At 42.4% G+C, this 1,153,433-nt stretch overlaps 5 protein-coding genes and 4 long non-coding RNA genes across 23 annotated transcripts; 6 read left to right on the top strand and 3 right to left on the bottom strand.

Annotated features, from left to right (window-relative positions):
* Positions 1 to 12,120: 12,120 nt before the first annotated feature.
* On the top strand, positions 12,121 to 208,399 carry ANGPT1 (angiopoietin 1). The gene is given in 10 exon segments (XM_005287247.5): positions 12,121 to 12,728; positions 105,073 to 105,228; positions 108,175 to 108,296; positions 121,982 to 122,186; positions 122,188 to 122,215; positions 139,005 to 139,132; positions 144,029 to 144,130; positions 157,286 to 157,452; positions 195,381 to 195,511; positions 206,042 to 208,399. Coding segments are annotated over 10 exon segments (1,497 nt in total). The 5' UTR covers positions 12,121 to 12,431; the 3' UTR covers positions 206,203 to 208,399.
* Positions 208,400 to 389,677: 181,278 nt separating this feature from the next.
* On the top strand, positions 389,678 to 406,629 carry LOC135981173 (uncharacterized). 2 transcript variants are annotated; one of them, XR_010598134.1, is made up of 4 exons: positions 389,678 to 389,804; positions 398,053 to 398,157; positions 403,475 to 403,567; positions 406,258 to 406,629. It is a non-coding gene; the product is annotated as an uncharacterized LOC135981173 (long non-coding RNA). The 2 variants fall into 2 exon arrangements; XR_010598135.1 differs by having other exon boundaries at positions 403,475 to 403,576.
* Positions 406,630 to 455,835: 49,206 nt separating this feature from the next.
* Positions 455,836 to 467,753, top strand: ABRA (actin binding Rho activating protein). Its single transcript, XM_008168274.4, has 2 exons — positions 455,836 to 456,631; positions 465,171 to 467,753. The coding sequence occupies exons 1-2, from the start codon at positions 455,913 to 455,915 to the stop codon at positions 465,646 to 465,648; spliced, it is 1,197 nt and encodes a 398-aa protein (XP_008166496.1). The 5' UTR covers positions 455,836 to 455,912; the 3' UTR covers positions 465,649 to 467,753.
* An 11,765-nt stretch (positions 467,754 to 479,518) lies between these two features.
* Positions 479,519 to 992,230, bottom strand: OXR1 (oxidation resistance 1). 14 transcript variants are annotated; one of them, XR_010598951.1, is made up of 18 exons: positions 992,081 to 992,229; positions 930,294 to 930,374; positions 734,064 to 734,263; positions 619,499 to 619,581; positions 600,000 to 600,107; positions 598,650 to 598,769; positions 594,738 to 594,890; positions 577,014 to 577,198; positions 570,456 to 571,249; positions 551,948 to 552,122; positions 549,682 to 549,841; positions 501,065 to 501,145; positions 498,351 to 498,473; positions 497,747 to 497,899; positions 487,818 to 487,893; positions 483,672 to 483,767; positions 483,057 to 483,130; positions 479,519 to 481,499 (listed from the first exon to the last, which is right to left on the bottom strand). XR_010598951.1 is itself a non-coding variant. In XM_065586021.1 (18 exons), exons 5-18 carry the CDS (start codon positions 619,535 to 619,537, stop codon positions 481,364 to 481,366), a joined length of 2,397 nt encoding a protein of 798 aa, XP_065442093.1. In that variant the 5' UTR covers positions 619,538 to 619,581; positions 698,922 to 698,990; positions 734,064 to 734,263; positions 930,294 to 930,374; positions 992,081 to 992,122; the 3' UTR covers positions 479,519 to 481,363. The 14 variants fall into 14 exon arrangements, 12 of the variants coding, with proteins under 12 accessions (XP_065442093.1, XP_065442087.1, XP_065442090.1 ...); XM_065586021.1 differs by lacking the exon at positions 487,818 to 487,893 and adding an exon at positions 698,922 to 698,990 and having other exon boundaries at positions 992,081 to 992,122; XM_065586015.1 differs by lacking the exon at positions 487,818 to 487,893 and having other exon boundaries at positions 992,081 to 992,228.
* On the bottom strand, positions 737,574 to 747,753 carry LOC135981789 (uncharacterized). Its single transcript, XR_010598954.1, has 2 exons — positions 744,717 to 747,753; positions 737,574 to 743,452 (listed from the first exon to the last, which is right to left on the bottom strand). It is a non-coding gene; the product is annotated as an uncharacterized LOC135981789 (long non-coding RNA).
* Positions 763,411 to 772,383, top strand: LOC112059512 (uncharacterized). Its single transcript, XR_002888830.3, has 3 exons — positions 763,411 to 763,531; positions 767,209 to 767,301; positions 771,611 to 772,383. It is a non-coding gene; the product is annotated as an uncharacterized LOC112059512 (long non-coding RNA).
* Positions 838,948 to 841,469, top strand: LOC135981788 (uncharacterized). Its single transcript, XM_065586014.1, has 2 exons — positions 838,948 to 839,929; positions 840,910 to 841,469. Exons 1-2 carry the CDS (start codon positions 839,356 to 839,358, stop codon positions 841,383 to 841,385), a joined length of 1,050 nt encoding a protein of 349 aa, XP_065442086.1. The 5' UTR covers positions 838,948 to 839,355; the 3' UTR covers positions 841,386 to 841,469.
* A 25,884-nt stretch (positions 992,231 to 1,018,114) lies between the features above and the next one.
* LOC135981787 (uncharacterized) lies at positions 1,018,115 to 1,021,445 on the top strand. Its single transcript, XM_065586013.1, has 2 exons — positions 1,018,115 to 1,019,337; positions 1,020,333 to 1,021,445. Exons 1-2 carry the CDS (start codon positions 1,018,935 to 1,018,937, stop codon positions 1,020,806 to 1,020,808), a joined length of 879 nt encoding a protein of 292 aa, XP_065442085.1. The 5' UTR covers positions 1,018,115 to 1,018,934; the 3' UTR covers positions 1,020,809 to 1,021,445.
* A 117,232-nt stretch (positions 1,021,446 to 1,138,677) lies between these two features.
* On the bottom strand, positions 1,138,678 to 1,148,881 carry LOC135981786 (uncharacterized). The gene is made up of 5 exons (XR_010598948.1): positions 1,148,768 to 1,148,881; positions 1,145,176 to 1,145,214; positions 1,144,055 to 1,144,113; positions 1,142,872 to 1,142,965; positions 1,138,678 to 1,142,778 (listed from the first exon to the last, which is right to left on the bottom strand). It is a non-coding gene; the product is annotated as an uncharacterized LOC135981786 (long non-coding RNA).
* Positions 1,148,882 to 1,153,433: the final 4,552 nt, after the last annotated feature.

Here is a 1,153,433-nt window from a genome sequence, read left to right as displayed (position 1 = left end):
TCTGTAACCTTACCCCGGAATCCTTTCTTTATTCCAGTCAAAGCAGCCGCTCCATCAATGGTTACACTTACACAGTTTTTCCATAAAACATTGTTTTTATTAAAGAAGTCATTTACTGTTGAGAATATATCTTTCCAGTACATCTTTCCTTTAGTGGCTCACAAAAAAGTAGTTCTTCGTGTATTTCATTATTGAAACAGAATCTAGCAAATACCATAAGCCGAGATATGTTAGAAACATTTGTACTTTCATCCAACTGTATAGCAAACCTCCCACACTGCGTAATTTGTTCTAATACTCGTTTCTCCAAATCTTCAGCAATGTTTTCTATGCGTCTTCCAACAGTATTTGCTGACAAAGGAATGCATTTTAGTTTGTCGCCATATTGTTTTCCTTGTATTATTTCATCCATTTTTACCGCGGCAGGAAGAACAAGTGTTTCCCCAATGGTATGTGGCTTTTTGTCTTCCACTATTAAGTAAGAAACCTCAAAAGAGGCTTCTAAACATTTATCATTAAGTTTAGTGAAATTTTGTAAAGTACTGGATTGAGTATCGCATGACTTTAAACATCGCTGAAAAAATTGTAGAGGTTTGTCTTCATGTTCTGGATGCTTAGTTTTTAAATGTCTTGCTAATGGTGATGGTTTCATACTATCATCAGCTAATATCTCAAGGCACAATATACACTTAGGGTGAGGTTCATCATTAACGATATTGGATGTAAATCCATATTTCAAATAAGTCTTCTTGATAATTTTGAATTTTTTGGCCGACCTCTTGTCAGATCTGATTAGATCGTCATTGTTTTTACCTCGTAATGTGGCTGACAAAGAACTCATACTAGGAGTAGGAGAACTGTCAGCTCTGCCATTTTCTTGTTCGCTTGTGCTCGCATTATTAGTATTATCTTCAATCCGCGGTTTCTTTGCAGGAATCTTTTTAAGCCACGTGTCCATTTTGTGAGGGTTAGTTTAGTTAAAACTTGATAATATAATCCGTTAACCGGGCACACGTAAACTGCAATACGTTGCAATAGGCTGAAAGCAAACGAACAAGTGAGGGTGCCACTGTCAACTCCTCTGCGTTGTGGAACTCCCACTCTTCCCTCAGGATACCTCGCAGGGCCGGCTCCAGGAACCAGTGTAGGAAGCACGTGCCTGGGACGGCATTCCGGCCAATCTTAGAGTGGCGCTCCTTCGGCTGCCCTCTTTTTTTCTCTCTGGCGGTGCTCCTCCTTCCGCGACCCCCAATGGATCATCTTGTGCACCCCCTGGGGTATGCACACCCCACTTTGGAAACCACTGTTTTAAAGGGTTGTTTTATTATCTTTGCATTTCTCTTTCAAAAAACATTTGATGCCCACTCTCCCCAAGCCACACCTTCATCATAACAGTTGGCTATACTCTTAATCTGGTGTTTGGCATAGGACTGGAAGTTGGGAAGCAAGATAGTTTGCCAGTGTCATGGACTGACCACTATCTCCTGCAGCTGGCGGTTGGGCTTTGCCTTTCCTGTTGGGACTGAGGACTTGTTTTTATTGTTTGTCCTGAAAATATGTTACCAACCACTTTCACAAGGCCCTGCCGCATTTATTATTATTACTATTTATTTCTTGAATTACTGTAACACCTGGGTGCGCAGGTCAAGGACCCAGATCCCATTGTGCTGGGCACTGTGCAAACACAGAACAGAAAACAAAGTCCCTGCCACAAAGATCTTACAATCAAAGAAAACAGTGAGACAATATTGCTCAGCATGATAGGCAATGGTATCAGTGCACCAGAATCCTAAACATTGTAAAGATTTTTATAGGCATCACATCAAATGAGGATTTGAAGGTGGATAATGTGTTAGTTTTGCAGATGTTTACCAGGAATTCCTCCCCAGCAACATGGAACAAAGCATGAAGGTGTTGGAAAATTTAACAAGTGGTGGGCGGAAGCTGTCACCATGGGCCAGCCATAGATGAGGGTCAACATCTTAATAGTGAATGAGAGAGGATAGGTATGGTAAGGATTAGGATATGTAGGGCCTTGAAAGTGAAGACAAGCCGCTGATATTTGATTCAATGGGGAAGGGGGAGTTTGTGCAGAGAGGGATGACATAGTCAACGTGACAGGCTGGGAAAATGATCTTTGCAGCAGCATTCTGATTGGATATGAGGAAGGCTAGATTGAATTTGTCAAGGCCAGAGAAAAGGATGCTGCAGTAACTGAGTAATCAAGATGTAAGATCAGGGTGGATTTGATTTAAACCATGATAAATCACTAGTCAGGAAGACTCGATTTAATCATGAATTTCTACATAAAAGTGCATTCTTGTTGGTTGTTATAACCTTAATACATATTCTTCACAACGCAAAGATAGATGTAGGTTTCATTTTTAGAAGGTACACACTATACATTTTTAAAGTGATATATTTTAAAAACTTTTCAGATAAGTTTTACAGCTATATCAGAAAATGAATGATTGTTTGGTTATTTCATTTACCAAAGGTAATTGAAGCAGATATTTATGAAGTCATTGGGAGGTGAACTATCTCCTATTCAACAGGTTAATCATTAATATTTGGAGGATTTTCGTGCCATGCTGTATTAGCAGGAGAACATCACCAGACAGATATTTAAATTGTTTTATTTAATTAAAACAACAATGTTACGTATTCTGGATTTTTTTCTTCAACAGCAAACATAATATTTTAACAAACCAAACATATTAATTTTTGAATTTAGTTAAACATTCAAGCTTTTTAAAATCAGGTTTGTTTTTGTTAAAATTGTTTTAAACTAAAATAGTTAAATGAAATATTTAAAAAAAAATTAAATTGACTTTCAGCCAGGTCAACTTAAAATACTGGCTTCTCCAGCTAACTCATTCGTCGTCACCTTCATTTTCCCATTTGTTCATAATCTGGAAAAGAAAAACAAGCTTTCCTGCTTTTTCAGGTCCCAAACAATTTCTCAGTTTGGAATGAATTAGTCCAAAGGAAGAAAATATTCTTTCTACACTGGCAGAAGAAGCTACTGCTGTTAAAAGTGAGATTATCATTTCAACAGTCTCTGAATCCAAGTGCTTAAGTGACTTCCACCAGTTCACTGATGTGATTTTCTTTAAAACATCATCAGCAAACATATATTTCTTGAATGGTTCTTATTCCCAAACTGGGACTCTTTTACGGCCTGCTGCCATTATAGGTTTTCCCTTCTAGTGAGAGAATGGTATGGTAGATCTCAAATCAATGAAGGCTATACTCAGAAAGACCTCAAGGCTTCTGGAATATGCTGCTCAAACAGTTTCACTTTTGTTTCTACTGCCTGTCCCTCCCTTCTCACATTTATCTCCAGACTTCTTCTCCTTGTCCAGATCTATTCTGCCCCCAATAATCTTCTATTCATTGAACTTTCTGAAACTTTGCACTTTTAGAGAGAGGTAAGGGATTGACTCTCTGTACACAAATTTTCAGAGGGACAATAGGGTTGAGGTCTATTATTTTTCACCTCTAAATATTATTTATTTATTTATTTTAAAACATTTTTGCTGTTAACAAGCATGTTATCTCTGGAAACACAAATCCACAGTTTGAGAACTGCAAAACTAAGCATCTCTGATGGTATCTTCTAGACTGAGCACTGAGTCCCATTAGTAGATAGAAAGATTAACCTAAATAATCTATACAGAAGCCCCTGGAACCTCATAAGATTGGGTTCCTAATCCATGAACTATTGGAACTCATTTACAAAACTTTTCTTAAACATTATATGAATATACTGTCTCCTACTATAGAATTAGAATTTATAATCCCTATTCCATGATGAGATATCTTTGAGCTATAATGTTTCTTAATTAAAACTATCTTTAGATAGGTTTTTTCCTCAAAAAGCATTTTATCAAAAATATCCAATTTAAATTTAAAAAAATCAGATTTTTTTAAAAAATATTGATTTTTATCCACTCTGTGTAAGATACACCACTCTCTCTAACTTTTTACAATTACCGTTTTTTTCACCCCCATTGATAAATGGCCCTTAAATATCCTTTTCCCATAACCTCTAAGGCTATGTCTAGACTAGCACTTTTGTCGGTAAAACTTTTGTCGGTCAGGGGTGTGAAAAAACACACCCCTGACTGACCTAAGTTACACAGACAGAAGTGCTGGTATGGACAGCGCTGTGTTGGTGGGAGACACTCTCCCGCCAAGATAGTTACCGCCGCTTGTTCGGGGTAGTTTAATTTTGTCGATGGAAGAGCTCTCTTCCATTGGAATAGAACAGCTACACGGGAGATTTTACAGTGGTGCAGCTGCATCGGTGCACGTTATAACAGAGGAAGGGAAGGCGAAGTGGCGGAAGATTTTTATGACATAGCAGTGAAAGAGGCAAAGATGAGGTTCTCATCTTTGCCTCCAGCATGTTGATCAGCTGATTTGTTTTCAGATGCACAATCTTAGCTGACTCCATTCAGAGACTGATAGGAATTCCTCCCAGCATGAGGAAATTTTATTTTACAGAGTAAAATAATCCAGATTTGGAAGGAAGTGTCTGAATCTGATGAGTCAGGACAGAGTCAGGGGCTAGGGTCAAGAACTTCATCTCTGCATAAATTTGGCCAGATACAGGAGGTCTTGGAGGATGTTAGTGCCATAAACTGTGCAATGGATCCCTGCTTTTGTGTCTTAGAAACATGAGGGAGGAGATGCTGTGGCCAAGGTTAGTGGAGATTATCAGCACCTCTGTCCAAGGAGGGCTGCCAGTTTTTCTTAAGCATCAGGGTAGGCTACACTCAAGTTTCCATTACTTCACAGTGACAGTCTGGCCAACTATTGTCCAGTGTCTAATCTTCCTTTTGTGGTTAAGCTTATTGAAAAAGATATGGTGAGAGAGTACCTCAGAGTCTCAAATTTCCTTGACTGATGTCAGTCTGGTTACTAACCTGGATATGGGAGAAACTGTATTAATTACTCTGGTTCATTTTCTATGGTTGGACAAATATTAGGTATCCATCTTGATATTATCAATCAGCTGCCTTTGAAAATGTTGATCCCCAGAGGTCTGCAAGCATAAAAACATTGATGTGCCTGCAGTCTTCTGGTGGAATGGATGGAGCGTTTCTTAAGGGGCTGCATGCTTCTGTCTGAGATCAGTTCTGTGGGTATCCTGCATATATACTAGAGATGTTCAGAACCTGCTATGTATCTATTAGGAAAACCCATACTTTATGGGAAAATCCCTGCCTGATTGTCTCTTGTCCCCATTCTCTCCATTCCTGCAAAGGCAGCCCATCAAAGATCTTGGACATGATGAGTGGCTGCCCTTTCATTCGAGCCAGAAGAGAAAAGGATATAGCTGAAAGCCTTCCCAGTGATTCATCAATTCTGGGACGTGAATGTCAGTGACCTGTCTGAGGCTCAATCCAGCTAAACGAGAGGTGGGCTGCGGAAAACAAATGGCAGATTTGGTGAAGAATATATCTGCTCCTCTAATTCAGGATGTTTGTCCACCAGGTGTTACTCTTGGTATTAAGTTGGTATCAGGTTAGATTCCCAATCATTGCTGGATGACCACCTTTTGGCAGTAGCCAGGATGACTCTTTTAACATTTGCATCTGACTAGGGGCTTGCAACATTTTCTTTCCCACGCAGATCTCAATGCCATGATTCATGCCTTCGTGACCTCAAGACTAGATTAATGCAACACACTCCTCTTGGGACTACATCTTAAATTCATTGAGAAACTGAAGCTACTGCAGAATGCAGTGGCCTCTTTGATCAGCAAAGTAACTTCCTGGGGGGGGGGGGGGGGATTGTGTTTCTGATTTTTATTTAAATAGGAATTAAAAAACCACAAAGCTACCAAGAATATTAGGATATATAGAACATTCATAATATGGTAATTCCATATTTAAATCATATACCATAGTCACTTTTGTATTCAAAATAGCTGGACTTGTCACAATTTAAATGCTAATCTTTCCCTATGGACAAAGATCATAAACTCAATCCCACAAAGTAATGGGATGTTGTTTTCTCACATTTACTTTTCCCCAGTGGGGAATAATTCCTGGGAGTAGTTTCTGGAATAAATAAATTCTTCAGCTGTACTGTGCTGTTGGTCAATACTCAATTGTGGGCAAAATTTTCAAAAAGCTGTAATTTGAACCAGCAAAATTTATGTTTCTGTGTTGCACACACTGTTCAGTTGCAGATGCAATTGGGTCAGACCAAAGGTCCATCTAGCCCAGTATCCTGTCTTTCAAAAGTGGCCAATGCCAGGAGCCCCAAAGGGAATGGACAGAACAAGTAATCATCAAGTAATCCATTCCCTGTCGCTCATTCCCAGCTTCTGGCAAACAGAGGCGAGGCACACCATCCCTGCCCATCCTGGCTAATAGCCATTGATGGACCTATCCTCCATGAATTTATCTAGTTCTTTTTTGAACCCTGTTATAGTCTTGGCCTTCAGAACATCCACAGTTCCACAGGTTGTGTGTGTGTTGTATGAAAAACTTCCTTTTGTTTGTTTAAAACCTGTTTCCTATTAATTTCATTTGGTGACCCCCTAGTTCTTGTGTTATGAAAAGGAGTAAATAACACTTCCTTATTCACTTTCTCCACACCAGTCATGATTTTATAGACCTCAATCATATCCCCCTTAGTCATCTCTTTTCCAAGCTGAATGTCACAGTCTTATTAATCTCTCCTCATATGGCAGACTCTCCATGCCCCTAATCATTTTTTTGCCCTTTTCTGAATTCCAATATATGTATTTTTGAGGTGAGGCAACCACATCTGCATGCCGTATTCAAGATGTGGGAGTACCATGGATTTATATAGAAGCAATATGATATTTTCAGTCTTATTAGCTATCCAAAATTGATGCAAATCAATACTTGCACCTCTAGCTTCCTGACTGTGACCACAAATTGGATTGTTGGAAGCACAGGCACTTAGATTTGTACCCACAAATCACATCATGGGCACCAAAAATGCAGGCATAAAAAGGAAGTTCAGCCCTGTAACTGTATCCCTGTATAACATCCATCTCTTGAAGTGGGAGTTAATAATATTGACATCAGTTTGCTTTTGTTATAGGCACACAAAAAGAGTTGCAGAAGTGTGGGATCACCACTATTTTCCCTTTAAGTGGCCATTAAGAATCAGGAAATCTATTCTGACCATTTGCAAACAGTTCATGTCCTTGATTAGCACCCACAGCTTCTCTGGATGGGAATGGCAGTTGCATGCACTAAAGGCCTTACATGGCCATGTGCATTGAAAGAAATGTGAGTCCAATAGGCGTGAAAGGTGGTAAAAAAAACCCTACATTAGAAGGCAGTTAAGGGTTTACTTTGGTGATTTTTCCTGTGTAATGAATGAGAACCAAGTGAACTGGATTTGTCTAACTGACTTTTTCTGACTGTGTGCAAACTGATTTACTCCTTTTTTCTTGCATTCCACAGAATGAAATTAAGTTTTCAGGAAATAGGGGCACAGCGTTCCTAACCATCTACTCATTTGGGACCAGTCAGATAAAGTAATGAAGCCAAAGAGAGCCCCAACAAGCCTCACAGTTTTTGTGTGAGACACGGAATCCAAATGGGACACTTGGCATAACCAGTAGCTGAGTAGTTTCTGTGGCAGACCCTTGCATTCTCTTTAGAGTTGCTGCTTTTTTGCCATTATGTCAATCTTCCCCGCTGTTTGGCTGTTCCCAGGTGTGAGATCAGATGCTGGAACAGATGGGGCGGGAAGTAGAATGACTCAGTGTACATCAGTGTGTTCCTTTGACGGAATGACTTAGTAGACTATGCTACATAGGATCCATGGCTTGAATATACAAATGTAAATATATACACTTCACTCCTGAAGAGTAATTTAGTTGAAACCACCATCAACCTGCCCCCAGGAGATTAACAAACCAAAACATTCAAGTAGAAGGAGAAAGTGTTTTTAAATGGTAAGTAACTCTTCCCCATTGGCTGACTGAATAGAATTTGTGTTCTTGACAATCACATATTGGAAAAAAGAATCTCTGTAACTCTACTTCACATAACACTGGTGTAAATCAGGAGCAACTCCATTGAAGTCAGTGGAATAACCCTCATACAAAGCTGGTTTAAGTGAGATCAGAATCAATACCTCATTTCATTCACTTGATTTTGAAATTCCTAGTATGTATTTTGATTGAGATTAAGTACGCTTTTGGGAAAGTAACATATCAATAGAACTGTGCCAAATTCCATGGATTTAGCTGGAGGTAACCGCACTGTAAATCCTGCAGTTGGTATCTGGCAGACCCTAATTACGGTAGTTTCTATAGGTTTTCTGTTGTGATGATGAAGAGGAAGTTGGGCTGGAACAAATCCAGTTACATTGTATGACATGCTGCAACTTAATCTAAGTTGCAGCAACAACACACATTGCAACAGAAATGTAAAGAAATCACATTGATTTTGTTCATTGTGCATTTAAACTCTGTGCATAAATATCATTCTCTGACAAAAGGCATCAAATTATTTATATGTGTATTCAGCAAGATAAATGTGTGAGTGTAACCTTGACCTGGCAAAAATCCTCATCTTTTTTTTCTTTAGGATGGATTACATAACTGCTGAATTTCATGTGACAACTAAATAAAAAAGTGGGCTGGGGAGGGAAACTTGTAGGGCCATCCCTACTCTGTTCCAGGATTTTGTAATTGCAAGGGGAATGAAGAAGACAGCCATTGAGGAAGTGGTCTTGGGAATGCATTAGAGTTTTGAAAGTAAATTCATACCTGAGTTCTGTTCTCAGCTCTGCCACTGACTTCCTATGTAAGCTTGGACAAGTCACTTAGTCTCTGTCTGTCTCTGAATCTGTAAAACAGGGATCATTTATACTTAGGAGAGCTGAGTAAGTGATTGTGGATAAATGACTTACTCAATTTAGTTCTTTTTTTTCCCTTGTGGAATGTCAGTCAGCAAATAGAGAGTTCATTCAAATGTATTTGTTAGTCACAATTACTTCAACACATTTTGGGGGCTTCTTCTTTTCCTCTCTGGACTGAAATCACAAACTGTTGGCTGACAGTATTAAATCCTTGATATTCCAAATTTGAGCCGTGTTGGTTAATTGGAGTTGGTCACAAGGCATTGTTGTTTGCTGATTGGATGAATGTACTCTTGTAATCAGGAGGACTTGGAGATCTCAGTGGTCCTTTGAAATTCTCAGAGAAGGGTAGCAGTATAGAGAGGATAGATAGGGTAGGTAGGAATATGTTACATCTTTTCCTGTCTGGTCCCATTGGCTTTATGCAAGGCATCATGCCTAGAAAAAAATTACAGTAAGATTATACGTTTATTTTATGTGCACATACATGGCCACAGTTGTGTTCATAAGGGCTGTGAGCAGATCCTGGGCTTGCTGGTTCAATTTCCTCTGTGCCAGGTCTCTGGCAAGGGAATTGGGGAACTCTGGAGCAGGTTCATCCCAGGCTCTGGGGCAGGTTAGAGAATCTTGTGTTTCCCCTATTCAAGGGCTCTAGGGGCCTGTCCAGGCCCTGGTGCAGACTAGATCAGCTTCCACAGCAACCCTAAATTGTGCTTCTGTTACAGTGGTCCCAATGGACCATTATAGGAGTGCAGGGCCACTGAAATAACTCTGCTCTGGCTAGAATGACCCTGACACATGGGGCTCTTGTAGAAGTGGGGCAGATCTTTGCACAGCCAGCTTTGCACTTAGTACACAGGCCCCATGTCAGCGCTATCTCCAGGGGGAAGACCCTATGCCTTCCAGCTAATGCAAAGGGGCCATAGAACAAGAATGAATTGGGTTCCTTGCTGTGGGAAGCAGAGTTCTTTCCCATCTAAAAGGTATCACTTCCAGAGTGAACCTGCAAGCTTTTGCACTTTTTACCTGCAAGCATTCGAGTGAGTAAAACTTGATGGCTGAAATATCTGCAGAAAGTGAATGCAAAGATGGTGTGAGCATAGCCACAGCATTTTTAAATTTGAGATGATGTTTCTGGAAAGCTTCCTGCAGTGTTCATCCACCTCCAGTACTTACCCTCCTTTGAAAACTGCTTTGAGATCTTCAGATAAAAGGCGAAACATACTTTTCAGATTTGTTTATTGTTATCATGCTTGTGCTTTGGCATATTCTCCTTCTCAGCCTCATAGGGTGGATATTATTCATGCTGATCTCTCATTGCTATGTCTGCTCCAGCGGTATTTCTTCTGATCAATGCTCTGACTTTACTATCCAAGGGAAGCAGAGACCTAATTACTCTATATAACTACTGTAGAAGTAGGCCTAGTAGTGTTGGAGCAGTGTGGAAAGTGCTTTCAGTACCATGGGCCCTATCAAGTAAATTTTAAAAATAGGTACAGAAGCAGGAAAAAGAAAGTAAGAAAGGTGAAGTAAGGACTGGCTAGTTCTGGGAGGGAAGTTCTTATTTTGCCAATTAATTGTAGTTTTAGTGCTTTTCTTTTCTAAGTTCTGAATAGTTCCACTTCATGGTTCTCTCTCTCTCTCCCCTCCTCTCTCAGATCAGGAAGGTGTTATCTTGCTCTGAATGTTCCCTTGTGTTCTCTCCTAGAACAAATTTAAATTTCCTCCTAGTTCAAATGCATTGGCACTTTTTCAGGCTAATGATGAAAGGTCAGGCTGAACTGAGCAAAAAGATATGCATCCGAAGAAGTGGGCTGTAGTCCACGAAAGCTTATGCTCTAATAAATTTGTTAGTCTCTAAGGTGCCACAAGTACTCTTGTTCTTTTGAGCAAAAAGACTACGTCCTTGGCTCTGAGTGGCAGTAGCTTCTTCAGCAACAGCAAAGAATTCTGGCTAACAGCTCCTGAAGCTTTGTTGGAGCAAAGATAAATAAAAAATTTCCTATAGAAATGCTTGTGACATCCACACAAGCGCAAAAGGTGAAATCTTGCAGCCTTTACTGATGCAAATAGTCTTTTTGCTCATGTGTTCTGTCTTGTTGCCACCAATAACATTACTGATGTTAGTAAGACCTACTTCCGTGAGTAAAGTTTGCAGCAGTGGGTTCCAAGGAGTTAACTGTGATTTAGATATTTACACCATATACTAGAGATGTAACTGGAACCTTGATCCAAACTCCCCTGAAGTTTAGGAACTTTTAGATTGTTTCCAAATGTTGTGTCCTGGGCCCATCTCCAAAGGCATTATTAATACTTAGGATATTATTCTAAATAGTTATCACAATGTTTTTACTAAGGAGGTTGCTATGAGGAAATACTACATAGAATCACAGAATCATAGACGTGTAGGACTGGAAGGGACCTCAATAGGTCATCTATGCAATCAAGGAAGCACTGCATAATAATATATAATATGATATAATATATACAAAATAATAAAACATATAATGAGGAATGCTAATATAACCCATGCAAATTTTCAGACTGGTAGAAATATTTTACATGAGACCACTGAACGCACACTATACCAAATAACACCCTTATATATTCCGGCTAGCACATCCAAATATTCTTTTTTTAATTAGACATATTATTCTATTAACTGAACATGTAGACCTACATCTCTTCTGTGGAGCACATTCTGAATGTTATTTGGCAGTTTTGATTTCATCATGTCTTGTACAGAGAATCTCTGTAAATTCTGCTCAAAAATGTCATTGTAAAAAAAAAAAAGCATGGGGGGTCAGTTAAATGTTAATATTTTCCATAAGTGTCAGTCGTCTGACTTAGCATTCTCTAACAGAAACAAGCAAATATCTACTACTGGATATTTTTATTTTCAGTGCTCTGTATATTTACTGAGGGATTACAACAAACTTCTACACTTTATCTACATTTTAATAGGACAGTGGAAACATAGGAAGTATATTAAGGTGGACTGCCCCACTTATTAAACTTATGTGAATCCGTCAAAAGCAGTTATATGCAATAGGGACCTGACAGCCATACGTGATTGAAGTCATGCATCTAGCCAGTTTGTAAGATGATCCCTCTGTACTGAGCCATCAGCCATCCTTAGCATAGGGGCGCACTCATACACACATTCCTGTCAAGTCATCTTGTGAAAGGCAGCCTGCTTCCAGCTTGGCTTGAATGTGCAACCTTAATAAAACTCTCTGAGGTCTGAGAGAAAATAGCAGTTCTGCAGCAGATAGTGTAGGGAAAGAGACTGGGATATGCATATGCAGCTAACTAAGGGAGGCTACATGCTGGACTGTAACAGAGAGGAAACAATAAATCTTAGCTACTATGCAATAAATATTTCTAATTTTAACTAAGGAAGCTATCATTATAGTGAAATAAAAACCATTTTAGCCAAAGCTGATATTTAAATACTCTTCTCCAATTCTCTTTCCAAAGATTTTTTTTCTATAAAATAAAGAGCAAATTAAAAGACAGAGGAGGTAAACGTTTCTATAAGAGCAGAAAAGGAAAGTAGTAATAACATGACAATTTTTCTTTCTTTTGCTTTCCTGGCTGCTCTTCTGGCTCACATAGGGTGCAGTAACCAGCGCCGGGGTCCAGAAACCACTGGTAGAAGATACAACCGGATTCAGCATGGGCAGTGCACCTATACTTTCATTCTTCCAGAACAAGACGGGAACTGTCATGAAAGCACGACAGACCAATACAACACAAATGCTCTTCAGAGAGATGCTCCTCACGTGGAACAGGATTTCTCTTCCCAGAAACTGCAACATCTGGAACATGTGATGGAAAATTACACACAGTGGCTGCAAAAAGTAAGAGTTTCCCTTTCAAATTCTCATTGAACTGATTATTTATTTATCGTGCTTCCCTGTTCACAATTTGCATGTGTTTCTCTGAGAACTGAAATAATGTGGATTTGTCTATTTCCATGTTATACTTGGTGAGAAATGTTGCAGCTAGAACTCACCCTTTCTTCTTTGGGCTTGCTTTTGGGAGCAAAACTTTCTTCACATTGCTGGAATATGCATCTTTTTAAAAGCATGATCCCAGGGGACCATGAATGTTTTGAGAGCCACAGTGTATAATAATCCTTCAGAGACTTCTAATGATGGCACACTTTTCATTAAGTATTCTTATAACCTCTATTTATAGTTCTGGGCTTCAGATCAGATGTCATGAAGGATACCTGGTACCCATAGCAAATGTGTGCACTTTTAAAGAAATACCAACATGACTGCCTAAATGCAATTAATAATTTGAAGGCAGCGTAATGAGAATATTATTATTCTCCCCAAAATAGATTCAGTTGTACTACCACAGTTAGCTAATTAGTAAAAAGCAACAATATAATATTTAAAAAAAATCACAGTATGACTTTTTAAAATGTATAGATTAGATTGGGCATGAAACAGCATGTTTTATTGATATGTCTATATAAAATAGAACAGAATGAATATCAGGAGCTTTTTTTGAGTAATACAAAAATAAATTCTCTTTAGTAATTTGTGCTAAAAGTGTAAACTTTCAAATGAACTTTTTTGTATTTAAAATATAATTTGGGGCTTTGTTCCTGCAAAGACTTATGCAGGTGAATAACTTTACTCCTATGAGTAATCCCATTAACTTCAATAGGACTACTCATGTGAATAAAGTTACAAATGGAAGTCTTTGCAGGATCAAGCCCACAGCTTGGTAATAAGAATTGGTAGTGACTTATGATCCTGCACAACTGATAATTTCTATCAGAAATATATATTTTTCTCTGTATTGGTGGACATACAAATATTACTGCTGTCCCTAAGACCTGTTTAGTGTTACTTTGCCAAGACTCTGAAAACCACTTATACAATTGGTGAAATGTTTAATCAGCTAAGACTGCACTAACAAAATTTTCTGCGTCTTTTGTATTCCATGAGTTACATGTTTCAGTTGTAATAAGAGTTCACATTTAGAACAAATACCGGATATACAATAAAAATGCATATTAATGTAATTGTTGACATCTGTATTATTTACAATTCACATCCCTGTCAGCCACTGCAAAAAAGATGTAATGCCTTTTGTTTTCAGTTCTGTAGTTAGTGTGCTTATTTTCTTATCGATTGAACTGTAGTTACTATATGTTTAGTGCTAACGATATGAGGATGATTATGTGCAGTAAACACGTGTGTAAAAGAAAATGTACATAATAAGATAAATCCAGTTATGTATCTTTCACCTTTTATTTCAGTCTTTCTTTCTTTAAACTGTACATGGAGTGCTTTAGAAAGATTAGAACTGGAAGCTTGTCTCTTTCTAGAGTGTAAGATTTTTCATTCAGTTATCACTCTAAATTTCAAAGCAAACGCTATGGAAAGGAGAAATGTCTGTGTTTCCGCATTCATGATTTTACTTGAGCAACTGCCTGCTGAATCATGCTTATGAGATTGTTACTTATTCTGCATTTGTCCACTAGGGACTGAACTAAGATCACAGTTTCACTTGTGAATTGAACACGAAGAAAAATGAGTCTCTAGAGTTTTAAAGTCTGAACTAGAGCTAGTATTCACATTTGGGGGGGGGGTGGATTAACAAGTAGATAGTCAGTGTAAATGTTGCATTTGAGGTCTGTGCATTTTGTCAATGATCAGAACTTGGGCTGCAGGGGAAACCTTCCCCACGGTTTACATGAAACTGGCGTGCAGCAGAGAGCACTTATCTGCATGTGTCAGTTTTCCACTAGAATGGAAGAACCTGTTTCTCAGTGTGGAAGGCAAATGAATCTGACCTGACTACATTATTACAACTCTGAATATTGAATTTGCCTTGTTACTGCTGTCATTGCAGGGCATTTCAGCAATAACTCATCTCCCTTTCAAAACAAGGAACATATGAAAAAAACCTCAGTTCTATCTCCCCTAATGATTTTCTCCTGAATTTGTAATGTAAGATGTAGTTAATATACTATGTGTCCAATGTTTTCTAATGCACCTGCCATGAACATGGTAAATGAGCAATATTAGTAGTTATATGGCTATGACCCAAATCATGCAATTATAATCATTAGAAAATATATGTAGAACTGAGCATTTATATCTTGACTTATGTAAAAGAAATATGTGCATTACTCTACAAAGTAATATATAACATTCATTAAACTGTGTATAGGCAATGTTTGCCAGAACACTATATTTGTAATAGAATATATACAAAACACTAATTTGGTCATTTTGGAAGACAAATTGCTAGCAATATTAGTATAAAAAGAATTCAGTATACATTGTTTAATTAGTAAGTGGATGCTTTTAGTTTATCTAATCAAGGATAAATGTATTTTGATCTTTTTTTATTTTAATTAGCAGATTTCTGAAAACAAAATAAATCTTAGAAAAACTTTCTTGCAACGAACTGCCAGTTCAAATCTAGCTGAAAATGCCCTTGCCTGGAGAGCTAACTACAAGCAATTAAGTTTCAGCATTGTCCAATGGAATTTACATATGTATTGTTAGTGTTACTGTGATTTCATTGGCAATCCAAGGATGCAGCAAAATGCTCTCCATAGAAATTACCAAGAAAATAGCTTGGTAAACATTTTCAGAGGTTTTCCTAGAACTGTTTATTTTAATACTGGATAACTTCCCCCATTGTTTAAGCTTGGGTTTCATTTCTGCAATCTGTTTATTTTAATAGTTGAAAACAGACAGTGCATCTCTTTTTTTTTTTCTTACAGTAACTGGCTGGCACGCTTGGTATTGAACTGTTCAGTACTTAATGACGGTATTTAAATATTCTCAAAGGAGTCACATGAAATTTTAGCTTGATAATCTACTCAGGAATTATTTTTCATAGTCAACTAGTGTGAATTAATGGTATTGATGGGATATGAATACATTCAGAATGGCTGCAGATTTACATGTATGGAATCCATTTAGCAGTCACTATACATAATAGTGGTAATAGCTTTGAGTGGGTGAAGCTTGGCACCATAAACAGTCTATACATCTTCTTTGTTCTCTCACTTATTTAAACAGTTGAACTATTTTATAGTATGTTGAAATTGAATATTTGATCATTATACATTATAAAATTCTAATGCTAAATTATAGCCTTGGATTTAAGGTCAATCAAAATCTTTCTAATCTGCCAAGACCCAAATTAATGATTTTGTCTTTCTCTTGCAACTGTTGATTAACCCTACTAACACCTAAAGCAGATGCAGGGAACTTCTTCTTTCATATCTCCCATTTATTAGTGCTGTCATCAGCTTTAGTGGAGGCAATAGAGAATGCTGAACTTGGGCCCTGGCAAGTAAATAGCAGAAGAAATAATCTGCAACTATATTATCTTAGTATGTATTTATTTAAAATCTACTCTATTTACTTAAAGACTATCCTTACTGTATGTCTGGCAAGTTATTTGTACAAGGCAATTACTATCCTCGCAGTTCATCATAACATTTTCCAACAGCTTCTGAGCAACGTGCTCAGATTTTAAATGCCTTTCCTACAGTATGAAAAGAGACTTGCTTTTAAGTGTGGCCTTATAGGACAAGTAGAGGAGACTGACTTTTGAGAAGGTGGCCTTATTTGCAATTTACATGTGGCCAGATTACCTTTAAAGGGCTTAGCTAAGGTTGCCACCTGTCCTGTTTTCCCAGGTAGCTTTTTTGTGGCAGCTGTCCTGAGAAATCTGTCCTGGTTTTTTGTACCTCAGAGGTGGCAACCATAAATGCAGCATGCTCTCGTCTGTTCCCATGCCCATATACCATGGCCATCAAGGTTCACTTTCCATCATGGAAAGATGGAGTTATGGCTCCATATGCTCTCTGCCTCTCTCTGCTCTCTTTGGGGCATTATGCACTGTCAGTAATGTGTTAGTAACCCTGCACTTCCCTTAATGCATCAGCTGGAATTCCGTTTGGCCCACCTATGGGGTACTCAAAAGTGGAGGAGGCTGTTTACACATTGACCCTGCAGTGCAGCCATTCAAGGGCCAATCAACATCTAACACTAGAAGCACAGTGTCTTAAAAGCTGGTGTAATTGACTGAGAAAATGTGTATTACAGTGCCATGGCTAGCTTAAGTATAAGGACAGAAATGCGAATCATGGCTACTGTTGTGACTTACTTATGAATCCCATTTTCCCAGGTGTCCACAAAGATTCCTGAGAGCCCTGGGGTTTGCCTTAGCTGAAGTCTTGGGCAAGTAAACAATGTGGTTCTTTCATTTTGCATTTTAAATGCGGTACAAGCATATGCTTCAGGCATTTGATGCAATCAAAAGATATTCCTCTTAAACGAGATTTCTATGTTTTGGGAAGACATTTACTGATGATATTTTTCAGCACCCTTCTGGTGTTTGTTTGTTTAATGTGGAACTTTTAAATGGTAACCCGTTTATGTGCAAAAAGTAAGGTCGCATCCTGCAAAAACGTACATTTTACTCATGTGAGTAGTGGGTTCTGCTTCAGTTATTCATGTGCCTAAATGTTTACAGGATCATCCCTTAAAAGTTCTCCATGTGCATCATCCCTGGTGAAGTGACTCAACTACTAATTTTCACAGGAACAGAGCAGGCCCTTCATGGATAGATTCTGTAACCCTCAGCCACACTGAGTATTGTGTTAATAGGCCCACAGTGTGAAATCCTGAGCCAATTGAAGTCAATGGCAAAATTCCCATTGACTTCAGTGAAGTCAGGATTTCACCTTTAGTGAGGTTCTATTCAGTGGAAGTAGGGATTTAGGAATCTGGCCCTTAAAGAGCAACACAACTATCTGGAAACAAATCTGTTCTATTTGTCTCCAGAAATAAAACTGGCTTTTTTACCCTTAAAAAAATATTTTTCTTGCATTCATATGCCTGCATTTTGTTAAGAGCTTTATACATTCAAATTCCTGTAACCCCTAGAGATGCATGGAGGTACCCACAAGAAAGACATGGGACCTCAAATATGGAAACATCTGAGAATTGCTAAGTATTGGGGAGTTATATATTTAGCAATATTTAAAAAAAAACAGAATAGTAGAGTTCAAGCCAGTCTCACATTTTTTTTTGCCACATTTTCTAGCAAATGACTTTTTAAAATAGTTCCCAGGCTTTGATAGAAAGCTGTGTCACACTGTGCAATGTAACCCAAATTTATGTATTTTCATTAATAACAGCAGTAGTTAGGAACTTTGGTAATAAGAAAGCATTAAAAGTATCGGTCATCCTTAAAAATGTTCCACCAACTTTCCCTCTGGTAGATTTTGCCTGCTTTAGAGCACTGGTTTATTTTAAAAATCATATAGAGATATAACATAAGACCACATGATATTTCAGATGCTCTGAGCACTCACAGTTGCCATTGACTTCAGGCCATTGAGTTTAGGAAGTTTAGGCCATTGACTTCACCTATTAGCAGTATTACTTATTATAAAGATGTGTCTAGTGTTTACTGAAAATGATCATTTGAGATTAGGAATTGTTTGGAGGGGAAAATAATTAAAATTATGTTCACTGCAAACAAATAAGAATTAAATTCGGTGGCTGATTCCGTAACACTGAATCAGATTATCAATATGTTCTACAGGTAAGCCTTGATTAAATGGTCTCTGGTTTAACCGAAGATGTGTCCCTGCTGGCTCTGCAGGCAGGGGTGCTGAAACAATTTCTCTATTGGGGGTGCTAAGAGCCAATGATCCAAACTGTAAACCCTGTATCTGATGGAAACCACTTCAAGATAGAGGGTGTGGCAGCATCCCCAGCACCCCTAGTTCCAGGAGCAATCTTCAGCCCTCTGGAGATCTAACCCCAGGAGAGCTGTTGTCTGTTCCTTCCTGTACAGCATATATGTGTTATGGGTGGGGAACAGGAACATAGTTTAGCCTTGCAAAGTTTAGGAGCTACACAGGTCTGGAACTGCCAAGTTCTCCAACCCGCTACCCTGAAAGTTTTGAATGTACTTTGAAATCTTCAGATAATTGGGATTCACCTATATAAGGGTAAATCCTGGATTTACCTATATAAGGGTAAATTGGGATTCACCCAATATCAAAGGGTAAATCCTGACGCACATTTAGATCAGCTTGTTATTAGCCACGAAATATACATGGCTCAATGTATTTTTCTGTGCTTGCAATATCATGCAACCAAAGTAAGATGCAAATAAATAAAAACTGATAGAAACTTTTTAAAATAACATCACAGTCTTTAGCAATGTCATGAACCTGATCCTCAGGAGCAACAGCTTAATCTGAAATAGGCATTTTGGATTGAAAGCCTTCCCAGTGGGATGAGGTTTTCCCTCTTGTTCAAGGGGTTAAGAGTTGATCAGGAAAAGGAAATTGAAATAGTATCACATTTCTTAGAAGGTTTTTCTTATGAAACATCTTGTATTTTAAAACAAGGCTTTTCTTCTGTAACCTCATGTACATATTTTAGGAAGTATTATGAAACATCAGGCTGGCTTATATACACGGGTGACGGGTTCATTAGAAATAAAATGCCATAGACAAATGTATGTTTACGCTGCTGTACCATTTTTCATTATTGTTATTGCATAAGGATCAAACTTTGCTAAGATAATGTTAGTCTTTTCAAAACAACTCATATTTTAAAAAAGGGAACAAAGAGGGCTACTACACAAAATGTATATTGTGAAATATATAATTGAGCCATTAACCAAGTCTCTTCTGCACACTTCAGTCCCGTTAAAGGTAGCAATATCCTGTATGATCTGGGTAGATATTTAATTCTAACTGTATGTATGAGAAATTGCTCTTAACATGTGTTGCAGTGTCAAATCTCATGTCAACATTTTATTTGTATTCATTATTTACGAACAGTACTGTCTAGAGACCCCAATCAGAGGCCTGTCTGTATGAGAAGTTGCACTGGTTTAACTAACGGTGTGATTTTTAAATTGATTTTAAAAAGTTAAACTGGTACAAAAGGCTGTGTAGAAACTTATTCTGGTTTAAACCAGATGTTCTTCTGGTTTATCTTAAGTCAATTAGGAATCACTTTAAGTCAAACCAAAATAAGCCACTCCTAAATTGAAATTAGAGTATCTACCCAGGGGGATGCACTGGTTTAACTAATCTAGTTTAGAAACTGATTTAAGTTGAACTGGTGCAATTTTCTTGTGCATACAAGACCCAAGATTGTGGTCAGTGGGGAAAGGTGCACAAGCAGCATTATTGCACATTTATTTAAATATATTTTGCTTCCTGAAAACTGTTGGGCTATAAGAAGTTTACAAATAGAGCTAGGATAATATTTTTAACTGAAACCTTTTTCATCAAAAAATGCAGATTCAGCAACACTGAAACATTTTGCTAATTTTTTTTACATAAAAAAAACAATTTTGGGGGGGATTTAAAATGACTTTTTGTTTAAAAAATTCCTTTTCTTTCATTTTTAAACATTAAAACAACATTTTAAAATGCTTGATATCAAACTTTGTGAAATTTCCACCAAACAGAAAAATCCATTGTTCACCCTGCTCTACAAATGAAAAGTAGTGAGGAGTACCAACATTCAAAGCTTTGAGGTACATAATTGAAACACATTGCTTGCGGGCTTGTGACAAGGTAAAAGGGTAAAAAATACAAGACACTCCACTGAGAAAAGGGGGCAGTGTTAGAAAACTCTGTGGAGCTGCGTGAGTGGGAGATGAGTGTTTTGGTGAGTCACTTTGAAGGCCTGTAACAATTTCACCCCTTCATAACAATTTCATACCCATCTCCCTTTCTTTTAAGGGCCAAAAATAAACCAAACTTCCAAATCTGACCATACTTGAACTTGGAAAAAGTTCTGACGTAGATCCAAACTCTGTGACTAACCTCTGTTTAAATAATAGGCTGAAGCAAAACTCTGGAAGCATTCCCCCCCCACACACACACACCTACCTCTGAGCTTTGGGGGGAAAATCTGCTTCTAAACTTTGTGGCTTAGCTCCAGCTCTACTTTTTATGCAGGCTTGACCGCTATGAATCACTTGTCATCTTGGCATTGGTTCTTTGGCTGAAAAATGTAACAGAAGAGTTGTTAGTAAGATGAGACCTTTGCATTTAGAATATGCATTAATCCTATCTGTTCTAGTTCTCTTTCGATACTGCCTATAAATTAAAAGCATGCCTTTCATATAGCCCTTTTCACATTACAAATGGGTGCAGATACTCTAAATCTTTATGGAAAAAATACTGAAACCTTGTGCTCTCCATTCCTGGGTGTGCAGTTGTCCATATAAACCTGTAGACATGTTCCAAATGAACTAGATGTTGTGTACAACTTTTGCGATTTGCATCTCCTTTATAGAATGGAGCTCAAGATAATGCAAATGTGTACGTGTTTCCTAAGGATACTCGGCATAAAATACCTTTAAATATTTTTCAGTATTTGTTTTTTAATTGTTGGAATCAGATTTTGTCATTTGTCAGATTTTTTGACAGGTTTCAGAGTAGCAGCCGTGTTAGTCCGTATCCGCAAAAAGATTCTTTTTGTTCTTTTTGCAGATTTTTTGACTGTCTTGTTTACAAATAAAGACCCAGGCATACCTTCTGCAGGCCAAACTCATGGAGGGGAATGAAAATTCTTGAGTTTCAACTCACAGAATTGCCATCTGATCAGACATTCCATCAAAAAGTCTTGGTTAAAAATTTCCTACTGTGGACTGAAGAGGGGACATGGCCTCAGGAGGACATTGTAGAACAAGGATAAGCCCTATGGGCCAGATCTGTAAGGTTATTGGTGCCTAAATCAATGGGAGTCAGGTGCCTAAATATCTTTAAAAATCTGTCCCTGTGTGCTCCCCAGGTCATAACAGCAAATCTATGGCACTGTGGAAGTGCAGTGGAAGGTGTATGAGGAGAAAAACTGACCAGGATATTTTGGTCCTTCCTGATAGCACATTTTCTTTAAGATTTCAACACTGGCAGCCAGATGGGAGCCAGTTTAGTTGAGTGCTAAACAATTTTGAAAATTTGGCCCAGCAACAACTCTTCTATGTGCTGTGTGTTGTTATGGGACCCCACTGCCAAATCCCCAACAAGACCAGTGCTTAATTTGTAATGAAAGAGGTACCAGGGTTCAAGCAACTAGGTGCTGTGGCTCAAGCAATTGTTTTATTTTCATAACTGATGCAGCAAGCCCAGAGGTGCCGGAGCTATAAACTGCCAAGTCTAGAGGCGCCGGGGATCAGCCCTGGTAAGCCCTGGCACAAATTAACCCCTGATCAAGGGTTTCCTGTGTGAAAGGGTTTTTTCTTGTAAGATATTATCAGCATTATGGTAGGAGATGTATTTTCACAGGGCCTGAGGGGGATAACATTGTAGGATGGCCATTCTTCTAACAGAGCCAATTCCTGCCCACATCATAGTCCTGAACCTGCAGAGGGAACTTCCATGATGTTGTATCAACCATGCAAGGTACTAACAAGCTTCAACAGGACTTTATTTTTACAGTGGAAACCTCTTTACCAAGCTGCAGCTGCACTCTCACTCAGCCTCCTCAACTCCTCCCCCCTCCTTCCTGTTTTCTGTCCTTTCAGACTCCCAACAGTCAGTGCTCCCAGTTCTAATAATCACAAGCAGCATCTAAACACCACATATGAGCATCAGGAGGACAGTGCTGATGCCAATTCAAAGCCTCTCCCCACCCATTTGGGGCATAACGGCCAATTTCAATCAATCCTTACATGATTTAGGGCCCAAGGTCTGCAAAGTGGAACTGGATTGAGGGCCCATGGTCTTCAAAGTGGAACTAGCGCTTGCCCATAATGGTAAATGTATTTGTTTATTTTGAGACGTACTTTAAGTCTTGACCTTTAGGATATTCCAGATCCATGGAACAAATTTTAACAACCTAAAATGTCATAGGAATAACTTTGTGCAATCTACAAAGCAGCTTTTTAATTTGCCCTTCAGGTAGATGGCGAAGGGATGAGGGGTACCTCTTTCCCCTTTTGTTCATGTTATTTATGAATGCTCTAAAATTGTCAGCCAACATGTAGAAAAGTTATCTTCTTTCCTGAGATACCATGTCAGCATTAAATACTGCCTTACCCAAAGTAGTATTAGAGAGCAGTTGTCTGTGGATATCAGTTCACTCTTCCCAATGTAGAAATGGAACCTCTTGAACAAGGGCATTGATTACATTTCAATATAGTGAAAGGCTTTCATTTAATAGGAGACTATCCTTTTTCTAAGTGGAGATATAAAGTGGAGAAAAATCAAAGTAATTGCTGTTAAATTGTGATTCTATAGTATTAAAAAGTTTATCTGTCCTTGAATGGATTTTCCTGTGATTGGAGGAAACTTCAGGTTAAGTTAAATCACTTATATCCTCTATTTAAATATTGATATTTAGTTTCCTATGTGGATAGCTCTGGGTAGATATAGCAACAAACTTTTCGCTTATAAGTTAACTGTCATGCAAAGGTCTTTTGCAGAGGAAAAAAGGGTGCCTTACAAATCAGTTAGTTGTTTTAAATTCTCTCATCAGCTCAGTACTTGGGTAACAGTGAAAGATGATGAGTTAAATGAATAGATATACCACGCCAAAGTTTTCCAGCAATGTATCATTTGCTTTTGGCCAAAAGTTTTAAACAGCCCAAACTTAGGCTCTTTATAAGCAAGAATTTCAAAAGTGAATAGTGGTTCTGAGTGCGTTAATTTCTTGGTGCCCAATTTGAGACATTTTAAAAGGGTCTGATTTTTGAGAGGGTGGGTGCTATTCTTTGTGAAAATGAGACCCTCTACAGTGTCTCAGTTCAAGCATGCAAAATCACTAACGGCTGTTAAAAAACATGGCTTTATTTCAACACCTAAATAAAAGTGGCCTGATTTTCTAAAGAGTTAGGCAGCTATCAAAGCCCACAGAAGTCAATGGGAGCTGCAGTTGCCTTTGAACAAAATCAAGCTACTTTTACCTTTGTGTTGGTGCCTATGAGTGGACTTAGAAAATGTTGTCTTTTTGTAAAGAATTTTTCTATCATTATTTGTAAAGGGCTGAGTCCATTTATGAGGGGGATAGTCAAATACTGCACGTTGCTGTACCAATTCAATGGGAAATTCCTGTGGCCTTCTGGGCCACACAAGCCTCAGCTGGCCAACCCATTCAAGGACAACCCCTAGCACACAATGCCTTCAGCAGGAAGTTGAGGAGCTACTTGGCAGGGAAGAGACCTCAAACAAATGACCTCATCCTCTCTATTTTAAAGCCATTCCTCTCTGTTCCTTTTGCAGGAATTGTAACTCCCACAGGATTTTCTGCAGCCTTAGGATCATCATTCTGTGTGTGGCTTCCCAGTGTGGAGGGGAATGGGAAAGAGCCCTCTACTGTTCTCACATCACTGGTCTGCTGCTAAAAAGGCTTCCCAGTGGCCAATCTTCTTCATCACTCTGGCTGTCAGCTCTACAGCTATCAGCCAGGGAGATCTTAATTCAGGTTGTAGCCCTTCAGATTTATTCTCTGAATGACACATACAGACAGCCTGCCGGGGAGAGGAGGGGGGGGACATTTCCCATATTGGGAATTTTGGCAGACTTGCTGAACATATGTAATAAGTTCCCTGATGTCATTCCAATGACTCCAGTAGAGGACAGTAATAAGGGACTGTGTAACACCATTTCAAGCATCACATGGCTGCTACTAATTACCTAGAGAGATGTGTGCAATGTTCACAGTGTCACTTGATACATTTTCATGGCTAGAGGATTTTCTTGCATTTCATTACAAATGCAAAAATTATCCTGTAATTTGTCCAGTTTGTAACTTGTACCAATCTGTCCGGTCTTGCAAACAATAACAAAAGTTAGACACAGATGACACAACAATATTCCCTTGGTCTAATTAAGTCACTCAAGTTGCCACCTAGAGATATTCATGCCATGCTATCTGGGAAAATAAATCAAAAGAGTCAGCCTTCCCAATTTGGTACTTCCTAATTCCACCAGCTATGAAAGATAGTATATTCCAAAACTTGGACACAATGAAGGATGTACTTGACATCAACGCCACTGTCTCAAATGATCTGGTGTTTGCCTGGAACACAAGGACAAGCAATATCTAACCATCCATACCACTGGAGCACATGATGAATGACCTGCCTTCTTTAGGATCCTTCCAGGTTTTATTGTTTTTTACCATATTGAGGTAGCACCTAAAGACCTCAACCAACTATTGCCCCAGTGTGCTAGACACTGTACAAACATGTAATAAATCATAGTTTCTGCCCCAAAGAGCTTACAGTCTAAAGGACAAAATGTAATAGGTAGATGAAGCACACAGGGTGGCCGGAGCTGGTTTGTGGAGATTCATAGATGCCAAGGCCAGAAGGGATTCATCTAGTCTGACCTCCTGTATAACACAGGCCACAGAACTCCCCCAAAATAATTCCTAGAGCTGTATATCTTTTAGAACAATATCCAGTCTTGATTTAAAAATTGACAGTGATGGAGAATCCAACATGACCATTGGTAAGTTGTTCCAATGGACAACAAGTAGATATAATAGGATGTACAGAATTCTGAGCTAGTCAAAGGTAACTCCCCACCTGCCTAGCCTTTATCAGAATGTACATTATTTCAGTATGGCACAGGTGAGCTTGATGAATGACTTGAATGAGAATAAAGTGGTGGCTTTATGGATTTTGACTGGGAGCTTTTCCCACTCGGAAAGGGCAACATGGAAGAAATTGCGCAAAGGTTTGTCAGAGATGTGGAGAATCAGGTAATGTAGGCTGGCATCAGTGGCAGAGAGAAATGCTCTAGTAGTTACAAATCTGAGTAGGACTATAGTCCATTTAAAAAGAAAATCAGGAAATTTGGGGAATATTTTTCTCAAAGATATAACCATTTTAAATAAAAATAGACCAGTTTTTCAGCAGAAAGAGAATGTTTCCAGGTGAAAATATTTGGGGGGCAAAGTAATATTTTCAGTGAAAATATACAGATATGTATTTGTATGTTTTCAATGAGAACAGTGCCCATTTTTCCAATTTTCTGAAAAAGCCAGAGATTCAGAGGTGCAAAATCCCTCAGAATGAAATGAAATTCACATTTAATAATATAAAAAAAGTTCACTGTTTTTTGTACAGCTCTAGTGTTACCCTTGTCAGGATAAAGAACACCATTTGTGATAGAACATAGTTTGCGGACTGTTAATATGTTTATTTCTGCTAACCAAGCATGTCACTGCCCCATGTGATATTGCTTCCCTATCCACTTCCTGTTAAATTAATGGTATTTAGAAGAGTCAAAATTCAATTCTTTTTTTTTTTTACAAGCAGATAATTCTAAAAAAGCAGATAATTTACAAGAAGATAATTTATCAATGACCTTCCAGAGTTTGCAGAGACTAAGAAGGCCAGCAGCTGTATATAGAGGTTCAATGCTCAAGGGTGCCTGGTGCCTCCTATTGAGTGGAGGATGCTTAGCACTTCGCAGGAGGCAGCTTGCAGGCTTGGTCTATGTACAACACATTGCTCACAGTACTTGTATGTGATAACAATTGTGCCTCACTATAACAAGCTATGAGAAACATTTCAGTGTTGCAGAGTTTTTATTAGGGTTGAACTAAGAGCAAATGGCTCTCATTCTCTAGTTTACACTCCTGGAGGGTTTCACAAGTATCTGGTGTTTAGATCCCGTGACATCAATGTGTTTAGAGGGTCGTACCTAACCCAAGTTCTGCAGTACATGGTGACATACTCCCAACAGAATAAAGCCAAAGTATTTCAATGAGTCAAAATCCATGGAATTTCAATTTCTTACATAATCCACATCGGAGATAACTTGACCCTAAATATCTATACTCCTAATGCGTTCCAACCATGTTGGTACATACTGTTCTTACCGCTTTGCCTCTAAGAACAGTTTTCAAGGCGGTTTGTTTTCTACACATCCAGTGGATACTTTTTAAAACACATCCACATGTGCCAAGATAAAAAGAGCTGCAAAATTTAACACTGAGAGAAATGAAGGAATTGTTGTGAAATCCAAACCTTTACAGCTAGCTTTATTGCATTCACTTTAGTATTAACCAGACACCCCAAATAAGCAGCAGCTCTTACCTTTATAAACTTTTCGGAGACTTTAAGCATTTTTGCCCTTTCACTGCAACCCTCCTTCCCCTAAATTAAAAAAAAAACTGTATTGTGATATCTAGAATGAGAAAGCATGTTCCTAGATTCAGTATTGCAAATAAACACTTTGCACTCCCACGCATCTTGGAAACATTTAGTAGCTTAGCCCTCTGACCCTCTGGGGTATTTCACAAAAACAGAATTGAGAAAGACTGAAAATGTCTTTGTCACTGTGGTACAAATATAACAACATGACATGCATGTTTTAGTGAAGTATGGTACATTTTTTTGTAGTTTTCAAAGGGCACTTTACCATTGTCATTCACTATATTGCTGCCAAAAATCATGCTGAAGATATGAAATTTATGAACAAAAATCTCTTGTCCTGGGTCACTAAAGTTTTCTTTGTTCTTTATCTCTGACCAGTAAGTTAACATACCGAGATATTACAAATATGTTTTAGAACAAATATCCTATTTTAATTCTTGCTAAGCTCCAAATTGGATTTCCTCAGTCTTAGATATGGCAGTGTGGTTTTGAATGTTGTCATGTTTTCACTCCCACTATAAAGTAATTCTGAAAGGGTACAAGAAAGTTGCAGTGAGACTATTTTTAGAATATTACATGCATTGCAGTAAAGCTTTCTATTTTACAGATCACTTTCCACCATAAATCAGAATCATTTTTATGCATGCATAACAGAAAGGTTGTTGCTTTTGGATTTTTTCTAAAACTTTTAATAGATTTGGTACTTTATAAGGTGTTCCTCCTAGAAAAGCTTCTGAGAACCGTAATAAAAAAGTACAACTAGGAAAAAAAAAGAATTTCCTTTAGCAATATGGCCCCAAACCAAATCTTAGAGCCAATCTAAAAATCATTAACTCGTCATCCTTAAATAACCTCCTGACAAACTTACAAACTGAAAAGGAAATAAAAATGTCTTAAGTCTCATGAAGAAGGATGACACTGGCAAACCCTGATGTATTTAAGGCCTGATCCTGCTCACAATGAATCTGCGGAAAAACTCCTGTTGACTTCAGCAGGGTCTGGACCATAGAGGAGGAAGCATTACAAAATTGCAGACCTGTAATGAAGATGATCCCGCCTGCACTGCTTTCTGGAACATATCCTGGGATGGCAAATAGCTCCAATCCTACTTTTTTTCAAGTGCTGTCCCTTTAAACCCAGATCCTTAAATATCCCTGTGTCCTACAGTAAAGGAATGTCTTGTTATTAGAACTCAGTGCTGTTCAAATTAATCTACAGGACAGGAAATCCACCGGTAGTAAGGAGGAATTTTAAAGGGCCAAGACTGAATGTGGCAAGATGCTAGTCCAACAGTTATGGATTCTGAAGTCCATCCACAGAACAGTGCTGCCTGGACACCACCAGCGTACGTGTTCCCACAGTCTTCTCTACAGCTGCACCCGTGTGTTTTAACATTACCCTAGTGAGGCCACCTGTCTACTGAAAACTAGATTGTAGCTGAAACTTACACCATTGTAAATTAGAAGTAACTTCACTGACTTCAGTGGAGTGACCACAGTGTCGAACTGTTGAAGCTGAAAGGAGAATCAAGCCCTATCTGTTAAATGCAGAAGTACACAGATAATAATGCAGCTTTTTCTCGCCTTAGGAAACAAAGGCTTGTGCATACAGTGATATCTTGTATGTTCTGTGAACATCAGTCTATTTGGAGATTCAATTCAGATAACCATCCAAAATGTGCATGCTTCTCCTAACCCTCCTTGGTCTTGAAAATGGGCTGCATTTTCATATGAAAACAATCTTTCTTTAGAGATTATCAGTATTTCCGCATTTTAGTCACATCAGAAATACCATAAAAGCAATGACAGGTTTCATAAAAGCAATGTGATCTTTTTCAGTGTTTCTGTTTCCTAACCCAGAAAACTCAGGAGAAGCTGAGGTGCATACTGTAATCCTGTTCCATATATGACCCATACTGCTAGCCATCCACCAGATTGCAGTTAAGGCTCCCTTTCTGATGGATCCCCAAACACTTCATACCTCTGGAACCTGAATGGAGCCCAGCTAATAGTGAAGGCAAAAGGGCTGCACATTCAAAATGGTGTCTGTAGCTTGGCAAAAGTACATACCAGGGAGTTCATAATCTCATTCAGAATTAATAATTGATACAGACAGATCCCCAAATCATCACATATGCACATAAACAAAATAAACCAGAACCTTTTCAACCTGAAAAACCTTTTGGATACCATTTATTTTGAGATTTTAGAGAAGATTTATGTTGGTTCTGATTGTACCTGGGCTTGTTTGACCTCCCATGCTAAAGCTGGTCAGAAAAACATTTGTTTTTTTCCTTCTAGAATATTCTAAAACATTTGTTATCATTGACATTTTCCCCAGAAAATGCTGACTGAATATTTTCAGCACAAATTTTCAGCAGCATGGGAAACGTAGTCTTGCCAGGGAGTCTGACACATAGAGAATGGATTGTTTCAGAGTAGCAGCCGTGTTAGTCTGTATCCGCAAAAAGAAGAACAGGAGTACTTGTGGCACCTTAGAGACTAACAAATTTATTAGAGCATAAGCTTTCGTGGACTACAGCCCACTTCTTCGGATGCATATAGAATGGAACATATATTGAGGAGATATATATACACACATACCATATAGAATGGAACATATATTGAGGAGATATATATACACACATAGGTATACCTATGTGTGTATATATATCTCCTCAATATATGTTCCATTCTATATGCATCCGAAGAAGTGGGCTGTAGTCCACGAAAGCTTATGCTCTAATAAATTTGTTAGTCTCTAAGGTGCCACAAGTACTCCTGTTCTTCTTTTTATAGAGAATGAAGACATAAGATATTCAAATTGCAGTACCCAATAAGAAATTTTAGGGTTTTCAACTAAAACTTTACAGTTGTCAGGTGACTGTTTTTTTGAGAAAGAGTCAAAAGTAGACATCCTTCATGGAAATTTTCATTTTGTTGAAAACCCAGTTTTCCATAAACAAAAAAAATGTTTCAACAGAAAAAAATTGACCAGCCCTATTTCATGCCCATGTGGATGAATTGACAACAACAGACTTGGACTTCAGTAAACTCTGACTCTCTAGTACCAATGTATAGTACTAGGCCAATAACTGAGATTTTTAAAGAGGGATGCATTGCATTGCTCTGTACTTGGGCTCACTTTCCTGCCTTTTAGCTGGGAGTGTTTGCCTCTGTGTAGCTCTTTTTAGAAAGAAATATGCATATGGAATGTTGTTGATATAGAAAAGATTATGCAAACTATCCCTATTGAACTAAAGGCATCCAGTTCAGAGAGAACTATTTGTAACTTTTCATCCACTGCCCTGGTTTTTGTTTTAATTAAGAAAAATATGCTTTAGCTGACTTATTTAGCTCATGTTAAAGGGAGAAATGCTCCAGACTGCATAAGAAAATCCTCTCCTAACTGTGTGGAGAAATAAACAAGTAGATGAATGATGAGTGTGCGGTAATATGTCACAGCTCTGTTCAGTGCTTTTTCTGAAAATGCATACTTGGACTTGTGGAGAAAGTCTGAAAATGAAGGGCCATATTCTGAATAAAATTACATCGGTATAAATCTGGAAAACTCATTAATTTGAGTAGAGATTCTCTGTGTTTACACCAGTAGAATTCAGATTGGAACAGATGCAGTGTGGAAACTCCAGGATGAGAAGCAATGAATATCATCTTTCTGGCATCTTCTTCTTATGAACATGTCCCTTTTAATTCATCATTCCAATCACAAAGCCATGCACGTTTTGCCTCTCTGTTTCCCCACTGCAAAAATGTTGACAAAAGAACCTAATGTGGGTGAGGCTTTCAAGCCAGATACAATCACAAAGATGAAAAGAATCACTTGTGCAGAATGATTCTCCCAACTAACTGTCCCTTTTAGCACTCAGATCCTTATTTTTGTTTTTCATCTTGTGTACCCTTGCTCACAGGAAAGGGACTGCAGACACTTCCCAATAGCTTCTGAGATTCTCTAATGGACATAATGGCTTTTTGCAAAGTGACTGCTTGGCAAAAGCGGCATCTGCCAAACAAAGTCTATCCATTAATACCTTCCTTTAGCAAAATGTTTGCCCAATCGAGATAATAATCCCTTAAAATAATCTGGTCCCTTGAAGCAAGTAACTAGGTATTTTCCTATTTACTTGATTTTCACACCATGCAAGGTCAGAGTTAAACCATTTACACACGACAATTCAGAACAATTAAATGATGTACATTAAATACAACATGTGGGAGGCATGAACACATTTTCTGCTAATCCTGGTGATTTCAAATCACAACAACAACTTTAAGGATTTTACCCTAGTACAAAGTATATACAGTTATAGCCACATTTTGAAGTTAAATATGATAGGGAAAAGATTAGATTGTGTCTCAGATTAAAAATAACAATTAACTCATATTTTCTAATTTAATTAAAATACAACAGGTGAAATATTCCTCCCAATGAAGTCAATGGCAAAACTCCCAATGACTTCCGTGGGGTTAGAATTTCATTTTAGGGTTTGCCAATTTAATTCCAGGCTTTTAAAAAGAAATAATGCTCATGCCCCACTCTCAGTGCATGTGCATTATGCAATTCTTGGTAGTTTAAATGGAAGTTCTGAACTCACAATGAAATTGTATCCTTATTGTCCTATATTCAGTTTCTGATTTTTATAATAGCCACAATATTTTACACTTATATAGAGCATTTTGCCATCTAGGATCTCCACACACTTTACAAATATGAATGAATTAAGTTTCACATTCCCCCTGTCAAGTAAGTATTTTATTACTCCCCATTTTCCAGCCAGAAAAACTGTGGCATACAGAGGTTAACTGACTTGTCCAAGTCCACACACAATCCATATTGCAGCCAGGAATAAAATTTAGATAATTGGAGTCCACTTTTGGGATCTTAAATGTAAAGTGCATTTTCTGTCCCTTTTAGCATTTAAAATCTTTGCCTACGCTGAAAATATCTTATTGTATAACAACTCATTGCTTACTATCACTGTGTAGTACATTCAGAATCCATCAGGATTAATCCTTAAGCTTTTAAAATGGAAGGCAAAACTTGGAACTTGCTGACAATTTTTTGTTAATATGCTGTATAATTTATTATAAGCAATGAAATTATTCTCAACTGTGGTTAAATGTGGTGACAGATAAAATATAAAATATTTGCAACCTCACACAAATTACACTTACAACTTCTCCAAATGATTCATAAAATTAAGAGACTCACTGTAATTTAATCAAAAAGATGTATAGTGTAGCTCTATTTTTTTAATCAACTCTGGCAAAATTACACAGTTCAGCTGCATTTTTAAAACAACTTACAATTTTTCTTTTTAATTTGTACTGGTTTTGGTTTGGGACTATTTAAAGAAGATCCCATCAGGTCAAAAAGCGTGAAATCTGTGTGGTGAAAAACAATATAGAGCATGATTTTCAGAGATGTTTCTGTGACTTCAACTGAAATGCTGGGTGTTCTGCACTTCTGAAAATCAGGAACATAGGCTTCAATTTTCATATGTTACTAGTGATTTTTGCATGTCTTACCTTAAATGGCTTAAAGGAGGCTGGCCGTCAGAAGGTAGGTGCGAGCAGTTTCTGAAAATAAGGCCCTTAAAAGACTCTCAGGTTGGGTACCCAAAAATAAAGGCACTCAAAATCATAAGTCCCTTTTGAAACCTTAGACCATCGTGCAAATCTTGCAACTGTGTGGCTTTACTTACACCTGTTAGTTTTATTGCTTGGGACTCGATTTTTAAAAAATGTATACATGTGTCTGAAAAACTGTTTTAAAAATTAATGCTGGACATATTTGTCAGGATCTATACCCCCTCTACTGCACAGTGAAGAGTGGGGCAGTAAACATAGCCTAATCATGGAGACTGGGCCAGGACATTTTCATAGAGCACAATGGTGGCTACCCCAAAGCCTCCACAAGACTGAATTCACACAATGTCTTTTGCCTGCTTCCCATCTTTGGTGAGGGGATTAAAGCAAGCATTGGGCAGCGACTGTAAACTTTGAACAGTTTGTGGATCTATGGACAAATCTCTCTGGTCATAGAGTCCAGTATCAGGAGATACTCCCTGGTCCTCCACTTCTCAAATTGGAGAAAGTCCAGAGAAGAGCAACAAAAATTATTAAGGGTCTAGAAAACATAACCTGTGAGGAAAGATTGAAAAAAATGGGTTTTATTTAGTCGGGAGAAGAGAAGACTGAGAGGGGACATGATAACAGTTTTCAAGTACATAAAATGTTGTTACAAGGAGGAGGGTAACATTTTTTCTCCTTACCCTGTGAGGATAGGACAAGAAGAAATGGGCTTAAATTGCAGCAAGGAAGGTTTAGGTTGGACATTAGGAAACAATTCCTAACTGTGGGTGGTTAAGTACTGGAACAAATTGCCAAGAGAGGGTGTGGAATCTCCATTACAGAAGGTTTTTAAGAATAGGTTAGACAAACACCTGTCAGGAATGGTCTAGTTATTACTTAGTCCTGTCTTGAGTTCAGGGGACTGGACTACATGACCTATCGAGGTCCAGTCCTGCACTTCTATGATTCTATGATTTTCTTCCTACGGCATGGGAACAGTTTTGCCATTACCATCCCTGCTCATCCTTGCCCAAAGGTTCCACCCCTGAAAGGTACAGGCATGCAGAGACCATTACTATGGCTTGAAGCTACAGTAACTCCTCATGAATATATGATCTGCTATTTACGTGGTCCCCAGGGGAGTTGCCTTGGAAAGTAGCTGCTTCCCTGGCCATACCCCTGCATACCCCATCTTAACCTGTAGTCCACAGGGGATAGCTCAGTGGTTTGAGCATTGGCCTGCTAACCCCAGTGTTCTGAGTTCAATCCTTGAGGGGGCCACTTAGGGATCTGGAGCAAAATCAGTACTTGGTCCTGCTAGTGAAGGCAGGGGGCTGGACTCAATGACCTTTCAGGGTCCCTTCCAGTTCTATGAGATAGATAAGTAAAGAAGAGACCTCTATGGACTCAGGGTCAAGGAGGGTGCATGCTGCAGAGAAGCTGCCCTCCATTATATGCTCTCTGCCTCAGTTACTCCTACTTCTGCTGTTCTCCACCCATGAGCTGAAGAGGAGAGGTGAGCTCATGGGGATTTTCCACAGAAAATAAAACATAACCAAAATGGATTATTTGGACCAAATAATAATAAGAATTCCTGGTGCAATTCTTATAAAGTCTACAGAGTTACACCGGGGTGAATCTGGTACATAATGTTTTTAAAAGACAAAAATCTTTAACTCCAGGCACTTTGTGGCCCAAATTCCTCAACATTATTCTACTAAATACTATTGCCTGATTAATAAAAACAAAAATTAACTTTTTTCCAGGAAAGAAAAAGAAAAACTATAATAATGTGGAAATTTAATCTATTTTTGTTTCATTTGTAAGGGTATCTGAGGAGGGCAGAAATTCCCCCAAAGTCCCCATTAAATGCATCATATTTAGTGAGTTTTTAGATAGTTAAGGGGAAACTATGTATTTCTGTAAACAGTTACTGTGTACATCTTTCTAAATTAAACACGTTTATTATATCGTGCTCAGTTTCAGCAGATTCTTCAAATGTGTCCATGTGTATTCTATTATAGCAAATACATAAGTGTTTTCACGCAGACAATGTCTCTAACAAACTACAGCTCAATTTACAATATTGTGACAGTGACTTCTGGTTTGGGGGGAAAAAGAAGTTTACTTCACTAGACCAACACATTGTCGCATGCCATGAAAGCAAATGAACCATGTAAAAGCAAATTACCTCAACTTCAGAACACGATGCTAAAACTGTATTGAGCTTCAGCAGACCATTGGAAAAGACATGGCCCAACTGATATGTAGAAAACATGTCAAACTGATCCTAATAAAGAGAAAGATAAGCAAGTTCCAAATAGCAATGTTTTTCTCAAGAAATGTTAAAAACTTTTCAGCCATCAGTAAAAAAAATAATCGTTTTTCTTCAAGTCTCAAGGTTTTCTGTAGAGAGAGTCCTGAATCTGTCCTATTATTCAATAACTGTGTTCCATTTGCTTGCTCAATGGAATGCTAATCCCAGTGTCATTGTGAATAATTTCACAGCGAGAGCCGAAGTATGCTTTTGTCTTGGTTTAAATTGTCACTAATATCAGTGTTTTGTTTTGTTTTGTTTCTTTCCACAGTTTACTATTTTACAATGACTCTGCTCCATGTTACCCATGAATCAGTGTGTCCAATTTAACATTCTGTGATCTGGCAGGATTCTCATGCCTTGAGATCAGTCCGGAGTTATTACTGGGATGAGGATTCCAGTGTACACAGGAAAGTCCTCACACTTAGGAAAGACTTTCTGAATTTTTAATGGTTTTATTAGCACAGTTAGCAATATCACAAACAAAACATTACAAACCAGCAATGTAGACTGATATAATACAAATGTCCCCCACCCTCCTTTGGGTGGACCTAAAACTGGTGAGACGGGTGATCGATTTGTCCTATCTTTGTCATGCCAGGAAAATCCCTTTGGCTTAGGCTAGCCCTTTTATAGGCTTATATGGCTGCCCCACTATCCATGTCTAAACTTCCTCACCCTAACAATATTGGCGTGTTCACCTGTCATAATTTATTATGTCATTTACCTGAAGCTTATTGGCATATATGTCAATTGGTTATAATAGCATTTTTTCAGTTGAACATCTGCTGATGTTCTTATCTTAAAAGATACAAAACTAGCATCAACTGATATTTTGGGGTTATCTATCAGCAGTTTAAACATACTTGTTTGTTACAATATTCTGTCTTGTGACATCTTGTGATGTGGGCCACTCTTGGTTAGTTGCTTATGCTCCTTTTAGACCTTATGCTTCAATTAGTTTGGTTAAGTTATTGTCCTACAAGCTTTAAGACCTGTAGGCTTTTTGTCTGACTGCTTTAACTCACATCTGCATCCAGGGGTGAAAGTAAAGCCGAAGATGTACTGGTACGGGGGCCGGCTCAAGCCCCCGGAAGGGGTGGGGCCTCGGGCACAATGGGCGGGGCTGAGGGGTCAGCGTCCTCCAGCCAGCCCTTTCATGCTGCCTGGCCCGCGCCACCATGCGCTCCAGTGGCAGCGGCGGCCAGAGCCCCGGGCCCTTTTAAATCGCTGGCCCTGGGGCAGCTGCTTCTTTTGCCCCCACCCCCATTGGCAGTCCTGCCGGGTCCATACTGACAGGGTCGCCAATGGAAGGGTGCAAAAGGGGCAGCGACATTAAAGTTAGCTGGGTACGGGCTGGTACTGGTGGCCACTTTTTACTAGTACACCGTACCACCTTACTTTCATCCCTGCCTGCATCCTACCTAGCAAATACTTATATTTATGGCTGCATTCAGCAGCACCCAGGGGACTGAAAATGGCCATAAAGGAGCATCTGGTGAATTCCATTGAATAGAGGCACCACCAGCTGGTGTAGAAACAGCACAATACTGCGGGTGATGGAGAGATCATAGAATCATAGAATATTAGGGTTGGAAGAGACCTCAGGAGGCCATCTAGTCCAATCCCCTGCTCAAAGCGGGACCAACACCAACTAAATCATCCCAGCCAGGGCTTTGTCAAGCCAGGCCTTAAAAACCTCTCAGGATGGAGATTCCACCACCTGCCTAGGTAACTCATTCCAGTGCTTCACCACCCTCCTAGTGAAATAGTGTTTCCTAATATCCAACCTATAACTCCCTCACTGAAACTTGAGACCATTTTTCCTTGTTCTGTCATCTGCCACCACTGAGAACAGCCGAGCTCCATCCTCTTTGGCTGCTATCAAATCCCCCCCCCCCTTCTCTTCTGCAGACTAAATAAGCCCAGTTCCCTCAGCTTCTCCTCATAAGTCATGTGCCCCAGCCCCCTAATCATTTTTGCTGCCCTCCGCTGGACTCTCTCCAATTTGTCCACATCCATTCTGTAGTGGGGGACCCAAAACTGGATGCAATACTCCAGAGGTGGCCTCACCAGTACCAAATAGAGGGGAATAATCACTTCCCTCGATCTGCTGGCAATGCTCCTACTAATATAGCCCAATATGCCTTCTTGGCAACAAAGGCACACTGCTGATTTATATCCAGTTTCTCATCCACTGTAATCCCCAGGTCCTTTTCTGCAGAACTGCCGCATAGCCAGACGTCCCCAGCCTGTAGCGGTGCATTGGATTCTTCCTTCCTAAGTGCAGGACTCTGCACTTGTCCTTACTGAACCTCATCAGATTTCTTTTGGCCCAATCCTCCAATTTGTCTAGGTCACTCTGGACCCTATCCCTACCCTCCAGCCTATTTACCTCTCCCCGCAGTTTAGTGTCATCTGCAAACTTGCTGAGGGTGCATCATCCAGATCATTAATAAAGATGTTGAACAAAACCGGCCCCAGGACCAATCCCTGGGGCATTTCGCTTGATACCAGCTGCCAACTAGACATCGAGCCATTGATCACTACCCGTTGAGCCTGACAATCTAGCCAGCTTTCTATCCAGGCATGTTTGATTTGGCAATCCTCACTAGTGTAACACCCCCTAGAGCACTGTTACAAACTAGCCTACATTAAAGCAGCTTGGGGGCTGCTCTAACTTTCTCTGGGGCTAAACTGATCCCCAGCTGCCCACAGGACCAGGGCATGTGTGTCCGTGTAAGGGTGGTATAACATTAATTTTCTCTCCCCATCCTACTAAGATGTGCTAAGCAGAGCTCTGGTATACCCAAGGAGCTCCCAGTTTTAAGGAGATATTTTAAATGTAGGGAACATTTTTCATTTTGCACCAGTGCATCAGAAATATCCAAATTATAGTATGTTAGATGTGCATGCTTTCTATAGGGTCATGGCAAGAAATTATATACCAAACCTGGGAATGTATGTGCATGATGTAAGGAGACTATTTATTCAGACTCAAGATAAATGTCTAGAATTCTAGATTAAGGACAAATTTTCAATAGGTAACTATTAACACGTGCATTTACCTACAAGAAGAAAACCTGGGTTATGACTGCATGAGAACTGTCAGGTTTGAGTCTGAGCATGTCTACTCTTTACCACCAGAGAGTCCATCAATATTGATGCCTGGAGTAATGTTAACCAATCATGTCACAGAGGTGAAGGCGTATCTCTTAATTACAGCTGATTTCAATGAAAACTGATATTTAACTCTAAGTTAATCAGAAAGTATATGCAAATCTCTGCTTTCTGACTAGTTTATTAGAAGTGAATTTTTTTTTTACTTGTTACACTTAAAATTGAGAGCTGTAATACTGTTTTTTCAGTTACCTTTTTAAAAAACCTTAGGAAATTACATATGAAAATACTATGTTCAAAGAATATGGTTAAGGTTGCAAAATCAAGCACTCAAATGTTAGGAAATTCCAGAATTAAAGTTGCCTGGGCAATCATAATTCCGTCCCCTCATGTGTATGCATTATGATGCAGTCGTTAATTACATGATCCCATACTATTTCACCATTTTTTCCACAGGACCCCTCTCTTATTCATTGCATAGAATGGACCTCCTTGGGGATGAGACCCCAGAGACTTTGGAGTCAGATTTACATAGGAGTTGGGTATTCACAGCTTCACCTGAAGTCAATGGAAGTGGGGCTTTGAACATATGACGGGCTACAAAATGCTAAGTACTTTGAAAAAATGAGGTCTGAGGTGTCTCAAATGGATCACCCAAAATTAGTGGATGCTTTTGACCACAATCTCTTTGTGACTCAGTTCCGCATCTGTAAAATAGGGATAATACCACCCCATCACCTCATAGGTGTGTGGTGGAGATACATTAATTAATGTTTGTGAAGCACTCAGATACTACAGTGATGAGTGCAACAGAAAAGCCCATGAAGAAATTAATAATTTGGTATTCAGAAAAAAGATTGGAATAATGTACAGTAAGTAAAGCCTAAGGCTACACATTGAACAATGAACATAAAACAAAATACAGAGTAGCTGCTCATTAATTTAGTAGTGTCCATTCTGAGCACTGAATGAGGCTGTTCCTGTGGAAAAAATAGTGTGTGATCATGTAGTTAAAGACCATATCAAGAGCTGTGTAGAGAAAGGTCAGTCCATGTTATGGGGGATTTTGAAATTGGGCTTTGTTCCGATTTGGAATGAAAACAAAAAATTTCAAAATTCTCCATGAACAGGAACACAGCCACAGATCAAGCAACCCCTAGGGTCTCAGGCTCAGAGGTGGTCTGTCTGGTGGGTTGCCCTGGAGCCCTAGATCCTGGGGATATGTCTGCACTTCAGCTGGGAATGAGCCTCCCAGCCCAGGTAGATAGACTCGCACTATCTGGGCTCAACCTAGCATGCTAGCATACTGTATCTGAGCTATCTAAATCTCTTGAGTCTGTGAAACTTGGGCTGTGAATATCATGAAAAAAGCCTTTCCCAGCAGCCGAGGGCCTGATGGGCTTAAGAACATGAGCTGCAGCCTGAACCACAACATTCACATTGCTATTTTCAGCATGCAACTTGAGCCCAGTTAGTGTGAGTCTGTCTATCTGGGCTGGGAAGCTCACTCACAATTGCAGTGTAGAGATACCCTGGGAATCCATGCTGCTGAATTGCGTCAGCATGGGAGCTGCTGCTCCCAGAACATTTAGGCTCCCAGCTCCTCAGCAGCCTGCCTAGCATGCTGTGGAAGAATTGGGAGTCTCAGCTGAACTGGGAGCCTCAGAGCTTGGCAGCTGAAGCTCCCAGGTCTTCCAGAGTCTGATTTGCCAGAGCTGGGTGCCTGGAATCCAGGGCTCTCCAGTAGCCTGCCAGGTGGGCTGACAAGCATCTGGGTGGGCAAAATGTCAGGAAACAAAGGAGGTTCTGTCAGAACCCGGCCTGGGTACCATCACAACTTTGCCAAAATGGAACCATCTCCAGGAAACATTTCAATTTGAATGAATCAGCATTCTCTGATGGAAAAATGTTCCGCTGAAGAAATTCCAACTGGCACTAGCTGTATCAGAATGCTCACACACAAGGGGCTGAATTAAGGTTGTACAGGCAACCTTAATTCTGGCATATCCTAACATTTGACTGCTTGACTTTGAAACCTTAATAACGTTCTGTTAACATAGTCTATTTGTGTGTAATAAATATTTATGTAAGTATTCCACATAAAGGTGCCAATCCTGCTCCCACTGAAGTCAACAGAAATTTAGCAATGGATTTCAGTGGCAACAGGGTTGGACTTTAATTCAGAAATAAACAGACCATTATTTTGAAGTGACAAGCACTTCTTTTCATAGTGATTGTTGGTTTTGCTGCTGTTTAAATATGGAGTCTGCTTTGTCTAAATGTACTAGGGTGACCAGATGTCCCGATTTTATAGGGACAGTCCCGATATTTGGGGCTTTTTCTTACATAGGCTCCTATTACCCCCTCACCCCTTCCTGATTTTTCACACTTGCTGTCTGGTCACCCTAAAATGTACAGATATAAATAATAGGTAACGGAGCTCGAAAATGGAAGTGGTGGGGTTGTTAATATACCAATAACTTGGATACATACTATTTTTTTTTAAATAGAGAAGGGAGAGTATGTTTTCTTTTCATGAAATTGAATTGCTATAATTACACATGGGCCACAGTCAGTCTTCGGGATAGGATCAGAGTTCAACTTCAGTTTGGATGAGTATCCAAACATTTGGATGCATACTGTATCTGAGCTATCTAAACCTCTTGAGTCTGTGAAAACTGGGCTGTGAATCTCATGAGAAAAGCCTTTTCCCAGCAGCCAGAAACCCTCATGAGAGCAGAACTTCCTTGCTGTATTTCAATGCTCTTACCAGTCCTTGCCAGAAACAAGGGGATATGATCTGATTGGGGCAAACAAACCCAACTTCAGTAAAGATAATTTGTACCTTTCTGATCTGGGAATTCTTTGAGGAGCATCAAAAGAATAGCGGTATCTGCCAGCACAGGGCCATGTGCTCCAAGACCATGTCTCTGGCGTCCTACAGCTATCTCCAGCTTTCAGGAGTTACCTTCAGTCTGGATGGGGTCTGCATAGAAAGTTAATACTACCCATGCATACCCAGGCAGATACAATGTGTGCTCGCCTGCTCCACCTCTCTCTGTGCATCCAGTTTACAGCAGCAGGAGCTAGTCAAAGATAGATCTGTGTAAGTAGTGTCCCCTCCAGGAACATCTTCTTGTGACCAAATGTCACTCGTGCTCTCAAACACATGCATTTCAATCAAGCTCAGCTAAGCATTGTATTTAGCAAACAGATCACCATCAATTAAAACAGTACTATTTGGGATCTGACTGATCACTGGCAAACAATCTTTATAAGCAGTTTTAATACAAATAAAAAGGTTTTCTTGGACATTTGTTTAAAAGTCAGCAACTGGGGAACCAGCAAAAGTCCTTGGGAGGCACTGAAAACCTGTTCAGAGACCTCATTGGACTTTTTTTTTGGGGGGGGGGGAAGTGTGATGTAGCTTGAGTGCCTAGAGCAAATGTTCAGGCTGTCCAAGCAAGCAATGTAGGCCCATATATGGAGCCCTGAGGAACAGAGGGATATTTGTAGCTTGGAAGAGGCCCCCAGAATCACCTGTGGCAGAATGTTATTACTAAGATGGATATTAAAACCAAATGCAAGAAATGTACATTTTGTGCAAAAGCAAGGAAAATGGAATTAACTAAACAAAGTGTCTTGGATAAGCCACAAGTACAGTGCCAATTGCATCATTTTGTTTTTGTTTCTAAGGCCCCAAGTCAGTAAAGCCTTTAAGTACAAGTGTAACATTTAGCATGTGCTTAAGTCCTATTCAAGTCAATGTCATGTGCTTGAGAGATTTGATGAACTGGGTTTCAAATGAATATCAGTTGTAAATTTTGGAATTGCCAGAGTAGTTGTAGGGTCTGATTTAAATACAGATTGATATGTGGGGTGAAATCATTGAAGTCAGTGGTAATGCTCTGATTGACTTCAGTGGAGTCAGGATTTCATCAGGCGTTGGTGTAAAAACCTAAGAATATATTAATGAAGTATTAATATCCTCTTCCTGTTAAACAAATTCCCATTATCCTGACTTTAATGGAGTATTATATGCCTCTAATTAAGGATGAAAATAATTCAATGCAAAATTAAGTTTGAGATCAATTGTAATTTCTTCCAGTTTACTCAATGTAAATCATCAAAAATACTGTGGTCTAGGGGATGGGTTTTTAAGACCACAAAAGAAAACCCCAAAGAAAACAAAAAAACCCTGGAAGAATGATACAGGATATCAGATATTACTACCATTATTTGTATTAATGAGCCAGCATGTGCACTTCCTAATTTCCTACATTGATGACTTAGCAAATCTCTCATTGGCTTATGAGAGTTTTACCTGAGAAAGGACTGTAATGATAGTATCATAAAAAAGCGTAGAACCAGTGACAGTGCCTTAGGCACTTAGGACATAATTTTCCTTTCCATTCAGATCCATATGGCACAACTTTAGCATTGAGCTCAACCTGCATAAGCAAGGATGTCAGTGGTAATATTGTCCAGTATGCAGACGGACATTCTGAAAGACCTGCTGCTGCAATATGGAAAAATGTAGAAATCTGTCTATTGAGAAACAAGTCTGGAAAGGCAGCATATAGCATTCCAAATACTTAGCACACATCTATGCCCCTTAAACCACACAATGGCAAAATAGCAGGTAGAATACACAAACAGAAAATGAGCAAAAAATTCTTAGATGTGTGTGTATAAAGACAAAAGATCACAATGGTGTGTTAAATTCTTAGGTCTTGATCCATTACTGCATTACTCATTTTTTTACTAATATAGCTCCTCCTGTGGTTAAAAAATGGTGTTAACCAGTGGTGAAGGATCAGCCACCAGATGAGAAATAGTGGAGTTTAGCTGTGCTCCACCCCACCTCCCAATATGCCTCCTCCTGTTTCTGAATACAAGGCCTACACTATGGGGCCTAGTAAGCCTCCTGGAATTCCCCTTCTGGATGCATTCTGATGGCCAACTATGGCCAGATTCCAGATTCTGGAGCTGGTTTGGGAGGAGAATCTGGCCCCACATCATTTCAATGTATTAAAGCAATCTGCAGCCATTCCCCAGCATTACTGGAAATAATACAGTGATATTTTCTAAACACTCAAGGGAAATTGTTTATATTTAAAGGATTAGATTCCCCTGAATTGGTTTCAAACCAAATGCTGCAGTGTTTTTCTAACCCCTACAGATTACTCTGGCAGGAGGCTCTATCCCCAAGGAGCACATTTCCAGATCTTGATGAGTGGAGCAAGATGGTGAACTCTAAGGCAGTGCTCTTTGAGTAGTTAAATAAATAGAAATTGTGGGGTACTTGTAGCATTAAAACAGCCCTGAAGTCAATGGGGCTTAGTGTATACGAAGGGATTTATCTATGTGGAGATCCTTGCAGGATTAGGGTCTAAATTAGAAGTGTACCTTCTTATCCACACAGGTGAGCATGGAGTTAGAAAAGGGTCTAGGAATTACAGACAGGAATATATAAAAAAGAAAAGGGAAGTGACAAAGACATAAGAGTGACCTAGCATTGGGATAATGATGGCATTTTGGCAATATTTAGAAGTCTGTGCAAAAACCTCTTTTGATTTGTTGCACCTTGTCAAAATGTATCAGGCTATTTCTTTTGTGTAGCATTTCCTCCTGTTTAACATACTGTTGCCAAGTACATAATTGACCAAACATTATACAAACAAAGTAGCAATCCCAAATATTCTTTGAAGTGTGCTTTGTGCTGGATGCCTACATTAATGGATATGTCATTTTTGTTTGATTGCTATTATTTTGGGTTTTAGAAAAAGATTACTGTTTAGGAGGACCTTAAGAATTCCTTGCATTATTTACAATATTTGCACTCTGGTTTCTGTCAGTTCAAATAAACAGCAGGAAAACATCCTCCCCCCAGTTCATTTTCAGTATTGTGTTAGGGAACATTAACATGAGAATGTTAATTAATGGCAATTCCTTTAAAAGTTTCTAGACTATAACCAAACTCTTTGTATACTAATATTAGGTCAATTAAATTTGAGTTTGTCTATGCTGTATTTTTTTTAAAAAGTGGATTGAACAAATGCTTTGGTTTAGATGCCATGCTCTCATTGACTGGGACTGAAATCATTTAATGTGTATGGCACATAAACAGCTGAGTCAGATAAGGAAATCGCTAGCCATGAAGAGATGTGATTACTAGAAAAAATTGAGGGGGAAGCTGTATTTGGGATGCCACTTAAATAACAATAATAAATGTCCACTTTAAATAAGACACAGTGTTAACATGCTCCCATACTTCCCATCTGTGTTTATGAAACCACTAAAGGAGGGGACCGAGTTAGTCCGAGATGAATCTTTCTTGACATAGCATTTAGAAAGTCAACCCTTCTCTTATTTGGCTGATTTTCATACAATAATTAGCATATCTTTAAATAGCAAACTTTTTCTTTTTTTAACTTTTTATTGGTCTTGCAGGATTTGAATATAGGAAACACATTTTAAATGATATAATGGGAGAGTATAACATTTTGACTTAACTTCCAAGTTCAAACTAATTGTAAGGGCTACTAATTTTGACCTGCTACAGTTTAAGATTCGTAATATTTTCCATTACAACCATTTGCTTTGAATTGCTCTTCATTGTCTGGCCTACAGAGAGTGTTATGCAGGGATACATGATACTTGTGCACGTTCATTTTAGAAAAAATATAATATTTTATTATTTTAGACAAAATAGTGATCAGTAATGGATATGTGATTTTGTATGTGATCATGTAACCACAGTGTATATTCACACAGAGGCATATGTAATTGTAGTATTGACCTTCCTGATTTTTGGGTGCTTACTCCCATGTTTGAGTCATGATGTGCAACCTTAACACAGTTGTGGATGTGGAATATAAAAGGTGATCACAAATGTACTGCAAGTGACTGGTTACTCTAAGACAGGGATCGGCAAACTTTGGCACACGGCCTGTTAGGGTAAGCACCCTGGCTGGACGGGCCAGTTTGTTTACCTGCTGCATCCACAGGTTCAGCCAATCGCGGCTCCCCCTGGCCACAGTTCACCATCCTAGGCCAATGGGGGCTGCGGGAAGCGGCACGGGCCGAGGGATGTGCTGGCTGCCACTTCCCGCAGCCCTCATTGTCCTGGAACGGCGAGCCATGATCGGCCGAACCTGCAGATGCGGCAGATAAACAAAGTGGCCCGGCCCGCCAGGGGGCTTACCCTGGCAGACTGCGGGCCAAAGGTTGCTGATCCCTGCTCTAAGACATAAGAAAAAAAAGTATTTTTTGGTGTGCGTGATAACAGTCCAATATGTTGAAAGATTTAGGAGAGAGAGTGATTTCTGGATCCATTTGTTCTGCTTCTATCTGTCAGGAAGCAGGGCCTGCAGCAAAGCCAGTCTCCAGGCAACCTAATGAGCGCAGCTGGCCTGTAGAAGGCTGCCTGATCGGCTGCATCACTTGATTGGTGGGAAGAGTCAGCAGACCAGCAATAAAGCACAGCAGCAGCAGTTGTTTGGTGGCTGCTCAAAACATTTGCCCATGGCTGTGATTGCTCCTGAGCCTGCTTGTTCCCAGCCTTGCTCCAGTCCCGTTCCAGCCCTGCTTCTGCCTCCCCTCACTCTAGGTAACCTGGCTCTGGCACTTGGCTCTGATTCCTGACCTCTGGCTCTGACACTTGGCTCTGCTGTCTGACTTCAGCTCTGACTCTGACCGTGGGCTTCTATTCCCGTCTATCAACTTGTGCTCCAACCACTAGGAATGACTGCCCACATCCCGGCCTCTGGCACTATTTGGAAAAATGCAGGATGTTCTTGTGACTAGGCTACGGGACTGAGGGCCAAGACACCTTGGATCTTTGCCTGGATCTGCAGTAGACTCCTACTCCCTTAGAGAGGTTATTATGATACTAAATTAATTGATCCCTATCAAGTGCTTTGAGACCTTAGTCTGGAAGGTGCCAAAGAAATGCAAAGTATTCTTTTTCTTCACATGGTTGTATTCATGAGTATTGAGTATGTTAGGTCAGATCCCACTTCTTGATGAGCGCATAATCATCGCGTTAGACAAAGTAAAATGCATAAATTAGACCTGTTAAAAGGAACTTTCCCCCAAGAGCTTATATGCTCAACTCACAAGCTTCTATAACAAAGTCAACTACAGTATCCACTGGGCTACTTACATTCTTCAGTTAAGGGAAGCCACAAGCTTTCACATAAATTAACCTCCAGAGAACACCCACACTGCACAGTAGCCTCATAAAACTGAAAACAATTTATTAACAATGCCAAAAATGAAGTTAATTAACTGTTTTAGTGCTACCAAATGTACTTTATGCACATCTTTATGGACCTATGATTGTAATGAAATGTAGACATGATGTTATATGTACATAAAAGATTTAAATAGTAAAGAGGTGAAATAGTTCGTCTTAGAGTTAAATAGTTCAAGCAGCATGCACACTAGATTACAGTTTCTGAGTCAATCTGATACCCTTAGTTATGCTGATTAGTATCTTACTTGCTAGGTAGATCCACTGAAATCAGTGGGACCACTCGTGGAGTAAGGTGCTACTCAGCATGAGCAAAGGTATCAGAATCTGTCCTCTGTAAGTAGGTGGGCAATTTTATTAAATTCCGACTTAGTTTACTATATGTTTACTGCCTTAGAAAAGGGTTAAACTATTTTCATCTAGTGTATCAGTTTATTTTTTTGCTGAAGATAATCCTGCAGCCCAGGTTCCTGTGAATAGTCCCATTGATTTCAACAAGACTTCATGCTACTAGGTGTAAGACATTTTTTTAAAACATACTGCCAATATTCATTCAGACTTCAATGAATTAGCTTTGGTTGTATTTGCACCCCCATTTTAATTTCCTTTATGTGATCATTTATGCCAGGGGTGGCCAACCTGAGCCTGAGAAGGAGCCAGAATTTACCAATGTATATTGCAAAAGAGCCACAGTAATACGTCAGCAGCCCCACATCAGCTCTCCCACCCCCAACCCACAGCACCTCTTGCCCGCCGGCAGTCCTGCCAATCAATGCCTCCCCTTCCCTCCCCGCGCCTCCCGGCTGCCACAATCAGCTATTTTGCGGTGTGCAGGAGGCTCTGGGACGGAGGGGAGAGGAGCGAGGGCATGGCAGGCTTGGGGGAAGGAGTAGGGGTCTTGGGGGAAGAGGTGCAGTGGGGGTAGGGCCTGGGGCAGAGCAGGGGGTTGAGCAGTGAGCACCCCCCTGACACATTGGAAAGTTGTCATCTGTAGCTGCACCCCTGAGTCCATGTCTATACAAGGAGCCGCATATTAACCTCTGAAGAGCCACATGTTGGCCACCCCTGATTTATGCAACGGGGATTTTCTGTCATGAATGCTCATGAAATATGAATATGGTTGAATATTCATGAAAAGGACATTTTAAACTGAGTTTCCATGAACATTCATCCTATAAACCTGATTATGTGAACTGTTCTCATCCAATCAGGAAACAGAAATAATATCATGTGACTTATTAGCCAAATCACAAATAAGCAATGCGTCTCAGATTATAATTTTCAAACAGCAACCCACAGTGTAAACAAATTCCCATAGTGTAAACTAATTTCCTGAAACAAATGTATTGAATGTTTTTAAATAATGGTTATATCTGAGAATTCAAATCTGTTCATAGACATTGTACAAACAGAAAAGGAGGCAAAAATTAGTACTATGCACATATATAGGATTCCACATATATTAGTATTGTGTGTGTGTGTGTGTGTGTATAGGATTGAGACCTAAATAATGAGTTTTAAGTCATCCAATATCACATGGTGATAACATCTACTCTACCCCACCCCACCAAACCAGTAAGGGATTTTGATTAAAAATATAGTCCTGGCAGGATTTTGATTCACTTAGGCTATGCAGCCATTAGTGAATTTACTGCAAATTTAGACTTGTTAAACAGCAGAGGGCACCATGTTTTTCCATGAATGCAATAAAAACATATGTTAATTGCAAAGAAATATTAATAAAAAAAGCATATGTGAAAGCTGCAGCAAATGAACAAAAACCAATATCAGTACATGTATCATGCTGTATAAATAATAGAAACACTGCCAAGATCCACACACATTTGAAAAAACAGACTTAATTTACTGTATGTTGTGTTTAAAATAAAAAATGCTGAGTAGGAAAAACACTAATATTTACTACTTTTTGGCTACAAGCATCTATATAATCTGTCCAAAAAGGCTTTTTGCCCATTTAGTTACAGTGAATAGGTTTATACAAAACCACTCACACACAAAAGTTCCAAACACTTATTAGAGTCAAAGCAATACATAGATTCCACTTCAAATTCACTCCTTATAAGCAGTACAGATGACAGTAGAGTTTAAAAAAAACCCACAACAACACATACACAACCTTGGCAACTGCAGTCACTAGTGTGACTCAGCTAGTTAAGAATTTCATCTTATTATTTGCCTTTGGACACAATCCTGCAGGTCTCACTCAGGCAAAACTCCCACTGAAATCAGCAGGAGTTTTGCTTAACCAAGGGTTGCAGGATCAAGCATGCTGTCAAGCAGACATGCAAAAATTCCTGGAGTCTAATTTTCAAAGCAGAAGGCCTGTGTCCTGTAAATATCCCAATATTTTAATTTATCCATTTATTGGTTTGTAAAATTATATTTAAAAACCACATTTATGACTAAATCATTTAGAAATGAACATCTGGAAACTTTGGACAATGGCAATTTGAGAGTAAGGTGGTTGAAGAAACATCTATGTCTGTTCTTTCCATCATCTGATTGGTGCTGGAGGAGATATTGAATTTGCTTCCCAAAGCAGGAATGCAAGCCAGAGCAATGGTTTTCATATGTGTACAAATGGTGCATGAAGAGCATCGTCATTCATCATTATTTGGTTAAGTGAGACCCATAGGTTGTATGCGCAGCATGGATTTTTCCTGTTACAAGAGAGGATAAGCACATCAGGTCTATTAGGTCAGAGGTTGGATCGGAAAGGCAAGAGACCATGCAGGAGTTCCCACCACTGTGCTGCATTTCTAAATCAATAGAAGATTTCAGTCTACACTACTATCAAGCCTTCTCTTTTCACAAACACTTAATTCAGCAACACAAATAGGGTTGTGTGTGTTTTTTATCTGTTAAAGGAGGAAAAAAATGTAAAGACACCTACAGGTCTTCTTCTGGTGTCTGCCAGTGCCTATCTGCCTTTCTTTACCATTTGTGATGATTGATTGCTTCTGTGTTTCATCAATTTAAAAATGTTTCAGAGTACAAAGTCTTCAGTGATACTCTTCAGCATGTTTAATAGAGTCTGGTTAAATAAACATCCTCCACGAAAGCAGCAAAAGTAGAGCTTAAAATAAATACTGCTACTGTGCCAAGTTCATAATTACTTGCACATTTAGCACTTTACCCATGTCCTAAGCATGTCCTAAGCATCAAAACCAGATTTGTGTACTCACTGTAACTGTCTTAAAATCATAGTCAGTCTCAAATACTGTAGGATGTTTACATTTTTGGAATATTTGTTCTTCTAGTTTATATAATACCCAGAATTTGTTTCAAAGAGTATCTCTTGGGATGATTGGTGATACAACACCAGAGTGCCATGAGATTAATTTTTGTTAGCCCAGAAAATATATTTCCAAGGTAAGAATGTGAAATGATCACATGTATCTATCACTCTTAGGGCTATAAGGCTCAGTTGAAAATATAGCACCAAGAAGTCAAGGCATAATTTTACCTATTGGTCTCTTTCGAGATTGTCCCTTTCTGGAGGCTTTCCACCTGTTAGGAGTCAGACAGCCCACAGTGATATTGACAATTGGGTCATGATATTTAAAAATATGTTACTGAGAAGTTTCATGATTAATTTTCTTTGGTATATGAGGATACAACAAGAAGAAAGTTGCTTATGCAGAATATTTCATGCCCTTGAAGTAATATAGCTAAATATTAGCCTAAGTGTCTCATTTGCATTACAGCATTCTGGCAATTCAGAGGAGTCTTTGTGTGTATATATATGCTCTCTCTCTCTCTCTCTCTATATATATATATATATTTAATATATCTAATCTTCTGATCTACTGGGACTTAAATAGTAATTAAGAAACAATCTCAAGAATTCAGTCACTTGGGGAGGGGGAAATAATTATTAGCAGCTTTTAAATCTGGCAGGTTAAAGAAAAAAGTTGTTGTTCGGACCCTTTAATAAAAAGGCCTGTAGTTAGTATGTGAACTGGGTGGGAATTTAACAGACCTAGTAGTTGTGGGTAATACTTTGATATATGTAGATGTTAGTGTATAGCATTTGATACTGTGTCACCCGAACTTTCACTTGAAAAAATAAACCAGATGGCTTTGGACAAGGAGACCATTAAATACACCTCTACCCCGATATAACGCTGTCCTCGTGAGCCAAAAAATCTTACTGCGTTATACGTGAAACCGAGTTATATCAAACTTTCTTTGATCCACTGGAGTGCACAGCCCTGCCCCCTCCCCCCTCCACCCCCCCACCGGAGCACTGCTTTAGTGCGTTATATCCGAATTCGTGTTATATCGGGTCGCATTATATCTGGGTAGAGGTGTAGATTGAAAACACACTGATGGATCTTACGGCAACAAGAATTATGAAAAAAGAACAGGAGTACTTGTGGCACCTTAGAGACTAACAAATGTATTTGAGCATAAGCTTTCGTGGGCTACAGCCCATTTCATCGGATGCATAGAATGGAACATATAGTGAGGAGATATACATACACATACAGAGAACATGAAAAGGTGGGAGTTGTCCTACCAACTCTGAGAGACTAATTAATTAAGAGAAAAAACTTTTGTAGTGATAATCAAGATAGCCCATTAACTGGCTATCTTGATTATCACTACAAATGTTTTTTCTCTTAATAAGTCTCTCAGAGTTAGTAGGACAGCTCCCACCTTTTCATGTTCTCTGTATGTGTATGTATATCTCCTCACTATATGTTCCATTCTATGCATCCGATGAAGTGAGCTGTACCCCACGAAAGCTTATGCAGGGCCGATGCAAGGATGTTTCGCGCCCTAGGCGAAACTTCCACGTTGCATCCTCCCCCATCCCCGAGCCCTGTGGCAGCTCCCCGCCCCTCCCCCGCCCTGAGGCACCCTCCCCTGTGACAGCTCCCCACCCCCTCCACCCTGGGGCACCCCCCCCCGCAGCAGCTCTCCACCCGGGGAGCCATGCAGCAGCTCCCCACCCCAGCTCACCTCTGCTCCGCCCCCTCCCCGAGCCCTGCGGCAGCTCCCCCCCCGCCCTGAGACACCCCCCACCACGGCAGCTCCTCACCCCCTGCTCCGCCCTGAGGCACCCCCCCCATGGCAGCTCCCCCCGCCCGGGGAGCCATGCGGCAGCTCCCCACCCCAGCTCACCTCTGCTCCGCCTCCTCCCCAAGCACGCCGTCGCTTCTCCACTTCTCCCATCTCCCAGGCTTGAGGCGCCAATCAGCTGTTTGGCGCCGCAAGCCTGGGAGGGAGAGCAGCAGAGCAGGGTGGCATGCTCAGGGGAGGAGGCGGAGCAGAGGTGAGCTGGGGCGGGGAGTTCCCCTGCGTGCCACTCCCCCCCCCCCTTACTTGGTGCAGGCGGCCCTCCCCACGCCCCCTACCCCAGCTCCCTCCGCTGAAATGCTGACGACGACCGGGGTGGCAGAAGATCCGGCCGCCGCGGTCACCGCCAAAGAAAATGCTGCCTCCCAAATGCTAGCGCACTAGGCAACCACCTAGGTCGCCTAATAGGTTGCACCGGCCCTGAGTTATGCTCAAATAAATTTTTTAGTCTCTAAGGTGCCACAAGTACTCCTGTTCTTTTAGTGGATACAGACTAACATGGCTGCTACTCTGAAACCAATAATTATGAATGGCAGCTTCGTTTAGTTAATGTATAGTATGTGTAATGCCAGCCTCCTGGGTGGGTTATTGACAACAGGAACTGAACCTGGGATTTCTTGCTCTTAATTCAGGAGCTTCTACTACCTGAGCTAAAACACCCAGCTTTATTAGCCATACCTGTAGCAGGCTCTTCAATTTCTACTTGCCTCGCCAGCACTAGAAGGAAGCAGAGTGCCACAGGACCAGGCATGACTTATGTACTCCATCTGGCTGGGGAAGCACATCCCAAGCTTCAGAGGCATCCCAGTTCAACTCCTCCAACTGGCCACCACTTGTAACACCAACACGCCTGAGTGGGTCAGCAACAGCAGGGATTGACCCTGGGACCTAGGCATGGCTTACATACGGTACTTAGGTACCGACATATTGGGTCAGCCCCAAGGTTCATTTAGTCTAGTCTCCTGTACCACATGCTTCACAGGAAGGTATAAGAACCTCGCAGTAGGCCGATGTCGGATAATCTACCCTGCACATTGGATCTCATCCTGATCCTTAATAGTTTAAGATTGGCTGAAGCCCTAAAGCATGAGGTTTAAAATTCCTTCCAAAAATTTTTCATCATTAATTATGTAATGTAATGTAATGTAAGAACATAAATTGAGCAGGGAGGAGCATAATTGGAAGCACTGCACTACAGTGAGAAGGAGATACTTGAAAATCAGAAATGCCAAGAAAACATTAAATGCGATATGGAAAAGCAAAGTAGAAATGAGCTTGAAAAGTACTAACATGACACCCAAAAGAGAATGATATCTTGAGCTATAGATGCATTGGTGTGTATATTATAGCATGTAAACCAAGGAGCCCCTTTTTACAGTGGTTGTTGACTGTAACAGAGACCTTTGGCCAAGATTTCCAAAAGTGACTAGTGATTTTATGCCTTGATTTTTGGAATGACCAACTACAGACATGTTAAAGAGACCTGATTTCTGAAAGGTAGGTGTTCAGCACTTTCTGAAAAACATGCTCCACTTTACTCTGGCCCTTAAAGTCAAGTAATTTATAAGGACCATTACCTACCTTTTAACTTTGTACAGACCTCCTATTTTTATCATTGGGGAATCTGCTGTGGAACAAGGGTAGTACATAGTGCTAATTTTGTAGAGCTGGCCTGTGGGCCACATTAAAATCATGTAACTCTGTCTAGTGAGAGTCTGAATTAGTCTCTGGAATAGTGGTTGAATCTCTGACAGTGAGGATCTGTGGACCATCTTCATCCCATCTATGGAGTCCTATGTATCCAGGAAAGATGGACTCAAATCAGAACTCCAGACTTGAACACCCCCCACATTTTGTGGAAATTTGTCTGCAGATTTAGACCTTTTCTAAATTTAGCAGTTATAGCTAAATGCCACTCTGGCATATCCACATGGATGACTCAGTATTCTTCTATCATGTGAGACTGAATTTCTCATCTTCCCCTCACAAAGCTGTCCCACTCTTCGCATCCTTTGTCACTGCTAAGATATCCATTATCCAGAGTTGTAATCTCTCTATTCCACAAAATGTTGAGATACAAGTAGTCCACATGAGAAAATAAGAGGAGGTCATGGGGAAGAGAGATCTGCAGTGCGTCTAGACTGAACGTTTAGTTAGATTAGTTTAGTTAATCTGTCTGAATTGTACTTGCTGTTTCTGCTATAGATTGTTATTTTCCCTACAGTGTCCACCTGTGGGCTTGTAAAATTATGAGGATACTGGGTATGTTCAATAAATATTAAATAAAAAAATGGCTTATGTTACTTATGTCATTTACTATTAATATTCCCTCCTGCCCCACTCAAGTATCTGTATAAACTTGGCAGTTACAGAAGAGGATATATAGGGAAATAGAGAGCCAATAGAAATGGGCACAAAATATCTAGAGAGTGTTACAAGAATGTTCTGCAAATTAAAAATGTCTGCATATATATAAAGTAGTTAGTTAATAGATCAGGTGCCGGTGGATGGCTTTCAAGCATATGTAGTCTAGTTTCTGGGTTTTGTAGAACCAGTAAAACTACTCGTCGTTCACTGCAAATGGCTACTTGTGTGCAGTGTTATATGGAGACATAACAGAGGAAGTGTATGGAGAGGAATGGAGAGAATTATTAAAAACCAGGAGGACATTAGCTAAAGTGACCAAGTTATACACTTCCTTCTTTCACATAATGCATGTTAAGAAGCACTGATTCCTTATGACTGCTCTCACTTGGTTTGCTTGGTAACAGCCTTCGTGGGGCCATATTGCCAGAGCACTCTCTCTTCTCTCCAGTAGTGCCTTTCCCATGATGGGAGAGTAGGGAGGAGAAGTTAGTGTCTATGGATTCCTTAGGCTGGGGAAATCCCCAGCTGGCCCATTAACCATCTAAGCCAAGAATCTAGGCCCAGGTTCATTAAACAATACATCAACTCTTGTCCTAGAAGTCTGTACAAACAAAAATGTAAATGTGAAATTGACTGCTGTTGACCAACTCTAGTTTTTGTTTCTGGTTTTGTTTGCAGTGTCCAGTTTCTTACTCACGAATTTAACTCCGTTACACCTGGTGTAATTGGCAGTCCAAGGCAGTAGAGGTAGGGAGAGCTGTTTTGCAGCAAAAGCCATTGACAAGTTAATTTAAGATAAAGGAAGAGGATATAAAGATGATTCATTCTATCTTTCACCATCGTTCAACCTGCTGTTAGCTGCTTCTCCTGCTTTACCAGCTCCTCTTCTACTGGCTTCCTGCCCCCCCCCCCCCACCACCACCACCTTGGCTTGTAAATTACGCCAACTTAAACAGTCCTACCAGCAGCATGACCTAAAACTAGTCACACACACACACATACAAAAAGAACCCAGAAGAAACTAAGCAAAACATTCAGGGTGGGATTGTCTTTACTTTGTCTTACAGCAGGGATCAGCAACCTTTGGCACGCGGCTCGCCAGGGTAAGCCCCCTGGCGGGTCGGGCCGGTTTGTTTACCTGCCACATCCGGAGGTTGGGCCGATCGCGGCTCCCACTGGCTGCAGTTCGCCGTCCCAGGCCAATGGGGCTGCAGGAAGCAGCGTGGGCTGAGGGATGTGCTGGCCACCGCTTTCTGCTGCCCCCATTGGCCTGGGACGGCGAACCGCGGCCAGTGGGAACCGCGATCGGCCGAACCTGCGGACCCGGCAGGTAAACAAACCGGCCCGGCCCAGCAGGGTGCTTACCTTGGCGAGCCGCGTGCCAAAGGTTGCCGATCCCTGTCTTACAGCAAAGAGAGTATCTCTCACACCTTTGAATGTCCTCCTGGTAGTTGCTGCTGCTGAACCCTCTTGTTAGTCCCTTCATGTTCAAGTTACACTGAGTTACTGATGTGTACTTTACACCACCATTTATCATCACCTCTGAATTTAATCCAGTGAATCAGTGTATTGTTAGAATACTCTACATTTCCAAATATTCACAAAAATCCACTTAATAAAAATAATATTACCCTACAAGCAGGTGCTGTGGGGTTCAAAAGCAATGCAACTCCATGACTTAGCATTCACAAAGACAGAGGAAATCACACACTGACTAGGGATCCAGCACAGGGAGCAGGTTTTCAGATTCTGGGGTAGACATTCTTACTTTGCTCGGGCTCCCAATTCCTTTCCAAAAGATAATTACAAATAGAAGAGAAATAATTAACTCTGTATTAAAAAGCATTTCACTACAGCCCCTTCCTGCTGCGCTTATGTTACATAAACAGAAAAGCCTTTTTTAGGAGCTTCTCATTCACTGTGCTCATTGATTAGTGACACTCATTCTCTTGAAGCTTTAAGCTGCATGGAACAGGATAATTAGAGAGGCAGTTTTCAGTTGCTTTTTGAAGAAATTTGTTAACTGACCTGTTAAGCAATGCAACTGTGATTGCAAAAGCCTCCTTTCACTGCACTTCACCAATTTCTTTCACTCTGTGACTACTAGTCTCATACTCTTTATTCTTTGTGCTTTTTTGAAAAAAGCAGATGCATTGTTTCATTGCAGAGCTGTGAAATTGCAACATACAACATGTACCGGTAAGTGCTTTTTTAATTAAAAGAATCAATTGCAATGATTTCAGTTGTCCTTAACTAACATAATGCTTCCTTCTGCTAACAATATATAATGGTAACACTTGGTTAGAGGTATTTGTAATACAATTAACCAAATGGATAAAGGCACATGAAATAAAAGGCTTTTTTTCCTGACACTTTGTTTTTGTATTTGCCAGAAGTTATTGTATATTTAAACCAGTCTCATGGCTAGTGTCCTATATTATCTCTGCCTAATATAACTGTCCTATTATTTGGAATGCAGACCCAGCATACAATGAGCAATGACTTCCCCAAACATGCTTTAGACATGGTCAGTGGGAATTCTTACGGTAGTCTGTATTTGCAGTAGTTGCATTTGTATTCATGCAGATACACTCCTGCTTTGCATAAGCACTACCAGATGTGCACATGTAAATCATGATTTGTCTGAAGTCAGGGTTAGATAGATATTTATCCAGTCAAGTGTGTGCACAAACGGGGAATGTGTGTGCACATGTGTGTAGGTCTACATCTATTTGGAAACAAATGGGCACCTACAAACTTACTGGAAGTCACACCCAAATATGCTTTTAGCTAAGAGCTCCAGAATTGGACATGGAAATAAACACAATTGTCACATTGGGAATAATAGTTCTTGGGGAACATTGGAGAAAAAATATTGATCTTTGAACTCAAAAGCGGGAGAGATGAGTTAGGCAATTGCTTGGGCACAAAATCATGGGGAATGGAATCATCTATCTGCTATCATGAATGGTGCCACTAGATAGCTGGCTAAAACCAGTGTGAGGCACAAGGCAATACCAGTTACCTGAATTGAGCAAGGCTTTGTTATAGCGTTTACAGATTGTGAATTACATATTTTATTTGCTGTTTCCTGCTTTGCATACAAACATATGAAGCATAGTATTAGCTACCTAAATACAAATTAGAACTTTAAAAGAAGTGACTAAAAGGGGAAACCTGTGTGTGATTCATACTTATATGTCATCAGCTTTAACAAGCAGCTAGATACTTACTAAGGGCCTGAGCCTGCAAACACTCGATTAATTTTGTTCCATGTAAATAGTACCATGGAATTCAGTGGTATTGTTAATGAGAAAAGTATACAGGTAGTTTCAGGAGTCAGCCCTAAATCTGAAATACAGCAGATCTCGATGGAACAAAGTCTGGGACTCAATCCTGAATTCTTTGTGTTAGGCCAAAAGCACTAACTCGAAACCGAGGATGGAGAGATTTTGACTGGGCCCAAATTTCCCTTCGAAGTCCAATTATTACATTACAGTGGGAGTTTGGGGCATTCAAAAAATGCAGGTTGAAGCAGACCTCAGGCCAGAACTTGTCACAGTGTCCAGCCAAGCAGCAACAGTCGGATTCTGCGTCAGACTGGTTCTCAAGTGCAAGTTAGAGCAGCCTTCTTTAAAGTAGAAAGATGCAAAATTGCCCTATAGATTTGCTTTCCCCTCCCTCCCCCCGATAATGTTTAAAATACTTGATTTCCTTGGGTGAAAGTCATTAAATAAATGCCAATATTATTTTAACTATCAACAGACAGCCACAAATACAATTTTCATGTATTTTAATTTTATTATACAAGTGCCCCAGTAACAAGTGGCTTACTAAATACAAGCAGCATGTGTTTAGCTGGCCAATGTAGCACACGACAGTGTAGAGCCAGTAAGATTAATCCAAAATGCCCATTTCTTGCTTAATACAAATATTGTAATCAACCCACTTCCTTTATGAATGGTCACAGTGCTGCTCCCTATCTTCTCATTCTGCTTAACAGGAAAGGCCTATTTTGAGTTACGATGAGAATGTGCTAACATGGTGCAGACAGTGCTTTTAAGTGTGCAGGGTCACAACAGGTCGCAGACCCAGGAAATACAATTTCTAAGTAACAAGTCGGGTCACTGAGGGTTGCACATTTTTCTTACTGTCTGGGGGAAACCTTTCTGACTTCTTTCCAGGGAAACCTTCTTTCCCTGCTTGCCCAGCTTCTGGGGAAAAGCAGCCAAAGAGGGCTGCTGCAGGAAGCAGACAGCACTCTCCGCTGCCCTCAGGAGATGACACCATTCTCACAGGAGCCCCCCGAGGAAGGAGCAGAAAAAAACCAGCAGCTTCGCTTACTCCTCCCATCTTGCAAGCCGTGGGACAGCTCCTCTGATCCTCCCCTTTCCTTCCCTGCAACACCCAGCCTGGAAAGGATGAGAAGGGGACCCCACTGCAGCCCCATCTCCAGGCCTTGGGGTGGGGAACCCTAGGAGCTGCAGGAGGACCAGAAGTAAGGCTGTGGGGGGCAGCTGCGGGACTGATGTAGGAGCAGAATTGAAGGGGGAAGATTTGATAGGAGGTTTGGGCGGCTGAACAAATGTGGAAGCAGAATGAATGTGGGGACCGGGGGGGACTGGATGACTTTGGGGTTGATGGACAAGCAGATGTAGGGGTATTGAAAGTTCTTTTTCAGACCACCGTAAGCACTGGGTGCAGTCTGTGTGTTGTGTGTGTCATTTTTGTGACTTCAAAAAAATCCCACTTTTCTACCTACTTACATGGCCCACTCCCCTGTAGTATTTGAGTTCCTCATAAATAGGAGTGAAATTGTCCTCATGTCACCCCAGTGAGGTACGGCAGTATTATTTTTCCTATGGGGAAACCAAGGCACTGAGAGATTAAGTTTCTTGCCCAAGGTCACACAGGAAGTCAGTGGTAAAGTAGGAGATGGAATATAAATCTCCTGACTCTCAGTTCAGTGCTTTTAACCACAAGACCACCAAGCTTCAGCCTTGATCAGATCCTCCTGAGTGAAAGAATTCAAAGCAAACGCCATGAGTTGAAACTTGCAGGATTTCCAATTTCTGTACACGGTTTATTCCCAAGCAGGGCTGAATGGGACCCTTGGATAGGAAACTTTAAAGGAAAAAAACCAAGGGATTCACAATGGTGAATCCCTTACACCATTTTCTTACTAAGAAAATGGTGTAAGGGATTCAATAGATGTCACTCTTCCTCATAAGACAAGGTATAAACAAGGTCATAGCATGGTTTTCATGGGCTCTGCTGCAGAATGTGCCTGCTTTTAGGTGAAATGTCAGATTGGTTTCTGACCGACTGCAGTGATTAACAAAAATCCTATTGGACCAAGAATCAATCAGAATGGTAGCATTCTACATCTACTTTACTTAAGTGTATCTGGGTACGCTGGGAAAAGAAGCAAAGAAGCAAGCCCTGGAAGTCTTGCAGCCCTGATGAAAGCCGAAGCTTTTTGAGATTCACCATCTGGCCTGCAATGTGGAGCTGAGTGACACAGGAGATACACAATATGCTCTGTTTAGGCTCACTATGAACAATCAAATATTTATTATTTACTTATAAAACACCTGAATCCAAAACTTCCTGGAGAACTTCTGCTTTCAAATTCAGCTCACACCTTGTAGCCATAATTAGATAGAACTTTAAGATGTTTTAAATTATTAGTTATTTTGATTAATTGGTTCTGGATAGCAGGGTACAACAAGACACCGCCTGTCCAGATACACTAAATTAACAGAGAACAAATGAGACACTATAGCAGTTTCTCCAGTTTCTTTTTCTGGGACAAGGTTAGTACAACTTGAACCCCTTTTGCTGACCAGCTATTGAATTCTTGTTCTGATTTATAATCTGTGAAATGTATTGTTGTATTTTTATAATACTACAGCAGCTAATTAGTTCTTGGTCGGCTGCAGTGTTTTAATACAGCAGAAAGTGGTGGTTTGATTTTGTTTTGTTTTTCTTACTAAAATGATCAATCCTTGTATACAGTGCCCAGGAGATTTGCAATGACACTGAGAGTGTATATAGTTTGTGTGCTTGATGTAATAATTTATATTTAAACACACAAGTACTTTGAAAAGTTGGGGGGGACGGATAGCTCAGTGGTTTGAGCATTGGCCTACTAAATCCAGGGTTGTGAGTTTAATCCTTGAGGGGACCATTTAGGGATCTGAGGTAAAAATCTGTATGGGGATTGGTCCTGGTTTGTCCATGGGGTTGGACTAGATGACTTTCTGAGGTCCCTTCCAGCCCTGATATTCTATGGTTCTAGAGCAATTATATGTCATTAATGATTTTAAAAGGTTGGTCCATAGAATGCAGAATCAACATGTTGGTTTATTTATTAGCCCTGCAGCTGAAAGCTACACACTGTATTGTATATGAATTCCATAGATATTCAAAAGCAGTTCAAATCGCTTCATCACATTCCTGAACTTCCTAAAACTAATTAATAGGCAAATCATTGTATCCACAGTACAACCTCACTACATATGGAACAAACTCATGGTCAAAAAGTGAACTCAAATACATACAGAAGCAGTGTTCCCAACTCTCATGATTTTATTGCAAGCCTCACAGGGACTGGCAGGGTGCCCCCCGCGGCTTGCCACCCCAGGCAAGCGCGTGAAGCGCTGGTGCCTGGAGCCACCGCTGATCAGTGCACAGGTTACCTTATGTTCAGCACCTGCCAGAACTTGTCTCTCTTAAGTGGTGTCTCAATATGAGAACGAACATTACAGTTAGACCAATGTAGTACATTGAAATAATTCCAGACTTTCAGTCTATAAACTGAGTTTTACCATCAGTGGAGTCCACCGTCTCCCCATTCCGCTCATTGATGACCAGTAAACCTTTTTTTAAAAAAGTTCAGCTACTCGTCCAATTGGAGATTGTCTAATTAATTGGAGTGTATTAAATCTTGATGATATTCTGAATACTAAGGTGTCAAGGCCAAACTTGAGTGCCTCAGTGAGAGTCAAAATAGAAGGTTAACACTGCACCAAAACACTGAAAATAACACTTTGAAGGATATTTTCTCAATAAAAAGAAGCAGAGACTAATTCAAATCCCAGTGACATGAATGGGAGTCTATCCATTCCATATCAAGAGCTGCACTAGGCACTAACTAAGAGGAGAGAGAGGACAGCAGGGATTAAGAATGTCCAGTTCATAAAATCGTCAAACATGCGCTTTATACCTTTAATGGAGAGCTGTGAATACAAAGATACAGTATAAAATCCAAAATCTAATTAATTCAAATAACAAATTAAAGTCTAACATAACTGATTTTTTTTTAGCTTCCCTTTGGCATTTAAAAAACCTTCAGTGATGAGGGACCCAAACCAAAACTCTAGATCTCAACACCGACACACTTCTTGGGGTTTGGAATCTAGGTTTGGAATCTGAACCCAAGTCAAAATCCAAATTCTATAGTAGAGTAAAAGGTACTTTTGATTCCCAACGTTTTGGGATCAGAAGCACTCAGAATCCAGATCTGGATTTGAATGTTGTAGCTTGGCACTGTTTCTGACAGTTGCCAGTACCAGATGCTTAAGAAGAAGGTCTTCGTTTATTTTTAACTCTGTTGATAGGAGCCATCTGGTTCTTGAATATCTGAACTAAAGAATAACTCAGCTGTGTACTTAATAAATAACTGTAATTAGCTGAGCTGAGCAACTTCAGATTTATCTAAGCATTTTTGAATTTCTATTTTTTTTCTTTTGGTCATCTAACTATATAACTTGTCTTAGTGTATTCGTTAAAGACATGAAGCTATAGATGTATTCAATAGAGCTGAAATTTGAAAAAAAGTAAAACAAGCAAAACTAAAACAATTTTTATATACTGTATAATACTGTATCTCAACTGATGTTCTGCCCACTTACTCACATCTAGTGATCAGAGTTTGAAGAAGTGTACCAAGGACAAAACAAGAAATTCTGAGTATCAAGTATCAGAGGGGTAGCAGTGTTAGTCTGAATCTGTAAAAAGCAACAGAGGGTCCTGTGGCACCTTTAAGACTAAGTATCAAGTATTTCACTTAAATTAAGACAATCCCCATCCCTTTATTTAGGAAACACCTCTTTCAAATCCTGAACAGGCATCCTGACTTCTAATTTTCTCTATATAGATTGAAATATGCTCTTTACCTTTTGTCATAGTTCATATGGTCTAGCTGTTGGAGTAAATTGATTAGTTTATAAGTATCTGCATGGGGAACAAATAGTTAATAATGGACTCTTCAATCTAGCAAGGTAAGAGATAAAATGATCTAATGACTGGAAGTTGAAATAGACAAATTCAAACTGGAAGTAAGAAATACATTTTTAACAGTGAGGGTAATTAACCATTGGAACAATTTACCGAGAGTCATGGGGGATTTTCCATCATGGACAACTTTTAAATCAAGAATGGATGTTTTTCCAAAAGGTCTGCTCTAGGAATTATTTTGGGGAAATTCTATGCCCTGTTTGGTACAGGAAGTCAGACTAGATGATCAGAATGGTCCTTCTGAATTTAAAACAACAAGGAGTCCTTGTGGCACCTTAGAGACTAACAAATTTATTTGGGCATAAGCTTTTGTGGGCTAAAACTTCATCAGATGCATACAGTGGAAAATACTGTAGCAGGTATATATACACAGTACATGAAAAGATGGGAGTTGCCTTACCACGTGCGGGGTCAGTGCTAACGAGACAAATCAATTAACAGTAGAATACCAGGGGAGGAAAAATCACTTTTGTAGTGGTAATGAGGGTGGCCCATTTCAAAGAGTTGACAAGAAGATGTGAGTAACAGTAGAGGGAAATTAATTTTTGTAATGACCCATCCACTTCCAGTCTTTATTCAGGCCTAATTTGATGGTGTCCAATTGGCAAATTAATTCCAGTTCTGCAGTTTCTCATTGGAGTCTGTTTTTGAAGGTTTTTTTGTTGAAGAATTGCCACTTTTAAGTCTGTTAATGAGTGACCAGGGAGATTGAAGTGTTCTCCTACTGGTTTTTGAATGTTATAATTCCTGATGTCAGATTTGTGTCCATTTATTCTTTTGCATAGAGACTGTCCGGTTTGGCCAATGTATATGGCAGAGGGGCATTGCTGGCACATGATGGCATATATCACATGGGTAGATGTGCAGGTGAATGAGCCCCTGATGGTGTGGCTGATGTGGTTAGGTCCTATGATGGTGTCCCTTGATTAGATATGTGGACAGAGTTGGCACCGGGGTTTGTTGCAGGGTTTGGTTCCTGGGTTAGTGTTTTTGTTGTGTGGTGTGTAGTTGCTGGTGAGTATTTGCTTCAGGTTGGGAGGCTGTCTGTAAGCGAGGACTGGCCTGTCTCCCAAGGTCTGTGAGAGTGAGGGATCATCTTTCAGGATAGGTTGTAGATCCTTGATGATGCACTGGAGAGGTTTTAGTTGGGGGCTGTAGGTGATGGCTAGTGTCATTGTGTTACTTTCTTTGTTGGGCCTGTCTTGTAGTAGGTGACTTCTGGGTACCCTTCTGGCTCTGTCAGTCTGTCTCTTCACTTCCCCAGGTGGGTATTGTAGTTTTAAGAACACTTGATAGAGATCCTGTAGTATTTGTCTCTGTCTGAAGGATTGGAGCAAATGCGGTTGTATCTTAGAGCTTGGCTGTAGACAATGGATCGTGTGATGTGGTCTGGATGAAAGCTGGAGGCATGTAGGTAAGTATAGTCGTCAGTAGGTTTCCAGTATAGGGTGGTGTTTATGTGACCATCACTTATTAGCACTGTAGTGTCTAGGAAGTGGATCTCTTGTGTGGACTGGCCCAGGCTGAGGTTGATGGTGGGGTGGAAATTGTTGAAATCCTGATGGAATTCCTCAAGGGCCTCCTTCCCATGGGTCCAGATGATGAAGATGTCATCAATGTAGCATAAGTAGAGTAGGGGCGTTAGGGGACGAGAGCTGAGGAAGCGTTGTTCTAAGTCAGCCATAAAAATGTTGGCATACTGTGGGGCCGTGCGTGTACCCATAGCAGTCCCGCTAACTTGAAGGTATAAATTGTCCCCAAATCTGAAATAGTTGTGGGGAGTCACCAGGTTTTCCATGACATTATTGGGGATACTATTCCTGACGGCTTGTAGTTCATCTTTGTGTAGAATGTTGGTGTAGAGAGCTTCTGAAGTTAGATTCTGAAGTTAGAATCCCTGAATTCTGAACATGCCTAATATAAACTAGATGTTTCCAGAAGCCTGGGCAAACTTCAGAAAGGTTGGATGTTGTGTTCAGAGAAGCATTCCAAAGTTTGGATGTTTCTTAACCTCTTAGCTTGAAATTTTCAAATTTGGGTAACTAAAGTTAGACACCTACATCCACATGTAGGCACTTAAATAGGTGATCTGATTTTCAAAGGGGCTCCCACTGACTTCAAATAGTGTTGTTGGGTCTCTGAAAATCAGGCCAATTATTTATTGGCCAAACTTAAGCAAGTTGAGGAAGTGGTTGCATTGTTCTTAAATATTGGACTGGAAATCTCATGAGAACAGGTGAGATATCTGGCACTTCCATCTCAGAGCCCAGCAGGAAGTGGAGGGGAACAAGAAAATACAAATAATAGCAGGAATGCTTGCACAAATCTCCAAAATGGCTTGGTTTGAACTGGGGGTGAAGGTTCAAGTCAATGATTTCTTTGATGAGGAGTGATTTGCTCATCTTTGGATGTTGTCCTCATGATTTGGACACCCCTACGTTTCCTTTTAGTAAGAGATTCTTACGATTCCTGATCTCCTGTACTTTTATGCTCTCTGTATATCACAGACACCAAGAGCTGTATATGGCCTTTATCGATCTGACGAAAGCCTTCAACTCTGTCAACTGTGAGGCTCTGTGGAAAATCATGTCAAAGTTTGTCTGCCCAAGCAAATTTATCACCATTGTAAGACTCCTCCACGACCAGATGACTGCCTCCAACCTGTGCAGTGGCTCTACATCTGAGCCCTTTGTCATCCGAACTGGCGTAAAACAAGCCTGTGTACTGGCACCCACTCTTTTTTTCCATTTTCTTAGCAGCTATGAAAACATTAACCCAAGACTGTCTACCTCAGGGCATTGTCATCCAGTATTGGATTGATGGCAACCTCTTCAACCTTTCTTGTCTCCATGCCAGTAATATCAGCAACAATAACCAAATTCCAGTATGCAGATTATTGTGCTGTAGTTGCACACTCAAAGAAGGATCTGCAAACAGCCCTTAATTGTTTCTCTGACGCTTACAAAAGCCTAGGGCTAACTCTGAACATCAGCAAAACAAAAGTTCTCCACCAGCCAGTCCCGGTCAATCATCAGACCCAGCAAGGGAGAGCTACATTGACAAAGAAGAGCGGGAAAATGTAGAATACTTTGCCTATCTTGGCAGCCATCTCTGACAGAGGGCAGACATAGACGTCGAGATTCAGTACAGAATTCGCTGTGCCAGTCTTGCCTTTGGCAAACTGTCTCACTGGGTGGTCAACAATCACATCAGAACACATACTAACTTTGTTTATAAAGTGGTGGTAATCTCAACTCTCATCTATGGCTGCAAGATTTGGGTGATCTATAGAAAACACCTCAAAAACCTGGAACGCCAGTACCAGCACTTTCTTCAGAAGATCTTCAACATAAGATCATCGCACTAATGTCAGTGTCCTCACAGAGGCCAACATCTTCAGTGTTGAGGCCTATTTATCCAGCACCAGCTGAGGTGGAGCAGGCACTGTGTGCGCATGCCTGATGTACGCTTACCAAACAACTGCTGTATGCCCAACTCACCAAAGGAGAAAGGAAACGATGAGGCCAAAAGAAAACACTTTAAAGACACCGTCAAGATAAACATCAAGAGATGTGGTATCAACACCTCCTGGGAGACTGCAGCCCGGATAGGGCTAACTGGCAAAGACTTGTTAGAGAAGAACGTCCACCTTTGAGGGAAAATCGCCTTGGCCCTGGTCACAGAAAATGCCAGAAAAAAAAGGAAAGACAACTGTCATGCAGCAATCAGGCCCAACCCTGTCTTCCAAACCACTGCAACATTTGCCAACGGGCCTGTGGCTCAAGGATTGGACTCCTCAGTTACCAAAGGACCCATGAAAAATAAAACTTGTGAAAGATCATCCTCAACCTCGAGGGGTCACGGACGACAATATCACTTTGACTGACCTCATCAGCATATGATTGCCATTTTCGTTTAATTTTACACTTCATTGTAATTTAAACCAGCAGGGAGATCTTAATAGGTAGCACCTCCAAGAGACATGATCCTTCTCCAAATTCCCTGCTGTGCAAGATCAGGTGCTCAGGTCATGCCAACCTCTGCTGAGCCTCAGCTGACCTGGCAATGTGTATCCCCAACAGTGATAGGGATTGCAGAGATAAGCAGCTATTGTGCGGAGCACAGGGGCAGAGAAAACTCCTTGCACCCTTCCCTACTCTTAAACACCCACACAAAAGCCACTCATGATCTGCCATGTATTTAGCCAACTATTATGGAATCATAAACAGGGAAAAACTCTTCAACTACCCTGAGTTGCCCAGCAATGTCTGGGAATTGCTAAGTGTTCCATAGACAGATGCAATAACAGCTCAGTTCTGAAGTCTTTACTGAGGCAAAAGTTTCCATTGGCTTCAATGGGAGTTTTGACTGATTAAGCACTGCATGATGGAGCCCTGAGGAGATAGAGAAGCAGGTGAGCATGAATAAATACCACGCTGAGCTCTTTTAGTGGCTGGTGTGGACGGTGTATCTGTACAGTAGGATCAAATAGAGAAATGTATGGAGTGAAATCAAGACTGACTTAAACTTGCGTAAAAACAATAAAGCAGTGGCACACAAGGAATTTCTCTGTGTGACAAGTCTCTTTGCAAAACAAGTTCAGAAAGGAGCTCTGCGTGGAGCTCATTAAAATTCTGCAGTCATGGTCCACAAAGAGAGCAGGACAAATGATGAACAAAGGCCAGCACAAATAAAAAGATTCAGGGGAAAAAATAAGATAGCTCTGTTACAAAATGAGGGGCCCAATTCTAGAGACCATACCCTCCAAGTATTCCGTTGGCTTCAATCACATGGCAGAGCCTCAGTATTTGCCTATGAAAAATAATTGTCAGGCTTGCAATATTATCAGGAAGATTTGCCAGCCCAAGCAAAATCTATTTGCTACTCTGTCACCATGATAGATAGTTAAAATATTTTTTTTCTCATTCAGCCATAAAAAAGAATTGTTCCAGTTGGAGCATAATTTTGCAAGATAGCATTATTTGCTATTGCTCTGTAAAGCAGGGGTGGCCTTTTTTTTTTGTTCTTTTTTTTTTTTTTTTTTTTTTTTTTGGATCGCCTAAGTCCTGATCCTGTAACACTTTGGCCTGGTCTACACTAACCCCCCAATTCGAACTAAGGTACGCAACTTCAGCTTCGTGAATAACGTAGCTGAAGTTGACGTACCTTAGTTCGAACTTACCGCGGTCCAGACGCAGCAGGCAGGCTCCCCCGTCGACTCTGCGTACTCCTCGCACCGAGCAGGATTACCGGAGTCGATGGGGGAGCACTTCTGGGTTCGATTTATCGCGTCCAGACAAGACGCGATAATCGAACCCAGAAGTTCGATTGCCTGCCGCTGAACCAGCGCGTAAGTATAGACAAGCCCTTAGTTTCTCATGGAGTCATCGTTGGTTTTTTTTAAGGCCCAAAGAGAGCATTGTGATTGTCATTCTGACCATTTGCCCAATGCAGGCCAGGAATTCCTGCATCAAGCCCTGCATCAAGCCCATATTTTATGAGTGAGCTAGAACATATTCTTAGAAAGACATCTGGGTGCACCTTGACTTCAGTGTAGCCACCATCTCACTCCTCATCCTGATTTAAACACTTCATGTGATGGAGAATCCACATCCCTTGACATTGGCTTCATTGGGAGAAGGATTAGATCCAGGCATTGGCATAAATCATAATGGTGACATTTTACACTTACTTTGTACAGGCATAAATAACTATGCAAGGTGCAAGGCAGTAAAGAATCAGCCGCAGTGATTTTGCTTGGGTTTAACTGAGGATACAATCTGTCCCTTAATTATATTATAATAAACCAAGCAGAATAATAGTTGGTATAAGTAAAACATTTTTGTGACAACTAATACACAGCAGGATCCTGGAAGTCCCAGTCCTGTTTTCCTCAGTCAGGCAAAACCCCCATTGATTTCATCTGGATTTTGTCTGAATAAAGGACCGCAAGATCTGATCCTATGGACTGCAGATGAAATAAATCCAACAGGATATCTCAGCAAGAAAACAAATCAAAGAGAATTTTTCTGTTTGTACTAAGGGAGATATTGACAGAAGCTAACCTTACCAGCAAGGCTGTTTCAATGCAAGCCTGTTCTCCGTCAGACTTTTTGGAGTATGTTGCTGGAGGGCTTTGGCAAAGACTCTGGACTTGCCACTGCTGCTACATTTTAACAAGGTTTGTAGGCTCTTTGAAAGTTGTGAAGCAAAGTGAGGCTCTGCTTTTTTTCTTTTTTTTCCATTTTGCCAATTACATTCTGGTTTGGCTGGTGATAAGGGTCAGTTTCAAAGCCTGGTGGACATTTTTATTAGGTTTTCTACAGAAGCATTACTTTCTTTTCCTGGCAGAGTTCCATGCGTCCTGTGACTAATGCAGCCTCCATTGTTATTTGACAAGGAGAAAAGGGGGGGGAGGGAAGACAATCATTTTCATTCCCAAATGAGAGAAGCTGTCAGCTACCAGAAGGATAAAGACTTCAGTGTTTACCTTTCCACACAGTCCAGTGATTGCATAGCAACAACAGGACATTTTTAATGGGTTGAATGGAAGAATATGCAAAATGGCATCAATGGACTGAAAAAGTAAATAATTAACATATTCATACCAGTCATTCCACCTTTTATTCTGTGGCACGTTGCTATGGAGACTGGGAAAGATCAAATCTGAGTGGACAGAATTTAGCATTTACAATAAAAATGATCATCTTTAGGAAAACCCTCAGGGCAGGTCATTATCTCAAATGAATGTCCTAAAATGAATGTCAACGTGATTCAAAGTGTCCATACTGATTTTCCCATTTGATTTACCTTTTTATGGACTAGGCATGTAATCTTTACCTAGGCAAAACTCCCACTGAAATCAATGGGGCATTCTGACTGACCGGTCCTGGAACAATTTGTATAGTGGGGGGTGCTGACAGCCATTGAACCAGACTGTATACCCTGTGTATAATGGAGTCCAGTTCAAGCCACAGGGTGTGGCAGCACCCCTAGTTCCAGCACCTATGCTGACTGATCATCTACCAAGTGCCCAGCCCTAGTAACTGGTTTGGACACTGGATGGATAAATGCAGGTAGGAAATCTCAGGTCCTAGGCCACAGAACAGCTCTAGAGCTGATAGATTAAGGCTAATCCATTCCCTGCACATGGAGGAAAGGATGGGGAAACAGGATTTGCATAATAGTAGATCTCCACTTCCAGTCTCTTTCCCTCCCACTTCCCATGCATGCCTCTGCTCAGGGATTTTACATGGAACATAGTTCCTAACCCTCTAGGGGTTGTGCACCCTTGTGCATTCCATATTCCTACCCCAGACCTTTTCCTCTTGCCCAACGGACTGCATCAGTTCAGCTACAAGGGGCCATCTGCCACTGATGGAGAAGCTGGATTTGCTCCTTAGTGTGATTATGTAGGGAATGCTCAACAATCATTATTGAAAACAATGGGACTTTTGCCCTAAGTAAAGCAGTAGAGGATCAGACACTTTATTTTGGGAGAGTAGATAGGACAGGAATACATGTAAATAAAAAAATCGTTCAGATGAATTTATGATCTCTTTTCTTTACATTTCTGTGGGAGAATTGTATTCTGAGGGGCTAGGCTGTGGCAGGTTCTACACATGTGAGCAACAGAAAGGGTATGAAGAATGTAAGAATGGCTGTACTGGGTCAGACCTATGGTCCATCTAGCCCAGTATCCTGTCTTCCAACAGTGGCCAATGCTAGCTGCTTCAGAGGGAGTGAACAGAACAGGTAATAATCAAGTGATCCATCCCGTGTCGCCGATTATCAGCTTCTGGCAAAGAGATCCTGGGGACATTTCAGAGCATGGTTTTGCATCCCTGCCCATCCTGGCTACTAGCCATTGATGGACCTATCCTCTATGAACTTATCTAGTTCTTTTTTGAACTCAGTTATAATTTTGGCCTTCACAACATCCCCTGGCAACAAGTTCCACAGGTTGATGGTGCGTTGTGTGAAGAAGCATTTCCTTTTCTTTGTTTTAAACCTGCTGCCTATTAATTTCATTGGATGATTCTTGTGTTATGTGAGTTTCCCTTTTCCCTGCACAAGATACCTTGCACAAGAGCACAACTGCAGTCCTTATGCTCCCTGAGTACCCATGCATTCTAGTTACCCTGCAATGGGAGTACATTAGTCAGGAACTTGGCTACACCCCCTTTTTCTCCCCTGGGGTAGTTACCCAGGAACAGAAGCATGTGCTATATGCTACTAAGATGTGTAGTAGTGTGTGCACTTCTCTTGCATGCTTGGGAGCTCCCAGAGGTACAGTGTTTCCTGCATCTCTTGCTGAGTGTGTGTAGTTCTGCCCCACACAATGCAAGTGCCTTAAAGGGACCATGCAGTCCTGTGGCAGGGCTTTTCAGAGCCAGTTTTAGATTTTATAAAATGATTTTTAGGGCTGATAAGCTGTACTGTCATTAAGACACTGTTAGTGTTGTCAGTTCTTATTCAGACAAAACTGCCAATTGGCAGCAGCAAAGAATTTTGCCTGAGTAAGATGTGCAAGACTGGGCCCACAGCGTTTATATTCTGGTGCTCAAGCAACTTGCTGACACCATGCCAGTGTTAGGGTAATTAGTTGGTGCTCTATCCTCCTCGCACCCATATGGAACCTGAAAGAGGAATAAGGCCGGTGTATATTCAAATATTCCAGGATATTGTACTAACATGTGATTTGATGGTTTGTTTTTGCATTTATTACAATTCAGAAGAACTTTTATTATTTAACAAAAAGAAACTCATTTATACTTAAAAAAAAAAGGAAAATACAGTTGTAAATAGTCTCAGATTATCATAGTTTTTATATAGCCCTTCTGCTGGGTAGAGGCAGCGGCAGCAAGGGCCAGGTTCAATGCCCAGGATTCCTCTTAACAATACAAAACAGAACCAGTTTGAGCCCCCAACCTGTACTCTGTAATTTGGGCATTTTTTAAAAGTTGTACAAACTTTAGAACATTTAGATGTCAGCAGAGTCTGTGTATAACAATAGAGAACTTTTATGAAAAGGAACCAAGCATTTATTTGGGAAAACACCACAGCCACCTTCAAAATCATATGACCATAAGCAAACCTGACTTCACAACACATTGGGCAGTGTCCTTTGCCTCAGTTTCCCACCTGCAATGGGAAAGTCTGACAAACAAATGTCCCTCTAACACATCACTCCCCTCTCCCTCCGCTGCAGCCCACTCACCGTTGGCTGGCCTTGGGTAGCAAACACCCAGAGTTCAGAGGTGCGTTCACAGGGTTCATGTTTGACCCTTAGAGAGGGGAATTAAGCAATGGCTCTGCTGCTGCAACCTCTGCAACTGGATCACCACTGCCACCACCACTCTTTCTCTGCTGCCGCTGTCCCCTGTCTCTCTGCTGCCACCTCTGCTGTGACATCACATTCTGAGGTTCCACCACCTACAGCTCTCAGTGATTCCCGCAGGTAGTGGGGAACCTCACTGCCAGTGCAGTTTCTGTATTGCCTTTCACTGTTCCCACACAAGATCTAAGGCTGAGCCCCAAGATTTGCTCAGCAGTGACAACAGCTGTAGGAATCACCTACTGCAAAGGGAAAAAAACAATGAGGAGTCCTTGTGGCGGCTTAGAAGTAAGTGAGTGACCCACAGGGGGAGGGATAGCTCAGTGGTTTGAGCATTAGCCTGCTAAACCCAGGGTTGTGAGTTCAATCCTTGAGGGGGCCTTCTAGGGATATGAGGCAAAAAAAAATAGTTGGGGATTGGTCCTGCTTTAAACAGGAAGTTGGACTAGATGACCTCCTGAGGTCCCTTGCTAACCCTGATATTCTATGATTACAGTTGACAAAAAGGTATGAGTAGCAGTAGGGAGAAATTAGTATTGGGGAAATTAAGTTCAGGTTTTGTAATGACCCAACCACTCCCAGTCTTTATTCAGGCCTAATCTGATGGTATCCAGTTTGCAAATTAATTCCAGTTCTGCAGCATCATGTTGGAGTCTGTTTTTGAAGTTTTTTTGTTGAAGAATTGCCACTTGGAGGTGTCTTATTGAGTGACCGGAGAGATTGAAGTGTTCTCCTACTGGTTTTTGAATGTTATGATTCCTGATGTCAGATTTTGAAAAGAGGGATCCTTAATTGAGTCTACTCCGCTCTGCCATTAAACACTGTCGAGGAAGCGGTCAAATAGTGTCTAGGACTCTTTAGGAGAGTCCCACCACCAGTTCAGAACATCTGCTCCCACCCCCTCTCCTTTTCACTGGGGTCTGATATCCCTACTCCCTGCTTATCCCCTCCATCAGGGCATGCTAAGCACAGTTCTGCTGCCCTTTACTTCTACTATAAGGATAAAAACATTTCATTACCCCTGCATTCAAGTACTAGAGTGATTTGTAACCCCAAACCAGAGTAGGTGCATGTATGGAAACAGTGTATTCCTGAAGCCTTTTCCCCAAGGTCATCACTAGATGTCAGGGGAGAGCTCATTCAGACTCTGCTCACATCTAAATGTTCTAAAGTTTGTACAACTTTTAAAAAATGCCCAAATTACAAATCTTAGCTATGGAGCTTATTGTCTCCAAACTAATTTCTATGGTTTGTCATCTTAAATATGTGCAAATTACTACTGGCAGATTGTTGAAAAATTGACACAATTAAAATGAAAGATTTTTCGTAATTAGTGTTCATTTTGTTACAAAAAACGTATTCCAGAATTGCCATTCAAGCTTCTTCCACAGACTTTTACATTCAGTTTAAGAACCCACTTGGGTGATTACTTCATGGTGTTTCAGCACTCCAGCAGTTCAAATATACTGGTGTGGAGAAGAAATGAAACTCGTCCAAGCATAATGAACTCATGTCAGTGTTAGAAATGGCTTGCTATACGTTTTGTCTGCCTCAGTTAACTTAGTTTCTATCTCTGGCTGCAACTTATAAATGTATTTTGCTGAGATGTAGAGCATACTTATAAATGGAAGCCTCCCTAACTTTCAGCTTTTTTGGGTGTTGTGTGTGAAAGTGCCATGCCCATTTGATTTTGACAACATATAGTTTTAACTGTCAGAATAGTTTGAATGTTATTGCAAATCTGCTCCATACTGGGATTTGAAGCCCAAATGTTTGGTCCCTTGCTAATTATATGTACAGAACAATACAGTGGATCCAAATTCCTTGAAAATATATATAGCTACAATCACACTGATGTTATTTTCTACAGAGTTGATCACTGTTTTTAGGGGAGGAATATGTCTCCACAGCTAAAGTTATTGACTCAGTCAGATTTCTGTTAACTATTCTGTGTCCCTTGCCTGTCTTCCATGTGTAGTTATGTTCTGTCTGACAAACTTAGGAAGATGTAACATTTCACCTGTATCAGAATACAGCTGCTAGCCAATTCTTATGTCCCGTTTCGGCAGTATGGGTAAGTTGAAGGATGATCCAGCGGTGAGGGCAATAGCCAAGGATTTGCGAGATCTTGGTTCAAGTCTCTCCTCTGTCATAGACTTCATGTGTGGCCTTGGTGACATCAGGTATGTCTATGCTGCAATAATAGACCTGTGGCTGGTCCACATCAGCTGGTTTGGACTTTGGAGCAATGAAATTGCAGTGGAGATGCTGGGGTCTAGGCTCTGAGACCACAGAGGGTGAGGTCCAGCCCAAATAGCTACACTGCAATTTTATAGCCCCATGAGCCTGAGTCAGCTGACCTGGGCTCTGAGGCTCAATGCCATGGGGTTTTTAACACAGTGTAGACGTACCCTCAGTTACCCTTCTGTAAAATGGGGATAGTAGCATGTCGCTACCTTGTGAAGATCAATACATTAAAAAATGTTGTGAAGATAAATACATGAAAGAATGTGAGATGCTCAGATCCTACAGTAATGGGTGCCACATAAGCACCTAAGATAGGTAAGTATCTAGCTGATAGTGTAGGAGCATATCTTAATGAGATATTGTAATGCTTAAGCTGGTCCCTGTAACAAGCCTGAAGTAGGGGGTAATGGAATCATGCAGGCCAGTTGCTTTTGCAGGGAATGGATTGAAGAAGCAGGCACAGCTCACAGCATGCACCAATATAGGTCTGGTTGCATGTACTGGGTATGACTTTAACAGACTGTCAATATGGCCCCTGCTGTGCTCCATGCAATAGCCCTGGAGCCCTCTCTATTGCACTGCCCATTCTTCCTCCTCAGCAGTAGAAATGTGGAGTTTGCAGTGTCTGAGGGACATCGGGGGTTGCAGGATTGGTCTGTATGTATGCAGAGCCACACTTTGGATCTAAAATTCCTCCCCTCCAGATATTCATTCTTTGACTTCCTTTCATTTTCTGCTTTGAAAAGTGCTGAGTTATCCTATCCGCATACTTGCATGGCCCTCGTCACCATAGCATCTGAGGACCTCGTAATCACTCATGGATTTTTATCCTTGCTCACCCCCCTGAGGTAGGGAAGTACTATCCCAATTTGAAAGCTGGGGGATGGAGGTACAGGGTAGGGTTAGTTGCCAAAGGTTACACAGAAAGACTGTGTCTGGGAACTAAGCCCAAGTCTCTTGAGTCCTAGTTCAGTGTTCTATCCACTAGATCATCCTTCCAACCCTCATGCGTAAGTGCTTTCCTGAATCTGGCCCGCTGTGAGCAAGGGTGGCAGAATCTGGCCTGTTATGGTTTGCAGTGAGGAGTAAATTCAGTCCTGCAGATTTTGGAGATTGAATTCAGCCTCCCCCCCCACTCTGAATCACCTCTGGCCCGAAAGTGATGAGAACAACAGTTGTGACATTATTACCAAAAAGTGAAGCAGGAGTCTGGTTATCAGACTTCAGCTACAGATTTAGACAAGGAACACCTGATCTGCATTGTAAGTAGATTTTTAATGGATAAAGCCAAGTATTTTTAAGGAGGGTTTCAAAAAGTTTTTGAACTCATTCATCATGCAACATATTAGGGAAAACTGGAGTATGGTCACTAAAAAATTAAAAGTATATTCTGAAGTTAAATGCAGTATTTAATTAGGCCAAGATGTCATTCCATGAAATACTACTCTCGTCTAGAGAATATAAATCCTATTCCCTACTCTTGTGATATTTGGAGAGTACAGTGAAACTGCACATTTATTTATAGTCCAATAAAAGTGGCAAAGATGCAGCCACTTTTGCAAGTTTTATATGTCCTTTGTGAAATATAGTATTCTTGACCAAAAGAAGTACTGAAAAATTATTTACCTTATTTTAGATTTTGATATTAATTGTTCTTTAGTAATAACAATAAATTACATATACTTCAAAACATCTATTTAGATAGTATGGCAATGGATGCTATACAAAACTCTACAATAGTCTGAATGATCTGGCAAATGTTGAAAGTTTGGGGGCAAAACTTCTTTTTACCAAAAAATGCAGATTTGGGTTGATTGAAACATTTAATGAATCTGGGTCAGTTATGACAATTTGTTTCAGATGAAACAAAAAAAGAAGAAAGAAACATTTTTGGAAATTTTGGAAATTTTTGTTTTGACAATTATCAAAACATAATATTTTGATTTTTCAGGCTAGATTCACAAGAGGATTTAGGCATCATTATAAAAACCAGAGGAGGTGGTGCTGCTGCCACTACCCTTACACCCAATAGCCCAGTGATAAGGCCATTCTCCTAGGATGTAGGAGACCTCTTAGGAATCTTGGTGTCTCCTCTACAAGGTGTGTGCCCTAACTGCAAGACTCTAGAGTCATTCTTGCTCTCTTTCTCTGGCCCAGTGACTCAAGTATTTTATACAAAGCGGAACAGGAGAGATTGAGAAACACTCACCCCCGAATACCCTATAAACTGATGGTGAGGGTGCTAACCTGACAGGAAGAGAGCTAGGTGTAAGTCCTTGCTTCAGAATGAGGATTCATCTGAGGGTCTCCCACATCCCAGTGAGTGCCCTAAGTAGGGAATAGAGTGCTCATTAGAGTTTGGAAATAAATGGGATTATGTCAGTCACTGGTTCTTATTTTCTATGCAGACTAAATGATCCAGACAGCGTAGATAAAATTAATATCCAGGGGTTAAAAAAGAAAATGCTTAAAAATTGTTACCAGTCTCCAGGGCTTTCAGGATATTCCTATACAGCTCACAGAACGAGTCCCGGAGCCCACCTGGACAGATGGAAGCTCACAGGGCTGTGTAGGCATGTGGCTTGAGCTGAAACCTATGGACAGAAGTGGGCTTTTAGCACCAGAGCATGAGCCCTGCAAACCTGAGCCTGTTGACCCCATCTCCCTGGGTATGTTTACTGTGGGTATGTCTACACTACAATTAACCACCCATGGCTGGCCCATGCCAGCTGACTCGGGCTCAAGGGGCTCGTGCTAAGGGGCTGTTTATTTGAGGTGTAGAGGTTTGGATTCAGGGTGCAGTCCGAGATCTGGGACTCTCCCGCCTTGCAAGATCCTAGAGCCCAGGTTCCAGCCCAAGCCTGAATGTCTATGCCGCAGTTAAACAGCCTCTTACCCTGAGCCCCACGTGCCCCAGTCAACTGGCATGGGCCAGCTGTGGGTTTTTAACTGCAATGTAGACATACCCTCTGACTTGCTGCCACGGGCTGCTGCTGGCTGTTTAGACGTATCCTAAGTGTCTTTAAAAGCTCAAGTGTTTTAAGTCTAAACATACCTTTTGATATATTTTAGGAGGAAATCTTCAGCATCTAAAGCTGCACTGTACATTGAGTTGGCACTTAAAGCTATTTGCAAGGGCCAATTAAAACATTTTAAAGGTTTTTTTTTTAAACTGATCTGGTTTGTTTTGAGAGCTTTGGTCCCCCAAGTTCTTATTCAGGAACAAATTAAGGTTTAAAAGATTGCTGAACTTGGTAGTCATTTCATTGCCACTAGCTGCATCAGAGAATTGCCCAGTTCTGAATAACAGCATTTAATAAGAGCTTTTAAATAATACTTAGCACTCACACTCAGCCTTACATTTTCAGATGGCTGATCTAAACATTAACCAGTTAATCTTCATTGTTTCAGATGGGAAATGGAGGTATAATAAAGCTAAGTGAGTAGCTTAAGACCACATAGGGAGACAGTGGCAAAGTCTGGTTTAGAACTCAGCAGATTCTGATCTGTGCTGCGACCACTAGACCATATTGCTGCTCCCCCCAGCTATAGATATACATTTGCATTTCTATAATGCCTTTCCATCTCAAAAAATCACAATTTTAACAAACTATATGCAAGGATCCTTACTCCCCCTCTCCCTCCATCCATGCAGATACCTCTGGTGACACACGCAGCAACAATTAACAACACAGGATAACATTACACAACATGTTAACACAGGAGATGACTAACAGCATACCTATGTGTAAACATAGAGGGATTTAGGAAAGCAGAATGTAATTACCCTGATGAAAGTTAGCCAGGACAGCAGAGTTAACACATTCATATGCTTGTGAAAAGTGCCATCAGATCTTTAATGAAGGCAAGTAATCAGAATGTCAGTTTTACATCTCCTCCAATCATGGGAGTCATCGATTTGGTCCTCACGTCCAGGCTATGTCCTCATGTCCTAGGTCTTCATGTCCAGGCTATGTCCAAGTCTTGCAGATTCTTTCTTCATCACATACTGAAGCTAGAGTCTTTGCTGTCCATCCACCTAGCAAAAGCTCTCCTCCAGGCTCTCATTATTTTGAGTTCTGATTACTGCAACATCCTTCTCTCTGGCCTTGAGAAATGCAATCTTGCTCTGTCAATATCCATATCGTAAAGATCAGTTTCCTAGCCTGTTGCCTTGACCCTGTGACAACTTTCTCTTTGCATCCCTCCTCTGGCTCCCTCATCTCTGTCATCTGAAACATACATTACTTGTCTTCACCGTCAAGACCCTTCACAATCTATCCCCATCCCACCTGTCATCTCACATCTAGTATCAAAAGGTCAGTTCCCACCTCTGTTCAGCCCAGGATACCAGCCTTCATCGTCCACATTCCATTTACAATCAAGCATCTTTGTGCTTTCTCTCATGCTCAGTAGAAGAAATATGGAGAAGAATGGCTTGAACGGAAGTACTGCTTTACAAACAATCCTCGCGGGTGTTACGCTACTGCTGTCCACTTACCAAGTCACACATTTTGTGAGTGGAAATTAAGTAAAATCAAAGTCTCACATGTATATTTATTGTACTAAAACAAGGATTTTTTTGGTTCATTATGTGACTACTTCAAAAAGGACAGACAGTAGTGTGGGGAAACATGCTACTTACTGCACTGGAGGCTCTCTTCTGATCTGCCGTTAAGGTCTATGTTGCCTGTTCGTGTATTTCAATAGAGAAAAGTTCACAATGGGACTATCCCATCGAATTGCCATGATATCAGTATATATTTAGCCACTTGAATTTTTGATTGCACTGGATGCACATCTGGCACTTGTTATGAGCTACAGATGTCCAAAAATGAAGAGAGAATGCTGAAAAGGCTCCAAGACACATTATAGCTGAATAGACCTCCTCTCCTTATTGAACATTGTCAGCTAAACCCTCTGGGCCAGATTTGGAGTGACCTCTGCATGGTTACAGAGTTGTGATCGAGATCAACACCCCCTTTAAGCAGCACTGCAAGCACCTCCCACAATAGCAATGCCTGTCCTCGGGGAAGGGGGGGGAGGGACATAGGGATTTTTCACTTATTCCTGCCCCCCTCTGGGGATGTCAAGAAGTTTTAATTTATGAATGACCTAATGTATTTGAACAGTAACAAGAGAACAACCTCATACACTATAGCAAAAATAGTCAAATCTGTAACTGCACATAGTGGTGATATTATATATGGTTCTATTTTATGAGTATTTATGGATTGGAATTTATTCTGAGCAGAAGACAGTGTCAGTTGAAGTGCTAGAAGCAGCAACAGTAAAGTAACCGTGGGAACTATGCTTGTGTGTAATATCTGAATAAATTCTTGGACCTGAGCAGTTCATAGGGAGGCATCGGAAATCTTACAAAAGCAAATTGCATAACATTTGCAAATAGGGTGACCAGACATCCCAGTATTGGGGGCTTTGTCTTATATCGACATCTATTGCCCTTCATCCCTGTCCCAATTTTACACCCTTGCTATCTAGTCATCCTATTTGCCAAGGTTTTTAGAATGTTTCACCCCGAACAGCTGTAATCTTTTGCGGCTGTTTACGTAGTTCCAGTCTGTGAGTCCCTTAATCACATTGGTGAGCAGTTATCCATCTAATTTCTTTTTCAAATGAAGCCAGTGGAAGTAGTCATGTTAGAGTTAGGAGTCACAATCTGGCCATTGCAGATACAACACAATTGCAATTGCGTTGATCTTGGCAGCATAAACTCTTCTAGAATAAAATTCCTCCAACATATTAGGCTGCAAGCAGATTTCTTTAACATCAGGCCTGAATATCTTCAGTTCTAGCTTTTTATTATTTATTATTATATTTTTATTTTTATGTATTTATTCCTTTATTTCTTAAGAAAATATTTTTATTGTTGCCAATGCTAAACTTCCACAGTGAGTATTTTTCTTTAGCTTCTCCTTTGCCCCGCATACTTTTTCCCAAAGCAATGATGTCACAGAGAATCTTACTAAATGTCTGTCTGTTTTTTAAAGCTTCCCAGCTTCCCAGGCTGTCACTGTTGAGTCTGAGTGGTGGCAGCAGCCATCTTGTTGAAGAAGGGCTCTGTCATCAGCTCAGTAAACAAGTTTCTATTCTGAGGCAACAGTTTAATCAGAAGAAATGCTTTGGCATTTAAGTAAATCAAATATTTTATTATATTATTAAACATTAAAGTTGTCCACAGCATGGGAGTTTGTCTAAGGTCTCTGTACATTGTCCACCCTCTACTCAGTGAAAAGAATGAAATCACATGTTTAAGTCAGAAGGCTGCTACTGGTTGCAATTGAAGGGGTAGATCCTTAAATACTGCAAATCAACATAGCTCCGTTGACTTCAGCTGAACTATGCAGATTTATACCACTAAAATTTTAATCATCAAATATTTTCCAGTTTTTTCATGACACTCCATAACTTTCAAAGGTGGGAGAATACTTGTATGAGTAAACGTACAAATATTTTCACATTTTACAAAAATGTACAATATATTACAAAATTTGAGTAAAAATTATTAGTATGAAAACACCAGTTGGAGAATTTTAGGGTGAGCACCTAAGGGTATGTCTAGGCTGCACACTAAGCCCAGGTCTGTGGGACCCTGGCTTGTGGACTCAGTGTTTCCAAGCTCTTGCCTGTGCGTCCACACTGCATTGTAAACCTGGGTTTACAACTGCTGGATCTGGGTCTCTCAGAGGTGCCAACATATCCAGACTGCACTATGCAGATCTGCCGACTCGCGTCTGTGGCTTGACCTGTATCCATGCTGCAAAATGACAGGGCTTGGAAGCAAGTCTCAGCGGGAGTCAGGCTTTGACCGCTCCATCCCGAGCAGTGTCCTGAGCCACTCAGAATCTGGGTCCTGAGTGCTTGCTCACCTGAGTCGAGCTGAGTTGTGTGTGGATGGAAGGGGGGCTTTGGCTCAAACCTGAGCCAGAGCCCGGACTTAGTGTGCAGTGTACACATACGCAAAGTTACCTATTTGTTAAGTTTCTTCACCACCAATGGCTCACTTCTTAGGCCCCACTTCTTCTACCATTAAATACAATCTCTCTCTTGTTCTTGCACCATTATAGTAACTTAATTGTCAGGGAAATAAATTGTTAAGTCACTCGTAAAACTCCCATTGATTTTAATGGGAGCAGAATTAGGCCTTTAGTCTCCCTTTGCTCTTGTAATAGAATCTTTGGGCTCTGTTTTTTTTAGAAGTGAAGAGCCATAGGTTGGCCTCAGTCCATACAAGAATAGTGCTCCCATTGACATCAGTGGGAATTCTGCATGTGGTTGAAGGATGCTAACTATGTAACTCTTATTGTCATCAATGGGATTTGCTCTGTAAATCCCCATGTCTTGTTTGGAGAATAGATTCTTTTGTTGGGTATTTAATTCAAGCAGCAAACACCTAATCCAAATGTCCCCTAGGAGGCATGAGAAGTAATTCACAAGAGAGAGTAAAGAATTTGGTATTCAGAGATACAGTAAAGGCAACATATTCCATGATTATGCACTTAAACAGAAGCTTTTCATTCTCAGTACATTTTTTCATGAAATATAATTTCTGTCTTGTTCTCACACCATTATAATAAATTAGTTTTCAGGATAACAAATTGTGCTTTCACTAAGAAGTTACAATGAGATCCCTACATAAAGAGGGATAATGATGTGTTGGGAGATAGTGGGAAACATTTTTGTTTAAACACACAAATTTGGATAGATAACTGGAGAGATAACCAAGGACGGAATGTAAGGGGGAAACTAGAGAGAGAGGAAACACTTGCCTTAAATAAAGGATTCTAAAACATGAATTGGTCATTTCATCAGAGACATTATAAATAGCAGGGGGCCAATGATCTCTTGAGCCAAATGCTAGTAAATTCATGCTTTAAATCCAATCAGCATATCTTCTAAATGTAACTGTCCTGGCAGCCAAGAACAGGGGAAAACAGCACATACCCCCACCCAGTTTGGCATAGCCTTCTTTCAAATTCAAACCCAAAACCTCCTATATATTCTAGTTTCAACTAGCCTGCTCAAACCCGAACCCTGTACACATCATTCCAAGGCCTAATCAAGGCCTCCAGCTTGTCCAATGCCTACTCAAAGTCTGCAGCCCATGGAAATCACTGAACCAATCATGAGAACTCAGGCCTCCCTGTGAATTCATCCTCTTTTTGGCACTGGAGGTGGGTTGCTGCCTAATTCTTAGGAAACAGTTTTACTTGCAATTCTGTGAGGTCTGAAGAATCAGCAACAACCCAATAACTTTGTCTTCATGGAGGACAATCTGCTCATGGCTGCTAGGGTGTTAGGGTAATTTTTTCAAAAGCTCCCAAAACACTTTGGAGCCTAAGGACCTATGCTGTATTTCTTCTTTTATCTTTGAAACCCTGTTGGGACTTTACACCTTTGCACGTGGGAGCAGCTTGCAGAAATCCAACATATCTAGAATAGCATAAAGCTGTATAATGGACAACAGATCAAGGTCCAGTGCATAGGAATCTTATGTCAAAGATATTGATGTCGAAGGAGAGAGTAACCTATTAAGTACTGATCTGCTGATTACAGTTCAGCACTCCACTCATGGTTTTGCCCTAAACTTTGTCATCCAATTTGGGGATTTAAAATTATGCCATGATTAAACTTTCGGCACCATGTCACCTTTTTCATAAGCTACCAAATATTGTGCAGTGTTTTTTTAAAAATGTCTTTTCATTGTGAAAGTACAGTCAATATTTTTACAGTACTGCTTTGATAGCTGAAAGAAGCCATTAATTTCTAGTGGTCCTGAGAGTATTTTTATTTGGAAGGGAAGGGGATGGAAAGAAAAGTTCAGGCCTGTTTTACATTTAGTGCAGAGTAAAGGAATGTTGAGGAAAATGCATGTTCCACATTTGCTTTAATAACAGATGATCATCTGATATATATGAATTATACAGAAATACAAGGGAAAAAATAAGCAGAAGAAAAACTGTTTATTATCCAGAAAAGCTGTTAGAAAGACAGTTGCTGAAAATGTCTGTGTTTTGTGCTCCAATGGGAAATTCCTATGGGCGTTAGGCTTTCTGCCATCAACAAGCTGCAAAATGTATTACTGATACAGCCTGAAACATTTTACACTATTAACATTATTAGAGATGGTTTCGAATTAGAAACTAGCATTTTTCAGGTCAAGTAGATTATTATTGTGCCAGGAAAAAGGTTTTGATCGTTTTCATTCCAATTAGTAAATTCCCAATCCATACTATGGGCAAATGCTGAGCTGATGTATCCTTGATGCACTTTGGACCCTTTATTTAGTACAGGGGGCAAACTTTTAAAGTTACTTCCAGTTCTGGAGAAAATCCCCATTTCTATGTATTTGCTAATGGGTAATAGAGATGAGTTTATGGATTATTCTGTATGTAGAGATAATCACATAGTTATTTTCCTCCACATTCAGTATCTGAATCACAGGAAACAAAAGCCCTCCTACACATTGACCACTGAATGTCTTAAAAAAAAATTAAATGGATTTTTTGAATCATAGTAAAATCTTTTACATATGAAATCTAGACACTGATGTCAGTTTGGTTTCCACAGGGTAGTCTTATGTTGATAACAGAACTTTATAAAAGATCCCACACCAGGAATAACACTATTTGGAAAAAAAAACATTGGAAGCTCTTTTTCATAAAATGTTAAGTGATAAAGGGCAGTTCATTTGAAATCTGTTTGTACTGGCCATATCTAGCCTATCCTTTCAATGCCTCTTTTGTACAGCGAAACTATTTTTTAGTAAAAATAGATGCTGGATCTCTTCAATTGATCAGTGCATGACTCAGTAGAGAATGCTGTATATCTTGGAAGGTGATATTTCTGATGCTGATTCTCCTGTTCGGAATATGGGTGAGAGTATCTGCATAGATAGGCTGCTATTTTAAAGGAACTTGTAGGAATTCACTTCATCCACATCCGATGAAGTGGGCTGTAGCCCACGAAAGCTTATGCTCAAATAAATTTGTTAGTCTCTAAGGTGCCACAAGTATCCCTGTTCTTTTTGCTGATACAGACTAACACGGCTGCTACTCTGAAACTTGTAGGAGTTGGGTGCCCAACTCCATTTGAATCTCTCTGACTAACTTCCTTAGGCCCCTTTGAAAATTCCTGCCGCAATAATAAATATGACAGGTTTCAGAGTGTTTGTGACTATTTGTTTGTTGCCCTATTCATCCCAGATATCTCCATGAGGCAATATTGTCAGAGAGGACTGGAGTGCGTATGTTGAATGTGAGAACTTGAGATCACAAAATTGCAAACTGAAGTTTGAATTTTGCTAAAATGACCCGCCAAAAAGATGTTTGGGGTCCTCTTCTGAAAATCTATCCACTTCTTCTGATGCCTAACTAGGAATTTAGGTCTTTTGGAAATCTGCACTTAAAAGTTTATCCTTTTTCTTGCTAATTATCCTTTTGCATTCTATGTAAAAGATGTAACCATTTTTTAGCAAGTTGCTTCTTGTTTGTGATAAGATGTACTGATTAGAATATCTTTTCTGTGAAAGTGGAATATTTCATTAATTCTAATGATAGATAATGCAGATTTTCCTTTAAGTTAAGCAGTAGAAGCCTGTGCTTTGGCAAAAAGGTCATGTATTCTATAATCAATGCAATTTACTTGCTACTATAATATATGTATGTATCTGGAAACATATTTTTACAACATATCTCACTATCCAGCAATAGTTTTCCAGCTTTAGCTCAGCTCCTTTATCACTACAGGATTTCAACAATTGTCTCAGAAGCAAGTAATCCAATCAGTACTTCTACTGCCTGTGCCCATCGGTGTGTACTAGTGTGAGGATCATACTACTACTGAGTAGGTCCAATAAAAAGATGGGGAAGGAAATAGTTGAACAAATTAATTAAACATTAAAAAAACAGTAATATAAATGAATTTCCTTGTAAAGGAGGTGAATTAAGAGGCATTATTATGACCAGATCATTTTCCACATCATTTTTCTGTTTAGAAAAACAGACAGCATGGGCAAAACTCTACCCTCTGTTGCGTAGCATCAGCAGAACAGAGTAGAATTCGGTCCCAAGTGTATTTTCACATTAAGTTATATGATGGTTAAACTAGTTCTGACACATTTTGAAATCATGACAGATGCTGAAAGTTACCGATCGTTTTCAGTGGATTTCCAGGATGTAAGATAGAAAAGATGTATTATGCCAAATAACACAACATTTAATTATTTTTAGCTGTGATTCAAAAGAAGCAGACAGATTTGTGGTCACTAAAGAAGTATTTGCATCTGTTGTTTATGTTCTGACATTTTACATCAAAGCAAAGCTCTAAACTTTGACTTTTAGCTTTCCAAATTAATAGTGAAACTGTGGAAAAATTATCCAGACTGAAGATAAGTGGAGGAAAGAGCCACAGAATATCAAATATATCAGGTGCAAGTATGAAGTTAAGGGATTGTATATGATAAGGAGACAGGGCTCAATCCTGCAAGGTGCTGAATGCTCTGGCCCTGATCCAGCAAATCACTTAATCCCATGCTCACCTTTAAGCACGTAAATAGTCCCATTGATTTCAATGGGACTACTCATATGCTTTATGTTAAGCATGTGCTTAAGTGTTTTGCTAGATCAGGACTAGAATGTTCAGCACCTAGCAGGATCATATCTAAGTACCTAATTCTGCTCTCATTTAAATCCATAAAATCCTGGTGTAACTCCACTTAATAGAGTTACTCTAGAATTATAGCGGTGAGAGTGAGATCAGAAACAGGCCCAAGACCTGAGTCCAGATTATCTCATGGATTTTACCATAGGAGGGCACTTTTTAATTAGTAAATGAAGCCCGCTCCCCGAAACACAAAGAGAAGCCACACCAAAATATGGTGGCTCCCGCAAACCCCATGGCTCCATGACTCCAATGGAACCATGCTATGAGGGATTCACTAATTAGTTTCCCAGGTTTCCAAGGTAGGTACATGAGAAAATTAATAACCTTTGGAGTTGTATTAATATTTGCATGGGCCAGAGAGAGGACAATGTTCAATGCCCTCCCTTCTGCCACCCTGGATTCCTTGTACTCAATGCCCTTCCCTCCATGGATCCTGGCTGGCCAAGGAGACCCAGGCCTTGCTAGTATTAGGCCCCCCTTTCTACACAGATAAGGGGAGATTCATGCTGGAGGGGTCCTTTGTGTGGTGATTTTAGGTATGATGCCCTGGACATTCCTCTGTTTTGTTTAGCAATGGTAGAACCTCCATCCTCCCCCCGAGATCCAAACATCCCTGACCTTTGCGGAAGTTTGGATCTGGATTAAGATTTATGGCTTGTGGTCATCTCCACATTTTTTTACTGTCTGAAGTTACAATTTTACTGGCCTTTGCCTCTACTTGCTCTTTAAATAATAGTTCACTACCTGGAGTAGGTGAACAATCCTTAAGGATTGTTCACACTTAATAATGCAACCGCCGCAACTGCCTCCCCCCCCCATCAATTGACACACACGTAAGAAGCCGTCTCTCCCCACTTCTCATCAAGGCTGACTAGCAGATGCTGGGTTTTTCCCAGTAAATGTAAATTAGTGAAGTTCTACTTGGTCTTTTTTAATAACTCTTTTTCTATGGCTATCTAGAGTCAGAAAAGTTGTATAAACTGCCTTGTAAAAAATGAAGATGACCAGTAAAGAAAAAATCACTTGCTCCATTTTGATTGGTGGGATTTTGCCATTGTCTTTAGTGGGACCAGGATTAGATCCTTTATGCAGAGAAAGAAGAAAAAATAAATCTGACATGGAGTAGACACATAATGCCCAAACATATAAAGTAAACAAAATGAAAATGCTGAAATTTCCCCCTCTCCTCTTTCACATATATGAAGTCTTAGATATTTTAACCTACTAAGGACAGTAGATTAAAAAGAAAGTTCCAAACCAAAGTATGATTTCTAAGCTGATGGCAAAATATGGACTTAAATTCCTTCAAAATGTTCAGTTGGTGATCATATTTGATTTTCTGAATGAAAATACTGGGTTATTAATTTATGTTGGAAAAACTGCACAAATTTAATCTTCTTTAAGTTATTTTCATGAACAGATTTAATTTCCCTTAGTTACAATAGGATCTTGATGTATTTACTGACTTGGTGGGAACAAATGCAATTTTAAACAAATTTTAAGATACCAATTTGCATAGCTTATTTGATCCCAATTTGGGCATATTGAAGTAGTGTGGCAGGCAAGTCTTCAGCAGCAATTGTGGTCTTCTGAGATAATATTTTAAAAATAGAAATAACTTGTTTCTATTAGAAACAATGACCTCCCCTTTGAATTTTACATATGGATGATTTTCTATCCAGTTCTAGAATCATTAGAAAGTTGTTATAATTTATAATATAATATTTAGGATTCATTTTCTTTTCCCTGTTTTTCTTAAAATAGCTTTGTAATTATTTAAAATTAACTAAGGTGTCCAAACAAGAGAAGGTAAAATTTGTGTCATTCTCTGGTCACATTTTATATAAAACTAATTTGTTTGAATTCTTTTTCAATTAACTGTACTTTCTTAAATCAAGCTTTTTAAGTATTCCTTTTGTTGATGTACTAAAAAGCAACTATTCATAGTATCCTAGAAATTAGACATGGACTAGACCGATTAGGTCACTAGTTCATCCCCTGCCAATGCAGGATTATTCCCTTTAGTATATTCCCAAATTGCCAACTCCACTGGAGCCAATTATATACTGTACATTTATTTTCTAACATTCATCTTACTCCTTTCCCAATAAAAGCTGTACAGCATATGCAAGAATTCAATAGACTTTAAATAAAAGGGAAATAACATGAAATGCCAAACTTATTAACATTTCAGAGACAGTTTATATTAAAAATCCTTTTTACTACTCTTGCTCTCTAAACCATGTGTTAAAAGATAGAGATTAGCAAGAGTCTTTGCAGTAAAGGATTTGAACATTCTTCTTTGTGCTGGTTCGGCTGATCTACAGTATGTTCTGAGCTAAGTCTCTGGCTTTGTTAAAAGCATAAATCAAATGCATCCTAGAATTTAGCCATACTTCACATTTGCCACTGGTGGCTTCATTTTTTAACTGCACTAATGATTTGTCAGAAGCTTTTTACGTGTTATTAAGATGGGAAATACTATTTAAAGGGGCTGGTTTCATATCTAAACCAAAAACAAAGTACTGAGATATTAAATTAATATTTGAGAATATTTACAAACCATGCCAAAACAATATATGGCTAAGTAACAAATATCTAGTCTTCTATCACCACTTATGTGGCATGTTACTCACATGGTGTGATTGAGTGTGTATGTGTCATTCCACTCAGTGGCTATCATTAGAAAGTCAGCTTTTGCCCTGTATTTTGAAAAAGGAAATCAGAGCTCTCAAGTGTACTAGAATTTGTGGGATGTTCCACAAGAGAAACAGAGCCAGACTCTTCATTGAGCTAACTTTTAGGCATGAGAAAAGTTCTCAGTGACAGGGCTAGGAGCCAAGAGTTCAAATCTCACCTATTCTTCAAACTGCTGCTTATATTTCCATGCACTTCTTAGCCCTTCTTATTATGCAAGGCCAATCCCCCCAATTTAGGAGGTGCTCAGATATCAGTATGAGCTTCCCCACTCCATTTTACAAATACAATGACAGAGCTATTGCACAAACTCATTTCTGGCAGGGCTTGAAATAGAAGTTGAACTGTCTAATATAACAGAATCAAGTCTCTTCCACTCAGTCATATTGCCATTCACATGGAATGTGCCAAATCTATGTGCTTGGTTAGCTCATGTGTAATCACAGCTCTAACCACAAAACTACAGTCCCCTCCCACAGCCAGGAATAGAACCCAGAAATCCCGATCCCCAACAATGCATTACTGTCTCGCAAAAATACCACTATGATTATGAATTAATTGTATTTTCTTTGGTAAGCTGCTAACTTGATTGGGCATTAACAGGTCTCTGAAATGGGTGTCAGGAATCATATAAGGGCTAGGGGAAGAGTGGTTGGATTCTTCTCACTCTTCTCTCCCAAAGAGGGACAATTGAAATCTGGAGGGAATTTGGACAGGATCTGTGAGGCCTTTTCCTTCTACAACTCTTGAATTTCTGCTTTCACAAATGCCAGCTGAGCAGTTCCTCAAAAATGTAGGTGTGCCATGGTGCAGAGGCCCAGCTCTGTCCCTGGTCATGTAGGCTCACACAAGTGCTCATAACAGCAACAAAACACAAAGCGAGAAATGCCCTGTCCTCTGATCCCAGGGCTGCAGGGCTAGATAAGGAGCTTCAAGTTTGGGAACATTTTTTTGAGGTTTGTTATCTGTCTTTCTGTGGCAATGAGATAAAGGCCTCCCTAGAAATGGGGATCTGATTGGCTGACCTTATGTTTTCTTCTTGCTGAATTGCTTCTTCAGCTAACAGTATGTTATCAGCATAATGGTTAGAAAGAAAAAATGTCTTGCCTTGCTGCTCTGTAAATGTGGTGGCTGCTGTTGGAGTGGACCCTGTTTTGGCTGAGAGAAAAAAAGCAGGGTAATTTCTGATGCCAGCTGTGTTAAAGGGCTGCCAAGAGAGCTGCAGAGTGTCTAGAGACTGGCCTTAACCACGACCCAGGATCCAAACACCACTGAACTTCGGGGAAGTTCAGATACAATCTGGAACTTTGCAGCTCAGGCTCATCTCTATATAATCATCTCTATAGTCTTCCCTTTTAAAGAAACCCCCTGAAGGGTGGACCCTCCAGTCTGTGAATCAATTAAAGACTCCTGCTTGGTAGCATGATTTGCTGCAGATTTGGATCAGGGTAACAAAATAAACATTCCCACCACCTTCATCTTCATGATGGTGAAAGTCATGAACCATTTTGCACCTCATGCAGAAATTTGCCTTTCCCCCTCCTCACAGCTGGGAATTCATGGAAGGACGATAACTTACTTCAGCTGGAACAGAAGCACTTACTGTCTAGCTTCCTTTTCATGTTTAGAAGCTCGTGGTTTATTCCAAATGTAATAATGGTTAAAAATCCCTCTGCACGCATTTGCACTAATGTTAACAGCATCCAGTTTAGGAGAAAATAATCCTGAATTAACATGGTAATCGATTTACAGTAGGATGACAAAACTCATTACCAAATACATTATACTGTAACAGGGAAGATTGGAATTGCAGAAGGTTGACTGTATATTAAAACAATGTCATTCTGATAAGCTTTGAGAAATTATTTGGGCCAGGTTTAGAACAGAAAACTAAAATGCAAATAGCGTAAAGCATGAAGAATGAAGTCCTGACCTTACTGAAGTCAGTGGCAAAACTCCCAGTGACTTCCATGGGGCTAAGATTTCACCCCTTGACTATCTTTCATGTCTTGCTCTGATACAGGGTCCACTTGCTTTCTTTCCACAGATACATCCATAACTAATGTAAGCAGGCTCCCCAAATTTAGAACACACAGAGCTGAAATCGCATCTTCCCCTTAATGCAAAGGACTTTGAGCCAGCACAGAAAGGGAACCACAGAACCATATGTCCTTGGCCTATCTCCATTTAGGGCCATGCTCTCCAATTCTCTCCTCTAATAGTATGGCTCCCTTGGCTCTGGTACCTGCACTCCATGTTCTCCTCCAAGAGGTGCTGCAGGCATAAAAGCAAGTTAATGCTAGTTCCATCAGCAGTGACACCAATGTAGATTTTTGCTGGAAAAAGTATTCCCTGTAGAGTGAAGCATGCTGTGTCCAGCAGCTACTCCCTGTCCCTGGAATACCACCTCTAGTCTCTCAGAACCCGGTGGATCTCATACTCAGGGTCTTCAACTAAGTCTGGAAGCAAGAGGGATCGTGATGAGGGAGACATGGTTTCCTTTTCCACAGATTATGGGCCTTTTCTGAGCTACTTTGCTGTTTAGGGCCATCGACAATATGTGGTTTGCAAAAACAGAAGAAAAACTAATATACAGCTTGCCTGGGGTACCTTAGAGAGGACAGAAAGGATTGAGACAATGCTTCTTCAAAAGATTTCATGTATCAGCAGTGAAGGGGTTAGCACACTTTAAAGTTCTAACTAATGGGCATGCATATTACTGCCACCAAATGGGCATTATGCATAAGTATTAGTGAGTATTCAAACTACTGCTTTCATTAGGATTCATGATCACATTCTCTCTCTCTGTGTTTTTTTTTTTAGCCAATAAAGAAGACACAAATGGTTTTAAACCCAAAACTAGTGAGCACTAGAAATGGAGATTCTTCTTTAGCTGACATGGCTGTAACCATGAGAATTTTGGTCCTAATTCCTAGCCCTGATGTTGAATGTGTGTGGTTTAGCTGATGACCATGACATTGGCATTTATGTACTGCATTCACAGATTCAATGAAATCAAAACTAGTAGCTGTTACTCATAAAGGGGCTCAGTGCAACATGGCTATTGTTATGGAAATGAAGCAGAACCACAGTCCTGCATCCAAATACCTAGAACTGTAGGAATATCTGGATGTGATTCTGAACTTTGCTACTCAGGCCATCTATGATTCTGAAGTGCAACAGTGAGCTCCAAGGGCTTTGAATGTTTTCTTTTTATGTAACAGTCGTATTATCTTGATACAGTGTTTTATGTATTTCCGATTACATTGTAAATGGTTCTGAGTGATTACAAAATGGATCATCTGGATGAGGTTTTACTTGGCAGTATAAAATAGTTTTATTATTACACACTATCTAGTTTTGGTGTATAGTGAAATTGAAACAGACTGTAGGAGAAGGCTCCAGGAAAGTGAAGCCAATTATAAAAGCTAGATGTTTACACAAGATCCAAGTGAAGGGTTGAATTGAAATATCAGTGACCTGTATCATCTTTAACTTTTCACTCTGTCGAGTTGTTGTCACATTAATAATGTCACGGAGACTCTTTTATTCTATATTTGTAAACTGTGGAACCCTGAACTTACTGGAATACAAATAATAAAGGCATCTTCATTATCATTGAGAGATAATTAGAAATGCTGTGAAGATTCAAAAAACAAACGTGTAGCATCTAAATCATTGGTTGAATGAGTTTTGATGACTCGCCTCCCTGCTTACCTAGGAACAGTAGGAAGATGGTTGATGACAGCAAAGCTGTGAGCCTATTTCTTTGTTCAGTGGGAAGATGCTCACATTTAGAATGATATTTGGAGTAGATTTCACTAAAGAACTCACAGCTGACTGCCCACAGCCTCCTCTTACGCGGCAAAGCATAGCCAGTGACTATCATAGATCTCAAGTAGATTTATACAGCTGTTACCCAACAAATCTCCTTATTTCTTATGGTGAGTAATGGTCTGATTGCTATTTTAAAAGCCAATCTGCTGTACATTTAATTAGAATGTATTGATGTTTTATGGAGTCATGTGTCAATTCGAGTTTACTTAGGGATGATTATCTTCCACCTTCTCTTGCTGTGCACAGATCTGGTAAATGAGAGATCTGGTAAATCTTTTTATTTTTTTTCTGATAAAACCAGATATTTTCCAACAGTTACATGCCACAAGTGTGTGTGTGTGTGAGAGAGAGAGAGAGAGAGAGAGAGTGCAATCTATATCTTTGTGAAACTCTGTATTGATGTTCACAATAGTAACAGGAACCACACATCAATATCAATGAGAAGAGGAAAAGACCATTAGCAGTGGGAGACCAGATATGGGATTGGAGTCTAAAAGCTCCGTCTCTCTAGCATGGGATTCCATGTGATGCAAGGTGAATTCCACGGAATAACATGAGTTCCAGGTAAAATTTTAAGGTTCTTGGACCAATTGTTAAAGTGGGTTGAAATATGAGGAAGCTCTCATCCCCAACAGTCAAGGGAAAGGGGAAGTTGTGGAGAGAGTGCTGTTGTCCTGAGCCAGGGAGAGGAGGAGGTGACCTCTCCTTCCTTCCCCTGCACTTCAGCCACTGCTCACAGGATTCCCCTGGTACAATCCTGAGATACATAAGAGGTTTGTGTGCCTCTCCAATTATATTTTGAGTTTGCAGAACTTATGTGAATTCATAGACCTTTCTGACATGTATTAACTAAAAGGCAGGAAGGAATGAAAACTGCCAAACCAGATTTCTTCTAGTTAAAAGGAAATCTGTGCTAAGAGTTGGGCATAGATGAACACCTCCACTCTCTCACAAGCTTAATGGAGAGCGCACAGATTCCAGACACATTAACACCTTTCAACATAATACAACTTTATTTGCCTTTTTGAACCATCATATAGAATTTAATTGAGATGAGAGCTTTTTAAACCTATTGAAGGGTTGTCATTTTCTATTAAACTCTACCAGTTCTATGGAATCCTACTGGTTTCATCCTTATCAAATTCTGTAACCTTTTCCCTACAAGAATTGAGTGCTTGATATTCTGATTGTTTGGCTCAGCAAACTTCAGGTCAATACCTCCTGATTGTACAGGGATTTTCCAATCCATCAGCCTGTACCCATTGATGCAAGTGTGCACTTCCTTACTTTATACACAGATTTCCACCTCTTTTCTGCAAGACTGACCCAGCAACTCCAGCAGGTAGAATAAGCTAATTTCACAATATTGATTTCAGCACTTTGAGATTTATATGCATGTTTCTCATTCTAATAGTTATAAAATTATATTTGGCTGTATAATTACAATGAAATTCTCTTAACTCATCAAGTGTCACAGACTTAGGAAATCAACTCCACAAGGGTATAAAAAAACCCCTTGTTTCTATGGTAGAGTGTGTTTTAGCACTGTGCAAAGAGTTACACACACAGTTTTCATTGAAAGTAAATGAAGCCAGGTCTGACACTTAGAGGCTAATGTAAGGATGTAGAATTTTTGAGACTGAGAAGAAAAAGTACTGTGATTTCCAAGTAAATGAAGCCAGGTCTGACACTTAGAGGCTAATGTAAGGATGTAGAATTTTTGAGAATGAGAAGAAAAAGTACTGTGATTTCCATTAGTATTTAACTTTTTTTATCATTCTGTGGAAAGCAGAAATTACTAGTTTACTGCCATAGTCATTTCTGGAAGTGTTTAGTTTATTTGTGCCTTGAATTTATAAAGTGATTCCAGCAGAGGTGTATTGAATTTGATACCATTTTCAAATATTTCTCATAGAACTGATGTAAACATTCACATGTATCTAGGACATTCATCATTAAATTATTTGTGCTTCAAATTGCTGTATTAAAAGTTGAGAACCATTAATATGTACAGGCTTTACAGGACACCAACAAATATTACTGTCCACCACTTTTAAGAAACTATAATTGAGGTGTGTTATGTGTAAATTCATGGAATTATGTGTGCACATAAATACTGTATGTGAGAATAAATAATCCTTTGCCTAAATGTTCATTGCTGATAATCTGAAGTAGTTCAGCAAATGACCTCTCTACCTCCAGGGGTTGAACAGAGGCAAGAATTTTATAGTCTATGCAGCCTTTACCCATTGCCATATTAGGTGCTACCAGGCAAGAAGGTCAGTCTTCAATGCTAAGTGAAATTCAAGCAAGTTTTGAGTGAGAAAGAGACTTGCTCACCATAAGATTAAACTGGTGAGCATGATGCAAGGACAAGGCGCATGAGTGAGCAGGGGTCTTTATTAAAGGCCTCTTTCTCTCATGCACTGTAAATAGAAATTTTTTTTCTGGGCATTAGGTTCTGGAGCCTGCCAACCACCCACACTTATTGAGCAGAGGAGAGCTCAGTTGCCTACAAATACTTTGGCTGCTCTGATATTTCCTAGCTTGTTTAGGGCTTTGCCACAGGGAAGCAGAAATATAGGGTACTGCCCCAGGAGCAGACTATGAATCACATTGTGACTCCAAATCACACTCTGTTCCCCCATTACCCATGTGAAGGAAAAGTTATCTGTACCAACACTATCCTTGGCAAAGATAAATTCCCCTGCTATGCCAGCCACCTGTCCTGACTGATACATTTGGGTAGGCAGGGGACACAGCCCCAAAAAGTTTCGACGCTTTTCAAGTCATTGTGGACCAGTGGGGATGTCACACACCAATGCCAGCCCTGCATGGCTCCATAATAAGGATAAGAACTCCATCTCTGGCAACCCAGTGCCATTAGTGAACTGAATTTGTTCATGTACTGTGGTGAATGGCGTGAACTGACATTACTTTTGCTTTGAAAATTACTACCATGTCTATGCTGCTATGTATACTCATGCTAGCTCAATGGCAGCTAGCATAAGTGTGTGTACACGAGCAGGGGATTCAAACCTCTAGCTCATAGTGTAAACATAGCCTCTGAAAGTGTTTGCAAACCTCCCTTCGGATGTCAAAAAGGCACTTAGAGGCCATGGTGATCGGCATGGCATAAGAACCTGAACAGAATAAAAAACAACAGCAGCAAAAACTGGTGGTGCTATGTTAGCAAATACAACATAAACTACCATCAACCCAAAGTTACACTTGGTAGTCCAAACTATGCTAAAATTCTCCCTGGTTCATTGGAAGTTTAGCTATAAGTTAATAATGCTGTATGGCAGCCAAAACAACATATGCAGCTTGGGACTGCATACTTCACGGGCCTCACACAGTGAAGCAAGGAGGCGATTTCATTGGGACTAACCTGGTAGTAAGCACTACATTCAGTAGCAAGCATTTGCAGGATCAGGCCCTAAGATATTCAATATTCATTTATGTGGAATTCACTCCAGAATAAGTCACTTTCAAAAAACTATTCTTACCATATATTTTGAGTATCTTTGCCAAAGGGAATTGGTTCTTTGTTGTAGTGGATAAATACTGTGTGAAATAAAACAACTGTTCTTCTTATTTATTCAGGGTGAGATGTTAGGCATGTTGCCTCATCTACACTTAATGCCTCCCACTTCATCATATACTAGTGATGGGTCATACTTGCAGCCAACTGTATAATCAGAGATGAGCTGTGTTTATATAATTAAGTGGTTTGGAACATTAGATGAAGAAAAATATAGTTGGCCCTCTGGCAGAATTTGTAAAGGTTAATATTAAACTGGAAATTTCTTTAAACCATAAATTCACTAATAGCAGGATAATTATGAACATGTTGTTCTGATTTCTTTTTTTAATAAATGGCTCCCTTACGGGACCATTCCATCACGTCTGACATGATTCTCAATTATGCTGCTCATTGATTTTATTACACTTTAATGATAAATAAATAAGAGATGCAATATTCTAATAAAGGTCATTGAAACTGGCCCTTTTAGTGTTTCATATGCTGCTTATAATAACTGCAGTTAATCATACTTTAGAAATGGCAAGTAGTCTCCCAGTTTTCTAGGTATTAGCCCAAAAGCAAGGAGGCTTTCTGAGTGTATTTCCCCTCTCCAATACAAAGCCTGAATAATTGGGCACCTACCGAAGATGTCCAAATTCCTTAGAGACTTACACAGAAAAGATAAGATTGAATCATCAAACTGGTAGAGACCAATACTCCATCTAGTTCAGTGGCCTGTCCTTGGACATGCCAGATGCTTTGAGAGGAAGTGAAACTCAACCTATCCAAACCCATAAATCATCCAATTATTATACCATAGGGTGAACCGAGCTGGGGATCTGCTAATATCCTGAAACAAGAGGATTGATATTCCCTCATAACTTTATCCTGGTTAGCATTACTAGAGCTGCTGTTAAGACATTAAAGCCTAATGATTAAATAAAAAGCATAAAGGGTCATATTACAATACCTTTACTTGCTTTGAGTAGTACTTTTACCCATGAATATTGACTTCAGTGGGGTGACTTATGGTGTAAGGTATTCTTCAGTGTGAGTAAAGTTATTATGATCTGACCCCAATGCATTTGATCAATAACATTCTGCAGCAGAAAGTTTTACCCATTATTCTTGTGTATTATGTAAAACAGTATCCTTTTATCCACTTAAAATTTGTTGTCTTTTCAGTTCATTGAGAGTTCTCTTCTTGTATTACAAACAAGAGAGTAAATAAAGGCTCCTTGTTATCTTCTCCATGGCAATTTTGGGGGGCAAAATAATTTTGGTGTCAAATTTACCAGTTTTGTTCTTAGTCTAAAGATGATTTTATTGTGGAAATTTTGGTTCTGAACTTTGAAACTCTGAACTTTGGACTGAACTAAATAAAAAATGACCAGACAGAACTATTCATCTGAGCATGAAAAAATGGATTGTTTTGCATGATTTTTTTTTCTTTCATAACAAAAGTTTTACTTAATTCAAACTTACTATGGATTTAAGTTAGTTCTCACTGAGGACAAGTGCCTTTAATATATTGGAAATCATCTGGATTAGAAATAACAAAGCAATATGTGTTTGAAAATCACATATTGCAAATGCAGCTGTGTTTATTTCAGTGATTACTTATTAAAATAAACACAAAGTGATTATTTGTACATGTGATCCCATGTACATATGAAAATATTCAGACAAATGCACTCAGTGTGTTTATTTAAATCTCACATTAGAGATACAAATCAAACGTGCGGTGAAGCACCACTCTCTTTTTGGTAAACTAATTGTAATTCTACATTAATGCAATAGCATGAGTGTGATTTTAAGCATACATAATGCCAAGGACTTAGTCCTTCCTAGGAACAAGTGCCCTTGATACATCTGAAGATACTAGGCTTAAAAATAACAAAAAGTTATGAATGTTTCCATTCCAATGTGTATTGGTTTAAATTTGCAGTGGCATGGACAGTCAAACACACTTCATGCATTTATTTAAATCTTAATATAAAGATGCAGCCATACTGGGCCAGATGCTCAATTGGTGCATATTATGCTCCACTAAAGGCAAGGTAGTGACATAATTTACATTGGCTGAAGTAGTGAGTCCATTTATTTGAGTAGGTAAATGATAGTTGTTCATTTTTTTCTCATAGAATATCATTTGGAAAACTACATTATTGTAGTCTAGGGTTAAGTTTTTAAACGCACAAAAGTGAGGTAATTCGAAGTTATGTTTCTCTCAACAGTATTACACATATTTATTAAGGTACTAGCGCTAATAGCAATGCAAAATAATACATGTCTTGAGTACCTTAAGAATAATCTAATATCATGAAGGAATAACTCACACAATGCAACAAGGCTTACTTTTATTGTTACCTTAATAAAGGCTTTGAACTCTGGGTATATTACAGTCGATAGAAGTCAAAAGTAAATAGAGTTTCTATAGCCAAACCTCTCCCAAAGCAGGAGTTAGAATTACTGATTGATTGGATTCAGAGTAACAGCCGTGTTAGTCTGTATCCGCAAAAAGAAGAACAGGAGTACTTGTGGCACCTTAGAGACTAACAAATTTATTAGAGCATAAGCTTTCGTGGACTGATTGATTGGAGTGGTTCTTTTTCTGAAATCCTGGAACTCAAAACCACAAACACTTAGGTAATGTTTCATAATCAACCATTCCTTTCTAGTACTATGCACACTATATGTCCCAATAGTCCTCCCTGAGAATCTAATTTGCATATTAGTCCATTCATGATTTAGTCCCAGCAGCTATAAATACATTGGAGTATAGTTAGTGTGCATCTCCTTTTTGCACTTTGCACTGGGGCCTGATCATCAAATGCTTTCTTCCTCACATGGATCTTTCCTGCTTCATCTGCATCCCCTCCCATGGACACCCCACTGAGTCCGGAAGTGGGGCACATAGGGAAGGACTGTGAACTAATTGTTCTCTGTAATCATCACTTGCTGACCCCACAGATTTCCCTGCAGATACCTCAGGAGGAGTCAGTGGTGCTTGAAGGATCATTAACTTTCTTTATATGCCCTCCATGGAACACCTGCAGTGGGATGGAATCAATAGCAGGATGGGTTCTGCTCTGTGCATCAAACTGGTCCCTGCCATGTGGATCTGCCACACTGGATAGCCTCATCGCCATTGAACTCCAAACCTCTTACTCTTGAGGGGATACTTTGCAAAGAAATGCATTAGAAACCTCAGGGCATTTTCCTGTCTTTGGCACATGGTAACTGTCATCCATGCCTTTCTGATATACATATGACCACAGTTCCATTTCTCAGTTTTAAATTCCTTCCTCAACCCTTACAGTTCTAAAAAAGCTTTGAATACTTCAGCCCATTAAATTCTATAGGTCTCTAAATTTTACCTTTCATGTTCTCCCATCTTACTTTTGAGGTGACAGCTAAGCAGGGTAGTGATTGTAAGCTTATCATTAATGCATGTTCTTCATTATACTTTCTGAAATTTCTGTGTGGTGCCTGGTTAGCGGTAGTAATTTGTTACATTAATCTGCATTCTCATACACAGGCACTGTGTGACTATAACATCATCTGGATACCACAGCAATCCTTACAATATAATTAGTATGAGTAAACTACAGTAAATAGTCCCTTGATCAAAGCAAGAGAAAAATCTCTCATTTTATTTATGTCATCTGCCAGAAGTTATGATCATTTACTTATGTCCAAAGTTACTGTTTCCATTTTAATATTCCTAATAGTATTTGGATGGTTTCTATGAAGACTGTTCAATAAACATTATTCAGTAAAAGTTAGATAGTCCTAATGCAAAATCCTCTGGAATGTTTATTAAACAATTATGCTGAACTTCCTGACAGTTTTATTTCTGAGAAAGTTACAACCTTATTATGCATCCAACTGAGTAATCCCACATTGCTGAAAATTCTATAACAATTTAGTGAGCAGTACTGAAAGCAGATGCAGCTGAATTAATAGAAAGAGTAACTATTCTGGATATAAAGAGATATCCCAGGAAAGAAGGGTATAGCAAAAAAAAACCCTGCATTTATTTTTTTAAGACACAGGGCAACTTAAATAAAAAGTATAAAGCGGTAGTGTGCAAACAAGGAAATAGTAGAGAAATAAAGAACACATAAAGTATCTTGACCTGCTAAAATGATGTTTCATGCACGTGTTATTTATGTATTTGAAGCTTAATGGCAAATCTCTATGGAGAATGATGTTAAATTAAATGTGTGATTAAGTAGTTCTTGAAGAGTATTAAACCCCAAATGGTTGAAGTTTGTTTGCTTTTCTGAATGGGATTTTGTGTGTCATTTGCTTGCTATAAATCCATTTAGATAGTTTTTCGTGTAAGTATCCCTTTAATCAGCTGCTAACTAATAGCTGCTATTCCTCTTAGTCAATGGTCCAATCCAAAGTTCCCTGAGAAAACAAAAAAAAACAAGGGGCATTGGATCAGGCCCATAGTGCTTGACTGTGAATAAATCTAATTAATTCTGGTTTTCTGTAATAAAAATAATGGGTGAAAACCTGGCCCTTTTGAAGTCAATGGGAATTATGCCAGTGATTTTCAGTGGAACCAGGATTCTAGTTAATCAACAAGCTAAAAGAAATGGGAGAAAGTGAGAAGGGAATTAATTTAATGAAACCTTCAGGGCAGGCTGATTTATTTTATGACCAAATTACTGTAATCCTAGGTTCCTCCTTTCCTAATCTCAGCAAATAATTCCTAACAATCCAAGGGCTGAGATATGTTCATAAAACTACTGTTGAATCGTCTTGAATTACAAACATTTTTTAAAATATGAAGTCTTTTTGTGGCTAATTCCTGAACAGGAAAAACAGCTGTATACATTCAATATGTCGTTACTGCAATAATTTACCTGGCTGTAGTCAATTTTCACTCCCATGAGGGCCAAGTTCCCCATTTCAAGTTTAGTTCTTCATATAGTTTGTGCAAACAGTCTATTTATTCAGAAATATAAACAGTGCTGCCAGCTCTCATGATTTTGCCTTATATTGCCATAGTTGATGTTTTTCTCAAAGTCCTGTCTCCTGGAGTTAGATGAATATATGATACTCTTTGCTTCCAATTTAAAAAACGAAAATTCTCACCCTCAGAATGTGGAGAAGAGCTTGAAAACATGACCCTAAAGAGCTATAAAAATTCAGAAACAAGAAGACAGATTAAAAAGAATACTGCATTTATTTATTTTTTAACCGTGATTTTAAGCCAAACTTCTGATTTGTGTGTGTTTGTGTGGCCTGACTCTGGATTTTTGAATGCATAGGGTGAGCAATAGTGTATAAACTATACACAGTTTAATGAATGTAGTGAGCAACCAATGAACACTCTGTTCAGCATGTTCTTGTTTATAGTGACTGTCAAATAAAGATTCTGTGATGTACTGAAGAATTCTTCATTTAAACAACCCTCTCCCCACTCCCTTCTGCTAGTGGTTTCTTCACAGGGTTTCAAAGGTTTTTCCCCACTCCAGTTCTTCCATCTTCTCTATTCATTGGACTGTGACCCTTACAACAATTTTAGATGCCTAATTCCAGCTCTGCTCTCCCAGCTGCTGTAGGAGCCTAGTCTCCCAACTTGGCTTCTTGGAGAAGGTCAACACAGAAGGAAATCTCTGTTGTGGTAGTATCCCCTTATAACTTCTACTGTAACTTCCCTGCTTTAGAACTCATCATCTGAGAATCCTCCCTTTCAGTCAGGAAGTGGAGGCAAGGAAGGAATTTGGACATCCAATTTAGGGACCCAATGTTTCAGATGCGTCTCATTCCAGTGGCACTTTCATGTGGAATATTTATAACCATTCTGTCAGGGGATAGATTGGAGAGGAGTAAATGTATTGGTTAAAGAAAGCCAAACAGGAGCAAGAGACTGGCTAAAAACACAATGGCCGTAGCTCATGTGCTGCATAAAAAGTACCTTCATAATATATCTGAACATAAAGCACTGTGTAAAATCATCATGGCCCACTAAAACCCCCTTTGGACTAGCTCAAAATCTTTAGCCTCTACGGTGTCCTAGTTGTGATGAGAACAAACTCATTCTGGTAATGGGATACCTGGAACCTTCCATTTCAGACACACTCACACACGAATTGTGCCTCCGTTGTTAATCACTTTTGTTTTATTACTTATCAAATTATTCAGTGGTAAAACTATAAATATTTTGACCATTACACTCAAATGTTCTATCAATGCCCAAATCAAAGGGGCAACTTGGCAGCTCAGGCAAACATTTTTGTGGTCTGGGATTCTGAGACATCTACTTTATAACTCTGTCAGGCCAAGTGCTCAGCACTTTTCCAAGCTGAAAAATCAGATCTTAATCATTCTTACTCATAAAATATTTAACCTTGAGGTAGCAATCTTTTTCTGTAAACATGCTAAGATCAGTAGGAGATGTATGTGGACAATCAAATTTGTTGCAAATCTTTTCTAAGCATAGCTGATGTGGCTCATCAGAATGTGTTTTACAGTTATCCATCTCCACAGGAATGTTTATAGATAAGATGAAAGCAGCCCTGCTTATTAATCACACATTGTATGTTTGACTCCTGCTCCCTTCCTCAGTCTCTAAATCAACTACATCTGGTTCTTACTGCTTAGCTGCGCAGCTTACCTTTCACAGTGAAACATGCTCACTGCTACGGAAGCAGGTCCAATTTGATTAAAAACGAATTACTGAGTCAAATAGTTGTGACTAAGATCTGGGCATTGGCTAACCATAAATATGATCAGTTATAGAAAAAAGCACTGATGGGTGTAAAAGAAACCTCAGGCGATTCAATTGCAGGGCCGGCTCTAGGCACCAGCCCTCCAAGCATGTGCTTGGGGCAGCACTTTCTAAGAGGCGGCACTCCAGCCCCCCTTTTTTATTTTTATTTTTTATTATTTTGCTTGGGGTGGCAGCGGCAGCAGGATCCCATCTCCCTCCCTGCACCCCGGACCCCGCTTCCCTCCCCCCCCAGCTCCTCACACACTCCGGGAGCCCCTCTCATGGCCGCTGCAGCCCGGGCTACGGCGACAGTGAGAGGGGCTCCCAGAGTGTGTGAGGAGTGCGGAGGGAGAGAAGCGGAGTCCCCTGGAGCTGAGCCCGGGCTGCGGCGGCGGCAAGAGGGGCTCCCAGAGTCAGGGCCGCCCCGCAGGAGCCCCCGTGAGTATGTCCAAGGCTTCCCCCGTCTCCGTCTTCCACCCAGAGAGAGAGCCCAGTGCTGGGGCGGCAGGGGGTGCGGGTGGGAAGCTCAGGGCTGGGGGGGGGAGGGCAGCCAAAAATTTTTTTGCTTGGAGCAGCAAGAAACCTAGAGCTGGCCCTGTTCAATTGTCATGGCTCCATTGATTTCGATAGAGATGCATCTATCTATAGCAGCTGGATCCAGGCCAGTGCATTTTCATGTTAATACTGTGTAGAAGACCTTAAACAAGATATTAGTACAATGCTTGTGTAAGTCAGAAACAAAGTCCGCATTTTCCAGTGTGGCACTGTCTTTGTTGTGTGTTACGGCAGGGCCAGGGTCTAAGCAACTAGAAAGAACAATCCAGGCGACTAAAAATAACAAACCAAACCAATCAGTCTTTGGGGTTTCCAGTTTATTTAGAGGGTCCCTGTTCAAACAGATGAAACAGCCAGCAACAACTCTGGCCACATCCCCTTCATTCAGTTCAACAGGCTGTCAACTGTACACAAACAATATCAAAGCAACAACAACAGACAATAACAATGAAGTGGCTCATGTCTTCATAGATCCCTGTTCTGGTTTCTGGCCAACAATCCCCATCATTAGCATGACCCAGCTCCTTTTTAAGCTTTTGAGCCTCACTAGAGTCAGCTGCTTTCCCTACTGAGACTTTGAGATCCTCAGCTGGGATTTAACCCAATGAAACCACATTTCTGACTGGCCTGGGGCATGGAAATAAACAGCATCCCTTCCAGGAGATTTTGAGCAACGTATACACTGTTATACATGTACAGGGCTTGATTTCTCTCCTGTAGTGAGCTCTGTTCAGGGCATCGACCATTTTGGAGCCAATTACAGCCCCTGCCTCTCCACCACAGCTGCTCCAGCATCAGCATAACTTAGAGCAACTTATGGGATGCTTTCTCTTATTCCAGTTAATCATGGCACCTAAGAGATGGTAGGCCAGCTGAGAATTGGGAGACTAGAACTGCATACTGCCTTGACCTCCACATGCCTCTCCTCCCCCTCTGCTGGGATCAGGGGGAAGAACCGAGAGCTTCCTCTTGATAGGAAAATTCTCAACTAGGCACTGGACCAGACTTCAGTGCTTTTATACTGCTTGAGAGACATAAAGTGGCTCAAAGAGGGGAAGACTACCATGCCCCTTCTCCCATGCATAGGTAAGAAACTTGCAGTGCTTTAAAGTCCTAATGTATTGTCATTTAGATCTGATTAGGTGTTGTTGCATCTCTATACAATTACAATGGATTCTAAAAAATAAATTAATCTATTACAGGTTGCACAAGAGATGCACATCCGCAATAGCTGTTAATACTCTGCAGCTATTGTTTGTAACGAACAATTGTTTTGAAACAGCTCATAAAATCATTAGACTGGTCACCTATAGGTGTAACATTCATATGTACTTTATGAATCTCTTACTAATATTAACCTCTTATTAACTTCAGCAATTGTCAGTCTTGAATCAAATGTGGTGTTAATTGTCAGCATGTGTTCATTTCACATGAGAACAACTCTAAAATAAATTCATTTTTATTTGGGAGGACTTGAGTGACAGTGAAAGTGTATTGAAGTAATCCACAAGGCCCCCTGCTTCTCTGATCACGCCTTGACTCCAATGTCTCCTATCGCCATCCTCTGCTCTTTGAAGTTCCCCCTTAAAACACCCTCCTGCCCTGAACCCTCTAAGCCCTAGTCTTTCTGTCAAAGATGTGTTATCAAAACAGATGCACATTCACATTTTTAAAATCCTGGAGCTAACCAAACACATGCTGGATGTCACTGCTCAATTACTTTTGATAGTGCCCTACTCTCCTGATCCTGTTTCCATACATTATCTAGACTGTGAGCTTTTCAAGACAGGGACCATGCTGTATAGAGTTTCACATACTTTTGGCACTATGTAAACAATAATACTGTTACATGTTATATAGCAAGAAGAACTACTGGTAGCATTGGTAGTCATTGGGGCAATATGTAGGCTATTAGAAAAAGATAGGAGCTTATTCACACCATCTGATTTTTGCATATGAATTAACATGTTCTTTGTTGCTTTGCAAGTTCAGTGTGTGATTGTTTGCAAGGCAAATTGCAACAAACTCCTGTTTCTGTAAAGGCAGGATTGAACCCTAAAGAACCACCCCAATGAGGTGATAGATGGGCTCAACACAGCAGTAACTGGGGGTGGTTTAGGGTTTGTGATATGCAGGAGGCCAGACTAGATGATCTAGTCGTCCTTTCAGGCCATGAACACTATGACAAATGGCCCTATTATGTTATAGGTTTTAGCTCAGAAGAAGTGCCATGCACAGAATGATGGAAAGGGATGGCTTTGGTGAGAGATCTGAAACTTCTTCTTCAGTAGGATTCCTAGCCAATCATTGCTCTGTCATAACAAGTGTGCACAACTGGTACTTTTTCTTAAAATGCCCTTGTTGTTACCTTTTTTCTTTCACAGCTCGAGAACTACATTGTGGAAAACATGAAGTCGGAGATGGCCCAGATACAGCAGAGTGCAGTTCAGAACCACACAGCCACCATGCTCGAGATAGGAACCAGTCTCCTAAGTCAGACAGCAGAGCAGACAAGAAAACTCACAGACGTTGAAACCCAGGTCTGTCCCAAGAGCCATATTCTACAAGAATTTACTGCAGAGAACCTTCCCCACCACCTCCTTTTACCACATCATCACAAAGTAGATTTCAACACGGTGCTCCAAGAAACATATACACTTTCTGTTTATTGGTAGCAACAGCAATGATGACTGATTCTCATTATGTATTTTTCTTTATATTTAATGGGGATTGGTTGGTATATTTAGCTTTTTATGTGTTTGTCAGGCTGGACTGACCAAAAAACTAACCAGCATTTGACGTCAAATAAACAGCCCAGCTACCAACAGTGAATGATACAAGTGTCAAGCTAAATAAATAGTTTTAGGTTAAAATATCTCCTTTGATCTGCGTTATTACTTGCCACTTTATTTTGAGAAATGTTATTTATTTTCTCTGAAATGTTTCCAGACATTTGAAAAGTATTGTATATGTGGAGTTTTTTACAGGTCCAAGAGAGAGGGACAAACATTCCTTCATTTGTCAAGTGCTATGCAGTTTACCATTTGTTATTCTATGAAGTTTTACAATGTGGCATGAATATAAGACCATTTCAAAGGACATAGCTTACAGAGGCTCCCCCCCCCCCCCATGGTACTGAGTATTAATAACTTTAATGCAAACTAGCAGACAAATGTGCTATTCTTATAACCAGCAATTTATCCAGAATACCATATAAGCTGAGGTCTAATGCTTATCATAGGGCAGTATATACTAATTCTTTTCTTTTGACTTTTCTATCAGTTTACAGTTCACATTACATTATTTTTTCTTTCTCCAGGGACTTCCCCTTGCTATTTGTAGTTTGTGGTATCTTTAACAGTTGCAACGCATTCAAACTGTTTATTTAAAACAAATGTATTCATGTGTTGTATTTATTTGGTTTGTTGTAGCAAACTGTTTGAGATAGATCATACTGTTTGCACTCAAGTCCTGACCCAAGTTTACAATATCATTCCCAAATTATTACATAATCACATTACACTATGAAGAAGAACAATAGCAATTACCAAAGGGAGGACACTTAATTTACTCTAGCTAGAGATGATATGCACATGGTGATGACAAAATAGTCTTACTCGGCTGCTTATTTTTTTCATACATTGGTTAATAAAAGTCACCTTCTCAAGTGACCTGAGCTTTTATGTAATGGAATATAGATTCATGAAAATGTTGGAGCAAATCTGTTCTTTGCACTATTGCACATAGCATTCTAGTATCTAACTGCAACAATACAAGTTAGATTTTGACTTTGGACTACATGCCCTACAGGGGAACAATGGGGTGTAGACACACTTCTTTATGCCCTCTGCATGAGCTACCCAGACTTGAGTTACTAGATTCCGTTACTTTCCATTTAAAAATGTCATTGCCATTTCAATTATGCACATTAGGGCCTGAATCTGTAAATTGTTCCATGAGGGCAGATCTTTGACCCTGCACAGAGCCCCAGTGAAGTCAAAGACAACTGCATGGAACAACTTGCAGGATCAGGGCCTCTATCGTTTACACAATCTGCGTAAAAATGCAATGGAGTTGATGTAAGCCAGGGGTGGGCAAACTTTTTGGCCTGAAGGCCACATCTGGGCATGGAAATTGTATGGTGGGCCATGAAGGCTCACAAAATTGGGGTTGGGATGCAGGACGGGGTGAGGGCTCCGATTGGGCCTGAGGGCTCTGGGGTGGGGCTGGGGCTGAGGGGCTTGGGGTGCAGAAGGGTGCTCCAGTCTGGGACCGAGGGTTTTGGAGGGCAGGAGGGGGATCAGGGATGGGACAAGGGGGTTGGGATGCAGGGGAGGGAGGAGGGAGGTGAAGGCTCCAGCTGGGGGTATGGGCTTGGGGAGGGGGCAGGGATGAGAGATTTGGGATGTAGGAGTATGCTCCGGTCTGGGACCGAGGGTTTTGGAGGGCAGGAGGGGGATCAGGGATGGGGCAAGGTGTTGGGATGCGGGGGGGGGGGGAAGTGTGGGCTCTGAGGGTGTGGGGCCAGGGATGAGGGATTTGGGGTGTAAGAGGGTGCTCCAGTCTAGGATCAAGGGGTTTAGAGGGCAGGAGGGGGAATCAGGGTTGGGGTAGGGGGTTGTGGTGTTGGAGAGGGGCAGGGGTGCAGGCTATGAGCGGTGCTTACTTCAAGCAGCTCCCAAAAGCAGCGGCATGTTCCCTCTCCGGCTCCTATGTGGAGGCGCGGCCAGGCGACTCTGCACGCGGCCCCGTCGGCAGGCACCGCCCCTGCAGCTCCCACTGGGTGCAGTTCCCAGCCAATGGGAGCTGCAGGGGCAGCACTTGGAGCGGGGGCAGAGTGCGGAGCCCCCTGGCTGCCCATATGCATAGGAGCTAGAGGGGGGGCATGCCACTGCTTCTGGGAGCTGAGTGGAGCGGGGCAAGCCCCCGTCCCCACTCCCCAGACCGCACTTCCCGGTGGGAGCATGAGGACTAAATTAAGACATCTGATGGGCCAGATGTGGCCTGCGGGTTGTAGTTTGCCCACCCCTGATGTAAGCAGATACTGAGCTCATGCAACACTGCAAAAGAGAAATCTTGAAAGAATGCTGTCATAGACGCTCTAGTTACAAAACATCATATGCAACAGTTTGGCATGTGTTCAAATCCTATCCAAGTACTCTTATAATCTATTCATGTGTTGTATACATTTAGTCTGAGGTTTTGTATACAGTTTCCCTCCTTTTAATGGCATATTATTATTCTGCAACAAATATGGGGCCAGAACTTCCGCCTGTGTTTACCAGCGTAGCTCCACTGACTTCAATTTACACCAGGTCAGGCTCTGGCCCCATGTTTAAAACATATTTTAAAACCTGAACTGACCATTTCAATTAGTCATCATGCAAGCTGACATAAAGTAGAATAAATATGTAACTCATTGTTCAAGTCTTCAGAATGGTAATACTAGAACATTGCAAGTTTTAATGCTTTTATTTATCCTTAAGGTACTAAATCAAACATCCCGTCTTGAAATTCAGCTGCTGGAAAATTCATTATCTACTTACAAGCTGGAAAAACAACTTCTGCAGCAGACACATGAAATACTGAAAATTCATGAGAAAAACAGGTGAGAGAAAATTGTTAACCCCTTAAATGCTTTCTCCGTTTACCACAAATACTCTCTAGTTCTACTACTTTAAACAGCAGGGGCAAATGGTTGTTCTGAGCTTTGAATAAACAAAAACTTGTAGATGGAAAGTCTAAGTAAAATCTAGACTGACAGATATGGAAAGCATAGGAAATATCAGCAAATCAGCAAAACCAATACTATAGGCTACTAAGGTGTGGTAGTCCCTTAAGTTTTCAGACAATTAAATATAAATAACTGGGTGAAAAGGCATAAGGAAAAGAGAAGTCTTCTGAAGTATATTTAGAATATTGAAGTGGAAGAACTACCATGTTATGGGCTAAATTTTTCTCTTCAGTCCTTAGTGTTGCACTCTAATTTAGTTAGTACTTGTTCTGTATGCAGAACTCCTACTTACAGCAATGGGACACTACACTACATATGGAATGACTGAAGGATGTACATTGGAGATCTGACTGTAGTCCAGCAGCTGAGGAGAATTTTGCCCTCTATTTAGCACTATAAAACAATAAGGAGACAGTAGCCAGTCCTTCAAATTTGGGGGCGAAAGAATAATATAACTTTGGACTATTAATGTTGATTTTCAATAAGTCTTGGAACACCAGAGAAGTTCCAGAGGACTGGAAGAAATCTAATGTTATGCCAATACTTTAAAAGGGTAAGTAGGATGACCAGGGTAACTTATAGGCCCATCACCCTGACATCAATCTTGGGCAAAATAATGGAACAGCTGATATGAGACTCAATAAAGTATTAAAGGAGGTCATATAATTAATGCTAATCAATATGGGTTTATGAGAAATAGATTTTATCAAACTAATTGGATATAATTTTTGGATAAGGTTACAAGATTGATTGAAAGCACTGATGTATATACTTAGACTCCTGTAAGGCATTTTTCTTGGTATTACATTATATTTTAATTAAAAAACAAGAACAATGCAAAATAAATATGTCACATATTAAATGGATTAAAAATTGGCTAACTGATAGATCTCAAAATGTAACTGTATAGGGAATAATAATTGAATGGAAGTTTCTAGTTGGGTCGCGCATCGATTAGTTCCTGGCACAACACTATTTAACATTTTTATCAATGACCGGGCAGAAAACATAAACTTGTTATTGATATAGGTTGTGGATGACACAAAGATTGGGGGAAGTGGTAAATAATGAGGAGGAAAGGTCACTGAAACAGAGTGATCTGGTAAGATAGGTAAGCTGGGCATAATCAAACAATATGTGTTCTGATGCTGCCAAATGTCAGGTTGTACATTTAGGAGCAAAGAATACAGGCATATTTACTAGATGGGAGATTCTCTCCGGGAAAAAGTGACTCTGAAAAAGACTTGGCAGTCCTCGAATATAATCAGCGGAACACGAGGTCCCAGTGAGATGCTGTGGTCAAAAGAACTGAGCAATCCTTGTATAAATAAACAGAGGAATATCCACTAGCAGTGTGGAGGTTGTTATATCTCTGTATTTGACACTGGTGCAGCAACTGTTGAAATACTGTGTCCATTTTTGGTGTCCACAATTCAAGAAGGATGCTGAAAACTGGAGTAGAGCCACAAGAGTGATTAAAGGATTGGAAAAATTCCTTATATTGAGACACTCCAGAAGCTCAATTTCTTTAGATTATCTTAAGGGGTGACTCGATCACAGTCTGCAAGTACCTACAAGGGGAACAGAAATGAGGGCTCTTTAATCTAACAGACAAAAGTATAACAAGATCCAATGGCTGAAAGCTGAAGCTAGACAAATTCAGATTAGAAATACAGTGCAAATTTTTAACAATGAGGAGTATTAACCATTGGGACAATTTACCAAGGGTTGTGGTGGATTCTGTGTTACTGAAAATCTTTAAATCAAGATTGGATGTTTTTCTAGTAGATATGCTGAAGTTCAACCACAGCGATTGGACTTGAAGCAGGCTTAATTCAGGGAAGTCCTATGATCTGGGTTATACATGAGTTCTGATTAGATTATCACAATGGTCCCTTCCAGCCTTAAAATCTATGAATCTATGAAATTAGATGGATCACATAATGAGCAATGGCAACAAACTATTGGAAGCTAGAAGAAGAGGAAACTGATGATGGTGGAGAAAGGAAAAGATGCCCCTGAGAGTGCATTACTATAAAGAAATGATTGCTAATTTTGATGCCTTTGCAGAAATACTCAAATAATTCATTGTCCATAGTATTTGTTGTCAATGTTGGCAATTAATCTAATAATTATTTGTACATAATTTTTAATTTAGAAGAAGTTGAATTGAATTGAGGATTGATTAAATGAGTTTCGTAGATTTATAAAATTGAAAATATGTATGTTTTAATTTCACTTTTAATTGACTGAACAAAAATTGTATTGCCATTATCTGCTTAGTTCCAAGTATTTATTTAGAATGTGCAAGGGACAGAGTCATTTATGTGATGTCTTGTGTATTTAATGTTCTTTCTTTATTTATGTATCTTAACAATGTGTCAGGGTGCAAGGCATGTGTGGCAGTAAATAAACTTGACTTGACTTGACCTTTGGGTGGCTACACTGACATTCATGATGAAATGGTCTGTGACATGATGAAATAGTCTGAGTTTGTATATGGAAATAAAGAATGTGTTGAAAAGCAACATTTAAATCGTATTGTCTCCCTTTAGAAACATTGCTGTATGGGGCAAACAGAAAAATAGGAAGGAATGTGATCTAGTGATTAAAGCAGAGACCTGGAGTGAGGACTTCTGGGTTCTGTCACCGACTCTTTTATTAGCTGAAAGGAAGGATGGTGTTGTGGTTCATAGATTCTAAAGCCAGAAGGGCCACTGTGCTCATCCAGTCTGGTCTTCTGTATAACAGAGGCCATAGAACTGCCCTGAATTAATTCCTGTTTGAACTACAGCAGATCTTTTAGAAAAACATCCAAGCTTGATTTAAAAATTGCTAGGGACAGCGAGTCCACCATGGCACTGGCTAAATTGTTCCAATAGTTAATTACTTTCACTGTTAAAAATGTGCACCCTATTTCCAGTCTGAATTTGTCTAGCTTCAACTTCTAATCTGCTAAAGTGAGGAGCCCAATATTAAATTTCTGTTCCTTAGGTAGGTACTTACAGACTCTGATCAAGTCACCTTTTAACCTTCTCTTTGTTATCCTAAACAGATTGAGTTCCTTGAGTCTATCACTATACAGCATGTTTTCCAGTCCTCTAATCATTCTCATGGCTCTATGTAGTTAAGGTGCTGGATTGGGACTCAGGAGATCTGGGTTAAATTTCTAGTTCTGTCACCTGTGTGACACTGGACAAGTCATTTAGGTCCTGATCCTGCAATCACTTATGCAGAATTTTCTATTTAAGTACATGACTAATCCCACTTAATTTTTCTGTGCCTCCATTCCCCATCAATAAATTGGATATAATACAACTTTTTCAAGTAATGTCCCAGTGGGTGCTCCACTTCAGGTGCGTATATGCCCCATACACCTTTGATCAGGAATTTTCAGTGGCCGTGCCCATTTGCTCTGCACATGTACCCTTGATACCCTCATGCCCCTTAGCAATGGAACATAGATCAGCACAAACAAACTTCCTTCAGTTCTTTCTTGACCACCCTGGCCTGATACAGAGTATATTATGGTGCCTGTTTCTAGATTTCTCCATGCATAACTTACTTCTACTATTTGTTTTGGTTTTAGCCTACTATAGTTCTAGTTTTAGTTTTAATATTCTTCATTTTATTTTTTCAAGGGGGTTTTATTTCATTAGACAACCCTGCCCCGCCCTCCCACCCCCCACCTCATCATTTGCGTGACGGGTCCTCCTCTCAGGAGTTGTTTCCCCAGAATATGCCTGGTAACTTTGGATTCAAATGCTGCCTCCCTTCCTGGGAACCTAGCCTGGTCAGTGACACTCATTCTTGTTGTATCCATTGTTGGGAGATATGCACATCCCATCTAAGTGCAAAATCTGTTCAGCGTTCAAGAGTAGATCTAGAAAAAGTCTATTGGTACCAGAACCTTCTAGGTCATTAAACCATACCATTCTCTGGTACTTCCTATCTCACCAGTACTGTAAAAAAGGGACAATCAACACCACCTCTGTCTCCTTTCCCCTGGGACAATGCTGAGGACATCTCTTCAACTCTCAGATTTTAGTACAGGGATCACCTTGTTATCAGGCTAGAGCCATCTCTTCAGAAATTTTTTCTGAGAGAGACGTCTAGACCCAGACAAACTCATGTTCCTGATTATCTGTACTGGTATGAGCAACACTGGTTGCCCCCTCTCCTTCCTTATGGACCCCTCAGTGACCATACTGGGACTCATGGGGTGCTTATCGCCAACAGTTTTGTAGAGCTCCCAACTATATATGGGGATCAAGACAGGAAACAGTCTCCTGTAACACCTATTCATCGACAATCTCAAACCAAAAGGAGTCTTTCAAGGGACAAGAGGTGAGAGCTGATAAAGAAGTAACACCACAGATTCATATCTCCTTATCCTTACTAGATGAAACTGTGATGCCCCCTCCCTCAGTTCTTATGCAGATGATTTTTATACAATTTCAGAAGCTTATGAAAAGGATAACCAAATCACTTCAGATCCTTTTAGAGAAGGTTCAGGAAGAATGGCCATATGTATGAACAAAGCTGTGCTTGAACCCGCCAAAGCTATCTGGCAAACCTCAGCCACCATACTCCCAGCATGAAAAAGAGTGAACCAAAAGCTCTTATTTTCCAGCTAACAACTCTGGTGGAGAGTGTGTAAATAAAAATTCAAACTTTTTGGTTGCTGATGCCATCAACAAGTGTGGCAGGCAACATCATTCTAAAGCAACACCATGATAAGGACAAAATGTCTAGATCTCTTTGGTTGTAAGCGCTACTCACCCATGAGTTCAGGATTGCTGTCACAGGACCCCAGGCTCAGTACTGTCGAACAGCTCTGAATCAACACTTGGCTTGATTCATCTCACTTCTTGCCCAGCATTACAACTTCCAATTATTCCCTACTTGTTAACTTAGGACTCAGGTAGGGTTCTTTACCCTGACTTGAACATTCTGCAGCTCAGGGTTTGTTTTCCTAATTGTTCTCTGGGATAGAAGTTTCCTGTTCCACAGAAGTTCCATGGGTTTTGTTAAACAGCAGAAAGGATTCCACCATGAAGGCTTATCTGCAAAAATAGAAGAGATTTTGTCATACAACAACAACAAGTCTTTCCTGTCTATTCTTCCCTCTGAGCTCATCTAGATTACCTGTTGAATTTGAAGAAGCCTGGACTTCCTTTAAATTCCATTAAGGTTCATTTAGTGGTTATCATAGTCTTCCATTCTCTTGTGGAGGAGTTTTCAGCATTTGCCCACTCCAAGACTTCGAGGTTCATCAAAGGATTGATTAACCTTTTCCCACACATAGAAAGCCCACTCCGATGTGGGATTTAAATTTGGTCCACAATTGTTTGATGAAACCAACCTTTGAGCCACTAGCCAAGTGCTCCTATCTACACTTGTCTATGAAGATGGCCTTTTTAATGGCTGTCACCTCTGCCCAATGAATTGGAGAACCAGGGTCATTAATGGCAGATCCCCCCTTCATGGGTTTCGACAAGTAGAAAGATTTCCTTTAGCTACATCCCAAGTTTGTACCTAAAATATCCTCAGAATTCCATATCAATCACGTCATCTAGCTTCCAGTTTTCTTCCCTAACCCACATCAGAACAAGGAGGAAGCCACCCTCCATACCTGACATGTTAGAAGGGCATTAGCCATCTATTTGGACAGAACCAAACCAATTAGAAAGTCTCTGAGACTGTTGCTTTTGTGGGCAGAACTAAAGGATCCATGATTTCCATCCAAAGATAATCAAAATGGGATTTGGGATGCATCCTCTCTTGTTATGAGACTGTTAACATTCAGCACTCTCCTACAGTAATATCCCATTCTACAAGATGTCAGTCTACATTCATGGCATTGTTAAAAGACATACCAATTGCAGAAATTTGCAGAGGTGCCACTTGGGCTTCCATTCACATCTTCCCAAACACTATGTTTTAGTGCACGCTTCTAGCAGATGCTACTTTTGGTACTGCAGTTCTGTTGTCACTCTTAAAGATCTGGCTTCAAAGCTCTTATCTCCTTCAGAGAGTACTGCTCATGAATCACTTGAAGTGCAGAACCTATAGGGGCCTTGCATAAAAAAGGGGGCATAAAAAGGAGAGTGTAACAATCTTTACTCCTATGTTCACCCTTTTTGCAAGCCTATGATACTTTTTGTATAAAATATGCCTTGTGAGGTATCATTTGAAAACTCATAATCCGCTGAACATTATTGTCCTGGTAAAAGATGTGTGGTAACACTGTATATAAAGTTGTAAAATTTTGCTGTATAAGACATGTTCCAAGTCTGGAGAAACAGCTTCAGACCAGTTCCCTAGAGACAAAAGGCTAGCCAACACCTCAGCCAGATGTCAACAAAATCAAATGGACTATCACTTGGTTAAATGGCCATTCTCTGGCAGGAAGAAGGACGTGACCAAGAAATTTACATATTGGCAAAGAAAACAGCTGCAGTTTCTCAGACCTCCTGTCTCCTGAATCCCAGCTGAAGATCATCTTCAGAGGGAAAAGAGAACAATAAGAAATGGGAAGAGAGGCCCCAAAAACACTCCTACCTTTCCCTCTGCTCACAACAGCCACAACACATGAAAGGGCAAAGAGACAGTCTTGTTTGAAAGAATTCCAACCAGCGAGACTGCAAAACCATGTGGTGAGAGAGGACATTTCACTTTGAATTCACTTAGCTTGTTGTTAGATGTTAGTTGTGTTTTACCTTTTATTTTTCTTTGTCACCAATTCTGACTTTTATGCCTCATAAACTGTAATCACTTAAAATCTATTTTTTCCTGTAGTTAATAAACTTGTTTAATTATTTTATCTAAACCAGTGTTTGGGATCCTCCATTTGAGATATCAGGATCTGTGCATATCATCTCTTATTAATGAAATGACAGGACTTTCTATGAGCTTGTATTGTCCAAAAGAAAAGAGCTGGAGTCTCCAGGAATTAAAGATTAATCTTTAATTAAAGATTATGTCATGTGATGAAAACTCCAGGAATACATCCAACCAAAATTGGCAAACCTAGAAGTGGAGTACCTATAGGGATAAATATCTCCAAGAACTCCAGTCACTGAAAGTAAACCTCTCCTTCCTTTATCTATCTTGTCTATTTAGATTCTAAGCTCTTTTGAACAGGGCGAGGTCTCTTACTATGTACATATACAGCACCTACTGCAATTTGTCCCTCAATCTTATAGTACATATTGGATGATCTTGTGAAATGCAATAACTGAAGGCTTGTCTACATGGCGAGTTAGTACACAGCAAGCCAGGGTGTGAATCTACAGCACACTGACTTCCACGCATTGACTCATTGTATAGACAAGCCCTTAATATTGTGGTTTCCCAATAACTGTAAATATAAATGATTGTTTATGTCAGTGCAACTTATTCTTCCACAAGGCATTTAAAAATGATGTTTTTACATTTTGAGAATGTTCCTTGCTTTCAGTGCTTTCACTTTAAACTTTTTTGAGGGAGATGCAGGGTCATTGATGCCCATAATTGATTGTCTGCTATCTCATTTAGTGTGCTACTGTGGGAGGAGAATCAGAGAAATGAGTATAAACGTAGCAGACTTGCCAATCTAGGCATTACACAGGAATAGGTAAGACAAGTGAAGTTTGTTTAAGCAGACAGAGCAACTGTTAGCAGATTCAGCACAAGAACAGTCCTATCATATACAAAGAAGATTATGATCATTTCTCCAGGAATACTTTTCTTGCACATAACTTCCACTCTTGTCTGACAGAAGTAATGAGAAACACGGTACCACTGGATGGAGTTTTAGACACATATTTTGGTTTCAGTAAAGAGCTTGATTCTTCTACTCCATTATACTAGCTTTACTTCCTATGCCTTACTGTAATTCCATTGACTTCAACAGATGAAATGAAGTGGAGAATCAGGCCCCAGCATTTTACTGGATTTAAAGAAATATGGGAATATAGGTAATACCAGACCAGGCCAGTGCTCCATCTACTTCACTGGCAATGTCCAGTGCTTGATACTAGACAGGAAGTTTTCAAGAAAGCTTGTAGTGGACAACTATAGAATAACCTGTCCCACAGGAGAAATTTCTTCCTAACCTCTTACAGCTGGAGGAATACAGCTAGAGAATAAGGATTTAAAATCCAGTTTCTCTCTCTCTCTCTTTCTCTGTGTGTGTCTGTGTGTGTGATTATATATTTGGCCAGACTTTTCTTAGTACAATGATAATACTTGTCTTTACCTGTTGAATAGATCAAAGGCAAAGTAAATCACACTGTCTATGGTTAAAATGTCCAGACTTTTTAAAGATTACTTTTAATGTAAGCAGTTAAGATAACTTTTGATGCAAGAGGATTCCCATCTCCCTGACCTGATCCATACCCTGTTCCCAAACACATCTAAACTGAGGCATCTCAAAATATAAGTAAAAATCCCCTTTAAGCTTCTATGGTCTGGATTGGATTAGTGAAAAAAAAACTGTGTACCTTGCAATCTAGTTTGCCTAAATCAAGCTTTCCTTCATTCCAGGAGAGTTTCAAGAGTGCTGTCTCCATGTTCTACTTCATCACCTTTCAAAATGACATTAGCCTTCACTGGAAGTCTGTATGTTGGCTTCTGTACTGGCCTGCTAACCTCTCTAGCATTATCAGGAAGGTTTATGAATAATGTTATACACGGTGCAGTCATGCTGAGCTATCCTGCTGGCTTACATCCTGACAAATTTAAACACATCATTTGTATGGCAGAAAATAGATTACTGGCTACACTAATACCAGTAGACTAGACAATATACAGAAGTATGCTTAAAATGTAAGGCAAGTTGAAGTTGGCTTTTTTCTGTATTGTAACTAACAACTCCAAAGAGTCCCTTTGGTCAGGCCCAATATGTAACCTACCATAACAATAACTTCCTTTTCTTTACCCTATTATTCTGATACCAGAAAGACTATTTGAGCTCCAAGCTTGAAGACTGCAATATGTAAAAAAAATCAGCTTGCTCACAGGGTAACCTTACAGTCAACAGTGATTTATTTTTTATCAGTGTTGTGCACTAGCTGTACTTCCCTACACTATTCCATTCTAATGAGTAGACAGGGTTTAAAAATGTACTGGAAAGTCACATTCTCTGTCTACTCACAAAAAAAGCACAGAGTCATTCAAGTCACAACTATGGCATTTTTGATTGAAAGCATTATCGAGGAGTAGTACTGCATAATTACTGCAATAGACAATTATAGATCATTTGGATGGTAAAGTCCCATTAGTACAAAGACTATTTTTTCCCCTTTTTTGTCTTGCAGAGCACAAGGCCTTTACTTAACCAATAATAAATAATTGATATTGGTTTCATTTTAACCACAACATCCTTGTTAGTGCCCCCTTTAAAATACAGTGATGATTGAAAACTTGGTAAACTCTTTGTTCACAGACCTTCCATAAGGGTAACCTATTAATGGTGAATGAACTTTTGAAGGTTTGTGGAGTTAGGTTGGTTCTAATAAACCTTTAAAATTATCTGAATTTCTTTGAAATTGTTTGGTCTCAACACCAGACTGAAAAAACTCACAAACAGGATTTTTGTGAGCGATTTTCTAGAACTTCCTTGCTGTAAACATCATGGGTGAAACTCTGGCCCCACTGGAGTGAAAGGTCAAGACAGCAACTTTTTCTCATGCAATTTAGGTAATTCTGTCTTTCCAGACTAGTCAGTGCAGAAGCCTCCAATCTAAATAAAGTTTTTGAGCTTTGCTCATTTCAAGTTTTGAGAGATGGTTCTCACTGGTTCTTAACAAAAACTGAAGCGAATTCAGTGGGTTTACATAATTGGTGAATTTGTCACAGGGAGTTCACTTGTCCTCAGAGCATTGTCTTTCATATCTTTGAGGTCTTTATATCTAGGAAAAAGCATTGCAGAGACACAGGTCACTACATACACATTACTTAACAATTTACTAGTTTTGCAGTATATAATACTATTTTTAATCTACATAGCAAAGCATAAAGTAAACCAGCCACTATGTCACCCCCATCTTTGCAGCACATGTTGTTGACACTATACTCATAAATATAAAGATGTGTTATTGCTAAAGCAATAAAACATCTGCAGGGCTGCCTCTCTCCATAGACTCCAAACAGGGAAGCACTATGCATTGTCATCTTATTCTTCCTTGCCTGACATGGGGCAATGTTATTATAAATAAGACACAGTGAACTGTCATCACCATGGATTCGTTTACTGTTATGTTAAGAAACATACGATAAGAAACAAACAATGCACCAATCCATGTTGTGGTAGTCAACCCTTCTTTTCTATGAAAACATTAAGACATGGACACAGATGTAAAAATGTTGTAGGGTAAGAACTACATTCTGTCCTACACTGCTTGGGTGGCCTGAAGGGAATTTAGAGAGCCTCTAGTCTTCCCTTACCCTTCAGCAGTCCAGAAAAAATTCCAACCTAGCAACCTCAAGAATGCTACCAGCTACTCCCCCTGTCCAGCACAGCATGACCCTAACAGACATGTTTTCCAGACAGGGTGCATGATTCTCCTTTTCAAGCTAGCTACATTATTACAAATTATAACATAATATACCATAAAAGTTGAAATGAGAAAGTCAAAATGAAACATTTCGGCCTTATTGAAATGAAACCATTTTGATAATTTTCCATGAAGATTTTGATGGAATTTACAAGTTCTTGCCAAATGTTAAGTTTTGTTGCATCATCATTTTCTGACAGAAAAACTGTTCAGTCTTAACATTTTTGACAAGCTCTGGCTAAAAGAGACCTTTAAGATCAGCTAGTCAGACTTAGTAACGTAACATGAAACATATAATATCACCAAGTGATTCCTGAATAAGTTGTAGCTGAGCTAGAGCACCCATCTTTTAGGCCTACATTCAGTGTTGATTAACTTCTAGTGATGGAGAATTAACCACATCCTTTGGCAATGTATTAAAATAGTTTATTACCTGCATGGTTAAAAATGTGTACATTGTTTTCATTTTGAATATTTCTAGCTTCAACTTCTAATATATTGTATCTTTTTATATATTTGTCAATGAGATTAAAGAGCCTTGAGTCTCAGCCATCTTCTCCTTTCCAGCTGGGGGCAAGGATGATGCCAAGAAAGTGGTACTCTGCTTATGTCGCTCTGACTGGCTCTCACAGAAAAGGATGGGACAAGCTTGCACAATACATTTCCTTGAGTGTCCTGTTAAGTCCAAAATTCATAACGTTTGGGAAAAAGAGATTTGCTATTGGTTTTACTTAGGGGTTTGTTTTGTTTTGTTTTTAAGCTTTATATTACTCTAGTGTGTACAGCAAATCCAGGTCTCAGTTTAATCTTTACACTGTTATCATTTGTAACAGCTCACATTAAGACTTCATGATATTTAATAGAAACAACTCCAGAAGGATTTTATTACATTTCTCAGAGCATTGCTTAAATGACCTGGAATAAAATAGGCATTTTGCCACTGATCTATTACCCAGCAGTAAAAACCAAGGTGTGGGGAAAAGAGAAAATAAATAAAATCCAGGACTAACTTGGATAGGAAGTGGCCTGTTGGCAAGTTTGAGACCAATGGTGGGTTCATGATATGAGAAACACCTCCTTTAGCATATACGTTAGAATCACTGATCAAAAGTTCAGCAGATGGGAGGTTTTCATTTCTTTATCTAATATTAATAAAAACCTTGATTTGCCGAACTCCTACAAAAATGCCAAAGTGGTGGCACTGACAAGACTATAGGATGGTGGTTACATATATCCTAGCCGTCCCGTTGCATCCACAACTCCTTTTGATCTTTATAAAATGAACATGGGGGGAGGCGCGGGAGAGGAAGGAGTACAAGGAGGGGGAAAGTGTTTGCATACATTTATTCTAAAATTAGCCATAAAATTTGATGAAAGCAAGTCAGTTATTTTTCTACAGTTGTACTCAAGATTTTCCTGGCTGAGGAGATCTAAATGTTGAGTATTCAGAAGTCCTCTGAGATACTGTATGAGTCATCATCTTCATTTTTTTGATGTGCAAGGAAAGTTACTTATGAGGGATTTTGACAAAATCGGGATCCCACATTAAGAATCCAACTTCCTGATTTACCTTTTGGGAAAAGAATCTCATTCGCGATATGGAAGTGGGTACTGCTCACCTGTGCAAATTTTCCTTTCCCATCTTCACTAGCCGCTTAAAATCTCCCAGGACCCTACAAGTTGAGAATCATGATTATGACATCAAACAACATTTTATTAAAATTATACAAAAGTTTATACGAACTACTGAATTGATTACTGGGTTATTTTTAACCAAAATTGTCCTGTAATGCATTACATTCTAATGATTTGGAAGTTATTTGCACTGGATTGACTATTTCAAGGTTATATAAGATGTCTATATTTTGTTAGCATGCCTAGACAAACTTCAGTTCAACTATCTCTTTTTCAGTACATTTTCAGCATCATTTTCTTCACTACAAAGGTGTGTAAATTTGTCAGCTGTAACTCTAATTTTCCATTTAATTATTTGGTATAATAAATAATGGAATCTGAGAGACAGAGTGTCTTTCATATCAGACCGACTGCAGGCTACATTCCTCAGTTTCTCTCAATATTTAGCATATGAAGTCTCATGTGAAGCAATTAGAGGAGTTCACAGGAGTCATGAGTGAGAGGAAAACACAAGACAGTGACACGAAGGAACAAAGTAACAGTTTTAGGCACTGGTCCTAACAAGGCGTGCACAAGTCTTTGTAGGATCAAGGCCTTAGATTGCAATTTAGGAGCCTCCTGCTCTGCAAATGTAACGCATTGCTAATAAGCCAAAACTTATGGGAGGATTCCATATGAGACCATATGATAAAAATGGATGCAAGTAGTCTGGGGATTATTCTGTGTTTCTCTTATATTCTTTCAAAGATGCTTTCCTGAATCAGTTAGACTGTTGTTTAGATTTGTTGAGTATTGGATCCATATCCCTTGGCTGGTTCCCCATTGTTCCCAAGTTTTTACCTTCTTGTGCTCACAGCTCTACACAATTCTCCTCAAGCCTACCTCCCTGATCCCATCTCTTATCACATTCCCCATCCACTCCACCAACAACTTCCATGCCCTGTTCATCTTTTCTCCCTCTCCCGACTCTCCAACTTCTTTGCACATGCAAAAAATATAGTTGGAACTGCATGCCTAATTTGGATACTTAACTGTCTGCCCAAAATGGATAATTACATGCACAAATTGCCAGCTAGGTACATAACCGACCATTTGTGCATGCAGTTCCCTAAGGTGGTGTGCAAATTAGGAATGCAATCACGTGTAACATACTGTTTAGAAAGTGAGATACTAGATGTCAATTATGTTTAGGTGCTAGATGGACTGTACCAACCCCTTGGCTAACCTTTTAAAGTGAAGTTATGGCTGTGAGTTTATTGCCTTTTGTAAGCATGGGTAATTCATGTGCTGAACTCTGTATACAACTAAATGATAAAATAGACACCAGCTTCTGTATCAATGTATATTAAAACTAATTAATGTCTGCTGTTGTTTTTTTTTAAGTTTACTTGAGCATAAAATATTAGAAATGGAAGAAAGGCATAAAGAAGAGTTGGATACTTTGAAGGAGGAAAAAGAGAACCTTCAAGGCTTAGTCTCACGCCAAAGCTACATAATCCAGGAGCTAGAGAAGCAGTTAAACAAGGCAACGAACAACAACAGTGTCCTGCAGAAACAACAGCTGGAATTGATGGATACAGTTCACAGTCCTGGTCAATCTTTGTTCCAAAGAAGGAGGTAAGAGAGTAACATCTTTAAAAGTCTCAAAAATTTCTTACTAGAGTGACACATTGGGTGGGGGGCCATGGGGAGGGTCAAATTTACTTTTATAGGTCCAAAAAGAAAAGATAATCTGACATTCGGAACTAATCAAGGACAAAGTAGCTTAGAAGAACATTTGACATGAATAGTTCTTGAGATATTGCTGAGATTGAACCTGATGCTAACAAGTATGTTTGATTTTTGGTTTAATAACATAGAACTCTTGTGCCAAATCTTCAGTTGATGTAAATTGGCTCCACTGACTTAGTGATACCAAATTATAACCACGGAGGATCTGATTCCTCATGACTTGTTGTTTTTCAGATATTTTCTGAATATTACATTTCTCTTTGTTTATCTTTTTTTTATTATTACTTGTTTGTTTCCAGTTTCACCCACAGTGTGGTAGGTACTGAACAAACATGGAAGATAGAATGGGTGCTGCCTTGAAGACATTACAATCTAAATCCAGGCAGACAAAAATGGCAGAGGCAATGGGTAGACTACATAGCCAGTCATCAGGGTTATAATTGGTTACATCTTAATAAAGCATTTTAAAATATATTATTATTAGATGTCTAGATCTTGAGGGGCAATCCCTAGTTGCGTCTCATGCTTGCAATTATTAGTCAACACATTCCTGTAGTATCAAGAAAAAATTCTTCTTCAGGAGTGATTTTAATTCTTGGAGGGTAGTGGCCTTGCAGACCAGCTCAGGAGGGGCATTCCATACATCAAGAGTAGCATGGAAGAAAGCATACAGTTGTTGTAGGAGAAGTGGACAAATAGTTTGTCAAAGGGTGACATCATGAGGTGAGGAGGTGGCGGGAGAGTGTGAAAAGGGCTCAGAAGAAGATAGGCTAAGCAGAGTCTTGCAGCACAAGGATAAGAGTTGCTGAGGAAGCGGAGATGGATTCAAAGAGAAATTTCAGAGAGAATTCAAGAGGAAGGTGACATGATCAGAACAATGAGTAAGGGAGATTATCTTTGTAGATGTGTTCTATATGGACTGTTGAGGAGATATTGTGGATGTCAGGGAGGTCAAAGCGGAGGTTGAAATAAAGGATATGTGATTTGGCTAGGAAGAGGTCATCAAAAACTTTGTCAAGAAAATCCAGGAGCTAGTTGGAGGAGACGTATACAAGGCAAAGGCAGCAAATTGCACATTCAGAGAGTTTAGAGGTGAAGGGAAGAAAGAAGATGGGCCAATAGCTGGACAGGCAAGTGAGGTTGAGGGATGACATTCTAGAGAGAAAGTCCAGAGCATATGTGAATTGTGATTATATAACTGATTATTGTACCAGTGCAAGTAGATGCATAGATATGTGCAGGTAAAAAAAAACCTGGCACCTGCATCATTATAGTCTGATAGAACTAAGTGTCAAAAAGATCTAATAGATGATCCAATCTCGTTTGTTCCCTAGAGAACATTCCCATGGCCCTTGTGCAGCTTGTATCTGAATAGTTCCAGTGACTAGGATTCCATCTTCTTCCCTTGGAAGATTTTTTTTCACATTCCGAGCTTATTGATGGCATGCTTTTTTCTCATGTCCATTCTAAATCTTCCCTTTCTCTGTTGCTTTGACTTATTCCATGCTAAACAGTTCTTCAGCACCTTAAATTAAATAAAATCTTTTTTAAACAGTATGCTCTCAGACCAATAGTTCAGCATTGTGAAGCAATTCAAATCCTCTAATATATTTTATGGTCTTCTGGCAAGGAAATCTGGCAGCGTTTTGCTCAGGCTGTTTTAACAGCGCTCAGGAGCATTTTGAAATTAATATCAATGTGAGAGAGATATTATTTTCATACAGAGATGAACTGCAAGCTGTTGTAAAGACTGAAAACAGATTTTCTAGCTATCTTGAATTAGATTCAAACAAAATATGTCCCCCCTTAATATGGAGATTTCAGACATCAGTTGGTTCTTATAAAGACTTTGAACCAGGATTTTCAAAAAAATCGGAATTTAGGCTACTGGGTCCAAATTTAGGTACCCGAATAAGTGAATTTTCAAAAGTGCTCAGTACCAAACAACTCCCACTGAATTCATGAAAGCTACTACATGCTCACTGCTGTTGAAACTCAAACTATTTACATGCCTAAATGTAGACTTAGTAGCCTAAGTTTAGACACCTCCATCCCATTCCCCATATCTCTTTGTATTTAGTAACTGACTCAGATTCATGCTTGGATACTATGTTGATTGGCATATTGTAAATACCTAGATCAGTTTACAAAGAGATAGAGCACTTTCATAGAAATACCTCACTTTGCTATATATTTAAATCTATCTGACTTACAAGTTTTAGGAAATAAATTGTTTCTCAGAACTAAAAAAAGCCACAGAAAAGTTTTTGTTAAAATAATGTTAACATAAAACACCAGACCATTATAATGAAATCTTGGACACTAACACATATGCTGATTTTTTAAAAATTATTACCAGCATCAATTTGTGAAAATAATTATTATACATACTGAAGACTGTTTCAAGTACAAGGTATGCATGCTGGGAAGAACAATTGGAACTACTGTAATTTAGCCATAGCCACTCAGGGAAAATATGTAAAGTACCCTTTAGTTAGTTAAACACAAATATCTGCTATCTGTGTACTGGCATTCAAAACATAAAGTGAGGGTAGGATTTTATTGAGTGACAGATAATAACAATTAAAATATTATTTATAAATTAATGGTATGCCCACATCTTCTATACTGTGCTCAGTTCTGGTTATCTGATCTCATAAAGGATATTGAAGAAATGGAAATGGTCCAGAGTAGGGCAATGAAAATTATTAGAGACATGGAAAGACTTCCATTTGAGGAGAGAGTATAAATATAGGACTATTTTGTCAAAAGTGAGAGGAATAAGTTGACATGATATAGGTATATAAAATAATGAATGGTAGAAAGAAGAGCAATTGGACACTCCCTTCTTACCTCTCATTATAAAACACAAACTTGGGAGTATCTAATAAAATTAAAAGGCAATACTTTTTTCACTGATAAAAGAAAATACATAATTAACTTTTGGAACTCATTGCCGCTTGATATTATTGAAACAAAGAGCTCAGTAGGATTTAAAAATGATTAGACAGTTATGTGAATAACAAGAATATCTACACTAAAATTAGGTAGGGTGAGAATTGACAAGGGATATAAACCCTCAAACTTCAGAACAAGATTTAACTAACTATCCATCCTTGGGACTGGGTTGAAAATTACCCAATAGACATGTTATTCCATAAATGATTACAGGCAGATCATACTTTCCTCTGAAAAGAGCCAGCCTTTGTAGCCCCAAAAAGTCTCAGTCACAGAATCCCTTTAATTTGACAGACCTAATAATGCAAAAGACAATCTTAGCTTTCATTTAAAAAGAATAGTTTCTAGTCTTTTTCCTTCCAACAATAGCATCGTAAATGTGAATCAATGTGAACCTATTCCAACTGGAGGGCCAGTGCTGTCCACTCTGATTCAGCATGCCTAGTTGATTAAACAAGGTCCTTAGGGCCAGATTTTCAAAGACATATTGGTGCCCAAAGATGCAAATAGGTGCCTAATGAGATTTTCAAAAGTGCCTAACCTCTTCAGAAGCTTTTGAAAATCCCACTAGGTACCTTTCTGCTTCTCTAGATGCCAAAATACCTTTGAAAGTATGGCCCTAAGAGAATAAGCTCTGATACTGCCTGCCTGTTAGGCCTTTGTCAAGGTCAGATGACATGAGCAAGGTTAGATGACATGGTGATAACAATTCTTACAGTTGGTCTACAGCAGTATTTCCACTATTGCTAGGCCAAGGGGCAGGGGAGAATTTCTGAAAGTTCTCAGTGTATAAAGGCAAATGAAAGAAGGGGAGTAAAGGTCACACTACTAATCACTTTAAAAAGTAGAGGTGAACCTAAGTTGCAAAATTTGGATCTAGATCTGAATTTCAAACTCCCCAACTATCCGGGGTGTTTACATCTCTGGTTTTGCTACAGACTACATTTGAGACAGGGGCCACCTGTAAAATTTCCAACCAATTCTGAGTTTGGATTCCAAAACCCAGTCAATGTTGCCAATGTGATCAATTCTATGGCTTTAGTTTATGCTGATCTGTAAAAATATATTCTCCACTAGATCAGAAAACCCTATGGATAGGACAAATATACATGATATCACAGGGTCCCATATTTATTGCTAACAGAGTTGTCATATAGTTTGTTTAAACACTTTTTTTTTTCATGTAGCAGTGGGAATCCTGGCACCAACTCATTTCTAAAATAACAAGTCTTTCAAAAACTAGCCTTCCTGTTAAAAGACTGATGTGCATTATGGGATTTTAAGGGAACTTGTTAAGGTTTAAATAATTTCCAAATCCAGCCATAGATAAGGGCCAACGGCTTCCCTCCCATCCACAATGCAGAGAGGAGCAAAGCAACAGGAAAGTAGGGCCAAAGGCCCCAAAATCTACTGGTGACAAAGATGCATCCCCAAAACTGCAGAAGCCCCTTCCACATGCAGAGATGGTGAGGAGTTGGAACAGTGGTTGTATATGACGTGGTTTGAGGATCTGGTGGATTTCTGATGAAATGCATACATGAATTAATGCCAGCGAGATCAGCTTTGAAGGAGGTATTGCCCATATGGAGAGAGGAAGCCAGTGACTGCAAGGCTGCTGAGATATTCCAACAAATGCTCCCTCCCTGTCTCAGTGCGGGGGACGTTTGACTGGATTGGCAGGGGACAGACAACTCGTTTGGTCCTCAGAGGAAGGGGAAGAAAGAGGTAGGCTTGGCTGCTTTGGAGTCTTTTCCCACCCACCCCACCCTGAATGTCATCCGTTTCCCAGAGAGGGGATTGTGGTGGTAGCACTATTTAACACTGATCAAGTTTTAAGAGTACTCTTCCTCTACTGTGGGCTTTCCTGCGGGAGAGGAATATCAGCTCCTAAAGTTGTAAGGAGGTTGAAAGGTGAGTGAAAATGGGGACACCCCCCCCCACCAACACCCACTAGTGTTGCAAATATTTTGGAATGTCTCTAAAACAGAGAGGAAATGGGGAGTGCATTGTTATAAAAAATGAGAGTGTTTAGACACCCATTCCTGCGCCTGTCTTCCAATGGGGACAAGTCTGGCTAGCACTGAACCATGTTTGTGCATATGCGGTCCTAAATAGACAGCTTGATTCATTCAGCAACCCCATTCCTAGATGCATGGTCTCTCACAACACAGAGATGTGTAGGGTTCTAGGAGGAATTTCCCCCATGGATAACAACATGCAACAGATAATTTCCTTATCTCAAATAGATACAATGCCAAACCAAGGAAGTAATTGAGAGATCATGTGGCTCCAAGAGGAAATTATGTATAAGGGTTAAATACTGCAGTTCTCACCCAGGCAAAAGTCCCCTTTAACTTCAAACAGAGTTTTGACTGACTAGTAGATTGTAGAATTTGTCCCAACAGAAAGCAACAGAAAATCCTTGCCTAGCAAAAAATAGCCTATTATTGTATTGTGCCTATAATATTAAATTTATTTTGCATATTATAAACAAATTTAAATAATATGATAAGTGGCCTACCCCTTTCCCCTCCCCCACTCAAAGGGGAGTCTAAAAAAACACAAAGGACTGGTAGGGTTCTTTATCAATGTGGTTATTCATTTTTCCTGTTGTTGTTCTTTCTTTTGTGTGTCAGACTCCATAAAAACATAGTTTGTTAAAATGTTTGGTCTAATGCTGTATGTTTCAGAGGACTAATGCAATAGGAAAGAAAGTTTGTTCACTAATGTCTAATGTCTCCTAACAAGAGAAATGAGGCATTAGCTTCCTCTTGAATGCTGACAAGATGTTCGGCTTAAGTCTCAGAACAATACACACATATGCTAGGAATTTACCTCCCTAGAAGTGCCTATTGAGTTCATGAAGTAAATCATTCAGTGAGTGGGTGAGATATTTAGGTTTCTGAAAATCACAAGTCTCCTGGGTTATGAGTAGTTTTCATATCTTACCAAATTATGCAAGAAAATGAAGAAGAATCTTTGTTTTAACAGGATACATGTTAAAAAAGACAAATTATTTATTTATTCAAAACCCTAAACTGCAAATATCAGAGGGGTAGCCGTGTTAGTCTGAATCTGTAAAAAGCAACAGAGGGTCCTGTGGCACCTTTGAGACTAACAGAAGTACTGGGAGCATAAGCTTTCGTGGGTCAGAACCTCACTTCTTCAGATGCATCTGAAGAAGTGAGGTTCTGACCCACGAAAGCTTATGCTCCCAGTACTTCTTTTAGTCTCAAAGGTGCCAGAGGACCCTCTGTTGCTTTAAACTGCAAATAGTTATTCTTTTTTCTCTGTCTTCAGTAGCTCTGATGTAACTTTAGTGTAAGTTTAAGATGGTGAGAAATAAACTGAAACTTCAAGGAAGTGACCTAAGGGTTACCACAGACACAGGGCCAAAGTTTTGGCTGGCATAACTCCATTGACAGCAGTAGAGTTACACCAGACATGTTGGCCCAGTTTTCTATAGGACTTCAAAAAGAACATAGATAACATGAGCCAGTGGTATAGAAAGATCATAACCAGAAGAGTTAGTTGGACTCAGGTGACTCAAGAGGTTATTTTCAATCCTAATATCAAAGCTATGTTTATAAAGGCAAATTTGTTATAGTAAATTGATGCCAGTGTCTCTGGAATAGAATTAACTGAGAGTTCTTGTGGTTAATATGGTCAGAATGGAAAAGGAAATGGATTGAATGACATAGACAAGAACATTTGTATTCTTCTGAAACCCCTTTTTTAAATGCCAATAGATTTAATTACTTTCTTCTCTGGCTAGCACCATTTCCCTAATTATTTGTTCCTCTCATTAAACTGTGGACTCCACTGCCCAGCCCAACCTTACCACCACTGAGCCAAAAGTTTTTTGTTTGTTTTGTTTTGCAGCACAGCTGGAACTTTGCCAGCTAGACAGGGACCTGTAGCACAGAACGCATCCAGTGACACATTCTTTTTTGGAAGAAACAAAATTCATTTCTTTCCTGCTTCACTGACATCTATAAGATTACTTTGATTGTAGCTGTGAGGTAGATAAGCAGTGCTGGAAACAAATTGACTTAAATGTTATTACTCATAATAAATAACACTTTGCAATTATTAATAAAACTTGGCACTCTTCATCCATAAATATCAAAACACTTTATAAAAGTGGTAAGTTTAATTACTTTCCCCCATCTCATTCTTTTTTAAGTACACATGGGGAAATTAAGAACAGAGAAATTAAGTAACTTGCCAAAGTCACACAATGGCTCAGTGCCTGGGCTAGGAACAGTACCCATGTCTTCTGACTTTACTTCCTGTGTCCAAGATATTCTGCATGTCACATTATCTCTTTTATCTTTAAACCTGACAGTGATCCCCATAGTTAGAAGCAAATTACTTTTGGATGCCTAGTGAGTGTGTAAAGAGCATAAAAGCTGCCCTCTGCTCTATTTTCATAGAGTCACAGAAGTGTAGGACTGGAAGGAACATCAAGAGGCCATTGTCTAACCTGTTCTTAAAAACCTGCAATGACGGAGATTCCACTCTTTTAGAGGTTCATAATCTATAGATAACTGGTTATACTTTTAAAAAAAATAATCAATGAATGTTAAAGGGGTCAAAGAAGTAACATCTGAAGCATTAATGTTTTTTAAAAATGCATTCCCCAAAAAGAAAATGTGTGTTTGGAATCTAATGTTTACAAAAAAAAGTAGCTTTATATTCAAAAAAGAGAAATAAAAATATCCCCTTCTGAATAAGTTTTAATGAGTTTTTCACATAGAATTCCCAAAGCTCATAGTATTCCTAGTCTGAAAGCTGTGCACAAATGTAGGTCTAGATTTCACAATGAGAGCCATTCAGATTTTGGTAGACTCCTCTGTCTGTGTGCAGCCCCACTGACTTGGATGTGTTCCATGGGGATGTAGGGGTCAGCCCACATGAAGTGCATGATATGATCACACAGTCTGAGTCAGGACTCCATAGGTGCAATTTAGCTATGTAGAGCACTATGGGCACCATCAGCACTTCTGTGTGTGTGTGTGTGTGTGTGTGTGTGTGTGTGTGTGTGTGTGTGTGTGTGTGTGTGTGTGTGTGTGTGTGTGTTTCTTGGTTATCTGGTATCAGATGATATAGGACTGCTGTTTCTTTTTTGATTTATTGTTGTAGTATGTGTAAGAGCTGCCGAGAGGGCTCTGATAAGTATCTCTTGTTTTGTACATTAAAAAAAAACAATATAAATGATGATAAATAATAATAGCTACAAATAAAAACTTCACAGCCTCTCAGGTACGGGCAAATTTTCTTCCCAAATTATGAACTATAGCCAATTATAACAAAGCAGAGTAGTTAGGTATTGTGATCTCTTCAGACTGCAGGTTAGTAAAGGAACAGTAATGAAATAAAGCAGCTAAAATGTACAGTATCTAGTATTTCTGTCAGTGACTCACTTGACAAGCCAGGATTCAGCTGTTGTACCTATGCTAACTTGCATGTGGTGACAGCTAGCGGTCAATATTTATTAGTGTTGGAGCAGAAATGGCTTAATAGTTTTATCTTTTCCTCATTTCAGTTAACTGCTAATTCTGAAATCAATTGCCCATCCAGTCTCAGAGAACATAACCAATATCTAATCTCTCTCAGATCTGTCTTGTGAAAACACTATTATTCACTCATGCTGAAGACATTACATGGAATATTAACATACATGAAACAACTAACAACATTGACAATGTCACTTTTTGCCTTGTTAATGAAACATTCCTTTGTGTAAATATCATGGTTCAGTCAGAAAAATTAAATGAACATTAGGGTGTCTGTGTGGAAAAAGTTTAAATGACTTAAAGAAATAGGGACACAAGATATTAAACAAAGTCTGTACCTTTATCTCTCTTGTAGCAGTTTGTAAAAGTATCCTTCAATTTTTCAGTTCTCAATGAATGGCTGGTTACTCACAAATTTGCTGTCTCAGGCAGAAACTTGCAGAATTATATTGCAGCTGGATAATTAAGTGTCTTTTTATCTTTGTAAATGGGCCATAAGGCATTCTATTTAAAACTCTTTAATGAGGACCACTTCATGATATTCCTAAGTGATCTTTTTCAAATGCACTGTGAATTTAAGTATTATTGTTTTTAGCAGTCGCCAAGGCAAAATGTATTGGAAAACAAACTTGATAACTGTTGACAATTTATTAGGTAGCAAATAATTATGGTCCAAAGAGGGTGAAAGCTGAGTGTGTTAAAATAGTTTTACAAGACCAAGTCTATTTCTGCGAAGAAAGAAGGGGCATATTTTTATATATGGTGTAGTTGATAGGTGGTTAGACAGCTGAGTGTTCTTTTTATGGCTTTGTTTGTTTTTCTCACTTCAGACTGGTGTGGGGGGGTAATGAATGTGATTTTCTCTTCAGCTGCTAAAACTCTTTTATAAATGTTCATTTCAGGAAAGTAATCAGTGAAACCTTTCTTTCTTTCTTTCTTTCTTTCTTTCTTTCTTTCTTTCTTTCTTTCTTTCTTTCTTTCTTTCTTTCTTTCTTTAACTTAAATGAATAAGGGTCTCAAATTCTGAGATGTGAGGAACATGCTCAACTCCTTCTGAAACCAGTATTGAATTGAATCCAATCCAAGCTGGAGGAAATCAGCATAGTTCCTTTGACTTTAATGGCACTAGGCCAATTTCCACCAGCTGAGAATCAGGCCAATGTGTTCAGCACCTATCAGAATCAGGCCATGGGTTTTTTATAGCATATAATACTTTAACTCCTCATGTGCTCTGAATGATTAAATTTAGGGCCAAATCTTGCAGTCCTATTCTTTCAAAACTCTCAGTGATTCGGCAGTGGCTTGTATCTGACTATGTACTATAGAATTTGGCCCTAAATTCACACTGTGTTCTACTTTCCCCCAAATTTTAAATACCTGTCTCACTTCAAGGCCAAATCCTGCAGTTTTAACGCAAGATCTATTCTGCCAAAACTTCCATTGAATTTGTCAGGATGTCTGGAATGGCTCATGACCCCGAAGTGCCAACCTCAGGGCACACTGTTAAGAAACACGGCGCAAACCCCAAATTGGTTGTGTGTTCTACAATTAGAGTTGACCAACCAAGTATCAAGTATGAACTCCTCAAGCACTATAAAAGCCTTAACATGGAGTCACAGATAGTCCCCTTGAGTACCCTGATCTACCTCGCCACCTAGGCAAGCTTGCCTTTGTGATAAATCATCTCTTATACCAAAAATCACAATAATATTCAGGTTACTTCGAGTCCCAAAGGACCAATCACTTACCCCAGGTCAAGTGCACCCTAGATCTTTCACCAAAGAAAGGGTTTGTAGCCAATCCTACAATAAAGGTGTATTAACTAGGAAAAAGAAGTGAGTGTTATTTACAAGGTGAAATCAGGTAAAAATATACACACAAATGAGATAGAGCTTTAAGTTTCAAAAAGTAGTAGAAACTGCTGTAATTTCCAAACTCAATATGTCCTCTAGGGCTAACCCACGCTAAACAGCTGGAGGATAGACAGGAACCATTTGGTTACATTGTCAACGTCTAGCAATATATATGTAAACACACAAAACTCGCAATCATGATCTACTAATATGTCTCTAAAGGTTGAACTTAGGTCAATTAGCCTGCTAGTTGTGTGACCCTTTCTGGCCCTGCGTCACAGACCTATTTACAGGGCTTGGGCCATAGGCTATAGTACTTTTTCTAGTCCAGTTTTAAACTCCTCAAGTGATGGGGCTCCCATCAGCTTCCTTTGGAAAATAGTTGCATAGTCTAATTTCATCATCATTTCCTGATATACCTCTTAAATTAACCTTTTACTAGCCTAATTTCATTAATGTGAATTGTATTCTACTATGATATTAGTGGGAGATCTGTTTGTGGGTATACGGCAGTAGAATACCACACAGGTAAAATCATTATCACATGAAGCCTTTCCACCATAAGAATGACACAACACCAACACCGCCTCCTACTCCTGAATCACTAACAAACACAAGAGACTCCAGGTAGCCTGCTAGGGTCTTTGCTATTGCTATTGATTACAAGAGGAAGACGCTCTGATATTATGGTGATGGGTGGCAGATATTTTAATCCCTAAAATATATAGATATATTACAAAAAACTAAGTAATATTTGATCAGTTATAAACCAGAACCAGAACCAATGATTTTTTTAACTGTTACTTTTGACATCCCAGAACAGAAATTAAAGTCCCAGTATAAATTGTATAGTAGTGGTGTGTGTGCAATACAGGACCTCCTTTGTTCAGATCCACCGAAGATATGAGTTAATTCAGTCCCCAGCTAAAGAGCTGTGGCTCCAGATATAGCAACTCATAAACTCCATGGACTAGCTCAGAGGGGATCCTGTAACACATGCTCACCAATGGGTTACCTAATTCCTTTGCTCAACAAAAAGCTTGTCCTACAGCAATTTGAATCCCAGACAAGCCCTGACTTATGTGATGGCTACCATATTGGCTGGCACACAGTGAATTGAACGGGGAGCCTCCAGAGCTGAAAGCATGAGCTGCTATAGCTAAAGAGCCAATGTTCCGTAGCTGTGGGGTGTAACAACTCATCTCTTTTGTGGATTAGCACAGGGGAGGACTTGTAATACACATTGACCAGTTGGTTACGTAAGTAGGAGAAATCTCAACATGTCATAGTAATAGTCAATTTAATAGTCTTAACGTAGTTTTTGAAAGCAAAGTCAGCTATGGAAATTATGATCAAATCTGAAAGGTTCCCATTCAGAAATACAAAACCCTTCAAGTATATTTACTAGATTTTAACCTTATCTTTTGATTTTCACTGTGCTTAGTGCACTATTATTAGGGCTGCGTTTTAGTCATGGTATTTTTAGTAAAAGTCATGGACAGGTCACGGGCAGTAAATAAAAATTCACAGCTAGTGACCTGTCCATGACAACTTGGGGGGGGGGCGGTGCTGGGGGCGCCACAGTTGCTCAGGGAGGGCAACGGAGGTGCTTGGAGGGGTCTCATGGCCCAGGGAGTGCCGCAGGTGCCGGAAGGGGTGTTGGTGGGGATGGGCCAGTTTCTCTACCTGGCTCCTGGGAAGTGGTGATCTCCAGCTCCTAGCTTCACATGCTTCCTCCACTCTTCCCCAAGCCCTGGTTCTGCTGTTCCCATTGGCTGGGAACCACAGCCAATGAGAGCTGCGGGGGAAGTGCCTGTGAGCGGAGGCAGCAAGTGGAGCTAGGAGCTGAGGGAGGGGAGTTCCTGACGCCCTTCCAGGGAGTCCCCCCAGAAAGCACCACCCCACACCCCAATCCCCAGGCCTGAGTCCCTTCACACCTAAATTCCTGCAGCTGGAGGGTAGGGGGACTCGAGACTGCCCCAGCAGCAGCCAGTCATGGAAAGTCACAGAATCCGTGACTTCTGTGACCTCCGTGACAAACCCGGAGCCTTAGCTATTATTGCTTTTATCCATCTATCAAATTTCTGAAGTGCCCATCATTTTAGTATGTAGGCAACTGATTAAATATTTCCTCACTTAAAAGTAGTATTTTATAGTTTTACAACTTTAAAGTGGTAGCACTGGCTATGTCCTCTGTGGTGTTTAGCTATTTTTACTCTTACTGCTTACTAACTAGTGTAGCACTTAGGAACCCTAGTCAGGAGACAGGCTCCTACTTGGCTAGGGTCCTGCAGAATTACAGAACAAATAGCAGGACCCTGCTCAAAAGAGCTTGCAATATAAATGTCAAACAAGAGAGAACAGATGGAGCTTTAACTGATTCTTTTTGCTGTACAGGATTGTGAGTTGCTTTTTTCTGTGTTTCCATATTCCAAAGATGTTTTTATCTTGAGGGTTCAGCTCAGTTGGAATGACCTCACGGTTTTGTGTCTCTGCTTGTGTTCAGTGTGTGATAGCTGTAGCATGGTTTGTATGGTAGTTCAATGTACTATACATTTTGCCATACACTTCCCAGGTTTTCCACTTTTGCTGATCAGGTGACACATATCTTGCAGTAAGAAATATATTTTCAAAAACAGATAGAATAGGCTGGGTTTTTTTGAGGATAGAGTGTGTTTTGGTGGCATGCTACTGGCCACTGAGGGTAAGTTCTTCATCACCATGCTGGGTCCCAAATGAAGGTTGTTATATACAAGAGTAGGCCATTGGTATAACAGACTGCATCTGTCTATGGTTCAGAAGCTCATCAGTGGTCACAACCTTGGAGCCATGGAGATAGAGGAGAGCCCCAATACCATTGCAAGGCAGGGTTGAGCTCTGGGGATGCATGGGGTGGAGGGGAGTCCCTGGGATGGAGCAGGGCTGAGATGAGGTGGGGAGATGGAGGGAATCCCTGGGGAGAGGACAGGGCTGGACAGGGTCAGGGTTGGGGTATGGAGGGGAGCCCCAGGGCCAGGGCAGGGCTGGGTCAAGGTGAGGGGATGGGGAAGGAGAGCAGAACATAGGGACTAGATGGAGGGCCCAGGAGGCCCTGTGATGCTTGGGGAAGATGAAGTAGGAGAACCCCTGTTCTACAGTGGACAGGGCTGAGCTGGGGAGGAGAGCAGGGGGTGGAGCAGGGGAGGCCCTGCAAGCTGCTTCCCCTGGTGTGCAAATCCCATGACTGGCCCCATCCAAACCTCCCGGCTCCCTCTGCCCACCTCCAGGCTTAGCAGTGCTCTGGATATTCTCTGGCAGCACTATACCTCTGCCCAAAATACAGGCAACTGGCACCTCCCCTGGCCCACGCCCACACCTTCCCAGGCAGGTGCAGCCCATAGACTGAGAATCTCTGCTCTAGACCTTGCCCCTGCTTCTAGACCCTCTGGCTTCTGTTACAGGTAGAGGTGGATCTACAGACAACCCTCTCCTCAAATTTTTGGAAACACCGTAACTAGGTAGGGAGATTTCTAACCTGAGACGACTTCGGCCCCCATTGTTTTTTATGGACACCTGCGTACATATAGCAGCCAGAATTTGGCCAATGAATATTTCCTGAACATATAGTGAATAAGGATTTCTCCTTTTGGCCTTTCACTCTCATGAAGATCATTAGGAATCTTCTTTTGCTATGGAATAATTGTTGGACATTAAAAGTAGATTAAGTACAAGCATGTAGGATATTATTAAGAGTATGAAAATATAAAGATTAATTGCAGAAATCTCTACATTTCTGTTCATTTAAATCACCATTGTACAAAAAACATACAGCTTCCTTTCATCTGGCATTTATTGGCATTGTCATATGAAGACATAATTAGCACCTTGGGATTAACTCATTTAGTCTTTGCAGAATTTATGAATGCGTTTGTTCACATGTTTGGTACCATGGGAAGTATGAATGTGACTCCATGAATTTAGGCAGATTGTGTGTGTGGGAGGAGAGGCAGGTAAGATGATCTCCGTGTGTGTATTACATAGATGTACATTGCAATGTTGTCACTTTTAGGATGGAAGCAGTAGTGACTCTGACTCAGCAAGGAAGGCTAACTTCTCTAATTTGAAAAACTCAGGGTCAGCAAGATGGACCTGATCTAAAGTCCACTGAAGTCAATGGGAGTCTTTCCTTTGACTTCAGTGGCCTTTGGCTCAGATCCCAAGTAATTACTCAAGTTGGAATTTGGCCATTGAAGCTAATACTCCTCTACTTACAAAAAATACCACTCAGTCTTTAATGAACACAAATTGCCAGTGCCCAGTTTTATGTCTCATCTGAAAAATGGCACCTGCAAGAGTGCATTGTTACTTAATACCATGCTGAGGCCCTAATGCAGCACGGACTCAAAGGGAAGTGTGTCACCTACTGAGTCACTAACACCACTTTTCTTTTCCTAATAGGGCCAAGTCTCCAAGAACTTTCTTTTCCAACTAGAGTTCACAGATGTATGTGAGCCAGGAGTTACTTTTATGGACGCTATGGAAAAAGAGAGGAAAGAGATGATGCATAAATTAACTCAAAAGAAAAATAAATCCACCTTTTTGTTGTAAAATTCAAATTTTAAAAGAAAAAAACACAGCAACTTAAATCTGTTTTATTCAAGACAAAATGCAAATGCTGTCTATAAGAGTAGTTTTGTGAAATGCAGTATACATCCTCTACGTGGGGAGGAAGGACGGTCTTATGGTTAAAGCAACTGATTGGGCATTAGAAATCTTGGGTTCTATTTCTGCCTCTCCCAAGGACTTCCTGTGTGTGATGTTGGGCAAGTCACTTAACCGCTCTAGCTTTCTGTTTCTTCATCTGCGAAAAGGGATTAATAATAGCTACCACCTATCTCATAGGAATTTGTGATGCTAGAATTATTGCCCGTAAGGTTCATTAAAATGCTCAAATGGAAGGTGGCATATATAGGTGCAAAGTGTTAGTATCATTATATATTTAACATACAGCCTTGAACCTTGTGTGGTGTGCAACAGCAGTGCAAGGTTGTTACTCTAGTGGAAGTGGAGGCACATCACTTGTGTCCTAACTACACAGTGCTGTCTTCTTCATTGAGAAGGAGTAAGTCGCTAGCTCCTTTTGCACCCACTCTTTACTCTCCCATGCCCAAAGTGAAAAAGAGGTGGATTGCAGACAGACAATGGGCATGTCTATAGAGAACTTCAATGCAATTTGCATATGTATTTATATAGTCCTCATCACTGTGGAGCTTAATACTGCAAGGTGCTGAGAACTCTGGCCTGGATCCTGCAAAGCACTTAAGCACATACTTAACTTTACGCATATGAGTAGTCTCATAGATTTCAATGGGACTACTCCAGTGCTTAAAGCTTGTGTTCCTGGACTGGGTCAAGAAGCCCCTGTTTTTTTGCAGAGTTACAGGTTCCCCTCTTAGGTCTTACTCCTTCTGTTAGGGAGGAGTTACTTCCTGGCCAATTTAGCAGTGTGCAGGATTGGGGTTGCCGGCACACCATGTTCTCCTCATCTCTTAATCTCACACTCATGCACAATACTTCGTACCCTGTGATGTGCAGAATCAAGTGCTATGCTGTAGCTGGAATATTAAGTTTTTTTGCTTTGTTGTTGGAATGTCACAACATGAAATAAACCTAGAAATTAAAACTCACCATTAAAACTATTTATTAAGGTAACATCCATTTTTTACAGATTACCTTTAATAGCAGTTTGTAGGTGGGAAATTTTTGGTTTTCACACTATTGTTTTCAGTGATTTATGCTATTTAAGAAGCAATACAGTCTGAGGAATGGGCAGAGATTGGAGAATCAAGTGGTCATAGGTTCTATTCCTGGCTTTGCCAATGATGACTGGCTCCATGGCCTTGAGAAAGTCTCTTTGCTGGACTGATATATAAATATCTTTTTTGAACAGGACAGCAGGAGAACATATTACATGGCCAACATGCTGTCATATAAACCATCATATTTTGACACTTAACTCTCATTGCAATCAATGGGTGTTCTGCCTAAAAACATTTGAGGATCTGGGCCTTTGCCTCTTCACCTCAGTACTCTTATCATTAAAATAGGGATAATAATAATTTGTTACCTCCCTCAAAGGGACATGTTAATTATTAAGTATTTGCGGTTTGTAAAATGCGTTGGACATGTAAGGACTAATATTTAGGTGTAATGTCTAATACTGAGGTGTTATGTAGGTATAACGGGCGTAATACTTAGGTTTAGCTTAGAATGAAGTGGAAAAGCTAACAAGAAATAAAGCCGTTTTGTATAGTAATTCCTAAGGTTGTTATTGTAACCTGCATTATCGTATTTTATGTTTTGCAGTTTTACTAAAGAATGCAAAAAGAGAGGAGGACAAGCCATTCAGAGACTGTGCAGATGTGTACCAAGCTGGTTTTAACAAAAGTGGGGTCTACACTATTTATATTAATAATGTCTCAGAGCCTAAAAAGGTAAAAAAATATATGAATTTGTGTTTGTTTTTGCTTGTTGATGTAGATGTTGCTCTTGGCGTGAGGGAGCATTCTGCATGGTTATGGAATCTTTACACTGGCAAAGAGCTGTATTAATATAATCACTTGATTCACCTTCACCCTTAGAAAAATACTGGAAGGTGAAGTAAATGGAGTATCTTGCCTGGAGTGAGTCCCAACACATCCTTTTTCTCCACTAGCTGAGGATCCTCCCTAAATCTGAGCATACACCCCCAAAACATGATTTGTCTTCTACCCCTCGGCAAATGCATGGACTCTACAGTTGAGTCAGACACCTGGCAGGCAGTTCTGTCAGAAATACATGTCTCTGAAGATCAAGGAGAGATTCAGGGATACCCAAGAGATCACATTTTATTAATCAATGATCCATTGTCAAAAAATGATCATCTGTTAGTAATGAATCACTGATAAATAGTTCCGATTACATTCCAGAAATGTTGTTCAGGATGAGACATGGGGGAAAGGATAAACCAACACTAGAAGAAGACTGTTAAGGCAAATATTGATATAGTGATATATGAAAGGTGAATACTCAAGATATTTGAGATGTCTATAATGAAAAATGGAAAATCTTCTTAGATGTCATCAAGCTGGATTAGAGTGACCTGAATAGAGGTGTGGAAACTGTTAAACTGGAATTCTAAAGGACTTGAAAATAACCTAGATGCAAGTCCACACTGGCAAATTGACAGTGAGTTGCACTTGCATTAGTTTTGTTCAAGTTCACAAGCTGTCCATGGAAGCTTCGTTGCAAACTTTTAACTGAATATCCGCAAGCTTTACTAGGTTACTGATCTTGGTGTGTTTAGTTTGAGATTAGCATTGGGAGAGGTAAGATAGGGAAAGTCACATTGTGGAAGTCATGTTTTATTTCTCTGGTGTCCCTGATTCGAAGAGCTATCCAATGCAGTCAGGACAGTCAGCCCAGAAACTATTCCATTTGGTTTTTCAGAGAGGCTGCATTTTAGTTTTCTTTCTGTTTCAGCAAGAAAAGTATATATATATATATATATTCTGCTGGCTCTTGTGTCTGTCTATCTCTGGTAGCAAGGGCCTGATACAATGTCCACTAAAGACAATGGGGAAACTCCTATTGTCTTAAGGGATGTGGGATCAAGCACTAAGTGGGCTAGTACATTTTATCATTTTCTAGTCGTTTTCTTTGCTTAGTTTCATACCAACATTACTGTCAATTTCTCTGCCTCTTTGCTGATTACATCCTTCAGATATTTACAGATGATTATCAGTCCTGCTCAGACCCCCATTCCCACCCCTTTGTTAGTCATCATTTTTCAAGTTGTATTTATTTAATTATTTTAATTTTTCCTCTTAAATGTGTAGACATATTTAAGGTGTTGAAATAATTAGACGTGCAACAGTATTCTGAGCCTTTATTCTGAGTTGTGCATAATATTATACATTTAAACTGTTTACTTTTAAATTACTGAGGATACTTAGTTATTCTTTATACCATACTATTGTAGTTCCTGATCCAATGGCCATTCAAGTCACTGATTTTAGTGGGCACTGTATTGGAGCCATGAAGTGTTTTAGTTGATAGATGGCTCTCATGGATCAGTAAGTGGTTATTATATAGGACACAAAGGGTAGGATTAAATGGGCAGTTTTCAGAATGGAGAGAGGTAAATAGTGATGTCCCACAGGGGTATGTACTGGGACCAGTCCTATTCAACATATTCATACATGATCTGAGAAAAGGGGTAAACAAAAAGGTGGCAAAATTTGCAGATGATACAGAACTACCGGTACTCAAGATAGTTAAGTCCAAAGCAGATTGGGAAGAGTTACAAAAGGATCTCACAAAATTGGGTGACTGGACTACAAAATGGCAAATGAAATTCACTGTTGATAAATGCAAAGTAATGCACATTGGAAAGCATAATCCCAACTATACATATAAAATGATGGGTTCTAAATTAGCTGTTACCACTCAAGAAAGATATCTTTGGTTATTGCGGAAAACATCTCTGAAAAGAGCCACTCAATGTGCAGCAGCAGTCCAAAAAAGCTAACAGAATTTTAGGAATCATTAAGAAAGGGATAGATAAGACAGAAAGTATCATACTGCCTCTATATAAATCTATGGTACACCCACATCTTGAATACTGTGTGCAGCTGTGGTCACCCCATCTCAAAAAAGATATATGGGAATTGGAAAAAGTACAGAAATGGGCAACACAATGATTAAGGGTATGGAACAGATTAATAAGACTGGGAGTTTTCAGGCTGGAAAAGAGACAACTAAGGAAGGATATGACAGAGATCCATAAAATCAAAACTGGTGTGGAGAAAATAAATAAGGCAGTGTTATTTGCTCCTTGACATAACACAAGAACTAGGAGTCACCAACTGAAATTAATAGGCAATAGGTTAAAAACAAACAAAAGGAAGTACTTCTTCACACAACACACAGTCAACTTGTGGAACTCTTTGCCAGAGAATGTTGTGAAGGCCAAGACTATAACAAGTTTCAAAAAAGATCTAGATAAAAATCATGGAGGATAGGTCCATCAGGGCAGGGATGGTATCCCTAGCCTGTTTGCCAGCAGCTGGGAATGGATGACAGGAGATGGATTACTTGATGATTACCTGTTCTGTTCATTCCCTCTGAAGCACCTGGCATTGGCCACTGTCGGAAGACAAAATACTGGGCTAGATGGACCATTGGTCTGGCCCCGTATGGCTGTTCTTATGTTCTTATTCTTCATAAACACATTTAAGGACAGCAGTACATTATCACCTTTTTTAAAAAAAATCTGTGTTTGTCTCCAAAAGACTGTTTTAAAGCAAAAAATTTGTTTAATCCATAAATCTAAAATGAGTGTAATTAAACCAATGTGTGTTATGAAATAGTAGTTTTTTCATCCATACATCTAAGCAAAGGCAAATATTTAGTCCATTTGGAGTCCTCTTCATCTGAATCTACAGAAAAATAATTATTCTCATCTTAAGAAGTCCACCACCTATAGATGCATAAAAATAGTTATTCAAATATCACCTCTTTTTTGTTCAGGATTAAACCTCAAAACATGTTAAAAGGTGTTTAATGGCTGAATGTCTTGACCTTATCTGGGACAGGAGCCAGTTCAAGGCTTTTGATGGCTAGAACTATGCAAAGCTAATATTGATAATCAACTTGATACTCCTGTTAGTGTGGCAGGTGTTCACATCCACCATCATAGAAAGTGCCAGACCACGCAATGATGGCTAATGCATAATTAGGTGCTGTAAATCCCTCTGTCACTATACAACCCCTCTTTTTAATATGCTACACCACTCAAAGAACATGAAAACTTGTTTTATAAGGCTTTCTATTACAGGAAAATCATATATTATGTGTCTTTTTCCATATTAAAATATTAACACTCAAGACATAAGGGCTTAATGCATTAGAAAAATGAACACTGGATTTCTGGGATCTAGACTTGAATTTTGAATAAGGTACATCCATCAGTTAGAAATGCTCACTGAAAATCAGACTAAGTCTAAGAAAACTAAATCCTGTAGATAAATGGTTTGACTTTCAGTATCTTTGCTGAAGGAGGACTAGAGCCAAAATATTTGTCTAACAAATCATGTTTCTTTAGTTGTTATTCTGAATCTGGTTCACGTGTCTGCAGTGGTCAACATTCTCCTTTCCTCCTACATGTGCAAGGGGACCTAGCAAAGTCAAACAATGAAGCAATCACAGAGCATCAATATGAACAATACAGCTTAGAGTGAAAAGCATGGAACTGATTTGTCTGAGGATGAACTATTTTTCTTTGGTTGACTGATGTATAAGAATTTTTATTTAAAGGATCCAGATAATGACCATCAATTGATAGAACAAAGAAAAACATTAAATTACTGGCCAACATTGTCCATGCTGATGGATGTGATCACAAAATACTAGGCTGATTGATCAGAATTCTTCAACTCTCTGTATAAATGCACACCTTATTTCATAGGCAAATGTAACTTTGTTAAAGAGCACAGAAATGAAAACCTGGAACAATCACAGTGCCAATAGGGAAAATATATCTGATAATGAAAATAATGGGGAAATTGCTTCAAGTAATAGTGTTAAAATGATGGAACAGAAAAGTAGAAATAATAATAATGACAGTTTTAACCTTTCCTTGCAGTATTCCAAGAAAAATGAAAGGATGCACAACAGGATGCATTCTTTGTGAAAGTTGTGTTATTTATAAGCACTACTGTATATACATAAAACACAAAATATCCGTCGTGATTATTATGTGCATTGTCTTGTTATATTTAAGGATATACTTTATAAGAGATAATATTCTAAAGTTAATTTGTCAGCAAAACTTTAAAGGCCACATTGCTGTCTCTATATGTAAATATGGAACTCAATGAGAGCTTTATTGTGAAATCATGGTAGGATGCTGTCCTACAATTTCAGTACTGGTCATACATTCTCCAGGGACAGTCCCACATGGCCCCATTCTTAGTCTCTCCACTTTATCTGTACCTTTTGTATATTGCTTGTCTTCTTAGATTGCAAACTCTTTGGGGCAATGATTATGTCACTATCTGTGTTGGGACACTGCCCGGTATATTGTGGCTACAACCAGAATTTAAATAAGATATAAAAGCACCTATAAATAATGTATCATCTATTCTATATGTTGGCTTCACTGTATCTCATTTTCCTGCAAGTATTTATGATAATTTCTTCCTATCCTGTGTAACACTGTGCTACACTAGGTAATACTTGATAAACTGAAAAAGTACTAATGTTGGAAGACTATTAAGGAAAGTTGTCTTTTTTTTTTTTTGAGTGGACATAAATTTGAAACTAGTATAATTATTTTCATTATTACCTAGGTATTTTGTAATATGGAGATCACAGGAGGAGGATGGACAGTAATACAACACCGAGAAGATGGGAGTCTGGATTTTCAAAAAAGCTGGAAAGAATACAAAATGGTAAGGGTGAAGAATTTACAGTACAGTTAGAAAAGTAATCGCTTGAACCATTAGATTTTAAGCTCTATGTGCCCTAACACTCAATTAACATTACAGTATAACCCTGGCAGCATTAAGTAATTAGGGGTATTGACTGGGTAAATGTAACCTCAGGACAGGATGCAGAGAGAAAATTTCTAGACACATTAAATGACTTCTTCGTGGAGCAGCTTGTCCTGGAGCCTACAAGGGGAGAGGCAATTCTTCATTTAGTCCTAAGTGGAACATAGGATCTGGTCCAAGAGGTGAGCTGAACCGCTTGGTAATAGCAACCGCATTGTAATTTAACATCCTTGTAGGGGGGAAATGCCAAAGAAACCTACCAAAGTAGTATTTAATTTCAAAAAGGGGAACTATACTAAAATGAGAAAGGTCATTAAACGGAAATTAAAAGGAACAGTCACAAGGCTGAAATGCCTGAAAACTGCATGGAGACTATTTAGAAACACCATAATAGAGGCTCAAACTAAATGTATACCCGAAATTAAAAAACAACAACGGTAAGAGGATCAAAAAAAAATGCTACAGTGGCTAAACAGCAGAGTAAAAAAGGCAGTTAAAGGCAAAAAGGCACCCTTTAAAAATTGGAAGTCAAATCTTAGTGAAGAAAATAGAAAGGAGCATAAAGAATCAAGTGTAAAAGTATAATAAGGCAGGCCAAGAAAGAAAAGAGCAACACAAGATACAAAAACTAAAAGCAAAAAATTAAGTACATGAGAAGCAGGATGTACTTAAAAAAACAGTCAGTGGGGCCACTGGATGATCAAGGTACTGACAGAGCACTTAAGGGAGACAAGACTATTGTGAACATAAGAACGGCCATACTGGGTCAGACCAAAGGTCCATCTAGCCCAGTGTCCTGTCTTTTGACAGAGGCCAATCCCAAGAGCCCCAGAGGGAATGAACAGAACAGATAATCATCAAGTGATCCATCCCATCAACCATTCCCAGCTTCTCGCAAACAGAGGCTAGGGACACCATCCCTGCCCATCCTGGCTAATAGCCATTGATGGACCTGTCCTCCATGAAGTTATCCAGTTCTTTTTTGAACCCTGTTATTGTCTTGGCCTTCACAACATCCTCTGGCAAGGAGTTCCACAGGTTGACTGTGCATTCTGTGAAAAAAATACTTCCTTTTTGTTTTAAACCTGCTACCTATTAACTTCATTTTGCCACCTTTCCCCAAATCATTTATGAATATGTTGAATAGGACTCGTCCCAATACAGACTCCAGTGGGACACCACTATTTGCCTCTCTCCATTCTGAAAACTGCCCATTTATTCCTACCCTACGTTTCCTATCTTTTAATCAGTTACTAATCCATGAGAGGACGTTCCCTCTTATCCCATGACAGATTACTTTGCTTAAGAGCCTTTGGTGAAGAATCTGAATGCATTATTTGCATTAATCTTCACTGCAGAGAATGAGGGGGAGATCCCCAAACCCAAGTCATTCTTTTTAGGTAACAAATTGGAGGAACTGTCCCAGATTGAGGTGCCAATACAGGAGGTTTTGGAACAAATTGATAAATTAAACAGTAATATGACAGTAGGACCCGATGATATTCACCCAAGAATTCTGAAGGAACTCATATATGAAACTGCAGAACTACTAACTGTGGTGTGTAACTTATTGCTTAAATCAGCCTCCATGCCAGATGACTGGAGGATAGCTAATGTAATGCCGATTTTTGAAAAGGGCTCCAGAGGCAATCCTGGCAATTACAGGTTGGTAAACCTAACTTCAGTAATAGCAAATTGGGTGAAATTATAGTAAAGAACAGAATTATCAGACACATAGATGAACACAATTTGTTGGGGAAGAGTCAACACAGCTTTTGTAAAGGAAAAGTATGCCTCACCAATATATTAGAATTCTTTGAGGATGTCCACATGCATATGGACAATATAGTGTATTGGACTTGGAAAAAGCCTTTGAGAATGTTCCCACCAAAAGCTCATAAGAAAATTAAGCAGCCGTGGACTAAGAGGGAAGGTCCTTTCATGGATCAGTAACTGGTTAAAAGATAGGACACAAACAGTAGGGATAATGGGTCAGTTGTTTGCCAGAAGCGGGGAATGGGTGAAAGGGGATGGTGATCACTTGGTGATTACCTGTTCTGTTCATTCCCTCTGGGACACCTGGCATTGGCCACTGTCAGAAGACAGGATACTGGGCTAGATGGAGCTTTGATCTGACCCAGTATGGCTGTTCTTATGTTCAGTTTTCAGAGGTAAATAGCAGTGTCCCCCAGGATCTGTACTAGAGCCGGTGCTGTTTAACATTTTCATAAATTATCTGGAAAAGGGGTGAACAGTGAGGTGACAAAATTGTAGACAATCCAAAATTATTCAAGCTAGCTAAGCCCAAAACCGACAGCAAAGGGTTACAAAGGGATCTCACTAAATTGAGTGACCGGGCAACAAAATGGCAGCTGAAATTCAATGTTGAGAAGTGCAAAGTAATGCACATTGGAAAAGATAATCCCAGCTATACATACAAAGTGATGAGGTGTAAATTAGCTGTTACCACTCAAGAAAAAAATTGTAGAGTCATTGTGAATAGTTCTCTGAAAACAGCCACTCAGTGTGTAGCAGCAGTCAGAAAAGTGAATAGAATGTTAGGAAAGGCATAGATAATAAAACAGAAAATATCATGATACCACTATATAAATCCATGGTGGTTCTTTGAGTGATTGCTCATGTCCATTCCACTTCAGATGTATGTGTATTCCACTGCATGGTTGTCAGAGAGTTTTTCCCTTAGCAGTACCACTCAGGGAAGCACAAGCACTCTCTGGTGCCTTAAGCACAGCATGCAGGCATAATGGGCAAAGCCACCCCCTTCCCCTCTGAGTTCCTTCCTACTGCCCGTGATAGGTGCTAGAGCTCCCTTTCCTTGCTTCTGCAAGTCTTTAGTCAAACCTGTAAGTAGTGCCCATTGTATAGTTAGTGTAGTTTTAGTAGTTAGTTAGCTAGTTGAATAGTGTAAAAATATTTGCTGTTGTTGTTTGTGTGGGTCTGGCACCCAGTCAGGGTACCGGTACTGGAGATATGCCATGCTCTCTGGATTTCAAGCTCTGCCACTTCTGTTGTAATGCGATTCCTGATTGTGACCCTCACTGCCACTGCCGTAAGTGCTTGGAAGAGACTCATAAGCATGCAGATCTGGTCACCCCATCTCAGAAAAGATATATTGGAATTTGAAAAGGTTCAGAAAAGGACAACAAAAATGATTAGGGGTATGAAACAGCTTCCATATGAGGAGAGATTAAAAAGACTTGGACTGTTCAGCTTAGAGAAGAGACAACTGAGAGGGGATATGATAGAGGTCATACAATTTCAAATGGTGTGGAAAAACTGAAGAGGGAAGTGTTTTTTACTCCTTCACATAACATAAGAACTAGGGGTCTCCCAATGAAATTAATAGGCTGCAGGTTTAAAACAAACAAAAGGAAGTACTTCTTCACAAAATGCACTGTCAACCTGTGGAACTCATTGTCATGGGATGTTGCGAAGGCCAAAAAATTGGGTTAAAAAAAGAATTAGATAAATTCACGGAGGACTGGTCTATCAATGGCTGTTATCCACAATGGTCAGGGACACAACCCCATGCTGTGGGTGCCCCTAAACCTTCAACTGCTAGAAGTTGAGACTGGACAACAGAGGATGGATCATTCAAAATTGCCTGGTTGTGTTCATTCCTTCTGAAGCATCTGGAATTGGCCACTGTCAGAAGGCAAGACACTGGGCTAGATGGACCGTTGGTCTGACCCAGTATGGCTATTTTAATAGGAACTTGGCTGGCCTGCCATCTACAAAAATCTTCTTTCCACTCCCTTCCAGGTTCAAAGATCACACCCTCAGCCCTCTCCCAAAGCCCTAATGTGTTTTGTAGCATGCCTGGAAGATCACCCAGTTCTGCCTATTTCAGACCCGGGGGGCAGAGCAAATTCCAAAGTCCTCAAGCCCTCATGGAGAAGACACATCAGCAGCTCCCTCTTTTTTTATAATGAGGGTGATCTAGCTTGTGGCATTGACCACAAATGTGCCAGTTTGGCCAGGAGAGAGGCGGTCACTCAGGTAGGCTAGTCAGAGGCTAGTCATAGCCAACACTTTAAATTCCATCTGGAAACCAATGGACAGCCAATGTAGATCTCGGAGCGCTGATGTCTTAGGCTATATGGGAGACCAGGAAGCTTTGTCTAAACTAGGAGTAACTGTTATTATGGAATCACAGGCTGATGATGTTGATGTCAATGGGAGTTGCACTCAGCACTTTGCAGGATCAGACCCTTAGTTCTGATAGGAGTCTGAAGTTAGCGAGCCTAATATGCTTCGTGTGTGGGACACAGACACACACATACCTACAGGACAGCTGGAGACTGAACTTTACAGCCATCTGTTAACTTTACCATTTTATGAAAATCAGGGATTTTTCCATTTGTTTTGGTTTGAGTTACTATATTTTCTCTCTTTCCCCAAAAAATGAGCTAGAGGAAGTAGCAGGTACATCCAAAAGAAGTAAATTGTTGACAAAATTTTATGCACGTGTGCCCAAATACAATCCCCAGATCTGGGTGTATCGACTGGTGCCACAGTCACAAGGAGGGCACATCTCCCCCTGGCTTGGGTCCTTCCAGCCTGAGCCCCAGCCCTGTAGGCTTTGAGAGTCTGCAGAGCAGTAGGGGCCTGTCTAGGACATGTGGGAACCACCAGACACAGGGAGGCAGCTATGAAGGGAATTTGAGAAGAGGGGAAAGAAGATGGAAGGATTTGGAGAAGGGGAAAGTGACTGGGGAAGTGCCACTTGAGGAGACACTGAGGCTAAATGATATTGCAGAGTTAACCTGGCATCTCAGCACCCAGGTTAGCACCTAGGTCTCAGCACCCAGGTTAGCCAAGGCAGGGGCGAGCATTCCCATGGCAAAGCCACTTTGCTGTGTCCTCACCGTTTTCACTCTTGCCTGCATGTGTCTGGAGGCTTAGCCCATTGGACTATGTGCTGAGACCGCTGGGATTATTTTCCTAATAAATCATGGGAGAACTTGAGTGTCCTTTGTGGAAGATTTGTGGGATGGGCATTGAAAGGCTAGCAGCACTTGAGTGATTTAGCCTGCATCCTGCCTGCAAAGTGAGGGGTTTGGGGGTGAGAGTGGAGTCTGGGAAAAGGGGCGGTTCTTACAGAGATGAATGGGGGTGTGGGGCAAAACAGTCTTGGTTCTGTACTTGAAGAAAATGAGGCAGGGTTTTTGAAAACCATGTTAAAATCAATAAGATGATGGTAGTGAGCTAAGGATAAATGAGGAAAAAAACACTATGCTGCAACTTTATAAGTAGTATATATTAATATATATGCTCAAATTTCTCATGCTGGAGGCATTATAAATCATTTATGTGTTAGAAAATGTATTTATGTTCAGCAAATGGGGTATAAGACGTAGAAGTGACCCATTTCTTTCAAGTATTTACTAAATAACGTGGGTTTTAGGAAATGAGTTTTAGTTCCTGGAATGTGGATCAGATATTCTCTGAATATAGCCTTTTATGGAAATCAACCCCTCCTTGATAAAGAATTGTGTGACATACCACTTACTAAATAAACATTTGTCGTTTTAACTGAAGTGATTACTCAGATACTTGTCGCATTCAGTGGGTGTAATAGAAAGAGAAAGCATGTTCTCATTTCTCGTTCTGAGGAGAGAATCCAGTAGGATTTGTAGTGCCCAGTGATAATAGGTATGGTATGAAAGTAAGTGGGTGAGAGCTTTTTATGGTGACTTATCTTAGTTATCACCAGAGTATGAACCTGGGACCTCTGGAATTAAAGCATGACTTTTTATAGCTTGATCTAAAGGACGGATTCAAAGCCTATTTGACTTCACTAGGCTTTGGATCAGGCCCAAATCCCCCTAGCTGGCACATATCACAGATTCATATCTTTTGAATCAAGTACCAAGGAAGATTTCTGCTACACTGGAAGCAAAATACATTTGTTTCCTTAATTTATAGTATATTTTTGCTACTGAATGGAAAGTTACATATATTCTTTTGTTTGAACTCAGTCATGCTTTAATTATGCTTTAAAATCCTATCTAGTACTGTCCTCCCTGCACAAATTTTACTGGATAACATCTGTTTCAGGAATTGTGTTGATATGTGGCTATATATTCATGTGTCTACTCTGCCTACAATATTTCAATATGACACTATTAACGTATGTTAACAACACCCATGTGGTGGTCTTTTCAAATCAGAAAGAACAGGAAAAGTTCATTTACAGAAAAAACTGTTAGCTGTTGGATAAAGCAAACTATTAAGTATTCCTTACATGTTATGCTTCTAATAAATTTTGTTTAATGACATAATGATTCATACATCACCTTAATGTAGCTCCCGCTCCTTACTGGAGCACTGCCGATATTGATTGGATTACTTTTTGGTTAAAGAAACAGGCTAAACAACAGATCATAATGTTATTTTACAACTAAACTATTTTCTGACAACAAAGTAACAAGCTGGCTAAAGCAGCAAGCCCAGTTTGCCTTTTTTTCCACTCTCCACACACACTTATAGAGAGCCCATCCAGAGCTCTCCCTTCTACAGAAATCCAGTAGTATCTAGGAAAGGGTCTGAACAGAGTAGCCTTCTGTAGGAACCTCAGCACCTTACAGTGGAAGTGAGCTCTGTGTCCATTCCAGTTAAGCAGTATGGAAGGTAGCATTTAATGCAGACCTGGCGAAGGGTCAGTAGATGTCACATAGGGATCTCGGAGGGTCAGCAGCTAATATTCCATCACATAGGCAGAAGTAGCAGTTGTTGAAGATCTGTACTTCAAATCTGGATTCTGTCCTTATGACCCCAGCATAAATTGTGTTTGCCCAGGCTTTGTATGGGAAGTGGGGAATTTAAGTTTTGATTAATCCACTTAAAATAAAAAGTTGTTGCTACCTAGCAACCCCTCCCTCCTCCCCCCCGTGCTTAAATCACGGTATTCAGTTCTGCATTTGGAGCTGAAACTGACTTTCCAGTCTCATTTTAGTCATTCTAGAAGGTAAATTACAATTTTTAACTCTGAACACCCAAAAAATATATCACCATATTACTTTAACAAACTGTTTTATCAAAATATCTGATCTTTGGTGCTGTGAAGGACATTAAAGATACAACTACAGACCAGAACATAATTTTCAATAAGAAGAATGTTGTGCATAACACAATGTGTTGGAAATGGAGAAGTCTACTGACCTTATCCTAAAATAATTTTCACAAACATTCAAAGTCCATTCCGTATTCTCAGCTAAGGCACACGGAGCTGATTATTCTTTATGGCTTCTGGGAAGACATCCCCGCTGTAAAACACTGAATTATTAGATGTTTTCTTCAGTGAGTTGTGTGACAGGAGATGAACCCACAGGATATACTGACTGTGTCTGGTTTCAATTTTTGTTTTGTCTATAAAAAGTCAAAGCTTCCTACGAGCATTATCAGGCAAAATAAATAAAGCAAGAGAGATAATTGTTTAATGAACTTGGAGTAACATGATTCAAGTAGAATACCCCTACAGATTTTGCCAAAGCTAATAAAACTCTTTTGCACCATACTTATTATTTTTGAATAAACGTCAGCTTTGTGAATTCTGAAAGTCACTTTTAAAAGTAGACTTGAATTCAGTTTCTTTGTACTGCTGATAGCTTTTGTTATTTTGACTCTATTAATCACAGTGCAATCAGAGGTGAAACAAGACAGACCTTGGGTGGTATTTGTTAACTGGTGTAAATATTATATAATATTGCCTCTGATGCCTAGTAAAAATGTTTTATGGATCAGTGCTGCAGTGAATTATTAATTATTATTATTGCTTTTTACAAAGCAGTTGTGCAGTATATCAGAATCTATAGTATTTGCTCTGATATAGGACAGTAGTCACAAACTTTTTTTTACTCAAATATATGCAATGGTGTGCAAATAATTACAGGGAGTATTGGATCATATCATTTCTACACTATAGAGACAAACAAACTCATTTTACTAACACATGTATAAGAGCTATCTAATGAAAACCAAAAACGTCTCAAAAAGTATCACCTGCTTCCCCTCAATAGGGTGAATATTCATTAACCTGGCACTCACTCATGAGCCCTTTCCTTTCACTGAACTGGGAGTAACTTTTCCTAAAATACAATCTTTTCTTACATGTAAAACTTCCATATGTGACATTTCAGCATCAGAAATACTGATTCACTGATGCTGAAATAATAAACAACAGTGTGGGACAGGTGAAAGTGGGCATTGCCAAATAAGGTCATTTCTAACCTGTATCTGTGACTTAGAGATCTCTATGTTAATTTGTATGGATAAGAAATGTTTACACTTTGATCAATTAGATAGGTTATCAGCACATAAAATGGTAAAGAGCAATTCAAATACTATTGTTACTATATATTTCACAGCAACTTGCAGTGTTGCCAACTCGCATGATTTTTGTGTGTTTCCACATTCCCTGGAGTTATCTTATTAGGTGAGACTCAGTTTTCGTCTAAAAAAAATAAGTAATAATTTCTCATGATTGCAGAGAATAACTTGAAAATGTGACCTGAGTGCACTCTGAAAATTCAAAACTTAGTAGGCAAATAAAAAGAATCTGACATTTACTATTTAGTTAAAGTCTTGTGATTTTTAAGCCAATCCCATGGTTTTGGGGGCCTGAATCATGGTTTTTAAATGCTTGGACTTGGCAATATCACATTTTTGCTGCACACACCAAAGCCCAAGGTTTTCAAATGTGCCATGCAAGAATTCTAACCCTACATCTTGATCGATATGCACGTCATGCTTCCAAAGAGAATCTTTGCCTTCTATTTGCTTCCCTAGCTGCATAATGCTTTGCTGTACAAAAGAAATGCAAAACAGCAGACAGTTTAATTCCCAAGAAAACCCCATCCATCACACCCAGTATTTATTATGATGATTTAATTAGTTAGGATTTATGGACTTTATAGATTATTTAAATTACCAAGAGAAAGGTCTTGTATGAAGTGAACCTATCTTATTCAGCATGGCTTCAAGAAGACCTTCTCTAATAGATCAAAAATATTAGGCAGATCAGGCTCAGTAACACAATTGATAATTTAAATGATCCTGAGATTTCTAATCTGTCAGTAATAAATTACTATATGTCTTTTGAATAGGATTCAGATTCTGAAAACTAATTCCATCACCTCTTTCTTCTCTTTTTTCTTATTTTGCCCTTCCATTAACTTCTATTGCAACTTAATTTCCTCTGGTCAGGAGAGCAAACCACTGAGCAATAGATTTTCATTCCAATCTGATGTCCAACATGAGAGGAGAGAAGGAAATGTAAATCCTTTCATACTGGGAATGTGAAGAATTACAGTAGAACCTCTGAGTTCAAACACCTCGGGAATGGAGGTTGTTTTTAACTCTGAAGTGTTTGTAACTCTGAACAAAATGCTATGGCTGTTCTTCCAAAAGTACATTGACTTAATACAGCTTTGTAACTTTACTATGCAGAACAGAAAGAAAATGCTTCATTTAGCCATCTTAATTTAAATGAGACAAGCATAGAAACAGTTTCCTTACCTTGTCAAATCTTTTTTTTTAAACTTCCTTTTATTCTTTTAGTAGTTTAGGTTTTACACAGCACTGTACTATATTTTTGTGTCTGTTTGTCTCTGCTGCTGCCTGATTGGGTACTTCCAGTTGCAAATGAGGTGTGTGGTTGACCGGTCAGTTTGTAACTCTGGTGTTCATAACTCCGAGGTTCTTTTATTACAAAACAACTTTATGGTGCCTTGTGTTTATACAGATCCAGAATATAAAAAAGGGACATGTTCCAGGTCCTGAAAAGGCTACAACCTAAATAAGATAAGACAAGACACACAAACATAAGTTACAAAATAGAGCAACGGTTCAGAACAAATCATGTCTTATGGTTATTAATTATGAGCAAAAGGGAGAAGGGATTTCCTGAAGTGGTCTGTTCCAAAGAGAGCTCAGAGGAGGATAAAGTGTGTGCTCAGTGAACAAAAGCAAGGATAACAAAGAAACAAAAATGCAAATGTTTTGGATAAACCCTAATGTTGCAAGGCATAAATCAATCACTAACTAGTGGGGTTAGAAAGAAACATTGCTTGTGGGAAGGCTGCTCCATAACTGTGCACTGCAGAGTTTACTGCATCTCCCTCTGAAGCAGGTGGTGCTGGCCACTGTTGAGACAAGACACTAATGAAGATGAACCACTAGTCTGATTCCGTATGGCAACTCCTGAATTCCTAGAACTGGGATAATGTCCCAGGTGTAGGGGCTAGAAGGGAAAAAGCCAAGAGAGTGAGAAGGAGGGTAGGAAAGAGAAGTAAGGAGAGAGGACTAAGAGCAGCATAAAGGAGAATATGACAGAAGTGGGTGGGGCTGCAATTATGCAAATAAGGGGAAGAAGCTTGTATTTTATTTGGTAAAATATACGTGCCAATAGTGTGGTCGAAGCACTAGTTAAGGAACATCTCTGCAGCATAGCACTATGGACAGGCTTGAGTATTGGGAGGAGAGAGGCCAGAAAGTTGGGCAGTAGTAATTAGAAGGTTACAGTAATCAAGGCAAGCAATGACTGGCACTTAGTTTTAGCAGGAGGAATGTGGGAAAGAGACAGATTTTGGAATTATTAACGGGGAGGACTTTGTGAGAGATGATATGTGGGGTGGTTGAGGAGAGAGAGATAACAGTCTCCTTTAAGATCACTATGTCATTCTACTTATTCCAGCTGTAAGACTGACTGTAGACTACTGGACTTTTTTTCTTAAAGACTAAGCACTTCATCCCCATCATTCACTTGATCTCCATTGAGGCAAGAGTTCAAAATCCCAAGGTTCAACCTGAGCAAATTTCTTCCTGATACTCCTGGGCCAGTCTCAATTAGCCTATAATACCAGTTGGCTCAGTCTTTCTGCTCAAATAGCAAATGGGTACTGGTAGATTTTAAACGAAAGTGAGTGTTGCTGAAAGCGTTTTATAACATGCTGTAATTAGTGATAGGTGATCCAGTTTGGGAATGATCAGAAATCCCTCCCTGCATTCCCAGAACATTGACATATCTTTTAGGCCCCATCTCAATCCTTTTAAGCTTCTGAATTATTCAGATAGGTTTATTTTTCTTTAGGAGTTTGGTTTTGGGACATCTTTGCACTCCATTGGAGTCCATGGGAGTTTTGCCACTGACTTCAGTGGAGCCAGGATTTCACCCCTAGACAGCAGCTAGGACTGGAACCAGACTGTAGCAGTATAGAGGAAGAGGCTGTTCCTGCAGTATTTATTTCTAGGATCGGAAGCAGGAGTGACTAAAATAACACTCAGCGCACAACGATTTGCTGCCAGTATTGCAGAAAAAAATCTCAAAATTGTTCCCCATTAGTCAATTATAAATCCCCGGTATCAGGGAAATCTATTCATGTTTCCTCATTGTGCAATAAATACACTTTCTGGAAAAGTATACTGAGGCTGTTGATAGCGGAGCATATTGTTCAATTCATCCTTTGAAACTGGGGGGGAAGGAAGATCTGTTGAAGACTTAGGGGCTAAGGGGATAATAACTTCCTTTGAAAAATGGTCTATGAAAATGCCTGAGATTTGATGCTGTCTGGTCCATTCCAGAAACAAAACAGTGTGTTTATGAGCTCAGGGTAGGAATCTCTGGCACGGACAATTTAGCAGTAGGGAGTGAACTTTATCAGAGGCAAGAAAATCATCCAGCCCTCCATTCTATTTGGTGGAGGAATTTTAGCAAGGATCATTCATAAGCCCTTTCTGGCATATCATTGTGAGAGAGCCATTAGAGTTCCATTTCCATTTTCCCAACTCAAGAGGTTCGGATAAGCATGAGACAAGCATGTGATTATCTGAACTGAGCCTGAACACAAACCTTCTCAGGTTTGTTCGTCACTGGCTGAATGAGAACTGTGTCACTGTACCTCGCTTTTATTGTTTTAAGGGTAAAATGGTGAAACTAAGAGATCTCAAATGTACACAATTAATTACAAACTGTTGCCTAATTTAAATAGCATTGGAAGTCATGGAGTGGTGTCAAAAATCAAAGAACAGAGTAACATGTGGCACAGAAACACCACACATAATACTTTAACCACAATTAATTGGGAAAATTAGCTATACTCTTCAGTTTAGTCTATATTTTGTACAGTTATTCAGTTTAGTTAGAAAGAAATAAGATAATCTGAATATGTGGAAAGTGAATAGCACTAGCAACCACCTCTTATTTATTAGTTATTTCTTCATATTTATGAAATAAATGTATAGCCCCACATGCTGTGGTCTGAGCATCAACCTTTAGGTTGAAACACAAAGTAATACAAAAGGACTGTTGATGAACCCACATCTTATCCCCCCCCCCCAGTAGTCTGAGAAATGATGGCTTGTGATGTAGGTTCAGAAGTTAACAAATCTGGACTCTGGTAGGCCAAGGGTGATATGGGTGAGTACCAAAACCAAGGACCAGCTCAGAGAACATCCTGCCCAGCACTTGTCCTTCATTTATATGAGAAGGCTCCAGCTTGAACTCCTCTGCTGTTCTCAGTTAAAGCAATATGTTATGACAAAAGAGACAATCTAGATCCTAAACCATTGAAGGCTTTTAGATTGAAAGCAACTGCATGAATTCCAACCCCAAGTTAATTGGAAGACAGTGCCAAATGTAGGTGCATGTAGTCCCATGGCACCACTTAATAAATGGGCTGCAAAATATCTGCTGTCTTCAGTGTCTGAATGATCCCTAGGTGTAGGCCAATGTGGAGCATATTATAGTTGTCTAATATTTCAGTAGCAGACAAAGGAAATAACATACTACTTTGTCCTTTAAAGTGATTTTGTACCTGAAGACATCAACTAATTTTAAACCACACAATGTCCTTGCAAGGTATGTATTAATCGATCCATTATACAGCTGGGAAAACTGAGGCATAGGAAGGTTAATTAACTTGCCCTTAGTGTATATAAGAAAAATGTAATGATAATTTTATTACAGTACAAATATTACACCAACATTAAGAAAAATAATTAAATTCAGTTATTTTACCAACTTTTTTCTAGGGTTTTGGTAGCCCATCTGGTGAACATTGGCTGGGGAATGAGTTTATCTTTGCAATAACCAGTCAGAGGCAGTATTCTCTAAGAATTGAGTTAATGGACTGGGAAGGAAATCGGGCATATTCACAATATGACAGATTTCATATAGGAAATGAAAAGCAGAATTACAGGTAAGCACTTATTGATGTTCTGTTGTTGCTATTGGGTGCTAGATCTTGTCACTGTTTGCAAGTGAAATAAGTGTAATATTAAGTTGCATCCAACTTTTAAATTAAGCATACAAATATAAACTAGAAATGCAATTTTCCAGAGATGGAAGTTGAGAGAGAAATTATCATGTGTGACAACAAACTGTATGGCACAAGAGTCAGGACACTCTGAAATTTGTTAGCATTTGGTGAGCAGTGGCCCTTATCTGGCAGCCTACCCCACACTGAAAATCTTGCTAAGGAGAACAACCAGCAACCTCCCCTTGAGGAGTCTGGGGAGAGGGTCTATTGTTGGTAGGTGTTAGGCCCTTGCCTCTACCCCAGAAGTCTGCAAAGGTAAAGTTGGAGGTTTCTGGACTCTGGAGGTCCCTGGAAGGGGAGGGCATTGAGATTTTGTTACTTGAACTTCTAAATAAATTGGCAACCATTCATTGCCAACCCCTGTGAACAGGCCTTTCAGGTTCCAGTTTGTGTGGCCCTTAGTTTGTAAGGCTCATTCTACTCCTCGTATTAACAGTGTGAACTTTTCCACAGGCTGTCTAAACAGGACTATAGCTCCCAGGTCCCTGTCCATTCTTGTGATTTATTTCTAAGACTTCAAGATTCAATTTCTCATATCCCTAAGAGGGAGGAACCAAACTAGGATGACACCCTGATTTCACAATCCAACAGACCCATTTAAAACTCACCACATTTTTTAACATATCCAAAATCAGCTGTGCCCGCACAACTTAATCTATACCATGCTGGCCCCAATGATTTCATCCCTCACATCTTTTCTAAGCCTGAAATGTCTGCAGACCAAGCCAAGTTCTTTATTTTTTCTGGTAATGTTGGTACTTAAGGGTTATGGTACCTTAACCCTTAACAACCAATGGAAGAGTTAGTATAGTGTTAGTAAATTCAGTGAGATACTGGTTACCTTGGGAGCTCCTATGCTCAGCAACAGGTGATTTGTCATGCTCTATAGCACAGTTCCCTTTCTCTTTAATATAAGCTCCTCTCCTAAACCCCAGTATTGGGGGGGAAGGGATAGCTCAGTGGTTTGAGCGTTGCCTCCTAAACCCAGGGTTGTGAGTTCAGTCCTTGAGGGGGCCACTTGGGGATCTGGGGCAAAATCAGTACTTGGTCCTGCTAATGAAAGCAGGGGGCTGGACTCAATGACCTTTCAAGGTCCCTTCCAGTTCTAGGAGATGGGATAGCTCCATTAATTATTATAAGAACCCCACTCCTACCATGGTCTCCATATGGGTTAGTTACACTGCCCCAAAGTTCAGACTATGGGCACGTGAATCACAGTGCACACCAATGTGGTCTGCTGTCCCCCACGTGCACATGAACTAAAAGGTTCCTAGTTTGCATTAATGAAGTCCTCTTCACATACAACTACATTAATGCAAACTAGGAACCGTTTAATTGGTTCCCACAGTGTCCACATGGGGGAAGTACAGAGCAGCACTTTGGTGTGCACAGCTAGTCACACCCTGTAGTCTGAACTGCAGGGTAGTATAGATAGAGCCATAGACAGTTTACACTATCCTCACATGTATTTTTTTTTTTAATTATATGAATCCAGGAACCATTATCTATCTTAACATTTTGAGGATTTTACTGCTTGATTAGGCAAAAAAAGATACAGATCCTTCAAAGAACTGAGAACATTCCACCTCAGAAAATAACATTGAAGACTATGGAGCTGTACAGAGGAGACTATAAATTTGCTAAAATCTCTCAAACTTTCAACCCAAGGTGGAGCTGAAAGTGAAGAGGATAGACAGAAGCTAGATTATATTGCAAAGGAATGCAATGCAGATGAAAAGAGTAGTTCTATAAACCACTGGCTAGGCCTTGATAAGAATATTGAACATATTAATGTAGTAATACTACTAGTTATTATACCTTGAAAAGAATGAGTTTTTTATACATAGTTGCAAGTCCTCCACTTATCTATCTGAACTTCTAATAGCGCCGAGATGGGGAGATCAGTAAAAAAGAAAACACACTAAAATTCAAAATCACTTAGAGAGAATAGTAACATATATGATTTTTGTGGTTTAAAACAATTTAGTAATAAAAAGACTACTTTCTTTAGACAGAGAGTAAAGCCAAGAAGAAGGGAAATGAGTTTGAAATATATCCTGAATTATACAAGGCAAAACACCTAGCAAGTGAAAGATCTGAGAGAAATGGTGCATAATGTTCTTAAATTGTTGTACAAAGGTACAATTTGGGTACCTAAAGTTAGACTCCTCAATCCATATTCAATTGCCTAAATGAAAGTAGCCTAATCTTCAGAAGCACTGAGACACCACAATTCTCTTTGAACTTCCAGTGATGGAGAAGTTGCATCTACTTTGCACTTTCTCCTGATAGAATTCTGCACCTAAGTGGTACATGAAGCCTTATCTGCCCCTTTGAATATGTCAATTGACATATTATGTCAAGGATCAGAAGTTTCATTTACAATTCTCCTATACAAAATTAGTCCCTGTGTGCTGAAAAGGATGCTACTGAAATCTCAAAAGACAGCTAGAGGGAATCAAGACTGTTATTCATGATCTATATAATTTGTTCTATTATTTTATCGGAAAGAGTGGTTAGTGGACCTCATTAAGGTATAATAAATAATAATGTATGGTCTCTAATGGAATATGAATGACAGAGGCTTCAAGACTGTGTGAACTACTGTCAAATAAAAGAACTGGAAGGTATGAATTTAGTAGGAGGGATAGGCACCAAAAGAATTCAAGTGAAATTTCTTTACACTGATATAACTGATCGAATACATTTAAAAAGAGCAGCAATGGGAGCAACTAGTAAAAAACAGTGTAAAAAAGATTTGGACAAGTAATTGAAAAGGGAAAGTACTTGTGGTACAACTATTGCCTCAAGAGGAAGGGTGATCCCAGACATTCCTTTTTATCCGGAAAATGTCTGTGCTATTCAGCTCCAAGTACATTGCACCTTTCAATGAATTCTCCCACTTCTGAAATGAAACACCCTCCCCGTTCCTATAATTATTATTGTTTATGGTAACACCCATGATGTGCTAAGAACTTTCCAGACATTAAAAAAGAGACAGTCTCCCATTCTGAGGAACTCTCCCTCTCGGGATATAGACAGACTAGTAAAGAGATAATCAATAAATAGGGATTGGTAATTTTTATAAAAGTTGTCTGGATTCATTGTAGGGAGCACAGCAGAAGTGAGTCTTTAAAAGAAGTTTATATAGGGGCTGGGCAAAGGTCTTGCAAATGAAATCAGGCAAGTTACACCAAACATAAGGGGCCATGTGGAAGAAGACAATGGAGGTGAGCTCCCAGTGTGCAGTGAGCTCCCAATGTGATGCTGTGATCCTGGGATGTGTAAACAGCGGAAACTCAAGTAGGAGTAGAGAGATTATTCTACTTCTATATTTGGCACTGGTGTGACTGCAGCTGGAATACTTTGTTCAGGTGAGGTGTCCACAATTCAAGAAGGATTGAAGAGAGTTCAGAGAAGAACCACAAGGATGATTAAAGGATTAGAAAACATGCCTTATAGTGATAGCCTCAAAGAGCTCAATCTATTTAGCTTAACAAAGGGAAGGTTAATTATCTACATGGGAGCAAATATTTAATAATGGGCTCTTCAGTCTAGCAGAGAAAGGTATAACATGATCTAATGGCTGGAAGTTGAAGCTAGACAAATTCAGACTGGAAAGAAGGCGTACATTTTTAACAGGGGGAGTAATAAACCATTGGAACAATTTGCCAAGGTGGATTCTTCATCACTGACAATTTTTCAATCATGACTGGATATTGTTCTAAAAGATCTGCTCTAGGAATTATGTGGGGAAATTCTATAGCCTGTGTTATACAGGAGATCAGACTAGATCAGGGATCAGCAACCTTTGGCCCATGGCTCACCAGGGTAAGCACCCTGGTGGGCTGGGCTGGTTTGTTTACCTGCCGCATCCGCAGGTTCAGCCAATCGTGGCTCCCACTGGCCGCAGTTCGCTGCTCTAGGCCAATGGGGGCTATGGGAGACGACACGGGCCAAAGGATGTGCTGGCCACCGCTTCCCACTGCCCCCATTGGGTTTCTGGGAGCTTAGAGGCAGAATGAAAATGTTAATTTACATCTGTGTTGGGTGAGATTTTGCAGAGAGCTATTGACAAACCAAGAGCTCTTGAAAACTTATCTTGTGTGATGACAGAACCACACTGAGAATGTTATAAAGGGTCAGACTCTGCCTGTGACAAGGTAAAACAGCCTGGAAAGGGATGAAAGCCTATTGCATGGTTGAGTGAGGTATATAAAAAGGAGGAAGATGGGTCCAGGATGTTGCAGAGAAAGCGTGTCCTCATTACCCCAGGGTGGTTGAGGCAGCAAAAAGTCTCTGGGGATTGGGACCTGCACGTTTCAGTTGAGTTGCTTGATTTATTTAGAATTGTTTAAATCCTTTGTTTTAAACAGTAAAGTGTGCCCTGAGGAAAGGGTCTTTAAAGGACTGGGCATGGTATTTGTTTCCCTTCCCAGCTGATGAAGCGGCCCACCAGCATAAAAGGCTAGATCCACTTAGGCATTTAACTTCCACTTTAGGGACTTAAGTACAACATTTGGTGCCACTGAGATTCTGAAAACCCCCACTCGGCAGCCACCTAAGCCTGGAGGTGCTTAAATGACCGGCAGAAACTCAGGCAGTTAGGGAAAATCACCTAGGCACCTGAGTTCCTGACAGTCGGTATGCACAAAACTGCCTAAATCCAGCAAACTACTTCCCACCTTAGCTCTGGTTTAACAAACTGTTTATTTTAATCTGGAAATACACACACACACAGTATGTGTATATATACACCCATTTCGAGAGATGGAGGGTTTTTTTATATATGAAGTTTGATATGCAGTTGATGGACTGCAGAGTAGAATAGGAAAACCATCCAAAATGATTCTAGGTCTCCAGGGTTAAAGAAACATGGGAAAATTTTAGGAAAGTACCCCTGCTTTCATTAGAAAAAAAAAAGGAGATCTTTTTGGCAACCTGAACCAGGTTGCACCAACATGACAATTGTTAAATTTGATCCATGAAAAATCCTGTTGCTACACCTGAAAAACAAAAGGGCCATGTTTCAAAAGTGCAGCAATGATATCAAAAAGAGAGAGTGGGCTGCATCTTTTCACTCAAAAAGTAAAGAACTAGGCAGCCAGGGCTGAATTTTGCAGTTCTTGCTCAAGCTAAACTCTCATTGAAATCAGTGGGACTTTGACTTGGGCAGGATTAGGTCCTAGCTTACCCCAAATCCCAATTTAGGAGTAGTTTGTGCATGGCCATCATGCAGGTGCATGAGGAGATAGGAAGGTGCACAAGTTCTACTAGTCTCTATTTGTGGCCTGTTTAAGGGCGAATACATTGAAGTCCCTGTGCTCAGAGGAACACAGCGATAGTTCTGTCCCCACTCCCATGGAGCATACAGTGCCCCAAAAGAGGAAAGAAAGCGTGGAGAGGAAATAGGGCCATATCCTTCCACATGGGTTCATGAAGCTTCAAACCAGCTCACCCATTTTTCCTCATTTGTATCTGAATACTTAACAAAAGTCAACTAGTAGGAAGCTGACAGCTATTGAAATAATGACGTGCCAGTGATATGCAAATCTCAGTGGCTATTCATATTTGACAAATTTGCTTGAGTGCCCGCCCACTCCATACAAATATATTTCTACAACCATTTCATGAAACAAAACAATGTTGGTCTCTTTGAGATGTTATTATAGGAACTCAAATTGCAAAGCTTCCTAAAACATAGAAACTCTTATTTTCTTTGCCAGCATCACTGTCTCTGATAGTTATAAAAGCAGCCCCAGAATCCAAGCCAAGAAAAAGCTTCATTATTGAATCATAAATAGCTGGCCACCCATTGCAGAATGGTTTTGTCCCTTAATCTGAGAAACCTGCCTTTATTGAGTTAAAGTAGGCCTATATAAAGTTGAAAAGCACAGTTCTCAGCCTCTCTCACACAATTCCTTTCCTTCACAGTTGTTAGACATTTGTCATGTTTGCTCTCAATACATCAAGCAAGGTGAACAAGTTCTACTAGTCTCTATTTGTGGCCTGTTTAAGGGTGAATACATTGAAGTCCATGTGCGTTCCATAACTTCAGTAACTATTAATCTGCAGTCATTCTGCCTAGCAAATTAGCTGTTTTGTTTGTGAGCCATTAGAAATTCCTGATGATGACCACGTTACTCTCTCTGCTTATTCAACACTGTAAATATAAGCAAACATAGGCCAGCTACATTCTAACTTGCTTACTTTCAAATAACACCCATGCAGTCTGAAATAATAACCAGAAATAAATTAGCTTCCAAGTTGGTCTGGGCATTAGATCAAGGAAACCTAAAATAGAAAAAGGATAATGAAAGTATGGGGAAAAACTCAAGAGGAGAAACATCTATTGTTAATGTGGCAGTAATACCTTTTACAGGCAGGAGGAGGGCAAAAAATAATAAGGTTCCAGGTCCAGCAATTGAATGTAGTAAGTTGTGTAAGAATACAAATACCACAAAGTGATGAATTGTGTCCGAGAAAACATGGAAAATAATTTTTCATGTGTTTTTTCTAAAATCTAGCTTCAACATTAGGCAAAGTTTGAGTCAGTCTGAATTGCTCCCATTTGGTGTTTTCAGAAGGGCTCTGTTTTTTCTCTCAGATATTTGTATTCTCTCTACGATTTTTTATTAGTCTAAAGAATATATGATTGAAAAAAGGATAATGCTCAGCATATGTATGTTAAAAATATATGTTTCCCTTTGTTTTCCTTTCAAAATGATACAGCTCCAAGAGAGTTTCTGGGCAGGCAAAATAAAATATATGTATATATCCCAGATGATGACTATAAAGAAGAAAAGAAAGAGATTAGAATATAGGTATCTAGCTGTAAACATATTATGTTAAATAATAACTTACACGTGGTAATCAATTATTCAAAAAGAAACTTGGCGGTGGAACGAAATACAAGAGGTGATAAAAGATAAGAGAAAAAAGCTTGAACTCTGGCAAAGGAGCAGGAGCAAACAAGACCTGGAGGAATACAATGAGTATAAAGAAATTGGCCAGGAATGTAGTTGCAAAAACAAAAGCAAAGATCTTTGAGGAACTTTATACAAAACTTGGAACAAAGGAAGGGGAAAAAGAGTGTATAGACTGGTGAAAGCATGCGACAGAAGTACTAAAGATATAGAGCAGGGGTGGGCAAACTATGGCCAATGGGCCAGATCCAGGCCACAAGCCATTTTAAGCCACCCCGCGAGCTCCCGCTGGGGAGCAGGGTCTGGAGCTTACTCCGCTCTGGCGCTCCAGCCAGGCGCTCCAGCCAGGCGCACCACATGGCTCCCAGAAGCAGCCTCATAGCCCCCGCTCCTGTGATCCAGCCAGGGTGGCTAGGCCCCACTACAGCACTACGGCCAGGCCACAGGGTGGGGGGCCAGCCCACGCAGCTCCCAGAAGCCACGACATGGCCCTGCTCTAGTGCTCCAGCCAGGGCGCAGGGTCGGGGGCCGCATCACGCGGCTCCCAGAAGCAGGGCCAGCTCTACCATTTTTGCCGCCCCAAGCAAAAAAAGCCGCTCGGACTGTGCCACCCCAAGAATGGATGGAATGCCACCCCTTAGCATGTGCCACCCCAGGCATGTGCTTCCTCCGTTGGCGCCTGGAGCCGGCCCTGCCTGGAAGCAGCCGCATGGCCCCACTCTGGTGATCCAGCCAGGGTGCAGGGTCAGGGGCCACACCACGCAGCTCCCGGAAGCTGTGGCATGGCCCCGTTGTGGCTCTTACATGCTCCAATGGCCCCTCCATGATCCAGTGGCCCCTCCAGCACTTCAATGGGAGCTGCAGGGGCAGTGCCTGTGGATGGGGCAGCGAGCAGAGCTGCCTGGCCACGCCTCTGTGTAGAAGCCAGAGAAGGGACATGCCACTACTTCCAGGAGCTGCTTGAGGTAAGTGACTCTCGGAACCTGCACCCCTGAGCCTCTCCCCATGCCCCAACATCCTTCCCCAGTCCTGATCCCCCTCCCACTTTCCAACCCCTTTATCCCAGCCCTGCACCCCAAACCTCTCATCCCCAGCCCCACCCCAGAACCCGCACCTCCAGCCAGAGCCTTCACCCCCTCCCACACACCAACCCCAATTTTGTGAGCATTCATTGCCCGCCACACAATTTCTATTCCCAGATGTGGCCCTCAGGCCAAAACGTTTGCCCACCCCGATATAGAGTCAGTGAGTTTAATCAAAGATGAAACTGGTATGGTGTTGACTGATGGAAGACACATAAAGGATCAATGGAAAAGGTATTCTGAACAGCTTTTCAATGAAGAAAAGCTAAGAGAGCAATGTGACTTCAAAATTATGAACTTTGTTGTAGTGAAAGCCTATCATACCAGATGAAACAGACAAATGCTGTAAAATAAATAAGAAATAATAAGGCCCTAGGCCCATATGGAATTCCTATTGAGGCATAGAAAAAGCTGGGAATAGAAGGTATCTATCTGCTGATACCCCTGTTCAATTCAATCATGAGATGGGAAAAGATACCAAATGAGTGGAGGAAAAGTATCTTGGTGCCTATATATAACGGAAAAGTGTCACTGGCAGTTGCACATGGTATGAAGTTGATGAGTCATACGATGAAACTGTGGAAGAGAATCACTGATAAGAGACTCAGAAGTGAAGTAGATATTAGCATCAATCAATATGGCTCCATGCCAGGAAGATCGACAATAGATACTGTTTTGGCACTGAGGCAGCTAGTGGAAAAATGTAGAGAGTAAAAGAAAAATATTCAGATGGTGTTTGTTTATTTGAAAAAGGCCTTTGGTCGACTTCCAAGAGAATTTACCTGGCAGTGCATGAGGAGAAAATGGTACCAGGACTAGTTGTGCCACTTCTTAAGCCATGTATGTAAATGTAACGTCAATATCAGATCTTCTAGTGGTGAACCAGAAGAACTATTAGTAAAGGTGGGAGTGCATCAGGGATCAGCACAGAGACTTTTCTTGTTTCTCCTTGTCCTGTGTACCCTCCCAGGAAACATACAGAAGGGGGCACCATGGTGCATGCTATTTGCAGAAGATATCATTCTATGCAGTAAGGAGAAAGATAGTCTAGAAGTGCAGCTTGATAAATGAAGAGATGTGTTGGAGAGATATGGGCTCAAAATAAGCAGAGGAAAAACAGAGTAGATGGTATCTAATTTCAATAATGTGAACACTCAAGAATTAATCTTGAAACTAGATGGGTAGACAATACCGAAAATGCAAAGTTTCAAATATCTGGGTTCCAGAATCTCGGGAAAAAGAGAATAAATGCCTCAGTCAAATGGAGAGAAATAAGTGGTGTAGTATGTAACGGATGATACCACTAAAATTAAAAGGGAATGTCTATAAAACAGTGGCCTGTTAGTTTTAATGTATGGCTTTGAGTGTTGGGCAACAAAGCAATATAAGCAAATGATCTGCTCCACCAATAATGCAAAAGTTGAGATGGATAAGTGATATAAGCAAGAAAAACCATGTGAGGAATGTGCATGTTAGAAACATGCTCAAAGTAACACCTATAAACCAAAATATGAGGGAGTGCGGGTTCAGATAGTTTGGTCATGTAAAGTGCAGTCAAGACAACTACGTGGGTGCGAAACTCCAGCAGATCAAGACTGGAGAAAAGGACAGAGAGGCCAACCCAAGAAGAAGTGGTGGGATGTCATAAAGGAAGACATGTTGCATATAGCGTGACAGAGGATATGGTATTGAACAGAGCACATTGGAGGGAGAGGACTCAGAGTGTATCCAATTTGATGGGATTGACACAAGGACGACGACAAAGACATGCTAATCAATGTTGAATTATTAGGTACTTCCTGCATATTGAACCACTCACTTCATCTGCAGTTCCTATGGTACTACTTTACATTTTTTTTATACAATTAAAACCAGAGCTACCTTTAAAGAGCATCAGAACTACATCTCATAGATAGTCATTCAAGCTAGTATCCTTCATGACTCATACTGAGATGTTTCTTGTGGTAAAATCTTCTCAGATTTTGAACATGGATATTCAGGACCAAATTCATCCCTACCTCCATTGAAGTCAGTGACATTTAGACAAGGCCTGTATATTAGCATTGGGGCTGGACAGGTAGAATCCTGAGTTTTCATGAATGAATAATGCAAATAAGGTGACGGTGCTGATTTGGTGAACCAGAGTAGAGTGGGCATTTCCTTTTCTTATACTAGCCCCTATACAAGAAATGGAGATTTTTGTGGGGAAATAGGCAAAAGGGGTATGTAGGATCACATCATTGGCAGAGGGGCAGGGACAATTCAGTAAGTTACTGCATGAGATAAATAGGGAGGGATGGAGTTATATAGGCCCTTAGAGGCAAGGAGAAGAAGTTTAAACTTGATGGAATGGAGAAGGGGAGCCATTACAATGATTCAAAGAGAGGATTGGCATGGTCTTCTGGTTTATAAAATCCTGTGTGATTCAAGTCCTAACTACCTGAGCAACTGTCTTTCTCCCCATGTTATGCTGTGGCAGTTCAGATCAACAGTTGTGTTTGAGCTAACAATGCTTAGACTGGCGGCTGGGAATTCTCATTCCAGTGAGCTGAGTTTTGTAATCTGCTTGGACCAAAAGAAATTGAATATGTTTACCTTCAGGGTACAGTTTAAAATCTATGTTTTCTTAGGCCACTAAGGTAGATAAATAGGCTGGAGGTTTGGTGTAATGTTCAACTCGGATTTTTAGGGTGAAATCTATTGTTTTTTAAATTAATATTGTTTTAACTAATTTTTGAATTATTCTGTTACAAAAAAATCCCATTTTTCTCTTTGCAAAATGGAGATAATACTTACTTTTGTAAAGAGCTTTGACTTTTCCAGATGAAAATACTATTGATTGATAAGTGGGAAGTACTATTCTTCTTCTTCAAAGGTATATGATTTAACAAACATTTTCCTTAAACTGTTGTCACATGGTTGTCACTGTGGTCAAAAAGGGCATTGCTGCGCTCATCACCATTGTGAAACTGCATTTTGAGAAGTGCATACGTTACTTTGCTATCATGGAGATTTGGAGGTAACACACTTGCTGCAGTCAACATCGTTGCTTTTTTGCCACTCCATGGTTTTGATGTAACAGGGAAATGACACCCAACTTGGCAGTGTTGCTGGGTCTCCATCCAGCCTTTCCATGATTACTGCTTTTATTACAGTAGCCTCTAATGGCCCCAACCACAGTCAGGGCCTTATTTTGCTGAGTCCTTTACATTCATGTAACAAGAGGCAGTGCCTGCCATGAAGAGCTTAGAATCTGAAAAACAAACAAGACAGACAAAGCATGGAAGGAAGGAAGTATTATTATTCCCATTTGCAGATGGGAAACTGAGCCGCAGAGGGATTAAGTAAGGGCACACAGGATGTCTGTGGCAGAGCTAGGAACTGAACACAAATCTCCTGTCTCCCAGTTCTGTGCCCAACCCAGAGCATGATTCCTGCCAAGTGGAAGATCTATATTGTGACCCAAGAAAAACAGAATATTTGCGGTTTTACTTTATGTGGTACATTTTCCAATCCATTCTAGGGAAATATCAGTGCAAAATCCTGTCAACAATTTGATTTGCACCATTTCCATACTTTGAAAATTCATCCTCTGGAAGCACATTTTGACCAAACAATGTTACAAGATAGATATTATAAAACAAATATTTAACTTCTATTAAAAGAATTCAGATATGTTTGTCTTGCTTAACTTTATTCATTTAAGACTGTCAAATCAAATTCTATAAAATCTAAATGCTAAAAGTGTAGTAATTCAACCTGATGCCCAGAGGTCTTTGGGAACCATGCCAATATGCTATATCGTTTCAATGACTAGCCCTCGCTGGAAATGCATGAGCTATCTCCAAGTGTAAGTAGAATTTGAAATATAACATTTTGTTTGACTCATTTAAAGTTGATGCAAATATACTTGTATGGCTTATGAATAATCAAACCTAACTTAATGCACTCAAATCCCAATTTACACAATATGTCAACAACTAGACATGATGATTCAGTAAACTTCTCTCTTCCACCTCTTACTTTCTAAAGCTTATGTGTAGTTCACCATATAATGTCCATGACAGTGGCAGTAGGAGTATGTCCCATGATTAGATGATAGCTTTCCTTTTCTCAGTCTAGAAATTATAGAACATGAATATTTATTAACTGGGAACAGTGAAGGTCTTCCTGAATAACAGAAGAGAAGGGAAGAGCAAAGAAGAATAAGGCAGAAAGACGGAAGGAGGAGAAGGAATGGGGAGGAGATTGTTTCAGATTGAGAGGGCTGCTTCTCCCTGGTGTATGCCCATCTTACAGATGTTGCAGGCAACAAGGTGTGGATCACTTGTGCTTTCTTTGAGAGGCAGGTGAGCTCAGTAACCCAGGAGAATGTGCACATCTCAGCACTATGGGCTCACCAGGAGGCCCATCACAGAGTAAAACACCTGCCCCTGTCATCCTGCATACAAAATCTGAGATATTATAATTGGCAGTGCGGTAAAAATGAGTATAACAGAGTTTACTTGTTTGAGTAGGGAAGGTTGTTATTGTCAGAGCAGAAATTGACCTTATCCTGGCATGAAATATGTGGGCATTCAGTGCCATAGAATCCTGTTTCTGCACAGTAACAGACTTTCAACACAAGTTGTGCTACATGGACTCATAATTGGTCTGAGATAAACACCTTTGTACTAGTTTAATTAGCTGATATACATTAGCTTTACCCAACAAAGGGACATAGAAAATCACTTTTTCTGCCTTATAACCAAATTTTCCTTAAAAAAAAAAAGAAGTTCCAGCATTGTAGTTTGGGATTATATCAAAGAATTTGTTGGTTTACATGAACTCATTTAACACTCTGGAAAAAGTACTTTAGCTCATAACAGATTAATAATTTCCTCTTATGGTATCAAGCATTTGCACTGTTTACTTCAATAAAGTTAGTTAATCTTAAATTCTCCCATCAAAATTAAATTTTGCTAGTAGGCTTCATGCCCTGTCAGTAAAGGAACCATTTTCCGCCCAGTAAAGCAGCACTCCATACAGCCCAGAAATTCCACTCCAAAGGGGGTGGCTGGGGTGTCTCAGCTTTCCACATCTCCCTTCCATCTTTAAGTTCTAAACCTGCATGCCCCAATAAATACAAATTATATTCCCTAGATGTAAGATGGGCCCTAAAACGCAACATTAGGTCAAACAAAACCTGTTTTGAAAAATAAGTTCTCTTTTTGTCCATTCTTCAGGCCATAAAAATTCCACATAGCATCTAAAGTGACAATCTCTAGGTACATCTGAGTCATGATCAGAGATGTCTCTGGCAGAGCCCTCTCTTCAGGTATCAGGGTAGACTCTGCCAGATCTATGACAGGACCAAATCCACTGTACTCTTTGGCTGCCTGGCTTTGCTCCAGTGATGCAAAACATACACAACTGGGTGTGCAGCTCCTTTGCAATACCAGAATGGTTCAAAGCAACTGGGCTGGAGTGAACTGTCCCAGAGCATTTCGTGACAAGATTTTTCAAGCAGCACACCACTACAAGCTGAATATAAAGACATCTGCCTTGGTAATTAGGTCCTTCAAGGTGCCTTTGACCCTTAATTTCTCTGTCCTTCACATTTTTTTTCTGCTACTGACTAATTTTCAGTAGCCTCCTCCTCTGGGCTGATGGATTCTTAGGTGTTAGAATTAACTGGTTCTGTTCTCACCTAAACATTTGCATTCCTGTAACTGCAGAATAAATAAGCCTTAGGGCCTCTTCTTCTTTTTGGTATGCAGTTGGCACAGAGCTTGGAATAATTCAAGGTTCAATTTAGGATTGGTTTTGTTCTTTTTTTGTAGTTTTTGAAAACTTCCTCTTGGGGCTGTTGGATACTTAATCCACAAATCTGGATGGAAGCCTGCATTCCAAAATTTTCCAGCACAGCTTTATCTATGGGACTCAGTGGCATGCCTTTACCAATTGTTAGAGGTCTATTACAGGAGTGGGTGGGGTGCGGTTCTGTGTCCTGCAATGTACAGGAGGTCTGACTATATGATCATGATGGTCCGTTCTGGCTTTAAAGTCTTTGAGTCTATGCGTCTTCCAAGCTCCTGGATTCTATTTGTTCTGAAAAGGGAAATTTATGGGTAAAAATTAAATTGTCTCATTTGTCCATAGGGATTACCTACAATAAAGTAAATAAATTTACCATTTCAAGTTACTAATCATTTAAGGGAAGAAATAAAACGGGTACCCATCAATTTACTGGACTTTTAACATTTCCATGTAATCAGTAACTTTGCAAATCAAATTACTTAGCTATTTAAAGTATATTAAACAAAAAAAAAACAAAGCAAAATAGTGCATTTTAAACTGTCCCAAAAGGCTTCTCAGTCATCAGTTGAGAATTCCCGTTGTAGCATTTTTAACGTTTGTTTAGCAAAAGCAAATTGATTTGGTGTCAGTAGGTTTGTATAGTTTATTCAGAAGTATAACAATAAAATTCCAGCAACCACATACAGTGTTGGAGATATTACACTTAATGGTCTTTGGCTTATAACGCGCATTCCTTTTAAGTATAATGTTCATTTCTCTATTTGAGAAATTAAATAATTTTGTTTATAATAACATAATACTATGTCCCAAAAAGAGAGTTTGTATGAGAATAAAATAATGAGTTTAACTTTTGTGGAATAATCATATAATGCTTTAAATGCTGGAAACTCTTTACAAACATTAATAATGCCCACAACACTCCTGTGAGATATTTTAGGTAATATAAGGAAATTGAGTCAAAAGATTAAGTAATTTGTCCAAGGATACTTTACGAGTCAGTGGCAGAGATGAGATTTGAACCCAGAGTTCCAGACTCAGTCCAATTCTCTAACCACCAATCACATAACTTCCCATAATGGCAATGATCATTTAGCATGACAAGATAGTGAACATAGTGAAGGTATAAGTCTCAACGGGGCTTCCATTAACTATGGGGGATTGATTCAAAACTGAAATGTAGAACTAGAAATGGACCTAGCTCAAACTCCAAAAGACAAATATCGATGAACTTTGATAGGTGGGAGCTGCCTTAATGCGAATTTCGCAGCTATATAATGGACCAAAGATAAACCCTGGAGAGAATCACACATTGGTGGGGGGGGGAGGGGGAACCAAACTCGGGCCCAGTTCTGTCATGAGTTAAATCAAAACCAAGAATACCAACACCTTCAAATTTTGAAGGGGGAAAGGTTGAAATTCAGATACAAAGATTATGGCTTGGCTCCAGTCTCTACTTAGTAAAACAACATCCTTTGCTTTTTCCCTTGTTGAGCAAATTTTCACTTAAAACAAACTGAACCACTTAGCATTGAGGAGTCTTTAGAGAGTTTAATTAACATCAATGATGAAACCTCCATGTAAAAATTCAGCCCTTTTTGGCAGGTTTTCTGAAATCTTCCCATTTTTCATCCTTTTCTAACCGCCCTCCCTCCTTTACTTTGATGTCCCATCTTGCAGCAGCCTAACTTCCAGCAAAGAAGGCTCATGCTAGAGTGATGTCAGGTTCTCCCCTCTTTAATCTAGTACTTCAGTAGTTAAAGGCTCCATCATCAAACCCCTGAGCCAACCAGCCATGAACCATTTCCCTTATACTATCATCAGCTCTATTGGCCTCTGCATATATGGCCTGATTATGCGAGCACTTGCAGCTCCCATTGAAGCCAATTCAGCATTTTTCCAGATCAAGCCTGCATTGTGATGTAACATTTTCTGTGAGCTCATTTCTTTCATGGGTCACTAAGCTAGCAGGTTCAGTATTTGGGAACAGATTTATCCCAGCTCTGTTTAGACTGTAATCATTTGGAAAGAACTCATGAAAATGAGCTGTTGGTTACCAAAGGGGAACACAGTTGAGTTTGGCAGTTTCCCCTCTGACGTAACGATACTACAAATATTATTCAGTGTTTGTTCCACAGCAGCAGTGTGGTTGATTACAGGATCTGGTCCAAGAGGTAACTATAACAGGACTGCTTGGAAATAGTGATCATAATATAACAACATTTAACATTCCTGTGGTGGGAAGAACATCTCAACAGCCCAACACTGTGGCATTTAATTTCAGAAAGGGGAACTATGCAAAAAGGAGGAGGTTAGTTAAACAGAAATTAAAAGGTACAGTGACTAGAGTGAAATCCCTGCAAGCTGCATGGACACTTTTCAAAGACACCATAATAGAGGACCAACTAAATGTATACCCCAAATTAAAAAAAAACACGTAAAAGAACTAAAAAAGAGCCACCATGGCTTAACAAGCATGTACAAGAAGCAGCGAGAGATAAAAAGGCATATTTTAAAAAGTGGAAGTCAAATCTTAGTGAGGTAAATAGAAAGGAGCATAAACACTGCCAAATTAAGTGTAAAAATGTAATAAGAAAAGCCAAAAAGGAGTTTGAAGAACAGCTAGCCAAAAACTCAAAAGATAATAACAAAATGTTTTTTAAGTACATCAGAAGCAGGAAGCCTGCTAAACAACCAGTGGGGCCCCTGGACGATCGAGATACAAAAGGAGCACTTAAAGACAATAAAGTCATTGCGGAGAAACTAAATGAATTCTTTGCTTTAGTCTTCATGGCTGACGATGTTAGGGAGATTCCCAAACCTGAGCCATCCTTTGTAGATGACAAATCTGAGGAATTGTCACAGATTGAAGTGTCACTAGAGGAGGTTTTGGAATTAATTGATAAACTTAACAGTAACAAGTCACTGGGATCAGATGGCATTCACCCAAGAGTTCTGAAAGAACTCAAATGTGAAATTGCAGAACTATTAACTATGCTTTGTAACCTGTCCTTTAAATCACCTTCTGTACCCAGTGACTGGAAAATAGCTAATGTAACACCAATATTTAAAAAGGGCTTGTAGCGATGCTGGTTGTCTTGGGAATTAGCTCTTCCAGCCCTCTGCAGGCCAGTGTCTCGCCTGCCGCTGGCCCCCTTGTCCCTCCTGGATCCTAGTGCCCCTCTACATCAGGGTTCTGCTCCCAGCAGTAACCCACAATCTGGGTCTCCCCACCCAGGGGAACCCCCAGCCCCCTATCTCCACCTTGTCTCAGTGGCTACTGCCAGTCTCCATCTTGCCCCCGCTCACTGGGACAGACAGCAGTCTGTAAACCACTCATCATCGGCAAGGGAGGTTGGACCAACTGCCTCTGCCTATCTCTGGGCTGCCCCTCTGCAGCCCCATTACCTTTCATAGGCCCCTTTGTAAGGCCTGCAGCCTGGGGTTTTTTCAGGCTGGAGCTGCCCAGCTCCCTCTGCCCTTCCCCAGCACTGCTCACTTCAGGTACCCTTCTCGGCTCGCAGGCAGCCAGGTCCTTCTCTCTCAGAAGCTAGAGAGAGACTCTTTTTTGAGCTCCTGGCTCACAGCCCTTTTATAGGGCCAGCTGTGGCCTGATTGGGGCGAGGCCCCAGTTGTGGCTCCTTCCCCAATCAGCCTAGCCTTTTCCTGCTGCAGCCCTCTTCAGGGCTGCTTTTAACCCCTGTTCTTCAGGAGTGGGGCAGCCATCCCACTACAGAGCTCGAGAGGTGATCCCAGCAATTACAGACCGGTAAGTCTAACATCAGTACCGGGTAAATTAGTTGAAACAATAGTAAAGAATAAAATTGTCAGACATATAGAAGAACATAAATTGTTGGGCAAAAGTCAACATGGTTTCTGTGAAGGGAAATCATGTCTTACTAATCTATTAGAGTTCTTTGAAGAGGTCAACAAACATGTGGACAAGGGGGATCCAGTGGACATAGTGTACTTAGATTTACACTAAACAGTGAGGTGGCAAAGTTTGCAGATGATACTAAACTGCTCAATATAGTTAAGACCAAAACAGACTGTGAAGAGCTTCAAAAAGATCTCACAAAACTAAGTGATTGGGCAACAAAATGACAAACGAAATTTAATGTGGATGAATGTAAATTGATGCACATTGGAAAAAATAACCCCAACTATACATCCAATATGATGGGGGCTAATTTAGCTACAACTAATCAGGAAAGAAATCATGGTATCATTGTGGATAGTTCTCTGAAGACGTCCACACAGTGTGCAGCGGCGGTCAAAAAAGCAAACAGGATGTTAGGAATCATTACAAAAGGGATAGAGAATAAGACAGAGAATATCTTATTGCCCTTATATAAATCCATGGTACGCCCACATCTTGAATACTGTGTACAGATGTGGTCTCCTCATCTCAAAAAAGATATACTGGCATTAGAAAAGGTTCAGAGAAGGGCAACTAAAATGATTAGGGGTTTGGAACAGGTCCCATATGAGGAGAGATTAAAAAAGCAGGACTTTTCAGCTTGGAAAATAGGAGATTAAGGGGGGCTATGATAGAGGTATATAAAATCATTAGTGGTGTGGAGAAAGTGAATAAGGAAAAGTTATTTACTTGTTCCCATAATATAAGAACTAGAGGCCACCTAATGAAATTAATGGGCAGCAGGTTTAAAACAAATAAAAGGAAGTTTTACACACACATCGCACATTTACTTCACACATCGCACAGTCAACCTGTGGAGCTCCTTGCCTGAGGAGGTTGTGAAGGCTAGCACTATAACAGGGTTTAAAAGAGAACTAGATAAATTCATGGAGGTTAAGTCCATTAGTGGCTATTAGCCAGGATGGGTAAGGAATGGTGTCCCTAGCATCTGTTTGTCAGAGGGTGGAGATGGATGGCAGGAGAGAGATCACTTGATCATTACCTGTTAGGTTCACTCCCTCTGGGGCACCTGGCATTGGCCACTGTCGGTAGACAGGATACTGGCTGGATGCACCTTTGGTCTGACCCAGTATGGCCATTCTTATGTTCTTATGATGATTTACAATACAAAGAGAAGGCAAACAATCTGCCTAAGGGAGCTCCAAATCAGCATAAACAATATAAACAGATAATGTACTGGAGAAACAGCATGTGGAAGATGCAACATCTTTTAATTTGTTTTATTGGAGTAAAATAATCCTAATAACTGGACTAGGGTTCCTGATGAGAGAACTAATCATGGAAAAGGATCAGAGGGGTAGTCGTGTTAGTCTGTATCCACAAAAACAATGAGGAGTCCGCAGGCACTTTAAAGACTAATAGATTTATTTGGGCATAAGCTTTCGTGGGCAAAAGAATCACTTCTTCAGAGCATAGAAGAAGTGGTTTTTTTACCCATGAAAGCTTATGCCCAAATAAATGTTAGTCTTTAAGATGCCACCAGACTCCTCGTTGTTTTTATGGAATTGAAGGAGGCATTGAATATTTAAAGGCTACCCACAAATGAAAGGAATATGTGCCTTGTACCATAAATCATCCATTCTCCTTTAATAGAAACAATTGTTTAATCTGATGTGCTTGTGATTGTTACATCACAGGCAAGGTTCATAATACTGCAGCCACGGGCTTGTACAAAATGAGACAATTTCTTTACTATTTATCATTATTTAACATTGATATTGTGGTAGCACTAAAATAAAACCTTTTTATGCCTATCACAATGCTATTTAAACTGGTGAAATGAGTCGGAATTCTGAGTCACAGCTTCTACAAGGTCATGACCTGAGTTTTTAGGGGAAAAATAGCATGAAAAGCTCAAGCTGAACCCTGTTGGCCTGGCCAGAGTGGCACCAGCAAAGAGCTTGGACCATAAATGGGTGACAGTCAGTGAACCTTTCACTCCTATGTGACTGTTTATCAGCCACAAATGACGCTGAGGGAGTTGAAATATGTTTAACAGTCTGTTTGTATTTTTCTACAGAGGTCTTAGTGTCACATAACTCATTTTGGCATTTTTTTAAACTAAATTTTTCATTTAGAAACCCAAGAAAACACTGAAGCCAGTATTTATTTTTTCAAATGACTATAAACATGTCACAGAAATGCCCTGCATATTTCTGTCCATTTTACAATAATTGTTACCTTATTGTAGATAGTTGGCATTTGAATTAAAGTGTGCCCTCTGTAGAACAACAGAAGGAGATGCCAGAGGAGGTACTCAGCATATCATAGGACTGAGCCGCTAATGATTGTCTATGGGCTCAAACCATGCTTCTTCCCCTTCTACTTTCTCTTGGGCACATGTTTTCAGCACACAGAGAATTCAAAACTTCCTCTTAATCCCGCAAATTCATTAGCAGGAGGGCAAATGCTAAGGTGTTTAATTAAGGCTTTTCACTCTATCCTTTCCTGTCCTCACTGTGTCATAGGGCATTATCCTGTAACCTTAGTCACACAAGTAGTCACTTTGATGCCAACTGAATGGCTCACCTGAGTAAGGCCTGCTCATATAAGTAAGACAAACATCATCAGCATTTGATGCTTGAAAATGAGTACTCTTAGGCACTTGCTTAATTTTAAGCATGTACCTTAAATATTTTGCTGAATCAGGGCCATAGACATCTTTGTCTGTCATACTAGAGATAGAGGGGAGGTAAATCTCTCTCTCTCTTTCTCTCTCTCCAGGCTAACTTCACATCAAAATAATAACAACAAGAGCAGCAGCTCTGGTCAGAATGAGATTATGACACAGTTATATTGATCTGAACACAACCTTACATTTCAGCAGCTTCCTTATTTCCCACCAGCTCAGTGAAGTGGTTCTTTAACATCCCTTTATTAAAAGCTTATTTTTGTCATTAGTCTGAGCATACAGTAATCAAAGACTAGCCCACTAGCCAAGCTACTATAAATTCACAAACTCTGAAGTGGCTTTCTCATCCAGAGTGTGAGTCTAAGATTTGGTTTTTGAAAGAAAATCCCAAATGAAGATATAATTTTGGAAACAATAGTCTGAAAAAATGTTTTCCTTTGAGATGTACCCAGTGGGAAGCACACATCTCCTGACACAGATCTCACCATAAATCTTGAAAATCTCATGGAGAACCCAAAATATTTATTTTAATGTGTTATTCATTAAGCTATTTCTTTAAATCTTAGTCTGTTGGCAGCCACAAACTCATTCCAATCCAGCCACATTATAGCAGTGCTGTAGCATGATTTGAGAAGGCCATTAGGTCATTAACACTGGATAAATTTCAAAAAAAAAGAATCTGCAAATGCCCAAAGGAACATAATTGTAAAACACAATTACACTATTAGAGCAGAAGAATTCTGAAGTATAAACAATCCAAAAGAGATTAATGACAATTTAATTTTAGGTCATTTTCAAGTCGCTCGATAATAGTTCATTTCTTTACATTCATGTTTTTTATAGGCAAGAAACACAAATGTTTTAGTGCTGCCTTAGACATAGCTTCAATTAGCTATTGAGTCAATGGAAATTTGGGAAAATGGGTTATTTAATCTGGATGATGTGGCCTGTGTGATATTTAAATTATTTCCTAACAACGATTACAGATGACACTCACCACTACATGTAGGAAAAAAACACATTTAAGGGTTGATCCTGTGATCTGGTGTGCCTCCTCAACTCCCACTGAAGTCAGTGGGCCTAATTCCTCACTGCCTTGCAGCCCATATAGTCATTTACACCTGTGTGAAATGGGTAAACATCTCTCCCAGATCAGAAAGATTTCACTTTACACCTATGTTGAACAGGTATAAATGACTACACAAGATGAAAGCCAATGAAGAATCAAGCTCAATGTAATTGAGGTTGCGCAACACCTTACAGGAGATTATCAGTATCTTGCCGGATTGGGAATTGTCACATATTTTATCCAGAGCCTTAGGAATCTTAAAAAGTGATATAATCTACAGTATTATTCCATGTCACCTCCTGGTCTTTTGCACTGGTGTCTCTGTCCAGCCTCTCATACCTGCTTCTCACAACTGGCTCTCATGATAAACTAAGTAACTCCAAACCCCTCTATACTCCTCAACTCCATTTTCAGCAGGCAGGCTTGTCTGAGGATTAGACATCCTGCAGTCTGATTTGTGAGCTAAGATGTTATCACGATCATGTAACTTCACAGAAGTGGTCCAATATTAAGGAGGCCAGAATCAATTAAAACTTCATTTCAGTTTCCATGGCATAAAAATCCCCACAAGATAGGTCAAAGCCCAAGGATAATGATTTATTTGCAGCCAGTGTGCAGGTTTCTGCTGCGCTGGTTCAAGGTTTTATTGAATCGTTCCAGCAATAGGATGTAGTGTTCCCCTAAACAGGTGAGAAAAAACACTGATACTATCTATTGAATATTTTTATCTGAGTTAAGAGAAGAGATTTTCGTTCTTGGACCCATTCAACTATTGCACACGTTGGGCACTCGTTGTTAAGTCAATGGCAGTCTTTCCACTGCTTTTAATAAACTTTCAATCAGGCCCATTGTGCAGCATACAGTGTTAGGTTCCAATTCAGATTCTAATTCAAACACACAAAGTTTCACAATAGTCATAATGTATTTAGGTTTTTACACGCACACACACACATACTTACTTGAAAACATGATACATTAATTAAACTGTATTTATATTAGTGTTGCAATGTGCATGACTTAACTTTACTGTAGTTATATTGCTTAGAAATAAAGCAGGTAAACATTTTTCAAATTTCAAGCTTTTCATGAAAATTTTCATTTTTCAATTTCCACTAAAATTAAAGGGAAAAAACAGAAAAAAAATTGACTAAAATTCTCTCTCACAAACACACAGACACACCACCCTGTATTTTTCAACCAACTATAGAACAAGTCAGCACTTTTCAATTTAAAAAATTAGGCAAAAAAAGTAGGGTGATTTTTCTTTTACACAGGGGGAAGGATAGCTCAGTGGTTTGAGTATTGGCCTCCTAAACCCACAGTTGTGAGTTCAATCCTTGAGGGGCCCACTTAGAGATCTGGGGCAAAATCAGTACTTGGTCCTGCTAGTGAAGGCAGGGGGCTGGACTCAATGACCTCTCAAGGTCCCTTCCAGTTCTAGGAGATAGAATATCTCTATTTATTTATTTCCCTGTTTTTGCAACCAGCTGTATTAGAGGTGGGGCTTGTAATACCAGCTATCCCAGGGGTCGGCAACCTCTGGCACGCAACTCGTGAGGGTAAGCACCCTGGCAGGCCGGGCCAGTTTGTTTACCTGCCTCGTCCGCAGGTTCGGCCGATCGCGACTCCCACTGGCCGCAGTTCACTGCTCCAGGCCAATGGGGGCGGCGGGAAGCCATGGCCAGCACATTCCTCAGCCCACACCGCTTCCCGCCACCCCCATTGGCCTGGAGCGGCAAACCGCGGAAGCTGCGATCGGCCAAACCTGCAGACACAGCAGGTAAACAAACTGGCCCAGTCCACCAGGGTGCTTACCCTGGTGAGCCGCGTGCCAGAGGTTGCTGACCCCTGGTCTATTATTAAGTTGCCTGACCAGGGCCGGCTCCAACTTTTTTGCTGCCCCAAGCAGCGGCGAAGAAAAAAAAAAAAAAAAAGATTGAGCGGCCGCTGAAGTGCCATCAAAGAGGAAGTGAAGGACAGAAAGACCTGCCGCCGAATTGCTGCCGCAGACCCGGACGTGCTGCCCCAACAACGGACGGACTGCCACCCCTTTCTATTGGCCGCCCCAGGCACCTGCTTCCTTCGCTGGTGCCTGGAGCTGGCCCTGTGCCTGACACTTTCCTTTATAAGACCCTGTTTTCAGTTGCTTATAATTTTGCCAAACTTTAGTCATTCAGGCTAAAATTTTCCATGCTGGGCATCTGCTGCAGGTTGAATTATTTGGGGAAATTATAGTTTAGCTGTTTTCAAAAAGGTGGCTAGGAAAAAATACATTGTTTTGCCCATATTTAAAAATCGAGACAACTTTTTTTTAACCGTTGTAGTTCCCCCATGCTCTGCAGCAAGGATTTGAAATTTGGCCCGGGGGAAGGAGGAATGGCCTTTGTGTCAGGGATGTGCCTTTTTTCATCCCATGGCAAATCCACCCAAATTTGACCAATAATAAACCGTTGTAGAGATTTCTTTGATTTTAGCAGCTAAAAATCTCCCAAGATTCCATCTCCTCTGAGCATGCTTGAGCCTATCACAGCTCCTGGTGCTGACCACAATGTGCATAGGCCATCCCCACAGAGCAACTCACCAATCTCCAGCCCAGGGCTACAGGAGCTCAGAAGGACTTTCCCTGTAATGCCTGCTCTCAGCTCTTCCAGGCCTGAGTGGGGCCACATACTGGAACTAAGAGCAGAAAGCCTCTCTTTGTGCTCTCTCTGACCCCCCCTGCTGGCACCTAGGACTAGGAACACTCTGATCTGTATGCAGAGGGGACAAAAGCTAAACCCAGTAGGAGGAGGGAAAGAAGTAGATTGGGTCAAGCACTCTGATGAGACTGAGACTGGAAGACTGGCTGGTGGGCAGGCTGGGACTGGGTATAAGAAGGGAGACTGCAACTAGGAGCCAGTAAGGGAATTGGAAGGGGGAATGAGTGGGAGTCATTTAGGGGGAATACACACATTGGATGAGGAGCTGAAGGGAGGAGAAGAGTGGGACTGGATGACTAAGGAGACCGTGACTAGAAGCCAGTCAGGGGACGGGGGCGGGTGAAAAGAGAAGCAGACGTGAAAAGGAGCTGGGATGTGGGGGGACAATGGGACTGGATGGACAAGCAGACTGGAACAAGGAGCCACGGAGGGGGAGGCTGGGGAAAAAATGTGGGAAGATTGTGTGGAGGGAAACTGATGCTGGTTCAAGACCCAAGGGAGGGAGACTAGAACTAGGAACCAGTGGTAGGAGCCAGACAAGGAGCTGGGAAGGGTAAACTGGGACTGGTTAGGCAAGGAGCAGGGCCGCCTGGGGGGCAGGTGGGGCAATTTGCCCCAGGCCCCGCAGGGGCCCCCACAAGAATATAGTATTGCACCTTTTTTTTATGGAAGGGGCCCCCAAAATTGCTTTGCCCCAGGCCCCCTGAATCCTCTGGACGGCCCTGGCAACGAGACTGTGGCTGAGGAAGAGGAAGGGGAAAAACTGGGACTCAAACAATGATCCTAAAGGGAGAAATAGGACTGGCTGGTCAAGAAGACCGGGATGAGATGCTTGAGGAGTGGAGTCTAGGACTGAGTACGAAAGGAGATGGGACTGGAGCAGGATCCAGGTGTGGGAAAGAGACAGGACTGGGACAGAGACGGGTTGGAGGTAGCAGAGTACAAGGCATCAAGCTCATAGGGAAGGGGCCAAAGATTCTGTGCACACTACAGCACATTCCTCTGCTGTCAGCAAATATCTGTGACATCCATTGACAAAGTGTGTGTGTGTTGTCACTTCTAGTGTTCATATAGAGGATGACAATCTACTATTGCTATCAGTTACTCCATTAGTTCAAGTGATAGAAGTCTGTGCAGTGGTTCTAAAGGTTCCAGCTCTCGGGATGACCATCTGGGATTCAATATGATGCCATGTGATTGAGTGGTTTTTTTTTTCTAGTTTGCTTTTTTAAAACCCTCAGAAATTATACACTAAAAACCAGCATTAAAAGAACATTATTAAGGTTTCAAAGTCAAGCACTCAAAAATTAGGAAATGCCAGAATTAAGGTTGCCTCTACAAACTTAATTTGCCCTCATCATGTGTACCAAAACCTTGAGGTTTTGGACAAGTTGATAAATTAACCAATAATAAGTTGCCAGGACCAGATGTTATTCACCCAAGAGTTCTGAAGGAACTCAAATATGAAATTCCAGAACTACTAACTGTGCTATGTAACCTATCATTCAAATCAGCCTCTACACCACATAAATGGCAAATAGCTAATGTGATGCTGGTTTTTGAAAAGGCTCCAGAGGCAATCCTTGCAATTACAGGCCAATAAGCCTAACTTCAGTACCAGACAAACTGTTTGAAACCCTAGTAAAGAACAGAATTATCAGACCCATAGAGGAACATGATATGTTGGGGGCTTTTGTAAAGGGAAATCATGCCTTGCCAATATATTTGAATTCTTTGGGGGGAGAGGGGGCGTTGGTCAATAAATATGTGATAAGGGTGAGCCAGTTGACGTAGTGTACTTGGACATTCAGAAAGCCTTTGACAAGACCCCTCACCAAAGGTTCTCAAGCAAAATAAGGAGTCATGAGCTAAGAGGAAAGGGTCTCTGATGAATCAGTACCTGATTAAAAGTTAGGAAACAAAGGGTGGGACTAGATGGCCAGTTTTCACAATGGAAAGTGGTAAATAGCAGGGTCCCCCCAAGAACTGTACTGGGACCTGTGCTGTTCAACACATTCATAAATGATCTGGAAAAGGTGGTGAATAGTGCATTGTTGAGATTTGCAGACGATTCAAAATTATTCAAAAATTCCAAACTGACTTCAAAGAGTTACAAAGGGATCTCACTAAACTGGGTGACTGGGCAACAAAACGGCAGCTGAAATTCAATGTTGATAAGTGCAAAGTAATGCACATTGGAAATCCCAGCTATACTTACAAAGTGATGGGACCTAAATTAGCTGTTACCAATCAAGAAAGAGATCTTGGAGTCATCGTGGATAGCTCTCTGAAAACATCCACTCAACATGTAACAGCAGACAAAAGCACTAATAGAATACACCTCTATCTCGATATAACGCTGTCCTTGGGAGCCAAAAAATCTTACCCCGTTATAGGTGAAACCATGTTATATCGAACTTGCTTTGATCCGCCGGAGTGCGCAGCTCCCCCCCGCCCCCCAGAGCACTGCTTTACCACGTTATATCTGAATTCATCTTATATCGGGTTGTGTTGTACCGGGGTAGAGGTGTATTAGTAACCATTAGGAAACTGATAGATAAAAAGACAGAAAATATGATAATGCCACTATACAAATCCATGTTTATGCCCACACCTTGAATACTGCATGCAGTTCTGGTTGCCCCACCTCTAAAATGATATACTAGAATTGGAAAAAGAAAGGAAAAGGTCAACAAAAAATGATCAGGGACAGCTTCCATATGAGGAGAGATTAAAATGACTGGGACTATTCAGCTTAGAAAAGAGATTGAGTGTGGGTATGACAGTGGGCTATAAAATCATAAATGGTGTGGAGAAACTGAATAAGAAAGTGTTATTTACCTCTTCACATAACACATGCATGAACCGGGAGGGTCACCCAATGAAGTTAATGGGCAGCAGGTTTAATACACACAAAAGGAAAGGGCTCTTCACACAACACAGTGTCAACCTGTGGAACTCATTGCCAAGGGATATTCTGAAGTCCAAAAGTATAGCTGTATTTAAAAAAATTAGATAAGGTCATGGAAGATAGCATGGCCGGCTTTAGGAAGTGTGGGGCCCGATTCAAATACCCAGCGGCGGTCTGGGTCTTCGGTGGCACTTCGGTGGCGGGTCCTTCACTCGCTCTGGGTCTTCCGCAGCACTGAAGGACCCGCCACCAAAGTGCCACCGAAGACCTGGACCACCACCGGGTGAGTAAAAATTAAAAAGGCACCTAAGTTAGGCACTCTTCTTTAGGACACCGGGCCCTCTTAAGCGCGGGGCCCGATTTGGGGGAATCAGGGGAGTCAGCCTAAAGCTGCCCCTGGAGGATAGGTCCATCAATGGCTACTAGCCAAGAAGGTCAGGCACCCAACCCCATGCTCTGCATGTCCCTAAATCTCTGACTGGGGGAAGTGATGACTGGATCACAAGGGATGGATCACTCCATAAAGTGCCCTGTTCTGTTCACTCCCACTCAAGCATTTGGCACTGGCCACAATTGGAAGACAGGATACTAGACTAGATGAGCCATTGGTCTGACTCAGTATGGCCGTTCTTATGTTTTATACATTATGATGTCATTTTTAATTACATGACCACATACTAGTTTTTCCACAGACATTTAAATTGTAGGGTTTACTATGTACCATGGTCACAATTAAAAAGGCAGCATTTCCCATCAGATACCATAGTATTACCACAGTCATGCTCTATTCAAAGTATATAGAAAACTATGTTATTATTGGCACTGAGTAAATTGCTCAGCTTGTTAATAGTGACCACAGTACTTTAGTAACAGGGTGTGAATGTGTAGGTGATGAAAGTATTTGTAGTGACTTTTTTCTCTCTGAACCAAGGCTTAAGGCTTCAAGAGTTTATTTTCCAGTATGAGATTTATTAATTATAATCAGTATTAATAGACAACATAAAATAGGACGTACTGAGATGTTGTATATTAAACTATATTTTTTCTTGCAGCTCTATTTGTACATGGGCAGTAATGTACTGATGCACAGGAGAACCTCACTACTTTCCGCTATATATGACTGAATTCCATAAATGCATGAGTTAACAAATATAATAAAAATAGAAGATGACACATCCCAAAATGCACTGTATTTCATTTATTTGATCAGCACATGTGAATTTAGGTCTAATTATGTATGCTAATGCTTTATACAATAGAACTAAATGTTCTGTAATATGTTTTGTAGAAGTAAAAATTATTATGATACATCACTACAAGAAGCTGCTATTAAATCTTTTCTGAGAAGTGGAAAGAGTCCATCACTTTGTTATCCCACATGCCACAGTTTTCACACACACCAAAGTGTAAATGATTGAAGTCCTACTGTATCTGATGATACAAGTAAATTTCCTTCTAATCATAAACATTTCAGCAAATTTCATGTAGCACTTTACAATGAAATAACATATACTGATTACATACAGAAACAAAGATGTAATACCAATACACAATGATTATTAAGAAACATATTCTTGACACAATTATGTCAATAAAATTAGAAGCCTGTGCTAGTGAGATAAGTACTTTTATTGTAACTACAGTGACATTATTTTTCATGCACATTGTTACTGCAGGGTAACTAGAGAGCTAGTTGATACACAGGCTTTTGTGGTAAGTATCTCGGCAGTTATCACCATTGTAAAAGTTTGCATTTGCTAACATTTACCACATGGTAATATTTGAAATTTCCAGTGGTTTCACTGTACTTAAAGTAGGTAACTGGGATAATGTTTGGCAAACATTGACAATAGGAGACAATTGGCTGCTACTGAATGAAAACCTATAACTGAAATGGACATCACATTAACTCCACCATAGTTACAATGTATCCGTATGTGTTAGCAAACTGGCTTTGTGAATTTTTTTCGAACAGTTGTTTCTCTCTCTGCCTAATACCGATTTACTGAAGTCAGATGAAGCAGGATTAGGCCACATACAAGTAAAATAAGAGCCCAATCCCATGCCCATTGAAACCAATGAAAGTTTTTCCATTGATTTCAACGGGTGTAGGGTGGGACCCTTAATGAGTGGACTTCAGCTATTAATAAGAATAATAAGCAAACCTCAGAAAGTTCAGCAGTTCAGTAAAGATAAGCATCAGAATGTCTGGCTACTTATCCAAACCTTGGAAACTTTTCAAGCATAGGTTTTCTTTTGAGGTTCCCTGTGTTTTTGTGTTGAAAATCCCACGAGAACATATTTTGGCGTTTTTCCTTCTGGCTCCAGCCAAAACCAAGAAGTGTAGAGGGGCAGGAGGGAAATATTGTTGCATTAAATTAACCAAACTTCTTCAAACTTGGCTTTGTTTGAGTTCTGGGCAAATATTCAGGTCAGGGTTTTTTTTAACTCGTTCGTCCATCTCTAGTACTATCAAAACAATTGGCATCATCTTCGTTTATGTACATATTTATGTCTCTGTTTAGGGTATTGCTCATCTACAGTTTCCTGAAGGCTTGAATTTGGACCGACCCCTTCCTTTGGAAATTAGTTCAGCCCACAGTACACAGTAATGCATTTCTGAATAGCTGTAGTTCCTGCACAACAGGAAGTCCTTGGATACAGTCATCACTGATTAGTTGAGCCGGTCAGAAAAATATAGAATTTTCTTTCTGTGGAAAATTTCAGATTTTCAACCAAAACCAAAAAGACTTTCACCTGAAAACCAAAACCTTTTGGGCTTTGAACAAAAAATTGAAATTTTCCACAAAAAAGTAGATACTTTTTGTTGACAATTTTGTTTAGCCAATTTGCTGTCTAAAAAAAAAAAACAGTTTCACCAGAATTTTGTTTTTGTCCAGCCCTATGCATTAGCTCAAGTCTTCCAGCCTTTGTGGTGACTGAGAGGCTAGACTGTGAGCAGATAGTTCTGGTCTCCAAACAAGTGTGATTGTTACAGTTCTTTAGATAGGGGCTGTTCTAATTAACCATGGAACATCAGCAATGAAGAATGCTTCTCTTCTAGCACTGTGATACTGAGATCAACCCTTAACCTAGCAACGCTGTGTATTGCAGAGAACAGCTCTGGAACATGTGTACTGTAGTCTGTATTACAATTAGTAGAAGCTGTATATGCTTGCTTCTTCTCTGGCCAGAATAAACATCATTTTTGTATAAGCAGTAACATAGCTACTTCTGTATCCATAACAGGCCATTCAAATCCTTTTCCTGGATGTCTAATATACAACATGCCCTAAAAAAACAAACAAAACAAAAATACCTTCTGAAGTCATTAATATAATTTCACTGCAGCACATTGCAGGTATGCATTGCCTTCCATCTGCAGGCATTATATTATCATTTTACCTTTATAGATGGCATATCCATTTTGTGACTCAGTATACTAAAGGATATAGATTGCTGCTTATATTTACTGATGGCTGGCAAATTTTGCTTGTATTAACAGGCACAAGGATATGTGTAGGGAGCTGTACTAATGTCAAAGAATTATGTCAAACTGAACCAAGCAGCAGAGAGAAGCATGGCAGTCATTTTGCATTTTCTTTAAATGACGGTGAGAAAGAAAAAATAGTTCCATATACTGCAGCAAGAATGTTCAGTGCCCAAATAAAAATCTGTTCAACCTGTCAGTACCTAAGATTTTATTGTTCAGATATTTTAATGTTTATAAACCTAAGATTGCTTACTGTTTGCAGAGCTAGAGTACAACAGGAATAAAATAAAGTTCAATAAAAGTTCTTCTGAACTACCATGAAAATTGTTGCTTGAGGTTGGAGCAATATTGGGAATGGGCAGAATTCAGTGTTACTTGGTGTTACTAAGGGTAGGTCTACACTACCCGGTAGTTCGGCGGCAAGCAAATCGAACTTCTGGGTTCGACTTATCGCGTCTTGTCTGGACAAGATAAGTCGAACCCGGAAGTGCTCGCCGTCGACTGCGGTACTCCAGCTCGGCGAGAGGAGTACCCTGCCTGCTGCTTCTGAACCGAGGTAAGTTAAAACTAAGGTACTTCGAACTTCAGCTACGTTATTCACGTAGCTGAAGTTGTGTACCTTAGTTCGAATTGGGGGGTTAGTGTAGACCTGCCCTTTTAAGTAATATTACTGGTTTTCTCAAACTGGCAACCAGCAGTGACTCTCTTCTGTCCTTCAGCTGGATGGTTTCTTCAGTTTAACAGCAGGAGAGGTAGTGAGATATTTTCATAATTCAAAGATGGTAAACAAATTAGAAAACCTCAAGGTTTTGGGAGAACAGTGTTGATAGAAATGGCTTTTGACAACTTTCACCTGATCTTCCAGTTTCTTTTCTGCTTCACTCTAATAGCTTTCACCTTTCTCTGATGTGCATGGCTATCGTAGTTGCCCTTCCAGAATTAATGCCCCTTCCTCAGTAAGTCCTTTCCTGCCAGCTTCCACATCTGGTTTTGAAAGAAAATTGTGGGGGTTTGTTTTAGGTTTACTTACACTAGGACAACAAGGAGTCCGGTGGCACCTTAAACCATGAAAGCTTATGCCCAAATAAATGTTAGTCTTTAAGGTGCCACCGGACTCCTTGTTGCTTTTGTGGATACAGGCTAACATGGCTACCCCCTGATACTTTACACTAGGACAATTTCTGCATCCCTCACAAAGCCTGAGCAGAAGTGTTTTGCCCAGAGCAATTTGGGTAAGTTTGTGGCCAGAGTCCACCTCCTAACACAGAAAAGGGATGAAGGTGGGTCACTTGTGCAGACAATATTACAGCCTATGGACAGGAGTGCCAACTTCAGTGCTCACCATCTCAAGACGAAAGGTGCTCAGAGCCACAGGATGCTGTCAGCCCAGTAAAGAGAATCACCACAACATGGTCCGTGCTTGTCTCCTGTGCTGGAGGCACATTAAACTCACCAAACATGCCATGGCTGCAGCTAACTTGTGTATTTTTGGGAGAAGAATACCAGGCAATCTAATCACTTCAAAAGGCAAAGTTTGTGGTGTAAATTTGAAATGGCTTTTCAGACTACTCTGCAGATGTTTGAGTAACACTTTTCAGATCTTTGCTTTCCACACAATATTCTTTGTTTTGGTTTCAAGTACTTGAAGATAATCAAGTTGTGTCACACAGTAGGAATGATGAAAAGCAAAACATGCTTAGGAGATTGCCTCTTGCTAGCGGTTCTGTTTAATAAACCCCAAGCTGCCAATGCACAAAATCATGTGGAAAAAATGCTGCAATTTCTAAGTAATTCCAGATAAAAGGTAACAGTTGCAGAATTTTTCAATGCCCTGACCCTGTTTACAGCACATAATATCGGAACATTATTGTATGAAAGTTATAAGAATGAAGACTGATATTAAATGCTTGTGATGGATTCTCTAAATGAATGCTGGTAGCCAGCTGTCTTCTTCGTGATGGTCTTAGAATTTAATATGAAAGCCACATAGAAACAGTTAATCTAGAGGTGTATTATATTACATGCACATCTTCCTGCTGGTTCACTGCCATACCTAATAGTTTATTTGTTGTTATTTTAATAATGCTGCACACTCACATTAAGCTAAAGGTGTTCTTCTCTTAGGCCAGGTCTACACTAACCCCCTAATTCGAACTAAGGTACGGAACTTCAGCTACGTGAATAACGTAGCTGAAGTTCGAAGTACCTTAGTTCGAACTTACCTTGGTCCACACTCGGCAGGCAGGCTCCCCCGTCGACTCCGCGGTACTCCTCTCGCCGAGCTGGAGTACCGCAGTCGACGGCGAGCACTTCCGGGTTCGACTTATCGTGTCCAGACTAGACGCGATAAGTCGAACCCAGAAGTTCGATTGCCAGCCGCCGAACTAGCGGGTAAGTGTAGCCAAGGCCTTAGCTAAGCATGGAGTAAAGCTTCACCCACGCTAACCTTACCCACATCTTGGGTCTGACTCCAGTGTGCTATGCAGCCTTTATTCTCTAGAAACTCCCTATGTGAGCAAGTGGACAGGGGGTGGGAGTAGTCCTGGGTCTGCCATCCACACTGTGGCTGGGCAGCTGTGAGGGCACCCTTTTAATTCCTCCCCTGCCCAATAGCAAGAGAGAAGGAACTTTAACACTAAGTTCATTCTGCCCTGGAACAGAGCAGTTAGATCATGCCTGTTAGTTTAGAATGGAGCTTAAAGGTTCAATCTAGCCCTTAGCACTTTCGTCCAAGGACTCTGAAACCCTTTATTAAGTTGGGTATACATTTCATCTGCCCTGTTTTACAGCTGAGGATATTGAAATACAGTATGGTTAGGTGTCTTGTCCCAAAGTCACACTGTGTCATTTGTGGGGTTTACAGTTCTTTAGCAGATGGAAAGGACTGTAGAAGTGATAAGAACTAGAAAGTCTGGGTGGGGTTTTCCAAAGCGCTTCCGTTATTTTTCAGCAGAAGTCAATGGGACTTGTACACCTGAATCACTTGGGGGCTTTTGAAAATCTCATCTTGTAATGTTATCAGTGTTATTTGATATTGTATTACTTCAGTGATGTACGGTCAATAAATGCTAATCCCCCCTAGTATTTAAATAGCTATTTTTTAAATGTAGTCTGTAGGAAATATATTATTCATGGAGCTGGCTGATCAGTGTCTTTATGGTTTTGGAAATTAATACTAACTTTAAAATGGTTTCAAATGTAACACAGAGATAGGGGAACTAACCATTTAGGGGAATATTCTGATAGCCCAGTTCACACTGAATAGTATTTTACTCCTTTGGCTCATGTGTTCATAGACACATAGACTATCAGGGCTGGAAAGGACCTCAGGTGGTCATCTAGTCCAACCCCCTGCTCAAAGCAGGACCAATCCCCAACTAAATCATTGTGTTGTGACCAATGGACCACTTGAGGACATAAGAGCTACATTCCTTAGGTCTGGTATATGTATTTTCGTTCACCAAAGAATGTCATGTAAGGTCTCTAACAAAAGTTTGTGTCATACTGGTCCTCTTAATCATTGTAAGATATATGTGCAGGTGATATTTAAGGAGTTCTGTATCTGTACAAAAATTATGCTCTTAAAGCATGTAAGGTTCCACCAGCGAGAAGATACCAACATTTATATCTCTGGCTACATGCAAATTAAGTATTGTAAGCTTTACAATGGAGGCTGAGTCAAATGCCAATAGTGGGATGTGAAAACAATATGAAAACACACAGGAAAAAAGAAGCCACTGAGGTTTTATGTGTTTGGCGGGATATCCTTTTTGCAAACTAAAATAGTGTTGAGGGGACTATTTCTAAAGGGTGCAGATGAACTCCCATTTACTCCTTCAGTCTGTGAGGACAAGCGGTCAGAAGGCTTGATCGTCTGAGAAGCGATCACAACTACAGTGGCTGAAAACACTGGGGAAAGAACTTGGGGGTAGAGTATAATTAGGGCCCTACCAAATTCACGGTCCATTTTGGTCAATTTGATGGTCACAGGATTTTTAAGATAGTAAATTTCATTATTTCAGCTATTTAAATCTGAAATTTCTTGGTATTGTAATTGCAGGGATCCTGACCCAAAAAGGAGTTGGGGAGGGGAGGGTGACAAGGTTATTGTAGGGAGGGGTTGCAATACTGCTACCCTTACTTCTGCGCTGCTGCTAGCTGGGCAGCTGGAGAGTGGTGGCTGCTGGCTGGGAGCCCGTCTCTGAAGCCAGAGCCGCTGCCAGCAGCAACCCAGAAGTAAGGATGGTAAGGATGGTATGGTATGGTATGGTATGGTATTGCCACCTTTACTTCTGCGCTACTGCCTACAGAGCTGGGCCCTCAGTCAGCAGCCGCTACTCTCCAGTCGTCCAGCTCTGAAGGCATCAGCGCAGAAGTAGGGGTGGCATGGTATGGTATTGCCACCCTTACTTCTGTGCTGCTGCTGGCAGAGAACTGCCTTCAGAGCTGGGCACCTGGCCAACAGCCACTGCTTTCCGGTCACTCAGTTCTGAAGGCAGTGCAGAAGTAAGGGTGGCAATACCACGACTCCCCTAAAATAACCTTGCGACACCACAGCAACTCCCTTTTGGATCAGGACCCTCAATTTGAGAAATGGTGGTCTCCCCTGTGCAATCTGTATAGTATCAGGTAAAAACACAAAAGAGACCAGATTGCACGGGGGAGACCAGATTTCATGGTCCATGATACATTTTTCATGGCCATGAATTTGGTAGGGCCCTAGCTATCGTATAGGAGATAGGGGAATGCCTTGTTAATTAAGAAAGTGTGCTATAATTTCATTTTAACCAATTGTTTCCAATGGTCTCACTCTTTTTCACTGGGCTCTCGGTTCTTTGATAATAAACTTATTCTTGTTTGCACTATAACTACATCTAAGTGCTGTATGCTGAGTAAAATGATGATCCTGAGCTAACTCTTACAAGCTGGTGTGTGTACTATTCTTTTGGGGATAGTGGATCTAAGAGGTCTGAGAGTGTTCCCTGGAACAGGTCTGAGCACCCCAGAGGGACACTTGGAGGACTTTGGGGGTTGGTGTGTGCCTTTCACTGTACAGAGAGAGGTCTGCCAAGACCTAGAAGGCAGAGCTTGTATTGCCAGGGAGCTGATCCACACAGGCACACACAAGACTTCCTCACACTAAGGGAAGTGGTGTTGAGGTGTTGCACAACCCTGCAAAGTAGTACTGAATTACTGAATCTGTAGTACTGAATATGAGACCCCGATCTGCCACATCTGCTCACTTCAGTTTTATAGTTAAGCTTTCCCCTCCTTTAGCTACTAAACAAACAGAGCCATGGAAAAGTCAGCTCACGATGCTGAGGTCTAAATCTTGCTGAGTAGGATGTTTATAAAATATCAGCATAGGAGTATAAGCTTGTAAATAACCCTCATACCCGGCTCCTCCAAGGAAAAGCAAACCACAGACAGCTCCTATTGCTCAGTGATTTGTCGTTCAGTTGTAGTAGATGTATGATTTTATTGGGACTAAGTGGGTTTATGGTGTGGTTTGTTAATAAAATGATCTGGCCAGCAGTGTCTTTACTGATTGAGGAAAACAGCGTTCACGGTTTTTTTTTAACTGACATAAGCCGTCTGTGAGCGTGATGCTGCTGCTGCACTGATTCTGGGTGGCAGTTGAAAGCAAGCTCATAGATATCATGCACTGGATTAATTTTTTCTATCAACACAACCTCAGGGAAATGTATTTTGTTCTGCAAACAATTAAGCACAACTAGCAAAATAAGTCATCAGCGTCCAGCCTAGTGAATGTAGACAGTACTAATTCCAGGCGTTTGGTTGTTGATAGGAAACAAAGAAATGAACGTGCGCAAAGCCAGCACTTAGACTAAATTGCCCCAAAGCTCAGATATCCCTTGGTGAAGTAATATGCTAAAGAAAAATCAGCTAATTGATACTGTGATTGAACAACAGCACAAGGCATTGACATTTCTGTTTCTCCGGCATTAGGTATACTTTAAATTTTGTAGGATGTTTTAGTCTTTCCTCAGATTTTTTCAGTGTTGGTACCAGGGTATGAGAGAGACAAGGTAGGTGAGGTAATATCTTTTATTGGACCATCTTCTGTTGATGGAAGGTACAAGCTTTCAAGCTACACAGAGCTCTCCTTCAGGCCTGGGGAAGGAAGCAGAGAGTCTGAGCTAAATACAAGTTGGGACAAATTGTTGAGTAAAAGGGGTAACGCTTGTTGGAGGTGATCACTTGAAATGAAGTGGGGGTGAAATTGTTATGCTTGATGTAAGCAATTAAGGATAGCAGGCAGTGTGGTGTGTTACAAATTATTGTAATGAGCCATAAAGCCAATGTCCATGTTAAGCCCATAGTTTTTGCTGTCTAGCAGAATAATGAATTTAAGTTCCCAGGCTCACTTTTTGAAGGGGTTTAGCAGGTTTCTTTTTAGGACATGTATTGAAAGATCAGGTCTTGTGAGAGCACTCTGTGAAAGTGTTCACCCATGGATGATACAGCATTTTTGTCTTTTATCATTTTTCTGTGGCAGAGCAAGGAATTGAGCCCAGGTGTCTGGCTAGTTCATTAACCATTGGATCATCTGTCCCTTCTACAAATTTTGGAACTATTTCAAACCATGAAGGGGTAAAATTTTCAGTGCAGTGCCTGGGGATTAGCAGCACCACATCCATTAACATTAATATAAAGCTAAGTGTGTAGCAAAATTGTGTCATGCTAAAATATACACCCAACTCTAGGTATACTGAGTAGTACCTTATTCTGCAAACAATCACAATCCTTACAGTTCACTGAGTCACAATGAATTGTACCTCACTCTGCAATTAGTCTCATTGAAATTACTGGGAAAATTTGCAGCTTAAGGTATTAGTCAGCATGAGTAAGAGAAGGGGATAAAATTGGGCCCTGTATGAACAATGCCACCATGTGAATCCATACCTTCTTTTCCCCTTGCTCTCTCCCTTCACTCATCTTTCTGTCCCTTTCCCCCTCTCCTCTCTGTCTCTCTCTCCTCCTTTTCCCAGTTTAGATCATTTGTAATGAGTTTTGGTCAGCGACAGAACTTATGCCCTAGTGAAGATATGTTGAAACACTCTGGAGTTCTTCATCTTACCTCTGAAACAACAAATGGATTGAGCCAAAACGCAAGACATTTGTGAGGTTTCTGTAACCTTCAGTGTGTACATCACCGCAGAAGCCAATCCCAGCATGAAGATCTCGATCTTTTATTGTTACCTTTGGTGATATGACTGTTTGCTTTGACTATTTCAGGCTGTATCTAAAAGGACACACAGGAACAGCAGGAAAGCAGAGTAGCCTGATCTTACATGGCGCTGATTTCAGTACTAAAGATGCCGATAATGACAACTGCATGTGCAAATGTGCCCTCATGCTAACCGGAGGTAAGTATAGTCCCATGAAGGCATTCTATAACTTTTAATCCGCTGTGTATTTCTAAACGGACCATGATGAAGCAACTTTGGGGAGAGGGAAAGATGATGTGCAGTGCTGTGTGAAACTCTTTGTGTGGTTGTTATTATGGGCATTGTGGTTGTGCCCTCAGGTCCCTGTCAGGTGCTGTAGAAACACAGAGCTACACTCTGGCACCCAAAAGTTTACAATCTAATTTGAAACAAGCTGCAACAAGTGGTGGCAAACAATAGAGGGGAAAGGGGGAAGGAAAATGAGAGAAAGGGTGAAGGAGGTGAGAGTTTCTGGAAGGAAGAGGAGGAGAAGGAAGAGGTTAAGGGTGTGGGGAAGGAGGGAGATCAGAAATGGGAGGGAGAGAGGCCTTTTTAGAGATGAGAAAATGAGAGACAGAACAATTCAGGCAAGAGAGGGGATGGAGGGAAACAGAAGAAAAGAAAATGCTGGAGAAAAAGCCTATCAAGATATTAAGGCCTGGTTTACACCCAAGTTTTGTACTGGTATAACTGTTTCAGTTTAGCAATGTGATTTTAATAGTGATACTGAACTTAAATAGTGATACTGATACAACCCCTAGTAGGAACACAATCATAGTGGTATAGAGGTGACAAACTGCTGTTGCTTATTCCCCTTCCCGTACAGGAATATTTATACTGGTATACAGAATTTGGGGCAATGCAGACTGAAGCAGGAGGAATGCTCTCCTTTCCCAAGCAGCTGCCTTTGGGGAGCTAGTTATTTTGGCTTGTATGGCAGGTCAGTGTTCCCTGCTAAGCGTAGGCGATGTCTATCCTGGCACGTTTGTCTGTAAAACTTTTGTTGGTCAGGGGTGTGAAAAACACACCCGACGGCCGTACGTTTCACTGCCAAAAGTGCCAGTGTGGACAGTGCTATGTTGGCAGGAGATGCTCTCCCACCAACATACATGCGGCCGCTCGTTGGGGATGGTTTAATTATGCCGACGACAGTTCTCTCCCCTCGGCATAGAGCGGCTAGATGGGAGGCCCTATGGTGGTGGAACTGCAGCAGTACAGCTGTGCTGCTGTAAGGTCTGTAGTGTAGACATAGCCTTAGTCTGCTGTAGAGCTCTCATTCCACAGGGCTCTGAAAGACACAGGTATATTCTGCTGCATCGGGTCTGTAAATTAACTGAAAAATCTCTCTATTGTCTAAGGGTATGTCTACACTACAAAATTAAGTTGACCTAAGTTATGCTGACATACAGCCACCGCAGTAATTAAATTAAAGATACTTCTGAATGTCCACATTACGCTCCTTGTGTCAGCAGTGTGCGTCCTTACCAAGAGCGACTTAACTGTCAGTGTGGCGCATCGTGGGATGGCTTCTGAAAGGCAGCAGTAATAGTTATATTGGTTGGAGCTAGATTTTAGTGTGGACACTTACAGAATTAGGTCGATATATGCTGCCTTACATCGACCTACCTCTGTTGTGAAGTCCAGGGCTAAATATACTGGAGAGGCAAATGAAAGGAGGGAGTGGGAAAGAGGTGAACTGCCAAGCTCAGAGTAAAGTTAAAAAAGGAAAAAAGCAAAGAAATGCAATTAGTCTTCAGGGATAATTTAATCAGTTTTACAAGTAAGATTGTTTGAGTAATTTATTGTTTTATAAAAGAGTCAAGACCTCAAAATCACTAATTGTTTTTCCCTTAGTCTCTAAATATTTCACCCTATTAAATTTCTCCTTACACATTCTACTGCATTTTCCCAGTGATGTTGATTTTCTCACTCACTGAGAAATATCAATTAAATCTTTCAAAACAGGAACGTTCAATAGATTGATTCCAATTTTATGTCACAACAAAAGTGCAGAGTAAGAAAAGTGACTGTGATGACAGTTTGTTAAAAAAGCTCTCTGTCAAAAACTGGGGATTGAATATTGTCAAGCCCTCTGTTGTTTTTGGCAGCCCCACAGACAGCACTTTAATTATGAATTATATGAAATCTACAATCAGGTTTCTGACTATCTTGAGAGCTTTGGGGATCCTGTAACCTCTGTGAGATGTACCCAATATATTTGTGTCAGGAATAAAGACTGAAATAAACTGCAGACAAAGTTTGTGAGATGGTTATAGTTAGGGCTGAAAATAAAGATTTAAAGAACGCCCACGTGGCTCTCTCAGTGATCTCATTAGCTTCCACTTCCCATCTGGTCCACATCAAAAGTGTTATTCCAAAAAAGATTAAATACTGTGCAGCAGCCTCATCAGAAGAATTAATTCAGATGTCACATGCTCTTAGGGGCTATGCTATGTTTTTTGACCCTACTTCAGGTTGATCTTGGGGAGGTAGTGTTCAGAGGCACAAATTGGAGTTAGGTACCCAACTCCCATTAATTTAAATAGACAGGTGGGGCCAGTTCCATAGAGAGATTTATTTAAGAGCCTAAGTCCAAAATTTAGATCCTCATACCCTCACTCAGATGCCCCCTAACCCTGTAGGCGCCTAAATCCCTTAGACTCCTAAGTTTCCACTGATAAAGTCTCATAGGCACTTAAATGTCTGCCTGTCATACCTGCAAGTACATATATTCAGAAGCTACCTTAGAGCACATATGCTGGGTCAGGTCCCCGCACACAACACTGCTGGAAGAGGTGCTATTGCCCCCTTATGCTCTATAGCCCAGTGGTTAGCGTGCTCACTCAGGATGTGGGAACTTTCAGTTCAAATCCCCATTCTACCTGGAGCAAGAACTTGAACCCAGGGTCTCCCACCTCTCAAGTGAATGCCCTAGCCACTGAGCTGTGTGGCATTCTGAGGGTGGCACTCGCAATGTCTTTTATATGTGTGAGAAAGGACTGAGCTGGCTTTGTCGCCTAACTCCAGTAGCGGGTTTATGGCTCTGAATGGAGACAGGCACCTAAACTTAGGCCACACCCCTCTCCTTAGCACTCCTACTGGCTAGCTTAGGCAGCTCTCCATTCAGCATGTTGGCTTTTGTGAATCCCATTCGTAGGCTCCTCACTCTTCCCGTGCATTTTACAGAAAGCCTGTGCACCTAACCCAGGGCTGTCAATGCTAGTAGGTGGCAGGGTGCCTAAAGTTAGGGGTCCCCAGTGCTCAGCCTAAATCCCCTTCGTGGTTTTCTACCCCATGGATGCCTAATTACCCTTTGTCCCTTTGAAAATCTCCCTGAGTTTTTTTGGAAGGTATAAAAAATGCAAGTGTTTCACACTTATTGAAGGTTACACATCTAAAACAATATTATTTGTTTCTAAAACATTTATAAAGCACTTATTGCCATAGTATGTAGGTTGATGTTTCTACTACAGGTCATTCTTTCTTATTCTCAAAGCCTTGTAACACAATTTCTTTACTATATAACATGTTACTACAACAAGGTAACCTAATATTATAGAGGCTTTTGTTGCAAAGCGTACCATTGTTGTGATAATTGTAATCACTTCTTCCATGTTCACATTATACCAACAGTTGGGGAAGAGAGCTTTCCAAAGTCTGATACAATTTCTCAGAACAATCAGCTGAAGGAAGGATAAAGACCAAACATACTTTTTAGCATTATTCTAGAAGAAGGCATAGGTGATTTATGTACACTGCACTTTGCATGGCAAGATTCCTTAACAAATAACAATACATTGGCCTAGTGCTAATAGGAAACAGACACCTTCAAGGCTAGGTAGTAGAGGATAGGTAACTTTCAAGGAAAATACAGATGTCACAATTCCAAAGAGTGCATAAAGTTTGAGCCAACTCAGGAAGAGCATTAGAGGTTGCTGGAGGTAATAGGCCAGATCCTCAGCTGGTGCAATTCAGTGTAGCTTCCTTGGTCTGGCCTCCTGACTTTCAGAGGATACATAACATTCTCAACCACCATCACACACCCAGAAAAAATGGACTCTACAACTCCGTGATTCCCCAACCTTTTCATTCCATGGACTGCTTTGTAAGAGGGAGATCTCTCACTGACAGTCCTGCATCCAATGTCCTAGTTCTCCACTGCCTCTTTCTGAAAATGGTCAGTTTTGTGAATTTCCAGGAAGAGATCTGCAAATGAGATCCCACCAAAGCTTGCAATAAAGCTCCTGGTTTTATTGTGACAACACTACATGAGCTATGTAGTCAAATAAGGCTGCAGGTCTTTTCTATCCCCTTGTTTGGAATGACAACATTCAAAATGGCAATGTCTACCAGTTTAGAGAAGAATGACCATAAAGCCCTTGCAATCCTGCCTTTGAACCCTTGTATCCAAATATCTGTGTTTAAAAGGTTTAAAATTTCTGGGTGAATTTGTTTAATTCATCTCTCTTTCTCACATAGATCTATATGAAGTGGACCCTCATGAAGCATTGTATATAGCAATTATCAATGTATTTATCATTCAGAAACAAAATGATTGGCATATGATGACATTTTTCTTTAAAAAGGGGAATATGAAAAATATTATTAACAAAAGCCAGTTGTGTGTTACAGTGCTTTGATATATAGAAGGATGGACAATAGCACATAAAGTGTTTGAATAACAACCAAATGGTGACTGACTTAAAAATCTTCTAATACATTTAATAGAAAAGTCAGAGCACGTCTGTCCTTGAACATGCTCTTTGTTAATTTTACATTGTGGCCCATTAACATTATGCAAAAGGACCTTGCAATCCAGATAATGTGAAAAGCTCACGGGAAGCATGTGCCCTTTGATTTTATTTCCTACCAATGAATTTCTTCTCTACAGTCACAGAGATGTTCACACTTTCTCTGCTTTCATCCATATCCTACATTATAGTCTTGCTGATACGGTGCTTTACTGAAATCATAACAACTGTCCTGCTCCTCTAAGGTCCAATATAGCAGAAAGGTCTGAATCTGGTATAAGAGTAAGTTTATTGTCTGTCTTTCAAATGGTAAGCAAAATATGGTTCAGTGTTTTAGGTTAGGTCAGGGGTCAGCAACCTTTCAGAAGTGGTGTGCCGAGTCTTCATTTATTCACTCTAATTTAAGGTTTCGCGTGCCAGTAATACATTTTAACATTTTTAGAAGGTCTCCTTCTATAAGTCTATAATATATAACTAAACTAGTGTTGTATGTAAACTAAATAAGGTTTTTAAAATGTTTAAGAAGCTTCATTTAAAATTAAATTAAAATGCAGAGCCCCTGGACTGGTGGCCAGGACACGGGCAGTGGGAGTGCCACTGAAAATCAGCTCATGTGTCGCCTTTGGCACACGTGCCATAGGTTGCCTACCCCTGGGCTAGGGTTTCACTCTCCTGTAGTTGCTCTGCTGCTGAGCTCAAATTCTATGGGCACAAACACAACATACAAGGGACCAGAAAGAGACATTGGGTTTTCAAAGGAACTGTTCATCCAACAAGGCCCCCCACGTACTCTACCCAAATAAGCCACATTTTGAGCCTGACAGATCAGACTTGAACACTGCATGTTGTGTTTGATGGACATGAGCTTGCATTCACAGGGTTCAGGAAGCAGAAGAGGGATAAAAAGTGTCTAGTCACCAAGTGCCCACATTTCAGAAAGCCATTCCCTGAGTCTGTGAAGAATAAAGCAGCCAAGAGAAGCCCACACTCTGGAACTTAATGGCCATGATAAACACCCAATATACTACAGAATTACAGTATATCTGGTGAATCGATGGGCAGTAGCTAATGGACAAGAGGTTTGGGTCATAGTTTCAAACAAGCCACAACACTCTTATACATTTACCCATTTGTACATGGAAAGCCTGCATTTGTGCATACAAACCAGGTAATTAGAAAGGCCATTTCCACAGCAGCTACATGCAAATGCCACCACCATCACCCCTTTGGGGTTTTTTTGTTTTGTTTTGTTTGCTTTCATGACTGCAGATTTTAAACATACAAAATGTGAGAGTGTGATTTCAGAGAAATGTGACCAATAAGAGAGTCATCCCAGTGTTCACACAAGCAGCTGGTACATTTTTAGGCTGTTTTTACAAGAATGTTTAGTGATGATCTCTCACACACCCTCAGAACACAGGTAAGGCAATAGAACAGTAGAATTCTCCAATACAAGGGTGAATGAAAATTAATGAAAATTAGTTGGTTTCAAATTTCGCAGCTTTTCACTAGAAGTAACAGCATCATTTAAAAAACACAGAACACCACAGTGGGGATCAATGTTTATTTCTTTAGATGGTTTTAAAACAATGTAGTACACCTCTACCCCGATATAATGTGACCCGATATAACACAAATTCGGATATAACACGGTAAAGCAGCGCTCCGGGGGGGTGGGGCTGTGCGCTCCAGTGGATCAAAGCAAGTTCAATATAATGTGGTTTCACCCATAATTTGGTAAGATTTTTTGGCTCCCTAGGACAGCGTTATATTGGAGTAGAGGTGTAATACATTATCTAAATCATATTTAGTTTAGACAGTATACTATCTGACATAAGGTTGCTTGACATTTCCCATACAAATGAAATTATTAGAGATGGTTTAACCTAAAAAAATTAGGAAGCTCTTTTCAGTTGACATAAGCAACTACAAGTCTTGATACTTACAGAAACATGTACAAACTATCTATAATTTTGAACACAACCTTTCTTAACCTCCTCAGAGCCTCTTCCCTTCTAGTGCACTAGAGGCTTGCTTTTCCTACCTTTTTGCCTACTTCTCCTCTTCATGACTTACGCCAATGGCTGACCTGAAGAACCCAGGCATCACTGTAGACAGTACAGTGAAAATCCCTGCTCAGTGTGCAGCAGCCATAAAAAAAAATCAAACAAAATGTTAGAATCCATGAGATACTGAAAAACATGCACATATCATAATGCCATAATATACACCAATACTATGCCCTCACCAGGAATATGGAACCCCCTATCTCAAAAAGAATATAGCAGGAGAGGGACAGTTCACAGATGGATGATGAAAATGAATAGGAGCACGAAAAAGGCGAGAGCCGGAAATTATTGGGACTGTTGACCTATGGCAGGAGATTACTAAGATGAATAATATAAAGAAGGTAGATCGGGCACTACTGTTCACCCATCTCATAACACAAGAACAAAGGGACAGTCAATGAAATTGAAAGGTAGCCAATTTAAAAGTGATAAAAGGAAATTATATTCCTACACAAGTAGTCTGTGAAACTCATTGCCACATGATATATATATATATATTCCTGGAATTCAAAGAAAGATTCGATATTTAAATAGATAACGAGAATATCCAGCGTTGTTGTAGTATATTAAAAATAAACAAGATCTTTCAAGCTTCAGGCATAAGCCAACCTCTAACAATTGGGGGTTAAGAGGAGGATTGACCTGGGTCTGTCTATCCCATACCTGCAGGGTTTCTTCCTCTGAAATGTCTGGTATTGGTGTAGACAGGCTATTAGATGAGATGGACCATTGGTCTGACCCAGCATGGCAATTCCTATGTCTTCTTTTGCAGCTATCTGGGAAGCCTGCACTTCACTCTTCCTTCCCTTCTTCCCTCACATTTCTTCAAAAAAGCCACTCTCACCATTCCACCCTCTACCCCAACACACAACCATGCTGAAAATCTGGTTGGTGGCCCAGCATTACCTCTGCTGAATTCAAAGTAGAGAACTCTGATGTTAGAGGCTTTTGGGACACTTGCGAGGGCTTGTAAAGGGATAAGGGAAGAGGCTTCTCAAAAATTGTGGACAGGAATGGGGAGAAATTAAAAAAAGAAAAAGAGGGGAAATAAAAACACGTTAGTGTACTAATGAGAAACCTCTCTAAAAAGCCCACATATAATCATACTTGGAAGCATGTGGTATGATAAGGAGTACTACTAAAAACATTAAAGGGGGAATTAGTCTTAAGAAAAGAAAACTTTGATGGAATGTTTCACAACTCCCCCCATAACACCTCCCAGTACTTTTTTTAATAGTACCATTTCAGAATTTTATTTTCTTTGGGCAGCATTTGTGTGACACCACTGAATGCAAAACCCCAGATCAAGTCCTACCTTCCTACTGTTCTTGTGCCTGTAAAATGAAATGGTAACTAATGCAGCTTGCCATGTCTGTATTGTGATACCATAAACAGAATCCAGCTGCATCTGTGTTCCAACCTTGAAACATGAGTGTTAGGTTTTCTCTGTTCAGCTTTGTCTTAAGTTTCTACAAGATCATGCTGTAGTTACAGTACCTCAGTTGTACAGCTTTCTCCTTCTTTGATTATTAGCCCCGTAGGTATAACTTTGTAATCAAAGAGAGGTCAAATGTATCAAAATAAAAATTTGCCAGAATTTATCTGGCATAAATCCTCCCCCCAAGATTTGATTATGAAGTGTTACTTGTGAAAAAAAAAAACCCACTGAGTAATATCCAAAATCTAAGAAATTACTTTACAAGACTAAAAACATAAATAACATAGGTCTGAATGCAAAGAGTAGAGTAAACACTGGATGTGTATACTACTCACTATCACTATTGTATCCAGTGGTTTAAAGCCCCCAAAACAATGGATCATTATAATCAGATACAACTCTAACAGCAGAATCTGCTGACACTGGAGGAAGTATGCACTGCAAAAAAAGATCTTGGTTTTTGAATTCCAGCTCAAGAGTGGGACTCGCATTGGACTGGGAACAATAAACACTAAACATTAAAAAGCTCCATCTTTATTTGCAAGACGTGGAATTGTTCCATGGAGTCAAAGAAACCTCACGTCACAGAACTAAATATGTGCACTGCTTGATCATTATCTGGTCCTGGTAGAATTCTGCTGGTGCTGCTTGCAACAGGTTCACAGATGTTTCTGAGGAGTCAGTGACTTCTACATAGAAAGGGGACAAGGTGATTACCCAATTGAAAAAGGAAAAGATCCAGGTTTTATTTTTATCAGGCTAGCAGTGGAACTTTATGAGCTAATTTGACTTGGAACAAATGCTGCCTTTCCCCCCCAGGTGGATGAAAGGCACTTACACCCCAGGGATGCTGCTGAACCTTTGTTCTAACTTTGCAACACCCACTCCACAAACAGAGAATCCAGCCGCCAAGGCTTTGACAGCCATGGAGAGGGGGCCTCGGCACTCTGCAGCCTGAAGGGGAGGATTCATTCCTTCTCCTCCCTCCATTTTAGCTGAGCATCTTTACAGAATGCCTAGGTAAATGGCCAGTAGGTAAAATCCTGACCCTGGCTAAGTCAATGCCAAAACTTTCACTGTCTTCAGTGGAGCCAGGATTTTCAGTGTTGCCAATTCTTGTGATATTTGGTGTTTTTCTTAAGGCCTAGCCCATCTACTTATGAGAATATCTGGTTTTTTTTTTTTTAAGTTGTAGTAAGTTTTTAGCACTATGGTTGTGGTGAAAAGTTTGGAAAATGAGAATCCTTAAGGTTAAGAAAACAGAAGAAAAATAAAAAGTGTCCCAAATTTATATTTTTTAAACTCTCGTGATTTTTAAGCCAATCTCATTATTTTGGGATGTCTGACACATGATTTTTGAACAACCTCAGGTTGGCAATACTGTAATTCACAAAAAACACAACTTCAGAACCATCTCCCTGTGCATATAAACTAGTATGAGTGACCAGGGATTTCCAACCAGTGTTAGCCTTCTAATCCCTTGCTTGTCCATTCAATTGTTTGTAACCACCACCTGTTGCATCTTCTTTTAAATTAGACTGTAAGTTCTTTGGGAGAGAGACTGTCTCTTACTCTGTTTCTACAGCACCCAGGACAATGGGCTTTTGAGTATTACCATGCTATAAATAAATAATAACAACATAGTCCAATTGATAGGATGTATGCAGGCTCTAGTATTTGATTTCTTACGGTAAGAGTATATTGCCTAAATTGGGTTGATTATACTGAATTGGGTTTTTCCAGACCCAGTAATCTGCTTGTTTTGACAAACTGATGAACAAGAAGTTATATTTTTGCGATATTTAAATGGAAAAAAGATCCACTAATCCTTGCTCCTCTTTCTTTTGAGCATTTAGTTGTAAATCTTCCATTCCACATTTTGAAAGTAAAATTTTACTTTCTATTTATTCAAGCCTTCATACTATCTACCTGATAAGAATTACACTTATCCAATCAGAGAACAGAAATTAATCATATGACTCATTTGACCAATTAAAACTAAGCAACACAGCTTGACATGCATACCATAGATTTAACAAATTAATGACAGGTTTTGCTGAATACTTTCAAATGAATAAATTTGAGAAAAAAATCACAAGAAGTGAAATTATACATTATGAAGTATTCATTTGACTACTGTACTTACATCAGTTGTGAGAGGTGGATTAACATACAATCCAATTTATTTTATCCATAGTTATTTTGTTCCATCACATCAGCCATATTATGCCATCTGTCGTACTATGCATACTCAGTACACAACTCAATGTGCATTCTCTTGAACACAAAATAACTCAACACAGCGATAAAACAAAACCTTTGCCCTACTAACAACGTTTACAGGAGCCACAAATTGCCAATCAGTTAAAGCTGTAAAACAAAATGGAAATGCTTTGTTAACTGTCAGTTTAATTGTTTTTAATTGTTTCAGGCTGGTGGTTTGATGCCTGCGGCCCTTCCAATCTGAATGGAATGTTCTATACTGCTGGACAAAACCATGGAAAACTAAATGGGATAAAGTGGCACTACTTCAAAGGCCCCAGCTATTCCTTACGTTCAACAACTATGATGATTCGGCCCTTAGACTTTTAAATGCACTCAGCAGCGGACACAAGAACAAAACACAATATCACTCTTATCTGAAGAACTTCTTGTGTAACCTTCAGAATTAAAAGGCTGGAGGCTTCATGAAAGCAACAAGTAGGAGCTACACAAAATTGCTCCACTATCACTTCATAGCCTGCAAAAACTCTACACAAGTCAGCCCATATGCTGATGACATTGGGACGGCTTGGCCTATGAGAAAGTGGCTGTAACAATTTTCCAGTGGAGGAGAACAAGTGAACTTTGTGTTCCTGTTACCGTGACTGAATCTAGTGTCTGTCAGCAGATGTCTTTTCCTTTGTGTAAAAGATGCAAAAATATACTGGATAATACTGAAGAACAGAAGCAAATCTACCATAATCTATTGAGAAGAATAGTTTTCAGCAGTGAAATGGCATCACATCTATGCAAAAGTATTACAGATAAGCTTTTATTAATGTACATCTTTAACTATCCAAAATGACCACTCCAATCATTGTCTTTCTTAAGTGAACTGAAGTTAGATGGATGGAGTTCTCTTAAACCCAGAATCAAATAGTGTACGCTATTTCATTCAGCCCTTTTCAAATGTAAAACATGTTCCTGATAAACATACTGAGTCACAGTGCATGAAGAATGATAAGGATAATATGCAGAAAATCGTCAATTGCTCAGCACTGTTAGGACAAAGTAAGTGTAGGTAATCCAGATAATTGGCATAATCCTTGAGCTAGGATTTATAGCGTGATAACAAAAGTAACCATGTTTTTCCCCCTGCAGCTTTTGCCTGCATTAAGAACAGTCTGAATGTCACATTGAAAAATTGGAAGAAAGTTTAAAGAATGTGAACTAGATCATGAAGAAATATGTTATTTTGCATATACGATTTCCTTACAAAGTACACAGGAAAGCAGACTGTTAGGGTGTATAAAAATGGCATAAACATGTAGTTTACCTGGATGGATTCATTTTAAAATATCTTTGCATGTGCACACTTTAGCATTAATTATTTTAAATTGTTACTAGATCTTCATTTCTTCACTATATTATTTCACCTATTTTGTGAATAACTGAAGCAAGCCAGCTTTGCACTCTGCTTCAGCTATTACTATAAAAAGTATTCATCACAACATTATAGAAAATAAAGGAATAATTATAATTATGAATTGTAAATAGCATGTTTATATCTCTACAGTAAGAATAATGACTATTCAATGCCCATGAATGCAAAAATACAAGAGGATATAATATTAAACTAACTCTAGAAAGGTGCTACACATGTTACTTCCCATAAAAGTGTGTCATATTAAGTAATTTCTGTTATACTAAAAATGTGCCTTTGGTGCAGGGTGAGCTGCACATTTCAAATATTGGAATATTAAGGCGCCTATAAGAAAAAAGAAAGTTTGTAGCAAAGAGGTTGGGTTGCATCCCACCTTAAAGCTATTATACTTTCCATTTAAAAACCTCTGTTGACATAATCTGATGGGGAAATCAATTTTGGAAATTAGTCTCTACATTCAATTCCTGCTTTGAGAAAAATAAAGAGGCTGATCCTACTCCAATTGAAATCAAATGTAAAATGTCCATTGATTGAAATGGGAATAAGATCAGACCCATTAAACATATGTGACTGGGGTTGTTTGTTTTTGTTTTATTAAAAAAAAAAGCTATTGTTGAAATCAGACAAAACAACAATGTAGTTGTTGTGGAGTTTCGTTTTGTTTTTTATAGATTTTTTTAAGGCAACATGAAAGAACAAGGAGCACCACAGGATTCTTTTGTAATTTTGATAGCTCAAAGTTTTCCAAGTAGGAAGGGCTTTGTTTTTATGCATCTGTATGATTTTTTTTAATAATCCTGTCCAAGGGGTTAATTTGTTGTGTTCTGTGGTTTAAATTACACAACAATTTTTTGCTCAGCAGTTTTTCATAGTGCTGCTTTGTCTCTGTTTCCAGCAGTCTTCACAATGTGTGCAGTCGTCATTTGGGTGCAAAAACTGAGGTCTGCCTTCCTCTGTGTTCTCACAACTTTTTTTCCCCAGGTCTCTGAGTTAGGAATCCCATTTTGTAGATACTGTTGCAAAAGACAAAACATGTAAAAACAAAAAAAAAACAAAAGCATGATATATACTGTTTATTTATCAGGGTTTGAAAAAAAAATGGGGACATGGGTTCCTATCCTTTATAATAAAACATTTTAAAAATATTTGCTGACTCTGTCCTTTGCTTTGTTTTGAGCATGCATTTTTGTGGCAGAATGATATGTCTTTTAACATAGTGACATCTCTCCCTCTGAATAATGTTCAAATGTTCAGACTGTTCTTATGCAGGAACCCTCACTAGTTTTTGTGAACAAATGAATATCTTCTTACCTTCAAAATATGTATCTGGGTTTTATTTTACTCATTTTTCTTGGTTAAAATAATCAGGTTATATTTCACATTCTTAGTCTCACAAATACAACTTGCTTTCAAATTTTTTTTAATCTCTCACATTGCATCGGCCAACATACAAATTAAAGTGCACTGGTTGTTTCTCTTGCCCTTATGACTTTTTGTTCTTTAATCACCCATTGGTTCATGGTGTCCGGCAGTGGCAAATCTCAACTGATTTTTGTTCTTTACCCTCGAAATTCCTCTTGTTCCATTTGTATGCCTCTCAACAATTGAGGGACCAGTTTCAACCTCTCTTTGTAATCCATTTATCCTCATTTTCCCAGGAACTTCATCTTAATTAGACTTGTTCATTGTACACATTCAAATCAACCAAGCTTTCTAAATCAATACAAAACCCAGGGTGTAATAAATCCATAAGACCACATTTTACCGTTCAAACTAAAAATGCTGCAGTATGCAAATGAAGAGGCACAATGAATGGAAAAGGCTTTTATTTGGCTTTGATTTGTATCAAAAGAGCAACTACCTTGAAAATGAGTAAGAAGACTGCTTTTTAAAAACCTATCAGTGATAATAGCAATATCACTACTCGTCTCGATTTCATCTTTTTTACTATCGGGGGTAGCCTTGTTAGTCTGTATCCGCAAAAACAACAAGGAGTCCGGTGGCACCTTAAAGCCTAACAGATTTATTTGGGCATAAGCTTTTGTGGGTAAAAAACCCACTTCTTCAGACGCATGGAGTGAACATTACAGATGCAGGCATTATATACTGACACATAAAGAGAAGGGAGTTACCTCACAAGTGGAGAACCAGTGTTGACAGGGCCAATTCGATCAGGGTGGATGTAGTCCACTCCCAATAACTGATGAGGAGGAGTCAATTCCAGGAGAGGCAAAGCTGCTTTTGTAGTGAGTCAGCCACTCCTAGTCCCTATTCAAGCCCAAATTAATGGTGTTAAATTTGCAAATGAATTTTAGTTCTGCAGTTTCTCTTTGAAGTCTGTTTCTGAAGTTTATTTGTTCAAGTATGGCTACTTTTAAATCTGTTATAGAATGTTCAGGAAGATTGAAGTGTTCTCCTACTGGCTTTTGTATGTTACCATTCCTGATGTCCGATTTTTGTCCATTTATTCTTTTACATAGAGACTGTCCGGTTTGGCCAATGTACATGGCAGAGGGGCATTGCTGGCACATGATGGCATATATCAGGGGTCGGCAACCTACGGCACACGTGCCAAACACAGCACGCGAGCCAATTCTGAGTGGCACGCTGCTGCCCACTGAAAGGAGGAGCAGGAGGAGGGACAGAGGGGCCGGAAAGCGCCACGCTGTGGGAAGAAGGGGGAGGGGGAAGCTTGGCTGCTGCAGGACCAAGCTTCTGCCTCCTGCCCCCGGATGGGAGAGCGGTAGGGGGGGTCCAGGCCCCCCGCCCCACTCAGCCCCCCTGCCTGCCGCTCTCTCCTGCGGGGGCAGGAGGCAGAAGCTTGGTCCTGCGGCAGCCACGCTCCGCCCCCCCCCGTTTCTTCCCACAGCGTGGTGCATTCCGGCCCCTCCTCCTCCCAGAGGAGCAGAGCCAAGTGCAGCGTGCTGGCTGCTCCGTAGAGCAGGCAGAGAGAGGTAGGGACGGGCCTGGGGGGATGGGGTGGAACGGGTCATATCCCTCCCAGCCCCCTGCCATGAGCCGCTCAGGGCAGGGGGCTGGGAGCACTCCCCACGAGCCGAGCACCCCAGCCTTCTGCCCTGCACCTCCCCACCCCAACACACCCATCCCTCTGCCCCGCACCCTCAAGCCCCAGCCCTCTGCCCTGCACCCCCCACACACACCCCAGCCCTCTGCCCTGACCTCAAGTCCCCCCAACACCCAGCCTTCTGCCCTGCACCTCCACACACCCCAGCCCTTTACCCTGACCGAGTCCCCCCCAACACCCAGCCCTCTGCCCTGAACCCCCCCACACCCCAGGCCTCTGCCCTGAACCCCCACCCAGCCTTGTGCCCTGCACCTCCACACACACCCCAGCCATTTGCCCTGACCTCAAGTCCCCCCACACACACCCAGCCCTCTGCCCTGAACCCCCCCCACCCAGCGGGCTGAGCAGGCTGGCAGAGTAAGATCAGCATTTTAATTTAATTTTAAATGAAGCTTCTTAAACATTTTGGAAACCTTGTTTACTTTACATACAACAATAGTTTAGTTATATAATATACTTCTAGAGATCCCTTCTAAAAAAACGTTAAAATGTATTACCGGCACGCGAAACCTTAAATTAAAGTGAATAAATGAAGACTCTGCACACCACTTCTGAAAGGTTGCCTACCCCTGGCATATATCACATTAGTAGATGTGCAGGTGAATGAGTCCCTGATGGTGTGGCTGATGTGGTTGGGTCCTCTGATGGTGTCGCTAGAGTAGATATGGGGACAGAGTAGGCAATGAAGTTTGTTACAGGGATTGATTCCTGGGTTAGTTTCTCTGTGGTGTGGTGTGTAGTTGCTAGTGAGAATTTGCTTCAGGTTGAGGTGTTGTCTGTAAGCAAGGACTGACCTGCCTCCCAAGGTCTGAGAGTGAGGGATCATTTTTCAGGATAGGTTGTAGATCGTTGATGACGTGCTAGAGAGGTTTTAGCTGGGGGCTGTATGTGATGTTCAGTGATGTTCTGTTATTTTCCTTGTTGGGCCTGTCCTGTAGTAGGTGACTTCTGGGTACCCATCTTGCTCTGTCAATCTGTTTCCTCATTTCTCCAGATGGATACAGTAGTTTTAAGAATGCTTGATAAAGATCTTGTAAGTGTTTTTACTTTTTACTGTGACAAATACACAGAGGGCAGATAAATTAGGAGAGGTGTATTTCACACCAGTCGAATCTGAAATGATTTCTAATTCTGTCTAGCACATCACCGGATTGTTGTGTTACATCAACTCTTCTGATATTATCCAGCATTCAAGAATTCAGAAATATACATCCTTAATTGATGAAAATATGGAGAACTCAGTCATTTGCTAACAAAGAGATTCAACATAAAAAAACAGATACTGGAGAACATCTACTTTTTAAAAAACAAGCATATAATAGATCAAGGTATTGGGGAGATACTGGGAGGGAGTGGCTGGCTCAGGAAATTGATAATGAGATATGGAGCCTTTTACGATGAGGACACCAGTATGATACTAGACCAGATGACTATTGATCAAGTCTGTATTAATCAATAGCCTATATGAAAAGAGTTAGCAGTTTCCATCTAGTTTCTAACAGAATGTTTCTAACACACCCTCTTAATCCACTTCTCTGTTGGTGGAGCATAGGACTGAATGGACACAGAGACTGGTCTAACCATTAGCCACAGACAGGGGGCCTCCTAGGACAAGACTGCAGCAAACTGGGAGGGAGACATGACAAATCCTGCTCAGTATATGAAACCAAATGAAGAACAACTCAAATATCATGGAGGAATTTTTAGTTTTTTTATTTTTGGAGGAAGTAGCATTTTTAACTCAAAAACCCAATGGACAATTTCAATAAGGACTGCATTTTTTTTTTGAGCAAATATGTGTCTATCTTCAGGCTAAGATGGCTTCAGCATCAACCACTTGAGAAAATGCATGGTGTTTGGATATGAAAAATGCTATTTAATAATATACCGTGAAATTACAGAAGTTGGGAATGAAACAGCAAAATTCTTCATGAAAAATTTGTAACTAAAAGTTTCAGGTTTGCATGCTACGTAACATTCTCCCACTGACTGAAGTGCATCTGGTTTGTGGAGAATAGAGCTTGTGACACTGCACCCCATATTCTTCACAGAGATATTGTTATGATTATGACATAATCATAATGTATTTTATGCAAGATAAGTCATGTGAGGTGTCATTGGAAAAGTTATGATTTACTAAATATGATTGTCCTATTTGTATGAATGTATCATTTTTGTATCTGAAGTTAGGAATATTAACTATATATTTGTATTACAAATGTGTTTATACCTGGGGAATGCTCCCTAGGCAAAAGGTTCTCGGTCTAGATGGCTGGCTGGAAAGGGCCCATTCATGTTAATGAGCCATTAGGAGAAAACAATAGGCCTTAGGAGAAGCTTATTTCCCACCTGGGAGACTCTGCAGACAGCCTCCAACTCATGGTTGCTGTGACACTACAGGGACATGTGACCAGGTCACCTAGTGCTGGACTCCATCTTGGGATACCAGTGTTTTTCCACTGACTGGGCGTGGGAAACAAGCTTTGAAACAAAGGGTTCCTGACATATGCAAAGGTTATTTAAGGCAGGGGAGTGACATCATCGTGGCTTTTCACTGACTCTCCACCCAAAGAGACTCCTGGAAACACCTGAGGAACAAAGACTGAACTGGGTGAAGTGCTGGACCCAGGCAAAAGGGGAAGGAGCAGGGATCGGGGTGGGGCAAGGGGGTTTGGTTTTGTGCGATTAGAAAGTTGGCAACCCTAGCCTCTATTTCTAGGCAGGGGGACCTGGGAGGTATGCTCCTGTTCTCTCTCTTGTCAGGAGCCCAGTCTGAGCCAGTTATGACATGGGAGTGCCATCGCACTAAGGGTGGGTCTGCTTCACTTCTAAGCTACTCACAGCATTCAGCAGGAGTCAAGCTCCACAAGGCCTGAGGACATTGGGCTGCCTCACAATAGCAATAAAAGTGCTACCAAAGCACACTGCTTCCCAGGCAAGTGAGCTGGAGAGAAGGTGCCATTGCCAGCTACCCCTCTATGCTCTATGGGTAAAAATATTGAGGCTCTTCCAGGATATCCTTCAGTTAGATGGAGAGGTGGGAGGCAAGTTGAGACCTCCCTGTGGACCTCTTCCAGGGAGAGGAGAGGAAGTGGGTGGGGGGAAGAAAGGGAGAAGTTGACAGAATAATGTAGTCGGGGGTACTGAAGGATGAGATGAAGAATCAGAGGGCATGGGCAAAGAAAGAAAAGGATGGTGAGACTGAAAAAGAGTGTGTAGGAAAGACTTAGGTGAGAGCACAGGAACACAAAGAGAAGAAGGGGAAAGACGATGAAGACAGAGATGAAGGAAGCAGAAAATCAACATGTCTTTGAAGAGATTAAATGAAATGGTCTTGGATTAAAAAATAATCTGAAAATTTCACACTAGAAAAATCAAAGAAAATAGTATTAAAGGAAGAGGTATAAAAGATATTTCAAGACAATGAAAATTAAGAAAAGGAACAAACAACAACAAGAAGGGAGACAATTTTATTGTTATTTTATACAAGTGTTGTGCCAAAATGTTATAATACGATACAATAAACAGTGTTACACATGATGGGCCAGAACCTGTAGCTGCATGCAAGCAGCTTGATTACATATGGACTGCAGATCTGGTCCAATATTATTAAATTAAATTCACATACCCATAAGCATGTCTGGAGAGCCTGTAGTTTTGGAGGATCTACCTCTATTTAGCCTGAATAATTTCCCTTTTGCATGGTTAGATTACAATTGTTTTATGTCTGTAATCATTATCGGGTAGTTAGCCAATATATGAATGCAACACGATAGCATTTTTAATTTATTCTTCTTATTTAATACTTCTAGTGCAAAGTAGATGCCGACAGTGTTTTACATGTTGCAAAATATAAAACAAAGCCCAGAGAAGTGGCCCCTTCCTTGTGGAACCGTTGGTGACATTGTCTGGGAGAAACAATCTATTCTCTTAACATGAGACAAGAATCCGTCAGTCAGATAAATCAGCTTCAGATAATATTTATTCTTCCACTAAAAGACATGGATCTCCACCCCTGCACAGCCCTCGCATGCTTATATTTAGAATCACTATCTGCTCTCAAGGAAACTACAAATCTCAGATCTGTTCCCATTCAGATGCATCACTGAACTGCAGGTTTATTTTCTTTTGGGTAATGGAGCAGAACTCCCTGGCGTATATTTTGCTTTTACATTTTTGAAGCAAAATTCTTTATTTTCATTTATAGTTTTCCGCTTTAGAGTTCACCTTCCACCCACCAGTGATTATTATTTGATTCCCCTTCTGAGAGCCTCACCCAACACAATTAGTACTGTGAAGTCTTTGGGCAAAATTCTCCCTTCTAGGGCTATGTCTACACTTCGCACCTTTTAGTGACACAGATGTGCCGCTACCGCTGTGCCTCTAAAAAGCACACAGTGTAGCCACTCTTTGTCGGCAGGAGAGAGCTCTCCTGCCAACAAAAAAATTCCACCCCCCAACAAGAGGTGGTAGCTTTATTGGCTTTTTTGAGAGCTCTCCCGCTGACAAAGCGCTGTTCACTGCGGTGTTTTTCAACAGTAAAACTTTTGTCGTTGGGGTGTGTGTGTTTTTTTCACACCCCAGAATGACAAAAGTTTTACCGACAAAAGTCCAGTGTAGACAAAGCAAAAGTCATATAGTGGTTCTTGACTCCAATACGCTGCTGTCCCTTCATGCCTGCAGCTCTCACGGTGGGAAAAGCACCAAAGCACCACACATTCCTTATGGTCCCTTCTGTACCCTTCATTTTGATTTCTGGGGGGGGTTATTCTGCCATAAAAATTCACTCCTGAGACAAACAGGGTCCCGGGGCCTGTTTTACATCAAAGCTGCACTTTGAGCAGCTCCAGTGTGAGTGGCTCAATGTGGTTTTAAAGTCATCTTTGTGCTCCTCGATCCTGGGGTCAACTGGGGCCCAGCCACCCTCCACAAAAAGCAAATCAACTTCATGGGTACTTACTTGGTACTAGCTGCCCATGTTCTCCAGAAGCTCCATGCACAAGCGTCTGGGAATAATATGGTTTAGAAGCCACCTGAGTGGCCCTTTGCCAGCAGAGGATTCTGCTGCACAGGAGGAAATGGTCCACTTGTGCTTTAGGGCTTTGTGCCCCTGGAGCAGCTCAAAGCAGCCTTAAGGGTGCTTAGACTCTGGCCCTTAGTCTGCCAGGTCTCTTGGCAGGGCCGGCTCCAGGGTTTTTGCCACCCCAAGTGGCGGGGAAAAAAAAAAAAGCCGCCATCGTGATCGGTGGCAGCTCCACTGCGCCGCTTTCTTCTTCGGCGGCAATTTGGCAGCAGGTCCTTCCCTCCGAGAGGGACCGAAGGACCCGCCGCCGAATTGCCGCCGAAGAGCCCAACGTGCCACCCCTTCCCCTTGGCCGCCCCAAGCACTTGCTTGCTGGGCTGGTGCCTGGAGCCGGCCCTGTCTCTTGGGAATCAGAGATCTAAGGTGACACAACTGTATTTTATTTATTTTGTAATAGTTACAACTCTGTTAGCTGAAGAACACCATACAGGAGGATTGTGTTTGTTGCTTTATCAAAATATAGGTGCATATGTAAAATAGAAAGCAACTGCCAGTTTCCTGAATGCTAAGGGGAAGCAATGACCATTTATACTAGAATCTGCCTATTAAGTGGCAATGTGATCTCTTGCCACTGGAGCTTTGGGGAAAACAACTAATTCCCTACAATACGTAAAAAAATTAGTTGACATCATGTTGAGATTGGTTTGCTAGCAAAGAACATTGTATTGCCACAATGAAGAGACAGAAATGTACTTATGTATGTCAGATGGTTGCAGTTTTATTACAAGAGAATCAATAAGTAGCAGGCAACTATGGCACCATTACCCCCCACTGTTTGAAACAGGAAAACTCAGATTACCCTGGCATCTCTCCTGACACCTCTGTCTCATCACAGGCTACCTGTGAGCTGTCCCAAAGACCCAAACCACAGAACCGGATTCCATTTAATGTAACCCAGCATAGAGGGGACTAGACCCTGCACAAAGCCAGTACCAAGATCCAGAGAACACAAAGATGAATTTTAAACCACTGTTGTACTTAACACCACTGTTTAGCTCAGCCGGCCTACAAGATATCGCTCTACAAGTTGAGATGCTTGGAAACAGACATTTCTTCCATTTCAAATAAACTGAAATACACAGTGAATAAACCATGTTAAATAATGGTGTGGAAGTGGGAGTGGGTGTGTGTTAATATTATATATATATAAAAATTCATCTTATGATCAAGCAAGAAGTTTAAGTTATCCAGTAATCCACTCTGAAATATATTACATTCCTTATCCTTGATGTTTTTGACATTTGCTGCCACCTGTAGTTCAATATTAAGGTTTTACAAGGTTCAGATTGAACACCAAAGAGGCTGAGCTGGAATGAAGAAATGCTGATCTAAAAAAACCTAAAGGGACTGATAAGGCCAGGATTTTCAAACATGAATGCCCAAAGTTGTCTATAGTTAGGTACCTAAATAAGTGCTTTCAGTTTTAAATATACTAAGCTCCCATCGACTTCATCTTACTTCAAATGTATTAAAAATACAATGGTATTTCCGAAAGAGGAATACAGATGTGTATTCCAGAAAGTACAGGTGCTGGTGCAAAGACAGGCACTCAAATCAATATTTTGCAGATACTGACAATGTCCTCATTCTGTATTTTGTGTTTTCCGAGTTTTAGGCAAACATGTGCTGTCACGTGCATGCATGAAAGCAAGAAGCCAACACCTTTAAAAGGTCAGGTTGTATCTAATAAACGTTGAACAGACCCATAGTAAGCAAATGCAACACACATGAAGAAGCTTAAGAAGGGTGCAGAAGGAGAAGAGAAAGGCAAGATGGTGGAGGCATGCTATATTTTGTGAGTGCTATTAAATCAGATTTAAAAAATAACTACATTAAAGGAATGTTCAGGTTACAAAGTCAAGCATTCAAAAAATGCAAGAATGCAGGTTGCCCTTGCCCTCTTAGTTCAGTTCCCTGGTGCATAATGCATTATGATACAGTCTAATTACACGATCCCAAATTGTTTCTTCCACAGGGTCCCTGAATCATTCAGTGCCCAAAGGTCAGACTGAAATACTAATTTTGAATTGTGGAGAACATTTAACACCCTAAGAATACATCCCTATCTGTCAAAGTGAAAAAGGATCCATCTATTCTGAGATCTATATTTACTCTTGAAAACATTAATAAATCAATTAGAAATATAAAAATACAATTTCTTTTCAAATTGCAAACACATTTTTTCCTCTGTGGCACCTGAGCAACATTTGTTATAAGATAAGGCCCTGGTTCAAATTAATAACTGCAGAACAGCCAAAGCTGCTAATCCTGTTGCTATACGCAAGCTATCGAGTTTCTTTGACCTCTCACTTTCCACTGTACCAACCACAGTTGCATAGCAGTTAGGATTCAGAGGCCACAAGACCATAGATAACCTTTAGACTCTACTGGGACTCTACATACAATTATTTTCTTAAAGGAACTAGTGGTGAATCAATATTTAGAGAGCTGAAGAAATCCAGTCATTTGTGGTATTTTTTTTTCCATTTTCAGTTTTAAAAGCCATGAACTTAGACGCTCTGAACAAATAAAAACGAACAGCAATGAAGACAAAAGCAGAAACATATCACTTATTCTCATGTCCTATAACCCAGCAGGTGAGCACTATGGGCACAATTTACCCATCACTGCCTCTGGGGTATCTAGGCTGCACATCCAGCTTCATTTCATTTCATCTATACAGTAGTGAGCACCTGGTCCTGAATAATAGTATACTTCAGCTAAGGTCCCAGTTTAAATTGCTTGTTTGTAAAAAAAATGACAATCATGTACCATGTATCCCAGCAGGAATGTTGCTTTTAGAACAGTCAGTACTTTTAGAGGAAGGATCGTCTTCTTATTAAAGCAGTGAACCAGGGATCAGGAGGCTTGGATTCAATACCCAGCTGTACCAGAGACTTCCTGTGCGACCTGGGACAAGTCACCTAAGCGCTCTGTGCCTGAATTCTCTGTCTGTCAAAATAGGGATAATAATACATACTTCCTCCCATTCTTTGACTACTCTGTCTATTTGGACAAAGTTCTTTGGGGCATGGAGTGTCTCTTCCTGTGCATTGGTTCAGTACCTAGCACAATGGGGGTCCTGATCTTGGCTGGGGCCAATAAGCACTACCAAAATACAAGCTAATAATAAATAACCAAAGCATCGAATTCCATGTTTCAAACCTGAACCTGGGGAAGGCATTAACTTCATTTCTTTTTAGTGCCTCTGAAAGCAAAAGTGAAGAGGTTTATCACACCGAAATGCCCCACCTTTAATTACAGAGCCGATTTTAGTGTCTGTTGATTCCCTCATCATGCACAGACTACAGAAAAAAATAATGTTCATGACTGCAGCCTTCTGCTTCCCTTGCAGGCATTGTCAGATCAGATGGGAAGGAATATTAGCTGAAACATAACAAATATGTCAAAACACTGAATGGATTATCAAATAAATCTAATTTGTAAAAGTGATCTTTAGTACTCAGTCAGTGAATTATGAGATTAGTGTCACAGACGGGTTAAACTTAGTATCCCACCAGGAAATATTATGTTACGCCATTTATTCCAAAGTGTTTATCTCCAGCAAGTTATCAAAAACAATGATTACACAACAGATGTTGCTAATGCTAATTCAAACAACAATCTGCCAAAATTTATGCACTTTACAGTACTATGAAATGAACCCCAATGACAAGACTTAAACATTTCACCCTCCTCCCTTAAAAAGGCTATATTCTAGAGGGAAGCATTTCAAACACCACTGTCTTTGCTTGTTTATATTTGTCTACACTAAATTCAAGCTTTGCTGGTTTGGTGGTGGTGGTGGTGGTGGTGGATGGTTTAAATAATTTATCCTAAAAGTAGCAACCTAACAACTTTGAAAGCCATTAATATTGCACCCAACACACAACCCTATAGCAGGGTAAATTTCACCCAATAATTTTGCAAACTTTCTGAATCTCAGGTTTCAGAGTAGCAGCCGTGTTAGTCTGTTAGTCTCTAAGGTGCCACAAGTACTCCTGTTCTTCTTTTTTCTGAATCTCGCTTCACATGGGACCTGAAAATTCCTTCACATGGAAAATAAACAGACAGTTGGCCTGGAGGAATAGCGCTGTGCTTTCAGCATTGGCCTGTTAAACCCAGGGTTGTGAGTTCAATGCTTGAGGGGGCCGCTTAGGAATCTGGGTTAAAATCAGTACTTTGTCCTGCTAGTGAAGGCAGGGGGCTGGACTCAATGACCTTTCAGGAACCCTTCCAGTTCTATGAGATAGATAGGTATGTCTATACCACATACCTTACACTGGTGCTGCTGTAAGGTACACAATATAGCCACTCTTTGTCAGCAGGAAAGAGCTCTCTTGCTGACAAAATAAACCCATCCCCAATGAGGGGCAGTAGCTTTGTTGGCAGGACAGTGTCTCCCACCAACAAAGCGCTGGCCACAGCGGTGCTTTTCATTGGTAAAACTTTTATTGGTCCCAGGGGGTGGAGGTTCACAACCCTAACCGACAAAAGTTTTACTGATGAAAGTGCAGTGTCAACATAGCCTAAATTTTGAGAAGTTGAGGGTCAGAACATTATCAGATCCATTACAGCCTTTGGTGCCAAAGGTGAGTAGGTGCAACTTATTGCAGCAGGGACCAACCAGCCCCAAGATCAGGAAGCTACAAAGACAGCGTAAACCACCATAAACCATCTGCGATTGCAGAGCCATTGGCCATTATCTTTGAAAACTCATGGTGATCGGGGGAGGTCCCGGATGACTGGAAAAAGGCTAATGTAGTGCCCATCTTTAAAAAAGAGAAGGAGGAGGATCCGGGGAACTACAGGCCAGTCAGCCTCACCTCAATCCCTGGAAAAATCATGGAGCAGGTCCTCAAGGAATCAATTCTGAAGCACTTAGAGGAGAGGAAAGTGATCAGGAACAGTCAGCATGGATTCACCAAGGGCACTGGGTCTGTGGATGAGGGGAAAGCAGTGGATGTGTTATTCCTTGACTTTAGCAAAGCTTTTGATACGATCTCCCACAGTATTCTTGCCAGCAAGTTAAAGACGTATGAGCTGGATGAATGGACTATAAGGTGGATAGAAAGCTGGCTAGATTGTCGAGCTCAACAGGTAGTGATCAACGGCTCCATGTCTAGTTGGCAGCTAGTTTCAAGCAGAGTGTCCCAAGGGTCGGTCCTGGGGCCGGTTTTGTTCAATATCTTCATTAATGATCTGGAGGATGGCGTGGACTGCACTCTCAGCCAGTTTGCAGATGACACTAAACTGGGAGGAGTGGTAGATACGCTGGAGGGTAGGGATAGGATACAGAGGGACCTAGACAAATTAGAGGATTGGGCCAAAAGAAACCTGATGAGGTTCAACAAGGACAAGTGCAGAGTCCTACACTTAGGATGGAAGAATCCCATTCACTGTTACAGACTAGGGACCAAGTGGCTAGGCAGCAGTTCTGCAGAAAAGGACCTAGGGGTTACAGTGGACGAGAAGCTGGATATGAGTCAACAGTGTGCTCTTGTTGCCAAGAAGGCTAACGGCATTTTGGGCTGTATAAGTAGGGGCATTGCCAGCAGATCGAGGGACGTGATTGTTCCCCTCTATTCGACATTGGTGAGGCCTCACCTGGAGTACTGTGTCCAGTTTTGGGCCCCACACTACAAGAAGGATGTGGAAAAATTGGAAAGAGTCCAGCGGCGGGCAACATAAATGATAAAGGGGCTGGAGCACATGAGTTATGAGGAGAGGATGAGGGAACTGAGATTGTTTAGTCTGCAGAAGAGACGAATGAGGGGGGATTTGATAGCTGCTTTCAACTACCTGAAAGGGAGTTCCAAAGAGGATGGAGCTCGGCTGTTCTCAGTGGTGGCAGATGACAGAACAAGGACTATTGGTCTCAAGTTGCAGTGGGGGAGGTTTAGGTTGGTCATTAGGAAAAACTTTTTCACTAGGAGGGTGGTGAAGCACTGGAATGGGTTACCTAAGGAGGTGGTGGAATCTCCTTCCTTAGAGGTTTTTAAGGCCAGGCTGGGATGATTTAGTTGGGATTAGGTCCTGCTTTGAGCAGGGGGTTGGACTAGATGACCTCCTGAGGTCCCTTCCAACCCTGATATTCTATGATTCTATGATTCCCCTCTTATCCTGAGCAGCGCACAGCTCAGTTGGACCAGAGGCTCCAAACTGAAATTGACAAACAACTCATCATGCAGCAGTGCAATTTCACAGTTTACTGAACCATTAAATGATCCAAATTATTTAATCTTAGTTCCCAAGGAAGCCACAATCTTTTTGCCAAAAGAAACTTGCTGCTAACTTGTGCTTCTTAAATTAAATAATTTTCCTATATATGCCCAGGTGCGACACAGCAAACTGATGCAGTGACTCATTACTCCCCATTGCAAACAGAGCAGCATCTAATATAATCAACAGGGCAAAATTCCAAGATAGGACATGGAAGGGTCATGCAACTCCATGAGATTCACCTTGTGGAGTTTTTTGCTAACTCTCCCTTCGATAAGAAGGGATGGGAAATAAGGGGCAGGATTTGGCATCTACCAGCTAATAAGCGACTTATTTAACTGGTAATGATTTCCAATGATGGTGCGAAGAGAGTCCCATGCAGCAGCATGATGGTGACTGTGATATGGGTCATCAGGGTGGGTGAAAGGGAGGTTAAAGTGAGGCGAGCCTCAGAGCATTGAAGCTGCCCTGTAATAGTAAAGATTTTTTTTAAAAAACCCAGTGAGACTGTTTGGCTGATGGCCTGACCATTTTAGTGCAGGGAGAAAATCCTAAGGTTGATTGAGCAACAAGGCCTTTGTGGGCAAGTTCCCTGACCCAGTGACTGATACTAACTGGGCAGTTGCTTCTCTTACTGGTGGTTGAGTTGTCTGGTTTGTGCGCGCACACACACACACACACACACACACACACACAGAGTTAGGAGATGAAGCAGGAAATCTCCAAACACAGCAGGGGTCAGTTTACAATATGGAAAGGTTACGGTTGAAAACCAAAGTAGTCTAATTCTCTTTTCAGAATTCAGTACCTAATGCAGGATTATCTTCAATGACAGACACCATGGTGTCAAAGGACTGTGTCAGATTTCAGGCCTTTTCATAGTTTAAATTCCAGCGTTTAATCAAAGGTTAACTGAATCATTGCTGGTGGCAACCAGCTACTTCAATATGCCATTATTGTGGGTGGCCTACAATCATGATACCATATTAGAGACATGATCTCCTATATACAAAACATATTTTCATGGGCTCCTTGTCCAGATACGTCTCTAGGTGTGTAAAATATATGTAAAAATAGACGCCTGGCACCTCTGAAAAGGATGAACAAATCAGTTCTATCTGAAGCTCTTGATTAACTCCTTCACCCTTTTAGATGAGTAACCACTGTCTAATGTACAGTTTTGTTTTGATTTTTCAAATACTTATTGCTTTTAAATACAATAACATTAGAACAATCTACTTTTATCTAATCTACATTTTCTTACTCTCCCTATTAGGACAGCTCATTTTTAAGCTTACAGAGGAACACCACAGCCTCATGAATTTCAGTCATTCCTTGGTTGCAGGCTAGTCAAATACAACGAAAGTAATCAAAGAGGGGGACTAAATGGACAATAATTACTTTTGCTTATCTTGAAAACATATGACTTCTCGATTCTAGTAAATGCTACATTTGTGGTAACCAATCTCTGTAAAAGGGTGATAAAAATGACTGCAATGTCCCAAAGGTATTTCCCAACTAGAAATAACATTCTAACCAATATTTCAGGGGGCGGGGGGTTCATCCTTTATTTCAGCATTAGCTAAAATTAGCTGTCTCAAGTTTTATTTGTTTTCATTGAAGTTTCATCTTTTTTGGTTAGCTTTATCCAGAAAGATGCTGTTTTGGGGCAAGCCCATGCTATCACACCTTATATGGTTTCAACTTCCTGTTCTTTAGCTTGCCTTTTATATAAAATAATTTTCATCAGACATTACTTTTGTTTATAAAGGTCCCTATTCAGGAAAATACTTATTAGAGCTGATTGAAAAATTTTCACTGAAAAAAAATTAAGTAAAAAAATGTCTTTTTGACTCAACTGAAATTTTCCACAAGGAAGTGTTTTGGTTTTCAACAATCAAAAATCAAAATGTCACAGTTTATGACACATTTATGACACATTTTCCATTTTGGGGATTTTGCTCTTTTTTAAATAAACAACCCCTTCACCGCATCAAAAAAAAAAATCCACCAAAAATTTCAATTTAAACAAAAATATTTTCTTTTCCTTCAAAATGTTTGTAAAATATAAAATAAGTTTCCATCTAGCTCTAGTGCTTAAATCCCATTCACATACGTAAATACCAATGGATTCTGAACTCAATATCTTTGCAAGATTAGCAGGGCCGGCTCCAGGGTTTTGGCCGCACCAAGCAGCCAAAAAAAAATTAAAAAAGCCGCGATTGTGATCTGCGGCGGCACTTCGGCGGGAGGTCCTTCGCACCGAGCGGGAGTGAGGGACCGTCCGCCGAATTGCCACCGAATAGGTGGACCTGCCACCCCTCTCCCGAGTGGCCCTGAAGATTAGCACAGTTTTGGTTGTCATTATGTAAACATGGAGTGTTGAATTAAGCACAGAAAGGCTTTCCTAGTGTTTTCTGAACACAAGAACATGGTGAAAATCACAAGGAAAAAAGCATCGGATTATATGGGGTGCAAAATGATGGGGTGTGATGACTTGTCCATATCAGATTGACAGTAAAATTGCATTGTGTGTATTTTTATTACATACAAAGTAAAAGATTATGAGAATGAGTATTTTCCCTATATTCATTCAATAACAGGCTATGGTTTGTAATAACAGGATATGGCTGGTTACTGGGAGATATATGAGAAATGGGGAGGGATCATCCTTCAAATCTATTCTAGCCAAATGGCTGGAGTAGGAAAGACTGAGGGGCCATGTTAGAGTGGGGCAAAGAACTGATTTTTAGGTTTAGAAAATGGGGAAAAAAACTAGTTTGAGTCAAACCAAATCTGGAGTTTTTTGGAATTTTCAGTGAATTGAAAGAGTGTGTTTTGAGCCTGTTCCATAGCAGGGATTCAAATGTGAGTGTCACACATCCCAGTTGAGCGCCCTAACCACTGGGCTAAACAAGGGCCCCGCCACCTATTCCTCTGGCCATTTTCTGAATGGCAGAAACTATTTTTGTGAAATTCATGAAGAGTTTCAAGTCAACCAAGCTGGCATTTTTCAGTGAATAAATTATTTTGCAAAAATTTTTGTCCAACTCTAAGCTAGGTAACGTCAGACTTTCTTGTGATACCTCTCTCTAGCTATTGTCCCGGCCCTCTTTTCAAAGACCCACCTTCATGCACTGCCAGCCAGGAAGGCCACATGCATGGAATTTGATCTGTGCAGGGAGCGTACAATCTCGCTATGGCATCCTGAAGCAATGCCCCTTTGTGCCATGAAACCAAAGGATTCATCCCATAAACAAAGTTTCAATGTTTAGTATTGTCGAAACAACACACATTAGATTCCTCACTAAACTTGTTACAATATAGAGTGCAAATATAGGCTCCCAATCCTGAAGGTGTTTATAAGGCAATATGGTGTGTGTACGTCCCAGAAGGACCAAGCCAATCTATCCTAAGGGAGTGAGGCCGGTGTTTTAGGGAGAGAAGAGGAGAAAGGGCCTATGTAAGACCTGTAGCTCATATGATCCAATATAGATATGAATCCCTGGGGGTATCCAAGGAATTAGTTTCAGTTCTGAAGAAGACTTGATATATACACAGTGCCATTTTCTGTTCTAAATAACAATTAAACCATTAAAGCTGAATAACTAAAGCCAAGTTTGTCTGCATTTCACAGCACCACCACCCGCTCCCGCTCCCCAGACCATAACATAGGCTAATTCATATAACAAAGTAAATCATCCAAAACTTCACTCATCAAAAAGACCTGATTTAAAATCTAATCCAAAAATTACATCTGCAATTTTAAGCAAAGCCGTGTTAGCTGAGAGATTAGATCTAATGTTTGACTGTCAGGAATTCAAGGCCTCCCCTTGTTCCAAGAACCATTTAAGCTGTGAATTTACTCTTCTTATTTGTCCAATATTTTAGTCTGCACTGGAAGTAATGAAATGTGTCAATAATGTGTTGCTTTAGATTCCCTTCCTCAAAAATCTGGTTTCAATTCCATTTGGACTAACATCTACATCTAATAAGCTTAACTGTTTCAGTACATCCAGAGCCAAAAATGGGTCTGGTGCTAAATCAAAAATCTGGGGAACAATTTAGTAAATCATCAAAAAATGAGAATCATTAGAAGTCACATTTTCTACTCCAATGGTGTGGATTCTGCATGGACAATGAGTTGTACCCGGGTTCCAAAGTCACAGAGGCTACTCCCTATCCTGAGTAAGAAAATTCCCACTAGGCAGATGCATTGTCTTCCATCTTCTCTGGGTTAGTGCTATTTTGGTGCTCCCCACCTGCCATTTTGGGCAGGTGGAGCCTAGGGAAAAGATATCAAGGGAAGAGCAGAGCATTCTTGGTGCCTCTCTGACATCTCATAGAGGGGTCTGGTTTCCCCCATCAACTGAAAGTCATTCTGACAAGACAGGTGACAGAAAGGTAGGTCCCCCAGATGAAGATACTTTGATGGCAGTCAGATGAGAGGAGAAAGGTGTGAAGAGCGGGTTGAGAGCACTTGCATGCATAGGCGTAGTTTGATTTCTATATGTGGGGGGGGCAGCTCCAGTGAGGCCAATGGGTCTGTGAGGGGGGTGGAGGGGCGGGCAAATTCTGCGCCTGCCCAAGGCATGCAGTTGGGGGAGGCAACATCCCCACAGCTGCCCCTCCTCCCCAACGGCCATGTTGGCATGTGCTTTAGCTCTGCCAGCAGGCCCAATCCTGCAAGATGCTGAGAATCCAAAACGCAAACAAAGTCTCTAAATCTCAGAGCCTGACAAGATTAGTCAGATAATAACTTGGAAATCTCTCAAAATCAAAAGAATGTCAGTGGTGCACAAAGTTCTGTGCACCAGATGAGCTCTGCTTTAAGGCAGAGGCTGACACTTTACACATTCACCAATATCAGTTTAAGGAGTGTTTATGCGATCTGAATATCTATGCTGAATGACAACCATGCAAACCTTATATTTTTTGTCTGCCACTCCTGCAAACCACTCTGCACCTCTGCAGTAATAATATCCTCAAAGAATTCCAACCGGCTAAAGCATGATCTTCACTTCCTGAGAACATGTGGCTGGTCTCAATCAAGCTGTGGGCTTTTCCAAGTTTATCTCCATTTGATCTCCTGAAATACTTGCAACACTTTCCTCCCAAATTAGGTTAAATGGATTGATGTATAATTTCAGTCCCAGGGCCATTTTTTCAGAATGGGGTTATGCTAACCATGTTCCAGTCCTTGGGGATCTTGTCTGAACCAAACAAACTTGTGAAAATATCTGCTAAAGCTTCTCCAATTTCTACCCAACATCTTTTATCAGTCTTGGATGTATGTTGTTTGGCTTGTTGCCTTGTCAACTATAACATCCCCTAACTCTTTAATAATCATTGCCAAAGTTGATAGCACAGTCTTTAATTTTTTGTTTGATACCCATAGTAACACCATCTCCACTCTTGGCTTGGTCCCCCACCTTTTGCAGTTGGAATGGCAGATACAAAATAATAATTTTATACCTCAGCTGTTTCCTCAGGTTTCATTTTCAAACTCTATCTGCCTTCTTCATCATCTGGACCCATGGGAAGGAGGCCCTTGAGGAATTCCACCAGGATTTCAACAATTTCGACCCCACCATCAACCTTAGCCTGGACCAATATACACAAGAGATCCACTTCCTGGACATTATAGTGCAAATAAGGTATGGTCACATAAACACCACCCTATACCAGAAAACTACTGACCGCTATATTTACCTACATGCCTCCAGCTTTCATCTAGACCACATCACGTGATCCATCGTCTACAGCCAAGCCCTAAGATACAACCGCATTTGCTCCAATCCTTCAGACAAACACCTACAGTATCTTTATCAAGCATTCTTAAAACTACAATACTCATTTGGGGAAGTGGGGAAGTGAAGAAACAGATTGACAGAGCCAGAAGGGTACCCAGAAGTCACCTACTACAGGACAGGCCCAACAAAGAAAGTAACAGAACGCCACTAGCTATCACCTATAGCCCCCAACTAAAACCTCTCCAGGGCATCATCAAGGTTCTACAACTTACCCTGAAGGACGATCCCTCACTCTCACAGATTTTGGGAGACAGGCCAGTCCTCACTTACAGACAGCTCCCCAACCTGAAGCAAATACTCACCAGCAACTACACACCACACAACACAACCACTGACCCAGGAACCAATCCCTGCAACAAACCCTGTTGCCAACTCTGTCCGCATATCCATTCAAGGGACACCATCATAGGACCTAACCACATCAGCCACACTATCAGGGGCTCGTTCACCTGAACATCTACCAATGTGAAACTGCAGAATTGGAATTAATTTGCAAACTTGACACCATCAAACTAGGCCTGAATAAAGACTGGGAATGGCTGGGTCACTACAAAAAGTAATTTTCCCTCTGTTGATATTCACCCCTTCTTGTCAACTGTTAGGAATGGGCCACATCCACCCTAATTGAATTGGCTTTGTTAGCACTGACCCCCAACTTGGTAAGGCAACTGCCATCTTTTCATGTGCTGTATATTTATACCTGCCTAATTTTTTTCACTCCAGGCATTTGATGAAATGGGTTATAGCTCACAAAAGCTTATGCCCAAATAAATTTGTTAGTCTCTAAGGTGCCACAAGGACTCCTCATTGTTTTTGCCAATATCATAGAATCATAGAATCATAGATTATAGGACTGGAAGGGACCTCGAGAGGTCATCGAGTCCAGTCCCCTGGACTAGCACGGCTACCCCTCTGAAACCAGTCTATGCTGACACTACCTCTTTTAGACAGTACAAACATGGTAAATGCAGACTTTTAATAGAAAATATATTCTGGCAAGAGGTGCATTCCTTCAACATATAACTATTGTAGTTATAAGTGACATAATATGCATTAGGATACGAGTTTTGGTTTGGTGAAAAATATATTTTTCCTGAGTGCTATTCCTATTGAGGGCCAGTTTATTGTTGTAATTAACTGCATTCTTTTCACATATTTTTGCTACTAAATTATTTATTTGAGACTTTCATCATCCTTATTTATAGAATGGTCTAAAGGCCATACATGAATTATTATTATTCAATGTTTATATTACAGTAACACCTACAGACCAACCACGCCACAGTCCTATCATGCTAAGCACTGTACAAATATATAGACATGACATTATCTGCCCCCAAAAAATGTATAATCTAAAAAACAAGAGATAACAGGTAAATTAGACAAACAAGTGGGCTGGGGTAGGAGGCAGGTAAGATATAGTAGCAAGAATAAGAACGTGTAATTTATTGAAGTGACTTTAAACAACATAATATGTGAGGAGAGTACATCCTAGCAGTGACTCAAGTGACAGCAGCCTGGGTTTTGTCACTAGCCTCCTCTCCATTTTAATATCCATATGATACTAATTTCTAATCAGACAAGGCCTAAACCGAAAGTCTAACTAAGCAAAGCCTATTTTCAGATTAAAACAGGTCTTCAGTCCCCTAGCAAACTACTGCACCAAGAAATCCCCAAATCTCATGCCATGTTCCCACCACCCCATTGGCATAGAAGAGTAGGCTCAGAATATTTCTCCCTCATTCCCCGAGATCTTAACCACAGCAGGGATGGGAGACCAAACTACCACACATCATTAATTTGTAAGCTCAGTCAAGAGGACAATTTAAGATCTGTAACCAGGATCACACACAACCTCAGATGCTGCTATCTATAGAGCCTGAAAGGGTGATTCACTTATACTGACAGGAAATTAAGGACAAACGTATGAAAAAATGAAAGTTTTCTTACACAGACATAATTCCACATTGTCACAAAAGCATATTGTACATTTGAATCTTGCGTGTGGTACTTGATAGATGACAGATTTTTCCTTGGATAATTATTGCTTTAGCACTTTTTATATGACATAATGCGTCTTGTGGCTCCTTACTTGATATGGGTCACAGGCCACTAGACACCAAATAAGGGACCATACTTAAAATACAGGGCTGGCAGTCATTCTTTGTTTAGTTGTTATATCCCTCACTCGAGAAGCCAGCCTGAGATGCAATCCACATCCTAGTTTGTATACACATCTGAGAGCTGTAACAGACTCACATTCTCTGTGGATCAGACCAGAGAACACTGACAGTTACCTACATCCTTTGGAAAGAGGAAGCTCATCCCATGTGTCTGAGGCCAACAGCCATTTGAATCCCAGATTATCCCCCACTTCTGTGACGGCTGTCATCTTGGCTGACCCACGTGGGACTGAACCAGAGACCTCCAGAGTTAAAAGCATGAGTTGCTACAGATGCCAGATGCCATAGTGGGGGCTGTGGCACACTTACATCCTCTGTGAATTGGGCACAGAGGGTGACACCCAACACACACTGACCAGTTACATGGGCACACAAGGCCATATTTCTAAGAGGTATTTAGGTGCCTAAAGATGCAGGCGAAGGCTTCATGGGATTTTATAGAAGCCTTGGCTTCTAATTTACCAATGGGAGTTAGGTGCTTAGGCACTTTTAAAAATCTTACTAGTTGTCTATCTGCATCTTTAGGCACCTAAATGCCTTTAAAAATCTGGCTCACAATTTCTTCAGGCATATGTTCTATTTCTAGCACCAATTAATTCAGATAAATCCTATGGCCTGTGCTATACCAGAGGTCAGACTAGAAGATTAAAGTGGTCCTTCTGGGCTTATTAGCTATTAGTGTTTCACTTTTCTACCTGGATCTCGGTTTAAGATTGGTGGGTGGAGGGAGGTGTTGTGGAATTAGAGTAAAACAGCAGCCTTACTTGGTGAATGATGTGTAAAATCGAATCTGCACAACTTGTACATTCCAGAATGCCTGCTGTTCCTTAAGAATCTCACACTTGTTATATAAATCAGTTACACAGATTTAAAAATCCATTTCTAATGAGGATTAACATGATGAAGTTCCATCCTTTTGAAAAGCATCCTTTATCTAAATACAGATTTCCGGATCTGTCTTGTCATAGATCCAGTTCCTCCATAATATTTTCCTGTGATCTTTCTTTTACACTTTGTACCTTTCATTTTAATCCAAAATATCTCTGCTGTGCTAGCCAAACAGTCTATGTCATTTCCTATGCTGAATACAAAACTTCTCCCTCCTGCTTTGCCTCCTGTTGTCAGGTTGTGCCTATGGGCCATGATTTTAAGGAGTGGATACTGAAAATCAGACTCCTAAGTCCATATTTGGGAGCCTAAATAGCTGGTTTGATTTTTCAAAGGTTCTGAACTGCTGGATATAGGGAACATATGAAAACCAAAGAACCAGGTGGAAACCAAAGAAAACGTTCCTCCAACCCCACATTAACTGAAAAGCAAGTCTGTGCATATCTAGTTACAAGTGCAGAATTAAAAAAATCTTGTTAATTGGAATTTGAAACCCAAGCTCCTAAAGCAGAAAGAAATATTTCTGCACCAAATGTTTTAATTTTAACAGTTGGGGGGTTTTTAAATGGTTTCAGATGCACTTCTATAACTCATGCTTATAAAAAGTTCTTGAGTTCTTTAAAGCAGATTTTTGTCTAGATTATCTTGTTAAAGGAGGCAATTCATGCTTATTTTACTCAAATGAGTAGTCCCATTAGGTTGGATTCTGCTCTCACACACTGGTGTAAATCCAGAGTAACATCATTTGACTTAAGTGAAGTTACCCTGTATTTACACTACATAATGAGGTCAGAGTTTGGCTAAGAGATTCAATTGAACTATTTGCTAATAACTTTGAAATTTTGAACAAACCCTTAAAGTGGCCAAGGCATTCTTCTTTAAACAGTCATGGCTGAATACATAGTGACACTTTTCACTCAAAAGGTCTTTTAGGATCTGATCAAAAGCCCACTAAAGTCAATGGGGGCAAACTCTAGGCCATATTCTACCTTCAGAAATCAACATGCAAATCTGATTGACATCAACGGACCAAACTCTGCTTTCATTTCCTCCAATATTAGTGTTGTGTAATTCTACTGACTAACAGTCAGAATTCAAGGCCAGAAGAGACCACCAGATCATCTAGTCTGATCTCCTCTATATCACAGGCTACCGGCTCTACCCAGCACCCTCCTGCTAAACCCAACAACCAAAATGAAACCAAAGTATTACAGCCCACAGGAAATTAGACTATTACATGCCACACACAGAATATAGGAGAAATTGAAGTGCACCAGTTCCCAAGGCCCCCACAATAGCAGAGAACTGATTAAGGGAAATATACCCAGATAATCCTGGCAAGTGATCCATGCTCCATGTTGCAGAGGAAGGCAAAAAAAACCCTGGAGTCACTGCCAATCAAACTTGGGGGATGTAGGGAGCCAGGGTGGCTTCCCTCCGACCCTGAGGGTAAAGTGCCTTTCCCTCAGCCTGAGTGGGCGGGGCCAGCCCAAGCTCGCTCCACCCCCCGGAAGGGGAGGGGTGGAACAGGAAGTATAAAGGGCGGGGCCCTTAGCTCAGTTAGGGCAGCACCAGGGAGGGAGGCAGACGCAGACCGCGGGCTGCTCCCTTCAGAGCCTGCTGCCACACCAGGGGAGGCCCTGGACCTGTGGAAACCTCACCTGGAGGACGGACTGGGGCTGCCAGGACTGCCTGCTGCCGAGTACCCAGAGGAACTGGAGGAGCCGGAGGGGGAGCGGGAGCTGCCAGCAGCCGAGTACCCAGAGGAGCTGGAGGAGCCTGAGCCTGAGGGGGAGCCGGAGCTGCCAGCAGCGGACTACCCCGACGCACTCACGGGACCAGAGGGATTCGGGCGAGCAATCGGGTAGGAAGTAGCCCAGGGACAGAGCTGCACAGTGGTGAGTCTATGTAGCGGGACGACCCCGCTGACCCAGTGGTGGGACCCTCGTTCTGCCACTGTCAGGGCCCTGGGCTGGAGCGCAGTGGTGTAGGGTGGGCCTGCGCTCCCCTACCCGGCAGAGCCACGCCGGGACCGTTGCCAGCGCTCCCCTGCCTGAGGGGCGCGCTACTGACCTTTGCCGGCGCTCCCCTGCCTGAGGGGCGCGCTACTGACCTTTGCCGGCGCTCCCCTGCCTGAGGGGCGCGCTACTGACCTTAGCCGGCGCTCCCCTGCCTGAGGGGCGCGCTACTGACCTTAGCCGGCGCTCCCTTGCCTGAGGGGCGCGCTACTGACCTTAGCCGGCGCTCCCCTGCCTGAGGGGCGCGCTACTGACCTTAGCCGGCGCTCCCCTGCCTGAGGGGCGCGCTACTGACCTTAGCCGGCGCTCCCCTGCCTGAGGGGCGCGCTACTGACCGTTGCCGGCGCTCCCCTGCCTGAGGGGCGCGCTACTGACCGTTGCCGGCGCTCCCCTGCCTGAGGGGCGCGCTACTGACCGTTGCCGGCGCTCCCCTGCCTGAGGGGCGCGCTACTGACCGTTGCCGGCGCTCCCCTGCCTGAGGGGCGCGCTACTGACCGTTGCCGGCGCTCCCCTGCCTGAGGGGCGCGCTACTGACCGTTGCCGGCGCTCCCCTGCCTGAGGGGCGCGCTACAGACTCTGGCTGGCGGCCGCCCCGCCGCTAATTCCCCGCTGACGGAGGCGTGACCCAGGCCGGCCAGTGACCTCGTAGCTCCCCACCGCCCCCTAGCGGGTAGGTGGGCCGACACCGATCACAAGTGGTGGAGAATGCGGGCAGCGCCCCCTATCCCTGCCGGAAGGGATTAGAGCAAGGAGGCAGCGACAGCCCCTAAACAGAAGATGGAGATGGAAAGGCTTATCAAGGTGCTGGCCGAGACTCAGCAGCAGCAGCAGCAACAACTCATACAGCAGCTGGGTACTCACCAGCAGCAGGTGCTTCAAACCTTGGGGGCCCAGCACCGCGAACAACAGACTCAATGTTTCCAGCAACTTGCCACCCTGTGGCCGAGCCCCGGTGGAGCCCAGCCGGGCGGGGTGACCACCCCTAACCCTCCTGCTCCACCAATCCGTCTGGCCAAGATGGGGCCTGAGGATGACCCAGAGGCTTATCTCGTGACCTTTGAGCGGGTTGCTGCAGTAGCTGGTTGGGCGCCGGACCAATGGGCAACCCTGCTTGCCCCCTATCTAACGGGGCCGGCCCAGAAGGCGTACCGGGGGCTACCAGATGATGAAGCCCGTGTTTACGCCAGAGTAAAAGCGGCTATCCTGGATGCCTTCGACATCACCCCGGAGACTTTTCGGCGACGGTTTCGGGGAAAGCTGTACCCCCCGGGGGCCCGGCCCCGAGCCGTGGCACAGGAATTAAAGGATGCAGCGTGCCGATGGCTACAACCCGAGCATCGAACTGTGGCTGAGGTGACAGAACAGATCATCCTCGAGCAATTCGTGCACATCCTTCCGACTCCTGGGAGGGCGTGGGTGTTGCGGCACCGACCTCAAACTCTAAGTGCAGCAGTCACACTTATGGAGAACTTTCTAGAGGCCGAGGCCCCAATAGGACCGACAGCCCGACCCCCAAGCTCTGGACCCGGCGCTCAGAAGCCGGAAAGGGGGTCCACTCCCAAAGTCAATGTGCCCGCTCGAGCCCGACGACCAAACGGCGGCGGCACTACTTTTCCCCGACGGCCCGAGGCCCCACAACCCGCACCGTCTGGACGTTTGGCCCGTCCATCGGGCCCCGGCCAACCCCGCGGCCACCCGGGTGACCCGGCACGGCCGGGGCGCACAGAGGTAGGACCTTGCTTTCGGTGTGGTGAGTACGGCCACCTGCAACGAGACTGTACGGCGATGGAATGCGATTTTGGCCAGGTGTACACCGGGGAGAGCCGGGCCCGCACACCATCCGCGGCCAAATTGACAGCCCCCATGAGCATCGCCGGGACACCTGTGGTGGGTCTAATTGATTCGGGCTGTGGGCAGACTCTTGTCCGCCAGTCCCTCCTCCCGGACACCGAGCAGATCATCGGGGAGGTACGGATACAGTGCATACATGGGGACGTGAAACCGTACCCCACCGTGCAGGTCCCTCTCACGGTAGACGGGGCGACTCAGGTAATGAATGTGGCGGTGGCCCCGTCCCTTGCCTACCCAATCATCCTGGGCCGGGACTGGCCAGAATTCGTCGAGCTGCTCCGGTCCCTATCTCCGGAAGAGGCATTCGAGGGAGCCTCCTCTGCGACGGACCCAGGCCCCAGGCGGAGCCCCGACCCCGACGGTGACCCATCCCTTTCACCCAGGCAAGACGGCCAGGAGACAGGGGGCCCCCCGGTGGACATTCGGGACTTTAGCCGAGACCAAAGGGAGGACCCTACGCTCCGGTTTGCCTATGAACAGCTGGCACGGGTAGAGGGGAAGGTCGTGGAGGCCCAGCGGGCTACCCAATGGCCTAGATTTGAGCTTGACCAAGATCGTCTCTACCGTGTGGAGCGGGACCCTCAAACTCAAGAGGTCCGGACCCAACTCGTGGTTCCCCGCATTCATCGACGGGCGGTCCTAAAGCTAGCCCATGACATCCCAGCCGCAGGCCATTTAGGACCGGAGAAAACCGCAGCTAGGGTCCTGGCCAAGTTCTTCTGGCCCGGCATCCACCGCGAAGTGAAGGATTACTGTGGGTCATGCCCGGACTGCCAACGCGCCGCCCCGGCCGGGATCCGGAAGGCCCCCCTAGTTCCATTACCAACCGTGGGCGTTCCATTTGAACGAGTAGCGATGGACCTGGTCGGACCCTTCCCGAAAAGTCAGGCGGGCTACCAATACATCCTTGTCTTGATGGACTATGCCACCCGCTTCCCTGAGGCTGTCCCCTTAAGGAGTGTCACTGCCCGCACTATTGCGGCAGAGCTCGTGAAGATCTTTGCCAGGGTAGGCCTCCCTCGGGAGTTACTTACTGACCAAGGGACCAACTTCACATCTAAGTTGTTCCGTCAGGTATGTGCCCTGCTGGGGATTAAGAAGCTGCAGGCCTCAGTTTACCATCCCCAGACGGATGGGTTAGTCGAACGTTTTAATCGAACCCTGAAAGGAATGTTGCGACGCTTCCCCACCCAGGACCTCCGTCAGTGGGATCAACTACTTCCCCCTTTACTACTGGCGATTCGGGAAGTTCCACAGGCCTCCACGAAGTTCTCTCCATTTGAGCTCCTCTATGGGCGACGGCCCCGCGGAGTGATGGATCTCTTGAGAGAAACTTGGGAACATACACCATCCTCAACGCAGGGCCTTTTACAATACGTCTTGCAGCTGCAGGAACGGTTGGCCCGGGCGGGTGAACTCGCGAGGGAAAACTTAAACACGGCCCAAAGGGGCCAGGAGCAGCAATATAATCGGGGCACCCAGGTCCGATTATTTGCCCCCGGGGACCGAGTTCTCCTCCTGCTCCCCTCGGAGGAATCAAAGCTTTTTGCCCGCTGGCAGGGCCCGTATGAAGTCCTTCGCCAAGTGGGGCCTGTCAATTATGAAATCCGGCAGCCTGATCACCGGAAGGGAAAGCAGATCTATCACGTGAATCTTTTAAAACCCTGGCGGGAACGGGAAGGACTACTAATTGCCCCATACCCACCTGAACCAGACCTTGGACCACAACCCCCCGAAGAGTCTGATAATGGGGAACCCCAGCTAGCCGAGACGCTCACGGCTGAGCAGCGGGAACAGGCCCTCTGCCTAGTGAAGGCATTCCCCAGGACCTTCACCACGAAGCCCGGACAGACTACGCTTGCCTACCATGCAATCCAGACCGACCCCGGGGTGGTGGTCCGAGAGACGACCCGGCCATTGCCTAGGCGAATGCGAGAGGCTGTGGAGGAGGAAGTCCAGGCCATGTTGGGATTGGGTGTTATCGAGCATTCCCAGAGCGAATGGCGGAGCCCTGTCGTCCTGGTTCCGAAGCCAGATGGGAGCCGGCGGTTTTGTATTGACTTTCGAAGAGTCAATGCCATTTCAAAGTTTGATGCGTATCCAATGCCCCGCGTCGATGAGCTCCTTGACCGGCTTGGAGAAGCCTGCTACATCACCACCTTAGACCTCACCAAGGGGTACTGGCAGATCCCCTTGGAACCCCAATCCAAGGAGAAGACTGCGTTCGCCACCCCGTCAGGTTTGTACCAGTTTACTCGGATGCCTTTCGGCCTCCATGGGGCCCCAGCAACCTTCCAGCGCTTGATGGATCGGGTTTTGCAACCTCACACCAAGTACGCCGCCGCCTACCTGGATGATGTGGTCATCTATGGCAGCAACTGGGAGGAACATCTCAACCAAGTGGCGGCTGTCCTCCGGGACCTCCGCGCCGCCGGCCTCACAGCCAATCCTAAGAAATGCCGAATCGGGCGCGAAGAAACCACTTATCTGGGGTACACCCTGGGGCGGGGACAGGTACGCCCCCTCATCGGGAAGGTTCAAGCCCTCCAGGAATGTCAGGCGCCAACCACGAAGAGGCAGGTGCGTCAATTCTTGGGCCTAGCTGGCTATTACCGGCGGTTCGTACCCCACTTTGCAACCATTACGGCCCCTCTGACAGAGCTCCTGACCAAAGATAGCCCCCGTAGAGTGTGCTGGTCTGACGACTGCGAGAGGGCCTTTCAAACGGTCAAAGACCGCCTGTCTAGCGAGCCCGTTCTCTTCAGCCCGGACTTCGATCGGGACTTCATTGTCCAGACCGATGCCTCCGGCGTGGGGCTTGGGGCGGTCCTCTCACAGGAGGTGGACGGGGAGGAGCATCCTATTGTTTACATCAGTCGGAAACTGTTCCCCCGGGAGCGGAACTACTCCGTCCTGGAGAAAGAGGCCCTAGCTGTTAAGTGGGCGGTTGATGCTCTCCGCTACTACCTCCTCGGGGCCCCCTTTATACTGGTTACAGATCATGCACCCCTGAAGTGGCTCAACAAGATGAAGGACGCGAATGCCCGCCTGCAGCGGTGGTATCTTACACTACAAACCTACGCCTTCACGATCCACCATCGGGCAGGACGGGACAACGCCAACGCGGACTTCTTCTCCCGTCTGGGGGAGGCTGAGGACGCCAGCTCCGAGGTTCGGGAGCTGGATTTGAGGGGTGGGGTATGTAGGGAGCCAGGGTGGCTTCCCTCCGACCCTGAGGGTAAAGTGCCTTTCCCTCAGCCTGAGTGGGCGGGGCCAGCCCAAGCTCGCTCCACCCCCCGGAAGGGGAGGGGTGGAACAGGAAGTATAAAGGGCGGGGCCCTTAGCTCAGTTAGGGCAGCACCAGGGAGGGAGGCAGACGCAGACCGCGGGCTGCTCCCTTCAGAGCCTGCTGCCACACCAGGGGAGGCCCTGGACCTGTGGAAACCTCACCTGGAGGACGGACTGGGGCTGCCAGGACTGCCTGCTGCCGAGTACCCAGAGGAACTGGAGGAGCCGGAGGGGGAGCGGGAGCTGCCAGCAGCCGAGTACCCAGAGGAGCTGGAGGAGCCTGAGCCTGAGGGGGAGCCGGAGCTGCCAGCAGCGGACTACCCCGACGCACTCACGGGACCAGAGGGATTCGGGCGAGCAATCGGGTAGGAAGTAGCCCAGGGACAGAGCTGCACAGTGGTGAGTCTATGTAGCGGGACGACCCCGCTGACCCAGTGGTGGGACCCTCGTTCTGCCACTGTCAGGGCCCTGGGCTGGAGCGCAGTGGTGTAGGGTGGGCCTGCGCTCCCCTACCCGGCAGAGCCACGCCGGGACCGTTGCCAGCGCTCCCCTGCCTGAGGGGCGCGCTACTGACCTTTGCCGGCGCTCCCCTGCCTGAGGGGCGCGCTACTGACCTTTGCCGGCGCTCCCCTGCCTGAGGGGCGCGCTACTGACCTTAGCCGGCGCTCCCCTGCCTGAGGGGCGCGCTACTGACCTTAGCCGGCGCTCCCTTGCCTGAGGGGCGCGCTACTGACCTTAGCCGGCGCTCCCCTGCCTGAGGGGCGCGCTACTGACCTTAGCCGGCGCTCCCCTGCCTGAGGGGCGCGCTACTGACCTTAGCCGGCGCTCCCCTGCCTGAGGGGCGCGCTACTGACCGTTGCCGGCGCTCCCCTGCCTGAGGGGCGCGCTACTGACCGTTGCCGGCGCTCCCCTGCCTGAGGGGCGCGCTACTGACCGTTGCCGGCGCTCCCCTGCCTGAGGGGCGCGCTACTGACCGTTGCCGGCGCTCCCCTGCCTGAGGGGCGCGCTACTGACCGTTGCCGGCGCTCCCCTGCCTGAGGGGCGCGCTACTGACCGTTGCCGGCGCTCCCCTGCCTGAGGGGCGCGCTACTGACCGTTGCCGGCGCTCCCCTGCCTGAGGGGCGCGCTACAGACTCTGGCTGGCGGCCGCCCCGCCGCTAATTCCCCGCTGACGGAGGCGTGACCCAGGCCGGCCAGTGACCTCGTAGCTCCCCACCGCCCCCTAGCGGGTAGGTGGGCCGACACCGATCACAGGGGACAATACCTTCACAAGCCCACATATGTCAATCTCTCAGACCCCGAGCATGTGAACAAAACCCAGCCAGCTAAGTACATGAAAAAGGAATGCTCAGGGTCATCTCCGAGCCATGATGCCTAGTGTCCCACCTCCAGCCATGACCATCTCTGATGCTTCAGAGGAAGGAGACAAAAAAAACACAGAGTACGTTTGGGAGGGGAATCCCTTCTTGACCCCTTCTGAAGACTGGCTGATGCCCTGAACCATGAGCTCTAGGAACCTAAGGCATAAACCAGAATGGAACCCAAGGGCTGTCAACCTTACCATCACAAACACCCCCATCATACAATCCCACTCTTATCTAAGGATAGAATTTGGCCCTAAACTAAGACTGTGTCTAAAGATATTGCACAGTTTTTCTCTATAATGTATTGCTGAATAATGAATTTCTCTAGGAACAAGCCCAAATTGCTATATCATTACTTACAAATAGGAGTGGAACTTTTTTTCAATAAAGTGTTGTCCTTTCACATCATACACTCCACTGAAAGGTCACTTTGTGACCAGAACTGAAATGAGGAGTTTCAGATTTAGTGTCCACGTTACACAATTGCTTGATAAAGTTCATTAAAAGTTGGCATATTTGGCAACTTCAACTCACTAGAGAACTGGTACTTAGATGGCACTTGGCTTGATTGCATCAGCTACCTTGGAGACCAATTTCTCATTCTTGATAGTGAAATATGTGGAAAATGGCATAAATAATCTGTCATTTTTATCCAACAGACAAGCTGTAGTTTGAAGTTCCACCAGCATTAGCCTTTCAAGGGAAAAAGATACAGCGGTGGGATATTACATTAAAATACATATGATCATTTGCTGGGAAAAAATTGAATTTAAAATTCAGCTACTGGGCACCAGTGGAAAACATCTCCCTTCTTGATTTATCTGTCTATTTCAGGATTTTATACTGCCACCTATCTGAGTGTCTATTACTGCTGAAAACATCTACAAGAAGATCAGTGCTCAGAAGTACGGAGGTAGTCATGGGTGTTATCTGGTACTTCCTCATCTCATCAGCAGAGATCTACTGTAATTACAGAGAGAAAGTTGTTAAGCGCACATAGGGCCATTTAAAATAGCTATAGAATAGCCTTCCACCACACCTATTTGCATCTGTTACATTATCATGTTCACGGTTATGTTAAACGCTAATAGACACAGCTGGTTATTGTTTATTATTGTAGCTGCACCTGTCTTTATCCTAAGGCTAGTGTAGAAACTATAGCAATTGATATGCAGAACACACACGGACAAAGGAATGGCATTCTTTCACTTCATTACTATTCACAATACAACAGCAAGCTACAGTCTGCATCACCTATAATACAGTAGCTCCAAAATAAGGCAGGAGCTGGACAAGCATTATATTTGGGTTTTATATTAAAATGTATAGAGCACACCTAGCAAATGGTCTGCTTTATTTAAGGCAACCTGTAAAGCAAATAAGTTATACATCATTAGAGACAAGAGGAATATAATTCATATTATATTCTAAACACATAGGACTGTAGCCACTTAGGACTTACAGTGGTTTTAACTCTACTGGCAGCCCTTGCTAGTAGAAAGACCACTGAAGAAAGAAGGATGAAAAAATAAGTTAAAAGTTATTTAGACAAGCTAGCTATCTTCAAATCATAATGGCCTGATGAAATACATCCTAGAATACTCAAGGAGCTGCCTGAGGAGGTATCTGAGCCATTAGTGATTATCTTTGAAAGGTCATGGAAGATGGGAGAGAATCCAGAGGACTGGAAAATGGAAAATATAGTGCCAGTCTATAAAAAGGGAAACGAGGACAACTTGGGGAATTATAGATCAGTCGGCTTAACTTCAGATAATGGTGCAAGTAAGCAATCAATTTGCAAACACCTAGAAGATAATAAGATGATAAGTAACAGTCAGCATGGATTTGTCAAGACTAAATCATGTCAAAACAACCTAACAGCTTTCTTTTACAGGGCAACAAGCCTTGTGTATGGGGGGAAGTGGTAAATGTGGTATATCTTGACTTTAGTAAGGCTTTTGATATTCTCTCGCATGACCTTCTCACAAACAAACTAAGGAAATACAACCTGGATGGATCTACTATAGGGTGGGTGCATAATTGGTTGGAAAACCATTCCCAGAGAGTAGTTATCAATTGTTCACAGTCAAGCTGGAAGGCCATATCAAGTGCAGGGATCAGTTCTGGGTCCGGTTCTGTTCAATATCTTCATCAATGATTTAGATAATGGCATAGAGAGTATACTTAGAAAGTTTGCAGACAATACTAAGCTGGGAGGGGTTGCAAGTGCTTTGGAGGATAGGATTAAAATTCAAAATGATCTGGACAAACTGGAGAAATGCTCTGAAATAAATAGGATGAAACTCAATAAGGGCAAATGCAAAGTAGTCCACTTAGGAAGGAAAAATCAGTTACACACATACAAAATGGGAAATGACTGCCTAGGAAGCAGTACTGCGGAAAGGGATCTGGGGGTCATAGTGGACCACAAGTTAAATATGAGTCAAAAGTGCAACACTGTTGCCAAAAAAGCAAACATTCTTCCACTGTACTCCACACCTATTAGGCCTTAACTGGAGTATTGTGTCTAGTTCTGGGCACCACATTTGAGGAAAGATGTGGACAAATTGGATAAAGTCCAGAGAAGAGCAACAAAAATGATTAAAGGTGTAGAAAACATGACCTATCATGGAAGACTGAAAAAACTGGGTTTGTTTAGTATGGAGAAGAGAAGACTGAAAGGGGTTATGATAACTGTTTTCAAATATATATAAGGTTGTTACAAAAAGGAGGGAGAAAAATTGTTCTCCTTAACCTCTGAGGATAGGACAAGAAGCAATGGGTTTACATTGCAGCAAGGGCAATTTTGGTTGGACATTAGGGGAAAAGCTTCCTAACTGTTAGGGTGGTTAAGCACAGGAATAAATCACCTAGGGAGGCTGTGGAATCTCCATCATTGGAAATTTTTAAGCGGAGGTTAGCCAAACATCTGTCAGGAATGGTCTAGATAACACTTAGTCCTGCCATGAGTGAAGGGGACTGGACTACATGATCTTTCCAGGTCCCTTCCAGTCCTATGATTCTAAGGGCATAAAGCAACCTGCTTATGCCAAGAGGGCCACAAGGGACTATTGCAGTTGGATGGGTGGATGGCACTGGCAAGAAATTGGGCTAGTCAGACTAGCTGGGGATTGTGCTGATTCAGCATGTTCCACCAGCAGAGCTGCTATAGAACTCATCCAGCACATAGTCAAGCTATCCCGGGTGGAAACCGTGGAGAGCAATCTTACTACCAACCACCCTCCCAAAACTAAACTCGTCCTGAAGTGCAAGGAGTTCAAGTTAGCAGAGAAATTGAAAGAGAGAGATAATTCATATCTCCTTGCATCAGCTTTACTGAATTTGTTGCTTACATAGGTATTGTTTATGCCTGTTTTTCAATTTTTGCAATGTGTTTTCATTATAGTTCTTTACAAATAGAGCAGCTGAAGGATCTTTAGCTACATGACAAACTATGAACTTTATGTTTTGCCTCTATTATCTTGAAATGTCTTTCCTGACATTCATGGAGAGACATTTTCATTATCCAATGTGTCCTACATCATTTTGGTAACTGCATGTTAACGTTTTCCAGGACTCCAGACAAATTTTGTCTGAGTCAAAATAATAAAGTTACTATTTCCTGCAATATATTTTTTTAAATGAAAGTTAATAGATCAGCAAGCATTGCAGAACTGTATAGCATTGTAACTTTATTATTTTATGCAGTGTTGTAGCCATGTTGGTCCCAAGATATTAGAGAGTCAAGGTGGCTGAGGTAATATCTTTCATTGGACCGGAAGAAGAGCAGTGTGTAAGCTCGAAAGGTTGGCTCTCTCACCAACAGAAGTTGGTCCAATCTAAGATGTTATCTCCCCCACTTTTTCTCTCTAATTTTATTACTATCAGCCATAACATAATAAAAAATCATTGGGACTCAAGCAACCAATAGACCTTTAAATCCAAGACAATATTGCTTGCATTTGCATCCATATTAGGGAACTGTAAGCAAAGTATGCTCTGGAGATATATGGCAATAGTCATGTGAGTGAGTGAAAGAAACTAAGGTGCTAGAAGCAATCAAACAAACCCACTGTGGATAGTTCTCTGAAAAAATCCGCTCAACATGCAGCGGCAGTCAAAAAAATGTTAGGAACCATTAGGAAAGGGATGGATAATAAGACAGAAAATATCATAATGCCACTGTATAAATCTATGATACATCCACACCTAGAATACTGTGTGCAGTTCTGGTCACCCCATCTCAAAAAAAGATAGATTAGAATTGGAAAAGGTATGAGGACAGATTAAAAAGACTGGGACTTTTCAGCTTGAAAAAGAGACAGCTAAGATGGACTATGATAGAGGTCTATAAAATCGTAATTGATGTGAAGGAAGTGTTATCTACCCCTTGACATAACACAGGACCCATGGGTTACCCAATGAAATTAATAGGCAAACAAACAAAAAAAAGTATTTCTTCACACAATGCACAGTCAACCTGTGGAACCCATTACCAGGGGATGTTGTGGAGACCAAAACTACTATGGGGTTAAAAAAAAACCTAGATAAGTTCATGGAGGATAGGTCCATCAATGGCTATTAGCCAAGATGGCCAGGGATGCAATCACATCCTCTGAGTGTCACTAGCCTCTGATTTCCAGAAGCTGGGAGTGGAAGACAGGGGATGGATCACTCAGTAATTGCCCCATTCTGTTCATTCCTTCTGAAGCACTTGTCATTGGCCACTGTCAGGAGACAGGATACTGAGCTAGATGGACCATTGTTGTGACCCAGTATGACCATTCTTTTCTTCTCTAACTAATTAGCTTCTTTAATTAACTCAGTGAGTGAACTTTCCAAACTGTTAGTCAAAGCAATATCAGACTAAAGATTAATGCACCAGATCCTCGCATGATGTAAATTGGGGCTATGCTGATGAGCTAGGCCAATATACATCATCTGAGGCTCTATCCCACTAGGTATTTTCTTTTCTGGTAAAATTAGAAAACAAAAAAGTATATCTAAAGTAATCCTGTCCTGTGTTTCCTTGTAGCTACAGAGTGAAGACAAAGCTGACCAACTAGATGGACTCAAGAAGTGCCTGATTCCTCTTAATCTCTCTCATTGCTAAAGCCACAGTTGTGGAGCAGTCTAGGAAGAGGAGAAATGCTTTAAATTAACTTATTTTCTCATCACAGATCCACTGAATGAACCAGGATATTTGCTTGAACTGGCCAAGCAACCAGTATTCTGGTTGCAAGAGGTATTTTAGCCCAAGGCCACATTAACTCAGGCAGGGTGAGTGGCTATGAAAGTGGGCTCAGCAATCACAGTATAATAATTTTTATGCTGAAAAACAACTTCAGATTTTTTCCTCATTGGGGAATCTTCTCCTTTTCACTGGAAGGCTCATGGCCCTTGATGTTCTTATTGTTTTTTTTCCTTGTTCCTTTTTGTTTTCCTTACATCTTTAAACAGCTCTCTGGCTGGCCTAAATGGCTGTTGGCTGACATCAACTAGGAGAGTTGGAGTGTCTTGAGAATACCCTCTTCTGTAGAGCTGTGATGTTAAAATTACAGTAGATGAGCCAAATAATTTTTGCACACTGAAATACAGATGGACAAAGTGGTTTGAATAAAACTGGATAAAGAACCAACTTGTACCTTCACCAAAAACTCATATCAACCACAACGAGAAACAAGAATAGTTTGTGAGGGTTCAAAAAGTTCACATATAATTTTTAATTATTATGTTTCACTTTTGCCAGCCTCTCCATTTTCTGGTTCCATTGGAACCAGAAGGTGCAACTGACAAAATACTGCAATAAAAAGACAGCTGTCATGGTTTTTCCAATCCAAGCAGAAGCAAGAAGTACCTGAAATCTCACAAGATTTCCACCCCAAATTTGCAGTTCTTGATAAGATTCAGAAAAGTATCTGAACTTAAAAATTGGAATTCAGAAATCAGATGTATGCCAGCAAAGGAGGGACTTAGCATATCTCAGAAATCAAAGAACCTGAAAGTTACAAGCCATGACTCAGAACCTCATCAGGAGTAAACTGATGTGACACCAAGCATAAATCTGTGAAGCGCTATTGACTTCAGTAGAGCAACATTGACGTACACATGGAGCTACAACAACTTACACTAGCTGCAGATCTGAACCCATACCATCAGACAATATTTAGGGCATGAACAAGGTTCCACCATCACTGTCTATCTTAGGCTGTTCTTTGATTTTCCTCGATGTTGTTTCTTCCTGTAAATTTTCTCCCTCTGAGTACTGTTATATCGTTTGCCCTTTTTGCAGGTTCCTCCAGCTGCCCAGTGGCACACCTGCCATGGTAGACTCAGGCTTCATTCTTAACATGTCCCAGATATTTCCATCTTCTTTTTCTGGACAACTTTGGACATTAGAAGTTGTCAAACTCTTATGAATCTTGGCATTTGTTATAAATTCATTCCATTTAATACTGAATATTTCTCTAAGACATTTAGACACTGGTGTGTAGGATCTGCCCCAACATGAAGATCTGGTCCAAAAGGAAAAATAAATTTGTGGTCTCCTTGCCTAAAACTGAAAATTTTGCCAATGGATGTAACAACAATTACAGTAACTCCAAACACTTGGGTCTCTCTCAAGCCTCAAGGGAGTGTTTCAATAGCTGTGGTATTCATAATTACGAACAGATCAATGGAGGTAATGCACATCTATCATCTGACATTTTTTAAGGAGTGAGATAGTAGGTAACATTTAACAGAAAACAGTCATTGGGCCACAGAGAAAGAGCACACAAGCATGAGAATGACTCTGTAGCCTGGTAGTTAGAGCACTCATGTGGGAGGCCCAGGATCCAATCCCCTATGCCAATGAGTTTTTTTGTTTGTTTGTATCGTTTTTTGTTTGGTTGGTTGGTTTTTGTTTACAGTGGAACAGCTTTGACATAGCCCCAGGGTTAGAACATGCTGCGAATGAGTGGCCGTTCCTTGTTCAAATCCCTTCTCACCCTCCAGCAGAGGGAGAACTTGAACTGGGGGTGTCCCACATGCCATGCAAGTACCCTAACCACTGGGCTAAAACTTATGAGGGAGATCCTCCTGCTACTCCTCCCCCTTGCCCTCCTGCCTGTTTTGTGTAAACTCTCCTATAGTGGCCTGATCCAGTAGGCGAGCACTGAGCATGCTTACCAGATAAGGTCCCGCAAATTACTTAGATAGAGGAATGTCAAACTTCTTCTGGTTCATGCATTACTCTGGAGCTTAGGCATCTAGACACCTTTTTGGTCTTGGTTCCTCTGGTGTTCGGAGAAGCAGGACTTTGTACATTCCTTATAAACAAACAAAATTGCAACAAAGAAAATACCAGTGTCCATCAAATTCTACTTCCATCTGGAACACCCACAGGACCCCAAAATTTGGTTAGCTGCTCAGGTTGAAAAGGGGCAACAGTGTTTTTCCCCTTTAATATAGGAACCCATCTAACTAAGCTACATTTTTAAAGGGTCAATCAGATTTTAAAAAACTGTTTCTGCAACTGTTATGCTATGGCAACTCTTTGAGCCTCCTGTACTACTTCACCTTGAGAGAGACCACAGTTCTAAAAAACTAACCCCCTTGGTTTTCAGTAGAGTGCTGCATTAGGTATTCCGTATTGAAGCATAGTGCCTGTGACTCCATTTACCCTAGATCTAGCAAATAACAATTATTAGACGTACATGATAACTGTCACCCAAAGTAAAATGGACACATTTTTGGCTTGTCCATTAGTTCTGCTTTGGGTGTGACATTTCAAGTATTTTGCAATTGCAAAAAGCAGATTGAATGCTGAAAGATCCTTTTTTTCCACTTACTAATTTCTTTCTCCTATTTGGCACTATGAAAGTACCAGAGGTCTACCTGACTAGGAAGGAAAATAAACTTCTGGGTTGGAGGGTGGCACAGTGAATTAGAAGACCTTTAACTAGGAATTCAGGGGAGAAAGTTGGGAGATGCTCATGTAATCTCCATGCTGAGTCTCTCATAGAGCAGGAGGAAAATCAGGTAAAAGAGGATACAGCAATGGACAAAGGAACAACAGAGTGTAGGAGACTGGACAACAAGAGGAAAGATAGTGCCAAGAACGCTGACAGTAAGAGTGAAGTGGGCGGTACTGGCAATAAAATAACTGTACCTAATCAGGCAAGCAATCTGGGTTAAGCCAAACAGAAACAATTAAGATGTCTATACACCCGTACAAGAAGCCTGGGTAACAAAAGAGAGGAACTAGAACTATTGATACAGGAAGTGAAACCAGGTATTATAGGGGTAATGGAAACATGGTGGAATAGTAGCAATGGCTGGAATACAGGTATTGAAGTGTATTACATGATGTTCAGCAAACACAGCAATAAAGCAACAGAGAGTCCTGTGGCATCTTTAAGATTAACAGATGTATTGGAGCATAAGCTTTCGTGGGTGAATACCCACTTCATCAGACGCAGACAGCAATAAAGCTAAAGGTCGTGGAGTAGCATTGTATATTAATGATGAGGTAGAGTGTAAAGAAATTAGAAATTATGGAATGTATACAATGGAATCTGTTTGGTTCAAAAGCACTTTGGGGAAGAAAAGTAACAAAGGCTCCATTGGGATTGTACTTGGGATCTACTGCAGACCCATCGGGATCCAATTAGGACATGGATAAAGACCTCTTTAATATTTACATTGAAATAAATATTGCTGGGAATTGTATGGTTATGGGAAACTTTAATTTCCCATGTGTAGACTGGAGGACAAGTGCTACTAATAATGGTGGGACCCAAATATTCCTGGATGCAATAGCTAACAGATTTCTTCATCAAATAGTCACTGAACCAACAAGAGAAGATGTCATTTTAGATTTAGTAATGGTAAGTAGCGAGGACCTCATAGAAAAACTGGTTGTAGAAGACAATCTTAGTTCAAGTGATCATGAATTAATTCGGTTTAAACTAAATGGAAAAATAAACAAAAATTAGGTTTGCAACTAGGGTCCTTGATTTGAAAAGGGCAGACTTTAAAACTTAAGAGAATTGGTTCCAGAAGTGGACTTGCCTGAAGAACTCAATGATTTGATTGTGGAGGAGTCTTGGAATTACTTTAAGTCAAAGTTGCAGAAACTATCTGAAGCCTGCATCCCAAGCAAGAGGAAAAATTCATAGGAAAGGGTTGCAGACCAAACTGGATGAATCAGCATCTCAAACAGGATATTAATAGAAAGCAGAAAGTCTATAAGGAATGGAAGAAGGGATGGCTCAGCAAGGAAAGCTACCTCTTGGAGGTCAGAAAGAATACGGGAAAAGTGAGAACTGCCAAAAGTTAAGCAGAGTTGAACTTTGCAAAGGAAATTAAAACCAATAGTAAAAGTGTCTTTAGACATATAAATAAAAAGAAAAGAAAACAAGGAAAGAGAAAGTGGGACTGCTAAACACTGAAGATGGCATGGAGATTAAAACTAATCTAGGTCTGTCCCAACACCTAAACAAAATACTTTTTGTCTCAGTTTTTAATAAGAGTAATGAGGAGCTTGGGGGAGCGGCAGGGTGGCTAACAGGAATGAGGCTATGGAAGTAGAAATTACCACATCCAAGGTGGAAGCCAAACTCAAAAAGCTTATTGGGACCAAATCAGGGCTGCAGATAATCTCCATCCAAGAATATTAAAGGAATTGGCGCATGAAATTGCAAGTCAAATCTTTGTGAATTTATAAACTCAGGGGTCAGACCCTGTGACAGGAGAATTGCAAATATACTACTTATATTTAAGAGAGGAAACAAAAGTGATCTGGGAAACTTCAAGCCCATTTGTTGCGCACAGTTGTGTGCAAGGACTTAGAACAAATTTTGAAAGAGAGAGTAATTAAAGACATAGAGGTAAACAGTCACTGGGATAAAACACAACCTGGTTTTATAAAAGGTAGATTGTGCCAAACCAACCTGATCTCTTTTTTGAGAAGACAACCAATTTTCCAGACAAAGGAAAACTACCTGAATTTCAGTAAAGCATTTGATACAATTCCACATGGGAAATTATTAGTTGGAGAAGATGGGAATTAATATGTGAATCAAAAAGTGGGTAAACAACCGATTAAAGAGGACACTACAATGGGTCATACTGAAACCTGAAGACTTTACATTGTGATTTGATGACTTCAGTAACTCAGCCAGAGGTCTATTGCAGGAATGAGTAGGAGATTCTATAGCCTGTGATATGCAGGAGGTCAGACTAGATGATCACAATGGTCACTTCTGGGCGTAAAGTCTCTGAAAGGGAAATTTTCTCTGGGGAAGTGTGCTGTGCTTTGTAATGGCTACAGGTAAAATAATAACTAATCACTGTACATTTAACATCACATAGCCTAATGCAGAAGACTGAGGGTAATAAAAGCACCACAAAAACTAGTGTATTGATAGTTGTGTGCACATAAGGCTCAAACGCACTGTATGAAAAGGAAAATAATGGTGGGTCTCTATTCCAGACAACAACGAAGACGCAGGATATATGTTTCCACTCTGGCTGTCTCAAAGTAAATCTTGATATCAAGCAAAATACACAACTATTTCTAAACTGCATTGTAGCCTAACCACTAACCACAGCGTAAAGAAGACCTCCCATAAGCAAAGAGATTACTGAATGTCTTATTTTCATGGAGTAGATCAATTCTATATAATCTCAAAATTCAGAGAGAAACATTCTATTACATTTATTGTGAATATATTGCCAAGGATAGACAAGGTTCAATTGTGCTGAATGGTGCCTGAGGTCATGGAACATCATTCTTCTAAGCCTTCCAGCTGACAACTTCATTCTCTCACTCTCTCATCTGCTCCCTTGTGTTTATTTTATAATTATGACAGCAGAATTACTGAATCTGTCCATGCAGTCTCAAGCTGGTTGTTTTCAGCAGAGTGCACGTGGAAATTATTAACTGGATCCACAATCTGGGGCTTTGAACTAGCAATTTAAACTTTCAGCTCATGTTTATATCTCGTTTCTCACCTGTAATCCCCATTTTACATTATTTAGTATGTATATATCACCACGGTTGTGCAGAGTCTGGGTTTTTAAAGTTTAAAGGAAAACATACTGGCCAGATGACTAAGCCTACTTTTTTGAGATAAATATGAAAGACAAGGGTAGAGAGGCCCCACTAGTGTAGTCCAAAAACAAGGCCTTGGTCAGAAACCCAACCACCTGGGAACCTCTTCCCATCTGTGAATAGTTTGTGGGTGTGAATGAGAGAGGGAGGGAAAGGATTTCTTCCACAATGCTATCCCTGCCTGCTGCTGGAGGGACTCTCATTTTCATTTCAGCCTCTGGCTAATAGAAGTCTGATAAATTTTAAACCCACCCCATCAGGCTGCTGGGAGGGAGAAGCAATTTTCTGTCTTACTGGCTGCTACAGGAGCAGGGAGTCCTCCATTTCTCTACTCAGGGCCGGCTCCAGGGTTTTGGCCGCCCCAAGCAGCCAAAACAAAAAACAAAAACAAACAAAAAAGCCATGATCGCGATCTGTGGCGGCAATTCGGCGGGAGGTCCTTCACTCCCAGGCGGAGTGAGGGACCATCCGCCGAATTGCTGCCGAATACCTGGACGTGCCACCCCTCTCCGGAGCGGCCGCCCCAAGCACCTGCTTGAGAAGCTTGTGCCTGGAGCCGGCCCTGGCTCTACTAGAGGTTCCTGGAAGTAGCAAGTAGAGGAGGTCTTCCCTCAGCTAGGAGGAGTGGAAGGAGAGAAAATTTCTCTACTGCACCCTTCCCTACTCTCTCCTATTCTTCTCCCCAGAAGACAATTCCAATGCTTGCTTCTGCTATTTTTCAGTTTCTTAAGTACAGCTATGAATAGCTGCATTGAAACTGACCTGTTTCTTGCTCATTTCATTTTTCTGATGCTTGGGGGCAACTCTGAGCAGCAACAAAGGCACTGGGGCTTGTCTATCTGCAGATTTAGGAAAAAACACACTGCATCAGTTTTCATTCACTTTAACATTTGAAGGATTATTTTCACCATTCCCTGGGGTTAGAAACTTAATATTTTAATTAAAATTTTAATTGTTTAGAAATTGATGCTGCAAGCGAGACCTCAAAGAAATGGACGTGGATGTGGATAACTGGGAAGATCATACTCAGGACCACAGCCTTTGGAAACAAGAGTTTAACAAATGTCTCCCAAGTTACGAGAGGAAGTAGTCCAGCTTAGCAGAGGAGAAAATAGCTCGCAGAAGACAGAGCCCAGAAGTTTGAAACACCACCTTTAAACGTGACTGATGCGGCAGAGATTGTCTCTCTCGAGTGGGTCTCTTCAGCCACAGCCATAGCTGCCATAAAACCAACTGAGTCAATTATTTTCTTCTCAGGTGCACATATCGATGGTCTCTTGAGGGCGCAGTGCTCATGAAGGTGAGCTTCCCAGGAGACACAAGACAAAAGGAGATCATGAGATATAGGGCTCCCCAGATTCTGATGCTCTCAGGCTCATCAGCTATCCACCTGATGGGAAGCTTGGGAGATGGGGAAGCTTGGACTAGACGTTTTTGAAAAATTCCATTTTGGTTCCAATTTCTTTTAATGTCCCTCACATGGAAAAATTTCCATGTACAACTTTTCATTCCAATTCGGAACAATTTTTGTACTTGAGAAATTCAATGTTTTCCATAGGACAGAAATTCTAGTTCCCGTACAGCTCAAGTAAAGAGCATAACCATGACCCAAATGCTTAACAGGTCACCTATTATTTGTAAAATTACCCCCATCAAAAATGATTAAGTCCAGAGTAGATTGTCTCCTTTGTTTGATGGTGAAGCTCCAGAAAGTGGTGCTGGGTTAGCCTCCCTCCATTTTCACTCATCACTTCAACCAAACCTAACTCTTATTTGAGATTTAAGAAAATTCTATTTCCCCTCCTCCATCTCCTTCTACAGAAAGGGGAGGAGGCAGCCCCAACTTTCATCACCCCTCACCACAAATGTGATGGAGAGTCTTCTTAGAAGAAAGAGAAACAATTGAAAATGAGGTGCTTGGACTGTGTTATGTGACAAACATCTCTCGTTTCTCTTATTCCCCATCATTACAGTGACAAATGGTCTCTGGAGAAAGCTTGGTGGCCCACCAGCCCCAATGTATGACTCCTTCTCCTCTCCAGATGTACACCAATGTAACTGAAACAGGAAGCTGGCTCAGGGTTCATAAGACACCAGCCTTAATATAATGCACTCTAGACAATGTGCCCATCTCCTTCATTTTGAATGAGGTTGCTTTCCCATTCAATATGGCCTGATTGCTTAGTGTTGATGAGATCAGAACTTGAGATGGGAGAGCTGCAGTTTTGGGTTTGTAAGGGAGAGCAAAGAAGACTACCTTCACAAGTGGTGGTATAGGATCAGTTTCTGCTCTAACTCCATTGATTTTAAAGGAATTATTCAAACGTAACCGAAACAGAAATTTGCTGCCAGTTTATAAAACACTGGCCTTAACATTGTAAAGTTCAGCAGTTTAATTTGAACCAAAAAAGGATGAAATTTACAAATTACTGTAGGCCAATTTTTGCTCTGAAGCCCATCCACGTGTAGATTTTTGGTCACTACAGATTAAATTCATCCATATTAGAACCAGTGGAAGCCACACACCTCCTGGGTGTGGTGCTCTGTCCCATCTAGTGGCACCGAGACCACTTAGAGAGAGAGAGATTAATGAGTCTGCTCTACAGCTTTAGCTAAGAGCCATATGGCTTCTAGCTCATGCAGCAGAGTCTCATGCATTTAGCTCCAGAGGTCCCAGGTATGATCCCACCCACCAACAACTGCAGTCTGTCAGTGTTACACCAGCACAAAGCCAATACACCAGCTCAGCCCCATTTAAACCCTAAAAGAAGGCTCATAAAACAGACTGAAGTGGAGCATTGGCTTTGTATTATCCCATTGCACAGGGGTAAATGCTCACTCTACAATTAGCTATCATACTACATTAGCTCATGTCCCTGACATTCATCAAATAGTTCTTTCACACTTTGCTACACTTCAATTGCTATCCAGTACCCCCACAGGTATAATATTTCAGTTTTAACAAGTTTGGACCCCATCTGCCCACCCAAGCTAAGGATATGCTAACTGAACAAGAATGTTTCCGTCAATTTTTTTGTTTATGAATTAGAATATAAAATTGCCATTAGTCTGTTATATATGCGATTAAGTAACATATATAAAGATTTTATTTCCAGAGGAGGCTTGATTCAAAGAATGAACAACTGTTAATTCCCAGTTTACAAATACAATCATACAACCAGGGAATAACTGATATTGGTGAGAAGCAGACAATGCCTGATTCTATTGGTCATCTGGGCTGACTTGTCAGTATGTGAATCATTAGAAGACTTTCATTATGATATAATTCTTGGAATTTGTGATAATTTTTTTTCACATTTTCTCTCTCGACTCCTTACTGAATATCTTCATACACTCTCTTTTCAAAATAGCGTCCCAAATTTTCAAATATAGGAGCCTAAAGTCAGGCTCCTAAACCAAATGGTCTTGTTTTCATAAGGGCTGATCACTCACTGCTCCCACAGAAATAAATTCAGCCACACAAGGTGGAAAAATTTTGGCCAGCAGGTTTTTATATTTTTTGTTTCATTCCATCAGGATTTTGAGGTAAGTGGTATGCAGGAGTTTAATGAGCAAATGGATTGGACGTTTGTGAGGTGAAGGTGAATTTTATATGCTCAGCCCTTTTTACATAAGGATAAAACCAGCTCTTGGGCCCTTCTGGGGAAACTTTTATTGTCCTGGCATTTTTAAAAGATACAGATTGAGAGTTTCCTATTTCTCTTTCCTTCTTTTTGGCCAGCAATTCTTTTTCTACTAACTAGTGGGACTTCAATCTGAGGGGACTTATACTGCAATTGGTCTCAGTGATAAAACTGGCTTTTAAAATCAGCTACAAAAATAGGATATCAATACAAGTTTCACAGAATTATTATTTGGGGTTAAAATAGAGCACAGAGGCCTCAGTCAAGATCTGGGGCCCACTGTACCATACACTGTACATAAACATGATAAAACAGTCTTTGTCCTGAAGACCTTACAGAACAGACAAGAAAAGAAGGTAATATTAGTATTAGCCTCATATATAGAAGGGGAACTCAGGACTTGTGATAATAAGTTACCTACCCAAATATACATAGAAAGCTTGTGGCAGACCATGGAACTGAACCCAGATCACTTGAGTCTGAGTCTAATGTCCAAGACCTTCTCCCCACCACCTTCTCCCCAACATCCTCAATTTTTTAGTTGCCATGAAGTGGACCCTTTACAAATTGAAGGCAAGTCTGTGAAGAGCACCAAAATACTTAAGGGACTGGGCTGGACATATGAAGAAATATTATTAATTGGATAAACCTTGATCCCACTGAAACCAATGGAATTTTGTCAGAGACTTGAAGACGATCAGAATTTCATTCAACACATGTAACTTGAACAAATGATGACCAAGTTATTGCTGTGTACAAGAATTTCTGGGTGTACACTCCAAGGAGGGGAAGGAAATATTGAGGGTTGCACAAGGAAGTAGCTAGATAAACATAGGACAAATTTCCTCATTGTGGAATAGTGGTGGAAGCACATTACATGAGACATTGAAAACTAGACTAGATAAAGCTCTATAAATGAACTGATGAGAACAATCCAGCATTTGCAAGAGAACGGATTACCAAGCAGGTCTTTCCATTTCTGACTTCTGTGATCTTATGAAATAATGAAGTTAGAAGCTGCCAACAGGGTCGTCTCATTCATTCCACATTCAAATTCTTTCCCAACCTCAAATCAGCCGCTGGATAATTAGTCTATGCCCCCAGGTATAAAAATTTGTAAATAAAAATGAACATCAATCGTTAAGGGTTTCCCCTCATGCATAAATGTGTTGATTACAGTTGTTACATGCTTCATGAAACAGAATTATCCACTTTGCAAGATTTATGTAACATTCTCACATATACTATAATCACCCACAATTTTCTTTAATATTTTTATGATTTTTACAGTTTTGTACATCTATACATCTGGAAACGAATGCAGCGTGGACAAAAGAATGCTCCTCATTTCACCTTCAAAGACATTATAGTATTAAACCAGCAATGAAAAGTTCATTGAATTTTAACTGTAAATGAAAAATATGCTAATTTATAAAAAAAAATCTGATTTTTTTTTCAGTAAAACACTAATCCCATATTGCAACAAATTACAGCTGCAGTATCAGTGCATAAGATTTCTTATAGCTATAGAAAGTTCTGAAATCTAAAACATTCAGATTTGTTCAATGCCGTCTTGTTCAAAAATGTCTATTGTTAGAGATGATAGAGTAATGCACAAAAGGATAGGTGTTCTAGGATCAATTAAATGATAGCATCTAAGTGATACTTGAAAGAACAAGCACCTTGGAGTGCCTAAAGCTATTGATAAAAGAAGATTTTGACTCCACTTAGCACACTGATTTAATCACACTGAGATTATAGCCAGCAACAGTTGAATGATTCTTAATTCTTTACCTAACATTAGTAAAGATTATACAAGGCCTTAGGGAATAACTGCAAACAACCTTACAATTGCCTCTGAAACATCTGTCAGAATTTCCTCTGAGAGGAGTGAACTCATGAAGAACAAGATCAAGTCTTTCCCAGGAGGCTTTTAAATCTATAACCCTTAATTTTTCCACCTTTACATAAAAAAGAATGTACTTCATCAAACATTACATTTATTTTGTGGGGGCTTTGACAAGTCACCAAACATCAATTTCCCATTTCAAAATTCTTACATTTCTATTTTACTTCTTCACTGTTTAGATTATGTGAAATAGGGTCACAATCTTGTTCAGAATTGTAATGCACTGAGAATATTTGGGGTGTGTTTTTCAGTCAGTCAGGCTGACTGAGGAGCTAGAGTTTTTGTTTAAAGGAAGGGAATGAGACCCCAGGGAATGAAGAATTAGTGGTACGTACAGGGAATGAGACCTGAGGAATCTTGGGTAATGAGGGTGGAGTAAAAATTAAAACTCTTAAGCCACAGCGAGAGCACTTCAACAGCATATCAGATGAAGTTTCCAGCTCTTGTAACAGACACAAAGCTATTCTATTCTATATAGGGCTTTATACTCTTTTGGCACAGAAATATCTGAGCTGCTTCCAGCTGTGCATTAAGCAACATGACTAACATCTGTCTCTGTGGTTTATTCTCTCTCATCCTCTGCCCAGGGGGAGAATTGTGTGTCCAGTGGAGGGTTTGGGTATTTTGTTTGTTTGTTGTAATGGACACACTGCTCTGTATTTATGTTAGACAAGGGAATATTGCAGAAGTGCACCTTATTGCTGGAATGGAAGGTGAAGAGTTTGGGATGGTCTTTACTTCCTGTGGGAGTTTGTTCCACAGTTTCAAACCAGTCCCCAAGAAAGCTCTGATTCCTGTGCAGACAGAATTTATCCTTAATGCAGAAAAGATTTTGCCTGATGACCCAAGTTGTCACCACAGTCTTCATCCCAGAGCTTTAGGTAGTATTTTAGGAATATTGAGCATAGGCCATTTGAGCACCTTGAAGATAAAGACCAAGACCTTGAAGTTCATTAGATACTCTTTAGGAAACCAGTGCAGAGCATGGAGGACAGGTTTGAAGTGCCTGGAATATCCCATGTTGCTGAGTAGACACACTGCTATTGTACTAGGTGCAATTCCCTACAGGCTGATGGCTACATCCCCAGGCATTGCTTTGGTACAAATAGGAGGTGACGAAGGCATATATAACTGAGTCTAGGCCACTATCCACCAGGGTAGAATGCAGTCTTCTAGCCAACCGGAGAAAGTAGAAAGCATTACTCACAGATTCTGCTATGTGAGAGATTGGTGTCAATAAGAAATCCAGAAGTATTCTTGTCCATGCACTTGGTAGCAGAGGGATGGTTGTGCATGGTGAAGGTAAGTGGATCTGGGAGACAAGCCACTGTTTTTTTAAATGCTAAGTTTCATGATTTATAATGGGTTAGTATACCAGGAAAATTTAAGATATGGAACGAATTCAGGTTCAGACTAGGGGAAGCTGAAGATAAACATCAACAACAGGACCTTAGAGGGAAGAATAAGCAAAAGAGGCTGAAGTCTAGTGGGATCAAAGTGCTTCAGAGTGATAAAAGATGGTAATTTTGTTAGCGGTGCGAGGGTGGAGAGGGTGCTCAAACATAACCCAGAAGAAGTGAAGACAAGATCCGAAACTAGATAGGAAAGGAGAGATGAAGTGTTGCCAACGATATCATGCAAGTGTTTTTTGGAGAGATGACTAACTGGATGACAGACTAAGAGTGTCAGTAAAAAGATAGTCATGAGGTTCATTAGCAGGTACATTGAAACCCGCAGTGAGAATAAAAACAGAGAATGCAAGAGGAAGTCAGAAAACTGACAAAGGAAGGTAAGGTCAGGCTTTAACAGAATGGGCAGGGATGAACTAACAAGAGACTGTTTCAAAAGAGAGGTGGAAGGTGAGATGTTCGAAAGAGGAACAAAATAGAATTTGATTATGCCCTTTCAGAGAGTTCTCATTGTTCTCTCCTGTATTTCCATCCCTGGTTCTATGAAATGTGTTATTTGTTGATGACTTGATTTTGATGTTCCAGTCCAATTTACTCTGTGTTTTAGTTTGTAAAGCAACAAAGAACACTTTAGCTGCAAAAGCACTAAGTATGTATACTTTGATACATTCATTTGAACACACTCTTCCTTTAAATGCTGAACAAAGAAAAATTATGCTTGCCTTTAGTGCAAGAGTTTTAAAAATTAGAAGAGATAAGTCACAATATCTCACCATTGCAACCTACATTTTTATTTCTGGGTGCAAAACTTTAGTAATTATTTCATAGATTGGTATTATCAGGGAGTGACACAATTATTGTCAACAAAAGCCTGCAACATGGGGACTTTATTGTTAAGAGCCCACCCACATTACAACCTGAAAAGAGTGAACCTGACTCCCGACTCATGAGTACAACCCTGTGTCGAAGTTAAATCACTAAAGCATTTAGTTTTCAGCAGTCACGTATCTTTGGATCTCCCTTTCCTGTTGGGGGTGGGTTTTCTCAATAAAGTGGTAAATTAAAGCTTCCTGAACCATTTGTAATATACTTGGATCCAAAAAATAAAGTGTTACATTAAAAAAAAATCAAAACTTATTTAGCTTAATTTTAAAAGATGGTATGTTTTATTAACCTAAGGGGGCGCATCTTCCAAAAGTGGATTTATTTTCATTTAAAGTAGAAGTGTTAAAACAAAGATGTTTGTAAAATTAGATTTACTTCCAGTTGAACATACAGAAGCTTAATTACAAGATTATCTCATGAGAACGCTGTTAAGGAACACTGTGCTGATGACTTCTCACCGAGCGCAAGTTTGTCTCTCGTTTTATATACTTATGAAGAGAAGCAATGGGATGTAGAGTGCAGCCCCATTTCAAACATAACAGTGTGGCAGAGAGATCACTCTCTGCAGGAGTAGCTACTCCCAGTCCTGCTTAGGTGGTCAGGAAGTGGGCAAGGCCGTGAATGTGCAGAGCTATGTCTCTGCCTGACCCTACTTGCCAGACAGCGCAGCTGAGCCAGTGTACTGTGGAAAGTAATCTACTACTAGTATAGACAAGATTTATCACTCTCAGAGGCACGATTCCCTTCCTGTTCCACTCATCATTGTCACTTGCCATAGTCCAAGAATAAACTCTCACTCTCTTTCTATGTATGGGGAACACAGCCAAACCTACCCTAAGACTGAATATCCCAGTTAGAGAACGGTCAAAATTAATAACATTTATCCAACCACACAAAGTAGGGAGAGAGTGGTTAAGATTTGGGATAGAAGGGAACTTGTTTTTGTAAAACAAAACCCAAATCAACCATAGTTTTCAAAATGACCATCAGTCCTAGTTTTGTCTACTTGTCTGAAACATAGATGGGCCAAAACCAGAACCACATACATGAAGCTTCCCAAACATTGTGCCTTTAGTGTAACTGAAGCCCAGATCTGAAGCTTTGGGTTTGCAAAGAAGATCAATGAGAGTTTACAAAACCGTAAATACCTCCAGTATTGCCCCATCTCTAGATTTAGCCTCAGTTTATTTTAAACCTGAAAGATGATCTAGAAAGTAAAAAGCATTTGTACCCTTTTTGATTCTGTGTTATGTATAAAGATGGCAAGAATGCATTTTGTGTGTATGTGTGATTTTGTGTTTGTGTGTGTGTTCCATTAGAAAATCAGATTTTGTCTAGCTTCAAAGACTATACAGGCTACTGGAGAACTTGCAGGATCATGACATCACAGTTGTTAAGTAGGTGAAATCGAATTACAGAACAGGATTTTTATTCAGATATTGTTGAATGACATTATCTTTGCAGAAGATAGTTGAGATAGCCGAGAGAAGATCACCAAGTACTCCAGCAACACCTATGTAGATCACACTTGATATTCCTGATATTTCTAATGTTAAGAAAAGAATAACAAAAGAAAAATAGCAAACCTCCATCCTTCAACATGCTTTTAGGCTTCTTTGACAGAACATATAAAATTTAAAAGGGCACAAACTCCCACACACACACTTTGTAAATCACCTTTAAATTTTTTTCAAATACCACAGAAGATTATAATGTTGTAGAGAATCAAACGCGATTTATAAACATATTTTTGATTTTGTCCATTTCAAAATCCTCTTAAATGATAAGAAACATATTGCTGTCTGAGCTGTAGAGAGTATTGTTATTCTTTCAAACAGTGCACTTAGAAACAAATGCAACTTAAAACAGATTTCAAATATATCACTGTTCTAAATTAGTCCTTCTTTAATTAATGATGTGTTTACAAAGCATTGTTCTTCTAAGAAGCTCACACACTTCACAAATATTAAGTACAGCTCAAAAATTAATTAATTAATTAATTATAGAACCTCTGACGTAGGTATTATAACCACTCTGCAGACGAGTAAACTGACATTTAACACATGGGCTAAGTCAGGTAGCAATTCAGAGCTACAAACAAAACCCAGGAGTCCTGACTCCAGACAGGACTCATAACTTCCTTCCTCTAACTGAAAAACAGATCCTCTTCTCCTATTTGCAAGTTTTATGAGTGCTCCAGCTTCTACTTATCACATTTTAACATTATCTACAACTAGCTGAAAGCCTATACCATTTCATAGGTTTAATTCATAAAGCCATGTGCCTCCATATACTGGTTTGTATTGGCACAGACTGCAAATCCAGTGATGATTGAACGTGGTGATATTCCAGACAAACAGATCTCTCAATCATGCTTGTAGCTCCTTCCACCACTTCATACTGCCTCAATAGACATTCAAGGCTCCAGGGTGACATGCAGATACAGTGACATTAAAATAATCTTATTATGAAGATAAGGGAAATTCAGCAAGATCTGGTGATAGCAATTCCATCCTGCACCTCTTTTTAGCAGAATCCTACGGCACTTCATTCAACTTGGCACACAGGTTTTCCCTTTCCATTTGTCTTCCCACAAGAGAGTTTTACCCATAGAAGCAGTTAAGGAAGAAAGTTCATAATAGCTAACTTCAGGCATGGTACATCAGTAATCTTTAACTATTTAGCAGAGATAGGCACAAAGCAAAAGTGTGAATCCAAACCTCACAGACTTAGGGGAACATCTGAATTTAAAGCTCAGACTCCTTTCTTATATTTAGTGCTTTGGGATATTTTTTCCCCTTAAAATAGTATATGTTAACCCAACAAGAAAAGTTCTGATTTTCTACTTCCTTGTGCATTTTTATTTTATAAGACATTGCAAAGTCCAGGTATACGGAAGTGATATAGCCTTTCCCGGAGCAGTAGGGAAAGGTGGCATCAGTAGAAATTAAAAAGATCCACCACACGGGAACTGAGAAGTCAAGAACCCTCTGTAGGATACAAGAGGGAGAAGCCGCAAGGGAAGCCCTTTAAGGATGCTACATAGTAGAATTAGAAAATGGAGGAGCGGGGAGAAGCCTACACAGGGAACGAATTCAGAAGACAGATCCATGCAATATTACTATATAGGGCCAAATCCTCAGCTGGAGTAAATTGTCAAAGTTCCTCCGATGTCAGTGGGGCTACACCTCATTATACCACTTGAGGGTCTGTTCCAAAATTCCATCGTGGAGTTCTGGTGACAACATAATTCACATGAGCTTCACTCTTGTAGAAAACATTAATGGAATAGTAGCCTCAGAACTCACAATTGCCAGCTGCTCTCTCGCTTACTCTCATTTTATTTATATATAAAAAGCTCTGTTAAAAGAACAGTATTAAGGTTGTAAAGTCTAGCATTCAAAAGTTAGGAAATGCCAGAATTAAAGTGATCACATACTATTTTTTCCACAGGACCCACTGCCTCATTCAGTGCACTGCTCTGGGATTGAGTCAGGATTCTGTAGTGAAGGAGGCTGTTCGTAGGACCAAGGCCTTGCTTATTGTCGAACTTGAACAGTGTGCAGTGAATGAGGCAGGGGATTGCAGGAAGAGAAAGGGTGGTCTAAAGGCGAAGGCAGTTGAATGTTGCTCTTTAGAACTGTATTCTGTGCCCACCTGTGCCATGAAGCTCCTATGTGAAGCTGGGCAAGTCACGTAAACTTTTCACAGGCAGTCACCAACAGTGTGTTCCTCATTTTCTGGGAACCCAGTTTTGCACCTTGATTTGCAAACGTGCTGAGCACCCATAGCGGCAAGTGAAGTGAATAGGAAAATGGATATTTCATCATATGTAAGGTTACATTTTAGTCACGGGTATTTTTAGTAAAAGTCATGGACAGGTCATGGGCAGTAAACAAAAATTCATGGCCTGTGACCTGTCCATGACTTTTACTATGTACCCCTAACTAAAACTTGGGTGGGGGCCCATGGGTGTTCTGAGGGGGTGGCCTGGGACCCCTGCTGGTTCTGGGGGGAAGTGGGCGGTGCATGACCCAGGACCACCGCTGGTGCTGGCTGCTCTGTGATGCCCAGGACCCCCGCTGCTCCTGGGGGGGGAGAGGTGGGTGGTGCATGGCCCAGGACCACCACTGGTGCTGGGGAGGGGTTGGCGGGGCTGGGAACTGCAGCCAATGGGAGCTGCGGGGGGTGGTGCCTGCGGGTGTGGGCAGCGCACAGAGCCCCCTGACCCTCTGCCTAGGGGCTGCAGGGATATGCCGGTGGAAGCCGGGGAGCCCCTGCCCCAACTGCCAGCCCTGAGCCCCCTCCCAAAAACGCAAACTGCTGCTGCTGGCCCAGAAGTCACAGAGGTCATAGAAAGTCACAGAATCTGTGACTTCCATGACCTCCATGACAGACATGCAGCATTAATCATGTGCCATCATATTATTATCACCCACATACAGCATCAGGGTTGGAACCTTTAGGCCCACCACACAGACCTCTGCCACTTGAGCTAATGGACTAACGCATTCTCTGTGAGGACCAGGACTAGAGGGGACAAGATACACATTTTGTTTCAACGATATTTTCTGACACCAGAGCAACAGTCAGACTGAGGCATCTTGGGTTTCATTGCAAGGGGTTGGGAATGAGTGTGCTCTAATGGGCACAGACTCTTCTGCCTGTGTCCCCCAAGCTTGGCCTCTTGTACCCTGTCCCCTCCTATGTGGTGCGGAAGGGAGTCTCTTTCCCATCCCTAGCTCTTTCTACCAGTCTCAGTCTCCACTCCTCAAGGCCTCTCATCCTGGTCTCAGTCTCCTTGCCCAGCCAGTCCCAGTTCCCCACCCACTGCCCTAACTCTTTGTCCCCAGTCTCCTTGCTCAGCTACTACCAGTTGCTCTTTCCCAGCCCCTCTGATATCTGATCTGTCACTGCCCTCTCCCCCTACTGGTTCCCAGTACTAGCCTCCCTCCTAACCTCCTTGTCCAATCTCAGTCTCTTCTTCACCATCCTCCTGGTTCTCTGTCTCACCGTTTCCCGGCCCCTTGTTCCAGTCTCTTTGCCCAACCAGTCCCAGTTCTCCCCACACACCCCAGCTCTTTCTCAGATGTCTGTCCACCCCAGATCACAGAACCACTAGGTCCTAGTCCCAGTTCCCTTGTCCAGACAGTCCCCTTTCCCCCCAGCTCTTTGTCCAGTCTCACTGCCACCTCCTCATCTCCCCTGCAGCCAACTGGCTCCTAATCCCCCAGCACACCATTTCCCTTAATGGCTCCCAGTCCCAGTGTACTCCCCCATCCCCTCCCAGTCGTAAGCTCCTTGCCCAACCAATCCCAAGCACCCCTCTACATACACTCAGCAGTTCCCAGTGCGAGCCTCCCATCTGCCATTCCCAGTCCTTCCCCCAACACCCTCCAGCCTCACCAGACATTTTGTCCCAATCTACTTCCTTCCCACCGCCTGACTGGCTTTTGGCTCCCCCAGCATTCAAATCAGATGATTCCCTCCTCCACATTGCCTGGGTGCCAGCTGGGCGGGGTGGGGGGTGATTCAGAACACACAAGAGACAGGATCCCTGCTCTTAGTTCCAGTGCTGCCTTCCACCCCCATCAGACCACCTGAAAGAAGACATTATACTGAGTCCCAGTAGCCCCAGGCTGGACAACGCTCTGTTGCTCTAAGGGGATGGCACACAGGAGTTGTGAGAGGCTGAAGCATGCTCAGTGAGGATGGAATCTAGGAAGATTTTAGTTGTTAAAATCTAAGAAGTCTCCCCTGAGCATGTCAGAATTGCAGTTTTTCAAAGACATATCTTGGCCAAGTTGGGGCAGATTTCCATGGGGATAGCAAACGGCTGAGGGAAAAATGCCCCTCGTTCCCTGATAAATTTCAAGTCCCTGATCCAAAGCATGGGGGACACTAGAGCTTTCCAAGAAAAGGTCGCCACAACTTTTTAAAAGTCCGCAAAGCAATGTTTTTTCCATAACCTCATTCTCAGAAACAGCTGAATCATTTTTTCCAAAGGAAAAAAAATTCAGCCTGAGACAGACACCTGGCATTTAACGTTTCAGCCAAAATGGTTAAAGTGTGGCAATAATAAAAGTAACTGAAAACAGGGTCTTATAATGGGAAGTGTCAGGCATTTAGGCCCCCTTAGTAGTAGGCAGCACTACCAGTCCAACCTATATTACATTCTGTGTGTACACACACATTTATAAAGCAATTCCATGAATTTTATTTGCCTATTTCTAGGCAATATTTTATAGATCATAGAACAAGACAATGTACATGCAGACTATTAAACATCACCTGAACAAAAGACACAGCAGGCTTCCAAGTTAGGTCAGAAAGGCACTGCTTTTCCCTTGACTTCTTATCTTCCTTCAGGCTCCAGCATTCATCAGAATCCTTTCTGATCACTCTCTGGCCATATTATCCTTAGACTCAATGACAATTTTCTTTTTTATATTCTCAACGTTTCCTTTTAAAGCTGAAAAATGCTACCCAAAACGCCTTGTAGAAGTTGGTCATTTATTACTATTCTCACAATCAGACTTGTTAAGGGTCCTCAAAGGCTTGTAAAGGGTTCGATCAAAATCACATGAGTTCCTTTATAATTTTTTTAAACAGATGTTTAAAGGCACAGAGCTTCTTGTTCTCTGACAAGGTTGCTTTGGTTTTGTTCTGTCAGGTTTTACAGATCTGGTTGACCTGTGGCAGCCAGGACCTTAAAGGAGGATATCTGCCTTGGGATTTCCTTTGCAGGTTGCTGTTGCATTGTGTATTGATTAGAGATGAGTGTTACAAATGGAAGGCTATCACAGAACAGGTTTAGTGTCCAATTCTGAAAAGTGCTGAGAGCCTCCAGAAGGTGATGAGCATCCTCAAGTTCCACTGAAGTCAATGGAAACTGAGGGCACTTGTCACCCTACAGAGGCACTTTGTGCTTCACAAGAATACCAAGTGCTCATTGCTGGTCGCTTTCAGTTAAAATGAAAGTTTTCCTGGTAAATTAAAAACTTCATTATGTGCTTTTTTACCCTTTCGAAAAATAAGCCAAGAGTACAGGCCTTCCCCACACTAGCATCTTCTCTTTTTCTGCTCTCCTTTTCTTGAGCCTTTCTTTCCTTCTGCAAGGTTGTAAATTATTCTCTCCCAATCCTAACCATCCACATTACACTGTCTCAGACAGAACTGAAGATCTTTTTTTCCAGGTACTTCACACAAAGTTCTGTATGTATCAATGATGATCCTCAAGCATCCCTCAGCCCTGTTGGTTCCAACACATGTAACATCCATTCTCAAGAATCAGTACAAACAGTGAAGAGGATTCTAAGTCATGTCACAACCACTAATAGGCCAACTACCAGCTCAGCTACAGACAGGTTCTTTCTGCATGTTCTATGTAAAACAGTATGTATACACAGACATGTATATATATATGTGCAAGAGAGAGGGGAATATGCTGACCACATTAAAGGGGAAAATGAAGGCAGAGAAAAGGAGAAAAGATGGAGAACACTCCGCTAACTGCTCATCTACATCCCTTTGTTAAGGCTTCCATCTCAACCTGACTCAGAGAGCTAAAGTGGGGAGGCACTTGCCAGTTTGGTTTTTCTGTCCAGGTGTTTCAGCCAGAGCATGGAGGCTGCTTGAAGGAGCTTCTGGAAGTGAACATCACCCCTTGCATGGCTAGCACGATAGAAGAGGAATGAGAAGATGAGTAGATAGAGATGTTCAGGAGTGGATGGAAGAAGCGCCAGTGAATGGAGAGAAACAAATGAGAGATGTGGGAGAAGAACTGACAAAAATGAGGAGGAGAGAAGATGTGATCTGTAATCTCCCAGTCTTGTCCTTTCTCGCTCATCCTCTTTTCTATCAGGAAAGCAGGGCTGGACTGCTGTTTGAACCTGCTGGTGGTGCCAACAAAACTCATAAGAAACCAGATAGGAGTTTGTTTAATCTTTTTATTCCCTAAAAACTGTACTGACAGCTCAGAAGGGCTAGGATTCTCTACACGTACCTCAGGCTCCAAAGTGTGAGTTCTGTGAGTGCATGTTTGATCTCTACAATTAACTGGACAACTCTGAGCAAGAGAGACAATATTACATTTATAAGCATATGTCTACACTGCAATTAAACATCCTCAGCTGTCCTGTGACAGCTGACTCAGGCTCTGGTATCAAGCCCAAACATTGATACCACAGTTAAACAGCCCCTTAGCCCTAACCCCACAAGCCTAAGTCAGCTGACATGGGCCAGCTGCAGGTGTTTAATTATACTGTAGACATACCCTCAGATGCTCATACACAGGGACTTATATAGATTCCTTTAGCATGGTCCTTAGAGAAGTTGCATTTATATTATTACATGATATTATCATAGAATCATAGAATATCAGAGTTGGAAGGGACCTCAAGAGGTCATCTAGTCCAACCCCCTGCTCAAAGCAGGACCAATTCCCAGCTAAATCATCCCAGCCAGGGCTTTGTCAAGCCGGGCCTTAAAAACCTCCAAGGAAGGAGACTCCACCACCTCCCTAGGTAACGCATTCCAGTGTTTCACCACCCTCCTAGTGAAATAGTTTTTCCTGATATCCAACCTGGACTTCCCCCACCGCAACTTGAGACCATTGCTCCTTGTTCTGTCATCTGCCACCACTGAGAACAGCCGAGCTCCATCCTCTTTGGAACCCCCCTTCAGGTAGTTGAAGGCTGCTATCAAATCCCCCCTCATTCTTCTCTTCTGGAGACTAAACAATCCCAGTTCTCTCAGCCTCTCCTCATAAGTCATATGCTCCAGACCCCTAATCATTTTTGTTGCCCTCCGCTGGACTCTTTCCAATTTTTCCACATCCTTCTTGTAGTGTGGGGCCCAAAACTGGACACAGTATTCCAGATGAGGCCTCACCAATGTCGAATAAAGGGGAACGATCACGTTCCTCGATCTGCTGGCAATGCCCCTACTTATACAGCCCAAAATGCCGTTAGCCTTCTTGGCAACAAGAGCACACTGTTGACTCATATCCAGCTTCTCATCCACTGTGACCCCTAGGTCCTTTTCAGCAGAACTGCTACCTAGCCATTCAGTCCCTAGTCTGTAGCAGTGCATGGGATTCTTCCGTCCTAAGTGCAGGACTCTGCACTTGTCCTTGTTGAACCTCATCAGGTTTTTTTCTGCCCAATCCTCTAATTTGTCTAGGTCCCTCTGTATCCGATCCCTACCCTCTAGTGTATCTACCACGCCTCCTAGTTTAGTGTCATCTGCAAACTTGCTGAGAGTGCAGTCCACACCATCCTCCAGATCATTAATAAAGATATTAAACAAAACCGGCCCCAGGACCGACCCTTGGGGCACTCCACTTGAAACCAGCTGCCAACTAGACATGGAGCCATTGATCACTACCCGTTGAGCCCGACGATCTAGCCAGCTTTCTATCCACCTTACAGTCCATTCATCCAGCCCATACTTCTTTAACTTGGTGGCAAGAATACTGTGGGAGACAGTATCAAAAGCTTTGCTAAAGTCAAGAAATAACACATCCACTGCTTTCCCCTCATCCACAGAGCCAGTTATCTCATCATAGAAGGCAATTAGGTTAGTCAGGCACGACTTCCCCTTCGTGAATCCATGCTGACTGTTCCTGATCACTTTCCTTTCCTCTAAATGTTTCATAATTGATTCCTTGAGGACCTGCTCCATAATTTTTCCAGGGACTGAGGTGAGGCTGACTGGCCTGTAGTTCCCCGGATCCTCCTTCTTCCCTTTTTTAAAGATGGGCACTACATTAGCCTTTTTCCAGTCATCTGGGACCTCCCCCGATCGCCATGAGTTTTCAAAAATAATGGCTAATGGCTCTGCAATCTCACCCGCCAACTCCTTTAGCACCCTCGGATGCAGCGCATCCGGCCCCATGGACTTGTGCACGTCCAGTTTTTCTAAATAGTCCCGAACCACTTCTTTCTCCACAGAGGGCTGGTCACCTTCTCCCCATGCTGTACTGCCCAGTGCAGCAATCTGGGAGCTGACCTTGTGCGTGAAGACAGAGGCAAAAAAATCATTGAGTACATTAGCTTTTTCCACATCCTCGGTCACTAGGTTGCCTCCCTCATTCAGTTAGGGGCCCACACTTTCCTTGATTTTCTTCTTGTTGCTAACATACCTGAAGAAACCCTTCTTGTTACTCTTAACATCTCTTGCTAACTGCAACTCCAAGTGTGATTTGGCCTTCCTGATTTCACTCCTGCACGCCTGAGCAATATTTTTATACTCCTCCCTGGTCATTTGTCCAATCTTCCACTTCTTATAAGCCTCTTTTTTGCGTTTAAGATCAGCAAGGATTTCACTGTTTAGCCAAGCTGGTTGCCTGCCATATTTACTATTCTTTCTACACATCGGGATGGTTTGTTCCTGCAACCTCAATAAGGATTCTTTAAAATACAGCCAGCTCTCCTGGACCCCTTTGCCCTTCATGTTATTCTCCCAGGGGATCCTGCCCATCTGTTCCCTGAGGGAGTCAAAGTCTGCTTTTCTGAAGTCCAGGGTCCATATTCTGCTGCTCTCCTTTCTTCCTTGTGTCAGGATCCTGAACTCGACCATCTCATGGTCACTGCCTCCCAGGTTCCCATCCACTTTTGCTTCCCCTACTAGTTCTTCCCTGTTTGTGAGCAGCAGGTCAAGAAAAGCTTTGCCCCTAGTTGGTTCCTCCAGCACTTGCACCAGGAAATTGTCCCCTACGCTTTCCAAAAATTTCCTGGATTGCCTTTGCACCGCTGTATTGCTCTCCCAGCAGATATCAGGGTGATTAAAGTCTCCCATGAGAACCAGGGCCTGCGATTATACTACTTTGCAGAGCCAAGGAGCACAGAACTCACAAAACAGATCTCTTTTTAAGAATTGTAGAGACCAGTAATGCACACACGTGACATAAAAGCATACTGTGAAACGAGGAATTTCTGTAGATGAATGAGAAGATTATAAAACCAAAATTTTAGTTGGTAAAATATTGTTCTTGTGCATTATATTTGTTAGGGCATGGCTAAAGAAGGTGTTTATGGTCCAAAGAGATATTATATGGAATAGATACTGCCCCAGGGTATGCATTAAAGTTCATATAAAAACATGAGTTATTTTTGAACAAATGGCGATGATTGTAGTTGCGTCCCCTGTTACATTTCAAACTGTGTTTTAGTAATTTGGTGAATTCCATTGGAATGAGTGACTGGAAAGAGTGATGGAAGTTAGAAAAACAAAGAAACAATTCAAAATGGGATTTGCCTTCTTTTCTTGTATTGAGGCTTCAGAATTAACGAATTCTACATCTCAGCAGGATCAGATCTGAAGCTAAACACAATGGTGTTAGTTTTCGAGGTGTTGAGCACTCATTGTTCCCACTGACTCCAGTCAGGGATATGTGTGCTCAGCACATCTGAAAAATCAAGGATTGAGGAATGAAAACCAGTTTTACTTGTACATGTGAAAATGTGCATGCCGGCCTATGTGCATGTGCACTTGTGCATGATAGATCGACTCTAACACCTGAATGTTCAAGTGATAGAATCTACTGCATCACCTGTGCTTTTAGGTATTGATGCAATAAAGATTATGTCTACACAAGTGGATGCTGCCTGGTGAAAAACAGGCCCTAACTGGTCAAGTAGCATAGTGATATATCAAGCTCACTAGCTCTTGTTATTGCTAATGCAACTAAAGAAAGAAAAAAAGAATAGCTGTGAATGTTTCACCACAAAATCCCACATTTGGGTTTGTAACAAACCCAAATCTCAGGCTAGTTTGTCCAGACTGTGCACTTTTGGAGAATCTGAGCCAAGTTTCAAGCAACCACAGGCTGAGTTTCAGTCACTTTGAGCCAAGTTTGAATCCAACCTGGATTGATTTATGGTTTGATGCCAACCCAAGCAATAGCTGATTATTTCAGGTGACTTTCACTTGAACTTTTCAGGTTGAAAATCAAAGTGAAACTCAGTGGGTTGGAGCCAGCATGAACTAAAACTAAGAATAGCTCCTCTAACTTTCTGCAGTGCAAAACCAACAAGTTTCTCACAGCCTCAGCAATACGTGATTTGTAGAATACAGTGCGGGATGGTAAAACTGCAGAACCTAAGAATGGATTAAATTTGGTGACCTGAAACCCTAAACTTGGGCTCCTCCCTGAGATATAGAGATGGGGTGTTAGAGTGCACAGCACTTCTGAGCCTAAATAAACCAGATATCTATTTTGGTGTAGCACTTGTAAAATGCTAAGAAGTGAAAAAATAAGAGACAAAAGACAAATATGAAAAATCTGCCTAATATCAGAGATGAAGATATCTAAACAAAGACACCAAAATCACACTGTGAAGTAAGAAATCACAATGAAAAACGAAAGAAGGATCAAGAAGCAGCACTTTAAAACCATAAACCACAACACACTAAAAAGAAAACACAAATGTCTAAACAGAGAATTAATTGTGATCAGGGAAGCCTTTTAAAAAAATATGAAAGGGAAAAATCAGAAACAAATATATAACACAAACAAAGGAAAGAAGAACATACTTAAATAAATACTTAAATAAATTGATAAGGATTTGTTAAGAAAAAACAGATAAAAAAAAGAAAAATTACAAATAAGAACAAAAATGTAATGTAGCTTGCTATTACTCAGTGTAGTACCTTATTCCATAAGTGGTCCCACTCATTTCAACGGGAACTCTTGTAGGGTCAGATGCTACTCCACATGAGTAAAGGTGGCAAAATCTGGCCTAGGGAATATACAAAGAGATCTGATACCCTTGCATTTGTTGAGTAGCATTTCAGCCCACAAGTAGTCTCACTGAAATCAGCTGAACTACTTGTGGAGAAGGGCTCTGCACCTGTGGCTGACTGCATGGGTGAACCACATTTAAAAAGTTTCATGATCAGGTCCAACAGTACTACTCCACATGAATAAGGATGGCAGAATCTGGCTCAATATTGGGTTTGTTCATGAAGAACAGTTTACAGGATTACCATCATAGGAAGCATAAAACACAATATGACCCTGTCTGAATGCCTGTCCTCTGCAGAACTCTCATTGGCCCTGTGGGAAATGAGGGTACCCAGAATACCACAGGTTTGGGCCCTTAATCTTTAATAAACCATCTAAAAACAGACACTATATTTAATATCTTATTAAATCTGACATGCAGAAAGAAAAAAAAGCTTTAAAAAGTACACAAAATATAGAAGGTAAATACAGTAAGTGATGTACATAAAACAAACTATGGAAACATATTAACCAAAATATACAATACAATTTAAAAATACTACCAAACACAATTATTTGATACCACACTATTTTTAGACAGTAAGCAATACAGGTCAGGAACTCTTTCTCCTAGGCACAAAGAGATTGTGATATTGTTGGTCATATAAGCACCCAGATATATTGATTCCTCTGTGTTTGTACAGTATTCAACACAATTGGGTCCTATTCCAGTTTGGGTTTTTTGTGCATTTCTGTAATACAAATTATTATTATTGTTGTTGTTGTAAAGGAATGTTAAATAGAAGGAATTTTAGAAGTACTGATTACAAGAACAATTAAAACAAGAGTTGTATTATTTCATTTACTTTGGTTCTGTAGAATTTGTCATTAATTGGCATTTTCAAGGATATCTGATTTTTTTCAAACAGCAAACTGATAATATAAAGAGTTATTACATCTCACTTTGGTGAGGAAGACATTTTTAATGGACAGAAGATACTGTCCTTTAACCAGTGGATCTCCATCTTTCCAGACAACTGTACCCCTTTTAGGAGTCTGATTTGTCTTGTTTCACCTCACTAACTATTTGCTTCCAAAATCAGATATAAAAATACAAAAGTGTCACAGCACACCATTACTGAAAAATTGCTTACTTTCTCATTTTTACCATATAATTATAAAATAAATCAATTGGAATATAAATATTGTACTTACATGTCAGTGTATAGTATATAGAACAGTATAAACAAGTCATTGGCTCTATCACATTTTAGTTTGTACTGACTTCACTAGTGCTTTTTTATTTAGCCTGTTGTAAAACTAGGCAAATATCTAGATAAGTTGATGTACCCCCTGGAAGACCTCTGTGTACCCCCTGGGGTATGTGTACCCCTGGTTGAGAACCACTGCTTTAACCTATGGGGTAGACCTCAAGTGTTTCTAAACAAGGAGATTGTGATTCTATTCCCTTTGTGATCTAATTACTATGGTGTTGTCACGGTGCATACATAGGTGTCATTAAAGATCATTAAAAAGATTGGCGAAGTCACAAAAATTAAACTAAATTAAACTAATAAAGAACAATCCTCCAGATACTTGAGCCCAGACATAACGTACAGTACTCTGTGCTGAATAGAGTTCTTTGGTAATTTTTTTCCCCTCTAATGAGCTCTTGTTAGGCTCAATGCTAATGCAATTCTGAAAATGACAGTAATTCTCAAAGAAAATGTGAGTTTCTCTGAATAATAGACTTTTGTCAAAATAGATCATGTTGGATCCTTCTTGATTAAACTATGTTGATTAGATGACATTTCTTTTAAATCAGCCCGCAACAGAAATTTTCTCTCCTTCCCTCCTCAATTGAGAAAATTGCTCCTAAAATTACCTTGGCCTGAGATCTAGGATAGGCAAAAAATCAGTCCTGCATCAGTGACAGCTTGTACAATTATATCTATCAATCATGATTGTGAAATCTCTTATCTGGGGCCCTGTAGGGCTAGAAATAGGAACTTTATTTCACTGGATGGTAGAAATTACAGCTCTTGCTACTAATTCTGGAAGATCATGATAGAACAGACTTTGAATTCATGACATTTTTAACGACAGATGTGGCATTTAAGGCAATTTCTAGTGTTTTTTAACCACCTCCTGAGTGCTATTCAATTTGAAGCCTGGTACTTAAGACAACTGACAAATATGAGCATTAGTTTTGGGGTTTTAAAACTCTTAAAGGATTCCCAAATGGGTTTTCTGTAACGTGTGGCATATAGAGAATATAGTTATCTCAAGTGAATACCAACAAAACCTTTACATATAATTAACTCCTGGCTTCACCACTCATGAGTAATTCAGTCACCCCACATTTATGCAGATATGTATACAGATAGCAGATATTAGTTATGTATTTATATGGCCACCACCACTACAGTATCTCAGTGCCACATACACGTACACTCATGTCTTTTTAAAATGTAAACAGCATCTTTTTTTAAATTCCTATAGAAACCCTATTGGTTTCATGTTCCTGAAAGACAAAGCATATCATACACTGAAAATTACATCTAAACTAGCATTCTTTATTAAAACTTTGTGTAGAATTTAAGTAAAGATGAAGACAATTAGATTCTATAGCCAAGCGAGGCCTGTTATAATATGAATGAAGTAAAGTGAGACAGCTCACAGGCAGTTAGAGATAGGACATGACCAACGATCATGCTGTAAACATGTTTTAGTCCCAACTGATTTTTACAAGTGTTTAAGATAAAATATTAACGCTTTGAAAAATGCTATCTGTATTGATAATTATTGATATGGCACTTATGCAGATGTTAATTACAATGAAGCTTAATGTTAAAAAGCCAATGAGAAATTAGAAATGATGTGATTATGGTAAAAAGGTGGATTTAATGCTAATTAATTAAGGAGCCTTAATATAATTGATTATAAAAAGAGTAATACGCTGATTTTAGTTAGGTGAGCCCATAAACCATCAAGGTACCATTAGCGAAAGGATTAGACCTGTTCTCAATCAAGGACTGATCACGCCTGAATACATCGTTTCATTTTAGTGTGTGAGCATAAATGCAATGTATGGTTATATTGTAATGCCCATGTGCTTAACTAGATATTTTATATTGAATAAAGTCTTTAATTTTATCACTCATGTCATTCAAAGTCATCCAGTAAATTAAATTATTTGTAACTACCCTGGAGGTTTGAACCTTAAAGAATTCAGTTTGGTTTTATTCCATATTTTTAAACTACTAATTGGAAATATATATCAAAGGTTACACAGTACTAAAACTTTTACTTGGAATTTCTAAATATTATGGATGACAATTTCCTAACTCAAAAAGTGTTACCTACAACATGGGAAGATTCTATATTAGACCTCGTCTTGACAGATAATCAGGAACTGACCATAGCACTAAAAATTAATGGTAGTTTAGGAACATGTGATCATAACATGATCACATTTATCATATGCAAACAAAATTAAGTCCAGACCACGGATATATATGGGGAATGGTAAAGAATGAAGAGGCCAGGTCACAGAAACAGAGCAATCTAAATCGCATGGTAACCTGGGCACAAGCAAACTATGTATGTTTAAATATGTCTAAATGTAAATGTATACATCTAGGAACAAAGAATGTAGGCCATACTTATGGGATAGGGGTTCTATCATGGGAAGCAGTGACTCTGAAAAAGATCTGGGGGTCATGGAGGATACTCAGCTGAACATGAGCTCCTAGTATGACGCTGTGGCCACAAGCGCTAATGCAATCCTAGGATGCATAAAAAGGGGAATCTCAAGTAGGAATAGAGAGGACTGGACCAGTGCTGGAATACTGTGTCCCATTCTGGCATTCACAATTCAAGAAGAATGTTGATAAATTGGAGAAAGTTCAGAGAAGAGCCAAGAAAATGATTAAAGGATTAGAAAACAAGCCTTATAGTTAACTTAACAAAGAGAAGGTTAAAGGTTGACTTGATTACAGTCCTTAAGTACCTATCTGGGGGAAAATATTTAATAATGGGCTCTTCAATCTTGCAGAGAAAGGTATATCATGATCCGATGGTTGGAAATTGAAGCTAGACAAATTCAGAATGGATATGAGGCATACATTTTTAACAGTGAGTAACTAGAGCAACTTACTAAGGGTTATGGTGGATTCTCCATCACTGTCAATCAAGATCAAATCAAAAATCAAGACAGGATGTTTTTCTAATAGATTTGCTCTAAGAATTATTCTGGAGAAGTTCTATGGCCTGTATTACACAGGAGGCAGACTAGATGTTCACAATGGTCCTATCTAGCCTTGGACTCTTTAAATCTATGAATTATTCCACATGTTGAAAATCTTTTGATACTTTTTAAAAAAAAATTACTTTCTTTTTAGGGAACTTGTTAAAGAACTCAGCTATGCACGGAAAACATCAATACTAATAATAAGACAGATGAATATAAATTAGATGGTAGGATAACAGTTAAACTGCTATGAAAAATGGGAATGGCAGCCTATAAATAATTGATATTAAACTATATGATCAACTATACCATACTCTCTTACATCTGCACAAATTGGTGCTGAGATATGATGATGTGCTGAAGATGTTCAAAAGCATATACTGTAGGAAATTATAATCATAAATGTTTGGGAATGTTTGAATATAAAAAAATTCTGGAATAATATGTTACACTTAATATTTAAAAAGGAGCAATATTATTGCCAACTATGTGTATACCACTAGATTATTTAACTGTAAAACATATTCCCTAGGAGAAGGACATATAGATTGCCATGAGTCTGAAAGTGGCAAACATAATTAATCTCAGATACTGGAAGGGCATGGCAGTATTACTGGAGATGAAGCCAGCTATGGACCTGGCAGGAACAACTGGATATGGAAAGATAATACTTGAATTAGATAACGGTAGGAATTCAGCAGAAGCTGGAAGAACTGAATGATCTATTGTAAAGGAGTCTCTTAAGCAGGGATGGGGATGCTAAGAAAGCTGCGTGGCAGTCTTTCATGTTCCATGGGGGTTTCTATTCTATGGGTTAATAAAGGGCCTGATTCAGCAAGTAATGAGTACTCTAAACTCTTATTATCACAGGGCGCAATGCATAGTAATATGCCATGCACCCTGATCGCAATATATAGTTATAAATAGTCATACATTCTGTGAATAGGGAGGCATGCTTGTTCACTAGATAGCCGTAGAAAAATCCTGTGAGCAACTGGAAAATTGCTGTCTTTTGATATAAAATAAAATCTCTCTTACATACACTGCATTCCATCCTATGCTGCTTTTCATACAGCCACCATCCTCATATATCTGAGCACCGATTTATGCCACTATTTGCTCACATACTGTGTTAGTACAGTATGCACGGATTGAAGTGTAGATGATAGGTGATTCACAGGAGTGGTACAGCTGCTCAAAAGAGTAAAATATAGAGCTTTGGGTCATGTAAGGAGAGCAGGGTGTTGTCATACAAATGCAGAATTACTGGGAGGTTCAAATAAAATCTGTGATCTTTATTGCTGATCTTTTTGTTTTATTAAACAGAAGTGATTAATTACTTTCTTAGGTGTTGACCCAAAATTACTGACACTTGTAACTTGCTATATGTAAATATTTTTGAAATGTTTATGTTCTATGTTAAAACCAATTATGCACATTTGAAAGGAAACAAAGCTCACCCTATCAAATAAATCTGTGAGCCAGCTAGTCTTGTTTAACCAATACAACAAGATCTGGATCACCTACACTGACTGCTGTTGTTCAACATACAGAAACAGGCTGAAAACCATGACCCTTTGAAGAGTGCACATGTGCACATACTCACACAAACCCCCATCTTCCCCTGCATTGATTGGGCTGGCAATCTGAAAACAAACTCTTTCTGTAGGCTTTTAGCATACAGGAAGTCACATTTACTTTAATACAAGAGCAACATTGCTAGATGCTATAATCACAATGTGTATGTCTACAAAGGAGGAATTCATATTACCTAGGCATACACATATATGCCTGGCACCTAATACCAGGACATCTGCAAGAAGAGGGAGCGCGGCCAGAGACTGTTTAAATCCTGGCAATTCCTGGCTGTTGGAATGGCCCCTTGCGGCTGTTGGCAACTGGTAGGCAAAGGAGACTAGACCAGTGCCAGGAAGGTCCCAAGATTGTGAGAGCAGAGAGGTGGCTCAGGACGTGATCAGATATATTGCAAGTCCTCCCTTGAAAGTGTTCTAACAATAGTCCTTCAAGCTTGTTACCCACCCCCCATCCCAATTTCTTTGTCAATAATTTTTTTAGAGTATTCTTCAATATAAAACCAATTTTGATGAGGCAAAAAGAATTTCCTCCCAGAAAGGAAATAAAATTATTTGACTTAATCTCATCTTAATCTTTATTGGACTGAATATGAAAACTTCTTTTGCTTCTTTATATGCTAGCTATAACAAAACTGTACTGCTAACCTTTCTCAAGCTTGTTGTTAATTTTAGAGGAAAAATGAAATGAAAATGTAAAACAATTAACTCAAATATACTGAATACTGTAGCTACTGAAATATGACACCTAATAAATGCCAGTTGGATAGAATTTTATTATCTATTAAGGAAGTTATTGCTCCTTGTTAAATCACTTGTTGAATTGTAGACATTTTCATTATATTCCATTATTACATGGGGCGGAGTAAAGAATTCATGGATATTTTTAATGTCACATGTACCATATATAATTTTTAATTGTGAACAGATCCTGTCTACTCATAAAATATTCTACATAGAAGTTGTTTTCCTGAGTCTACAGTATAAGCATTTAAAAATTGGATACAATGTAATTCCATATATAATTCCTTTGTGTTGAAAATAATTTCATTACCAATATTCTTCAACAACGCTTAGAATTCAGACCTTACCAAATCAAACCCTGTGCATGCATATATATATGATATATATATATATATAGTGGGGGCGGGGCGGAGGATATGTGATTAAATGCAGACAGTTTCTGCTCCCTTTATATTTCATCTAAAATGTAATAAGACTTGTGACAACTATGGCGCTTAGCCAAATTTCTGGGTAATGTTCAGCCTCTGTCTAGGTGGAGCTACTTCATTAGACAAGCTGGCTTCTTAGCAGCTAGATCTACAAAATCAGCATTTGTAATAAAAATGAAGTAACTCCTTTTAAATGTTTTAAACATTAATTATTTCCAAAACTGTTTTCCAGTTCAATTTTATATTACTAATAAAACAAGTCCAAGATTATCTTTGTAAAGATATTTAGAAAAACACCTGGGACCGGATCCTCAACTGGTGTAAATAGGCATAGCTACATTGACTTCAGTTTTTGATAAGTTGCCAGCCTTCTATCAAGCAGATTTAAAATTCAGATTTAAAGATTTAAAGCTGTTAACCAGGATGGGCACGAATAGTGTCCCTAGCTTTTGTTTGCCAGAAGCTGGGAATGAGCGACAGGGGATGGTTACCTGTTCTATTTATTCCCTCTGGGGCACCTGGCACCGGCCACTGTCGGAAGACAGGATAGTGGGCTAGATGGACCTTTGGTCTGACCAAGTATTGCCATTCTTATGTTCCATAACAGCAGAATGCTTCCATCTGTATGAGAACCGCAGTCATGAGCAAAGAAAAAGTGGATATCAAGTGCCAGAGCTTGTAGTAATCCAAATCTGGCCCTTTAGGCAATGTTGATCAGAAAATAGACACAAACCCAAAAATTATCCCACAAAACAAAGCAATACCTGTGTCCACTGTGAATATCTCTGAAAAATGTTACTGGCTTTCAATACCTAGTGGACGATATTCCAGCTCTTCCCTGCATGACACTCCAGTTGAAGTCCATGAGAAATTCACACATAGGATCTGATCCAAAGCTTACTTTAGTTAATGGAAAGACTCCCATTGACTTCACAGGGAGCCAGATCAGGCACATGGCACAGTTGCAGAATTGGGTCCAGAACAAAAAAGTAACTCTTCATAAATATTAATGGAAGTCATACATGTGAGAGGATAACATCACACCCCATATATATATGGAGATGAAAGATATGAATGTTTATTCATGTTCTTCTATTAATATACTTCTCTTTGACTATGTATTAAAGTTCAGTCACACACAAGAACAGATTAAATTCAGACCTCAATAACTCCAACACAACTTCACTGAAATCAATCTTTAATTGAAGACAACAGGATTATGCATTAAGATCAACTAAGAGCAGAATTTAGCCTTCTTAATGTAGAGTTCATGAAAACGGAGGAGAAACTCCCTCACCAAATCCATAACATGTTGCAAATTTAAATTTAACATGCTGGTCAAGTACTGACAGTCTTCATATGTTCTGACCAATAAAACACTCATCACTCACTTTCATTTCTACTGTGCAGGGAAATATAGAAATCAGGTGAGACAGCTTTCCCTTTAAATTTTCTACAGATTCATGCTGATGACAAGAACATCTGGCAACTGGAAGTGACATTCTTCTTACAACTACCTAGAGATGAAGAGTGAGGTGCACTATAATTCAATTAAGTGCTAAAACAGTGAAGAGACATAAAAGAGGACACTATCATGGCTTTTAGTTATATCCCAATTGTTACTTTGGAAATAAAACACCTGGACGAAGTCATGGACTGATCTTCAAATTGGCATACTGTCATCTTGTAACCATTTTAAGAATAAGATTGTCTAAAGCCTGGTATTTAGTGTTTATCTACTGTTGTATTTAAATAGAAGGAAGTTACACCAGAGATAAATTTGGCCTCCAAGTGTAAGTGACAAAGCACAAGCTACATTCTGTTTAATCTCTAGACAGGTGTTAGAAAGAAGGCAAAATAGCAACATATTTATCAACACTTCTAGTTGGAATTCTTTACAAGTGATGTATTTCCACTCCAGCCAAAGCTATTTATTCCTGACACCTTGTCTATTACAACAGATTCTTCTTCAGGAGTGAAAAAAAATTCCAACTTATGTTTTTCCATCACCAACAAGGAGAGTCACTCAGAGGAACTGATGAAAAAATGTCCGACCTACAAAGAATGCCCAGATTCAAAGCAAGATTTGTTGGGAGCCAACAAATTAACATATTTGTCCTCTTGGTAACTAAATTGGCCAAATTAATATTTTTCTCATAGTGCATCTTTCCTTTCTAACTTCTCAGTGTCCTAAAATTACAGTGCAAAACAAAGAAAACTGTTAATGTACTAAATATACTATCATACTATCATACCACAAATGGAACTTCCATTGCCATAGTTACTGAGTATTTCAGCTTTACATTGCAGAAAAATCATCTTCATAATAACGTTCACATTTGGAGCACATCTTATTTTTCAATTTTAAACTTCCTCTGTCAACACCTTCTAAATGCATGTATATAGTCAACTGAAGAGCACACAAACCAAAACTAAAGTGATAAAAAGCACAAAAAAATACACTGTGCCTCAGTACCACACATTGCCTCAGGACACCGCTGGTACCGCCCACCCAAGCATTCAAAACCATGAATCAGGCCCCATAAAATCGTAAAAGTAGATTTAAAATCATATATTACACCTATAGGGTTCCTTTTCTTTCACTTTCATTTTCTGAAATATTATGATGCACTATAGTTATGTTTTCAAGCTTTTCACCACAACCATAAAGGCTTTAAAAATGAAGGCCAAGATTGCCATGTTTTCACATGACTCCTGCAGCTGTGGTTTTAAGAAAAATGGCAAATATTGTGAGACTTGCAACAAAATTGCAATCGCTGGCAACACTATCATCTCACGCAAAAGTCTGAGGCCCAGATCAGTAGGAGTTAGGTGCCTAAATACTTAGAGAATCAGAGCCTGAGTGAATAGATAGACCTTGGCAAGGCCTATCATACATGGTTCCACAATTCAGGCATGGTCTACACTTAAAAGTTAGGTCAATACAGCTACATCTGTCAGGGGTGTGAAAAACCCACCCTCCTGACGAAAATAGCTATGCCAACCTACCCTCCGGTGTAGACACAGCTATGTCAATGGAAGAATGCTTCCATAGGTGTAGGCTGCAACTACGCAAAAGGGTTCTGCTGGCTTAGCTATGCCAGTGTAACTATGCCAGTATGATCTCTGTTTAAATGTACCCTCAAGTTTGCAAGGCCATGAGAGAAAGCACATTACAGAGACAAGAACATATGTTAACATTAGCTCCACGTTTAACTGTATTTCTCATTGCTAACATTACAAAGGGACTAGAAGACTTTAGCTCCATACCAACTGGGGGATTGAATGTCTTCAGTTATATGCATATTCGTGCTGCTACACAAAAAACTACACTCTATAAAATTCACATTAAGCGCTGCTGAACAGAAGTCTGAACGCATCTTCTTGAGTTCTGATTTCTTCAGAAGTATCAAACTTTTAAAGGGGCCTGGGATAGGGTTTGACTCACCACTGGCGCCTCCTTCTGGCTGTCCTGCGGATTACTCTGTATGCCAGTGCGCCCTCCTCTGGTGGTGTCTTGCCACCATCACTTCTGCTCTAGAGACCCATGTCATTCCCAGGACCACAGCGTCCTCTTTGTGACACAGCCCTCCAGCACTCTGTTCTGCCATTCCGGGGTACAGTATCACAGTCCCTCAGTCCAGCCACTTCCTCAGTGCCAAGTGGAGGGGGGGAGGCTGGGCCCACCGACTCTGGGCCCCAGCCCAGGGACTCTGAAGATGGCCACCACTTACTGTGTCCCTTCGGACTCCTCTGTAGAGCTCCCTGGGCCACTTCCCTGTGGCCCCAGTACCCTCTTTGCCCTAGCCTCAGGGCCTCAGGCTGCAGCACTGCTATGTCCAGGGTGCTTGCTGCCCTCCACCTGCAAGGCAGCCAGTCCTCCTCCCTCCTTAAGCTCTAGAGAGTGACTGAAGCTGCTCTGTACTGCAGCTCTTCTTACATGGGCCCGGCCTTGATTGGCTGCTCCTATGAGGCCTTCTATGATTGGCTGCCTCCTGCGCAGCCTTCCTAGGGCTCTATTAACCCTTGAGATCCCAGTGTGGGGCAGGCGCCCCATCACAGGGTCCATTAAAACAAAAGTAAAAACCATGACACTTACTACAGCTCCTGCAAGGCTACCTGAGCGCTGGTCTATACTGGGAACTTACATTGCTGTAGCTGAGAAAAATCCACACCCCTGAGCAGCATCATTAAGCCAGTTTAATTGCCTGTGTAGACAGTACTACAGGTTGACAGAAGAATTCTTCCATTGACCTAGCTACTGCCTCTCAGGCAGGTGAATTACCTATGCCAAAGGGACAACCTTAGTAGGTAGGTAGGTCTACACTTCAACTGCTAAAGCGGTGCAGCTATAGTGCTGCAGCTGTGCCCACTGTAGTGGTTTAGGTGTAGACATACCCACAGTCAGCATCTCCAGGAACAGCAGCTCCTCTAGTTCCTTAATAAAATGGCTACTTCTAAAACTGGCAGTTCCAAAAAGTGGAGATTGGCAGCCTAGAGGGAAGTTTGACTTAAAGTAAGAGTCTGCTCCAAAAATCAACCCTGAAAAGGCATGTGAGAGTCAATGCTTATTGACTCTTATTTCTCTATCTAATGTGCTGAGATTCTAGAAGTAAAAAAGAAGTGTTTTCTAAGTGCCAGTCTTCAAACCAAAACCTAGGCCTTGAGAGTTCAGCCAGGTACTTTTATTCTTGTGCACTATCACCATTAAAGGATCTGCAATCCATCTTACGCCCTAACGGACAACTGTGCACGCCCACTAAGGGCATCTGTAGACAGTGACATCTGTCAAACTTCCATCATCTTCACATGATTGCAACTGAGTAATTAATTCTGTTCACGATGAGCAAAATGGAATAAACTCCAGCTCATTTTAAAAAAAAATATGCTGGCTCCGCAAGAGTGAACAGCTGTAAAAATGTATTTTTGTTACTATCATAGGCTATCATGTGTCTCAATACAGCCAGAGAGCAGATCTGCTGAGTGCCATTTGGCACAGAACCACACATGGTCACCAACTGGACCATTCTAGGAAAGAAGCTGAGAGACAAAGGCAGGGAAAGAGAGAAACAGAAGCACAGCAATCAGTTAGGGTCCACCTTTTTATCTGAGCAAAAAACCCCTAAGGTTATGTCTGCAATGCAGCTGGGCGATTGCCTCCCAGCCTGGATGTCAGACTCACACAAGCCGGACTTGAGTTAGTGTACTAAAAATGGCAGTGTGGACATTCTGGCTTGGATGGAAGCTCAGGCTCTCAAACCCACACGATTCTGTAGGCTTCAGAGACTGAGATCCAGCCTGAGCCCAAACATCCACACTGCTATTTTTAGCACACTAGCTCAAGCCCCACAACTGCGAGCCTGTCTACCTGGGCTGGAAAGCTCGATCCAAACTGCAGTGTAGACATAACCCAAAATGTCCCTAGTCATTGGCTCACAAACCCATTGTTGTCAAACATCCAGCTCTCACACTGCTTTATTTAGGTTAAATATATGTCAGACAAAGCCACATCCAGGCCTGTGGATTTTTCATGGAAAAATCAACAGGACATGCTAACCTTTCATTTTACATTGAATTTTGTGCTTGTGAGAGGTACCTGACTAACTGTTCCAGACATTGAAATCCTACATTTTCTCACATGGAAGGATTACTGTTGCATGAGCAGTAGCTTCTTACTAATGTTTCCTCATTCTCTCCTACCAGTGCTTTTCAACCCTGACCAAGAGATACCAGCTCTAGGTTTTAGGCTGTGTTTACTCTTAAAATGTCCCACAGTTGCTACCAATATGGTGCAACTTCAGATGTCCATGTTGTGCATAATTATCCTGTGCTGAGAAACACTGACTTTAAATCCAACCCTACACTATAAGACTATAATACAATAACCTAAATTTCCTAGCAGTGATGTCTCAGACAAGGCCTGACTAGACCGGCCCAGAGAAGAAAAGATTCAAAATTGCTAAAAATGTTCTAATCCTGGTAGCCTGCGTTGTCCTTATGCCACAAACTGCTCCGATGCTTTCCCCCAGGGAATCAAAGGCATTGTCACCTAGTAACACTTCCCCCTCTTTAATAGTTACACTGCAAGAATCATAGAATATCAGGGTTGGAAGGGATCTCAGGAGGTCATCTAGTCCAACCCCCTGCTCAAGGCAGGACCCAGCCCCAGACAGATTTTTGCCCCAGATCCCTAAATGGTCCCCTCAAGGATTGAATTCACAACCCTGGGTTTAGTAGGCCAATGTTCAAACCACTAAGAAGGTGCTGTTTCCCCAAATGTGGGGTAGGCACATGCAAAAGACTAACCTGGGGAGAGGGAGGTGGCACAGACAGACCTCAATTGTTCTACAGAGTCTCCGTTTTCATTTTTTTTAAGAAGTACGTCTCTAGCTCTTGCAGGGGTCCTGGAACAATTTGTATAGTCGGGGTGCTGAGAGCCATTGAACCAAACTGTAAACCCTGTATATAATGGAAACCTCTCCAAGCCAGGGGGTGCTACCGCACCCCCAGCATCCCAAGCACCCTTAGTTCCAGCACCTATGAGCTCTTATGGTTGGGGTGGGTTGGAGTGTGAGTAATAAAGTGTTGTCTGCCTGATTGAAGACAGTCTGAAACAATACCTCTGAGCCCTGAGCTAGCCTATTCATGCCAATATGTCCTTATTCAGATGTCAATGCTGATACTTCAAATATTAATAATGTCAGCTACTTCATTGCTTAAAGCACTAGCCGGGGGGCACAGGAAATTAGGATGAGTAGATATCTGACAGCATATGGTGGGGCAGCAGGAGTCGGCACAATTCATTTCATTTTCCTGAAGGGAACTCAGCTTCCAAAAGTTTGGGAAACACTGAGAACGGAATAGAAACTATCATGTTACTATGGTGACCAGTCACAGAGTGGTAATAACAAAGAATGAATACATGCAGTGGAGACCATTCAGAAATAACCAATAGGCTGAAACCTGTTTCCATGACGTGTTTGTCTAACGATTACAGATTGCAAACATATTTGTCAAAAATTAAAATCTCTTCTTGAGCAATTCAGAAATAAAGGATAAAACACAGCAAATCTGCTTATAACAAACCAGCTCTATCTGCCACAAATAATTCCTTCCCTCCTTGATGTTTAACCCTCCATAGTTTGAGGATAATCATGTCCCTCTATAGTCATTTCTTAGCCAAAATATACATATTTTGCCCTTAACTTTTCCTCCAAAAGTGTCTGATCCAAAGTCCATGAAAACCAATGGAAGCAGTTGGGTCAGCCCCCAAATACTCCAATTTCAGTAGTACACAGGGTGTCACAGGCAAAGAAATGTCATTCAGAATCAATCCCTTAAATATATATCTTCAGCATTAATACATGCCTTAGAAACAAATTCTCCAAAGCCTCTTTGCTTTTGGTGCCCAGGAGATCATTTCCTAGTAAGATTACTCGGGAAGTGGTTAAGCACACTATTCACAGTTCAGACATCTTCACACGATAACTGGCCATTATGAAACCTAAAACCTCTAAATTAAATTATGAACAGTCTTTCGAAATGAACAGCCAAAAGAGTTTAAAGGTTAATATTTTCCATTGGGATTTTCTGAGAGAAATTTTTTAACACTACATTTCTAAGCATTCCAATCAAATGCCAATACAAGTATCTTCACTGTATTATTTACAGAAGTGCTCTTAATCAATAGAAAGTGATGATTTTTTTTGTCTCTTGCAATGTTATTGATGTCATAGTTTCTCCTTATTAGGATTTTAAGATTACTAATATACTAAAATGCCATCCAAATGGCTAAAGTGCTTAGATTTCTTCCCCTCCATGGTCAGTATGGTAATATTTAACTCTGCTTTACCGCTATATTTAAAAAATAATCAGGCCTTGCTATTATTCAAAGACGCATGCAGAAGGGAGTTCTATATATATCATAGGGAGTGGAGAGAAGAGTCTGATACACATATGAGTGGCTAGATTTCTTTCTGAGCTTCTTGGACCACTTTGTTTTTCTTTAAATTTTTACTTTTAGCCCAAAGGGGCTTCTTTATGTTTTCCTAAACACCTACCAATTTTTGTTTGCACAGCAATATTACTAAAGGTAAAGATAAAAAGGTTCTAGGATGGGAGTAGGGAGGACTGAGTATTTTCACTGAATGCCCTTTTTCACTTGTGTTCCGGGACAAGCTAAACAGAGTTTATTGAGAAACCGTTTTTGAATCTTTATGCCTACAGTGGATCTATGGCGAGATCCTACACACAGAAAACTTTATACATCTGCTCATAAGTGGCAAAGGGGATCAAAGATATTTGGCCTGCTCCCTTGTTCTAATTTAAAAGATGTTTCCGGCTCTTTCATTTTTGTAACACCTTAATTTCACCCATGGGATAAAAGATTATCCAAATCCAAGGCCTGAAGTCAATGACTTTTGCCTATGACTTTAATGCAAGCATGACAGGGCCCCAGATTTGTTTAGAAGATTGAAAGCCTGACCTTCCAGCACTTACTACGTATAAGTAATCCTTATTCTGTCAAGCAGTCAGTCAATGTAACTTCCATAGGGCTATCTAAGTAAGGATTGCCCATGTGAGTAAGGGTTTGCCTGGCTGAATTCTAAATGATAGGAAATGCTGGAATAACAGTACTTATCAAAAGCAGACTAATGAGCTGGACAGCTGGCCATTATATTTTGATAGGGATGGCTAGAAATGCTCACCCTGCCAAATTCCCATATATTATATGCACACAACAGTATATCAGCAGATATATACAGCAGATATTAACTAGAAAAGACCAGGCTATCACCTCAATTTTCATTAGATATTATTAGATATTATTTGACAAAACCCAAATTGCAACACTGGAGAAAAGCTATTTCAATTTGCAATCAGATTCCAGTTTAAACTTTTTTTAAAGCATTGTTAGTATCAAGTTTTAAAAAAAACAAACACCTTAGTTTCTAAGGTTAACTGGCAATCAAATCACACGGCTTTTGCATTTATGTTTGCTTCAGTTGAAGATTTAAAGGAAATGTTTCATGTGATTGTACAGCTTATTTATTAAAATCAGGACTCAAATTATTCTTCCATTTTGGTCCATTAGGCTGTCTACCAACATTAAAAATAAAAATATTCTCTGCCAATGATCACAAAAATTGGCAACTTTATTAACTGTAGTCAAGGCATACAGAGCTTCTGAATTAAATGCAATCAGAATTAAGAGTGGTGATAAAAAGGCTCAGGTTACTTCCCAACCAATTTTACTATAGTTGATTTATGCCAATTCTGAACAGTCCTTATGAATAACCTCATGTCTGTGTACTTTACCACAAGGACTTGATCAGTCAAGAAGGATATTAGGCAACTTTTTTATTACCAGCTAAGACTAATGCTATAAACTCAGGGATTAAACAACATGTATAGACTCATGTCTGGCCATTTAAGTCTTCAAGTCACACTGCCAGAGCTCATTTTTAAACTCTCTGCATTGGATAAGAAGCTAGACTTACAAATAGTCTTTTTTCATACAGTAATGCTCACGCTGAAGAACTTTGCACAAGTTGCACCATCTCACAGAGACAGATTTCAGGAATGCCCCCAATTTAACCTAAAATTACAGTGGGGTTTGTGTCATTCATATTAAAGAAATAACTTATCACTACAATTATGGAAAAGAGAGATTGTGAAATATGTATCCTATTCCAAAGGCAAAACTTCCATTTACTTGACTGGGAGGCCAACTTGACCCAGAATCTAAAATTGTTTCTCTTACTCACTCTCCACGAAGGACAATGCATATAGCTACAAAAGTCATTCCTTCATATTAAATTCAGAGGCACAGGAATGGAGACATGGGGGCCATGGCCCCCCACTTTTCTACCAGCCGTAAGGGTGAGCAATGGGAGTAGGAGGCAGAGAAGAGCGAGCAGGAGGCAGGGTCTTGAGGGGAAGGAGCTGTGCGAGGACAGGGGTTTGGGAAGAAGGGGCAGTACAAGGGTGGGGCTGGAGCTCCGGGGGCGTGGTGGGAGGTGGGGGCCACAGTTCGAGTGCCTGTGGTCTCCCCACTTTAAGGCGCTTCCGCCAGTCCTGATTGAATTGCATATACCAGTCCATGGAAAAGTGAATCCTTGCTGAGTTCTTTGACGAGCACTGGTAATCAGTATAAACACTCAGGTTTCGGTTTTGGTTTACTTGTAGAGTTGATAGTTTGTCAGTGTGCCCCCACTTTCTTCTTGGAGCCTCTGCAGCCTTAGTGAGTATTGCTCCAAAGCTAAAAAATCAAATGTTTCCTCCCCCAAGGGAAACTATCTATAAGCCACACTCAATAGACAACAAAGAGGGTAATCTGTCGACTTCCTCAACATCCATTTTCTGGCTCTGAACCTCTCTGTCTGGAGGGCCAGATTTCAAAATAGCAGTGGAATACTTTGGAGAACTAGTTAAAGCTGGAAATCTGCTGTTACTAGGTTTCATAGTTGGCACTGCAATGACACCTAGTTCTTTGCAGATGTAAGCAGGGTCTGAATGAGCTCTCATCACATCTAGTGGTGAACTGGGGGGAAAAGACTTTGCATAGACACACATACTCTGCCTAGGTACTCAGTGGATGTAGCTGCTTTGCCAAAGTGAACAATTTTGGCTGGTCTTGGGTTACAATTCACTTTACTATGGAATGCAGGGGGAATGAAATGTTATCATCCTTATTGTATGAGTAAAGGTCATCAGTACTGTATTTAGCATGCCCTGATTGAAGGGGTCACCCTAAACTGAACCTCATTTGCTAAGCAGTGATAGGGATGCCAAATGCCAGTGAAAGAGATAGGGTATGGAGATAGATGTTTCTACTGGGTGGTGTGGATTTTGCTTAGCATCCTGGACACCATTTGACCTTTCTCTCTCCAGTGTTTGCAGACAGAACTGATTAGACTCAATTGAGAATTCCTTTTTCTGTTCTGTAACTGCTAGAGCTGAATCACTGATAAGCAGGGCTAAGCCTTCAATCTGATGGGGGGAGAGTGCTGCAGAGAAAGATCAATGTGGAGGTTGCACTAACTCTGAGCTTCCTGCTACCCAGTGAAAATGCTAAGAGCGGGGTTAAGCCTGTGGAACCTCAGAAAGTGGCATCGCAAAAGTGGCAGTGACTGGCAAGTGGTGACATAGAAAACAGTGGCAGCCACAAATATTGGCAGAGCTAGCAGCAGCAGTGAGCCAGTTGCAGAGGCATGCAGCAGGGACACTGCTGAAAGCCACCCTCCCCACCCCACTTCAGAGTGTGAGGTGAACCCACATGAATGCACCTCTGAACTCTGGGTCTTCACTGACCAAGGACAACCACCTGTGAGAGGGGTGCAGTGGAGGGAAAGGGAAGTGTTGTGTTATAGGGACCTTCATTTGTCAGACTTTCACACGGCAAGGTGGGAAACTGAGGCAAAGGACACTGCCCAATGTACTGTGGGGTAGATTAGGGTTACCATTCGTCCGGATTCCCCCGGACATGTCCGGCTTTTAGAGTTAAAAATAGCATCCGGGGGGAATTTGTAAATATCCGGACTTCCCCCCCATGCAGAGCGCGCGCGGCTGACAGGGCAGCCGGCCAGATGGTGGTGCCACTTACATGGGGCTCTGACAGCCAGAGAGAGCCCCTCCTCCGCTTCCCCCTCCTCTCCCCTGCAGCTGAGAGCACTCCCTCCCTCTCTGCATTCGCAGATCACCAGCCGGCCATTCGCACTGGCAGTCTGGAGCTCCTCCCCCTGCTCCTCCTCCCAGCACGCTGGTCTGAGTGGCAGGGTAAGGGGGCCAGGGGGTCGGAGAAGGGGCAGGGAGGTTCCGGAGGGGGCAGTCAAGAGACAGGGAGTGTGGGGGGGAGGTCGGGAGTTCGGGGGGGCTTTCTGGGGATGGGGGGGTGGATAAGGTTTTGGGCAGTCAGGGTACAGGTAGGGGGTAGGGTCTCAGGAGGGGGCAGTTAGGGGACAAGGAACAGGAAGGCTTAGGTAGGGGGTTCTGGAGGGCAGTTAAGAGCAGGGGTCCCAGGAGGGGTTAGGGTGACCAGATGTCCCGATTTTATAGGGTCAGTCCTGATTTTTGGGTCTTTTTCTTATATAGGCTCCTATTAGCCCCTACCCCCTGTCCTGGCTGTCAGGTGGCAGGGGTGGGGGAGAGGGATTGGAGCAGTCAGGGGACATGGAGCAGAGGGGTTTAGATGGGTCGGGAGTTCTGGGTGGGGACTGTCAGGGGATGGGGAGTGGTTGGATGGGGCGTGGGAGTCCCGGGGGTCTGTCTGTGGGTGGGGGTGTGGATAAGGGTTGGGGCAGTCAGGGGACAGGTAGGGGGTAGAGTTCTAGGGGGCTAGTTAGGATGGGGGGAGAGTCTCAGGAAGGGGCAGTCAGGGGACAAGGAACAGGGAGGTTTAGGTAGGGGTTGAAGTCCTGGGGGACAGTTAGGGGAAGGGGTTCCAGGAGGGGGCAGTCAGGGGACAAGGAGCGGGGGGGAGGGTTGAGGGTTTTGAGGGGGGCGGGAAGTGGGAGGGAGTGGAAGGGGCACGGGCGGGGCTAGGGCAGGACGGGGGCAGGGCTCCTCCCATCCTCTTTTTTGCTTGCTGAAATATGGTAACCCTAGGGTAGATGTTTGCTTATGGTCACATGCTTTTGAATTCTAGTTGTGATGTTTTCTCAAATTAATGCTGAGACCCCTTTTCCCTTTTAATAAATGTTCTCTTTTGTTATACACAGACTCAGTGCTTGCAGAAGGGAATATATTGCCTCTTAGAGGCACCTGACGCAGTGTTCAGTTTTCCCAGATCACTGGGTGGGGACTCAAGCAGGTTCTGTTTTGTATTATTAAGAGGAACCCCTATACTTTGAACCCAGCCCTTGTTGCTGCCAATACCACCTGACAGAAGAGTTACACACAGGATTATGTAGACTTTGAATTATTGCTGTAAACTGAATATGAGCTGTAGCAATAAAAAACGGTCTCCTAGGATCTCCAGGCTTCTCTATGTCTATTTTCCAAAATTACCAGAACATTGAAGTCAATGGGAGATTTGCCACTGATTTTAATAAGGGCAAGATTAGGCCCAGAATACTAACTGAAGATTTGTTTCTTTAAAAGATGAATTATTTCATACGAGCACTCTCTCAAGTGTGTTTTATCTGGCTAAATCACGCAGTCTAGATTGCAGTGAAATATTTGTTTTTAATTGACTGAGGCCAAAATTATTTTGGTTGGCAATTCTTCTTAAATTAAGAGAACACAGAATCTTCTAAAGATGACTGTGTTAAAATCCTGGTTTTTAACCATGATTTAAAATTAATTTTCTGATTATTAATCATGACTACAATATCGTGTATTTTTAAAGTTTATTTGATTGCTGTATTGTGACAGAGATTTTATCCTCAGTATAAAATATCTTTGACCCAAGAAATATTTTTGCAGTATAACATTAACAATTTTCTTATTTATGACAGATTATTTCCTGCATTTGTTGAAATTAGTTTGTATATGCTGTACTCTATATGGATGATTTATAGTGAAACCTGTCCTTCATGCACCACAACTGTGAGCATTGCATGCTTTATCACATGTTGTCTGAAGTGGAGTTGTAGCCGTGTTGGTCCCAGGATATGACAGAGACAAGGTGGATGAGGTAATGTTTTTAATGGACCAACTTCTGCTAGGTTTCAGAGTGGTAGCCATGTTAGTCTGTATCAGCAAAAAGAACGAGGAGTACTTGTGGCACCTTAGAGACTAACAAATTTATTTGAACATAAGCTTTCATGGGCTAAAACCCACTTTGGTGCCACAAGTAATCCTCGTTCTTTCAATTTCTGGTAGTGGAAGTAGGGTGACCAGATGTCCCAATTTTATAGGAACAATCCCGATTTTGGGGTCTTTTTCTGATATAGGCTCCTATTACCCCCTATCCCCGTCCCAATTTTTCACATTTGCTTTCTGGTCATCCTAAGTGGAAGAGACAAGCTTTCAAGCTGCACAGAGCTATTCTTCAGACCTGATAAAAGTAATCAGAATGTCACTGTCTCACAAAGTGAGACAGATTGTTACTCATAAAGGGTTAACATATGTTGTAGGAGACTAGTTAAAGAGAAGTGGACAATTAACACCTCTGCAGTAGATTAGAAATTGTCTCTGAAACACTAGTTTTATGGCTCATTACAACCATCTATAAACACCCCACACTGGGTATCATAAAGCAAATTATAACCCATATTTGATGGGAACCACATCATGAAAGAACTCTTTTCCTGAACCCCTTCTTCTGGACTTTAAGCAACCCTCCAACTTGGTCAAGCTCATCATCAGAAGCAAGCTCCCCACAGACCAAGACACACCAATTCTAAGTGGCACCAGACCCTGCCATAACACAGGTACAAAGCCTGCAGACAGGGGGCTGGAGCACATGACTTATGAGCAGGGCCAGCTCCAGCTTTTTTGCCGCCCCAAGTGGCGAAGAAAAAAAAAAAGATAAAGCCGCGATTGGCAGCAGCTCTACTGTGCCGCTTCATTCTTCAGCGGCAATTCGGCAAAAAGAACAATTATTGTTGTAATAAGCCACAAAGCCAGTCATTCCCTCCAAGAGGGAATGAGGGACCCACCGCCGAATTGCCGCTGAAGACCCTGACGTGTCGACCCTTTCCATTGGCCGCCCCAAGCACCTGCTTCCTGCGTTGGTGCCTGGAGCCGGCCCTCTTATGAGGAGAGGCTGAGGGAACTGGGATTGTTTAGTCTGCAGAAGAGAAGAATGAGGGGGGATTTGATAGCTGCTTTCAACTACCTGAAAGGGGGTTCCAAAGAGGATGGATCTAGACTGTTCTCAGTGCTAACAGATGACAGAACAAGGAGTAACGGTCTCAAGTTGCAGTGGGGGAGCTTTAGGTTGGATATTAGGAAAAACTTTTTCACTACGAGGGTGGTCAAGCACTGGAATGGGTTGCCAAGGGGGGTGGTGGAATCTCCTTCCTTAGAGGTTTTTAAGGTCAGGCTTGACGAAGCTTGGGCTGGGATGATTTATTTGGGGATTGGTCCTGCTTTGAACAGGGGGTTGGACTAGATGACCTCCTGAGGTCCCTTCCAACCCTGATATTCTAAGATTCTATGACATATCTCCACTGCTATGATGACCAAGACCCCCAACAACACACCCTTCGAGATCCATTGGTCCTACACATTCCTATCACAACATGTGGAGTACCTCATTCAGGGCACTAAATGTCCCAACAACAACTATGTGGGTGATGCCAGACAATCACTATGCTCCCAAATGAACTCACAAAGAAAAATTAATAAAAATCAAAAACACCTGTGGATAAACACTTTTCACAAAATAATCACTTCATATCTGACCTCTTAGTCCTCATCCTCAAAAGAAACCTGCACAACACCTTCAGAAGACGAGCCGGGGAGCTTAAATTCATAATTTTGCTAGACACTAAAAATCATGGACTCAGTAAAGACACTGGCTTTGTGGCTTGTTACAACAGTCAGTAATCCACTAACCTTCCTTTGTCCTTCTATTGCAAAGGTGTTAATTGCCCACTTCACATTGAAAGGTCTCTTGCAACATGCGTTAACTCCTTATGCTTAAAAATCTGTTCCACCTTGTAGCACTGAGTAGCTTTCCCAGACCTAAAGAGCTTTGTGTAAACTCAAAAGCTTGTCTCTTTCACTAACAGAAGTTGGTCCAATAAAAGACCCATTTTGTCTTTCTAATATCCTGGGACCATCATGGCTACAACAACACTGCAAACAACATATGTATGATATAGACTGGAAATAGTTGAAAAAAAAATCTTGCAGATAATTCCAGGCTCTTTAGACTAAACCGTCAGAAGCTCTTTTGTTGTGTTACATAACACACACAAAAATTTGTGCATATATGTTAGAAAGATACTACCTTGAGAAATTAGTGTCCCTGTTTATGAAATTTAGAATTACCAGTTAGCATTTAGTTGCTATGGGCCTTTGAAGTAAACATAAAGATTCCTATCAATTTACTGTATTGCATATTGGGACAATCCCAGTGAATGTTTATCTGACCATTTGGTGGAAAACAAATCAAAACACATTCATACAAGTGGAATTGTGATGGATGTGGGATGGGATGACCATCTGAAATTCAATGGGAATTGTGCACCTAAATCCAATAGGCGTCTTTGAAAATCCCAGCTTCTAACAGTAATGTCCCATCTCACTGTGCAACCTGTGATCAGGATGTAAAAATTAATTTCTTCCCAGAAAACAATCCTCTGAATTTTAAAATGCACATATTTAATGTCTCTTTTATAGCAGAACATTCCACCTGTAAAATTCAATGCAGCTGACTTGCCGAGGGAGAAATATTATTTTTACAGTTATCAAATAAGACCACAAAATATTTCATGTTAAATCATTTATAACAGAAACAGCTGTTATTGTCAAAAAAGGATGGAACAGAATGGCTTTTATTCTTTCAACCATAAGGTGTTATACTGACCTATTATAGTAATACTGGTTCATTTTATAGACTGTCACTGGTGATAAAATGGTAAAATTCTGTAAATTTTCACTAGATTTACAACAGGTCGTTACCCTGCTTCAGTTCTGGAAACTATTTGGGGACATTTATTGGCTCAGCGTTGCTCATTATTTGAAGACAGGTTCAGACTCATTTCTACCACCTCATCTGATCAGACTGCCATCTTGACTTTCCTTTCCAGCTCTCCTCAATCTGCAGGATTTCACGACTACTGAAAATACTGCAGTGATTTAACTCTTAGTTAAAAGTGCTGATCATCAATCAGTTTGATTATCATGTATGAGGATGAGAGGAAGCAGAAGCACTGCAATGCTGGGCCTCATTATGAGGCGGGTATTACAGGACTGAGTTGATTGCACCATGTCAGGGCTCCTAGCCCAGAAACATCCTTCACTGCCCCTCCACCCTTTCAAAGGAGATTGGAGAGGGTGATTGATCTGCTTTACAGCTAATCCCATCCTACTGCTTTGCAGATCTTCACAATAGGGCCAGCTAGCTGTGGGCTTTTGTAGAGAAGCTAGTTAACCCTTTCTTGACTTCCCCGGGGATGAAGTATACTCGTAACTCCCTCATCAGGGGACTTTCTCGGGGTTCGGCTGTGGGCCAATACCTGAATAAGAGAAACTAATGCCAATGCAGTTTTGTTTTCCACAGTACGTCTGCTGGTGTAACCTAATACATATTACTCTCAAAGAAGATCTTCATTATAGTCAGTAGCATTCCCTTTTTCATAGCATCCAGTCATTTCTGGTTATTCCCTTTCTTCCAGACTACAAGATAAATGTTCAAAAGTTACAAACAAGAGTTAGGTGTCTAACTAACATTTATTCTTTAAAAAAAAAATCTGCAATTCCTCTCCCTTCTTAGCAGATCTGGTTACATTCCACCCCTTTAACGGCCTGTTTCCTCTCACCCCACCCCACCACAAAAAAAGAAAGGAAAGTTAGTTTTTCTTTTGTTAGAAAATGTTCAGACTTTTTTCTGTGTGTGTGTACAAAAAAAAAAAAAAACCCTGAATGAAACAAAAAGGGAAGTTACTTACCTTGTTGTAACTGGAGTTCTTTGAGATGTGTGGTTCCTGTGTGTATATGTAGGTGTTCCATGCACCTGAGACCAGAGAATTCTTGCAAGCAGTGTTCACTGGTCCATGCCTGTGCCCCTCTGGAGCTATGAACCAGTTCCTTCTCTATCATGAATCTAGTCATGATCCAAAGCAGAGGGGAAGGAGGATGGGTAGTGGAATACAGATAGGGAACACATACCTTGAACTCCAGTTCCAATAAGGTATCTAACTTCCCTTTCTTCTTCAATTGCTGGTCCTTCAGTGTATTCACTGTGGGTGAATGGCAAGCAGTACTCAGAGATGAGGAGGCCGCAAGGATGAAGACAGTATAGGTGCTTATGGAACCGCTGCCTCCAAAGGATGCATCAGCAGTGGAGTCCTGGACCAAGGCTTGATGTCTCACAAACTTGTGGATGGAACTCCATGTAGCTACCCTGAAAATATCAAGCAAGCATATATCTTGAAGTGATGCTAGTAAGGCTGCTTGTACCCTTGTAGAGTGAGCCCTTACCCCATGTGAGTCAGGAAGCTGTGTCAACTGATAACATAGGGTACAGCTGGAGATCAACTTCAAGATCCTCTGAGAAGTTACAGCTTGTCCTCGTACTCATTCTGCTACAGTAATGGACAGTCTAGCTGACTTCCTGATCTGTTTCGTTCTTCTGCAGGTAGAATGCAAATGCTCATGACATATTGAGAGAGTGAGGTCTCCTCTCATTGCTGGAGGCATGGGGCTTTGGAAAAAACACAGGTAAGTAAATCTACTGCTTTAAGTGAAATTCCAAAATTATCTTAGGAATGAATTTTCAGTGTAATCATAGTGAGACCTTATCCTTATGGAATATTGTGTATTATGGATCTGCCACTAGGGCCCCAAGTTCATCTACCCTTTTGGCTGAGGTGATGGCAATAAGGAAGGCAAACTTCACTGAAAGGTCAGACATGGAACATGTAGCTGGCTGTTCAAAAGGTGGCTTCGGTTAGTGCTGAAAACACTAAAGGGTTGGTTTTTTTACTGGCAGAAAATATCCCGGGATCAGGGCTTCAAGAATGTGGCTACTACCAGGTGGGTAAAGATCGAGTAAGTGTCCATTGGTGGGTGACACACGCTAACTGCCACCAGGTGAACCCACAGTGAGCTAAGAGAAAGGCCATCATCTTGAGAATAAGCAGGAATATCCACTGTCTCTAGAAATATATGGTTTTGCTGGGCCCCAGACAGAGAAACTTTTCCACTTGGCTAGGTAATATTTTCTTGTGGAAGCTTTTCTGCTATTATTAAGAATGATTTACACAGCTTCAGAGCAAGAACATACTTGGTTCAACACCCATCCAAAAAAACAAGCTGTGAGATGAAAAACATTGCAGTTGCAATGCCTGATAATGCCATTTTTCTGAGACAAGAGATCCAGAAGGGTGCAAATGCTGATAGATGGACACGATGACATTTGCAGGAGGCTCAGAAACCAGAATTGTCTGGGCCGTCTGGGGGCAATGAAGATAATTAGTGCCCCATCTAGTTGAATCTTCCATAAAACCTGAGGTAGTAGCAGGATGGAAGAGAATGCATAACTGAAGTGTTCTGTCCAAGGTACGAGGAGAGCATGACCTATGGAGTACTGACCTTTAGTTCCCCTGGAGTGGTATATGTTGCACTTCCTGGCTGCCTGACAGGTAAACATGTCCCAGGTGGTAGCTCCCCACTGAATGAAGATGCTCTTTACTACCAAATTGTGTAACTTCCACTCATGATTGGTGGCGAAATGCCTGCTGAGGCTGTCTGCCTGTGAATTCTGAGTGCCTGGGAGGCACACTGCCAATAGAATGATGTGGTTCTGCATACACCCCAGTTCCATAAGTTGACCACTTCTATACATAAAGGGACAGAATGTGCACAGCCCTGCTCATTTATATAGAAAATAGTAATTATGTTGTCTAATATTAGCAGGTTGTGTTGGAATTGTATGAAGGGTAGGAATGTTTTACAAGCCTCTCATGCTGCTCTCAGTTCCAGAAGATTTATGTACATTCTGGCTTCCCAAGGGGTCCAAGTGCTTTCTGTTGTGTGATTGTCCATGGGGGCACCCCAGCCTGTAGGGAGCCATCTATAATTATCATCTTGTCAGGTGCGGTGGATATAAAGGGAACTCCCTTGCACATACATCCAGAATTGATTTTTTTTTAGATCAAATAAAATTTGATAAATCAAATTCAACCTGCTCTTCTCCTTCACAGTTTTACTGTGTGAATATTTTTACCCCTTAGCTGTCATTTACCTGAAGCATTTAGAAGATATGGCAACTAGAAAGCATCTTTAATAGAAAGGGGCCTTGTATTGTTTTTGTTGGCTCCCACCCACTAGAACCCAAAACCCATCCCAATTTCAGTTTGGTTTGTGGTTGTGGTTGAATCTTTCAGTTTTAATCTAGACATCATAGTAGTTCAAGTCAGGGATGCCAAAATCTTTTGGCTATGATAAATCACAGCGAACCTTGTCTTGGGAGAAAAGTCCTTTATTTAGTATAATAAAGTGTTTTTTGTTTATAAGAAGGGTGTTTATAATGAACTTGAATGGAGCTGGGAGCCAAAGTCCAGTGGGTTTATACAAAGGATAGCCATGTCCTCAAAAGTCTTGAACCAACACCATAGTAGTCAATTGGAGTTTTGCCTCTGGTGCCAGAGCAGGATGAAGCCCCTAAAGAGAGTGGGAACAAAAAGTTGCATTGATCATATAAAAACTTTGAGATGGCCAAGTAAAAGGTGTTATGTTTTAATTAGTCAGGTCCTTAAATGAGGAAAAGCCAAATATGAACCTCTGTAAATACTGAAAGCAGCTATCTCCTTCTGGGAAAGATGCTTGTATACAAAAAGATCTGATTTCTGGACTCTTTCAGGGGAAGCAGGTATAATAGCCTCCCCTGGCTCAGCCGCTGCCGCCGAACTCCAGCTGCGGGCTTAGCGGGGAAAATTTTTGCTTTTTATTATGCTCCATGCGAGTTTGAAGCTGGCTGAGGAGGCGCTATGTGTTACTCAGCTTCCTGGATTCATCAGTAATCTCCCTAGACTCCAGGGAGATTACTGATGAACCCAGAAAGCTGAGGCTTTGTCTACACTAGCAAGTGAAAGACAAAACTTTTGTTGTCCGGAGGTGTTAAAAAAAACACCCTCCCGAAAGACAAAAGTTTTGCTGATGACAGTTTTGTCGACAGTGTGAACAGCGCTTTGTTGGGAGGAGCGCTCTCCTGCCAACAAAGCTAACACTGCTCACTGGGGATGGATTTTTTTTGTCGGCAGGAGAGCTCTCTCCTGCCAACAAACAGTGGCTACACTGCGCTCCTTTTAGCGGGATAGCTGTAGTGGCACAACCATGTCGCTAAAAGTTGCGTAGTGTAGACATAGCCTGAGTAACACATATCACCTCCTCAGCCTCTTTGGAACCTGCATGGGGCATATCAAAAGCTCAGGTTCTTCTTCCAGAAAAGAGAAGAGCTTTTGAATTTTCCTGCAGGGCGGCTTGGGGTCTGAGAAGCGGAGGTGCAGCTGCAGTGGCTCCAACTGGCCCAGGGCTCCGCCGGGCAAGATTGGGGGGCGGGATCAGGGCTCCGGCTGACCTGGGGCTCCTCTGGCTGCAGGTGGGGGAAGGGAGTCTCAGGGCTCCAGCCGTGGGCGGGGGGAGGGGCGGAGCTGTGGGCTAGCCTCCCAGAAGTGTGGTTCCACCCACCACCCATGGACTCTTCAAATTACGGTTGAACATGAATCTAGTCTTGGCAGATAAATTCATGTTAATTATTACAAAGTTTATTGAACAGATATTTGTAAATTGAATACACCTTCTATGACTTTGTCCAAATGACAGTAATTAATAAAAGAAATGTGCAACTGTGAATATCACTTAATCAACAGTTTAATAAATCCTTACAAACCAGCCAAAATCAGATTTGTCTTCGGTGTACTGATGTAATACAATGTTGGAACTTCATTGTTAAAACAAAATGTTCTATAGTTCTTTGTTTTAGAGCCATATCTATAATCGATGTGTATTCATTTACATTGAAGTTTCTTGGAATTTGGAATACAAAATAATAATCACACCCATCTTTATAGCTTGGTAAGCTCCTTCATCTTTTAAGGCTTCATCTACTGACAAACCATTGAGTTTCTTAAATCTAAAAGTGATCATTCCTCCACAGTATGTTCATTGAAGGATGGCCCACAGCAAAGTGACATATGTAAGTGAGGGTGGAAGTAGGGATTGTTCAGATTTTAACCAGAACACTTTTCCCAGATTTAAAGATGGTGGCCTAAATTCCTCCCAAAACTGACCTCAGAACACCCAGTCTTATACTTCAGCTGTAAACCCTTCCTTCATGAAAAAAATATTCTATTACAGAGACTAGCAAGTGGGCTGTTGACTCTGTCTGCTATCATGTCCTGAGCTACCCCATTACCAACCATACACTGTTCAAACTGCTATTAATGGAGGATGAATATGACTCACTGCACAGTACTTTTGTATTTGGTCCTAGAGTTCTACACAGAGGTGTAGTCATGTTACATACGGTACTAGTGGAAGCTGCTCAGATACTATGGTGATGAGCATAGTATAAAAACTAGGGCTGTCGAGCTATTAAAAAAATTAATCGTGATTAATCAGACAATTAAAAAAACGAATCACGATTAATCGCACTGTTAAACAATAATGGAATACCATTTATTTAAATATTTGTGGATGTTTTCCACATTTTCAAATATATTGATTTCAATTATAACACAGAATACAATGTGTACACTGCTCACTTTATATTTATTTGTATTACAAATATTTGCATTGTAAAAAACAAAAGAAATAGTATTTTTCAATTCACCTAATACAAGTATTGTAGGGCAATCTCTTTATCATGAAAGTTGAACTTACAAATGTAGAATTACGTACAAAAAACAATGTAAAATTTAGAGCCTACAAGTCCACTCAGTCCTGATTTCTTGTTCAGCCAATCACTCAGACAAACAAGTTTGTTTACCTTTGCAGGAGATAATGCTGCCCGCTTCTTGTTCACAATGTCACCTGAAAGTGAGAACAGGTTTCCTCATGGCACTGTTGTAGCTGGCGTCGCATGCCAGATGAGCTAAAGATTCATATGACCCTTCATACTTCAACCACCATTCCAGAGGACATGAGTCCATGCCGATGATGAGTTCTGCTCAATAACAATCCAAAGCAGTGCAGACTGACATATGTTCATTTTAATTATCTGAGTCAGATGCCACCAGCAGAAGGTTGATTTTAATTTTTTGGAGGTTCGGGTTCTGTAGTTTCTGAATGAGAGTGTTGCTCTTTTAAGACTTCTGAAAGCATGCTCCACACCTCATCCCTCTCAGATTTTGAAAGGCACTTCAGATTCCTAAACCTTGAGTTGAGTGCTGTAGCTATCTTTAGAAATCTCACATTGGTACCTTCTTTGCATTTGTCAAATCTGCAGCGAAAGTGTTCTTAAAATGAACATGTGCTGAGTCATCATCCGAGACTGCTATAACATTAAATATATGGCAGAATGTGGGTAAAATAGAGCCGGAGACATACAATTCTCCCCCAAGGAATTCAGTCACAAATTTAATTAATGCATTTTTTTTTAATGAGCATCATCAGCATGGAAGCATGTCCTCTGGAAGGGTGGCCGAAGCATGAAGAGCATACAAATGTTTAACAGATCTGGCATGTAAATACCTTGCAATGCCAGCTACAAAAGTGCAGTTTTGTAACAAAAAAAAATCTACATTTGTAAAATTGCACTTTCACGATAAAGAGATTGCACTACAGTACTGGTATGAGGTGAATTGAAAAATACTGTTTCTTTTGTTTATTATTTTTCAACTGCAAATATTTGTAATCAAAAATAATAATATAAAGTGAGTAGTGCACACTTTGCATTCTGTGTTGTAATAGAAATCAATACATTTGAAAATGTAGAAAAACATCCAAAAATATTTAATAAATTTCAATTGGTATTCTATTGTTTAACAGTGAGATTAAAACTGGGATTAATCACAATTAATTTTTTTGAGTTAATCACGTGAGCTAACTGCGATTAATTGACAGTCCTAATAAAAACCTATATAAAATAGAATTTCCTTCCAAGTGCACTGGCAGCCAGTGAAGGACCATGCCTAGGTGGACTTTTCACTTCTGCACAGTGCCTTTCCTATGAGGGAGTTAGGAGTACACTTCATCCCTGGGGAAGTCAAGAAAGGGTTAACTAGCTTCTCTACAAAAGCCCACAGCTAGCTGGCCCTATTGTGAAGATCTGCAAAGCAGTAGGATGGGATTAGCCGTAAAGCAGATCTATCACCCTCTCCAATCTCCTTCAAAAGGGTGGTGGGGCAGTGAAGGTTTTTTTCTGGGCTAGGAGCACTGACATGGTGCAATCAACTCTCAGTCCTGGAGCACCTGCCTCATAATGAGGCCCAGCATTGCAGTGCTTCTGCTTCCTCTCAGCCTCATATTTAGTAAGTATCAATTTAAGGTAGTAAGAAAATCTCCATGAATTACAATATAATAGCCAGGCACCAAAGATGTTTCAAAAGAAAGGACAATGAATTAGCTCAAATTTTAAAACGTCTGCCGTTTGCTTGGAAGGTCTAAAGTATCTAATATCTAAAGTATATCTAAAGTATTTCTGAAGTGCAGGCAAAGAGAACTAAAATTAGATTTCTTTCAATACATTACCCTATCATTTGTACCAGATACAGTATGATCCTAAAGAACATTGTTCAAAAGTTATAGGCCTATATAAGTTCTCTTTCTATTCTTTCGGAACTTTAATTCTGGCTACATTTGACTGAACTGTAGCCATTTCTTCATCCATCCTCCTTGATGGTGTCAGGGGATGGAGGTCTCTGAAATTCCTTTGGCCATATGTAATCAGATAAGGTATTAAATTTGCATTAGTAGCAGCCAAAAATGCTTATTAACCCTCTTGCCTCTCCAAAGCAGCTGGGGCTGGAAGTGATGTCTAGGTATTTCTAGTTCATTTCTACAGAGTACATAGGCCATATTTACAAAAGTAAACCCGACTTCCTGTAATTAATATTATGGACTTGCACTATCATACAATCATGTATGGAGGGAGTATTCCTCACATAGTCTCACAATGGTCAGCTCTGTGGCTAACAGCCCATATATTTTGTAACATAATGACAAAATTATATTCCATATCTTAAAGTTGTTGGATTTTTTTCACCCTGAATTCACTATTAAAGCTATGAAAACAGGATCTGGATTTTAAACATCATTTTTCCAATGCCGTAAAATCAATAGTCTCAATGTTTTTTCTGCTGCATGTAAGAAGTTGTACTTGCTTCCATACCTAACCAACTTTTCTTTTACTGTCAATATATAATCTCATTTACAATGTATGTTCTTTTCCTTGTTGTATTTCTCTAAGTTAATATACTTATTTTATTAGCAAAATGTTAATGTGGGTAATAGCTTTCTGTAACAATTTAGATTAACCTGGTCAGATCATACTTAAAATGTAGACCCTCTTGTCAACTGAAAATGACCGAATATGTCCGCATTCTTTACAGTAAGTGTAACAGATGAATGTTCAGATGAATAAGTATAAATCCTAAGATTTGGCAGCTATTGTAACAGTTCTTGTTATTGTTTAGACTTCCCACCCCAGAGACTTGTGCTTAATTATGTCCTGCTTAGGCCTTAAGTGTGCATGAGTTCTGGACTTAGCTGGAGACGGAAAAGACCATCAACTTTCTCCTTTGCCAAAGTCACCCAGTGAGCACTTATATGATGGCGTCATTATTGTCTCTAGCCATTTGTCAACACCTCAAATTCACCTTTTGATTTGGCAGCATGTGCATCTAACTAGCAGGGTCAATACAGGTCAGGACTGAAACAAATGACAGAGTTACAAAGATTGTACAGCATCTGCCAGCATTATACCTTGCGTTAGCCAGTGCTATTATTTTTTTTGCTTTCAACAAGCAGTAAATTCACCAAGAACATTAGTATGAAATGAGAAAAGAATAAATGTTTAACTTTCAAACATTTACTATAGACATTTCATTTCGTAGAGTTCTAGGTAAATGAAAGATTTCACGGAATAATCACCAAATCCACAGCTGGTGTTAATCATTAGATTTACACCAGTTGAGGTGGAGCCACTGTATCAGACATTAGATACTAAGCTGAGTTTTCGGTGGAGCAATAACTAATAGACAGCAGGGCTATAATTATTGTGCTTAATGAAAACATTTTCTCACCCAGGTTCTCGGACCTTGACTTGGCCCACATTTTTCTCCATATGGTCTGGCCTTTTCTCATATTAAGCCAGCTCTGCTGGTCATGTACATTATCTAAATGATCTGATTCTCACATACTTCTTTATATTTCTCAGAATTTGAGGAATGACGTTTTGGATCATTTGGTTAGGATGAAATGAAGTGGATGCTTAGGTCCTGAAGAGTTGGAAACTCATTTGTTGATGCTGGCTACACTTACTATCTATTTTCCTTATATTTTTTTTCCTTTCCAATATACCATTACAAGATGGAATACTCCCTAAAGCTTGGAAATTGGCAATGCACGGTATTGCAGTCTATAAGTCTAATGTCACTCTAGACTGTAACACTACCAAACCATTTCCCAATCATTTATTACAAACAATGGAGGGCACTGAATTAGCCATTGTGAAATATGCACACATGACAACCGTGAACAGATTTCTCCCTTCATCTGGGGCCACATCCTGCCCTGTGGTGTTAAGGAAAGGCTAAGGAGCCTCTTTCCATACCTGCAGTGTGGCTTACGCAACAACAATAGGGCCGGATTTGGTGCTTGGAAGAGCTGTAGGAAAGCACCCTGTCCTTGGTGTGTAAGCTGTTGGGGGCAGCACTCATGTGCTCGGAGAAAACAGAGATTCCTTTTAACAGATCAGGGAAGTATATGTGACAGCATGTTCACCCCAAATCTCCCTGAGAGATTCTAGTTTATACCAGTGGGAGGACTCATTGACTAGACGTAAAGTCGGCACCACTCTGCTCCATTATTCCATATACTAAAGACAGGGTTTTCCACATAGATGGATAATAGCCATAATGCATCCTTTTCCCATTCTTCAGGCATGGCCAAACCATTGCTCACAAGCCACATGTGGCTCTTTTACAGTTAAATTGCAGCTTGCGGAGAAATTACGGTCCAACACCACTCAGGGCTAGAATTAGTAACACCACTCAGGGCTTAAATTCTCTTGAAATATTTCCTGGAAACCCCATTCCCCCCCCCCCCCCAATTCTCTACCTACCAGACTGGGGGGGATCTCGGAGCTTCTGCCCTGTGGGGAGGGGGGTCTCAGAAGCCGGGGCTCAGTAGGTACAGAAGCCCTGAGCCCTGGTGCTCCCCCCCACCCCCCAGGGCTAAAGCCCCTTGTCACCATGCATCAGTGGGTCACAACTGAGAATACCAAATTCAGGACAAACTGCTAAGAAATAGAGCAGACACAACATCAAAACTTGTGGTTATTCTTCCATAAGCTATACCAAGCCAGCAACAAAAGTAAACTTCTGTCTCACCACACTGGCAGTCAGAAATGCATCCTTCTTAGGTATTCCAGTCCTGGGTTCAACACCCAGACACTAGACTTAATGATGAATGGTTATTTAAAACCAGTTTAATCAAACAAAGGGTTCTTCTGATCCCTGATACTCAGGTCAATATATATCTCAGATCTTACCCAATAATCATGCTGCTGCCAATACTTTAGTATCTTATATCTAAATGTTTCTTTATAAAAGAAAAGAAAGAGCTGAGAGTTTAAATTGATTAAAAGAATCAAATACGTACAATAATTGCAAAGCACTTGAATCAGGCTTGAAGTAGTGATGGCATAAACTGCTGGCTTAAGTCAAGGCTCTGGTTGCTTCCAAATGATTGGAAGGTTCTCAGTCCCTTGATTAGAATGCTCCCATTAGTATAAGTCCATAGTCCAGAGAACAAAGCAGGAAAGATGGAGATGTTTCCAGGGCCTTTTATAGCTTCTCCCACATGGAGGTAAACTCATTGTTCCAAGCAGAGCCCTCAGCACAGTTTGTGGAAAAGTACAGGTACACAAGATGGAGTTCAGTACCACATGATCTAGTCACATCCCCTTCCATGCTTCAATGGGTCATAGTAGGGGCCACTACCCATATTAAAGAATATAAGAACAGGCATACTGGGTCAGACCAAAGGTCCATCTAGCCCTGTCTTCTGACAGTGGCCAATGCTAGGTACCCCAGAGGGAATGTACAGAACAAATAATCATCAAGTGATCCATCCCCTGTCACCCATTCTCAGCTTCTGGTAAACAGAGGCTAGGGACACCATCCTTGCCCATCTTGGCTAATAGCCATTCATGGACCTATCCTCCATGAACTTATCTAGTTCTTTTTTGAACCCTGTTATAGTCTTGGTCTTCACAACATCCTCTGGCAAGGAGTTCCAAAGGTTGACGCTACGTTGTGTGAAAAAATACTTCCTTTTATTTATTTTAAATCTGCTGCCTATTAATTTCATTTGGTGACCCCTAGTTCTTGTGATATGAGAAGGAGTAAATAACATTTCCTTATTTACTTTCTCCACACCAGTCATGATTTTTAGACCTCTATCATATCCCTCCTAAGTCATTTCTTTTCCAAGCTGAAAAGTCCCACTCTTATTAATCTCTCCTCATATGGCAGCTGTTCCATACCCTTAATCATTTTTGTTTCCCTTTTCTGAACCTTTTCCAATTTCAATACATCTTTTTTGAGATGGGGAGACCACATCTGCACACAGTACTCAAGATGTGGGCATACCATGGATTTATATAGTGGCAATATGATATTTTCTGTCTTATTATCTATCCCTTTCTTAATGATTCCAAACATTCTGTTCGCTTTTTTGACTGCCGCTGCACATTGAGTGGATGTTTTCAGAGAACTATTCACAATGACTCCAAGATCTCTTTCTTGGGTGATAACAGCTAATTTAGACCCCATCATTTTATATGTAAAATTGAAATTATGCTTACCAGTGTGCATTACTTTGCATTTATCAACACTGAATTTCATCTGCCATTTTGTTGCCCAGTCACCCAGTTTTGTGAGATCCTTTTGTAGCTCTTTGGAGTCTCCTTGGGACTTAACTATCTTGAGTAGCTTTTTTATTACCTGCAAATTTTGTCACCTCACTGTTTACCCTTTTCCAGATCATTTATGAATATGTTGAATAGGACTGATCCTAGTACAGACCCCTCGTGCACATGACTATTTACCTCTCTCCATTCTGAAAACTGACCATTTATTCCTACCCTTTGTTTCCTATCTACTAACCAGTTACTAATCCATGAGAGGACCTTCCCTCTTATCCCATGACAGCTTACTTTCCTTAAGAGTCTTTGGTGAGGGACCTTGTCAAAGGCTTTATGAAAATCTAAGTACCCTATATCCACTGGATCCCCCTTGTCCGCATGCTTGTTGACCCTCTCAAATAATTCTAGTAGATTGGTGAGGCATGATTTCCCTTTACAAAAACCATGTTGACTTTTCCCCAACATTTTATGTTCATCTATGTGTCTGACAATTTTGTTCTTTACTATAGCTTCAACCAGTTTGCTTGGTACTGAAGTCAGGCTTACTGGCCTGTAATTGCCGGGCTCACCACTGGATCCCTTTTTAAAAATTGGTGTCACATTAGCTATCCTCTAGTCATTTGCTAAACATTCTCAGGAAAGCCCATCAGGTGTGGATAAGTTTCTTCCATGTCTGATTGTGTTCACTGATGTGCCTTCAACTTAAATATTCCCTTTACAATGTACTGGCTAGACTGAATGTAAATACTTTGTGGGTGTTACCCAGGAGCAAACACATTTGAAATATAGGTATACAGCCAATATTCATAATTTCAGATACAAAAATTATGCATGCATACAAATAGGATAATCACATTCAGCAAACCATAACTTTTGCATTGACACCCTACATAACATACTTTGTATAAGATTTGTTACAATTATATAACAGTGGTAGCAACAATGATCTACACTGTTATATTTTAGTCAGATAATGTCACACCCTTTGAGACCCCCCCTCCCTGCAGGACAGAAGCCCCAAGCTTTCCCCCGTCCTGAATCTAGTAGGTGGAGAATGGCAGGGGGTGATGTTACACTCCATATGTTTATGGAAATATACTTCTGAGTGTAAATATAATGTTACTGGAATATGCTTTATGCAAAAGGACTCTTGTAAGGTATCATTACAAAGCTTATAATCTACAGAGTGTGTTCATCCTATTTGTATGAATGTATCTTCTCGTATCTGAAGCTAGAAATATGAAGTATTACTCTGAAGTCCAATTGTAACTATGCAAAGTGTGGACCATTAATGGTGGCTTGGAATCTTGATGGCTCCCATTAAGTAGGACAATTAGGTTGTAAATGGCTCTGTTTACTTGTAAAATTAACAGTTGTCCATGCACAGCCCAGTTGTTTGTTTGACTGTCCAAACAACTTAAAACCTTTAAATAAAAAAAATTATCTAGCATAACAGAGACTCCAATGATCTTTTTGTCTACTGCTTGATGTATGGGTAGTTCCAAATAACTACTCACCTGCATTTCAATGTACTTACTCTCACTCAAATGCTCTGTGAGAGCTCTTTACAGTTTCAGAAAGAGACAGGTAGCAGAGTTCTTTTAAAGGTACTAATAGAATGATATGAAGATATTTAGAAATATTGCCAGTTCCAGCAAGCATTCTTCATTTGCTATATTGAGTGAACAGTTTGTTTAAGCAATTAAAATGGGAATCAAAGAAAAAACACATTTAAATTAATGGGCCTTATTCTGCTCTCACAGAAGTTTCACGCAGTTGTAACTCCATTAGTTTCAGTGGAGGTGCTGCCAGTTCACATCAATATAAGTAAGATTAACAAATTTATTAGAGAATAAGCTTTCGTGGACTACAGCCACGAAAAGTACTCCTGTTCTTTTTACGGATACAGACTAACACGGCTGCTACTCTGAAACCTATAAGTAAGATTAGAATCTAGCACCATGGTTTTTCATTTTAATCTTTACCAGATCCCAATGATAAAACCCCTTCTTCTAAAAGAGAGAAGGGTTTATGGGAGAAGCAGATTTCAAGAGCAAACAGTACACTACTTCAGGCTCCATCCTCAACCGTACTATTTGCCATCATTTCCTTTTCCATTGAACAGTTTATCTCATCCGTAACGAATTAAGAGATTGCATCAGAAACAAAGAGAGGTTATCTCATCAGTGCAAAGGGAGTGATGCACAGATAGGTATTGGATAAAATATTGCCAGAGGATGGCTAAAGATAGCAGGATAAATGCAGTGATTAAGAGTTGTACAAAGTGCCTATCACATTAGGATCCACTTTTTTGGTATGTTAGGTTCAGGAATTATTGTATGACAAGATCTCATTTTCTGTAATATTTTCATCACCTGAGAGAACTGATAAAGGCAGATTGGAACATACCTGATTTTGTTTTAATTTTTTATATGATCAATTGGTGATTGATTATATAGTTTTGGCATCTATTGTAGTGCGAACCTAATCAGCACTAGCCAGAGCCAGCCATCTCACAGGCAGATGCTATGTAAGTCAAGTACCTAACTCCTGCCAGTTGTGCTCAGTTGTGTGGTGATTTTATGATAAGACAGATATCCCACAAGAACTAGTATAAGACTATCAATCCTATGTCACTCTGAGCTAGGACCTAAGCCAGACTGGAATCAGCATCCATAACACACAACCTCAGAGTTACCTAATATCTTTAACCACCAATACCTATAGTAATAGACCCAAATTCTTAGCGATTTTCTATACATGGAATATATCCATAACATTTTCCACATGTAGAAGGAAATTTATTTTGAAGAATGTAATCTCTTATCTGAGACAGTGGCTAAGGCAAAGGACAATATCCAAGCCTTCCTAAGCCAGGTTTCCTTTTGCGAAGGCCTATTTATTTTAGAAGTAAAGGTGACAAACCAAAGCTCAAATCAGAAAACCAGTATGTTGTTACACTTGGTTATTAGCTTCAAACATAAGAGAAATTAACCACCGTCAGATGGATTTTAAAAGGGATGCTCTGGATGTGCTGCAGGGAGCTTGATCACTCAGTTGAGGAACTAGCAAAGGTGAGAAGATTTTGAAAATGTAGATCTTGCTTTAGGAACACAAGCTGCCTGGACACATTGTCTCTAGCTTTCACTCAGTCATCTGGGCCTTCAAGAGTCAGCAGTCACACAAGGCTATGATACTCAGGAGGTGATGTCATCTATTGCCACAGCTCCCCTCTCCTGCTGTGGGTTCAAGTTCTCAGCAGGGTGCCATAGACACAGCCAATGTAGTAAGCACTGAATAATAGCAAGATTCAGTAAACACACAAGACAACAGAGATGCAAATAGTTCTCAGACTGACATGGGCAGTCCCTCACACTGCTCATACCCTTCTCAAGCCAGGTGCAAGAAAATATTGCAGAAGAGGATTATATAGCAGATATGGGGTTACTGCAGCATATTGTCACCCCAAAATGATATGTTCTGATGTGTGATCTGCAAATGGAACATGGGAAGCTGCTGTTCGCAGTCTATGGCTAGGGTAAATATTGCCTGGACTAGACAAGTAAGAGGAGAATGCAAAGAAAGAAAATTCAGTCTAGCAGGATGAAAATATTCAGATTCTGGAAGAAAAGCATCCTTAGCTGGGTCTCCTGAAGAACTGAGCTAGATCTGAAAAAGAGACAGTTTGTTCATGCTACCTATACAGATTTGAAAACAATCTAAAAATAGATAGAAACCCATTAGGAACTCTTTAGACATTAAAGTAATATTTGGAACACTTCACTATGAAGAGTATATGTATAGTACTGTATGTAGGGGTCTCCAGTCACAAACAATACATTTTGCCCACTGTATCACCAGTGCTTCCATCCAACTTCTAACACACAAAATAAGGCCATGTCTACACTACCGCAGGAAGTCGATCTAAGTTACACTACTCCAGCCACGTTATTCACGTAGCTGGAGTCGACATAGCTTAGGTCGACTTACTACAGTATCTACACCATGCTGGGTCGACAGGAGACGCTCTCCCATTGACTTACCTTACTCCTCTTGTTCCCAGTGGAGTACCGGAGTCGACCGGAGAGTGCTCTGCTGTTGATTTAGTGGGTCTTCACTAGACCTGCTAAATCACCCCCCGGTGCATTGATCGCAGCAGCGTCGATCCCATGGTAGTGTAGACATAGCCTAAGAAACTAATTTGCAGAAAATTGCAAACACCAAAAACCACCTGAGGGATACAAGGGAATGATTATTATCTTTTAATTTTACCATGGTTTCAAAGTATATTGAAAGCAGCCTCATTCAGTGATACATAAGGCATAGATCTTTCTTTTGCAACCATATCATGCCCAGCTGGTTAGTGCCAGGATGCAACTCTTTATTTTGGTATTTTTGCTACTTTTCAAGTATTAGGTTGCAGATTATAAAGGAAAGTCCTTGGCACTGAGCCAATTTTCACCAATGCCAAACAAAAGCAGTTGTTTGGATAGTGCCTTGAAAATCTAGTTTATTTGTATGATGATCATTAAAGTCATATTTCCATTTTATGGGTAACAGAATATCTAGTAATGTACATTGTCCATTTGTAAATTTACATGACAATAATGGCTAAAAAGAACTCAGTAGCCTCAATTCCGTCTCTTCAAAAAAAAAAAAAAAAAGAAAAATGTAGAATTTAAAACAAATACATAGAAATTCATAAGTACTGTGCACCCAATGGAGGAGAAATCATACCTAGTGGTTAGAGCAAGGGATCGAGAGTCGGGATTCCTGAATTCTATTCCTGAACCCAGTAGTGACTTGTTCTGTAACACAGAGCAAGTCACTTCAATATTGCAGGCTTAATTGTTTCTGAGTCTTAATTATCTAAATTGTTTTAAAGTTATTTGAGATCCTCAAATGGAACAGGCAAAATGTAGCGCTTACAGGACTTCTGACATTTTTTTCCTAATGGCAATAGAAAGGTGGCAGGGAATTATATTTAGGGGGTTTTCGTGTTTGTTTTGTGGTTTTGATTTTTTTGTTTGTTTTTGTTTTGGTTTGCTTGGTTTAGGTTTTAATCAATTTGTTTCTAAAAAAGGAAACTTTTTAATATTGTCTTTAAAATAGCACTGAAAACAGTCTTGTGGGTGCGTCTAATTAGCACTAAAAAGTATACTTTATTGCAATAAAGAACTAGATGATCCATATCTTTAATAAGACACTAAACAGATATAAAGAAGCTCAGTCACACTGAGTACGAGCAATGAAAGTAAAATGATGTCATTTTGCACTGATAAAAATACAAACATGAATGACAGTTTCTTGTAATTTACTAATTTAGTAGAGGGGGGAAAGGACTAAAAATACCAGCAAGAGGATAATAAATGGGGAGGAGGGCATACTTAAACACCAGAATAATTTCCCAATGTTCATTAGCTGGTTTTAAGATATTTCCCAGAAGTAGTTTAATAAATCACTTGTGCTTTCCTGTCCTATCCTGTACTGGCTCCTTAATCCATAGTCTAGCCAAGTTTCTTCTACCTCTAATTGCACAATAGTTGAGAAGAATTTCTTATCTGCATCAGTTATTTTTGCTTAAATTGTATGTACAGTAATCCAGGTTTGGGTTGAGAATAAAACCCTAGCATCTTGAAGTGAGAGTCTACTCTGCAAAGGGTCTCTGCAAGAATAGTATCACAAGGCTTAATGTTTCTTCTCTCCAAGATATCTAGCTCACAGTTGCTCAATTTACAACTAAAAAGAGACTGAGTCTCTGTTCTCTCACACCAGTTTTACATTGTTTTCATTATAACAACACCAGCATAAAAACTCAACATAGTCCCCTTCCCCTGACCGCTGTCTACTTCTTTATCCTTTGACTATAGCTCCTCGCAGCAGGGACCTCCCTCCTTAAGTGTTTGGAGAGCATCTAGCACGGGGTAGGCAACCTATGGCACGCGTGCTGAAGGCGGCACGCAAGCTGATTTTCAGTGGCACTCACACTGCCCAGGTCCTGGCCATAGGTCCGGGGGGGCTCTGCATTTTAATTTAATTTTAAATGAAGTTTTTTAAACATTTTAAAAACCTTATTTACTTTACATACAACAATAGTTTAGTTATATATTATAGACTTATAGAAAGAGACCTTCTAAAAACGTTAAAATGTGTTACTGGCACGCAAAACCTTAAATTAGAGTGAATACATGAAGACTCGGCACACCACTTCTGAAAGGTTGCCGACCCCTGATCTAGCACATAGTAGGTGCTAAAACAAATAATAATTGAGTGAACAATAAGGCATAAGGATTTTACCTTCATCCCTCCAAATTCACCCAGGGATCTGGCAATTAAGCAAGCCCACACATCACCACCAGCAGCAATTATTCCTCAGGCTAAATTCTTCCATCTGTTGCACCTAATCCAACCCCACTACATCTAGGAAGCACAGATGTAGGTGACAACAGAACTTAGCTTTGCAAGCCAGACTGGAATATAGCCTGCTCTATCTCAGCAGTATTCGCTCTGAACCGCTAATGTAATAGCAAAGAATTACAAATATTTTCTTCTCAATAAAAGACTAGTTGTCATTGACCCTTGTATGGCTGTGTGGAAGGAGTGGGAGGATACAAAAGGTGTCCACCCACATGCAGTCCTGTCCAAGAGCAAGGAACAACTGCAGTCCATCCACTCAAGCAATGCAAGGACTATCCTTCTGTGACCGCAGGACTGCACCACATGCCAAAGAGAATTAGGAATAGAAAAGAGGAAGAGGGGTGATGTTCTTGAACCTCTCGGAAGTCAATGCAGTCAAAAGGGACCAAGCCACTTTGCATCCTGTGACAGACCCAGACCAGTGGGGTACAGGAGTCTGGTAGAGGGCAAATATACTGGTCACTGGATGAGTAGTTTTCTGTTCCCTGAGTGACTAGAGCAGGGGCTGCACTAGAGTAATCAGGAACCTGCTAGAACCAGTTAAGGCAGGCAGGCTAATTAGGACACCTGGAGCCAATTAAGAAGAAGCTGCTAGAATCAATTAAGGCAGGCTAATCAGGACACCTGGGTTTTAAAAAGGAGCTCACTTCAGTTTGTGGTGCGAGTGTGAGGAGCTGGGAGAAAGATGCGCAAGGAGCTGAGAGGGGGAGGGAGAGGGAGAGGGAGAGGGAGAGGGAGAGGGAGAGCTGCTGGAGGACTGAGGAGCACAAGCATTATCAGACACCAGGAGGAAGGTCCTGTGGTGATAATAAATAAGGTGTTTGGAGGAGGCCATGGGGAAGTAGCCCAGGGAGTTGTAGCTGTCATGCAGCTGTTACAGGAGGCACTATAGACAGCTGCAGTCCACAGGGCCCTGGGCTGGAACCCGTAGTAGAGGGCGGGCCCAGGTTCCCCCCAAACCTCCCAATTGACCTGGACTGTGGGTTCTTCCAGAGGAAAAGGTCTCTGGGCTGTTCCCCAACCCACATGGTGAATTTCTGAGGAAAGAAAATCTGCCGATAAGCGCAGGACCCACCAAGATAGAGGAGGAACTTTGTCACACCGGTGTCAGGGGTAGGATCTTGGGGTGCACAGCGTGGCGGAAGAAGGAGGGTGATTTAAAAAAAACCAAAAAAAACAAAAAACAACAACAAAACAAAAAACAAAAACAAAAAAAAAAGGGAGAGAATTTATTTTTTTTCCACCACAATGGATGACGTAGTGCGGGCACTGATACAAGCTACGGCGGCCCAGCAGGAGGCTACCCGTATCCAGGCAGCCGCCCAACAGGAGGCAGTGCGGCTGCAGCAAGAGACTAATCGCCTGCTGATGGACCAGGCTGCTCAAGACCGAGCTATGTTGCGGGAACTGGTAAACCAGGTAAAGTCCCTTACAGAGCTGAATCGCGGCCATGATGGGACGTGGCTCATACGAGCCAGCCACTGGCTGCAGAAAATGACATGGGAGGATGATGTAGAGGCATACCTTCTGGCCTTTGAGAGGACAGCCCTATGGGAGGCCTGGCCTCGAGATCAGTGGTCTGGCATCCTTGCCCCATTTCTGTGTGGGGAGGCCCAGAAGGCCTACATGATCTGCCTGAAGAGGCTGCGGCAGACTACCCCCAGCTGAAAGCAGAGATCCTGGCCAGATCTGGGGTAACGACAGCAGTGCGGGCCCAGCAGTATCACGGTTGGAGGTACCAGGAAGACAAAACCCCGCGGTCCCAATTGTATGACCTCATCCATCTCGCACGAAAGTGGTTGCAAACAGAGTCCTAGAGTCTGGAAGAGATACTAGCGGTTCTGGTCATCGACCGATACATGAGGGGACTACCACCAGACCTTCGTGCCTGGGTAAGCCAGAACGAACCCTCTACCTATGACGAGGTTGTCGCCCTGGTAGAGAGGCGAAGGACAGCGAGGGAGCTGACCCAACCAGTTAAGGAAGAGGCACCCTGGGTTAAACTAGCAGCACCAAGCCCTAAAGTTCGGGTGACTGGGCCACCAGGAGGGACCAGGTGGAAAAAGAGAGAGGCTGAAGGCCCATCAGAGGCCACAAAGAGTCGGAGCACTGAGGGAGAAGAGGATTGTGATGTTAGACTGCCCAAACCAAGAGACCGGGGAACGCCTAGGGCTCCATACAGATGTTATGCCTGCAGGGAGTGGGGACACATAGCTGCACAGTGTCCCAATGCTGAGGAGCCTATGCCATGTAACCTGGGGAACTGGGCAGATCCATGGTCCCTAATCCACCTTGTAGGGGTCTCACTAACCCCACATATGTATACCAGACCAGTGAAACTAAATGGGGTAGGGACCACGGCACTAGTTGATTCAGGGAGTGCTATCACGCTTATCTCAGGGAAGCTTTTGAAGCGTAGTCAGCTGCTGCAAGCTAAACGTATGGGGATAACATGTGTCCATGGGACAGATAGTTACTACCCCACTATCCCAGTAAAAATCGAGATCCAAGGGAACACTACTGAGGTAGCAGCAGGGGTAGTCCCTAAACTCCCATACCCGGTGCTCATAGGGAGGGACTTCCCAGGGTTTGGAAACTTACTCCCAGTATGGGGATTGGAGAAAGATGGGGACCCTAAAATTGATGAGGCATCCACAGCAGACTGTGAACCCCCAATCTTCTCTGAAATATCCCCAGATTTGTTCTCCACTCCCAGACAGGGTAGAAAGACAAAAAGGGAAAGAAGGGCAGCTAAGACCTTGGGAACCCGAATACTGACCCAAAGCCAGAGGGTCGCTCTTGTAGGTAGGTGGACCAGCGCAGCTGAAAAGGAGGCCATGCAGGAGGGAGAAGCACCTGAGTCTGACCCCCACCCTAATGCTTCTGAACCAGTAGAGGCAACAGAGGCTGGGCCCCTAGATCTTGGGCAGATTAGCCCCGGGAGAGGAAATTGGACGGGACCAGGCAGAAGACCCAAGGTATGACAACATTAGGAAGGAGGTGACTGAAATAGATGGGGTCCCCATGGAAGGGAAAACCCAGGGACCAGGACCCTACTTCATAATGAAGAAGGATCTCTTATACCGGGTTGCACCAGTACAGGGGCAGAAGGTACAGCAGATCCTAGTACCTCAGAAACACCAGAATGCTGTATTAAGTCTTGCTCATAGTCATCTTTTTGGGGGGCATTTGGGGGTAGAGAAGACCCTGGCACGAGTCCTACAATAGTTCTTCTGGCCCGGAGTACATGAAGAAGTGCGGAGGTACTGTGCCTCCTGCCCGGAGTGTCAGCTGCACAGTCCCCGTCCCCACTTGAGGGCACCTTTAGTACCCCTTCCCATCATAGAGGTCCCTTTCGAGCAAATAGCCATGGACCTAGTGGGACCCCTGGAGAAGACCGCTCGGGGCCACCAATATATACTTGTTGTTTTGGACTATGCTACTCGCTACCCAGAAGCCATCTCCCTGCGGAACACGGCCTCTAAAACTATAGCCAAAGAGCTGGTGGGGATCTTTGCCCGAATGGGGCTACCGAAGGAGATATTAACCGACCAAGGAACCCCATTTATGTCGAAGCTAATGAAGGACCTCTGTACGCATCTCCATATACAAACCCTGAGAACTTCGGTCTACCATCCGCAGACTGATGGATTGGTAGAAAGGTTTAACCGAACCCTCAAGGCTATGATAAGGAAGGTGGTAAGTCAGGATGGGAAGGATTGGGACACCCTACTACCCTACCTTATGTTTGCTATCTGGGAGGTACCACAGGCCTCAACTGGGTTTTCCCCCTTCGAGTTATTATACGGGCGTCACCCCCGTGGCATACTAGATATCGCCAAAGAGATCTGGGAAGAGGAACCCAATGAGGGGAGAAATATAATAGAGCATGTAATGCAGATGCGAGACTGGATAGCCCGGGTTACCCCTATTGTACAGGAACATTTGGAGAAGGCACAGGAGGCCCAGTGAACTCATTACAATCGCCAGGCAAAAGTGCGACAGTTCCAACCAGGGGATCGGGTTATGGTGTTGGTACCCACGGCAGAAAGCAAGCTTCTGGCCCAATGGCAGGGGCCCTATGAGGTGGTTGAGCCCGTGGGGGAAGTAACCTACAAGGTGCGGCAGCCAGGATGCAGAAAACAAGAACAGATTTATCATGTTAACCTTCTGAAACCCTGGCATGCACAAGAGGCATGCACAATGGTCCAAAAAGACCTAACCGAGGAAAACAAGCCTTCCAAACAGATGAGAGTGTCTCCCGATTTAACACGTGACCAGAAGAATGAGGTGTCTGAGATGATCTTCCGGAACCAAGATGTGTTCTCGACAAAACCGGGTCGAACAACCGAGACATATCACCACATCATCATGAACCCTGGGGCCAGAGTAACAATGAGGCCCTATCGGGTGCCAGCGGCAAAAAGGGAGGAAATAAAAGCAGAAGTAAAAAAAATGCTGGAGTTGGGGATCATCGAAGAATCCCACAGTCAGTGGTCCAGCCCAATCGTGCTGGTGCCCAAACCTGATGGCACCACAAGATTTTGCAACGACTTCCGGAGACTAAACAAAGTATCCCAGTTCGACGCATACCCCATAGCTCGCATAGATGAGCTAGTGGACTGTCTGGGTAATGCCCGGTACTTGACTACCCTAGACTTGACAAAGGGGTACTGGCAGATTCCCCTTGCGGAAGACGCAAAGGAAAAGACTGCGTTCTCTACACCAGAGGGTCTTTTTCAATATACTGTCCTCCCTTTTGGACTACATGGGGCCCCAGCTACCTTCCAGCGCCTCATGGACAAGCTATTATGCCCGCATAACAGTTATGCTGCTGCCTACTTGGACGATGTGGTCATTCATACCCCAGACTGGGAAACCCACCTGGAGAAGGTGGAGGCAGTCCTCGATACCTTCAGGCGAGCTGGCCTTACAGCAAACCCTGCCAAGTGCGCTGTAGGGTTTACAGAGGCCAAATATCTTGGCTACATTGTGGGAAAAGGTCTGGTAAAACCCCAAGTGAACAAGTTAGATGCCATCCAAAATTGGCCCTGACCAAGTCGCAAGAAACAAGTCCGGGCGTTCCTAGGTGTGGTGGGGTATTACCAACGATTTATCCCCCACTTTGCCACAAGGGCAAGCCTCTTGTCAGTATGTGATTGGATTATATTTCTCTTCATCATTTCTTTAATACAAGATTGAGACATGCACACATTCCCACAATAGTCTCTGAAATACAATTTGATGTTGAAGTCTGCACAATATTAATCTTTTGGGTCAATAATGGGCAAAATTATCTTTTAACTTACATCCAAAATGACCTACTAAGTTCAATTAAATTGTATGAGTGTATCCGAGAAAAGAAATTGTCCCATTATATTTTACTGACTTGTCTTTCAATTTGTTCCTCAAATATTTTATCACGTAGAGGACAGATATTCTTAGGTTCAAGTAATTCCCTCTCCTCCCGCATTCTGCAACTTTAGGAATATTATCATGGCAGTTTGGCACAGGGGAGAGTAATGAAAAGTAAGTCAGCAAAGGAAGAAAATTAAAAGAACTGGGTGGTGTGGGTTGTCACAAAGGTTTCATTGATACTCATTTGGAAGGGTTAGGTTACCCATGAGTGGATAAATCATAAATGACTTATGCAGGTCAACCCAAAACTTTACTTCTGTGGTTTTTCTAACACTTCCAAAGTATATTGGAAATGTTCACTACAACAATGAGGACTATTTTTGCTCAGTATGGGTACAAATTAATACTGAACGTATGGAAATGTATACTAAGTGAGATGGTGGGCAAACGTAAACCCCTTAAATTTTTATTTCTTGGCTATTTTAAACTTTAATTTTAATTCTGAGTATGGAATAAGAGCCTGTACAACTGCATTTTACAGAATACTTTTTAAGATACAGGAGGGCAAATAAAATCTTTAGTTTCAGATCCTTGTATACAGTATGTCTCTCTATAACCACAGCCTTTCATATGGCCTCCCAAGGTGATTTACAAAGAAAGCAGTAACTCAATAAGTGGAAGCCATTAGGAAAACAAAATTAAAGTCATGCTTTAAACACAGACGTTGAATCAGCAAGACAACCCTCCACAGGGGCAAACTGCAGATTTGAGGGGCCCAGCAGTTGAAGGTAGGCTATCCAAAGGAATTCATTTTGAAGGTTGGTGTTGACAGCACCCCAACAGTGCTGGAGCTTAGAGAACAAGCAAGCATATAATTTAATATTAAATCAAGAACATACATTACAATTAAATAAAGACAATGTTAGTCAAGGTAAGACAGAGCCTGAAAACACCCACAAAGTAAAATGAAAAGATTCCAGTTGAAAACAAGATCAAAAGTAACAATGTAAGTTCAAATATGGCATCTCAGAAAAGCAACAGGTCTCCACTTAGTGAGATCAGTTATGCTGTGGCTTCTATTATTAATGTATTAAGTATTGACAGTGTGCTCAATGCTGCACAAAACACAGAGGCGAATTATTCATCTCTTCAATTTTAGAGGGAAGTGGGCACAGGCAATCTCTTCCTCACAAGTACACCTTTGCAGAAAGCCACCATAATTTAGCTGCAGGAGCTCCAGAGTTCCAGGCAGTATTATCTGCAGAGCTAGCAGAGGCCTTTAAAAGGACAGGAGATAAAGGCAGAGTCATCATCACAACCACATATGCACCAGATATCACCTACCAATAAGCTCTGGAGGAGCATAGTTATAGCGAGAGCTTTTCCTCATTGCTGTTTCCACTGCAAAGACTGTAGGGCCATGAGCCATAATCTTCTCTCCCCAGGATAGCTCCGCCTTCTATGGACTGCACTGTAATTTAGCCCAGAGGGATGTGTGGTGCCTGACTCTTGGAACTTTCCATAAATCAATGGACAGAGATAATAAAACAATGTAAAACAAAATCGGTGTTTGTCTGATAGCATGATCAGAGGAGGATCTACCTGAATGATGTAGCAATTAAAGCTGCAATTTTTAAAAGTGGGGCAAGCTGGCAAGGAAACAGTGTTTTTCAATGACAGGGGCCATAGTATTGTATTGGTTCTTCAACTGATAGTGCTGACCTGTTGTGCTCTCTCCACCATCACATCAACTGCCAACCAAAAGTTTAGAAAGACAAGGTGGGTGAGGTGATAGCTTTTATTGGACCAACTTCTGCCGGTAAAAGAGACAAGCTTTCAAGCTTCTTGTCCTGAAGAAGAGCTCTGTGTAGTTCGAAAGCTTGTCTCTCTTACCACCAGAAGTTGGTCCAATAAAAGATATTACCTCACCCATCTTGTCTCTCTAATATCCTGGGACCAACACTCTTAAAACCACTGCATTAGAGATTTTCCTCTCTAATGTAGTCTTTATAAATCATCCAAGCCTTTGTCACTTCCAAGCAGGATTACTTCCATGCTCATTATTTAGTGCTAAACTTCGAGACTGTCCTGAAGCTGTAATTAGGCTTTAACTACTAGCTGTAGTAGGTCAGAACGTGGCTGTTTGCCCTTTGGGTGCTGTAGGTTGTCCTGCGTACACATAACACTAGCTACCCATTTTCTCCCATGTGCACTTCAAAGGGTGCTGATTATAAATCATTAAATTCATAAATGGTCTGAGACCTGGTTTCCTAAGAAAGTGCTTCTTACATAATGCCTTGTCAGCATATTTAAAAGTGCCTAGGATATTCCTGCTGTCACTTCACTATGAACGTCCACTTCTGAATTGTATGTTTTTATATTTTTACTCAAAGACCCAGATACTAAGGTAATCAGATCTTGAGAATTCTCATACAAAAAAACAGTGATAGACAAGAGATGAGGTTGGAGGTTGTCATCCAGCACATCTTTTTCAGTCTCTCCTGTTACCTTCACTTCCATGAAGGATTTTATGAGGTAAACATAAAGTTGTCTTCTCTTTTGGGGATATATTTTGCATTTTTTATTTGTTGGCATCAGCTAATAGTAATTTTACTTTCAATATCTGTTATATCTATTGATTTCTCAAGTCTTGCTTTCACACTGTTTAGTGCACCTACAAATAATTCACAGAGAGCCAAAAACTATATAATCTTTGTTTTAAAAATGAACTTTGGCTATGAATAAAGTTTGTAATATGAACCTCTTTGCTAACCTTTCTGAACATAAGCAAAATACACATGTGATCCATAATAGATAAATCTTATGAAAGGTTTTCAATAGATTCTCTTATGAAAGGATCCATTAATAATATATATTATACTTTAACTCCAAATCCCCAGCTCCCTCCATTTTCTTTGGCTCTTCTACATGACCTAAATAGAGGTGATAACGGTACTATAAATTGACAGCAAATCTTTGCCAATGCTTCTTACAGATCTTGATTTCTCATTCCGTTTTTCTTTTCTCCTTAAATTGTTGCAGGTGAGGATACATGCTGCTGTTAAGCTTGCAGCTGAGAATCTTTTTTACTTTTTTAAATCAACAATGTTAACTTTATTAAATTTGCATTTGAGATACTAAAAATAATCACTCTCCCAATGTTCAGAAATTAAAATAGACGACAGGAAGTGGAGGGTAAATCTCAGCTAACGAAGGGGGTGGGGGGAACACTATAGGCATCAAACAGTGTTCACATCTGTATTTGTGATTCCTAACTCAAAGTTGGAGGGAATGAAGTCAGTATTTTGCATGCCACAGGAATGTAATTTCTCTACCATAAACTGGGCCTCTGATAATACCAGTTAATCTATACCAATTGCTTCTACTGTGTTACGAGAAAATGGACACTGAGGCTTACATAGCTAGTTCAAGAATACCAAAAGTGTCAAACATAGTTGCCAAATGGTGCTGAATTTCAATGGGAGCTCTGTCAAGTTGGTCAAGGATTTCCAAGCTGAGCTTTAATAGAGAGCTGTTGTAAGACTTAGGGTCTTTTCTAGGGAGCTGTGACCCTGGAAGCCCCTCAGTACCAACTGGCAGAGGGCACCCCTTTCTGTGCCTTACATCAGCCCTGACACGTGCCTTGAGTGCCCCAACACCCTGTTGTCATGGTATTTATTTAAAAGATGTCTTTTAATATATCATATGAAAGCTAACAACATGCTGGTGATTACTAGCACCATGAAATGTATTTAAAAATGCTGCATGTGAAATTATGGCACTCTCCAATATTATGTTTTGGAGACTGTAAACAGACTAAGGACTATCCTTCCAGACAAAGGGGTGAGACAGCCATTTCCCATGCAAATAGAGCAGGAAGAAGCCAGGGACATTTGCAGCAGAATTTGTAGGAGAAACATTTGCATTTGAAATCTCCAGGGGCACAAGGAGTAACATAGCGTTGGCTCAGTAGGGGACACTGGGACTGATTCCTAACAGGTCTTCATGGCTCTGACCACTAGGACAATGAACTTTGGAGGATATAAGAAGCTACAAAGAGACTTGGGGTGATCCATCACCTGGGAGAACAAAAAAAGCCAGCACTTTGTATCTCTGAAAGAGAGATCCTCCTGCTAAAACTAGTTGGAGAATGCTGACAACTTGGTGGGAGTATGAAAGGGAGTTAGACAAAGCTATATCTTGCTAGAATTAAATTTTAGACAATTTATTGTTATTTTTGATTATGTGTCTTTCACTCTTACTTGAAATCACTTAAATCTATGTGCTTTGTTAATAAACTTATTCTCAGTTTTACTAACAGCCATCTTAGTGTGGTGTATTAAAGTGGAGTGTATAACTCCAGTTAAGCTAACAATCTGTTGCATGTACTGGCCCTTTGGAGGAGGCAGCAAACTTAGTGTCACCTCTATAAGCGTCCAGTAGGAGGGACTGGACACTACAGGGAGATGGTTTGGGGGAGACTCAGGATTGGAAGGGTTGTTGGGGTCACCCTGCAAGGAGTTGCTGGACTGCTGGAAGCTCAGGGTGAGACCTTTATGCTGAGGGCGTACTGCTGGCGTCATGGTCTGAGACAAAGCTGAATAGCCTAAAGGCACACAAGGCTACAGGGCAGGCAGAGACAGAACCCTTCACTGGTTTGGGTGAATCCCCAACACGTCACAGGAGCACTGGCATGAGATGCAGGTGGCACCTTGAGAACTAAGGGCCCTTTCTTGTTGCACTGGAGGTAGAAATAGGTACTGATATCCAAAATCTCTCTCTCGCTCTCTCTGTTGTGCACATTATTTTTGTTCTGGTTACTCCATGCATGTGCTCAATCAAATGATGTAGTGTCGAACGGTATCTCAGCTTTCTTGTGTCTGAGTTACCAACCCTTCACAAGGGCCAACTTTTGAGAAAGTCTTTTGATCACAGTATGTGTACGAGTAGTACCTCACTATAACCTTGATCTTGCAAGGTGCTGAGCACTCTGGCCTTGATCCAGCAGAGCACTTAAACACATACTTAACTTTAAACTAGAGTAGTCTTATTGACTTCAGTAGAACGACTCACATGCTTAAAGCTACAGTAAGTGTTTTGTTGGATCAGAAAGGTCAGAACCTTGCAGGATCAAGCTGTTTTAGGTAAGATTTTGCACAGGAATAAAAATTAATCACACGAAAAGGACTTTAGTGTGAGATTTTCAAAAGCAACTGACTTAGGAAAACAAGTCCTGTGAAAAAATCAAATGACGTTTGTGCGCCTAAGTTCCGTAGGCATTTTTGAAATTCCCACCCTTCATTTATATCTATGACAGCATTAAGCTATTTAGCTCTTAAGTGGAAATAGTCATTTAACCTCTAATGATAATAAAACATGAGTGCAGTTTTTACTGTAATTTGATAGATTTTAAATATATTTCCTGCAAATGGAAGTTGCTGGTCCAATAGTATGGCCATAGGGGAAACAATGAACCTTTGATTCTTGCGATTCCTTTCTTATGCCAATTCCCAAAACCTGCATATTACAGTATATGTAGAAATGTACTAGTAGGGTGAAGAACGTGGTTTTATTTTCCCAGATAGTTGTCAAGTAACAGGCATGAAAAATACATGGAAACATGATACTTGAGCTCACCAGTGGGCAGATCTCTTAAATCATCAATAATAGCTATTTCCAGCAGAAATATAATCAGGCGCTTTTCCCCATACATGACATAAGCATTGACCTCCCATCTCATGTACCACTTCAGCCTGAGCTGAATAAACATCTCCACTAGTAGGAAAAGCATAAGAGATTTAAGAAGTGAAGTTTTGGAAACCGATTGAGATGGTCAAGGTGAAAATCAGTGGAGAAAAAAAAAGGTCCTTTAACAGCAAGAAGCTGTGGGGTGCTGAGCACCTCCTCCGAGACGCCAGCCATAGGGTGACCAGACAGCAAGTGTGAAAAATCAGGACAGGGGTTGGGAGTGTCCCTATAAAATCAGGACATCTGGTCACCCTAGCCAGCCACGCTCCACTTGAAGAGAACAGTTCTTTGCAGGATCAGGTCATAAATCTGAAGTTAAAGTTAGAGACTGACCACAGCCACAGAGTGCAAATCTGAATCCAAACTTTTCTAGAGTTCAGTACACAGTAACCATGGATATCATCAACACAGGCAATACTCAAGCTTGTGTGTGCCAGTTAACAGACCAAGGGAAATGATGATATTAATTCCAAAGGATTTTCCAAAAGCACCTAGAGGGATTTAGGAGCACAAACCATATTGATGTTCAGTAGAATTTCTGCTCCTAAATCTACCCTTATTTAGTTTCCTTAGTGTCACAAATGAGGGGGGAAGAGGGAAACGGGATAAAAAAGATACCACACTGAAGTGGAAGTCCCAGTAGAAATTCTAAGGCTCAAAGGACAGCATGTCTCAATGCCAGTTCTGCTATTGTCTTGTGTGCACCCTGCATTCCTCTCTATTCCAGCTATCTGCATCCCTGTGTCTAGTCTAATTTGCACAGTCCACATTAATTTACCAAAGATCTTTTTAGGAGACAGTTATTTTATGTTGCCCATCAATCATGTCTCAAGCATTGTTGCTGCTCTGGCTTATTAATAAAAACAGTCAACTTTAATTAAAACATCCAAATAACATTCTCTTCTTAAAAACCTTAACTTCCTATTTTGAGAACAAAAAAATGAAAGACTTTTGCACCATAGGCCTGAGACATTCAGTTCAACAACAAGCACTGATTTAACACATTTAGAGAAGGGCCTTCTATAGAGGAAGCAAACTAATACAAAGCTAAATAAAATGTTTTTGAAAATGTGAATGAGGGCACTGCGGATGCCAACATGTGCACAAACAATTACCACCTGTGGTGCAGTCTGGACAGAACTGGAGGGCAGGTCCGAGGAACTCCCTAAGAAAACTGAGAAGAGTCCTTCTGTGAGTTTTGAAAAATGGCACATGCTGTTCTTTTGGGGTCAGCTTAAACCAAGACCATTTAATTTCTCATGTTTCTAGCTAACCTCCTGCAGGGTCCTTGGGCTCAGTATGCGATTCAACGATTGAATTATTGAAGTCTGTCTACATAGATCTATACATACATGCACACACACGGCACACAGATGCCTTAAATGTATCAATCAATCAATAATACAGAAATCTGAGAACTGAGAAAATATGATAAACAAAATTTTTGTTCCTCTGCCATAAACAGATTTCAGAGAGAAAACATTTGTGCCAAATGCTAATGCTGCTTAGAGTCTATGGCTTATGGAAGTTTATAATATAAAACACATTTTTCAGGATTTCAGTTCAATTTTTTTCCCCAAGGTAATATTAGTACTTTCATAAATAGGACTGATAAGATGTTGTATAATGCCATTTCCAAGTTAAACCTACTTCTTTCTCACACAGTGCAATAATAATGATGTCATTTAGCCTACTTGGATAAAAGCAAATCATACTGTTACTATAATATAGCATAATGGCAAATGTAAACTCCAGAATCTTTTGTGCTATATTTTCCCTTAAGTGTTGTGTTGTTGGGATTTTGTTGTTTGAGGTTTTTTGGCACAGTAGCCATTCCATGAAAACAGATTTGAAGAGTTTGCTGGGCACAGGCTGCCGGTGGCAGTTATACCACTGGAAAACTCGAGGATTACCCCAGTTAGAAAAATTAAAAATGAAAATGAAAAACACCAAATTTACCTTCCTCTTTGTTCTATTCACCTATTCAGAACTGTTAAACTCACAGGTCTTCCCATGTCCAGTTAGAGGATACCTTATCAGCGTTAAAAAGCAACAGAGGGTCCTGTGGCACCTTTAAGACTAACAGAAGTATTGGGAGCATAAGCTTTCGTGGGTAAGAACCTCACTTCTTCAGATTCTTCTTATCAGCGTTGTTTAGTTATTATTTCTATTGCAGTACTGCCTTGGGGCCCCAGTCTCATCATGCTAGGCATAGTACAAACACTTAACAAAAACACAATCCCAGCCCTAAGGAGATGGCTATCTTCATATAAGATAAAAACCAACTGGTTGATGCAATAGACAGGGACAATATTTGTTTCCAAGCTTTGGCTGAAAACGTGATTTTGTTATAAAAGGAAAAAAAGCAAAATATTCAAATGCTGTGCTTAGCAAAATGTGGTAATATCTTTCTTAGGATATGAACCAATATAACACAGTAGAAACTGTTATTTGTATTACAGTAGTGCTCAGAAGCTCCAGTCAGGATCAGGATACCATTGTATTAGGCACTGTACGACCATTACAGTAAAAGACAATCTATGTCCCATAGATCTTACTGTCCAAATAGCAGCAAATATTGCAATTATACCATTTACAACTGAAATCCTCTCTACCAACACCCATCCTCCAAGGAGAAAAAGAAGTGCGGAAGAAAGACATATTTCAAAACTCAGTTTGCTTTCTTTAAAAATTACAAAAAAATAAAAAGGGATTACTATCTGGAAGTGTTAGAAAGTGTATGAAAGACACGAAATGCCGACTATTTGCTGAAGGTAGCTATCTCGGATGCAAAGTCATACTTCGCTATTATTAAAGTCTAATTTTCCTAGACAGTCAACCAGCACTAGTGGTGTTAAAACACCATGCATCAGGTAGTTTTGGTAAAGCAGAAAAAAATGAAGTGGCAGTTTTAAGCAGATGTTTAAGGTAGGGTGACAAGTAAAATGTTTCCCTGCTAAATCTGTGCCATAAAGATTCTTCTGAAGAAGTAAGTCAGAGACATTTTCTAAACTTTACTGGCAAAGCAAAGTTAGTTAAAATAAACACTGAGAACAATTACTCGCTTAATACAAAACCAGTCTAACTAGATGAAATATAATCCCTAAGGGGTAAGATTACAGTTTTAAGTAACCCCCTAATAAACGCTTCACATTTTTATGGCAACTAAATTATTGGCCGTGTGCTCCAGTACAAAGCTCTCCATGGCATCAGCAGCATTGCTTTGCTTATAACAGCAGCACGATCACATTAGTGTTGCATTGTTCTGATTCTGTGTAGCATTACATAACAGCCTGAACATAAGTCTGATTTGATTAGTGCTGTGTGCTTTTAGTGGCTCGGTCTTTCTTTAATTTAATGGCACTGAATGGAAATGGTGGCAAGTTGTCCATTAAAAGGTGAACTGCACACATCTTTCATTACAATTACTAAGTCCACAGTCCTGCAAAAGATATATCTCTAATAGCCTTGGGACCGACACAGCTATAACTACACTGTGTGCTGCAAAGATATGCACATGCTTAATATTAGGCATTGTGAGTGGTCACACGGAGTTCAGTGTGACTATTCGCAGTGCATGTAAAGAGGAACAAAAATATTTCGTAAGATTCTTACAAGGATATCCATGGATCCCCTTATCTTTAATATTTTACATAATTTATATAGCATAAAAAGGGACAAAAATGAATACAATTCCAAGTTGCTCATATATTGCATCAGTGGTCAAATGTCAAGCATTTTTGTAGTTACATTAAAAATCATAGATTCAATAAACCGGGATCCACCCCTTCTTCCATTAGCATCAATGGCAAAATTTACAATGACATCAACAGCAGCGCGCTAGGGCCACCAGCATGTTGACTTACAGGTGCCTGTGGCTCAATATAATCAAGCCTATGGTATGAGATGCAGTATTCTAGCTGAAGCACCTGCATTGTGCCACGGGCAGAATACCTTCAGTTGTGTGGGAATGGCTGAAGCACCATCCATTCAGTGGGTGCAGCATTAACTCCTCATTTCCTTCCTTCTCCTTTTGGAGAGGCTCGTGCAATTGTGGGCATTAGCTTTGTGCAGCCCTTGCACTTTGGCAGAGGCAACGCATGGGGAGGTCATGTGGGGTAGTGCCCCCCTCCCCAGACTTGCTGCTTGGCTTGTAGTTACATGGACTGAGCATGTTCAGTAACATCTGTCTGCGGAAGCGCTGCCCTCACTCTGTCCCCCTGCTATCAGCAGGTACGGGTCACTTCTGCACTTTAGAGCACACTAGTGTAATTTTGTTCTGCTCTTGGGTCAGGGCCTCCTTGCACTCCTTATGGAGAGGCTTGGCTCAATCTGGCCCTTGCCAGTTATGCACATTGCAGTAATTTAAACGATTTTCCACAGAAATCTGCTCGGACTTGCACCTGCTTCTGATTGATCTTGTCTATTGCCAAGAAACCAGCCTTCACACCTGAAAACAAGACGACTTGTCAAGGCCAATAACAGTAGTAAAACACTCCCATCATACCAACTCCCCACCTGCCCAAAACTGCAGTTGTCTTTTATTCGTCTCTCATTTTATAAAGAGCTCACAAGGCTCACATCTGCTGCGTCCTTAATTCAATAAAACTCAACCCATGTGGTGCTAATTCAATCATGTCTTGTATTTTGTAAGTTAATTGCTCATATGCTGCCACTTTACCGTGTCTAAAAATCAGTCTGTTTGCTATGGCTGTCTTTCCATTTCCTAAAGAGTAGTATGGTGGATAGTTATTCCACTTACATCAGATGGCTAATAATCAATTCGGTTTTGCGGGTGTCCAAAATAATTTATGGTTAAATTCAAAGTGTGGATTTTTTAATCACCATCACCATCTGCTTTGGTGATTTTTGTATAAAGTTTAAATTTTATTCCACTGATCTGAAGGAAACTGAACATTTAATCCTGTTTCTCAGCCCCCTTTTGACAACAATTTATGCTATTAGTACTAGCAGAAGAGAATATATATTTTACTCCCAGTGTGGCACACTTTATTCTTTGAAATTCAAAATGACTACCAGATTTGGTGGACCCATTTGAAGATACTGAGTCAGACTATGCATTAGCTAGGGTTACCATATTTCAGCAAGCAAAAAAGAGGACGGGAGGAGCCCCGACCTAGCCCCGCCCCTGCCCCTCCCACTTCCCGCCCCCCCAGGACCCCCAACCCTCCCCCCGTTCCTTGTCCCCTGACTGCCCCCTCCTGGGACCCCTGCCCCTAACTGCCCCCCAGGACTCCACTCCCTATCTAAGCCTCCCTGCCTCTTGTCCCCTGACTGCCCCAACCCTTATCCACACCCCCACCCCCAGACAGACCCCTGGGACTCCCACGCCCCATCCAACCACTCCCCACCCCCTGACAGCCCCCCCCCCAGAACTCCCAACCCATCTAAACCCCTCTGCTCCCTGTCCCCTGACTGCTCCGATCCCTCTCCGCACTCCTGCCCCCTGACAGCCCCCCCCCAGAACTCGCAACCCATCTAAACCCCTCTGCTCCCTGTCCCCTGACTGCTCCGATCCCTCTCCGCACTCCTGCCCCCTGACAGCTCCCCCCCAGAACTCCCAGCCCCCCACCCCCCCGCTCCTTGTCCCCTGACTGCCCCCTCCTGGGACCCCTGCTCCTAACTGCCCTCCAGAACCCCACCCCCTACCTAAGACTCCCTGTTCCTTGTCCCCTAACTGCCCCCTCCTAAGACCCCCCCCCAACTGCCTCCCAGGACCCTACCCCCTACCTGTACCCTGACTGCCCAAAACTTTCTCCACTCCCCCCAAAAAGCCCCCCCCCGTTTCTTGACTGCCCCCTCCAGAACCTCCCTGCCCCTTCTCCTGCCCCCTGGCCCCCTTACCCTGCTGCTCAGAACAGGGTGTTGGGCTCTGTGCCAGCCGAGCCGGACACGTGGCTGCGCTCCCCAGCACAACAAAACCCGGTCCCTGGCCCTGCACAGTGCTGCTGGACCAGGCTGCAGGGGAGAGCTGCCGGCTCAGAATGCAGGGCGGATCCGGCTCCTCTACAGCTGCTCCGGAGTCCAGCCCGGGACTTTCCTGCAGCCCTCCCAGCTGCTCGCTCTGCTCTGCCGGGGGAGGGGGGAAATCCCGGACATTGTGAGTGCTTTACAAATTCCCCCCGGACGCTATTTTTAGAACAAAAAGGAGGACATGTCCGGGTAAATCCGGACGAATGGTAACCCTACATTAGCTGTTGGACCCTTTTGTTTGTACTTCTGCCAAACAGCACTTCCTAAATATACATAAATCTGGCACATACTTAATACACCAGTTATTTCTTTTGTTGCCCACGGAGCTTGAGTATGGGTTTATTATTGGCCAGCAAATCAGTAACAGCATTAGCACATTACAGCAGCCACACATATAGCATCAAAGAACCAGGGCTGGTGCAAATCACCATATCTCCACTGAATGCAATGAAGCGAGGTCAGTTTACAAGAGCTAAGGATCTGACCCACTCAGTGGAAAAATAAAGCTCCTAAAGGCTCATTCTTATTAAATTTAGGGCTAGTCTACACTAGAAGTGCTACAGCACTGCTGTAGCGGTTCTGGTGAAGATGCTCTATGCCAACAAGAGAGGGTTCTCCCATCAGCATCATAAAACCACCTCCGCAAAAGGCCATAGCTATAAGAGGCTGTCCACACCCACGCTTAGGTCGGCGTAACTTGCGTTGCTCGGGAGGGTCGCTTATCCACACCTCTGAGTGACATAAGTTATACCGACATAACCTGTAGTGTAGACAAGCCCTTAGTCATTAAATAACAAGATCTCTACAGTAAAAAAACTTATAGAATTAATGTAACTAATAAAGAGACAGGCCTAGCACTGCTAGACCTACTGCTGCTCCTGATTTACAGAGCTAATGAGAAGGAAATGCTGAGACTAAAGGCTCTTCTGCTAATTGGGTATTTGTTCATGACAGAGACACTAGGGACAAACACCGCATGATCTGTGCTTCTGAGGGCAACTGATAAATCAGATATAATCAGCATGGGCACCTGATCTTCATTTATTGCCAAAAAGAATTCACTCAGCAGCGAGTGGATTTAATAGTCATGACAGAGAGGCTCAAAAGCTCCAGTTCTGTGAAGGGAACCACAGATGAGGCATGAAGGTGGGAGCAGATAGTTGCAGCTGTTGAACAGTAGAAGGCTAGATTAAATTGAATGGGAGATTTAACATGGAGATGGAGAAGTAGGTTTTTTACCCATGAAAGCTTATGCCCAAATACATTTGTTAGTCTTTAAGGAGCCACCAGACTCCTCGTTGTTTTCATGGAGATGGAGGACACTTGGGGCCCAGGAAATTGCATGTTATTTCAAGCACCAGGAACAGTGTGAAAGAGTCACGAAGCTAGAAGTTAGACAAACAAAAGTCACATTAAGGAGGGAAGATGTTCTTATTCTTCGTCTTCTTCAGCATTCTATCTCTGTATGCTTTCACTACCAAACAAAATCTTTGAACCAGATTTTCAAACTGGTCTCTCTCACTGCATGCACAAATTGTGCACATACAAATCAAAGAGCGCAGTTACTAACAGTGAGGTAGTTAGGCAAGCATACCTCTCAAGTGTACCTCATTTCAGCACCAAAGGCCTCTATATTCCACACAAATGTGGTGTCCCTTCACTTTTATTGTTGAAAATTATTGACAGAAATAATAAAGAATCATATAACTGAGGTTATAGAACAGGGGTCGGCAACCTATGGCACGCGTGCCAAAGATGGCACGCAAGCCGATTTTTAATGGCACGCTGCGGCCGCCGCTGGCCCCACTCAGCCCGCTGCCGAACCCCAGCAGCGGGCTGAGTGGGGCCGACGGCCGGGACCCCGGCAGGCAGCAGTGTGCCATTAAAAATCCTGCCCGGCCCAGCCTGCTCTTCTCCGCCCCCCGCCTACCGCTCTCTCTGGCGGGGGCAGGGGGCAGAAGCAGCTCGGTCCTGCTGGCTGCTGCTGTAGGGCAGGCTCCACCGGCAGCCAAGCTTCCCCCTCCCCCGCCTCTGAAGAAGAGGAGCCCCAGCGCCCTCGCTGCTCAGACCGGGAAGGAGGCAGAGAAGAGGCAGGAGTCGGGTCTTGGGGAAGGGGGGTGGTATCAGGTCGTATCCCTCCAGCCCCCTGCCATGAGCCGCTCAGGGCACGGGGCTGGGAGTACCCTCCCGATCCCAGCCCCCCCACACCCCATGCCCTGACTCCTGCACCCCCTCACATGCCCCCAGCCCTCTGTCCTGACTCCTGCACTCCCCACACATACCTAGCCCCCCCACACACCATGCCCTAACTCTTGCACACCCCACATCCCCATCCCCCACCCTGAGAACCAAACGGGAGCTCCTGCACCCCCCCCCCCACCTGCACCCCTCGCACCAAATGGGAGCTGCCCAGGTAAGCGCTCCACACCCAAACCTCCTGCCCCAACCCTGAGCCCCCTCCCTCATTCTAGCTCCTGGCCAGATCCTGCACCCCAACTCCCCGCCTGCTCCTTCACCCCCAGCCCTGTGCTCAGTGCACTCCCACCCTCAGCTCAGTGCAGAGAGAAAGGAAGAGAATGGGCTAGAACCAGGGAGAAGGTAGGTACCCACTCTATGTGGGCAGAGCCAGGACCCCAGACCAGCAGCGGGCTGAGTGGGGCCGGCAGCTGGGACCCTGGCTGGCAGGAGCCAGTGGACGGAACCCCAGACCGGCAGCGGGCTGAGCCACTCAGCCCGCTGCCGGTCTGGGGTCCCAGCCCCGCTCAGCCCGCCGCCGGTCTGGGGTCCCGGCCCCCGGCCTCGCTCAGCCCACCGCCGGTCTGGGGTCCCGGCCCCCGGCCCCACTCAGCCCGCTGCTGGTCTGGGGTTCTGGCCGCCGGCCCCACTCAGCCGGGGTCCCAGCCGCCAGCCCCGCTCAGCCAGGGTCCCGGCTGCCAGCCCCGCTCAGCCAGGGTCCCGGCTGCTGGCCCCGCTCAGCCCACTGCCAGCCTAGGTGAACGGAACCCCAGGCCAGCAGAGGGCTGAGCAGGCTGGTGGCGTAAGATCAGCATTTTAATTTAATTTTAAATGAAGCTTCTTAAACATTTTGAAAACCTTGTTTACTTTACATACAACAGTAGTTTAGTTATATAATATATAGACTTATAATATATGGAGATATATCTATCTCATAGAACTGGAAGGGACCCTGAAAGGTCATCGAGTCCAGCCCCCTGCCTTCACTAGCAGGACCAAGTACTGATTTTGCCCCAGATCCCTAAGTGGCCCCCTCAAGGATTGAACTCACAACTCTGGTTTTAGCAGGCCAATGCTCAAACCACTGAGCTGAGACCTTCTAAAAAACGTTAAAATGTATTACCGGCACGCGAAACCTGAAATTAAAATGAATAAATGAAGACTCGGCACACCACTTCTGAAAGGTTGCCGACCCATTATAGAGGTTTATTTGCTCTAAAATAATGAATCGTACTGCATTTTAAGTTTCTTGTATAACAGATATTTTGGTTCTCCTTACTTTATTTTGGGTTTTGACACTCATTGCACATTAAGGTGTTCGAAAGGTTGAGACATGTACAGTTAGGAGCACAATTATCCAAATGATGGAAACTGTTAAATCTTCATGCCAAACATTAGCATTCAGTCTGAAATGTAGGCCTTGAGAGTCCAACTAAATAACCAACCAAGGAAATTCAACGTCATGTCTGCAATTCCCAGCCTATCCTCACTCTGTTATACATAGGGCATCACATCATAAATTTATACAAAATCACTCACTACTCCAAGAGACTTGAAACAACAGGGTGAGATAGTACAGCCTTATCTCGGAGTTATCTTGCTTTTGTCATTTTCGATTAGATCATTAATGTTAATTTTAAAATACCATTTTTAATATTATAACAAAGTTGGTCTCCTTTTAATGGAAAGTGAACACAAACTTTGTTCATGGTATTTATATTTTATTTCTGTGGCCATGATTGATTTACTTATTTTAATATATTGGCTTTACATTTCTTGGAATGTTGATCAAGTTTTTAATCTAATTTGAAATGTATCCTTGCAGTGTTTTTATCCAAATCAGATTATAGATAACATTTGCTCTTGCATTTATCTTGACAATATGCACTTTTATATTTTAAACAAACGACAGCACTGTGAGATGTCTTAGCTGTTATAAGCTAATTTTAAAAAAGTTTTGCAAACAAAAGTTTTACTTTTAACATGGGACAGAATTGCTATGTTCTGGGAAGAGACACTTGCTTGCCTCTCTAGACAAATGCTAAGTATATCCCCCCCGGTCCATCCTAGAAAATAAAACTTTGCTTTTATATATGATGCAGCACTTACTTAAACACTGACATTTTCAAATGAAACTGAACAACATGATGTTAAAATCTCTCTTCAATACAACTTCAGGGAGTGGCGTATGTGTATGTGCGTGCATGCACAAGCGCACACATGCACACTTGAATGACAGTTCCCTATTGCAATGAATAAGATTATGGCAAAAGATTCAAGCAGCAGCAAAAGAAAAAGTAAGGAGAGAGATTTGGGGTACCTAGATGCAGAGTACTAGGAGATGGTTCTGGAACCACAGTTCCACAGAAACAATAAGCCAAGAAATAAATAGGTCCCTCTGAGCAAAGATGGGCCCTAAAATTTTGAGAAAGATTCCCACAATGCATCTGGACTCATGCCAGTGTAAGCCATACTAGGATGGGGGATAAGGGGGAATTTTTAATCCCTTCTAGTTGTTAGTCCACATAAGATGATAAATGTATTCGATAGCTACCAGCTAGAGGAGATACCCTGTAAACTCAATCCATAAGAATAGCTTGCTTTTAATTTTGTAGGTCTCAGGCCTACTCCTCACTCAGCCTAAGCTGGGTAAAAATAAATGTACAATTGTAAAACTTGGGTGCCAGTACTATAATGACCCTGCTTGGGCCAACAGTAGGGTTTAAACGCCGGACAGACAGCATTAAAGGCATGAGCATCCACTACTTATTAAGGGCTTGTCTACACTACAAAATTAGGTCGACTTAAATTAGGTTGACCTACAGCCACCACAGTAATTGAATTGGCTGTTGGTGTCCACACCACCCTCCTTCCGCCAGTCGTTTGCATCCTCACCAGGAACACTTGCACCAACTGACGTGGGACATTGTGAGGCACTGACAGCCGGAGTGTGGGACACTGACAGCCACCCAGACCTCATAACTGCAGCGCCTAGCTCCAGGGCTGATGGCAGAAGCCAGAGACCAAATGTGAAATAATAGCAGCTGTGAACATGACAAGAATGTCAATTTCACTGCTGATAGGCTCCCTGCTATGAAACTGAGCCCAGCCCTAGGCTCACAGCTAGAGCTCTCAGCCCTGGGGAGGGGGAGAGCTCCCACTGTGAGCCCCAAAACAGGCTGACAGCTTGGGCAATCCTAATTCAGACCTTTTATAATTTGGCCAGATTTGGGCTGTTTTTTAATGGGGATGACAAAAGGCACAATCCTGACACAAAGCCCACCGTCTCCCAGATTTCAAGTCCCTATTTTGACTGAAATTTTTCAAAACATTCAGCCTGAGACGGATACCCAGCATGGAAAATTTAAGTCCAAATAGTTAAAATTTGACAAAATTATAAGCAACGGAAAACAGAGTCTTATGGGAAGCGTCAAGCATTTTTGATGATATGTGGAGCTACCAGCCCTGCCTGTAAAACTATACAAACTGATGTAACCTGACCAGCTCATCTCTACTTGAAAAAAGTTTTGTTTTTTTTAATGTCTTTGATTCTTAACTCGCACCTATTTAAAGTCCTTCCACTTTTAAGGTATGGGAAGCTGAACCTGGTTTTGGCCAAAAACAATTTACAATTCATATGTAACTTTAGCTGTTGAGCATCTTGGATTGATCAAACTAAACCAGTGGGTAAAAGAATATTTTTGACAAATCCCAGCTGTTTTAATATAGCACTACCTCTTAGGCTAACTGGATCACGATGGGGAATGAATCAAAGGTAAATGTTTTAAAATTAGAGCTAAGTGCGTTTAAATTTAGGTGACTTGGAAGTGGTGGGGATGGTGACTGTGTGTCAGAATGGGTGTGTTGCGGTCACAAGAATTTCTCTGTCTCCTTATTTCCAAAAAATTGGGGTCTCATCCTTTTTTTACCCTACAGAAAAGCTCACAAACTTTCTGTGTGATTCAGTTCAGCTTCTGTCTGAGCCTAATCTCTCTGTTTAACAAAGAATTATTTTCACTTCAATTAATGTAATTTGTAATTAAATAGATAATTAGAATATTAATAATCTCATAACAAATATTGATGGGAAGACAATAAATACAATAACCATAAGTATTAAAAGGACAAGGACAATGTGTTGTTGGCATGGTAGAGAGAATTTCATTTTCTTAGACTGGCAATCTTCGGATAGGATTTCTATCTAATAGACTATGGGGTGGAATAGTCAATTGATAGAAATTAGGTTAATCGGTATTTTAGCTTCTCCTTTTTGCAGCACACTCATGCAAATATTGTAATGTCTTTGACTGATGTAACTTTTTTTTTTTTTTTTTTGCTATTCTCCCATGTATGATTGTGGCTAAGTGTTAATATGATGGTGACTTAGAAAAAGTTTCAGAATTCTTTTTTAATATTTCATAAAACCATCTGGTGCTTAATCTTCTCTGATCTTTCACTCTCAATGTGAGAAAAATATGTTTCTACAAAATAAGTTAGTTGTCAACGCAGAGCAAAACAATATTCTTGAACTTGGTTGCTGCTGGTGTAACTAATGCTAAATTGTGTCTTTGTCCCCCTCTACTGATAGATAAACAAAAGCAAATAGGAGCATACTACAGTTGCCCTCTAAAAAAGTTACTTTGGCTTGTTCTACACAACAGAGTTAAATCGACATAAGGCAGCTTATGTTGACCTAACTATGTAAGTGTCTACACTACAATGGTGTACCCGTCAATGTAAGTCACCCACTACATTGACCTAATAATTCTACCTCTGTGAGAGGCTTAGCCCTTTGGTCAATGTACTTAGGGTGACACGGTGTGCAATTTTTTTTTGAGTGTACAGGGAGTCATCGGACGCCACTTACAACGCTTTTCAATTAACTGCCCGTTTCGCCCCATGATACTCGTTTCGCCCTTACGATGCATGATTTGCATAAAATTAGCTTGAAATCACTATACTGGTATGGAACTGGAAGGGGTCACTTCTGATTGGCTTTGAGGCAGCAGGGCAGCTTGTTGCTGGGTAGGGTTGTAGCTTGTTTTTGATTGGGTCCCAGCCCCAGGCTCAGCCAATCAGAAAGCTTGAACAGTGATTGGCTGAGGCTCAGCATGTGTGCCATTCTCCCTGGTTTTCTGAGCTTCCATTGCCAGCATTCTGAGCAGCATGTGTAAGTTTATATGTATGCTGTTTACAAAATGCAGTGTACAGTAAATGCATTGATGTTGCAACATTAGTCATCTATAATTCATTTATTAAAAAAGTGGGTTATTGTGGTGAAAATAGTGTATCAAGCCTTGGTTCAGGAACCAATCTCCCCTTCATACCATTGATTCCTATGGGAAAAGCAGTTTTGACTTACAACGTTTCAATTTACAATGCAATTCTGAGGAATGAATTGTGTCATAAGGATGAGGACTCCCTGTACTTAAAAGTGCAATGCTTAGCATGTGCTCTCAGCCATGAAGTTCTGGGCACTAATTACAGGGATTATAAAACAGTTTAGGGCAATGATAACTGGTGGGAGGGTGGATTGATACATCCAAGAGAATTTTGTTAGTAGCAGATATAATCCCATTTCTTTTCTAGCAGTCTAATAACTATGATTGTATCCGTCAGATTTTAAAATTATTACAGTCAGGTATTCAGCACTGAACTTTTACTGGCCAGATAATATATGGATTTATAAAAGCTATGCCAGATTTACATTGTGCTATTAGGTCTGTATGTTGCAGTTTGGAGGCACTTGCAGTTATAATATGATTTACTTCGTTAACTGCTCCTCTCTAAGGGGCAGATTCTGAGTGCTTATTAATGTATGTGTGCCTGATCCTGTCCATGGGAGCCTTCCCACTGACATCAGTGAGCACAGGATTAAGCCCTTGGTGCTCAATCAAGCGCCCACTGACTTCAGTGGACGTTTGACTATGTTTCCTTAGTAATAAGCAGGGCCGGCTCCAGGCACCAGACGAGAAAGCACGTGCCTGGGGCGGCACATTGTAAGGGGCGGCATTCCGGCCAATCTTAGGCAGCACATTCTTTTTTTTTTTGCTTTGGCAGCCCGGTCCGCAGCTCCGGAGCCCCTGGCCAGCTCCTCACACTCTGCCAGTCCCAGCCCAGCCCTGCAGGGGCACGGATGCCGGCCCGAGGGGACAGGAACTAGCGATCCCCGACGCTCACCGTGCCGCCGGGCTCCCCAGGATGCGCCACTCCCTGCCGCCTGCACCGGCCTCCGCCTCCTGCACCGCTCTGAGCCCAGCCCAGTCGAGCCGCCTTTAAAGGAGCGGCTGAGCCATCACCTCCTGCAGCCCCCGGGGGCTCCGCCTGCCTGGTCAGGGAGACACACCAAGGCCGGAGGGGGGAGCCCCTCTCACCCGAATGCGAGGCACCGCCCTTCGCCCCGCTGCGAGCTGCCTTGACCACCCTCCACGTACTCCTGCAGCTGCCGTTTTGCTTTTTTTTTTGCTTCGGCAGTCTGGACGCCCTTTTTTTTTTTGCTTGGTGTGGCAAAAACGCTAGAGCCTGGCCCTGGTAATAAGGCCCTTGCATATGAGGGTACATGGTAGACTTATACTGATATGACAAATTAACACTCATGTCATAACTATATAAATACACAATAAGCGATGTGGTACAAAGGTTTTATCAGCATTAGCTTGGGATGGCTGTATAAATCATGAGCGGCAAAGTTACGAATCAGATCAACTGAAACAAGTACCAGTAGTAGCTCATCATCTATTCTTGGGATGTTGCAAATTTAACTGGAACAATATTAAGAAATGGTTTAAAGTCTTAATAAAAATGTTATTGAGGGATTTAAAAAGCTAAGTACTTTAGCTAAACATAAATCCAACTGTAAAAACCTTTAAGAGGAAAATAAATTAATACATTTTTTTAAAAATCTTGTAATTCAGGCATTTCTAAAAAGCTTGTCACCACTTAAGTGCTTTACCCCCAAAATCTTGAGTGGTTATTATTTATTATTATAATTCATCCTAGTAGCCTCTTTCTACACCTATTCCAGTTTGAATTCATCTTTCTTGAACATGAGTGAACAGAATTGTATAGAGTATTCCAGATGAGGTCTTACAAGTATGCTTGTATGCTGGCATTAATACAATACCTATCTCTACTGGAAATACCTCTCCTGATACATCCTAGGACCATATTTGTCTTTTTTAAATTGGTGGCTCATAGTCATCTGTGACCTTCAAGGTCTTTCTCATCTTCTGTCATTAATAACTGATGAGCACCCCATTTATAGTAGAAAGTCTTGTCATTAGTTCATAAGTGTGTATTCTCACACTGTGTACTATTAAATTACATCCCACTTCTATTACTCCATTTCTCTAGGTCAGTGGTTCTCAACCAGGGAGCAGGTTTCAGGAGGTCTGCCAAGCAGAACCAGTGTTAGACTCACTGGGGCCCAGGGCAGAAAGCCTAAGCCCTACTGTGCAGGGCTGAAGCCCAGGGCCTTGAGTCTGCCACCTGGGACTGAAGCAGAAGCCTGAGCAACTTAGCTTCGTGGGGCACCTGTGGCGTGGGGCCCTGGGCAATTGCTCTGCTTGCTACCACTTAACGCCAGCCCTGGCTTTTATATATAGAAAACAATTGTTATGGAAAAGGTGGGCCGTGGAGTTTTTAATCGCATAGTTTGGGGAGGGGAGGGCTCAGAAAGGAAAAGGTTGAGAACCCCTGCTCTAGGTCACACAATTCTTCCTGCATAATATTCTGATCCTCCTCTCTATTGACAATGCTACTTTTTGCACCAGGGTCATTAATGAAAATATTAAATAAAGTCAGTCCCAAGACAGATTGGATGGGGGTGGATCACTCCAACTGCCCTGTTCTGTACATTCCCCCTGAAGCTGTGGTACTGCCCACTGAATGAAGGCAGGATACTGCACCAAATGGACCATTTGTCTAACTCAGCATGACAGTTTTTATGGTCTAAGAACCTGTCAAGCAACAAAAGTAGGGACAGCATTCACTTAATATTTTACTAGGATAAGTTGGAAATGTAAAGTATTTTTGGATTGATGTATTTAAGCATTTTCCTGTTTAATATGGGAAGCAGAGGAATGACCATCAAAACAGATTGCCCCTCAGGCTAGTATATTTGGCTTTTTAAAAAAAAAAAAGCCCAACACATCCTTCATCCTCACGACGCATTTGTGTGTGTATAAAACACAAACACAGATGAACCAGATTAATAATACTGGAGCATGTCAACATCAGATCATGTAAATATCAGAGCTTGCCAATGTTAGGCCACATTCGAAGTGAGAACATAAGGCTTTCATTACAGCAACCATCCTCAGAACAGACACAAATCTAGGATGTGTCAAATGTCTATTCAGCATCAGTTTTCATAGAGTACGCCATCCCACGATCAGAGAGTGCATTGTCCCACTTTAGTATCACCAATGGAGATCAAAGGCACACCATCTGGGCAAGAATCTTACCCCGCTCAGAATATGGCTTAATGTACATCATTTTTAAATCCTTCATGGGACTGTTTTTGTGTTAAACATTTCCTCACTTCCCAAAGGTCCCATTTCATATCCACAAGTTGAGATTGATTTTTGATGGAATAAAACTTTGTTTTTGAGCCTATGCCAATGTTTAGTGATGAGGGAGCTCATTGGGAATACATATTTTCAAATGTCACATCCTTCACTTTATACAATTTTATTTCTTGTCATTTAATGTATTTGAAAGGCAGAAAAAAAAGTCAGAAACACTGAACTAACATCTAATCTACCCATCAAACTTCTTAAACCATTCCCATCATTGTGATATATGAGTACATATATATTGGTAAAGTTTTGAGGGGAGGAGTGGAGGTGATAAGGAATAAAATTATAGTGAGAATGAACCATTGATTTTTTTCCAATTCTCTGTCTGATTAATTGTAACTATTAGCAGGAGGGAGAACACGCTTTTGAATATGTTGATATTATTGATGTTTGTCAAAGACACCTAGAAACTACAGTTGGTTGAAATATTTTTAAAAAATTAAATCAAAAACAAAAAATTTCAAAATGTGAATGTTTGTTACACTTATCAAAAAAACCACTACTGAAAGTGTTATAGAAAACCGTAGACCAAAAAACAGGTTTTCAAAATTTTTTACTACCATTTCAATGTAAATGGAAAATGGGTCCATTTAAAACCATACAAAATGAAAACAATTTTATATATAGATATATATTTTTAAGTGTTGGTTTAAACACAAGAAGTTATTCCCATCAACTGAAAACTGATCTAAACAAAATAACTGAAAAAATGAAAATTTGAAGGTGTTTCTATTGTGCTGGATTTGCAAAGACTCAAATTACACTTCACATATATATATATATATATATACACACACATACACACAATATATATACACATACACACAATATATGTATTTACAAACAATAATGTACATATATGTGTATATCTGTATAAACACAGATAAAATCCATATATTTATTTACCTTTCTGTGATTTAATATTGTATTATTCATTTCTAAATCAGTTCTGAACTAAATGAGAATAGACTAATTTTTTGTTCATCAAGAAATAAAGGTCACTTAACCATAATCAAGGTTCTTCACATACAGCTCTGCACCCCCAACCCAGCCTCTGAGCACATTCTGAGGGTGTGGCTATAAAATGGGGCACAATAGTGGTTACTCCCTCCATTCCTTCCACCGCTAATGCCAAGCCAGTAGAAAATAGAACTCCTCAAAAGAGGGGAAGTAAGGTGGGGAGTATGAATATGAAGAGTCCATCTCAAAGAACCTCTGTTACAGGTAAAGGAACCTTCATATCTTTGATGTCCTCTCCATATTCACCACTCTTGGGATATTTTATTCAGTAGTGTACATATTAATTCAGATGAAGGGTAAGGAGTCCTAACTAAACAAAGACAGAAGCACTGATCTACCAAACTGCATCTGACCTGACTGCAATATCTAGCAGATAATATTTAGTTTAATATGTGTATTGAAATCCATTTGGCTGTTCTGCAAATGTCTAGTAGTGGAACATGTCTCAGACATGCCACCAAGACTTCCATCGCTCTAGTGGAATGTACTCTCAGCTGAAGATGGGGAGATCATGATGCACACATAACTTTCTATTATACACATTCAGGCCCATCTCAATAATGTTTGTGCTAAAATATGATTTCCTTTACAGTTACCAGCATATGAAACAAACAAGTTATGCACAGATCTTAAGTCCTTAGTCCTATCCAGATAGAATAATAAAAAACTCTTTTTGCTTCCAAACAATGGAAGCAACTTTGATTCACCCTTACAGTAAGGCATACTTGAATGAGGTCTGGAAAAAAACAATGGATTGATTCACATGGTACTTAGAAATGATTTTTGGTCTGAATCTAGGATGTGGACGAAGAACTACTTTGTCCTTATAAAAGTCATAAATGGAGGGTCAGCCATTAAGGCATGAAACACTAATCGTCTTAGCTGATGTTATTGCTATAATAAAAGCAGTCTTAATTGAAAAATGAAATAAGAAACACAAAGATAAGGGATTGAAGAGTGGAGACATAAGTTGTGGTAGCACTAAGTTCAAGTCCCATGATGCAACAGGATCTCTCACTGGTAGGTACAAATTTAGTAACTCTTTAATAAACTTTTTAACAATATTAGGTGAGAATACTGATTTACCATATATTTAAATGAGAAGTTGCTATTGCAGCTACATATATCTTTAGTGATTAAATAGATTAACTCTTATGCTTAAATATAGCAAATATTCTAATTTAAATGGAATGAGGCTGACACAGGATTTATACCCCTATCAGATACCCATAGTGAAAATCTTTTCCATTTTAACTCATAAAATTTTCTAGTTGATTTCCTTTTAACATTAAGTAGAACACGTTCAATATCTGTAGAGAAAGACTTCGCCAATTTCATTAGTGTCATATTGCCCATGCTGTCAGATGTGGTGAACAACAGGTCTGGATGGTACACGTTTCTTTGTTGTTGCATCAGAAGGTCTGTCAACACTGGTAAGCATCTGTAATTTCCTTTGGAAAGAAAGAGCAAGTCTGTGTATCATTGTTCTCTCGGCCGCGCTGGGGCAATCAGTATCAACCTGGCCACGTCCTGTCTGATTTTTTCCACCTCTTTCACCATTACAGAAAAAGGCAGGAAAGCATATATTAGCTCTGTCCCGCAGCTGAGGAGGAACATATCTGTTAGAGACTGAGATCCACTCCTGCATTCATTCTCCTGCTTATGGAGCATAAAGTACACACCTGATTCCAGAGAGCCTGTCCTGCCAATGTTGCGTCCTGTTCTAGATGAAGGCTGCGACGGTGATGTTGGAAGCCATAAACAGCCTTCTAGCTTGTAAGAGACCATCTGCAGGGACTTTTCCATCCAGCTTTTGTTGGATTGATTGGAGAAAGCTGGTGGGCTGATATGGACTCCAGCATACTGAACAGATGGTCAAACTACCTGACTCAGCATTCAGTCGCTTGGGAAGACCTGGGCCGCTAGTTTATCATACGCCTGACCTCATTTGTAACATGATGAAACCACCATGTACCTTCAATACGTTGTTGCTGTTTCACATTGAAAGTGTCCAGATGGTGTATTTGCATCTCTGTGGTGACCCAGGTTTCACAGCCATACAAGAGAACAGAAGCCACTGCTGCTTGATAGATATGTAACTTAATCTGAGTTGCTATGTGGTGTTGATACCACAGAGGTTATCAAAGAGTTTGCATAAGATGCATGCGTCTGACCAAGTGGGTATTCACCCACGAAAGCTTATCCTCCAATACATCTGTTAGTCTATAAGGTGCCACAGGACTCTTTGTTGCTTTTTACAGATCCAGACTAACACGGCTACCCCTCTGATACGTCAAGATGGAATTCCCACCATGCTTGATCAGCTTAACACCTATGCCACAAATATCGGCAGCACCGCCATTCATAAGCTTACAGGCTGGGCTTCGAACCTCCTTGAAAGCGACATCCTCTACATTGCATGGACTTCTACAAGGTCACTGGACTTCTCTCTCTACATGGTCACTGGACTTCTTCGCATCCTCCTGGTGCTGTGGATCTTCAGCTCTTATGAGGTGGTTAAGAAGCTTTTGAAAGTGTTCCTTCCATCTACTCAGACTTTCCGCTTTGGTGTTCAGTATGTTTCCACATCCATCTTTGACAAGTCAGGATTTATTTTGTGGACTGGCTTTAAGGTGCACAATTCTTTATAGACAGCATTATAGTCATCTCTGGCTGATGCAGCTTCCAGGAATTGAGACTTATTTGCCCAAAACATCTCATGGTCCTGCTTTAAAGCGGTGTTATGCAAGGCATTGGGGCATCAGTATTCTTGATTATTCCCATTTAAGTGAGCCACGCATTGTTTATCTATGACATACAGTGTCTGCTGACATTGATGTTTAGGACTGAGGCACCTTTTCCCTAGCACTTAGTTAGTGGTATCCATAATAGAAGACTGGAAACTATCCCACAAATCATTGATTTGCTCATGTTCAAGGCTTTCATCTGCAAGGGCTAGACCATCAAATCATTTGCAAATTTCAGCCTGGTATTTCATTTTGACAGCAGCATCAATTAGTTTCTCTAAGCCTAAATGACTAAAGGAAGGTGTGGTTTGAGTTGCCTTCAGCTTCCGTTTCCCCATGGCCACGAGCAACCTGTGGTCAGTGAACGGGTTGGACCCCCTTTCCAGGGTACCACCTGATATACTGGAGTTTTACTCAGCCTGCCTGCTCCACTAGCCTGGGCTCCCTCTCCCTGTTTTGCTGAATCAGGCTCTGTGGCAGCACACACCCACAGGTAGGGATGCACCAGCTATAGAATCAAACAGAGACTGCAAACAGCTCTTTAGGGGAAGACTTACCTAGGAAATTGCCCAGCACTCAAGTGCAGCTCCCCTCTGTAAAGTACACTCAAAATAATATTGTCTTGCACTGTAGAGAAATCTATACAATGTAAGCTCATAAATTTACCCCCTCCCTCAATGTGGAGGAAGATATGCACAACTTCTTCCCTCCCCCCAGTTATAAATTGCACAAAGGTTTTATAATAAACAAAAACAAGTTTATTAACTACAAAAGGCAGATTTTAAGTGATTATAAGAGATAGCAAACAGAACAAAGCAGATTACTGAGCAAACAAAACAAAACACACATACTAAGCTTAAGATCTTAAAGAGACTGGTTTCAAGAAGTAATTTCTCACCCTAAATGTTGCTTTTGGGCAGGTTGCAGAAATTCTTGAAGGTTAGTTACCCTGCTTGCAGCTTAAATCTTCAGACACCATATTCACAGACCAGATTCCTTTTCCAGTCTGGGCTCAACTCTTCCTCCCACCTCCCGTGTCTTTGTTTCTCAGATCTTTCCAGCTGTCATCCTGGATGGGGATTCAGTGAAGAGTGAACCAACCTTAAATAGAATTTATATAAGGCAGGAATCTTGTTTCCCAGTCTTGACATCCCCCTTCTTTTAGTGGAAAATCACTAGAAGTCCAAGATGGTGTTTAGTACCAGGTGACATGAACACCTGACCATCAGCTTCTCAGGAAGGAGAGAGATTAGTATTTTCAAAGTCTTATTGTTTCATTCTAATGGCACATCAAGGCTGATGGCCTGATGTCTGGTGGGTATTTCCCAAGTACACACACAATTGTAATTGTTACATAGCCAATATTCCTAACTTTAGATACAGAAATGATACATGCATACAAACTGGATAAACACATTCAGTAAATCATAACCTTTCCAGTGATATCTCACATGACCCACCTTGCACAAAACATATCTTAGTTATGCCATATTCATATAATAATATTTCTATGAAGAATATGGAGTGTAATGTCACAGTCAGTATTGCCAACTTCAGCACCCCTGGACACTCCTCAGATCCACTCTTGTGAGATTCACTTGTGTTGAAATTTGTAGCAAACAGATCTATCTTTGGAGTACCATAAAGAACAAAGATGTCTCAGGTCACAGTCTTTCAAGGACCATTTGTGCAGCTGGGTAGATTTCCTACTCAGTCAGTCCACTAACTGGTTGAGGGAGCTGGCAAAATGCAGAGCTCCTGAATATACCTCATGAAGTGTATACCAATCCCAAAGTTTCATTGCCTCCTGGTAGAGTTGTGATGATCAGGCTCTTTCCTGTTTGTTTACATAGTACATTGCTGTCATGCTGTCTGTGACCACTTGAACCACTAACCCTTGTATCTTGGGAAGAAAATCGTAATGCCAACCAAGTTGCCATGAACTTCAGCATGTTGATATGAAGACCATCTTCTTGTCAACTCCAGAGACCCCCTTGTTACAAGTGTGCCTATTTTTGAGGCATCTGTTGTGATGACCATAGATGAGGAGAGAGGGCTGACAATCACCCCCTCAGAAGATTACCCTGATCCATCCACCACCAGAGGGATCTTTAGATTTCTCTTGAAATGTTAAGTATCAATCCATACTGTATACTACCAGTGAAGTTTTTTGACAACCAATGTTGCAGTGGTCTCATCCTTAGTCTTGCATAATGGGTAACATGTAGTTAACACCATCAGACCCACTAGTGATAGGAAGAACTTTACTTTCTGAGACAGACTCTGCAGTACAGACTGAATGATATATTTCATCTTCAGGAAATTTTACTCTGGAAGGTAAGCCATTGCTCTTATGGAATCAAGAAGAGCTCCTATGAATAGGATTTTCTGTGATGGAGTTAGTACAGATTTCTTCTAATTTATTAAGAAACCCAAACTTTGGAATAGAGAGCATGTGATTTTTGTGATTTCTTTCAGCTTACCCTCTGATGTGGCTTTTAGGAGCCAGTCATCTAAATATAGAAACATGAAAATCACTTGACTCCTGAGAAGTGATGCTACTACCGACAGACACTTGTAAGGACAGAGTGCCAAGGAATGGCAAAAGGAGAGGTCCCTCTATTGAAAATGGTCTTGCCGTATGGTGAAGCAAAGTAAAGATATTTTCTGTATGACAGTCTTAATGAAATATGAAAGTAAGCATCTTTGTAATTGAAAGCATTAAACCACTCTAAGGGCAGGTCTTCACTACAGGGGGGGTCAATTTAAGATACGCAAATTCAGCTACACGAATAGCGTAGCTGAATTCGACGTATCGCAGCTGACTTACCCCGCTGTAGGGACGGCGGCAAAATCGACCTCTGCGGCTTCCCGTCAACGGCGCTTACCTCCGCTGGTGGAGTAAGAGCGTCGATTTGGGGATCAATTGTCGCGTCCCAATGGGATGCGATAAATCGATCCCCGAGAGGTCAATTTCTACCCGCCGATTCAGGCGGGTAGTGTAGACCTAGCCTAAATAGGAGAAAGAAGGAATAATGGAACCGAGTGTTGCCATTCTGAAGCAAAACCTTAAAATGTACTTCCTTAGTTCCAAAATTGAACGAGCCCTCTATCTTTCTTTGGAATTAGGAAATAGTGGGAATAGACTGATTCCTTGGTTCCTGAGGTTTATGGGAACATCCTTTATTGCTCCCTCTGCTAACAGAGAGGGTGTCAAACTGGATGGTGTAACTGTACTTCATAGTGTCCAAAACCTATCTGTCTATGCTCTTCTGCGTTAGATGCCTTTGGTACTGGTATAATACCTAGGTCCATAGACTTCTTCAGAACTGTGCAAAGAGATTGCTTGGTGGATTTCAAGTTCCACTCCATGCATCCCTGATCTGCCAGCTCGCAATCCAAAGGATCCGATGAGTCCACAGACAAGTGTTCAGTCTTGGTTTTTTTTCTTCCTTGGAACCCAAGGCCCTGGTTCTGTGGAAGTTCCAGGCATTGATCATGCATCTTCCATGCCTGTTTTCCTTGACTCTAGCACCTTCTTTGGTATTGGATCAGATGACTTTGATACCAAGTGCTCATTCTCTTTAGAACTGGAGCTTGGTGCCAAGGTAGACAGTTAATGTTGAAAAGCCTTCCTGGAACCAGACAGGCTCAAATCTGATCCAGGCTTCTTGTTTTTATCTTCCAGAGCCATAGAAACCTTGCATCCAGAAATTCTTCTTGATCAGGCTTAATTGTAGAAAGAGAGCTTGGAGTCTATTCTGCCTCTGCTTTCTGGCTCGTGGTATGAAAGTGCTGCAGATCAAACAATTGGAAGGAGAATGTCCTTCTATTAAGCACTTTAGGCAGCGAGCATAGGCGTCCAAATCTGGGAAACTGATGAACATGATGCATATCTCTTAAATCCATGTTTTCTGCTCTTCAGATTCATCCATAAGAACAACAAGAACTAACACTAACATTAAAATATATCTAACACCACCTATACAACAACAAACAAGACAGTATAACTCTGAAGAATCTTGATCCATAGAAGAATCACATCCATCCGTGTCAACAGTTGGAAGGACCCTGAGGTGGTAACTGCTACCATATCCCCTTTCATAGACATGCCCTCAGAACGTGCTCATTGCCTGAGAAAGGAGGTGGAGAGGGGTGAGTGAGCGATTGACTAGGCACTTCTAGTAGAACACTGCACCGTTCAACAGCCCTGGTCGACGCATATCCCAAGAGTGGAAATATGCAGAGGACACTTGAAAAAGAAAAATACTTACCTATATTCGGACATTTCTATTCCAAATGGAATATTCTAAAATACTAACCAGTGATTGTGAACGTTAACAATAATACTCATTTTCTCATAACATTCATTTTCTAAATCTAACAAACACTAACATGGATCTGGATTTTGAATTCTATGGTAAAGTACAATTATCTTAATTGCTGATGTTTACAACCTCTTAACTGTTTTTTGCAACTACAAATTTCTCCTAAAAAAAACAATGTCTGCTTGGCTTCTGGCAAGCTAAGCTAACCAATGAAAAAGTGATCAAGATGCCAACAACTTGATTGGACACCTAAATCAATGGTGTCCAATTTGTGGCCCTTAAGGGAGACCATGTTAAGAAGAAAATGTAGATTTGATAATGAATTGAAAATGTGTCCCTTGCACCTCACTCTGTGACTGTTAAAGTGCAGAGTCCTGATCATGGAGGAGACAGGGGTCACTTCACTAAGGCCAGGATTTTTAAAGGTATTTAGGTGTTACGGAACTTGACGTTGCAATGCCTACCTGATTTAGGAACCTAAATTTCATTTTTAAAAGGAATTTAGGCACATAGGAGCCTACATCCTATCAGCTATCAATGGGATTTAAGCTCCTAAATCAATTAGGCGTCACAATGCTGAACACAGCAATACACAAATACCTTTAAAAACCTGGGCTTTCCTCTCCAGTGGTCTCCCATCACTTCCCTGCAGACCCAAGAGGGGCAGCACTAGTGTGAATTGGGAGTGCTCAGAGCCACTGATGTCCCTTTCCCACTGCAGCTGCTCACCTCACCAGTTTCCCCACTGTCCACCTTATGGAGGAAGTTCTGGTTGCTCCACTGTCTGCTTCCCTGCTGATCTGCAGGATCCCCAGGAGAGCAGAATATATGACTCTGTCCAAGCTAGGAGAGTGCCTAAAAAAGGATGACTCCCTTCACCCAGGCCGCAATCCAAGAGAGAGGGAAAAAGAGGAGAAGTTGAGACTCAACAATGAGTTGAGGCTTCCTGATTCTCTGACCCAGCCAAGGTTACAGCAGTTTGGGCAGACTTCCCCACACCGGGAAATCCTAAATAAGGAACCTGTGGGAGTGGATGCCCGAGCGAACAAAGGGAGCAGAGCAAGATAGAACACCTGCAGGACTGAACCTGGATCTTTCTGGAATAAGTCCAACCATCCAGCTGAAAAGGCTGGGCTCTCCAGCATGAACAGATTAACTATTATCACCATTAGGAGAAAAATCCTGCTTGGTGATTATTGCAAATCCCCACGTGCATGTTTTTAAACTTTGAAACTTCAGGGTTGTGATTTACAATGACCACAACGTTAGCAAAAAATGTTTTCAAGAGCATTCTTGGTTTGAAGAAACCAGATCTCTGACCCGCATTCAGTGGAGCTGTTCACTTACTGACCCTGGTGTCACATTACTGCCGATAACCATCTTCCCCAAACAAGACCACAAGTTCGGTAATAAAACAGTCTACACTGTGATCCCCATCAGCACAGATGAAAGACCAGAAGCTATAGTTACATTATATTCTATTTGTAGACTTTAGGCTTGCAACAACAAGCAATTAAAAACTAATTTCAAAAGGTGAATACTTATATGGGAAGAGCTCTAAACACACTCGTGGAGGTATTAGACAAAAAGCCTGCGCAAAGCACTCAATTTACTGCATGTTACAAAGATAGGCATGCCCGTGTACATAGAGGAAAGAACCATCTAGTGCTCTGTGCAAACCACAACCTGAGGTAGTGAAAACGGCTGATTGTCAAAGTACTTCTCAGCTCCCTACCAATCCCTTGAAGTAAATGCAAGTGGCGGTGACATTCTGAGCAGTGATGTGGATATCAATTTGAAGGTTCAAAATGAGGGAATACCAAACATAATGGCAGGCATGCAACAAAAAGCCAGATGCGAGTTTTTCCTCTTAGGGCATTATCCAAAGCCCAGTGAAATCAATGGTATTCTTTCCACTGATCTCAGTGGGCTTTGGATCAGTCCCTTAAAATGCTACATAATCCCACATGTTATTAAATCTGATATTTAGAAGGCTCAACCTTTTAGTAGTTAATTACAGCACTTGACTCTGAAGAGTTGTTTCCATACTAAACCTCTTAAAGCTCTCTTTTAGTCTATTTCCATGTTAAGCACTGGAATAAATTGGCCAGGGAGGTTGTGGAATCTTTATCACTGGAGATTTTTAAGAGCAGGTTAGATAAACACCTGTCAGTGATGGTCTAGATAATACTTAGTCCTGCCACGAGTGCAGGGGACTGGACTAGATGACCTCTTGAGATCCCTTCCAGTCCTATAACTCTATGTTTGGTCTCATTTTGAGTAAAACTGATGCAGACATTTTTTGCATTAGAAAATGTTCTTCAGGGCAGGGACTATATCTTCATCCTTGCCCAGTATATCATGGGTGCTGTTATAACTCAGATTGTTAATAAATAATACTACTACTATGCAGGTATGACAAAATATTTTCCTAAATTCTGTGGTCAAATAACTCAAAAACAGCTGAAGTTAGAAACTTCAAATTGGTAGGATTATAATCCTCAATGATAAAACAAGATCAATCTACAGCTGAAGAAATGTGAACTGCTAAGAGTTCCATAAACTTAATAAGTTAAGGATGCACTGGTAAAAGGAATTAGCAATGTGACATGCTTCTAAAGGCTTGCCTACATCGTGAGTTACTGTGTTAGCATGCCAAGGTGTGAATCTATCGCGCACCAGCTTGCTGCATACTAGCTCACCATGTTGACAAGACCTTGATCACATTAAGCAGAAATGAGGACTTCAATTATGCTTTTCTCATCTCCTTTCTCCTTCTCTAAGGAACGAATTAAGTGATCATACAACATGCATGACAACAATCAAGCACACAAAAGTAGGAAATGAAAAAGTGTAAAGCTAACAAAATATGCTGATGATAAACAAGACAGATTTAGGACCTGAACTGCAACATTAGAATTTCCTGACATATATATTTAATTTTTCAAACGCAATGTAGCCTAAGTTTATGCATTTGCTATTCTTACAAGGCCAAATCTTCCAAAGTCTGAGATTAAGATGCAAAATACCCTGACTCATCTGAGCACGCATGCACCTACATTCGTGTGCACAAACCCTCTTTCTGCAGACAAAAAGTTAATTGAAGACCAGAGTTCAGTGGATAAGTATTTGTTTACATATGCAGTTAATCTGCATATTCAAATATGGGTTTGTCAAGCATAAATTACTGCACAAGGTCAAAATGGTGAAGTGTCACACACCAAAGCTCTATTTGATGTTACTGAAAATATTAAGATATGCTGGTCTGAAGTAGAAAACATCTGGATTCTGACTAATGAGATCTCCACTTGGAGTGGAGAACTACATTCACCTTATGAAGTTTTCAGTGGCCCAAACACTGGAGAAAAAGTCAGTGAAAAAGCATATCTGTTACTTATTGGCACTTATAACAACTAGGGATGTTATCTGGCAGTGAATCTGCAGTGTTTCAGCAATAAATATGTTGTAGTACATAACCCACGCCTATAAAACTTCTGATTCATTAAACAGAGATAAAGGCACATGGAATTTGTTAAAAATAAACACAAACTTAATTTAAAAATACACTATTTTCAAATCAAATTTGTAATTAAAGTGCTGTAGCCAATCTAGTTATTTCAAACTATTCCTACCATGCCTTCTTGTACAACCATATCATGTTCCATCAAAAAAGGAAAATCTCTTGCTGATACTGCTTGATATTCTTTAACCCACTGGTGCCAAGCATAACTAAATTATATTTTCATTATGTTTCACATTCCACTTAATATTTGTACTGTCTGACAAAGTTTCCATAGAAAAAAACAGTCATTGTACTCAGCAACAGAAATAAAGAGTGGGGAAGAGTATATTAAAAAACATATGGCAGTACTATAATTTATATAGGTTGCAACAAATCACGTAATCACGTTGCTACACCTTTTGGGGATTGTCTCACAGGAGTACCTATGAGTGCCCACAGCAGCATAAGAATAATAATATTTTGAGTGGGATTTTTCATCTCTGGCTTTAACTATAAATCTCTCAATAAATTCAATTAATGTCTTGTTTCCATAACCGTACCCATATTGGTCACAGTGTTGCCTCCAGGGCCGGCTCCAGGCACCAGCCGACCAAGCACGTGCTTGGGGCGGCACCTAGGAAGGGGCGGCCAATCTTGCGGTGGTGGGGGGCGCTCAGGGTTTTTTGGTTTTTTGTTTTTGTTTCAGCGGGGCAGCACGGGGGCGGCGGGGGCTTCGGCGGCGCGATGCTGGGGGGACGGAGGTTGGCGCGGCACTCAGGGGTTTGGGCGGCCCGGCCTGGCACTCGGGGGGTGGGGGTTTCGGCGGCCCGGCCCAGTGCTCGGAGGGCGGGGTTTCGGCGGCCCGGCCCGGCGCTAGGGGATTCGGGGGTTTCGGCGGCACGGCACTCCAGGGGGAGGGTTCGGGGGCCCGATCCGGCGTGGCACTGGGGGCACGGAGGTTTCGCCAGCCCAGCGCGGAGCTCGGGGCGGGGGGGTGTTACGGCGGGGCAGCGCTCTTTTTTTTTGCCTAGGGCGGCAAAAAAGTTAAAGCCGTCCCTGGTTGCCTCCTGTACGTATGAATGACCTCGGGTATCATTTTAATCTGTGCAGAATAATCCCATCACTTTCCGCTTCTGATTGGGGTGAACAGATCATGGAAGCAGATTTAGGCAGTGTTTGGCACGTCTACTTTTGACCCCACCTACAGACAAGAAGTGGAGATGCGACATGGAAATGAAAAATTGCACCTCTACTCGCTTATATTATCTGAAGGTATTTTGAACCATCAAATTTGATCTGCCAGGTTCAGTTTGAATTTGATTTGGTTAAGGTCTTATTTGTGGGTCAGTTATCTGGGCAGCTTTACACATCTCTAATCCTTATGCATTTATATTTTTTATCTATGCATGTTCGTCTCCTATTCTCTCATTTTACAAAGCTCTTGTGCTAATGGGATGGAGCATGGTCTTGTGCTTTAACCACAGGAATGGGAAGGCTTGAGTTCCATTTCTAGGCCTGCCACAGGATTCCTGAGTAAATCACATGTAAGGCAATTGTCAAAGGGGCATATGACATGGAATTGGAGCACTCAGTTGTGGAAGGAGAACCAGTGGTCCTAGCGAATACAGCAATGGACTAGGAGTCACGAGACCTGGGTTCCATTCCTGGCACTCCCACTGATTTGCTGTGTGACCTTAAGCAAGTCACTTCACCTCTCTCTGCCTCAATTTCCCCACCACCACCCTTTGTCTGCTTTGCCTTCAGGGTAGGGACTATATCATGCTATGTGTTTGTACAGTGCATAGCACATCTGGGCCCCAATCTCAGCTGGGGTCTCACAGCACCATTGTAATATAAATCACAGTTATTACATGGAAAAATTTAAACTTCAGGGAATTCTCAAAGCTGAGATTTGGTGGTCCAGAAGTTCTGAACATGCTCTACCACCAGAGCTCCTGAACACTCAACTAGTTTTAGTTTTGGGAATTTTCAAAAGACAGCTGTCACAATAGGGTATGGTACCCAGCTACTGCTATACCCACTAGCTGCCAAATGCAAAAATGTTCCTTCACTGCTCTTGGACTCTCATCAGAAAGCCAAGAAGGCTCTTGGTCATACCCAAGAACCATACATGATACCAAAAATGCAGGTGCTTCTTGAATGAGTTGTGGATGGTTCATTACCTCAGGCTTATTACACCTGCTGAAAGGATCTCCTGAAGAAAAGTTTTAGGACAGGACTGTACACCAGGTGAGGCTACTGCAGCATTCTGCTACCCCAAACCGATGATGTTTCCAATAAAATTACAAGGACGCATCAGGAAACATCCACTGTCAGCTGTATCTTGGTCCAAACATCATACTCTACATGGGGACACCGGTGAGTTCTGATCTATGGGACAGGAGGGTAATGGGTGTCTCTGTCATGTGGGCAGACATTGAAGAGACACTCCCGTTATTAAAGGCACAGAAACATAGGCATGGGACTTGCAGAGAACTGTACTCAAAATTCTCAGTCTGCAAGGAATCAACTCTATGTCCTATACAACAAGTTACAGTATATGTGCTACGAAGGTCTATAAAAAAGGTGCTGCAAACACCCATCAGCAGACTGGTAGCATCAGCGGGGCAAGGTACACCAACCAGTTGTTTTGAAAAAGAAGCTTGGCACCTGCATTAAATACCATGAATTTGTATCTCTCAGAAACAAAGATTGTTTCTGATGTTCTTTCTATAAACTTTCAGACAATTAAGGGGAAGTCTTGAGGCCTGACAGGGGAGTGTTGCTGAGGTCAGGCTGTCAATCCCGCACCTTTTATCGACACTACATTCAATATATGTGCGGCAGGGGAGAAAACACTTGCCTGAATATAGCAGTGATTTCTTTGAATTATCTTGCAGATTTACAGAGCTCAGTATGGGTAAGATTTGTGGCTAATGCCAGAGTTGGAAAATACAATCAAAATATCATCCTTGGGCTGCTATGCACAAGCAGAGGTGCTTAAATGAGACACCAAAGAAATGGTGGCTCCCAAGTAAGGGTAAGTTTGCTTGCACAGCTCTACTTCAATGCATGAAGCTGGTAAAATTCATGCCCTGCAGTATTGTAAGTCTTACTCTGTATTACAGGAGGTGCTTTAGCAGCAAAAGCTGGGATCAATTTGACATCAGTCAAGAATTCCTGCTGTTAATAATATTTCATTAAATTTTAAGGCACTCACAGCATATATCTGGTACATAACGGCCTGGACAGGTGGACACCAGATGGCAGTAAGGCACTATAATAAATCTTTAGTAAACTGGGTCCCATATTACAGCTATTGCATTTTCATTATGATGATTATTTCACATGTATTTACAACATAAATTGTGTCACCACAACTGTGTTACTTATTGCTTAATTAAAACAAAGATGCCTTACACTTCTTTTTTCTTTCTTGGAGGAAAGTCCTTCCACCTGCCCTTCCCTGCTGAAAACAAAATGCATGCAATTTCTGTATAAATAATAGCTTACAAATGGATTTGTAGCCTAAGAGACTGCCCATGATGCTATGACTTCGTCCCTGTCTCCATGAGAGAGAGGGAGGGAATTTAGTGCAGTTCTTCAAATAAGAAAATATTATTGCCAAAAAAGGTTAGAATACAAACATATCTATTGCCAGACTTCCATTATTGCACATGAAACAATAACACTATTAAAAAGTCCTAGTAGATTAAAAAATGACAAGAGATAATCAATTGGAAAAGTTTTAGGAGGGACTTTTTTTGTTGTTTTTGAGCAGCATCTAAGGATTCTGTTATTACTGGTTTTCTAAAATGTGTTTAATACTACGGTAATCAACTACATTTGGCAGAGAAGGACAGTACATTAAAAAACAAAAACAAAATTATGCAACAGAATAGCTATTATTGGAATCTTCACACATTTTACTGTCCACTATTTTGGAAGTGTGCTATTTGCACAATTATTTGTATTTATTAAAAGTTATAAATTAGCCAAAGGGATCTGACTAGCACCATCAGTACATTAGGTGGAAAACAGACAAACAATTTGACTTTGGCTTTCAGCCCATGGGAAACAGTGTGGCCTAGTGGACAGAGCACTGGGTTGGGATTTGGGAATCCTGGCTTCTATTCTTAGCTCTGCCACTGGCCTACTGGATGACTTTGGAGAAGTCATCTGCCTCTTTGTGACTCAGTTTCCCCATGTGTAAAATGTGAATAATGATACTGACCTCTTTGTTGTCATCTTGTCCCACAATAATCATATCATGTAATAAGCACTGACTCCATGGGTGCTCTAGGGCTGGAGCACCCACAGGAAAAAAATGGTGGGTGCTGAGCACCCACCAGCAGTTAGTTCCCCTCCTCCCCCCAGCCAAGCAGCATGCCCTACTGATCAGCGCCTTCCCCTCCCTCCCAGTGCCTCCCGCCTGCCGCAGATCAGCTGTTCTGTGGCATGCAGGAGGCGCTGGGGAAGAGGAAGGAGCGAGGGTGGGGCACGCTTGGGGGAGTGGGTGGAACGGGGTGGGAACAGGCAGGGCAGAGGTGGAGTGGGGGTCAAGGTGGGGGCTTGGGGAAGGGATGGAGTGGGGGTGGGCCCTGGGGCAGAGCCGGGGGTCGGGGGGTTGAGCACATTAGAAAGTTGGCGCCTTTGTATCATGCCATGAAGTTCAAGAATGAATTTGGTGACTATTATAGGGTCCTTTGTAAGGGCTTGATCCAAGGTGTCAAATCCAAAGTGTATCACTTTCCTTACAGCAACACAGTCAAAAGCAGATGTTAAAGTCTGTTCCCATCACAGCTTGCTGAGTGGATAGATTGGTTCCATCTCTATTGATTTTCATTCCTGTACCATGCCTTGCCTGCAGTCTCACAAGAGGGGATGTTATTTGCCAAGATGCTTTGATACTGATCAGAGGAACTTTTATCTTTCGACCATTTATTTCTGACTTCCTTTCTAAAGTGCTTTAAGATCTACTGATGAAAAGCACTATATAGGAACCAGGTATTATTATCAGGGGCTGCATTTCAGCCAGGCAGAGCTCAGCTTAGGAGGTGGGTGAGGGTAAATGTGGCTTTATGCCATCTCCTCCTGGGGCTGGCCAGAGACTACAATCTACACAGGAGCCAGCATAGGCGCTACTGTGGTGGGTCTATGCCACTGTAGGATTCTTCCATGCTTAAGGAATACTCTAAGGGCAGGGTCAGTTGGCATCATATCAGCTTTTCTTACGATGTAGCTGATGATCTTGTCTAGGCCTGTAGACAACGAGTTTACATTGTAAGCAGATAAAGACAGGGAATGGATGTAATTTAAGCAAGATGACTGAATGATGGTGTTTAACATATACTTATTAGTTCCACATTTTTAAACAATAGCTTTTTATCAGTATAACTGTAATACTCGGTGCCAGAATTTTATTTCATTCTTTCATGGGAGAATGGGAGGCAAGACAAAAAAAATTAAACAAAGTTAAAGTCTATGTCTAGAGTGTTTACTATATCTTGTACTTCTTCATATTTACTGCATGTTACACTGCTCATAAAATTAAGCAATGCTATTCTTTCCTTCATTGGATTTTCAAGGTATTGTTGGAACACTGCTAGCTTATTGAAAATGAGTCCTAGTCCACCCATTTTTCCTGCAGAGAGGAATCTGTTTGGGTTTTTTTTTTTTTTTTTTTTTTTTGGTTTTGGTTTTTTTTAAGCGCACCAGGTATATTCTCTATATAATAAGATTCCAGGATTGTCACTCTGAAGCCTGGAATATATGTTGTCAGCATGAAGCTATGGCAACAGCTACAGCATGGTTGAGAGCTTTTTGTTCAGAATATCACCAGGTTCAATCATCACTGGAATTCATGGTCTGTTACTGTCTAATTTTTAAGTTATCCACCATTTTGACTTTATGAATTACACTCATGCAGTGTACAGCTAGAGTAAGGCATGTATCTATGCCATGCCAAGAGTCTTAGACCTTTGTGACATCAGAGGCAACTCAACCAATCATCACTCTTATTCTATAAGTTATTTATATGTAACAGTTTCATTGGTTGTATGAAGGAGATTGCACAGACGGTAGATTACTTGGCCTAACTGCCACCCGTGTGACAGCATGGGCTTTCAACTACTAGTTACTTGCTAATTTCTCTATTTGTTATGTGTTATTTTGATTTCTGCTTTGCTGGATGAAAAGTTTATTGTGCCACAAGGAAATGTTTATGTGTATAATCAGACTTACATAGGAGCTTTATGAGAGCAGATAGCTGCAGTGGTAGCGTTCTATTAAGCTATCTCTAGCCTTTGGTGATTAATTGCAAGACTTAATTAGACTTTTGTCCAGACTACTTTACCTTGTTTCTAAGGCCCCAATCCAGCAAAGCTCTTAAGCATGTGCTCCACATACACACAGGCAATACGCATGTATGTAAGGTTAAGCATGTGCTTAAATGGTTTGCTGGATCAGGACCTCAGTCTCCTACCACTTGCTTCATTTTATGAGACACCGTCAACTTCTTTAGGCTTCCAGTGCCACTCTTAACTTCTTAAAGGAAGGAGGCAGCCTCCCTGAAGGAGGCTTTGAATACATTAATGTTAAATGTACCTTAATAGTTTTTTAATCATTCTGGGCTTTTCTAAAAACACTGAAGTCTTTATTTTTGTTGTCTATTAAAAACTTTCTCCAGTGATCCCGCTTGAGATTTAGCTTCCTTACATTTTTGTAACTGGAGAAGTTGACATTGTCCCTTAAGCATAAATAATACAGGGACTGTTCTCCATGTTGAACAGCTTCCAAGAAAAATGCACATATCAGAGAGGCAAACAACAATCAAGCATTCTTTATGTTAAGTATAAAAAATCCATAGCATATGGAAGTGGAGTGAGAGCAGTTGAAGTGTGCCTTCCTCTGGATTTTGCCTGCAGGTGAGTTTTAATGGACTAAAGAAAAATTATTCATTTTCACTAGGAACAGTGTGGAGACAGTACCAACTCAACTGTGCTTTACTCCTTCGTAGAGGTTAAACTTTGAAGCAGGAGTAATGCCAATAATTCTGTAAGCAATTCTTCCCTGATCTTTATATGACACATGCCCTGGTTTGGGCTTTAAGGGCAGAAGATTCTGCCACAGACATACGATCTACTCAGTTTGCTTTTAGGAAACTAGAATGTCACAAGCAACACATGATGCAAGATGAATGACAATCCTGCCATCTTTCCAATATAGGACCCGGGAGGGAGTTTTGATGCGAGAACAGCCCCAATTACCCTCTTAAATAGGCCTTAAATTCCAATTTGGTATGTTTAACACTTACTTTGAATAGGTGTGAATCACCATACAAGATGCAAGGCAGAGGAGAATCAGGTCCGGTATATTCAAATTTATTTTCACACATGGATGGATGAAGTGCTTCTGATAGTAAGAGAAGACTTGAGCAAGCTTTGCTCATATTTGGAACCAAACCTTGTACTCGTTAGGACTAGGTATAAGCTGTTAAAAGTTCTCTTATTGCAAATGCCCTTCTGCCCTAGTGTTCTGACTTCTGTTCTGCAGAAATGGCATTGCCACAGATGGATCATTTCAGCAAAGCAAAGAACCAAGCAGATTACAAACAGCAACTTCAGGACCTTTAAATTCAATAGAAGAGATATGGAGATGAAGAGAAAACTGAAGCTAGGTCTTCGGTGAAAAAAAGATGTTTTTTTTAACTGCGGGATAACTAATGTGCATTAGCTATTCCACTGGTAAAATCCTAGTGAGGTAAGATGTTGTGGCTTTTACTGCTAGTTAGGCTAAGCAAGATCAACCACTGACGGAGTTATAGAGTTGACCTCATCTAGATACAGAGACAGGGGGAAAGTGTAAAAACTACAGTGATGTGTCTCCACTAGGATTTTAGAGTAGAATAGGTAATGCATGTTCGTTATCTCACGGGGGGTGGGAGGAAGAAGCCATTTTTGGCAGAGAAGCCAAAGTAGAGAACCTAAAGTTCAGGGATAGGTGAAATGTGGTGTTCAAGAGCAGAGGAAATAAGGCTAGATGGGATATAGGAACACAAGAAAGGAAGAGGCTTACTTCATGGGGATCTCTGATACCTTTTTCCCCTCACCACATTTTCCTCTTTAAAGCCGAAACACCTGGTACCTCTCATCATTATTAAGGCCATGATCTTCCAATCTGTTCCATGTGGGCAAACCCCTGGACCTATGCAGAAACCTTTAGGACTTAAATGGAGCTCCACTCAGGTCTACTGGTCCACCCATTCTATACCCTTGCAGAACTGGGGCCCTAGATCATGGTGACACCCAAAACACAGAGAAAAACATAATCCCTGCCTTGAAGATTACATAATCTAGCCAGACAATCACAGGCAAAGAATGAGGGACAAGCATATAACATACATGCCGGGTCATCTTGGGTGGTGATAGGCTTACTTTCATAATTATGTGGTTTTCTTTTAGTTAGCTAAATATACTAAATTCTCCTCTCCTCATCACAATTCAGCTGTCATCTTTTCACCAGACTAACTCTCTTCTTCACATTCAGTGCCCACGTGGTCCTCTAACCCTTCACAGCCTATGTATCAGCAGTTCATTCATGATTAAATATATATTTAATGAATTAAACTAGATAACTTAGGCAAGTACTTTCTTGTACAATTCCTAGAGGAAGTGGGTCTTCAGGAAAGATTTAAATGGGGAGAGTGTAGCAGCTTTGGAGAACAGCTCAGGAAGAGAATTCTGGTCATAGAGGGAGCACCACACAAACAAGCACAGACATTGTTGTGGGAGAAGTGGACCAAATATGGCGATAACAGCTGACATCATTTCTGAAGTAGAAGGGTCACTCTGATAAAAGATAAGCAGGACAATAATTTTTGTCTAATTACATTAGGTAGGTATGCAAACCAACAATGTCTCACTTCCTGCTGCTATAACAGTCCAGTTCCATAGTTAATCATCATGCAAATTTGCTAGATTACTAATTTAACATCCTTGAAATGAAAGCAGAACAAACTGTGCTTTTTGCCAGTCAGACACAGCATCTGCTACCAGGTATAAAAAAAATAAGTGCACACAATTTAGACCTTGCATGATTGTTACTTATCTCTTTGCTGTAGTTTTGTAATCATAACAGTCAGATTTCACCAGACAGATTCGTCACCTATCATTCAATACAAGACATCCCAGCAATGCCTGACACCTGTCTAAAGCTGCCATTCCCAATTCTCTTTATCAATGTGGACTGCTGTGGAAGCAATGTAAGTTTCTTTTCCCCCTACTCATTCAACTTGTTTTATGAGAGAACTGGTGACTTAAGCAGAAAACTAAAGCATTGCAGATTCTTTCAATTTATATGCACCATTAACTGCACCTCATTCAAAGAACAAATCTCCAATTGCTTCTTAATCCCTTCTCCCTTAATGGGGATTTCCAAATGCTTTTCTTTCAACAGCACTATCTTTTCTGCATCAGGAAGTGCAGGCATTCATGGTTAAACCCCTGGCTCTGCAATATCATGGCACTTAATCACATCACAAAATGGCTAACATCATCTGTGTCTTGACATCACACAATCTCAAAATGTCTAATCCTGAGAACAGAAATCAAATACTTTATCTCATCTCAGAGAAAATGCTGGGTTGAAAGAAAAGCATGAAAGACAAAAGTCGCAAGCACTGTGGTCGAATTTAAAAGATTAAGGAGAAATAGAGGCATATTGTTTCTGTAGAGGGTTTTTTGGTTGGTTGGTTGGCTGGGTTTCTTTGGAATGGGGTGAAAGATGGGTTTGGAAATATGTTGCAGTATAATACTGCTTGGTTAGTTTCCTTTACATTTTCCCTATTTGTGTTTAAGCATCTTCCTAGAACTGAGATGAGATGAATGCCTGACCACCTCCTGCATTATTTTGTTCCGACAGTAAAAACATGTATACAGATACATTTGATTTTTTTTGAGAAAATAACGAGCAAATTGAGTTACAATGTACTAAGCACAAATTTACTGTGTTATTGAGGTTGTTCCAATGAACAGACAAAAGCATGAAACTCCATGAATCATGTCTTGAAATGCAGTCCACTTAAATATAACTAATTCCCAAATCTCAAACCAAAGCAAACAATTACATTGCAATGTTTATTGCATTCAATTTGATGCATTTCTCTGCCATGTATTCAGTGTAAAAGGCTATTTTATATAGTAACATAAAATAAGTAAGTCAAATATAATTTGGACAAAAGAAACGAGAAAGTACAGATATCAGCTGTCTAAGTTTGTATTATTTATACACAAAGAGTTCTTCTGAATTTGATTTTCATGAAACTGAAATCTGATCCTAAACATATGAAAGTAGCCAAGCTAGAAAAAATATTGTCTTGGCCATGCTGTCTATAAGGATGAGATAACCACAACGTCAGCCACGTGAGACAAGAATTAGCCATTTCAATGGCCAAGTTAAACAAAACATATCCCTCAGTCAACTTTATTGTGCATCCCCAATACAGAACTGTCCCATCTGGATTTATGAACCCTAAGAATTTGGGAGTAGGGAACCAAGTTAGTCTAATTGCACTTTTTGCTATTTAAACACCTAACTATGCTGAATGTGAGGCCCCAAAAAAACTGGATTGTCCCCATTTTCAGAACCAGCCACAGCATCCCTGGTGTTTTGTCCCCAGTGTTTGTAAAATCCCACTGGCTCCGGCTACTTGGAGTTTACTATGCAGCAAGTAAATAAATTAGGAAAAAAGAGATAGAGGCAAAGTGACATTTTACAAGTCCACTTGGATACATTACAGATCCAAGTCAGATCCCTTACCAAGGCAATCGGTCCTAAACTAGAGCTGCAGAAAAAGCACATGCTGCCAAGCATTCCTCAAAAGGTGGTAAAATATTTTGGAAATGACAGATAAAAACAACACAATCTGGCCTATTTAAGCATTTCTTAAATTATTTTACTGGTCAGTTTACAACATTTCATTACATTGAGAATGTAAAACAAAAAGGTCATTTTTAAGTATTCTGCCACTTGATTGAAGGCCTTTGACCTCAAGAAGTGGCTGGTGGCACAAAGAATATATTTTCATCACACACCTCCACCATACGACTTGCAACACCTTCTGGTGGGCCAGGTGTGTCTAATTTGGGAGAAATTACTAGAGTCTGTCAGTCTGTTCAGTTGGTTCTGTATCAAAAAAGCTCTGTAATTGCTTGGTTATGGTGCTTGTTGCCATCTGATGCTGAAATGATAACCATCTGTTGGGAATTCCTGCACTGAGAACTGTTAGTCACATTCTTAACAAAGAGAAGTCTTAAAAAAAAAAAAGACGTTTGTTGGTTATAACTTGTTTTTTATTCAGGTTCTGAAATATGCACCTCTCAGTAGTTACCTGGAGTGAGGTTTCTAGAGTTGCTGATTATGCAGCAGCAATATAAATTTTGTTACAGTGGAATACTATTATTATACAATAGCAGTAATAACTCATAGGGGGAAGAGGTGGTGTATTTCTATTACTTATTATCAATTCAAAAGCTAAAGGGTGCCAAGACCTTTACAGAACAAATAAAAAAGACAGCCCTGCAGTGAGGGCTAATTCGAGATACAGGACAATCTTGTGGTTAAGGCGCTGAAATAGGATTCTGAGGATCTTTGTTCAGTTCCTGTGAGCTGACCCCACTCTAAGTACATTGCCTTTTCAAATAGATCAGCAAGTTGAGACAGCAGCTGCTGCCAGCAAGCTCCCTGAGCCCTGTCGTGTGTCCCCACTGCTCTTTGGAAATTGGGTAAGCGGGGTGCAGGAGCAGGGGAACACCCTGACATTAGCCCCCCTTCTCCCTCCCCCTTGCACAGCAAGCAGGAGGATCCGGAGAACAGCTCCAAGGCAGAGGGCAGGAGCAGCACACGGCAGTGGGGGGAGGGACAACTGAACTGCCAGCAATTGATAGCCTGCTGGGCGGCTGCCACACCAGGATCTTAGGGAAGCTGATGGTCCACCCTGGTTTCAAGCCCCCACCAGCTAGCTCTAATGGGCTGCTCTTCCTGCAAGCAGTGGACAAAGCAGGTGGCTGCCAAACAACGTTATAAGGGAGCATTGCACAACTTTAAACGAGCATGTTCCCTAATTGATCAGCAGCGTAACAATGAAACAACGTTAACCGGGATGACTTTAAGTGAGGAGTTACTGTAATTTAAAACTATCTTAATGCTTACCCATAGGGGGGCAAATTAAGGTTGTCCAGGCAATGTTAATTCTGATATTTCCTACTTTTTGAGTGCTTGATATTGCAACACTAACATTCTTTTAATGTAGGTTTTTTGGGGGATGCAATATCACAGTAGCGCCTGGTGAACACAAAGAAGATTAAGGACCCCATTGTGCCAGGGGCGTAACAATCATATAGTAAGACAAGACATAGTGGACAATTTTACAGGTAGGGAACTGAAGCCCACAAAGAGATTAGTGACTTGATACAGGTCACACAAGAAGTCCGCACCAGGGCCAAGAACTGATCCCAGATCTCTTGATTCCCAAGCCGCGTCCTGACCATAACAGGATGCTGTCCTCTTTCCTTCATCCACTGCTGTAGACAACCAGCTTCTCCGCATTCACTCAACCTTGCACACTTCCTCTCCCTGTCCCCACACTTCCAGGCTGTAACCAAGTCCTGCCATTTCCTCCTCCTCTGTCCTGACAGCCAGAATGCTTGTTCGTTCCTGTCTCATCTCCTGCCTTAATTACTGTGACCTCTTCTCTAGCTTTCCCTGATTCCCAGATCACTTCCCTCTGTCAATCCAAAACAGAGCTGCTAAAGCTATCCATTGATCAGACCATGCCACTGTTTTCCACAAATGTCTCCCCTCGTTCCATCTTGCCCACCACATCAAGTGTTAAACTGCTGGTTCCTTTTCCAATTCTCCCCACTCAAAACCCACAGGGAAAACCAGAGGCTGAATTAACATACTCTATGTATCATGACTTGAGAATTCCCTTTGTGAGGTCTCAGGTGAGCCTTAGAAATGTACTCATGTGGGAGCAGTGCTCTCTAAGGTCTAAGTGATAGAATGGATGTTCCATGCCTCTTGCAATTCCCCTAAGATCCAAAATTGAAAAGAGGGGGGAAAAAAACTTTTTTTCCCCACAGGAATCCCAACCTCACGTATTCCATACGACAGTGGTTCTCAACCAGGGGTATGTATACCCCTGGGGATACTCAGAGGTCTTTCAGGGGGTACATCAACTCATCTAGATATTTGCCTAGTTTTAAAACAGGTTTCATAAAAAGCACTAAAATTTCATACAGACAATGATGTGTTTGTACTGCTCTATATACCATACACTGAAATGTGAGTTCAATATTTATATTCCAATTGATTTATTTTATAATTATATGGCAAAATGAGAACATAAGCAATTTCTCAGTAATAATGTGCTGTGACACTTTTGTATTTTTATTTCTGATTTTGTAAGCAAGGAGTTTTTAAGTGAGGTGAACCTTGGGGGTACACAAGACAAATCAGACTCCTGCAAGGGGTATGGTACTCTGTGAAGGTTGAGAACCACTGCCATTAAAAACACAGGGAGTTATATCTACCCTATCTGGGATATTTTATATAGGGGAGAATTGGGCCCTAAATGCAATACATGAAGATCAGTACTATAGATATTAAATTTAATTAATTAGAGAAACAATTAAACTACCCTCTTCCTGAACTGGATTACAACCAAAAATCACCTCAGAAGCTACATTCTGAAAAGCTTAGCATTACCTTATTCACCTGGGCCCACCGTTGAGCTGCAATGACCTCTGTAGTCAGTGCTGCTATGATCAGGGTAACCAAATCTCACACCTCAGGAGATAAGATGATTGCTGGAGGATTCCACCTTTCCCCTCTCCCTGACTCCCCTGCACAATGCTAAACAATTAGCTAGTTGCACTGTAGCAAGTTTTCATCTTTTAAACCATCAAGAAAAATAGGCCACACACAAAGGTTTGATAGACAAATCCTCTGATCTGATGTGGCAAATCCTATGTTCCTACACAACAAAAAAATGAGACCGCAAATTCTTGAACTGTGTGGAAAATAATCTCTTGTTCCAGAAACTAGAGAAACCAACCAGGGATAATGTAATTCTAGATTTAGATTTGAAAAACAGGGAAGAAATAAGAGAAAACTTGGAAGTAAGGTGGACACTTGGAGCAAGCATTCACAAAATGATCATGTTTACAATACTTCAGAGACAGGAGAACTATAAGTATCAAAGCCAGGATAGTGTGGAGGGTTTAAAAAAAAGTACAGAAAGGTAAAGGAACTAAAGTTTGGATTCCACGGGTAGAAATATTGAGAGACAAATTGAAAAGATAGAGATAGAGTATTTTAAGAACTCTTCTACAACTGCCAAAAGACCAACAATAAAAGGAAAGCCTATGTAATTATTACATGAAGATAAAGAGGGCTGGATGTAAGGAAGAATAAATCAAACAACATATTTGTGAAGTTAAATTCTGCAAAAACATGGAGGCAAAAATGCAGAATGAAATATTTAGTAGCCAAAGCAGCTAACGACAAGAAGAAAATCCAAGCACTGATTAAAGAGCAAGAGTCTCTACTACATTAAAACATGACAGTTATTTCTAAAAATTCAGGAAATGGGAAAAAAATCAAGGCTCCTACAAAAACATCAACTTTGTTCAGTCTTCTTGTGGCAAGGATGTGGGGTTTTATCTGTTCAGGTATCTGCAGGTTAACAAAGCCAAATATGTGATATCAAAGAGGTCTCTAATTTATGTGGAAAATAAAGACAACTCTGTGACCAAGAAAGCAGAGACGCCAGCCAAAGGAGAAAAAAAGTGATCTTTGTTTTGTTCTTAGTTACTATAATAGGGTTGTTATAGATACCTTGAGTAGATCTACCTACCGCTAGGGAGGTACAGTACATGGGTCCAGTCCTTTACAAGTCTAACTTACTTCCTCATTTTACAGACTTCTTTACTTTCCTTGCTAACAACAGACTTCAAAAAGTAGTAGTTATTTTGAGCCATCATTAATTTCAATCAGCCTTCTAATTGGTCAAATGCCAATGCAGGTCTCTATCCACCCCTCCTGCTGCAAACTGAAGGGCAGTCAGAGCATGGCAAAAGACGGTTACTCACCGTTGTAACTGTTGTTCTTCGAGATGTGTTGCTCATATCCATTCCATTAGGTGTGTGCGCGCCGCGTGCACGATCGTCGGAAGATTTTTACCCTAGCAACACCGGCGGGTCGGCTGTGGAGCCCCCTAGAGTGGCGCCTTCATGGCGCTGAATATATACCCCAGCCGACCCGGCGCCCCCTCAGTTCCTTCTTGCCGGCTACTCCGACAGTGGGGACGGGGGGCGGGTTTGGAATGGATATGAGCAACACATCTCGAAGAACAACAGTTACAACGGTGAGTAACCGTCTTTTCTTCTTCGAGTGCTTGCTCATATCCATTCCATTAGGTGACTCCCAAGCCCAACTTAGGCGGTGGGGTCGGAGTGAGACATTGCTGTGTGCAAAACCGCTGATCCAAAGGCAGCATCGTCCCTGGACTGCTGCACTAGTGCATAGTGTTCTGTAAACGTGTGGACTGACGACCAAACCGCAGCTCTACAAATGTCCTGGATCGGAACTTGCGCCAGGAAAGCCGTCGAGGAAGCTTGGGCCCTCGTGGAGTGAGCGGTGAGGTGTGGTACTGGGACACCTGCCAGGTCGTAGCAAGTCCGGATGCAAGACGTAATCCAGGAGGATAGGCGTTGTGATGAGACCGGTGAGCCTTTCATTCGGTCGGCCACTGCAACGAAGAGTTGCGTCGTCTTTCTAAAGGGCCTTGTGCGGTCAATATAGAAGGCCAGGGCCCTGCGTACGTCCAGAGAATGCAAACGTTGATCCTGGCGAGAAGCATGTGGTTTAGGGTGAAAGACCGGGAGAAATATATCCTGGTTGATATGAAATGGAGAAACCACCTTAGGGAGAAAGGCAGGATGTGGACGAAGCTGCACTTTATCCTTATGGAAAACTGTGTAAGGGGGCTCGGATGTAAGCGCCCTGAGTTCAGAAACGCGCCTTGCTGAGGTGATGGCTACGAGGAAGGCTGTCTTCCAGGATAGGTACAGAAGTGAACAGGTGGCCAGTGGCTCGAATGGATGACCTGTGAGCTTGGAAAGAACCAGGTTGAGGTCCCACGTCGGCACGGGCTGACGTTGTTGTGGGTACATCCGGTCTAAGCCCTTGAGGAATCTAACGACCATCGGGTTAGAAAATACCGAGGACGCGAGTTCCCCTGGATGGAAGGCCGATATAGCGGCCAGGTGAACTCTAATTGAAGATATCGCCAACCCTTGCTGTTTTAGGGAGAGGAGATATTCCAAAATAAGAGGAATAGGTGCGTGCAACGGGGACGTGGCTCGCTGTTCGCACCAACAGGAGAATCGCTTCCACTTGGCCAAGTAAGTGGTTCGTGTTGAGGGTTTCCTACTGCTCAGCAGAATCTGTTGGACAGAGTGTGAACACTGTTGCTCTGCCCGGGTGAACCATGGAGCAGCCACGCCGTGAGGTGGAGTGATTGCAGGTCGGGGTGACGCAGGCGACCGTGGTCCTGAGAGATGAGATCCGGGCATAATGGAAGCGGGATCGGTGTCCGAACCGAGAGTTCCAACAGCGTGGTGTACCAATGTTGTCTCGGCCACGCTGGGGCGATCAGAATCACCTGTGCCTGGTCTCTGCGCAATTTGAGCAGTACCTTGTGGACCAGAGGAAACGGAGGGAAGGCATAAAACAGGTGGTCCTTCCATGGAAGGAGAAACGCATCCGAGAGGGAGCCCGGGGCTCGACCTTGCAGGGAGCAGAACATGTGGCACTTCCTGTTGTCTCGAGATGCAAACAGGTCTATCTGGGGAAACCCCCACTTCTGGAAAACGGAATGTATGATGTCCGGACGGATAGACCACTCGTGTGTTTGAAAGGACCTGCTGAGTCGGTCCGCCAGAGTGTTCTGGACTCCAGGGAGGAACGACGCCGTGAGATGGATTGAGTGGGCGATGCAGAAGTCCCACAGGCGAATGGCCTCTTGGCATAGAATTGACGAACGTGCTCCTCCTTGCTTGTTGATGTAAAACATGGCAGTGGTGTTGTCGATGAGAACCAACACACAGCGACCACGTAGGAGATTGAGAAATGCCTGGCACGCCAGGCGCACCGCCATCAGTTCCCGAACATTGATGTGCAGGGCTAGCTGGGGTGCAGTCCACAGGCCCTGGGTATGGTGCTCGTTGAGATGGGCACCCCAACCCAGAGAAGAAGCGTCTGTGACCAGGTGCAGAGAGGGTTGTGGTGCGTGAAACGGCATCCCCTCGCAAACCACATTGTGATCTAGCCACCACGTGAGGGAGGTCAGGACCGAGTTCGGGATTGTCACCACCATATTCAGGCTGTCCCGATGTGGGCGGTATATTGATGACACCCAGGTCTGGAGTGAGCGAAGCCGAAGTCTGGCATGCCTGGTTACGTACGTGCAGGAAGCCATGTGACCCAGCAGGGTAAGGCACGACCTCACCGTGGTAGTTGGGAAGGCCTTGAGTCCTTGAATGAGGCTCGTGATGGTGCAAAAGCGATTGTGTGGCAGGATGGCTTGTGCGCGTCTGGAGTCTAGAACCGCACCGATGAATTCTATTCTCTGGGTAGGTTCTAGAGTGGATTTGTCCTTGTTGAGTAGGATACCCAACCTGTTGAATGTGTGCACTATTATGTGGACGTGATCGCGAACTTGTTCTTTGGTGCGACCACGTACCAGCCAGTCGTCTAGGTACGGGAACACCTGTATCCCTTGCCGACGAAGGTATGCTGCCACGACAGCCATACATTTCGTAAACACCCTTGGGGCCGAGGATAGGCCGAAGGGAAGGACTGCAAATTGGTAGTGCACCCTGTTTACCACGAATCGCAGGAAGCGTCTGTGAGGCGGGTAAATTGCGATGTGAAAGTATGCGTCTTTCATGTCGAGGGCGGCGAACCAGTCTCCAGGATCGAGGGAAGGGATAATGGTCCCCAGAGAGACCATGCGGAACTTCAACTTTACTACGAATTTGTTGAGTCCGCGCAAGTCCAAGATGGGTCGCAGACCTCCTTTGGACTTGGGAATGAGGAAGTAACGGGAATAGAATCCCCTGCCCCTTAATTCCACTGGAACCTCCTCTATGGCCCCCATAGCGAGGAGCGTAGAAACTTCCTGTAAGAGAAGTTGCTCGTGAGAAGGGTCCCTGAAGAGGGACGGGGAAGGGGGGGAGGAGGGGGGAAAAGAAGAAGAAAACTGGATAGCGTATCCCCTCTCCACCGTGCGGAGGACCCAACGGTCCGAAGTTATAAGGGACCAAGCACGGTGGAAGTGGGAGAGGCGATCCCGAAAGGAGGGGGCTGGATCCTGGGAGATGACTGGGGCGCCGTCCTCGACCGCACCTTCAAAAGTTCTGCCTGGGGCCGGAAGGTGGTCTAGGTGGCCCCTGGTTCTGACCAGGTTGAGGGCCGGTCCACCTTCTTCTACCACCTCGCCCTCGCCTCCGGGCCGAGTCCTGTCTCTGACGAGGCGGGGGGGGGGTAGAAGCGCTGAGGCTGCGGCCTAAATGGCCTGCGCTGAGGGCCCACAACATGCATCCCGAGGGAGCGCATGATTGTTCTCGAGTCCTTGAGGCTCTGCAGGCGAGAGTCCGTCTTATCTGAGAACAATCCATGACCCTCAAAAGGCAGATCTTGTAGGGTTTGCTGCAGCTCCGGAGGCAAACCCGAAACCTGAAGCCAGGAGATCCTACGCATAGCGATACCCGAAGCCAGGGTTCTCGCAGCTGAGTCTGCAATGTCCAAGGAGGCCTGCAAGGAGGTCCGAGCCACCTTCTTACCCTCCTCTACCATGGCTCCAAACTCTTCCCTGGACTCTTGGGGAATCAACTCCTTAAACTTCCCCATAGAGTTCCAGGAGTTGAAATTGTAGCGGCTCAGTAGCGCCTGTTGGTTCGCCGCTCTAAGTTGTAGCCCTCCGGCGGAGTAAACCTTACGGCCAAACAGATCGAGCCGCTTAGCCTCTTTTGATTTAGGCGCTGCAGCCTGCTGGCCGTGGCGCTCTCGTGCATTCACTGATTCCACCACCAGTGAACACGGTTGGGGGTGGGTATACAAGTACCCATAGTCCTTAGACGGGACAAAGTATTTCCTTTCCACCCCTCTCGCTGTGGGTGGAATAGAGGCAGGAGTTTGCCATATCGTATCCGCATTCGTTTGGATCGTGCGGATCAGGGGTAACGCCACCCTCGATGGGGCATCCGCTCCAAGGATATTCACGATCGGGTCGTGCACCTCCACTATCTCCTCCGCCTGCAGGTCCATATTACGGGCCATCCTACGCAGGAGATCCTGGTGAGCCCGAAGATCTATCGGAGGGGGACCCGTACATGAAGTGCCCGCCACTGCCTCATCCGGAGAGGAGGAAGAGGATGCCTCCGGCGGTACCGGATCCAAGGGGGGGTCCTGATCCCCCTGCTCTTGGGCTGGAGCATCACCTGCACTTGGGTCCCTGGTGTCGGGTGGCGTGGACACGGAAGCCTCCATGCCTCCTGGCGGAGGCCGAGAGATGGTGGATTCTGGGGCCCTTCTGACCGAGTGACCCGAGCGAGAGGTCGATGGTATTGGAGCCCCTTGCTCTTGGTGGTACGCCCACGGGGTCCAAAACGACCAGTGAGATGGTCCATGAGAGTGGTCCTCTGCCATCTCTTGCCAGTGGCCGAAATTTTGTTCCTCGGCGTGCCCTTGAGGGGGGTATGCCGATCTCGACAGGTCCTCCGAGGAACGAGACGCCGATCTTGACGGCCATGGCGGTGCCGAGAGAGATGAAACCATCCCGGTGGGCTGCGGTGCCGCACGGTGCCGGTCCGGAGATGATCTATCTCTGCGCGGTGCCGGCGATCGGTGCCGGGACCGCGACCGGTGCCGATGACCTCGTCGGTGCCGGGAGTCGGATCTGGACCTCGACGAGGACCTGGAGTATGCCCGGTGCCGGGAGCGACCCCTCGACGTCGAGCGTCGACCGTAGCGGTGCCTAGAGCTACGTCTCGACGTTGATCGGTGCTGACGATCATATCGGTGCCGAGACGAAGAGCGGTGCCGCGAAGAAGATCTTGGCCGCGAGTACGACCGGTGCCGAGACGATATTCGGTGCCGGGACTGCGAGCGGCGTGGGGACCTGCTTCGGGACCTGGATCGGTGCCGAGGTTCCAGCCCTTGTGATGGCGGGCGCATCAAGGCAGGTTTCCCCCTCGACTGGACCGGGCGAGTCAACGGTGCAGTCGGTGCCGGTGGTTGAGGCGGTGCCGGCTCCGTGAGAGCTATTAAGTCTCTCGCCGCCGCGAAGGTCTCTGGAGTCGACGGGAGGCACTGTATCACCGCCGGCCTGGGGGGAGACGCTATTTGCACCGGACTCAACGGCCTCGGCGCCGGAGTCGACGGTGCTGGAGGCACCTGTTTTCGTTGCTCCACCGGCGGACGCGGCTCTACCCCCGGCACTGGGGGAGCCGGCGTCTTCGGCACGGATGTCCCCGTCTTATGGGCTTTTTTATGCCCTGGGGATAAGGACCGGCGCCGAGGCACTTGCTGTGTTTGCGGTGCCGACGAGGTCCGGTGCCGGGGAGGCTTGTCTGACGCCACTCGCGTGGTCGTCGTAGCCGGTGCCGCCGGGGCACTGCGCACCGAGGTGCTAGGTGCCGGGGCCTTGCCCGTGGAAGGAGTGTCCGGGCTAAGTGCCGCCTCCATCAGAAGTTGCCTGAGCCGAAAGTCCCGCTCCTTCTTGGTCCTCGGTCGGAAGGCCTTACAGATTTTACACTTATCTGTCTGGTGTGACTCTCCCAGGCACTTCAGACAGGAGTCGTGCGGGTCGCTCGTGGGCATAGGTTTAGCGCAGGAGGCGCACAGCTTGAAGCCGGGAGCGTTGGGCATGAGCCCGGCCCCGCGGCCGGGGGAGAAAGGGGGGAGACGACCCCCTTAATCCCCTGGACTACTTAGAACAACTTTAAAACTACTTAACTAATTTACAACAAACTCTAGAACTATAACTATAACTACAACTATGATACAACAAGATAAGCTAGGGAAAGTGGAGAACAGCTAAGCAGCGCTCCACAGTTCCAACGACCGTCAGGGGCGGTAAGAAGGAACTGAGGGGGCGCCGGGTCGGCTGGGGTATATATTCAGCGCCATGAAGGCGCCACTCTAGGGGGCTCCACAGCCGACCCGCCGGTGTTGCTAGGGTAAAAATCTTCCGACGATCGTGCACGCGGCGCGCACACACCTAATGGAATGGATATGAGCAAGCACTCGAAGAAGAATAAAAGCTTCTCAGGGCTAAGCAATACTCAAGGTAAGCTGTAAGGAAACAGAATATGTTACTAAAGGGAAACAAAATGATAAATCTTCTCAGAGGAGCTATTAACAGAAAGCTGATCTCTTGAGAGTTTACCCATCAGACAGACAGACATTAAAATTTGTTTTAAACCTAACTGTTCAAGAAGTTTAAAAAATGTGTTTTACCAGAAAATAAAATCTTTTAACTGTATTTAAAGCCCCATGTCCAATGCCCCTCTAGCTGGTAGGGCTGGACATGCCTCTTTCCAGATTATATCAACATGGCTAATTCTGAGGCTTGCCCATTCCCTTCCATCCCCTTCTAAACACAACAGCCCTTTCCTTCCTGCCCAACTGCTCAGTATTCTCAGCCCCTCACAGCCAGAGAGCTGCAACCCAACTAAAACATACATTCTTCTAAGGCAGCACGCTGAGCTGCAGCTAACCTACTGGGTTGGACAATTATTAACATGGCCTACAGCCATACCACCTCAGGCTATGTTTCCATTGGGTACCATCAGCGAAGCAAGGTTCCTGGTTATTAGTTGATTAATATCCACATGCTGTCTCTCAAATCGCTGTGGTAATGGTATTACAGTGACCAATCAGATTCTTCTTTACATTTGTGGCTGCCATTTTACAACAAACGTAAAAATCAAGTTAAATTGAGCATGACAGTGACTAGAGAGAGAAATAACATTGCAAATGGAATGCTTACACTGCTCAGATTCCACCGGCAATGCTGGGATTGTAAAACAAGGCTGGTTTTGAGTTTAAACATAGCAGCTACATCAAAACTGACATAAACAAGGGCTGTAAGATGGAAATACATCAAAAACATGCTCATGTCAGAAGGAGTTTGGCTAACAAACTGAAGATAGGAGCTTTGAGGGAGCATATCCAGTGCTAAGGTTAGTAGCAGCTCTGTGCATTGCCAAGTATTTATTTTTCAGCTCCATTCTTTACCCACTGAGGGAGCGGCTTTGTTTTTGTTGTTATTCTCAGAAGTCTTACCACCAAAGCACCGCTTCAGGAATGATATTATTACAGCAAGCAAAACACTGAGTGGTTGGTACTGTGCCATCAGTTCTCAGACATCACCCCTTCTATGAATGACATCCCAGATCACTGACATAGCAAAGGGGACAGAGCCACTGTGTGAGACATTACTGGTAGGTGGCATGACTCTGGCCTAACTTAAGAAGAAGGAATCGTCTGTTTTAATATTTCTGGCACTGAGCCAAGAAACTCAGAGGCGTTTGTGGTTAGTTAATTGAAGCTATGTTAGCATCCTGATTTAAACATATGTTGATGTGATACAAAGATTTTTGTACCGATGTCATACAGATCCTAATTATAGACACTGAAGTATTCTTAAAAATACAAATCCCTGATCAGTTCATCCTTTTTGACTCTTTCCATATTATAAAAAACAAGGGGACACTTATTTAAATGAATGGCTGGTAAATGTAGAACAAATAAAAGAAAATTCTGTTTCACCCGAGAACAAGTTGAAATATTCATAGCGATGTTTTTGACAGAGTTTCCCCATCTTTTTAATTCTGAAGATACATGAAATTGCAACAACTGTATGGAAACTTCTAATTGAAATGAAATGTGTATGAAAAATCAAGGAAGATTATTCAGTTTGGCTAATGGTCTGATCCAATATAGTGGATTTTTTCCCAATCATCTTCCCTATTAATCTACCCCATTAATCTACTAAATCTGTCATCTTCCCTATCAGTCTACTAGTTTGTGCTGAGAAGAAATTTCCCTAGAGTTCTACAGATCTGTCAACTTCTAGGCCGCTGAGCATTATGCCATCAGGGCTTTCTGCAATACAGGTACTCTGTGTCAAGAAAGAGAAAGTGGATATTAAAAAGTATAGCAATTGGGTTCAGATTTAAGGCCAGATGTACTGAAATGTGAAAGTGTTAGAACTGAGCTTTGTACTAATGCTTAACGCACACTGCCATGTTACTACTCATTTATAGCATCATCTCACAGAATGTAGAGAATATTGTAAATTTACAGCTGCTGTACCCACGATCAGTCACAAGGTGGCACTTAAAATGAAACACTGGATATATACAGTGTTGTAGTCGTGTTAGTCCCAGGATATTAGAGAGACAAGGTGAGTGAGGTAATATCTTTTATTTTCTCTCACCAACAGATGTTGGTCCAATAAAACAGATTACCTCCCCCACCCTGTCACACTGAATATATGCATAGACTGATTCTTGCAAAGATTTATAAAGAAAAGATGCTCATATCAGCAATAGTATTGGTGGTTAAGTGAAAGTTAAGAAAGTTCAGCCAAACAGGTAGATAAACACGAGTGAAATTAAAAGAACATTTTCCAACTCCTAATGTAAAACTGTCAGAGTAAACATAAAAATGATAAAATTCCAATTTTAATAGCATCCAGTCTTTCATAAACAGTGTTGGCAGCAGGGCTGTTATTTTTGGGAAGCACAATAATCCCATAGATTCATACTTCGAAGTATTTGCAAAATGCTATAATTAGGAACAATTCAGGACCCAATATCTGAAAATAAAAATAAATGATAGAAGTAACTATAGTCATCTTTTAAGGATTTACATTTGTGCATATGTAGGGTAATAAAACACCCTATTGTGAAATATTTGAATATCTAGCACAGATTTTCAGCTTCCTAGAAAACTTCAATGGAGGGTTTTCATATCCTTTAGATGTATTCATACCCTTGAGGAAAGCTCTTTTTTGGAACATATTCACATTCAAGGAGAAGTCCTGTAAAAACAATATGACATTAATCGTTGATGCAACTCTAATGAAGTTATAAACAGGGATGCTTTTAGCCCAAAATGTTTATGAGCAGAGATCCTCGTGAAGATAGTTTTATGGGGGAAGGAAGGTGACCAATGAAGCCTGTTTATATTACTGAGAATTGTCCCATCCTCCCCAAAAAGGTACTTCCTATTCTCCTCTCTCTCACACACATGCACACTCACACTCATGGTGGTTGGAAACCAATACCATCAGAAACATGGAGTACACCTCTAAAAAGACGAAGGAGCCACATCTGAGCATGCTTCTCCTGGTGCTCACAAAGGGGCATTCTGTCTGCCTCGGCACTCCATAGGTACAGTGGCAGTGACAACTGGTTGCTGGAGCAGTACAGCTCTGCAAAACACACACACACACACACACACACACACACACACACACAGAAGCTACACCATGACTTCAGCTACAGAAGCGATGATAGTGCCCAAAAGTAAATTAACTACTTTAATTTTTGAAAGGTTTTGCCAGTGTTAGCCAAAATGCATGCTTAGAAGCACTTATGCTGCTCATAAAGGCAATGGGAGACATACCAGGTCATCCAAGGGTAGATTTGGGCCTAAAAGTGTGTTATATTGCATTAATAAATGCTATTGGGAACCAACAGGAAGCTAACATTTGTCAACAAATACACAAAATTATTTCCCTTTGGAAACATGGTGTAGTATATATTAGGCACCATTTTGTAATGGCAATCACTTTACCAATGTGAACCCTAAGAGAAACTCAAGAGATCTTTTACAAACTAAATGCCCAGTCATTTACAATATTACAGCAAATTTACAGCATGTAAAAAAAAAAATCAAGACGCATCAGGTACTATATGATTAGAATAATTATGATTAGTCTATTATTACTATGCATGGCTGGGCAGAGACATGTATGAAAGGAACAAGAAAACATAGTATACAATCAAGTTCAGATTCCTTCTTTAAGGAAAAAGTAACTAGCCATAGTGATTTAACAAATTACAGGTTTTTTTCTTTGGGGCAAACTATGGTTCAAGATCAAATCATACAAATAATTCTCTCTTACTGTAATAGGTACCTTAGTTACATTGTGGGGTTGTGTGTTACCCATAAAATGCCTGGTAGTCAGATTAGTGAACACCAAGAAGGCTCACCCAGGTTCATCCATGATGTTTTATTTCCCTCCCAAGAGGCAGCTCTTGTTCTGACATCGCTTTCATAGATTCATAAATTCTAAGGCCAGAATAGCCTCTGTGATCATCTGGTCTGATGTCCTGCAAAACATAGGTCATAGGACTTTCCTGAATTTATTACTGTTTGAATTAGAGCATGTCTTTTAGAAAAACATCCAATCTTGATTCAGTGATGGAGAATCCACCACAATCTTTGGTAAATTATTCCAATGGTTAATTATCTTCACTGTGAAAAATGTGTGCCTTATTTCCTATCTGAATTTGTCTAGCTTTGTCAACTTCCAGCCATTGGATCTTTTTATACCTTTTGGGGGGGGGGTGGGAGGGCGATTGATTTAAGAGCCCTCTGTTATCATCTTTCAGTTCCCCATGTAGGTACTTATAGACTGTGATTAAATCACCAATCTTTTCCAATCCTTCTGTCATTCTCATGGCTCTCCTGTGAACCCTCTCAAATTTTTCAACATTCTTCTTGAATTGTAGACATCAGAACTGGACAGTCACATACATCAGTTCCAAATACAGAAATAATATAACCTCTTTACTCCTACCTAATATTGTTTATACATCTAAGGATTCCATTAGCTCTTTTGGCCACACTGGGAGCTACGTTCAGCTGATTATCCACCATTTACAGTTACATTTTGAGACCTATCAGTCACTTTTTAATCCATTTAACATGTGCCATGTTCATTTTGTATCTTTCTAATTTCTTAATCAAAATGTCATATGGTACCAAGTCCAATGCCTTACAGAAGTCTACGTATATTACATCATCACTATTCCCTTCATCAACCAAACCCATAATCACATCATAAAAAGATATGAAGTTAGTTTCCATAAACTCATGTTGACTGGCATTAATTATACTACCCTCCTTTAATTCTTGATTAATCAAGTTCCTTATCAGCTATTGCATTATTTTGCCTTGGACTGAAGTCAGGCTGACATGCTTAAAGTTACCCAGGTCATTCCATATACTCTTTTGAAATATTTGCACAACAATATTAGCCTTCTTTCAGACGTCTGGAACTTCCCCAGTGTTTCAAGATTTATTGAAGAGGGGGGGGAATCAACATTAACGATCCATGGAGCTCCTCAGCTACCTCTTTAAGACTCTTAGATGAAAGTTATCTGAACATAATGATTTAAAAAGTCTAACTTTATTAGCTGCTGTTTAATATCCTCCTGAGTTACTGTTGGAATGGAAAGTATTTCATCACCACATGATACTAATAGGTTATCTGGCTTCTTCCCAAATACATAACAGAAATATTTATTGAATGCTTCTGCCTTTTCTGTTTTATTATTGACAACTACTATTTCCATATATCTATCTATCTAGATAGGTATCTCAACTGTGGTTTTTTGGGCATCTGGCAAAAGTTCTTAAACAGTTCCCAATTATCATTCACATTTTTCTGTTTAAATTCCCTCTTCCAGCTGATCTGTCTAATAATTGTTTTCAGCTTTGGGATCTAATAATAAACAGGGACCTAATAATCCAGTAAGTGGGGGACTAAACATGGAGTCCCAACCTCCACAGGAAGCATTAATATTAAATAGTTGCTCCAGTTATAAAGAGGATGTGGGGGTGTGGTATGCTACTCATGTAAAGACAACATCCAGAGAGCTGTAAAAATTCATCTTGATTTTATTGTTGACATTTGTATAAATAAAATTAACATTGTTAATATTAACTGACTATTGAGAAAATCTTGTGCTATTTTGGTGTAGATTACAATGCCTTCTAAAGTATGAGTTGCATCTATTTTTAGTGCCTAAAGTCAATAATGCTTCTACAAAAAGAAGAACAGGAGTACTTGTGGCACCTTAGAGACTAACAAATTTATTAGAGCATAAGCTTTCGTGGACTACAGCCCACTTCTTCGGATGCATATAGAATGGAACATATATTGAGGAGATATATATACACACATACAGAGAGCATGAACAGGTGGGAGTTGTCTTACCAACTCTGAGAGGCCAATTAATTAAGAGAAAAAAAACTTTTGAAGTGATGATCAAGCTAGCCCAGTACAGACAGTTTGATAAGAAGTGTGAGAATACTTACAAGGGGAGATAGATTCAATGTTTGTAATGGCTCAGCCATTCCCAGTCCTTATTCAAACCGGAGTTGATTGTGTCTAGTTAGCATATCAATTCTAGCTCAGCAGTCTCTCGTTGGAGTCTGTTTTTGAAGTTTTTCTGTTGTAATATAGCCACCCGCAGGTCTGTCACTGAATGACCAGACAGGTTAAAGTGTTCTCCCACTGGTTTTTGAGTATTTTGATTCCTGATGTCAGATTTGTGTCCATTAATTCTTTTGCGTAGAGACTGTCCAGTTTGGCCAATGTACATGGCAGAGGGGCATTGCTGGCACATGATGGCATATATCACATTGGTAGATGTGCAGGTGAACGAGCCCCTGATGGTATGGCTGATGTGATTAGGTCCTATGATGATGTCACTTGAATAGATATGTGGACAGAGTTGGCATCGGGGTTTGTTACAAGGATAGGTTCCTGGGTTAGTGGTTTTGTTCAGTGATGTGTGGTTGCTGGTGAGTATTTGCTTTAGGTTGGGGGGTTGTCTGTAAGCGAGGACAGGTCTGTCTCCCAAGATCTGTGAGAGTAAAGGATCATCTTTCAGGATAGGTTGTAGATCTCTGATGATGCGCTGGAGAGGTTTTAGTTGGGGGCTGAAGGTGACAGCTAGTGGTGTTCTGTTATTTTCTTTGTTGGGCCTGTCTTGTAGGAGGTGACTTCTGGGTACTCGTCTGGCTCTGTCAATCTGTTTTTTCACTTCAGCAGGTGGGTATTGTAGTTTAAGAATGCTTGATAGAGATCTTGTAGGTGCTTGTCTCTATCCGAGGGATTGGAGCAAATGCGGTTATATCTTAGAGCTTGGCTGTAGACAATGGATCGTGTGGTGTGTCCTGGAACCTGTAATAATGCTTCTGAATTCTTCTAGTGTGGGATTTTCATCAAGAATCAAAAAAATTTTTGCTTAACTGCTTTCATATTTTTGCTTAACTGCTTTCATATTTCACCTACATCCACCTTCTCCCTAAACTCCTTTTAAGTCTGTCAGGAACTTGAATCCATATTGTGCCCTGGGCCCTGTTTTTAGGTTTGTTTCAATGTCCTTTTTAAAGCACTATGGCCTTGGCTACACTTGCGAGTTACAGCGCTGTAAAGCCTCCCCCAGCGTTGTAACTCACTACCCTTCCACACTGGCACAGCACTTACAGCGCTGTATCTTCCTGGATACACCGCTGCAGGTACTTCATCTCCCCGAGAAGCATAAGAGATACAGTGGAGTGACTACGACTCTCCCCTGTGAGTGTGTACCAGGAATCAACCTGCAGCGCTGTACTGATCACCTTGTCAAGTGGCCAATCCTCTCCATTGTTGTGACTGGCTGCAGGAATACGGAAGTGCTTGTTTCAAAGCTCGTACCACAGAGAAAAAGCAAACAGTTTGCTGTTTGCTTTGAGTGAGTGAATGAATGAGCAGGGGGCCGGGAGTTCGGAACTTGCAAAATAGAATGCTGACATGCTCCAAAAAGCACTCACTCTCCCCCCACACTCCCTGTCACAATCCACCCCAGCCCCCCATTTTGAAAAGCACGTTGCAGCCACATGAATGCTGGGATAGCTGCCCATAATGCACCGCTCCCAACACAGCTGCAAATGTTGCAAGTGTGGCCACGCCACTGCGCTGTCAGCTGTCAGTGTGGACAGACTGCAGCGCTTTTCCCTACTCAGCTGTACGAAGACAGGTTTACCTCACAGCGCTGTACAGCTGCAAGTGTAGCCAAGGCCTAAGTACATATATTTTCAGTTTTGGACTTTACATTTGTTACATGCAAAACGAATAATCAAATCATAGTCACTTGCACCAAACCTACCACTAATTTTTAATTCTGTGATCAATTGCTCTTCATCAGTCAGGATGGGATCTAATATTCCCCCATGCAATACTTTTTGAGTTAGGAAATTCTCAAGTATAATAATTAGAAATTCTGAGGATGTTTTAGTACTGACGGCGTCAGACCTCCAGCATATGTCACTCAGACTGAAGTCCCTCATGATAATGCAGCTTTTTTAAAATACCAAGGAGACAGTCATCCTGTTTTGTAATGTGATTTGGTGGTCTGTAGCAGACATCAACTAATACCCCATCTTGTGTTTTATCTGTTAGAAAACTAATCCCTAGGCATTCAAGATCATTTGCTTCTGACCTGTCAGTGACTCAAATACAAGGAATACCATTTTTGACAGATTGCCACTCTCCCTTCCCTTTTGACCACTTGCTCCTTCCTAAATAGATTTTACCATTCCAACCACACTAACGGTCCCACCAGGTTTCAGTAACACCAGCTAGGGCAAATTAGTAATTACAATTCTTCTTATTACCCAGGCTCCTAACATTGATGTATAGGCAATTAAAAATGTCTTCTCTTCACATCCTTTGATGCCTTCATTAATTTTGTTCTGAATCTTAAATTTGTGCTAAGCAAGTGTTCATTTCCTCCCCTTTTCATGCTCCCCGTTTGTTGTTAGTTTAACGCGCTCCTAACTAGCCACCTTGCCCCCTAGAAAACTGGTTCCCCTTCTGCTGAGGTGGATGCCCTCCAGACGTACAGCTACTTGCTATAGGGAGAGAGAGATCAATTTACCACTAAGTCCAAACCCTCCATCCTAAACCATTTATCTAGCCAGCAGTTCACTCCCAGAACCTTCTGCCTTCTATCTTCCTTCATTCACAGAACAGGAAGGATCCGTGAAAAGCTCATGGATGTCTGAGGTCATGTTGATGTTTGAAAGGGAAAAGCTGCAGTTTCTCTTTCAAAGACTGCATCTGAAGGAGAAAACCCGTGGACTAGGCAAAGCAGCAGCAACATGAGGCGGCACAGTGACAACATGATCTGGATCTCACACAACAGAGAAACCAGTAACCTGGGACCTAGTAATCAAGTAAACAGGGGATAGAAGATGGAATGCCACACAGCAGGAAGCAGAGAATAACTTTTTGACCCAGTTGCACAGGGGGAAGGGAGGGATCTCACTACCTTTGGGAAGTCTTGTGACTTAAATCGAATAGATCCTGAAGACTGCCTGTTTTCTCACCCCTTTCCTGGAAGTGAGAAATTTAAATTTGAACTGACTCCCGAAGCTTATGGAAAAGATCTTTAGGGGAGTCAAAAGCACAGGGGGATAACTTATATGGAAGTGACAAATCAGCTGAGGGATTACTGCCACAAATGTGGCAAAAGCTCAGGACTCACTGTTTTAAACAAGCTGCATGAAATGGTCAAGTTTGAAAAGTTTTATGATGTGGGTTACCCACATTCTAAAATGATGTGAAGGTATCAGAAGGCAAAACATCTCAGTAGTGCAGGCCGGCTGGCGAGTATGAGGATAGCAGGTCTGGGTCCAAGAGGAAGTCCAAGGGAGGCTGACCCAAACATGGGCACTAGGAGGGGGAATAGGGGTATGCCCCTAAAAAGGAAAGTGGGTAATCCCCAAACTAGGAGAAGCAGCTGCCCCAAACTGACCCCCAAAGAGAGATTTCACAGATCTGAGGTTTTTTAACTACCAGGAGACAGGACAGAAGTAGGCAAGCTCCTCAGGTGCCAGGGGGCTGGCAATGAGTCATAGTGGGTAACTTACTGACAACTCAGCCAAAGGGGCAGCCTTCACCTCACCTGTATGGAGCTAAACATGTTATTTGGTCTCCGGAGGGAGAGAGTTACACAGTCAGCTCATCTGTGGCATACAACATACAAACTGGTGAGTTCAATCCTTCTAGGCATCTGCACATATATCTTGCTGAACTCTCATGGATACAGACAACTTGATCCCCAGTGGTACTGGAAGTTCATGGGGAAACATTTCTGAGGTAGAGGGACAATGGAACTGCTCACTCCCTGGTCAAACCCTATGTGGTGAAATCTCATCCGGGGCTGGCAGGCAAAGATGTGGGCGAAGATTCCAATGGCAAAACCATTTGCTGTGCCTGTAGCCCAAATTACTAATAAAAACAGAAGGGGTCCCAGAAATTGGTGGTGGGAATACTGGACGACAGTCCTATTGACAGTTTATATTCTTTTTGATATATCCTTGGCAGGGCCCTACCAAATTCAGGGTCCAGGATTTTAAAAGTCATAAATTTCATGATTTCAGCTATTTAAATCTAAAATGTCATGGTGTTGTAATTGTAAGGGTCCTGACTCAAAAAGGAGTTGGGGGGGGAGGATCACAAGATTATCGTAGGGGAGGTTGCAGTACTGCTACCCTTACTTCTGCATTGCTGCTGGTGGTGGTGCAGCCTTCAGAGTGGGGCAGTTGGAGAGCGGCGGCTGATGGCCGGGATCCCAGCTCTGAAGGCAGAGCCACTGCCAGCAGCAGCACAGAAGTAAGGATGGCCTGGTATGGTATTGTCACCCTTACTTCTGCATTGCTGCCTGCAGAGCTGGGCCTTCAGTCAGCAGCCACCACTCTCCAGCTGCCCAGCTTTGAAGGAAGCAGCGCAGAAATAAGGGTCAGTGGCATGGTATGGTATAGCTGCTGCTGGCAGGGCGCTGCCTTCAGAGCTGTACGCCTGGCCAACAGCTGCTGCTCTCCGGCTGCCCAGCCCTGAAGGCAGTGCAGAAGTAAGGGTGGCAATACTGCAACCCCCTAAAATAACCTTGCAACCCCCCAGCAACTCCCTTTTGGGTCAGGACCTCCAATTTAAGAAATGCTGGTCTCCTCTGTGAAAGCTGTATAGTATAGGGTAAAAACACACAAAAGACAAGATTTCACAGGAGAAGACCAGATTTCACGGTCCGTGATGCATTTTTCACGGCCGTGAATTTGGTAGGGCCCTAATCCTTAGAATAGATTAGGAAATGATGTTGTAAACTAGGGTTACCATTCGTCCGGATTTACCCGGACATGTCCTCCTTTTTGTGCTAAAAATAGCGTCCGGGGGGAATTTGTAAAGCACTCACAATGTCTGGGATTTCCCCCCTCCCCCGGCAGAGCAGAGCGAGCGGCTGGGAGGGCTGCAGGAAAGTCCCGGGCTGGACTCCGGAGCAGCTGTAGAGGAGCCGGATCCGCCCTGCATTCTGAGCAAGTGTATCAGCACAAAGTGCAGCCCTCCCCTTTTGCAACTGGGAGCGGTTTCTGCCATGCAGCGTAGCAAAACGGGAGCGAGAGCACTTTGTGCTGATACAAGGGCAGCTCTCCCCTGCAGCCCGGTCCGGCAGCACTGTGCAGGGCCAGGGACCGGGTTTTGTTGTGCTGGGGAGCTTAGCCACGTGTCCGGCTCGCACAGAGCCCAACACCCTGTTCTGAGCAGCAGGGTAAGGGGGCCAGGGGGCAGGAGAAGGGGCAGGGAGGTTCTGGAGGGGGCAGTCAAGAAACGGGGGGGGGCTTTTTGGGGGGAGTGGAGAAAGTTTTGGGCAGTCAGGATACAGGTAGGGGGTAGGGTCCTGGGGGGCAGTTGGGGGGGGTCTTAGGAGGGGGCAGTTAGGGGACAGGGAACAGGGAGTCTTAGGTAGGGGATGGGGTTCTGGAGGGTAGTTAGGAGAAGGGGTCCCAGGAGGGGGCAGTCAGGGGACAAGGAGCGGGGGGGTGGGGGGCTGGGAGTTCTGGGGGGGGCTGTCAGGGGGTGGGGAGTGGTTGGATGGGGCGTGGGAGTCCCAGGGGTCTGTCTGGGGGTGGGGGTGTGGATAAGGGTTGGGGCAGTCAGGGGACAAGAGGCAGGGAGGCTTAGATAGGGAGTGGAGTCCTGGGGGGCAGTTAGGGGCAGGGGTCCCAGGAGGGGGCAGTCAGGGGACAAGGAACGGGGGGAGGGTTGGGGGTTCTGGGAGGGCTCCTCCCGTCCTCTTTTTTGCTTGCTGAAATATGGTAACCCTATGTAAACTTGTACCACAATTCTGGTTCTGCCACCCATTTAAGTGAAGGTGGGAGCAGAAAGATCAAGACAGACTCTGATAACTGGTCACAGCTGAAAATATTTGTGAAAATACAAACAATGCAGCTGCAAAGAGGGTGGGTGATTTTCCCCCAGCGTGTCTCACTATTCCATGCTGAGTGAAAATGCAAATGAGTCAGGGGATGGGGGAGGGGACACTTGTTTCATACATGCTGGGATGAGTGAAGCAACCAGCTCAAGGACAGGCACACAGAGTCCAAACTCAGAAGGCAAGTTCACAACCTCCCCTTATCATGGAAACAGGGCTTTGCCATAGGAAAGGAAGTGGCGTAAAGAGAGAAATCTGGCTATGAGAATTCGCCCCTGAGGAGTGAAATGGTTTCCTCAGATACACATAGCTGAGGCATAGAAGACACACTCTGGGAGGACATGTCAAAGCTGGGGTGGGGTGCAAATCTCTGTCCCACCTGACACTAGGTCATAAGAAACCAGGGGTTAATGCTTGGTTAAGGCCAGCTTTGCAGGGGGCCAGGACAGTCCTGTCCATCTGGACTGATCAAAGCAGTGAGTCCTATACAACCTCAAGGAAAACCCACAGGTGCAGCCTGGGCAGCTGGCACCTTAATGAAAGAGAGCTCACCATCTATCTCCCACCAGACTAGATGAACAGGAGGAGGAAGTGACAAGATCAGGTCCCAGCTTCAATCCCCAAAGCTGACTTGAGCGTAAAGGGGGCCCAGGAGGGTACATGTGAACTCTCCTAGGTATCTTTAAATGTTTAAATAGGGGAGAATGTGTGGCTACTCTGTAACAATATATGAATGTTCTATGTTCTGTTTGATTGTTATTGTGCTGTTTACTATATGTGTACAAGGGGTTAATTCAAGGAGAGGATAGCTGCAGGGAGGCAGGAAGGGTGGACAATGACTCCTGATTACAACTGCTCAGCAAACGCCTGAGACAATGCAGAAACAACTGCTTGGAAGTCTATCCCTGCCCTCCTGGTGAGCCACCCGATCAGGAGAGAACAAGCAGTATATAGCTCACAGCCTCTTGGCAGAGGCAAACCTAGGGTTACCATACGTCCGGATTTTCCCGGACATGTCCGGCTTTTTGGGCTCCAAATCCCCGTCCGGGGGGAAAACCCAAAAAGCCGGACATGTCCGGGAAAATCGGACATGCGGTGCCGGGCCGGGGGCTCGGGGGGCCCGGCCAGCGGCTCAGGTGCCGGGTGCCGGGCCGGGGGCTCGGGTGCCGGGCCGGGGGCTCGGGGGCTCGGCCGGCGGTGCTCGGGGGGGCCCGGTGCCGGGCCGGGCCGGGGGCTCGGCCGGCGGCTCGGGGGCTCGGGTGCCGGGGGCTCGGGTGCTGGGTTGGGGGCTCGGCCGGCGGTGCCGGGCCGGGGGCTCGGGGGACGGGCTGGGGACCTGCGGTGCCGGGGGTGGGCCGCGCCTCCTCCCCCCACATCCCCCCCCCTTACCTGCTTCAGGCTTCCCGCGACTCAAATGTTCGCGGGAAGCAGGGGAGGGGGCGGAGACTTTGGGGAGGGGGCGGAGTTGGGGCGGGAGCGGGGGCGGGGCTGGGGCCCCTTTAAAGTGTCCTCCTTTCGGAGGCACTAAATATGGTAACCCTAGGCAAACCACCATTAATCTGGAGATCTAGCCCTCTCGGGCGAGTAAACAGTCTTTAGCCCAGAGTCTCCAGGCTAGGGCTGCCTTAAGCAAGAGTCTAGGGCTCTAATCGGGGCAGAGGATAAGCAGTCTAATTTAGCCCACAGTCTTCTGGCTGGGACAGACAGCATTTATCAGTCTGTAGGGGAGCTCTGGCCCTCTGGGCTGGGCAGAGCACAAGCAGTCTTTAGTCTAACCCGGCTAAGGCAGCCCACAAACGCACAGTCTGGGCCCACAGTGTCCTGGCTGGGGCAAGACACAAGTAATGCACAGACCTTCTGACCTAGGGGTGAATAGGCTGCCACCCCAGGGATGGGGTTGGCAGCACAGAGTAGGTGGACCTGGGCCCACCCTACTCCACCGCGTCCCAGGCCAGGGCCCTAACAGTGGCAAATGGTTCCGCCACTGGGTCAGCAGGGATCCTACCAAAACACGCTCACCCCTGCTCCGGCACAGTCTGGGTGGGGGGTTCCATAGTCCATTGGTTCTGTCTCCTCGGGGAACACAGTGGACAGCAGTCCCAGCAACTTCTCTCCAGGGTTGGTCTCCTCTGGGGGCACGATGCTGCACAGCACAAGTTCAACTGCAGAGTTCTGCAGCGGAATAGAAATGTCTGTCTCCTTCCCTGGCTCCTGCTCAACTGAGCTGCAGGGCCCTCCCTTTCTACTTTCTGTCCCACCCCGGTACTTCTGCCCACCAGGGGGAGTGTAGTGGTCCCTCGCTCTCAAATCCGGAGGGAGGCCACTCCATCTCACTACAGGAAGACAGGAAGTTTTGAGCTAATGTGGACCCAGACTCCAGAGTTTGGGGATCTGGGGTAAAATAATGCCTTCAGATAAGACAGACATGCATATAGACTGTTTATTGTGTTAAAAACCTTGTATTAGCTATACTTGGTCCTGCCTCAGCACTGGGGGCTGAACTAGATGACTTTGAGAGGTTCCTTCCAGCCCTACGTTTCTATGTTTCTCGTATCCTTTGCTGAGTAATCATGGTTGGTGCACAGGGTGCTGTAGCCCAGTAACTCAATCTAAGAGTGGGAGAATCAAGGGATTCCACCCAGAGAGAAGTGAAGGCGCAAGGGTAAACTCAGAGAGACCAAAAGAGTGAACAAAGGTGCAGGTAACCCTGAACTGCAACATTCAGAACTCCCCAAATGGACAAGGCAGCATGACACAGCCAAAGCATCACCTGCCCTTGCAGTAAACAGCAATCATGCAACCATAGGACAATCACCAAAGCAAGGATGAATGCATCCACTAATCACTACCCCAAAACTTTTCTATCTAAACAATATCTGTAGCTGTCACAGATATTTGCTGACCATGAACAGGAGTGGATGCAGACCACAAAACAATGGGGAAAATTCTCATCCCCATTCCAACCCCTTTAAGATGTGTAAAGGGGCCAAAATGGCACAGAGAAACTCTAAAACCCAGATCCAGCTGGGGAAGAGCTCACGCAGCACAGGAACTAAGGATGACAGCTGCAGCCTATATTTCAAGAACCACCTCAAAAGCTCTGGCCAAAGGGACAGGAGGGAGGGAAGGCCACTGCATGCAGCACTGCTTCCCATAGGCAGGTGCAGCCAGGTTGTTGTAATTTAGACAGCCTCCCTCTCCCGCCTCCATGCACAGCAGCCCAGAATCAACAGGCACAAGGATACTTAAAACACATTAGCCTGCACTGGAGCTGAAAGTACTCTCAGAATCTCACCTAATATCTCTGTTATGTGGTCAAACAATGAAAATGATTCAGAGTCCTTTCTTTACAAGCTACAAAGCTGTGCAGGAAAGATTATACAGCAAAATATCAGAAAAGAGACTAGAAAGGCTAGGAAGAAAGACCAGCGTGGCTTCTGGGAGAAAAGAAAGTTCATCATCTTCTCTTCAAAATTAAGAAATGCAAAAGGTAGGCTGAAATCAGTAATAACCTGCTGACAGCGTGGTTTGTGAGGTTATGGGATTGTCTTCCAATGGAAGAGTTAGAAGGCCTGTTACTGGGGCCTGAGCTCAAGAAGTTATTTGAACAAATATAGCCTCTTTTTTGGTTGACAATTATCCATAAACAGAGTTTGATTTCTACAGATTTGTTATTTATTCAAAATGTTATGGATAGTCCATGCAAACATCTCAGCTTGTTGGTTGCCTCTGAACTGTACATTGCTATCGCTTTGAGGAGTCCTAATTTACTGTTTGTGCTTGTAGCAGGGTGAATGCCCGCTCCAGCCCTGAAAGGGTTAGAAAAGCCCGGTAGAGGGCTGGGGCTGTAAATAGCAAAACCCCAGCTGATTGGGGAAGTGGCTGCAGCTGGGGCCACGCCCCAAACTGAGCCACTTAGCCTTATAAGAAGGCCAGGGTAGCCAGAAGCAGAGGAGTCTCCCTCTGACTGGAGAGAGAGACAGGCCTGGCTGCAGGGAGCTCACCCGGGGACCTAGAGTGAGGTAGGGCTGGGGAAAGGCCTTGGGGGCTGGGAAGCCCTAGGCCAGCAACTTCCCAGGTTGCAGGGCCTGGTCCTATGCCCAAATAGGTATTGGGATTGCCCAGGGGCAGCCTGAGGGTGGGTAAAGGCAGTCAGTCCAAACCCCTTGTTGCTAGTGATGATTGGCTGATAGACTGCAGTCTGCCCTAGGGCGTGGGGGCTAGATGGTGACTGGCAGTAGCGGCAACTGAAGCGACATTGGGATGGGGGTGGAGGTTCCCCTGGGTGGGGAGACCCAGAAAGAGAGTGGGGTACTGCCAGGGGGGTAGCACCTAAGCTAAGGGCACCGGGGTCCGGGAGAGATACAGGAGCCAACGACAGGTGGGACATCTGGCCTGTAGAGGGCGCTCTGGATGCTGATGAGCTAATTCCCTAGATGACCAGCAGGAGGTGCCGCAGGGGTGAGTCCATGCCTGATCACAGTGCTATGTGATCAGTCACCTGAAGCCCATGTTATTTTTTCCATGGTCCTTGAATAACTCCTAAACTCAAATTTTCAAGATGAAAGCACAAACACCTCTGGTGCAAAAACTAATCAAAATATATGCTTCCAATTCCCCTTTCTGCTAACAGTCTTGTGAATGGTATTTGAGACAAGAATCATCAGAGGGATTGTGAATAGTGTCAGAGAATTTATCATTTTTATTCAAATGAATGCTGAAATACTCTTTGATAGAATTCATCAGCTCTATTTGGGACACTTAAAACTAGACTGGGCACAGCCCTAGAAATTATACTGTAGGGGGAAAAAACTACACTTGTTGGGCATGATAGAAAATGATGTGAAAAGAACCTATAATTCAGAGTTTAAGGCCAGAAGGGATCATTAGATCATCCAGTCTGATCTCCTGTATATCACAGGCCCTTAAATTTCACCCAGTTACTCCTGTATTGAGCCCAATAACTGTGTTTCACAAAACAACTTGCAGAAAAGCATCCAGTCTTGATGTGAAGACATCAAGAGATGGAGGAGAATTCGCTGCTTCCTTTGGTAGTTTGTTCCAATTGCTAATAACCCTCATTGCTAAAATATTGTGCCTTATTTCCAAATAGAATTTGTCTGGCATATGCAGAGGTAAACCCAACTCCCTCCTCTCCTGTTTATACGTCTGAGGATTGCATTAGCCTTTTTTGCCATAGCATCGCAATGGGAGCTCACATGAGTTGCTCGTCTACTGTGATGACAGCCCTGTGCTTTTCACAAATGCAAGGTAACATGAAATAAAATAAAAGTCAGTGTATAAAGAGAAATAAAACAAAAAATTCACCCTAGAGTGGAGGCTCCAACAATTCCTCTCTGTGGGGCTGGGCCCAGTTCCCCACTCTGGGCACTGTGATGTGGCACGGGGTTGCAGCACCATTCAGGTTTGGCCTGGTCAGCCCCCTTTTTTCCATCATGCTAGCATATTGTACAGCCCCATGTACAGTTGGTTTACTGCATAAAACAGCTAGTTTTGCAAAAAGAAAATAGACAATATTTGACTCAATCAGAAGTTAGGATCTTTGGGAAGGAAAGAAACTCCTATCACGAGGGGTGTGTATCGGATTCATTCCCGTTCTTTGTAAACACTACAGATAGAGTAGGCTCAATTCCAGCTCTAAGGAATCTTATCTCTAACTTTTAACACTACACTGTATTGAACGTGTGCGCACCCAATAAAGGCAGACTCAAAACTTATCACCCCAAACTAGTCCCGTTGAATCCTTCGTAGTGAGAAATACACATACTGGAGCATATGTGGTAATTACATACAGATGTGATTATTTGAAAAATAATCATAGCAAATAATTGTCACTTCCTTGTTTAGAAACCACTAATTTAAAACATGTGCATGCTGACCTAACCTCACCAACACACTTTTCTCTCATTTTAAGGGGGCTTTCACACAGTTATCTTTTCCACAAAGACTAACTCTTTGTTCTCTTGTTGCAATTTTTCATTTCAAACTGTTGTTCTTCTCAGAAGCGTGTTCCACGTTGGCTTCTGCTTTGCAACACTTGCCATGACAAGCCACGTTAGGAAAGCAGGGTGGGAGGATACAAATTGTGATACCATTTATTTCAGAAATTCCAGTGACAGTGGTTTAAATTAACGAGGAGCAGTGTGTTCTTCCAGACACACAGTGCACACAGATACTTTCAGTCAGAGCAACCATAAGCTAGAGTAAGAGAACAACAAAACAAGAGCAAAGGCTCCATGAGACAGAACATAATGTGTGTTTTCTCTCAAAAGTTTTAATTGAACCCTGAGAACAAAACAGTTGCTGAATTGTGCACACAAGGAATGTGCCTAGGGCCAGACTAGGGGTTCCTTCTTCACACTGGTGAGCAAATATTGCTATGAGATAACTCAAGGGAGTAAGGTGTTTGCAACATGGTCCTTATTAAAGGTACAGCACACCAAAGGTACAGCACACAATCTTTAGAGGCATCCAGGGCTGGATTTACACCTTATATGTCCCTAGGCACAGCATCTTTAGTGCCTCTCCCCTCCCCCCGCCCCACAGCTGATCTTCATGTTTTCTATAATTTTAACTCACTTTTAACTTTTAGGCTTCCCTAGAATACTGGTGCCCCCTAGGCACGTGCCTACTGTGCCTATTTGGAGGCATCACAGTTTCATGGCTACGTGTTCAAGAAGAAATAGAATACATGTGAACAGAGACAGCCCCAAATCAAACCCCCACATAGAGACACTCCCAAATTTTGGGGCTGTTTAAGATTCAGACATACAATTACAGCCCCTATCTTCATAATAGGCCAAATCAGAAATCAAATACAGCTGAAGGAGTATCAGGCCCCCAATTTCTCCCACTTACACCAGTAGGAATCAGGAGCAATTCCATCTAAATTAATGAAGTTACATCAGTGTAAACAGGAGTATCAGGGACTATATTTTATTCAACGGTAATCATTAAAATAGTAAATTTCTAAGGTTGCATATGCTGTGTAGCAGTGTTTACTTTAAAGAATATTTGTTTATCTGTACTAAAAAATGTCCAGCCTAGCCTTCAAACCATATCATTTAGGTTCTCAGTCAAGTATTGGTGTGGAGATTTTGAAAAAATAGCAAGATTCGTGATGAGTGTTTATGTAAAAAGCAAAGTTTACTTTCTAGCTTCCCCTCAGAATCTGTAGTGTAATGTTTATAGTGGGTGGCCAACATGTAATACAATGTGATGATTGTGAACAATTAGCATTTTATCTAAGTATTACAACCTTCTGTAATATTGATATTGTGATAAATGTAGAGAGAGGCTGTCATCTGGAATCAAGGCTTGTGCAGTTTTTCCCTCTATACCACAGAATACATCAGAAATCACAGTGATTTCATCAAGTAACCAGAAATATAGTTACACGTTTGCAAACCTCATCAACTCTGTATTACATTTTACATTATTCAATACGGAGGCTAGCCACTCAATCCCTCTGGAACCCTCAGACTGTCTGGAGAGTCCCCATAAAGAATTTGGCATTTGGGAAGAAGAGGGGTACCCTAGATAGCACTCCGCCACACGCTGGTGGAGAGGTTGAAACATGCTCCCTTACTCTGCACCTTGTCCTGTGGTGAGGGCTATAGTGCCCTCACCCTGCCTTTTCCTGCCCCCTTTTGGACAGGTAGCATATATGGGGGCACTAGCAGGGTCTGCACTCCTCAGCCATGTGGTGGCAGCCCTCTGTGTAAAGCACAAGATTCAAGGGACTCCTTGGGGCCTCCTCCTGTTGTGCATCCCCCCAGGGCCTATCACAGTCTGGCCTGTTACTGCGTGCAGCGTGGTAAGAGCAATGCTCCAGGAGAGGGCATGCTTCCCCCGCAAAATACTTCAAACATTTTTGCCAGCTCTGATCTAGAAAAACTTTCTCCTGTAGTCTACCAAGGTAGCTTCAAAGTGCAAGTTTCACCCATATCCCAATGAGAGGAAAATGTATTTTTCTGAGAGAAACCCACAGGGAAATCCTACTGCTGTAGTTGAAATTCCTAGTGCCTACAGTCTAGCTCCAAGCTGGAATTCTCATGAATATCCCTCAGATGGTGCAGGATACAAACAAGGGGCAAGACGTGCAGCTCCATTGACTTCAGTGGAGCAACACCAATTCATACCAGCTGAGAATCTGGCCCAAACAATACACATGTTATTCTTTGTTTAAAAAAATGCTGCTTAGTTGGCTTAGTCATCAATGAGACATTATAGTTTTCCAATACAGGGCTCAAGTTTCCATAACAATTTTATGTTTTTAAATGTGTCATTTAAACAGTTCCATTAGGAAGAAGTGTTTCAGCCAGTCTAGTCTACAAAGACACTTCTAGTTTCTGAATAACATGGATGATGTTTCATATTAAATAAGTTCTCTTTGAAATGTAATGTATACACCTAGACCTAAAGCTATGACAACTTGGGTCCAAAGAGTCCATAAGCCAAAGAGACGTTCCTCTGACAAAGTATTTAGGATGTTCAGATCAATACAATGTAATCTGATTTCATTAGGAAGCTCATTGTTCTCTCTACAGAAGGAGAGAAATGGACGGAAAGTCGTCTTGTCAAAATTTTGTCAGAAGAAGGGGAGTTAAACCAACATGGAATCACCCTCTTCTCTCCAACTCCATAAAACCCACTACATATGACCTCTTCATTCTTTGTTGCCGCTGTTTCAGTGCAAGGGGAAAGTGTCGCATCTTCTTCTACTCCTTACCTGAAGAATGAAATCCTGTCTCAACTGAAATCAAACCTTTCCCTACACCAAGGATATTGTAGGCCCAGGTGGTGGTAGGGAGCCAACAGACCACAGGGAACTGTATTTCTGGTCTAGTGAAATCAGTGGGATCAAACCATCACCAGTGACACAGAGGAGATTATGAAAGCTAAAATTTCCCAATGCTGTGGATTGTTCCACAGCAGAATACATTCCCTCACTCTGCACCCTATCAAGTGTGAAGGGATGTGGTGTCCACACCCTGCTTCTCCTAATCTCTCGATACCAAAAAATGAATTAATCATTAAGATCAGGCTTTATCACACCTCCTCCCCCACCCCACGCGCGCGCACACACACACACAGTCATAAAATAATTATTATTTGGAGGTAACAATACATAAATAAGTCAAAATAAGTTAAATATTTCATTCAGAATGTTTACTGAATAACTGTACTGCTCATGCACTCCTCGATGTCTACATCGCAAAAAAACTAACACGAGAGCTCAACTGACTTGGGCTCACGATACAGGGCTAAAAAGCAGCAGTGTAGCCATTTGGCCTTCAGCCAGAGCCCTGGCTCTGAGACCCACGCACCTTGCTGGGTTTCAGAGCCCAAACGTCTCCGCTGCTATTCTGAGCCCTGTAGCACGAGCATCTGTCAGTTGCCCCGGGCTCTGAGAGTCTCAACCTCGGGTCTTTTGCAGCAGTATACGCACTATTAGATGCTTTTTCAGAGCTAACTTAAAACTATACATGAGCTGCCCTTTTCTCCCTCAATCTCACTGAAGCAACCAGCAGTTCAAGCTGCTTGAGTCTTCTTCCCCGCCCCCACATTTCCTAATCAAACCAGCTACAGGCTTGTGTCAGAAAAAGGCAACCAAAAAGCACAATACAAAAAACTCTATCAATCATACTGCAGCATGAGACCATGTTGCATGTGTTTGTGTTTATCTTGTTATGAATGTTCTGGCATCTTACTTTTCAACAGTTAAGTCCCATGTGTGCAACTGGTTCAATTTCTCACAAGCTCAATAGTGTAAATTTTAACACTCCTTTAGGTTGGGGTTCACTCTACAAGCAACAGAGCTCACTTACACTTTCTCAGAGAGGTAAGGACAGTGGGCTTACAAAAAGCTTCTTCACCTCATCTCATCCACAGAACGAACAATTTACTTCAGATCTTGGAGCAAAACCATGGGAATGCTAAAGACACTATAAGAAAGTGCACTGTGCTTTTTGCTAAACGTTTTACTTAGCAGAGTTGATTTTCCCATTACTTAAATAACACAGCAAAGCTAGGTTTAAAAATTAAACCTATAACCTGTATGTAAACAGAGAGATAAAAATGGCATTTTTATTTATAAAACTTTTTGTGGTTTACCCACCACAAACTGATTTTTAGAAGCCAATACATGCAATATATTCTAGAAATGGTTCCTCTTCAATGAACAGTTCAACTGAATTAAGTGTGTGAGAGAGAGAGATCTCGATTCCTACTCACATATTAGTTATGTCTTGGTATTTACTGGGTGACTCTGGGCAAGTCATTTCACCGCCCTCCCTCAGTTTCCCTGGAAGATGGGGATAATACCTCTTTTGTAAACTGCTCTGAGATCTGTGGATAAAAAGCACTAGGATAACCAATAAAAGTTAAGTAATATTATAATACAGTGTTGAATAAGAAATTTCAGTTCAGGTATTGTTCACAATCTGTTTGCTTTGACTATTGCTTATCTGTGATGTGTGACAGATCATCTGATACTGTTTCTGCTCACAGATTGCAACTTTTTAAAAGTTGAATAACAAAATGAAAAATGCCAGACCGATAAGTAACAGTGACCAGTGAATACTCAATCATGCACAAATACACTTGTTTCCATGGGAATATGGATATTTATATGAACAGCAGCCATTTATCAAACATTTATGAGAATCAAAACCAGAATGCTTATTAGCAGAGAACAGTTGGGGATTGAAATGGTTGAACCAAACACCTATATAGAATTCCAACACGTTTATGAACATTTTCCAGTTTTCGAATGGCACTAGTAAACACAGAACCAAGTTCATTCCGGGTGCAAGCCCTTTAACTTCAGTGGAGTTACTTCTGTAATTAATTATACCAGTAAAGACAGGTAAAGGTCACCAAGAGTCATCTCAATGTGATTTCAAGTGGCTGAGATATTATCCTGCCCCCTAAACTGCTGAGGTTTATCATGGAAGCCACATTGTCATTTTACCAAAGCAGCACTGCTTTCTTTTCATCCTGGACTACTGTGCTAAGGTCACTTCTGCAGCTCTAAGTCAGGGGAGAATCTATCATTTCCATATCTAAAATTCACCATGAAGTGTGTCACTTTCTGGCTCCCTTTTTCTGACATCTTCAGCCAACTCCTCTCCTTTAAGACTCTCACTCCTATTTCTCTTATCAGCTTTTGTTTAGCTCATATTTCCCTTGGTCTGAGATGCTCTTCACTCTGTCATTACCCTCCACTATCCTCCCACAGAATAGCCATTCCTGGGCAGCCTTTCATCTCCCCTGCTCTCTTTAACTTGAGCTGCTGGTAATTTATAGACAATAGTTGCTTTCAGCAGAACTGAGCTATTAGGCATAGCACAACATGTGTTGGGGGACATCTACAGGCTGATTTCTGCCACAGAAAGTTAACTAAGATGAACTACTGAGCTAATCAAGGCCATCCCACAATCATACCTTGAACTATCTTGAAAAAGAATGTCATCACTCCAAAAATAAGACTATAGACCCCCAACTCTATTCTTCATGCTAGATTATCTAAATGCAGCTATTTATTTCCATTAAAATAATTTCCTTCTAACTATATTTTAACCACACGCACATTTTTCAAAACAAAAATGTGATCCATTTTAGACTACTTTCGTATAGCTAATGCCTCTTTTGTCTGAGTAGTTTTGGTCATTTGGAGGCTGCATGACAGAGTGCAAGAGATACTCTGACCTCCAAAATCAAAGCACAGCACAGTGGTATGTTGTCAGCAAGTAGAGGGATTAAGTAGATCTGATAGTGCAGAACAAATGGCTAAAAGGATGATTAGTAGAGCTGGGCAAAGTAACTTTGATGGACCCATATTCCACTGGAATATGCAGTTCCGTTGATATCAATGTGCTTTGCAAAACCAGGTTGATTCCACCAGAATTTTGTTTAAGAAGGAAACCAGAAGAAAGGTCCAACAATGCCAAAAGTCCCATTTTGACATTTTCAGAATGATACATCTCATTTATTTTTGTTTCAAAATGACCTTCCATTTTGAAATTGATTTTGTATTACGTTATGATTATATTACAATACAAAAAGCCTGAAATCAAAATTACACATTTTGATCGACCCCCACATTTTTTGTTTTCCTTTGTGTGAGAATTTCAAGATGTCGAGTTCTCTCCAAGTCAGAACAAAGCAACATTTTGAAATCCTTCACAAAATGGATCCTCCATCTTCCACACAGCTCTAACTATTAATCCTTGATGTTTTTACAAGCGCAAGCAATCTAAGCAAGTAAGGATGGCCTCGTAAACAAGGTACCAACCTGGGACACAGGAGACCTGTTCTGAGCTGGGCCACAGATTCTCTACCTGACCATGGGTAAGTCACTTAATCTCTCATCTGACTCAGATCCCCATATGTAAAATGGAGATACTTCCCTACATCACAAGGGTTTTGCAAAGATAAAATCCATTCATGATTGTGAGGCACTCAGTTTCTACAGTGACAAGGGCCATGTAAGTAAAAAGAGAGAAATACTATATAAGGTACAGCCTATGGAGTGTATCACATTTAAGGCATGTTTTACAAGATTCCATAAGACATATATGTATAGCCAACTTTTTATGTCTTCCATCCCAAATAAATGTTTATATCTATTTTTCTTGGCATCTGTTTTTCTCCTTTTGATTCTCTCCCTTCACAAGATCTCTTCATACCCTTAGCATCCAATATTGTTCTTGGAAAGGAATTCTAAGTTAAACAGGACAATCCAGTCAAGGAATTCTGTGGAGTGAAAATGCGATCAAATGCATGGAGTCTTGCTGTAGCTTTTCCTGTGACTTGCATATCATCTTTATGGTAGTAATTTCCCCCATGTCAGAATATGGTCTGTCCTTTTTATACCTCATAGAGTTTAAGGCCAGAAGAGACCATTGTGATAATCTTGTAATGTGCAGCAGATCAGACAGGACATAGAACCTCACCCATCAACGCCTGTAATACACCCCTAACCTCTGGCTGAGTTACTGAAGCCTTCAAATCATGGTTTCAAGACTTCAAGTTATACCACTTACACTAATTTAAACCTGCAAGTGATCTGTGCACCATGCTGCAGAGGAAGGCAAAAAAAAAACCCAGGGTCTCTGCCAGTCTGACCCAGGGGGAAATTCCTTCCTGACCCCAAATATGGCTTAGTTAGACCCTGAGCATGGGAGAAAGACCCACCAGCCAGATACCTGGGAAAGAACTCTCTGCAGTAACTCAGAGCCTTCCCCAAATTTCTAGGCCACTTTCTCCAACTCCACCTCCTGTTTACTTGTGCTTCCACTCTATCCATAACTGCAACATCTATAAAGCTTCTGCTGGGAGACTGGCCAAAGAGTCTTCTCTGTTGTTACTCATGCACCTAGGATCAAGTGAGCAGTTCTTACTAGAGACAATGTCTTCTTTGTTATTCCCTCACTTTTTGAGCACCTAATGAGTTTCCCCACTGTACAAAACAGAAGGGGACAGGGGGGACCAATTTAATGGGAGTACTATCTAAATTGCACTAGACTGTAAGCAACAATGGTTGGAGATTTAGGGTTAGTTTTATGCTGGCGTTTTGGGGTGTGAGGTTTTTGGATGAGGGGTGAGATGGGGTTGAGAATGGAAGGCCAAAACACCAAAAATTGATATTTTTTCTGAATATTTGAAAATGTGGCTGAGGGTAAGTTTTCATTACCAACAAATGAATACAACAACGCCATTGAATCTTCCTTTCTGCAAGTGCCCATATCGGACTTCCAGCATGAGTGCAGCTGCATTGGTTTTAAGCCACAGTGTAAACAGGGTTCAGGTGTTTTTGGCGGATCTTTATAGTGACTATATTTAACACTGGTATGCTGTACTATTGCCAGCATCTGGTTACACATTTTTCAAGCATAGATAAGGTGTCCCTTCACCCAAGCAGAATCCCATGCACTTCGAGGGGCTCCAGGTAGGTGCAGGTTCTTCCCATGTTGAGTCACTTAAAGAATCAGGATCTTCGATTGTAAGCTATTTGAGGTAGGGACTTCATCTTTTTGTTTAAGAACCAGCTGCAATGCCAGGGTTATTTTCCTGAATCCTGTCCTTTTCAAGCACTGGAGCTCTGCTAAAGACATCAAGGACACAGCTTTGATAAGCAGGATGAAGTGTGCTCCTGTAAGACTCCCGCAGCAGTAGGTTTGTGCAAGCTGTTTGGGCTATTTTGATTATGGCAAAAGTTTAATGAAATGCTCCTGTTTTAAACCATTTCTGTGTGGGACTGCAAGACAAAGAAATGCAAAATAACTTTCACTTGGTATTCAAGTGCCTCTCCACTTCTAGTAGACATGGCTAGATTACTGTACAAATCTTTTGGAATTTTCCCAAGAATGCTCTAAACATTTTGAACCAGCCAAGATGGCACCTCAGAAAATGCATTCAGCTGATATACCTGGACCTGTTCTCACCCAAGAACAAAATGTGCTACAAACACCCAGTGACAACTTGGTAAAACTTTGTAACAAACAAATTTGTTTCTTAGACACACACAAATTAAAAGTAATTTTTGATGTGCTTCAGTTCAGCTTTACAAACACACCATTTATGGTACACTTTATCATGATCAACCCCCTAAGTGATCAAACTCTCTGTGAGGAAATCTCTCCTTTTGAAATTGCAGTACAAAACAGGGTTCTTTCAGAAGCAAAGATCTCCATCTATAAATGAAGCTACATACGGCAAAGTACTTATTTGGCTGGCAATCTGGAAAATGCCGGCATTCTTCAAGAGACGTATGATGAATGTTGCAGGAATGCTGCGAATATGAGAACTATGAAGCTGTTTCTAAACAACTGGATTCCCAGGCACAATATGGCAGCTCAGAAGCTAGTGGCTCACTCAGATTTAAATGGAAAGATCCCATTGATTTTAAACACTGCAAGGTCTTGAAGGCAGAATTTTTTCAGCATCTTTCACTATGAAATAAAACTTAGTTTCTCTTCCATCTAGATGCATATATTTCACTGGCTTCAGGGCATAATACAATATGGCAGAGTTTGTTGTGACTGAGGAGCTCAACAAAGGGGATTGTTGTATATCAATGTCATTGTCAAAGTGATCAACAGTCATTTATTTCATTTCTCCTGCTTGTTTTATCAGAGCACTGCTCATCGCTGGGAGGCCATAGTGTTGAACTAGGTGGGGCAGTGGGTTGTGAAAATGTCCTGGCAGTGTCATAGACCAGCACAAACAGGCAGTTGTGAGGGACTGATGGCAGGCAAATCCTGACAGTCTGAAAACAAAGGAAAAAGGATGCAGCCTATTGTGTTGGAGCAGGGCTGCTCCCAGAGATCAGCCCTGGCCCTGCTACTTTCATTTTTTCCCTTATAAGAGAAGCATCAGACATGACATCAGGCAACATCACCACCGCAATTCTGGCTCTGCCTCCTCTTGGAAAGGAGAGGGAAGTCTGATTTTGGCTGTAAATACACTTTTACAGACTGGAATCAGGTCAGATAGAGGCTTCTAGTCTGGGTAACAGAGAGGCTTACTGGCTGCTGTGAAGCGGAGCAGGCTGCCCAGTGTTTCGCTGTAAATATTGCAATTTATAGATGTCAGATGGTGCAATATATATGCATCAGTGATCTCAAAGGCACATTCAGATGCCAGGCATTTAAAGGGTTAAATGGAGCAATGTTGTTGCATGCCTGAGCAGCTGGAGATGGAAAAGCAACCTCCTGGATACATCTGCATGTAGTGATTTCCAATTATTCCAAGGGGAGCATTTTCCTAAGGGCTCTGTGTAGGTTTAAAGGTGATTCCGATTTGTGATGAAAAACATAGCACCACATTTCTAGAAAAAGGTTCTATTTCCCCTTCTGATCTGAATGGAGCAGGAAAGGGAGCCACTCATCTGTACTGTACTAAATAAGTCTTTGTGCTGCACACCACACACACAGTTGGGAAGCAAGTAAAAGAACCATTCGGCTCGTCCCTCAACTCCAGAAACTACTCCTCTAGTTCAACTGGCAGAGGACGTCACCGTTAGCGCATATTAAGTGCATGCATTAACAGAACATAGCCTTGAGTCAAGAGGCCTGGAACCAATGGTCCATTTAGTCATTGATTGTGTCTAATATTTAATGAGTCAGAGGAAATTTAAAAATAAAACCCATGATTAGAAATGGGCCTGAACCAAACCTCAGATCCAAATCCCACCCAACTTTGGCTTCAGGTCAATGGGACATAGAAACCCACCAGTGTGGAAGCAGAAATCCCAAAACAGAAGAGAAGCTGAAGGATTAACCCACCAGGTTAATTTATACAAAATTCTTTCCATGGAGTTAATTAGGAGTCTCCTAGAGAGGGCTAGCAGATCTTTCTGCTGTTAAATGCACACTGCAGAGACAGTTTCCTCCCCTGACCTGCCACTTATCTTATAGAAATAAAGAGAGGGGCACTCTTATACCTCAGGGGAATAATTCCTCAGTAGTCTAGGTCTCCTTTGGATCTAAAGACCTGGAGAAACCATAAGTAATTGCTGCAGGAAGCTATCTTAGAAGCCTGCAATTGGGGCTAGAACTGGAAGTGCCCACTTATGGCCTCACACAGCTCCACATGGTGGCAGAAGTCAATATTGCAGCCCCGCCCCATGGAATAGAATGGAGATGCTTTCTTTCAATCATTTGTTTGCAGCTTTCTCCATTCTCTACCCCTGAGTGCTCAGCATTTCTGAAAGTCAGGCCACTTAGTTAGGTGCTGAACTTTTTGTTCCTATTTCTGTCAAGTTTTGGCCACAATTGTTGTCCTAATCAAAAAGGAAAAGGAAACAATTCCCACCTATTCAAGCCTCTGCTAAGATAACTGCCTGAGAAAAGATATGGATTGTGCACTAAAGATTAGGCTTTTTCAGGCCTGAGGAAGCCAGTTTTAGAGTGCAGGACCATCCACTGAGAATGCCCTGCCTGCAGCCTCCTCACATTTAAATATATGGTCTGATGGCTAAAGATCCGTAACTGATCTCAGCTTCCACAACATCATGAATGTGAGAGAGGCAGTGAATTTCACCCCATAAGGATTGCATCAGTGGGGCTCATTCTAGGAACAAATCTGGAACAGTATTTTTCAGATCATATTAGCATTAAAACTCCAAGCTGTATATTTCTAGAGGATTACTGCATTTCTCAGGTGGTTGTGGTCACTTGACTTTAAGCCCTGTGCCTTATAAAAAGCTACCTGAGATATGGAGCAAAAGCCCAAAAATGTGCTGCCTGTCATATCTTAATCCTTAAGTGATGTTCACATGCTTTTCATGTGCACAGAGACTGAACCAGGTTCATGTAAGTGGGTGCAGCTCCACTGTGTATTCCTGACTAACCTTTATGCTGGTAAATGCAGTCAAGCAGAAATTGTTTCACCTTGGTATCTATGCCGCTTCTGCCCTCTAGTTTAAGAAACCATTTCTTTGCCTTACTCATTGCAGGTCAAACACTTCAGAGAGCTCTCTCTCTAAGCCCTGAGAACTTCGGGTCACATATAATCAACTCCCTTAGTTAGACCTAAGTAAGAGCAGACTAGAGTTCTAACTCTGATCTCTTCATCTCAATTTCAACTCTTAATTCCCAAAGCCAAACAACCCCTGTTGTTCCACTTTCAAGCATCTTATGAATTTCTCATGTTCTGTTTACAGCTTCCCACAGTGAGAGCCCATCTGTACCTAAAAGTCTCTTGTCCTGGGATCCTCCTTCAAAGCCTGGATATCTATTTATCAAAGAAAGACAAGGTGGGCGAGGTAATATCTTTTATTGGACCAACTTCCGTTGGTGAAAGAGACAAGCATTTGAGCTACACAGAGGTCTCCTTCAGGTCAACATGGCTACAACAACACTGCAAACATCTATTTATCTAGGCATTTATATCACATTCCTCACTGAAGTATCCAAACAGATTATATATGTTCTCATTGAGGAAATCTCAGCTTGCGACTCTAGCTACAAATAGGGTGACCATATTTCCAAAGGGAAAATAGGACACTGCATGGGGCTGAGCCGAGCCCCAGCCCCACATGCAGGGCTTGCCTGAGCCCTGCCACCCAGGGCTGCGGCTGACAGCCTGAGCCCCACCCCTCCCCTGCATAGGGATCACCCAACACCTCCCCCCCGCATGGGGCTCGGGTGAGCCCCACTGTTCAGTCCTGGGGCTAACAGTTTGAGCCTCCCTTCCACCAGCTGGCCAGAGCAAATGGGACAAATACCCAATTGTGCCAAAAAAGTCAAGACATCCAGGACGGGGCTTAAAAAGGGGACTGTCCCGGCCAAAACAGGACATATTGTCACGCTACCTATAAAACAGGCTTTACTTAGGCCTCTTACTGAGTGTACCATGGTCCTTATGTCTCCAGACTATACAGGAAATATACTCCAATAATAAGTTATACAATCTCTTAGAAGAAGTGTTCAAACTTAAATCATTTTAGGTTAACAGCAACACAAAACTATGCAGAAAAATTAATAAGTAAGCTGGTAACAAAAGTTACATTTCAAATGACCTAACATATCTACTGTAGAGCACCTTCAAGTGACATTGAACCATACGCAGTAGAACCAAACATCCACACTGTAACTCTGTTACAGGGATATGGATCAAAGCTAACTCATGGAAAGGAAGGAACGTGTTGCTCCCTATTTACATGTACTATTAAATAGCCCTTTTCTATCCATTCAAAAGATCCTTTTTAGAAAGCAGGACTGAACATGTTTGTGGCTGCTCACCTTTAATCAACACACTTGCAACTTCTCCCATCCCATCAGGATTCCTAGTTATAACACTCACTGTGTCCTATTTATAAAAAAAAAAAAAAAAGTGCCTCTTTGCCTGACATACTGTGACTGTGTGGAGGAGAGATCAAAGGGTTAAGCAGGCTGAATGGGAGATTATATTCTATACAAGTGAAGTCCACCCAGTGTAGCTGTAAGGAAATCACTTTTCTTCATTCCCATATAAGAAACACCTGCAACTGCAGAGTGATTGTATTCAGGCCAAAATAACTACAGCCATTCCTCTTCAGAGACGGGTCAAGTTCAAAAGTCCTTGTCTGAGTAAGTTTTCTGTTGAAGTTGATGGGTGTTTTACTCAAATTGAAAGCCACAGAGTTAAGTCCATGAAAAAACGTAACTATAAATACAGATAGCAAATGTATTTCATAGCTATCTTGGATTTTTAGCCAATAAACCATATTCTTTCATAATAATAATGATTTGTGTGATATACTTATTGCCGTCTCTCCTCAGAGATTTCCTGTCTCTCACTTAAGTGAGAATATTCATTTCTTAGAATTTATTCCTCTGCTCTATTATTCAGTACTAGATTACATACATGGGTGGTCAATTCCTGATGGCCTCACTCATATGAATATACCCAGTGCAGTCATGTTTAAAATTCACATTAAAAAAAATGACATTACAACTTTTAAGTCAGATCAGGACTAGATCTGTTTTTTTCTCTACAGTTTAAGAAAAACAATTCACCCACACTAGCCTGAAAGTTTCTCTACAGTTGCAGGTGTTTTTCATATGAGAGTGGCCTGTGTTCTACATAAAATCAGACTAGAATGTCACAATGATCCCTTCTGCCCTTGGAATTTAGTAATCTGTGACATTCTCTTTATATAACAAATTGTCAGAAGTTGATCCTGATTAGAGAGTGAACTGACCAGTACTATTAGCATTCAATGATTGAAGGACACTTGGAAAATCATAGCGAGCTCTGGCATAGGAAAGAGCTTTCAGGAGTTTGAAGCAGAGAACAAGAGAAAGGAAGAAGAGGTAATATGCTATATGGCCAAAATCTTTTTCATTACAAGAAATGCTCCAAATTTACTTGGATTCTCAAATTCACTATTCTCTTCCACCATCCCCCAGGCTTATTCCACATTCTGTCAAGATAGAAAAAAAGAACCGGGTAGTATGTATGTGTACGTCCACACTCAATTGGATGGCACTACATCATCTGTGTGTCATAGATGAGATATTGCTCATAGCAAAAGGAGATAAGTCAGCGTTGGGAACTCTGGGAAACTGGGAAACTTCTCATTTATTTTTATGAAAGAATACATGGGACTCATTCTCCGCCTCTCCCCTTACAACTTTACTGGGGCAAAGACGTTAACTGCTTTCTGTTCCAGTAGGGAGAAGCCAGAGATCTGATACTTCGGATACATAGAAAACATCACGGACTACTATACAGAGCTGTGCCAGATGCTATGGCACATAGGATATTCATAGACTTTAGTGTCAATAAGTGTTATGTCTATCTTTGTATTCCTGGCTCACTGGGTGGGTTTCCTGTGGAATATGAAATCACTGGGAGTGGTGGTGATTACTGCAGAAGCCCAATGCCAGTTATGCCGACACCCAGCCTTTGAAGCTTCACCCCCTGGGGAAAGGGGCATTGACTGGTTTTTCTCTCTTTCAGGAGGCCTGGGGACAAAGGTCCCAAACTGTATAAAAAGTGTCAGCCTGAACTGACTCAGGGTCCCTCAGTTGATCCACAACCTGACATGAGATTCTAACCAAGACGGCAAACACTCCTAGAAGAGTCTGAAGGACTTTGGAACCTGCTAGAGTCTCCATGTGGAAGATGGATGACATCTGATAAGTGTAGCATGCGAGCAGACTGGCTGTTTTATTATATGATTTCTCTGGAATGCTTTTCCCCCCCAAATAAATGTACTGTGCTTTGTGAAAACTGCTGGTAACTGGTAAGCACTGTCTATAGCCCCTGGGAGAGAGCAAAACTTCAGGCACTGGACTAAAGTCCAACCTCCAGGGATAAGTACAGTGAATTGCAGGGGACTGCAGCCCTGAAATTGGTCCAGAGGGAGAGAAATGCAGGTTAATGCCCAAAGAGAGGTGACAGCTGGTTACATGAGCCCTGACTTTGGGGGGACATAGAGGAACTGAGATGCAGTTAACCCTGGAAGTATGACAGCAACAATACTGATTTTCCTCAGAGAACACTGAGTACATTAGCTGCCAGAGTAAAAACAAGAAATTATAACAAAGAAAGATGGAGATTTATTTTTGCAGCCAGCAGTGTATAGGCAGTAATAACAGTGTGTGTGCTAATTATTGAAAGATTTATCTCCATCTTTCTGGAGTGATACTACAGAGACAGAGCTGATGGATGGCAATTCCAGTACACAAGGAAGAATTTATTTGTTTAGTTACTGAATGCAATAAATTAAGATTGCACATTATTTCAGTCCTAGGGAAAATGTGATTTGTTGCATTTACGTTTTCAAAAGCATGTTCATAAAGAGCCAGCTCGATAGCCTAGTAACAGAACTATTCACTGCCAAGCAGGCCTAAATCCCAGGCTGGACAACATGGTTGGGAGTGGTGGGAAGGCATGGGGTGAGTAAACTTAACTTGCTCAATGGAAATGCCTGTTAAACAATGGGAGTAACATTAACTGCTTTGAAGGAAGTTTGATTCAGCCGTCACAGAGAGTCATTGCAACATTAGGTGTGTGTGTATGAATAGCAAAATTTACAGGAGTGGAAATATACCAGGAACCTTCAACTCTGCATCCCATTTACTTCATCCTAGATTCCACGATCTAGCTGTGCTGTGTCTACCCAAAAATGCCCAGATTATGAGTGTGCAGCTACTGTATATTCAGCTCTGCCACAGTAGCCCGTCAGTGGCAGAACACATGATGGGTAAGGAGCTATAGTAGAAGCACTGAGCACCTATACATCAAACTGAAGTCTGGGGCGCTCAACCCCTTTGAAAATCAGACCAATTTTATTTGGCTGCCTAAATATGTGTTTAAAGCCTAACTCTAGCAATACAGGTTTGAAAATTGAGATCTAAGGGTCCTGGGTAGAAAACAACTCCTCCTCCCTTTGATTATCATTTCATATCACTTTGTTAGGCTTTTCATTAGTTGCTTGGGTTTTTAAATTGAAATGCAGCCAGATGCACAATATCATCATAGTAGTTTAATTGCCAGTGCAGAGCCATGATCCCTAAGGGAAGAGAAATTAAACTGCATAAAGTGTGAAGGACTCCTCTTTCCAACAGGCGGGTCAACAATAGTTGCTAAGCATGTCAGTACTTGAATGTTATTATGTAGCCTGACCCAAAGTTGGATATATATAATTGTAAATTGTGGATTAATAGGTTCTTGTCCCAAGATCAGGCCCAGTACGATTATTGTAAAATTATCATATAATTTGGGAACCCTGATGTGCACAGGTGCAACACTCACACTATAGGAACTCTCCCTCTATATATGCTAAATTATTAATAAATATATATATTTGTAAAGTTATACACACACAAACTCAACAAGGCAAATAGAGATAATACAGAAAGTACATTTGGACGTCCATTCTTACACCCTTATCTTTCATACTTAACAATTATCTTTTTCATCACCCTTTTCGTCCTCATCTTCCCCTGTGGCCATCATTCTGGCCCCTCCCAAGGTCTATAGCTCTCCAACCTATTTGCTGCCCCTGGGATGTTACTTTTATAGTAGGTTACACTGATGCTGCCATGACCAATGCATATTCAATAGAGGTCCTTATTTGTATTTCCTCCCCTTAAGGTGTCCGTTTTCTATAGGTTAGTATATGTATGATGTTACCCTATTAGCATACACATCAATTTGCTGTCATGGCACCTTTGTGATTAGAGGTTCTGTCCGGAACCTTCCGGATGCTGGTGTCAGCGATATTCTGTGCTGGTGTCAGCTATGTTCTGTGGGTGGCTGATGTCAGTATTCTGGACAAAATTCCTCCTCTGGCATGCCACTTTCAGTTCCCTATAACTTATGAGTTACTTAAGTTTATCTATGCCAAAGGTTATAGGCCTCAAGCCTCACACTATCTACGAAAGCCAAATCTTACAGGATAAAAGCCTGTAGGTTCTTTGCATTACTACTAAATATAATAAAGCAGAATAATAAAGCAATGAATACAATACAGGTAAGCTGGCCCACTGGGCTACAACTGATACCAAAGAATATTTTATGGAACTGAACACTGTGGGCCAAACATTCTGTTGCCACAGCTCCATGAAAGTCAATGGAATTGTTCTGTCAATATAAACCAGCAGACAATGTGTCTCCTGTATCTGTCAGCACTGGCAGTGCTGTAATCTTGGGGCAGGGGAATGGAAATGAGTACCCCAACTCCATGCTTTTCACTATAGCCAGTTGGAAATAAAAAGGGAGCCAGAAGAGGGAAGAATGGAGAAAATGTGGAGGGTATCACTTTCTTTTTCAGTTCAAGCAGTCTTTTTTTTTTTTTTTTTTTAAATCAGTTTGTGAAAGGATTTTCTCTTACTGATTGTTTTGGTAATATATTACAAGAGGCTACTTTCACTCTCTTCTCCCATCTTCTGCTATTCTGGTATCACTTAATATTAAACCGGGACACTTCAAACTCAAGCATCTGTGTGGTAGTTTATCTGTTCTAATATATGCAAGTGAACTAGAACTAGTTTATGGGTTAGTGTGATGGGGCATCTGCCCCACATTAGCCCATAAAGGGTTAACAAAACCCTAGGGAGGCTGCGCAACAGGCAGCCAATTGGAGAGGGCTATAAGGAGCAGCCAATTAGGGCCGGGCAGGCCCATATAAGAAGAGCCGCAGGGCAGGACAGTTGCTCCCTGGAGCTTGGGGATGGAGGGCTTCCTTCCTCGCAGAGAGACGCTAGCAGCTTGGACAGACCAGTGCTGGGCAGGATCAGGGGAGCTAGAGTGAGCTCCTGGCTGACTGCTGACATGCTGGGGCCCTGAGACGAGGGCGGAGAAAGTGCTAGGGCTATGGGTAAATGGCCCAGGGAAATAGACTGTGGGGCTAGAGGGGTCGCAGCATGTGGCTGTCATCTACAGGGTCTCTGGGCTGGGGCCTGGAGTAGTGGGTGGACCTGGGTCCCCCCTGCCACCATTCACCACTGAGGAAGTGGCTGTACAGTGGACTATGGTTTCCCTGGAAGGATGGAGAACAGTGTGTGACACAGCCAGAGGACTGCGTCCTGCAGAGGATGCTGTGTTCTTTCGGATAAAGCATTTCCTGGAGTGGACGTGATGGTGGCAAGGGGTCACTAGACGAGGGTGCACTGGTGAACTAAGCTAATTCCCAGGACAAACAGCAGGAGGAGCCACAGTGGTGAGTCAAACCCTGTCACAGTTAGTCACTAACCAAAGTAGATTTACTACTCTTCATATCATCACTGTTTCTAAAGCTAGGATCAAGCAGTGAAACAGACTTTTTACATGTGAACACTTAGTACATTTATAGTATCAGCAGTAGGGTGTTCATAGAACCATTGCAGTGTGCACAGAAAATTAATGAATTGGCCAGGTGGAGAGTGCAGAAAGTTAGTTCAAATTGTGTTTGCTTAAGAGGTAGGTGACTGTCTGTGGTGATAAGTACATAGGTCTGATAGGGCACTGAAACGAAAGTTGCCTAATGGCATGGTAGCTATTTTTTAGCCTTAGCCCAAAATATTCCTGTATAACCACATGCCAGATAATTTATTGCAGCTTATCTCTTAAATATATTTTGCATTTTAAGAGATTCAGTTCTGAAAACACAACAGATAAGTTATTTATCTTGTTTCAATATACCAATAGCCAGGTTATATTTTATTCTTTTATCCACATATTTAAAGAAATGTGCATCATCTGGAACATGTAGCTAAAGAAAGAGAGGAAGGAAATAGGTAACCATGCTCATTTTCTTCCAGTCTCAGGGTGTGGGAGTGGGACATATCTGTATCAAATTGTGAACTCCATTTTGTATTAGGAACTCCATTTGGTATTTGAATACGTCTAAATTTGCCCTCAGCAGTTTACTGAATTGCATTCCAGGCAGCCACCATGCCCAGGATTGGGGTTTAACACCTTCTTGAAGGACCATTGCCACTTGGTAAGCAAGACATGCAAGGGAAAGAGAGAGGGCAGGAGGGACTCTGCCCAGCCAGAAAAGCTGCCAACCATGGGACATACGAAGGGGATGAGCTTAGGCTAGAGGAGGGTGAATTTCAAGACTTTCGTCATTTTTCAAAGATCTAACTCTTGAGTGCTTTTACAAGTAAAGCGTCTGGGGTTAAGAAATTCCTTTGCCGAGCCTGCATTCCTTGCTTTCCTGCCATGTTGTCCCCAAAAGGGTTAAACTAGATGCCCAGAGCATCCACAGCCTTAGTGGGACTATGAGGGTGCGTGTACAAGTGATAGGGGGTGCAAGGAGACATTGATTTAGGCCGGCTGAGTGGTGACACCCCATGTCTTATGGAAGAGTGTCAGATAAGAAGCCTGAACCCAAGTATCCTCAGAGCTAGGAAGAGTGACTAATGGTATCCATATCTAGATGGCTTAGAAGCCTGTGGGACCCAGCAGTTGGGTACACGTACAACATGCAGGTGTCTGCACAGTGAGTTACTGGACCAGATTTTAACACTCTGCTCTATAGTTCTAGCATCTACTATTGCCTCTGGTAGGAAAGCAAGTGACCTGCTGAGAGCCATGTGCAAGACCACACAATCAGGGCCTTACTGCATGGCTTTCCTAGGAGAGGCAATTGTAGGAAGTTAATTTTTCTCAGATGGCTCTGGCTGGTTTGTTTAAGGTGCTTGTCTGTTGTTGATCATACAGTACTAGATCTCAGGAGAGAGCCAGGTTCAGCAGGCCAAAGCAGGAACCCTCTTTTCTATCTGGTTCACTGACTATTAGTATCAGCAGAGAGGAAGGGCAGAAAGGTAGAAGTTTGTCGACAATGGAAATGAGACAAGAACAGTGGTCCCAGTTGTTCCCCCTGGCCCTTTCCTTCAGGGGCTTATCATACACAGAACCCCAGGCTGTTCATTCAGCGGTAAGATAACTGAAGGGGTACTAGCACCATTCCCAGTCAGAGTGGGATTTTCAGAAGGAAGTTAGGCTTCACTAAGAAATAAACAGGTTAGGTAGGTAGGCACCTTTCAAACCGTGCCCCCAGCTGGTCTTCTTTCTCAGTACAGTTTAGCAGCCAACAAACATGACTGTAGTAGTCACGAACAAGGCATTCCAATGATAATTTCATTTCACTAACATACAGATAAGAGAGACTGGCCTCTTAACATGACATGTCCACATGGAATTGGACAGCGATCATAACTCATTCTGTACAATTTACCAAACTGTCAGATGACCTTGACTCACTTTGAACTAGTGACAGAAGTCTAAGGGCTTCTGTCCCATCACCAACCACTTTAGCAACCAGGACCACAGAGACAAATAAAACAGGTCCTAAAAAAGACAATGTTCCTGATTCTGCTCCCATTGAAGTTAATGCTGAAATGCCAATTGATTTTAATGGTACGAATCAGATCTATAATTAATGGACAAACCATTACTATAGGAACTCCTCCTATAATCTCTGCAGATTCTGGAGCTACAAATGAGAGTACAAGTAGATGTTCCTGACACAGTACTTCTTTTGCTACATTCTATGACTTCAGAAACCTATCCTGCAATACCTCTATAGAATGTATTTATTTAGGGCAATGGTTTTCAGCCTGTGGTCTGTGGACCCAGACTGTGTCTAAGGGGTCTGCAAAAGATTGTCATTACCAAAGAATGGTGGTTTTCAACCTGTGGTCCATGGACCTCTGGGGGTCTGCAGACTATGTCTAAGATTTCCAAAGAGGTCCGCACCTCCATTTGAAATTTTGTAGGGGGTCTGCAAATGGAAAAAAGGTGGAAAACTGCTGATTTAGGGTGTCATTTAATATCAGATGATCTTATGGTATGGTAAGTTATATGAAATGAATGTAGTTGTCTCAGCCAGTGGACAGGTTTTGTCAATAGGCCCATTCCACTCATGAGAGTTACTGGAAGGACAAATATCTGTATGCCTTAATCTATGCAGCTGTGCATGCCATTCTGAACTAACTTTACACAAAGTATATATTTGATTCTTTACTTACAGTAACAACCTTACAACACTTAAAGCCCATAGAATGTAAGAAGTCAGAAGTCTGAAATAGAACAAAAATTAACCAGACAAAGGAAGAAAATAAACAGAGCTCTAATTTAAAAAAAATCCTGCAGTGGCATGCAGAGGATGACCTAACAGGCCTATCCATTCACTAGTTAAGGCTTGAAAAGTATTCTGTGCAAAGCACTATGTACATGCTATGTATTGCTAGTATGCCATTTCTAACCTCAATGATTCTGTGACAATTTTAACCACCACCCAATAAAAAACAGATCTCACAAATAACCCCTGCTAAAATGGTTATTTTGTAACATTATACAGTCCTTCATGTAAACATTTGCATTAGTTAAAAACAATAGTCAAAGAAAGAACTGAGCCAGTTATTAAAATACAGCTTATCTGTACTGAAGGGTTTCTGTAGATACGATACTGTGTAAGAAAAAATCTTGCAGGTTTAGCCTGCTTTGATGCAGTCTCACTTCTCCACACAAGATGGCAGCTCTCCATTCCAGAATCCTGTTTATTCTCAGGCAGTGCACTTAAACCATTTTTTCCCATCTAGATCCTGCAGGTGCCAGTGCTCTGATTAACACAGTGCAAGTAACACCCAGAGTAAAGGATAACCCAGTGTTCTAATCAGTATTTAGTCTCTCAGTAACACAACATTTTACACAGTCCAATGTTGTGAGCTAGTGCTGTGCTCAGAATGAAAATCCCCCCAAAATTTCAGTTCGGGCCATTCAAAATGTTTCATTTTGACAATTTTTAGAGGTTTCTCTTGGGTTATAACCTTTTATTCTTTTTAGACAGTTTAAAGTTGAAATTTACAAAACTTTCAAAATGAAAAGTTGTTTTGACTAGAAAACCCTGAAGTGTTCAGTCTGAAAATGTCCAAACAGGATGTTTCAACAATTTCAAAACTTTTTTTTCTTAAATTTTTGAGTCTGGAGATTTGTCAAATCCAACCTTGTTTCATGAACAGTTTTGGTTTTCATGAATTAACATTTTTTGGCAAATAAAAGAGTTTGAAGAAAAGTCCCTGACCAGCTGTAGTACTGAACACTGCATTTGCCTTCAGTCATTGTAGTACCAGCATCTACAGGGTACAGGCTGTCTGCAATGAGCTGTCACTACGAGCTGGTAGAGAGAGGACAGTGGTGATGGCCCCTGTGCCTACCCACTCCTCTGCAGTCTTTTGAGAGGTGTCAGAGGGTGGCTGGCTCCTGTGATTTAAGTAAGTCCAGCTCTCCTGTGCCAGAGCTGGGCCAGTTAAGGGAGCAGGGCTGCACCTGGGCTATAAAGCGTTTGAGGGAGTTTCATTGAGAGTAGAGCTGGAAAGGCACAGAACTGGCTGACAGAGAGAGAGGAAATGCCAGGGAGTGAGAAACACTTCTGCTGGGAAGAACTTGGCATTGGAAACCAGAGGCCAGTGAGCAGGAGACACCTGTGGGAAGCCATGACTGGGTTTGGACCTAGAGGCCAGAGCCAGACAGGAAGAGCTGGGAGGACTGGCCGTGTAAGAAGAAGAGGAGCTCTGGTTGTGATAGAAGATGCCAGAGCTAAGACTGAAGTTTTGTGTTGTGGTAAGAACCCTGATGATTGTTAACTGTTTCTGTTATTAAACCAGCCCCAAGCAAGAGTGGTGGTGGGAGCCCAGGGTATCTCCATACTGAACACCTCTTCTGGCAGCCTGTAGAGTACAGACACAGCTAGCCTCCTAGCACAGGTATAAATAGCAGTATAGGTGGTGAGGCACTGCTTGGATGAGATGAGTAAAGACACACCTGAAACCTGAAAGTATTCACCCTATGGGGGGGCCCCCCACTTCTATTTTTAGGAGCATTGTGTCCTGCTGCCTCCCACCACTGGGAGGTGAAAGGCAGAGACTCTGCCAAATTCTTTCATGGACATGTATAGCTACACTCTGCAATGTGGATGCAACCTGCTTTTCACTGCAGCATGTAGCTACACATACCCTACACACTGCTGTAGGTGTGTAGTGTAAACATAGCCTGGGAGAGAACCCTGTGTGCAGTTCTTAAGGGACCCTGTACAGGGGGAAACAAAGGCAGCATGTCACAAAGTAATCTGTGGTCGTGAGAGGGAGTGCAGGAGGCAGCTGGCCCTGTCACAAGAGGCTAGCAGCACTGCCAATGCCAGCCCAGCACAGTGCCTATGTCCATTGCACAGGTAATGAGAAGGAGCAACTTTGTGTTTCCTCTGCCCATCTTTGTGCACTCCCACAAAGCCAGACACAATTTGGCCCAGAGAGTGTTAATTGTCAGCACATCATGTACGTATTCTTTTGTTCAAGTTGTTTAAGAAGCAAATTAAGAAGTACAATGAGAAGCAAAAGAAAGTAGCAGTGTCAGGATGACAGAATGGCTAGGTCTCTTCCCTGAACTTCACCAGAGTACTTTTGTTCTTTTTCAGAGCAAGATGCCACCAGATGTCAGTATGAGCTAGAAAATGGGAAGGACATTAGCTCCTCCTGGGGTGATTGAGAATGATTAACACACTGTGGCCATAAATGGAAAAAAAGACTGCTCTGATAAATTGGAATTGGATTAAAAAAAAAACATTTTAAAAGATATATGCCAAGCTGTAGATTATATTAAAAATAAAATTTAGCAAAGGGCAAACCGAGACTTTGAACTGCAGTCTGAGCCACACACTGGACACTTGCATTCATGCAGGGCCCCACTGATTTCAATGAAGGGGTACACAGGCACAAAGGTCTGTGTGGAACCTACTGGAGCCTAATTAAATAGCCTCTTTTAAACTTTTTCTAACAATCCCTTCCATAAGAAAATCTGTCTATGCAAGTTTGGATAGAAAACCTGAAGATTATTCTACTCCTGGATTAATCATAGATAATTTTTGAAGGTATATTATCAAAAGGTCACAAGACTAATCATACAAACCCTGTATAAACACCAAGAGTAAATTTATATACTGAGTTGTCCTTGAAGCTTGCCATTTCATCCCACACCAATAGAAGCTAGTCTTTCTATAATTAAGCACCTTGTTGGTAGAGTGCCCTGCCTTTGACTGTTAGAAACTTTCAGATTGTACTTGGAAGTAAATAGAAAAAAAATTATTTGATTATTATAGCGAGAAGAAATTTTTCATCTGAAACATTTTTGGTGAAAAATGCAGGTTCAGCAACACTGAAATGTTTTACTATTTGTGTTGGTTTCATCTAATTGTTTGTTTGTGTTAAAAAAAAAAACACACAAAGAAAAATCCAAAAAAGCTCAGTCACTTTGTTTTGATGTTTTCTGAACAAAACATTTTGATTTTTCAATGACTGCATTTCAAAATTTCCTTACATTTTTAAAAAATAAAATTGAACATTCACAATCTAAATCAAATGTTTCATTTTGGGTCAAATAAAACATTTAATTTGACCTTAAATGATTTTTTTAAACTTTTCAATTAATCAAGAATTTAAAAAAATATATTTTCAGGCCAACCCAAAACTTTTTTTTTTTTTTTACTTTTCAGAATTGCCAGCAGACCAAAAAAGTTCTTCCCATAATTCTGTTGTTGATACTCTTGACAATATTAGTTCTACTTGTATTGCAGAAGAGAGCAGTGCCCTTATACTTTTATATGTGGCACTTTACAACTACATGCTTGTGAAGACAGAAGCTATCAGCAACTGGGCTCAGGTATCATCTAAATTCCAAAATAGGGAATGACCCTACAGGTATCTAAGGAGTTGTGCTATGAACACCTCTCTATCCAAGATACAGTAGAGTAGCAGCTAGAAGGAAAAGTGAACAGAGGAACATCCAGCACAATGCTTCCCAATTGCTATTAATCTAAATTAAGAGTCCCACACCTATAGATCCCATGAGTCCGTTTTAGTTTTTCTGTAAATTATGCTATATCTTTACAGCAACAGAAACATAATCAGGGCTTGTGATTTTCAGTTTTAACTGTTACACTGATAAAACACTCCCAGTACGAAAGAAAATGAAATCTGTGTTTATCCAACAAACACCAGAAAAACATTCAAAATGGTTACTTGTATCTAAGGCCTTGACTACGGGGGTGTGATTACTAAAGAGCACTGACGTGTTGTGTGTTAATTGGTTAAACGTCTGATACGCACTAAAGGTTCCCTAATACACTTTAATGTAATTCTGTTTGAAATGGTACTATTTTAAATCACACTAGGGAACATTACAAAGAGATTATTCATTATAGTGTATATAGTATATACTACTGTAATGAGTAATGTATACAATATGCATATATTACATATACACATTACTCGCTACAGTATACGCAAAGAAAGCGCGCCCTGAAAAAAAATCCCAATTTTTAGACATCTACATAAAAACTCAAAATTTGCTAAAACCCCGAAGATGAAATTAATAAACCCCCAAAAAACAAACCCTAAACATAATCCAGTAAAAGAAACAATTTTAATATCTCAAATAAATTAGAAAAAACATTAAAACTACCTGTAGATGTTAACTTGGACCCCTACCCAATAAAATACATGTGTAATTTTAAGGTTGTGTTTGGTATCTTCAGGAAAAAGAGGGAGAAAAGGAAAAAACAAATTCAAAAACATTTGTTTTAAAAAAATCAAAACAAAAAATATGAATTGTGTAGTTGCAAATTTTACTGAAAAAATTTCAAATGAAAATTTCTCATTGGGAAATTTTTGGGGGGGAGAGGGAAAAATAAAACAGGCTTTTCAATCAGTTCTGCGAGGAAGCACTGGTAGGAGAATATGTCAATATACAGTGCAAGCACCTTCAGGCAGTTTGATTTTAATTAAGATTTCTGAACTCTTGGTGGGGCAGTTCGGCCCTTTGTGCTTGTGTAACCTAAAGTCAAGTTTCACTATAAAATGAGTGTCCAATCATGTGATGCCATTGGAAAATCATTCCCAATCATAAATGATTTGGATTCTAGTCATATCTGTGTTATATTTACACTCAGTTTGACTGAAACATCTTCCATTACAGAGTAAGTGAAATTCCACTTTCCAACTTCTATGCAATCTAGTGATGCTAATAGTCTAAATAATTGGCAATTCTGGGTGCATAAATAGCGAACAACTGGGAATAATATGCTTTTCATTGAAAGATGTCAAGATGTGTGTGTTGGGGGGAGGGAGATTCCTTGTGGCGTTAACAAACAACTGCAGTCTATTTTAAAGCACAAATGGATTCATGGAGAAAATGCTACAGACTCTTCATTTTAAGGGTTAATTCAATGGGGTTTGGTAGCTTTTTGTTAAGAGAAATATATAAAGTATAGGGGAATTTTTCATCCAAAATCTAAGTGTACAAGTTACAAGAGCTATATATATAATGGCCTCACACATCGCAAATGCAACCTGCTATCTTTGTAGAAGATTGTGAAATCAGTGTACAGTCTCACACACACAATCACCACTGATTTGAGTGTTACACACTTTAGAATCAAGCCTTTAGGGCATACTCTAAAACTCTAGGGCTGCAGATTACCATTCTGGCATCTGGAAACATCCATGCCTCAGTTTCCACCCTGGGCCCCATTTTCTCTCCTCTGGAGGGTCCTCCCTTGGCTGGGAAAGAGATTTGGCCTGGCACCCAAAACTAAAGTCTTCCCATTCTTGATGGTCAGAAATCAGAGCCTACACAAACAAAACAAATATTGCCCTGTGTTAGGATATGTCTACACTATGAAATTAGGTCAATTTTATAAAAGTTGATTTTTAGAAGTCAATTTTACAGTCGAGTGCATATGTCCACACTAAGCACATTAAGTCAGAGGAGTGCGTCCTCAGTACCATAGCTAGCATCAACTTACGGAGCAGTGCACTGTGGGTAGCTATCCCACAGTCTCTGCCACCCATTGGAATTCTGGGTTAAGCTCCCAATACCTGATGTGGCAAAAACATTGTCGTGGGTGGTTTTGGGTACATATCGTCAGTCGTCCCTCCCTCCATGAAAGCAATGGCAGACAATCGTTTTGCGCCAGACACCAGGGCGATTAGAAGAGCACAGCAAGGTGCGCTGCACATCAGAGAGGCTTTGAAAACCAGTTTCATGACTTGCCAGGCTTTGGTGTGACAGTTATGTGCATTTCTCCTTGATGCAAACCCGCCCCCTTTGTTGATTTTAATTCCCTGTAAGCCAATCACCCTCCCCCCCTTCGAAATAAAGTAACTATTGTTTTGAAACCATGCATTCTTTCTTTATTAATTAAAAAAAATATATGAGATAATGGACAAGGTAGCCCGGGTCGGGTGGGGGAGGAGGGAAGAACAAGGCCACATTGCTTATTGTAGCCACACTAAAAATCAAACTGTTTGAATGACAGCCTTCTGTTGCTTGGGCATCCTCTGGAGTGGAGTGGCTGGGTGCCCGGAACCTCCCCCCCGCGTTCTTGGGCGTCTGGGTGAGGAGGCTATGGAACATGGGGAGGAGGGTAGGCAGTTATACAGTGGATGCAACAGGGGTCTGTGCTCTTGTTGGCTTTCCTGCAGCTCCAACAGATGCTTCATCATGTCCGTTTGCTCCCCTATTAGCCTCAGCATTGCTCCCCAATTAGCCTCACCAGTTCCCACCGCTCTTTGCGCTCACTTAATTCTTTCCTGGCCTCTGCCACTGAATGTCTCCATGCATTAAGCTGTGCCCTGTCAGTGCGGGAGGACTGCATGAGCTCGGAAAACATGTCATCACGAGTGCATTTTTTTTTACCTTCTAATCTGCGATAACCTCAGGGATGGAGATGATAGGGGGAGCGTAGGAACATTCCACGTTCTACGATTCTGAGGGGACTGCATGGTCACCTGTGCTGCTGAGTTCGCCATGCTGAACAAACAGGAAATGAAATTCAAAAGTTCCCAGGGCTTTTCCTGTGTACCTGACTAGTGCATCGGAGTTCAAAGTGCTGTCCAGAGCGGTCACAATGGAGCACTTTGGGATAGCTCCCAGAAGCCAATACCTTTGATTTGTGTCTGCATTACCCCAAATTCGACCCAACAAAGTCAATTTTAGCGCTACTCCCCTCACCGGGGAGGAGTACAGAAATCGATTTTAAGAGCCCTTTAGGTCAATGGAACGGGGTTGGTTGTATGGACGCATTCATTTTTAAATCAACCTAACGTGGCTAAATTCGACCTAAGCCTGTAGTGTAGACCAGGCCTTAGAGTGTGAAATATGCAGATAGCCAACAGAAAGAGCACCTTCTGCTGGTGCACCGCAATGTGCCACATCAACAAAGCTGCTACAGTTTTTCTCTGCAAATGGCTTCCTAATTAAGCAACTACTAAATACCCTCTGTAGCAGGGAATTAAGAGTTCATTCCTTCCCAGGCTGAATTGTTCTTTACTTCCCAAAGCAGGGCTTCCTTTCTCCCTTTTGTATGATACAACAGGCTGAACACTGCCCCTTTTGCAGGGCCTAGTAGTCCTTTCCTCTCAGGGCAGCTGTTTCTGCACCACAGCTTTAGATGGCATCATGTGAGGTGGTCAGTGTCCTCCCTCTACTAGGGTCTGAGGCAGGAGCGGCACCAGCTGAGGTGAGCTAGACAGAAAATTGGGGTGGCTGCACTATACATACAACACCCACCCACACACACAGTGCCAGCCCAAGGCCCCTTCAACCCCCGAGCCCAAAACCCAGGACTGTGTGGTACCACTACTTCCCAGGGCCTCTTTGTGTGTCTGCCTCTACTTAGGCCAGAGGTTCCCAAACTTTTCAGTGGTCCCCCATCCCCCTGGAGCTGGGGCTGGGCTGCAGCTCCGGGAGTGGGGAAGAGAGATGTGGACAGTGGTAAGGGGCCTGAGGCTGGGGCTGCAGCTGTGGGTGGGGTTGGGGCCAGGAACGGACCTAGAGCCAGGAACGGAGCTGCTGCCAGGGGCCAAGGCTGGGGGTGGGGCTGGGGCCAGGTGTGGAGCTGCAGCTGGGCCACAGCTGGGGGTGGGGCCAGGATGGTGCCACAGCTGGGGGAAGGGCTAGGAGCGGGGCCAGGGCCATGGCTGGGGTTGGGGTCAGAGCAGAGATGGGGACAGAGTGGGTCTGGCTGGTGCTCCCTCCCCACCGTCTGTGGGAACTGGCCGAGCCCCCCCCCATCCCGATGTTCCTCCACAGCTCCCTAGGGAGGCACACCCAACAGTTTGGGGACCTCTGACTTAAGGCCTTCTCACCAGCCTCTTCCAACCAGCCTCTTCCCCTGAGGCTTCTTCCCTGATTCCCCTCAGCTGAGGAGTCACTGCTGGTCTTTCTCCAGAAGAGCTTCCTTGGCCAGCTGCTGCATCCTGTGACCCCTCGCTGCTAAGTCCTTTTCAGCGTCCTTCCACAGGCCTTTGCCTTAAGACACAATGGAGGGCACTTCCTGCTCCCCAAGGATTCCTCTCACACTAAGCAGAAGGGAGTCTTATTTAGTCTTGTCTTCACATGACCTAGGAGAAAAATTCAGTGCTAACAGGTATCATGCATTTCCCATGCACTTCCGCAGCCTGACAGCTGTCACACATCTCCCATGCATTCCTGCAGCCTGGCTCATTTGTCACCCATTCAGCTGGGCTCTGGAGTTCACTGTGGTGCCCCTCTGCCTGCAGCCGGGCAGCTTCTCTGCTTCCCATCTGACTCCTCCTCCTGCTGCACTGCAGGAGGGAAGGCGCTCCGGAAGAGGAGCGGGCAGGATCCAGCTTTCTGAGACAGTTAAGTGGCCCAGGTATTGGACATGTTCCCAGTCAGGCACCCCAACCCCACAATACAAAGGCAGACATCCCCTCAGCCCCCAGCTTAATTCCAGCCGCCTCAAAAATCCTCAATTTAGCCTCAGGCATCCCTCCCCAGCCCCCACTGTCCCACCCCTCCCCAAATTACCTCAGCCCCTGAGCTTACCCACCAGACATCCAACTTTCCCTTCCAAACAATCCATCAGTATCCAAGTCCCTCCATATGACCTCCAGCTCCCACCAACATATTCACTCAACTACTCCCAGACACCCTTCATAAATTCCAGACTCCTTCCAACACCTATAGGCACCTTTCAGCACCTACCCACCCACCCTAGCACCATCCAGCACCCACCCAGTTACCCCAGTAGGCTCCTAGTACCCAACTCCTCCTCACCTACCCCAGCCCCAGCTGCCAAGTTTTGTACTGCTGTGCGTCTTAGCCCCACCAATTCTTGTGACAAGAGATATTGTGATTACAAACTGAAGTTTATGGTCATATACAAAAGATTTGCAAATTAACTTATACATATAAATGTGAAGCTGCACAAAACTTGGCAACTATAGAAAAACCAGACAGATGAGAGCTGGGCCTGAGCAACCCTTAAAGAGCTAGCTCAGCCTTTGACACCCTATAAATAGGAGGGGTGTCTGTTGGGTACGTCAATGATGTAAAACAGATCAGTGGTGACTATAACCGGCAAAGATCATCTTTGAACGGCAATCCAGACACTTCCTTTCTTCTAACAAATAAACCTTGAAGCTGCAGCTCAGCAGTCACAGTATTTCTGAAGCTTGTTTATATTCTGTGTATTTATCTTAAAAATAAAAAAGTTTATTTCTTGAATATAACTGACTCAATATTCCTAGAAAATGGGTGGAAAAGAAAGTGAGATTTGGGTGGACAGGGCGGCTCAAAAATGTAAACAAAATATTCTGAAAAGAAATGAATGTTACATTTGAAAAAAAATAGTTTCAAATGTTTCTGTTAAAAAATGAATTTCCAATTAAACCAACCATTTTATTTTTAAAAATTTCAAAAACCTCCCTGGCTTTTTGACCACTCTCCCTTGGACAGGTTATTTAATCTTGCTACCTCTGTTTTCCCCATCTGTATAAGGGGGATAATAAAATTTATTTAGTTCATTTAGAAGTTTTAGGCATACGTTAGTACAGGAAAACTGCTTTGAAGATTAAGAGAGCTCTATACATATTAAATAGCATCACTTCACTATCATCCAGAAGAAAGACCCTCTAGCAGCTCTGTGCCTCTTAACACTATTCTGTGACACCAGTTCAGTACTAACTCAGAGGGAGGGATACCACCTTCTGAACCAACACCACAATGTAAGCACCTGGGTTAATTTGGAGCTCTCCCTTCCAAGTACTAAGCAAATTATCTGTCCTTCAGAATCAGTGAGGTAGAATGATCTTGTGGATATGTCATTGCACTGGGCTACAGGAGACTGGTTTCATTCCATGTTCTGTTACAAACTTCCTATGACCTTAGGCTAATCATTTTCTCTCTCTGAGCTGAGATCATCTGAAATAGAAGGGTAATATACTTCCCTGCCCCCAGAAGAGTGCTGTATAGACAAATCCATGGTGCTCACAAAGTGATGGGAGCCATTTTAGTAGATCGTCAAGGTAAACCACCTGAAGTGTAATGGCTGCAGGCCACTTCATGGCTTTAAGTGTCTAGATTTGTCTCATGGTACAAATTGCTAGGTTGAGAAGTACATGCATATATTATATTGTAATAAAGACCACCTAAGGTCTTGTTTGAGTTTACTACATCAGAGATATTCTATCAACAGATGGCATTTTACTGCCCAAATCACAACCTGTCCACCAGTCTCACTAAGCAGGTTCCAAAGACACTTTTATTTCAAGAAAGATGACTGAGGATTCATTTCATACCATGAGACAAATCTAGACAAATTGTAGGGAGAACATTTTTATTTTTATCATCTCCCTTACACCACCTTGTATCCCTCTAACAACAACAGGGAATCAATATTGGTTACCCTTCTTCCTTATCCCGTTGCACATTTGGTGCCCTTTTTGCCCTAAGGCGGGAAACTGGGTAGGTCAACTGACCTGTAATCTGCCCAGCAACTGTATGTTATAAAAGGATCAGCGCATCTGTCAGAGAGAGCTGCCCATCTGAGAGGCAGAGTGCTGCAGTGTGCTACTGCTCATCATGGAGGATAGGCATTAGTACCACGCATAGGTTGAAGAGAGGGTTTCTTACCTGCATGCGAGAACAAGCCATCATCTGCCATTCTGATCCTGCCTCAGACATTCACCCACAACGATGCAGGGAAGAAGAACTGCAAGAAGAACAAGACAGAGCTTCCATCAGCCTGTGCCTGGGGTCCTGCCTTCCACCTGCCTTACCAAATGGATCAGGTCCGGAGCCAATATCTCAGTTATTTTTCCACCCTTAGGAATTTTTCTATGTACTGTGTTTTATACTGCTACCTAATTATTTATTAGATTAATTTTAAAGATAGACCATCCTCCTTTTCCCATTAGAGGCCTGCAGTCATTTCCACTTGTGCAATATGGATATTTGTTAAAATGTAGCAATATGTTGTTAAATCGTTTACTCGGGAGAGAGCTAAAAAAGCAAGCATTTTCTGCTGAAGAAAAATGCATCATGTTTTAATAACAGTAAAACGCTGTGTATTTAACAGCATATTTTTATTACTGGTTTTAATTATAATTATAATTCCCATAATCAACATTACTCAGAATCAGCTATCATTAAACTCATGGATAAAAACAAATAAAGCAATTTCTAAGTTTCCATTGTTAAAGGTAAATCAGACTGCCTCTGGTCCCCAAATCTAAACAAAACCAGTGTCTCTGGCATTCCCTAAAATAATTTTCAGACCAGACAAAAAGAAAACCATCCACTTAGTCATAAATGCTTTATGTTAAATTAAAGAGAACAAGAAAGAACAAAAGTAAAGTCTTCATGAGCAGGCATAGCATAACAACAAGTGAAAAACAGGCTCAAGTATCATATTGAAATGTAAGTACAATAGTTATATTCCAATCAATTTATTTTATAATTATGTGGTAAAAATGAGAAAGTGGCAATTTTTCAGTAATAATATGCTGTAACCAGGGCCGGTGCAAGGAAGTTTTGCACCCTAGGCAAAACTTCCACCTTGCACTCCCCCCCCGCGAGCAACTCCCCCCTCCCCGGGGAGCCGTGCGGCAGCTCCCCAGCCCAGCTCACCTCTGCTCCACCTCCTCCCCGAGCACACCGCCCCCCCCTCTAATTCTTCTCCCCTCCCAGGGCTTGCGGCGCCAAACAGCTGATTGGCACTGCAAGCCTGGGAGGTGGGAGAAGTGGAGCGGCAACCGCGCGCTTCGGGAGGGGGCGTAGGAACGCTGTAAAAAAAAAATTGGGGGCACCGCTTTTTGGCGCCCCCAAATCTTGGCACCCTAGGCAACCACCTAGCTTGCCTAAATGGTAGCACCGGCCCTGGCTGTGACACTTTTTTGTATTTTTATGTCTGATTTTGTAAGCAAGTAGTTTTTATGTGAGGTGTAACTTGGGGGTACACAAGACAAATCAGCCTCCTGAAAGGGATACAGTAGTCTGGAAAGGTTGAGAGCCACTGATGTGGCACCATATTGACCACCCCACCACCCCAATTTGTGTCATCAGTAGGGTTCTGACCTTGAGATCTACAGCACAGATCTATACCACTTTAGCTAATGGAGTAAATATTAGCAGTAGTAATCCTCTATATGGTCCAGTCACTAGCCGGGAGAAGAGACACACACTTTGCCAACAGGTTTCATAGCTATTTGCTGAAGCAGAGAAGCAGAGATTGAAGATTCCTGGGTCCACTTACAGGTTTTGGAGGGAGGTATATTCTAGGAGTTATAGCTTTTTCTGCTCCAGCCTGTAACTGTCCCCTTCTCCTCCTATCCATCCACCAATCCCTACTCCTCTCTCCTCCCCTGCTCCCGCCTGTCTTCCCACTCTGCTCCTATCCAGCACCCAGTTGGGCTCCTTTCCCCTGGATTCCACCAGGCACATCCCTGAAACCAGGGTGATTTTGCATGTCAAATTTCAAAGCCCTTGTCCAGAGCATAGAGTTACTAGAACTTCTCAAAAAACCACCACAGTTGCAAGAATTTTAACATGAGTAAAGTAATGTGTTTTTCTTTAATCCTGGTCTCAGAAATGGCTGGAGCCTTTTTGCTGAAACTTAAAAAAAAAAAATTGTCATCCTGAGGCAGATTCCCAGCATGGGAAATTTCAGCTCAAACATTCAAAGTTATAAACAAATGAAAACAGGGGCTTATAATGAAAAGTGTTAGGAAACCTAAAGTAGAAGTGGTGCTACCAGGTCTGCGCATATAGATATAGATAGAGAGAGACTCTGCATATAAATATATATATATGGAACAATTATATTTCAATATTTTATTTTAAGCTTTTTATTGAAGATCATCAAATAGATCTATGGAAATGTAATATTTGGAAAATATTTAATTTAATTACAGTTTTTTATTTATATTTAGCACAGTGGTCCCCAAACAATGGAGTGCACCCTACTCCCCCCCATAGAGGGCATGGAGCAACATTCGGGGGGGGGGGGCGCGTGGCAGAGCCTGGACCAACCCCTATGAGGTAGCAGGGAGAGAGCACCACTCAGCCCTGCTCTGCCCCCAGCACCTCTCCAGCCCCAACTGCAGTTCCACTCTGGCCCCAGCCCTGTTCCCCAGCCGCTGCTCCAGCGCTGGCCCTGGTCCTGACTCTGGCTCCTGACCACAGCTCTCGGCTCAAGTGTTGCCACCTTTCTAATCATAGGTGATGGAACTAGGGGTGCTGCCACACCCCCTGGCTTGAAGCATTTCCATCATATACAGGTTTATAGTTTGGTTCAATGGTGCTCAGCATCCCCACGATACAAGTTGTTCCAGCACCCCAGTTTCTAATTGCTGGTAACTGGACCCCTGAAGCCCCACCCCTCTGCCCCACCTCTTTCCCGGAGACCTTGCCCCCTGCTCTGCCTCTTCCCCCAAGTCCCTGCCCCTGACACTCGCTCCTCTCCCCCCATCTCTCACTGGATCATCTCCAGCTGGCCTCCCTCTGCTCTGGGGCTGGGCCAGGAGCTGCTGCAGTCCAACAAGGAGCCTGCTTGCAGGTAGGAGATGACCCCAGCTGAGCAGGGGCTGGCACAGGTTAATGACCTGGCGCTGCCCCCCCGCAGTAACCAGGCTTTTGGTGTCCGGTCTTGCATCTGACTGGACACTGCCAAGTTCCCTTTTTGACTGGACTTTCCGGTCGAAAACTGGGCATCTGGCAACCCTAAATGGCACCCAGACACAGAAGCCAAACAACGGACTGTCCGGGTAAAAACCGGCCAGATGGCACCCTACCCAGCTCCTGGCCCCAGCTCTGCTCCTGACTCTGGACCCAGCCCATCTCTGCCATCATTCCCTGGCTGCCCCCAGACCAGCTATCCTTCCACATCTGCAGTTCTGCCCCCAGCTCTCCCTTCAGCCCAAGCTCCTCTGCTGAGTCAACTGTGCAGCAATGGGCGGGGGCACGGACAGATTCCATTACGGGGGGGGGAGAGCATGACAGGAAAATTTTGGGCACCACTGATTTAGCAGGTTTAGGGAAGAGCCAGCACCATGGGACCAGCCAGCTCTCCATAAACACAGTTTGAGAGCCTCTGTTCCAGACCAAAGGCAAAATCCCCCTGAAAAAGTTGGAGAGACCAGGTCAAGTAGGGGGCTTAGAAAGGAAAATGTATTGCAGCCTTATTATAGAGGTAAAGCAGCCAATGAAAAATCAGTGAGAAACAGCAATAGTCACTTATCCCAAAGAACAATATGGTGGACCAGTCTTCAGTTATTTAGACCAGTTGAGGATCCGGAATTATATAATATATTAGCATGGATGTGGATTTATGTGTCCTCCTCCATAAGTCTAAATTTACTTCAATTGAGTAAAGGACAGAATGTATAGACTGCAGCTGGTGCTAGTAATTCTGGAATCTGTGCCATTGCCAAAGAAGCAATAGCACTATGTTCCAATCCACAAGCTTTAGCTATGCCTATGACAGAGCAGATGCAAATACCATTAAAGTAACGCAACTGTGCTCAAATCTGACCATGGGTCTAATTTCATGGTTCCTATTGCTGAGGATGAAGTCATCCTCTGCCTGCAGCACAACTGTCTCTGCTGCCTTTTCTAGCAGGGAGGCATAGAAGCTTTCCACTGTTGTTGGGGTTTTTTTAATGGGTTACATCACTATTTCGTGGGTGAAATTCTGCTCTCAGTTGCACAACAGTGTTAAGTGGAACAATCTTACTGACGTTACCCGGATACGCAAGATACCCTGAATTGCACTGGCCATTTTGTCTGGCTTTTTTTTAAATGTACATGCTGTTCTGCGTTTATGTTAGAGAAGGCAAGTCAAAGAGGCATCCTTCGTACTTGGAGCGGAAGGCAGCGATGTCTGTGATGGCCTTTAGTTCTTATGGGAATTTGATTTAGTTTGGGGCCAGCCCCGCAAAAAGTTCTCCTGCACAAATGTTATTGTTATGGTAAAAGGTTCTATTTGATCAGATCTTTATATGTTGGGTCCATACCATTGAGTGCCTTGAAGAGAAAGACATTGAACTGGACTCAGCATTCTATAGGAAGCCAGTATACTGAGAAGAGGATAATTTTTGGATGTGCTCACAGTAGCCTGTGTTGCAGAGTTCTGTACTAGCTGGAGTTTAAGGGCTAATGGCTTCATTTGCAGGTATATCACATTGCTGTAATCCAGACAGGAGATGACAAAGGCATGTATAACTGAGGCCAGGTCATCATCCACCAGGTTGGGATGGAGTCTCTTAGACAAGTAGGGATGGTTAAAAGCATTACATGAAGATGCTGCTATATGAGAGCTTAGAGAATGGGGACTCCAGGAGCACCCCTAAACTACAGACTGACTGAACAGCTGTTGGTATACACCTTCAACCAAAGGAAACTGCACCGTGGCTGCAAGCACTTCGAAGTGCTTTCCTCTGCCTACCAGCATCACCTCTATCTTAGTTGACTTCAGCTTCATCCAACTATTCTTCATGCATGAGTTGACTTCATCTAAGTACTGGGCTCTCTTGGTACTAATGGGTGGTGGTGCGTGGTGAAGGATAGGTAGAGCTGTGTCTCATCTGCATATTGCTGACACTTGAGTTCATTAGACAGACAATGCATCTGAAGAAGTGAGGTTTTTACCCACGAAAGCTTATGCCCAAATAAATCTGTTAGTCTTTAAGGTGCCACCAGACTCCTTGTTGTTTTTTTAGACAAAGTGGATGAGGTTCTATCTTTTATTAGATCAGCTTCTGTTGGACAGAGTTCTTTGTAACCTCAAAAGTGTGTCTCTCTCACCAACAGAAGTTGGTCCAATAAAAGATCTCACTCACCACATGTGTCTGACAAAGTGGGTATTCACCCACGAAAGCTTATGCTCCAATACGTCTGTTAGTCTATAAAATGCCACAGGACTCTGTCACTTTTTACAGATCCACACTAACACCGCTACCCCTCTGATACTTATCACCCACCTTGTCTCTCTAATATCCTGGGAGAGATATGGCTACAACACAGCATATTTGAGTTCATGTCATCTGACCAGTTCACCTAATGGCTGCATGTAGAGGTTGAATGGGACTAGAGAGAGAATTGATCCTTGTGGGACTCCATAAGTGAGGGGTCCAGTGGTGGGGGTTCAGTTTCCCATCACTTCTCACTGGATACATCCTTCCAGGAAGGACTTACACTAAAATAATTTATTTCTCTGGACCCCCAACCTCTCTCACATGGAACAGTATTATCTCATGGTCACAGTGTCAAACACTGCAGAGAGATTTAGGAGGTGTAACTCAATGTCTGCCTAACAGCCATTGACAGGAAGAGATTATCCATCAGTGCCATTAAAGCAGTTTCTATCCCTTATCCTGACCTAAATCCAAGTTTTGCCAGGTCTAGGATATTTGATATGCTTTAATTAAATACGTTTGTAACCAACCTTGGTCTTCTCTATGAGTATGCTCAGGAATCAAAGGTTTGAAACTCAGAAGTAGTTGGTTAGAACCAGTGTTCCAGGATGGGTTTCTTCAATGTGGGTTGAATTATTGGTCAGGCTTGACAAAGCCCTGGCTGGGATGATTTAGTTGGGAATTGGTCCTGCTTTGAGCAGGGGGTTGGACTAAATGACCTCCTGAGGTCCCTTCCAACTCTGATATTTTATGATTCTATGATTGCATGTTTGAAGAAGGAAGGCAAGATTGCTTCCCAGAATGAGGCATAGGCTATTTTGTTGTCATGAGTGGCATGAGTCACTCATGACTCTCTTACATGAGCCAGGAAAGGCCAGGGTTGGATTCACAAGTTTTGGGTTGGGACTCCCATAGGTTGATCTGTCATCACCACACATGTTGCTCACTTTTTTATATAGCAATGTGCATTGGCAGGGCTTCGGGATCAGTTTTCCCTGGAGTAAAATGCAAGTCAGAAATCTGTTGATGCTTAACCTTTGCATCTTAGTTTAAGATTCCAATTAAATGCTTCAAAGCTTAAGGCACCATTTTAAACACACACTGATTCGAATGACCATTTTCTTTATAGACCTCTTGGAAGCAATTCACTTTATTCACAGGAGTACTAAAGAGCAGTTAAGATAAGCATCTCAGGAGATGGAAATACTGATAAGAAGGAGCCATTGAGGTACAAAAAAAATTTAATTTAATTTCATCTATGCAGACAATATACAATAAGATTTAAATCAGTTGCAAAATATAATCCTAATCCACTGATTTATTGCCTTCATTAAAGTAACACTGACCTGCATTTAAAATTTGTCTGACCTGTCAAACTGCCTAGCCCATTATAGAAAAATAAAACAAGAATTTGTGTTTTGGAGGAACTGTGCCACCAGGATACTTTTATTACACACAAATTGGGTTAAAAGAAGTTATTAAGGTTGCAAAGTCACGCACTCAAAGTTAGGAAAGGTCAGAATTAAGGTGGCCTGTTAAATGTTAATATGTATATGAATTAGGATAGTCTTTAATTACATGCTCACATACTATTTTCTCGACAGGACCCTGCCTTATTCAGTGCAGAGTGAGCAACTACTGAATATTTTATTTTATTCTGGTTTTCAACATGTAGCTCCATGCCTTTACTGCAACCTATTCAAACTGTGCTCTGCACAATTATTAATCCCTTCATGGGCTTTTCTATGGCTCTCATCACATAATATGCAAGTGCTACACAAACATTCATTAATCTTAACAAAACACTTGTGGGGTAAAGGGGTGATATTGTCCCCATTTTGCAAATAGGCACAGAGAGACTGATGGACTAAAAGATCTAATAGGCCTTTCCCCTCACTAATGTTTCTAGTTCCATGAATATAGTATTTTACATAGTGTGCACAGAAGCTGAATATATAACTAAATAGGAGGATAAATCAGTTTTTAAAAGCCGCTGATCAGCTACTTGCAACTTCTTTGATAACCTTTTTGCATAGACTATACGTCTTCTGATTTATAAAGGAACAATTCCATTAGTAAATCTTGCTCCTTGACAGACAGGTTTGGAATTAATTTAAAGGAAGGTTGCCTAAGTGGTCTCACATGTAAGGGCATGGTATGTCATCTAGTGGTGTCAAGCAGCAAGACGAAGGCTGACTAAAGATGGTTTCAGGTTTCCAAACCGATCAGTACTGGGAAGCTATAGCTATTAGCATATGCTTCTGAACATTCCAAGTCAGAAACAGACTTGATGTCTTACGCATGTTATAATAAACCTAGAGTAAACCCTGACGGTGTGACCTCATTAACCTCATGACTGCTGATCTCTCAATTATGTCCAACTCTCCACGCACAGAGGAATTTGGAATAAACTTGACATCACCCTGACTCCAGAAGTAATTTATTTATTCCTATAAAAGAAGCCCATCTATGCTGGCTCTGAGGTCAGCAGTTCTATTTAAGCACAGCCAGGCATAGTGGAGGATTATCTATTCTTTTAAAATGCTGTAATGGTCTAAGAATATAGATGTACCTGAGTAGGTTAAACATAGGAAATATACTGGTTGTTGTATGACTGAGCAAATTAGCTTGTGAATTCACACATCAACTGCCTATCAAGAAAGAATTAAAAAGGGGGGGGGGAAGTGAGTATGAAATAGTTACTTGCCATCATGAAAATATATTTAAAATGAATTTTTCAGTGTTGTTTTACCTTCTACCAACAGAACTCGGTCCAATAAAAGATATTACCTCACCTCCCTTGTCTCTTTAAAATGCATAGCAGTCACATCTGAAAGGCAGAAATCACTTAATTCTGTGTATATATCTGCTAGTCTTATCTGTGTTGCCACAATCAGTCTTGTCCAGAAGGTAGATGAAGCTCAACAGGAAGAGGCACACATGAGCCACAGCTGAGATAACCACACCAGAAAGGACCATTTTCTTTGTTTCTTCCTGCATTATCTGTGTATCGAGGTTAACCCTATAAGTCTTTAAAGGGGGCGATTTCTCACTGATTCCCTTTTTTCCTCCTTTGTTTACAAGGTTTTAAAGATGAGAGGCAGCAGATAGGGCCCTGGACTGGAACCCAGGAGAGTTGGGTTCTATTCCTAGCTCTTCTAATGGGACTGTAGCTGCCAGTAGGGCTCTGATTTTGGCTGGGGCCTCTAGGCACTAATTAGAAATAGTGGATAATCTATGCTGAGTTTGCCCAACTGCTTTTCTCCTCTTCAGAGAAAAAATCCTGTCAGCAGTTCTGTAAAGATGGGGAGGTACAGATTTTTCTTCACAATTGTTAGGTTTTATTCCTAGCAAGATCAGCAGGAAAATAAATAGATCCTCAAAAAAAGAAAGAAAAAAGGAGGGGGCGGGGGGGGGGGGGAAACGAGCTGTAAAACAGCTTTAAGGATTAATCTAGTTCAGGGATAAGCCAGGAACAAAGGCAAGGACTCTGCTATCCAGCGTGGGATTTCCCCCCCCCCCCCCCCTCTATCTTAACAATCTCCTCTCCTGCACATGGAGAGAAACTAGAAGAGACTTTCTAGGAGTTCTGGCAGTTCTTTCTGTAGCAAACACACTGCAACTTTTTCATTCAGCAGATCATTTTACAAGAAAGACTCTCACATGGAGCACCTTCCATCCTCAGACACCAAGCTCTCTCTGCTAGCTGCCAAGTCAGCAACAGAGGCAGTTACATTAGAAAGATGCTCTTTCCAGTTGGAAACTTAATTATTGTTAAAGTGAAAGCCAGGAATTGGATTCAGCAGAGAAGTTAAGCATCGGCAATAAGTCTCTGCAGGATTGGGGTTTTAGGCACTTAGGAATTAAGTCCTTGTAATTCTCAGTGTCACTTGGTACTTTTGAAATTTGTTTTCATTGTTATTTTTGGGCACTTTCAGGTCAGCAGTGGTTTTAATCATGAAATGGAAAGGCCTTACTATTACACTGACATGGTAAAATCTATCACATTCACAATACGGCCAGGCCTGAACAAAATAGTGATCATATATACAGACTTATTTTTGTGCTTAATCAGAGGCAGATTAAGGTTTCCTGGGGCTTTAGGCCAGAGCAAGTGGGGGGCCCCTCCCCACTCCTTCCACCTGCGGCTCCACCCACGATGCCAGCCCTTTCTGCCCCTTCCCCAGTCCCTGCCACTTTTCCACCCAGGTCCTCCTCCATTCTCCCCCACACTGCAGCCCTGCAACCTGCTTGCTGCTTTTTGCCCCCCCAACTGTGGCCCCAAGATTGGAGAAGCTCTGTCCCCCCGCCATGGCCCTGGGCCACAGCAGGGAGTGAGTGCTTCCCAATCCTGAGGCCACAGCAGGTAGCGAGAGCTCCTTCAGTCACAGGGGTCTGGGTGCTGGGGCTTCCCTTGCCACCCCCTGCACTTCTATGGGGGACCAGGGTCAGGGAGCTGGGGCCTCTCCTGCCCTGCCTGCCCGGCAGCAGGGACTTCCCCTGCTGCCCCGCGGCTTCCGCTGGGACAGAGTTGGGGCATGCTGGGGCTTCCCCCCATCCCACCCCACCTGCCTCATGCTACTGCTGGGGCCAGGGTTGGAGCACGCTGGGGCTTCCCCCACCTGCCAGCTTCTGCCAGTGCATGAGGGCTTCCCCCCGTCCCACCCCCATAGCACTGCTGCCGGGGAGTGGAGTTGGAGCAAAGAGGCTTCCCCCATCCCACCCTGCCTGCCCAGCACTGCTGACGGGGAGTGGGGTTGGGGTGTGGGGTCTTCCCCCACCCCGCCTGCCCGCCCGCCCATCAGCCAGGGCCCTGGGCTTCTGCCACCCAGCAGTGGATTTTTTTTAGGGCCCCTCAGTTGGCTGGTGCCCCTGGCCATAGGCCCTGTCGGCCCAGTGACAAATCTGCCACTGGTGCTTATATAGTGTTTGTTACATTAACAAACATATTGAAGTGTGAAATCATCACTTCAGTCCTTTAACACCCTCCCCCATGCAATTAACCTTTAACAGCGCTAAATTCTATTCCACCCTACACAACTCATCAAGTCTGTGGTTTTGTGCACATTCATTCACATCCTCTAGTCCTGATCACACAGTTTAACCAACTGGCACTTAACTGGGCAAAAAGCAATCAAGACTTGCATATCACTCTTCCAATGGACCAGACCCTAATAACTCTTATTTGCATCAGGTAGCATGGGACAGGGTATCAGAATCTGGCACCATATAAATATATTTCACTATATTTCAATTACTTTGTTCATTAAAATATATTTGTTTTATCTTTCTTCGCTAATATATATGTAAAAAAGGACATCTGGTTATTTTTACAAAGAAAATTCTATTATTTCTTTGAACAGCAGAACCACAAGTTTGGATCCAGATTTAGATTTGAGCTCCCCTAAAATGTGGGAGTTCTACATCTGGGCCTTTTTCTAATGAACAGCAAGAAACAATGTCAAGTGACAATTACCAAAAATAAGTACTGTTAAAGGATATATAAGATATTTGTAAAGTATTAATACATACAAAACAGCTCATCCTTATGACACTTCCTAGGATGCTAAAGAAACTAGCCATCCATCTTCCTGAACCACTGATCACTATTTTTAAAATAAACATGGCCAATAGGAAGTCCTGGAAGATTGGAGGAAAGCAACTGTAGTACTTAAATAAATTTAAATAAATAGATTTAAAATAAAGGAAAGAGGCATGATCCTGGCCAGTATTTACCATCCCATAATGTAAGTTTAACTTCTTTATCTAGAATATAGGGAAACAAATAATAAAAAACAATTACTAAACATCTCAGGTGGCAGTCTGGCCCCACTGAAGTCAATGGGAGTTTTGCAATTGACTTCAGTGGGGCCAGGATTTCACCCATTGTTAGTAATGGAACCATGAACAATAGGTAAGGTTGATTTATAAAGACCAAGTCATGAAGGACAAACGTGATGATGTCATGATAATTCCTTTTATCAAATACAAATAAAAATCCCCAACACATACCCATAGAGCAATAAGCCTCACAATGGGGCACTGCAGAGCTGTGCTGTCCTGTGGAGAGCTGGGGGAGGAATGCTGCTTCCTATAGCATCCCAGCATATGAGGGTGCATCAGATTCACTCTTGTGTGCCATGGGTAAGGGGAGAAAGACCATGGTCCTATCCCTTGCTTTGTCTCGTGTCTTGCATAGGTTCTGAGATTATGCCTGGATGCTGCATGGGGCACAAAGGGTCTTCTTGCTCTTTTCTGCCCTTGCAAACACACACGGCAAACAGGACCCCTAAGTTTGCACTATGGGCTCGTTTGCTGTGTTTGCTGTTAACTCCCTTTTCTAAATCAACAACAAAGAGGCCACTCAAGCCAATCTGCCATTCCAGGCAGAACTTCAGTGTGCCACAGTCATGGCAGGGACCCGCTCCCCACCTGACCCTGCCGTCCCTGCCCTCCCCCCCTTTATCTTTATCTCATAACAGTTAAGATTTCCCATTCTGCTTTTATTTTCTTCTTAGGTAACTTCTTAGATACATCTGGGTGTGTATAAATCAGTTTGTGAAAAAAAGAGAAATAAAGGCCAATTTTAAACATAGTAAAGGAATTTAGGCAAAAATATTCACTGTGATTCCCCTATTCTCCTTGCTGAGGAAAGGAGAAGAATAAACCAACTGCTTAAGTCTATCTTAATTTCTCCTGCTGTTTTTATATAGGATAACCATGTTATGCCCTAAGGACCAAATCCGTCTATAGGTTCCACAGAAAGAACAGATTACCAACGAGAATGCAGGAGATCCCACTGCTGCGGCCGCTGCCTCCACTAAAGCCAATGGCACTAGCACTATTTAGCCGCCTTCTTGTGCTGCTTCTTCCTCTTGTTTTTCTTGTCGAGCCAGCTTGGTGCCTTGGACTTTCTCTTACAGAAGGGTCCTAGAAAGTTGAAGGACATGTTCTGAAAGTAGTGCACAATAGTGTTTTAATCATCTACAGTTTCAGCCATAGCACCTTGTGCTGTGATCCTATCAGATAATCTGACAAGCTAAGAGTTGATACACCCTGACGTTACTTGAGGAACAAAAACAACAAGGAATACTTGTGGCACCTTAGAGACTAACACATTTATTTGGGCATAAGCTTTCGAAAGCTTATGCCCAAATAAATGTGTTAGTCTCTAAGGTGCCACAAGGACTCCTCGTTGTTTTAGCTGATACAGAGTAACACGGCTACCACTCTGGAACTCGAGGAACAGTAGGGTCTGAACATACTGAGTAAGGAGCCAGGATTTCCTGAGTTTTAATCCCCGCTATTAGATTGAGTAGCTGCGTGACCTGGTGATGGTCCTCGCTCAGGGGTTGGTTGGCATAGCCTAGTGGTCAGGGCTTGGGACCATGATGCACAGGGGGGTTGTTGGTAATGAATCCTAGGCCTTCCCATTCCCCGAGGCTCTGACCCAAGGTCCTTTGAGGGCTATCGGTGCCCTGACAGTCAAGGTTGCCCTCAATGGGCCATTTCCTATCACCCTCCCTGTGATTGTCGACCAAAGTCGCCATCTGGTTTAAGGTAACGTGAAGGGTGCCCACTCACCACAAGGCACTCATCACTTCTGGCAGCTGCATGTAACTTCCTCTCTCTTGAGCGGTAACTGCCTCCTCCCACAGTGTGGCCCACCTTCCTGGGCCAACTGAGTCCTAGGGCTTTTCCCTGCTGGAGTAGGCCAAACAAAATAAAGGGGAATTAGCAAAACTCAGAGTCCATATGAGAGGGGGCAGGGAATGCTTCCCTCTCAGGCTGTCTCTGTAGCAGGTCCTCCCTTCCCTCAAGGAGGGACTTTTGGTAGTTATCGTGGGGAGAGATGCTGCGTTTTCTTCAGCTTTCCCCTGTGCTGCAGGTCTGCTCTCTTCTCTGGATTGCCCCTAAATGAGCTGCTCCCCTGCCTTTTAACTCCTTCTCCAGTTGGAGCATTTCCTACAGGTGTGGCAGGGTGGGGCTGGCTGAGCCCAGAGCAGCTCCTTAACCTCTTGTTGCCCAGTGTGGGGTTTGTACACCCCATCACAGGCCTTGAGCAGTAAAGATTGAACCCAGCAAACTCTTATACACATCAGTGGGAGCTGGGGTGATCCACATCTCTGGAAAGCAAAGGGGCTTATGCTGGGCACAAAAAACTCAAACACCTTCAAAAATTTGCCTCTGGATGACCATCTCTTCCGGGTTTCTGTGCTGATCTGGCTGCTATAATCTATGAGGTAAATGCCAGAAACTGCTAGTTTATCAATTCACTCAAGAAAACAGTATTCCATTGTATTGTCTGGTATCAAAGATTTTAACAACTCATGGATTGAATTAAACCAGTATGCCCAGTATTTGCTGGAGCAGTCTCTTGGGAAATTTCATTAAAGTTATCTCACCAACTTAAAAAGATATAGCTGCTGCCCCCAGTACAAATTACCCCTTTCTGGCTGCTGCTGCCAGAGATGACTTATTCCTGGGCGATAAGGTAAACCCTTTTTTGTCTTTGAAAAGGACCAAATTTCAATGTGACAAGTATTATCAATATTGTTTACAGTGTTATAGTCGTGTTGGTCCCAGGATATTAGAATGACAAGGATAGTGAGGTAATATCTTTTATTGGAGCAGAAGTTGGACCAATAAAATTGGATCAACTTCTGGTCCAATAAAATGTATTACCTCACCCGCCTTGTCTCTCAAGTATTTTCAAATAATTTCCATGGGGAGGAGACCTCAAGGGACCGTCCTTGTATTCCCAACCCTGACCTGAAAGAAATTTTACAGTTAAAATTTTGGACTGGTGTGTGCTATTATTTACTACAGCATTTAGATCCATTTGAGGCTGGTTACTTAAAGTAGCTCACCTAAAAAGGAGGTAACATTAGGTCTTAATCTAATTCTTTATTTTAAATTTTAATCAAGGTTATCCCAAAAAGCCCCTCAGTCATCTCAGCTCTGTATTCCCTGAAGGTTACAGTACAGTTGTGAGCTATGGAAATATCCATATGCCAGTGTAAATACCACCTGCTCTATTGAGAATTCTCATCATTCACTTCTTGACATCTAATGTCAGCTGAACTCACATAAGCAACTTTGTACAGCAGCATTGCTATCATAGTATGACCATGGCACTTTTCACTCAGTTGAAGAAATACCAAGTTAGGAGGCTACCTTTTCTAACAATAACACAGCTGTAGACTGTTAAAGCAGTTGGTGGTTAAGTAAGAAATAATAAATAACAGTATGCCTTGCCCATTGCAGTGGAATGTGATGGGGGGTCAGTTGATAGAGTTGACAACACTCAGGAGACTAAGTTTGCATTTCCCGCAGGTCAAGAATCACAGCTGCAGCTTAAGCCTCGAGTGTACCAGTGTCACTTCTTGAAGTAGATTGCCAGTCAGAGAGAGGAAACAGTCAGAAGTACCAGTTGAGAGAAGTTCCATATCCCACAATGGCTGTCTGCAAATTCAGGATACAGTGTCAAGACTGTCATTGTTTGGGTTAGAAGGGAAATTTCTGCTACTCGTTCTTCTCTTTCCTGAATAAGTTGTGTTTTGCCTTTCTATGACACAATGGGTCAAATTCATCCCTTGTGTGTGATTCCCTTAAAGACAATGAAGTTACATCTCAGATGAATTTGGGTCCTCTGTTAAGTTGGCAAAGATGCCACCAAAACTTTCCACAACTAATAGGCTTCTTTACAGCCTTTGAACTTTTATGGATATGTAACACCGTAGAATAGACTGGGTGCTAACCAGATAGAGTGGTGGCCCTTAAAAACTTGAAAGCTGCATTAGATTACTAAATAGATAGATAGATTACTTCAGTATTCAAGGTATTTCCTTTAATAATTATAAGCAAGTACAACAGAATAATGAAACAGATACTAAGGACTTTGTCTATTTATCTTACTAGCACTACTGCCAACCCCAAACCTTCAGAAATCATAAGTCTGACCCCAAAAAATCATGTGATTGACTTTAAAATCATGACAATTAAAAAATTAAGAAATGTTGGGTTCTTTTTTATTTTTGTCTTCCAGATTTTGATCTTCTATGGTGCATGTTTTCAAACTTTCCTCCATATCCAAAAGGGCACAACCTTTTTTTTTTTTTAAAAAAAAGTTAAGATTCACTCATAATCCCATGATTACAAGAGCTGGGGCTTTAAGAAAATACCAAATTTGTGAGAATTGTGATAAAAATCACAAATTTTTAAGGGCCACATGAAAAACTGACAATTATATGTGTGCCTGTGGATTCTAGAGGCAACACGTTGTGGGGAGTAATGTTTATTTGTTTTTTATACCATATTATAAATCAAAGCTGAAATACTTCTGAAAGTCAATAAAAACAATGCAGGTGAAAAATCGAAGTGATGCACGTCCAGTAATAACTGGAAGGAAATGCCATTTAAAATAGTATTATAAAAGATAACCAATTTTTTCTTTTATATAAAACATAAGTGCTACAATTTAAATCATCAGAAGCTACTGCCTCTGAAATGAGAATTTTTTGAGGCTGATATTTATATCTCTCATGCTTTTATATTCTAAAAGACAGTCTTGAAATTTAAGAAGCACTGATAAGTAGAAAATGTGCAGCTGATTTTAATTTAAAGGAAATAGAATGCTATAATGCCCAGTAAAGTTGTCATTATTAATTAATACTTGCAAGATAGGGGAGCTGATTAAACTATTTCTCTAGCTATTGTAACATTTTTCTCATTATAGAATTTCATTAGATTTCTTTAATAAAATATTTGTCATCATTTCTTTCCTATAAATATTTGAGGTAGGCTTATCATATAACCAATAAGTCTTGCAGCTATATAGCTAATTCCAGGCTCTCTCTAAGAAGTCATTCTGATCGGATTCCTGCCCATCTCAAATTGCAGCTTAGAACATCTGTGGAGATTTTACTTCCTTTCTGTCAGAGTGTTCTCCTCAGCAACAGTGTTCATCAGCAGCCAATAAGATCAGAGTTTCACATGCTGCAGACCACAAAAGAATTCTCTAGGACTGACCTGTTCTTCTGCAAACTAAGGTATGCTAACAAGTAGGAACCACATAAATGAGTGGTCATAATGTAATGTCAGACCATCTTCTAATTGGAAAAATTAAAATAATGTATTGATGAAGAAAACATGGTAAATGTAATACTGAATGGCAATATATTTGCAAGCAATTTACCAAGGATACATTCTTGCAATAAACAGTGACCCCAGAGAGTCCTTTTTATTGCAAACAGAACTGAGAAAATAATGCAAACAATCTTCTGCAAATATTCATTCACATTTTAAATGAACTTGCTTCATTGATGTTTGCACCCTATTTGTGTTCACTTTACGAATATTCAGATAAAGGATGGACTTGTGTTTAAGGCACTAGACTAGGAATCAGAGGATCTGGCTTCAATTCCTGTCTCTTCTACAGCCTTCCTGTGTGACACTGGGCAAGTCAGGGAATCTCTCTGTGCCTCATTTCTAGGGCCCTACCAAAATCATGGTCCATTTTGGTCAATTTCATGGTCACAGGATTTTAAAAATCATAAATTTCATGATTTCAGTTATTTAAATCTGAAATTTCATGGCATTGTAATTGTAGGGGTCCTGACCCAAAAAGGAGTTGTGGGGGGGGTCACAAGGTTATTGTAGTGGGGAGCAGGGGGTGCGGTGCTGCTACTCTTACTTACAATACCATGGTATGGTATTGCCATCCTTACTTCTGCGCTGCTGCCTGCAGAGGTGGACCCTCAGTCAGCAGCTGCCACTCTCTGGTCGCCCAGCTCTGAAGGCAGCAGTGCAGAAGTAAGAGTGGCATGGTATGGTATTGCCACCCTTACTTCTGTGCTGCTCCTGGCGGGGCGTTGCCTTCAGAGCTGTGCGCCCAGCCAACAGCTGCTGCTCTCTAGCTGCCCAGCTCTAAAGGCAGCACAGAAGTAAGGGTCTTAATACCACGACCCCCCTAAAATAACCTTGTGGCCCCCTGAAACTCCCTTTGGGGTCAGGACCCCACCCAATATGAGAAACACTGGTCTCCCCCAGGAAATTTGTATGATACAGGATAAAAGCACACAAGACCAGATTTCATGGTCCGTGACGCATTTTTCATGGCTGTGAATTTGGTAGAGCTCTACTCATTTCCCTATCTGTAAAATGAGGATAATAATATTGCCCTGCTAGAACTGATTGAAAACATTTTGCCGACATTTTTTCCTTCAGAAAATGCTGTTTTGTCAAAACTGAAATGTTTTACAGAAATGTATTGATTTTCACAAAATTTTCAGCCAGTGTCCTAACCACGGGGCTAGTGAGTCGTTCTCTGTTTTTCTCACAATCTCATTTTGGAGCAGTTCAACTTTGTAGAAGTCATTAAATAGTCATTGGGCCAGCAAGAGAGACTGTTTGATACACTAGCTCGGGACTTGGGACCCAAGCTAATGTCCTAACCACCAGCTTTTGGCTATTCTGCAGTGATGGGCCTGTCAGTCTCTCTCATTTTCACAATTTTTTTTAAAGGTCTTGATTTCTTTCTATATTTGGCAAAACCAAATCCCAAAACCACAACGTTTTCCATAAAATGGAATTGTTGCTTTCCATACTGCCCTATTCCATACCTGACAGGGGTGTTGTGAGGATACATAGACTGTGAGGTGCTGAGATACTACAGTAATGAGTATCAGAGGGGTAGCCGTGTTAGTCTGAATCTGTAAAAAGCAACAGAGGGTCCTGTGGCCCTTTAAGACTAACAGAAGTATTGGGAGCATAAGCTTTCGTGGGTAAGAACCTCACTTCTTGCATCTGAAGAAGTGAGGTTCTTACCCACAAAAGCTTATGCTCCCAATACTTCTGTTAGTCTTAAAGGTGCCACAGGACCCTCTGTTGCTTTTTACAGTAATGAGGATCATATAAGTCCCTAAGATATGATAGAGATTGATGGATAGTTGATTCTCTGAATCTTGGACCTGGTCACGAGTTCCTCTTCCCTGCAGGGCATCTCTCATCCCTAACAGGCCAGGTGTCTCTCCCTCCCTGCCAATATGTACCATGAACCTCATGAAAGATTCTGCTCTTTATTTCTCTCAGGTTCTAGTAAGCTAGTTCTCCTGTGGTTGGTTGGTATTTAAATAACTTCTGTTATGATGAGAAACATTTAGAAACTTTTTATGAATCTTGTAGTGTGCTCTACAATCAATCAGCTATGGCTTCTAATAGATGTGGAGATTATATCCCTTCACAGATCCTGGTGTTCTGTTAGATACATATCCCCCGAAGAGTGTAACTCTTTTGGTAGGTCATGGATGAGAGGTCATCTCTCATAGCTGCATCCTGAAATTAAGCATAATTAAATGCAAGATTGAAATTAAAGTGCAGAATGATGGAAATCCTATGGCTTTTTATAGGATAAAAACATAAAAGAATTTATTAAGGCAACACTATATCAACAAGAATGATAAGGCTTCACTGTTAACACATGGAAAGGATCTTATACAAAGGGATAGCAGTAGTATGTTTCCTAAAATTCCTATTTTAGAACTCTAGAATGCTGGACTATTCCCAGATTTGTATATCAAATGAAACACAGTTGCCTGTTACTGTTCTTGGAAGTGATATATTTGAATTGAGCCCGCCAAAAAAACGCAAAACAGGAAAATAGAGAACTCTAATCAGTTGCAAAGGTTTGCAGCGATCAGTGGGAGTGTTGTAATGATCTGACATAATGTACTTAACAGTTTCGTGATGAAAAGAAACTTGAAGGTCTTACCTTCCAGATTCCTGATGATTGTAGCAGCTGGTTATACTTAGCTATTAAGAAAGATTCATCCTTATTCTTCATCATTGAATTCTAAGAACGAGATTTTACGTTTTCCAGACACCTACAATTGGCCTGAAAATGAAATTTCCTGTTTAAAGACATCAAAAATCCTTGAATAGTTTATGTACAGTATGTTTGGCAAGGTAAAAAGCATAGAATGAAAGAAATAAGTCTCCTTTTAAAATGACATCATGTGACAAGTTGAGGACTGCCTAGTTTGTACTGCTGGAGAGAACAAATAAAACAGAAAGGATCCTAAAAAACCCTACCACTGGCAAATAAGTGCACCAGAATCTCTTAATATGCCACATGATGAAACAGGAAATAAAGTAAAAAATAAATGATAATGTAATTAGACACAGAGCAAAATCCACCTGGAAGGACTCAGCAAATACATCTGACCCTGGTAAAATATCTGTTTGTCCTAGATGACTTTGGAATCAGGAAATCCAAGGTATTAAATGAGAAGCAGCAATTCAAAACCAACAACAGGCCTCCAGAACCCGAGGAAGCTTGTCCTAAAATGTCAAAGGAGACTAAAATCCAGGAAAAGTGTGCATGTAGGTCAAAGGATAATAGGATCTCTCTCATTAAATAGCAGAGTTTATGACTGAAATCAATGGAGCATTAAAATATAACAGTGACAGCAGGGACCCATGGTTCCTTTCACCTTCTGCCATTGCTACCCCTGTCTGAGTATCTTCCCCAGACAAACTGACCCTCAACTCTAATTACAAAAAGACACCAGCCTTATTCCGCAATTCCAAAACTTCTAAAATATCCTAAACTTAAATTCCACTGTATATACAATCTTTCATGTTACCCAAGTGAGCAAAGCTTCTCTCAGTATTGGAAAACATCTGGCAAGATACAGGGTACGTCTATACTTACCTCTGGGTCCAGCGGTAAGCAATCTATCTTCTGGGTTCGATTTATCGCATCTTGTCTAGACACGATAAATCGATCCCGGAAGTGCTCGCCGTCGACGCCGGTACTCCTGCTCCGCAAGAGGAGTATGTGGAGTCGACGGGGGAGCCTGCCTGCCGCGTCTGGACCCGCGGTAAGTTTGAACTAAGGTACTTCGACTTCAGCTACGTTATTCACGTAGCTGAAGTTGCGTATCTTAGTTCGATGTGGGGGGTTAGTGTGGACCAGGCCATAGATGCAGTTGGGGAATCCGTGTACAGAAAGAATACAAATTCAGTTGAAACGTTGCAATACTGCTGTGAAATTAAAATGAACATTAGAAGAATAGATGTATCTAGTTATTTTGATCTCTTGCTAAAACACCATACTCACTTTCTCTGCATAGCTCTCTCATTTCAGGGCTATCTATGGGCATAAAGCTTCAAAATTCACTTTGTGAGACCCATTTTGCCAGTGAAAGTCAATCTTACAAATGTTCACAGATAACCCACACAAAAACAAATTAATTCATCTGAATTTCAAACCCAATATTTGCAAATAACTTTGCATGTTTTGCTCCTATCTACATTTGGGTAGTACAGCAGTCACAGATTAAGGCTGTGGACCACAATGAGTCCATAGCTGTTATTTTCTCCAGCACACCTTTATCAGTCCACTTATTGTCACACCTACTTCTATCCCACATTGCTTCTGGAGGAGAAATAATTAGTTCAAAGTTTTGTTTTGGGCCTCTCTCTTACCTTAGAAATTGTAACAGTAGCAGAAGCTGCTATTGTGACAGGCAACATCCATGCCAGAAAAAAAATGGATAATTTACCACTGGTGGTAGCAATGGTCAGAAGTGCATAGTATAGACAAGGCGCAGACATTTTTACAAATTCTGCACATGTTGACACAGCCTGGAAAGAGGAAACAGAGCACTAGAAGTGCCTCACCACAGCGAATGATTTAATTTATTTCATATAGGCTCTAATTCTGCAAAGCACGTAACCTGAATCGGAGCCATAATTTGTACCTTTTAAAGTCTAATTTATCATTCAGCACATCATCATATAAAATAAATCAATATCTGATCCTTTCTAGACAACACAGACTAACATTAATCATCTTTAATATATGCACCACCAGGATGATTATTTTAAACTTTGGCCACACTATACAATTCACAGACATACCTTACAAGTTATAACTGCAATTTTAAAATAATGAATTAAATAGAAATTCTTCATTTAATATGTTGCAGTGCAGCACTGATTTGACAATAGATTGAACAAGTTTTTCTGGCTGCTGATTAAAAAAAGTGAAACAAATCAATGAAGCTAATCTAAGTAGGGGAAAAAATGAAACCCATAAACCAAGGTAATTGTTTCTAGAAAAATAAAACACAATATTTAAATACAAGGTTATTTAATATGGTCCTGAACCTGCAACCCTTTGTCACATGAGTAATCCTTATTCACAGTGCCATCAATTTTAGTGTGACTGTTCACGAACTTTACTCATGAAAGTAATAGTTGCAGGATTGGGTTCAAGATACATTAATATATAATAATAAAAAACCTGATGGAACACTTCATCCAAGACATCTACTTCTAACAGAATTGAGATGACTAAATTCCATTGGCTGTCAATGGGATTTAGTCTCCTAAATGCCTAAATTGCTTTTGAAAATGAGATTTGGGATCCTAAACACATTAGGCACTGCGATGTTGAGCACAGCAAAGCCTAAATACCTTTAAAAATCTGGCCCTAATATGTTAGGGAAGGCATGTCAGCTGACACAGGCCAGCCACAGGTATCTTATTGCAGAATGTCAGAACCTAGAAAGAGGTCCAAATCAAAGCGGACCAGTCCAGTTAAGGGCCTGACTGACAGGCAGAATGTTGGTGATGTTCAGAGTGATCAAGAAAGGAAGTAGTGTTGAAGGGAAGATTAGGATCTCTGTTTTAACCATGCTGAGTTGATAGCCAGACATCCATGAGGAGATGTCAAAGAGACAGGCTAAGACTTTAGTTTGGACAGAAGAAAACAGGTCTGGAGTAGAGAGGCAGATCTGTGAACTGTCAGCATAGAGGTGGTAGTTCAATTTGTGTTAGTGGATTAAATTAGCCAGAGATAAGCTGTAGAAAGAGAAGAGAAGGGAAGATGGAAGGAGCTCTATAGAACCCTCAAGCTGAAGGAGCAATTAGAGAAGTAGGAGAAGAATCAGGAGAGGACATCATCACAGAAGACAAGCTTTCAAGAGTTGTATGGAGAATGAAGCAGATAAAGGAAGATGAAGGTGGAGTACTGGTTTGGAGCTTTAGCTAGGAAGTTTTCATTAGAGACTTTAGTTAAGTGATTTCAGTGGAGTGCAAGGGGCAGAAGCCGAATTGGAGAGGGTCTAGAGTGGAATTGGAGGAAAAAGAATCCAGATATTGAATGTGCTGTCTACCATCATTGAGTTTAGAGATTAAATGGAGAAGAGAGATGAAGCTGTAATTGGGGAAACGAGTGCGGTCAAGGATGTTTTTTTAAGATGGGAGACAGTACAGCATGTTGGTATTATGAAGGGGAAAAAAACAGAAGAGAATGAGAGGTTGAGGAACAGAATAAGGGAGAAGTTGAAAGTGGCCACAAAGTTGATTGGATAGGATCACTGGGCAAATGGAGGGAAAGCATCTGTGACAGGGAGAAAGAGGAGTGAGTTGTAGGAGAGGGGAAAGTAAGGGAAGATCATGTTGTATTTTGTCATTTTTCAATTGGCGATAGCCTTGCAATGAGAGAAGCAAAGGGAGGAGCTGGGGGAAGATTTGAGGAGTGAGTCAGTGGTGTTGAAAAGGTAGCTGAGATGGCAGACGTGGGATTCAATTAATTTGGAGAAGTCGAGTTGTTTAGCTAGGAAAACAGCAGAACTGAAGGTGTGGAGGAAGTCTTTAATATGTAATTTAAGAACAAAGTGGATTTTTTTTTAAAGAAACACTTAAACATAACCACTTCGGTGGTTTTCGGGCTAAGGATACTATATAAATGTAAAGTATTAATTGTTAGTAAGGCTGTGAGTTGGCCACGGAGGTAACGGATTCTGTGACTTTCCGTGACCTCTGTGACTTCTGCAGCGTGTGCCTGGCCCGGGGGATGCCTGAGCAGCTCAGGCGGTCTCTGGGCCAGTTGCACCAGCCGCTGCTGGGGCAGTCTTGGGCCACTGTGCCCCCACCCCAGCAGCAGGAGTTTGGCTGTGGGAGGGGACTAGGGTGACCAGATGTCCTGATTTTATAGGGACAGTCCTGATATTTGGGACTTTTTCTTATATAGGCACCTATTACCCCCCACCCCCTGTCCCAATTTTTCACATTTGCTATCTGGTCACCCTAGAGGGGGCAGGGGTTTGGGGCACAGGATGGGGTGAGGGCTTTGGATGGTGCTTACCTGGGGGGGACTCCCGGAAGCAGCGACATTCCCCTCCCTCAGCTCCTAGACAGAGATGTGGCCAGGCAGCTCTGCACACTACCTCTGCCTGCAGGCACCGCCCCTGCAGCTCCCATTGGCCACTGTTCCTGGCTAATGGGAGCTGCGGAGCTGGCGCTCGGGGCAGAGGCAGCGCGCAGAACTGTCTGGCCACACCTCCACCTAGGAGCTGAAGGAGGGGGATGTTGCCATTTCTGGGGAGGCACAGAGCCAGATAGGGATCCCTCCAGCCCCACCAACCCCCCTCACCCCAGCACCAGCAGGGATCCTAGGCTGCACACCACCACCTTCCCCGCCCTGCACTTGCGGTGCCCCCAGGCCAACCCCCTTCCCCAAGATTTAGTCTGGGGTATATAGTACAAGTCATGGACAGGTCACTGGCCATGTATTTTTGTTTATTGCCTGTGACCTGTTCACGGCATTTACTAAAAATACACGTTACTAAAACGTAGTCTTAATTATTAGTAGTAGCACCACATGTAAAAATGTTAGATTCTTCTAGAAAAATAAGGCAAAGAGTACTGTGACGGAACAAGGCCAGATGGCTATAGGAAAGTAGTGGGAGGCTAAACAAATCCCTGTTACCAGGGTAAGCAAATGGCAGCTGCTCCAGGTCAATTAAGACACCTGGGGCCAATTACGATCCTTCCAGAAAGTAGGGAAGACAGCTAGGTTGATTGGGACACCTGAAGCCAATCAAGGGCTGGCTGAAACTAGTTAAAAGCATCCCAGTTAGTCAGGTGGGCACGTGTGTCAGGGGCTGTAGGAGGACACCATGTTGCTGGAGAAACTGAGCAGTACAAACCCTATCAGGCAAAAGGAAGGAGGCCCTAAGGTAAGGGTGAAGAAGATATTGAAGAAGTGGGGGCTGTTGTGGGGAAGTGGCCCAGGGAATTGTACTCGTCCTGTTTCCAAAAAGTCAGCTACCAATAGCTGCTACTATTAGGGTCCTTGGGCTGGAACACGGAGTAGAGGGTGGGACCGGGCTCCCCACTCCCCTCCCCGATTAATCACTGAGAGTACAGAGACTGTGCGAGGGAGTGTAGCTTCTCCTCACCTCCCTTGCTGACTTATGATGAAAATGGCTCAGTAGGCTGTGACCCTTGCCTCTAGAGAGAGAAGGGCTATCTGGAGGGTCACAGTGAACCTCTGAGGGGAGCGTAATCTGCCTGGAAGCGCGGGACCCACTGAAACAAGGTCAGAGCTTTGTCACACCTGGTGTAAGGAGTGGGATCATCATTCACAGCATGGTGGAAGAAAAGTTAAAAAAAGTGCACTGGGGTTTGGGGTTTTTTTTTTTTGTAACACAATGGAGGAAGTGGGGAGAGCTCTGGTACAAGTCACAGCAGCCCAGCAGGAGGCCACCTGCGTTCAGGCAATGGCGCAACAAGAGTCTATGTGGCCACAACAGAAAACCAATCAATTATTAATGGGCCAGGCGACCCAAGATCGTGCCCTCTTGAGAGAGGTAGTTGACCAACTGACGATCCTCACCACCCAGGCATGGGGGTCCGACGAGATGCAAACCCTGAGGGCTGGTGGTTGTTTACCAAAGATAACGTTGGAAGATGACAGAGGCATATCTCCTGTCATTTGAAAGGACTGCTCAGCATGAGGCGTGGCCCCAGGAGCAGTGGGCCAGCATTCTCATCCCTTTTTTGTGCGGAGAGGCCAGAAGGCCTACTTTGACCTGCCTGCCATGGACGCCATTGACTATCCCCAGCTGAAGGCAGAGATCCTATCACGATCAGGGTGACGTCAGCAGTACAGGCCCAGAGGCTCCATGAGTGGAAGTACCAGGAGAACAAACCCCTGAGGTCCCAGCTATTCGATCTCATACACCTCGCGCGGAAGTGGTTACAGCCCAAGGCGTTCAGTCCGGAGGAGATTTTGGAGACCTTGGTCATGGACCATTACATGCGGGGACTGCCACCAGATCTCCACAAATGGGTAGGCCAGAATGATCCGTCCACCTAGATGAAATGATCACGCTGGTAGAAAGACACATGACAGCCAGGGAATTGACCTAACTACCCAAGGAAGGCCCCTTTCGAGACAAGCACCCGACCCCAACCCTGGAAGGTTGGGGGGCCAAATCCCCGGGGAGTCCTAGGTGGAAGAAGAGGGTGGGGGGCGAAAACCAGTGGGGATCCCAGAAGGAAGGGATTGGCCTGAGTGGGGGGAACCCTGGGACTAAACCCCCTAACCAACATGATAGAGGAGTGACTAAAAGCAATTATAGATGTTATGCATGTGGGGAGTGGGGACACATAGCAGCACAATTTCCCAGCACCGAGCAGCCTATGCAATGTAACTTGGGGGATCTGGAGGTCCCATGCTCCCTTATCCACCTTGCAGGGGTCGCATTAGCCCCGCATAACTACACCAGGCTGGTGAGGATAAATGGAGCAGAGACTACAGCGCTTGTGGACTCTGGGAGTGCTATCACCCTCATATCAGCTAAGCTGGTAAAAAGTAGCCAGCTGCTACAAGCCAAACACGTAGCAGTGACATGTGTGCATGGCACCGTGAGCCATTACCCCAGCATCCCAGTGGAGACAGAGGTTCAGGGGAACCACATTGAGGTGACGGTGGGCATAGTTCCTAAACTCCCATATCCTTTAGTTGGGAGGGACTATCCAGGGTTTGATAATTTACTCCCCTTGGAGAGGCTGGAGGGAGGTGGGGACTCTGAGGGCAGCGACTTGTCGCCTGGGGAATGTCAACCCTCAATGTTTGCTGAGATTTCTCAGGATCTGTTCTCAGCCCCCCGAAAGACCTGGAAGACCAAAAAAAAAAAAAAAAAAAAAGAGAGGAAGGCCACGAAGGTGTTGGGAATCCAGATCCTCCCCCAGGGCCAGAAAACCACCCTAGTAGGTAGATGGACACGAGCAGCCAACAGAGAAACTACCACCACGGAAGATGAGCTGGAGGCCAGCCCTAGCTGTGACGGCGGAGAGCCGTTGGAAGAAGCAGAAGCAAGCCCTGGGAGCTCGGGCAGGTTAGTCCTGGGAGAGAGACTTTCAGGCAGGACCAGGCAGAGGACCCCAGATATGACAACACCAGGAAAGAGGTGGCCAAGATAGATGGGATACCCATGGATAGGAAGGTCCGGGGTCTAGGACCTTACTTAACAGTGAAGAAAGATCTCCTGTACCAGGCAGTACAAATACAGGAGCAAGAAATACAACAACTACTGGTGCCACGAAAACATCAAAAAGCCATATTGAGCCTCGCCCACAGTCACCTGTTTGGAGGACACCTAGGGGTAGAGAAAATCCAGGCACAGATCCTGCGGAGGTTCTTCTGGCCAGGAGTACACGAAGATGTCCGGCGATACTGCACCTCTTGTCTGGAGTGTCAGCTACATAGCCCTCGCCTGCACTTGCGGGCCCCTTTGATACCTCTTCCAATAATAGAAGTACCATTTGAATGCATAGCCATGGATCTGGTAGGACCCCTAGAGAAGACAGCTCGGGGCCACCGACATGTGCTTGTTGTACTGGACTATGCAACCTGGTACCCGGAAGCCATCCCCTTATGCAACATGGCTTCCAAGACAATAGCTAAGGAGCTAGTACAGATCTTTGCCCAGGTTGGGCTACCCAAGGAGATACTGACTGATCAAGGGACAACTTTAGTGTCCAAGACCTGGTCTAAACTGGTGTGTGTGGGGGAGTGGGGAAATCGATCTAAGATATACAACTTCAGCTATGAGAATAGCGTAGCTGAAGTTGACGTATCTTAGATCGACTTAGAATCACTTACTTCGCATCCTCGCGGCGCGGAATCGATGGCCGCCGCTCCCCCGTCGACTTGCTTCTGACTCTCGCCAAGCTGGAGTTCAGCAGTCGATGGGAGAGCGATCGGGGATCGATTTATCGCGTCTACACTACACGCGATAAATCAATCCCCGATAGATTGATCGCTACCCGCCGATCCGGCGGATAGTGTAGACGTACCCCAAGTTAATGAAAGATCTCTGTTCGTTGCTCCACATACAAGCCCTACAGACCTCTGTATACCAACTGCAAACAGATGGCCTTGTGGAAAGGTTCAATGGGAAAGTGGTGAGCCTATTAGCTTACCTCATGTTCGCCATCTGGGTGGTCCCACAAGCCTCTACGGGTTTCTCTCCATTTGAGCTACTATATGGGTGCCATCCCTGGGGCATATTGGATATAGTCAGAGAAGAGGAGCCAAATCCCAGAAGAAATATAGTCGAGCATGTACTGCAGATGAGGGATCGGATAGCCAGAGTTATGCCCATAGTACGGGAACACTTGGAGAGAGCACAGGGGACCCAATGAACCCATTATAACCACCAAGCAAAGCTTTGACGGTTCCAACCAGGGGATCGGGTGATGGTACTGGTGCCCACAGCAGAAAGTAAACTGTTGGCCCAGTGGCAGGGACCCTACGAAGTGATCGAAGCTGTGGGGGAGATGAACTATAAGGTATAGCAGCCAGGCCACTGGAAAGCGGAGCAAATTTACCACATCAATCTTCTAAAACCTTGGCACGATTGAGAGGCATACTTAGTCACCCAGGAGACCCTTCCCCAGGAGGATAACTTACATGAGCAAGTGAGGCTATCACCCGACTTGATGCTGATCTAAAAGATCGAGGCAGCTGACGTGATTAATCACAACCGAGATGTGTTCTCTATGAAACCGGGGCAGATGACTGAGACCTATCACCATATCTGCATGATCCCCAGAGCCAAGGTAACATTGAGACCCTACCGAATCCCAGAAGCCAAAAGAGACGAAATCAAGGCCGAAGAAAATGTTAGAATTGGGGGTTATTGAAGAATCTTAACAGTCAGTAGTCCAGTCCAGTCATTCTAGTGCCTAAACCTGATGGTACCAAGAGGTTCTATAATGACTTTCGCCAACTGAATGAAGTATCCCAATTCGATGCATACCCCATACCACGCATCAGCGAATTGGTTGACCAACTGGGTAGTGCCCAATTCTTGACTATGCTGAACCTGATAAAAGGGTATTGGCGGATTTCCCCTGACCAAAGCAGCTAAAGAAAAGACTTCCCCATACGCCAGACTGGGGAACCACTTGGAGAAAGTTGATGCAGTACGGCGCACCTTAAGACGGGTTGGCCTCACTGCTAATCCCGCTAAATGTGCCATAGGGCTAGCAAAGGCTAGGTACCTGGGGTATATTGTAGGAAGGGGCATAGTAAAACCCCAAATGAATAAGCTAGAGACTATTCAAAACTGGCCCCGGCCGACCCAGAAGCAGGTCCGCGCGTTCCTAGGTGTGCTAGGCTATTACCGATGTTTTATTCCCTACTTCACCACTAGGGCAAGTCCCCTAATGGACCTGATAAGGCCCGAGGTCCAGACATGGTGAAGTGGACCGACCCAGCAGAGGAGGTGTTCACAGACCTTCGGACGGCCCTCTTTAATGACCCCGCACTCATAGCCCTGGACTTTAACAAGGAATTTATTTTACAAACAGATGCTTCTGAGGTGGGGTTGGGGGCGGTTCTGTCACAAATGGTGGGACAAGAGGAACACCCGATCCTCTACCTAAGCAGAAAGCTGCTCCCAAGAGAACAGAAATATGCAGTAGTCGAGAGACAATGCCTTGCTGTGAAATGGGCCATGGAGACACTGCTTATTACCTCTTCGGCCGGCGATTTACTCTTGTGACGGACCATGCACCCCTCCAGTGGATGCAGCGGAATAAGGAAAAGAACGCAAGGGGCACCAGGTGGTTCTTATCCCGCCAACCATTCCAGTTCCGCATACGGCACAGGGCTGGATGCCACCATGGCAACACTGATGGTCTGTCACGAGCACACTGCCTGGTGTCCCAAGTTGCCCAACAAGATGGTGTTGAGCCGGGGGGGGGGGAGGGAGAGGGATATGTGATGGGGCAAGGCCAGATGGCTGTAGGAAAGTAGTGGGAGACAGATATATTAGCTCCACGCTAAACAAATCCCTGTTACCAGGGTAAGCAAATGGCAGTTGCTCGAGCTCAATTAAGACACCTGGGGCTAATTAAGATCCTTCCAGAAAGGAGGGAAGACAGCTAGATTGATTAGGACACCTGAAGCCAATCAAGGGCTGGCTGAAACTAGTTAAAAGCCTCCCAGTTAGTCAGGTGGGCACGTGTGTCAGGAGCTGTAGGAGGAAACCACGCTGCTGGAGAAACGGACCAGTACAAACCCTATCAGGCACAAGGAAGGAGGCCCTAAGGTAGGGGTGAAGAAGATATTGAAGAAGTGGGGGCTGTTGTGGGGAAGTGGCCCAGGGAATTGTACTCATCCTGTTTCCAAAAAGTCAGCTACCAATAGCTGCTACTATTAGAGTCCTTGGGCTGGAGCCCAGAGTAGAGGGTCGTGCAGCTGGAAGGGAGAGGGAAGGAGGGGGAAGGGGCAGGGGATTTGGGGAAGGGGTCCAATAGGGGCAGGGAAGGGGCAGAGTTGGGGCAGGAACTTTGGGGAAGGGGTTGGAATGGGGGTGGAGCAGGGGCGGGGAAAGAGTGGAGTTGGGGCAGGGCCGAAGGGGTGCGAGCACCCACCAGCGCTGGGGAAAGTTGGTGCCTATGCCCTCCCCTCCCCGATTAATCATTGAGATGGAAAAACCAGATTGTGCAAGGGAGGGTAGTTTCTCCTCACCGCCCTTGATGGCTTATGATGAAAATGGCTCAGTAGACTGTGCCCCTTGCCTCTAGAGAGAGAAGGCTACATGGAGGGTCACAGGTAGCCTCTGAGGCTAGCGTAATCTGCCTGGAAGCACAGGACCCACTGAGACAAGGTTGGAGCTTTGTCACAGTACATTTTAGTAAAGTTGTTTCAATACAGATTGTAATGCTATCCTATTTTTATTTTGAAGCAAATATACTAGGTTACAAAGTTATCCTGTTACTGAAGTCATAAATTTCAGACTAAAATAAGGACAAATATTAAATAGCAATACTTGGCCATATCCATGCCATAAATGTTTAAGAAGAAATCCTTTTTGAGACTAATGAAGAATTCTCTCTAAAAACCAGTGGCACAATACTATTAAAGACAAAGGTCTCCAACCGCTCCCTGACTTTCAGTCAGATCTATTTAGCCCAGATTATTATTTTCAAGTAGTACATCTCTGAATCTAAATTTATTTCTGTTACAACTTCAGGGAATTCAACAGAATTCCTCCATGCCCCATTGGTCACTTGGAAAGTACGACAGATCCTCCTGCAAATTGCTATGCATGTGGAATGAAAAAAGTGACACAGTGTTCTTTCCCTACTTAGCAAACATTATACCAGGAAAGAAGATACCACTGGGCTTTATCTGAGAAAATCTCTGTTGTTCACCAGGCAAACAAATAAACCCTATCTTCAGAGGTATAAATCCTACTATACTATGACCAAATACAGTGAAACCCTGCTATAATGCGATGATTGGGGTCCAAAAAATTCGATCGCAATAAATGCGGGGTCGTGGTATAGCGGGGTTATGAAAAATTTACCATTTAAAGCCGGTCAGTTTCAAGCCAGTCGATTTCTCTTGGGCAGAGAGCAGGGGAGATGTGCAAGGGGCAGAGGAAGAGTAAGGAGCAGCTGGGGAGGAGAATGGCTCTTCCCGCCAAAAGGAGAAGCAGGGGGAAGGGGGAAGAGGCAGTGGGGAAGGCATGTTCCTTTTTTTTTGGTGCTTCGGCGGCGCTCCGGCCGGTGTGGTTTGTTTTTTGGGGGGGTTTTTTTGCACGCTTGGGGCGGCGGGAGCCACCTTATGATCGCGCTATATCAGAATTCGCATTATCGCAGGGCGCGTTATAGCGGGGTTTCCCTGTAGATACTAGATTTTATCTGCATCTTCAGAAATAAGAAGAGGCAGCTTCTTCTTCTGAAAACTCTGATTAAAAACACAAGATCTTGTATCCTTCAAATGTACTCACAATTATTATTAATATTTGTAGTGATCGGGGCTCATGGCCCCCTTTTGCCAGGCACTGGACAAAGGTAGTATGAGATGGTCCCAACTCCAAAGAGTGTACATTCTACATTGTCAAGACAGACAAACGGTAATAGGCAATGACATAATGGATAAATTACTTGAGTAATTAAAGAAAACATGCTGAAATCCTTTGGATATGATTCATAATGTGCATTAAAAAAGTTACCAAGACTCTTTTCAGGAAGTATATCTAAAATCTCTTACCCAGGTAAAATTCCCAGATTAGCACGATGCGATTAAGGCTAGTTTTTATACATGGGGCTGTGTGGCCTCTATTCCTCCTGAAGTCACTTGCAATTGAGGGGGTTCAGCTCCTTGTAGGACTGAACACTTTGACTTATGGCAAAGATATTGGACAAACACTTGTAAGAGAAGTAAGACCCGGTTACTGTCAAGCAAATTCAGGACTAAAGAGACCCTAGAGAGAGGTTTTACAGGAGCTGTTAATTTCCATGAGGCTGCTGCAGAAGAGTAGGCAGACTGTGTCATCCTTGTTTACCTTATGCAGTGTCCATCTGCTGAGACAAAATGCAAGCCCGGAGGTATTAAAAAAAGAACGCTGTCAGAGTAGAGGCACTATATCTGTGAGAAATGCTTCACATAGTTTCCAATATCACAAACTCCTCCTGCTTCTATTTAAATCCTTGTAGCTCTCTCCTCTGGAAGTTATTCAGTCTAGGATATTCATTCACTAGGTGGTAACCACAAGAGATAGAGAAGCAGCAGCGGCAGACAGCAACATGCCTCCAGAAGAAGGCCAAAAAGCTACACCTGCAAAAAGGGCCATCAAAAAGATCCGAACTGCCAGCCTAGTAATCAGCTTGGCACGAGGCTGGCAACAGTGGGCAAGCGACCACAACACAAAGCAAGCCCAAGAGCCCTCAGGATGGATGCCCAATGCAGAAGAACCACCAGCTGAGCCACCAAAAGAAAGGCTATTATCAGGATGGCCAGTTTCTACTAAGAGCGACCAAGAAAAGGGCGAGGAAAAATCCTCAGGGAAGGAGGTAGTGGCTAACAGGGATGTAGAAAAAGATTCAAGTGAATCTGATGAAGCTCTCAGAAAGTTTAACATTAAAAGCAAAGAGGTGACCAAAACCGTTGTAAGTAAAGTCTATGAAAGAGGAAATGACATTAGCCTCCTCAGTGATAGATATGAGAAGGATAATGGGAGCCCAGAGATCTGCGGGTGCAAGGAGGAGTCAAGTAATTTTGACAAAATCCTTGGTGACAAAATGTCTCCTACAAGGCGGAGGAAGTGCTCAAATCTGGTGACAGAGCTAACCAAGGGTTGGAAACAGATGGAACAAGAGGATAAAGTCCCAGAGTTGGAGCTACATAAATGTCGCAGTGACAGCCTGGATACAGAGGACAGTGGCTATGGGGGCGAGGCAGAAGACAGACTCCAGCAAGTAGACGCTGACCACATTATGAGGATTAAACGACCCATGCCATCACCGTAAGTGAACAAACACTTCATTTGAGTGCACCAAAATGGTTGTTAGTCCCTGAGGCAGATATGGATTTCCAGGAGGGAGAGGAGAAAATGGGAAGCCAAAATTTTAGGAGCTGGATAAGGGCCAAAGGGAGACTATAAAGTTTTAAGAAAAGACAGCCCCCCCCGTTTCCACCCCCAATTTGATAACTTCAAACTCACAAAGGTAATACCATGGGACTTGGATCCTTACTCACACAGCGTGAGTAAAATACTCATTGATTATTGTGATAAACAGTTCACCCCAAAGTCGTAGGCTGAAATGTATCTACATAAACCATGTGATAAAAAAGTTTGAATCTTGAATAGATTGCTAAAAATTGAACTCGCTCTGTGGATAAAGATCAATAGAGAAATGGGCTAAATTCATTGAATAAATTATTTGCAATGAACAGCATTCCAAACTTTAATAGAAATAAACAAGGAAAAGGTTGGAAAGGTCAAGGTCTACCAAAGTTCACTTTCTAACCTCCAATCACAGGACATTTATGATTTGGAATACACCCACCTGAGCCTAACAGATGATCGATGCTAGAAGGAAAGACATGACTAGGACAAAAAGAACAGGAATACTTGTGGCACCTTAGAGACTAACAAATTTATTAAAGCATAAGCTTTCGTGGACTACAGCCCACTTCTTCGGATGCATATAGAATGGAACATATATTGAGGAGATATATATACACACATACAGAGAGCATAAACAGGTGGGAGTTGTCTTACCAACTCTGAGAGACCAATTAATTAAGAGAAAAAGAACTTTTGAAGTGATAATCAAGCTAGTCCAGTACAGTCAGTTTGACTAGGACAATATTTTAAGAAGTGATGCAAAGTTGTACACACTTGCAACCATTCCCATGTTAATTTTTCCAGCACTAACACCTATGCATACACCTGATGGAATGTATATCACCCGCATGCACGTGTTTGTGCTAGAAATATGCAGAGTCATTTTGGATGCAAACGTCTATGCACAAAAATGGAGGCTGGGTTGAGACTCCTTTGAAATTGAGATTTGACTCCCACTCTCTTGCATATATGCACACACATGAGGAGGAAAATATTTGGGGGTTGTGGTGGATAATCAGTCCCACTGGAACACTGTGACTGAAATGGCTATGGCAGTACTTGGATGTGTTGGTGTGACCGCTGTTGGAATACTGTGTTCAGTTCTGTGTCCTCCATTTCAGAATGATGTTGATAAATTGGAGAGGGTTCAGAGAAGAGCCAGAGAATGATTAAAGGATTAGACAACATGCCTCACAGTGATAGACTCTATGAGCTCCATCTATTTAGCTTAACAAAAAAAGATTAAGGGGTGACTTGATTACAGTTAATAAGTTCCTACATGGGGAACAGACATTTGATAATGGACTATTCAGTCTAGCAGAGAAAGGAACAACATGACCCACTGGCTGGAAGCTGAAGCTAGACAAATTCAGACTGGAAATAAGGCATTTATTTTTAACAGTGATGGTAATTAACCATTGGAACAATTTAACAAAGGTGATGGTGGATTCTCCAATTTTTAATTCAAAACTGGATTTTTTCTAACAGATCTGCTCTAGGAATTATTTAGGGGAAATTCTATGGCCTGTGTTATAGATGGATGATTACAATGGTCCTTTTGGGTCTAGGAATCTATGAAAAATGCTAAATTTACAGTCATTAAAGAAATCAATTCAACCCTTTGCATGTAAGTAAAAATCACCATAGTTAAGACTCTGACCACTTTTTTGGCTCCTTTAGGCATAAGTGCTTTGGCTGAATAGGGATAGGCTTAAACTCATGCTTAAAGTTAAGCATGTGCTTAAGTATTTTACTGAATTTGAACCTATACAAGTTTCTGGATTCTGCTCACAAAGTAGGTAAATATAAAATAAACCATTGGAGACAAACAAATTTACAAAAACATTACATTTGCTGCAAACATCTGTGGTTATAACTCAGAGATATGGAACTGATCTGATTATTTAGTTAGTCAAGAAAGACACTATACTTTGGTATCTTTTCTCTACAGTATTGAACACCAAGTATGAATTGTCAAGTGTAAAATCCCTGGCATGTCAGAAAAAATCACTATAATCAAATCTTACAAAATAATGTTTTATCCTTCAGAAACAATCTGATGTGTAGGAGGTTCCCTTATGTCTGCAACATGGTGTGAGGAAAACACAAAGAGCACAATCTGTTATTTAGGTTAAGAATTGCAGCATATTTTACTTTCATTTTAAATATACGTGGAAAGAATTATTATGAAAAACATACCTCTCCTATAATGAATTAAACAGCAAGTCTAAATCTTAGCACCAAACTAATATCTCCTTGTAAGGGTTCCTGTCTGAAGATTACAAACAAAAATTGTATGTTAATTTTTGACTCCATGTGTCACCAAAATAATCGGGGGATTCAAATCCAGATATTGCAATCAATGGAGAACTCTCATTCATTTCAATACAAACAGGATTTGGCCTACAGAGGTAGCTCCAAGAAGAATAGACATGCCCTGACGTCAAATAGCTCCTCACGAGGTCTCCCACAGAGCAAACTTTGCAGAAAAAGGCTGCAAACAGTTGGGTTGTAGCTTGCCCTTCCAATATAGTCACTTTGATTTCAGGAAAACAAATTATTCATACACCAGAGACTGCAAGAGGGAAATTGATTCTATATATTTAAAAATGTACTTCCTACAAAGTAAATACTACTGTAAACATTTGCCTTACCTGAAGAGCACTGCATATAGACATAAAGCAAGCTAGACTTGTTTGCAAACCTTAAAAAGAAAAAAAATTAACAAAGATGTATAAGCTTCCTTGCCACCTGTAGGATAGCAATAGAAACTACCTGGAAAAAGGAAGAGGGGGAAACAGAGAAAAAGAATTTCCTAGATCAGGGTACTCAGACCTCAGTGGTTGAGGAGCCAAATTAGCGATCAACATGACCCAAAGAGCCACAGAAGTGTGAATTCATTGTTTCATTTACTCTCTCTCATTCATATATATATATGAATATGAGAGAGTAAATGCAAAATGACTGATCCATGGGCAGCAGGTATAATAGGCCAGGGTGCCGCGGCCGCTGGACTCCCAGTTGCGGGGTTTGGGGGTGGGGGGAGTTTTATTGTGCCCCATGCAGGTTCCAGGGTGGCTGAGGAGGAAGTATGTGCTATTCAGCTTCCCGGGTTCATCAGTAATCTCCCTGGACTCCAGGGAGATTACTGATGAACCCAAGAACCTGAGTAGCAAATACCGCCTTCTCAGCTGCCCCGGAACCTGCACGAGACATATCAAAAGCTTCTTCCAGACCTGAGAGACACTTTTCTCCACACCACTTGGGGTCTGGGAAGGAAAGGCGAGGCGAGGCGCGGAGCAGCTGCAGCTGGCCCAGCTCCAGGCAGGTGTGCGGCGGGGGGGAGAAGGGGGAAGGAGGCTTGGGGCCTCGGTGATCCAGCTGCTGGGGCAGAGGCATACGGGCAGAAGGGGTGGAGCTGGGCTAGCCTCCCCAATGGGGGGCTCCACCCACTGCCCATGTCTTGATCAAGTATCATCATATCAACTAGAGTTGGTTAATAACATAGTAAAAGCATCCTGATGGGTTAATAACTTAGATTGGTTAATAATTAAAATCACACAGTGGTTTAATATCATGTGCTGTGAAGAGTTGCAGGAGATACATTGAAGAGCCACTTGTGGCTCACACACCTCAATCTGAGTATCACTGGCCTAGATTATTCAAGATGCCTGGGGTACTTTTTAGCTTCAGCTTATTTTTGACATCACTTTCAAATACAGCATCTAAGGCTGGGATTTGCAAGAGAGCCTGCAGGATTTAGGGTAGGATTTTCCAAAGTGTACAACTCACTTAGGAGCCTAAGTCCCATGGAAAGTCATGGGACTTAGACTTCTAAGTGAGTTGGGCACTTTTGCAACATTAACCCTTAGGTATCCAAATCCATTAAACGTCCCATGGTAGCTGGACACTGAACTCCCTGAAGCCTCTGAAAATCCCAGCCTAATAATTTAGGCCCAGATTTGTAAAGGTATTGATGCATTGCTAAGTGTAGCATTATAATGTCCAACTGATTTAGGAGCCTAAAGCTCATTTTCAAAAGGGATTTCACTATTTAGGAGCCAAAATCCCATTGACGCTCAGTAGGATTTAGGTTTCTAAGTGCCTAAGTCCATTCTGAAAATATTTAGGCTCCTTAATCAGTTTGGGGCTCAGCATTGCAGTGCCTCTCTGTTTATTCAACAAGACAACCCCTGTTCCCTCTATTGGAAGAATGTTCATAGAGTCATAGCTTCTAAGGCCAGAAGTCACAGAAGACTACTGTGATCATACATGAGTGGATCCTTGTAGAGTTTTCCTCCTGTTGCAGGTTTCACCGAGTAAGGGAGCCAGCTGGCCCTGTATTGCCCTTTCCTCTCAGGAGCCATGTCTCCACTGCCTCGCATCGTCTGTTGTCATCTACACCTATGCCAACTAAGAGCAGACTGAGTGCAAAACCTATCAAATCAGAATAGCAGGATTTTACACACACTTAGCCTGGACGTAAAAAAGCTCCACACGGCACCAGGGCTGTGGAGAATCAGGACCAGCGTGTTCATACTGTATCCAAATCACCATGTCAGAAATGAGAGCCCTGGCAGTAGAGCTGGTGGAATAATGCCAAAACAGATACATTGATACATCTGCAAACAAACAGATGGACTCTGCTCCACTGCTATCCCTAGGGTCACATCATTAGTTATCTATAAACATCAGCAGTTATTCACAGAAGTGTTCATATTTCACACATTTTAGCACAAACAGAGCTCTGAAAATTCAAACCAGAAGGGCCTTATTCACTGTTCATCTTTCTTCTGTTTCAGTCATCCAATCAGGGAACAGACCAATACCATGTTATACAGATGACTAATCATATCCCACAAATAATGAATGGCTAATAGCCAATATGAAAGAGTTCTCAAATAGAGGCTGAGAACTGACCACCCATAGTAATCAGATAATACAAATAAAGTGCATTGTACAGCCTCAGAAATCAGGATCAGTATGTTGGCAATTCACAAACAGGGTGGAAAGGGAATAAATTTGCAAGGGGTGCTATCTGCAACTAATAATGTGACCAGCTCTACCTGGAACCAACCCAAATTAAAATGAACTGCTCACTAAAAATAAAATTTAACTAGCAAGGAAGTAACTATCTTTCTACTGGGGTTGCCTGAATATCTCAAATATCTTATATGTCAAATCTTAATGCAGTTACCTGGGAGAACATAAGATTAACCATACATACTGAGGTGTAAATGGGTAAAATAATACCTTTTATATTACTTACAGCTGTCTGCCTTACTGAAATCTGCTTGGAAAGAATAATTTTTTTTGCATTTATAGTGCTGCTCTTAGGATTATATTTTTTTAAAACAGTCATATTTCACTTTAAATTTATATTCTCAGAACATATCATAAAACCTGCTATTTTTGTTAATCAGTTTTGCTTTAACAACCACACACTTATTTTTTGGTTTTGTTTTGTTTTAAATAAGGCAGTCTTCTGTTTCCCCTCAAGGTTTCGGTGAGAACACACAGTGCCAGTAATTATTTCTCACATCAGCACCCACATCCATGCCAGCTGTAACTCTAGCTGGAGTCAGACTGATCTCCCAGCAGACTGCATGCAAATTCTACATTCTGGGAGGATAATATTTAGTCTGTACCTAGAAACAAAACGGGTGGTGCATGAGTAATGAAAACTGCCACACAGAAGAAAAGAGCATGGAAGTTCTCATACATTAGGCACCCAAAGAAACAGAGGGAATTGACAGCACAGATCATGCAAAGGACAATGTCTCCTTAGAAATAAAGAATGCATTCTTGCAAATACGCCTTATTATTATTATTACTTATAATGTGGTAGTGTCCTGAGGCCCCATTTTGGATCAGGGATCCATTGTGTTAGGAGCTGTACAAACCCAGAAGATATGTTTTCTGCCTCAAGCAGTTGACCACATATGAGAAAGAGAGGGAGAGACTAATCTGAAAAAATAAACTGGAAGTCAGTGTATTTACTTGGTTAATGCTTCAAGAAAGTAGACAGTGGGGCAAAACAGAAATGCGAAAAGCAGGAAGGGTTAAACTGTATGATGCATGTAGAAGAGGCAAAGTGAGAATTAGATTATCCCTAGCCATGTAGGGTTTGAGAGTAAAAAGTAAATGTGAAATAAAGTGGTGCTAATCTAGGCAGCTAGGGAGAAGATTAGAATGGAAAGGCGATAACAGTATTTGGTTAGAAAGGAGGATTAAAGAGTTAGGTGGGAACAGAAAATGTAGGAGACACAGTAAATAAAAGAACGAACAGAGAATGCAGTGTTCAACAATGCTGCCTCCTTCACTTCTCCTGATCCCAGGAAATTCCTGCTACAGGAGTTTTGCAGCGTTCCACAGGGAGTAGGGCCGAAGCAAGCTAAGCACATGAGTAAGGACAACCACTTTCAGGATATGTCTACACAGCAAAGAAAACCCACTGGCTCGTGGGGCTCGGGCTGTTTCATTGCTGTATAGACATCTGAGCTCAAGCTGGAGCTTGAGGTGTGAGGTTCCCAGAGCTCGGGCTCCAGCCCAGGAAGTCTATGCAGCAATGAAACAGCCCTGCAGCCTGGGCCCTGTGAACCCAAGCCCGAGTCGTCTGGCATGGTCAGCTGTGGGTGTCTAGTTGCTGTATACACACCCTCTATGGTGTGGGCTGCCCTTCAGCCGCACTGAGACAGTCAGTATAAATTACTTTTGACTCAGTCAGCATTAACTTACCTTGGTTTTCCCTCCACAACATACCCTCTTTATTGAGTTGGGGGAAGTGGCCAGTCAAGGAGCCCAGTGGGGCCAGAGCTGGGCAGGATGTTGTGTAAAGGTTTAGGGCCCTTTGTGGATCTTCTGAGAACTGCAAGTTTCAGAAGCCAAATTCCCTGAACGTTTTTTTTTTTTTTTTTTTTTTTGGGGGGGGGGGGGGGGAGGGGCTCACCTCCAAACAGGACAACAGAACAACAACTCAGAGTCAAAAGCTCACCAAGTTCTATCTGCAGACCTGGCAACAAGCTGCACAGCTGGTTTGCTGATAGTACTGCAATGTAATATTGTGACACTTCTTCCAGACCTTCATCTTACACACACACACACACACACACACACACACACACACACAAACATACGGAGATATATCTATCTCATAGAACTGGAAGGGACCCCGAAAGGTCATTGAGTCCAGCCCCCTGCCTTCACTAGCAGGACCGAGTACTGATTTTGCTCCAGATCCTTAAGTGACCTCCTCAAGGATTGAACTCACAACTCTGGGTTTAACAGGCCTGATTGCAAAATAGTGCTTTACATCATTATGGCCATGACTGTCCCGTGCTTTACACCACATCACTGGTGCAACTGACTTTAAAAAGCAACCTAAATGGCCCAGGGAGATCACACCCCAGGTATCCTCCAGTGGCACAGAAGTAAGATAGGGGCTTTTACACCAATCACCCTTTCTCTCCACTACCAGCAGAGCAGGGGCAGAGGTGTGGTTGAAGAGAAGCGCTTGTGGCTGGGATACTTGGTTGCATTTTGGCCCCATTGGGCCGTTGCAGCCAGGTAGGTCAGAGCTGCCCTCAGAGTAGTAACAGCATCAAGGAATTTAAACCATTTTGCACATTTGCCCTGATTTGCATTCTGCAATATAACTGCATCTCAGGACTTGGCCCAATATCTATGAATGACATTGTAGCCATGGATGTTTTTAGCAGGCTCAAGGTTGAATGGGATTAGAGTGTAGTCAGAACACCACCTTCCTGCCCTTTGGGCCTTTGAAAATCTTTAACTAAATGAGCTAAAAATGTTGGGTCACATTTTTTAGTTGGGGCTTAAATGAAAAGTAAGTCTTTTCCTATTGTATGGGGTAGTACTTGTCTTATACTTATGCACCCTGTTATATTAATCAAATCAAAATTGACTGAAAGGGGCAAATTTTCAGACACTGACCCCATTTTTTCAATTATGAATAGTGGTGGGTGCAATATTTGCACTTGAACTAAATTTGAAGTGCCAATAATTGCACTTTAATTTCTAGGCCCCTGATGAACTGGCAGGAACAAGAAGGATAGCTAAGCGAGCAAGTAAATTGGAGAGGTAATTGCATTCACTCTTTTGCACCCACAGAGTGGGTTAATGCTGGGCAGAAAATGTGGCTAATAAAATTGAGATCCAGTGTATAAGTAGGTGTCTTATGCAAGATCAACCTGGCAATGAATGGTGTGGCTTTTAAATACAAAATTGATAGATAAATCTAATACGCTTACACTGAAGAACTAACTTTAGAATTAGTAAAAATATGCCACCTACTGGTTAGTACTCTGGACTGGAAAAAGTTGTGTCTTACAACAGAAAACAGTAAATAGAACAAACGAGCCCCTAAAAGTGGTGAAATGAAAAAAAAATCAAGCCCCATCTTTGTTTCTTTTAGTGCAAGCAGGTTTACAGAAGAACTAAGCAGCAAGGCCCACCGGAAATACAGTCCTGTTAATGCTCTGAAGGGCAGATGGCAAGAATGGGCAGACCAGCATGTGATAACGCAGAAGCTGAATCCTTTCAGTGAGGAATTTGACTACCAACTGGCCCAGTCGACACGCCTGCACAAAGGAGATAAGGGCTATGGTCGTCCTAAAGAGGGAACGAAAACTGCTGAAAGGGCCAAGAGAGCGGAGACTCACATTCACCGGGAGATAAGAGATATGTGCTTTATCATTGCAACAATGGCTCGGCTGAGGCGCGATGGCAAGATCCAAGTCACCTTTGGGGAACTCTTTGACAGATATGTCCGTATTTCAGACAAGGTTGTTGGGATTCTCATGAGAGCTAGGAAACATGGGCTGGTGGACTTTGAGGGAGAAATGCTATGGCAAGGCAGGGATGATCATGTCATAATCACTTTATTGAAATAAATGTACAACAACCCATTATGGTAAACTTAAAATACACCAAATTTTTCCATTGCTGCCAGTGACCGCACCATTAAATAGTAAATATAGGAATTTACCACGCAGTTGGAAAGATACTTAACATTAGTTCTAGGGAGTCAGATGTTTTATAATTACTCCTGTGATACCAAGCATCCTTTTGCTATTCCCTTTGTATTGTGCCCTCTACCAACTGAGTTTGCAGCATTATAAAGTTATTTACCACTCAGATAAGGATGGATGTGGAAGAACTGAAGTGAATATATGTATTGCATGCACCAAAATAAATGTAAAAGCATAATGGCAGCAGAGACAGCTCCACCTCAATCCTAACCCTGAGTTGCTTTCACATACAAAACTTTCCCCACCCTAAATTAACTTAGATGTGATTTTTGGAGTTATAAAGTGGGTTGGATCAGGAACCAACTGAGAATATGAACTTGAATGCGCAATCTATTAAATTGACCCTTCAGTCCTGTCCTACATTTCATAATTAAGTCACTAAAAATCTATTTAAGGGCATACAAATAGAATTTGAATGTACAGTCATCTGCATTTACAACTAAGGTATAGGATATACCAGTTATTTCCTATTTTAAGTATAGCAAAATACTACTGCAGACACCATGCTGTAGTAACTAATTGACAAATGTTGATGTTTTAATGGTGAGCACTGTATCTGTGATGTTTTCCCTTACATTTCATACACAAAGTAAGATAAAACTTGTACAAAGAGGGCTTTATATTTAAGACTGAGAAATGGATGGAATGGTGGCATACATCCCCTACAGAAAAATACTGAACACAAGGCAAGACTTGAATGCATAGAGGATATGGAAATTCATGAAAATTACTGCATATCAGTATATAGAAATGATTTCCTATTCAATACATCTATAGCAATAAAGGTAAATTAACATACAGCACATATTCTCTACTTGTTCCTGGAATTAAGTGTATGGTGCTAGACACTTATAAACAGCTGCATTACAGAAAATGTACAAGATCAAGATGCAGGAGTAGCAATGGTAGGGACATTTTCCAGTAGACAGAGCCTACTTCTGTGAGTGAGGAATACATGAGAAATATTTTTCCTAAATAAACAAAGAGAATACATCCTCTGTGTATTCAGAAAGCCGGTGTTTCATAAGATGTTCTACAGAATATGGGCCTAATTCTACAACCTTATTCATGTTAGGTTGTTCCAATGAAGTCAATGGCACTATTTCAGCCCAAGCAATGTTCAATGAGGGTAAAGGTGGCAGAATTCAGCAATGTATGTTTTAAAGAAAAGTTTAAAGTGGTGTTTCTATACTTTGTACCTCACTTCTATGCTGTACTATAGTATAGATTTCTATATTGCGTATAATGCTTACTGGATTATATAGACAACAGCGTCTCAAGACTATTACTATGTAAATTTCACACAGTATATACTATTGACAGAATAAAATGTTCATTTAGGAGGAAAAAAGGTTGGGCAAACTATTTACATACAGTTAAAAATGAGAACCCAAATGATTTCCTTTGATAAGTTTCTTTCAAACTGAAAGATCAAACATCTTCTTGCAGAAGAAAAGGGTATCCGTACATTTTGCCTCAATTTGGTAAACCAAGAACTGTTAATTTAGCATTAAAACACAAATACTCCAGTTTGAACTTCCTGGTAGGCATATTTTTTGTAAGCAAATAAAACAGACCTCAAAATTTTACAGGCAAATAATTCAAGAACCAAATAATATGCTCCTACAGTATGTCTTGTTCTAAAACAATATTAACATTGTAAGCAAGGTAACTGATTGTGAAGTTAGCCAAGATAAAAACATATTACATTGCAGGTCTGATCCAATAGCCTTTTTGGTGACAATGCGGCTACTCATGCAAATAAGAGCTGCAGGACCGGGCTCTAATTTGCAGATAAATATTGTGATATGAAATGCTGTATGTATAGGTTCTTGCATTACCCTCCGTGGTTCTTCATATGAATACCACTATACCTATTTAATTATTAAGTCATTTGCCTGTTGTCCTTTAAAAGGCTGTCAAAGTACAATACCTGAATGACAAATAAAATACTAATTTGAGTACCAGTGCTTGCTTATTTTTTCCACCCCTACTTAGAAGAGAAACATGTTCATTCACATATTGTCTGATATATTAACAGACCATTTTAAAATGTGAACTTCTCCTGCTCCAAGCCACTACCCTGTTAGATACTCATCCTTGCGCTAAGGTCCATAGATCTGTTATAATGGGATTTTCATAGCCTACATCCAAGCTGGGAAGCAGGATCATCCTTTAAATAGGACACCCAAAACAAGATAGGTTATATTTACATATCTTGTACACCTTCCTCTGGACACTATGGCATGGAGAAAGCTTCTGCCAAAAGAAATGAATTACATTGGCTAGGATTGGATGACTAATATGCAGTTAGGTGCAGTTATGAATTGATGGGAGACATGACTACCCTGCTCTGAGACTGAGGGCTTATCTTCACTGTGGGGGTAAATCGACCTAAATTATGCTACTCCAGCTACGTATATAACGTAGCTGGAGACAATGTAGCTTAGGTCAACTTACCCCAGTGTCTTCATGGTGTTGAGTCGACAGGAGATGCTCTCCGGTCAATTTCCCTTACTCTTCTCAGAAAGCCGGAGTACTGGCGTCAACTGGAGAGTGCTCTGCCATCGATTTAGCAGGGCTTCACTAGACCCGCTAAACCGATCCCTACTGCATTGATTGCAGCAGCACCGATCTCCCTGGTAGTGGAGACCAGCCCTTAGAGTGCTCCTAAGGACCAGGGACTGAGAGCCATTGAACCAAACTGTATATAAGGGAAACCACTTCAAGCCAGGGGTGTGGCAGCACTCCCAGTTCCAGCACCTATGCTAAGGACTGGACTTTGCTGTTTAACAAAGGTGAAATATTTCTTGAATGTTGTGACGCATGGCCAGAAAGGGTTAAACATCCTGCAAAATAAATAAGCTTCAAAAGACATGTGGGAAGATAACGTTTGTGTTTTTGTGTATTTACATATATATGAGTAAGGTCAACAATGTAATCAACAGTCACTGTCTATGTTGTATTCTGTTAATTCAGAGATCAAAAGAACATCCTGGCATAGGATATCTCTATTAATTTATCTTTGAAATTAAGTCATCTGTGAATGGTGGCGAAACAAGCAAATTGCCTTATGTTAATCCATATAGCTAAGTACTGATGATGGACCTCCTTCAAAGTCATCCTAATTATTTTTTATTCCCAGAGGAACTCCCAACTTGTCAAAGAGGACATGAAATTGTATAAAAGATCCTTGGGTCTTGATTCAGTCATCTCATATCTGCTTAAGCTTCATCGGGGGAAGTTTGAGTTGCAAGACTGAGGTCCCGGTTATGCTGGTACACCCTGAATATATTTGAACATTGGACTATAACCTATGAACTACTTCTGAAAGAACTCTTTGCAACGACAAAGCTCACCATCTCTGCTGTGAATCTGAACCTCAGTGAATTGAACTCATATCTGTATGTGTATTAATCTTTTAACTATACTCTTATTTTTTAATAAATTTTAGTTTAGTTAATAAGAATTGGCTGTAGCATGTATTTGGGTAAGATTTGAAACATTCATTAACCTGGGAGGTAATGTGTCTGATCCTTTGGGATTGGTAGAACCTTTTCTTTTATATGATTAGATAAGATGTTCAGAAATCATATTTGGCTTAGGTACCTGGATGGAGGCCTGAGGCTGGATCACTTTACGGGAACTGTGTTGTCTGGACTTCTGAGTAATGAGTAAGGTAATAAAGAAACTTTTGTGCTGGCTTGGTAAATCTAAGTATTGAAAATATGCACCAGCTTTTTGGGGAGTGTCTGCCCCATTTTTTGCAGTTCACCCTAATTGAGTGACCACACCTGGCCCCCACTGGAATCCCCGTCACAAATGTACTTGGGGAATAAATGCTATTACAGTAGTAAGGACTACCTGTCCGAATGATAATTACAATACTGATTATTGTTAGTGAAAGCTACCAACTTAAAAAAAACCCACTTCATTTGACTGGCGAGAATAGCCATCGGGAGGCCTACTCTAATGGACAAGAAGTATAATAATATCTCCAGTACAGGTTCAGTGGTTGTGCTCTATGACTTTGCAAGGTTGGGACAGGATTGATGTTCTAAAAAAAGCATTTAATGTTGGGATTTATACAAAGCATCTTTTCTTTAACCTGCAGAACACATTATACTACAGAGACTTGACCCTTTTTTTACTTGGACACTCATACATCTAAAATAAACCCCTCCCAGGGGAAACACAAGGCTATGTTCCACTGGTTTAATAAGGTAGTTAAACTATGGACTTTGCACCAGTCAGCAAAATAAGTTCTCTTCTGGGGTCCATGGGAACACTGATCACTTCGTCCAAGTATTCATTTTAAATGTGCCCGGTCTCAGATAGAGGGTTGATCTCGCAATAGCAGACCTCCTCGGTGAGATAGAGACATCCAAAATACTGTTCTGAGAAGCAGTTGAAGAAAGTGGGAAGACTTATATAGCAGAGTCTTCATCCAGCTTTGCCAGGTGGATAGCTAAGAACTGATTTGTCTGAGCATCTCATCTAAAGAGCCAAAGCTTCCTATGCCTACAGGAAACAGATCTGAGACCCACATCCCCTTCCCTCCTTTTCTAGGGAGAAGTTCTTAGCCCAAGGAATTTTTTAGATTGACAGGAAGCATACTTGCAATCCTGCCTACCCACGTTAGCAGTGCTTATAAAAGCATACGGGGGTATTTAGCATGTCAGATGTTTCATATACTTCTTTATTTCTGTTGCCTTCACTTTTCATGCTGAAAATAGGCTGAGACAATGCCTGCCTGAACTTGGCTGTCTGTGAAGGACCTGTATAGTCAGCAGGCTGCTTTTTCAGGTAAAAATCTTCTACAGGTAGAAGAGAAAGTTACTCACTTTGTGCAGTAACTGAGGTTCTTTGAGATGGTTGTCCCTGTGGATGCTCCACTTTAGGTGTCTTGGTGCCCTGCGCTTATATCGGAGATTTGTAGTAGCCATGCCCTGGTTGGCTGCACGTGCGCAGTAGCCATTTGCGCCACTCCGAGCGGTTACCCAGATGCACAGCCAACCGTTCCCCAGTTCCTTCTCTACCCCAGAGGATCGACGTGAAACTCTGAAGTAGAGGGCAGGGCGAGTAGTGGAGCACCCACAGGTACAACCATCTCGAAGAACCTCTGTTACGGCACAAGGTGAGTCGTCGTTGCCGTCACCTCGTCCTCTGAGTGTCCCTGTGGGTGCTCCACTTTAGGTGACTGTAGAGCAGTGCCCCTCAGTGGAAGGGAGGGGCTTCAGAGTTGATTTATGTACACAGGAAAGCACTGAGAGTCCAAATTGAGCATCTGCAGCTGATTGCTGTTCTAATGCATAGTGTTTGGTAAAGGTATGGGCTGATGCCCACGTAGCTGCTTTAGAAATGTCCATGATGGGTACATTATTGCGAAAGGCGACAGATGTAGATAGTGCTCTAGTGGAGTGGGTCCAAAGTCCAGATGGAGCTTGCAGATTATAGGTTTGGTAACATAATTGGATACATGTAGATATCCATTTAGATAATCTCTGCTTGGAGATGGTTTGACCACGGGAACATTCTACTGTGGATACAAACAGTCTGGATGATTTTCTAAATGTTTTTGTTCTTTCTATATAAACCACTAGCGCTCTGAGGACATCCAGCCTGTGAAGGGAGGCCTCCCTGTTGTCAGCATGTGGTTTAGGGAAAAATACAGGTAAGTAAATTGGCTGGTTGAGATGGAAGGGGGAGGCGACATTGGGTATGAATTTAGGATGTGGTCATAGGATTACTTTGTCTTTGAAGAATGTGGTATAAGATGGGTGTGCCATTAGGGCACCCTGCTCTCCCACTCTTCTTGCTGCCGTGATAGCTACTAGGAAGGTGACCTTCATGGATAGGTGCAACAACGAGCAAGTCACTAGTGGTTCAAAGGGTTTGCCCATGAGGGCACAGAGAAAGAGATTGGGATCCCACATGGGGGTTGTGCCCCGTAGTGTGTACTAAGTGTTCTCTATGCCCTTTGGAAGTGTTTAATCCGTGCATGAGCGAAGATGGTGACGCCATCAGATTGTAAGGAGGTGATGGCTGCTAGATGCACTCTGAGTGAGCTAGTAGATAGGCCTGATTTTTTGAATGTCAATATGTAGTCTAGGATTATGGGTAGTGGGGTCGATTGTGGAATAATCTGCTTGTCCTGACACCAAGTACAGAATCGTTTCCACTTGTGCATGTGTTTTTCATGTGGTCAGCCGCTGACTGTTCAGTAGCATACTTTCTTAGAACAGTCTGTCTCAAGTCCTGTCATCCATAGATTAGTCAGACCTTGAGATGGGGTACTGAAGTGTTGGGGTGATGGAGGCATACTGCATCAGCAGATGAGGCACAAGGGAAGGGTTTGTGGTGGTCTCACAGCCATCCGTTTCAGGTATGAAATCATGTTTGTCTGGGCCACGTTGGTGCAATGGAGGATGACTCTGGATTTGTCTTGCTTGATCTTGTGAAGGACATGGCTCAATAGAGGGATTCGGGGGGAAGGCATACAGCAGTGGGGCCTCCCATTTCACAAGGAAGCAGTCTCCTAGAGAGGTGTGGCCCGGTCCAGCCCTGGAGCAGCATTGTGGGCACATGACATTGTGGGCCACTGCGAAGAGATCTATTGAGAGGAATCCCCATTGTTTGAATACAGTTTTTAGTATTCCGGAATCCATCTCTCACTTGTGGGTTTGTGAAAAGTTCCTGCTTAGTTGGTCTGCAGGAACCAGTTCCTTCTCTGGTTCCTGCAGACCAATTCTGGCGTCCGGGCAGGTAGGATGCTATGATGTCTATGTTGTTGAAGATGCACCACTGACAGAGGGGATAAGATAGGGCCCCTCCTTGGCAATTTACATAAAACATAGTCGCCAAGATGTCCGTATGAATCTGGACAGTTTTTTGCGGATTAGAGGGAAAAAATGCTGGCAGGCCTTTTGGGCTGCCCTTAGCTCCAGTTGATTTATGTGGAGATTGGACTCCACTGGGGACCAGTGACCTTGGATGGTATTGTCACAAAAGTGTGCCCCCCATCCCACCAGAGAGGCATCTGTGGCGATTGTTACAGTTAGAGGTTTTTGTTGGAAGGGGATACCTGAAAAAAAAACACATTCGTATGCTGTGTCCACCATGTGAGCAAGTCTTTTACCCTGCTGGGTATTGTAAGATGTCGGTTGAGTGAGTGCCTGTGTGGAATATAGACAGTGAGGAGGTATCTCATGGGGAGCCTGGCATGTTTCATGATAAACATCATAGCCATCATGTGCCCCAGGAGGTGTAGACACATTCTAGCATACATTTGTGGGCTGTGTCTTACTGCTGTAATTAGATTTGTTAAGGTAAGAAAGAACTGTCGGGATAGTCGTGCTGTTGCTGTGAGACAGTCTAGTTGTGCCCCTATAAAATCCAACTGTTGGGTGGGTGTCCAAGTGGATTTCTGAAGGTTGATTTGTAACCCCACGTCTGTAAACAGGGTTATAGTGGTGTGAATGGAGTCGATTGCTGCCTGGTATGTTGGTGCTTTTAGAAGGCAGTCGTCTACGTAGAGAAAGATGGTAACATGAAAATAAGTGTCCTATAGGTCGAGGGCCGAGAGCCAAGTTCCTTTCTCCAATGCCAGAATTATAGTTGCTAGAGCCACCATCTTGAAACATTCTCTCACACAAGCTTGTTTAGTTTTCGCAATTTGAGAAAGAGCCTCCACCCACCTGTTTTCTTCTTAGTGAGAAAGTAATGTGAATAAAACCCTCTGCCCATGTTGAACTGGTACGGGTTTTATGGCACCTAATTGTAGGAGATGGTTTATTTCCTGTTCTAGCAGGTGCACATGAGAGGGGTCCCTGAAGAGGGATGGGAAGGGGGTGGGTAGGTGGAATAGAGATAAAAGGGATTGAGTAGCCCTTCTGGATAATTTCCATAACCCATTTGTCTGTGGTAATGGTTTTCCAGACTGGGTTGAATGGTGAGAGGCGGTCACCAAATGGGCTGGAGATTGGATGCAACTCTGGGATTGGAGAATCTGGGGTTCTCGTGTCCTCGATCAACACTTCAAAACATTCGCCTTGAAGTGGATGCCTGAGACGTAGATGACTGATCTCGTGTTTGTCGGTGTCTCCTCTGCCTCTGTTTGTGGCGCTGGTCATGGTGTCTTTGAGACTGGGTGTATGGGGCAATCCAGATTCGTTGGATTATGGAATCTGCCTGGTTTCTTTTTGTTCACAGGGACATAGATTCCAAGTCTCTTTAAATGTTGCCTGGGAGTCCTTCAAGGTGTGCAAGGACATGTCCGTGCTCTCTGCAAACAGTTTTTGGTTTCAAAAGATGGGTCCTCCACGATTGCTTTAACTTTTCTGGGAAAGCCCTACACATGACTATGGACATAGCGATAGATCATGCTGCCGTGTCAGCAGACTCGAGAGAAGCCTGCGGGGCCATTCTGGCAATGAGGGAACCTCCTGCAATGTTGGTCTTGTATTGCTCTTTTTTGTCTTCTGGAAGATGTTCAAAAAAGGCTGACATCTGGGAAAACATGTGTGTGTAATTTGGCTAGTAAGGCCGAGTAATTGGCTATGTGGAGTTGGAGGGTAGCCAGTGAGTAGGCTTTCCTTCCAAAAAGGTCTAGCCTTTTCCAGTCCGTATCGTAAGGGGTGGTTCTCGACTGATGTTCCTTCCCCTTTGATTAACTGCTTCTACCATCAATGAGTTTGGGGTAGGGTGGGTGAACAAAACCTCAGCCCCTTTAACTGGTATATAGTACCTTCTTGTCTTGTCACCTACAAGGTGGAGCTGTGGCTGGTGTCTGCCAGACAATTTTCGCAGGGTCCATAATGGCTGCATTAATGTGTAGTGCAAGCTTAGCTGATGGAGAAGCTTGGAGTATATCTGTTAGTTTATGCTGTGTCTCTGGTAGCTCTGCCAGTGATATGTCAAGGGAGTCAGCTACCAGTTTAAACAGACCCCGAAAGGATTTGAAGTCATCTGGAGATGTGGGGGGTGGCAGCATTATTGTTGTGTCTGGTGAAGAGGAGGAAATACGGGTAGATGGGAGGATAACACCCTCAGGTTCTTCTACTTCCTCCTCCAGCGTTTCTCAGGAAGCTGGGGCAGGTGGCGAAGGTGACTGCGTTGTTCTGGACCTGGGTGGGTTGGGGGCCTTGGTGTTCTGGGCCCTGTATAAATGCCCACGGGTCCCGATATGCCCAGTTTGGTGGGAGGGCCATGGGAGGCAGCACCCATTTGGAAGCCTACCAGCCTCTTCCATTCAGAGATGTTTGGTGCTGCGAGGGTCCAGGTTTGGGTGAGGAATGGTGAGGGGTGTACATCCCTGCCTCCTCTTCATCACTGGAAAGAGGAGGGGCTGAGCCAGCAGGGGTAGTAGCCAGGCTTGGTCCCGGTCTGGATGGGGTGCCGTTGGTGCCGAAAAGCGGAATCCCCAGAGTTGAAGTAATCAGGAGGTCCGCCTGTCTGATCAACTTTGCAGCACCGTGAGGCTTGGTATCGAGAATGGAGGCAAGCTCTTGCTGGAAATCAGAGTGAGGGCTGCCAGTGCCACACGCTTGCTGCATTGTATCAGTGCAACAGGTGGCGCCATTGCGCTGCTTGGTGTCTGGGTTTTTTTCGGCTCCACAGGTGCCGAGCTAGGCGGCTTGGTCTTGGTATGTGCACCTCCATGAGAGCTAGACTGCACCAGGTATTTAGCTCCTCGGGATGTCTCGGTACCGGATGTTCCTGGTGTCTCGCAGTCTGGTGCTCTCGGTGCTGTCAGTACCGGGGCAGACTTTGTGGTCGGAGATCACTTTTTCTGAGGCAAATATTGCTGCGGTGAAGAGTGAGACTGCCTTTTTTTTTTTTTTATTAAAGGAACAGAGTCCTTTGTAGCCATTTTTGAGGAGGATCCCATGTCTAAGGAGGCTGTTGGCCCAGAGGTGTCCTGGACTCCAGATCGGAGGCTGTTCTGAGGGATTTTTCCATCATCAGGGAGTTTCAACTGGAGATCTCTAGCCTTCCCTGTCCTAGCTGTCAGTTTTTCGCAGGGGGGACATTTTTGAGATATACATGTATCCCCCAGGCAACGGACACACTGCACATGGTCGTCAGAGACCGATATAGACAGTCTGCAAGTGAGACAGCATTTGAAGCCTGGAGAGCCAGGCATCTCTGAGAGGCTACGTTGAAAGCAAGAATAGGAATAATCCCTTTGTTATGCCTCTTCTGTTGTTGGGAGTTACCCGCCTGAGGCGGGGGAAATGGGAGGACTAGGAAATGAAAAAGTTTATTTTTTTAATTGTAAAAGGAAGAGAGGGTATTAGATGGGAAAGAACTGAAATAATAGAAGTATCTAAAGCTGTGAGGGTTCTACTGTCGTTCTGACTAAAGCCAAAGGTGGTAGAGAAGGAACTGTTGGCTGTGCACGCAGGGTAACCACTCAGAGCTGCGTGAATTGGCTGGGGGCACTCCTACTACAAATCTCTGATTAGAAGCACACCAAGACACCTAAAGTGGTGCACCCACAGGGACACTCCTCAAAGAACCACTGATTCCTGAAGCACCAGGGAAAACAGCCCCATTTATCTTCAGTCCAGGATGAGCTCCACAGAAGCTCTTCCCCTCTCAATTGCATGGAAACCACATGGGCTAGATGAGTGTGCATTTCTCCTGTGATCTCAGAAGGGATGCCCTGGAGTGTACGTGGGGGTGCCTGTTAAAGAGGTGGTAGCAAAGGGAGGAAGCTAGGCCTGAAGGCACCTTACCCTAATCTCTATTAATGACAATGTCTGTGCTATGTCTGGTGGTCTCCATCCTGACTTTACTACTTTGCCCTTTTGTTCTCACCATTTCAATTCAACACAGACTTCTAATTACCCTCCCCCCCACCATAATATCCAATTTAGATGTTTACCTGTTATCTCGGATAAAAGCCACAACTGATTGCAAATACCATTCATAAACTCCCACAGCGGCAATCACCCAAATCCACTGAACACGTAACATCTTTATGCAGCACTCAAAAATAATCTACTTTAACATTTCTTCACAGTTTTAGAATTCAGAGACCCTAAGCATTGTGTCAATAAATGTGCTCATATTACTGAATACAGTGAATGCTCTTTCATGGTTAATGTTACTTGCCCTATTCACAGCAGCATGAAGGGCACCATAGAAAGTCCTCAGGATCATGCAAGTCCTTAAGTTGTGGTTGTTTTCTTTTTTTTCCTGTGAGAAATATTTATTTACCGAATGTCCTTGAGACAAACTGGGATGGAGATGGTTTATGTGGATCCTCTGTATTGCAGTGACTTTAACCCACAAAGACTAGCTGAAATACAGGAAATTATTCTTTCTGAATCTTAAATACCAAACAAAAATCCTCCTGAAAACAGGGCCGGCTCCAGGCACCAGCCCACCAAGCTTGTGCTTGGGGCAGCACCTGGAGGGGGGGACGGCGTGGCGCTCCGGCCCCGGCCGGGCTTGCCGCCCTCCTCCCGGCGCTCTGGCCGCTGGGGAGAGCGGAGCCCCGGCCGGGCTCTCCGCCCTCCTCCCGGGGCTCTGGCCACCAGCGGAGCCGCGGCGGGCTCGCCGCCCTCCCCCTGGCACTCCGGCCGGTCGGGGAGAGTGGCCCGAGGCCGGGCTTGGCGCCCTCCCCTGCCGCGCTGGGGGGGGGGGGGGGGCGGCGGCGCGGCGGGAGGCTTTTTTGCCTTGGGCGCCAAAAAAGCCAGAACCGGCCCTGCTGAAAACCACCCCCCAATCTCTAGTTGTTCCAATGTATTTTTACTGTTACTCCCCTATGAAACTCATTTTAAATAATGGGGTACTAAAGATTTGAGTAATCAATAGGTTATCTAAGTTTTGCTATAAAATGGCTGAATAGTTGATTTCCTTGTTACTAAAACCCATAGTTTCTTTCCTAAATTCCCTCCCTCTCCATTTTACGTTTTCTTCAACTTTATAGATGCCTACAAGAGTTATTGCCCAGATACTTAACATTAAAACCTTTTAGCCCCAGGTGTGAAGAGTGACAGTACAATAACAGCATCAAAATATACTTACACATCTATCTTCTATGAAATGTTTTATTGGCTGGAGATGTATTTTAATTATACAATTATAATTATTAAAAGCAGTCCTAAAGGGATCATAGATCCTAATTATACTATACAATTAGTATAATTAAAATACATAGAAGTACTCCTGTTCTTCTTTAATTATACAAGTTTCTTCCTGATGCGTGTAATTTCACGCCTCTCTGTCCCCTTCCCCCATCCCAGACAGTTGCTCTTTCAGTTTTGTGACCCATGTTCCCAACAGACTGAGTTCCTTCTCTGGTCCCAAAGGCTTTTCATTTGCAGATCTGCTTCCTTGGGGATCAACAAATGAGCATAAATGGAGACTACATGTAACAGAACAGGGCCTTTATGGAGATTTATAAATTGAGTAAGGACCATACTAACATTCAGTGAGAAAGCAGTGTTTAAAATCAGATGTGTATGTAGCTGATAAGACCTGGAACTCTTGATGCAATGTAAATCTGATCAAACATCAACTCGGTGCACTGAGCTTATAATACTGAGAGGTGATACAGATTTTGATCTGGCACTAGACTCATTCAAAATCCATCTATAAAATGGATTCTCTTCTCTTCGGTCTATGTCAAGCTTCAGTTTCTTGCAATCACTGGAGCAATGAGGTTCTTGGCAGTGAGGTGGAAGGTAAATATATCCTGTAAAATTCCTGGTGAGACTGAAGCAAGGAGACATTTAAAGGTCAGAACAAAGATCTCTTTGCTGTGGTCAACACACCTGAACAGATTTAAAGGTGTTATTTTAAACAGTTTAAGTTAAAGACATTATTTTAAACAATTTATCTGAAGTCTGTGCAACTGTGTGGACAGGCAAATTTAAACCTGATTTATATCAATTAACCAGTTTCAAACTGATACAAACGTGTCCATATATAGGTTTGCACCAGTTTAATAAAATTGGTTCAACTTTGTGTTTAGACAAACCTTGTGTTATATCCTGTTTGAGAATGCTGTTGTTTTCCCATCATTAAATGCCTCTGGGGAGACTTTAACTAGCCACTAAAGCTCCCATAAAATCAAGGTACTTTGAATTTTGTGTTAAGGCCTTTGATGTAGCTTATATTTTCTGAACATAAAGTTGTTACTGCTTGGGAATTTGGCCGCAAACTGGAGCCTACACTCAAGCAGGTGCCAAATTCCCAGGAGAATAACTCAGCCCTAAAGTGCAAGAGAGAGAGACCTATTTATTACTGGAAGAATATACACAATATTATATCAATACATCTGCTCAAAGCCAATTATTCCAAAATTAAATTAGTTATACTAAAATCAGAAGTCTAATTCTGCAATTAAAAGAATCAGAGATCATAGAGCAGATGGAAAAAGTGATGCAGAATGCAGCACCTGAACTCTCAGGAGAGCAGGAACTGACAGTGTTTTGATGAGATATGTTACATATACTCCTTAAGGTAAATACAAAGGAAATCTAAAAAACTGATCTTCACTCTCAATATCATACACTGAAAGTTATATGATACTGGTACGTGAGTTTATAAACATTTACTCTTCCCCCAGTTCCAAAAACTGGAAGAAACTATTTAGTTACAATGTAGATCATCATAATATACCAAAATTAAAAAGTGGTATAGAGAAGGTCTCACATTCAGGAAGTTACTGTGAAAATAGCAATAATTGACCATTTGTCTAAATAAATTCAAACTCAAGTTTAATTTTACATGTATTTAGATTTATTTGCTATATATCACTATGACCTTATAGTACTTGAAATCCATTACAGGATTGTTTATAGTTAGTCTTAACTCCACAAAGACAATAATACTGCTGTGGAAGACCAATGGGGAGAAAAGTCATTTTAATATATTTACAGTTCCTTATTTTTGTAAACATTTAATCTACATACTGTACTAAGCTCTAACAAGGGTAAAGAGCTATACATAGAGACAGGAAATGGGGCCCTGTATTTCTATTCATATTGCGCATTAGCATATTATAGATAGAGCATCTGCCCTTTTTCATTACCACAGCAGTAATCTTTCTTCAGATAAGTTTTTAAAACTTTTCAAAGAACTAAATATATTGAAATACTATACAACTACATCTATTTAAGCCAACCCATTTGGCTTTTATTCCATTTCTAGAATAATTTAAAGTGCTATAAGCAACCCGTTAATCAACACTTTTCTATAATAACAAAACTACTTTTAAACATTAATTTACAAGATAATATACAATGTTCATCCGGAACAGCTGAAATTTCAGCACAAAGTCAGTCACTGTCACACTTATAACAGCAATTTTTTTGCATAACATAGAATAGAAGCTTTGAAAATAACTTTTGTTGAGCTGTTATTGCCACAATGGCTTATCAGTTTTCCTACAAAAGTGAACAAGAGCTACCGGTACTGTATTCTAGCCTGTCATTTTTTTGAGGTCACATGACAGTAAATTTGCATATTCCACAAGTCTACTGAGTTACAATATTGGCTACCTATAGTACAATACCCCATTTTATCAGAGCTGGTGCTAACTGTAGTTTACAACATAAATCCACTCAAAAACATCACAACTATTTTTTTTTTTGGACAGGAATAAGCTATGTTCTTGGAGTTGATGTGCTACAAGGCTACAACAGTTTAACTATAAAACAGTATATATCTGTCACTTTATGTTGAAGAAAAATGCATCAATTTCATAGTCTGTATGCATAATGCCCTACTACAGCTACAAATTTGTTCACTGCATTTTACTTGATTTATCCATTAAACCCAGTGGAACTATCACATTCTCACATTCCCTTGCTATTTTATGTTTTTAATCACATAGCTCAACGCTGTTCTCATTTGTCCCAAACCTGCAGATCATTAACAGCATGTGCAAAATACTCTTTAATATAATCAGCACACAACTAGAACTTTTACTATGACGTAACTGACGTGTTTTCTAAGTTGGACATTAATAAAACAAGTGGCACAACTGAATTTGGATGAATTTTCTAACCAGGACTAAGGGTAATGGTATGCTCCAATACGGAATGCTAAACTTCTTGTCTAGCAGTGGCACCATGTGAATTAATCAATGAGTGGTCTGGACCAGTGTTTGCAGCATTGCTGCCAAATCATCACACTCAAAACTTTCCTCTTATACAGGTCCTGAAGGGGGAGCTCCATTCAGAGATACAGTTTTAATAGAAAAATAATCTTAATTATTAAAAGCAGTCCTAAAGGGATCGTAGACAGATGTTTCGGGGAACTGAAGAGACAAAGGGGTAGACTAAAGGACAGATAATTTGGGAAGCTGGCTCCACAACAGCAAGATTAACTTAACCGACATTCAGTTTCAGCCCATGTGGCCTAGACTTATAGAAATATCTTAAGCATACAATAAAGTATGACAACTTTAAATACACTATTTCAAAATTGTATCTGGATCATCATGAAGATAGTTTTAAAACTATAGTATATAAATACTGTATTCTATTGCTCCTAGGGCTTTTTGAGCTGCACTGATTCATGTCAGGTTTGGGACAATAGCCTGTAGAGACACATACACTTATTCAAAAGCCCAGATTTCAATGTCTTGGATAATGAAGTCTTCTCTCTTAGAAAGTGTGTGATTCCCAAAGGTTTTACAAGAGTGACTTCTTCCATGGTAGAGATCCCCATCAAGCCAAAGAGCAAATTCTCCCCTAGAACATAGAGAAGTTATATAAAAATAATTCAGGAAGGAGAACAAAGTTAAGTTAACAAATGCAGTTAGAGTAGCTAGAATTATACATAGGACTCCGTGTTTGTCACAGAAGTCAAGGATTCTGTGACTTCCTGCGACCTCTGACTTCTGCAATGGCCAGTGGGGCTGATCCTAGTCTGCTCAGGCTGTGCAGCCAGCCGCTCGGGCAGCCCTGCAGGCAGCTGCACCAGCCACTGCTGGAGCGGTCCCATCCCTGGGGCCAGCCGCACCGACCGCTGCTCTGGCGGCTCCGGGCAGCTGGCCCTGGGGACCACCCGAGCAGCGGCCGATGCGGCTGGCCCCAAGGACCACCTGAGCAGCAGTCCTGGGGGCGGTGGGAGCAGTCGCAGCTTGGTGGCTCCTGGCTGCAGTCCCAGGTGGCCGGAGCAGTGCCTGGCCCCCTTCCTCTGGCAGCAGGCCGCCTGGGGCTCCCCCCCTCCCTCCAGCTGGTGCCGTGGTCTCCTTCCTCGTTTCCTCCCCACACCCCAAAACAAAAAGATTCTATCACGGGTATTTTTAGTAAAAGTCACAGACAGGTTAGGGGCCATGATTTTTTGTTTCTTGTCTGTGACATGTCCATAACTTTCACTAAAAATACCCGTGATTAAATAGTAGCCTTAATTATAAAACATGATTCCCTGATTCTTCCTACTTCTGCAGTCTCTCTTAGATGCAGCTGTATTTGAAGCCATAAGACTTTATTTATTTATTTAAGGTTTTTAAGCGTCTCGTAGATTCTGCAGAATCGACATTAGATTTATATAATTTAATATTTTAATTACCTGTAGAATAAAGTTTCTTTTATGGAAGAATACTCTAGTAATTTAGAACAAAATATCTGTACTAGAAAAGCAGAGAGAGATTTAAAAAAAATATATAAGTAAGTTGAAAATAACTTCCTCATTGGGGAAAAAAAATAAAGATTATGGAATAGCATTTCAAGGCTTTCAAGTATTCATGTCCTAGGTTTATCTGAAACAGATTTTTCTGACGAAGTATTTCTTGGGACATATTTGTCAGAGTGCTAGCATTAGGACACTAACCTGGACTCTGCAAATCTAGGTTCAATTAATTCTCTGTTCTGCCAAAAACATTTTTTATAATTTTAGGCAATTTACTATATATTTCAATTGTCTTGCTCATCATTAATTTTTTTTAATGTTAACATCTTGTATCAGTTTCAGAAAAAGCAAGTATGCTGTCAACCAGGACATGGAAAGGTATCTTGACCTATCAGAGGTAAAGCTTTCTATGTCTTCCATTGCTGAGGCAATGCAGAGGAAGGCCTAACAGTCTAATAAATGTAAATAAAAGTTGAGTTTACAAGTGTTAAATGGTTTTCTTATCTGACAATTGATAGATACATACATATATCTATAATTAGCATTAAAGCTTCTTGGGCCTTGAGATTTCTAAAATTAACATTAATACCAGTTTTACTGTGTGTACACAACATTACACAAAGACCATTGTAACCAATTCTTCACAATGAGTAACAGTACAAATCATGACTTACCCTCCCCCACCAAAAGCTAGAGAGTCCATGTCTCCTTTAATAAAAAACATATTGTCTCCTGTCCATTTGAAGACCTAATGAAAGTAGAGAATAGCAAGTTAAATATTTGAAAAATTGAAATTTTGTGAATTCCAAGTGTCTCACTATTCCTGACCCAGAAGTCTGCCATGATTCTAGTGTCAGTGAGAAAATCCACAGCTCTAGATTATACAGATATTTAAAGAGTAAATGGATTAGTTCCAGTGAACAAATTCACCTCTAAAATAATACCTACATACACTTGTTTAGCCTATCAATCTTTCCAAATCCATACCCATATTTTCATTAACTTTTGTCTCAATTACTTCAACTCCATCTTTACTGGTATCCCCAAATAGCCAAACTGCAGCATATGTGGAATGCCACAGCCCTTACAATACCATTAAAGTATAGGTATAATCCCAGTTCCTATGTCCCTTCCCATTCCTTTGCTCTTACCTTAACGCTAGCTATTTTTTCTTGGTAGGTGTAAGTGGGTCTTTATCACCCCTTAAAACATAGCTTCTTGTAGTCAATATTGTTGACACTGTAATACTGAATGGTTAAATAAGATGTATAGGAGTTGTATCTCCTTACCTCAAAATCTGGAGAGAAAGTAAACAGAAAGGTCTCTCCGGTGCCATAAAAGCAGTCACTCACTTTAAAAGGTTCAGAGGCTAGCGCACCAAAAACCTATAGGAGAGAAGAAAAAGTTGAGATCAAAAGTGTAAGAAGAATGCTGAAGCTACACAATCTACACTGCATCAACAAAACCTTTGTAGTTTTACTCATGAAATCTTTTTCTTTTACGTGGATATCTGACATACTGTTATCATTTGAGATGTAGGTAGATTTGAAATCCGCTTTTGGGATAAGTATAGAAACCTCAAAAGACCTAATGGTACTAACTGTAACGGAGATATTGTAGGCTGTTTTGTGAGGATTTTGGTAGGGAGGGACATGAAGCAACTGTCAAGCAATTCTTTGTTGACTAATCAGCCTAGAATAAGAAGTGCAAGAATTAAAAATTAAAATCATATGCACAACAGTTGAAGAGACAGCAAGATACAAATGTTTTGGGGGGTAATTCCCAGGTCCAAAAAGCTTCTGGGCTCTGCTTCCTGTTTTATACTTTCTGCTCTACCACTAGTATACACTGAATTACACATACATACATCCTCATAGGCTCCTTATTATAGACCATCTCCCTATCAGGGTAGTTTCTTGTTGAACAGAGGTGGCTCTTTTCCTTAACTCCTCATTCTGGTCAGACTGAAAGGGAAGGCACAATGGCCTCAACCCTGGCAACAGAGCCTAATTTCATCCAGGCTCTGGGCCCTTTCCTGGGTACCATAAGACTGTGAAATAGTTATTAGGCCTGTTTAAGACCACCATACACGGCTAGTTATTACCAGTCATCACTAGTAGGGGTTTAAAAAGACAGCATACTCAAACCCAATTAAACAAGTATTAGTTTCCCAAAAAGCAAAACATTCAGAATATGCAGGTTCAAGAAGGCTGCAGGACACAGCTAAAATCTGCCTCATTGTAACCAAGGCACCTAATAGGGAGATATCTCTTTAAGAGACGGGGGGGGGGAGTAGGAGTGAGTTGTGTCTGGGCCATTGTTGCTAGGTAGATTTAGCACTCCACATCCAGAAGCTGGTGGAATTGGGTGTGGTAGTTTTGGGTATACTCCAATAGGTTCCCTATTGCTGTGGTCAGACTCCGTGAGGGCAAGCGGTCAGGGCAGCTGCTTTATAAAAGGCTATGTGCCCTGGTGTGAGTTTGGAGAAACTGAGCCCACGAGCAGAAAACAGGCTGGTGTCCCTAACTCTGAAGTATTTTGCATCCAGGTTTTCTTTAAATCTATGCATTTAACTGAGTGATTGGTTAATGAGTTAGCTGACTGGCTAACAGCGATTTCAGCAGAGGAAGAGTCTGCATGGATTCCAACTGAAGATTCTTGCAAGCAAATGGAGGGAAGATGTTTTAGACTCAACAGACTCTATAAATTTGGTGATCAAAGTAACTGAGTCTTAGGTGAACTAAACTTAAGTTTTTGGGAACTTTCAGTTTCTTCTCACTGTGTTTCTGTGGGGATTGAACTATTCAGATTTTAATTTGTTTTCTTTATTTATGTATAACTGTGAAGATAATGTCTGTGGATTATAAAATAAGCATGTTATGCTGTAAAAATTAGATTATTTGTTTCTTTATCATAAAATAACATTTTTAATTTAAATTCAGTTCTTTAGTTCCTTTTGGGACTTGAATGTGGGGAGGTGACCCTGTGCAATCCTGGCTGAAAATTCTTAGAGACTGAACTCTGGGTCTCCAGCTACTTTTCTATGGGAATTGGGTTTTTTAGGTACTGGAGAAGGGCAATGAAGTGAACTCAAGCCCACCCAAAGGTTACATCATCACAGCCAAAATGGGTATCTTCAGAACCTGAAGACAGCAGCCTAGAACTCCAGCACTGACACATGATGGAGACCAGTCATATAGATTTTCTTCAATCAGGATATCAGAGTGTACATAGATATCAGCATAATAAATCTGGTTCCTCCAGAGGTACATCTCACAGAATCACAATAATGATGGTGGTGTGGATGAGATATGTCATTGTTAGAGCTAGCATTCTGATTCAGTTCTGTTTTCCTTGAGAGACACTTATTTTTTAGCTGGTGAGGCCTCAGCTGTAGTAGTGTGTCCAGTTTTAGGCACTACTCTAAGAAAGGCATGAGAAAACTGGAGAGAGTGCAGAGGAGAGCAACAAAAATAAGAGGTTTAGAAAAATATGAGGGAGGGTTGAAATTATTGGGCATGTTTAGACTAGAGAATAGAAGCCTGAGGGGGAACATAACATTCTGCAAATCCGTAAAAGGTTGTTATAAGGAGGATGGTGATTCATTTAATCTGCAGTAAGGGAGATTTTAAATTGGAAAAAATTTCCACAGTATCTACCTATAAGGATAGTCAAGCACTGGAACAGATTACTTACGGAGGTTGTCTAACCCCTTCTTAAAAACCTCCAGTGAGAAGATTCCACAAACACCTGTCCAGGATCGTCTAGATATATTTAATCCTGCCTTACCACAGGGAAATGGACGATGATCTTTTGAGCTCTACATTTCTGTTCTATGATCCTTCTGTCCTCTCAGAAAGGCATAGAATGCCCATAGCCTTCTCAAATTCTTTAACCCCTTTTCAATTACTTCCTCCAGCACCCATTAGTATCCATATTAAGAAAAGGAGCTGGATGCATCAGAGACTCAAATCAATATCTCCAGGCAGAGAACATAAGACCGGTCATACTGAGTCAGACCAATAGTCCATCTACTCAATATCCTGTCTTCCAATAGTTGCCAATGCCAGGTGCTTCACAGGGAATGAACAGAACAGGTAAGTATCAAGTGATCCATCCTGTCGCCCATTCCCAGCTTTCTGGCAAACAGAGGTTAGGGACACTTCAGAGCATAGTTTTGCATCCCTGCCCATCCTGGCTAATAGAGCCATTCCTCTATGAACTTATCTAGTTCTGTTTTGAACCCTGTTATATAATCTTGGCCTTCACAAACATCCTCTGGCAAAGAGTTCCACAGGTTGACTGTGTGTTGTGTGAAGAAATACTTCCTTTTGTTTGTTTTAAACCCGCTGCCTATTAATTTCATTTTGTGATCCCTAGTTCTTGTGTTATTTACTCATAACACTTCCTTATTTCTTCGCACCAATCATGATTTTATAGACCTCTATCATATCCGTCCTTAGTCGTCTCTTTTCCAAACTGAAAAATCCCAGTCTTGTTAATCTCTCCTCATATGGAAGCTGTTCCATACCCTTAATCATTTTGTTGCCCTTTTCTGTACCTTTTCCAATTCCATTATATCTTCTTTGAGATGGGGCGGCCAGATCTGTGTGCAGTATTCAAGAGGTGGGTGTACCATGGATTTATATAGAAGCAACATGTTTTCTGTCTTCTTATCTATCCCTTTCCTAATGATTCCCAACATTCTGTTCGCTTTTTTGACTGCCACTGCATACTGAGTGGAGGTTTTCAGAGAACTATCCACAATGACTCCAAGATCTTTTTCTTGAGTGGTAACAGCTAATTTAGACTCCATCATTTCATATGTATAGTTGGGATTATGTTTTCCAATGTGCATTACTTTGCATTTATGACCATGGAATTTCATCTGCCATTTTGTTGCCCAGTCACCCAGGTTTGTGAGGTCCCTTTCTAACTCTTTGCAGTCTGCTTTGGATTTAACTATCTTGAGTAGTTTTGTATCATCTGCAAATTTTGCCACTGCGCTGTTTATGCCTTTTTCCAGATCATATATGAATTTGTTAAATGGTATGGGTCCCAGTACTGACACCTGGGTGACACCACTAATTTACCTTTCTCCATTCTGAAAAATTATAATTTATTCCTAACCCTTGTTTCCTATCTTTTAACCAGTTACTGATCCATGAGAGGACCTTCCCTCTTATCCCATGACAGCTTACTTTGCTTAAGAGCCTTTGGTGAGGGACCTTGTCAAAGGCTCTCTGAAAATCTAAGTGCAATATATCCACTGGATCACCCTAGTCCACATGCTTGTTGATCCCCTCGGAGAACTCAATCCTTAAGGGATATTATGTAAGCACGATCTGAACACAATTTTCTAATAAAAATAAAGCTTTAGAACAGACCCCACCATATATTCTTCAGGTCAGGACAGCTTGTAATAGGAACTTTACCAGGTCTTAACATTGGAGTTTCTTGCCCACAGAATCTTCTGAAGAGACCATGTTTTGAGGTGGTTTAGATTTACAACTGAAATGAAAGAAACCCAACTGGAGGAGCAGCTATGTAAAGACAGTATGGAGCCTTATTTAAAAAGGAAAACTGCAGTGACTATTTCTAATACTGTACCTTTGATAAATATTTGCTGTTCACTGTAAGAATATTAAATGTGATTTCTCAAAGCTTTCTGGATGATACTATCCTTCCGAGTAAATTTTAAAAAAGGCAATTCATTGACTCATTTACTCCCATTGAAAATCTCTGCCAGTCACATGCATTTCAAAGTTATTTTAAAGTTAAATAAATTTAACAAAGCTTTATAGAATATAAGCTGTGGTTACAGTAATATTTTTAAAGCAAGTTTTGCGTTATAAACAACTTTGAAAGACGTATACATTCCAATAGTGAGCAGTATTTCCTGTGTCAACCTACATCAGACTCCCAAGGAGAGGAGACACCATTACATTTTTAATTAAAATAAAGCTAGTTTTAAATTTGTAGGTGAATTATTAAATTAGTTGTAGGGACTGGAATATCTTCTCTATACAGATTTATAAATTTTTTAAGTAGATAAAACTATCTCCAAAGGTGTTATGTCCTGCTCAGTTTTGATGTTGAAATTTCAAGTGCAGTTTTTGAAAAACAATTTCTTCTTGTTTTCTCTCTGCTACAATCCCAATGTTTTAAATTCTCTTTTCAAGTTTAACAAAACAAACCAACCAACAAACAAAAAAGATACTGGCTGATATTTGTTGTTCCTTTTCATAAAGAGAAAATTAGTCAATTTTTTTTATTAAACTTTGAGTGAATAACGTCATCCTGTAGCATGTGTGTGTTAAACAACCATCTCCTTTCTCCAATACTGGGTTTGCATTTTAGGTCTCCTCTAAATTAAGTAGGGTCTTGATCTGACAAGATAATGTTTCCTATGGAAGCAATAGAGGGACACTATCAGCTTGAATTTTTTAAAAGTTACCAATTTTCTGATTTTTTAGGCATCTTTTAAATAGCATAGCTACTTTAAAAAAAAATGAAGAATACTGTTTAAAAGGAAGCTTCTCAAGGTTTTCCTGCTTTCCTGCAAATGTTTAAATTTATTTTTTAGGCAGGCCTGAGATCAACCACTAACTAACATGATCTGGCCCAACCTTCCCCTTCGTGCACGTGCATGTCACTTCACTTTCAGCCTCTATTGGTAAATACACTCTTTCAGGGCTTGCGGGAGAATGGTGCCTGAGTGTGTTGTTATGTTAGTACATGAGATAATAAACTATGATTAGAACAGTGAAACTCAGTCAAATGGTCTAAGAAAACACTGAAAATAGAGAAAAATATATTTCTCTAATATTTCAGTTATAATACAATAGAAACTCAAGAGTTATGGACACCATGGGAATAGAGGTTGTTCGTAACTCTGAAGTGTTCCCTAACTCTGAACAAGACATTACGGACTTCAGACACAGGGGGTTCATGGCTGCAGCTACAGGGCCAGGGTGGGGTGTCAGGGCTCTGGGTGCGGGGACCAGGGCTTGGGGCTTCAGCCTCGCAACTCTGTTGTTCCTGGCTTCTGCCCTCCCCACAGCTCAGTTCCTGGTTTCGGCCAGGGGGCGGAAGGCACTCCAGGGCTTTCGCTACGGGGGAAGCACTGGGGCTGAAACCAGCACTCCTCTCATAATGAAAGTCCCAGCACTCCCCGCAGGGCTGAAGCCAGGAATGGTGCAGCAGGGCTGAAGCCCCAAGCCCCAGTGCTCCCCACAGGTCTAAAGTAGGGTTACCATACGTCCGTTTTTTCCCAGACATGTCCAGCTTTTTGGTAATCAAACCCCCGTCCAGGGGGAATTGCCAAAAAGCCGAACATGTCCGGGAAAAATACCGCCGGCCGGGCACTTCCCCTCCCGCGGCTGCTGTGCTCCCTACCTTGACTCTTCTGCTCTGTTTAAAGCCGAGCTGCCCGAGCGCTACCGGCTTTGGGCAGCCCCGTGCTCCCGGACCCTGAGCCGCCGGCCAGGCACTTTCCCTCCCAGGCTCCGGAGGCGCAGCATCCAGAGGCATGGGGGCTGCCCGAAGCCGGTAGCGCTCGGGTAGCTCGGCGCTTACATAGCCCAGGAGTTCAGGGAGCACAGCAGCCGCTGGAGCCCGGGAGGGGAAGTGCCCGGAGGCATAGGGGCTGCCCGAAGCCCGAGCGCTACCGGCTTCACAGTTTGCTGGGCAGCCCCCAGACCCTGAGCCCCCGGCTGGGCGCTTCCCCTCCCAGGCTCCAGTTGTGCTGGGGAAGCGCCGGCCGGGGGCGCAGGGTCTGGGGGCTGCCCGGCAAACTGTGAAGCCGGTAGTGCTTGGGCAGCCCTTTTCGCGTGGCTGGGAGGGAGGAAGGGGAATGCGGGGCGCTCAGGGCAGGGGGGTGGAGTTCGGACGGGGAAGGGGCAGGGCGAGGGCCCCGTGGAGTGTCCTCTTTTTTTATTTTTTTAAATATGGTAACCCGAGTCTAAAGCCCTGAGACCTCCTACCCCCAGAGTTCTGACCCTCCCCCTAACTTGCGGCTGCAGCCCCAACTACCTGTGACTGATGCCCTGAGACCCAGGGCTAAAGCCCAGAGGCAGTACAGTATTTGCTGTTTGTTTTTTTGTCTTCACTGCTGCCCGATTCTTTCCGGTTCCACATGGTGTCCAGTTGTCCAACAAGTCTAACTCAGGTGTTCATATCTTTGAGGTTCTACTGTAGTCTTAGAGCAGGAGGAGTTACTTGTCAGAAAAGTAATGGGAGAAAGACAATTGAGATTTGATAACTGATCATCCAAATTCATAAAAAGTGAAGACACTCAATTGGTTCACAGAGTATAACCCAATTTTTTCAGTCTGATTCTAGGAATTTTGATTTTTTCCTCCCTCTATTCCTTAAAGGGGACACAAACTAATTTTGTGCAAGTCAATTCAAAGAGTTAGATTTTTTCACAAAATTACTGGCAGTCTTGCTGAAGAAACCTGGCAGATACCATCTCAGTTGTATTGGCCCATAATCAAACTCGCTAATCAAGTTGATTCTAAAGTCTTTAAAAAAACACCACCACTTAACGCATTAGTTGGAAAAAGCTATTCTGCTAATTCCCAAATTCAAATAGATTCATACAAACAGAATCAGCTCAGATGATGCCAGCAATCTCTAATGTGTCATTCACAGAAAGTTAGCAAGCTATTTCAGGGGTAGCACCTTATATGCCTAAAAAACTTTTAGTTATGACTGGAATAGGGCTCTCTTTTATATATACACTTTACTGGCTTGTTTTTGTCCAAAGTATACTTTATTGGTTGTTTTTGGCTAAAGGCTCATTAACTTAACTGCTTCTTTATAGAATATCCTCTCCCACAACTTTAGTCAATGGCGTATTCTCATTCATTTTCCCTTCAGAGACACTGGAGGAAAAGGGGTGGCCTGCACTCAGGTCCCATTGACTGTCTATTACTATTCAGTCTGACCCCAATATCGGAAGTGTTTGAGCAGATGAGAGAAAACGGCCCCGTATACTGATGATTTGGCTCATCTGATTCTAAGCTTCTATTGACAGGGTTTTATTTTAATACAGAATTTTTCTACTATGTTGAGACAAATGAACAAAAAAATAATTTAACCTCAAACTCTACCTCAAAGAGGATTTTGCACATTTTCTGCCAAAAGAGGAATTCATGAAGTGTTCAATAAGGTGCTCTATCTATTTTTACCTGATCTTTAGTGAGCTGCTCAATTTGACAATTCTTTAAAACACAATAAAAAAGTGGAAAATTTTGGAAGGCAGCAAAATTGCTGAGACTACGAAGTTCATCAGGACTAAGAAGAAACACTGTCATTTCTATCACTAATAGACAGGAAATTTACCTTCAAATCCCTAAATAGGGATTACAAATGGCTTAACAAACAGACCTGGGTAATTTCTCACAAGAAGAATGAAGTGAAGTTGGCAGAACATAAACATTCATGAAACATACTCTACATAGTGCTCCTGTCCATCTTTTTTCAATACTACACCTCTACCCCAATATAATGTGACCAGATATAACATGGATTTGGATAGAACGCAGTAAAGCAGTGCTCCGGGGGGGCGGGGCTGCACACTCTGGTGGATCAAAGCAAGTTTGATGTAACGCAGTTTCACCTATAACGCGGTAAGATTTTTTGGCTCCCGAGGACAGCGTTATATCCAGGTAGAGGTGTATATGTTAAATAGCATGGACCCCAGTCAGAACATACAAAGCTGGTACAACAATAAGCCTTGTTGTCCAGGTCAGGTACTTTGCTTCATTTTTTTTTGATTTCTCAACTATTATTCATGGACCAAGTTAATTATATTTTGCTGTGCCTCCAGACACGGGGTAGCTCTGTGCCCAATTCTGTATGGTTTGGAATCCGATTATTTCAGTATCTGTGGCAGCCCTTCGCACCAGTATGCCCGTGCACTATTTCACCAAACACTGTAGCAGGAAACATGCTCACAAAACACCAAGCAGTAAACATGGTACAACAACAGAAAGCTGTATCAACTCAGGGCAGGCTACTATGGCATTAGTGGTGCTGTAGTCATGGCACCCATTATCTGCACCAATGACGTGGGATGATTACTGATGTGTATTAAACAGGAAGTCATGTAGAGTGGCAGTAAAGCGCATAGGAAGATCATACATGGAAATTAGAGCCCCAAAATACTGTACTGTAGTAAGCAATGTGGCTGTTTGTACGTTCCCCAAAGTTTGTGCACAGAACTGCCCCCTGGCTGGAGATACACCCACCTCTGTTACCTCACACAGCTGTTACATTCCAACTGCCACAGAACATTTGGACTCCAACATTCCACCTGGTTCTCACAGGGCCCAGTGACAACTGAAGCGTGATATTCTAAACCAAAAACCCTCACCCATACTTGTAGCAGTTTTCATCACTCAGACATTCTAGGCTTCTGAGTGAGACACAGACAGAGTGACAATCTTGGAAAATGTGTGTTGATTTGGGTGGGTAGTGAATAAGAGGTGAGGACCTGTCTGGGATTGTTGTGTACACTGGTTATGTTGATTTGTGTCGGGTGTTGTGCTAAGAGATTTGTTTTGATTTGCACTGGTGACAGTTGGATGCAGGCTGTGGCAGTAGGGCCAAGTAATCCACGATCTGTGCAGTTCCCTCATACAACCAATGAAATTGATGCACGCAAATTAGCTGTAGGGTAAGGGCAGTGATTGGGTGTTTACTTCTAATATTCTTAGGACTCTTGGCATGGAATAGATAGATCCTTACTGCAGCTGTCCACTGCATGAATGTAATTTGTAAAGTCAAAATGGCTGAGAACTTAAATTGAATGGTAATTGATTGCAAAATCTAATGATGATGCAACCTGGTGATATTCTGAAGAAAAAACCTCTCAACTAGCTGCTCCTATTGCTTCACACTGACTCAGCCATTTTAGGTTTCAGAGCAACAGTGACATCCCTGGAATCTTATACAGATACTGTGAACTTCAGTTATTAAAATAAGCTTTCAGTATTGAAGGATGTCATACATCTTCATATAAACCATTCTTTTCTCTACTTTTACATTCAAGGTGTTATGTTTTCAAACATGACAAAATGGAATCTTTACAATTCAAATAACTTTCCCTTTCAGGATCAGGTTGTAACTGGACCTTACAACTAATGGGGGAGAAGGGAAGGCACATAGGGGGAGCATGCAAGCAATAAAACCTCTAGTGCTTCACACAAAAGCCACTGAAGTTGCAGTCTGCGTTCAGAGGAGTGCAGGTATTATTCTCCTGGTGCACACATCTCTCCATGGGGAAGGGAGGAACAGGGAGGTGGTGAACTATGGCTCTATAATTACCTTGCAAAACAGGCCAACCTCAAGCAAGAAGATCAGGCTATACCAGGTGCAATCTGCATTGTTGCCCAGCACACTGGGCCCTTCAGAAATTCCCTGCGGTGTAGTATTGCTCTCCACTGCCCCTAAAGCAGGCTAGTGGCTAAATGCTACAATTTAGCCTTTAATAAGTATCCTTTGTATAGTACATTACAATCATATGTTCTCCCTTTTCTTATGTTGTATCCGAGGAGGTTTTGGAACATCCCATCTCTTTTTTTTTTTTTAGTATATTTGTTTTGTTTTATATATCTGTATTATACAAAATGCAAAGCGCTATTTTAAAGACATATTTCTAGACCACATTGTAGTTCTCCTGTAAACATTTTGACAGTGACAAGAATTAAAGTAAGCCCTCTGCAGGAGAAGGAAATCAGACATGCATTTTGTGACCATGTGAGACTTGGACTAAAGTTATTTTCTTTGTCTTGGAACATTTCACAGTTTAGGAAAGCTACCTGCAGTATTCCTCAAATGAACTTTAATAAAATACCCATATTAAGGTAAACACGTAAATGGAGTCTGGGAGATATGAATCAGAACTTCCACCCTGCTAATCAGAAACTAGTACAATTTATAAAAATAAAAGTTATTTTCACAGAAGTAACCAGACCCATGTTCAAACGTTAATCTTAGATATATTTTCACCTACCACACATATTAGCAGGAAGCCATGGTACACTTAAAATTATTTCTTAATTTACAGCCAGACTCAGTCTTTGAAGCACAACTTCTCTAGTGCTTTGGCTATTCCTTAAAAAACACAACTCTGGTAGTTAAGAAAAATACAAATACCCTCAAAGCTGGCACTACATCCAGTTCCAAAGCAACACGTAAGATATTTTGTACAGTATAAGATGTGCATCTCATTGCACATTCCTTGCTTCTAGTTAATCCTCCAGCATGGAAAATGCTGCTTTGTGCAAACTCTTCTAAGGCTGTATTTGCTTGGCCTTTACACTACCATGTTGGGCATTTTTGTCAACACACTACAGTAGAACCTCAGAGTCATGAACTGACCAGTCAACCATACATTTCATTTGGAACTGGAAGTACACAATCAGGCATCAGTAGAGACCAAAACAAAACAAAAAACAAATACAGTTCTGTGTTAAATGTAAACTATTAAAAAGAAGGGAAAGCAGCATTTTTCTTCTGCATAGTAAAGTTTCAAAGCTGTATTAAGTGAATGTTCAGTTGTAAACTTTTAAAAGAACAGCCATAATGTTTTGTTCAGAGTTATGAACATTTCAGAGTTACAAACAAGCTCCATTCCTGAGGTGTTCGTCAACTCCAGAACTCTGAGGTTCTGCTGTATCAACCAACGGTATGATTTTATGTTTCTGTTTCAGATCATCTCAATATAATTTGTGGACAAAGAAAAGCTAGCACCCCCATACCAGTAAGGGAAAGAATTTCAGGCTAGTGCAAACTGCAGCGTTTAAGCTTATAAATGCATCTCTCCATCAACCAAACCTATGATGTTCTGAAAGCACACCATAGCTTCTAGAAGTAGTACAGCATATACTACAAAAAGAACAGTTACTTACCCCACAGTAACTGTTTCTTTGAAATACGTTGCCCACATGAATTCCACTTCTGGTGTGTGAGATCAGATTCTTTTGGCCAGCAGTGTAAATCGGGGCCGTGCCTGTGCCCTTGATGTTTTCACACTCCCAACCATCCCTCAGTTACTTCATCAATACAAAATCCAGAGGCTAGAGCACTCTGTAGATGTGGGGTCATGGAATCCGTGCTGACAACACACCTTGAAGAACCATAGTAACCATCTCAAAGTAGGCAGAAAAGGTTCCTAGAGTGTCCCATCACCGAGAGGCATGGCAGCAAGAGGGACAAGTTTTAAATCCCAAGATTTAGTGTCAGCCAATTCCAGGGTTAATACATAACCTAACCTAGATAAATAGATGAAGTAGATATGATATTTCTTTCTTTCTTTTTCTCTCTCTCTCACTTTTGTGGCTAATATATATCTTTTGCCAACAGGCAAACTATAAACTAACTCCTCCTAGTAAGGCATTTGATACGGTCTCGCATGATATTCTTATCGATAAACTAGGCAAATACAATTTAGATGGGGCTACTATAAGGTGGGTGCGTAACTGGCTGGATAACCGTACTCAGAGAGTTGTTATTAATGGTTCCCAATCCTGCTGGAAAGGTATAACAAGTGAGGTTCCGCAGGGGTCTGTTTTGGGACCGGCTCTGTTCAATATCTTCATCAACCACTTAGATATTGGCATAGAAAGTACACTTATTAAGTTTGCGGATGATACCAAACTGGGAGGGATTGCAACTGCTTTGGAGGACAGGGTCATAATTCAAAACGATCTGGACAAATTGGAGAAATGGTCTGAGGTAAACAGGATGAAGTTTAACAAAAACAATGCAAAGTGGTCCATTTAGGAAGGAAAAATCAGTTTCACACATACAGAATGGGAAGAGACTGTCTAGGAAGGAGTACGGCAGAAAGGGACCAAGGGGTTATAGTGGACCACAAGCTAAATACGAGTCAACAGTGTGATGCTGTTGCAAAAAAAGCAAACATGATTCTAGGATGCATTACCAGGTGTGTTGTGAACAAGACACGAGAAGTCATTCTTCTGCTCTACTCTGCGCTGGTTAGGCCTCAACTGGAGTATTGTGTCCAGTTCTGGGCACCGCATTTCAAGAAAGATGTGGAGAAATTGGAGAGGGTCCAGAAAAGAGCAACAAGAATGATTAAAGGTCTTGAGAACCTGACCTATGAAGGAAGGCTGAAAGAATTGGGTTTGTTTAGTTTGGAAAAGAGAAGACAGAGGGGACATGATAGCAGTTTTCAGGTATCTAAAAGGGTGTCATAAGGAGAAGTGAGAAAACTTGTTCACCTTGGCCTCTAAGGATAGAACAAGAAGCAATGGTCTTAAACTGCAGCAAGGGAGGTTTAGGTTGGACATTAGGAAAAAGTTCCTAATTGTCAGGGTGGTTAAACACTGGAATACATTGCCTAGGGAGGTTGTGGAATCTCCATCTCTAGAGATATTTAAGAGTAGGTTAGAAAAATGTCTATCAGGGATGGTCTAGACAGTATTTGGTCCTGCCATGAGGGCAGGAGACTGGGCTCGATGACCTCTCAAGGTCCCTTCCAGTCCTAGAATCTATGAATCCTCAACCTAATGAGCAATAAGCTAGCCTAACAGCTAATTGCGCAGTGAGCTAAGTAAGCAGACACTGCTGGGATTCTGTTTTGTTGCCACAGCAGGCAAAAAGGAACTGAGGAACAGTTGGACCCGTTCCGCCACTTATGTCCTCGGGTGGAGGGATGGAGTTGCAAGAGTATCACGGGTCGGGGTGGCCCCAACACCCACCACTGGCCAAAAGAATTTAATCTGTATGCACTGGTTGCATGTGCACCAGAAGTGGAATCCACACAGACTGTCACTCGAAGAATTGATTATTCAGCACTGAAATTATTATAAATGTCTCTTTACATCAAATGGACAGATGGCCTAATCAACATTGTAACCTCAAGATGACGGTTGCTAAGATGTCCATATCTGTCACTAAGGGAACTGTACAGAGATAGGTAACCTATGTCAAGAAAGTTGGCTATCTACTCAGATAGCAATGACTATTCATCTTTCCCATTTTTGGGTGGGACATCGATTCTGTGCCTTATCAATTCGTTGAGGCTCTGAGCTGTCTGGTTCTCATTTTTTATTTAAGAGAAACTAAAATGTTATTCAGTAATAAAATGTTAGAGGATTTGCAACAGTTGTGGCTGGACACTGGATTTGCTTCATCAAAACATTTCCCAGAAAAATGCCATTATCAAAAACCGCCTGCACAATGACACAATTGTAACACCAATACATAACCATGAAGAGGGATACGCTTAACACAGGCAGTTTTATTACTAAAACACATTGATATTTCAGCTGTTCATTTATCGGTTTTAAACAGCAGTTTTGATTTTTTTTGGCCATTATTTCCATACCTGCCCATCACTATCCTTGATAACCATTAGTACAGGAGTGTCTAGCCCCAACATAGTTCGATACAATGTCTTCAAGCTCATGCCATGCTTTGCAGTGCTGTAGACAAGAGTCCATGGATACCCAATGGTTCGGGGAGGAAGATGCTTTGTGAGCTGTTAACAAAACAATAAAGATTCTCTTAGGCATTTAGTAACTACATTTTTTTTTAACAGAAGGTTAACAGTGCTGGTCTGGATCTGTAAAAAGCAACAGAGTCCTGTGGCACCTTTAAGACTAACAGATGTATTGGAGCATAAGCTTTCGTGGGTGAATGACTACTTGACTAACAGATGTATTGGAGCATAAGCTTTCGTGGGTGAATGCCCACGAATGCATGCATCCGACGAAGTGGGCATTCACCCACGAAAGCTTATGCTCCAATACATTTGTTAGTGTTAAAGGTGCCACAGGACTCTCTGTTGCTTTTTACATTTTTTTTTATAAGCTCTTCAGAACAAGGTCCCTGTTATTTATTTGATATACTTAACCTGATACACGATGTTCAGGATACTTACAGAACAGAGATAATATTGTTCTATCAACAGTTTTATTTGACAACCATACCTTTTCAATTTGGTCTGACTGCAACAATTCACTAGGATCGCTAAGATTTGGCCGAAACGCTTCAGGCTCCAGGTCTGTTTTGATATTTGTGGCCTGCTTTGAATTTATGTCTTCCCTTGTTATCTGCAAGGCAGGAGGAAATAAATAAGCACTCTAGAAGGTATGTTAAGCATTCACAATTCTCTTACAGAGGAAGTATCGCTCAGTATACACCACATCATCTTCACTGCATTTAGGATTGTACTTAATTATTGGAATTTTGTATTAAGTTTGTTATATTAGGCATTTGACATGGAGATCCCTGCTTCTTGTGGTAAACCTATCAATACTAAATATTACACTGAAATTATTGCTTGCACAAGTACTCTAATATTCAGGAGAAGGTTATGCCGGTTTTTTCACACGCCTTTGTGTTCAGGGTTGAATATGGACTTTTGGCTTTTAATTGTAGTCAATTCTAAAGTACATGATCTCAACCACTGCACAAAATGTACTTTGTTTCTAATAGTAATAAAAAAAGGTGTTTGAGTTTTATACATTTTAAATGCAGAAACAGTTTATTTCAAGTGCTTTATGCTCATCTCTCAAAAGCTAGAGATTTTAATCAATACCCAAAGAAAATAAATTTTAAAGCAGTTATGATGTGAAACTTTTCAAGTTCCTACTACACATTTACAAAGCCTGCTTTCAAATATTCTAAGTGGGTATTAGTTACTTAAAGAATTTGACTGGGACTCAGGAGACGTGGGTTCTATTCCCAGCTCTACTCCCAGTATCTCAATAATGATACTGACCTCTTTTGTAAAGTGTTTTGAGCTCTACTGATGAAAAGTGCTAAACAACCACTAGGCATTATCATTATCCTAAGAGCCTGAGACAAAGCTCCCTGAAGTCATGGGAAAGAACTTTACAGACCTCATTGGATTTTTGATTAGCCCCTATGCATCCATCAGAAAACACTAAAAGTCAACATTTGCCAGAATATGGTTTGCCACATACATCTCCTATTCTAAATACTGGGAAAAAACTGCAGTGTTTCAGATACCAATTTGTGGCAGCTATTGCCAAATGTTAAGTTTTTAGATGGTGAACAGTTTTGACACAAAAAGACGACTTTCCAATTTTTCAGATTCTGTGTGAAACACTTTCAACGAATAAAATTCCATTAAACAGCTAAGAAAAATCAAATTTACTGTCTATCAAGGGATACTTTTTATATGCTTAAAAAAATCTTATAAAATATGAAGGTAAGGAATATTTGTATGATAGTAACTTGATTACAGTATTAACATTAATCCTTAAATTGAGAAAATTTGCTTTATTTAGTCATTTTGAGGAGGGCACAAGCAAGGCTCAAGCTTTCCATAACTTAGCATTTATCTCAGACTAAAAGCATTTGTTAGCATATAATTTCACAAAGAATCAGCCAAGTATATATATATTCAATATCCTCTTCCAATTACAAATATTATTAAGTACTACTTATACAGCATATGCCATTTGGTCTCTTCAGTCCCGAATTTCACACTGTCAAAGGGCATGTTTGTGTACAGATTCTACAAAACATAACTGCTGTTCAAGAGTACCATAAAATGTTTATACTCTATTTGGTTCTTTAATTTTTATTACACTACCACATGCAAAAAACATATGCTGTCTGTGTTGTTGATTTTATACAATTTTTACCACTCATAAGGCATTTGTAAGCAAGTTAACTTTCTTGTCAAAATCTAAAGCTCCTAAACACACATTACAGAAAGTACTATAACATTATCACTGTCAACTAATATTTTGACAGCGTAACAGATCAATAAGACAGCACTTTGACTACTAAATTAAGCAGAGGCAGCAAACCCATGAAAGCATTTCCCTCTGTATAGCCTTTTGCAAAAGCTACTCAGAAACAAAATGAAAATCCAAACTTCCAACCATTTCATTAGCTAGATACTTAGAAACACATATTGAATTAAGATTATTTCGTGTTTTCAAAAAAGTTTAGATATGCTTTCATCAGTAAACTTGGCATAATGTACACATCAATTCAAAAGCGTGCATATGCCAAAGTACATAGAGAAATACCTAAAGAGAATGCAAGAGTCAATTCAAGATTAATATCCAATAAGTCTACAGAATTAGTTCTGAACTACTGTTTTAGGGATTGAGAGTTCTAATTCCAAATCCACTAAAGGGCAAAACACTTACCTACCTCATATGGAAGTTGTGAGGCTTAATATGTAAAAAAAAAAAAAAAATCTGAAATACTTGTAGGATCTTTTTATATAAGAATTTAAGACTTCAAATATACATACAGCTGAGTAAGTCCTTATTTAATTTTGTAAAGTTTACTTTTTGTAAACAGAGTCTCTTTTGCATTCTTTTTAGGAAGCTTCTACCCAACTCAAGCCACCACATCAGAACAGAAATTAAAACACAAGTCCTCATCACTCTGGAAACCATGTAGTAATGAGAACAAAGTTTCAAAGATGACAGAAAATTCCTCTGATTTTAAACTCTGAAATGATCGTTTTGTCACAGAGCTACAGCACACTCTCTCAGTGTATAAACACATATCCAAGAGAAAGGAATTTTCTGCAGGGTTCTTGTAGTGTTGTAGCCAAGACAAACCCACCGAATATGGGACTTGCCCTGATCAAGGCCACTACAGAGAATGATGTTTTAGTCTCTGGAGAGGGGTTTAACTACGAAGAGGGCACCTTGAGGCGTCTGCAGAGCGTGCGCAGTTCTTCACTATTTAGAGCATCGATCCTGCGGTGATACTCAGCCACTGACACTACCTGAATATGGAGACAGGAAGAAAATAATTCCACTGACAGTTGGGGGAAAAAAAAAAAAGGGTAAGAAAGAAAAATGGAGAAGTGTAATGGGGGGAAGGATTTGCAATGACAACAAAAGAAAAAATTAAAATGTTAGACATTTGCATCTGCAAGGACTTGATGTTCATGTAGGATGTTTTTGACTTACGATGAGTACACACAATGAAGATAGAATTTCATACACAAATGGCACCAAAGATCTGGCACATCTCAATGTCCTAATGTATGACTATAAAGTAAATCTGATATGACAGTCCATAAAATTATGCTGCTAAAATAACAAATAAATGTGCACAAGAAAACTTACTGCACAATGTGATAATGGTTCAAGCCCCTTATGGTATGTCACAACTACAGGTAAGCACTTAGTAACTTATGCTTTACTGTTCTAAAAGACGAACTATTTAAAAAAACTATAGTTTAAGTCAACCTTGTCCTAAGGAGAGGTTTTAAAGCTGAAAAACTGAAGTCTAAATAATACTAATCACTATTCCTTCACAAAAATCCTGGGGATGTAGGGCTAGAAAAGATTACTATCAATCGATTTTAAATTCTAATTGATAGGCAAGTAGCTGCTAAGTTAAAGAATGCCAAGATGTTCTATTATCTCTTAGCTTTTTCCTCAGAGATTCTCAGAGATTGTGCATTTATCATACTTCATTCAGTACTTTCATTTTTTTCTTTTGATTCACTGCTTTCTCCCTTGTCATGCATATAGCACTGCTCCTTCTCCTACTGCATGTAACTTCATCTACCCTTTACACTATAATTCATCATTCCTGTGAAGGTTTCGTCATGGTCCAAAAGTCAACTATACTTTCTATACTATACTTGCATTAAAGACCACCTTCCATTCCATTTGTAGCTCACATGCCGACGGATCACCTCTCCTTTAGTTCCCTATATCAAGCTATTCCAAGAAACATTTAACATACAATCTAGAAACAAAGAACGTACTATAAGTAAAAAGGCAGAAACCATCACCAACATTTTCCCTCTTGTGTACCAGAGGTTAGGTACTTAATATATGCAGGGCTGGCTCCAGCTTTTCTGCTGCCCCAAGCGGCAAAAAAGGCAGCAGCATTTCGGCGGCAGCTCAATCGCGCCGCTTCTTCTGCGACACTTCGGTGGCGGGTCCTCCCTCTCTTCCTCTTCAGCGGCAGCTCAAAGAGGAAAAGAGGGATCCGCTGCCGAATTCCTGCCGAAGACCCGGATGTGCTGCCCCGATACCAGACGAAGTGCCGCCCCTTTGAATTGGCCGCCCCAAGCACCTGCTTCCTATGCTGGTGCCTGGAGCCGGCCCTGAATACATGGCCTGATTTTCAGAAGCATTGAGTAGCCATAATTCCCAGTGACTTCTATAGAACTGAATGGTACTCAGAACTTCTGAAAAAAAAATCAGGCAGTTTATTCAGGTACTTAGCTTAAACCACCCAAGTTGAAAAATGTTTGTCTCCATATTTAAACGTTTGTGTTAAGAAATACCTCGTGCAAATATTATAACAGCTTGACCCTTCTACATATTATCTCTCTGCAAGCCAGAGGTCTAAATTTTATAAAATATTGCAAACACAAGACTTACTGACTGTCTAGTACAGTACCTTTGCCTTAAGAGACCTAGAGGTACTGTAGTTATTTGTTCACGATAGCATATACAATGTAAAGAAACATATTACTGTGGATTGAAAGGAGTCCAGTATAAATACAAATCAATTTGTAGTAACAAACACAATACTACAAGGATGCCTCAACCACAGAGAACTGATTGCACAGGATACATCATGTTATCTTAACTGGTTAACCCTACTTAGTGTTGTTTTGTTATTTTATTTTTATTACTATTACTAAGAGGACAGTGAATACAAACACCCCAATATGAAATGTATTTTCCAAAGTGTCCTGAGTGTTGAAGATTTCTCTCCAAGCATAGGTGCCATATGCTCTTGTTTGAGACAAGTGGTTAGGGGAAAGGCTGTAAGGGTTTTGATGACAAAGTAGTATCAGCAGCCAATTGCTTGTTCAAGTAAGTACACTTGTGTATGTATTTTAGAAGAATCAAATAGGGCTAAGGGGCCAGAATCTCTGACAGCAGGGATTTAAATTTAAAATTTTAGCTCATTGCACCTTGGAGGGTGAGAGATTCCAAGATTAGGGTAGGAGGAGGAAATTGAGATTGTACTGGCATTTTTTCTTCCAGCTATCAATCCAATTCTCTTGCTGAAACTCTATTCTCTCTCCCCTTCCTTGAGCCTTTTACATTCCCACATTTATATCTCCTCTTCCTCACTTGATTTTTTGTTAGTGTCTCCACATCTTAGATTTCAACCTTTAATCCTTCTCCTTTCAGCATTTCCTTTTTCTGGAGAGTGCATGAAACCACCTTCTCACACCCAAACCTCAAAAGGCCAAAATCACAACAGTTATCCAATTAAAGGGGATTTGATACTGTGTAAGCACGGAGAAGCAAAACCAAAAAAAGACAGGGCCCAAATAAGATAACTTTGAGCGATAATTTAGAAAAAAAAACAATCTGGGTGAGACTGTCCCTCCTCCTTTAAAAAGAGGGAGAGAGAGATTGCAAATACTGTCAAGTATCGGGGGTAGCCATGTTAGTCTGTATCTACAAAAACAACAAGGAGTCTGGTGGCACCTTAAAGACTAACAGATTTATTTGGGCATAAGCTTTCATGGGTAAAAACCTCACTTCTTCGGATGCATAGAGTGAAAGTTACAGATATAGGCATTATATACTGACACATGGAGATGCTTTTTTAGAGGCCTAGTAGTGGAGACGAAAAAAGGCACTAAGTTTGAATTTGAAACTAAGAAAGGATGTTATTGAATTCTGGGCCAGTAAAGCTGGTTATTCATTACTTGTATTGTGGCAGCATCTAAAGGCCTTAGCCCCATTGTGCTAATAAGCACTGTATGAATACAACTAAGAGATGGTCCCCGCCCTCAAGAGTTTAAGCAGAAGACTTCAGAGAACAGGTGGATACAAACAGATGGAAGGAGCACAATGTAAGCCAACTGGCAAGGTGTTCAATTTATATTTTTCAAACTAATGTTTATAAAATGTCAGAATGTTCAGTTAGGCCAGGCTACTTGCAGAAAGCTTTGCTTTACCAGCTAAGTGCTCATAGCATGACTGCACTTCATGCTGGCAAAAGGGCAATTCTGCCAATATAGCTAATTTCAGCTTCCCTGCCCACCAGCCCCAAGAGAAATAGTTTATACCAACAAAAACACAGGTTTTGCCAGAATAGCTGTGTCTACACTAGAGGCTTTTGCTGGCACAACTCTGTCAGTCACAAATCACACCGCTGACCAATACAACTATGCCTGCAAAAGTCTGCAGTGTATACCTGGCTTAGACAAACTGTAAGAAGAGGGGTTTTTGTTTTTATATGGAAATGTTAACCTATATTTGGCAAAAAGATGGAAACAGTTGTCTGTATAGGATCGTTTTCCTCTGGATAAAATGCATCTAAAAAGCTAGCAGTAGGTATTGCTGTATTCCCACGAAGTGGACACAGAGCTGGAACATATCCTCCTTACTTAATTGGAAGGCACTCCAGAACTAGATGGTTCTTTTAAAAAATAAACACACCAATTTAATTACATTGCTCTTTCAATAGCATCACCCAGTGTACAAATTTACGGGTCAAAAAACCAGAAGCTTCTGTATCCTCTGCACATGGTGATGGTGAGAGTAAGATAAAAGCAACCTGTGATGGTTACATATTGAGGGGACCATTGAAAGAATTAGGATGAACAATTTGCTCTAGACCACAGTGCAGTCAGACATACCTGATGTAAACAGAGTGCCTTTTTACTGGATGATATAAAAAAAAAATTTTCTTGCAGAGCCAGCTCCAACACAATCAGATGCACTTTTAGTTCTATAATATTTGGTTTAAAATTATCAAGCTTAAATTTTTTTTGCATATCTGGAACTTTTCCCAATCAATTTGTTCATCTCATTCAAACTCTTTCATTAGAAACGGAATAACATTTTAAGACATATCTAGCGGCTATAGCTGGCCTACAATGAAAATAAAGGGACCATTCATGAACTGAACACTGTTGTGAAAGGATATTTACATCATTTGCAGTGAAGCAAGTATGAACAGTGCCTTTTTGTGAGAGAGTATTTTCAGTTTTCCCCTGAATATGTATTCCACCACAGGCCCAATATTGCAATCCTTAACACTTTCAATATTCATGAAACTTCTGAGTCCAAAGGGAGCTTGCTGCGGAAATGAGTCTCTCTGCACGATAAATAAATTAATATTATTTTATATATAATTAGGGCTGTAAAGCAATTAAAAATTAATTCACAATTAATCATGCGATTAATCGCACTGTTAAACAATAACAGAATACCATTTATTTAAATATTTTTGGATGTTTTCTACATTTTCAAATATACTGATTTCAGTTACAACACAGAATACAAAGTGTACAGTGCTCACTTTATATTTATTTTTGATTACAAGTATTTGCACAGTATAAAAAAGAAAAAGACAGTTACCTTTTCCATAACTGGTGTTCTTCGATATGTGTGGCTCACGTCTATTCCACAGTAGGTGTGCGTGCTCACTACGTGCACCGGTGCCGGAAATTTTTCCCCTAGCAGTTCCCGTAGGGGAGTGCACTAGTGACTCCTGGAGTGTTGTCTCCATGGTGCGGTATAAGGGGCGCTGCGTGCTTCCCCCACCCTCAGTTCCTTCTTCCCAGACAACTCCAACAGAGGGGAAGGAGGGCGGGATGTGGAATAGACATGAGCAACACATCTCTAAGAACACCAGTTACGGAAAAGGTAATTTTTTTCTTCTTCGAGCGATTGCTCATATGTATTCCACAATAGGTGATTCCAAGCTATATCTATTGGAGGTGGGAAGGAGTTCACAAACTCTCGGGACGGCGAACAGCCCTGTCGAACCCAGTGTCCTCCCTGGTCTGGGGGACGATCGCATAGTGCGAGATGAACGTGTGAACCGAAGACCACGTGGAAGCCCTACAAATTTCCTGAATGGGACATGGGTCAAAAAGGCAGCTGACGAGGCCTGCGCCCTAGTTGAGTGCGCCTTCACAATTGGTGGCGGAGGGTTTCCCGCCAGGTCACAACAGGTACGGATGCATGAGACGATTCAGTTGGAGAGCCGCTGAGTGGAGATCGGCCGACCTTTTGTGCGCTCAGCCAAGGTGATGATGAGTTGCGAGGACTTTCTGAATGGCTTAGTCCGCTCCAGGTAAAAAGTCAGAGCCCATCTCACATCCAGCGTGTGGAGGCGGCGCTCCTCACTGGATGCATGGGGCTTGGGGCAGAGGACTGGCAGAAAAATGTCCCGACCCATGTGATAGGTGGAGACCACCTTTGGGAGGAACGATGGGTGGGGGCAGAGCTGGACCTTATCTTTATGAAGCACCGTGTACGGGGGTTTGGAGGTCAGGGCCCTGAGTTCCGAGACCCGCCTAGCCGATGTGATCACAACCAGGAAGGCCACCTTCCACAAGAGGTGTGACTAGGAGCACGTGGCTAGCGGCTCAAATGGGGGCCCCGTGAGACGGGCCAACACCAGGTTTAGGTCCCACTGCAGGACTGGGGGCCTAATATACGAGAAGAGACGATCCAACCCCTTAAGGAATCAGCCAGTCATAGCATGGGAAAATACCGTGTGGCCCTGCACCAGCAGATGGAAGGCTGATATGGCTCCCAGTTGCACCTTGACTGACTAGGGCACCAACCCTGGGCTCTAAGGTGAAGGAGGTAATCCAGAATAAGATGGATCACCCCGCTTGTCTACCCATCTGGAAAACCAAGATCACTTCGTCAAGTAGGCATAGCATGTGGAGGGCCTCCTGCTTTCTAGGACGACGCGCTGAACCCCTTCCAAGCACGTCCTTTCCTCCCTACCTAACCACTGAGCAACCACTCCGTGAGATGGAGTGCTACTAGGTTGGGGTGGAGGAGGCAGCCCTGGTCCTGGGAGAGCAGGTCCAGGCAGGACGGCAACGGCCGGGCGACCGCCAGGCCTGTGAGGGTCCCGTACCAATGCTGCCTGGGCCATGCCGGGGCAATCAGAGGGACCCGGGCCTTCTCAGTATTTATCTTTTCCAGGACCTTGCCGATCAGCAGGAATGGGGGAAAAGGCACAGAGAAACCGGCCTGACCAGGACAAGAGGAAGGCATCGGAGATGGTGTCCCCTTCCCCAGCCCCCACCAGAACAGAACCAGGAACAGCGACTGTTCTGCCAAGTTGCGAACAGGTCTACCTGTGGAGTTACCCACACTTGGAAAAGTCCGTGCACCACTTCTGGGTGGAGAGACCACTCGTGCTGAGAGAAGTCCCTGCTCAAGCGATCCACCCGCGCGTTCCAGGCACCCAGCAGATGGAAGGCCTGTAGGCAGATGTTGTGGGCTATACAAAAGTCCCACAGCCTGAGGGCTTCATGGCAAAGAGCAGATGATCGGGCCCAAGTTTGCCTGTTGATGTAGAACATAGAGGCCGTGTTGTCTGTGAAGACCCTGACCACCCGGCCCTCCAGGTGCGAGCGGAAGGCTATGCATGCCAGCCGTACCACCCGAGCTCCTTGACGTTTATGTGGAGGGTCAGATCCTGAGCCCACCACAGACCTTGAGTTTGAATATTCCACACATGGGCCCCCTATCCCAGGTCCGATGCGTCTGGACACTAGTTCCAGTGATGTGGCCCTGGCCTTGCCCCTGAACGGGACCCCTTGGAGCATGTTTCTCAGGGAGGACCACCACCGTAGGGAGGTGATTGCTGGTTCAGGCACCGTGAGGACTTTGTCCATCCTGTCCCTGGCCTGGGAGAACTCTGAGGCCAACCAGAACTGGAGGGGCCTCATCCTGAGTCTGGCATGATGGACCACATACGTGCATGCCAACATGAGACCCAAGAGCTGGAGGCATGCTCTGACTGTTGATGATAGAGGTCAGAGAGACCATGCGGAACTTGAGCTTCACCATGTACTGGTTCAGGCCTTGCAGGCCCAAGATGGGCCTGAGCCCCCCTTTGGCCTTCAGGATAAGGAAACAGTGGGAGTAGTACCCCTTGCCTTTGAACTCCCCTGGTACCGCTTCCACCACTCCTAGGCCCAGGAGCCACCCCACCTCCTGCTCGAGCAGAGCCTTGTGCGAGGGGTCCCCCAGGAGGGACAGGGCAGGGGGTGAAAGTAAACTGGAGGGTGTAGCCCCAGGAGATGGTGTTGAGGGTCCATCAGTCCGAGGTCAGCCACGATCACTCTGGGAGGAAAGCACACAACCGATGGGAGAAGGAAAGCTTTACTGAGGGTGGATCCCCGATGAGAACTGGCAGGGTGTCCCCGGGCATCCCGTCAATACCACCTTTTCCCCGCTTGCTTGCCCTTGGAGGACCCAGGCTGGGGGGCAGGCCAAGACTGCCTCTGTGGGCGCCTCTTATAGTCCCACGACTTTTTTATAAGCGGTCTCGTATTTTGAATGGGTGGCCTGAGCGGGAGTCTACTGCGGCTTGAACTTAGGTTTAGCTGGAACATAGAGACCCAGAGTCTGGGAGTCGTGCAGGAGTCTTTCAGGCCATGCAGTTCTGTATCCATTTGTTCCGCAAACAGAGCTTTGCCGTCAAACAGGAGGTCCTGTAGGGAGGTCTGCACCTCGCTGGATAGCCCAGAGAGCAGGAGCCATGACACCCTTCTCATGGACACTGCGGAGGCCATGAACTGCGCGGCCGTGTCCGCTGCATCTGAAGCTGCCTGCAGGGTTGCCCTGGCAGCCACTGTGCCCTCCTCCACCAGCGCTCTAAACTCCTTCCTGTCAGGGAGTCCTCGAACTTGGGCAGGGAGCCCCACAGATTGAACTCATTCCGGCCCAGGAGAGCCTGGTGGTTTGCCACCCGTAACTGGAAGCTCAAGGATGAATAAGCTTTTCTTCCAAATGAGTCCAGCCGCCTTGAATCTTTGTTTTTCAGGCTAGGGGCTGGTTGGCCCTGCCATTCCCTATGGTTGACTGACTTGACCACCAGAGAGTTAGGAGCAGGGTGGGTGTATAAGTATTCATGCCTCTTGGCGGGTACAAAATACTTGTGTTCCGCTCTCTTAGAGATAGGGGCCAAAGAGGCCAGTGTTTGCCAGAGGGCATTTGAAATTTTGCCACCCCTTCGTGGAGAGGCAAGGCTACCTCCGGTGCCGAGGAGGACAGCACATTAAAGAGGGAGTCCGAGGGCTCCTCCAACTCCTCTGCCTGGAAGTGGAGGCTTGATGCCACCCTTTTTAAGCGTTCTTGGTGGGCCCTAAAGTCCTCCTGCGGGACAGAGGGGCCGTAATTGCCTCATCTGGGGAGGGTGAGGAGGCCTGCGTGGTACTGTGTGTGTCCAGCGGCACTGGAGGGTCCACCACCTGGTTGGTCCCTGGGCATGGTGCCGAGGATGTATGTCCCACTAACTCCTTCCTCGGAGGTCTGGAGAGGGAGGCCGATGGTCCTTCTGAGGCTCCGGCCACTGAGCGAGCTCTCACCAGGGGCTGTGTTAAGGGTCACGGTGCCCACTGGTACCATTGGGCCAGCCACAGGGCCTGGTGCCACTGCACCTGCTGTGGCACCAGCGGAGCCAGCTGTTCGGCTAGGCTGGCCCGGCCCACCGATCGACGACTATGAAGGAAGGCCGGGCTGACATACGACCAGCCGCTGTCCCTGGACCAGGAGGAGCAGCAGCGCTGGGAGCAGTGCCGACCACAGGACTGCGATCCCGATGTGGAGGACCGGTAGTGTTGGTAACAGCTGCTCCGTGATCGGCTCCGGCAGGTGGACCCACAACGGCAAGACGCCGGTGATCAACGCCCGGGGCTGCGGAGGCAGTGCTGTGGCGGGGTCCTGGAGCGGGACAACGAATGGGAACAACGTCAATGTTTGTGCCATGACTGGCTGCGATAGCCCCTCCAAGACAAGGACCTTTGGCATTGTCTGCCTCGGTCCCGTCAGCGTTCGTTCCTCGAGGCGGAGCGGTGCCGAAAGTCTCGGTTAGACGGAACCCAACCAGACAGCCTGGTGGGCGTCGAGGGCGATCCACGTGGACTTTGCCCTGAACGGTTGCTGGGCGACGAACAGCGTCAGGAACGTTCCCTCGACCGAGACTGGTACCAAGCCGGGGGAGACTGCGGAGATCCCAGTGGCATCTTGCCTCTGGAGCGCGGGGCCAACATTGGCAGTGCTCCTGGTACTGGCATGGACATAACATCCCGGGCCGCCAGCAGGGCCTCCAGTGTGGAGGGCATCTGGACATCCCAGGAGGCCTTTCTCCGAATGGGTTGGGCTACTCTGCTTGACTTGAGTCAGAGGCCTAGAGGCTGGTGGGGATCTAGGACTGCCCAACATGGGTCTAGCCTCTGTCCCGGATTTACTCCGGTGCCGCGGCAAAGAAGGCCTCTTCCTGGCCTTCTTGGCATGCCCTGTAGATGGAGAGTGGTGCCGACTAGTTGATGGCGCTGAAGGGTCGCCGCGCACCGGCACTGCGGTGCGGACTCGGAGTGGTGTACCGGAGTCGGGGTCAGCGCCGACTCCATCAGAATAGCCCGGAGCCTAATGTCCATTTCTCTCTTGGCCCAAGGCTTAAACGACTTGCAAATCTTGCAGCGATTGCTGAAATGGGTTTTCCACAAACAGCATAGACAGTCCGTGTGCGGATCACTCAGTGGCACAGATCACCTGCAAGTGGTTGCATGACTTAAAACCCAGGGTATGGGGCATGCCCCGGCCCAGGCGCTCTAGCTAATCTAAACTAACTACGGGTACCATACACTGAACAAACAAGCAGTTTTGGGACGAACTACAGCAAAGCCGGAGCAGATCAGTTCCAAAGCACCTTCACTGGTGGCAAGAAGGAACTGAGGGTGGGGGGGAGCGCGCAGCGCCCCTTATACTGCACCATGGAGGCGCCACTCCAGGGGTTGCTAGGGAGCTCCCCTGAGGATACTGCTAGCGGAAAAACTTCCAGCATCGGTGCACATGGCGAGCACGCACACCTATTGTGGAATACACATGAGCAATCACTCGAAGAATAGTATTTTTCAATTCACCTAATACACGTACTGTAATGCAATCTCTATCATGAAAGTTGAACTTACAAATGTAGAATTACATACAAAAATTGTGTGCATTCAAAAATAAAACAATTTAAAATTTTAAAGCCTCCAAGTCCACTGAGTCCTACTTCTTGTTCAGCCAATCGCTCAGACAAACAAGTTAGTTTATATTTGCAGAAGATAATGCTGACTGCTTCTTGTTTACAATGTCACCTGAAAGTGAGAACAGGCGTTCTCACGGCACTGTTGTAGCCGGCGTCACAAGATATTTATGTGCCAGATGCGCTAAAGATTCATATGTCCCTTCATGCTTCAACTACCATTCCAGAGGACATGTGTTCATGCTGATGACTGGTTCTGCTCAATAACTATGCGAAGCAGTGAGCACCGACATGTTCATTTTCATTATCTGAGTCAGATGCCACCAGCAGAAGGCTGATTTTCTTTGTTGGTGGTTTGGGTTCTGTAGTTTCCGCATCAGAGTGTTGTTCTTTTAAGACTTCTGAAAGCATGCGCCAAACCTCATCCCTCTCAGATTTTGGAAGGCACTTCAGATTCTTAAATCTTGGGTCAAGTGCTGTAGCTATATTTAGAAATCTCACATTGGTACCTTCTTTGTGTTCTGTCAAATCTGCAGTGAAAATGTTCTTAAAATGAACAATGTGCTGGGTCACCATCAGAGACTGCTAGATCGGGAGGAGGGATAGCTCGGTGGTTTAAACATTGGCCTGCTAAACCCAGGGTTGAGAGTTCAATCCTTGAGGGGGCCATTTAGGGATCTGGGTCAAAAATCTGTCTGGGGATTGGTCCTGCTTTGAGCAGGCGGTTGGACTAGATGACCTCCTGAGGTCCTTTCCAACCCTGATATTCTATGATTCTATGAGGACATGAAATATATGGCAGAATGCAGGTAAAACAGAGCAAGGAATATACAATTCTCCCCCAAGGAAGTTCAGTCACAAATTAACTAGGGGGGGAGGGATAGCTCAGTGGTTTGAGCATTGGCCTGCTAAACCCAGGGTTGTGAGTTCAATCCTTGAGGGGGCCACTTGGGGATCTGGGGCAAAATCAGTACTTGGTCCTGCTAGTGAAGGCAGGGGGCTGGACTCTATGACCTTTCAAGGTCCCTTCCAGTTCTAGGAGATGGGATATCTCCATTAATTTATTTATTTATTTATTTAACGCATTATTTTTTTAACAAGTGTCATCAGCATGGAAGCATGTCCTCTGGAATAGTGGCCGAGGCATGAAGGGGCATAGAAATGTTTAGCATATCTGGCACATAAATACCTTGCAATGCTGGCTACAGAAGTCCCGTGCAAATGCCTGTTCTCACTTTCTGGTGACATTGTAAATAAGAAGTGGACAGCATTATCTCCCGTAAAAGTAAACAGTTTGTCTTAGCGATTGGCTGAAGTAGTAGGACTGAGTGAAAATAGGAACATAAGAATGGCCGTACTGGGTCAGACCAAAGGTCCATTCAACCCGGTATCCTGTCTACCAACAGTGGCCAATGCCAGGTGCCCCAGAGGGAGTGAACCTAACTGGTAATGATCAAGTGATCTCTCTCCTGCCGTCCATCACCACCCTCTGACAAACAGAGGCTAGGGACACCATTCCTTACCCAATCTGGCTAATAGCTATTAATGGACTTAATCTCCATGAACTTATCCAGTTCTCTTTTAAACCCTGTTATAGTCCTAGCCTTCACAACCTCCTCAGGCAAAGAGTTCCACAAGTTGACTGTGCGCTGTGTGAAGAACTTCCTTTTATTTGTTTTAAACCTGCTGCCTGTGGACTTGTAGGCTCTGAAGTTTTACACTGTTTTGTTTTCGAGTGCAGTTATGTAACAACAACAACAAAAACATTTCTAAGTTGTACTTTCACCACAAAGATTGCACTACAGTACTTGTTTGAGGTATATTGAAAAATACTATTTCTTTTATCATTTTTACAGTGCAAATAGTTGTAATAAAAATAATATACACCGATTTCAATTACAACACAGAATACGATATATATGAAAATGTAGAAAAACATCAGAAATATTTAATAAATTTCAATTAGTATTCTATTAACAGTGCAACTAAAACTAATCAATTAAAATTTTAATCACGAATAATCTACAGCCCTACATATAATACATTTTTATATATTATAAAATATAGATGTGTATAATAAGACATTTTCATAAGATATGCATTTGCAAATCATTTTGAAAAGAATAGCCAAGATCTAAGACCAAGTGCGCTCTCGTTTGATTTATTTTTTCCTCCTTCCTTACAGATATAGGTAGCTTTGATTTAGCAAAGTACTTAAACACCTGAGTAGCAATCCCACTGTAGTCAAAGGGACCCTCTGTGTGCTTAAGAAGTTAAAACATCTGCTTAAATACCCTTTGTTGTATATGCTTAAGTAGTATGGTAAGAGGGTGGGCCAGTTAAGGCAAATTATCCTTTTGTAACTTTGTACTGTATCATCACACGCTTTTAGGGCAACGTTGTATAAGACTCAGGAGACTATGAAGAGAACAGGAAATATGAATGTTAAATTACTAAAATGCACACTACGCTGCTGCGAGAGAAATTTCCTTCTCGTGTTGTATTGCACACTGGGGCTATGCCTACACTACCACTTATGTCAGTAGTTGCTTAGAGGTGTGAATAAGCCACCCCGAGTGACGTAAGTTACACTGACCTAAGCTACCACCGCTCAGTAGAGGTGGATTAATTAAATTGATGGGAGAGTTCTCTCGGCTTACAGCTGCTACACTAGAGAGCTTACAGCGGTGCAGCTGAGCTGCTGTAAGCTCTCTAGTGTAGCCGTAGCCTGAGAGGGGCAATTCTGGTATTCTCTTAAAAAAGAGCAGATTCAGGCCTTCCAACAAGGTCTCATCTTTGGAGAGCAGTTACCTCAGAAGCTTTGCAGTTAACTGACTGCTAAAAAACTCCACCTCTGTAAATTACTCTCAAAGCAGCATTGCTCTAAACAGCACATAACTGTGCCCATCTTCAAGTGATTCATTCATGAGCAGGTCAACTATCTTAGACTGTCTACAATACACTATGCAGCTATGGCCCTTTAGAGTAGACATTAGGTATGGCAATACAAGGGCATTTTTCATGTCTATAGTAAATCCACCCCCCCCCCCCCCCCCCCGAGAAGTGGTAGCTAGATTTACAGAAGAATTCTTCCATTGACCTACTGGTGTCTATAATGGGGCTTAGGTTGGCTGAACTACGGGTCTCAGTTTTTGGTATAGCTCAGGCCTTACTTATCGCACTCCACTCTCACAGTTCATCCACACTCCCTATTCTAATGTTTCATCAAAAAAGCAAAACAAACAAGAACTCCACCAGGCCTCTCGAGTAACCTAAGAATATCTTACTATACCCATAAAACATTGCAGTCCCATCTAACTGATTTTCAGGAATTTTGACAGCTTTCTCCTGGAGTAACAAGGGAAAGATTTCCCCCCCCCCCCTTGCCTTCAGACACGCAAGTTACTACACAATACTATGCTCTAATAAATTTGTTAGTGTCTAAGGTGCCACAAGTACTCCTGTTCTTTTTGTGGATACAGACTAACACGGCTGCTACTCTGAAACCTACACGATACTAGCATATATACTACACAATTTGTTGTACAAATTTCGGTTACACAATTAAGTTGGATAGTTCCACTGATAGTTTTGCATGCAATGGTATTTTAAAGATGAAGTATATGTAGACATCCAACCCTTGCTTTTTCTGCAAGTGTCTGCAGATGAAACTCCTCTGTGCTCTCCTCCTTAATGTCTTAATGTTGTATAAGGGCCAGCTTTATTTTTAGATCTGGAGTCAGACCACAGTGGATGCATTAAAAAAAAAATTACTTTTAGGGCTGCTACACTTTTGTTGGTGAAAATTAACAGCTTAAATCTGAATAGTACCAGAATGCTCAGCACCAATCCAACAGAGCATTTACTTGCTTAGTATTAAGTATTTGTGTGAGACTGAAGTCAACAGGAATACACATATTTATGTGCTCTCCAGAATGAGGGCTCAGGACCTTTTGGAATCAAGCTGTTTATAATGTTGGATTTTTTATTTTACACAACATTTGGTTGTTGTGAAGCCATCAGAAATATTAAATTACATAAATTTAAAATAAAATATTATAGAGGGACAATTGATTCAGTTGACAGATGCAATGGTACCAAAAACGTATTCGTGATTCTTGAGGGAATCTTCAAGAATTGTTAGTACCACAACTGCTTGCGCACAATACTATGAGCTACTGCGTCTCCTTCCATATTAAGTGCTGGGAAAGGAGGTTTTCTATTAAGTTTTCTAGGAAATTTGCCATTTTATACAGAAATGCAGGATTAGCATGAATGCTAATGAGTGAGATCATCACACTACTAAAAGAAGTTTACTGGAAGAAAATTAGCTAATAGAAGGGAAAAGAGCCAAAATGAAAAGATTCACTCATGGGTACAAAGCAACTATTGCCAGTAGACCACCATCTGCCTTCTTTACACAACACTTAAGACAGTCTACAATAGTTACCTCTGATTTATTCATTTCCCATGAATCTCAATTTATTCTCTGGAAGTTACAGATTGTTTGCTACTGTATCCAGTTAAGATGTGTCCAGTAAAGGAGTGAGTAACACAAGATAGCAAAAAATCTGGCTGAAGGACAAACTGTATGTTTACCATGCTGGTGTTTATACCATTGTGGCACTCTGTACCTCAAAACACCCTGGAACCCGCATATTCACCACTGTTATATAATTATTGTATGTTTGTATAAAGTATGCTTTGTGAGATATCATTCTGAAAGTCTTGATCTGTTGAACATTAACATCCTGTAATGTGCTATCACCGTAGGTGAAGTTATGAAGATTTGCTATGTGTGTGTTACTGAAATATGTCGTAAGGTTGGGAACACCCGCAACCAGCCTTTCAGGTACAACAATAGAGTAGCCAGATGTGCTGATGGTCCATTAAAGAGAATCAACTATCCCAGGAACTGTATACAATGAAGACTTCTCAGAGAGCACATAGACAATGGAGATGCTTGACAAATGGGGACAGATCCCTCACGTCACAAGTATAGATCTTTCCAGCAAGCTGGAAGAAACTATAAAGAGGGGAAGTGACATCATGACTTGACCTCACTCCCCGACAACTCAACACCTGAAAGAAACGTCTAGAGGACAAAAGACTTTAAACTGGGGAGAGTGGTCCCAGGTTGGAAGAGAGTTCCAAGCCTGTGCTTTGCAGATTTATGACCTGTTTGTACTATCTACCAGGGTGAGACACTGCTTGATTCAAATCCTGTTTAGTTTATAGAACTCAGATTGTGAATTTAATTTTATTTCTTAGGTAACCAACTTTGATCACTATGCTTTGTACTTATAGTCACTTAAAATCTCTCTTTTTGTAGTTAATCAATCTGTTTTATATTTCAGCTAAAACAGTGTGTTTTGGTTAAAGTGCTTGGGAAATCTCAGCTCAGGTTGCAAAGACTAGTTATGTCCTCTCCACACCGAGGGAGAGGCAGACTGAGTAATGAATTTATACTGATCAGCTTCTGACCAGGGCAAGACGGTACAGTTCTAGGGTGGAAGGCTGGGGAGCCTCTCTATAGTTGGTTCATGAGTGGCTGGGAGAAGCATTCATGTAACTCAGGTGGGGTGTGTCCCTTCCTGGGGATGTCTGTGTATGTGCAGTACCTGCCAGAGTTTTGTAGCTTGTCACAGCATCACAGTGTGAATGGGACAGAGGGCTCAGCAGTCCCACAGTTCAGGCTGCACCCCGAGAAAACCCATCACAACCATGTGCGCTTATCTAGGAGAAAAGTATACCTGAATATAACAGAAAAGGGAAGTGACTGCAGATGGTCAAAATCCATTATCTTATTCCACTAAGATTGAAAAGATACCACATTTCAGAAAAGACAGTATTAGTATAAAATTTTAAGTTTATTTATAAAAAGTCAAGGAAATTTTCAGAAAGCCTGGGAGGAGAAATTACCAGCAATACTAGTTAGTACTACAACAACATTTTCAATCTATGATGTTGTAATGATTTAGGGGTTCTGTCTGTACCACTTTGGAACTGTGGATGATTTTATTTAATTGTATCATGGAATTACCGTGTCATGGAAAGCCTATATGTATGCGGACACACCGGGAGTTAACAGGGTTGTGTCATGTCTCTGCCAGGCCAAAGAATGGTAGGTGATCAGCACTCAATGATCTTCTATTCAAAGTAAAATATCTTGGGACAACGCATTTATTCTAGCTGAGAGAACACTTCCTAGTGTTGTCAGAAGGGAGGGCAGTTTGGGAGCAGTGGAAAGTTACCAAAAGAAGCAGATGACCCCAACAAGAGTCTATGAAGGGACTCAAGAGGGGGATTTTTGGGGTCAGAGCCATTTAGCAGCAGATTAAGAAGAGGGGAGCTGCAGCGGGGCAGGGTAGGCCAGGGGGTGGGGGATCCTGCCTGCCTCATGGAAAACATATGATCCCCTAAGGGCTTCCAAGTGAAGGGTAAGCTAGTGAGGGACATTGTGGTTTCAACTGTTTACTGTCTATTAAGATATGCACTCTCCTATGCTTTACATGATTAAGCATAAGAGAGCATACAAGTGTGAGTGCTAAGTGTGTGCATGTGATAACTGCTTCACAACTGCTGCATGACCTCAAGAGCGTCAGACTGTAAATCAGAAGCTTCACATCTTTGGGGTAGAGTTGTGGGAGAAGGGTGTGTTTACATACGCCAGAATCTGAAGAGTCAACATTATGCTTGGAAGGTTCCAACACTTGGAGGGGGATGCATCAGATAGGTCTGAACCCTGCATGTGTGCCTAGGGACCCTGAGATTAGAGTTCAGCCATGCCTGACCCTATACTGGGGGTTGGGGTAGGGGATACCCATATACATACTCTCAATATTGCTGAAAGAAGTGTGCAGTGTAGATTAAGCTTGAGCTGGAGGTTAGATAAAATGTCATGTACAGATTACTTTCCTAAATATTTCAGGGCAAAGTAGAAAGCACAGAAGATATACCTAAATGTTAAAATTACTTATTTGCTCATAAGTAAATATACTAAAAAGGTACACAGAGAGCAACTACCATTAGTTTAAGATTCTTGACGTGTTAGTTGGATTACCATATTTTGTAAATCTCACAAACCTATGAAAATACAGAAATCTCTAAAGCTATTTCCACATTTTATAACAACTTCTTACTGAGAATATACCACTATTCCCGCGCCTCTCCCCTCATCCCAAATCAAGCATTAAACTAACATGCTTATTTTTTCCAAGCTAGATTGCATAGAAACTCTGCAAAGAATTCCAGCTATGCAAAGCACTCCAACTAAAGAGACCACACCTACTGTTTGTTCTGTTGTATTGACTCATGCCTTTACACAAAGTGCTTTGGGGGAGTGAGTAGTTTTATACATTTTACCCATGCTAACACTATTAACATCTTCTACTATGTTATAATACCACAGGAATAAAAGGAGAAGACAAAGGAGAAGTTACAGCTAAATTTGCTGTAAAAAGTGGAAGGCTGATGTTTTCTGTTTTCTTGAAATATTGACATAATGCTTCTGTTCACATCCAGGGGCAAAAAGACCTAGCTAAGGTGCTCAACCGCTCTTGAAACAAGAAGCTGTTCCAAACTGATAGGCTGGCAAGATTTCCCTTCCAATTCAGGTTCATCAGAGTTGCCACAGTAACATTTCAGGTAAATAACCTTAGGTAGTTTTAAGTTGCATCATGCAAATGCTTGGAAGTCATATCCAACAAGAAAGACTATTCTATTTAGGTTCTCGTACTATTATAATCATTTTGGAAATCTATAATATTTAAGTTAGTCCATGTCAGCTAGGCTTTCATCCCAATTCCACAAGAACATTAATGAAACTACAGGAATTTTTGCACTGCCACTATTTCTTTGAACTTCCCAATTTCCTTCTGTATTGTACAGTATGAAGAGCTTGATGCTCTGTTCCATGCTCCTTTTTTCTACAATAGTCATATCTCAGCTCATCAACTTCATGCTGCTTCACTGGAGAAAACAATCCACACCTCAGTCTCCCCAGACCAGAAAGACCATCCTCAGAAATATTTCTACTTGTCTGTGAGAGCTATCTATTATCCTTCCTCAGCTTGACCACCACCAGCTGGACTCATTTTTATATAATAAAAGAAAGCTGCTCTTTTTATGTTTTTTCCCTTTGGCTTGACCCCTCTCATATAAATAAAAGTGAGGGTGGCCAAACCAAAAGAATATAGCAACTCCATTTTCTTTAGAACCAAAGTTAGATATCTGCTGAGCCACAGAGTTGGTCTTCAAGTATGATGTGCTCACAACACTGAATAGTATTTTTTCTAATAGAGTGGTCTTGAACTTAAACAAACAAACAACAAAACAATTTTGAATGGTGATCTCCAAAATTTAGGATATACAATTGTGGCAGAGTGGACTAGTTCCAGAGACACCCCCCCTGCTGGAGGCCTCGCGACCCTGCATCACCGTGTCCCAGAGTAGAGCAGCAAGAAGTCCTCCAGGCAGCCTAGGGTGGCTGCAGAAGAGCAGCCAGTCAGAGGAGCTGTTGGAGCGACCAGTAAGGGGCCAGAAGGGCCAGATAAAAGGCAAGCAGCAGAGCAGAGCCTTCAGTTGCTGTGTGGAGCTTGACTACGGAGGATGGGGTGCCTGGCTGGCTAGACAAACAGCAGGACTATGCATAGCTCACTGCAGAGCTCACCAGACAGAACTGAGCCCAGCAAAGGCCACCAAAGACCAGGTGCCTAGCTGGCTGGATAGAATAGCAGCAGAGCCATTGAAAGGTTAATATGGGCAGGCTGAGCCCAGGGGACGGAGCACAAAACCTGGCCAGAACAGATGAGGGTACTGAGATGGGCCCTGCTGGTCTGGTAGCTGACTAAGCCTAGGGAGGGCTGCTGAAAAGGACACCAGTTGAGGTACCAAGATGGGTTCTGGCTACGTGTCTGAAGAAGGCAGTGCCTCTGGGGAGAAGCCATGGCCCCATACCAGGGCTGTGATAAGAACTTGGAACTTTATACTCCAGAAGGGGGGACAGTGTATGCGGCTTGGCCGGAGGGCTGAGCTGCTGAAGACCAGCTGAGAGAACCAGCGGCCAGGGGGTACTTGCGAGAGGCAGGTGCCATCCTGATGGAAGCCCAAAAAAGAAAAGCAGGCTCACATCTAACAGAGAAAAGGGGACATCCATGACAGGCGTGTGCGCCCCCATGAAAAGAACTGCGTTTGCAGCCAGAGAAAAGGGGGCAAGCACGAGGGTGCTGATCGTGTTACAGCAATATAGAAACTGACCTTTATCAAAATACCCTTTATCAGTTTAAGACTTCACATTTCTCCAGAACTTCCGCAGATCATCTTGTGATAATGTTCACTTTTTTTTTGACACACACTAAACGAGGCTTTTCATATTACTTTTTTCCTCTATTGCTAAATGGAGATTTATGACTTCAAACACATTTAAAAAGAAACTAACTTTTGAAAGCACACATTTACAAATCAAGTCCTTGTCATACTGTACAAACTAATTTGACACTCATTTGTGTTTACAGCCTGATTAGAAATTAACAGTAGGTAGGTAAAAAAGTTATAAGCACATATCAGAAAACGAGAAGCAACAACACAGTGGTACGAGTCACAGGTCTTTCTCCATCAGGGAGCTTGTTATAACCAGAGTTGGAATGAAACACTAATAATGCAAACAATTCTACAGCACCACAACTCCAACATTGAACTCAATCTCTCGACGGTATTACCATTTTTGGAAATCTCTCTGAGAATATTTTCACCCCCAGTGTTCCACTATGCCTTCTAAAGCTTTGTAAGCAGAGAAGAGTGATTTTCTTCACTGTATTTTCTTAAATATAGCAGAAGAAAAAGCATAGAAAGTTCACTATTAATTGTTAAAACCATCTTGGGAGTCTACAGAGATTTAGAAATTCTCTGTACTTAGTATTCATGCACCTTCTACAGTAACTTCTGGAAAGGTATATAAAATAAAGTAAATAGAAATTCAGATATTTTAAGATGCCTATTAAAACAGATTTAACACTATTTATCCACAAGACAAATTCAGTTTGTTAAAATAAAATAAGAAAACAAAATGTGCTACTGGAGCTATTGGAAAGCTCTTAGATAACAAAATGTTAAATGTTTTACAAAACCTAAGACAGACTTTACTGTATGTAATGCTAATCAAATAATTAAAAAGCTTCAGCCATAAAGCAGTTAACTGAATGCAGTAGTCCAGTTTAGTCTGACAGCATATACAAAATATGACCAAAAAAACCCCCCTCAAATTTAGCATCCTGTAAACAAATTCTAAATTTAAAATTTCCAAAAATTGTAGCTTAGATTGTGCATCACACCATCACAAGAATGCCAGGAATAATAGAAATGAAAATACTTCACTAAAAATTACCAGAGTGTATTTATGATTAATTGCTTGGTGTTTTCTTCCCTTCTTGCCATACCAGAGTCGAGACATCTCCTTTCCAAAATAAAATGTAAAACTAAAAATCACATAAAGGACTGTTTCAAAGCATTCTCTCTACCTGCTATTAATTCCAGGCATAGACAGAGCCCCACTATGGTGACAGAAGAGCTTGCTAGATGCACACACTTGACTGACAGGGGGAAGGACTAATCAGTAAATGCTATCTCCCACTGGAGTGCATCCTGAGTGGCGAAAGTTCAAGGGAGGAAAGATTTCCTATGTTCAAGAGTGGTTGCAGCATACTGATTGTTGAAAAGGCTAAATAATTTAAAGAGACAGAACAATTTTGTTTTAGTTTTCTCAAGAGCAAAACTAAAATACAGAAATCAAAGCTGCTGATAAGAACATTTCAAAATACTAATTTATACTGCAGCAAAATGCATTTCTGTCTATACAGGACATGGATTTTTCCCAGCTTCATTATCTTTAAAATTCAGTGCAAAAATTCTGTTAAACTGCAGTAGCTTTATAAATTCCCTGAAACAAAAACAAAATGTTGGAATAATTAAAGTAATTACTTGGTCCCAGAACTTGTATAGAAAGCATCCCGTTAAGAAGATCTCTTTTTTACATCAGAAACTTTTCAGTAAATTATTTCAGCCACGCACATTTTCTGTTTGGTAAAGCACATTAACAGCAACGCAAACCTGAATTTTATGCATATAAAAACTGATGTTACCAAATTCTAAACTGATTTTGAGAAAACACAACAGGAGGACCGTGTATGATCTTGAAGGAAAACTTTAACTGTCAAATCCTAGCCATACTGAAGTTAATGGAATTCTTCCTATGGACTTCAATAGAGCCAGGATTAAATCCCACATATAAAAATATGTGGAATTAAATCCTGGCACTTCTGAAAAGAGAGAGAGAGAGAGAGAGTTTTGAGAGAATGACACTATTCTGAACAAACTCAAATATGAAACTGCAGAATAACTGTAGTAAGTAACCTAACCCTGAAACAAACCTCTAACAGATGACTGGAAGGGAGTGAGCATAACACCAATTTTTAAAAAGGGTTCGAGAGGTGATCCTGGCAATTACAGGATGGTCAGTGAGCCGAACTACAATACCAGGCAAATTGGTTGAACCTATAGTAAAGAACAGAATTATAAGAGAAAGATGATTTGTTGGGAAAAATTTTGTAAAGCGAAATCATGCCTCACCAATTTATTAGAATTCTTTGAGGAAGTCAAAAAGCATGCAGATCCGGGTGATCCAGTCGATATAGTGTATTTGGATTTTTAGGAAGCCTTTGACAAGGTCCCTCACCTAAGGCTGTTAAGGAAACTAAGTATTCAAGGGATAACAAGGAAGTTCTCTCTTGAATCAGTAACTGGTTAAAAGATAGGAAACAAAAAGGTAAGAATAAGTGGTCAGTTTCCCCAGAAACCTGTAATGGGACCTGTGCTGTTCAGCATATTCATTAATGATCTGGGACCATTCTTTTGTTCTGTGTTTGTACTATGCCTAGCACAATGGTGTCTTGATCCATGACTAGGACTTCTAAGTGCTATGGTAATACAAATAAACAAGTTAGCGAGGGAAGGACCTTATACCATTTAAGTCTACACGATGGAAGATTTAGTTTAGAAAGTTTTTGGCTATTGTGCTTCCAAAAGGTAACCTCCTTAATGTGAATGGATAGCCAACTATTGAAATGCTATCTTCCTAAGTCTGCAAACAGACTGATCTGATTACTCCTGGGGGAATTCTGCGCCACTGCACGTGCACAGAATTCATGTCCCCCACAGATTTCTTTGCTTCCACACAGAAAAGTGACTTTCTGACAGGGAAGCACAGGGAAACTGCAAGAGCAGTCATGTACCATTCCCTAGCTATGCAGGTATATCATTTCCGGCACCTGGAGCAGCTGGTGGAGAGGTAAATCACCAGAGGGCTGGGGACACCCCAGCCACTGGCTGCTACCCTGAGCCAGGATCAGCTGCTAGTCCTGGCTGGGCTGGAGGCAGGCGAGGACAGGACTTCCTCTTCCCCTTCAAGGAGTAGCTGGGAATGTGTCAGACCCTCCCAGAAACCTCGCCCAGCTGCAAGCAGCTCAGCATCCTCTCCCGCTTCCTGCCCTACATACCCAAAACTCACCCCACTGAATCTCAACCACTGCATCTGGAGCCCCCCTGAACCCAGACCTCCTGCTTCCGGACCCCCATGCCTGCACTCAGATGACCCCACACTGAGCCGCCTGCACTCAAACCCTTACCCTGATGAGCTGCACCCGAGCCTCCACATCCAGATCCCCATACCACTGACCCCCAACTAGCTGCACCCAAACCCCCACCCCACCAAGCCCCACTTCCTCAGCACCCAAACCCCTTTGCTGAGACCCCTACACCCAGACCCCTCAGTTGTGTCCCAACCACTTTCATCTGGAAGCCCCTGCAGAGTCCCATTACCGCTTCATCTGGAACCCGTCTCCCCCGCAATGAGCTTCTGTGCATCCAAAGCCCTCACTGAGCTGCCTGAACCCAGATTGTCCCACACAGAATCATCTCACAACACACCTGGATCCTCCCACACCAAGCCCCTCCACACTTGGAGCCTGCCTGGTTGAGCTTGCCTGCCCCACACCTGGTGCATCTGGCACAGAGGGGCAGGGCCCCAGGTTGTTTCTGCGGCAGGCCCAGACCTTGTGCTATGTCAGGGTTGGGTGCACCCTCACCACTGAGTCCGTGTCCCAGGGGTGGGGAGCGGAGAGTCTGCAGGGTGATCTCCCCTACAGGGTGATCTTCGTACAGCCAGTGACCTGTGCAGAAAACATGCAGCCAGGTACAGCAGAGAACATGTTGCAAGCGGTTCAAAAGGTGGCCCCCTTAGCCTGGAGAGCACCAGGTTCAGGTCCCAAGCCAGGATAGGCTGTCGTACATGAGGGTATAGTCTGCTAAGACCTTTAAGAAAATGGCCTACTATCAGGTTGGCAAAGACCGGCCCTCCACACCTGGATGGAAGGCAGAAATAGCAGCCAAGTGTACCTTTACTTAAGATATAGAAAGCCCTTGCCACTTTAGGTGGAGGAGGTAGTCCAATATCATAGATATGGATGAGAGTGTTGAAGAGGGGAGACATTGTGAATCTTTTCCATTTGGCCAGGTAGGTAGCCCTCGTGGAGCGTTTCCTACTGCCAAGGAGAACTTCCTTGACTGGACCCCAACAGGCAAACTCCATTGGGTTCAGCCATGGAGCTTCTGTGCTGTGAGGTGAAGAGATTCAAGGTTTGGGTGCTGGAGGCGGCCGTGACCCTGGGTTACCAGGTCTGGGAGCAGCGATAAGATTAGGTTATCCATGGACATTTCCAGGAGAGATGTGTACCAGTGCTGTCAGGGCCAGGCTGGAGCTATCAATATCACCAAGGCTTTGTCTCTTTGAACCTTGGGGAACGAAAGGTATGGGTGGAAATGTGTACAGAAGGTGTCCCTTCCAGAGAAGGAGGAATGCATCCATGATGGAGTCTGGGCTGTGATTCAGGTAGGAGCAGAACTAGACATTTCCTGTTGTGTTGCATGGCGAACAGATCTATCTGGGGAAACCCCCACTGTTGAAAGACGGTATTCTCGACATCTGGGTGGACAGATGACTCATGGCTTTGAAAGGACCTGTCCGCCAACTCGTTCTGAATTCTGGGAAGGTATGATGCCTCCCGGGGTATTGAGTGAGCTATACAAAAGTCCCATAGTTTGAGGGCTTCCTGCCTAAAGGGAGAGGAGGATGCACCCCCGTCTATTTATATAAAACATTGCTGTTGTATTGTCCATCATGACCGATACCCATTTCCCTTCCAAATGGGTTTGGAATGTCTGGCATGCTAGACGGACTGCTCTCGGCTCTTTGACGTTGATGTGAAGTGAGAGCTATGCTTGGGACCAGAGGCCCTGAGTCCTGAGGTCTCCCAGGTGCACACCCCTCCCCAATGCTGATGCGTCCGTCACCAGCAAGAAGGCTGGCTCTGGTCTGGCAAAGGGGACACCTGCACACACCGCTTGCGGGTTCAGCCACCATAGGAGGAACTCGAGAACAGATCAAGGTAGAGTGACAATTTTGTCTAGACCATCACGAATAGGCTGAGGCACCAAAACTAGCCATGCCTGAAGAGGTTGGAGTCTCAGTCTGGCGTGCTGAACTACATAGAAACAAGCTGCCAAGTGTCCCAGAAACTTTAGGCAACTCCTTGCTGTAATGGCAGGGAACTGCCTGAGACTTCGTATGATGTCGCACAGGGACTGAAAATGCAACTCCGGGAGCTACGCCCTTGCCTGTGTAGAGTCCAATGCCACCCCTATGAACTCTATCCGCTGAATAGGGGATAGGGTTGACTTCTGTACAATCCGTAGAAGGCCCAGATAGTCAAAAGTAGCCCTTATGAAGATCACTTGTGCCTCCAATTGAAATATTAAAGTAAGTGTCCTTCAAGTCAAGGGCAGATACCAAGTCCCCCGGATCCAAGAAAGGGATAATGGAGGCCAAAGAGACCATGCGGAACTTCAGGTTCTTTATGAACTTGTTGATGTCTCACAGGTCTAGGAGGGGCCTGAGGCCACTTTTGACTTTCAGTATTAGGAAATACTGGCAATAAAACCCATTGCCATTCAGCTCCTGAGGAACCTCTTCCACTGCCCCCACCATTAGGAGCATGTGCACTTCCTGCATGAGAAGTTGTTCATGAAAAGGGTCCCTTAATAGGGACTGGGAAGGGTGGTGGTGGAAAGGGGAGGTGAACTGGAGGGAGTATCCCCTTTCTACCATATGGAGTACCCAGCAATCTGATGTAATTTGGGCCCACGCAGGGTAGAAATGGGATAGTCAGCACGAGAAGGTAAAGGAGGATGGATCCAGAGTTCCGACTGGTGCATCGCCTCGGGCGTACCATCAAAAGTTCTGCTTTTGGCCTGAGGACTGCTTCATCAGCCCAGGGTTCTGGGCAGACGAGGGGGGAGGTCTCCTTCTATTGTTCCTATTACGCTTCCTAGAAAAATCCTACCTGTTCTGAGGGTGTTAGAAACGAGGCGGGGACTGTGGCCTGAAGTGCCTCCGCTGCGTAGCCGGAGTTGCAGCCCAAGGGACATGAGGGTGGCCCTCGAGTCCTTGAGGCTATGAAACCGTGAGTCAAGTTTTTCCTGAAAAGAAGGCTGAACCCTCGAATGGGAGGTCCTGTATGGTTTCCTGGACCTCATATGGTAGCCCTGATGCTTCTAGCCAGGAGCTCCTTCGCATGGCCACCCTGGAGGCCAAGGTGCGCGTGGCCGAATCAGCCATGTCCAGGGCTGTCTGGAGTGATGCCCTGGCTACCACCTTACCCTCCTCTACCAAGGAGGAAAACTCTGCTCTGAAGTCCTCCGGTAGAAACTCTGTAAACTTTGCCATAGCCCAACCGGAGTTACAATTGTATCTGCTAAGGACCGCCTGGTGGTTTGAGATTCTGAGCTGGAGCCCTCTGGAGGAGTAAATTTTCCATCCAGAGAGGTCCAGCTTCTTCGCATCCTGATTTTTTGATGATGGGCCCTGGTGATCTTGGCACTCCTGCTCATTTGCTACTGCTACAACTAAGGAGTCCAGCGGGGATGCATATAAAAATGCTTGAACCCCCTAGAGGGAACAAAATATTTCTGTTCAGTCCTCTTTTCAGTTGGTGGTTAGGAGGCGGGGGTCTGCCACAACGGCTTAGTAATGTCCTGAATGTTTTTTATCAGTGGCAGGGCGGCACGAGAGGGACCAGAGGGTGCTAGAATATCCACCATCAGAATATCCACAGTCTAAGCAACCTCTTCAGCCTGGATCCTCAGGTTGTGGGCCACTTGTCTCAGCAGCTGCTGGAGTACCCTACTGTTCTCCAACGCAAGGGTTGTCGAAGTTCCCACCACCACCTCATCAGGTGAGGATGAGGATGAGGCCCTAGTTGGGAGCTGGTCGTGCTTTCTACCCTCGGCATCGAGAGGGTCACGTGGTGCCAGGTCTTCCCCTGTGGTGGCCAGTGCCGATGCAGACAGTGCCAATGCGGCAGCTGGAGCAGCATGGTGCGGCTGTTCCTGCACCGAGTGAGGTGCTGGAGGCACGTAGGATGCCGAGGCCACCGACCTCCTTGAATAGAACCCTTGGCTTTGGACCTGGTGGAATGCCCAGGGGGTCCAGAAAGACCACTGGGCTGGAGCCTGCCATTGTCCCAGCCACAGCACCAGATGGAACTGTGGTGTCTCTATTTGAGCTGGACTGTTGGCTGTGCCTGCTTCTCCTCGACCTACAGGATTCCGCCTCCGACTGGGAAGACTCACTGTAGGACAACCATGGAGGGGCAGTGCCCACTGAACCTGGGGACCACTGCGACTCCCCTGTTCATCTGCTGGCCAAAGGTCCCAGTGACTGGCACTGAGGGGATGGCGATCGGCACGGTACCATCGCCGGCTTGCCACTGGACAGCACCGAGAATCTCGCGGAGCTCGGAGCCCCGTCACATCTCGGAGGGGAAGGCAGTGCCGTGAAGTCGAGGAGGTCTCTGGCTGCCTCGAACATCTCTGGAGTAGAAGGCAACTGCAACTGTTCCCTATCTTCCTGGATAGGGGAATGTCGAGGGTCTGGACTCAACTGGTCCCATGGTGGAGCAGAAGTCGACGGAGCCCTAGCTATCATTGCCGCTCTTAAGTGGCCTGACATGAGTCTCACGGCGCCAGCTTCCTTCCATGCCAATCTGGGTGTGGGGGAAAGCCGTCGGGTTGTTTCTTCTTGTGGGGCACCAGGGGTTGTGAACAGTGTTGCCCACTGCCCAGCATGGGGCCCCTATGCTGGGAACTTTGACAGAGACCCTGGGCACCGACAGAGTCCTTCCTCGGTGCCGACCCATCCCACGATGGTGCCAGAGCACTCCATGCTGATCTTGAAGTGCTCGGTGTCGGCTCGGCTGACCCCAAGTCTGAATGGGGATGGAGGGCAGCTTCCATCATAAGCTTCTTGAGGCGCTGGTCCCTCTCCTTCTGAGTTCTGGGGTGAAATCCCCTGTGGATCTTGCAGCCGTCCTTTTGGTGGGCTTCCCCCAAACACTTCAAGCAGGAAGTTTAACCTAGAATGCCCCAGTAACAGGGAAGAAGGGGGGAAATGGGGAGTACCCTCAAATGAAAGTCTATATACAACTAACATTATTACTAACCATTTACAGATGAAAACTGCCAAGGGACAGAAAGGGCTTGCCGAAGCAAGGGATACAACGAGCATTCCGGCTAACTGTCACAGGCGGTAAGAAGGAATTGAGGTGGCGGCAGATTGGCAGGGCCCTATTATTCGGCACCATGGAGGCACCACTCCAGGGGACTCCTGGACTGACCTGACGGGTTCTGCTAAGGTAAAATCTTTCCGGCTGCCATGCACGCGGCACATGCACACCTAATTGGAATTTACATGAGCAATCACTCAAAGAAGAACTAGCATGTCACCTTAAGATCATTGAAGAGTACTTCCACAAATGGCAGCTGAGACTAAATCCAAGCATTGGTAACCTTTACTTTCCACCTTGACAATAGAATCACACAAAACACTAGTGATGAAATTGTGCATTATGTGAAAAGCCAACATATCTCAGTGTCATTCTTGACTGCACACTGACCTTACATGACCTCCTCAAAAAATGAGCCTCTAAATGCATATCAACATAAGTTAGCAGGAACAAGCTGGGAATCAACAGCCCTGGTGCAATGAACATCGGCCTTGGCCCTGGTGTACTTCATTTCAGAGTACTGTGCAACTTGTGGATAGGCAGCTGATTCAGACCATATGAATCATCATGGGTACTTTCAAATTAACACCTGTACCATGGCATTCTGAATTAGCAAACACTGAACCTCCAGCTATTTGTCGAGATATAGTCGCAGCATGAGAATTTACACGTGCTGAAGAGTACCCAGAATTTCCAATCCAACAATTTATGGATAACATACCCCCAAAATGCCTGAAATCATGAAAAGCACTATGGACCACACGCGACCATCTCATGTCTCTGGATCCAACCAGGGAGTGGCAAAGTGCCTGAACCTCATCTACTGTTCCAAACTAGCACCTTATTACTCAACGAGCTACCTTCCACGCAGACTTTGGACCACATTGAACTGCATCTGAAAAAAATCATGGAAGATACAGCTACTTGATACACAAGTAGAAAATCAAAGACTCCCCTTTGTTTGACTGTGGTGAGAATATCAAAACCATCTAACACAACACAGTGCCTCACATATGGATTCAAAGATGAATTGGATGATATCCACAATGTCACAGAGGAGGCTTTCAAATGGCTTATGGACCTACCATTCCATCCATAGCATGTTGCTCTGCAGATGCCATATGCGAGAGAGAAAAGGCTAATGTTGCTATTCAATAGCTACTAATGAAACTATCTGACAAATGCTGCCCCAAAAATGACTACATGAGTGGTTCCTGAACAGTTAGTTGGTTGGGTGTACACACACACACACACACACACACACACACACACTACAATTTTACTGCTTAAAGAGGTCCGCGAGCTCCATTCAGGTGGTCCGCGGATAGTTCCCTCTAAGGTGCGTGCCTGGACGGCTGCACACAAAAGAATGAAAAGCCACCCATTTAATTAGTGGAGCCATGCAGGCGTGGCCCCATTAATTAGCTGCCTGGACCCACACATGTAAGGTGAGGTGGTGGCCTTGGGGGACGGGGGGGAGAGAATAGAGGGTAGGTGGGAGGGGGCAGTGGGATGAGGAGGGGGTGGGGGAATTTGGGATGTGCAGGGCTGTGGTGGCCAGAGAAAGTGGCGACTTTCCTCAGCTCCAGGGCTGCAGCTGCTGCGGAGAGACGGCCCTCCTTCCCAGTCTCAGCTCTGTGGCTGCTGTGGCGGGGGAGAGACCCCTGTCCTTCCCAGCCCCAGCTTGGAGGCTGCTGCGGCCGAGATGCGAGATAGCACAAAACTTTTGACATAGTCAGTGATGAGGACATATACTTGTATGCATGGAAGCTTCCTTCATACAATAAAAATCTAGAGCGAGGACATACCATATACTGATTTAGTGTGAGATTTTATATAGCGCTTTTATCTAAAGCGCTTTACAGTAGTTAGCTAACGGTATAAATGACATTTGGAAAGATCATTAAGTGGTCCGCTGAGACCCTCGGCAATTTTCAAGTGGTCCGCAAAAAAAAAGTTTGAGAACCACTGGTCTAGAAAACATGACCTATGAGGGAAGATTGAAAAAAAATTGGGTTTATTTAGTCTGGAAAGGGAAAACTGAGAGGGGACATGATAACAGTTTCCAAGTACAGAAAAGGTTGTTACAAGCAGGAGAGAGAAGAATTGTTCTTAACCTCTGAGGATAGGACAAGAAGCAATGGGCTAAAATTGCAGCAAAAGAGGTTTAGGTTGGACATTAGGAAAATCTTCTTAACTGTCAGGGTGGCTAGGCACTGGAATAAATTGCCTGGGGAGGTTGTGGAATCTCCATCATTAGAGATTTTTAAGAGCAGGTTAGACAAACACCTGTCAGGAATGGTCTAGATAATACTAAAATTAGTCCTGCCATGAGTCTAGGAGTCTGGACTAGATGACCTCTTAAGGTCCATTCTAGTCCTATGATTCTATTAACTTCTTTTTTGAACCCAGTTATACTTTTGGCCTCCAAACTACATCTCCTGGCAGCAAGTTCCACAGGGTGACGGTGCAGAAGTACTTCCTTATGTTTGCTTTAAACCTGCTGCACCACACCATCATGATTTTATAGACCTTGTCATAAACATACATCTAAGGGTAGCATAAAATCCCTCCTTTACCTGTAAAGGGTTAAGAAGCTCAAATAACCTGGTTGGCACCCAAACAAAAGAACCAATAAGGGGAAAAAATACTTTCAAATCTCTGGGGAAAGGTTTTTGCTTTGTGTGTTGTTCTCTCAGAGACAAAGAGAGACCAAGCAAGTAATCCAGCGCCTACTAAAATGATACATCTAATATTAAAAAAATAGTGAGTAATAGCAAGAAAATGCATTAAATTACACTGGTCTACAATTTTTGAGAAGTTGTCTGCTTCAGAGATAAAATCTGCTATTTATTATGTATTTTGATGTGCTGAATTCAAATATGACAATTAAAACAACTGATCGGCTACTGTTTCTAAGATATTTAAGTTTTTACATTTTATGTCTATGTATATTGTGTAGATAGTAGAGTTTTAAGCATAAATTGTAAACCTAGGTTTTTTCATGTGTTTATGGTTGCTTTACATGATAATATTTCACCTGTCCTGTTTATGTAACACTTTAAAAATCAGCAAAAGGGTTATATAAATAAAATTTATTATGGAACAAAAGGCAAAAAACTATTATGTACATAGTTGAGGAGGTTTTCCACCAACAACCTGTAGTTGTCTGCCTTGTTGTTTCCGAGAAAATTTATTGCCACTAACTGGAAGGCTTTCCATGCCGTCTTTTCCTTGCCACGCAGCGCATGGTCAAATGCATCATCTCGAAGAAGTTAACGAATCTGAGGCCCAAGAAAGACACCTTCCTTTATCTTAGCTTCACTTAACCTTGGAAATTTTCCACGGAGATACTTGAAAGCTGCTTGTGTTTTGTCAATGGCCTTGACAAAGTTCTTCATCAGACCCAGCTTGATGTGTAAGGGTGGTAACAAAATCTTCCTTGATTCAACAAGTGGTGAATGCTGAACACTTTTCTTCCCAGGCTCCAATGACTGTCGGAGTGCCCAATTTTTCTTGATGTAGTGGGAATCTCTTGCACGACTATCCCATTCGCAGAGAAAACAGCAGTACTTTGTGTATCCAGTCTGCAGACCAAGCAAGAGCAACAACCTTCAAATCGCCACAAAGCTGCCACTGATATTGGTCATAGTTTATGCACCTCAAAAGCTGTTTCATGTTGTCATAGGTTTCCTTCATATGGACTGCATGACCAACTGGAATTGATGGCAAAACATTGCCATTATGCAGTAAAACAGCTTTAAGACTCGTCTTTGATGAATCAATGAACGGTCTCCACTCATCTGGATCATGAACGATGTTGAGGGCTGCCATCACACCATCGATGTTGTTGCAGGCTACAAGATCACCTTCCATGAAGAAGAATGGGACAAGATCCTTTTGACTGTCACGGAACATGGAAACCCTAACATCACCTGCCAGGAGATTCCACTGCTGTAGTCTGGAGCCCAACAGCTCTGCCTTACTCTTGGGTCGTTCCAAATCCCTGACAAGGTCATTCAGTTCACCTTGTGTTATGAGGTGTGGTTCAGAGGAGGAGGATGGGAGAAAATGTGGGTCCTGTGACATTGATGGTTCAGGACCAGAAGTTTCATCCTCTTCCTCGTCTGACTCAAGTGAGAATGATTCTGGTGCATCAGGAACCGGCAGTCCTTCTCCGTGGGGTACTGGGCGTATAGCTGATGGAATGTTTGGATAATGCACAGTCCACTTTTTCTTCTTTGACACACCTTTCCCAACTGGAGGCACCATGCAGAAGTAACAATTGCTGGTATTATCTGTTGGCTCTCTCCAAATCATTGGCACTGCAAAAGACAGATTTCCTTTTCCTGTTCAACCACTGGCGAAGATTTGTTGCACAAGTGTTGCAGCATGTGTGTGGGGCCCACCTCTTGTCCTGATCTCCAATTTTGCAGCCAAAATAAAGGTGATAGGCTTTCTTAACCATAGTGGTTATACTGCGCTTTTGTGATGCAAATGTCACTTCACCACAAACATAGCAGAAGTTATCTGCACTGTTCACACAAGTACGAGGCATCTCTGCTCACTTTGGTTAAACAGAAATGTGTCCCTTCGCAAAATCAAAACACTGACAAATAAGAGAGCACGACACTATGATTTCTAGAGCTGATATAGGGCAATTTGTTCAGCAGAGTGATGTAAGCTTCTTTATGATTGCATCATCCATGACTTCTAGGAATAACATGATGCAATTCATATCATGTATGACGCAATACCAGCTTCAGATTGCATCATTCATTGTTTTGCCTAAAGAGCAAGTACTATCCAAACCCAGTCATAGATTTATTCATAGATCCAGTCAAAGATGTATTTTAGTCATTTCTGGTTTAAATTGAGATCCCTTCCCTTTATAACTCACTTATCCTCCGCCATTCCCAAGTCAAGGGTTGTATATACTGACCCAATAGCATATCTTGAAAACTAGAGCCAATCAACAATTTTAAGCATCATTTTCGTTCTCAGTGATCCAGAATTAGTAAAGTTTGACTACATTTATTTCAGAAGCATTTTGGCTGTAGAGCAGTGTTATCTTTTGTTTTAGCTTGTGAATCTTCTCTATGCTAAGAGGGAGGTTTATTCCTGTTTTTTTTGTAACTTTCAAGTTTTCCCTAGAGGGGAATCGTCTGTGTTTTAAATCTTACTGCCCTGTAAAATTACCTTCCATCCTGATTTTACAGAGGTGTTTCTTTTTACGTTTTTCTTTATAATAAAGTTCTGTTTTTAAAAATCTAATTGGGGTTTTAGTGTCCTAAAAACCCAAGGGTCTGGTCTGTGCTCACCTTGGTTACCTATTTGGTTGGTATATTATTCTCAGACCTCCTCAGAAAAGGGGGTGAAGGAGCTTAGGGGGATATTTTGGGGAAAAACTCCAAGTGGTCCTTTTCCTAAATCTTTGTCAAACTCACTTGGTGGTGGCAGCGATACCATCCCAGGGCAAGGAATTTGTGCCTTGGGGAAGTTTTTAACCTAAGCTGGTCAAATATAAACTTTGGGGTACAGATGTGGGGACCCACATGAAAGACCCCCTAAGTTCAGAATGGGGAGGGAACCGTAACAGACCTCTATCATATCTCCCCTCAGCTGTCTCTTTTCCAAAACTGAATAGTCCTAGTCTTTTTAATCTCTCCTCATATGAAAGCTGTTCTATACCCCTACTCACGTTTTTTGCTTTTCTCTGTACTTTTTCCCAATTGTAATAGATCTTTTTTTGAAATGGGGTGACCAGAAACACATGCAATATTCAAGGTGTGGACATACAATGGATTTATATAGTGGCATGATGATATTTTCTCCTAATATCTATCCCTTTCCTAATGGTTCCTTACATTAGGTTAGCTTTGACTGCTGCTATACATTAACCAGATGTTTTCAGAGAACTATCCACGATGACTCCAAGATCTTTCTTGAGTAGTAACTGCTCCACATAATTTTATACGTATAGTTGGGATTATGTTCTCCAATGTGCATTACTTCACATTTAACATGGAATTTAATCTGCCATTTTGTTGCCCAGTCACCCAGTTTAATGAGATCCCTTTGTAATTCTTTGCAGTCAGCTTTGGACATAACTATCTTGATTAATTTAGTATCATCTGCAAACTTTCCCACTTCATTGTTCACACTCTTTATCCAGATCATTTATGAACATGTTAAAACAGTACTTTCCCCACTATAGATCCTTGGGAGACCCCACTATTTCTCTCTCTCCATTCTGAAAACTGACCATTTATTCCTAACACAGTACTTATCTTCAAAAAAGGAGGACTTGAGCAATTACAGACCCACCAGTCTAACTTTCAGACCCAGAAAGATATTGGAACAGATTACTAAACCATTTCTTTAAATCTAGAGCATAGTAAGGTGAAAAGACAAATCCATGTTGGTCATTACAAGATGAATTCATGTCAAAACAATCTAATCTCCTTATTTGACAGGGTAACCAGCCAAGTAGATAGGAGGAAAGCAATGCACATAACGTATCTGGACTTTTGCAAGGCTTTTGACACAGTTCCATATGACATTCTCATAAGCAAACTAGAGAAATATATTTTAGATGAAGTTACTTTCTATTAGCTGGGTGTAGAACTGGTTGAAAGACCATACTCAGAGTAGTTATCAATGGTTTGCTGTCAAACTAGGAGCATGTTTCTAATGGAGTCCTGTATTATTCAAAATTATTATTAACTTGGATGCTGGAGTGGAGAATACGCTTATCAAGTCTCCAGATGACAAAACTGGGTGGGGTTGCAAGGACTGTGGAGGACAGGGTTAGAATTCCAAAAGGTCTTGACAAATTGGAGAGATATTCTGAAATCAATAGATGAAATTCAATAAAGCTAAGTGCAAAGTACTATATTTAGGAAGGAAAAATTAAATGCATAATTAAGGCGTTACTGGCTAGGCAATACTAATGAATAAAAGGATCTGTGGATTGTAATGGACCACAAATTGAATACGTGTCACTGTGCTGCTGATGAAAAAAAGAAAAGTCAAGTGTCACTCTGGGATGTGTCTCAGGAATGTCATCTGTGAAATACAAGAAGTAATTGTTCCACTTTTCTTGGCACTGGCGAGGTCTCAGCTGAAGTACTGTATCTAGTTTTGGTCACATATTTTAAGAAAGATATGGACAAACTGGAAAGCATCAAGAGGAGAGCAACACAAACAAGAAATTTAGAAAACCCAACCTATGAAGAAATGTTGAAAGAAGTGGGAATGTTTAGTGAAGAGAAGGCTAAGGGGGGAAGAGGGGGGACATGATAAGTCTTCAAATATGTAGAGGTTGTTATAAAGAGGATAGTGATCAATTGTTCTCCATATCCACTGAGAACAGAACAAGGAGTAATCTGCTAAATCTGCAGAAGGGAGATTTAGATTGGATATTAGGAACAACTTTGTAACTATAAGGATAGTTAAGTGGTGGAATAGGTTACCTAGGGAGGCTGCAGAATTTCTGTCCCTGAAGATTTTTAAGAACAAGTTAGACAATTGTCAGCAATTGTCTAGATATACTTAATCCAACCTCAATGCAGGGGATGGACTAGATAACATCTTGAGGTTTCTTCCAGTCCTACATTTCTATATTTAAAAAAAAAAGGTTATCAGATTGCAACTGCCTGGACAACTTTAATTCTGCCCCTTTGTGGAGCCAATCTGTACAATGAATGAGGCAGGGATCCTAAGCAATGTTTCCTCTATTTTTTTACATTCATGTGCAGAATGAATTTTGTTATGTGTACCAATATGGAGGTGATGTGTGGCGGGGCCGGAGATGAGGAGTTTGGGATGCAGAAGGGAACTCGGAGTTGGGGCAGAGGGTTGTGGTGCGGGGGGTTGAGGGCTCCGGCTGGGGGAGTGCAGATTCTGGGGTAGGGCTGGAGATGAGAGGTTTGTGGTGTGGGCAGTTCCGGGGCTGGGGAAGAGGCGCCTCTCCCTGCCACAGCCCTACATGCCCCCTACCTCTCTTCTCTCTGGTCCAGGCCCCCGTGGCTGCGCGCCTGTGTGGCTATGCAGCTTAGAGGGAACTTAGATCCTATGTGTACAGAGTGGGATAGGGAGGGGTGAAGAGAAATAGTATGCAATCATAAAATTGGAGACTATATCATGACACCTACGAACAAGGGGGTAGAATTAGGGTGGTTTTTAAAAGACAAAGATAAAGATAAACAAATACTTTACATACAACCCACCCCCAAAATTATCATGCACCACCAGAAAGGTCTGGACCCTGAACCATCAGCACTGCACAAGACTTCTACCAGTTGAGTTACAGCACTAACTTCATTAGCTGACAGTAGCAGCAGGCTTTTATCCCAGAGAGGTGGGATAGGCCGCTGGTGCCATGTAGTATATCCAAGGGATGGTGGGGTAGACACTGGCCCTCTCTTCCCATCACCCAGAAACTGAGGGGGTGGAGGAAGGACAGGATGTCTTCTCCCCTCACTTGGAGCCTCCATGCAACGCCCCTGATCTGATTGGTGTGGTTGGGGATGAGAAGTATGGCTTGGCTGGCTCTCCCCCACTGTTCCACTACAACTGCTGCCAGTCATTCCCAGTACACTGAGAGCTGATGCATTATGCCCAGCTTTTCAAAATGTTAACAACAACAACTTATTTTGTCTTGCTGCCAAGGTTTTCCTGGGGACACAGATAAGAGAAGGAAAATGACAACTTTTCAACAGTTTTATAACTCTGCTGCTCTTTTTTGGTCCCATGAAATTGAGTGTTAGCTCTTTTCTAGCCCCGGAACTTTCTTCCTGATAAATTTGAAAGGACTGCTGCAAGCAATGGAGATGTCAGAGCTACTAAAAAAGTCAATCTTTTTTTTTTTTTTTTCATTCTAAAAGTAACAGGCAACCTAAATATCGGGGTTGCACCAGCTCCCCCATCACAGAATGCATAAAAGGTAGAGATTGTAACTATTCTCATATTACATATGTAATCCCAAACTCAACTCAGCAGTGGAGATGCAATGAGTGAGTTAAGATCAACCACCTCTAATTGCAGTTTTAGTTACAATAACAAAATGTAAATATTTGTATGTTTTTAATTTGCAATATTAATGTCTGATTTGCATCTAAGAGCAACAAACTTCCCATGGGTGGACAGTAACATGTGTTTTTAATTTTTTTTTTAATAATAGTCATGGATTAAAGATATCATCTTATTGCATCTGTATGCAGCACTTTCTGCCAAGCCTACCCCAGCAATTCATATCTCTGCCATTACAGAGATTGAGTTGGCAGTAATGATAGTATGGATCATGTGCAGATACAACTGCTGGAGTTCAAAGAACAAAGGAATCTAATTCTCCAATGCAGATCAGTCTTTTAAAAACATGCCCGTGAATGCACATGTTGACTGCTGATTAAACACTGATCATTTTTAAAAGATAGTGATGCGACAGAGGTAATGCAATAATAGTACATGACAGTATCTACACATTTCTAATGAGCATTTTATGCTAAAAGTCAGCAATTTGTCACCAAATGAAATTCTTATAAATTGGGTAAATATTCCTATTTTGCAGAGAACAGTGCCAAACTGACAGCTAAAGACAAAATGAATAAAAAGAAAAGAAAATTAAGCTGAGATTTTCGTGGTTTATACATCAGCATCATTCTCAAAGTTTGGTAAAGTGTTGTGTACCAGTTACATATTAGTTGTCAAAAGAAGCCTGCTGCTTTCAGATTTCATGCACTCTGCTGGGGCAATATTATCCAACTTGTCAAAAAGTATTATGACCTCATCATTAAAAGAAATAAGATGTGACAGGGAGCGCATTTTGCTGAAGATCTGCACACCCACAGACCTAGAGTGAGGAATGAAGAGAAATGTAGGATCTATGGGATAGATTCACAGAGAAACTTAAGCATGGTGATGCTGAACATCAACCATGTCTTACTTTTAGAGGATTAGAAAATCACGTCCCAATACCGGAGATGGTTGCCTAGGTTCCCTACATAACGAATGGCGAGACACAGACGTTTTAGAATGGGAGGCACAAAGGCCAGTAAGCTAGGCAACTCCTTGCCTAAAATAGTCAATGACCAATGCCAAGCAGAGAGGTATGCACTAAGCAGCAGCCCTCTCTTGGAGATAGGGACTTACGTCCAGGATGTAGGGAGGCGCCTCCCTCTGGTTGGGATTTTTTGCCGCAAATCCTCTTAGCATTAGTCACCTATGCTGTTTTAGCAAGAAATCTCTTCCTTCTTGCCGGAGGGTACAATAGAGGAGAAGGAGGGTGGGTCTTGGAATGGACAGGAGCAACACATTTCAAAGAACAGTTACACGACGGTATCTATTTTTTCTTCAAGTGCTTGCTCATGTCGATTCCAAGTAGGTGACTCCCAAGCAGACCGTTGGAGGAGGGGTTGGAGCTCATGGATTCGCTGACTGAAGCACCGCTCTGCCGAAAGCTGTATCATCCCTGGCATGCTGGGCGATGGCATAATGCTAAGTGAACATGTGGATTGAGGACCCGCTTGCTGCCCTGCAAATCTCCTGTACAGGGACTTGTGCCAGGCAAGTGGCTGAGGAGGCCTGTGCGCCCTTGTAGAGTGAGCTGTTAGCATCTGGGCTGGCACTTTTGCCAGGTCATAACATGCCCAAATGTGATCCACGATGAAATTCTTTGGGACAATACAAGGAGGCCCTTCATCCTGTCCGCTATGGCAACGAACAGCTGGTTAGACTTCCAGAACAGTTTTGTCCTTTCAATATAGAAGGCCAAAGCCCACCTCACACCAAGGGAATAGAATCTTTGTTCCTGGCTGTTGGCGTGTGGCTTAGGGTAAAACACCGGAAGGAAAATGTCCTGACTTATGTGAAACTGAGATACCACCTTTAGCAGGAAGGTTGGATGAGGCCGCAACTGAACCTTGTCTTTGTAGAAGACTGTATACGGGGGTTCAGATGTTAAGGCTTTGATCTCAGACATCCTCCTGGCCACCAGGAATGCTACTTTCCATGAAAGGTAGAGGAGTGAGTATGTTGCTAAGGGTCGAAGGGAGGTTCCATTAACCTGGAGAGCACCAGGTTCAGATCCCATGCTGGTACTGGATGGGAGGTTGGCCCGCCTCCTGTCTATAGCGGCGCCATTTCAACTGGTGCCAGCTGCGCCTTGAGTAATAGGACTCTGCCTCGGAGTCTGATGGAGACTCCGAATGAGGAGACCACGGCAGTGCCGCAGAGTCAGTGACCGATGCCGCATCATTGCAGACTTGTCTCTGGATGCCGCCGCGCCTTGCAGGTGCCGTTGTAGCAATCAGGTTCGTAACTGCCTCGAATGTGTCTGGAGTGGAAGGGAACTCCATCTCCTCCACTTGACACTCGACAGACCCCTCTGCGGGCCTGAAGTCGATGGTGCCGTTTCCTGCAAGACACCGGGTGCCCCTGCATAGGACGCACACCACTAGCACTGTCAGTTCTGGCTGCTCTCACTATGGACGAGTGCCCTCTATCGTTCTTCTTGTGCCTCCTGTAAGGTACTGATGAGCGCGAACCGTGCTGCTGCCGTGGCCTTCAGCACCAAGGAGTGACAGTGTCAAGGGTCTCTGTGCGAAGAGTCCTTCCTCAGTGCGGTAACTTCTCTAACGGAGGCCAGTGCGCCCCACACACAGGTGTTGGGTGTCGTGTCCTGCTGGCCCATAGCTGGTTGGGGACAGAGGGCTGCCTCTATGAGGAGGTGCTTGAGCCTGAAGTCCCTTTCCTTTTTAGTTCTAGGGCAATACCTTTTGCAGATCCTGCAACAATCTGATGTCCTTCTCACAGGCACTTTAGGCAGGATTTGTGGGGATTGCCCTTTGGCATGGGCTTGTGGCAGTTCCTGCACGGTTTAAACCCTTGGGGTCGAGGCATGCCCAGAGAAAGGAACGAACTGGGGTGGCAGGGAACCCCCAAATACAAACTAACTACAACTAAAAACTAACTATAACTATTTGCAGGTTGAAGATACAGAAATCACTAGGGGAAATGCTTGCCAAAGCAAGAGAGACACTCAGCTCCAACGACCGTCACTGATGGTAAGAAGGAACTGAGGAGGCAGTGAGTCAGCAGGGACCTATATGCGGTGTCATGAAGGCGTGACGGGCGATTGTTTCCATTTCTATTTCCATCAGCTGTCCTGCCTTCATACCCATGTTCCATATGATCATCCTTATTGAAAACTGAGGCAAAGTATTCATACAGCTTTTGAGCAATACCTAGACTATCTTTAATCTCCTTCCTGTCCACACTGCATAGCAGCCCAACGTCATCCTTTCTTATTCTCTATCTAAAATAGAGTTTTTTTAGTTAATTTCCTTGTCGTAAGCTAAATTAGCTTACATTTAGTAATTGTCACTTTATTCCTACATTTCATAACTTCCAAGATTTAACTTTCTTTGCTGATCAATCATTTTCCATTCTCTATAGGCTCTCCGCTTACTCCTAACAGCTTTTTGAGATGGTTATTCATCAATCTGAGTCTGGAGCCTTTCGTTGTAAGGTTTTTCCTTTTGTTTGGGTTGCAAATTTCAGATATGCAGAAATTCCAAGAGTCATTTTTCATAAATGTAAAGGCATTTGTAACAAAAAAGAAAAAAAAAATCAATCTGATAGCTCTCCAATACCTGAGTGATCTAGGTTTTCTTTTTAAATATTAAAAAGTTAAAAAAAATTGTCAACTTAAAGTTTAATGTAGTATTAAAAGTAAAATTAAGACTCTATTCTGCCTATTGTTGTGCAAGGGGTAAATGCTGCACCTGCATAAAGCCTCACTGGCTTCAATGGGGCTCAGTGTAAGTGCAGCAATATATCCACATGTAACAAGTCACAAGATTGGGGCATATAGTAACTAGCAGAGTAGGGTCCTGGTCCATGACTGGGGCTCTTAAGTGCTATGATAATACAAATACTAAAGTTGTAATGGGTCCAGTACTACTTGGAGCATTACAGGACTAGATCATTATATCAAATCCTTAGTTCTAAATCCTAAAAGTCTCCACAGCATTCTACAGCTGTGTTTCAAAAAGAATTAATGAATGAGATGATTCACAGTAGTTGCCATTAAGCAAATATCAAAAGTTACTACACTATGAGCCAAATAATGCCCTCCAGTAAAAGAAAGCTCTAAAAACTTATCCTCAGATTCTTTGAGGACAGATTGTGTCAACACTAGCCCCCAAAATTCATGGATTATGGATATACTGGTGTCACAGAACTGTTGACACACAACACTCCAGCACATCAGTTTCCAAAGAGTATGGCTCCAATGGAGAAGCACTGTCTCCCACAGACTGTTGCTTCTTGAACATGCATTGCAGGAGATAGTTCTCAGCAAATGCTGAACCTCATATTTTCCCCCAGCATTTGTTTGCTTTGCAGTAAGCCAGATTCTTGCTTTAGTGGAAGACAAAGCCACAGGATTACTGGATTTTTTAGAAAGGACTGTGTGTAGTAGTTCAAAAAGTAAAATGTTTTGCCTTATCCAATAACAAGTCTGCTAATTAAAGTCCTTCTCTAAAAGCTTGACATCATCTTTACAACAATCTCACATATTATAAAGTCTGTGACCTTCTGTATCTAGACTGAACACTGAAAGATTGTGCCAGTAGCATAAAGAGACTTCTGATCACTGAACTGTTTACTTGTGGCATACTCTAGGAACATTTAAGAGAAGACATGGCACCATGTGCTTTTAATTAAAGACATCACAATATCAAGTCTTCTCTTCATAATGGGGTGGCCCTGATCAAATCATAGTTAGAAAGTGATGAACAGACATTTCAGTTGCATTTCATTAACATGGCCAACCTCATTAGTAACACTAGAGACAAATCTATACGAAAGATGTGAGATAGCACAAAACCTTTGACATAGTCAGTGATAAGGACATATACTTGTATGCATGAAAGCTTCCTTCATACAATAAAAAATCTAGAGCGAGGACATACCATATACTGATTTAGTGTGAGATTTTTCTAATAGTGCCTTTGAAAAATTTCCCCCTTAAAAATATAGTTAATTAAATCTTCTGTTCTATAATCCTGATATGTAGAAGGGAATTTCAGAACTACACAAGGCAACTAGTAAAAATGGACAAACAGATGGGAGCTTTAGACCTCTAAAACACAAATAAACCAGTGAAATTCAAATCCATCAACTTTCTAATCAACATACTTATTGATCTGTGTTTCATATTGGGCCTTTAGTTATGCATTATAATATGGATTTGGACATGAACTGTCCAACTCTATGTTCTTACTTGCTGGCTGGTGCTCCTCTGACAATACACACTCTAATACCAATAGGAGTTGTGGAGGCAAACAACTTAAGTTTTAAGACAGAGCTAGACAAACATATGAGTGCGACTGTATGATGGGGTGCTTGTGATGGCAGTGGGCAGTGCTCAACAGCCTTAGGGCACACTTCCAGTTTGTGTCTTATGCTCGTGCTTTAGGATTTCAGCCAGCCACCTGCAGAGGTCAGTCTTTCATGTTAATTAAGCTTGCAAACTAGAGCAGTACCAGGTGGCAGAACATTATTCTACTAAATCAATCAACAATCAAGTTACAAAACAGTACATTATCTTTATTCCTATGACATTACAGTGTCTGTTCTATAATATGGCTGCAATACTCCTCCCCCCCCCCACACACACTTTTTTTTACTTCTACTTTTCCTCTGCAGTAGAGTTCTGTATCAATCTTCATCACAGTTTATGTAATTATGTTTACAATTGTTGTGTTTTCTGCTCCAGACTAACTGTATGCATTGTTTTTTTACATATACATTTTAAAATAGTTTCTTCAATGTTTAGAAATATGATATTGCAGATTGATTGTTGCTTAACTGTTCATGCAGCAGTCAACAAAAGCAGTTTAATTTCTTTCAAATGCCAGCATAACAACTGGTAATGCCAAAGTTATTGGAAGGGAGATAAAAGCTCATGTTTGAAACTATTAGAAATGACAATGGAGACATTCATGGGAGGCAGATTATCCCAGATCTGCCTAATGTGAGATTTCTTGCACTTTTTTCTGAAGCATATGGTGCCAGCAACGAGAAACAGGATACTATACTAGTTGGACAATGGGTGTAATCCAGAATGACAGTTCCAATACTGTACTCCTATTAGTGCAGCCTACAGTAAGCAGTGTCTAGCATCTGCAACATATGAAACTTGGTAATGCCATATTGCCATCCCTTTTTTAATGTACACTTTATAGAACAGAGGAGTTAAAAAAATGTGATCACAACCTGAATAAAACCAGACATGGTATTTGAACAGAGAAAGCTACCGCCAATAAATTGCAAGGTCAACTCAACTAGTCAAAAGAATATAATGGACCAAGTCCTGCTTCCCTTAATTATGCTAGTAGTTTCACTGATTTTCCATGAGGAAGCTCCAAAGATTAGGAGATTAAATTAATTGGAACCAAAATATGACATTTTTCTCAAGATTGAAAAAAATAGGATCTAATTAGTTAATTAAATAAATAAAATGAAAGTTGACTAAGATTTATGGTACGTATCCTTTATGGTGAAACTACACAATTAAATTGCCTTCTTTATTATACCAATAATGAAGCTTCTTAAACATCATTCCAGGGTTTTCCCCCTTCTGAAATGAAAAATGAAAAACAAACCCAAGTAGGATTTCTGGCCTCAACTGGTTTGGGAACAATTCAGGAATTGCAGAAAAGACACTACTAAAATAAAGATTCTTTCTCCTCAGTTAAATTAACAAGTCCACTAGTCTACTAAGCCTTACATTTAAGTTTTTAATGCAGTGGAAAAAGACAAGGAATTACAAAAGGGTAGAACACCACCACTTGAAAGTTAAATGAACAAAGATTCTTAATATGTAAAGAAAACTGTTTACTCAAGAAGTTTCTAGTCAACAATCCCAGAAAGTGTTGTCGGTGCAAGGCTAGTACTGCCTTCCATGTAAGACAATGTAACTCACCTTGAGTAGTAACTGTGATTCTTCAAGCTGTATGTACTTATGGGTACTCCGCTTCGGGTGCCTCTCAAGCCCTTGATTGGAGTATCCTATGAGGATATTGCTCAGGAGTCACCTGAAATTGAGCACCCATAGTGACACTACTTGAAGAAATGCCTTGCACACTAACTGGTTTTTCCAGATGTGTCCCCCTATGGGTGCTCCACTACTCACCCTCATTCCCCCCCTCTGCTTCAGACTGTTCTTGTTGGACATTCAGACTAAGAAGGAACCAAGGAAGGTTCGTCTGCACAGTCCTATATATCCTCAGAGTGCAGCACAAGGTTGTATAGAGCACATACACTGGCCGAACAGACACTGCTCAGTGGAAAATCTCCAAGCTAGGGCTCAAGAGGTGCATGAGCATCTGAAGTGGAGTACCCATAGGGACAATACTCGCAGAAGTAGTAGTTACAATTTATTTATTTATTTATTTTGCAGATAAACACTTAAATACTAAAGGATCAAAGGTAAAGGACAGCACTTTTGCTTCTATGTTTTCTTTCATAAGCTGAACTTAGAATAAAGGTTATCTGCTTTAAGTGACATACAGGATATTTTTCCTATGAAAAAGGCACTATAGGTATGGTAGAGAAATATCTGACCTCCACAGCAAGAGAGATCAAAAAAGAAGGCATGCTACAAAACACCCTAAAGCTGGGGTCTCAAACTCCCGGCCGGCGGGTCATCTGCGGCCCGCAAGCCTCCCCAATGTGGCCTGCGGGGCTCCAACAGTTTTGGGGCCGGGTCTCTCCTTTGGCCCCACCTACCACCCCCGGGCACTCCCCCCTCAGGGGCCCCGGCAGCACAGCTGAGCGGTGTCTGCCTGCTCCCTCCACTGGCTGACGGTCCCTGCCTGCAGCCCGGGGCGGGGCAGGGTGGGGCTGTGCCTCCACGCACTGCCCCTGCCCTAAGCGCTCCTGTGGCCAATGGGACACTGCGGGGGTGGTGCCTGGGGGCAGAAGCACGCAGGGGCCCCTCGGCCCACCCCGCCGTGGAGTCCCAGGTAAGCGCTGCACCCCTGACCCCCTCCGAGAACCTGCACCCCCTTCCCCTTCCCACACATCCCCTCCAGCCCCCAACTCCCTCCCAGAGCCTGTGCCCCATCCCCACACCTCCCCAGCCCCCAAACTCCCTCCCAGAGCCTGCACCCCAATCCCCTACCCCAGACCTCTTCCCCCACCCAAACTCCCTCCCAGAGCCTTAGGCAGGTGGGGGGGGAGGGGGGGAGTTTTTGGGGGAGCAGGTTCTGGGCAGCATGAGTGACATTGGCCCGCTGGGAGGATTTGAGGACTGGCACTGGCCCTAAGGTAAATTGTCTGAGACCCCTGCCCTAAAGAATGTGTTACTAGCCAATTTTGAAGAAGCTTATACAAAAATCATGCATTAACCAATTACTTAACTTCACTTAAGCCAAGTGTTCAAGATTATGGTAGAATTCAAGCTAACATTTATCCTCTGCAAGCTTCCTAGAGTCTTTGCAATCAGGCACAGAAGAAATCTGGAAGGCACTGATTGAGGATCTTTTCCTGTTTTTACGGCACTATGATCCATGTTTTCACAGCTCCAGGTTATAGTAAACTCTTTCAGTCTTCAATACTCATTGCCTCAAAGAGGCTTTGACCAACACACAAGCATCACACCTAAGAGTAGCAAAGGCTAGTGCAAACACATGAACACCTATTTCATGAACTCAGCAGGCTCTCTGAAATCTATAATTTAGAGTCTATAAACCCATACACAGGTTAGAACATAGCTAATTCAGTTTCTCAGCCTCCACAGATACAACAGACCTGAAAAACACCCAGGTTTACATTGTGAATCACTGGGGGAGAAGGTGTTTTCAGTGGCAACTATGCAACTACTTGATCGAAGATATTAGACTCATGTCTAGTCTGACTGTGCTTAGATGCAAATGTAAGGCACCTTTTTAGAGAAAATCTCTACGCAGGAACACTTTTGTATCTATAAACACAATCACAAGCATGTGTGCCTATAAACATTGATACAAAAAATCCCCACTTCAATTCAAAACTTCCCTTATTACTAAGGGTAATAGATTTATGGCATTATTGCAGCTCCCAAAAGTATGCTAGGCTCATCACAATACAGATAAAAACAATATCCCTGACCTGATGAACACGAAAACTACTTTTAAAATGTGATGATCCCTTCTCATGACAAGGCAGTAGTGAGGGGTGAGAAGGATGGGCAGACATAATGTTAAGATAATGCATTTGTTCAGAACATGACACGGAAGCAGAGTTTTATTTCTTACCTAAGAAATATAAAAATTGTCATAGGGCATATTAGTCCTCTTTGAAAAGGACATCAGTACAAACTCGGACCTTTAAGTTTGCATACGCAGCAGCCAGATGGGGGAGTTACAGTGCAGCATTTTGATGCATACTGCCTATTGGTGTTCCCCTTAGTCAGAACTGCAGGGCTGTGTAGACATGTCCTTGGTTTTTAATTTCCTGTAGGCTTCACAGAAATGGGCCTTAAGAATTAAGCCTTAAGACCCGAATGAATAAAAACTTTCTACACTGCTTTGCCACAGTGATTGGGATTACTTCTGTCTATTGCACCTAACTAGTGAGAGTCCTAAACAGTAGATTCCTGTGCATCACACACACTTGGGAGAAAACAGAGAAACTGATCCAAGATATCCCACACACAGCTGACATTTTTTGAATGTCACCTGCCATCCTTTAATTGTGAATTGGTAGTGATGCTCAGTACTACAACTGTTTGTAAAGTTAACTGATTTAAAAATGAGTGGAACTAAGCACCACTACACTAGTGACTCAGTTTCTAATAAGCTAGTGCAGTGTTTAATATTATACAGATGAATTATTTCACTTAAAGAGTGTTTTAATGCCTTATACTGTGCAATACTATGAAGCAATGATGTCAAATCTGAGATAGCATTCCTGATCTACCACAGGATCAGTGGTAGTTGCAGATATTGTATATCACATTTTCTCCCCATTAGACTTTTTTTTTTTACTGAAACAGTACACTTTCTAAAGAGACAAGCTCATACTGTAGGTAGCTGGAAAAATTTCTTTGGGACTGATATAGAAGAAGCTTCCCACACCCATTTCCTAATCCTATCCACATTCTTTGCTTCAAAAGAAAAATGTTGCAAAGGAAATGAGGTATATTGGAAATTTTATCCAATCCAAGACAAAAACATTGTATATTAAACACTTTTCAATCTGGGCCCCAATTTTCAAGGTACAATTTGGAACTTTCAGTCTATTACTCACACATGCTTTTTTCTTGCAATTTGTTACTAGCACAATACTTGGACACCAATATACCTTTGTAACAGAGGTACAGGTTTGAAAATGAGAGTCTGATATTATGCAGCATATGCATGTATGAAGCTAAGCTAAAGTTCTGAATGTAGCAAAGGAATCCTACAGGCAAGACCTATTATGCTGCAGAAGCAGTGGTTTGTAGTTTGCTTCTGATAAAATTATGGATCTCAGCGTTCTCATTTATAATCCTTAATTTCAGAAATTTAAAAACAAACAGGATAAAAAGTCTTAGAGAAGAAAACTGGTATCCACATTAAGTCTAAAGTAAATCTAACTTTTTAAAAACGTGTCTAAGTATTTAGAATTAAAAAGGGTATTATAAAAAAAATTAAGATGGATTTTTGGCACTCCAATATACAACAATAAAATACAGCAGATCCTGATGCAAGATTGACAGCAAGTTTGTAATTGTCACACAGACTCAAATTAAGTGATGCTGATGGATACTTCTATAATATACATTTGCTTCAAATGACAATATTGAACTCTTGTACAATAATTTGCTATGACACTTCAATTTTAGACAAACTATTGACTGCACACGAAAATTACAAGCGACTTTTCTCCATATGCACACTTAAGAAACATACAAATAATATGTTAACTGTTGCACATGTAAGATGTGTCCAGAGACACACAATGTACACTGATGCACATGGGAGTAATAAGTTATTACAAAGAAGCATATATGCATTCCAACAGTAATACATTGGATTAATATTTTATTAAAATAAACATTCTACATGTTATTAAATCTAAAAAAAATAGGTTTTCCCAGTTAAGCCAACAAAAACTCCCCACAATTTATAAAAAGAGTCCTCTGTACATGCACGTGCACCTAATACATACTGAAACAGTCTACTCTGGTATAGTTTCCTTAAACAATGGTAAGCCTTCTTATCCAAAACACTGATTTTGTACAAAGCTAGTACCTTCTGCTCTATTTACACCTCTTTCAATGTTCTTTTTTTTTTTTTGGGGGGGGGGGGGAGGGGGGAGTCTCCTACTGTGTATTCCAAAATACAGCTTGCTGAATGGAAAAAAAAAGGGCAGGTTCGTAATTGGTGAAATGTTGCCCAAACTGTTAGGGTGGCACAAATTTAAAAAAGTACACAACTGAATAATTCTAGTTAATGAATTGACAAAATGTATTAAATATATGAAATACTTTATATATATATGTTTTCAACTTATTTAAGTCATCTTTCCTTGTATCAAAAATATAATTCAATACATTTAATATTATTGAAAAATTAAGAAAAGATCCGCTGACAATGCTTTTCCTTACCTCCCACTCTCTAGAAGCAGCTTCATTAGTGCAATCACCAGTTTCAGGTTCTTCATTCTTTTTTACCACTATAAACCCAGGCTCTCTAATAGACTCCCCAGTATCCTCTGAATACATTTCTGGGCTCCACTGAATAAAGAAGGCATACAAGTGTTCTGTCCTGAAAAACAAAATCAAGTAATGACACAAATTAAAACAAAACGTATTAGTTATTGACTTTATCAAGGATTGCACATGCATGTAAAAAACCCCTACAACTTCCTTGTGCTTTACCACTATCTGAGATTATAGAAACAAACATGGTTGAGAATCTGTTGATTATGCTATTGTTTACTTTTGGTATTTCACTAAACTTGGACAGTGAAAATAGACCAGCTTTAAATTTGTCAGCTTTACTTTTTCCATTCTTATACAGTAGTACAATAATACTGTTTAAGTTCTCATTCTAAGAGTTTTTATATAGTACCAACCACTGAAATATCCAATCTCTAAAAATACAAGAGGACTGCTTAAACAGACTCACAGGAGGTTTAAACCAAATATGAATAGAAAGGTTTGCATCTCTCTTGCCTCATTCTGCCCCAAATAAAACCTACACTTTGAGCCTAAACCACTTCTGAGTGTTTTCATATTCTACTTAGCATTACTAGCTGGCACAAAGGAAGAAAGCAGAAGTTGTGCATATAACAAGATCCCGAAATACAGACAGAATAGTCTAGTAGTAGTAGTTCATTAAGTAGCAAATCCTATTCTCTTTCCTATAGGCCTTACAGAAACAGTAGTGTGTTTTCACAGTTTGGGAGAGCATGATCCCAGAAGATGGCACAAGAAGTTACTATCCCCCACGTGCTATAGAACTGTGTTCTATGAGGGTTCCCTGTGCACTGACTGAGGGAAGTTTGGGGGAGAGTACCAGTGGCTTTGCAATACCACAACTTCAATGATACTTCACCACTATGGACAGGAACATAACAGCCTTGAGGATTATAGCAGCCCTGAGGCTTTATGGTGTGGAATGGGATCCTCCCTCTCCTCTTCCTGGGGGACCTCCCTTGTGGCTAGCTTCTGTACTGTAAGTCAGCACAAAGAACAAGATTAGGCCCAAAGAGATGGAAGTGTCTATCAGAAGTGTATTTAATTTATTCTCCTTAAAAGAAACCTTGCCCAAACGGATACTAGATGATCAGAAATCACACTTGCTGCATACCAGCAAGTTCTTATAAAAGATTCCAACTAAATCTTCCTTGTAACTGTTTCCAGAGATCAAAAGCCACTAAACAGTACTCAGTTTAAACTTTAAGTTAACCTTTTATTCTAAATGAATTTTAGTGCTTTTGAAAAGATGTTCAATAGACAACACAAGAGACTGAACTTCCACTTTGAACAAGGCAGAATAGGTCATGACAATGAAAGCTTCCTCAAATAATCCTACCTGCCTATACATGGGAGCAGTGTCAGTGCCATGTCAGTTCAAAATAACTGGTGTCTCAAGATTGCTAGCTAATAAATGCCAATGAATAATTGGCAACAATTGTAAGAAACTAGTATTTAAAATAGAAAGTTATTCACTTTGTCTACAAGAAGCTTACTTAAGCCTCCAACATTTAACATCCTTCCCCACTATAAGGTGCTAGTGCCACGTACACATCAAGCACTACATTACCAATAACCTGCCCCTTGATTCCATATCTCTCGCACAACAGGATGGAGATGAGTCCATCTGAATTCCTCTCCATCCTGATATATGCCATGACAGCCAGGCCCTTGACCTACCAAGGATGCAGTCTTTAAAGTTAGCTAGTAGCACAGTTTGGTTAATTAAAAGAGGTGCCAAGTAGAAAGAACAGGGCATGCCAGCATTATTACAAGGTACACAGAACTAAAACCCTTCTCCTCACATTAGCAAAATGCCTGCACCTACCCTGGCTAATCCTGTGTCCCCACACTATGGAGATACAATGGTTAATAGCTTCAAGTGGCAGTGGATCCACACGGTCCATCTACTCCTCCCCTTGCCCACCCAGCATATAGTTGTATTTCCACATGCACAAGCTTTCCAATTTCTTACCTGATTTGAGTAGAACCATGTTGTTGTTCTGCATCTGACACTCTCCACAGCTGTGGAAGAAGGGCAAGATTTGCCTCTTGTGTTATTACAAGGAAGGTATAATTACTTATACATGATTATGAGAAGCGTAGAGGAAGGTAAGTTAGATTATAATGATGCCGGGGAAAATATTTATCTGACAACCTAATTACTCTTTACCTTTCATGTGGAACAGCAAACCAGTACTCGTGTTTCTTATCTCTCTGTGCATACTGCTGCATTAATGCACTTGCTTGTGACACAAATGTTTTTCTCATAGGTTTTCCAACTCTGAGACACAAGAATTTGTGAAATCGATGTCTTCTCTTCTCCTTCATAGGAGCAAAACCTATCACTGATAAAGGGGAAAAAAAGCAGGTAATTCTATCAAGTTCTACTCCACAAGCTGAACCATACAATTAACCAACTACATATTAGGATGATTGATCCAATGCAGCCTGTATTAGCTGCAAATACTTTTCTTTCATTATAAAGATTTGCTACCATTCAGCATATTTAAGCTCACTTATACACATGGAACAATAAAACCTACGAATAAGACACAGATTTGACTACTTCTAACTTCTCTTCCCCCCTCCCATCCCACAGTACATACTGAAATTTCAGTTATGTTTGAAAATGCACTGTAATGGGAGGGAGGAGGGGGAGGAGGGAATGACTCACCTCATGAGGGCTTCCTAGGAGCTGGGTGTGATACCGCAATCTTTTTCCTGCTCTGGCGCCCACTGTAGGTTGCCAACCTCACTATCTAGGTCTTCAGTAGCTTGGCCCTCCAGCCAAGTCACAGTCAAAAACAAACCCTTCTGGGATAGTTAAGAATTCACACTATATGCCCTCCAGGGTCTTCAGCCCAGTCTCTGGGCCCTTTAAATTCAGCCCTTTGCTTGGCCTTCTAAAGGAGCCTTGGTCCCGTCACTAGTGGTTGGTGGGGGAACCCGGGCCTGCTCACCACTCTGGGTTCAAACCCAAGGACCTTATAAACAGCAGCCATGCACTGCTTCATTTAATTAGTTACTGCTCTTTCCCTGGGCCTCCTCCCACCTGGCCCCTTCACCTTCACCCATTATCTTATGGTTAAAGTTATTAGGTCCTCTCTCCCAGGGCCAGTAAATGCAGCCAGTCAAGCCCCTTTGACCAGAGAGGAGCACCCTTCCTTGCCCCTCTGGTCCCAGGCAGGTACTGCCCTATTAAGCCCCTGAAGCTCCTTTAATCTGCGCCTGCTGGGCTCTGATTGGCTATTTCCACAAGACCTCTCTAGGCAGGCCTGGAAGACCAACCTTCACTGCTCCTTCCTAGGCGGGGTGTAGTAGGACTGGGTGGCCTCCATCAAGGGGGGGGGGGGGTCACAAAGGGCCAGGTACACCCGTCACATGCATCAAAGAGACATATTTTACCTGTAGTCGGAGATTGGAATTCTCTCCCCTCCACCTCACCCCCTTTTTAAAAAAAAAAACAACACCACATTTTCCCAATTTACAAAATGTGACCAGATAGCAATAAAGTGACACCGAATATACAGTGGAAAAACATTCACAAGAGAAAAGATTAATGTATATATTTAGACCTATATCAGTCTTATGTACTGAATGTAAGTGTATTAGTTACTTTTCATTTCAAGAAACCAATTTCTGCATTCATCAATGCAGAATTAAGATTTATTTACATTTCTAAAATTTGCTTCATGTTTATCAAATATTTTAGAGTTATAAAACATACAGGATGAAATAGCTGTATATTTTGCTGTAGTATTTTTAATGAACTAATGGAACTGTTAGGTTCCTAAACACTGGATACGTGATTAGGTATAAATTGCCAAGTTTAGCTAAAAGGATAGTGAACAAACCAAAATATACAGCCTCTGAGACAAGACTAAATCCCCAAATCCCACACTTCAAGTTGATTCAGAAGGAAGCCTTTAAAATGCAAGAAGAACACAGTCAAGTTAGGAAAACAAAATAAAATAAAACAAAGAACGAAAAACACTAGGGCCCTGATCCTAAACTGTGGCCAATAACTCAGGAGGTACAGGTGTGTGCAGAGGGTGGCAAGCCATTCAAGCACTAACCTGTATTTCTATGTAAATTAACGATCTCTGAAAGCTCTAAATTACTTTGGCTAACAAAAAACCCTAAGCGAGTGTCCAGACAGCAAGCATAATGGAGCCCAGACCATGCCTCATTTCTAGGGATCCTAGAAATCAGTTTGCCATGAAAAAAAAAATGCGGAATTTGCGTTTTTACAGAGAATCTTTAGTTTTTACATTTTGTGAAAAAATAAAAACATTAACTATTAACTAAATCTTACTGGAAGTAACTGTCACTTATTCAATGCGCACGACCACCCCTTCTTGCAGTTGATTTTTGAATGTGCTTTAAATTTACAGTAGAATCCCGTTTATCTGATCTATGTAAGACCAGGGCCAGATCGGATAATCAAAAATTGGGATAATCAGGAGAATTGGCAAAGAGCTTTCTATCCCTTATTTTAAGATGGGGGGACTATACGTCCATGTTGTTGCAACATCTGGATTATGGTCTAAGGTACCTGAGTGGACCACTCCTCGGATGGGTTCTGACTAGATCATCATACTGGAAAAGATACATCTGTATTCACTTCTGCCTGACAAGAGCCACCAAATAGACAAGGACTTTCATGACTGCTTTAGGTTCAGATGACAATGTGAGAAGCAGCACTTTGTATTGAAAGTGATTGGTACCATGAGCGAATCACAGAAATCTCCTGTGTACTTAATGGGTGACCTGGCACATGAAAGCAGTCTTCTTTCAAGATGATTGAAAGTAAGGTAATCCGGTAATCCCCCTGGCAAAATTGACTTCAAGGTTTCCTTCTGGAATCTAGTCCTTCTTATGAACTTGGTCAGGTGTTCTAAGTCCAACGCGCCTCTATCATCCCCAGATTCCTTGGGTACCAGAACAAGATTAAATACAACCAGGAGAATATCTCCATAGCAAGACTCTTGTGCTGATTTGCAAAAGATTATTTATGGATTATTCCTCTCTCTTTTGGGGATTGAGGATAGTGGAGAAGGGAGAAAATGAGGATTCAGAAACTGAAAAATTCTATTATGTATTCTTGTTGAACCACATCCAGGATTTATCTGTCTGAAGATAAGAGGGGCATTGGTCCTTTAATTTTAATAGTCTCCTTCCCAGGTGTTGCTTATCAGACTTCTTGTGACTGCAGACAGGGGTAGTTTCTAGTGCTGGAATCTGCCTTGCAGAAGACTGTTAGCTCCCCTTTCTGGGCTTAGATTGCTCCTGTCTCCCCTTCCACACTTAGAGGAGCAGCCAGAAAAAAGATCCATAGGATCACAGTAACATCCACTATTCTTTTCCACAGATTTGGAATCACAGGTTCTGTAAGCACGTTTTAAAATTTGTTTATTGATCTGAGGACTCTGTCACTACTTTGTTTAAAGCTCCCCGAATAATAACCAACAATATTTCCAAAGTGCTAATGTGAGCCCAGCAGTGCTACAAAAGAGCCATGTTGTCTCACTGAATCCTAGGGTAAGGAAGACAGGCTTCCATAAGGATGACTCAGATCTTACTAACACATGCAAAGTAAATTAGTCAGAAATAACTGGTGGGCCAAAAAACCCTTTACCACCTGCTTGTTCCTCCATGTCTGGGCTGCTCCCCCGTGCTGGTTGTAGTGGGCATGGGTAACCCACATTGAGCAGTGTTACAAAACCTAAACTTAATTTTCCCAATACTAATTTCTTCCTACTGTTACTTACACCTTTTTGTCAACTGTCTGTAATGGGCCACTCTCACCACTTCAAAAGTTATTTTTCCTCCTTTGGTATCCTGCTGTTAATTGATTTATCTCGTTAGACTGACCTCACACTTGGTAAAGCAACCCCCATCCTTTCATGCATTTATACCTGCTCCTGTATTTTTCACTTCCTGCATCTGATGAAGTGGGTTCTAGCCCACGAAAGCTTATGCCCAAATAAATGTGTTAGTCTCTAAGGTGCCACAAGGACTCCTTGTTGTTTTTGCTGATACAGACTAACATGGCTACAATCTGAAACCCATTAACCGGACAGTTGTGGCATTACTGACTTACTTTTCAGAGTGGATAAAATGACTGTAAGGGGACACTCGGCTGCTCCCTGGGGCTCACAAGAAGACAGCGTCTGGGGTGAAGGCACTTTTCATGCCAAACCCAGGAGCTCTCTAGCCCAAGTGGGAATTTCTTCTTTAAGGGGAATTTCTCCCTCCCCCCTCCCCTGCAAAATTCCTAACTTCCCCTGGGGCTAAGGGAAGGAGACCAAATTGCTCAACAAGAGAAGGGAGGAGGAATGATGATACCCATGCTGTCGTAGGGTGCACGTGTGAAAAAGACCAACCAGCAGCTCCTTGCTCTGTTTGTGGTTGTTTTGGTTGGTCCTGCTTATGGTTTCCCCACACAGGGCAGTCCCCTTCAATGTAACTGCCACTTGCAGCTGAACAGCTGTATTCATTTTTCAGCCATCCTTCAAAAAACATTCACTGCCTGGCTGTCAGACCTCCCTCCCCATCCTGCTGTGGTAATTCTAGACAACAGACAAACAACCTCTTCAGCTTGCTGCCCCCCCCCCAAAATTAACAAACCCCCTCACAGTAGGTGCTGGATTTACTGTCTGCCAGTAGCTAGAAGAAGCAGAACAAAACTGCCTTGTCAGCCATCCAATTGGCTTGGACTCTAGAGAAAGGCAACAACCCACACTGAGAAAATGTGGGACCTAGCCCTCAGAGAGAAATTTATATTCCATGTATCTTATCTGATTCCAACATCGGGGTAGCTCTATGGTTACACACAAACATATGGAAATACAAAGAGAATCAGATAGTCAAAATAATATTAGACACAACAAATTAAATAATTTTAAAATCCTTCTGTGGTTTCTCCATTTCCCATAAATTAAATGTTGTATTATAAAATGCTTCCAAGATCACATACACACGTTTGAATAGCAGAAACTGACAATCTTAAGCGTCCTAATGGTATGAAGGTTAGCATCAGAACAGAATAGCCATACTGGGTCAGACCAATGGTCCATCTAGCCCAGAATCTTGTCTGACAGTGGCCCATACCAGATACTTCAGAGGGAATGAATAGAAAAGAGCAATTGAGTGATTCATTCCCCATTGTACAGTCCCAGCTTCTGGCAGTTGGGAGTTTAGGGACACCTGGCACACAGGATTGCATCTTTGGCCACCCTGATTAATAACCATTGAAGGACCTATCCTCCATGAACTTATCTAAGTCTTTTTTGAACCCTTAATCATTATTGGCCTTCACAACATCCCATGGCAATGAGTTCCACAGTTTGACTATGCCTTATCTGATTAAGTACTTCCTTATATTTGTTTTAAGTTTGCTGCCTCTTAATTACATTGGCTAACCCCTAGTTCTTGTGTTATGTGAAGGGGTAAATAAAAGACAGTTACCTTTTCCGTAACTGGTGTTCTTCGAGATGTGTTGCTCATGTCTATTCCACAGTAGGTGTGCGTACTCGCCACGTGCACCGGAAGTTTTTGCCCCCCGCAACTCCTGGAGTGACGTCTGCCTGGCGCAGTATAAGGGGAGCTGCGTGCTCCCCCCACCCTCAGTTCCTTCTTGCCAGACAACTCCGGCAGCGGGGAAGGAGGGTGGGATGTGGAATAGACATGAGCAACACATCTCAAAGAACGCCGGATACGGAAAGGTAACTGTCTTTTCTTCAAGTGATTGCTCATGTGTATTCCATAGCAGGTGATTCCAAGCTGTATCTGCTGGAGGTGGGTAGGAGTTCACAAGTTCTCGAGATGGAGTACCACCTTGCTGAACCCAGCGTCGTCCCTGGTTTGGGAGACTATCACAGTGCGAGGTGAACGTGTGAACAGAAGACCATGTGGCGGCCCTGCAAATGTCCTGAATGGGGACGTGGGCCACAAAGGCAGCCAACGAGGCCTGCACCCGCATCGAGTGTGCCCTAACAATAGGCGGCGGGGGAACACCCACCAGCTCATAACAGGAGCAGATGCACAAAGTGATCCAGTTGGACAGCTGCCGAGTGGAAATCGGCTGGCCCCTCGCGTACTCAGCCGAGGCGACAAACAGCTGCAAGGACCTCCTGAACGGCTTGGTTCACTCGAGGTAGAAAGCCACAGCCCGCCTCACATCGAGCGTGTGGAGGCGGCGTTCCTCGTTAGTCGTGTGAGGTTTGGGGCAAAGAACTGGCAGAAAAATGTCCTGACCCATGTGGTAGGCAGAGATGACCTTCGGGAGGAACACAGGGTATGGGCGGAGCTGGACCTTGTCCTTATGAAACACAGTATACAGTGGCTCGGAGGTCAGGGCCCTGAGCTCCGAGACCCGCCTGGCTGACGTGATAGCAACCAGGAAGGCCACCTTCCATGAGAGGTGAGACCAAGAGCACGTGGCCAGCGGCTCAAACGGGGGCCCCGTAAGCCGAGCCAGCACCAGATTCAGGTCCCACTGCGGGACCAGGGGCTTAGAATACAGGTAAAGCCGATCCAACCCTTAAAGGAACCAGCTGGTCATAGCATGGGAGAACATCGTGTGTCCTTGCACCGGGGGATGGAACGCCGATATGGCTGCCAGATGCACCCTGACCGACAAGGGCACCAGACCCTGGGCCCTCAGGCTGAGGAGGTAATCGAGGATAAGCTGGATCAGGGCGGCCGTTGGGGATACACCTTGGTCCATCACCCACCTAGCAAAACGAGACCACTTCTCCATTTAGGAGGAGCGAATGGCGGGCCATCTACTCTCAAGGAGGACGCGCTGAACCAGAGCTGAGCAGGTCTTCTCCTCGCCACCTAGCCACTAAGCAGCCACGCCGTGAGGTGAAGAGCTGCCAGGTTGGAGTGGAGGAGACGGCCCTGGTCCCGGTTCTGAGAGAGCAGGTCTGGGCAGAGCGGCAACGGCCATGGTGGAGCCACCGTCAGGCCCAAGAGAATCCCATACCAGTGCTGCCTGGGCCACGCCGGGGCAATGAGAAGGACCCGGGCTTTGTCAGTCTTTATTTTCTCTAGGACCCTGCTGATCAGTGGGAACAGGGGGAAGGAGTATAGGAATTGGCCTGACCAGGGCAGGATAAAGGCATCGGAGATAGTGCCCCTCTCCAGGCTTCCCCCCCGGAGCAGAACCGGTGGCATCGTCGGTTCTGTCGGGTTGCGAATAGGTCCACCTGGGGAGTTCCCCACCTCTGGAAAAGCTGGAGGGCCACTTACGGGTGGAGGGCCACTCGTGCTGAGAGGAAAAGTTCCTGCTCAAGCGATCCGCCCTCACCTTCCAGGCGCCCGATAGGTGAAAGGCTTTTAGGTGGATGTTGTGGGCTATACAGAAGTTCCACAGGCTGAGGGCTTTGTGGCAGAGGGCGGAGGATCGGGCCCCGCCTTGCCTGTTGATATAGAACATCAAGGCCGTGTTTTCCATGAGAACCCTGACTACCTTGCCCTTCAGGTGTGAGCACGCCAGTCACACCACCCTGAGTTCCTTGATGTTTATGTGAAGGGTCAGGTCTTGCGGAGACCACAGGCCTTAGGTCTGCAAATTCCCCACATGGAGTCCCCAGCCCAGGTCCGACGCATCGGACACCAGCTCCACGGACGGGTTCCTGTCCCTGAACAGACCCCTCGGAGCATGTTCCCCAGTGTGGACCACGACCGTAGGGAGGCAGTCACAGAGTTCAGCACGGTGAGGACCTTGTCCAACCTGTCCATGGCTTGGGAGAACTGCGAGGCCAGCCAGAGTTGTAGGGGCCTCATCCTGAGCCTGGTGTGGCGAACCACATACGTGCATGCCGACATGTGACCTAGCAGCTGCAGGCAGGACCTGCTGTCGTCACTGGGAACCTTATGATCGAGTTGATGAGCCCTTTCAGGGTCTCTAACCTGTCTGGGGGGAGGCGCCCTGGCCGATGTTGCATCCAGGAACGCCCCGATAAACTCTATGCCTTGGACCGGGACTAATGTGGACTTGGCGTTGTTTACCAACAGGCTCAGGGCATTGCATGTGGACAGGAGTGCTACATGATCCCTCACCTGCGACCGGGAGGTGCCCTTGACCAGCCAGTCGTCCAGATAGGGGAATATCTGGACCCCTTGGCGCCTCAGGTAGGCCGCTACTACCGACATGCAGTTTGTAAAGACCCTAGGGGCAGTGGACAGACCAAACGGGAGGACCGTGAATTGGTAGTGATTCTGTCCCACCACAAAATGGAGGAAGCACCTGTTCCCCTCAAATATGTGGATGTGGAAGTACGTGTCCTATAGATCGAGGGCCACGTACCAATCCCCGCGATCCAGGGAGGGGATGATGGAGGTCAGGGAAACCATTCGAAACTTGAGTTTTACCAAGTACTGGTTCACACCTCGCAGGTCCAGTATGGGTCTGAGCCCCCCTTTGGCCTTCGGGATAAGGCAATACCGGGAGTAATACCCCTTGCCCAGGAACTCCTTGGGCACCACCTCTATCGCTCCCAGTTCCAGGAGCCTCCCAACCTCCTGCTCGAGCAGAGCCTCAGCAGGTGCGATGGGTCCCCCAAGAAGAAGGGGGCCGGGGATGGTTGAGCGGGTAGGAGGTAAACTGGAGGGTGTAACCTCGGGAGATGGTGTTGAGGAGCCAACAGTCCGAGGTGAGCTATGACCATTCCGGGAGGAATGCACACAGTCGATTGGAAAAAGGGAGTTTTATTGGGGGTCGATCCCTGCTAGAAATTGGAGGGGTACCCCCGATCATCTCGTCAAAACCGCCTTTTACCTGCCTGCTTGCCCTTACAGGTCCCAGGCTGGGGGGCAGGCTGATACGGTCTTTGCGGGCATTTCTTATAGTCCCGTTGCTTCTTATGGGCGGCCTGGGCGGGAGCCTGCTGTGGCTTAAACTTGGGTTTTGCCGGGGCAGGGACAGAGAGGCCCAGGGTCTGGAGGGTTGTGCGGGAGTCTTTCATGCCGTGCAGCCTTGTGTCCGTTTCCTCTGCAAACGGCGCCTTCCCGGCAAAAGGGAGATCCTGCATTGACTACTGCGCTTCGCTGGATAGCCCAGAGAGCAGAAACCAGGACGCCCATCTCATGGATCCTGCCGAGGCCATGGACCGTGTGGCCGTGTCCGCTGCATCTGAAGCGGCCTGCAGAGATGCCCTTGCGGCGGCTGCCCCTTCCTCCACGAGCACCTTAAACTCCTTTCTATCGCACTCCTGGGAGTCCCCGATCTTGGGGAGGGATCTCCAGAGATTAAACTTGTAGCGACCCAGGAGAGCCTGATGGTTTGCTACTCTCAGCTGGAAGCTTGACGACTAATAAATTTTTCTCTAGAAAGCATCCAGATACTCGTGGCCCCTTAGTGGGTACAAAAGTACTTGTGCTCCGCCTTTTTAGAGACAGGAGCCAATGAAGTTGGTGTTTGCCACAGGGCATTTGACATTTTCGCCACCCCTTCATGGAGCAGCAAGGCCACCCTGCCCGGTGCCGAGGGGGACAGCACATTGAACAGGGAGTCTGAGGGCTCTTCCATTTCCTCAGCCTGGAGATGGAAGCTCACTGCCACCCTTTTTAGTAAGTCTTGATGGGCCCGGTAGTCCTCCTGCGGGACGGAGCCGCAATGAGCTCCACAGGACGGGGCGAGGAGGCTGGTGTGGTGCTTTGGGTGTTGGCCGGCACCGGAGGATCCACCACCTGGTCGGACTCCAGGAACAGTACCGAGGAAGCGGGGCCCGTCGACCCTTTTCTTGGCGGCCTAGGGATGGAGGCCGATGGTGCTTCCGACGCCCCGGCCACCGAGCGAGCCCCCACTGGGAGCTGCGCCGGAGGCCACAGTGCCCACTGGTACCACTGGGCTGACCACGACACACAGTGCCATTGCACTTGCTGAGGCACTGGCAGAGCCGGCCCATCGTGCTGGCTAGACAAGCGACTGAGCGGAGGTGGGGCTGGCGTACGACACGCTGCTGCCTCCGGACTGGGAGTGGTGATGCTGGGATCTACAACGACCACAGGACCGCTACCTCGAGGTGGGAGAACGGCACCAAGGGTAGTGGCTGCTCCGCGAGCGATCGACGGGCGGACCCGCGACGGCGAGCAGCTGGCGATCGACGCCCAGAGCTATGGTGCCTTGGCGGAGACTTTGAGCAGGATTCCAAGCAGGAATGGCGTTGACAGTCATGCCGACCGCAGTACCGCTTTCGAGACGAGGACTGTTGGCAACGTCCACCACAGTCCCGTCTGTCCTCGCTCCATGAAGACTAGCAGTGCCGGGAGTCCCGATCAGATGTTACCCATCCAGACAGTCTGGCTGGCATCGAGGACGATCCACAAGGACTGGGCCCTGAATGGTCACTGGGCGGTGAGCAGTGTCAGGAACGTTCTCTCGACTGAGACCGGTACTGGGCCAGCGGTGACTGTGGCGATCCCAGCGGCGGCTTGCCTCTGGAGTGTGGGGCTGACATCGGTGGCGCTACCGGCACCAGCATGACGTCCTTAGCCGCCTGGAGGGCTTCGGGCATAGATGGCATCTGGACATCCAGAGAGGTCTGCTCTGAAGGGGCCGGGCTACTCCGCTCCGCATGAGTCAGAGGCCTACGGCCCAATGGGGACCAAGGACTACCCGACACGGGTCTAGTCTCTGTCCCCGACTTCCCTTGGTGCTGTTGCAAAGAGGGAGTCTTTCCGGTCCTCTTGGCATGCCCCGTGGAAGGGGAGCGGTGCTGACTAGTCAAAGGTACCGGAGGGTCTCCATGCACTGACGCCGCGGTGCCGGGTACTGGATCGGAGCAATGTGCCGGGGTCAGGGCCAGCTCCAACTCCATCAGGATGGCCCGGAGTCTAATGTCCCTTTCTTTTTTAGTCTGGGGCTTGAACAACTTGCAGATCTTACACCTTTCGCTGATATGGGTTTCTCCCAAGCAGCGCAGACAGTCTGTGTGCAGGTCACTCCTTGGCATAGAACGGCTACAGGAGCCACATGACTTAAATCCCGGGGCATGCCTAGCCTGGGCTCACTAACTGACTAAACTTCACTGAAAACTAAACTGACTACAGGTACTACTGAACGAAGAGTTCTGGGGACAAGCTGCAGCAAGGCTGGAGCCGAGCAGTTCCGATGCACCTTCACTGGCAGCAAGAAGGAACTGAAGGTGGGGGGAGCATGCAGCTCCCCTTATACTGTGCCAAGCAGGCGCCACTCCGGGGTCGCGGGGGGTGCTCCCCCCCTACGGGTACTGCTAGGGGAAAAGCTTCCGGCACCGGTGCACGTGGTGAGCATGCACACCTACTGTGGAATACACATGAGCAACACCCAAAGAACAACACTTCCCTATTCACCTACTCCATATTGTCATGATTTTATAGACCTCTATCCTAACCCTGACCTTAGTCACCTCTTTTCTAATCTCTCCTCATATAAAAGCAGTTCCATACCCTTAATCATTTTTATTGCTATTCTCTGTATCTTTCCCAATTCGAATATATCTTTTTTGAGATGAGACCAGTCCTGTACATAATATTCAAGGTGTGGGGATACCGATGGATTTATATAAAGTCATTATAATATTTTATTATCTATCCCCTTCCTAGTGGATTCCTAACATAGTTAGCTTTTTTGACTGCCACTGCACAGTCAGATGTTTTCAGGAACCTACCCATGATGACTTCAAGATCTTTCTAATTTAGACACCATCATTTTGTGTGTATAGTTGGGATTATGTTTTCCAGAGTTCATTACTTTGCACTTAACACTGAATTTCATTTTTTGCCCCGTCACCCAGTTTTGTGAGATCCCTTTGTAACTCTTCACAGTCAGATTTGTACTTAACTATCTTGAGTAATTTAGTATAGTCTTCAAAGCTTTTGACACCTGTGTTCACCCCTTTTTTCAGATCATTTATGAAAATGTATAACATGACACTATAACAAAGTTGTGTTAGTCTATATATTTTTCTGCAAGCATTTTTATGCAAACTGAACTGTACTTTCACAATGTCATTAAATATGTGATGTCCTTTCAAAAGGCTCTGAATAGTGCCTAGTGCAATAATGGGACTATTAGTAACAATATTAAGCCGTGGGGATGGGAGCCATGGGAATACTTTCCCCCATGATCTTACTAAAGATACAATCCAAAATTGCCAAGCCCAGCTAGAGGACATATTGTGTAATATAAACACTTTCCATAGCAATTTAGGGTATTAAAGTCAATCTTATTACCACAGAATGATGCAACGATTATATGGGTTGGCCTTTCAAAATGCAGTTTCTTCTGTAACTGGATCAAACGGCTAGCCACACCAAATGTTGAAATATAAAATGAAGTCCAGCCAGCCCAAAAATATATTGTAATTAAACATATTGGTACTTTTAATGATATACGGGGGACTGGCTTGAATGTGAACATTCTTTCAGAGTTTGTTTCATATAAGTACTATCCTGGGTTTTTTAAAAACCAGATACATAGTGCATGGTTTAAAGTATTGGTTCATCTCCATTAGTGCATCATAAAATGACCAGAAAATTAAAAAACCAAAACCACAAAACATGAAAGATTGGATTTAGAAATAATGCCAAATATTCAGAGATTTTACATTCTTGACAAACTGCAAGTTTTGATCTGAGTTACAATCAAAGATTGTTGCAGTAATTTGCAACTAAAACCACACAGAAAAAACGATTGCCTACTTTTTTGTAATTATTGTTTTTCAAGATGTGTTGCTTATGTCCATTCCATTCTAGGTATGTGCACACCCTAAGGAGATTTTTGCCTTAGCGGTATCTGTAGGGTCAGCTGTGGTGCCTCGAGTGCTATGCTCAAGCATCAGTGTATCAGGCACCGCTGGCCCTACGCCCTCTCAGTTCCTTCTTGCCGGCAACTCCGACAGAGGGGCAGGAGGACAGGTAATGGAATGGATATGAGCAACACCTCTCAAACAACAGTAGTTACGAAAAGGTAGGCAACCGTTTTTTCTTCGAGTGCTTGCTTTGTCAATTCCATTCTAGGTGACTCACAAGCAGTGTCCATGGAGGTTGACTCGGAGTTCACGGTCATGCAGCTTGCACCACTGCTCTACCAAAGCCAGCGTTGTGTCGAGCTTGCTGAGTAAGTGCTTAATGAGATGTGACTGTGTGGACAGACGACCAGGTAGCGACCCTACAGATCTCCTTGATTGGAACCTGCGACAGGAAGGCCACTAATGATGCCCTAGACAAGTGTGCTGTCATGATTGCTGGCGGAGGCACGTTTGCCAGCTCATAACAGTAATGTATGCAGGCAGCGATCCAGGACAAAAACCTCTGAGCAGACATTGGGCGACCCCTCATTCTGTCTGCCACTGCAGCGAACAGTTGCGTCAACTTACGGAATGGCTCTGTCCTGTCAATGCAGAAGGCCAGTGCCCTCCTGATGTCCAAGGTGCACAACATGCATTGCTCTTCCGATTTAGGAGGCTTCGGGAAAAACCATTAAGTATGTATCCTGGCCGGTATGAAACTGGGAAACTACCTTGGGTAGAAACACCGGTTGCGGATGCAGCTGGACCTTATCCTTGTAGAATACTGCATAGGGCGGTTCTGAAGTAAGCGCCCTGATCTTGGACACCCTGTGGGCCAACAATATCGCAACCAGAAACACAACCTTCCAGGAGAAAAGCAGGAGAGATCAGGAAGCAGAGGCTCAAAGGGAGGCCCCAGGAGTCTTGACAGCACGAGATTCAGGTCCCAGGAAGGGACGGGATTCCGGAGGTGTGGGCAGAGACACTCCAGACCTTTCAAAAACCGGGCCATCGTGTCGTGAACGAAGACTGAATTGCCACAGAACGGAGGGTGGAAAGCCGAAATAGTGGCCAGGTGGACCCTGATTGATGACAGGGACAAACCTTGGAGATTGAGGTGCAGAAGATAATCCAAGACCTCTTGCAGAGGCCTGCTCGGCCAGGATACATCATTCCAAGCCCCAGCACGCGAACCTTTTCCATTTGGCCAGGTAAGTTGCTCTGGTGGAGGGTTTCCTGCTACCCAACAAGACCTGCTGAACCCAGGCTGAGCATTCCCGTTTGTCCGCATTTAGTCATGCTGTCAAGTGTAGTGCCCCCAGGTTCGGGTGCAGAAGGCTGCCGTGGTTCTGTGACAGCAGATCCGACCAAAGGGGCAGCTGCAGCGGGGCAGCTACCGAAAGGTCCAGCAGTGTGCCGAACCAGTGCTGGTGAGGCCACATGAGAGCTATTAGGTACAGTGTTTCTCATATGTGGCCACCAGGGCCTTTTCTTGTGGCCACAGCCTCCTGGGGTATAATGGGGGTGGGAGGGCACAAAGAAGTGGCCCATCTCAAACAGCTGTCAGGAGTGGTTGGGCCCTGCCCCCCTCTGGAAACACATATGCTGAGGTGCAGGCAGCTGGTGAATTCTCCACTTTCTCCGGGGGTAGGGGCAGCAGGCTTCGGCCATGGGGCTTCTGGCTCTGTCCACACTGTGGCAGGCTCTGGCTCCAGGCTCACCACCTCCTACCCGCCCCGTGCATTGTCCCTGGGCCCCACTAAGCCCTGGATGGGGAGGTGGACAGGGAAGCAAATTTGTCCCAGGGCATTCCAGGGCTGAGTAAGTCTGCTGTGAAAAGTGATATTAACAAAGATACAAATATCGCTTCCCAGCAGAAGACTTACCAGCTAGCAAGTCTTAGGGGAAAAAAGCGTAACCAAAAAAGAAAAACAAAAAAAGAAAACATGCAAAGCACCTTCGTGTTTCTATTCTATTTATGTCCAGTAAATAGAGACAACGATCAATTTTTATTACTGAGTCTGAAAAAACCCTACATAAACAGATATGCACATATACATGTCCAAATCATTGTATTTGTTTTTCCTTAAGTTAATTAAATATTTTAGGAAAAATTGTCAGCATGATCATTAGCCAGAGTTGGTGGCCACACTCTGAGGGCACCAAAAAAATCTGTTGAGAGAACCCCTGCTCCCTGTCCTGTTTGATCTTTATGAGGACCCTGTGAATCAACGGCACTGGCAGGAAGGCATACATCAGAGTCCCTGGGATGAGAAATGTGTCTAACAGGGAGGCCCAGTCCATCCCCAGGATCGAACAGAACATGTGGCATTTCCTGTTCTGCCTGGACACAAAAAGGTCCACCTGGGGAGTCCGCCACTTCTGGAAGATTGTACTGGCCACCTCCTCGTGGCGGGACAAGAAGGTCCTGCTGAAGTGATCTGCTAATACACTCCTGGTCTTGGGCAGGTGCGTCGCTACCAGATGAACGACATGACACATACAAAAGTCCCAAAGGCGGAGAATAATAAATGATGTAATAAATTGCAGTGGTATTGTCAGTCAGGACCTGCACCACCTTGCCCTTCATGTGGGGGCAAGAAAGTCTGGCAGACCAGGCAAACCGTTCTGGGCTCCCTGACGTGGATATGGAGGGCCAGATCATCCCGCAACCAGCGGCCCTGCGTGTTGAGCTTGCCCAGGTGGGCTCCCCAGCTCAAGTCCGAAGCATAAGAGACCAGGGTCAGTGAGGGGGTCGGGGCCACAAAGGAACTTCCTCCAGTACCGACCTGGGTTCCAACCACTAATCCAGGGACAACCAGATGTGATCTGGCACCCTGACTACCTGGTCTAGGTCGTGCCTGTTGGGGATGTAGACCGACGCCAGCCATGCTTGCAGAGACTGGAGATGGAGCCAGGCACGACTGCCCACATATGTACATGCAGCCATGTGGCCCAACAACTGCAGGCAGATGTGAGCCGTGGTGAGCGGGTGGTTTTTCACATAGGAGATCAGGTCCGACATGGCAGAGAATTTCAGGGAATAGTCCCAAGATACTATCTCTAACACCCAGCGGCCCAAGGTGACCCATGACCAGGCCAAATGGTAGGGACAAAGAGGGTCAAGGAAAGAACAAGGTGGATCCGGGGAGTTGACTGGGTCATCGCTCTGGAGAACCCCTTTAAAATGAGTGCTTCTGGCCCCCAGGATGCTTTGCTGAGCCAGGCTGTGCAGGTGAGCAGGAGGAGGGGCATCAACAACTAAAGCTTGTCTTTCTATCCTATCCTTTCTCCTTGCTGACCCCTATCTAGGTTGCCAAGACCTTGGTGGCGAGGGCAGCTGGAACTGCTTCCTCGCAGACTGCGGCATATGCAGACCAAGCAAGCAAAAGAGTGACACGAGTATTCTTCAACCCATGCAGCCTCGCATCTGTCTGCTCTGCAAAGAGTCCATTCCCCTCAAATGGGAGGTCCTGGATTGAGGTCTGCATTTCTTGGGACAGGTCAGCAGTCTGAAGTCAGGAGCTGCGCCTCATGACCACCACCGATGTGACCACCCTAGCTGCCGAATCAGCCCCAACCCACGCCATTTGAAGAGAGCACCTCGCTGCTGCAATACCCTCCTCCACCAGGGTGCCGAATTCCTGGGCTAAATCTTGGGAGAGGGACTCCTTGAATTTACAGAGGGAGTCCCATAAGTTAAAATTGTACTTGCCCAAGAGAGCCTGGTGGTTTACCACCCAGAATTGCAGGCTGGCTGTCAAATAAATTTTCCTCCCAAAAAGGTCCAGTCTTTTGGCCTCTTCATTTTTGGGGATTGAACTGGGTGGCCTTGCTTGTCCTTCTCATTGGCTGCAGAGATGACCAGTGAGTCTGGAGGTGGGTGGGAATGTAGGTACTCGAACCCTTTGGAGATCTGTGGCACCGAGTTGGAGAGCGCTGCCTTGGCTCAGGAGCTCGGCGGCGCTCAACTGCCCGTGGAGGGTCTTGGCAGCTGGCTTGCCCTCGTACCACCTCTTAGTGGTAGAGGCCTCTACAGTCTAGGCGCTGGGAGAGCCTGGGAAGTCGTCAATCCCACCACAAATCTGGGTCCCCTACCGCTCCCAGGAGTCGGCGGTGGATCCTTTGGGCGGCTAATCCATGTGGCTCCAGTGTGGGTGGGGCGGCCCAAACTGGGTCCTTTGCCTGGTACCCCATATCCCGTCTTGCCCAGTGTCAGGGAGCCGTGCTTCTTGGTCTTCTTCCTGGGCACCAGTGCCGCAGGTGTGCTATGCACAGAGGCTGAAATACTAGGGGTAGAGTCTGGCTGGGATGACTCAGAAGCCGGTCAGAGGGCAGGCTCCCTGAGAAGAGCCCTCAAACAGATATCACGGTCTTTCTGGGTCCTGGGTTGAAAGTCTTTAGAGATAGGACACTTGTCCTGCACATGTGATTCCTCCAAGCACCTGAGGCAACTGCTGTGAGGGTCCCTAACAGGCATAGGCCTGTTGTAATCCAAGCAGGGCTTAAACCCCGAAGACCCAGGTATGCTCCGCCTGGGGTGAAGTCCCCAGTGGGACTAACTTCTAATTACTCTTCACAGCTATTTAACACCAACTACTATAAAACTAAATTACAAGGCCCTAAAGCTAGAAGTCAGAAGAGACGAAACCACTAACCCTTGCTATGCAAGGAAAGATGCTCTGACTACTTACCATGGGCGGTAAGAAGGAACACAGGGAATAGGGCTGGTGGTGCCTGATATACAGACACATGAGTGTGGCACTCAAGGGGGTGCCACAGCTGACCTTATGGATACCGCTAAGGCAAAAATCATCGATGACTGCACACGTGGGCACGCGGATACCTAGAATGGAATTGACATGAGCAAGCACTTGAAGAACTGACCTTTTACAGGAATGAAGATGTGCAGAAAACGAAAAATTAATTTTCTACATCTGAGAATTAATTCTTTATTTGGCTCCTGTGCTGGGAAGGGCTTTTGTATATTTAACCTTATTCTATTTCAGCATCAAGCATAAAGGAATGATAAAATATGAATAAGGCCATGTCCACATTAGAGCTGTACCAATGCAGCTGCACCGCTGTAAGATCTCTTGTGTAGTCACTCTATGCTGACGCGAGAGAGCTCTCCCGTCAACATAATTAAAACACTCCTAACAAGCAGCAGTAACTTATATTGCTCAGGGATGTGCTCTCTCACACCCCAATCAACATACATTTTGCCGACATAAGTGGTAGTGTAGACATGGCCTAAGCGAAATGCAGAAAAATATATGTTGACGTAATGTTATGTTAAGATAGAGATTCAAGTCCCCAAAAGGTTATAAAATTCAAAAAGTTAGAGTTCTCATTTAACTCAGCCATACTGCGTATGTTCAGTACCAAGGGTGAAATTCATCCAACCACAGAGAGCCTTCCTGGGACCACGATTTAATCACTTAGCCGACATACCAAGGATCACAATTTGTTTTGGGTTCTACATTGATTGATCAGCCAGGGTCCTCATGATATCAGCTGATTTAATTCATTAAGTTTAAACACCACTGGGAAGACAAGCTCTGAGACAGTGACTGGAAGAATGCAAATCCAGGTCTCCCATTCCCTCTATGGAATTCCTCCAATAGTTATCCTTCTCCTTGGTAAAGAGTCCAGAAAATTTGCTTCTAAGTAGTATGAATTATATTCCGTCATCGAGACAGGGAGAAATTTCAGTACGCACATACAGGCACATGAAGTTTTCCTAAGAATGATCTACAATAGTTAGTAAATGCATTGAAAGTTTAGTACTTTTAAAAGAAGCAGCTTTTTTGTTGTGGTGATGGGGGGATAGGATGGTTGAAAAAAATTTGCATGTTTATTTTATTCTATAACCTTAGACCTTGACTCACTTACCTTCAGCTTTTCCATCTGCTGCAACCTCCATTTTGTGCTTAATTTCTTTTTGTGAATCTTGCTGCATGTTTTCTCTTTGCTGCTTAGTTTGTTGCATAGTATGAATTTTCCAGAGTTCACGAAGCTCTTCAACGTCTATGTCCGAATCTCGTGTTAATTCTTTCACTAGTTTTCCCTTGGTAATGGTCTCTTTTTTTTGAGAGTCTTTGATGTCTTCACAAAGTAGACATTCGTCCTTTATCTCACCCTCTCTTTTGTGTATTTTCTCTAGTGTGGAATCCTGATCTGTGACATCTACATCTGTGCCACATTCTTTACTGGGTTGCATATCTTGCAAAGATTGTTGATGGGCATCTGTAACTTTTTCCCCTACAGTGTTCTCTCCCTCCTGTATTGCCATTTCAACAGTTTCTGAACCCATAATACGGGTTACAAACCCACTGTCATTTACAGGCAAGTCAACACTGGATTTTAAGTCATTGGGAACATCAGTGGAGTCTGAAATTACTGTTAAACATTCTGCGCTAGTTTGATTTATCGTTTGGACAGATTCTGATGAGGCACCAGAAGATTTGTCTTGTCGAAGCTCATCTGAAGAAACAAGTTCCTCACATATTGGAGAGAGTTCCGATTCTGTGAACACATCCTCCGAAAGAGACTCCTCTGTGCTCCGAGGGGCAGTGCTGGCACTGTCATTCCCTGTATCCCGAACCCTTGAATCCATTTCATCCGTATTGCTTCTTGTAATTTTCTTGAAATGGCAGAGGTCCCTTACAGATAATGGTTCTACATCTCTGTTAAGCAAAGGAGAGTCCAAGTTATCACCACAAAGTGCCTTTTATTGAACTTTTTTCCCTAAAAGAAATTAGAGATATTAATGCTGAAATGGATCTTTGGAAGCTCATTTAGTCAGTCTTTTTGACAGATTCTAAGCCTGTTTACGATTATTGTAAAGGTCACTTACAATAAATTGTATTTGATTATTTTGTAATGTCAGGTCTACAACAGAATCTTTTGCCAGTTTAATAACATCAGTTGTTGCGGTTTTTTGGGGGGAGGAGAAGGTGCGGGGAGCAACAATTATATACCAGCAAAGGCTCTAGTATAGACAGTTATACTGACGTAATGTGCTTTTGTCACTCAAGGAATAGTACACTAGTAGGATTTGCTAGTATAGCCGATTTAGATCTGGCTCAGTACAAAAGGTAAATTACAGTAAGTATAAAGCTGACCTCTTATTCACTGAGTAAGACACCAACACTATGTATTACCAACCTGAAGGTAGAGGTTTCAGAATAAACTAGCACAAGTGGGACTAGGATATGGAGTACTGGGAGAAGATGGGGACAATAAGTATATATTTACTTGTATTTTTTGCAGTCAGAAAAAAACAAAACAAAGTTCTAGAAAGTGCCTTCTAGGAAGTCTGTGCTTTAAGTTCCCATCCTCTGGGGAAAGAAGCAAAAAAACTCACCTTCCATTTGAAAGACATCTTCAGTACATTTTATCCCACAATACATACATCTAATGAATTAAATTCCCAGTAAAATTAAGATTTCATTACCAGTGCATGTAACCTCTTCTTTAAGTATATATTGCGTAATTGCTAAGATAGTAGGTTGCAATTAAGTTTCAGCCTGCATTTCAGACTAAGGCCTTGTCTACTCTACCAGGGTAAGTCAACCTAAGTCATGCTATTCCAGCTACGTGAATAATGTAGCTGGAGTTTAAGTAGCTTAGGTCGACTTACTGCAGTGTCGAAAACATGCTGCGTCGACAGGAGATGCTCTTACCTTACCCCAGTGGAATACCACTCCGGAGAGAATGCTCTACAGTTGATTTAGTGGGTCTTCACTAGACCCGGTAAATTGACCCCCACTGCATCGATCGCAGCAGCATCAATCCCTGGTAAGTGTAGACATGGCCTTAGAATGCTTAGGTAATAAGCTATGAATTAAAGTGTGTTTGGATGGTAATGTCCTAAACTGACAACTTCCTCAATTTTTTAGTAACTGCACTGATAGGAAATGTATTTGAGCAATCTTAATGCTCAGTCACCAAAATCTGTATGAATACAAATAATGCTAAATATATTCCTTGCAACTGTCAGCATATATCTGAGCTTAACTAAATCAAAAGATGCCACAAGCCTACACAGACTGAAATGAGCTCTTTAGCTTTTGTGAATTTTAATTTCCTTACAAACAAGAAAGTTAGTGTAAGGTCTCCAATTTTTATTGTTGAAGTTTACAAAATTGAATGAGATTTTGAAATGATGAGGAGGGGGAAAGTAATTCTTCAAATAGATAATCAGGAGAGAGGAAAGCCAATCAGAAGCTATATTTAACCAAATCAAATAGTTTGCTAATCTAATTTAGCTACTGCTAACAGCTCCGGATTAAGATTTTTTAAAATTTGGGTCTCATGCTGCTGCGACTTTACAAAACATCCGGAGGGGTAGCCGTGTTAGTCTGAATCTGTAAAAAGCAACAGAGGGTCCTGTGGCACCGAACCCACGAAAGCTTATGCTCCCAATACTTCTGTTGGTCTTAAAGGTGCCACAGGACCCTCTGTTGCTTTTTACAAAACATGACTCACTTTTTCAGGAGCCATAGCATGGTAGTGTTTGGACTGCCATTATAGTAATGGCGCTGCCAGAGATTTGGGTTCTATTTAGATGTTTACAACTAAGATAGCACCTGACACAAGCATTTTACCGAAGGCAGGTGTGAATTTTTATATATTCCTTTTTTAATTCCACAAATTGTAAAGGTGACAAAGCATATACACTATAGAACATGAAAAGTGTTCTCTCTCCAGGAGTTGTGGATCTGAACGTAAATGCCTCTGAAGTCATCTTATTTTGTAAATGTGTAATTCTGAGCTCAGTCACTAGGAAAAACTAATGTAATAGTCAAAGGAAAAAAATTAGCTTTCCAGCTGCAGTATTTACATTTGGGAACCAGTAACAAAAGAATTGAGATTCCAGAGCCAATATCTGATAAATCTTCTCAAGCCTATACAGACGTTTCTTTTAAGGTACTTTTGCAATGTGTAAATATATATCTCTCATTATACTGGCCTAATGAACATACTGGGAATATGTCTTATTAGTCTTATTGGGAGTTTTGTTAGTCCACAATGCTATTCAATGACACTGCATTCAGGCTAAATGGCTAGTAAACCTGATAGGATTCCTCCAATTTCTTAAAATGAATAGGAAAATGACTGGATCATCACTCAGTTCTTTATGCCTTTCTGAGCTTCAGCTGCCTGATTCAGGGTCTGCCTCCAGCTGTAAATACATCTAAAACACCAGGCACACCCATAGTACCAGGTATGCTATAAACAAAAGTTTAAATTTTGAAATGTTGTAAAAACATGAGGCTGAAGAAAAACTAATATGATTTGGGTGTCAAGCACAGGAAGAAAAATGAAGTGCAACTCTGACTAATATTATGAAATAAAAGTCATTCTAGAGAAACCTGGAAGACAGCAATGCTTTGGAAAACTCAGCAAAGTACAAAGATTCACATGTAGTCAGAAGTGATTTTGGGCAGCAAACAAAGCAGCATTGAGATGACAGTCCCCATCTAACTCGGCTCTGAAGAGACCAGACTGAAATACTGCATTCAGTTCTCAGCAATTCATTACGAGGCACTGAACCTTTCACCTATTTATCAAAGAAAAAAAATAAAATGATTGAGGGGCTAGAGATATTAACTCACAAGGAAAAAAGTAAGAGTTAAATACATATAGCTTTCTCTACCTAGGGGTGGGATATGGACACAGTAGTACAAACAAACACTAAGAAGGGAAAGAAATTTTAACAGTGATATAAGGGGCTCTGAACTAGGAGTACTAGGATGAAACTGAAGCCAGACTTTCCTAAATATCAGGAAGGACTTCTCAACAAAGATCTACTGGGAGATTTCACAACTCTCCCTTCCTCCGCCCCATTACGCAGCAGTTAAATTTGCTATATAGAGACTGATAATTTTCATGAGATATTTTGGGTAATTTGTAGAGCTTCTTTACACCACCTCTATGTCATTACAAGCCCTATAATTCAGTTCGTCCAGAGGACACTGTTTCTGGTTGGCTTCCAAAGTCTTTTAGAGCCACAGAGAATGCAGCAGAGCTAGACAAGTCCATGTCAACGTACCAGCAATTGTGTAGCCTGACTGTCCCCATTTTACCATGCTGCAGAACGTCTACTTGGGCAAAATTCAAAGGGTATTTCCTGGGTTCTGGAAACCCATTACTTAACTTGCAGAGCAAAGAGGGAGCATCTGGTGGTGTAGGTAGAGAATAAAGGGAACTGAATTGCAAATTCCATTGTAAGTACTTATACCACTCCCCTTCTGCCCAGCATCCAAGTGCCTTACAAGTAGAGCTAGTTGGGAATATTTTGGCAAATTACTTTCCAGTCAAAAAACACTGATTTGTTGAAACCAAGACTGTTCACTGGTATGGGATGACTTCCATGAATTTCTTCACTTGAAACGTTTAAAAAACACCCTGACATTGAAGTGGCCCATTTTGATATTTTCTAAACAAATAGTTCTAGTTTCTTGGTATGAAGCTACTTTGTTTCTAAATTTAAGACTATTAGAGGGAAAAAAATTAAATTAAAATAGTCAAAATTGAAATATAGTATGTTTTAAGTGACCCAAACTGAATTTTCTGGCTTGTCAATTTGTGAAAATTTTCAAGATTTCAACTTTTCACCCCAATAAAGGGACAGTAAAAAAATTTTAAAATCCCAAATATTTTCCCAGGACAGGAAAACTATTTCCTGCCCAGCTCTACTCACAAACATTAATGAACGTTGAGTATTTTAGCACTCAAAGACTGAAACATTCAAACTCAAGTGCCTAAAGTTAGGCCTCCATATCTGTATGTACACACCTGATTTTCAGGAGGTACTTATTTTGATACCATAAATATGAAAGCAAGTTGCCTAGTTTTATAATATCCAGTTTTGAAATTTTTGGCTTAAAATTTTGATAGCTAAGTTGCAGACTTCCTGCACAAATCCTGATTTACTCTAACAGAGTGAGCCACAAATTCTAAACTCCTATTTTCATTCCTTTGGTTTATAGAACTTGTGACAGAAAAATCAAAGTCTACAGCTCAGATTTCTCAGGATCTTTGGCATGTTGTTTTGCAGTAGATTTTTTAAAGAAGTGGATTTCAAAGTTAATATGCCTTGGAACACACACCCGCACACACATAAGTTACACTAACCCAAGCGCCCGTATGAACAGCGCTATGTCGGTGGGAGAGCTTCTCCCCCACAACATAGCTACAGCCAGTCGCAGGGGCTGCAGTAATTAAGTCAATAGGAGAGTTCTCCCATCAGCTTAGAGCATCTACACTAGCAGTGCTACAGCGGCGCAGCTGTAAGCTCTGTAATGTAGTCATAGCCAAAGTCTAACTTAGATTTTCAGAGAGAAAACTGATGTGGTTTGAAAAAAAAAAATACATTTGAACAGATGTTACAGATGGCATCTTGATCCACATCATCTGGTTATCTTCCTCTGGCATTTTTCAAAGACACAGTATTTCTTTACCTTTGACTTACAACACAAGAATTTATGTTAATTCTTTACTAAGACACTTTCGAAAGAGTTACACATAGGAGGTAAACAGCCTAAAAAGATATCCTGTAAAGTGTTTGTGCCCTTTTGTTTTATGATTTGTAAGAGTAGCCTGATTCTTTAAAAAGTTCTCCTTGTTTTAATGTTAAGATAGTCAAGTCTCATTTATTCTGTTTTTGATCAAAATATGGACAACTGGAGAACTAGCAGGATAACACCAACTGACTAAAATAAACCCGAAGAAATTAAGAGGAAGGAATTTTGAGACAGTCTATTTAAAGCTTTATAAACAAAAAGCCCCACACTTATTACATAATGAACATATGGGAAAAGGGCTCTTTGCTTAAGCTTCAGACTCCTTTTATAAATCAACTGACATTAGGGTGAGAAAGGTCCTGCTCCATTTTTCCAGTGCTCCAGCACTTATATGGATAATGAATCCTTTATTTTGCTGTTCACTGTATTCCCGATACTAGTTTAAAAAAAAAAAAAAAAAAAAAGGCAGAAAAAAATTCAGGCCTGTTCATACTTCATAAAAAAAAAAAAGGCACATTTTCTTCTTTGGAAGTCAATCGTGAAGCATATAACTAAGGTTTCTATCTAAAATTACTCAAGGATTTGGAGCTATTTCAAAACTATTGTGTTTTGCAGTGGTCACCATCAAACAGTTAGTTTGTTAACAGTTAGAATAAGAAAGCAATTATAAGTATGGGGCAAAAATATAGTAACTATTGCCAAATGCTAACTTTCTAAATAGTTGATGATGCCCAGGAGATGAGGAAGCTAAAATTCATTTGATGTTCGTAGAACATATAATAAACGAAGAAAATGAAAACAAGTCTCTCCAAGTTAATCTTGGATATTCTCAAAAAAAGTTTACTCTGTTTTACTATGTAGTTACTAATGCAGATGCTATACAACTTTGACAAGTTTTACAAATACTAGTCTATCTTACATAGGTAATGAATCCTTTATTTTGCTGTCCACAATTTCTTTATACAGAGCAGCTGACATCACTTCTTCCATTGGACACATGATGCCGTACTCTTCGCAGCCGTTCTCTTGGACCATAGGATCAGATTTATGTGGATCAAACATTATATTATTTGGCGTCACTAGCAGCACACCATTGACCGCACCCTAAAATGAGAGGGGGAAAAAAAACCATGATAAAGGTTTCCTTCACGTTTTAGTTTATCCTTAGTTCTTTAGTTAAAGAAAACTACTTTGAAACACCTTTCCTATGAGAATAGCATCTTTTCTGGGGTTTGTACATACTAAAGTGAACTTTGCTAGCCAACGATAGTGCCACAACACCTTCTTGTGCTCTGCAACCAAACAAACTAGTCCCTATAGTTGGAGAGAATACCTTCTCTCCAAGTAGATGTGGACCAATGCTGCCCACTTTTCAGGAAGAAAAATCTCAACTTTTTCCTACCTGACGGCCCTACACATTAATTGAGCTGTTGAGTGTTCAAGAATTCCAGCAAGCGTGCTGAGCAAAGCCCCGGCAACGAGGAGATGTTTGTCTACAGATGGTGACCATAAATGTCTTCTGAAGCTTACTCAGATCCTGAAGAGTCATTGTTTCAAAGGTTTGCTGCTTGACTCTTCTCAGTTACCTCTGAACTGGACAAGCCAGAGAGAGTGTTTTATGCTAGCCATTTGCCTCCGCTTCCTCTCATACTAAAGTGGCAGAAGTATGGATACTTCTACAGTGCAAGAGATGACCTGCAGCAGTGCGTATTAGAGTGTGGGTCAACTGAAAATAGAAGTGTAGATGTTTGGGCTCGGGCCTGGGCTTTGAGACCTGGCAAGGGGGGATTTTTTGCTCCATAGCAAGAGCCCAAGTCATAGATCATCTTTTGCAGTGTTGACATACCCTTTATGTCTGGCATAAAGCTCTCTGTTTGACCTAATCGATGGACCCAATCAGATAATTATAAAGAGATCATTCATGTAATAAATACTTTAAGTTGTATTTTGTAAAAAGATATTAACTTACATTATTAAAAGTAACATGATATTACAAAATAAAGTTCACTTAAAATGCTACACTAAATATCCCTTTTGTTCAATGCATGCAAGAGATAATTAAGCTAGCTTTTTAATTCTTAGAAATCAATGAAACAGACACCTAAGAGTAATGATGTTTGTCACTAATGCAACAGATTACATTAGATATTTTAGATATTCTGGTGTATTTGTTTTGAAATCACAAATTCACACAGAGCCTCAATCCTTCACCACTGAAATTCAGCCACCTCTTAGGTGAGATACTGAAACTGTTTAATAAACTAAACCTCTTTTCTGGAAGTTTCTAACAAAACAACTAAGATTACTATAACGAAGATTAGAGAATATTTTTCAATTTTGCTTTGCATATTTCCTGGCACTTTATGTATAGCTAAGTTTCACTATTTTTCCTTCAGCCATTCATCATCTTCTGCCCATCTGTGTGGGTTTTCCACCAACCCACACAACAGAGGGAAAAGATACACATTCTAAAATAGGAAAGTTGTAAACAACATTGGTAGGGAAAACTGAAGAGATGGTGTAGTACCTTTAAAAATACTTGTATTGTTTTTAAGTGATTAGACTTCAATTTGACAATATTTTTTTAATTAATAGTTCACAGGCACACTACATAATCAGGGATTTAACACCTTTTGTGATAAAGTGGAGCATTTAGATGGGCAAAAGTGGCATTATGAAGTGAAATTTGCCCCATTTACGAGACCACTCCCCCCCCCCCCACTTCCCCCCTCCCAACTACAGGTTCTGTAAACTCAACCTATAATACAAAGAGTAGTGTTGTTTCAGATTCCTGCATAATCAACAAAATCAATGTGCAATTCCACTGATGTGAGACAGAAGAGACTTTACTTAGCACCACAAGGCACCCAGAGTTGTGGGAGAACAAAGGCTTTTTTGCTAGTAAAGTAAGGCAATAGAACCAAGAATGCACAGAGACCAAGTCTGTTGAATAAAAGTGACAGCATATTTTAACACTCATTTCTTTTAAAACATGGAAGTACATTAATCACTACCAATGGTTAAGTCTTTTCTGAAAGGCAGCACCTCTAGCAGTTCAGCATCCTACAATTTACACAAAGGATATTGCTGCAGCCTAATCCTAAGGCCAGAGCCCAGAGCAGAGAAGGCAAAGATCACAGTGCCTGGGGTGCCAGGAACCAGAAGCCAAACTCTGGATTCAGAGAGAAGGCCAACACAGGATTATGAGGTTCTAAGTAGTAACCACAGTTAAACATTTAGATCAGATCTAGCCGACAGACCATTCCATAGTCTGTCTCTAAAACAGAAAATCCTGCAATTACTTGGATGGCGGCTAAAAAGATACCTAGGATTTTTATACTGCTTACATTGCTGTAGTACTTAAGTGCACGTACAGCAGTCACACAAAAGTCTTCCCCCAAAGTTTACCATCACAGAAGTAAAAAAAGGAAAGTCCTCACTGGAATGGAACATCAGAATCAGGATATTCAGAAGTTTCAGAGTAGCAGCCGTGTTAGTCTGTATCCGCAAAAAGAAGAACAGGAGGACTTGTGGCACCTTAGAGACTAACAAATTTATTAGAGCATAAGCTTTCGTGGACTACAGCCCACGAAGAAGTGGGCTGTAGTCCACGAAAGCTTATGCTCTAATAAATTTGTTAGTCTCTAGGATATTCAGAGGGGCAACAGTTCTTAAAAACGATCTCAAAGTATGCAACAACTTTTAAAATACACCGCTACCCCTATATAACGCGACCCGATATAACACGAATTCAGATACAATGCGGTAAAGCAGTGCTCCGGGCGGGAGGGGCTGCGCACTCTGGTGGATCAAAGCAAGTTCGATATAACGCGGTTTCACCTATAACGCGGTAAAATTTTTTGGCTCCTGAGGACAGCGTTATATCGAGGTTGCATCCGACGAAGTGGGCATTCACCCATGAAAGCTTATGCTCCAATACATCTGTTAGTCTTAAAGGTGCCACAGGACTCTGTTGCTTATATCGAGGTAGAGAGGTACTATTCTTAAAATCCTGGCCTTAAGGAGAGTAGAGACTTAACTAGATATGGTTACTCATTGCTTGGGACTAACTTTGTAGCCTGGTCGACAGTGAACAGAAAATTACTTAAAAAATTAGGCGTGAGTGAGGATTTAAAAGAAAAAGGTAACCCAAAATTCAAGCCCAGCAAATCTACTTTATGGCTTTCAACATTATCCAAGCTCTCCATCAACCATGCCTCATTTCATCATCTTCAGGACAATCAACACTGAACAGTGAGCTACATAGCCTCATGAGCAAAAGGACTTTGGGCAAATGACACCAAACCCTTAAAAAAAAAAATCTGATTTGTTTTCTATAGCCTGCGCTGGGGCATTCACATTTCCAGGATTGGATCTTTATCTCTACTTGGGCTGTTTACTATGTAGCTCTTCCTTACTGGATCAAGGACACAGTATTGAAGAACCCAAAACGCCCCCATTAAAAGCAAAGCATTTTTCATTAATGAACAGTTGTCATCTTGACTGTTATTGCCTACACTGACAAACTGCTTAGCTTTATTTAAAGTGGAGAGACATATACATGTTCTCCGTTACGGATTTGCAGACACTTCAAGATAGTCATGAAAGTTTACCAGGCCAGGTAGAACCCTCTCACGTCTGGCACTTTTTAACATGATGGTGAAAAACAAAAATACAAGTGCTATTTCACTCACCAATAAGAAACACAGATTTCAATCATCAAGACTAAATAATTTTGCAAGCCATTTTTATGTTGTTTAAGGGAATCCTAGAGACTAAAACCGTATCCAAAAGTACGTGTGAAGAATCAGCTGCATGTTTACTTCTGCTACAGTTCACCTTGCCACATACTGACAGACATGTTTTTCACATTTACTAGGTATTACCACAATAGCTAGAACAGTTTGTCTCAATTTACTCTAAAGAGAAGTATCAAGGAATAAATGTATTTCAAGGATAAATCCTAACAGTTTTGACGAACTTGGGTGGGACTTTGCTTTTATAGGCTAACCACTGAGGCACAGAGGATTATAAATGCACTCTTTCTGCTGGTGGGCCTACAGCCAAAAATGAAAATCTGTTAATATCCTTGGGGAAAGGACAAACTCAAAGAAAGGGCATTTTACTGTACTTGGAGGTTTCCCAAAACAAATAAAAAAAGATACGTTTGGTGATTAAAGGCAACCTGTATCTTTAGGTAGTTGTCCTTGAAGTGCCTGGAAGACAAATTTTCCAGTTCTAAAGCTGCAATACAAAAAGCTTGTGAGCATTTAGTTTGGGAAAAAATGTTCCTGCTCCTTCCCTAAACGCCAATAGTATAAGTCAGTCATTTAAGGTCTAACTCCAACCAAGTACCTCATATTACAGGGCCTGGGGAGACAGTACAAAGGAATAAAAAATCCTTGGAAGTCCTTAGATGTGCATTATAGACTTCCATAGCGTTCTTAGGCTCATGTTTAAGCACAATATGAACAGCTGAAAACTTGTCCCGACTCCTTGGAAAAAACAGACTTAGTGTTTCATAATTCTTGACCAAGAGCTAACTTGTTGTTAAACTAACAAGTCTTGTTGGCAAGTTGTTTGCTGTGATTCAGCTACGGACCTGTAATGATTTCAGGGTTTATTTCTTTCTCTCACTGAAGAAAAACTAACTTGTGGCAGCTTCCTTATCTCTACGACAAAGAGCTTCAGTAGTTGAAAAGGAACGCGTTGGCCCTCCAATACATCACTGATGCTTCCATCAGACTTTCCCATTTATAATGTTACTGGGGTCACGACAAGTATTCTGTGCTGTGAAAGAAAACGCACAACCACTCCTCCTCAGGGATGCTAGTTTTGTCACAACTTTCATAAAACCTTTACAGCTCTTCTGTATACAAACTAGGAGAGCTCACTCATTCCCATTAAATACAGACTAAACACAAGTTGAATAAAGAAGCCTGCGTAATCGTGGATTTCTTAATAGCTGATGGTTCCTGATTTGACATTCTCTTAATTAAGATTTCTAACCTATACTAATAAGTTTGCTTCATTATATACACATTTGATTCACATTAGGGCTGTCAATCCCATTTTAACTCACACGATTAACTCAAAAAAATTAATCGCGAGTTTTAATCACACTGTTAAACAATAATAGAATATCAACTGAAATTTATTATAAATATTTTTGGATTTTTTTCCACATTTTCAAATATATTGATTTCAAGTACAACAATAGAAAGTGTATAGTGCTCACGTTATTTATGTAACAAAAAATCTATATATAAGTTGCATTTCCACGATAAACAGATCGTACTACAGCATTTGTAGTAAAAAAACTAATGTAAGGTGAGCACTGTACACTTTGTATTCTATGTTGTAATTAAAATCAATATATTTGAAAATGTAGAAGAACATCCAAAAATATTTTTAATAAATTTCAATTGATATTCTATTATTAACAATGTGATTAAAACTGATTAATCGGGATTAATTTTTGTAATCGTTTGACAGCCCTAATTCGTATACATTACACACAATAAGCTATAAATAGTTAATATAAACATACTATGAATTTAATATTCATTGAATGTGCCAAACTGATGAAACTTAGACCATAGGTATGTACAGACGACCAACAGTGGTCAGGAACTGCTGCTATTAGTGTCCCTACCAATGAACGAAGACCACCTTAGTGATGAGAACAGTGTCTCAAGAGAAGTTAAGGCTTGAAAAGGCATAAAACTGAAATATCAAATAGTGTACTGCCAACTGTAGTGGTGGTTTTGCAACCACACACACACCTCTCCTTTCATATCTTATGGCCATTTTCTAGTCATTAGTTATCTGAGATAAAGTTTAACAAGTGACAGAAAAGGAAGCTTTCTAACACATTAGCACTAGCTCTTGGACCCAGTTTGTAAAAATCCTATCCTATCACAGTTTTAATGGGAGGAACAAAAAAATTTTGAGATGCAAATGTGACAAAAAGTTATCACTTGGTTGGATTACTGAACTGCAAAGCATGCAGGTCTTTGTTCCTCCTTTCAGCAACAGGATATCATGCCTGGTGTGGAAAGCAAAACTCAAAGTAGGGCACTCGTGAAATTCTGAGGGTCTATAGTACCAGGCCAGAAAGATGTGAGAGCATTCAGAAGATCTAGCCAGTTGGTAGTATGAGAATTTCTAATTATAGATTGGCTGATTCTCCTTGAGTGATGGGAGCTCTCTCAAATAATGGCTTGGACTGTTCTAGCTCCTAATTAACTTGATTGATATAATGTGTGTTAGAGAGAAAGTGAGACACTCAATTTACTACCCCTGAGGGAACTCTGCACCAAAAAATAATAAAAAAAAATTCTGTGCACAATATTTTAAAATTTGTCAATAAATAAATGTGGAAGCTCCAGCATGGCAGTGGGGAGCACAGGCCACTGGCTGCACAGAGGTGCAAGATGACCCTGCAGCGCCCCCCCTTTCTTCACCCTTGACACAGACTCAGCGGTGAGGCTGCAAGGGTCGGGCCTGCCCCAGAAACACCCCAGGGCCCCACGCCTTCACGCCAGGTGCACCAAGATAGCAAGCGAGAGGGACAGAGTCTCACACCCACCCAGCTCTGGCTTCCAATCCAGGTGTGGGGCAAGCAGGCTCAGCTCAGCAAGATCCAAGTAGGGAGGGCTTAGTGGGGGGATGACCCAGGTGTGGTGTGAGAGGGTTCTGTGTGGGGCAATCTGATACGGGGGGTTCAGGTGCAGGGGCAATGGGACTCTGCAGGGGGTACAAGTGAAGGTAGTTGGAGCTCAGCGGAGGGACTGGAGCTTGGTGGGGTGGAGGTCTGGGTGAAGCTGGTTGTGGCTCAGTGGGGTGGGGATCCAGGTGCGGGGGACAAGTTGGGGGGGGGTCTCATTGGGGTGGAGGTTTGAGTGCAGGGGCGGTCTGGGTGCAGGGGTGGGAGGGGGGTTGGCAGGAGTACAGGTGCAGTGAGCGTTCTGGATGCAGAGGGGTCAGGTTGACAGGGGAGCAGCTCCCTGTACAGTGATCCCTCCTCCACATAGGAGAGAAGTCATAGGGGCAGGAAGTGGGGAGGTGGAGGGGTGCAGAGCTTCCTGCAGTCGAGCCGATTTCTGGGGCTGCATCTTGCCTTGCCCCAGCTGCTCCATGCAGGGGAAGAATAAATCCCATCCTCCCCAACCCGTACAGCAACTGAGCCTGGCGCAGGATAGGAGCCACCGGTTGGGGGTATCCCCAGTCCCATCCTGTGCCTCCACAGTGATTTACCTCTCTATCGGCTGCTCCAGGTGCCTGAAACGACTGCTGGGGAGGGTTGTGTGACCACTCGTACAGCTTCCCTTTGCTTCCCTCTCATTTTCTGCAGGGAAGCAAATAAATCTGCGGGGACATGAATTCTGCGCACACACAGAGGTGCAGGTTTCCTCCAGGAGTAGTTTACAAATAAAAATCATCTATGAAAGCATATTCCTATAGACAATTACTTCCATATGATAAACGTGGAATCACCAGACTGGATCAGACCAAAGGTCTATTTAGTCCAGTATCCTGTCTGACCCAGTGGTGAGCACCAAACGCTCAAGAGCAAGGTGTAAGAATGAGAAAAAATGCAGGTGGAGTGTTGACACTCCCATATTACATCTCATCCTGATTTCTAGTAATTTATATTGGCTTAAGCACTGAAGCATGAGATTTAATATTCCTTCCACTAAATTTCTAAGTATTGACACTCTAATATTCTGGATGTGAATATAAGAGTGTCCAAACTGGACAATCCCTATGTAAAAGGATAAATGGACACAAGTCAGATATTTGGAATAGCAATATACAAAAACCTGTAGGAGAACACTTAAACCTCCCTGGACACACAATAGCAGATTTAAAGGTAGCCATCCTGCAGCAAAAAAAACTTCAGGACCAGACTTCAAAGAGAAACTGCTGAGCTTCAGTTCATTTGCAAATTTGACACCATCAGCTCAGGATTAAACAAAGACTGTGAATGGCTAGCCAACTACAAAAGCAGTTTCTCCTCCCTTGGTGTTCACACCTCCTCAACTGCTAGATGAGGGCCCGATCCTCCCTGATTGAACTAACCTCGTTATCTCTAGACTGATTCTTGCCTGCATATTTATACCTGCCTCTAGAAATTTCCACTACATTCATCTGATGAAGTGGGTATTCACCCACGAAAGCTTATGCTCCAATACGTCTGTTAGTCTATAAGGTGCCACAGGACTCTTTGTTGCATTTTACAGATCCAGACTAACACAGCTACCCCTCTGATACTTAATCCCTTTTTGAATCTTCAGTTCTTAAGATCCACTTCCTGTGGCAGAGAGCACAACAGTTTAATTCTATGTTGTGTGAAAAAGCATTTCCTTTTATTGGCTTTGAATTTGCAACCTTTCGATTTCATTAAATATTTGTTTCTAATTCTGTTTAGGTCCAATAAAGAATAGAGACAACTGTATGTTATTTTTAACTCTACATAAATAAATTACAATGATTTGGACATGTAAACGTGCATATTTATTTGTTTTTCTTAACGTTAATTAGGAATTTTAGGAAAAATTGTCAGAGCGGCCACCAGCAAGAGTTGGTGGCCACACTCTGAGGCCACCAAAAAGTTTTGAGAACCCGTGTAACAGCTCAGGTTCAATGGGCACAATATACACCTCTACCCAGATATAACGCAACCCAATATAACACGAATTCGGATATAAACACAGTAAAGCAGTGCTCTAGGGGGACAGGGCTGCGCACTCCAGCGGATCAAAGAAAGTTCGATATAACACGGTTTCACCTATAATGTGGTAAGATTTTTTTGGCTCCTGAGGACAGCGTTATATCGAGGTTGAGGTGCATCTCCTTCCACCAAGTTATTGTGACAGACTGCCTGGAAGCACTTTAACAGAGATCTAGTTTTACTGCACATGCACATTTGACTTTCTGGCTTCAGCTACTGGCGTGCTGAACTTGAATTCCAAGCTTAATCCTGAGTAACTTCAATACCTCCCTGCAAAGGGGGTGCCATGCTATGCACCAGGTGAGAAATCCAGAGTACCTCAAGCTGCACACACAAACATTAGAACCACCAGGTGATTTTGTAAAACACTGGAGAGTTTTATTTAAGGGGGTTTTATCTTGGGAACTGCTGCTCAAAATGACCCCACATTTGTACCACTAACCCCAACCCTGGCCTGAGTCAACATTTGACTTTTAGTACTTCAGATAACCTTTAAAACAGTATGCAACTCTCAACCTTAACTGCATCCATGTTTAAATCATGGCAAAAGTTTAAATTCATCATTCAATCCTACACTTTGCTTTCTGTCTCCTAGCCAGTTTTTGACCCATGACAATACTTTGCCTTTCACCACACACTACAATCTAGCTTTCTCCGTGGCTGCCTCTACAACCAGGGAGTTAGGTACTTAGTGGGAGAAAGAAGTTCAGTCCCTTTGGCAGGGACAAAATAGTCTCTCACCTTCTTAGATGAGTGGGAACATGATGCTGGGTATGCCAGACCACTCATTCTGGTTCCATGATGGCCTCATTAACCAGGAGAACCACCTTGCTTGGATCTGTAGGCTGCAGAACAGCTAGAAGCCAGTGCTGGGAGTCGTGAACTTCATCCAATGCTATATGGAGGTCATTGACTATCCTCTGATGTAGTTCCTGGTACTGCCTATATTTCTCAGGAAGAGATGGCGAGGATGGAGTGACAGCTTCATTAGGAGACAAGGATGAGGTTCTTATTAGGGCTGTCAATCACAGTTAATGCACATGATTAACAAAAAAATTAACTGCAATTAAAAATATTAATCACCATTAATCACACTTAAATAATAGAATACCAATTGAAATTTATTAAATATTTTGAATGTTTTTCTACATTTTCAAATATATTGATTTCTATTACAACTCCGAATACAAAGTGTACAGCACTCATTTTATATTTTTTATTACAAATATTTGCCCTGTAAAAATGATAAACAAAAGAAATAGTATTTTTCAATTCACCTCGTATAAGTATTGTAGTGCAATCTCTTTATAATGGAAGTGTAACTTACAAATGTAGATTTTTTTTTGTTACATAACTACACTCAAAAACAAAACGTAAAACTTTAGAGCCTAACAAGTCCACTCGGTCCTACTGCTTGTTCAGCCAACTGCTAAGACAAACAAGTTTGTTTACATTTACAGGAGATATTGCTGCCTGCTTCTTATTTACGTCGCCACCTGAAAGTGAGAACAGGTATTCCAATGGCACTTTTGTAGCTGGCGTTGCAAGGTATTTACGTGCCAGATATGCTAAAAATTCATATGCCCCTTCATGCTTCAGCCACCATTCCAAAGGACATGCTTCCATATGGACGACACTCATTAAAAAAATAATGAGTTAATTAAATTTGTGACTGAACTCCTTGCGGGAGAATTGTATGTCTCCTGTTCTGTTTAATCTGCATTCTGCCATATATTTTATGTTCTAGCAGTCTCGGATGATGACCCAGCACATGTTCGTTTTAAGAACACGTCCACAGCAGATTTGACAAAAGGCAAAGAAGGTACCAATGTGAGATTTCTAAGGATAGATACAGCACTCGACCCAAGGTTCAAGACTCTGAAGTGTCTTCCAAAATCTGAGAGGGACGAGGTGTGAAGAATGCTTTCAGATGTCTTAAAAGAGCAACACTCCAATGTGGAAACTACAAAACCCGAACCGCCAAAAAAGAAAATCAACCTTCTGCCGGTGGCATCCGACTCAGATGATGAAAATGAACATGCATCGGTCCGCTCTGTTTTGGATCGTTATCGAGCAGAACCCATCATCAGCATAAACACATCTTCTGTAATGGTGGCTGAAGCATGAAGAGACATATGAATCTTTAGCCCATCTGGCACATAAATATCTTGAAATGCCGGCTACAACAGTACCATGAGAACGCCTGTTCTCACTTTCAGGTGACACTGTAAACAAGACGTGGGCAGCATTATCTCCTGCAAATTGTAACCAAACTCATTTGTCTGAGCGATTGGCTGAAGTAGGACGGAGTGGACTTGTAAGTTCTAAAGTTTTTACATTGCATTAAAAAATAAAAGTTACTTTTGGACATAATTTTACATTTGTAAGTTCAACTTTCATTCATATACTATTTCTTTTTTTTTTTTTACAGTGCAAATATTCGTAATCAAAAATAAAGTGAGCAGTGTAGACTTTGTATTTTGTGTTGTAATTTAAATCAATATATTTGAAAATGTAGAAAATGTAGAAAACATCCAAAAATATTTAAATAAATGGTATTCTATTATTGTTTAATCACGTGATTAATTGCAATTAATTTTTTTAATCACTTGACAGCCCTAGTTCTTATTGATACCTGCAGATTCACATCAATGTTCTCCTCCTTGTACTCTGACAGATTCAGTGGATGCAGCATTGGAAAGTTGTGGTATAATTCATGGATGGAGCTGGGGCACCTTCCTGAGGGCTTCAAGAGCCCCAATAAAGGCCAAAAGGAGGGACTGGATGGGGGAGATCCCAGGATATCACGTACTAGCAGCCCCTGGGAAAGTCATACCTGGCAGGATGTTGTTCAGATCTGATTGTCTGTCAGGGCTCAGCTTTTTACTAGGAGATGATGGACCACCCAGAGTGTTCGACTCAGTCTAAGAACTGCTCTCTCCCTGTTGGTTGAGCCAACGGTACCAGTGGGTCGGTACTCAAGCCTGAGAGTTGGAGAGGAGATGTTCTAAGATCACCAATGCAGTTTCATCCTCCAGTGTGGCAATATCCCTCAGGAGGAATGGGCCGGAGAGGAGACAGAGGGCAAGAGAGAAAACATCCTCCGGTGTAGTGTAGGTGTCTGTACGACCCAGTGTTTGGGGCATTCCGAAAGTCAGTACTGATGGCTAGGATGCATCTTGGGAAGTTGTAGTGGGGCAGTCTTTTGAAGGACGGGCCAGTACAGAGTAAGAATCAGGTCCAGCACTTCTGGATGGAGCTGGTAGGTGTCGGTCCTTGTGTTTCAGAGCTGAAGCCATTGACAATGCTGATTGATCCATTTTCTTACAGGCTTTACCCTCCAGCCTGGGGGTCTTTAGAGGTCCTAGAGCCATCAGATCTTCACACAAAGGCCTGAACAGGCTCAGGGAGGGATCCCTTCTTTTATGGGCAGATCTGGACAGGGATCGGTCCTTGCAACTATGAGAGTGCCTCCTACAGTAACTCCTCACTTAATGTTGGAGCTAGCTGATGGGGGCTTGCAACCAGGGTGGACTGGCAGCCCCCCCATCAGCTACCCTAAGTTCCCTGTGCGGCAGCCGCCCAGCAGGCTATCAATTGCGGAGCAGTTCAGCTGTTCCTCCCCCCACTGCCATGTGCTGCTCCTGCCCTGTGTCTTGGAGCTGCTCCCAGAAGCCTCCTGCTTGCTGTGCAGAGATGAGGAGGAAAAGGGGTGCTAATGTCAGGGTGTTCCCATCCCCCCACTCCTGTACCCCATCGCCACAGAATTTGGGGGGACATGACAGGGCTCAGGACAGAGGGAGCTTGCTGATCTACTTAAAAAGCCAGTGTACTTAGAGTGCGGTCAGAGTACTTAAAGGGGCAACACGAGTCTCTCTCTCTTACACACACACGGTGTCGCTCTCTCTGCCAGGCTTCTCTCCTCCCTCCATTCGTGCTGCTGCCTTGTCGAGTATGAGGCTACATTAACAACAATGTGTTAACCCTTGAGGGCTCAGCCAAGTGCTAGTTCATCATTTAGCAGTAAGGCATTTCCTGGGAAATATCCCACCCTCTGACTCCACCACCTAAACCAGGCTTTACAATCATTGCAGTTTGTTTAAAACTTATGGCAAAAAAAAAAAAAAACACCCACACACACCCTGGAAACTAACCTCCCACATTTACATTAATTCTTATGGGGAAATTGGATTCACTTAACATAGTTTCGCTTAAAGTAGCATTTTTCAGGAACATAACTTCAACATTATGGGGGGAGGGATAGCTCAGTGGTTTGAGCATTGGCCTGCTAAACCCAGGGTTGTGAGTTCAATCCTTGAGGGGGCCACTTAGGGATCTGGGGCAAAATCAGTACTTGGTCCTGCTAGTGAAGGCAGGGGGCTGGACTCAATGACCTTTCAAGGTCCCTTCTAGTTCTAGGAGATGGGATATCTCCATTAATTTAATTTAATTTAATTAAGTGAGGAGTTACTGTACTGTCATGGGAAGCCTAAGAAGAAGAGTCCTTGGGCTTAGCAGCTGTAGACTCTGCTCCTAAGCTCGTGCTCAAAAGGGCACTGCTCATCTGATGGGTCCAATATACTGGGGGGGGGGGGGTCCTCCCTAGCCCACATCAGAGCATAGACTCAGACTTCCCTGTTAGATGTTTCCTTAATCAAAGCTCAGGAGCTTTGTGTGTTTGCAATGGAAATGAGCAACAGATGTTGCACTTTGCAGCAATAAACAGTAGAGACAGCATTGGCGATCATCACTCACAGAGAAGGAGCAATGGCAGGAGACAGTTCTTGAACCTGGGACTCTGGGCTTATTTCCAGACTCTATGGAGGGGGTCCCCCAACATGAGGAGAGCTACTGCACATGTGTGGGCCAATGCACACAGCTTGTTAGAATGCCCAGACTCTGCATGCACACCTACATGTGGAATACACAAAGGGACCAGCACTCAAAGAACTTTAAGTTAGATAAGCACACAAATCTAGATATGTCATGAGCTACATTAGTGAGGAAGCAAACAACCCATTTTTCCAACACATCTACTCAACCTCCAATTCAATAAGAAAGGTTCATAAAAGCAATTCTTGTGGAGGTACACACTGAACAAGACTAAGGGGGAGACTTTCAATAGTACCTAAGGGATTTAAGAGTACAAGTTAGCAGGACTCTCTTCCATCCCCCAGACAAAGAAGGGAATTTTGGTTCAATATGGAGAAAAAGGTTTTATTAGAACAAACCACCTATCAACTTTGATGGTTTCCCAGTCAAGAAGAGGTGCAGGAAATGCTTCAAGATGCCAAAAGAGAGGGTTTAGAATTTAGGGTAAAAATACCGAAGAGCAGAACGTAAAAATCTAGGAGCCTAAACTTCAAAATAAATGGGAGGCCTGAAAAGTTCATGATTAAAGCTACGATAAACAGACAGGTTATGGGCAAAAAACAAAAAAAAAAATCATGGGCAGTGACTTGTTCATGACTTATACTATAAATACCCCAATTGAATCTTTTTGGGGGGAGAGGGGGGGAAATGGCTGGAGGGGCGGTGCCGGGGGGGACGATGCTGGGGGGAGCCCGTGGCACCAGTGGCTGGGGGGAGCCCTGGAGGGTTCCCCGGCTGCTCCTGCCACCATGTGTGGGGGGGCGGCCCTGGACACCTGCTTAGGTGGCCCCCAGGGCCACCCACAACGGCCACTGCTTGGGTGGTCCTCGGGGCTAGCTGCTGGAGTTGGGGCCACCCCAGCAGCAGCTGGCACGGTTGGCTGTGGGGCTGCCCAAGAAGCTGGTTGCAGAGCTGCTCCAGCTGCAGACAGTGTGGCTGTCCCCAGGGACGCCTGAGCGGCGGTCCCCAGGAGTAGCTGCTTGGCTGGCTGTGGGGTCAGCCACACTGGCCGCTGCAGATGTCACTGAGCCCTATTCATGATGGATTAACTTCTTAAGAGGAAGATTACCTAGTGGTATTTTTAGGCATGACCACAAACACGTGAATTGTTTCTGTAAACATGCCTGTAACAGGGACTTTGGTGGGCTGCATGGCCTACTCGTTAATGTCCACCCACTCTCCTGAAGACAGTGACAGGGGAGCCTGAGGCCCACCCACTCCATCAGGTCCTGACCTAGAGACCTAAGAGGATTAAGAGTTTGGCCTCTGAGTTACCCTCTCTGGGCTACTTCCTATTATTGCTTTCCACCCTCAGCTTCTGGTCTCAGATAAGGAAAAATGAAAAAGAAACCAAACCAAACCATCAGCACCAGCCAGGCTCAGCATATTATTCTCCTCCCTCAGAGAGGCTTCTCCGGCCCTTTTGTCAGAAGACTTCAGGGTAGGTCTGTACTCCTCCCCTCTAAACTGGGTTGCTTCCTATTCAATCCCGTCTCCCCAGTTGGAGCATGCTCTGCAGGGCTGGTGGGGCAGGGCTACCTGTGCCCAGTACCATCCTTTAACCCTTTCCAACTCACTGTGGGATTTGTGTACAATGCCCTTATCCTTTTCAAAATAGAAAAACTGCATGTCTATAAGAGGCTGGGAGAGGTAGATATGCTGGAGGGTAGGGATAGGGTCCAGAGTGACCTAGACAAATTGGAGGATTGGGCTAAAATAAATCTGATGAGATTCAACAAGGACAAGTGCAAAGTCCTGCACTTAGGATAGAAGAATCCAATACACTGCTACAGGCTGGGGACCAACTGGCTAAGTGGTAGGTCTGCAGAAAAGGACCTGGGAATTACAGTGGACGAGAAGCTGGATATGAGTCAACAATGTGCCCTTGTTGCCAAGAGCAACAATTGGGCATATTGGGCTGCATTAGTAGGAGCATTGCCAGCAGATTCCCCTCTATTTGACACTGGTGAGGTCACATCTGGAGGACTGCATCCAGTTTTGGGGGCCCCACTACAGAAAGGATGTGGACAAATTGGAGACAGTCCAGCAGAGAGCAACGGAAATGATTAGGGAGCTGGGGCACATGACTTATGAGGAGAGGCTGAGGGAACTGGGCTTATTTAGTCAGCAGAAGAGAAAAGTGAGGGGGTATTTGATACCAGCCTTCAATTACCTGAAGGCGGGGTTCCAAAGAGGATGGAACTAGGCTGTTCTCAATGGTGGCAGATAACAGAATAAGAAGCCATGGTCTCAAGTTGCAGTGGGACAGGTTTAGTTTGGATATTAGGAAAAACAATTTCACAAGGAGGGTGGTGAAACACTGGAATGGATTACCAAGGGAGGTGGTGGAATCTCCATCCTTAGAGGTTTTTAAGGCCTGGCTTGACAAAGCCCTGGCCGGGATGATTTAATTGGGGTTGGTCCAGCTTTGAGCAGGGTGTTGGACTAGATGACCTCCCGAGGTCTCTTTCAATCCTAATCTTCTATTATTCCATGACATGAATCAAAGCAATAAAGAATGGCAAGGTAACTAGGTGATCTTTAGGGAGTAACTTGAAGAAAGAAGCAGTAGTGTTTTGTCCTTTTGAATGGAAAGTTCATAACTAACACCTGCAGTTCTCGCTCTTCCACCTGAGAATATGGCAATTCAAAAAATTTACTTTAGAGAAACCCAAGGGAAAGCTAATAAGAGCTCAAAGAGATAGCCTATCAATTTCAAGTCCCACCTAGGAGAGGAGGACCAGGAGTGAAGTAAACCCACTGTGTACCACATTGGATTACGAGCAAAGACAGCTTTTTTTTTTGTAAGCTGGATACAGGTCTACACTATGAAAATTTTGCCAGCATAGCTAAGTTATTCAGGGATGTGATGAGGTGCAAGCTGCCACAAACATAGCTGTGCTGGCAACAGCAATAGTACTCAATATAGACGCAGTTATACTGGGCCAAATTTGCCAGTATAGCTTATTTCACTCAGGGACTGCTGGAAAAAGATATACTGGCAGAAGTGCAGTTTGGCCTGCATCAGCTGAGTCCACACTAACAGTGCTTTGCTAATACACTACACTGGTATAGCTATATCAACTAAGTGCTCCTACTATAGGCCTGGATTTAGGACTAACAGAAGCTTTATCTATAGCCCAGCAGGCTGAAAGAGCATACACAGAAAACAACCCAAAAGACTTTGAATGCAAGCTGAATGAGTTGCCTACATTAAGACAAAGCACCTCAGACTCCCCAAGACTTGCCGATCCACTTTCTAGACCCATTCATTTCTGTGACATGGAATTCTTCATTACTGGACTTAGCAGAAGGCTTTGGAGGAAGATCTCAGTTCCTAGTAGATCAAGCAGTTGCCTCCAGCATACTTGAACAGAGCTCCAATGCTTGTGAACTGGGCTAAAGCTTATCAGACTTTGGGACATTTGCTTCAGAAGACATCCTCTAACCATACAAGGGACTTTTTGCTATACTTGGGATACTGCCATTGCATAGAAGATTTTAAAATTTTATTTTTATTTATATATACACATACACACACAAAAAATAAAGTGGACATACAGACTATTTATAATCCTAACAAACAAACTTAAACCCTAAATTTTAAGGCAACAAGAAATATGTACTTGTGTGTATATATATATATATATATATATATATATATATATATACATATACACATACATACACACACACACACTCATCAGAGTCCAACTAGGAAGCCACCCTTAGGGACTGCTAGTATGGGAGGGTTATACAACCTACATGTCCTTAAGGCACATGCAGTCACCTTACAATGTTGCTACAAGGCAACCTATCACAACTAGTTGCATTATAAATCAGTTCTCTTGATGTGCTAAAGGCTAAAGAGTCTAGGAATCTAGAGAGAATACTTACGAAAAATGTATGAAATAAATATCGGTCTATTATAGTGAAGTGAATTACTTGTACTTCCCATTTTACAAAAAATAAACTTTTAAGTTTATCTAAAAACATACAGCATGGTTTAACAGTTAGAGTGAGGAGTTTAAGTACCTTGCCATAAGTCATGTACTTGCAATTAATTTTGAGAAATTTTTCAGTAAATGCTTCTTCCTCCTCTGATGTGGAGGATACCACTCTTGCAGGACGAAAACATGCATAAGCTGGTGAAGCAGCTGCCTCTTTTCGCTGGAGCCCATCTGGATCCTACAAAAGGAAAGACATTGTTTTCCAGAGTACAAAAAAGAATACTCTCCTATGATCCCTGTATATTTACATATGCGTCATTAGTTTTAGTTCAACATTTAAAAGTCTTCTACGTTTCGTTCCAAGAGCATTTGACAGAAAAACAACTGAAATCATGGCTCCCAATACATTAATTTGAAACACAGACCAGATATAAAAGGGCCATTATCCTCAGCTAATGGAAATCAGCATAGTTCCATTGAAGCCTAGCTTGTTGACTTTTACAACCTGAAGACCTGACCATAACCATCAGGCAATGAGAGTAGACAGTGTAGCATTTGAAATACCCATGTTGCGCAAAAGGTAGGTGAGAAGAAAACTGTGTGTATGATGTCCTTCTGGCTTCCATGTCAAAATAAAGTTATAATTGCATGGCCAAACTCTTCCCTCAGTTACTCTTCCGCAACACCAATGAAGAAAATGGGAGATCACAGATGTAAGCTAGGGACGTGTTTGGCTCACGGAATCTATACATAAAACCAGTGAAAACAAAGCTTGACTTTCAGCTCCTTGTCTGAGGTTGAAGCACTCTTAGTTAGGAAAAAGACTGCGTAAGTCTTAATAACTAAATCACATCTGCTACAGAAGTGATTGACATAAAAACATGGAACCTCACAGTGGACTTTTTTTAAATAAAAAGGCAGCTTAGGACCTACACCAGGACTATTTCTTAGTGGACTTATACAGAAACAAGATGGGGGACTCCGTTTCAAGTCTACATTACTCTTAACACAAAGCTAAAAAACAAAACAATACCTACTGGAAAACTCTCACGTTTTAAACACTTTTTTTGGCAGAAAAAACTGCTATTTTCAGTTACACTGACTACTATATTTATGCTCTACGACTTACATCTTCTCTGCTATCCCACTATCAGATCTCCATTACTACTACATTTAACTATTGGTACTATATAGCACAGAGGTGTGGCAGATGGTTATCTAGCTGTCAGTTCATTTTGGTTTTTCACCTTACTTTAGGGCTTGTCTACAATTGGAAGGTTACCTAAATACATAGTTATTCTAGAATACTCTAGAACAGCAATTGTAAAACTACCAAGTGTTGGCAAGCCCACAGACTAAGTTTCTCAAGGCAGAATTCTTCTCTCCCCTTCCTCCCCCACAAATGCCATGCACCTTTATGGCACTGTATAAAAACCCCTCAGTATCCGTTCTCTCTAACTCAGAAGAGAAATAGTACGCTGTTTTCAATCATTTCTAGATCACATTTTCCCCAAGCAAAACAAAAAACTAGATTAAACAGTGATAGTGGCCAAATGAGACATTGTAGGAATGGCAGGTACAAGGTAGGCAGACATGCTGGTGGAAGAATTTTGTATTGCTTCCAATTACTGACATTTCTCCTCTCTGATAATTAGTTTAAAACTGCTGCTCTGAAAGATCTCTTAAAGTACTAGATTCATAACTCGTATTCAACATTATCCGAAGCGGCATTTCAAGTTTTCAGAAGCTATACCTTCTTCATTAGAGCCTCTTTTGCAATGGTTTATCAGATTGGTAGATAGGAACCCACATACACTACGTGTCCTTGCATTCTGCCCTTCCAGCACAGTCCCAAAGCAGGTTCTCACAACCATGTTTGAATATAAATATTAGCCTCAAGGCACAGCACTAGTATACCCAATATAAGTCACAACTTTGCAGAAAGCTGCAAGTACTTGATATACTTATCAAGTAGGCTGATTTATTCCTGTAATATTGACGATTCTGTGCAAGTCACATGGAAATTCACTCCCTCCCTTTTAAAATACTGCTTAATTTTTAAAATAAGCCTTCTGAGTAAGATACGCACATTCTAATTGGTAATCCCAATTAAAAAAACAAAATGATCACAGAATCCACTTACCATGGATAAGCTTATTGTTTTTAACAAATACTAGTGATTACTGTACCATTTGACTCCCATGTTCAGAATGAGCAAATAACCACTCAAAAACAAATAGGATAACAACTGTTCCTTAGGAGCTTATTGTAAATGACAGTAACGGAATCCTCAGTTAGGAAGGTCTATGTGCTTCCTCGCTTTTTTCATGTGCCAGAGAGGCACAATCGGGTTAGATTACAGTTCAGGATCTATTTTACTTATCCATTAAAAAAAATGAAGGACAATGATTAGCAAAAAATTGTATGACTTTCATGTGTGAAAGTCTGAACAATGTAAAGTGACATTCTACTTTATAGAACACCAAACACCAAATTCAAAGTAATGTAATTTAAATGAAAATCCAGGATTATAACTGGAATACAAGGTATTGGTTACCAAGTACTTTACTTTCATGTGTTTAGGAAATGCAGAACAGTTTTTGATTTTTTTTCCCTATATGGTAGTTTAAATAAATTACCAAAATAAGTGAAACTGGTGTGATTATATTGTGTTATTTTGACAAATAAAATATGCAGAATTTTGGAGTTTTTTGGCGCAGAATTCCCCCGGGAGCAATTATTGCATATAAGAACATCAGAACAGCCATACTGTCCCCATCAGGGACAGACCGAAGGTCCATCTAGCCCAGTATCCTGTCTTCCAACAGTGGCCAATGCCAGGTGTCTCAGAGGGAATTAACAGACTAGGTAATCATCAAGTGATCCATCCGTCGCCCATTCCCAGCTTCTGGCAAAACCAAGGCTAGGGACCTGATCCTGGCTAATAGCCATTGATGGATCTATCCTCCATGAATTTATCTAGTTCTTTTTTTTAACACTGTTACAGTCTTGGCCTTCACAATATCCTCTGGCAAGGAGTTCCACAGGTTGACTGGGCATTGTGTGAAGAAATACTTCCTTTTATTTGTTTTAAACCTGCTGCCTATTAATTTAATGTGGTGACCCCTAGTTCTTGTGTTATGAGAGAGTAAATACTTCCTAATTTACCTTCTCCATACCAGTCGTGATTTTATAGACCTCTATCATACCCCCCATTAGTCATCTCTTTTCCAAGCTGAAAAGTCCCACCCTTATTAATCTCTCCTCATACAGAAACTGTTCCATGCCCCAAATCATTTTTGTGGCCCTCTTCTAAACCTTTTCTAATTCCAATCTATCATTTTTTGAGGTGGGGCGACGACAGCTGCACACAGTATTCAAGATGTGGGCTTTATGGATTTATAAATAAACCATGGATTTATATAGAGGCAATATGATATTTTCTGTCTTATTTCCTATCTCTTTCTTAATGATTCCCAACATTCTGTTCACTCTTTTGACTACCGCTGCACATTGAGTGGATGTTTTCAGAGAACTGTCCACGATGATTCCAAAATCTCTTTCTTGAGTGGTAACAGCTAATATAGACCCCATCATTTTCTATGTATAGTTGGGATTACGTTTTCCAATGTACATTACTTTGCATTTATCAACACTGAATTTCATCTGCCACTTTGTTGCCCAGTCACCCAGTTTTGTGAGACCTGTTTCTAACTTTTCGCAGTCTGCTTTGGACTTAACTGTCTTTAATAGTTTTGTATCATCTGCAAATTTTGACACTTCACTGTTTATCCACTTTTCCAGATCATTTATGAATATGTTGAACAGTATGGTCCAAGTACAGACTTCTGGGGGGACACCACTATTTACCCCTCTCTACACTCTGAAAACTGATCATTTATTCCTACCCTTTGTTTCCTATCTTTTAATCAGTTACTGCACACATCTCACTAAACATGGAAAAGATTGTTATTGCCCTTGAAACACATATACCTACACTTACTGTAGCCTTGTCAAATTCAGCTTCTGAAGATGTAGGTGACAAGGGACTTATGGGACTAAGAGATGGGGAGCTCTCCGCACTAGAAACATATTCTGGGTCAGGAACATATAAAATCTATAAAGAAATTGAACACATGCTGTAGTTAACAGTTACATTAAGAGTTTCATTGACATTTTGATGCAGATTTGTTGTCTCAAGTTATTTTATGAAATTTGGTCTGCTGGAGTTAATTTATGCTTTAGAATTAAAAAAACAGATTTAGTTGTGAATTACCAATTTTACTGTCAACACTTTTCTAGCAAAGCAAGCAGTATTAATAAAGTCTTCTCTATTAATAGGTTCATGAGGCAAAGAATGCATTGACATATCATAGAAACATGCCATATAACAAATCCCCCATTGGTTTCCATCATGGTGTGTCAAACAGTGTGCAATAAAACAAATCTTGTTTAAAGCAATTCATGAAATGAGTAAATATATACCCACACAATGTATTTTTGAGCCTTTAAATATTTAAAATTCTGTAAACCTATATTAAGGCTGACTGTTAGCAGTAATAATAGTGCCGAAAGTACCCAAGTAAACAGAAGACCATAAAGTAAGAAATTTACAGCATGCCCAGAAACACCAATTCAGACTTGTCCAGTGCTGTAATAAATACTATTATGAATACTTGCACAATATGTCTCTGGCCTTTTCATAGATTGCTATTAGTCTATCATTTAGAGTCAATAAGATACACTGCTAGGGAACACATTCAGTGTATTCATCCCAATTAAAAAAAGTTGGTCATCTATTTCCCAATTCAACTCTTTACAAAGCATGCCAAAAACTAGGTTAGTCTAAATTTATTTGCTTCTCAGATCCATTCTCTTGGGAATGGCATGAACGGTGTTGCACAGCTTTTGCAGCAGCTGGAAATAACAGTAGCAGTAAGTCATGCTTGTAGCTTTAGAAATACTGTTACCGCCCAATATTTATCCTATATCCATTTACAAAAAATAAATTTGTCTTGAACCTGAAAAAGTTACCTTATGATTCTAAATATGCTAGCTTTTATCAGTCTTTCCAAATTTAATTTAAGAGAGATAGTAAAGACTGGGTTAGACTGTGACTGACTCCCACTGGTAGCAGTTACTCAACTGAGTAATCCAGTGGGTGTCTGGAGTTCACGAACGCTAACTGAAGAATCCTAAATATATCTTCAAAAAGATAGGATGTCTTATATGTTGAGAAAAACTCATCCCATTGTTTTCAGTAGGAGAAGTGGTAGACAAGCATTCTGAACATCTTCCTCTATTTCCACCAAACCCAGTTTATGTTGAAGTAATTAATAGATAATACCTGTCCAGGAACAACTGCTCGGGAGAAAAATTTGTTTAATTGAACCAGTTCATTCGGTGTCGTATCAAATTTCAAGGCAATACTGTTTAGAGTGTCTCTTGATTCAACCTGTAACAATGGAAAGAAAAAAATAGTTTTAAAAAAGTGGAAACTTAGATGTTTTATCATGTGCAGTTTGAATTTATAAAACTTTTAATGAAGTTAGTAATATATACAGTGCATAACGACTTTAACTAGGTACATTACACTTCACACATGCATGTACGCAGACTGACAGTGAGTAGCAAGGCATAGGCCAGTATCAAGGGCCATGCAAATATGCTCCTTGAAGCTAATGGTTCCTTCAAAGTCACCTACCTTCCATCTGTGCTCCCGAGCAACCACAGGAGTCATCTTACACATGTACGGCTGAAGGTTCAGACACTAGCCCAAAGGCCAAAGCTTCTGTCCTCTGCTCCAATGGAACCCAGCAAGAGATGCAAGAGCCTATGTGACTGGCTTCATGCAGCTACTGATTTACCTCTACACCCCTCACCCACAAGAGAGGTCTCCACTAGCAGTGTATGCAATCTTTTATTATGGAGGACATTTCTTCCTTCTGTTTTCTATTGAACTAGAATTCAGTGAGTCAGTGATTTCAAGTAAAAAAAACAATCTTGAACAAAAACTGAACATTATGACTGGAAGTAGGAATTAAGTAGGAGAAAGATTACCTTAGAACAAGTCATTTTTTCAAGCCAGTGACTTCAAAAATAAGGAAAGAGTAGGGTGATAGAAAGGGATAATGATAATGAAACCTCACCAAGGGGGAACACCTCCAAATAAAATCTTTTAGTTTCTGAGAGACATCAGTAGATTAATATAATTACTATTACAGGAAACAGATTTCAGTTTGATACACATCTTCCTATCATGATAGAGAGTTATAAAACAAAAAGTGTATGCATTAAGAGACAGCTGATGACAGACTGTTACCAAATGTTTGTACAGTAGAACCTCAGAGTTATGAACACCTCAGGAATGGAGGCTGTTCGTAACTTTAAAATGTTTGTAACTCTGAAGAAAACATTATGGCTGTTCTTTCAAAAGTTTACAGCTGAACATTGATTAATACAGCTTTGAAACTTTACTATGCAAAAAAAAATACTGCTTTTAACCATCTTAATTTAAATGAAACAAGCATACCTTGTCCTTTTTTTTTTTTTTTTTTTTTTTTTTTTTAAAGTTTTCCCTTTTTTGTTAAGTAGTTTAGGTATAACACAGTACACTACTATATTTCTTTCTTTGTCTCCGCTGCAGCCTGATTGCGTACTTCCGGCTCTAAATGAGGTGTGGGGTTGACGGTCAGTTCATAACTCTGAGGTTCTACTGCATTCTTCTTGTAAACCCTAATTCCTTTTGTAGGGAAACTACTACCTACATTTAAAAGGGCTATGCCTTAAATGAGCAAAGGAAATCCAGAAGGTTCTAGAATTCCTTCAGGTGTGGCACCAAGAGTAAACTGATCTGAGTTCTAATTTTTTTTTTTTTTTTTTTAAAGCATTCTTATAGAGGATGGGATGAAAAGCTGAAAACAGGAATTTGTAAACCCCCACCACCACCACCAGCTCCCCGCTCCCCTAAGTTCCCTGTGCAGCAGCCGCCAAGCAGGCTATCAATTGCTGGGCAGTTCAGCTGCCCCTCCCCCAGCTGCCATGTGCTGCTCCTGCCCTCTGCCTTGGAGCTGCTCCTGGGAGCCTCCTGCTTGCTGTGCGGGGGGGGGGGGGAGGAGAGAGAGAGGGGTGCTAATGTCAGGGTGTTCCCCCCCCCCCCCCCCCCGCGCTCCTAACTCCCCCCTTCTGTACCTTATCTCCCCAGAGACTCTAAAAGCCGGACATGTCCAGGGGAATCCGGACGAATGGTAACTCTATACTGACCTAACCCCCTCTGTACACAGCACTACACTGGCAGGAGAACTTCTCCTGTTGACATAGCTGCCATCTCTCATGAAGGTGGATTATAAACGCTGATGGGAGAGCTCTCTCCCAGCATAGGGCATCTTCATTAAAACACTACAGTGGACGATGTACCAGTGCAGATGTACCAATGCAACGTTTTAAGTGTAAACTTGTCCTTTTTGAGTCTTTTTTTTAAATCTCTCTAGCAGCTTGCTTGTAAAGATAGACAGGATGAGCTGTGGAGTGCTTGCTGTCTAAGCAGAATTGCAGGGGGTGAGTGTGGGGTGCTCACTTCAGGCTTTTTACTTTTCGCATCCTTATTTTCATATAGGGAAAACACACCTCTTTTACGCTTGTTTAGATTTAAATTGGTTGCTGTCATGCTTTCATTGGCTCCAAGTCTTTCAGGTTGGCTTAGGTGATACTTTCAGCTCCTCAACAAGCTATTCATTTAATGAACATGCAATATTTTTAAATTGTCTTTGCTCTTGTTCTGGTAGGAAAAATCCAAATAAAAAAAAATTAAAAATCTTTTAAAAGTATTCAGTCCTCTGAGTTATTCTTTTAATTTTATTATTTTGACAGGAAATGAAATTCTGTCTTCAGAAATTCAAAGCACTCGTTACTTATATAAAAATTTTTAGTTCTCAAAACAGTCTTTTACAATTAAGTAACTTAGAGAAAGTGTTTAGCTTGACTTGTTGCTTTTATATGACAATTTTTGGAAGGATGATTTTTCTCATCTTCTTGACAGGGTTGAGAGTTGTTTGAGCACTGCCGGTAATTAACTCTCCATTGATATAAATGTACTTAAATGGCTTCTTACATTAATAATGACTATCAAATGATCTTACTATATTTGTACATAACACATTTTACTATTCATATATCAGTCAGTTATATGAAAGCTTGCATTTAGATACAAAATATTTACAAATATTTATATTAAAAGAAGCTTATGGCATTTTAAGCACTTGAGAAACAAAGTTTTAATGTTTAAGTGGAAACAAGTTAGAGAAGATACTGGTTACTTCTAAAAGACTTCCTACCCCATAAATGTTCTTCAAAATAGATGGAAGGAGGGAGGACTGCATGTTTACAAAAAAATCAAATTCAGTAAGGACAGGTCTAGAATTTTGAGTGGATTTAAACTCAGATTTTTCTTTGAAAAGAAAAAGGAAAGTGTTTTGGGGTCAGTCCACTTTCCTTCTAGATGTGTTGCTCTGATAACACAACCCTGCATTCTCCTTCACAAATCAGATTACTTCCAAACAAACAAAAAAGAAAAAAGTGTTCATGTGACTTGCATGCCTGAACTTTGCTCGTCTTTGGGAGATAAAAGAAATTGCAGAGTTTCTGCTTCTATTAGCTTTTACTATTTTGTAACAATTAGCCAAATGTGTATTGTTATATTTCCAAGTATCCTGGCTATAACTCTTGTAGCTATATCTTAATATTCAATAAAGGTGCAAACAAATTTGTAACAACTTAATAAAATTTTCACTTTTTTTCTTAATATGTTTGCATCAACAGTGAGGTCTTTCTTCCATTGATCCCATTAATTTTCGAACAACAGGAAGCCGATTGAAGAATGTTAGGGTCAAAATCTATGTATATGTTTATAAAATGAGTGGCAAAACTTCAGAATTCATGCTGACATCTCTAGTGTTCGTCTATTGTAGACTTTATTCAAATTTAACACCTCAGACGATGGACGGAATTTTGACTGAGTTGCAAGACTGATAAAGTTAGGATATAAAAGCTGTAGTCAGATTAAATTGTTCATAGATTTCAAGGGCAAGAGGGACCGTTGTGATCATCTAGTCTGACTTCCAGTACAACACAGGCCATTAAACTTCCCTAAAACAAACAGATCTTTAGAAAAAAAACATCCAATCTTGATTTTAAAATAGCCACTGGTGAAGAATTCACCATGGCACTGGGTAAGTTGTTCCAATGGCTAATTACTCTCACTATTAAAAATGCACACCTTATTTCCAGTCTGAATTTGTCTAGCTTCAACTTCCAGCCATTGAATCATGTTATACCTTTCTCTGCTAGATTGAAGAGCTCATTATTAAATATTTGTTCCCCATTTAGATACTTAGCAATTGCAATCAAGTCACCCCTTAACCTTCTCTTTATTAAGCTAAATAGATAGACTCAAGGAATACAGTCACTATAAGGCATGTTTTCTTATCCTTAATCCTTTAATGTTTGTTCAGAGAAGAGCCACAAAAATTCTCCCATTTAACATTCTTCTTGAACTGCTGACACCAGAACTGGACTCCGTATTCCATCAGCAGATGCATCACTGCCAAATACAGAAATAAAATATCCTCTACTCCTGCTTGAAATGTTCCTATTTATGCATTAGCCCTTTTCACCAGTCTCACAGTAGAAACTCCTGTTCAGCTGACTGTACACCACAACCCCCAAATCTTTTCCAGGATCACTTATTCTTAGTATAGACCCCCCCTCCTCCCCCATCATGTAAGTTTGACCTGCATTCTTTGTTCCTAATGTATACATTTACATTGAACTGATTAAAATGCATATTCTTTGCTTGTGTTCAGCTTCCCAATCAACCCAGATTGCACTGGAACAGTGATCTGTCCTCTTCATTATTTACCGCAATGTGTCATCAGCAAACTATCAGTGATAACTATCATTTCTGCCATTTCATCAATAAAAATGTTAAATAGCATAGGGCCAAGAGCTGAGTGCTGCAAGACTTATTGGGGGGGGGGGGGGAAGGGAAGCCAACATTAAAAATCCAACAGGCTCCTCAGCCAGCTCTTTTAGAACTCTTGGATGCAAGTTATCTAGACAGGATTTGAAGGGGGGGGGGGGAAGTATCAATTTTAGTAGCTGCTGTTTAATATCGTCCTGAAATACTAGTGGAATGGAATGAGTGTTGTCATATATAACACCTGCCCTCCCCCCAAATATAGAACAAATATTTATTGAATATTTCTTCCTTTTATGTATTACTAATGATCATTCTACAATTTCCATCTAGTAATGGACTGATGCCATTGTCAGGATTATTTTTGTTCCTAATCACCTTAAACTCCTCCTTCCTTATTGTTCTTAAGGAAAAGTCAGTCACCAGCAGAGTTGTGTCCCTTTGCTTCCCTTATCAATTTTCTACAATCCCTAGCTTCTGATTCATGTTCATTACTGTCAACATACAGTTTCTTCCATTTGTAACTTAAAAAAAAAAAAAAAAAAAAAAGTCAGCTGCCTTCACTGCTCCTCTAAATCAGGTAATTAAAAAAAAAAAAATCTATGTGGTCTCCTTCCTCAATTGTAGCTTTTTGGGCATCTAGTAAATTGTTCTTAAATGATTCCCAATTATCATTCACATTTTTCTGATTAAATTCTTCCTCCCAGGTGATTTGCTTCAACTGTATGAAACTGGCCCTTTTAAAGCACCAATATATAAAAATAATTGGTCTGAATTTTATTCTGTTTGCACATTATAAATGTGATCAAGTCATAATCACTTGTACATAAGTTACCATTATTTTTTTATTTTGGTGATCAGTTCCTCTTTAGCTGGAAAGATGAGGACTAATATAGACTTCTCCCATGTTAAATGCAACACTTAGTTAGGAAGTTGTCATCTATAACATTTGAAATTACAAGAATGTTTTAGTACTGGTAGCAGGAGACCTCCAGCATATCTCACTTAAACTGGAGTCCCCCCATGATCTCACAGCTATTTTTCTTACACATTACAACCAGGTGTGTAAGCAAATAGTCATCCTATTCCGCAAATATGCTTTGGTGGTCTGTAGCAGACACCAGTATCAAATCTTGTGCTTTATCTGTTAAGTCATTGATCAATAAGTACTCAAGATTATTTTCTTCTGAGTTATCAGTAACTCAGAAACAGGTAATGCCATTTTTGACATTCCCCATCCCTTTTTGGGCACTCGGTCCTTTCTAAATAGGTTAAAGCCATTGATTTTAACATTCCTGTCATGGGAATCATCCCACCAAGTATCATTAATATCACCCAGATCACAGCATTTTGAGGCCATTATTAAAGTACATTAGAAGGAATACATTTAATGACAAAAACAGCTGGAATCCCACAAAGATCTATTCAGGGACAAGCATTATCTTTAACTAATTCATTCGTTAACAATTGAGTGACAACAGCGAACACAGGTTGACAATGTAGAAATAATCTCCAAATTATTCTTGTATATGAAGGAGCAGTACACTGAGAAAAAATACTGATAGTCTTAGAGGGTCACGGTCTAATAATAATAATTAGAATTGTTTCTTTGCAGCATTACAAATATCACTTCAGTTTGCTTTTCACGCTACTTGGATAATGAAAAAAATTGGTCATCTTAATCTTTGATTTCGGTTATGAAATAGTATAATGGTCAGCCTTACAAACACACACACACACTTTTCAACCAAAAGTAATATTTCTGTTCTTAACTTTAAAAAACAAACAAAACAAACAAACAAAAAACAAACAAAAACCTCAAAAGAAATAATCCATAATCTAAAAATTTAGAAACTACTTGTTTGAGCATCCCTTTAAGTGGTGTAGTATAAATGAAACAGGTGATAAATATTGATCAAGAAAACAGGGAACATTTCAGAGCAAGGCAGCTGGTAGAAACAGGAATAAAATCAAATAACTTCAGAAGACAAGGACAGCACATACTGTAACACAAACAGATTCAAACATTTGACTATTGCTTCTTCCATGGTGGGCACATGGAAGCTAATGAGAAGAATCTTCAACGGGTGTCGCAGATACTCAGCTCCGCAGTAGTAGCTGAGTCTTGAGGGAGTAAGAAAATTCAGACAGCTGCAGCCATAATTTAAATTAATGGGTCTCAAATATCAGAGAGAGCGAGAGCAAGAGCAAGAGCGTGTGCATGTGCATTTCTCCATATATTATATATAAGAAAGAGAAATGAGTTGTTGTAAAAAAAGTCTTGTGCATTAGTTGGTTTCTCCCCTCTTCCTCCCAGTCAATATGGATAATATGGATTCCACTGATTATCCTAATTTTGTAAACTGTGCTGTATTTTAATGGTTTCTGGAGCAACCTAAATGTCTTGGCAGGGTAAAACAAATTTTGTAAGCAGTACTGAACATAGGAAGAAGAAAATATGGCTTTCCAGGAAGGAGTGGGTTTGTGAGGTTTAATTAAATTATCTTTTGCTACAATAAGCAACTGGAAGATTCTTTCAGGCAGATCATAGAGGGTGAATAGAAAAGGCAGCTTTGAAGGAAGTTCTCCTTCCGCAGCTCCGTGTTCTCCCTTGCACCTGGTAATTTCTATCCCAGGGGACTGGAAGAAACTGGCATTACTAGTAAAATTTCACTAAGTACTATTAGCAGAGTGGCTTTTCTTTAGAAAAGATAGTTTATCCACATATTTCCCATTTCTGGTTTTTTAAACACTCAAGGTCAAAGGTGGAAGCTTCAGGGATGATTTTTGATGTATCTGAGAACACATCACAATCATATGTCTTAAACCGCAATTCTGGATGCCAAAGTATTGCTTTACTTTAGAAAGAAGTCACTTCCACATTAGCCTAGCATGTGAACACAATTAAGGGTATGTCTATCCTATAAACTGAAATCAACATATGTTCAGTCCAGCAGAACAGTGAAATTCACAAGAATGTATCAGTGTCTACAGGGACACTGCATTGCTCTAACTACACAAAATAAGCTTATGCCTCTCGTGGAGGTGGAGTTATTATGCCGGTGCAGTAGGACACATACGTCAGCAGAAGCAAGGCTGTAGTGTGTGCACTGACATAATAGGTCGACACAAGAAGCTAATTATCTAGATGCTTTCCTGTATAGGTTTTCTGCCATGTGCAAACTTCGTTATTTTGTAAACAACTGCTCAACTGACATTTGGAAACTTCTAGAGTCATGTATCCAAGAACACACATTGTAATATTTCAATATTCCATGGTGATGTAGACATTTTTGTATGTGTTTACGAAAAAGTAAAGAATTCCATTATTCCAAATGTCACTTTTTAATTACTATTACAAAACCAAATACCAAAGAGGAACATAACAAGAGCAAGGCATTTATTGTTCATTACAGACATGGCAGTAAGTTGACAGTCAAGTCAGAAAGTAAAGTGTTATATCCAGAGCTCTACACACTTTCATTAAAATTCATTATGTAAAGTTGTTTTGGCTTTCATCTAACTTAAAGTTCATACACACAATAGAACTCAATTGTTAGTTGCTAAACTGGATAAACTTGTACCATTAGTCAACTTCTCTGATTTAAGACGAGCAAAGAAGAAGTGCACTCTATTTAAACTGCAGGGGTAATTCAATTTTCATGCAAAGTACCACCATAATATAACATCTATTTCCAACACACAGCAATATTTCACTATAAGCCAGTCCTGAGCAGGCCAATTGTTCCAAAACATTTTGGAGTTATCAAAGATTTTCAGTGAGCAAGTTTGACTTCTTTTCACCACCCTTTTTATATCCAAGTTCCTAAACACACAATTAAAACAGAAGTACATTTGATAAAACTATAAAACAAATTAAGGACCACTCAGACTGGTCTACAACACAGACTATTAACAAGCAAACATGGAGCTCTGCTTCCTCTCTTCTGAGAAGGTTGTGTTTTCATTTTAATTAAAACAAAAAGCAAAAAACCACACCCCCAAAAGCTCTTCTAGCTTTCCTATCTATTAGTCACCAGACCAGCTCCATTTCAGCTGTGTGAATGTATTGGGCCTTATTCTCCACTGACTTGCACCTTGTGTAGTTGCTTATATCTATCCAAGCAAGTGTAAAGTTCTAATCTGGTAGCATTTTAGACTCACTTTGCATAGATGCAATTACAAAAGATGCAAGTCAGTGGAGAACCAAGCCACAAAACACGGAGTTATTTACCTTCCAGCTGGTGGTCAGATGGAGCACATGAACTATTAGATGCTCTTCTCCTCTCTTCCTCCCTCCAAAACATAAAAAAACTGTACTCGGCAGAAGCCACATTCTCTCAACCCACTCACGTGGGGAGAGTGCAGGGGGAAAAGGAAGAAAAAAAACAAAAACCCATTCACCACAAAAGGAGTAAGGCTAGCTGCCAGTACACAGTCCTGCACTTCGTATCTTCCATACCATGCAACTACGGAGGGAGCCACAGGTGAAACTTGTCAAAAGAGAGGCACTACTGGCCACTTCATTGCTTGACATGTCTTTGAATACCAGTTTTTCCTCACAATGAGGATTTCCTAAGGGTACTGATTTTAGTTAAGTCCATCAAGTGAGCTATCAGAGTGGAGGACCCAGGCACAAGTTTTCTGCAACTACTGGCAAACCATTTTCAGTACAGTAACTCCTCACTTAACGTAGTTATGTTCCTGAAAAATGCAACTTTAAGTGAAACAATGTTAAACGAATCTAATTTTCCCATAAGATTTAAGGTAAATGCAGGAGGTTAGGTTCCAAGGAAATTTTTTGGGGGCACACAAAAGGCATTATATACTGTACAGTATTGTACTGTGGTTGGGAAGTGCCCCTGGCTTACCTCACACAAGCACAGCCCGCTGCAGGCAAGGACGCTAGGAAGCACCTTCGCAGCAGCTTCCCCTGAGAAGAACAGGCGCCGACTTTGCCAGGGGATGCTCCAGGCCTGCCTCTTACCATCCCCGCTCCACTCCAGGCCCACCTCTTCCCACCCCCACGCCACCTACTGTCCGGAGCACATCGCATCTCCGCTCCTCCTCCCCCTGCCCCCCAAAAGTCCTAAGCGCCACTAAACAGTTGGTTTGTTGGCGCTTAGGACTTTCTGGGAGGGAGGGGCAGGAGCAGAGACGCGGCACTTCCCCGCTCCTCCCCCTCCCTCCCAGAAAGTCCTAAGCGCCGACAAACAGCTGTTTGGCAGTGGGGGAAGCGCTGGGAGGACGGGGAAGGAGGCAGAGAAGAGGAACTTGTGCAATGCTCCCTTGTAAAGTCGCTGCTCTTCCACAGACTCTTACAAGCAGTGGACAGAGCAGGTAGCCAAACGACATTTTAAACGAGCATGTTCCCTAATTGAGCAGCGACATAACTTTGAAACAATGTTAAGTGGGAGGACGTTAAGTGAGGAGTTACTGTAGTTATGATCAAAGGTTTTACTTAAACCTTACAGGCAAGCTACTTAATCTGTCCATTACAAGGGACTTATCAAATAGTTAGTTTGCTCTTTCACTCCTACATTTGGCTAGACAGGACATCAAAATGAGTGTGTGCCAAAGACTGGACTTTAAGACCCACAAGGATTAAGACAAGGGTCCACAGACACTCAAGAGTAGGGCCTCTTTAAGCTATTGAGAGTTTACAGTCATCTGTGATGCTGAGCCAGTGAGGGTTAAGTAACCAGCAGGCTGGATGACTTAAAAGCAACCCATAAGGACAGATTAGAAGAACACTGAAACAGTAAACAGGGACATTCGTTGTAGATAGCTAGCAAAGCCATGTTAAATAGACTAGAATCCTTGACATGTAGGCCTGTATCAGTAGAGAATTAAGAATAGATACTGATTATATTTGTCAGTGCTCACCTATATCTTGTTAGAAGTTTAAAAATGTGATTTAATTAGCTTGTAGATGCTGAACAGTCTATGGATTCAGAGATCAAAAGTGGATATTATCATTTAGATGGGACTTGTGGTGTAATATTATTGTTTTCATTTCTCTTTGAAGTTTGTAATAAACTACCTGTGAACTAGTTATTGGTTAATTTCCTTGCACTAATGAATGCAACTAGTTACCTTGTATGCCTAGGAAATAGATTAGCTTCAAAGCAACAATATACATTAACTCCTCTTCAGCCCAGGAGGGCCTGCTGAGACAACTGCTGAACTTCAGCTATAAAGAAAGTTTGAGGCCTGATCCTTGCTATATCAGATCTGCTTAAACTTTGACAGGGAAAGTAGAAGCCCACAAGACTGAGGTCTCCAGGTTATTCTGGATCCACTCTGAAAATTCTCATGGAAGAATTTGAGCAAGCTCTCCGCACATGGACCGCTGACTGGACTATAACCTTTTAAATTGATTCCAGAAAGATTTTTGCAAAATCAGCAGCTTCACCATCTGCTATGAAATTGACCTAAGAACTCTATTCATATCTGCATGTATAATGATCTTTAACCAGAGCAACTCTTCTTTTCTATTAATAAATCTTAGATTTAGTTAATAGGGATTGGCTCTAAGTGTGTACTTGGGTAAGAGCTGAAATATTCACTGACCTGGTGGGTAATATGCCCGATCTTTTGGGATTGGTAAAATTTATATATGGTGAATAAGGTTGTTAGTAACCCACACTATATTAGACTTGGCTGTCTCAGGCTAGGTCTACACTACCCGCCTGCATCGGCGGGTAGAAATCGACCTCTCGGGGATCGATTTATCGCGTCCCGACAATCGATCCCCGAATCGACGCTCTTACTCCACCAGCGGAGGTGGGAGTAAGCGCCGTCGACAGGAAGCCGCAGAGGTCGATTTTGCCACCGTCCCTACAGCGGGGTAAGTCGGCTGCGATACGTCCAATTCAGCTATGCTATTCACGTAGCTGAATTTGCGTATCTTAAATCGACCCCCCCTGTAGTGTAGATGTAGCCATAGTGTGAGCCAAAGGCTGCATAGCAGGGGTCTCACTCAATTTACTTTAAGGCCAGTGCCAGTCCTCAAATCCTCCCACGGGGCCAATGTCACTCATGCTACCCAGAACCTGTCCCCCCCAAAACTCTGCCCCCCACCTGCTTAAGGCTCTGGGATGGAATTTGGGTGGGGGTCTGGGGTGCAGGCTCTGGGAGGCAGTAGAGGAGGTACTTATACTAGTATATTTTAAACTGCTACCTAAACAAGCCTCCTTTGGAGCCTCCATGACAGACTAGCAAAAATCCCTACAAAACAAAAATATTGGCTTATTAGTCCTTTGTTCCTAGCCCCTTCTCCTGATTCTCTCCCCCAAAATAAGCCAGCCACCATGCACAGAATCAGCCAAACAAAAATTCTTTCCAGATGCACTTAAATGTCCAAAATATGGTTAAAGCAGCAAAGAGCCCTGTGGCACCTTATAGACTAGCCTGACTCACTCTTGCTTGCATATTTATACCTGCCTCTGGAAATTGCCACTATATGCATCCGACGAAGTGGGTATTCACCCATGAAAGCTCATATTCCAATACGTCTGTTAATCTATAAGGTGCCATAGGACTCTCTGCTGCTTTTACAGATCCAGACTAACATGGCTACCCCTCTGATATATGGTAAAAGCAACCATATTTTGTCAAGTATCAGGCATCATTCTAATATGTCAAAGCTCTTTATTATATGCTGCAACCTAAACACAAATCACATGAGAATAAATGCATTAAAAATTGAGGCTCTCAGATATTACAGTAGTGGGAGCCATATACGTAAGATATTATTAGTATGGAAATGCTATTCAAAAGCATACTGAATGATCTCTGTGGTTTTAGTGCTGCTACCTACTAGAAGTAGTATGCAGTATTGTCGTAGCCATGTTAGTCCCAGGGTATTAGAGAGACAAGGTGACCTGAAAGAAGAGCTCTGTCTCTCTAACCAGCAGAAATGGTCCAATAAAAAGGTATTACCTCACCCACCTTGTCTCTCTACTAGAAGTAGTACAGTCTATTAAGCAACAGAACCCAAAACATAGTTTCAGAAAATTTTACAGAGCAATATATCAGGTTTGAGAGAGAATTGGGTAGGAACAGCCACTGCAATTGGGAGTTTTCAAGCAGATGATACATCCTTTTATGTTTCTCAGATGACTGATATTTAGAAAAGGAGAGAAATTCTACAATTAAAGAATCTGATATTTACAATAGTAGTGATTTCTGATGAGACCAGATTTCTTTGTATCATGCAAAGCCAATTATCTATCCAAGACAGTAGTACAGGCTTGGCTAACACAGGACCCCAGTATCATATCTCCTGGCACTGCCTTGTGAATTGACAGATGAAGGGAGAGTTTTTCCAAGTTGATGCTAATTACCAGAAGAAAGGGCAAAAGAGTCCAAAAGTTGTATGCTTTGAGATTTGACCCAGAAAGACTAATTATTGTTATGAATTGTTGCGGTTTTTAGAATCAAATACACAGACTATGCATATGTGAACAATATAGCTCAGGTGATCTTGAGTGGGATTCTGCCTGTTCCTAGAGAAGGGTAACAAAGGTCTGACAAGATTATGACGATCAACAGATGGCTCAGGCAGTGGTGCTATAAGGAGGGCTTTGGGATGTATGGCCATTGGGAGGCATTCATGGACAGAGGACTGTTCTCTCAGGATGGACTTCACGTGAGTAGGGAGAGAAATAGACTTCTAGGATGCAGGCTGGCACAACTGATTAAGAGAGCTTTAAACTAGGAATTTGGGGGAGATGTCCAGGTAATCTCCATGCTGGATTTTAAACATTGAGAGGGAAGAAAACGAAGTAAGAAAGGATACTACCGTGGGTAGGAGAATGGACATAAGGAGGAAGGGTAGTGTAGATACCAGTCTAATAGGTGATACTGGCAGTAGAATGTCTGGGCCTAATCGGGTAAAGAAATTGAGCAAAGCCAAACAGCAAAAATTAAGATGTTTGTACACCAATGCGAGGAGCCTAGGTAACAAAATGGAGGAACTAGAGTTACTGGTGCAGGAGGTGAAACCAGATATTATAGGGATAACAGAAACATGGTGGAATAGTAGTCATGACTGGAGTACAGGTAGTGAAGGGTATGTGCTGTTTAGGAAAGACAGAAATAAAGGCAAAAGTGGTGGAGTAGCATTGTATATCAACGATGAGGTAGACTGTAAAGAAATAAGAAGTGATGGAATGGATAAGACTGAGTCTGTCTGGGCAAAAATCACATTGGGGAAGAAAGCTACTAGAGCCTCCCTTGGGATATTACTTGCGGTGTGCTATAGATCACCGGGATCCGATTTGGCTACGGATAGAGACCTCTAATGTTTTTAATGAAGTAAATACTAATGGGAATTGTGTGATCATGGGAGACTAACTTCCCAGATATAGACTGGAGGACAAGTGCTAGTAATACTAATAGGGCTCAGATTTTCCTGGATGTGATAGTTGATGGATTCCTTCACCAAGTAGTTGCTGAACCAACAAGAGGGGATGCCATTTTAGATTTGGTTTTGGTGAGTAGTGGGGACAACCTTGGTTCGAGCGATCATGAGCTAGCTAATTCAGTTCAAACTAAAGGGAAGGATAAACAAAAATAGATCTGTGACTAGGGTTTTTGATTTCAAAAGGGCTAACTTTAAACTTTAAAAAATTAAGGAAATTAGTTAGGGAAGTGGATTGGACTGAAGAACTTGTGAAGCTAAAGGTGGAGGAGGCCTGGAATTACTTCAAGTCAAAGTTGCAGAAACTATCAGAAGGCTGCATCCCAAGAAAGGGGGAAAAATTCATAGGCAGGAGTTGTAGACCAAACTGAATGAGCAAGGATCTCAGAGAGGTGATTAAGAAAAAGCAGGAAGCCTACAAGGAGTGGAAGATGGGAGGAATCAACAAGGAAAGCGACCTTATTGAGGTCAGAACATGTAGGGATAAAGTGAGAAAGACCAAAAGCCTTGTAGAGTTGGACCTGCAAAGGGAATTAAAACCAATAGTAAAAGGTTAATAATAAATGGAGATATACCCATCTCATAGAACTGGAAGGGACTCTGAAAGGTCATTGAGTCCAGCTCCTGCCTTCACTAGCAGGACCAAGTACTGATTTTGCCCCAGATCCCCAAGTGGCCCCTTCAAGGATTGAACTCACAACCCTGGGTTTAGCAGGCCAATGCTCAAACCACTGAGCTATCCCTCTCCTATATATAGCCATATAAATAAGAAGAAAACAAAGTGAGAAGACATAGGCCCGCTAAACACTGAGGATGGAGTGGAGGTTAAGGATAATCTAGGCATGGCCCAATATCTAAACAAATACTTTGCCTCAGTCTTTAATGAGACTAATGAGGAGCTTAGAGATAATGGTAGGATGACAAATGGGAATGAGGATATGGAGGTAGATATTACCACATCCGAGGTAGAAGCCAAACTCTAACAGCTTAATGGGACTAAATCGGGGGGCCCAGATAATCTTCATCCAAGAACATTAAAGGAACTGGCACATGAAATTGCAAATCCATTAGCAAGAATTTTTAATTAATCTGTAAACTCAGGGGTTGTACCGTATGACTGGAGAATTGCTAACAGTTCCTATTTTTAAGGAAAAGAAAAAAAAATGTGATCTGGGTACTACAAGTCTGTTAGTTTAACATCTGTAGTATGCAAAGTCTTGGAAAAAATTTTGAAGGAGAACGTAGTAAAGGACATTGAGGTCAATGGTAATTGGGACAAAATGCAACATGGTTTTACAAAAAGATAGATCATGCCAAGCCAACCTGATCTTCTTTGAGAAGGTAACAGATCTTTTAGATCAGTGGTCTCCAAACTTTTTTGATCATGCACCCCTATCAGTAAAAAAATTTGAGCATGCACCCCCTGCCGCGCAGTCTCTACCATTTTTGCCGAAGTTTATAAAAAAAAAGCCGGTGGGGGGGGGGGGGGGGAGGAGAAGCACTCCTCTGCCATGCACCCCCAAGGATCCTCTTGCGCACCCCACTTTGGAGACCACTGTTTTAGACAAAGGAAACGCAGTAGATCCAATTTACCTCGATTTCAGTAAGGCATCTGATACGGTTCCACATGGGGAATTATTAGCTAAATTGGAAAAGATGGGGATCAATATGAAAATTGAAAGGTGGATAAGGAACTGGTTAAAGGGGAGACTACAACAGGTCATGCTGAAAGGTGAACTGTCAGGCTGGAGGGAGGTTACTAGTGGAGTTCCTCAGGGATCGGTTTTGGGACCAATCTTTTTATTACTGACCTTGGCACAGAAAGTGGGAGTGTGCTAATAAAGTTTGCGGATGACACAAAGCTGGGAGGTATCGCCAATACAGAGAAGGACCAGGATATCATACAGGAAGATCTGTATGACCTAGTAAACTGGAGTAATAGTAACAGGATGAAATTTAATAGTGAAAAGTGCAAGGTCATGCATTTAGGGATTAACAACAAGAATTTTTGTTATAAGCTGGGGTCACATGAGCGGAGGAGAAGGACCGTGGCGTATTGGTTGATCACAGGATGACTATGAGCTGCCAATGTGATATGGCCGTGAAAAAAGCTAATGCGGTCTTGGGATGCATCAGGCGAGGTATTTCCAGTAGAGATAAGGAGGTGTTAGTACCGTTATACAAGGCACTGCTGAGACCTCATCTGGAATACTGTGTGCAGTTCTGGTCTCCCATGTTTAAGAAGGATGAATTCAAACTGGAACAGGTATAGAGAAGGGCTAGTAGGATGACCCGAGGAATGGAAAACCTGTCTTATGAAAGGAGACTCAAAGAGCTTGGCTTGTTTAGCCTAACCAAAAGAAGGCGGAGGGGAGATATGATTGCTCTCTATAAATATAACAGAGGGATAAATACCAGGGAGGGAGAGGAATTATTTAAGCTCAGTACCAATGTGGACACAAGAACAAATGGATATAAACTGGCCATCAGGAAGTTTAGACTTGAAGTTAGATGAAGGTTTCTAACCATCAAAGGAATGAAGTTCTGGAACAGCCTTCCAAGGGGAGCAGTGGGGGCAAAAGACTGAGCTTGGTAAGTTTATGGAGGGGATGGTATGCTGGGATAACCTAATTTTGGCAATTAATTGATCTTTGACTATTAGCGGTAAATATGCCCAATGGCCTGCGATGGGATGTTAGATGGGGTGGGATCTGAGTTACTACAGAGAATTCTTTCCTGGGTGTCTGGCTGGTGAGTCTTGCCCACATGCTCAGGGTTTAGCTGATCGCCATATTTGGGGTTGGGAAGGAATTTTCCTCCACGACAAATTGGCAGAGGCCCTGGGGGTTTTTCACCTTACTCTGCAGCTTGGGGCAAGGGTCACTTGCTGGAGGATTATCTGCACCTTGAAGTCTTTAAACCATGATTTGAGTACTTCAATAGCCCAGACATAGGTTAGGGGTTTGATATAGGAGTGGGTGGGTGCGATTCTGTGGCCTGCGTTGTGCAGGAGGTCAGACTAGACAATCATAATGGTCCCTTCTGACCTTAAAGTCTATGATTCTAAAGTCTAGGATACCATCTCATTATGTGAGTTTTATAGAATATAAACTAAGTATTTCCCTGTTGTAAACAATCTGCAGCTGGAAGAAATGATAGGGCCCAAATGTCCCCAAAAAGATGTAAAATAGCATGTAGCAAACTATATTATTGATACCACTTTTTTTGAGGGTGGGGAGTGAGGATGGGGTTATGAAGGTATAAGAGATAGTATTCTTCAGGGCTGAGAGGCCTGCAGTTGGCTGACTAATTAGCCCCACCCACTGCACCTGTGAAAAAGACAGGTAACTTAATTGGCTCATCCTCATAAAAGGTGGAGAAGGATATGGGAGAGGAGGCGGCAATACCAGCCAGAGGCTGGAGCAACTGCTAGGAGGAGCAACTCCAAGAGACAGATGGACAGAAGGGAGACTGGGAAAAATCCTATTAGCACAAAGGGCTCTGAGGTAAGAGCCAGGAACTTTGGTTGATAAACTCATGGGGTAAGGGATAGATTTGGGGGAAAGGAACATAACCTGTACAGGCTTTGTGGGGAAAGGCTGTGAAGCTCTGATCCTGTTTTCATTAAGAAGGCTTGAAATAAAACCCACAGTAATTAACTGGTCCGGAGACTACCCTACCTGGATTCTGTGATAGGGCCCCAGACAGGATTTCCTCAGCAAGGGAGCTAGCTCCGCAGGCATCAGCCTGGGTCCAGTTGGAAGAGGGAGCTATAAAGTAGGCCCAATCCTTCACACAGATATAGAAAAGAGGGAAGCAATCAGAAATCTAAGTGTATTTCAATCTGTGCAATATGAACTTACGTGTGTTACTGCGGTGGTAGCAGGTCATCATGGTCCCATCTGTGATGCAGAACCCCAAATCCTATTGTATGTGTTGAATACACAGACCACAGAGCCCTATAATTCAATGTGTGCACATGGGGTGGTGGCTTGGTAACTTATGATAGCTTGCAGTAACATGTACACACATTATTGCAAGCTATCATAAGCCTGATGCAACAGAACACGTGGACAGAAAAATTTCACCAAGGAGACCACTGCATGACTAAACCAATATTGAACCCTTAAGCAAATCAAAATACATGTGCTGCAGATGCACAAATGAGATCCCTTTAATGGAAGACACATTATGTGAACAATATTCCTTCACTAAATCAAGTGGTAAGTACCATGGAGATGATATCTACAATGCATAAAATGTTACTGCAAACAAAAACAAAAAACTCTCAGGCCACACAAGTTTCAAACTCAATTATAGCATACAACTCCTCCCCCCCATAAACTTTCTCAGCTATTGCAATACAGAACTGTGTGCTTACTTGGCACAAAAATAGTTATTTCTAGAATACATCCATTTGATTAACTATTCTACAGAATAGCGTGTTACGCTTTCCTATTTTGTTTCACCATACATGTCAGAGTAGCTGAATATATACAGTGTAAGAAGTTTTGTTTTCTGTGTAAACTAGACTAAAAAGTTAGCTTGGAACTAATCTCAAGAACCCACTCCCTCAACTCCTCCCACAATATTTCTTGAAGGTAAGGTAATCCATATTAGTAGATAAGAAAAAAGTGACAAAGTTATCTCCTGTATAAAGCTATAATTTTCTTTACTAGACCTCTTTATATCCTATTCTTTGCAGAGGAAAATATTTATTTTTATTTCATCACAAAGCTTCAAAACTGTTCAGGAGTTACTTGACTGATTTTCCAACATGTTAATTGAAAATTTATATGCAGTAATTATATAGCCTAAAACACAACACAAGACAGATACTTCTCACTTCAGTTTCCCCTAGTAACCAGAAACGTGAAAAACTGACTGCAGCACAGTTTGAGGGTCATTTCAAGAACATAACAGTCAGAGAAAGGCTCCATTTTCAGATACTGATGGGAATATACACATTTTCAGATACTTCTGAGTACAGCTCTGTTAGGTATAGATCAATGGAAATTGGTAGGAGAATGCTGGAAAGGTACCACCAAGACAGACCTAACCCTATTTTTATTATTTCTCCTGAATTCGGTGGATTGTTAATGATGCTGAAAGCTTTAGAAGTCGTAAGTGATTTTATAGTTAGTTATTTACTGTAAATTAAATACAGTAGAGATAATTCTATTGATTGACATTTATTCAACTATTAATTTAACTTGCATAGAAAACTAAAGTTTCACTTTTGCAGTATGCTTCATATCCCTGCTGGAAAACATTAAGAATACTAGCTACTTAATTCCTAATAAGGTAATCAACTATCAGAAGTAAAGTACGGACTGAAGAGAACAAAGGCAATCAAAGCAATTTTGTTTACATTACGTATCAAAAACTTCAAGTCTACACACATTCTATGCAAAAGCAATATTTAAACAGCCAAGCAGCAACTTACTGTATATTCAATAGTCCCTTTAGGCTTCTGAAAAGACATTCGTCGCCCATCTTTCTTGTCTGGGTTCTTCTTCTGGCCACTATCTGAAAAAAATTGAGGCAAGGAGCGTGTTAAATTCATTTTCCTTGCTCACAGTACTGTCACAGGCTGCCGATTACAGCCCCGTGGGCAGACATCTAATTCTGCTTGCTCCTTGTGACTCTCGACTCTCTAACAGACAGATAGCTGCTGGAATAGGGACTTCACTCCCCTGCTATGCTTTAAGGATCTGACCAATATAAACTACTGAGACAACTGGGAATCCGTTAACTACATAAGTACCTGCTACCATCCAGAATGCTATTAATGCAGGAAAGACTAAAATGATTGATCTCCCTCATCAGGCAAGGACATATCAATTGCACAAGCAATGCTTCTAAAGATCATCTTTAATTGGTTCTATGTTGCACAGGGTCTGTCATTACTGTCTGCTCCAGACACCGTTTACAGCTTCTGGAGACTAGATGCAATTAAAAGTTACAGCTTTTAAAGTGAACAAAATGTATTTTAAAGAATACACAGTGGTTTATAGATAAGTATTTATCTCAAACAAGTTGTATATATTAACAAAACTCTAGAAGACTTCTCTTCTCCATATATGTTAGCTAGAAAGGGATAAGATTTATATGCATAGGGAGGATGTGCTTTACATTTCATCTTACTGTCAAGATGCACTAAAGCATTGCTCCTTGGCTTATGCAACACAGAATATTTTTGATGACCATCACCCTGTAATGTCTGCAGCTTTACTGGGATCCAATACAAGAAATGGAATTTAATGCAACTATACTAGAACTTTGCTAATGTGTACTTAAAAAAAAGGTCTGGTTTTATTCAGCTTGATAATTCACCAACATAAAATGTATTTTATTTGACCATTATAATTTAATTTTACACTAGTACTTTCCTGAATACAAGTAGGAATACTGAGGTATAGTTTGTAAAAGTATCTGAGAATCTTCCTGTTATGAGACTTGATTCTGGCACTCTGCTATACATCTTTGCTGCGAAAATGGGAGAGATTTTTCTTGAGAGAGAATCAGATTTGTGGATTTGTAAAACGTTAGCTACGTTCTACTGCAGCATGCTGATTGTGTTGAGGCATTATTTCCATATCTTCAGTTTATATACTCATTACATATTTCAATCAAGTTTTCAGCACAGTACACAATTATTACAATTCTCAGCCACAACTAGGTCAGAAGTTTGAAAAGGATACTGTTAGAAAGTGAAATGAACCACAATAGGTAAATGTTATTTTTTTAAAGTGTGCCAAAAAACGTTTACTGTACATTTAAGTGATTTCTACTATCCTTCCCCCCCACCCCAACAGTGATTTAGAAGCTTAGATAAAAATTTCTTGTTTCTTTTCCAATTTTGCAGTCACTGACTGCCCCCCACCATGTCTCCACTGAACAGAGATGAAATTTATCAAAATGCTTATACAAAGACAACTTCATACAGTCTTTTAATGCCCACAAAAATAACCCCCCCCACACACACACACACACTCCCCCCAGTAATGTTACTAGGTTTTACTTACTAGCAACAAGGACTTTCTAGGAGAGGAAATAATCTTGGGGGACAAATTCCCATATTTACAACTATCTGTTAAAATAGTTACTCAAAATAGAGGTCAGTTCTTATGGTGTGGATAAGAACTGACCTCTATTTTGAGTAACTATTTTAACAGATAGTTGTAAATATGGGAATTTGTCCCCCAAGATTATTTCCTCTCCTAGAAAGTCCTTGTTGCTAGTAAGTAAAACCTAGTAACATTACTGGGGGGAGTATGTTATGACTTAATAAGAATTAAGTCAAGACAGTTTAACTGCAGGTTAAGACAATAGTTAAATTTCCCAGAAATTCCTTCAACTGGAATGTTGCAATTTTATTGTAGTGCTTCCTTACCTTAACCACCACATTAAGGCTAGATGTTTGTTTTAATTGTAAAAAACAAACAATCGACATCACAGCATATTAAAGGCTTCTTGAAGACAAGCTGCAAATATTGCTCAGTGTTCAAGCACCCTGAAAGCTAGGTGCAGGACTGTGGAGTACAACATTCTCTCCCTGACAGCCAAACATTTTGTTTCAAAAAGTTTGAAGAAAGCAACTCTCTCCTCCCTCCTTGAGCTCTAGCAGCTAAAAGACCATAGCTGCTCAGAATACTCCCAGTTCACATCAGAAAGGCGCAGAGGGAGCAGTTGAAGTACTTGTTACTTGGTACTTCCTGCAATGCACATATATTCTCTGTCATTTAATTCTTTCAAAGTGTGTTATTTTATTTTTTTGATTGGTCTATGCATTTCATAACTTATTTCTCTTACTACTCAAAGAATTAAATTTAAGTGTGAGTTCTAAAATGCCTAACCTGTCGTGGCTGGAGTAATTATCCCTATAGTAACTTTAAAAATATATATATTGTATCTAGGTTTTTTGTTTCTACTGGTGGTGCACATCCACACATACCTCACTACATAACACAAAATTTATTCCACACATGGATGGAAAAAATTAGAGGGAACATTGGGTAAGTCCTCTATGCAACATGAAGTTGGGGGGTAGGGGGGAAGCAAACAAGATGCTGGGATGCATAAGGAACAGGAAGAAGAAAATATTCTAACACCATTGTCTGAATCAATGGCATGGTCTCAACTGGAATACTGCGTGTAGTACCATTTCCCTCACCTCAAGAGAATGATTGCAGAATTAGAGGTGGTTCAGAGAAGGCTTTTGAAAATGATCAAGGGCATAGAAAAACTCACATGAAATTGGAAAGATTGGGATTATTAACCCTAGAAAGTTGGTGAATAAAAACAGTAGTTAAATTTTCCAGAAATTGCACCAACCACAATATTGCAGTTTTATTGTATTACTTCCTTGCTTTAATCCAAACAAACAAACCTTGTGTTTTTTTTTTTTTTAAATCATTAATAAATCTCAATATCGTAGCATATTAAAAATGGCTTTTTGAAGACAGTTACAAGTTTTGCTATGGGGAGATGAAATTAAGCAAGGGCCTGCAAACATTCCATCATCACTTCCTGGTCCATGGTATCACAGGAAAGTGACAGATCAAACACCTGAATTGGATTCCTGACTTTTCATCCAACAGAATATCCACCACACAAGTGCAGTCTGCAGGACACACCCAGTTTGGAATCTCTAGTTGACAAAGGTCAACATGGATGGTGGGTAAACATGCCATTGGGCCCCTCCTCCTCTACCCAAGGCCCCTCCCCTTCTGCCCTCCCACGGGTCCCCAGCCCCAGATTGCCAGGCAAGCGGCATAGCTGGAATGCTCCCGGCCCCAGTGCTGGGCAGGCAGCGTGGCTAAAGTTCCCCCAGCCCCGGAGCACCCCCGGCCCCAGAGCACTGGGTGGGTGGTGCGGTCCCAGCGCTGGGCGAATGGAGGGGTGGTGTGGCATGGGCTCAGCCCCAGCACCCTCAACCCTAGGGCTTGTGTGCACACGGTCCAGCCTGCCTGCCCCAACCTTTTGGCCACGGAACAGCAGAAAGGGATCTGGAAGGAAGCGGGGCGGGGCTTCAGGGCGGAGTGTGGGTGGGAACATGCAGGTTGTTTGGGGAGGCACAGCTTTCCCCAGCCTATGCTACCAACCACCCATGAAGGTCAAGGAAACTGGAGGCATCCAGATAGTATGAAAGTTGCCTTACTACAATCTCTTTGATAATCCTAACTTAATAGAAGATTAGAAACTGGTTGATAGTTGACCATATTATCCAGTGACAACTTTCTGATGAACTCATGCTTCCTTTGAAGCAGTGTGTCTCTACCTTTTTTGTGCTGACTTTAAAAAAAAAAAATTGTGACTCTCCCGCTACTAAAACTTGGGGGGGGGGGGGGGAATAAAAAATAAAAATAAAAAAAGAGAGACCCTGCCCACCGTAAGTATCATTAAGTAAATTATGACTAATACTCAGGGCCAGCTTTAGGTGGTGACCAACAGGGCAACTGATTGGGTCCCCACGCCAAGGATATCCTGCGAAGCTAACTTATATGATTCAGCCACACTGTGGCTGAAATTGTTCATGAACCCCCCTCTTCTGGCCTTCAAACAACCTGCCAACCTCATCATCAGCAAGTTCCTCACAGACCAGGACACCACCTCAAAGCAGCAGCAGACCCTGCCAGAAGAACAGATGCTAAACCTGCAGACATATCTCTACTATTACAATGATCAACACACCTTTTAAGATCCATGGATCCTATACATGCCTATCACAACATGTGGTATACCTCACTCAATGCACTAAATGCCCCAACAACAACGTTGTGGGTGAAACCAGACAGTCACTATGCTCTCGAATGAACTCATACAGGAAAATGATAAAAGACCACACCACCAGTTCACCAGTGGGTAAACATTTTTCACAAAGCAAGCACTCCATATCTGACCTTTCAGTCCTCAGCCCCAAAGTAAACCTGTACAACACTTTCAAAAGATGAACCTGGAAGTTTAAATTCATAACTCTGCTAGACACTAAAAATTATGGATGGAACAGAGACACTGGATTTATGGCTTATTACAACAATCTGTAAGCCACTAACCCCCTCTTTTTGTCCTATGACTGTAGAAATGTTAATGGGCCACTCTACCTTGAATGGTCCCTTACAATATGCACTAACTAAACAATCTGTTTCATCTTGCATTTTGCTGTGATGCTGAAAGTACCTTTCCCAGACCAGAAGAGCAGCTCTGTATGTCTTGAAAGCTTGTCTCTCTCACCAACAGATGTTGGTTCAATAAAAGATATTACCTCACCCACCTTGTCACTCTAATATCCTGGGACCAACATAGCTACAACTACACTGTCACCAGAAGATGTCAGTTCTGAGACTAGATTTTTATTATAAATAGCTGTTTCAGTAATAAAAATATAAAGTTAGGAAGTTTGCTGTTGTAGAGGAGATGGAAAAAGCAGACAAACTGGGGATGCAAAATTGACTGGCTGCATAGTACAATGGTAAGGATAGTAAGCATAACAAATAGTTACATAAATTCTAGGACACTATACCTACACTACTCACAACAACATTCAAGTTTAGCAATGAACAAAATGCCATGGATAAGCATGGAAGTTTTCTCCACACAAATTTATTAAGCTAAAGCACTAGTTCTAAGCCTCCCTTAACTTGGCCACTCCTACAAAGTGTTAACATACCTCTCTGAACTTAAGTTTGGGGGGGAAATGGTAGTAGGGAAGATGTGAAAAAAATTTGAAAAATATTTTCACTTCTAGACACGTGTTATTTTCTCCCCTCCTTTACCATTGTGTCTAGTTTCCATACTTTGAACCTATGTTAGTGTGACTATAACAAATATAGTCTGTCACTTGGATGCAGATAGAAGAATCTTACCTTTTATACATGTTTTGTTTACTTGAAGCAAAAATGAGTTTCCTACTTCTTTCCCAGAATGAATTCAAGAGGAGCTCTGTTTTTACCATCCCTCAATTTCCTCCCCACCAAACAGCCGGAAAACTAATCCTCCTCTCTTGCACACACTTTTTTTTTTTTTTTTTTTTTAAATACTGTAATCATATAGCATTGGTTGGGTCTTCCGCCTCCGGGGACATATATATCGGTCTAATTCCACTGGAATCAAACTTTATTCTTCACCGTAATAAGTGCTGAACAATTGCTCTAGTTCAACCCTAAACACAATATTGGGCCTTGCTTTCTCAACATTAATGTATTAATATGTTTTTTAGTTTATTGTGAAGTTCTACAAATGGACTGGAAAAGTTAATTTTAAATAATACTTGTGTTTTACCGAGGAAAAATTAATTAAAGACTAAAAAGGATGAGACTGAAAGGAGAGAGAATATGAAGCTCCCCTTGTTAAAAATAAGTTAGTTTAACATATCTGAATGGTCACAAAAACAGCAATGAGGAGTCGCCCTTGTCTAATGTTTGTCTAAGCCAGTGGCTCTCAACCTTTCCAGACTACTGTACCCCTTTCAAGAGTCGGAGTACGCAAGACAAATCAAAGTTTCACTTCAGTGAATAACTACATACTTACAAAGTCAGACAAAGATACAAAAAAGTGTCACAGCGCACTATTACTGAAAAATTGCTCTCATTTTTACCATACAATTATAAAATAAATAAATTGGAATATAAATATTATACTTACATGTCAGTGTATAGCATATAGTGCAGTATGAACAAGTCATTGGCTGTATGAATTTTTGCTTTGTACTGACATCACAAGTGCTTTTTATGTAACCTGTTGTAAAACTAGGAAAATAACTAGATGAGCTGATGTACCCCTGGAAGACCTCTGCATATCTCCAGGGGTATGCATACCCCTGGCTGAGAACCACTGGTCTAGGCCATAATTAATTTTTATTACCTTTAAAGTTAATCTAAAGAGAGAAAAAAACACCCAAGTCTTCTTTCAAAAAATGTTTTAGTAAACCACTACTTAACATGAAGCAACTTGCTGTCATTTGCTTATTGATAAAACAGAGGAGGCATAGATAGTTACAGTTTTACTAGATTAGTTCCACTCAGCAGCAATTAGATGTGTGTAATCTATTACACAAAACCAAAAAAAATATTAAAGTTAGAATCATTTTAACCCGCATTATGAACTCTGGAACAGTGTTTTTTCTGAGACCGTGGACCCCTACTCAATGGAGTGATTGTCTCAGACTGTCTCCCCTCTATTTGCAATCTTGTAACATCTTTGTACTAACTACAGCAATATACATTTTCAGTTGTCTTTTCATGCTCTTACAGCTGGAAGCAAAGAGACAGTATCAACAGACCAGCCAATTCTCTGGAAACCAGCTGTGGTCCACAGACTACTGCTTGCGAGCCACTTCTCAGGACAGTTAGCCTTTCAAAAAGAGAAGTGTAAGATTAGGCTCTTAGTCATATATGAGAACCTAATTAAATGGTCTGATTTTCAAAAGGGCTTTCATGGTTTTGTGACCGTTTTAGAAATAAAGGTTATTTTTATAGCTTTAGACCAGTGGTCTCCAACTTTTTTACTCACAAGATCACTTCTTCAATTTAAATGCAACCCAGGATATACCCCGTCCCTTCCCAGAGGCCTCGCCCCTTCCCTGAAGCCTAGCCCCGCTCACTCCATTCCCCCCCTCATTCTGTCACTCACTCTCCTACACCCTCACTCACTTTCACCAGGCTGGGGTGGGTGGTTGGGGTTCAGGAGGCGGTGTGGGCTCTGGGCTGGGGGGGTTTAGAGCAGAGGTTGGCAACCTTTCAGAAGTGCTGTGCTGAGTCTTCATTTATTCACTCTGATTTAAGGTTTCGCGTGGCAGAAATACATTTTAACGTTTTTAGAAGATCTCTTTCTAAGTCTATAATATATAACTAAACTATGTTGTATGTAAAGTAAATAAGGTTTTTAAAATATTTAAGAAGCTTCATTTAAAATTAAATGAAAATGCAGAGCCCCCCAGACTGGTGGCCAGGACCTGGGCAGTGAGAGTGCCACTGAAAATCAGCTTGCGTGCCGCCTTTGGGTTGCCTACCCCTGGCTTAGAGTGTGGGAGGGGGCTCTGGGCTGAGCCTGGGACAGGGGCTTGGGGTGCAGGAGGGGGTGAGGGGTGCAAGCTTTAGGAGAGAGTTTGAGTGCAGGAGGGGGCTCCAGGCTGGGGCAGAGTGTTGGGGTGTAGGAGGGGGCTCAGGGTGCTGGCTCTGGGAGGAGGCTCAGGACTGGGGGTCGGGGTGTGGGCTCTCGCTGGGCAGCACTTACCTCGTGCAGCTCCCGGGTGGCGCAGTGGGCGTAGGGCAGGCTCCCTGCCTGCCCTGGCCCCACACCACTCCCGGAAGGGGCCAATGCACCCCTGCTGGCCCCTGGGCGGGAGTTGGGGGGGGGGGGGGACATGTGGCTCTGCACACTGCCCCTCTCTACAGGCACCGCCTCCGTAGCTCCCATTGGCTGCAGTTCCCCATTCCTAGCCAATGGGAGCTGCTGGGGTGGTGCTTGCACGCAGGAGCAGGGCATGGAGATACACACACACACACACACCCCGGAGCCGCGGGGGCATTCTGGCAGCTTCCAGGAGCGGCATGGGGCCAGGGCAGTCAGGGAGTCTGCCTTAGAGGCAGCCCTGCTACACCACCGGACTTTTTAGCAGCCAGAGATCGCGATCGACTTGCAGAGTCTCCAGGATCGATCAGTCGATCGCTAACTATGGGTTGGTGACACTGCTTTAGACACTTTGGAGTTTAACAACTTTAATTCCCATCTTTGACAGAGTTCAAGAAAGACTACAGACAAAACTAGCAGAGTATATTTAGGTTTTAATTGTCTGAATAGGAGCTTTATAAAATTTAGATCAATATCTAGCTGGTATTTCTAAACTAGAGAACATACATTGAGTTGTTTAGTGATCAAGTCATATAAAATATATAGGAAAAGGCTAAAAAGAGTTTCCACATAAAACTTGATTATGCTGCAGATATGGACAGTAACTTACAACCTAATTTTGGAAATATCCTTAAAAAAAGCAGAAAGCGAGGTAATCTTAAAGTTAAGTGTACACTAAATTATTTAAAACACATAGTTAACAAGCTTAACTCCCCATGATTATTGTCTCTCATGTTTCTGCCCAAGTTAGTGACACAATCTTATAAATGATCATCAACTACCTTCAGGACTGACAGGGAGCCACATACCCTCTCAACATACAGGCCTTTATACAACATTCTAATGTATGTACAACTGTGGCTAGTCAACATGCCAACCACACATCCAGACACCAAGGCTATGTCTGCAGTAGCACTTTTGTCGGTCAGGGATGTGGGGAAAAAAACCCAACCCTGACTGACATAAATTTCACCAACGAAAACATCTGTCTGGACAGCACTATGTTGGCAGGACATGTTCTCCTACCGACATGCTACCGCTACTCACTGGGGGTGGTTTAATTATGCAATGGGAGAGCTCTCTTCCGTCGGCATAGAGGCTATAGAGGAGACTGTACAACTGTACCACTGTAAGGTGTGTAGTGCAGACATAGCTGAAGTCTCACTGTTCTGACAAGATAACCCCATTTACCTTACATATAAAAACCCTATCCCACACCTATTTGAATCATGGTGTAGTTAAGAAGCCCACAGTATTTACATTCCTCATTTTCTAAACATATTCAGTGTATAAATGCCATTAATTAGGTCACCAAAAAACCCCTAAGTTCATGAGCACATATTCCCCTACCCACAATGTTTCTGATGTTTTAAAAAGTTAATTCTAGTTAGCTTATTCTCAGCATCACCACTCAATCTACTCTACAGATACTGGGGGCAGACTCAATGTAATGAAAACGAACAGACCAAGATCGTAGATATTCTACACAGACAGCAGAAAACAGTGAACACTACATATAGCATATTAACATTTCATAGACCAGTGATTCTCAAAGCCGGTCCACCGGTTCAGGGAAAGCCCCTGCCTGGCCGGTTTGTTTACCTGCCGCGTCCACAGGTTCAGCCGATCGCGGCTCCCACTGGCCATGGTTCAGCGCTCCAGGCCAATGGAGGCTGCGGCAAGCAGCGTGGGCCAAGGGATATACTGGCCGCCCTTCCTGCAGTCCCTATTGGGTCGTTTTCAGCGCTAATCCCCTCACCGGGGAGGAGTACAGAAATCGATTTTAAGAGCCCTTTAAGTTGACAAAAATGGCTTAGTCGTGTAGATGGGTGCAAGGTTAAATCGATCTAACGCTGCTGGAGCTGGAGCCGGTTCGCAAGAACCAGCTGCTAAATTTAGAAGCCGGTGTAGAACCGGTTCCTAAAGGGGCAGGCAGGTGGGCAAACTCCGGTCCGCGGGACCGTCCTGTCTGGCCCGCCTGAGCTCCCAGCTGGGGAGGCTAAGGCTCCCCCGGTCCCTTCCCCACTTCTCGCAGAGCTGCCGGAGCCCTGGGGGAAGCAGCAGGCTCCAGCGGCTATTTAAAGGACCGGGGCGGCAGAGGCAGCTGGAGCCCCGGCCCTTTCAATAACCCTTGGAGCCCCTCTCCCCCACCCCCCCGCTATCCCAGGGCTCTGGGGGCTATTTAAAGGGCTGGGGCTTCCCTGCTTCTACCGCCCCGGTCCTTTAAATAGCCACCGGAGCCCCATCGCCACTACTCCAGGGCTCCGGCGGCTATTTAAAGGGCAGGGGTGGTAGAAGCAGCGGGAGCCCCGGACTTTTTAAGTAGCCCCCAGAGCCCCTCTGCCGCTACCCCAGGGCTCCAACAGTGGGGCTCTGGTGGCAATTTAAAGGGCCTGGGGCTCCAGCCCCTGCTGGGAGCCCCAGGCCCTTTAAATTGTCCCCTGGGGAAGCCGGGCCACCCCGGTACGGCGCACCAACTCTTGCCGGTACGCCATACGGGGGCATACCGGCTTACTTTCACCTCTGGGTAAGGTGGTGGCGCTGCAAGCTCCAGCAGCTGCGTGGCATCCTTACACAGCAGCATGGTAAGGGGGCCAGCCGGGGCTGGGAGGAGGGGTTGGATAAGGGGTAGGGAGCGGAGGTTATGGGGAGGCGGTCAGGGGACAGGGGGAGTTGGGTAGGCGTGGGAGTCCTGGGGGTCTGTCGGGGTGGTGGTGGATGGGCTTGGGGCAGTCAGGGGACAGGAAGAGGGGCGAGTTGGGTAGGGGGTGGGGTCATGGGGGGCAGTTAGGGTGGGGGGTCTTGGGAGGTGGTGGTCAGGGGACAAGGAGGGGGGGTTGATGGGTTGCGGGTTCTGAGGGGGGCAGTCGGGGGCAGGACGTGGGTTGGGGTCAGATGGGTGGGTGGCGGGGGGGAAGACAGGCTCGTGGGGCTTGTACTCACCGCGTGGTTCCCTACCGGGTCTTCGGCAGCACTTTGGTGGCGGGTACTTCACTCGCTCCGGGTGAAGGACCTGCTGCCGAAAACCCAGAGTGAGTGAAGACCCCCCTGCCGCCGAAGCCACAGAGGACCCGGTAGGGAGCCAGTTCTTAGGATTTTGGGAGCTCATCACTGCCTGAGGGGTTCCGGTCCCCAGTTTGAGAACGCCTGTTCTAGGAAGAAGCAAACTTGCTTTTATTTAGAATGTTTCCTCAGAGTTTTCATGAAACATCAATAGCTTTAAAAATAGTAAGAAACAAAGTGAGAATATATGAAAAAAACAACTGTGTTCTGTAACATCAAAGGAAATTCAGTAATAAACCAGCTACGTCAAAGAGATTAGTAGTTCTGGCAAAGCCATGTTTTCATCTCTCAGTCACTATCTCTAGTACTCTTGTACTTTTATCCTCCATCAAACTTTTTAGCCTAAGGAGATATTTTGTCTGTATTTCAGTGAGCTGACTACTGACAACATAGACTGTTTAAACTAGTGTGCTTTCTGACATGCAGTGAATTCGGCATCCTAACTCTGTCCTCCACATTTAGAAATACAATAGACTGCTCAGCATATAAATATGTAGGTATATGTTCAGAAGCAAAAATATACTACAATAAGATTATTTTCTAAAGAAATCTATTTCTCACCATTAGGGCAGCCTCAAATATGACAGCAAGGTGGCCAAAGGACTAAATTTAAGGTATAAAACCTGAAAATATTTGCCTGCCTCCCTGAACCAGAAAACATACACTGCATAATAGCTAATCATCTCAGGATGTCAAATAGCAAAATACTAACATGGAAGCACAATATCTCCAATGTTACATGCTTATAACTTTAAGATACCAAAATATGTTATTTAAAATTTAAGTATATTAAGTCCATGAAATCTACAAGTTTCTACTTGAGTTCTGAGATTAGTGTTTCTGAATTTCACAGAAGAATAATTTTTCCATACTTATCTTAACAAAAGTTTGTTCATACGTTTGAAAATGATTTTAAATAACCACACACACCCCACATTTGGACGGAGACCAAATGTGAAATGGAAGCCCTAAAGGAGTCTAAGATAGTTATAAGTGAACTGGAGAGATTGGAGGGCAGATTAGACATGGGCCTGAACCAAGACCCTGGATGCACACACAACTGAAATTTGGAGCAGCTGGGCCCAGATTTTTAAAAACATTTAGACATTGCTACCATCAGTGTTGTCATGCCTAACTGGTTTAGGGACATAAATCTCATTTTCAAAAGTGATTTAGGAGTCAAAATCCCATTGACAGTGTATCCCTTTTGAAAATGAGATTCCCATCCTCAATCAGTTAAGCACTGCAACACCGAGCATAGCAACACCTAAATATCTTTTTTAAAAAGGGCTGAGCCTTAGGCTTCAATAGCAGGCCATAACTTTGCAACTGAGTGCCCATATCCAACTAGAATGGAAGTTGGAATTCAATTTTAACTGCTGTAGTTACTATTATATGAAACAATATGGCATGATCTAAGACTGTTAGTTAAAAGTTGCCAGAAGAGAACCTGTTTCTGCCTACAATCTATTGACTTTTTGTTTAGAAGATTCCATTGGATAACGAGAACAGAGCAACCTCTGCAGCATGTTGTGCATAGGTTGGGGAATGCTGTTCCCCAATCTAGGCACATTGAAGCGTGCAGAACTCCTCCCCCATATTAAGAACCATCCATCCCGCATTGCTCTGAGCAGCACCCCTACCTCCACAAGCCACCTTTCATTAACTCTAGTCTTAACAGTTACACACCAAAAATTTTCCAGGATAAGCATCTGTACCTTGACACACAAAACAGTCAATATGATTCAGGCTGATTTTGCTGAAGTGTCAGAGGCACTGCCAGAACAGAAAACTATAAAATATTTAAGATTCACTGGTTGAGTTCTCCTCCACCCCCATTTTGCACAATAAGGCTATGTCTACACTACAACTTATGTTGACATAACTTACGTTGCTTAGGGGTGGGAATAAATCACCCCCGAGCAACACAAGTTACACTGACATTAGCGCTGGAGTAGTTAAGCCAACAGGAGAGCTCTCTCCCACTGGCTTAGAGTAGCTACATTAGAGATCTTACAGCAGCGCAGCTGTAAAATCCCTCTCCTTGCAAGTGGTGAATAAGAGGTTTGGGGTGCATTATTGGAATGGATTGTTAATATTCCTTTGTAAGGGCAAAATGTCAGCAGACTTTCAATAGATTGTTAAGAAGATATCAAAAGAATCTTTGTAAAGGAACAGGATTATCGTATAATGTTAATTGTGGATGGCATAGTGTCAATCACCTTGTTTAAAACAAAAACTTCTGAAAGCCAGGCTAAGGTAAATGTCCACATAAGCTTAACTCTGCCTTCTTTGAGCCATGCACCTATATGCCCATAATACACACACTCCCAACTCTGCCTTTCAACCATAATAAGCAGACACTACTAGCACTTTCCCTACGCTCAAAATTGAGTCCACTCCCCCAACAGAATACCACACTTGTAAAATTTAATATCACTTCATAACCTTTTACAAACCCTTCACACTCACACACCTAACCCTATACTTTCACCTACCCAACAGTACAACCACAAACTAGTCTCACATCCCATCTCATTATTGATAATCCCAAGCCAAGAAGACCCTAGTGTCCTGCTACAACCTATACAATTCTCTATTGAAATGATGCAGACCAGAACCTCAAGGTGTGTGTGTGTGTGTGTGTGTGTATATACACACACACACACACACACCCCTTTCCTTTGAGAACACTCATGGGGGTGGCAGAGACTCAGCCCCAGATCTCTTCATATCACAATCAAAACTCTTTCAAACTGCTCCAACTTAGTCCTCTTCCATTCAATATAGCACACCTAATGCAAATGCAGCTGATGTATGCACATAATTCCCAGTGGCTATTGCCAGCCCGGGGGGGGAGGGGGGGGGAGGGAGTGGGAGGGAAGGTCAGAGTTAAGGCTGCCTCCCTGTTTACCTTACCTCTGTATTTCCTGGTTTTCAGAAGTTTGTGTTTTGCTGAACTCAGTATTCTGGAAAGGCACAAACTATCACCAGACAACCTTAACTCTGTATTTACTTTCTTTTTATATATTTACTATCTACTGTACACAGACTAGCTGGGTGCTGCAGTCTGTGTCTCACCCCCAACCCACAAAGGGAGGGCAGAGGATGCCCACAAACTGACTCCCTGCTCTAATCCATCTGCCCTGACACAGGGTGTATGTAGGGCCTCCTCCCTTACCCAGCCAATACCCCCATCTCCCTTGGGGCATATTAATGCCACCTTCTTCACCACAACCCCATCCCAACACCCCCCACACAGCCTCTCCTGCACATTTGATATTCCTCACACATACATAATACCCCCCTCTTTACTGCTCTTACAGCCCCCCTCCCCTTTCACTGCACTCTCCCCCCCCCTTTCACTGCTCTCCCCCCCCAGGACACAGCCCCCCTCCCCCTTCACTGCACTCCCCCCCCACGGGACACAGCCCCCCTCCCCCTTCACTGCACTCCCCCCCCCGGGACACAGCCCCCCTCCCCCTTCACTGCACTCCCCCCCCCACGGGACACAGCCCCCCTCCCCCTTCACTGCACTCCCCCCCCCCACGGGACACAGCCCCCCTCCCCCTTCACTGCACTCCCCCCCCACGGGACACAGCCCCCCCTCCCCCTTCACTGCACTCCCCCCCCCACGGGACACAGCCCCCCCTCCCCCTTCACTGCACTCCCCCCCCCCACGGGACACAGCCCCCCCTCCCCCTTCACTGCACTCCCCCCCCCCACGGGACACAGCCCCCCCTCCCCCTTCACTGCACTCCCCCCCCCCACGGGACACAGCCCCCCCTCCCCCTTCACTGCACTCCCCCCCCCCCCGACGGGACACAGCCCCCCCTCCCCCTTTACTGCACTCCCCCGCCCCACGGGACACAGCCCCCCCTCCCCCTTCACTGCACTCCCCCCCCCACGGGACACAGCCCCCCTCCCCCTACACTGCACTCACCCTTCACTGCACTCCCCCTCCCCCTTCACTACACCCCCCCCCCCCACGGGACACAGCCCCCCTCCCCCTTCACTACACCCCCCCCCCCCACGGGACACAGCCCCCCTCCCCCTTCACTACACCCCCCCCCACGGGACACAGCCCCCCCTCCCCCTTCACTACACCCCCCCACGGGACACAGCCCCCCTCCCCCTTCACTCTCCCCCCCTAGTTACTGCCCCCCCGCGCGGAGCCGGCACCTGGTGCGGACACTGGGCTCGGGCCCCTCTCCTGCAGGGAGTCGAGGAAGCGGACCTGGCGGGGGGCCCCGGGCGCGGCCCCCCACAGGCGGTTGGCGGTGCCGCGCAGCAGGCGGCCGCTCTTGCCGGTAAAGGTGGTGAGGTAATCCATGGCCGCGGGCTCAGGGGGCTCTGGCGGGGGGTGGCCCCATACGGGAGGGGATAGGAGGAAACTCCGGCCGCGCCGAGCCTCAGTCACCAACTTCTACAAAGTTTAGAGCGAGCCCCGCCCCGGCCCGGCCCGGGCCGCACTTAAAGGGGCCGCGTCCCCTAGCGGGGGGTGTCAGAGCGGCGGGCTGCAATCCCAGAACAACACGTCTTGGCCTGGCCGGAGCTTGACAGCTACGGGAGGAATCCCCGCATCCACCCACATCGGCCCGGGCGCCATGCCGCCTGCACGAGGGGCGGGGTGTGTGTAGGGGGGGTTGGGAACCCGCTTGCTGTGGGGGAGGGGTGTCGTGTAATTTCCTGTGTGCAGCTTGGGGTATGTGGTGTGCACGTATTGTGGGTGCAGTGTGTCACGTGTACTCTATGTGTTAGGGAGGGTTGTGGGATATGTGGTGTGAGGGTGTGGGGCGTGTCATATGTGTTGGGGGGTGTTGTGTGTGAGTGTTAGGGGTATGTGGTGCGGGGGGTGTTGTGTACTGTGTGGGTGGGTGTGTCAAGTATACTGTGTGCTGTGGAGATGTGGGTCTGTGTCACTAGTGTGCATGTATTGAGCATGGCAGAATGCCTGCCGCTCTGGCAGGGGTGAATGTGCTGTGGATGGATGCCCTGGTGTGGGTGTATCCAGCATTAAAACATATGGCTTGATTGGCAATTTCCCTTTCATAAAATGTATTATCTCATTTTTGTTAGAGGTTGTTTCTTGGGTGCTCTTTGAGATGTAAAAGAGGAAGGGGGGATCGAGTATACTTAAGAGAAGTTTTGCAAACTCTTCCTCTCCTCTCCCATGAAACAAAATGGCCTACCTGTTAACTGCATTCTGGACAGTATTCTGCAGAAATGCTGACCCCGAATGCTGCAGCAACTGTCATAAACAATAGTGTTTATGCACCAACATTACAATAGGCTCTTGTATTTTTTAATAACAAAGGTTTGCAGCAGTGGCGTAGCCAGCTTCTCAGTGCAGGAGGAGCAACCATAAAAAAAGACGCCCCTCCCCCCCCCCTTGGCTCCTCCTCTGGCCATGCTCCTCCTTGGCTCCTCCTCCGGGCGCTCCGTGCCCCCTCACCCCAGCTCCTCCATGGCTGCGGCCATGCTGCGCCCCCCTTTGGAGGGGCTGGTGGGGGGGGCGGGCACGGGGGAAGGGGGGGCGGGCGGGCGCTGCTAGCTTCTCCCGGGGGCTGGGGGGAGCAGAGCAGTGGGGCGGGCAGCAGCTGGCGGGCAGATCCCCTCTCCCCGGCAGCTTCCTGGTTCCCTCGCCCGGGTAGCCCAGCATTTTTTTCAAAAGCGGAGCTTGCCGGGCCGCCGCCGGGCTCCTGCAGGCAAGGGGGGGCGGCAGGCGCAGCTGGAGGAGCGAAGCGGCTGGGCTCCTCAGCCATCGCGCCCCACGCTCAGCGTGGCCGCCTCCTGCGGCGGCTCAGGGCTCGGCAGTCGAGTGCTCTGCAGCTGGCGGGCAGATCCCCTCTCCCCGGCAGCTTCCTGCTTCCCTCGGCCCAGAAGCAGGAAGCTGCCAGGGAGAGGGGATCTGCCCGCCAGCTGCAGAGCACTTGGCCACCGAGCCCTGAGTCGCCACAGGAGGTAGCCGCGGCGGCGATGTTGGGGCCGCGCTGAGCGTGGGGCGCGAGGGGCGAGGAGCCGTCCCCTTCGCTCCTCTGGTCGCGCCCGCCGCCCCCCCCATGGCTCCTCCGAAGTCTGACCGTGCTGCCCCCCCACTTGCCTGCAGGACCCCAGGGGCGGCCCGGCAGGCGCCGCTTTTGAAAAATGTACTGAGGGGAAGTGGCTGCTTCCCCTGAACCTCCCTAGCTATGCTACTGGTTTGCAGACAGGTCACATGCACAAGTTATTACTTCATTCTGATCTCACGTAGAGCCATTGCCATCCTCACATTTCAATAACCTTTGTTTTTTTGTTTTTTAAAGTTCCATGGCTAGGAATATTTCTGTGCAAGTTGATCATTTTTCCATGATGTGCCAAGAAGGTCTGGGTTATTCATTAGCTTACGGGGGGGAGGTTCCCCCTTTTGTTGTGGGAAACCAACACAACCTTTGATGCTGATAGTATGCCCTCTAACCTGGGTGAGTATTGGGGTGTTTCACCATTATAGTTAAATTATAAAAATAGGACCAACTGCTGTAGTTTGTAGTTCTTTTATCTTGGTTTTGCTGTCTCACAACTTATTGCATTATATCATAATTTATGCTGTGCAAACCTTCAAAGATTTGGTTAGTATGGCCTGGATCCACAAAGCTCAGCAATGCAATGCCTAGAAAATCACCAGAACAACAATGGAATCGACAAAGTCAGAGTTAGGCACCAAGATTCCCTATACAATGAAAGGGGAGAGATAGGTGCCTAAGAATGGGATCCACAAAAGTTGGGAGCTGCCTAACTTAGTCAATGGGAGAGTGGTGTGTCCTAAATTCTACTCCTCTCATGGAGTTTGCCACCTAAGTCAGGCTGCAGGGAGGTGCTTATCTGTGCTTAGCAATCCATGAACAGGAACCTGTCCTAATGGAGTCAGACAGCTTAGGTGCCTAAGCCATTTTTTAGCAAGAAATGCTATAATTTTTATAATTTTTAGCCCAGTGGTTAGCATTCTCCCAGGATGTGGGAGACCCAGTTTCAATTCTCCCCCATGCCTGGGGGGTGGGGGTAAGGGCAGAGGGCTCCCCGCGCTGCCCTCACCTGCAGGCAACGCCCCCCGCAGCTCCCATTGGCCGGGAACGGGGAACCGGCCAATGGGAGCTTCAGGGGAGGTACCCACAGGCGAGGGCAACGCAGGGAGCCCTCTGCCCCCCTGTCCCCAGGGGCCGCAGGGACGTGGTGCCGTCCGCTTCTGGAGCGGCAAGGGGCCAGGGCAGGCAGGCAGGGAGCCTGCCTTAGCCCCGCTGTGCACCGCTGCCACCCCGGAGCTGCTCAAGTTAAGCGGCACCAGGCCACAGCCCACAACCTGAACCCCTCCTGCACCTCAACCCCCTACCCTGAGCCCCCTCCCGCACTCCACACCCTCCTGCACTCCAACCCCCTGCCCTGAACCCCCTCCCGCACTCTGCACCCTCCTGCCCCCCAACTCCCTGCCCCGAGCTCCTTCCTGCACTCCGCACCCTCCTGCCCCGAGCCTCTTCCTGCACACCACACCCCCTCCCACACACCACACTCCCTCTGGTACCCCAACCCCTACCCCAGCCCTACATTCATGGCCCTGCATGCAATTTCCCCACCCAGATGTGGCTCTCGGGCCAAAAAGTTTGCCCACCCCTAAGTTAAACCCAAACTTCAGAATTGTAGATGCAAATGGAGCTCTAAATCCAATTATAAGAGATCGTAGTGAAAGCTGAAAGGAAGTTGAGATGGAGACATCAAATCCTGATGACCAAATCTGTAACAACAGTAGGCACGTGGAATGTACATACTTTGTATAGTATGGGAAAGCTGGCATAGATTACAAGAGACATGAAAAATACCATTTAAGCATACTTGGCATCAGTAAAGCAAGATGGTGTCTAATGGTGCTACAATCTTATACTCAGGAGGAGGAATGTATGAAAGAGCTGTTGGAATTATTCTGGATAACATCAGAGCGAAGATCCTGTTGACTTAGGAGCCAGTGAATGACAGACTAACAACAGACAGGCTGCAAACAAGATGTGTCAAGTGTACGATAATCCAAGTATATGCACCAACAAATACAGCAGGTGACAGGGAAAACAATACACTCTACAAGCAGGTGCAACGAGTATTGGATGACATACCTAACTATGACATCAAGTTGATGGTAGGCAACTTCAATGAACAAATCGACAACAACTCTATTGTTTGGGAAGGAGTTATGGGCACAGCAGAGGAAGGCCTCCAAACTGATAATGGTAAATGGCTCTTGAATCTCTGTAGCTCAAACACCCTATAGGTAGGCAGCTATCTCTTCCAGCACAAAAGGATTTGCAAGCTCACATGGAGATCAACAATGTGACTGTCAACCACATAGACCAGTGGTTCTCAACCTATTTACCATTGTGGGCCACATATGCGGCCGACAATATGTTATGTCAAGTGAATCATGTTGTGAGCAGAGACTCACCCTGACAGATCATTGAAAAAGATACTGCTTGGCAGAACCCCATCTTAATCAACTTTAAGAAAGCATTCGATAGTGTCCACAGCGAGACCCTGTGAAATACTGCTAGAAGCTATGGGATACCAGACAAACTGGTTAACATAATAGGCAGTTCAGGGCACCTGCACTCATATTCCCCTCATGATCCAGCAAGGGCACCCACTTTTAGTGTCCCAGCTCCTGAGCTATCACCTCTTGAGCAGAGACCTGCCTCTCTCTCCCTTCTGAGTGGGATTTTTCCTGGCTGCGCAGTTCCCTGCTGTCATAACTATAAAGGGAAGGGTAACAGCCCTCCTGTGTACAATACTATAAAATCTCTCCTGGCCAGAGACTCCAAAATCCTTTTACCTGTAAAGGGTTAAGAAGCTCAGGTAACCTTGCTGACATCTGACCCAAAGGACCAATAAGGGGACAAGATACTTTCAAATCTTGGTGGGGGGAAGGCTTTTGTTTGTGCTCTTTGTTTTGGGTGTTGTTCGCTCTTGGGACTGAGAGGGACCAGACATCAATCCAGGCTCTCCAAATCTTTCTGAACAAGTCTCTCATATTTCAAACTTGTAAGTAAACAGCCAGGCAAGGCGTGTTAGTTTTTATCTTGTTTTCTCAACTTGTAAATGTACCTTTTTGCTAGAGTGTTTATCTCTGTTTGTTGTAACTTTGAACCTAAGGCTAGAGGGGATTCCTCTGGGCTCATTAAGTTTGATTACCCTGTAAAGTTATTTTCCCTCCTGATTTTACAGAGATGATTTTTACCCTTTTCTTTAATTAAAAGCATTCTTTTTAAGAACCTGATTGATTTTTTCCTTGTTTTTAGATCCAAGGGGGTTGGATCTTGATCCACCAGGAGTTGGTTGGAGAAAGGAGGGGGATGGTTAATTTCTCCTTGTTGTAAGATCCAAGGGATTTGGATCTGTATTCACCAGGGTATTGGTGAAGAGTCTCTCAAGGCTACCCAGGGAAGGGAATTAGCTTTGGGAGTGGTGGCAGCGGACCAGATCTAAGCTGGTAGTTAAGCTTAGAAGTTTTCATGCAGGCCCCCACATTTGTACCCTAAAGTTCAAAGTGGGGAAGCAGCCTTGACACCTGCCTACACTGAATTCCCTGGCAAGTCAGACTGCCTAAACAGGTCTTGCTTTTCAGAGGCTATAAATGGCATAATAAGTTATAAGGTGCCACACAGCTTTTCCTAAGCAAGCATGTTTATTCTTAAAGTGAAAGCCTTCCAGAGGATACATTAAAACAATAAAGGAGCCCACATGCTTGCTAATAAGGTTACCTTTTTCTCAGAACAAGAATCCCCATGAACCTGTGAGTTACTCACTTGTACAGCCTGGCTCTTTGATCTGGGAATAGGTAATTTGTAGATAATGGGTTTCTCCACAGGGCTAGCTTCAAAAGGTTGGGTCTGGAGGTGGAAAATTACATTCTCCTCTTCCCATGTATTTCCTAGGAAACCCAGTCAATTTAGTTTATCACAAATGTTCATTCTTATATGGCCCAGTGCTTAAGGGTCCTTTGAAGCTCATAACACTTCCCAGGATTTACATTAGTAATGTCACCCTAGAAACATTGCATACAATCTCACAATAATACATAGACATTTGTATTTTTAATACAATGAACTCCTAAGATTCTTAAAGGTTGTCCAGACTATTTCAGAAAATTGCCATTCCTGTCACAAGCAGTTTATGCAGTGTTGTACCCAGGTCAGTCCCAGGATATTAGAGAGACTCAGTAGGCGGGTAATATCTTTTATAGGACCAACTTCTATTGGTTAGAGAGACAAGCTTTCGAGCTTACACAGAACTCTTCTTCAGGTCTACCCAGATTTGAAGACGAGCTCTGTGTAAGCTCAAAACTTGTCTCTCTCACCACCAGAAGTTGGTTCAATACAAGATATTACCTCCCTGCCTTGTCTCTCACAAGCAGTTTATGTGATTAAAATAGATGTGCAGTAAGGATACAGGCCTGGATGAATGGTTTGTACTGTGGCTGGAGTTAGACAAGAATGTGTATTATCACCAATCCTCCTTGCATAAGCAATAGACTGGGTGGTGAAGTGGACAATAAAAGGTGTAAAATAGGTTAGTGAAGATGAGTTACACAACCCTGACTTTGCCAATGACATTGCTTTACTAACTAGAATATGGAATGGAATTATTGCCCTTAAATCAGAGGTGGAACAGGAAGTAGCAAAAATTGTATTGAAAGTAAATGTAGAAAACACCAAAATTATGAAGGTACGAAACTGGACAACAGATGCAAAGGTGCATGTGGATGGAAAGGAAATTGAACAGGCAGAAGAGTTCTGCCATCTGGACATTTGAAGGTGGCTGCAATAAAGATATTAATACAAGATTAGGAAAAGCAAACACCACTGTTTGGAAGGATGAACAACATCTAGTCAAGCAGAGGTCTCCACACCTAACTAAAGGTCAGATTATACCATGTGATCCTATTGAGCATGCTACTGTACAGAGCAGAGACTTGGCCGATGACAATGGCTAACAAAGCAGACTGGAGGCTGCCCCTCGCACATGGCTGATGAAAACGCTACAAATTTCATGGAAGGACAAAATTACAAATGTGGGAGTAAGGGAGCTGACAGAGCAGGACTGTCATAGGGCCTATATACCCCATGCTGGCCCAGCTACCAAAGGCTGAAACAAAGCAACTGCCTGCAGTCCCAGCCAGAGATGACTGGCAGCCTCACAGAGGCTGAGAATAAAAGAGCTGCAGGGCAGGAGACGGGGAGGCTACAAAACAGACTATGACAGTTTGAGGTGCAATCCAGACCAGTGAGGGGCTGTCACACCTGCCCTGCACCCTTGGGTGCCTTGCAATGCCCTAGGCTGCTCACATAGCCTAACAGCATGCAGGTTACACTTGGAGTGCCTATGTATAGTGCAGCTGCCTGCACACTCCAGTCACACTCTGGTTACCGCATGCAGAGCGAATCCAACATAGAATCATAGAAGATTAGGGTTGGAACAGACCTCAGGAGATCATCTAGTCCAACCCCCTGCTTAAAGCAGGACCAACACCAACTAAATCATCCCAGCCAGGGCTTTGTCAAGCTGGGCCTTAAAAACCTCTAAGGATGGAGATTCCACCACCTCCCTAGGTAACCCATTCCAGTGCTTCACCACCCTCCTAGTGAAATAATGTTTCCTAAGACCTCCCCCACTGCAACTCGAGACCATTGCTCCTTGTTCTGTCATCTGCCACCACTGAGAACAGCCTAGCTCTATCCTCTTTGAACCCCCTTTAGGTAGTTGAAGACTGCTATCAAATCCTCCCTCACTCTTCTCTTCTGCCGACTAAATAAGCCCAGTTCCCTCAGCCTCTCCTCATAAGTCATGTGCCGCAGCCCCCTAATCATTTTTGTTGCCCTCTGCTGGACTCTATCCAATTTGTGCACATCCTTTCTGTAGTGGGGCCCCCAAAACTGGATGCAATACTCCAGATGTGGTCTCACCAGTGCCGAATAGAGGGAAATAATAATTTCCCTCGATATGCTGGCAATGTTCCTACTAATACAGCCCAATATGCCGTTAGCCTTCTTGCCAACAAGGGCACACTGTTGACTCATATCCTGCTTCTCGTCCACTGTAATCCCCAGGTCCTTTTCTGCGGAACTGCCGCATAGCCGGTCGGTCCCCAGCCTGTAGCAGTGCATGGGATTCTTCCGTCCCAAGTGCAGGACTCTGCACTTGTCCTTGTTGAATCTCATCAGATTTCTTTTGGCCCAATCCTCCAATTTGTTTAGGTCACTCTGGACCCTATCCCTACCCTCCAGCATATCTACCTCTCCCCCCAGCTTAGTGTCATCCCCAAACTTGCTGAGAGTGAAATCCATCCCATCATCCAGATCATTAATGGACTCCTTTCCCCCTCATATTAGCCTCCCAGGGGATCCTGCCTATCAGTTCCCTGAGGGAGTCAAAGTCTGCTTTTCTGAAGTCCAGGGTCTGTATTCTGTTGCTCTTTCTTCCTTTTGTCAGGAACACACTCCCAGTTCCAGATTTTCCCCAAAAACATGTGTTTAGCACTGTCCAGCCTGCTCCTGTACAGTCCAGATATATCAGGTCTGTTGCCCCTCTAAGGGGTCAAGGTACAACAGCTTGCCGCCTTAAATGGAGCTACTCACACTGTTCACCACACTGAGTTAGTTTTGATTAAAGAATCAAACACATTTATTTAACTTCAAATTGATTTGAAATGATTACAAGTCAGAAGTCATTGAAGTCAGACATGGTTACAAGAAAAATATAAAATAAAATGCTTCCTAGTACTAAACTGAATAAAGTAGACTTGGTTGAAGGTGAAATTCTTATCACAGGTTTTCAGTACATTGTTGATCAAACTCTCAGGTCAGGATCTGCTCCAAAGACTGTTTCTTTTGTCTTCTTTGGTGAAAAGACAGAGATGGATAACTTGGACTGTTTTGCCCCTCACTTTTATAGTTCAGTCACCCTTTTGAAATGCATTTTCCTGAGAGTGACCCCTAGATAAAATTCTTTCCAGCTGAGAGCAAGGAGACATGGAGGCTGGTGAGGAAAAGATGTTATGATGTTGCTTTTCACCTGCTTGCTAAAATGCAGATCTGTTTGTCTCTTGCCTTCCTCCACTTCCATGCCAAAGAATGGCCACTGGATACATGATGACACCTGGCTAGGGCCATCAACTTGCCTTTGTCTTTGAGAAATGGGTTTACCCACTTCCCAGACTTGTCTGGTAAACACACTTCAATCATGATTTCAGCATTTGTTCATAACTTTTCATATAATGTTGATACGTGCATTTCACAATGAAATTACTGACCAGCCAGTTGTTAGTTTCCAAATGATACCTTACAAGGTATATTTTGTATAAAGATTATCCAATAGTGTGTAGGGTGTGAATACAGGGATGCATTTGGTTACACAGACTGAGGGATTGTAGTGAGAGGATTCCTTCAGCAGGTGGGGAGAAGCTGCCAAGTATATCAGCTCACTGAAGAGGGAGAAGCAGTGCGAGAAACTGAAGAAGACTGCAAAGATAGGAAGTAGCTCAAGGAACAGTGAAGGATTGTGGAGGATTTATTTCTGGCTGTTCCCAGCAAGGGCTGTGAGATGGAACTCAGTGGAGTGGATGGGTCGGGTTCCCCAGCCAGAGACTCTCAGAAAAGAAAGCTCATAAGACCAGGTGAATTAGAGCTAATAAAATTCTGGTGGGCCTGGAACTTTTACTTCCCCTTTGCCTCAAAGGAGAACAGAGACTACTGAAGTCTGAACTTGAGTACTGTGTCCAGTTTTGGGCCCCACACTACAAGAAGAATGTGGAAAAATTGGAAAGAGTCCAGCGGAGGGCAACAAAAATGATTAGGGGGCTGGACCACATGACTTATGAGGAGAGGCTGAGGGACCTGGGATTGTTTAGTCTGCAGAAGAGAAGAATGAGGGGGGATTTGATAGCTGCTTTCAACTACCTGAAAGGGGGTTCCAAAGAGGATGGATCTAGACTGTTCTCAGTGGTAGCAGGTGACAGAACAAGGAGTAATGGTCTCAAGTTGCAGTGGGGGAGGTTTAGGTTGGATATTAGGAAAAACTTTTTCACTATGAGGGTGGTGAAGCACTGGAACAGGTTACCTAGGGAGGTGGTGGAATCTCCTTCCTTAGAAGTTTTTAAGATCAGGCTTGACAAAGCCCTGGCTGGGATGATTTAGTTGGGGATTGGTCCTGCTTTGAGCAGGGGGTTGGACTAGATGACCTCCTGAGGTCCCTTCCAACCCTGATATTCTATGATTCTATGATTCTAAGAATAAGCCAGAGGACCCAATCCTCAACAAGGACTTAACAAAGCAGAGTCGGGTGCAACAGCATGGGGGTGGAAGAGCTGAATTGGTTTGCTGTTTGCCTCACCGTGAGGGGGAGCTGAAAGCTAAAGACCTCCATCTCTCCCCATTACAAGGACGTTATAAAATATCAAAAGAAAAGGCTTGGGTAGTTGGGACATGTACTGTATGGAAAATGGGAGAAATGCTAAGCAAGTGTTGAATTGGGTATCCAAGCGAGGAAAGAGAAAGCAAGGAATTCCAAAAACAAAATGGCAGAAGTCAGTAACAGAGGTTACTGAATGTATTGGCAAGAAGTACCACAACTAAAGAGTGATTGTAATCAATGAAAGAACTAGATTGCCTGATGTGTCAGCAGCACAGAAGGAACTAAGGTAAAGTCTCCCACCTCTCAGGAGAGTGCCCTAACCACTGGGCTATTGGATATTTTGATGTACATCTCCCTCAGTCTCTCCTGTCGAAGCTGTTCCACTTTGGATAAATACTTAAATAATCATTGTGCCAGGCAGAGAGAAAGTACAAGAGAATGACCCAAGTCTGGTGATTAGAGCACTCACCTGGGAAATGGGAGATCCAGGAACAAGTCTCTCTGTTCCAAGGATTCTTTATTTATCCAAAGTGAAATAGCTTCACCAGGAGAGATTAAAACAGACCCATATCAGAATATCCCATAGCTCCAGGTGAGTGCTCTAACCACTGAGATAAAAGTTATACGTGAGGCACCACCTCCAGTTTGTAACCTCAATTTTAAAAGATGCCGATCCAATAGGCAGCCTCTGAGCACGCTTATCAGATTGGGCCCCATAGGCAAGATCAGTGGAGCAATTACCTATCTTTCCCTGGCTTGTGGATCATTCTGGCGCTTAGGCGTGAGATAGGCATCTAGACTCCTGTAGTGGGGTACGTGCCCAGAGACAGGAACTTAGACACCTAGTGAACCTTTTCAGCAGAGATTTAGGCATCATGTGAGTTTAAGCACATACAGAGCTAGGCAGGAGCCAAGTTGGCGGGAGGGGAGGGGGAAAGTGGGGGGGAATTGTGAATAGCAGTGGTGATTTAGGCATCCCAACGCTCTTTGCTCCCCAGTCAGCCTATTACTCCTTTGTCATGAGCATATGGGTAACTGGGTATAGCATTTTCTTTGTCTCTCAGGGTATGTCTACACCCAGCCGCTAATTCGGCGGCTGGCAATCGAAGTTCTGGGTTTGACTTATCGCGTCTTGTCTGGACGCGATAAATCGAACCAGGAAGTGCTTGCCGTCGACTGCGGTACTCCAGCTAGACGAGAGGAGTACCGCGGAGTCGACGGGGGAGCCTGCCTGCCGCGTGTGGACCGAGGTAAGTTCGAACTAAGGTACTTCGAACTTCAGCTACGTTATTCACGTAGCTGAAGTTGCGTACCTTAGTTCGATTTGGGGGTTTAGTGTAGACCAAGCCTCATTCATAACTGTTCTATTCCATCTGTGGTGCCCTGGTGCATCCTTGAGTTATGCATCGCAGAATCTAGTGACCTCACTTCTTTCCCATGGAAGCCCTGGAACTTGCAAAGCTTGAAGACATCAGCAACTCTACCATAAATCCCCAATTAAAATATGGCCCAAGACTTTAGCATAGAGGTAGATGGTTTCTGGAGGGGGTGTTGAACCTAAAAAATCAAGTTCTGCTTTGTTTCAAGATTTAGGACTCACAGATTTTAAGGCCAGAGGGACCATTAGATCATCTAGTCTGATCTCCTATGCCTAGGGCCCTACCAAATTCACAGCTATGAAAAACACATCACAGATCGTGAAATCTGGTCTTCCCCTGTGAATTCTGGTCTTTTGTGTGCTTTTACCCTATTCTATACAGATTTCATGGGGGAGACCAGTGTTTCTCAAATTGGGGGTCCTGACCCAAAAGGGAGTTGCAGAGGGGTTGCAGTATTGCCACCCTTACTTCTGTGCTACCTTCAGAGCTGGGTGGCTGGAGAGTGGCGGCTGTTGGCCTGGCGCCCAGCTCTGAAGGCAGCGCCCCACCAGCGGCAGTGCAGAAGGAAGGGTGCCAATACCATACCATACCACTCTTACTTCTGCACTGCTGCCTTCAGAGCTGTGTGGCCAGAGAGTGGTGGCTGTTGACTAAGGGTCCAGCTCTGAAGACAGCAGTGCAGAAGTTAGGTTGGCAATACATACCATGCCATCCTTCTGCGCTGCTGCTGGCAGCAGCTCTGCCTTCAGAGCTTGGCTCCCAGCCAGCAGCTGCCACTCTCTGGCCATCCAGCTCTGACAACAACTCTGCCACCACCAGCAGCACAGAAGTAAGGGTAGCAGTACCGCAACCCCCACCTACAATAACCATGCAACCTCCCCCTCCCCCCCACAACTCCTTTTTGGGTCAGGATGCCTACAATTACAACACTGTGAAATTTCAGATTTAAATATCTGAAATCATGAAATTTATGGTTTTTAAAATCCTAGGACCGTGAAACTGACCAAAATGGACTGTGAATTTGTTAGGGCCCTACCTATGCCACAGAATTTCATCCAGTTACTCTTGTTATGAGCCTGCTAAAGTTCATGCCAGTTTTTATTTTTTCCAAACTACTTTGCCTGTTTCTAATCATAATGTGGTGCAATGATGTGGTACCTGTAGCTGCAAATGAAAAACATTGTTTTAATCAACGATCATATTGAAATTCCCTCTATATTTTTAAACAATCTGAACATTTTACCAGAAGTAAATGATTTTCCATATTAATGTGAAAACAAAACCAACAGTACAATGCTATGGGCATAGCCCTACAAATCTCTTTAAGGACTCCGGTGCTGAGAGCCTGCAATTCCCTTTGAACTACAAATTAGTTTGGGTGGATTTTTTTGTTCTGACTTTAGAATAATATTTTCCTAATCAAGGCTTTTGGGTTACTTTTTAGTGCAAATACTTTATTTAAAATATGGGCTTGAATAGCACCTTATTGTCCTAACCTGGAAGGTGCTTTTAAAATGAATTAAAAGAGTTCAGCTGGATATATTGCTTAGATCTGGAATAGAATGACTAAGGAACCCGTCCTGCAAAGTGCTGAGGTCCCTCAATTTCCATTGCATGCTCACTGAAGGGGCCACACCACTAAATGGGAGTTGAGGTTGTCAGCATCTTGCAGAGGAGGCATTCAACTCAATAGCAGTTGAGTGCACTCAGCACCTTGCAGGATTGTTCCTTAAATTGCTGGGTTGCTCATCTAAACCATACATACAGCTCAATGTTTTAAATTTTTTTAAGCACCTGCCAGTTTAGGAGAGAGGGCCAGCCCAAGACCATATTTTAAATAAAGCTTTTCCACTGACAGTAATCCTTGAAACAGGAAATAATTTTTTTTTCATATTGTCAGTAAAAAAACCACCCCAATGACTTGTAGAGTAAATGACAGTCCATTCCAGAACTGATGAGTCTAAATCAGGAAATACAGAGTCACTGTGTGTATACCACAGGATGTTAGTCAGTCTGTGAGTTACAGAGCCAGAAAAACTTACAAGATCTAATCCAAAATACTATACTTACAACTGAATTCATTACAAGTGGAATCTTGTCTTCTGTGAGAAAACTACATCAGGGTGCTGCCCTATTGATATGTTTTGCTCATCTAGGGGATCAACAACATATGGTTGATCAACTTAACTTATCTTTATGTAAGTATTGCAAGTGCACCCATAAGTATGGTTTCTAGTTGCAGAGCTTTTTGGATAATTTGGGCTGGCATGTTCACCATTATTCTGGCTATATACCTGTCTGTGCAGTTACATTCTGTCTACCTACATTTCCCCTGTAGTTTCAAATGGATGTTTTTCTTCAATTCCAGTCCTACATTGTATGTATTTTTGCTGTGTGTTGTTAAAATAACTGCTACATTTCACCTCAAATTGACTATTAGAATTTAATTAACATTTTGATAAAGCATTCAAGGTATTTTGATGACTGATAACATTTTAGCTACTTTGATCCAGATGGCTCTCAAATTGTTCTAAAACCTGATTATACAGGGATCATTCACTCCCTACTGAAATGTGGCAACCTCTGAGGTGGCATGCCATATTTGTGATTCACCAGAAGCAGCATGCAACAATATTTCTATTTAGAAATGCGGAACAAGTTTTCCCATTGAAACTACAGTGGCAATTTTAGGAAGACAGGCTATTCCTAACTAAACTGAATTTTGGCCATGTCAGCAGGATTTATATGTCTCTCACAGAAAGTACCATAACAACTAAAAATAACTTAATAACTAAAAATGGTTCCACCACTACCTGCTCAGTGTCCTCTAATACCTCATCCAAGCATTGATTTAGGCCCTGATCATGCAATTTGATCAGTGTAGGCAGTAGTGCCCACAGCCATATGCACGTTGCACACGGTGTGTACCACCGGCAGTGGCAAGGAAGAAGAGTGCCGGCTGCCCCACTGCCTGCTCAGACTTGGCCTCACAACCCCTCTGTCATGATGGAGGGAGGGGGGTGGCCTTGTCCCACGTCCAGTAGCCTGTATCCCCTCTCAGCGATGGAGTGACACTGCCAGGCTGGAAGTTCACTGCTGAGCATGGCACAGACTCAGCTGCTTCTTAAATTAACATTATCCATACCACATCTTATGTCAGGGCAGCTAGATTTTCTTGAACATCGCCATTCTGAATACTGACCGGGTTTGACCCTGTCTAGCTTATGAGAGCTGACACAATGGTGGCCCACAGTAATATTTTCTGTTAAAAAAAGCTAATTTTCTGCAATGTCTCGTAAAGATTTTTTTTTTTTTAAGTCTTAGGTTGGTTTCTTATTAGAAATAGTCTGAACAACCTCACAGAATAACACTTCCTGATTAAACTTGCTTTGTAACCCTCAGCATCCAGAAACACAATAATGACTTATTTATACTTGCCCCTGGAAATTTCCATTACATGCATCCGACGAAGTGGGCATTCACCCACGAAAGCTTATGCTCCAATACATCTGTTAGTCTTAAAGGTGCCACAGGACTCTCTGTTGCTTTTTACAATAATGACTGTTTTTGCTGAGGAAACCTTGCTGTTACTTCCATGTGACTGTTCAGCACTGTTATATAAATGATAGACGCTGAGCTGGGGCTGTAAGGGCATGGGTATTTCTCAACGTTATTTTCTGATCTGTGACATTAGTGCAGCTGGTGTTAGCAAAGGTGTAAGTGCTAATGTGAGTGGAGCTCAATCACTTTCAGAATCGTATCATAAAACCCTGAGGGAAAGTGTCTCGCTCTGTAAAGCTCCAGGTAAATTTATGGCACTGTAGTAATGATTTATTTAATAATACACATTTGGTGGTTTCCTAATGCTGTAAATATAGACACATTTTAGTCCCACAGTGGGTTTTTTCCAACTTTAGGAACACATGGGCTACTTCCCAGCCTCAGATCAAATTTAGAATTATACCTCTCTGTGCATTTTGGCATCCAGTCTAGAAATGGGTGGGAGAGGGAGGAGGAGAAATTAATCTTGGCCAAGTAAAAAAGGACAAAATTAATAGGAAAAGATATTTTCAAGGGTGAAAAGAATATTACAACTAATTGGGGATTTAAGGAAGAAAAGGGTAAAACTACACAACAGCATGTGGTAGTGACCTATAATTACTTGTGGACAAATTTGGTGCTTGTGAAAATACGTGTTAATTGCAGCAGCTAATACCAGGCAAAATGCCAGCAAATGCTATTCAAGCTTCCTCAGGATTCTGCCAACACACATGCCTGCTATACAAGAAATAAGCCTCTTTCATGCCATATTTGCCAAATTTCCCAATACTACTGAGCTGCAGACAAATGTGAACAAAGACTGAGATGTAAACAGCTGCCTTATTTTCTCTTGTGAATTAGGATTTGAACCAGGTCTCTGAGATGAAAATCTAGTGTAGACCTAATCCCAGTAATTTGGTATTCACTTAAAAATCAATGTTAATTACTGTATAAACTCTCTCTATATATGAAAATTTAATTTTAGTAGTTTGTACAAACGTCTTTTGCTTTTAGGAAATAAACATTGTAAGTTCCTTTTCAAATGTGAGTGCCTAAACGGCACCCACTTCACAATTCATAACTCAAATTACTGCTTAGATGCTCAAATACATATTTTAGCATCCACATATGGAATTGGGGTGCCCCAATTTAAAGTATTTTTACTAATTTGATACTAAGGGCACATTTAAAAAAAGTTAGGGAAGAAAATCACAAGAGTTTGTATCTATGGTAGGCTTACCACTTTTCTGTTAGCTCTATCACCTAGGCCCCAATCTTACAATAGGATGGGTCTCCCTATCAGGATTGAGACCTTAGACCAGACGTGGGCAAACTACGTCCTGCAGGCCACATCCGTCCCGGCCCCTGAGCTCCCGGCCGGGGAGTCTAGTCCCTGGCCCCTCCCCCGCTGTGCCCCCTCCCCGCAGCGGGCCGCGCTTTGGGTCGCCGCTCCCGCTGGGCAGCGTGGTGAGCGCAGCTGGCTCTGGCTGGGTGTCGCGGCTGCGAGCTCCTGCTGCTGGTAAGAGGGCGGAGAGCGGGGAGGGGGGGGGTTCAGTAAGGGAGTGGGGGGCCCTGGGGGGCAGTCAGGGAGGAGGGAGCGGTTGGATAGGGCGGAGGTTCTGGGGGGGCGGTCAGGGGATGGGGAACAGGGAGGGTTGGGAGTGGGAGTCCTGGGGGGCCTGTCAGGGGGTGGGGATGTGAATAGGGGTCGGGAGGGCAGTCAGGGGACAGGGAGCAGGGGGGTTGGATAGGGGGCGGGGGTCCCGGGAGGGGGCGGTCAGTGGACAAGGAGCAGGGGGGGTTGGATGGGTTGGGAGTTCTGAGGGGGGCAGTCAGGGGGTGGGAAATGAGAGGGGGCAGATAGGGGGCGGGGGCCAGGCTGTTTGGGGAGGCACAGCCTTCCTTACCCGGCCCTCCATACAGATGCGCAACCCCGATGTGGCCCTCGGGCCAAAAAGTTTGCCCACCCCTGCCTTAGACTCAATTTTTGTAATATTTAATTACTGTAACATTCTGAAGGGTTTTAGATGCCACAAGCCTTCAAGTTTCCTTTTGTCTTATCAAATCTAATGAGTTCCAAACTGACAAGTCATGCCTGTCAGATGTTATTGTAAAGATATCTGAGTTTGTTGTTAGCTCCTCTGGCCTGTACGGGCTCTGTCTACTCTGTTGTACGTGTTGTTAGTTACATAAGTATTGTTTTTAGTTTTTACACTCAGTGTTAATCCAAGGTCAAACTACACTGATTTGTGATGGTTTACCCAACAGGTTCTTTCCTCTTTTATAGGAACTTCTGAAATTCTGGTGAGAAAACCTGCCTAATATTTATTCTTGCATCTATGCAAGGATTTCAAAAAGACGAATGCCATAATTTAAAGAAAATTAGGCTGTGACTATGGAAGGAAAATAAAATTATAATACAGTACAATCAAGCACGAGATATTACTGCAGTCCAATCAAGAGATATGAACAAATTCATAGTAATGCTCTGCACAGTACAATGGAAGAGGTTGAATGTAAGACTAATTTAAAGATTGAAAGCTTTTTACAGTCTCTTTCTGCAAAACAGTTCGGGAATTGAATGAAACCAGAGATTTCAAAAATGATCTTCAGTTTTGGGTGTGTCTGTTTTTTGGACATAACTTTAGATGCCTGAGGCCTGATTTAAAGAGGTCCAGAGCACCAACAGTCTCTATTGACTTCAACTGCTAGGCAACTCTGAAAATTAGGCTTTGTGGGCTACAACCTACTCTGTTATGCTGGAAATCATTTCCAAAATTAAATGACACAATGTGTACTATATGGTTATGGGGAACTGGGGGGAAAAAAAAGTTCAATCACATTTCTTTTCTTATTTTCCTTAACACACTCTCTCTCCCTCTCATATATATCTATATCTATATATGGCTACATTATCAAATGTTTATGGAAATATATTTTAGGACTTCAATTCATATTTAATTGGTCAAGATCAGTTTATTAAAAAAGGAACTAGCTGTTCTGCTTAGAGTTTTTTGTGTTTTTGGAGAGGATCAATCCTGATCTTAATGGGATTTTGTGTTTGTGTGCATGCACGTTCTCTTTTAATGATACCCACTTGGTGAGACCTCATCAGAACAAAGTTAATTTTTGATGCTGTACACAGATGTCTCTCTGTCTGTCTCCTCCTCTTATTGACATTTTCTGTTTTTTTCCACCATGTACAGTATTTCGAAACTGAATTTGGAAAAAGACTGAAGTGCTGTTGATGGATTCATTGGATTTGCTAGCTAATCACTTCTTTCTTCATGTAAGCATAAGCGATACATCTACATTTTGCTTCCAGAATCAAGAAGTGATTTTAGATCAGTCGTATTTGATTCTTTGGAATACAGTCAATATGTGCCTTAATTCTTTTTTCATGCCTGCAGTATAATCTGACTGAAGTTGTTCTTTCTCTAAAGCTCATTAAATGTCCATCATCTTCTTTTAACATATTGTGTCTTTATAATGAGCTTCCTAATTCTCTTACTTAGAGACAATAGAGCCTGATTTTCATTTACACTTAGGCCCCTGTACACTGTCAGAGTGGTTTAAATGGGCCTTAGTGCAAATGAGAATTAGGCCCAGTAGCATAACAAATGCTGCTACAAGGAGGATCCTCACAGCGATGAAAGTCCAGTACCATATTACAGCCTTTCTCAAGACTACACAGATTGCACAAATTAGGTTTCAGGGCAGTACTCACATTTTACTGATCACCTCATACATTAACCTGTGTATGTTAGACATTTTCTGCAGTATCTTCTTAAAGTCCTACTCATATGCCATGCTCTATAGCTACTAGACTTACATATTCCAAGATAACTTCATTGGTATCAGGTAAAGAATTAATGTGTGTACCAAAATTCCACAGTGGTAGAACTCTTCCATATAACATACATTATATGTAAAAACATAGTATTTTTAAACATAAACTGAAATCCTTTCATTAACATCTGACTTCAGCCCTGTTGTGTCTCTTTCTCCTTGCAGTAACATTAATATAGCACAGTTTGCCAGCCCAAATATTCAGCAGTATCTAGTATGCTGAATTTAAAAGTAAACAAATATATTATTGGTACAAATATAATATAGTTTGACTTTCAGCCCTGAATCAACTCTTCTACTCCTTCACGGCACAGGAAGAATTAATATGGTCAAAGCTACACAGCTAATCAATAGCTGAGCTGAGTATACAACAGAGGATTTCCTAGCTCCTAATCCCACCTCTGACCATTTGACCATGCTGTATCCGTGTTAGAAAGGTTTGAATTAAGAGTCATGGGACACAAAGAATGCCTAGTCAGTGACCACAAACTCATTTCTTAGCCTTATGACCACCCCTGTTCTGAATATCAACAATGTGATCTACCAGCCTTAGAACAAGCAGTGTCTTCCCTCAGGAAAAAGCATTTTATTAAATGAGAGAGTTTTTGTTTCTTTGAGGACACAATAAAATGTATATCAACTGCTCCCACTGCCTTCGGTTGGCTTCTGATTAGGCTCTTGAGGGGGAGAACAGTTCACTGGAGATTTTAGTTCTAGTTCCAGGTTAAAATATATTATCAGTAGGGCCAAACGTGTGCTATTCCTACACAAGGAAGAGCAGAAAGCACAAGCAGCCGCATAAACAGCCAAATTATTTCAGATCCTAATAGAAGTATCCAAAACTACAGTCAGGGTGTGGCACAGTGCAGGGACACACTAGATGCATCCCCTTTCCTCTGGTAATATCCCCTATTCCCCCATGACTGTGGTGATCCTCTTCTGACCTGGTTTGTCCAGTGCTCAAACTCAATCCACCAGCAGAATGGGGCAAAATGGCAGCAGAGGCCCTGGCCCTACACTTCTTCTTCTGATTGCTCTTGGGATGTTTTTCTAATAAACATCTCAACATTTTATTTTAACACATAGCTCTATATAGGCAATGCTTTCTAGAGTTAATGCCTCATTCGGCATTAATTATATATCTTTCTTGGCTAGCTGAGATGCACCTGATTTATTTTAAAATAACCTTGATTCAGTGGCTGAAACCCTAGTTATACATACCTTTTTCTGAGCTGTCTAAATCTGTGCACGACATTCTTGAAGTTCTCGTTTGAATGAAAACCAGCAAGTGATGTTGATCTTATTAGTGGGAAGTTCTGCTTTTTTCCTGATAAAACTTCCTTTGTAGGGAACATGTGCTCACCCACTCTTGTCCCCTCCCCCACTGGCACCAATTGTCCCCTCCCCCACTGGCATTCACTTCTACATTAGGATGTAGGAAACATATGGCTAGTTACTCACTCTTTGTGCATGAAACCTTTTGGGACAGTTACTAACATTTACCCTGAAATATCAAAATAGATTGTATCTATCTAGCTATATTCTTTCAAAGCCACTCAGCATAGTATGAGCACTGGATTAAGAACGTAGAGTTTGCATAGAGTTGCTCTTCTTAGATTCAGCAGCTTTATATGATGTTCTCTATCATTTTAATTCCTCGTCTTTGATTACTGCTGCAAGGCTTTCACAAAAGGCAATTTTCAATGTGTTCTCTAAAGGATAAACCCACCCAAATACAGAGCTCTGGTACTAAGCCCCGTGCACCACTTAAGTGCCTTGCAAAAGGCTTAAGTTATCCATAGGGTCTTACACTTCCCCTTTATACTATGATGAATTTCATCCTGAATGGTTAGACTTTTCCTCTTTATCTTTTTTTGGTAAGTCAAGGTAGGATGTTGGGACACAGGTGTTGCAAAGCGGAGCACCACCGCACCTAACTTCTAGGGGCCTAGAAAAATCACAGGAACAACACTGCGATCCACAAAGCAGAGTTAGGTGCCTGGCTCCTATACAATGAGTAGGGAGAGATAGGCACCTTAGGATGTGATCCATAAAACACAGCACGCTTCACAGGGAGCCAGCTAAATTAGCTAATGGAAGACATCAACTGAGCGGCATCCCTCTCATGGAGATAGGCACGTAAGTCCAGGCTGCAGGGAGGTGCCTACCTCTGCTTGCAATCCGTGAATGGGAACCCCACTGCCTAGAGTCAGGCAGCTTAGACACCTAAGCTGCTTCTTGTGGGAATGAGCTACCTGCCTCGCTCCACACAAAACGGCTGGAGGAGGAGGAAATGTGGTGCCCACCCTATAACTTTTAGCCCAATGGTTAGAGCACTTGCCTAGGATATGGGAGACCCAGGTTAAATTCCCCTCTCTCTGCCAGAGTTGGAGAAAGGATTTGAAGGGGTGAGGTCTTCCCATCTCTCACATGAGTGCTCAAACCACTGAGCTATGGGATATGCTGATGTGGGGTCCCTCAGTGTCTTCTGTTGAAGTGTTCCATTCTGGCTAAATGAGATGGGAGTATGGGACTGTGCCCAGGATCATGCACTTCTACGATTGGTGCCTGAACCACTGGACCACAGAAATCATTCCCACTCATTCTTTCTCTTTGGTCCAATGACTATTCCACTATGGATAAATACTTAAAGTCATTGGGCCAGTGAATGAAGACTGGCGGGGGGGAGGGAGGGAGGGAATGATTCTGTAGTCCAGTGATTAGGGCATCCACCTGGGATGTGGGAGACCCCCAGGTCCAGTCCCCCAGCTCCAATCACTCTGCAGCTGCTTCAAACAGCAACACATTTAAGAAGATTGGAGTGGGCTGAATAGCCCCCACACAGCATCTGGTTAAGAGGAGCCCCCTCTCAAAACTAAATGGAAAGCAACTGTATAGAATGAGGGGAGTGAGAACAACAGGGTTGAAAAGTGGAATTTCACTTGCTAACCTCTGTGCTTCCCTTGTAGAGACTGTAGCAGTTGCCAGGACACCTCTCTTGTACTCTGGCAGACCTTTGCTCTGATATTAGGAGATTGCTCCTGCTGTTTCTTTCCCAAGCTTCCCTATATTACTTGGTGGGTAGTAGTGTTAACTCTCAAGGACTGAGGGAGGGAGCCCAGGAGACTAGCTAGCAGGACACAGAGCGGTGCAAGGGGGAGAGTGGGCCAGAAGCTGACAATCTCTGCAGTATGGAGGCAGCTTAATAGTTCATTCTACTTCACTATCTGCCAACCTGCTGCTCCCATATCTCAAAGTCCAAATATGTTAGGCCTCCTCTTCACCTCAGATGCGATATCCAGGACTCCCAGAAAACATCACCCCCCAACCTCCCAGGTTGACAAAACACATGTTCAGATCAAGCACAGAAAACATACAAAATGTCTCTTCAAAGATATGTAGTGAAGTCAGGTACCCATATGGAAAAGAAATTCACCAAAATGCATTGACCAGAAGAACTTTTACAATATTTCCAGGTGTTAATGGTTCTAAAATTGTTCTCTACAAAAGAAGGCATATGTGGAAAAGATACATTGCCAGGCCGCTAAAGGGCTAAATTGGGATTTTGCCACATGTCCTATGTGTGTTTTACACCAGGAGCAGCCCTAGAAACAGGCTGTGACTCAGAAAAGGGGGGAGATGTATCCTGCACCAGCCTTACACTGACACAGCATATGTCCCTCGGGGTGCTGGCACTGCTGCAGTGCCCTGTACATGACAGGGTGGCACAGCCCACCCATTCCTTGGGTAAAAGAGGAAGCAGTGGCTCTGAAGGAGCTGCTTCCCACCCTGTGATACAGGTAGCTGGCACAAGGGAGTTACGTCTCATTACTCCCTTGGGTGAATGCACAGTATAGGTCATTAATTGGCACTAACAAATTAAAGCAGATCTTTAGAATTTATTGCTCTTAGAAAGGGGGAGACCTTGAACTTTTGATACTCCAAGGCAACATGTTACACTAAGGCTATCCCATTAGAGGGCGGTTTAATCAGGAAAGTATTACTGAGAAGAGCCTCTAATACAGGGCACTAAATATAAAGATTTGGGGGTGGTTTTTTTTTGTTTGTTGTGTTTTTTATTTTCCTCTTTTTAAAAATAAATATTGAAAGAATATCCTTTAGTCAAGTAAAACATTCTCACAGTACAAATAACTTTACAAATAACTTCTATTAGAGTGAGCACAACACTAAATCCAGTGCCAACCAAAGCAAATATACCCAAAGTTTGCTTGCAAAGAAGTCACGAAGGTCTCAGACTGACACAGTCCTAAAGTGCCATAAAAGTTTGAGTAGCAAAATGTAAATGTTCCAGTTGAAATGTCTTTTAAGGAAGAAACCCCAAAGCAGGAAATATAGTCTTGTGGTTAATGCACAGGATGAGTCAGAAAACGTGAATTTCTATTCCTGGCTCAGACACAATCTCCTCGTATGTCCTTGGGCAAATCATTTGGGCCGACATTTTCAAAAGTGGCCTGTGATTTTGGTGCTCAGATTGACTTGGACTCACAAGTCTCAGGCTGTGGAGCTAAAAATAACAGTGTAGACATTCCTGCTTGGCCTGGAGCCCGCGCTCCGAGACCCTCCCCCCTTACCGGGTTTCAGAGCCCTGGCTCTAGCCTGAGCCCAAACATCTACACTGCTATTTTTAGCTCCACTGCCCAAGTCCCCAGACATGAGTCTGAGACTCGGCGCCACAGGTTTTTCTTTGCGGTACAGAAATACCCTCAGTGCTAAACAGCTATGGGGTCTCCAACAATTTAAGAACCATAACCAGGAGCACTCAAAGCTCAGCATCTTAGAAAATCAGACCCAGTAGATCCCTCAAGTGAGGCAGCAGACTTTTTGAAATGTTAACCTTCCTGTATCTCTCTGTGGGGTTCCTCAGTTTCCTAATCTGAAAACAAGGATAATATTTCTCTACTTCACAAAGTTTTGTGAGACAAATCTATGAGCCTTTGTGAACCCCTGTGAGATTTTCAGATGGATGGTGCAATGTAAGTGCATCTTCAGATAGATGGGGAGGAATTCAAGCCTACAAGCAATTAACTGTGCAAACACTCCCAGCACTAATTTATTTATTTCAATAGTCAAAGAGCCCTTTGCTTAAAAAATAAAATATGTGCACAGAGTGAGGGACCCTTAAAATTGACTTTCAATCTGTTCTGTTGAATAAATACTGAGCTGGATATGGCATATATCAGACAATACACAAGCTTAACATTGTTACCAACTCTTGCAAGTAGTCAGGTCTGCAGCAGTGTCCACACTCCTGCACTTCTCCACCACTAGGAAACTTGGCCTGAGGATCTTTCTAGCAGTGGATCTACTTGCTGTCCCTCCATTTCCCCCCCTCATCATCTCCCATTGTCCCCTACTGTGGCATGGAGCACATCACCTTGGAACACTTCTCAGTAAATGCATATGGGGAACAGTTTCCCCCTGCATAGGTTTTCTGTAGCTCAGGGATCGGCAACCTTTCAGAAGTGGTGTGCCGAGTCTTCATTTATTCACTTTAATTTAAGGTTTCGCGTGCTAGTAATACATTTTAACATTTTTAGAAGGTCTCTTTCTATAAGTCTATAATATATAACTAAACTATTGTTGTATGTAAAGTAAATAAGGTTTTTAAAATGTTTAAGAAGCTTCATTTAAAATTAAATTAAAATGCAGAACCCCCGGGACCAGTGGCCAGGACCTGGGCAGTGTGAGTGCCACTGAAAATCAGTTTGCGTGCCACCTTTGGCACGCGTGCCATAGGTTGCCTACCCCTGCTGTAGCTGGTACTCTTAAGCAGCAGAACTCGGCTAGTTGTTCTTACTCTATGAGTGTACCCTTTTACAGGCACAAGATTTCTCTCTAAGAGAAATCAGACATACATCAATGGGGCAAATTTAGGCACCAAAGTCATACCAACAAAACATGAATGTCAGGTATGCATACATAGCCGAGTAAGTGCTTGAACAAACATGTACCCAAATGCGTACATATCCATTTTGTGCACATAAACACTAATTTTGTGAGTGTAAATACATATTTTACTGAAACAATTACCCAGGGGTGCACCTCCAGACATATTTTGCAGGTGCAGCTAAGGCCCCTAAGTTTGAAAATTTAGCCCAAAACCTATTGTGAGCACATAAGCCAAGCAGGATGTCCCTTTTCTGTGTTCTACTGAGTTTAGAAATGAATCAGAGAGAGAAGCCAGGTGCAACAATTTCTATTCTGGGAATGAAAAGAAACGGTGTACAGAGTCAGGACATATGACTCTGAAAGATTTCAAACCAATTGAAGGCTCCTCTGATAACAAATTAAAGGTTAGAGGAATTCTAAACACTTTGTTGGACAAAAGTGATAAATTCTACAAATGCTCTTTGTGGTGTTCAAAGTCAGCTGAGGATTTAAAGCTGGAAGTGTCCATGAAAGAGGTAAGATGAACAATTAGTTTAATCTGTCACCAGAATTTTGTTGTTTTTGTTACTTAAAGGAAACATTTTCTTTCATTTTTACAAAACTACAAACATTAAAAAGATAAAAACACCTTCTCAAAGACTTGAGAGGCATTCAAAATTATGACATTGGGAAAAGACTTTGAGCCACTTGGAAGGATTGAGATTGTAGAGAATGTGTGCAAAATCTTCCTATCTGCCCTTTTCCAGGCTGGCTGTCTTAAATGGTGATACTTTTAGTACATAGTGACTGACTGGATAAAAAGATCTTAAAAAGAAAAAATCCTTCATCTGAGCTGTACTCTTGGGAGCACCATCTGCCACAATCTTCTCTCCCCTACTGATATGAGCAGCTGATAAAATACAAACCTCATTATTCTGAATGTTGAGAGCCTTTTCTCCACCTTTAGTTAAAATATGCCACATTCACTGCATTATCTAAGAACATGGGGATCTGAGAAACACTGTGTGGGATGCATCGGTAGGGATGAAGACTCCCAGCTTTATGCACATTGTACATTATGAACAGACAGAAGAATTCAGGGAATCTGAGTTTCAAAAAAAGATTCTTAAGTGACAAGCCATTTCAGGCACTCCAAATGGCCCCCAAAGGCATCGCAAAAGAGAGAACTGGCATCTACATTACTCACTATTGCTTTCCTGTGACTGGAAAATTATTGCAGGTTTTAAAATATAGCTAAGGTTGAAACTTTCAAAAGCTCCTAAATAACTTAAGTTCAATTCCAAAAGTGACTTTTGAAAATGGGTTCTGAAAATGGGACTGTGGGTTTTTTGAGAACATAAGGGTGTATATTTGTAACAATAATTTTAAAGGAAAAGTACAGATTCATTATGACAAAAATATTAAAAGTCATGGAAACGAAGGCCAGAAGCATCTTTTCTGGCAATCAGAAATCCCTGGCTGGGTTCTGAGTTGGTACCGTAGACAGGTTATCAGCAAGAATTTGGGGCAGTGAAAGCAACATGCTCAGCTCCTACTGGGAACGATTAGGGCTGGTGCTGACAGGCTTTGGTCCTCTTTTATTGAGGAGACTGAATAAAGAGGAGCCAGAGGAGCTCTCTCAACCCAACAACATCATGAAATTGTAGTATTAAAATCAGTATTCCCTTACACTAATGCCACTTATTACTTCAGTAGTGTTCTCTGGCAGAACAAACTTGCTCTGTTATTCTTTGAGTGAAAGTGTTATGCTGGCCTTCCTTGTTTACTCATATTTGTATTATCATAGTGCCTAGGAGTCTCACTCATGAACCAGGAATCTAGTGTGCAAGGTGCTGTACAAACACAGAACAAATTCAGGATTATTGCTACTATATGAAAATGTAATCAAGGCCCATCTAGGAGATTTTTGGTAGCTGCCCTTACAGAGAAGTACTACAGAAATCTACTGTAAGGGTTCAAAACACTAGCAGCCTGATTCACTGTTGCCCAGACCGTTGTGCTCATTTATAACACTGAGATCTGGAAGGCAGCATTTTACACACACTTTGCACTGGTGTAAATGATTACACGAGCTGCAGAATAATGATCAATCAGGATCGACTGCTTACAACATTGATACTGCAGTGCTTGGATGATTATTCTAGTATTGTTTTATAAGAGAGAGGAGTTGGACTGGAGCTTTCATCACTGGTAAGTGCCTGACTAATGTGCCCTCATGCCTTCTTTACCCTCACACTTCCTCCCCTAGTCCCTGGTCTCTCTCTCAGCCCCACCCTCCGATGAACTGGTAGTCAAGCTGCATTTCTACTGGGCCCCACATGGTGCTTCTTCACATTTTTAGGAGCAATAGGGTTGTTACCTCTGAGGTACAAAAAGATGGGACATCTGGGATGATCCTGAGCCCATAAAACTGGACAACTGGCTACATGTACAGATTAATCAGGACAGATATCTCAAGAAAGGGATGATCCTGGGAAAACCTGGACAGGTGGCAACCTTAAGGAGCAATGGTGTCTTTGACAGGGCTCAATCTTTAGAGGAGTGAGGGAGATTAGCTTTGCCCCTCCCCACCCTGCCACACCCCATTTTCTTGACATCCCCCTATGATGATGCAGATGGTGGGCATGGGTTCATAAAGAAAGCTGATATGGCAGAGGCAATCCTTGGCTCTTCTTTTAGGACAGCTTTCTGGTTGCAATTTGATGCCTCAGCAGTGCAAACCAGCTGGCGTCATGGCACAGGACTGAGCCCATCAGGCATGGTCGGCCTTACGGGTGGGCAACTGCCTAGGGTGCCGTGGTCGGGGGCACCGTGGGCAAGAGGCAAGGAGCAGAGCGGGCCTGGGATGAGAGGCTGCATAAGAGAGCTCGGGGCAATGAGAGGCAGGCAGCAGGGCCAAGGGATGGTGAGGGGCAGAGCCTGGGGAGGCAGTGGGGGCCAAGGGGGATGAGTGAGGAGGCAGCAGGGGCCAGGAGCAATAGGGGGATGGATGGGGAGGCAGCAGGGGCCAGGATGATGGGGAGATGGGTGGGGAACTTGGGGAGGCAGGGGGGACCAAGGGTGCCAAAATACAGGTTTGCCCAGGGCACCATTTTCCCTACGGCCCTGTGTATAAGGTGATGAGTCACTCCTGTGCTAGGCTCCAGCCAATCCATAAGCCAGGAACTGATCTGGACTGGTGACTCTCAGGTTAGGTACATAAGCCTCACAGGAGAAACAGCAGCTCAGTTTGAACCCTCTTCTGCCTGATAGTGGCAACAGACTCCCCAAGGGTAGGCCTGCTCCAGCCCTGTCCTTGCTCTGACCCTGTTCTTAGTCTCGCTCCACCCTTGCTCCAACCCCACTCTGGACTCCTGATTCTGGCTCTGACCCCAGATCACTAGGCCTGACTTCCACAGCTACAACCACTAGGTCTGACCATCCCCCATCATGGTTTCTGACACTATGGAAGGTCACAGCAGAGATCATTTTTTTGAATGATGGACAAGGGATAGTGGTAAATAACATCAGTCTTCATGATAAATTGTTAAGACTTCTGTTTTCTTTCAACTTCTCTAATCACTTCTAGATTTCCTACAAAATATTAGATTGATGTAGTTCTTTTTAGTTTAGCATTGGCAATGTGCTCAGCACAATGTGCTCAGGGGTTACAGTGGACGAGAAGCTGCATATGAGTCAACAGTGTGCCCTTGTTGCCAAGAAGGCTAACGGCATTTTGGGCTGTATAAGTAAGGGCATTGCCAGCAGATCGAGGGACATGATCATTGCCCTCTATTCGACATTGGCCCCACACTACAAGAAGGATGTGGAAAAATTGGAAAGAGTCCAGCGGAGGACAACAAAAATGATTAGGGGGGTGGAGCACATGACTTATGAGGAGAGGCTGAGGGAACTGGGATTGTTTAGTCTGCAGAAGAGAAGAATGAGGGGGGATTTGAAAGCAGCTTTCAACTACACCTCTACCCCGATATAACGCGAATTCGCATATAACGCGGTAAAGCAGTGCTCCGGGGGGGTGGAGCTGCGTGCTCTGGCAGATCAAAGCAAGTTCAATATAACACGGTTTCACCTATAACACGGTAAGATTTTTTGGCTCCCGAGGACAGCGTTATATCGGGGTCAAGGTGTACCTGAAAGGGGGTTCCAAAGAGGATGGATCTAGACTGTTCTCAGTGGTACCAGATGACAGAACAAGGAGTAACGGTTTCAAGTTGCAGTGGGGGAGGTTTAGGTTGGATATTAGGAAAATCTTTTTCACTAGGAGGGTGGTGAAGCACTGGTATGGGTTATCTAGGGAGGTGGTGGAATCTCCTTCCTTAGAGGTTTTTAAGGTCAGGCTTGACAAAGCCCTGGCTGGGATGATTTAGTTGGGGATTGGACCTGCTTTGAGCAGGGGGGTGGACTAGATGACCTCCTGAGGTCCCTTCCAACCCTGATATGCTATGATTCTATGATTCATACACAAAAAGCAACCCTTGGCCTGAAAAGTTTACAATCTAAGCAGATTCCTGAGACCTGAGATCATCTTGGCTCATCTATGCTGAAATCATCTCTAATGAAATTATCTTGTTCCTGTTTGCAAGGTGAAAAGAGATCATGCAGAGCAGTTGAGGTCTAACAGATGCTTCATCTCCTGTCAGTTTCATATATTTTGAATTCACATTCTGCCCCTCTGCCTATGCAGCTTTAGGGCCTCGATGGCCTTTTTACAGCAGACATGTACTGACTTGAAAGTTTCAAGCATTTCCTTCCCCTCCTTCCAGTAACTCTCAGGGCTCCATTCTGATCAATAGCGTATGCTGCATGACTATTCCATGTCATATATATTCCCTATTTTGACAGTTTGGATTCTTGTTTATATTTGTTTAAATGAAACTGCCTTTTCCATTTATTAGCACAGAACTAAAATACTGAAAGCCCTTTTGAATCAGTCTGCAATGTTTCTTAGTATTTGTACTATCATTATTTTCAGTAATAAGCATATTTTGAGAGTCTAAATTAATGAGACGTCCTAAACTAATGTATGTTCCACTTATAACCTCTTTCCACCTCAATAAGCTATCATTTGTAAGCTTTTTATTATGCCCCTTGTCTTCAGCATTCTCTGTCTGTGGACATTAAGCTCGACACCTTTATTGGTACTAAATCCTATATTTCAAGCTGTGATTCTCAAAGCAGTTGCCATTTTACTATCATTTATGAAGCAATGTGGGATTTGATTGCAAATGAGACATACAGTAAATCTTACACCGTATAGCGTTGCCCTTTGTACTTAAACCACAGTTCTTAATTGCTATGAAGATTGATGTTATGCCTTTACAGTTTGAAACCAGCATGTTGAAAGCAGAGACGTACCAAGGCAGGAAAAAAAGTCTCTTCTATGAAATGCACATTACCAATATTAATATGGTTTGTGTTGGGGTCACCTCAATGAGACCTAACAGGACAGCACATGTAAAATAGTTGCCCAGGGCAGTTAACTTTGTTATATTGCTGATAATGGGGATGATAATATTAGGGAGCACAACCAGTTAATAACATTTACTTTCCAAGGCCATTGGAATTGGATGTTATAATAAACATTCCACACCCCTTCCACATGCAAGTGCACGGAAGCCTGCAAAACAGGTTTCTGAATGCTGCTGAGCTCTTGACGTACATTTTGGCAGAGGTATTGAAGTGTTTTGGTGCCACTGGAAGGAGCAGAGCAGACCTCTAATGAAGAGATAATAGGGACTAGAGGCTCCGTATAAATGATTTTTATTCGCCAAAACTGCCCAGTACTAGCCCTGACCTAATATAACCAAAATAATCCACATACATGGCAATGGGAGCTACTCTCTTTCCTTTTGGTAAATGAATCTGTTTCAGGGTGATGATTTCTCCTCTTAAATCCCAGGTGCAAAATCCCAGGCTGGTCAGCCCACCTGATGTCCTCTGCTGGAAAGTGTATCTCGGTACACACCATGATATCTGCACTGGTTTTTGACTGTTTAAATACTTCCTCATTTGTTTGGATGCCATGATGCCAACTAAAGGTATCTGGACCACTGCCCTAAAGCATAAGAACTAGGCAATGAAGGATATTATTTGCAGAACTTATCAAGTCTTCTGCAAGGAGCAATTAGACCTTTTACAGGGCATGCTGCAGCTGGTGTCTTGCAAATAGAACAATCTTACTCTCTTTTGTAATCCACCATGCCTGTTGCATAGGCAATTTACCTCATTTTGAGGATGAAAGTCTTGTAAGGGGGAGAGATATAGGATAGTCATTACAGAGCCTCATTTTACCCAAAGCAGGCCTCTTCCTCCGCACAACCCTTTTCTCTTTCTTAAAATTGAGAGATCCACATAAACCAGTTAGTAGCTCTGACTACATTTCCCCTTTGTCTCAGATACTCCACTGCAGGTAAAGCTACCCATGTAGCACACTGTTCTGTACAACTTATTGACATAAAAAATCTAGCAGAAGTTCTGGCACAGTAACTGTAATAATCATGCTGGCCAGCCACCTCCACTGTTAGTCAATGTCATTGCATAAGAGGTGTTTGTCTACCACATGTGCAGGGAGAGCTGAGGCATTGAGTTGTTACGGTACTGGAATCTTGCAAATCTGCCTGACCTCCAATATTTTGAAAGTGTTTCTGTTTACTAACAGGGACTTTGTATTAGTGAGTGGGACTCAGTCTGAGGAAAGGAAATCTATTACAGCACAGGTGAAATGTTAAGGCTACATGAGTGTATGTTTACAGGGCAGCTCCATTATCTTCATCACCCAATGAAGCATTCTCAGGTAGTTTCCCCCTCCCCACAAGACACGCACACTTTCTTGGGATATTGCTGTCTACCTCTGCTTGCTGTTGCAGGTGGTAGGATGGGGAAAAAAGGGGGCTTCAGGTAGGGTTGCCATTTTGGTTGGACATATTCCTGGAGGTTTCATCACAAGACATAATCTTTAATAAAAGATTAATCTTTAATTCCTGGAGACTCCAGGACAATCCTGCAAACAATCCTGCAAATCCTAGCTTCAGCAAACAAAATTGCTAGTAAGTACAGTAATTCTCCTTTCTACATTAATTAGGAAGTTCTGTAGCTGACTAGCCATGTGAGGCATTTGATTGCTTCTACAAAAGAATAACACAACTCATTTGGTTGCACTTGACTAAGTAACTGTTATTTCTCAGACGTCTACTCTTTTTTCTTGCATTATTTCTGAATACATAATACATATATGAGAGGTTTTAGCTAATACCACTGGACTTCTCTAAATGAAATCCCTAAATGTTCTGTTTTGCTTTCTCTAATAAAGAATGTGGTTTGCTCACTCAAATCAGGCATTAGGCAAGCTGAGACTAGGCTCTTGCAGTACCATAGAAAGAACACTTGATTTCTACAATAACTGATCAAACACTATCACAGCAAGAAATGTAAGTGGAAATAGAAGTGTTCTCACATATGGCAATAAACCAACCATGGACTCACCTGTCTGGTTGTTGTTGTTGTTGTTGTTTTTTGCTATTCTCTACATAAGTGATGAACAAAATATTGAAAAGAAAGTGTACAAACAATCCAAAAGAACAAATTATCCTTTCAGAATCTGCAAGTGCAATTAAAACAGATGTACTCTGAAAACATGAATTATAATCTGCTCTCCTAAACAGCCTGCTCTGCCGATACTTCCCAAGAATATGCTACATTACCTAGTTAGCATGTGCAAAGCATAGATATTTTTCAAATCTGCATTGCTAAGAACATAACTTTTTCTGAAGAGAACAGTCTCCTTCATCAAACAACCACTGCTTATCATAATAAAGATAATGGTTCATTTTATACAGTTGATATTGTGGATATGCATGGGGTGCCTGGAAATATATCTTCAAGACATTTTTAAAAATGCATGTTTCAGAGTAGCAGCCGTGTTAGTCTGTATCCACAAAAAGAACAGGAGTACTTGTGGCACCTTAGAGACTAACAAATTTATTAGAGCATAAGCTTTCATGGGCTACTGCCCACTTCTTCGGATGCATATAGAGTGGAACATATATTGAGGAGATATATATACACACATACAGAGAGCCTGAACAGGTGGGAGTTGTCTTACCAACTCTGAGAGGCCAATTAAGTAAGAGAAAAAATTTTTTTTGAAGTGATAATCAAGCTAGCCCAGTACAGACAGTTTGATAAGAAGTGTGAGAATACTTACAAGGGGAGATAGATTCAATGTTTGTAATGTCTCAGCCATTCCCAGTCCTTATTCAATCCTGAGTTGATTGTATCTAGTTTGCATATCAATTCCAGCTCAGCAGTCTCTCGTTGGAGTCTGTTTTTGAAGTTTTTCTGTTGTAAGATAGCTACCCGCAGGTCTGTCATTGAATGGCCAGACAGGTTAAAGTGTTCTCCCACTGGTTTTTGAGTATTATGATTCCTGATGTCAGATTTGTGTCCATTAATTCTTTTGCGTAGAGACTGTCCGGTTTGGCCAATGTACATGGCAGAGGGGCATTGCTGGCACATGATGGCATATATCACATTGGTAGATGTGCAGGTGAACGAGCCCCTGATGGTATGGCTGATGTGATTAGGTCTTATGATGATGTCACTTGAATAGATATGTGGACAGAGTTGGCATCGGGCTTTGTTACAAGGATAGGTTCCTGGGTCAGTGTTTTTGTTCAGTGATGTGTGGTTGCTGGTGAGTATTTGCTTTAGGTTGGGGGGATGTCTGTAAGCGAGGACAGGTCTGTCTCCCAAGATCTGTGAGAGTAAAGGATCATCTTTCAGGATAGGTTGTAGATCTCTGATGATGCGCTGGAGAGGTTTTAGTTGGGGGCTGAAGGTGACAGCTTGTAGTGTTCTGTTATTTTCTTTGTTGGGCCTGTCTTGTAGGAGGTGACTTCTGGGTACTCGTCTGGCTCTGTCAATCTGTTTTTTCACTTCAGCAGGTGGGTATTGTAGTTTTAAGAATGCTTGATAGAGATCTTGTAGGTGCTTGTCTCTATCTGAGGGATTGGAGCAAATGCGGTTATATCTTAGAGCTTGGCTGTAGACAATGGATCGTGTGGTGTGTCCTGGATGGAAGCTGGAGGCATGTAGGTAAGTGTAGCGGTCAGTAGGTTTCCGGTATAGGGTGGTATTTGTGTGACCATCGCTTATTAGCACAGTAGTGTCCAGGAAATGGACCGCTTGTGTGGATTGATCTAGGCTGAGGTTGATGGTGGGATGGAAATTACTGAAATCATGGTGGAATTCCTCAAGGGCTTCTTTTCCATGGGTCCAGATGATGAAGATGTCATCAATGTAGCGCAAGTAGAGTAGGGGCGTTAGGGGACGAGAGCTAAGGAAGAGTTGTTCTAAGTCAGCCATCAGTTGTTCTAAGTCAGACATCAGGAATCATAATACTCAAAAACCAGTGGGAAAACACTTTAACATGTCTGGCCATTCAATGACAGACCTGCGGGTGGCTATCTTACAACAGAAAAACTTCAAAAACAGACTCCAACGAGAGACTGCTGAGCTGGAATTGATATGCAAACTAGATACAATCAACTCAGGATTGAATAAGGACTGGGAATGGCTGAGCCATTACAAACATTGAATCTATCTCCCCTTGTAAGTATTCTCACACTTCTTATCAAACTGTCTGTACTGGGCTAGCTTGATTATCACTTCAAAAAAAATTTTTTCTCTTACTTAATTGGCCTCTCAGAGTTGGTAAGACAACTTCCACCTGTTCATGCTCTCTGTATGTGTGTATATATATCTCCTCAATATATGTTCCATTCTATATGCATCCGAAGAAGTGGGCAGTAGCCCACGAAAGCTTATGCTCTAATAAATTTGTTAGTCTCTAAGGTGCCACAAGTACTCCTGTTCTTTTTAAAAATGCATGTTAACTTTGGTATCAAAAAAATAATTATTGAAAGATTACTTAATTTATGCTAGATTCTGCTGGTTCATTACATAGACTTTGGCAACTCACCATAGGGCAAGAGAACAGTTTATGACACAGTTCCCAGATGATAAGTTTGTTTTTTGACACTATCATGTCAAGAGCAGTCACCTGTATGAGAAACTGCTCTATTATCATATATAAACTACGCTTTGTAACTAAGCTTCCTCTATACCATAATTCATCACCCTATTTTAACATTCTGTACCTTGAATTGATCATGTAACAGTAAGGTACAGTCTTCACTCTGATGTGAATAGCCATTAAAATTGATGGGATTACACATGCTCACAGTCCTAAATCCTACCTTCGCACACAGCCCAGTATTTGGGCAGTTTGATGGATAGCTACAGGCAGGGGATATAGAAGCCCGTTAGTCCTCCAGTCTACCAGGCCATGAAGCACCTCTGGAGCTCAATGAAATCCATAGCCCTATTGTGCTCTCTTTTAAGGAGGATCCACATAGTAGGATCTCTTATCTCAGATGCCTTGCAAATTCACAGCCAGATCCTTAGGTGGTGTAAATTGGCAAAGCTCCTTTAGACAAACTACACAGTTGAATGAAGCATTTCTGACAGGGTTTTCCATTCCAAGGCATGGTCAAGAGTGACATCAAGCTTCTTAACCTGACTCACTATTTTTGAATAGTCTCTTTGAGCATGGCTTCCATGACTGCCATATTGGAGAGGCCTGGAGAGAAGTAGGTAGGACTTGGCTGTCCCACAAATGGTGTTGTCCACTGTGGAAAGCCCAAGATGTATAAGAAAAAGATTAGTCTTGTGGTTGATGCTTTAGACCGGGACACAGGAAATCAGAGATGAACACAATATGTTGGAGAAGAGTCAGCAAAGCTTTTGTAAAGGGAAACCATGCCTTGCCAATCAATTAGAATTCTTGGAGGGTGTCAACAAACATGTAGACAAGGGTGATCCAGTGGATATAGCATACTTGGACTTTCAAAAAGCCTTTGATAAGAACCCTCACCAAAGGGTCTTAAGCAAATTAAACAGTCATGGCATAAGAGGGAAGACCCTCATGGATCGGTAACTAGTTAAAAGATAGGGGGGAGGGATAGCTCAGTGGTTTGAGCATTGGCCTACTAAACCCAGGGTTGTGAGTTCAGTCCTTGAGGGGGCCACTTAGGGATCTGGGGCAAAATCAGTACTTGGTCCTGCTAGTGAAGGCAGGGGGGGGGGGTGGACTCGATGACCTTTCAAGGTCCCTTCCAGGTCTATGAGATAGATATATCTCCATATATATACTGGAAACAAAGGGTAGGAATAAATAGTCAGTTTTCGCAGTAGAGAGAGGTAAAGTAGCATCACCCAGGTATCTGTAATGGGGCCAGTGCTGTTCAACGTATTCATAAATGATTTGGAAAAAGGGGTAAACAGTGAGGTGGCAAAGTTTGCCGATCACACAAAATTATTCAAGATAGTTAAGTCCAAAGAATTACAAAGGGAGCTCACAAAACTGGGTGACTGGGCAAGAAAATGGCAGATGAAATTCAATGTTGCTAAATGCAAAGTAATGCATATTGGAAAGCATAATCCCAACTATATATACAAAATGATGGGGTCTAAATTAGCTGTTACCACTCAAGAAAGAGATCTTGGAGTCATCGTGGATAGTTCTCTGAAAACATCCACTCAATATGCAGCAGCAGTCAGAAAAGCTAATAGAATATTAGGAACCATTAGGAAAGGGATAGATAATAAGACTGTAAATATCATAATGCTGCTATATGAATCCATGATACGCCCACACCCTGAATATTGCGTGCAGTTCTGGTCACCCCATCTCAAATAAAAGATATTAGAATTGGAAAAAGTACAGGGAACAACAAAATGGCAACAAAAGTTATTAGGCGTATGGAACAGCTTCCATATGAGGAGAGATTAAAATGTCTGGAACTGTTCAGCTTGGAAAAGAGACAACTGAGGAGGGGGATGCTAGAGGTCTATACAATGATTAATGATGTGGAGAAAGTGAAGAAAGAAGTGTGATTTATTCCTAAACATAACACAAGAATCAGGGGTCACCCAATGAAATTAATAGGCAACAGGTGTAAAACAAACATAAGGAAGTACTTCTTCATACAATGCACAATCAACCTGTGGAACTCATGGCCAGGGGATGTTGTGAAAGTCAAAAGTATCACTGAGCTCAAAAAAGAATAAGAGAAGTGCATGGAAGATACGTCCATCAATGGCTATTAGCCAAGATGGTCAGAGAAACAAGTCTATGCTCTGGGTGTCCCTAAACTTCTGAGTGCTAGAAGCTGGGACTGGATGACAAGGCATAATGGAACAGTTGATAAATGCCTTGTTCTGTTCATTCCCTCTGAACCATCTGGCACCAATCACTGTTGGAAGATGGGATACTGAGGTAGATGGACCACTGGTCTGACCCAGTATGGCCATTCTTATGTTATCTACATTCAATTCCTGATACTACTATAAACTTCCTGTTTGACCTTGGGCAAATAATTTAATTTCTCTGTGCCTCAGTTGCCCATCTGTTTAAATGGGGATAAAAATTTGTCTCATCTTTTGTCTGATTTATTTTTTGAGGTGGTAAGTTCTTTACAATGAGTACGGACAGCACCTAACATAATGGGACCCTGATCTCATTTGGAGTCTGTCAGATCTAATGTAATACAAGTAATTAATAATGTGGGATTTCCTTGCAGAGATTGGGACATCTGCCTGTTTGATGTGTCTTGCCTCCTGTCTAGCTATGGTGCTTATTCCACGCCTATTGTTGTGGTGTCTGAGTGCTAACCCCCTTTTCCCTACTCTGTGAGTCACAACTAGCAGTTTCTTGTCCCCTGCACACGGGTTTTTCACAGAGATCCCCATGTCTTTTTGCTGAAAGCTATACTATTATGGCTGTGTCACAAACCAGGCAGATGGAGCATAGCAGGCACAAAATCCAATCTTTAGCTTTTGCATCAAAGTTTTTGACTTATTGAATAGGAGGAGAAGGAAACAGACACAAAGAGGAAAGGAACAGAGGGAGTGAGGAGGATAAAATCTTATGGAGAAAGAGTGTTGGACAGAGAGAATGAGAGAAGAGAAAGAAGGGTACAAAAATAAGGATAAAGAGACAAAAGCAAATGATGCAGAGAAGAGAATTTACAAAAGAAAATCTCAGCATGATGGAGCATGGTAATAAGTGTGCAATTTCACAGTATCTCGAAGAAAGGCTAATTCATAGAGGAGATTATAGGTTCTAAAGTTTTATGGGGGTGGTTTAGGTTTTAAAACCAGCAGGAATGGTTTCTGATGCTTTCTTTATGTGCAGCGATTCCTTTTAATTTCCTTCATTTTGATAGCCTTACTGTGCCTTGCAAGGAAAGGCAGAGACTGAGAGCAGTACAGCTGTGCTGATGGTGAGGAACTGATGTCAGTCAGGGTGACAGTAATGGCACAACACGTTAAGAAATACCTGAATGTTAGTGCTGCCCAGGAAGGCAGTGCTAAGGACAGCATCAAGTAAGCAGTGTCAAACCTGAAAGTCATCTGGCAGTTTAGTTTCTCTTCCATGTAAATTGCATAAAGTATAATAATAATTAGCCAAATCGTCGGGCCTTCACTCAGTTTTTACTCAATCCTGACTCAATTAAAATTCCCATTGGCTGATTACAATGGCTGCAGTTCTTCCTTCTGTGGAGCGGATTGGACATTATAGCTCTCAACTCACCAGCAGTGCAGCTGTGGCTTCTAACCCCTGTGATCCTGGGGCAGGGAGAGTTCTTAATAGGGAGGGTTACTTCACTAAGGAATAAGTAAAGACGGAAGGGTTTTGCTCAATATCAGGGGTGGGTGGTAACATTTTTTGTAAGGTGTGTAGAAATACACTAGATTAACTCACCTCATGAACTCTATATAGCTATAGTCTAACTGATCTTATCTGCATATGTGAAGTTTTAGTAGATGCATGGTATCAAAATCCAAGTTCCCTGTAAGCTGCACGGCCATGCGGCAGCCTATTTGCCACCAAGCAGGCGCTCAAGGAACCCTCCTGGCGACCTGCTGCGGCCAGGGGAAGGGAGCCCCTCCCCTGATCCGCACCTAGCCTGGCCCCCAACCTGCTGCGGCATGGGGCGCCCCTCGCCCAGTCCCAACTCTACTGGGACATGGCCCGGGCCGGCCCCAAGCAGCCCAGGCCCACCTGCAGCCAGATCGGGCCCAGCCGCGGCAGGATTGGGCCCAGCCGCAGTTGGGGTGGGGCGGCCTGGGCCGGCCAGAGTGGCACGTCCGGGCCAATCTTTATCTATGCAGTAGCATAAAATCCCTCCTTGGCAGCTGTACTGGATTGCCTTACCTGTAAGGGGTTAAGCAGTTCAAATAACCTAGTTGGCACCTGACCAGAAGGATCAATGAGGAAAGAAGATACTTTCAAATCTGGGGGGGGGGGAAGGATTTGTTTGTTGTTCTCTTTTGTTGTTCCTCTCCGGATGGAGGGAGAAGCCAAGCAGGTACAACATCTCCTAAAAATATACCTGGAATAATCCATCTAAAACCACAGAAACTGAGTAGGGCAAGGAATGCATTAGGTTATCTTTTGCTTTGGCTTGTGTGAATTTTCCCATGCTACAGAGGTAGTTTTATTCCTGTTTTTGTAACTGTGAAGCTGAGCCCAGAGGGAAATCCTCTGTGTTTTAAATCTTTTTATTATCCCGTAAAGTTACCTTCCATCCTGATTTTGCAGGTGTGATGCTTTTACTTTTTTCTTTATAATAAAGTTCTTTTTTTAAGAACCTGATTGATTTCAGTGTTCTGAAGACAAAGGGTCTGGTCTGTGCTCACATTGCTAAGGCAATTGGTTGGTATATTATTCTTAAGCCTCCCAGGAAAGGGGTGAAGGGGCTTGGGGGGATATTTTGGGGGGATAAGGATTCCAAGTGACCCTTCCCTGAATATTTTGTGTAAATCATTTGGTAGTAGCAGCAATACTAGTACAAGGACAAGGACAGTGATTTGTGCCTTGGAAAAATTTTAACCTAAGCTGGTAAAATATAAACTTAGGGGGTCTTTCATGCGGGTCCCCACATCTGTACCCCAAAGTTCAGAGTGGGGGGAACCCTGACAGGCCCGGACCCAGCTGTGACCGGGGCAGCCCTCCCCCGGGCCGGACCTGCTGCAGCTGGGGGAGGGGCACCTATCCTGTAGCCCCAGCCCCAGAGCTGCTGCGGTGGAGAGAGGCACCTCTCCCCCACAGCCCAGGTGCTGCTGCTGTGGGGAGAGAGAGCTGGGGGGAGTCCTCTCTCCCTGCTCTAACCCCTGAGCATCCTCCTGCACCCCAAACTCCTCATCCCTGGCCCCACTCCAGAGCCCACACCCCCAGTCGGAGCCTTCACACCCCTGCACCCCAATCCTCTGCCCCAGCCCTGAGCCCCTCATCTCTGGCCCCACCCCAGAGCCCATACCCCCAGCCAGAGCCCTCACACCCCTGCACCTCAACCCTCTGCCCCAGCCCTGAGCCCTCTCCCACACTCCGAACCCCTTAGCCCTACCCCCCACCACATGAATTTTGTTATGTGTACTGCTGAAAAGGATTTGGAGGTTATAGTGGATCACAAATTGAATATGACTCAATGTGATGCAGTTGTGAAAAAAGATACCATTCTGGGGTACATTAATAGGAGTGTCATATATAAGACACGGGAGGCAACTGTCCTTCTCTACACAGCATGGGTGAGGCCTCATCTGGAGTAGTGTGTCCCGTTTTGGATGCCACACTTTAGGAAAGATATAGACAAACTGGAGAGAGTCCAGAGGAGAGCAACAAACACAACAAAAGGTTCAGAAAACTTGACTTGTGAGGAAAGATTAAAAAAACTGGGCATGTTTAGTCTTGAGAAAAGAAGACATGAGGAGACGGGGGGCTGATAACAGTCTTCTAACATGCTAAGGGCTGTTATAAAAAGGACTGTGATCAGTTGTTCACCATGTCCACTGAAGATAGGACAAGAAGTAATGGGCTAAATGTGCAGCATGGGAGATTTAGGTTAGATATTAGGAAAAACTTTCTAATTAAAGGATATTTGAGCACTGGAATAAACTTCCGTGACCCAGGGACCCTATGATGCCAACTGGCAGAAGGCACCGGGGGTGCATAGGGCTGTTTAGGGATCCCCTGGGTATGATATATGCATAATAGTTCATCTCTACTGCAAGCCATTAACCCACAAATCATCATCATAATTACAAAATGTATGCATGGATCACATTTAAGGAGTTAAAACAACGAGGAGTTCTTGTGGCACCTTAGAGACTAACACATTTATTTGAACATAAGCTTTCGTGGGCTAAAACCTCCTTCATTAGCCCACGAAAGCTTATGCCCAAATAAATTTGTTATTCTCTAAGGTGCCACAAGGACTCCTCGTTGTTTTTGCTGATACAGACTAACATGGCTGCCCTCTGGAACCATTTAAGGAGTTGTGTACCTACGCTGAAAATTATATTCGTAAGGTCTTGGAACTAATGCAGGTCACCAGGAGGTTACTGATACCAATCTCCCTGTCTGGCCATTACTGATTGTGTATTGTATGTCTCACAATGTATGGCTATCTGCATACTGAGCCAGATGAAAATTAAGAGACTGCGAAATCTACAAGCGAGAAAATCTACCAGAAGAAACAAATGGCAGGGGGTGTCCTTTACCTCCTGTTGTATCACCCAGGCAAGGTATTAATAAACTTGAACAGAACTTTATTTACAGTGGAAATCTCTTTACCAAGCTGTAAGTGCACCCTCTGTAACTCTCACTCAGCCTCCTCAACTCCTCCCCCCTCCTTCCTGTTTCCTGTCCTTTCAGACTCCCAACAGCCAGTGCTCCCAGTTCTAATAATCACATGCAGCATCTAAACACCACACCTCCATTCTCTCTTTTCCTCCTCTTGTCTGTTATTCTTTCAGTCACTACTTAGGTAGTCACTTCCGTAACCCACTAAAGGGCAATAAAATTTGTACAACAACCATGTGTTGTAACACAACAACTTGTTCATTTTATTAAGGACCTTTACTTATTTTCCTGGTTAATGTGTATGACATTTCTCATTCTCCCAAATATTAAGAGTAGGGTTACCATATTTAAAAAATAAAAAAAGAGGACACTCCACGGGCCCTGGCTCCGCCCCTTTCCCACCCCGGCCCCGCCCCAACTCCGCCCCTTCCCCAAAGTCCCCGCCCTAACTCCCCCTCCTCCCTTCCAGCCACACGAAAAGGGCTGCCCGAGCGCTACCGGCTTCACGGTTTGCCGGGCAGCCTCCAAACCCTGTGCCCCCGGCCGGCGCTTCCGCAGCGCAGCTGGAGCCCGGGAGGGGAAGCGCCCAGCCGGGGGCGTAGGGTCCGGAGGCACGGGGGCTGCCTGAAGCCGGTAGCGCTGGCTCGGGCAGCTTGGCTCTTAAACAGAGCCGAAGAGTCAGGGGAGGAGCAGAGCAGCTGGAGCCTGGGAGGGGAAGTGCCCGGCCGGCGGCTGGGGTCCGGAGGCACGGGGGCTGCCCAAAGCCAGTAGCGCTGGCTCGGGCAGCTTGGCTCTTAAACAGAGCCAAAGTCTGAGTCAGGGGAGGAGCAGAGCAGCCACGGGAGAGGAAGTGCCTGGCTGGTATTTTTCCCGGACATGTTCGGCATTTTGGCAATTCCCCCCGGACGGGGGTTTGATTGACGAAAAGCTGGACATGTCCGGGAAAAACCGGACGTATGGTAACCCTAATTAAGAGGGAATTTCTCATTTGTTCCTCTATTTGTACTCTTTATGGTAGTAAAAGAAAATTAGTAAAGTTTTTATTTTTAAGCAACAGAAACCAATAGCAAAACCATGAAATTTCCATGAAAATTCACCAGAGCTGCAAGCTAGGAATTATCATACAAACCAGAAGGCAGTGTCAGAGATCAGGGATCAGCAGTCAAAGCATTCATAGGACATAAGCAAAGGAACAACCACTGAGTGTGGAGGGACAAGTAATCTAAATAGTTGACATGACAAGGGGAAAGGATGATATTCAAAATGCTTCAGAATGTAAATACAGTCATTATTGACGTTTCTAACTCAATTGTGGCCTCTAACATAGTTTTACATTTTGAACCATATAGCTAACAATCCAAGGTGAGAGCGGCAAACTAAAACATAATACAACTTCAACACTTTACAAAATTCAAATGGGTAACAAACAGACAAACAAACAAACAAAAAGATTTCAAACTTGCCTGTCAAAGTCAGAAAGATGCAGGCAGAAATCTAAGCCCATTTTACATCTGTTTCCAGTGGGAAGAATGTTAACAAGATTCTGTAAGCTACATGTGCAAAAACTGTGACTGGGTCACCCTGCTTTCTATACCTGCTTTATGCTGTGGGAAAGCTGCTACACTTTAACTCACAGTTTTGTAACAGCCTGGATGAGAATAAAAGACACTAGTACTGTTTTAGTTTCTCATGTAGAAAAATGCCCAGTGAAAGTGAAAGCAGCAGGGAACTCTGAGAGGCAGTAATCAGAGCTAAATGCAAATGCTACAGAGATCTACTGTGCAAGACAGGGGAGATGCAGCTAGAACAGGAACTGGAAGAAAAGGAAGTGGGGGGGAGAGAAAGAAATTATCAAAGCATCATAAGCATCAAGGAGAGAGGGAGAGGTGTCACCAGTAACATGGCTGCATCTGCAGTAAGATTGGGAACTACAAGAAATGACCATAGGCATTTACCAGGAAGGGCCTCCCTCACCCCTTTGGGACAGCTGAGCAAATAAATAAATGAATAAATATAAAATAAAGAAGCAGGAGCAAATAATGCCACCCAAACAAACATACAAAAACAACTAAGTGGCACAGTGCTCCCTGGACATTAACACCCAGGGCAACTTCCCAGATTATCCACCCCTAGAACTGGCCCTGGGCATTACCTACGAATCTGAAGCAGCAGTTTGCAGCAAACCGTGAAACAGAAGTTCTGAAGAGGAGTGAGGGAAAGAGAGTGGAAGGTGGCAGTGTACCTGGAATATCTGAGGGACTAAAAAACCAAATATATTAGCTACTATGATTTTCTCTTCTCTGCCAAAAAGGTGGGTTTTTATCCAGCAAGATAACCAATGCATGATAGTCTGATAGTTATCTACTGTAAAATCCTAGTGGATACAAGGCACCTGCCATGTTTACTGGGAAGTAGCTTGATGAGCCCAGTACTACGCTTCCTGCCTGTGGCTGACCTCTCCAAGTTTGCCTACAGTAAAACTACAGAGCCTTGTTGCCACTAGAATTTTACGAGAGGATCTTTAATATGTGTGAGTTTGTAAAGGGGAAATGAATAAATAATTAGTGTGCGGGAAACAGGGGCAGCAGAGAAAGACAGGAAAAGGTACACCTCTACCCTGATATAATGCAACCCGATATAACTCGAATTTGGATATAACGTGGTAAAGCAGTGCTTCGGGGGGCGGGGCTGCACACTCCGGTGGATTAAAGCAAGTTCGATATAACGCGGTTTCACCTATAACGCGTTAAGATTTTTTGGCTCCTGAGGACAGCGTTATATTGAGGTATATATCAAAATCCAGATAAGAGTGGAGCACAGAAAGTAAACAGGGAAAGGAGGAAAGAATAAAATCAGGGATATAGTAGTTCTCCCTATATTTTATAGAAGGGTTTCTCCATTCTGTTTTTTGATGTGAGATTTGATAGTCATCATGTGGTTTACTGTAAAAAACCAAACCAAACCCAACCCAAAATACTAATTTCCCCAACCTTTTCCCAGGGGAAGAACAACATCCTCTCCCACAGGCCTGCCCACTTTTGACTCTATGCCACCCTCATGATCTGAAAAATTAAAAATTGGATAAGCTTTAGATATCATTTCAGGCATCTCCAGTTGAATCCATTTAGAAGTTTGCACATCAATAATCTTGTTTCCCCTGACGACAGGACACAGAATGTGAAGTTTAATCTAGTTGGGCACTTCAAGGTTAGATACAATCATTTGATTTATTTTAACATTCTTATAATCCGATGTTGAAAATACTCTGCATTCAAGTTGTCTAGATTTTCTGTAAAATCTACCACTCAATTGCTACCCCTTCTATCCCCTCCCAGCCCCAAAATTAGCCACTATGGGCCTGATCCTGCAAACATTTCCTGCTGTTTGTAGCATACACTACTACAAGCATTCCCACTGAAGCCAATGGGACTAAGCATGACTGTACCCACAAGTATTTGCAGAAACAGGAAGTATCTTTGTAGAACCTAGAAAACCACAATGTTTTTGTTCTCTCTGTAAGTTGGGTCTACAGCTGCAGTTGTTCACTGAATACACTCCTGAAGCTAAAGAACACAATCAGAAATGCTTTGGCATGCTAAGGCTCTATAGAAGTTACACCTGTAACACAAAAGGAATCACTCAGTCAGATCATGACACTTTTACTCATATCAAATAGTCCAGTAGCTCTCAACCTTTCCAGACTACTGTACCCCTTTCAGGAGTCTGATTTGTCTTGCGTACCCCAAGTTTCACCTCACTGAATAACTACTTGATTACAAAAGTGAGACATAAAAATACAAAGTATCACAGCACACGCTTACTGAAAAAATGCTTACTTTCTTGTTTTTACTGTATAATTATAAAATAAATCAACTGGAATATAAATATTGTACTTACATTTCAGTGTATAGTGTATAGAGCAGTATAAACAAGTCGTCTGTATGAAATTTTAGTTTGTACTGACTTTGCTAGTGCTTTTTATGTAGCCTATTGTAAAAGCAGGCAAATATCTAGATGAATTGATGTACACCCTGGAAGACCTCTGCGTACCCCCAGGGGTATGAGTACCCCTGGTTGAGAACGACTGAAATAACACCATGCACCAGGATAACAATGGGGTCACTTGTGGATTAAGGTACTACTCACTATTAGTAAGATTATCACAGCCTGGCCCATAATAATTTCAATTCCATTCTAAACCAGTAACAAAAATCAATGTGTGTTAAATGGAAAAAAAGTCTAGTTAGAAAAAAAAGGGGGTTATTTTTGTTACAAACAATGATTTTTTTAAAAAAAATGTATTAAACAGCAACATTGTTCTTGTAGTAGAAAAGCAAATAGAAAAACATACCTTCATCATTCCTAGGAAATAATTCAAACGTGGCTTCCATGTTTTTCTTTGGAAGAAGAGATTGAAAATAACCAAGCATAATAGTTTTAAAATGAACATACATCTACAAGGAGACAATTAGTGTGGAATGTCATGTAAACTGACAACATAAAGTAAGAGGTTCAGTCTACTAGAAGGCAGCAGGGGGCAGCAGTATGCTAGGTATGGGACAGAGATCAGTATTAGACATTCTTGTTTACTGTATCTTATCATTGAACTACGTGTATTTCAATCTCATACCAAATATTTACTTGTTCTGGCAAAACAGTTTTAATCTTTTCAAAGTAAAAAGTGAAAGACAGGCTATTAAAAAAGGAGTCTTTAAAGTAATGAATGCAGTGAGAAAATCTCTGCATTCTGATAACAAACATCCTCTCCCAGTTGAAAAATACATTTTAACAAATAACAAATACACAAAACTGGAGACCTGATGCTCTAGGTAAGATCTGGGTTGTCCAGGGTACAGACTCACTGCCAGCTATGGTGAAATGTCAAGAGGTTCACAGTTGGAGTGCAAATAAATACACACATAAAAACAGTTTGGATGCTTAATTGAACCTCTTTAGAGTTTGTTAAATTGGGCTAGAAATGTCAAAAACACAAGCCTACCAGTTCTGAAGAGAAACCAGAAATAATTGTGGGAGATAAGGAGAAGGGGGAACAAAACCTCCCACAACTAAACATTTCAGAACGTTAACAAGGTTCTGAGTAAACGTTTGAGTAATGGGGCCAGGAATTTCTTTTATATAAATTGGTTTACCCATTCCTAACCACTACCCATGCGAAATTCAGACATGTTGTAAGCAAATGCACCTACATTGACTTCATCAGAGTTGCATTCATTCCCGACCTTTTGGAAAGGATAGATCATTAATTTCCCATGGTAGGAACACATGTTGTGTATTGCAATTGAAATGGAAAAACTGCACACAATATATGGCCAGTGCTCTAATAATGATGCAAGTTAGTTTCTGAACTTTAGCAAAATAATTTGTGAGCTGTAACATAGTAATGCTGCTGAATAAAACAGTGTTACCATATGCAATATATCTCAAGATTTCATAGTGAATTTAAACATAATTTGGGTCACCTAATTTGCAAACAATGGAACAGAGTAAAACTCATGATTCACTTACACATTGGAGCTAAGTTGTAGTTAAGTTGTACTTGTAGGTAAACAAGTATTCAGTGGAAATTTAATGACTAAGGCTTCAATCCTGCAGAATACTTACTCTAATTAGTAGTCTCTTCGGGCCAGATTTTCACAAGCTTAAATCTGTGTAGCTCCAAAGAAGTCAACAGAGCTACACTGATTTACACCAGCTAAGGATCTGACTCAGGGAATTTTGTAAGCATTGCTCCACAACATGACAACACAGTAACTGTCCCTCAGCCTCTCCTCATAAATCATGTGCGATGATTGATTTCAGTGAGACTGTCACATGTGTAAACTTACTTGTGCTTAAGTGTGTGCATTAGTCAGGCCTTGATGGAAAGAAGGCTCTCCATTCCTAAAGTTAAAGTGTAAACAACTACTGACTGCAGAAATTTTTAATTAGTGGCTTATGAAAAAACAATTATAAAATGAGGCCAAAGCATGGATGCCACATGAATAAAGGAACAAATCATATTTCCATAAAAGCCAAAATTCTTCTAATTAGTCTTTAATAAACAGCAGATGCCTCATAAAAACATTCTGCATAGAAATAAATCTGTCTGTATGTAGCAGATTTTTCTGGGGGTAGACGGATTGTTGTTCTTCTTTGTTACCAAGTTTATTTATATAGGCATATCTCATTATTACTTTAAAATATGTCTGACCTTGTACAGTCTCCACCTGAAGTCATAATCCTTGCACATGACAGTCATTATCTTTACAGTGACTATGGAGGATTAGCACCCCAGACCTGATTTCATTTTTATCAGGACTGGAAGGGCTGTTGGCATCACCAGGCAATGAGTAATTATGCTGGTAGAGGCCCGGGTGAGACCTTGTGCTTGTGGGCAGGCTACTGGTGTTGGGGCTCTGACCCATAGCAGCACAGCAGTAAGGCACCCCAAGGTTACAAGGCAGGCAGTGACAGAACTTACTGGTCTGGGTGATCCCCAGAACATCACAGTATCCAAACTGGGTAACTGTGCACCTAACTGTGCAACCAGCTGTGCTCACATTTAGCCCATCTGCCTGCCCAAAAGCCTCCTTCTTCGGGCACTTGAAGTTTTTGCAGGACCTGTGGCATTAACTGACATTTTTGGGGTATTCCCTTTGTTCCCATGTTTAAAAATTAGTCAGTTTACAGCAAAACATCTGCTTTCAATTAATGAAATACAGAAGATGTCCTTTTTATATGTAGAATAGTCTAAATTACACGTTTTTCAAAAGGATCAGCAGGTTTTTAAGACTATTATCCAATATATTTTCTTCTCTAAATAGATTTAAGCTGGGTGAATGACTGATTTTTCAGTTCACTGGCCTTTCTGAAAATAAAAAAAATGTTTCAGGTCAACCCAAAATGAATTTTTTTTCAAATTTTTCAGTGAATCCAAAAGCTGGAAAAACTTTTTTTGGGTCAATTGAAAGATTTAATTCAATCCAAAACAAAATGTTTTGTTTTATTTGAGCTTTTTTACATATTTTTTAAAATAAAATCATGTAAATTTCAAAATGAAAAGTAATTTTGAATCAAAATTTTGAAATGTTTTATATAGAAAATATCAAAACAAAATGTTTCAACATTTTTGGATTTTTATGACTCTCATTAGACTGAGCAAGTATTAACCAGAAATGAGAACCCTAGATGCTTAGTATTTTTATATTTATATATTAAAGCTACATCTCTTCTATTTCAGAAGTAGTCCAGTAACACAAATATGGAGTGCATAAGTGGCAATCTGCCATACACCAAAGAACTTACTTGCCAACATCTAAATTCTGCACGTGTGTTCCTGTTTGCTGACTTCCAGCCTCTCAGAAATTTGTGCTTCTTGGTGAATTAGTTGTTTCCTCTTGAACAAAAACTATTTAAGCAGCAAATGGCCCTAGCGAGATTCTTCTTAGGAACATAAAAAGCAGAGTATTTCCTTTTCTGTAGATTGTGATGTTAGAAATTACACCTTCCCATTTGTTCTGTTTCCTAACAAGTTTCAATCAGACTTCAGATGTGAGAAAGGCAGTGATAGCCAAAAGAGAGAAAATAGGGTAGCAGGATGGGAATTAAAGTTCAAAGAGGAAGTTATTCATTTACATAGGAAGGGTCAGAAACCTTTTTAGCTGTAGGAAATGTACACATGCAGCAAGCTTGTGTAGTGAATTTGTACTATTCTCTTTCTTTTTATGAATCCAGCATTTTTCAATGTTTGCAATTTGAACTTTTCTTTGCATACTATCAATATCCAGAAGCAATTATTACATAAGCACCAAGATATATGTGAATGACCGAAGTTAGAGATGGAAAAGATACTGAAAACATGGTGTCATGATCAGGGTTAGCTGTAACTTTCACCTCTCCCTGATCCCTCAGGGTGCACCCTTTTCCCCCTTCCTCGGGTGTTAGGGCTGTTGCCTTCATCTGTCCAGGGGCAGAATTAGAATCAGTTTGCAGGAAATTTTCAACATTTCAAAATTTGTTTTCAGTCTGAATTAGACCCAAAACAAATATTTTTGAAATTTCCTGCAAATTAGAATCAGACACAAACAGGAGACAAGAAGATAAATTGTTTCAATCAGTGCTAAGCAGGAGCTTCTGTTACTAGTTTTAAAAATAAAATAATTTCAAAGTATTTTCTTCCCTGTGGAAATGTTCTTCAAAACTTTCCCCTAAGCATTTCAATTTTTACAAAAATGGCATTCTTCACTGAAAAAAACCAAACAATTCCTGACTATCTCTGGGTGGAATCCTAGGATTCTCCCGCCCTCAGACTTCATCCCGGGGCACCAGCTGTGATTACTCAGTAGTCCTGACTAGGTTCATGCCCTGCAAGACTGCCCTTCAGGAGTTGTGACCAGCAGAGAATACAGTGACCCTTTTTTCAAAACAAAGTACACCTCTACCCCGATATAACGCGACCCGATATAACACGAATTCTGATATAACGTGGTAAAGCAGTGCTCCGGGGGGGCGGGGCTGCGCGCTCCGGTGGATCAAAGCAAGTTTGATATAACACCGTTTCATCTATAACGCAGTAAGATTTTTTGGCTCCCGAGGACAGCGTTATATCGAGGTAGAGGTGTATTTTATTTAGTCACAATAGTGGGAACTCAGCATAACAAGAAAGCACGGTTTTCAACACAATAAGAGGTTAACACGTATATCTGTTTTACCTACAGTTTAGATAGACCTAACTTATTCTAGATGTCCCAGCCTCTGGGGAATGGGGGTCAGCCTGCTTCCCAGCACTCTCTCTGCCTCTCTCTCACCCATGCTTTAGGGGCTGTGTTGTTACACACTCCAAAAGTTCTTAGTTCCAGTTTCCCACCTGGATCTTATTCTTCCCCCTTCCCCAAGGAGGTTACAAGCCAGCTGATTAAACTAGACCAAGGTGAACTTCTCAGTGAATGACACCTACATTGTCCCTGTATGTACCAGTAAACAGGACTATCTGAAGTAACTGTGCACCTTCCTGCACAATTGCCATTAACTCCTGTTGGAATGAATCCTGTGTAATCATACAGCAAACAGCACAAAGTAATCAGACATGCAAATGGAACATATAATATTCATAAAATATTACAGGCAGCTCTCACATCCTTTACATGTGGAATGAACACTTTCTTTTACAAATAGTATTAAAATACAAAACCATCACATTTGCTATAAAAATATTGTTTGGTATGTCACATTAAAATGGTGAGTGTGCACAGTCTTGGGGTTTGGATCATCTGATTTATACAGCATTTCTGAACTCTAGGAAGCTGAATTAAGGGTAAGTCCCACGTCTTAACATTTGTGCATGAACTCATGCCTTAAATGTAGCCACAAATACGAAGTCACTTCAGGCTGACAGTTCGGCCAATACATGTACACTATGAATAGGCCTCCCTGAGATCCGCGACATTTATTTCTGAAAACGTTGCACAGACACATGCCCAACTCTTTCAATGAACTCTGCATGGGCTGCACCCAAACGAAGCCTCACTGAGGTCACCAAAATAGTTCAGGGATCTACCCATAGAGGGTTCATTGCAAGATCAGGACCATAGAGGTTAACTGTCCACAGCAGTAGGACCAACAAAAACACAGGGACGTGAAGATAGTGTTGTGCTGGAAGGTGTTAATGGCTGCCACCAAACAGGTCTCTAATCTATAGGGTAGGCAATCACACACCTTGTTAAAACTGATGGAGGTGCTAGCCACCTTCTTTTAGGCTAAATGGAAGGAGCAATTAAACCCCTTTTACGGAGTAAAATAGCTGGAGACAATAGAAGCCAAGGCAATCGGCCACATGGAAATGCCCAAGTAGGGCTAAGCCATATGAACATAGAATTTAAGGCCAGAAGGGACCACCAGATCATATAGTCTGACTTCTTGTATATCGCAGTCCACCAACACCACCCACCTGCTACACCCAACAACCGAAATTAGACCAAAGTATTACAGCCCACAAGAGACTATGAGGTCCCACAGGCAGAGCACAGGAGGGAATGTGGTGCAACAGTGCCTAAGATCTCAATGGCAGGGAAATGATTACATGATAATCAGTGGTGTAGTGGAGCTGGAATGCTGTTCTGATACTATCAACTACGCACAGGGCTGGCTCCAGGGTTTTGGCCGCCCCAAGCAGCCAAACAAACAAACAAACAAAAAAAAGCCGCGATCACGATCGCGATCTGCGGCAGCAATTCGACGGGAGGTCCTTGGCTCCGAGCAGGAGTGAGGGACCGTCCGCCGAATTGCCGCCAAACAGCTGGATGTGCCGCCCCTCTCCAAAGTGGCCGCCCCAAGCACCTGCTTGGTAAGCTGGTGCCTGGAGCCGGCCCTGACTACGCACCAAGCACCCTGCCCCTCAACCCTTGCTCCACCCTCCACAGCATGCCCCATCCCCGACCTGACCCTCCTCACTCCATAGAACTTGGGGTAGGGCCGCATCCAGCCGCATGCATGTGGGGCAGGATTAACGAATGGCAGGGGAGGGCAGGGTCAGTGAACCGGGCTGGTGGAGATCTCTGGCATTCTGGTACCTTCTCACTTTATGACTGCACCTCTGCAGATAACCCGAGCAAGTGACCCACACCCTATGCTGCAGAGGAGAGCAAAAAAAATCCAAAAAAATCCAAGATCACCGCCAATTTGACTTGGGGGAAAATTCCTTCCCAACACCAAACAGGGCGATCTGTTAGACCCTGAACATGTGAACAAGAACCAGCTAGATAATCTTGGGAGAGAAAATGCTCAATGCAGAGTGCTGGTCCTCTTTGTCCAGTGTCCCATCTTTAGCCATGGCCATTTCTGATGTGTCAGAAGAAACCAAACAAAAATATCCCCCAAGAGTACGTGGGGTGGGGAATCCCTTCCTAATCCACGCAGATGGTCTGAGGTGTTTCCCTGGGACTGATTGGAAATGCAAGGGCTAGCTGACTGCTTGGCAAACAGTGTGTGTGTATGTATGAGGAAAAAGGCAAGATAAACAGTTGTGAGGGTGGCTCTGAGAGAGACAGAACGTTTTGGGGCCCAGGACTCACTGGAAACGAAGACTTGGAAATTGTGAGCAAGGAAACTGCCTGCTCTTGTTTGTTTCTACTGTTTTCAGGGAAAATAGACTTTGTGTTCATTCTTTGTAAGTACACAGGATTGAACCAAAGACATACCTGATTATGTCGTCAGTTTCTCCTCTTAACAGAATCAACCATGTGAACCCCCCAAATATTGGCCATCTGCTTGGGCTAAAGAGGCAACAATATTCACCATAGACAGAAATTGTAATCAAACACATTTCTATCTCTATATTGTTAGTAACACCTTAGGCTTATGTTATGCTAGAGTTACTAATAGAGCCAAACCTGACATACTTTTAAAAACTGAATTTACTTTCATGATTATTGCTGCATAACTTCTATTTCTCTCATTTTGGACAAAGAAAATGGTTTCTCTCCAGGGCCTCCTTTGTCTGAGTTCTTTCTAACCCAAAGAGAGACATTCCCATCCTCTTTATATCCTCTTTGGTCCAAAATATACCTACCTGGCTTTCCTGAATTATGATGTAGCGGTTAGCTCCTGAGTCTAGGGATTTCCACACAAGAGCCCTGAATGCCTATAACAGCATCTTAGAGTCTGCCACACTGTTACATGCCCCGCTGGGCATTTTACTGGCATTGTCCTGGCTATTTATTTTGTGTCACCTGCATAAAGTTAATAAAATGGCACCATAAAAATCTTAAATGATGGTGTGTGATGTCACATGAAAAGATGATGTCAGGTCTGAACCTACCAATTTTCTGGAAAAAGAATTGACTCTTTCACCTTGTTCTGTAGTCTGTGGAAGATCCTTCCATGGATCATGGAAAGCTAAAGCCCCTGGCATCAGTGGTAGAACTAATAGGAGGGTAGGCGGTGAGGGGGAACCAGCGCCCCCGGCACCCTTAATGTATGTGTGGCACCTTTTCAAGCCAATAGGTATAATTGAAGGTGGCACCACCAATGACCCATTGCCCCCTCTCCCCACTGCTCATAACATGGCTCTGTTACAACCTGGCATTTTTTTCTACTATTATTTCAGAGACAATTTTTGAATTACTACAGGGTGGCGCAGCAAGCTGCTGTGTGCCTCTGCTCTACATTTCAATCATTAGTTAAAAACTGGGAGAGGGGATATAAGAATACAAATTATTGGGCCATTGCAGATGAGCCCACGTTTCTTTTCACTAATGCTTTTCTATCCCTAAAGAGGGGATTTCTACCTAGTGATATTATAAGATTCACAAACATGTAAATAATATTATTTATTAGTCAATGCAGTCAAATATTACCTTTGCCTCCATCGGTAATGAACTTTAAAGTAAGAAGACAGTTCTTCAATGGCAGATTGTAGTTACAGAAGTATAAAACACTGGTATAGTTTGATACAGTAACTCATGACTATTTTATATGAAAAATATTATACAGTTAACATTATACCATATTATACAATTGATATAGCAAAACAGAGCTAAATATTGAAAAGCCCTGCACACCTCTCATACCCCTGCATTTAGGCACAACATTATGTTCTCAAGCTCCCATGGAATGATGTAGCTGCACACGTCATAGTGAGAGTGCCAAATCCATGCCTGAAATATTGCACAAGTAATTCAGCACTATTCATAAATGAGTGAAGTGTGGCAGAGTATGAGTCTAGACATGCAGATGTAGAAAAATCTATGTGGGCAAGTGCTACTCTTGTTGTGAAACTGTAGACAAACAAAATCATGACAGAGTATGACTACATTCTCTAATACAGTAGGAATAATTTGATTAATTTAGAATAGTTCATAGGTGCCTTTATTAGCAGTTTCTGTTAGCACAATTGGCACAACTGTATATGCACATATGGCACAAATGCGAGTTAGGGGCTCAGTAATATCAAAAACTCATGATCTATATCTGACCTGTTTCTGAGAAAAACATCACATACCACACAACCTCGCAAGCAACATGCCCTTGCTGAACACAAGAAGCACTCTGAAATGCTATTCCAAGAGGAATGTTACCATCTGAGTTGTCCTCTTGATTTATAGCTGCAATTGCAAGCTCTGCATGAATTCCTTATGCTAATGATAATGACCTCAGCACAAAAGGCACGTACCTTAGCAATGAGTGGAAGCAAACTAAAACTTCTACCAAGAAGTCTTTGAGTGACACAAAAACTGTGTGAGCAAGGAATGTCTGGGATGGTTCTACTAAGATGTCTATGCAGACAGCTAGATTTTCACCCATTTCATGCTTGTTACAGTTTAAAATATATGGCAGTTGTCTGCAACAATGGGACATCCAATGAATAAACATGATAGCCAGGTGACTCTCGGATCATCTTTTCATTATGCAGCTCTTTTTACATATGCTTAAATAGAAGTACTAACGTCTTCTCAACAATATTTTAAGAAGAGAAGCACTCTGTTATTTTTCACTGCTTCTTTCTCTCTAATACTAACACAACTTGCTATCAATTGTTCATACAGAGCACACTACTGTTTAAAGATACAATTGAACCCTGTAGGCTCAGCTGTGTGTTGGGGCAGAGTGAAGGTGCATCAACCTAACAAAAGATCTAGGAAACATGCTCTAGCAGCTTCCCAGAGTGCACGGGTGCTCCCTTTGGGAGTAGCCACTCTGCAGATTGGTATGGCAGAGTTTGTCCTTGCTTCCTCCTGATTCCTCTGGGGTGCCTAGACTGGAGCAAAACTTGTTCTCGCTCCTTCCAAGCTGTTCCTAAGTGGAGGTAAGAGGCTCCTAACAATCTTTTCCCTCATGCAACCATTGTTTCTGGGAGCTGGATACAATCTTTTCCTAAATCTTTACATAAGCTTTCAAATAATGTATCAGTTTTGCATTCGTGTACTGCATGCCCATACAGATATAACATACTTTACAACAGAAAATATGTTAGATGAAAAAAACCTTGAAAAAACATACAAAGGGGAATGATGCATTAATTTTTTGCCTGATTTTCAAGCCTTTTCTACATTCAAAGTTGAGGACATTGCAAATGATCAGCCTCTATACAAATCTTTACGACACCAGGATTTGTGACTGCATGGCATAGGTCATTCTCTTCAGATCCAGTCGTCCTGAACTCTTTTCTTTTCTTTGGTAATCAAATGTTGTTTTCTTCAGCTTTCCGGTGCCTCACTAGAACTGTTTTTGTTGTTGGTTTTCCATAACTTGCAACTGAATGTATTGCTAGTGAAAGGTGTGTTAGACTATTGCCCTGAAGACTGGAGGCCTCCGTTTATTAGTACAACAGATACCACATTAGTACCACAGATACCACCTGTCATATTGGCAGCATCTCTGCAATAACTTGCCAATGTGTCTAAACCCTGATCTGGAGGGACCACTTCATGGGTGAGAGGTTGATGCTTGATCCAGGGCTATTCACCCCATGGCCTCTCTACAAAGACTGCTGTAAAAAGAGCTAATTAGTGCTCACTGTGATAGTTTTTTTATGATAGACACTACTCCACTAGAAAATTGACTCGCCCATCAACTTAGCAACTTTCTCAGATGCTGACCACTATCCAGTGCCACCAATCTGAATTAGTTCCAGGCTGTTGACCTAGAGGCGAAAGAGGTCTATATCCCATTACTAGTCTAATGAGCTATGCAGTGCCCTTTCTGCATATTACCACGAGTAATAATGATGTCACTTTCTCCAGCAGTTTCAGTTAATCTCTTTCATATTTTTGTTTCCATTTACAAGTAACCTATAATGTTCCCTGGTGAAAATGTCTGATAGAAGAATAAAGACACCCTGCCAAGCACAACACAAACTACACTCCCTATGTAACTGCACAATACAAGTATCAGGGGGTAGCCGTGTTAGTCTGTATCTACAAAAACAACAAGGAGTCTGGTGGCACCTTAAAGACTAACAGATTTATTTGGGCATAAGCTTTCGTGGGTAAAAACCTCCCCACGAAAGCTTATGCCCAAATAAATCTGTTAGTCTTTAAGGTGTCACCAGACTCCTTGTTGTTTTTGCACAATACAAGTATTTGATGCGTCCATGAGAATAATACTCAATTATGCACATTTAAAATATCGTCATCATATTATGTTGCCTTGGCAAAGAAAACATACAGGGCCTGATCTTCACCTGAAAATCTGATGAGATATGTTTGGTGATGCATCATCACAGTTGATGAGATATGTTTGGTGTTGCACCAAGTCTGGAATATCTTTCATTTTTGGAGGTAAGTATAACACATTGTCGAACGTCTGCTATTTAAGAGAATCTCCTTTACTCCTCTGAACAGGTCGTCTTCGGGTCCTGGAACCACGAAGGAGCCAAGCCTTCAGATGGAGAAGTTACAGATTCAGATGGAGAATCTAGTCTTCCCCCATGGGAGAGGAGGTGTGGGGTCAAGTTCAGGGTGATTGGTGGATGGCACTCAAAGTTGTTGAGGGGATTGGTGTTGATTTTGATATTTTTGATCTGCCCATCTCAGTCCTGAGTGATGGCTTAGCATAGGCACCGACCGTGGTTGCTCGGGTGCTCAAGCACCAACAGAAAAAAAATAGTGGGTGCTCAGCACCCACCAGCCACAGCTGTTCAGCAGTGCCCCCAATCAGCTGTTGGGCAGCGCTGCCAACCAGCTGTTTGGAGAGGTGCCCCCATCAGCTCTTTAGCAGCTGCAGGAAGTGCTTGGGGGAGGATGGAGAGCAGTGACTGGTGGGCAGGTGGGGGCCTCAGGGAAGGGGACTGGAATGGGGGTGGGAAGAGGCAGAGCGAGGGCAGGGCCTCAGGGGAAGGAGCAGAGTGGGGGTGGGGCCTCAGGGGTGGAACATCTCCAGGGAAAAATAAAAGTCAGCACCTATGCAGCTTAGGGTCCTCGGACCTCTGACCAGTGCCAGTACTGGACGTATCCAGATGGTCACAGGATTCAGGTCTCACCCCGGAAGATGTCAAGGCTACTGACTTCATGGGGGATGCCCTTTTCTGAGGCGGTTCCTTGGTGGGTTAGCTTGTTTCCTCTCGTCTTGGAGGGAGACAGCAGATTTTCTTTTTGTGGTGTTCGGTGAATGGGGGTTGGCAGATGACTGTGCCGATGGTGAGCAGTATCGGGGCCAGGATCAGAGGCTTGCCACAAGGAGCTCTCCATCATTAAAAGTTTTAGTCTCAGTTCCCGTCTTTCTGAGACCATGCCTTTAATTTGAGGCAGTTGGTGCACTTCTGAGATATGTGCCCTTCACCCAGGCAGCTGATGCACCATGAGTGGCCGTTGCTCGCTGGGATAACCTCATGACAGGAGAGGTACCTCTTAAACCCAGTGGATTTGGGCATAAACCCGAGTAGGGAGAGCTTCCCGGCAGGAAAGGGCATAGAAAAGGAAACCTACGCTAATCTAAGAATAACAGGGAGGAAAGAGCCAAAGGAAAAAAAATAATTAAGTGGTAAAAGGAAGAAAATTGTAAAGGAAACAACTACTAACTAAGAACTAGCAACGAAAGCACTAATACTATGAAGGGCACTAAAGACGTATGCAGGACTCTGCTAAGGATTCCATCCCAGACCATGGGCAACTGAGAAGAAACTGAGGGTGGTTGGATCGCATAACTAGACACCGCTCATGGCATGACACGGGGAGGAGTGCATATGTGACCCAAAGGGCACTGCTACTGAAGATCTCCAATCCCAGGCGCAGGCATGCTACCACCCTACAGTGGAGCACCCACATAGACACTACTCGAAGAAAAATTGAAACTTCAGGACTTTGATTATCACTTTTGCTAGAGGAACTTTACAGTGTTACCATACAAGGCTGTAAGATGAACTGCTGCTTGTCTTCTCAAGGTAGAGGGCGAGATGCTGAATTGAAGGGCCTAACAACCCAATTCTCCACTGCTTTGCACCTTGTGTGCAACATCAGTGCAAAGTGGACATAAAACCCTGCCTAATCAGAATTTTATATCCACTTTTCACAGATACATATGACCGTATAAGATGAAAGGCAGTGAAGAATCAGGCCTTAGGAATTCCCAGGAAGGAAGGAAAGCTGCAGCATAGGTTATAGTCTTCTGACAGCACTATTTAGGTCCTCCAAAGATCTCACTAAGGTCCTCTATCAAAGAAGAAAGTGAGGACCAGTTATTCCAGATATATCCCAGGTCAGAAAGACAAGTAGCAAAACAGTTTAAGGGGGGGCAGTAACTGGAAAACTCTATTTTTGTTTTTACGTTATTCACCTTTAAAACAAACAAATGTAATTCAATAAGATATTAAAAAGTCAAATCCTAAAAGAAATTACAAAGTGCTAAATGAAAAAAAGATTAGTCCATTATTAAACTAATTGCTTGGAAGCCTCCATAAGACACTGTCAGAAAATGCTTTCAATGTAGTTCACAAAGTTCAATAAAGCAATTCATAAAATCAATTTGACTCTCCATGTGTTTGGTCTCAGAAAGAAGTAGAACATTAACTTTAACAATGTCAACTTGTCCTCACTATCAAATTTAACTAAATTAGTGTCCAAGTTAATATTTAAAAACACATTTCACACACAGGAAAGTAGTAAATGCATTACTTGCTCGCCATCTAGTGAAATTCTTAGTCAGGAAAATGCTTTCAATCAAAGAAACTCTTTATAGTATGAGAAGTGAGCAATTCTAGGGGTCACCAACTAGGGGTCACCAACTGAAATGAATAGGCAGCAGGTTTAAAACAAACAACGGAAGTATTTCTTCACACAATGCACAGCCAACCTATGGAACTCTCTGCCAGAGGATGCCAGAGGAAGACTATAACAGGGTTCAAAAAAGAACTAGATAAATTCATGGAGGATAGGTCCATCAATGGCTATCAGCCAGGATGAGCAAGGATGGTGTCCCCAACCTCTGTTTGCCAGAAGCTGGGAATGAGCGACAGGGAATGGATCACTTGATGATTACCTATTCTGTTCATTTCCTCTGAGGCACCTGGCACTGGCTACTGTTGGAAGACAGGATACTGGGCTAGATGGATTTTTGGTCTGACCCAGTATGGCCATTCTTAGGTATAATATGCCTGGCTTTCCTAAATATATGAGGACGCTTCAGAAGTTCTGTAACAAATCTATGTGGTGCCAATAACAGACAATTTCTAGGTAAACTCGTACACACTGGCAAGCAGGAGTAGTACACTTGTACTTCAGCTGCAACTTCCCCCCCCCATCCCCCCAATAAATAAATAAATAAAAACAAAGCAAAAACCACAAAAAACACAACCTCCCATCCCCCCAGGCTTCCACTATTTGAGATAAAGAATATGGAGTCCCCTGGTGTGGAAAAATCTCCAACATGTGTTGAACTACTGGCAGCTGGCTCCTATCCAGCACTGACCTCCAGCCACCCCAACTGCATTACAGCAACCGTTTTCTAGGTGTTAACAACTTGGACATTTTTCTAAATCTTAACATAGAGGCAATTACTGTCATAAACCAGATACGGCCTGGTTACATAGCTTCCAACCCAGAAAGATACATGTGTACCTTTAAGACTCTTTAATGCAATGCCAGTTATGGCTGTTCTCAGCTCAAGTAAGGTATCTTACACACAATCACATTCCATTACTATTACTTTTCCAAATGTGCTTCTTCAGAGAGTCACTTGAGCACCCCTCCTCCAGTCTAACCAATTATGTTGCCTGGGCTGCGGGGGAGAGCATTATAGGGCAGAAACAAAGGCACTACTCACCCCAGGCCAAAATCCATAGGGTTTGGGAAGCTGATACCTGCCACCACTCCCTGCTTTCTTTTCTGCTACTTATCCCAAACAAGCAGATAGGTGATATAACACTTCTTTACATCATTACTCCTGTTGTGCATATTGTTACACAGAAGGGGAACATGAAGCCTTATTAAATAAGCTTGAGAGCATAAAATAATATTTGTAAGTCTGGGAATGAGAGCTTTACTTTTAAAGGAACCTGTTTTTCCACATCCATATTAATTTTCTAGATACAAATATAATATTATGCTCATACTCTGTAATGCTGCAGAAGCAGTGTTAAACTATGCAGTCAACTACTGGGTCATAGGTTATGCTCTCACATGGACATTAATTCTATAGCAAGAGACACACCACAAATGTAGAAAACTTATTTCTGTTATAATGCTAATATTATCTCGGTCAGAGATTAAACATTATGCAAAAGCCAAGAATCTCCCATTGATTTGATTACACATAGAAACACCATAAAGACAGTGGTCTTTAGATGGCTTTGGGTCACTTATTGAGTAACTATAACAACTATAGGATGTTACACCATGTGCTGCAAGGATGACCAGAAGCTGAGAGGCTTATTACCTTTGCTGCTGATTATTTTGTGCAGTAGCCAGAACCTAATTTCCACTACAGTATATGACTCAAGCTTTACTTCAGTGATCAGATCCTGTTTCACAAAGTTAGAAATTCTCAAGTGATCTGCCAGCAGCACATCATATTTATTTGGAAAGAAGTCACTGGGCTTCACAGAGGACCAATTTTAGTCTTGTAAAGAGTACAAATTACTTCTGTGAGGAGTTAGTTCCAATATTGCAAAATTATTTCAGCTGGATTGTTTCCTGAAGACTGCAGTTTAGGTTTTTAACAAGAACTGTGCACTGTGGTACTGAAAGGAAATACATTTATCATTACTCTATTACTGTAAAATACAACCCAATGTGGAGGGCCCAAGCAAGGCCCTCCTTGCATGCTTAAAACTTGTTCTGCTGTGGTTTCCACACTGGTCTCGTAGCTGGTAAATGGCAATGTGGATGGTCAGCCAGGTATGGCCATGGGACCCCATGGATTCAGTGATCTTAGTGCTCTGTACAAGTGGCACCATGCAGAATAGCAATTATGGATTAGACTTTAATCTCTGTTAAATTGATGTAATTTCAGAGAAAATTAATTGATGTCCCTGAAGTTTCTCTGGATTTACACCTGTTAGCTCAGAACTGGCCATATTTTGTAGATTGTACAAATTGTTGTTATTCACACAACCCAAATATATGTTTCTATTTGCAATGGCACCCCAAATTTATGAAGGTCCATGTTCTTCTGAATGCAGTACAGAAGCGAGCTGGCTTCCCTAAAACTAAGCCAAGAAGGAGGGGAAGAGACATAGAGGAGTGTTAGTCTAAGGGCTTGTCTACACTGCGCAGTTGTCACCAAAACTTTTATCTTTCTCGGGTATTTAAAAAAGCCCCCCGCAAGCGGCAGTGTGAACACAGCTTTGTCAGCAGGAGCACTCTCCTGCTGACAAAGCTTACGCCGCTCGCGGGGCTGGAAGTATTTTGTCTGCAAAAGTGCCGACAAACTACTGCAAAAGAGTGTTCACACTCGCTGACTTTTAGCTAAAGGCTCCGTAGTGTAGACAAGCTTTTAGTTAGAAATGGCATTTCTAAGCACTGACATTTTGAGGTGGAGAATTTGGTAGCAGAGAATTTGTTTGTGGGATGTAGAACTGCACCAGTCACTCCCTTCCTCACTGGCACTGCAAACATTTTTAATCTGAAAGACCAATGATAAGCCCTCAATGTACTGCATAAGTGGGTCTTAAGTGTCATATAAGAGAATATTTGGGCCTTCTGCACTGGGTGGAATTTCTCACAAATGTCAATAATTTGTTACAGGGTTTCTAGTTATTAATGTAAATTAGTGAGGTATTTGTATTGCCATTTACCAAGACATTTTGTTTCTGTCATTAGGAGAATCTGACACTGACATATTTATCTATAGTACTGCACATCGTTGTAAAACTGAAGCATGAACTGGAAGCAGGGAAATGTTGTAATACACTGTCGTGGATAAGCTGCTAAGCATTGCTTTGTAATACAACAAATTTATCTGATGGTACAGTTGACATGACAGCAAAGAGGATTATTTGAGATAAAATAATGGCAAAATGTTAACTATTCCCTTTAACCCATGGGCAGTGACAGAATTTCAATTCTTCCATACTGACCTACTCACTCTTCCCTGTTTTAAAAGCAATCATATTAATTCTTTTTTGTTTTTAAAAAATACACACTTCCTTTGAATATTTTTTTTTTATGATCAAACAGTCTTAACAAGAACTAACTAAAGGAGTTTTTCTATCTGTTTTGGAAATTCCAGTGCTCTTCCACTCACATGAGTCTTTGGGAGCTGTAAGGAGCAAACAGCTTATATTACAACTTAGAAAGTCAAAAGAGAATCTTCACCATACCTCATTGATTGGTATGAGGAAACTGCAGCATAAATCCACTTGTTACTAACCTACAGTAACTCTCCACCTTTCTTCCTTTATAATTGCTCCAATTTCTCATTTGAAGCCCTTAACCTAGCAGATCACTGACACATGTCCTTAATTTTAAGCATGTCAGTAGTCACAAAGACTTTACCAGGACTAATGATGTGCTTAAAGTTAAGCACATGCTTCAGTGCTTTGCTGGATAGGAGTTTAGGTGCCTGATTGAAGCCCACTGAAGTCAATGCAGAATCCCATTAACTTCAAAGGGCGTTGTATCAAGCTGTAAAAGAGACGCTACCAAAGTGTCTGATCTGTCATTTGTAAACCTTTTAAAACAACAGCCTGAATTTTTAAAAAATCTCTGCTAGTATTTATTGTACTAACAATTATTAAAATATGCTCAGATGGTATCAGTATGGATATAAGTGTCATGTGCATAAATGGTTATGGGATCAGGGGTCTAAATGATCCACAAATGATCCCTCTGACAATGAGGGATCTGACCACACCTTGCAACTTGAATCATACATGCAATTATTTTGTTTGAATGTGAAGAAAAAAAATTAAATTTTGCATCCAACCAGTAACTCTTAAAGTAACCTAATATTTATAGAAATGATGCTTCAGGCTAGTCCTGTTTGCTAAGAAAAGAAAGATTTGACATCTTCTACAATACCCTAATCTTGCATACTAGCTAGTATACCATCATTCTTCAAGACTAATAATTATGTGCCTAATCCAAAAAGCTATTGAAGTTAATGGAAAGATGCCCATCAACTTCCATTAGCTTTGGATCAGGCCATATAAAAGATAAACTCATCAAATCATGGAGCAGAAATTATACGACTTATGTGACCAATCACAACTATGCAAGACTGCTCGAATTCTGAGTATCAACTACCTAATACAGCTAAATGTCCATAATTTTTTTAAATAGGGAAAAATATCAGGTTTCCGGTAAAGCTGAATTTGTGGAAATTGTCATCTGGTCACTGAACTCTCAATCAGAATAACAATGAGGCTGAGTCCTTTGAGTCAGTTATTTGCTGTTAATTATTCAATCAGCTTTAAAGGAAGCTGAATCTATATTTTCCCTTGGGTAAGGCAAGTATGCTCTGAAACTTTATGTTACTTCCCATGGAAATATGAGCTTATGACACAGTAATCAAAATATTAACAAGGAGCCAATAATTCCTCCCTGCCTCCATTATTCAGTGACTTGTAGCATCTATTCAAGTATGACGTGCATTTGTGGCAGATTGCTTCAAGCAATGAATTCCATTTACATTTTAATTAAGACTCAATATTTATTAACAAACAAGAATGCAGTGAAAAGGGAAGTTATCTAAAAACCTTATTCATTTTGAATTACCTTTATCAGTTCTTCCTGAATACCTTGTGTTGTGATGGGCTCCTGTTTATTTAATTTTCTCTTGATGTACTGGAAAAATGCATAAAGAAGTTACTTTCCAATTATGCAAATATGTCTCCACTATTAGCAGAATTGTTTAGAGTTACATATGTCTTCTTTTATTAATATTATTACTTTTTCCATGAATTTGATCGTATTCCTAGAATCTCTTTACATAAGTCATTTCAGCTGGATCATTATTGATGTCACAAGTCACCATCATTTTAAAACGATAATTGCAGATTATTTTGCACTCTAAATATCTAAAAATCTTAAATTGAGTCATCATAATTAATAACTAACACATGAATCTGTATGCCTCTGGGAATCCTGTAAATAAAATACAACTGATTTACCTTCTCGTCCACACTAAAATCAGTAGTAATTCTAGTGACCTCAATGGGACAAAGCCACTGTCCCTTTGTGCTGTCATAGCCCAAACATGACTCCAGCAGCTCCAGGGATTAGAGGACCCCAAGAAACAACGCATACACATTTCCTCCCTCCACCATCAGGCTTGGTTGTCTACCAAGCACAGATTCACTATACCTGAGGATTGAGGACAATGAAGTTGCACCATTTTATACTAGTGTAACTGAGAGGAGAATTAGACCCTATGTTTACAACGAAAGGCGATCAATCCTACAATCAACTGTTCATTGACGTCAATGAGGTTACTCATGGTAGTAGGTACTACATTTGGGAATATTATGATAGGATGGCATTGTATGGCAGTGACGCATGACCAGAAAGGGTTAAGCATCCTGTAGTATTAATGACTCAAATTCAACCCTTAAAAACATATGGGTAGATAATGTTTGTGTTTTTGTATATTTACATATATATTGATAGAGATCACCAATGTAATCAAACAGTCCCTGTCTATGCTGTATTCTGTTAATTCAGAGATCAGATCATCTTAACATTTAAATGAACTGTAAACATAGGATGTCACTGTATTCATCTCTCTTTGAAATGTATAGCAAATCATCTGCGAATGATGGAAAAACAGGCAATTGCCTTATGTTGATCTGTGTGAATAATTACCAAGGATGCTTAGGAAATGAGTGTCTATTGTTTGCCAAGGGACTCCAAGCAGTCAAAGAAGGCCTGAAACTGCATAAAAAATTGGGTCCTGATCCTGTCATCTCAGATCTGCTTGAGGTTTCATGCAGGGGAAGCCTAAGCACTGAGATCCCAGTTCTGACTGGACCACCCTGAAGATAAACATTGGACTATAACCTATGAACTATTACAGAAAGAACTCTTTGCAACTACAAAGCTCACCATCTCCGCTATGTATCTGTACCTCAAGAACTGAACTCATGTCTGTATGTATACTGATCTTTTAACCAATTCTCTCTCTCTTTTCTTTTTAAATAAATTTTAGTTTAGTTAATAAGAATTGGCTGTAAGCGTGTATTTGGGTAAGATCTGGAAAAGTCATTAACCTGGGAGGTAATGTGTCTGATCCTTCGGGACTGGTAGAACTTTTTTATATGATGACTAAGATTCATTAATCCTCATCATAATTGGCTTGGGTGTCTAGGTGGAGGCCTGAGGCTGGGTTAATTTAAGGGAACTGTGTTGTTGACTCCTGAGTAACCAGTGAGGTATAATAGAAGCTGTTTTGTGCTGACTTGGTAAATCTAAGTATTGGAATATCCACCAGCTTTGGGGATTGTCTGCCCCATTCTTTGTAGTTCACTCTGAGTCATGTGATCCTCCCCAGCAGTATGTTTCGGGTGCCCAGGGGAGCAGGCAGAGAGGTAAATCACTGTGGGGCAGGACTGGAGAAGACCCGGCTAGTGGCTCCTACCCTGCATCAGGCTCAGCTGCTAGTCCCGGATGGGTTGGGGACGATGGGACTTCCTCTTCCCTTGCACGGCATCTGGGGCTGGGTCAGACCCACCCCCAGATTTCTCCCCCAGCTGCAGGAAGCTCTGCAAACTCCCCCGCCCCGCTCCGCTTCCTGCACCCATCATTCCCCAGCTGCAGGGGGAGGGATCGCTGTGCAGGGAGCTGCTCCGCCATCTCCCCAACCCCCATGCACCCAGACCCCCCTCATACCCAGACCCTCCCACCGAGCCTCACCCCTTACACTCAGAACCCCCCCGATGAGCCCCACTCCCCCTACTCTTGGACCACCCTGACGAGCCACCCGCACCCGGATCCTCACCCCACCCCATTGAGCATCTGGACCCCCCACTGAACCCCCCACACCCAGACCCCCCTGCGGAACTCTATTCCCCTCACACCCAAACCCCCTCCCTGCTGAGCCCCAACCACCTTCACCTGGCCCCCCTGCAGAGTCCCATTACCATTACACCCAGAACCCCCTGTGTGTCTAGGGATGGTCTAGACAGTATTTGGTCCTGCCGTGAGGGCAGGTGACTGGACTCGATGACCTCTCGATGACCTTCCAGTCCTAGAATCTATGAATCCAGATCCCCTCCACACCCAGATTGCCCCACTCAGAACCCTCTCAACCCACACCTGGATCACCCCACATTAAGCCCCTCCACACTTGGATCCTGCCTTGTTGAGTCTGCCTGCCCACACCTGGTGCACCTGGCAAGGAGGGGCAGGGCCGTAGGGTGTTTCTGGGGCAGGCCTGGTCCTTTCGCTGTGTCACAGTTGGGTGCAGCCTCACCGCTGAGTCCATGACCCAGGGGGGAGCTGCACAGTGATCTCCCACCTCTGTGCAGCCAGTGGCCTGTGCTCCCCAATGCCGTGCTGGAGCCTTCACATTTATTTGACAAATAAAATTTGCAGAATTTTGCAGAATTTTAAAATACTGTGAGCGGAATTTTTAATTTTTTGGTGCAGAATGCCCTCAGGAGTAATGGACTGTTAGTCCCCTAGTTCAGGGCTGGACAGATTCATACCCCAGCTTGTCATAAACTAAATGTTTTGCAGACAAGCCCACAGTCTGACAAGTTATCTTTCTTAGTGCGTGAGCAAGTTTTGAATTTTGAGAAGACGTGCTGTGTTGTTAGTTTAGATTATGCAAGGTTTTTGTATAAAGGCAGCTTTGGGATAGAGGGAGCTGTGTGTTTGTTTTCTGCCTTGGTCTCTGATCAGAGTCAATTCTTGAAGTAGAACAGCTTCCCTGGGGATTGTTATTTGGCTGAGATTGGTGGAAGAATGGATGACCGGTATGCTATCTGACCATCTCATTTCAGGACTGCAGTGTATAAATAAAGCAAATTACAATTAATCACAATAAGCAGCACTGATTTCTCCTCATTCAGAAAGGTGACTGTAAGGCCTCAGACATCTTCTACTGCTCAGCAGAGGGGTAACCCTGATTTCAGAATGGGACACTGGTGTCAGACGTAGCAACTTGTTGTAATACTGTAGTAATGAAATGGATATTCCAAGGCATCAAGTAAAACCAAATTTCTTTCTAAGAAGTATTGCAATGAAGTGATTCCTGCTGACAGAGCTTAATCTGGCTAAGAACTTGAGAAGAAAGAGAAGTAACAGAAACAGGTCCATGTAAAAACTGCTCTGGCACTAGCTTTAGTTAAGAGATTTCCCCTAAGGGTGAGGCAGTTACTATTGTATAATGTACAGGTCTTAAATAATGTAACGTATTTAAGGTAGTAAGAGATATTAGTTAATACAGTAAATGAGGGTACTTAAATTCTATTATCTTTTAAAACTTCTGCTTTTCCTTTAATAAAAGAACCCTTAATCCACGGATCGGCAACCTTTGGCATGCAGCCCTCCAGGGTAAGCACCCTGGCCGGCTGGGCCGGTTTGTTTACCTGTCGCGTCCACAGGTTCGGCTGATCGCAGCTCCCACCAACCACAGTTCACCACTCCAGGCCAATGGGGGCTGCAGGAAGCGGTGGTCAGCACATCCCTCGGCCTGCGCCGCTTCCCGCAGCCCCCATTGGCCTGGGACGGCAAACCGCGGCCAGTGGGAGCCGCGATCGGCCGAACCTGCGGATGCGGCAGGTAAACAAACCGGCCCGGCCCACCAGGGTGCTTACCCTGGCGGGCCGCGGGTCAAAGGTTGCCGATCCTTGCCTTATTCAATATCTTACCTTTCTTTTACTGAAAATAGACTACTCATCACCTTTTACAGCGATAAACAGACTTTAGTTAATAATTATGATTATTTATTGCCTGACTAGGCAGGGAAGAGGAAGTCTGTCTACTCCACACCATCTTTCCATATAGGCATCTGACCATGTAAGATCACATTTTACCCTGGAACACTGTGCGCATCTCTGGCTCCTAAACAATATAAAAAGGAGCAATCACACATGCACACACAGATTCGGGATTGGAGGGTGTGAAGGTATAAAGAGTATAATTCCTCTGGAGTCAGAGGCCTGCAGCTGGTGGATAGTTTATAAACGCCACCTGCTGCACCTGAGAAAAGAGCTGGAACTTAATTAGCTGATCCTTATAGAAGAGGGCAGCAGGAAACGGAAGGGGGATCCTGAAACACTCTCCCGTAAGCTGAGGGGATGGGTTGGTGCTCCTAATGGACTGCAACTAGAGCTACTGCAGGGAGGAATTGCTCCAGAACCAAATGAACAGAAGGGAGACTGTAGGAAGTCCTTTATTACTGAGACTCTGAGGAAAGAGCCAGGAAATTTTGGATGCTGAACTTGTGGGGTCAGGGACAGACTTGGGGAAGGGACTACTTGACCTGCACAGACTTTTGAGGGAAGAGACCTTGAGGCTCAGATTTGTTTGTTAAGAAGCCTTAAAATAAAACAAGGAACCCTGCAGAAAACTGCTTCCCTGGATTCTGTGAGAGAGCTCAGACAGAATTACCCTGGTAGTAAGCTGACTCAACATGAGCAAAATCTGATCCAGTAGGAGGAGGGTGCTATAAGATAAGCCGCAATACTCTGCAGAAGATAAGGCAAGACAACAGAATGAGAGATAATAAGGGATCTATATTTAGATAACATAGAAGCAGAAGAATTCAGAGGAAACATGATCACAGGGTTTAAATGCCTTCCTTAAGGTAACAATGTAAATGAAGTAAGGGAACTTACCCAGGAAGAAGATATAAAGGTTGGGGATGAAGACTGGCTGACAATTCCGCTCTTCATATGGAATTTCCTACCATAAGGGCAAAGTTCTCTCAAGAGACTGTGGAATGAACTCCCACAGAAACTATGCATCATTACAAACCTTCCCACTTTCCATTCCAAACGCCAGGCACACTTTTTTACAACATTAACACACAGTAGCATGCACATTTAAATAAAACGCAACACTACACTACACATACAATGCGAAAGAATAAATCACACATGACAAAGGAGTGAGGGAAGGTGTCAGATTAGATGTCTCCAATGTCTGTTTTGGCCTATCTAATTGTCTAACTTTAATTCATGCTTAACATCTCCAACACAATCTAGTGTCGGGCTCTGTATTGTTGGCTTAATATTTCCAGTAAAGCCATGGCATGAGCAACACTATCTGAGTACTGTATATTATATACACACACCATACTGATAGTATAAAGGGTAATTAACATAACTGTGCATCAGGCCTATATAGAATATTAATAATAATATCTCTCTCTTATATGGCACTTTTCATCAGGAGACCTCAAAGCACTTTATGAAGTAGATCAGTTTCATATTCCCTGTATTACTGCTGGTGAAACTGAGATGTGAAGTGATTTGTCTCTGACTACCCAGCGAGCCTGAGGCAGAACCAGAACACAGGTCTTATGAGTCCCAGTCCAGAACAGGGGGACAAAAGGAATAATTATGTTTATATATACAATATTTGAAATGATTTCTGTCTATATAGTAACAAATAACTAGTCAACAACTCCCCTGAAATTCTGTAATTGTTCTTTAATTACAGAAATGTTCTTTGACAAAATGACGCAGTTGGTGACAAATTTTTATAGGAACATGGAATAGAAGCAAGAACTAGAAGTAGACTGGCTGCAACAAAATGCTTTTATTCATAGATTTATAAGGTCAGAAGGGACCATTATGATCATATAATTTGATCTCCTGCATAACACAGGCCATGCAATTTCACCAAGTGGTTCCTGAATAATGCCCATGAAGTCTGGATGAACTAGAGCCTATCTTTTAGAAAGGCATCCAATTAATCATGATTTAAAGACTTCAAGTGATGGAGAATCCACTGCAACCCTAGTTGTTCCAAAGGTTAATTACCCTGATTGTTGAAAATTTGCACCTTATTTCTCATCTGAATTTATCTAGCTTTAGTTTACATCCATTGAAACCTGTTAGGCCTTTGTCTACTATATTAAAGAGACCTCTTCTAACAGAAACCTTCTCCCTATGTAGGTACTTATAGCCTAATTCAGCAGACTCCCATAGGAAAAAAATGAAAAATTAAACTTACATGAAATCACAGCAAAAAGAACCCTTTGCAATAATATATTTCTCTGCTGCTTCTATCTTGCTGTTATAGAGATAGCAGTTTTTTGCTCTGTGGCACTGAAAGAAACCAAATGTGCCTTTGTAAAAGGAATGAGAAAAAGCCTTCTTCAACTCGTGCTGGAGAGGACATCTACCATCTCCGTGTGTAATAACACATACTCCCTACGCCACACTTGGGAGCCAGCGCAGGACTTATTCCTGTCATGAAAGATGACTCTTCAAAGCATACATGCTAGGGGGAAACTCTCTGCGACACCAGCCCTCCTGTTCTACTCCTCTCCCTATATCCCATTGCAAACTCTTCCTCTTCTTTCCTCCTCACAATATCTACCTTAATCTTTGCACTTATTCCTTCTGGAGGGAGGCTACTATCATTCACAACCCTTAAACAAAAAGGCCACATGTACAAAAAAAAAGGCAAATTGTTTTTAACCCTGGCTTGGTTTGGTTACCAGTATATTGTTATGTTTTCTGTACTCAGCAAAACCCTTGTAAACAAGACGTTAGGTTAATTTTTTGAATTGGTTAAATTTTTCTCTTCTGTTTGATAGGCTTAGAAATCTGTGTATTTTCTATTTAAAAGACTAATCAAAATGGTTTTACACATGCCAGCCATAAGGTAAGTACATTCTGTAATGGTTTTGGTGCAGTACAGTATCAAACTGTAGAGGCTATTACATCACACTGATCATCACAGGACCAAATGCAGTCCTTGAGGAAGCAGGCACACCATCACTGAGATCATCAAGAGCTGTTCCTGCTTACACCAAAGCTGAATTTGGCCTATTTTATTTCATCGCATCTTACTAGCTTCAAAGCTACTGGGACGACGTGTAACTTTTTCATCAGCAACTCTGATGTGAGCTGCTAGTTCCTATGTGATGTCCTGGTGGCTTCTGGTGCATGAAGAGACAATATTTTAATGCTCATTTTTGAATGTCTTGGCCAGTGTATAATTAATCTCATATGTTTCATGCAGTTAGAAATAACTTGTTCTCATAGACAACATATATAGTGTACTCTTTAGAAAAGGATAGGCAGATTCCTCAGACATTATTTATTAGGCTTTCAGAAGTGTGTATTTCAAAATTACTGCATACAGGACCCATTTTCTACCTCAGGCTTTCTTTGTCTGGAGCAGGATTCTCCGTGACTAGGTTTCAGAAAATCCATGCCAATCAGGAGCTTGCAATAATATAAACAAACAAATGAACCATCAATCTCAGTATTGTTTAAATGAAAAGGGAAAAATATTATTTAAGATGTTGGTAGATCACAAAAGCTTTTAATTACATACCCAAGCAGTCACATATGTTCATATTCTATAAGAAAACACATTGCTAATGCAGCTTTGACACCTTATAACAACTCACATAGCAAATCATTCTTGCTCACATTTTTCTTGGCATCGGGAAAAGATGTGCATTTTATCTTATGCAAATTAAAAATGATAAGAGACAATCTATCAGGCATACCAACTAGATTAACTGGACTCATGGTGTGCTGCTGTTGCTAGATAGTTTGTCATTTGGCCAATTAGTATCTAAATTTACAAAACGGCATCGTTCAGAAATGCTGAATATTTTATGTCTGTAAAGTCTTTATATACGCTGATGTGCATAGTAACGCACCAAAATCAACAATGACTGAGAAATGTTACAATAATTCTATGCTGAAATCCAACTTTCTCATGCCCCAGGATAAAAAACAAGGCTCTGCAACAATCCTCTGCATTCCCACAGGATCCTGGGAGGGGAGATAGAAAGACAAGCTAAATGTCTGATAAATAAAATGGTTTCATCCCAAAGTGCCATCAGGTTTTTGTTTAATTGCCAGGTCAGCTCATCAAAGCAGTTCCTTATGGATCTCGACAATATGATGGTATTGTGGGGAATGCACACCCTGTCCCGCTTTCGGGGCGGAACTGTGATACCACCGCCGTTACAGCCTCTCTGACCGCCATTAGGCTGAAAGTGGCCAGAGTGACTTCCAGCAGGCCTTGCGTTTGGGCAGTGAGGCCTAGTGGCCAGAGTCAGTTACAGCGGCCCTTACGTTCAGGGCAGTGTGGCCTAGCGGCCAGAGTTAATGCCGGCAGCAATGTCACAGCCCCTAGGCGTGGGGCTCTGAGGCCTAATGGCCAGTGTCAATACAACAGCCTTTGGGTGCAGGGCAGTGGGACCCAATAGCCAGAGTCAATATTGCAGCCCCCCGATGCGGGGCAGTTAGGCCCAATGGCCAGTATCCGGGGAGTAGGGAGGGACCGCCAATATCCGGGGAGGAGGTATCCCCGACTCCATTGGGCCTTGACCTAGGGCCTTGACAGCGGTGGAATTGTCCACCACTGGGTCAGCAGGGACTCTCACTGAAACACACTGAACTCTCTCGGGAGGGAGCTACCACTCGCACACCCTCCCTGGGTCATTTCCTACCGCGTTTCCAGGTGTTGTAGTCCATTGAGCATCAGTGTTCCTGGGCTCCATCGGCTGCAGCCCTGCAGTCTGGTAGTCAGGGTCTCCAGTTCCCGCAGGCAAAGGCTGTGATGGCTCTTCACCTAGAGCCTCTACCCAGGTCCTTCCCCTCTGGCGGTCAGCCTAGAATGAGCCAGCTGCTCCCTTTTATACAGAGGCAGTAGTTGGAGCATGCCCAGCACGGTGTGAGGGGTGGGACTTCCGCCGCCCATAGTGTGGGGTTAACCCCCTCTTGTCCTGTGCGGGATATGCACATCCCATCACAGATGGGAAACCATGAAGCATGACAAAGCAAGAAACAAAGATCCAGCTTCTCAGGGCAGGTTGTTTTGCAGCTTGGGGTGAATGAAGATGGTTGTAAGCTATCTTTGTGCTCTTAATTCTGGTTCAGTGTTGAGGAGCAGCATAATGCATCCACAGGCTATGCTGAGCTGCATGCAACAGCCCACAAGTGGTCATTCTGGTAGCTGGAGGAAGGCCAGAGTGCAATGACATTTGGCCAGTCATCCCTTTCTTTTGCCACGTCCCACAACACTGGGGCTGTATGTGTTCACAAATTCTATATTGTCAGGAATGAGACATGTTGGCATTATCTGAATGAATACGTCAGCTTCAGAGAGACAGCGTAAGCCACACTCCAAGCTGCTGCATTAACTCCCACTTCCTGCAGCTGTTTGAGGTAAAATCCTTTTCAAAACCTGTATTTTTACCCTTGTACATTTCTGTGTGGATTATACACCACTTTTGTTTTAAACTAGGCAAACAGACTAGAGACATTTTGCTAATTGTGCATATGTTATTGTAATCTGATAGCACAGCCACCACAACTCCCATTTCAAAAACAGAAATGATTACCCAGATCGAAGAAATAGCTTTCTCTTGTGCTCCTAATAAGGCTTTTATGAACAGTGTAGACAAGATTTTTGAAATAATCAATCCGTTAAAATAGGACATATAATGAACAAGTAAAAAAGCCTCCAAATATCCTATGTTTAAAGATACCACCAATTTTTCACATCAGTTTATTTACGTTCTCTAACTGTACCAGTTATCAAGGCATCTGGGTGTGTTCCAAAATAAATCAAATATGAGTTACCAAAATGGGTGCTCCTGTATGATCATATTTTCCTTTGGGTGGTTAATAAATTAACTGTTTTTATATTTAGCAGAGCCTTACATCATATCTGGAAGATTGCAAAATTTAGGCTCTTATGACATGTCAGGGAAAGCAATTTCCATTAATGAGAGCCCTTGGATGAGAACAGCCCTCTGCCAGTCCTGGACAATTCACTTCCAGGAGCTGACACACCAGTGCGCCATTGGCTTGGCCTATCTTTATTTTATAGATTAGAGACATGTCTATAGTGGAAGCTGAGTGTGTGATTCCCAGTTCAAGGAGACATTCTCACGCTAGGTCTCACTGAGCTAGTGCTCGAAAAATAGAACGTAGCCACAGAAGTGCTAGCTGTGGGACAGGCTAGCCACCCTGAGTACATGGCCATCAGAGTCTGGTCAGCCTCTGTGATTGTGTAAATCACCAGACAGGAGAATGACATTAACTGGTGTGAAATGATAATCTCCAACATAAGCCGTTATGTCCAAAGCAACAGGAAAGGTCCATTGACACCAGAGGAACTATTGTGGGATGTTAATGAGAACAAAAGGCAGGTGTTCTGCCCACTCCTCTATGAAGATGCATCATGCAAGTGGATTCCTCCTGTCAGCTGAGTTTGCATCTCAGCTCAGAGGAAGGGGATGAAACCCCTAACAAGAAGGAACTGGATCTCTGTGGTGCTTGAACTCCGGGAGCAAGGTTTGCTAGGCATAAGATAGAGACCCCAGCTGCTTAGCCTGGGTTAGCCCCAAAGGACATATAGAGATTGCTTATTATAGAAGCTTCTATGACCTTTTGAAACATAAGATTGTAACTCATTTGTGTGTATACGTTTACCTGATTTAACCGTGTAAATAATTATCTTGTTTCTCTTCTATATGATGAATCTTTACATAGTTTATTATAAAATTGGCCACAAGCATTGTGTTTGGTGAGAGATCTAAGGTGCAATTTACCTGGGATAAGTAATCGGTCTTTTTGGACTGGTGGTAACCTGAATATGCCTGTGATTCTTGGTGTAAGGGACCATCTATCACAAAGGTATGCTCACTCTGGGTGGCAAATTAGATCGACATACCCAAAGGGACTGTCTGTGACTCCATGTTAAGGCTATTATAGTGCCTGAGGAGTTTACACTTGATAATTGGTGAAATGTAAGTATAGGATTCACAACCAATCTGGGATTTGTGCCCTGGCTCTTAACAGGGTGACCTGAGGTTGGTACTCATGCGCTTGAGTCACTGCAGGCAGCATTATGTTAACATTTCAAGGAAAATAAAATAAATAAATAAAAACCAATATCACTTATTTCCTTGGAAAAGAGTCCCCTCATTTTCTATAGGAGGCAAGAAATCACTGTGTGCATGTATTAGCAACAACAACCATAAATGGTTGGTGAAAATATTCTTGGGAGTGAAAGGGAGCTTGAGCAAGGGCACAGCCAAGGGTGGGCTATGGCCCACCCAGTTTACATCCTGGCCCACCCAAATCTGAGCACCAGGCCCAGTACTTAAAGTGAGGGAGGTTGCAGCCCCAGATTTATTTTTTTTTTAAAAGATTGAGCTGGGTCACTGAGAGGTGCAGTCTTTTAATAAAGCTGCTGCTGCCTCATGCTACTCCACTCAGCTCTGCCTCCAAATCAACATAGGGCAGCAACTCCACCCCATGTCACACGCAGCTCCAGTTACTGCCTCCCCACTGGCTGTTTGTTTAGAAGCTGAGAACCAAACATCCAATGGAAAGGCAGTAACTGGAGCTGGGTGTGAGGGTAGGTGGATTCGGAGCCTGTCTTGATGAGGAACAGAGAGGAGCCCAGGACTGGGAACACAACTGGCTAGCAATACCACTCATTGCCCCAACCACCTCTTCTTCACACACATGACCTGATTCTGGTTACTGCCTTCCCATTGGCTCCCAACTCTCCCAGCCAATCTGGATTGTGCCAAGCACCCTCTGACCCCCCTGCCATGGGCAGTCTGGGGTGCACCTCTGCCCATGGGGAGGCAGTAACCAGAACTGGGTGTGGGTGGCATAATGGTGGAGCCCCTTCCTTGCTGGCATGACGTCCACTCCAGGCCAAATTTGAAAGCCATTGTGACCTGGCACACTGCTCCCATGTGGGGGAGAGCCTGGAACTGGGAGAAGGATCCCATGAGCCAGGTCAGCAATCCATACAGTTAAAAAATACCAACCAAAACCCAAACGAGGATGTTCTGAAAAAGGACGTGTTCAGATGAAAGTATATGAATGAATGCCATTCCCCCATCTGATACAAAACATCTCAATTCCCAGCTGATTTCTACATACATCTAATACAAACCATATCTCTAATGGATTTCAGCAATCGGGGACAAAAGAAGGAAAGTGTCTTCTCCTGTGAACGGTTCTAACTTTTACATTCTAAAACAAATGGAGAAAAACAAAGCTATGTGAATGGAGGTGGGCTCACCTTAACTAACTCTGTGATCTGAATCGCTAATAAAAATCCCCATGAAAGGTGAAGCAGTACCGAGAATTTTCCACAGCAACTGTTGCTATGGAAACCACTTTCCTTATTACCCATGTGTTGCACAAATCTGCTTCACTTTACTTATCACTCTCATAGGTAATGAAGTACCTGGAAAACAGAGTGTCCTCCCCCCACCCCCAAATTCCTCTGAAACTGCACTCAAAAGAAAACAGTTTGAATGACATATCTAGCAAAGCAGTGTGTGTCTTTGTGGGGAAAGTTTAAGTACATTAAATAGAAGGTGAGTCAGGAACCATGGGTTTGTGTGAACTTTAGGGAAGGGAGAAAATCTAACTCTGAACTGTAGTGTTGCTGTGCCCATTTCCACCGATGACCCACTTACAGCACCGTACAACAGATCTAGTAATAAATGAGAATAATAAACTATTAGTGTGCATGTTAGATAAGTTAGTTCACAAACAAAATCTATGAAAACTTAAAGAACAAAAGACTTTAGTCAATCTTCCAAAAGTGGAATAGCACATATCTTCAACCTCAAAACGATTAGGAGACCCTTGGAGAGAAGAGAATACTTTTGCCACACAAATCCTCAGCAATAAACATAGCAACTTATTTTTATTTTATCTCTCCATCCAAATCCCTTTAAGAATATCCAGAAATAAAGAATCTACAATAGGGAGAACTTACTGGGGTGCCAGCAAAGAACCTGCAACAGGGAGAACTTCATGAAGTGCTTGTTAACATCTGAAATTTACATATTTTCCAGAAAGCACCCAAGATACCTTGGGAAGGGATAGCTCAGTGGTTTGAGCATTGGCCTACTAAACCCAGCCTTGTGAGCTCAATCCTTGAGGGGGCCATTTGGGGATTTAGTTGGAGATTAGTCCTGCTTTGAGCAAAGGGTTGGACTAGATTGCCTCCTGAGGTCCCTTCCAACCCTGATATTCTATGATTCATTAGTGGTTGATAGCAACCAGGGGACTTAGATTCTGAATTTGATTTCCTATGCCACTAGACTTGCAGCAAGAGGAATGTTTTTCAGTATTGAAACACTGATGTGTTGGTTCCTGTGGTGGTCCCATTTTAAAGTTTGACTGGGGAATAGTAAAAGCTCCCTCACTTATAATCTAAGGATCTCACACAGCTGCACTTAGATATTGCTGAACTTGTTCATGGATGACAAAAGTCAGCATTAGAATTCTGAATAACATGCAAGTATAAAAAGCACACAAGACTAATATGCTATATCTTAATGTGATTGCCCTAACTTTAGTTTTGATAGCATTCCTGTACCTGCAGGCATAGGATTACAACATGTATTGATTTCCTTACAATAAGGAAATGACAAATTTAACTTATCTGCTCTGTTTAAAAATCAAAAATAATTTCAAAGGAGACAATCCTATAGGAAAGTAAACAGAAGCAATACTTGGACTGATTCAGCTATAACTGACATGGATTTCATCGTCTGTTTTAGATACTTTTATATCAGTATAACTCCCCCTATTTCAGTGGAGTTATTCCAGATTTACAATAGTATAAGTGTAATCAAAATTAGTTCCACTACAGGTAAAAACAGATCAGATCTGTGAGTGGATGCTCAGCATGCTCCCAATTATATTTAGCTCGCCCTTGCTTAATAAGGACATGAGCTGGCCCTTACAAATTACCCACTTTTAATAAAATGTTATCTCAGTGCGGGCCACAAGATCTTTTCTGTTAAAGTGTTTTCTTCATTATTAATGATAATGGTGATAATAAATCAAGATGTTACTTACATTTATGGTTCCATTAGATTCTCTGAAAGATGTATTTCATTATCCCAACACAGATGTTCTGAATTAACCTGCTAAAATTGAAATGACTGCCTAGTGAAATGTTATTTTTGTCATAATTTGTATTTACCATATGAAATTTCCTTTGGGCAGGCTACAGGAAATAGTCTCTTGCAGTTATGTAGTTCTGCTGTGGCGGCTAATTGTGTGCTACGTTTTGCAGCATAATTAATTTAATCTGTGTTTATTTATAGCTGTTTGGTCCAATTACTCCATTACTCTCCTATATTGCTTTTACACTCGTGCAACACTATTGTTTTCAATGAAAAGTAAATTTATATTCTGGATTTGCACCAATGTAAATAGTGAGAGTGATTAGGCTCATCTTAAAGGAAATTAGTTCAAAATATTTATTTTAATATAACAACAACAACAACAACAATTTTTCCCATTTACCTAAGAGGAACAGGGGTTGTAAAATAAACCTGTTTTTCTTTCCGTTTTTGGCAAATGGGATATGAAGTAAATTTGAAAAATGAGCCATTAGAGCTTTATGATTATGGGAGCTTAGCCTCCTACGTTTTCTGAAATTGCTTTTTGGAGAAGATTAAGAAAAGAAAGGACAGAGCATTGGAAATAAAGTAAGTACGTGTGAGAGAGAGAGAGAGAGAGAGAGAGAGAGAGAGAGAGAGAGTGTGTGTGTGTGTGTGTGTGTGTGTGTGTGTGTGTGTGTGTGTGTAAAAGGTGTACTGGCAAACCCCCTGTACTGGCAAACCCTCCTAGTGGAGATGCAGTTATATTGGCAAAACAGGGCTTTACATTAGTTCTCTGATCAAAATAAGCTATATTGGCAAAACACTTTTTTGCCAGTTTAACTGCATCCGTACTATGCCTTTTGCCAGTGTAAAAATGCAATAAAATCATTTTATTCTGTAATATCTATTTCATCAGTGTCAATGCTGCCCTCTTTTTATGTTAATAACAGGTAGCAACAGCCATCACTATAACAGAAAACAAAGCCTTTTACACCATAAAAAAAATCTAACAAATGCAGCAAACATGCTGTTACACAACTCTAACATACAGCACCACTGTACGTGTCACGCTACTCTCCATGGCCTAGATGAGGAACCTAAACGTAGGCAATGTTTTTCAAAAATGATGAGCCCCCAGCTCCTGCCTTTGACCTCAAGTAGAGCTGTTCACTGCTAAGCACTTTTGAAAGTCAGGGCCTTTAGATTGGTGTCTAAATATGGAATTAGAAGCCTAATGTGAAGTTCCTACTTTTTGAGAACCTTGGCTGATGTTTCTAGAACTTTCCAAAGACCTGACACAGCTTTATTTCTTTGTGCAGTTCCCACACAGCTTCTTCACACAATCTCACCACTGAAGGTGCAAGAGCCTTTTTTGTCTACAGAGTCTGCCACACAGAACAGCTCACCCCACCTTACTGAAGCCTCATCTTGTTTGTCATCTCATCTGAAAACATTGCTTTTCTCCCTTGCTCTTCTTTTCTCTCTCTCTCTCTCTCTGCTATTTTTCCTCTAGACTGTGTATTCATTCAGACTGGAAAGCATTATGAAATACAGATTGTAGGAAAGATGAAATACAAAATAAATCTGTCTTGTGTTGTACTGAAAGTGATGAAGCCTCTGAAGTGGCATCAGTGCTGATGAAATACTGAATTCTAAAAATTCTTCAAATTAAAGGGATATGTTCTCCACAACTCATATGCTTAACTTTTTCAGTTCTACTGGGCACACATCAGGGGAGAGACTATATACCCTTTATTATCAAGATTTTTTAAAGTGAAGATTTAGAAACCCAACCGGTTAGACAACTCATGTTTGTGCACAGTATCTGGGAGCACAACATGCACAGTTGCAGTGACTTCCCATGCAAAGCAGGTCTGTGCAAAAGTATACACATATAAGCAGTTGTGTATGTGAAGTAGCATTAGCTTTATAGTGACATTAAATTAGTAAGATATTGTCAATACAGTAACTCCTCACTTAACGTTGTAGTTATGTTCCTGAAAAATGCGACTTTAAGCGAAACGATGTTAAGTGAATCCAATTTCCTGATAAGAATTAATGTAAACGAGGGGGTTAGGTTACAGGGAATTTTTTTTCACCAGACAAAAGACTATATTATATATATATATATACACACACACACAGTATAAGTTTTAAACAAACAATTTAATACTGGTACACAGCGATGATGATTGTGAAGTTTGGTTGAGGTGGAGGAGTCAGAGGGTGGGATATTTCCCTTACTGCTAAATGATGAACTAGCAATTGGCTGAGCCCTCCAGGGTTAACTCTCTCACTCTACAAGGCAGCAGGAATGGAGGGAGATATGTGCATTTCCCCTTTAAGTACACTGCCTTGTTAATTAGATCAGCTTGCGGAGACTGCAGCTGCTGCAAGCTCCCTCCGTCCTGAGCCCTGGTGTCCCCCCCAGCTCTATGGAAGATAGGGTAAGCGGGGAGCAGGAGCAGGGGGGAGGGGGACACCCTGACATTAACCCCCCTCTTCCTTCCCTCTCCCCCGCACAGCAACCAGGAGTCTCGGGGAGCAGCTCCAAGGCAGAGGGCAGGAGCAGCACATGGCAGTGGGGGAGGGACAGCTGCAATTGCTAGCCTGCTGGGCAGCTGCTGCACAGGGAACTTAGGGGAGCGGAGAGCTGACAGGGGGAGCTGATAGGGGGGCTGCCGGTCCACCCTGGTTCCAAGCCTCCACCAGCTAGCTGCAACAGGCTACTCTTCCTGCAAGCAGTAGACAAAGCAGGCGGATGTGAAACGACGTTAGAAGGGAGCATTACACAACTTTAAACGAGCATGTTCCCTAATTGATCAGCAAGGTAACAACGAAACAACATTAACCGCGACAACGTTAAGTGAGGAGTTACTGTACCAAAGAGGACAGGGAAATAAAACAAGTTATCAACAGCTGAGAAGTTAACATCGGCAGGAAATAAAAACTTGACATTCATGATGGAAGAAATGAAAGTTAAAACATCCATGGAAAATGTTCCTAGATATGGGAGGAAGAAACTGCCCTACCAGCAGAAAAGAACACTATTTCTCAAACATTCATGCAAATCTGATTGAACAAATGGCACAAATAGAAAAAGCCCACAAGCACGGGCAAATGTTTGTGAGCACTGTTTTAGCATTATATGACAGCTCTTTTTCCTCAACTGCCCCGTTTCTCTCACTCTTCTTGTCTTTTGTTTTGGTTAGTAAAGAGTTGTCAAGATGTGCTGAGAGTCTTCGGACCCTGTTCAGATATTATAGCTGTCATGCTTCATCCCAAACTCAGGCAAATCTGTCAGTTTTCCTTTTGCACTCTAGTAAAATGTGAAGTGATTAGATAGAGATCCATTACTGATGACTGGGAGGCCCATTTTAAATTAGTAAGATTTGTGCTTTATCTGAATATTGAGGGTGATGTTACTTAAATTTAGATTATGTGGAATGTTCAGAACAGCCATTGTGTAACCCGGACATAACACAGTGTGGCTCCTTTGTAGGAGATGACTCTTGTACAGTGGTTTATGAATCTACTACTGCCTTCGATCTAATGGACTTGTTGCTTTAGCTCAAGCAGTAGAGGTTTATGATTTTATATCCAGAAATCCCACCTTCAGTCCCTGAAGAAGACACAATTGGAGGCTTCATTGCAGCTTGGTAATCCAGGCAGCAGCTAGCCCAGAATCTGATATTATATGACTGTGCAGTAGTATGGGCATTTTAATAGACTGAATGGGAAGCACAATTACTCCTGATGAACATTGACTCAATATTAAATGGATGCCTTTCCACACATATTAACTTCTTCCTAAGACAGATAGTGTAGCTATTTGACTTTAAAACCTGGTCTTCTAGACAGCAATCCTACTTCCTTGTATTTTTCTTGAGTTATTATTTTGACAACGTTAAATTATAAGGCAACATCAGTGGCAGAACTTTTTGTTTGCTATGGAAGCAACTTCAAGAGAAGTTGTCATTTGGTTTTGTCAACGTAGTTATTTTCAAGCTATTTACTTCAATGTGGATTTAAAGCCTTGAATTTCTTGTCATCAGTGCCACATCTGAACAAGAACATAAGAATGTTCATACTGGGTCAGACCAATGGTCAGTCTAGCCCAGTATCCTGTCTTCTGACAGTGGCCAGTGCCAAATGCTTAGGAGGGAACTAACAGAAGAGAGCAATTATCGAGTGATCCATCCCATAATCAAGTCCCAGTTTCTGGCAGTCAGAAGTTTAGGGACATGGGATTGCATTCCTGACTATCTTGACTAATAGCCATGGACCTATCCCGTATGAACTTATCTCATTCTTTTTTTAATCCAGTTATATTTTTGGCCTTCACAACTGTGACATTACTTTCCATATTCTTCATAGAAATATGATTATAATATGAATATGGCCTAAGATATATTTTATGCAAGATGGGTCTTGTAAGGTATCATTGGAAAGGTTATGATTTACTAAATGTGCATGCATAATTTCTGCATCTAAAGTTAGCAATATTGACTATGTAACAATTACAACTGTGTGTGTATTTGGGAGACACCCACCAGACAACAGGCCATCAGCTTTGATGGGCCATTAGGAAGAAACAATAAGACTTTAAAGATACCAATCTCTCTTCTTCCTGAGAGACGTCTTGGGACATAGCTGTGACACTACTAGGTGAGATGGTCCGGCCACCTGATACTAAACACTATCTTGGACTTCTAGTAATTTTCCACTAAAAGAAGGGGGAGGTCAAGACTGGAAACAAAAGATTTCCTCCTTATGTAAATCTTATTTAAGGCTGGGGAGTAAGGCAAATAACACTTTTCTCCACTGCCTTCCTGCCCAAGAAGAAAGACTGCTGAAAGTACCTGAAGAGACAAAGAAATTAAGCTGAGGGAAAGGTAAGGGCTGAGTCCAGACTGAGACAGAGGAGTCTAGTCTGTAGAGAGAAATAACTGGAAATCTACGCTACAGAAACTGGATCCTGCTTAAAGTCAACATTTAGAGTAAGAAATTACATTTTGTAACCTGTTTCTTTAGTGAATCAAGCTTAGTTTGCGCATTTTGTTTTATTTGCTTAGTAATCTGCATTTTTCTGTTTGCCATCGCATATAATCACTTAAAATCTGTCTTTTGTAGTTAATAAACTTATTTCTTGCTTATAACATTAACCAGTTTGTGCAATCCTCTGGCTTATTCTTAGAATCATAGAATATCAGGGTTGGAAGGGACCTCAGGAGGTCATCTAGTCCAACCCCCTGCTCAAAGCAGGACCAATCCCCAAATAAATCATCCCTGCCAGGGCTTTGTCAAGCCGGGCCTTAAAAACCTCTAAGGATGGAGATTCCACCACCTCTCTAGGTAACCCATTCCAGTGCTTCACCATCCTCCTAGTAAAATAGTTTTTCCTAATATCCAACCTAGACCTCCCCCACTGCAACTTGAGACCATTGCTCCTTGTTCAGTCATCTGCCACCACTGAGAACAGCCTAGTTCCATCCTCTTTGGAACCTCCCTTCAGATAGTTGAAGGCTGCTATCAAATCCCCCCTCACTCTTCTCTTCTGCAGACTAAATAAGCCCAGTTCCCTCAGCTTCTCCTCTTAAGACATGTGCCCCAGCCCCCTAATAATTTTCGTTGCTCTCTGCTGGACTCTCTCCAATTTATCCACATCCTTTCTGTAGTGGGGGGCCGAAAACTGGACACAATACTCCAGATGTGGCCTCACCAGTCCTGAATAGAGGGGAATAATCACTTCTCTCAATCTGCTGGCAATGTTCCTACTAATGCAGCCCAATATGCTGTTTGCCTTCTTGACAACAAGGGCACACTGCTGACTCATATCCTGCTTTTCGTCCACTGTAATCCCCAGGTCCTTTTCTGCAGAACTGCTGCTTAGCCAATCAGTCTCCAGGCTGAAGCAGTGCATGGGATTCTTCCATTCTAAGTGCAGGACTCCGCACTTGTCCTTGTTGAACCTCATCAGATTTCTTTTAGCCCAATCCTCCAATTTGTTTAGGTCACTCTGGATCCTATTTCTACCCTCCAGTGTATCTACCTCTCCCCCCAGCTTAGTGTCATCCGCAAACTTGCTGAGGGTGCAATCCATCCCATCATCCAGATCATTAATGAAGATGGTTACCTAGGGAAGTGGTGGAATCTCCATCCTTAGAGGTTTTTAAAGCTTGGCTTGACAAAGCCCTGGCTGGGATGATTTAGTAGATGTTGGTCCTGCTTTGAGCAGGGAGTTGGACTAGATGACCTCCTGAGGTCTCTTCCAACCCTAATCTTCTATGATTCTATGTTGAACAAAACCATCCCCAGGACCAACCCCTAGGGCACTCCGCTTGATACCGGCTGCCAATTAGACATCGAGACATTTATCACTATAATCTTGCTCTGATTATAACAAGAAAAATAAGCCAATCAAAAATCTTAAATAACTTTTCCTTCAATACTTATAGAACAAGTTGCCTAGCTGCTGGATTTTTGTCAATAAATAAAACCATCATTTTAAATGGATTTTTGTCCCCCAAACGTAGACAGGAATGATGGCATTGCCTCCTCTTTTGAAAGGTGCCAGCACAGAGCATGAATCAAAGAGATTCCAGTGGCTATTTCCTGAAGAGAAGAGCCAGTACCTCCCGCCTTTCTTCTCTTCCACAGTATCAAATAACCAAAAGGGCTTTAATATTTTCAAATTCTGCTCTCAGCTAAGCATGTGCAAATACCACTGTCTTCAATGGGAACTGCATGGCTACTGGAAGGTGGATTTGGCCTTTTGGAAAGTAAAAGTTGAAGCTTGTAATAAATCTCCCATAGATAATGATGAATTCTAAAGAGAGAACCACAGTAGTCTTTCTATTCCATCACATCCCATCTCAGGTGGAAAAGGTGAGCTGCTTAAAATGTAGATCTAAGGAAACAGACGCTGTGTGAAAGGGTTTGTTAATCCTAATTTTACTTTACTGGGGTTAGTTTATAAAAATTGGAAGCAAAAAGAGCAAATATGCTCTGTATCTCAAAATATATGGTCTGTGGTTTTTATTTCGCCAATGTCTTGTCCTGACACGGTGACTGGAGGTGGGTAGGTTCTTTGCATTCCCTGACGCAAGCTCCACCTGGCCTGACTGTCAAGGTCTTTCCAAACCAAAAATTACTTTAGACTTTGATAACAAAAGTCCGTCCTCCCAGTGCTCCTGCTGGATGGGGTGATTTCTTACTTCTCTCCCACAGCCAGGGGAAGAGAATCCAGGTCACCCCTTTCCCTTCCAGGGGGTTGAAGGTTTACTGGCAGAGTAGTCAATCTTAGACTGAGGCCTTGGCTACACTTGCGAGTTACAGCGCTGTAAAGCCTCCCCCAGCACTGTAACTCACTCCCTGTCCATACTGGCAGGGCACTTACAGCGCTGTATCTCCCTGGGTACACCGCTGCAGGTACTCCACCTCCCTGAGAAGCATAAGAGATACAGTGGAGTGGCTACGACTCTCCCCTGTGAGAGTGTACCAGGAATCAACCTGCAGCGCTATACTGATCACCTTGTCAAATGGCCAATCCTCTCCATTGTTGTGACCGGCTGCAAGAATGCAGAAGTGCCGGTTTCAAAGCTCGTACCACAGAGAAAAAGCAAACAGTTTGCTGTTTGCTTTGAGTGAGTGAATGAATGAGCAGGGGGCCGGGAGTTCGGAACTTGCAAAAGAGAGTGCTGGCACGCTCCAAAAAGCACTCTCTCCACCCCCACCCCTGTTTTGAAAAACACGTTGCAGCCAAACGAATGCTGGGACAGCTGCCCATAATGCACCGCTCCCAACACAGCTGCAAATGTTGCAAGCGTGGCCATGTCACTGCACCGTCAGCTGTCAGTGTGGACAGATTGCAGCGCTTTTCCCTACTCAGCTGTACAAAGACAGGTTTACCTCACAGCGCTGTACAGCTGCAAGTGTAGACAAGGCATGAGAGAGTACAAGGAGCCTTATGTGCTGCTCTTCCCCTGAGGTTTTGTTTTGACTGGGGAAAGGGCTGATTAGCTGATTGGGAGAGAGGGTAGCCTCGCCCACCCTTCACTACAAGGCTCCTGACCACGGGCCCTTAATGAGACAGTTGTTTCTTCCCGCCAAGATTCAGCCTATGTCTACACTACAATTCACTTCTGGTGAAGATACTCTAATCCAACAGGAGAGAGCTCTCTCATCAGCTTAATAGCTCCTGCCTCCATGAGAGGTGGCAGCTATGTTGAGAAGCTCTCCTGCTGACATAGCACTGTCCACACCAGTGCTTAGGCGGTATAATTTACGTTGTGCAAGGGTGTGGATTATTCACACCCCTATGTGATGTAAATTATACTGAAGTAATTTGTAGTGTACTCAATCTTACCCCAGAACCTATTCCTCTCCCCCTACATCGCCCCACTGTCATCCCCTCTGTCAGCAAAATCTGAGAGGCTTTTTGAGTTCCATGTGTCTTAGATATGTCTGTCGAATGCAGAACTTAATGTTTTCTACATTTCACCTTATTGAGACATTGTAACTTGAACAGGGAAACAGGAACAGTTAGTCTCATTAGAAATACATTAATATTTACTGCACTGCTGCATTTACCGTTACCATTTCTAATCCTACAGTTATAATGGGAAATTCTGAAAATACCTCAGTAAATGTAGTACTGCAGGTAGCTATGAAGTCAATGGGCACTGCAGGGACTCTGAAAATCAAGCTACTTTTATGAAAGTTTCAATACCTATGTAAAAGAGGTCTGATTTTCAGAGGTGCTGAGTACCCACAACTCAGACAGAATTCACTGGTAACCTTGTATCCTTGGTAGCTCTTAAAATTAGGCTACTTTGATGTAGATGCCTACTTATGGATATAAGTGCCTAATCTTAGGCACCCATTTTTAACAATTGTACCTTGATCTCCCTATGCCTCAGTTTCGCCATTTTTAAAATGGGACTTGTGATCCCCTCTTTTGCACATTGAGATCTGCAGATGAAAAGTCCCAATATAAGTGGTAGGCATTGTACGTTGCAATTCATAAAACAGGCTGTTGATATTTTTAATAGGCAAGATGATTATTGAAGATGATTCAAATTTATGTACAAACATAAAAGTTCTGTATGTGTCTAAATATGGATTTCAGTACCTATATTTAGGCACCCAGGTTTGAAAATGTTAGCTCTGATATTGATAAAACTCTACAAGGAGGAACAATTCTATATACATGATTATTGTACTTATTTTAAAAAAGGTTCTTTGATCCTTAGGTATTCATGTATTCCTACTGCTTATTCCTCACTTGTAGTCATGAGCCCATATCACAATTAATTACCTTGGGAAGCATTGTAATGTGACAGCTGAAGTAACCAGTTAATAATTGATATTGTACTATGACATAGATTCTGTGTTTGTTAATAAAAAAAATGAGCCAAGAATAACACAAACCAAATGGTTACATGAGACACCGAGAAACTTTTAAAATGTATGTATCACAAGATGTTAGTGTCTCTTTACATAAGTGTTTTTTTATTAAAATAATACTAACAAGAGATGTTACCAAATACTTTGCATTTTGATGGTACTGTTAGTGTTACTTTCTGTCGTCTGTCACACTCCCTTAAGGAATGGAAGGGTCAGAGTCAGGCCAATGCTGAACATTATTGAACCGGGGCAGAGTTAGACAAGTGCTTGAACACTTCTGAAAATCCCACCTGAGAATTAAAATCTAACATTTTTGTACCTCCTTTGGCAAACAATTATGTTTTCGCTGTACATTGCCTACAGAACTGGATGGTGTTTCATAACAGTAAGTTAACTGTGCTCCCTCTGTTGGCTTTGTGGCTGCAGAACACAACCTAAACATGTCTGCAGTCCTGTAGTCATCCTTATGCAGTGGCTTTCAGGAGTTTGGCCTGCATTAGAAAACTGAAGGATTTGGCCCTATGTTCTATATAAGCAGTGATCACTTTGTTTCCCTTTTTAAAAAAAGTTAGCATCAAAGTGATCTTTTTAGTTAGAATACAGAACAACTCCCAGAGCAATCACTTTAAATTTGGGACCTAAAATATACAACAAAGTCCACTTTAATTCTTACTCTGATTCATCCAGCATGAACTTGTTTGAGTAAACTGTTAATCATCAAAAAAATATTGACATTTAACCATTGGTTTAAGATTAACATACTGCAATTAAAAAAAACCCCAGAAAGAAGTAAATCTGGCTGAGAGAATCAGAGAACATTCAGACACTGTTTTAATGCAATTTCTTAATCCATTTATCATGGTAATAATTAGCCCGTGTTGCTCCATCTCAGGCACTGATTGCTTCTGGCAGAGAACACTGTGCAAACAAGGTCAAAACAAGGTAAAATTTCTGTGTGAGTCTGTTGCTGACCTAATTAAATTAAACATGCTAGTTTTTAGTTACTTTATAGCCACCTGTAAAAACAACACAACACTGGAATTTGAGAGTGTCTATACTGCAATTAGACACCCATGGCTGGCCCGTTCCAGCTGTCTCGGGCTCTGGCTAAAAGGCTGTTTAATTGCAGTGTACACATTTGGGCTCAGGCTGGAGCCTGAGCTCTTGGACCCTGTGAGTTGGGAGGGTCCCAGAGCTCTGGCTGTAGGCCAAGCTAGAACATCTTCACCACAATTAAATTGCCCCTTAGTCCAAGCCAGGGGTTCCGTTCACTCAGGCCAGCAGCAGGCTGAGCGGGGCCGGCGGCCAAGACCCCGGCTGGCAAGGAGCCAGCGGCCAGAACTCCAGACCATCCGTGGGCTGAGCAGGGCCGGCAGACAGAACCCCAGACCAGTGGCGGCTGAGTGGCTCAGCCCGCCGCCGGTCTGGGGTTCCATCTGCCGGCTCCTGCCAGCCAGGGTCCTGGCTGCCGGCCCCGCTCAGCCTGCTGCCGGCTGGGGGTTCCGTTCACCCAGGCTGGCAGTGGGCTGAGTGGGGCCAGTGGCCAGGACCCCAGCTGGCAGCAATGTGCCAGTAAAAATCGGCTCGCATGCCACCTTTGGCACGCATGCCACAGGTTGCCGACCCCTGTTCTAATCCTTCGCTGATTTATATGAAGGGTTTTCCAGAACAGAGTGATTATCTGGTAAAACACCTTTAACTCTTTTTTTCTGAAATGCAGGGCCGGCTCCAGGCACCAGCCAAGGAAGCCAATTCAAAGGGGCAGCAATTCGTCCGGTATCAGGGCGGCATGTCCAGGTCTTTGGTGGGAATTCGGCGGCGGGTCCCTCATTCCCTCTCTTCCTCTTTGAGCTGCCACCAAACAGGAGGAGAGGGAGTGAAGGACCCACCACCGAATTGCCGCCGATTTTTTTTTTTTTTTTGCCGCTTGGGGCTGCAGAAAAGCTGGAGCCAGCCCTGCTGAAATGGAGTACCTTGGCTGTAGGTGGATTTACCTTGCTTCTTTTTCATTTCTTATAAAGTAATTTTAGTTAGCTCTTGCAGAGTTACAGAAAGCTACAGTAATGGGCATGTATTTGAGATGGAAGAAAGTGTTTAGGATTACTTAAGATTTTGTTTAAAATGATCAACAAGTTACAATAAAAATATATATGATTTATAGCTCTCTTTTCTTCTTTCAGATTTGCACCAGTCCCTGAATCCACTAGCCAGTGAAGAAATCCTTTCTTGGACTTCCCTGCTTTGGAAAGCCTTCTCTTCTCTATTTTTATAAGTAGATCCAAGTCTGTGAAACGCAGGCTCTTATATTTCCCTCAATAATTCTTCAAGCCTGGAGGCCATATACCTTCTGACTTTTCTTAGTTACTGCCTAGTTTCTTCAAATATGGATAGCATGTACGTTTTTAGAGAGAATTAACTATATGGAAAGTTTGGAATGGTATTATCATGCAATTTTTGAGCTAGGAGGAAACCAAGGAAGGTTAGACAAAAGTAAAAAATTCAAATTAGGGTAATTGTTTGTGATGACCTATAACTAAGGCTAAGATTTTTCCATGGTTATTTTTAGCTCGGCCAGGGCCCCGCTTTCCCCGACCAGCCGGAGTGCCGGGAGGAGGGCAGAGAGCCCGGCCGGGGCTCCGCTCTCCCTGGCGGCCAGAGCGCCGGGGGAGGGCGGCGAGCCCACTGCGGCTCCGCTCTCCCTGGCGGCTGGAGCGCCGCGGGGAGGGCAGCGAGCCCAGTCGCGGCCCCGCTCTCGGGCCGGAACGCCGCGCCGTGCCGCCCCCCTCCAGGTGCCGCCCCAAGCACATGCTTAGTGGGCTGGTCCCTGGAGCCGGCCCTGACCTTAACTATGGAGAGGTGGTAGCTTCTCCATAATAAAAGTTGCCCTTTAAGCTGCTCCAAATGCACTGTGCTCCAAATGCACTGTGCAGATTACCTGTAGTGTCATCATGTAACCTTGTTTCAATACATTATTCAGTACCTCCATATGTACTACAAATTCAGTAGGATGTTCTTTCAGATTTCCATGGCTGTGTGTCTGCCTGGATGAAATAATACATTTACCCCAATTCCGAAGAGAATTGTTAAAGTATAAGAGAACCTCATTCACTCCCACCCAGTAGAACTTCACTAATGGATGGGAGACCTACTGCAAATTAGTGACATTTTTTGCCATAACAAGTGTTGACATCTCATTCCCTGCTGGCCAGTCAGGCAGTACCATGTCACTCACTCACTCCAGCGTTGGCAAAGAACTACTTACATTTCTGTTATTACTACTGAGAGGAAGCTCTGCCAGACAGTAGTACTCTGTCTTTTTTTTGCAAAAGTGTTACACTGTTGACTCATATTTAGCTATGATCCCCAGATCCCTTTTTGCAGTACTCCTTCATATGCAGTCATTTTCCATTTTGTATGTGTGCAACTGATTGTTCCTTCCCAAATTGAGTATGTAATGTATCTCTCTCACACACAGAGAGAGACACAAAGTACATAAGGGCAAAGGGCAGTAATTTTTAAAGCTTTACCTTCTACATATTTCTGCTGGCGTACGGCGAAGTCTTTCTATTTTTGCCTACATTAGATATCCCTGGTGAGTTGAAAAAAGTAATACTTGTAGAATATTTCAGAGATTCAGAAGATCATTTCATCTATGGGAAGTTTAACACTTACGAAGCTGTTGTCTTTGCACACATTAGAGGCTTTTGTTTGCATAACTTTGTGGTCACCAGCAGAGCATAGGATGTTATTTCTCCCTACTTTCTCTGGTTTCCAGACTGTTACGTTTTTCTTTCAGATCACCATGAGAATTAGTTACTCTTCCCTCCTCCTTTCAACAGCTCTCAAACACAGCTTGCAAAAACATCAAAGCAAGCACTAAAATACACGAAACGGGCTACAAAAACTAGGCCTGCGTATGTTTTATTTTACATTACGGACTGTTAAGCGTTTAGATGTTCTGAAGGAAACTTATGGTTATCACTTAATTCTCTATTTTCTAGAATATCTGTACAGATTTATGGCAGAATGTCACATTATAAGTGATATATTCTCCTGGGACCTACTAGCTTACTAGGTAGAAAGAGCTATGATGCAGCTGCATGACGCTGCCTACAGGCTTAATAAGTGTAAATGATCATGCAGTTATGCGTTTCCCAGTTTTAAGTAAACCAAATTGTTTATACTGTCTTCTTTATGCCTCCCTCTTTTTGAAACATGATTTTTATAAGCTACAGCTCCCTTATTGTTAATTTTCTTTTTCTTTTAAATGCTAAAGAAAAGTCACTGACTCTCAGAAATTATTCCCATTGCAGCAATATCATGACCACAGAACTTGCAAAAATACTCTTAGGTCTTTATTCCTCAGCACCAAATTTCAAATAGTTAACTTTAAAATACGTCTCATGAGTTTGGTTAAACAAATCCATTGATGACTGTAGGTGTAAACGACAATCAATATCTTCATGTTAGAAAGAAAAATGTATTGATAGATGACAAGAATGCACTGTGCTGTAATTGACTTTATCCAACAACAGAAACTTCACATACAGAGGACAAGGAAAGCTTAAAATTCTCTAGGAAACCGGTAGAACTGCAAAGCACTGATGTACTTTTTAAAAGATAAATATCATTGACCAACCAAATGAAATATAGACCGAAAGATACTACTACTTAACTCTTGCAGTCCTTGTCGACACTAGGAAAATTAGGTCCTGTAATTCAACACCAGTGCAACTCCACCAACAATAGCTAAGTGCAGACAGGTTTTATCCAACATGTCATGGGCAGGTGGATTAGAGGTCCCAAGATGCAGCCCTGTAGAACATTTTTTGTTCCTAGCACTTTACAAACATTAATTCTCACAAAATTACATTCTTCGGACTGAAAAAGAGAGGTTCAGTGCCTTGCCCAAGAGTTCAGAAGGTGTGCCAGAGTCAGGATTATGATTTATATAACACCATACATATGCATGACATTTAGGATTATGGCACTGGGATTAGATCCTCACACAGTCCTGTGCTCAGACCACTTGATCATTACTAATAATTCCCCTCCCCACCCAAAAAAGTCTACATTAAGATGCAGCTAAGGTTAAGAATACATAACAGTAATTTAGGGTAAACTACATTGCAGGGATTAATGGAGATATCCTATCCTATCTCCTAGAACTGGAAGGGACCTTGAAAGATCATCAAGTCCAGCCCCCTGCCTTCACTAGCAGGACCAAGTACTGATTTTGCCCCAGATCCCTAAGTGGCCCCCTCAAGGATTGAACTCACAACCCTGGGTTTAGCAGGCCAATGCTCAAACCACTGAGCTATCCCTCCCCCCCATATGTTGTAAGGAACCCTAAAAGAAACATCATAAAAGCAGAGTTAAGATTAAAAGAAATCCAAACAAACTTATGTATCGGAAATATGCAAATAAGATACCCAAACTATCTTAACTTCGCCCTGTAGTGATTCTATGAAATAACCATAAATTATGATTAGTACAGAATAGTGTTTTTAGTCCCAAATTAAACGGATTTTTAAAGACATATCTGATTTTTCATTTTCTCCCTCATGGTAAGTTTTACTGTATGGGAAGTTTGAAGAGTCTGCGTTCATCCACTATAAAGATCATTTGGAACAAAAATATGATCTGATACACTGTGCTAAATTTCTTAAAGGACACATTTTAAAGTTACTTTTAACTCGAAATGAACTGATTTACTTGTGAATTCTCAGAAAATTAATTCTGTATTCAACAAGTAAATACTGTAATTTTAGAGGTTGGGGGATATATTGTATTCTTCATACATAACAAAGTGATTGCTTCAAGAGCAAAAGAGAGACAAGGTGGGTGAGGCAAGGTCTTTCATTGGACCAACTTCTGTTCGTGAAAGAGACAAGCTTTCGAACTTATGCAGAACTCTTATTCAGGTTTGGGAAAGATACTCTGAGTGTCACAGCTAAACACAAGGCAGAAGAGATTGTTTAATATAAGGTGTTAACGTGTTGCAAGAGACCATAGAAGGTAAAATGGGCAGTTAACACCACCTCAGTACTAGGACAAAGGAAGGTTAGTGGCTTATTGATTGAGGTAATGAGCCATAAATAAGTACAAAAGGTACAAAACTCAGTTCTACTTTAACTATAAATGTAACAGGCTATACCATGATTACCATAATTTGGTTTCTCATAGTACCCACAGTGTGCCAGTAGCTGTCTCCAAACACAGGCAGACAGTCCCTTCCCAAAAGGGCTGTTGAGAAATATCCTCAGCTTATGTAAACTGTCTTAACTGTTTAGACTTCAGTGGACCTACACTGATTCACACCAACTGAGAGTCTGGCCTTACAATTTTAGGCCCTGACTTTGCAACCTACTTCACATGGGTTAGCTGTGTGTGACACAGAAATCCACCCTCATGGAACAGCTAGTTGAATAGAAGCCCAAGACCATGCTTCTCTCTCAAATGTATCAATCTACAGTAGAACTCTGAAACAAAGATATGGATTCAATGTTTTTCTTGATTTTATCTATGTAAGCCTCTGTCTGTACTGCTGTATTTCTGAAAAATATGGATGACTATATTACAAAACACTGCTATATGATTATCACCTTGTCATTTTAAAATATAACTTTGTTTGATTAACAATTGAGCCCCGAAATGCCAAACAGACTTCCAGCCCTGAAAACTAAATTATCTTTGCTTCTTTTGATTACTCTGTCCAGAACCTGGAACCTAATTTCTGCTACTGTGCACACCTCAGGAAGTTTCTTTTTCAGTGCCGAGTCCCTGAGGCATATTCCTCCATACGGTAGGGTTACCATATTTCAGCAAGAAAAAAAGAGGACAGGAGGAGCCCCGCCCTAGCCCCTCCCACTTCCCGCCCCCCCAGAACCCCCAACCCTCCCCCCGTTCCTTGTCCCCTGACTGCCCCCTCCTGGGACCCCTGCCCCTAACTGCCCCCCAGGACTCCACTCCCTATCTAAGCCTCCCTGCCTCTTGTCCCCTGACTGCCCCAACCCTTATCCACACCCCCACCCCCAGACAGACCCCTGGGACTCCCACGCCCCATCCAACCACTCCCCACCCCCTGACAGCCCCCCCCAGAACTCCCAACCCATCTAAACCCCTCTGCTCCCTGTCCCCTGACTGCTCCGATCCATCTCCCCACCCCTGCCACCTGACAGCCCCCCCCAGAACTCCCAAACACTCCCCCCCTGCTCCTTGTCCCCTGACTGCCCCCTCCTGGGACCCCTGCTCCTAACTGCCCTCCAGAACCCCACCCCCTACCTAAGACTCCCTGTTCCTTGTCCCCTAACTGCCCCCTCCTAAGACCCCCCCCAACTGCCCCCCAGGACCCTACCCCCTACCTGTACCCTGACTGCCCAAAACTTTCTCCACTCCCCCCAAAAAGCCCCCCCCGTTTCTTGACCTCCACCTCCAGAACCTTCCTGCCCCCTGACCTCCTTACCCTGCTGCTCAGAACAGAGTGTTGGGCTCTGTGCAGCCGAGCCGGACACGTGGCTGAGCTCTCCAGCACAACAAAACTTGGTCCCTGGCCCTGCACAACAAAACCCGGTCTGGCCCTGCACAGTGCTGCCGGACTGGGCTGCAAGGGAGCTGCTGGCTCAGAATGCAGGGCGGATCCGGCTCCTCTACAGCTGCTCCTGAGTCCAGCCCGGGACTTCCCTGCAGCCCTCCCAGGCACTCGCTCTGCTAATCCCGGACATTGTGAGTGCTTTACAAATTCCCCCCGGACGCTATTTTTAGCACACAAAAGGAGGACATGTCCGGGGAAATCCGGACGTATGGTAACCCTACCATACGGAGGTTAATCGAGGATTCTCAGCTGGTGTTCAAATTGCACATTTCATTTATCTTCAGGGGATTGAAGCAGTACTTGATCCAAGATTTGGAAATACTGACCAAAACAATACTGAACTGGCCTATATTTTCAAAAGTGACAAATGACTCTGTTTCATTTTTGGTGGAGGGGGAGGTAACTTGAAACACTTTAAAAAGGGGTCTGATTTTCAGGTGGCGGGTGCTCAGCACTTTCTGAAAGGCCCCTTTAAGTTATCCATAAATTGGGCAAATAAAAATGAAGACATCCAAAAATCACTAATCACTTTTGTAAATTTAGTCCATAAAATGCTACATTTTATTTTCTAAAATATATAGATAACTGCCGTTGCTGTTTCTTTTTTTAAAAAAATATAACAAAGTTTAATTTATAATTATTGCACAAGAAGCATGTTCCAAATTAAACTACAGACCTTGTTTTTTGTTTTAAATATACCTGCTCTTTTCAGAAGTGTCTAGCAGAGAGTCCATAACCTCCCTTCTATGTTAGTTCTTCTTCTCTGAATGAACAAGTAATTCCCACGAACGTTAATCAATATAACATGCACATTACAGGGTGAGAAAGATCCATCCATTTTAATCAAGTGTAACTAGATTATAAACCAAGGAATCAGTAAAGTGCCAATCCTGTAAAGATTTATGCACATGCTGAGCTTTATACATCATGACCACTGACTTTAACAGCACTACTCATAGTGAATAAAGTTAAGCACATGCATAAGTCTTTGTATCACAGGGGCCTAATTTCATAGGCGTAGTTTGACTTCTATATCTGGGGGGAGGACTCCAGTCAGGTCAAAAGAGCCATGTGTGGTGGGAGGCAAATTCCGTTCCTACCCTGACAGGGGTGCCATTTCAGATTTTTGTTGGGGGTTGGGGGTCTGACTTTAATCTTGACTCCAGGGGCTACTTAGGGCAACTGAAAACTCTAGGGTATTTTTGCAGAGAGTAACTTAGAAATTATCTGACAGGAACACTGTATCTGATTCCGATATCAAGAAAGAAAATTAAATAAATATTAGACCCACTCAGCTCTAACACTAACATGTTCTGACATCTTGCGGCAAGTCTCTGTGGTTAGGTTTAAAACTGTAATGTATATTCTTACTCAGATACTCTTACTAAAGTCAGAAGGGACCACCGTGATCATCTAGTCTGATCTCCCACGCATTGCTAGGGTGACCAGATGTCCCAATTTTATTGGGACAGTCCCGATCTTGGGGGCTTTTTCTTATATAGGCACCTATTACCTCCCACCCCCTGTCCCGATTTTTTACACTGGCTATCTGGTCAGCCTACACATTGCAGACCACAGAACCTCACCCACCCACTCCTGTAATAGACTCTTAACCTCTGGCTGAGTTACCGAAGTCTTCAAATCATAATTTAAAGACTTCAAGTTAGAGAGAATTCACCATTTACACTACTTTAAACATGCAAATGACCTGTGCCCCATGCTGCAGGGGAAGGTGAACCCCCAGCCCAAGATCTCTGCCAATCTGACCCCGGGGGAAATTCCTTCCTGACCACAAATACGGTAATTTAGACCCTGAGCATGTGGGAAAAACCCACCAGCCAGACACCTGGGAAAGAATTCTCTGTAGTAACTCAGAGCCCTCCCCATCTAGTATCCCATCTCCAGCCGCTGGGGACTTTTGCTACAGGCAGTTGCCGATGGGCCACACACCAGTGTAGGCAGTCCTGTCATACCATCCCCTCCATAAACTTATCAAGCTCAGTTTTGAAGCCAGTTAGATTTTTTGCCCTCACTGCACCCCTTGGGAGGCTGCTCCAGAACTTCACTCCTCTGATGGTTAGAAATCTTCACCTAATTTCAAGCCTAAACTTGTTGATGCCAGTTTATATCCATTTGTTCTGGGGTCCATATTGGTCCTTAACTTAAATAACTCCTCTCCTTCCCTGGTATTTATCCTTCTGATATATTTATAGGGAACAATCATATCATATCTCCCCAAGCTCTCTGAGTCTCCTTTCATAAGGTAGGTTTTCTATTCCTCAGATCATCCTAGTAGCCCTTCACTGCACCTGTTCCAGTTCGAATGACTCTTTTTTAAACATGGGAGACCAGAATTGCACACAGTATTCCAGATGAGGTCTCAACAGTGCCCTGTATAATGGTACTAACACTTCCCTCTCTCTACTGGAAATACCTTGCCTGATGCACCCCAGTACTGCATTAGCCACACTGCCGCATCTCATTGATAGTTCATAGTCATCCTGTGATCAACCAATACACCCAAGTCTTTCTCCTCTTCTGCCACTCCCAACTGATAAGTCCTCAGCTTATAGAAAAAATTCTTGTTGTTAGTTCCTAAATTCATGACCTTGCACCTTGCACTATTAAATATCATCCCATTTCTATTACTCCAGTTTTCAAGGTCATCCAGATCTTCTTGTATGGTATTCCAGTCCTCCTCCATATAGGCAATAGCTCCCAACTTTGTGTCATTTGCAAATTTTATTACCACACTCCCACTTTTTGCCACGGTCAGTAATAAAAATGTTAAATAAGACTGGTCCCAAGGCAGATCCCTAAGGAACTCCACTAGTAACCTCCCTCTAACCTGACAGTTCACCTTTCAGTATGACCTGTTATAGTCTCCCCTTTAATCAATTCCTTATCCATCTTTCAGTTCTCTTATTAATCCCCACCTTCTCCAATTTAACTAATAATTTCTCAAGTGAAACTATCAAATGCCTTACTGACATCCAGGTAGATTAGATCTACTGCATTTCTTTTATCTAAAAAATCAGTTATTCTCAAAGAAAGATATTAGTAACTTTGTTAGTACCTCTTGAATACAACAATTGAAACAATTGTGGAAAAATCTACAATTACTTTCCATCATTTAGTCTACAGGTCTGTCGCATCTTATGCGCATTTAACATGCACGATTTCAAGTTTACGCGGTCGGCAAAAACAAAAAAAAAACAAAAAACAAAAAAAAGAGAAAAACAACAGTTTTAATACTATATCTGTAGTGTGGGCGATTTCGCCCGCCATTGAACTCAATGGGGTTTTGGCTATACGCAGTTTTCGCTTTACGCGCTAACCGCGGAACGGAACCCCCGCGTAAGATGAGACAGACTTGTACTTACTTTTTGCAGTTCACCAAACTTGGAACAGATTATTTAACTTTAGTAAACATCCTGACTGTCCTTTCTTATCTTAATCACCTACTAATCACTCCATTTATAAACAAAATTCTGACTCCCTGCCTCCGTGTGCAAGCTGGGAGCAGTACATCTCCTGTTTTCTCTGCAGAACTCATTACATTGCACACTCACAAAAAAAAAAAAATAATAATAATAAAAGCAAGTGGAATGCTTCTGTCACTTGAAAAGTCACATTAACAACACTGAATTTCTCTGCAAAAGAACACTCTTTAATGTTAGCAACAGATAAGACTATAGCCCCCCAGTGAGCAATAAGGAAGTCAGAAACTCTGTTCCATCCAGCTAAAGAACACCTGATTGACTGGCCACCAATGTGGGGATGCCTTCCACATACTAGTTAAAACATTTGAACTGAATGATGGCTTTAAGCTCACCAATGGTGTAGTATCTCTTCAGCTCACTCCTCCGTGGATTGTGCCTTTGTGTATTTGTGGTGTTGTTCTGCTCCTCTTCAGAAGCAGCTGTGTTAGTGACAGGTATCAATTTACTGGCTTGTGGGGCCTCTTGTGCTTCTGCTGCCAGAGGGTTGTATCCTTGTGCAGTAACATCTACAGACTGGGACTTTTTCTTTAACCTAGAGGCAAAAGAAAACATGTGCTATTAATCCTTGTTTTATAGCTACAATATTGAACTGCTTTTACTTTACAAAGAAAAGTGATGCAATAAATCAACAACATATTTATATTACAGTAGTGCCGAGCAACCCCAACTGTGATCAGACTGTCTTTGTGGTAAATAAGTAGTGAGATTGTAAACCCATTGGGGCAAGAATGATCTAAACACACCAGTCAGATAAGAGATGGGAGGAAGGAAGTATTATTGTCAGAACTGGGGGAACTGAGGCACAGAGAAATTAAGTAATTTGCCCACGGTGGCACAGGAAATCTCAGAAATGTAGGACTGAGAGGATCTCAATAGGTCATCTAGTCCAGTTCCCTGCACTGAGGCAGAATTAAGTGTTTATCTAGATCACCCCAACAGGTGTTTGTCTAACCTGTTCTTAAAAACTTCCAATGACAGTTTCCACAACCTTCCTAGGTAATTTGTTCCAGTGCTTAACTACCCTAACAGTTAGGAAGTTTTTCCTAATCTCCGGGGATCCTAGAAATCCATTTCCCACAGAAAAACGCAGAAAAGCACAGAATTTGCATCTTTAGAGAATATCTTTAGTTTTTACATTTTGTGAAAAAATAAAAACGTATACACTAGAACCCTGTTTATCCAAGCCCCCATTATCTGGCTCTCCGTATTAACCGAACTGGGGCTGATACCCGAGCTCCGGGCAGCGGGGCTCAGGCTGTCAGTCCAGAGCGGCACTGCTCCAGCTTCAACGGAAGCCTGAGCCCCACCATCTAGGGATCACAGCATGAGCCCCACCGCCCGGGGCTGAAGCTATTTGCCCATTCTCTGGATTATTCAAATTTTAGATTATGCAATCTGGCCCGGTCCCAATTAGACTGGATAAATGAGGTTCCATTGTGTATTGTGGCTTGGTAAACTAAAGTTCAGCGTTCCATTTTAATCCCAGAAAAACACAGATTTTTATGTTGTTGTTTTTTTTATTAGAGAATTTTGGTTTTTCTATCACAGAAAACTAGGATCCCTACTAATCTCTAACCTAAATCTCCCTTGCTGCAGTTTAAACCCTTTACTTCTTGTCCTGTTCTCAGTGGTTAAGGAGAACATTTTATCACCTTCCTCTTTATAACAACCTTTTACATACTTGAAGACTGTTATCATGTCCTCCCTCAGTCTTCTCTTCTCTAGACTAAACAAATCTAGTTTTTTCAATCTTTCCTTGTAGCTCATGTTTTCTAGATCTTTTATAACTTTTGTTGCTCTCCTCTGGACTTTCTCCAATTTGTGCACATCTTTCTCGAAGTGTGGTGCCCAGACCTGGACACAATACTAAGAAGACGCCTTATCAATGCTGAGTACAGTGGAAGAATTCTTCTTGTGTCTTGCGTACAACACTCCTGCTAATGTATCCCAGAATTACCTTAGCTTTTTTCACAACAGTATTACATTGTTGACTCTTATTTAGTTTGTGATCCACAATAACCCCAGATCCTTTTCTGAAGTACTCCTTCCTAAGCAGTCATTTCCCATACTGAATTTGTGCAACTGATTATTCCTTCCTGAATGTAGTACTTTACATTTGTTCTTATTGAATTTCATCCTATATATTTCAAACCATTTCTCCATGTAAAGTTAATTTTGAATTCTAGTCATGTCCTCCAGAACGCTTGCAACTCCTCCCAGCTTTCGATCGTCTGCAAACTTTATAAGTGTACTCTCTATGCCATTATCCAAATCATTTAAGAAAATAACTCAGACAGATCTCTGCAGGACTGCACTCAATATGCCCCTCCAGCTTGATTGTGAACCACTAATAACTACTCTCTGAGTACATTTTTCCAACCAGTTGTGCATACACCAGATAGTAAGTTTGTCTATGCTATATTTCTCTAATTTATGAGTAGGTCATGTGAGACAATATTAAAAGCCTTACAAACGTCAAGATATATCACATCTACTACTAACCCTCATCCACAAGGCTTGTTACCCTGTCAAAGAAGGATATTGTGTTGGTTTGATATGATTTTGTCTTGACAAATCCACACTGACTGTTACTTATCACCTTATTTTCTTCTCAGTGCATACAAATTGATTTTTGATTATTTGCTCCATCATCTTTCTGGGTACCAAAGTTAATCTGACTGGTTTATAATTCCCTGGGTTGTCTTTATTCCCCTTTTTATTGTAAGGCACTATATTTGCCCTTTTTCAGTTCTCAGGGATCTCTCCTGTCCATCAGGAGCTCTCAGAGAGAAATTGCTAATGACTCAGAGATCTCTTCAGCAAACTCCTTAAGTACTCTAGGATGTATTCCATCAGGCCCTGCCAACTTTTCTATTTTTGCCTCAGATCCTACCCCATTTACACCAATGTCCACTATGGTAGCTGTGCAATTACTGCTACTTTTTTGGTAAAAACTGAAACATTTAAAATTTTGGCCTAGCTGCATTTTTTGTCATTGTCTTTCCCTCCTCATTGAGTAATGAGCCTACCCTTTCCTTGGTCATCCTCTTTCTTCTAATGTATGGCAGAGCCATAAATTGACTCCAGATCGTCCCAATCAAATGCCTTAGTCACAGACCATCAGTCCATAGTGACTGTAGTTTCATATTTTTCCTACTTTACATACAGGTATTACATCACAATTATTATTTTGTTTATAGTAGTTTCAGGTCCCAGACAAAACGAGTAGCGATTTCTTCCCCTAATACATTAAATTAACTAAAAACTTTTATTAGGATACAATAGTGTACTGACTAGTGAACCATGAACAGAAACAGACAGAGAGAAAATGCATTTACAAATGTTGTCTTTCCAGTGTCTCATGTACACATTGAGCTTCGTGATATGGCTGCCACCCTCAGCATGCCCTTCTGTGATTACATTATCTAAACACGAGTTGCAATAAAATTATTCAGCCATTAGAGCACACAGTGCGGAATATAAACACACTGGCTGGGGGCTTGACTACCAGGAAAGTTATATTGGTACAAGCCAAGGTGTGAATTTAATAGAAATAGTTATACTAGTATAAGTCAGCATGTGTACACTCTTATATATAAAAGTACCTTTGTTCAGTTTTAGCTATGCCACTTGGGAAGGGGTTTAAGCTAAATCTAAAAAAGCCATTCTTATACATGGCTAAGAGTGTCCACACAGGAATTTATACCAGTATAACTATACTGATATTGTTATGCTTATAAAAAGCACACAGACTCTTTTTAAAGGGGATAAGGCAATATGCCATGTTTATTGAGAGTACAATTTAAGCATTAAAATCAGCATATGCTTCCATTCATACACATACATGCACACCAAAAGGTTCTGCAGCCGGATCTTATAGTCACCAGTCCTTAGTGTTGCTCAGTCCGTTCCAGTGGCCAGCTGAAACTGCACATGAGAGAGCGGAGCTGGGCCTCTGTCGAATGCGTTCGAAGCGCCACAGATGCAGAACGAACCCAAAGTCCCATGGAAATACACCCTTCTTTTATAATAATACGTTCCCATACAAGTCTCTGGACCTTGTTGTGTCACACTGGAGCTGTTAATCACGAGGTAGTCAAGGTTGCTCCCAATCAGCATTATTTGGGTTGTTACTGAGAGTATCCGCAGCTGTTTCTTGTCTCATCCCTCTAGTTCCACTCTTTATCTTGTCCTTGGGGTGTATGCCTTTGCTTTAAGGTCGTCAATCTGCCATCCGGGTGATTCTGATAATAAAGTTGGTGCCTCTCAACTCCTTCACTCCCTTCTTAACCATCCGGCCCAGCTGCCTTTTCTCAGTTAATTATCATACATTCTTCATTCACATATCAAACAGTAAATAAGGCAATAATTAAAGCCATAAAACTTCTATCCGTCTAAGAACAATCACTAACACAATCAGCAAAGAATAAACTCAGAACAATTTCTTCTTACTAATTCAAAGCTAGCAAAATGGAGTATAAAGCAATATAAGCAAAATGGAGTACAATTTACTTGAGACAATTTCTTCCCATTAAGCTTTTGCCCTACAATACAATGGGTAAAACTTTCCTACGTAGACAATCCCGATCGTCAAAAGCCACGTAGGGGATTACAACAACTGATTCCTATTAATTTTCAGTAGGAGTTGAGTGTACATCACTCAGATGGCTTTGAAAATTTCAGCTGCTGCATTCAGATGCTCTACAGATTGTTACAACAGCAATGTAAAAAAGTAATCCAGCCCACCCAATTGTGCAGGAGAGAAATTTACAAAAAACAGAATCATATTGAAGATGGTATTATACAGTCAGCATCCAACATTTCAGGAACCCACCATATACCTATAAACTTAAAATAGGAGCTGCTATGATACCGTAGTCACTGCTGGCTGAGAAATGTTCATGTTTTAATGAAGTGCACTGCACTGGAATTGTCAGGAGTGAAAGAAATTTTTCAAAAGTCAAATGTTGAATGAAATGTTTGTAAAATATATATACCTGATTTTATTCTAGAAATAAAAGGGATTTGTGATACTGCATTATAAAATTACTTTGAGACAGAAGGATGTTGTGACCCCTGGGCAGAAAGGGTTAAACATCCTGCAAAATAAATGACTCACATTCAACTCTTAAAGACATGTGGGGAGATAATGTTTGTTTTTGTGTATTTACATATATATGGGTAGTAGTGGACAATGTAATCAACGGTCCCTGTCCATGCTGTATTCTGCTAATTCAGAGATCAAAAGAACATTCTAGAATTTAAATGAATTGTAAACATGGGATATCTCTGTATTCATCTCTCATTGAAATGTATAGAAAATAATTTGTAAATGGTGAACGAACAAGCAAATTGCCTTATCATCCAAATTATCTTTTATTCCCCGAGGGACTCCAAGTTGTCAAAGAGGACATGAAATTGTATAAAAGATCCTTGGGTCCTGATCCTGTTCATCTCAGATCTGCTTAATGCTTCATCGGGGAAGCTTAAGCCACCAGATTGGGATCCCAGTGCTGACTGGTCTTCCCTGATATGATACTGGACATTGGACTATAGCCTATGAACTACTTCTGAAAGAACTCTTTGCAACTACAAAGCTATGTATCTGAACCTCAAGAATTAAACTCATGTCTGTATGTATATTGATCTTTTAACTCATACTCTCTCTATTTTCTTTTTAATAAATTTCAGTGTGGTTAATAAGAATTGGCTATATGCGTGTATTTGGGTAAGATTCTGGAATATTAATTAACCTGGGAGGTAATGTTCTACCAATCCCAAAGGATCGGACACCTTTTCTTTTATATGATGAAATAAGATTTTCAGAAATCTTCATCATATATTACTTGGGTACCTGGATGGAAGCCTGAGGCTGGGTCTTTAAGGGAACGGTGTTATTGGTTTTTGGGCAACCAGTGAGGTAATAAAGAAGCTGTTTTATGCTGGCTTGGTAAATTTAAGTATTGAATTATCCACCAGCTTTGGGGTTTGTCTGCACCATTCTTTGAAGTTCACCCTAATTGAATTACTTTAGCTGGCCCCACTGGGACCCCAGTCACAGATGTTAACAATGCTGAACCCAAGGAAGTTTTGTTTTGCCAATTAAAAGTGTCAGTGCCCTGTGATGTGATGCTTAGCAGCATTCCTCTTAACTCGATAGTATCTACTTCCAGGAATGTTTACTCTATTCACTGGTTGCAATGGATGAAGGTGCTCCTAATGTCAATGCAAGGATATGGTTTAAGCAGGGAGATGGGTTTAGTAATTATTATAATAATAATCATGATTGTTATTAATTGTCAGTAAGTTCTACAGGACAGGACCATCTGTAATGCACATCACACTCATTTTGGTAGTGTAACCCTAATAAATATATAATAAGGCCCTACTTCATTCACAACATGCACACATAGCGTGCCCCATACACATTTTTTTGCAAATGAATGGCTATTAAATAATCTTGGAGAGTTTGGGGATTCACCTGCAGTTCTACAGCAATTTCCAGAGTTAGCAGATACAGCAAAGCAATCACTATCAATCTTGCCTAATTCTGTGCATGCTGAGTATGCAGTATCTCAGTATGGACAAGTCTTCACAAAGCAAAGACAGGGCACGAAGGAGACCACTGTAGCAGGGTACACTGCACTAACATTCAATGCCTGTAAAATGTAAAAGGCTAAAGTGACTGCACTTGATTTCTTCAGCAGATGTGTTATGACTTCTAGTCTTCTGAATTTTATATTGTACCAGGCACTTTTTTTAAAAAAATGAATGTAATATAGTTGCAGCAAAATGTCTGGTTATCAAAAATATTAGCAGGCAGATGATAATACTTGAGGGTTTATATCGTTTCAACAAAAACTTTTCTTAAACAAATAGGTCTACTCTGGTTTTTCCAAATTACTGTTATTCATAAAGGTCCATTATTACTTTTCTGTAATTTTCCATGTATTGTCTGCAACTCAGCCACAATTACTGGAAGATCATCCTGTGATTCAAATAGGGCCTTAATAATGAATGAGGGGGTCTAATCCAAGGACAAATGGCCCAGATGAGTAGCTGGGTGTGAGTTTCTCCACAGGGCCAGGAAGCATGACTGACTGCCCTCCACTTCCTGTCCTGACCCGGCTGCTCCAATTGTTAAAATGGGCTTCTTCAACCCGAGTGCCACCTCACTGGGACAGGACAGGAAGACTGATGCCAACCTTGCCTCTCCTCTGCTCACTCCCTGCATGCTGTTGTTCAGGAAGCCCTGTGGAGATGCGGAGAGCAATTCATGGGTATTGCTGTGGTCAGGTAGTGCTGCTAGGAGGGTCTTTGTCCATCCCCCGTTAGCGGGGACATTTACTCCTCTGATGGCAGTATGCAAAGCATGAAGAAAACCTCCAGAACAACTTGATCCTGACTAATCCAATGCTTGTGAGACATATCCATGAAAAACACTATGTGCTCCCCCCCGCCACACACACACAAACCCAAATCAACCTGGCAGGGACATGTACTGTGATCAGAGGATGAGAGGCCACCAAGGAAAACCCAGAGTGCTGATGGAAACTGGTGGCAATTGAATAGGCAGCACTCTGCTGATGGCAGCCCTGATACAGCAAGGTACTTAACCACCTGCCTAACTTTAATGGGTTAATGAGACTAATCACATGCTTAAAGTTAAGCACAGAATTCAGTACCTTGCTGAACCAGGACTCAGTCAGTACTGAACCAATGCCCCAGAATAGTTTTAGGTGCTGCTATGCTACTGGACATGCCATATTTCAGAAGAGACTAAAGAAATGTCCCAATATCTTTTCCACCATTAATGTTTAAAGGGTCTATGGCATGTTTTTGGAAGAAAACTTATATCAGGAATTTGTGACGTTGCCACATTCCAATTTTGAGCAATTATGTTCTGCCAGTTTGAATCATACTCCCACTGTGGTTTCAACAGGCTACAAACCTATCTGTGAGACAGTTCAATTAAGAGAGCTGTAATTTGCAATGTAAAACTAGTTAATGGACTGGCTTGCTGCACAGTGCAGCACATGTTGATCGTTGTTATGAATGTGATATGCTTAGAAGTAAATTACTAGCACAGCTTTGCTTGCCTATATTTTATAGTGATACGATGACATTTGCCGTCCCTTTTGAGAAGGAAAAATGCCAGGTGACTTCTTCACAATACCGTTCTGTCATTGCAGCCAAAAAAATACGTTTCCACCAAAAGCATCCCCAAAGCTGACCAATAAGTATTAGAGTTTAATCCTGCAAGGTTCTAAGCACCTCCCTATCTATGTCAGAAAAGCCATGACCATGATAAACATACAGACTTAATCATAGGGTGGGCTCCAGAGTCAACTGCACAGATAAGGCTGTTTTGAACGCAGTATTTAATTTTAATTAAAATAAAACACTTTTGATTACATTTGAATTCTATCACCTCAGGCAAATAACCTTGAAGATAAACATCCTACCTACCTACCACTGCTCAAGGCATTTGATAGCAATGGAAACCCCCAGTTTCTTGCTGCTTATACCATGGGGTTACAGTGGCTTAGCTAAGGAGACATAGCTATGCCACTGCAGCCTCCGAAGTGTAGACAAGCCCCCAAATGGGCACTAAGTCTGTTAAAATACCACTTTATTCATTCCCACGCTCAGAATCCAATCAGGGGCCTGTCAAACAACCCTTTGACTGTACAAAAACAAATACTTGCTTTGACCCTATTGACACAGGACTTCATTTTCAATTCTATAGCAAGAAACAAGCATTTTATAATCAAGCCTCGTTCTAAGAAATTTGCCCTATTGACTGACAATACTGCATAATAGCACATTCACTCTTCACCACTTCTTGCAGGCATGAGACCAGAATGAGTACCATTTCAGGAGAGCATAAAAGTCCAATTTGGGATTTGCAACATAGGCAGCTCTTGCAAAGTTAAATGCTCATTATTCAAAACAGTCAAATCAGCAGAAACAACATGAAAAACCCTGTGCTTGACAATAGGCTAGGGATGAGGGGCTAGATCCATAAATGTAATTAGGCACCTGCCTCTTTAAGTGCCAAAGTCCGCCATTTAGGCACCATTGACATTCTCAAAACCAGTGCTCAGCTGGCATCTAGCTCCATGTGGTTCTCAACATTTTTAGGCTCAGGACTCATTTGTAAATCTTGATGGGTTTTCATGACCCAATGAATAGGTTTAGTGCATTTATTTACTTCTGGCTACTAAATATTTCTTGCCCACAAAATATAATATACATTAACATAATAAACACTAAATAAGTACATTGTGTGTACCATAGCTCCTGCAGTTCCTGTCCCCGGGCTTCGCTCCCTGCTCTGTGCATTGCAACTTCTGAGGTCGCAGCCCCACTCAGGTTTGGCATGGCTGGGCTGACCAGGCCAAATTTGTATGAATAGCATTATGACCTGGTGTATGGGTTCACAACGCCACTCAAATTTGGCCCAGCTTACCCTCCATCACCATGACTGAGCGGTGGCTGGGCCAAATCTGAGTGGTACTACGACCCTATGCACTGGGTCCCAATACCTGAAGGGAGCCCAGCCCAGCCCAACCACATGGGACCAAAGCCACAGCTGCAAGTCCAGTGCAGGGCACGATCTGCAACCCTTTCTCTACAGTGCTTCCCCCCAGGCCTCTCACCACCCAAGGGCAGGACCTGACCTCATTTCTCCCCACCACACTGGGCCTCCCACAGGACCCTTTGACTAGGGTTACCATCTGTCCGTATTTCCCCGGACATGTCCGGCTTTTGCGTCTCTAAATAGCCGTCCGGGAGGAATTGGTAACAAGGTTAAAATGTCCGGGGTTTTTTTCTCCCTCGCCTCCCTCCCTCCCTTCCATGCAGAGTGTGGCTGCTGATTGGGCGGCTAGGCCGATTGACCCATTCCCACTGGCCTCCAGCATCCAGAGCCCTCCCCTGCTCCCCCCTCCCTCTCTCTGTAGTCCTCTGTAACACACAAACCGACCCACGTGGAGCCAGAATGGTAAGAGGAGTGGGGGGGGGGGCAGTCAGGGAGTGGGGGAGTGTTGGATGGGTCCCCAGCCTCCACCTGCCACCCCCCCTCCGTGCATCCCCCCCTCAGTGGGTCCCCCCCCTCCCTGTCTGTCTCTCCCTTGTCTGCTGTGCTGGCTCTGGCAGTACACGCAGACAACTGCTGTCTGCTGCCCCCGGGTCCTAGTGCCCCCATCCACTAATGGGAAGACAGGCTGCCCTTACCCTGCCCTTCCACCCTAGCCCTGAGCCTCTCCAACACCCCAAACCCCCCAGCCCCAGCCTTCATCCCCACACACCCTAATCCTCTGCTCCATCCCTGAGCCCCCTCCTGCATCATGAACCCCTCATCCCCAGACCCACAGCCCTCACCCCTGCATCCCCTCCTATCCCCAAACTCCCTCCCAATCCCCCTCCCTCTTCCCACACACCCCCTCCTGCCCTCAAACTTCCTCCTAAAGCCTGCACCCCCTCCCTTTGCACCGCCTCTCACCCCCAAACTCCATCCCAGAGCCTGCACCCCTCACCCCCTCCTGCACACCCACCCCCTGCCCCAGCCCAGAGCCTGCACCCAGCACCCAAACTCTATCCCAGAACCTGCACCCCTCCTGCACCCTAATCCCCAGCCCAGGACCTGCACCCCAGACCTCCTCCCCCCACCCAACCCCCCTCCCAGAGCCTTAGGCAGGTGGGGTGGGGGGTTCTGGGCACCACCAAAATTTCTACAACCCTGCCACCCATGCGAGTGGATAAGGGTCAGGGCAGTCAGGGGACAGGTAGGGTCCTGGGGGGGGCAGTTAGGGTAGGGGGTTCTCAGCAGGGGACAAGAAGCAGGGGGGGTTGGGGTTCTGAGGGGAGCAGTCAGGGGGTGGGAAGTGGGAGGGAGTGGATGGGGCGGGGCTAGGGCGGGGCTTTCCCCCCCCCCCCCCCCAGTGTCCTCTTTTTTGTTTGTGGAAATATGGTAACCCTACCTTTGACACGTTCTGGCCACCCAATTTTGAGTTGTGACTCACGGGTTGAGAAACCCTGTGTAACCCTCACATCTTCTGGGTGTGGTGTTCTGTCCCATCTAGTGGCACCGAGAGCAATTAATGAGTCTGCTCTACAATGTTGGCTTTTAGCTCATGCGGTAGAAGCTCATGCTTTAAGCTCCAAGTGGTAATGCTGCCCCACAGATAACAAGCTACTCCAGTGATTCCCAAACTTTTTGGTCACATGAGCCCATTTTGACACTTTGTTAATTCCCATGTCCCCAGACAGCATGGGGGATGCCATTTTGCAGAGCAAAGCAAAATGGTTTTCTCCACACAGCACAACCCCGCATGCACCATACATGCAAGATCATGCTGCATGGACACCAAAATGGCATCCTCCACATACTGGAGATCACGATCTATTGATGGTGCAGCCCCACTTGGGTCACAACTCATTGTTTGTGAACTGCTGAGCTACCTGGCGCTCTCACTGAAGCCAAAGCCCTGATCACCACAAAGCAGGATTCTCAAACGAGGCATTCCCCACTTATCTTGACTACCGGGATGAGGATTCCAATAAGGGCAGGGTACCTGAGGGTTAGGCATTGCAAAGCCTGAGTTCCTTTGTGGCTCTAGCTAGAGGTGACTACAGCTGTCAGCTTCTGTGTTATTTCAGAGTTTTCTGTTTTTAAAAATAATGGGAAAACTAGAAAATGAGTGACCAAGGGAGTTGTACAGCTGTTACTCTATCCATTCCACAGGAGCCTGTAACTAACTTTTCAGCAACATTTGACACAACTGAGCAAAAGCCTTTTTCAATATTGTTCCATTTGACATGTATGGCCCTGCTGCAGTCCACGCCTGGACAGAATGGCAAGCAAGCATTTCAATGGCATCAGTGCGACTCGTATGACTTGGAAAAGCATCTTATCAATATACAAGAGCTAACAAGAACTAACTTGTGTATTTCGTGTGTTGTACTGAATACAAGGAGCAATACTTGAATTAAAAATTGCATAGACATTATGATGGTCTATAAGTTGTCCTTCGGTATAACTACCCTAAATAGAGAGCACTGTGATTGTTAATGATTAGAGGATTAAATCAAGGCTAAGCCCCTGCCTATTTTATCACAGAAGTTCAAGAGGAGAAAAAAACAGGGTAATATAAAATAAAAAGCTTGTACTTCCTTGAGTACCAAAGCAGGCATGAAATCCCAAGATGGCCAAAGATCATTGCTTGCGGAAGGCTGTTTGGTGGCCTATGTAAAAGGAGTTGGTGCTCAGTCCATTGCCCGGTGGACACGCATCAGACAACAAAACCACAATTTGGCAGTAGCTGACCAGCTCATCCAACAGGCCCAGAACTGAATGAGAATGAAGACTGAATTACCGCCCTGTTGACTGATGTGGTCCCTCAAGGGTTGCAGCGCATTAGTGGGGTGCATGAGAGGGGATACTGCACTGGCACTCACTCTAGATGTACAAGGAAGGCTGAAGCCCCAGTTCCAGAAAGGAGGTACATCTTTCAGAAACACTGTTTGATGTGGTGCACAGGCATTAAACAAAGATACATTTCACACATCTGCTTGTGTAATTCAGTTGTGTCACTGCTAATGTCTCATTAAAGCAAGCCATTTGTTTCTGTTTATACCACACGGTATTTTATTTAGAGCGGATGTCACATGCTTCATTAATTCCAGCCATCAGAGACTGTCTATGCAGTAAATCCTCTGTTGTACTAACTTACTGGTATAGGGGCAGTTATACCAAGTCTGTCCCATAGTATCCTGCCAGAATACAGATTTCCTAGGTTTTGCTCATTTAGCTAAACAGGGAGGGATGTGTGGTTCCTGAGTTGTATGGTGATATATACTTGTGCATAGCACGATTTTGTAGGAAAAAACACCACTCAGGATACAGACTGTTTTCAATGAACCACTTGCATTTTGTATTGTAGGCCTTGCATGTAGAATGAAAGAAAACAGAAGTCAGGAAACAAAAGTTAACAATGGACACAGCATTAATTCACAAATGGCCTTGCAAATAATATGTAGCTAGTAGATAAAGAAATATTAAGAAGAGAAATGTTTGATACGCTTACAGTTGCAGCTTTGCTTACTAGCACACTTTAATACTTTGGTAGTTCATGATATTGACAGGGATTGGTTCACAAAATTGACAAGTCAATTGTAAAGTGTGTGATACTGTGTACAATGTAATGTGAATGTGTTAGTCTATTTTAGAATATGTAGATAATCTGATTTATAATTATGTAATTTGTAGTTGTGGTGCACCCTAGCCCATCACCCTACACCTGAGCCCGATCACCTCAGGTACGGATTTATGAAATGTCAATAAAGAAACCTCAGTGATAAGTGCGGATTCAAACCAGGCTTTGGATACCAGAGAACTCAATATAAAGCGTTCTACCAAAACTCAATAAAATGCTCTGGATAAGCCAAGGGGAAAAGGTCTCGGAGGGAATCCCTGCATATATATAGCTCGTTGTGACACTGCAGCCAATATTCTTCATAGTGATATTATGATATGGTTATAGCATAACTATGATGCATTTTATGCAAGATGGATCATGTGAGATGTCATCGGAAAAGTTATGATTTGCTGAATATGATTATCCTATTTGTATGTGTAACGCTGACAGACCCCGTTCATCCGTGGGTGGGATCGAACCGGGGACCTCTAGAGCTTAATGCATATGCCTCTATCACATGAGCTAAAAGCCAACCAGCTGTTAGCTAAGGCTGTAGAGCAGACTCATTTTCTCTCTCTCTCTCTCTAAGTGGTCTTGGTGCCACTAGATGGAACAGAACCCCCCACCCAGGAAGTGTGTGGGTTACATATGCATGTATCATTTTTGTATCTGAAGTTATGAATATTGACTATATATCTGTATTTCAAATGTAGTTAACCTGGGTAACGCCCACCAGACAAGATGCTTTCAGTCTAGATTGGGGTAGGCAAACTTTTTGGCCCGAGGGCCACATTGGGGTTGCAAAACTGTATGGAGGGCCGGGTAGTGAAGGCTGTGCCTCCCCAAACAGCCTGGCCCCTACCCCCTAACCGCCTCCTCCCACTTCCCATCCCCTGACTGCCCCCCTCAGAAGCCCCGACCCAGCCAACCCCACCGGTTCCTTGTCCCCTAGCCGCCCCCCCAGGACCCCACCCCCATCCACCTCTTTCGCCCTGTCCCCTGACTGCCCCCCCCAACCCCTATGCACACCACCGCCTCCTGACAAGCCTCTCAGGACCCCACCTTGTATCCAACCACCACCCCTTGTTCCCTGTCCCCAGACTGCCCCGACCCCTATCCACACCACCGCCCCCTGACAGGACCCCTGGGACTCCCACATCTATCCAACCCCCCCTGTTCCCCATCCCCTGACCCCATCCACACCCCTGCCCCCAACAGGCCCCCCGGGACCCCACGCCTATCCAACCCCGCCATTCCCCATCCTCTGACTGCCCCCTCCCCGCAGAACCTCTGCCCCATCCAACCGCCCCTTGCCCCCAGTCCCCTTACCATGCCGCTCAGAGCAACATGTCTGGCAGCCGCGTGGGGTGGCTGCGGGGCAGAGGACCGACCGGATGTGTCCCGTAGGCCATAGTTTGCCCACCTCTCGTCTAGATAGTTGGTTGGGAAGGGCCTATTCAGGGCAATGAGCCATTAGGGAGAACAATAGGCCTTAGGACACAATTATCTCCCACTTCGTGAGCCTTTCTGAGAATGCTACAAGCAGCCTGTGAGTGATGGCTGCTATGACTCTACAAGGACATGTGACCAGGCTATATGATTCTGGACTCCATCGTGGGATGTCAGTGGTTCTCCACAGACTGGCCTTTGGAACAAAGGGTTCACGCCATATGCAAAAGCTATATAATGCAGGAAGTGACATCATCTGTGGTTCTTCATTCCCCACACAAGAAGACTCTTGGAAACACCTGAGGAACAAAGACTGAACTGGGGGAAGTGCTGGACCCAGGCTAAAGGGATTTCTACCCTGTGTATGAAACACCTGGGGATTCCAAGCTGTAAAGCAAGTGCAGCTTACCTCTTAAGAATCTGCAGCCTGCTTGTATCATTTCTCAGGGTGAGAACCTGCTAATTCATATCCAATCTATCTAGTATATTAAGCTTAGTTTGCATTTTTTGTTTATTTGCTACGTAATCTGCTTTGATCTGTTTGCTATCACTTGTAATCACTTAAAATCTATCTTTTGTAATCTCTGCTTGGCTACCACAACTGTGCATTGTTCTCTTCACATTGAGGGAGAGGCAGACCCTCTTTAAACCCATATACTGGCCAGATTTGACCAGTTCCAGATGGCACCCTGCAGGGAACCGGTCACCCTCATTATTCTGAGCATGCAACTACAGACTTTTGTGTTTTAACTTTAAAAACAACCACTTCCATGGATTGCTTCAGTTATCACCTCCGCTTGACCAACTGGCTCCACTTGTTCTAAAACAGCAACTTTGAGTGATAGGTCACTTTGAAGGTTTTCCTCAATCCTTTCTCCATTAACTCCCAATGCATTTATTGTCTGGAATTCCATTCACTATGCTTTCTTGTAGTCAACAGGGTCAGGGCCAGCTTTAGGAAGTGCGGGACCCAATTTGAACATTTCTGGTGGGGCCCCGGCAGGGATGACTAAAAAAAAAATATATATATAAAAAAAAGTCTTTCATTTCTTAGCAACCGGTTCCCTATAAAAAGTTCTGATTTAAGGGATGTGCCACAATATGTATTTTTTGTACCAATAGGGTTACCCTACGTCCGTATTTTCCCAGGAGGAATTTTTAAATTTAAAATTTAAAAATTCCTCCCGGACAGCGATTTAAGAATTACAAGAAGGCAGAGCTACAACGAGCACCTTAGAAATAAGACAGCTAGATATGTTTCTTGCCTATGCTCCCTAGATTCTTGAAAATTACTTATTTGTTGTAGGCAAGAGAGAATGCTAAATACCATCATTCATATGAAAATTTCATAAAATAGAGGAAGTCTTATTAACCTTTAACAATGGTTCCAATTAGCTATGCAATTATACTTAAAAACACAAGGAACAGAACAGAATGCGTAGGTGGTGAAAGGAAATGGAGGCCCTAGCTCATTGACAACAAGCAGGGAAACATCTGCTTACTTCAATCTCCAACATTTTATAGGATATAAGGAATAATAAAACAGTGCTAGAGGCTGAAGTCTTAATCAGATGCTTAGAAAGAAGCCAAGGGATTCTATCTAAGTAGCTCCCAGCTAATCAGACAGGAAGAAGCCTCTAAGGAGACATGGCTTCAGACTCATTTTTTAAAATTCGGAGTGCTAAGTTATTATACATAAACAGAGAAGTCAGCTTGAATTTTCTCCTTCTTTTGTTATTAGCTGCACACCCCAACAGCAAAGGTTGGTGGGTAAAACTCATTGTCTAAAAGACTAAGGCCTTGGCTACACTTACCGGCAAGTTCGACGGCTGGAAATCGAACTTCTGGGTTCGACTTATCGCGTCTAGTCTGGACGCGATAAGTCGAACCCGGAAGTGCTCGCCGTCGACTGCGGTACTCCAGCTCGCCGAGAGGAGTACCGCGGAGTCGACGGGGGAGCCTGCCTGCCGAGTGTGGACCAAGGTAAGTTTGAACTAATTCGAAATAAGGTACTTCGAACTTCAGCTACGTTATTCACGTAGCTGAAGTTGCGTACCTTAGTTCGAATTAGGGGGGGTAGTGTAGACCAAGCCTTATTTTTTTCTGAATCACAGCTGACAGAGGAGTGTCAGTAAATAGAGCAATATGTTAATAATAGCAAATGAAGAAGCACTGTAATGACCAGGGTGTCTGCAGCCAGGCCTAGAGGTCAGGGCAGGAGTCAAGGTTAGTGGTCAGTGCCAAGGGTCAGAATTGAAGTCTGCATCAGGTGTCATGCCAGGGGTCAGAGCTGGAGACGTCAGATACCAAGCTGAAGGTCAGAGCCAGAAATAACGTCAGGGGTAAGGCGTAGGAGCAGGGACCTGGACTAGGGCAGGACAGCAGGAACTGGGAGTAGGAGGGAGTCTGAGATGGGAAGACAGGAACTAGGATTAGGCAGGGATGCGGGGCTCAGGAGTCAGTTAAGCAGGAGAGGTCCATAGTAGCAACCAGCCAGAGATTCCTCTCATTGCTAAGACAACTTCCTGTTGTTGCTTCTGGGTGTTTCCTAGGTTTGAGACAAGCACCTAGTGCACTGTGCAGGCAATAGACCGGAGTGGCTAACCTGTGGCTCCGGAGCCACATGCGGCTCTTTAGAAGTTAATATGCAGCTCCTTGTATAGGCACCGACTCCAGGGCTGGAGCTACAGGCGCCAATTATCCAATGTGCCGGGAGGTGCTCACTGCTCAGCCCCTGGCTCTGCCACAGGCCCTGCCTCCACTCCACCTCTTCCTACCCTCTCCCCTGAGCCTGCCATGTCCCACTCCTCCCCCTCCCTCCCAGATGCTCCTGCATGCCACAAAGCAGCTGATTGGGAGGTGTGGGGAGGGAGGGGGAGGCGTTGATCGGCATGGCTGCCGGTGGGTGGGAGGTGCTGGGAGCAGGGTGGGGGAGTTGATGGGGGACTGCTGATGTATTACTGTGGCTCTTTGGCAATGTACATTGGTAAATTCTGGCTCCTTCTCAGGCTCTTGTTGGCCACCCCTGCAATAGACAATGGAAAACCAATGGTGAAATCTTGGCCTCTTGCCAAAATTCCCATTGACTTCAATGAGGACAGGATTTCACCCAATTCTTTAATAGGCCCATAACTGGTGATCCTATAAGGACAATTGCAAAGTAGTCCACTTAGGAAGGAGCAATCAGTTGCACACATACAAAATGGGAAATGACTGCCTAGGAAGGAGTAGTGCGGAAAGGGATATAGAGGTCATCATGGATCATTAGTGAACAGTGTAACCTTTTGCAAAAGAAGCAAAGATCAGTCTGGGATGTATTAGCAGAAGTGTTGTAAGCAAGACACAAATTCTTCTGCTCTATTCCACACTGATTAGGCCTCAATTGGAGTATTTTGTGTCCAGTTGTGGGTGTCACATTTCACGAAAGATGTTGACAAATTGGAGAAGTCCAGAGAAGAGCAACAAAAATGATTAAAGGTCTAGAAAACATGACCTAGGATGAAAGATTGAAAAAATTGGAGACGAGAAGGCTGAGAGCGAACATGACAACAGTTTTCAAGTATATAAAAGGCTGTTACGAGGAAGGAGAAAAAAATGTTCTCTTTAACCTCTGAAGATAGGACAAGAAGCAATGGGCTTAAATTTCAGTAAGGGCGGTTTAAGTTGGACATGAGGAAAAATGTTCTAACTGTCAGGGTGGTTAAGCACTGGAATAAATTGCCTAGGAAGGTTGTGGAATCTCCATCACTGGAGATTTTTAAGAGCAGGTTAGACAAACACCTGTCAGGGATGGTCTAGATAATATTTAATCTTGCCAGGGGTGAAGGGGACTGGACTAGATGAGCTCTCGAGGTCCCTTCCAGTCCTACGATTCTATATTTGTTCCACATCTTGAGTCTGATGCAAATTAGAAGTGACAACATTCTAGGTGTGCTACAAAATGTAGCCATTTTCCAGTTCTTTCAGTGATGCCAGTGAGTTGACTGTAGTAGGAACAGGAAGAAGTGGGTTCAGAAGGGAAGATTTTATTTTCAGGAGGTTGGTAGAGTTTCTTTGTAGGTATTGGTTTATTTGATCTAATTTTAATACATACTTTAAAAAAGGAATTGTAAGGCCCCCAACAGTATTAACCCCTCTTTACAGGTGAGAAATTGCAGATTAGCATAAGGCCAAATAAATGAGGATTGACATTTTGGAAAGATCAGTGTTAAATACGCTGGACTGAGACACACTCGCTGTATGCTGTGATGTCCCAGTGGTTTAAAAAGGCTACCTGTATGGGAGCCTACAGAAAGTCTGCATGTATTTCTGATTACGCAAACTTCCACTGTAGCAACTAAAATCTGTCTCATTCCTTAGAAAGACATGTATTTATGTGAGAACACTGGATTAAATCCAGCCCGTAGAGATGGACAGCAGAAAGCATATGCACCCATAAGCCAACTAAACAGAGGATTTAAGTAGTGATACTAATAGATAATATATGGAGATATCCTATCTCCTAGAACTGGAAGGGACCCTGAAAGGTCATTGAGTCCAGCACCCCCTGCTTTCACTAGCAGAACCAACTACTGATGTTGCCCCAGATCCCTAAGTGCCCCCCTCAAGGATTGAACTCATAACCCTGGGTTTAGCAGGCCAATGCTCAAACCACTGAGCTATCCCTCCTCCCCTAGCAAAAGTATTCTGCTAGTCCTCTGCACAGAAGTGAATTTCACCCGTTATGAGACGATGTACAGTTACTGAGCAGGCTAATTTTCAAAGTTAGAAGCAGCTGTTCTGCAAACTATTTGTTTTTCTCAAAATAAATAGAGGCATATGACTTTAGGGACCAATTAATCACAACATTTCATTTTGTAATAGCAAGTTATATTTCTATAAAACACATCACGAAAAAGAAAACTAATGTCACCCTCAAAACAAATCCTGGGAGCAGTTATAACAAACGTCTGGCAGCTCAGTCAGTGAAAAAACAACAGATTTAAACCATTCACAGTAAAAAAGAAAAAATCCCAAGTGGATGGGAACTTTTACAGTGTGATCATTCTGTGAAATTGCCAGTGCATGTCCTTCACCTCCTGCAAATAAGAGATTATAAAAGAGAGCCTAATGCACTATTATCTGCTATATATAATACTGTTTCTCTATGTGCCAAGTGATTATTCCAGAGATTTTTATTGCACACACAGCATGAGAACAAAAATAAGTCTCTTGAAAAGCTGTCCTTGCTTTTCCAGTGATGTGTTCAGTACCTGTGGTATTTGTGACTGCCCAAAGGTTTTGGTTAAGAATTTAATTCCTTTGTAATGAAAACAGTGATTTAGGATATGAAACTAATGTTCCTCCAATCCACACCTAGAATGGTCTCCTTTTTTTCTGTTCTGGAAAACAATCTAAGAACAGAAGTCCTAAGTCTACCACACCACATTGCATCAGCTAATGGACTGGGTCCTAGCTACACTGACATCTGTACAATGCCTGAGGACTGTTCTTGTTGAGCTGTCTCCACCTGTAGCTTTACTTCCCTTACTTGCACGATTTAGAGATATATGATAGGAAGAAGTGGTACCTCTGGCTAAGTTAAGACATTAAGATTTGTGTCTTCTGCGTTCTCTTTCCATTTTGCCAGTGACGGTTGCCAGAGTTATAAATATTGTGTAAAAGCATACATAGATTGCTGTTGAGTTCAGGCAAATCACTTAAATTCTTGGTGTCTCTGTTTAACCAAAGGCAAAATGCATATAATATCTACCACACGGAATTGTTGTGAGACTTCATTATGTCTGAACAGTGCTTTGAGATCTTCAAATGAAGAGTGCTATACATGATGTTTCCAACTCTTGTTATTTTATTCTTTCTCATGGTATTTGGTGATTTTCTTAAACTATGAGCTCCTGGAAGCACAGGATTACATGAGAATCTCAGCTTTAATTTTAAAAAGTAGTAAGGTTTCTATGCAATGATAACTTTGAAAATGTGACCTAAGTTTATCCTAAAGGAACCAAAACCAGAACACAAATTACCCCCACCTCCCGCAAAAAAAAATAATTTTTTTTTTAAATCTCCTGATTTTCTGGGTCCCAACTCAGATTTTTGAATCTGGAAGGCTGGCAATTCTGACTATAAGTAAATGCTATACAAGTCTCCCACAGAGGAGAGGACTGGTAAAAGAACCACATCTAGTAGAAACTAGGTCAAGTTACAAAGGATGATTATAAACAAATCACACAAGTATGTAGGGACAAAATTAGAAAAGCCAAGGCACAAAACAAGATTAAACTAGCTAGAGAGATACAGGCAACAAGAAAACAGTTAATGAATACATTAGAAGCAAGAGGAAGACCAAAGAGAGGATCAGCCCGTTACTCAATGATTGGGAGGGGGAGAAACAATAAGTGTAGAAATGGCAGAAGTGCTAAATGTTTCAATTTTCACCAGAAAGATTAGTAGCGATTGGCTTCTAACATAGTGAATGCCAATGAAAATGAGTAGGATCAAAAGCTAAAATAGGGAAAGAACAAGTTAAAAGTTACTTAGATAAGCTAGATGTCTTCAAGTCATCAGGGCCTTACGAAATACATCCTAGAATACTGAAGGAGCAGACTGAGGAGATATCTGAGCCATTGGCGATTATCTTCGAAAAATCATGAAAGACAGGAGAGATCCCAGAGGACTGGAAAAGGGCAAATACAGTGCCAATCTATAAAAAGGGAAATAAGGACAACCCGAGGAATTACAGACCACAGGGGTTAACTTCAGTACCCAGAAAGATAATGGAACAAATAATTAAGCAATCAATTTGCAACACCTAGAAGATAATAAGGTGATAAGAAACACTCAATAGGGATTTGTCAAGAACAAAACATGTCAAACCAATCTAATAGCTTTCTTTTACAGGGAAATAAGCCTTGTGGATAGGGGGGACATGGCAGATTTGGTATATCTTGATTTTAGTAGGGCTTCTGATACCGTCTTGCATTACCTTCTCATAAACAAACTAGGGAAATACAACCATAGATCGAGCTAATAAAAGGTGGGTGCATAACTGGTTGGTAAACCATTCCAGAGAGTAATTATCAGTGGTTCATAGTCAAGTTGGAAGGGCACATCAAGTGGGGTTCTGCAGGGATCAGCTCTGGTTCTGTTCAATATATTCACCAATGATTTAGATAATGGCATAGAGAGTACACTTATAAAGTTTGTAGATGATACCAAGCTGGGAGGGGGTTGCAAGTGCTTTGGAGGATAGGACTAAAATTCAAAATGATCTGGACAAACTGGACAAATGGTCTGAAGTAGATAGGAAGAAATTCAATAAGGACAAATGCAAAATACTCCATTTAGAAAGGAACAATCAGTTGCACACATACAAAATGGGAAATGACTGCATAGGAAGGAGTACTGTGGAAAGGGATATAGAGGTCACAGTGGATCATAAGTCAACAGTGTAACACTGTTGCAAAAAAGAAGCAAACATTCTGGGATGTATTAGCAGGAGTGTTGTAGGCAAGACATACTAAGTAATTCTTCTGCTCTACTCCACGCTGATTAGGCCTCAACTGGAGTATTTTGTGTCCAGTTCTGGGCACCACATTTCAGGAAAGATGTGGACAAATTGGAGAAAGTCCAGAGAACAACAACAACAAAAATTATTAAAGGTCAAGAAAACATGTCCTAGGAGGGAAGGTTGAAAAACTGGGTTTGTTAAGTCTGGAGAAGAGAAGACTGAGAGGCAGGGTGACCAGATGTCCCGATTTTATAGGGACAGTCCCGATATTTGGGGCTCTTTCTTATATAGCCTCCTATTACCCCCCACCCTCATCCCGATTTTTCACACTTGCTGTCTGGTCATCTTGGTGGTTAAGCACTGGAATAAATTGGCTAGGGAGGTTGTGGAATCTCCATCATCGGAGATTTTTAAGAGCAGGTTAGACAAACACCTGTCAGGGATGGTCTACATCAGTGGTTTTCAAACCGTGGGTCAGGACCCCAAAACGGGGTCTTCGGGGCTGGCTTAGACTTGCTGGGGCCCGGGGCCGAAGCAGAAGCCTGAGCCTCACCACCCAGAGCTGAAGCCCAAGAACTTCAGCCCTGGGTGGCAGGGCTTGGATTACAGGCCTCCCACCTGGGGCTGAAGCCCTGGGCTTCGGCTTTGGCCCCTCTCCCCACCCGGGGCAGTGGGGCTTGCACAGTCTCAAACTTTGGTCCCCCCTCCTGGGGTCGTGTAGTAATTTTTGTTATCAGAATGGGGTCGCGATGCAATGAAGTTTGAGAACCCTGGTCTACATAATACTTAGTCCTGCCCTGAGTGCAGGGGACTGGATTAGATGACCTTTCGAGGTCCCTTCCAGTCTTACAATTCTATGATGCTGGTCATGCCGTCTAATGAATCTTTGGGAGGTGCTCAGGTAGCACAGGGATGGGGATGGCAGCAGAAGCTGAACAGAATACAATATATACACAGATGTGCAAAGTGTAAAATGGTATCAAATCAGTATAGTAGAATTTTACAGCCACTTTGCACAGATGTAAATGATGTCACAAGGTGCAGCTAGGCCCAGAGTTTCATCATATTTGGTAGTTACCTTATTTCCATTCACAGAACCTCATTTTGGATTCTCAGAGTACATCAATTTTTGAAGAATACCCAGCTTGGCAGCAAATCTGAATTATTATTTTTATTATGTTTGGCCCTACTTTACTATTTGCTGACAGTTACATTGCATTTGGAGAAGGTTTTAATAAAGATGTGTTAATGTGAATTACTATTTTGGATCTTGCTATTTAAGTAATTTCCATTAGCTTCATTCTCACAAAAGCTTTTCCAGAGCTATATTCAAAATATTTTTAGTGAAATTTGCATGAATGTTGAAATTGCCAGCTCTTTATTCAACATAGAGATACTCTGCATAATGGCTTAGAGTGACTATATTTTCCATTTTATTCATATATACTTATTTAATGCTGTAGAATTATCTCTAACACAACCTAATATATGAAATAGTATAATGATGGCTAGATTAAAAGTCTACAATGGCTGGTAGAAGTGTATCTACCATGTTTGCAGTCATCAGTCCCTCCGTAGACTAATTGGTGAAGATGGAGCCATACTGATATTTTAAAAGACCAACAGCTGTAGATTTTGCTAATCACTGTCGCACTTTAAATCTGTAAACAGAGCAGAGTTTCCACTTTCTTCTCTTTCTAAAATAAATGGTAATAGCCTAGTGTTTGCTGAGTTGTTTATTAACCTTATGAAGAGGGGATCAGAATAATCTGAAATATTTTAAGATTGTATTATAAAGGAAACCCAGGCTTCTTTACTACATCTCTGATTAGAAGGACCTATTTTTGTAACCCTTATTGTGGACTCTTTGGTAAGAGCCCAATCCTGCTCCCATTGAAGTCAATAGGAGTTTTGCTGTTGACTTGCATGTGAGCAGGATCAGGCCCTAGAACATCATTTTGCTTCTGTTTAACATAGAGCTTACTTTCGGCCAGACAGGTGCTTCAAAAATCAGGTTACACTGTTGTCTGATGATAAGAGTTGAGTGACATGTTCTGAGAGACACAGTATGCTCCACTTATACCAAAGCACGTTGCTACATGGGATATATAGTATTTTTCTGTGTAATTGTTTTAACAGAGTACTGATTATTGTCTGTACTAATGGAATGTGCTGTACTGATCTGTGCATCAAGAAGAAAATCTTTTATCTGTATTCTTTTGTTTAGGACAATTTCATTTTGGGTGTATGCATATCTTTTTGATTCCGACCCTGGGCCTGATTTTTCAAATTGTTTACTACTCAGTGATGGTATGGATGTACACATACAAAAAAGTTTGAGCCTACTACAACATATCTAAACACTGTGTACATGCATTTATGTAGCCAACCTGGCAATTCTGTAAAGATTCATGTGAAACATCTTTTACATTCATCAAAAAGTGACAGTGAAGGAGTCTGGGGATTACAATGGTTTTATAATAACAAGAATCTTAGTGTTATAATTCTGTCGCCTCGGGGAGTATGCATCAATATACCAGACAGCGGCATCCACTGCTAAGGAGTTTAAAGTTAGAAGCAAGCAAGGGTTGTGGTACATTTTTCATTAAACTATGTTATGCTCCTAGTATCTGCTTAGCTGTATTGTAGAGAAGCTCACATCAGCACATCTCTGGGTTTCACTCATAAATTTGATTGTACATCTTGAGTTTCATGCATGGGCTTCCTTTACATCTGTGACATATCTTAAATATTTGCACTCTAAAAGAAATGCAAATGTTAAAATGTCCTGATCTACTGATCATTAAGAATAATATACTGAAAGAATGAAAAATTAGCTAGTTTGTTTGAGTATATGGAGAGGACGAGGGGTTAAACAATGTATACAACTATTAATTTTTAATACACTTTCATTGTAGGTTACCCACTACATAAAAATTAATTACTTGTAAGACTGTGCATTTGCCTCCCCCAAATACTCTCCATAAGAGCAACCATATTTTTTTTACAATATTTTTTGTTTGTTATAATAAAATACTCATAGAAGTATGTGCACTAACTCATCGGCTATCCATTATTCTATTCATTTTGTTCACCATTGTATTCGAAGAATTATGTTCCAGTTTGGTTTCTCTTGCATGCATTGAATTCATGTATATTTCTACTATTTTATAAATAAGTGGAAAAGGAAACAATGATGTTTTAAGCTCCACTGTTGAAATTCAGGAGACCAGCGGAAGTTTTTTCCCCACTTCAATGAAAATGAAAGATCTCCAGAACAAAGCATGAAAGAATGTATACGAAGAGCTTATGTCCATCTGAGTATAATGGAAGGGTTTTCTGTCCTACTAAATGCTTTAATCATATAAAATGCAAAACAATTTCTTGGAGTTTAACAGTGTTCTGGTTTGTGTTGGGGTGGAGTGGCCTCCCTCCAAGCTGGACGGTGAGGGACCACTCTCTGCACTTGGGTGGGTGGAGCCAGGCTGGGCCCGGCTCTCGTGCTGGAAGTTGAGAAGCGGGACAGGAAGTATACGAGGCAGGGCCTCTACCTCAGTTCGGGGGAAGCCAGGGGAAGAGACAGATGCTTTTTGCCTGCTGCAGCCCTTCGGACCTGGCTGGGTAGCACCCTGCCCTCGGAGGAGACCAAGTCCGGAAAGAAGCTGCTAAGCTTGCCGGTGGCTGAATATCCAAGGAGACAGAAGACCCCTGGACGCCAGACCCCCTATCTGGATTGTGGTAGGAAGAAGCCCAGGGAAACCAGACTTTAGTCCGGTTTTGCTGTTGGTGCTCAGGTCAGCATGTTTCAGTGGATCCCCGCTGACCCAGGGTGGAGCCCTCCGCCAGTGTCAGGGCCCTGGGCTGGGACCCAGTGGAGTAGGGTGGGCCCAGGTCTGCCTACCTTCCGTGCCCACCTTACCCCTGGGGTGGTCGTCTGCCCCCTTAGGCCAAGAGGCCTGTGTTTGTTTGCCTCCTCCCTGAGACAGGAGGCCAGGCGAAAGACTGCCTATTGCTTAGCCCTGCCTGAGGACCTGAGCCCCCTTGACTGTTTGTTGCTTGGCCCTGCCTGAGGGTCTGACATCCCTAGACTGTTTGTTACTCTGCCCTGCCTGGGGGCCAGTGCCTCCTAAAGCCATCGATTCCCTAACTCCTCCCTGTGGCTGGACTGACCCTACAGAGACCCAGTGAGGCGGAGTGGCCTCCCTCCAAGCTGGAGGGGGAGGGACAACTACCAATGCACTACATGGTTCTTACAGCCCATAAAGGAGACCCTTTTCATAGTATAAATGATAGCCTATCAGAGAGAATTTCAATAAAGCACCATGAAGGGAAGGACATCTTATGTTTAACACTGTCAATATCTCTCTTCAATAGTTTCTCCTTATTCATAATGTGGATTGCTTCTGGTTTTTTAAATCCAATTAAATAGCGCTAGTTGTAACTGCAATTTGCATATAGTATATTCTTCCACAAAGTGCTACATCGTGCAATGAGCAACAACCCTAGAATGAGCAATTAGCTTTGATTCATGAAGCCTCGATTTTTCTCATAGCAAAGAGAAGGAAGGATAGTGTTCCTTGAAAGGACTATTTTTAGCATTCCTCCTTGCTGAGATCACAAAGTAGTTGCTAGTTCTATGCAGAATTCAGGGGACACATGATGACTCATTGTGGAGAAGTATAACCTACCTCAGAGACGAATCTTTGGCTTCCTAAGGATACAATAGAAATTGGGCAAAGTATCTTTTATTGATATAGCTAAAGAGGAATGAGTTTAGTGTTTGCCTCTGAATCCAAGTATAACCTGAATAACCTGCAACTATGTCTGAAGCAGAAACTATTCCCAAGATTAGCTCATGAATTCTCAGGTATACTTTATATATATTGAACATGTATTCATTTTCTTACCATATCCAAATTGCTGTGTTCTTGAGGCAATGGTAGGTTATATCAGACACTTGCACTTACAAATTTAATAAAAACTCTTCTGGTTCTGTTCTCTCTGTATTCTTGATTCATGTGTCAGGTTACACAAGGTGGTACTAGTGATGGGGAGGGCAAAGCCTGCATTGGTCCCCGGAATGTTTGGAGTTAAACAAAACAAAAACTCCACCTCTCCAAAGAAATCGGAAGCCCCAGAGCTCTTGTGAGTTACTACTCAGGTCAACATTCACCCCGAAAACCCTGCTCTTTTCAGCCTATGAGGCCAGAAGCGTGTGAGGGTGTTCCAGAATGACAGACTGAGGCCATATCTGCACTACACAATTAAGTCGACTTATGTTAGGTCGACTTACAGCAACTGCAGTAATTACTGTGGTTTTTCATGTCCACACTACCTAGGGTGACCAGATAGCAAGTACGTAAAATCAGGATAGGGGTGGGGGTAATAGGCACCTATATAAGAAAAAGCCCCGAATATCGGGACTGTCCCTATAAAATCGGAACATCTGGTCACTGGCACTGACTTAAGATGGGCAGGGGGGGGCAAGGGGGACTGATAGTTACTCCTCTCAGGTTAGCCTGGCTCCACATGAGTGGCTGTGTCTACACTGGCACTGCACTCACTCATGTGTGGTGCTAAGACTTGTGTAGGCATATCACATGGGTCTTTGTGCTGCAATAAGCTGAGCCACTCTATGAATTCTTTCCCAGAGAATTGTGGGAGAATTTGTCTGTCCTTTTTGAGCACACAGAGGCAATTGTTGGAAGGCACTGGCGGGCAAATGTCACTCGAATGGAGCTAACTTTGCATCTACACTGCAGAAGGGTTGTGTTAGTGTGTTAGCAGCTGATGAGTTGAGCTAATTCAGACTCCAGCCTGTACCCCCTGATGGCCCAGCCAACTCAAGTTGAAAGCACCAGCACACTCCTGTTAAGGGTCTGTGCATGTGGACGGGACTGGAGTAGGGACAGCACTCAAGTTATAACTTGAGTTAACTTTGCAGTGGAGACAAACTCTCAGTCACTGGAAGGAGGACACACTCTTCCCTCACATTGCCTGCTGGGTCATCTGACAGGAAGGCAGCCCTTATCTCCTTCCTGCCTGTTTTACCTTATCACACTAAGATAGTGACTAAAAGCAAGACATGGATAAACAGACAAACAAGGGACAGAGTAACAGTAAATATGGCGGTATTTGCATAAATCATTAGTCTGAGCAGCTGGAACAGTTACAGCTTGCCACTAGCCTAACCAAGGCCAGACAGCAGTGATCTCTAGATATCACAGTAGAGATAAGTTGTAAGGAGGGATTCAAAAAAGGAAAAAAAGCATGTGTGGAGGAGGGGGGGGAGCTGCCAAGTTTGACACGAGAATGGGCATACTGGGTCAGACGAATCGTCCATCCAGCTCAGTATCCTGTCTTCCGACAGTGACCAATGCCAGATGCTTCAGAGGGAATGAACAGAACAGGACAATTATCGAGTGCGCCATCCCCTATCATCCAGTCCCAGCTTCTGGCAGTCAGAGGTTTAGGGATACCTGGACAATAGGGTTGTGTCCCTGGCCATCTTGGCTAATAACCATTGACCTATCCTCCATGAACTTATCTAATTATTTTTGAATCCAGTTATATTTTTGGCCATCACAACATCCCTGGGCAGTGAGTTCCACAGGTTGACTGTGCATTGTGTGAAGTACTTCCTGATGGTTGTTTTAAACCTGCTGCCTATTAATTTCATTGGGTGACCACTAGTTCTTGTGTTGTGTGAATGAGTAAATAACACTTCCCTATTCACTTTCTCTATGTCATTCATGATTTTATAGACCACCAGCACATCTCCCCCTATTTGTCTCTTTTCTAAGCTGAACACTCCCAGTCTTTTTAATCTCTCCTTGTATGGAAGGTGTTTCATACTGTTAAACATTTTTGCTGCACTTCTGATATATCTTTTTGAGATGGGACAACCAGAGCTGTACACAGTATTCAAGGTGTTGACATACAATGGATTTACATTGTGGCATTATGATATTTTCTATCTTATCTGTCCCTTTCCTAATGGTTCCTAACATTCTGTTAGCTTTTTTGACTGCTGCTGCACATGCAGCAGATGTTTTCAGAGAACTATTCACAATGACTCCAAGCTCTCTTCCTTGAGTGGTAACGGCTAATTTAGACCCCATCATTTTTTATGTATAGCTGGGATTATTTTCCCTCAATTTTTTTTATTAATACTTTCCTCTTATCAACACTGAATTTCATCTACCATTTTGTTGTCCGGTCATGTGAGATCCCTTTGTAACTCTTTGCAGTTAGCTTTAGATTTAATTATTTTGAGTAAGTCTGTATCATCTGCAAACTTTGCCACCTCACTGTTTACTCCCTTTTCCAGATCACTTCTGAATATATTGAAGAGCACTGGTCCCAGTACAAATCCTTGGTTGACCCTGCTATTTGCTACTTTCCATTGTGAAAACTGATCATTTACTCCTACCCCTTGTTTCCTACCTTTTAACCAGTTACTGATCCATGAGAGAACCTCCCCTCTTATCCCATGACTGCTTACTTTGATTAAGGGCCTTTGGCGAGAACACTATCTCAACCTTTGTCCGCATGCTTCCCTCGTATGGGGAATTTTTTTCTCTGTGTTGATATGGCAGCATGGTGGAAAGCACAAAGATGTTGGTGAGAGAAGCAGATTGAGGTTGGTATCACTGGCAGAGTTAATACAAGAATTCTGACCTCATGATCAGAAATCAGATTTGCAGTTAGGGTGGGCTAAATGGTACAAGGGCTTAAAAATGAAGAGAAGAAGCTTGTGTCAGAACAAGCCAGGAAGATAAGCCTAGCAGCAGCATTTAAAATTAACATGATGGGTTGGGAGGAAGGTTGGAGGCATCTAAACTTTTGGTGTCTTAACTAGAGCTAAACTTTAGGTTTTCTAATTCTTCCCTAATCAGAATTTATAAAATCAGGAAGATGATTTAAAATGTTGGAGGAGGATTTACACACAAGATAAAACTCTCAGGATATTACCTTCTAAATCAGTGGCTTGTCTCTTAAATGCAAAGTAAGGATTTGTAAACCACATTTTCTATTTAGAAAATATTGGCAGGATTTCAAGATGTATTTACTAATCTTGCAATGTGTGTTTTGTTCCTTGGTTAAGTCTTCTATGAGAAATAACTATTAAGAAATAAAAATATTGTGATTAAGACTTGCTAATTGTTACTGTAAATAAAAATGTGAAATATCTCACTCGGATGCTTAGAAGCACAGAGTTGGGTGCAGAAATCAACAGACAAACAAAAGTGGTGCTTTCTATTTATATGTATCGTCACCAATCCTATATTGAAATTAAACCCAGACTTGTTCCATATACCTTTACATACAGTTGTAAATTTGGGGCTAAATTATATTTGCACTGGGAGCCTTATCAAAACCCCCACTAAAATCAGTGGGAATCTTTTCATTCACTTCAATGGACTTTGGGAAGGGAAGAAGAGGGAATGGGCCTTTACAGCCTCTTGTTCTGCTAGTGAACCCATGCAGGATGATTTGGATGTCTGCATTCCTTGAGAAGAGAAAGGGCCAGCAACACAGACTCTGTCCTAGCAATGTGGTACTGTCTGGATGGCTCCCATCCAGGCCTGCACACTGGTCAGCACCTGGAGGATAGTATTGAATGAAGCAGCCGTCTGTCCGAAGAGTTTCTTCTACTGAGTATACTCTCCCCACCATCCCTGGCATCATAATGCTTCTAAGCCACAATCCCTCCTGCAGTCAAGTTCTCCTCTCTCAGCATGGCTCAGAACAAGTGTTTGGCCTTGGGTAAATGAGATCTAAACTGAAACAACCTGCCATGTGGCTGGAAGAGTGACATTGAATATTTTGATATAAACAGTTTAGAGCAACACAATAGATACCACTGGAGACAGATAAATCCAAAATATTCTGAGATAAGCCAAAGCCTTGCTTTGAAACAATCAGATCTGAATTAAATTATCTACTGAATGCCCCCTCAATGTTATTAGCTCCAGAAAGTTCCAGTATATTCAACCACACAACTCCCAAGATAAATATCCATTCAATTCTTTCTTATTCTAAACTTTATTCCCTGTACTTCTACATTGTGTGGTCAAAATACAGAGTTATTTTTCTGTTTATTTTTTTAATTTCTATTTTAATTTAAGATTTGATTTAGCATACCGTATCCACTGCTGTTTGGAATTCAATAGTGTAGTGTCGGCAGTTTATACTGTATCTGAAAATTCAGAACTTTTAGTATTGTTCATATAGTAGCACTGGTCATCCATGGCTGCAGTTATTCAGGCAGATAATAAATGCAATGGATTGGAAGTGACCACTGAGGAGTACATGCTGCAGCAGCTCAAAGACTACAATAAATTACAACATTTAGCATCTGCTATTTAAACCAATGACATTTAAAATCATGCTGGTGAAAAAAATCAGTCCCAAAGTAGTTAATAGTAGATCTGGTCAGTGACTGGAATTTCCATTCCAGGGCAAATTTCAACATTTGAGGGAAAATATCAGTTCCAAATTGGAATGGCAAGCCAAAATTTCAAAATTACCTATGAAATGAAAAATCCAAACATTTTCTGTTTGGGACCATCAAAACAAAATGTCAAATTGTTTCAATAAGATAAAAACTTGCCATTTTGGCTATCATTTTGATTCATTTCATTTTGATTTTTACAATATAGTAAAATGTATGTTACATATAATACAAAAAATAATATTTTAGTTTAAAAATTGAAACCAAGATCATTAAAATGATAAAGTCAAACTAATTGTTTTGTCATTAAAGGAACCAAGGATCAAGGGACCAAAGTACCCTCTAACCCTTCATCTCTCCAAGATCAGGACTGAGGCACTTTGGCAAAGCACTGGAGGAAGCCTGTACTACTACTGGCTCTGTTGCAGCTCCTTCTGAAGATAAAAACTTTCGCCAAGGTGTCAGTCCAGCACCTATGCAGTGTTATTGTAGAACAGTGGTTCCGCCGCTTGTGCAGGGAAAGCCCCTGGCGGGCCGGGCCGGTTTGTGTACCTGCCCCGTCCGCAGGTTTGGCCGATCGCGGCTCCCACTGGCTGCGGTTTGCTGCTCCAGGCCAATGGGAGCTGCTGGAAGCGGCGGCCTGTACGTCCCTCGGCCCGCGCCGCTTCCAGTAGCTCCCCTTGGCCTGGAGCAGCGAACCGCGACCAGTGGGAGCCGCGATCGGCCGAACCTGCAGACGCGGCAGGTACACAAACCAGCCCGGCCCGCCAGGGGTTTTCCCTGCACAAGCGGCGGAACAAGTTTGGAAACCACTGTTGTAGAAGAACTCTGTGTGTAAGCTCAAAAGTGTCTCTCTCAGCAACATAGGTTGGTCCAACAAAAGATATTACCTCAGTCCAGCACCTGTCATGCAGTGAACTAAATCCACTTAAATAAAACAACTCTGATATTTCCTTACTGTCCCGAGAGTATTTTCGGAGACTAATAATTATTCTCAATATATTTTTAAAGTATAAAAAAAGGAAATTTAAGCACCACGCCTGTCATTTACTACATTTCATTATCCTGTTTAACATTTTTCAGCCACGCACACATTAGCAGTACAGCCATTAACTACTGGAGGCTCGTGGCACTGTAGTGGTGGAAGGGGGCATAAAGAGCAAGTTTCTACTTGTGCACTGGAAAGTTTAGTTTGGGTTTACTTTGCAGTGTGACTAAGTCTTCTATCACGGCAATATTGGTGTTCTTTGAAATACAGTTCTTAGCAGAATTACCATTCTCAATAACCTGCATAATAAAAGTATAAATTTGTAACACCTGGGGAGAAAAAGCTCTAAACAAAAGCAAAATTCCCTGACCACAGCCCTGACCCCCTACCAACATGACAGGTATTTTTTTTCCAAAATGACTTTGCATTTTGAAATGGCCACATTCTCCCTGTGTCTTGCTGTCAAAGATGCCTTTGGGGCAGCAATTAAGTGTACAATGGAGACCATCAAGCCATAAAGAGAGAAATACAATATTCTTTCAATTGGCTGCAGGGAATGAGATAACACAAATCAATTCCCTGCCAAGGCACACTTTTGCACACATACATTTTATGTACCTATCCTGTGGCCCTAGGGCAAAACTAGAGTTTTTCCCTCTCAAATAAAGCTTACAAAGCTTTGAGAGGGAGAGATTTGAAAGCTTTAAGATGCAATTATGAGTGGCATTGCAGATTGGATCATTAATCAAAGTTCGAAATGTTTACTTTTCTATTGCTGGTAAATATTTAAAGTTGGGTTGGTATAATGCAGTGATTGGCCATTCCAGTCTGAATATTGTATTTCTGCAGCTTTTTCTTTCTCTTCACATTTTAGTTGCTACTCATAAGAAGTGCCAGATTGACAGCTCTTGGAGATGGAAATCTGGTATCTGCCACTGATTAGAGTCTTCTTACGAGAGGCTGAAAGGTAACATTTATCCATATTTCTCCTTTCTCATAACTGATTTTCCAGAGTGTTAAATGTTTTAGTTCACTGTACTTTCCCACCAGAAAAAAGCATATCAATGGCTCCAATCAACTTACTCTCTTGCTGCTCAGCAATTCCCTTCCTCTGCCAAATCCACTCATAATCAGGCCTAGAGGCTAAAAATGTGAAAGGCCTTGTACAGCTTCAGCTTGCAAATGACACAGGAAAGTCAGGGCATCCAGAAAGAGAGGGAAGCAACACACTGTCCACTGCTAGTGAAAGCCATGCAAAGATGTGTAAGAAGTTTCATTAAAAAAACAAACAAAAAACTTCACATGCAGCAGCTTTTTGACTCAATAATCAAGCCTCAGAAAAAGCAAGCTGCCTTTTCTGCCTGGCTGAGGGTGAAATTTTGCCATTTCACTTGAAACTTTGCTGTGCTTGGATGAAATCACCTACCATCCACAGCTGCCTGTCTGTCCTGCTCCCACCCATGCCCATTTCAGACCCATTTCTTTGGCTCCTTCCCACACTGCATTTTCTAGTCTTTCTTCCTCCCAACCATCTCTCCCAGAGCAATTGAGCTCTTGCCTCTACCCATGTGTTTTTCTAACGTTTCTTATCAGGCTTTCTCTAGTTGCTATTCCTCCTTCCATCCTCCCCAGAGGCACCTGAAGTGGTTCAGGGCTAAAGTGGTTGATGAGAAACTATCTACCAGGAAATACAGAGTTAAGCCACATTAACACAAGGTGTCCGTCCCCCCCTCGCCCACCCCACCCCCCACACACACACACTGGAATTTCTGTGTATATTGTTAAAAAGAGAAAAATAATAATTGAATTTTGGAAACTTCTGAAAGTAGAAATGTCTGAAGAATCTTAACTACGCTGATGCAGTGAAGTGTGCACTACCCATCACTAATATAAATAATCAATTCAAACTCTATTTCCATTAATAGCAGGCAGTACTCCGAATGAGATTTAGCTCCTACTCTGTTGCTTAGACATTCAACCTGGCGACAGGCTCCCTTTGATAAAGTGGTGCACGGAGAGAAGCAAGGCTGCTCTCAGGAGTGATGTGCTCTGTAAAATTCAGGATCACTCAGACAATCATTTCAGTTTTTCAAAAACTCTCCCTCTCACGCCAATCTCCTCTTTATCATCTGTCCCCACAGGCCAGTTCCCAGTCTCCCCCTCCTCCTTTCACATTCAATCCCTTCCTTACCTCTCTGCTTAAACACTGAATTCCTCTCTTCCTCCCTTTATCACTGCCTCTAGTGGAAGAGAAAGTGCTAGAAGCAAAGCTAGAAGACTAGGCCCCCTGCGTCTCGGGTCCTGTCTGTGGAGACTGGGAAGCTCAGGGAAAAGTAGAATGTGGTGAGAGAAACTACAGAGCAATCTGCTTATGCTCCTGGTTGAGGGTCTCTCAGATGCCTCTTGCTGCTGCTGCCTGCACCTATTGCAACTGGCAGCTTAATATACCACTCAATGACGTGGTGAGTTTTGGGCCCCTCTTCTTTCCCTAAAGTAATCGTCCTGGCTGTCCCTCGGATGGCAGCACTGCTTAGAGAAGACCATCTACCTTGCCAAAACTCCAGGGTGAGTGGCCCAGAGAAGTCCTGCTGACAGACTAAATCTCCCCTGCAGCTACTGAAGTAAGGACGTGTCATTCCTGTCATCCCTCAGCAATGAGGGTAAAGATGCAGCTTTCACTAACTCATGCACGCTGGGTGGAGGTACGTGTTATATATTCCACAGTAAAAAAAAACTACACTAAAAGAAACATTCAAGTTGTAAGATGAGGGATTCGAGTCAGGAAATGTCTGTGTTAAAACTGTATGGGCAATTTTAGCTTTGCCCCCTTGTGTACACACATTATAGGATCATATGCTTTTATTTCTGCAGAATCTCTGACTCACTCTGATTGCTGGTAGGATTTGAATAAACAAACCAAACCAAATGTTGTTTGTATGGGTTTCCCAATGCTTTTGTATGAGATCAGCAATGACACAAAAGAACCCCATAATATGGAGCTATTTGCTGGGCAGCAGCAGAACACAGCATCCTGCACCTGACACACACAATGAGCCAAGAACTTTGGCTGCAAAAAAACCCAGTGGTCAGCCAACACGAGTATAGGGTTGTCATACGTCTGGGTTCTCCCGGACATGACCTCTTTTTTGGTCCTCCCATCTCCGTCCAGGCGAATTTTTGAAATATGAACAAATATCCATGATTTTTCCTTGCTTGTCCTTTTTCCAACATCAGACTGGTAGAACTGCAATTCCCGGCGTGCCTTAATAGCGGCATGCATGTTTACTAGTTTGCCACCCTTACTTCTGCGCTGCTGCTGGTGGTGGCACCGCCTTCAGAGCTCGGCAGCCAGAGAGTAGCAGCTGCTGGCAGTGTTGCTACCACCAGCAGCGCAGAAGTAGGGGTAACATGGTATTGATTGTTGAGTTGCTGAAAGGGATCCTGCTTGTACAGTACAACTTCAGGCACACGTGGTGCAAAGACTTTCATGGCTACTTGATGAGCAATCAACCACCGCTGAGAAAGATATGCTCCACAGAGAAATATGCATGGGCACAACAGGAAGAAGCGCAGTAGGAAAGGACTGATTGCATGTAAAACGGTACATTTAAATCTGATTTACATTTATTTTTGAGGCCATTACACTTTTCATTTATAAATATTAGATATTCAAAGTAGAAAAAACTGTACAGTAGAAACTGTAACCTCCCTCCTCCGGCAGAGTCCTCTATTTGGGAACTCAAAATATGGTAACCCTACTCAAGTACTCCCACCATTGCTACCAAGGTGGAGCTGCTTTTTAAGATACCATTCCTGCAAAATGCTCAGCACAGACAGATCCCTGTGCCCATTCAGAGTCCCCATAAAGTCAATTGATTTCAACCTGAATGCAGGGGATCCACCTGAATAGATTATCCTGAGGGACTGCAGACTAATTTGGTAGTAAGCCATAAAGGGTTTTTCATAATTCTCTCCAATATTCTCATAACAGTGTGAAAGTTTGTGTGTAAGATGTGTGGAATTTTCTATCCCTAAATGTGTGCATGAAATATTACAGGTCTTAAAAGCATGCAAACACACACACACACACGAACACCACTATGAACCATGACACCTCCATCATTTTTAAAGCAAACAACTCAGCCAATTCAGAAATAATATGTACGTGCAGATACCATATGCCAAAAGGCAAGCCTGTTTTTTCTCATCATCCATATACTCAGCTGAATCAGGCGTGCATTAGGAAATTACAGCATCTTTTCTAAATCTCCTCTCCATGGCAATAATAGAAAAGTCACTCTAATCTGGCAAAACAGGCAACCGTGGACAAGAGAAATCTATTTTGTAAGTGACTCACAACAGTCCACTGCCTTGACACTGACGTCAGCCATTACTCAGGTCAGTGCCTGCCCTTCAGAATCAAGGCTTATGTTTGTCACTCAAGAATTATTGGAGCCTTCCTGAACTTCAGGGTTTAATGTGCAGTAAAATGTATTGCCAGATCTGGGAGTCTGCTTAATCAGTGCTACGATCCAAAATATCAAGCACTGTCTGGTTGCAAACATGTTTTAGGAGTTTTAGCAATGGGTTTTAATTTAGCTCCTAAAACAAACTATACAATGGATGGTTTCCCAAAGTGTGCTGCTGTCTAGGATCCTTCTCTGCCCAAGGCACCCAGGCTCCCATAGGAGCTCTGCTGCACATTATTTCCGGTTTCCAAAAGACAGAAGCCATGTAGCCGAACTGATGCTCCTTCTAGCAGTATGAAATCCTTTTGTGGATTTCCTCTCGAAAACCAGGAAGGGACCGTACCTAGAGAGCACCTGCTCCCAAGCTCCCTCTCAACACATACAGAGTACACAGAATAGCTGAGGGTCTATAGGCTCTGGGGATTGGGAACGCGTACCATGGAGCCATGTTCCCCTGCCACCCACCTTATTTCTGCACCAACTCTTTGGCTGGTGAGCAAGTCATTATTTCTCACTCTTTCATTTCCTACCAGTGGGCGCTCAGCATGTAAGCGTGTGCGCACCAGTATGACATATCGGGTGGGACACGATGGACTGCCACAGAACTTCACGTGTTAATGGGAAAGCAAACTGCACTTTGGAGAAACACTTTCAGAAGTGATCAGTGCTTCCTCTGCATTTAGTGCTCTCTGTAACCACTCTGTCACATTTTACAGTTCTAGTGAACAACAGCTTTTCAGATCTCTCCAAAACCTGGGGCACGTATATCTTACTTTCTTTCTTTCTTTTTTTTTTCCTTTTTCATAGGTGGTGTGGAAACATTAAAGGTCAAATCTGAAAGGATGCGTATATCCTTAATTTCCAGGAGGAAAACCAGTTTGAAAGATGAAAAGCAACTTGCATTGACATTAGCTAAAAATGGCACAGGGAAGCAAAGCAATCAGAGTGCTGCTAGTGAGCAGCTCTGTGAAGTTCACCAAGCAGGTGGCTACATGGATGGGCAATTTATTCCCATTTAACTGTCATTTACAGGAAACAGGCATACAAAAGTGTCAGGCTAATCTGTTTACTTACTGTGTAAAATGATAGCTCAACCACAACACCTAAACTTGTTCTGTTTACCGTCAAATGAAAACTACTTGTCACAGGGATGGATCATTAATATAACAAAGTTTCCTGGAAACATAAAATGAATGGTCTTATTTTTTGCTTCAGGTCTGTTGCCAGCACAGAGGGCCTGAGGGGGCAACAGCGGGGTTCGTTGCCCGGTGTGCTTCGTGCCAATGAACACACCAGGGTGGAGAAGCAGACAAAGTTTATTCAAGAGCTCTGAATAGGCACTAGGAGACCAGCATGTCTCAAATCAAGCGCACTGAGACAAGCAGTTTTCCCTTTTTATTCTTTTTTTTCCCCTTCCCTACCTTCCCCCCTTTTTCCCCCTTCCTCCCTCTGCAGTAGTTACATTAAACGACCTTGGCTGCGTAGCTTGTTCGCTATGTTCCCTTCTGCAAGTAATCTTGTCCTTCAGCTAGAAGCATGTAGGTTTCCCTTATCACTACCGCTTCACAGCTGCTGGCCTGTGAGGTTAGTAAAATTGAACATGCAGGGGCTTTGGTTCACTTTGGCCTAGTGCGGGGGGGCTTCATCGACTCTCGTGGTCTTCCAACTCCCCGAGTTACCTAGGGTGATGCCTAGTGACACCAACAGGTCTATGTAACAGAAAAGACTGTTCTAAAGGAAATAACAGTGAAATTTAACAATGGTTCTAATCATTTCTGTCTCTTGTCCAGATCTTAGAATAAAAGATGCAGTGGGAGTCAGGATTACATTATTTTAGCATAATTTGTCAGCTTCTGGGAATAGCCTATAGGGAAATATCTTGTCTTTCAATACTCTAAAAAAGTGAAGTATGAATTTAGAAAGCAATATCACTGATGTCTACTTTCATAATTTCCCTTTATTTAAACAGCACTTTTCATTACTAAATCCCTTTACAAATAAGCTCTATCCAGAGTGCTTCTTTCATTCCTACCTCCAACACCTGCCAAGTGAAATTCCTCTGTACCACAAATCAGGGAAACCAATGCCAGTGCTTTACTAAATTCTGTTTTCTTGCGTGCTGAAGCAATGATGCAGCTAGCACCCTTCACTCTGTTATACAAAGAAGTAAAGTCAAAAAGATAAAAAAAGTCTGCAGATTGGAAATAATGAAAACCCTGCAGAAATAACTGTTCATAAAAAGGAGTGAATTGTTCTGCAGCATATGCATGCTACTGGTATAATTTTAGTTGACTAGATCAGTAAATGAATATGACTACTACATATTTTCAGTTTTCTGTATTTCCCCCCTACTAATTCTAGTCCTTTAATGACAAGAGCCAACATAAGGAAGCTGGTGCTCAGTGTTGTTGCTGAGGATTTCTCAAGACAACTACTATTAATGATGTAATAGTGAATAATACAAAATTCCTCTTTAAGCTTCCCCCCCACCTCTGAGTCTTGGGAAAGAGGGAAGGCTGCACCAACCTTTAGGATGAGGATGGGTGTGTGCTCCCTGTCTTGCATAACCATAGGAGGGCTATTCACAAGCTGGGCCAGAACCCTCTGGGATTCTCTATCATGCTTAGTACAAAGGCATTGCACGGTGCCTACAATCAAGCATTCAGGCATTTAAAGAATAACACAGTAAGGGAGAGACTGCTGAATGCTGAGGATGAGTATGCTTGTCCTACGTAAAGTATACTGACAACTCCAGACTCATCTGCAGACCGATGCAGCAATTAACACCCTTCCAGTAATCCAATCAGTCCCTACATCATCTCCCTGTACGGGACTTTCCTGACCAGCAATATGGCACATTCTCCTAGTCAGGGCTGGCTCCAGCTTGTTTGATGCCCCAAGCAGTGAAGAGGGAAAAAAACAAAAAACAAAACAAAACAAAAAATCCGCGATCGGCGGCACTTCGGCAGCTGCTCTACCGCGCTGCTTCATTCTTCGGCAGCAATTCAGCGGCCGGGCCTTCCCTCCGAGAGGGACTGAGGGACCCACCACCGAATTGCCGCCGAAGACCCGGACGTGCCGCCCCCAGCCCTGCTCCTAGTGGTTGAACCCTCCCAGCCGGTGTCCTGACTTGATCATGCTCACAGCTTCATCCCATCCTACTCCCTCTCCCCCAAACCACTCTCCCTTCCCTTCCTCCAGAGCAAACCCACAAACAGACCCACCACTCATCCCTCAAGAGGTTCTTTTTCCAGGTGTTATCCCTTGGGAAACTAAACAGCTTTTTAAGAGTTACGAAGCACACACAAGTGAGCAATGGAGAAAAGTTATGCTTTGAGATACCCAGGAATGTGTGGCTCCAATTAGTTTTGCCTTAGCAGTCAGAACACTGCTTTACCCATCAAGCTGTCATAAAAATGAGCGCACATACGGTATCGGCAATACTTTAAAAAGCAAAGCCTAGTCAGTATGCCAGCTAGACAACCATTTTCAACAACTTCACTGGATGTTAAAAAAATGGCTATGCAGTAAAGTACAATCTTCTTTTTTAAATTTACATTGACATGCTGCTGGTATGTTCAGGAAAGATAGCTGGAAGCAGATCACTGAAAAGAACAAGCTGCTTTTCTTGTTTGCATTGTACAGAAGAGAAGTTTTAGTTTAGCAAATCTCCTGGGCTCAGAAAGCAATGTATGCAGAGAGGGCTGGATGGCACGATGGATTCATGGTTTAAGCCACGATTTTCAAAAACAGGAGCCTGAAGTTAGAAGCTTAAGTCCCTATTTAGGCTCCAGAGGAAGTGGCCTGACTGTAAGGCCTGGTCTACACTGGGGGGATGGGGAGGATTGATCTAAGTTACGCAACTTCAGCTACGTGAATAACGTAGCTGAAGTCGACGTACTTAGCTATACTTACCGCGGTGTCTTCACTGTGGTAAGTCGATGGCTGATGTTCCCGTCGACTCTGCCTGTGTCTCTCACCCTGGTGGAGTACCGAAGTCGATGGGAGAGTGCTCAGCAGTCGATTTATCGTGTCTAGACTAGACATGATACATCGACCCCCGCTGGATCAATCACTGCCCATCGAGCCAGTCGGTAATGTAGACAAGCCTAAGAGTTTTGAACACCCAGGAACTCTCACTGAGGTCACCTGGAGCTTCTGAGAACTCAGCACTTTTGAAAGTTGTAGTAGGTATCCTGTGATCAATTCACTCATGCTGGTGTCATTTTCACAGTGTTTCAATGGGTGATTGCTTTCATCCCAACTGTGCCGGTCTCCTTTCTGGGGCACCTTTGAAGTAGGGAAGCATTATTATCCCCATTTTACAGACGGGGAACTGAGGCAAAGAGAGATTAAGTGACTTGCCCAAGGTCACACAAGAAGCCTCGAGGACACAAGGATGAAGTCTACAGAACATCGAGTCAGCTATCAGAATATTGAATTATTTTGGAGAGAGGCATTTATAACTATTATAGGAAACTCTGCATGCCTTTGACTTGAGACTGAACAGCTGAAATGATTAATTAATTTGCATCACCATAACACCAGAACATTTGAGTAAGGACCCCAAGACAGAGTTTACAGGATATGTAATTAACACAAATTGATTTGTGATCCCAGGACCTGGATCACATAAGGGATTTCACATAAATTGATTTGTGATGTAGGGAAGGGACATATGAGTTGCTGAGATTTCTAATGAAACCTTCCAATGCAGATTTTTTAAACTAGTTAAGTAGCAAAGCTGGACTGCTGGGAGAGAAGGCAATATGCTCTTTATTCTTATGCAGCTGCTTCTCTTCTGGATCTGCAGGATTCTCTCTGTAGAATCCACCTTCACAAAACTGCTCTGGCTCCCTTTTATTCCTTCTCAATGTTAATCTTCTCTCATGTCAACTTCTGTAGCACCTCTTGTCTTTCCCATTATCTTAGTGTTTGGCCCAGGGCACCCCCAAGCCCAAGACAGATCATGATGTTGTCCTCCATTTTCACTGGTGGAGGAGGGCTTGATTTAACTCCTCCATGCTCAAGTCCATCAATTCTGCTTTGTGGATCCACTGGGGGAGTCACTAGGGGGCAACACAAGATGATCCCTCCTTCCTGTTGTAAAGCACCTTATACCCAGAGTGCTCCCTGCTCCACCCAAACCAACATTCTTATTGTTAACTAGAGCTGGTCCTGGGCATGTGCAAGATGTGTTGTAGTACACTGTCCTACACAACTAGTCATGTGGTGGCACCAACTCAAAAGGATGCAGTAAGAAGCAGCCAGAAAGGGAGCCGCTGTGCTCAGAAGGGGACAGGGCCAAGAGAACCTCTGGAGTTCCTGCAGCTGGAAGGAGTAAAAATATCCTATCACCAACTCCTGGCAAGGACTCCACATGGCCCCACATGTCCATCATTGGGGCCTTCGGAAAAGGGTGTACAGATCTCCCCAGCAACTCCTGCCAGTAAGTCTGATCTTTTACTCCTTTAGGTGGGAAATGGCCCCGCAGAACAGGAATCATAATTTAATTTAATCCCTCCTACCTATAACCATCCCTTCCCTCTCATCCCACATTTATTATATACACATATGTGTCCCTCCTAGGCCAGCATCCATGCACTTCCATCCCTCATGCTTTTCAAGATATCAGATCTTAAGCCTGTCTCTTCTTCCTGGTCTAGCAGCGCTTTACTGGCAGGACTGAATATAAAAAGGCCAACACATCAGACTGATGTGATTTTAAATCCCCTTTTGCAATGAGACAAAAAAAACCTCCCAATAAATCACTGGTGTTGGATACCTGCTTTATACTCAACCTTTCGGTTTCTGTTCAAACAAGATGGCCAAAGAGTACAAATGAAAGCCCTGATTTAAGGACCTGAGTTAAAGTGACCCTTTCAAACTTGAATAAGCTAAATGTGTATTCACTATTGCCAGAAATAGGTTCTTGAAACTACTCTGAAAACTAAGAAAAATTTGTAGAACTTGAGGCAGCCAAAGGCAGGGATCATTCAGAAATGTGCCTGTGAACTTTGTATGGGCTCTTTTGATGCAATTCCTTTTAATGGAAATGGAGATTAATTTAATTAAGTTTAATAAATGATCATCTCTTTTGACCTAATATACTTAGGGTCAAATTCTTGTACTGGTGTAAGAGGAGACAGAGGGCTGCTATCTTGGCTGCAGAATACAGCCACATAGGAACTAGCCCCAATACATATCGAATGCTCTCTTGTCCACTAGGATGGAATCCTGGCTTGGTACTTATTGGCACTCCAAAAAGCCAATGCTGTGTAGACATTCCGGCTGGGGGATGTTGCCAAGGCAGGGCCTGCGCATCTGCTGGCATCTAGGAGCAGTTGCTAAAAGCAGGGCAGCTGCCTCTTTTCAAAGTCTGAGAGCAGTAAGGGCTCCTGCTTCCCCAGCCAAGTGCCCCAGCACCCATGAACTGTTTTACTCAAATCTGTCCACTTCAGGCACAATGCAATGCCCACTTCAGCTCTGTTTCTCCACTTCACCCAACTGTGCCAGACTCGCTTTGCATCCTGCATACAAACAATTCTGGATTTCCATAAATCCATGACTTATTAAATCTTCTGCAGAAGCGACGTAAAGTAATGCAAGTAATAAAATTTGCCTTTGTGAACAGAGGGATGAAATCAAATATAAGGTAATGAAAGCTCAGGGCTGTTCAGGCTTTTTGTTTTTGGTGTGGGGGAGCATTGTGATATGGATAGGAAGATGGTAATATCCACTTTGCTGCACCCCTAGAAAGAATCTATGCCTGCTATCTAGCCTTGTTATTTTGGATAGCTCAGCAAAAGGTCTACAACACTCTAAATGCTAATTTAACATGAAGATAGCATAGTGGAGGCATAACTACCTAAAATGGGCAGACGTAAAGCTTGAGATTTCCTTTTGACTAACCAGTCCCACCACCTCTCTCTGTCAGTTGAATAAACTACTTGATTATATATAGGTCAAGAAAATTATTTCTTGAAAGTCTTCTTTAAAGTCTTGATCTTGCCAATTCTTGAACAGCATGTTGTAGGGAGCACAAGGCTCCTTGGGGAGAGGGATAGCTCAGTGATTTGAGCATTGGTCTGCTAAACCCAGGGTTGTGAGCTTAATCCTTGAGGGGGCCACTTAGGGATCTGGGGTAAAATCAGTACTTGGTCCTGCTAGTGAAGGCAGGGGGCTGGACTTGATGACCTTTCAAGGTCCCTTCCAGTTCTAGGAGATGGGATATCTCCATTAATTTTATATTTAAGGCTGCTTTACTCCAAAGCAAGTAAAAGTGGAAACTACAGGTGATGGCAAGTGAGGTTAAGTGCAAGGCTAGTCCCAATATCTCACATTTTCTACTCCTTTTCCAACCAAACCCTTCCCTCATGTGATTACCTCTCCCTTAATTCTCTCCTTCCTCTCCAGTCTGACCAGTCTGTTCTGTTTCCCCACCTCCAAACTGTTCCACTTTCTCCTTTCTTTTAAAATCACTCTCTAGAGCAGTGGTTCTCAACCCGCAGCCTGTGGGCCACTTGCGGCCCAATCAGCACACAGCTGCAGCCCATGTGTAATACAGGGCAATACAGGTAGAATTTATATTGTGTGGATGTGGCCCACATAACACATAGAGAGCTGCATAAGCAACTCACAATGGTAAATAGCTTGAGAACCACTGCTCTACAGTCTCCATATTTTTAAGGTTTAAGTGAGATTTAATAGCCATAGGCCCTCTGGAAAAGGCTGAATTTCAGCTCCAGAGTATTAAATAAATGAGTGAATACAACCCAGAGCTATTTGAAAATACTGGACATTTCACATTATTATTAACACCTTTTACATTGAAGATAATAAGCACAGCAACAGGCTACGGCGGGTTGAGACACTTCTTTATATTTCCAGAACATTAAGTCTTTAGTACTTCCAATTAGGGCACTGCATGAAGCAGGTGGAATACAAGTGCTTTCTCGTTTAAAGCACAAATTGAAAACATTTCAAAGCACTTGACAATAAGCATTTCTTCCAGAAAAAAAAAATCAAAATAGAAAAAGGGCAACAGCCAATATGACATTCATAAAGTCACATAACAAGAATGCACAGTCCTTTAAAAATACTTACATTCCTATAGAACTTATGGAAAGGGAAAATTATAACATGGGTGTGAAGATTTCATAGAGGCTCTGATTCAGCAAAGCACTAAAATACATGTTTAAATAATCCCACCCGTATTCTCATTAATGTTAAGCACATGTTTAAATCCCATTTGCTTTGCTAATCATGGGTTACTTAGGCACATGCTTAGCATCAAGTTTGCTTTTTTGTGCTTTGCTGCATCAGCATCCTAGTGAAGGCTTGTGAAATATATGGCATGCTGGGCAGTAAGATGTCTCCAAAGCTCCCCTGCTTTTCTTTCATTCTATGGCCTCACTTCTGCAAATTGTTCTACAGGAGTGGTCCCGCTGACTTCAATGGGCCTGGGTGCTGGTGCAGAAAGGTGGGCCCAGGCAGATCAAGTTGCAGGTTGTGACCCTTTATTACCAATCATAGCATAATATTTATTTTGTACATTTTGCACTATGCTTGGTAGGGCATGGTCTTCCCTCCTATACAGGAGAGAATAATCTGCAATCAGATCAATGTTTGTAGATTTCTCATGTGATTCTCTCTCTCTTTCTCTCTCTCTCTCTATATATACACACAGTATAAAGAGCATTTACAAAGGGGCTACAACAAAAATAGGCTTATTTGTGTCACAGGATGATGCTATTTATAGGTTTTTTTAAATGGGGATATTCACAATTGTAAATCGCTGTATATTACATATGTCTAAGCCAGCATGTTGCTAAAAGGGCTTTTTAATTTTATTTATTTATGTATGTATTTATTAGTTAATAAACCTTAGGGAACAGAGGCACACAGAGACAAATATTTTGACAGGAAGCCTGGAGGTAGGATGAGACCTCTTTCTACACATCTCCTGCTACACTAATGGCCTGTTTCACTTTTTCCACTACTCCGGTGTTTTCCACATGCAGTCATCAATTCTGCTTCAATTGCAGTCAATGGGAATTTCCCCATTGATGTCAGTGAAGCAGATCAGGCTTTTACTGCTCATAAGATCTTCTGGTTATTTTAAAAAACCAAAACAACCCGAGGAACTAACTCATTTGTCTTGAAATTAACAGCTTTCCACCCTTTATTTCCATCACTGCCAGTTGCTTTCAGTAGAGACTGTTTAAATAATTCAACCACCAGCCACAGAAAATTCTGAATGAAAAACCGAAACCTAGTGTAGTAGACCACTGTGGTTAGGTCTGTATCCAAGAAGAAAGGGCATAGTCTGCTGATTAGCCAGATACAAGAGATGCACTTCTAGGACCTACTGCTATGCTGGTGTTCTGGATCAGCTATGAGACTGCACATCAGTCAAACTTGTACTTTTGACAAACAGGGGGGGATAACACTCGCAGTAAAGGATAAGGTTACAAGTCCTGGCAGAGTCTCAGAATGCTTTCCTCTTTCTACAACCAGTTTTACCAAAACTGGGTATAAACCAGATTTTTTCACCCATTTTTCAATTTTCCTCAGACACTGGGACAGCTAGGACTCTGAACAGTTCATGCTGACTTATAGAGACAAATGAGCGTTATTCACATATTAATGGCACTGCATTTTACAATTCCATATGGCAGGAGCATTTCAGGTGTCAGGACTGGATCCTGTGCTACTCCACAGGCAAAAGTTCTCTGGGAAGAGAAGTAGCTGTCATGAAAGTGCTAGGAATAAATGTGATCAAGGTAAGTGGAAAGCACTGCACTTAACAAATAAAAACAAATAAAAAACCCAACTAATCCTGGCTGCTTGTTTGTTTAAAAATAAAAAGGAGCCGTGCTTCACACTTAGCAGCTGCTGTAGCTCTTACAGTTTACTCACTATGCCCTACACACACATCACCACTTTTTACAATCAACATGCCACAACATATCATGATAGGACTAAGACTATAAATTATGTCTTTAAAGAGATTAAGGTTCCAATACAGTGAAACTCTTAATGTGTGTGTAACATTAAGCACACACTTAACCCCCAATGACTTAAGCATGAGCTTAGCGTTAAGCATATTCTTAAGTGCTTTGCTGAGCTGGGGCCTAATTCCTGTTGTAATACAGGCTGTCATTTGACTATACATTTATTTCCTTTTTTCTATCAGAAGTTGTAGATTTCTCTATTGCAGACGTTGAATTTAAGTTCCATTATTACTCCAGCTCTCCAAAGGAGTCCATGTGAGTGGCAATTGGGTTTCATGGTTCCTATTCCCAATTCTGCCAATGACTCACTCTGTGAAATCAGCTAAATCACTTATGGCCTGATTTTCAGAAGTGCTGAGCACTCAAGGTGGCCTTTGAAAACTTTTCCAAGGTCATGCAATGAGTCAGCAGTAGAGGCAGAAACAGAACCCAGGTGACACAGAGCAACATGGCTAATCCATTATCACAGCTGCTCCTCAGAATGAGACGTCACCATAAATCATAAGAGATGGAGTCTCTCTTCTCTCTCAGCAAAGTAAGAAAAATTTGCAGAAGACAGACCAGAGATGGTTCAGGCAGGAGACGGTTTTGTAAAAAGAGAAGTAAATAAGACAGGAAATAGCATGTTTTCATACACATTTATTTATACTGGAGTCATCTGGAATGGGGCTCTGGTACTGCATCAAGCACTGGAGAGATACTTCAGCAGTTCTAATTTACCACCTGCTTCATCCCCCTGCTGCACTGGGTGTGCCTTTGAATCTGACTCACACTACACAGACTGCACTGCATAACTTCCCAGAGGCCAAGAAACCATTCAGAGGCATCTTTACGCAAGAGAAGGCTGTAGAGCACTGGATATGTAATGTGCTGCTCACCCTATAATGCAGAACAGTTTACAGACTGGTAGAACCATAGACTGGGGCATTTCATTTAACAGTAAAGAAATGAGGCATTCAAGGAATGTTCTGTAATAGAAAGACAGCTGCGTCAGGGTAGTGGGCAAAACAGAACACTTAGGGAAGCATTTAAAATAAAATGGAGGAGTAGGAAAGAAGACAAAGAAAGAGACAGAAGGTGGAAGTATGAAGAAAAGGTGGACAGGTGTAGGTGTATTTGCATTGCAGCATTCTGAACCAGGCTGCAGTTGAAGGTCTGAGGAACCATCCAAAAAGGCAGGCTCTCAAAAAGAAGAGATTTAAAGAATGCTTAAAACATACATTATTTACATCACTAAAAACTAACCCCTCGTACCAGTTAATGCACTTTTCATTATGCTTGCTTCTGCCTGCCTCCATAATTAGCAATTTTACCAATTATCTATTTGTATTTTCCTTTTAAGTACTGAATTCCTAGGCCTTACACAGAGATGGAAGAACTGTAAAAGGGTTTGGGGTTTATTAACAACTCAAAAATATGTTGTTTTGCAAAAGAAACAGTGGCAATACTATTTTGGAATTAAAAAAGTAATTACAAACAATCCTCTCAGACTGGTTACTTCCTGGAGATACACGTCTCAGGGTTGGAGTCTCTGTGGCCTCAGCATTCTCTTTTCTGGGAGTTCTCTACTTCTAAGGCAATCTCTCACTCTCTCTTCTCAGTGTCTTCCTGTATGTTTCTTTAAATGCACAGATCATCTCCTCTTCCTCCTACCCATTTGGAGCCCTATTCATCTTTCTCTTTCTTCTTCCAAAGATTCACTGAGGAGCTCCTCTACGTCGTAACTTCTTTTCATGATATTCTTTCTTAACAGCATATGTTTATCCTGTCTTTTTATAATTACAGCCAACTCTTTGCCAAAATAGCTTCCTGCAGCAGTGAATTCCATGGATTAACTATTTACAGAAGGCCAAAAAACTATTTTACAGAGGGCCTGACGTATTTACTGACTTCTTACATAACTGTCACTGAGATCAATGAAAGTTTTGCCTGAGTAAAAAATTACTTTAGACTTCAGGATCAGACTTAAAGTGAACCAGTGTTTCCTTGTATTCATTCTATGTTCACTGGTCTATTGTTTCATCAAGGATCCCCTAGTTCTCAGTAAAAATAAGAAATGAATCTCTCAGTCAAATTCCCCTCTAACTCTTCCCCTTTTAATACCCTCTGATTCTGCCAGGCCCATTTCTCATGCTCACATCTCCAAAGATTCTCCCTTCCTCCCCTTCCCTGCTCCTCTTTCAACTCTCAGGTATCCCACTATGAGTACTGATCTCAACACTGTATTTCTGATGCTACTCTCCATAAAGTATCTCTCTATCGTAGATATTTGTTGGTGACAAAGTGACAGGGAATGGGGAAGGGGACGGTACAGAAGTTTTTGGTGAATTCATTTCACCATTATACAGTGATTTCCAGTGAGATCAGCCCACCTGGCTGAGGTCATCTTATTGTGCTATTGCTACCAGTGTATTCAATATCCATGAAGTATATGTGGTCCTGGGGCAGTGGAATGGTCTATTTCTCATCTTACATCTTCATAGGGTCAAAGTAATAATCTAAGCTGCAGTTACCGATTCAGACTCACTTGACTGGCAAAGGTTTAGACTGTGGCTAGTCCTGCACAAACATTGAAGAGATGGCTACAGGCTCAAGGAACCTTCCTCCCATGCTTCAGTCAAGGGCCTAACACATCTGGGAAGGAGCCCAGTGTATTAGCCTATGTCACACACCAAGGTATAGGTGGTGACCTACTGGTCGGAGCAGAACCAGAGGCGTGGTCAGGAGGCAAGCCAATGGTTGGAGCCAGGAGTCAGAACAGAACCAAAGGGCAGAGCCGGTGTTGTGGTCAGGAGACAAGCCAGTAGCCAGAGCCAGGAGTTATGAATCAGGGGTTCAGAGATAGGCAGGGACTAGGGCTGGAATGGATCAGGCAAGGAGTGGAGCAATGGCTGGACAGGCTCCAAGGAATCTATTGGCCCCTCTGACCAATCTGGGAGCACAGTCACAGGGTTTATTGAGCCCATCTGAGCTCATTGGGTTGTTAGACAACCACGCCCACAGGCAGCTGAGTTCCTGACAGCCTATCACTTATTCTGGCATCAGCCACAGCTGAGACTCAGAAAGGGTCTTCTCTATCCCTATTTGTAGAGCCCTGCGTGGATAGAAAATTGGTATCCATGTCCGTTTCACAATCCGCAAACCTAGTCCGCGGATATCTGCAGATTTGCAGGACTCTACCTATTTGCCTGCCTTTTCTCTCCTCTGCATCATATTTTCACCCTTAGTGACTTCAGTCATTTTTATTCAAGCCTCTGGTTGTCAAACCATCAGTATCTTCTACTATTGCATTTAGTCTGGAGAACTAGTAAGGAAAGAGTTGCCTCCACCAACAAACATTTGAAAATCCTCTAAGAACCATGTATAGCTGCTATTTGTTAAAACTGTAACATATCCTCTAGGCCTATTCCTGAATAACCCACACTCATACTTGTCCTAGAGCATGTGATTAGAGGTGCGATTATTCTTTGGGGTGTTCTTTAGTGACCACAGTTTCACAAGGCTGAAAACCAAACAGCTTTCCCCCTTTGATGACTGGCATATCGATACGCTCAAGTCCTCTTGCCTTTCCATAGAATACTGTATACCATATACCCTTTTTGTCTCATCCTACTGGAATTTCATGTCCAATATAGTCTCTACAGATTGAGCAAAAGAAGACTCAGAAAGGAGAGGCAAGGAAAATGGTGACTAATTCCTGTTACAAGATCTAAGATGCTGGTATGCAAACAAAAAGGGGAATACGAGACAGACGTTCTGGTTTCATTTATGAAGGCAAATATCAATTTAGTTTTATTTATTTAAACTACAAAACAAAACAAAAGCATTATAGATGATAGGTGCTTTCAGCTTTATTGAAAAAAAAAATCACAAATCACCATAGCTAAGTTACAAGTCTTGAATTTATACAGCAATAGTCAGTGTTCAGCCTTAAAATTGAAAGAAAAAAACATCCACCAATAGACTGCACCCTCAAAATGAAGTTTTAAGTAACACCCACCTCTCCAAGAACTTCTCTAAAGAGATGAGTATGTCCTAAACAACAAAGTCAGGCTCCTATGAACAAAGTTGGGGAGGGCGTTCCAAAGTGGAGTGGCCCCTATGGATAAGGCCCTATGAAATTCACCGTTCATTTTGGTCAATTTAATGGTCACAGGATTTTAAAAATCACAAATTTCATGATTTCAGATATTTAAATTTGAAATTTCACAGTGTTGTAACTGTAGGGGTCCTAACTTAAAAGGGGGAGTTGAAGGGGCCAAAAGGTTATTGTAGGGCGATCGCAGTAATGCCCCCTTTACTTCTGTGCTGCTGCTGACAGCGCACTGCCTTCAGAGCTGGGTAGCCAGAATGGCGGCTGCTGACCAGGAGCTCTGAAAACAGCACCGCTGCCAGCAGCAGCGTAGAAGTAAGAATGGCATGGTATGGTGTGGTATTGCTACCCTTACTTCTGCGCTGCTGCCTTCAGAACTGGACCCTCGTCCAGCAACTGCCATTCTCTGGCCACCCATCTCTGAAGGCAGCAGCACAGACGTAAGGATGACATGGTATGGTAGTGCCACCCTTACTTCTACGCTGCTGCTGGCAAGGCACTGCCTTCAGAGCTGGGCACCTGGCCAGCAGCTGCTGTTCTCTGGCCACCCAGCTCTGAAGGCAGTGCAGAAGTAAGGGTGGCAATGCTACAATAACCTTGCAACTCCCCCATGTGCCCCTTTTGGGTCAGGACCCCCAGTTTGAGAAACGCTAGTCTCCTCTGTGAAATCTGTATAGTATAGGGTAAAAGTACATAAAAGATCAGATTTCACGGGAGAGACTATATTTCACGGTCCGTGATGCGTTTTTCATGGCTATGAATTTAGTAGGGCCCTACCTATGGAGAATGCCCTGCCAGCAAATGGAGAAGTGCTTTTGCTGTGGGCAGCATAGGGTGACCAGACATCCCGATAAAATCGGGACCATCCCGATATTTCGCAGTATTCGGTTTTTTGGGGTTTTTTTCTCCGCCAGCTGCACTCCCCTCTTTTTTTTTCTTCGGCACTCTGCTTTTTTTTTTTTTTGCTCTGCCGGAAAACCCCTCCCCCCGATATTTTCTTCCTCTCATCTGGTCACCCTAGGGCAGTACAGCAAAAAGAAAAAAACAAAACTTGATGGAGGGAAATGGTGTTTGCTTTCTGTTTTGTAAACTTTACATGTTAATAAAAATCAGGCTCTGGGATAGGGTACAATATGTCCATTAAATATTTTCTGTATGTTCTGCTATTCACCTTAACTCTTCCTTTCTTCCTTCTTTCTTTTAGTATTTTTCATTCACTTTCTTTCTTTCACTCTCTCTCTCTTTATCATCTTTGTCTTTTTTCCGTCTCTCAATTTCTGTCTTTTATTTATTTAATCACTCTGTATTCATTTTTTTCTCTTTCCACTTCTCCTTGCACAAATGTTGCAATGGATGAAGGAAGGTTTGCTATTTCATACTGCCGGATTATCTCTCTCCAGTGTACTATTGCTATTTTACGAATACTTTAGCAAAAGTTCTGAACTGATAAAAGGTTTTGTGATTCTTTGTTGTTTCCTGTGACATTGTGCAACATCATTTATTTAGAGAGCATAATTAGCAAGGAAAGAAACATCACACGGACAAGCATGAATTCTGCCTATGATAATGGGAGGGTTATACTGGGATCGCCAGATTGTTTTTACAATGCAAGCTACATGTCTTTTCTATACGACAAAATCTTATGGACATTCACTTTGGTGCAAAAATAAGGGATCATTATATTAATGCATCAGAATGGGAACAGTTCTTAAATAAGAACATGGACAAGGCTTGGTTGAAAGAAAGGATGACAATTAGTATTATTTCCAAAGGAAGATGCTCTATTGTGTTGTATTGCTGAGTTACTGTAGTAAAGCCCAGTTTTCTTGGGTGCATTTTGAAGACTTGTCCATCAGTTCCCAAACAGTATACTAGACGCCCAATAAACCAGAAAACATACCAACATATGACAGCAGCCTGTTAATACAGCATCTTAGGAAAAGCTTGAGGAAAAAATCTCTTTGGCAGTGGAATGTGTGATGGAATCAGCTCTACGCAGTAGCTTTTCATGAATAAACAGACAGTGGTCCCCCACACCGGAAACCCACCTCACTGAGCCCCAACCAGCTGCACCCTGACCCCCACCCCACCAAGCCCCACTCCCCCCAGACTCCCCCACTGAGACCTAGCCTGGACTCCCCTGCAGAGTGCCATTCATCCTGCAGGCAGAACCCCCCACCGAGCCCCTGTGCATCCAGATTCCCTTACGCACCCAGATCCTCCACCAAGCTTTCCACACCCAGATTACATCACACAGAACCCTGATACCCTTGAGGAAATTCTGCACCAAAACAATAAAAAAATTAAAATTCTGCAAAGTTCTGCACATTTTATTTATCAAAATAGCACAGTAACACAACAATATAATCACACCATTTTCAATTATTTTGGTAATTTCTTTCAAAATACTTGTCAACAATTGAAAACAGTGTGATTATATTGTATTATTTTTGCAAATAAAATATGCAGAACTTTGCAGAATTTTAAAATATTGTGCACAGAATTTTTATTTTTTTGGTGCAAAATTCCTTCAGGAATAAAAAATCTCCAAGACAATTACATTAACCACCTTTAAATCTCACTTTAAAGCAGACCTATGTCTACAATGTTTGGAGCTTTAGACTGTAAGTTCTTCAGAGCAGACCCATCTTTTTGTTGTGTGTGTTCATAATGCCTAGTGCGCTGGGGACCAGTCTCTGATTGGGTCCCTCACCTAATACCAGAACCTTGTTAATAATACATTTGGTTCTTTAAAAACATTTTTAAAAGTCACAGAGAAATGCCAGCTACTCATCAGCTCCTGAGTCTAGCCATAATTAATTGGCTGATTTCTTACTGGGCTTGCAGCAAAAGTTAGGATTTGGGGTTCATTTGTTTGCTTAGTTTTATCCAGGGTTCAATCACACAAGGTATTGAGAGCCCTCAGCTCTGACTGCCATTGTTCTGCACCTCGCATTCATTAATTTGATATTTTTTCATAATAATAATTGACGCTTATAAATATAATATATCCTGAAAATCTTCTTTGGGCAGAAAATAATAATAATGAACTGACATCTTTGATTTACTTTTAAAAAAGCAGATATAGAGTTTTCCCCAGGGACGTGACAAACTACAGCAGCCTGCCTGTAAGGAAAACACAGCTATTTGTTAATTAAAGATCATCTCTCTTTTCCTAAAAAGAAGAACAGGAGTACTTGTAGCACCTTAGAGACTAACAAATTTATTAGAGCATAAGCTTTCGTGGACTACAGCCCACTTCTTCGGATGCATCCGAAGAAGTGGGCTGTAGTCCACGAAAGCTTATGCTCTAATAAATTTGTTAGTCTCTAAGGTGCCACAAGTACTCCTGTTCTTCTTTTTGCGGATACAGACTAACACGGCTGCTACTCTGAAACCTCTCTTTTCCTAATAAGGAATGTGGACGTGGGTTTCAAACTCGGCAAAGGTTTTCTTTATTGTCCCTAATCACTAATGCATTTGCTACGTACTAACATTTCTGAAACTGTTCTTATGCTAAATCTGGGCTCTGCAGCAGCCCCTGTAACCTAGCCTAGCTGGTGTACAGCAGATGCAAAGCTGATGAAGACAACATTAGGAATCCCCTCAGCTTAAGGGGGAATAGGGTTCTACACTTGCTTCCATTGCACCCTAGCACAGAGTCATGACAAGGCTGTGCATGGAGCAGGGATGAGGCACGTGCACTGCACTGCAGCTACTCTGGGCAACTGCAGTTGCTTATACAGATCTGTCACATCTTAGGCGCATTTAACATGTGCGATTTCAGCTTTACGCGGTCGGCAAAAACAAAACAAAAAAGAGAAAAATAATTTAAATACTGTTTCTGTAGTGCGGGCGATTCCGCCCGCTATTACACTCAATGTAATTTTGACTATACGCGATTTTCACTTTAAGCGCTGACTGCGGAACGTAACCCCAGCGTCAGATGAGACAGACCTGTACACATTCAATGCAGCAGAAGTTAAGTTAGGGCAGTCTCTATGGTCCACTCAGTCGGCTCCAAAATCTAGGAGATGCAGTGATGGCAGAAAGTCACATTTGTACCTATCTTTTACTTCTTCTGTCCACTAGAGCCCCCCTTTCCTGTAAAAAGTTTGGCTCATCCAGCATGTAAAATTAGGGCTGAAATATGCATCTAAAGGCATACTGAGTAACCTCTTTACTGCATACTGTCTGATCCAAAGCCTTTTGAAGTCAATGGGAGTTTTCCCCTTAATTTCAATGTGATTTGGATCAGGGGCATATGGTGCATCTCACATTCAAGACAAAGATAAGCTTTAAGAAAAAAAGCCACATTGTCATTTTTTAATCTTGGTGCCATGCAGCAGGCTACTTACTGATTTCCCACTTTTGTGCAGAAGGTTTTATATATATATGAAACACTGTTGTGTGTTCCTGCCATTGCACAGATTATATAATAATATTTTTCTCCTTACCTAACATCCCTCCCTCCAACCCCTGGCTTCTGCTTTCTGAAGTTAGACCGAGACAAAAGCATTATTTTCAAAATTCGTTCCACCAAGCCCAGCAGCTGATGGATCTTATATAAGAGATGAGTAACTAAAAAAGACTACATTCATTTTGAAGTTTAAAATTAGGGTAGAAGACTGATAAGAAATGTGCAGCTACTACAAGATTGTGATTAAGAGCCAAATGACAGTAAGAAATGCAAGTGGAAAAGCATGAAATAGTTCAGCTTCTAAATGTTTATCTATTGGATGCAGTTAAAGAAAATGGGCAGTTGTCATACTGTGGTTTTTAATTTTGCACTATATTTGGGTTATTTCTTATACTTTAAATGGAAAATATTGTGGTAAATTTAACTACTAAGGGTGTAACGTGTTGAGTTGCAATGAAGGCCACTGTATGCTGGACTTTAATGGAGCATAAATTCTTTTCATCTCTTTATTTTCATTACTTTTAATATGCTTTGAGCACCTTGGGGGGAAAAAAGCCTAATTTCTAAATAAAGTAATCTTTATAGATTTTCTGTACTTTGTCTGAAGTTAGGTTGTAAAGCTCTTTAAAACAGGATCTGTCTCTTAGTGCATGTTTGTACAGTGTTTATCACAATAGGACCCCAATCTGTCTGGGACCTCTGAACGCTACTGTATATTACTACCTTAATAAATGTCACTTATTACATATTTGAGTGTGTGCTGATTTACAGGAATGATTGGAAAAGTCTGTAGAACAGAAAGAAATCATTCTATTCCAACAGTTTATCATATCATGATACCATGTGTGGGGAATGAGGCGGATCACACAATATTAGATTAGATTAAACTTTCAACTCTATGTCCATTTTTTAGAGACACCAATATGATGAAAGAATAGATCTTGCTTTTCCATGTGCCCCACTCCGCCTTTACTTGCTGAAATGTTGTTGACACAAATTTTTAAACCCTTGGAATTACACTCAAATGATAATTTCATCTTGTATGTGCATGAACCAAAGTAACATTCAAGCCTCCTGCAGTTTCAAGTTTCAACAGTTAAGGCCTAAGGGACCTGCATTTCTTGTGGCTTTTTATAGAAAATGTATAGAGTGTTGCAAAAGCATCCAAACATGGCACCAAGATAAAAATCTAATGTGAAACTGACGGGTTATACAAACCCTACACTGGGCAACACGGAGTTAAGGAGCAACTCCGGGTTCAGACAGCCCCACCACACCTGCAAGAGACAAGAGGAGGAGTTAAAAAGGGAGCAGAACAGCTCACCTGTGGGCAGACCAGGGGAGAGAAAGGACCTTCACCTTGCAGGTCCTGAGAAAGAGCTGAGGGGAAGCAGGATTTCTCCCTTAACCACTGCCTGCAGGTCTCCCTGAGGGAAGAGAGGACCTGCTTCTGTTATATCTGGAGAGGGAGGCATTTTGCCCCTCACCTCCTAATCCAGTTTATTTGTGCTGAATCCCTGTGTTTTGTTTATGGGCTACCCCTGAAGGGGAGAGACTGGGAACTGACTTGGCCAGAGGGCCAAGGCACGAGAGGAGGCAGCCACCAGCCGCCCCAAGAGGGAGACAACTATCACACCAGGCCTGGCCACAAAGAGGTGCCAATCAGCGAAATGACCCCTTCCAAGCCGCCTGCAATAGATTGCTAACATTTGACAATAGCAGGGTGGTAAGAAGGGCCCGGGATCCCATACCAAAACCCAACTCTGCACACCAAAGGGCCTACGCCCTGACCACTAGGCAATGCTCCTCAAGAGTGACGACCATCACAGAAACATGCAGTCACTGTTAGAGAAAAATAATCTTAGTGCTTTGTTCTCTTCTTGTCTTTCAGTCCCATGGGATCTAGTGTTCCTCTACCAAATACTAATTTTCCTCTGTAGGTGCCCATTTAATTTTGAGAATTCCTTTCCTGTTGTGAATAACTCCAGTACATTTTGCTGGCTTGCTGCCTGATCTTCTGAGGTGCACACCACCAACTGTGACGAGCTAGAGGAGCCCAGAGACCTCAGCTTTGATTAGGGAGCACTCAGCACCTTGCAAGATCATACCACTTCAGAGCAGAAAGTTTCTCATCTCTGGGATCCAACTCTAAGTGTCTTTCTATAGGAAATGTTAGTCATTCACATCTCAGTAATTGGGGACTTGTCTCATTGTGAGATGTGACAAACTTGGACCTGGACCTAGACCTTGCAGTGTGCTGTGACTTCATTGCAGGATCAGGGCTCTCAATTGTCTCTTCAGACATAAATAGATTTATGTCAGAATATTTTCACTGTAGAAAAGGTCACAGTATAATTGTTACATACAGCAAAATGTTCTTCTGACTGGCTTCATCTTCATCTTCCTAGACTTGGGATATAAATCACACAAAATTCAACACAAACTCTTTGAAATCTAAAATTTTTTCTCAACACAGGACAAATTAGAGATATTTTTTCCTTCCCATCAAATGTCATTTGTATTATTTTAAGAACTAAAGAAGGCCAGTGGATTTAATATTCAGTTTCGGGAAATGAAAATTTAAAAGCCATTTCCCAGAAAGGCCAACTGTGAATCACAGTTTAAAGGTCAGGGTCACTCATCAACACATTTTCTTGTTAATGAGGTCTCACAAAAACAAGGCACTGACTGTATTATTGACTATATTCTGACAGTGGTATACTGCCACCAGTAAATATATCGAGAACAAATAAGGGAAAATGTAGTTGCAATTATTAAAAATAAATACATTAAAAAGTGCTTCTTTCCTACAGACACTAATGAAGGTGTCTAACCTTCCAAAACTAGTAAAGATGATCAACCAGGAAAAACCACTGATAGTTAACTTCCTTTAGCAGCAGACGGTAGCAAATACTGGAAAAGCAAATGTGAAAAACAAAGGAGATTTGGATTGCAAAGTATAAGAAACAGACCGATGACTTAAAACTTTTTTGTATTTCCAAAAAGAAACAATGCAAAACAGTTTTAGAATGTGTTGTACCACTTCTAATGCCCAGTGTCTACCTTTGTTAGTAGGGTGGAATGCTGTATAAGAAGATCCCATAGGAAATTAGGGCCTTTAGAACTTAAAAATGGGTGGTGTGAAGCTCACAACTGCAAAATAAAACAAATCCTCTACTCTGGAAAAATATGGGCATATAAAGAGACAGCATCATATAAAAAGTAATCAATCTCAACACTGTCCAAAGGACCACATCCAATTACCCTGTGGGTAAATGGCAAGAACAGCACATCTTACACACATCTGATAATCCTAAATTATTACCTGTCAGAGATGACACTTAGGAGTATTCGTGAGCCTGTACATTTTTTTATTGTGGTTAAGGTACAATGGGAACCGAACTGGGCACTTTTTTAGTGGAATTATGCTTGGAGGGAGTGTAGTTTTAAGCTTTTCATTGAAATGAAGTTGAAATGCACTCAGCTCCATTTAACTGTAACAGAGGATAGATATATCTAGGTTTTGGTTTTATTTGGATGTAGGGGAAATGTCAATCTAAAAGCACCACGTTCTGTTTTTTTGACGAGTACAAATCATCACCAGCATAAGATCAGGTAATAAAATTGTCATCCTGTGCAATACTAAGAAAATGACATGGTCAGAAACTATGCCACAGGGTTTGTGGAAAGCATGAGTAGACAATTAGAATTCTTTAAATGCACTCATCTTCTCTGTGCACAAGACAAAGTTCAACCGGGAGCTAGTATTCCGTATCACCTATTTTCTTTGAAAATAAGGTTTCTAATTAATGTTGGCATTCCTTAGACTTCTACTGATGGCAGTCAATTTGCTAAAAAAAACACCAAATAAACCAAAACTAAAAACCAACCCCACATCATGTGTGATTCTGGTATTAGGAACTTGCTCTCTATGTTCACCACTCTATTTTAATGTATACCTATTTTGTCTGCTACAAAAGTTAGCAGCAGCAGCTGTGCACTTTGTAATTTGGTCTTGTAAACTGCTTCTCAACATATATCAAAAGGATATGTGATATTTATATTAAAAAATCCCAGCACACTATTAGTGCTATAAAATATTAATGAATAATATTTGCCTACAATGCACAGTGCATCTTTGATGAAGAGCTAAAGAGTGTAAAATGCACACATTTTGATTTTGATTAATTATAAGCAGTGGATAATTGAAAAATGTTTTCTTGTAACTTCATCCACATTCAGGGACTCTGAAGATGTAAAGTTGAGATCTGTTAGGAGTAGCTGACATATGTGAGCTCAAATCAATGGAATTAAAAGTAGATGTGAAAAAAAATCTGAAGTTATTTTTCTTTTCTTTGAAGATGGCAAGAATCAACACTTTAAATCTGAAATCTTATTACCAGATCAATTGTTCTAATGATTTCGATGGCCATATTAAAGTAGTTTAAGTCTTCGTATGATGACCAGTACTATTATTATTTTTCTTCAAAGAGAAGATCCTGATCAAAATGTTCTTGGCACAAACCTCTGTGCCACACATATAAATCCCGTCTCCATTAGCAGTTCATCTGAAACCTGTTCTGAATGGTAAGGTTAGACTGCAACAGAGCAACACTTCTTAACTTGTCTTGGACTTAAAAGCAAGGGGAACCCTTAGGGACCAACAGATTCAACCTAAATGAACATTGGTAGTATGCCTTCAAGATACATCCCCAGGGAGTAGTCAGAAAGCCTTGGAGTAAAGTGCTATGCCTGTGTGATGGGGGTTTCTACTATCCCCATATTGACTGTGTACATGTCACCTCAGAATAGAATGCAGAAATAAAATTTCTAGACACCACTAATGGCTACTGCTTGGAGCAGCTAGTCACGGAACCCATAAGGGGAAAGGAAATCCTTTATTTAGTCCTAAGTGGAGCACGGGTCCATGAAGTGAATATAGCTGAACCGCTCAGTGACAGCAACCATAATGTAATTAAATTTAACATCCTTGTAGGGGGGGAAATACCAAAGAAACCCACCACAGTAGCATTTAACTTCAAAAAGGGGAACTACTCAAAAATAAAGAAGCTAGTTAAACAAACAAACCAACAAATTGGTCCTGCTTTGAGCAGGGGGTTGGACTAGATGACCGCCTGAAGTCCTTTCCAACCCTGATATTCTATGATTCTATGAAACAGTCACAAAAGCGAATTGCTGGCAAGCTGCATGGAAACTTTTTAAAAAACACCACTATAGAGGCTTAAACTAAATATTTACCTCAAATTAATAAAAAAAACAGTAAGGACAAAAAAAAAGTCACCATAGCTAATCCACAAAGTAAAAGAGGCTGTTAGAGACAAAAATACATCCTTTAAAAATTGGAAGTAAAATCCTATTGAGGAAAATTGAAAGGAGCATACACTCCAGGAAGTCAAGTGTAAAAGTATAATTAGGCAGGCCAAAAAAGAAGAGCATCTAGCAAAAGACAAAAACTAACAGCGTTTTTTCAAAACACATCAGAAGCAAGAAGCCTGGCAAAAATCAGTGGGGCCACTAGACAATTGAGGTGCTAAAGGAGCACTCACAGAAGACAAGGCTGGTGCAGAGAAGATAAATGAATTATTTGCATCGGTCTTCACTGCAGAGGATGAGAGGGAGATTCCCATTCCTGAGCCATTCTTTTTAGGTGACAAATTGGAGTAATTGTCCCAGTCTGAGGTGTCAGCAGAGGTGGTTTTGGAACAAATTGATAAATTAAACAGTAATAACTCACCAGGGCCAGATGGTATTCACCCAAGGGTTCTGAAGAAACTTAAATATGAAATAACAGAAGTACTAACTCTGGCATGTAACCTATCGCTTAAACCAGCCTCTGAACCAGATGACTGGAGGATAGCTAATGTAACACCAATTTTTTAAAAAGGCTCCAGAAGTGATCCTGGCAAGTACAGGCTGGTAAGCCTAACTTCAGTACCAGGCAAATTGGTTGAAACTATAATAAAGAACAGAATTATGATGAACATGATATATGGGGAAGAGCCAACATGACTTTAGTAAAGAGAAATCTTGCCTCACCAATCCATTAGAATTATTTGAGGGCATCAACAAACATGTGGACAAGGGTGATACAGCGGGTACAGTGTATTTGGACTTTCAGAAAGCCTTTGACAAGGTCCCTCATCCAAGGCTCTTAAGCAGTCATGGGATAAGAGGGAAGATCTGGTCATGGAAGAGATCTTCTCATGGTTAAAAGATAAGATACAATGATAGGAATAAATGGTCAGTTTTCACAGTTGAGAGAGGTAAATAGCAGGGTCTCCCAAGGATCTATTCTAGGACCAGTGTTGTTCAATATGATCCTAAATGATCTGAAGAAGTGAGAGATGGTAAAGTTTGCAGATGATACAACCTTACTCAAGATAATTAAATGCAAAGCTGACTGCAAAGAGCTACAATGGAATCTTACAACTCGGCAACATGAAATTCAATGTTGATAAATGCAAAGTGCGGCACATTGCAAAACATAATCCCAACTATACACACAAAATGATGGGATCTAAATTAGCTGTTACCACTCAAGAAAGTTCTTGGAGTCATAGTGGACAGTTCTCTGAAAACATCTGCTCAATGTGTAGTTTCAGAGTAGCAGCCGTGTTAGTCTGTATCCGCAAAAAGAAGAACAGGAGTACTTGTGGCACCTTAGAGACTAACAAATTTATTAGAGCATAAGCTTTCGTGGACTACAGCCCACTTTTTCGGATGCATATAAATGGAACATATATTGAGGAGATATATATACACACATACAGAGAGCATAAACAGGTGGGAGTTGTCTTACCAACTCTGAGAGGCCAATTAATTAAGAGAAAAAAAACTTTTGAAGTGATAATCAAGATAGCCCAGTACAGACAGTTTGATAAGAAGTGTGAGCATACTTAAAAGGGGAGATAGATTCAATGTTTGTAATGGCTCAGCCATTCCCAGTCCTTATTCAAACCGGAGTTGATTGTGTCTAGTTTGCATATCAATTCCAGCTCAGCAGTCTCTGTCTGGTCATTCAGTGACAGACCTGCGGGTGGCTATATTACAACAGAAAAACTTCAAAAACAGACTCCAACCAGAGACTGCTGAGCTGGAATTGATATGCATGATATGTTTGTTGCATGGGTTGGTTCCTGAGTTAGAGTTGTTATGGTGCGGTGTGTGGTTGCTGGTGAGAATATGCTTAAGGTTGGCGGGATGTCTGTGGGCGAGGATTGGCCTGCCTCCCAAGGTCTGTGAAAGTGAGGGATCATTGTCCAGGATGGGTTGTAGATCACTGACGATGCGTTGGAGAGGTTTAAGCTGAGGACTGTAGGTGATGGCCAGTGGAGTTCTGTTGGTTTCTTTTTTGGGCCTGTCTTGTAGTAGGAGGTTTCTGGGTACACGTCTGACTCTGTTGATTTGTTTCTTTATTTCCTTGTGTGGGTATCGTACTTTTGAGAATGCTTGGTGAAGATCTTGTAGGTGTTGGTCTCTGTCTGAGGGGTTGGAGCAGATGCGGTTGTACCTCAGCGCTTGGCTGTAGACGATGGATCGTGTGGTGTGTCCAGGGTGGAAGCTGGAGGCATGAAGGTAGGCATAGTGGTCGGTGGGTTTTCGGTATAGGGTGGTGTTAACGTGGCCATCGCTTATTTGTACTGTGGTGTCTAGGAAGTGGACCTCCCGTGTAGATTGGTCCAGGCTGAGGTTGATGGTGGGGTGGAAGCTGTTGAAATCATGGTGGAATTCTTCCAGGGTCTCCTTCCCATGGGTCCAGATGATGAAGATGTCATCAATGTAGCGTAGGTAAAGAAGGGGCATGAGTGGACAAGAGCTGAGGAAGCGTTGTTCCAGGTCAGCCATAAAAATGTTGGCATATTGTGGGGCCATGCGGGTGCCCATAGTGGTGCCACTGGTCTGGAGGTATATATTGTCACCAAATTTGAAATAATTGTGCGTGAGGATAAAGTCACAGAGCTCAGCAACAAGTTGTGCTGTGTCATCATCAGGGATATTGTTCCTGACAGCTTGTATTCCATCTGTGTGTGGGATGTTTGTGTAGAGAGCCTCTACATCCATGGTGGCTAGGATGGTGTTTTCTGGGAGGTCACCATGCATATTTCATCTATTTTAATTTGATATAATCTTCTGTAGGAATGTACAGTATAAGAATTAAAACTTGAACTTAATGTTGCCACTGGTTTAAATGGGACTGGAAGGCTCTGACAGTTGGATACAAAGTCCTTCACCAGTAGGGCTCCTTGGTACCAATTCAACAAAGCACTGATGTATGTGCTTAACTTTAAGCATGTGCTTAACTCCATATCTATTCAGCAAAGCATTCTAGCATATGCTTCAGTGCACTACCTAATTGGGGGTGGGTCTATTATAGCCCAGGTTGGTAGAGCCTGAGTTATCTTAGCATTCAATAGTTGTTTAGTTCATGCTGTAGAATGAGTTGACTATCTCAGCTGTATTCCAAATGGATAGGTGACCATATCACCAAACTAAAACTCCCCAAGATTAACACCCTCTTTTTGAAACTCCTAACAGAGACCAAGGATTGGCAGGGAAACTGAAATGCCCTCTTGCAATATTAATTTGTATTTAGTTTAAGAGATATATTTCAGAATTTTCTTTGGTCCATAGTCGTGGAGGATTAGCTCTCTATGCATTAAATTCATTTTTGTATCAGTCTAAGCCATGGAAAATGCACCTAGGTACTTCAATGATGGACAACGTATCTAGCCCTGTAATAAATAATTTATGTGCTTTTAGGAAAAACAAGCTATTAGTCTTTGCTTATTGCTTAGTAGATTTAGGGGTTATTGATTGCTTTAGGGGTTTTGGTCTTTCCTTCTTTATTTTTCATCCTGGAGGACTTCATTACCAAGAGTGATCAGAAAAATTTCTTCTGTGAACACTACTGTTGTTGGTTCGTGATCTCTAATGATAGACTTTTGTTGTACCCCTATTTTTGAGTGCTTTATACTATTTTGAAATTTGATAAATATTTTATACTTATATTGTAAGATGCAATGGGAACTAAATGTAAAGTCTAACAATTTCTTTGCTAACCAGGGACCTAGGAACTTTGCTGATTTTAAATAGGAGGAGGAGGAGAACTGAGTCACAAAAATTCATTCTGAAGCCAGGTAAGCACAAAGGATGGCCAGGAGAGAATCCATAGGCCACAGAAGAGAAACAAAACTAAAACTAAATCTCAGAAAACGTTACCCACGTGTGATGCTGGAGGGACAATCAGATGCAGAAAGGTAGGAAACCCCAGATGTGAAAATAAACCTCTTAAATAAATAAATGGAGATATCCCATCTCCTAGAACTGGAAGGGACCTCAAAAGGTCATTGAGTCCAGCCCCCTGCACTCACTAGCAGGACCAAGTACTGATTTTGCCCCAGATCCCTAAGTGGCCCCCTCAAGGATTGAACTCACAACCCTGGGTTTAGCAGGCCAATGCTCAAACCACTGAGCTATCCCTCCCCCCCAGTAATAACAAAGAAACAATGCCAGACCCAGGAACCTTGTAAAATCGAATCTGCTGCTTAATAATAATGAAAATAAAAACAGAAATAAATATTTAACAAGCATTTAAATAAAGAGCTAGGTTTCCATTTATTTTGCTATATATTCAGAAGTTATAAGTTCATATTTCTGTTAATGATATGGTAAAAGTGATACTACTAGTAAAATAAGAATTTTCATAGCGCTTTTCATCTTTCGTGTACAAGATAATTATTAGTTATCTTGATGCTAACTGCTTAGGAAAGACTGAGCAAGGTTGGTGCAATTGTTCTGATATGAATTACATTACAGATATTTACTACAGCCATGTTAAGGTGCAAGCTGAGCTGGGGAGCAGAGCCGTGCCAGATCCAGAGGGGCCAGAAAAGCAGCCCAGGAAGTAGGTCAGAGCTGGGAGCAGTGTCACAGAAGCAGCCCACAGAGCAGACCTGTCCTGGGGGCAGAGCTGTAGCAACCAGAGCCAGAGTGGCCAGAGAAGCAGCCCAGGGAGCTGAAGGCAGAGCAGCAGCAGCTGCTGTGCTGAGGCAGAGTGGAGCTGGAGCTGAGGCAGAGTGGTGGAGCTGGAGTAGTCCAGAGCCAAGTGCAGTGAGCGGCTGGGGAGAGCGAGGGGGACCCTGGGCAGAGGGCCCAGCGCAGGCAGACACCCCCAGCCAAGAGGCATTGCAGGCCAGACTTGGAGCGGGATTGTAACCCCGACAGGGCAGGGGCGACATTGGGAGGAAGGGTCCTGCCACCTAAAGCCTGAGGGCATGTGGCCACCGCCAGAGCAAGTGTCCGACCCGCAGCCTCCCTGCAGCACCGCCAGGGCCTGAGAAGGGGCCTGGGACTTGTGAGGAACAAACTGTGAACTTCCCTTACATTCCAGAGACAGCTGGTTTTGACATCCCCGTGCCACAGAGTGGGGTGATGTGTTTTTGTTTAACCTTTCCCATTTTTTCTCTTATTTTTTAAAATTGGTTGCTGTTTAATAAATTGTATTTACATTGAACTGTATGTAATGATCAGTGGGTCAGGGAAGCATCCAGTGCAGAGAAAGCACCCCAGAGTGGGGACACCCTAGCCCCTGCCCTAAGTGACCACAACAAGGTTGGGGGGTCAAGCCCAGGAATCCTGGGGCCAGCCTTGTACAAGGACTCTGCCACATAGGGAGTGGAAGGGGAGCCCTCAAGGGCAGGGAGGCGCTCTGGGTAAAGGAAGTGGAAGCGAGGACTCAGATCCTTTCGCTAGCCCACTTCACCAGGGTAGTGCAGAAGCCAGGAAAGTTCCCCACAATAGCAGGACCATTCCCCCGCTTACATGAAGAAGAGCTCTGTGTGGCTAGAAAGCTTGTCTCTCCCAACAGAAGTTAGTCCAGTAAAAGATATTACCTCACCTACCTTGTGTCCAATTTATTTTGCACATGTTGCAATGTTCCTGTGACAGATGTACAGCACAGACATTACATCAGCTTTCACATTTCTTTTTCATCTACAGATCACCAGCCTGTCTTACACCAAGCTATCATTCAAAATCACAAGCCTATACTTGACCATAAAAAGCTATCCGATGAGCTGCCTTTGCCAGCACATTACCATAGTACATTCTCAGAATCCAGAGGTGCACAGTATCAATCAAGAAGATCAACACAGTGTACTCTTGACTCTTGAATAAATATGGTTTTAGTTACTCTATTACATCAGCTGCTCCGTTACTAACTAGGACTGTGCCATCCATTTGTCTGATGCTTATACTATATGTTTGTGTGTTTTAAAATTTTATAATGATTGTATATTGCCTAGTCTCTCATTCAGCCTCTTTTTATAGATTGAAAGAAAATTTAGATTTGGTTGGGGATTGGTCCTGCTTTGAGCAGGGGGTTGGACTAGATGACCTCGTGAGGTCCCTTCCAACCCTGATATTCTGTTCTATGAAACAAATAAACTGTGCACAGCTTTAAATTCTGAAGCCTTATTCCATGTCCACATGGAACCCTGTCCTTCACTGTTATAGGAAGAGACATTAAATCCCAGATCCTCAAAGATACCTAGGCTCGTAACTTCCACAGAAATCAATATTTATTCTCTGACTTTTATCCTATTCATCTTGGGCTTGATCCAAATACCACTGAAGGTCAGTGGAAAGACACCAATTGATTTAAATCACTGGCCCTGTTAGACACTTGAGCTACTGTAGATCCTGTTTGCCATACTCACAAGAGTAAACCCATTGAAGTGAGAATGCAAGCAGAATTTGACCATTTCTGTGTGCACTTTTTTCAGACCACGCTACAGTAATTGGTTTTAGAAATATACTTAAGGCGTTAATTCAGTCCAGACAGTTTGTAATAACAAAACTAGAATAATTTAAAGGTTATAAAAAGTTATTCTGGTTTAAATTCTGAAAGACATTTTAAGCATTTTTTCTAACGCAGGGGAGTGTGTTTTTAACAGCAATTTTTTTCAGTACCATGATACAACATCAAGAATAGCTGCATCCAAAATGATGAAACTTTATTTGATCTTAAAGGTTTGATCTTAGTCCTTTGGTCTTAAACACTATTAACCACCAGTAACTTTTCATCTTGTAACATTGAAGGCTAAATGGCACTAATAATTTTAGAAAGAGCAATTACTCTGACTCCCAAGGAATCTAAGATATTATGAACACAGAGTGTTGTTAATTTCAGACATTTACAGAACACTTTGAAACTGCTTTATTACTTCCCTCTCTGGGATATGTTTTTTTTTCTAAAAACTACTTAAAAATTTATAAGTAACAGAAGGATGCAGAACAAATTAGAGACTTATGGCATTTTAGAGCCATCTGAACAGTTGATAATCATGTTGTTAAGGATACTATAGTCAAGCCATTAGCAAAAATGTTAAAACTATGGCAAATCAATTAAAATGTTCTGTGCCAATACTTGACTTCAAACTAACATAATACAACTACATCTAAAAGCAATACAGCCTCACAATTTACTGAATAACAAAATCCTACTTTTTATGCAAGTTTCATGACAGCACTGAGTTGCACACATTGTTCAGATGAATTATGAAAAGTCTGTGATAGATGGCACGCACACTCCTTTGAGAGAAGAGCATGGGGAGCTCAGGCTACCCATTTGCAAAGTGCTTACATACATTCCCCTTTTCAACAGAGCCAGTAATTCAAAAAACATTAAAGAGCCCTACAAATGCCAGGTTGCTATTCTACACATCAGTAGCATGCAAAAAGCTACAGTATTTATAAATTGTGTTTATATTTTTGACCAAGCTTTTGCAGCTAGGCAGATAAAAATCCAACTGTATTTTTAATAGCTACAAACATTCTGATATTATTCTTTAATATTTCATCATAAATCATTGTGTCAAAAAGAGCCAGTAACTCTTGTGGCTTTTATTCACAGTGTATGTGCAGTTTCAGCCACATTATACAGACTTCTCTCTAATTGTCATGCAGAAAGTTATAAAGTGGCTCTCAAATACAGACAGGCCAGGCAGACATGTTTATAATAGCAATCACAGAACATACATTTTCAGCTGATGGGATTTTTATTATTATTATTACTATTTCACCTGCAGACTATGTACTTGCCATACATAATAGATAAACAAATAGAACGCTAAATCTTTCATAGATGTCAAAATTTGGCTGTGTACAGCAACTCTTCATCTCCAGCAGCAATCACCCCACAGGGCAAACATGAAAAATAGCATAAGAGGCTTCCATGATTCTACAGGCAGCCTGACATATTTCTTTGTTGATTCTTTACTATGCATGGAATATACAAGGAAAAAAAGCAGAAGTAATTTTAGTTTATTGGTTTAAACAATGCTATCAACTGTTTACTTTTTAGTTAGGGAAGCTCAATTTTAAATGGTTGATCTTTAAAAAGTGCAAATATGCTAAAACACAAAAGTACAAGCACATTGGCTTAAAATATTGAACTACTCTTGGGAAGTCTTTCGTTTGAAATAAGAAAGCTTAAGCTGGGCTGAACTGTAAAAGGGGAAACCACTATTAAGGACAGAGATGTTTTGGTTTTGTTCATTGTAATGATTATGACTTTTCAGATCTTCTACAGTGTTACAGCAGAAGGAATAGTATGCTAATTGACTCACCATTGTAGCTGAGCTTATGTACAGTAAAGGTACCCAAAGCCTGCATGAAAGGCTCTCTCTGTCACCACAGAACACAATATTTGCCCTTTCCAGGATACAATTTTGTTTCAGTCACTTAGAAAATAGCACATATCTAGGTCATGCTATACAATTTCCTTATTTGTTGAGCCATTTCTATACTCTTAAACCATGTCTACACTTCAGCTGCTACAATGGCATATCTGCAGTGCTGTAGTGTAGACTACACTTCCTACATTGATGGTTTTCCCATCAATGTAGTTAATTCACCTCTCTGAGAGGTATAGTAAGATGAGGCCCTGAAACATAAGCTCTTGTGTCAGAGGCCCAGTCTGAGGCCTGGAGCCTGAACCAAAGTACTTCCAGGCACTGCTAAGCAAAAGCTGGGCTGTGAGCCAGAGGCAGGCCCCGCTCACAGAAGTTGGCGAGAAGAAGATTGTTAGAAGCAGGTGCTTAACATATAAGTGCTAATAAGAGGAACTTGTGCCAAGATGGCACCTGGACAGTCCGATACAAGGACACTCCATAGACATAACAAGGAACAGGCAGGTGTAACTTAAAGACAAGATCAAAAGTACAGCATGATGGATAGCTCTGTTTGTCTGAAACAACATGATCAAAGGGGGAGACAGCACCCTAATGAGCCAAGAGGCTGTACCTCAATACGTCAGTAGGGATGAGTAATCTGTCCTGTAATTTATAAAAGTAGGTACCGGAGTGCGCATCTTTGTCTGGCCTAGGGGGCAGTGGAAAGTCCCGCCACTGACTGAGCCGATCCATTGCCAGGGGCACAAATTCGTAGTATGTCTTGTAGAGTCTACGGGAAACTATTACTGTGCTTCGTTTGACAATAAACCTGGCTTGGGTTCCTTCGTACCTTACTAGAGTCTGTGGTCATTGGGGATTCTCTCGGGGTCTGCTGTGTCAGCTATCTGCGCAGAGCTGGCCCAGCACACAGAGGGAACACGCACGCAGCTGACTGTTATCATCGAACAAGAGCAGAGCACCACACCGGTAACTACTGACAACAAGAGGCAGTAGTCGCATCTATGCCGGTGGTTAGGTCAATCTAACTACAGTGCTCAGGACACAAAATTTTTCACAGCTGAGTAATGTAGCTAGATCAATCTAAATTTTTAGTGTAGACTAAGCCTTAGACATTTTCAAAGAGAAATAATAATTCGTGAATTGACATACTATGTACACACACACATGCCTTACACATATATGAAGCAACCGAAGCAAACTTCAGATGCCTAAAATATATTTCAATCACTAAGCTTCCCTAGTGATTCCATTACGAAAAAGCAAAGCACCTAGGTTGCTTGTTTTGAAGTTTAAATTAAATATCTAGAGTCAGATTGTTCCCTTCAGTGTAAAATCTGCAACAAGAGGAGACAAGGTGCAGTCAACCCTGTAGGTTCACCTTGCAGAATTTTTGACAGACTACAGTTCCTATTGGATTTCGATAGGAGTCCCCAAGCTTCATTGTCAAAGATGCTCAGCTAGGGTTACCATATTTCCACAAGCAAAAAAGAGGACACTGGGGGGGGGAGGAGCCACGCTCTAGCCCCGCCCCTGCCCCACCCCCATCCACTCCCTCCCACTTCCCACCTCCTGATTGCCCCCCTCAGAACTCCCAACCCCCCCTGCTCCTTGTCCCCTGACTGCCCCCTCCTGGGACCCCTGCCACTAACTGCCCCCTAGGACCCCACCGCTTATCTAAGCCGCCCTGCTTCTTGTCCCCTGACTGCCCCCTCCTGAGAACGCCCTACGACCCTACCTGTACCCTGACTGCCCCGACCCTTATCCACACCCCCACCCCATATTCACACCCCCGCCCCCAGACAGACCCCCGGGGACTCCCATGCCCTATCCAACTGCTCCCCGCCCCCGACAGGACCCCCAGAACTCCTGACCCATCCAACCCCCTCTGCTACCTGCCAGCCTCGACCCCTCTCCACACCCCTGCCCCCTGACAGCCCCTCCAGAACCCCAGACCCATCTAACCCCCCCTGCTCCCTGTCCCTGACTGTCCCAACCCCCCCCTGGCAGCCCCCCCCCCAAACTCCCAACCCATCCAACCCCCCGCCCCTGTCCCCTGACCAGGGCCGGCTTTAAAGATCCCAGGAATCGGGCTGCGCTCCGGCCGGGGTTGCGGGGCTTGGGGCCGGGCCGGAGGTGCTCGGCCGGCGCTGCTGGGGCCCGAGCCGGGCCGGGGGTGCTGGGGCCCGAGTCGGGCCGGGGCCGGGCTGGGGATGCTGGGGCCCGAGCCGGGCTGGGGGTGCTAGGCCGGAGCCGCTGGGGCAGCTCGGCCCGGGCCGGAGGGAGCCGCTCGGCCAAGGCCGCGCCTCCCCAGAGCTCTCCTCCTCGCGCCCCCCCCGCCCCACCTTACCTGCTGCTGCCTCCCGCTTGCCCCTGCTTCTTTTCAGACTTCCCACGAAGATCTGATTCGCGGGAAGCAGGGGAGGAGGAGGAGCAGGGGGCGGAGCGTTCAGGGGAGGGGAGGAGGGGGAAGACAGCTGCGGGCCGGACAGTGTGGTAAGGCTGCAGGGGATGGGGGGAGCCGGGAAGGGGCTTTGGGTGCCCAGCGGCGCTTGGCCGCCGCTTTTCTATCTATAAATAGCCGACCGGGGGGAAATCCCGGACATTTTTAGATTTTTAAAAATCCCCCCCCGGACGGCTATTTATAGACCGAAAAGCCGGACATGTCCGGGGAAATCCGGACATATGGTAGCCCTATGCTAAGCCACTATGCTAAGTTCACATTAATGTGATTTGTGAGTACCCGACAGCTCAGAAAATCGAACCACCAGTAGGGCAGAGACATAGTCTCCAAAGCCCATGAATCCCAGGGAACTGCAAGAAAAGGGATCATTAACTCCTAAGAGGGCCTGTCTCCATAAGGTGCTATCTGGACAACACCCTGCCACAAGTTATGCACCTCCCTTAGGAATCCATGGTGCTATCATTGCCTCTGGCCATGAATGCCTCAATCCCCAAACGGGTGCAATGTGATGCAAGCATTAATGCTGCTAACAGCAGTGCTAACTTCTGCATGCATAGCCATAGTTCTCTAAGGAAGGCATGCTGCCCTGTCCGCAGCACCCCTCCCAACCACTATGGCTTCTATTAGCAGTCAGTAGAGCTCCCTCTCTCTCCCATCCAATTCATCTACGTGGAGGGATGCATTAGGTGCCTAGAGCACATGATATGGCTAGCATGCGACATGAAGAGATCTACAGCCTCCTTAAACAACATAAAATCAATGTAAAGAATTTTAATTTGAGAGTCGAATCCAGGACAGAAATGAGTTACTCTACAGACACATTTTGGATCCTTTAATCTCTCTGTGAAATTGCAACTGTGCAGAGAATTAATATTGGGGCACTAGTAACCCGAGCAGTCATTCAGAAACAAAATCCTGATTGTGTACAAATACAGAATTCCAAAAATATAATTTTTCTTTCCTTGAAATTTCTAGGGAGCCGGGAGGGTTCTACCCTAAAAACCCCATCCAACCAACCCACCCATCCAAAAACTCCAAAACAACAAAAAATGGTTTTGTTTTGTTTTTTATATTAAAATCTAAATAGCCTCTAAAAATATCTCAGCTATCCCATGTAGACCTTTCACCCCCAAAAGGGAGACATGCCAGAGACTCCAAGGAATCCAGCAGGGAGTTCACCATCGATTTTAAATGGAAGACCCTCAGAACTACTACGGTGATGGGCATCAGCATTAAACCCTAAGTCAGGAACATTCTGGGAAGGAGACAGTGACCCACAGTCACAACCTGCCTCTTGGCCTCCTCCGTTCCATGGGAATATTGGGGAGGGAGAGGGCAGTAAAACAAACACCCTGTGCCAGACTATACTTGGCCCAATGTAATCCCCCACACACCAACACAGGTAAACTGCCTGGTGTATTGGAGTTCAGAGCTCCTCACTTCCGCCTCCTCACTCAACTGAACAAGAAGGCGAGTAAGTGCTCTTCAAAGACTGCTTTCCCCAAAGCCACAAACTGCTACCACGGTGTGTAGCTGGTTGGTATAGGAGATATATGGTGCCTTCTTAGTCCTCTTACTGCTTCCTGTGAGTGCACAGGATGGGCTGTGATCTAACCAAGTGACAATATTTATGCAGTTTTCCATTAATGTGGTGCAATATATGTTTTATCACTAAATTACAGGGCTTACCATGGAAAAAACACAGAGGAGAGGCTCCTGGGTTAAACACAGAGAGATAAGCGGCACCAATTCCATATGCTGGCTAACAGTTAATACCCACTTTAAGACTTAATGCACTTCAGCAGTGTCAGATTCTACTGCAAAACAACATGACACGGATTCCTCTGTGCACAGTACTTGCTGTCTCATAATGCCAACAATAAAACCAAGAGGAATTTTACAATTTTGTATTGACAAGCTCGTAGATAAGCTCCCTATATACACATGAAATGGACCAAAATACTTTTATTCTTTCAGGTAGTTTTACAATTTAAGATATGGTATACAAAAATGAGAGAAACATATTTCTGTTGCTATAATTTGCCTAATGTGTGTGTAAAATACTCATTTGCACATGGATTTCAATAGAAGTTCTTTCACTGAATTCAATGGGAAGAGGATCAGACTAATAATTCCTAAATAGATGTTTAATAATTTAATTTTTTATTACAGTTGTTAGAGGACTAGAAATGACCTTTAGAAGTCACCTAGGGAAAACCATAGTTGACTTCTCTGTGAAAGTACAGTTTTGATTCTGGAATTATGGGAGGATTTTGGCCAATACACATAATCAACTTGTTCCTTCTCCTTCGCCCCCTTTTAACATCTTTTAAAACATTTTAAAAACAGATTGAGTGCAGCTGAGTATCTTTCTGGCATCAAACGTACACTGGAAATTTCTCTCTTTACATGGTCTGAAAGCAAATTGTTTTTCCATGCCCACATGCAGTTTCTGCAGTAAAAACACTCCTTAAACCAGAGGTGGGAAAACTATGGCCGGCAGGCGACCGTCCTGCCCAGCCCTTGAGCTCCAGCTGGGAAGGCTAGTCCCCGGCCCCTCTCCTGCTGTCCCCCCTCCCCTGCAGCCATGCCACCACGTGTGCAGCACGGTTGGCTCCGGCCGAGCGGCGTGGCTGCCAGTACTGCCGCTCTGAGCGGCATGGTAAGGGGCAGATAGCGGGGAGGGGGGTTGGATAAGGGGCAGGAGATTCTGGGGGGCAGTCAGGGGACAGGGGGCAGTTGGATGGGGTGGAGGTTCTGAATGGGGGGGATGGTCAGGGGGTGGGGAAAAGGGGGGGATTGGATAGATGTGGGAGTCCCAGGGGGCCTGTCAGGGGGCGGGGTGTGGATAGGGGTTAGGGCAGTCAGGGGACAGGGAGCACGGAGGGTTGGATAGGCATGGGAGTCCCGGGGGACTGCCAGGGGGTGGGGATTGTGGATAGGGGTTAGGGCTGTCAGGGGACAGGGAGCACGGAGGGTTGGATAGGCATGGGAGTCCCAGGGGACTGCCAGGGGGTGGGGGTGTGGATAAGGGTTGGGGAAGTCAGGGGATAGGGAGCAGGGGGGGTTGGACAGGAGGTGGGGTCCCGGGAGTGGTTGGGGGGGGGTCAGGGGACAAGGAGCTGGGGGGGGTAGATGGGTCGGGGATTCTGAGGGGGGCAGTCAGGGGGTGGGAAGTGGGAGGGGGCAGATAGGGGGCGGGGGCCAGGCTGTTTGGGGAGGCACAGCCTTCCCTACCCGGCCCTCCATAAAGTTTTGCAACCCCGATGTGGCCCTCAGGCCAAAAAGTTTGCCCCACTCCTGCCTTAAGCTAAACCTTTCCTACACTCATTCAGCGAGGATACATTTTTCTAGTCCAAAGAGGGCAACGCTCTGAACACCCTGTATTTGTTCAGAATTTATGTGCTCAACATTGTACACTGCTTTTGATCCATGCAAAGAGCTCACACGCACTCTAGTGGGAGTTGTACCCAGGGTCTGAGGATGCTATTGTCAGAAATGCTCACAGAGAAGCAAAATTTGGCTCGTAAGATGCTATTGCGGTAAGAAAACTGAATGAAATAAATAATAAAAGATTAAACACACTCTGCTTGAAGGACTATGGGTAGTCTCCTCATTTGAATTTCACTGGGTTTGTCCCTTTCTGGAAACCAACTAGTTAAAATTCAGTTGCCCAGGCAAAAAAATAAAAAATGAACCTTAACTAAGATGAACAGCCTAATATTCATATAATCTCAACTCATGTAACATAAATATTGATAACTTTGAAGACACAGGCAAGGACAGACCTGAACGGAGAGCAACTAACAATAAAGGTTTTGAGAAAGACAGATGCAAAAAACTGATTGAAAAAAGGGGCAAGTGTCATGCCAAGTCTTCAGTGGGAGCCTACACATTCCTATATGACATCTGTTTGCAACTTTTCTCCTTGCCGATTGGACTATATAGCTACAAGATAACACACGAGATGCCATGACATCAGAAATTGGATACAACAGACAGCCATTCACGCACACATACATGTGCAGTGATTATCCCAACCAGTGGCGTAGCCAGGTTCTAAGAGCAGGGGGAGCAAATATTAAAAAGGCGCCCCCCCTTGGCTCCTCCTCTGGCCACACCCCCTTGGCTCCTCCTCCAGCTGCTCCGCACCCCCCCTTGGCTGGCTCCTCCGGCCGTGCCGTGCCCCTCCCCCAATGGCTCCTCCGGCCATGCCGTGCTGCCCCCCCCCCGGCTCCTCTGGCCGTGCCGCCCCCTCCCCATGGCTCCTCCGGCTGTGCTGTCCCCCCTTGCCTGCAGGAGCCCAGCGCCAGCCCGGCAGGCCAAGCTTCAGAGTGGAGCGTGGGCCCTGCCCGCTGGCGCCATGGTAACCCCTAACTAAGACGCCGCTTTTGGAAAATGTGCTGAGGGGAAGCAGCTGCTTTCCTGCACCCCCCCTAGCTACGCTACTGATCCCAACACTTCCACCGAATGACTCCACCAAAGAAATAGTTCTACTTAATTCAGTTTCATTAATTGGACAAAAAGGCTGATAAATTCAAAATGACAAATCCCGATGGTGCAAACAGGAATAGAATGATCAGAGGGAAATGCAAAACCCCTCAATCCCTGTAGATACTTCAGAAAAGATTAAATCATTTTTACGCCCTGATTCAGGAAAACACTTAAGTCCAGGAAAGTACTATGGGCTTCAGTGCAATGTTCAGTTGTTAGAATGGACTCAAAGGACAATAGTTTTGAAAAGTGACTAGCGATTCTGGGTGCCTTAGTTTTTTGGTACCCAACTTGAGACACCTTGGACCTGATTTATACTTTGTGTCTACAATGCAATTAAACACTCGTGATCAGCCCATATCAACTGACTCCGGCTTGCGGGGCTTGGGCTGTGGGGCTATAAAGCTTCAGTGCTGACTCTGGGATCCTGCGAGGGGAGAGGGTCCCAGAGCCCAGGCTCCAGCCCAAGCATACAATTTTACAGATACTGCACTGCAATTTTACAGATCCGTAGCCCAAATCCTGCGAGCCCAAGACAACTGATGCAGACCAGCCACGGATGTTTAATTCTTACGTAGACATAGCTGTAGAACATGGGTGCTCAGCACTTTCTGAAAACCAGCCCTCTTTAAGGCATCTCGAGTTAGGTATCTAAAAAAATTAAGGAATCCAAAAATCACCAGTCACTTTTGAAAATCTTGGCCCAAATATTGCTAAACTAAAATATATATTTTAAAATAGTAGATTAATGAGTAGAAGAGATAACGAATGAGGGTTACTTTTCAGTTTGCTATATTACAAGAGTCATTTTGAATCCCTCAGTTGGAAACATGTACGAGAATTAGGATTCTGTTTTGAAGTTGTTTGAAGAGTGGAGGAAAACATGGAGAAAAAGTCTCTCCCACATAGCTTCAGTAACAGAGCTATGACAGGTTTCAGAGTGGTAGCTGTGTTAGTCTATAAGCAAAAACAACAAGGAGTCCCTTGTGGCACCTTAGAGACTAACAAATTTATTTGGGCATAAGCTTTCATGGGCTAGAAGAATAAATGGACACAAATCTGACATCAGGAATTATAACATTCAAAAACCAGTAGGGGAACACTTCAATCTCCCTGATCACTCAATAATGGACTTAAAAGTGGCTCCCCATAGAGACCAAAGACTGAATGAGCGTGTTTTCCCTAACACTTCCCAATACTGCTGTTCTGCTCTTTTCCCCTACCTTACCCCTCCAATCTGTTCCTGTCAGGTGATTATCAGCTATGCTTATAGTAAATCAATCAAAGGGATGTCACTTGTTAATAGTTAATTCTTCAACAAAAAAACTTCAAAAACAGACTCCAACGAGAAACTGCAGAACTGGAATTAATTTGCAAACTGAATACAATCAAATTAGGCCTGAATAAAGACTGGGAGTGGATGGGTCATTACAAAAACTAATTTCCCCATACTAATTTCCTCCTACTGTTACTCACACCTTCTTGTCAACTGTTTGAAATGGGCCACCCTCATTACCACTACAAAAGTGATTTTTCCTCCCTTGGTATTCTACTGTTGAGAATTCATAGATTCTAGGACTGGAAAGGACCTCGAGAGGTCATCGAGTCCAGTCCCCTGCCCGCATGGCAGGACCAAATACTGTCTAGACCATCCCTGATAGACATTGATCTAACCTACTCTTAAATATCTCCAGAGATAGAGATTCCACAACCTCCCTAGGCAATTTATTCCAGTGTTTAACCACCCTGACAGTTAGGAACTTTTTCCTAATGTCCAACCTAGACCTCCCTTGCTGCAGTTTAAACCCATTGCTTCTGGTTCTATCCTTAGAGGCTAAGGTGAACAAGTTTTCTCCCTCCTCCTTATGACACCCTTTTAAATACCTGAAAACTGCTATCATGTCCCCTCTCAGTCTTCTCTTTTCCAAACTAAACAAACCCAATTCTTTCAGCCTTCCTTCATAGGTCATGTTCTCAAGACCTTTAATCATTCTTGTTGCTCTTCTCTGGACCCTTTCCAATTTCTCCACATCTTTTTTAAAATGCGGTGCCCAGAATTGGACACAATACTCCAGCTGAGGCCTAACCAGAGCAGAGTAGAGCGGAAGGATGACTTCTCGTGTCTTGCTCACAACACTCCTGTTAATACATCTGTAGTGAGTCGATGTGGCTCCCCTCCTGCCCAGAAGAGGGAGCCCACGTGCAGGCACCAGAGTGGGTGGGACCACCACCGCCTGTCCCCGCCCCCCGGAAGTCAAGGGGCGGGACAGGAAGTATAAAGGCCGGCCGCCAGAGCTCAGTCTGCGGCCAGCCACCACAGGGAGCAGACGTGCGGCTGGGAGCTCCCGGCCAGGAGACCACCAAAGACTGAGGCCTGGACCCTAGCTGGCCTGAGCTACCCCGGGCCCGCTACGAGGAGCCGCCGGAGCCCGTTCACGCCCGACACTGGGAGAATCCCTGGGAACCCCATCCCACCAACCCGGAGGGTGAGACTGCACCCGAACCCCTCCGCCCCTGCTGCTACCCAGAGGAGCCGCCCGAGGACCGTTGAGCCTGACTTCCCGGCAGAGCTACCGGACCTGCCACCGAGCCCTGGCCGAGAGGAGCCCATGCAGATGGACTGGCCCGAGCCCGGCGCGACGAACGAGGTAGGCTTTGAGGGGGATCGTGGAAGTAGCCCGGGGGTAGCTGACCCCGGTCCAGCTGCAACCGAGTGTGAGCCAATGTCAGTGTGTTGCGGTCTGGATACCCCACTGACCAGCAGCGGCAGTAACCGCTGCTAGGGCCCCGGGCTGGAACGCAGTGGAGTGGGTGGGCCTGCGTTCCCCCCTGACACCCCCGCTCACGGGTGGCAGGCTTCCCCCTCACCCAACGCTCGGCTACAGAAAGCCTAGGCATGCCTTACCTGAACTGTTTATCCGCTCAGCCCCTGCAACCAAGGGCCTGAGCTTACCTGTGTTTGCCCCGCCCTGATCCAGGGCCTGGGCTTCTGAACTGCCTGCTCGCTCAGCCCCCTGCAAACAAGGGCCTGAGCTTAACTGTGTTTGCCCCGCCCTGATCCAGGGCCTGGGCTTCTGAACTGCTTGCTCGCTCAGCCCCCTGCAAACAAAGGCCTGAGCTTAACTGTGTTTGCCCCGCCCTGATCCAGGGCCTGGGCTCCTGAACTGCTTGCTCGCTCAGCCCCCTGCAAACAAGGGCCTGAGCTTTACTGTGTTTGCTCCGGCCCTGCACCAAAGAGCCGGAGCTTCGGGACTAACTGACTGCTTGTTCCCACAGTAGTGAGTCGGTGTGGCTCCCCTCCTGCCCGGAAGGGTCGAGCCCCGGCTAGGACCTATTACAACATCCCAGAATCATGTTTGCTTTTTTTTTGCAACAGCATCACACTGTTGACTCATATTTAGCTTGTGATCCACTATAACCCCTAGATCCCTTTCTGCCGTACTCCTTCCTAGACAGTCTCTTCCCATTCTGTATGTGTGAAACTGATTTTTCCTTCCTAAGTGGAGCACTTTGCATTTGTCTTTGTTAAACTTCATCCTGTTTAACTCAGACCATTTCTCCAATTTGTCCAGATCATTTTGAATTATGACCCTGTCCTCCAAAGCAGTTGCAATCCCTCCCAGTTTGGTATCATCCGCAAACTTAATAAGCGTACTTTCTATGCCAATATCTAAGTCGTTGATGAAGATATTGAACAGAGCCGGTCCCAAAACAGACCCCTGCGGTACCCCACTCGTTATGCCTTTCCAGCAGGATTGGGAACTATTAATAACAACTCTCTGAGTACGGTTATCCAGCCAGTTACGCACCCACCTTATAGTAGCCCCATCTAAATTGTATTTGCTTAGTTTATCGATAAGAATATCATGCGAGACCGTATCAAATGCCTTACTAAAGTCTAGGTATACCACAGCCACAGCTTCACCCTTATCCACAAGGCTCGTTATCCTATCAAAGAAAGCTATCAGATTGGTTTGACATGATTTGTTCTTCACAAATCCATGCTGGCTGTTCCCTATCACCTTACCACCTTCCAAGTGTTTGCAGATGATTTCCTTAATTACTTGCTCCATTATCTTCCCTGGCACAGAAGTTAAACTAACTGGTCTGTAGTTTCCTGGGTTGTTTTTATTTCCCTTTCTATAGATGGGCACTATATTTGCCCTTTTCCAGTCTTCTGGAATCTCTCCTGTCTCCCATGATTTTCCAAAGATAATAGCTAGAGGCTCAGATACCTCCTCTATTAGCTCCTTGAGTATTCTAGGATGCATTTCATCAGGCCCTGGTGACTTGCAGGCATCTAACTTTTCTAAGTGATTTTTAACTTGTTTTTTTTATTTTATCTGCTAAACCTACCCATTAGCATTCACTATGTTAGGCATTCCTTCAGACTTCTCGGTGAAGACCGAAACAAAGAAGTCATTAAGCATCTCTGCTATTTCCAAGTTTCCTGTTACTGTTTCTCCCTCTTCACTAAGCAGTGGGCCTACCCTGTCTTTGGTCTTCCTCTTGCTTCTAATGTATTGATAAAAAGTCTTCTTGTTTCCCTTTATTCCCGTAGCTAGTTTGAGCTCATTTTGTGCCTTTGCCTTTCTAATCTTGCCCCTGCATTCCTGTGTTGTTTGCCTATATTCATCCTTTGTAATCTGTCCTAGTTTCCATTTTTTATATGACTCCTTTTTATTTTTTAGATCATGCAAGATCTCGTGGTTAAGCCAAGGTGGTCTTCTGCCACATTTTCTATCTTTCCTAACCAGCGGAATAGCTTGCTTTTGGGCCCTTAATAGTGTCCCTTTGAAAAACTGCTAACTCTCCTCAGTTGTTTTTCCCCTCAGTCTTGATTCCCATGGGACCTTACCTATCAGCTCTCTGAGCTTACCAAAATCTGCCTTCCTGAAATCCATTGTCTCTATTTTGCTGTACTCCCTTCTACCCTTCCTTAGAATTGCAAACTCTATGATTTCATGATCACTTTCACCCAGACTGCCTTCTACTTTCAAATTCTCAACGAGTTCCTCCCTATTTGTTAAAATCAAGTCTAGAACAGCTTCCCCCCTAGTAGCTTTTTCAACCTTCTGAAATAAAAAGTTGTCTGCAATGCAGTCCAAGAATTTGTTGGATAGTCTGTGCCCCGCTGTGTTATTTTCCCAACATATATCTATGAGTAATAGAATATATTAAGAATATATAAGAATAGTCCACTTTAATTGAATTGTCTCGTTAACACTGACCCTCTGACCTTCCCCACGTGGTAAGGCAACTCCCATCTTTTCATGTACAGTGTATATATACCTGCTACTGTATTTTCCACTCCATGCATCTGATTAAGTGGATTTTAGCTCATGAAAGCTTATGCCCAAATAAATTTGTTAGTCTCTAAGGTGCCACAAGGACTCCTCATTGTTAGAGCTATGACAGTCATCATGGGCTCAATTTCAAAGTACACGAGCTTTTAATATAATATTTTGGAAAGAAAGCAGTGCTACTGAAGTCAAATTTTAATAATCACTTCATGGGGGAGACTAGATGGCTTGGTGTATGGGCAACAGGTTATTGAGCATTTCACATCAAAGTCACTTGTTCAAATCCAGCCCAGATCAGCAGTGAGTGAAACGCTACCACCCAAAGGTAGCTCAGTGTCCTACATGAAATGATTTGGTGTTCTCAGTCCATTCTCCATCACAATTGGTGATCCCAATTAGCAGACTCCCCATAGAGACCAAAGACTGAATGAGCGTGTTTTCCCTAACACTTCCCAATACTGCTCTTCTGCTCTTTTTCCCCTACCTTACCCCTCCAATCTTGTTCCTGTCAGGTGATTATCAGCTATGCTTATAGTAAATCAATCAAAGGGATGTCACTTGTTAATAGTTTGGATTTATCTTCAACTTTACTCATAGGTATCTTGGCCCAGCATCACAATCTAGGAGAAATTCTGAGCAAACAAACAAAAACGTGCTTAGTACGGCTTGCCAGAAAACAATTCCTTTTAAAAAAACAAACTGAGGTTTCTAAATTGTTTCAGCCTACAAGCATGGAGGTCTCACCCAGGCTTCCACCACCCAGTTACTATTTGCAGATGGACATCAGCAATCCTTCCATCCCTGAGGTCTCCCAAAAAAGTTTCTACCATGCTCAGCCCCTCTTAAAGTTTTGTGGATACTACAGTATCAAGTTCGCTGCTCCTTTAAAGAGACAGTACAAGCAGCTTATTAACTTAACTGAGCTGACACACGCTTCCTTTTGATCACAGCACTGAGTTGGTTTATAGTAGAAGTAAAACAAGTTTATTAACATAAAGACATAGATTTAAGTGATACCAAGCAGAAATAATAGGGATGGAAGCAGTTTCAAAAAACCACAGTGAAAATATGCTACTAAGACTGAAACACAACTTAACAAACTATAGGGTTTTGTTCAAACTTTTCTCACCATAGTCATTCTTCCAGCATGGCTGGCTAGTCCTTAGCCAGGATCCAATCACAAAACCCAATTGCCTGGTTTTCTGTCTCCTGAAGAGAAGGATAAGTTAGGGCTTCTCTCCCCGTCTCTTTATAATCCATGTAAACTTTTGCAATGTATTCTTCTGAAGAGCGTCCCCAGGTAAAGTTATTTTCCCCTGCTGTGTGTAGATGCCATGTTGGCTTCTCCCCTGCTTTTTATTTTACAATGATCTTCCTGCAATCTCTGATTCAAATGAATAGGCCACTGTCCTTGGCCAGACCTGGCTTAAGGTCTCAGCTCTTTATCTGGAAAAACCTGTTTATCAACTTCCCCTGACATGTCTGGTTCAAATGCATTTTAGTCCCGTATTTCCAGCACATCTATATAATTTTTATAGGTTAACTGTACATGCATCACACAAGAATATTAATCATCAGTGAGGTATTAGTTTTCTAATGATATATGACATGCCACCTTTTGGATAAATATCATGACAACAGTGTGTGAGGTGCTGGAACTGTTCAGGCCAGCTGAGATTCACTACTATATACCAGGGAGCTCCATGCCATCTAGATTTGGGGTGCTCTAAGGCCACACTTCCCAATTGAAATTTTGGTTGAAACCAATATGTTTCCGTAAAATATTCTATTTTTGACAAAATGACTTTTTTTTTTAACAAGAAAATGTTTTGCTGAAAAATTTTAAGCCAGCTCTGTTGTTTATCTGAGAATAACTTCAGAACTTCTGGACCTTGTACAGAACACTTGGAATATCGAGGCTTATGTTGCAAACCTTGGAGCTGACAAAAGATAATGAATTAAATAAAATTGTAATCATAAGGGTGTGAAGTAAAGTACTATAAAAGATGTTATTTGAGAACTTCAGGTAAAAAAGCAATATGAGAAATATTTTGCTGGGTCTTTCAAAATATGGCTATTAATTGATCTAAATGTCTTGTCTAGATACTAAATGCAGTAGAAGGTCATAATGTAAAAACTAGATAAACATCACATCAGATTCTAACAATTTTATGGCAATTAAAATGCATGTCCTTAAATTCCTTACAGTGCCCCCTCAATAATATTTAAATCAGTGTTACTGGTAAATGCGTATTTGGTACCAGTCTTTGAAATATTTCATACATTATTATTTCTCTCGCTTTTCTTGGTACTCTGTTTTATATTTCACAAGGTGGTGAAATAAGGAAACTTTCTGGATTTGCATTATGATTAACCAGGTAGCATAAGTTTATATAGAGCCTTATCACTATCTTTAGTCAAATGTTCATTATTTTATGTAGTAAGCATGTCCTTAACGTAACACACAGGAAAAAATATTCAAAAATAATAATACAGAAATATAGCCTAGACAAACCTACTATAAGGTGAGTGCACAACTGGCTAAGAAAACTGGTTATCAATGGTTCACAATCGAGCTGGAAGGGCACATTCAGTGGGGTCCCACAGAGATCTTTCCTGGGTCTGGTTCTATTCAATATCTTCATAAATTATTTAGATAATGGCAAACACAGTACCCTTATAAAGTTTGTGGATGATGCTATTCGGCAGGTGTTGCAAGAGCTTTGGAGGATAGGATTAGAATTCAAAATGAACTTGACAAGCTTGAGAAATGGTCTTAAATAAACAAGATGAAATTTAATAAGGGAAATGCAAAGTATTACACTTAAAGGAATAATAACAAAATGGGAAATGACTGCCTAGGAAGGAATACTGCAGAAAAGGATTTTGTGGTTATAATGGATCACAAACTAAATATGAGTCAACAATGTAACACTGTTGCAAAAAACCTGAACATCATTCTGGGATGTATTAGCAATAGTGTTATAAGCAAGACACGAGAAGTAATTCTTCCGCTCTACTCAGCGCTGATAAGGCCTCAGCTGGAGTATTGTGTCCAGGTCTTTGCATCACGCTTAGAGAAAGAAGTGCACAAATTGGAGAAAATCCAAAGCAGAGCAACAAAAATGATTAAAGGTCTAGACAATATGAACTATGAAGAAAGATTAAAAAACTGGGTTTGTTTTATCTGCAGAAGAGAAGACTGAGGGTCGGAGATGATAACAGTCTTCAAGTATGTAAAAGGTTGCTCTACGGGGGATAGGAGAAGTAGTAAGGAAGGAAGATTTAGGCTAGACATTAGGAAAAACTTCTGAATTCTAAGGTTAGTTAAACACAGGTTGTGGAATCTGGAGGTTTTTAAGAACAGGTTAGACAAACTTCTATCAGGGAAGGTCTAGATAATCTTTAGTCCTGCCTCAGTGCAGGACACTGGACTAGATGACCTATCAAGGTCCCTTCCAGTTCTACACATCTACGTTTCTATGAATTACTTATCCCTTCTATGTTATCTTTTCATAGCCTATCCAGAAATTTGAGAGAACTAGAGGAACTACTTTTCATCTCTCATGTTTGAGGAAAAATTGTTCCCAATGAAGTCAATGAGAACTGAGTTAGGCTAACACTGAGCATTTTTAAAAACCCTACCTCAGGCTTTTAATGACATTTGCGTACCATGTTAACCCAACCATATTTCATACACCTACTCAGAAGAAATGGGAAGTGGATGCAAGTTATGGTGTTGACCTGATAATCTGATGTTTATATAAGGTTACATTCTGTTACAGAACATAGACAAACTTCTTCCAATACAGAATATGGCCCACTTTTTTTCTACTTTCAAAAAGATTATTATCTGGTTATAAAGAAGCTGGAAAATAATCAGCAAGTTATTCAGAAGGCTGTTTGCTGGTTCGCATTAGATGGCATATTACAAGATGGAACCTTCCTGATAAGGGATCACATCAGTATTATGGCGATAAACTGCCCTGAAACCTTGCAGTCAACCCCAGCGAGGTCAGTGGCATATGCCCCTTAAAATGTTTTCCGCCGTGGCTGAAGCCATAAATGGACCACAGGAATAGTTACAGAGCATGCCCTTCCAGTGGACTATAAGAGGATCTTGTGAAATTAATTATAGCTTTGCCCTTACAGGGCCCAAATTGCAAAATAGGGTGCATAATTCTAGGTGCCTATTTGAGCACTCACAGTAAATACCCATTGTAGTAATCTACATGTCTGAATCACTATTCAATCTCCCGAATACCCATTTTAGGCATTTAACTTTAAGCACTGAAGTGACAGAAAATAAAGCAACATGAAATTAATAACAGTGGAAATGTTCTTATAGTTCACTAACTTGATTTTTCTTCTTCAAAAACAAGGACTATGATTAAATATATTACAGTGGTTTTATTGAGTATTACTTCAGCAGAGTCAAACTGAATGCAATGGGTAAGGTTTTTTGTTCATCTATGATTAGTGCGGACTCACTGTGCTCTTTCTTTGCTTCACTTGAAGATCAGCTCTACTGCATTGACCTGACATGTTGTATTTGCATTAGAGATGACGCCTGCTTTCACTGATATATTTTTCAGTGCCTGGGGCTAGTTAAGCAATGGACCATGAAGCACAAGAGAACACAAGTGCCAAGAGAACCAAAGTAATAAAGTTTTAAAAAACCTGACATCACAAGGCACAGAATTGTGAAGACAAATAGCAAGGAAAAACATAGAAGATTTTTCTCTCTCTGAGAAAAGTAAAAAATATGAAGTGTCTGTGACATATATGACAATATCCTGGACAAACCTTATGGAATTAAGATGCATCTTACTGAATTACATTAAACTTTATTAAATTAAGTTTAATACATTTGGGGTGGGTCCATTGTATTAAAATGAAATTGTTTGTGTTATTGTGGAACTGAATGTATCTTCTCTAAGGGACATGACAAACCCTTGATCTACATAACAAACTTATGTTGGTAAAACTACGTCACTTGGGTGTGGAAAATCCACATAGTTATACCGACCTAAACCATGGTGCAGACAGCACTATACCAATGGGAGGTTTTCACCCGTCAACACAGCTACCACCTCTCAGGGAGGTGGAGTATCTATGCCAACAGAAGAAGCTCTCCCATTGGCATAAATAGCGTCTTCACTAAGCACTACTCTAGCACAGGTGCAGCTGTGCTGTTGCAGCGCTATAAGTCCAGGCAAGCCCTAATGCAATTGCTGGGAAGTATTAGGAATTCAAAGGACTTCTGGGGACAATATGTGTGAAGTGGATGTCCTTGGAAACACATGTGGTGAGGGGAATGCAATTAACCCACCTCTGAGTCCATCCTTCTGAAGCTGCCCGTTGAGCAGAAATCCATTGTGTGGCTGATTACCTATTTAAGGCCCAAGGCCCAAACTGGATAAATGAGTGCCCCCACAAACTCATGAGGGTTCTTGTTCTGGGCAACAGGGTGTTAAGACCTTGAAACTACAGGAAAACTGCTATGTGAAGTCTAGTGGGACTGCTCACCTGCCAGATCCTATGTTGGGATTGGGGTGATCTCTGCTCAGCTACTTAGCATGTGTGTAGGTCCTTTTAATGGTCTCTCTCTGTAATGCTTTTATCTTAAGAATAAACTGTGCTTGCTTAGAAAGAGCTGTGAAGTAACTAATACTTGTGGCAATTACACTGTGTACTATCTCTGCATCGTTTTAAACAGACGCTCTTTTGCTGGGGATATCACAGGATAGAAGGGAGAGTGACACGTCTCCACCCAAGAGAGGCAATGGCCGTAGAGCTGAAAGCATAGAGTGGGTGCCTATTCTGGATCACAGAGGGAGAACACAGGTGCAGTTGCCCTGAACAGTGACAGTGTCTTCAGTGCAGAAAGGGATTAAAATATTGGCATCAAGACTGTTTGAAAAAATAAAACAATTCCAAGAACTGCTGATTTTTTCTTGTAACTCCTACATTTCCTTTACTAACACAGGGTTAGTTTAAACTCTCAAACATTTCTTCATGGCAGCTTAGTCATACATGGCTTGTTAAGACTCATTAGATTTGATCTTTTATTGCCCTAGTTACCATCTTCAGAAGATACATTCAACACGGAGCTACTCTACGTTATATAAGGTTTTAGAATCCCACTGTCCTAAGGCCTCAACACAGATTTGCTAATCCATTATAAAACAAATTTAAACTAACTGAAGAAATACACAAACACTATACATGCACACTGTACATTCCTACAGAGTATATAGCATGTGCAGGGATTTCCCTGAGAATGCTGTATGCTCCTAGAGCTCCTCTTGCTTGCTGATTTAAAAAGCTGAAATTAACAGGTTGCAAAGCTCCCAACTGGAAGGTCAGTGGAGTGATGCCTATGACAGGAAGTCAGGGTTCAGAAGGAGTGATGGAAATAATGGTAGCTCAGAATGTAGAGAAGAGGGAACTTTTTTGCCCCACTTATGTTGGGTTTTATGGGTTCAAGAACAACAAATACAAATCTGCTGAAATACCTGAAGGAAGGAAGGACAAGTTGACCACCATAAAAACCAAAACCACAGTTAAATATGTACAGATGACAATTGAGGTCAGGTGTTTTTCAGAGAATGAGGTTCTCTATATCTATATTTCACTATATTGTTTTAACGTTTTTAATAAAACATCTGGGGTCACATAGACTTCCAACAGGACATTGCAAATATACTGCAATTTCATAGGCTGCATTGTCATTTGCAAGCCACCCAGATCTCAAACAGTTTTTATAGACCACTCTCTGGGTATTAATCATCTGCCACTAAACCCAGAATGGCTTTTACCCATTCTGATTTTTTTTTGCCCAGATAAGCATATGAACTAGGAATATTGTGAATTATTTAGGATTTAATTTCATGTGCTGTTTAAACATGGTACTTTGGACTTTTTATAAAATGTCCACTCACCTATCAGGTTACAGTATTCACTCCAGAGTGGAGATTATAAAGATTTTATCACATCGGCACTATTAACATAGGATATACTAATCAAAGATGGGAATTCCTGACAAGTCATTAAAAAGGGCAGTATGTCCAGTAAAATGCATCACTGTGCAAATTCATCTCCTTATTCTCAGTGAGCTAATCATCAATAGTTTGCAGTGTTATAGCCATGTTGGTCCAAGGATATTAAAAAGACAAGGTGAGTGAAACAATCGGACCAACTTTTGTTTGTGAAAGAGACATGCTTTTGAGTATACACAGCTCTTCAGGTCTGGGAAAGTTACTCAGACTGTCATAGATAAATACAAGTTGGAACAAATAAGAGATTAACAGATGTTTTAAGAAACCATTCAAGGTGAAGTGGGAAGTTGACAACTCTACAGTTGTAGGACAAAGGAGGGTTAAAGATTGGTATAATGAGCCATAAATCCAATGTCTTTACTAAATTAATTATTTTTGGTGTCTTGCAGAGTGATGAATTAAAGCTCCAAACCTAGTCATCTGAATGTTTTGTGCAGATTTCCTCTGAGAACAAGGACTGAGAGGTCAGATATGGAGTGATCATTTTGTGAAAAGTGTTCACCGATGTGTGATATGGTGTTTTTGTCTTATTATTTTTCTGTGCAAGTTTATTCAAGAACATAATTGTGGCATTGTTTCACCCACACAGTTGTTATTGGGGCATTTAGTGCACTGGAGGAGATATACCACATGTTGTGATAGATTTATGTAGGACACATCATCAACTTATTGAGACTCCCTTACCTGGAGCTGAATTATATATACTCTCAAAGGGTACGTCTATACTTACCTCCGGGTCCGGCGGTAAGCAATCGATCTTCTGGGATCGATTTATTGCGTAATGTCTAGACGCGATAAATCGATCCCGGAAGTGCTCGCCATCTACGCCGGTACTCCTGCTCCGTGAGAGGAGTACACGGAGTCGACGGGGGAGCCTGCCTGCCACGTGTGGACCTGCCGTAAGTTCGAACTAAGATACTTCGACTTCAGCTACGTTATTCAAGTAGCTGAAGTTGCATATCTTAGTTCGAAGTGGGGGGTTAGTGTGGACCAGCCCCAAGGTACTGAATTTCTGCCCCACCACTGATACCATATTAACATATGGCAAAGTGGAATAACTCTTTCACCAACTCCGCCTCAAAGAACTCTTTCATAACAAAGACAACATCACCTACATCTACCATGTCTCTACTGACAGTCATAAAAAGAATAATCTGACTGGACACTCTACAGCAGATAAAACACAAACTTGATCAGTATATTGATTACTTCAGGGGGAAAAAATTGACTGTGAAATCCTTAACAAACATCACATCCACCACAATCTCTCCATTGCCGAGACAGCTAGACAGTCCCTGAAAGCCAACTACCAGATAGTGATCAAACCAGCAGACAAAGTGAGCACCATTGTAGTCCTCAACCGTGATGACTATATCAATGAGGCCAACCAACAACTCTCCGACATCAGTGACTATAAAGAACTCAAATAAGACTCCAAACCACAATTCACCCAGGAACTTAAGGATATCATTAAATCCTTCACCAGACAACCTCAAGAGAAACTCTACAACCTCATTCCCCATTAACCCATCCCAGGGACCTTCTACATGCTTCCTAAGATACACAAAGGAATCCAGGCAGAACCATCATATCTGACCATGCTACACTTACTGGATGAATATTGGCACTTATAGAAATCATCCACAACCCACTCACTACACAAAAGACCAGTTTCCTCTAGGACATGACCAACTTCCTCCAGAAACTCCGCAACATTAACAGCCTCCCTCAGAACACCATTCTTATTGCCATGGATGTCAGCACTCTATACACCAACATCCCTCACAAAGCACAGAATTGCCGTATGCCTCAAATATCTGCAAGACAATGGACAACACTCAGCTATCTACCCCAAACACACCAGACCCTGCCATAAGAACACATGCAAAACCTGCAAACATAGCTCCAATCAACGATGATCAATACTCCCCACAAAACATCTTTCAAGATCCATGGATCCTACACGTAGTGTATCTCATTCAGGACACTAAATGTGGGTGAATCAAGACAATCCCTATGCTCTCAAATGGACTCACACACAAAATGATAAAAGACAAAAACACCATATCACCCGTAGGTTAACACTTTTCACAAAATGATCACTCTGTAACTGACCTCTCAGTCCTCATCTTCAAAGGAAGGTGTATAACGCCTTCAAAAGGTGTGCCTGGGAATTTAAATTCATAGAATCATAGAACTGGAAGGGACCTTGAGAGGTCATCTAGTCCAGTCCCCTGCATTCAAGGCACGACTAAGTATTATCTAGACCATCCCTGACAGGTGTTTGTCATAACTGTACTAGGCACCAAAATCAAGGACTTAATCAAGACACTAGATTCAGGCTCATTACAACAATCTAACCCTCCTCTGTCCTACATCTGTAGATGCCAACTTTACCTTGAATGATCTCTTGCAACATAATTCCTTATTTGTTCCACCTTGTTTTCAGCTTGTGACACTTGGAGTATCTTTCCCAGACCTAAAGAAGAGCTCTGTGTAATCTCAACAACTTGTCTGTTTCCCCAACAGAAGTTGGTGCAATAGAAGATATTAAATTACCCACCTTGTCTCATTATTAATAGTGATGCCTTTAAAAGTGCCCTTAAAATGCAATTCATTGTCTGTTTGCCTTGAGCAGCTTCAAATAATGAAAAAAATAATACCTAACATTGATTTGTGGTATACATGGCTTTGCTCCACAGCAACCAAGGAAGGAACATTGAGATTTGGCCTCCCTAAACCAAGACAATTGTCGGTAGAAAAGTACTGGAGGCATATGCCATTATATAGCATTATTTTGCCACTCTATGTTTTTGCTGCATTGCATCTCCTTACTTTCTGTGAAAACCTGGACTGGTAAGGTTCCTTCCACCTCCTCAGGCAGAAAGGACAAAAAAACATTTGTGGCTATGATTTAGCTTTTTAAATGCCTTTCTCGTTTTTAAAATCATTTGATTAACATTTTACTTTACCACCCTTTGAGCACTGTTTGCTACTATGGTTCAAGGAAACAACACATAGTAAAAACTGCATCAGACTTTCTTCAAAGCTCATTAACTTTGCCCACAGTTCTCCCCAAGCAATTTTGTAACTACACATGAGCTTTTAAGAAAGCCTGAAGCAATTTCTACTGTAGCAAAAAATGTTTACAAGAATGTAAACTAAACCAAAATATTAGCTGACAATTTTAAATTGAAATAACATTTTAAAAAGCTAGATTACCAACCAGTTATGGTATGTTTAGATTGTTCATTTATGGGTTACAGAGCAAATTTGGTGCCATGCTTAGTAATAAATAATGAACACATATGGGAGTTTGGGATTTGACTTTAGATAAAAAAAATGCTTTCAAGGATCTCTTTGAATGGTGGTTATACACAAACACATAAGGTACTATAACACTGCCATCTACTGGATGGACTCAGGACTTTGAGAATTTGTAGTTGTCTCACCAGAAAAACAGGACATCAGTCAGGCCTATTATCAATGAAAGCTAAGGGGCTCCAAGCAACAGAGGCTTGTGAGGGGAAGCTATGTGAGGGGAATCTATGATTCTACGATGATTCTATGTGCTAGTGGTCTGGGTGCCAGGAGACCCAAGTTTTCATTTTACCTCTATTAGTCTGCCATTGATTTGGCTTCTGACATGGGACAAGTCACTTCACTTCTCTATCTCAGTTACTCTCACTGTCCGACAGATATGGTAAGGATTATCTACCTGTGTAAAGTGCCTTGAGATCTACAGAGGAAAAGTACAATCGTTATTTTTTTGGAGGAGACACTGGTAAATTCTATCCCCCAAACCACATGGGTGCAATTACCCCATGAGCATTTTGCCTGCATTAAAGCTAGGTGAACAAATCAGAAAAAAAATGTTCCAGTTTGCCAAAAATCAATCCAAACATCACTAGTTTGAGTGCAGCCTTCTCAAACTTGTTATCTCATTGTTGTGAGGCTGCATCATATCATGATGAAATATGCATGACTTATAAGCTCAGAAGAAATCACTCTCTGGTAACACATCCTTGAAGAACAGGTATCAGGAGAGAGGAGGCAATATGGAGAAGCAGCAAACCAAAGGCTCACACTCCAGCAGCCTTTTCATACAGAGCAGGAGGGAAGAGAAGGCAAATTATTTTTCCAGTGAAGCTTTTGCCACCCACACTTCATTCACAGAACTTGGGTTCACGTAGGCTAGTGAAATGTCAGTTTCCTGAAACTATCAACAAGTCTGATCATCTCTGCATGCAGTCATGCATTCCTAACAACTTTCTCTTTTTGGTATAATAATTTATATTTTGCACCTTAGATTTGTATTATTGACTAAAGCCAAAGTAAATCTTAACGTTTTATATTCAGATCTCAATTTTTTATCAATATGTCCAGTCCTTTAGAGCTTGGCTAAATACTGCTTAGTTTTTGTTTTGTTTTACAGCCTAGTGTGGAGATCCTGCCAGTATGTGAACCGTCTCTGTGGCTACGAGGATTTCCGACTGGGATGTGTTCAGCGGGCTGCAGATTCTAAAGAGTTTTATCCACCCAAAATACCAGCAACAGCTTAAAGTTTCTTAGCTGCACCTCACTGAACAGAAGCCAAAATGTCCATGAGGGATCCTTAAACACCTGTTCACTTGTAAGATAAATAATCTCTGTTTACAAGGAGAGAGAATTTACCTAAACTCCATCCACAGGCTAATTTGCAGGCCTCAGACTGTCTTTATTATCTGTTTATTCTGATTTTGTAGGTTTGGAAGGATTCAATTTGTATTGGGTAAGTGTTGGTCAATGTCAATTTCACCAGCCACATACAAACTGACAAAAAAATATTCCCATCAATAATTATCAAAATTTTGAGATATGAAAAGTGAGAAAAATGCTGCTTGAGAACTTATTGGAATTTTATTTAAGGATATTTGGATGTGTGATGTTGACAAGTTGTGTTTTTACAGTTATAAAGCTTTAACTTTTTAATCTCAACATCTACTGTCATTAAATAATTATTGTCTGAACCCCTCCCAAAATTTCCCACAACTGTGAAAATTTAAATAATTAAAAAAATGCTTAAAATTAAGCATTGATATTATCCATTGAAATGATTTAAAAAATTGAATTCTGCTATGTATACGCAAGCGCATTGTCCTGAAGCTCTAGAGGGTAAGTAGCTGTCTGCTGCCACCCACTGGTGAATGGGGGCAAGAACAGCCACAGAGCTGCTTCATCTTGAGAACCGGGGATGCACAGAAGCTGCAGAGGGGAAGGAGCTCTTTGCCCCAATCTACTGGTGAACAGGGAGAAATATAGCTACAACGAGTTTCATTTGCATAAGATTTGTATCCAGAATTCCTCAAGTGAAACTTTGAGAGCCACCATAACTGTACAGGAACAAAACTTGTTGGGTACTGGGAATGAAACACAAAGAGGAGGGAAAAGGACTCCTACCTCCTGGAAGGAGTTGGCTCAAGAGTTCTACATAGCACTGGTTTCCCTCCACTGAGAACCCATTGCTGTTGGAAGGACTCTTCAGTGGGAGATGATGCAGAGATGGCTCTTTGATGGGGTGCAACACAGAGAGGGCTCTTTGCTGAGGCTGCAGAGAAGAATAAGGCCCCTCCCAGGGCCAGTGCAACCACTAGGCGAACTAGACAGTGGCCTATGGCGGCAAGTGGCTGGGGGCGCCCGGGGCAGTCCTCAGGCATAGGCAGCTGGGTAGGGCACCTGAAAATTTGGGGCACCACTGGGTCTTAGTGTCCACCCCACTGGTTTTCCTATCCCTGTTCTGACCCTTCCTGCAGGCTCTAAGGGCTGGTCTTCACTACCCGCCCGGATCAGCGGTAGAAAATCGATCTCTCGGGGATCGATTTATCGCGTCTCGTCGGGACGCGATAATCAATCCCCGAATCGACGCGCGTACTCCACCAGCCCAGGTAGGAGTAAGCGCCGTCAACGGGGGAGCCGCGGCGGTCGATTTGCCGCCGTCCTCACAGCGGGGTAAGTCGGATCAGATACGTCGAATTCAGCTACGCTATTCCCGTAGCTGAATTTGCGTATCTGAAATCGATTCCCCCCCCATAGTGTAGACGTAGCCTGAGTCTTTCTGGGAAGGGGATCTAGCAGTTAAAAGAGAAACAGTCTCCAGCCTGCCAGACCTATTAGCACAACACTGAAACTGTTAAAGAGCCATTCAAGGGGTAATGAAGACATTTAACAGGCATTTGCCAACCCCCAGGTATCTACTGTCAGTTTCTGAATGTACTGACAAAAACAGTTGTGCATGACTAATATTTACTCAGAACATGTCAGTCTACAGGACCTTAGTTTAAAATTTGTTTAAAAAGCCCTTGGATCTGTATTCACCAGGGAATTGGTGAAGAGTCTCTCAAGGCTGCCCAGGGAAGGGAATTAGCACATTGGGAGTGGTGGCAGCGGACCAGATCTAAGCTGGTAGTTAAGCTTAGAAGTTTTCATGCAGGCCCCCACATCTGTACCCTAAAGTTCAGAGTGGGGAAGGAGCCTTGACATGGTGGCAGAGCGGTGGGATCATTTTAAACCAAAAGCCAGTAAGACTTTTTTTTCTCCTTTCTAGCTGCTTAGGAAGCAGAGCTGAAGGTAGATGCATATCTGATGTCTCCTTGCCTGAAGGCAAGTTTTTTTAACAAGGGTCTTTGTTAAGAGAAGGGTTCAAGCAGTGAGCAAACAGCTGGCAAAAGGAATTTACAAGCTGAATTGTTTTTTTTTCTTTCTACCTCTCGGGGATAGCTAGTTAGAAAGTCTCTGTTACCTAAGCAGCCCTGAGCTGAGTGCATCCCAGTTTCAGTGAACTGCAGAAGGGTGTGACCCAGCCCAACAAAGCAGGAAAATGAATACCAGTGACACCGCTACTAAACTAGAGCTGGCCAGACTGGCAGCAGAAGAAAGTGAAAAAAATCATAAGAGACTGCTCAAAATAAAAGAACTCGAGAAAGCAGTTACTGAAAGAGAAGAGAAAGCCAAAGAGGATGCCCAAAAAGAGCTATGGAGGAGAGAGAAAAAGAGAGGAAGCATGAACTGGAATTGGTAAGGGCTAGGCTACCAGCTAACCCTAACAACCCCTCTCCAGGTACTGCTTCCCATCCCAGAAAATTCCCCACCTACAAGGCAGGCGATGATACTGAGGCCTTCTTAGAAAATTTTGAAAGGGCCTGCCTTGGGTACAGCATCACTACAGACCAGTACATGGTAGAGCTGAGGCCGCAGCTCAGTGGACCCTTAGCAGAGATGGCGGCTGAAATGCCTAAGGAACACATGAACAGTTATGAACTTTTTAAAAACAAGGCCAGAATCAAAATGGGGTTAACACCCGAGCATGCCCGTCGGCGGTTCAGAGCCCTAAGGTGGAAACCAGACCGGTCATTTACCCGACGTACCTACCACATTGACAAAAATTGTGATGCCTGGGTATCAGGAGCAAATGTTAAATCTCTGGAAGATCTGTTTTTCCTAATGCAAATGGAACAGTTCTTACAGGGTGTTCCTGAGGAAATAGAAAGGTACATCCTAGATGGGAAGCCCAAAACTGTAACCGAGGCGGGGGAGATTGGAGCCAAATGGGTGGAGGTGGCAGAAAAGAAAAAAATTAGTAGCAGTTGGAGCGAATATCAGAAGGGGCGACCCGAAACAAAACCTTACCACCGGGGACAACCCAAGGCCCCACCTACATCCCAAGGGAAACCCCAGATGCCTTCTCACCCCACCACACCAGTCTCCACCAACCAACATCGCCCCGGTGATACCTTAGCAGGGCGATGTTTTAAATGTAATGAACTGGGACATATAAAGGATCACTGCCCCAAGAACCCCAACCGATTACAGTTCATTACACCACAATAACACCAAAGGTCCCCAGGCCCAGATGCCTCTCAAATACCCTCGGAGCGAAAGGAAACCTTGAGAGTGGGCAGAAAGAAGGTTATCGCGTGGAGGGACACTGGGGCACAAGTGTCAACTATCCACCAATCCCTAGTGGACCCCAAACTCATCAACCCGGAGGCTCCGGTGACAATTCAACCCTTCATGTCACACTCTGTAACCTTGCCTACAGCCAAGTTGCATGTCCAGTACAAGGGCTGGTCAGGAATGTGGACTTTTGCAGTCTATGACAATTATCCCATCCCCATGCTGCTGGGGGAAGACTTGGCCAACCATGTGAAGCTAGCCAAGAGCATGGGAATGGTCACCCGCAGCCAGGCTATGCAAGCTTTCACACCCATCCCTGTTCCTGAGCCATCCACCAGGGCCCCGTCTGTGTTACCAGAGACCCAGACAGAGGTGGTGGAACCGGATCCCCTGCCAACGACTGCAACAGCCGTAGTGGATCCAATCCCAGAGACCCAGCCAAAGCCAGTCCCAGAACCGGAACTGGCAACACAACCAGCACCAGAACCATTGCCAGCACTGAGTACAGCGTTTGCAAACCTGTCTACAACTCCAACGCCAGAGGGCACCAGCGAGCCTGAACTGGCAGAAACAGTAGATAACCCTACCCAAGAGGCTCAGACAGAGCCTGAAATACCACATAGTGCACCAGCGGACAGCGGTTCACAGTCAACGGAAACAGCCCCAGCACCTGCATCGCTTCCAGAGGGACCAAGCCCAAGTCCACAGTCCAAGGAGGAACTGATGTCTCCAGCATCAAGGGAACAGTTCCAGGCCGAGCAGGAAGCAGATGACAGCCTTCAGAAAGCTTGGGTGGCAGCACGGAGCACCCCACCGCCTCTCAGCTCTTCTAACTGATCCCGGTTTGTTGTAGAACAAGGACTTTTATACAAGGAGACTCTTTCTGGTGGGCACCAGGAAGACTGGCATCCTCAAAGACAGTTGGTAGTTCCCATTAAGTATCGGGTAAAGCTCTTGAGCTTAGCCCATGATCATCCCAGTGGCCATTCTGGGGTGAACAGAACCAAAGACCGGTTGGGGAAGTCCTTCCACTGGGAGGGAATGAGCAAGGACGTTGCTAATTATGTCCGGTCTTCTGAGGTGTGCCAACGAGTGGGAAAGCCCCAAGACCAGGTCAAAGCCCCTCTCCAGTCACTACCCATAATTGAGGTCCCATTTCAGCAAGTAGCTGTGGATATTCTGGGTCCTTTCCCAAAGAAGCCACCCAGAGGAAAGCAGTACATACTGACTTTCATGGATTTTGCTACCCGATGGCCGGAAGCAGTACCCTTAAGCAACACCAGGGCTAAAAGTGTGTGCCAGGCATCAGCAGACATTTTTGCCAGGGTAGGTTGGCCCTCTGACATCCTTACAGATTCGGGAACTAATTTCCTGGCAGGGACCATGAAAAACCTGTGGGAAGCTCATGGGGTGAATCACTTGGTTGCCACCCCTTACCACCATCAAACCAATGGCCTGGTGGAAAGGTTTAATGGAACTTTGGGGGCCATGATACGTAAATTCGTAAATGAACACTCCAATGATTGGGACCTAGTGTTACAGCAGTTGCTTTTTGCCTACAGGGCTGTACCACATCCCAGTTTAGGGTTTTCACCATTTGAACTTGTGTATGGCCGCAAGGTTAGGGGCATTACAGTTGGTGAAGCAGCAATGGGAGGGGTTTACGCCTTCTCCAGGAACTAACATTCTAGACTTTGTAAGCAACCTACAAAACACCCTCCAACACTCTTTAGCCCTTGCTAAAGAAAACCTAAAGGATGCTCAGAAAGAGAAAAAGGCCTGGTATGATAAACATTCCAGAGAACGGTCCTTCAAAGTAGGAGACCACGTCATGGTCTTAAAGGTGCTCCAGGCCCATAAAATGGAAGCGTCGTGGGAAGGACCATTCACGGTCCAGAAGGGCCTAGGAGCTGTTAACTATCTCATAGCATCCCCCACCTCCAACATAAAGCCTAAGGTATACCATGTTAATTCTCTTAAGCCCTTTTATTCCAGAGAATTAAAGGTTTTCCAGTTTACAGCCCAGGAAACAGATGACGCGGAGTGGCCTGAAGGTGTCTACTACGAAGGAAAAAGTGACTGTGGCATGGAAGAGGTGAACCTCTCCGCGACCCTTGGACGTCTGCAGCAACAGCAGATCAAGGAGCTGTGCACTAGCTTTGCGCCAATGTTCTCAGCCACTCCAGGACGGACCAAAAGGGCATACCACTCTATTGACACAGGTAATGCGCACCCAATTAGAACCCCACCCTACCGGGAGTCACCTCATGCCCAAACTGCTATAAAAAGGGAGATCCAGGACATGCTACAGATGGGTATAATCCGCCCCTAAGAGTGCATGGGCATCTCCAGTGGTTCTAGTTCCCAAACCAGATGGGGAAATACGCTTTTGCGTGGACTTCCGTAAGCTAAATGCTGTAACTCGTCCTGACAACTATCCAATGCCACGCACAGATGAGCTATTGGAGAAATTGGGACATGCCCAATTCATCTCTACCTTAGACTTAACCAAGGGATACTGGCAAGTACCACTAAATGAACCTGCCAAGGAAAGGTCAGCCTTTATCACCCAGGCAGGGATGTATGAATTTAATGTGCTCCCTTTCGGGGTGCGAAATGCACCCGCCACCTTCCAAAGACTTGTAGATGGTCTCCTAGCAGGATTGGGAGAATTTGCAGTTGCCTACCTCGATGATGTAGCCATTTTTTCTGATTCATGGGCAGAACACCTGGAGCACCTAGAAAAAGGTGGGTCAAGGAACTATAAATCCCCTACAGGCCAAAGTGGATGCTATCCAAAAGTGGCCGGTTCCAAAGTCAAAGAAACAGGTCCAATCCTTCTTAGGCTTGGCCGGATATTATAGGCGATTTATACCACACTACAGCCAAATCACCGCCCCACTGACAGACCTAACCAGAAAGAAACAGCCAAATGCAGTTCAGTGGACTGATGAGTGTCAAAAGGCCTTTAACCAGCTTAAGGTGACACTCATGTCTGACCCTGTGCTAAGGGCCCCAGACTTTGACAAACCGTTCCTAGTAACCACAGATGCATTCGAGCGGGGTGTGGGAGCAGTTTTAATGCAGGAAGGACCAGATCAAGAATTCCATCCTGTCGTGTTTCTCAGCAAGAAACTGTCTGAGAGGGAAAGCCACTGATCACTCAGCAAAAAGGAATGCTACGCCATTGTGTACGCGCTGGAAAAGCTACGCCCATACATTTGGGGACGGCGTTTCCAACTACAAACCGACCATGCTGCGCTAACGTGGCTTCATACTGCCAAGGGGAATAACAAAAAACTTCTTCGGTGGAGTTTAGCTCTTCAAGATTTTGATTTTGAAATACAACACATTTCAGGAGCTTCTAATAAAGTGGCTGATGCACTCTCCCGGGAAAGTTTCCCAGAATCAACTGGTTAAAAATTGTTCTTGGAATGTGGGACATATTGTTAGTTTTTATATAATCAGTAGTATGTCTAAAGGTGCATGTGTCTTATTAACTGTTTTCTCCTAGAGCTCCAGGAAGAAATCACAGCCAGTGTGGAACCGGCTGTCCAACACTATCTGTGATTTGGGGGGCGTGTCATAACTATAAAGGGAAGGGTAACAGCCCTCCTGTGTACAATACTATAAAATCCCTCCTGGCCAGAGACTCCAAAATCCTTTTACCTGTAAAGGGTTAAGAAGCTCAGGTGACCTGGCTTTCACCTGACCCAAAGGACCAATAAGGGGACAAAATACTTTCAAATCTTGGTGGGCGGAAGGTTTTTGTTTGTGCTCTTTGTTTTTGCTGGCTGTTCGCTCTTGGGACTGAGAGGGACCAGACATCAATCCATGCTCTCCAAATCTTTCTGAACAAGTCTCTCATATTTCAAACTTGTAAGTAAACAGCCAGGCAAGGCGTGTTAGTTTTATCTTTTTTTCTCAACTTGTAAATGTACCTTTTACTAGGGGGTTTACCTCTGTTTGCTGTAACTTTGAACCTAAGGCTAGAGGGGGGTTCCTCTGGGCTCTTTAAGTTTGATTACCCTGTAAAGTTATTTTCCATCCTGATTTTACAGAGATGATTTTTACCTTTTTCTTTAATTAAAAGCCTTCTTTTTAAGAACCTGATTGATTTTTCCTTGTTTTTAGATCTAAGGGGGTTGGATCTTGATCCACCAGGAGTTGGTGGGAGAAAGGAGGGGGGATGGTTATTTTCTCCTTGTTTTAAGATCCAAGGGGTTTGGATCTGTATTCACAAGGGAATTGGTGAAGAGTCTCTCAAGGCTACCCAGGGAAGGGAATTAGAACATTGGGAGTGGTGGCAGCGGACCAGATCTAAGCTGGTAGATAAGCTTAGAAGTTTTCATGCAGGCCCCCACATCTGTACCCTAAAGTTCAGAGTGGGGAAGGAGCCTTGACATGGTTTTTTACATAAATTCTTCAAAAGACCACCCTTATCTAAAATACACATTTTAATTACTATAGTAAAAAAACTTACTTTCAAAGTCTTCCTGTCCTTTCTGTCCATCCATTTCTCCCTTCATCCCTTCCCCCCCCCCACCCATTGAAGGAAGCAACAGCCCTTTGCTTCCAGATAGCTGGACAGAGTTTCCCTTTCTTTACGTATGACTATCTGATGAACTAGTTTTAAGCAAAATCAGTACCTTAGTAAGATATAAAATCCTTTGTCATGCCTAAAATCTTTGGAAACATATTTTTTAAAGTTGGTGAAATTTCATAAACATGTGTATTGTTATGAAGATCACACACAGTAAATTAGTGTTCCCTTTTTCTAAAGCAATGAACATTGCTATGAACACACTAAACCTCTGTGACTGATTAATTTAAAATAATGTCTGTTTCAGTGAGTTAAATATGTAGTAATCTGGAATGATTATTTTATGAAGGTTTAAGAGTACATTTAAAATATAAAATCAGCTTAGAAATACTGATTAAGAAATGTAAAACAGAGAAGAGCTGCATCATGTATTCCATAATATTTAATGTTGTATTCAGCAAGACAGCTGACTCACCCTTACTACAAAGTTTTTGCAAATAAATGTCTGACAAACTTCAGGGTATATCAAAAAACCTGTGACTGACATTTTTTATTCCCAAGTTTAGTGCTTTTAATTAGGTACCTTCTGCATGGCCATTCTGCGTCACGGAGAGGGTACAGGGTTCTCTGCAGGGAACTGTGACTCTCCGCCACCGTGAGGCGGACCGGGCGTCTTGTTGTTCTTTCTGCCTTGTCCCTCCGCCCCCGCCGGGCTGCAAGCTCAGACTGCCGTCGGGCATAGACATGCACAGCACATTTCATTAGGGTGTGCACCCAGGGAATTGTATTTATTTATTTTTTTAAAGGCAAAACATCATAAGGTTGGGGTGTGGGAGGGAGTGCGGGGTGTGGGAGGGGGTGTGGTGTGCAAGAAGGGGCTCAGGGCAAGGGATTGGGGCAGAGGAGGGGTGCAGGGCATATGAGGGGGCTCAGGGAATGGGGTTAGGGTGCAGGAGGGGTGCGGGGTGCAGGAGGGGGCTCAGGGCAGGGGGTTGGGGTGCAGGAGGGGGCTTAGGGCAGGGAGTTGGGGTGTAGGGTAGGGCAAGGGGCTCAGGGCAGGGAGTTGGGGTGTAGGGTAGGGCAAGGGGCTCAGGGCAGGGGGTTGGGGTGTGAGGTGCAGGCAGGGGGCTTAGGGCAGGGAGTTGGGGTGTGAAGTGCAGGCAGGGGGCTTAGGGCAGGGGGTTGGAGGTACAGGAGAGGTGCGGGATGTGACGGGGGCTCAGGGCAGGGAGTTGGAGTGCATGGGGGTGCAGGAGGGGGCTCAGGACAGGGGGTTGGGGTGCAGGAGAGGGCTTAGGGCAGGGAGTTGGGGTGTAGGGTAGGGCAAGGGGCTCAGGGCAGGGGGTTGGGGTGTGAGGTGCGGGCAGGGGGTTGGAGGTACAGGAGAGGTGCGGGATGTGACGGGGTCTCAGGGCAGGGAGTTGGAGTGCATGGGGGTGCAGGGTGCAGGAGGGGGCTCAGGGAAGGGGGTTGGGGTGCAGGAGGGGTGCAAGGTGCAGGCAGGGGGCTCAGGGCAGGAAGTTGGGGGGCGAGGTGCAGGAGGGGTTTGGGCTCCGGCCCGGCGCCGCTTACCTGCAGCGGCGCACTCGCTGCCTGCCTGCCTGCCCTGGCCCCATGCCATGTTGCGCCGCTCACCACGTCCCTGCACGGCCCCTGGGGAGGGGATGGCACAGGGCTCCGCAAGCTGCCCTTGCCACACCTCCAGGTACCTCCCCGAAGCTCCCATTGGCCGTGGTTCCCCGCTCCCGGCCAATGGGAGGTGTGGGGGGCAGTGCCTGGAGCAACGCACGGAGCCCTCTGCCCCCGCCCCGGGGCCCCAGGGACGTGGTGCCGCAACGGCCGCTTCTGAAAGCAGCACGGGGCCTGCAGCACAACAGGGGGCAAATCCCGTGGGCCGTATCCAAAGCCCTGAGGGACCAGATCCGGCCCGCGGGCATTAGGGTGTGCCTGGGCACACCCCGTGCACACGCCTATGCATAGGGGCACCAGTTTAATAATACTGCATAGGGCTTGCGGGGGCAGTGAGCCCCAGCCATGGAGGAGCCGGTGCGGTGCAGGGGGGCAGGAGCCCTGCAAAGGTGGTGGCGCCGTTAGCGGGAAGCAGCCGCCCCCCCCCCGCCCCTCCTGCCCAGGCTGTGGCCTGGCACCCCCCCGGGGGGCCGCTGCAGACTGCAGCAGATGCATGCGGGCAGAGGCCCCTGTGCGCCCCCCAGCTCCCTCCTCGCCACGCTCGGGCTCTGCGGCTCCCGGGCATGTAAGCCACCGCCGGGGTGCCTAAGCCTGCTCCGGGAGGGGCAGCAGCGGCTCACACTTCCGGGAGCCACAGAGCCCGAGCGCAGCGAAGGGGAAGCCGGGGGGGGTGCACGGGAGTCTCTGCCCACATGCATCTGCTGCAGGAGCCCCCAGATGGCAGCTCCTCCCTGCCGAGCTGCTGCAGCAGCCCAAGCCCAGCAAAGCCAGTGAGTGGACTCGGGGGGAGGGGGGGGGAGGCTGTGCACCCTCCAGGGGAGTTCAGGGGGCGGGGAGGGGGGAACCTGGTCTGGGGAGCAGCCCCTGGGCACGGCTGGCCCCTGGGGTCTATAAAGGCTCGTTGGGATTTGCCCCTCAATGAACCGATGTTACGGGGGGGCGGGGGGGGCGCAAGGCGGAAGTTTCGCCTAGGGCGCAAAAGATCCTTGCACCGGCCCCTGGCCCCTCCTACCCAGTCACTAAATCAAGCTGATTTCTTTACAGCTGGACTAGGTGGTGGAGCACTGCCCAAGGGACTGGAGACAGGCCTGCCCAAGTGCACCTGGGACTGTGCTACCTACTGACACCAAACTGTGAGTGGGATTTAGCATATGAGGGATGTGGAGTAAGGTGGTAATGGGACATTTATCTATCGCACATTTACATGGGAAGGTAGGGAACAGAGTTAACAGACCACTGCCAAAATTACTGTGGGGGAGTGTTTTACTTATCATTCATTTAGATATGTAGTAGTTGTGTTTTCCCCAAGCTGAGGGTGTGTTTCTTTTCCCCTAATAAAGTTTTCCTTGTTTCATACACAGGCTTGGTATTTGCGAGTGAAGAAGTATTTCCTGTTAAGGGCACCCAGGGAAGATATTTAGTGATCCCAGAAATTCTGGTTGGGAGCTTGAATCCATGTTTGTTGTTTGAAAAGGGGCTCCCAGCTATCTGAACCTGGCCCTTGTTGCGGCTGACAATACCTGGCAGAAGCGTTCCATATAACTTTTCAAAAGTGTGTGTGTGACCGCACAAGCAACAACTGTTTGATTGTGGGGAAACAGCAGGCATTATATATGACAGCCTCTTGTTGCAGCAGGTGTTTGCAACCTTTTACTGCTGGCCAAGTGATGTATTATCCTACTGATGTTAAGAGTCATAAATCTTCCTTCCATTTGGCTGGTGTTAAAGAAAAAGCTTTCTTTACTGAAGATTATGACTGACATAATGCTGTTTCAAAACCACTAGCACCTACTACCAAAAATTGAACTAGACAGGTGGTGTAGACAATCAGGGCTTAACGGAAGCCTCATAAAGCATACAGAAAAAATGCTTCATGTTGGGAAGCACCATCTGTATCAAAAGCTGTTACTTTTTCCTGTGTAAATTCCCCCTTCCTATGCACTTTGAAGGCTAAATGGCTTGTGCTTCTCCATTTGCACATTACATTCTAACCCTTAAAACAGGGCCTGAACAAAGTGTAGACCAGTTTCCTACCATATCCATGTATGGGCCATGTATGCTGTCCAGCATACCCCTGAACTGAGCATACTTACCTGTGCTTGTTCTTCCAGGTACCTGTTTCAGAAGCCTAGGTCATCCTCCACAAAGCTCTACTCAAGACTGATGGATCTAAGAGCCTGGGTCAGAACTAAGAGCTAAGATACAGGCAGTTTTTGTACTGCTATAATTATATCAGTTTAGAAATCAATATTGCTGAAGTGATACAACTCACTAGTGTTACATCAGTATAAAGGTGTTTCTGTTGATAGAGATATATGTATACAGATGCCAAGAGAAGCACTTTTGCACCAATATAAATTGTACCCACAGTAGGAGCTTCTACTATTCTGGTTTCTAAGCTGATATAGCACTACAAAGACCGCTCCTAAGGCCTGGTCTACACTAGGCGTTTATGTCGAAGTTAGCGCCGTTACATCGAATTAACCCTGCACCCGTCCACACTGCGATGCTATTTAGTTCGACATAGAGGTCTCTTTAATTCGACTTCTGTACTCCTCCCCGACGAGGGAAGTAGCGCCAAATTCGACATGGCCATGTCGAATTAGGCTAGGTGTGGAAGGAAATCGACGCTAATAGCTCCGGGAGCTATCCCACAGTGCACCACTCTGTTGACGCTCTGGACAGCAGTGCGAGCTCGGATGCTCTGACCAGCCACACAGGAAAAGCCCCGGGAAAATTTGAATTGGAATTCCTTTTCCTGTCTGGCCAGTTTGAATCTCATTTCCTGTCTGGACATCGTGGCGAGCACAGCAGCACTGGCAACGATGCAGAGCTCTCCAGCAGTGATGGCCGTGCAGTCTGTGAATAGAAAGAGGGCCCCAGCATGGACTGATCGGGAAGTCTTGGATCTCATCGCTGTGTGGGGCGATGAGTCCGTACTTTCCGAGCTGCGATCCAAAAGACGGAATGCAAAGATCTACGAGAAGATCTCTAAAGACATGGCAGAGAGAGGATACAGCCGGGATGCAACGCAGTGCCGCGTGAAAATCAAGGAGCTGAGACAAGGCTACCAGAAGACCAAAGAGGCAAACGGACGCTCCGGATCCCATCCCCAGATATCCCGTTTCTACGAGGCACTGCATTCCATCCTCGGTGCGGCCGCCACCACTACCCCACCAGTGACCGTGGACTCTGAGGATGGGATAGTGTCCACGGCCGGTTCCTCTGACATGTTAGGGGACGGGGAAGATGAGGAAGGAGATGAGGGCGAGGCAGTCGGCAGCGCTCACAACGCTGATTTCCCCGACAGCCAGGATCTCTTCATCACCCTTACAGAGATCCCCTACGAAGCGTCCCCAGCCGTTACCCCGGACACAGAATCTGGTGAAGGATCAGGCAGTAAGTGTTGTAAACATCTAAACATTTATTTTTAACAAAACAGGAATATTAACAATTAAAAGAATGGGTTGTTCATGATTAGTGTGCCCTAGGCGCTTAACGGTTTAGTCATGGGCAGTGCAAGTTTTGAAAAAAAATCTAGCAATGTCCGGTTTTCAGTGATTGTCCTGCACAAGCCGCTCTACTGTTTATTCCCTGCTACTGCAGCTACAGTAAAATGCGGTCTATATGTCCGGGGATAGAGCAGTAATCCTCCTGGGACATCTCGATGAAGCTCTCCTGGAGGTAATTTGAGGTTCCTGGGGAGAGCGGCCTTATTGGGTCCTCCGAAGTACGACACGTTGCCGCGCCACGAGACTATCAAGTACTCGGGAATCATTGCTCTGCATAGCAGGGCGGCATACGGCCCTGGTCTTTGGAGGCTTTCCCGGAGCATTCTCTGTCTGTCGCTCTCAGAGATCCTCATCAGGGTGATGTCGCCCATGGTGACCTGCTTTTAATTAGGTAGGGGAATGTTAGTGTTGGGACTGCTTTCCCGTTCCTTTACAGAACTGTAACCGCTGGTTTGTAGCCACGCGGTGGAGGCGGGAGAGGGGCAGCCGAAAGGGATCGTTCCCGGGGACAGCCGCGAGGGGGTGGGACAGGGGCAGAGTTCCCGCTTGCCGGATTGCTGGCTGCAGGAACTGACATAGCTTTAAATGTGAAATGAGGCCAGTGGTAATATAAAAGTTTTAAACTGCCACAAGCGTACGGCTTACCATGTCTGCCTGCAACAGAAATTCCGTTGTGCTGCCCCGCTTCTCAAATGTGCTGTGCAAGACCCCAGGCACTGAATGCGAAGGCCGAAAATTCGACCTTGTGCTGAGTGCGCATGTGATAGGTGCTGTGCATGGTCTTGTTCACAGAGAAAGACTATGTTCTTTGTTCACAACTACATTTTTCTTTCTGAGGAATTCACTCCCTTTTTCCCATTTCCACAGCCCCATCTGCGACTGTCTCACAACCTAGCCTGGAATCACACTCCCAGAGGCTAGCGCGGATTAGGCGTAGGAAGAGGAGGACACGGGAGGACATGTTCTCTGAGCTTATGGCCTGTTCCCAAGCCCAGGCAGCACAGCAGACCCAGTGGCGGGAGAACTTGACCCGAATGCACCAAGCCAACATGGATCGGGAGGAGAGGTGGCGGCAGGAAGACCAGCAGGCGACTCAAACGCTGCTTGGACTACTGAGGGAGCAAACGGACACGCTCCGGCGCCTTGTGGATGTTCTGCAGGAACGGAGGCAGGAGGACAGAACCCCGCTGCAGTCCATCTCTAACTGCCCTCCCCTGCCACCAAGTCCCATACCCACCTCACCCAAAGTGCAAAGAAGGAGAGGCGGCAGAGTCCCTGCTAAGTCTCACTCCACCCCTGCAGAGAGCTCTAGTAGCAGAAGGCTCTCATTTCCCAAAATTTGAAAAGTTCTTTCCTTCCCGCCTGACACAAGCCCCCGTCCAAGTTTCACCTCCCAATGCCATGTGTAGTTGATAATAAAAAATACGTTTCTGTTAACTACTGTTTCAATCATGTTCTTTTGGAGGAGGATGGGAAAGGGGGTTGGTAATTGGACAGGACAGTCATCTTTGGCAGGGTACATAGTCGGAGGCAGGCACAGCAGCAGGGCACATACACAGTGCAGTGATGCAGTGACTAGTTACCCTGGTTAGTCTGGGAGGTTGTTTTCATGTTATGTGGTGGGGGGTGGGTTGCTCTGTGACTTTGTGGCAGGGGAGGGCAGTTACAGATCTTAAGCGGCGGTCCTTAGGCAGGATCACAGAGCCACACAGCAGGGGATCTGTAACCGTCCTCCCCCTGCCACAAAGTCACATAGACCCCCCCATACACACAGTCCCGATCAGGAGGGGTGACAGGCTCCGTTGAAACAACCATCCCACCTCAGCGGAGCCTGTCAATCCTTGAGTTTAGAAGCTGCATTCGCGTCACTACACTACACCCGCTCCGCACCACAGTCTGCGTCCCAGTTTTAAAAAATTCCCGCGAAAACAGTAGTAAAGAAAACGGTGTGCTTTAACAAAGTTGAACTATTTTTATTTCGAAACGTGTGTTGGAAGGGGGGTGAAGGGGGTATGTAACTGGATAGGATAGTCAACATTAACTGGGTAAAGAAACGGGGGCAGGTTTAGCTTCTCAGTACACAAACTTTAAAGTCACAGGTTACCCTGCTCACTCAGGAACTTTGCTTTCAAAGCCTCCCGGATGCACAGCGCTTCCCGCTGGTCTCTTCTAATCGCCCGGCTGTCTGGCTGTGAGTAATCAGCAGCCAGGCTATTTTCCTCAACCTCCCACCCCGCCATAAAGGTCCCCCCCTTGCTCTCACAGAGATTGTGGAGCACACAGCAAGCTGCTATAACAATGCGGATATTGGTTTTGCTCAGATCACAGCGAGTCAGTAAGCTTCTCCATCTCCCCTTGAGACGGCCAAAAGCACACTCCACCACCATTCTGCACTTGCTCAGCCGGTAGTTGAAGAGTTCTTTTTCAGTGTCCAGGGCGCCAGTATAGGGCTTCATGAGCCAGGGCATTAGCGGGTAGGCTGGGTCCCCGAGGATGACTATAGGCATCTCCACATCCCCAACAGTTATTTTGTGGTCCGGGAAGTAAATACCTTCTTGCAGCCGTCTAAACAGACCAGAGTTCCTGAAAACACGAGCGTCATGAACCTTGCCCGGCCATCCGACGTAGATGTTGGTAAAACGTCCCCTGTGGTCCACCAGTGCTTGCAGCACCATGGAAAAGTATCCCTTTCGGTTAATGTACTGGGTGGCCTGGTGGTCCGGTGCCAGGATAGGGATGTGAGTTCCATCTATGGCCCCACCGCAGTTTGGGAATCCCATCGCTGCGAAGCCATCTATGATCGCCTCCACGTTTCCCAGGGTCACTACCTTTGGCAGCAGTACATCAACGATTGCCTTGGCTACTTGCATCACAACAACCCCCACGGTAGATTTGCCCACCCCAAACTGGTTCGCGACTGACCGGTAGCTGTCTGGCGTTGCAAGCTTCCAGAGGGCTATGGCCACTCGCTTCTGTACACTCAGTGCAGCTCGCAAGCGGGTGTCACTGCGCTTCAGGGCAGGGGACAGCAACTCACAAAGTTCCAGGAAAGTTCCCTTCCGCATGCGAAAGTTTCGCAGCCACTGGGATTCATCTCAGACCTGCAGCACTATGCGGTCCCACCACTCAGTGCTTGTTTCCCGTGCCCAGAATCGCCGTTCCACGGCATCAACATGACCCATTGCCACCGTGATGTCCTCGGCGCTGGGTCCCCTGCTTTCTGAGAGGTCTGTGCTACTCTCAGACTTCAGGACATCACCGCGGTGCCGTAGCCTCCTCGCCTGACTTTTCTGCAGCTGCCTCAGGGAAACCTGTATGATAAGCTGCGAGGCGTTGAGAGCGGCCACAACTGCAGCGATGGTCGCAGCGTGCTCCATGCTCGCAGTGCTGTGGCGTCCGCGCTGTCAATGACTGGAAAAGTGCGCGAAATGATTTCCCGCCGGCGCTTTCAGGGAGGGAGGGCAGGAGTGATGGACGGATGACGACAGTTACCCAAAAGCACCCTCGACACATTTTGTTACCCAGAAGGCATTGCCGGCTACACCCAGAATTCCAATGGGCAGAGGGGACTGCGGGAACTGTGGGATAGCTGACCACAGTGCACCGCTTCGAATGTCGACGCTTTCACCGTTAGTGTGGACGCACAACGTCGAATTACTGTCCTTAGTGTGGACACACACGTTCGACTTTGCAATATCGATTCCAAAAATTCGATGCAAGTAAAATCGAACTACTCTCGTAGTGTAGACAAGGCCTAAGAGATCCAGGTCTGTTAGCCGTAGATGTTTCATCAACATCTATGTGTGACCATTAACTAGAGTACCACACTGCACAAGTGTGGGTTACACGTCCACATTCTCTCTCTAGGCAGGGGGTATGGCAGCCACTCTCGATTCTGTACCCTTTTCCTTCTTAGAATCTGGATCCAAACCCCATCGCTGTCCCTTTCCATCTTAGAACCTCTCACACATATTTTTGTATTTTACATATATATGTATATATAAATCAGGGTCAAATATCTTCTAATGAACTAAATAGAAAAGCCACAGAAGCAGAGGACTGAGCAGCTGGCTTCCACAGATGGTGGTGATCTAGGACACAATCATGTTTTCACTTGAGTCATGAGAGCAGGGCTGAGCCCATGAAGTGCTAGTTCTAATCCTAATCAACTTTCTAATGATCTTCTAGCAGGTTGTTAATTTCAATGCTTACATGCATTGTTTTATCTGGAGTCCTCTACAGAGATAGAATTTCTCCTGGAGAGAAGTAGTGGCAACAACTTAAGAAATCTCCATGCACATTGTAGTAATATTGCAGCATTAGCTTGGGAAGGTACCATGGGAACAACATTTTGGAAAGAACAAAGTTCCATAGCAGAGACTGCTTGGGAGGAGGCATATGGGCAAACATGAAGAGATCAGTCTCATGGAATTCTGAATGCACCCAGTGGAGGAGCAGATTTATCCTTTAGCACCTAGTTGTAGTGGGAAAAGTGCTCTGATTAGCAATAGAAATTTGATACAGAAGTTGTTCCTTAGGGTGGAAACTGTGGTCAGGACAATAGGGGGTTGCTAGTAAAGGCTGATGGACAAGTGAGTAATTAATTACATTCAAGAATAGATTAAATAAAATAAATATATGCAGAAAGGCTCCCTAGGTTTGATGGTTCTGGTTAAGAATCTAAGTTTCAGCTGTCTGTGCATTTCCTTTCTACGTGCTTTTTTGCTGTCCACTCAAGAGTCAGAATGTTGCACCTTACAGATAAGATTTTTACAGTAGGCTCACATTCATAAAGAAGAATGGGAAACTGTTTTATTTGTAGCTATACTCTGGCAAAACTTCCCATTCATGCTATTGTTTTTGCAAAGTCATGCCATTCCCATCCCATGCAGAGTGGAATGGAAAACACTGTACAGTTTATTTTATTTATTTATTGCTTTATTTCAAGACATGCCATTTTCAGGGTACAGTGGGCCACCGAGGTGCCCTCCTGCACCAGAGTGCCAAACTCCTGGGCCTGCTTCCTGCAGGAGGGACTCCTTAAATTTATGGAGCGTGTCCCATAAATTAAAGTTATAGCAGCCCAGGAGGGTCTGGTGGTTTGCCACCTGAAACTGTAGACTTGCCGTTGAATAAATTCTTCTTCCAAACTAGTCCAGCCACTTGGCCTCCTTGTTTTTTGGGGTGGGACTAGAGTGCACCTGCTTCTCTTTTTCATTGGCTGCTGAAACCACCAGCGAGCTGGGGGGCAGGTAGGCATAAAGATATTCAAAACTTTTGGCCAGAACAGAGTACTTTTTTCTCGGCTCGTTTTGAGGTGGGATGGATAGAGGAGGTCATCTACCAAATGGCCTTGGCAATTTTGAGGACTCCTTCATGCACCGGCTGCGCTAAACGGGCAGAGGTCGAGGCTGACAGGACATTAAACAGAGTGTCCTGTTCAGCCATCTCCTCCACTTTCAAGCCCAGGTTGTCGGCTACCCGCCAGAGCAAAGTCTGGTAGTTCTTAAAGTCATCAGGCGGGCTAATGCTGGATGGGCCCACAACCGCCTCATCAGGGGAGAACGATGAGCACTATTTGGGCTCAGGGGGAGCCAGTGTCTCCTCCTCCACTGGGGAGGATGGCTTGGGGGTAAGCACAGCTTCTTGAAGTTTGGCCACCGGATGTTTCTCCGGTGTTGGGCCCGGCGCCGGCGGTCACTGTTTTGTGGCGGCGGCTGACGAATGGACCAAGGGGGGCATCGCCATGACTGGAACCTGGCTGCCACTGACCAGCTGCCACCGATGTCAGCTCCGATGCCTAGTCCCGCCTCTAAGGCCGAGGTGACAGGCTGAAGTGGCCCTTGGTACCAGAGAAGCCCCCATCTGGAGACCACAGAGGGGCTGTCGAGAGCGTCGGTGCCGGCAGGGGAGTAGGTTAAGTGCTGCTCACAGGAGTTGAAGGATGACCTTTTGTCGGGCTGACAGCCCTGACCAGGGAGGACCGACCACGGGGCTCCGGTGTAGGCAGGCAGCTTGGGTCCGGCTCCTTGCTCAAAGCCGACTGGACCTTTCTTCGTCGGTGCCGGGGAACCGTGCTTCTTGCCCCTTTTCTTCAGCACCGGTGAGGTGGAGTGGTGCCAGGAGGGTCCCGGTGCTGCACTTCACGCCGATGCTGAGGTTCTGGGAGACTCGTGCCGAGAGGGCTCGGACGCCAGGCAGAGGGCAGACTCCATAAGGAGGGCTCTAAGCCTGATGTCTCTCTCCTTCTGCATGCAAAACCTAAAGTTCTTACAAATGTGGCACCAGTCTTTAACGTGCGCTTCCCCCAGGTACTTGAGATGGCTGCCATGGGGGTTGCTAACAGGCATAGGTCCTTTTATAGGAGTTGCAGGGCTTAAAGCCTGGAGACTGGGGCATGCCCTGCCAGGGGCAAAGTCTGGCTGGGAACTAATGACTAACACTAACTACTACAATTAACACGTACTTAACACTAAAGATAACTATATACAAAGCTGGAAGGCACTAAGTCCAAAGGAAGTAACCGCAAGTTCTTGACGAGCAAGGAAGGCGCTCCGACTGACCACCATGGGTGGTAAGAAGGAACTGAGAAGGCGCAGGGCCAGTGGCGTCTGATGTACCATGCTGTGAGCATGGCAATCCAGAGGACAGGTACCGCTAAGGCAAAAGTCTCCGCCGGCTGTACATGTGGGCGTGCACACACCTAGAATGGAATCGACATGACCAAGCACTCAAAGAAGAATTAACTTTTTCTACCTTTTTTTTTAGACCAACTGAGAAAACGTGTTTGTTTATACAAAATAGAGTTCAGAGCTTTTCAGCAAATCTTTAAGTAGTTACAAAGATGAAAATTACAGAAAAGTCAACTGAAAGGAAAACTGTAAAAACAATAAAGAAAACATACATTTAATTATATACAAGGCACATGGAGAATAGGAAGAGAAGTGGGATTGGGGGGAGGAACCTGGCAGAACACGACAAGTGATTAGAGACTGGAACTTAAGGCAACACGAATAAGTGCACTAGCCAAGGAACTGTTGTATGCCAGCCTAATTATTAGTGTGCCCTTTTTCAGAGCAATAGCAGATGTCGGGAGCCTTGCAAATCAGCTTCCCAGTGGAGGAAAAAACCAGCGATAAGGAGTTTGGGTATATTCTTAGTGTAACTTGTGTTATTTACACACACACACACCACCCCTAGAACAGCAAACAAACTGAATATAGGCAAGCCCCTCCTTTAGGATTCTCAGCCCAATACTAATGCCTGGTGTCTCAAATCAGGGCCTGCAGCAGAACCAGTCTGGAAACAGGGACTGCAGCAGAGACAGTCTCCAGGCAACATAACAAGTGCAGCTGGCCTGTAGTAGGCTACCTAACTGGCTACACTGCCTGTTAAGAGCTGGTCTGCTGACAGTTCCAACCTAAGTCCAGCAACAGTATTTGCCCACAGCTGTGATAGCTTTTCTGCTGCTTGTTTCCAGCCCTGTCTTGCCTCACTTCCGGTAACCCTGTTCTGACCCTCAGCTCCGATTCCTGCCTTTTGACTCCAGTTCTGACCTGGGCTCCGACACCTGACTCCAGCACCTGGCTACTGATGCCTGCTCCAATCACTTGACACAACCACCTACATCCCAGTCACTGACACCTGGTTCCCAGGGAGCAGCTCTGCATCAAGAACTTACTCTAGTTAGACAGATTAAGGCAGTGAGGAAATTTCCTTGCTGTTTGCCATAGTTCCTGTAAAGAACGACATCAGAAAAGACAGCATTTTTTCCAGAACTAAAAACTTGCCCTTTCACTAAGAAAAAAAGAATTCAGGCCATGTGTAACAGTGCCATCTGGTGACCCCTTCCCAGCACTATGGTACAGTAATGACTGAAATGTTCTGAATCTATAACTTAATGGTAAATTCTAGCAATGAGAATACATTTGATAATTTTTTCCAATTTTGGACAGTCGGGTCTGTGATAGGACAGTCATAACCTAACTTTTTCTAGATGCTGTGGATTACTCACTTTCTTTTTAAACAGCTTTCTATTATCTCTATTCACCTGTCCACTAGGAACTAGACTGAGGCCGTCTGATTCCACATACTACAGACCAACAAAATACTTTGCATGGTAACAATTTTTGATCACTATGGCCTGGATGCACAAAAAGGAGTTAGGCGCTGTGAAACTGTGCATCACAGTGCCTAACTTTTAGATACCTAGAAAATCACTGCAACTCCCAAAGCCTGAGTTAGGTGCCTAGACTCCCTACACAATGAAGGAGGAGAGATAAAATGCCTAAGGGCAGGTCTACACTACTATGGTAAATCGATCTAACTTACACAACTTCAGTTAAGTGAATAACGTAACTGAAGTTGACGTAGTTATATCCACTTACCGAGCGCAGTGGCTACACTGCATTGTGTCGATGGGAGAGTATCTCCCATTGACTTCCCTTATGCTTCTCAGGGAGGTGGAGTACACAAATCGATGGGAGAGTGCTCTCCCATCGATTTAGCGTGTCTTCACCAGACCCGCTAAATCAACACTCACTGTATCGACTGTCGCAGTGCCGATCTAACGGTAAGTGTAGACATGCCCTTAAACTGTGATTCACAAAAGCCAGTATGCTAAGCAGGGAACTGCCTAAAATCCAATCAGAGATACCAACCACTAGGGTGTGCACCAAGCTCCATCTCTCTCAGCTAAATCCAGGCAGTAGGGAGGTGTCTATCTCTGACAGCAATTCTGAATGGTGAATCCTCTTCTAGAGTTAGTGCCTATGCCATTGAACAAGAAGCCAACGGAAAGGACAAGGCCTTCCCCCATAACTTTAGCCCAGTGATCTGGGAGACCCCTGGTTCTACCTCAGGCGGAGAAGGGATTTGAAGAGGGTTCTGTCATCTCTCAGGTGAGTGTTGTAACCACTGGGCTATGGGATATTCTGATGTGAGACTCCCTCAGTCTCTCCTGATGAAGCTGTTGCAGTCTGGATAAATAATTAGAAAGTCATTGGAACAGGGAGATTGGGCCCCAGGTTTCCCCCCATCCCTGGTGATTGTCCAACCATCAGGCTATAGAGTCATTCCCATACTTGTGTGCTCCCTTGCTCGTTGTGGCCAAAATGGTTCGTTATTTATCCAGAGTGCAACAGCTTCAATAGGAGAGATTGAGGGATTTTCATACCAGAGTATCCCATAGCCCAGTGATTAGTGCATTTACATGACAGGAAGCATATCCTTGTTCAAATCCCTTCTAGCCCTCACATGGAGGGCTACTTGAGCTGGAGGGCGGGTCTCCTAATCAGTGAACTAAAAGTTAAGAGGGAGGTACTCCTCTCCCCTGCCCCTCAGGATGTTTTGCATGAATTCGCGAAAAGGGCCCAGTCCAGTAGGAGTGCTCAGAAGCACCTACCACTCAGGCCCTACATGCCACTTAGGTGGCCAGACACTGTCTTCCCTAAGTTTGTGAATCACTCTGGGGCTTAGGTGGGAGACAGGCACCCAGATGCTTAGAAGGAAGCAGCAGTGCACATGCTCAGAGGTAGGAACTTTTACAGCGGAAACTTAGTCACCAAGAAGGGTTGCCAGATGTCCGGTTTTTGACTGGAACGTTAAAAGTCTGGTTGGCAGGCAGGCTCCGTGCCCAGCTCCTGGGAAGTGGCTGGCATGTCCCTCTGGCTCCTAGGTGGAGGCACAGCCAAGGCAACTCCATGCACTGCCCCCACCCCGAGCACCGGCTCTACAGCTTCCATTGGCCAGGAGCCATGGCCAATGGGAGCTGCAAGGGCACTGCCTGTGGGTGCACAGAACTCCCTGGCCCGCTTAGGAACCAGATGGACATCTGGCCACTTCCTGGGAGCTGCCTGAGGTAAGTGCTGTCTGAAGCCTGCACTCATCACCCCCTCCCATACCCAAACTCCCTCCTGGAGTCCATAACCCACACCCCGTCCTGCACCGCAACCCCCTGCCCTGCCCAGCCCGGAGCCCCCTCCTACACCCTGAATCCCTAAGTTCTAGTCACACCCCAGAGCCTGCATCCCCAGCCCAGAGCCCATACCCCCTCCCACACCCAACCCCCTGCCCCAGCCCCTCGCACACTCCAAATCTCTCAGCCCCACCCCAGAGCCCACACTCCCATCTGGAGCCCTCACCCTTTCCCCCTCCCACACCCCAACCCACTGCCCCAGCCTGGAGCCCCCACTTGCATCTAAACCCCTCATCCCTGGCCCCACGCAGAGCCTGCGCCCCCAGCCAGATCCCTCACCCCCTCCTGCACCCCAACCCTCTGCCTCAGCCGGTGAAAGTGAGCGAGGGTGGGGGAGACAGGGGCGGCTCTATGTATTTTGCTGCCCCAAGCACGGCAGTTAGACGGCTTTCGGTGGCGCGCCTGCAGGAGGTCCGCTGGTCATGCGGATCTGGCGGCATGCCTGCGGGAGGTCCGCCGGTCCCGCAGCTTCGGTGTACCCGCCGCCAAATTGCCGTCAAAGCTGCGGGACCAGCAGACCTCCCACAGGCATGCCGCTGAAGGCTCCCTGACTGCTGCTCCCACAGCGACCGGCAGGCCGCCCCCTGCGGCTTGCCGCACCAGTCATGTGCTTGGTGCGCTGGTGCCTGGAGCCGCCCCTGGGGGGAGAGCGAGTGACAGGGGGTGGAGTCAGTGGGGGGGGGGGGGCTCAAAGAAGAGGCAAGGCAGGGCACGGGGCCAAGTAAGTTGAGGCACCTATAGGGTTCAGCAGGACTTTTTATGCAGTGGTCTCAAAGCTGGGACTTAGGTGCCTAACACCTTTTGTGCATCCAGGCCTATTTTCTTGGCTATATTTGACTGCCAGTGCAAATGAAATAGCTCTTATTCCCTTCTTATAAAATGTCCCTAAATTGGAGTTGGTTGATTTTTTTTTTAATGGGGAGGGGGGATCTTTTTTTAAAATGGCTTTGCAAACCATAGGAATATTTTTGTGGAACATTGTAGCTGAATTTTTTTATTTTTCATATATTCAAAATTATTTTTATTGGGTTCCTCCTCCCTTTTCCACTGGAAAAAAGTGGGGTGAGGGGAAGAGAAAGAAGTGTAAAACATCCACATAAACCAAAATATTGAAATGTAAACATTGTTTTGAATAGCAATTTTTCATTTAAATGAAAAATAAAAAAATCTGTGAAAAGTTTAGAAACAATGAAGGTTTATTTGAGGAGCAGAGGAGGGGGGGGGCACAAAATACTATTTCTGACCAGCCTTCCCAGAATCTCTCTACATCTAGGAAACGTGTAAGGCTCATAATGTTTTCAAAACTGCTTACGGTATGGATGCCCATCTTCCAATAATTGTAATGAGAATTAGGCTTCTGGGTTGCTTGAAAATCTTAACCTAATATTATTATATATACCAAGTGTCTTGAGCACAATATGGCCTCTGAAACTCTCAGGATAAGATTCTTATTCCACATTCCAATTCTGGGGAAGCTGTATGTATTTTCCTCCATTTTAAGGATTAATTGCAATTTTTTATCACTCAGAGAGCAATGAAATGTGTCAAAAATAAATCCTACAAATGAAATAGCAAGTGCAGATGTGCATGTTTATCACATCAATTTCATTCTTATATTGGCAGCCTACTGTGTTAGAAAAAGCTACAGACACCAGCATGACAGCAGTTTGAAACTGCAAACTTTTATTTGGTACGAGTGCACCCACCTACAAAGAACAGCAATAAAAATTTCATTTTCACTGAAGATCATTCAGATAGCTCCATCCATTCACATTTTAAAACAGGCTTAAAAGGACAATACTTTCCCTGTCTTTATTTAAGAGAGACTTTGTTTTCTCATGAACTGGGAAGAAGGATGGTCCAGCAGCCAAGGGCATAGCCTGAAACTTATGCCAGGCAACCTGGGTTCAATTCCCTGCTCTACCACAGACCCCTTGTGTGACCTCAGCCAAATCACTTAGTCTCTCTCTGCCTCAATCTCCCATCTGTAAAATGGGAATAATAGCACTTCTCTACCTCACAGGGATGTTGTGAGGACATATGTTAAACACTGTGAGGTGCTAAGATATTATGGTAATGGGGGTCTCATAAGTACCTAAAACAGACAATAAGTTAAATCACTGGTACTAGATCCTCAGGCATGCCTAACCTCTGCCGCTTGGGAAGTGGGAGCATAAAAGACATAAGTGGCTTTCCATTACCTCACACCCCTCCAATCCTTGGTGCAGACCAGACCAGGCCGCACAGTGCCTTTCCTCTACTCATGGGGATCCCAGAACAGCAGAGAGATCTCAGAGTTCCAGGGAGGGGACATGGAAGCAGCTCAGACTCCTTTCTGTATCTTGAAGGAAGATGACAGATAAGATTGGACCTAAAAGCCCTGTGGGTTATTCATTGACACCTCCCACCAGCTCGGTACACTGCTCATCATTACTCCATTTACAGTCCTTCAGCCAGTTCTCAGTCTACAATGGGCAGCATTTATACCCAAGACAATCCAAATTACTTTGCAAGTAAGATTCTGCGAGATAGTGAATGAAAATGCATTATGGAAATCTGATTTATTATTCATTCTGTGTTCTCTTACTTTGTAACTCTGCCAGAGATTACTGACCTAGCCTTATGTTCTTTTTCAGAGAAATTACAGATTTTTGCACAGAAATTCTAAAAACGTAGGAACTGCCAGACTGGATCAGACCCCTGGTCCATGTAGTCCAGTATCTCATCTCAGACAATAGCCAGCACCAGGTGCCTCAAGAAAGGGGATAGAAACCTCACTTTAGACAGATGTGGGGTAATCTGCCCATGCCTCCTCCCATTAGGGCTCATCTTAATCCCCAATAGTTAGAAACTGGTTTAAACCCTGAAGCATGAGGTTTAATATCCCTTCCAGAATTAGTTAAGTATTAACTGTTGTATCTCTGGATATTCTTGGTATCCGCATAACCCTTTTTGTATCTTGCTGAATATTTGTCATCATTCTGGTAATTTACCCATCAATAGAGATCTATATTGACATTCAAGATATGAGAACCATCCCACCAGGTTTTAGTTATGCCTACTAAATCATAAGCACTGTCATTTAGTAACACTAGTTTTGCTCACATTTATATACGCTCACTTTAAATACATTTTGGGTCAGATTCAGGGGGAATGATAGCTCAGTGGTTTCAGCATTGGCCTGCTAAACCCAGGGTTGTGAGTTCAATCCTTGAGGGGGCTACTTAGAGATCTGGGGCAAAATCAGTACTTGGTCCTGCTAGTGAAGGCAGGGGGCTGGACTCAATGACCTTCCAGCTCTATGAGGTAGGTATATCTCCATATATTTATTCTCTCCATCATCCAAGATCTGTTTGGCACAGGAGAGACGGGGGCATCTTAATTTTGTGGGCCATTCTACATTGTTCCTAGTCCAGGCATGAGGTACAGCAGCCTGGAGGGCAATATTAATAAAATGCATTACTTCTATTGTTGTTACTAGGTACACGACTCCATAGATATTCCCCCTCTACTCTTCTCCTTAGTTTTCACATTCTTCCATAACTACCCCATCTGCAATCTCAAATTCTGATGTCTTCCTTTATATGGAACCCATTATGTCTTCCCTAGTTTTGCCTAGTAATTTCAGTTGCTTTCAGAGTCCCTCCCTCTGAAAGGAAACCCAGCTTGTCTGCCATACAAGGTAGATATTCCTTCTGTTTTCATCTAGATAAAAGAACATTTCCCACATTGGACTGACTTAGTTTTTTCAGTGTCCATTCTATATCCCAGAGGATGCTTTTAATGAGGGATGAATCCTCACTTGGAACCTTGTTACCGTTCAGGCACTCTGAAGTCCAGACTGCACTCTTCTATTCACAACCACATTATCGTGCTGAGTGTCTAATTTAATTTAATTTGTTTTGTGTGTTTGTTTAGAAATCTTCCCCTCTGCTAGTGACTACCCTAGTTTTTCTAGACAACAGCTAATGACCATTCAGTTCAATCCCCCTTTTCATATTCTCACTCAGCTACGTCCTCTGTTTGTCTTTCAGCAGTCCAGAGAATGCAGTAAATTCATTGTTTTAAACCATTAGAAAAAGACTCCCCCCTGCAAAAGACTGAATCCTTTATGGTTGAAATCACGATGCAATAAAGTTATTAGATGCAGCAGGCACTGCAATTTGCATCTGATCCTACTCTTAAAGTCAAAAAATTGTGTTATAAATTTCCTTAATACAATGGCTGAGTTAGCCACAGACACCAAAATATGTTCCGGACTCATAGTGTTTTTTCATTCCTTAAAAAAAAAAAAAAAAAAAAAAAAAATGTACTAAAAATGCAAGAGCAGGAAAAACAAAAACAAAAACCCAAGTGGGGACACTATTTTAATTCCAAAATCTTATTTAAAGAATGAATATCTTGCTCCCAATGCAATTACCTACTTGAAAAAAAAATGATATTTTTAAACCATCCAGATATCTATACTGTGCACGTCACTATAAATTCAACAGCTAATACATCACAACAGTCCTTGGGTCTGCATCATGCATGTTTTGAACTCTTTAGGAGATGGAGCACCCCTAGTCATAATGGCTCTGCCTTTTAAGAAGATAACAACTAGTAAGAAAGCAAAGCTGTTCTAGGGTGAAATTCTTGATATAAAAAACTGCATTTTTTAACTCTTTATGTAACAGTAATTCTGATTATCAAGCACCTAATTATTGATTATTTGATTTCTGGCACCACAGATTGCAAAAATCATTTGCTTGTTTTATCAATACAGATGCAAACACTGCAAAATCCATCTATCTTTAGTAGTGTCACAATATTCCACAAAGACCATCATAATATATTTATAGTTATATATGTGTGTGTGTGCGCATATGATGACAAGCCACTTATAACAGTAGTAGGTAAAGCTAATGATTTTTTTCCCTCTTTCCATGTTGTCCTGCTTCGAAAGCCTTATCCTCCTGAGAAGAAGGATACAAGTGAGGGATTCTGCATGTCTGGGATGAGTTCATATAAATATGCAGTACAATTTATTTTAAAAGAAAAAACTTACAAGAAAATGCCCTGCCCCTTTAAGGCCAAACAACACTAGAAGGCTTGGCTTAACCATAGGCTCTCAAAGAAGGGGAGGGGGAACAAGCAGGCTGAACGAGCAAGAGGAAACCCTTGGCTTGGACTATAGCTAAAGGTAACAAGAAATTACTGGGTTCTGGCACATGCATATTTTAAGGCACATGGTCTCCTGTGTATTGCATTCCTCTCACCTGGAAGAATGTACTAAGAGTCAGGACTAAGGTAACTTCAGCCTGGTTCACAAGGGATGGCTTGCTTAAAGGAGAGAAAATAAACAAATTGTCTTTAACTAATAAAAGACCAAGATGGTCATTGTAGTATACTGTGGTATTGTCTCTTTAAAAGGTAATCATGTAATCACCAGAGGGCCTCCCACTGAGAGGGGTCTCTCACATGAGGCAGACTCACTTAGGGTCTGCATGTTCTGAGTCTGTAGGAGCCATCTTGTTATATATCTAATAAAGAGATTTGTAGTTTAAATTATATATCCCTGTCTTACTCTGGGCTCCTGCAGCATACCCACAGGGGAGACACTGCCAGACGCCTCACCATGCTAGAAAGCATGACAGTCACTTTCCCAGTTGTTCCTTGCTTACTTGGCCTTCAGTTGGGTACTTCCTGGCTTTGTTTCTACCCCACCTAAGAGGGGATAGAGATTGCTTCCTCCACTGCCTCCTCCTTCACTAATGACCCACAATTAACTCTTCCCTGTCTACTTCAGTGTACAATATGTACATTGGACTACAAATTGCATATATTATCTAATTCCCCTATCAGTCAGCTAGAAAAGGCACTTATCCTCAGCAAGGCCTACAAAACAATACAAACCTGGAATTTGTAGACCAAGGTGCGTAGGAGCTACAATAAGCCCCCCCAAAAAATGTCAGGAAATTTTTCAAAAATCCAAAGGCATGAAAATGATTTGAAGACCACAGCTTCAAAATGGCTCTGCTTCTCCGCCTTCTCCCCACCCCCAAGCTTCTAATATAATTCTACCTTGGCATGAAATATGGAATATGCAATTTTAGGGGGGATTATTTTGTTTCTGCAAAATTTGAGGGATGGGGCATTGAAAACTGGGTTTATTAGTGGAAGCTAACACCGCTGCTCCACAATACTCTACCCCCTAAAAGTCAGCTGTCAATGGGATCTAAGAGTTGCTTTTAATGAGACTTAATAGGATTCCTATTGGGAGAACCTGCAGAACTACCAATCCCAATTAGCAGGAGCAGCCGGCCATTCGGGAAATATTTTAACCCCTTTCCTGTCAGAAAATATGTAGGGCTCTTTAAGCCAAAAGTTCCTATAACCCTATAGGTATCTTTATGTGGCACAAATGTCCAATTCAACATACTTTTAGGATATTGGTGCAACAAAACAACTATTTACACAAACTGGAAGTGAAATCGTTAAACTGAAGTGGATAATATATTAGCATCTCAAAGCTCCAATGTAATGTTTATTTGTACTTATGCTATTTATAGTTACAGTAACACAATCCATTAAAAGTGGATATACTTTAAAATAACCAATATATATGTTTCACATATTTCCATTTGAAGGGATGTCACTAAATTTATTTGCAAAGTCTCTTATGCTCTGCACAAATTTAGTGACCTTTCACTCCTTTTATTTACATCAGAAATTAAGAATCATGAAACTGAAGTTAAGGAAAGTTACTCACACTAAAGGCATTAATTACCACAGCATTTCAGGTTTCCTGAAGGAATAATTTTTCTCTCTCTCTCATTTTAGGTCTTTCCCATGAAACCTGTCCTCCAGTCTTTACACTGGCTTCCTATAGAATATCAAGTCAAGTTCAAGGTCTTGGTCCTTGTCTTTAAGGAGATCAATGGCCTGGACCCAGCATGTCTAAAATGTCGCTCAAAGCTCTGGGATGAAGATCATGGTCAGCTGCTCTCCTCAGGCACAATAGAACATCCTACCAAAAGGGTAAAACTCTTCTATGCAGGAGACAGGGCCAGCCTGAGACTGTGGAATACCAAGGAACCAAAGACCATCACAAACCTCACCACCTTCCACACCAAGGGGCACTTCTTCGAAGTAGGTTTCTCTAAAACTGCAGCATATATATTAAAACAAAAACAAAAAACATCATGCCAGAATAAAATACTACACTGCACAACCAATTCTCCCCCTGGAGAGAGAGAGAATGAATTACGTATGTCATACATTATGTCACATAGCTTAATGCACTACTGGCAAATACTCAGGTACGACAAAAACAACGAGGAGACCTTGTGGCACCTTAGAGACTAACAAATGTATTTGGGCATAAGCTTTTGTGGGCTAAAACCCACTTCATCAGATGCATGGAGTGAAAAATACAGTAAGCAGTGGAAGCGGCCTATTCTCAACAGTTGACAAGAAGGGGTGAATATCAAGAGAGGGAAAATTATTTTTGTAGTGCTAATGAGGCCAATGCAATCAAGGTGAACGTCGGCCATTTAAAACAGTTGACAAGAAGGTGTGAGTATCAGCAGAGGGAATATTAGTTTTTGTAGTGACCCATCCACTTCCAGTCTTCTTTATTCAGGCCTAATTTGATGGTGTCCATTTTGCAAATTAATTCCAGTTCTGCAGTTTTTCATTGAAGTCTGCTTTTGAATTTTTTGTTGTTGAAGAATTGCCATCATGTGCCAGCAATGCCCCTCTGCCATGTACATTGGCCAAACCGGACTGTCTCTATGCACAAGAATAAATGGACACAAATGAGACATCAAGAATTGTAACATTCAAAAACCAGTAGGAGAGTACTTCAATCTCCCTGGAGACTCAACAACAGACTTAAACGTGGCAATTCTTTATATATATACATACACTGCTTACTGTATTTTTCACTCCATGCATCTGATGAAGTGGGTTTTAGCCCACAAAAGCTTATGCCCAAATACATTTGTTAGTCTCTAAGGTGCCACAAAGACTCCTTGTTGTTTTTGCTGATATAGACTAACACGGCTACCACTCTGAAACCTGCCAGGTACAACAGTGAGTAAAGTGGTATAAGACTCTACATAAGAGTAGAACAGAGCATTAAGTCTTAGCAGTAGAGCCAATAAAATTAATAAAAAAAATTTAAAATTAAAAAATCAATTTTTTTTATAAAACACGTCTCCCCTTTTTCCCCAATTAGAAAATTTCGCAATTTGAAATTTTTTTACTAGCCCTACTCAGCAGGTTAAGAGGTATGCCAACCTAGGGTTTACACAGGGAATGAGGCTATTTTGGTAAGAGAAAATCTGCTACAGTACCTATGACCATAATCACCATTGGTTAGAGTTTCCTAAACATTTTATTAAGAGATATAAGATAAAACACATACACCACAGTTATGAAAATAACTTAAATTTCCTCCTGCTGCAACAGATGCTTCTGTACCTCTGCTTATTTTTGGCTTTCAAAATCCAAGTCTACTCATCTATGCACATAGCAATAAAAACACCTTTAATATTATGAGTCAGAGGAGATGTCTGACTCAGAACCATTGACATTGGTAGGCTATGTCCTATAGTCTAAGCTAAGCAGATGCCACCAATACAGATGATCTCAGTGGATGGTTAATACTTTTCCTGAAACACACCCATTGTATTTCAAAGAATGCATTTGTAGAGGAATGAGGCAGCTGTGGTTTTTGGTAGTTGCTATTCGAGTGATAATCTTGAGGCTGAGGAAAAAGACAGGACTAATTGTTGTCTATTTACTGGGAAGCAGAGGAAAGAGAGCTGCTTTTGCAATTTGCTGCCCTGCATCACCCTGTGCTGCTACTGCTGCTGCATCTTTGATTGAAGTTATCTGCCTTTCTCTTACTAATTTCACGGTCACATCTGCCTCTATCTCCTGCCTTACCTCTCTCTCCCTTAAATTGACAAAAGTCTGGAGAGCTCTTATGGTACTACCTGAAGGACTATTTTATTATTATTCCCTGGCTAATCTACCCTGAATGTTCCACAATTGCGTCTTTTGTTGTTGTCTCTCTCATTGCTATATTTAGCAACTAAATATTTTCAGAACCACTTATGAATTCTGGAGCATTACAGTCACTGCTTGTTGTTACGGTCAGATCCACTTGTGGATTATAAAGCAGGCTACAAAGAGTTTTTATTTTCCTTTTCTATTACATGTATTCTGACTTTATGGAGTCACTGTAGAAAAACATAAATGATCCATGCATGATATGAAGAATTCCTCCTCACTGCACAGAGAAAATGCACAAATTAAGCCATGCTGTCACTGCCCTGGTACTTGCTGTCTGATGTGGACAAACACACAATATTCAGATTAGACATAACCAAAAAAGACAAAAAATAAAATAAAAATCTCAGACACCCAAAATTGCAAATTGAGAGCCATACTGGTTGCGAAGGTCCTTTAGTTGGTAACAAACTGTAATATTATCCGAGACCCACTTACAAAGTCTCTATGCAGATATAGCTTGACCCCTTGATCACTCTGCTATGGAACAAATAGCTTAGGTGTTGTTCTAACGTCCTTTGTTCTTTATAGATAAAAGGCCAAAGCCCTTTGGATGTCCAGAGAATGCAGCCTACGCTCTTCCTCCAAGGCATGTAGTTTAAAGAAAAAATAAAATAGTTTAAAGAAAAAATAATGGTAAGTGGATGACCTGACTCACATGAATCAAGGGTGGTGGCATAACTAGACCTTTTCTTTATAGAAGGCAGTATATGGTAGGTCTGCCATGAGCACCCACAGCTCACTGACTCTTCTAGCTGATGTTATAGCTGTTAGAAAGCCTGTTAGAAAGACTGCCTTCATAGACAGATGGGCCATAGAGCATGTGGATATCAGAGGGAGGTTTACTGAGAGATGATAGAACAAAATTGAGGTCCCACTGATGTGCAAACTTCACCAATGGTGGAAAGGATCTGAGAAGCCCCTTCAGAAGTCTAGTTCTGACAGAATGATTGAAGATTGTATGGTTATCCTCTGGAGGATGAAAAACGCTGATCGCTGCTAAATACACTTGCAGAGAACTGAGCATAAGACCCAAAGAGTTCAAGGTAAGTAGATACGCTAAGATAGAAAGGATCCTGGCAGATTCCAGAGACAAATGGAGCTAGTGAGTGCAAGAGGAGAAACACTTCCATTTTCATGAGTAACAACTCCTTATAGAGTCTTTTCTGCTTTGGTTAAGGACGCATTGCACCCTTTTGGAACCTGAGCCCTCTATTTCCAATGCCCATCCAAATACCAAGCTGTGAGTTGCGGCAGTCCCTGATTGGGGTGCCTGAACCTATCCCAGTGCTGTGTTAGAAAGGGCAGCAATGGAGGGACGTTCATGGGTGGTCAAACTGCTAGCTTCCATGGATCCATAAACCAGAATTGTGTTCACCAGTTGGGAGCAATCAGGATGCCTCAAGTTCTATCTTGATGTCTCTTCTTTAGAACTTGTGGTATCAATGGAATGGGAGAGAAGGTATATCCCAGGAGATCCTTCCATGACATCAGGAGGGCATCTCCCATCGAGCCCTTGGCCAGGGCTGCTCTGGAGATGAAGTTTCCCGTTTGCCCCTGGGGCAAATGGATCCTAGGCTGGTGTTCCCCATTGGGTGAAGATGTTGTTGAGAACCCAAACTGTGAATCTCCCATTTGTGATTGATGGAAAAATGTCTGCTCAGACTGTCCATTGGGAGTTTTGCATCCCAGGTAATTATGCTGCTGATAGGGTTACAGATTGGCTGATGCACCAATTGACTGCCTCTACTCACTCAAGGAGAGATCTCATCCCACACCCCCCGCTTGTTTAGATAAAATGCCGTTCCCATGTTGTCTGGATTGGATGAGTGGGAGGAAGGTGTTGAAGTGTTAGGGTTAGGGTTAAGTTCTAGTACATTGATATGCATTCTGGACACCCACATCAAGAAAACTAAAGCCAAAGCTTAGCAGTTGAAAGAACAATCTCAGCAAGCTGGTTACATCAAACTGAGATGCAGACCCATTCACTCTGAGATCAACAGCACTGGCACTTTGCTACTCCCCTGCTGAATACGTTTGTGCAGTGCGGGCACGATCCCCTCACACAAAGAAGCTAGACTCTGTACTTAACACTGCTCATGTCAACAGCCTCTAAATCCTCGCAGGTATTGCCCCTCCTGATGTACACCAGGAACTTACCAGTAGAGTCAAGCCCACAAGGCAATGCATAGATCCAATATATCCCCTATAGGATACAACACCAAAGCTGAGTCAACTGAAGTCAAAAGTTTTCTTGACACCATTAAACCCCTCATATTGTCACCCAAACAGACAAGCATTAAGTTATGGCAAATAAGAGTAGAGAACAACCCAGTAACTTGTGCATTGTGGCTCCCACCAGTCAAACACTTACTATCCAGTATAGGTCAGCCCCAAACTATATGGAGTTGACCTAATCAATTCTGCACTGGAGTTGGCAGGTCTAGAGATGCAAAGCTCAAGTGGAGCTACATCATTGGCCCCAACACTTGTGACTGCAGCAGAGGACCTCAAGATATGAAGCATCGCTTGTGAAGCCAGGTACTTGAGTGTGAATGCTATTCCAGTGACCTGGCAGAGTGCAATGATCAGGCAATTATGTCCACAGATGTGGCAGTAGGCAGCATGAGACACCACAACAAGATGACCTAAAAGTGAAAGCTATCAATGGGTTACAGCAAGTAGAAATGATAAACACAGAATTGAGACTTTAATGATAAATAAACCTTTATGTAAAATCAGACACAAGCGCAGAATCATACTAAGGCATAACTCCTTACAGCAATACACAGCAATAAAGCCTACAAACTCGATAATGAAGTCCTACCCGATAAAATGCAAAACTGACTCCTGTACATAATCAAAATAAAAAAATTGCAATGACAAAAACAGCCTTAAGATGCATTCGGCCTCAAAACTTCTGAATCTATGACACAAGTCAACAAAATCCACACTGAGAGTGCTCTGAGACCTCCAATAAATTCTCCAACAAAACCTGTTCAACCCCAGATGTCTAGATATTAAGTTGATCCTCATTCTAGAAATGCAATTATGAAGAAGTTAAACGGAGTATATAACAACATTTGGGTTGCACCTGTAAGTATAGCCTTTAAATGTTATGAGTAAAAAGTGTATCTAAAGAGACAATTTAACAGGCTAAACATTTGCAGTACTACTGGAAGTCAAGAAGTTCATAAGATGCATGTCCAACCACAATAACAGCCAAAAAGCATGGGCAATACCACTGTGATGCTATCAATAATAGTTTGATACTATATCTTAGAAAAAGTAATTCCCTATTTGCTCAAAGCTGACAAGGAAAATAATACAACAGGGCAGAGATTATCCAACAAATTTTTGGAATGTATGGGAGACAATTTTTTATTTCAAAAGGTAGAGAAAGCTACTAGGGGATAGTCAGTTCTAGATTTGATTTTGACAAATAGGGAGGAACCGTTTGAGAATTTGAAAGTGGAAGACAGCTTAGGTGAAAGTGATCATGAAATGTGAAAAAAGAACAGGAGTACTTGTGGCACCTTACAGACTAACAGATTTATTAGAGCATAAGCTTTCGTGGACTACAGCCCACTTCTTCGGATGAAATGTGAGAGTTCATGATTCTAAGGAATGAAAGGAGGGAAAACAGCACAATAAAGAAAATGGATTTCAAGAAGGCAGACTTTAGCAAACTCAGGGAGTTAGTAGTTAAGATCCCATGGAAGGCAAGTCTAAAGGGAAAAACAGTTCAAGAGTGTTGGCAGTTTTTCAAAGAGACATTATTAAGGGCACAAGAGAAAACGATCCAACTGCGTAGGAAATATAGGAAGTATGGCAAGAGACCACTCTGGCTTAACCAGGAGATCTTCAATGATCTGAAACTCAAAAAGAGGTCTACAAAAAGTGGAAACTAGGTCAAATTACAAAGAATGGATATAAACAAATAACAAAAGTTGTAGGGAGAAAATAAGAAAGACCAAGGAACAAAACGAGATTAAACTAGCTGAGACATAAAGGGTAACAAGAAAACATTCCACAAATACATTAGAAGCAAGAGAACGACCAAAGACAGGGTAGGCCCGATACTCATTTGGGGGGGGGGGGGGGGACAACAGAAAATGTGGAAATGGCAGAAGTGCTAATTGACTTTTTTGTTTCAGTTTTCACCAAAAAGGTTAGTAGCAATTAGACATCTAACATAGTAAATGCCAGCGAAAATGGGGTAGGATCAGAGGCTACAAAAGGGGAAGAACAAGTTATGTATCTTCAAGTTGCCAAGGCCTGATGAAATACATCCTAGAATACTCAAGAAAACAATTGAGGACTTATCTGAGCCATTAGTGATTATCTTCTAAAAGTAATGGAAGACGGGATAGATTCCAGAAGACTGGAGAGGGGCAAATAGAGTGCCAATCTATAAAAAGGGAAATAAGGATAACCCGGGGAATTACAGACCAGTCAGCTTAATTTCTGTACCCGAAAAAATAATGGAGCAACTAATTAAGCAATCAATTTGCAAACATCTAGAAGATAATAAGGTGACAAGTAACAGTCAGCATGGATTTGTCTAGAACAAATTATGTCAAACCAAACTGATCGCTTTTTTTGACAGGGTAACAACCCTTCTGGATGGGGGGAAGCAGTAGACATGGTATATCTTGAATTTAGTAAAGCTTTTGATACTGTTTCACATGATCTTCTCATAAACAAACAAGGGAAATGCAACCTAGATGGAGCTACTATAAAATGGGTGCAAAACTGGTTGGAAAACTGTTCCCAGAGAGTAGTTATCAGTTCTTCACAGTCATGCTGGAAGGGCATAATGAGTGGATTCCCACTGGGATCGGTTCTGGGCCTGGTTCTGTTCAATATCTTCATCAATGATTTAGATAATGGTACAGAGAGTACACTTATAAAGTTTGTGGATGATACCATGCTGGGAAGGGTTTCAAGTACTTTGGAGGATAGGATTAAATTCAAAATGATCTGGACAAACTGGAGAAATGGTCAGAAGTAAACAGGATGAAATTCAATAAGGACAAATGCAAAATACTCCATTTAGGAAGGAACAATCAGTTGCACACATACAAAATGGGAAATGACTGTCTAGGAAGGAGTTCTGCGAAAAGGGATCTGGGGGTTATAGTGGACCATAAGCTAAATATGAGTCAACAGTGTAACACTGTTGCAAGAAAAGCAAAAATCATTCTGTAATGTATTAGCAGGAGTGTTGTAAGCAAGACACGAGAAGTAATTCTTCTGCCCTACTCCGCACTGATTAGGCCTCTACTGGAGTATTGTGTCCAGTTCTGGGGCCACATTTCAGGAAAGATGTGAACAAATTGGAGAAAGTCCAGAGAAGAGCCACAAAAATGATTAAAGATCTAAAAAACATGAGTTATGGGTTTGTTTAGTCTGGAGTGCTGAGGACATTCCAGGGAGTTCTGTGAGCTTTAGACAGGGCATCTGTGGAGTTCTCTGTAGAGCAGGCTCTCAGGATGGGGCAGGTGCAAAGGTGAATTAAAGCCACTTTAGCCCTCTTCTGCATTCTCCAGGCTGGGAGTTTTTACCCCTAGTTTTAAATCTAAGCAAGATCAGAAGTGAAAGGATCTGGTGGTCTCATAGCAGTCCCCAGTAGACAATTATTTGTATCCCAGAACAGTTCAGCATAATTAGCTGTTTCTGCTCAGAATACTGAAACAGCAGGGACGTCACAGGTCCACAATGAACTATACTGGGTGAACAGGCCCGCCAACAGCAATTCTGAGGCCCAGGACAGAACAGTCAATGGGCCACCTAGAAAGGTCTGCCTGACATTTGGGCGGTGCTGGTGCCCAGAGAGCTGTCGGTTGCGCTACTGGGCACGCTCTTCCAGCATGGCCAGGGCGTCCACATGCCCGCCCGGCTGCCTTCGCCGCCGCCGGTACCACCACCTGAGTGCCTAGGAATCCTGCAGCCCCCCCGGGCGATTTGAAAGTCCTGGGGTGCCCAGCTGCTGCACTGCTGCTGCAGCAGAGGCGGCAGCCAGGTGCCCCTGGGCCCTTTTAAATCATCCAGGCCTCTGGGCAATTGCCCCCTTTGCGCCCCTCTCTCCCCCGTTGGCGGGCCTGTGGGTGAACGATATGGGAAAGCTGGTTAGTATGTACTAACACTGCACCTGGCTGCAGCCACTGCTCTTAGTCCCTCTGTTTCAGGAGCATTAGAATCACCAAATTAAAAAGAAGATATTTGTTAACAAGGGATGCTTTAAATAAAAAATGGGCAGGGGAAAATTATAGATTAGGACTGGTGACAAATCAAATGTAATTTACTCCTTATATTTAAAGGTTAAAGAACAAATAGTCTAGTGATGGAAGTTGTAATCAATGGCAGGGGCATCTTCATGTGCATGATAAATCAAAATGCAGCTAATGCCATTTCTACTGCCTCCCTAGCAAAATAATTTAATGACAATATGATGGTAAAATAATGGGGTATCATCCGGAGAAGTACTGAACACCTGGATCCTCCATTGTCCCCAAAGGGAGTTGTGGGCACTCAGCACTTCTCAAATTCAGGCCCATAAAAAGCAAGAAGAAAGACAAAATAATTTTTATGCATACTGTATATGAAATCACAACACAGCACTTGTTGCAATGGGTGCAAGGAAACCAAATCTTTGATAGCTAGAAAAGTAATTGGTTGCTAGTAAGTTAAATGCCTTAAGACCATATCGAGGCACTGTCAAATCAAAGAAAGTCAGTTCTGCACCAAGTTGTCACCTGTCACCTTGGATATTCATTTAGATTTACCGGAGCTTCATCTCTAGTGCAATGGGTGACTAAGGCTGCTCTAGGATCCAGCATCTTTCACAGTAATGTGTTCACTAATTCTGTACCACAGCTCTTGGCTTCCGCTCAGCAGTTGGCCTGAGGTTATAGACTGTACTATTTATTGAGCCTCATTAAAACTGCTGTCATGGGGAATCAATTTAGCTTGGCTTTAACAAAATATTATAAAACTGCCTGAATGTGCAATGCCCTTTGAAATTGGGACTCGTAGTTCATAACATATGATACTGTACAATTTACAATGGACACACATTTGTAAGTTTTAAACTAGCCCCAAACAAGATGAAAAATCACACACTAAAGTAATCTGAAATTAACTCACTAATAACACAGTTGCATATTCTCAAGAAGAGCTGCAATATCCTATGAGTTTGTGTCCAATACCCCTGGCAACAATCCAAAAAAGTCTTTTAAATGTCATACTCCATGCTCAGTACATTTGGGCTGATCTATCATATTAATGGAGAAGTTTTCTTATACACTACTATGGTAGTGGATAAGGGGGTTGAATGATCACAGTTACATGGCACTGCTACAGTTGGCGGGCATACCATGGAACAAAAAATTAGTTTCTTTATAATACACCTCTACCTCGATATAACGCTGTCCTCGGGAGCCAAAAAAATCTTACCGCGTTATAGGTGAAATTGCGTTATATTGAACTTGCTTTGATCCACTGGAGTGTGCAGCCCTTCCCCCCCCCCCACCCCCGGAGCACTGTTTTACTGCGTTATATCCGAATCCGTGTTATATCGGGTCACGTTATATTGAGGTAGCAGTATACAGCACAAGCTGCTAAAAGAATCAGACTGTGGTATGTTACCATGGTGGTCCATTGCATCTGGGGATACAACAGAAAAGAGTGTTTCCCGGTTACATTTGTGTTATCATATTAGAACTCTTTTACACATCCACACAGAGGTAACTGCCCTGAGAGTATATACAATTCCTCTATGTGGCTATATAGATGTGTAATCTCCACACTATCCATCATTTGGATCAACAACAGTGTTGTGCCTGGTCATGTACAGCAGAGCTCTAGACTGTGTAAGCAGTGGCAGATGTACCTGAACACACACATCAAACACAAGGAGAAAAGCAGCTTTTTCCTCTTTACTATATAAAGGGAATAAGCAATATAGTATACAGCTTGTACAGCTAACAATACACTGAAATTACCTCTATTGGTGTGTAATAGTCAGGAACAAGTGGACATCATGTGATAAGCTACCCGAATACTCCTGGAGCAGCCTTCCAAGAGGAGCAGCGGGGGCAAAAAAAACCCTAACTGGCTTCAAGACCGAGCTTGATAAGTTTATGGAGGGGGTGGTATGATGGGCATGTGGCCCATCGGCAACTACCAGTAGCAAAAATTCCCAACTGCTGGAGATGGGACACTAGATGGGGAGGGCTCTGAGTTACTACAGAGAATTCTTTCCCAGGTATTTGCCTGGTGGGTTTTGCCCACATGCTCAGTGTCTAACTGATTGCCATATTTGAGTTCAGGAAGGAATTTCCCTCCCGGTCAGATTGGCTGAGACACTGGGGTTTTTTTCACCTTTCTCTGCAGTATGGGGCACAGGTCACTTGCAGGTTTAAACTAGTATAAATGGTGAATTCTCTGTAACTTGAAGTCTTTAAACCAGGATTTGAGACTCAGTAACTCAGCCTGTGGTTAAGGGTTTATTTCAGGAGTGGGTGAGCTTCAGTGACCTACAATGTGCAGGAAGTCAAACAAGATGATCACGATGGTCCTTTCTGACCTTAAAGTCAATGAGTCTATGTTCTGCTGTGGCTGCTCCCAGGTAACGTACAGCTCAGAGAACTGCTTCAATTAGCCATATGACTTTTTCAAAATGCTATATCTGTATTTCTTTTCTGATTTATATGCAAATTATTTTAACTCATGTATTTGCTTCTTATCCACTGATTGGTTGTTTTGGCAATTGGTGTTCTGCCCATAAGTGAACATGACTGTTCTTCAGTGGCCGTAGCACTGGTATAGTGGATAGCCTTCCTGTCAAACAGTTAAGACTCATATTTTACTCTACATGAGCCTAAGCCTAATTTGAACCCAGGAAACTTAATTAATATAGCCTACAAGCACTGAGCTAAGGACAAGGTAACTTTTTTGTTTAGTCTTTTTAACCAACTTACAATGAATTTTTACCTGGGTAAAGAATTACCAACCATCTTTCATGACTCCGGCAGGAAACTCCTGAGTCATCTAGTTCAGTGCAAGAGCATCTGCTACACTACTTCTCTGTGTGGTAAAGCTAGGTCACTGGCATGCATCTAAAGTCCAAACTTGCCAACAATGAAGTCAGTGGGAATTTTGCCATTGATTTCAATGGCAGAAGACTCAAGGCCTAAACAATGGTGCTTCAATAACATTCCGCAGTAGATGACTCTATTATCTGATTAGTCCTTACTGTTAGGAATTGTTTCTCAATACTAGCTAAAAATTTGGGGGGAGGCTTTGTCTCCACATCATTTCCTTTTCTCTTGCCTTCTTTGACTGCTTTGAATAATCCAGGGGTGGCCAACCTGTGGCTCCGGAGCCACATGCGGCTCTTCAGAGGTTAATTTGTGGCTCCTTGTATAGTCACCGACTCCGGGGCTGGAGCTACAGGCCCCAACTTTCCAATGTGCCAGGGGGTGCTCACTGCTCAGCCCCTGGCTCTGCCACAGGCCCTGCCCCCACTCCACCCCTTCCCGCCCCCTCCCCTGAGCCTGCCATGCCCTCGCTCCACCCCCTCCCTCCCCCAGAGCCTCCTGCACACCACAAAATAGCTGATCGGGAGGTGCAGGGAGGCGCTGATTGGTGGGGCTGCCGGTGGTCAGGAGAAGCTGGGAGCGGGGGGGTGGGAGCTAACGGGGGGCTGCTGACGTATTACTGTGGCTCTTTGGCAATGTACATTGGTAAATTCTGGCTCCTTCTCAGGCTCAGGTTGGCCACCCCTGGAATAATCTATCTCCTGCCCTTTCCATATTATTGTACTGCATTATTATTTCTACCCATCAGGAATTTAAAACTGTCATGTTCCAATTGTGCCACCTCTTCCTTAACATCCTAAATAGCCCTCTCTCTCCACCTGTTTTTATAGAATGTCTCTCACTTGTCAATCATTTTTGCAATCCTTTGTTGGACTCCCTCCAGTTTATCAATGTTCATATTCTGTTTTGTAGCCTCAAATGGACTATAATTCTCTAGTTAAAGTCTTATTAAAAGATAAATAAAGAGGAATGATTCTTAGCCTTACTAAGAGATGTCAAAAAACAGATGCAAGAATGTTTTTGATTTTTTGGCAACCACATCAAGACAGCAATAAAATTGCTTATATTGGAAAATTTGCCACAGAACATTTTGTGGCTTCCTGTGTTATAAATGTGTGTATCCTGAATCAGGAAGAAAGGCTATAGTTATGGAACAGAATTTTCCTCTGATGACCACCTATAAAACAGCCAATTCATTCTCTCTCTCTCTCTCTCTCTCACACACACACACACACACACACACACACACACACACACACACACACACACACACACACACACACACACACACCATGCATATATTACACAGTGACTTATTTAAGAAAATGTGGTCATGGGTCAGGTATTATGCTCTTCTAACAAGATCTTATTTTATTAATTCCAGTAATTTACTGACAGTACTTTAATGACCTATAGTCTACTGCTGCTTATAACACAGAATAGGATTTTCATGTAAAAATTTCTATTTGCTATCATCAGAATAAATCAGGTTCACTCAGATTTCTTTTTCCTAAAACAAAAAGGCAGAATACTTCCTGGTGATATTTTCACTATTTAAAGTGAAATCTAAAACAAGAAATGGAAGGCTAGACAAGAAATCAGGCCAAGTCTACTTAATCTGATCCACTGCACTTTCATGCTAAAGAAAAACATTTCAGCTTTATTTTAGATGCTAGAAAAAGTGAACATCTACTCCACATAAAATCCTCTATAATAATATCAAGCTCAAGGATATGTTACTCTCAATTGCCTTTTCAAATCTACCTGAACATCCTATGTATCTTAACTTGCATCAACCTAGTTTGCAGAATGGTAAAGCACATGAATGACTAGTCTTGTGATTGTATAGACCTCTCTGAAATTACCAGGCTGTATTTTCCATATGAAAAACTATCAATGAATGTACTTCTTTGTACTTTTCAACCCAGCATTTCATCAATAAGTAATTTAATGAAAGAAAGTGAACAGGATCGGGGACAAATTTGCAACTCAATCTCATGAAACCATTGATCCCATTAGACAGTTCATACAAAAAGGCCAAAGAGATTTAATGAATTTATATTAAAGTGGGAGAATACAGCCAGGGAGGCTGTAGCTAATAGTAAAGCAATCCGGGGCCTATTCAAGTCAATGGCAAAACTCCCTTTGCCTGCAATAGAGCCAGGATTCACCACAGATTAATATATTATTTATTATTATTATTACCAAATTCACAGTCCATTTTAGTCTAGTTCATGGCCACAACATTTTAATATTAGTCAATTTCATGGTTTCAGATGTTTACATCAGAAATTTAACAGTGTTATAACCATGGGAGTCCTGACCCAAAAGGGATTGTAGGGGGTCGAAAAGCTGTTGTAGGGGAGGGTCGTGGGATTGCCACCCTCACTTCTGCACTGGAGCTTCCCCCAATGGCGGTAGGTACCCAGAGATGGGTCTAATGTCCCCACAAGAGCAGCCATGCAGGGGAGGAGGAAGTCCTGCCTCTCCCCAGCCCCGCCAGGACTAGCAGCTGGAGCTGGGTGCATGATAGGAGCCCCCTGCTGGGGCGCCCCCAGCTCTGCCCCTCCCCTACAATAGCTAGATTTCATGGGGGAAATCTGATTTCATAGGTCATGACACGTTTTTCACAGCCGTGAATTTGGTAAGGCCCTACATATGACTCAGAACCCTTACACATTGTGGGTTAACTTCAGACCAGGGCGGGCAAGTAGACAGAGGACTGGACTGGACTGGGACTCAGGAGACTGTGGTTCTTCCCCCAGTTCTGTCACTGGCCTGCTGGGTGACCTTAGGCCATTCATTTCACCTCTGTACCTCAATTTCCCCACCTGTAAAGTTGGGATAATGATACTAATCTCTTTTGTAAAGCACATAGAGAGCTAGTGATGAAAATTGCTATTTAAGAGCAAGGTGTTATTTTATTTATTATTATTAAAATTTCTCCTTTTTTGTACAGATACAATCCCAGATAGCATTATAACACCTCTGTTTTATACCATCTGAAAACCTGCACCATTCAAGTCAATGCAAGTTTTGACTTCAATAGGAGCAGGATCAAGACGTTATTGATCTTCATCAGATTTCTTCTAATCTTTTATAATCTTGTCTAGCACAACAAATAGCCTTTTTATGCATATGCCACAGAAGCCCAAATGGCCTGCCATTAAGCTGACCTGTTCAGGAAGAATTCAGAATAGCATACAAAGGAGCAAAAAGAATAGGAGTCCTTGTGGCACCTTAGAGACTAACAAATTTATTTGAGCTTAAGCTTTCGTGGGCTAAAACCCACTTCATCGGAAGTATGCAGTGGAAAATACAGTAGGAAGAGAGATATATACACACAGAGAACATGAAAAAATGGGTGTTGCCATACCCACTATCTATAAAGAGAGTGATCAGTTAAGGTGAGCTATTATCTCATTATAGTGGGTATGGCAACACCCATTTTTTCATGTTCTCTGTGTATATATATCTCTTCCTACTATATTTTCCACTGCATGCATCTGATGACGTGGGTTTTAGCCCACGAAAGCATATGCTCAAATAAATTTGTTAGTCTCTAAGGTGCCACAAGTACTCCTCATTCTTTTTGCTGATACAGACTAACACAGCTACCACTCTGATACAAGGGAGCGACTCTACAGCCTGGGTTTTTAGACATGTTCAGGGTAGAATGAGGAGATAAATTCATGTAAATGAGCTCCCTGTTCTCCCAAGAAGTATCCTCTATTATTATTATTTATGTTATCATAGCCCTAGAAGCCATAGTCATGAGCTGGCACCCCATTGCACTAGGCCCTGTAGAAACACAGAATGAAAGATACTCCCTGTCCTAAAAAGCTATTCTTGGATGAAGTTGCAAGGTTATGTCTATATTGCATTTTTAGATTTAATAGCTAGTGCAAATAAAATAAAATAAGAAAAACTCATTGATATTATTTCAGCAGAGCTTGCTTATACAATCACCAACACAATTAATATCCCTATTCATTACTGGGATCAGAGCACAATGACTGCAAAATGTAAAGATGTTCTTCTAAGTAGTATTGAGCTATATAAATAGCTTTTATACAATTGCTGAAACAGACTACCATTTCTCTTAAGTGGATGTGTCTGTCCATCATGCTAAGCAAAACACATCCAGTACTTACATTGTTTTTATCTATACTTTATGCACCACCAGAACCATACATCAGTGGTACACCAATTACAATTTTTATGAACATGATATTTTCCCATTTTCTCTTGGACTTGCTTTGTGTTCATAATTAGTCCCATTCCTTCTAGTGAATGAAGGTTCCACTTGAAATACCTTATAGAAATATAGGAATTGCCATACTGGATAAGACCAGTGATCTGTTTAATCCAATATTTGATCTTTTACAGAGAAAATGCCAGCTGTTCACAAAGGGAGGGGTAGGAAACCATAGAGAGGACAATTATGAAATTAACCAGCCAACAGGAAGAGTTTCTTCCAAATGTTTGTCAGTTAGTGGTCGGTTTATTATCTGAACCTTGAGAATTTATACCCTGTCTTTTATAAAAAAAAAAAAAGAACTTTTTCATCCCGTCTAATAAAATGATTGTTTTGTTTTCTATATGCACATAAAATCCTTTTCAAAATCTACACCACATTTGGCCTCAATTACATCATGTGGGAATGAGTTCCATAGGTTAATTATACATTGTGTAAAAAGTTTACTAGGTTTGAATTTACCATCTTTCAATTTTAATAAATATCCCCCTCTTCTTTTATTATTGCATGTAATAGGAGGATTCATTTACCTCCTCCCAAATCATTTATTTTTACACCTATATTTTGTCCATGCAGTGTTGTTGTAGCTGTGTTGGGCCCTGGATATTAGGGACAAGGTGGTGAAGTAATATCTTTTATTGGACCAATTTCTGTCCAGTAAAAGATATTGTCTCACCCACCTTCTCTCCCTCTCTATAGTTTGTCCACTCTTGTGTCATTTTGTAAACTAAATATACCTACTCTTTTCAATCTCTTCCCATAATGAAATCTCTCTATACCTCTTGCAATTTTTATCACCTGTCTCTGAACCCTTTTCATACCTTCTGCATTGCGTGCTTCAAAAGGTAGCACAACTTCCTTTTTTCCCCCTGTACAGATACATGTGTATACACCTGATTTATCAGCTCTCTCATGGAGACATGAAAGTCATGCCAGCAAAGAATATACTAACCAGATGTTTGTGTTTTTATCTATCTGGATAGATGGGACAGACAGGTAGCTACAGATAGACAAAGATACCTTAGATTAGACAAAATGGTCATATTTTTAAAACAATATAACAAAATAACACAGGAATACCCGAAACACAAAACAATCTTGAGGTCAATAATCAAAACAATAATTCTTAGATGAACCAATCACCACGAGAGACTGTGGATATTATCACTGAAGTCACCCAAAAATAATTCCAATTCAGCAGACCAGTTACTTGAAATAATATCTGCATTAATATGTGGCATATTCTATTATTTCATTTAACTCTGAGCTGAATACAGCAGATTAAATGAGGCAACACGTGTGTGCAGGAAGGGCTTAAACCCTAACAAAATAGCTGTGCTCCTATTTGGACTGATGTGTCTGTGGAATTAAAAATCAAAACCCAACGGAGTATTTTAAACTACCAGACAGTGCAGTACTGATCTGCAGTGTCCCGGAGGAGTCTGTGGTTACAAGCAGATGGCAAATATAACCATTAGACAGGCATCCTTCTTGCCCACAGAAGCATTAATCTCATGTTCAAAGAAGAAATGGATGTGGTTTTGGGTAGACACTTGAATGCTTTGGGTTTTGGTTAGGGTAAGAACATTCTATGGAATTAAGGATATGCATTGTTTTCATGTCAGATGAAGGTTTTATTTGAAGGCAATGGAAATGGCTTGTGAGGAAGGAATTTGGGATTCACAGGAGACTCAGTACTGGAGAGTCTGATCCTGCCAAGTACTGAGCACCTCCTGGGGGTTGCTGAGGCAATTCCTATTGACTTCAATAGGAGTACAAGGCACAACATAACTAACACCTTTCAGGATTGGCCCTTAAACAGCATTCCAGACATAGGGCCTGCTATTTGTTTGAACCACTGTGCACTTAATACTTTTTTCATAAACAATAATAGTCATTTAAAGTCAAAGCCGATGTTGACTACAGCTTAATTAATTTCCATTAAAACTCAAAGACCGATTAAGAATTACGGTATTAATTTTTAAGAATTAACAATAGGGCCCCACTCTTGCAAACCCCTTACACACTTCAAAGTAAATGCATGTGCATAAGTGTATTTGGGAAAACCAACTATAAATTATCACACAGTTTCTTCATTCATGGTGACAGTTGTAGTTTGCAGTTACTTTATTTGTAATGTGCTTATTGTGCTGACATACAATTTGTACACATCAGGAAATTTAATGAACCCTCACAGTGACACTAACTTTGCAGTAAATTTTTTACAGAAAGGTGGAGAGAAACCAGCAGAATTTTATGCAGATTATCAACTATTCAGATTAGGAAGATGCTACTGCATTGAAAACTACCGCACAACAGACAGACACACACACCATCTACTTTTCAGGTACTTCACTTCCTCCATCATCCCATTTAGTTTCACACATGAATAAATGTTCACTGCATATTTTAAAAAATAAAAAAAATCAAGTCTAATAAGAAATCAACTCCAAAAAGAATACTTTTTCCACCACAAAAATGGAGATGGGACAGGAGTTCATATTACATATTATTGTTTGTGTTCCTTTAATAAGGGGTTTTGTATTGCAGCAATATCGTTGGTATCACATGATACATGGGTTGCTATGATACTTAAAATACACCCTTTTACTGAACAGATATTTGAATAACAGATCAAGAAAAATATCAGTAATTGTATTAAAAGGTAGATTTCCATAAATTAGACCTACAGTAATCACTAAGGAAAACCTCATGACATTTTTAGAAGGCCAGAATAAATTCAATACTTTGTGGCCAGAGATAGCTTTGCAAGAGTACTATCCACTGAGATTTTCTGGGTTCCTACAAAACCAGACCTGTCTTCAACTGTGCGATGCTAATGAGTGCCGTGTTCTGTCAAAGGTGAAATCTCACAGGACTCAATCTTTCTGATCTTGGAAAAGCGCAGTAGGTTTTGCAAGGGGACTGCTGGATAAGATGGTACTGTTGCAATGTATGTGACATACATCTTTAGATTGTCCTATAATTTGTTTTCTTTGTATCCTTGGAGATATGAATCAAAATGGAGGGAAATGGTATTTATTTGCTTTAAAAATAAATACTGAAGCAAGACACTGAAAATATTCAGTGCCCTTCACACTGAATGTATTTTCACACAAGTTCAAACAGAAAACATTAAGTTACCATGTCTCCCTGGCCTTTGTTGTTCCTTCCCTTTCTGTTCCTCTCTTCTTTTCCTCCACTGGTCACTATTAGTCTTTGCTTTCTCGCTCCTCCCTCCCATCCCCCTTTTCCAGCGTCTCTTCTGCTTCAATCTAATTTTTCCACACTGAATACTTTAACAATTAGACTAATTTACTAATTACTGCCTAAATATTAGTTCAGTTATTATTAATCTTCTCATTTAATACATCTATCACATCTGTCTTTTCCCCCCTCCCCGGTAAATTTATTTTCTCATCCTGTTTCTATTCAGTATTATTTACTCCAAAGTATTTTGCCCTTGGAATATTTTCTCTTTATACTTTTGCTTTGATTCTTCTCTCCTCCTCCCCCTTCTCTGTTAAATCTCTGCCTTTCATCCTTCTCTTCCCCCTTCCTAGTGGTTCCCATGTGTTCCCTCTTTCTTCCTTGTCTCAGTCTTTCCATTATCATCTCACTCTTTGCCACGCTCTCTCTCTCTCCACTTCTCCTTCTCCAGTTCTGCCCCTGCTCCCACAAAGATATAGCAGGAAGTGGAGCTCTGTGATCAGCATTCACACTGGAGAACAGAGGGACTGCTGAGCTAAGTCTACTTACTGTTGTTGGTTAAGGGCTGCTGTACAAGAGCAATGAGGTGGAGAAGATGCAGTCCAGGGCGTAGAGCTTACAAGCAGCCCTACCCCACTGCGTGCAGTAGGCTTTCCTGTACTTTAAGTTCTAGTGAATTCTATATAGGAATAGGGTAGATATCAATGCTAAGTCTCGATCTTTGCCGAATGCTGTTTTGCAAATGGCTAAGCTACCCAGTTATGTTCGCTTTTCAGTCAAATCACATGCAATACACAGTGCTCCATGTTTAAAGTTTCTATATGTAAATCCCAGGATGCTCATATGTTAAACTGAAATTTCCATCACTTCTTCAATAATATACTCAGAGAAAAAGCAAGGCAGACAGTTTTGCAAACAAAAATGGTTCCGAAAAAGACAATGCTTCCAGAAGTGGAGGGCAAACAGATGGTGGGAAACAGTGCAGTTACCCTGAAACTGTGATATACTGGATTACAATATTCCTACGGAGTGCTGTGATTTAAAAGTGGATATAAAATGGATCTTTCACCCCGCCAACACACATACACTTTGGATTCTGTTATTGAATATGACTATCATGACTAGAGCAGCTTTAGTTGCTGCTGTATAATTAAATAACATGGAAATTCACAGATTTTAGCTAAATACAGTTACATTTCTTTCTTAACTTACACTCAGTGAGAAAACTTAAGGCCAAATTCAGTTCGTGTATGAAGCCGCTGAGGTTCCCATTGACTTCATTCAGATCTGTGCATGCTCTTCCAAGGGCAGAATTTGGCCATACAATTTTTTAGGGCCCAATCCTCCAAATCCTATGGAGTGTTTACTGAGATAGCCCCACTGGCATTGAAGACAATGGAACTACTCATGGGAGTATGCTACCCTGGGTAATTTGTGTTTGTGGCACTGAGCCCTTAGACTCCAATCATGGAACTGACACTGCATTGGTTCAGGGGTCTGCCTACACAGTCAAGGGGAGGACTGGGGCTTTTGAGTTGATCCAGTGGTTAGGGCACTGTGTGATCATGCTCAAGTCACTCTCTGTCCCTCAGTTCCTGATCTGTAAATAGGGATCCCCAACTTCACAGGGTTACTGTGAGGATTAACACATTAAAGATTGTGAGGCACTCAAACACTAGGGTAATGGGGCCAGAACATGTACCTAAGATAGATCGTAAACTCCTCAGGACAGGCTCTGTTTTGAATCTTGGACAGTGCTGAGCACAATTTTTGTCACTTACAAAATAACACAGTGTTCCTTATATACTGTGAGAGTGTGGACTTTGTTTCAGTGTTGTCATTTTCTTACTTGCCCAGGAAATTCTTTTATTCTACTGTTTGTACAGAGTAGATTCTTTTTAGCACACTAAAATATAATGCCTATTTTTTAGCAAGAAAAATGTGCACTGGACTAAAATATATACCAGAGGAATAAACAAACATATTTCAACTGAAAGACCTTGAACTTTGCCCAGACTGTGGAAGTGAGGCTCATATTTTATTAATGAACCATATTTTACATCCATTCAACTTACTATTTTTAAATTTCCTCACATCATCTGAGCCATAGATGTAAATGCATACTTCTCCCCTGGAGTATATATGTAACTCCCACTGATGCTACTGGGAGTTGTGCTTGCACTGAAGCGACAATGGACATAATTCAGATCATAGTTACATTGGTGTCAAACAGGTGTAACCCCATGGACTTCATTGGCATCACTCCTGATTTACATGACTGCGAAGTCACACTTAGGCCCTATATATTGGGACAAAACTGAGTTACAACTATCTTGAAATTGGGGGTGTTTTATGAGGTTGGACTCTGGTCCTTAAGCAACCACACCTGACTACACACCAGAGGAACTCCAAGAGATCTGGAATTAAGAGATGACATCACGTGACTCAGACCCATTTGCTCACATTACAAAAGTCAGTCAAATTTGTCTCGTATCACATCTAATACCTCACAGTGTGACCTCGCATAGAAAGTAGAGATTAACAGTCTTAATGGAACAGAGATGTAAACTAAACCAACTAAAATTAAACAAAATGATCAGAATATCAGAGAAGTTTGGGATGGAAAAGGCCTATTAGGTTAATTTAGTCCATCCTCCTGCCAGTGCAGGATTGTTTCTTACAGGAACAGAATTACCCAGGAAGGGCCAAGATACTAAAAAAAAAATTTACTTAGCCAAATACAGAAATACTTAGCCAAAGTATCTGATACTTTACTCCAACGGTAGAGCAATACACACACCTGAAGGAAAAATGTCTTCCAATCTGGAGCTAGTTTGATTCTGTTTGAATCAAATCTGATCAGCACTCACTTCATAGTAGTTATAAGTGAACAGTCTGAAAGTTAAAATTACATTCTTTGTAAATCATGGAAAGACAGATACAGGGACAGACTATTAAAAAATGTCACGTCATGCTTTTGGCTGACTCCCAACCTCATCTCTGAGTGGTGGCTATTTTATTTAATGTAACTGGACTCTGCCTCTTGGATGAATATCCTTCTTTCTGTCTGTTTTTGTTCTTTCTCAGGACAGGGAAACCGTCATAGACCAATAAAGACAATGCATCACCCAAACGCCAAAGGGCTCAGAAATGGAATAAAAAATGCAGCAAAAATCCTGCTGTTTTGAAAGCACACTTTTCTATAATTTCACGGAAAATGCATATGATAATGCAAGACCTCAGTTGCACTTCCTGCAAATATCCCTCAAAACAGAAATGACTGCAATGGAAAATACCTTAAGAAGGGTATTAGTTCTGAGAAAACCTGCTTGATAACTCCTGCTCCACACCTACAGTCCATGGAGAAAAGTGAGGCAGGATGATCTGTTGCTTAAAGATCACACATTCTTGGTATCTACAGGTATCAGTTTATAATGATTCTTTTAGAACAGACCAATAACTAAGCCGAAAACTAGATCACCCAGCAATAAAAATGCATTGCACCATCTAGTTCTTCGATTAAAATTGCTTTTATCATTGTTCTATCAATACACTTATTACAACACACAATGGGCTAGACTAAAACCCTCGAAACTAGGCAGAAGCCCCCTGGAGAGGAGACTGCGATGGCTCAAGGCACTGGCATCCTCTTTGCTACAGGAGAGTACATGCACCAAGACAACACAGTCCCAGAAAAGTCAGTGCTAGCTGGGAAGGGACACGGTCAGCACCACTGGGAGACGTCCTGATTCAATGCATCTATCATTATTTGTCTAGGCAAATAGGGCTTGATCCAATTGAATTCAATAGTAAAGCTCCCACTGCCTTTAGCAGAATTGAGTCTTTATAGCACACTTGTCACCACAATATGTGAGCAGCTCTTTGAAGGTTTGACTTCAATGGATTTTGCATCAAGCCTCGTGTGCTTATCCATCTTCTGTGGATTCCTATCTGCAATTTAAAGCTACCTTCCATTGGTAATGCTCTTTCTTACACTTCACATCCACACTGAGATTGTACACTCATCAGGGAGCACATCCTCTTCTTTCTTCACAAAAGTCTCTAGAATTCTTTTGGGTGCCGTAGACATAAAAACCTTTAGGATTCAGTGCTTCACAGTCCAGCTGGAAGGGCATATCAAGTGGGGCCCCAGGGATCAGTTCTGGGTCTGGTTCTGTTCAATATGTTCATTAATGATTTAGATAATGGCATAGAGAGTACACTGATAAAGTTTGCAGATGATACCAAGCTGGGAAGAGTTGCAAGTGCTTTGGAGGATAGGATTAAAATTCAAAATGATCTGGACAAACTGGACAAATGATCTGAAGTAAATAGGATGAAATTTAATAAGGACAAATGTAAAGTACTTCACTTAGGAAAGAACAATCAGTTGCACACATACAAAATGGGAAATGACTGCCTAGGAAGGAATACTGCAGAAAGGGATCTGGGAGTCATAGTGGATTGCAAGCTAAATATGAGTCAACAGTGTAACACTGTTGCAAAAAAAGCAAACATTATTCTGGGATGTTTTACCAGGAGTGTTATAAGCAAGACCCGAGAAGTAATTCTTCCGCTCTACTCCACTCTGATTAGGCCTCAACTGGAGTATTTTGTACAGTTCTGAATGCCACATTTCAGGAAAGATGTGGACAAACTGGATAAAGTCCAGAGAAGAGCAACAAAAATGACGGAAGATCTAGAAAACGTGACCCATGAGGGAAGATATGAAAAAACTGGGTTTATTTAGTCTGAAGAAAAGACTGAGTGAGGGCATGGTAACAGTTTTCAAGTACATAAAAGATTATTCCTGGAAGGAGGGAGAAAATTTGTTCTTCTTAACCTCTGAGGATAGGACAAGAAGCAATGGCAGTAAATTGCAGCAAGGGCAGTTTAGGTTGGACATTAGGAAAAACTTCCTGTCAGGTTGGTTAAGCACTGGAATAAAATGACTAGGGAGGTTGTGGAATCTCCAAGATTGGAGATTTTTAAGAGCGGGTTAGACAAACACCCACCAGGGATGGTCTATACTTATTCTTGCCCTGGGCGCAGGGGACCGGACTAGATAACCTCTCACGGTCCCTTCCAGTTCTACCGTTCAATGATTCTATGTGATCTTGGGCAAGTCACATAGGCGCAGATCCTCAAAAGTATTTAGGCTCCTAATCAGAAAGCAGAAAGCCTCGATTTTTAAATTATAGTTCTTAAATATGTTTTGCATTTGTACACTTCAGTTATTTTCCTGAAGAAAGGTTGACTTTCATTGGTTGGTAATCATAAAAACATATTGATTTGAAACTAAATACAGCCTTTACACTAAATTTGGTTCTTCTTTTTACTGACCAGGGGATACATTATATCGATACACTTTTATTTAAGCAATTATATAGCTTGATTTCCATTTATTCAGACTCTTAATTTTTACATTTTGTTATATTTGAAATTGGTGAGAAAGGGAGTATTATCTGTAGTTAATGAATTGAACTCACAGTTTCTGGTCATCATATTCTTCAAGATTTTAGAACTTGTAGATCTCATCCTCTCGCACTCTGTTTTTATTCATAGGCTGGAAGAGGAAAACAAGCTTTCCTCTTTTTCAATTCCTGACTGGTTTCTTAACTTTAAATGAACTAGTCATTGAACTGAACTAGCTGCATAAACTAAAATGAAGAAATCTCTTTACACCGGCAAAAGAGATTTCTGCTGTAAAAGCCAGTTTAGCAGTCCAACACACTCTGGTTCCAGATGCTTAGCCAGCAACTTTCACAAGCTCAGTGATTTGATTTTCTTTAACGCTTGGCAGCAAACATGAACTGCTTAATATTATTTTCTGTATTTAATGTAAATTATATTAATACACCTCTACCCCGATATAACACAACCCGATATAACATGAATTCGGATATAACATGGTAAAGCAGTGCTCCGGGGGGAGGGGGGGGGGCGCCTGCGCGCTCCGGCGGATCAAAACAAGTTCGATATAACACGGTTTCACCTATAACGCGGTAGGATTTTTTGGCTCCCAAGGACACAAAATTATTTCGGCCTCACAAACATCAATGAATTTATCAGCAATCCTAAGGGAAAAGCAGCATGACATTATGTAATTAAAGATGCAGTCAACCTTAACTGTAGCATTTCCTAACTTGTGAGTGTTTGACTTTCAACCTTAATAATGTGCTTTTAATACAGTGTGTGTGTGTGTGTGTGTGTGTGTGTGAGTGTGTGTGTAATTTCCTAAGTTAAAAAAAAATTAGAAGTGTTAAGCAGCTTTAACACAGAAGTAGCTATTGCTATATCGACAGGGTTTCCTCATAATGAAACACGCACTGGGACAATCTAAAAACATGTAATACAAACATGCCCATGTATTCAGTATGATTTGATTGCTGTGTGGATGCCAATTACTGCAATTGTTTCCTGTATTTCTCAACCCTCCACTGAAAATGAAATGCTGCATCTCACAATTCATACTGGTGGGGGCAGCCTGAATAATGATGACAAATCTAGCAATCATTTTTAATAATGTTATTTCACTGTCCTAGGATTCCAGAAAAATCTTAATTAATTTAAAAGCTCCATCCAGTACAAAGTTAACTATATTATCTGAGAGGCTGAAAGTCCCATCTTAGAATCTAACATAGTTACTCTGTTTGTGCTGATTAGAAACTAAATATATGAGTCAGTGCAGGGCACAAAAAACAATTTTTAAAAATAAGGCCTAAAGGGGCAAAGCCATGATAACACAGAGAGAAGTATAAAATGCTGTACCTTGCAGTACATAATACCAATGGAATCAGGCCAAATTTTGCTTTAAGATCCACAGGTACAGCTCTTGTGGTTGCCAGCTTCAAAATTAACCCTGTCCAAAGTGCTCCACTGGCCAATCAGGTATTTGCTAACTGAATCAATGCTTCTTTGGCCCACAGGATTGGTATGTTCATTAATGCACATCAGCGCTTCACATTCAGGATGCCTTCCTCCCTACATTGCAGCTGCACATGCCGCATGTTTGAGACCTGTACACTGAAATATCAACCTCTGCCGGCTATTGCTGCAAGACGTGAGGATGTGCTGCAAGAGGGCAAGCCTGCTCCCAGAAGCAGTCAGAACTGCTCCTCCAACTGAAAAAAGTCACCATAATCACATTACTTTAAAGACAAATACCTATTAAGGAGTAGTTGGGATAGATCTACATGCGAGGAAGGTCAGTAATTATTTAATAAAAGTGTGCTTGTTCAGGGAAGTCATTAACTAAATCTCTCCAAAAACTGCCGTAGGAAATTATTTCATGCAGAAGTGTCACACAAGCAATATATGAAAGCAGATTTTTTAATATTAATGAGGCCTGAAAGGCATTAAAAGGGCCTTTTTGTTATATTCAAGCTAACAGTTAGTTGAGTGTGATGCTGGTCTCAGTGACACCTACCACTAGATTTTTCTCAGGAACATATTTAGCAATTGGGCTAAACTGCATTAACCTTAGCAATACACGTTGGCCTCTCAGAGGTGCTTGATCCAGGTCTTTTCTGTTGATGCAGGTTACAAGCAGTTTATGGTTTGTTATCAATGTAAATGAATCCAGTCCACACAGATATCTGTAAAAGCTCTCACATGCCCATGTGCTTGCCAGGCATTCCTGTTCAATCCGTGCACATTGTCCTTCTGCTTCTGTGAGTGTGCAAGAGCAAAATACAACTGGCTTCCATTCATAGCCATGTTGTTGCAACAATACACCACGTAGGCCATAGATCAGGGCGGGCAAACTTTTTGGCCTGAGGGCCGCATCAGGTTTCAGAAATTGTATGGAGGGCTGGTTAGGGGAGGAGGGTGTGGGCCGCCCGCCCCCCAATCTACCCTGCCCCCGCTTCTTGCCCCCTGATGGGCCCCCCCGGGACCCCTGCCCCATCCACACACACACCTCACTCCCTGTCCCCTGACCGCTCACAGAACCCCCACCCCTGACTGCTCCCTGCCGCCCCATCCAACCCCTCCCTCCTTTCTGACTGCCCCCCCGGGACCCCTGCCCGCATTCAACCCCCCTGTTCCCTGCCCTCTGACCGCCCCAACCCCTATCCACACCCCTGCCCCCTGACCACCACCCCGAACTCCCCTGCCCTCTATCCAACCACCCCTGCTCCCTGCCCCCTTACCGCTCTGCCTGGAGCACCAGTGGCTGGCGGCGCTACAGCCACGCTGCACAGCACAGAGCACCAGGTCAGGCCAGGCTCTGCAGCTGCACTGCCCCAGGAGCTGGCAGCCCAGAGCACTGCACCGGCGGCGAGCCTCCCGGGGCAAGAGCTCAGGGGCTGGGCAGAAGGGTCCCATGGGACAGATGTGGCGCATGGGCCATAGTTTGCCCATCTCTGCCATAGATACTTGCATCCACACTGACCAGTGTGGTTTGTTCACATCATAGTACTTGAGAATTGAAGTGGTTGAAATATTTTCTATCTTTTTATCTTTTTGGCACCCATAAGCAAGATGTGTTGGACTTTAACGTTCATTCAGTGGTTGTGTCACTGTAGAAAGGTCTTCTAGATACTTACCAAGGTAATTCACCATCCCCCAGTACGCGTCTCAATAATGGTACATTCATTGGTGCAGTCAATTCTCAAATTGCTTTTACTTTCTCAGGGATAGGACTGATTCCATCTTTGTTTATTATCTGTCCCAAAAACTTGATTTCGGGTAGGCAGAACACACACTTTTCCTTGTGTAGTTTCATTCCACAACTGATTAGGCTTAAGACTTTGTTGAGGATTTTGTTGTGTTCTTCTATTGAAAACCCATATATAAAAATATCGTCCATGAAAACTACAACTCCATTTGTTTTGGTTAACAATTCTGCCCCCTTTTTTTGGAAAATTTCTGGTAATCCCAAAAGGTAATCTTCAAAAGCAAAATCTCCCGAAGTATGTGATAAATGTAGTCAGTTTAGAACTCTTTGGCTAAAGGAATTTGCCAGAATTCATTGGAGGAATCAAGTTTGGAGAATATTGTAGCTCCTTTCACTTTGGGGAGGAAGTCATCTAGTGTTGGGAGGATATAGTTTTCTCTTACAAGTGATTTATTAAATCCACACAGATACTTTCCATTTTGCTTTGTAATGGGTACCATTGGGGCACACCATGCTGTTGGCACAGACATTTTCTTGATAATGCCAATCTGTTCCATTCTCTTTAATTTAGTTTCCACTTTATAAAGCAATGGGATAGGAATAGGGCGTATGTACACTATATGGTTCACCATTGTCTCACGCTTATTTGTACAGAATCTCCTTTCAAAAGTCCAATATCAAGTACTCCGTCAAGTTCTTCCACCTTCTTCACTAGGCCCACATGGCTGCCACACTGTGGCTGAGAAGGTTGTTGTCTTTGAGCCTTTGATCACATACAAAGATAAAAGCTAGGCACTCAGAGTGTAAGTCAGTGGTGGGCAACCTGCGGCCCGCGGGCAGCCCATCAGGGTAATCTGATTGCGGGCTGCGAGACATTTTGCTGACGTTGACCATCCACAGGCGCGGCCCCCTGCAGCTCCCAGTTGCTGTGGTTCACCGTTCCCGGCCAATGGGAGCTGCGGGAAGCCAGCATGTCTAATACGAATGCATAGTGAAACATAGTGAAAGATAGACTGTAAGCTTCTCAGGGCAGAGACTAAGTAGACAAGACAGACAAAGGGTGGGAGGGAAGAGAGGTGAAGGGACTTGCCCAAGGTCACATCAGAGGTGGAAGAGCTGGGATTAGAATCCAAGTCTCCTGATCCCTAGTCCAGTGCCCTATCCACTAGATAAGAGTGCATCACTTATCCAAATCTTCCTTTTGTGACAAAGCACAAAAGTAGTCCTCAGTTATTTAGATCCTCTTTCCTTTCCTCGTAGTGTAGCCACTCACACAGAGCTGAACTAGATCAAGTCCATAGTTATTAAAAAAGGATTAGGTAGGGAAATGGAGGAAAAGGCAGTGTGACATGCAACTTTGAACTCAAAAGAAAACGATGCATCTTCATTGCCTTTCTGGAATCTTTCTGCATTGAAATTTCCAGCTTCAGTGAGCCACCTTGACTCTAACAAAGAAAGTTTGTTGCACATACAGATACCATCTAAAGGGCTTCATTTCATCAGTGAGGCTGCATCTTTATTCAAATTCCTCTCATACAAACCACTTTTGACAGTCAACACACATCATTCATAACAGCTACTTTACATCAAAGCAGAAAGATCAACATCAGCAGCATGTGGTTTTCTGTTACAAATGGGAACACTTTCTGAATTCATTTTGAGATTAATGATTTATTAAACATTGCTGCTGTTTAACATTACTCTTCAGTAAGGCATGGTGTCAGGATTCCAGTGGGCCTGATTTCAAGGTGCTCAATACCTCCTGCTTTGTGCTGAGTGTCTTTAAGGCTCTCAAAATCAGGCCTTCTGAAATCATATCATACCTTAATACAGACCACTATTAAACACCTGTCTAGCTATTTATCACCATGTTTACTGAGATCTTGAAGAATCTGAGCCAGTATTTGTACTACACACAAGATGCAAGAACAGGTAAGTCACCTGGTAACTATCATAAATTAGGTCTATCAATGGCTATTAGCCAGGATGGGCAGGGATGCAAAAACCATGCTCTGAAGCATCCCTAGCCTGTTTGCCAGAAGCTGGGAATGGGCTACAGGGGATGGATCACTTGATGATTCCCTGTTTTGTTCATTCCCTCCAAAGCACCTGGCATTGGCCACTGTAGGAAGACAGGACACTGGGCTAGATGGACCATTCGTCTGACCCGGTATGGCCATTCTCATGTTCTTATCGTGGCTGTGGGTCTGATTCTACAGAACACCCACAACTCCCAATGATACCAATGGGAATTATTGATGTATATGGGGTGGGAAAATTGGATACAAAGAAAAGTATAATTTGGTCTGGAAAATTAGTATAAATTGACTTTTCTCTTAAATTAATAGAAGTAACTTTCTCTTAACACTGGTGCCAGGATCTGAGTTTCTAGTTCTCACTTGCTCTCTCCGCCCTGCAATGCTTTAGAGTTGCATGGGTTAAACAGCTATCCAGAGCACCATCCTTTGTACTGCCCTCTGCAGTTTACAAGATTTTTTAATTAATCTATACACTAAATTTTAATTATATGAACTCTGTATAGCTTTTGAAGTGTTACGATTAAGCTTTAGAGGATCCCCAAAACAGACCCTGAGTAAAAAAAATTTAAAGTATCCATAACTTAAAGTGTTTGATGAATCACCTTCAAACTTTCCAAAAAAGTGTGCAGCAGTATAGCTTGTAAATTACCAAATTATTTTACATACTATATATATATATATATATATATATATATATATATATATACACACACACACACACACACACTTACTTTACATATACGTATATATATATATATAAATGCATGTCAAATGCAAAGTTATAAGGAGAATGAAAAAAGAATGTATAATGGAACTCTCCTACCAACTTTAAACTACAGAGCTCTAGAGAATGGATTTATAATAAAAGTACTGTAGTTACTCATACCCTGCATCTCATGAACAGCTTGACTAACTTTTTTCATACAAAATAAGACAGTTAAGTGCTGTCCCGCAACAAATCCATTCCTATAAGTCAGTGGTTTTCAACCTGGAGTCCGTGGACCCCTGGGGGTCAAAAATTTCCAAAGGGGTCCACGCCTCCATTCGAAATTCTTTAGGGGTCCGCAAATGAAAAGAGGTTGAAAACCACTGTTATAAATGAACAAATAATACAATAACTACATGAACCATTCACACCTGCTGAGCTGGGACTAGAATTCTGCTTCTACAGCTCCAAAATCATAGCACTCTATGACCTGAGTTTAAGGAAGCTCTCTGTTAGCTACAGAAGGAACCTAACGTTCACTCAAAGCTACCGCTACTCACTACGGGACATTTCTTGTGCTCACAGGTCTCCCTCTAGTGATAGACAGGTTTATTGCTCCTGTGGAATGTAGCTGTCACAGCATGTCATGGTTGCTGAGTCAGTGGCTGCCTCCCAGACAATTAGGGGGCACTCCCATGGAGGACTTCAAATATCACAACAGAGACCTAAGATGGGACTCTGAGTTTAACGAGGAACCAGTGCAGCAAGCAGAGCAAGAGGGCGATATGCACATGGGAATGCGTGTCAGGCTAAGCTGGTAGTCTGTTGCATCCAGTACACTGTTCCTGTGCACAACACACACAAGATGATCTTGGTCCAAATCTCTACTCCTCCTGGGATTTGGCTTTATTCTGTGGCTTTAGAAAAATCAACACAAGTAACAACACAGAGGGAGGACTGTACCCCAAAACAGCTCTCCATAGACCTTCACTCAAACTTCCTCTCAGGGTCATTTATTCACAAAGCTTCTTCCAACAGGACTTCCTATTCCTTCCTCTTGCTTGGTTACGTAACAGAGCCCTTTCTCTTGCTGAGTAGTTCTGAGAATCATTTGGTTAGCAGAATAGCTCTTCACACAGAGTTCTAAAACCTGACAATATCCCATGGGGCTGATTTTCAGCAGTACCAAGCAACCACAACTCCCAAATGAAGTCAATAAAAAACACAGGGCTGAAAAATCAAGCCCCACAACAGTTTGGCTTACAGATAACAATAATCATTAATGTGCTTAATTACACCTATTTTCTTAAAATATAACCTAGGCACAAGATTTCGAGGAGATTTAACTATGAGCGAAATGTGAAGGGTAAGTAATGATATATTTTGCAGCTAAAGGGACTCAAGGAAACATTAAGACATTTCAAATTGAAGCAATATTTCAATATCCTATAGGTTAAAAAAGGTCAACCAATTTTCTTTAAACTTTGTAGAAAAGTTTAGCCTTCAGAGCAAACTGATTTTCCTAAGCAAAATTTAATAAATTCAGGGATTACCATGGAACTTGGTTGCAACATTAACTACACAAGGATTATTATCTTCATCTAATAAAGCCGCTGTTTGCTGAGAAGCTGGTATACAGTTTTATTTCAACGACACTATTGGATCTCTAGACACTATATATTTTGTACCTTGCACAGATGAAAAATGATTTTCTGAGATTTTCTGTTCTTTGGCAGGAAGCTAAATAAATACTGTTAAAGCAATATTCCTTTTTCATCACCATTTCATTTTACTTGTGGCTTTACAATAAATGGATGACACACTACAAGAGCACTGTCTTATAGGGAATATTTGTTTGCATCTTGTTCTAGAGAGACCAATTCATGTTCACTTTGGAGTGTCCTAATGGCCAAATTGAACCGGTCATTAGATGTGCATGGCATAAAAAAGAAGTGTGGCACTTTATACATTTATTCAACAAGCCTTTAAAAGCTAAGTTAAATGACATTGTTGCATATTTTACCAAATGTTAACTTTGGAGTATTCTGATCTACGAGTTATTTGAACCAGGATCAATAAGGTGAAATGTAAAAGACTAAACCATCAGGTTTATCCACAATTTAGTAAATGGGATTGAGGAGATTGATGTAACTGCTGCTTGATGATATTCCACTGTTTAATTAAACATTTTAAATAAAGAACATATGAAAGTCAAGCAGGCCCTTAATTCTATAAAGGTTACATGTGATCTTTTGGCTTAGTTTGCCAATTAAATTATCTTCTAACTCAGACTTCTTCATGGCTTTGTGCTAAACTGACTGACTGTGTTAATGCTCAACAATGAAATCAAATTACACTAAAATTAATAGAGAGAAAAGGTGGGTGAAGTAATATATTTTATTGGACCAATATCCTGGGACCAAAATGGGTACAACTACACTGCAAAGTAAAATTAATAGGCATCTTTTTGATCTTGTCTTTTGAGGAAAGATGATTTTGTGGCGAACTAGGATGCAAGAAATTTGGGCTGAATTCCTGATTCTGCCATAAACTTCTTGGGTGATCTTCAACACTTAAACCTTGATTCAGCAAAGCACTTAAACACATGATTAATTTAAAACGTGAGCAATCCCATTCCTATTCAAAGCACATATCCCACTGAAGTCAATCAGAGCCTTAATCTCTATGGGTTTACCAAAGTCAAAGGACTTTGTATCAGGGCCTCAGTTTCCCACGTGTTAAATAAAGTTAACACTTCCCTACCACATAAGGTTATTGTGAGGATAAACACATTCATCTTTGTGAGGCACTTAAATTATGATGATAGAATTTATATAGATAGTTGATACTGGTAGGGCCTGAAAATAATTGTGAATGGAATTTCTAGAGTAAAAATGCTAAAATACCGTATTTGATTTTAATAACTACTCATTTTAGGTAGTAGATAATGCTAGTGAGCTAAATTTCTGATGCTAAATGAAATTGCTCAGTATCTGTTATCTGGAACTGATGTGATGCTCTTTGATCATGATCATAATTGCTTTGAGAGAGACGCAACACTTCCATAAGCATCAGAGGGGTAGCCATGTTAGTCTGAATCTGTAAAAAGCAACAGAGGGTCCTGTGGCACCTTTAAGACTGACAGAAGTATTGGGAGCATAAGCTTTCGTGGGTAAGAACCTCACTTCTTCAAGCCACGAAAGCTTATGCTCCCAATACTTCTGTCAGTCTTAAAGGTGCCACAGGACCATCTGTTACTTCCATAAGCATTTTTTCTCCAGTCAAGTATTGGCTCTAGCAGGACTGCAGAGTAGCAGATTTAGACCCTGTATAGGAATACCAGGCTCATCTGTTGGGCCACCCTAGGGTTAGGATGCCCTAGAAAGAGCCACGGTTAAGGCAAAAAGCTTAAGATGGGGTGGATATTGTGTTTTTAAATTAAACACAGTGAAGCCAAATCTCAGACAGGGTTTGAGTTTAGACATAAAAGGCACTGCACTTAAACACCTGTGGCTGGCCTGTGCCAGCTGACTTGGGCTCGCAGGCTCACAAGATCCTAGAGTCTGGGCTCCACACCAAGACTGAATGTCTACACCACAATTAGCCCAAGCCAGCTGGCATGGACCAACCGCAGGTTTTTTATTGCAGTGTAGACATACCCTAACGCAGATCTTTGTGCTCTGCTACAGATAGATTAGGGACTCAAACTATTCCGAAGGTTCTATGGGTCACTTGGAAATTATGATGGTTGAATTTTCTGTTTACATAAGGTCTGTTTCTACCCCAAATCTCCTTATGTCCTGCAGAATTGACAACAAACTTCAGAACCTTAGCTTTTATTGGTCTGCAAAAAAAAAAAAAAAAAAAAAAAAAAGGGGGAGGGAGGGGGAGGGGAAAAAAGGTGGCATAACAATAGATTGATCAACTTGGGGTTTCAAATTCAGCATATACTGGCGGGCAGAGAAACATTGGTTTGTATTTGTGACTGCATTGTTGCCAATATCTACCACTGGAATTTCTCATTTTAGGAGAATGTCTTATTTATCTAGATTTAACTTGAAGAGAGGGAAGTAATCCCCCTGTTGCTTTCAATTTTAAAACTAAAACCAGACTCTGTAGACTATATTTATCATTGGCAATGGCATTACACCAGAGATGAATATGCTTCATGTGTCTATGTTGGATGCAAATATCAAAAGTATTAAATTAATATGCTATGAAAACATGGCCTGCAACTAATCAGGACCAACCTTGATCCCAACCTCAGCAAGGTCGATTTGAGCCAATACTTGAATGGGAGACCTTAATGGAATACCCACATGCTGCAGCAAATTATGTTCTTCCCCTAACCCTGTATTCAACTAATAGGTGGAGAGAATATGTCTTCTATGTAGAACACAGGGCAGGGAGTCAGGAGATGTGTGTTCTATTCCCAGCAAAGCCGATGTCTTGCTGTGTGATCTGGGACCAGTTAATTAATCATTATGCATTAGTCACCCTGTCTAAAATGGGGGAGATTAATACTCCTGGGGCATTGTAATTCATTAATTAATGTTTGTAAAAATCCTTTGAGACCCACTGTTGATAGGCACAACAGAAGTGTGCTATTTTCATTAGGAGTATCACAACACAATGTTAGTGGTAACTATCCTACTGGAAGTTCTGTTTTTTGGACGAAATAATTAATAAGTCCTGACATTACTGTGGTCTCTAAAGATTCCATGACACTTTTCACAGCAGCAATGGTCTTCTGGACAAATTCCAACTCATTTAAGCTACATTCCTTCTTCACTTTCAATCAGATATTGTAGCCCTCCTGATCTCTATTGCTGTAAGACTGCATTGTCAATGTTTGTACATCATTTAGCAATCTTTTGAGATGAAATATTATATCTGGATTTTGAAGGCTCCCCAGAGTTCACGGGCTGAAACCAGGGTTTTAGCTTGCCATATTATATAGAGAGAGTAGCCAGTGTTGAAATTTGGATCTCGATCTAGGTGTAGATTCTGAACATCTTCAAAATTCAGGACTGTCCGGTTCCTGAGGTTTGGATTGAATCCACATTTAAAATAAGTCAAAATTACTGGAGCTAGGTTTGGGAATGTACAACCATTACAAATATATTCAGTGCATTCTATATTGAGCTTCCTTTTCCACCCTAATTTGAGAGAGGCATCCTTTCCAGAGATTCCCCCTTCCCACGCCCCATTATAGACGGTCCCTGGGGTAGCTTTTCCGAACTAATGAAAATATATTTTTTCCATGAAAACATTCTCTAGTGAATATGCTTTCATCACCTCTGAATGCAGCTTCCAAGCAAGAACAAATACATTTTATAATAATGCTGTACAGCAGTAGCAGCAAAACACAAGTTGCTTCAGTGTCACAGTCCTCTTTCAGATGTCATCATGAAGAACATACTCTGCATCAGGGGAATTTTTGTGCATGTCACAAGAAACAAATCAGCCTTAAGCAACTCTCTTGTGCAACATACTGAATTCATCTCCATGTGTCCTTAGAATATAATAACTTTAACAATACATTGTACTTGACTTACGCATGTAGTCACAGTCCCTGCTTTCACTGAAAGTACACAAATACCTGAAGTTAGCTGTTTACAGAACAGCTCAATATACCAAGTAAACATCAAATACACCATCAATAATTCAAAATTATTTTATTTTCAATGCAATAAACACTTTAGTTTAGAATGCATGTTAAGATAAACATAGTTCACAATAAAAATGATAAAATATAACACTACAGAAGCTCATTTATATACCACTGCTACTGCTAGAGGTGAGCCCAATCCTAAACTAAACCCTAAACATTAGATTACCCCCAAACCTGGGGAAGAGGCCGTTCAGAATCCAAACCGTAATTTTGCAGCTATTTTCTATCTCTAACTGGCTGAACCCGAACCTCAAATTGAAACAGCCCCTGCACGTTTAGGGTTTCAAAGACTGGATTTACATTTTGCAGCTAGAGTCCAGCACCAGTTATTAGAGTTTTTTTTTTGTCAAGTTAAAAAAAAACTATAGTACTATAATTATTATATTCTGGTTTAATTGAAATTTACATCATTTCAAAATCATATAAAGAAATTAGTTTACTAGGTTAGCTCACGTTCTAAAGTTTCATGTTATATATTTATGTTAAGCACCTGCTTAAGAGCTGTTCTGGAATAGGGATGGGCTTTCCTGAAACAGGGCCATAAACATCAGCTGTGAAGAATTCATGTAACCACATTTGCCCACTGAATGAACTAGTGGAGCCACTCCATTTTCCACTGGTGCCATATAAAAGGCAATTCAGTAGCTGGGAATCTTCACTCCAAGTCATTATTGAACAAATGTCCTATATTGGCACCCTCTTTGGGTGAAACTAAAAATAAACATCCTGGCTGGTCATAGTCATTAAAGACCCAATAACACTTCTTGCAAGACTAGGCACGTTATCCACCTTGTCTGGGTAACAAGCCAAACATAGATAATTAGCTTGGCTGACCTAAATTGGCCACACAGATTCTCACAGATGTTTCCATAGTTGTGAAGTAATTAACCTTGATATGTATGACACACAATAAATATCTGCATGTCTAGGACATGATTTAAGCTTTCAAGTCTGGTTTGAGCATTGGCCTGCTAAACCCAGGGTTGTGAGTTCAATCCTTGAGGGGGCCATTTAGGGATTGGGGGCAAAAATCTGCCTCGGGATTGGTCCTGCTTTGAGCAGGGGGTTGGACTAGATGGCCTCCTGAGGTCCCTTCCAACCCTTACATTCTATGAAGTCTAGAAGCCCCTTACTATGCTCACACTCACAGTGATCCCTATTTATATCACAAAAACCAGCAAAATTATCTATGATAATATCTGAGGTGTTTAAAGTGTCCTTGTAAAATCACTGGTGACAGGAGGAGTCAGTAAATAGATTTTGCACTCAAAAGTGCATATAGCATAATATCTTTCATTTTCTATACATTCGTTTACTGTATGCTTCAATTCCTACTCAAAGGCCTACAAAATGTTTCAAAACTTCACAGCATTCTAGCAGTAATGAATCAATTAATGAGTAAAATCCTCATTTTAGAGGATTATGAGAGTGAAATCAATGGCAAAACTCTCATTGACTTCAGTGGAGCCAGGATTTCATCCCATGTTTCAAAACATGGTCTTTGCTTGTAGATTTGCAAAAGATGTGACATTTTTAAAGTAGCATTCACATAACAGGATCCATGAAAAGTATCAAATGTTAATCATTCCACTGTGATGAGCTTTACAACATGTGTAACAAGCAACATTTGCCTCCCATGAGCACTTGGCAAAGGAAGAATGGCTTATATTCATAATTTTCAAATTCACAATTAATTTTAAGTAACCAATTAAGAACATAAGATTTCATTTGGGTTTTCCAGTAGAATGCCATCCATTGCAAACTGTTGTGTAAAGTCAGCTAATCTTTCTACGCACACTGTCTATAATTGGGCAAAACCAGGTTTTATTTGTCAGTTCATAATTTCATAGATTTTAAGTTCAAAGGGGACCATTATGATAACAAAGGGCACAGAATTTTTTCTAATTATTCCTGAATCAAACCCAGTAACTTTTGGTACAACTACGGTAGATCTTTATGGCAGACCTCTAATCTTGATTTAAAGTCTTCAAGCACAGCAGTGTTAGTAAACTGTTCCAATGGCTACTTAACCTCACTACTAAAAGTGTACACCTTACTGTCTGAAACAATAATAATTATCATCAGCTAATTTCTAAAATTTTATAATATATTACCAACATGTTTTAAATCATTAAAACTTCTCCATTCGTTGTCCCCCAAATGGACAGTAATTGGACAGGCCATGTCCTTGAATAGACACAAGGTATTTTTATTTGCTTTCAAGGTAATCATCCATATGAAAACACTGAAATACTAGGATAATTAAATCAGACTCAAGCATGCATGTGATTTTATATATAAGATGTATGGCTATATGTCTGTGTTTGAAGACAAGAGCAAGGCCTGCATATAAATGAGTGATCAGCCCTCTACGTGCTTTAAAACTGAAATGAAGAAATGTTATTTTTAAATAGACAAGAGACTCCATCTCTAACAATCTCTTCCATTTAGGAAAGTGAGTGATTACTTTGTTCTAATATGAGATTAAAACCTGCTGCATCACAACCACCTCCAACAATAAGGGTTGCAACTAAAAAAACGTTATACTGACTAGTCACGTACAGTGCAGATTATTTTCAGAAAGAAAATTTCACAGCAGGAATTATGAAACTGAAAGCAGCTCTGAAATCTTGATCCCTTTGAAGTGGCTGGCAGTGTGATACTTCTGGCAAATGAAAAGGAAGCTGCTAGGTCATTATTAGGTCCTTCGGTTATTTTTCACAGTGTAAGAGACAGATTTATGTTCTCAAATGCATGAATATATTCGATAGGAAGTCAATGCAAGCCTTACATATGAAACCTAGGGAAGAACTTGGCCCTTATCAAAAGGAAGAATTAATGCCCACATTTTTTTTTTTTTTTTTTTTTTTTTTTAGAAATGCTAGTATGGCATTCATTAAATACTCTCTTTTCATTTTCCAAACACATCAGGGTGAAATCTTCTGGCTTCCTGTGCAGTTTTATTAAGAGACGACATCAATGGAACCACGATGGTTCCACTGCACTTGGAGGTCAGGAAGCAGGGACAGAAGGAGGATGCTACTTATCTTAGTTCTGTGTGGGCTTTCTCTATGGGAAGATGAAGATTGGTTTGTGACTAGGCCAAGGCTAGTAAAATTATCATTACTGGATCCTCAAACTCAAGTCACTGACTACATGTCCCATGTAGAGGGCATGGAGCAGGGTACACAACACCTCCTTGCAAAACATTGGTCCCCAGCACAAATCCTTCCTGCTCTGGTTTTGTACAATGGAAGTGAATGTAGTGTGAAGTGGGACAGGTTCTGGCCTGTTCATACAACGACTAACACAATGGGACCCCAGTCTTTGCTGGTGCCTCTAAGCCAGTGATGCCCAAACTTTTCTTGTCACCCCCCAACTCACCCAACCAGTAATGGAATCTGCCCGTGGCCCCCTCCCGCTTGATTACTACACAACCAAGGCTTCCTCAGTAGAGGAATTTTGGCTGAAGGTGGAGCTGGGGGTAGAACTGGGGCTAGACGCAGAGCTGTCCTGGGGTTGGAGAGGGAATGAGGGCAGAGCTGGGGCTGGAGCTGGGCTGGGTGTGGAGCAGGGGGCGGAGCTGGGGTCAGGGCCAGAGCTGGGCTGGGGACAGAGAGGGACTAGGCTGGGGGCAGAGTGGAGCTGGGTGTGCTCCCCCAACCCCCATGTGGGAGCTGGCCCAGGGCCTGCTGCATGCGGCCCCCAAATGTTCCTCCACACACCCCTAGGAGGAGCACTCCACAGTTTGGGGACCACTGCTCTAAGCAATACAACCACATATACACACAAATGAACAAATGTCTGAAATGAATAGTATCTACTCCCACTTGTTCTGTACTGTACCAAACCTTCGTGTCACTTAAAAAGTATCTAAAGTTCAGGTAAACATATTTTGAATAGGTGGGCATTGAGGGCATCGTATTTAAAGCTCTAGTGAGACAGTGCTCATTAGTTGTGTTGCTTATTAGAGTGCAGTACTGTATATTTCTAACTGCTAGTATTCTTATAAGGATATTTTTTACAGGAGCTCAATGGATTGTAACTGAAATACCATAGCTCACCTGCTCATGCAGGTAGTTCAAAGTGTGTTTGAACGCTGCATTTCTTTATCTTACTAAAGAGCAAGCCAGCAGCAACAGCTAATGATTTTTTTAAGTGACTCCACCTTGAAAGGCAGGTCCTGGAGCACACACTGCTCACTGTTACAAGTGATATGACATCTGGAATAACTCTATTGAAGGCATCTCTGATGTTCGTGATGTGCTGCTTCCAGGGCTAGTTTTAGATTAGATAATTGCACTCTGAGTTCATATTAATGATGCATTGTTTTTGCAATAATAAATATCAATGTAGAGAGAGATTATTCTTCTAATTATATGAGTGCTGATTCTTTACTCTGTCTGAGCTGGGCTTGGATACAGTGGACAGAAGAAGTCAGTCACAGGGAGGCAAGGTTGACAGAAGGGGGGAAAGGAGGGACCACTATACCAGGGCCTCTGAGCTCACGGGAGCTCCCAAAACATCTGTAAGGTCTGTGTAAAAAAAGGGAAAGGGGAGGGGATGAGGCCCCAGTGAACATGATGTACCAGGGCCCCAAGTTACTCTCTATGGGCATTTAGGGAGATGGTTAAGGCTGATTCTGAGCTGACCAGACCCACTGAAACCTAGGAGTTGCACAGGAGTGCTGACTTATGCCACTGGAGGGTCATGCTCTGCCACACCTTCTCCCCTTCTTGTCCTGTCCCACTCCCAGAACAACCCTGACATATTCCACCCTCCCCTTACACTGGGTGGTGGTGGTGGAATAGGAGGCAGAGCTGTCTTCACCAGGTTTGCACCAGCAGAGTTCCTTTGCACACAATGGATTCTCCACTGACCATTCCCAGCCGTTTTAAGGCCATTTGCTCCACATAGGTGGTTCAAAGTGACTTTAGTGGACAAGAGAATCCAGTCCATATGGTCTATGTGGAAAGTTAGTTCTCAAGAGGCAGATTTTCACAATAGGTCCTGGGAAATGCCATGTGCACACAAATCAATCCAAAGCTAGCCTATTGCAAAAGAGCAGGAAAAGCTTGTACAGGAGATTTTTCCCTTACCTCCTGTTGTCAAATTTGTTATGATTAATTTGGGGGAGGGCACAGGGGGTACTTAACTTTTCTTATTTCTTCTCAGTTTTTTAAAAGATTTTTTAAAACAAACAAACAAAAACATGTGGTGCTACATTTTTGAGAATCATTTTCTACACCTGAGTGACTGTTACCAGCCTGCAGACTTGTGGATGGATTAATGGCTTTCTGCCTAAACATTACTAGCTGCAGCCATCTGCCCCAAAGTAACAATGAAGAGGAAACACAATTTTAGATGTCAAGTCATATTGTTTTCAAAATATACAATGTCAGTGAAGAAGGCACACAAACTTCATACAACATGATCATCAAGAAAATCTGAATTAAATCCCTCACCTCCTACACAACCTTTTCCTTCTCCTAGCAGAACAACAAGAGAGACTAGAACTATATTTGTACTTATGGAGCCTTCTTGTAATAAACACGCACATCACAATCAAGACACAATTCACAAAGCAACATTTTCATTATCAATATTCACATATAATAAATTGTCAAGGTCCTTGACTCTCCATCCAGTGAAGGCTTTACCTCAGAAAATTTATCTGAGCTATTAATTAGGTTCCATTGCTGCCTCACTGAAAAGAACTGTGCTGGAGTGGAAACAGCTCATGAAAAAATTAACCTTTACATCTCCCAATCCTATGTATCTCTTGCTTTATTCAGGAAGCTCAAACATTGCCCATCAGCACTGTGCTCCACAGTCAATTGTTACCCCAGCCCTAGTATCCTACTCCTACCTTCATGGCACCTTTTCCCTGGAGAGCGGTGCACCAGTCAAGTTCCTTGCCTGCATGCAGTGTGTGCATGTTTATTTTTTATTAAAGGTATGAAAATAGAGTGGAATATTCAAGCTCCGGGGAAACTGCTAATGTAGTCTTTAATCCTGTAAAGTTTTTGGCCTCCTTGGTAAAGAGACTACCGGTATATTGACTAGAAATTCCTAAATCACGGTAATTTTTTGGTAATTTTTAATGAGGCAAATGTCAACAAGTCATGACATTTTCTTTTCTGATAATTCAGGCTTACTGCTCCAGTTGTACTTGTACATTCTTTATGCTTCTCCGTGGTAGATGCTGGTATTCCACAGTGTACAGAAGGTGTTTCCTGAGGCCTTTATCACAGCTTATGGCCACTGTCCGACATGCTAAGATCACCTACCCAAGAAGTACTGCTTCATTTTAGGAACATAATTTTATAGCAGTACTTAATGGCATATAAGGAACAAAAGTGCAATACCATATAATGATATTTGCATTCTTGACTGGCCTGAGCTAGAGTAAAGAAGTATCACAACCTCCTCCAGAAGGACAATCACACAACCAGGAGGGTTCCCAGAAAAGGGCAGGTTTAAAATACAGCTAAGTTTTATTCTCTAGTCAAAGCAAGTAAGGTGCCATATGAAGGGGAGACTAGGCCTGCAGATGATTAAAGTCTTATTTTCCCCGCAAGACCCTAGTCTTAGATTTATTGAAATATGATTATGTAAAAAGGGCAAGTTGTTATAAACATCCAGCTATGGATTTTAAAATAATGGGTGTTGTGTCCTTTTTTGCTTCTTTATAGTATATGATGAAGAAATGAAAGGTTTTTTTGTATTTAGTTATTTTGTTTGTTTGACTGACTTTAGAAATATCAGAAATGTTAAATTTGGTCTTCCCAGGTTTTCCTGGAGGAACTCATATGGGTTTTAAAAGCATGTGTATTGTGAGCTCTTGCATCTTAATTAAAGAGGTAGGCTGTAGAATCTTTAACAAAGATGTCTACTTGCCAAAATGTCTGTTAAACATTGAAATTAAATAAGTGATATCAAAAACAAACAAAAATCAAACAGCTCTAAACAGTCTAATTAAAACATCCTTCTCCTCACAGCTGCTCAGCTTTCAGTTCCTTGACTCCTGTGGTGTCATAATTTTATAAAATCTCTGGCCATTACTAACTCTCCCAGGGCAGGAAGAACCTGAATACTATTGTTAAAAAAGAAAAAGATGGGGGTAGGGGGAATGTTGCCTACAGACTTCCAGATATCATAAAGAGGAACAGAAGATTTGGGGGGGGATGGAAGGCTGTTCTGTTTTGTTTTTTTGGGGCGGGGGGAGATTTGGCCTATATATGGAATAAGAAATGTCAGCACTGAGGACAGTACCAAAAATATCAAGGACCTTCCCTTTCCTACTCAGCCATAGCTTACAATAGTAGACTCCATGCTTGTGGTGGGGCGGCGGCTGCTTCACCCCCATGCTAGAGGGGGCTGCAGCAGGCCAGTGGGCCTGCGCAGACAAACAGCCAATAGGAAGAGGGCTTATTGGGAGCCAATCAGGGCCCAGATTGGAGACAGCCAATCAGGGCCCGGCTCAGCCTTATAAAAAGGCTGCTCAGGAAGGGAGCAGTCAGCCTGTCCCAGGCCTTCCTGGGGGAAGGTCTGTCTCCAGAGCAGGAGACCAGCACCTCGGACAGAGCAGTGCTGGGCAGGCTCAGGGGGAGCACAGTAGGGCTCTAGCCCCAAACCTGCCAGACTGCGGGCCCTGAGAGAAAGGGCCTAGAGGGTGTGAGGGGCCAGAGGGGAAGTGGCCCAGGGACAGTGGGACAAGGGGAGAGAAGGAGGGCAGGGAGGCTGCCACTAGAGTCAGAGTAGTGGGTCTCTCCCCCCCCCCACCCCCTTGTACTACACCTGGCCATGCAGTAGGGTGGCTGAGACAAACTGCAACCAGCCCTAGAGATAAGGGGCTAGACTTTGGAGGTTGTAGTTGGCCACTGAGGCCAGTGCAAGGACTGCTGAACAACCCCCCCCTCCCGCCCCAGAAGGGGGTGAGGATGGACTAGGGGGCACTGCCAGAGGGCAATGGCCTGAAGAGGACGCCGCCGAGTGAGGAGCAACGCGGGTCCAGACACCAGTGAGGAAGAGACGATGGACGGGACACCACCAGAGCAGAGGGTGTTCCCCATGGACTGAGTTAATTCCCAGAACAACCAGTGGGAGGCGCTGCGATAGTGAGTCCCAACCTGTCACAATGTTATTCCCATCTCCTCCTAGATCACATTCCCCTCTAAGTTTTTTCACAAATTACTGAGCTGCTCTTAAACTGTAGAGCTAATACTAACTTTTATAACCCTTTGATGACATCTTGTTCTATTCTTATAAGCAAACCTTTAAATAGTTTTTTTTTTTGCTCTTATGATTCATAAGAGTATGCTTTTTTTTGTTGTTCTCACCAGCCACTGCTGCACACAAGTTAAACAGTGATTGACTATTCATTGTAAGAAACAGACCTACCCTACCCATATATGTAATCAAATTAACCTTTACATAAATATCCATGGGACTGGTAAAGGATATTAGAAAAATGCTGTAAGATCTTTTATAAATTTCACATCCTCAGGAAGTCAAACCTGATTTTGAATGTTTTTGTCATGTAGTTCAAAAAGGGCAGGTTCACAAAACTATTCTGTCTATAATGCTGAGAAACAACAATAAAATAGGGTAATTTTTTGACCAGGTTGGTGGTTTGGCTGCCAGTACAAATCACAAGGAGTCTGCATTAAAAAAAAACAATCTTTGAATGCTCCATCGTCTTCCAATAGAATAGAAGTGGGAAAAGCATTTAGCTCCTTGTGCATACTCTCAGTGGCTGTCAGTAGAGTGAGTGTCATTCTGTCTAGGTTCTCGTATCATTCTCATCCCTGCAGTATTGAGTGTATTCAGCGACAAGACTAACATCTGTCACACGTGGTTCCTTCCTTCTCTCATCCTCTTCCTAGGGGAAAAACTGTTCACGGTACACTGTCTTGGCAGGGTTTTTGGTGTTTTTTTTTCTTTTATATGTTCATGCTGCTCTGTGTTTATATTAGTGAAGGCAGGTCACTAGGGTTGGAAGGTGGCGAGTCTATGATGGTCCTTAGCTCCTGTGGGAGTTTGTCCCATAGCCTTGGGCCAGCCCCTGAGAAAACTCTATATGCATTTAGGCAGCATATTGGTGTTGGCCCACAGAGGGATATAAAATTGAATAAATGTGTCTGGCTACACTCAAAACCAACAGAGGATATGAACAGACTCTGGTGATCAAGACAAATAGATTTTGTCTCATATGATGTGTATGCACAGTGCCTAGCACAATGGCACCGTGTCCAAGATTAAAACTGTATCCCTCAGCATTGTCATGTGTTCGAAACAGATAGGCATAATCAGCCCATACTCAGCATTGCCAACCACAAGCATTCAAAAATCATGACTCAGACCTCCAAAAATGAATGGATGAAAAAGCATATTATTAAACATATGTTTGCCTTGTGGCTGTAGGTTACACTTCTTTCCTGTTTTCAAATTTTCCTCTGCAATCTTGAGGGCTATGAACTGACTTTTTTGTTAAATAAAAACTGACCTGTAAGCCACTTGACTCCAAGAGCTCGGGCTTTAAGAAAAATACCAATATCATGTAACTTGCAATAAAATGGCAACCCTACATACCTGGATGTTTAGTGGACTAGGAACTGCTGCATGAATGGCAAATCAAAAATATCCTCACCACTGACTACATCGGCTACCAGTATTCCCAAGCTAGTTAAAATTTAGAAGGATAATGAAATACAAACTGGCAGTAGTCAGCCACAGTCCTCTGCCTAACCTCACTGCTCTGAATAATGCTGCTGTGTTCATGACATTTTCCAACAGATATGGAAGGAAAATGGAGTATAAGAAATGTCTACAGACTAACATTTGTAAACCCTCCTTTACACAGCAGCTGCTCTCTCTTACTCTGGCAATATTTAAAAAAATATATTCCAATTAATTTAAATTCATTTGGTGCTCTCACAAAAGTAAGTCTGGAGTAGTTTCCCAAGAGCCTTTGATTTCCCCTCTGCATGCAGAGACATGTGCTTAATTAAAACTTTCCATTAAAGCACCATTAGCTAGACACACAAGGCATACCAAGTTGTACCTAGACTCCCTGCCAGAAAACCAGCAGTGCTGACTCTTCCCTTAAGTTAATGAAAAGTAGTTTAAAGTATCAATGAAAAGGATGATTTATGATCATACTGTATATAAATATACAGCAGACAACATATGTCTACCATCTGCAGCTGGTGCAATACAGTCTCAGACACAGTCACTTGGTTGCTTTTGACGGGTTTATGTTACCGAATGCTTACTGAAGATACTACACCAGTTATCTTCTAGAACATCATAATAAAGTAAATCACCAATCTGAGCCTTTAAAAGGTGCTAGGGAACTGCATGAACAAATCCCATTTTCAAACAACATCTGTGCAGATTGCTCCTATTCTCCACTTTCAAAATTTACCCTTAGGGCCTTATACCAAAAAAAAAAAAAAAAGATGTAGATGTTACTGGATGCAGCTATTACAGTTACATCATAGAAGTCACACAAAAAAAATCATTGTTGGGATTTCTTGTTATGATGTGAAGGTTCAAAAAGACAAATTAAAGACCTTGTAATAATTTGTGGGCTAGGACAAAAAAGCACTTGAAGAAATGAAGATCACTTAAAAAATATGTATTGCAAGGAATGTTTGAAAAGCCTGCAAAATATTACAAAAATTTTCATTACAATGCACTTGCAATGCTTGGAAGGCAGCAGAAAAATACCTAGTGAGCAAGTTACGAGACATCCTAATAAGGAAACATCTCCTGTTGGCCAAAGATGAAGTGCTGTTATTTCTATATCTGAAAGAGAATAGGCAGTTATTATTATTTGTATTGTGATCGTGCCTAGAAACTGCTGCTGTGTTATGCCAGGCACTGGTTACCAGACATGTACATTTCAGATAGGTTGGGGAGAGAGGGTTCACATTCAGATTAAGATGAAACTAGGATTGTTACAAATCAGGGCTAGGTTTCCGGTTTCACAGCACTGATCATCTTGAGAAACAGTCTCAGTAAAATTCAACGATCGTGGCAGATATCTTGTGGGACCAGCAGATCTCAAAGATTTTGCCATTAAGATAAATTGTTCTCATGAGATTCCAGATATTTTGAGGCCAAAATCTGACCAGAACAACAATTCTAGTAAAATTGGAGCCATATCCAAAATCAGAGCTAAGCATTAGCATACTAAGGACTCAAAATACAAAGCACTGAGGGCACAATTCAGCGAAGAATTTAAGCACATGTTTAAGTCTATCCCTATTCAACAAAGTACTTAGGTTTAACGTTTAAGTGCTTTTCTGGATAGGGATGGACTGCTGAGTCAGGACCTAAGTACCCTCTGCTCTCACTGATTTCAGCATATCTCAAGTCTTACCAATTAAGCACTTTTCATCTCTCCTCCAAACTGAGCTAAGCAAAAGAAAAATAGTGAATTTATTCTGTATTAGCAGAATATATGCAGATCTACATAGTATCTTTAAGTAAAGGCAGTCTCTAATGTCAAAATCCTGGCTTGGCAAAATTCTTATTCACTTCAACTGGGCCCACGATTTTGACTAAATAGCAATAGTTTAGCCAAATACATACCACCTGGAACTGTTTTATTATTGTTCTATAAATATGCCTTGTGGGTATCATTGGGGTTATGCAAGGAACTTGCTTGTACTTTAACATCCCATTGGCTTAAGCACAGCAAAGATAAGTCAAAAGAAATTTTGTTTTCAGGAGGGCAAAGTTGTCCAGCCATTCCCTTAACCATCTTCATGATAATAGCAGAGACATCTTAAAGGCCCTTGGAACAGCTGCAGAGGCTGAAAGGAGCCAGATGGCCCTGCTGGAGAAGCATCAGCTACACCTTGATGTTTGATACTTTGGTCATCTGAGCCATGGAGCTGAGTTTAGAGCTGAGAGTATTGGAGCTGAGAAAGGGGGCTTGCACTGTCACTCAGCCAACAAAATGCCTGGGCTGTTGATGCTGGTGGCAATAGAAAATGGTAGGCAAAACTAGGTTTGCAGTGGCATGTGCATGATTTATTCATAAGTGTCTCAGACCACTTGCTTTAAGGGGTTTGGAAGAACCTTTCCCCAAAAGTCTTACCAATTAGTCACTTTTTATCAAAACATTGTAACCATGTCTTCAAATCTAAATGCATCTTGGTCAATGTTATATAAGTCTCTGATAAACAGATACAATGTTTTCTTTTAAGAAATAAGACATGACATTCTCATGGCTCCTCTCCAGTTTTCTTCCCTTCCCCATTCCCATCCTCGTACTTCTTACCTAGATATTTTCTTTACGTATTAGAACTGAAGTTAAGAATTGAGAGGATAGACCGTGGGGACGTTAGTCAGGGAGAGGAAAAAGGGAGGAAAAATGAAGAGGCCAGATATGGTAAAAAATGAGAAACAGTACAGGAGGGATGGGGATATGCAAAATTTAAAGGTGACAATGTGAACAGACCTAATGCTACCAGAAGCTGAACCTACTGTCAGTCACTGAGAGTTTGTGCTGCCTTCAGAAATCAGTCTAGAGAATCCAATCTAGATTACACACAAAAATACTAAATTAAAAAAATATTACAGTTGCAAAGCCAGTCCCTCAAAGGTGAACAGCACACTAACACACAGGAAGCTTCCTACCAACACTACAAAAAAGGATTCTGCGTGGACTCCTCTTGAAGGTCGAAACCACAGACTGGACTTCTACATCGAGTGCTTCCGTTGACATGCATGAGCTGAAATTGTGGAAAAGCAGCATCACTTGCCCCATAACCTCAGCTGTGCAGAACACAACGCCATCCACAGCCTCAGAAACAACTCTTGACATCATAATAAAAAAGACTGACAAAGGAGGTGCTGTAGTTATCATGAATAAGTCAGAATGAACAAAAGGCTGCTAGACAACCCTCTGACACCACATTATAATATGGAGATATACCTATCTCATAGAACTGGAAGGGACCTTGAAAGGTCATTGAGTCCAGCCCCCACTAGCAGGACTAAGTACTGATTTTGCCCCAGATCCCTAAGTGGTCCCCTCAAGGATTGAACTCACAACCCTAGGATTAGCAGGCCAATGCTCAAACCACTGAGCTATCCCTCCCCCCCAAGGCCATTCTACAGGCCATTACCCTCTGACCCCACTGAGGATTACCCATCTGCTCAAGAAACTCCCTAAAGAAGCACAGGAACAAATCTACACTGACACACCCCTCAAGCCCCAACCAGGGGTATTCTACCTGCTACCCAAAATCCATAAACCTGGGAATCCTGGACGCCCCATCATCTCAGGCATTGGCACCCTGACAGCAGGATTATCTGGCTATGTAGATTCTTTCCTCAGGCCCTACACTACCAGATATCTTCGAGACACCACTGACTTCCTGAGGAAACTACAATCCATTGGTGATCTTCCAGAAAACACCATCCTAGCCACTATGGATGTAGAAGCCCTCTACGCCAACATTCCACACAAAGATGGTCTACAAGCCATCAGGAATAGCATCCCTATTACCATCATGGCAAACCTGGTGGCTGAACTTTGACTTTGTCCTCACCCACAACTATTTCAGATTTGGGGACAATTTATACCTTCGAGTCAGCGGGACTGCTATGGGCACCCGCATGGTCCCTCAGTATGCCAACGTTTTTATGGCTGACTTAAAACAATGCTTCCTCAGCTCTCGTCCCCTTATACCCCTACTCTACTTGCGCTCCATTAATGACATCATCATCATCTGGACCCATGGGAAGGAGGCCCTTGAGGAATTCCACCAAGATTTCAATGATTTCCACCCTACCATGAACCTCATCCTGGGCCAGTCCACACAAGAGGTCCACTTCCTAGACACTACAGTGCTAATAAGTGATGGTCACAAACACCACCCTATACCGGAAACCTACTGACTGCTATACTTACCTATATGCCTCCAGCTTTCATCCAGACCACATCACACAATCCACTGTCTACAGCCAAGCTCTAAGATACAACCGCATTTGCTCCGATCCCTCAGACAGAGACAAACACCTACAGGATCTCTATCAAGCGTTCTTAAAACTGCAATACCCACCTGGTGAAGTGAAGAAACAGACTGACAGAGCCAGAAGGGTACTGAGAAGTCACCTATTACAAGACAGGCCCAACAAAGAAAGTAACAGAACGCCACTAGCCGTCACCTACAGCCACCAACTAAAACCTCTCCAGCGCATCATTAAGGATCTTCAACCTATCCTGAAGGATGATCCCTCACTCTCTCAGACCTTGGGAGACAGGCCAGTCCTCGCTTACAGACAGCCCCCCAACATGAAGCAAATACTCACCAGCAACTACACACCACACAACAAAAACACCTACCCAGGAACCAAACCCTGCTACAAACCCCGGTGCCAACTCTGTCCTCATATCTATTCAAGGGACACCATCATAGGACCTAACCACATTACCTGCACATCTACCAATGTGATATATGCCACTATGTGCCAGCAATGCCCCTGTGCCATGTACATTGGCCAAACCGGATAGTCTCTATGCAAAAGAATAAATGGTCACAAATCTGACATCAGGAATCATAACATTCAAAAACCAGTAGGAGAACACTTCAGTCTCTCTGGTCACTCAACAACAGACCTCAACGTGGCAATTCAACAAAAAAACCTTCAAAAACAGACTCCAACGTGAAGCTGCAAAACTGGAATTAATTTGCAAACTGGTTACCATCAGATTAGGCCTGAATAAAGACTGGGAGTAATTGGGTCATTATAAAACCTAAACTTAATTTCTCTCTACTGTTACTCACACCTTCTTGTCAACTGTCTGTAATGGGCCACTCTCTTACCACTTCAAAAGTTATTTTTATTCCCTTGGTATCCTGCTGTTAATTGATTTTTCGTTAGACTGACCTAACATGTGGTAAAGCAACCCCCATCCTTTCATGTATTTATACCTGCTCCTGTATTTATCACTTTATACATCTGGTGAAGTAGGTTCTAGCCCACAAAAGTTTATGCCCAAATAAATTTGTTAGTCTCTAAGGTGCCACAAGGACTCCTCTTCCCCCCCCCCCCCAAAGGTTAGGAAATGCCAGAATTAAAGTTGCCTGTGAAATCCTATTTCAACCTCTTGGTGCATATGCATTATGATAGCCTTTAATTACGCAATCAGCTACTATTTTTCATGATTTCAATAATTTCCCCTTGAGGAATTTCACCATGATTTCAATAATTTCCCCTTGAGGAATTTCACCATGATTTCAATAATTTCCATCCCACCATCAACCTCAGCCTAGATCAATCCACACAAGCGGTCCATTTCCTGGACACTACTGTGCTAATAAGCGATGGTCACATAAATACCACCCTATACCGGAAACCTACTGACCGCTACACTTACCTACATGCCTCCAGCTTCCATCCAGGACACACCACACGATCCATTGTCTACAGCCAAGCTCTAAGATATAACCGCATTTGCTCCAATCCCTCAGATAGAGACAAGCACCTACAAGATCTCTATCAAGCATTCTTAAAACTACAATACCCACCTGCTGAAGTGAAAAAACAGATTGACAGAGCCAGACGAGTACCCAGAAGTCACCTCCTACAAGACAGGCCCAACAAAGAAAATAACAGAACACCACTAGCTGTCACCTTCAGCCCCCAACTAAAACCTCTCCAGCGCATCATCAGAGATCTACAACCTATCCTGAAAGATGATCCTTTACTCTCACAGATCTTGGGAGACAGACCTGTCCTCGCTTACAGACAACCCCCCAACCTAAAGCAAATACTCACCAGCAACCACACATCACTGAACAAAACCACTAACCCAGGAACCTATCCTTGTAACAAACCCCGATGTGAATTCTCTGCCCACATATCTATTCCAGTGACATCATCATAGGACCTAATCACATCAGCCATACCATCAGGGGCTCGTTCACCTGCACATCTACCAATGTGATATATGCCATCATGTGCCAGCAATGCCCCTCTGCCATGTACATTGGCCAAACCGGACAGTCTCTACGCAAAAGAATTAATGGACACAAATCTGACATCAGGAATCAAAATACTCAAAAACCAGTGGGAGAACACTTTAACCTGTCTGGTCATTCAGTAACAGACCTGCGGGTGGCTATATTACAACAGAAAAACTTCAAAAACAGACTCCAACGAGAAACTGCTGAGCTAGAATTGATATGCAAACTAGACACAATCAACTCCGGTTTGAATAAGGACTGGGAATGGCTGAGCCATTACAGACATTGAATCTGTCTCCCCTTGTTAGTATTCTCACACTTGTTATCTAACTGTCTGTCTGTACTAGGCTAGCTTGATTATCACTTCAAAAGTTTTTTTTCTCTTAATTAATTGGCCTCTCAGAGGTGGTAAGACAACTCCCACCTGTTTATGCTCTCTGTATGTGTGTATATATATCTCCTCAATATATGTTCCATTCTATATGCATCCGAAGAAGTGGGCTGTAGTCCACGAAAGCTTATGCTCTAATAAATTTGTTAGTCTCTAAGGTGCCACAAGTCCTCCTGTTCTTATTTTTCCACAGGACCCCTGCCTCAGTTAATGAGCACCTTTTTTATATTTTGTTTTCTCCTCATCATCACACAATTTGCCAGTGAGATTCAGCGATATCTGCTGACAGCAGAGAAATGGTGAGACTCAGGAATCTTGGGTTCCACTCCAGGCACAGGAGAGAATGTGCTCTAGTGGGCACAGACTCTTCTTCCCATTTCCCTCAAGCATGACCCTGTCTGCCCTGTCCCCTCCAACCTGTCCTGTTCCAATCCTCTCCTCCCCACCCCTTGCCCTAGTCACATACTGGTGGAGTCCTTCAAGAACTGACCTATGAACTGATCTTGTTTAATATGTCCATGAGTGACCCTGACACACAAAGTAGGAGCGTGCTAATGAAATCTGCTGATGACACAAATCTGGAAGGCAGAATATCCTACAGGAAGAACTAGATGATTCACAGGACTGGAGTAATAGAAATGGGATTAAATTCAATAGTACCAAGTGCAAGGCCCTGCATTTGGGGATTAACAACAAGAATTTCTGCTATAAACTACAGAGTAACAGTTGGAAGACAGACCTGTGTGTATTACTCAATCACAGGACGAGTCTGAGCCACCAATGTGATGTGGCAAGGAAAATGCGATCACAGACTGTATCAAGTATGGTATTTCCAATAGAGATGGGGAAGTATTAATGTCATTGTACATGGTAAGACATTATCTGGTATACACTGTACAGTTCTGGTCACCCATGTTCAAGAATCATGAATTCAAACTAGAACCAGTTCAGAGAAGGACTACTAGAATGATCAGGAGAATGGAGAGCATATCTTACAAGGGGAAACTAAAAGAGTGCACTTCTGGAACAGCTTTCAGTAGGAGTAGTTGGGGCAAACAATCTATCTAGTTTTAAGATGGAGCTTACAAAGTTTATGAAAGGATTTATATGACAGGGTTCCCTGCATTAGCAGGGGACTGGATTCATTTCTATGGACATGAAAGAGAAAGTAGCCTCACATTGTGGCTCCCAAAATTGTTCAGAAGTCATTTGACAAAGCATTACCTTTGCTACCAGGAGGGTGCGACATCAGGGCCAGATAGAGGAGGCTCCAATAAAGCCTGATCCTGCATCATTAAAATAAATGTGCCTTTTCCTATAAGACTTCCTGGCTCCACTTAAAGCAGTGGCAAAACTCCCATTGATTTCAATTGTGGCAGGATTTCTTCCTTTAATAGGAGCAGATCCATGCTGTGTAATCCATGCCCATTCCAAATGTATCCATAAGACCATGCATTGGAAGGTGCCCAACCATGAATATCTAGAAGGAGTCTCTCCTTGAACCATGAGCAATCACACTGCCTCCTAACTCTTATCAATTTCATAAAACAGGACAAGACTTGGTCTACAACGGGAAAACTGAGCATAGCATTACTCACAAGTTATTCTCCCGTAATCAGAGAGTTAAAAAAATGTTAACACTCAAATTACAAAAGATGGAGTTATTGAGAGTGCTCTGTAATTTCAAGTGTCAACCACTTTTGATGCTATAATTTATGGTATTACTGTTTATACTTGAATTTAGAATACAGTACTATAATTATGGACTCTGCAGGAAATAATCAGATGATTCTTATGAAAACTCCCAGGTACAGCAATTAAAACAATGGCAGAATACAATTCTATAAATTACAGTAATGACAAAAAAGGTAACATTGAAATAAAGGAGGAGATTTTCCAAAGGCACAAAGGACCATGCTTTCCCATTCCCTCTCTGAGGCTGCTTGGACCATTGTGCATTCTTGTGTCTTTCCCCCACTGCTAATCGCTTCTCTGTCAAAACCACATGAATATCTGTTAAGAAATTATCTTCAGCAGCACAAACAGTAGAAGCACATAATCGCCCGTATATTTAAAACACAGTGAGAAACAAATGACTAAAATTTAATTCTCTCTGTTTTGGCCTGCGTGCATATGACATTCACTGTGCCCTTTCTGGATCCTTGCAATAGAGAGTAGCGCTGCTTGAATACAACTTAACATGCCTTGTCTCTTCTGCTGTATTAAGCAGTTAACCTTGTTATTGCTGAATTTTTTTTACTGTAGCAAGCGGCAAAATACACCATTAAAATGTAATGAACTTTATAGTCATTTTCCAAATATAGACCTCAAATATGCAGCAGCATCTTATCACTTCCATGTATGCAATCTGAGTGATATAAAAGGGTTTGATAGCTAGGGGATTTGTTCTTTAATTTGATCACAGCAGATATACTATGGCATACAGATGTATACTGTACTATAGCTGGGCAGAAGAATGCATTCATCTGCACTGCCTGACTCTCAGTTTTGCATATTCTATTTTTTTAAACAAAAACATGCTTTTCGCATAAATGCTAGTCTCTTCTGAGTGACTGCCAGCTGGGATCAGCTGTGAGCAATGGGAAGCGTTCCTTGCCCACACTGAGATTCCTCAGCACTCCAGTGGCAACTGGCATTGGGAGTGAGGGCCAAAGTTCTATATATGTACCTCAGTCTAGATGTTAAGCCACAAATTTACTTTAAAATGCAACATACCTTACAAAGCCATTAGTGATCTCAGGCATAAATGCAGTGTTTGGTTTCACACATGTGGCACAGATGTCCACTATGTGAAAGCAATGGCACTACTCATGGGAATAGAATTAAGCAGGATCAAGCCCCAAGCATAATGCTGTGGACTGTATCATCCCATCTCTTTTTCAGAAAACAATCCAGTTCAAAGGGGAGTTCTGCTTCATGATGAATGGGATGAGATGGTGTTTCAATCTTTGGTGTAGGCAGTGGACACTAATGCCTCTTTCCTCTAACAATAAATAAACTACAAAGCAAAGTGGTGACATTAAACAAGAGAAGTTACAAAGTGACAGAGGTTTGACGGCTCTGGAGCCAACCGCAGAAAAGGACCTCAGGATTTACAACGGTACAACACAAAAGGCTAGTCTGATGCTTACATTTTTAACCCAAAGACCCTTTAATAGATGGTTGAAAGTCTGACAATGCAAAACAGAACAGTTTTTCTTTTAATTTACCCTTAGAGGGGCAGTGGTATGTCAATATTTGCAAGTGGACAGTTACTTGTGCGTGTTCTCCATACTTGCACCAAGTGTCCACATACACTGTGCTGGGCACAGGTACACTCTGCAACACAGGTGTATGCATCCTCATCCACCATGCCCCTTTTCAATATGTGTCATTAGCGCTAACATTTCAGGGGCAGTATCCCAGATTCCTGTGCATCACAGGAGATGCTCTATGAACAGCCTTACTGCATATTGCTAGCACTGTGCACCACCTACACACATTTGACAACGGCACCTCCCATAAGTACTGGAACTAGGTGTGCTGCTGCACCCTCTGGCTTGAAGGAGTTTCCATTATATACAAGGTTTGCAGTTTGGTTCAATGGCTGTCAGCACCCCCATTATAAAAAATTGTTCAAGCACTCCTGCATCTCTCGGACATCGCTCCCTTCTGCCAAATTCCATTGGAGAGATGAAGTAAGTCCATGAAGATGTGGTTCTGCTCCTGGTCATAGGACAAATGTTCATGTGGTGCAGTGCTGGACTCTGGATTGAATCAGTCCAAAGAGATTTCAGACAGCAAAGATGGCTGACCAGGGAAGGGGGAATGAAAATCCACTTGTCTCATGAAACAGATTTGTTGAATGCCATGGGTGGAACGCCACTTCTGATCCCAGAGAACCAGCATAGTGTGGTGGGAACACACTGTCTTGGAAAACGGGGATAATGAACAGTGGCTGCAGAGCTTCAGAATGAGGAAGCAGGCAGTCATGAAGTTGGTGCAAGCTGCTCTCACAACTCTCCAGTGCCAGACCACTTGATTTCAGAAGCCCATACCACTATAGAAGTAGGTGGTTATTGCCTTCAGAAGCTGGTAACACCTGACAGCTATTGGTCAGTTGCCAACCAGTTTAGGGCTAGGAAGTCAACTGTCAGGACAGTAATTGTACAGTCTGCTACACTATCAATACTGTGATCTACCCACAGGTGATTCCCATAACCCAAGTCCCTGAAATTATAGCAAGATTTCAGAGGATGGGTTTTCCAAACAGCGTGGGGACCATCGATGGAATGCGCATCCCTATACTTTGCCCACCAAAAGGGTCCAGTAAATATGTAAACAGCAGAGGTTACCACTCGCTGGTTCTCCACAGCTTAGTGGACCACAGGGATCAGTTCACGAACACAAAGTTGGGACACATGGGGAAAGGTCCACGAAACCAGGTGCTTAGAAGGTTAGGTTTGTATCACAGAAGGGAAGAAAGGACTTTATTCCCACAAAACGATGTGACTATGTACAGTGTTTCTGTGAAGACATGTATTTTGGGGGATCCCACATGCCCTCTACTATTGTGGCTAACGAAATCTTACCCCAACATCGCTGACCCAAGAAAAAGGGAATTCGACTACAGACTGAGTAGCCGTAGAATGGTGGCGTAGTGTGTGTTGGGGCATCTGAAAACCCATCTGGGACACCTTTAAACCCATCTGGATGCCAATGTGGCCAAGACCGTTCAGATTATTGTGGCATACCGTGCTTTGCATAATGTATGTGAGGCTAAAGGAGAATACTGCTATAGTGATCGGGCACAGGGCACTTCTGTTTTCCAAACCTTTACAGGTAGCCAAATCCCTCGCTGTACACATAGCTCCTGGTTCCCAACAGGCCAGGGAAATTTGTGATGCTGTGCGCTCATACATAATGGAACACTGGGGAGTCAAAAGGTGACTTGGGACTATCAAGGTACACTATTGCGATGCTATGGTGCTGCTTGAAAGTTCTCAATTGAGCACTGCCATGTATTTCCATTGTAAGATACTTCAATGGGTTTTGATCCCTTGCAGGTAATGTACTAACTGAAAGCAGACATTTGGGGGCGGACCCTCAAGGTTAATACCTTTGGCTCTGGTGTTGTGCTGTGGAGACTATTAGTGCACTTTAATGACTTAGCAATGTTTTGCCACATGTTATCTGCTCTGTTTCAAGTTGTTTTATAGGGAGCACTGAAGCATTGTTTAAAGTTATTAAGAACAGTTCTGTAAGGTTCTGGGAGGGACTTAAGACATTCATTCTACACAGTTCTCTCTGACACTGTAGCTCTTAACAAGTGCTATGCACTGCTGTCACGCCACGGGGGGAGGACACTGGCTGCTGGTTACTTCTGGCAGCAGGCAGTGCTCCACCTCTACTCCCAACCGACCCACTGTAGTGATGAACTATTATGCTGCTCTAGCAACAAGTGATGAGGAATTGCCCCCAAAGCTGGAGGAGGAGAAGCCATGAACCCCCAAGGCTGGTAGGATCACAGCCACCACTTCCAGGACGAAATGTAGGGTATTGGTGGTTGGTGACTCTTCTGAAGGGGACAGAGGCGCCCATCTGTCAGCCCTACATGGCATCCTGGGAAGTATACTGCCTGCCAGGGGCCCATATCCAAGATGTTATGGAGGGATTGTCGAGGATCATCTGGCCCTCTGACTAGTACCCCAAGCTACTCATCCATGTGGGCATTAATGATATTGCAAGGTATGACCCTGAGCAGATCAGACGTAACTACAAGGCTCTGGGAATAAGGGTGAAGGAGATGGGGGCACAGGGAGTGTTCTCTTAAATTCTTCCAGTCCAGGGTAGAGGCTCATGAAGAGACAGATGCATCCTGGAGGTGAAAGCCTGGTTGCAAGGATGGTATTGTCAGAAGGGCTTCAGCTTCCTTGACCACAGGATGCTATTACAAGAAGGACTGCTAAGCAGAGATGAGTTCCAGCTATTGAGGATGGGGAAGAGCATATTTGGCTACAGACTGGCTAACCTACAAAGGAGGCATTTAAACTAGGTTCGATGGGGCCAGGAGACAAAAGCCCACAAGTAAGTCAAAAATATGGAGACCTGAGAGAAGGGTCAGAATCCAGGGGGAACATGGGTTGTTATAACAGGGATAAGGGAGAGACCAGACAGAATGGAGGTGGGGAATCAAATCAGTATTTTAGATGTCTGTATACTAATGTGAGAATTATGCGGAATAAACAGGAAAAATTAGAAATGCTAGTGAATAAACACAACTATGATATAGTTGGCCTCACAGGTGGGACAATACACATTACTAGAATATTGGTATAGAAGGGTACAGCTTGCTCAGGAAGAAAAGGCGAAGAAAAAAGGGGGGAGGTGTTGCCTTATATATTAAAAATGTATACACTTGGACTGAGGTTGAGATGGAAACAGACTTGTTGAAAGTCCCTGGGTCAGGATAAAAGGGGTTAAAAAAAAACAAGGGTGATGTCATGGTATGGGTCTACTATAGATCACGTAACCAGGAAGAAGTGGTGGATGGGGCTTTTTTTTTTAAATAACTAACAAAACCATCCAAAGCACAGGACTTGGTGGCGGTGGGGGAACTTCAACTATCCAGACATCCATTGGGAAAATAACACAGCAGGGCAGAGATTATCCAACAAGTTCTTGGAATGTATTGGAGACAATTTTTTATCTCAGAAGGTGGAGAAAGTTACTAGGGGAGAGGCTGTTCTAGATTTGATTTTAACAAATAGGGAGGAACTGGTTGAAAATTTGAATGTTCATGATTCTAAGGAATGGTGGAAAGGGAAAACAGAACAATAAAGATAATGGAGTTCAAGAAAGCTGACTTTGGCAAACTCAGGGAGTTGGTAGGTAAGATCCCATGAAAAGCAAGTCTAAGGGGTAAAACAGTTCAAGAGCATTGGCAGTTTTTCAAAGAAAAATTATTAAGGACAAAAGAGAAAACTATCCTATGCATAGGAAATATAGGAAGTATGGCAAGAAACCACCCTGGTTTAATCAGGAGATCTTCAATTATTTGAAACTAAAAAGAGTCCTACAAAAAGTGGAAACTAGATCAAATTTCAAAGGATGAATATAAACAAGTAACACAAGAATGCAGGGACAAAATTAGAAAGGCCAAGGCACAAGATGAAATTAAACTAGCCAGAGACAAAGGGTGAAAAAAAACATTCTAAAATACATTAGAAGCAAGAGGAAGACTAAGGACACTGTAGGCCCGTTACTCATTGAGGAGGGAAAAACAATAGCAGAAAATGTGGAAATGGCAGAAATGCTAAATGACTTTTACGTTTCAGTTTTCACCAAAAAATTTAGTAGCGATTGGACATCTAACATAGTAAATGCCAGTGAAAATGAGGTAGGATGAGAGGCTAAAATAGGGAAAAAATAAGTTAAAAATTACTTAGACAAGTTAGATGTTTTCAAGTCATCAGGGCCTAATGAAATACATCCTAGAATACTCTAGGACAGGGGTCGGCAATGTTCGGCACACGGCTCGCCAGGGTAAGCACCCTGGTGGGCCGGGCCAGTTTTATTTACCTGCTGACGCGGCAGGTTCGGCCGATTGCGGCCCCCACTGGCCGCGGTTCGCCATCCCGGGCCAATGGGGGCGGCGAGAAGCCACGGCCAGCATATCGCTTGCCCGTGCTGCTTCTCACCACCCCCATTGGCCCAGGACGGCGAACCACAGTCAGTGGGGGCCGCGATCGGCCGAACCTGCCGCGTCAGCACGTAAATAAAACTGGCCCTGCCCGCCAGGGTGCTTACCCTGGCGAGCCGCATGCCGAACGTTGCTGACCCCTGCTCTGGGAGATGACTGAGGAGATATCGGAGCCATTAGCAATTATCTTCAAAAAGTCATGGAAGACGGGAGAGATTTTGGAGGACTGGAAAAGGGCAAATATAGTGCCAATCTATAAAAAGGGGAATAAGGACAACCCAGGGAATTATAGACCAGTCAGTTTAACTTCAATACCCAGAAAGATAATGGAGCAAATAATTAAACAATCAATTTGCAAACACCTAGAAGAAAATAAGGTTATAAGTAACAGTCAGCATGGATTTGTCAAGAACAAAATGTGTCAAACCAATCTAATAGCTTACTTTGACAGGGTAACAAGCCTTGTGGGTAGGAGAGAAGTGGTACATGTGGTATATCTTGACTTTAGTAAGGCTATTTGATACTCGCATGACCTTCTCATAAACAAAAGGAAATACAACATAGATGGAGCTACAATAAGGTGAGTGCATAACTGGTTGGAAAACTGTTCCCAGAGAGTAGCTATCAGTGGTTCACAGTCAAGCTGGAAGGACATACTGAGTTCTGGAAACAGTTCTGGGTCCTGTTCTGTTCCATATCTTCATCAGTGGTTTAGATACTGGCATAGAGAGTACACTTATAAAGTTTGTGGACAATATCAGGCTGAGAGGGGTCACAAACACTTTGGAGGACAGGATTAAAATTCAAAATGATCTGGACAAACTGGAGAAATAGTCTGAAATAAATAAGATGAAATTCAATAAGGACAAATGCAAAGTACTCCACTTAGAAAGGAACAATCAGTTGCACACATAGACAACCCATGCCTGCTGACAGTGGGGAGGGGCACAACCCCAGAACAGCTCAAGTCACGCCCCTCCTTCCCCCCAGCAGACACTTCCCTCCAAGAAAGCAGCAGCCCCTCCTGCAGCGCCCAGCTGTTCCTCTGTTCCTGCCTCTCCCTGCCCAGTGCAATTCGCTGGCTCAGCTGCTCTGCAGGGAAGGGACCCAGCCGCACCATGTGACTGAGCAATCTGGGTGGGGCATGGGACCCTGCATAGCCCCCTTTCCCCCCATGTCGCCTCTGCATAAAATGGGAAATTACTGCCTAGGAAGGAATGCTGCAGAAAGGGATCTGGGGGTCATAGTGGACCACAAGCTAAATATGAGTCAACAGTGTAACGCTGTTGCAAAAAAAGCAAACATCATTCTGGGGTGTATTAGCAGGAGTGTTGTAAGCAAGACACGAGAAGTAATTCTTCCGCTCTGCTACGTGCTGATTAGGGGTCAACTGGAGTATTGTGTCCAGTTCCTGGCGCCACATTTCAGGAAAGATGTAGAACAACTGAAAAAAGTTAGAGAAGAGCAACAAACATTATTAAAGAGCTAGAAAAACATGACCTAGGAGGGAAGAATGAAAAATTGGATAGGTTTAGTCTGGAGAAGAGATGACTGACAGGGGAAATAATAATGGTTTTCAAATACATAAATTGTTACAAAGAGGAAGAACAAAAATTATTCTCCTTAACCTCCAAGAACAGGACAAGAAACAATAGCTTAAATTACAGCAAGGGCAGTTTAATTTGGACATTAGGAAAAACCTCCTAACTGTCAGTGTAGCTAAGCACTGGAATAAATTGCCTCGGGAGATTGTGGAATCTCCATAATTGAAAATTTTTAAGGTTAGACAAATAGGGGATGGTCTACATCAGTGCTTCTCAAAGACGGTCCCCTGCTTGTGTAGGGAAAGCCCCTGACGGTCCGGGCCAGTTTGTTTACCTGCCGCGTCCGCAGGTACGGCCGATCGTGGCTCCCAGTGGCTGCGGTTCGCCATCCCAGGCCAATGGGGGCTGCGGGAAGCAGTGCGGGCCGAGGAATGTGCTGGCCGCCCTTCCCGCAGCCCCCATTGGCCCGGGACGGCGAACCCCGGCCAGTGGGAGCCGCGATTAGCCGAACCTGCGGACGCGGCAGGTAAACAAACTGGCCTGGACCACCAGGGGCTTTCCCTGAACAAGCGGCAGCCCGACTTTGAGAAGCACTGGTCTACATAATACTTAGTCCTGCCATGAATGCAGGGGACTGGACTAGAAGACCTCGAGGTCTCTTCCAGTCCTACAATGATTGTTCCCATGGCATTAGTTACCGGTGGTATTTGTTTGGTGCAGGTGGGTTTGTCCTTAAAATACCGGTCAGTGTCAGGTATCTTCACTGTTAGTTTAGTTCTGATTCCTTTCTATTCACTTTTTATTATTAAGCAAGACAGACTTCTCAATAAAATTCTCTGTTTTTCATTGTGGTGCTTTAGAGAGCACAGCATACTTCATTGGACCCATGAACTTTTTTTATTTTTTTCTTAATGGCTGAGGGGCATGGGGAAGGGTTAGGAAGGGATGGAATTGTTAGCATTTCCTTGGCACAAGACTTTTGCAGAAATCACACCGTCACGTGCTGTGAATCTTGTTACTTACCCCAAATCTCTGGGAAGTATCAAGTATCATATTCAGAAAACAAGATACAGACACAAGTGAAGGAACAGTAGCTTTTATTTACATACATACATGGAACAGTTTGTAATAGGAACAAATGAACAAAAAAAGAAAGCCAAATCCCTTCAGGAGACATCTCCTCACCCCTCACCTCCCCCTCACCCTGACAAGGGTGGGGAACAGCCATGGAATATTGTGTGGGTGGGAGGGAGGGATAGCTCAGTGGTTTGAGCATTGGCCTGCTAAACCCAGGGTTGTGAGTTCAACCCTTGAGGGGGCCACTTGGGGATCTGGGGCAAAATCAGTACTTGGTCCTGCTAGTGAAGGCAGTGGGCTGGACTCAATGACCTTTCAAGGTCCCTTCCAGTTCTAGGAGATGGAATATCTCCATTAATTTCTATTTCTATAAAATGTAGACATGTCCTGAGTGGGATTTGGGGGCTGAAAACAGGCTGGACCACAGGGACCGGGTCAGGCTCATCATTCCCCTCCTTAATATTCTGGGGGGATTCCTCCAAGAGGGATTTCGGGTGACTGAGGAGGATGTGGTGCCAGGTGTCCAGCATGCTTTTCCCTGGCAGGGGAGCTGGGATTCACCACTTCAGCAACAAACTGCACAGCAGCTGGAGGAGCAACACATGGTGCCTGTTCCCGCAGAGGAGCAGTGGCCACGGCATCAAACAGGCCTCGAAAGCATTCCACCACAAGTTGGACTAGCTACTGCATGAGTGCAAGGTCCTGTTCTCTCTGTGCAGGAATGCCTCATCCTCGAGCCCAATCCTCTCTTACCCTAAGCTACCCTTGACTCCTTCTGTCTATGCCAACAAGCAGGTCCTCCAGAGTCCTTTGGCGTCTTCCTCTGCTATCTCTGCGGTGCTGCTTTTGCCCTCCCAGTGGAATAGGCTCTCTGTCAGTATCAGAATGTCCTAACAAGTCAAAGACAAGGGTAGCACTATATTTTATTTTTCTTTGGAAGGTACCTAAATCTCCCTTCCCCCTCACATAACACAACTGTGCTGCCAAAGGCCACAATATTGATACTACTTAGAATCCAAGGAACACAGCTGTTACAGGTATCAGAGGGGTAGCCGTGTTAGTCTGAATCTGTAAAAAGCAACAGAGGATCCTGTGGCACCTTAGAGACTAACAGAAGTATTGGGAGCATAAGCTTTCGTGGGAAGTGAGGTTCTTACCCACGAAAGCTTATGCTCCCAATACTTCTGTTAGTCTCAAAGGTGCCACAGGACCCTCTGTTGCTTTTTACAACTGTTACAGTCTCCTTCCTTCAGGCTACTTTTGCAGCCCACAAGGAAAGAGCTGAGGTTAAAAATGGTAAGATACATGAATTAATTGTATTCAGATGTAACGTTTACAGTGCATGGATGGACCACTTGGGCTGGGGTTTGGTTTCTTTAGGGTAATGTTCCCAAGTCACCTTTCTCTTCTTTAAAAGCTGGCCATCGCTTGGAGAACATAGCTGTACTGAAGCTACCTCAGAATGGAAAAGAAAAGTGGCTTTCCAGTACTGTGGAGGACACCTGGCCACCTGTGTAAGAGAGATGCTTCTGATAGTGGTGACCCCTCTTCATATTGCTGAGTGGAGGGGTTTGGTGAGCTATGACAGTAGACCAAGCACATTTGTCCTGCCGTTAAGCCTGAGGAACCAGCTTCAAAATTCTTCTAAAACAAAAATTTGCTGGATTAGATTTACAGGACTTGATGACAATTCACGAGGAAACTGACTGTATTATAAGGTAGCAGACTGAGTTGCCATGGAAGAGGAATGGAGAACCACAAAGAACAGCCCTCCTGACCACCCCCTTTGCAGCCATGTCTTGTTTGGGGACCATGTCAGGGTGGAGTATGGGTGGGGTGAGGGCGCTGGCTTCAGGCATGTATTACCAGAGCAATAGGGGATATTTACGGGGTGTTTGGGGGCATATTACAACTTACCAGACTTGGATCACAGTTCCTGCCACAGCTCGGGGTCCTCCCCAGGCTCCTCAGAGGGGGCTTCCTCAACCGGGTCTGCCAGGTAGATGCGTGGAATCCTCTGGGTCTCCTATAGTTTCCTCTGGAACTATCTACGAGGCCTGGGCTGCCTTCTCACGCTGCCCATCACCAGCATCCCACAGTACAATGAGGCTAGCAGGGGCATGTACTAGGTCCTCTCCCAGAGTGACTGTACGAGTCCTTCATCCTCTGGTACAGGAGCCTGAGGCGCTTCATGTACTCCCAGCACTTGGACAGAGTGTGGTGAATGCCTGCCTCCTCCAGCCCCTGTGAAATCTCCAAATACAGGTGTTTGTTCCGGCTGGTACAGGCAAAGTTATGGAGGATGGGGTATTCTGCCTACACATTGATCAGCACCTGGGCGTGCTCCAAAGACCAGGCAGCAGCTCTTGGAACATGCTCCATGGTCAGCACTGGTGATCAGTACAGTTCATAGGAGAACAAACTGCTCAGTGTAGGTCCCTAGTACTGCCGGCAATGGGGGATCTGGGACCTTTATACCTTTGGGTAAGTGTCAGACAGCAAAGTGATCAGTGCACTGGGGGAATGACCCTAAAGGACTATCAGTACCTGTGACCTGGTGCACACTCCTTACCCCGTCCACACTGCACTATAGAAGGGATACAGGGCCATGCCACAGCGGAGGTGTGTACATACCCACACCCCTTATGCATGCTAGCTTCAGGAATGTACTTCAGATGAGGACAGTAGGAGGGCTTTGGCACAATGACGCACATGTGATCACATACACGCATGAGTGTAGACACACTCTTAGTGGGAAGTGATTGGCCCATATTCACTGTTCATCTGCCTCAGGGTAAAACCACATCTTATCGCCAAAAGTTAAATGAAACCAAAGGGGTTTTCACAAAGAAGAATTCAAAAACTCCCACAACTTCCTGCAACCAGTGATTGTGATCATGTGTGTCAGGGAGACCTTTCCCTTTTCTTATCCAGCTTCTACTTTTCCAAGAAATAATCCTCAGTTGTATCCAGACCTATTCCGCTAAGGCCTGGTCTACACTAGGCATTTATGTCGAAGTTAGCGCCGTTACATCGAATTAACCCTGCACCCGTCCACACCGCGAAGCTATTTAGTTCGACACAGAGGTCTCTTAAATTCGACTTCTGTACTCCTCCCCGACGAGGGGAGTAGCGCTAAATTCGACATGGCCATGTCGAATTAGGCTCGGTGTGGATGGAAACCGACGCTAATAGCTCCGGGAGCTATCCCACAGTGCACCACTCTGTTGACGCTCTGGACAGCAGTCCGAGCTCGGATGCTCTGACCAGCCACACAGGAAAAGCCCCGGGAAAATTTGAATTCCTTTTCCTGTCTAGCCAGTTTGAATCTCATTTCCTGTTTGGACATCGTGGCGAGCTCAGCAGCACTGGCACCGATGCAGAGCTCTCCAGCAGTGATGGCCGTGCAATCTCAGAATAGAAAGAGGGCCCCAGCATGGACTGATCAGGAAGTCTTGGATCTGATCGCTGTGTGGGGCGATGAGTCCGTGCTTTCCGAGCTGCGATCCAAAAGACGGAATGCAAAGATCTATGAGAAGATCTCTAAAGCCATGTCAGAGAGAGGATACAGCCGGGATGCAACGCAGTGCCGCGTGAAAATCAAGGAGCTGAGACAAGGCTACCAGAGGACCAAAGAGGCAAACGGACTCTCCGGATCCCATCCCCAGACATCCCGTTTCTACGAGGCACTGCATTCCATCCTAGGTGCGGCCGCCACCACTACCCCACCACTGACCGTGGACTCTGAGGATGGGATATTGTCCACGGCCGGTTCCTCGGACATGTTAGCGGACGGGGAAGATGAGGAAGGAGATGAGGACGAGGCAGTCGACAGCGCTTACAACGCTGATTTCCCCGACAGCCAGGATCTCTTCATCACCCTTACAGAGATCCCCTACCAACCGTCCCCAGCCGTTAACCCGGACACAGAATCTGGGGAAGGATCAGCCAGTAAGTGTTGTAAACATCTAAACATTTATTTTTAACAGAACAGGAATATTAAGAATAACAACAATGGGTTTCTCATGATTAGTTTGCCCTAGGCGCTTAACGTTTCAGTCCTGGGCAGTGCAACTATTGAAAAAAAATCTAACAATGTCCGGTTTAGCATGATTGTTCTGCCCAAGCCGCTCTACTGTTTAGTCCCTGCCAGTGCAGCTACAGTAAAATGCGGTCTATATGTCCGGGGATAGAGCAGAAATCCTCCTGGGACATCTCGAGGAAGCTCTCCTGGAGGTAATTGGAAAGCCTTTGCATCAGGTTCCTGGGGAGAGCAGCCTTATTGGGTCCTCCGTGGTATGAAACGTTTCCGCGCCACGAGACAATCAAGTACTCCGGGATCATTGCCCTGCAGAGCATGGCGGCACACGGCCCTGGTCTTTGGAGGCTTTCCCGAAGCATTCTTTCTTTCTCAGTGTCTGAGATCCTCATCAGGGTGATGTCGCTCATGGTGACCTGCTTTGAATTAGGTAGGGGAATGTTAGTGTTGGGACTGCTTGCCCGTTCCTTTACAGAACTGTAACCACTGGTTTGCAGCCACGCGGTGGAGGCGGGAGAGGGGCAGCATACAGGGATCTTTCCCGGGGACAGCCGCGAGGGGGTGGGACAGGGGCACAGTTCCTGCTTGCCGGATTGCTGGCAGCAGGGACTGGCATTGCTTTCAATGTGAAAGGAGGCCAGCGCTACTATTAAAGTTTTAAGCTGCCACAAGTCTACGGCTTACCATGTCTGCCTGCTACACAAATTCCGGTGTCCTGCCCCGCTTCTCAGATCTGCAGTGCAAGACCCCAGGCACTGAATGCGAAGGCCGAGAATTCGACCTTGTCCTGAGTGCGCATGTGATAGGTGCTGTGCATGGTCTTGTTCACAGAGAAAGACTATGTTCTTTGTTCACAACTACATTTATCTTTCTGAGGAATTCACTCCCTTTTTCCCATTCCCACAGCCACATCTGCAACTGTCTCACAACCTAGCTTGGCATCACACTCCCAGAGGCTAGCGCAGATTAGGCGTAGGAAGAAGAGGACACGGGAGGACATGTTCTCGGAACTTATGGGCTGCTCCCGAGCCCAGGCAGCACAGCAGACCCAGTGGCGGGAGAACTTGTCCCAAATGCACCAATCACACATGGAACGGGAGGAGAGGTGGCAGCAGGAAGACCAGCAGGCGACTCAAACGCTGCTTGGACTAATGAGGGAGCAAACGGACACGCTCCGGCGCCTTGTGGATGTTCTGCAGGAACAGAGGCAGGAGGACAGAGCCCCGCTGCAGTCTATCTGTAACCGCCCTCCCCCGCCACCAAGTCCCATACCCCCCTCACCCAAAGTCCAAAGAAGGAGGGGCGGCAGAGTCCGTGCAAACTCTCACTCCACCCCTGCAGACAGCTCTAGTAGTAGAAGGCTCTCATTCCCCAAAATTTGACAAGTCCTTTCCTTCCCACCTCACACAAGCCCCCGTCCAAGTTTCACCTCCCAGTTTCATGTGTAGTTGCTAATAAAAAATACGTTTGTGTTAATTACTGTTTCCATCATGTTCTTTTGGAGGAGGCGGGGAAGGGAGGGGAAGGGGGTTGGTAACTGGACAGGACAGTCACCTTTAGCAGGGTACATAGGTGGGGGCAGGTCCAGCAGCAGGGCACATACACAGTGCAGTGACTAGTTACCCTGGTCAGTCTGGGAGGTGGTTTTCATGTTCTGTGGTGGGGGGTGGGTTGCTCTGTGACTTTGTGGCGGGGGAGGGCAGTTACAGATCTTATGCGGCGGTCCTTATCCTGGATCACAGAGCCACGCAGCAGGGGATCTGTAACCGTCCTCCCCCTGCCACAAAGTCACATAGCCCCCCCATACACACAGTCCCGATCAGGAGGGGTGACAGGCTCCGTTGAAACAACCAGTCCACCACTGCGGAGCCTGTCAATCCTGGAGTTTAGAAGTGTCATTTGCGTCACTACACTACACCCGCTCCCCAACACAGTCTGCGTCCCAGGTTTAAAACATTCCCGCGAAAACAGTAATAAAGAAAACTGTGTTCATTAACAAAGTAGAAGTGATTTTATTTCTAAACGTGTGTTGGAAGGAGGTGAAGGGGGTATGTAACTGGAGAGGATAGTCAACATTAACTGGGTAAAGAAACGGGGGCAGGTTCAGCTTCTCTGTACACAAACTTAAAAGTCACAGGTTACCCTGCTCACTCAGGAACCTAGTTTTCAAAGCCTCCCGGATGCACAGCGCGTCCCGCTGGGCTCTTCTAATCACCCGGCTGTCTGGCTGGGCGTAATCAGAAGCCAGGCTATTTGCCTCAACCTCCCACCCCGCCATAAAGGTCTCCCCCTTGCTCTCACAGAGATTGTGGAGCACACAGCAAGCTGCTATAACAATGGGGATATTGGTTTCGCTGAGATCACAGCGAGTCAGTAAGCTTCTCCATCTCCCCTTGAGACGGCCAAAAGCACACTCCACCACCATTCTGCACTTGCTCAGACGGTAGTTGAAGAGTTCTTTTTCACTGTCCAGGGCGCCAGTATAGGGCTTCATGAGCCAGGGCATTAGCGGGTAGGCTGGGTCACCGAGGATGACTATAGGCATCTCCACATCCCCAAGAGTTATTTTGTGGTCTGGGAAGTAAATACCTTCCTGCAGCCATCTAAACAGACCAGAGTTCCTGAAAACACGAGCGTCATGAACCTTGCCCGTCCATCCGACGTAGATGTTTGTAAAACGTCCCCTGTGGTCCACCAGTGCTTGCAGCACCATGGAAAAGTAGCCCTTTCTGTTAATGTACTGGCTGGCCTGGTGTTCCGGTGCCAGGATAGGGATGTGAGTTCCATCTATGGCCCCACCGCAGTTTGGGAATCCCATCGCTGCAAAGCCATCTATGATCACCTCCACGTTTCCCAGGGTCACTACCTTTGACAGCAGTACATCAACGATTGCCTTGGCTACTTGCATCACAACAACCCCCACGGTAGATTTGCCCACGCCAAAGTGGTTCACGACTGACTGGTAGCTGTCTGGCGTTGCAAGCTTCCAGAGGGCTATGGCCACTCGCTTCTGGACAGTCAGGGCTGCTCGCATCCGGATGTCATTGCGCTTCAGGGCAGGGGACAGCAACTCACAAAGTTCAAGGAAAGTTCCCTTACGCATGCGAAAGTTTCGCAGCCACTGGGATTCATCCCAGACCTGCAGCACTATGCGGTCCCACCAGTCCGTGCTTGTTTCCCGGGCCCAGAATCGCCGTTCCACAACATCCACATGACCCATTGCCACCGTGATGTCCTCGGCGCTGGGTCCCGTGCTTTCTGACAGGTCTGTGCTACTCTCAGACTTCAGGCCCTCACCGCGGTGCCGTAGCCTCCTCGCCTGACTTATCTGCATCTGCCTCTGGGAAAGGTGGATGATAAGCTGCGAGGCGTTGAGAATGGCCACAACTGCAGCAATGGTCGCAGCGGGCTCTATGCTCGCACTGCTGTGGCGTCCGCGCTGTCACTGACTAGAAAAGTTCGCGAACTGATTTCCCGCTGGCGCTTTCAGGGAGGGAGGGCGGGAGTGATGGACGGATGACGACAGTTACCCAAAAGCACCCTCAACACATTTTTTTACCCAGAAGGCATTGGCGGCTCCACCCAGAATTCCAATGGGCAGCGGGGACTGCGGGAACTGTGGGATAGCTGCCCACAGTGCACCGCTTCCAATGTCGACGCTTTCCCCGTTAGTGTGGACTCACAAAGTCAAATTACTGTCCTTAGTGTGGACACACACGTTCAACTTTGCAATATCGATTCCAAAAATTCAATTTAAGTAAAATCGAACTACTCTCGTAGTGTAGACATACCCTAAGGCAAAGGCCCTCTACAATCTATCCAAAAAGGAAAATACACCAGTCCTGCACCAGCTCTTCCCTGAACTCTGTGGACTTCCATCTAAGTCCTCTGTCTTCACTTTAGGAGAACCATGCAGGTGCATCTAATGAGGGGTTTGGGGGGAGAAACTAAACCAGCCCAAAATGTACTAGTTAATTGCTGATAAACAGCCAGGAGCAGAGAGCACAAAGACACAAACCATTGTTGTTATGTGGCTCCCTCATAAACATCAGTTATAGCTATGCTTGTTACAGATTTCTTAAGGACTGATAGAGTTTATAAACACACACAGAATCCAGAAAATGTTTCCAACCAAACTAACAATTTCAATTAAGTTAAATTTTGAGTCTGCACTGATTTAGTATCATAGGAATGTAAATGTAGGGCTAGAAGGGACCTCAAGAAGTCTCAAATCCAGCCCCTTGAGCTGAGGCAGGACCAAGTAAACCTAGGCTATCCTGATAGGTGTTTTTCCAACCTGTTCTTAAAAACCTCCAATGGTGGGGACCCCAAAACCTCCCGTGGAAGCCTATTCCAGGTTTACTTATTATTGTGTTGTCAATGTGCTGTATGATACAAGAGGAATACAGGGACCGCAATTGCCTCTATGGCAGCTCCCCCTTGACATTATGGTATGGTGCAGAGTCTGTACTGGGAGACAGCGTGGAGAGTTTGCAGGCCAGTAAATAGAAATCTCCTCCAGCCATATGGGATTAGTTCAAAAAGATAGGAGCCTTAGGTTATACTATATCTTCTGTGTAGCCCCTGCTTGGGAACCCAGGGATAGTCACAGCTGGGGATATCCCTGATAGCCTGACTCCTCCAATGGAAGGTAGATAGAGCTGTTAGCCAGAGCCACCTGTAAATCCCAGAGGCACTGCCAGGAATAGCAGCAGACCACTTAGCCTCTTCTATGGATGGGGCAAATCCCACCCCATGCGATAGTCTGAAGGGGATCTCTGCAAAGTAATGCTCATAGAAACTCTACCCAAGAGTCCCCTTCTATGGGTTTTTCCACAAAGGGATGGTATGAAAAATTGCTTTTGCAAAACTGGAGTAAGTATGTAGCATGAATAAAACATCGCATCAGACAATCATTTGGGTGGGTGGGGGGGAAATACTCACCTCTGCTAGTTCCATGCTGGTGCCTTTTGTAGATTCAATTAATCACAGAGAAATTAGCATGGTAAATAAAAAAAGATGAGAATGGAATACTGAAAACACTTATGACAGTTTAGTATTTAAAGGCATGGGATCAGCTCTTAAATTAAACTGAAATGAAGGGGAATTCACATCTTTGTTAAAAATGTCAGTACCTGTTGTCAATGAGGCTTGTGATAAAGCATCTTAGAAATATTTTCCTTCCTCAGAAGCTGCATGTTCAAAAAAATTATTCTGATAGAACAATTGCTTTTTAAACTTTATTATTCAGTCAAGACTAGTTCAAATAGATATGATTCACTGAATGCAAACCTTGCACATAAAACACAGCAATAGGTAGAAATAAAAGAGTTCAGCTACAATATACCTGGTAACTTTTGACAATTTGATGATGAGAGAGTTTAGGCTTTAAATCAAAGTGCTGTGATTTTGTTAAAAATAACTCTTTTGTATTATAATTGGCACCACAATATTAGAACTCATTCAGATTTCATTTTAGAGGAAAACAAACCTTTAATTTCTTTTTCCATAAGTTAACTGTTTTGTGTAACACAACATTTCCTTGCAAACAGTATTTTTCCATAAACAGACAATTAAATATGAAGTCTGAAATTTTCAAAAAAGTACCCACTGATTTTTGGGGGGGCAGGGGTGTCAACCTGTGATGTTGGCGGGTTCAGCACCTCTGAGTATTCTAAATTGAGCACCCAATGTTTGGGCATCCAGAATTAATGGCCACATTTGAAAATTTGGACCTAAATACAAGGGGACCTAAATTCAAGGGATCACGATCTATTGGAAATAAAACAGTGTGATGACACATTTTACCCTTTTTATCTATCTAGTCAAAGGCATTTCCTCACTTTATACATAGGAATCTACAGTATGCCAGGAAGGTCTACTCTGTCTTTATCCTTCCAGAATATAGTGAACCATTTAGCTATTGTACATGATGCACAGCTGTTTGAGGTAGGGAATAATACAACACACAGTAAACAGATGCATAATAGCTGCATCTCGCAGGTGGACAGTGAGAACTTCTTGTACCCACGGTCTAACAATACCTCACATAATTCTTGGCATGTATTTGACCTTCTCATATACAACACGGAAGTGTTTGGCTTTCAGAAAGGAACCTGTGTGGGGAATTTTCATTTACATAATATTTAAGATACAATCTGGGGGTGGATAAAAAGAATAAAATTCCAAGGCCACTGGATGGATGAAATGGATGAAACCTGTTGTTGACCTTTTGTTGTAAAACTCTGAAGAAATAAAGACATAGTAGAAGAACAAAATGCTTTGAAACATGTGGTTTACAGATGAAATTATGTCATTGATCAATCAAATATCAATCCCAGCTCAACTGTAGCATAATTTATGGCATAAATATTACGTTTAGTAGAATCATTTGATCTGACACAAGCTTTAACTTCCCACAACCCTGAAAGACAAGCAGCAAGAAATGGAAATCCTCAAAATTGCAGCTTTAGAAGCCCATTACTATGGACCCAGCAATGATACATTTGCACTCATGAAAATGGGATATGTATTACTCCATTTTGTGTATTTCCAGCATCTCTCCTTCTGAATGCTGGATGCACTCTGATACCAATATAATGTTCTATTTCATAAGCTAGAGATGTCACTTGTGCTTCTGGTGGCAGTAATATAATTCTGTTTATATATTGCTCCGTGCATGAAAAAGAACTAAGGGACTATATAGCAAAGGAGGGGAAACAGACAAAACAACAGTAATATATCCTGCTTATGTATCTTGCATAATATTATATTTACCACAAACAAAGCTTTACCATATGGTCACATTCACTATACATTTTTTGAATGATGAAAAACATAAGAGAATACAGAAACTGACCTTTTAGTGCCAAACATAATGGTGGATGGTTTGCTTCACATTTATGAGAGTTCTGCACTACAGAGACAGGTTCTAGTTGACCTGGTCAAAAAAGAAAAGAAAAGAGACATTTTCAGACTAAGACATTTAGGAGATGGATGTAAATGTCCTGAAGAATGTCTTTACTATTAAACATCTTTCACCAGAACCCATGAGCGACCATTCAGAAGTGTTACAGAAACAGGCAAATACGTGCAACCAAATATATGCTGATGTAGATCCGAAACCTGAGATTTTTAGTCAATCTTCCCTCAGGCAAAGCAGCCATTGATATCAATGACTGCTTCCTTACTTGGCCCTTACTTAGGCACAGGAGCGCCGACAGCTTTTCTGCCGCCCTAGGCGGCGGAAGGTCCCGCCCCGAAATGCCTCCCCTCTACAGAGGAGACGGAAGGTCCCACCGCCGAAATACCGCCGCGGTTGCCGCCCCCCAAATTGTAGCGGTCACCTAATGGGTTGCGCCAGCCCTGCTTAGGCAAACTGAGTAGGGACCTCAAGGATTGATCGCTAAATAATAGAAGACAAAACCTTTTTTATAAAAACTGACGTTCATGGTACTAAAATAGTTCCACCCCTCAAGTTTGCAGTTCATGGCAAAAAGACACAGCCTACAAAAGAGTTATACTCTAGGTTTGGTTGATTTTTCTATGTAAAAGAAAGAAATCAAAAGATGCTCAGCAATAAGCACCTAACCCATCTTTGCAAGCAACATTCCCCCTGTGCTCCTCTTTCCTGGCAGCACAGCTTCCGCCTTTTTTGGAAACAGCTACTTACATAATATAGTTTGTCACAAGAGGCACAGAAGAAAAAAAGACCACCACATTTTGAATATTTTTCCATGTTTTAACCAAATTGCCCAATAGTGAGGGGTAGAATATTGATGGGTAAGCATTTTCCTCGTCTACCAGTTGTCTACTCGGAGTAGCACTGATTTAACCAAACATGTTATTTACACATCAATATAGTTCAAAAGGCTGTGGGGAAGCTCTTATTTCCATTAAAACCAGATTTATTTTGAGTTAGCTTAACTCATTTTAAGAACAGATTTAAGCTAAATCAAAATAAGCTTCTACACAGGGAATTGACCCAGAGTGAGACTCCTTTTCATTATGAGAGGGTTTCACTGTAGAGGCGACTGTGCCCAGAGGGTGGCAGAAGATAAAACATTTAGACAGGAATACAGAGAATGACAATGAGAATAAAGGAACAAGAAGTGCATGCAGGACAATGACTTGAATTTGTTGACATAACTAAAGCAGGGTAGATTAATGAGAACGTCTGATCACTGAGACGTACAGGCTTTTTGAAAAGAACAGGAAATGAAGGGAGGAAGCTTAAACAATTTATATTGAGAAAGAGAGGTAGGAAAAACATAATGGGTTAAATTCTCCTGAGAACAGAATTATCTCCAATATGCTTACCTAGAAACTGAAAGCTAAAAAGAGGAACAAAAAAAAAAACCATCTAATAAGAATATGCCTTAAATCACCAGACGAAGGGTTAAGAAGTAGTAAGCAAACTACACAATGCCTATGAAAAGGCAGGTTAGTATGTGCAGCAAACTTTAAGCAGAAGCAGCAGCAAAAATATACATTTTCTATGGGAAAATTAAATCTTAGGGTCACATAATAACAGACAGAAAATAAACTGCAACCAACACAAAGGCTCCAAGAGCCAATATCTCTGAAGTCACAGAATTCTAAGCGAGACTAAAGAAGACCTAGTAACTAAGTAGAGTTTTATCACTTCAAAACGGTACAACCTAGAGAGTGGAGAGAGACTGACCCAGATATCCATGTTTTTAAAAGGACGATGGAAGATAAAGGAAACTATAAGAGCAATCGCAGTACTGGGAAAACTACTACAGCAATGGAGGGGGGGAAAAGAGAGAAAAGCGAGCGAGCGAGAGAGAAATTCTTGGACACAGAAAGGACTAGTAAAAAGGATAGCAAGGATTTATAAAGCACAGTTCACACTTAACTACTCAAGGTATGTCTACACTGCAATGTAAGCCTGGGCTCAGACTCAGGGTTAAGCCCAAACCCCACTTTCGTTTACACACAAATCTTTCAGACTTGGGCTCGGACCTAGGACCCTACACAGGTGTTTGGTCTGATCCCAAATCAAGCTGGAACCCAGGGTTTTGGCCCCATTGCTTCCCCCATGCCCCCACCTCCGACTTAGGTCCTGGGAGCCTGCCAAAAGTATCCCACAATCCCATAGGCCAATTTCCTTTTCCTCTCCATCCCAAGAATCTTCAATCAACTCCAATGAAAAGGGAAACAATCCTCCCTTGTGAAGTGCATCAGCTTGGTGAGTCAATGTTTAACCTTCCGTTGTCTTCTGGCCATCGCGCTGCAAACACACCAGAAGAGAGACTTCTGTGTTTGCCACAGAGACTGAACAAAAACAGCCTTTAGCAAAGCACCCTGCTTTATGGCCAGGGTGTGTACAGCCAGCTCTTGGTAAATTTCTGGTGTGAGGCCAGCAAAACAGTGGGCTTTAGTAAAAGTACCATGATCATGCATACCAACAAATAGTAAAGAAGCTGGCAGCTTTGCAATTTTACCAGATCGGTGACCAGTGCAGGGAGCAGATTAAGTAGCTCAAGGCTGAGTACAGCACAACCAGAGACAAGAACCAAACCTCTGGCAACTTGCTGACATCATGCCCATTTTACAACAAGTTTGACTGGGTGCTGGGCACTGCACCAAAACACAGCGCCAACGGTGGTGCAGGATAACCTGGTCAGCCAGGATGGCACCCTGCAGGCCTCAGAATCCAGCATGGGAACTGAAGGAACCCAGCTACAGGTGCCAAGTGAGCACTGTGAAGTCACACTGTTGCTGAAATCAGTCCCAAAGGAGGCTTTGGAGCAGGAGCACCAGCAGCACAGCCTGAGGCCATGCTCAGAGGAGCTGTTTGATGCTCCCCATCAGGAACAACCCACCATGGAGCCTGCAGCAGACAGAAGGGACAAAAACTGCCCCTGAGCCCGGCAAGTTTCTGGCCCCATTTGAATGTTTATTAATACAGCAATGGGAGGGATTGCCAATATTTGAAACAATGCAAAAGTTATTACAGGCACCAGCTAGCAGCACATACCTGCTAATGGTGGATTGTATGCCAACAGCAGCTTGGCTTCCCCCACTCTTCCCCCTTCACCACGTGCAGTTCAAAATGGCGACCGGGAAATGCAAACAGTAAGAACACTTTGAAAGTGTATTTTTACTTGAGACAGTAGAGATTTTTGCTAGGGCTATTCCTATTTCCTAAAAATAGCCACCACCTTATATTACCATGCCCATAAATACACCAGGCTGTAACCACTCTACCATGTAACAAGCTGCCTGGAAACACTGAACTGCGGGCGGGCGGGGAAGTGTTTTCCATTTACAAATCTAGTCCATTTCAATTATAGGTAGTCCATTCAGCCCATAGGGACAAAGTAATTTGTGCCAAATTTGACTGGGGTTTGAATTTTTTTTCTAGAAATACGCGGTGGTGGGGGTAAGGAGGATGGCTGTGGAGTTCTGTGTGTTTGCATGCAGCTATAACAGGCTAAGCCATGTGGAAACTAACACAGCATCTTGCTGATCCCCTCACAAATTCTGACCCAATCCTAGGTGCTGATAGCTGCAAACTTGCCCTGCAGCAGGAATTCCAGATAGAGAGTCACATTTCAGGGAAAGGCATCATTTTCCAGGGCCACTTCAGTAGCTGACCAGCCCACTCCAGTCACTATACATTTTAATACTTTGATTGCATACACTGCAGGCTTTCCATTAACAGCTCGGAATAACATTTCCCTTTGCAAATCAGGCACCACAAGAATGATTATGTCCTCCAAAATGTGGTAGGCCTGAAATGATAGAAAAAGCTTTTGTAGCATGGCCACTGACCACGCCCAACCCCAACCCAACTAATTCTGCAATTCTTAGAAAACAAAAAACAGCTTTGAATTTTTAAATCGTCATTATCTCTGCACTTCTTTTGCTGCAATTAACCAACCTGTGTCCAGGAAGCTTCTGCAGTTTGAAGCATCCCTCCCACAATATATCAAAGTTACACTGGAAAAGTAACGTTTTATGCCCTTGAAATTCCATAAGGATTTTTTCTATGCTCCTGCACGGAGCTATTTGAGAGAATAATCCTATGTCTTATCCTATTCCAGGCTCCTTGAACCTCTACTGGCTGCAGTACCTCCAAAGTTCACCCACACTGCAGCAGAAGCCTAGGCCAACATACCTTCAGGGACTGTTCCAAAAGGAAGCATTTCCATGATGAACTTATGGTTGACGTTCTGAACAGGACCAACAAGCAGGTCCAATACCAAAGACAGAGGGACTCACGGCCAGAGGAAAGGCTTGGTGAGAGGCAAGCAGAAAAGCTGTGCAGCCAGCATGAGCGTGAGGTCAGGGTTTCAATGCAAGCGCATGCATAGAATCATAGAATCATAGAATATCAGAGTTGGAAGGGACCTCAAGAGGTCATCTAGTCCAACCCCCTGCTCAAAGCAGGACCAATTCCCAGCTAAATCATCCCAGCCAGGGCTTTGTCAAGCCGGGCCTTAAAAACCTCCAAGGAAGGAGACTCCACCACCTCCCTAGGTAACGCATTCCAGTGTTTCGCCACCCTCCTAGTGAAACAGTTTTTCCTGATATCCAACCTGGACCTCCCCCACTGCAACTTGAGACCATTGCTCTTTGTTCTGACATCTGCCACCACTGAGAACAGCCGAGCTCCATCCTCTTTGGAACCCCCCTTCAGGTAGTTGAAGGCTGCTATCAAATCCCCCCTCATTCTTCTCTTCTGGAGACTAAACAATCCCAGTTCCCTCAGCCTCTCCTCATAAGTCATATGCTCCAGACCCCTAATCATTTTTGTTGCCCTCCGCTGGACTCTTTCCAATTTTTGCACATCCTTCTTGTAGTGTGGGGACCAAAACCAAAACAGGACCGACCCTTGGGGCACTCCGCTTGAAACCGGCTGCCAACCAGACATGGAGCCATTGATCACTACCCGTTGAGCCCGACGATCTAGCCAGCTTTCTATCCACCTTACAGTCCATTCATCCAGCCCATACTTCTTTAACTTGGCGGCAAGAATACTGTGGGAGACCGTATCAAAAGCTTTGCTAAAGTCAAGGAATAACACATCCACTGCTTTCCCCTCATCCACAGAGCCAGTTATCTCATCATAGAAGGCAATTAAGTTAGTCAGGCACGACTTCCCCTTCCTGAATCCATGCTGACTGTTCCTGATCACTTTCCTCTCCTCTAAATGTTTCATAATTGATTCCTTGAGGACCTGCTCCATGATTTTTCCAGGGACTGAGGTGAGGCTGACTGGCCTGTAGTTCCCCGGATCCTCCTTCTTCCCCTTTTTAAAGATGGGCACTACATTAGCCTTTTTCCAGTCATCCGGGACCTCCCCCGATCGCCATGAGTTTTCAAAAATAATGGCTAATGGCTCTGCAATCTCACCCGCCAACTCCTTTAGCACCCTCGGATGCAGCGCATCTGGCCCCATGGACTTGTGCACGTCCAGTTTTTCTAAATAGTCCCGAACCACTTCTTTCTCCACAGAGGGTTGGTCACCTTCTCCCCATGCTGTACTGCCCAGTGCAGCAATCTGGGAGCTGACCTTGTGCATGAAGACAGAGGCAAAAAAATCATTGAGTACATTAGCTTTTTCCACATCCTCGGTCACTAGGTTGCCTCCCTCATTCAGTAAGGGGCCCACACTTTCCTTGATTTTCTTCTTCTTGCTAACATACCTGTAGAAACCCTTCTTGTTACTCTTAACATCTCTTGCTAACTGCAACTCCAAGTGTGATTTGGCCTTCCTGATTTCATTCCTGCATGCCTGAGCAATATTTTTATACTCCTCCCTGGTCATTTGTCCAATCTTCCACTTCTTGTAAGCTTCTTTTTTGCGTTTAAGATCAGCAAGGATTTCACTGTTTAGCCAAGCTGGTCGCCTGCCATATTTACTATTCTTTCTACACATCGGGATGGTTTGTTACTGCAACCTCAATAAGGATTCTTTAAAATACAGCCAGCTCTCCTGGACCCCTTTGCCCTTCATGTTATTCTCCCAGGGGATCCTGCCCATCTGTTCCCTGAGGGAGTCAAAGTCTGCTTTTCTGAAGTCCAGGGTCCGTATTCTGCTGCTCTCCTTTCTTCCTGGTGTCAGGATCCTGAACTCGACCAACTCATGGTCACTGCCTCCCAGGTTCCCATCCACTTTTGCTTCCCCTACTAATTCTTCCCTGTTTGTGAGTAGCAGGTCAAGAAAAGCTCTGCCCCTAGTTGGTTCCTCCAGCACTTGCACCAGGAAATTGTCCCCTACACTTTCCAAAAATTTCCTGGATTGCCTGTGCACCGCTGTATTGCTCTCCCAGCAGATATCAGGGTGATTAAAGTCTCCCATGAGAACCAGGGCCTGCGATCTAGCAACTTCTGCTAGTTGCCAGAAGAAAGCCTCGTCCACCTCATCCCCCTGGTCTGGTGGTCTATAGCAGACTCCAACCACGACATCACCCTTGTTGCTCACACTTCTCAACTTTATCCAGAGACACTCAGGTTTTTCTGCAGTTTCATACCGGAGCTCTGAGCAGTCATACTCCTCTCTTACATACAACGCAACTCCCCCACCTTTTCTGCCCTGCCTGTCCTTCCTGAACAGTTTATATCCATCCATGACAGAACTCCAGTCATGTGAGTTATCCCACCAAGTCTCTGTTATTCCAATCACATCATAGTTCCCTGACTGTGCCAGGACTTCCAGTTCTCCCTGCTTGTTTCCCAGGCTTCTTGCATTTGTGTACAGGCACTTAAGATAACTCATCGATCGTCCCTCTTTCTCAGCATGAGACAGGAGTCCTCCCCTCTTGCGCTCTCCTGCTTGTGCTTCCTCCCAGGATCCCATTTCCCCACTTACCTCAGGGCTTTGGTCTCCTTCCCCCGGTGAACCTAGTGTAAAGCCCTCCTCACTAGGTTAGCCAGCCTGCTGGCGAAGATGCTCTTCCCTCTCTTCGTTAGGTGGAGCCCGTCTCTGCCTAGGACTCCTTCTTCTTGGAACACCATCCCATGGTCGAAGAATCCAAAGCCTTCTCTCCGACACCACCTGCGTAGCCATTCGTTGACTTCCACGATTCGACGGTCTCTACCCCGGCCTTTTCCTTGCACAGGGAGGATGGACGAGAACACCACTTGCGCCTCAAACTCCTTTATCCTTCTTCCCAGAGCCACGTTTTCTTCGCAGTTCCTGGAACAGGAATGGCAGCTAAGGGAGGTGAACAGAGCTCAGCAGAAAGAACTGTTTTAGCACCTGATATCACTAATGATCACAAGAATACCGGCTCCTGCTGCATCACCCACACTATGGTCTGAGTCCCCTGCATGGTACTTGGGATGCAGTCCAGAAACAGCTTGGACAACTCCATGGCAGGGTGGCCCATGCAATTGTGCTCCAGGAGTGGCTGGCAGGGCAACCTTGCCCCATTCATCCCTCCATGCCACCACCTCCCCTGTGGATGTCTCTACCACCCTATCCCAGTGCCCAGTGCACAGCAAACAGGGAAAGGAGAACTAGGGCCAGGAGATATGCAATGGTAGATGGTTTCTGGCACGTACAGGACTTCACTGTGTGCACTTATTCATTCATTCATTAAAAAAAAAAATTGTTTAAAGATTCTGTTGTTACAGGTGTACTGGTGGGGTATTGGCAGCTGGCCTGCCTGCCAATGGGTGAATGTTGTTCTTTTCAAATACATGTTAAATAAAGCTTTTTATTTCACCAAAAATGTTTATTGCATCACTGCATCAAATCATATTCAATGTGTATTTAAAAAAACAGAGGTAAACAAATGATCAGGGACAATTAGGAATTAGTATGCAAACACTAAATATCTATTCTTCAATAGATATAGCTTCTTCGGCTATCCCTTGATGCAAGGATGATGTCTGCCAAGGGGGTTCATTGGTGAGTTTTTAAGTGGCTGAGAAGCCCAATTCTTCCCCTGTAGATTTTCCCACAGAAGTGGCAGGTGTAATCTTGGAGGAGACATAGTTGTTGGCTGGACTGTTGTGCCCTTTCTTTCCTCCTTTGTCGCTTCTCTGTCTCATAAGCACGTCTGTTCTCCTCAAGGTGAGCTGCGGTTTGGTGTATGGTGTGGCGCCGCTGTGTTCTGTTCCATGCCAAGTCCTCCCGGTTTGTTGGGTTGATGCCTCTCTTTTTAAGGTGTACTTTCAGTATGTCTTTGAAACACTTTTGCTGCCCTCCGTGAGCCCTTCTTCCCTGACTTAACTGAGAGACGAGTACTTGCTTCGAGAGGCGAGTGTCAGGCATACGTACACAGTGGCCAGCCCAGCAGAGTTGGTGTTTCATGACCCGTGCTCCTATACTGCTGATGTTGGCAGCAGAGAGAATGCTGATGTTAGTGCGTCGGTCTTCCTAGCTGATTCTGAGAATCCTCCAGCAATCCATACTTCAATCACTTCCTTACATCAATCCCACCATTTCATAATTTCATTGCATGGCAATCAACTTCCTACCCCTCCCCAAGCACTGTAACCCCACACAATCAATTCATTTTACCTCATCCCTCAAAAGCGCATTCATAAAGGCACTATTCCCCTTCTTCCATTGGGCCATGCAAATCCATTATGTGGGAGCACAAAGCATCCCTGACTTCTGTTGCCTGGGTGCATCCAGCTCCAGCTTTGACAGCTACACTTTCTGGCTGAGCATATCAATTCAGCAGCCCCTCACTGTGATAGGTCCATTCAGTGGGAAAGGGCTCACCTCTGGCTTCACAAAGATTGTGAAGAGCACAGCAAGCCGCAGTAATGCAGACAGCATTGATGACACTGGAATCCAAATCCAGTAGACATCTCCAATGGGATTTCAGTCTGCAAAAAGCATGTTCAACAACCATTCGACACCTGCTGAGAGTGTCATTAAGCCATCTTTGCCCGCGGCCTCTTAAGTCTGGGTATGATTTCATAAGCCAAAGCAAAAGTATGCAGGGTATGCATGATCCCTCAGAATAATGGTGAGGACAGTAACTCCACTTATGACAATGTTATTTGGTGGGAAGAGTGTCCCAGCCTGTCCACGAACGTAGACTACCAATCTGCAAAAAGCCCTGGAATCATTAACCTTCCCAGTGCAGCCCACCCTGATGTTCATAAATTGACCTCTGTGGTCCACGAAGGTCTGCATAATGATGGAGTAGTACCCTCTGCAGTTTATGCACCCATTTGCTCCTTGAGGAGGGCAAACTATGATCACGAGTCCCATCAGTGACCCCAGTGCAGATTGGAAACCCCATTCTCTCAAAGCCAGCAATTACTTCAGGAATACCTTTTATGCCTGCCACCCTTGGGTAAACCACACATCTGATTGCTTCAGAAACCTCCATCACCACTTCAACCACAGCGGACTTCCCAACACCAAACTGGTGACAATGGACCTGCAGTAGCCAGCTTCCAGATGGTTACAGCAACCCACCTCTGGACCGGCAAAGGCACCTGCATGCATGTATCTTTACGCTGGAGAATCAGGACAAGCTACTCACAAAGCTCCAGATATGTAGCTTTCTTCTTGAGAAAGTTCTGGACCCACTGCTGGTCATTCCAGGTTTGCATGACTATATGATCCCACAAGTCTGTGTTTGTGGCCCTGCACTAGAAGAGCCAGTGTACAGAAGGAGCATTAGCTACTGTATAGTGTGTCATGAACACAGCCAGTGTGAGTCTCCCATCCCCGGATATGCTTCCTCCTCCTCCCTCATAAGCTGTGGTAGGTGCCTTTGGCGGGTCAGAAAATGCCATCTAAATGTTCAACAGTGCATCATAGAAGCTCTGCCCATTTCCTGACATAGGAGTAAAAGCACAAGCAAGAGAAGTTTTAAAAAGTTGCCTCTGCCATGTTGCTGGCTCCAGTAGCTGGGTGCACACAGACAGAAAGGACTGCTTGGCGTTGCATTGGTGGGCTGTTCTAACTTCCTGTAATGTGCAGGGTGCAGAGTCAAGTTTTCCTACAATGCAATAGGAGGGTGCTAGAGAGTCTGGGATATGGCTGGTTTGACTCAGGTCTGCGTGCTGCAGCGTGGACTCCAGAGGTCCAGGTTCGAGACTATGTTAGGAAATTCTTAACATAGGGTTAACAATCAGTGTAGGTGCTCATGCCCTGGGTTCTCTAACCCAGGGTCAGCTGAGTCGAGTCCCACTAAACCTGGGGTTACATTGCAGTATAGACATACCCTCCTATTAATGTCTTTTAAAAAATGACAATGAGTTGATAGGGATGAGACAATGGATATAATGTACTTGCACTTCAAGGCAGTTTTTGATACAGTGCTGCATTAAAAGACTGATGTGGCATATATGGTTAAGTATCATGTTTATGATGAAATTCAAAAGTGGATGAAAGACTGATTTAGCAATTGATTATTTACTTGTATTATCTCTAGACACAGCCTAGTTAGAAAGGAAGCAATAAGTGTAGTGTCAAAGGGACTAGAATAAGGCCCAGTTTCATTCATATTTCCCAACAATTGTCCAGTGGAGTCAATATCATGCTAGGTACACAATTAAATTATTATTATATTTAGCTTACAGTCCTCATCCCATTGTTAAAAAACTTTAACAATACAAAATGGCCTTCCTCATAAGTACCTTACCCATGCAAATATGTAAAGTGTATAAAATGTGAATAAAAATACACAACATATAAAATAAAAAATATTGTACATGCAGTCAGATGTAACAGTCATATGACTAACGTCATAATTTTCTTACACTGAAGGCAGGCCCTGTATATTGTCAAGTGTTTCTGCACCCAGTTAAATCACACAACCTCCACTTATGAAAATGGGGCATAGGAATTTTTGAATATTTTACCCAATGTACAGTAAATGCTGTGTTACCTGGCACTTTACCAACCAGAAAGCTCTAGAAACCAGCATTTTGGGAGGGGATGTGGGGCGCGGGCTCTGGGAGGGAGCTTGGGGCAGCGGGTTGGGGTGTGGGAGGGGATTCAGGGTGTCGAATCCAGGCAGCGCTCACCTTGGATGGCTCCCTGCAAGTGGTGATATGTCCCTGCTGCTCCTAGGCAGAGGAACTGCCGGGGGGCTGTGAGCTGCCCCCTCCCTGCCCCAAGCACTGGCTCCGCAGCTCCCATTGGCCGGGGATGGCACCTGCAGGCAGAAGCAGCACGCAGAGCCGCCTGGATACGCCGACGCCTAGGAGCAGCAGGGATATGTCACCGATTGCAGGGAGCCACCCAAGATGAGCACCGCCCGGATCCAGCACCCCAAAACCCCTCCCGCACTCCAATCCCCTGCTCCGAGCCCCCTTCCCCATCCAAACTCCCTCCCACAGCCTGCACTCCGCACCCCTCCAGCCCCATCTTGCAGCCAAACTCCCTCTGTCTTAGTTAACCAGAATTTTTGACTTACCAGCACCCCCATATTCTCCCAACATGCCAGATAAAGCTTTTACTGTATTTTCAAGTTCAGTGTAGTTTGTAATGTAGTGGAATTAAACCTGTATCCAGTAGATTAGGAGTGGGCAAGAAACATTTTCTGGTTCTTAGAAAAACCCAATCTGAAACACCCAGCACCACCACCAGAGGTCTCAAAACTATAGGATTGAGAAAAGACAAAATGAAAGAGGAAGACCAACACCGACCAAAAAGACCCCCAATAAAATCCTCAAGATAAGCTTAAAACAAGTAAAAATAGAAGCTATTGCTTATTTCCACTGCTGTGGTACCTACAAGCCTCAGACACGGACCAGTGGCCCCTTATGGTTCTCAGTGCTTTTTCTCCAATCACTGGCTTGGAAGGAGATCTTGCCTCTCTCTATCAATGACATATTGAAATAACTTATAGCTATGTTGAGATGTAATACAGGAAGATTTTTTTTAAATGCCTCTGGCATATGAAAGAATTCACTTTTCCTTGCACTCCTAATAGGCTAATTTCTCCAGAGCTGCTTCTCACTTGGTCTGAACTACCCAAACCATCAGTGGCAAATAGGTAGTAATCAGGTAGCAAATATAATGCCAGTGTGTTGGCCTTCAAAGATCTTGAGGTTCAATGGCATCTGAAGTTGCACCCAAGTTCTTGCGTACCGTACGATAATGTAAAGAAGTCAGAAACAAAGTAAGTTGTAGATTTCCATACAGTAAGTTTAGAATGTTTATACAGACACACAGTATGCCTTTCTGGAAGATGTGCTTTAGCCAAACACAAGTTACTGGGCTCAACAGAGCGGTAAGTGGTGAAATGTATTGGCCTGGGCTACACAGGAGATCAAAGTAAATGATTTAATGGTCCCCCTTGGCCTTAAAAAAAAAAAAAAAAGTCTATGAATTATCTACACAGATATATTGTTTAAACTGAAAATAATACATTATTTATATTAAGTGAAAAGAAGTTGTGAGATTATACTTAAACTCTTTGGATCTGTAATGTTTAGATTTCAGAATTAAAAGACGCATCCTTCTTGCCTGATTTACTTATTTATAAAGCCTACCACCAAAATTTACTTATATTTGCAATGAAATTACCCTCCCTCTCACATAAAAAAAGTTTTACCTTGGCAAGCAGGGTTTCTCAGAGATACTCTGGTGACTCTACTGTAATTGTTCTTTATATAATTAAGCAACTAAAACATGTTAAAATTAACACACCAATAAAATTAAGTACTTTGCAAATGGAGACAAAGGGAATACAATAATAAAAGGTAAATTCTGATTTACGTGAACTATGACTAAATACATCAACAGAAATTGTCACGCTTTGAAATAAACCAGGAAAATTACCATCTGTTGTTGTTCCAAAGGTCAGTCCTGTAGTAAAAATGAATAAATAATTCACTTTCTTAGCATAAATAACTAGACCTGCCAAGATTGTGGCCATGGGGAAGTATTCACATTATTCATTCTAATTTTTTTTGTAATTTTTGCCTTGTATTATCAAGAACTGTTTTTGCCACAGAGCTCCTTTGCTATCTGAAAAAGAAATACTATCGGACTCTGTTTATAAGTTATTTATATTTGATGGATTTGATTTTGGTGAACATTTCATCTGTCAACAGTCCTTTATGGCAGCCACTTTTAACAGTTTCCAAGGATCTAACATTGCTTATTAGGATTATGTTTGTAAGCCTGTTAATTTAAATCTTCGTACACTGTAATTGTATTTTATTAATTACACTATGTTTGTTACATGATCTTAATTTTAACATACAGTTCACCATGGCAGCTTCATTCTGTCCACTGCAAGACAATCCTAGAGTATTCATTCTGAGACAGACAAACATTCATAGATTTTAAGGCCAGAAGGGACCACTGTGATCATCAAATCCAGGGCTCAGCAACCTTTTATAAAATTCTAGGAATTATTTTGGGAAAGTTCGATGGCCTGTGTTATACAGGAGGTCAGATTAGATCAGGGATCGGCAACCTTTGGCCCATGGCTCACCAGGGTAAGCAATGGGGGCTGCGGGAAGCTGCGGCCAGCACATCCCTCAGCCGTGCTGCTTCCCAGACCAATGGGGGCTGCGGGACAGTGAACCGCAGCAACTGGGAACCGCGATCGGCTGAACTTGCGGACACGGCAGGTAAACAAACTGGCCCGGCCCGCCAGGAGGCTTACCCTGGCGAGCCGCAGGCCAAAGGTTGCCGATCCCTGATCTAATCTGACCTCCTGTATAACACATGCCATAGAACTTTCCCAAAATAATTCCTAGAATTTTAGAAAAAAAATAAAATATTGATTTTAAAATTGCAAGTGATGGAGAATCCACCTCAACCTTTGGTAATTTGTTCCAATGATTAATTACCCTCACTTAAAACTTTACACCATATTTCCGGTCTGAATTTGTCTAGCTTCAGCTTCCAGCCATTAGATTGTGTTATACCTTCCTCTGTTAGACTAAAGAGCCTATTATTAAAGGTCAGGTTTCAGAGTAGCAGCCGTGTTAGTCTGTATCCGCAAAAAGAACAGGAATACTTGTGGTACCTTAGAGACTAACAAATTTATTTGAGCATAAGCTTTTGTGGGCTACAGCCCACTTCATCGGATGCATAAAATGGAGCATATAGTAAGGAGACATAAATACACATACTGAGTACATGAAAAGGTGGGAGTTGTCCTATCAACTCTAAGAGGCTAATTAATTAAGAGAAAAAACTTTTGTAGTGATAATCAAGATAGCCCATTACAGACAGTTTGACAAGAGGTGAGAGAATACTTAACATTGGGAAATAGATTCAATGTGTGTAATGGCTCAGCCATTCCCAGTCTCTATTCAAGCCTAAGTTGATGGTGTCTAATTTGCATATTAATTCAAGTTCAGCAGTTTCTCGTTGGAGTCTGTTTTTAAAGCTTTTCTGTTGCAAAATTGCCACCTTTAAGTCTGTTACTGCGTGGCCAGAGAGGTTGAAGTGTTTTCCTACTGGTTTTTGAATGTTATGATTCCTGATGTCAGATGTGTGTCCATTTATTCTTTTGTGTAGAGACTGTCCAGTTTGGCCAATGTACATGGCAGAGGGGCACTGCTGGCACATGATGGTATATATCACATTGGTAGATTGATTATCACTACAAAAGTTTTTTTCTCTTAATTAATTAGCCTCTTAGAGTTGGTAGGACAACTCCCACCTTTTCATGTTCTCTGTATGTGTGTATATATCTCCTTACTATATGCTCCATTCTATGCATCCAATGAAGTGGGCTGTAACCCACAAAAGCTTATGCTCAAATAAATTTGTTAGTCTCTAAGGTGCCACAAGTACTCCTATTATTAAATATTTGTTCCCCATGTAGGTATTTATAGGCTGTAATTAAGTCATGCCTTAACCGTCTCTTTGTTAAGCTAAATTGATTGAGCTCCTTGAGTCTATCACTATACGGCATGTTGTCTTACCCTTTAATCATTCTCGTGGCTCTGCTTTGAACCCATTCCAACTTATCAACAGCCTTCTTGAATTGAGGACACCAGCTCTAGACATAGCATTCCAGCAGCTTTCACACCGGTGTCAAATATGGAGGTAAAATAACCTCTACTCCTACTTGAGAGTCTCCTGTTTATGGAACCAAGGATAATAATACTGTAGTCCCTTTGGCCACAGAGTCGACACTTTGGGAGCTCACGGTCAGCTGATTATGCACTATAACCCCAAATCTTTTTGCAGAGTCCCTGTTTCCAGGACAGAGTCCCCCATCCTGTAAGTATGGGCTACATTCCGTGTTCCTAGATGTATACATTTACATATTGTTTGCTTGTGCCCAGCTTATCAAGTTATCCAGATCACTCTAAATCTGTGATCTGTCCTCTTCATTATCTACCACTCCCCCAATTTTTGTGTCATCTGCAAACTTTATCAGTGATGATTTTAGGTTGTCTTCCAGGTCATTGATAAAAATGTTAAATATCATAGGGCCAAGAACTGATCCCTGCAGGACAGGGCTTGTAAGTACTATCAGTCTGTTTCTCTAGACAGCCTAGTTAATCAGCCGTTGCTCTCCAGTTCTTAATAAATAAATATTAGTAATATGACCAACTTAAGCAGATTCATATCTTCTAGATGTCCTTCACCTTTAACTGCTCTTTCATTTAGTCTCCTGCCTCTCCACATAATACCAGGTATCTTTCTCTGCCTCATTGCCCAGCTTTTATAGTAGCATCTACTTCACAAAAGCATTATAATCCACATAGGATAGAGTCCTATACTATATTAAAGCCTGGTTGTACTGCTCATTCCTCTTCGGATCTTGATTCTCTGCCTGCAGGTATTCCAAAGACAAATCTACACTACTCTCACAGCGGAGAGGAAGTCTCCTAGACTCTTTTTTTATTTATTTGATATTTAATTTTTAAAAAAGACAAAACAACATAAAGTACTTCTTAACTGAAGACAGAACGAGACTGCCAGACAGTCACTCTGAAATTTCATCTCCTTTTTGGAGATAACTTTGTCCTCTTCCACCCTCATGGCAGCCCACTGACTCTTCTTCTGTGATTTCAGGATACTTTGGGACAAAAGTGAGTTCCTACCTACACAGCATTTGAGATTCTCCCAAATTTTTAAAAGTAGAAACATCATCTCTCTCTAGCCACAATTAGTGTATTACCAATTATTTATCATTAATAAAAAGCACTGAAAATATACAGGGAGGACACATACTGGAAAGTCCGTAATCAGGAATAACTAGGATGGTTTAAAATTTAATTATTTTCCCCCTAATCATAAAGAGACAAACCTCTACAGAAGTATGAAAAAAGAATAGAAGAACTGAAACAAAAACAAAAAAACCTCTTTTATTGAGCATCTAATCTGATGAATCAAAAGATTTTATTGTGAGGCACCTACACAATAGATGAACGTCAAAGGGAAAGATTATCCTTTTCTTGAGAATGCTCCTGCGACATTAATGATGATTAAATAGTTCTTTTGCATCTGTTATTATGTATGAAGATGGTGAACATCTGCCAAAAATCAAGACTCTGACTTGTAGGGACAGAAGGCACTAATCAAGACGTGTAAGAACAGTGTATGCTGTTTCTTAAAGATGAAGAAACTGATTTTACTTTAGACAGACAGCCTGACGTCTCAGGGTACAAGAGGGAAAGTGAGGATGTTAAAGCCTAGAGAAGCTTTAATAGACCATTTACAGGCTCAATTCAATCCATTCAGAAGAAGATCCTGGAAGGCAGGTATTGTTCAATTATCATAAAAAACAAACCAACAGGTCATTTGGCAATTGTTATTGGTTGTCCCTCAAGCAAATATAGCTTAATGAAATCAAAAGTATAGAGAGCAGAGCTTCACACCGGCAGAACTAATTGTAAGTTGCTTAAGCTCCCCAATGCCAGCTTTCTATGCACCCTCTGCTAATGCTACAGATGAACTATGCCTCACAGTTGTAGAGGAATGCAAAAGTTGAAAATAATTTGATAGGAAAAACAGGAGAGATGAAACACCACATGGCACCATTCAGGACAAGGCAGATCACATGATACTTTCTCTCTACCCCTCCTGAGCTGCAGTCAGATAGTTACTGGAGCACCTGAACACTGCACTTCAGTGTTAGAGTTATTTCTCCTCCGTGGATGAGAGTCAGCTAAAACTGATGAACTAACATCCAGGAACTAGATAACAGAATAAATGATGCAGAGCAGAGGTTCTGGGCAGCAAATAAGCCTAGGAGGTTGAAGAAACAGAAGGTAATTTTGGCTGTAGCGGTGGGGACTGATTAGAGTGAAGCAACACAAGTACTAGAAAGGCCCAAGGGGAGAAGATTCTAGTAAGCAAAGTAGGAGAGGTCAAGCACATAAGCAGATGCATTCGCTATTATGACAAGGAAAGTGTTGGATTTTTGAAGTGTTCCTGTCCACAGAAACTTCAGAAAACAGCCAATAGCAGATTCATCTAAGTTGTTGTGTTTCATTTTTTCTGATTTTAACCTAACAAAATGGTACCTATATGTATTTTAACCAACAGTTCTAGTAAAGGATAGCTCAGTGGTTTGAGCATTGGCCTGATAAACCTAGGGTTGGGAGTTCAATCCTTGAGGGGGCCACTTAGGGATCTGGGGCAAAAATCAGTACTTGGTCCTGCTAGTGAAGGCAGGGGGCTGGACTTGAAGGGTCCTTGAAAGGTCATCCAGTTCAAGGAGACAGGATATCTCCATTAATTTAAAAAAAAATCTACAATTATTCCAAAACTGTCACATATTGTACAGTGGCATAATTCAACTTTTTTCTAAATGTTATTTTTTCTATTAAGAGATAAATTCAGTCATTTCCACAAGACCTATTTTATAATAGTCAAAAGGAGATAAGTGAATGGGAGCTATATTTATTCAATAAAATATGAATATACAGTCATTAGCCTTCTGAAGCACCTGGCCCGGTATACTGTAAGGCAAAGTTTCCTGACCACATTACAAAATGTCTTTCTGCAGAGATTTCCCTTTTTAATAGCCTTCTCTTTGTTATTACCTAGCTTGTCTAGCCACTTGCCCTTTTAAAAATATATTTCATGGTGTAAAGGATCTAATTTGTAGTCTCTAGCTGTTGTTCCATTGACATTTATTAATGAGGGGATCATCTGTTTACTCTCTCATCTTCTGTAGGATTAAGGAATATTTAATAAAAATGCCAGGGTAAGATGTTCATAGTATCTTATCTTTAAGGGGGCAATATAGCTACATTAGGATTGGTGTCTGCCATTTTTTCTAAAAGTAGCCATGTCTAAGAGTGGGAACCTACTAAATAGTAAATCTTCATCTACAGACTGAATTAGCACTGTGTGCAGCCTATGGCAGCCAAGACTTAAGCTAGAACCCTGGTGGTCTATGGACAACACAGTGCATCACAGTTTCAAGGTAACTGTTTCCATGGTCCCTCGAGAGCACCCTCTTAAGGGTTCAGGCTCCCAGCTGTCACTGATCCTTCTCACCAGGTGTTATAAGGGTTCACAGCCCCCTGCCATACACCAATATCTCCAGCAAGCCAGTATGGCTTAAGGCCAGCCTCTGTGAACTGCTTTCTCTCTGAGGGCTATGAACAGTATATTGCCAACAGAGAAATCATATAAAACCCAAAAAGTTCCTACACACTTACTCAAACATACCAGAAATTGTCCATCAGCCTTATAGCGCTTACAAGGCCAAAGTCATTCCAACACCTCAGGATTGGGGCCTCTCCTTGGACAAAATGTCATGTCCATTTTCTTACTCAAAATAAAGGCCATTAGTATGTTTAAACTCCCCATTTATATATCCTCAAGTTCTTTCTTTGCCTCCTGGTCTCTGAAAAACCTAGTTTGAGTAATTATATACAAACCACCCAACAGCTCTCTGGAGCTGTTTACTGTCTTAGTAACTCACTTTAACCTCTGTTTTTCGTTGGTAACCCACGTTGTAGAATAGAATGCAATCATACATTAAATCATTCATAAATGTAATACAATTGCCTTGAAAAAAAACTGCATGGGGTTCCAACATCTGTTGCAAAGTGATCCTCCTCCCTTGGCCAAGTCAGTTGGAAATCTGACATGCCTCTCCAGGTTGGAAGTCACACTTTGTACATCTTTTAGCATCTTGGAAAGATCAATAGACAACAGATTTGACTATTGTCACTTTGGTAGTTAGTAATACAGTATATCAGCAAATCTCTTCAGAAGATAAGAGTTTTGCAAAACTTACAAGAAAATATTTGAGGTCTGACCCATAGACAACTGAAGTCAACAGATGTGTTTCAACTGACTTAAATGAGCTTCGGATAAGGCCTATGAAGTATAGTTTCCTGGCATAAGGCCTGATCCTGTGAGGTTCTGAGCTCCTCATGTGGTCATTCACAGCCTCTACTTTAGTAACCACTACCTTCTTGGTCCCCATCAGGGACTGAACCAGGGACCTCCACAGCTTTAAAAAAAAAAAAAAAAAAAAAAAAACCACAAGCCTCTCCAGCTTAAGCTAAACGACCAGGTCTGTAGCTCAAAGTTTTAACAGACTCATATCTTTTGGGGATCAGACAGAGTTAGATATGTAATATATATTGTACAGTGGGTAACAGTAGGATTGAGGATTAAATGGAATACTAATCAGTAAGCCTCACTCCTGCACCCACTAGAGTCAATGGAATTTTTGCCATTAACTTCAAAGAAAATAAAATCAGACACTAAGAAACATACAGAGGGGACCTTAACTAGAAAAAGTGCAGTGAAAATACTGTGATCACCAGGAGAAATAATGAGAAAAAAATAAATGCATTAGAAAACTGAGTTCTTGTTGAGAAGAAAGAAGTCTTCAAGGACGAGTTAGATGACTCAGGGTTGTGGGGGAGAGAAGGAATCAAACCCAAGCTGGCTTATTAAAGTGAGATGACTTTTAAAGACTGTGCGCTACACCTATATTTCTTATTCACTAGCTGTAACAGAATTGTGAATAACTGCAACTGATGTATGTGTTGTGAATGAACACTGCACTTTTTAATCTTCCTCCTCTGGAATTTCTATGCTGAAGCCAGTTAATGGACCCATCCCACAGATGTTCATTCAAAGATTTAAGTTTGGATTTTCATATAAAGAAAATAGAATAGTGATGTTATTTAGCATGTGTGCATTTAACTTCAGTACAGCTAGCAGCAAAAGTTCAAAAGGCCAGATGCATTTTCAATTATATAAAACAAAACAAAGAAACCTTAGGTCCTACTCTATATTGCTGGTTTATCTAATATTTCTTTTGGAAAGCTCTCTCTGACTGCTAATTCATGTCACAAAGTATTCCATCACACCCACATCACACCATACTTGAAAAATGCACTACGACCCACCTTAACTAAATGAAACTATCCACATGGACCTGCATAGCCTTACTGCATATTATTGTCAAAAAAGACTTAATACAGCTTTCCATGAATTTCTGTAAACGATCATAATTCCAGGTCCCACAAGCAGGGAAGGTACATTGATCTCCATTGCTGTTGATTGTTTTCTATTGTATAGATCAGTGGTTCTCAACTGGGGGCCCATGGCCCCCTGGGGTCCACGAGCCATTTCAGGGGGGGCCGCAAAGCCCTGTGGTTGGAAGCCAGTGCCCTGAGCCTGTGCTGCAGCTGGGAGAGGCGCGGGGCTGAAGCCAGGAGCCCCAGCATCCCCCTCAAGCCAGAAGCAGTGGGGGGGCTGAAAAGCCAGGAGCCCCAGTGCCTCCTCCCCCCGCTGAAGCTGGGAGCTGTACTGGGAGCCCCAGTCCATCCGTCCCCCCCATACACAGCCCCTAGCTACTCCCCGCCTGCACCCTGAGCTACTCCCCTGCCTGCACACAGCCCCTAGCTACCCCACACCTGCACCCTGAGCTATCCCCCCTGACTGCACACAGCCCCTAGCTATCCGCTGCCTGCTCCCTGAGCTACTCCCCTACCTGCACACAGCCCTTAGCTACCCCCCTGCCTGCACCCTGAGTTACCCCCCTGCCTGCACAGCCACAACTATCCCCCTCCCTGTACCCTGAGCAGTTTTCAAACTTTTTGAACTGAGTCCCCCCTTTCAGTTATATTTTTGGTTATGTCCCCCCCAGAGCTCAGACAGGCTGGGTGGCCGTCTGAGTGAGTCAGGGGGTGGAGGTGGCGCTCCCTCCCTGAACCCTGCTGTGTGGAGCTGGCTTGAGCCCCGCCAGCCCTTGCCCCCCCCCCAAAATAGAAGTAAAGCTATGCCTATGACCAAGGGTCCCCCCCCAGGTCCAGAGCCCCGTGCTCACTCTCCCCCTCCCTCCCAGCCGGGCCCTGGAGTTTTTATAGCATGTTGAGGGGGGCCTCAGCAAGAAAAAAGTTGAGAATCCCTGGTCTAGATAACCATTTGTCCTCCTTAAAGGAGGACAGTCATTTTGACATATTTGTCCTCCGTCCTCCTCATGTCTCGAGAATGATGCTTAAATGACCTCTTTTTGACACTTTGGATTTTGTAATTTAGAAAATGATTAATAAAATCTTAAAAATAAAAACATATGCAACCCCTCCCCAAAGCCCCCTGGCTCTCACTGGGCTCTGGGTTGTTCTATGAATGCTCTTCCACTCTGTACTCCTGGGGGAATTCTGTGCCAAAAAAATTAAAAATTCAATGCTAAAAACTGAAAAATTCTGCACATAATATAATATTTTAAAATTCTGCAAAATTGTGTATATTTTATCAAAATAAAACATCACACCAGTTTCAATTATTTTGTTAATTTATTTCAAAATATTTGTCAGCAACTACATCTGTAACAATACAGACCAAAAAAAAAGATTCAGGAATTTCTTTTTTTGATACATAGATTCCTTACTAGACATATTAATACAGAACTTCCAGTAATACATTTAAACTACAATACAAAAATGTATTTCCTGCACCCCTCAGAAGCAGGGCAAAGGCTTAAGGGAATCAGGGGTAATGGAGGAGCTGAGGAGGGGAGAAGCCTGGGAGTGAACCTGGAGGGTTGTTGGGTATGCGTGGGAGAAGTATGGAACAGGGTTTTCAGGGGGGATTGTTAGGGAGTAGGGGAGCCTCCCTCATGCAGATCCTGGCTGACCTCTAGCCTCTCCCATTCAGTCAGGCACATCTGCCCCCAATCCCCCCCATGTCCCTGCATCCCCCTACCCCCCCATCCCTGCACCCCCATCCCTATTCAGCCCCCCCACCCCACCACATTCAGCTCCTGGCTCAATGCTGTCATCCCACTAGCACCTAAGCCTGCACCCCAGTCTGTCTCCCCTACTAGCCTTTCTGACCCCAGTCTTTGACCCTCAGGCAGCCCCATGTGCCCCACTCTGTCTGTCCTGTGCCTCCTCACCCGACCCCACTGTGAGGAACACAGCCTCTTTCCAGTCCCTCTCCACCTGCTGGCTGCCCATTCTTCTGGTGCCACAGCAGCCCCTGGTGGGTGCAATTTGTAACTGCAACACCTCTCCAGCAGAATCTATATGTAACAAGGAGGACAGTCATTTTGACATATTTGTCCTCTGTCGTCCTCATGTCTCGAGACACAGTGGCACAGAATTTCCCCAAAAGTAGCTCTGCTCCAGAGAGGAAACAGGCCTTTTCTTTGCCAGCTCAGCGGCTAGGTCTTCTCTGGCTAGGCCTTCTCTCTCTCTCCCCAACTCAGAGAGTCACACTGGCTCTAGGTTTCTATCTCACTCCCCCTCCAGGCACAGCAGTCCTATTCAGACATTGGGTCCTTTCCCCTGCCCCCACCCAGGAGCCTCACTCATTGGCCCCAGCCTGCAAGGGCTTCCAGCCACCCTTATCTTCAACCCAGCTTGGTCTGGATCTATGGAGCTCTGGTGGCCACCATACCTGAGCTCCCTGAGACTGTTGGGCAGTGCAAGTGGGAGCCACCATACTTGAGCTCCCTGAAAAGGAACTCCAAGGGTGTTACAAATAAAAAAAAACTTGGTGGCCTGTATTGGTCTGCTATTTTTATACCACATTCCTGTGATAAATATAGTGCACCAATCACCATCCCAAAAAGAATAGAGGTTTCTCAGTGACCTAAGAAAAAGAATTTAAATTCATTACAAGTAGGAAATGAGATAACTATGCATTTTGCAGCTATTGTAAGTGTGACACTGATGTTTCGATTTGAGGTAAAGGTAATGTAACATATCCCATTAAAACTGCCAAAGATGACAAAAAGTTCAAAAATTCAAAAGTTTTTTCCAAAGTTCATGCTCTTTATGAGTTACTATAGCAGAACTCACCAAAACATTTCATGTTGTTAAGCAACTACTCATCAAAGTGTGGATGACAGGAAAAGTTGATAGTTCTATTTTCACTGATTCCAAAACTCCTTAAAAGCATATCCTGTGGAAAAAGTAAATCAAAAGCACTTTGTGAAAATGGGCTAGCCCCATATTCTGTTTCTAAGTGTACAGATGACCTTAAAGAGAACAACATTTATTATTCAAAATAACTGGGTATTTCCAATAAAGATTTCATGAAAGGCTTCCCACATATTTTACAGCACTCCACTGTGTTACCACATTCAATATTGTTTATTAGATTTTTATGAAGACTGTCATGAAACTTCTCAAGCAAATCACTACCAACCTAATCAATAGGATTGATGAATTTAGACTAAAATTATCAAATGTGTCAGCATATACAGAAGACAATGTGGGTGTTAATTATTCTAAATTTAACGGTTTTCCAAAAACAGAGAAAAAAGTGACGTTGTTACCAATTGTTTAGCTCATGTCATACGCAGCAACACAAGATTTGCAGCGACCAAATTAAACATTGATGTAGAAAACCTAGTTTAAAAAGTTTACAGCCATTTAAGAATTCAGTCACAGAGTTCAACAGCTTTAAAGAACTTGGCCAATTTGCTGGGGTAAAATACAGTAAAATTCTAGGTCATGTAGTCACACCTTGGCTGTCACTTGTACTTGCTCATTGAACAACCGGCAATGTGTTGAAAAGGGTTTACAAGTTACTTTCAATCTTTGGGGGAAGATAAATGCAATAAAGTAATATGGGGTAGTTTTGGAGATGCTGAATTGTACTATTTCTTCTTGAACCATGCTCGAAAAACATTCACAGATAGTACTGAAGCTCTCAAGTCAAACTTGCTCACAGTAACTTCATTGTTCGAACTGATGTCCAACCTAAACAATAAACTAAAATATAGAATAAATGAAATGTTATGGTTGTGTTTTGAACTCCAAATGGAAGAATCTCAGTGAAAGTGAATGAAGAAGAGTATGAAACAGATTTTCTGCTTTTTTAAAAATCAGTGAACTAGAAAATATTTATGAAAGAGATGACTTTACTGAAAATAATATGCACTAAAAAAACCTGTCTTATTGGCAAAATAGCATTCTTTTAAAGAATTTACAGAGGCTGTTGAAACATTCAAAACTGATAAAGTTCTTAATATGGACAAATTACATGAAGAATTTTGTATAAATCAAGGAAGTCATTTTGTCTCCAGAATTTCAAGCCTTCACAAGTGTTAAAAAGAAATACCTCATGATTTTCAAAATGGCAAATTCAAGCGGAAGTGGAAACTTCAAAAATTTGAAAAAACATATTTTCCATTTCACCCAGCAATGCATATCCTGAAAGAATATTTTTGTTAATGAATTACGCATGGTGAAATGAAAGTAATCAGTTGAAAGTGGACACAGTGAAAGTAGAAATACAGACTTGCTGCAATTTTGAAAAATACTGAGTTCAAGTACCTTCTTCCAGAATTCCTCAAGAAGAAGCTGTTATATAAGAAACAGACAATAAGTTAAGGCTCGTGCATGCTTTCTATTAAACATTATTTGTTTAAATTTAGTTTTGTCCTCATTTTCAGAAGCACTAAAAAGGACTTGTTGTCCTTTTTCAGTTACCCACCTGTGTTGCTACACATTACGAGAAATATTTAAAATGGTCACTTAAGTGTAGCATTGTTTAAAGGGAAAAAAAGATTTGCATCCTATGAAACTCTAAAAGCCAAATAGCAGGACACCAAAAAGGATGGTTTCTCTGCTAATTGATGTCTTGATGTTTGAAAGGATGAATAATTTTGGTACATAAACAAGGTAGTGAAGTTCACAAGGGAAGTTACAAGAGGCTTACAGTTTTAATAATTTAGGATGGGATTTTCAAAAAGCACCCAAGTGACTTAGGAGCACAAATCACTAATATTTAAATATATATTAAAACCCATGCTTCAAGGTTTAAGCCAATCTCTAACTACTAGAGATCAGCACATGACCTAACATGCGGACAAATTATTCCATTACAGGGTTTTTATGCCTTCCTCTGAAATATCTTGCACTAACCACGGTCAGAGACAGAATACTGAAGTGGGTGGACCTAGGGTTGCCAGGTGTCCAGTTTTCGACTGGAACATCACAGACGCTAAAATCCAGTTGGCCACAGTAACCAACCTCCGCCACTAGGGGTGGGGTGGGATGGGATGGGAAGGCCAGCAGCTGCGGCTGGAGCCACATGGAAGAGCTGCTCTCTGCCCAGCTGCTGACACCTGACAGAGAGCAGCGGCTGGCTTCCGGACCGGGCTCCAAGAGGTAGGTGCTGTTGCCCGGGGAGGGGGGGGGGGTCCTGTCTGCCCCTCCCCCCTTCTGCCCTGCCATGCCCCGATTGCCTTGGCCCATCACTAGGGGGATCGACCCCTCTCCGTCCCAACCCCTTGCTCCAAGGACTGACCCCAGCGGTGCCCCAATTGTCTGGCTCTGACCCCTTGCTACGGGAACTGACCACTGCTGTGTCCCACTGTGCCCCTGCCCCTTTCTCCACGGACCAACACCCCCCTCCACTGTTGTGCCCTGATTGAGCAGGCAGGCAGGCTGGCTCCCCATTAGCAACTCCCAACCTGGCTCCGCAGGCAGCAGGTGAGTCCCAGGAGGAGGGTGAGTGAGCGAGGGGGGGGAGGGGGGAAGAGGCAGGGCCTCAAGGGAAGAGGCAGGGCAGGGGCGAGGCAAGGGTGTTCGGTTTTCAGCAATTATAAAGTTGGCGACCCTAGGTGGATCATAAGTCTGACCCCGTACGGCAATTCCTAGATCTCATTACCCACTCCTGGGAGACACTGTGCCTGAGTCAGAGTGCTTCTTGGAAATTCCCTGGTATGCTGGTGGGTAAGTAATTTGCAAGAGTCCTTTATGAGATGCAGCTTGGAAAACTAGTTAACATCTGCCCACACCTTGCCCCCACTCCATTGTTTTCAAGTGGGGAGCATCTGGTGTTCTAGCTGGTAAAAGAAATGATACATGTTGAGGAAATTCTCTCAACATTTTTACAAAAAGTATCTAAATTTAAATTAGTATTTTTGACCTTTGGAAAATTTTAACCAGCTCTATTTTCCTCAGAGGGAGATGTTGCATAAAAAAAAAAAGTTTCAACAAAAAGCTTTACTGAGACCTACATTTCAAAAAACTATGACCTGCTATATCTGTTGTATAATCCCATTCAGTCCCAAGAGCTTGGCGCTGCAATAAAGGTAGCCTTAACATAGGCTTTGCAAGAGGGAGGAGGAAAATCTTTATTCCCTATGCCTGAGAGGCCCTATCATATAACTCTACATGTTTTAACACACAATGGAGTCTGGAGTATTTCAAAACAACGCTGGGGTTTGGAACAGCCTAAGGGCCATTGTGGACTAGACACTGAAACCGCTAAAGTCTTAGTTTGATAAACTGGTATCAACAGTTGGGAATCACTGCTGTAGGGAATGGACTAGAAGACTTTTCCTAACTCTAATTTTTATTCCTTTATGTTAAGCAGCACAAAGCCATTTTAGCCTTGTCTTCATAAGAAACAAAGTTAGAAAGATATCAGCATTCAAATTAATGCAGGACAACATCAGCAAGCAATAATGTTACTTTTCAAACCGTGAATGTTTTATAAACAAAGCAAAGTAAAACTCTGATGTTAGAGAGAATGATTTGACTTTGTCCCTTTAATTATTTCAAGATACTGGGAATAACTCAGATCATCTTAAACTAAATAAAAGTAATCAGACACTGAATAGCCAAACCAGAAACTAACTGGTATATTTATCATACCATTGAACAAAATTCCCAGTTTAAAATGAACTGATACGATTTTATGATGTTGCTAACTAAGTATATGAAATCCACACAAAATACAAGAACATTGCAGAAACAATTTTTAGTTTTTATTTTGCTTGGCACAAGGAATTAAGATGTGATGAACTAATTTTTTAAACCAATTTCAATTTATAAGAACATAAGAATAGCCCTACTGGGTCAGACCAAAGGTCCATCTAGCCCAGTATCCTGTCTTCTGACAGTGGCCAGTGGCAGGTGCCCCAGAGGGAATGAACAGAACAGGTAATCATCAAGTGATCCATCCCCTGTCGTTCATTCCCAGCTTCTGGCAAACAGAAGCTAGGGACACCATAAGCCCAGCTTGGAGTAAACATGCATAAACGACAAGCTCACTTTTTTTTCCAAGCTTCCTGAAAAGTCTATGAAACTGTACACAGAAGAATAAAAAATAGTTTTTCCTCGCTAACTTGTGAACTGCTCCCTCTTGCCATTTAGCAAAATGAATTATTTCAGTCTGCTGTTTCCTTGCACCCAGCAATAAATTTAAACACTCTTGCTTTATTTATTGAGGGGTTTCTATTAATTTAGCCAGATAGCCTCCTGGAAACTGTCTTGCACAAAAACAATAAACTGATCCCCAATTTTAATAAGACAGCTAATGTAGGCCTCCTGGGCTCCACTGCTACCAAGGCCAACTCAGATATTTCTGATTAGAAAACAATTCAACTGAAAAAATAGCATTGCCCTTTGGTAAGCCACCATTCATCATGATGGGCAATGTATTAGCCACAATGTTAAGATAGCTTCCCACTAGGCAATAGGGACGTTATAGTATGATTATGTATAGGGTAACGTCTAGGAACATAGAGAATTTCTTTCTCATCAAGCACTTCCTGAAAGTAGAAAATATATGTGAAGGAAGGAACAAAGCCTGAATGTAGCACTGTCTTGGGTCTCATTCACAATCTTCATTCCTTTGAGTCAGAGTAATTGCCAAAGATGCACAAAATTTTAACAAGAGAATGTATTTAAAGTTTGCATGTGTGTGTGTGGGGGGGGGGAGAATTCTCTATGTTAGGGTTTTGTTCTAGTTCCCATTTCTGTAGTATCTGAGCCCCTCCTAGGTTAGTAGACATCGGGTGCTCCCCATGATCACAGAAAATTCTGTTTGGAATAGGGTTGGATTTGGGGGTGGGGGCATCAGTTATTGTGGATTTGACCCAAGAACCTCATAATGCTATCTAGCAAGAGGGTGCAGAGCGGTTACAGGGATTTCCTGAGTCTGGTATTTACATTCTAGTTCACCAAAATGTGTCATGTCAGGTCTCAAATAAAAGCCAGTGTCACACTGGTCATGAATATAATTGCAAAATGCATGTATAGATGTTGTATAAGGAATCCTGTATACACACTGAAAATTATGTTCTTAAGGGACTGGTCACCAGCAAAGATGAAAAATAGGTACTGTCAGTCCAGAAATGTTTGTCTATTTACATAAGTATTGTATCTTTCATAATGGGTCCCCTCCCACCGGTCTGAATCAAATGCTAATGACAGATTGTGAAAAAAACTTAGAAGAGAAAAGTAACACAAAAAAGCAAAGGGGGGGAACCCTATCTTGAGGTGCATATCAAAAGGTTTATTCTACTATATTTGGGGGACAAGGAAGACATCCTGTCACTCCTCACCTAGGAAGTAATTTGACAGCGAATTTGCTCCAGGAAAGTGGGATCTCAACCAGGCTTGGCTGAAAACACTCTAGAGAACTTGGGGTGAGATAAGCTTCTTTAGACAACAGTATAACTTGTTTGCTTAGTCTCTAAAAAGTATGTTATAATTTTGCTTTATATGCAACCCATTTGTTTCCAATACTCTTATTTCTCACTGTTACCTGAATCTCTGTTCTTTGGCAATGAATTTATTCTTGTTTTCATTACAAATATATTTAAGTGCTGTGGTGTTAATCACAATGGTGTTCTTAAGTTAAATCTTACAAGCTAGAGCATACTGTTCCTTTGGGAACAGAAGGCCTGGTAATTCTATGTGTTCTGTGCACAGGGGGCTGGGCATGGCAGGGAAAGCACCAAGGGACTCAGTGGTTGGGGTATGCCTTTCGCTACCTGTGCGGAGCACAAGGCCTGCGGAGGCTTGGAAGGCACAGCTTGTGTTGCCAGAGACTGGCAGTTTCAGGGAGCTGCTCTACAGCAGGCACAGCCAAGGCCTCCTCATGCTAAGGGGAGGTAATGGTGAGGTGCTTCACAACCCTGGGTACCACTGGAGAGCTCCACAGGGATATGGTGACAAGGTTTTCTCAGAGCGGAAGGTCTTGCAGTGACCCAAAGGTGGTCCTACTCTGAATTTGTCTCATCTCTTTTGGAGATCTGGACCACAGACAGATCCCCTTGACTGAGGGTTAAGGCCTGAGAGGTCCCATCACCAAACCAGGAATAAACCCAGACCCCTGATGGGATGACTGAGAAGGAACCCGCATTGGGTTCCCTCATCACAGCACAGAAATGCTACTGTGGGACAGACAGAGCTTCAAGGGCTGTGGGTACGTACGTACTTCATTCTCTGTTGGATCTCTCAGGAGGACTACTGGTCCCTGTCCTGCCCCAAAAAACAATGCAGTGGAGCTTGTGGGTGGGGAGGGGGTCAGAGAGCATAGTGTTCATCCCTCAACTGGGGTAGGGACACTGGCAGGGGAGAAGGGCACCTCCTGAGCCCCTCACCCCCGACATATCTGCATAAAGCGTCTGGGGCTACAAAACCCTCCCACCCCTTCATTGAGGGAGCAAGGACCGTGATCTCCCTATCCCTCCCGTCCCACCGCAGACACAGCAGACCCTGCTCTGTATAGTGTGGTTTTCTGAAGCTTCACAGAAGCCAGGGAGAGGAACAGAAAAGCTACAGGCTGTGTGCCCAGCCACTACCTCTCCCTTCTAGCCGTTCTCCAACCTAAAAGGAGGAGAGTGACTTTATGTGTCAGCACACACTGCCATCTCACTATACAATGTGTTGACAAAATAACAGAGTTCCTCCTCCAAGGAGCTTATCATGCAAACTTGACTCAACCTGGGAAAAAGCAGCAGCACCATTGGTATTCTTCCTCAGCTCCATCCACATGCTAAGCTTTGCCCACCTGAGCTGCCAAAATGAGATGCCACTCAAAGCACATGGGCTCCTCAGGCTTGATTCTCCCTCCGTGGAGTCAGGGCCGGCTCCAGCTTTTTTGCCGCCCCAAGCGGCGAAGGGGGGGGAGGGGAAACACGATTGAGCTGCCACCGAAGGACCATCGCCGAATTGCCGCTGAAGACTGAAGCAGAGGGATTGAAGGACCCGCCACCGAAGACCCAAACGTGCCGCCCCTTTCTATTGGGCGCCCCAGGCACCTGCTTCCTTCGCTGGTGCCTGGAGCTGGCCATGAGTGGAGTTCACATACACTCTTAGGCAAGGCTGGATTCAGACATAGGCACAACAGATACTTACTTGAGTAGGGCCCCAAGGACATCAGAATTTGAGCTTTCATAAAAAGAGTTTCTAACCCCATGTTTGAAAACAATAGCTTTAAAATTATAGAGCTTTAAAATCAAGGGACAGCAAGAGTCAACCCCCTGCCTTGATGCAAAATATGAATTAAGTATAACCAATACAGGCAAGTATGCCTTCTTCATTTTCCAGTTAAACCCAAAGTTCTAGAGAACAAGGTGGCATCCTCCAAAATATGTCAGGTTACCGATCTAGTGCAATGTGAGCTCTGCATGTAAAGTCACAGGTGAGCACATTTCAACACAGTACGCACAAAGAAGGGTGAGGAAAGCATCAGAGTTGGAATACTTTACAGTACCTGCCAAAGTAACAGGAATAGAAATGCCTATATAACTCTGGCAAGTCAAAACCAAATCATTAACAGGTTTGGAAATACTTATGCTGTAATATGTATGGAAATGTTTGCAATAAAAAAGTTTTGAAATTCCAACAGTTTTCCAATGTACACCATTCCAAAGTCTTCAAATGGAAAACACCTTCGCAATCCCCTCCTTTTAAAGGCTTTACCTTCCTGCATCTCAGCATACAAGCCTCATGCAATTGTATATAACAAGAAAAAAATCAATGAGCCTAAAATTAAAAGCACAGTAGAGAAGGATATTTTTATCAGTGACTGCTTCTTGGTCAGCATTTTGTTTTCATTTTGGTTAGGCAAGCTACTGTAAAGGGATTGCATTTGTCAGGAGTGGAACTTTGGCTACAGCCAACACTGCTGTGTATTACACAGTAATTTTGATTACTCGTTTTTAGTTCTGATTTCTTTAATACTGTGAGGTGAAGAGGCCATGTAGAGAGGATGACTTTCTATATCCACTAGTAGGTTCTTTCCCCCACCTCCACCACATACATACTCCACAGTCTCCACCACCCTCTGCTCTGCCACTGCAACATATACTGGGGGAGGGTAGACAACCAGAGTAGGGTGAAAAGCTCTGAGGCAGGTTTCCCTCTTAGGGCAGCTGACTTCCAATGCAAAATATAACAGTAACGCCCTCACTGCAGTGATGGCATGACAGAGGGAACTGCAGCAGGCAATAAGGCAGGAAAAGCAGACCCAAAGGAACAAAAGTGGGATGAGATCTGAGAGATCTGGCCCCATTTCCTGATGCAGCACTTGTGACCACAGCCTTTCAGCTCTGCTGCCAGCCTCACCTCCAGAAGGGGAGGATGTGGTGCACAAGCGTGTGACCTTACCCTTTGATAACTCCCCTTTGGTGCTTTTTCTGCATGGGAAGTGGCAGGTTGTGAAGTGCCATGGTTTGGAACTAGATTTTTGCTGCAACATTAAGTGATCCATCCCGTCAGCCAGTCCCATCTTATGGCAATTGGAAGTTTAGGGACACCCAGAACATGGGGTTCCATCCCTGACCACTTGGGTATACATTCATGTCCTGGGCATTGAAGAAAATGAATGTATCAAATTCTTTTTTGAAGCCAGATAGACTTTTGGCCTTCTCAACATGCCCTGGTAATTACAGTCGTGACAGCAATCACAACATGGTTACAATGTATATAATTATGTAAAAGTTTTATACTACCTACTATATTATAATTTATGTTGGTATAACCATTAATCATTTAGATATGCAAACGTTATTTTGCTTCTCAAGCATCTTCCAATAGCCCCAATTAACTTCTACTGTAAGCTACTATTATTCAAGAAGTTATTCAAAATGTCTAGCAGCAATTATTAACTTGGTATTTAATATTTAATAGCATCATAAAAGATGTAGGCATTTCAAAGGTAACTTCAAGAACAACAGGTATCAATCATCATATTTTTCTCTTTATAGAAGTACATCTTTAGAAAACAAGCCTACCTGAGATTGCCTTGGTATCAAAGATTTGTTTTTCTTCCAAAGCTATTATACTGTATCCTTATTAGGATTGCATCTCAAGACTGTGACTAACGACAAAGCCAATTAACATCCAGTCAGATAATACATTAAAGGAGAGCCCTAAGAAGTCTTTAGGAGCTTCATGTGTGCATTTACGTTTCAGAGCTGGTTAACTAGTTATTACCATTTATTTAGCATAATAGAACAAGAACACATGATAAATAATACAACAACACTAGGCCCAACAAGAGACCCCTAAAATACAGCTTCTTAGTAATCAATTTATTTCAGTCAATCCAGGAAGCATATCTGTATTAACATGGCTTTTTATCCATAACACAAGAAGAGAGGGAAAGTGAATGTTCTAATTCTTATGTGATTTATATCATTCATAATTAAAAGTGTTGCATAAGAAAATGAAACCACAGTATGTCCTCATCTATGAGATGCTGAAGGATGCAGTTATTTCAGAAATCTGAGGTAGGCAGATGTCATCCTTAGTCCTTTTTTGTGTAACTTACGTAATGAAAAAGAATGCTGCTTTACAAATTTACACATGCCATGGTGATGAAGCACCTCTACAGTAAATAATAAGGTCACCAGTTGTAGCTGTTTACAAACAGTCAGATTATGAATCTGTTAATTTGCAATCCTGAAAGCTCCTTTCAAAGTAAGATTAACACAGTTTCTGCTTATCGTTTTGCTGTAGCCAAAGAGCCTCGTGCAAAAACAATAAAACTGGTTCCCCTATTTTCACCAATGAAAAATTATGCAACAGCTCATTGTGTATTTCATGGATCTACAGTACAGCTAAATCCAACTGCACAGGAATACATACAGTAAATTGGTGAAATTGAACACTTTCATTTTCTCATTGATGTGAATGAAAGTGGAAGATACTCCCTTGGGTGAAATCAACAAAATAGCTCCTCTAAATTTTACTGTCTGTAAATTGGAATTCAAATGGATAATGAGTAGATTTTTTTTTCCAAATTGTATCAAATAAATGCCATCCCTCTTCAGTAAGGGTGAATCAATTCACGGCCTGTCAGCATTCAAGTCTCATATAAATCACATTTGAAAACACTAGGCTTCAGTGGCACATAGGGCTTGTGTGTGCCCTCTGCACAGGAGTGAATTTCACCCTAATAGACCAATCCTGCAACATAAGGCCCTAAATAGACTTCTATGCAATTTGGGAGGTGGGTGAAAATAGAATGCTCGTTTTCTGTAAATCAGATTAACTAGAACTGTTCATTAGCTACTTTTCAGTTTTTAAACAAATGAAACAGGAATAGTGATTGATTAATTAATTAATTAACAGATAAGTCTTAGCCTACTCCTGAAGTAGTATTACTCAAATTATGTTGGTTTATGCCAGCACAAAACGAGCAAGTCCCCAGGAGCAGACACAAGGCTTCAAATTGCAATGACATAAGGCAACCTCAGCCTCAGTGATGCTTAGAGAGAGGAACTACAGGGGACCCGAACAGCCCAAAGTACAGGTAATGCTACCCATACATGAGGTCTGACCTGAACTAAAGTTGCCCCCTGAAAATCTCATAGAAGAAAGGCAGTAGTGGAAAGACTGACCCCAGATGCCAGGCAATCTCCTGTAGATCACAAGAGGCTCAGCTAGTGCAGGTATGTTTAAATTGCACCTTTTTGTACAGCTGTGGTAAATATGGCCTAATAAATATTATCTCCACTTTACAGATGGCTGAACCAAGGTGAGGAAAGTTAGCTGGCTTGTCCCAGCTTACATAGTGACTCATGGAAGAGTTAGTTTTGTTCCTTGCCCTAACCACTATCAGACTGGCTCATATTCTAATGCCTGTAAGACCAGTGTAAATCCAGACTAATTTGGAGTTATTCAGATTTATATTGGTGCGATGGAGATCAGAATCTGCCTCTCATTTAGCTTGGTTCCTGCTATTATTTTTACAAGTCTATGGGCTCAGATACATACATTATATTATTTTATTATGTTTAATAACATCCCAAAGCCGGGGGGAATGATTTCTTTTAAAATAGTCTCACCTTCTTTTCTGTTTCCCATTTAAAAGCAAAAAACAAAAATTAAAAAATGATACACGTTTGAGGCAAGGTAGAAGGCAAGCTCTTGAAGAAACAATGAAAGCAGGTTTTTTTAATTAGTAGTTTGGGATTTTTTTTTCCTTCCTCAAATTAAGAAAAATATGCTGCTGGGACTCTTTAAGTAATTAGAAAATAAGGCATTAGAAGTAACTGTATACTAGCAGAAGAAACTATTCCTACAAGAACAGTTTGTGTTGATCCTACATTGTATGATATGAATACTGAATCAGTTTTCTCATGCATATAAATTACATGCAGGTTGATTTTAAAACATTACTTACCTTCAAAGTCCAAAAAAGGAAGTGAAAAATAAAGAGATAATGGATTTTGTTAACTGCCAAATGAAGTAAGTTCAGAAACAAAAGCCCAAAGACTTCCCGTTCATAAGCAGCAACATTTTGAAAGTTGCATATACAGCAGAAAGGACCGAAATAGCATCCAAGGAATCGGCAAGGAATCTAGGCCAAAGCAATCTTTGGGATTGACCTCGAGAAACAATGAAAAATTAAGAACACCGATTAATTCATTGAAGATTAATGAAGTTAAAAAAGCACCTGAAATGTCAGACAGGACTCAAGATATGACATATAATCGAATATATCATGGAATACTTTGAAAGAACAGCACACTATCAAAAAGGTCACTGTTTATTTTACAACAGGTCAAATTCAGTCCTGCTATAAAACAAATTGCTTCAAAAAAGTTGTACCAGGAATGAGAGACATTAAACTTTAGTACAGAATTAAATGAGTCACCATTATAGAGAGACAGTGGTAATAACATGCATGGTTAAGATCCTCACTTTGCCAAAAGGTAAGACAGTAAGAACAAATGGACAACATGGGGAAAGAGAGACTTGAGTAAGGACTGCAAGATTCCACCTCAAGTACATGCATTTAAGGTTCAGAATTAGAGGATTTAAGCATAACTCAAGAGGTGAAATCCTGGCCCCTATGAAATTAACAAAGCTCCCATTGGCTTCATTAGGGCCGAGGTTCCATCCAACATAACCAAACATTAGATTTTCTCTACTTTAGTTATACTAAAGTGACTAGAACAACTGCCTCAGACAAAGAAGTCAAAAGCATGAATTAAAAAGCTGCTGAAAGTTTAGAACATTGAATCAAGCAGTTAACATAGTAGCAAAGACCATTCTGTAGATGTATGATTGTACTTTTACTCCTGGGGGAATTCTGTGCCCCTGCGCAATGCAGAATTTTACAGAAATTAACGTTGTGCACGCAGAATTTCCTTTCCCTGACAGAAATGGACTGCAGTGTTTCTGGCCGCCACTAGCGGCTGCTGGACCTGGCACAGCCCAGCTCACACATAAAAGACACTGCCGGGGGAAGAGAGAGGAAGCTAGAGGGTCCCTGGCAGCTGCAGTTCCCAGCACGCCCTGAGGTAAAGAGACGGTGGCACGCAGGAAACTCCATGCAAACCTGGGACCAAACATCAGGCTGTTTCTTCCTCTGGATCCTTGGGCTCTGGGAGGAGGAGGGAGCCCAGGTGTCTGAGCTGGGGGGCCACAACTGGGCTCTGGGGGAGAGAGGAGGCAGATATCTGGACTCTGGGGGGGAAGGCATGTGGGTATCTACACAAGGGGGACCCATGGCTGAGCTCAGGGGGCAGAGTGTACGGGTATCTGGGCCGGGGGACCCCGCGACTGGGCTCTGGGGTGGGGGGGTTGGGTGTATTGGCTGGGGGGCACCATGGCTGGGCTCTGGGGGGGAGGGGTTGTGGGTGTCTGGCCGCCCAGCTGGGCTGAGAAACAGGGACTGGGTTGTTAACTCTCTACTCCTGGGGGAATTTGTGACAGGTATTTTGAAATAAATTACCAAAATAATTGAAACTCGTATGATTATGTAGTGTTATTTTGACAAATAAAATTTGCAGAATTTTAAAATATTGTGCACAGAATGCCCCCAGGAGTACAGTACTACTTATGTTGTTCTACTGAAGGATCAACCAACATTTTCATTATACGTTACAAAATACTTACCTTGATATGCAGAGCAATGAACCTCTATCAAAATATCTAGAGTCTTTTTTTATGTTGGTGGATACTGTCATTCAGTGCCCAAGAACTGTAACTGAAATCCAGGCAAAACCGGAAGAATCTTTTGTTGGCTTTGTTTTCTCCCACATTTCTGGAATTTAAAATGATGCCAAGTCTTCAGTTACCATTTCGCCCTATGAAAAGTATTTTCATTGTAACATTTAGGACAAAAGATAGAGGATTTATTTTAGGTGTGTCTGAAAATTGTCAGTGATACTAGTGATGAAATTCATGTTTCCCAAGAGGAGACCAGCTAAAGCTATGTCAGCTAAACACTGAGGAAATTACAGTAATTGTTTTGCACAATTGACAGAGGTGCACCATTGAATAAGGGGATGCTTTCCACATCTGACAATGGCTCACAAGCAGGTTACATGGATCCAGTGAGAGTCAGCCTACTTTACGATGGTCAGACGTCTCTTTTGACAGATAGATACATAGCCAGCTAAGTGCTCTTGCTTTCTGTAGTCAGCTAAATTTGACCATGAGGGCAGAAAGTTTGGTTGGTTTTTATTGTCTTACATCAAGCACATATATGGAAAAATTATTTTACACAGTGGTGATATAATTGTATAAAATATTTTTGTTTGTAAAATACAAAAACATGGGCTAACATTTACAAACTTGGGAGCCTAAGATTAGTCAAGTATCAGAGGGATAGCCGTGTTAGTCTGGATCTGTAAAAAGCGACAAAGAGTCCTGTGGCACCTTATAGACTAACAGGCATATTGGAGCATAAGCTTTCGTGGGAGATTAGACACTAGATCCATATTTATGCACCTTCATTTTATTTAAAATTTCAAAGGGACTAAGCACCTAGAGCTCCCATTCACTTCAATTAAAATGGTGGATGCTCAGAACCTCTACAATTCAGGCCTCTTGATTAGGTGCCCAAGTGTGAATTTAGCTGCCTAATTTTAGTAGCCAAGTCTGAAAATTATTGGTCTTGGTAGATTTTCAGTCACACTTAAGCAAGTCAGAAGCACAAGTTCCAGGTCTATCAAATCAGCCTTCTACTCTTAACTCTCTGAGGTGCTATTAAAAATCTGAAACCAATAATTTTTATTTAAGGGGTAATACAAGTATTATAGAGATCCATAATATCCAGTGCTCAGATGAAGTTATGAAGCTTTATTTAACTTTTTTCTTCAGTGGAGTTTTATTTTGGTTTCTTCTTTTCATAGCAGCATGAGTAATTGGTTGGATATTGGTTGGGTACATGCTCAAAGTACTGTATTAGCCTACACATCTGGTGTCATTTTGTTATGTCTTTATCTTTGCTAAAGAGCAGACGCTAGTGGAAGAATTAGGCATAGCCTTGCTTTGGGGCCTCAGAGCTGTACTGGGTGAGGGGGAGCTCATCAAGCCACAGCCACTCCCTGACTGGGGAGACGGCACAGACTATCATCATTCAGTATGCTTGGTGCACAATAGGTAGACTGACATCAACGTTCTACATTGACATGGGTTCACAGACTTGTGACGATGCAGTATTTCCCACCCCAGTCCTTAAGGTGGAAGACTCAACACTTTCATTTTTTTACTTCCATACATTCCCCTTCCTGAAGCACTCCCCTATCGTTAACATAATTGATGTAACACCAAGATAAATTTTAGCCTTGAAAGAAAATCCAGATTCCCACTTTGAGGGAAACACACTGAAATTTATATTAAAAAAAAAAAATCTCAAAGGAGATAGAGTAGAGTTGAGAACTAGGAAGTCCACAGAAGAAAATGAGGTCACAGAGAGAGGAAAAGGTTGGAGACGCAATGTTGTCAACACTCATGATATTTGGAGATTTTCTTAAAGCCTCATCTCCTGGAGTCATGTTAAGTTAGAATCAGATTTCATTTAAAAGAAGAAGAGCCTAGATCTTGTGATTACAAAATGAGCCCTAAAGGCACAAAATACAGAAAGCAAATAAGAACACATTTATTATTTTTGAAATCTCATTATCTTTAAGCCAATCTTATGATTTTGGGGGGCCTGACTCATGAGTTTTGAAGGGCTGGGGTTGGCAATACTGTGAAAGTAGCAGAGGAAATGGAATATTTTATAGGCTGGAGTTTGTTAAATAAATGTGTTATGAAGTGAGGGTGTAAAAGATGCTGACAGAGAGCAAGTGGTGGAAGAAGAGAGAGAGAGAAAGAGAGACTAAGTCATGAAAATGACCAACATGGTAAGTCATTCAGGCCTAGGAGGGATTCAAAAATCACTCTGAATATGTTTTGATAACATTCTAAATAAAAAAGGCCCAAGTGAAAAGTACAGTGTGTAAAATTGTAAATTTTCAGAGCTATCAAGTTAATAAACCCCCACATGGGAGATTTGAACTGGTGAGACCAGAGGATCAAATCAGTTCTAATTATGCCTTTGTTAACATCACCATTTACATGGCTAGCCCTTTTCTAATGGGAACAATCAGAATTTCTTGACACTGCTTCACTTCATTGACAAAAAAGGAGTATGGAAGAATGAGAATTTATGTATATTTTCATTGCAGATTTCTCCATAAGTAGGGCACTATTAAAATAAAAGTTGTATCTGATATTAAAATAATTAGGTCTCTACAAAAAAAATTGAATAAAATGTTAATGCTCAAAGCAATACCCCATATTTTCCCATCAAGTTCAGTCTGTACAGATAACAATACTGCTTGGACTTAAGTCATTATTAGGCATAATGCTTCAACCACCTTTAAGACATCTAAGCAAGCAGCATGGCACTATAATTCAATCAATCATATTTTCTCACCTCTTCTGAAGCCCTTTTCTGATTAAATAGCTTATTTAAGCATACATTTTGGAGTATGAAAAGTCTTTTCTTTTACTGTCCTCTTGGTACCAGAGACTCGAAAGCTCAGCACACTCTTGCTGGCAACATGGCCAGTTTGACTCTCTCTGCTGAGAATGATCACTTTATGGGGTAGTTCCTTGCATCTCTGGAAGCACAAACAGATGAGGTGGTCCAGTACTGGCTACCTCTACATCTCATTAACTGAGCAGGGGACCGAAAACCACAAAGCCTCCTTACTGACAGAACACTATGTGGAAGTTCAAAGAAAGGACTACATGCCTCATTCTGAAGCTTAGCAGGGATCTTTTTTTAGCCGATAAGGGCTTATCTTATAACCCTTCTTAGCTGTGATCCCTGCACATGACCTAGAGAAAAACAACAGCCAAAAAAAAAGGTACATACAGTACTTAGTAAACATAGATAACCCAAATACACTCCTATCTATATACTCTTACCTAAATCAAACACTGTTTACCTGCATTTCTTAAATATCTAACAGGGCTCCGCTGTTACAGTTTGGGTTTTCTGCATCTTGTTAATATGCCCCGTCTCTCTTTCTCTGTTCAAGTAAAGCCGATATGATTTAATAATTATGTCACATGTATTTTTTTTAAACCCAGATGCTGTGGTACCACTTAATATCACTTAGACCTCTCTGCCTTTCTGGTTGGACCAACATACCAGCTTGTTAATTATCATCTGCTAAAATATTCAATCCCTGTGTATTTGTGCACAGTACTGGTTTGTTTTTTGTTTATTTCTTTCCTCATGATATGTTAGAACACGGCCATTATAAGAGACTTCCCCATAATCTCATATTCTAGAGATGCAATTTTCAGTGTAAATAATGTTAGTTTATTGTCCCAAATCACTTTGCAGGTGAATGAAAGTAGTCAAAGTGGCAATGTTCTTTCCAAAATGATTGACACTAACTTTACTGCTATCCAAATGGAATAAAGAATGGGATAAATTGATTTTATTATTGCGAGAGAGCACAAAACCACCACAAAACTGGAACACTAACATTGGAAAAATGAGAACAATGACATACTTGTATTATTTTCCAGTGTTTACCACAAATTAGTCACACAATTCAAGGGCAAGGCTTTCATTTTACAGTCATTTATTCACACTGGACAATCATTACTGCTATGATCTCATAGGCAACTTCCTCTCTCAATTACACCAGGGTAACCTCAGCTGTAATCAATAGGGCTACAGTGGTGCAACAGAGGAAGATTTGGCCCATATTTATATATTTCACATATTCTTTGCATAAATGCCTATGCTTATGAGGATGATAATGAAGAAAGAATTTATAAGGAATTGAGGGTTATGTTACTGTCTCAGTAACATTTACTCCTGGGGGGATTCTGTAGGACTGCGCACCCACAGCAGAAAACGCTTCCCCCACCCTGCACATTTCCTGCTTTTCCCTGCATGATTGGATGATTTAGTTGGGGATTGATCCTGCTTTGAGCAAGGGGTTGGACTAGATGACCTCCTGAGATCCCTTCCAAACCCGATATTATATTATTCTAGGGCAGCCGTGGGGAGGGGGGACAGGGAAGGGAAGTGACCACGTGGTGCAATTTTTTGGGAGGATTGCTCCCCAAACAGAAGTGAGGCATAGGGGGGCACACAGGGTTACGTGCCATTGCCCCCCTCCCTCCTCATTTCTGCAAACACAGAGTTGCCCAGCTGGGAGGCTGCCTCTTGTCTGGGGCTCTGCTGACTTTGCAGCTGAACGCAGCCTCCTGGGTCCTAGTGCCAGTTGTGCTCCCCTTCTATATTCTGGGAGCCTTCCTATTTTCTGTGGAACAGGGAGTTCCCACAGTGGGTCTGGGTAATCGGAGTTGGGGGAAATGAGGGAAGAAGGGAGGAGGAATAAGGCAGGGAGAGGGGAATGTTAGAGGGAGGGGAGGGGGATGGAGAAGAAAAGGAGATAGGGGAATCATGGGAGGAAGCGGGATCCCAGCCTGTGGCGTCCCCTCGGCAGCAGCTGGGGCTCCCCCATTAAGCAGGCCCATCGAACCCTCACCCTGACAAGCCCTACCCCTCCACACACCAAGCCCCATCTCCCCACACCAACCCCACCCCCACCCCCAATCCCAACCACCATTACCTGGATCCCCTGCAGAGTCCCATTGCTCCTGCACACGGAACCGCGCAACAAGCCCCTGTGCATCCAGATTTCCCACTGAGCTATCTGCACCCAGATTGCCCCAAACAGAAACCTCTCATCCCACACCTGCATCCCCCACACACTAAGCCCCTCCACACTTGGATCATGCCGGGCTAAGCCTGCCTACCCACATCTGGTGCACCTGGCAGAGAGTGGCAGGGCCCTGGGGTGTTTTGGGGGCAGGCCCAGCCTTTGCACTGTGTCAGGTGCAGCCTCACTGCCGAGTCCCCCTGCACTGGGGGAGACACATTTATTGACAAATAAAATTTGCAGAATTTTAAAATATTGTGCGCATAATTTTTAGGCACATAATTCTCTCAGGAGTAAACATTAAATAAACTACACTTTCATATTACAAATTATACAATCTTATTGTATGAAATGTGTAAGAATTAACATTGAGGAAAAAATGATGAGTAATTATATACAAAAATCCATTGCCTACTCATTTGTCACTTTTATTCACATCACTCATTATTTACATCAACATGACCTCAACAATATCCATTTAATACTAAAACTGAACTGAAACGTTTCTAGTGTTTCCTTCGAAAACAAATAGGATTTCAGTAAGTACTAACTTGGGTTAAAGGGCATTAAGGTTTTTGCTATTTGTCTGTAATCTTTTTACATGTCTGGTAGGCACAGTATAACAACTTGAAATTTACCAAAGAGAGGGAAAACAACAACACTGTGTTATGTAAGATAGGTTATTTTTTTAACCAGGCAACAAGAGCAAAACAAAGGATTATTTTTTTTTTCTATTTTCTTTCATTTAAACTATTACAGAAATGCATTGTACTACAGGACAAACATGTTGTTCCTTGTATCTTCTCATTAAACTTCACTAGCATTGAAGCAAATAGCCTTGGATCCTGTGTACCATTTACTGGGGCTAGGATTTAATGGGTTGGCACATGTAAAAATCTGTAGCAGTCAGCAATGCAGTAGCTGTGTCAGGAAAGGTTTCAAGTACAAAAGAAATTATATTTAGTAGCCTATAAAGCAAAGATGCCTAATCCACTGCAGCACACAGGGCCACGTTAGCAACTAACTATGAAGCAGTGGACAGCATATACATTTTATACAATTAAATCCACAGAGCCACTCCATTTGCTTCTCCTCTGACAAAGAAATTGTTGAGATTCTTCACAAGTAGGTCAGAGCTGTTTTGGTTGAATTCTGCTTTAAACTGACCGTCCAGTTACACAGGGAAGGAGCTTGTGGTATTCTCTTATACCACATTGGTTTCTAGAGCGGACAGGAGAATGGCAATTCCATTTTAAGCAAAAAAATTTTAAAAAAAATTGTTTGGAATTGAGAATGAAGCCACTGAGGTAGGTGTCACTTTCTCCCTCCCCTGCCCTGGACTAAAAAAAAAAAAAAAAAATCTATAAAGTTTCTTGGAAATAGATAAGTCTCCACAAAACATTTCAGCTTTGTTCTGACCACAAATACTGGTTTCACATCATGTACCCCTCTGTAGAGTTGCCAGTTCTGTTGTCTGCTGTTACAATTGAGTCTGAACAAGAACTCACACTTTGATCCCCTGATGCACTTTGTGGAGAGGAGTCAAAGTTCTGGTACAAATCCAGGTGTGAATTTCAAGATTAAATTTCAAGATTCAAATCTGAATTCTTCTGGTTTCAAAATCTGGACTCACGCTCAGATCTAACTTCTGCACTTTGAGCCCATCTCTAGCTCTTTCTATCAAGTTGTCCAAAGACAGTAAAATGGCAGCATTTAATTGGGAGATGACTGACCTGTAGTAATTAAAATTAAAATGTTTAAAACATTGAAATTTATTGCCAACATTTGTAACTAAATTTTTGCATTGCTGTTAATGTTTTAACTGTAGACGTTTCAGCTAACCTCAACATGGTCTTTAATATTGCTTAAGGAAGACTTTTGTATGGACACACACAAATTGCATGGGCAAGTAATATATTTTCATAGGCAAATAGGCACCTACATGTACAAAAGTAGCAACTGATTGTCTGCATTTGCATTCACAAACGTTCCTATAAACGTGGTGGATGGGCATGCAACCAATGGATTATACAGTGATGGACACACAAAATTAAGGGCCTCTTCTTGAAACCTTTTTTTCCCTAAAATACTAACAGGAACAAGACAGCAACACAGATAGTAAAAAGAGTGTTTAATCAAAGTACTCTTAAAGTGTTTTTTAAAACTTTTAAAATATTATCTAAATCCTGCTAATATAAAGCATAACTGTAGACTAAGAAAGAGGAAGTCGGTGAAGTAATATCTTTTATTGGACCAACTTTCAAGCTCTCTCTATATAAGCTTGAAAGCTTGTCTCTCTCACGAACAGAAGTCGTCCAATATTACCTCACCCACCTTGTCTCTAATATCCTGAGACCACTGCATACAAGTTGGTAGAAAGGTTTTCACATGTTTTGATGACAGTACACAGGGACATACAGTAAGGAGGTAACAAGAGCTGTCATTCAAGTTAATCCATTCAGTACACGACTAGTGTAAATATTCCCTTCCCTTTGTTAATACTAAGGCTTGAAGAAATAATCATTAAAAAAAAACAGATTTTTGCTAAACTAATTTTCAGTGAAATTAAAATGGCATGGACATTTTTGAGAGGCGAAGGACAAAAAAAAGCTAGTGGTTTAAAATTCCCACCGCCAAGATCTCCAAAAGAAACTTAAGTAACTTAATCCTGGCATTGAAACTGAATGCTCTGTGCACTGAAATTTGTGTTGTTCTAATGTGTAAGCATTTCGGTGCACAATGTCAGGTATAAGCATCTGGAAAACTACAAGCCACTTACACCATCTTTTAGTGTTTTATACCATTCTAGTGTTAAGCCCTTTAAAATCCAGTTGACTAGCATGATTTAGATTAATTTGCATGTTTTAAAAAATAACTTCTGATGACTATAAGTGTACAGCAGAGTACTTCGGTAACAGCATGCAAACAGGAGTAGGAAAAATAAAGAACAGACTACAAAAAACGTAGAGTGGCTTTTTTAAATACTCAATTGCTATACCTTAGCCCAAGTTCTTGTTTTCATTGATTAACCGGAAGATCTCAAAAAGGACAAAACATATCAAAATTCTAACAATCTGTACAACATATATGAAGAGATTCACATAAGAGTAAGTAACCTGTGTACAAAGAAACCCATCTGATTTCTTGCAGAAAACATTAGCCCATTTGATTCTGTGTAGCAGTTTTCTAAAGCATGCTCTGTCTGGTGAACTAAGCAAGGATCATTAATTAATTCTAAAGATCATTTGAATATGCATTCTTATCAAGGGGACAAATTGTATAAAACACAAAGTTTCACAAAAATCAAGTTATAGGGGCAAGGGAAGGGAAAATTTGAAGAGAAAAAGTTGCTAGACAAAACCTGCAGTTCCAAACAGATGAAGCTTCACATATTTGTAACAGTTAAGGGATAATCTAAATTAAACCAAGTGAGACAGAAAAAAAAATATTTAAATTTTGCTATTCCTCCTCCTAATGGATTCATTCAGAAAGGCTGCAGAAGAGACTGGCCCTTTCCTGGTAACAAGTTGTAATATCACTAAGAGTGAATTGAGACATTACTTAGATAATTGGGTAGGAGGAGCAGGTAGCACACAATACCTTGGCAATTAGCAATGATAAGAAATTAGATGACATTTGTACTTTGAACAGGGGATCTTCCCCATGATTCCTGAGTTGGGAGAATCCTCCCATCAAAGTTAATAGCCACATTCCCCTCAAAGCCTCGGACTATGCAGACTTCCTTTTTGGCTGAAGAAGGCTGACTATGACTCCTTTCAGAGTCCATCAGTGCTCTCCCAAATTACCTAAGCTTCAACTATAGAAAGTCAGAGCCTGCTTGCTTTCTCCCCTGGGAAATTCATTTCTACAACACTCATCATCACAGAATCTGAGTACCTCTGCCTGCAGCAGTCAAACATCCTTGAAAATTTGAAGCTGCCAACAGTGAATGAATGGAATTGGGTATGGTCGCATACAGATTACATTTGTCTATGTTAAGCGATATTTTTATGAATTAAAGTACTTTTATAAAGATCTTAGACAGTACTTGGGAAACACAGGTTGGAGGATCTTTGAGAAAGATGTCTTACTGACTACATTTACAACATATTCCACACATGCTGTACTTCTGCTGTTCAGCCAGTACCTAGCCTTTAGTGCCACAGACAAAGTAGTCTGTCACTGATTAAAAAAATAAAATTCACATAGGGCCAAATTTTGCTCAAATTCCAACACTGACTTTGGGTCAGAAGTAAGGAGTGGTAAGTGGGTGCATTGCCTCAGGGCAAACTATGGAAACCCCTGTGAGTCCAAGTCCCTCTATGGTTCCCTTCTTGCGCTGGAGGTGGGAGGGTAATCCTCTACTGGCCAAGAGCAAAATTACTTGCTTCTCAGTGCCGGCTCAGCCAAGGCTCCACCTATTCCCCACATGTTTGTGCACTCTCCACCCATTTACTCAAGGGGAGGAGCAGTGGCCACAAGGAATCTGCTCTCCCTGCACTCTGACACTGCTGGGAGCCCCTTACCTTTAAGGGAATAAGTTCAGAGTATAAATTGTGACTCGTGGGTACTGGCTTGTGTTTGGAGCTTTGTGCACTAACAAAGCCCCCAAGAAAATTTTTCCCAGTGCTCTCTGGTCCCTGTTTTTACTCTGTTTCCACGCCTGTAATGGTCCAACAGTGTTTACAAACAACACACAAAAATTGTTTAAAAGGAAGTTAAGGTTGCAAATCAAGCACTCAAATTAGCGAATGCCGGAATTAAGATTCCCTGTGAAACTTTAATTCATCCTCCCCCTTTCATGTGTATGCATTATCCTACAGTCTTTAATTACATGTTCACATACTTCCCCCACCCCCAAAAGAACATTGCCTCATTCAGGGCACAGAATAGATAGCTCTTCACAAACTACAATGAATTTCTTTTCACCACACCCCTGTGAGGTTAGGGGGATGGTACTGTCCCCATTTCACAGCCACGGAATGGAGGCACAGAGGAAATTAAGGTCAAGTGTCCACAGGCAACCTTCCTTCTGGCATTTCCTAACTTTTGAGAGCTTCACTTTGCAACCTTAACATTTTAACGTATTTGTGGATGTAATTCCTCTATGTTTATTTTTTTAAAAGGTAACTAAGAAGAGAAATCCTACTATGTATGACCATCCTGACCCTTATTTGGGTCATCAGCAGGGGTAGAACACAGAATTCCCTATGCCACTTGAGTTAAGGGATTACCTGATAGCAGCAGCAAGTTGCCATGTTCTGGGTGGACCAGTGTTAGAAGAGGAGGACACACACACTTTACCAAAGGGTTTCACAGATACTTGGTGACAGCAGAGGAACGATGAGACTCAGGAATCTTGGGTTCCACTCCAGGCTCTGGAAGGAAGTGTGTCTGGGGAGGAGGGGGGGGGAAAAACAGACTCTCTGCTTTTCTCCCCACCAGCATGTCCCTGTACTATTCTTGTCCCATGTCTCCCCCATCCAAATCCTCATCTCAGTTCCCCTCCCCACTCTCCTCTTCTCAGTTCCAGTCTCCTTACCAGCCATTCCCAGTATCCCCCTTGAAGCTCCTTGCCCAGCTAGTCCCAGTCTCTCTTCATCTGACCTCAGTATCCCACCACTACTCCATCCCAGTTTCCATATTTAGCTCCTAGTTTCTGTGCCCACCAATCCCAGTATCCCCTCACCACCCAGCTCCCAATCCACTCCCCCCAGTCTAGCATTTATCCCCTCTATGTTTCAGTCAGGCTGCTTCCTTCTCCATGCAGCCTGGGTGCCTGCCAGGGCCAGGGTAGGGGGAAAACATACTGAGCACAGGATACCCAGCCTCCCTGCTCTCAGTTCCTGTGCCACAACAGCCTCTGGCAGACAGGAGGAGCAGTTGCAGGAAAAGTACAGCTCAGCCCCTGTATCCCTGGGCCGGTGCATAATCAGTACAGAGAGCACCTTCGGCTATCAAAGTATAACAAGTTTCTACAGATCATCTGCAAACTGAGGTTTTTCCAAGACTTATAAGTTGACTAAATTTGGGCAAATATTCCCAAAGGCAGCAAAAGACACATCTCTGACACCAGGGAGACACTCCTGCCAAATTTCAAGTCACTGCTCCAGAATAGTAGTAAGATTATTTTACATGGCAAACTACTTCTTTTTTCCCTGGCCTTGTTCTCTGAAACAGCTGAACAGCTTTAGGTGAAGCTGCCCAAGAAAAGCAAATACAGTCCGAGGCAGACATCCATCATAGAAAAATTTCAACACAAACAGTTAAAGTTTGGCAAAGGTATAAACAACTGAAAACAGGGTGTCAAAATAGAAAGTGTCAGGCAACCTTAACTTAGCAGTGCTACAATCTGCCTATAATATTTCCAGACTGAGGAACAGTATATTCCATTTTCTGAAGTGGCCCAGAGCAGGTGTTACAAGATTGTTATAATGAGAAGGAGGTGGCTCCATGGTCAAAATTCATGCAGGTTTTATTTTTTTGTGAACAGGACTTTGACTTGTGGACCCATTTATTTAATGCCATGTGATGGCCCCATCAGTACAAAAAGTACAGCCTGTGGTTTAAACCAGTGGTTTTCAAATTATTTTTCTGGTGACCCAGCTGAAGAAAATTGTTGATGCCCATGACCCAACGGAGCTGGGGATGAGGGGTTTGGGATGTGGGAGGGGGCTCCGGGCTGGGGCAGAGGGTTAGAGTGCAGGGGTGAGGGCTGCAGGGTGGGGCCAGGAATGGGGAGGTTGGGGTGTAGGAGGGGGCTCTGGGTTTGGGGGGTTCAGGGCTGGGGCAGGGCATTGGGGTACGGGGTTACCTCTCGTGGCTCCCGGTCAGTGGCACAGCCGGGGTGCAGAGGCAGACTTCCTGCCTGTCCTGGCATCCAGTCACCACAGACCGTGCTGCACCCTGGAAGCGGCCAGCAGGTCTGGCTCCTAGGTGGAGGCGCACAAGCAGCTCTGCGTGGCTCTCACCCAGAGGCATTCCCCTCCCAGCTCCCATTGGCTGGTTACCGGCCAATAGGAGTGCGGAGCCGGTGCTTGGGGTGGAAGCAGCATGCGGAGCCCCGTGGTCCCCCTGCCTATGTGCCGGACCTGCTGCTGGCCGCTTCCGGGGCGCAGCACGGTATCAGAACGGGTAGAGATTACTAGTTTTTACTGGCCGTCCGCCAGGTTCTCTGGGTGCTGAACAAGGCGACCCAATGCCTTGCATTCTGCGACCCAGTACTTGGTCATGACCCAAACTTTGAAAACCACTGGTTTAGGCTACCAGGGAACTCCCTTGACATAAAGAGAATCCCCCTGCAGTGCTGAGACTCTGTAATGCTATTGAAAGGGCCTCAATGTTTCCTCTCAAAACATACTCAGAATCCAGGTGGGCAACTGCTCCTTGGATTTCAGCACTCTCACCTGGGAGGTTCCATGGGGACCTAGCCTCCCTTCCAACCTATTTAACATGTGAGATTGTCTCGCTTAGCAGACAGAACAGGCTCAAACGCCAGCAACAGGTAAACATATGGAGGCAATTGTGTCTTCCCTAGTGGGATGGCTGAGCAGAAACAAATCAGAGCTACGAGCAGTGAGGCCTCTTTAGCAGTAGAGAATATTTGTATACACAAGCCAAACAAAATAACAAGCAAAAAGGAAAAAAAAAACAAACACACAACCCACTAGATTTCTGTGTAAGAAGATCCTCAGAGCCAGAGAAAGGAGCCCTACCTTTCCCTAGACATTCTTATCCTTCTGTCTGTCCAGCAGCCCTACTCTCAAGACCTGTCAAAAGGGAATGGAGTTTGAATTAACCCCTTGTTTACAGGGAACTAGATAGTGCTTCTGCATTTTGTTACAGGATTACTCCCGAAGACCTCTTGGAAGCTACTATTAATAGATAATTTGGCAGCTGGCTCAGTTAGCAGCATATCTTGTCAGATGCACATTACACCCAGTCAAGGGCTCTAACCACTGGACCTCATTCTTCTCTTGGTCCAATTAGACCAAGCATGGGCAAGCTCAGCCTTCACTAAAAATCCCCCACCAGCATGTTTGTTCAAGTGCCTATAGCATATATCAGAGGAGCATTTTAGACATTTAAAATAAACCAAAAATAAATGTGTTTATAACATCACTTAACAGCATAGCTAGGCATTTCTTATGCAGAAATGTAACTCTGAAATGAAGGTTCTAAATAAATAATGCCATCATTAACTAGTTTTCCTTGAATACTCTGGGAATTCTTTTGGGGGTCTGATTCCCATCTCACTTACACCAGTGAGAATCAGAAGTACCTTCACTGAAGTCAGTGTTTCATCGGTGTAAGACTGGTCTGAGAACTGAATCAGACCCAAAATGCTTATGAGAGCATTTCTTAGCTCCAAGAACACTATGTAATTTACGTTTAACATAAAAACTGCCAAGAGTTTTACCATCTATGACTTATATTTTAAATGCAGATGCACAAGTAACCCTTGACACTGCGATATTAGAGTATTAGAAGATGCCCCCAAAGAGACAAAACAATGTAAGATGGTTTATTTTGAAGTGTAGTACATTTTGAATCAGCATATATTCTCCTACTAGTAAATTGCTATTAACCAAGGTATCCACATTCTGCCACTCTTTTCACACTGAAATAAAGGGGACTACTCAGAGTAAGGTGCAAATCAAGGAGGACTAGTTGTGGACTGAGATACTACTCACAGTGAGTAAGGGTGGCAGAATCCAGCCCCTAATGATTAATCCAGATCCAGTCTCTAAAAAAACAGGGCAGTGATTAAAATGATTAGATAGAAGATGTGTTCTTTCTTCATGTCCACTTTTTGGGATCAAATTAGCAAAACACTTATGCCCAGGAGTAAAGTTACTTGCAACTGAAGTAATGTGAAATACACGCCTGAGCAGCTTTACTCACATGTGCTTCAGGCCCTTCAACGGGTAATTTTTCAAAACAAGTTTAGAAATCAGTAGAATACAAGCCCATATAACTTGTTACTATCAAGCAACAAGAATAAAACGAAAGTCAATGAGATTTGATGGAAGACCTCTACATATGGATGCACTATTAATTTCCTTTCATTCTAATGTGAAATGATGAGATAAGCAGGACTACTTCTCCAATAACTTATTGAGACTGCTTTTTTCTTTGAATTTTTTTCCAGATCTTACACTAAGACTCAGAGGGCCAGATTCTCAATTAGTGTAAAATGGCACTACATTGATTTACACCAGGTGAAGATCCTACCGACTGTATTCAGCTGTTTGGAGTTCACTATACAGCTAAAGTCCTTTCAATTTTTCAAGATAAGAATAGCCAGGAGTGTTTTCAGTTATGCATCCCTATTAATTAGACTCCATATTAATGGATTAATTTGGAAATAAATTACTGAACAAACAACCGTTTCTATATAGCCAATTGAGCATGGTAGGCACTTTGCAGACAAGTGAAAAATAAGATCTTACCTGCAAAGTGCTTACAATTTAGATACACAACATATAGAAGGACGGGATGCAATATATAGCGAAGTGAATGAGCAATGAAGGGTTAGCCTGTGTGGTGTTAGTTCTGTGAATTTTGTTTAGTGTGTGGTTTTGGGGGATTTTTTGTAATTTTTCTTTCATTTAAGTATCTAGTTAGATTCTTATAGGGTCTCCGTTGTGGCCTCTATGCACATTAGCTGTCTTGTAAAAACCTCTCAGAGGTGTGGGAATTCAGGTTTGTAGGGCTTCAAGAAAAGTGTATTGTAGTGAGGGACATGGAGGATGAGAGAATGGAGACATAGTGGGCTGGGTCAGGGAAGAACGCTCAGGGAACAGTGCTATACAATGTTCTACATCCCAGACAATCCCCGATATTCCCATCCATGCAAGCATATACAGAATAGGGACCTGTCTACACTTGAAACACTACAGCATAGACCATAACTACACTGATGGGAGGGATTCTCCCGTCAGCAATCCACCTCCCCAAGAGGCAGGTAGGTCGACAAAAAAATCGTCCTAGTGCTCTCTACATGCGGACTTAGTTCAGTCTAACTATGTCATTCTGGTGTGTGGATTTTTTACACCCCTGAGCAATGTAGTTGGGTCGATCTAATTTTCTAGTGTAGACCAGCTCTAAGTGCAGACTCCTCCTGCCCCCACCCAGTTACTTCAAGGGATCTGTGGCAGGGAGAGCCGTGTGTTGGTCTTCTTCCAGTGGCTTAATTTCACATTCTGAATCCACCAGTGAAAGATTCAACTCTATGAAAAATATTTTTGCTGTAATCAGTACCATAGATGATGCAAATGATGACCCACAGGTGAGAGACTAATAGATTAACATTAGTCCTTCAGCTATTAACTTCACTGTAGAAGAATACTGACAAACATAATCCTAGAGGAATTTTTTTTTTTAAATAAAAACCACAGAGCAAGATAACATTCCCAAGGAGTAAACAAAACAGAAATAAACAAATAAAAGACAGACAGAGGAAAAAATAAAATATATTTTGACTTAGACAGCTACCACCACTTGTGATCCCTAAAGAAAATAAACTTTGCTTCCTCCACCACTGGGGATTTGAAAGCTGCTTTAGTTTTTCTTTTCAGTAACTGCAGCAGCTTTAATATATCAATCATCTATTAATCATCTGGGAATGTGTTTAGATCAGCATCATAAATCTTGTCTTTTCTTCAAGGTAATGCATACGACAGCTTGGGACTCAGCTACCATAAAACTAGACAACTTAATGGATTAGGTTTACATCAGCAATATCTATACACTGGGTTCTGTAATTAAACAGTGGTAATTTATACAATGAAGGAAATACAATCAAGGAAGAGACAACCTAATCTAATACCATTGTATTCAATACAAAATGTTGACCCTTAGCAGAGTTTCATATGCGAAATATATGTATTTTTAATAACTCTTGATTTCGTAACTGTATACAAACTGTTTGAGGATGGAATAAAATAATTATATGTTTGACATAGTTTTAGAGGATGGAACCATGATGACAAAGCTATACATTGCCACAAAAGATAGATCTGGCCACATTCAAGACATTTGTTAAGATTCACCACCACCTTTCCATACCTGTAGTATTTTTCATACCTTTCTAAATTACCATCCTAATGACTAATACAATGAATATTTTACTTGTGAAATGGTTTCATTCCAATGCAACCTGAAGGGTTTTATATAAATAAGACTTGATCCCACAACTACTCTGCATGCAGAGCTTCCATTGATTTCAATAGGACTTCCAAATGTTGAGTAGCTGCAGAAGCAGGCCATACAAAAATGACATTTAATGTATGTATTACATTCTCTCTCTCTCTCTCTCTCACACACACACACACACACACACACACACACACACACACAAACCTCTTAACAGACCCCTAAAAGGACTGACAATCAGTTGTTTAAATGGAGTCATCTAACCATGGAGTAGTAGAACTGTACTCTCTGGGATGGCGCCTTGCCTAATAAGGAGGGCCACTTGGATACCTTTTCAATATATATACCTTCACAAACAGCATCACTGAACGAGTAGCAGCCCATGACATCGGAGGAAATCCCTTACTCTTCTGAAAAGTGTCATGGGATCTTAAATATCCACTCAGTGCAGCAACAGCTTTGGTTTACAAGTCACTTTGGACAGGCTCCATGCAGAGGAAACTGCACATAATTCAAAATTATCTTCTTCAAGGGATATTTTCTATGCCCCCACAAAATGTTTACTCTCCTGCTGACATGCTACTGCATGGTCATACTTAAGGCTACTGTTTTGTCATAGGTTTCAGAGTGCATCCGAAGAAGTGGGCTGTAGTCCACGAAAGCTTATGCTCTAATAAATTTGTTAGTCTAAGGTGCCACAAGTACTCCTGTTCTGTTTTGTCATAGATATTTTTAGTAGAAGTCAAGGACAGGTCACACGCAATCAACAACAAAAATCACGGAAGCCATACCTGTCCTTGACTTTTACTAAAAACATCCCTGACAAAATGGGGAGCTGCAGGGCCCCCATTGCCCTGCGGGGCTGAAGCTGGGGGGAATCCCCCCCCCACCTCTGCCAGTGGTTGGGGAGCTGTGCGGGGCCCCTTCCAGCAGCTGCTGAGCAGCTCTGGGGTCCCTATGCCACCGTCGGAGGCAGCTGGGAGGGACGGGGGGCACGGCTGCTCACCACGGCTGAACAGCTGCGGGGGGAGGAGAGGGGGAGGGCTGACAGCGGCAGCAGCTGGCTGGGGAGTTTTGGGGGGCCTTGCAGCCGCTGAACAGCTCCAGGGTCCTTCTGCTGCCGTTGCCGGTGGCTGGGCAGCTCAGGGGGGCCTGGCAGCAGTCGGTCAGTTGCAGGGGTCCCTGCATTGCGGGGAGCTGGAGGGGGCCCTTCCAGCAGCCACTGAGCAGCTCCAGGGTCTGTCTGCCGCTGCCAGAGGCAGCTGGGAGCTGTGGGGTTGGGGGTACTGGCGGTTTGCAGAGGCTGAGCAGCTGCAGGAGGGGTCCTACCAGCGGCAGCGGCTGGTCACTTGGCGGGGGGGGGGGGGGGGGGGGGGTGTCCCACCGCCTTTTTTTTTTTTTTTTTTTTTTTGCTGACTTCATTTGATGTGTTCTATTTTTAAAGAAAATTGTAAGTTTTCTGGAATGTCTTGCTTAGCACTAGTTCAAGGTGATTTAGGGTTAAATATTTTTAAGGAATCTTCTTTAACCTGAACAACAGAGGTTGTTGATTCTCCGGACAGCATGAAGTGTAATTTGTTAAAAATTCTGAAACACGTCTGGCTCTAGATACAGACAGAGCAGCTTTCTAGTACTTCTGCTTTTCAGAAGCGCATTATTTTGAATACAGGTCTGTCGCATCTTACGCGCATTTAACATGCGCGATTTCAACTTTACGCGGTCGGCAAAAACACAAACAAACAAACAAACAAAAAAAAAGAGAAAAACAACAGTTTTAATACTATACCTGTAGTGCGGGTGATTTCGCCCGCCATTGAACTCAATGGGGTTTTGGCTATACGCGGTTTTTGCTTTACGCGCTAACCACGGAACGGAACCCCCGTGTAAAATGAGACAGACCTGTAATCACACTGGAACAAACTTACACGCCTGATCATGCAATTCATAGCAAGTAGTACTTAAGCATGTAAATTGTCACCTCAATGTTTTGTTTCCATATTGTATTATTCAAACTTCACTTGTGTTTCCTAGCCAAATCATGAAGTTCATACTCTTTAAAGAGTTCCATCAGCTTCAATGAAAGCTTTGCCTGAGTATGCAATTCTGGTCTAGAGCCCATATACATCAGTCAGACTATTTATTGATTCGAGGGCATAGGAGATGCATCTTATACATACTGCTTATTATTGTTAATATTATTCATCAGCTAAATATGCAGTACATGCTGTGAGCAATCTGTCAAAATGATTTATGAGGAGACAAAATAAATACAAGAGGCTCTGTTTAGACCTTTTAAAATTTTGGCTTTTTCATTTATCTTTCAACTTTGATCAATATTAGATTTATTAGCAGACGACTACACTTAAAAAGACACTCACATCTATTTCGATTAAACAAGTGCCTTTTCCCTACCAACGTGCTATATTTTGACCTAACGGCTTTACTGCTGCTTGAAGGTGCATGCACATCCAGATGAAATCCACCTGGGGAAAGGAACAATTATGTCCAAATATTTCAGCATTTTGCCTCTCCTGAGGACTTGAAAATAGGATAGGAGGCATATCATCCAAGCACTAATAGGGCAAAGGGAGTTCAAAGAGGAGCCACAAGAATTATTTTAAGGAAAATATGCCATATAGTCAAAGACTCAAGGAGCTCAATCTATTTAGCTCAACAAAGAGTTAAAGGCAATTTGATCAATATCTGCAGAGGGAGCCAAAATGTGATAAAAAGACGGCTCTTCAATCTGGCAGACAAAGGTATAACGAGATCCAATGGCTCGAAGTTGACCCTAGAAACATTTAGACTACAAAAAAAGTTGCAAATTTTAAAATGAGTGTCAACAATTTACAAAAGTGTTGTGGTGACCTCTCCAACCCTGGAACTTTTAAAATCAAGATTGGATGTTTTTCTAAAAATATATATTCTCTAGTTCCAACAGGAATTAATTCAGGGAAGTCCTATGGCCTGTGTTATCCAGGTCAGACTATATTACAATGGTCCCTTCTGGCCCTGGAATCCAGGAATCTATACATTAATATCTAGCACAAATCAAATCATTCCTCTGAAATTATTAAATTTAATTTTCCCCTTCATCTTATTCTTCTAAATTATTTGGACTGGCAAGTTTGTTAACTACCAGGCAATACAGGTCTGTCGCATCTTACGCGCATTTAACATGCGCGATTTCAACTTTATGCGGTCGGCAAAAACAAAAACAAAACAAAAAACAAAAAGAGAAAAACAACAGTTTTAATACTATACCTGTAGTGCGGGCGATTTCGCCCGCCATTAAACTCAATGGGGTTTTGGCTATACGCGTTTTTTTGCTTTACGCACTAACCGCGGAACGGAACCCCCGCGTTGAGACAGCCCAGTACACTGTTTTGTTACCTGGTCTATAAATTGTAAAGAGATATATAGAGCCCTGATCTACTTATCCATAAAAGGCAGGAAACTCCCATACAAATGCATAAAACTTGCTGTGGATCTGTCTGACCATGCCGGGTGACAGTTGGGCCCTACAGGCTATATGTATGGGGAAAAGAAGAAATCTGTTCCCCTTTCATCAGCTAGAGGCCATCGAGTTGCTCAAGAAGGAAGCAGCTCATTCTTCCACCACCATCAGCATATCATGGGGGTAGGGGGGTGGGCATGGATCAGCGGTTCACATCGCACTCCCAGTCAGTACCCAGCCCAGACAAGCTAATGATCCAACCAGCAGTCCAAATTTGGAGATGAATCCTGGTCACATGTCACCTGAGGCACTTGCACATGCACTAAGCAGCAGCAGTATACCGTGCATATACTCCTGATCCCCTTTCTTTTTTCTTCCTCCTGCTGAGTATCTGGAGGACATAGGAGCCCTGTAACATGCATCTCAGATAACGTACAGCCATTTGCCTTGTGAGGAGCAAAGTTGGTAAACTCTTCTTATGAACTCCATTGTGAATGAAGAGCTTTCAATCAACTGGCCCCTGACTATTCACCCTGGCGCACAGCAGCTCCAAGATTAGTTTCAAGCTGCATGGTCCCTTTGAGGTTCCCATAGTTGCATGTCAGTCAAATGCTGAGAATCCACCTCCAGCCCCACTCCTGCCTAGAAATCAACAAGGAGCCTCCCTCCACATTATTACTAAAGCACCACAGTGACCTGAAGACGAGTTCTATGTAGCTCAAAAGCTTGTCTTTTTCACCAACAGACATCGGTCCAATAAAAGATATTACCTTCCCCACCTTCTCTCTAATATCCTGGAACCAACATGGCCACAACAATGCTGCAAACATAAAGCACCAACTGACATTTATGGCTGATCCCCTGAGGAGGGGAAGGAGTTAGGCAGCAAAGGGTCCTTTGCTCTTAGGGAGCATTGGTTCCTATGAGGAGACATGGTGCTCCTTAGAGAGCACGATGTTGCAGAAGCAGCTTGGCCAATGATGCTAGGATTAACAATGTTCTGCATTTGTTTCTCTGTGCATCTCTATTTTTACTCTGGTTTTCTTCCTTCCCCCACTTTTAGAAGCAGCAGATTAAAACTAGCTAACAATCCACATAGCAATTTTGTGTTTGCCCACATTAACAAAAAAGGACAAGGAACAGGAAGCCATTCCGGGATCACTTTGCTTCTGAAGGTAATGGGGAAGTACACAAGGGATACTTACACACATCAAGAAACTTACTAATCATACTGCTACTGCTTCACCACCACATATAAGCACCGATAATTGTCATGATTTCTAGCCTCTGCACAATCAGGAAGATTTGAAAATCACCCACCTTTTATTTCCTGTTTGGGACAGAAAGCAGTTGACATTCACAGGATACAGTATCCTCTCCTCATTTATGACAACCCTTGAATAGGGTTGGTAGATGCAGAAGAAAAATACATTTTAAAAAGTACAGCAGGAGCATATGCTCAGCTGCCATGAAGTGTCATTGTTCCACTGAAGTGTAATGATGACAATTTACTCCAGCTGAAGATGTGCCCCAAGAACTCCAACAAACAGGTGTGTCTGCTTCTTTTTCTTTCATCTGCTCTCTAATTGTAATAGCTCTCAGTCCTACTAAAAGCACCCCCCATGACACAGACCTTGCTATGTTGCAACATAAAAGGAAGCCCTCCTCAATTCAGGTATCATTGGCCCCTATTAAACACAAAAGTTCAAGTTCTTCTTTTAACAGCCCAATAAGTTCAAAAGCACCTAGTACCCACCTCAGTTAACTCAGCTCACCACTAAGCTATATTTGGCTGCAATGTCAGTGAATTTTGACTGCAAATTGCCATCTCTGGTATTTATTTCAACAATGTCATTAATTTAATATTTTTGTTACAATAGACTGAAGAGAATAGCAGGCTCATTGAAGGACCAGCAAGAAAAATCACATAAGGTAGTTTAACAATAACAATAAAAGCTAAGAAACTTTCTTGTGACTTAATAGTTGACTGGAAATGTTCATAACCTTACAATTTTGCTTCTGACTGTTAACCTCACGTAAGCATTAATTCCTTGGGAAATGTCCTGGAGCATTATTAATAATACAACCTTTTAAAATGAATTTGACTACAATAATTATTTTAACATCTCTTTACGCAGCACTATTATTCTCCAAAGTGCTGGAGACGTGAATTGTGATAGAAGTATAATATGAACCCCTGGAACAGGAGTTGTACTTTAAAAAAAAAAATGCATATACTGTATTGCCTTAGACTAAGCAAAAAATGGAGCAATAAGAGCTTTCAAGGAAAAGAAACGTATGGAGTCAGAAAATTTACATCTTTTACTGCCTGAGAGGAAAAAACTACATCCTGCTAAACTACACATTTATGGACAATTAATGCCCAACACTCCAACCACTTAAATATTTCTGTTAATTGGGTTGAGTTCTGGACATCAAAGGAAGTTTCATCTGAGTAGGGATTCGGCTCACTATACAAATTATAATTTAAAAAAAGAGTATGTTCTGTACATATACACATTCTTATGGTAATCACTACTTCTGTTCTAAGTTTAAGTACCTTGGGCCTGATCCATAGTCCATTGAAGTCTTTCCATTAAATTGCCTGATCTTTGGGTCAGGTTCCTTATGAATAAAATACATTAATTAGTGTTTGAGCGGTACTTAGGTACTACAATGGTGAGTGCAACAGAAGTGCCTCCAATTAAATAAAATTAGCCTTGACTGTTAGATGTATAAACTGAGGCATTTTTAATGTTCTGGTAATTCCTTGGATTTAAATAAGATTTATGACCCCAGCTCAAAGATAATCAAATGCAGGGTCCAACTCAAGGTTGGCATGTTCAAAAATTTTCCTCCATAGTTTTCACTAAATTGTCATCATAGGTAACCCAATCTGTTCTTCCCTTCTCTTCCAGTCTTATGGAACGGGCAGCAAAGGGAAATGTGCAAGAATTCAACTTTCACATTAGTCACTCCTCATAAAAAAAAGGAGAATACCAGCACAGCATGGAACAGCAATTTATTCATATACACTCTTAATGGTTTGCAGAAGGACACAGATTAGGATTCTTTTGCCCGTTCTCTCCCCTTCCCCCCCCTTTTGATGGGTGAAGGAGGAATAAACACACTACAGTCCTCATTTCCCACTTGCAACCCACACCACACCCAGAACACCATTAATTAATAGAGTCAAGAGTACACAGCACGAAGGTAGCAAAAATTGGGGACTGGAGAACTTCAAAATGCCTTTAACTTTTACTGGCTACTAGTTAAATTAATTAGGCCTAACTTGAAAACATTTAAACATGTGCACACATTTATTTTCATGAGTCCCACTACAATTCATTCAATGTGCAGAGACAGTCATCAGTGTGTTTCCAGAATCAAACCATTAAATTGATAGATCCCCATCATGCTATCAAATGGAAAAATACCAGAAACTATTCACAAATAAATTGGCATTACAAGGCTTCACAAGTCAGGAGCCTAACAGAAATATTTTCATAAACAAAAACCATGTCCCTGCAATCCAACAGAAGTATTGCAAAGTATTATTTTTTCCATTATTAAATCATTTCGTAAAATGGATATCTGATTTTCAATCTGCAAATAATCCCCTGCCCATAGGAAAGGAGAAATAGGTCCTGAAATCCTTCTAATTTTAGACAACGTAACGCCTATATATGAAAGAAGGTGAACTAAACTGACTACTTTATAGATTAATAAGGTTAGTTTCATCCAAAATTTTCTGATGTACATGAGTAACAAACATCACTTTAAATGATTTTATATGCATATTTTAAATAGATCTCATCATGCTTATTAGGTTAAATATCAACATCTATTCTTTGAGATAAACATGTATTTTAGTTTAGTACTTAAGATATTCCCCACTGACAGACATTTAATGAAGAAAGCACTTAATCAGTACTAAACTATATGAACACACTTTATATTTATTTCATATTAATAAACAATGAATTAACGCAATGTTTTAATGCAGAAAGTAAATTTTAATCCAGCAAGATTTTATTTCCCATTTTTGTTTGTAGCAATTTGGTTTTATCAGAAACTCCTGTAAAATCTTGATAACTTTTTTAAAAATGTAATTTGATTTTTTAATTACAAAAACAACTTAGTTTTTGTATTTGCTTCTCAGTCTTCATTTTTGACTATTTTGGTTGCAGTTTACTTCTGTTGAAGCTTTTGTGCATTAATATAGTTAAACTCCCCCTTTAATAATGATGACTACAGAACAATAGCACCACTGGTGTAATCATCTCACCAGATATGCATATTTCAGGAGGCTGCTCTACTGAGAATAAATGAGTACAGTGCAAAAGTGCATCTCCACTGGAACATGCCAGCAGAAAAAGAGATGCAGAGTGTCTGATCAGATCAGTAAGCAGCCTCTCATTAAGGAATCTGAAAAGACCAGGGAACCTCTTAAGATAGCCAAGAAATGAGGATGCAAAAGTCTTGCTGACAGCTAGGGCATGCCAATTTCCTCCAAAGGGAAATGGGCTAATCTATAAGAAGTCATCGGGTGAAAATTAAGTTGTGAAAACCGCGGGACAGACAGACTGCCTGTTTTCCTACAGACAACAATCCCATGGATTTCCCAAGGAGAGAGAAGGAAATCCATGACATGATGAAGGAAATCCATGACATGATGATAGAGAATCACATGCAGCTTCTGCTAGATCATCTCCCCAGGGTTTCCTAAGCATAATAGATGCTACTCCCGTCCCTGTTCTCAGATTCTGAGCAAATGCAGCAACTTTAAAGTTACACGTACCACACCGACTGTAGTTCCAAGCCACACGCTCACAAAAGGACGTGTTCCACCTGGATTCACTCACTCACTCGCATACACACACATTGCAAGGAGGACGACAGCCAGCCACCCCGCGGAGCTGCACCTACCCCCCGCAGTACCGGGATGCGCGGAGGGCTGGGTTTACACCTACCCCCCGCAGTACCGGGACGCGCGGAGGGCTGGGTTGGGCTGTGTGTGTCGGCACTGCAGTGTCTCGGTAACTGCGGTTAATCTCCATCAGCTCTAATGCAAAGTAATCAAACCCCCCAAACGCCGCGGTTCAGAGAGGCTTATTAATGCTGCCAAGCGCAGAGGGGGACAATGCTCCAAGCAGCAGTCCGGCCACTGCCGGGAGCACCCACTCCCCCCAGCCTGGCGCCCAGCACCCTCCTCCGGCACTCACTCCCCCGGGGCATCCTTGCCTCTGCCCGGCGCCCGTCTCTCGCCCGTGCCGCGCACGCCCGGGACAGACTGACCCGCTCAGCAGCAGCGGCGGCGGCATGTCAAGGGCACCTGGAGCTGAGCGCCCCACTCCGGCGGAGGGTGTAGGTTGGCTCGGGCACGGGCTGCCCTGCCCGTAGCTCGGCGCCTTTCCGCTGGCGGGGCCCCCGCGGGGCGCGAGAAGCTGCCCGAGCCCGGGGGGCAAAGGCTCCCGAGCACCCACCCAAACTTACTTGGCGGCCGGGGAGCGCTGCGCCGGCTGCTGGCCGGGTCCCGCGCTGCGTGGGGCGCGCGCGCGTTCGCTCGCTAGGCTCAGCCGGCGCTGGGCTGCGGAGCTGCCGGAGCCTGGCCAGACATGCTCAGTTCTCTGCCCCCCCTCGGCGGGCCCTACCATTGAGACGGGGGGGGGGGGGGAGGGAATACGGGAGCCATCTGGACGCTACCAACGAGAGGGAGCTAAAAATAGGCCCTGCCTGGAGGGGTGGAGGCAAAAAGCAGCCGCCTGCGGGAGCTGAGCCAGGCCCGCCGGCGGGTGTCGCTCCCCGGCTGCCGCTCGCGTTGCGGTGCTGTGAGGTGCGGCGGTTGCTACTGCCCCGACTGAACGGCGTGTGCCGAGCGGGCTGCCCGGGCTGAACGAGCCGAGCGAAGGACGGGCCCGCGCCGGGCGGTTCTGCGTGTGCAGACGGGGGGTTTCTCACCCTCCCCGGTGTCTTTGCAAAGCCGCCGGCCGCGGCTGAATGTCACCTGGGGCCGTTCTTCAGCCCCGGGACCGCCCGCGGCTGTGACTGATGCGGGGAGATGGGGTCAGTGCCAAGCGTCCCCCTCCGGGGCTGTGTGCGGAGCCAGGGAGAGGTTAAATTTCACTCCATCAACCCGCCGACTCAAACCAGGGCAGCGGGGGAGCCCAAAGCTCTCTCTCCTTTACTTCAGAGCCGCTTGGCCCAGCCCTGGGCCCCCAGGGGGGACCCGCCGCAGCAGAGCCCGCAGCCCCTGGCGGGGAGGGGAGGCAGCCGGGCATGTTCCCTTCTTCCTCACTAGCCACCTCGCATTGGCTTCTCTAGGGACCAGGATTTGGGAGACAGCCATTCCCAACAGCATCCCACCATTAAATCCACAGGCAGCCCCAGCACCAGTCATCATTCATGTAAACATATTCCCTGGTGTGAAAGGGAAGGCCGTTTGCAGGGCATTTCCTAGCACCAGGGCTCCCTTGGCTCACATTATGAGATCATCCCAGGATGGAAGATAACAGGTCAGATGCGCTCTCTCGCAACCTCCCCCGCCTCTGCCCCCTTTGCCCCAGTCGCTAGTCAAATGGCTTTAAGGAACTATTTAAAAGAAATTAAAAGCAACCTGAATGTGAATATATAAGGTTGGGATGCAAGAGTGAGTGGTGATGTCCTCCTACCTGCGATGGGATGATAAATTGTATCATACTGTTCAGCCACTATGCGGTGCTGTGTGTAAAATACCTGATTTAAAGCCATACCTGGCAGAGCTCTAAAGGCTCTTATGATGAACACATCTGGTGTGTGTATAAGCAAATTCTGTAGCCAGGCCATATCTGGAATAGGGTCATGACATGGTGGTAAGAGTAAACTAAGAACAGAGACAAAAGGCACAAAGAAACAAAGGTTGCAGGATCTCATCAACCTGTCACTCCTCAATGCACAGAGAACTTTACCCTTGACAAACCTTCACCATGGACTGACTGGAAGCAGTATTTTGCAAGGTTTTAAATTGCCAGCAAACTCCACAAAGAAACTAGAGATGTACAGGTATCATCTTTAATTTATGCTATGGGAAAGCAATCAGAGCAATTATTTCATAGAATATCAGGGTTGGAAGGGACCTCAGGAGATCATCTAGTCCAAACCCTTATACTTTACTGAGAGCAGTCACAAAGGTGACTATTAATGGGTTTTGGCTATTTTGGATGCATACTTTATACCACAGAGTAATGTTGTTTATGAAAGAGCATGTTTTCATTAGAGAATTCAAGAACCAGGGGAAAATGTTTAATGTTTATAAGAGCTTGGCATGCATTGGCTGAAAACTGATTTTGGAACTGCAAAATATGAAAATATCAGAGAAAGGCTGGTTATTGGGTTAATAGGTAAAACCTTTCACACGTACTACATTTGAAGAGAAATTTAACTGTAGCCACAACTATTCAAATAGCAAAGCAGTCTGAGCTGGTGGGACAGCAAAAATTGAAAGCAACTTGCTGAACTTGAAAAACAAGACACTAGTTTAGAAGCTATGAACAGATGCAGCGTAAGTGCTAAAAGTCATTACCATAAGACCCCTGAGGCAAGGAGAGAGAACTCCCAGGCTAAGAGGGACCAAATTTTACAGGCACAAGATGTGGAAAATGTCAGATTCCCAAGACATGATGCATGTCCAGCCAGAGGCGCTCAGTGTAATAAATGCATGAAATATGGATATTTTGCAGCTGTTTGTTGCACCAAAGCAGTAAGGAGTTGACTCATACTACGGTCAATCAAGAGCCAGTGTTTCTTGGATCTATCATAGGGCCTGCCTGTGTTACCCGAAAGTAAGCTTAGGGAGGACAAATGACCCACCAGAATTTGGCAGAAAGCAGCACTTTTATTATACTGATAGCGAAGCTCAAAAGAAGTGCGGGAGGTCACACTCACACTTGCATAATCACGCTCCCAGGACAGGCACGGCACTGGAGATGTCAGGATTCTTCAAGGTAAGTGTCCCACAGTTCAGCAATGGACGGTGCGATGAAGGTAAGTCTTCCTGAGGCACGATGAAATGCAATGTGGCGAACCACTAGCCAGGTGGTCCGGACGAAGAGCCTTCACAGGAGGTACAGTCTTGTGAGTGCACTCCTGAGCACATGTCCCCTTCCCCTTTTAAGGACCTGCTCCTCATGGCCTGCAGCTAGAGATGACTTGGCCGTGCCTGGTTGGTTACACTCCACCTCAGGCAGTGTCCATGCATTGGGTGTGTGATCACTGCCTAATTAGAGACCCACTACCTTGTCTGCCTGGGAGCTCTTCTGATCTTCCAGCTGTTCAAGCAGCCCATTCATTTCACAAGCATTCCAGGAGTGAGGAGGAAAGCCACTTTACAGGTATTCAAAGAGGGAGAGGAGACAAAACGGGGGGAAGGTGTAACAGACCTTTTGAACATACAGGTTATACAGAGCATACAGATCACTGCTGCTCCTACAACAGTCTGGACAATGAAACTGAATATTTGTGGCAAGACTATCAACATTAAAATTGACCCAAGAGCTGATATAACAGTCATCTCAGAATGGACTTATAGTCACCTCATTCCCTCTCCAAGCTGAAGTCACCTGACAGCTCTGACTAGCACTGGAGGTGTTCTGCTCCATGCAGTTCAGTTCACCAGAAACAACTTACAAAGACAAAAGCTATGCATTCAGAGTATATGTGATCCAAGGACCACAGACTCAACCTTCTCAGTTGCAGTGTGTCAGCCATAATGTGCCTAGTGAGAAAGCTGGAAGAACTCAATGGAATATTTGGTGACACTGGACTTTTAAAAAGAAGATCCAGTACAAACCTTAAGAAACAATGCTGAATGATACAGTGTACATAAACCTCACAGGATTCCTGTTGCTTCATAAAGTGGAAACTGAGTTAAAGAGACTGGAGCAGATTGGCATAACTGAGAAAATCTCGAAGCCAATAGCATCATGTCCACCAATGTTATAAAGAAAAACGGAAAAATACAAATCTGTATGGATCTTAAAAGAGTTAATAAAGAAATTGTGAGAGAAATATATATCCTCCCAACACTGGATGACATCCTCCCCAGAGTGAAAGGAGCTACAGTATTCTCTAAGCTGGATGCCTTGAACGGATTCTGGCAAATTCCTTTAGGCAAAAAACGTGCAAAACTGACTACATATATCATTTACATAATTGGGAGATTTTGTTTGCAATAGATTATCCTTTGGGATTACTAGTATACACACAGTTTTCCAAAGAAAGATTCCAGAATTCTTAACAAACACAAATGGAGTTAAGTATCAGAGGGGTAGCCGTATTAGTCTGGATCTGTAAAAAGCGACAAAGAGCATATGCTTATGCTCCAATACGTCTGTTAGTCTATAAGGTGCCACAGGACTCTATCTTGCTTTTTACAAATGGAGTTGTAGTTTTCATGGACAATATTCTGATATGCAGATCTTCAGTGGAAGAACATAACAAAACCCTCATAGAAGTCCTAAGACTAATCAGTCAGTCTGAACTAAAGCTAAACAAGGAAAAATGTGTTTTCTGCCTACATCAAATCGAGTTTTTGGGACAGATAAACAAAAATGGAATCAGTCTTAGCCCTGAGAAAGTCAAAGCAATTTGAGAATTGAATGTGCCAGCTAATGTACCAGAATTGAAAGGTATACTTGGGATGATAAACTACCTTGGCTGATATCTACAAGATCTTTCTACGGTGACAAAACCACTGAATGAACTCTTAAAGCCAACACCTCTTGATTATGGAGGACAAATCAAGAAATTGCCTTCAAAAAGGTAAAAGAAATGATCTCAACAGCTCCAGTTTTGAAGTACTGTAATGTGAGCAAGCCACAATGGGCTCAGTGCAGATGCAAGCAGCTATGACTTGTGTGGTGTATTGTTGCAACTGCATGGTTCTGAGAGGAAGACAGTTGCATTTTGCTCTCACACAACTTACAGAAGAAGAAAAATGATATGCACAGATTGAACAGGAATGTGTGGCAAGCATATGGGCATGTGAGAACTTTTATCTATTTGGACTGGATTCATTTACACTGATAACAGACCACAAACTGCTTGTAACGTTCATCAGTGGAAAAAAACCTGGATCTATCATCACTGAGATGCCAGTGTCTGTTGGTAAGGTTAATTCAATTTAACCCAATTGCTAAATATTACTGGAAAAATCCAGTAATAGCAGACACACTGTCATAGAGCCTAGCCTCACACTCAACTGTCATAAAGAAAAATAATTCACTGCCCAGATCATATGTTATCAAGATCAACTGTGGAGAATACAACAGAAACCATCAACATCTACAGTTTGTTCCTCAGAAAAACAACAGAGGAAACTCTGCAGAGGGCAGGTGCAGAACAAGAAGATGATGACTCTAGGATTTCAAACCAACCACAGCCAGTTATTGCAACTAATGGCCAGCCAGATGACCAAGCTGTTACATGTTTGGATTATGTAATTTAAAAAAACAGTATGATTCAGAGATACTTAACAGACTGATATGTACTGAACTTCAAAGTCAGTGTGATCAGGGCCGGCTCCAGGCACCAGCTTGCAAAGCAGGTGCTTGGGGTGGCCACTCCGGAGAGGGGCGGCAGGTCCGGCAATTCGGTGGATGGTCCCTCACTCCCGATCGGAGCGAAGGACCTTCCGCCGAATTGCTGCCGCAGATTATGATCGCGGCTTATTTTTTTAGCTGCCTGGGGCAGCCAAAACCCTGGAGCCGGCCCTGAGTGGTATAGTGTAAATATTGTAAATGGGAGGAATGTAGAACTTAAAGGGGGAGAGGTAATGTAATGCTAAACTGTATTATTCTGTTCGGCCACTGGATGGCAGTGTGTGTAAAATACCCTATTTAAATGAACCTCAGGCATACGTGGCAGAGCATTAAAGGATCTAATGATGAACACACGTCCATAGCTCAGTGGTCCCCAAATTATGGGGCTCACCCCCCCTTGGGGGCCATGGAGGAATGTCCAGGGGAGAGCAGCGGGGCCCAGGTCAGCCCCCACAATGGGGCCGGGAAGGAGCGCAACCCAGCCCCGCTCTGCCCCCAGCTCTGCTCTGGCACCAGCCCCAGTCCTCAGCAGCAGCTCTGGCCCCGGCTCCGCCCCCAGCCACAGCCCTATTTCTGGACACAGCTAAGCCCCTGCTCTCAGCCCCATCTCCTGCTCTTGACTTCTGGCCCCTGCTCCCAGCTGTGACTCCGTTCCCGATCTGGGGTGGCATGGACATATTTTATCACTGGTAAGGAGGGGCGTGAGAGGAAAAGTTTGGGGACCACTGCCATAGTGGGTACAGGGCCATGACACTGCCTTCCTAAAAGAACAGTAAGAATAAACAGGATAGCAACACCATATTGTTTTAGATTTGTACCACACTACACAGTATAAACAAATTTTAGTGTCCTTGTGCACCATCAGTGTTTTTACTGACTTCTGCTGTTGCAGTTGCAATACATTGCTTTTAGAAGATGGATAATATAAACTAAAAAAACTCACATACCAGAAAGAGTAAACTAAGAAGGGTAACATAAGGCCATTCAATATTCTGATATGACCTCACTTAGAGTAATATATAGATTATTGCCATATTATTTAAAAACTCCAGTTATTTAAGCAGGAGAGGGAAAGTGATGTAAACAAAAAGTTTATCCTGTGATTGTAAGGAGTCACAAAACCCAGTGCAGTCTTGGACAAAAAAGTTAGTGAAGAGAAGCAGCTCTCAGTTTCACCCAGGTGAGCATAAGCAGAAAAGGAAACATTAAGCTGCAATGATATCAAATAAAGTAGGAAGAAGGAAGTAATTTTCATACAGAGGCTGACATACAGAAGGATGGGTCATTAAACAAGATTATGTGGCGACGTTGCTGCAGTATTTTAAGAAACAATAAGATGACATCATGAAGATTATAGTACTAAAATGGGAATGAATCATGATGACTAATTGTCTCTTCACTCTTCGATACTTTTACTGCATTCTCATGTAGGTAATGAGATTCTCAGATGCAATATATTCTGTAAGGAACATCAGGAACTAATTGCAACCTTAGCAGTACATAAAAAACATAGTTGCCCATTTTGCTGAATGCTCCTAACATACTTAGAGAAAACATTTTAAAAAAGACTACTGAAATTCTTTAGCATGGAGCTATAGCTCCTGATGATGGTGTCAGACAGAATAAAGGATGCAACTTTCTGGGTGCAGCTTCTTGGGTGAAGAATAAGGCAGGCGTGGGAGGGGCAGAGGACCAGTCTGGCTCTGGATGCAGTTGGAAGAAAATAATTGACCTCTAGAGCATCAGTTCTCAAACTGTGGGTCAAGACCCCAAAGTGGGTCACAACCCCGTTTTAATGGAGTTGCCAGGGCTGGCATTAGACTTGTTGGGGCCCGGGACCGAAGCCTGAACCCCACCACCTGGGACCAAAGTCTGAGCCCAATGGCTTCAGCCCTGGGTGGCAGGGCTCAGGTTACAGGCGAGTTTAGGACCCAAGAGAGGAGAATGGTGAGACAAGAAGCCCTCTCTTCTTTCTGTTTTCCATTTCTCATCTTTCACTTCTACCTTCTCTTCTTATCCATTCCTACTTTTTCCTTCACTACTTGTTTTGCCTTCCTTCTTTTTTCAGAGGCAGCCAGCTGAGTGGATATTAAAGACAGCTCCTCTCTCCTTCTTCCTATTTTGCTCAACAGAAATATTAGCAATTAGGTTATGTCTACACTAGAAATGCACAAAATTCTTCCATCAACCTGTCTACACCGGGACTTAGGTTGGCTTAATTATGTCTTTCGGGGAGTGAATTGTTCACGCTCCTGATTAACGTATCTAGGTTGACCTAACGTAGTGTAGAGCAGCCCTTAAACCATATTTGAGGACTTAAGTGGGACTTTAATTAACAGAACTTGTTTCATCTTCTGAACATAGGTGATTTGCCATTTATAGATCACATTAACTGCAAAAAGTTAATATAACATTATGTTGAGATATTTTTTTCTGAAAGATAAAAATACAGGAAAGTTAGAGTTAAGGTTCTAATATTATGATATTTAATTTGATCATGGCAACAGTCTCCAACTATGTAAAAAGTTATTATAAACTGGATGGTAATCAATTGTTCTACACTGTTTTCAGTGTTGATGTAGCTGTGTTGTTCATAGGATATTAGAGAGAGAAGCTTTCGAGCTATGCAGAGCCCAGACCTGAAGAAGAGCTAGTTTCTTTCACCAACAGAAGTTGGTCCAATAAAAAATGTTACCACACCTAACTTGTCTTTCTAATTGTCCTACTGCTGAGGGTAGGACAAGGAGTAATTTGATTCATTTGCAGGAAATGACATTTAGGTTGGATATTGGGGGGGTGGAATTTTAACTGTAAGGATAGTCAGGTAATGGAATAGGTTACTAACAGAAGTTGTGGAATCCCTGTCATTGAAGGTTTTTAAAAAAAACCAAAAGGTGGGGTGGCCTAGACATGCTGGATGCTGCCTCAGCACAGGGGGGAGGAACTAGATGACATCTTGAGGTCCTGTCCAGCCCTACATTTCTAGGATTAAGAATTATTTTGCCATCTAAGTGTTAATTTATTGGGCTTGATTATCTTCTCATTTACACCAGTTTTATCCTAGTGTATCTCCATTGACTTAACTCCACTTAGGATGATTATTGCTTGAAAACATACTTTTTATCTGACCAAATACTATTTAGCATTAGGCACCAAAGCCAAAATTATACAATTAGATCCATGGATGCGGAGGTATTTGCTCAGGAGAGTCCAGATACAGGATTGAGGCCTAAGTAAGTAACATCTCTTAGAATACAAGAAGGGTTGTCAAACTAACTATAGGGCCAATTGTGCTCAGACTAGGGAAAAGGTACAGTTTAAACACAAAACACTACATAATTAATTGTGCAACAGAATAATACAGGGAAAAAATTGGATGCTCAGTGGTTCACAGCCCTGGGCCCCCAAAGAAGAATCTTCACTGTGTCAGTTATAGTCCTATCTGAGTCTGTAAACAACAACGTGGTATACAACAGATACATTTTTTCCACATACTCCTTTTCCCTTTAAGTTTGCCATCAGAGTATGGAGTATGCTGTATGCTGAGTCTGCAATTGGAATGTTTTAAAATCTTTCTGAAAACCATCACATCTAGGCTGAGACAAAGCATGAGAAAAATTAGGCCAAATAGAAACTTTGAGTAAGATACTGTATAAGTGACTGAAAAATAGGACGGGTTTAATTTGTCTAAAATGTCAATGGATCCTGATTTTTAAAAGTATACACAGTATATTTTTTTTAAAACAGTTCAGAATGCTAGTGTGATCAAAACCTTAACTTTGAGGCTCATAGTGTGATGCAACAATAGTTAGAATTTAAGAGTAATGCAGCAAAAATCCTCCCCAAATTTGATAAAACACAATGTTATATAAAATTCCCAGTTTCACTATCACTATTAATCAGTATGGCTGACAGTGGCCTTTGGGGATATGTTAAAAATAGCAGCTTTCTGGCCACTGTAACTCTCTACGGGACAAATCCCATTTCCACTATGAAGCCTGAGCACACAGGCTTGATGCAGAGGATGGTCACAGGGGTCACAAAGAGGAATTTACTCCATATACTGCTTCATGGTTGTTATTGCAGTGAATGTAGCCCCTGCTGCTGACACACTCCTCTTAGCAGGAATGATCAGTGGATATGAGCAACCTCATATCCATGGACATCCATCATCCCCCCCGCAAACAGAGAACCTTTCTGGCATCCCACTTTCCCCCCAGCACAGCAGAACCATAGCAGTTCTGCTGCCATCGGGGCTTTCCATGCCTGTAACAGACTGAGCAGGGTTTGCCCCTATATGAAGGTTTGGTACAGGTGCTGTTTCTACTTGTCTCATTCCTACATCCTCATTTTGTAGGAGTCTGATCAGAACAAAGAAAACGGCGTCCTTCCTGCCACCCTAACCTGGGAGAACCACATTGACAACAATGGGAGTTTTGCCTAGGCAAGGATTGCAGACTCAGCCTTTTAAAATATTATCTGTTAAAGAAACAGACCTGTTACAAGGATCCTTTCTTTTCTTGTGCACCAAATGTAACATTAAAAAAAAGAGCTGAATAATTTTCAAATGAATGCCTTATAAAATGTAAAGAGGGGATTCAGTTTTATAACCTTGCATGCCAAGCCAAGTAGATTTCAGATTGGGATTTTCCTCAGAAGAAATTCAGATGTGTTTCTAGCATTTCTATTTTTCCTGGCCATATTCCTCTCTCAGTTTTACTTCACTGTAATCAGTACCCTTTCCCAGTCAGTCTGCAGTAATTTACTTTTTTACTGCCCCTCTATGGGCTTTGGATTTTGATCATAGACACTGGAATTTAAATATTAATCTCTCACCTCTTTGACTCAAAGTTCCTGGTAGGCATATTGAGGTTTGGAGGCAAATATTTTACTCTTGGATTATAAGTTTTCTATTTTCAGAAGTGTATGGGCAGGTCATTCTGTTCATGCATTAGGCTCACACATTACACTGCTATGTGTATATAAGATTAATTTGCTTCATTTCCAAAGATGGTAGTAGTTGAGCAATGTATTATGAACATAGTAATATATGTCTGTGCCTGTTCGCATATATAACACTTCTAAATGTTTCATGAAAGGATTCTGAAGAAGTGGGCTGTAGTCCACGAAAGCTTATGCTCTAATAAATTTGTTAGTCTCTAAGGTGCCACAAGTACTCCTGTTCTTCTTTTTATTAGTTACTGTCACTTTAATAATAAATCCTTTCCAACCTGCTTTAAACATTAATGAATTAAGCCACACAACACTCCAGAAAATATTACGGTCTCCTTTTTTAGTTTTAATTAAATTGTTTCAGTGCCTAAAGATTTCAATAGATCTTATGTAAATCCAGATACATTTATAAGTAAAGATAAATTGACAATACAATGAGATCTGTGCTATCAGGGTAGATGTAGCATGCTGAAACAGGCAGCTCTAAGAAGTTTCTAGCTCACTGACAAAGAGAGCAACACTAGCAGCCATCTACTTTTTTAAAAAAAGCAGTGTGCCTGTTTGAGATCAATATTTAATCTAATACAGCCCCTTGATTTCTGTCACTGATTCCAAACAGGCCATGCGGTTGTATGCAAAAGGAACACTATCAAATGTCTCTGTTGATCAATGGAACTACACCAGCACCAGGAGTAAGTGCTTGTCTTATTGGGCCCTTAGTTGCCAACTGGAATCAATAGGAACCAAGAAACGATGTTAATGTTTTCTAGAATTTCCACTAAGGAAGGTAAATGCTGCTGCTGTAAAGAACCACAAGGGCCATTTGGGATCGACTGTGTCTTTGAAGAGGACACTTAGAATGACCAGTAGGCAATACTTCATGGGAATAAGTAAATACACAGGAGGAAATGTGTATATAAGAGCACCAGCACATACTCTTTGTACCTCATACAAGAATAAGGTATAGAGATATCTCCAACCTTTATCGATCTCTGTATGAGGATTTGTAAAGTTGAAAACAATCAGTTGTGCTTTGCCTGCAGTGGTAAAGATTACAGTTTCCCTACCCTCTCTCACAAAAATCTTAGTGACACTAACAATAATTAACAGATGTTGTTCTAAGGATAACTAGCTTCACAGCTGCAAAAGCAAGACATGCATGAATTTGATAAAAACCTTATGAAATTTCTACAAGTCCTGGGAAATGTAGATTTTATTCACATAGAAAATCATCTCCACCATTACAAAAATAAATCATTAAAAACAAAAAGTAATTCCACTTAAAAATTCAATTCAAAATTCTCTATCTTAAAAGTGAAATCCAGGAATCAGCCAGCCAAAAGGTAACCTACTTAAAAGTTGGTTTAAGAAAGCGTAAAGAATCTAAATTCAAATAAGCCCCAAATTCAAAACACTATAGAACAATAATGTGACAATGTGAACTGTCTGAAATCTCTGGTCAAGGTGTGCAATTGTTGTCATAATGCATTGTTTGTATTCAAAGTAACACCCAGCTTTAGCACACAGCAAATGGAGTAGGGTAGGGGGATGGCAAGGGAAGTAGTTAAAAGGACTAGCTAAGAGCAGAGAGTGCAGATTTTGATTATGTATAATGTGTGAAAATTAATGAATCTGGCAGGCCATGTGGCCAGGTGTTATCATTAGCTACTTTACCATCAGCATCACTGTGATGATGACAGAGGCGTCTTTGTAAAATTAATTTGGGGAGGTCACACCATGCATCAGGGGCAGCCTGGAAGAAGGCATGCATGAACAAACAGGTGATGAAAGCAGGCTTTCTGTACCTATGACCCTTGTATATGATTTATATAATGCTCTATCACTTTAAGAAGAGCTGCCTGGAAGGAGGGGCCTGAAATTATGACCTACCAGATGCTTCTATGGTAGGGTGCTGCTAGTTTTGCTGCTACTGCAACAAACAACTTCACAAATTGTTTGGGATCAGTGACTTTGGTGTAATCTGCTTGTCCAGTGTACACAGGATAATGCATAGTACTACAAAAGGCTACACAATATGTACCAATGGTTGGAAAAAGAGGAGGTATTGGATTACAAACACCGATGTGGCTACTGTCTTACAATGCAGATACATCTCAGCTGCTTATCCTCCCAATCCAAAAGTGTAGCTGGAATTGTTTATCTGTTTCTGCTATAGAATAGGTGGCCAAGTTTGTAAATACAGGTATAATGCTTACTACTGGTCAAAGTCCCATTGACTGATAGGGAGATGGTTGCTGGTGCGCACGCAGCAAACAAGCAACTGGCCTGTTTTGGACCAATATTTAATCTAATACAATCCTCTTGATTTCTCTCACTGGATTCCAAACAGGATGTGTAATGTTTGTGTGCTGCAGCAACACAAGCAGGTGCCTGCTGGTTCTGTCAAATGAGCTAGAAACTTCTGGAAGCTTCCAATTTCAAGCTTCTTTCCTCATAAAATGAGAGGCAGAGCATTTAGCACAATGAGCAACAGGGTCCCAATTACCTGCTTTAAGTGGGGGTTTTCAAAGACTGACTCACAGTACACAGCACTCTTTTAGCTGTGTGTTCTCCCAGATTTTTAGGGACATTGCCTAGATTAGCAGTTCTCTAACTGTGGGTCGGGACCCCAAAGTGGATCGTGACTCCATTTGAATAGGGTCGCCAGGGCTGGCTTAGACTTGCTGGGGCCCCAGGGCTGAAGGCCGAGGCCCACCACCCAGGGCCGAAGGCCGAGGCCCGCCACCCAGGGCCAAAGCTGAAGATTGAGAAGAGTCAGCCCTGGGTTGCAGGGCGCAGGTTACAGGCCTCCTGTTTGGGTCTGAAGCCCTTAGGCTTCAGCTTTGCCCAGGATGGTGGAGCTCGGGCTTTGGCTCCCCGCCCAGGACAGCGGGGTTCAGGCAGGCTCAGGCTTTGGTCCCCCCCTCTTCGGTCGTGTAGTAATTTTTGTTGTCAGAAGGGGGTCGTGGTGCAATGAAGTTTGAGAACCCCTGGCCTAGATTCAAATTTTTGTTCAGTAATGGCTTGAGCACAGTGCTTATTTGAATTTAGGTTCTTTGCCAGGTAAATAACTCTTCCAAATTGCTTTTAAATAAATATACCTTTCTTTGACTGATTCTTGGAATGTTGCTCTCACAGTCTGAATTGCACCTTATTTGCATATTTAGGGAGCAAAATCCCATTAACGATGTTTGTGGATGTGTATATGCACATGTGGAATCAATTACATATTTGCAAAATCTAGTATTTTCAGAAGTGATAGAAAATTCATAAGGGTCTATGCAATTCATACATGTCTCACCATTGCAGCTATAGGTACTCTTAGAACTGCATCTGTTAGTTATTGTCAATTTAAATCTTTTTATACAAAAAGCTGGGGAGGCTGTAATTTTTGCTATTACAGGCAAAGCACGACTCTTGTATTTGACATTACTAATCTCTTTAAAGAGATCTATAAATGTTGGATATTTATCTAAAGTTGCATGGGATCCAAATGTGATTGTTATTCCTATGTATAAACTTAGTCCCATGAAGTACTGCTTATTGATTATTGTTAAGGTCCTCTTCTAATAAGGCCCATACTTGGAGATATTTAAAGGTAGACTGAACAAATGACTAGAAAACATACTATGTGGAACAAGCCTGCATTTGTAGGGTGATGGATTAGACAACATAATAGGTCTTTTTCATCTCCAGTTTCTATGAGTTTTCTCATCTAAATCATTAGAAGTGACCCCTGACCAAAAGATTTTATTCTGCACCATTGAAGTTCATAGGAATTTTGCCAATTACATCAATGAGAGTAGGACTAGACCCTAACTTCTTTTTCTGGTTTAAGTTTCACACGTATTAGCAACAAACTTTTTCATTTTTTAATGTAACCAGGTATGCTAGAAGCTATCTGTACATTTCCTTACAATAAAATCATCAACTGTCTCCACTGTACTAATTTGTTATTTGTTTTAGATAATGCAAAAAATGCATGCCCTCAAAAGTGCCTGTGAATTTGTAAAAGCTTTAAAAGACATGTATGTGACTGTGTGGATATCTGAGCAACAGTGTGTGGATTCTTGTTCTTCATGATGCTAAATCTTAGGAAATGTTGTGCCCTAGGTCTAACCTTCTTTCTTATATTTTGGGCAAGAGTTATAAAAATTCCAGCAATTAGATTTCAAATGTTGCTTCCGACTATCTCTTTTTATTCATTCTGGTGAGCCAGAATATTTTTAAAATATCTTATATTAAGAGAGCAATTGCTTATTTCACTCAGCTTTCTCCCCACATAGACAAAAGGTTTTCATTTTGACAGTCAGGTGCCACTTTTGCATTTTGGTTTCCACGTGAATTTGAGTACTGATAAAAGGGTGTGGATTACAGATCAAATGCCTTCCTCAGAACTGGTACAGCATGAGAAATGACAGTGAAATCTTCCCAACACAAACTTTTAAAGGACTTCTGCAGATGGAAGATGTGGGAGAGAGATAGAAGTGGGAAAGCAGCTGGAGAAGTTTTTGGCTGCTTGGGAGGAGCCCCTTAGTATCCGGGCCCAGCATCAGGAAAGCTCTTAAGTGTGACCATTAAAATTAAGCGTGGATTAAAGTGCAGTCCTATGAAAGGATGGACTTAACCATTTGTTTATGTGTTCCTCTTAAGCAGGACACCAGCCAACACTGGCAAGGAGTAGAAAGGTCCTATTTTGAACTCAAATAGCTGAGTGCTGCACTATAAAAGATACTCTGCACTAGAACTTTATAGTGGCTGTGGCATGGTATCAGTAATTGTGAGTAAGGGTCACAGCATGGTTTAGTAGTTAAAGCACAGCAGTCAAGCATTGAGATTTGGGTTCTACTACCAGCTCTATTGACTTCTGTGATTTGGGCAATTCAGATAGGCTGGGATTTTCAAAGGACCTATTCCTAAAGAATTGAGGTGCCTTTGAGAAGCCCAGTCTTAACCTCTCTGTGCCTGATGCAGATAACACCAATTACCTACCTCACAGGAGTGAGGTTAGGCTTTACATTTGTAAAGCAATTTTACACGGTAGATGATAAGTACTAAAAATGTGAGATACAGTAATCTACTGGTTAGTGCTTCCTACTAGCTGTGCTTCATAGTTTATTTGATTAGTTCATTGGAGACATTTGGGGCTATGTTCCCAGAGGTGATGGGGCATGGAACCACACTTTTTGGTTCCTTTGATTTAGTGGCCTGCTATGTTCATTTGCATTTTATTGTTTAATGTCACTGGTGGGATAAATTGCTGCTAAGTAGTTGTTATCAGATTGTTATAAGATGTCAGGGATTCTAGAGCTTGTCACCATGCCTCAGTGGGTGGATCACAGCTGAAGATGGCAGATTCAGGACAAACTGCTGAGAAATAGGGCAGACTTACCTCAAACTGGTGGTTATTCTATTATTAGATATACCAAGCCAGAAACAGAAGTAAACTTCTGTCTCTCCACACTGGTTAACAAGAAATCCAAATGCAGTCACCTTAGGCATCCCAGGCCTTATTTCACCACCCAGACACTTTATGATGAGTGGTTACTGAAAATCAGTTTCATCAAACAAAGAGTTCTTCTGATCTCAAAAGATCAGTCACATACCCAGGTCAATGTATAACTCAGATCTTATATCAATAATCACACTGTTGCTAATCCTTTAGGATCTAATATCTAAAGGCTTATTTAGAGAATAGAAAAGAAGGAGAGAGTTAAAATGGTCAGAAAAATCATATACATACAATCATTGCAAAGTTCTTGGATAAGGTTCGTAGCAGGGATATTACAGGCTGCTGGCTTATAAAATCTCTAGTAACTTCCAAAAGATTGGAAGCTTCTCAGTCCATAGTCAATATGCTCCTTTTAGTGTAAATCCATAATCCAGAGAACAGAGCAGGAAAGAGGCAAAATGGAAATGATTCTAGGGTCTTTTATATCTTCTCCCATGTGGAGGGAATGCTCTCAGGCTTTGTGGAAAATTATAGGCACAAGACCCTGGAGTCCAGGGTCACATGACAAATCACATGCCCCATATTCTGGTTAAACCATCCACAGGAAGTTCGCCGGGCAGGATGAATTTCATCTATGGCCCATTGTGAGAGTTAAGTGTTCTTTAATGGGCCATCAATTTGAATAGTCCATTCACAATATGCTGTCTGGCTTCAATATAGATTTTACCTGGTGGGTGTTACTCAGGAATACAGCACATATGTAGGATGCCAATACATAGTCAATATTTATAACTTCAGCTACAAAAATTATACATGCATCTAAATAGGATAATCCTATTTAGCAAATCATAACTCTTCCATTGACACCTTACATGATATACTTTATACAAGTTTTGTTGCAATTGTCTAACAGTGGCAACAATAATGATATAAATGATCATGTTTCAATCATACAGCATCACAGAGCTCTTTGTACTGGTGATTTTAGTATTGTTTAAATCTAAATAAATAAAGTATTAGATAAATCTCCTTTAACACAAGCAGTAGGGGAGAGGTGGGCAAACTACAGCCCGCGGGACCATCCTGCCTGGCCCTTGAGCTTCCGGCCGGGGAGGCTAGCCCCCGACCCCTCCCCCACTGTCCCCACTTCCCTGCAGCTCCGCAGCTGTTTCGCAGCATAACAAGCACCGGGAGGGAGGGGGAAGGAGCCGGAACGTGGCACGCTCAGGGGAGGGTGCGGGGAAGAGGCAAGGCTGGGGTGGGGATTTGGGGAAGGGGTTGGAATAGGGAGAGGGAGGATGTGGAGTTGGGGCGGAGACATTGGGGAAGGGGTTGGAATGGGGGTGGGACAGGAGTGGGAGGGGCGGGGCGGGGCGGGGCAGGGGTGGAGTCAGGGCGGGGGCAGAGGGGGTCAAGCACTCACCAGCGCCAGCAGAAATCAGCGCCTATGTGTTCACACACACAAAAACCAACCAACCAAACAAACCCCAGGATTTTTAGGATTCAGACAGGAGCTATTTTTCAGGCTGGATTGTTAAAGAAAAGTGATATTGAACAGTTTCCTGATGGCCTTTCACTTTAGATCCTGTGCTGCTGGGCTCTATTGAAATTGATGAAATGTTTGGAAGCCCTGGAAGAATTCTGTAATAACTTTCCGGGAATATTTGCAGACCTGAGAAGCATGATAAGCCATGACAAACTTAAAGTGTTGGTCACATATGTCCAGAAAGAGGACAGCTTTGCAATTAAAAACTGAAGAATTGTTAAAAAAACATAACCCCCAAATCCTCAATTTCACCAAACATTGCTTGGTTTCATTCTAAAATCTGAGTTCCAGTATTAACAAAGAGCCTTTTCAGTCCAACCGTTAAAAAAGAAACAGCTCACAGTTTAAGTTTCTAATTAAAATGTTTAAGAATCCAAACTGGGTCATGGGAGGAGAGCAGCAAAATCTTATACATGAACGAGGATGATGAAGACAGAAGGAAAAGTGTTACCCATTTCAGCTTTTAGGCCCCTTTCTATATTAATCTAATTCCTTCCCTGCACTAACACCGGAATTCCATTTCCAGCCTCCTTTTAAAGATGGCATCAGAAGCAACTCAGTAGGCCTGCTACAACTCATTAGCCTATGGTGTAAGATTTCATGTGTGCAGTCGTTTTGTATGTCGGCATGTACAGTAACTCCTCACTTAAAGTCGTCCCGCTTAACGTTGTTTCGTTGTTAAGTTGCTGATCAATTAGGAGCATACTAATTTAAAGTTGTACAATGCTCCAATTTTATGTTGTTTGGCTGCCTGCTTTCTCCACAGCTGGCAGCCTCCCTACAGCCCCCTCCCCCCCAGCACCTTCTGCCCGCCGGCAGACCCCGCGGATCAGGGCCTTCCCCCACCTCCTCCCACATCCTGCCCACGGCAATCAGCTGCCTTGCGGCGTTTTGGAGGCAGGAGGGAGGTGGGAGGAGCGAGAACTTGGCACGCAGGCTCCCCCTCCTTCCCCTGCCTCCCGAACGCCGCAAGCCAGCTGATTGCTGCCGCCGGCAGGGAAGCAGGAGGGAGGGGGAGTCTGCGTGCCGAGTCCTCGCTCCTCCCCCCTCCCTTCTGCTCGGGGCAATCAGCTGGCTTGCGGCATTTAGAAGGGAGGGGAGGGAGGAAGGGGCGAGGAGCCAGAACGCAGCGAGCGAAGTAAAGGGGGAGGAGGTGCGGGGGAGAAGAGGCGGATCAAGGGTGGGGGTTTGGGGGAAGGAGTGGAGTGGGCAGGCTGAAGGTTGAACCCCCCACTTCTGGTGCTTGCAGAGTAGGGGAAGCTGCCCTGGAACCTAACCCCCTCTATTTACATTAATTCTTATGGGGAAATTGGATTCGCTTAACATTGTTTCACTTAAAGTTGCATTTTTCAAGAACATAGCTACAACGTTAAGTGAGAATTACTGTACTGCACCCTACAAAAAGGGTGGCATTGAAGTTCCTAGACAGTGAGGCCTGGTGGAAAGGCTTCAAGGCCTGCTGGGCCTTTTCAGATGTAATTTGAAAAGATAAGATAAGACTTTTCATTCACCAGTCCTTTAATTTAATTTCTTCTTGCTCTGATGTATACCCTGCATACTTAGGAATTTATCCACACTGTTTGAAGTTTGAAGAGTTCAGCACCTGTGAATGCTGAATTATATTAACATGCCATTAGTGAGGTGGGTTGTCTGTGGAAAGTTATTAAATGTGTGTGTGTGTGTGTGTGTGTTGGGGATGCGGGGAGAATGGAGATGCCCATCCCCCATATCTACACCACCACTCACCTGAAGTTCCCAAGTCTCCATTGAAGATTTCCATGGGTCTGGAGAAGGATGCTGATACTCCTTCCACAACATCCCATATCCTTTTACAGCCTTCAAGAGAGACCTGCTACCTTTCAAGGGAGCTAATCTGGCCCATGGTATTCATCATGCATTATATCAAATGGAATCAATGACAACTAGTCAAATTACTGACAAAAGCCCAGTGCATTTTTTAAAAAATGCATGTTTAGGGATAAGCTTTTTCTGAAGTGCATAGCAAATCTGTCCCCAAGCTAATGTGGACACTGTGCAGTCAGCAAATGCCACTCTAATGTGGGAACTTCTAACATCATATTTGACAGAACAAGAATGAATGCCATGTAGCAGGATGTCTCTCACAGGTGAGGATAAGCATGTCCTATTTTTCCTTGACCTGAAGAAGAGTTCTGTATAAGCTGGAAAGCTTGTCTCTTTCACCAACAGAAGTTGGTCCAATAAAATATATTGCCTCACCCACCTTGCCTCTCTACTTTTCCTTTGACACTTATTTTGATAATTAATTTTATTCACTTCTACACTTATCTGCTTTTAAAGCTTTTTAATAGCTTCCTTTTAAAAAAGCTTAATTGAGCACAGGCAGTGGTAAGTCACCTTCTAAATCTAAGATTAAGAAGCTTTTAAAGTTCCCAGCTGTGGGATACCCTCCATGGAGGAAAAATCCAAGATAGTCACATGAGCCCTTACTACACCTACCCCTGTATCACGTTTTAGCCTTTGATTGATTTGGTGCAAAATGCAGAAGTCACTAATAACAGGTTCTCTTAATCAGGCAACTACATAAATAATTAAGGATGAGACTGGTGAACCACCTGTAGAAACATTAAAACTTTATTTAGTACTTAAATACAAACAAGTAGAATTGCAGTTATAGAATCATGAATCGTAGGACTGGAAGGGATCTCAAGAGGTCATCTAATCCAATCCCTTGCACTCAAGGGAGGACTAAGTATTATGTAGGCCATCCCTGACAGGTGTTTGTCTAACCTGCTCTTAAAAAACCCAGTGACAGAGATGCCACAACCTCCCTAGGTAATTTATTCCAGTGCTTAATCACCCTGACAGTTAGGAAGTTTTTCCTAATGTCCAACATAAACTGCCCTCGCTGCAATTTAAGCCCATTGCTTCTTATCCTATCCTCAAAGGTTAAGAAGAACATTTTTTCTCCTCCTCCTTGTAACAACCTTTTATGTACTTGAAAACTGTTATCATGTCCCCCCTCAGTCTTCTCTTCTCCAGACTAAGCAAACCCAATTTTTTTTTCAGTCTTCCCTCATAGGTCATGTTTTCTTGACCTTTAATCATTTCTGTAGCTCTTCCTTGGACTTTCTCCAATTTGTCCACATCCTTCCTGAAGTATGGCTCCCAGAACTGGACACAATACTCCAGCAGAGACCTAATCAGTGTGGAGAAGAGCGGAAGCATTATTTCTTGTGTCTTGCTTACAACACTCCTGCTAATACGTCTCAGAATGATGTTTGCTTTTTTTGCAACAATGTTACACTGTTGACTCATATTTAGCTTGTGATCCACTATGACCCCCAGATCCCTTTCTGCAGTACTCCTTCCTAGGCAGTCATTTCCCATTTTGTATGTGTGCAACTGATTGCTCCTTCCTAAATGGAGTACTTTGCATTTGTCTTATTGAATTTCATCCTATTTACTTCAGAGCATTTCTCCAGTTTTTCCAGATCATTTTGAATTCTAATCCTAGCCTCCAAAGCATTTGCAACCCCTCCTAGCTTGGTATTGTCCATAAACCTTATAAGTGTACCCTGTATGCTATTATCTAAAAAAAATCATTGATGAAGATATTGAACAGAACCAGAAACAGAACTGATCCCTGCTGGACCCCATTTGATATGCCCTTCCAGCTTGACTGTGAACTCTTTTGGAACAGTTTTCCAACCAATTATGCATCCACCTTATAGTAGCTCCATCTATGTTATAGTACCCTTTTTTGTTTTTGAGAAGGCCATGCAAGCCAGCATCAAAAATCCTTACTAAAGTCAAGTTATACCACATATGCTGCTTCCCCCCTATCCAGCAGGCTTGTTACCCTGTCAAAGAAAGCTATTAGGTTGGTTTAACACAATTTGTTCTTGACAAACCAGGCTGACTGTTAGTTATCTTCTAGGTATCTGCAAATTGATTGCTTAATTATTTGCTCCATTATCTTTCCAAGTATTGAAGTTAAGCTGACTGGTCTGTAATTCCCTGTGTTGTCCTTACTCCCCTTTTTATAGATGGGAACTATATTTGCCCTTTTCCAGTCCTCTGGAATCTCTCTCGTCTTCCATGACTTTTCGAAGATAATTGCTAATGGCTCAGATATCTCCTCAGTCAGCTCCTTGAGTATTCTAGGATATATTTCATCAGGCCCCGCTGATTTGAAAACATCGAACTCATCTACATAATTTTTAACTTGTTCTTTCCCTATTATAGCCTCTGATCCTACCTCATTTTCACTGGCATTCATTAAGTTAGATGTCCAATTTGCTACTCAAATTTTTGGTGAAAACTCTTATAGAAGAGTCAGAAGAGTAAGAATAATAAGATAAGTACAGCAAAATGACATCACCTACTGTGCATACTCACAACATTATGGAGATCATCGGAAGTGAAGATGAAAAGAATAGGAAGTGGAGGAAGCACCAGAAGCAGGATGTGGCACTCCAGGCTTCCATCACCTGGTCACCCGAATGTCCTCACCAGAGGTTGGACGTACAACTTTTTTATACACTTTTGTCTATACTCACATATATCTGGGACCATATTTAGATTGGTTTCCAGTCCCTGGCTGGATGTTGTATTCTGGTGAACCATAGATGGGTTTCTGATTGCTGACATAAGCTATTTGCATCAATATATTTCCCAATGTTTCCAATATATTAATGCTGTTAACCTCCTGGTTACATGTACCAAAAATCTCCTAGAATTTCATGAGGAGTTTGTTATCTTGTTCTTTTGCATTGTACTTGTTTATCATAAGATACACATTACTAAATCTTATAACCCCTAGGGCAAATACTCATGCTAACAGTATGCTAACTGCTAGGTTCCCTTAACTCTATTAGGCCTCAAACTTATTACCAAGCTTATTTTGTTATGCGTAAATTTGTTTCTCCCTTCTTGTGTTACAGCGTTAATACTAGCATCTTTAAACACATAAATTAGAGTTTAAACATAAGCAAAAATCTTCTGAGATCAGGTCAAGGTCAACAACACATACAGGCAGCAGGCACAATCTGGTTCCCGGCACTGAGAAGCACAATGGGTGGCAAGAACAGTTAGCCACACTATCATGCCTAGAGTGCATTTCTGTGCAGGTCCAGTGTCTTGTCCCATGAATGTTATTAGCGCAACAGTTTGGGGAGAGGGAGTTCTAACTACAGGTTTTGCATGTAGCAGGTGTACCAACAAACGTTCCACGTGCCCTTTAGTTGGCAATCTTGAAAATGCAGCTCAATGTCTCCTGAAGAGTCTTTTGTAAGTAACAATGGCTAGTAGAGGCTTAATCCTTTATTGCAATTATGAATATTCAGAATTGTATGGAATTGTTTCAGACGTAACATATTAATATTGTGTGTACATGCATATTAAATAAACTAGTTTAGAAGCGTTATAGCTTCCTACAATGCTCTTAAAGCAACAGCTTAGTGAAATAAAAGCAACTGAAGAATTTAAAAAAGTATCTGAAAGGGTTTGTTGCAAGCTCTTTCAGCACAAACTTACGCTGTCAATAATGAATGATTAAGATCATCATTGAAAGAGGCAACCACCACACCATGCTATTGCAGTGCGTAGGAGTTGCAATCTAAAGTAAGCCACATTAGAATGTCAGATCAAATCACAGAGAGACAAAGTGGGTGAAGTAATATCTTTTATTGGACCAACTTCTGGTGGTGAGAAAGACAAGCTTTCAGAGCTCTTCATCAGTAGTTGGTCCAATAAAAGATATTACCTCACCCACATTGTCTCTCTAATATCCTGGGACCAACATAGCTACAACAACAGTGCAAATATCAAATCATAGGTACCTATGTAGTCCCCATTACCATAGTACTTGAGCACCTCACAATCTTTATTGTATTTATCATCACAACATTCTGTTGGAGATAGGGAAGTATTATCCCCATTTTACTCATGGGGAACTGAGGCTCAAAGACTAAGTGACTTGCCCAATGTTGCACAGGAAGTCTGACAGAGCAGAAAAGTCATCTCTGGTCCCCCAAATCCTGGACTAGCACCCTAACCATCCCGCCCCAATGCACCATGCCACATGACAAAAGGAAATTAGAAAAGAGATAACATGCAGAAAGCAGCAACTTGAATACTATTAAGACCATGAGAGAAAAGAAGAAAGAATGTGCAAGTGGACAAGAAGAGCAGGATCAGAAAAAAAGGGGGAGGGAGTTTCCTGACTATCAGTGAAGTCACAGTTTGGTCCTTTGATAACATAATGGCATCCTACAGAGGAACTCATCTGCTATCTTTCATATTCTGAAAGATTTAATGGGAAACTTCTTGTCTTGTACTACTAAGGCTTCTTAAAGGATTAGCTGTACTGCATTTACTGAAGCTAAGGGGCTGGTTTGAAATTTTTACTATCGTATCTTTGGCTCTGCTGCAGGTACTACAATATCTCCATTTAAAGAAGCCTTTTCTGGTATGTCCATTTTGGAAGATTCTATCTCTATCAAGCCAACTATACCCATAAGCAGGGACCTGTGCTGAGAATGAAATTAGGGACCTGTGCTGAGAATGAAAAAGAAAAGGCAAATCCTTGTGCTGTTTAGGAAAGTCCTGAAAAGAACTGGAACCCAAAGGGAAAGGACTAAAGTTAGAAATTTAAGATATAGGAGATTAAAGTCCAGGACCGCCATGGTAGCATTTGACCAGTTCCATGCACAGGGCCAATAGGATCCGGTAATACAAAGGTACAAAATATATAGGAATGACAGAGTAGGTTGCACTTGTGGGGGAGTGGCACTATATGTGAAAGAAAGCCCAGAGTCAAATATAATAAAAATATTAAATGACTCAAACTGTTCCACAGCATTTCTATGGATAGAAATTCCATGCTTGAATAATAAGAGTATAGTAGTAGGAATATACTACTGACAGCCTGACCAGGATTGTGATGATGATTTTTGAAGTGCTCAGGGAGATTAGAGAGGCTACAAAAACAGAAAACTCAATAGTAATGGGGGATTTCAACTATCCCCATTTTGACTGGATACAAGTCACCTTAGGAAGGGATGCAGAGATAAAATGTTTAGACAACATTAATGACTGTTTCTTGGAGCAGCTAATCCTGGAACCAGCAAGGGGAGAGACAATTCTTGATTTAGTCCTAAGTGGGGCACAGGATTTGGTCCAAGAGGTCAATATAGCTGAACTGCTCAATAAGAGCAACCATAATGTAACTAAATTTAATATCCTTGTGGGGGGAAGGGGAAATACCAAAGAAACCCACCACAGTAGCATTTAACTTCAAAAATGGGAACTACACAAAAATGAGGAGGCTAGGAAAGAAACTAAAAGGAAGAGTCAAAAGAGTGTAATGCCTGCAAACTGCCTGGAAACTACTTGAAAAACACTATAATAGAGGCTCAAATGAAATGTATAACCCAAATAAAAAAAAAGTAAGAGGACCAACAAATGCCACCATGGGTAAACAGCAGAGTAAAAGAGGTTGTGAGAGGCAACGAGGCATCCTTTAAAAATTAGAAGTAAAATCCTACTAAGGAAAGTAGAAAGGATCATAAACTCTGGCAAGTCAAGTGTAAAAATATAATTAGGCAGGATAAACAAGAATTTGAAGAACAACTAGCAAAAAATTGTATTAATTTTTGTAAGTACATCAGAAGCAGGAAGCTTGACAAATGAGCAGTGGGATCACTGGATGATCAAGGTGCTAAAGAAGCACTCAAGGAAGACAAGGGCATTGCAGTGAAGCTAAATGACTGGAGGATAGTTAATGTAATGCTGATTTTTTAAAAATGCTTCATAGGTGATCCTGGCAATTACAGGTTAGTAAGCCTAATTTACCAGGCAAATTGGTTGAAATTTAGTAAAGGATATACTTATCAGATAAATAGATGAACACGATATGTTGGAGAAAAGTCAACATGGTTTTTGTAAAAGGAAATCATGCCTCACCAATCTACTAGAATTCTCTGAAGGTGTGCATGTGGACAAGGGTGACCCAATTGATATAGTGTACTGTGACTTTCACAAAGTCTTTGACAAGGTCCTTCATCTAAGCCTCTTAAGCAAAGTAAGCAGCCTTGGGATAAGCAGGAAGATCCTTGTATGGATCAGTAACTTGTAAAAAGATAGGAAACAAAGGGTAGGAATAAACAGTTTTCAGAATGGAGAGAGGTAAATAGTGGTGTCCCTCAGGGATTTGTACTGGGACCAGTGCTGTCAGCATATTCATAAATGATCTGGAAAACAGGGTATATAGGGAGGTGGCAAAATTTGCAGATGATACAAAATTACTCAAGATAGTGAAGGCCAAAGCTGACTGCATAATTACAAAGGGATCTCACAAAACCGGGTAAATGGGCAACAAAATGGCAGATTAAATTCAGTGTTGATAAGTGCAAAGGATAGTTGGAAAAAATAATCCCAACTATATATACAAAATGATGGGCTCTACATTAGCTGTTACCAGACAAGAAAGAGACCTTGGAGTCATTGTAAATAGTTCTCTGAAAATATCTGCTCAATATGTAGTGGCAGTCAAAAAGGGTAACAGAATGTTAGGAACCATTAAAAAAAGGATAGATAATAATACAATAAATCATAATGCACACACCGTGAATACTGCATTTTGTTCTAGTAGCTCCATCTCAAATAAAAGATATATTAGAATTGGAAAAGGTATAGAGAATGGCAACAAAAATGATTAGGGGTATGGAACAGTTTCCATATGAAGAGAGATTAAAAAGACTGAGACTGTTCAGTTTAGAAAAGAGACTAATAAAGGGAACATAATAGAGGTCTATATGATCATGAATGGTGTGGAGAAAGTGAATAGGAAAGTGTTATTTGCCCCTTTGCATAAGCAGTGGTCACCCAATGAAATTAATAGGCAGCAGTTTTAAAACAAACAAAAGGAAGTATTTCTTTACACAAAGGACAGTGTATCTGTGGAACTCACTGCCAGGGGATGTTGTGAATGCCATAAGTATAAGTGAGTTCAAAAAAGAATTAGATAAGTTCATGGAGGTTATGTTCATCAATGGCTGTTAGCAAAGATGGTCAGGGATGGAACCCCATGCTCAGGGTATTCCTAAACCTCTGCCTGCCAGAAGATGGGACTGGACAGCAGGAGATGGATCATTCAATAATGACCCTGTTCTATTCATTCCCTCTGAAGCATCTGGTACTAGTCACTGCCAGACGACAAGATAGTGGGCTAGATGGACCATTGGTCTGACCCAACATGGCTATTCTTATAGGCCTGGTCTACACTAGGCATTTATGTCGAAGTTAGCGCCATTACATCGAATTAACCTGCACCCGTCCACACTGCGATGCTATTTAGTTCGACATAGAGGTCTCTTTAATTCGACTTCTGTACTCCTCCCCGACGAGGGGAGTAGCGCTAAATTCGACATGGCCATGTCGAATTAGGCTAGGTGTGGATGGAAATCGACGCTAATAGCTCCGGGAGCTATCCCACAGTGCACCACTCTGTTGACGCTCTGGACAGCAGTACGAGCACGGATGCTCTGACCAGCCACACAGGAAAAGCCCCGGGAAAATTTGAATTTGAATTCCTTTTCCTGTCTGGCCAGTTTGAATCTCATTTCCTGTCTGGACATCGTGGCGAGCTCAGCAGCACTGGCAACGATGCAGAGCTCTCCAGCAGTGATGGCCGTGTAATCTCTGAATAGAAAGAGGGCCCCAGCATGGACTGATTGGGAAGTCTTGGATCTCATCGCTGTGTGGGGCGATGAGTCCGTGCTTTCCGAGCTGCGCTCCAAGAAACGGAATGCAAAGATCTATGAGAAGATCTCTAAAGACATGTCAGAGAGAGGATACAGCCGGGATGCAACGCAGTGCCACGTGAAAATCAAGGAGCTGAGACAAGGCTACCAGAAGACCAAAGAGGCAAACGGACGCTCCGGATCCCATCCCCAGACATCCCGTTTCTACAAGGCACTGCATTCCATCCTAGGTGCGGCCGCCACCACTACCCCACCACTGACCGTGGACTCTGAGGATGGGATATTGTCCACGGCCGGTTCCTCGGACATGTTAGGGGACGGGGAAGATGAGGAAGGAGATGAGGAGGACGAGGCAGTCGGCAGCGCTCACAACGCTGATTTCCCCGACAGCCAGGATCTCTTCATCACCCTTACAGAGATCCCCTACCAACCGTCCCCAGCCGTTACCCCGGACACAGAATCTGGGGAAGGATCAGCCAGTAAGTGTTGTAAACATCTAAACATTTATTTTTAACAGAATAGGAATATTAACAATTAAAAGAATGGGTTGTTCATGATTACTTTGCCCTAGGCGCTTAACGGTTCAGTCATGGGCAGTGCAAGTTTTGAAAAAAAATCTAGCAATGTCCGGTTTTGCGTGATTGTCCTGCCCAAGCCGCTCTACTGTTTAGTCCCTGCTACTGCAGCTACAGTAAAATGCGGTCTATATGTCCGGGGATAGAGCAGAAATCCTCCTGGGACATCTCGATGAAGCTCTCCTGGAGGTAATTGGAAAGCCGTTGCATGAGGTTCCTGGGGAGAGCGGCCTTATTGGGTCCTCCGTAGTACGACACGTTGCCGCGCCACGAGACAATCAAGTACTCGGGAATCATTGCTCTGCACAGCAGGGCGGCATACGGCCCTGGTCTTTGGAGGCTTTCCCGGAGCATTCTCTCTTTCTCGCTGTCAGAGATCCTCATCAGGGTGATGTCGCTCATGGTGACCTGCTTTGAATTACATAAAGGGAATGTTAGTGTTGGGACTGCTTTCCTGTTCCTTAACAGAACTGTAACCGCTGGTTTGCAGCCACGCGGTGGAGGCGGGAGAGGGGCAGCCTACAGGGATCGTTCCTGGGGACAGCCGCGAGGGGGTGGGACAGGGGCAGAGTTCCCGCTTGCTGGATTGCTGGCAGCAGGGACTGACATTGCTTTCAATGTGAAATGAGGCCAGTGCTAATATAAAAGTTTTAAGCTGCCACAAGTCTACGGCTTACCATGTCTGCCTGCAACAGAAATTCCGTTGTGCTGCCCCGCTTCTCAAATGTGCTGTGCAAGACCCCAGGCACTGAATGCGAAGGCTGAGAATTCGACCTTGTGCTGAGTGCGCATGTGATGGGTGCTGTGCATGGTCTTGTTCACAGAGAAAGACTATGTTCTTTGTTCACAACTACATTTATCTTTCTGAGGAATTCACTCCCTTTTTCCCATTCCCACAGCCACATCTGCGACTGTCTCACAACCTAGCCTGGCATCACACTCCCAGAGGCTAGCGCAGATTAGACGTAGGAAGAAGAGGACACGGGAGGACATGTTCTCGGAGCTTATGGCCTGCTCCCGAGCCCAGGCAGCACAGCAGACCCAGTGGCGGGAGAACTTGTCCCAAATGCACCAAGCAAACATGGATCGGGAGGAGAGGTGGCGGCAGGAAGACCAGCAGGCGACTCAAACGCTGCTTGGACTAATGAGGGAGCAAACGGACACGCTCCGTCGCCTTGTGGATGTTCTGCAGGAACGGAGGCAGGAGGACAGAGCCCCGCTGCAGTCTATCTGTAACCGCCCTCCCCCGCCACCAAGTCCCATACCCACCTCACCCAAAGTCCAAAGAAGGAGAGGTGGCAGAGTCCGTGCTAACTCTCACTCCACCCCTGCAGAGAGCTCTAGTAGCAGAAGGCTCTCATTCCCCAAAATTTGACAAGTTCTTTCCTTCCCGCCTGACACAAGCCCCCGTCCAAGTTTCACCTCCCAGTTCCATGTGTAGTTGATAATAAAAAATACGTTTCTGTTAACTACTGTTTCCATCATGTTCTTTTGGAGGAGGAGGGGAAAGGGGGTTGGTAATTGGACAGGACAGTCACCTTTGGCAGGGTACATAGGCGGGGGCAGGTACAGCAGCAGGGCACATACACAGTGCAGTGACTAGTTACCCTGGTCAGTCTGGGAGGTGGTTTTCATGTTATGTGGTGGGGGGTGGGTTGCTCTGTGACTTTGTGGCGGGGGAGGGCAGTTACAGATCTTAAGCGGCGGTCCTTATGCAGGATCACAGAGCCACGCAGCAGGGGATCTGTAACCGTCCTCCCCCTGCCACAAAGTCACATAGCCCCCCCATACACACAGTCCCGATCAGGAGGGGTGACAGGCTCCGTTGAAACAACCATCCCACCACAGCGGAGCCTGTCAATCCTTGAGTTTAGAAGCTTCATTTGCGTCACTACACTACACCCGCTCCGCACCACAGTCTGCGTCCCAGTTTTAAAAAATTCCCGCGAAAACAGTAGTAAAGAAAACGGTGTGCATTAACAAAGTAGAACTGATTTTATTTCAAAACGTGTGTTGGAAGGGGGGTGAAGGGAGTATGTAACTGGAGAGGATAGTCAACATTAATTGGGTAAAGAAACGGGGGCAGGTTCAGCTTCTCTGTACACAAACTTTAAAGTCACAGGTTACCCTGCTCACTCAGGAACTTAGCTTTCAAAGCCTCCCGGATGCACAGCGCGTCCCGCTGGTCTCTTCTAATCGCCCGGCTGTCTGGCTGTGCGTAATCAGAAGCCAGGCTATTTGCCTCAACCTCCCACCCCGCCATAAAGGTCTCCCCCTTGCTCTCACAGAGATTGTGGAGCACACAGCAAGCTGCTATAACAATGGGGATATTGGTTTCGCTGAGATCACAGCGAGTCAGTAAGCTTCTCCATCTCCCCTTGAGACGGCCAAAAGCACACTCCACCACCATTCTGCACTTGCTCAGCCGGTAGTTGAAGAGTTCTTTTTCACTGTCCAGGGCGCCAGTATAGGGCTTCATGAGCCAGGGCATTAGCGGGTAGGCTGGGTCCCCGAGGATGACTATAGGCATCTCCACATCCCGAACAGTTATTTTGTGGTCCGGGAAGTAAATACCTTGCTGCAGCCGTCTAAACAGACCAGAGTTCCTGAAAACACGAGCGTCATGAACCTTGCCCGGCCATCCGACGTAGATGTTGGTAAAACGTCCCCTGTGGTCCACCAGTGCTTGCAGCACCATGGAAAAGTAGCCCTTTCTGTTAATGTACTGGCTGGCCTGGTGGTCCGGTACCAGGATAGGGATGTGAGTTCCATCTATGGCCCCACCGCAGTTTGGGAATCCCATCGCTGTGAAGCCATCTATGATCGCCTCCACGTTTCCCAGGGTCACTACCTTTGGCAGCAGTAGCCTTGGCTACTTGCATCACAACAACCCCCACGGTAGATTTGCCCACCCCAAACTGGTTCGCAACTGACCGGTAGCTGTCTGGCGTTGCAAGCTTCCAGAGGGCTATGGCCACTCGCTTCTGGACAGTCAGGGCTGCTCGCAACCGGGTGTCATTGCGCTTCAGGGCAGGGGACAGCAACTCACAAAGTTCCAGGAAAGTTCCCTTCCGCATGCGAAAGTTTCGCAGCCACTGGGATTCATCCCAGACCTGCAGCACTATGCGGTCCCACCACTCAGTGCTTGTTTCCCGTGCCCAGAATCGCCGTTCCACGGCATCAACATGACCCATTGCCACCGTGATGTCCTCGGCGCTGAGTCCCGTGCTTTCTGAGAGGTCTGTGCTACTCTCAGACTTCAGGCCCTCACCGCGGTGCCGTAGCCTCCTCGCCTGACTTATCTGCATCTGCCTCAGGGAAAGGTGTATGATAAGCTGCGAGGCATTGAGAGCGGCCACAACTGCAGCGATGGTCGCAGCGTGCTCCATGCTCGCAGTGCTGTGGCGTCCGCACTGTCACTGACTAGAAAAGTGCGCGAACTGATTTCCCGCCGGCGCTTTCAGGGAGGGAGGGCGGGAGTGATGGACGGATGACGACAGTTACCCAAAAGCACCCTGGACACATTTTTTTTACCCAGAAGGCTTTTGCGGCTACACCCAGAATTCCAATGGGTAGCGGGGCCTGCGGGAACTGTGGGATAGCTGACCACAGTGCACCGCTTCGAATGTCGACGCTTTCCCCGTTAGTGTGGACTCACAAAGTTGAATTACTGTCCTTAGTGTGGACACACACGTTCGACTTTGCAATATCGATTCCAAAAATTCGATTTAAGTAAAATCGAACTACTCTCGTAGTGTAGACATGGCCATAGTCTTATGTTATAGGAGTTAAAAATCTTCTACAAACTCTAAGTACAGACAGTAAATCTCCAAATAGTCTTAACTCTGTTTGACTAAGTTTACAAAGAGGTGTGGAAAAGAGAGTTAGCTATTGGTTTTAATGATGGCAAACAAGTTGAGAAAAAATATACAAAACAACCAGAAGAACATACAAACTGCTTATTTTTTTAAAAAGTCAATGAAAGGGAATCTAACAGTATAAAGCTACTTGTCAGTGTCAAATTATATCTTTCTTGAACATTATTGTGGAAAAATCTGCAATATGGTTAGTAAGGAAAAAGCAGGGTTTAGAAGAGAGGTCCTGCAGGGATCAAGTGTTTGTGATCTGCAGTTGCAGACAACATATAATCTTTGCTTTACTGATTAGGTAATCTTATCGTAAACCTGGATAGATATATACAGGAAGATGATACTCAGCAAGATACCCCCAAATTAAGGCAGATAATACTAGCCACAGGCCATGTGGATTTGTGTGATTGATGCCCCTGCAGGAAGACTGAATAACGTTACACTTGAGAAAGCTGTCACATTTATATGCAGTACCTGGGAAGTACTGTTTCAGCGAGAAGTGGGTTGGATAATTCAGAATTAATGAGGAAGCCCTCAGATGGTCTTGTAAGATTTGGTCCCAACATGTTATAACGAAAGAAAGCACATGTAGCACAGATAGAGCTATCTACCTATTTATCTGAAAAGGCTCATGGGCATTCTGTAGTTCATTCCAGAAAACACATCAAATATGTGTTCCTTACATTGAGATGAGTACAGAATTCCTCCCATTTCCCCACTGAAAAAGAAGACACTGTAGGGGCTACAGCTCCCTCCCTATTTGATTAAGTCACACCCGTTTTCAGAATCTTTGATTACCGTAGTGAGAGATGTAAATATGAGACCAATTGAGAATTTTGGATGGCTAAGGTATCCTGTATGCTGTTATTTGAGTGCTCCCCTCCCAAATACATAGAATCAAGTTCTTAATATAGGTATCACCACAGTTGTTTTGAAACTGACTTCTTGAGAGATTATTGCCAGAAGGTTATTGTTGATGTCCTGTTCGTATAGGCTGTCAGTCTTTGGCTAGAACAAAATCATGTATTTTTTCTGTCACATTCTGGAGTACAATCTAGACTAGTGAGAGGTTGTGTCACTGCCTGCTCCATAACCCTGGGTTCCTGCCTCATAATGCTTTGCTGCTGTATCTTCCAACCTGGGCTGCTCACAAACAGCCAGACATCATATGGTCATACCCTGGGTGTCTGTATATAGCTACAGGCCTGGCCCAGCAGCTCTGACCCCAGCAACCTGTCAGCAACACTCCAGTCACACTCTGGCTTCCACCAGCCTTGGTTACACTTGCAGGGTGGCACTAACACACTCCCAATTCTGAATTTTCCCCAATGTGTGTGTTCTGCAATGTCCAGCCTTCTCCTGGACAGTTCAGATATTAGAGGACCATTGCCCCTTTAAGGGGTCAATATTCAACAGTTTGCTACTTTAACTGGAGTTATCCAAACAGTTCAGTTTGAACACAATATTTTTGATTAAAAAAATAAAACAAGTTTATTCAACTACAAAGAGACAGATTTTAAGTGAGTTCAAAATAATATATTAAAGTCAGAAATGATTACAATAGAAATAAAGATAAAATACTTTCTAGTAGCTGAAACTTAACAAGCTAAACTTGGTTCAAGGTACAGGATCTCCGCATCATTAATGACCAAATTCTCAGGTCAGGATCTTCCCTCAGAATCAAAGGGCTGGTTCCTTTATCTTCTTAGGTGGAAGGGAGAGATAGAGAGTGGTGGGGTGGTTTTGCCCCTCACTTTTATAGTCCAGTCACCCTTTGAAGTGGAGTCTTCTGAGAATTACCCCTCAAAACAAAGTTTATTCAAACAGTAAAGAAGGTGCCACGGGGTCTGGTGTTGAGGGTAGCTCCATATGCTTCCTTTCCCATGTATGCTGAAATGCAGATTTGCTGTCTCCTGCCATTTCCTCCTCTTGCTGTCTCAAGGACCCTGTTTACTACTTATCTGTAAATTGAGGTAAACACATGTTCCTTAGTTTAGGATAGACCTGTTTAACGACTTTTGCCTCATCAGGGCTGTGTGGGTTTGAATATGTGCTAACATCATCATAAAGGGGGACTTCATAACTTTACATATAATGTTGCTGTATACATTTCACCATATTATTGACCAGCAAGTTATTAGTTTTCAAATGATACCTCACAAGGCACCTTTTGTACAAAGATTATTACAATAGTGTGTAAGGTGTGAATACTGGGGTGCTTTCAGTCACATTTTCTTAGAGAAAAAGAAAGGGTGGTTTGGCCACATTTGACCTCATTCAGAAATGGAAGAAAGTTGTTCCGGTGTGACAAGCCAAATTGATGTTAGTTGATTCAGCACTCCATGGTTTTCATAAGGAATTAAGCTGAAGGAAGTTTTCCAGTGATGCATTTGGAGGAGGGGAAAGGGTTAAATCCTGCAATCATTATTCAAGTAAAACTCTCTTTTGCTATCAGAACAGGAGTACTTGTGGCACCTTAGAGACTAACAAATTTATTAGAGCATAAGCTTTCGTGGACTACAGCCCACTTCTTCGGATGCATATAGAGTGGAATAAATATTGAGGAGATATATATACACACATACAGAGAGCATAAACAGGTGGGAGTTGTCTTACCAACTCTGAGAGGCCAATTAAGTAAGAGAAAAAATTTTTTTGAAGTGATAATCGAGATAGCCCAGTACAGACAGTTTGATAAGAAGTGTGAGAATACTTTTGCTATAGTTGATTTGTGTCCTGTGGGGGAGATTTTCAAAGGTACAATTCTCATTGAAAGTTAATGGGAGTAAGGTGCTTAAGTCTTATTTGTATTTTTTTTAATCTAATGCGAAAGTCAGACACAGTGGGGAATATTCTATTACTCATTAGTAATTTTTAAAAAAATCAAATGGTATTAAATTGTTTCTTCCCCCCTTATATTGATTTATTCTCTCTTTACATGTATCATTCCTTGAGGCAGTGACTACATCTTTGTCTCTCTGTAAAAGCTCTACTGTAATATAAATAATTAGTAGTTAAAAGAAACTGCCCATGTTGCTCCAAACCAGAACCCTGTTCTCATTATTCCTACCTATTCTTTCTCCAAGAAAAGCATCTAGGTAAGAGCACAAAATACAGAATTTTTAAATTTTCAAAACAATAAATATTAGACTAATTTTATTTTGTTTAGAATATACATAAATGGAGTTTTAGACCTTTAAACTGTGTTTTCAATTTACACTAATGTTAATGTGCTTGTACAGGTTTAAAGTGTTTGAACAGGGCCACTCTTGAAAACCATATTTCTGATTTTCATGTATATCAGAAGATTCAAAATGAGAACATCTTGTTAGCAATCACTATACTGCCTTTATTCATTTGTTCCTATTAACGAGAGAGTTCAGCTGACAGCTGGCACCTCCTGTGTTTCCTTCAGTGAATGGATTTTATTTAAGAGTAGTACCTCACAGCACTGCAAGATAAAGACGAATTGATCACAGAACTAAAAGTTAGTGGTTGCTTGGATGCATGTAATCATTACTTGATTATTCTGTTTGCGCACAACAAATGTAAAGTCCAAACCAACCCCCACACACACACACACATGCGCGCGCACACACACACACACAGAGCTTTGAAAGGGCCAGCTTCACAAAGCTGATAACAATTGAGCCAAATCAGCTAGGAGAAAGAATTTAAACAGAAAAAATGTGAATGCTATTTGGAATTGTTTAAGAATAGTTTACTAGATACCAAAAAGTCACAAAGACTATATGCATCCGAAGAAGTGGGCAGTAGCCCACGAAAGCTTATGCTCTAATAAATTTGTTAGTCTCTAAGGTGCCACAAGTACTCCTGTTCTTTTTGCGGATACAGACTAACACGGCTGCTACTCTGAAACCTGAAAGACTATACCGTTTGTTTGTTTTTTAAAAAAGCTACCTGACAGAGGGGAAGTGAAAGCACCTATAAAACATAACATATACAAAATAATATTGACTATAGGAAAGCAAAGTTTTTTGCTTTGCTTTGTTGTACTGACCCTAAATGCTTCATTTTGAATCAGTTCAACATTAAGTTGAATTTCATCATGGTGTGCATTACTTCATGGGGATTGTAGTTTGAGAGTTTGATGCCTCCATTCTCTCCTATGGGCCGGCTCCATCTCCTATAGAATCATAGAAATGTAGGACTGGAAGGGACTTTGGGAAGTCATCAAGTCCAGCCACCTACTCTGTGGCAAGACCAAGTAAACCTAGACTATCCCTGACAGGTGTTTGTCCAACCTGTTTATAAAAACCTCCAGTGATGGGGATTTCACAGCCTCCCTCGGAAGTCTATTCCAGAGCTTCACTACCCGTATAAAGTTTTTACTAATATCAACCAAAATCTTCCTCGTTTCAGATAAGCCCTTTACTTCTTGTCCTACCTTCAGAGGACATGGAGAACAATTGATCACAGTCCTCTTTAGAGCAGTCCCTAACATTTGAAGACTGTTATCAGGTAGCCCTTCAGTCTTTTTTCCCTCAAGATTAAACATGCCCAGTTTTTTTAACCTTTCCTCATGTGGGTATTTTTAAACCTCTCCTCTGGACTCTCTTCAATTTATCCACATCTTTCCTAAAGTGTGACACTCAGTATTGGACACAGTACTTCAGCTGAGGCCTCACCAGTGCCAAACAGAGTGGGACAGTTACCTCCCATGTCTTACATACACAACATTCCTGTTAATACATCCCAGAACGATATTAGCCTTTTTTGCAGCTTCATCAAATTATTGACTCATATGCAACTTGTGATTCACTATAGCCCCCAGAGCCTTTTCAGCAGTACATCTGCCTAGTTATTCCCCATAATATAGTTGTGCATTTGATTTTTCCTTCTTAAGTAAAGTACTTTGCCCTTGTCTGGAATCAAAGAGAATACACTCAATAAAGACAAATTCTCTAATTTGTCAAGATCATTTCGAATTCTAATCCTGTCCTCCTGCAACCCCTCCCATCTTGGTGTCATCTGCAAATTTTATAAAATATACTCTTCACTCTATTATCCAAGTTATTAATGAATTAGTACCAGACCCAGAACTGACACTGCGGGACCTCACTAGATACACCTTCACAGTTAGAACAGTGGTTCTTTCAACCAGTTGTGCACCTTATAGTAATTTTATCTAGACCACATTTCTCTAGTTTGCTTATGAGAATGTCATGTGGGACTTTGTCAAAAGCCTTACTAAAAATCACGATATTTTATACTTACTGCTCCCCCCCCAATCCACTATGCTATTAATGATGTGAAAGAAGGAAATTAGCTAGGTATAGCACGATTTGTTCTTGAAAAATCCATGTTGGCTATTCCTTATACCCTTAGTATCCTTTAAGTGGCTACAAATTGATTGCTTAATAATTTGTTCCTGTATCTTTCCAGGTATCAAAGTTATGCTGCTGGTCTATAACTGATCTTTGTTCCCCCTTTTAAAGAAAGGTACTATGTCTGACCTTTTGCATCTTCTGGGACCTCACCCATTCTCCGTGAGTTCTCAAAGATAATTGCTAATGGTTCTGAGATTGCTTTAGCTAGTTCCTTAAGTACCCTAGGATGAATTTCATCAGGTCCTGCTGACTAGAATACATCTAATTTATCTTAGTATTCTTTAACCTGTTCTTTCTCTATTTTGGCTTGCATTCCTTCCACCTTGTTGTTAATATTAATCACATTGATATCTGGTCACCTTTAACCTTTTTAGTGAAAACTGAAGCAAAATAGGCACTAGACCCCTCAGCTTTCTCAATGTCTTCACTTATTAGCTCTCCTTCCACACTAAGTAGAGGGCCTACACTTTCCTTCAGCTTTCTCTTGCACCTAATGTATTTAAAGAACCTCTCCTTATTGCCTTTTGTGTTCCTTTCTAGCTGTAACTCATTTTGTGCTTTAGCCTTTCTAATTTTCGTCTTATATGCTTGTGCTAGTCTCTTCAACTCCTCCTTAGAAATTTGTCCATGTTTCCACTTCGTGTAGGATACCTTTTTGATTTTCAGGTCATTAAAGAGCTCCTGATGGAGTCATCTTGGCCTCTTACTATTCTTCCTACTTTTCTTTTGCATTGGGATAGTTTGCATTTGTGCCTGTAATATTGTCTCCTTAAGAAACTGTCAGCTCTAAACTATTTTTCCCCTTAGATTTTCCTTCCATAGGATCTTACCTACCAGTTCTCTGAGTTTGTTAAAGTCAGCTTTTTAAAAGTCCATTGTCCTTATTCTGCTGCTCTCACTCCTTCCTTTCCTTAGAATCCTGAAATCTATCATTTCATGATCACTCCCAGCCCAATCTCCTTCAGATTCGCTCTCAATTCCTTCCTGTTCACTACTGTCCCCTGATTATTTCCTCCACTTTCTGGAAGAAAAAGTTGTCTCCAACATATTCCAAGAATTTATTGGAAATTTTGTGTTTTGCCTTATTCCTTTTCTAACAGATATCTGCGTAGTTAAAGTTCCCCATTACTACCAGGTCTCGTGATATTTCTGTTGCTTGTTTTAGAAATGCCTCATCCACCTCCTCTTCCTGATTTGGTGGCCTATAGTAGACTCCTACCATTATGTCACACCTATTTTTCACACCTTTTACCTTTACCCAGATACTTTCAACTGGTCTGTCTCCCATTGCCTTTTGGACCTCAGAACAAGTGTATATATTTCTGATATATAATGCAACATCTCCTTCCCTTTTACCCTGCCTGTCCTTTCTGAACAAGCTATATTTCTCTATACCAATATTCCAGTCATGAGATTTACCCCACCAAGTTTCTGTGATGCCAATTAAGTTATAATTTTGCTTATATACTAAACCTTCCAGTTCTTCCTGATTATTCCCCATACTCCTTGCATTTATTTATCAACAACTAAGAAATTGAGCGGATTCCACCACTGATTTCCCTGTTGTTGCTCCTATGACCCTATTTTAATTTTCATAGAATCATAGAATATCACGGTTGGAAAGGACCTCAGGAGATCATCTAGTCTAACCTCCTGCTCAAAGCAGGACCAATCCCCAAATAAATCATCCCAGCCAGGGCTTTGTCAAGTCTGACCTTAAAAACCTCTAAGGAGGGAGATTCCATCACCTCCCTAGGTAACCCATTCCAGTGCTTCACCACCCTCATAGTGAAAAAGTTTTTCCTAATATCCAACCTAAACCTCCCCCACTGCAACTTGAGACCATTACTCTTTGTTCTGTCATCTGCTACCACTGAGAACAGTCTAGATCCATCCTCTTTGGAACCCCCTTTCAGGTAGTTGAAAGCAGCTATCAAATCCCCCCTCACTCTTCTTTTCTGCAGACTAAACAATCCCAGTTCCCTCAGCCTCTCCTCATAAGTCATGTGCTCCAGCCCCCTAATCATTTTTGTTGCTCTCTGTTGGACTCTCTCCAATTTTTCCACATCCTTCTTGTAGTGTGGAGCCCAAAACTGGACACAGTACTCCAGATGAGGACTCACTAATGTGGAATAGAGGGGAATGATCATGTCCCTCGATCTGCTGGCAATACCCCTACTTATACAGCCCAAAATGCCATTAGCCTTCTTGGCAACAAGGGCACACTGTCGACTTATATCCAGCTTCTTGTCCACTGTAACCCCTAGGTCCTTTTCTGCAGAACCATTCAGTTCCCTAGTCTGTAGCAGTGCATGGGATTCTTCTGTCCTAATTGCCGGACTCTGCATTTGTCCTTGTTGAACCTGTTGTCCTTGTTGAATTTTCCATGTTCCCCCTCTTCCCTCAAATCTAACCCTTTCTTGAGTCAGCTATTTTTATACTTATCTGTGGGTTTTTGACACCTTCCCCCCTTTGAACCTAGTTTAAAGCCCTCCTTACTAGGTTGGCGAGTTGGATGTGAAGATGCTTTTCCCATCTTCCCATCCCAGTTTGGTTCATGATGCATCATGGGAGATGTACTTCTCCAGGAGCCAATTGAAAAGAATGGGGACCCGAACAACAACTCCAGTGAAGCAATGTGCCACAATGGGGAAAAGCAGTTTGACGTTGAACTGATGCAAACAAAATGTTTTAGGTCAGATCAACAAAATTAAATATTCTGCTTTGTGTCGAACCAGCCTGAAACATTTTATTTAATTTTTCTTGATGGCAAAGCTGCAATTTTTTCCCATTGAAGATTTAATTTTGTGGAAACTTGGTTTTCTATCAAAAATGATTTTGATAAAATTCCAAGCCAACTGTAATTGTTATAGAGTCATGTTGTAACCACTATTCAGCAGTGTGTGTTTACTCCTTAATAAGAGTTCTGTGTAATTTGAGAATATTTCCATTTAAATTTTACTGGCTTTTGAAACCTCATCGATACCAGATCTCCTATAACAGTTGGATTTACTAGGCTTCTGCCCATTTGAAGATGGATTTTAAATAAGAATCTCTCTCTTCAAAAAGAAGCACAGATTGAAAAAAAGGAAGGTGAAGTATCAGCCAGCCTTGGCTTACGGTTGATTTTTTTAAGCTCACTTCCAGGAGGAGGCTCTGGTTTCCATTGCAGTGATTCAAGTAAGCATCATCTTGTGTGTTTGGAATTAAAATGCATACCTTAATAAGGGCTGCTTTCTGAGGGAGAAATGCAAAGAATAGTCATCCTCTCAGAATAGTTTAAACATAAAAGCAGACAAGCATGAAGAAAACAACTTCTGCACTAATAATAACAATTCATTGTTCCCTGGAAACTTTCACTAATAAGAGTATCATAAAAGCACAAAGGCAGGATCAGCCAATACAACTGTTAGATTAGCTAAATATTCCTAATCCTCTAATGAAGCACTAATCTTAATAGGATGCTAGTGTGCCCTCTAGCAATGGTCTATATGGCAGACAAATAAAGTGCTTCTTTTAAAGTGCTGACTATGATCCTGATCTTTTAAACACATAAACACATTACATTTTGCTCATGCAGTTCATCCCATTGAAGTCTATGGAAGTAAAAACTTTTGGTATATTAATGTAAATGCTTGTATATAAAATATAAAGCAAAAAGAAACAGTCATATAAAGCTGTTTTGTCTCACAGCTATATAAAGCAAGATGATAGTTATGATTACAGCTCCATTTATACACAAACACCCTTCCCTCCCCCACCACGAGAGAGCGGGGAGAAAGAGAGAGAGAGAGACAGAGAGAGAGAGAGACAGAGAGGACTGTAATTTTCCATGGAGGAAAAATGGAAAATTCAGGAGGAAATCAGGAGGTGTTGGATCTCCTGGGTCTGTTTTGTTCTATAGAGTTAGCAATATAGAGATTTGTGGCACTTTAGAGAACAGAGAGGACACTTTGATGACCAGGTTCAAACAAATCAACAAAGATTTATTAATTCTAAGAAATAAAGAATTTATGCTTATAGTAACTCCTCACTTAACGTTGTCCTGGTTAACGCTGTTTTATTGTTACGTTGCTGATCTATTAGGGAACAAACTTGTTTAAAGTTGTGCAATGCTCCCTTATAACGCCGTTTGGCAGCTGCCTACTTTGTCCACTGTTTGCAGGATTCTCTGGAAGAGCAGCCCCTCTTTGTGGGGATCAGCCCCCCCCATCAACTCCCCTAAATTCCCTGTAAGGTATGTGGCTCGGCAGCTGCCCAGCAGCAGTTCAGCTGTCCCTCCCCCCACTGCCGTGCTGCTCCTGACCTGCCCTCTGCCTTGGAACTGCTCCCAGGAGCTTCCTGCTTGCTGGGGGAGGAGAGAAGAGGGGTGCTGATATCAGGATGTCCCCCTGCTCCTGCTCACCACAAAGCAGAGGAGGGGACAGGGCTCAGGGACAGAAAGGACAAAGCTTGCTGGAAGCTGTTGCTTCCTGTCTGAACTGGCTGATCTGCTTAAAAGGGTAACATATTTGAAGTGGGTTCAGGGTACTTAAAGGGGTAATGCACATCTCTCTCTCTCACTCATGCACGCACCCTGCAGCACTTTGGAAAGTCAGCACCTGTGCAGCCATGCATGTGCTGTCAGGAGGAGGGAGTGGTGCGCTCCGGCTGGATAGCGTGGGCTCATCATCATGTTCAGTTTCTTCAGGGAAGTGTTTGCAGCTACTTACTGGCCTGCATCTATTGTGTTTCCTCCCTCCTGCCTCAGTCCATGCTGCCTTGCCTACATTAACAACAGCGTATTAACCCTTGAGGGCGCAGCCAAGTGCTAGTTCATCATTTAGCAGTAAGGCATTCCCTGGGAAATATCCCACCCTCATTCTCCAGGACCTCAACCAAGCTTTACAATCATTCATTGCTGTGTACAATATTAATCTGTTTGTTTAAAATTGTTTAAAACTTATACTGTATATGTCTATATCTTCTGTCTGGTGAAAAAAAATTCCCTGAAACCTAACCCCCACATTTACATTAATTCTTATGGGGAAATTGGATTTGCTTAACATCGTTTCACATAAAGTTGCATTTTCAGGAATATAACTACAATGTTAAGTGAGGAGTTACTGTATTGGTTAGCTTGTCAGAGCACCAAATGATAAAGCCATGAGTTGTTAAAGACATAAATTGATTTCTCTAGAATTTGTTAAATACTCTGGAACTTCTGTTATGGGAAAGTTCTTATTCAGGTTATTTTTTTCTGCTGCAGAATACTGTGTAGTTGCAAATTCTCTGGTTTTATCCTCCTGGGTTTATCATCTAGGATTAAAGTCCCTGGGAAGATCTTTGCTCACATCCTGCTTGCTAGACATCATCATCCACAGCAATCAAGTTTCACTATTAGGCAGTCACAAGAACAGTGCTGGGGGGCAGCTTGTGGGGGCTATCGCTACCCCAAAATTTGCCTTAGCCTCCCTGTAGCCATCGCTCCCAGTGCAAAAGTCAAATGTTACACAGAAGTAAGGGTGATATGGTGTGGTATTTCCACCCTTACTTCTCCACTGCTGCTGGCTGCAGTGCTGCCTTCAGAGTTGGGTGGCTTGAGAGTGGAGGCTGCTGGCTGGACACCTGGCTCTGAAGGCAGTGGTGCTGCCAGCAGCAGTAAAGAGTCAGTGAGAGGAAGTAAATCAAATCCAGTTCTGCTGAGAAGCACCCAGGGAGCCTTGGGAGCAGCTGTGCTATGAGCTCCATGCGCTGAGCAGAAGGGAGAAGTTTGCAACTGTGAAACATCCAGGTGCCTGGAAGCTGGGTGGCATTTCTCCTCTGCTGCTCACCGCATCAGTGCCTAGGTGTGGCAATTTTGTGAGGAGAAGAGTTTGTGCAGTCACAGCACTGATCCAGCCATAGAAACATTGACATCTACAAGCAGATCGCATGAGAAGAGCTAAAAGAGGGACCAGTAGCAGTGCCATGTGAAAGCCAAGGAGAAGTTGCAGGTATACCAGAAGGCAAAGGAGGTTAACAATTGCTCTGGTGCAAAGCCACAGACCTGCTGCTTTTACAAAGAGCTGCACACCATCCTCGGACAAGACTCCACCCCCGCCCCCCAAGAGCCTTGTGGATACTTCAGAGGATCCTGAGTCAGAGGCCCCTGCCATGAACAGCAAGGAGGAGGTGTTGGATGAGGAATAGGAAGAGAAGTATGAGGGAGAGGCAACCAGGCGATCTAGGTGCACACTGAGCCAGGACATGTTTTTGACTCCAGTGCAGTCCAGCCACACACTAAAGTCCATCACAGGCAAGCCTGATGCAGGGGAAGGAACCTTTGTTAAGTATTCTATTTGCTTGGAAATTTCAGTGATGGAACCCCCAAAGTAGCAGGACACATCTGTTGAGTTACTCTTTTTTTTTACTTATGCTAGAATTGGTAGTGAAACAACCAATACAGGTAGAATTGCTATCTGCTTCTCAGCAGGGACCCCCGTGGAACACTCTGTTAATGTGCACTGGAATGTCCTGTGAATTCTCCGTAGATATCCTGATGAAACTTTCCTGCAGGTAGTTTGCAATCTTCTGCTGAAGGTTTCTGGGGACGGCTGCCTTATTTCTTCCACTGCAGTCGGACATTTTCTCATGGGACTCAGTGATTACTTCAGCAGGAACCACTGCAGCACACAGTCTAGCAGCATATGGTCCCAGTCCAGCACCCTGATGCTTGCAGAAGCTGTTCCCTTTCCACCTTCATTACCTCAGGAGTGAGATATTGGCTAAAATCACCACTGCCTGTGGAAAACGGTGCAAGTATTCAGTTCAATTGCTCTATACACATATACTTCATGCCTGTGAGCTATCCCCTCTCATTTCCCCAATTTACTCACTACCACAGGGCCGTACTCACCATGGCTGGTGCTGTGACTGCCACTGTACTGTGTAAATCCCAAGGAGAAGTGAGAATGAAGTTTTTACAAGTTGTGTGGATCAAGGGGAGTGAGTTCAGTATCCTGACAATGGTACCTCTGCAAATTGTATCATCAGCAGCTGCAAATGTGTCACTGAGAGTCTCTTCATCCACACTAGTGGAACGGCTGAGGCAGATAAGGAGAAGAAGGAAGAAGACTCAGGATGACATGTTCCAAGAGCTCCTGCAAGCCTCCGCTGCTTCAGTTAATGAGCACAGGACTTGGAGGATCACCCTTGCAGACAACATGGACAGGGATAGAGCAGGGAGGAAAAAGGTGCAGGAAAAGGAGAGGGATGTGCAGCAGGAGATGCTTGATCTTCTCAAGGTGCAAACAGACATGCTGCAGAGTCTGGTGGACCTGCAGGTCCAACAATCCCATGCTCACCTCCCTCTGCAGGCCACAGAGAACTGCATATCAAGATCTCCCTATACCCCTCCTCAACATTCTTCATGGCATCAAGGGCCGCTGCACTACCCCTACCACTACACACCTGGGGACATTAAAGACATTCACAGCCCCACATACACTGACCTGTGAAATACATGGTTGGTGTCTGTATATCTGAAATAGATATGACTGTTCTTTCCCCTTCGTAAGTTCTTTTCCCTTAATTTATTAAGTTTATCAAGTTATAAATGTTTTTCTATTTGCATTATTATGGAATAAAAGTCTGTTTTTGGAAATATAATTCATCTTTATTAGTGTGATACAGAGGATTTTTCAGCTGCTCCCTGTGTGCTGAAAATGCTGTTCAGCACTGGGAGCTGTCCAGCATTAATAGTGCTGAACTGTCATCTTTAGCTGACGCAGGGAAATATCCAGATTTGGGTTTATGTAAATTAGTAAAATTGGAGTGGTGACAGCAAAACATAATGTTAAGGTGTATATAAATATCTAATTTGTTTGGTAATTATAAAGATTTAAATAGTCAATAAAGATAGTTTTAAGCAGTCACAGTTAAGGAAAACAATATGGTGGCCACAACAAATTGGGGCTGTGAAAACCAAAATGGTGGCCTTACAATGATTTGGCCAATGGCAAGCAGGGAGACTTGGGTGAAATAAAGGTCATTACCACATTGAAGGGTGGGGTCAGTCAGATAGAACACAAGTCTTCAAACAAGTCCAGCTCTAAAGGTACAGGTTCCCAACCAGGTGCCAGATTCTAAAGGGCTTGAAGCTGATTGGTAAATTCAAATGGTATGATGTGCATCAACCAATCAGAATAGGTCAAGATCTGTATATAAGGTGGAGAGCTGACAGGCTTCAGTCAGTCTGTGTCTTCTCAGTGGAAGGCACCGGTGTGAACGAGCAGAGCAGTTGTTGGAAGAGAAGATTAATAAGAATATCTGAAAGAGCTGAAATAAATGAAATCAGAAGAAACTACAATATGGGCTGACCTGAAAACACTCATTTAACTCAGCACTTCACTGGAACTTGAATCAGTGAACCAAAGATAAAAGATCAGCATTTTATACATGGTCATTCAGCTCCATCAAGCACATCTAAAATATTACCACTGAAATGTCCAGTCTCATATCATATTTCAGAGTCAAACCGATTTGGCAAGATTACATTTGAATATTTTCTGGAACAAGCTTGCATTGCTAAAAGCTAGCTAAACTGTGTTGCACAGAGGCTATGTTGCATGGTAACACTTCATATTTAAATATGGTTTATAGGGACTTGACACATTTAATGAACACTAAAAAATTCTGTTCATGCCAACAAAATATATCAATACCAAGCCTGAAACTTTATCTAGGGTTAATTCCAACTATTGCTGAGGTATCTCTATGTCTCTTATTGGCATAAAATAAAAGAGACACACATTTTAAAATAACTATACTTTTCCCATACCATTCATGAAGGGGATCACCTGGCTCTAGCCTACATCTAATCCAAGATGGTCTCTGTTAATGTTCTGTATCAAATGCTTCAGAGTAAGATGAAAATATTTTATCATGTGTGAAATACTATTTTATGGAGGAGATGGAAGTTTCTTCGTTAACTGATTATAAATTCAACTGGTGTCATGTAGTGTAGATTAGTAGCTCTTAATTGTTCTCCTAACTAGTGTAACTACAGGTTATATTATTTATTTCTGTGCCTAATTGCTTTTATGTCCTGAGGCAGTGAGTTCCATGGGCTAATGATATATTCTGTAAGGATTATTTCTCTGTGTTGCCTTTGAATTTTTTTCTTGTGGAATGGGACAAGTTAAAAATTGGCTTTCTATTTCATTTGTGATATTAGAAATTAGAGATGTGAAAGTTCCATCAAGCTATCTTGTCAATCCTCCAGAAGATTTTTCTCTAGCGTGTATATGTAACTTGTGGGCAGGCTAGAGTTCACTTCATTGCCCTTCTCCAGTGCCCAAAAAACCCAGCTCCCACAGAAAGGTACCTGGAGACCCAGAATTTGGTCTCAGGATTTTCAGCAAGGATTGCACAGGATCAACCTCCCCCCATTCCAGTCCTCAAAAGAACAAAAGGAATGAACTTAATTAAGTACCAACTTTATAAAATCTTATAATAAAGACACATAATAAAATTTCATAACTTAATTTTACAACATAACATGGCTACTTTATAATCCACATACATTAGCTTCACAGTTATACATGTTATACATAAATATAAATAAAGAAAACAAATTAAATCTGAACAGGTCAGTCCCCACAGAAACACAGTGAGAAGAAACTCAGAGTTCCCAAAAGCTGAGGTAACGTTCACCTGAATCTCAGAGTCTTTGATCACCAAAATCTATACAGTCGGTTGAGTCAAAAACATTTTCCCTCCACTTGCTGGTCGGAATCTTCAGTTGGAATCCACGCAGACTCTCCCTCTGCTGAAATCACTGTTAGCCAGTCAGCTAACTGATTAAAAAACCACTCAGTTAAATATACGGGAATTAAAAAAAAACTGTTATAAGAAAAATACAAAATTGAGAATAGCAAAATAAATGACTCTTCCTCATTATTACATTTAAAGAAAAGTTGGTGAATCATAATAGTTGAGATTTAACTAAAACAGCTTGGCTAAAATCAAACAACATTCAAAGTATACAGTTCAAATAAAAATATTTTCCCCTTTCTATAATTAATACTGCCAGAGCTTCCCTGTTGGAGTGTTAACAATATACTCCTGAGGGAATTCTGAACCAGAATAAAAATTCTGTGCCAAAAAATTAAAAATTTGGTGCACAATATTTTAAAATTTTGCAAACTTCTGAAAATTTTATTTGTCAATATATAAATGTGGAGGCTCCAGCATTGCAGTGGGGAGCACAGACCACTGGCTGAACAGAGGTAGGAGATCACCCTGCAGCCCCAAACCCCTGGGACAGCTGCATCCAACCTTGACACAGTGCAGGGGCTGGGCCTGCCCCAGAAACACCCTCTGGCCCTGCCCTCCACACCAGGGGCACCAGGTGTGGGCAGCCAGGCTCAGCCCAGCAGGATCCAACTGTGGAGGGACTCAGTGTGTGGGGTGTCATGGTGGGGTGAGAGGGTTCTGTGTGGGCCAATCTGGATGCAGGCGCCTTAGTGGGAGATCTAGTTGCAGAGGGGTTGAGAGGTTCTGGGTGCAGGGGCAACAGGACTCTGCAGGAGAGTCCAGGTGAAGGTGGTTGGGGCTCAGCAGGAGGGTCTGGATGTTGGGGGATGGGGCTCAGCAGAGGGGTGTGGATGTGGAGGGCTCAGAGGGGGGAGGTCCAGGTGCTGGGGTAGTGGGGCTTGGTGGTGGGGGTCAGGTGCAGCTGGTTGGGGCTCTTGAACCTATTGAGCATACCCAAAACTACCACACCCAATTCCAGAACTTCTGAGTGTGGAAAGCTAATTGTGCATCTGTCTAGCAACAAGGACCCAGACACAACTTGTTCCTACACCCCCTGCTCCCAATAGATCTCTTACAAAGGTATCTCCCTATTAGGCACGTGGGTTACATATACTCAAGTGCTTTGATAAATCCATTCTAATTTTAAATGACTCAAGCTATGGGTTGCTACTACTACATAGAAGATTGCTCTGCAGTGTAACAGACTCTGTTAGGAAATTTTATTCAATTCCCCTTAAAATATGTAATTTGCTCAATTTCATCCCATTACTGCTAGTTACACCTACAACTGTGTACATTTGTCAAACCCAGATCAAAACAGACTTTGGGGTTGTTGTTGTTTTTTTTGGTCATTGGTTCACAGGTCCTGAAGTTTCAATCCCTCCCACCCCCCCCCCAAAATAAAAAAAACCTGCGAAAACCACGTAACTGGTTTTCAAATGGTGAGGTATCATTGCAATCCTAATCCAATGGCAAAATTTTATTTTACAGTTTTACAAGGTTTAGAGGAAGCTTGGTCCAGCGGTTAGCGTGCCAGTCTGGGCTGTGGGGGACCCAGGATTAATTCCTGCTCCACCACAAACATCCTGTGTCACTCTGGGCAAGTCACTTTATCTTTGGGCTTCCGTTCTCTCATCTGCAAAATGGGAAAGCAGTACCCCTCCTTACAAGGGTAAAGTGAGCAGCCAAGTCTAGAGCTCCCCCCACCCAGAATGGAAATATTGTGGGGGCTCTGCCCTGCATAAACTGATGCATGCTGGGGGAAGGCAGAAGAAAAAGTAGGACCCACAGGGACTGGAGTGACCACCCTGGGGCTGGGAGTGGGCCCCCGAGTGGCTGGGATGGGCCCGGGAGAAGGTAGGAAACCCTGGGATCTTCCTTCCCAGCCTGGAGTTGGCTTGTCCTCTCTCTCCCCACCAAGTCTCAGTACCTCCCCTCCATTCCCCATTTGCAAGGCTCTTCTGCCCCCCGAATATGATGATTGTGCTCAGATACTATGGTAATGTCTCCCCCCAACTAGATATATACCTTACATAGATAGACAGACATAGGTTCAGCAATCAGGGATACAGGGGACACACCAGGTAATTCCTGCCATTTAACTTGTTTCATGCAATCTTTTCCAACAAATTCAGATGGAACATAAAGTGTGTTGAACTGCAGTCTTTAAAAAGTTAGCCCATATCTACACAGAGTAGAAGTAGTTGACCAAAACACCCCTAGAGAATTCATAGGCACAGATAAAAGAGTTCTAAAGAATTACTGCTAGGTCACAAAGTTTAACTTGAACCATCATCATCATCCGTGATCTCTTGATTTGAGGATGATCTTTACCACAGATATACACATGGGTCCTGAGATGACTCAGGACTCCAGGGCTGATTCAGAGTACTTTGTCACTTGCGGCACATATTTCATAGTGCTCTGGCTGAATATTTAATATAAGCTTAACATGGAAAGCTCAGGGAACTTCGAAGTGCTACATGTGAAGCCAATAAAGCTTGTAAAATAACTCTATATACTGAATAGTTCAAGTTTCTTTTTTGTTAACTAGCCATTTGAAAGAAGGATCATTCAGTGTGTTGATATAAAATCTCTATTATACAGTTTTGAGGGAGGTGGTGGAGGAAGGAAACAACCAAGGAGTTTCTTTATTGGCAAAAGAAAAAATAAAGTTACAAGTGAACAAAATGCAGCAATAAATATCATCCAGTAAAGACCCGGGCATTAGAATTTCCTCTTGAAAGCCTTACATCGGGATTATGGATCTGCAGAATTAATTAAAACTAACTCATTTCTAAGGAAGCAGACAACTTAAGGGTTTAACTAACTGATAATGCTTAGATTCCTTAAGGAGAGAATACCATTAGTGTAAGTAGAATTGTAAGTCATTCCCAGGCTATCCTGGCAAACAAGAATCATTATCTTGTCCAATCCATCATTCTTTCATTTAGTCCTAAATAAACAGATTTATTTTTCTTATTAAACCCAGCATATCCTTATAGCAGGCCATCCCAATGGAGTTTAAAGATGTCTCCAAAAAGAACGAGGGGGCTTGTGACAGGATACCATCCCAGAACACATCCCCTCATGTCACAACATGGTCTTGCAGGTTTCCCACACTCAGTTACATCCTGGTTCTCCCAATAACTTATCCACAGCCTAGAGTACTTAAAGTAATATCCTCTTCTTGGGGTCCACATAAAGTGCTATTCATACTTGAATTCACTCAGAAAACCCAAACATTCAGATAAATGTGTCTTTAATTTGAAGCCTGTACACACTTTCTAGAATACAAAGTGGTGGGTAAGGGAATATCGTATTGGACCAACTTCTGTTGGTGAAAGATCTGAAGAAGAGCTCTGTGTAGCTCAAAAGCTTTTGTCTGTCACCAACAGTTAGTTGGTCCAGTAAAAGATATGGCTTCACCCACCTTGTCTTTCTAATATCCGGGGAACGACATAGCTATAACAACACCACAAAAACCAATTTTCTAGAGCACTTATCTTCTGCAACACAAGTTCTCTGACACAGAGCCATTTGGGAGGAGATGTTTCACATCCGATTAAAAAAAAACCCTATAAAAATACCTCAACACCACTCTTTGATTCATATGAAAAAGCATTTCTAAGTAGAGCAGTGAAAGCTATCTGATATGTGATCAGAGATATTTCAACATTCTCCTTATATCACACAGATGAAGGCCCTCTACAATAAGGGAAAAAGACAAACCTAGAACTACAAGAAATGAGTGTAGCTAATTTTCTTACATAAAAATGCTGGGCCAGATCTCCATTCCCCATTCAAGCCACTCTAACAGGGCACCTGTTATTCCCTAGTGTAGGACAATTTCTGCCCAGTCTCTGCTGGTTTAGGATGGGCCTTGCACTCCAGCAATTCCTATCTAATGGAATATTCCCTAGGGGACTGCTACTGCCAGGAGAAGTCAGAGGGGTTCTTATTAGGCTACTGTTAATTATGCCAGAGACCAAACTGACCCTCTGTATCCCAGGATCAGGGAAGGAAAGTGGCTTAGAGCCATGTTTCTCTCACCAGACTCTGGATTCTGTGTCCTAGTGCAACTTTGCTGCAACAGAGGCTATTGCCTCCTATTTTTAGAGTCACAATAAACATACATTATTGAATCAATAAATCTTTGATAAGGTACTGTAAAAAATTATTTTACAAAGTTTCACATCCTTCCTCCATTCTATGTGTTCTATAGTCTCGTATGTTGTAAGTCCACATCCAGCGGTGTCTTCATATACTTCTGTTCTGGCATAACTTTCAGTGTGTATTCACAATTTGCTACAATAGTATAAATCAAGGATTACTAGAGGCAGTGTTATCTTCTGGTATTGCTATTACATCATGTTGTGAAGGAGCTGTAATTAATGCATTTCACCATTGTAAGTGTCCTTTGGGAAAGACTTGTCTAGAATTTGACTGAGATTTCCCTGCAACACTGAAGTCATTACATAGTTCTTTTAATGTAATTCTGTATCAACAATAAAGATTTGATTTGATTACCACCCCATTTAAACATGTGACCTGAATCTCCATTGCTTTCCATTTTCTCTAGTCATGCACACCGATGCAAACTGAGTGTAAAATGTTACTACTCTGATCAGGTAGTATTTTACACTCATTACACAGAGATGTAAATAACTATACATGGGGCAAGGCACTAGAAAATTAGGCACAGAGGCAATATTTTTTGGATATATTTTTTGATATTTCTTTCTTATTCCTTGCACATAAACTGCTGTTAGACTGCTAGCAAGAAATGTTTGTATTCTAAATATATCTCAAATGCTTCCTGCCTTCATGCATCAGTGAGTCATCAATACATTATTTATCATAATACACAGTTAAAAAAAGAATCAGCTGGAAAAACAAATCAATACTGAGTATGGAACTGTTTTAACATCTGGTAGCTTCTCCCAATGATGATAAATCACATAGACTTGTTAGAAGCAAATTGCTGTAACTTCTGTTTAATATTCTTAATCCCAGTTAATGTATGTTCTTTGCTTCATAAATTGAAGTTTGCCAGAATCAATGTAAGACAATATGGTTCTGAGAGCACTACATCAAATACTATCCATAAAAGAGAAATATCACCAGTAACAACCAAATAGAGATGTTTATGTAACAAATAGCCCCCGGCATGATAGAACTACTGGACTTTGGATCTATTAATTTTCTTCAGTACGTGTGGATAAAATAATGCATATAATAAATAACAGCAGATAGCTTAAACAGTGTAAAACCTATACATCACATTGGGGCAGGCTGCAGAATGAGGAAGAAGAGCAGAGTGTAGTTAAAAACAATAAGGAGTGTGAACTCGATGAGGTTACTGATGATTAAGGGAAATGTCTAGGCGCTTGTATTACGTACATTCATTTAATTTATTCTTGCCTTGTGATTATTATCTTGTGCCCAAACTTGTGCTAGCTGCTTTACAGTTGCATATTAAGACAGGCTTATGCACTGAAAAACCTAGAATCTAGATAGACAACATATAAATTCCCTTACTCCATTTCCCCAAACTAATCCCACCAGAGCTGCGCTCTTACCCTACTTGGATTTTCCTTTTGGGCTTCATAGTTTTTTTTTCCAATCCCAATTATGTTTCCCCAAGAATGCTGCTGCCTGGCATCTCCTCTCCTCAGAGCTCCACTGCCTTCAGCAGTTGCACAGCAATGGAAGAGGGTCCTATTTAATTCATGAATCTTCATTTTGACCCCATCATCCCACACTGACTGACAGTGGCTAAGGCAAAAGAAGGCAGGAACAAGGCCTGACCCTGAGCCAAACCAGACTGGTGAATATAGATGCCATTTGTATGCATGTTGTCATTTGTAGAGCGCTAGAGGGAACATTTTCAAAGGCACAAAAGGTAGCTAGGCATCTAACTCCCATTGAAAGCCCGTGGGTGTTGGGCATCTGGCTCTCATTTTTGCCTTTGATAATCTCCTGTTAGATTATTTGAATTAGCCTGTATCCCAGAGCTAGCAGAGGAATTTTTGAAAATGGGACTTTCTGTTTCAGAGGTGATAGAAGGCTATGAAAAAGTTTACAAGAAAGCCCAAAGAAATTCTTCCTGACTTAGTATGCTGTGCTGCAAAGAATCTTCATGACATTGAAGAAGTGGTACCTCTGCTGTACACCTCAGTAACAAGGTGTAATGGGACACCATACTGAGCAGTGCATATTCCAGAACAGGGCCAAGTTTTTCAAATGGCTCCAGTTTGCATAACTAAGAACACGATTCACACAAACATACTGAGTAGTTAGGAATGCAATTACCCTACTGCCACATACAAGGTTGGAGTTTGTGGGTACCCAAAAAGCATTCTGAATGTTTGGCCTCAGCTATTGACAGGGCCTATATCTGTGCTAGCTTCCCCTTACTAATCTAGACTCAACATCTGCTCATTGAAGACTTAGGCAGAACATTTCCTAAGTCTTGAGTAAAAACTTCAGGATACAGCTCACAAACGCTAGCATTTTTCATCTTCAAGTCACTTAACATCACTAACTTTGTAATGACTTTATACTGAATACATTTTGCTGTCATGTTATTAGCATGCTTATATAGGATAGGCCATTAGACCTATTGTTTAGAACAGGGGTAGGCAACCTATGGCATGCATGCCGAAGGCGGTACGTGAGCTGATTTTCAGTGGCACTCACACTGCCTAGGGTCCTGGCCACCAGTCCGGGGGGCTCTGCATTTTAATTTAATTTTAAACGAAGCTTTTTAAACATTTTAAAAACCTTATTTACTTTACATACAACAACAGTTTAGTTATATATTATAGGCTTATAGACAGAGACCTTCTAAAAATGTTAAAATGTATTACTGGCACGCGAAACCTTAAATTAGAGTGAATAAATGAAGACTCGGCGCACCACTTCAGAAAGAAGAACAGGAGTACTTGTGGCACCTTAGAGACTAACACATTTGTTTGAGCATAAGCTTTCGTGGGCTACAGCCCACTTCATCGGATGCATGTAGTGGAAAATACAGTAGGAAGATATATATATATATATATATATATATATATATATATATATATATATATATATATATATATTTATACACAGAGAACATGAAACAATGGGTGTTAGCATACACACTAGAAGGAGAGTGATCAGTTAAGGTGAGCTATTATCAGCAGGAGAGAAAAAGAACTGTTTGTAGTGGTAATGAAAATGGCCCATTTCCAGCAATTGAAAGGTTGCCAACCCCTGGTTTAGAATCTGAATCACAAAGAAAAAGTTTCAGTATTTTGACTAAAAGCTTAGTGGAGGACGGATGCATGCACCTCCCAGTTATTTCTGGCACAATTCTTAATGATTTCTCCTCTGCCCTGGCAGTACTGAATTCAACAACACATCGTAGTTGGCTCTCGCATGTTTATCAAAACACTGCAAAAGCATTAAAAAGCTTTTCCTATCAGTCCAGGCGACCTATAATTTCAAAACTCAGTTTCTTTGTTTCTTTCTATTCTCACATATTAATTGTTTAGATCATTCAATGATATTTTCCCACTGCCTGTACCGAGTTCACACAATTTTATATACCTGCTGAGTGTGTGCTTTTCTCTACATGCATTATTTTGCAAATATTCTTGGGCAAAACTCTCAGAAGCACTTAAATGTGTTAAAAGCCTAGGTCCCCATTTTCTAAATTAATTTAGGCACTTAGAAGGCTAAGTCTCATTGGCTAATTTTTAAAGCTAGATGAGAGCCTAATGATGTAGATAGGCACCTAAGTCCACCATTTAGGCACCATTCAGGAGTTCCCTAAACCCCATAGGTGTCACAGTCACTTAGGCATCTGTTGACATTCTCAAAGTGCTGTCAGTAACCTACATGAGAACATTTCTTATAAGTGATGCATAAAAATAAACTAGGTAATTTTAAATGTAACTCTTACATCCTTATCAAAAGACTGTTGAGATCAATTGGAATCCTGCCATTGATTTCAATGGGCTTTGAGTTAGGCCCTAAGCTCTGTTCTTATAATAATGAAGAACAGAAGACAGAATCCTAAGGGATAAATAGGGGCTGATCTCCAGATCTGAGAGACACTCTTGCTGTGCAACTATTTGGGCCAATTTCTGACAGTGCATTGCTTTGAGAAACCCACCAGGAAGCTCACTCACAGTATGGAGAATATGGGACGGAAATTTTCTGCTCCAGTTCTGGTTCACTCCAAACCTCCAAGACAAGCTAGACTACAGACCTTCTGTGACAGGAGATGTAGTGGCTGGGAGCAATCCACTCATTTCTGTGCCTATGCCCAGACATGACAGCTCTACTTCCTACTTCTCTTCTGGAAAGGAAAAAGTCACACAAGGGCAATTGGTTGATTATTATGCAGACATCTGGGGGAGGTCATTTACATGAAAGGCTAACCCTTTTCCTTTTACGCTAAAGTTTGCTTAAATGGCAGGAATTCCAATAAATGTGCTGTGCTGCCTGTTCTACCCCAAGTCAGTATCCCAAGTAATAAGTACAGGCTTTGTTGGCATTCTGTTCACTAACTGAATTCAATAAAAGCTGAAGCACTTTCCATTATTCACTCTTAAGTCATGCAGAACAACCAGGGCTATATCTGACAAAAACCTGCTCTTGAATCCGCATATCTACAATAGGGTACAGCAAGAGCTGTCAAATTGTTTCCCCTTTTTAATCTTCTCATTTGGGTTACTAGGCATTGTCCGGTAACTAGCCTATTTGCTCCTATTGTGCCCTATCTTTCTGACTGGGCAGGTAAAACTTTGTTTCTTGCTATATGGCAAGGTTCTCTTCAGTGCAGGTTCTGGTATTGTCCGGGCACCAACTGCACAAATATAAAATAAGCTTGTTTGACATTTTCAAAAGTAGTTTTAAAGACCATGTCCCATTTCCAGGAGTAATTGTGAAAAGGGGGTCTTCATATGTAGGATGGGAACAACAGCCAGACAGACTGTGGTGAGTGTGCAAGGCAGGGAGAGTGAAGAGTTTTCCATGGAAATAGGTAGGGAGAGATAGGAAGCTCCACCATCCCTATAGAGCAGGTCAGGCACACGTGGGGAAGCAAGCTGCTCTAGTGATGCTGCCCATGCACCACAGTGTGTATGGGAGAGTTCAGGGAGGGATGGTGCTTCTGGCACTTCTCTGGGGCAGGGCAGCCTGCACCACCCAGATCAGTGCCTCCCAGGCACGACTGGGCTCATGGTGGATTGTGGATGGTGGATTACCAGGCAATGTCCATTTCATTTTTATGTAGTACTCTAAATGTAGAACACCAAAATGGCTTCATTGACACAGTTGGCTGGAGGGGAAAGTATTGATGACAAGATTTAAAGTAAGAAAATGACTGGGCAGACAAATGTGCCTCAAAATAATATTATTGAGCCAGGCTTTGGTATAGTAATGGATGGAGAAAGAAAAGAGGCTGCTGTGCAGTCCACTATGTGCCACTGTCTCCAGTCCTTCACATATCCCTTTCCAGGCAATCAGGGCTGTTCTGCTGTCCATCACAGTGCCAGTACCTTTGGAGATTTGCTTATTACCACAAGCCCTTCTGAGGTTTTCCCAAGTGGAAACATCTGAAAAACAGAGCTAGGTATGCTGCTAAAAATAAGAATGAGTCATCTACAGGATTTCAGCAAGTACATTGGAAAAATAATGGAAATACTAAAAATATCTCTATTTTCAGGATAAAAAATGAACTGTTTCTCCTTCTTATCTAAGATACACATTTATTTTATCTAGAATACTTTATGTTTCCCCTTTTTAGTAGTTAGTATCAGCCTCATTAAATCATTCTATCCAAGTTATAATTAGGATAACTTTTCATCTGTTTATGTTGTGCCAGTGACATTTTAGAATGGGCCCTGGGAAAGACTTTGGGTGAACAAGCACACTGGCAGGCTTTGGAAACTTCCTCGGACATGCTGCCAGCAAATTATTTCCTTACTAAATGTCAATGAGCTAGACATGAATTGTCAGTTTGCATCATTTCTGAAAGACTGTTCTCTGTAAGTGAGATCAAAAGTCAGATGTTACGTGCCAGGAAAACAAACAAACAAACAAATAAACAAACAAACAACAAAACCCCGACCCCACAACAGATTTTGACAGTGTATTAGGTATTTACACCCCTAGAACTGGTGAGAAAGGTTATATTTGAATGAATCCAGCTTACTGTTGCACTGTGCTGGGGTCCAGTTTTAAGATTACGGATTCTGATGCGTGATACTGAGCTGAGGCCTTCAAGGATTCTTTGCTAGGTGCAGAGGAGAAGTGAACACAAGAGTGATAGCACAAATACAAATTAGGGGCTTACAGAAATTTCAGCACTAACACTGGTTTAGAATCATAAAATGTAGGGCTGGGAAGGACTTCAAGAAGTCATCAAGTCCAACCTTCTGCACTGAGGCAGGACCAACTGAACATAGACCATCCCTGACACATTTTGTCCAACCCGTTCTTGAAAACTGAAATGATGGGGATTCCACTACATCCTTTGGAAGCCTATTCCAGATCTTATCTACCCTTATACTTAGAACATTTTCCCTAACATCTTACCTAAATCTCCCTTGATGCAGATTAAGCCTATTATTTCTTGTCCTACCATCAGTGGACATGGAGAACAATTGACCACCATCCTCTTTATAGTTGCCCTTAACATAGTTGACGACTCTTATCAGGTACTCCCTCAGTTGTCTCTTCTCCAGGCTAAACATGACCAGGTTTTTTAACCTTTCCTCATTTTTGTTGCTGTCCTGTGGACTCTCTTCAGTTTACCACATCTTTCCTAAAGTGTGGTGCCCAGAATTGGACACACTACTCCAGCTGTGGCCTCATCAATGCAGAGTAGACTGAGACAATTACCTTATGTGTCTTGCATATGACACTCCTGTTAATACATGCCACCATGATATTAGCAGGTTTCAGAGTAGCAGCCGTGTTAGTCTGTATCCGCAAAAAGAACAGGAGTACTTGTGGCACCTTAGAGACTAACAAATTTATTTGAGCATAAGCTTTCGTGGGCTACAGCCCACTTCATCGGATGCATATTAGCGTTTCCCTCAACTGCATCACATTGTTGATTCATATTCAATTTGATGAATTACAATAATCCACAAAAAGAACAGGAGTACTTGTGGCACCTTAGAGACTAACAAATTTATTAGAGCATAAGCTTTCGTGGACAGTCCACGAAAGCGTATGCTCTAATAAATTTGTTAGTCTCTAAGGTGCCACAAGTACTCCTGTTCTTTTTGCGGATACAGACTAACACGGCTGCTACTCTGAAACCTACAATAATCCATAGATTCTTTTCAGCAGTACTACCATGTTGCCAGCTATTCCTAGTTTTGTAGCTCTGCATTGGTTTTTTTCTTCCTCAGTGAAGTATTTGCACTTGTCTTTATTTAATTTATCTTTTTGAATTCAGACAAATTCTCCAGTTTGCCAAGGTTGCTTTGAATTCTAATCCTGTCCTCCAGTAGTAGTCAACATTTTCATTAATAACTTGGATAATGGAGTTGAGATCGTGCTTATAAAATTTGTGGATGATGTCAGGATGGGAAGGGTTACAAACTCTTCCCATCTTGGTGTCATCCTCAGATTTTGTAAGCATACTATCTGCTCCATTATCCAAGTCAGCAATTAAAACGTTGACTAGTACTGGACCCAGGAATGATTCCTGCAGGAACCCCCTAGATATGCCCTTCCAGTTTGACAGTGAACCATTGATAACTACTCTTTGAGTGTGGTCTTTTAACCAGTTCTGCATCCATTTTATAGTAATTCCATCTAGACCAATTTCCCTAGTTTGCTTATGAAAAGGTCATGTGGGACTCTGTCAAAAGTCTTACTAAAATTAAGACATATCACATGACTGCTTCCCCCACAACCACTAGGCCAGTAACAATAGCAAAGAAGAAAATTATGTTGGTTTGGCATGATGGTTCTTGGGAAGTCCATCCTGCTATTTCTTATAATCTTACCATCCTCTAGGTGCTTACAAATTGACTGTTTAATATTTTGTTTCAGTATCATTCTAGTTATTGAACTTAGGCTGACTGGTCTCTGATTCCCCGGGGTCCTCTTTGTCCTCCACCTCCCTTTTATGGATAGGTACTATGTTTGCCCATCTCCAGAACTCTGGAACCTCACCCATCCTGCAGGAGTTCACAAAGATAATTGCTAAGAGTTCCAAGATTGGTCCAGCTAGTTCCTTATGTACCCTAGGACGAATTTCATCAGCCCTGCTGACTTTAATATATCTAAATTATCTAAATATTCTCTAACTTGTTCTTTCCCTATTTTGGCTTGTGTTCCTTCCTCCTTATTGTTAATATTAATTGCATTGAGTATTTGGTCACCATTAAACTTTTTAGTCAAGACTGAAGCCTTCTTGATGTCTTCTTATTAGCTCTCCTTCCCTGCTAAGTAGAGGACCTACACTTGCATAGTGGAATGGCACGGGGCAGGGGATGGGGACGGGGGTATGGACTGGGAAGGGCCTGGGATGGAGGTTCACTATGTTCTACAAACACGTGGTTTGTACAGAAAGTAAATTAGTGAATTTCCTTGCCCCACCCAACTGGCCTGCTTTCTTCCCACTCTGCATCAAGTCCAGGATTCCACTAATTATTACTTGTGTGCCTGGTGGCTGCCTTCCTACTCTCCTGCTGCCTCAGTGTGTCTCCTTCTTCATGCATAGCAACTGCTTACCCCAAATCCCAGAGGCTATTTGGGTAGTAGAAGGAGGAAATGTGTATTCCCCTCATCACCAATCTGGTTGGGCTCCCTCTGCTTTTGGCCCACCAGATTACGGAGAGGGTGAGGGGTACATCACCAAATCCTCCATGTGCACTAAGGTTCCCTGGATCTCAGCAGGCTGCAGCACTGTTTCTTCACTCAGCCTCTTCTGCACATTTCCTGGGTGCCGACTCTCAGTCTGTTACCCCTTCATAGAAATGGAGCCCTGAAGCCCACCTAGGACCAATGTTGAACCCCCCAAGTCCTCCAGTAGCATCACCCTTTCACAGAACCCTGCCAAAGGTATGAGCATTCTGGGTTACAGTTTAACATTGGAACATGGTAGGTATAGCATATCACACACAGACACTTTGTATAGAATTCTAACACATTATTGCTCTTTACTTAATCCCATGAGACATACACAGATCTATACAAAATAATAAGCATTTCTTTGCCTTAATTTCCTCATCACACCAGAGCATTCTTTGGGCTAGGGTTAGGATCCTTGGTGGGATCCAGATTCCTTCCTCTGCAGCTGTCTGACTTCTCTTCTGAAACAGGGAGCCTCTCTCCCTAGGTCAGTATGCTTTCCTCTCATTTTGGCCGGTCCATTCCTTTCCTTCCTCCTGCCCAAACTTCCTGTGGGTGTTTTTTTGGGTTTCCCCTCTGACCAACCCAGCCTCTCTGATTTTTAAAGGTTGGCATCAATACCTTGGTGTCTTTGTTTTGTGTTTGTCCATTCCCAGGCCCCTCCCAGCAGACCAACTTAGCTAAACTGGTTCCACCTTTGGGCACTGTCCTTAGCATGACTATCATGTGGAAAAAACACTATCATTAAAGTTAAGTACTCCCCTTTGTCCTTGGTCTGGTGCAGACCTGCAGCAGATCCTGTCCAAAATGGTGAATTCGACATGTACATAGGGCATGAGTAATACAGAAATTGCCATAGTAACAACTTCATAATATCTTCCATGATATCAACCAAAATCCATAACTTATACAGACAGATTCCCCAAATCATCACACACCTAAAGTACATCTCTTGACCCTGTTTGCTTCTGGTTTATGCTTACTCTTTCTTAGAATTAGATGAACAACCTTGAAGAAGAAATTGCAGTTGAGTTAGGTTGACGGGTTACTGTTTCTTGCTCAGAGAAGCAAATAAGGAAGAAAAACAGGTAGAATGATGTGCATGTCATCAAAAGGAGGCGTCAGCAGGTACAGTATATATAGTCCATACAAGTGTTTTGCATTTCCCTGCTATAGGTGTCTGTATCTTAAATTACAACCCAATAGATCAAGTGTTTAGCACCCACAACACACTTTACAAACTGAATCATTCTTCTTTTCCCACCTGCTTCTACGATGTGCTCTGTGTGGTCTAATTAACGTCCATTTCAGAGCTAAGGAAGAATTTGCTCCAGGGACAGAAATAACATCAATAAACAGCATTTAAAGTCTTACGGTTGAGTCTACACAACTATTAGCAAACTCCCTCACACCTGAGCTCTCAATTATGGCACTTTTGTTGGGCTTACACATGACAAAGCACTTGATACTTTTCTGTTCCAAACAAGCGTCTATCATTTCCTCTTTTCCACTTCCCTCCACTTTCATTTTGTCCTTTGTCATTATTGTTAAGCCAGTCTGCAAGGATATGTATTCTGTCAGCTATCTTCAGTAATAAAATAACTGGGGGAGGGGAGTGGTGGTTATATTTGTAGAGCTTGGCAGCCATCCAGTTATTAATTAGAGAGGTACTGTTGCTCTAATACTAATAACTCAGCCTATTGCCACCTTTCTTTTTGAATTTTACAAAACCTTTTAGCTCATAATAGACATGAGACCTACTGAAAACCTGTGATTTAATGCTTTACAGCTTATAACATTATAATTCTAGTTCCTTTTGAAAGGCACTGCTGCTGACAGCCAAGAAACAGATGAGCTGATGAGTTTTATGTTAGTAAGTCTGTCTTAAAAAAAATCTATAGTTCTAGTCTTGTTATTGATTGCTTTTCTGATACTGTTTTCCAATCTCTACCACACCATAGTGCTCCTGTTAGTCTTTTATAAGATTGGACAAATCAATGGGAATATAAAAAAATGTTTTCATGCTCTTTCCAGCTGTTTAATTAAGAAGAAATGTGTTAGCACAATGAAATAGCTACTATTCCCGTCAGGGTCTGATTCAACTCTGACTGAAGGTAATGGTAATATTTCACTTCCTCTAATAGGAGTTGTTTCAGACTAGTAGGGAAACAGGTCCAAACTGTTAGACTTTTGGACCCTGATCCTACAATAAGCTCCATGTGGGCAGAGCCCCACTGAATGCAGAGGTCACAGCAGAATCAGGGCTTGAGTCTGTAGAAGGGTATGCGCCTTTATCCCTTTGTACATAAGCAAAGGAACAATGCAATTTTAGTTTTTCACTAAAGGAGGACATAAGTCTCTGTGGCTGTTTGCTTGTTTCTCTCTGAGCAGGCAATTACAGATTGGAAAGGTAGGAAAGTGATGTAGTGATCACATATTGAGGAAAATCTGACACTGTAGGTCAATATAACAGAGCCAGGGCCTGAGACAAAATTCCATGGAAACATCATCTAAATTCTGTGACAATGTTAATTTATTCTTTCCCCATGAAATATATTCATTCCCTCCTTCTGTCTTCTCCCCCCCCCATATTAAAAATACCAGAGATATAAAATTCAGCAATAATTATTTTCAAAGGATTTTTTCCCCCTCTTATTCTCCCCAGGCTGTCCAGCTCCACACCTCAGGCCTCCTCGTTGTGATCTCCAGGCTGCTGGATACAAGAGATTATGGATTCATTTTTGCTTAGAAGGGAAATTCCCTTTCTAACTTGCAATGGGTTGGGTTGGGTCAGCTCCACTGACAGGTGCAAGGAAACTGGAATAGTTAGTGCCTGGCTATGTTGAAATAATTTTTTATAGCTATTTTTCCATTGACTTTTCTGAATCTCTTTGTAGCTCCTGAGTGCTTCTAAGAAGAAAAATAGAGCTGGGATAGATCAAATGAGTCAAGATAGAAAGGATTCAAAAGAATCAAACTGAGGAAAGGTTTCCCATCCCATCCCAGACTGTTGTTGTCTGAAATGGTAACCTGCAGCAGTAAATTATAACTACTGTATAAATATTATTTATTTGTGTTGCAGTAGTGCCAGCAGCCCTGATAAGAGATCTGGGTCCCATTCTGCTCTGTACTGTACACACATATAGCAAAAAGATGGCTCCTTCTCCAAGATATTACAAATTATGTGATGCCTTTTGATGATTCAGTCATTCTGAACTCCCCATCCCATCCCTAAACCCACCCCCATATGTTGTCCTTTCTAGCTCATAAATCACTATGGAACCACTTGTGCCACCCTTACTCACATTAAGTCAAATCTTACTACACTAGCAGCTGAATTGACTTTAGTGGAACTATTAGTGTAGCAAGGTTTTATTCAATGTGAGTAAAGGACATACAATAGGCCCTATGTGATCATAGCTTCCTCTTATGGTGTCTCCTCGCCACTGCCCTGTCCTTGCTGCCTTGGATTCTATCACTAAGGTTTGCGGATTATAGAATATAAAACCTTTTAGGACAGCATTATTCACAAATCAAAGAGCAAGAGAGTCCCAAAGCTCATGGGAAAATACAGTTCTTCTTAGCTCCCTGTGGTTTGATTCACAGCCCACATCTTTAGAAATTTTTCAGTTAAACTTCCTTAAATTCAAGGCAAGTAAGGTTGTGACCAGGTGCCAGCTCATGCCAAGGTCCCTAGGCTTCACTGAACACTGACAAATGCATAGCTGGAAACCAGCCTGGCTCATGTGCATGTTAGTATTGTTAAAACACATATTAGATTTATAGAGATGTGTCTAGTGCAGGGGTTGGCAACCTTTCAGAAGTGGTGTGCCGAGTCTTCATTTATTCACTCTAATTTAAGGTTTTGCGTGCTGGTAATACATTTTAACATTTTGAGAAGGTCTCTCTCTATAAGTCTATATTATATATATAAAACTAAACTATTGTTGTATGTAAAGTAAACAAGGTTTTAAAAATGTTTAAGAAGCTTCATTTAAAATTAAATTAAAATGCAGATCTTATCAGTTTAGTGTAGTGGCTCTTAACCTGGGGTGCTGCACCTCATGGGGATGAGAGATGCCCTTTCTGGGGGTGCGAGACAGGCAAGATTTTTTAGAAGGTAAATCATCGAAAACACAAATTAAGCACGGGCACATAAGTACAACTACTTTGTTTCATCAAAGCTATGTATTTATTAACATTATACAGGTTTTAACGATTATTGTAATATACAAACAAAGTTTTTAAGTTTTTAAGTTTTCAAGTTTTTAAGCTAATTGTAGTGTAATTTTTGATAAGGGCTGCAGAGCGCTAGGACCAGGGCAGGAGCAGAGCCCTGGGCTGGCTGCTGGTACCCCAGGCTGGCAGGAGGGCTGAGCAGGGCCGGAGGCCTGGACCCCAGCTGGCAGGGGGCCGGACGGCTGGAACCCCAGACCAGCAGCGAGGTGAATGGGGCCGGCGGCTGGTATCCTAGGCCGGCAGCAGTCTGAGCAGGGCCAATGGCCAGGACCCCGGCTGGCAAGGGGCCGGCAGCCAGAACTCCAGACCGGCAGTGGGCTGAACGGCTCAGCCCGCTGCCGACCTGGGGTTCCGTCCGCCGGCTCCTGCCAGCCGGGGTCACAGCCACTAACCCAGCTCAGCTGCTGCTGACCGGGGGTTCCATTCACCCAGTGGGCTGAGTGGGGCCGGCAGCTGAGAGCCCGGCTGGCAAGGGGCCGGCGGCCAGAACTCCAGACCGTCAGTGGGCTGAGCGGGGCCGGCGTCCAGGACCCCGGCTGGCAGCAGTGTGCCAGTAAAAATCGGCTCACGTGCCGCCTTTTAGCACGTGTGCCGCAGGTTGCTGACCCCTGGTCTAGTGTTTGGACTTTATGAAATGCTTGTGAGTTGCTTCATGCCTTAATCTCACTTATAAGATCTGTATTCTGTGTTATAAGGTAATATTTAAATTTGCTTTGTAACTTTAAAAGTGTTTGATATGAAATTGGAAACCCCCACTGTCAGGAGAGAAGCATTACCAAGTGTGAGATACTAGTTTACCACAGAGATGTCATCTCCTGCCCACCCAAAGAAAGCCTATAGACACCGGACAAACCATTGTGGATCATCAGTGAATAAAAGCCTTTGTTGATTGTTCCCCCCTGAACCATGAAGAGGGGACGTGCACAAACTCTCATTCCATCACAGTTTGAACTCTGGAGTAAGGGAATAAAAATCCCTGACCAGAAAGATCTGTATCACTATGCTGCTTGGAATTTGGAGAGGGCATAAGCAAGGGATCCCCAGCTCCTTTGCTTGGGTTAGCCCCAAAGGACATGGAGAGCTTGCATATTACAGCAGCATCTCATTGGTGTGTGCATGTTTACCTGCTTTAGCCTTGTAATTAACTTTAATTTCTTTTTCCTAGTTAATAAATCTTTAGTCCTTTCGAACTGGTAGTAACCTGAATATTGTTGTGCTTTTTGGTGTAAGGGATGATATATTACAAAGGCAGGCTTGCCTGGGTGGTGAGATAGACTGGAATGCCCAAGGGGATTGTCTGTGACTTCATGTTAAGCCTGTTACAGTGCTTTAGGAGTTCACACTTGGTACTTGGTTGATGAAATCTAATTATAGAACATACAACTGGTTTGGGGTTTGTGCCCTCTTCCTTGACAGTCTGCCCTGAGGTTGGCACTTACGCTCATGAGCCACTCTAGACAACTTGAAAGAAGTAATATCTTTTATTAGACCAATAAAGGATATTACCTCACCTTCCTTGTCTCTTTCATATCATGGGACCAACACAGCTACAACACTGCAATCCTTAAATTCAGTTATTTTACAATAGTTATGGCCATATTATATAGAATCCTGTTTCTGGACTCCCATAGTATTGTAGTTTGTTCCTCTCATGGCTGGTATTATCATTATTGCTCTTTTCAAGTCATCAGGTCATTTGTTGGTCTCACATAGTGTCAATGATATCATTAATTCAGAACATTTGACATCTGCCTCTTTGGTTTGTTTTACGGTCTCTGCTGTCCTTAACCATTTCTTATTTGATGATAGTTGACAGGCTGAGCTTTTATTGATGAATTCATGACTGTTCCTTCTCATGACTAAACTGATGATGAATAGATATGGATGTGGTAGGAACAACCAACTGGAATCTGGCTAGCTTCTTCAGGATGATCGGTTAATCCATCCTTTCCATTACCCGGAAAAGAGTGTATATCAGATATGGAGCTGTAAAGTTTTGAAAACCATCATGCACAAACTGCACAAAGATAAACTAGCTATTTTAAAATAATGCTCCCAATATACTTATACACTTCTTACATTACTGACTGCTTTACTCCTCATATGCTGCACCGCATGTGACCTTGGGAAAGCTGCTACTTCATAGCTCCATGTAAGTGTTATTCCATTTATACAACAAAATTATTCTCTCTGTACAAACAATATCCACAGTAGTGATCCCTGTTAGATCCTTTGTACTTACTTGTTCCATGCCTAAGATCTTCAGTTACATTAATGAGCATTCCATATGCAATGAGAGTGTGGAATATACAGGGTAGATTAGAGAGAACAGCATTACCTATAGACTTTAGGGACAAGGATCACTCACATGCCTAAGTATATCTAACTCTACTGATAAAACTATCACCTGGATACATACTGTAAACAGTAATACGGAGCTCTTATATAGCACTTTTTATCTCTAGGTCTCAAAGCACTTCTATAAAGGAGGGCAATACCATTGCCCCATTTTACAGATGGGGAAACTGAAGTACGGAGCGGTGGAGTCCCAAGGTCACACAACAGGCCATGGCAAAGACATCTACAGAACCCAGTTCTCCTGAGTCCCAGTCCAGTGCTTTAGCCAGCAGGCCACAAGTACCTGGTAGGAAAGAAGGGAAGACATCAAATTTGTCACATTCTTACAGAGCTGTAACTAAGCATTTTAGTCCTCAGGTCAAGCAGTCATATTTGTGCCTTGTCGAGGTGATGCATGGGGAGGGGGAGGGCACGTGGGGCCACATGACCCCCCAGATTTCTGCCTCCCATTTAGCACAGAGGTTTAGCACAGAGCCACTTGGACCCTTGGCTGTCCGTGCTGTGGGAGCCGGGGAACTGCTTGGCTTGCTGCCAGCTTTCCCGGCCCTGCTCTCCAAGCTGGCTGCTTCTGCTTGGCCGGGCTCTCCCAGGCAGAGCAGATGGCACAGCTCTCAGCTGTGCCCCTGACTTGCTCTATCCTGCCTCTTCCCTAAAGGAGCCTGGCACCAGTCAGTGACACACCCCTGGATCCGGCCTCTGCCCATGGAGCCTGGCCGCCATGAGATGCTCCCCGAGGTGCTCCCTGCATTACTCACCCCCTTGGGCACCTGCCTCTCAGCAGCCTGGTCACACCCAGCTCGCCGCCTGGGGACTTGCCGGGTCACTCTCTCTACACTCCCTGTGTGCAGAGCAGAACTTCCCTTGACTCCCTTGGCTGCCCCACTCCATGGTTGCCAGGCTTGTGGTCACGCAGCCTGAGCTCTGAGCTCAGGCACATGAGCTCGGTGTGCAGCCCAGGCACTGGGGGCAGGTGGCTGCTGGCAGGGCAGACTCGCTTCCGCCAGCTCCCGAAACCAAGGCTGTGAGAATGGAGCGACCCCATATTTCAAGAGTTATCATATTTCAAGGTCCCAAATAGAGGATACTGTTGGTGGGAGGGGGGAGGGAGAGCTGGAGCGGGCTTTGGGGGTGATGGAGGGGTGTCTGTGTATTGTAAAGGAGTTTTGGGGGCGCTGGAGGGGGTATTTGGAGGCACTGGAAGGGGTATCTGCGGCAGGGGTATCAATCAGAGGTGGGCTGCCAGTGCTGGGGTGGGGGATAGGCCGGCTTAATAGGGGAGCTATTGCTGCTGCTGAGGGGACACTGCATGTGGGACTCATACTCCCCCCCATTCCCCTATCCCCTTCTCTTCCCCATCTTATCTCCCTCAGCTCCCTTACCCTATATACTCCAACCCCTGCACCCCACTTGCCCTGCACCCCTCTCCCTGCCCCACCCCCACAGGCACTCCCCATTGTACAGGATGGTGGTTATATAGGGCACCCAGCACATGTAGAAGGGGAAGCAGACCGGCTCTAGGACTCAGGAGGCAGCGTCCAGCTGCAGCGATACCAGCGGTAGGAGAAGCAGCTCCATACTCCCTCAGCTCTCGGCCCGGGCCTCTGTCTGGGGGGACAATGTCCCCCCCAATTATGCCCATGGACTCCAGCTGATGCAGCTGGGGCCAATCCTGGGGGCGCTGATCTTTTGTTGCCCCATTTTTGTGCCCCCACCAGCTCTGCTCCTCTCACCCCACCCAAGTTACGGCCCTGCAATCACATTTTTCACCAGCTTATGTGGGTGTGATGCTTTATGATTGAAATATGACTATTTGTATCACTGATATTTACACTGTTAGATAATTGCAACAAATCTTGCCCAAAGTATGTCATGTGTCAATGGAAAAATTATGATTTGCCAAATCAGATTATCCTGTTTAAATCCATGTATCATCATTGTATCTGAAGCTCTGAATATTGGCTATATATCTATATCCCAAATGTGTTTGTTCCTGGGCTAACACCCACCAAGTAAAATGTACATTGAAGCCAGACTGCTATGTGTTGATGGCCCATTAAAGGCACTTAACTCTCACAGTGGGTCATAGAAGAAACTCATCCTGCCCAGTAAGTCTTTCTGTGGATGCCTTAGCATGGATATGGCCAATGGCTGCCCCTGTGAGTGAGCAAGCCATGTAAGTACATGTAATATGCTCATGTGACCCTAGACTCCATCTTGTGCCAGTAACTTTCCACAGACAGGGGCTGTGAGCTGTGTTTGGGACAGTAAAATTCCAAGCACATGGCAGAGGATATAAAAGACCCCTGAAATATCTCCATGTTGCTTCTTTCCTACTCTGATTCTCTGGACAGTGGATTTACAACTAAAAGGAGCATATTGGACTATGGGCTGCGGATCTTCCAATCTTTTGGAAGTTACCAGCGACTTTACAAGCCCGGAGTCTGTAACATCACTACTACACAACTGATATGAGAACGTTGTAATGATTGCATGTATATGATCTATTAACCATTTTAACTTTCTTCTTCTTTTCTTTATTAATAAACCTTTAGATTTTAGTTACTAAAGGATTGGCAGCAGCAGCGTGATTATTGATATAAGATTTGAGTTATATATTGATCTGGCTATGAGGCTGATCTCTTGAGATCAGAAAAAAACTTTATTTGATGAAATTGGTTTACAATAACCACTCATCACACAGTCTAGTTTCTGGGTGGTGAAATAAGTTCTGGGATGCCTAAGGAGACTGCATTTTTGACATCTTGTTAACCAATGAGGTGAAACAGAAGTTTACTTTTGTTACTGGCTTGGTATAATAACCACCAGTGTGGGGTGAGTCTGCCCTGTTTCTCAGCCGTTTGTCCTGAATCTGGCATTCTCAGCTGTGACCCACTGAAGTACTCTTGTGTTGCTGGCAGTGAAGTAGGTGGCAGTGTGGGATACTCAAGACCAGACTTAGCCTGTCCCCTACTTTCCTCATGTCATTTTGCTTTTTTAAAATTTTCATATGATATCTGTGTGTTCCTGTTATTTCAGTTGCATTGTAAAAACTGGGTGCATTTCTCTTTTTAAAAATGTGGCATATAAAAAAGCACAGATGTATTGGACAGGCAGTGTCAATGAAATATGTTGGAAAGAATTAAACTATAGTTTCTTCTTCTTTCAGGTTTCATGCTGAGGTTTATGGTGCAACAAAGTTCTTGGGACTGACACTTCTCTCACTTATACCACTTTGTCGTGGAGTTACTCCTGATTTACACCAGTGCGAAAGGAGAACTGTCCCCCTTAACTTTCCTACTCACACCTGAGAAAAATGAACTGTTGAGTGCTAATGAATACTGTGAACTTTTAGAGTGCATTAGCACAAAGAGTTAGCACAGTTGTTTGTGTAAGACATCTTCTGCTATCCCTTTAAAACTTGCGAGATATTTTTTATCTTTGTTTGTCTAGATCAAATAGTTCAGAGAACTAGTTCAAATATACATCTAAGTAAAGAAGCTTTTCCAAGACTAGCCATCTCTCTCTCTCGCTTTCTCTCTCCCTTCAGACCTCTGTGATCTCTGATTTAGCCTTTGCCCTCCACTCCCTATCATCGCCCTATATTTAAATGTGTGAGTCCAACAGGAATACCATTATACCTTCTGGGCTTCCTTCTTAAACCTAAAAGAGAGGGAAGGGGAGTCAGGATGGCATCATGGATGGACCTGGGAAGGCTATCTGCAGTAGTTATCATGTCCCCTCTCAGTCTTCTCTTCTCCAGACAAAACAATCCCTATTTTTTTCAATCTTCCCTCCTAGGTCATGTTTTCTGGACCTTTAATAAATTGTTGCTCTTCTCTGGACTTTCTCCAATCTGTCCACATCTTTCCTGAAATGTGGCTCCCAGAAATGAACACAATACTCGAGTTGAGGCCTAATCAGGGTGGAGTAGTGCGGAAGAATTACTTTTTGTGTCTTGCTTACAATTCTCCTGCTAATACAGCCCAGAATGATATTTGGTTTTTTTGCAACAGAGTTACGCAGTTGACACATATTTAGCTCATGTTCCACTATGACCCCCAGACCTCTTTCCACAGCACTCCTTCCTAGGCAGTCATTTCCCATTTTGTATGTGTGCAACTGATTGTTCCTTCCTAAGGGGAGTACTTTGCATTTGTCCTTATTGAATTTCTATCTATCTGTCTAACTCTATGTCTGTCTGTCTATTTATTGGAAAGCTGGGGCAAAAGCAGCTACTGTGGAAGGGGGAGAGGGATGGAGCAGAACTAGAGAGCAGCAACAGTTGCAGAGAGGCTCTGAGGTGAGGAACACATAGCACGGGATTGGGAATGAAGGAATCTGTACATAGAAAGTCACAATGCCTAGGAAGGAGGCTGCCCCCTGAACTGTCAGGAAGATGGGGAGGGGATAATGAAGGCCTTAAAGCAGTAACTCCCCTCCCTCCTTTGCTCCCGGGAACCTACAGAAGAGAGGAGCTAGTTGGAGCACAAGTATTCCATGGATCACAAGCAACAGATGGTGCATCAAATCTGCCACTGTCATTGGGAGCATACCGTTCCGTGGTGTTGCACGTCAGTGTATGAATATAGGGACATGAAGTACTGTGAAGGCTGGGGCAGAACACATTTCTGTGCCACTGAACCCCCTGTGGGTGCCAAACACGTTTCTCACCAATGTTTGGAGCAAAAGGCTGTCAAAGAGTCAGTGGAAATGCACAGACACAGAGGACATATGTATGAGGAAGAGAAGAGTCATGTTTTTCCTCTTGATTCGTTTAATGGTATGCTCAGAAATTGAATCATTTGAATTAAAACCCAACACCTTCCAGAGAAGAGAAACGCCTTTAGAAAACAAACCAAAACCAATTAATAATACATTGCCCTTATCAAAGCAGAGCTCTTCCATACATTGAACCAGCTAATCAACTCAGACTGCATAATACGAGCATCATTCCCAAGCATCCTACTTTCCTGAGACGATAAACCAAATGCATCAGTAACTCACCAAAGCAGAAAACTCTATTCCAGAGAAGTGGTCTTTAATCATCCAACTGCTTTCATATTTACTGCTCTGTTCACTTATTATCTTAGGATGCTAATATATAAAAATTGGCATCAATCCCTCTGAGTGAGGGGGAGAGCTTCAGGGTGTGACGCTGTGTCTTGAAGCCAACACCTACTATTTTAATCTTTTCTATTTCTTAGCCTTTGAATTCTGTTCCAAGCACTAGTTCAGCTCCTCCACATTTGTCAGCCAGTGTGGCCAGCAAGATCATGGACTGCATGGACACACACACACAGATCCAAATGTAAACTGGGGTTTGTTGGAGATGCATTTTGTTCAAGCCATTTCAGCCACCTCTTGGTGGGCTATGGGTCTTTGTTTCTCCCGGGGCACTACTCTTGTGCAGTATGTATTTTCTGTTACTTCTTTAGGTATTGTGATATAGCAGGGCCAGGGAGCAGTGGGAGAGTGGTCGAGGGGAGATATATAAGCCCTAGGCTAATTAAGGCGTGGTTCCCTGTAGACTAGGGAGAGTTGCTACAAGTTAATTAGAGAACCTGTAGTCAATGAAGGCCCTGTCAGGAACCTAATAAACCCCCCTGCTTCAGTCAATCATGGTGTGTGAGGAAGGAGAGAGAACTGGAGGTTGGAGGTGTGTTGCTGAGACTTGAAAGACCAGAGAAAGGGAGATCCTGTCCCAGTGTCAAGGACTGAGGGTAACCCTACCCAAAGGGGTTGAGAGGGGCTGGGGCTCAGAGTAAGGAGCAACCCAGACCCCTTTCCTGCTTCCCTCCTCTACCACCTTCTCGGGCCACTAATGGGGCCCTCAGTGCCCCAAGAGCAGGGGCAAGGGGTGGTGTCTTAGCCCCCGCCAAGAAAAGTGCGGGACCCACCATACCAACATTAGCCATTTTGTCACAGTATATTAAGGTAGATGAGCGGTTCCCAAACTTTAACAACCTGTGAACCCCTTTCACTAAAATGTCAAGTCTCGTGAACCTCCTCCTAAAAATGAATATTTTCAGGGATTTTCTCCTTTACCTGAGTATAAATTATAAAAGCAGTGATCTTGGAAATATAAAATTTGTTTTTATGACATGCTTATTACACACTATTTGTTATTAATTATTAGTTATCATTACAGTATTTTTATTGCATTATGAAAATGGCGACACTCTTCCAAGATCTCACTTTTATAACTTGTATCACTTTGAATAAGCCTGTTATAAGACAAGGCTCCTATATTTCAGATGTGAAACAGCATGAAGGCATTTAAGAAGCCAACTCAAAGAGTTCCTCCTACACAAGCATTCAGGTCTTGAGCAGTCCAGGCAAACAATGCACATTACAACAAAGCTTAAAATTGTTCATAATAATTTTTAAAACAATACTAGCTGCCTATATAATTTTAAAAACAGCAAAAAATATCCACCTCCCTTTCCATTTCTTATAAGGAGTCTTGAAGTTTAAATCTCCTCAGTGTGATAGATATGCTTGCTTTGATCTGCTTAGCTCTTGGAAGTCCAGGGGCTCCAGGCTACTGGCCCCATGCTGCCCAGGATCCCTAGGGATGGCTCTGTCCGCCATTAGAGAATTTTTTCCTGAGAACCCCCTGTAACATTTTGCGAAACCCCAGGGGTTCACGAACCCCAGTTTGGGAACCACTGAGGTAGATGAACAAAGTGGCAGTGAAGGTCCCACGAGACTTTGAGGCTTTAACCAACAATGAGGGATTCAAAAGTATTTTGTTAATCATGGATCACTGACCAGGGAGTCAGATTCTGGAAAAGGCAGCAACAAGCCTTTGTGCATTGATTTTGTGAGTTATGAAAAGAGCTTTATTCAGTGGAAATAGAAGCCGCACTGGGTGGAGGAGGAGGTAGAAGTACAGTGTACAAGAATCCTGAAACACTTGCACGGGAATAAGACCACGGCTTTTATGCTTGACAGGGAGAGCAAAGAGAACAAGTTCATTCCTGAACGAAGAGATGTTGTCTGCACAAGAGCAGTCCGATCTAATGCACATATAGTTTCCTTTCTTCCTATAGTCTGAGGATACTTTACACTAAGCCTGTATTTTCTTAAGTCACTTAAGCTGCTGCTCCTCTTCTCTTCCTTGTTTTATTCGTTTCATATCAGCAATAACTTCCTCTTGATATTGGCCAGGTGGTAACATTGTGATATCAGAAGTAAGCCAGTTATCACTCCCTCCCTCCAGCAATTCTGACCCTAGACTTAAACCCTAACTCTGCTGTCTGCCTTGGTCATCTCTCCCCTAGATAGTGACCAGGTGTTGCTGCAGACAGAGAAATCCTTCCTCCTGTTGTCCCACCTCCCCAGTATGTTTGTGACCTCAGAGGCAAATAAGAAAAGCCAGATTTTTCACTACAAACAGGGGATTGGCTGATTTTTCCAATTTTCAACAAAATCAATAGAGGTCTTCCCACTGGTACCTAGAGCATTCCCTGACATTTTGGAATCGATTGGATGGGCTCTTCAGAAGTTATTGCATCACAGACTGGAACACAGACATGCTTTTGACCAAAAATGTAAATATTTAATCTCTTCTCCCTACCCCATGTTCCCATGCCTTGTCTGGCTTTACTCTGCAGACTTGCTCACTGCAACATTTGCATATTTTCCCCACAATTTTTTCCTTTTTCCTTAAAGAATCAGCTCAGTGAAACATACACTTAGGTGCTGCTTGACTCACAATGAGAGATGACTGGAAATAGCCATTGGCAAAGTTGTGAAATGGGGAGACCAAGTGGCATCAAATAGTTTCAGAGTCAGAAGGATTTTTCTTTATTCCACTGGTGATAGGTTGGATCACAGAAACCCCCTTGGGGCTGCCAACTGATGTGCCAAGACTACTTCTGCCCCTGCCTTCCCTGCCAGCTTGGGACTCCAGAACCCTGCCCGGTTGTGCCAGACACGCTTGCCAGCTACAAACACAGACCTAGGTCTGAACCACATCCCACAAACTGCAAGCTTAACTGAAAGCAACTTAAGAAGTGTTACTGTCTCTAACACTCAGATGCCCAACTCCCAATGGGGTCCAAACCCCAAATAAATCCGTTTTACCCTGTATAAGCTTTATACAGGGTAAACTCATAAATTATTTGCCCTCTATAACATTGATAGAGAGATATGCACAGCTGTTTGCCCCCCCCCCCGCCCCCCAGGTATTAATGCATACTCTGGGTTAATTGATAAGTAAAAAGTGATTTTTATTAAATACAACAAGTAGGATTTAAGTGGTTCCAAGTAATAACAGATAGAACAAAGTGAATTACCAAGCAAACTAAAATAAAACACTCAAGTCTAAGCCTAGTACAGTAAGAAAACTGAATAAAAATAAAACCTCACCCTCAGATGTTTCAATAAGCTTCTATTACAGACTGGACACATTCCTAAGCTGGGCACAATACTTTCCCCTGGTACAGCCCTTGTTTCAGCTCAGGTGGTAACTAGGGGATTTCTCATGACTGCAGCCCCCTTTGTTCTGTCCCACTCCCTTATATATCTTTTTCACAAGGTGGGAATCCTTTGTTCCTCTCTGGGTTCCCACCCACCACCTTCTAAATGGAAAAGCACCAGGTTAAAGTTGGATTCCAGTTCAGGTGACATGATCACATATCACTGTAAGACTCCAAGCCCTCATTCCTCCCAGCCTGACTCATAGGAAGTCCTGCAAGCAAACAGTCATCCACAGTCAATTGTCCTGGTTGATGGGAGCCATCAAGATTCCAAACCACCATTAATGGCCCACACTTTGCATACCTACAATAGGACCTCAGTTGTATTTTATATTTCTAGTTTAGATACAAGAATGATACATACATACAAATAGGATGACCACACTCAGTAGATTATAAGCTTTGTAATGATACCTTACAAGAGACCTTTTGCATGAAGCATATTTTAGTTACATTATATTCACACTCCTCAGCATACTTTCATAAAATCATATATAGTGCAATGTCACAACACTCTTCTAGCTCACATGGGGAGTGTGAAGTACTAAAACCTCAGTAGTCAGCTAGGAGATTGTGCATAAAGTATTGACAACTACAAGAGGTAGGATACTAGAATAGATGGACCAATAAACTCATCCAATATGGTAAACTATGTTCATAAAAAAATAACACAGCCCTGTAATGCTTGGAATTACTTGGAATTTCCAGAGCTAGTTTTGCTAATCACTAGTGGCGAGCAATTTGAGTTTGAAAACATATCTGAGTGAAATCCTGATCCCACTGAATTCCATGGGTGTTTTTTCGTTGATGTCAATGAGGCCAAGGTTTCACCTTCTGTCTCTTTCCCCTTTTGTCTGTTCATTTAGGGTTTTCTTGGCATGAGCTGGGCTTGGGATTGGAAAATTATTCAAAATAACCCCCTATTTAGGCAGGCATCTGAATGTTTCTGGTCTGTTCAACCAGAGTATAATTTGGCTACACCTGTCTTTTGGTGGTGGTTATATCACCTTTCTTTGGCCTGGTCCACATTAACCCCCCACTTCGGATTAATAACGTAGCTGAATTCGAAGTACCTTAGTCTGAACTTACCGCGGGTCCAGACGCGGCAGGCAGGCTCCCCCGTCGATGCTGCGTACTCCTCTCGCTGAGCTGGAGTACCGGCGTCGACGGTGAGCACTTCCGGGATTGATTTATCGCGTCTAGGCAAGACGCGATAAATTGATCCCAGAATATCGATCGCTTACATCCGGACCAGGAAGTAAGTATAGACGTACCCTTTGTCTCCCTTGCTCAGCAATGTGCACTAGTTATCATTACTAAGACTGTGTGTCTGTCATGGAGGTCACGGAAGTCACTGGTTCCATGAATTTCCGTGACTTCTGCAGTGGCCGGTGCAGCTGGCTCTGGGGCTGCCTGAGCAAATCAGGCAGCCCCTGGGCCAGCCACACTGGCTGCTGCGGATGCCGTCTCTGGCCACCTTCCCCCGCCGCCCGCCCCCCCGCAGCAGCAGTTTGGGTGTGGGAGAGGACTAAGGGCTGAGGCAGGGAGTTGAGGTGTGGGGCAGCGCTTACCTTGGGGGGGGGGAGGGGGTTCCCTGGAAGTATCCGGCATGTCCCTGCAGTTCCTAAGCGGAGGGGCCAGGGGGCTCTGCGCACTGCCCCTGCCTTCAGGCACCACCCGTGTAGCTCCCATTAGCTGCGGTTCCTGGACAATAGGAGCTGCAGAGCCAGAGCTTGTGGCAGGGGCAGCACGCAGAGCCTCCCTGGCCTTCCTTCCCACTAGGAGCTGCAGGGACACGCCAGCTGCTTTCGGGGAGCTGCGCAGAGCCGGGTAGGGAACCTCCCAGCCCTGCCAACTCTCTCTTCTCCCCCGCCCCCCGCAGCACCAGCAGGGGGCCCAGGAAACCCCCCCAACACCCACACCACCCAGAGCCCACCCCCCCAGAGCACCTCTGGCCCAAGTTTTACTTTGGGCTATATAGTACAAGTCAGGGACAGGTCACGGGCTGTGAATTTTTGTTTACTGCCTGTGACCTGTCCATGAGTTTTACTAAAAATACCCATGACGAAAATGTACTAAATCAAAACAGATCATCTGGCTTTTTGATTAATGCCTCTCATCTTTGTAACAACACTGAGCATGCTTAAAAGCCTCATCAAGCTAATTAGTAAGAATGCATGAGGTTTAGGGCCTGCAGCACAGTTCAGCTATAAATTCCACAGACGTATTGCGTCTGGTGTGTTTAGCTGTGACTTCTAAGTAATATTTGGGTGCTTTGTACCTTTTTCTTTAATGGAGATCAGAGAGATAGCACTCAACGGCATGTCTGTGCTGATTTCATCAGGATTTATGCCTTTAAAGCTAATTTCAATCTATTGGAGCTGATCAGAATATTCCTATTATGAAACGTCCTAAATTACTCAGCTGTGGTTGATGATGAGATAATTAAGCAACACCTATGTATGGGGACAATAAAGATGGGACAGAGACAAAATACAATGGATTAATTAATATCCTGTACAGAGAAAAATAAAAATCTGAGGTAAAGGTAGAACTTTAATCCTGAGACTATTTTTGGCCTATATAATTGGGTTACTGTGTTGGTTCTATTTTTGTCATTGCTTTAAAAAAGACTTGCAGCTAAAATGCTATATCTGATTTTGCATTCTGTTTTATTTATAAGGGCTGATTCCCCTTTCATTTACACTAGTTTCACACTATTGTGATTCTATTGATTTTAGTGCTGTTGCTTCTGATTTACATTGGTGTAACTAAGCAGAGAATTGGGCTCACAGAACCTAATTCTGCATGCCTGTCTCAGTCAAAACTCCCATCAACAATAGTGAAAGCTTTGCTTGAAAAAGGAGGTTGGTTCCCTACTTCGTTCAAGGCTTGATCCGAAGTCAATGGAAAGACTCCATGGAAGCTGGATAAAGCTGAACTCATCTGAATAAGCAGCTGTATCTGATCACTTGAGTGAACTTTATTTGTATAATATGAGATTTTTCAAAAATTCATGAATTTTTAACCGCTACCCAGGTGTTGGCATTTCTGCAAATTGATGCATCTTTCCTCCGTGAAAATGATAAACCTTATTTGTCAGATCTATTTTTGACTAAGAAAACAAAATTCAGTGGGATTTGTACCTCTCTTGCTGTTTTAATGGTGTTGCATTAACAAATGTCCTCCAGGCTAGATGCTAAGTCTCTCCCCACCCCAAATCCCACATTTTGGTGTTACAAAACATCTTTTTTTGTGCAACTGTGAAAGTTATACTCTTAGTCACCAGTATGCTCTGTGGTTCCCAAATCATGTACTACAGAATAAGATGATAGTGAAGCTAGAGCAAAACTAGGTAAGAACTGCTTTGGCCCCGGTCTACGGTCAACAAAGTGAATCCATGTGTTGTTTTTTTTCTCTCCCATCCTCCATTGTATAAGTTACCCAGCCCATCTCTGCTCTTCTCCCCTTCAACACAGGCCCAATCCAATGCTCACTGAAGTCAATTGAAATATTTATTGGCTTGAATGTTGGGATCAAGCCTAGGGCAGAAAACTTGTTTTTTGGACTATTCATACTCCATTCACAATCCACACACACCCAAGGATGAGCTTGGTGCAGTGTGTCCATAGTGTCCTTTTGTCAGACTGCTTCTTGCACTGAAAAAAATTACTATCACAGCAACTAGCTCCCTAAAATGTACCCTGGACAGCCACCTGGATTTACACAGATCCCTGAGCAGAATGATGAATTGAGCACAGGTGCAGGGCTAAGCATCCCTGAGCTGTGATGCTTGTTGCAGACATCCATCTCACGGCACTGCATTCAGTATCAATTCTGAGATGAGACGAGATATTTTTGTGGTATGTGAGGTTCTTTCAGAGTGGAAGGGAGTTTACACAATATTTGGAGCCTCATACATTGCATTAAAAATATTGCAACAGTCTGTCTTAAGAGGGAAATCATGTCTTCATTACCTGATTTTTCAGGATCTAGATCCTGCCCCCTGCCCAACTATGTCTAGAGTATAAAAAAAGATTGACAATTCCAGGGTTGAATTTCCTGTAAGCAGATCCTTTGTAGTGTACTGTAGTCAGAAAAGTGACACTCCAAATAATTACAATATGGGATTCTATTGTCTTTCAGTGATTGTCAAATCAAATTCACTCATTTGGCAAGTGCAAAGATGCTTTGACCAATGCCAGATCTACAAACTGAAAGTCAAGCATTATATCTATTTGGTTCACTCATCATAACAAGCAATAAAAAATCCTGCATTTGTAATAGACAAGCAATTTTGCTGATTATGCTTAAGAAAGAAAACAATCCAGCCCATCCTTTTTTACCCATGTCAGCTCTCTAGTGAGTGAAAAGTGTATTTTCTGAGTGAAAGTGTATTTAGTAACCCAAGTAAGCCATTAAGGCTCAGAGTACACACAAAGAACAGTTGAATAAGATGCCACTTAAATAGTCTTACTTAAATAGTCTTATATGTACACTTTCAATAAAGTATATTTATTGATGATACTTCCTTTGGAAATGCAACTTTTTAAACATGAAAATAAACAATTATGAACACTATTAGCAATGCTGCACTGAAATTATTTAAACTCGGCCCAACATTTGAAGTAGGTCAATTTTCCTTTATAGTAAGGGTGAGCAATTTGTTGTGACTCCTAAGTCCCAAAACGTTACCCATAGAAAACACTGGTATAGATAAGTCATAGAATTAGGAAATCAAAGATTAGAGATGGGAAAGACTTGTCAGATCATTTAGATCATACCACTTCCAATGCAGAATTGCTTCCTAGTTCTTCTAGTCCTCCATTCCTCTAGTAATCCAGTCCAGTTTTCAGTGTCACTAGCAATGGAGTTTCAAAGTCACCATGATCCTGAATCTTGTATGAGGGTAATAACTGTGATCCTGAATTCTACAGATTTGGGGATGACTCACATTACATTTTGTGCTAGGTTTTTCATTTTTAGGTCTCATATTTAATCATCAGATCTTCTGTGAGGTTGAATGAGCAACTCAAAATGTTACAGGTTGCTTTGTCCCAGTACAATTTGCTTTTACTATTTGCATGATAAATGTGGTTGCAGACAATTAAGGCAACCCATCCCCTCGGAATAGCAATTTTCACCAAAGTGCTCATTTGGCACTGCTTATGTTACATCAGAATTATGTCAGATAATGATTTGCATTTATTTTTATCATTTCTCTTTAGACTGTTTGTTATCAGCATCAATTTGGGACTTAGCCTAATTATATTTAAGTGCAGGGAGTATTCAGCAATTCAATAATTTTCAACAAATTGGAATTTTGCTCAAAGAATCTGGAGAGATCACCTTGAACACAGTCTTCTGCAGTCGTTTAAACTCTATTGCATAGTTAAGTATAGAATGAAAATGTTCCCATTGTATAAGTATGTGCAGTATGTTTTTTACTTAAATATTTTAAATGTAAATAAATGTTTGATTCAATATGCATTATTCATTATAATTTTCCATAATGCAATGTTAAGTGAAACAGTGTTTAAGGTAAATATATATTCTAAAACACATGCAGCTGTTGTAAGTTGCATCCATTTTGTGACCCATTTACAAGTGTTGAGATCATTCTCCAGGATCCTCTACCTCATGGGCTAGCTCAAATTTGAGGAAAAGAGAACATAATCTTCTCTCCCCTTGACATGGATAATGAAGATGAGACCCTCTGTTCCTCCTCTCCTCTCACTTGAAAAAGGAGATCCTAGTGGTGTCTATTCCTTCCTCTCTTTCTCTATCCAAGGGGAAAAGGTACAGTGACCATATTTCCCTACACTGAATATGGGGCACCTGGTAAAATTACTCATATTCAAGTGAGTTCAGTGGCAATCAATCAGAACTATGCAGTACAAACATTCAAATTAACATCAAGTCGACTGAGCCCCCATTAAAAAAATACTGTGTAGTTGAATTCTTTTTATTTACCTTCTTATCTTTAAAGCTTTAGGGTTTACACAGGGAGGGGTAACATACAGACCCCCCCCCCCACAGCGGGACGTGACATACACATGCTCCCGTACACCTCTCTCACACAGGGGCCATGACCAACCCTCCCTGCCCAGCATTCCCTGCCCTCTGTGCCTGGCTGGGCATGTTCCTGAGGCAATGTAAGGGCGGGGAGAGAAGGGGGCACACAGGGTCACATCCCCTCCCCCGATTTCTGCCAGGATTCATACCAGAACATGGCCAGCAGCAACCTTTCGGCAGGGGGCGGAAGGGAAGGGCCAGGAGCCGCTTCCAGCCGCATGGACGGAGGGGAGGGGAGGGGGAACGGATGACCTGGCCTATCTCTTTGCAGAGCTCTTCCCTGCCCTCCACGCACACCCGGTGGCTGGAAGCAGGTTGCCCCTTCCTGCCCACATAGTGTCAAAACACAGCTAACTCCTCCAGGCTGCTGCTGGCCACTCACATAACCCAGTTGCCTCTGACTATGGTGCGGGCAGGAAGGGGTTAAGCCCTAAGAATGCATTGTGCACCATGGCTTCAGCAGCCAAGGAGCCTGGCCAGAGAGGTGGCTCAGCAGAGAGGGTGCCTAGGGGATGGAGCTGCTCTGCGCTCCTTGGGGCAAAACCCAGGGCGGGGGTGGGGGGAGAGCAGGCAAAGAGGGTACTAAGTCCCTGCCCAGGGGGCTGCTGTGGAGCCTGAAGCTTCAAGGCAGGGAGAGGCTGGAAATCGCTTTCCCCTCTTCCCCACCCCACTCCAGAGCCAGACACAGCAGGGGCTGCGCTGACTGACCGGCGTGGGAGTGGCCTGGCTCCATGCACTGCAACTTCATCCCGCCACCAGCCTTGTACACCCCTGGCGAGCCTGGCCTGGCGAGCAGGATCTGGCCAGCAGCAGGACCTGCCGGTACTGATGGGGGACGAGGCAGAAAATACGGGACAATTTGCCCATTTTTAAGAAAAGGTCAGGATACCTGCAGGGGGCCTTAAATACGGGACTGTCCCATTAAAAACGGGATGTCTGGTCACCCTAGAGTGAGGGAAACAAAGGAGGGCTCTCTATTCTGACCACTTCTCTCACAGGAGGTCCTAGGAAGTCAAATCGTCTCCCTACGTAGAAAGCTCAGTCTTGGGAAAGGTGCCGTAGGGTAGGGTTGTCTCCCTCTGTCTCCTGCAGAAAGAGAGACATAGAAAGAGAAGTTAGGATGAGAAGAGAAAGAGGGTTAGGATGGAGGGAAGTAAACAAAGGTATCTTTGCTCTTATAGTGGCTCTGTCTGGCCTTAGGCCCTGAGTACTTCCCATCAGCGAAACATCTAATGTATTAGTTCTCATTATCATGAAACATGCATATACAACTCTGCCTGAAGTAGAACATTGAATTGATCACCCCTTTCTTTAAATGTTTATTACTGTACTTTCTCAATGGCAATTTCAGTACTTTTCAGTTGCGTCTGTGAATGTATTGGCTCCCTCTGGTGGTTGACTGAGCATTTGAAAAATCCTACTTGTTTCAACAGGAACTCCATGTAACTTGATGGATAAGTTGGTTGGATGCAGGAGTCTATATATCTGATGCAGCACAAATTCAAAGAAGTCTTTAAATACTTTTGTTAATCTGTTTTATATTGTCATCATCACCTGCATCCGCACAAATATTTTCCGAGAGTACTACGTGTGCATGGGAAGGGGCAGAGAGGCCACCAGGCAGATAGTGAGAGGGTTAAGGAAAGCTGGTGGACCCAGCTGATCCTGCCCTGCTACAACTGCAGCCAATGTCAAGTGTGGAGAGGAGAGCTAAGAAGAGAACTAGGTCAGTTTGGGATGACCAGGAAGGAGAGCACAGCTTGGTTTACCTTTGTAGCCCAAGATCTAGTGTGCTTCAACAGCAGCTGTGGGACCTACAAGTTGTGGACTATAAACTGCAGCATGTTGGGAGAACTTCCTGGTTCCTGCCAGGATGTATCTTCTTCCCTCCCAGCAGGAAGTTTTAGCACTGACTGAAGCTGGGAGCATGAGGCAGGCAAGCAGAGAAAAGGCTGCTGGACTGTAATCCTGCTCTATGCTTCTTTACAAAATAAAACCTTGTTCCTGGTGGTTTGTCTGAGTGAGTCTGGTCTGAGGTGAATACACACTGACACATAACGCAGAGCACACAGAGGAGCCTCAGGCCCAGTTTCCCAAAGTTGAGTAAAAAGTCACAAGGCAGACTTTCCCTATCTTGAACTACCTCATACTGGGCCAGTGAGCAGGAGGGGGGCTACACCTTGAGGAGAGAGAAGCCTGGTTGCAGTCCTGAGACGGAGCTCACTTGCTAGCTGGTTCAGCCCTCATAGAAGGGACAACCAGAGCCTGGGGGACTGGTGAAAGCATGGACTGTTTGGGAGACAAGCCCTGAATAGAAGGGTGGGATCCCACTGAAGGTTTGTGGGATGACCTGAGCTGTATTTCTTTTGTTCCCATTACCTTTGGACCTTAATGCCCTGGAAGAGGTAGGGCTGAAGGGTGGACTGGACCTCACAGATACAGAAATGTACTAGCGGAGACCCATGGCTAGGTGAATTGGTCCTGAAGGACCATAAGGGGGTGCCATGCTGGCAACATGGTTAGTGGTTTTTTTGTTTTTTGTGTGTGTCATCTTGCTGGTGAAAAGGTGCTTTCCTAATTACCACTTAGGACAAATACTATTGATCTCAGTGGAGCTAATCGTGATTTAAACTGGTGTGAGATCTTGAATCAAGCCCTAAGTCTTCTATCCACAGTGGGCATAAAGGGTATGTCTACCCAGGCTGCGGTAGCGAGCTTCCCAGCCCAGGTCAATGGACGTGGGCTCATGGGGCTCTGGTAGCACTCTAAAAATAGCTGTGTAGACTATACCCATCCCCATCCTTAGGCTTCAGAGCCCAAGCTCCAGCCTTGACAGTGACTTCAAAATGCAGACTAGGCAGCTATTTTTAGAGTGCTACGGTGAGCCCCATGAGCCAAGTTTGTTGACCTGGACTGGGAGGCTTGTTGCCACAGGCTGTGTAGACATACTCCAGCAGACCTTACTGAGATGCTCCTGCATACTGTTCAAGTTTTGCTGGAAATAGTCAGGCAAATATAGAGCCATGTTTTGTGAAATCTCATTGATGGTAAAGCATGTGACTTTCCCCCTCCCATGTTCTCTCTAGTTTTATTTTACTAAAACAATTCACACAGACCATCTGGTTCCCTGATTTATAATCAGAGCAATCCCACTGAAGTCAATGGACCAGGTTCTCTTCTCATTTTGCACAGGTATAAATCAGGAGTAACTCCACTTGATTCAGTGGATTCAAGCAGTGTAAAACCATAAGTGACATCAGAATGTGGTCCAAGATCTCATAAATACCCATGATCATAACTCTATGCAATTGATGGAATTTCTGTGGGAGTTTGGCCTGACACGAGAGCGATAATTTCGTGTTCTGAAGATGCAGTGATTTATTCCAGATGTGTGGCTTTAGTCTGTAATTGCTGATATCCCTTTGTGAGGAGGCATTGCTGACCTAGTTTGGCTAGGTTTAAAAGCCAGACACTAGTGAACACTGGAGAAGCAAACAACTAGAAACTAACAGAGAAGTTTCTGTGGGAGTTTGCAAGTGGGATTTTGGGGCATTTTTTTCCTTTTCCTTTCCTTTCCTTTCCTTTTTTCTAGGAATAGGGTGTAGGAAAAGAAGACAATGATGGCTACTGAGACAGCACTAGAAGTGACCTGAGGAGAAGAGGAGACAAAGAAGATGGTCAGATGCAGAAGCTGTGGGATGTACATCATCCTTGAGGGTGTGTTTGATGGAAACTACTTATACATGAACTATCACCTGATAGAACTCATGGCAGAAAAGATCCAAGGATTTGAGATGCAGCTGGAGATGATGATGATGGAATTCAGATGGGGATTTGAAAGTATAACACAGGAGAAAAGAGAGGAGGTGGCACGCACAAGTCAAGATTTATAGACACCTGCCAAACAAAAGGAACTGGAAGGTGGACTGCAGAAGACAAGGATGATCCATGGAAGAATGTGACCATGAGGACAAGGCTGAGGAAGAGACCTGTGAGCAGTGGTGAATTTGAGTTGAATAACAGGTTTTCTGCACTGGGGAACGAGGAGGAGAAACAGGCAGAAGATGGGGTGGTAAGGAAGAAAAGAAGGGAAGCCAGTTCCTGCAGAAGGGAGGAAGAGATGGAGATAGCCAGGGATTGGAGCCTAAGGAGAAATGAGGATGAGGGCACTGCAAGAGAGAATAGAAGACAGACTCATACCAGCACCACAAAGAGACAGGTCTATGTGGTAGGAGACTCCATACTCAGAAGAATCAACAGGCTGGCACCAGACCAGATCCAGAGAACCATCAGAGGAGTGAAGTTCTGGAATAGCCTTCCAAGGGAAGCAGTGGAGGCAAAAGACATATCTGGCTTCAAGACTAAGCTTGATAAGTTTATGGAAGGGATGGTATGATGGGATAGCCTAATTTTGGCAATTACTTGATCTTTGACTATTAGCAGTAAATATGTCCAATGGCCTGTGATGGACACTAGATAGGGTGGGATCTGAGTTACTCCAGAGAATTCTTTCTGGGTGTCTGGCTGGTGAGTCTTGCCCACATGCTCAGGGTTTAGCAGATCACCATATTTGGGGTTGGGAAGGAATTTTCCTCCAGGGCAGATTGGCAGAGGCTCTGGGGGTTTTTCGCCTTCCTCTGCAGCGTGGGGCATGGGTCACTTTCTGGAGGATTCTCTGTACCTTGAAGTCTTTAAACCACAAGCTGAGGACTTCAATAGCTCAGACATAGGTCAGGGGTTTGTTACAGGAGTGGGTGGGTGGGATTCTGTGGCCTGCGTTGTGAGGAGGTCAGATTGGAAGATCATAATGGTCCCTTCCGACCTTGGAGTCCCGAGTCTATAACAGAAGAGTGTGGTCTCAGCCAGGAGCAAGGATATGAGATGTGGATGTGAGATTGAAAAAGTTCCTGATGGAAGCAGGGAAAAATCCACTGATAGTGCTGCATGTCGGGATGAATGACATTGCTAGTTTCCCTCTGGAATGGATCAAGTACAACTACACTGGGCTGGGAAAGATGCTTAGAGAAGTGGAAGCTCAGGTGATTTTCAGTGGAATACTTCCAGTCCCTAGAGAAGGAAGGCAAAGGTGTGACAAGTTAATGTAGATCAACGGATGGCTCAAGGACTGGAGCTATGAGAAAGGTTCTATGAGAAAGATTGACTGTTGGGAGGCATTCACAGATAGAAGGCTCTTCTTGGCTAATGGATTTTTGGGGTATTAACCTTCTTGGATCAAGGCTGACATGAGTGATAAGAATGGCTTTAAACTACGAGATGAGGGGAGAAGGTTGGGAGAGACTTGTGAAATCTCCACATCTGGATTCAATACATAGAAGCAGGAAAATCAGTTAATGAAGGCATACTGAAGGATAATGGAACACCACAAGGTAAGAGTATGGACAGCAAGGTGAAAGGAAGTATAAATATTGATTGGAGTAGTAGTCAGGGAGGTGTAACAATTAGTGAAAGACAATATCTAATCTGGCTAGAAAACTGGGCGAGGTCCGAGGGAAACAACTGAAATGCTTGTACACAAATGCAAGGAGTCTGGGTATAAAATGGGTGAACTGGAACTACTGATGCAGGAGGTCAAACAGGATATTATAGGGATTACAGAAGCATGGTGAAATAACCCTTTGTACCTGTATTCCAGTCGTGAGGGGATGTGCTGGTAAGGGGAGCTAGGAATAAAGGCAAAGGTGGCTTGTATATCAACGAAGTTGTAAACTAAAGAAATAACTAATAATATGGACAAAACAACCGGTTTGGATCAAAATCACTTTAGGAAAGTATTGTAACAGAGATTCTATTAGGATAGTGTTAGGGGCCTGCTTTAGAACCCTATGGTCAGCCTCTGATATGGATAGGGACCTCTTTAATATTATTAGAGAGAGAAATACTTTTGGGAATTGTGTCAAAATGGGAGACTTTAATTTTCTGGGTATAAAATGGAGAATAAATGTTACTAATACTGGTAGAGTCTAGTTAGTCATGCATGTGATAGATGATAGTGTTTTTCATCAAACTGGCACCAAATCAACAAGAGATGATGCAGTTTTAGGCTTGATTTTGATAAGTAGTGAGGATATCACAGAAGAGCTAGTCGTAGGAAATAACCTTGGATCAAGTAATCACAAACTGATTCATTTTAAATTAAATGGAACAATAATCAAAACCAGCTCATTAACTACGTTTTTTGATTTTGAAAGTGCAGACTTTGGGAAATTAAGGGAATTAGTTAAATAAATCACCAGGATTGAAGAACTCAAGGACTTAAATATGGAGGCCTGGAATTTCTTTGAATCAGCTATACAAAAACTAGCTGAAATGTCACCTAACTGGATGAATAACCACTTCAAAAAGGTTACTAGAAGTAAGCAGAGAATATATAGGGCATGAAAGAAGGCATTGATCAGCAAAGAAAGTTAGAAAATGTAGGAATAAAGTAAGAATTGCTAAAAGTCAAGCTGAATTAGCTCTTGCCAAGGAAATTAAAATAAATAAGAGGGTTTTTTTAGTTACATAAATTAAAAAAAAATAAGGAAGGAGGAGGGTGCTCTGCAGTGTGAATGGGAAGGAAATTAAAGATAGTCTAGGTACAACTCAAAAACTAAATGAATACTATGCCTTGGTTTTCAATAAAGATGATTATATGGGACGTGCCTGAAAGCAGTATGGTTGATAGATGTGTCTAGTAATGGAAATTACCACATCTAAGATGGAAGAAACACTTAAAGAGCTTAATGCACTCAAATTGAGGGGATGAGATAATTTCCATCACAGAATATTTAAGGAAATGGAACATGAGATTGCTAGTACAGTAGCAAGGATTTTTAATGTGTCTATCTATTCATGAGTAGTATCATATGATTGGAGAATAGTTAATGTTGTATCTATAGTTAAGAAAGGAAAAAAGTGATCTGGGCAATTACAAAATAGTTAGTCTGACCTCTGTAGTATGGAAGGCTTTAGAACAAGGAAAGAATAATTAGGTAAATGGTAATTATGGTTTACCAAATGCAATATAGTTTACCAAAAATAGAATATACCAGACTAACCTGATTTCCTTCTTTGAGAAAAGAACTGACTTTTTAGCTAAGTGCAGTAGGTCTGATGTACTTGGGCTTCAGTAAAGCATTTGACATACTGCCACATGAGAAATTAGCAAAGATAGGAATTAGCAAAAGAATTGTAAAATGGATAAGGAAATGACTAAAGGGGACAAGACAATGGGTTGTGCTGAATGGTGAATTATTAGATTGTAGGGAGATTATTAGTTGAGTTCCTCAGAGACTGGTTTTGGGACCAACCTTATTAAATATTTTTATCAATGACTTTGGCACAAAAAGTAGGAGCGTGCTAATGAAATTTGCTGAAGATACAACGTTGAGAGGCATTGTCAATACAGAGGAGGATCAGAATATTATACAAGACGATCTGGATGATTTTGCAGACCGGAGTGACAGAAATGGGATGAAATTCAATAGTACAAAGTCACGCACTTAAGGTTTAATATAAGAATTTCTGATACAAGCTTGGGACTCATCAGTTGGAAGCAACAGAAGAAGAAAGACTGGGTGTGTGAGCTGATCACAGGGTAACTATGAGCCACCAATGTGATGTGGCTGTGAAAAAGGCAAATGCCATCCTAGGATGTATCAGGCGAGGCGCTTCCAGTAGAGAGAGAGAGTATTACTGCCATTGTACAAGGCACTGTTAAGACCTCATTTGGAATATTGTGTATAATTCTGGTTATCCATTTTCAAGAAAGGTTAATTTAAATTGGAACAGGTGCAGAGAACAACTAGAGGGCTGTTCAGGGGAATAGAGGGTCTATCTTATGAGAAGAGACTGGAAGAGCTTGTCTTGTTTAGTCTAGCAAAAAAGCTGAGAGAGGATATTATTGTTCTCTATACATAGGGGGTGTAAATATTAGGGAGGGTAAAGAGCTATTTAAGCTAAGGGACAATGCTGACACAAGAAGAAATGGATATAAGCTGACCATGAGCAAATTCAGGCTAGAAATTAGAAGGTTTCTAACCAGTAGCGGGTGAGGTTCTGGAATAGCCTCCCAATAGGAGTTGTGGAGGCAAACAACTTAATTAGTTTTAAGAGAGAGCAGGACAAAGTTGAGTGCAGTTGTATGATGGGGTGCTTGTGATGGTAAGGGGAAAGGCTCAACAGTCCTGTGGCTCACTTCCAGTTTATATCTTGTATTCCTAAAAGTTCATGCTTCAGGCTTTCAGCCAGCCACCTGCGGGGTCAGGAAGAATTTCGCCTCCCACACCTAATGCGAGTTTGGTTTTTTTAATCTCCTTCCGATGCAGCATCAAGGATGGCCATGGCTGGAGATGGGCTCTTGGACAGGGTGGGCAAAGGCTCTGCGGTGGTACTGAGCATTCTCTCTCTTTCTCAGATACTTGGTCGGTTGGTTTTTGCTCAGGGGGTCAGGGTCTAACTGATAGCCATCAGTGGGGTTTGGAAGGAATTTTTCCCCAGGTCAGATTGGCACTGACTTCTGGGTTTTTGGTTTGTATTTTGTTTTTTGTTTTGCCTTTCTCTGTAGCATGTGGGTACAGGTCATTTGCCAGGATTATCTGGGTATACCTCAATCATTTCCCATTGTGAGGGCCTCAGGCACTGGTGCACCTCAGTCCCTCCTAAACTCTGCCTGTTGCCTGTAATAGTCTAGGCTCCTGTGGGCTGTGGTGCTTTGGTCTGGTTTCAGTTGCTGGGTTTGGTGCATGGATACTAGGTGGTGTTGGTGGCCTGTGACATATAGGAGGTTGGACTAGATGATGTGGTGGTTCCTTCTGCCCTTCAATTTTACGACTATGATTCAACCCATTGAGATCAATGGGACTACTCACTTGAGTAAAGTACATATGTCAGTGTTTAGAGACCCAGGGCAAGTTTTGGGCCATTTTCTGTACTCTCCTCTTTGCTGCTGCTTTTAAGTTCTATAATTCCATTTTAATCACACAGGATTTCTGGATATTGTTTCAAATAATTCACAGAAAGTTAACCAGAGAAAACTATAAATAACCTCTGCCCTGCATCTAATTTCTCATGCTGTTCAGGTGTTCCAGAAGGAATCAGGTTCTTTTTTTCATAGCTGTCTTTCTCACAGCTTTACTCATATATCAATAAAATGTATTCCCAGGCACGCTAGTCTCTTGGCATAATGATTCAAAAATACCATCTGTGCTTTGCTGGAAACTGGCAGTGGTGACTAAGTTCATTTGAATTCCCAATATTCATAATCCTCAAACAGTCTGAAATTCTCTTTTTAGATCCAGCTTTCTACATTGAGAGAACTCCTCCTGTAGAGAAAACGAAACCACTTATTTTTCCCTGAGAGGGGAAGAAGGGATGCTTCCATATGTCTCATGGAGCCTCCTCCGTTTCCTCCCACATTTTAGTCACCAACTTGATAGCTAAGGAAAACTGGATGAGACTCCCTTTAAAGCCCATCAGCACTTGCTCTTTAATCAGCAGTACAGATTGCTGTTGACTTTAAGAAAGCACATTTTCCACCCAGGGACTGAGTACATTTCCTCTAAACAGATCATATTTACAAGCTACACTAATGACATATGAAGATACCTTTAATCTTTGGATGGATTCCACATCACTGGCAATTTTTAAAGAAAGAGTGGGATGTTTTTCCAGAAGAGATGCTCAAGTCCTATGGCCTGTGTTATGCAGAAGGTCAAATTAGATGATCACAGTGGTCCATTCTGGGTTTATAATTTATGAATCTATGAAATCATAAAACACTTCTCAGAAAAAAAACACAGCCCAATATCTTCCCACTATAAAGCTGAATTACTTCCCCTGTTCTTAGTGTAAACTGGGCTTAGAACAGAGCATGAAAGTTCCTTTTTGCCTCTTCCTGCAACAACTGGATGCAGTTTTCTCCATTTCTGCTAGGCTCCTGCAGCTTTTGAAGCTCTAAATATAACAGTAGAAAGTTCAAACATGCTGAGCCCTTTGTTCTGTTGAGTCTTTCCACCCTGAACTTTTTTTTTAATCTGCAAGTTCAGGTACACAACATAAATCAAATAGTTGGTGGCACAATCACTTCCCTTTCTGTGCTTATTTTAAATCTGCCAATCAAAAGTACCAGATAGCATAGAAGGACATTGAAGTAGATGGCCCTTAGTGTAGTACTTAAGAGGTCCATCTCTTACTATAAACTGAATAATTGAAATCCCATATGCCCAGGGTCTCTTTTTAGTGGGCAGTATTATATTCCTCCTCAGTAATATTTTTCTGATATGTGGAATTACAGAGCTTATGTGAGACTAGCTGATGTAATTAAATTTCAGTGCAGTGTGTCTGTGTAAGGATCAGAACAAGGCAGTATTCTTCAGGGTGGGTGAAGCTATTTGAAAAAACCAAACCAACACAAGAGCTGGTCCAAACCTCAATCCAAATGTGACTGAAACCTGAATTTACTTGAAGGTTTAACTTTATTAGAAAGAATAATTACTCTTCCCCTCACCACTGCCCAATCTGAGGACTATTCTGCCTGTAACAGAGAAAAAAGATGGTCCAGGGGTTAGGATGCTATGCTGGGACTCAGAAGATCAGGCTTCAAGTCTTTTCTCCACTACGGTCTTCCTGTCTGACCTTGGACAAGTCACTTAGTTTCTCTGTCTCAGTTCCCCATCTGTAAAATTGGGATGAGAGTATTTTCCTACCCTCAGAGGGATGTGAGGATAATTATAATAAAGATTGTAAGGTGCTCAGGTACTACAGCAATGTGGTCCTTAGATAGCATAGATCCCCTACCTTTATCATCCCTTCCCAAAATCCGTGGGCCTTAATGGGTACTTGAAATGTGGAGTCTGGCCACCATGGCTGGGCAGACTGCCCTCCTCAAATTCTGCCTATTCTGGGATTACCTTGAGACCAAAAACACATGGACCAAATTCTTTTCTGGCATAACTCCACTACACCAGTAGAGAATTTAGCCCCCCATACATGCTGCTTCAGACCAGAACAAGGTGAGTGATATAGTTAGGTAGACCTACATTGTAGGTGTAGATTAATAAGGATAGGAGGATAGGGAGATGTATGCCTACTGGAGCCAAAGGATGCCTTGAATTGAGTTCCACAGAAATTATAATTGGGATGTAGGACAGAGGGGAGGGACACAAAGAATCAGCACTGTGACGGGTTGGATCACAGAAACCCCCTTGGGAGCTGCCACCCGATGTGCAAAGACTACCCCTGCTTCTGTTTTCCCTGCCAGCTCAGGACTCCAGCACCCTGTCTTGCTGAGCCAGACACTCCTGTTTGGCTCCACACACAGATCCAGGGTCTGAATCTCCTGTCCCAAAGCTGCAAGTTTACCTGAAGACAGCTCGCAGTAGTGCGCTTGTCTTTAGCACTCAGATGCCCAACTCCCAATGGGGTCTAAACCCAGATAAATCCGTTTTACCCTGCATAAAGTTTATGCAGGGCAAACTCATAAATTGTTCGCCCTCTATAACACTGATAGAGAGATATGCACAGTTGTTTGCTCCCCCAGGTATTAATACATACTCTGAGTAAATCACTAAATAGAAAGTGATTTTATTAAATACAGACAGTAGGATTTAAGTGGTTCAAAGTAGTAACAGACAGAACAAAGTAAGTCACCAAGCAAAATAAAATAAAATGCGCAAATCTATGCCTAATCAAACTAAATACAGATAATCTCACCCTCAGAGATGTTTCAGTAAGTTTTTCTCAGACTGGACACCTTCCAGGCCTGGGCACAATTCTTTCCCCTGGTACAGCTCTTGTTGCAGCTCAGGTGGTAGCTAGGGGATTCTTCATGATGGCTTCTCCATTTCTCTCTTCTCTTCCCCCCCCTTTATATATCTTTTGCATAAGGCGGGAACTCTTTGTCTCTCTGGGTTTCCACCCCCCCCTCACTGGAAAAGCACCAGGTTAAAGATGGATTCCAGTTCAGGTGACATGATCACATGTCACTGCAAGACTTCATTACTCACTTGCCAGCACACACATATACAGGAAGACTCACAGGTAAATACAGCCATCTGCAGACAATGGGAGTCATCAAGATTCCAAACCATCATTAATGGTCCACACTTTACACAATTACAATAGGCCCTCAGAGTTACATTTTATATTTCTAGTTTTAGATACAAGAGTGGTACATTTATACAAATCAGATGATCACACTCAGTAGATTATAAGCTTTGTAATGATACCTTACAAGAGACCTTTTGCATGAGGCATATCCCAGTTACTTACATTCACTTATTACCGTATTTTCTCTAAAACTATCTCAGTTACATTATATTGACTTATTATCAAGTTTTTATAAAACCATATAGACTGCACAACGTCACAAGGGAGATGTATGCCTACTGGAGCCAAAGGATGCCTTGAATTGAGTTCCACAGAAATTATAATTGGGATGTAGGACAGAGGGGAGGGACACAAAGAATCAGTCACTGAATTCAAATCAAGGAACAGAAAGATGGAAGTAAGGTCAGAAGACATAGAAAAGAGAAAGCCTTCAACTACCTGAAGGAGGGTTCCAAAGACGATGGAGCTAGGCAGTGGTGGCAGGTGACAGAACAAGAAGCAATGGTCTCAAGTTGCAGTGTGGGAGGTCTAGGTTGGATATTAGGAAACACTATTTCACTAGGAGGGTGGTGAAGCACTGGAATGGGTTACCTAGGAAGTGGTGAAAATCTTCAATCTCAGAGGTTTTTAAGGCCTGGCTTGACAAACCCTTGGCTGGGATGATTTAATTGGTGTTGGTCCTGTTTTGAGCAGGGGATTGGACTAGATGACCTTCTGAGGTCTCTTCCAACCCTAATATTCTATGATTCTGTGGTGGAGGGGCACAGAATGGGAGCTACATCAGGTTTGTCTGCGAGGTTTGGTCAGGAAATGCAAGTATAAGTTGAAAAAAATGTTATTGTGGTATTATATGGAATATTCTTGGCAGAAGCTAATGTGCGGTCTTGCTTCTCTATTGCCTTTCTTTTGTAACCAAGTAGAAATGTTAATGATATTTTTCCCCTTGTATCTTTCTCTGGCCAACCCTATTGTACTCTACTGAAACTAACTCTGCTGTCTGCCTTCCTGAATTCCTAAAACAGAGAGAGTAAATGAAACTTAAGATTTCACCAAAAACCACTCCAGAGAGGAAACCAAACAATGCAGGGAGCCAATAACTCTCAGATTCTGTTTTGGAAGCACAAAACTCCCTGGAATTCTCTAGATCAGTGGTTTTCAACCTGTGGTCCATGGACCCAGTGGTGCTGGAACAATTTTTATAGTGGGGGTGCTGAAGGCGGAAACCACGTATTTTGCGTTGTTATTACTACTTCAAGCCAGGGGGTGCAGCAGGACCCCCAGCACTCCCAGTTCCAGCACCTATGCGGGGGTCTGTGAAAGGTGACTATGAAAATAAAGTTTCAGATCCCTGAAAAGCCATTCAATTTTTCTGATCAATAAATAAATATGTGAACACCCCCACCTAAGGTCAAAGCTCAAACCTAGAAGTGTTGTTGCTACCAAAGAAGCTCTACGTTTAGTGCCCTTTCTCATGCTGCATCTAATGCCATGCTGAGCACATGCAACATTTATACTTGAATTCTATTCAGTCAGTTTTCAGTCTAATACTTATATGATTGGAGACCACCGGTTGAATTTCCAAAGGTGTCCACACTTCCATTTGAAAATGTTTAGGAGGCTGCAAATGAAAAAAGGTTGAAAACCACTTTTCTAGATTTGAACAGAGAAAACCTTTAATTACATTAGCTGAAAAAGATAGCCTTAGAAGTGGTCAGAAAATTCTGACAAAGCATTCTTTTGTCAGAATTTGCCAATTCATCAAGATACAAATACTTCATGGAGATAAAGTTCCAACCAGCTCCCCAGCCTGACACCTTGGTAGTCTGCCAGATGAGCTGATGGGGAGCTGAGAACCTACAAGCCCTGGCTCCCAATCTCGCAGCTCCTCAGCAGGCTTGACTCCGGGGCAGCCAGCCACCACATAATTCAGTCACCTAAATCATGTGCTATTGTTAGTTAATGATGGCACTAGACAAGCCATCCTTCATTTCTCTCCCTTTACTACACCTGACAAACTTCTAAGAGGATTCTGAAATCTGCAGACTGGGGTGTGTGTGTGTCCCCAAACCAGGATTAAATACCTCCTCAGATTTTAAATCTCTTGGTACAGCCTGTTGATTTATTGAAGTAAAAAAGTAAGCTTGAGAATTGTTCAGTAAAAAATATTACTCCATTATAAAGAATCAGTGAAATTCATTCTTCAACTTTCAATGTTTAAATTGTGGGTTTCTCTAATGCCATCGGGAGTTGCAAGCAAAGATGTTCCAAGTAGAAAAGAATTTGAGACTGGTGTAGGAACATCCAAAAGAACTTTCTCAGTGAAATGCTGCTAAATAAATACCTGCCTATATTCTACAAAAGAGTTCTTTCAGATAAAAATGAACAAAAATTAATCTTTGAGAGTTCCAGAAACTCTTAAGTTCTTTTACATTTTTGTGTGCAGTGTTGTTGTAGCTGTGTTGGTTCCAGGATATTAGAAAGACAAGACAGGTGAGGTAATATCTTTTATTGGACAAACTTCTATGGGTCAGAGAGAGACAAGCTTTTGAGTTTACACAGAGCTCTTTTTCAGGTTTTGGAAATGTATTCAAGGTGTCACAGCTAAATAGGAGGTGGAATAGATTATTTATCGTAAGTAGTTAACGCATATTTCATGGAATCATTCAAGGTGAAGTGGCCCGTTAACACCCCTCCAGTTATGGGGGGGGGAGGGGATGGAGGAGAGGAAAAAGAAAAACTGCACCCCGCCAGCTAAGTGGGTTATAGACTGAAATAAGCCATAAATCCAATGCCTCTATTCAGTCCATGATTTTTAGTGTCTAGCAAAGTTATGAATTTAAGCTCCCAATCTCATCTTTTGAAGGTGTTGTGCAGATTTCCTTTGAGACTGAGGACTGAAAGGTCAGATATAGAGTGATTGCTTTGTGAAAAGAGTTCGCCCACAAGTGATATGGTGTTCTTGTATTTTATCTATGAGTTCGTTTGAGAGCACAGTGACTGTCTGATTTCACCCACATAGTTGTTCTTGGGGCAATTAGTGTACTGGATGAGTATACCACATGTTGTGATAGGCATGTGTAGGATCCATGGATCTTGAAAGGTCTGTTGTGGGGTGTGTTGATCATCATAGCAGTGGAGATATGTGTACAGATGTTGCATCTGTTGTTCTGGCAGGGTCTGGTGCTGCTTTCAGTTGGTATGTCCTGGACTGAGGGGAGTATAAGGCCTCATGGGTCTAGAGCCCAGGCCTCCATGCTGCCATCCAGCAGCACCTATAAGCAGCCTGTGCTCTATTGCCCACCACCCACTGTGCACACAGACCTTGGTAAGTCCTGCCTCAAGAAGTCTGACAGCAGCAGTTGCATGGCTCCTGATTGGCTCCCCACCCTATAGAAACAAGGGGCATTCCAGGAAGTGTCCAGGCTACAGTGTGGATCTCTTGTGGCTGCTATGACCATTTCTGCACCTTGCTCCTAAACTCCTGGTGTCAACCTCAGCTTGACTTGGACTTTGCCTCCTGACCTGGACCCTGAAACCTGACTCTGACCTTTGGTATAGACCCGGGCCTGGAACCTGACCATAAACTCCTCCGCTACTCAGCCTCAGGTTTGACTCAGCTCTGATCCCTGGTCCTGACGGTCCTTGTTAGGATCCTAACAGTTTGCCTGGACCACCCTAACCCATGATGAAGGCCTATACTGGGGGAACATAGAGGCAGTGGGTCATTCCTGCCCAGCATGCCCCGGGGGGTACTGGAGATGCCTGAATGGGTTGGCCACTCCGAGGAGGAGCTCACGGTGCTTCACATCCGTGCAAGTATCGCCGCTCGCAACAGAGAACCAAGCTCTGCACAGGCACTCCACCCAGCTCCATGATGAAAATGCAGTGCTTTGGACCCAACTGGCACAGCACACCGCAGATAATCAGCTGGTTCAAGAACAGGTGGCCTGGCTGCAGGACGAGAATGCTGCACTATAGGCATGCACTGCGGCCACATACCTGGACCCAGTTCCCCTCCTAGAACATTTTAATGGGGACCACCAAAAGTTCAGGACATTTATTAATCAGTGCTGCTTGCTGTTTCTGCTTCATCCCTAGTCCTACCCACCCGACCAAACAAAAGTTAGCCTCCTAATGGGGAGATGCATTGCACTGGGCCTTGCCCCTATTCGAATGAGCAAGCCTGACACTATTGCACTGGGATGCCTTATTGCTGGCATTTTCTGCCATATTTTACGATGCCCACTGTACATATTTGGCTGAGGTGGCTCTGCAAAAATTCTAGTAGGGGCAGGGACTGGCCTCCTCCTATGCCACCCACTTTTGGCAACCAGTTTCTGACACTGAGTGGAATGAAGCAGCCCAGCTCTATCAGTTCCTGTGGGGACTACATGAGGAGATTCAGGATGTGCTAGCTCATGTGAAGGCCCCAACCAACTTGGATGCCTTTATTGACCTTGTCGTACACACTGACACTAGGCTCAGCAAGCAATATGGGAAAGGCAGGATGTTTGTGCTATTACCTGGCCCCTTGGTACCTTTTGCCAACCCACACCCCGAACCCATGCAGCTGGATAGTGTCCACTGCCATGTGACCCCTGAGGAAAAGGAGCACTGTCACAGGCTGTGTTTCTACTGTGGAGGATCCAGCGATACTCTTGCCAACTGCTCATTCCAAGCTCTAGCCCAAGCAGTTTGGGAAATGATCAAACCCAGGCCAGCTAGAAGGGGTTAGCCTGGGTGAGCCTCAAGATAATATTCCTCACCTAGGCACACCCCAGGCATGGTGAGCACTCATTGCACCTTGAAGTCCAGGTTTGACTCCTTGTTCCAGAAGAGCCTTACTGAATCCCACCACAGTGGGTGCTGGTGGACTTTGGAGCACCAGACCACTTCATAGATGCTGATTCAGTCCAAGCCTTTTGGTTGATCTGGAATACCCAGACTGTCCCTAACCTCCTGGAAACTATAGATGGCTCATGTCTGTCATTGGGGACAGTGCCTCTGGAGTTGCCATTCAGGACCATCAGGACGTCCTTCAGTTCAGAACAATCCACTCACCACACTTCCCCATAATCTTTGGCATTTAATGGCTGGTGGCTCAAGATCCACACATCCTGTGGCATGAGCATTAGGTTAGCTTCTGATCCCAGGTTAGCTTCTGATCCAAGAACTGTCTACAGGTCTGCCTACACACACCATCTGATGAACCCCAGAACCAAGATATGCCACCATGGGTCAGGTGGGACCACCACCAGAGTTGACTCCAGAGCTGTCTCCTGTGATGGACTGTCCACCCCACACAAGACAAGGAATTACATTTTTCTGGGACTGGTCAGCTTGGAAAAGAGACTACTGAGGGGAGATTTGATGGAGGTCTATAAAATCATGAATGATGTGGAGAAAGAGAATAGGAAAGTGTTATTTACCCCTTCATATAACACAAGAACCAGGGGTTACCAATGAAATTAGAAGGCAGCAGGTTTAAAACAAACAAAAGTAAGTACTTCTTCCATGGTCAACCTGTGGAACTCATTGCCAGGGGATGTTGTGAAGGCCAAAAGTATAACTGGGTTCAAAAAAGAAAAAAGTTAATGGAGGATGATCAATCACTGCCATTAGCCAAGATGATCAGGGATGCTCTGGGTATTCTTAAATGTCTGACTGCCAGAAGTCTGGGACTAGATGACAGGGGATGGATCATTCGATGATTGCCCTGTTCTGTTAATTCCTTTTGAAGCACCTGGCGCCAGCCACTATCAGAAGACAGGATATTGGGCTAGATTCATTGTTGTTCTGACGCAATATAGCCATTCCTAAATTCTTATGGGCTTATGGCCTTTGCCAGTAGACTGGAGAGATGGGACTTCCCGGGTATTCAACACACACAAGATTATGTGGAAAATGGCCACTCGATGATTTGAGATTAAATCCATAGTATCCATCAGATACTACAGTGATGAGCACTGAATAAGAATTTAAATAGAATGGATCTAAAGTGCCTAGAAAAATAAAGCTGTGCTAGTGATGTGGAGCTGTATTGAGTAGGTACCTCATTGAATCCCCTGAGAGAAGCTCTGGCAAAATGCCCAACACCATGATCAATAACATATCTATCTTCCTAGACAAAACTTTCAATAGAACATTAAGGAGTAAGCAATAGTAACCCCTATGGAAGGGAAGCATGGTCCAGCAGTTGTGATGCTCTTCTGGGATGTGCGTTGGAGTCCCTGCTTTGCAACAGATTTTCTGTCTGACTTTTGGCAAGGTATTTAGCTTATTTGTACCTCAGTTCCCCATCTGTAAAATGGGCTTAGACTTGAGGTGGCTATTAGTCTAGCACTAAGCCAAGAAACTGCCATAAATTGGCCCTACCAACCTTTGGCATTGGAAAAAAGGGAGGATTCATAGAGTTGAAGGCCAGAAGGGACCATCATGATCACCTAGTCTGACCTACTGCACAACATAGGTTACAGAACCTAACCCACCCAGTCCTGTAATAGACCCATAAGCGCTTGCTGAGTTACTGCAGTCCTCAAATCTTGATTTAAAGACTCAAAGTTACAGAGAATCCACCATTTACTGTAGTTTAAACCTGCAAATGACCCATGTATCATGCTGCAGAGGAAAGTGAAAAACCCCCAGAGTCTTTGCCAATCTCCCTTGGGGGGAAATTCCTTCCTGACTCCCTATAGGGCAATCAGTTGGATCCTGAGCATGTTGACAAGACCCACCAGCCAGACATCTGGGAAAGAATTCTCTGTAATAACTCAGAACTCTCCCTATCTCCAGCCACTGGGGATATTTGCTACTAGCAGTTGCATATGGGCCACAAGCCATTGTAGGCAGTCTCATCATACCATCCCCTCCACAAACTTTTAAAGCTCAGTCTTGAAGCCAGTTAGGTCTTTTGCCCCCACTGCTCCCCTTGGAAGACTGTTCCAGAACTTCATTCCTCTGATGGTTAGAAACCTTTGTCTAATTTCAAGCTTAAACTTGTTTGGGGCCAATTTATGTCCATTTGTTCTTGTATCAACATTGGCACTTAACTCCTCCCTCTACCTGCTATTTATCCCTCTGATGTATTGATAGAGAGCAATCAGATCTCCCCTCAGCCTTCGTTTGATTAGGCTAAACAAGCCACACTCCTTGAGTCTCCTTTCATAAGGTAGGTTTTCCATTCCTTGGATCATCCTTGTAGTCCTTCTCTGCACCTGTTCCAGTTTGAATTCACCTTTCTTAAATATGAATACCAGAACTGCACACAGTATTCCAGATGAGGTCTCACCAGTGCCATATATAATGATAATAACACTTCCCTATCTCTACTGGAAATACCTCACCTGGTGCATCCTAGTATTGAATTAGATTTGTTTCCATGGCCGCATCACACTGGTGGCTTATAGTTATCCTGTGATCAACAGCTACACTCAGGTCTTTCTCCTTCTCTGTTGCTTCCAACAACTATGTCTGCAGCTTACAGCATTCTTATTGCTAGTCCCTAAGTGCATGACCTTGTAGTTTACACTATTAAATTTCATCCCATTTCTATTACTCCAGTGTTCCAGGTTGTCCAGCTCTTCTTGTATGATATTCCAGTCCTCAGTATTGGAAATATGTCCCAACTTTGTCATCTGCAAATTTTATTAGCACATTCCCACTTTTTGTGCCAAGGTCATTAATAAAAATGTTAATGAAGATTGGTCCCAAGACTGATTCCTGAGGAACTCCACAAATAACCTCCCTCCAACATGACAGTTCACCTTTCAGCATGACCTGTTGTAGTGTCCCCTTTAACAAGTTCCTTATCCACCTTTAAATTCTCATATTCATCCCCATCTCCTTTCTCTTCTCCAATTTGACTAATAATTTCCCATGTGGAACTATACCAAATGCCTTAGTGAAATCCATGTAGATTACATCCTTTGTCTAGAAAATCTGTTATCTTATCAAAGAAAGATCAGGTTGGTCTGGATGATCTACCATTTGTAAGACCATGTTATATTTTATCCCAATTACCATTTACCTTTCTGTCCTTAACAACTTTCTCTTTCAAAATTTGTTCCAAGACCTTGCATACAATTGAGGTTAAACTAATGGGTCTGTAGTTTCCTGGATCACTTCCCCCCCTTTCTTAAAAATCAGCACTATATTAGCAATTTTCCAGTCATAGGATATGACCCCCACGCTTACAGATGCATTAACAATCCTTAGTATTGGGTTTGCAATTTCATGTGCCAGTTCCTTTAATATTCTTGGATGGAGATTATTCAGGCCCCTTGATTTGGTCTGATTAAGCTGTTTGAGTTTGACTTCCACCTCTAATGTGGCAATTTTTACTTCCATTAGTTATCCTGCCACTACCCCTAAGCTCCTCATTACCCTTATTAAAAACTGAGACAAAGTATTTGTTTAGGTGCTAGGCCATGCCTAGATTATCTTTAATCTCCATCCCATCCTCAGTGTTTAGCAGTCCCACTTCTTTCCTTGTTTTCTTTTTATTTATGTAGCTATAGAATCTTTTGCTATTGTCTTTAATTTCCTTTGCAAGGTCCAACATTGCTCAGCTTTTGGCAATTCTCACTCTTTCCCTATACTTTTTGACCTGCAGGAGGCAACTTTCCTTAATGATCCATCCCTTCTCCTTTCTCTTAACCTGCTTGCTCATCCATCTTGATGAATAGTAACCTGTGGTATCAATGGATATTAACCCCTGCCATATGACAGGGTATTGACCTTTGTAACTCTGATCCAGGTCCCAATCATATGGTGTGAGTTAGGGTTATAAAGTTAACATGTTGCATGGCAGGGCACAGTATCTACTCTCAGATGGTGCTACAACTGCAGTTGTGATCTGTGTATTCGTACCTAAAAACATAAGTGTAGAAATCTGGGTCCCAAATCTTGGAAGTAGAAAATTGCACCTGTGATTTTTAGAGGCTGCTTTTGGAAATTTGCCACCAAAGGTTACAGGAATTTTTTTAATCGGATGCATGCAATGAAGAATGCTGATGAGTGCACAGAGAGAATCCAGACGTTCCCATGCAGTTATTGCTATGATGTGAGCCACAATATTAACAAAGCAGGCCCAAAATATTCACTTTACAGAAATACAGCCAAACTAGCCAACTGTTTGTTTGTTTGGGGCTTCCATCCATCTGCCAGCTATTCCTGAACTTCTAAACAGCGACATTATCCTCTAACACCCAAGTGCCACTATTGCACAGCGTGGGAGATAAGTGTTTCACATAGTGCAGGCACTTTACCTCAGAGAGGAAAGATAGGGTATATATCATGTATATACAGAACAACAAAGGGCTCAGTGCAGTTTAATGGGATTTTTTCTCTTTTCAGAAGAAAAGAAGAACGTTAGTTTGTATTGTTAGATGAGCAATTTTATTTATTACAATAGAAAATGGTGTTTTCCTCTTTCCATGACAATCACATGTGACAACTAATAGGCAAAAGGACCGAGTCTATTCTTTCCTTTAAAGAGGTAAAGGGGTAAAAAAGAAAACAATAACTTATTTGGGGGGAGACAAAACCCTTTATTGCAAACTAGCCAAAGGCAGTCTCTGTCTAACATCTCACTGCAGCTCTGCTATTTATACAGATTGCAAATTGTGTCATATCAGATGTAAGGTAAACTGAGGACTGCAGATTGCATAGATAACATACATTTCACTGGGGACATTTGCCAGCCCTCTTTTCCAAAGGTTATCCATCATTCTCTTAAAAGTCAAAAGCTATCAACACTAGTGAGGCTCTCTTCACCATATCAAATGCAGTAACAGAATGAGAATGAATGCATATTAGAAGCAGCGTCTGATATTACAACAACACATTTCATAGTGAGAGTACAGGATAAGGAGTCTCAATTTATATTACACCTGAAGCATGAAATTGCTTCTTTCTCGCCCCCAAGTTATCATCTCCTAAAACACATACAAGGAAAAAAGTTATCTGGAAAGTTAATTGTGGCTGGGGAAAAAAAAATCAGTACGAACATACTGTCTGGCACCCTAGCCTCAAGCAATTAAACAAAGCATTAAGGCTTCCTTGTGAGGATAGCATTGTCCTTAGGATTATTGCCAGCATAATGTTTTTACCTGCTGAACATGGTATAATTTAGGTGCAGTCTTGTTAAATTAATGAAGTCTAGTGGGTGCATGTGACTGGCAAATGAACTATGAATATGTTGATCAATTTGCTCATGCTGTATCGGCCATATAACAATGCCCATTGCAAATCAGACTTCACATTCAGAGATATGGTACAGCATTTCATGTGATATAACTGAGGCAAGGAGGGGTGAGATAATATATTTTATTGGACCAACTTCTGTTGGTGAATGACAAGCTTTCGAGCTACGCAGAGCTCTTCTATGGGTGTGATACTGATATTCTTATGCCAGATTGTTCCCACTACCCGGTAACATGCATAAAGAAGGCAGGAAAGTGAGAATCCTGTTGTGGAGTTTCCTATGCATCCTTCTGTCAGGGGAGATGGATTTTGCTCCCTTTTCCTAAGGAAGAATTGTGTCTAGCCCACAAACCTCATAGATTCCCTAAAATCTGTAGAGATCTCAAAGATTAGCAAGGCCATTGAAGCCACATTTCCAGGGATTCCTTGCCTGGGACTACCCCTTGCCACAACCTTCCATTAGAGATCCCCATACTCCAGCCTGCTCACCATTCCCTCTCTCTGCCCCTTCCCCTCACCCCCATGTGAATCCCTGGACTTGATGGGTTCAAGGGCTACCACTGATCAATAGGGTACAATCTGACCTTCTGTTTGGCGGTGGAGTGAAGTGAGTCAGTGGTTTCTATCAGCTCTTAGAGAAAAATCTACCATCAAAATTGGCCTTAACTGGCAACCTTGTCACCCATGTCAGCATAGAGGCCATTAATTCCTTAGAAAGGAGATTGGGACTGTCCTCTCATTCCTAGAGGCAAGGATAAGGATGTAGCCCATGCTGTGCCATTTCCATCTGTCATGGCCTCCCTCTGCCTGAGTGTGCACCTTATTCAACACTGGTGTCGCTGGTTCACCAGTATAGCCTTTTTACCCACATTAGACAGATGTTTAGACATGGGGCATGCAGCTGAAGCCTCAGTAGAAAAGATGAAAGTCCTAGGACTCCCAGAAGTACATGCAGTGACACAACAGCAAAGGAGAGCGGGTGGCCAGGGTTCCATATCCATTTATTGTGGGAAACAACATAAGCGGGTGAAGAAAAAGTACCCGGTACTAGGAGAACATTGCAAGGAATGTGGCAAGCTGAACCATTATGGCAGGGCGTGCAAGAAAAGAGGAAGGTCTCAGAAGGATTCAGTCAGACGTGTACCAAAGGGAGATGGTACATTACAGGGAATTAACGAGAGCATGATGTCCTTGAGTCCAAGAGCGTATCAAGTTCAGGCTGTCAGGATAGGAAAACAAGATGGAAAAATACCAACCTCCATGCATGCAGCAATGTTATTAGGGAAACACCCTATCCAATTTCAGCTGGAGAGTGGGGACCCCTCCATGTGACTCCTTAGGGTGAATTGGACTCGAACACAACCATTACAAAGAGCAGGAGCAATCTAATGTACAATGGGAGCATAGTGCAGTCAATAGGAAAATGTGACCTAATAGTAACTAACCTAAAAAACTGAAGTTTGTGGTGGAGGATGGTAAGTACCACAGACCTCTCTGGATGAATATAGCTATACAAGCCATAGATCGGGTCAGGGTGCAGAGTCAGAACTGTATAGCTGCAGTGCAAGAAGCGAAATGAGGAATCCCAAGACAATGGAGGGAATTTTAAAAGCATACGGGGATATTTCCAAAGGCAATAGGTGTCTCAAGGAAAAGCAGTGACTAGAAGTTGATTCTACAGTGGAACCTGTGTTTATTATGAAGGAAAAGTCCAGTGGCACTATGTAATGCAGTACACAAGAAGCTTGAAAGTCTGCAGAGCAGGGTATCATAGCAACTGCACAGGCCGGTACCGCCTGGATAAGCATCAAGGTGTTGGTAAAAATGCCATCAGACAAATTAGGTATCTGCACAGACCTCAAGCCATTGAACTGGGCACAGAAAAGATGCCATTGTCCACTGACCACAACTGATGACACCTTGCCACAACTTTCCAAAGCCAGCATCTTTATGGTTTGATGTGAGGAACACGTTTTGGCGCATAAGTCTGGAAAAGAGTTCAGCCTTCTGACAACCTTTGCAACACCATCCAATCACTACAGATGGCTGCGCATGCTGATGGGCCCAGCACCAGAGGGGTTCCAGAGAAGACTCACCCAAGTGCTGGAAGGACTGCCTGGGGTGAAAATAATTGCAGATGATATCTTCATTATACATGGCTTATGCTGGTATAGTTTATGCCTGTTTGGCCAAGCAAAATAACTAACTATACTGGTATAAAGCGCCTTATGCTGGTATAACTGCATCTACACTAGGGCTTTTACTGGCATAGCTATGTCAGTAAAAAATAAGCAACCAAACTCCAACACACCTCTGACTAACATAGTGATGCTGGTAAAACTTCTGAGTGTAGACCAGTGTGACATTACCCAGGGTACAATCTGGACCAATGAACAGCTGTGTCCCCTCAGTTGTCCAATCTGGAGTGCCTGTTACATTGCTTTGCTGTGAGAACAACCACTCCTGGTCTGCTCGGATATAGCCGCCAGCATGTAAGTTACTCCTAGTTATAGTATATGAGTACTGCAGCCAGCTGCTCTTGAATTACACAGCAGAGCAACACCAGCAACTCCCAGTCCCAGACTTTCCCCAGAAATGTACGCCCTGTGCTGCCCGGCTCTCTCTTGGACAATACAAGCTCTCGTAAAGTCTGTCACTTTATTAGTAAAAAATGATATGCCCAAATCCTGTTAAATATTTTCCCAAACTCTTCAGTTCAAACACACGGGTTTAGATAAAACAAATTTATTAACTACAAAAGTTAGATTTTAAGTGACTACAGGTAATGAGGCATAAAAGTCAGGATTGGTTACAAGAAAATAAAAGTAAAATGCAACTAATACCTAATTTAACAAGCTAAGTGAATTCAAAGCAAAGGTCTCTCTCATCACATGTTTCAGCAGTCTCTGCTGGCTGAATTCATTTCAGTCAGGATTCCTTCCTCAATCCAAGGCTGCTTCCTTTGTTCTTCAAGTGTTGTTGATCTGTGGGTAAAGAGAAAAGGAGAGATAATTTGGGGTGTCTGCTCTCCCTTCGTATAGTACTTTCTCTTCTTCAAGAATCATCCCCAGCTGAGGTTCAGGAGACAGAAAGTCTGTGTAGATGGGAACCCCAAGCTGTTTCTTTGTCAAGATTTAGATTTTTCGCCCACATTCTTTTTCCTGTCAACGAATGGCCACTTAACCATATGATGGTCCATTTGATTTTGTTGACATCTGGCTGAGGGACTGGTTTGTGACTGCTCCCCAGACTTGGAACATGTGTTAGTAACATAATACAGTAGAATCTAATAACTCTATGTACAATATTGCTGCACATTTTACCATGACAATAATGGTCAGCAAATTGAGTTTTCAAATGACACCCCACAGGGCATACTTCGTACGAAATTCATCATAGTCCTGTAAAAACGGGTGAACATGGGGTAGATTGTCAAACCAGGCCTTACTGTAGGCAAGTCTACACTTAAAATGCAGCATCGGCCTAGCTGCACAGATGCAGCTGTGCTGCTGTAGCGCTTTAATGAAGATGCTGTATCCTGATGGAAGAGATATCTCCTGTCAGTCTAGTTAGCTACTTCCACTCAGGGAGGTGGATTGTGTCAGCAGGAGAAACTCTCCCACCGACATAGTCCTGTATACACCAGGGGCTAGATCGATATAACGGTTGCTTGTATAACGGGGGTGTGAATTTTTCACATCCCTGAGCAACGTAGTTATACCCATATAGGTCTGTAGTATAGACCATAACTGTGTTAGAGAAAAGGGATTGTCTGATAAATTAATCCTGCCTCACTGGGGGATGGACTAGATGACCTCTAGAAGACCCTTACAGTCCTACCTTTCCATGATTTCAGTGGTTTTTGTATAGTGGCACTTGTATTTCACCTCTTGGTTACTCACAGTACTTTCTGCATTTGTTAGTACCTCAATTTCCAGGAGTATCTAATGCTTTGGATCCCTCAAGTTTTGGATGCCCAAGTTGAGACGCCTTAAAGAGGTTGGATCTGAAGGTAGATGCACAACACTACTGAAAATTAGGGGGCATTTTAATTGCCTCCAAAGGAGCATCCCAAAATCTAGGCACCTATAATCATTAGTCTCTTCTGAAAATCCCAATCTCTGTGCACAAATTTACAGCTAGAACAGAGTATTAAAAAAAAAAAAAAAGTAAAAAGAGCTAATTTGTCAATTTTCAGGGCACTAGACTCCCAAACAGAAGCTGTTCCAGAGGAATTAACAGTGAAACAAAGAACACTCCACTGATGCTATAACAAGTTAAATATGTGTCAAATGACAGCCTAAGGGCAGAAGTAAACTGGAGTCCGTTGAGTACTTTGATGCCAATGTTTCTTGGATGGGCCATTACACAACGTAAAACTATTTCTCCATGCTTATTTTCCTCCCCCCGCCCCCAGTTCCTCACATCTTCTTGTCAATTGCTGGAAAGGGGCCATTTTCATTACCACTACAAACAGTTCTTTTTCTCTCCTGATGATAATAGCTCACCTTAACCGATCACTCTCCTTATAGTGTGTATGGTAACACTCATTGTTTCATGTTCTCTGTATATATATATATATAGATATATATATATCTTCCTACTGTATTTTCCACTGCATGCATCTGATGAAGTGGGCTGTAGCCCACGAAAGCTTATGCTCAAATAAATTTGTTAGTCTCTAAGGTGCCACAAGTACCCCTGTTCTTTTTGCGGATACAGACTAACACGGCTGCTACTCTGAAAAATGTTTCTTGTATTTTTTTTAAAGGCTCCTAGGGCTACACTAGGCCTGAGGTGCTAGTTGAAAATAACAATGATGGGTCATCAAGTCCATCCTTGTGCTAATGTACTTTAGCAAAGGCCCTAAGGGAGTTAGGTGCCCAACTCAGTTGCTGAGCACCAACTTTAGGAAAATCTGATTCCTATGTAGTGTCTGAATTTAGAAAAACACAAAGTGAGGCACCTAAAATCATTCATCATTTTTGAAAATTTGGCAGCTATTATTTTCCCCATTGAGCAAGTATAAACATTTCCAGCTAAGTAGCCAATTCTAGTTAACTGTTTAAATTGTACACAGAGCAGAGTTTGAGAATTGCTAGAATAGCAATTTCTACCCCTGCCTATAAGTCTTTAGGGCAATTTCTATCAAATCCTATTAAATGTCTATAGAATCTTATTGGTCTCATTTTATTCTATAGGGCTTTTCCACATTGTGCTGGAGTTCTCTTAGTGAATGCTGAAGCAAAGAGAAAACAAATTCATTTTGATGTTCTTACATTCCTTAGGTCATGCACCGCCCTGCAAGGGAGGCCTTTTGTGGTTTAACCTAATCTGACACCGACAATCCCAATTTTAGGAGCTGCTGGCATTTTTAAGAGCTCACCAAGCTTCTAACTTGGTATAGATAGTTGATGTATACAAAGAGTAGATGCCAATAGTCTTGCATTCACTGGAACACAATGAAATATGCTTGTGAGTCCCCCAGTATGTGAGACAAGGGTATCCCATTTATATGTGTCAGTCCTGTGCTGTCAGTCTCTAAATCAGAGATGCTTACAACAACCACACATCCAAAATAAACAAAGATTTTTTTTTTAATTGGCACACAAGATGAGATTTACACATCACACTTATTGGCACCAGTATGGATATCAAGGAGTTAATCATGTGCTGAGTGCTGCGGCACATGGCCAAACACTGTACAGTGATTATTAAATGGAGAGGCACAAGTCTAGCAGTGAACAGGAGGGGAACATATGGCATGAAACTCATTATTTGTATATAGCTGACTTGAAATTTGAAAAATGTGCCCCCATGATCTGTGGGCCTGATTCTCCTCTTGCACTGGTGTAAATCAGGGGTAACTATTAATGTCAGTGAGTTTACACTGATGTAAAACTGCTGAATCAGACCCTAAAGCTGTACCCTATTGTGAGAAGAAATTAATGTACAGTTATGCAGGCAGTTTGAGATAATGGAAGACATTTCCCCTTGATATTATTTTGGATGATTTTATACATCCTAAAAACTCAACAAACCATATATATATACAGCATCACTGAAATACATACAACTATCATGGGGAGGAAGGCAGCAACCAGTTCATGCACAGCACAATGCACAACAGCATGGAGAAATTTTGGCTAAATACAATGTATAATCTCTTACGCTTACACAGAGACTGAGAATTGGTCAGATTTTCAAAATTTGGCCTGCACAAATGTACATATAAAAATACATCTAACTGGTCATTTGCATATGTAGCGTAGGCATGCAAATATGTGTCCATTTGCCCATGTAAAGTACTAGGAATCAGCCCCTTAATAAGCTGGCAGGTCAGAGGGACCTATGCCTTTAAAATTTCTTCAGAAGTGATGATGAAATGAATTTGCTGCAAATCAGTCTCTCTCATCATTACTATCCATCATCCTCAAAATCTCCAGTGCTAGATAAATACCTCCTCAAAGATTTTTGTGTTTAGGAATTTATATAATTGAAGTGGCCATAGGTTTTACTATCTGTTTTATCGCTCTTTCAGGAATCTGTCTATCTTCCAACATTGTAAGCATGTGAACAGCCTTCTGTTAATTTTTTCTTCTGGCTATGCACACTAACTACAGTGTGTGCATTTCTTGATCTTGCTCTGATATGTCTGATATCTTAACTTATTGTCATGTCCATTGTATTTGTTACTTATCTCTTCACCTACTTCTCTCTCCCTCCCCCTGCCCCGGGTGATGGGAACTTAGTGTTTTATATTGCTGTTGACAGACGACATCTCCAGGGACATAATGTCAGTGCTGGAGGGACACATAGCTTTTGGCTTTCAGTTTCATGCAAAAGGGACTGATATGCAGAGTGTTCGTGAATGTACTCCAAACACATCCTAGCTCTAGTTGCTTCCATCCAAACAGGCTAAAAGTAATACCAAACCTTGCTTGTGCCAAATTTCAAAAGGTGTCTCCATTTAGTGACAGGTAATTTTTACTTTAAAATTTTATTTTCTTCTCTGCTTTTTTTCTTTGGCAGAGCTTTAGCTTCAGTCCCAGTTTCTGATTTTCATTATTCACCTGGTGTATTATCCTATTTAGAACCAGCTTCTGGTATCCATACAGTGAGTAGTACTTTGAGTACTCCCATTGAAATCAATAGGACTACTCAGACAAAGGCTATCCTCCATGTAAGGGTGACAAAAGTCAAGCCTGTAGCTATTTGTGGAAATGAATTCTCTAGCCTAGTTTTTTTATGAGCTGAGACATTTCAGTGACTACCTACCTATCTAGGCTATTAAATAGGTACCCACTATAATCCAAGAGGCTGTCGCCACTATTGGAATATGCCAGTTCTAGTTTCCTCCTTACTTCTCCTGAAGTAGATGGGGGTATTTTTTTAAAGATTTATTTCCTCTTTTCCCTGTTCCCCCTCCTTTCCTTTCTGATTCCACCTCTATTTCTTTTGCTTACTGCTTCTCTCTTCTTCTTTGCTATGTTTGGCTGCAGCTGTGGGAAAGTTAAGCTGAAGAAGTGAGTTTTGCATTGTGTGCTGAAAACCTAAGATATATCACCTCTGGGAATGAGATCCAAAGCCTTTGCCCTATGCTTGAAAGGCCTTGACTCCCGCAGTTAGCGTCACCCTGAGGCTGACTCCTGTAGCTGTTGAGGGAGGATATTATTGCAAAGAGGGAGATACACTCCAAGGTAGTTTGAGCCAATTCTATGGATCAATCCTTAAAGATTAATACCAGTGGCCCTGGGATCAGGTAGCTGTAAAGATGGCTTATGGCAGGGGCGTGCACAGGAATAAAAATTTGGCCACATTTGGAGGGGCACTTTCTGTGCCCCTGTGGCCAGAAAAGTTGCCTCCTCTCCCTTCCCCCTGTGGCCAGAGGAGCTGCCTCCCCCTCCCCAGGCCCAAGGAACTGCCTCCCCTCTCCCCTGCCATGGCCCCAGCACCGGTGGACTCTCCCCCAGAAGCCAGAGGAGCTGGCTCTCCCCCCACAGCCCCAGGGCCAGAGGAGCTGTGATCTCTCGCCCCAGCCTGGGGAGCTTGCTCTCCCCACCCTGGCTCCAGAGGAGTTCTGTGCCCCACTGATTGGGGGGTAGGGTGTGCCCCTGCTTGCACTCTTTGTGCACGTCCGTGTCATCTTTGTCCCCACCCACTTGCACTGAACACAACTCAGCTGCTCTGGAGAAACTGGGTCCTTATTTAAATATAGGGTTCTTTCTCGAGCAACATAAAAACTAATTCATTTTAATATATTCTAGAGTGGAATTCTCATCTAGAGTCTGGTAGTGTGAGGTCCTGAGCCCCTTCACCTTCAAACATACTGCAACTAGCAGGAATCTGTATTTTCCTTGCACTGTTTTTGAAGTTAGTGAGAGTGAGAGCCTAATTCATGGTTCATTCTGGCCTTAAAAATCTATTGTGACCATGTAGTCTGACCTGCATAATACAGGCCATAGAATTTTGCTCACCAATTTCTGCATCAAGCCCATAGCTTCTGTTGGTGCTATAGCATATCTTTAGGAAAGACCTCGTCTCTTCCCGACTTAAGGCTTAAAAGTGACAAAGAATCTTCCACCTCCCTTGGTAAATTGTTAGTTATTAATTACCCTTGCTGTTTTAAAATTGTGTGGTCTTTCTAGCCTGAATTTGCTTAGCTTCAGCTTCCAGACACTAGATTGGTGTTATGCCTTTGTCTGTTAGATAAAAGTCTCTTACTGTAAGGCAGATTTATTTTCCAGACCTCAAATCGTTCTTGTAGATTTTGTCTAAGCCCTTTCCAATTTTTCAACATCCTCTTTGAAGTGCAGACACCAGAACTAGAAACAGTGTTCCAGTAATACGCTCACTGAGACTGTATGCAGGGCTATAGCTTCACACTACTTTTCCTTGATATTCCCATTCTGACATATACAAGTTTCACATTAGTTCTCAGCCATGGCATCATGCTTGGCACTACAAGTTCAGGGTCATGGTGGATAACTAACTAACAGCCTTTATAGGGACACTGCTTTCTAGGACACAATGCCCTATCATGCAAGTGTTCCTAGATGCATGACTTTGCAGGTAGCTGTATTAATATACATGTTGTTCAAATGAACCCAGTTTGCCAAGCAATCCAGATAACTGTATAAAACTGACCTGTCCTTAGTACTTACCAGTAATACCAATTCTGCAGCCCTAGCACTCACCTTCTCTCTGTGGGTAGGCAACTCTTTGCACTACACTATATTACTAGTGGTGGTTTCCCACTTTTACTAGAGGTTTGGGTCCACTCTGTGAAGATGAAACTTTTGATGTCAATGGGACCAGTCACATGAGTTGCTACTACTCAGAGTATTAGGGCTGCAGACAGGGCCGGCTCCAGGGTTTTGGCCGCCCCAAGCAACCAAAAAAAAAAAAAAAAAGCCACGATCGCGATCTGCGGCGGCAATTCGGCGGAAGGTCCTTCGCTCTGAGTGGGAATGAGGGACCGTCCGCCGAATGGCAGCCGAATAGCTGGACCTGCTGCCCCTCTCCGGAGTGGCCGCCCCAAGCACCTGCTTGCCAAGCTGGTGCCTGGAGCCAGCCCTGGCTGCAGAATAGGGCCCAAGCAAATATATTCATACATTTCAGTTAGTATCTTTTCTCTAAGATTCTGACCTCTAGGAATTTAATTGTGAGCAGTAACTTTGAAGCACAGATACGAAGTACAGTGTGCATCATAAGAATATTCTATAATTATAGCAATCTACATCTCAGTGTCTTACCACCCCACATTATAGCATTTAGGGCAAATTAATGAGCATATGGTACAATTCTAGATCTGTTTGACTCTGTCTATAATATGGAAAGGCTGTCATCTGCTCACAGCAGCCACTGATTTGTAAGTTGTGAACTAGCAAATGCCAATGTCTAGCTACAATGCTCTGATGCAGCTGCTGCTGCCTCCATTTATGCCATAAATGGGCATTTTTGTCATCTAACCACCATTTGCACTTTCATAACTGTAATTTTTTTGTCCTGTTAAAAGTGATTCAGTCAACCAGTGTCCCTTCCCCTCCTGTTTTCCCAGGTAATTATAAGTTCACCAACGCTGCAACACTGAAATGCAATATAAATACCTGTTAGTCCCTGTTGTTTGACACTACAGTAGCTTATTTTCCTTCAGATGAAAGCCTTGCACTGTTTGTTAACCTTGAGTTTAACTGCTTAGGGCTTGAGTAAACGAAAAGCTTTTCACACACCTGTCTATAACAAAATTGCAGTGTTCCGCATAGTCATGTGCCTTTGTGTCTCTGTGGGCAGGCAACTGAGTGCACTATGACCTGCTATAATTGGTAATTGGCCAACCTGTTGTGAAGTTAAAGCACATTAAAAGTATTACAATAATCCCCACTAAAGTCCTCCAGAGCTTTCATCACCATACACCCCCCAATGCGCATGAATGAATATTGTTTGGGCTATTCGGTGCTATGTCTATAAACTCAGTGTAGTAGTTCTGCACCATCACTACTAACATTATGGTTAGATTAGGCCTGGCTACTACACTCATAGGTAGGGCACAATAAGTCTCTTAACTGACCCACAGAGTAACTAAGCCCAGACAGGTGGTGTATGGAAAGATTGTTCCCCAGTAGCATCCCAGGGATGCAAACCAACTGGATGGGAATGGCTTGGGGCGAAAAGGTGGCTGGTGGTCCAGTCCAGACAAGATGGCGATAAGTATCGTTGAGGCAGAGTGAGAAAATCCCCCCCCCCCAATCCAGTATAAAATCCATCCTTTTTACACAGGCTGGACATTTCTGGATCATTCCAGTTCATTTTCAGTATGCTCTAAAATTCAAGAAGTGTTTGGGTCTCCCACCCCACACGGTTTTAGCCAAAATACTAGCATGAAAGGGAGGGTTTGCAGCCCCATATTCACTCTTCTCCCCCAACAGAATCAAACATTTGGGGGTCAATTTCATCTAACTTTGATGTTCTTCTGAACCAAGTGCTTAACGTAAACTAGAGCTCAATACTACAAAACCTTAATGCATTTTGAACAAACAAATACTCTTAACTCCCATCCATGCCCACTTGTTAAACGCTAAAGGCTTTGAATTATTTTCCTGTCCCTATTTTAGGACTTGTGTGCATATATGAATTCCACCATTAGGTATGACCTAAATAGTCATGCTAATTGAGACATTTATTGCTCATACAACATGTTCCTATGCACATTGCAGCATCTAGTAATTTCTCGAAGAAAGGGAAAAAGCTTTTTTGAAAGAAATACTAAAAGCCAAAGACTAAGATTATCACTTGTCCTTTTTGTAATTGTAGTGTAATCAGCATTCTACATTATATTTACATTTCAAAGAAACAAGGAGCCCTATTCAACAGCTGTGCAATTACATTCCAATTACAGCTCACATTCACTCTCAGATAGATTATCCTGGTGGTCCATGTCTCATGTTTCACTTCTGCGCTAGGATACAACAGCTTCCTTTATAGAGGCCAATGATTATGCACGTGAATGGTATTTTATATGGAAATAGTGTAAACATATTTTTTTCCGATTCCTGAAATTGTGACGGCCAATTCAATGCAAAGTGACTTATTAACAAAGGAATCTAACAATAGTTCTACTGCTGCTATTGTTCTTGGCTTATGTTTGAGTCCCTCTTGATGGCAATTCAATTTATTTCATCACTTAGCAGCAATTTTCTTTCTATGGGTGTGGCCATTAGGTCTACAAAAAAAGTTAATTAAATTACAGCTGGGTGAATAATGTTTTTTTTGTTTCACTGGCAATTCTGAATAATTGGGGAAAAATCATTTGGCGTTAAACTAAAAATGAATTTTTTCCACAATTTGCGATGAATCATAGAGCCCTGCCATGCACAGCAAGGAGAAAGTGGAAGAGGAGGAGGAGTATGATGGACAGGCAACCAGGGGATCCAGGACCAACATGCCTACTCCTACCACTCCACACCAGGGGAAGGCCTGGACAACTGCAATTTCACCTACACTGACCTGTGAAAGCCACAGTTGATGTATGTGTAGCTACAATGGACAGCAGTATTCCTTCCTCTTGTTTATTTATTAGGGTTCCTAAATAGTTACAATGTGTTTACTTTTAAATTCTTCAGATTATTTTTGGAGCTCTTTTTGTTAGTGAATAAAATGCTTTTGTTTTGACTATTCATCTTTCTTAGTTTACAAAACATGATGTATAATTAAGGCTACGATTTTGTCATGTTTATTTTTAGTAAAAGTCATGGACAGTTCATGGGTAATAAATAAAAATTCACAGAAGCCGCAACCTGTCTGTGACTTTTGCTGCTGCGGCTCCATGGTTTCCCCCACCACTGTGGCGGCTGGGAGCTGTAGGGTGACCATATTTCCCGAAGAGAAAATAGGACACCCCCACCCACTCGCTCTAGGCGTCCCCTCCTCCCGCCCCCCACGAGGCTGTCGCCCATTGCTGGAACCTTGCAGGGGACCCCATGAGGAGGCTGTCACCTGTTGCTAGAACCCTGCTGGGGCCCTGCTGGCTGCCAGCTCCAGTCCCTCGATCCCTGGGACTGAAGCAGAAAATGTCATGTGGTCTCTGTGACACAAATGTAGCCTTATGTATAATGCCTGTAGGCAGTGAAAGTAGTGGTGTTGTCACTCACAACCCATCGGATAAGTGCCAAACACTGTACTTGTTATCATAATTGTACAGCAGACCCCCCCAAAGTTGGAGAGGTGCACTGTCTCTGATATACGCACAGATATAGCATATATAAAAAGAGAAATAAGGACAACCCAGGGCATTATAGACCAGTCAGCTTAACTTCTGTACCCGGAAAGATAATGGAGCAAATAATTAAGCAATCGATTTGCAAACATCTAGAAGATAATAAGGTGATAAGTAACAGTCAGCGTGGATTTTTCAAGAACAAATCATGTCAAACCAACCTGATAGCTTTCTTTAACAGGGTAACAAGCCTTGTGGATAGGGAGGAAGCGGTAGATGTGATATATCTTGACTTTAGTAAAGCTTTTGATACTGTCTCGCATGACCTTCTCATAAACAAACTAGGGAAATGCAACCTAGATGGAGCTACTATATGGTGGACGCATAACTGGTTGGAAAACCATTCCCAAAGAGTAGTTGTCAGTGGTTCACAGTCATGCTAGAAGGACATAATGAGTGTGGTCCCACAGGGATCAGTTCTGGGTCCAGTTCTGTTCAATATCTTCATCAATGATTTAGATAATGGCATAGAGAGTACACTTATAAAGTTTGAGGATGATACTAAGATGGGAGGGGTTTCAAGTGCTTTGGAGGATAAGATTATAATTCAAAATGATCTGGGCAAACTGGAGAAATGGTCTGAAGTAAATAGGATGAAATTCAAGGAGAAATGCAAAGTACTCCATATAGGAAGGAACAATCAGTTGCACACATACAAAATGGGAAATGACTGCATAGGAAGGAGTGCTGCAGAAAGGGATCTGGGGATCATAGTAGACCACAAGCTAAATATGAGTCAACAGTGTAATACTGTTGCAAAAAAAGCAAACATCATTCTGGGATGCATTTGCAGGAGTGTTATAAGCAAGACACGAGAAGTAATGCTTCCACTCTACTGTGCGCTGATTAGGCCTCAACTGGAGTATTGTGTCCAGTTCTGGGCACCACATTTCAGGAAGGATGTGGACAAACTGGAAAGAGTCCAGAGAAGAGAGACAAAAATGATTAAAGGTCTAGAACACATGACCTATAAGGGAAGATTGAAACAACTGGGTTTGTTTAATCTGGAAAAGAGAAAACTGAGGGGGGACATGATAACAGTTTTCAAGTACGTAAAAGGTTCTTTTTCATAAACTCTGAGGATAGGACAAGAAGCAATGGGTTTAAATTGCAGCAACGGAGGTTTAGGTTGGACATTAGGAAAAACTTCCTGTCAGGGTGATTAATCACTGGAATAAATTGCCCAGGGAGGTTGTGGAATCTCCATCATTGAAAATTTTTAAGAGCAGGTTGGATAAAAACCTGTCAGGAATGGTCTAGATAATACTTAGTCCTGCCATGAGTGCAGGGGACTGGACTAGATGACCTCTCAAGGTCCCTTTCAGTCCTATGATTCTATAATTCTATGATTCTTCGTGCGGCTAGCTCCATACAATTCCTAACAGGCCCCAAAACTGCCACCCCAGTTTGAGCACAGTACATTACTATGTCTCTCTAAGCCGTATAGCTCCTTATTGAACTTGTCCATTAACCCTTGTGTCTGGCTATTCAAATTCAGCAGACAGAAACTCCTCCTACACCTTCTACATCCATGGCAAGTTTACCCCCTTTTCTTCACAAACATTATGCAGGATACAACAGGCAATGATAGCCACTAGGATAATTTTCACACTGAGATCCAAACCAATGAGTAAACAACATCAGCGTCCTTTCAATCTACCAAAAGCACATTCAAACTGTCATTCTGGAGCTGCTGAACCTGTAGCTGAATCTTTCCTTGCTGCTGTCAAGGTAGCTGGTGTACACCTTCATGAGCCATAGAAGTAAGGGGTAGGCTGGGTCCCCCACGATCACTATTGGCATTTCAACATCGCCAATGGTAATCCCTCAGTCAGGAAAGAAGGTCCCTGCTTGCAGATTTCTGAACAGTCCTGCGTTCTTAAAGGTGAGTGTCATGCACCTTCCCTGACCAGCCAACACTGATAGCAGTGAAGTGCCCCCAGTGATCCACCAATGCTTGCATAACCATGGAAAAGGAGCCCTTTCTGTTGATGTGCTCTGGGGCCAAAATGGGGATGTGCATGCTGTCTGTTGCTCCAACCCAGCTCAGGAACCCCAGAGCTCCAAAGCCATCCACTGTGTCCTCCACATTGCTGAGAAGCACACTCCTGTGTAGCAGGAGATGATTAATGACCCTGCACACTTGCATGACAATAGCCTCCACAACAGATTTTCCCACTTCAAAAACGACTTCCCACTGACCAGTAGCAATTCAACATTGCAAGATTCAACTTCTCCATTGTCAGCGTGGCTCTCAATTTGGTGTCCCCATGTTGGATGGCTGGGGTGAGCTCAGCACACAGATCCAGGAATGTGGCCTTGAGCATCTGAAAGTTCTGCTGCCACAGCTCATCCTCCCAATCCTGCATTATGATGTGATCCCGCCAGTCAGTGCTCTTTTCGTGGTCCTAAATGCAGTCCTCCATCGTTTGTAGCTGCTTTGTGAATGCTACCCACAGCCTTGAATTGGTTCTGTCCAGGTCCCATAGCAATCTGATTACCAGGAAATCATCATATTCCCCATAGTAGTTCTTGTGGCTCTGCAAATACTGGAGGATCGTGCATCCTGTGCTTGCAATGCTCATGACAAAGTGCAAAGCTGTACAGGCTCCATGCTTCTGTCAGAGTTGGTAGACAGTGACAAGTCCCGGGCAGGTTTGTGGGAATTTGGAAATAGGTACAAAATTATGGTGTAAAGATGATATTATGGGATGGAGAACATTGCATTCTGGAAAGTTGACCCCTTGCTCCCAGTCACCGCTGCGCAAGTTATTTCTGTTCCAGCTAAACTGACTCAAGAGTCAATGCGCTGAACGGTGGTGGGTTGCACACTGGGATACTTACCCATGGTGCACCGCACTGCATCGACACAAGCATTCCTGGTGAATGCATACTGCACTAATGCAAGGAGCCATGTATGCATGCGCACAAGCAATATAAACTGCAGCATCTGTATGCCAACGTACAAAACTTTGTAGTGCAGCATGGCCTTAATGCAGATGAAAATGTTAGTCATCTAAATATTCTGGAACTCAATGAGAACACCACTATTTGGTCCAAACTTCAAATTACATTTAGGCATGAAATTTCTCATGCTGCTTGTCAGCCCAGAAGCTGAGTTTATTTTGTTTGCCTTTGGATATTTTTATTTGGAAATTTTAACGTATGTAGTTCATTGAAAGTTGTAGGAGCACAGGGTTCTTACTACTATGGGCCCTGCCTGCACCAAGGGAGTTCATCCTATTCCTGGATACTTTTAATATCCATGCCATTTCCCAGGTCTGGCCGCTTTACTACAGGTTCTGAGAAGCACCAGTTTAAAAATGTGCACACACTACTGGGTGCATTGCACTTTGGAGCACATACCCTTACAGGGTATTAACTTTAGCAAGTTTAAAGAGTATTAAACTTAACTGCTTAAGCTTGTATTTGAGTGAACAAACTCATCCATACAATGTGCGTTTCATTAGCCTGCCAAACTCATTCCTTTGCAAGCCTAATAATCAGTGAATATTTTATCCTATTTCCAATTCTTTGCAAGGAACTCTGATAATGTCAGTCTTGACAGGAAAGTTAAAGAATCTTATTTTAATATGTCAATGCTGTAGTTCAGCTCTTCAGGTTTTCTGTAACTATTGGTATTAAGCTTCCCAGATCCTACTGCAGATATAATTTAAATACCTTTAAGCAGTCTAATTCCGACAGAACATAGCTGGCATATGAGAGAAGTTAATTTGCAAAATGATACCAATTTGCTCTTGATTAAAGTCGAACGATTCTTCACCCATGAGCACCATTATGTCCCCTCTATGCCTATGCTCTGAAAACATCTATGGGTCCAGAATGCACTCCAGAGAAATAACAACGTCCTGCCTTCAAATGTAGCTGTCTTCTTGGCAAGCTAAGCTCTGACAAAAAAATAAGCTGAATTCCCCCGCCCCCACCATCCTTTTCAATTCTATAGTGTCCCTACCTCTACCAGTCACTGCATCTGACTGCTTGCGGGCGGCTTGGAGCAAGTCACCACCTCTTGTCATGAAGCAATCCCTTTCCCCATATGAAAGAATTAGTGATACGGTCTGTGATTTTAAAAATTGCAGTGGTGCACTAGCCGTTGAGTTATCCCAACCTCCGTTTCACCTGGACAAAATGGGATTCTGTATAGTAAAACATCTGCAGAAAAATCTAGGGCTGGTTGAATGAGGAATCAAATTCATGTGTGTCAGCCCTGTTGAGTCTGCCAACCTGAACATGATCACTGAATGTCTTGTTTAATTAAACGTAGCATTCTGACACAAGAGTGTCTTGTTGAAATGCCAGTCCCAAAGAGTCTGGCCTGAGGAGAGCTGATCGCTGGACGACTATACCAGTAGCAGGAGACAGCTAGTGATCTCTTCGTTTGTTGAAGCCTGTGAGTATAGTGTGCCCCTTAAGGTCAGTGCTGAAAGCTTTTCTAGTGTGAATGAGGACACACTGACTATCACATTTACATAATCTGTTGAAAGGATTCTAGAAGTAACACTGGTCTACAATTTTTGAGAAGTCGTCTGCTTCAGAGATAAAATGTGCTATTTATTATGTATTTTGATGTGCTGAATTCAAATATGACAATTAAAACAATGATTGGCTACTGTTTCTAAGATATTTAAGTTTTTACATTTTATGTCTATGTATATTGGGTAGATAGTAGAGTTTTAATCATAAATTGTAAACCTAGGTCTTTTCATGTGTTTATGGTTGCTTCACATGATAATATTTCACCTGTCCTGTTTATGTAACACTTTAAAAATCAGCAAAAGGGTTATATAAATAAAATTTATTATGAAACAAAAGGCAAAAAACTATTCTGTACATAGTTTAGTCCTATTCAGTGTCTACTCGGCGCTTCTTGGCTTGTCTCTTGTATTCATTAAATGGAGCATCTCTTGTCACTGTCCAGCAATAGTCTGCAAGCATTGATGGGCTCCATTTGCCCTGATAGCGTTTCTCCATTGTTGCAATGTCCTGGTGAAATCGCTCGCCGTGCTCGTTGCTCACTGCTCCGCAGTTCGGTGGAAAAAAATCTAGATGAGAGTGCCAAAAATGTATCTTTAGTGACATGTTGCAACCAAGGCTTTTGTATGCCTTGAGGAGGTTTTCCACCAACAACCTGTAGTTGTCTGCCTTGTTGTTTCCGAGAAAATTTATTGCCACTAACTGGAAGGCTTTCCATGCCGTCTTTTCCTTGCCACGCAGTGCATGGTCAAATGCATCATCTCGAAGAAGTTCACGAATCTGAGGACCAACAAAGACACCTTCCTTTATCTTAGCTTCATTTAACCTTGGAAATTTTCCACGGAGGTGCTTGAAAGCTGCTTGTGTTTTGTCAATGGCCTTGACAAAGTTCTTCATCAGACCCAGCTTGATGTGTAAGGGTGGTAACAAAATCTTCCTTGATTCAACAAGTGGTGGATGCTGAACACTTTTCCTCCCAGGCTCCAATGACTGTCGGAGTGGCCAATCTTTCTTGATGTAGTGGGAATCTCTTGCACGACTATCCCATTCGCAGAGAAAACAGCAGTACTTTGTGTATCCAGTCTGCAGACCAAGCAAGAGAGCAACAACCTTCAAATCGACACAAAGCTGCCACTGATGTTGGTCATAGTTTATGCACCTCAAAAGCTGTTTCATGTTGTCATAGGTTTCCTTCATATGGACTGCATGACCAACTGGAATTGATGGCAAAACATTGCCATTATGCAGTAAAACAGCTTTAAGACTCGTCTTCGATGAATCAATGAACAGTCTCCACTCATCTGGATCGTGAACGATGTTGAGGGCTGCCATCACACCATCGATGTTGTTGCAGGCTACAAGATCACCTTCCATGAAGAATGGGACAAGATCCTTTTGACGGTCATGGAACATGGAAACCCTAACATCACCTGCCAGGAGATTCCACTGCTGTAGTCTGGAGCCCAACAGCTCTGCCTTACTCTTGGGTAGTTCCAAATCCCTGACAAGGTCATTCAGTTCACCTTGTGTTATGAGGTGTGGTTCAGAGGAGGAGGATGGGAGAAAATGTGGGTCCTGTGACATTGATGGTTCAGGACGCGAAGTTTCATCCTCTTCCTCTTCCTCGTTTGACTCAAGTGAGAATGATTCTGGTGCATCAGGAACTGGCAGTCCTTCTCCGTGGGGTACTGGGCGTATAGCTGATGGAATGTTTGGATAATGCACAGTCCACTTTTTTCTTCTTTGACACACCTTTCCCAACTGGAGGCACCATGCAGAAGTAACAACTGCTGGTATGATCTGTTGGCTCTCTCCAAATCATTGGCACTGCAAAAGGCATAGATTTCCTTTTCCTGTTCAACCACTGGCAAAGTTTTGTTGCACAAGTGTTGCAGCATATGTGTGGGGCCCACCTCTTGTCCTGATCTCCAGTTTTGCAGCCAAAATAAAGGTGATAGGCTTTCTTAACCATAGTGGTTATACTGCGCTTTTGTGATGCAAAAGTCACTTCACCACAAACATAGCAGAAGTTATCTGCACTGTTCACACAAGTACGAGGCATCTCTGCTCACTTTGGCTAAACAGAAATGTGTCCCTTTGCAAAATCAAACACTGACAAATAAGAGAGCACAACACTGTATGATTTCTAGAGCTGATATAGGGCAATTTGTTTAGCAGAGTGATGGAAGCTTCATTATGATTGCATCATCCATGACTTCAAGGAATAACATGATACAATTCATATCATGTATGACGCAATACCAGCTTCAGATTGCATCATTCATTGTTTTGCCTAAAAAGCAAGTACTGTCCAAACCCAGTCATAGATTTATTCATAGATCCAGTCAAAGATGTATTTTAGTCATTTCTGGTTTAAATTGAGATTCCTTCTCTTTATAACTCACTTATCCTCCGCCATTCGCAAGTCAAGGGTCGTATATAGTGACCCAATAGCATATCTTGAAAACTAGAGCCAATCAACAATTTTAAGCATCATTTTCATTCTCAGTGACCCAGAATTAGTAAAGTTTGACTACATTTATTTCAGAAGCATTTTGGCTGTAGAGCAGTGTAATCAAACAAAACACCAGTCTCCCTGTCATCTTACTAAGGGGGATGCAAAAGCAAATCAAGGGGGTTACATGCAAGTCCCAGACTTCTGCATTGTATAACATCAGCTCCCAGGAACACATAAAAATGGAAGAAGTTTTTTCCTTTCTCTGTTCCAATAACTATTGTGACAAGCCAGCTTAAAAGAGAATAACAAAATGAAAAGAAGTAAAACTAATCAAAATAGCCATTCTTTCATCTGAAGTTCTTTCACCATGATGAATGACATTTATTACTTAGCTGGTCTAACATCTCATGAACACTAACAGCCAAGTCAAGTCATCTTTTAACTTTGTTAAAAGTGGTGAAGAGTTAATAAGCATCTCCATTACCTAACATTTACTGTGCATCATAGAGAAATGCTCATTTAGCATTCCCTCAGTGCTGCATCCTGACACTACTAAAGGCCTTGTGTATTCACACACTGAGTGTTTGTCCTGCTGGAAATTAATGGTAATTTAGTTCTTTGTAGTCCTGATTTTGTTCTTTGCTTTCTGTAGTCTGATCAGTCCCTTACTGGCATATTTTAGAAATGGAATTTTAATGGCTAGCATTAATCTTCCCAGAACTGCTAAAAAGATCAAGTGTCCACATTGTCACTTCCATTGAGTATTAATGATTTAAGAGAGCTCAAATAGATATTTTCTCTCTGGAAATGTATTGAAATCAATGGGATTTCTCCCTCGCCCCTCCCTCCCAAAAAGTGGCAGCATTTGTGCCATCTTCAATAGCACTAGAGAGTCCTGTGGCACCTTTAAGACTAACAGAAGTATTGGGAGCATAAGCTTTCGTGGGTAAGAACCTCACTTCTTCAGATGCAAGTAATGGAAATCTCCAGAGGCAGGTATAAATCAGTATGGAGATAACGAGGTTAGTTCAATCATTATTAATGATCTGGAGGATGGTGTGGACTGCACTCTCAGCAAGTTTGCAGATGACACTAAACTAGGAGGCGTGGTAGATACACTAGAGGGTAGGGATCGGATACAGAGGGACCTAGACAAATAGAGGATTGGGCCGAAAAAAACCTGATGAGGTTCAACAAGGACAAGTGCAGAGTCCTGCACTTAGGACGGAAGAATCCCATGCACTGCTACAGACTAGGGACTGAATGGCTAGGTAGCAGTTCTGCAGAAAAGGACCTAGGGGTCACAGTGGACGAGAAGCTGGATATGAGTCAACAGTGTGCTCTTGTTGCCAAGAAGGCTAACGGCATTTTGGGCTGTATAAGTAGGGGCATTGCCAGCAGATCGAGGAACGTGATCGTTCCCCTTTATTCGACATTGGTGAGGCCTCATCTGGAATACTGTGTCCAGTTTTGGGCCCCACACTACAAGAAGGATGTGGAAAAATTGGAAAGAGTCCAGCGGAGGGCAACAAAAATGATTAGGGGTCTGGAGCACATGACTTATGAGGAGAGGCTGAGGGAACTGGGATTGTTTAGTCTCCAGAAGAGAAGAATGAGGGGGGATTTGATAGCAGCCTTCAACTACCTGAAGGGGGGTTCCAAAGAGGATGGAGCTCGGCTGTTCTCAGTGGTGGCAGATGACAGAACAAGGAGCAATGGTCTCAAGTTGCAGTGGGGGAGGTCCAGGTTGGATATCAGGAAAAACTATTTCACTAGGAGGGTGGTGAAACACTGGAATGCGTTACCTAGGGAGGTGGTGGAGTCTCCTTCCTTGGAGGTTTTTAAGGCCCGGCTTGACAAAGCCCTGGCTGGGATGATTTAGCTGGGAATTGGTCCTGCTTTGAGCAGGGGGTTGGACTAGATGACCTCTTGAGGTCCCTTCCAACTCTGATATTCTATGATTCTATGATTCAGAGAGGGTGAGGTGCTCTGCTAGTAGTTGAGGTGTGAACACCAAGGGAGGAGAAACTGCTTCTGTAGTTGGATAGCCATTCACAGTCTTTGTTTAATCCTGATCTGATGGTGTCAAATTTGCAAATGAACTGGAGCTCAGCAGTTTCTCTTTGGAGTCTGGCACCATCAGATCAGGATTAAACAAAGACTGTGAATGGCTATCCAACTACAGAAGCAGTTTCTCCTCCCTTGGTGTTCACACCTCAACTACTAGCAGAGCACCTCACCCTCTCTGATTGAACTAACCTCGTTATCTCCATACTGATTTATACCTGCCTCTGGAGATTTCCATTACTTGCATCTGAAGAAGTGAGGTTCTTACCCATGAAAGCTTATGCTCCCAATACTTCTGTTAGTCTTAAAGGTGCCACAGGACCCTCTGTTGCTTCTTACAGATTCAGACTAACACGGCTACCCCTCTGATACTTCAATAGCACTGGAACTTTTAGCTGGAAGATCTGCTCCTGGTTGACTTTTCTATTTTATTTTTTATTTTTATTATGATCTCATTCAGCTCTGTTAACATATTACTGCAATGATGAGTTCTGTGCACATGATCTTTTCATCATAATATATGGGTTACCCCACTTTTGCTGGATATCAAATCTGCGTAATCAGAAGAGTAGCTATGCTTGATATTTGATTTGTGAATCCATCTTTAAAAAAAACTAGTAAGGCTAGGATTTTCAAACCAGGCTAAGGATATGTCTACACAGCAGAAAGCTAAAAACCACTCCAGCAAGTCTCAGCGCCAAGGTCAACTGACTTGGGCTTGTGAAGGCTAAAAATAGCAGTGTAGAGGTTCAGGCTTGGGCTGGCGCCCGGGCTCTGAAAGAGGTGAGGATGGAGGGTCTCAGAGCCCAGGCGCCAGCCCAAACCCAAACCCAAACATCTACATTACTATTTTTAGCTCCACAGCATGAGCCCCGTGAGCCCAAGTCAGTTGACACCAGCTCTGAGATTTGCTGCCATGGGTATTTTTTTAAATTGTGTAGATCCGCCCTAATGCGGCTTTGAAAATCCCAGCTGAAATCAATGGAACCTTACAGTGTTTCTAGTACAGCATAGCACCTGATATACCTGGCGTGTTTGGCAGCTGTTAAAGTGGTTGGAAGAAGGAAGGCAAAATTATTACTTTTAAAATAAGTTACCATTATCAGGTGCATTTGGCAGAGTGAATCATTCAGCCTGCACAATCACCGATACTTTATCCAATATGAAAAGCACTATATAGAAGTAGGTATGGTCATCAGTAGATTTCAAGCACTTTACAAAGGAAGTCCCCAACATTATTCTCTCATTACAGATGGGGAAAACCAAGGCACAGAGAAATGAAGTGACTTGCCCAAGATCATCCAGGAAACCAGCAGCAGAGCTGTAAATAGACTCCTAAGTCCCAGTCCAGTGCTCTACCCACTACTCTCATATGGCATAGAACCATAAGCATAGGTGCTGGAACTAGGGGTGTGGGGGGTGCCGCAGCACCCCCTGACTTGAAGTGGTTTCCATTATATACCAGGTTTACAGTTTGGTTCAATGGCTCTCAGCATCCCCACTATAAAAATTGTTCCAGCATCCCTAACCATAGGGTTAGAAGGGTCATCTAGTCTAACCCCTGCCAAGATGCTGGATTTGTAGTGTCTAAACCATCCAAGACAGATGGTTATCCAGCCTCCACCAGCCAACGCACAGAGAAGGCTTGTGTATCACAACAGATATAAAATATAACGGAATGAATTGTAATTGCAGAGCCCTCCATAATGAAATGGGAATTTTAAACCGAATTTATACATTGACATTACAACTGTGTCTCCTTATTACTTACCCATCTTCTCCTTGTAGTCAGATGTCATGCTGTATCGGTTCCCCCTTGTGGGAAGTGGCTGTTAGATGTACCAGGCTCTAATCAAATGACAAGGGATTCACCTTTAAAAGGTTTTCTTATGAAATCCAAGGCTATTTTATTTTATTTTTTTGCCAAATGGGATATCATCAGGCACAAGAGGCTTTTACTCTCTGCTATGCTGTATGTGACTGAGGTATCAGCTCCTGTGTGGAGGGAAACTACTCCAAGCTCATGTCTATACAGGTAAATGGACAAGGGACCTGGTTTGTCAGTACTTGGTTTTAACCCATGTGCAGGGCCCTAGTAACAGAACACTCACCTGGATGGAGCTGTGTCATTTCAAGGTGCACAGATGGCTCATGCACCTCCAAATTTGGGTGGAGAGCGGGGCATGGCCACAGCATTCAGGGAAATGTGCTGATTCCAATGGAAGCCTCTGCCAGATGGACTTCTATTGTGCCCAGTCACAAAATAAACCTGCCTTCTCCCTATACAATCTCTGGGAAACATGATGGTAACCAGATAAATCCAGATTATAGCCAGCAGCATATGAACCAGTGCATTCCCACTCTCTGGCCGACAATCAATAAAGTGATTTGGCCTGCATGCTAAGCCCCAAATCCTGCAGCTGCAAATGTTACCAAGCCACTGCTTGGTAGACCAGGATGACCTGATCACCACAGAAAAGGTGTGGAAAAAAGGAGAACAGAGAGACTGTAGAAGTACTTATAACAGGGGGCATCACAGTATCGAGTTTATTGTCTACCACCAAAGTCTTTAGTCCCTTTTCTCCATAATTTCTCTAACCTCTAAGGCAAGTCCACAGTTTCCCAAGGAGGCAGGCCCCAGCCTCTGCCCGACTCGTTGCAAATTCAGTACCTTTTCTCTCTATGGTGATTGTAACTCTCCTCCTACCCCTTTCTGGAGCTGTTTTTTCACCTTGGCATGTCTCCAGTCTTCATGACTGTTGTTTCTCCTTCTAGAATGAGCTGGGTCCCCTCCCACTCCTAACAGCCCCTGAGAGGAGGGATTAATTGGAAACACCTGCTTTGGGAGTGAGGGTGGTGTTGTCCCACACGTGACTGCTCATACTATCACAGTGTTTCCTGTAATGAATCACTTGGCCAGCTTTTTTTTCCCACAAGCACCGGCAGTACATTTCAACGAGTGCGTGAGCTTTGTGAATTATACTAAATCTCTGATCACACAAGGTGGTCAAGATTTAACCCCTTTGCAGTTAATATCCCCAGCCACTCAATCTCATCTACCAGATTTACAGCACCAATGGCACCATTCAAAAGCCTAGCTTCAGCTTTGTAGGCTCAATTTAAGAAGCCCGATGAAGAAGAGCACTGTTGTTCAAGCCTGGTTTTGTTCCTCCTGTCTCATGAATGGCGGCAATTAGAAACTATAAAATCTGGAATGAGAATTTAATTAGCAATTATGCCCTGGGGTAAGAATTCTGAGCGTTGTCGGCCATGAATCGATTAGCTGAAGCTGCTAAAAAGGTGCTGACTGCTACCATGAACCTAGAACCTGTAATGGGAAGGGGTGTGGATTTTAAAGCTAAAGATAGAGATGATGCCAAAGAAGAGGAGTTGTGTTTTACTGAGTGGTGATAATTACAGAACAGCTTTACTTCTGCGTGGGGTATATAATGCCAGAGTCATTGCTTGGAAAGTATGCTGGGCACTCTTAACACAGGCACATAGCATGGTCTCATCTGGTATTAAATGGGTAGGATCTAGGCAGGCCATTCTTCTGGTTTTAAGTCGGATCATCCTGTGTTTAAATGGCTTGTTGTCTGTCTGGTACTGAGACAAAACTGGGTGCAATTTAGTCTGATATCACTGATGGGGGATGCCATTTTGAAGAGAACGCCCCTCTGCCCTGCGTGATGTGACCTCACACACATAGAGCATGAGGTCACGCCACACTGAGAATGCTATTTTGAAGAGCTTATTGCCCTGCCCTGCAAGCATGACCTCACTCTTAGCTATTCACCTAACCCATCCATAATGATTTCTGCTTTATTTAGTGGCTGGATACAGGGCCATCCTTGGGCATACGCAGCAGCCTAGGGCACCATGAAATTGTGGGAGCTGGTGGAGCAGTGCGGGCTGGGGCTGGGCTGCTCCGCTTCCCACCACTGCTGGTGAGTGGGGGATCCCTTCCCCCAAGCCTCCATCCCCAAGTGACGAGGCTGAGGCAAGGGAAGCAGAGCGGGCTGCTCCCAGCCCCCCGCTAATCCTCCAGGCCACTCTGGGCCTGTGGGGCCCCCAAAAGTGGCCCCCCACAGCTCCTGATTCTTACTGGAGGAATACCAGTAGCGTGCAGAACAACTGGACAGACTCCTTGCCAGCATGAACACACTCCTTACTATGAAATAGAAGCCTTTTTTCCCTTTCACTTGTCAGTTCCACTACCCAACCAATTCTGAGTTTGTGTTCAGTTATGGTGACTCCCAAACAGCCACTGGCGGAATTCTGGGTACAAAGCTTATGCCCTGAAGCTCCCCCTTGGTTGTATTTCTCCCTGTTTATCCATATATGAAGGAGGAGGTTTCCTTCTCCTCTGGAGCTTCTCTCCAACTGGAGTTCTGGATTAATAGTTCATGCAGATACAGCAGTTCTGTTGCTGTTCTTTCCCCTGTTCACCCACAGATGGGATCAGAGAGCACTTTAGCCTCTATAGTTTAAGGCCACAGGACTTACATGTTCATGGCATCTGCTATTTGCATACTGTATACCTATAGTTCTCTGAGGCAAGGGCCCTGTCTAGGATTTAGCTTGCTGTTACTTATTTGTTTTACACCAAAACATACTGACAGCTAATTTCCTCATTTGGTCTGAGACTACAATAGAAAAGAAGTCTCAAACATTCCTTAAGCCATTATTTATAGAAGAGTAAATATTTAATAACATTAAAATCAATGAATGCTCAATATATTGCACATTGAACAATAGGTTTGGCTTGGTTTAAGCCCTATAGCATGAGAGATGATATACCTTATACATTTCACATGAGATTTTCAAAGCTGCCTCTGAGATTTGGATTCCCATTTTCCATTGAAAGTTTCAGCTGCATATCCTCACTAAGTATCAAAAAAATCTGGCAACTGAAATGGTTAAAAACCATAGTGAGGAACATGTATTGGAAATATGCCTGTCCATGTGTTTTGTGCTGAGGGAAGTTTACCTTTCTGGAACTACTGTGCTAGATAGCAGGTACTGAAAACATTTGTGTTTGTGTTAAGCTATTATGGTACCCATAATGATGGAAATTTAAGCAAATTATGTTTTAATAACAACCTTAATTAGATTCTTTTCATTTCTTGTACACTAAGCAGAACAGGAATTTGAAAGAGGGGAAAATTGTTGCTATTTTCATTAAATCAGAAAGCAGACTTAATGCAAAGAACAGACAGATTTTAGACATACTAGATATGCAAAACCTATGCCAGTTTTCTGCTGATACAAGGTAAAGCAAAAAATGCTACAGGAAAAAAAATCTTGAATGGGAAAATTTTCCATGCATGAAAATTTAACTATAATGGAATTTAACTTTGGCAGTAAACATAAACCACCAGCGAAATTGCTTTTGATATGAGAACATCTGTCTATGTCTGCAAAATCCTAATGAAAAACAGCCTTTTGTGTGTCGTCTTTGAGTGAAGACTCTGTTCTAGCCTCACTTTTTCCCTAGCTTAAATCAGGCCCAACAGACCAAACCAGAACACAAATGCCAAACTTTCCTGTACTTTGGAAAAGTTCCCTAACTGGATCTCTAAATCTGACCTGAATTATGTGACTCAACCTCATCTCTAGTACAAACTGTGGGCCTGAATTTGAGAGGTGATATGCACCTACAGCTCCGACTTAAGCCAAACGAAAGCCCTAAGTAATAGTTTTTCCTACCTCAATAAGCATTCTGAGTATGCGACCAGGTGGATACTGTATATAATTGGAGTAACAAAGTAAAATAGGTAGGCAGATCATAATTACTTTCTATTTGCATAGTGATTGGAAAGTGAAGAGATACAAAATGTATTATCACTGGAATTTGACCATAGGCATTGGGTTAACATCTTAAACCACTCAGAAAAATGCCAAGAGAATTTTAATCACAGTAGTGGAGTGCCTCAGTTTCATATTTGTTCTTCTGTTTCTGGCCAAATTATTATATCTGTAATAAATGTGGGGTAGGGAGGAAATGAATCTGGGAAGCCTAATACTAATGATTGCAAAACAAAAGGCCACACTTGAAGAGCTGAAATACAGTATTAGCAAATAAAAATAACATCTTCAGACTCCTTACACAGAAGCCAAAGACTGGAAATAGGCGAAGTGTTCATTGATTACTTAGCTTGTATAGGAACAAATGCAATAGTTTAAAGATACACACACATTTTTTGTTATATGATCACAAGCTAAGGGCCAGATTTTCAAAAGGGCTCAGCTCCCAGCAGCTCCTATTGTGACATTTGTGGCCAGATTTTCAAAAGAGCTAAGCTGTTAATGTACTGAACTTTTTTCAAAATCTACATACTTTTTTTGTGTCAAAATGGGAGCTGCCCTACTTTGAAAATCTGGCCCTGGTATTGGGTGCTCTTTTCTTTTGAAAATGTGTGCCTAATCCAAAATCCATTGAAGTCAATAGAAATGCTTCACTGACTTCACTAAGCTTTGGATTTGGCCCTAGATTCTGAGATTTGGACCTGGACTTTGATGGCTATGGGACCTGCAGAAAATTCACAAAGCTGCCACTCTGTGGGGTCAGCTTATTAATGATAGGGAGAATTCAGGAACAGAGACGCTTCCCAAGTGCAGAGCAGTCAAGAATTCTTTGGCGTTTTGGAGTGTGTGTTCGCAGCGGAGTAACTGCACTTGATGAATAATAAAGACAATAAGAGAACAGCATAACACCCATATGGAGTATGCTATGTTCACTTCATAATTATTCCTCCTGTTTAGAGTATACACTCCTTACAGACAGCTAAGGACAGACAGTACGGAATGTTCCTTGGCACCGTGTTGGAACATTCAGCAATGACTCAGAAGGAAGAGTTCCATGTATTGAATTAAATCTGATGAGATCACATCTTAAGGGGGGCATGACTGCACCCAACATGTATTATGGAGATCTAAAAAAATCCACAGGAGTACTCCAGCCACACACACCTTCCTCTGCATTCATTGCCTGGAAGTCTGGAATGTATCAATGGGTTCATAGATTTCAAGGCTAGGATATAGAGAGTGCCTCAGCCATTTTAAGCACTTTGCTTTTGCTGTCCTACAGCATGAGTGACTGGTATGCATTGCCATTGCCTAGGTTCATAACTATACTGGTATGAGCACAGCATGTTACTTAGCTTAGAAAGATCCATAGGGCTGTTTTCACATGAATCTCAGTTACGTTTAATTGAAAACAACTGTTATTGGAAGACTGGTGGCAGCACTCCCACAGTCTTGAGGGCCTAGTACTTGAAATATTGGGAAGTTGATAGCAGTTGTAGCATTGGGGCTGTTACTAGAACTGGGGAACTAACCACACACTTGGTTATCTTAGGCTGGTATGACCTTGGCTGGACACAATACCTTAGGTTCCTAAATTATTTAGGCATTTTTGAAAATGTTATTTTTTTTGTCCTGCATAAGATAATCAAGTGTATGGCCAGAAGGCAAACCACAACATACTGAATAAATACTGGGGATACATTTTTTGATATTTTGTATTTGGGTTCATGACTCTGAATGTGTTGCATGAAAATCCATACATTTCACCAAAATGTTGCAACTTGCTGCACACATTTTGCAATGCTGAAATTAATATTGGTGCACATTACAGCCAGCAAACCCCCCAAATCAAACACTGATTAACAGACCTTTAAAATATTTTGGTTTTTATTCTCCCTGTCCCCCCAAGCTCCCTTAAAAAAGGTTAAAGTGCAGAAACTCTGGTTGAAATTTGCAAGTCTAAACCACACGTAAGCCCCTTTTTGAGGACTTAAGGGACACAGAGAGCTTGTACTCACTAATTATTTGATCATAGATTAAAGACCTGTAAATAAACTTCTGATCAAAGTGACTACTTGTAAAAATAAAACATTTCTATTGGATGGTTTCCACTGAGATTTCAGAGGATTTTTGTTTTCATGATTTCTTAATTTTTTTCCAGAATTACCTAAAACATATAACTGGCAGCAATGCGCTTTGCTCACTATTGTCTGAGAAGTCTCTCAACACTCAGCAAATTAAATCCGAAGTCTGTTACCAATCTACTCCCATATCTACTACCCCAAGTGTTTCTACAAGAGGGAATGTGATTTCTCACAGACACTGGAGAGTGCTGCTTAATAATTCATCCTAAAATTTAATTTCAAAGCTTGTAATCATTTAACTGTTTAAAATGGAGTTAGTCACTGAAGCAAGCTGAGAGGAGCCTAGAGTATTATTTAACACCCATTCATTTTACCTTCAGCTTAGTTTAAAAACTGGATCAGTTTCATGTTCAGTCACATCAGGGCACTGAAGTAATGGGCCTGCTTCTACATTTGTTTTGGTTATTGCTGGACTAGGCATTTATATTATAACTGGAATAGCTGTACATGGAAATATGGTTTATGTGTACATACCACATGTATGTACATATACTGCCTTCTTGCCATTAGCTCTAGCTTGACAGAATTTCAACAAGTATGCTGTGTAAATATTTGAGCTGTTTTGAACAGTACTAGTAGCAATATGGCTAGCATACAAGAGAAAAGATTTGACTGTGACTTGAACTACATATCCATCCAGGGGCAACCGTTAACCTTCTTGCTCTCGTACCTTATATCCCTATATGGACTTTGACCCTTAGTATTGGTATTGAGCATGATAGAGGAAGTGAGCTCTGCATGCCCAATTTTTCCCTTCCAGTGCAACTGAGCAGTGAGTGGGCAGAGTCTTAGATCCATCCTCAGTGTTCCAGCCAGTGGAGATGACCTCGTGTGGCTGGAGTGGGTTAATCACTTGCTTATGGTATAGGCCAGCAGCATACTCCCATTCCCTGGAGCAACAATTTTCCCCCCATCATGCTCCTGGAATGGTACAGTCAGGCACTGTCCCTTTCTATGTACATGGTTCCTGTGGCACAATGTAGCCCAAGACTTACAGGGAGTTTCTGTTGGAAAGGAAAGCATTGGCAATGTTCTTGAAAAACAAACCTGTGGGTCAACTTGTTTAGAGTCAAGAGCGAAATTCACCCTGTGCAAAGAACCCATGCACCATTTAAGCCCTGTTTTGAGGCCTTGTTCTGCCTGTTTACACTGAGGTGAATTCAGGCCCAAGTGAATTAGAAGTAGTATGCTGTTGAATTATTCACTGTCAAGGATTATGACTTTATTGGAACATAGGACTTGCTGTAATGAATCAGACCCAGTATGCATCTAGTCAGATGTCCTGTCTCCAACAGTAGCCAGCACCATGTGCTTCAGGGGAAAGTGTAACAACCTTAATCTTTCTAGAAAGCACAATAGATTATTTCTCTCACTACCATCTACATGGCCATCACCCACAAAAATGGCCCTTGCTTTGCTAGTGACTGGAGTTTTAATCTGTCCATGATTCATAATTGACTGCTTTGAAGGAATTATGAGAACTATCTAAATTTGTATCTTTAAAACAGACTGGTTTCAGGGACAGCTCTAGCTCTGATCATTATCTTGCAGTACATAGTTAGAAGGGTACAAAGGGCAGATAGTTGTGGGGTAAAGTTTAAAGATGCAAAAGTGGTCTGAGACACATCTATTGTAGCATCCACCTTCAAAAGGATTGTGATGGGGCAGTGAGGCCTCACACCAGCAGAGAAGGGTCTCAAGAGAGCCTATGGAACCAGCTAGCTCTGCCACACTATAGTTGCAGCCAGTACCAAGTCTGGAGGGGGAATAAAAGGAGAGAGCCTGGCTCAGTTGGAGAACAGAGCTCTGCCTGAAGGGAACTTTGCTTGCACAGTTCCAGAGGTGCAGGCTGTGGTTAGCTGTTATTAAATGTTTGGCTGCATGTTTGTGTTCCTTCTGTGTGCCACTCCAGACCTGTGCAGACAGCCGACACAGCAGATCTCGAGTGAACCCAATGACCACAAGATCTGTTAAGGGATCAAGGCACCCGGACAGGTTTATTGTTGACAAAGCACGATACTAGTATCCTGCAGACTCTAACGGACCACTAATACATTTATGCCCGTAACAATGGACCAGCTCATTTGAACAGCGGGACTTTCCCTTTCTCCTTAGGCCAGAAAAAGATACTCCCTCAGAGATACATCTTTATATCCTCATACAAACAAGTTAGTACTGCCCCTCTGACATAGGTATAGTAGTTACTGCCCCTTAACGTGGCTAGTTATTACTCATCACCTTGTACATGTTGGTTTGATCAAAACAGCTCTATTACATACTGTCATCCTGACCTTATCTTTTAGGAGGGGTCAGTGTGTTCCTGTTATCCTCAGGGAATGTTTTTGTACCATTCTTGAAATCAGGATGTTCTGGTACCACTTGATATCGGGATGTGTTTGCGTGTTTGCGTGAGCACTCTGTGACTATCACTTCTTAGGAATGTGTATTTCTTCAATATCAGCCCTGTTTTTGCCAAATTCTGTGAGCAGGTCGTGCCCGATACCAGGCCTCTGATACAAGGGCTTAAGTCTCAAGCTCTCTTCCTACTACACAGGCCTGCTAGCTGGAGCAGCCACTGGGGAGAATCAATTAGACTCCAGGAGTGAGTGATGCCCAAGTAAGAGACAGTTTGGGAGACAAGCTTGAAGGAAAGGATGGGGCACCCCCTGGAAGGGTGGGGTAAAGGGACAGTCCAGATTGAATTGGATTTGCTTTATGTAGTGGGACTTTTGGGGGCTGAACCCATCCAACCCATGCAGAGGCTGAAGGGACAATTAGCTGGTGGGCCAGAGTCCTGACCTGGGACAATGGATACGGCAGAAGAAACACCTGGAGATACCTTTCTGGTATGACAAGCCAGGCATCAAAAATCTGAAAAGTATAACAAGCCTGAGAGTCAGGTAAAGAATGGAATGGCAAACAAAAGACACCTGTAACAAAAGGCTCTCTCTGATAGGTCAGCCTGCTGAAAGAGTCAGAGGGCAGAAAGACGCATTCTCTGGACATTTGCCATTTTAAAAACTCGCTGTTAGTTAAACCCAAGTGTTACCTATCTAGCCACCTTCCTCACTTAGCTTTTGTTCAAAATAAGACTTTATAAAATATACTATTTGTTTTGCTTCTAATTGATTTCTCCCTTTGTATTAAATCTTGTTTTTAATTAGACGGCTTCAGTCTCAGATTGTTTGAGAATTATCTACAGGCTGGTTGGGAGAGTTGAAACAACCTTTAACCTTTCAGAAGAGTCACTGAAAGAAGAGATGTGTGGAGCCTATTCTGGCTCGGAGTATGAGTCACAAGGGCACCTTCTATAGAGAGGCCTCTGCCATAAAGTGTGTCACTTGCAAGGCTGCCATGTAATGGATGCACATGAACAGAAAGACATGAACAGAATTTATGGTGAGTTTCATGTGACCACCCTCCCAGTGGGGAAATACTGGCTGATGCTCTGTCTGAGGCTTGATGTCTCAACTCAGGCAGAGAGGTTGCTATAGGGTCATGTTGATGAAATTCAATAAGGACAAATGCAAAGTACTCCACTTAGGAAGGAACAATCAGTTGCATGCACACAAAATGGGAAATGACTGTCTAGGAAGGAATACTGGGGAAAGGGACCTGCAGGTCATCGTGAACCACAAGCTAAATATGAGTCAACAGTGTAACGCTGTTGCAAAAAAAGCAAACATCATTCTGGGACATATTAGCAGGAGTGTTGTAAGCAAAACATGAGAAGTAATTCTTCCCCTCCATTCTGCTCTGATTAGGCCTCAACTGGAGTATTGTGTCCAGTTCTGGGCACCACATTTCAGGAAGGATGTGGACAAATTGGAGAGAATCCAGAGAAGAGCGACAAAAATTATTAACGGTCTAGAAAACATGATGTATGAGGAAAGATTGAAAAAATTAGGTTTGTTTAGTCTGGAAAAGAGAAGACTGAGAGGGGACATGATAACAGTTTTCAAGTACGTAAAAGGTTATTATAAGGAGGAGGGAGAAAAATTGTTGTTCTTAACCTCTGAGGACAGGACAAGAAGCAATGCGCTTAAATTGCAGCAAGGGAGGTTTAGGTTGAACATTAGGAAAAACTTCCTAACTGTCTTGGTGGTTAAGCACTTGAATAAATGGCCCAGGAAGGTTGTGGAATCTCCATCATTGGGGATTTTTAAGAGAAGGTTGGACAAACACCTGTCAGGGATGGTCTAGATAATACTTAGTCCTGCCATGAGTGCAGGGGACTGGACTAGATGACCTCTCAAGGTCCCTTCCAGTCCTATGTTTCTATGTTCAGGTTTGTCTATACATAGAATTATTTTGAAATAGCTATTCAGGAATAATTCCATATGTAGAGTGTTGTAATAACTGGTCCTACAACCTGAATTGTAAATTCAATAAAAAGTGAATGAAAGTTCATAAAGTATCACAATAGCCTACAGTGATAAGTGTTAATGAGAAAAGGCGCAAAAGGGAGAGAAAAAGGCTAAATTAGTCTAAACAGATAGGTCCACTAATATAACTCAAAGACTGTATTAAAATCAGGGCCTAATTTGTGAACAAAATAATGAGGGGAAGGGCTATTTCATCCTACACTTCCCTTTTGGGGTCCTCAAAAAGATACGTTGGGGGGGAAATCTGGCTACTGCAATGCTGGCTGATGGAGAAGATGCAAATGCTGTCTGTCTCAAAGACAAGAGAAGGGGAAGGAGTGAACTTTACCATCATGATGGCCACCCCCACTGTCTCTTGGGACCCAGAATCCAGTGTGACATTATTGTGCCTTGTTTATCTTAATCTTGAGAGATGCCCTGACCAAGCTAGGCCATAGGGAGGAATCCAGATGATGCCACCACCTCTATTAGCTCCAGCTAACTCCTGAGCACCATCAGGGATGGGAGACTTTGTGCCATTTTCCTTCCCTGCTTTATTTCTTTTCTTTCCTATCTCTTGTCTTTTGCCTTCTGTCTAATAAGTGTCTGGCTTAGCTGGTCAAGACTGTGTATTTTGCAACACTGCTGTAAGACCAGAAAGGCAGCTAAATGCAATAGCCTAAACAGTCTGTTGCTGGTACAAGTTTGTCAGGTCTCAGTGTAGTTGATAAGACTGTGCTGTGCTTCTCTGTTTCCAGCAGTAAGGTTGTAAGTTAGAGTCAATTCCAAAGACAGAAAGCTGTATTATCTATCATTGCTAGTATTTTCTCTCCCCTCTTGTGTGTGTTTGTCTTGTTTTGTCTTCTAGAAAAGAAAATCAGATTTCAACAACAAGAGTAACAATGACATCTCCAGCCCATCTCAATTAACTTCTTCACTCTTCCCCAAAAGGACAGTTATTACCATCAGAGAAGGGGGTTTCCTTCTAAAATCTATCTCCAGTTAAAGGAAAATGGAACAAGGATTATGGTTAGGCCCTACCAAATTCAAGGTCCATTTTCGTCAATTTCAGAGTTAGAGGATTTAAAAAATCATAAATTTAATGATTTCAGCTATTTAAATCTGAAATCTTATGGTGTTGTAATTGTAGGGGACCTGACCCAAAAAGGAGTTGGCGGGTGTGCGTGTGTGTCAAGGTTATTTTTTGGGGGGAGGTTGTGGTACTGCTACCTTTACTTCTGCGCTACTGCAGCTCTGAAGGCAGAGCCACCACCAGTAGCAGCGCACAAGTAAGGATGGCACGGTATGGTATTGCCACCCTTACTTCTGCGCTGCTGCCTGCAGAGCTGGGCCCTCAGTCAGCAGCTGCCACTCTCCAGCTGCCCATCTCTGAAGGCAGCAATGCAGAAGTAAGGGTGGCATGGTATGATATTGCCACCCTTACTTCTGTGTTGCTGTTGGCGGGGCGCTGCCTTCAGAGCTGGGCGCCTGGCCAACAGCCTCCGCTCTCCAGCTCCCCAGCTCTGAAGGTAGTACAGAAGTAAGGGTGGCAATACTGTGATCTCCCTAAAATAACCTTGTGGACCCCCCCCCCCCCCCCGCAACTCCCTTTTGGGTCAGGACCCCCAATTTGAGAAATGCTGATCTCCCCCGTGAAATCTGTATTGTGTAGGGTAAAAGCTCACAAAAGAGCAGATTTCACAGGGGGAGGCCAGATTTCCTGGTCCGTGATGCGTTTTTCATGGCCGTGAATTTGGGAGGGCCCTAATTATGGTTAAAACAAAAGCCTTACTTCTTACTTCACATTTCAAATGCGTTAAATGTTTTTCCTGCCTTTTCTGTATTTTTAATAAAAGATTAAAAATGTGTTTGCCATGAAATTAAGTAGGCTGAAGTTGCTGTATAACAAACCTCAACTCTTCTTTATAGCAGCTTAATGTTGGACAGTTACAGGGTCAGGTTAACATTTTTGACTCTTTGGGTCCATTTATGCTGTAGATGCATAGACTTTAAAGCTAGAAGGGACCATCGTGATCATCTAATCTGAACTCCTGCACATTGCAGGCCACAGAACCTTGCCCACCCCATCCCACTCGTATAATAGACCCTGTGGCTGAGTTGCTAAAGTCTTCAAATCATGATTTAAAGACTTCAAGTTTCAAAGAATTGACCATTTACGCTAGCTTAAACCTGCAAGTGACCCTTGTTCCATGCTGCATAGGAACATGAAAAGATCCCAGGGTGACTGCCAAACTGATCATGGGGAAAATTCCTTCTTGACCAGGGCACACTGATTCTGGAATAAGAGCATCTTGATCTGGTTTAGTTTAATCAATTTAAATCCACTTAGTCCACTTGGTTTAAGCTAAACAGAAAAAAGGCAGGCTTGTTCCACAATCAGAATGTCCACAACTTTTCAGGAATATCTCTTGTACTTTAAAAATCACACCCTACCTTAATCCTAATTAATTTTCAAGCATAGACAAGCCCTTGGATGTTATTTACTCCTCCTAGATGTGTGGGGTCAGCACACTACTTTTGCAGTGCTCTCAGTGCTTGGTGTCCTGTGAATGAAAGACTGGACGCCTGGTCTACATATGGATTTTTAACTGGTATAACTAAGGCCTTGGCTACACTTACCCGCTAGTTCGACGGCTGGAAATCGAACTTCTGGGTTCGACTTATCGTGTCTAGTCTGGACGCGATAAGTCGAACCCGGAAGTGCTCGCCGTCGACTGCGGTACTCCAGCTCGGCGAGAGGAGTACCGCGGAGTCGACGGGGGAGCCTGCCTGCCGAGTGTGGACCAAGGTAAGTTCCAACTAATTCGAACTAAGGTACTTCGAACTTCAGCTACGTTATTCACGTAGCTGAAGTTGCGTACCTTAGTTCGAATTAGGGGGGTAGTGTAGACCAAGCCTAAGTTGGTTAGGACATTTTTTTAAACCAGCATAGAGGTACAATACCCCCACCCCAGTAGGGGCAAAGATACACTGGTATAATCATGCCTTATACCAGCATGAATTATTCCTATCCTGTACTGAAATAGCTATAGAGCTACAAAGCACCTGGTATAACTGCATCCACACTAGGAATGTTGTACCATTTTAACTATACCAGTGTATTTAACTGGTATAACAACTTTCCAACATAGACAATGCTTGTCTCAGGCTCACTCACTTAGATGGTAGTACATTACAACCAGGGTTGGCACTAGACCAAATGGTGCCCAAGGCAAGAAGTGTCTTCAGAGCCCGCCACCTCCATTTGTTAAACTTTTGAATACCTTATTTTCACAACTTTGATGCACAAAGTGCGTGCATGATTTATCCCTGTCATATAAGACGATAAATTTGCATGCTAGGATCAGTAAATCTGTATATATTCATGCCATATATAAGCAAATAAAAAAATGTATTTCCTGTAGGCTTATAGAAACGTTTTAGTTTTAAGAATAACTGAAATGTACTAACACCAAGAAATTGAACTGTGCACCAACATTGGGTGGACCAGCATGAAATAGTGTTACAGTAGTTTTCTACCAATTCTTTGGCAGCGGGGATGGCATCTTCAAATCCATTGTCTTTGTAGGCCACAACAAAATCAAGGCAGCTTCTCATTAAAGTAGTAGCGGTTGCGATGTCCATTGACTGAGTTTGTAATGTCTTGCTTACAACGTTTACTTGGAACAGCATATAATGCCAAACCACAACTGAGACCAGAAATTTGAAGTCAGTGATCTGGTTTCTCAGGCTTTGCTCCTCATGTTGGATTCCAGCCTCAGCTTTACTCAACTGTACTAGCTCCATCAGAGTGTCTTAAACCTCAGTCACTTGGTACCTCACTGGCCTTACACTGTCAATGTGGTTCTCCTGGCAAGTGTCACTTAGCAGCTTCACGGTCAGATTTGTAACATTGTCCGTGAGGCTCTTCCACCTGATAGTTCATGCTGAAAACAGGACTTATATCCTTTGCAGTACTCTGAAGAGAGATACTGAATCTAAAGAAGATGACATTGCATTTGACAAAACCATGTTGAGGGAATGGCAGCCACAAAGCATGAAGAAAGTTCTTGGATTCAGCACAAGGATCCTTGTCTGTACACCACTGTTTCTTCCCTTTATGTTCCCACTGTTGTTGTAGCCTTGGCTGCAGCAGTGCTGAAGCTTTATTTTATTCTCATTCAAAATGTTCATAAACAGTTCTGTTAGGCCTCTTCCAATACAGTCGTCCACAGACTGGAACAGATAAAGTGTTCCTTTACTTGGATACAACCATCCTCATCATCAACAAATCTTACTGTAAATGATATCTTTTCACTGTGACTAATGCCGGGAGTGCAGTCCATTATTACGGCACAGTACTTCACTTTGCCAAGCCACATCAATATGTTATCAAGCACCTTCCATGCCACAAGGTCACTCAATTAATTTTGAATTGTTTTGCTGTGGTAATGGTCAACAGCTTCTTGACAAACTATTCAACATAGGTGTTCAGGCATGACATCATCATATTTCCCAAGGAGCGCTACCAAACTGAGGAAATTAACATTATGTTCAGTGAACAACTTATCCAACGAGTCAAATTATTCTTTGCTGCAAACTAGATTGCAACTGAGCTTTTTGCTTCTTATAGGAGCTCCTGAAGGCTTCTTCAGGGACATCTTTTATTTTCTACAGGGGAAAACAGACAATATTAGGGAGAGCAAAAGTCTATGTTCTACAGTTTTAGAAAGTCATCAAACATTACGTGGGTAAACATTGCAAAAAAAGTAACAGTATTTCTTTTATATTGTTGCATAGATAGGGGTTCAATGGATCTCTCTGGTGTCTCATTAAATATATCCTTTCTTAGTTGCTACCTATACTCTTCAAGTCTTAAAACACAAGTACACTATCACAATTACACAATAAAACAAAGTTCACAATATCACAAGTGGGCTCTCACTTCACTTCACTTCATCCTCATATCTCATTGACTGACTGGCGATGTCCCATCACTTATATACCCATGAGAGCATGGCTGACAACATTCTAGAAGGTTCAAGGAAAACGTAATTCTCAGAAAGCCTGGAAGGTTCCATGAGACTCTACAAAGGTCCAGAACAGGCTAACAACAAAAACAGCACCCCACACCCAGTGCCCACCAAGCTTGGCACCCCAGGCAGTCACCTGGGTCTCCTGCCCCTAAATCCAGTCCTGATTACAACCCTGCTTGACTGCAAGGCCAGCTGGTACAGGTCAATACCATTTTAACTACATTTTGTTCAACTTCCTTCTAAATAGTTGGGTTTTGTTTGTTTGTTTGATTCTATTTCTATAGTAGCTAAGTCATTTTCATGCACTAAAACTCACTCACTCATCTTAAACTTTGTTTAAAATGACTAACGTGGAAGGTAGGAAATCTGCACACACAGAAAATGACAAAGTACTCCTCCAACTGACAAAGTGGCCATGGGTTCCAATACATGCTACAATGTCAAGAGGCCTACCAGTCCTTGTGGGTTTTAAATAATAGATTAACCTCTAGACAGTAGATTGATTTCAAACAATGCGAAAGTGATTAAAATGAAACTTGCTTGGGTTTCAGTTACTCAATGGCATTTTGCCTGGAGTCCTGGAACACATTCAGCTTGGTATGCCTTTGTCAATCAGGAAGAAAGTGCAGACAATGAGCATTGATACTAAGGAGGAGACGAAATAAGGCTAGTTTAGTATTTCCTCTTGTTCAGGAGATCTGTGATCTAATCTTATTTGCCTTCTCTTTATAATTCCTGAAAAAAGTACAAAAAGAAGTATTCTTGTCTTGTGATTAATCTTAGAAGTTTTTATAATGCCTTTATAATTCATGAAGTGTTGAAAAGTCTTTCTTAAGCTGAATGTCAGGATCCCTTATGTGAAAACTGTCAGCTAGTGTATAAAAGCATCCTATAAAGAGCGAGACAACCCATTAGGAATCACTTTCTTATGTTTTGTTTTGTGTATTGGAAGTCAAGTTCCTAAGCTTGTACCTTCTAAATAAAAGGTTTTGCAGACAAATATTTTCAGGTAAATGTAAAAAAAAAAAAAAAATCATTCAGAGACCTTAATCAAAAAATGTAATGAACTTCTATGGGTAAATCAGCAAGGAATGCTGCTATGCTGTTGGTGATTATGTAGTCACCAACAGCTTTGGTGGCACAATAAAATTGCTAATGATGGACGGAGATTGAACATCCAGCCAGACCACCATAAAGAATCTAATTAGAGATCAATCCGAGTGGCACTAAATCTGCCAGGATGCTATGGTCCATTTGGGATGTGCCTTGATGATCATGAGAATATTGGAGCATCAAATAAAATACACCTCTACCCAGATATAACACTGTCCTCAGGAGCCAAAAAATCTTACCACGTTATAGGTGAAACTGTGTTATATCGAACTTGCTTTGATCCACTGGAGCACGCAGCCCCGTCCCCCCGGAGCGCTGCTTTACCGTGTTATATCCGAATTCATGTTATATGGGAGTAGAGGTGTAGGACCTATTCAGCAGACATTCTGGACCAGATTTCAGAGTTAGGCATGTACAACTGCACAATATTCCTTATAGAAGTATGGATAACCCAGCCAAATCATCAAATGCAAAATTTAAGGTATTTTGTACGGTCAATCACTGTATACCTTTATTGGAGAAGCTGTTATACGCCTGTGAATTTGGACAAAACCAATTCTGTGGGAAGAAATACCGATTGATGTGACTATATTAAATACAACTATTGATATCTTTGAACATACATGATGCTTTTAATTTGGGGAGCAAATCTTGTATACACAATTCATCATATTCATGTTGTACACTGAAGCTGCAATTCTAATTCATAGACAAAAAGACCCTGTTATAAGACCACACGTAGTTTAAGAAAACAATCATAACACAAAATTGTTAAGAAATGCCATTTCCTTGCAAACTTTGATTTAATGAGCTGATATTTACTATTTTGTTCAGTGATAGATGATAGAATCATTATTTTTAAAATCAAAATCATCAGCACAGCAATAATGAGTTTAACTGGAATAAGGAACAAAGAAGTCATTTAAAAGGCAAACTCTTAAAACATTTATTGCTTCAATATTGGCTAATTGTGCATTTTATTGGTATAGAAACTAGCACATAAGTTCTGGGTGATGTTTTGTGAAGCTTGCATACCCTCAGACTCCATGAGATGCACACATCAATAGATAAAATAGCCACTCATCCCTAGCATCAGATTCTAATCTCTTACATAGCAGAGTAAAATAGGAGTAACTTCACTGAGGTTAATGCACCCGGGCCTGTGTAAAACTGCTGTAGAAGAGAATCTAGCACCTAGATTTTTAAATGTCAGTTACACTGGTGACATGGATTAACTTCGTATCTCTTGTACCCATGATTTGGGAAGCAATTATTTCTAAAAAGGAAACAGGCGTTAACAGCATATCCATTGTGAAACTGCAAGATAGGGATGAAATGAAGAGCTTGTGTCACCACTGTGATGTGTTTTACCAAAGAATAGTTAGTAGGCCAAATTCTCTGCTATCGTGGCTCCACTGAAGTCATGCATGTATGCCAGCAGAGAAGTGGACTCTGTCAATTGAGTTAAGGTTAAAGGGGGCAGATCCTCAGCTGAGGTAAATGACCATAACACCAGTGGAACAAGGAGAATTTAAACCAGCTAAAGATCCAGAACTATCTTAACTGTTAGAAAATCTCGTATTGGCTCAGAATTCTCAGGGGGCCAATTTGATTCTCATATCTGAGAACAACATTGGCATAATAAAGTAATAATTATGAATAATAATTGTATAACGCTTACCTTAATGCCTTAAATTGGCAAATTGCTTTCTAAATATTAACAAATGTATCTCATTGAGAATAGGATCAAATATAAAAAGAGAAAACAATCATATATGGACTGGTAAGTGTGTCACTCAAGAACGTGTTCTAGATTCAGATGGTGGAAATATAAGACCTGTTGCTATTCAACCTTGCCATACTATAAGTGAGAACACTGCTTTTTAGACGAGCCCCCAGTTGCAGGATTTCAAATAACCAATGCTGTAAGATCATGAACTGTTATGCAGTTTTATCTAGCAACTTGATAACATACAAAAGGGGTCATCCAAGAACATACATTGCTGAGAGATGCCACTTTGTTCACTTGGTTAATCAGCCAAATTCTTGAATGAAAGATCTGATAAAACATTTCACAGTTCTTTATTCTTCAGTCAATTCTCTCCTTTGATAAAAATACCCAGACAATGTAAAGGGGCGAATTGTGCAGTGAGTCAGTAATACGTTTCTACTACTAAAAATAACAATTGGTGAGTAACATTTCAAGAAGCTTGAATCTAATGAATGGTAGCAAAGAGCAACTAACTGAATATGGGCACCACATTAGTAGTTTAAATTTATATATTACAAAAATCTCTGTTATTTTGCCTTTAAATATATCTGACTTGAACCAAGTTGGTTTCTTAGGATATTTTATACACAGTAGTTCAATATCTGATTTGTTTCAAGCTGTTCCTTGTATTATATTCACAGTTTGGTACCTATATGGATAGCAGGGGAACCAATGCTGAGGATATATTTGTAGAAAACTAAACCTACTGTAAGGAACAATTTTCATCTATTTATATAGACAAGGTCAGTTGGACAGTCATATTTATCCTCTCTTATAATACAAGAAAAGAAAACATGAAGGCAGCATATTTACCTGGCAGATGGACAGACAGACCAACAGATGCCAGCCGGCCATTGGAACTCACTGCTACAGAACAGAGGCAAGGAGCTTAGACAGACTTTTTTTTTTTTTTTTTTTTTTAAGGACATTCATATGAACAAAAAGTGTCTGCAGCTACCATATCTAGGAATTTTTTATGAGAGATTAACCCCCAATGCACCCATATATGATGGTGATCATGATGATAAAAGAACCCAGGTAGATAGTGCCCATATGCTTCAGAACATAAGCCAAGCACTGATCTCTTGGGGTTAGGAAGAAATGTCTTCATAGACATATTATTGTATAAGAGTTCAATATTGGGGTTTCTCTCTGAAGTATCTACCAATGGCTGCTGTCAAAGACAGGATGCCAGATTAAATTAGGGTGACCAGATAGTAAGTGTAAAAAATCAGGACAGGGGTGGGGGGTAATTGGCACCTATATAAGAAAAAGCCCCAAATATCGGGACTGTCCCTATAAAATCAGGACATCTGGTCACCCTAGGTTAAATGGACCATTAGTCTCATCTTCATATGGCATTCCCTATGTTCCTAAAATGATTTTTGGACAGTGTATTTACATTTTCTCTCTAAGGTTTTATATTAGAAGTGACAGCAAAGAACAAATGAACAAAATAAATAGAATCTTTTTAATCATACAGATTAGGAAGCAGGGTGTATATTTTCAAGTACACTAAACTGTCTTAATATTAACTGCAGACCAATTTACTGATGTTTTCATGTCAGTAAATCCCACTAGTAAGGAAAAATACTGCTTGGTTAAACCTATCTTTGTATCAGTCAATGTTAAAAGATTAACAGTAAGAGAAGAAGAAAACATCCATAACGCTGTCTCACTAAAATAGCTTTTCAGATCTGTGTGTTTTCCCCCCCAGCTCAGCTTCTATAGAACCCCAGAGTACTCTGGGAATATGCTTTCACCAGCATCCATTCTTCTTCCAGCTTCTGAATCCAAAGAACCCCCCAAGAAAGGAACATAAAAATTAATCTTTTTATTATTGTACTCCAATCATTAGGGCTACTGTGAAGCTTACTGTTAGCAATCTCTACTGTGAGCATTTCAAGCAAGAAATGTTCTCTGTCAGTAGGGAAATGTCCGTGTAGGCTGCTTCCCTTTGAACTAAGCCCCACCCTTGGAAAACTTCTCTTATACTGTTAGTGTATATGACTGTGACCCAAGAACCCCTTAATGCCAACTAGCAAGGTGATACAGGAATATCTTGATTCTGGTAGGTACATTCTGGTTCATCAAAGAAAGTCATGAAAGGTCTTAAATAAAAGCCCAGGGTCACATTGGTCATCAATATCATTGTGAAATGTATATACAAATACTATGTGAAGAGTTTATGTTTATATATGGAAAATATGGTTTTAAAGTCTGTAACAAGCCTGGGATAAAAAACAGGTTTTCCTTCAGACAGGGGATCAGAAATGTATCTCTCTTTGTCAGAATGTAAATTAAGCATTGTAAGCTAACACACTGGGCACCCATTTCTATGTGAACTCAGAAGTTAGCAAAGACATGTAAAGTCAATTGGGAAGTAGCACACAGGAAAAACAAATCATGGGTGGTTATCCTGGCTCTGTGCAAAAACAATAAACACTGAAATATATCTATGATGCAAAGAAGACACCCCATCATCCAACACATAAGAAGTAAATGGGCAGTGCATATACGTTGTTGAAAACAGGACCTCAGCCAACCTTGACTGAAAAGCTGCAGAAGACATTGGGTGAGATAGGAGGTTAAGCTGTTAAGTTTAGTCTCATGTTATGATTTTGTTTCACATGTTATCATTTGTTTCCAATATACTTCCTCACTATCACTTGACCCTTGAATCTTAGATCTAGTTCTAATGAAAATGAGAATAAGTTTATTATCAAAGTGCTGTGATATTCAGCAAAGTGCTAATCCTGAGTTGAATCATGCAAACTAGTGTGCATACTCTTCCTTTGCGGACAGCAAGCCTGGGATTTCTGTGAGTTTTCGGTGGACAAGGGGGCTGGACACTACAGGGGAACACTTCAAAGGGACTCAGGAACTGGAGTGTTAATCGTAAGGCAAAGTAAGGGCCGGCATTGCCCAGAGGACAGTATTTGTATGGCTAACAGGCTACTAGTGGTAGGGAGCTGACTCACACTAGCAGTGAGGATAACAAGGTGACTCACAGTCCTAGGTACCTCAAGAGCCAACACAATGACATCACTTGATCTGGTGTTCTTTCTATCCATTAATCCATCTGGGAGAGCTGCAGCTCTGGTTGACCCTTCCACCACTTCAGAGGTGTCAAATGCCCAGCCTGTAGGCCAGAGTCAGCTCACTTGATATATTCGTGGCCTGCACAACATTCAGTTTCTGCAAAATCTAAGTTTAATATTTTTACAGAGAATGTTTTTAATGCATATGCTTGTGAAGGAAACCTTCCAAGCATGAACCATGTGTAAATGATGCAGTGTTTCCTTCCTGAGCCTGCAGAGAGCCTAAAACAGTAATACAGAGTTAAAAACTCCTCTGTCCCCATTAGTTTCAACCAGATATTAACACTCATGGCTGATGGTACCTTAATGTAAGAATTAGCTTTTCAAACTGCCAATCAGCTTTTAGAAAATTGGTAATTTTTTCACTAACTGTCATAATTTTAAATAGTGCCAGTGTGTCCCCAGGAGATCTGACATTTTGCTGATACTTCCCCCTCCAAGGGAGGGGAGCATGACACAGAAAATGCAGCTCACATGGGCAAGACATAGATTGTCAAAAGATTCTTAATGCACAATACAATACACTGTTACATTGGCAGCTTCCTATCTGATTTAATTTCATTTACATCTGAAATTCTCCCAGTGCTTCCAATGCTTTTAGTCTTCGTTGTAATTGGATGCAGTTCTTAGGTTTTTTGATATAAGATGATGGAACAGATTTTCTTTAAGTCACTGCATTTATGCAAGCAAAACAAAATATTTTACATTCAGAAGATTTTATCCAAACATGCTGGATTCCCAGAAGACAGTTCAAGATTAAAATCCCAGTTAAATATGTGCCAAGGGCAAATTAAAGCTGGCTTTCAGTTCTCCTTGTAGTTAAGGATGTTTGGCATAAACATTAGTTATAATATAAAGTACTGTATATATCCTGAGGTTCTGGGAGGGAGTCAAGCTGAGCTGCATACTGCAGGCTCTGTCCCTTTATATACTACATTAGTGTCCACAATTGTTAAGCAAAATCCTGCTGATATGTATTATCTGATCTAGAAGAAGTCTCAAGATCCCCCTTTATTGGGTAGGCAGCTTGTATGGCCTTAACAAGGTAAATACCACACCATAAGAATAGAACATCACCTCAGTGAGAAACGTTACCAAAGCATAATGTTAAAGCCAGCAAACAATAGCACAAATGACAATAGCATATCATACTATAACTAGCTACTGACAGTGTAAGATGACTCAATAGCAATGTTTCTCAGGGCAACATATTTGTTCAAATGTTGCAACATTTTGTATTGGATTCTGGATTAAATAGATTAATCTGTTCGTGGTGCTTACCCTTCAATTTTGCTAGGTATTGAATTGTTGCTTCAGATTTCTTCCCCAGAATCATCAGTGGAAGCACGTGGAAAAGACTTTCAGCTCCCACCCTGGGAGATGAGAATTTTTCTTTGTTATATAAGAGTTCTTTTTTCTCTTGGCTTCAGGAATGCCTTTGACCTCAGCCTTTAAATCCACTAAGGGTACAATTATTGTGCATCCACCAAGCAGATTAAGGCTGAGCTTCCTAGCTATTATGATATCCCCCTTCACATGAGGATCTTTGTGCCAATGCCCTCTGACAGCCATTTTTCTAATCATTGTGATGCATTTTCTCCTTCAACAACCTCGCGTCCCCTCCAAATATTTGAATTTTATGGGTTCTAGTGTAACGTTTCTAGCAATCCAACATAATTATTTAATGCCTCATTACCCTGTGTGGATGCATTTTGGGTTTTAATACAGTGCTTTATCTTCAGGTGCTTTGAATTTTAAATCAGTATTACTTAGAAATAATTGTAGTAACATGGTACTCCTAGTTGTTCATATGTAAGGTCTAATTACACATTGCCCATCCACTCAGGATTCAGTACTTCTGTGTCTTTGAGCCTTTTAAGTGAATTTAGTGCTCATGAAAGATGCCAGGATGCCTGACAGTCCTGTGGATTGAACCCTTTCTCCATGAGACAGTGGCATGACAGGTTTTCCCACACTGAAACCAATATGTCTCAAAATATTATCTCTTGAGATGAATGGTTAATTCAGCCTCCATCTATATTCTCTCCTTTGTCTTTCTGCTAAGCCTGCAACCCAGTGGCATAATTAGAGCTGAATGAATACTGCAAAAAATATTTGTAAACATTTCTTTAATGAATTCACTTCAGCTGTATTCGTGTCAGGGATGGCTGATTCTGAGAAAATATTGTAGATTTTGAGAAGAGTGAATTTTGAATTTGTAATCATAGTTGCTCTAGAATTGCAATTCTAACTTACATTTCTTATCCAGTCAAGGAACAGACCCACACCATGTGACTTTTGTTTCCATTCAAAACAGCTTGAATTGTGGATATAAAATACCCCAAAACAATATACACATTGAAGTATTTGCTGGTAGGCCATAGGCTGAGATTTGTTCACATAAAACAATATTGAATAATGAAGAATTTTGCAGAAATCGTGAGCTATTTGTAGTCTGTTCTTTTCTCAATACCATGTGCCTGGGACCAGGATCAGAGCCATAAAAGTCCATGCCCTGTCATATGGCAGGTGTCACTATTCATCATCCCCTTTTTTCCAATACCAAGGGTATTCTGCTGGTTTCTTGGCTTCACACCTAGACTAACAGCCACCTCAAGTCTAAGCCCATTTTGCAGATGGGGAACTGAGGCCCAAAGAAGTAAAGTGCCTTGCCCAGAGTTATATAGAAAGTCTATTGCAGAGCAGGAACTTTGAACCCATGTCTCTGGCAAGCACCCCAACCACTGCACCATCCTTCCTCATCATTGTTCCTTCTTCCATCGGCAGTCAGAGCAGTCACAAATCTAAATCTTAAAGAGTGTTTGTCCTCCAAGCTTGGCAGATGCATTGGGTGGAACAGAGATCCTTGGACAGATCTAGCCTGAACAAATAGAAATGCAGAGAAGCACAAAGGGGAGTGACCCAGCCGCTGTTCCAATAACATGAAAGCACATTGAAAAGTAACTCCACTCACCTTTAAGATTCTGAGTGATTAGCCTACTTCACCATCCAGGCAGGGACTACACTGGTTCCTTACAGCAGTCAGCAAAGAGGTTTGCACAGACATGCTAAAATAAGATGGCTTTGGTCAGCTGACTTTCAGTCACAGCAATTTAACTTGAATGCAAGCTGAGAGTTAACTACTACAGCTGCACAAGCAGCAGAAAATTACATCCCATGTGGTGCAAACTCTGTTACTTTCAGCTGACTCACAATCCATATTGAAGGATGATTCATACCACGCCTCTTAAGAAATATTTCATCTGTATTTATATTATACACCAGGCAAGGTCATTAGGACACCCTCCATGAATTTGGAACTAAGGCCATGTAAAGACACACAGTAAGCATGTAAGTCCCCTTCCTACAAGTGAGTGCAGAGCATTCCTACATGCCCTAATGCACCTGCGTAAACCAGGTCATACGTTAGGTCAAAGTAATTACAATATGACTTTGTACTCTTTAAAACATCACAATGTTCCCTTGTACTTCCCCGCACTCTCCCATCAGTCTATATCCTGTATCTCTTATCTTAGACTATAAACCACTTTGGGCAGGGAATGTCTTTTTTGATCTGTGTTTGTACAAAATCCAGCCCAACAGGGTTATGGTCCATGACTAGGGCTCCTAGGTGCTACAATAATACAAGTAAATACTAACAACAACAATGCAGTGTCATAACATAGCAATGCAACATCATATCATGAAAATTTGGCCCTCTGTCACTAGCATGAGGATTGATTTACAATAGCATCCTAAAGCATACAAGATACCTGAGGGGAAGTCTTATCAGTCCTCATGTAGTAATGAGTAATAAAAACAACTCCTGCATTTATTGGAGGCCTTAAGATGCACAACATATGATAGATGGATGGTTGTGGTTTTCTTTTCAGGGATATTCCTTTACAAATAAAGGAGAAGTCATAAAAAGCATGCCTCGGGCTTGCACATAGAACATGGCAGAAGATGGGCTTCATTATTTCAAGTCAACAATTCTAGCAGTGCAACTCAAAAAACTATTTACTTTCTCCACAGGGATTCTCTTATTTGATAAAAATAGCTCCCCCCCACCGTTATTTTAACTAGTTGTTCTAGTCTGTTAATTTATTAGAAATCACAGCATCCTGTGTAAAAAAAAAAAAGGTCTTGCCACTTACACTGAGAAGCTTCAGGGGCAGGTTACTTGTTAGTACATCTTTTTCTATGAGCTTATCACCTTTTTAAAAAAACAAACACAAATAGCAATTTGAATCATTACAGTCGCTACAGTCCACTCTATCAGCCTTTAAGTCACATTGTCTATGCTTTGAACCAAAGTTAATGTTTTCACTTATTATTGTTTCTTGCTACAAATCTTCTGAAATCTTTTTAATGATTCCACTTGGCAGCTGTCCTCTTGACTTTTTTTTTTTATTTTGTGCACTTCAGAATTGAATAGGATAGGCTAATTTATAATGCTCAAAATAAGGAAATGAGTTTAAGGGATCTTCGAGTAGAACATTTGATTGACTTAAAAAGGGAAACAGAGACCTCTTTTCATCTACCCACACAGTCATTTGGTAATTCCAGATATTGTGTTTACTTATTGCATATTCAAGTCAAAAGCTGGACAATAATTTTCATTTCTATTTTTGTTTTTAATTTAGTTCCCATCTTTTGTTGGGCAGTGCATATAATTCTTAACCAAAATGCTCCAGATATAAATCAATTTCCTGTCACTGACTCATCACCATGTACTGGTTACTTAATCTTTCAGTACCTCACTTTATTCCTTCAGGACAGTGGTTTTCAACCTGTGGTTGACAGACCCCTGGCGGTCTGCAGACTATGTCTAATATTTCCAAAGGGGTCCACACCTCCATTTGAAATTTTTTAGGGGTCCGCAAATGAAAAAAAGGTTGAAAACCACTGCTCTAGAAAATGGTGCTATTGATACTTGTTTAATGCACACTAACAGCTTTTAGCTTTTGTCCCCCTCTAGTGACCAGTTCACTTAACATGTTTATGAGTCTGTTGCTGACATCTAGTTAAAGAACTTGTTCCTTTAGCTCATGCTTTCAGATCTAGAAGTCTCAGGTTCACTCCCTGCAAATGAACTGAGCAGGCATGTCATTACACAGATAGGACTATTATGAGGCTAATTTAAGTGCTTTGAGATCCTCTGATAAGGATTCTCTGATGAACTATAAAAGTAACAAAAAATATGGTATGTTATTACACTTAACTCCTTCAGCTATTTAAAATATTCTGCATCTAATTTTGGTAGTTACTCATTTACCTTTGGACCTTTGGATCAGACCCCACGCAGGAACAGAGTCTGAAAATACAAGGGCAGCATCACAACTAACACGTATGGCATCTCTAGTGTTTCATAGATTAGTATGGGAGTCAGGATGCTTAGGTTATATGCTGAACTCTAGAAGGATGTGAGTGTTACTACTTACAGTCAATAAAGACAATAACATAGGTTGAGGCAAAAAAGAAACATGGAAAATTTCAGCACAAACACTTCAAGTCTTGCAAAATTATAAGCAACTATACAGAGTCTTATAATGGAAATATTAGACAATTCCAGCTATATATGTGCCACTATCTGTTCTGCCTATATATATATATATACATATATATATATATATATATATATATATATATATATATATATGCATCCATTTAAAAAAAAATCTGCTAAACTCTCTAGTAGTTGAATTGTTTTAAAAATCTTTGCTTGCAGCACTAGAATTACTGCCAGTACTGAATGTATATAATCTGGTGAACTATTTGAAACAGTTACTGTCTTATTTTCTCTTTCATCAATTTATTTTGGTTTTTGGAGCTGGAAAAGCTCTTAAATTCCATGACTGTGGCTATAGGAGCTTCAGATGATGAGTGTAGCTTGTTAGTACTGAGATAACCCTCCTGCCTTTGTGTCCTCCATTATCAGGAAGAAAATTATATACCACGGGAACATTTCCGTCTGCGTGCAGTAACAGTGTACTGTTGTCATATCTTACGGCAGCCAGCATGGGATTTAAATACACACTTCTAAAGCAATAACATTTCCCAAGAATAGTATTAATGACCTTTCAAGCTGCTTCTGTACCTTTGTTTAGTGAAATTAGACCAACTTCAGGTTTGATGCGAGTATAACTTGTGCCAATTTTGTTGCAACTTTGACAGCTACTTCATCAAGTGTATGTTTTCCAACTGGATTCATGCTAAGTAAGGCATGTAAACTATTATATATAAACTATTTCAGTAAGTATACCATACACAATTCAGTCCTGCTGATACTACAGGATGGGTACAAAATTCACTTCCAGGAGAATAAAAATATACCCTGCATTGCTATTAATATGATGTTTGCAGTTAAGCAAATGCTACCATAATTGTGAAAGTCCAATGCAGGCCTCCATTTCTCTTTTGAAAGACACACATTCTTTGCCACATGATTGTCTAGAGGACAAATTCAGTTCTGCTGTGTGTAGATGCAACTGTATTTGGTCCTAAGGGCTTGTCTATACTTATGCGCTGGTTCGGCAGCAGGCAATCGAACTTCTGGGTTCGATTTATCGTGTCTTGTCTGGATGCGATAAATCAAACCCAGAAGTGCTCCCCGTCGACTCTGATAATCCTGCTCGGCGCGAGGAGTACGCGGAGTCGATGGGGGAGCCTGCCTGCCGCGTCTGGACCGCGGTAAATTTGAACTATGAGGTACGTCGACTTCAGCTATGTTATTCATGTAGCTGAAGTTGCGTACCTTACTTCAAATTGGGGGATTAGTGTAGACCAGGCCTAAGACTCTACTTGACAGGTCTCTGTTTAGGATTCTTGAACTTTTGTTCTTTAATTCTGCTTATCCTTACACTTTTATTTTTGTTAAGCTAGACATCAATCTATGTAAGTCTCACTGTATTATAAACTATTATGGGAAAAAGAAAATAGATTGAAGAAATGTAACAAAAGAAAATCAAATTTAACTGATATCAAGGAAAGAACAGATTAGTGTCAGATAAGTTAACATTTTCTGCATTATTAGAGAGATTCCATTTCATAATACGAACCGAAAAGATTTACTGCATATAATAGTTATCGTCTCAGTATTTTTAAAGGTGCATTATAGAAAGTAAATAAAAATTCTCTTTAACTACAAAGCTAGCATAGCTTCTGCTATGCATATTAACATACATATTTAAATTTTGGCATTTTACATATATTCTCCATATCTGACTAATAGGAAATGATTCATTCTACACATTACCCAAATAAATGCATACATAATTTTTTGCCATTCAAATTTACCTGGAGCCCATTCAGTTTTCACAAGGAAAAATCAGTGACGTGCCAGAAGCATATAGCAAAATCCATTTACAGGCTATTACTGAATGTCAAAATGTTTCAGAATAACATCTGACTCATTCAGAGTCATCATATTTCCAGTTACCGTAGGAGGAAGAGAATATTAATCTCTTGACAGTGGTGTACTTTTCCAGGGATCTTTCTAATCTTGTACAAATATACTTCAATAAAAAAGTTGCTGCTAACTTTATTATCAAAGGACAAAGGAATTAAAGATAAGGTCAATGGAAAAGATCCGCAAATCTAAAATGAAGAAAATATATAACATCATTCATCTAGATAATTGATTATATTATACACAGTTTAGTTATATAAATCTAATTTTAAAAGATTCTTTGCATAACATTTGGAACTAGTACTCCAGACTAGATGTTCAAAAGATATATTCTTTAGATAAAAGGGATGTCTGATATAAATAAAGGGAAGGACATTCAGTCCTGTTGATTGATTAGGCAATTCAAGGGGGGAAGTTATTCGTCTTCTATATTCCTGTTTTCATCAGTTTGACATCCCCCTTAGAGGGCACTCGAGTCATAGTGAAGTGCTACTTCAGAAGCTCTCTCTCATACTGGCCACAGCAATGTTCTACAATTTTGCTGGAAGTTTGAGACAACCACTAAGAGATCTATTTTTTCAGTAGTGTACTGAAGTATCTGTGCCGCTGCATAACTACATTAGTGTTAATGGTTGTTTCCAACACATGTGCCCCTTGAAACAAAAGAACACCACATTTTTGTTGGCAGGAGGATGGTTCCGAGGTGCCCTTCAGATGCCATTGCACTCCCATCCCTGGAGCACTTGCATTTTAATCATTAACACCATTATAATGACTACACATCAGGCTAGATTCTAACTTCAGAACCAGCCGGAGTGTCAGGTGGTGTGAGCCTGCACTGCCACAGGAACAGACCAGAGAACAGATTTTAATTCTGTCACAACTCCTCACCTGCTACAAAAAGGGAGTAAGTTACTTCACTCTTTTCATGGTGCAGCTTACTTCTCCCTGTGTACTGGCCAGCTGCTTTGCCTGGCAAATAGGAGGGCTCTTGCCCAGGGCTCTTACCACTTCCCACCCATTGCTCAGAGGGTGGGTACAAGATGGACAGCCCTTGCTCTACCCTATTAGAGCCAAAGTAGTAACCCGGGCAGAGGAGTATGGGGAACTTTACTCCATGCTTTTCCCCTTACACAACCTGGAAGGAGTGACTGTAACAATTGTGACAACGTTCCTCCTCTATCTTGGTGGGTCCTGCGCTTATTGGCAGATTTTCTTGCCTCAGAGATTCACTATGTGGGTTGGGGAACAGCCAGAGACCTTCCCCTCTGGGAGAACCCACAGTCCAGGTCAATTGGGAGGTTTGGGGGGAACCCAGGCCCGCCCTCTACTCCAGGTTCCAGCCCAGGGCCCTGTGGACTGCAGCTGTCTATAGTGCCTCCTGTAACAGCTGCATGACAGCTACAACTCCCTGGGCTACTTCCCCATGGCCTCCTCCAAACTCCTTCCTTATTCTCACCACAGGACCTTCCTCCTGGTGTCTGATAACACTTCTGCTCCTCAGTCCTCCAGCAACACTCCCACTCCTTGCACCTCTTGCTCCCAGCTCCTCACACTTGCACCACAAACTAAAGTGAGCTCCTTTTAAAACCCAGGTGTCCTGATTAGCCTGCCTTAATTGAGTGTAGCAGCTTCTTCTTAATTGGCTCCAGGTGTCCTAATTAGCCTGCCTGACTTAACTGGTTCTAGCAGGTTCCTGATTCCTCTAGTGCAGCCCCTGCTCTGGTCACTCAGGGAACAGAAAACTACTCATCCAGTGACCAGTATGTTTGCCCTCTACCAGACTCCTGTAACCCACTGGTCTGGGTCTGTCACACAATCTAACTGATAAATATTAAATACTGTTGTTTCCTCAGTTACACAGCAGCTTGAGCTACAGAGCATGAACCACCGTCCCCCTGTTATCCCTTTTGACCTGAGCAATTGGCCAAATGAGTAGTGTGGGTTGTTCTCGTTAGGAGGAGAAATTGATAATACAGTCAGGTATTTTCTCTGATGCAATCTTGTTTATTTATAAAGTTTATACATAATGTCCTGTTTCCCTGAACACTCTAGGAACCAAACAGCAGAACACTGTTCTTTTGTGCTCTGTTCCAAGCCTGCCTTTCCAGCCAGTGCTCTCCTCTCTCTCATCTCCAGTGATTCTTTAGTGCCTGGTTGGCTTTCCAGCTGCTTCACACACACCTCCCAGCCCAGCACCTGCTCATAGAATTCACATTTCTGAATGGCTTTGGATGTGCTTTTGTTTTGGCTGGAGACCTGGGCCTGTGTTTGGGTTGGAGGCTGCTGAACTGTTTCAGCCACCTGATTACAATGGCTTCTGTTATGTTTGTTCTGAATGAAAGCCAGTGGTTACACCTGACCTTTAACACTAAAGTTTAACCCAAATGATAACAATAGGGTCTAACCCATCTTATGACATCCCTGCTGCATCGTCATTGGGTTCAGGAATGACTTTAGCCCACTGCTTTTAGTATGTGCCCACGTAGACACCTTCAGTACAGATTTAAGAGGTTGGTATAAAGAGCAGTCTTTCCAGCAGACATGGCTTTCCTTTATAATCAAGTACAATGCACAGATTTTTACCTATTGCATTGATCAAGTAAAGGTGATATATGTGCATGCAACTCATCCCTGTTTATGTTTCAAGTGTCTTTGAGCTGTACTTACCTTCTCATATCACTAGACTGCCCTGTCATAGAGACAGGGGAAAGTGATAAAAAACAAATCAGCACACTCATTCTTGGTAGATGGCATTAGGGGGCTTTCCCTTCACCCCCTCCGCTGGTTCTTGTCACCCAGACAGAAAGCAGAAGACCAGAAGTCCAAAGGGCAGGCAATGCGATGTTTATTGGGGCTAATTCCAAACAAGCATTTCCATAGCTCTACATGCCATCAGAGTCTGTTTCCCAGTGTTCCATTCCCAGCTCTGATGCTGCAGAGCCTTGCCTGTGTTCCCCTTCTCTATTCCCACCTCCTCCTTCTTAGGAGGCCCAAATATACCTGCAATGCAGGCTCACAGTCCACCCCTTTTGTAACCCATGGGAGGGGTAAGGAGTGAGGTTGTGCTACGGTCAGGGACAGGCATTTCTTTGGTCTTTTAGTGTTATATACCTTCCTCCCATCCCTGTTTGCTTCAACCCCTATCTTAAGGCAAGGTCAAGCAACCAGTCTGGAGGGGCAATCTTAAAGTGTGCTCATATATTACACTCCCACCATGCTCTATAATACTTTAACTGCTCTTATCTGTTCCCATTGTACTAACAAACCCATCTGGCTAGGGAGAAGCAACATACACAGTGTCTTTGTCCTTTGTTCACACATATTAGTAAGATATAAGAGTATCAAAGGTCAAACCCAAAATTCTATCTCAGGCTGACAAACAGGCTTATATGTTAACAGATGGTTTGGTACTCTGAGACAATATTCCACAGAAACAGTAACCTAGGTAGAAATTTACAAAATAAATGGGAGACATTACGTTTCTAACATTGGTTAAATCGTGATGGGGATGAGGTGAGTAACGGGGTGTGGGGGTAATAATGTCCTATATAAAACAAAGCCCCTAGTAAATCAGGACATAGGGACATCTGGTCACCCTAGCTGCAAGGCCCCCAAAATTACTGTAGTTGTGCTGTTTCCAAAACATTTCTTCTTACTAATCTGTTCTTTTCCTTCTTCCCCTTAGTCTCCATCACTGCCACATCAGGATCTTTTGATCCAAAAGCAGAAGTTTGTATCTATTTTTTTTTATTTCTGTCCATTATCAATATTTTGCCTACCCTTCTGGTGTGAGAGCTAGGGATCCTATTATCTTTGAGGAACATGTGTATATACTCACTGCTTCTAGCCAGGTCTCTATTTCCCCTTCCGTTCTAGCCTGCTTTGCTCCACTCTGCATGATAATAGAATTATATCAATCCTTTCCCTCCATTTTAGCCGGATTTACAGCTGTGAGAGCTTGGAACAATCTACCTATGGAATAAGCCAAAAGAGATATGTGGATTCACAAGCCTAAGGGGGAGCATAATTAAAGTTACTTGCTACAGTGTCAAAGCAGGGGCAAGCACTTTAAGTGACAGGTCTACATGAAAGTACTACCCTCCCGCCCATCGCAGCTAAGTTCCACCCTATTAATCTGATTTGTTGTCAGTAAAAGTGGCAATTTTCCTAGCTGGCAGCTTGCCAGCAAAACACACCTGTGGAATTTGCCTTTTGAATCCGACCAAACTATTAAAGTGTGGGGTTGAAACAAACACACTTGTTTCCATGTGCAAACATTGAATATGCTTTTTTCCCCCGTAGTGGAGCAGAGCTGTCTAGCTCATAGACTAGGCAGTGAGGCAGGAACTCCTGAGTTCCAGTTGTAGCTTTGCTGGAAGCACTCTATGGTTTTGGACAAATCACAATCTCTCTGAGAGCTGTATTGTCCCAGAAGAGTACAGCTCTCTCAATGGATTATGAATAGAGTGGTGATCCCTGATGTAGTTTGGTCCAACCTACTGAGGACATTAAAAATGAAAACCATCAGTGCCTTGAATTAGCAAAGGAAGCCAATTGAGCCTATGATGGGTGCAGAACACTGATGTGACATCCAGGGCCAGATTAACACATAAGCAAACCAAGCATGGCCCCAGGGCCCAAATTCATTGGGGGCAGCCCCAGACTGCGTGATGCTGCAACCCTGCGCACCAGTCACAACTCCACTCACTCAAATTAGGCCCAGCCACCCTTCCATGAAGATAGACCAAATTTGAGTGGTACTGGCATCATAATGGAGAACCTGAGTGGGCAGTGGGCAGCCAACATTGCTATTTCTTGCCACCGCCATGAGACCAGCTCCTGCACCAGGGCTCCCTGTTCCCAGCAACCCTTGTCCGTTCTGCTCTGTCCCCAGGACTCGCTCAGCAACAGCATTGATGCCTGCTACAAGTGGCGGAGCTGCAGTGAGTGTCCACATGAGGAAGTGCCAGCTGGAGGAAGAGAAGCAGGGATCCCTTGGGGGGTGGTCATCTGGGGGCTAATAGGGCAGTCTCCATGTAGCAGGAATTAGTAACTGACAGACCTGGATAGGAGAGGGTTAACTAAGCAACATCGGTGCAGCTGGGCTGGCCAGGACAGCATCACAGGTGCCGACTTTTCCCTTTCCCTGGGGGTGCTCAACCCCTGCTTCGCCCGAAGCTCCACCTCCACCTCTCCCTTCCACCAAGGACCATCTTTGCTCTGCCTCTTCCTGCCCCCGCTCCACCCGCTCCCCAAGGCCCCCTCCCTCCTGCTGCTCTCCACTCTCCCCCAAGTCCCTCCTCGAGCCACCAAACAGCTGTTTGGTGGCAGTGGCGCCCCCTATCAGCTGTGTGGTGGCACCTCCACCCCATCAGCTGTTGGGCAGCAGCTGTGCCCCTCTCCCCCAATGAGCTGAGGAGAAGGGGCGGGGAACAGCTGTGGCCAGTGGGTGCTGAGCACTCACTATTTTATTTCCATGGGTGCTCCAGCCCCACAACATCTACGGAGTCGGCACCTATGGACAGCATTAATATTTATGCATCCATATCATGGGAGCATCTAGTTCAGCTTGCAAGTAGAAAGGCCCAGAGGTGTATATTCACATTGGACCGACGTCCATTCATGCTGGCTAGTGTAAGAAAGATGGGTTATAAAACTGGTTAAATAATGTAATTAACTAATTGCCTCTATGAGGTTTCTCACTGCCCTTTGGATATGTGTTCCTTAGCTAAAGTACAAACTGAAGAATTATAAATTTATAAATTTTATTTGCCAAAATTGCTTTTACAGCAAACAAGAAACTGCAGAAAAGAAAAATAAAGGGCTAGATGATAGTGTTCACAGTATCAAAAGTTGAATTCATCATGGGATATTATAATTTTCTAGAGATAAAAAATAAGTTCAATTAAGTCACTGTCTTATTACAATGTTGTCACAAAAGGAAACTTTTATTTTAGTTCTATACTAGTCTGGGCAGGTAATTTTGGTATCAGCATGGAATATAGATCCTTCCAATCAAGTTTATATGCTAATGGCCATATGGAACTGCTTTCTTCAGCTCAACCAAACAATTCTAAAGTAGAATTGAGGAATTTAGGCAAGTTACTTACTTATAAGAGAAT

This window comes from Chrysemys picta, chromosome 2 (assembly GCF_011386835.1).
Source record: "Chrysemys picta bellii isolate R12L10 chromosome 2, ASM1138683v2, whole genome shotgun sequence".
Taxonomy (NCBI): Eukaryota; Metazoa; Chordata; order Testudines; family Emydidae; genus Chrysemys; species Chrysemys picta.
The sequence above is the reverse complement of the archived record's forward strand: the minus strand, read 5'-3'. Positions and strand labels throughout refer to the sequence as shown.

Coding starts and splice junctions, on each gene's coding strand:
- LOC135981787 (XM_065586013.1), top strand. CDS start 1,018,935: ATGTCAGAGAGAGGATACAGCCGGGATGCAACGCAGTGCCACGTGAAA. Junction 1,019,338..1,020,332: donor ATCTGGGGAAGGATCAGCCA/GTAAGTGTTGTA, acceptor CCATTCCCACAG/CCACATCTGCGACTGTCTCA.
- OXR1 (XM_065586015.1), bottom strand. Junction 552,123..570,455: donor AGCAGATGGAAAAGCTGAAG/GTAAGTGAGTCA, acceptor CCCCTTTATCAG/TGATAGGTTTTGCTCCTATG. Junction 549,842..551,947: donor TTTGCTGTTCCACATGAAAG/GTAAAGAGTAAT, acceptor TTTGTTTTTCAG/GACAGAACACTTGTATGCCT.
- LOC135981788 (XM_065586014.1), top strand. CDS start 839,356: ATGCAGAGCTCTCCAGCAGTGATGGCCGTGCAGTCTGTGAATAGAAAG. Junction 839,930..840,909: donor ATCTGGTGAAGGATCAGGCA/GTAAGTGTTGTA, acceptor CCATTTCCACAG/CCCCATCTGCGACTGTCTCA.
- ABRA (XM_008168274.4), top strand. CDS start 455,913: ATGCCTCCAGAAGAAGGCCAAAAAGCTACACCTGCAAAAAGGGCCATC. Junction 456,632..465,170: donor AAACGACCCATGCCATCACC/GTAAGTGAACAA, acceptor TGTTTCTTTTAG/TGCAAGCAGGTTTACAGAAG.